Genomic DNA, 1,077,387 nt, shown 5'->3' on the forward strand with positions numbered 1-1,077,387 from the left:
GATTTAAGAAGATGGGGGAGATGTATCAATGTATAAGACGCGCCCTAATTTTTTATATTATTTTTTAGGGGGGGGGGACCTAGTCTTATACATGGAAAAATACGGTAATTAGTTTCAGCCAAGAACATGGAGCTGTTTTTCCACTTCACGCTTTATTGCCTTACCCAGAAAAGGCAAATTTGATACTGGGTGATTGTTATATAACCAACCAGATCAAGTCATTTTTTTTTCTTTTTCAGGACAGGTTTTATTATAGCCTCCTTCAGGACTATTGGAACCTCACCCTCCCACAGTGAGAAATATATCATTTCTGTGACCCAGCTGGTAATAAATGCTTAACTGTGGGAGGGGAAATTCCAATAGCCCTTGCAGCAATATGTAAATGCTGTAATTTCCATTTTTAATATTAGGAATAATAATGAATATTATTTACATTTTATGCTGTTATGCCGGATTGCATGCCATGTTGACGGTTCTCTTCTTCAGATCATCTCCTTTTAGCTGTACTTGACTAGAGCCTGTGGCAATTAGCTTTATATGTTTACATGTTACCTTATGATCACCACCATCTGTGTAGAAAATGAGACACCTGTTAAATTTAGATGTACATGTACATTTCTAGGATAATGTGAAAATACCTTGAGGAGACAAGGGAAGTATGCAAATCTTTGTACTTCTGAAGATTACATTCTGAATGTGGTTTCTTTCAAGTCTGTTCCATAGCTGTTCTCGATTCAGTATTATTAGTTTTTTCTTGCTTTACTTGGTCATGTTAATATATTTTAGAATGTTGAAGCCCACTTTTGGCCAGAGTTGCTTCATATCAGCATATTACTCTGGTTCTGAAAGCTACACACTAGCTGCCAACATATTCTGGAGCTGAGTTGAAGGCATAATCGTTAGTACAGGCAGAGGCAAACTCGGCCCTCCAGATGTTTTGGGACTACAACTCCCATCATACCTAGCTAACTGGAGCAGTGGTCAGGGATGATGGGAATTGTAGTCCCAAAACATCTGGAGGGCCATGTTTGCCTATGCCTGGGTTAGTATAGAAAGCCCTAGAGAGCCTAAGTCCAGGTTATCTAAAGGACCACCTTGTCCCTTATATCCTGGCAGGATATAATGAATGTAAACCGATTCCTTTGATTTGCTTTTTAAATTATTGGAGCAGATTCTGTTGACAAGGTATTGTAGCCAACTACTACCTATCTTAAGTAGGTCTACTCTGAGTAGGACTAGCATTGGTTACAACCCAGGTTTGGGGCAGTTAAGCATTTTGAAATGGATACCAGTAACAATATATGCATATACAGTGCAATAGATAGAATAACTACAGTCATTTTGTGATCCCAGTTTTAAAAACTTGACATACTGCTGTCGGGGGGAATCCACTTTGATTTTTAACTGAAGTGCAACTTGTATATTTTTCTTCCTTTAGTTCACACATGCACACACAACTTGTATAATTACACACATCCAAGAAATATATTGTTAATGAAAGCAACTTCCAGGTACTTTAAGAAGCTACTCTTTGAATCAAAAAATTAAAATAATAACATAACCTTGTACATGCCCCCAAGTTACTGGCAATAGGAGTGTGGCCTAAATCATGATAAATTATCAGCATAATTGTGCCAGCTTCCCTTTTGCTGCTACACACAGAGTTGCTTTAATTAATTTTCCATTTTGAGCTAAAGCCATAACTATTTTATGTTAATATTATGTACAAGTATGGTAATACAGTGTTATATGACTCTGTTAAATGTTCTTTCCATTTGCCTTGTCAATGTGATAAGGAATTCTACCCCTTCTCTTTGTACCAGATTTCAACTGTCTGTAACAGCATAGTAGCCTAAAGTTACATTGTGTTCATTGTCTCTGAAAAAATAAGCGTTAGAATAGAGCTCATCAAAAGGATACATAATACTGTATATCAAACCCTCTGAAACATTTCCCGTCTACACTAACGTGAACAGTTATCATTCTGAATCTGAACCCAGCAAGCTAACAATCAAATTTGCACAGAGGCCAGTGTTCACTGATTGTTTTGCACAACATTAGTGGGGGGTTTTATCTTGCAAATAAGGAACATATCTATTTGTAATTTTTTTATGGGCACTTTCAGAAAACTGATATGGGAATGTGCATGAAGAATAGTTATATTGTTCTAACTACTTAAATCCATAAAGGTAAAGGGGCCCCTGACCATTAGGTCCAGTCGCGGACGACTCTGGGGTTGCGACGCTCATATCGCTTTATTGGCCGAGGGAGCCGGCATACAGCTTCCGGATCATGTGGCCAGCATGACTAAGCCATTTCTGGCGAACCAGAGCAGTGCACAGAAACGCCGTTTATCTACTTATTTATCTACTTGCACTTTGATGTGCTTTCGAACTGCTAGGTTGGCAGGAGCAGGGACCAAGCAATGGGCGCTCACCCCATCGCGGGGATTCAAACCGCCAACCTTCTGATCAGCAAGCTCTAGGCTCTGTGGTTTAACCCACAGTGCCACCTGTGTCCCACTTAAATCCATACTGATAACCTAAACATGATTGCCCCGTATCTAAAGTTAAAGTCAATACCAAATTTGGTCACAATATTTCAGCTTTAGCAGAATTATCCAAGGCCTTTGGGTTTATGCTGATGTTTTTGGAAGGAAGGTAAACTAGTTCTGATACAATTATTAAAATATTAGGTCCTACACTTACTCTACATGGCAGGTAAAAAAGAATCAAGGTGAATTTTCAGGATACTGATTTTATAAAGCAATTTAGAAGAAAACTTAAATGAGGAGATATAAAGTCAAGCAAATTTCTCAAAACAGTGAAGGTCGGAATAGTCTACATCCCTATTCAATTTTAACAGAAAAATAGTATTTGATCATTAATAATTTTGAACAAATATTTGAACAACAAATAATTTTTGTTTTTACTAAACCAAAGGAAGCTTTATTAAGCTACTAAAATGCACTTTCCTTTTGCACAACTGATTCTGTATATGGTCTGGTTCGAAAGGGATTTCATGACCATGTTTGGTCTGGGCACCTTTAGAAATTAATGTGGATCATTCCTCATTTGTGAGTGTGAGAGAATGTCAGTGTGAGAGAAGGCAAGGTATTGGGCAGTACAACACAGAGCCACATGTTTAACTGTATCTGCAATTCACATAGAAGGTGGGAAGAGAGTTTGAATTGGATTTCAAGAGCAAATGTGGCATACCAGTAATGGTGCTGAACCTTTCCTCCTATCAGCAGATCCTCAGACCATATCCTTTATGCGATTGGGAAATATTTCAGTTCAGATACACAGATGTGCTGTAGTTTAGTTTGGTTGTCATATTAGAGCAAAAAGGCCATAAAATTCTTCTAAGTCAGTTAAAGTGTAGAGCGGGATTCACTTAACCAGCCCTGTCAGAATAAACCCTGTGCAAGGACTTCCTTTTGCACAACGGGTTCCCCGCCTTCCCCTTATAGACCCCCAAAATTGATTCTTGGGGGGGGGGTCAGGAGAACCCCTAGAACAGTGCATGGGCGGAGGACATTGAGGGTCGTTCCATATGGCAAGCTGAAGGGATGTAAGACAACAAGATTGGATTCCACTCACCATGTCTGATATCTAGAAAATAATGAACCATCTCATGATTTCCTCCCATTACATAGCCAGATAACTTTATAACAGTATTATTTTAAAGGTGTAAAGTGTGATCTGGAAACAAGGCCTTCTTCATTAAGACTATTTAGGACTGAAATACAGAATCTGTCTGGAGAAAGTACTGGTTGCAGGCACATGAATCAGTCAAACAACCATTGCTCACTTGTTGCTGAAAATCACTAGTTAAAAAGGGCATATTTATGTAGTCAATGAATATATTGAAATGTTTACAAATAAATCTGCTTCAGAATAACTGCAGTTGTGGGAATGAGGAACTGAGAATATTTTTGTCTTACATAAATAATAATAATCCACAATGCTTCTGTTACTGATATAAAACCATAATGCAACAGAAGGCACTTTTTAAAACAAGAAGTCCGACATGGATGAGCATGCTAGCTCTCCACCTCCTTGTTGTCATCCACATTGCCCTCTGACAGGTGGAGGGCAATTGTGCTCTCCATGTGTTTTAAAGACCTGTGTTTCCAGCATCCCCAGAAGCAGTGATGGGTGGAATGTCGGCCAGTTAATTGAAGGTGAATTCTGATAAGACAGAGGAGTTATATGTTATTGGTTTTGAGAGGTGGGGAGGTGGGCTAATCTAGATAGAGTTGCATTCCCATGAAGATGACTTGGAAACATCTACTGGTACAAAGGCAGCAGCCAGATTGCTGGCTGGGGTTCTATTTAGAACTCACATAACAACTATTCCAAAACAGTGCACTGGCTGCCAGTTTGTTTCTGGATCTGGTTCAAGATGCTCAAACTATTGTTTAACGTGCAAAATGATTTGAACCCATATTTCTGAAAGATTGCATCCTTTCCTACAGAATCACCTGAATATTAAGACTGGCAGCAGGGGCCCTCTAGAGGTTTGGAAAGTGGCAGCTCAGGAAAGGGCCATCTCTAAGTTGTAGAAGGTGTAACTGGCACCTTCATGATATGTCTTTCATTATATGCTGAAGACATACCATTTCACTGTGACCTTTGATACGTTTGTATATTGTTCTAACCTGACCTAGGACCTTTTGGTGGAGGTAAGAAAACAATGACTACAGCAGCCACCACCACACCTTTAATTTGACATATTAAATGAAATAATGGACATGTGAAGAGGTACAAGGGAATATCTACATAAGCAGAGATATAGACTGGATATATTTAATTCATTTATAATATACCCTACACTTTAGGTTTACAGGACAGAGAAAACATATATACTAAAACCACAAGTTAACAGTAAAAAACCAAAAACTAAACAGAATATATACATAATATCAGTAAAAATTTAGAATATAAATCACTGCAAAATCATAACAGCCCAACTAAAAGGCAGAGGCAGAAAGGAAAGACCATTCTCAGTTCTCCTGCACCACCCACACCTGCTGACAAAATGAGGATATTATGTGCATATTTATGGACTCGAAACATTAAAATGTTATTGTCTTTGTTGTCCTCATCTATAATATTTTCCTTTGCCTTTTTCTTTACAAAGTGAAGAAAACATTGGATAATGAAAACAATCTTTGACTACAAACGTCTTAGATGTAGCTTCTCTCCCCATCTTTTAAAAATCTTGCTCAGAGCTCAAACTCAACTGAAAGACTTAGATGGTAATTGCTAGACTCTTGGATGTTAATGTTCAAAGCTTTTGTATCTTTTCGGCATTTGAAGACACAAGTCACTAGGTACAATACAGCAGATGACATGCAAGGGTGTTAGAAAAAGCATTTCTATAAATTAATTACCATTACTAGCTTTCATATTCTTTATTAATCTAGGAAAAACAAACATCAGAATAAATAAAAAGTTAAGTTATACTATGACATTACATTAATTTAATTTAAAGGGTAGCCCCATTACTTAAGATAGGTAGGTTTAAAAATACTTTGGTGTATCAGTTTGGACAGACTTAATAAATTCAACACCTTCACTGAAGGTTGAAATCATCTTCACTTTATATGATTTAATTTTGCAATTATTTTGCTTATTAATTTCACTTTCTGTATTTCAGATCCAATGGCATGAAGGCTTTCATTATGATTTCTTGTCTCTGTGGAGGACTCCCACTATTAAGATATGTGGGAAATTTTGTCCACTTACGCACCTTTCATTTCCTTCTAGGTTAAAAAAAATCCAAAATCAATTTATTTTTAATAGGAAAGTACATGAGAATAGGTTTTATTTATAAAACCCAGTATTTAATTGGATATAAACCCTCAATACAGTTTAAATATTTTTTACCAGTTTTTCCTAATCCTAATCCATTTAATTGAACTCCACCTCATGAAATCACTAATGTCAGTCTGATGGACTTCCTCCTGCTTTTCTCTGAAGTCTTCCTTCTAGTCAGGTGCTTGAAGACCAGTACATGGTCACAAAGATATCACAGTTGCCTCCTCTGGGAAATCTTCCTGCTTCCCAAGGTCAATGTCATCCTGCCACTGTGGCCTCAAGCTATCCTGGAAAACTGTCTCCAAAGTCTTCCTGTCTCAGCTCCTGTCTTCAATGGTTTTCAACTTGCCTTCTGCCTTTTCTTACAATCTTCAGTTCCTTCTCCTTTTGACTGTCCTCCCATTACATTCTCTCCTGTCAAAAACCATCATACTTTCACTAAAATTCCAAACCCTTATTGCTCCATGACTAAGGACCAATGATTCTGAGTAAAATGTCCACTAAAGGGCCTATTACTATCCAATCCTTTTCAATTCTCCTGGTACAATTAAAAGCAAGATTCTGCTGTTAGGTATCATAATGGGAAACTTCACAAGCATGTAACCACCTCTTTTGAGACTGTATCAGCCTTGTTTCTTCTTGGCAGGCTGCCAACTGAGCACCCACCCCTACCAACCTGTATCAATTCAGAAGTGAATTGCCAGTTTCTCCTCACTCTTTACAAAACAATCAGTCTTTATAACAAAACAACACTGGTGTTTTTAAATTTTCCCTCACAATATAACCATTTCCTCATACAACATTTGTCTTTGCTGTTACAGCAATATAGTTATATTTATCCCAAAACAAAAACTTGAAAACCTAAACCTAAACAGATGAAGTATACCACTTGCATGTGAGCTAGAAAAAGTGGTTGATTTGTATAGAGCTACCCTTCAACGATTCAAGTAGTATATATATGTATGTATGTGTGTGTGTGTGTGTGTGTGTGTGTGTGTATATATATATATATATATATATATATATATGCTAACTATGTTGAGTCACTTCTGTGTTTGGCACAGAGTTGGTGAATACAATTAATTTTTTTAGAAAGCAGTATCTACAAGAGAACCTGAATATTTAACACTGTCTTGTTTAGGATGCTTAAATGCCAAGATGGTCGTTGTTTCCTTGAAACCTATTCTCATGTACTTTCCTATTAAAAATAAATTGATTTTGGATTTTTTTAACGTAGGAATTGGCTCTCAAGTGCCCAATAAAAATGTTCTCTTTAAAAAGCCTTAAACACCCGCATTACCTTATTTTGCTTATTCAGTGGATCTAATAAAATCTGGATGCTTTGAAGTATTGATTGGTGTAAAAGTGGTTTAGTGGCAGAATCATTACTTTTTTAATCTTGGGACTGCCAACCCTTACTCTTTTCAACCTTAGTTCAGGTTCTTCTATTAAGGACTGCCATTACTAATTGTTTTTACACATTGCTGGGACATTTCTAGTTCAAAAAGTTTTAAGTTCTTCAACAATATCTTAGTGTCTGCATTCTTGAGACAATCCTTTTAAAAAAAACTTGATATATGGTGGCATGGATAAACAGAATGTAAGAAAAGTAGCAGGTAAAGATAAAATATAAATATGGGCTTTCTGATTAAATTTTTTACTATTAATCATTGTTACAAGTTGCTTTTTGTCTCATACCCGGAACTGGTGTTACTATCCCATCTTCTTTGTCACAATGAAAACATAGTCCATGTTTGAGCTTCCATGACTACAGTTACACGAATTCACCAGAATTCTGAAGGAAAGGTCATAGAGGGATGATACGTCAAAAAGAATATAATTAACAGTCAGAAAGATTAATATCAATGGTATTTAGTGAAATTGCCTTTTAGAGGAACACTCATCTATTACTTTGATACTTAACACTTTCTTGCTGCTATAATGTTAGTTCTCTCTAAAAGCTTAAAAATATTGTCTCCTGTGACAGGGTGTCACACAATAAGCAAGCAGAAATCGGGGTTGTTAAGATAGTCAGTCACATTCGTCATAATATATGTAGTTCTTATCACCACCCAAGTGCAGACATGATGGAGTGATTTAAAGCTTAGTGCAGTGAGGCACTAGGCTCCGCCTCCATTGCAGGGTATTCTGGAAGCCTTTTCAGTCCACAGGCACTGCAATGGCCACCACAAGCAGAAGCAGCTTGCCTGGTGGGATGGAGCTGCAAGGCCAAGTTCCTGGCAGTGGTGTAACTGCTACTTACTGGAAATGAGAGGAGGAGAGGTAAGGTGGTAGCAAGGTTGGAGTGATGCAGGCACAGTGGATTGGCTACCTCAGTGTGCCAATGCTACATGAACCTTCCTGCCATCTCCCTCCCAGTAAGCAACAACAACCCCGGTCAGGAAGCAAATGTGGTGGTTCCTTCCAATGGGGCAAGCTGCTTCTGGATATAAGGGTGCATAAGATAAGGTAGAGGCTAAGGTTTTTCTTTAAGATTTTGGTCTCTAGCACGTAACTCTCAAGGGCAGCCTGTGGTCAAGGATGGTGGGAATGGTAGTTAAATTATTGAGAATTCTCTGTTACTAACAAGCAGTCCCAATGGGAGATGCTTTCAAGCCAAAATGTGATTCTCAGATTTGCTATTAATCACATTTACTGAATAGCAAAACTGACAAGATCATTCTTGCAGTATGAGGGGCTAATTTTAAATCATAACTGTTTTACTTTTCTTTACTTCAAAAATCCTTACTGGAACTATGTGCTCACGCACAGTGACGGAGTTCAAGGTGGAAAATAAGAAAGCAAGAAAAGTATTCAGTGATACAGTGGAAAGGGAGGTAAGGACTGTACGGAAAAATAGAAGAGACTGCAGGGGAAGGAATGTGTCAACTGAAAACAAGTTACGGTGTAGAATAATTCTTCTCTTACAAATATATTCATCACCTGAAAATGCTTAGCTATAGGGCTCTTATGCTATTAGTTTGACACTTAAAGATCATGAACAAATTTTGTACAAAATAATGCTAAGTGGAGGTCTAAATAACTCAGCCTGCTAGTTAGATTGAAACATGTGGCTGCTGCAAAATTTTATTGTGATTAAGGGCCACTGAGAGCTGGATAGACATTTCAAATTAAAAGAAAGAAAACTTTTTGTTTTGGAAGTATAGCTATATGTTGCTTCAGAATGGGGAATCCTCCTAAAAATAAAAAGGCCAACAGTATCCAACAAAAAACTTCCACTTTGGAAAAAGCTTTCCAAAAAATATATAGCATCCTATCCATCCTTGAATATATTTATTAACTGATAAGATCCAATAGAAAATTAAATTGTACTATACAGGGATACTATAATGAGATACTATACAGGAGTTTTCCTTTTAAATATTTGGCTGTAATTTAGAATGCTGCATCTTACAAACCTGAAATTACAACTATATATATATATATATATATATATATTATATATATATATATATATATATATATATATATATATATATATATTTTAAAGGTCTTTCCTAATAACTGTCTTTGCTAAGATGTGTGTTCCCATGAGAATACTACTGCTTCAGCTTCTTTGCCGAACAGAAATTGCAGCTGGATATTCATTTCACAAAAGGAAACTGTAAATGAGCCATGTAAATGCTGCTGGGATATTATGTGCTTTCTCTCCCTCCTGCTGTTGACTCCAGTTCCTCCTGAGCCCTGAAACTACACAAATCACCTTTGTGTTCACAAAGTGGTCCTTCAAGGATAGTCTAAAAATTGAAGAATATGATGCATACACACAAACAAACAGACAAAATGTAGAAAGGAGTTCTGGTCACTTCACTGAGTGTAAAATCAAATGGGAACAGCAGCCAATCATAGCTCCCTGGAGAAGGTGCTTATATGATGCACATGCATATCGTAGTTAAATTTCGCATTTTCCAGTGTGCACTTAAACTGTCTTAAGTGTACATGCAAAATATATTCTATGAAGTGACTGTAATAAAGTATCCTATACTCCTGGCTCTATTAGGGGTGTGCATTATCTTATATGCAATTATATAGACAGTTAACAATGCAATCGTGAATATAGTGGAATGGAGCTTGTATTCGTATATAATAATTAGAAGCATAGATGTAAAGTAATTGGGAGAATGAAAATCACTATGGGTTATTCACTGCTGAACTAATGGGTAGACGTAACAGCATATCAAGCCATGGTTCAGGCTTGCCTCTTCAGCCCCTTGCAGTCAAGAAGTGTCATGTCTCTGCATCCAGCTGAAGGGCACTTTGTTAATTTTGCCCAGCCAGAGGTGCTGGCAGAGGCAACAGGAGCAGAGTGAGTGAACAGGAAGGGGAAAGACCAATGGCTTAAACCAGCTTCAACTCCATGATATGTTTTGTCTTTTAGTTCAGTTGTGAATGCAGTTGAAAAGCACATTATGAATCCTCTATTTATTTTACACCTGGTTGTGTCCTAGCAGTAAAGATTAACAACTATGTCATAAGAAACTAAGTAAGGCTGAAATTGTTATTTTTTCTAAATTTCAGTGGGCTCCAATATCCGTAAGACTCTGGCTGCATCTACACTGATCTGTAAAAATGTTTTTTTAAAACCCCCGTAATATGGCTCTGAATGCAATTTTCCATTGATGATGGATCGCTGCTCTACAGCGCCCTCTGGTATCAGATTTTTATAACACATTCTAAACATTCTAACTGATCAGTGTAGATTAGTCCTCTGTAATGGCTCAGTCTTAAAACAAAGCTTAATTCAGACAAAAACAAAAGTTCTTTTGTTATGTTACTCAGGGTTGGTTTTACAGCCATGACAAATAGACATCATGGAATTCAGTGCAAGGAAGGTTAAAAAGACACAGCCTAGTCCTGTGAAAATTATTTATGTTGTTCTTCATATCTACATTGGTTAATAAAGAAGAAGCAGCTTAGTTTTGTTTCTGTCTCTCAGCCAGGCTAATCATCACATTTTAAAATCTTGGGTCTGATTTCACTATATTAAAGTCATCTTTTAACTATAATGGGATTTGTATCTGTCCCCTGGAAACTATTTCCAGTGCTTCAGATTGCAAGTGTTTTGAGGGTTGTTCTGCTCTTTGGTGTAAGAAGAATGGAGTGTTTTTTCAGGGATATTAAATTATCTGCATATATTTCCTCCGATCATATATTTCCTTCATATATTTCCTCTGATTCTTGACAATCAATTTTAAGTCTCATCCATTGGCCAAATTTAAGATGAATAAAGTTTCTGCCATTCCTACTAGGTTATCTGTTCTCTGAAATGCAAGCCAAGTGTAAGCCTTACAGTATGATGTTTACTCTAGCTCTGGTTTAAAGCATTAAATTCTCATGCTACTCCTATTAAACCACCATGCTTGTACAGCTCTTAATAAAACAGCAGAGGTTGGCACAATCCATCTCCTAAAATAGATCACTAAAATGATCTCTGAAAGTATATAAGTACTGCGCACTACTATGCCAAATATTGACTTCCCTAGCTAACTCTCCATCACATAAAACTTATGAAGGCAATGTAAGTAAAGTTCAGCTGAAAGTAAAATATTGCAAAATGAATGGAGGGCATTTGTCAAAATGCTAAATTGGGAAGTTAAATAAGCACTGCAGTTGATCAATATTTCACAATGACTCACTCGTTTTCATGAAACTAGCAGGAGTGGAAACATAGAAACGTTTTCTATGCCAAATCAAACCTCATTACCTGATACAAGAGTCCTATGTACTGGCATGGCAACTTAGAGGAACTGGTCTTAAGTATCACAGCCAAACTGCTGGAACATCAATAGTCACTAGTGCTGCTCCAACTTGCCTCCTACCTCATGCAAGTACAGCAAAAGCAAGCATGGAAGGAAGCAGGAAAGATAAAGTTCTTTAATAGCAGGCATAGAATCCATTTGTTAGAGCCATCTGTACATTTATGTTCACAACAGAGCACTTTTTGTTTGTTTGTTTCATTTTCCTTGAGTTAGCTTTCCATTTATAACCTTGAATTTTAAGTACAGTGGTACCTCGGGTTAAGTACTTAATTCGTTCTGGAGGTCGGTTCTTAACCTGAAACTGTTCTTAACCTGAAGCACCACTTTAGCTAATGGGGCCTCCCGCTGCCACCATGCAATTTCCGTTCTCATTTTGAAGCAAACTTCTTAACCCAAGGTAATATTTCTGGGTTAGCGGAGTCTGTAACATGAAGCGTATGTAACCTGAAGCATATGTAACCCGAGGTACCACTGTAGAGGAGTAGTGAAGTGCTCAGAAATATCATGTAAGAAGAACCTTGCTGGATCAGGCCAAGGCCCATGTAGTTCAACATCCTGTTCTCATAGTGGCCAACAAGATGCCTATCAGAAGCCGATAGCACTCTCCCCATTGCCTTTCCCTGCAACTAGCATACAGAAGCATATCCCATTCCAACAGTGGATGCAGAACATAGTCATTATGGCCAGTAGTAGCCCTTGAGGAATACTCATATGAATTCCATAAACATCTCCAGTTTTATCAAAAACAAGAGAACATCTCACAGTTCTGCTAGATTTTTCTCTAGCTCCCACAGATCTGGCTGGTGGGAAGGAACATCTTCCCTTCATTGTTGAAGTTGTTGTCAGTGGCAGCAGCACCAGTTTCCAGCACCTGTTGATCCATGACTGACACGGTTGTTGCTTCAGCTGCTGAGGTACAAGATCACTATCTGTATTTCAGTGGAAGGGCCATAAGATGTGGTTGCTTATCTGCCATACCTTCTCTTGAGAACTAAGAAGTTGAACTCATCCCTGAGTGTTCAGTAGAGGACATAAGATAGGTGAAGATGATTACACTACAAGTGTTGATGGAAGAAGATAATTATACTACAAGTGAATGTGAAAATGAATTCCTTATAATAATTTGACAGCAAAATTGACTCAAATATAATGGAGATAATATTAACAGCAAAATCTTGTACAGTCCATGTTTTAAAATTATTTGATAATATATGGTCTACAAAAGTAGTTTTAAATCACAGATGGGTTTTGAGGGTTTTTTTCCTCTAAAAGTTAAGCTTATAAAAATCCTCTCCTGTGCATAATGAAAAATCTGTAGCTATAGTGTAGCTAATTGACTGAAATGTAAGTTTTTGGATGGAAGGGATCTTCATATGTTGTAAAACAGGCAGATATTTCTCTTTAGCTTTGAATATATTGTGTAACGTAATTGAATTTTTAAAAATGATTGCTGAAGGAGGGTGAAGTCAGATCAGGTCTTTTAATCCTCAAGCTCATTCACAGCTGCAGACCAATGTACATAGAACTATGTTATTGCAATTCAGTCATGCAGGACCTCTTAGGGCATGAAAATTTCTGCTTGCTTTCTGTGCCTTTGTAAGTAAGAGCATCTTAAGTCACATTTTGCAGCTCTTAATAGAATTGTCATGCTCTTTTCCATGACAGGACTGAGCACACTTTTTCTGCTCTCACGTTTGGTGTTATCTTTAGTCTATCAATCAGAATTGAGTCTGGAAGGAAAGGGTCATGGCAGGGTGTGTTGGTGTGCATGTGCTGGCCTTGCTTTTGGCAGAGTGCTGTCTACTGTGATTCGTACATACACTGTACTTACAAAAAACAAGGCTGTGACTAGTTTCCACAGACCCAGCTATTTGCTTAGTACATTTGAGGATGTTCTTTGTTTCTAAAGAACTATAATAAAACAATGTCTTCTTGGTGTAATTCACTTACATCAAAGGGCAGGGTGTGAAAGATTCTCATAAATTCGAATACTTCCCACCTATGCATGTGCAAGCAGCATGAGCATCATATATTAGAATATATTGGTCTTCATTGTGCCCAAATAAGTATATACTTTTTATTCAACCCAATGTCCCATTTCTGCCCTTGCACACACACTCAGCTGGTTGCAAGCAGTATCTTCTACACCAGGCACATAGAAGCTTTTCCAGGAGCCACATTACCTTTGGGCAACCCTCTGAGGGCCACACTCCAGTAGCGGATGGGGGCAGAGGCAAAAGTAGGTGGTTTAGCTGGACAATCAAAGCCATTTCCCTGGGTGTGGCCGCTGTGCATGCTGACAGCTTCAAGGACCCACAGGTGAGAGGTGGTTGCAGGGTGGGGACCAAAAGTGGGCAAACTACCCCAGAACTAGCACAATGTGTCCCCCACCAGAGGTACTACCCCTCCCCTCATACACCCCATTCAATTCAATTGAATCAAATTCCATCCAGTGATTCTAGAAATTTTAGTGTACAGAATGAATTAATCTATTTTAATCAAAGCAAAGGAAATACATATTGGAAATACTCAAATGTCATATCAAGCCATAAAGAGAGCAGTTTAGGAGGGGCTTATACAAAGAGATAATAATGGGGGAAATGCATGGGAAGAATAGGACACAGCCTGAAAAATGTAAGATGAAGCGATAAAAATACGAGCAACACAAGATTGCATCGCTGTTTTGAATCTCCTTATGGCCGTACCGGGCCTGCCTTCCAAATCTTGGCACCCTTCTGCCTAATTTACTTTATTCTGATACAGAATGACCTTGGACCAGCTATTACTCACGGAGGAAAAAGCAGTGTGGGGATTTAACATTGAAGGCAAAACAAAGAAAAAGAAGAAAACAAGGGGCAGCACTAGAAGGTAAAAAAATACAAAGAGAAATAAGAAAGTCTCAGAATAGTTTGAAATAAGATTTATTCCTGAAAGCACAACATGTTTCATCAAATATCTTCCTCTGGGCATGTGTAAAAGAGGTGTAGAACAGCATAAATCACCTGAATGAATCAATAGTAAAGAATATGCATAATGAAATACTATACTAGCAGTGTACATTGTATTTATTATATGGTTTATATAATACATTGCTATATATTCTGCAACATTCTTAATCAAAGAATGAAAGAGATCATTGATTAATTTAAACTGACACTAGTTTTTAAAACCATACTTTCTACATCTCTAGTTACTATAATGACACTTGTACCAGGAATTTTATTCTCAGAGGGAAACTGAAACACTACAAAATTCAGCTTCTTGTCCTGTAGCCCTGTGGATCAGAAACTACTAGTTCTTGGTGCCTGGACAGATTCATACCATACATTTAAATGCCATGATTTCACCTAAAGAATCTTGGGAACTGTAGTTTCCCCTCACAGGGATACAGTTCCTAGCATCTTGATCAAACCGCAGTTCTCAGGATTCTTTGGGAAATCCCATGTTCTTGGGATGTCAGATGACATCGGAGGGCAAATGCAATGCGACTTTCTGATTTAATGTTCGATGGGGTGGGTAGAAGGTCATTCTCTGCATTGCCTGCCTACTATTCCTCTTACTTTTACATACATATCTGACATGTTCCTTACTAGTGTCTGCCTATGTCCCCAAGGTGGTTTACTGGTTCTGGTCTTGATCACCTTCCCCATTTTCACTTCAAAAATGCTGCTTCAAAGTCTTGCAATCTCTTGCTCTGATACCACAATGTTCTTCACTCCTTGAGATATATATTAAGCCAACCAATATACCAATATAATATAATATAATATAATATTTATACCCCTCCCATCTGGCTGGGCTTCCCCAGCCACTCTGGGCGGCTTCCCACAAAATATTAAAATACAATAATGAATCAAACATTAAAAGCTTCCCTAAACAGGGCTGCCTTCAGATGTCTTCTAAAAGTCTGGTAGTTGTTGTTCTCTTTGACATCTGGTGGGAGGGCGTTCCACAGGGCGGATGCCACTACCGAGAAGGCCCTCTGCCTGGTTCCCTGTAACTTGGCTTCTCGCAGTGAGGGAACCACCAGAAGGCCCTCGGCACAGGACCTCAGTGTCCAGGTAGAATGATGTGGGTGGAGACGCTCCTTCAGATATACTGGACCGAGGCCGTTTAGGGCTTTAAAGGTCAGCACCAACACTTTGAATTGAATTATGCTTGGAAACGTACTGTAGTGTACCTCTAGTGGGGGGCACATCATGCTTCTTCTAGGACAGTTTGTCCACCTTTGTTTCCCACCCTACATGCAGCAGACTGGCTCCTAATAATAATTAATAATTTTATTATTTGTACCCCACCCATCTTACTGGCTTTCCTAGAAGCTTTCAGCATGTGTCACACCCCGGGAATGGCTTTAACCTGCTCACAATAAAAAATATGGTATGGGAATTATGTTAACACCTAGGGATGATTGAGAAATTCAATCTTTGCAATCTTTATGATACAAATTGACACAGTCCACACCCAACCCTACCACCCAGACTAATGCACAGATTGGAACATAGCTAACCACTGGAGTTCACACTTCTCTGCATGTTGCAACACAGTTCTCAACTCAGACATCATGTTGCCATGTATTTTAAAATGTATAATTTGAGATAACAGAGATATATTTAGAAATGTGTTTTTTTAAGAGAAAGTACATTCAAAAATGCATATTTATATATGAATTTTCACACATTTTTGTGAGGGGGCTGAGTTCCTTTCAGGGAAAAGGTTTATGAGTGAGCACATGTAAAAGGGGGATGGTCTAGAAATTGGCTGATCGCTCCATCCCTTTTGGCATCATTACTCCTACAGGCATGCAGATTTCCATGCATACAATGCTTGCAGAGCAATCAAGTCTGCTTCCTTCCCCCATAGTTACTGATGCAGACAGCTGGAGCAGAACAGACTGTACTGTAGGGGAGCAGAACTATATCTGGTTGTTCTGGGTGTTCAGCTCTTATTTTAATATCATACATATTGGTCCCACTCAATATAGGAATATAAATTGAAGAGCAAAAGATTTTTAAATTTCTCTGTGTTTCACAGAATTAAATTGAACAAGTGAGGGCTGATTGATGTGGCAGTTGCAACAGCAGGAAAATCCTACCTCATGCTGACTTACAAATGGCTCAAGCGATACACCACCAGAAACCAAATTCAGCACAGACTTTACTTTTGACACACTAAGGTTAAGTAGAGCTATGCTGAAACTAGGCACTGTTTGTCATGAAATCCACTCTTTGGTGATTTTTCAAGGCCCCTTCTAAAGAATTTAGCCAGTCTTTTACAGAGTGCACACTCTCAGTTACATTCATGCCGTTAGTGATGACATCTGTGAATGGCTACATAAATGTTGTAGCATCATATGATCCCTTACTGGGTGGAATTCACCTTGAGACTAATTGTGAAGGAACAGAAGCAGCAAAAGCAGCCAGAGGAAAGGAAGTGTCACTGAAGCAGCATTAGCCAAGACAAACAATGGCATTGACAGGCATGAAAATGGTGGAAATGGTTGCATGATTTTCAATAACAACAACAACAACAACAACAACAACAACAACAACAACAACAATATTGTTTATATCCCACCCATCTGGCTGGGTTTCCCCAGCCACTCTGGGTGGCTCCCAACCGAACATTAAAACACAATACACTCATACCTCATGTTGTGTCCTCTTCAGGTTGCGTGTTTTCATCTTGCGTCCCACGGCAACCCAGAAGTACCGGAATGGGTACTTCTATGCAGGAGCACCAAATCACACTGCGCACCCGCACAGACGTGGCACTTCAAGTTGCAGGCTTTTCATGTTACGGACGGGCCTCCAGAACAGATCCTGTCCATAACACGAGGTACCACTGTACAGCATACATAATTCATACACCACCAAAATACACGTTTGCTCAAGACTCAGGTATACAGCATAGGAGAACATAAATAGGGGGGGAAATGTTACTGAACAGCTTCAGTAAGAGTTTGAGGGGAAGACAAGACATTATGACTACCAAAAATAAATACTTGAGCACTTTCTGCAGCAATAATAGTTGCATTAGGTTGCCCTTGAATGATAGACTCTCCAAGTGTCCCTATTTTCCAGGGAATGTCCCTGATTTAGAGATGCCATCCTGGATTTTTATTTGATCCTGGAATGTCCCACTTTTCCTTAGGATGTCCTTATTTTCATTGGAGAAATGTTGGAGGGTATGGAGTTATCCGACCCCTGAGCCGTCTGAAGGCAATCCTGTATAGGGAAGGTGCTTTTTAAATGTTTTATTATGTTCTTTATATATGTTGCAAGCTGCCCAAAGTGCTGGGGCAACCCAATGAGTTGTGTGGGGTATAAATAGCAAAATTATAATTATGGAATGAGACGTCTCTATTATTCATCAAAGAAATGTTGGAGGGTATGGAATTAGAAGAGAGGCAATTGTATTTTAATGGGCCTAAAGGCATTTTCCTATTTAAACTGAGTCTGCATAGGGATACTGAGCAGTGAAGAGCAAAAATGCTGTGGATGAAAGATAAGTTTTGCATAGGAGAGGCCAAGATGAGGAAGAAGGGTGAGATGAAGAACACAGCAAGAAAAGAAGGGCAAGGGAAGCTCTGCAATGCCCTCACAGGGGTGGGTCTTTTAGGAGCTCTCATTTAGGAGATAGGTAAAGATGCATCACTTCTGCCAGGCTTTTAGTAGAGAGCAAGTTTGATAAGAAGCATAGCTTTTGGGAAATTATGCAATGGTTAGAATTGCTGTGGATTTGCTGATATTGGGTTGTTTAAAATAAATACATAATATAATACAATGAAGACAACAAACTAAATAATAACTCTTAGTTATAGCCATTGAATTAATTCCATTAGCACAAGGGCTTCTGATTGTGCAACAGGACGCTATGTGCCTCTCCTTGGCCTGTGCCCCCCCCCCATGTGTTCTGGGGTTTCTCCAACTCTCTAGAGCAGATTTGGAAGGTATGGAAAGAGGAGAGAAAGTCCTGATGCACACATGGAACTCCTTTCGCTAACTGATGGTTTCACTGGATGCAACCCTCAACTGTTATTCTATAGTTTACTGTCTTCATTGTTTTAGATTATGCATTTGCGTCATTTTTAATTTGTAAACCACCTGGTGGCAACGGGCAACATTGAAATCCATAACTAACTAACTAACTAACTAACTAACTATTAAGAAATACAGTAATGAATATTATGTTCAATCTAGGATTACTACTTGTGGCAAAACTGGAGAAGAAAACTGATTATATCTATTAGTTTAAAAATAGATTTTTCAAAAAATCACAGGAATCAGCCCTCCTAAGGTAGAGAGGAGGATTTGTAGCAGTATATCCACATACACACAACTGGCTTATGCTTTGTTCATTATCTTCAAAGGCACAGAGTGAATGAATCCAAAATGCACGGTGGCATGGAGAGATGAGAACTCTAGGAACTGAGAGCACAAAGTCACTTTGTAGCTTGGGATAGTCCCTCCTTGTATTCGCAAAACCACTTGCTTTGGATCCGAATTAATGCATTCCTGAACCATGCTGCACTGTGGAGAGCTGCTGAAAGTAGATGCCCTGTTGCCTCCACCTTTCTTCACAGAATCACAAAGTATACCGTACATCATCATTTCACAGTTTCCAGGAGTGCTTGCATATGTGAGAGTGAGACAGTGGGAAATTGTAATGGTGGGAGAAGGATCAAGACAAACGCCTTTTAATGACATGAACCTATCCTGCTTGATTGCCTGTTCTTGATTTTTGTTGTTGTTGTTGTTTAAAAAACATTATTTTGCTTTCCTCTCATCATAACATTGACCAAAGCTATCTAATATTAATTCTGGAATTTCCATTTTGAGTCTTGATGCCTCGTTTATCTGGAGCTGATCACAATTAACATCTGTTTTGAGCCAAAAGTACAGGCAGCACGTCAACTCAATGTTGTATGATATACATTTAGGCAGGTATAGATCTGATGAATTTCTAGATGGGGAAATAATGGGAGTGTGATTAATTGTGCCAAATGCCGTTTTTCCAACAGTGCATGAAAATTCACTGAAGAGACAGTAAACATTTATGTTGCAATCTACAGGGATGCACAAGCAAAAGGAGGCCAGAATTTCTTGGTTCCAGAGGCAAAGGTACCATGAAGGTGTGGGTTCAGTCAAGGGCACATCCAGGGCTTGCCGATCAGAAGGTCAGCAGTGAGCTCCCGTTGTTTGGTCCCAGCTCCTGCCCACCTGGCAGTTCAAAAGCACATCAAAGTGCAAGTAGATAAATAGGTACTGCTCCAGCGGGAAGGTAAATGACATTTCCATGCACTCCTCTGGTTCGCCAGAAGTGGCTTTGTCATGCTGGTCACATGACCCGGAAGATGTCTGCGGACAAATGCCAGCTCCCTCAGCTTATAGAGCGAGATGAGCGCCGCAACCCCAGAGTCGTCTGTAACTGGACCTAACAGACCTTTACCTTTACCTAGGTTGTTATTGACTGAAGGCCTCAACCCCTGAGTGCTGACCCTTGGCCACTTAAAGGGTCAGTGCCTTCTGCTGTAACCATTGGTTCCTTCAGGGTAAAAGGGGTTTCTACCTGTGAAGTTCTCTCCTCGGGGTTCTCTTGATCTCCTAAGGAGTCTGTAGATCAACCATTCAAGTCTGGTGGCAGAAGCATCTTTTTGGGACTCAGGAAAAGCTCTAGTGTTTGTGCAGCCACATAGGATTCACTAGCAAGTGGCATTTATCTCTTCCTTGGAGCTGCAGTTGCCACAGGCCTGGATCCTGCTCCTAGGTCATTACAATTTCTAGAGCTAGGGATTTATATATAGTCTTGATCCTGTTACTCACAATACCCATATTCCACAAATTCCTCTGGTGGTGATTATTCAATTTTATATTCCATTTTGGAATAAAGAAGAAAAATCATAGCAGAAATGAAGCAGTATTAGTGGTGGTGTCAGGAAGAACATGTAAGTATAGGTATATTTCACATATATTAATTGTTAAGAAGACCAGTTTAATGTTTTATGAGTCTTGGAAAAGAACACATAATCCGCTCTCTTCCAAATACATTGTTCAGATCCTTAAAAAGAATTTTAAAACAAAAAGTGACAGTTTAAAAATGCAAAGGGCTGGATGTAGTTGACATAAAGAAAAAATATGAACTGTTTTTTAAACATATATAATGCTGATTATAGAGTACATATCTACTCAGCTAATAAATTTATTTGTCAAACATTCCCTATACAATTAGGCAGCCATTGTGCAGAAAATTCTCCATCATACAAGAATTTACCTCCCTGTATGTGTCGCTATTTGGTGGCTCATTACATTTTTGTTTCTGTTTCTGTAAAGGGCAGATCCTCTCACTTTCTCTCCTTGAGCACATCTGCTAGTTGCAAAGAAAGTGAAGTGTTTGAGAAGTACTATTTCTAAGTTTAAGCATTGCGAGATTATTGGAAGGATATGTGTGTGGCTTATCTGACATTACTGGAGAAGGAGTGCTATTTCTATAAAAGAAAGCAATGTGGTTCCTGTATATTGTGACTCAACATATTGGCCAAATTTGGACATGATTTCATAACTGCAGTTTATGAAGCTATGGGAAAACTCTGTGGCCACATGCTGCTCCTTTCCCTCATGGTCTGACTTCAGCACATAGATCCTGGCTTCTATTAAGATAGATTTCCCCATTGCATTCTACCTGGAGAATTTGGGCTTAATATCAATTAATAAATTGGGAGGATCTTAATCAACATTAAGCCAGAATTCTCTGGTGAATGGGAAACTCTGGCTTAATGTAGGGCAGGCTCTCCATGCCAATGGCATAGCTCAGTTGGTTAGAGTGGTACTAATGATGTCAGGGTTGCAGGTTGCAGGTTCAATCCCCATATGGAAGAGCTGCATATTCCTGCATTGGACTACATGATCCTCAGGGTCCCTTCCAACTCTGCAATTCTATGATTTGAAGTAGAGGAGGGCGTAGTACATAGGCACAACTTCATTATAAACCATGAGATTGTGTAAAATCACAGCTATTGAATGAGAGCACAGGAAAATTAATTCAGATTTCTGTGAGACCTAAGAAATTCATACTAAAAAAAGATCTTCAGTAACAATTGGTCATTACTGTGAATGTTCATATTTACTGATGATTGCAGCAGAAGTCCTCGTGCTTTGGCTTATATTATTGCCCCCACTAATCAACTGAGCTTCAATCTGCATTCAACTTTGAGTACTCTTCTTCTGTGCTAAGACTGCTAAGCATGCATAACATCTTCACAAAATGCCACTGCCTCAAATAATCAAACCATCCTGTGTTGGATTTGCGGCAGCTAGCAAGAATCCCCACACTGGATCAAGTCTGGCATAACTGCATGTAAACATGACCAGGCTGGAAGCTGTGTTGAATAGCAATGGCTGATGACATGAGACACTTCCATCTTCCTCAGCAGCATATAGAGGGGAAAAGCTGTCTGGGTCAAGGAGAATAGCATGTCAAAGTAGGGGAAATACCTTTGCTACAGCATGGGCAGCACAAGAGACATATTTGCAGGTGCAAAGCCTACATGGAACAGAGCCTTCCTGGCATTGGGCATCAGAAGACAGAACTGAAATGCTGATAATGGGGAACTAGGTGGGAGAAGGAAACATTGGAATAAAGAGAGTATGCATGGAAAAGGGGAAGCCTGGTGAACTGAGTCCCAGGATTCCTACTTAAACATGGAACTAAACAAGGCTCTTCAAAAGACCTGAAAAAGTTTTGGGCTCTGATGGTATTCCAGGCTTGCCCTCCCCCATCTCCCACCCAATTAGACAGATAGAAATCATTACATATCCCTTTCAAGCTCTGAATTTTGATGTAGAAATCTGTAGCATCATTCAGTTGGTTATGTTTGTCATTGTTACCAACTTTATTTGCTACACAGGATTTTACCCCCACCCCCTTTGTGTGTGTTTTAAGTTCACAGTCTTGTAATCAATTGCAGGTTTTTCTACAATAAGCATAGTGCCCTGCGGGTAGGAGGTATTAGAAAAAGTGATTTGTTTAATGTTGAGATCACCTGTAATGTAGTAAACCACGTGTCTAAGATATTCTGTTATAAGTGCTGAGAGAGATTGGAAAGCTACATATGATTGAAATACTATTACTACAAGTTTCTGCTGTAAATGACTCTATGATCTTCAGAGGAAGGGCGGTTTAGAAATTTAAATAATAATACAGGAAATAGATGTTGTCAGCTGGAAGTGATGGCCATATTAAATTCTGTAGTGGGATAGCTCTATTTCAGTTTGAAGCTTTGCAACAAATACTTTATCTCATCATTTTACTGGACTACCTAGAAAGTTCAAATCTTGGAGAAATGGATCTAGTGACACTTGGAAGATTCAGGAGGATGCCTTTCATACATTACTGCATCTGTGTAAGAGCTAGGAATGGGGGGAAATTCAGTTTTAAATTCTGTATTTACACTTTGCAAAACAATATGCAAAGCAAAACACAATCATCCATTGAAGTTTGCATTGCTCTGAATTTTGCAATGCATTTCTCTAGCCATGTAAAGTATAGAAAAAAGTGTATACTGGGGTAAAGTGTGCACAGAAATGCATATAAAGGTAAAATAACAGAATAATGCATTATATTAGGGTATTGTGCCTTGTAAAATGTGTATACTGTTTTGGGCAAAATTGCATCGAAAAATGTGAATGTTGGGAGAAATTCCTCCTAAAATGCTGGGAGTTTTTCATTAGGATTTTTTTAAAAAAATGCAAACTGATGTGGAAATGTGGGTAACTGAACTTAAGACTAGAAAAAAAAAATGAGAAACTTGGAGAAACTAAAATTGACAAATTCACTCATCCTTAGCAGGAGCCACTTCCCCATTGTATGGTGACTGTAAGGACAGGACTAGTCTTGTTGGCCAATAATCAATACTATAATATTGGGAGGGGCCATAGGCACTGCTGTGATATTATATGGAGAAGGCTACAGAAAATACAGCCCTGCTGCTCTCCTTCTTCTGTGAGCTTGACATTCTCATGGTAAAAAGATTTGAGTGTGTGTACAAAGGAGTGGAAGAATGAAAAGAGCCCTGCTGAATCAGACCAAAGGCCAATCTAGTCCAGTATCCTGTTTCCACAGTGGCTGCTTAGATGCCTCTGGGAAGCCCACAAGCAGGATATGAGGGTAATAGTACTCTCCTGCTGTTGTTCTTCAGTGGCTATTATTCAGAGGCATGATTCCTCTGATCTTGAATATAGTATACAGCCAGCATGGTGTTGATAGCTTTATCCGTCACAAGAATAAATGAACTCTGTCTGCTGTTCCTTTCACCTACACTACACACCATAGTTGAGGAATAGAAACCTTACCTCCGATTCTCATTCATAACCATGACATTTTAATGATATGAGTCTGATTTGGGGGGGGGCGTATTCTGAGTTTATCATTAACAGTTTAGTATTATGCTTCAGCTACCTGACACACATTATTACACAAATAAAGGAATCATTCTGGATGTGTGTAAACCCATCAAAATAGATCTGTCTTTGACTATGGTCCACCAGACATTAGAACACTGCATTCTTATCTATATTTACAATAGGGCAAAAAACCTACATATTTTTGATTCTTTTGGGGAAGCGATTTCATCATGTCATGCAATAAAGAACAAGCTGTGGTCAGCTGAGCTTATTGCAGGCTACCCATGCAGCCTCCACACGCGAAGACACCTGCATGCTTAGATCTGTGGACAGGAGAAACATGTGCAGCAGCCCCTCCACTGCTAAACAGTGATACACAACAACATCCTCCAAGTTCCAAGATCCATGCCTTTTGTCTAATTAAAGCTCCTCAATAATTACTGCAATAGTTTGTTACAGAAGAGCCCCATTCGTTTAATATTTCCCAAATTACTTTAAAATAAAGCAAAAACATTATCTAGCTTTCAAACTTTTTGAATCCCTCCAGCTGAGATTTCAGTTTAAGCAAATGCAGCATTGAAAAGTAAAATGGGTTTTCTCGCACCCACCCTCCTCCAACTGAAGCAATCACAGAGTTTCCAAGCAAGTAAAGCTCATCATTTTAGACTCACTTCTAACTACCTCCTGTGTCTGCAAAAGTATGGGTTTCTTAAAGATTCAGCCGTTAGCCCCTTTGAATTACTTAAGTCCACGCTGTTTGAGATCAGTTGCAACAGCTGCTTAATTTACTAGTTGTGCCTCTTAACTCTTTCTCAGCTCTGCTTTTCATTATTGCAACAAAGGTAAGTGTAGAGTAAATCAAAGAATGGCAAGTATTTCAATCACCTGTGAAGCCATGTCTGCCTTTATAAGCCGCAGATATGAAAGCTGCTTCTCTGGTCTATTTGGACACAGAGCACAATAATAGGGGGACAAGAGGCAGCTGTGCTTTAGACCACATGAGGCAATTTGCAGACACATTTTAATTGCCTTTTAGAGAGCATGAAGGAGTTCCAAATAGTCTAATGAGCTTCAGCAGACACCTGTGAAATGATTTTAAAAGGCTGTGTAAAACCCAAACGAAGTATGAAATACACAACAAAACCAGCTTGCATACTATTCACCAAGAGAATGTGGGAATGAACAGTTCAATTTATGTGCTCACATTCCCGCCTCTGAATAATAATGGAATCTATATGGACATTTTCCTGTAAATTTTCTTTCGGTCTTCTGATTTAATTAATAGCTGAATAGCAAAAAAGTGTCAAACTTTTAAACTTGGCTATGAGGAAAAAATGTAATCTAGAATTGTCACTCACATCTATAAAAGGTAAACTATTGACTGGTCTTGCCAATAGGTTTCTGGGTGACTAGGAATTGTGAGAGATTGATTTCTTGGGCAGTGAGCCTAAAACTTTTAAAATGGAAACAAGCCCCATTGATTCCAATGGAACTCCCCAAGCAGATATACTTAGCACAACAACTTTTACATTTGCTGGTGTAATTATTGGGAACTGTCTTCCTTTTATCTTGAAACATAAACAAGAAAGCAGCATGAATGGTCACTGTCCTGCTGGGTGTACTATGAAAACATTGTCAGGTTATACGCATTCAGTACTAGCTGAATGTCTTGTCCTGGCTGCTGCACTGAGGAAAAACAAAGTTATTGGAAATATAATGGATTTAATGTAAACCCTTCACCAGGGGAAGCACTATCACTCAGTTGCAGAGCATATGCTTTGTACACAGAAGAGCCCAGACACCAGCATCTCCAGGCAGGGCTGTCTAAAACTCCAGGGAATCACTGCCTGTTAGAACAGACAATACTGAGGCAGAAGGACAATTATCTGACTTGGTATAAGGCAGCTTCCGATGTCCACCATCTGTATCTTACAGAAGAAATCAGAAAAATAACCTGTTACCATCACAGTACTTTGAAGTGCTAGGTAGAGATATTCTGGTGCAGAAGCAAAGTTTTATTAAGATTTCAGTTTTCAGAGTTGTCTTGAAGAATTGGATCAAAAATCAACTGTTAAAATATTCAGAAGGGTTTTACATGAAAATAATGTATACTATATATACTAAAAACAAAAGTTTCTTACTAAATTAGCATCATTGACTTTCTTGCTAAATTAGCATTTCAGTGACTTGTTGTCTTTGTTTTGTCCTTTTTTTTAGTGGGGGCAGCAGGGGGAAGGCAGTGCTAAATACTTTTCACAAAAAGTGGCAGTGGAAGACACATACACACTCTTTCTCTTACATTACACATACAGCTGAAGAATATCATTTTGACAGGCAAAAGTATATATTTGACACTTTGCATTTCATCATTTGAACTCCCAAGATTGATTTGTGGCATGCAATAATGTTGTTGAAGGCCCTCTTGGAAACGTTATAGCTCTGAAATGAAGAGGATACCAAATGTTTTGCTTTACTGAAAGGAGAAAGGGGGAATTTGTTGTTTGAGTGACATGAATGAAATGACAGTTCATCTCTCGAATACAACATTGTGCTGTGAAGTTGCTATATCATTACTTCCTTTAGCAATGAAAAATTCCATTAAAACCACCCCTATCAGTCACATAGTCGCCGTATTGTACAACTGAGGTGGATAGAAAGGACAAAGCTAACATTGGGAGCGAGATTCAGCACTATCCTAAGGTACAGATTTGCTTAAAATAAATACTTGAGCTTTAAGGGAAACGTACACAGTCCCATCCCCACATCCTGCTTAATTTTTGTAAGGTTATCTTTTTGAATGCTTCTATACAATCTAGACATGGTCAGGAAAGAAAGTTAGCTGTTTCATTTGTCAACACTCAAAATAGTGAAGGCAGAAGACTCTTGATGAAATGAATCCTCCAAACATAACTTATACTAAATATGGCATTTGGTCTCTATTTCTGTTCCAGACAGCTCTCTTTACAGTACTGAAGGGGTAAACAGCAGAAAGCGGTAACACAGGATCAGAGTGCCATTATAACAGTCAGCATGCCTGAGACTTGGCAGCACAGTGTCAATAACGGCAAAAATAATGTGACACAGTAGTCAAAAAGGCTCAGGATGACAAAGCAGCATGTGGTAACGTTAGAATTTAATTCAGGACATTAAGTAGTAACTACTGAATGTGCAAAGCAATTAAAACAGCAGTGGAACAAAGATTCGTAGTGAGAACATGAGTAATTCTTCAGAAGGAAATGGATATGAAGGCGGGCCACTGCTCCTGCATTATCCACACTCGGATAATTCTCTTGAAACCTGATGATGAGGATGGTGATGGTGATTGTTGTCCCTTGGCAATGCCACAGAGGGTTCACATCAACAATGCCTTTCAGGTTAGGGGTAGTGTTTACTATAAATCAGGAGTAGAACAAAACATTTCTTCCTAATTTTCTCAACTGTTCATGCACAGGTCTTATAAGTCCCTCGAAGGAGCTGTAAACTGAGGCAAACTCTGGATGTTCCAGAATTAGTTTTAGTGAATTTTATTTAGCCCTATGCAGGCGTTCTTTCTCCTTGTATGATTAGAGCCAAGAGAGTGAGGATATGCTAGCTAACTCCACCCTCTCTGTCTGATCAGAATTAGACCCAATGCCCTCCACTTACTGGAGAGGGAATGTCTGTCTCATGGGGTCCTGCTATACTCATGGAAGGTCTCTGTGTTATTTAGGATAATAAGTTAGATCATGTATGTTTCACATCATACAAGATCAAGCACTTTAATTTGTTTAATGGAAGCTAGTAATCATTGTTCAAGGAGAGACACAAAGAGTTTTTTTCAAGTTACAGATCTCGGCTCTATGTGGGAATCCCACTTTGTGCCTCCTGCAAGATGTCGGGGGGAGCCAGCCCAATGCCTGAGTGAGGACCGCTGGCATGCTGACATCACTCTTGGCCAACCACACCATAGACTAGACCCGCCCTTTACTGCAAATCGGTCAGCAACATTGATTGGCTCTTGGGAGCAAGATCTAATGGGCAAACTGGAGAAAGAGCTTGCTTTCTCCTGTCCATTCCAGGATTATAAATCCAGGCCATGGCTTTGTCATTGTTGTCACTGCCTTCCCCCACCCACACTGCTTGTATTAATAGATGACTTTGCTGTATAAAGGCAAGCAACAGGTACAACTGGGGTTTGGTGCAGTAAGGTTTTCACTTATGAATAACAGCAGCTATATATATATAGTTGCAACTGAGGGTTTTTCTCCTCCCCCCAACTTTCTTTGTCGGCAGTGAGCCATTGGGCAGGATCCATAGCTGGGGTCTTGGGGGTTTCACACTATGGCCTCAGGTGTAGCTCAGTTGGAGACTGGATTTAGCTACCACACATCCAAGTTGCTGGTGGGGCCCATGCCATTATGGACCTAAGTGTTCCCCAGCCCGTAGACAAGCTTCCCAAGGTTTAAGCTGTGTTGAACCCTGGTATGTTGTATAACTAATAAAGTTGTGGTCATCTTTAACCCACATCAATCTCTGCACACTTCTTGTTCATGAACAACTTACTTTGCTATTTGCGTGTGGTGCACAGCATACATATTGACATCTTTTCTTTTCTTTTGCTATTTTAAAATCAAGCCAGTAGTGATAGTGATTTGGCTCACAGAAAAAGCAAACAAGGATAAAGGCATTAACAGGATTATTTAAAGGTCTGAGATCTTGTCACTTGGTGTGTAGTTGTGATATAAAATCTTAAGAGCTTCTGATGATGCTGTATTCTCCAGTACATTAGCCCAAGTGTTTTCTTCCCTAGATGATGTTATACCTGTATTGTTTGTTTCATTGTCAAACTGTATCTTCTGACAGTTGAATCCCAACACTGTGCGCTCCATTGATGTGATGAAACTTTCAAGTATAATTTAAGTGTTTCCCAGAAGTTTGGAAGCATTTGAATACTATCAGGATTTCTTTTCTTTGAACTATATTTTATCAGAAAATCCTCTTTGTGTACCATGACTTTTAATTCTTTGAGCTATCCACACTGAATCACTGGGCATCTATACATAGTTTTAACAGCTTTGGATTTAACACTGGATGGTGACTCCCAATAGAGTTGAGAAAAGCGTAGGAATCTGAAACTGAAAGCAAGAGTGAGCCCAGCTCAATAACCAGGCAGGCCCCGTCCTTGTCTGCCTTCCTGGCCACCCAGATGCAGAAATGGAAATGACACTTCTTCTGCCACCAAATTCCCTTCCACTGTCAAGCAAAGAGTTTGTTTTGTTTCTCCTTGTCTTTGCTTTGAAGGGGGAGGGCTGTCAGGGTTTTCAAAACGTTTATTTGGTGAGTGCTTGCAAAACTCTTGACGCTTGCTAAGCATTCTCAAAGAATGCTCACAAATCCCCCAGTGGTTTTTGAGGCAAACAGATGAGTATTTGCCAATCAATAATAGACGCCACCCTTGTGTCAACATTTGTTTTAATACAGCTACTGTGCCCGTATCTGTCACATTTGGTGAGAAGAGCTATTGCAGTTCAGGCCCTTAATAATGTTGAGAGTCCCTGGCCTCTTGACTTCCCTTGGCACTTTCACCATTCTGTGTCAGTTTCATCAGAGCTTGGTGCTTAATTACACATGGGTGTTGGTGGTACTAGTCAATTTCTCTGCTGTTGCACCATGAGAGCCAATATGGTGTAGGGGTAGTATTGGACAATCCCAAAAGATCCAGATCCATACACCAGAAAACTTACTTAGTGATTTGAGGAACTGTCACTGTGGATTTTGCAAAGTAGCCTTGTCCCATAAATAAACGAACAAACAAAAAACCTGTATTTAGTGAATGTGTGATAAAGTGGGATCATGACCTTTGGCCAGTCCCACTGATGATGACATCCAGTTGCCAGACCCTCCAGGAACTGTGCATTCAAAAGTAGTTGAAAGGGCCCTGACATTGACAAAATGAATGTTTTGCAGCAGTTTGGAGACAAACCTCATTTAGATAGAATGAACCACTACATGTGAATGGCTTGATGTGTGATGCTACTGACATGCAGAGTGTACAATGAGTGCCTTTCTCATTGTAGGTGTTTCATGTGAAGCAAGCCTACAGAATACTGAAATATGTGACAAAGCAGCATGAATTCCATTTATTAGGAAAATGTGGCAACTCTGATCTTTCCAAATGGATGTATAATGTTTCAATAAGCGTGTGGAAATTGAACACTACAATACTAGTAAAATTCCTAGTCCTAGGTATCAGTCAAGAATTTCTGCAGGAATCAGACATGGCAAAGCCAAGTCTTTCCTCATTATTATACATTATGTCATATGAGAAGCTGAGCAGCTTTTATATGTATAGAGTGAGTTGCCCACAAACAATCCTGTATCCATCATTGATTACCTAATTACACAGTCACTCTATCAGTAAATCAGCACAACATCTGTGACCCTTTATGTCACTGTTACAACCCCCTCCTCCTATCCCTCAGGAGTCTCACTGAGGCGATTCTGCTGACATAATATATTCATTATCCATTAGATCTGGCACATGCTCTGCAGTGCTCAATTACGATACAATCGAGCGAAGGGCCCAGTGTCAGCTGATGTAATGACTTTCTGATTATCTGTCTTTAAATGATGAATGAAATGAAAATGTACTACTCAAACCAAATATAACATTGTTAAAAAGACACCAAATGGCAAGTCTACGTGTGCCCGTTGTGGTGTAATAGGGAGTAGATGAATGCTGTGCCTAAGTTTCTTTTTTTTAATGCTTCAGAGCAACTAGAGAATCATCACATTGAAATCATGAATTTGTCACCTTTATATAGCACTGAAAATGTTCCTCAGGCTAGGGAATCTATCATAACATATTTGGATATATTTTTTTAACACAGTGTAAATGTTTGAAGGGAAAACATTGCATTGATTACAAGTTATTCATGGCTCTTAAATTCATTATAATTTTATATTTCTATTTTTAAAAAGAAAAATTGTTTACAGGTATGAATGCATCTTTTTTTGCTTTAAATAACTGAATTATTATGTTATTATATTTATAGTGAGTGGTTATCAGATTTTTTTCCTCTCATTTCTGTAATGCAGAGGAAGGGGGAATAGACGCATTACAAAAACCAATATCTGCAAACATAATTACACGTACACACCCTTTCAATTCCAATCACTGCTTGCACTGTGTGAGCTTGCATGAATGCATATCTGCCATTTACTTGCCGTCTTGTCCCTTTCAGCTACAGCTTTGACACAATTCTCTGAGTAACCCAGGTGGAAAAAAGGCTGCATTCTGTAATCTCAATTACATTTATCTCAGTTAAAAGCAACATGAAACAGCATGGGGACATCAGCACGGTGCATCCATGTTGCACATCCATGCATTTTTATGGGACTGGAGAGGTTCCTTTTTCCCTGTGGTAGTTTTTTAATCGTTGCAGGTAGTTTCCTCATTTCCTGTTCCCTATTAGGAGAACTTTGCTTGAGCTGTCCTAAGAGAAACTATCCAGGGCAAAACCAATAGTTGATAATGTAATATCCTAAATGCAACCTATTTAGCAAACAGAATCAGCCTAGGAGGATCAATTCAAGTTGACAGCTTCCGGGATCAATTATGCAACATGTAGACTGGCAAACAAACAAACATGTGCAAAATGGCAATCAGGGACTTGACGAGCGAACTCTGGAACACTGAAACGTAACTTCGACCAACTGCCCACCAGTGGCTCATCAGAAAATTGGCCCAGCAGCCACTGTTCTGGAGTTGTTTTGTCACTCATGTAACTGCTCCAAGCTTTTCTTATTGACTTTTTGAATATTAAATGCACAGCAGCAGTAGAGCCTACAGCTTTATGAACATTTGAACTAGGAAAGCTTCTAGGGACTTCAATAACACAGGCTCCAGTTCTTTGTGGATAAATGTATTGTATGGGCCACCAGAGATTGAGCAATGTTTTCAAAAGGATATTTTAATATTGATAATATCTCTTTAAACAAGAATATAACAAAATGAGACATTTAATATCATGCCAGGATTATAAATAGGTGGGAGACTCAAACACATTTTGTTGCTCAAATAATTATGAAGCAGGTGTTCTACAGTGCAGTCAATTCTGCTCCTGTTTATAACTTTAGTTATTATTCCATTAATTATAATTGAAAATCCCATAAAGCTGCCTATTATTGTTCTCACTGAGTCCAACTTTAAATTAAAGCTTTCCATTTTAAACACACACACACACACACACACACGTGCACATTGCAAATAGCACTTTTGGGCTTCTGGTTGTTAGATCATTTGAGTGATCCAATTCATTCAGTCTTTCAAACCCGTTCAGCCACTGCACTCCCAAGGGCAGGGACCTGCCACTTTGATTGCATGTAAACCAACAGGCACACCTACCAAGGGGAGCTTTATAAATAATAAATAGTAATGAAATATCTGAGTCTTTGAGAAACAAGAAAAATAAAATTTCTATGTCACTTAGAAAGAATTCCAGCACAGTCTTATAATCTGTCACTATGTAACTTGTTTAGAGATTTTTTAAAAAGAAAACATTAGGTTTGAATAGAAGCAAAGAGTCTTCTCAAGTATCTTGAGTGCCAGAATGTTCTATGCAAGGTATTCTTGATTTTAAGCAGCAATCAGCCCTTTCCCATCTTTTTCCTCATTAGCAATCAGATAAAGAAGGAGATGTTGACCTGCCTCCCCCACAGTCCATGCGTTACGGAGAAAGTCTGAAATAGGAAGACAGATCCACATGCATAGACTCCCCACACAATTTAGAACCCAGACTCCACAAGGTTCTAAACTCTGCAAAGGTTCTGGACATGGCTGGCAGGGAGAATGCAGTGTGGAAACGCAGCAGGTTAGGATTCACAGCCAGAATGTTAATACCAAAAAATAGTAGCACGAAACAGGAAATGCAGTGCATGCTTAACTTTAAGCAGCATGGGGAATCCTGTCCACATTATACCAGTTTTTAATGGTATAAACGTTTTTAAAAAAATAGTTTATTCTATTAAGGAACATACAATATTAAAATTAAAGCTCATATCTAATTTCATAGAGCAGGAGCAACCAAATGTAGAAATACTATTGGCTATGCTGGTTGAGCATGATGGCAGTTATAGTCCAAAAACATATGGAAGGCACCACATTCCTTAATGCTGCCACTGGGTATCTTACAATACTATACCTTGTGTGGTGGGGGGTGTTTTTTACATTGCTTTTCAGATTTCCCATTTAGCATCAGAGAATCCCCCTAGCCAGGATTTTTGCTAGGGGGACAGGTTTTTGTTAGGGGGGCAGAACATCAGATTCGTATTAATTTTGATTGATTTAGGAGGACAGCTGCCCCCCCTGCCCCCCCCGGCTAAGCCCATGGTCCTCAAGCAAGATGACATCAGTAGGTCTCCTAAAAGTATGAGAGGTGGACACTAGGCCCAACAACTGATAGCAGGAGAAGTAGTACCTTAGGCAATTCATCATATTCATTGTTAGTAGAGATGGGCAAGAGCTCTGAGACTGTATGATTGATTCATGATTTTACCAAGCCCTTCCCTGAAAGAAAACTGGGATGAAATCAAGAATATCCTGAGCTAATCTGAGCAGCTCAGAAGATTAGTTACTGCACAAGGCCTCTCTCAGTTCTCCAAACACTTTCCTGTTTCCTTTCCTTACCTGGGCAGAAGCAATGGCAGCTACTGCAAAAGATAGGAGAAAGAACTCTCTCTCTCTCTCTCTCTCCCCCTCTCCCTCCCTCCCTCCACGAGCTGTTAGTCAAACATATTACAGTGGTACCTCGGGTTAAGTACTTAATTTGTTCTGGAGGTCCGTTCTTAACCTGAAACTGTTCTTAACCTGAAGCACCACTTTAGCTAATGGGGCCTCCTGCTACCGCCACGCCGCCGGAGCCCGATTTCTGTTCTTATCCTGAAGCAAAGTTCTTAACCTGAAGCACTATTTCTAGCGGAGTCTGTAACCTGAAGCGTATGTAACCTGAGGTACCACTGTAAATTCTTACATATCATGAGGATATGGCAGTCAGAATGTTGCTGTGTTTGATTTCACTGCCAGATTAAACTAAGGGAGAGGGGAAGCTTAACTCCCCTCCCACTGCCCGTTTGGTCCCTGTCCTCTCAAAAAAGCAAACGTTTTATCACATGGTATAAACTTGGAGGGAAAAGTTTAGTTTATTCATTACATGTTATATAAGGAAGGTTAAGTGTCCCTTCTTGTATAAAAAGAAAAAATGATATTCAGAGCCCCTGACCCCTTTCTATTTGTGTTAAGAGACTGATTATACCTTGTGAGCTTTCCATGTTATTGCAGAAGGTTAGCTGACTGCATTGTGTCTCCCACTTAATGCAACAAGGTACTGCAACAACAAATATAAAACATTAGATATAATGTTGATCCTAAGATGTTCCAGAGGGATGGACACCTCTGAACTGAATATAATACTCTCTTTCATTGAACTGAGAATTATTTGAAAGAGGAAATGACAGTACATAAAAGGTGAGAATTCAAGGAGGCTGAAGGAGGAAGTCCTTTTAGATACATAATGTGTATTGAAGAAAGTGAGTGTTCCTTCAGTAATTATTATTAAACAGCAGCTACCCTTGTGCTTGTCAGTCTTGTTTTTACAAAACTGGAACTTCTTCACCTTCTGGATTTTATTTCAGAAAGCCCAGCAAGCCTGGCATCTTCTGAGCATTTACTTTTCTTTTCTCAAGGGGTAAAAAGGGTAAACGAACCCCTGACCGTTAGGTCCAGTCATGGCCGATTCTGGGGTTGCGGCGCTCATCTCGCTTTATTGGCCGAGGGAGCCGGCGTACAGCTTCCGGGTCATGTGGCCAGCATGACTAAGACGCTTCTGGCGAACCAGAGCAGCGCATGGAAACGCCGTTTACCTTCCCACCAGAGCGGTACCTATTTATCTACTTGCACTTTGACGTGCTTTCAAACTGCTAGGTTGGCAGGAGCAGGGACCGAGCAACGGGAGCTCACCCCGTCACGGGGATTCGAACCACCGACCTTCTGATCGGCAAGCCATCCGTGTCCCTTCTCAAGGGGTAGGTAGTAGCTAAGTGGCCAAGCACAAGCTTTGTATGCAAAAGCATCCAGGTTCAGTCCCTGGTGTTTCCAGCTTGGTCTGGGAAAGACTTACACCTTAACCCTTGAGTCAGTGTTAACAATATGGAGCTAGATGGTTCAATGGTCTAATAATAATAATAATAATAATAATTATTATTATTATTATTATTATTATTATTATTATTATTATTATTATTATTTATATCCTGCCCTCCCCAGCCGAAGCTGGGCTCAGGGCGGCTAACAACAATCAAAATAATCCAACATTCTAAAAACATTCATTATAAAATTAATTAAAATCAAATTAAAATCAAATTGATGGCAACCATTAAGCAAAATTCTGTGCAGATTGCCAGAGGAGGGGGTCAGGCTGCGCCCTGACCAAAGGCCTGGTGGAACAGCTCTGTCTTGCAGGCCCTGCGGAAAGATGTCAGGTCCCACAGGGCCCTAGTCTCTTGTGACAGAGCGTTCCACCAGATTGGAGCCGTGGCCGAGAAAGCCCTGGCTCTAGTTGAGGCCAGCCTAACCTCTCTGTGGCCTGGGATCTTCAGGATGTTTTTATTTGCAGACCGTAAATTTCTCTGTGGGACATACCAGGAGAGGCGGTCCCGTAGGTACGAGGGTCCTAGGCCGTATAGGGCTTTAAAGGTTAAAACCAGCACCTTAAACCTGATCCTGTACTCCACTGGGAGCCAGTGCAGCTGGTATAGTACCGGATGAATATGATCTCACAGCGAAGACCCCATAAGGAGTCTCGCCGCGGCATTCTGCACCCACTGGAGTTTCTGGGTCAGTCTCAAGGGCAGCCCCACATAGAGCGAGTTACAATAATCCAGTCTGGAGGTGACCGTCGCGTGGATCACAGTGGCTAGGTCAGGGCGAGAGAGATAAGGAGCCAACTGCTTAGCTTGGTGGAGATGAAAAAATGCCGCCTTTGTTATAGCTGTAATCTGCGCCTCCATAGAGAGGGAGGTATCGAAGATTACACCCAAACTCTTAACGGACGATGCTGGCACTAATTGCACCCCCGCAAGAGATGGGAGTTGCCCCCTCAATCCCATATCGCTCCGTCCCAGCCAGAGGACCTCTGTCTTTGAAGGATTTAACTTCAACCGGCTCCCATTTAACCATCCAGCCACAGCTTCCAGACATCTGGTCAGTGTGTCTGGGGCCGAGTCAGGATGGCCATCCATCAACAGATATAGTTGGGTGTCATCGGCATACTGATGGCAACCCAGCCCAAAACTCCGGACAAGCTGGGCAAGGGGGCGCATAAAGATGTTAAAATATTGTATGAGAGCTTCCTATGTTCCTCCTGATGGAGACTCAGTTTAACATTGTGTTACAGGGTTACAGAAGCAGGAAATGGCCAAATGAATGAATGAATGCTTAAATGAATACTCCAAGTACACATAGACGGTTGTCTCCAACTAAATTCTACTCAAAGTAGACAAGTTATAATGAAGCCTAAGTTATGCAGGGTGTTAAGGGAGGGGCACTACCTGAGGGGGACACACACATCATAGTCCTTCTGGGGTAGTTTGTCCACCTTTGGTTCCCACTCTGCACTCAGATCTCACCGGTGGCTCTTAGAAGCTGCCAGAATGGCATAGTGACCACACTCCGGTAAACGGCTTCAACTGACTGACTACATCTGGATCCAGCTCAATATCTTCCCTTCTGAAACTTGCCTGATTTTAATGGATTTTCCTTGCAGAAGAGAAGGAAGAATGGCCATTCCAATACACTTTTGATACTTAACTCCTAACATGTTGCCTAATAAGTTTTACTTGTTGCCAGTGTTACTGTTACTGCTTAGAATAACTAAAAACAACAGGAAGCATAAATAGGTTAACCTTAATTTATGTGAGTGGCACCTTCCTAATGACCTACAAAGCTGTTGTGAAAGATTGGCCATGATCCAGTAAGCCTACTGTCCTCCTGCAAACAGAATTGCCCTATTGCCTGCTATGAAAGAGGAAACAATTCTGTACATAGACAGAACTTTGGGTCACGGCCATTGTCACAAAAATTTGAAAATTGATGATCCAGAAGAATCAGCTTTGCCTACATTATACATTGCTCAGTTATGCCAAGATATAATAGATGCCCAGTATAATCAACACAACAGCTTCCTGATTATCTGCCTTTAAATGAAGAATGAATTGAATAAGTGACACTCTTCTTTAATATAGCATAGTTAGGATGTGAAGCAAAATCCTGATTTCATGTTCTTTCCACCCAAACATGTATTTTATTTTAATTCACTCCTGCAGTTGGTCTGCTGCTTGTTTTCCCTTCATCAAGATAAGCACTGATTGAACTACCTAAAACAGCATTCATCTTCATTTCTGCTTCCAAACAGCTCTAAAGGTGTTAAACATTGTTTAAATTGTTCTGTTTTCCCTTTCTGTGTTGCCTTGTTGATAAAAAAGAAACTTTCATTTATAAGAGATAGTGTTGGCAATAACTCAGTTTGCACTGGCACAGCATCAAGTCTAGTGTGAGTAATGTGCTGCAAAGGAAGGAACATTAAGGATGGAATACATTATTTATTGGCAATATTGCTATTATCTTTTTCATTTGCCAACTGTGATAATACAATTGTGCAATCAATAGCCTATTGGAAAGTCACAGTTGCCTTCATCCACCTCTACAAAAGCCTCAGTATGGGCCAAAACCACATAATGTGAGGGCCATTCCTGCAACCAAGCTGGCACAGTATATATGAAAGAGCACTGAATAGAACTAGGCAGCTTTGGCACATGGTGAAATGACCAGCTGATGGTTTCACCATACGCCGCCTTACAATTCATCTCATCCCTAGCCACTTGCCATTCTTGCTGGAGCCTATCCAAAGCAGCTTGCAAAGATAAAAGTTAAACACATACAAAATAAATACTACTAAAATGAAGAATAGAACCGAATTCACAAAAATTAAAACAGATTCAAAGCTGCAGTAATATGCAATAATCAATAACCCTACCATCCCCAAACTGAAGAAAGATTTGGCAATTATGTGATAAATGTGAATTGAGATGCTTGCTGGACATATAGTGAAGCAATTGTGTGTGCATGTGTGCTCTCTCTCTCTCTTTCTCACACACACACACACACACACACACTTCCTCACATGCCAGATTAAGTTCAGATTCACTCAGGAAACATATCATCCATGCAAATGCCTTCATGAGCGCCTATCAAAAGCACACTGGGAAGCTGGTGCAAACCCTGGGGTGAACAGCCTTGCACTGAAGGCTAGAAGCAGTTTGAAAGTTGCAAGCTATGCAGGACTTGGCATTGGATATTCAGTGGTGCTTTTTATCTACAGGCAGTGGTCATGGAGATTTATCAGTCATGCTCCACAATATTGTGCAAACTTTTATAGAGCTAACTTTTATAGAACACTCATAGTTGCCAAAGCTAGCATAGGCTCTTCTTTCAGCTGTACGGATTAGTCTCCTGCGATCATAAAAGAGGATGCGAGTTAATTTACATTATAACTAGTGCTTCAGAAATGTGAAGTTCATGGGTATCTTCAGGACTGTGTTCTACTAATAGATAAGACCCCACCCCACTCCCCATTGCCACTGGTTAGGCAGGGGAAGGAATTTTGCCCAGTGGTAGAGTATCTGCTTTGCATGCAGAAGGTCCCAGCTTCAAACTCTGACATCTCCAGGTATGGCTAAGAATGAGAGATACCCTGTTTCAGGCATGTCCAAAAAGTTGATCTTGATCGACTCGTCAATCGTGGGACTGATTTTCATCAATCGCAGGCTGAGAAAGAAAAGCCTCTCTCCGCAGTCTGGGATGCAGCTGCAGCCGCTGCTGCCACCAGTCCCATGCAAGCCTGAGTTTCTCCTCTTCCGAAGCCAGCTTGCCTTCCTTCCCCGCCACCCACACTGCCCTGCGCTCTTGGGGGTTAGAGCGCCAGTGATGGGGTGAGGGGGACGTGGTGCCTTGAGGGAGGGCTAGGGTGTGTGAGTGGGGGGTGTTCCCGCAGGGTACTAACGTAGGGGTGAGGGGCGATAACATGATTGGACTTCTGCTGCGCTCACGTATGGTGACCTGGAGGGGGGAAGCTCGCCACTAGTTCAAATGCAAAGAAAGGAGCCCCCATCAACAAACAGCGAGGAAGGCAAAGAGCAAAACACATGGGGGAAAAGCCCCCTTAGTGCTCCATGAGTTTCAGTGAAAGGCTTTAATGCAACAGAAGGAGAAAGACAAAGGTGGAGGGAGGGAGTAGGGGTGCTGACACAAAGTCAACTGCAATTTAAAGCAACAGTAGGGGAAAGACTGAGGGGGAGGGAGGGAGAATGCTGAGAGAGAGAGAGAGAGAGAGAGAGAGAGAGAGAGAGAGAGAGAGAGAAGCCCAGCGTGCTCTGACTGGCTCCTCAGATCTATGTAAACTAATATAAAAATATAGTTTGATTTTTCCCACTTGTTTAGTCACTTGTCCATCTAATAATTATTTTGATCTGTCATAACTACTGTATCTGTGAAATAGATAGATAGATAGATAGATGATAGATAGATGATAGATAGATAGATAGATAGATAGATAGATAGATAGATAGATGATAGATAGATGATAGATGATAGATAGATATAGATGTGATAAACTTAAATGACTTCAGAAGGTGGTAGATCACTGCCAGTTTTTGATGCCAGTTGGACATGCCTGCCCTATTTGAAATCCAGGAGAGCCCCTGTAAGTCAGTATAAGCACAACTTCACTAAATGGACCAATAGTCTGTCTGTCTTGGGAACATGTGAAGCTGCCTTGTACTATGTAGTAGTGTGAAGAAAGGTAGTATCTATCAAGGGAGTTTCTATCAAGTTACACAGTCAACTGGGCATTGCTGCTTCTTTTCCAGCGCTGCCCCACAAGAGTCGCATATGCCTCACAACTGAAGAAAGGAATGATTTTTAAAAAATAAATAAAACCCCAGCCAAAAATAAAGTTATATATTTCTCAGATAATGAACTTTAATTTTGTGTTCTGAGTTTTGTGACTTTCTGATGAGAATATCTTTCTTTAAAAAAATACTTCCTACATTCTACTTTTTGAGTCCAGTTTTGCATTGAGCAGTGATCAGCACCACCGATGAAGCTATGGCTGGTAGATTTCTTTGACATTCATCACTGTTTTAGAAAAAGAGATCCAATTAATTTTGAAAATTAATCAAAATATTACACACAACAGGAAGAAAGTCAATTTTAGAATTGCTGTTCACAATGTAGTGCTGCCTGGACAGTTTATACCAAGAATGAGCAGACTTTAGGCCTGTGGTATTTTATTTATTTATTTATTTATTTATTTATTTATTTATTACTAAACTCCTGAGATTTGCCAACTTGAGTCAGCTGCAAAAGCCAAATACTTAGAATTAAAGAATTCTGACCCCAGAAATTTGTTATACCAGGCTTCCACAACCTCGGCCCTCCAGATGAGACTACAATTCCCATCATCCCTGACAACTGGTCCTGAAAGCTAGGGATCATGGGAGTTGTAGGCCAAAAACATCTTGAGTTTGACAAAGCCTGTGTTACACAATCAAGAAATGAACTGAGTTCCATGCAAAATTCCACTTTGCTGAGTGTTACCACCCACCTTTCTCCATTTCAGGATAAATATTTTTAATGGAGTGTAGATTATTTTGTTATTACCATTGTTAAACAATCATGAGGCACAAACTGTTGCTGATCTATTTCAAATCATCCAGAGATCTACCAGAAATATAGACTACAGAATTAAAAATAGATTCTTTGTCAGCCTACATGTTTTCCTAGAATTTGCTCCATCACATTGATGGCCTGCACACACAAATCTTGCTCAACTGAATGCTCACTTTGGCTGTACAGCTAGTGCCTCTTGGCACCTGCTGACTCTTTGATTTATTAACCTGAGGCAGCCTAAAACTGGCCTAACCTGGCAAGATATATGCCTATGGTAGCCTGGAGGCAGTTGGATGTGATGAACACAGTCCTTTATATCACATCGTTTCTGCAAATCCAAAAGAACAGGCCAGAATCTCATGCCAGTTTTCTTCTGCAGCATGCTACCCAACAGTACATGAAGAAATAATTACAGTGTGCCCTAAGGATAATGATTATGTATTTCCATCTTTTGGTGGACAATGTGCTTTACATTTCATTTATCTTTGCAGTACCCCTATTGTGTGTAGACGGTTGAGGCTGAGAAGATGGTAAATTTGATCCTCTAAGATCATGCAGGAAGCTTTATGGCTAAAAGGGAATTTGAACCTGGATTTTTGCATCCAACCCCAGCATATCTTCTCCTGTTGTATGCTCCCTGAAACATGTTTTCTGACCATATTCTTTCCTTTCCTTTAAGCTACAGAGTTTAAATAAATGAGAGCCTAATTGCTCCAAAGGAAAAGGGCTTGATTAAAGAAATGTACCAAACCCCTCACATAGCTTTAACCTAGGGATTAGATGATACTATAGATCAAGCTGCTTTGCTAGATTACTATATGCATTAAATTGCAAAAATGGGTTAACTGTATTTATTACGTTGTCTTGTTCCTTTGTCCACTTAAAATTACATTCTAAATCCATTTAATTTTTATACAACTTAGGTGAACACTCATAGTGGTACTGGTACCTGTGAGCAGTCGTTTTCCATTAAATGTGGAGGATGTAAAACAAAAAAATAGGAAATTGGGAAAGCGGGTGGTCAGGACATGTCAGATTTATTCTGTTTTGTTCTTGTTGATTTGTATCCCCCCAAAATATTCAGGTTGAAATCTGTGACCAATCACATTGAAAGGTATATTTAAATAAATAAGAATGAGATCTAACCCTAGGACAAGGGTCTGTTAACAGTGTCCACTCAGGGTGCAGTGCTGCTGCTAGCTGCATGTTTCTACACTGACACTGTATTCCTCCCAAGGAACATGTGGGTGAAGTTGCACCTAGCAGAACTGAACCCTCCAGCTCCCAGGTGTGTGGTTGGTACTAAGGGGTAGGAACCACAGCATCTCCCCACTCCTCCATCACGAATCTATAGCATTTAATTAAAAAAATTAAAACTAAACTTTTGAAATTAAACTCCCTGAATTGATTCAAGGCCAGATGCTGCTTGGGTGTTCTCCAGATTGGCTTGGGTCAGGTCAGGGTGTGTACATGTGCAGAGCCCTAGAAACTAACAAAATGCATTATCTATTTATAATTCCCAGTGTTTTTGTTTTCTTACTTTCAGCTTGTGTGTATGTGTACATACACACATATGTGTCTGTTTCAGACCATTAATATATCTAGCTCAGTATTGTCAACTGGCAGTGGTATTCCAGGGTTTCAATCAGAGGTGTCTTCCAGCCCTACTTGGATATGCTACAAACTAGGACCTTCTTCATGCATGCAAGGCATGTATGCTATCACTAAGTCATGACCTTTCCACAGTTAGAACATTGCTGAGGATAAGTATTGCTTTCTGAACAGGTTGCACGGCTGAATCTACCCAATCAAATCACCCATTGTCTTACTTCAATATTGCTGAACACTTTTTAGACACTGTTCTAAACCAACACCAAAATAGGTACTGCTTTAAACAAAAGCTTTAAAACAGTTTTGTTTATTTTGAAAACATGGCATCTATGAGCTACCGATTCTGATTATTGTTGTCTCATTTCTGTTAATTATATTTTCATATATGGTGTGAGTTCATCAATTCTGCACACACATATATACATTGGAAGGATAAATTTAATGACCATAACCCTCAACCACCACTGTATAACCAAAGAGCAAGATGACTAAAACATGTTAGCTAAAATGATTTCCATTTTATATCATAACTCCCAAAGTGTTAATTAAAAAATTGTTCTGGATCAGACTGAAATATAAAATGCTATTTCCATCCTACAGAAGAGAAAAATACATTAAACTGGATGCCATTCATGAACAAGTGCAGTCCCTGTAGTTATTTCAAAAGTGACTTCCTTTAACTTTCAGACTTCACTTTACCGGAGTACCTGCAACTTGTGCACAGTGATTGATTATTCAGCACTGAAAGTCAGAAATCTCTGTCTGTTGCATGACAGAATCCATTTTGAATATCAGGATGGGGGGTGGGGAGTAGCAGAGCTTGTGTCTGTGTACTGAAGACTTTCTGGATAAATCAAAGTAAGCCCAGTAAAGCTAAATGCAAATTTTGCCTTGTAGACATTTCTTGTGTGAGGAAGATGCTATGCTTGGCTACTCTATAGTACCTGCTGCTAAGTGAAAACAAGTTAATACTATTTGGAAGCATGTGTAGAATCACTGAAAAGGGCAGCAAGCATTATAAATTCAGTATCAAAACAGCTCAAACGGCACAAAAAAATAGTGTACTTTGCACAGCCTTATCCAGCCGGTGCCTTCCAGATGTTTTGGTATACAACTCTCATCAGCTCCAGCTGGGGCTGATAGGAGTTGTAGTCCCAAACATGTGATGGGCACCAGGTTGGAACAGGTTTTGGAACTGATAATTTGAGGACAAAGCTGACAAAATGTAAGTAGCACAGTTGTCCAGGTCTTTTAAAGCCAGAACATTTAGGATGTCTGCTCCTTATCCTAGGCATTGTGTTTCTTGGCTCATAATTTGAATACATGTAGAATATTCAAGAGAGTACTCTTCTCCTTGTTGGTGTTAATTGATATAATCCTGACTGACTCCACCAAAGCTCAGGGAAATGATTCAAATAAAATATGCATATGCAAACTAGCCACATTTAAGGTATGTTCTTTTCTTCTCCCTCTTCTTTTTGACAGCCAACAGGATCAGTGCCGTGGCTATATCCAAGGGGATCTCTGCTTTTGTCTGCAAGGCTTTTAAAAGCAGTGGGCAGAAGAGTATTGGCTGCTTTCTGGGCACACTTGAGAAGTGACAAATTGCTTCAGATATTATCCTCCTGGTTGCCTGAGATAGTGTTCCAAACATAGTGAAGCCTTTTATTGACTGTAAAGTGTGATACTAATTATCACTTAACACCTGTATAGTGCTTTTCATCTTCAAAGCATTTTACAAACAGTGACTAATTAATCCTTGCTGCATCCCTAGGAGGTGTGTGTTATTATCCCCATTATACGGATGAAGGAACTGAAGCAAAGCAGATTAGTGCCTCTCTTAAGACCACCAAGAGTGTCAGTGATGGAAGGGAAGTTCCTCAGGAGTTACTCACTGCCAATCTTTCACTCAGACCTCTGGGCCACAGCTCTGTGGGTAATTGATCTATCCACAGCAGCAGCTTAAGTTAGAAACTAACCAGCCATTTTAAGAATACTGCTCTTGATACATCTAATCCTCAGCCAGATGCACAAATGAGGTTCCCTGGAAACCATGTCGCAAGCATATAGTAACAAGGAGAACTGCCACACTCCGTGCTGCAAATAAAATGGGTGGAAATCAAGCAAGGATTTAAACATCGAGTGCTGCTGACTGAAAAGACCCTTAACTTTTTCCTCTCAGCATGAAACTATTGGGTCAAGGAAAACATACATTCTATTCCATAGCCAGTGCGTCAGTGTGTTGTGTGTGAAGGACAGGATGTTAAATCCACTACAACAACAAGGCTTATGAAAAGAAAAATAATTGTAGCGTTTAAAGCCTACATCTCTTAAGAATGAATCTGTCTGAGCGACTTGGTAAGCAACGTTGGTGCAACTGTGCCTGGGAAGAGGCCTTGATACCACAGCTCAACGCAAGAGTGAGGCAGTATTGTGTGCTAGGCCAGTAACACTCTCACATTGCCAACCAGTTTCTGTCTTTCCTCAGTGCTTAACACAGCAGTATTCTCTGTGAGTGGCTCTTCTCACAGCTTTAGGTTCAGGCACCTCAGGCTGAGCTCTGGTTGTGATGTCTGACAACAGACACTTGTTTCTTTTTGAAGTATTATCTCCGCATATTTGATTTTAAGTCTTTGTGATTCCTCAGCTGTTTTAAAGTCTACTCTTCCACACTGTGCAGAATTTTTGAGATGTGCAGTGACTCCATCAGAGAAACTTGGGAGGGGCAGGTTGTATAACATAAGGTACCTTCAAAGTATTATGGTTCAGCCCAACTTATTGCCTGCTGTGGTGTATAGAGCAACTTGCAGAAAGCTTCTGACCCCATTACCAAACTAAGGTTAGCTGCCCAGGTCTAATCCAGGTCTACCAATGTAGGGCTTATATAGCCTTTTGAAGCTCCATAATCACACACATTTTATGACATTCCCTCTAATAGCAAACTCAAGTGGTGATGCCAATCAGACAAATAGAACCATTACTACTACTACTATTTAAATTTCTTACCTGTTCTCAGTGGCGTAGGGTGGGTTGTCAGCACCCGGGGCAAGGCAAGTAATTTGCACCCCCTAACCTGTGGATTTTAGTAGGGGCAGAGAGCTGCGAGTGCGAGTGCGGCCCCCCTGATGTTGCGCCCAGTGTGGCCGGGCCCCCCTGCACCCCCCACGCTACGCCACTGCCTGTCCTTCACTATGAGGTCCCAGGTCAGGCTACAATTTTAAAATATAATAGTAAAAACATTTTTTTAAAAAAATAGAGTCAAAAGAATAGGGTGGGCCCTAAAATATGTATCTCTTCAGCATAGGTATGTCCATCAGCCATGCTGAAGGTATTTTGACTGTCTAATGACTTGGTTATTTTGTGTATCGAGTGTGAACTTGTAAAATAAATTAACTTTGATGAGATAATTAATGATTTTGCAATGTGATCTGCCAGGGAAATTTTTTTTAAAAAAATAAAATAGTTACATAGCATTGGTCTATTAGAGTAATTTTTTAAAACACCATACTAAAGGAAAGGCCTTCTGAGGAGTGGAACTTACCGGTCTTCCTATAGTATCTTGCTGTTACTTTTATTAGGTCCAACCAAAAAATTACAAAATATTCATAGAGCTTTGTTATGTTAAATAATAATATACAAATATAGGTGTTGGAGGCATGGTCAAAAATTTCCATTATGAACCAAAGTATAATTTAAGAAATATAGAAAATGTACTAATTAAAATAGAAACATGTTGTGACTCATGAGACTATATGAATGGGATGGGATGGTGGTACATGCATGGAAGTGGCCATTGTTACATGTTTGTACTGGACCCAAAACATTATGGCTACCCCCTGGGGGTTGGATTGAAGGTATGACTAGCTGACTGGAACCCTTAAGAGGACTCATAATTGAAGGTGAGGGTTCACTGAAATGTTTTGTTCCAGATATACATCTAAATCCATAAATCCCCGGATATTAGAAAATGCAAGGCAATTCTCTCCTCCAGCCTTTACACTTTTCCCCATACATTTTTCACCCTTCTTAACATGGTTCTCATAGTTGTTATATTTCCCATCCGCATAGACATCTTCCTCAGACAGCAGAACTTAATACAGATACCGCATCCCTCACTCAAAATTGACAGAATAATAAAGAGCTTTTATCCACCCGCACTATTTCTTTGTACACCAAGGTGTTCAAAGATCTCTAGACAACCTGGTTTTTAAATAATAAAAAAAGGAAGAAGAAAATTAATATTTAACCAGATGATTATATTCTGTCTGCTTCATTAATTTTTTATTAATCTTGTGAAAACATTGTTGATGGAAAGGATATTGACAGTTACAAAAAATCTTCTGTTAAATGGAGTCTTATTATTCTAAGCAGTAGAATCTAAGCAGCATGAAGCATCTTTACGACGTTGTTGGACAAATCCTGCACTTGGTTTCTAAACGGCATCAGCAGTAATGGGCACTATTACTGCACAAGTCAGATTTATTTCATAGGATGTTTATCTAGGTAATACAAAATTACAATAAAGATGAAGAAATTTTAGAGCAGCGTCATGTAAATAATATCTAGGGTATCAGGAAATATATCAGGAATATATCAGGAAAACCTGAACATGTCCTGGGGGGGGGCAACATGCCCACCCAGGCAGATTTTTACATTTTAAAGGAAATGTCTGGGTTTGGTTGGGGGGTGTTGGGCTTGGGCTTGGGCTTGGGAGCTCTCCCTGGCTCGGGATGGCCATGGCTGCAGCATGCAGAGCAGCCCAAGCCCAAGCCCAACCAACCTGCCCATATGCCTCTTTTCCTGGCTCAGGCTGGCAGCAGCTAGAACTCTTTTTTGCTCTTCAAGATATGGCAACCGTATGTGAACAATATGCTTCAAAACATCCAACTTTCAGCCAAGTATCTGTAAAGGTTTGCAAACTTATGTAGCTGGGCCCCATCAGCAGAACTGACTGCACAGTAATAACAGTTTTCTTCAGGACTTTCTGTTAGGGATAGGCAAAATATGGCCTCCCAGAACTGAAGCTGATGAAATTGGGGTCAGGTCTGAAGTGGGGTTGGAGGGATGAAATTGCCCAATAGTCTAGAATAATGGCTAAACAAGAAAATTCTCTTTTGATTCATTTTGTCTCAGTTAATCTTAAATGAGACTATTTAATAGTTCATACTTGTGGATGAAGGAAGCAGTGGACCAAGAGAGGAGGACAAGAAGCAGTAGGCTCAGGGCTATTGCTTCCTTCAACTATATTAAAATAGTACTAAACAATAATTAAAACTAGTCCAAGCCATTTCACAGAATATTATCCAGGGTACTCCCAGTTCTAACCCTTTGAATCAATTAGATTGGATATTTTCTCTCTCCTTTGTTGTTGTTGTTTAGTCGTTTAGTCGTGTCCGACTCTTCGTGACCCCATGGACCAGAGCACACCAGGCACCCCTGTCTTCCACTGCCTCCCGCAGTTTGGTCAGACTCATGTTTGTAGCTTCGAGAACACTGTCCAACCATCTCGTCCTCTGTCGTCCCCTTCTCCTTGTGCCCTCCATCTTTCCCAACATCAGGGTCTTTTCCAGGGAGTCTTCTCTTCTCATGAGGTCGCCAAAGTATTGGAGCCTCAGCTTCAGGATCTATCCTTCCAGTGAGCACTCAGGGCTAATTTCCTTAAGAATGGATGTGTTTGATCTTCTTGCAGTCCATGGGACTCTCAAGAGTCTCCTCCAGCACCATAATTCAAAAGCATCAATTTTTCTCCTTAGAAAACTGTAAAATAGGGATGGGGAACCTATGCCCCTCCAGATATTGTTGGACTGCAACTCTATCATCCTGATGGCAGTTGCAGTCTAGCAGTGTCAGGGAGTCTACAAGGTCCTCTTCTTTACTTTATTACAAGAGCACATAGGTTATACAAAGATAAAATATTTATATCTTTGCATCTATAGGGTTCAACAATAGAGTTAACTGTTCTTGCAAAATGCTGAACACAATACGTACCATCCACACAACTAAAAGACTTAGAAAAGTAAAACTTCTTCAAAGTATTATAACAAACATATATGGAATTAGGGTATTGAGTTTTAATTATACAAAAGCTCCAACTTTGTTTCTAATTAGAAAGCACCATAAAGGGCAGATTTAAACTCTAGTATTAGTTATTGGAACCAGCTGTAATCTGCCAACATCTATTTTATGAGCGGTGCAATGTGTGTTTCTTTCTTTTAGCTTCTACTGACAAGATTAAACCTGACACCATAATGCAGGAACAGGACGAGTCCAATACTGCAAACAATTTTATGTTTTATTATCTGTAATATTTGCATACTGCAGCAAGCAATTACACCACAATTGTGCAGAGTCCAATCTCCGCAGTATAATGACTTCTTGATTATCTGTCTTTAGATGATGAATGCAAAGTCTCCTCAGCTTTTGAGCAATGGATGAGATACTGCTTGTTACCACCTGAATCTCATCCCATTTTTAACATGTAAAAGGTAGACTGAAAGTGTAAGCATTCCTCCTGTCATTTCATCATCTTTCCACCCTTGGCTACAGGTGTTGAAATATGTGGCTATGTGTTATGAATTTTGTTTGCATCTTAATTAGAGCTCATTTTAAGGGGAGGGGAGTCTCATTTTAAGGGAAGGGGGACAGGAACATTGGGTTAATGTTATAGTTTCAGTACTGTGTTATATCCAAATCTCTACAGACTGGTAATCTATATGTTCTTTGTTCATGGAAGTCCTCCCAGCACCCTCTCTAAAAATGCAGAGATCTGTCACTTCTAAGGTATATCAAATCTCTGCCCTTGGCACATCTACTGTTTGGTGGACAGACATCTTGTTTTAATATTGTTCATCACTAGCCCTTCATAGCTGCCTTTTGTATCACAAGCTGATAGTTTTAACTAGTGATTTTCTGTTTTCTAGACTCAAGGAAGACATCAAATCACTTCTGTGAAATGTTTTTGGAGTGTAACCCCTGCTGAAGCTCCTGTAAGGTAATTGTTATGAATGACAGCAAGTGTGTCATGAATGAAATTGCTGAAAACTGTTTCTCATTCAGCCAAACAGCTTGTCAACTGACTATCCATGTGTTATAGCAACCCCACCAAAACAGTGCCATCTTCCTTCAGTCTTGGTGATAAATTAATCTCTGAAGCTACAATCCTATCCATAGTTAGATAAGAGCAATTGTTATTGAATAGAGTAGAACTTACATCTGAGTAAACATGCATAGGAATCAACTTCTTGAATGATAAACCTTTTATAATAATAATTTTTTATTTATACCCCGCCCTACCCAGCCAAGGGGCTCCTCAGGGCAGCTAACAACCAATAATAAAAACAAGTTGATTAAAATACAATTTAAAAAAGATTAGAATACAACATTAAAACATTAGGATGCAGCCTCTTCACAGGAGGAGAAAGGAAAAAGAAAGAGGGGGAGGGAATCAAACTGATTCTAAGCCAAAGGCCAGGTTGAACAACTCTGTCTTACAGGCCCTGTGGAAAGAAATCAGCTCCCGCAGGGCCCTGGTCTCATGAGACAGAGCGTTCCACCAGGCTGGAGCCAGTGTTGAGATGGCCCTGGCTCTGGTTGAGGCTAATCTAACTTCCTTAGGGCCTGGGACCTCTAGGGTGTTGCTATATATGGACCTTAAGGTCCTCCGTGAGGCATAGCAGGAGAGGCGGTCCCGTAGGTACGAGGGTCCTAGGCTGTGAAGCATTTTATAAAGCCTTTTCTCAGAAAGCATTTTCCATGAAATTCTTAGTGGCCACCATTATAGCTTCTTTGCCTTAAATCAGACAAACTATAACCTTCCAGATGTGTTGGGGTACAATTCCCATCAGCCTCAACTAGCATGGCTATTGGGCAGCAATGATGGAAATTGTAGTCCAACATTATATGGAGGGCCACAGATTTCTCTCCCCTGCCTCTAATAACTGTATGGGAGGGAAGCTTTTCTGGTGTGGGAATGCTAGAAGAAAAGGTTCATCTTTAAATATCTGCCAAGTAAGTATTTTGTTTTGTTTTTGATGGGAAGTGGGGAGAGAACTTGTCAGAGAATTGTGGATAAACCAACCTGTAGAAGTATTTAACTCATCTCAATTGCTCAGAGAAGGGGACTGTACAGCAGATCTGTTATAGAAGTATGTTATTCCTCAAGACAATCTGGGGATCTAGAGACTGAGCCGATGTAAGCTTGGGGTGTTGTCGAGCATGCTTTACTGTACAAAGTATACGAAAGTGCCATTTGCAATCATTTTGAGTTTACGAAAAGGATATGTCAGATAGATCTCCAAAAACCTACTGTTTTCTTAGATGGTCACAGACAGATGTGAAAATATAAGTACAATTCTACACAGCTTTATAGAAATAAGTATTATAAACGCACGCCTGTTCTTTTCAGAGTTGCACAACCCCCATTCATTTAAATATCAAGTGCTTCCTGATGCTGGGTAGCTGCTGGACATGCAGGAGTTAAAACTGACAGGTTTATAACTGATGAATAAACAGCTGGAGCTTGGCAAGTTATCACCTTGATCTCCATACAACAGCTCTCCAGCCTGTATTCCCACCTTCTGCCCATGTATTATTAAAACCATAGGGAGCAAAATGTAACTTGCCCTCATGGTTGGAATAAGTTTCCAGAGGTTACTGTATTCTTAGAGCTCTGGAGGAGAGAAAATCAATATTGTGATCCATCAAGGGATTATGCTTTTGCTTGGCTGACACTGTTAATTCCTATGTTCCCTTTGAAGTAGAGATGTGGAGTTTGGTACAATCATTCACTGTGTGCCACCTAAAGTAGGAACAAAGACTCCAAATTTAGTGTTTGACCTTTCCCATCAACAACAGCAAAAAAAAAAAAAAGGTTTGGGTAGCAAATGCTCTTGTTTAGGCTTTGGCAGACTCTTAAATACAGCAAAATGTGAAGAGGGGCAATGATTTGAAGTTAGCATTTTGCTATGTTAGTCAATGCTATTAATCATTATCATATGAAAGTGGCTAAATTGAAAAATGTCAACAAAATAAACATGTATGGGGGGGGGAGATAATTTTCCATTTTGTTTTTCCACACCTCTGCAGTAGGATATACAGGAAGTAATTACTTCCTATTATTGTAATCATCATCAACATTTGTTAAATTTCTATACTGCATTTCATCTGAAGACCACAGGGCGATTTACAATCTAGCAAGCCTGCAACTTACACACATTTAACTTGTGTGTATTCAGCATTAAGAGTGTAACAAATAAAAAATGCAAAAAATAAAAAGTAGGTGAGCACTGAAATTGAAATGGATAGCATTCACTACAACCTAAGTTTGTCCATATTTTTGCCCAGATGTTCTCTCTTCTGTAGAGCTCTACCCATTCATGAAGCAAGATATGTGTGCCCTTTGGCATGCTATCCTCTCTCAGCTGAATTTATCTGCCAACATATGGCTATGAGAATAAAATAAAATAAGAAATAAAGAAATCTAATTAATGAAAATTACTGAAGGCTAGGCAAAATATCCTTAAATGCTTCCATCAACCCTTTTCCCTCATCATGTGCCTCTCCAGGCTATATAATTGCATTTTAAGACTCCTCTGTGACCTGCTCTTTGTCTAAGAAAATATCTGATTTTTACTTGACTTCAACCACCCACACCACCTCTTGAGTCGTGCATCCTGCTGAAGTTATTTGGATGGGAATTCTTCACAGCAAGCTACTAATATTTATAACCTTGAGGTTGTCTTTGATCCTAAATCATCTTTTAATTACCATTTTAGTTACACTAGAAAAAAATTATTCTATTACTTCCAGAACACAGCAAGGATAGAGCTGTTGCTGTCTCAAGAGGACACAGTTATTTTAAGGACTTTATTACTAATTATAGATGGCTTATTACAGATTTGTTGTTCTTCAGCTGTCCAGAACATTTGTTTACTCAGAGTGCCTCGGATATGCTCCAGCAAACTTGTAGATTCATTGTCAGTTCTCTTCATACAAGAGAAGAATGGCATTTAAGCTACGAATTTTTGTTTGTCTGTATCACCAGCAGTTGTTGTATTGAATCCTTGATCTAGCCTTTCATATAGCAAGGGAACTAGCTAAGGCTGCATGCCAGGAAAAGCAACATATAGCAATCCTGGGGTGACATTTCTACTGCAACTTCAGACACGGCTAAACAGAGGGAAGCTGCTTTTCATTTTAAAATTAGCTTGCTTTGTCAGTCATGTGAGAAGTAGCGCATTATTAGAATTCTTCCTGCTTATCATTCTTCCTGCTTGTGTGCATATCGTTTTCTAGGATTATGAGCAGGTTTCTTAGGCATTGGATAGAAATAACTTCAAGCACAGATTAAGGTGGGGAAAATGTAGCCTACCAAATGTTTGGTAGCAGAAAGACCACAAACTTATTGTGCAGAAGAAGAAAGAATGGGGGGGGGGGGATTTGAGATTCTGGGGAAGTTTGACTGAGTGTGCTTCCAGGTGGGCTGTAAGTTTGCACAAGATTTTGTAGTTACCTTGCACTTTCTAGTGGAATTATCCCATCATCTTTTTGACCACAAAAAGTCCAGTAAGAAAAGTGACAGAAAAATTGCATTGCAAAGTGTTGCAACCAAATACTGGCAATGCGGTAACACTTCTCTGCAAACACATGAGCAGGAATTCTCAGTAAACATGTAACATCACATAGCCTTTATCAGGGCTTTTTTTTCAGCCAGAACTCAGTTCCGGCCCTCTCAGGTGGGCGCCATTGCCATTCTAAGAGAACGAGGGTGGTATTCATGGCGAGTTCCAGCACCTCTCTTTCTAGAAAAATAGCGCTGGCCTCTATTCATGTTTTGTACAAACATATCAGAATGAATACTCAATAAATAACTCATCAGGAATGTCCCTTGGGGATCTAATTCCAAATACATACCTTTTCCTCCCTTCTACGGAATCACAGCATACTCACAGATCCCACTCCCACTATTGCTTGATTATAAAGGCTGCACCCAGCTCATCCCAGTTAGGTTCCAGTCCACATAGTTGGAAATACAGTATGATATTAACCTCACAGGGTTGGTAGAGAACCAATGGCGGACATCCATTTCCTGTCACACTGCAATATTTATTACAGTCATATCTCTTGTTAAGTTCGGTTCAGGTTACGTGTTTTTCAGGTTGCGCCCCATGGCGACCCGGAAGTACCAGAAAGGGTTACTTCTGGGTTTCGCCGCATGCGCAGAAGCGGCAAATTGCAACCCATGCATGCACAGACGCGGGTTACATTCTGCTCATGTTGCAAACAGGGCTCCGGAACGGATCCCCATTCGCAACCGGAGGCACCACTGTACTATATTTTGAAAGTGATCTCTATCCCACCTTTCTATCGCCTCTGTACTACAATGCCTTTTTGCTTGTTCCATTCACCTGCATAGTCATGGGTATGATTAGATCCAAAGATTTTAAACAGCCTCAGCAAGAAAGACCCGAAGAGGCAGTTTGTCACTAGACAAAACTGTAAAAGCCATTACAGGGGGTTGGACTAGACGAGCCTCAGGGCCCCTCATGATTCATTCTCAGCTTCATACTGGAAAGGAGAATGGGTAGTTATAAATAAAAACATTTGCATCGTGATGTGTACAAAAGAATTTTAGTGGCTGTTATGGAAGGGGTGAGGATTTTACTGTTGCATTTATATTCTGTGTGGTAGTCCACTGACTGGCATTTATCAATCTTATTTCAATTTACAGGCTTAACTATTTTTTTAAAAAATGCATGTTCTCTGATGTAGCTTCCAAAATACTCCTAGTTTTAGTCTGGAGGTATAAACGAAAATAATATAATGATGTAATAAAACCTGGAGTAAAGCAGTAACTCTGATGATGTACCCTGCAGCCCACAGAGATTGCTTACAGAATAATTGATTCCATCTTTTACACAGATTTTGTTTCCTTCTTTGTGCAGATCTTATTGATGAGTTTTTCCGACTCTCATGGTGTTACTAATGCAGCAAAGACTGCATTTGATAGATATCCTTCAGATAATTTTAAATATATCTTTGTACCTGTGAAAGTTCACTGTCAAATGAATTTCTTACACTTAGTACAGAGTGACATTTAATTTAGATGTTCAAAAATATAGATTATTGGATCTTGAGAGTTATACCTTGGTCATTAATGAGTGCAGAAGTGACATATGGTTGATGTTATTGTTTGCAGAATATCATGCTGCCAGTGAAAATAACTATTAGAGGCAATCAAATACCTCCCAAAGGCATAAAGAAATCATTGCTTTTTGTGGCAATCTTGTGATTTATCCAAAAGGCACTGTGTTGTGGAACACCGGGGAATTTGAGAGACAGCACACCATAATCTGCAGGGTCATGACCTCATAGATTAACAAAATGATGACTTTGTGTTGTCAGGGTAATATTGTTCTTAAGACACACTATTGGCAAAGTGGGCTAGGCTGCTGGGATTAAAACTATGAGTTGATTTACATCCAAGGCAAAAATCTGAGCATAAGGGTCTCTCTATCAAGCAAATGACAGAGTTATAAAAGATTTTGCTTTGTGTTAAGCAAGTTCATTTAATGCAAGAACAAAGCATCAAAAACATAAACTCTATTAATAATGTCAGCTCTCTTCATTTGTTTTCTCAAAAGCAACATCTGTTTGCCTATCTGTTGTGTTTCTCTCAGCTTGTGGCTTTTCCAAGGAGTCAGGTGGCAACAGGCCTTTCACCTTTTCCCTCTTGTGCTTTTTTTAAATAAATTACCGTGATCTGAAGTGGTGCATGCTATTCAATTCAATTTCAACAGTTGATGAGATGGGGAAAGAGGACAGGATTTTACTGGGTATTTTTTAATATTGGAGTACTGCACATTGAACTATTGACTGGTGATACTTTCTAAGATAAAGGGACTTCCAGGACATGCTGAGGGGATATTTTCTTTTAAAAAGTGGTGCTCACCCTGAAAGAACTCCTGCTGAAAACTGTGGGGGGGCGTGTAGTCTTGTGCTTCAAATTGTCAAACTGAACACGTGGCACACTAAACAGGTTAGGTTTTGATAATCCAAAATGCATTTTATCTATTATGTATCTATTTTGTTTCAGAAATCAATTGTAGGTGTTCATCTCCCACCCATCTATTTGCCAAGCATCAAAATCCATCAGTGAGATGGAATAAAGCTACTTAATTAGCATTTGATATACAGCTTAATTAGGTCTTAATAAGGGGTAGTGCATCCTAAAATCAATTATCTTACTCTCCTTAATAAGAACAGCTAATTAGCGGGTAAATCGCCACAGTTCCTCATCTATCCTACAGTTTTCAAGAGCCGTGCAAAGGAGATTATGCGGCGCAAATCCTCCACCCACCCACCCTATCCAGCTGGACTAGATTTACAAAGCATCTCGAAGGTGCTTTGCAAAGCAAGCTATTCTGCATTTAAAAAGAAGAATGGAGTGTAATTTATAGAAACCAAAGGCTTTACTTATGCAGAACTATGCATGAATTGATGGTGTCAGGTCACACAAATGACAAAAGCAAGCAGGGCCTATCTGTTCTGTTGCCTGGAGTAGTACTGCTGTATGCAATAAATATCTGTCCTTCAAATCATTTCTCTGCCTTACATGTTATGTAGAGCTCTGCTAAACTGACATGTCTGTTCTCTCTATCCAAGCTTATGTTTTGGGAAAGGCCTATCGAAGTGCTCCTTTTCTGTGCTAAGCCTACTTTTCTACTTGGAAAAGAGTAAAAGCAAAGCTTATATTAGGAATCAGGTGAAAGTGGAATTATTGCTGCTGCATGGACAGAAACATGCATGTTTTTGCAACGTTTTGCCTCCCAAGGACTTGCAATCGTAAAAAGAAATCCAAAGCAGGGAGCAAGGAAGCTGGAAAGAAAGATTACATAGTAAGACTGCAAATGAATGAAGTGCCCATGATATTTGGAAGGAAGGCAAAGAAGCAAATATTAGTACAAAAGGGCCATTGGACCAGTTACATCATATGTAGTTGGGTAAGTGGCATGGCAGGTCCAAGACGAAGGTGGTTAAACCCAGTAGTGGCTGGGTGGGCAGATCAAAAGTGGGACAACCTTGTTATCTGGCTTCCCAGTGTAGCGGAAGTCAGGAACGAAGAGGAGGAGAGGCAAGCTAGCAGATTGGTCAGTGTGCTACAGGTGCTGTGGCAAAGCCAATCCAACGTGATACACTTTTCATATCTATATACTAATGCTGATCTGAGCCTTCCAAAAGTCTATGTTTATTGTAGCCAACAAATGAGAAGGAGGCATTGGCAGACTTCAGGTATGTACAAGTACATAAAAGGGGAACCAGTCCCATAAAAACTCAATGAAACTGAATACTGAGAGAATGACATTCTAATAATATGCAGACATAGACTCCAGTGGGTGGGAGCTGGCTAAGCCCTGCACCTTCCACCACACCACTATTACCACTTTTAGAGCCATCCTTGTGTTTGAGGGCAAAGGTCTGAGGCAGAGAGCCTCCTCTACTACCAGAGGCTCTCTGTGGTTTAGAATCCTACACATTCAGTGTACATGAATCTCCCTCCTTCAGACATTCACTCTCACCCTCATGGAGAGATCTAAATGCAGTGATGGTGACATGTAGAGGGGCTGGGCAGTGCCATCCCAATCCTGCTAGCATGTTTGTTTACACACAAGAAGAACAAAAGGTCTAGCAGGCTTTGAATAGGATGAAATGTCAATCATATGTGATTGAGAATGAAACTGAGCAGCTTAACAATAAAGCGGGAAGAACAGAGACATGGATATAAAAAGAGTAGAATAAACGATCTCATTGTTTGGGTAGCCCACTTCCTGGTTCACACTGGTTCATTCTTTTAAAATGTCAGGAATGAAAGATAGTTTCACACAGGCATGAATGGAGAGATCCAAGATTTGAAGGTATCTGTGATTGGGCAAGAGTGTGTCCCGAGTGACTACCCCTTCAAAAATGTCCAAAATTCAGAGAGGGGATGAACCACCACCCACACAGCTCAATGAGGACTGAATTATGATTGACTATAGGAGGCGGGAAGGAAACAGGGTAGGATGGCATGGAATGGAGTGGACTGGACTGGGAAGGAATAGAATGGAATGGAATGACATAGCTGGAAACATGAACAGAAGCATTCTACTCTACAACATTTTGTTGTAAGGCTAATATTGTATCCTCCTAATCTTCATCTGGTTCATGGTTTAACATTTTATTGAGCAGCACTGCATAGCTATGAAATGAAAGATAATGATTTCCTTGTTTATATTCTGAGTGGGTTCAGTCAGATTTCTTTCAGTTTGTGGCATTGATCCCTTGATCATGATATTGTTCAGCCCACTCCTCACACTTCAAACTGTGAATAGATAAGCTTTGCGTAGGAAGATGCCTCAGCAATAAAACAGGAAGTTTTTCCAGTTTTTCTCACAATAAAAGATATGCGGTACAGTTCTATCCATATTTACCCCAAGTAAATCTCACTGTGTTAATGGGGACTTACTCTCAAGTAAGTGTCTGTAAGATTGCAGCAGCAGTAGTATCACTAATCTGCTGGTACCAAAATAACACAAATAAATGTATGAAACCCTGCACTTAATCCAGCCTGGAATCAACCTAATTCAAACATATACTCAGTGACATTCTGGATGCCAAGCAATTTATGTTGCATGTGGACTGTTTCACATGTTGGTCTACAATATTGTGTCTAGGTCAGCAGTAAGAAGCCCACATCCCTGTAAATGGCAGTGGACTCCAGCTCCCATCAGCCCCAGCCAGCATGGCCAATGATCAAGGATGATGGGAGCTGGAAAGCCACAGGTTTCCATATCTGCTGCCAACCCTCCAGGATAGATGCAGCACTGGAATGCATATTTCCCATGTGGTCTGAGAGATTCATATGTGGGAATTTCTAATATTCTCATGTATTGATAAGAGTTCCATCCATATTTCAGGGATTCATCCATACACTAAAAATGGATCAGCTGGTCACACAAAATTTCACATCACCATAAAAGACTGCATTGCATAAACATAGTATATATACCGGTAAAGCCTTCTTAGTCCTGGTTATGTCATATTTCAGATTTGGAAGTTAAACAAGTGTGAACTTTCTGTCCTTTTCAAGCCATCATTTTATTGTCAGTGAGATCCACTTATTAAAAAGCAAAGATTAAGATGAAAAATGAGAACTTGTACTAGTGTGAATTTTACCATTCTTTTTCTTGTCCTCATCTCAAGGTATCAGCCTCTGTGATAGGACTTTAGGAAAAGCAAAGAGCAACCCCATAAATTATACAATTCATCTGCATGTCCTAGTTAATTTGAAATAATCCAATTTTTCCTTCTTCAAACATAATACATTTTTATATTTTGTTTTCTGTATGTGTTGCTTAACTGCTTGACCTCTTTCATCTCTCTCTTCATTCTGAATCACAGTGTGAAAGGAAATAGGATAGAACTCTGTGTACTTACAGTCATTTTTGAGGTTGTTTACCACATTCCAGTGGTTTTCTTATCTTTTTTAAAAAATAAACTTGCCAGGTAGGCCACAGATATATCTAATCTGCAAGTACATAATGCCTATAGAACTTTCCAGGGGACATTATTTGTTTGCTTCCAGCAGCCATTCTGTTCTCAGTATGGCTCACACAATAACTGGGAAATAAGTCATGGCTAACAACTGTGTTGCATATGAATTATAGTCCGTGACAGAGGGCAGAGGTGTTCATTCACAATACATAACAATACTGAAGTGAGTGCAATTTTTCATTCATATCCAGATGTGCTATTCCATTTTAAAATAGAATGTGGATCAGAATGTGGATCCACATGCAAACTGCATACAGTTTTTTATATGTCTGCTCCCACTAGCCATGCAATGCTGCTTCTTGGAATGTTGTTGCGGACACTCTGGTATGAGAAAGTAGAGGTTGATTGGCATTTATGCACATGCACATTTGCTGGCACAAGCATTGAATGGGGGACATAATCAAATACTTTATGAGCCTTGACCATGCCTTTAAGGGTCTCTTAGGGCTTCAGGGCTGAATATAATTCTTTTGCCTGCCTGCACATTGGGCAAACAGATTTTTCTTCCGATCTGTACTGAATTCAGAGGTTGCTTAGGGGTAGGTGCTTTTAAATAGGTTGATTTGCTTAATTGGGTTGCATGGTTAAGTTGCTCACATTGTTGGCAGGGAGTTGTGAGAAAGGTTATGGTTAGATAGGGTAACAGGTGAGCACCCTTAGGCGCCTTTGAAGGTGAAGGGCATTTCTGGAGGTCAGCTTCTCTGAGTTATGAGGCCCTTAGCCTGGATATGGAACATTCTGGAGCCTCACCTGCCATATCTGCCTGTAGTTGTGGAACCCAGGAATGGGTAGGAAAGGAAGGCTACCCTACTCACAATCAGGTGGAGCCCAGTGTTTGAGGATATGCCTTGCCATGCCCCTTGGAATGAGCAAGGTGTGGCTTTCTCAAGATAGAAATCGAGTTAGTTCATGCTCTTCATATGTGCAGATGTTTTTTAAATATGTGGCCCAAGTTCAACCCTTCACTTGTGCCTCACCCCTTTATTCCTGGGTCTGGTTGCAACAGTGTATAGAAATCTGCTTTCTCAATGTATCAGTTGTCTTCCTTCAGTGGTTGTGTGACCACTGAGCTTCCTTGTGTACAAGCTTTCTTGCACAGCTAGCACAGTACTTTCTATTGAAGAATTATGTTAGAGACAATAAGGATTTCACCCTATTTTTTTAACCATTTCTTTAACCAGCAAAGACAGGATGACTCATAATATAATCTCAAGTCCGATAGGGTTTGTAGGAACATTTAAACTATGGTTTCTGGAAACTAACTCAAGATCAAACCATAATTTTTTATCCTGGCTGGTTCCAATAAACTATGGTTTAAACTAACTACAGTCTTGGTTCATATGTAGCAACAAATTGCAATTAAACTAAATCAGAAAGCAGATGTTTCCAATTTCCTCCTCTTGTGCATGCTAGAGGGAAGTTTTTAATGACTGATGTTTTAATGTATTTTTAATCTTTTGTTGGAAGCTGCCCAGAGTGGCTGGGGAAACCCAGCCAGATGGGTGGGGTATAAATAATAAATTATTATTATTATTATTATTATTATTATTAAGGCCAAGGGGGGAATATGGAAGCCCAAGGTTGGATACCAAAACTTGCCTAAAATATGATTTAGAATTACTTCCAAACTGGGCCGGAGTTGCAAAGTTGTAGAATATTTGGGGTTTTTTAATAAGCAGAAAGTCTTCTGTTATCATGGTGTATATGGAAGTGTTTCTGTAATATTGGACTTTTGGAAACTATTGTATTCCAGTTGGTTGCAAGAGGGCTTTCCCTGCTCAGTATTTCTGTCTGTGTTTATTGGAAGAAAACAGGTCACATTTGTGCTTTTTTCCTGACAAAAAGTAGTTCTACACATTAGTATATGTGGAGGTGCATTATGTTTGGGGTTTATTAACGGATTTCATTCTGCATCTGAGGAAATCTTAACAGTTAGAAATAATGTAGATTGCTTTAAAAATAATAATAACGAAGCCTGAAAACTGGCTAGGATACAGTAAACAATTATAGCATGATTATAAATAACTAGGAAATGCATGTGATAAGCTCTGGTAGATTTCCTTGCTCTTTGCTATAGGGATGAGCCACAGCTCAGTAACTCTGGGCCAAACACATGCTTTGTGTGTCAAAGAGTCCAGGTTTAATCCCTGGCAGTTCTGGATACAGAAAGGAAGACTTGTGGTTGAAACCCTGGACATCCACTGCCAATCAGTGTAGGCAATACTGAGCTAGAGGGAGCAAATGTCTGACTTGGAATAAGGAAGCTTCCTATTTTCCAGTCCGGCTGAATAACACACAAGCATTGTTTGCATGGACAGAGTGGCAAAACCCATTTTCAGAAGTGAAAATTCTACGACGAGACAGGGAGAGATTGGAAACATAAGCAGTAAATAACAACATGCTACTCATCTGGGGAAATACAGGCTAATGCTGCTGCAGGAAATTATTGGGAAGTAAAAATCGAGAAAGTGATAATGCTGAGAAAGACTTCAAGAGTGATAGTAGAAAGCAAATTAAATATGAGTCTGCAAGGTGAAATGGTTGCTAAAAGAGCCAATGATGATCTGAGCTGCATGCACAAGAGCAACTCATTCCGAGAGAGGGATCTAATACTTCTCTTTCTGTAAGATTGTGCATCAACCACATGGGAAATGCAGTAATACTATATTCTGATCAGGGCACCTCACTGCAGAAAGATACTAATACAAATCAGAGAGGATGGAGAAGAAAGCACCAGAGAAAAACAGCAAGCTGAAGGGATTGTTGTGTGAGTTGACTGTGAGGCTCAAAAAATCCTAAGCATATTCATTTACTGAGTAATTTGATAGGAAATATTGTAAGCATCCCACAGGACTTCTAGAATCAATGCTTACACTCACTGAGTTCCTTGCAAAGCTTCTAATTAGATTCAAAAATACAAACAACCCCCATTTTCTTTTCAGCAGTAATGATTCTGCCCCCGCAAAAAAAAAATCACCTGGTTTATGGGAAATGCATTAATAAATACTCTTTTAAAAAGAGTTTCCTTTATATTTTCCCCATATTTATTCTATATACAAGACCAAAGATGTAAACATGAGCCTCCTTTACATATGAATCCTGTGAAGGGATCAGCATACTATTATCAGGACTGGAGCAGGGCCACAATACAGGCCCTTCCCTAGTACTGGGCACAATGCTATCCCTGTTCCAAGATGTCCACACAATGATGTAGTCCAGGGCTAGGCAACGTGGCACTGAACAAGACCCATCATCCCTTACCATTGGTCATGCTGGCTGAAGCTGATAGTTTTTGTCCAATAACCTCTGGAGAGCACCACGTTGGCTACCCCTATCACTGCACTGACTCAGCTGCTCCTGTGTAGGCTTGTTCACGTCACATGTCCATGCCAATGCATAGACATCCTGGGCTGGGGCCAGAAGCTTGATGCTGCTCCTGGTCATCACATGAAGTTCCCATTGCATGATTTAAGAAGGGGACCACAGTCAATAGGCATGCTCTAGGAATAAACTAGGGATACTCCCCTACCTCAGATCACTGAAACCCAGAACCAAAGAGGGCTCCTTTGAAGTAATTTGGGCTTCCCTGAAGCGGCTTAAAGTCAGTTTGGTGCACCTTGGAGATTTAGGGCGCATCCAGATTTCCTTTTGTGTCACGATTCCCAGGCACAGGTTTGTGCTTTTTTTCAGGTCCAGGTCCTAGGCATGTTTTTGTTTGTTTGTCCTGCTGCTTTCCCCAGGAAAACCCACTCTTTACCACTGAATTGCAACGAACTGTTTTCTGTGGATTGTCATTTGTTCCGATTTGGTGGCAAACAGCGGGTTTTCCCAAGGAAAGCAGCAGAACCACAAAGCCCCACTCTGCCAGAACCCTACAAAGCACAGACCTGGAAAGTGTGGCACAACAGGAAGTCTGGATGATCCCTTAGAGGATGCATACAGAGTCAGCGTGTCAGACTGATTATTTAAAAAGTGACATCCTTTCCATGCTCTCCATAAAAGGAAAATGCCAGGCAGGGAGAAGGCAAGTAGGGGCTGTTGTTTTGTGACTAATAGCTCTTAGTTTCAACCAGGGAATAATTTTACCAGAGCTCTTCTTCTTTCTTCCAGTCATTTGCTTTTGGGCGTGATATAGAAGGAATAAGTTGTCTGTGTCAACTGAGCAGAAAACAAGAACACAAACTCAAGCTGTTTTTCATTCATCATAACTCCATAACCGTGTGTTTGCTCTGGAATGTGGACAAACACACACAGCAATTCCTCAAGCATCCCTAAGTATGGGTTTACTCAGGTTTCGCCCTTGCACTCCATCCTTCTTAACATTGCTGCTGAGTGAGCGGATTTAGAATGAGATTTGGTAGCCCTGATTGAACATGGGAAATAGTCTGTATCTGTTTTATATGTGTGATGCCTTTGCAGTTTTTCAACATTTGTTTAATGTTGTATGAAATATACTATGGAAATGCATCATGCTAGGATTTGGTAAGTGGCAATACCAAGATCAAGGCAAGTGTAGACTCCTTTGTACACCTGTTTATTGAGCAATCATCCTGATTTCACTTGCATAAAGCTTACAGAGAGGTTAGACTATGTCTTATCAAGAATTCGTTCTGATTGATTGGGAGGCACCTTAATGTTTTCAGTGCTTAAGGCCTCTAAAGGTCTGCTCCATGCAAACGAATCAGAATGAATGCTCAATAAGACCAGGTACAATCTAACCTTTGTATAAGCTTGGCAGGGGAATCAGGATAAATGCTCAGTAAATAGATCATCTAGAAGAGCCTTACATTTCCACTATCCTTTGAATCTTTCCCACAAAATAGTGTCAGTCTGGGGGCACCCTACATCATTTCAGAACATGTTAGGAGGGGGATGCTTTTACTATAGCAGCTGGAACGGTTGGGCTACTCTCTTCATGGCTATTTTCTATGTTTGTTTCTTGTTTTGAAGATCACAGATATGCCCATCTCCTGTTCTTTTAAGCTTCGAGCCCAAATATTTTAGCTAACATGCCAAGCATTCCTCTCATTGTAAAAAAAACACACACAATTGCAACTGAAATAAAAAGCATAATGAAGAAAACATTAATATTATATCCTATGGGTAGATTTTCTGCATGGTGTGTGGGGAATTAGGTGCACAAATCCCATTTATGCTAATAGGCCTTGCGTGTCTAATTCCTTATGCATCGCATTGCAAATTTACCCCCTAGTGTCTTTGATGATACAGAGGACCAGCTTGGGTGGGGAGGGGGAAGAAATGAGTGATTTATTTTATGATCCTGTCAATCATATTGGCAACCAGAGAAAACTGCAAAGCCAATTTTAACCTCTGTAGGAACAGCTATTTAGACCATATGTTTTCTCCTTGCCAGATGTCGTCATTCATCAATTTCTCATTAAGAAAACAGTACGTGTGTACAAAAACAAAAGCAAAAGCAAAAAACCCCAAAACAGACAAATGTTTCCTTATTCTATAAAAATTGCAGAAAATCGTATCACTTATTTCAGAGCCTCTTTTTTACAGTCTGGAGTCAAGTTGACAACATTCTCAAAAGATGTGGTGGTCATTTGATGATGTTGCACCTGAGCCAGTCACATATGAGCCAAATATTGTTCCCGAAAGAAGATAAAAATAAACAATTAGGGGGGTTTTTTAGTGAAAGAGCTTCTACACACTATCATCATCATCATTATTATTATTACATTAACTCTGACAGAAATTTATTTTAAAGTCAAGCTTTGAGAAACAAGATTTTAAAAATAATTCATTGGAATGTGTAAAATAAAGCAAGAGCTGCCAAATAGTAGCAGCTGGTTAATAGTATGGACACATCATATAATTAAGAAGGCCACCATTCTGGCAGTGTTTTCATTTGCTTCGAAAGCTGCTGAAATGTGGCATTTGGCAATCTAGTTATCTTCTTTGGTAATAATAACAGTGGTGTTGGTGTGCCCAAACAATTCCTGGGGATTGGCACAGCATGTTCAGTAATTCCCAGAGTAGGAAGCAGCAGGGATGAGCCAAAACTACTTAGTTATTTGTCAGTATTTTTTTGTTGTCAAAAGCCATGCCCCACTTTTCAGTTATATTAGTTACTTCTTGAACAAGATTTGCCTATTGATATTGTCATGAGTGTTGGCTTTCAGTGTCAAATGGCTATATCTGCCTGTGATCATGGCATCACATAGTCAAATATGATTGCTTGGCTATGTAGCATTGTGATATCACCCCCATTTATTATCTTTTACGGGTGAAACTAGAAACATTAGTCACACTAAGGTGGAACTCAATGTGGCGTATGTGTGCACAAAACTAGGTCTGCTCGCGCAGCAATACTTTGTCCCTATCACACACACCCCAGCATGTCCCCCACATGCCCCTAAACCTGTTCTAAGTCTCCCCCCACCCCAACCCTCCAGAACAGATCTGGGGGATCACTGGAACAGGAGAGGAAGGAAGTCCCTTTGTGCAAGCAGACCTCATTCCGTGCATGCAACAGCATAGTTGAATCCTCCCCTTAACTGGCCCATTTACACAAGAGAGGAAGGTTGCACTGAGGGGTATCAATGGCTACTAGCCATAATAGCTATGATCTGCCTCCACAGTTGGAGCCAGCAGTGTTTCTGAATACCAGGCGCTGGAAACAACAGAAGGGGAGAGTGTTGTGCATGAATTTTGCTTGCTGGTTTTCCACAGGCATCTTGTTGGCCATTGTAAGAACAGGATGCTGGTCTTGATGGGCTGTTGGCCTGATCCAGCAGGCTCTTCTTACGACCACCTTTTAAGGAGTATGTATGCTCTTTTTTAAAAGAAACACTGTAGTCTGACACTTATCCTAGGTAATAAATGAGCTAATAAGACATAAGCACACAAGCCTTACCTTATATTATAATGATAAAGACAGGAGATATATCTCATTTCGCAGCTTAAATGAGGAATGTAGCCCAACTGCAATCAATGGGGCTCACTTCCAAGTTTTTGTTCAAAATCAGTCTTTGAATTGTATGTTTCAGACATGTTTCAGGACCATCAATATATGCCTGGATTAATGTGTTTCTTAAAAAGCAATCCGCTGAAAGGCAGACAAATACATTAATGACAGAATAAGCAGCTTTAGTCAGTATTTGTTTAGCTGAAGGCTGTCAAAGCACATAGGAATGTTAGTTTCATCCCTACAGTAGCAACTTTTAAATGTAGCTAAATAATGTACCTTCTGTTTTTATCAGAGCTTTTAATGTCTCCTAGAAAACAACAGGACATCATCCGCCCTCCTCAAATATAATGAAACTTCTTTGCTTTTATAAATACCATCAACATGTTGTAAATGTTTTGTAGGATGCTATTAAACAGCTGTTTTGTTATTAATATTTTAGTGCCCTGCATTTTTCCAGGAGATATTGATGCTTGCTATTATTTCAAATGCTGCTTTTCATGGAGTTTTTTAATGGTTTGTGTATATCTCCAGACAGTTTCAAGTACTTCAGGCTGTCACAACATGTTAAGTAGGCAAATCCACCGACAGAGTAGTTTCAAGAAAGATAATTTTCTTTGCACAGCTTCTGCATTGCTTTGCCTGACTTATTAAGCAGGAACTGACTCACTGAAAAACAAGGCAAATAATTTAGAGAGCAGAAGATGTGCTGATGGTTAGGGGTGAACTCCTCAGAATTCTGAATTCTCTGCAGATGCTAGCCATTCTGAATCTTGCTTCTTTATTGTGTTCTGTTTAAGAACTTGGGGGGGGGGTATTGTTGTTTTATCCCGTAATGTTAGTTATGGAATCCTATTATATCTGATGACACAGTATTTTGAAAGCCAAATTTGTAAAGAGCAGGAATAAAAATAGTACAGCTTCCCCACATTATATCTTTTGTGCCTTTTTATTATCTGGCCTCAACCCTGAAATGCCTGGGTATGCAGAAAGCTAAGGAAATTGTAATAAAAGTTATCTCAGCCTATTCAAATCCTAAAGCATGCTAACTCTCTGTATTTATATACGGGATATCAGTTCCCTTTCTTACATGCTGAACTATTATTGTCTTTTGCTCCTTGTTGTGTATTGGATGGACTGTGATGCTGGGACCTGGGTTCTAATGTGTGCTCAGACACGAAAACCCCTGGGTGGCATTAGACAAGTCATTTAGCTCAAATGTTAACCCATCCCACAGGTTTGTAGCAAGGATAAAATGGGTCTTACCGATTTATGATCCCACTCTTCTTGAAGGGAACATGGGATACAAATATAATTGTTGTTGTTGTTAACATTTCCTATTTTTTAAATTTATTAAATAAAACTTTGTTTAGCCCCTTTGAGATCTATAATGACATCACAGTATAGACTGGTATAAATTGCACTATCATTCATGATATTGTTATGAGCTTGCTTTCAGATTTCTGGTTTTCTTTGAATAGGACCATCATTCTGGGTTATCTAGAAACAATACCTGGCCAGAGTCTTAGTGATATATTTCCATGAGAACTAAGGACAATTCCTCTAAGTCTTCTAAATGGAGAAAAAGCAAACCTCCCTACTACTTCTGCTAATGTCTCTGTGTGAAACAAGACGGTACAAACCTACAGTTTGGGAAAGAGATGAGGGCAGATTAAGAAAGGCACAGAGAATGCTAGTTTAGGCCTCTGTATATTTAACAGTGTTTTGGGATTCTGCCTGACTCTCTTTGAAGATCTGGTCTGGAAAAAAAGGGCTGTTTAAGCTGGTCTTCACATATGTTCAACATGTATATCTAATTAAAAAACACAATCTCGAATATTACAAAATGTCATAAGCTCTAGCAACCTCCTTCCAAAGGAAACTAAAGCTGCAGCACTGGAACTTCTCAGCACTTTAAATAGAGCAAGAATAAAAATATGAAATACTTTGCACCAAAGTTTAAGCATTTGTTTGTCAAGGTCCCCAAGCCATCCCAATAAAAACACAATTCACACCGAATTTTTGTTTAAGGTTTTTTGGCCACAACTTTATTAAAATACAAAAAATGTGAGTGGTGGCTTAGGCATTGGTTATCTGACCCCACGTGGGGAGGGACTGACATTCACACTCCAGTGAAAGTCAGAAAGGGAAAACATTTTGGGGAAAGCGATGGAGCTGGGAACCATGCCCTCACCTCTCCCCAAATGCTCCCAGGGGCTCTTGCGTGGCCCCAGCCCCTTGACAGGGATTCGGACAAAAGCATGGTTAGCCCCTGGATTCCTTTAATGGAATACTCTTGCAGCAGCAGCAGCATTAGAGGGGCAGGAACAGCCAATCTATGCTCCTCCACCAACCAATTCATAAAACCAGTTCCTAACCGCAGTAGGCAAAAACCAAATGGCTCCAGCCAATCAGCCAAATGGACAAAATTCCTACCTGGCCCCTGCCCCAAAAGCAGATGACCCCATGACAGGCATAGCAAGGTCAATGCGAACAACCCTAAATAAAGGGAGGATGGGTGGATAATTCAATGTGTGCAGCGAAAAGAGGAAGCTCAACACTGCACACAGGGAATTTAACTCCTCTGGCTGTCAATCACAAAATGGCAACATCAAAATCTCCCCAACGACAAGGGGAGCCCAATAGCAATGGTGGCCAACTAACTTTACCCACCCAGCAACAGTGGGGTGTCTTGTTAGCCCCCACCGCAACACGTGCTCTCCATGAAGGAGAACATGCTTTGTGTAACAGAAACCCAACTAACCTGTACCTGAAAAAACTAATGTTTTAATAATGTATTGAAATTGTTCCTTACCCCATCTTATTTCCCCATATATTTCTGAACATGCTCAAGTGCAGGAACCCACTCTGTACTGCAATGAATACTTGCACCACTTCCCTGTTCCCACTTTCTGACAGATTTCATTATTCCATCTAAAAGGTGGACAAAATAAATCTAACTCTTATAAAAGTGGATCAGATTCTGTTCCATGTGTTGTTCAGCACCCAAATAAGTCTGGAATACAAAGAAATACTATATTTATTAAGGGAAATCTTCAGTGGTGCAAAAGATGCAGATCTGGCAAGGAAAAAATAATCTAAAAACAAACACTTTTTTTACAGCATTTGGCAAGCATAGATATGAACTAACTTCTACTATAGGAACTATACCTCTACAGCATATATCAAGTCCCAAACTAAATAATAATTAAGCCTCATATGCACCCCAACCCCATATGCAACAAGCCAACCTACAGCCCATTCTCAAAACTGGTAGAACATTCCCTTCTTCCTCACCACACCTCAGGCAAGTTCAGTAACAACCCCTTCATAAGCATGATAATCACCTAACTGTTCCTGTTTGGGGATAAATATTACTTTTCTGTGTAGCAGTATGGGCAAGCCAGGGAGTTGGGGCACCGACTATAAAGGGAGAGGCTGAGCATGTTCTTTTCTTGCCAGCTCTTCAGCTCTTAATAAACACAACTGTAATCTTTCCCTCTTCCTATATTATACTTATTTGGTTATTATTATACTTACTAACTAACACAGAGAAGAGAACATGATCCACTTTTCAGATGTCTCTTGCCCACCTTTTGAACAAGTAATTCATTTTGTACTGCTGAATGTGCTCCACTGCATTTGAGCACAATCAAGGGTATCTATTAAAGAGATCTGATGGGGTATGGGGCAATGTTGTCACAATGGCGCTGGAGCCTATCAGGAGCACAGATCAGCTCCTTTGCTAATCTCCAGCTAATTAGCTGTTTATCTTTATTCTATCAAGCACATATCTAAGCATTACACAATCTGAGTGCTAAGTCAGTTCACATTCAGCCATATATAATAATTTTATATTCAGTTCAGCAATTATTACAATCTTATTTTCAAGTAATATCTGCAACTTGTCTTACTTAAAACCACCAGAGACCTTCTCCAGACCCATATGGTTTCCATTAACAGTTTTCATTACAGGAAAAATAGGATGTCTATTGCATTTTTGGTCGGCGAGCACTTTCTGAATTCAAATAATTACTTAATTAGCTAAGGCACTGAAACTGAGGTAGTTTATTCCAAGTAATTCAAGCATTTACTAGACTTCTAATAAACAAATTATGGAAATGACAAGTTGGTTCAGTAGAATCATGCCATACTCTGTTATTTCCCATGTTCTTATGCAGTCTAGCCTAGTATTTGATGTGCAGGTCAGTGCTTTGTTCTGATGTTGAGGATCTTGAGAGGTGTGTTTCTGAATTCTTATTTACTTCTTGGGAGAAAGGGAAAGTTGGGGGAGGGGTGGAAGTAGAGTGTAACATCCCCAGTGCTATTAGGAGAACCTGGTTAGTTTGCTGGTTGAATTCAACAGCACGGGGGGGTGGGGAGATTAATTGGGCTTCTGTAAGCCATTTTTTGCATACAGGAGATTTTTTTGAATTTGCTTTTATAAAACATCTGATTAAATCAGCTAATTAAAGCAGCTGACGCACACAACAATATTATGGAACTACTCTGGTAAATTTTATTCTAAGAGGAAATTTGATATCCATAATAAATAAGCCACATTGTGTAGGTAGGTTCATGTCATGGGCCCCAGAACCCTGACTGGCTCAGGGCTGGTGTGGCAATTAGCGTCAGATAAGTTGTCAAAGGAATAAGAGGAAGAGGGTGCAGAGAATGCCCTCAGCAGGGAACAGCCCAAAACTCAAGGACAGAGGCCCCTTTGCCCTTTGCCTCTTTAGGCTTAGGTAGAGGACACAGTCCTGCATGCTCCATGGCTGGCCCATCTATGGAGTGAAGATATTCCCTAGGGTATATGCCAGTAGGGTTGGCTAGACAGCTGGAGGAAGAGGAGCCCACAGGGCTGACCTCCATCCCATCCCCAAGAATGTATTATCTCCACCACAGGGAACAGACCCATGTCCCTCCAAGAAGACCTGTGCCTCCAAGTGAGCCAGTCTCATAGGGAGAGTCTGGTGAGGGAAGGAACGAGTTGGTGAGAGGGGTGTGGCTACTTGTTGAGAATACCTTTGGCACTCCCTACCTGTATGTAGCCTGACCTGTAGAGTTTATAGTCTTAAATTAAGGTTTTCTTCCTACTTGTACATAAGAAGCTCAGTTGTGGGGTTTTGACCAGGAGCCAGGGCAGTGTGAAGGACAGCTTGGCTTAAATATTGTTACTTTATTTTGACATCCCATTCATTCAATTTAGAATTCTCTTTCCCCTCACATAGGACTGAAATCAGAATCAATACACTGCGAGCAGAAGAGGCCTTTTCATCTTTTCTCCCAACTTTTTATTTATTTATTTAACGTCATTTCCAGAGCAACATTTTCTGAAACTGTACTTTTTAAAAACCTACAGAGACTGTTTTCTGAACTTCACTGTTCTTGGGAGGTTCTGAATAGTATAAAATGAAACACCATTCTGCAAAGTTAGAGACATGGATACTAAAGTCAACTTTTCTTTTCTTTTCTACTTGGGACATCAAAATTACCCAGTTTTCCATTTTCAATGAATATATGAAAGCTTTGAACAGTACACAGTATTTTTTTGTGGGGGGAGGTTTCTTTACTATTCTCAAGGTGTGATATGAATTACTGATACAAAGGTTGACTTTAACAACTTCATTCAATCTGAGATGACATGTCCTGATTCTTGGAACAAGAAAATGTTCTTTTCCAGCAAACAATATATTATTTTATTTTCTCCTCTATGATAATCTGAAAACACAGGTGATTCAATCAGAAATTTCAGAGACAGATGAGAAATAAACAAGTCGTTCTCTGGGCTATTCCACAACTAGCATTGTGGCATTGAAATTGCTGTTGGCACCATCTTGTATCTTGCAGTTCCATTGACACTGATCCCTTGTATTGCTACCAGTCTTCTAGACACATTCATCTTCCCAAATAGCAGTGTTTTATCAAAAGGCATTGTTGATAGGGGTCCATAGCCAGTTCTATTGGAGCTCACGTTCTCCAACAGATCCATTTTGCCCACCAGGGCAATTATAAGATCCATTTTGCCCCACAACAATTATAAGCATAGATAGATGTTCACACATTAAAAATAGCTGATGGGGGAAATCTACTATTGTAGGCATTATGTACAATAAATAAGCCTCTTCTGGTTGCTCCATATTTTATGTTCTAGGTCATTCACTATTTTAATTCACAAAACAGTGTCAAGGACGGGAGATCAGAATAGTTTGATCAAATAAATTGTACAGAAGATAAAACTATAAAAGCACAATAAATAAATCAGTAAAGCTGCTTTAGTTTGATTTTTTTTTAAGCTTCTGATTGGAAATGAAGGATTATTAGAAGAAGGATTTTTAAAAGAAGAGGCACCCAGTGTAATTTTATATTTTCGGATTATATGATAAAAACGCCATGGAAATTCATCTAAAATTTGCTTACATAAGATGATTCAATAGTACCACATAATCCTTTCCAACTAACATAACTGAAGTGCATTACAAATTAAAGTACACACCATTTGCGGGGTGCTGTGTGTACTTTATGGCATAGGTGAATGAAATAATAGATAGAACCATCCCTAATACATCAAGAATGTAATTAAAAATCATAATTCAAGATAGCATAATATTAAGAAATCATTTATTCTTTTTTGAAAAAATTATCACGTTTCTTACTAGTGCATCATGAATGCTGTTTAACTTTCCTTTGCTTTCATGTGTAGAATATTTAAGTATGTGCCTGGTGGAAATGTGTATCCTAATTTAAACCATGAGTACTTTAATACAAAATCAGAGTTCATGAACACTTGGCAGCAAAAAATATATAATGTATGTTTACACATAGACCCCTATAGATTATTACAGGAAAGTGAGCTCACCGTGTTCTTCACTAGTACTCCTATCCATTAATTTAAAGTGTCAGCTAGTGATGACCAGACCCAACCCTTCTCTGTCCAATTTGGGGAAATTCTAATTAAATGGGGAAACGTGAATGTTTGATGTTCAGAATTAATCCAGATATAAATAAGACCCAGTCAGGGGTCCTGCCATGCTTCTGATGACATGAGAGGTAACATGACACAAGGTTAAAGGCCTTCTCTCCCCAACCCCAAAGACCAAGGGGGCTTCTGCCTTGTCTTCCCCATCCACTGGATGTAGTGTAGACAGGGCACCCCTTTTACACCTCACCACAGTCTAGATTTAAGTCCCACCACAGATGTAACTTATCACCACAGTCCCTACCACGACAGTTCCTGTTTGGTAATAATATAAAAGGGAAGGGTTTTCTTCCTTTTTTGCATCTACCTATATGGAGGTGAAGTATTGTAGGAAGTATAGAAGTTATTTTCTTCGAATCCTGTGATTTACTGAATTCCAGCTGCTTTTATTAAATGCTTTTTCTGATTAACATCACTTACATTGTGTAAATGTATTATGCAAAATAGGTTTTTCATTTACTCTTTGGTTCATCCAATTAAGGTTTTTTTAAAAAAAAAAGTGATAAAGAGCGAACATTTGAAAAGTGCTATTAAAAATCAATGCAAGTTTGATTAATGACCTATTTTCATATGCTTCTATTTCTGCCATAATGAAATTGGTAATTGATCTGCCTGTTTCATTTATCACTATAGTTACTCCCCATTTTGCCCCGCCTGTGCTACCTAACTAGTATCAATTGGACCAAAGCCTGTGATTCCACAGTATATTCAACGTTGCATCTCTGCATATTTGACTTTCAACCTGAAGGATCTGCACACACTTTCTTTAAGCACAATCTATTTTGTTTGCTCTACAGCATTTTAACTACAAATTGCTTTTTAAAATCCCAATGCACACATTATTTCCCTGAATTCCTGTTTGAGGAAAGCTCTTGTGCCTGGCATCCAAACTGCCTTTGAAGTCCAGTGTTTGGTGAATAGTAATTTCAGTCAAGGTTCCAAGAGAGACTACTCTCCTTGGAGAATAGATACTGGGGATGGGGGAGAGGAGACTCAAACAAGCCACAGGCTCATGCTCAGCATATACACATGTGTCCCTCAATATTATGTCACTATCCAATCCAGCAGAAGTAGAAAACAATATAGGTTCATAGTTGCCTCTACTATTACGGTAGATCACAAAATGTTTGGAAGCCAATGGATTTCTGTGGTTCATCTTGACCCATATTTTCCATAACCTGAGCTGCTTTCATCAGCCTCTTTCCCAAACTTACTGAGACAAGAGGGATTGATACAAAGGGCTCACAGCAACCATGGGGCTGAATGGAGAAGCCCAGATGGCATCCGTAACCAGCTTAGGCTGCTACATCAACTACATCCTTCTCTGGTGAGGGTTGATCCTGATACAGTGATCCATGCCCTGTTCACATCCAGACTAGATATAATCTAGTCCTGTAATTCTGTACAGGACTGCCTTTTAAGACAGTTCAAAAATTTCAGCGGGTCCCAAGTACATTTGCCAGCGTCCTGTTAGGGTAAAAGGCAGCCAGCATCAGCCACACCTTTCCTATTCCAGTTGCTCTGGGCCTAATTTAAAACCCTAAATTGTTTGGGCCCATGCTATTTGTTGCAGCTAGTGCCATCTTCCCAACATTGAAATGTACTTCAGAGAGCCTCCTGGGGTAACCACCACCTAGGGCAGTCATTTGGGTGGCTACAAAAGAAAGGAACTTCTCTGCATTGTCCCCTCAGCTTTAGAATTCCCTTCCTTCAGAGATACATTGGGTCACCACATTGCAGGGTCATGAAGATCTATCCTTACAGAAGTGACATTTAATTGCTGGACTGCAGCTATGATTATACTTTCAGTCAACTTACTTCATATGTACTGTCATTTTTAGTAAAAACAATGTACTTGCTTATTTAAGGGCTTCCCTTCCCTAGCACTCAAGCCTTCCCTGATGATGCACTGAGTACCTAGGTGGTCACAACTGAATGAGACCAACTCCACCCTGCTCTTTCACCCAGGTTCACCAGATTGGTCTCCTCATCCACAATCCACAATCAGATCATGGATAAGAGAGATCTTATTCAAAGCTGACCTGGCATCCAACAGCAGCAGCAGTAGGAACAACAGCAGGAATAACAGCAGCAGCAGTCCTGAGGGCTGGCTGATAAGACAACCACAGTTGGTCTGGTGGCAGATCTGACCAGGGGGGCAAGTGGGCAGCTGCCCTCTCATCAAGTAAATCAATAAGAATGCTTAACTGAGGTACTCCACCCCCACAAACAAAATTTCTGGCTATGCCCCCACAGCAGCCCCACTTTTATTCCACCAGCCAAGCTAGATGATGTTCAGCTGGGGGTGGAGTGGCAGGTGTTGCTGGGAGCTGGTGGGTCAGGGTTTTTGGCCTGTGAGGAAGCACATACACCCAGGAGTCCCACTGGGAAGCAGGCAACCACAGGCAGCTGGTTCCTCCTTTGTTTCTTCCTCTCATGGGGGTGCTGTGCAAGGCAATGCAATGAAATTCATGAAAAGATGCAATCCGAATGGGTGCCCCATGAGGTTGAGCATTAATAGCTTTTGCTTAGTATTAAGGCCTCTGTAGGCACTGTGGTCTAAACCACAGCCTCTTGGGCTTGCTGATCAGAAGGTCAGAGGTTCGAATCCCCGTGACGGGGTGAGCTCCCGTTGTTCGGTCCCAGCTCCTGCCCACCTAGCAGTTCAAATGCATGTCAAAGTACAAGTAGATAAACAGGTTCCGCTCTGGTGGGAAGGTAAACGGCATTTGCATGCACTGCTCTGCTTTGCCAGAAGCAGCTTAGTCATGCTGGCCACATGACTCAGAAGCTGTCTGCAGACAAACACCGGCTCCCTCGGTTTATAGAGCGAAATGAGCGTGCAACCCCAGAGTCATCCGCGACTGGACCTAACGGTCAGGGATACCTTTACTTTTACCTTTAAGGCCTCCTGTAAGGACAGTGTTTCCCAGCTTGGTGCCCTCCAGACATTTTGGACTACAGCTCACATCATCTCTGACCATTGGTCATGGTGACTAGAGATGATGGGAGTTGTACGTCAAAACACCTGGGAGGAAGATAACCAGCATGCAATAGTAGTTCCTAGAAGTTGTTGGCTGTTCAGTAGCCAGCAAAAGTTCCTGTTTAAGATTAGCTAGATATGACGCTAGCACCTATATGTCCTCTACATCTCTTTAACTTTTGTGAACTAATTCACAATCCCTTTATGCTTTCTCATTTGCTTTCTCCGTTCAGCATATTGCTACTGAAAGGTCCTTTGGGTCTACTGAATCAAATAGCTGCATCTTACATTGGAAGGGTAGAGGATTCATAATCTCTCTCTCTCCCACCAAATTAGCAAAACTGTCCATCAAAACGATGGCCTTCATTTCATTTTCATTTTTACTCTGCACTTTGCAGTCTACAGCATGCTTGTTAATTAGCCATCACTGCACCTATACTGTGGTTTCTAAGAGTGCAGTGAAAGTTGAAAAGCATTAGGATAATAAGCAAGGCAGTAGGAAGATTACCAAGGATATACAATGTGGCTTCTTTTCCTATATTCTGTTTCATATCAGAATTAATCACTTCAATTTTGCCCACAACAGGTTTGCATTATAATGATGTTTAAACCTCCTAGTCTAATTAAGCCTGTGCTTTCATCTGTTAGATATGTGAGGTTTAGGTATGGTATCTAGCATTTCTGCTGTTCTGTTGGAGCTAAAACAAACAGAAAGAACTACTAACGTGAATGGAGGAATAGAGAACTTATCATAAGAGACAAGGTTAAAGAAGCTCATCCGGTTTAGCCAGGCAAAAAGGAAAGCTGACAGGAGTCATGATTATACTCTAGAAATAGCTCAGTGGGATTCGCAAAGAAACAGAGGAGAATCATACAAGCTGAATGTTTTAGAAATGATTTAGTACAAATAGGAATAAACAGGTCATGAATATATGTTATGCAGAGAATTAGAAATAGGAAGCTAGCAATTCTGGGAGAAGAGAATCTTTGTGATAGCCTCAGTGAAGGCTGTGTCAAACTACTTCCTCTGATACAGATATTAATCACACATTGCAAAGTGGTCCTGAGCCATCTGAGAACATGGGGAACTGTGGCTAAATCCAGTGTATATGAATTCTTTATCTTATGTTTTGCAGTTATAAAATCTTAGACTAGGTTTTCTGCCAAGCTGAAGTACTCTGTTGCACTCTGAAATTTTAGTAATGTTTGGGAATTGAGATGGGAAATTGATGAGGAGTTCAGTGATCACGTGCTACAGAAACATTTATCTGTGATGTTTAACTGGTGGGTTTTACCTCTACACAATTCTGTGTATGGTGCATGACTGGGTTCCAGAAAGCTACTCCTCTTTTAATAGCAAGATACATATAATCATAGAATTGTAGAGTTGGAAGTGACCCCAAGGATCATCTAGTCAACTAATCCAACTAATCCAACCCCCTGCTATGTCTTTCTGTAGAAAGGACCTGGATTTGCTTGTCTAAGTTACAGCTATATATCTCCTTGACTAAGGCATTGCAAACATCTGTCAGATTTTGTTGCCAGCCATATGCCACATGGTGGTGCACTGTATGGTTGTGTTCTGAATATCTTATGATGTCTATTCTATATTCAGATTTGGAAAATGTTATGCAGGTTGATATAATTTGATTTGGTGATCTTTTTTATATGCAATCAAACTAGATGTCACTTAGCATTGATAACATGATTACACTTTATAAGATATTGATGGTAGAAGGTGGCAGTGTCACTGCAGATGTGTGAGATAAATGGAATAGTCAGATGAGTCTCCTCATCTTGCTCTTATGGTTATTTATTTATCCCTGTTAATATATGGTTATTAATCTGTGTTTTTATGCTTTCAAAATGAATATAATTTCATTGCCTTAAATGACTGCCCACATGTACTCTGTTTAAAAAACTCTGCATTACAGATATCTCCTCTGATGACTATTCTTTTTCTAAGTATTTTGGGACATTTGCACATTTATTATTTGCTTAAGATATATTCAATCATAGTTGAATCAGCTTGCTAACTCTAGGAGATAAGATACCTCCAGTTTGAAAAGCTCTGTAAGATCAATGTATTTCTTTAGGTTATGGAATAAGGTTTTTGTTAAAACAATTGATGTTGATTTTTTTGTTTGTTTTTTCCTTTGTTTTGTTTTGTTTCTCCTGTTTTGTTTTTCTTGTTTTTCTTCCAGAAGTATTCAATGCAGTTTATCTTGGACTAGATGGATTTTTATTTTTTCTATAATATACCCAACTCTATATATGTGTGCAACTATATATATGTGTCTGCAAAATGACCTATGGCAGGCAGAATTATTCTAAGTAGGATTACCAGCGGGCAGCAGAATGAAGATTTACTCATCTAACCTGATATCTTTATGCCCTTGCTGCTGTTACCTTTGCCCTAGCCCCCAAAGTTGACTGTTCTCCTCTTTGCTCTTCCTTTCTTTCATCATTCCCCCAAGTCCTTAACACACAAACTTGAATTCTTTGAAAAGTTAAAGTTCAAATGCAGGGCAAATGATATAAAAGCAAAGAAGAAAAATATTGATTTGAATATTTTAATCAGGTACTTAAGGTATTCTCAACATACAATTCATATTATATTGGTGAAGATTTAAACTTGTTTTGAAAGGGGTGCAGATTACACACCACCTTGTTTATGTAATGTGATTTTGAATATCACACAATTGTAATGATAGTAAAATTGTAAAAGAATTGTAAAATGGTAAAATAATACAACTGAGAGATATGCAAGAGTAATATCTTATGCTTTCGTCATATCTAATTTGCACTAGAGTTAGATATGGAAGGTTAAATGTTTTTTGTAATAACCTGGTCCCAGATTAGCATTGAGTACAAATAGTCCAGTAGTAAACAGCAGTGGCACATGAGGAGCAATGAGGTGGCAGTGGTGCTGCTGTGTTGCGATGGGTTGGGAGCAAAGTTGAGGAAGTTCCAGGTTGGCAGTGATGATAATGCAACAGATTTGTCTGCTGTACTGAGTCCATCCAGACCACTAATGCCTACACTGGATGGCAGCAGTTTTACAGGGTCTCAGAAAAGGGGTCTTTCCCAGCCCTAGATGCCTGGATTGAAACAGGTTTGTAGTTCCATACAAGGAAGATACTCTGCCCCAGGCTCATGGGAAGTTTGATTAAGAACAAGGTCAGGTATGGATGAAAAACAGGTTTCCTGATTACACAGAACCCTATTCACAAGCAGGAACTTATGTGTTTGGGCTCTCTTTTTTACAGAACAAAATACTTGCCATTGGGATGGGGCTAAATGTGTGCCTCCCCTTCTCACTGTACACACTTAAGTCCTACATGCAAATGACAGTTCCATGTACCTGTTTTGCATCTGTACAGCAGTGGGGAGTATCAATTCTAGGCATATAAGATGCCTTATATTGACTTAAACCATTGGTCTATATTGTCTACAGTTTCTGCTGCATGTCTCCAGGGTTTCAGGCATGGCACATCCTTAGCCCTACCTCGAGAGGCCAGGGGTTGAACCTGGGTCCTTCTCTGTGCTTTACCACTAAGCTATGGTCCTTCCCAAATTCTAGAACCTCTATGGCTTCATCCTCCTGACTGGGGAGCAGTAATTTAAAAGCTGGCAGTGTGCATCATTTGTTTGGTGAGTAGATTTTTAGATGCTGCAATTATTTCTATATCACAGTGTTTTACTGCCGAGCACAACTCAATGGGCTAATTGAATACCAAGTTTTGGCTGCTGTCCTTCAACTGCACTTCCCAGCCTTGTCCTCTCAATGTGACTAATTTATAAGTGGTTTGAGGAATGCAGACTGCATTGTTTCTGAAGTCTAAACAATAGCCAGTGACAAGCAACAGCAAAGCATCAAACAGAATCCATCCATTCCCCAATGACACAGATCCCCAGGCACTAAAAGTACAGCAAGATTCCACAAGGAATGGTGCATTCTAGAGAAATAAAGGCTCTGCCTGCATAAACTCTAATTGCATGTCATATGCTTTAAAAACCACACACAAAAATACCACACTAGAATTACAAAGGAAGAGGCATCATTATCTTGTTCTTGTAGAATTAAAGAAATACCAATTAGCGCTGCAATTTACCATTTTATAAGTATTATGAACACATAGGAAAACAAGCTTTGCTGCACTGCCAGATTTGTAAAACTAAGTTTAAAAAATCCTTGTGTGTTTTATATATCCTGGACTTTTGGCTCAAAATAGTTTTGCTGAATTATATTTACGTTTCAAAAATTAAATCTGGGGCTATATTATTATACTATGAAATGCAAACAAAAATCACATTCAGCAGGTAGAACTTCACAAGGAACAATATATCTATACAACAAATGATATCAGAAAAAAGTTTAAGAGACCTTATCAAAAATGAAATTATTCTTATTTTGATTATACTATTTCTATAAAATGAAATAATGCCCATATTTTAAAAATAATAATGAAAGAATGAAAGCACAGAATTATTTTTGGAGTAGATGTGTTTTCTTGAATAAGGACTCAAATATCTTTTTGATAAAATCTAGGCATATGAGGCTCTGAAGACCATTCATTTTCTACAATAATAAAGCCAATGTTAATATTATTGCTAAACTTCCAGACAGTTAAGAAATACATACCATTCACAACTTCAGTTATTTGAAAATTATCTTTGCCTTTATAATTATGCATATTCAGTGAGACGTTCTTAAGGAAGTAATTGTAATTCTTTACAAATATTATTCATTTTTATGTGGATGTTTGGTGTAGTCTGGTTTTGACCAAACATTTTTCAATTCATCCAGTTGATCTCCAGATAAATTTGATTAGAAGATTCTTACCTCTTTTAAATGCTTACCTGAAACTATATTCAAATCACTTAAGAGTAATTCTCAGTGCTTGAGCTCATTGTTTTGTATGCAGAGGTTCTCAGTCTCCAATTAAATCAATATAGATTTAATATAAACCAGACACAACTTATCAGGTAACACATCACATTTTTAAAACTAATATCAACGTTCTGTTTGTGAACATTATCTCACATCTTTCTGAAATGATCTAAAAGTGCCTCAGTTAGCAAAATATACAGTGTATACATTTCTGATTTCTGCCTTTCATGATGCTCCTTTTTAGTTTTTCTTTCTTTTTTTCAATAATAAACAAAGCAAGAGAGTAAAGTCATCACCAAAAGACTATTTAGGACTATTTAGATACAATGAATAATTTCAGTTGAGCATTTTTAGAACTAATGAAAGTTATCAGTGTATTACACAGCTGCATTTCAGTTTCTTTACTGGAGCCTGAAGAGAATAGAATTTATAAATAGATTAATGACCACTGTTATATATGTGCACAGTAATCAGTTCATTTTAAGATATTGTTTCCAAACATTTTAAATTCAGTGGGTGGGATTCACTTAATAAACCCCATCAGCAGAAGGCCTGCACAAAGGCTTCTGCTTGTGTAATGGGGCTTTCCCTCTTCTCCTCACCATGTGAACCCCTTGAAATTGGCTTCCAGGGTCAGGAGAACCCCCAGAACAGCGCACAGTGGAAGAGGAAGCTGATTTTCTTGCACATATGGAACATTCAGTGTAGTGCAATGTTGAATTCTACCCAATATCTGCTAATTAGAAAAGAGTATATTGTCATTGGAGCAGTGTGGGTCAGTTTTTAATTGATGGTTCATAAGAAATGTGATTGGAATTGGAATTGAATGGTTCAGTAATAAAGTATGCAGGGTGCTGGGATGAGATGAGGTTTGCTAAAAATCATCGGTAATCAGATTGATCATTTCATAGAATCATAGAATCATAGAGTTGGAAGAGACCACAAGGGCCATCGAGTCCAACCCCCTGCCAAGCAGGAAACACCATCAGAGCACTCCTGACATATGGTTGTCAAGCCTCTACTTAAAGACCTCCAAAGAAGGAGACTCCACCACACTCCTTGGCAGCAAATTCCACTGTCAAACAGCTCTTACTGTCAGGAAGTTCTTCCTAATGTTTAGGTGGAATCTTCTTTCTTGTAGTTTGGATCCATTGCTCCGTGTCCGCTTCTCTGGAGCAGCAGAAAACAACCTTTCTCCCTCCTCTATGTGACATCCTTTTATATATTTGAACATGGCTATCATATCACCCCTTAACCTCCTCTTCTCCAGGCTAAACATGCCCAGCTCCCTTAGCCGTTCCTCATAAGGCATCGTTTCCAGGCCTTTGACCATTTTGGTTGCCCTCCTCTGGACACGTTCCAGTTTGTCAGTGTCCTTCTTGAACTGTGGTGCCCAGAACTGGACACAGTACTCCAGGTGAGGTGTGACCAGAGCAGAATACAGTGGCACTATTACTTCCCTTGATGCTATACTCCTATTGATGCAGCCCAGAATTACATTGGCTTTTTTAGCTGCCGCGTTACACTGTTGGCTCATGTCAAGTTTGTGGACCAAGACTCCTAGATCCTTTTCTAGGAGGATTTGATGAGCAGAGGGCAGGCAATGACGCCTCTACTCAGCTGATTTGCATGGATCATCTGAAATGAGAGGGCTCTATGCCAGTGTGTGTCTGCCTCCATGTGGCTACTGAATGTGTCATGCCAGAGGGTTGACCAAGGGTAAGTATAACCCTTGGGCCAAAAAGGGATATTTATTTTATTTTATTTTATTTTATTTTATTTTATTTTATTTTATTTTATTTTATTTTATTTATTATTTATTTATTTCTAGAGTCTCTCATCTGCCCTTCATCCTAAGGTCCCAAGATATAAGGTCCCAGGACATAAATTAACAATACTGATACAATACATAATGATCATCTAGTGAACCAAAAAGGAGCAACAATAAAAGCATAAGGCATGTAACAACTACTACTCCCATTTGCAAGGAGGACAACTTAAAAGAAACCCATTTCACTTCCAAATGTCAGAGTAAGCAGTAACTGGCAGAAGGTGTAAAGCAGGGACAGAGAACCTCTTAGCCTCCAGAGATTTGTTATCCCATCTTCTATGAGCTGCAGCCAGCATGGCCATTGGTTGAGGCTGATACTTGAAAGACAATCTTATTGCTTCTATACCCAGTCAGTCACTGCACTCTGAAAGTGAGGGCCATCTGTGAATCCCTTCTTATCAGGAGATCCATTCTGCACAATATAGGTATCAACCTTTTAGTGTTGTGGCACATACCCTTTAGAATTCTATCCCCTGGAATGTTGGACAAGTGCCATCTCTGTTGTCTTTTGGGTTCCTACTAAAGTGATTTCTTTTTCAACAGACTTTTAAGTTGAGATGTTTCCAACATCTATACTGGAAATGTTTTAAAGATGTTTTTATTGTTTTATTTCTTATTGTTTGACACCCTGGGCTCCTTTGGGAGGAAGGCAGGATATAAATTTTAAAAATGGTGGTGGTGGTGGTGGCCACAGTATATGGAAGCTCATAGATTCACCATCTCTGGTGTAAAGTGTCAGGGCCAGATGCACCTTTATGTAGAGGGAGTTCCACAGTTAATCATGTCTGCACTACAATATAGTTATAGGGGTTAATGGGTGAACCAAGGGCAATGAGGCCTCCATCTTACCACCATCCTATCACCCAGGCAAGCAGAATGCATGGCCAGAGCTTTGGACCACATTCAACTCAGGCAAAAGTAGGGTGAAGAGCAGAGCTGGTGAAGACTGTGGCCTGGGGAGACTCCCAGAGGCAAGATATGAAGGTCTTCTGGGTCACATTTCCTTACCTGTGCAATATGGCCTTCCAATCCATAGATCCTCCCCTTCAAGAAAAAAAATACTATGTTTACATTCCTCTTTGAGACAGTACTAAAGAAACTAAAAATTATGGGAAGATGTAGAAGGGTAGAATGGACCATTGTAATAGACCTGTAAGCTGGACAAAGGTTGTAATTAGTGCTGGTTTCTTCTGCTGTAGCACTTACTCTAATGCCACGTCATACTAGTCCAATATTAGAAAGTGCATCTGGATATGAGATTGAGACAATTCCATTTAAAATTAATGAAATATTGCTAGAGATCAGTGTTATTCCATTTTATTGTTTCAAGAGCCTGTGGGTGTGTTTATACAGCCAAAGGATCTAACTACTGTGGGCTGGGTTGGTGAGGGTTGTTGTGTTTCATTTTTTGTTTCGTTTTTTGTCTTCTTTTACTGGACCTCTTTGTAAAGTAATCACCATCATTGTGTTCTTTAAAAACATCTTGCGCTCAACAAAGCAGCAGAATGTTGACCTCCATAAGCTGGGAGTGAAAGCATGTATCAGTGCCAGCCCATGCTTTGATTGAATCTTGGCTTGCTCCAAATAACTCTGTGCAGGCAGTTTTAACAGAAGGTGGCTTGTAAAATTACAGCTTGCTCAAAATTTAGCTGCCAGAATATTAACTCGAATAAAATATTCACAGCACATTTCCCCACTCCCAACTTCGACCTCTTGCTGAGCTTTTCAGTCTAGTGATGAAGTCTCCCATGTGTTCCTTTCCCTGATTAAATTGTAAAACCTTTGGTACAGGCCAACTTTTAGGGGGTGGGCAGTTTGGACAATCAGAGTTCCAAAATCTAGGATTATGTCAGTCTTTTAGGACTACACTGTCACAGCTTTAATAATAGCATCTTTAGCTAATTACAGGCCCGAACTAGCCATAGATACTTTTGATGCTTTGACATTGTGGTTGTGTGGGGTTGATGAGCCCCAATAATACCCCTTTTTGTTTCCCTTTCCTGTAGTCACGCCTTTGGACTCTCTAGTTACCCTTTTGTCCCACATTTCTTAGAGAGATTTCTCACACTGTGTTTTGTATTCAAGAAAAGAATACAAAATACAGAATCAGTCATTAAGGGTGTGCATATGTGTTATTCACCACTTGGCCTTTTAGGTACATTGAAGCAAGGCCTAAATCATTTCCTATGCACTGGTTCCATGTATTTTAAAGGGAAACGCAACAAGATGAATCTTCTAAAACAAAAGTAGTCAATGTAGTACACTCCAGTTGTTGTAGACTGGCTACAGTACACGCTTTGCACACAAAGAATTCCAGGTTCAGTCTCAGGCATCTCCAGGTACAGTTGGGAGACATCTCTGTCTGAAGCCCCATAGAACCCACATGCAGTCAGTGTAGCCAGTGTCTGATTCATTATAAAGCAGCTTTCTATGTACACATCAGCTGCAACAGGCATGTCCAACATTCAGGGATAACCATTGCACATAGTCATAGCATGAGCCTTTATATTCAATCTGAGTCCTCAGTCCTTGAGTCATTGAGAAAACCCTGAAAATCCACTCCTTCTCTCTTTGAAATGGTAACTTTTGTTTACCAAACGGAGGGTCCTCCACGATCATGAACGTTTTTTCAAGGCTGTATGTGCTTCTCAGAGACTGATAGGGATTATCTCAACAAACTATTGAATGCTTTTAGATATACAATACCCAGAAGGGGAAGGCCTGCTTGGGAAGGAGGCCTTAATATTAGTTTCACTAATTCAGAACGGGAAGCTCTTTGTACCAAGTAACACTTAAAATCCACCTCTGTGAAGACAAGGGAAGCACATTTAAAGCTAATTCACAGGTGGCCCTGGGCCCCTGTTCAGCTAAACCACATAATTCTGCCATATCCCCTTTGTGTTGGAAACATTATCCTCTAAAAGTCACCCTTTATCGATTAGGATGGTCCTGTGAAAAAGCAGTATTTACTACTGTAAGCAAAATCACACAATCTGTAGTACCTGACTGCACTGCTCTCCATATTCAGATAGGAGGTGCACGATTTCCTGATGAATAAGATCTGATCCAAAATAGTCTTGAACTAAGCTCCAGCTGGAAAGACCTCAGCAGCTTCTCCATAAATTGATGGCATTCTAGGATCTGGCAGTTAGCTTCGGATGAAAAGCTGATGCAGCACCTAAAAAGCTCAGGATGAAATTGAAACACGAATCTGCATCAAATGGTTTCCATTTGTTATGGATGTAAATACAAAAGACAAAACCTTTCTCCCATCCACCACCCAATTTTCATTTTGGCATGATTCTTTGACCCCAAAACAATATCTATGATAACACATGCTTTTCATCTATCATTTCTCTATTTCCTGTATTCCCTGCAGGTTTACTAAAGGCCATTTTTTCATAGCGTCTTCAGGAAACCATGTAAGAGCTTTCCAACTTTGGTGATCTTGAACTTACTGACATGGGACTGCATATATTCATAACTTATCCCTACAAATCCGTTAATAAATTATAGGATTAGCAGAATGGGCTTCTCCAATACCACACTGGGGGCTACCGACCCCCTGCTTTCATTATTTAATCAGAATCATAGCGTCTATATATTCACTAAAATGCTGTATGTTCAAATTCTTAATTGGTTATGTTGACATTAGTTTTCAGTCCAGTGAAGTATATGCAGACTATTGTTCAGCAAACCCAGTTTGGCATAGTGGTCGTAGTCAACCAGCTTTTACTCAGAGTAGACCCACTGAAATCAATGTACCAATTTAGTCATAGTCATTAATTCTAATGAGACTAATCTGAATATAACTTAATTGAATACCACCCAGTGTCATTTCCAGATATTGGCAGCTGAGGTGTATCTCTATTCATGAAGATGCTTTTATTAACGAAACTTAAAATGGGGTGGTCTGCTGCTAAAAGTTTAACAGGTCAAAAACCCTTTTGAATATGAACCCAAAGTAGCTCTTTGATCCCTGGCCAGAGGCCACAAATCTCAGGGAAAAAGAAATGGAGAGTAAACAGGCTCTCTCAGAGGACCTCTCATGTCAGGACTACTTAAATACATTCTCAGCAGTTTGATCAATATGCTTTCATGAAGGAGATAGCTGTGAAAATCCTAATTTTGAGAATTAAATTAAACATAAACTTGAAGACTTAATTTCTTGGTTGTCCAGCTGCTGAGAGTAACATCAACAGGGATTCTCTTTCTTAGCATTCTGTGAATCTGAACATGCAGTTGTTAAGACTCTGTGCTATTCATCTTAACTAAAGCACACAGAGAAATCCATTACATGTCAATATCTGAGGCACTGAAAAATTTAAAGAGTCTCAAATCTAGTTTACAAAATAACTCTTGGAGTTAATAACAGGGTAGGAAAAGAACATCTAATATGCAGCATTACAGCTCCTAGAATAATTTATCATTTATCATTCTAGACATTGCTGCATGGAAACATAAGACCTTCAGGTCACTGTTTGGCTCCAAGGCCCAACCTGCTTATAGCTTAAGGGAAAAGATGAGGCTGATAGAAGTCACGATCACATTCTTCAAGCCACTTAAGCAAAATCACACTGAAGTAAATGGGACGACTCTGGAGAGGCTAGCTTGAAGATAGAAGCCTTCTGTGTTTAAGTAGTATCATCCTTCAAATTGCCAAGCAATCATTAAAGCAGAGAAAAAAATCCACTGGTAATTCATAGGAGAGTTAATCCCAAAGCCACAATATACCAATCTTACAAAAAGGATGCACACATTGACATTCTTGTTTGGGTCACTTGAAACAAAGAGCTTTGTAAAAGTTGGGACCATTGGGTTGTATCCCAAACTGCTGTTGCACAAGTGAAACAAACTTCTACTAACAGGGCTGGAACATATTTGGAGGGGTGCACAAAGGGCTGAACAGTGGAGGAGAGGAAGGGGAAATCTCATTGCACAAGTGGAAATACACTCACACGTTTATGGGTACAACCCATAAATAAGAAAGTACAGTGGTACCTTGGGTTAAGTACTTAATTCATTCCGGAGGTCCGTTCTTAACCTGAAACTGTTCTTAACCTGAAGCACCACTTTAGCTAATGGGGCCTCCTGCTGCCGCTGCACCGCCGGAGGCCGATTTCTGTTCTTATCCTGAAGCAAAGTTCTTAACCTGAAACACTATTTTTGGATTAGCGGAGTCTGTAACCTGAAGCGTATGTAACCTGAAGCGTATGTAACCCGAGGTACCACTGTATATCAGAATGCCACATTTAAGCTACATTCCAGTAGATACAACATTTACCCCACCACCACCCAGTTACCTAATCAGCTATATCATGAAAAAAATTATCTCTTTTTCTCACTTTCTCTCATGCATCAGCTTCTTGTCCATCTTCTTTTATTATCTGTCACTCCTTGTGATAGGCCTCTCCTTCTCTGTCTCTTTCTCCCTCCTTTTTGCCCATCTTTTCCTTCTCCAGCTATATTCTCATTCATTCTCTCTCTCTCTCTCTCTCTCTCTCTCTCTCTCTCTCTCTCTCTCTCACACACACACACACACACACACACACACAACCCATCTGTCTCACTTCCCCCATCTTCTCTCCCTTATCTCTCAGCTCCTTCTTGACACATGCTTCACCACCAACACAAGTACATTGTAGAATATTTTATATTTTCCTTTGTATAGTGCAAGATTCCTGGCTTAATGAAAGCTTCCCACACACCTAACAAGTATTTTTGTTGGAATTGTTAGTCATGTGTGTATTTTGAGAACAAAGCCATCAGGTAATTTTTTTTTCTTGTTTCCATTCTTGAGTCATTTTGAAAAATATCAGGGTTTTTTCTGATGAGCTATTACACTTCAAACATGCTAACTTGATCTGTCTGTCAGAAAACAAGAATGCTTATATACATCTGTTCCTGGCCCCATTCAATCATTTCCTCTGTGTGTAAATTAAACATGTGGATGAGGGCAAGAAGCTGCACCTGCTGGCCCTGCCTCTGCTTTTCAGCAGGTTGCGAACAATGCCTGCTGCACATGAAGCTGTATGAACATAGGCACTCCTTTTCAGATGTCCCACCCATTGGGCAGACAATAGGTATAGGGCTTCCAGATGTCATCCTGCTGCCCTCCATGGTTTTAGTCAACACATAGATGAAGCACTTGAATGAAGCTCCAATCAATGGCTTTTCCCATTAAACTAGCTCACTATAGGATTTAATGTGTTGGTTTGCTTTCTTCCCTGATAAGATTCTTGTTTGATTTCTATTCTTCCTGACATTCGTTATGATAAACGAGAGACCTCAGCATCCAAAAAAATCACCTATTTTCATAGCAGTTTTGTATATCCAGTTAGCAACTGCAAGAAATTAAATGTTGTATATAAATAGTCATACATTTAATTCAGCCATTAGCAACCCCCGAATTAATCACAAGTAAATTTAAAAGGTTATAAAAATTCTAATTATGGCCACTTCTTTAAAGCCTATAAAACATATGTTTTCCTAAAATATCCTCATATTGAAAAATAAAATTTGGAGCCAAAAATAGGACCACATAAAAGGGGAATCTTGTTTTCTTTCTTTCATCTGGTTCCCATTTCCCTGCTAATATGCATCTCAGTGCAGAACCAAGCAAGTTCCTTTAAATGGAGGTAAACACATATTCATCTCATTATTTATATTCTCTCTTTCTTGTGTTTGTATAAAAATATATATAGCATACATTTTTGACTTTTCTAAATAGTGATCTGTTAGCTACGGAAGCATGGGATGGAAAAGTTTTATTTTAATTCCACTACAACAATAATGAAAAATAGTACTCCAATCACATCACATAATTATGCTGCATTTTTTAGTTAGAGAAATGGCTTGAACTGTCCCAAAGTGAATTGGCCAGAGAAAATAATGTGTAGCCCATTTAAGGATAAAGTGGTAATGGGGCCTCAAGACATATGGTCTTTTTTATATTTAAAAAATGCAGGTATTAAATTGTCCACATTAAACTTGATAGATGATGATAGATGATAGATAGATAGGTAGGTAGATAGATAGATAGATAGATGATAGATAGATGATAGATAGATAGAAACTTACTTCATTTTCAAATATTCCACCTTTTAATGAAATGGTAATTACCCAGTTTCAGTATCCTTACTATAGGATTGGATAGAAGCTAATAGTGGATGTCTTTTTCAAAAGCTGTAAAATAAATAATATCTGATAGATTGTTGGAAACTTGTTAAAGCCAAACAGAATAAAACAAATATATATACGCAAAGAATATAGTTTGGCTACACTGACCAGTTATTATATGTTATACAAAATACTGTTTATTTTAGAATTTCATGTTGTTCACTGTCCTGGAATCTATTGGATTTTAATATTTTAAATAAATGAATACATTATATAAAACTTCCTGCATAGCATAGGTGTAGAAATCTGAGTATGTTATCCAAAACAGGTTGCTGCTGTTGTGCATTCATGACACTAACAAGGTGGGCTTCCATTTAACCCCATAAGCCAGTCCATTAATTTTTATTATACCTAGGACAAGTGGTGTAGATGTGCATTTCCTACCCAAGATATATTGGTACTGAGAGAATTGATAGCTGGTTCCTGGAAAAATAGGCAATTAATGTGGTAGTCCTAATATTCTTTCAGATGTGTGAATCTTGAATAAAGGGAAAGTCTAGGCATACGCTAGTGTAATTTGTAGAGTTGGAAGCAAGGAGCAATACACTTTATCTGCTTTTGTGAGAAATAAATCATATTACATGTATTTGCTCTAATTACATAATTAGCCATTCAAATTACAGTATGTAAATACATAGTAATCAGCTAAATTTTGCTTCGAAAAACAAGGTAATTCCCACAACAGCAGCTACCTTTAAAGAATGTTAAGTTTAGGAAAATCTCAGGAAGTACAAGGAGAAAATTAACAGGGTGTAATTAAACCTCCAGTTAACTATGCAAATTGGCATCAAATGTGGATGCCAATTTACCATTGCCTGCTGTGTCCAGCATATGTCTGAAGTGTAGTGTATTATGGGCTGCATAGTGCACATCTAGAGTTACTATTCATTGTGAGAAGAAAGTGCGGTCCGGATCTGAGATTCCCCTGTTGATTAAGAAGCTCTATATTTAAAAGTATGATTTTAAAAGTAAATTTTTTTTAATGCACTTTTCATAATAACATGTAAGTAGATTTTATACATTTTATAGGTCCACTTACTGATTACATCTGCTATCCATTAGGTCAGTAAGCTACTTTCACTGAAGTTTGTTTCGCATCAACACATTCTCATGTTTGTAACTTGCTCTGAGTCATTTTTTCTAGTAAAGCTACTAACCGTCTTCATCATCCAGGCCTCCAGACCCCAATGCTAGGATTTAGCAGCCACTGCTTGGCTAATTAATCTGCTGTCGTACAAAGGGCCTTCTTCAATCCTCTCACGTTTGCATATCATACTTCAGCTGATAAGTTTCATTAAGAATCCAGAATTTTGGGGTCACTCTTAATGAAGCTCAGCTGAGTGGTGCTTGTGTCCGGGCCGGTGACAAGACATTGTTCCTTTAACAAATGCTTTGAATTGGCTGCAGTCCCAAAGATAGCCAAAAACACAACAAATAAGCAAAAAAAAGGTCAATCCCCACACCTCACTCCCCCCAAGGAAGGTGCCAATGGAATATTAATGAATATAATTGGACTGCAGAATGCATTTCAGCCAATTTCTTCATTTAAGTGTGTAGAAAAGGTATTTGCTTTCTGAGCTAAAGTACTTGGGAAGAAGCTTTTTGATATGGAAGAAGCTGATGAAGGATGTCTGGTCGTTCTTTAGCTTGAATACTAAGGTCTGATTTCTGATTATGCGGGGGGTTTTCCCTGCTTTTCACTGATCCCCCTTTTCTCATGGTGTTTCCTAGGATAGCTATATCCCACATCATTCCAGACATATTTCCAAATCTCAGCAACTTTTCAGAGATGAGGGACAGCTCAGTCGGTAAAGCATGAGACCCTTAATCTCAGGGTTAAGGGGAAGAGGAAAACAGCAGTTCTGTGAGCAGAAAATTACATGCACAATTTAGCTTCCAAAACATTGTTTTAACAAATTATTTCCCTGTACTTTTTTGAAAGTTCACCTGATGCCCTTTGATGCTGTCCACACTCACCCCTACTCACATTTTTGGTGAAGCTAGTTTAGGGCACTTTCTTGAAGATCCTTCGGCTAAATTAACATACTGAAATGTATTTTAAGTATTCCTAAGACTGTATTATTCTGTCTTGGAACTAGATATACAAAGCAGCTCCTTAACAAATGGTCAGAATATCTGTTGCAGCTCTTTTCTTTAAAATCTTTCTGTTTTCTGTTGTTGTACTTGCGATTAGGTAAATAAAAACATTATTCCCCATGGAATATCCATCCTCTGGTTTTAAATAATTGAATATAATTTCTGTAAATTGGTGGCTGTTGTATATGACTGGCATGTTTACCCAGATATAGTAAGAATTATTCTGAAAGCAATCTACTTAGCGTCTAGATGACATAAACACTTTTTTATAAGTCCCAGTGCATACTTTAATAGCCTCTGTTTTTCTCTTTTAAGCTTGTAACAAATCATTTAATGTCCCTAGTTTTCTTCATTTGATCAGTAATACTTACATATTTATAGGCTCCATCAGGTACCACAAAAATATCACCAGAACACTATCAGAATTTCTTTTCTGATTAAACACCAGAAATGATGTTACCTATCTTTCTTTCCAAGGAAGGGAAGACTCTAAATTGACAGAAGCAATACAAGAGGCATTATTTTGCTGAAAACCTATCAAAATTTGCAAATGCTTCTATTCAGAAAGCATGGTGCACAATAAAGTGACTTCATTAATAGTGCTTATGGCCCACAGCTGAGAGAATCCTACATTTTTCATTACCCAGATAGTTTACCACATTGTTCGTACATGATGAGGTAGTATCTGAAACAGTCTTCTTCATGCTACAAAGCCTTCACAGTGGTTGCTTCGAAGGTATGGAATGAAGTTCCTGTGGAAATTCAGAAATTTACTCTGCTCACTGGTGTTAAAAAATCAGTACAAATGCAACCTATTTCATGAGCCTTTTGAGGATGGGTAATTGGGCTTGTTTCATTATCCTTCCAAACTTGTGATAGATTTGAGTGGCACAGAATACTGTTTTTAAATATTTATGTAATGTGTTTATGCCATAAATTTTAAGTTTTTACAAGTGCATGTAACAAAATACAGGGACAAATGAAGTATAAAGCAGGAAAATTAAGCATCTTGGGTGATATTGAACTAAGATTTATGCAGAGTAAAATTTAGTTGAATACCACCCCTTCTTCCAGTGATTTAAAACATTTAAATTATTAATTGACCCTCATCTAGATCTGATCAAATATGATAGTTGACTTATGTTAACAATCCTGCTGCCGCCATATCTGAAATGACTGCAGCAGTGGCCACTTAAATAAGGGAAGCCAGGCAGTTGGCTTCAGACTACGCCAATGCATTGGGGAGGGGGACTATTTATACCAGCCCTGCTTTTCCTTTGGCCTATTGCCTCCTTATTTCCCTGTGGGGTCGCAATGGTTTGGATCCCAATAACTACAAATGAAACTGCACTCTGGCAATGATAATTTCCTCCCCCTCCCCTGATTGCAGCTCCCTCTGCTCTCCAGCAGAAGCTTCTGAGAGCCACAGAGCACATTCACTCACACGGCACCATCTTTTGCTTTCAGGGCAGTGGCGATACAGGAGGGACTCATAGCTACAGTGCTAGTGCTAGTGTAACAGGGTCCCTCAGGGACAATGGGAAAGAAAAATACAATGGCATTCTTTACAAAGGTTGAAAGGCATGCCAAAACTAAACATAATGAGCAAGGACAGGGAGATTCCCCTTTCCCATCATGTTGGTCTGTACAAAAATGTTGAAACCTCTCTGCTCCAGCCACCAGTTGTTGGGGGGAGGGGAAGAATTAATTCCAACACCAAAATACCAAAAATAAATATATAAATAATTTAAAAATGGAATAAAAAATGACATAGCATCCAAATGGTTGGGGAACTTCAGCTGCCACCCCAAAAAAAAATCACTTGAGAGACTGAATATAACCCTCAGGCTATGGATTAGGCAACCCTGATTTAGAGCAAATTAATAATAGTAAAGTATCACTGAGATCAATGAAAGTTGAGTGCATATGTCCCATTTCTTCCTCTTAATTGCCCCCTCTGCAGCCCTTGAGTAGGAGGGTACATTAACCACAAAAATGAATAAAGTGGAGTGAGGGCATCTTCTTACAAGTTGTTGTCACCTACTGGGATTTGAAAAGAGAAACAACTAAGACCATGGACTCATTAATATGAGCCAGTGGCAGATGTGGCTTTTGTCTGTTTGTACTGACATTCAGCTGCACTGCCACAGGCTGCGCCAGTTGCGTTTCAGTCAACATTGACTGCAAAAATGAAGCTTTGACACACAAAAAGCTGACGTTACTGTGCCAAAAGCCTTTCCATCCCAACTTTTGTGTGTGTAGTCACACAAGCATCACAAGCTGAAGGTCAGCAGAGGAAAAACTAAGCCTGCCACTGACTAAAAAGATCATACGAATACTAGACCAAAATTGGATTAAACATGTTTCTAGAAGACAATGAGTTATACATTCCTTTGGAACTGTTGTCAGGGTAGATGTGGTTATATCTATGCTCTTGACAAGGCATCTGTCTCTGCAAAGCAAATGCTCAACTCACAATTCCAGAAGTGTTTCAAAACCAAATTATTTATAATAAACCACACAGCTGTATTTTATATAGTGTGAATGTTGCAGGAAATATTTTCTTCTCCCCACATGTGATATTGTGTCCCTCTCTTCCGCCACCTTGTCCCTCTTTCTTTTCCAGGCATAGCCAATGTGGTACCATCCAAAAGTTAAGGACTACAACTCCCATCAGTGCCAGGCAGTGCCAATGATCAGGGATCGTGGAAATTGCAGCCCCTAACATCTGGATATTGCCACATTGGCTACCTGTGCTCTCCTCCACTGTGTCCACATGTTCTTGGTCTCACATTACATTTCTTTCAAAACAACAACAACAACAATTTTATTATTTATACCCCGCCCAGCTGGCTGGGTTTCCCTAGCCACTCTAACCTGGAAGGGGGGGGGGTCATTTTACTTCTATACTTTCAGTGCCGTTCAACCCTGTGCAAGTACTAGGAAGAAAGTAAGGTAAAGGTAAAGGGACCCCTGACCATTAGGTCCAGTCGTGACCGACTCTGGGGTTGCCGTGCTCATCTCACTTTATTGGCCGAGGGAGCCGGCGTACAGCTTCTGGGTCATGTGGCCAGCATGACTAAGCCGCTTCTGGCAAACCAGAGCAGCACATGGAAACGCCGTTTACCTTCCCGCCGGAGCAGTACCTATTTATCTACTTGCACTTTGAAGTGCTTTCGAACTGCTAGTTGGCAGGAGCAGGAACCGAGCAACGGAGGCTCACCCCATCTCGGGGTTTCAAACCGCCGACCTTCTGATCGGCAAGTCCTAGGCTCTGTGGTTTAACCCACAATGCCACCTGCATCCCAGGAAGAAAGTACCATTCAGTAATTAAGGGCCTTTTTATTGCACGAGCAAATGTTTATTCTGAAAGTGTGGCCCAGAGGAAAAATGTTAAAGTACCACTGGCATAGCGAATGAAATTGAACCCCGAGGAACACCACATTGAAGGCTCCACAGGGCCACAAATAGCTCCCCAATCATCACTCTCTGGAAACAACCATCCAAGTTGGACCAGAACCACCCACACCTAACTCTCTCCAGACCACAGCAACTCCCCCTCCCCGACCTTCAGGTCTGCCTTGATGTTGCACTGAGTACCCAGGTGGTACTCCACCCTGCTCACCACTGATACAGACCAGATCAGCCTCCTCATCCATAATCAGATCATGAATGAGGAAGATCTTACTCAGAGCTGACCCAGCATTCAGCAGCAGCAACAAAGGAGCTGGCTGATAAGACAACTGCAATTCTGCAGGTTGAAGGAGAGGCTAACTGCCTGTGCTGTGCACCCCTTATCCAACCTGTCCCACCCTGCACCCCATACCTCTCCTTGCCCAGAACCACTGTGATTGCGGTCACCCCTGCTCTCCCCAGCTCTCCTCTTCCCAAGCACATCTTACATCCCTTAAGTTTAAAAACACAAAACGCACAAAATTTACAAACACATGAGTTAAAAAGCTGTTAAAACCAATTTAAAGCATTTTGAACAATTAGGGCAATAATAACAGCCACAGAACTCTGCAAGCAAACCCTCTAAACAATACCCTGACCCAAGAGCCTGTTGGGTCACCTCAGCCTTTGTAACTGGAGTCAATCAGAGCCCTGCCCTCCCAGGTCAGGTGGGAAAGGCCTGCAAGGCAGGGAGCAGGTCTGACAGGACTCACAGCCAAGATGGTCTCATAAGGACCATAAGGATGGCATCATAAAATGGTGTCATAAGGACATAAGGACCAACAGATACTGGCTCAGTATAAAGGCTGAAATTACTACTGAGTGATTAGTTCCAAGAAAGCATTGGTATTTAAACCAACAAAAGCTTTCCAAACATTTGAAGTTGGCAGCATTGCCTCATTAGATATTAGCTGTGCAGGGAAAATACAGTTTTTAATGAAAAATGCTATTGTTCTGTCAAAAAAGAAAACACTAAATAGTTATATCAACAGTGAGAAACTTATCCCTTAAAATAAACAACATGTTTGCATAACATAGCATCTTTATAGCTTAATAGTGAGAGGATTGCTCAGTTATAAAAGGGAAAGGTTTGAACTGGATAAGTTGATAGTTTGTTTCTCAGTGTAGCTCCACCAATACTGAACGTGAGGGACTCCCAATGGACACATAAATGTGGGATCCCACTGAGATTGTCTGGAAACTACTATTCAACCCTGCAGTCACTATGGCAGTGGCTTCAAACAGATGGTCTTCATCCTAAGATGGGGAATGATTCCCATGATGACAGCAGCAAGCCAGTTGGAGGCAATTAGATTATTTGATCTGAGGAAAAAAGAGCATATTTGAACATACTGTAGGCACCAACCTAGGTAACAGAAAAGAGACTTTACATATGACTTCTAAAAGGCACATCAAGCCTGCACAGCATGTGAAAGAATCGCCAAGTGGACATGTATCTCAGCTTTTCTTCCTTGGCCAGAACCTGAATATTTAAATTTTTCAGACTCTTGAGGCATGCATGGAACAATTGCTTCCATACTGCAAAACACTCTTTAAAGGCATCTTATTTATGCTCTTTTTATATTAAAAAAAAATGTCATGCACATTAAATTGTCAGCCAGGATCCTTCTCCTTCGCAGTGTTTTTACAACGGGGCTTTAAAAGCATTTCAGGCTAGCTGTTATTGATTTCATCTATCATAACAAGTGGCTGATAAGTTGTAGGGCTTTCCCCCTTCCTTGCAAAAACAAATGTCTGATGTAAGTACTTGATAAGCTTTGTGCGGCCTATTATGCCTCCTAAAAATCTTCTAATAATATCGTTTTAAGGGGCAGAGGGTGAATTTTATTAATAGAAAGAAATACATATTAATCAGAAAATTTCCCCAGGGATTTTATCTCACCCGCCTTTGCTTCCCAAGATAATAATATAGTTTTACATTTTCAGTAAATCTCAAATATTTTGGTAACACACACAAATCTTGGGGTAGGCTGTGTGTCAATTTCTGTAGAGAGAAACAGGATTCTGAAGCAAGTGATGATTTCCTCCTCCATCAGCCCAGATATAGGGAGATACCTAAATGTTCCTGGCTGTGGGCCTTCACCGACCCACATTGGATTTGTGGGTGCAACTATACTACATACCCTACTGTACCCATTGCTTATTAATTTTATTTTTAAGATTATTTATAAGATTTCTTACCTGCCTTTCACTATAAGGTACCAGGATTGGTTAAAACAATATAATATATAGCTGGAAAACCCCAGAACAAATAAAACCATTACATTTATAAAAACAAGTAAAACTGTTCCAAGTGGAACAGAACAGTATAAATTCTACCAAAGTACCTACCATTATAGGTCCTACCAAAGTACCTTAAAGGCCAAAGGCCAGGGTAGAGAGGTGTGTCCTCAGCACTTGGCAAAAGCTGTACAATGAAAATCCAAGACACAGCTCAATGAGGAAGGAGTCCCACTATTTAGTGCCTGCATCAGAGAATGACCACTATTCCCCATACTTCTGAGCATGGTGGAAATACCAAGAGAGCCCCCTCTGCAGAGCTTAATACTTGAAAAGGTTTTGGCAAGTGTGCATGCACACGAAAGCTCATACCAGTAACAAACTTAGTTGGTTTCTAAGGATTTTTTTATATATTTTGTTTCAAAGAGGAGAACAGTGCACCATATCTTTAGAACCTTTCCAAAGACACAGGGAAACATGAGCACTAGCTTTCATGAACTCTTTCCCAAAATATATTGCAGTGATGAACATCAATATGCACCATGTCTTAAAAGGTAAAGGTAAAGGGACCCCTGACCATTAGGTCCAGTCGTGACCGACTCGGGTTGCGGTGCTTATCTCGCTTTATTGGCCGAGGGAGCTGGCGTACAGCTTCCGGGTCATGTGGCCAGCATGACTAAGCTGCTTCTGGAGAACCAGAGCAGCACATAGAAACGCCATTTACCTTCCCGCTGGAGCAGTACCTATTTATCTACTTGCACTTTGACGTGCTTTCGAACTGCTAGGTTGGCAGGAGCAGGGACCGAGCAACGGGAGCTCACCCCATCACGGGGATTCGAACCGCCGACCTTCCGATCGGCAAGTCCTAGGCTCTGTGGTTTAACCCACAGCACCACCCACGTCTTAAAAGGTACAGTGTATTAATTTCCAACAGGCAAATGCAATGCAGAGCACAAATGCATACATGTCTTCTTAGAAGTACATCCTACTGTTCCATTAAGTGGACAATGGCTTGTAGCTTCAGAGATCTACATCCTTTATGTATTCATATTATATTCATATATTTATATTAGATGTATGTTGATTAGATAAGCATGGCTTCTCCATCTCCCATAAAACTAAAACTGAGATCACTCAAAGAAATTAATTGGCAGTAGATAAAGGATGATGGCCAGTAACTTGGATGGCTTTGAAGTATTAGATGACTTAATGTGGGATTGGGTTGCTAAAGGTTAGCCATGGTGGCTAAATGGAACCTCCTCATTCAGAGGTAGTATGCTAATGAATATCAGTTGCTGAGTGGCAAAGGGCCAACAGACACTGTTTGTGGGCTTCCTGTAAGTATCTGGTTGGCTACTGTATAAAACAGCATGTTGGACAAGATCAGGGGTGGGGAACCTTAAGACTAGGCCCTCTAGGCCTCTCTGTCTGGCCTTTGGAACTCTAGCCATCCTCTCCCAAGGCCCTCATCACTGCTCCTGTTTCACACACCCCAGTGGTTTTGGTTAGCTAGGATGTGTCCTTGAACTCTAGTGATACTTCTTGCTCATCTGGACATGGAACAGAGTGGGGTGCATGAGAGTGTGTGTAGCAACTAACCTTTTGTGAACCGCCCTGAGATCTTCAGATGAAGGGCAGTATACCATTTTTTAAAATAATAATAATAATACTATACAAAAGTAAAATTTGCCTTTGTTCCGCCATCTGCCTTTGCTTCCAGCTGATAGATGTGAATGTGGCCATCAGTCTGAAAAAGTTCACCATCCTTGGATTAGAAGGACCTTCCCAATGTACTTAACATTGTGTTAGTTAGGTCTCATTTCTAATTCCATACATTTCCAACACAAAGAATTTATTTAGAGATCCTGCTGTCACTTCCATTTTCTCATCTCCTATTTCCCCTTGTTGCAAGATATCCTCTTGCTTCTTGCAGAAGACTTGATTTGAATCAATAGGTTATTGGGAAGAGCGCAATTAGCACTCTTTCATTCCTAATAGCACTGTCTGTTCAGCCACTTGTATGTTAATCACAATAGTGTTGCATGAATCTCTTTTTCAATTACAAAGAGATTAAGAAACAAAGATAACTGTGGGCCTTTTATCTACCTGTTTTGGTGGTTTCCTTGCGCAGTCACATGCCATTTGTTCTTGTCTGCACTTCTGCTATCTCTATCTGTACATACTTGTCCTTCAGAATGGGGATACCCTCGTTTCCTAATGAATCATGTCTCGTGAAACTACAGGTTTTCAGGTGCCCACATCTGGTGGTTTCATGTCAAGGGTGTTTAGATGATGCTACAAAAAATCAAGATGGTAGTAAGCAAACTGTTTTTGATACAAATCTACTTGATTGTGATGCACAGGTTTCATTGTAATCTATACAATGGATGCATAATATTGTTACATGCACCCCAGCTCTCTGAACAGTGAGAACCCCAGGTTCTGTTTCACTGGAATGAAGACACATGCTCTTACTGGCATTTTGTGGTATATGCTTTATTGTACACAGGTTGAGCACAGGGGAAGTTATAGCTTAACTCTAGCTGTCTCAAATTCACTGCTCCCATCAGATTTCTAGGGGAATTGCCAGCACAATCAAATTTCTTAAAGAGATAAATTCAACCCTCTGTCCTTCTCTCAGGCTTACTCAGTCTAATGCTTGTCTTTGACGCAGAAACAGAATTAGCACATTCCGCAGCTGAGAGGAAGAAGGTCCTCTTCCCGAGAGCCTGCTTTCTTCCAGAAGGTTTTCTATCCATAAAAGCCCTATGGCAACAAATTGCCTGTACCTGGCCAGCTATTTTACACAACAGAGCCAGACAGGTTTGGCAGGGTTGACCTCTTAGAAAGTCCTTTTACTGCAACCATAAAATCATTAAATTGGAACAGTTCTTTAGCTCAAACCCTAGTCTCACTGCAATCTTAGTAAATAAATATATTATTAAAATATTAAAATATATTTATTAAAATATACATTAAAATGCAATCTACCGGTAATTATCATTTTAAATAATGAAATGTATATTTTGTACTTATTAAAATAACATATAGTTCTTGCCATTTAGTAGCTAGTAAGTAGTACAGCTGGTGAGCAACATGGTTCATTCTACCGTAAAAGAGCAGCAATGAGATACTTGTTTAATGTGCCATATGATAGGTATAGAATGGTGTTTATAGACCTGGACTTCAAAATAATTTCCCCCTTGCAGTTATGCATGAAATATATATTTTTAGCAAAATATATCCTGAAAACACATTTCTTGACATTTGAATGAAAAGTGAAAGGCTTGCCTTAAAATATTCAAAACAGTTTTTAAATGGTTTGAGCAATGTTGACACCTGCTGATTTTTTTGCAATCTTATATATGCTCCCAGTTGGCTGCATCACATGCATTTGTCTGTCACTCTGACCTTCATCCTCTTTCCAATTGTGTTTCTTCTTCACATTTTGCATCTTTCGTGCTTCATTGTTCTCTTGTTGAAGAATAGCGCACATGTATTGTTATCAAAACTCATTTCAACTTTATCACAGTGTTGTTTTTCACTTAGCCACATTCCAGCTTGTTTGTGTGAATTAGCCTAACTGTTTAATATCCAATTTCTGTGGGACTTCTCCATAGGAGCAGTTATTTGTATGCAACACCTATCACATGGATTTTCAGGTACCACCATAAACTGCCAAGATTTGATTGTGGTACTGATTCTAGAGTCACTGTGGCCTCATCTGCACTATACATTTAAAGCATTCTCATACCACTTTAAGCAGTTGTGGCTTACCCCAAATTATCCTGGGAAGTATTATTTCTTAAAGGTGCTTAGAGTTGTTTAGAAGACTCCTATTCCCCACAGAGAACTAAAATGACCAGAGTTCCCTGGCAATGGGGGTTGATTTTTAAACTACTCTAGAATTGTAGCTCTGTGAGGGGAACAGAGGTCTCATAACAACATTCAGCAGCCTTAACAAACTACACTTCCCAAGATTTTAAAATAAATGGGAGCCATGATTGTTCAAAGCGATCTTACATAGCTTTAAATCTATAGAGCAGATAGGGCTATGTCATATCTTGTACAAGAGACATTGACATAATCGTTTACAAAAATGAACACATCATATATTTACACCCTTGCTTTTGTCTTGTGGTCCCTGTGACTGTTAGCTATCTTCTCTTTTTCTTTTGCTTCCTTTCTTGGCACTCTCTCTTTGCCGTACTTTTTTATCCATCTTTAAAGTTGCTCTCTAACTTCCCTCTTCTGAATCCATTTGTCTTCAATATGTGTTCTTTAGTACTGTCAAAACTTTCAGGTATCATCTTTAAATATGTCAGTGACTCTTGACTCATAGTAACATGCAGAATTAAAAGTGTGTGCTCTTTTCTTCTTTTATCATAGTTCAATCCCATTGGCTTGTAGAGCGATGATTGAGCTGTCATTCAAACCTTCACCTTAGCCTAGTAATGCTATTACAATACAGAGCTCAAACCATGTGTACTCCAGTTTTGTCAGGGAAAATGCAACCTAGTAATTTACAAGGTAGTTCTAGTTTTCTTAACATGTTATCTACTGAGACTTATTATGAATGCACAAAAAAATACTTCAGGGGTTTATTAATGAAACCAAATATATCAATGCCACAACATTACCCAGTCTTCTGTCCCTTGAGATGAATAAACGATAGATATACACTTATGATCACTCTCCACTGAGTGACATTTTCACATTCTCTTGCTTTGCATGTCTTAAGGCCCCACCCAACTAGGGGGCTTTTTTCCAGGTGTATTCTGCAATGTGTCATTGACACAAGAATAGTGCATTCGTGGTGGATTTATAATGGACTGTTCACACATCTACCTCCTTTATTAGTTCTGTGATGATTCCCCAATCTACACTTGTGCTATGGTTCACAAAAGTGAGACTAAAACACACAGACACATCAGAACATTTGTAGTATTAAAAGTTAAATGATTTCTGCAGGAAGTTATGGGAAATGCACAAATTGGAAAGGAAGCAATATGACCACACCAATATTTGTGTAAGGACAAACAGGATTAAAAGTGGGATGATGGCATATAATCACCCTGATACCATCATGAACACAAATAATCATGAATGCATAGTAAGAAGGATGTCTGGAGGGGCTACTGGTGGCAATCATTTTATTCTTGTACTAGTGTTTGAGTATTCTGAGATTTGTTTTTCTCTGGATTTATAAAGCTTCTATTAACCTTTTTCGGATTGCCGGCGTCTTTTCAGTAAAATTACTTTGGCATGTCCAGTTAAGGATTTTGTGTTTTTTAAAAAAAGATATTTATTGAGATTTTACAAAAACATAAGTTTACAAAATAGAAAAAAGTCATATAGAAAGAAAAAGATACAAAAAAGAAGACATAGAAAAAAAGAAAAAAGAATAAAAATACAAAAAACAAAAAACAAATAGATAAAAAAGAATTAAAAACAAATCCGTTTTTAGTAACTTTAAACTCATTAGTTTGTTTCCTTGGCCTCCTCACACCTCCCCTTTTTGTATTCCCATTTAAATAATCAAATCAGCAAATCCTTACCCTCTTTCGTTTATCTTGACTCTATATCTTAACATATTATAACTCTATATTTTCATCCATTATCAATTCATTTTTGCATATTCTTATTAACTTTGTTGCTAATGCCACTTATTTTCAATCCAACATCATTTTAACATTCATTAATTTTACAGTGTTTCTGAAGATAGTCTTTAAATTTCTTCCAGTCTTCTTCCACCAACTCTTCTCCCAGGTCTCGGATTCTGCCAGTCATTTCCGCCAATTCCATATAATCCATCACCTTCATCTGCCACTCTTCCAGGGTGGGTAACTCTTGTGTCTTCCAATACTTTGCAATAAGTATTCTTGCTGCTGTTGTTGCATACATAAAGTTCTATCCTTCTTTGGCACCAATTGGCCGACTATGCCCAGGAGAAAGGCCTCTGGTTTCTTCAGGAAGGTATATTTAAATACCTTTTTCATTTCATTATATATCATCTCCCAGAAAGCCTTAATCTTTGGGCACATCCACCAAAGGTGAAAGAATGTACCTTCATTTTCTTTACATTTCCAACATTTATTATCGGGCAAATGATATATTTTTGCAAGCTTGACTGGTGTCATGTACCACCTGTAAATCATTTTCATAATATTCTCGTCCAGTTAAGGATTTTGAAGTGGCGGGGAGCCACTAGGGGCGCATTGGAAGATGGCTGACAATACCATCTCTCCGACCCACACGGGGTAATTAAGAGGCTGTTATGGGAGTAGGCAGCCTCCCTTGTTGCCCCAAGGAAATGGGGAACACTGCCCTTGCCTGCTGTGCCCATAAATCACCCCCTAATTCAAAAGAAGGGGGTGAGGGCACTAGGCAGAATGCCCCCGTGTGGACCTCAGCTCTCCTGGATGCTGTCTCTGATCGCGCACTAGCTGCAGCAATTTGGAATAATTAATTACAAAGGAAGCAAATGCACATGTTTCAAGTGAAGAAGGGGAGTGAAGTCTGCTAATTTAAGTGACCTCTGTGAAAGAAGACGACAAGTTGGAGAAACAGGAATATTTTACGATGAAGATACACCAAAGGCTGGGTATGTTGACAACGGGACTGAATGGGGGGGGGGACCTTTTTTACTTTCCTTCTATGTGATTTACAAGAACCCCTCCTCTTTAGAGTCATCGGTTGAACTGACCCAAGCAGGATGATTAAGGTCTGTGTGGAGACAAACTTTAACCAAAAGTATGCTTTATGGAGATCGAGAAGCAATAAGAGCTTTTGGAATGGCGCAGCAATTAATTCGGAGTCGCCATCTTGCCAAAGGATTTATAGCCAAGAGGAGGAACGGACTTGTTTTCAGACTGCATTCCTGGTGAATCTCCTCAGAGGTTTTGAGAAAGGAGCCAGATTGGTGAAGATTAATGACGCTAAGACTGTTTTGATGTATGGAAGTGATGTTATATGGAAAACGTCTGGATATGGCTACTGGATAAAAAAAAAATATCCACGCAGGATTACAAACTGTTCTAACCAGCTTGTGGAGACTATCAGAGGTCACAAAGAGAAAGGAAAAATATATGAAAATAACAACAAGAGATGTGGAAAAACAAGAAGAAAGGACTGGATAGTACTGTGAACATCATAAGGTTAGATTTGTGGACATTAAAACAGCAGCAAGAAGCAAGAAGTTGATTGGATCCCCTTCGGAACTTGAAATATGGGTACCCCCAACAAAAATTTAAAATTCGGCTATGCAATTTGGAATTTATGTAATTTGGTTTGATTTGATGTGATTGGTCGGTTAATAAAAAATAATTCTTTAAAAAAAAAGGATTTTGAAGTGGCTTCAGATATATTAAAAGTACAAAGATATAATTCATAAGCTAATAGGAATCTTGTAAGCTATTAGGAATTTTCCGGGAGGGATCTAAGGATTGTGGAATAAGTATTTGTCTATACTATTTGTCTGGCAATATTCAACCCTTATGTGACTGTTCCATCCTGAGAACGAAATGAGAAATTTTGTGGACTACTGAACACTGATTTTTCACAGCAGAACGGTGCAGTTAGTTAACCTCAGTGTCTCTCTAGTTGTGTTTCATTGGGGAACTAATCAGCAGTTGATGACTAAGGCTGCAGTCCTCAGCATACTTATGGGAGTACTATGGAAATCAATGGGAGCTATTTCTGAATCAACAGGTTAAAGTGCAGTGTGTGTCTGCATTCATGTCTGCACTTGCATATAGTATAAATGTGTACTTCTCATTAACTTCAGCTCTTTATCAATACACTGATTTGAGCTGCATGATGGGTATGTCCTGAAGTGAAAGAAAATTACATATTTGAAGCGGGATTAAAACAAGCATATCACGGAATTATGCTTTTGTTTCATAAATATATTCTTTAATTCTGTATTGTAAATGAAGGCCCTCATGAATGCATGCATGCACTGGTGTTGTTCACTGTCATTCCCAAACTTACTTACTTTTGCATTATATTGGAATTTGCTTTTTGAACACAACACCATGTTTTCGTTTTGTTCCATTCTGTTTTGAAACTGTTAGAAGCACCATAAGTTGGGGAAACAATTTATGGATGGCAACAAACAGTGCCACTGTGAGTGTAGCTGAGTCCCCTGGCAGCATTGCTTGGAGGTGTTATTTCTAAACTGTTTGGCTAGCCACCCTTCACCTTTCGCAGCATTGGAAAAAAGAATGACCCTGTGGTCCCTGTATCATCAAAGAAGCTTCCTGGACATCCTTTCTTTCAGTGTTGGGAAGGCCGTAGGACAGCCGACTCAAATGCAGCACATCATTCTGAAAGCAATGTCAGTTAACTGAACAAAGCATGCCTTGACTCATGCACTGTTCTTGAACCAGCTGGCTCAACCTTTTCAGATCTGAAAGTGAGGTGCTCCAGGCGGCTCTATGATGACAATGTGATGTAGACGCTTCTGGACTTTTTCTGCACCTCACTCCCAGATGGTATACCATGTTTCTGGGAGAAAGGCTGACACCAGTGCTAGGCAGATCTGTTCTCAGGTTTCCCTCCCAGATCATCACATTCCTCTCAGCACTGAGGGTGAGAAGCTAGTGCTTGCCCTTTAGTATTGGGAACATTAGTCAGCAAGGCAGTGGGTCACAGGCTGTCTCCAGAACATTGTGACCAGGGTACCAGGTCTCCGAGAGGCTTAGGGTGGTGGAGGCTTAGGGTGGGCTTAGGGTTCGCGTCTCCGCTCCTCCACCTGCAGCTGCTGGGTGACCTTGGGCTAGTCACACTTCTCTGAAGTCTCCTAGCCCCACACACCTCACAGAATGTTTGTTTGTGGGGGAGGGAAAGGAAAATGTTAGCCGCTTTGAGACTCCTTTGGGTAGTGATAAAGTGGAATATCAAATCCAACTCCTCCTCCTCTTCTTCTTCTTCTTCTTCTTCGTTGCAACCATCTGTCCTCCCTGGCTGAAGAGGTTGGCCATCCATGCTCTATACTATGGCTTCTGACATCCACTATTAGTAGAATAAGTGACTAATAATTACAGTACCCCTCTAGTTACTGGGCTCCATGGCTCATAAAAACATGACCTCATATTTCTTACTATCAGCATATTAGGTGACTTCCTGTGGATGCATATTGTTGACAGTGGATGATTATACTTGCACCATAGACTGAGCCAAAGCGTTCAGTGCAAGATGCAGGACTGGAGAGTATCCAGTTGCCAAAGAATCAGTCCATGTTGGTGGGTAATGAATAAAGATGCATATTCAGGAGTTTTGCATCCATTCATTTTTGCTGTGTGTTATATTTTGCAGCATGTTCTACATGCTCCAGTTAACAACTTGCTTTTATTAACTATAAGGTATGTATCCTTATAATGGCAATTATACCCCGCCTCTGCTGCAAACCCCCCCCCCCCACACACATTTCCAGATCACATTAGTCCACTAGCAAACAAGGCAAAATTAATGTACGGTTCTGGGAATGGAATTACAATTGAGAGAAAAGAAACACTGCCCTGTCAATCTATTTCTTTAGTGCCAACTCCTGCCAAAAGGCAGCCATCCCAGAATAAGACAGGAGGATGTTATGGATTAGCTAGATTAAGAAAGATAACATAAAAACTAGGCTAATTGTCTGATCCGCAGCCCAGTTATTTTGATTAAGAGCTGATAATAGCGCAATTGATTTCACTGATGTTAAATCACTTAAATCAAATTATTGAGGGCTGACTTAATTGTGGATTCAGACTCTTAATACTTCATAGTAAACTGTTATACAGAAATTACAACTAACTTTTTTTTTAAAAAAATGGATTTAACATTATTGTAATTGCACATGTGACATGGACAGTGTGATGGCTACTCATGTTTGGGATCATGGGCAAGAGCTGTTTCCTCCTAGCTCTTTAGGATAAGACCTATTTAATAATGGAACTGATATACCTGGATGCATTCAGTGCTGCAGGAGGTGGGTGAGAAATCTACACAGAACCCTTTGCCCAGCAGTGTGGATATAATTGATATATGTGCCCCATTAACACATATAGTGCACATATCAAATTTTCAGTCAACTTTAAATCACAGACTTAACTGCCCCCTTCCTCCATCTTGCTTTGAGAGCTTCCCACCTTCCCACCCTCAAGTTAGAGCCTTCACTGAGCATTTTTTCTCTCTCAACCTGATTGGCACAACCTGGTTGGGGTTTTGGGGTTTTTTGCCTTTCCCCTCAGTGAAATTATGGCTTTCATTTGTTAGGCTGAAGAACATAGTTTGTATGAGGGAAGAAATGGCATTGATCAGGATCAACATAGTATGGGGGAGCATAAGGGGCCAGAGGGAAGGATTGACCACGGCAAACCCAAGCGTGGGTTCAGTAGCTGCCTGGTTGGAATCTGCACCCTGGCCTCCCAGTGAGACCTGGCTTGCTTCACTTGCACCACAGCAAGGTTCAACACAGGCCAACTCCTGTTGTACAGCTTTGGAGCGATCCAAATGCAGCGGATCCATTCCATCAACATGGGGCTTGTGGAATGATGAACTTATCCAGGGACCCAATGCCATGCCAACCCTTGCCCTGCCTGCTGCTGTCAATAAAGATTTGGTTATGTTGCTGCTTTCGTGGGTCTCATAATGTGCCTGCCTGGGCAAAAACTGCTGAAAACAATTAAGAGCATTTAAAGATAATTAAAATTAACAGTAAAAAGGATTAAAATATGTCAGCATCTGTGTGTCTGGATATGTTTGCCTGAACAAAAATGCTTTAAGCATTTACAGTGGTACCTTGGGTTAAGTACTTAATTCGTTCCGGAGGTCCGTTCTTAACCTGAAACTTTTCTTAACCTGAAACACCACTTTAGCTAATGGGACCTCCTGCTGCTGCCGCGCCGCCGGAGCACAATTTCTGTTCTCATCCTGAAGCAAAGTTCTTAACCTGAAGCACTGTTTCTGGGTTAGCGGAGTCTGTAATCTGAAGCATATGTAACCTGAAGCGTATGTAACCTGAAGTGTATGTAACCCGAGGTACCACTGTACTATAATAACTGTGAAAGCAAGATCACTAAGAGCACAATTCTATTCAGAAGTCAGTCTCATTGAGTCCAGTGAAGCTTAGACTGAGTGGGCTTTAGATGTAAGTAAACTAACATAATAAAAAGGAGAAATGTTGCTAGATAACTGAAGCATGATAAGAGGGGTTTGTGGTCCTTTAAGTAACACTTTTTAAGAAAAGTGAACTTATTTACATGTTAGGTGATATACAACTCTGGCATCCTGCTTGTACAACAGACCTCTGCTTGCACAAATGGGACTTGCCCTTCCTCTACTTCCCTTGAATGGGAGTTTGGGGGTGGCTGCTGTATCATTTTTTTCCATTCAAGTTAATTTTGAAAAGTTTGACAGTTTACGTTTTCCAGTGCTTTCTTCTCCTACAGAACCTCACAGACTTTTAAGAATGAAGTAATTAACAATGCAATTATTTATGACTTGGCTTCTGAACCCCTGACTTATCTGGCAGCAAGTCAGTATATCAAGTCCAAAGTTCAAAGACCAGGGGTCAGTCCATGGAAACAAAGTCCAAAGGTCAGGAAATGTAGACCGGGGTCAGTCCAAGTAAGCAAAGTATGAAGTCTAGCAGTCAGGATACAGTCCAGAGTCAAACTCAAAGCATAGTCCCATAGAGGTCCAGGAGCAACAAAGCAAAGCTCTATCAATCTGGGTAGTTGAGCAGACATAGCACCACAGCTGTGCTTCCCTTTGGTACTTTGCATGCTGATTACAGCATCTGGGCTTGATGAGGCATATGACCCTCACCTGTTCTAAGTGTACTTCAGCTGAAGAATCACACACCTCCTCCCAGAACTAGCAAGTCCCACCTGCCAGCTAGTGAGCTGGACTATGGGTCCTTGCCTGCTTCAGCCTCCTGGAGCACCCCTCCAGCTGCTCCCTATACCTCAAATCCTGCTGTGTTTGTGGAGATAGGGGCCCCTCTGGCTCTGGTGATGGTTCCTGCTGCTCTGGTTCCTGTGCACTGACCACCATCTTCCATCACCCTGTGAGTACTTCCTCCCCCATCCCCTGCTTGCCCCGGTGTGTCCCAGCTACACCCCTCGCTGGGATCCTCTTCCTCCTCCCTGTTGTCCTGCCAGCTCATGAAACTTGGTTCACCCATTCTATATTTTGTTCTTATCATTAGTAAACCAATAAGCACTGTCTCTTTCCATTTCTAAATACACCCTTTTGCACTTTTACTCGTGAGGGACAGATATGCTGCTGTAGTGAATTTCTTGCATTGGCAGGAGGTTGGGCTAGATGACCTTTGATGTCCCTTCCAACTATTTATGCCTGGCAAATGTTTGTTTGTCTGAAACATTTGACATAATAATAATAAAATTTTATTTATATCCCACCCTCCCCAGCCGAAGCTGGGCTCAGAGCGGCTAACAACAGTAAAGTAATACAGCATTCTAAAACCAATTCATTCTAAAATCAGTTCAAAATCAAATTAATGGCAACCATTGGGCTAGAGTTCTGTGAGGATTACCAAAGGAGGGGGTCAGGCTGTGCCTTGGCCAAAGGCCTGGTGGAACAGCTCTGTCTTGCAGGCCCTGCGAAAAGATGTCAAGTCCCACAGGGCCCTAGTCTCTTGTGACAGAGCATTCCACCAGATCAGAGCCACAGCCAAAAAAGCTCTGGCTCTAGTTGAGGCCAGCCTAACCTCTCTGTGGCCTAGGACCTTCAAGATGTTTTTGTTTGAAGACCTTTTCAACCTTCACTTTCCTTCACTTTCCAAGACAACTTACCACTGTCCACAGTATACAGTATTAAAATCATTAAATAATAATAATATAACAAATGCAGAAACATGGCAGCAGATCAAGAATTAAAACTACCAGTAACACAAGCATATTAACCCAATAAAACCTCGAACAGCAAAACAGTTTCTATTTAGTGCATAAAGACCATCAAGTTTGGCGCCAAGTCAATACATAAGGGGGGAAATGTTCCGCAAGAGAAGTTTTACCACTTAACGCCTAGTAGCCATCCATCTCACCTCTAAGAGCAGGAACACCAGAAGCAGGGCCTCCAACAAAAAAGATTAACAAGCAGGTAGGTTCTTAAGTGAGCAGACAATAACCTGGTACTAGCCCAGAAGTGGGGAACTTTGGGCCCTTCAGATGCAATTTTCATCAGCCCCAGCAAGTATGGCTAATTGCTAAGGGTGATGGAAGTTGTAGTTCAGCAACATCTGGAGGGCCAAAGGTCCACCACACCTGTTCTAGTTCATTGAGGACTTTACCATTTTAAACCAGTGAGTTGAGCTGAGCCTGCAAACAAACTGGCAGCCTGCAAAAATCTGTAGGTACTGGTGAGATGTACTTGTCTTTGAATATGCTCTTTTCTATATAGTCCAGTGATCCTTATCCTTGTGAGTTTAAGCCAGTTGATGTTTCCAAATAGTCTTGAAAGATAGTACCACTTAAAACTTGGATATTTCTATGGTGATTGTGAATTATCAGGCCACTTTTTCTAAGAATGGTGATAAATGAACTGTGCATAACAACTGAGACTACTTAAAGGGGAGTGAATAAATCCCAATGAATGTGTCTAATAATAGACAGCACTATCTTTATAACTGTAGCTGCACACATTTGTACAATTAAATAATAATAATAGGGCCAGGCCAAGACATTTTATTCTCTGTGGTGAAGCACTAGGTGGTGTCTCTCCCACCACCAGTAGCCCATTCCGAGTGCAAAAGACTGCCAGTTGAATCTTACTCTGACACTGGCACAGCATGCTTTATTGCACCTAAGGCCATAAGTGAGTTTAAGACGTTCAAGGTAGTTCATGTGACAAATACAGCTCTGTCCACTCTATGTCCCTCAGCAACTACCACCTGAGGCAGTTGCCTTACTCTGCCTAATGGTAGGATCAGCCCTCATTTAGAAGAAAGTTAAACAGATGGAATTGCAGAGAAATGGGATATTCTGTACTCCTTAGCACAATATGTAATGCAGGTCAATGTCCTCAGTTGTATCGTTACTATTTTTTAAAAAGTGGAAAACAGAATCTGAGAAATTGAGAAAATGAGGTTTTTAAACTGTGATCTAGAGTGAACATTAATTGCTGGCACTTTAATAAAAATACACATATTCTGAAGCTCGCTGTACAGCCAGGCATTGTAGGAAGAAATCGTCAGCAAAGGAAGAGAATGTTACAGTCCAAACGACTTGTACAGTTGGGTTACAGCACTGGTTGGAAATCATACCTTTAAAGTATTTTTGTTGCAATCTTAGATATATTAGTGATTCACAGGAGCAAGCTCTTCCAACCTATAACTCTGTATATCTGATTCCAGGCACTACCTATAAGTGCAAAATATAAAATAAAATAGAAATCGTGAGACGCATCCGTGTTCTCAGTTCTGGGTCCCATTTGTTCTCCTGTGATCCAGAAACCCTATGCTACACAAGCCTTTTGAACACTCCTTTTAATCGCTTCCTCTCTATATACCCTTTCAACAATTACATAGCGAGATCTCATTATAATTCATAAATAATGTGGTGTGTTAGGTCACATCAGTGTAGAACTTTAAGTAAAGAAACTGGGACATGGCAACCTTCAAGGTAGAGCTCCTGCAGAGGCACAGTAGCACATTAATCTCTGGTGCTTTTTATTATTTCTTTTTCACCTCCCCATACAATTGGCATACCTACAGTCAGAAAGAACCTGAGAATGTAAGTAAAAATTCAGCAACCCTCACCATTCTTACAGGGTTCAATTTCTCTCACACCTCTTTGTGTAAGAATGGGCCAATCAAAATGACATTGTAAAGGGAAGTAAGCAGGATTGAAAAGCGTGTTAATTCATCTTCTGTCACCAACGAGAGCAGAGTTCAAACCAATCCAGAGAGACAAAAAAGGGCTTTCTGTGTGCGTGCTAAATGTGTAAAGTTGTCAAGAAAGAATTAGTTCAAACAAGCCTGGCCTATTTCCAGGCTATAAATGTACTCCTCTCGTAACTGCATGGCCTTTTCATTTTTAAATGAAGAGCACATGTATTGTAAGAAACAGAGATGGTTAGGATGTCATTAGTAGAGCTGAAAAGATGTCGAAGAAAGTACAATTGTATGAATAGGCACTTTCACGTGAAATAACTGTCCCAGAGTTTGATGAGGACCTTTTAGCCATTCCCTTTCTATGCATTTGTTTTAACCCCCAACCCCTACAAGCAGATTTTTCTCTAGTCATTAGAAGAAGATTGATGTTGGGAAGAAAGAATCAAGCCAATACTGTGTGCTGCTTTCAATTCCCTGCTACATTGTTTGGTTTACCCTTAAAATTATATTTCACCATTTATCTTGGTTTAGCAATATCTAAGCTCATAGACTTGGGACTGCTATTGCAATTACTCCCCCCCCACCATACACACAATTCTACAGTCATGTGTATAGTCTGCAAGCTACACTTGTTTCAGAGGAGTCAAATGCAAATGTTTAGTACTTTATGTCTGTAAATATGGTATTCAGTTACACAGATAATTTCTGAAGTAGTTTGGTCATACTAATGGCCTGAAGAAGCTAGCATGTTTTAATGGTTAGCCTGGAATTTGATATTCTTAAAGCTTGAATAGGTGATACTGAAAAAGCCATTATTTTTCTGAACCTTCTGTAACAATGGAAGCATGCTTCTTGAGGTTGCTGTGAAACTGATGGTAAGGTAGCATTCCTAAGGGATTTACTTTCATGTTATAAACATGGTTAGGACCAGGCTGCATGTTTAAGGATACTAAGATCCGTTTTAAATTAATATGAAAATATGACTTGATAGGAACATATTGAACTGGCTTAGACAAAGTCATTGTCCATGCATCTCAGTACAATGTCTGCTAACAGGCAAACCCTCTGGGTTTCTGATAGGGGTTTATGCCAGTCCTACCTGGAGATGATGGGGGTTGGACCTGAGATAAGGATAGCATGTGTTCTACCCGTTAGTTAGGGCTCTTCACCAAGTATACCATATAACTCATGGGTAAGCAAACTAAGGCTCGGGGGCTGGATCTGGCCCAATCGCCTTCTGAATCCTGCCCGTGGACTGTTCGGGAATCAGCTTGATTTTACATGAGTAGAATGTGTTCTTTTATTTAAAATGCATCTCCGGGTTATTTGTGGGGCATAGGAATTCGTTCATTTCTTTTCCCCCCCCAAAAAAAATAGTCCCCCCCCCAAGGTCTGAGGGACCATGGACTGGCCCCCTGCTGAAAAAGTTTGCTGACCCCTGATATAACTGATAAATTTCTAAAACCTGGGAATGCCTTCATGATTGGCAAACCCTTCAACCTTTCACTAAAGTAAGACAAAATAACAGAGGAATTCTGAAAAATAAACCCAGCCATTGCTCACATATTCATCAAAGGAAAGGAACCCCATGTGATGATTTGAGGTCAATTTTGCTACTGGTCCCTACCACAGGCATCTCATTGGCCATTGTGAAAACAGGATGTCAGACTAAGAGGTTCTTCTTATGTCCTGGGCAGCTCACAGGCTCTAAGCTTTGGGTGTCCATGCATTTTCAAAGATGTTTATAGGGAGGAAGTCTTCACATGATCAACTGATTGTGCTCTGGCTTCCATGCAGTTAGGATGCCTCTGCAACTGGGATTCCCAGTCTCATGGAAGCATACAATGCAAGCAATTATTCACTCACAGGCTTCGTCTCTGTAGAAATCTGTACCAACACATGAATGCCTGGGGTGAATGACATGCATGGCACTGAGGACTAGGCCATTGCTGTGTGTCCTCCCCTCACTCCCTAGTAATTAAGTGCAGCCCCTTTATGCAATTAACATGTGAACTCTCATTAAATCCATGTGCACAACTAAATAATCCTTGATAGGAACGGTCACCACCACAAAACAAAGTTCCCTCTTCCCTGCAACATAGTGAGGAACATTGAGTGTCTGCTTTTTATCAGTGTCACAGTCATGATGAGGGGAGCTGTTATCATGTATATGTGCGTGTGCAGGTAAAGATGACAACCTCCTTTTAAACACTGGCTGTCTTCTTCTCCCTTTTCTTTTTACTTTACTCGTGTAGCCTAGTTCTTTCCTTCTATATTTTCAGAAATCATTTCTTTTTAACCACTGTATAAAAATGCATTCAAGTTGAACATTTAAGTCCCCTGAAAGGTGTAGCCTAATTTATTTGAAGAGATAGGCTGTAATCAAAATCCATTTGTAAATAAAAGAGTAGGTAGGCTTTTCATAAAGGAAGAAAAAACCCCACCAAACTCAAAAGGTTGCCATAGCAATTCATGGAACCTACAGATGATTATGGAATGAGGAACCTTGTTTAATTCTCTTGCAAATACGTACTTACATCAATGGAAGGAAGATTCTTTGAGCATGCATTTCTGAGCCTCCCTAGCTTCACTCTTAAGCACTTCCATAGGCCAGTTAGCACTGAGAACAGTGCAGGGTTCCTCAAGATTTACAAGAAACAATAGGAAAGCATTTCAACCACACCATTTGGATAGAGGCTGTTCTCATTGTCTGCAATGAATTCAGTGGTGCTGTAACATTAAAAGTAGCCAGTTTTTAAATTTACAATCTGGGGATTTTCTTGTGAGAACCAATAGCTCCTAGCTTGTTACTATGTGTCCTTGTCTAAATATGAATGGATTCCCATGTACCTGTGTACCCTACTGACATGTGTACTTTGGGGGCTTAATCGCAGAGTCACAGCTAAGGATGGAGGAGGAATTCAATTCTGCATGCATTTAAAGCCAAATCTAGCAAATCCACAATTTCCAAAACAATCTGCAAACCAAAATTTCAAAATTTGTGCTTAATTTTGTGATACAATTCTACTACTACTACTACTATTATTATTATTATTATTATTATTATTATTATTATTATTATTTTATTATTATTATTCCCCACCCATCAGCCACTCTGGGCAGCATACAGCATATATAAAAACATAGTAAAACATCAAACATTAAAAACTTCCCAATACAAGGCTACCTGAACAATGTTTTCTAAAAATGCACATATTAGAGGAAAGTGTGCATAAAAATGAAGATATTAGTGAAAATAACATACAATGATACATTATATTTGGGAAAGTTGCTTGCAAAAATGCATATAAAATGTGTTTTTAAGGGAAATTTACACTAAAATGCTGATCATTTTTCATGAGGATTTGTTTTTTTAAAAAATCACAAATTACTGCAAAATGTGGAGAGCAGAATTTAAAATTTGGAGAGTGATAAAGTAAGAGAACCGAAATTGACAGTTCCTTCTATCCCTAGGCACAGCACATTAGGAGACAAGTTACACTTAGTTATTGTTATCATTATTTATTGTATTTCATATCCACCCTTACCAGGACTCAATGTGGGTTATAGTGTATAAAAAACAGAATACAATTAGAACAATAAAATGCAGTCCTACCCATAATCCCAAAACAATATTGCCACACAACACATCACAGAGTTTTACCAAAATCAATTCTTCAGTTATTTAAAGGTAAAGAGGTGTATCATCAGCAAATTGAAGAAGAAGAAGAAGAAGAAGAAGAAGAAGAAGAAGAAGAAGAAGAGGAAGAGGAGGAGGAGGAGGAGGAGGAGGAGGAGGAGGAGGAAGAGTAGTAGTAGTAGTAGTAGTAGTAGTAGTAGTAGTAGTAGTAGTAGTATTGGATTTGATATCCCGCTTTATCACTACCCGGAGGAGTCTCAAAGCGGCTAACATTCTATTTTCCCTTCCTCCCCCACAACAAACACTCTGTGAGGTGAGTGGGGCTGAGATACTTCAGAGAAGTGTGACTGGCCCAAGGTCACCCAGCAGCTACATGTGGAGGAGTGGAGACATGAACCAGATTCCCCAGATTACGAATATACCGCTCTTAACCACTACGTCACATTGATGGAAGTTATAAAGAGAAAGAGCCAGATGCAACTCTATGGGGAGGGAGTTCCACATTACTGGGTCCATCACTGACAAGGCCCTGAGACTTATACCATGAGGAATTAGTAACCTGCAAAGAGACCAAGGCTTAGAATCAAATAATTTACTGTTCATTACAAAATAGAAAAGGGTTGTTCAGAATGCTTAGATGAGCTAGAGGCAGCATTCAGCCAGCAATATAGAGATTAACAGAGCAAGCCTATAGAAAACTGGTACCTCTGTTCCAAACTCTATACAGGAGGAATTTAGCTCATACCGCCCTTTTTGCTGGCTGAGTTTCACCAGTTTGCTAGGTTATGGTTATGGGACTGAGCTGAATACGTCTCTCCTTACACCATCCTGCCCCTACCACACCCATACAGTCCAGAAACAATCAAGTTGCTCACTTAAGAGCTCGATATATACCTATACAGAGAAAAGATTGTTTTTTGTATGCACCTTGCTCTCATTTGAGTTGCATTGTTTATTTTATTTTTATTGTGTTTTTTATGATATTGTTATATACATTGTGTGAGTGGTTGCCACACTTTTGTACACTGCTCTCGAATCTTCTGATGATGGGTGGTTAAGAAATATTTCAAATAAATAAATAAAAGTGACTCTTAGTTATTTAGAAGTTTCCACTGATATGGAAATATTCACAGATTCCAAGTGCTTCCAGCGATTTAGTATGAATGATGACATCAAAACACAACTGAAATATATTTGCAATAGACTTTGTATTATTTGTCAGTTAATCATCATATCAGAGAGCTGAATGGCATTCAGCTAAGGAGTTTAGCTGACAAAACCAGCAGCAGCACAAATTCCAAAAGCAAACCTTCCTCTGGAAGATGTTCTTGTAGTTATGAATAATCATTATGTTTGAAGAAATTCAGAAGTAAAAGAGTAATTAATAAAAAAGGGATAAAATGGCAATGATGGTTATTCATACCTAAGTACTGTTTGACCAGCTGTGTGTGTGAATGGCACTTTCAAGACAGTGAATAAAGTAAAACAAAACATGCTCTATAATTATTTCGTTGGAATATTTTGCTCTATTATAACCTAGCCTTTAAACATCCAGCTTTATTGCAATCATAAGCTTAGTATTAAGTCCTAAAATGAAAATATTTGTATTAAAAGAACTACAGGGGAGGAGAGAGAGAGAAGTTACAGGAGGTGAAGACAGAAGGCCACCAAGTCAAACTGGCAAAGAAATGATATGACACATAATTAGTAATGGATTTACTGAAAAAGAGAAAATGCTAGAAAACAAGAGAACAACAGAGAGAGAGAGAGAGAGAGAGAGAGAGAGGGAAGGGGGGAAGTATGAGAAAGGAAATAAATGTAATGGTTTCTTAGCTTTACAGACCCTCCAAGTGTCCCTAGTTTCTAGGGACAGTCCCAGAATTACAGAAGCCGTCCCAGTTTCTGATTTGATCCTGGAATGTCCTGCTTTTCCTTAGGACGTCCTTATTTTCATCAGAGGGTATGAAGTTATGTGACTCCTGAGCCAAGGAGATAAGTAACTATAGAACCTTTAGATGACATCTGAAGGCAGCCATGTATAAAGAGGTTTTTTTTATTTTTTAACATTTTATTATGTTTTTATATTTGTTGGAAGTCACCTAGAGTAGCAGGGTATAATAAGTATATTAATAATAATGGAATGGGACGTCCCTATTTTCATTACAGTAATGTTGAAAGATATAGCTTTTGTGTAGCCTTAGAAGGTCCAAAGTAACAAAATACGTACTTTCAGTATTCTAAAAGTTCCAAAATAACACTTCTGCTTACAGTAAAAAAATAGATACATAATCCAAAATACATAGGTTGAAATTAGTGATGACAGTTCATTATGAGCAGAGCCCAGTATCTTTCAAGCATCCAACTCCACTCCACCCCACACCCTACCCCGAGCAACCTTGCACTTGTGAAGAGGGCGACAACAGCAGTTGGCAGGAGGGGGTAGAGTAATAGCAGAGGCTTTCCCAAGCATGCTCAGAAGTGTCTGTTATCTATAGCTTGCCTGGGAAGTTTCTAATGGCTTCCAGTTCAGTGATTGTGTAAAGGGAGAGCTTGGAGAGCTCTCTGGACCTTGGGATTTCTGTGAAATCTTGGTATTCCTTCATATTTTGAAAAATATTGGGAAGACCCACAGCTAATTCCAGGAACTCATGTAACACTAGTGAAAAGGGTTGTGTTTTGTTTTGAAATCTAAAGCTTTCAAGTCATGTAATTCAAAGTGTTTGCAAAAACCCCAACTGAACAGTGCATTTTTGTCTGTGGTGACTTCATAGGAAAAGATGTTTCATTGTTATTCTCTATATTTGCGAACTTCAGGGGTGAATGCTGATCCTCATGTGGTCATTTTGTTGTAGGTCCCACTTGCATATGTCTATTTTTCTATTTCACTGCTTTGACTACAACTCTGCACATAACTTGCTTGAATTCCATGGAGCGTAATGGTGTATTTTGGGAACTAAGGCTCTGGCTGATCGCTTATTTTTAAGATGGCCTTAGTGTTTTACAAAGTGCTTTTAACAACTTGCCTATTTAACATATTCCTGTTATGTTGATAGCAGAAAGCAGATATACATACCTTATCAGCTACACATTTCCTTTACATTTACGTTTGTTATGTTTCTCACTGCATTTATTCATTGTAGCCTGACAATTTTTTAGTATCAAGAGCTAGCAGAGGTGCCTCTCTGGATTCACTTTATAGTTCTACTTACTGAGCTTTAAGTGTCTCTGACATTTTTCTTCCAATTCTCAATGGGATGAATGTCACACCATTAAGCAGTCTCTAGAATATTTTGAAGGTTCTTTTAATAGTTTGTTTGGGCTATTTGCTCCTAATGTATTCATTGAGCATATTTGTGGGAACCATAAAATGGTCCTTTTGCTGTGAGTGTGGGCAGTTGTGATTCTGCAGACCAATGAAATGTTGGCTGCTTGAGCAGACAGGCTTCTCCAACCAATATAGCTGTCGATTTAGCTCAGACAGTGATCCATTTTCAGTTTGCCTGGAAAGGGTTCAGATTAACAATATGGGTGACTCAAGTTGAGGTGCTTGGTCTGATAAGTGCCACATTGCTTCAGTAGAGAATACTTTATTGTGGCTCTAATTTTACTCTGAAAAATGAAGCAGTTGCATAGCTAACAAAATATGTATGCACTGTAACACAGTGGTACCTCGGTCTAAGAACAGTCCTGTTAACAAATGACTCGGGCAACGCACTCTGTAAAACCAGAAGTAGGTGTTCCAGCTAGCAAACTTTGCCCCACAAGACGAACGGAAGCCGAATGGTGGAAGGGTACCGGCGGCGGGAGGCCTCATTAGGGAAAGCGCACCTCAGTTTACGAACGTTTTTGGCTTAAGAATGGACCTCCGGAATGAATTAAGTTCATAAACAGAGGTACCACTATACTTTATTTAGGAAAGGTGTTTCCTGATGACCTCTCCTCCCATTTTCTTTATCTTTTAGATTCAAGAAAACAGAGCACTCTCCCCAGTAGACTCAGACTCCACCCCCAAAAGGAGGGCAATTTATTGTCATACAGCAGTCATTTTGTGAAGTGGATATTCTATGCTTCTCCTGACAATCATTTAGAGCTTAGTCTATCATGTGTTTCTTCTACTGCAGATTCTGTTGCCCTATGAGGCAGTTTCCCGTTCGATCCTTAGAGACCCTGTATATTATATATTTTGTAATTTCTTTAATGATTGGTTGGCTGTAAAAAATATTTGGTTGATTTAAGAAAATGAAAAATACGGTCTATCAACAGAATAAACAAGTTTTATTTTATTAATCACTTGCCTTTTAACTGATTCATAGGTGGCTCATCTGAAATACATGTGCTCATTGTTGCTTGATCTTTCAGTGCCTTTCACCATGGTGTCCTCCTGGATATCATGTAAGGCATCCAGTCTTCATGTAAGGTTGGGATTTACCCAAGCTCTTTCTCCTCCTTTTCAATAATTTCTTCCTGAAATGGCTGCAGTCAGCCAACAAAAGAGAGTCAAAGGAAAAACTGATCTGTCCATTTTCTCCTGTTCCCTGAATAGTCTGATCTTGCTCTCTCCTTCCTTGCTTGGTTTCTGCCCAAAAATGGCTGCTGCCAATCAATAAAGCACAAACAAGCGAGGAAGTATGGAAATGGGCAAACTCCAGATGTTCAGATATATGAATCTGTGGAGTGTATAGTGAGATTTGGGCATGATTCTTTACATATGGTTACGGGAATTTTCATATAGCAAGTGGTGTTCCGGTTTGCGAACTTTACCTCAGTCTATGAACAGAAGCCAAATGGTGGAAGGGCACTGGCGGCGGGAGGCCTCATTAGGGAAAGCACGCCTCGGTTTAAGAACAGATTTGGTTTAAGAACGGACTTCAGGAACAGATTAAGTTCGTAAACCAAGGTACCACTATATTCCCAAAATTTCAACCAAAGGCAAAATGCACATAGTCATTTAGCAGATGCGGCTATCAGAAAACAGGAATGGTTTCCGGCAAATTCCATTCTTCCTTTCTTTCTTTCCCTCTGCCCCCATTTACTGAATAACCTAAAATTTTAAAATGCTGAAGAATGAGAACAATCTTCAGAAACTACAGAGCAATCAAAGTTCCCCAACATCAAAGCAGAAAAGACATGAAACAGGACTTTGTCAGGACTTTGACACTGTAGTGTGTTGACATCATTCGCTCCTAATCCTCTGGGTCCAGATTGCACTTTCTTAATAGTAAAAAAGATGATATGCTAAGGACACTTAAGCATCCCACAATAGAACTGAATTATTCAAACATTATATTTCCACCCTTGCTTTTCTATGAACAGTGAAAAAACTCAACCATACAATATGGAGAGTGCCTCCTTGGACCATCAAAGATGTTGTTTGATGCTTGAAGCTGCTGTAGTAAGCATCTAAGTAAACAGAATAGCGAGTCATTCAATCCATTATACTGACCTAGGACTAATTCATTGTTTCTTGCTGACACTGATGATACTAATAATAATAAACTGAAACTAATCATATAGAAGCCTCAGTACTTCCCTAAAAAGATTCAGTGTGCTATCCAAACTGAAAAGTGTGCCAATGATGCCATCATTACACAGGGAAAATGATTAATTTTCTTGGAAAAAGCATGTTATCAGAAAGAGAGAGATTCACTCTGACTAGGAACTAGCGTTTATTAGTTTTAAATGTGCAGTAATTAAAGAGAAGGAGCTCTCTAGAATACAAAGGATCAGGATAGCTGCAAAATGCTGATAGGCTGACTACAGTACAGTTCATATTCTTTGGCTTTACCAGCTAACATTTAAACTCCCTGAGGTTGTGAACAATTCATTGGTTCAAGAGAGTATCTGATGAGCAGCTTGATCCTATAAAGCAGCTTTGGCAGCCGTAGGGCAAGCAGTGGTTTGCAGCTAAAATAGCATGCTCTTCTTGGAAAAAAAGGCAGAGAACGGCAGCATTTTTTATACAAAAAATACAGCTCCAGGACTTTAAATACTTCATAGGAGGCTCTGTCTCAGGATGTAACCACCCATGCCCCTACTTATCTTGCTTTACATCCTTCAGATAGACAAATACTTATTCATCGCCTTTGTATAAGTATTGGGGATGAAAACATTCACCAGTAGTAACTGTTGTACTGGCAGTGGGCCTGGGTCAGATGGCTCCACTCTTCATTCCGACACTGAGACCTCTAAGTCCAAGCCTAAGAGGTTCTGTGCAGCTACATCAGTGAATCAGCATACAGAATCTGACTGTCATTGACTTCAAGTACAGTTTTTATGCAGTTATAGAAAGGTAGCCGTGTTGGTCTGCCATAGTCAAAACAAAAAAATATTTTCCTTCCAGTAGCACCTTAAAGACCAACTAAGTTAGTTCTTGGTATGAGCTTTCGTGTGCATGCACACTTCTGAAATGCATGCAACACGATCTAGATGCATGGAATTTGACTTCATCATGGATATGCCTATCTGGAGCTGCACGCATGCCTGCTAATCAACCAGCAAGTCAGGCTGTATTCACATACCTTTGATCAATTCAAAACAAGTAGAATGAGAAGTTGATTTTCCACCAACCAAGCTAGGCAACCTTCTCCAAATACCAATCTATTATAGGGTAATCCACATAAGTCACACTTTACTGGGCTGTAAAGAAGAAAGGAAGTAAGAAAATCAAAGAGGTCATTGAAGAGACAGATCTAGACAGCCTAAAAAAACCTCAGAGCTACATCATACATGACCAAGTTTTGACACAAACAACACTTCTGTGTATAAAACTGTAATGACCTAAGCATGTGTTGGCACATTGGCTGACCACACAATTGTATGTTGTGCTGTATGGGCATGCATGTTCATGCCATTTGTAAGGCTCATAATTCTGAATCATGTCTCCCGCTGCTCAATTTAAACCCCCTTACGCTGTGTAATGCCTGGATTGGGTAAAATATTACATGGACATTAACCTTCTCAGAGTCTTCTCAGAGCATCTTTTGATAAGTATGGGAGTCAAACACCTTCAGGTCTATGAAGGTGATGTACAAGGGGGCGTCTCTGTTCTTGGCATTTCTCCTGCAGCTGGCACAGTGAGAAAATCATGTCAGCTTTTAACCTCTGAGCCCCAAATTGCATTGTGACTTAGGATAGATCCTGTCAGCAAGTGACCGTGATCTGTTGAGAGCTGCATGACCCAAGGCTTTCCCCACAGTACTCAGCAGGGAGGTTTCACAGTAGTTGTTACAGTCGTGACCGTCACTTTTGTTCTTGTAGAGGGTCACAATGCTGGAGTTACCCATGTCTTGTGGGACAGATTCTGTTTTCCAACACTGCAAGAGAAGGCTAAGGAGGAGTTGAGGCCAACTTTCAGCAGTTCTGTTGAAATTCCATCCTATCCTGGGGCTTTCCCACATGCATTGATGGCATTATTCAGCACTGCAAGGGAGTGAGGGACATCCAGCCCTTCCAAGACAGGCAGAGTCTGGATGCTGTCAGTTGCTGTGTTGAAGACCATGTTTTACTGTGAGTACAGTTCTTGGTAGTATTCTGCTCATCGCTTCATCTGCTTGCTGCAGTCTGTGATGGTTTCTCCAGACAAGGTTTTCAGTGGTGTAGTTTTCCTGACTCTTGGTCCAAAGGCTTTCTTCATGCCTTCATCCATTTTGTGAGTATTGCCAGCGTCAGCAGCAAGTTGAATGCTCTGACACAGCTTTAGCCAGTATCCATCAGCACATTGTCTGGCAATCCACTGGGCATTGCTCCTTGCCTTTGTCAATGCAGAAAGCATCTTCTTGCAGGGTGCATGCTTGTGGTTCACAAGAGCCTCATGCTTTGCAGTAATAACAGGCTTCATATTCTTTGAATTGAATTTATTGTGGTCCCAAACCAGACTTGCGTACTGTACTAAACAATTAAGAAGCACAATGAAATTAAATTTAAATAAACAATCAATATAACAATAAACAATACAATTATGGCAGCAGTTAAAATATGGTTTAAGTCTTAATCTCTACAATATTATCTATAATTTGCTTCTAAGGCCTTAGTCTTTACAATAGCACAGCTTGTTCCCTAAGTTTTATGGCAACCGCGCAAAATTTGGCCACCTTTAACATGATCTCTGGATCCTTGTCCTCTATCAGAGATTTTCAGCATTGAGGCTCGGGCCCACTTGGAATTTTCTGTATAACAGGGGTGATAAATTTTCTGTATAACAGGGGTGATAAAACCAAGCATATATCCCTGTAAAAATGGCATCGTAGTGGGACGTGAGAGACGGTTTCCACTTCTATCGCGCCACAGGGGCAAACTCTGTTTACCCGCGTATCTGACCTGCAACAAGGCAGATGGCAGTATGTTGAATCTAGCGAGGGTAAACGACTGTCTATATTACGGCTTCATATCCTTAATGCCTCCCTCAAACCAGTTGGTGATCTGCTGCTCTCTTTTGTCAAAATAGCTGTGTTGTAGGTTGCCTCTTTCATGTGGTTCTACCTTACTTTGTTGCTGTCTCTAGGGCATTTCAGTAAAGCTTGTTCGACAGAATCAGGGAAGCATTCACAAAGGTCAGGTATGACTGTTCTGGAAGTGTTGATTCGAGGCCACACTTTCTGCTGTGTGCTATAGGCCCTCTTTGGCTGGAGAAGGATCTTGCTTGCTACCAGGGAGTGATCCGTGTCATAGTCAGCACTGTGACAGCTCTGTGTGACATGAACACAACTCAGTGCCAATCACCTGGTGATAATCAAGTCCAGCTGGTGCCAGTGGCCTGACCTTGGGTGTCTCTAGAACACTTGTCATTTTGCCTTGGTGGAGAAGAATGTGTTTGTGATGCAGGGACTGTGATACAAGCACAACTGAAGCAGCCTTTGTGCAGTCTCATTCATGCTGCCAGTACCAAAGTATCCTATGTGGTTGTTCCATGTGTGGTTATCATCTCCAACTCTGGCACTGAAATCTCCCAGCGGGAATAGGTTTCTCAGGCTGGGACCCTTCTGACAGCCTGGTCTAGTTTCTCATAGAACTGTAAATCAGAGTACATAGTCAGAGCGTAAATGTTCAAGATGTTAACCAGACTGGAGATGGTTGAGGAATCCTGAATCCTACAGAATATTTATAGAAATATCTGTATGTTCTGTTAGATGTAACAGCCTAATGAAGTTAATTTTGAGCTGTGCTTCTGCAGATGATAACAAATTGATACCTGATGAATTAAGCAGTAGATTTTAAATAGGGCATATGGTAACATACTGAATGCAAGGTCAGAGTGAATTATGGATCTATTAATCACAATGATTATGTTCAAACAGCATCTTTTTAAGCTTCCACTGCAACCTGCAGTTTTTAACAAAGTACTAAAAAGTGCTTACACAATTACTTTTTAATAGTTCTTTTGGTGAGCATGAGTGTCTTGCTAACCAAAGGCATGGCAGATAAATACTTATTATATTATTTATGATAATACTACTACATACGTATGCCCACCCTTGGTTTTCCAAATTAGAAGAAAATATTTTAAAGATTTTTAATAACTTGCATTTTCACAACAGAAGGGAAATCCTGAAATGTACTCCCCTTATGTGGTGGCAATTTCCTCACATAATTTGTTTGGACCTACCACTCACCTAGTTCAGCTTGCTTTGTGGTCTTTTAAATGTACAGCTACCTTGAATACAAGGGACGCGGGTGGCGCTGTGGATTAAAGCCTCAGCGCATAGGACTTGCCGATCGAAAGGTCGGCGGTTCGAATCCCCGCGGCGGGGTGCGCTCCCGTTGCTCGGTCCCAGCGCCTGCCAACCTAGCAGTTCAAAAGCACCCCCGGGTGCAAGTAGATAAATAGGGACCGCTTACTAGCGGGAAGGTAAACGGCGTTCCGTGTGCTGCGCTGGCTCGCCAGATGCAGCTTGTCACGCTGGCCATGTGACCCGGAAGTATCTGCGGACAGCGCTGGCCCCCCGGCCTATAGAGTGAGATGGGCGCACAGCCCTAGAGTCTGGCAAGACTGGCCCGTACGGGCAGCGGTACCTTTACCTTTTTACCTTTACCTTGAATATACTCCTCATCTTGAAAAACAAGCCTCAGTGATTAACTGAAACTTTAAATTAATTAATATTTTGCGTAACTGTCATACTTATTTGATTTTAAAATCAATATTATTGTATTTGAACATGTTTAATAAAGATAACATTCCCCTTGACTGAATAACACTCAAGTCATCAAAGGTGCATTTCCTGAAACAACAGATGCACCCAGTTTGTTCAGAGTAAAACCCACCATCCGTATTGAATTCTGGGGAGAGCCCTACATAACAATTATTCAAAATGTGACAAAATGTAACCATGTACTTAATGAATTTATGCTTCCTGAAACTCCTTCACAAAATGTTGTCTGTATTAAAATGTCAAATATATCAGCACACAATTCTTTCTCCGAGATATTTGTGAACTTGGAGCTAAAATACATACACATTATATATAGTCCTCTATTCTTTTTCTAGGCTTTCCCTTTTGTTTTACAAGATGCAGAACCTCTGAGTGTGTCATTTGAGGGGGAAGGTGATGAAGACTTGACCCTCATATGATTTACCTTAAGTCTTAAGACTTGACCCTCATATGATTTACCATCACCAAAATTATATTTGCCACGCACCCACCCACCGACTGAAGCTGCTTTTACCCCACATGAATTGAAGATGTGGCTTAAAGATATGTGTGCATTTTATCTCCTTTTTATTCCATTGCAAAAAGATTTGTGGGTTTCCTATAGGCAACTCGTTGGCCACTGTGAGGACACAGTTATGGACTAGATGAACATTTGGACAGATCCAGCAGGAAGGGCTGGCTCAAGACATTTTGGCACCTGAGACAGACCTCAAAATGGGGGGGGACTCCCCGCCAGGGAGTAAGAGTCAGGGAAGATCTACATCAGGAGCAATGGGGAGGAGGAAAAGATCAACATTGGGATCTGCTGACCTGGTGGACGTTTCCACCTGAGGCAGTTGCCCCACCTAGCCTCATAGGTGGGCCAGCCCTCCAGCAGGCCACTTCTTGAGTTCTTATCCATTTCTCTTCCAGAATACACCGAAGAATCAAAGGTATTTTATTAGTTCTTTTTCAGGACATTCCTATTTGACACAAAAGTTCAGAATACCAAATTAATCAAAATAACCAAATATATATAAGAGATTAAGCCAGATATAGATAGCACAAGGGGTTCATTCTGACTGTACAGCACACCACATCAGATATTCATTCAGATCAAAAACTATGATGGACTTCCAAGTTTGCTTTATCTCTGTTAGGACATGCTACTATGGAAAAATCCCAGATCCACTGCATTTGGTGACATGAGTTTTGAGAGGCTCTGCTATTTAAATAGAAACAATCAACACTATGTACAACATTTCCAAGAACTACTCGGCGTATTATTAAGCCATTTTAGGTCCAGTTTCTATGCTCCTCCTGTGATTTGGCTACGAATAATGGATTGGAATAATCAGCTTCCTAATTTAATCTAACTCTACTTATGTCTGATTTGGACCAAGCTGCAGTAAGTTTAAACATGGGGTCACCAAAGTAGACCCCAGGTGTGCAATGTCACGCTTTCTGAATTCCCACTGGCACCTGCAAAACCTCTGGCACTCCCCACACTGCCCCTTAATCATGAGTTGGTGAGGGCAGGTGCTATTTTCCGCTTGAGAAGTGCATAGAGCTGAAGGAGAAAGCTGAAGAAATGACACTCTTTCCCAATTTCTCTTACAGCTCTCTGGTTGACAAGACTCAGGTCACCACCTGAGCAGCTGAACAGAAAGCAAACTGACCAAGGGGTTAGGAAGGAAAGCAGGGCAATCTGAGAGATCAGGGGAAGGAGAACAGAGCAGTCAGCAGAGTGGTCCTGAAGGGATCTGGCTGGAAGTGTTTTTGCAGAAGGAGAGGAAGCTGGGCAAGAAGCCACTTCCTCTCAAGAAGAACCTGGCAATTGCCAGTAGGAGGGAGGAGTAGGTGGAGGCTATAAATGGCCTCATTGAGGGGGGGGGGCTTCTCTTTCACATCCTGTGGGATCTCAGGAGAGAGAGGGGGCTTTAAGAGTGGGTGAGTTCTTTGACCCCTTGCAGGGGGACAGGTCCAGTTTGCCTTATGCAACACTAGGGACTCAGGGGTGTTCATTTTCATATGTCAGTCAAAATCTGACCAAAAGGGCAGAGACGCTTCAGTCATCCTTAGACCATTTCCTGCTCATGGTCTCTATCCAGTACAAGGCTACATGAGAGTATGGCCTAGTGATGAGGGCCAGCTGTTCATTCGCCAAGATTGCTCACTAGACATCAGGTAATGGGGGCGCTCAGGAACAGCCTACACACCCTTGGTCTGCCCCCAAAGAGTATTCCATGCACTCCTTCCCTATTGGAGCAGCTACTTGGGCAGCCCACTGGGGCCTCCACGAGGCACAGTACCCTATAGGCCACTGGCGTTCCAGTGCATATAAGGGCTATGTCTGTCCTTCTCAGGAAAGTCCAAGTGCAAGTAATCTTTGACTGTTTTAGGCTGGAAATGTCTATGGATTGTTGAGCACAGTATTGTGCACTGGGCAGAGCAGCATGTGAGTTCAGTGCTATGGTCACAGCAACTCAACCTCTTGCCGTGGGCACACATTTCCTGGATCTCCAAAGGGGGGGGTGAGATGCTCCAGGCTATGCCCCTGTTCGATAATTAGCTCCAACACTGAAGCCCTCCTAATTTGCTTGTCATCCATCTGCAAAGGAATGACCTGTGCTTCCAAAATTGTGTCAATCTGGAGCTGGCTGTCAAGAGGGACCTTGTCTGCCTGGCAAATGGTCAGCCATGTGTGTGCATTGCTTGGTTGTTGTAGCTGCAGCGCTGTCACTGGAGGGGAGCTCTCAACCCCACAATATGGATGTGGCTCGATGGCTGTGGCGATCACACAGGGCCCCTGGACGTTTCACCGTCTATTGATCCCTGTGCCACCACTTTATTTCTCGCTGCCACCACCCAGGCCCTACCTGGTAGAATACTGAGTCCAGCCAGGGTTAAGTTGGAACATAAACTTCTGTTTATTTGTTGCAGTTTAACAAGCGTGTGGTTTCATAAACGGTCTCAGTCAATTACAATCATGGGATGCCTATCCAGACCTATAACTTCCGCCACCTGCTCTCACTCACTAAACTACCCCTCAGATATTTACTTGTCTTCCTAGCTCCTAACTGTTCCTGACTCAGCTTATTTCGCTACACTAACTCAACCTACCCACAGACTCTATTCCAATTCACTCCCACTCCAACCAACCACCCAACTCCCAATGAATCTCCCTTCGCCCCTCCCAGAGCCGGTTTTATAGTCCCTCTGACTCCACCCCCTGGGTTCTGATTGGGTAACCTGTTTAACTATTTCACCTCCAGCGCTCTCATATGTTCACGTCACAATGGCAAGCCAATAAAACTATGGCTTGCTTCATGGTTGTCCAGGGTGGCCTTGAGATCCATCACCCCTTGATCAGATTTAAGTGCATGGACATCTTTAGCCTGGATGGAGTGCACCTATCAGAAAGTGGCAAAGATACCTAGCTTAAGGATCTTTGCTCAGGCCTTCTGGATTGGCTGCGGATTAGTAGGAGTTGGACCATGGTATGGTCCTCCCTTGTGGCAGAAATGGCATTGGGTGGGCAGGATCATCATAATAAAGCCCCCTGCCATAAGGGGCCTGGGCAGAGGATCAGGTATGGCATGTCCTAAGATCAGGTTAAGTCCTCGGCCTGGCTGGAATCTCTCACCCCAGTCACCCAGTGGGACTTCCAATGCTTCACTTGCATCATGACTCTCATGATTGACTCTCATGGAAGTGATTTGGGTGCTTCCCAACTCCATTGGAGTGTCATTCCATCAGCAAGGGCTGAATGGAATGAGAATATGATCCTTGCCCTATTGCCATGCCAACCCCACATACCTGCTGGTAGTCAGTAAAGATTTGGCCTGATTTTCACCCAACATCTGGTATCTTGTCTCTGTTACATATTTCAGGCCACAGAATGTACCTGCCTGGGCAATGAAAATTTAAGTTGGAAATATTCTTAACACATGTGTGGGAGAATGTTTCCCCAACTTAGGTGGCATTAGATGACTTTTCATGCCGATAAGTGCACTGAAATTTGGCAGTGGCAAGAATTAAAGCAACACAACTGCAGTGGCCAGACGGTAAAAAGCAAGGCGGCAGCAACTGATTTCTCTCTCTACACAACCACACTCTTGTACCTGATGCAGTAACAGGAGTATATATACATATTTTCATACACACCATCTGCTGCTTGCTTTGAAAAAACCTAGGTGTCAGGTATCCACCTACACATAAACAAATTTCTACATTACACAGGCTCTCATGCACCATTTGTTTCTGATGTTTCCAAAGAAACAGCATGAAAAACTTGAAGGTTTTATCCAGAGTGTTTCTATAGACTTGTAACACCTAGGTACTAACATCTCTTCTGCAGGAGACACCCACCCGGCATACGCGTTTAAAAATTTAAAGTATATTTGAAGCACATTCCTGTCCCCCACAAATAATTCTGGGCATTGTAGTTTGTTAAGGGTTGCTGGGAATTGCAACTCTGTGAGACGTAAACTACAGTTCCCAGAATTCTTTGAGGGAAAGAATGCATTTCAAGTGTGCAGTAAAGGTATAATGTGTACACAAGCCCAGTTTGGTTAGCCATCACAACAGTTTCAGACTTTTTGCTGCAAAATCAATCCTAGAGGTAAAAAGAGAACAGAAGCTATTCTATTACGTTATTATCACAACAATAGCTTTTTAAAAGTTTCTACATGCTGGGAATATACTTTGATCACAAACCAGAAGGATAAAAGGATAGGCTCCTTGCTGCTATAGTACTGTTAAAAACAATTGTTTTTGCATTCAGTTACTGGCTTTGATTTATGGCTATTTTTGAAATGTTTGCTTTCAGTGCTTTCTCTTTCTTCCTGTCCCTAGTTATTGGCTCAGTTCAGACAATCATATCTCAAAATAATAGGCCAATATATACGTGAAACTTTGCCATGCATGCAGACCCCATTTTCATTGTGTTTGTGGCCCACAGCAGTTAAACAGAGGAGTTTCCAGTAAGCTATGGTTTACAATTTTGTCTGAACCAAGAAATATAGGTTGAGAACATGCCTGGATCATAGAACAAAATATGAATTTGTTTTAAGATCTGACCTCTGCCGAACCTGGTAACAATGGTTTTCCCATTTGGACAAAACAAGTTAATCAGAGACGGTTTAGTTTAATCATGATTTGAGTGATGGGAGGAGAGAAAGGACTGTGTGGGCAAAAGCGTCATTTATATTAAGCTGAAGTATGATTGTCCAAACATGTCCATTATGCGTGTGTTATGTGAAAGTGCTTACCTGCATCTGGGAGACCAGACTTGCTTTTACGTTCTTAATAGCACATGATAGTATTTGTTATGATAAAAGCATTGTTGAAATGCAGTTGTTTATAGAGATGAAGTCAAATTCATGTGTGTTTACTTTTATTTCATACCACTAGTCTAACTGATGCTTACATGTTTTCTCGTCCACAGTCCAGCTAATCACACCCAGCCTTTCCTATTCATTACCCTACAGGTTTATTTATTTGATTTATATTCTGCTCTTCCTCCCAAAGGAGCCCAGGGTAGCAGATACAGCAATGATAAAACAATGAGAACATAACAACTAAAAACAGTTTAAAACATAGTTTTAAAAAGCATTTGACACATTCTCAACCTGTGATTACAGGGTTGCCAGGAAGAATGTCTATCAGCCATCAAATAACTGGGTGAATATGAATGCTTTTAAATGTCTCATGAAAAGCCAATAAAAAGGAAGACAGATGCCCCTCACCAGGGACAGCACACCACAAATGGGGAACTACCACTGACAAGGCCCTGTAGCTGCCAGTCAGGTGGCCCCAGGCAGGTTTAGTTCCAGTAGGGATTGCAGCTCCCTCAAAATGTACACTGGGCATTTGTTGAGATCTGTTATAATGTCACTCTCTTCCACTGCCTCCCACAGTTTGGTCAGACTCATGTTTGTAGCTTCGAGAACAATTAGGCTATGTAAAGGAAACTATATATGCCACCCACCGAATTTAATTCAATGCATGGGTGTGTATTAGGCCAGGAACTGAGGTTAAAACCTAGGAAGAAATAAAATGTTTGATCTTCCCCACCGCTTTAATTTTTATTCCCTTAATTCTGTGTTTGTTTGTTTTTTAATGCTGAAAAATGTTTCTTAATTTTTTTGCAAATATTTCTTTCATGTTTTTGAGCTACAAAGCTTGGAAATGAATCTTGCCCTATTAAGAGTGAGGCAGTACCTTAGGGCGTTTGTGAGTAGGGAGTCTTCTGATCAGGGTAAGGCACCAGCTATGTGCTTCAGGCTCTGAAATGTGGGCAGCCTGCTAATGCTCTCCCTGGCATAGTTTATAGTTGTATTAACAGCACTGTGTGGGAAACCGCTTGTGAAAGTAGCAGCCCACACTTTACCTGTCTGCAACTGCTATACAGTATCTGCCTCCTCATTTTCAAGGGTATTAAAATTTTATCACAAACATTTAAAGAGGAAAAATACATTGACTTTTTCTGAAAGCAATTTGTTAATTAACATCAAAGGGATGAAATTTGACTTGCATTGCCTGGTGAGTGGCATTCTTCCATAGTCCTGGTTGCTATGGTGATGAAGGAAACTCGTTTGTTCCGGGTCATTCCTAAATTTGCACATGAAAGCATTAGAGATTACTGCTGTCTAATCAAGTTATATGGAAAAGTTTAAAGGGTGGTACCATGTTTTACAGCCATCAGCCCCCAACAGAATAAAATACAATTGCTGAAAAGAGGATTATCTCCTCCTTTTAAAAACATACTAGGAAAGTTCAAAATGCTTTAAAAGCCTATTTTTACCACACATCTTGATTTGTATGATACTTTCTAAACAGAAAGGATCAAATCCTGTTTCTAATAGGGCATTAATGTATGTATTGCCAAACCTGACAGCAGATTCTGCCTAATAGCTAAGAAATATGGATTGCATTATATATTATATTATATAATGCCCTAATTCAACGTTTCCATCTGGAGGATCTTGGACACGGGTGGCACTGTGATCTAAACCACTGAGCCTCTTGCACTTGCCAATCGGTAGGTCAGTAGTTCAAATCTGCACGACAGAGTGAGCCTGTTGCCCTGTCCCAGCTTCTGCCAACCTAGCAGTGCGAAAGCATACCAGTGCAAGTAGATAAAGGTAGTCTGCAGCAGGAAGGTAGTCAAAACGAAATAAAACAAATTTCCTTCCAGTAGCACCTTAGAGACCAACTAAGTTAGTTATTGGTATGAGCTTTCGTGTGCATGCACACGTCTTCAGATACACTGAAACAGAAGTCACCAGGCCCTTATATATAGTGAGAGGGTGGAAAGGGGTATTACTCAGAAGGGTGGTGGAAATGGGTGATTGGTTGATAGGTGTGGTAAATCTGTTGACGACTGTTAACAACTGCAATTGGTCTTACAGAAAAAAGCAAGGGTGAGATGGCGAAAAATATATATTTGTCAGGTCAACGGTGTTTCCGTGCACTTTGGTACTCGTCACGGTCCTCCATGTGCCAGTAGCAATTTAGTCATGTTGGCCACATGACCCAGAAAGCTGTCTGTGGACAAACACCAGCTCCCTCAGCCTGAAAAGTCGCCTTTGACTGGACTTAGCCGTCCAGTGGTCCTTTACTTTACCTTTTACCTTACTTGGAGGATCCATGGAGTACTAATCTTGTTATTCAGGGTCAATTCAAGCAATATTCACTCATGCCCATCCTTTGCTCTGGGGCCACAGATTGCAGCTATAAACCATGCCCAGGACTGGGAAAGTAGTTTATCCCTCTTTCATTAAGGGAGTTTTCTGCTCAAGAGTACATTTTGTTTGGCTTGTTATTTAATTGGTTGACTTTCAGGTCCTTTTTCATTATTATATTTTGGATAAATATAACCAATTTTCCCCCACAGTATGGTTCACAAGTCTTCTTCCAGGGTGTGTTGGCAATGCTCAAGAGTCATTCCTCTTGAAGGTTCTAAAAACTTACCACCTTGCCCTGGTTCCGTAAGCCTTACTTAGTTCATCTTTCCAGACCAAATGGGTTTTTCTGTATTTAGAATGGCACTAAGGCTGAGCTCCTCAGCTAAAGTTAACTTCTGTGATGAATATGTATATTCATTCATATTTATTTTAGTTAATATATTATAATTGTTAAAGTATGAAAAAGGAATTGTCATGTAAGCAATCAAGGAAGGGCCTTTTCTATAAAAGAAACAATTCTTATGGTTCATCTTCTTTTGAAATTTGTTAACCATATGCATGAATCTTTTTCACATAGGATATGAAATATATATGACTCGGGCCATGAAAAATACAAGTGGTCCATATGTTATGGGACGGCAGCTGGATTTAGCACAATGAGTAAATGTAGCAACTCTGGAGCTTTTAGGAGCCTAGTTCTTGGTCCTCATTCTTATGATACATAAAAGGTGGATTTTCTGTTATCAGCCCATGAGCTCTTCTAGAATATGTTTCAGGACTTCTCAGAAAGATAGAATATGTTTAGAAACAAGGTTTTCAAAGGGCCTATTCCTAGTATGGATGAACAAAGTCCTCCAGCTTCATTCTGTTATTATTTCACACTTTTGTTCTGCCTTTCATTCTGCTCTAGTTTCTCCCAGCAAGAAAATAATAATAATGTTGGTAATGCAACCCTCTTGTTTTGTGTGTGTGTGTTGATTATGTGCACATTAAAAAAATAAGTTTTAGGCTTGAGCAAATTTTGAGATGTGTACTTAAAGTCTATATTATTGCCACTTCTCCAGAAGAGAATTTAGATTGAGGTTTATTTATGTCTTTCTTTACTAAGTAACTTTTTTTTTTGAATGGCCACAGGATGTAAATTATTCTTCTTGACACTTATTCCTAATGAATTTGGACATTATTATGGATCAGGAACTAGCTGTTGCAATAATAGGAAAGGTCATCATGCTTGGGTTGTTTTGAGTGCTGGATTTTGTCTGAGGTCTTCAATAGTATACTGTGAAAAATGCAGCATGAAAGAATGAATTGACTATAAAAGTCATGGCACAAATGCAACAGAGTACAATGAATCCGAGCACCACATTTCTGTTGCTAGTGCTACCACTTTTGTACTGTATTTGTATAATGTATCCGTATTCCAACTGGAGTTGTTTTAAATACTCTAAATGCAGCATGTGAGGGCAATTAATTCAAATTGCAAATTACCTTTTGATTCAGTTCAGTTCTTCGCTCTGATTGCCGCTACACATAACTGTGATTTTGCCAGACAAACAACTGCATTTCAGGCAAGTACAAAAGCTGTGTGAAGCCAGCATTTCCATATATGAGATGCGTTGCTTAGTTTGAAATATGTCTTTTTGGCAGAGGATTTCTGGTGACCAGCTACAGCAGCCACTGAGTAACAAAGTGTGAAATGAATACTTGAAATTATACTTGGAGGCTGAAATTTATTATCCTAAAATGTCTCACAATTATGAACAAATTCAGATAAATCAGTCTGGTAAGGAATTGCTGAATACTAAATAGGATTAAATATTTGATAAATATTATTTTTCAGTGATTAATCCAACCAGCTTTAATCACAGTGTTTCATTTCAATTTATTGGCCCTCCTATTTTATTAAGTTCTATGTTGATCCAAGATGACAGTGTTAATTTCTTTCATTATGCTCACAATTTTACATTTTATAAACCATATAGTCACTAATTTGAATCTGTTCATTCTTACAGATATTCTGCCCTGTTTCTTGAACAAAAAGAAGTATCAATGGGGAGGCTGCATTAAAGAGGCAGTCATTTTAGAGGGAAAATGATTTTTCATAAGGCTACCCAGGGTTATCTAAAGAAGCTGGACAGCAGGAGATGCAAGGGAGACAAAATGAATATCCCCCCCCCCAAAAAAAACACTGCATAGTTAAACTAGAGAATACTCAAATCACAAGACATTGTGACAGTGGCCAGCAATTTGTACATAGGTTTAAACCAGCATACCCTCCAACTATTTCTAACCAAAATCTGGGACAACCCACCACCTCCATGCTGCTGCCCCTCCCTTTTGGGACTTTCTGTAGGCATCTGGTTGACCTTTGTGCAGAACAAACATCACAGTTCTGATGCAGCAGCACTGTGCTTGGGTGTGTGTGTGTGTGTGTGTGCGCGTAAATAAACTACAATTCAACAGATGGAAGCTTCTGTTACTACAAATGTAATAAATGCACTAAAACCTACTTTTAAAAAAGTAAACCAAAAATATAAACCAACTAATGTTTTAAATTAAAACAACAGTTACTATGCTACATAGGCAGAGTTTCTACATGGGAAGGCTTTTTGAATTACAGCTTGGAATTTGATTTAGTTTTGTTTCATTCTTAATCACAGCATGACACATAAATATATCTCACAGTTCTGACTGAATTATTTGTAATTTCCTATTCACCCTGGCAAGTATTTCAAGTGATGCTGCTGGATTCCAGAAAGGAGGGTTCAAGGGGAAATTTCTTATTATGACCCATGCCAAAACCCCGTTGAGCTTTACCTAAGCTCATAAACCAGGTTCAACATATTGTGGGTTTCCTATGCCATTTTCTGCAGCAGCACCAGCAGGGTGTGGAGGGCCATTTCTGGTGCCTTCACTAAGCCCCAAAGCCTCACTAACCAGAAGTTGCCAATGAAAAGCCTAAGTATATTACCTTGCGAGAGCTTCTGAGACCTAAGTTATGGGAAACAAACATTATCAGAGATATTTTTACTGGGAATTAACTACTGGTACAGCTGTAATTGGGACACGGGTGGCGCTGTGGTCTAAACCACTAAGTCTAGGGCTTGCTGATCGGAAGGTCGGCGGTTCGAATCCCCTGCTCCTGCCAACCTAGCAGTTTGAAAGCATGTCAAAGGCAGGTAGATTGGTTATATAGTCTTTTTATCGCTATCTGCTCATCAGATCTTTCCTAGAAAGATTATTTGTTTACATATTTTTAAAAATTATACCCTATATCTCAAAGTAAAGAAAATTTAAAACACAAACTAAAACATCAGAGAGTAGAACATTAGAATAACATTCATGGTGCAAAGCATACCTGAAATAAAAACCATTCTAACCTGGCTTCTGAAACTTAGTGCAACGGTGCCTGCCTGATATTTAATAGGAAGGAGTTCCATAATTAGTTAAAATATATTGCAAAGAACTGTGTATGTGAGCAATAAGTATGTCCATCCTACGCTCACAGTCCGTGGACATATTTATATTTCAGTAGGTTATTCTCAACTAACTTTTTTCTTCATTGTCTACTGTCTGTTGCAAATGTGTCTTGATCAGACAGTAAACATATAATACCGACTTGTTTTTTGCCTCCCTTAGGGTTCACCCTCCCAAAAATTGTTGTAGTTCTGCAAACCTTCAGGCTTGCCCCACAACTTCTGACACCTCTCTCTTGTGTATAGAAGGTGCTGTTTTCATTATACAGGGATCAGCAATCACCCATGAACTTTGCAAGTGGAGGGAATAATAATGTTACACGCCACCCCTAATCTCCAGGGAGGTCCAGGTACTTACCCAGTGTTATGGTTTTCTTTGGAATTGTGGCACAGTGGAGACTGTGGTGTCTTTATGATATATGGTCTTATTTACATACATATATGCAACCTGAGCCTACTGTGGAGGGTTTCCAGCTGCCATGTTGGATCCAAAACTGAAATCAGCCGTTTCTCTGTCTCCTGCTCTCTGCCTACCACATAACACAGCTTCAGACCCATATTGCTCTGACCCCTTTCCTGTCTGCTTCCTTTAACAGAGCCCAAGGAGATTTCCCTCACACCATCCACCTTGAAATCCTAAACCTAGTCTTTGGCTCTCCTCACCATCCCATCATAGGAGGAGGAGAGCACAGAATAATTATTTTGTTAATTGCCCATTGCCTTCTTTTGTAATACATGATGACTGTTCTCTCCAGGCAATTTCCTGGTCAAAATAGACTGGTTTAGCCTGCATTTTAACACTGCTAAATCCAACACCTGGCACCCAGATTAAGACTCTGAGCATTTATTAATTTCTAACATTTACCAGATCTGTTGTTTTGAGTGACTTACATCCACAAACTCTGGCATCCAAAACATAATGACAAAATTATTCTACTGTGAAGGCACCACAAATACAAAGGTGCTGTTCTCCTGAGTTTTTATGATAATTGAGTCTCCAGATCATATTTAAATAATATCTGGTAATTGTGTCATACATCCAAAAACAGGTCAGGAGAAGTAGACGTTTCACAGAACATTTTTACTTTTTAGTGACATGTATAATGCCAAATACCTTCCAAGTGTCCATCTAAAACTTCCACTTACTTTAAAGGTAAAGGTAAAGGTACCCCTGCCCGTACGGGCCAGTCGTGTCCGACTCTGGGGTTGCGCGCCCATCTCGCTTAAGAGGCCGGGCGCCAGCGCTGTCCGAAGACACTTCCAGGTCACGTGGCCAGCGTGACAAGCTGCATCTGGCGAGCCAGCGCAGAACACGGAAACGCCGTTTACCTTCCCGCTAGTAAGCGGTCCCTATTTATGTACTTGCACCTGGGGGTGCTTTCGAACTGCTAGGTTGGCACTTACTTTAGACTACCTCAACTCTTTCAAGGCCACTTTCTCAGGGTCCGTTAATCTCCTCCCACACTTGCCAGTCAGCATGATGTTGATTACAGTCATTCTGCCACTGTTAGTAACTCTACTTCCAAAAATACATATGAAAGGTTTTCTTTAGGGCTATTCAGCAGAAAACATCCACAGCACGGGAGCAAAAGAGAGCTGGGCATCTTGCTTCTGTGTCTCCTTACATTAAACAGCAGAGAGCTCTCTCTGGCTGCAAAACAGCGCCTGGTGAGTTGTAGGAGCACCTCCCATGGTGAACCATAATGAGTGCTCCACCTCCCATAAACCTTTCCATCTGATTCATAGAAATTGGCTCCATGTAAACTCAGAAACTGTATTTTATGAGCTGACGATTAACTTAGCCAAAAATTAGATTAACTACTCTTTCAACAACTGCTGACTTTCTGCCAGGTATTCTTCTAGAAGACAAAAATATAGCATTTTCTGTGTTTAAGTGCCTGGCTTCTAAGACATGTTGATATTCTCAACCACCTTTTATCATATTTAATGTTATCCTGCTAAGTCTTTGCATCACTTATTAACAACCAGTTTCTTGCCAGCCTGGCATGAAGGACTTTCCTCCTACTCTCCCATCAAGCCTTCCGGCTGCTACAGATTGCTTATAAATATCTTTATTTGATCTGTATGTTGATCTGTATGGCTCTCCAGTTGCGAGAGGTGGAACCTGGTCATTCATTAAACTGTTTAAAGGTCAATTTTCTTTCTCTAAAGGGCAATTTTATGTTCTCCAAATTTGGATTGAATAGGGTAGTCAATAAGGGATGGCTTAAGCATGCAACTTTTTCTCGCTAGTATTCTTTATATGCCTGATTTACATGAAGTTTTCATTTATTCTAGATGGTGTTCACGACATTCAGGGAAATCCTGCATTTAAGAGGTGCTTTTAATTAGAAAACAAAAAGCTCCTTGGTAGGAGAAAATTGCTGGACAACGAGATTATCATATCAATTAAAGAGTTTTCTCCTTAAGAGCCCTTTCTTATCTACAGCAGTGCCAAAGCAGCAGAAAATGGAAGTAGGAGCTGAACTCCAAATGGCAGTTCATTGGGAGGGCTTTCCTTTTGCTGCTGTAAGGATCAGTGACATGAAGAAATCTGGGACAAGGGGGCTGTCCATTGTTCTCCTTGGCCGAGGGTGGGTCAAAGGCCAGCCCAAGCAGGTGGGTGGCACCCGCCCCGGTAAGCCCGCTCAGTGCCGCAAACCCTGCCCACTTGTGGGGAAGGGAGGGCAGAAATTGCTGCTGTAAAGATCAGTGACAGGAAGAAATCTGAACAAAAAGCACTTGTTCCCATACCTGACACTGGCATTCCTCGACTAGCTAATTTGGTAATTAGCCCTGCCAATTAAAAAATGACCAACTTTTTTTAGTTTGATTACAAGTTCTATTTTTTTTAACAATGAATTTAATGCTTATAGGAATACACTATTTCAACTGTGTTTTTTAATAGGACATCCTGGTTGTACCAAATAGTAGAAATCATCGCTGGTGAATGGATTCAATTCCTGGCATAGCCAGACTAGCTTCCTGGTGAGGTAATGACCCTCTAAGTAAGGGCCATTAAGGTAACAATGGAAGTAACTCTGTGCCAGATGGCAAATGGGTGGGACTCAACTCACTGGTAGTCAGAAAGACAAAGTGCTGATGGGAGAGTTGTATGTGTGTAAGCTGGCAGCTGGGCAGCTGGGAGACAGCACCATGCCTGAATTCTATTGGAATACAAGGCTATACAGCTATGAGATAAGTACAGTGGTACCTTGGGTTACATACGCTTCAGGTTACATATGCTTCAGGTTACAGACTCCGCTAACCCAGGAAAAGTGCTTCAGGTTAAGAACTTTGCTTCAGGATGAGAACAGAAATCGTGCTCCAGCGGCGTGGCAGCAGCAGGAGCCCCATTAGCTAAAGTGGTGCTTCAGGTTAAGAACAGTTTCAGGTTAAGTACGGACCTCCAGAATGAACTAAGTACTTAATCCGAGGTACCACTGTATGACCCTTTGGGAGTTCTATGCTGTAAATCCCTCCATCATAGGCTCAGGTTGTATATATGTTTAAATAAACCATATATCACAAACATACTGAAGAAGTGTGCATGCACACGAAAGCTTATACCAGAACAAACTTAGTTGGTCTATAAGGTGATACTGGACAATTTTTTCTTTCTTTATTTTTATTTTGTTTTCTATTTCCTATATATTTAAACAGGCTGATTCACTTTTAAGGAATCTTTGAAGTTTGTCAAATGACTTCACATACAAAAATGTCCCTGCTTTGTTTCTTCTTTAAATAAAGCATCTGAACATTTTGGGGAGGCCTCAAATGTTTACTGGGTGATTACTTAATCACTGAGGTACTGCTAAAAAACTCATGAGACTACATATTCACTGTCTTAACCTTTTCATGTTTTATTTTGACAAATCATCAATTCAAATTTTTAATTTGTTCTCTTTTTTATAAATTTTTATTGATTTTCCAACACAAATTATAACACATTACAACTTACAATACAAAGACAAACAAACATATAAACATGTATAATTTCATAACCTTTTTTTCTTAAACCCAATTTCAACGACTTCCCCATGCCTCCCTTTTCTGCATCCCTGTTTTAGACTTTTTCAGCAACCCCTGATCTCAATTACTTATAATTCACTTTCTTTAACCTTTTTCTCTTACCCAATCATTTGTCGCTGCAAATCTGCTTTGCCTTACCCATGACATTTTAACACTCAATAATTTTACAGCAGTTCTTAAGATAAAGTTTAAATTTCTTCCAATCTTCTTCCACCGTCTCTTTTCCTTGGTCACGGATTCTGCCCGTCATCTCAGCCAGTCCCATATAGTCAATCACCTTCGTCTGCCACTCTTCCAGCGTGGGTAGTTCTTGTGTCTTCCAATACTTTGCTAAAAGAACTCTTGCTGCTGTTGTAGTGTACATAAAAAACACCCTATCTTTCCTTGACACCAATTGGCCTACCATGCCCAGGAGAAAAACCTCTGGTTTCTTATGAAAGGTACACTTAAGAACCTTCTTAATTTCATTATAGATCATCTCCCAGAAGACCTTAATCCTTGGGCACGTCCACCAAAGGTGATAGAAAGTACCTTCCGTTTCATTACATTTCCAGCATTTGTTATTGGGCAAATGATAAATTTTTGCAAGCTTGACTGGGGTCATGTACCACCTATAAATCATTTTCATAATATTCTCTCTTAAGGCATTACATGCCGTAAACTTTATACCGGTGGTCCATAACTGCTCCCAGTCAGCAAACATAATGTCATGACCAATGTCCTGTGCCCATTTAATCATAGCTGATTTAACCGTTTCATCCTGTGTATTCCATTTCAACAGCAAGTTGTACATTCTTGACAAATTCTTAGTATTGGGTTCTAACAATTCTGTTTCTAATTTTGATCTTTCCACCTGGAAGCCAATTTTCCTCAAATTTTTAATTTGTTCTCAAACACTTTTGCCAGTATATTATCCAGAATATTATCAAAGCTATTTGATAGGAATAATTTAACATGCCAAATTGGTTTCTGTAGCCTTGTCTGCAAATGGTGTTTTTCTCATTATGGTGCTACCCTTAAATAGTGATACCGAGAGTACTTAAACAGGCATACACATATTCAGTGATACAGAACTACATGCACAAAGTGATAGGTGAATGGCCCATTTCCTTCATCCTTCCTATAGCAATCTTAGTTTAATCAGAATGAAGCGAACAGAAATACTCAGCCTGTTTAAATATACAGGAAACAGAAAACAAAATGGTGGCCTACATGCAAGCTGTTGCATGTCTCTCTACAAAGTTTCTCCCAGGTTCATCACTGCTTTTTACATGCTTTGCATATAGTTTCCCCAATTAAGTAAAATTTTGAGCATTATCTTTGCTGTAGAGAACAGCAGTGAAGCTGATAATGCTGAGTTGAAAGAACTCCATTGTAGATGTGAAATTGACAAGTAATTTCAATCCCTACTTAATGTCACCTTCATAGTAAGGGAATTCTCTGCCCTCACAGAAGAGGTGATGGTAGTGATGGTAAGGAGAAGCTTGTTAATGTCATCACATTTATTTTAAGCATGTGTATACCAATCTCTGAGCTTTTTCTATATCTGATTTTTAAAAAATTATTATACTCAAGGGTTTAGTTTTTCTAGTGGAAATTAAGTTGCATAGGGGAGTTAAGTTAATAGGGGAGGTCTGGGATTCTTGTCTACAATATCCATGTCATAAATTAAACCTGGCAGGTTATCATTGCATCCCTATTTTTAAGGTGTTTATAGTTCCATTTGCTGTCGTTCCAGAATACCTATGGCAGAATTCCACTGTATAAAGTACATATAATCTTATTTTAGACTCAAAGAGAGGCTATCAAAAGTATGCTTAAAGAGGGACTAATGCTTATTCATGAGTAAGATTTAAACTAAGTGTCTGTGCCAGTGAGTGCATGGAATATATTCAAAAACCGTATACATAAAATGGCACAGCACACACAACACAAGCTGATTATGATAATGTATTAGTGCAAAGTTTTGAAAATCAGATCCTGTAAACATATACCATTAACTTTATGTTAATAAAATATTTTGCTCAATATGTTTTAAATTATTCATTTGTAGCTAGTCTAAAAATATAAAAGTTTTCTTATTATCATTCAATTTACATGATTACTTTACTTTCACATTTCTTTTCCTTTACCATAAACAGAGTATAAAATTCCCAATGAGCTTTTGGATATTTAAAATGTGTAATTTTTATGCACAAATTGAGGCAGTTAGGATTTTAACTTTGTGATTACTGTAAGGATAATTTCGGCTTCTGATTTTCAACTCTCTTACAGCTCAGTGAAATTGCTGTGTTTTCTGATTTGAGTCATTATTCTTCTTCTCATTAGGCACATGCTCCTCTTAAAAAACAGCAACATAGTTTTACTACTCAGAAAGAGCAGATTTAATAGTGTTGCCCGCAACCCCAATTTCCGAATAGTGCAAGATTCCAGGGGTACCAGAATTATCCAAGGTTTGTGTTTACTTTTGGAAAATGAGGCATAATGGAGACTGTGGTGTCTTTATGATATATGGTTTATTTATACATATATACAACCTGAGCCTATGATGGAAGTGTTCACAGCATTAACACCCAGAAAGGGTGTTTCTCCTATAAGTGTAGCCTTGGATCCAAACAGAAATCAACCATCATGCTCTGACCCTCTCCTTAGCTTGCTGCCTTGACTCACCTGTAACCCAGTGTTTTTCAACCAGTGTGCAGTGGCACCCCAGGGTGCCTTGAATGATGGTCAGCGGTGCCTCAGGCAACACTGGTCTCTGTCCCCCTTCCTTTCCCTTCTTTCATCTGATGCCCTCTCTGCCTCCCACAGGCTTGCACAACTGTTTGTTGCAGCAGCCCTGGCTACAAGCTCCCCAGGCGAATGGTGCTTCTGGGGCTGGCCAGGGGGTGCTTCCCAGGCCAGTGGAGCAGTGTGAGGAGACACCTATCTTTGGGACAGGAGGGCAGCTCATAGACAAGGGGTGGCAGCTGCAGCTGCCCAGAGGACTCCCAATGACAAGGGAGAAGAGAGGATGCTGAGGAAACACTCCACAAAGGAGGGTGTTCAAAAAGGGGTGAGGAGCTGCCGGCTCTGCTGGCAAGGAGTGACTTAGCTGGGCTCCTGAGCCCCACAGGGGTGCCACAGAAATAATGTAGTTGGTCAAGGGATTTGTGGACCAAAAAGGTTGAAAACTCTGCTTTAACCTATTTCCCTAGGTCACATCACACACACAATCATATCTAAAACTCTAATTCAAACTCTGCCTTTATCTTCTAACCGAGTTGAGGGAGCAGCCCCTCCCATTTGTCACCTGGCACAGAGCCCCCTTCTCTTTGGCTTTCTTAATGGCTTATCATCTTCCTTTTGGATTTCTCTTCATTCTTCCTAGGAATGCCTCCAGACATTGTTCCTTTTTACTGTTGCCGAACGAAAAATGATAAGGAAAGTGTCTTTAGGAGGTAGGCATTAAGCAACAAAGGTTTTGGAAGCTACTTTATGCTGCTTTTGTACATTTGGAAGGCCACAGATGCTCATCTTGCAAGTCCATCTGGACTAACAATCACCATGAGGGCCAGCACAGTTCTCATGTGGATTATAGAAGCTTGTGTCTCCATCACTCACAAAACCCTTTGACTGGAAAGTGTCCTGTATGTATGTCATCTTGGTCTTGCTACTGGATCACAAGGCTCACTCTTCTGCTGCAGTACATCTGTAGGATAATATAATATTGGATGGAGAGGTGCTTTGATCCATTGCAACAAGGCATGCTTACTTAAATGGATCAATAGCCTATTTTCTTCCTTGGTTACTGAATCTTGGAAATATCATATTTCTACTCTCAGGTTATTCCCTGCTTTCTTGAAATTTCAGTGCTTTTTATGGGACTTTATTGTACAAGACAAGATTTTTACCTTTCAGTCTTGCATTTCTAAACTGTTGGTAAGATCTTATAAAGTATCAAGATGTAAGAAATTATAAGGTGCAAAAGTTTAAACTTCTTATTCCCATCTTTCAGCTTTTATTTATATAAAAACAAAAAAACTAAACATACACACACACATCCCAACCTCCCATTTAGTGGGTGAGCTAAGGTTAGCAACTTAAACTGTTTATTTCAGGAAAGTACAATAAAACCTGCAGCAGTTCAGAATGTTAAAGTACATCTTCCTGGGGAGCAACTGTGAGCAGACACATAACTGCAATTTTTTTGTTTTGTTTTTTGCAGTATCTTACCACCTTGCTTCAGTAAAATGACCTTGGTATTCTAAGGTATTCATACAGAAGTCACTTTGCCACTTGAAATTTAAAACTACTTGCCTTCCAGCCATCAGGCTGGCATTTTTATTCTGCTCAGGCAGCATTTGTTAATGCCATAAATGTCAGAGTTGATCAAGATTCCATCCAGGTTTCCCTTTTCTGTTATTGATTTGCATTTTATCACATTTATTTTTAAAACTTACTATGTCCACTGGATTCATTTACAACAACACTGCCTCCCCCACCAAAGGAGGGCCATGATAAATAGTTTATGTACAAGTTCTTGGAAGTCTATGCACACCCTGGGGATAAAAGAGTAATTCAAACATCAAGCTCATGGGGTTGTCATAAGCGATTGTCTTGTAGAACTGAGGGACAGAGAAATGCATTATCTACACAGAGTCCCAGTCAGATTTTTTAAAGCTATTTTCTCTGTTGCATTTTTGCTTCTTTGCATTTTCCAAGTCATGTAAGGGGATCAGAAAATAATTGGATCTGGTCATCTTGCAGTAGAGAGCATTCAGCCAGCCAGCCACTTGTCATGTTCAGTCTTAATGTCAAGGCTGTACTCCAAGTATACATTTTGCATCAACTTCACTGGGGCTGAGGGAAGCGAAGATTTGCTTAAAGCAATGTTCACTTTTCAAATAGCCTTGTACACCATGCCCTTTAAGTTATTAAAAGATTATCTAAGCAAATAATGTGGGACTCTAATATCAGCTTCTAGTATATCCATATCTTCTTAATATGTTTTTTAAAATTTGGTGATGCCAAATTCATCAGATAATAGGTTAAGGAACACAGTCTAGCATGTGTGTATAGGTTTCTCCACCCCAGCTCCAATCTAGATTCAAAAGATCCCTTCATGTTTACTCAGAGTTAATGCCCAATAAATTAAATGGGGCCTACTCCCCAGGTACGTTGACTTGTACCCTAAAGTCAATTACAGCTTTTAAGGCAGTTCACTGTGCAGTGGTTTCAAGGGAGAAGAGGAACTTCCGCCTACATCTTCACATGTTGAAAGGATGTAATCAAATCAGGAGGTGCCACTGTCAGCATGGATACAAATGGTTCCTGCCTGGACAGTTGCCTAGTGTGTGAGCATCAAGAGGCTTGGATATCTGGTCAGCAACCAGCCTTGCATGATTTTTAACATGGTGCTGCTGACTGCATTCACCATCAGCTCCACTTTGGCAGGGAACTCCATCACTGACCACCACTGCCTAAAGTCACAATATTGCTTTAAAAATGAAATGAAATATAAATCTGACTAGTGTTCTTCCTACAGTCCAAGACTATTACCTTCCTGTTCTACATTATTCATTGAGAATTGTCAGCAAACGGTATTTTTCAGTGTTGACAGGAAACAAAAAAGAGTTCCATCTTTGGTAATTATTTCCGTTACTTCAAGAATATTGCCCTACATTTCATCGTGTGTACATAAAGATCATGCTACATCTGGTCTGTTCAGAGTGATATTGGTACTCACGAGAATCCCAAATAGTTGCAAACATATAGCAACCATTATCTGTGCAACCATAAGGTTTACATGTATCAGAGCAGTATTGTGAATAATGTGTATCTGAAGACCCCAGTTCTCACAACAGCACTTTCTCATTAGTGCTTCCTATATGGGACAATTGTCGCACAGCCACATAGTTGAGAGATTTCAAAGCGGGCTGCCATTAAATTATTATTAAGGTAAAGGTAAAGGTACCCCTGCCCATCAGGGCCAGTTGTGACCGACTCTAGGGTTGCGTGCTCATCTCGCTCAAGAGGCCGGGAGCCAGCGCTGTCCAAAGACACTTCCGGGTCACGTGGCCAGCGTGACGAAGCTGCATCTGGCGAGCCAGCACCAGCGCAGCTCACAGAAACGCCGTTTACCTTCCCGCTAGAAAGCGGTCCCTATTTATCTACTTGCACTTAGGGGTGCTTTCAAACTGCTAGGTAGGCAGGAGCTGGAACTGAATGACGGGAGCTCACCCCGCCGCGGGGAATTCGAACCACCGGCCTTTCGATCGGCAGGTCCTAGGCTCTGTGGTTTAACCCACAGCGCCACCCGCGTCCCTCCACAGCGCCACCCGCGTCCCACATTTAATTATTATTAAATGTGAACTAATGTTTGGTGGTTTATGTTGCTTTTCTATATGGTATCTCGGGGGGGGTATTCGTTATGAGTACTTTCTACTCAGCTTAAGTAAATAAAAATTGTTTGTTTAAAAGCAAAGCTAGATAACTTGGACTATGGAATGAAAAGCTTTATAGCTTCTTCTTATCCATTGCACTTGAAGGAATTGATGGCTTTTCAGCAGAAAAGTACAAATTTCAGCATGAAGTACAAACTGACCATAATGTATAGAAAATATTAGAAACCGACTTGAATGCTGATAAGAAGAAAAATGGCTTTTTAAAAAAGTATGAATAAGAATCTTGGTTGCTTTAATTAAGGATTGCCTACATCAAAGGAGGACATTTGAAGCCATGCATGTGTATTAGTAAAGTATTTGCAAAGGAGCAGAGAAATTAGATACTTCCAAGAACTTCACAGTAAGGTTGCTACAGGAAATAGATTTCTGTGAGTTCTGATGTGAGTTGACATGATCTGCACCTTTGGATCAGAACGTAATTATTATTTGGACTTTGGACTTTTCTGAATGTTGTGACAGAGGGCTCAGTTCAGAAAACCTATCCCAATGCATTGAAATGCATATTTTAGCATGAAATATACCGTATTTTTCGCCCCATAGGACACACTTTTTCCCCTCCAAAAATGAAGGGGAAATGTGTGTGCGTCCTATGGGGCGAATACAGGCTTTTGCTGAAGCCTGGAGAGCAAGAGGGGCCGGTGCGCACCAACCCCTCTCGCTCTCCAGGATTCGCGCAGATCTCCGCAAGCCGTGGGAGCTTGCAGAGAGTTGCCTGTTCTGGGGGCTGGGGTCGGTGGAAGCTCGTGCTTCCCCCACCCTAGCCCCGCGCCTGGGGGAAAAATAATTTTTTCCCTTTATTTCCCCCCCAAAAAACTAGGTGCGCCTTATGGGACGGTGCGTCCTATAGGGCGAAAAATACGGTATTTCAGAATGCATACATTTCCACCTTTTTCTTAATGAAAGTCTCAAAAGAAAAATAAAGATGTATCTCAAAATTCTCTATAGAGTATTAGTTGATTTTTCTTTCCATGGAACATATAAATATATTTTAAGTGAACAGTTTAATAAAGTGATATATGGATACTGTGGCATTAAAAAAATTCTCATTTCAGATTTCTCTAAGTCATTGGATCCTGGTTACATTAATTTTGTTGGACCACCCATTATACACTATTCTTCCTGTCACAGTGAAAACTGTTTATTGTTTTTATATTTTTCAGGACTGTGTGGATGCTACTTCTTATTATAACAGTCTTTCCAGTCATTTGTCTTTCATGAAGTCAGTAGGGTGACAAAAGCTGACAGTCTATGAAAATGTTGCAGACTTTGACAGTAGATAAAGTATTTGGGTTGGGATAAGAAAATATTCATTAAGCTACTCCTACCTCTTTCTCCAGACCCCTTCACCACCCTAACTGAGATTACATATTTCTTACCTTGATGCTTTTTAGAATAAACACATTTTAATTGCATGTTAAAGAAAACCTTAGTGGTTTCCCTCATTCTTCGCTCCATTTTATGCCAGTGTCATCTTACTTTCCATTATCAGTTTAGCACACAAATGGTTGAAGTTCTCTTGATTGTCCTCTAATTGGGTCAGTGTTGTACTTACATGTGTCTGAATTTGTATATAAGGTCCAAATAAAATGTTACATGAGAAGTGTGACAAAAATCACCCATTTGTTTTTTACTGAACAGTTTGCTTGGAAGAATGGTAGGGGAAGAGTCTACATGAGCATTTGCACAGCTGTTGTTTGTCTGCTCGCTTTACAAAGCTGTTTTTCTTCCACTAGGGATATTGATGATCCTTTGTCCCATTGGCTGAAATAGCCACTGAGGAGAATTTTAATTGGACAAATGGCTGTGCACACACACTATACCTCTAAAACACATTCAAAGCACACACCCTCAAAGAATTCTGGGCACTGGAGTTTACCCCTCACAGAGTTTCCATTTCCAGCAACACTTAACCAACTACAGTGCCCAGAATTCTTTGAGAGAGAAAAATGTGCTTTGAATGTGCTTTAAAGGTGTAGTGCGTATGCAGTCTTACTAGCTGCTTTCTCACTCCTGATCACAGGTTCTGATGCCATTTTTCAGATACTAAAAACCCCATAAATCATGTTTCTCCTGTGTAGCATATAATTTGACCCTATGATGATGATGATGATGATGATGATGTGGATGTGTACTTTCAGTTCTGTGGTGCTATGGACCTGACCCTTTGAGTCTTTAACATGGTGATATCTGCTAGTCTAAGAAGCTTGAAAAGTTGCCATGTTGGATGCATCTATCCTATATCGCTCAGAATAAGGAGGCCCCGTATAGCACTGGTTCTTTTTCTATTTTGTTTATTTATTTATTTATTTATTTAATTTAACAAGATTTATGTTTAAAACAGACCTAAAGTAGTTTACATAAAATAATATAAAATATTAATAAGAAAATACCAATATTATCAACACACTTTAAAAAACAGTATATATAAAATAAAAAAATCAAACATTGTTTGTTTTTAAGATATTTCTCTTCATACAACTATGGTTCCAGGACAGTTTACAGCTCATAGATCATACAATTGTAGAGATGGAAGGGACCCTGAGGATCATCTAGTCCAACCCCCTGCAATGCAGGAATATGCAGCTATCCCACATGGGGATCGAACCTGCAACCTTGGCATTATCAGCACCACACTCTAACTAACTGAGCTAGTTACAGATAGGTAGCCGTGTTGGTCTGCCATAGTCAAAACAAAAAAAAAAATTCCTTCCAGTAGCACCTTAAAGACCAACTAAGTTAGTTCTTGGTATGAGCTTTCGTGTGCATGCACACTTCTTCAGATAACAGGTATCTGAAGAAGTGTACATGCACACGAAAGCTCATACCAAGAACTAACTAAGTTGGTCTTTAAGGTGCTACTGGAAGGAAAAAAAATTTTTTGTTTTAACTGAGCTAGCTGCACACATGCTACTTATAATACAACCAACATAATGAAATACAATAAAATTCAGCAAAATTCCAACCACAATTTAAAAATTTAACAATAAATTCGGTCCTTTCCAACCAATAAGCACCCGAGTGAACAGAGAAATCTTTAGCAGGAATTGAAAACTTACCAGAATAAATGCATGCCTTATTTCATAGAGGAAGGAGATTTTCCGTTCTGGGTGCCATGACAGAGAAGACTGCCCAAGTTGCATCAGACCATATGGAAAGTGACACCATCCTGAAGAATGAAGGTAGGAATAAGGACACCATGATTCTCTGATATAATGACAAACTGTGGAATATCAAGGCAACTGTTGCCTAAAAAGCAGAACTCATCCCTGCCCCCTGATGCAGGATCTATGTAGGGTAAAAGGAGTATATGATGCGGGATTGTGTGATTAAATGGTCTAAATTGCTGTTGAAAAGTCAGTCTTGCCTGTTCTTCTGGGAGCTGGTGCAGCTGATATTAGCAAATCTTTTTAAAAGTAATAGTGAAAAGTAACTTCAATTTTAAACCTGGGGACTCTGAGACTTTTCTCCAAGTATCAGATGTTTGGAAAACAGTGCAACACTGAAAGATATGACTACCCCTAGCTATCTTCTTCTTCTTTGGCGGTCGCTCGTAGCCAAGTAAGATTGTCTTCCATAAACACAATTTTAAAAGCGAGTCTGTAAGTGCCTGTGGAGGCCGATTCTGGATCCTCATGTCCTTCCACAGTGGGGACTTTGGGTTTGGGTTTGGGATAGGTTTTTGGAAGACGCCTGTGTGTGAATTTATTTTGTGTGTAGAGCAGTGCATGTTGACCAATACACAGTCTTCACAGTAAGGCTTTATTCCGATGGCATGACAACCAGTAGATTCATATCTGCTGCAGCCTTCATCTGCCTTCACAGCCGTTGTAACACACTGCTTGTTATCTTCCACCTGTTCTACTATTGAGGACTGTTTGGATCATTCTTAGTCTAGCTCCTCCCCTTTGACCTTACCGCCTTGGGTGACCCTGTTGGGGGTAGGAGACTACCAATGGCTTTGGTCACAAGGGTCATAGGAACATGCAAACCCACTCACCACGACAAGGTGATGATCCAGCAAGTGAACATAGGTCTCTATATCTAGGACAGCATATTGCAGTGGTACTCTGGGCAGCATTTGACATTTATTTTGCAGTGTTGACCTCTTAAGTATTAGGGCACGAGGAGTTAGCCAGCAAAGTTGTTCGGTTGCACCCAGTTCAGGGGAGGAGCCTCTGGAACGCATGGTGACTAGCTGCAAGCAGCTTGCAGGACATTTTGATGTTTTTAGGTTGAGGTTTTTAATGTTATTGTACATCATTCTGATGTTTCGCAAGAAAGAAGAATATAAATAAAATACAACTAATCCAGAATGCAGCAGCTAGACTGGTGACTGGGGGCGGCCGCCGAGACCATATAACACCGGTCTTGAAAGACCTACATTGGCTCCCAGTACGTTTCCGAGCACAATTCAAAGTGTTGGTGCTGACCTTTAAAGCCCTAAACGGCCTCGGTCCAGTATACCTGAAGGAGCGTCTCCACCCCCATCATTCTGCCCGGACGCTGAGGTCCAGCGCCGAGGGCCTTCTGGCGGTTCCCTCATTGCGAGAAGCAAAGCTACAGGGAACCAAGCAGAGGGCCTTCTCGGTAGTGGCGCCCGCCCTGTGGAACGCCCTTCCAGCAGATGTCAAAGAGATAAACAACTACCTGACATTCAGAAGACATCTTAAGGCAGCCCTGTTCAGGGAAGTTTTTAACGTGTGATATTTTGCTGTATTTTTGGTTTTTATGGAAGCCGCCCAGAGTGGCTGGGGAGGCCCAGCCAGATGGGCGGGGTATAAATAATAAATTATTATTATTATTATTATTATTATTATTATTATTATTATTAATAAATATTATGCATTGCATTCCACTCCCACATCTGACACACATCTGCCAAGACACACAAGCACATTATCTATCTAATCACTTCAATATATCCCACTTAGTCACCAACCACTATCACCAATCACTCATTTCACTATATTCTTAGTGTTTATACTACTACAATTTTTAATAATAAAACACCTTGTTAATGTGTCATACCCTAAATTATTATAGACAGAGCACCTCATTCATAGTTCTAGGACAATATATTTGCATATATATATATATATATATATATATATATATATATATGAATGAAATATGTTTAGGAGTGGTTGGTGCATTTGTTTGTGCTCCAGTAGAATACTGCTTTCTGTTTGCAGTATGCCAGTGTTTTCTTATAAATAAATGAATAAAGAATAAATCTAAACAAGAGAACAGAGAGAACAGCTTGGAAGCCTTGTTGATTTGTTCTCCTGTTGTTGTTTTTTCCCCTCAGCAGAAACTGCAAATTAATTTTGTTTCTTTTTTTCTCTTCCAGTTCTTTAACGGTGCCTGACAAAAACCAGGGGGACCAGGAAAAAACTTGGGAGTAAGTAATTAACATTCAAAGCCTTAGCATTCAGACACCTTTTATACTTTCTCTTGCATCCAACTAGCAAGACATTTCCAAACAAGCCTTTAATTAACAGGTGAGTTTAATTGATATGCGGGTTGTCTTTGACCAGCAAAGACCTTAGTGAGGAGGAGGGAGGACTCCATCATACTTACTCACAATTGAAGGCTATTAATCCATTTGCAGCTGAATCTTTGGTAAGGGGTGGGGGCTGGAATCAATTTACTGTCATGAAGGAAGAAGTCTGAAACCAAAAGGCTACAAAACAGCTTGGGGTTGGAATGAATCACTTTGCAGTAATTTAATGTGCCTTAATCAGAACCCTTTCTGAAGGATGAACACTCATTCTGAAGGACTGGAACACTTCAAGTTTCCTTAGGATTTATTCAGGCACACACCTATTTTATTAACACCATTGCATACTTGCTTGGACTGTGTTGCATAATTACTTTTAGCACAGCTTATTAGATGAAGTTAATTCAAAATACCCTTTCTTAAAGTCATCCTTTCTGCAGCCTAGATGCATAAAACATAACCACTGATATCTATATGCTACTTATGCAAAATTGGTAATTGAGCCTGCAAATCACCTTAAAGCTAGCGAACCATCTGTTCCAAACTGGTATATGACAGGGTATTTGAATATGAGAGGATAATTATCAAACAACTATAGGCCTTCTTTGCTTGATCAGGTGAAAATATTATAGAGAACAGTGTTGGGTGTGTGTGGGGGGGGTCCAATTTATTCAACCTAGGGTGGAATTCTACATCTGCTGTCAATCAGGCTGTTAGGCCGTGTTGCTATTTGCTTGCTTTTTGCCTTTAGCAGTGTTAGGAGGGGAAAGGAGGACTAAACATCCCACAAATAAAAAAATATTAATGAAAGCATTATTCAACACTTCCATCATGATGATAAACTTAACATGCAGCGAGGCAACCAATGCTGCACATGATACATAATATACTAATGTTTTAGTAAGTATTTACTAAAATCTACATTCTTTTATTTGCGTGCAAAATGTCAAATGCTTATGGTGTTCCTAGGTGTTTCATGGTAGGGGCCAATCATGCCACTTGAACAGAGCTGCATAAAACTAGACAGTAAAAGCAACTGGGTTTTAAATATGAATAGTTTTGTCAGTGGAACGGACTGCCTTGGGAGGCGGTGAATTCTCCGTCATTGGAGATTTTAAAGCAGAGGTTGGAGGGTCATCTGTCTTGGATGCTTTAGTTGCGATTCCTGCATTGCAGGGGGCTGGACTCTCAGGGTCACGTCTAACTCTATGATTCTATATTTCACGTATGTTTTTCTTTGGGAAACTAATTTTCAATGTGTGTATTTCAGCCATTACGTTCATGATATTGATAAAAAGGGGAGGAGGAGTGGGCAGTAAAATCTTTTAGCATTGTAAGTACCTAAGCATGCAGCAGAAACAGTACATAGAATTTCATGTGTCTCATTATGTTTTTGCTCACCAGCTCGTGTAAAGTATGAATGTATTATAATTAAGTTATAATAAACACCTGAAAATAGTTGGATATTCTTGTTTTAATAATATACCAGCTGGCCCATCGAGAATTTCATCCATTCCACCCACAAAAATGTAATTGTTCTAAAGTAGTGATATCTCCATTTATCTTCCCTGGAAGACAATGTTTCTTCGTCAGGTGGTCCTATCCTAATATATCATTAAAATAACTCAAGTCTTTCTCTATTTATTTTTAGAATCATATCTTTCACTATAGCTATATATAATTCATGCTGGTAAAATAAGACATTTATCACATTTGTGAAGGGAGGGCAAATAACCCATAGTAGAATGTGTCTAAATTAGGTACACTATTACAAGTTTTATTTGCCTTCCTTTTCATTTGTTCTATTTTCTATTTAGAGGGGAATGTCCACATAAAATGTTCTCCTCCAGCTATCAGAAATGTAGATGTTTATTGTGATTATAGCTTAGTATAGGTTTGATGTGATTGACTTGGAAGAGATAGATGTGCTCTTTGAGGTGTGCCTAGTGTTTTTGCACACATGAGCTTTCAACCACAGCATCAGAACAGAAGCAAGGGCTGGGTGTGGGATGATTTCCCCACATAGAATGCTCTGTGCACTTAGGACTTGTGGAGAGAGATCCATGCAATGGAGATGGATGCAATCCATGCATGAGGTCTGTTTCTGTGCACACTTCTGGACAGGGGTGTGTTTCAGCAAATCTGTCTTGGAGAAGGTATAGCAAGACTGAAAAAACTGCACAGCATGGACTATTTTAGAAGAGTGGAATGGAGAAGAACCCAAACTGCCCAGTAATTGTGCATATAGCGCAGAATTCTTCTAACAAAAAATAGAGGGAAGTGTCTGCACAAGAGATTAAAGAATGTTTGTCTCATTGTAAGGTTATAATAATAACTGCCCTTCTCTGATCACTAATTGCTTGTACTTGTGCCTCTGAATGTCAGGTTTGAACAGTTGGATAACAGTTAATTGGAGCATAAACTAGGAACACACTCCTTGTTGCTGTCCTGGGTATTATTATTACTTGTATTTTTATTCCCTATCTTTGGTATATTTTAGATGCTAATTGTACATTAGATCTCTCCTAGTCTTTGAAGTATTACTTTTCATCTTTTCCTTTATCCTCTTTCATGCTTAAGATTTGCTGTTTTGGTGGCAGCACTCATATATTCATTAAGTATCATGCGCGCTTACATTTATTCTGATTTAGATAGCATTGTGTATTTATTTGCGACATCATAAGGAGGAAAGAAACAAAGGTTGGGTGAACTGGGCCACCTTTATTAATTTAACATAACGGATTAGCAGGAGGGAACCAAGATATGGAATACTAACTGCACATAGAGCCAACTCTGGCAAGGGGAAGAGACAGCATTTCAGCTGCCCCTTCTTTTAAGCCCCATGCTTTCAGGTGAATAGGGAGGCCTCTGCTTCACTTCTTCCAAGGATCCCACAACTCCAAGAGGGTGTTGCAAGTTGGCCTCAGTGCTGTCATTTCCCAGCTGGCAGGTCCCACAGCGCTGAACGCAAATCTTGGGTCTACACCCTTCACCTCAGGGTGTCCAAACCTTAATTCCCTGATAGTTTTCAGTATCTGTCTGCCAATTACCCTCTTAGAAAGCAACACCAAAAAAAAAACCAAGTAAAAAAAACCAGCCCACAGGGCCAGTCAGATGGCAGGCAAAAGCTTCCTACTCAGCCCCAAAAGGCAATAATTCAGTGCCTGTGGTAAATAAAGAGGGGTGGGGTGTGCCATAAAAGCTGGAGAGAGGGTCAAGGGGAAGGCATCAGTTACCCAACATCCACCTATCCAGATGGGAACAGTGCAGCTTGCATGTGCACGCATGAGGCCAGATGCCAGGCTTCCCTTCCTTAAGCAGCCGTAAGCAGCCAGCAGCATAATTCTACATTGGCCAGTGTTGTTCTGCTGAAAAAAACATAACTTAAAAATTGCAATGCATAGTTAAACCAGTGGCCCTCTCTCCTGAATGGGCAAGATACCAAGATTTAAGTCTCCATTGCTGACATGAATCATGATCTATTCAAACAGGGATGGTGGACCTGCGGCCCTACAGATGCTGTCGGACTCCAGCTCTCATCAGCCACAGCCAATGGTCAAGGATGATAAGATCTGTAGTTCAGTAATACCTGGAGAGTCACAGGTTATCCATCCCTGTTCTAAAAGTTTTAAATAAGTTTCAGAAGTGATAGTCATTGCTCTGAGGCCACTTTCTGATGTTCTAACACAGTTGGTTTGTCCCTTTGGTGTTGGTTTCTATGCATATTTTATAGGGCCAGCAATATAACCTTCAACAAAGAAATGGAGGGGATGCAGCAACATTTAAAGTTTATTAAACATTCAGCACTATTACTTTCAGGCATTGGGGATTTTCACTAACAGCTACTGCTACCAAAGTGCACTGAGAGCTGATAAAATAAACAGTTTAAAATTAATTCAGGAGCTAAATTGGCAGGATATAAACAAAATGGCTAAAATGAATGCTGGGAGGTGAAAGTATTTTCTCCTGTGTTAAGGGATGAGTTCCAAAGAACATACTTGCCTTTAAGATTATGTCTGAGATTAGTCCTGATACTTGTCCTGCTCAAGCTTTTTCCTCACAATTTCCTGTTCTAGGAAGAATCGAATTCCGTTTGCACCTCATCCTATATTATAAATATTATAACATATAATATTTGTTCATGAATAGAGCCACTGGTGAAGAATTAATTTTGTATGAATCTTAACAATGAAATGTATTGTATTTTTATGTATTTATATACAGCTTAATACCAAGACAGCTTCTAAGCTGTTTACAAACATAAAAACTACAATATATGTATAAAAAACCAGAAAAACAAGCAAAACATAGCACTACATTTTGGAACATTCCACATTTTGAAGCTGATGCTTTATAATGCCACTTCAAAAGAGATATTGCAGCATCTACTCAGGACAGCATCTATTTGTGAGCAAATACTTCACTGTTCTGTTTCAAGTAAGAGGCAAGATTTACCCACATTATGCCCTCTAGATGTTGTTGGACTACATTTCCTGTCGATGTTGACCTTTCTCCATGAAGGCTAGGCTGATCGGAGTTGTAGGCCATTATCTGATGGGCACTTCATTAGCTACCCATGTAGTAGTGAATCTATGTGCAAATAAGCATCCTTCCTTGTACAACACAGCACATGTGTGTTTATTAACAAGAAAATTTACTTGCTATTCATGGGGTGGATAGTCAACCAAAAGTGTGAAGGACAGCAAAAGCACATTTTCGGACAGTTGGTTGGACCTGCTTGGTTGAGAAGGAAATACACAACTCAACTCTGGTGTGGACACAGTCTTGGGGATTACTATTCAGGTTGTCCAGAGGGATACCTCTTAATTACTTATAGCAGTTCTGGTCTCAGTTACCTACCTTTCTATTACATGGCTGAAAGAAGAGAAAAACATGATATATTTTCAGTTCTTGAGGTGCCACCAAAAGCTTCTTTGACTTGAAAGAACATATAGGTCTTGGTTCCTTTGCAGTGGGACAATTCATTCAACATAAAGGCCAAAAGCAACACTATGCATGTGTCACATTTCGTGGAACTACACACCTTGCTGGTGGCAACTTCCCTAGGTAAAGTGACCCATGACCATTAGGTCCAGTTGTGGATGACTCTGGGGTTGCGGCGCTCATCTCGCTTTACTGGCGGAGGGAGCCGGTGTACATCTTCCGGGTCATGTGGCCAGCATGACTAAGCCGCTTCTGGTGAACCAGAGCAGCGCACGGAAATGGCGTTTACCTTCCCACCAGAACAGTACCTATTTATCTCCTTGCACTTTGATGTGCTTTTGAACTGCTAGGTTGGCAGGAGCAGGGACCAAGCAACGGGACCTTACCCCGTCGCGGGGATTCAAACCGCCGACCTTCTGATTGGCAAGCCTTAGGCTTTGTGGTTTAGACCACAGCACCACCCGCAACTTCCCTACCCCACTCCTTTTGCCCCAGTCTGCAAAGGTGCATTGCTCACCATTATAAACACAAAAATAACACTATAGCATAAACCTTTATTTAATTTAGTTATTTACCTTTAATTTTTGTTGTGGAGACCACATTCCAAAAGAATTTCACCATCCTCTTTGTCCTCTTTGATGAAAGCTCCATTCAAGTATTTATAAAGAATTGTTAAGAAAGCTTACATGGGGAATTGTAGTTTGAAAGTTGAAAGACTTTGCATATATATATATAAAAACCTCACAGCCATCCTTGTTAGTTAACTGGTCTTTCACCAGATCAGAGCCTCTTTCTTTTGTGTGGCTAGACATGTGACTAAACCAATTTGCCCTCTAATCCACAGAGCATGCTGTCAACTCTGGGTGACGGTCTTTAGCAGTAGTGCTTACTTGACTACGACTACAATTGGGGAAAACTGAATAAAAACAGATCAATTGCTTATGTTTGATATTGCGTTTTTAGATGTTTCATTCTATTTCCATATATACATTTGACGAAATTGGTCTTTAAAATTACTTTTTACTTATCTTCCAGACTCTAGACTTTGAAGTAATACTTCAATGACAGCCGAACGGAGACATTTAACAGCTTCCTGAACAGACCTTTCTGTATTCTGTGCCATACTAAAGAACTCCTTTGCTCTTGAAAGTTTTCTCATGTAGGAGGCTATTAAAGTTATGAGGATAGGGTGAAAAATGTATAAATCCTGAGACTTAGCAATGATGTCATTATACCGGTCAATAAGATACATAGAAGCAAGGACTTTTCATGCTATCAAGATCAGCTAACCAAATCAGGATACACGAGCAATTAACTCTTTAATTAAGATGAATGGGAGACATTAGCCCTCCTTAAACCCTGCTCATCAGTTCTCACAAATAGAAAAAGATGGATGTCTTCTTCCCAAGAAATGTAAGCTTTTATTTTTCATTTGTTGACAGCATCTCATTCTTTCTACTCTGTAAATAAATCCACTGAAGAACATTCTCAACCAGAGAATTAAAGCAGGCGCAACCAATCAATGCAATCTTTCTTTGCTTAAAGGAACCATACATGAATTTAATTTAACCTTAAATGAAGTTACAATCAATGTACACTTTTAATTGAGAAAAATGAAGCGCCTTTTCTGCTCAAATGCCTGAGATCATATAAACTAATTTTACTGTGACACTTTAGAGGCCTGTTAAATACTGCAGATCCCTCACCCCTTTCTATGATGAGTCATCAGTACAAATTGTTGTGTTTGTAAATTGAGTGAATAATTCACTTAACCCAACAACTTTACACACAGAAATCTTCTACTTACGTATGGATGAAAACTGATAATTGGTGTTTACAGTAATATGGTGCAGCAAGGAACAGATTTTCAATCAGATATACAACATGCAATTTAAGGTCTGGTACCTTTCTTATTAGTATGATTATTGCTTTTATTAATCAGAGGTTTGGATCCAGAGATGTCTTCTACAAGCAGAAAGTCAGCTGCAGTTGTGTAAAGCAGCCCCACTGATATTAGAAGCATGAACATAAAATTTATAAGATATTATGAACATAAATTACACAATAAATAACAATGTGCACTTAGGGAATAGAAAACATAAAATTTTGCATTGTGGCATTATGTGGCTTTTTCTTAACTACACCCAAGTAATATTTGGGCAGGCATAGGAACCAGGTGTAACTCCTTCAAAGGCATCTATTGAAAGCTGATGCCACTTCAGTGTTTATACCAAAATATTTCAGATTTAGTAGGGCTCTGTGCTACGCATCCTCTACAAAAGACTATATACAGTTACGGCCCTAACAGTAAAATAACAATCTCAGCCTGTTCCCCCCAAATTATCTCTTTCCTCCCCCTAGTCTTTCATGTTACTGCTTACGAGTATTCCTGCAGGAAACAGAGAAACAGCACAACACAGGACTGGAAATCCTTTTGCGCAGATGAGGATCTGAACCTGTGCAGTGGTGGCTTCTTCTTTGTGGGTGGCTTCACTTGCACGCAGGGAATCAGCTCATGGAGGAGCAGCGGTCAGCACCATGCAGGATTGGATCCTCCCACTCAATAGTCATTAAATGGGAGGATCAAATCCAGTGTGGTGCCATGACCCCCCAACCTTTAAAAAGGGATTTGGAGGTTTAAAAAACCTCATAAAACCCCTTAGCCCCACCCTCAGATTATTTCAGGGAGAGATCCAGAGTGGGGTGCGTAGCCCCCGGCCCGGCCAGAGCAAATGACTGTGATCCAGGGGCCAGAGATCAAGGCCACAGGGCAGATTGGGGGTGTCCCTGCACCGCTCTGTTTGGTGGGTGGGTATCCAGAACAGACAATTTTGGCAAAACTGAAATAGTCATGTAAATAATAGAGAAGGCTTCGTAGATTCCTACTGCTAAATCTTTTCTGGTGTTAATTTTGAACATTTGCCAACTCACAAAGAAGTATTTTCCAAGCTGGCCTATGTTTCCCAGCATATAATTTAATTCTGAGTCTGTGCAAGGAATACAGGGAGTGATTAACTAAAAACATCAAACATGGTTATTAAATAATTAAACCACCCTGAGATCTTTGGATGAAGGGTGATATACAAATTTAATTTTAAAAAGTGGTATTTATTTATAATATTAAATGTCTATCAACTATGATGCAGTTTTGAATGACACTACTGGCTCTTTCTGTATTAAATCTATCTGTCTGGGGTAGCTTTAAAGACACATTGGCCTGTGAGTGGTATCCCAGCATTTGCACCATAGAAGGTGCTTTTCCTATGTGAGACACCGGAGATAGACCAGGGAGTTGCATTCAGCAGCCATGAGCTGGATTCATTACTATCATAGCAAACCTGCTGGGAAAAGCTGGGCCCTTAGATGTACAATGATCACTACTGGAATGATCATTATACCTCTACAGAATCTATAGTAGTTCAGCCCCTGCTCAAAAAGTCATACCTTGGCACAGATTCCCCAGCCAATTTTCCATTCCTTTCCCTCTCTTTCTAGGAATACTTGCTAAACTATAAGCAATAATTCATTGGGAAAGTATGAGTTATTTAGACCTGTCTCCATTTGGCTTTCATGCCATGATACTTCAACACGAGTGATGATCTTCATCTAGAGAACAATTAAGGAAATTATAGCCCATTGTTGGCTGCTATTAGATCTTCCTGTGGACTTTTGCTACTTTTCTCTTGAGGCAATGGTGATTGCAGTCTATGCTCAATGTTCAAAAATATGTTGTCAGATGTTACTACTCAGAAGTCAGTGGTTGGTGGAGCCAAAGGCAAAAGTAGACTTTACCTTTGTGCTATGGACTAATTTTTACACAAACTCACACACTTCTCTCCACCCTCCACCCAGGCAAGCAAGAGTAATTATCAGAGTTCTAAGGCACACTCCAGTCAGGCAAAAACACTCAAGGACAGTATGCAACAAGGATAGTGAGGGGTATGGCTTAGGAAGGCAACGTGGAGGGAAACCCTAAAGTGCCAAAGAGAGAGACTTGGAGGACAACTGCTGATATAGAATGAAGTGGGAGATAGGCCACCATATGCATACTCTTCTAATATCTTTGTTTCTCCAGCCCTGTATCTTATTAGTGCCATTCTACTTCTATATACTGTCCAGGGGTGGCCTCCCTCACCTGGGAAGCCAAAGAGGCAGTGAGCACCCTGCTGCCTCTGCCGCCTGTGCCACCAGAAAAGGCTGCCAGCGGTGCTTTGCCATAGATGGAAACAGCAGCTGCTTTACCCCCTTTCATGGCTAGGCTGGCCCTGCTACTGTGGTCCATTCAGGGAGCAATGGCAGTATAGTTCTCCCTACCTGTAACTAAAAAAATGCCTTCTGGAGGCTCATCAAATTCTATGCTTAATAACCAGAAACATGACAGTAACATTTTATTTGGGTTTTGCTTGGAACTGGGTTTAAAGTTCTTTCCCACTCCAGACAGTTCCTTTAAAGGTATGGGATTGAAGTTTAAGTAAATAAAATATATAAAGACCATTCTTCCTTTGACACACACTGTTTGGGAATAGGTTCAGCTACTGGGCCCATATCAATTCACATCAATGAGGTGAAGGGAGAGGAATTATTATTCAAGAACAAATATCACCACTCATATATTTGCTGGTTTTCATGCTAATGTAAAAAGCTGAGATTTTGCCTAGTTAAGTGTACTCATCAAAGATTTAAAAAATATAAATATAAAAGGCAGCAGGGTAGGGATTTAATTCTCTAGTTTGTGCTTTCTAAAATCTCTCCTCTCCTGCTTCATTGGCTGGTTATCCACCACCAGTGTTGCTCATGGTGTAATGTTAAATTATACAGGTAGCTTTTCTAGACTGTCAAGAATTTTGACTGTTCCAGCTCCCTGTTGTTCAGTCAGTGATCTGTTTACCAGCAGTTCTGTATATAGTGCAGGGGTTTGTTTTGTGTTTTTATGAGAAGCCCTGACAAAAGTGTCAAGGTTGCTTTTATTCAAGAATAAATGGAAACATTTGTTGCCATAGTCTCATAGGCTTAGATGCATGAACAATGTGGGAAGTAGTAGAATGTGATTAAGGCCAGGAAAAATGATGCCCTGATTTATTAATCACCATCCAATCTCATGCATACATTCCAGGAACAATGATGTGGCACAGGGCATTGCAGAATAAGAAATGCTAAATAATATAAATAGCATATTTGGGGAGGTGGGGGAGCTCTTCTCTAGGAAACCCAGAATTATGAAGTATTACTAACTGATTCTTTAAAAATTAATGAAGCAGGCTTTCTTTCTAAAGAATTTTTTCAAGTACTATATTAAAAACAAAGGTAGGTTTTATTTGCATTATATATATTGCAATGCTCTATAGAGCAGCGAAAGAGCAAGAAGCCACAGGGAAGATTGTAAAAGTCTAAGCTCTGATGAAGAATGGCTAAACTAGAGGTAGTGTTAATCACTTAATTTTGTTTGTTGTTGTTTAGTCGTTTAGTAGTGTCCAACTCTTCATGACCCCATGGACCAGAGCACACCAGGCACTCCTGTCTTCCACTGCCTCCCGCAGTTTGGTCAAACTCATGTTGGTAGTTTGAGAACACTGTCCAACCATCTCATCCTCTGTCGTCCCCTTCTCCTAGTGCCCTCAATCTTTCCCAACATCAGGGTCTTTTCCAGGGAGTCTTCTCTTCTCATGAGGTGGCCAAAGTACTGGAGCCTCAGCTTCACGATCTGTCCTTCTAGTGAGCATTCAGGGCTGATTTCCTTCAGAATGGATAGGTTTGGTCTTCTTGCAGTCCATGGGACTCTCAAGAGTCTCCTCCAGCACCATAATTCAAAAGCATCAATTCTTTGGCGATCAGCCTTCTTTATGGTCCAGCTCTCACTTCCATACATCACTACTGGGAAAACCATAGCTTTAACTATACGGACCTTTGTTGGCAAGGTAATGTCTCTGCTTTTTAAGATGCTGTCTAGGTTTGTCATTGCTTTTCTCCCAAGAAGCAGGCATCTTTTAATTTTGTGACTACTATCACCATCTGTAGTGATCATGGGACCCAAGACAGTAAAATCTCTCACTGCCTCCATTTCTTCCCCTTCTATTTGCCAGGAGGTGATGGGACCAGTGGCCATGATCTCAGTTTTTTGATGTTGAGTGTCAGACCATATTTTGTGCTCTCCTCTTTCACCTTCATTAAAAGTTTCTTTAATTCCTCCTCACTTTCTGCCATCAAGGTTGTGTCGTCTGCATATCTGTGGTTGTTGATATTTCCATATTTCCATCTTGGGTGGACCTGCACGGCATAGCTCATAGCTTCTCTGAGTTGTTCAAGCCCCTTCGCCACGACAAGGCAGTGATCCACGAAGGAGAATCACTTAAATAGCCATTGGCTAATTAATGGATTCAGGAGGGATGAACTGATGTGGGAGAAGGAGGCTTTAACCTATTTACCATGCAATTCCAAACCATAGAATTCCAATTCCAATACCATGCCTGCTGTTTGTCCTGGGGTGCTAATGAAAGTTTTCCTCCTGGGTGGGACAAATGGCATTGGGAGGAGAGGCTCAATTCATACTATGGTGGGGTTCCCACCGCACCATGGTCCTGATCCAGTTCAGCACCTCTACCCATTATTATTTATTTATATAAATCATGAAAAGGGCTAATGATTCCATCAAATTTGTCCCGATAGATAGATGGATAGATGATAGAGGGTGTGTGTGTGTGTGTGTGTGTGTGTGTGTGTGTGTGTGTGTACACAACTGTATAGACATGTTAGTCATTTCTGCTTGGAATCCGAGCACCATGCACTTTTCGGCATGTTCTTTCCCATGTGTCATACATGAATCTAACCCACCTCCACTATTTCCATCAGCTGCCACAACTCTTCTCACTGGGAGAATGTTTGAACAAACCAAAGAAATGCAGCTATTGTCTATAAATGACGTCACCACCTACAGCAGAGAGCAAGAATAGTATTCCAATACATAAATATTATTGGCTGGAATTTTAGCAGACAAAGGCATGTCACCAACTATGGAACATTTTTTATGTGAAGTGTGTGACTAAGGAAAAAAAGAGGCAGGTGTCTGGAAGTGCCCCTGGTGGGATCCCTTGTAGCAGCAGTTTACAGAAAGCTCCCAAACAATTCCACTGGATCCCAAGCTAATCTCACTGCTGTCATATGCATGTGCCAGTTCCAGGATGATGCAGTGATCTGCCTGCCTCCTACTGCCTTCCTCCCTGGCCTGTGTGAGTGGCAGAGTGACAGGTGTGGTGGTGATCCACCACTATATTAAGCCCCACTACTCTTTATCTGGATTATCACTGCTGCCTAAACTACCTTGTATTAGACACTTTTGTTCAGATAATGAGAGCAAAGTAGCATAAATGTTTCAAATCAATTCCCATGACTCCAGCCTCTCATAATCAGGACAATTGTTTGTAGGTCCATCCATGCATATACATTTTAGTTCTCAGCTGTGCAATTTAGCACTATTGGCCTTTTTCAGTATGGTAAACTGATAAAATATGCATCTGACAGTTCCCTTCTACCCACTTTCGCATCTCATAGTCAGAAGGGGAGAATGGAAGTGGAAGAGCAGACGAGAATGATTTTCAGAACTGTACCAAAACTAACAAAATGAATTTCAATAGGAACAAATGTAAGGCTCTACACTTAGGCAGGAATAACCAACTGCACAAATATAGCATGGGGGACACCTGGCTTGCCAGTAGCATATGGGAAAAGGATCTAGTGCTCTTAGTACAGTGGTAACTCTGGTTTAGAACTTAAGTCGTTCCGGAGGTCCATTCTTAACCTGAAATTGTTCTTAACCTGAGGTACCACTTTAGCTAATGGGGCCTCCAGCTGCCGCAGCCCCGCTGCTGTGCGATTTTTGTTCTCATCCTGAAGTAAAGTTCTTAACCCGAGGTACTACTTCCAGGTTAACTGAGTCTGTAACCTGAAGTGTTTGTAACCCGAGGTACCACTGCAGTCATCTGCAAATATCTAAAGAACTGTCACATAGAAGATGAAGCAAGCTTGTTTTATCCTGCTCTGGAGGGTAGGACCTAAACCAATGGCTTCAGTGGCCTGGAGGTATTTAAGCAGAGGTTAGATGGCCAGCTACAGGGAATCAAGCAGAGGGCCTTCTCAGTAGTGGCACCCGTCCCGTGGAACACCATCCCATCAGATATCAAAAAGATAAACAACTGCCTGACATTTAGAAGACATGTGAAGGCAGCCCTGTTTAGGGAAATTTTTAATGTGTGATATTTTAATGTATTTTTAATCTTTGTTGGAAGCTGCCCAGATGGGCGGAGTACAAATAATTATTATTATTATTATTATTATTATTATTATTATTATTATTATTACTATTATTATTATTATTATTATTATTATTATTATTATTATTATCTGTCATGGATACTTTAGTTGAGATTTCTACATTTTAGGAAGTTGGACTAGATGACCCTTGGAGTCCCTTCCAATTCTACAATTCTGTGATTCTATTGTTCATCCTGTGTTGCATTTGAGGAAGCAAAAACCTTGAAGCCTGCATTCAGAATAATATGAATGCCAGGTATCTTACACAATGGCAGCACTTTACAATAGAGAGAGAGAGTGTGTGTGTGTGTGTAAAAGTAATACACACCACACCTTGACTGGGGAAGAAGGCAATAACAGAATCCAAAGCATAAAATGTCAATAATGGAAATGTACAATGAAGCTATAATCAGAATGAATGCTAATCACTTCATTGCACAAACGACAATTCAGTAAAGTTCCTGTTTAATATTATGTGCAAACCAAGCTGCCAGGTTTTATTTGTCATTTGATATCAAACCAGCTCTAGTTCAGAATACTGGAAAACCCTCTCTTGTTCAGCTTTACCTCTTTAACCTCAAATGAAAACTGGCATTCCATCTGGATGATGTCCAAAGTGTCACATTTTGGTAGTCATCAACCACCTCGCCTTAGAAATCAGGAGTACTGATTAAACAATCAAGATATTTGAAATGTGGTGAGGGAGATGTACGTTCTTTGCATCCATAATTAGAATTCAGTGGTATTGCTAAAATGGATATATAGATTCCACATCTCAACCTGACTTTCATAAATTAGCTATATTAGAATAACTTCCACTTTTCACATTTGTATCTTGAAGCAACTCAAATTAAACATTTTGCAACAGTTCTTTTGTTATCACATTATTTTTAAACTTACCCTTGCAAAATGCATAGGATTGCAGATGTGCATTCTCCCCTTTTGATGATATATGCCACTTGAAATTAAGCAAGTACACTTTACAAATGCTTCGGTGACTATTGACATAAAAATCAAAGCTTGAGTCTGAAATTGTTTTTCACAAAAAGCAAATTCTGAACACAGCCATAAAACTTTGTCCATAAATTTCTTAGGAATGTAAGATTTATTTTAAAAATTAAAAAAAAAAACACAACTTAACATGAAACTCACATGTTTGGTGAAACCTTGTTCAACCAGAGTTATGCAATGGAATTTATCCTGCCTCTCCTTCCCCCTGCAGACCTTGGCTGGCCAAATGTGCTCTGGGAAGTCCACTAGGCTTCCACAGCAGATTGGGAGGCTGTGTGGAGGCTGCATGAGGGAAAAGAGGAAGGAGAAGCCCTCACCAAGACAGAGGTGCTGAGGGTGAGTGGTCCCCATGGTTAAAAAATTGGCCAATTCTCTGTCCTGTGTGCAGCTGTACTCCCCAGAGCAGGTACCAAGTGTGGAGGTACTTCTGCATCCCGCTTTGTCACTGGAGGCTCTAGTATCCCCGGTGGTTAGGAGCATCTTTCATCAGCTTTCCCTGGTACAACAGCTGCAGAAATTCCTGGACTGGGATAACATGACCACAGTAGTCCAGACATTTGTGACTGCAAGATCACAGTGCAAGACTGCAAGACTGCAGTGTGGGACTTCCCTTGATTTTGGTCCAGGAACTACAGCTAGTACAGAGTGCTCCAGCACAGTTGCTGATGGGAGTGAGATGCTATCAGGATATTACACCCCGATCAGAGACCTGCGCTATTTGCTGACTTGTTACTGAACCAAATTCAAGGTGTTGCTATTAGCATATAAAACACTTAACAGTTTGGGAACAGTTTACTTAAAGTATCACCTTCCTCTATATGTGCCCATTGGATCAATTCAATCTGCAGAACTTTTGCAAGTGCCACATAATGTTCATTGTGCAGTTGCAAGGAATCAGCCTTTCACTGTAGCAGCGCCTACACTCTATAACTCTCTGCCTTCACTGTATTGTTTTCTGCACCTGCTAAATATTTCTGTTTAGTCAAGCCTACCCAAATATGTATACTTGACCTGTACTTTAACATGTAATTTCATTTTACAACCTTGTGGGGGTTTTTACCTGCTGATTTTATTTATATTTTGAAAATGTTTAGATCAACTTGCTTTTAACATTTAATGTTATTGGTATTTGCAACATACATTTTTAATTTTTTGTTAACCACTTAGAGGTCTTGATGAATAAGCAGTGTATAAATCCTGTTAAGTACAATTAAAAATTAAAAAAATTTTTTGGCAGAAGTCCATTCTCCTCATGGATGAACACATTAGGACTGTAACCCTTGCTTTTCACAGTACCAAGTATCCAAACCTGACAGACAATTCAAAGTTAAGATGAAGTTAAGCATCCATTTTTTTCAATGGGAAAGCTAAGCATACTCTCTCTCATTCAGACCAAAGGCACCAGGGTCTTAACTTGGACTGAATCATGCCCCTAGCTTTAAACACCCCAAAAGCTTATGGGGTATCAAAAGCCAACATTGTGTTTATGTTATTTGCCCATTTTGTGCTGGGATGACCTATATATAGCACAATGTCTTTCACCGGAATACATGGGATCAGTAAATATTACTTAGCAAGCATATCAAATTAAGTGTTTTCTTATGATGAATGCAATGCCAATTAAGTAACTTGGTCAACTAAGTGCTTTGTGACTGGTGAAAAGCAATTTCTGTCTGGCAGGAGTATACACTTTTCCCCCAAATGGTTATTATCCTTGTATTTTGTTTTATGATTAATGATAATGTGGCTTATATTAATGGTCTCTTGACATTCTACTGGCATTATGCACTAAATGCATATGAAAGTAACATGAATTTCTCATTTGATGTACGATAGATAACTCTTGTAGTTTACACAAGTATGTATTAGGCATTTGGCGAGAATCCCTTATTTAGTGTTTGCAGGTATGTGGTACATCATCCATTTCTAGAAGGCAATGATCCAAAAAGCCATGCGGCATATCATACAACAGTGTAAATTTAAATTATATGTCAGTGTTTTGGTGTCTCTTCAATTATTGTACCAATTAAATTAAGCAAAAGTAGGGTAAATCAGATTGATCTATAGCCAGTCTCTAATCTTCCATTCTTGGGCAAGGTGATTGAGTGGGTAGTTGCTGAACAACTCCAAGCACGCCTGGATGATGCGGACCATTTGGATCCCTTCCTATCGGGATTCAGGCCTCACCATGGGACTGAAACTGCCTTGGTTGCGCTGGTCAATGATCTCCGGCGAGCTAGGGACAGAGGTGAGAGCTGTTTCCTAGTTCTGCTGGATCTCTCAGCGGCTTTTGATACCTTTGACCATAACATCCTTCTGGACCGTCTAGAGGGGCTGGGAGCTGGGGCACTGTTACACAGTGGTTCCACTCCTTTCTCCTGGGCTGTGTCCAAAAAGTGGTGTTGGGGAATGAGTGTTCAGACCCTTGGGCTCTCACTTGTGGGGTGCCTCAGGGTTCTGTCCTCTCCCCTATGCCTTTTAACATCTACACGAAGCTGCTGGGAGAGATCATCAGGGGGTTTGGGCTAGGTGTTAATCAATATGCGGATGATACCCAGCTCTACCTCTCTTTTAAATCAGAACCAGTGAGGACAGTGAAGGTCCTGTGTGAGTGTCTGGAGGCGGTTGGAGGATGGATGGCGGCTAACAGATTGAGGTTGAATCCTGACAAGGCAGAAGTACTGTTCTTTGGGGACAGAGAGCGGGCTGGTGTGGAGGATTCCCTGGTCCTGAATGGGGCAACTGTGCCCTGAAGGAGGCGCAGGTCAATTCTGTGTCCACGGCAGCTGTCTACCTGCTCCATCTGGTACACAGACTGAAACTCTACCTGCTTGCAGACTGTCTTGTCAGAGTGGTGCATGCTCTAGTTATCTCCCACTTGGACTACTGCAATGCGCTCTACGTGGGGCTGCCTTTGAAGGTAACTCAGAAACTGCAATTAATCCAGAATGCGGCAGCTAGACTGGTGAATGGGAGTGGCCGCTGGGACCATATAACACCGGTCCTGAGAGACCTGCATTGGCTCCCAGTATGTTTCTGAGCACAATTCAAAGTTTCAAAGTGTTGGTGCTTACCTTTAAAGTCCTAAACAGCATCGGTCCTGTATACCTGAAGTAGTGTCTCCAGCCCCATCGTTCAGCCCGGACACTGAGATCCAGCACTGAAGGCCTTCTGGTGGTTCCGTCACTGCGAGAAGTGCGGTTACAGGGAACCAGGCAGAGGGTCTTCTCAGCAGTGGCACCTGCCCTGTGGAACGCCCTCCCATCAGATGTCAAGGAAATAAGCAACTATCCTACTTCTAAAAGACATCTGAAGGCAGCCCTGTTTAGGGACGTTTTTAATGTTTAATGCTGTACTGTGTTTTTAATATTCGATTAGGAGCTGCACAGAGTGGCTGGGGAAACCCAGCCAGATGGGCGGGGTATAAATAGTAAATTGTTGTTGTTGTTGCTGCTGTTGTTAAAAGTGGTTCCATTTTTTATTGCATTTTTTTTAAAAAAAATTGCAGCTAGGAACTGCTCTTGCTGTTTTCTTGCTCTGATTTCATCTGTTTTAGAACCCAAATTTCACTACAGATTGTGTCTTCTTTCATCTTCAATTCTATTTAGATTTATCATAAGTTAATCGAAAGTACATTCTGGCACTAGAAAGCATGAGAACCATGACTCTTAGTTCTGAGCTAAGACAGTCATCCAGCAATCATTGTGGTGAAGTCACTTAATGCTGCACAATGTTCTCATCTTCTTTAATTGCTCACTACACTTCCTGATAGTCAAAGAAACCTAATGACTTCTTGCTTCTGATAAACTTAAATAATTTCTTGTTATTTGTTTTTATGTAGTTGACTAATGCATTTAAATGTCTTCCCTTGGGTCTTTCAATCCTCCTTTTATGCTTATCTGTTGTTAATATTTTGTTCTCCCCCCACACACTTCATTTGCCCAGGATTGCTGTTCTTACATTTTTACTGTATGAATGCTGTGTCTGGCTTACCCCACAATCATTAGAGGTTTCTTAAGGGATCGGCAACATCTAGCCATGTCCTGCAGGCCAAAATAATGCATCTCCTTCACACTGACTGCACAGGAGTAAAAAGTGCTCCTTACTCTGTGTGGGTGGGTGGGTGGGTGCACCCACATGCATGTCATTATCAGATCATAAATGCACATAAAAATTTGAAAGTAAGGTGAACACTTATATGTAAGGTTAAACAATGAGTTTGTTGATTAAGAGAAATGCAGAAAATAAACACATAGCAGGGAAGAGTAAAATAAGGGCAAACCACGGATAAGGCAATAACCATTTCCCATCAGTACCTACCTCTTAACAAGCAGCATAGAATTCAAAAGAAGTTATGTATAAACCTCAAGAATTCAGAATATTGTCTGATTATCCTGGAATCAGGAATGATGGAATACTAGACATGAGCTACAATCCTACATACACTTGTTTTTCTCACAGAACTTAACATGGCTTACTTTGAAAACACATACATGGCACTGAACTGTTGGGGTCTTGGTGAAACATTTGTTGAAGCCAGATTTGTTAAAACCAACAAGCCTATGCTGCTATGAGGTTTCATAACTGTTCTGAAACCTTTTATTTCTGACCATTTTGATAATGCCTAATTATGTATCATCATAACAGACGGGTGTATTAACCACACTTAAGATCAATTTCCCCAGAGAATGTGGTTGCTTTCTGTTGGCGATGTTTTCAGTTTCAAAACATGTTGATGAAAAGGATATATATCAATAGAAATTAAGGTATAACACATTAATTTTGTTAATGCTGATTATATTTCAGAATGTCTATTCATTCTAGAATTCACCACTACAATAGTTATGTCATACTATTGGTGGTATCAGTGAGGTTGGATATAACTAAGACATAAATCAGCATATACAAACAAGTCCTTATACCAGCCACATGGTATCACTAGTCAGGCATGCCCCCCTCCCCCAGCAAGTAGTTCTGAAAATGTGTGGAGAGCAACCCAAAGGGACCTTTCTGTTCTCCTCTATGAGTCAGAATATGTTCTGTATGTTCTAGATAACATAAATGGGGCACAAAATAGATTGTTCTCAATGATTAGACAATATAGTTTCATAATATAGTAAGTGAGTAATTTCAAAATTATGCTAATGTGTGGGAAAGTATATTTGAGTATAACAAAGACTATGAAGAAAATGCCACAGCTAATTTGTTTTAAAAGAATTCTTATTTTAAAATAAAGGCCATAGAGAAAAGGCTTAAATGGTATATTGATGCATTTTAACATTTGTAATTGAAGGTCAGTTTTCTTCTTCAGTGATCTTTCTGGTCAAACATGTGTTATTTCAAGCAGGAGCCAGGGATCAAGTTTGGCATTTGTTACCTGATTTGCCTATATTTCATCTCAAATAGGTCTTGCCAGTTGCCAGACTTACTGCTCTAGCTCATAACTAGACATTGACTGGGTGGCTGTGCCACCCTTCTAAGACCAGAATAGGCTTCTGATTCTGTATTCAAGAAAAGGTCTGTCCAAAACTGAGTAGACAAAAGCAACCACAATGTATAGAATATAAGCCAAGGAAGGTTTCCAGTTTGCATAGCCATTAAAAAATTACCATTATTATTATTTTTACCATTCAGATGATGTTTCCTTTAGGTTAGCAACACCATTAGTTATATGAAAGGTTAAATGAATTGACACTTGCAGCTGACCAGTAGCTAATTTTAATCTGTAAGAAATGATACCCATGTTCTAATAGGAGAATGCTGCATTTGTAACCAAGAACACGTTTAGGATGGATCAGATAATACTTCCCCCTCATCATGTGGAAAGAACTGTAAACATGCTTTCCCAGCCTGCCTGCCTAGTGCCAACTTAACCAACCCCAGTTATGCAGTAAGTACCATGGCTGAATATAGCCTATGTGCAAAACCTAACGTTTTAAAGTGATTTTGTCTTGATTACATGCCAAATGAGTTGAGAGGTTCTAGATTGGGATAGGGTAGAAATATTATCTTATCCAGTCCTTTATCAAATCTAGCTCATAAAACACAATTGATGGGAAATATAAATACCATAACAAATCCTAAACATGTCTACTTACAAACAACCCACTGTGTTCACTGGGGCTTATTTAGGTACAGGTATAATGGGTACCTTATATAGGTACAGGGTTACTAAGAAATGAAATCCCAGACAGGGCCTTGCAGAAGAAGGGGTGATGTTCTGGAAATAATGGCTGGCAGTTCCCAATGGCTTAGATTAAGCTATACTGGAAAAAGAAAATGCAACTGTAAATTTATAAAGGTTTAATCCCAACTGTGGTGTTCCCCAATACTTCCTTTACTTTCGAACATGTGAATGAATGGTTCCTGTGGTCTGCAGAGCATACAGACACACATTGTGCTGCCTCACCTGACCAAGGGATCTCTGAAATATACAGGCTTTCTTTGCACAAATATCTCAACCAACCTAGTGTTGGACACTTTGCTAATTCACAATAATATTCTGGTTCCTGCTATCTTAAGTGAATCAGGATTTTCTTTACAAGGATAGATTTTGCAATTTAGTAAATTAAGTATGATTCTTTTCATCAACTTTTAGAATATGTGGCATGCTGATTATAACCTGATAAGAAGGCCTGTAATTGGATTTTATTCTATTCTATTATTGATAGGCTAATTCCTGTCCATTAGTTTCAAAACAAACACATGCCTTTCCCAGACATTATAAACAGACCTAGATGAAGTTACTTGTGACCAAGACCTGAAATAGAGACATAGGCAGATGGAACGAAAATAGGGCCACTTTATTAAATGTTGAACCAAATCTCCAAGCAGAGGAGGCAAATTAGCCTCAGAGGTGGTCCCCATCTTGCAACTGGACCTTGCAGCCTTGAGCTGCAGGCCTCAGAAGCTGCCAATTTCTCCAGAGGAGCCCAAAGGACAGTGGAATGGGGATTCTGATTATTCATCAGGAATGTTCTGAGCTATACACCATGCAGAGGAAAACAACAACGAAAAAGTGACTTGTTGGAAAACAGTGGCACAATGGGAAAGTTGTATAAAGCACCTTATATCCAGGTGTGCATTTTCTTCAGCCACTTAGCTATCCCATGTCTGTCTCATATTCAACATGTCTACCCTGAACTACTTCTCTTCTTCAAAGCCTTTCTCTCTGCAGTTACTCTGAGGCATGCAGCATTGCCTTTATCTTTATCTTTGAATGTGGGGATCAAAGGACAAGAAGGAATCAATCTGGCACTAATGATGTTGCCAAGCTTCATAATTTCTTTTCTTGCAATAGGAACAGTGACTATTTGTAATGCTAACACAAAACCAGAGGGGAAGGGACCAACAAGAAATCAGACCTAAAACACAAGGCCTCAGTTGTATGAAAATTAGAATGCAATTTCATTTTTACTTTATTTTAGAATTTATAAACCACTCTACATTCAAGGAATACCTGAGGGAGGGAGCTCCATCAACCTTATTGAGTAGGGATGGGAAACATTTTCCTCATGGGCAGTCTTCAGGGGGCCACATGCTGGTTATGTTATGGGAACAGAGGCAGAGGTCAATGAGAGCAATGGATATAACTCTGTGCAGTACGTTGCATTGCAGACATGCACACACACACACCTGTCTACCAGGAAAGCTAAATACATTATCACAGTTCAATGACATGCATCTGTCAGAAAAATGCTTTTCAGGAAGGACTAAATTTGGCCTCTGGACCCAAGTTTCTCCACCCATGAAGCCTGAGTTTTTTTCAAAAAGAAACAAGAAGGCTTTTTTTGTGGAGGCTGTGAAGGGAGCTGCGTCATTCTATTGAGCAGCAGCCAGGAAGGCTTTGGAGCTGGGGTCCTCAAACTTTTTCAGCAGAGGGCCGGTCCACTGTCCCTCAGATCTTGTGGGGGGCAGGACTATATTTTGAAGAAGAAAAAATAAAAGAGGGACGATGAGCAGCACGTGAAAAGGCTCCAGAGAGGAGCTGCTTTAAATGGCGGCCGCTTGAGAGGGGCGCTCAGCCAACCACGGCTCCTGTGTCTTGCAAGCCGCAGGGGCTGGCAGCGGCGGAGGGATGATGAGCAGAGTGCAAAAGGGCTCTGGAGAGGGTCTGGCACCAACAAAGCCCAGCCCCATTCCTCCTCTAGGCAGGGTGGGGAGAAGCCAGGAGGAGGGAGGGAGGAGGCACCACCACCACCACCACCGTGTGAGGGAAAAGGAGGAAGAGGGAAAGAACACACACACTGGCGATCCACCTGCTGGTGATCCATGTGGCGATTCCCGGACCGTCTGCAGGCTGGATTTGGAAGGCAATTGAGCCTGATCTGGCCCACAGGCCTTAGTTTGCCGACCCATGCTCTGGAGGAAGAAGGGGAGCAGCAGCCACAGCAGCCATGCCAAAACATGAATTCTTTGTAGACATGATCCATGAAGGGTGTCCTAATGCCGCCAGCTGTGTTCTCAACAAGCTGGGAGGTGTTCAGTTTGAAATTGACCTGCCCAGCGACAAGGTGAATATAGACTCAGAGCACAGTGTTGACACCTTGCTGAACACCCTGAAGAAAACTGGGAAGGATGCCTCCTACCTTGGAGACAAATAGCCACACAGGAAGACTTGGCCGGTGGGGCTACTCTGCTTTAGGAAAGCAACGCTTAACATGGCTTCTGTCAGAAGGCAGCTGTTTACACTTCTGTCAATCTTCCTTTGACCACAGTTGTGCTGCCAGATGTTGGAGAAGAGGGGAAGGGTGGGAGGAAGAAGAAGTCCTTTGGTGGGGGAAGGACTATGAGAAATTTTGACCGCAGATGTCCCATGTCTTATCCTACAGCAGTAGTGTTTCTTCTCTTTGGCCTTGTAATAAAACTTGAATCTGCTATATTCAAGTAGAAAAGAAAAGAAAAGAAAAGAGAAAGGACTGCAATCTCAGTCACTGTCTTTGCTGCCCTTATGTCTGGATCTCCCTCTCTGAAAACCTACATTATGACTTCTCTAAAATTTCATTTAAATTCCACAAGAAAACCCATAGGTTTTAGGAAACCTGTGCTTAATCTTCATCTGCAACTATAACCAATTTTAAGTAAATGTAACTGCATTTTCTCATGTTCATCGCTTACTATCCTGCTCTTAGGATGCAGGAATAGGGTTTCCCCCTTTCTTTTGAAACTGTGTAAGCAGCCAGTGTTGGTTCCATGTTGGTATAATAAGCTCATTTTTTCCTTACTCTACTTTCCTTATTCTACACTCAGAATAAATAAAATATCAGTTCTCTGCATTTTGCCCACATCGTTTATGATCTATTAACTAGATTCTAGTTCTATATAAAATGATTAATGCATCTATGATCATTTCAGAGAAAAGCTATATCCTACCTGGAAAATGTTACTTTAGCATTTCCCCCCAACTTCATTTGCATTAAGTGGAAATCAGGACCGCTACTTTATGTTGAGACTGGTGATTCAGCTGGAGGTTGAAAACTACACGTAGCTTGTTATTCTGGGTGAAAGGTAGTTATGCTTAGGATTTCTTCCCACATCAAAGAGAGCACTACTTTAATAGTCCAATGTTTACTTGGTATTTTCTGAACTATGTTATGTATGGCTCTCCTCATCTCACATCCATAGAATTTTAAAGAGCACCGTGGATCATCTGTTAAATCATCTGCTGTACAACTGGATGTTCTATGTGGAAGGCATCTTTAAAAGATGTCAGCCCTACCTTTTTCTTAAAGTCTCCAAGGAAGGAGGGTGGGGGTTTTGGGGGTTTTTACATCCTCTCTGGGCATATTCTATTACTCTACTATCCATGCAGCTATGAATGTTTTGATTGTGAATATTTAGCCTAAATGTATCTCATTGTATATTAAGACTACAGCTCAATTAATTACTTCAGTGGTTTTCAACCAGTGTGCCGTGGCACCCTGGGGTGCCATGAATGATGGGGTGCCACAGGAAACACTGGCCTTTGTCCCTCTTTGCTTCCCTCCCTCCTCTTATGCCCTCTTGCGCCTCCCAAAGGCTTGCACAGTTGTTCGTTGCAGCAGACGTGGCTATAAGCTGCCCAGGTGAATGGTTCCTCTGGGGCTGGCCAGGGGGTGCTTCCCAGGCCCTGTGGGGCAGTGTGAGGAGGCACCTCTCTTTGGGGCAGGGGGGCAGCTCATAGACCAGGGTCAGCAGCTGCAGCTGCCCAGAGGACTCCCAAGGAGAGAGGAGAAGAGAGGAGGCTAAGGGAACACTCCACAAGGGAGAGTGTTCAAAAATAGGTGACGGGCTGTCAGCTCTGCAGGCAAAGGGTGACATAACTGGGCTCCTGAGCCCCACAGGGCAGCCGCAGAAAGAATGTAGTTGGTCAAAGGATTTGTGGACCCAAAAAGGTTGAAAACCTCTGAATGACTTCAAACAGTACTGATGTTGATGGAACAGAAAGAGCAAGCGTATTGTGCTTTCCTTTACATCTCTATTTTTCACCTGAAATACAAATTTGTATCTTCCCACCCATCCTAGAGGATGGAAAGGCTGTCTTTTACTGGGAAGCTGATGCATCACATAGGCAACAGAAATGCTGCTGCAATTTGGCATTTTGGAAAAGATAGAGAATGATGTAGAAGAACAAGAACCACAAGGCACTTGTGTCTGTGTGTGTCCCCCCCCCCCATGTCAAATCTAAAGCCATTCTCATCAGGTAGGTGGGCTATTATGCGAATAATGCAAAGAGGCAGGACTCCTATATTCTTAATAGCTGTATAAAAAGGGGGGGTTGCAGATCCAGTTTGCAGTGCAGGTGTGAAAAAGCCACTGGAACCAAATAGCTTCTTCCTTGCAACTATTGAAGAGAAAGGGACTCTATTCTTTACATCTGGTTGCTTCTCTCTCTCCTATCTCTCTCTGTCTGCCACTCCTCCTCCTCCCCTTTTAAAAAAGAACCAATAAAAGAACACAAAAAGTCAAGGGAGTGATGATGCCAGTCACTTTGGGTCAAATCTCACCAGTTTAATAGTTTGTCCTTCGGTTTCCAAACCACTGATTATGTGTGCCAAGCTCCACTCCTAGAATAAACAAAGCTAGTTAAATATGTTCCATGCCACAGGTACCATCTGACCATTTGGGAGGAAATGCTACATCCAGGAGAACATCTAAAATATCTCTCCTTTCTCTTTAGAAGAGAAAATCCCATTTATACACAGTCCACACTTCTAGATTCCAAATACCCTCAACACCATCTGTTCAATCCTGTCTGGATTAAGCTTGCTAGCTGTCACCAGTTAAGCATTATCTCCACTGATCAAGAATTTATACTGCTTCTCATGTAGTTGATATAAACTATGACATACTGATGTTATTTCACTTCAGTGCTCTGTAAACATCTCTCCATAAAGACAACTTCCAAGATCATAAGGAACAATACCCCATAACTCCTTATGGATACCCAGAGAGGGATAACAATAATCTCTTTAAATCAGCATTGTTCACTTCCACTAGAAATTGTAGCAGATCCAACACTAAGGAATAATAAATAAGCAGAAACAAATCTAGTAATATTGAGTGCCTATAAGGAGAGGGGCAATGGCTTAATGGTAGAAAGCATGCAAAAGATCTTAAATTCAATCCCTGGCAACTCTAGGTAGGGGTTTAAGAGACCACATTTCAAAATCTTAGAAAGCTGCTCCTAGTCCATACTGAGCTGGATGGACTGACAGTCTGCCTGTATATAAGGTAGCTTCCTATGTTCCTATCAAAAGGGTTATGTGTCCCTTGCATATTCTGAACAAGATTTTTTGACACACCAGCCAAAGTGGTTTTGTTTAAGGGCAATTTGTGTATGACAGATAAACTAGCAAACCACTTGAGATAAAATGTGAGTGGAAGAGTTCTGATATTCACTCTCAGTTTCAGATATGAAACAACATAATGAGAAAGGATCTCTTTCTGAACCTCTTCAGGGATCTGTATAAAGACCAGGTTAAGAAGTCATCATCCTGCAATATGCTATGAGATTCTTACACATCCCATCTCTTAGGGTTTTTGCTTATTTGTGTGTGAATGGTTTTGTAAAAAGCATCTGCTAAATTGCAGGAGTGAGGGTGAACTGCAGTATTAAATGCTAAGCATATGTAATATCTTACTATCACCATTTTCTTCTAAGCTGGAATCCAGTGACTGTTTTAGTAGTGAATTAAGAGCCAAATCCAAAATAAAACTACCTCCAGCAGGTGTGCACTGTAAAAGATGCTTTAATGTGTTTCTGGACTCTAGCTGAGACCAGCTTGATGCACCATTTTCTTGTACAGTCCCTTCCTACAGAGAATAGGAATATACTTTGCAAAGACATCAAAGAATGAGTAAGAATTGCTCTTGACTCTAAGACTAGGTAAGTAAGACTTGTGTCCTGCCACAAATCTTCCTGCAGCCAATAATCTACAAGTCAGATTTTACTTCAGTCTAATAAGGTAGCTGAGAGCTATGTGAGTGTTGTTTGTTTTCTGAGTATTTGAGTGAAGGCGGATTAACAATTCATCATGTATATGCTGCTATGCCCATCCTAATCCTACACCTTTTGCATAGCTAGGGGTTCTGTATATAAAAGAGGCAAACTTCTCCTGCAGATCTAAGAGCTATGGGGTATTTCTGATCCCAACATGTACAGATGAGAGTTTGGGAACACAGAAAAGGCAACCAATGAAAACTCTTGGGCTGCTCACAGCATGAACTTACTGAGAATGCCTCTGTAACAACCTCTGAGAGAGATGGACCAAAAAGAATAGGCTGAATACAAATGAACTCTCTCACAAGCCATTGCACCCTCCATTCCCTGTTTGATTTGAACACTGTAGAGAGTTCAGTAATGCTGGGACTCTGGTTATACTTTGTTTCCCATAATAAATATTATAATACATATATTTGTGGTTAAGACACATCATTTGGTCGATGGTTTTTCATGACTCACTTCTGTCATGAAATCAACGGTCCTGACATAATGCTGTTCACATACTACTCAGTGTGTGCTGAAACTCAGCCTGAAAGAGATCCCTGAAGGAAAATGTAGGCTTGTGAATAGTTACTGCCCCATTATATGAACCCATCTTTTGGAAGAAAGCTTATGGTAGAACACTGGTCCAGCCTCAAAATAGTATCTGTGGAAAACTGTATAATCTATAACAGCAATGGCTGTTATAGATTGAAGTTCTACGTATAGCTAATGTTGAAATTACTGATTCATTGTGCCTGTATGCCAACAATATATAAATCAGATATATCTGATAGGAGCTTGGCATGACTGTGAAGTTTCTCAGAATATGATCCTTAAACTCAGTGATGGTTTAGGTGGTTACCAAATTATGTGTGGCTTGTGAAAAGATGTTCAGAAGCTGATTTTAACAGCAAATGGGGACTGGGTTGCCGCCAAAATATTACAGGCAACAAAGACCTTAAAATGAAATACAGAAATAGGCCCACCTATGCTTAAACTGAGTAGTTTATTTGATTAAAGCATCTGGACTTTATCCCAAAGTATTCTTAAAGTCTCCTCTGTATGTCCATTAAAGCTGGCCTGAAAGAATTCAGCACAATTTAATTGGTCACTCTGGTCACTTCAGAATATATTATGGCACTACTGAAATACATGAGCAATTTTAAAAGCTAGGAGTGAGACACTTTCCCCTTTTGCAAGTTTGGGAAGCATGTGAACACCCCCCCCCCATTATTTCAAACCATCTTCAATCTAAATATTCTGTAAAATATATATCAGGAAGTATGATAAAGTGTGGTACCTTATTTTGCTTGACTGAGTTTTTAACAGAGCTAAGGAGAATGTGGTTGTCCGTTATTTGCATTATTTAGTAGCTGACAAATTTAGTGGCTTCCTTCAAGACTCCATAATTTGATTTCATTATGCCATCTGTCTGTCTGTCTGTCTGTCTGTCTGTCTGTCTGTCTGTCCGTCCATCCATCCATCCATCCACACACATACTAGATTGAATCCAAATTCACTCCCATGGGCAAAAAAGGGAAGCATATTTACTGATTTCCACATGCATCCCTTCCAGCCCTCAGAGTGCCACACTTCTGAATGGCTGGCAGTCAAGTTCCCTTCCCCTTCCACTAGCACAATCCCTCTTCCAGATCAAAGTCTTCCATAGACAGAAGGATCCTTTCAGTTTACGGAAGATGAAGTTTAGGCCCACTGTAGGCCCTAAATCACACAGGCCTGTGTTACATTGCATGACTCTGAAGCCTTGCTTACAAGCAGTTAAGACATACAGAATATTTCATTTATTTTCAGGCTCCCCTGCAGATATATTGCTAGACTATTTGATTTAACTACTGGGTGTTTTAGTCATCACATGAGTTCTTAATCTCAATCGAATTCTACAGAAATAAAATTATTTGATATGAGAACCTTTGATAATGCTAGTTTCATTTAACATTTCAAGCCTCATTTGTATCAGCTTAGTTCACTGAACTGCTAAAACACGGAGGATAGCACATCTTGTCTATACAGAGAGAAATCCTATAGATGTATTCTGTAGCCTGGAGGTGTATTACATAAAATCATAATTATGTGTTTCTTAAGGAGGAGCCAAACATTCTAGTGTAATTTCTGTTCGTATATTTGTTGGCACAGCTGTAGCAGTAAAATAAAAATAAAAACACACACACACTGAGAGTTATTGGGAAATTAAGGAAATTGTTGCGATTTCTATTGAATACAAAGGATTATCGTTGGGAAAAGACTCGAGCATCTAAGAGAGAAATTCACAAAGGGGCAGAGCTTTGCTTGGTGATTTCACTGCAAAAGCTGCTGTATATCATGTGAAAAGTGGCTCCTTTCTCTTTAGCAGTGGGAACTGCTATGATGAAAACAAGGGAATCTCTGGGACCAGCTCTATACATGCCTTTTCTCTTGAGGATGCCCGTTTCTTCTTCCAGCTCTTAAGAGGAAGGCAGATACCCCATAATGACCCACACAAATGAATAGCATGTGAATGTTTTTCCCCTCATAGCTGAATAGCAACTGATATTATACATGATCTACCTTAAATATTTTATCTTTTTAAAATCTATTGTGCATCGCTAAAATATGGGGACATTTCAGCTTTAAATTGAGTAAGTGTGACAGAATATAACTTAAGGTGGTTTGGTCAAAGTACTAATGGATATCGTAGCTTCTATTGTAAGCATTCATCCAGTTTATGCCCACAGTGGGAATAAATGAATAAATATGCTTTCATCCAGTCATGCTACACGAGCTACCACATTGTTTTGTAACCCTAAGTTAAATGGCAAAGCATATCCTCCTGCGTTTTTAAAAGCATAATTTGTGGCAGACTGAAAAATGCTCCCCTTTCAAAAGGCTTTCTAATATAGCAACATCTGTGATGGACGGCTGCATGCCTTTGTAAAAAGCACCACTTTATAATATGCTAAGCACTGCTTTTGACTATGTTTAGACTCCTGATTTCTTTTTCCTTTCCTTTTTAAAGTTATACTAAATACTTTCGTCTTCACATGATCCTATATGCACTTATCTAAAGTCCCGTTGAACTCAGTGTCTACTATGTAGACATGTATGGGATAATTTTTTAAAAATGATCATAGGTGATAACCAGTCATGAACCCTTCTGCGTATGAATGCTTTGTTGGCTTAGTGGGGCTGGTGAACTAGTTTCTGCGAATTGTGTGTGCTCAGATCTCAGAGCCTTTTCAAACACAGAAAGGAGCAATAGTATGCAACATCTGCCCCTGACGTACAGCTTCCACTTACCCAGTGGGGCTTTCCCTCTCTCCTCCCCCAAGCACCTCCACACTGCCTGCAATTAGATTGGGAGGGGCAGGGCAGGGGAACCCCTGAAACTGTGCATGGGGTAGAAGGGGGGAAACGTTCCATCTGGCAAGCTGAATGCTTGCCCTGACAGAATTATCACCTTAGTGTGACACTGAATGTCTCCCTGTGAATCTTAGCCTTTTGCGTGTTGAGGTCCCCAAGCCACCCCCTAAATAAATCACAATTCACACACAAAAAATTGTTTAAGGTTTTTGGCATAATTTTGGCACAACTTTATTAAAATACATAATGTCCCCGCCCCAGGACAGAACTGACTTTCGGATTCCAGCAAAAGCCAGTGAGGGAAAACAATATTGGGGAGAGAATGGGGCTGGGCAGTGTACCGTCGCCCCTCCCCTCATCTTCCCAGGGGCTTGCATGGCCCTAGCCCCTTGCCAGGGATACGGACAAAAGTATGGCAAACCCCTGGATTCCTTTAACGGAATTCCCTTGTAGCAGCAGCATTGGAGGGGCAGGCACAGCCAACCCTTACCCCTCCGCCAACCAATTTTTAACCAATGCGTAACCGCAACCTTACAAGTTGTGATGATTTGCTACGCAGTAGGCAAAAACCAAATGGCATCAGCCAATCTGCCAAATGGACAAAATTCCCACCAGGGCCCCTGCCCCAAAAGCAGACAACCCCATGACAGGCATAGCAATGTCAAACACAGCCCTAAATTAGGGAGGGCAGTAGGGCGATCTGATGCACGCAGCAAAAGAGACTGAAAAAACTGTGTGCCAAGAAAATATAACCTTCGGGCCATCCCTCTAATTGGTAACATCAAAATCTCCCTAACAATCCATATTGGCCCAATCACAGTCATGGCCATCCAAACGGTCCCACCCAGTAACCAAGAGGGGGTGTCCTGTTAGACCTCACTGCAACACGTGCTCTCCATGAAGGAGAACACACTTTGTCTTAACCTAGTCAACAGGACTGTATGGTCTGCTCCCATTCCATAGAGGTGCACTTACTGAAGCTTTTGTTAATATTGTGAGGTTTTGTATTGTGTTTAGTTTTACTATTGTTGAAAATTACATGTTCATCTGTTATAGTGCAATCCATCTTGAGTAAGTTGTACTCATAAAGGCAACCTATAAATATTATAAATGAAATAAATATTAAAGTGTCAGAGACTGGGTGGACTACCAATGGCCCTCCTCTGGTCTTGATAGATGTCCTCCTATAGCTGCTTTGTACACAGAGATAAGAAAACAGGGCTCGGCTATTGGATCCAACAGAGCTTTCACCTTCCTCTTCAACAGAACTATTCCTTATTCAAATGCATGATACTGAATGCAACCCTTTGTTGGCATAGACGATGAATCCCATGGCAGCTCAACTATGTTTTAAAATCAGGATAAAACAAAAGGACGAATACAAAAGACCAGCAAACATTTGCATGTGCTTACTTGGAAGCAGTGATCAAAATGTTAATTTCCTGTTGAACTACCGCACATGAAGATACTTATTTAACTTAATCAAGTTATTTAAAAAAAGATATCTCTATGACATGAGCCTGAATATAGCTTACTATTGTTTGAAGATATCAAAGAATATAAAAGAATTATTCCAAGAGCATTAAAAAATAAGTAAAAGTAATTGTGCTGCAGTAATTTGGCAGAGCTTATGAAACAATAAGTGTGAGATATAAAAGCAAGAGAAATGCGAAGCCTATCAATCAAATCAAGTTAGTATATGCACTCCTGACTCTTATGTTAGTTTCATTTGATTTTACTCTCTGAAATGTAACATTTTAAAATCAAATAGACACAAATCTGTTGCGGATCAGTCTGTGCGCTCTCTTTTCATCTTTCATTGCTAACATTATAGTAATTATGGTAACTAATGGTGATGGTGATATTCATTAAGTGTTCAGTAAGTATTTCATTAGAGAGAAGTATTATTACAGGACTTTATACCTAGTTGTTTTTTTAAAAAATAACTCCACCTTCTTGAACATGGTCACATAATTATTTTCATATAAACTGCATGTATGTCTATGCATGCATTCACATGCACACATGACTCCTTGCAGCACTGTCCTGGGTGCTATAATCATATTGTCAGCAATGGTATATAAGACATGATTCCTCCAAAGTACAATAAGAGTTAGGGCCCACCACTTCTCCAAACAGTTTCATGGGTTTGGTTTTCTTCAGAAGGAGGTAACTGGAGGTTGATTGGCATTTTTGACAGATCTGAGTCTATTTACAAATATACAGGTTGAATATAAACAAAGGTGCAGGTTAAACATTCCAAATTCACTACTCCAGAGAGGGGCATGGTATACCCTCAAATGCTGTTTGCTTACAAAGACTGAATTCAGCTCTCTAATGTTGCCTCTTTTCTTCCTCTGTCTTACTCCCAGTTAAAAACTACAGTATTTTGCTCTTTTTAACACAAAGGCACCTGGATCTCATCAGCTGTGGGGTAGGGAAAGAGAAAGGAAAAAACCCATTTCGATAGTTCCTAGCACTTTGTTGTTGGCATCTGCCAATCTTGAGAGACAGTGGAATGTGCCTCCTGGGCATGGGTAGGCAAACTATAATAATATAATAATAATAATAATTTATTATTTATACCCCGCCCATCTGGCTGGGCCTCCCCAGCCACTCTGGGCGGCTTCCATAGAAACCAAAAATACAGTAAAATATCACACGTTAAAAACTTCCCTGAACAGGGCTGCCTTAAGATGTCTTCTGAATGTCAGGTAGTTGTTTATCGCTTTGACATCTGCTGGAAGGGCGTTCCACAGGGCGGGCGCCACTACCAAGAAGGCCCCCTGCCTGGTTCCCTGTAGCTTTGCTTCTCGCAATGAGGGAACTGCCAGAAGGCCCTTGGCGCTGGACCTCAGCATCTGGGCAGAATGATGGGGGTGGAGACACTCCTTCAGGTATACTGGACCGAGGCCGTGAACTAAGGCCCGGGGGCCGGATCTGGCCCAATTGCCTTCTAAATCTGGCCCGCGGACGGTCCTGGAATCAGTGTGTTTTTACATGAGTAGAATATGTGCTTTTATTTAAAATGCATCTCTGGGTTATTTGTGGGGCATAGGAATTCATTCATTCCGCCCCCCCAAAAAATTATAGTCCAGCCCCCCACAAGGTCTGAGGGACAGTGGACCGGCCCCCTGCTGAAAAAGTTTGCTGACCCCTGCTCCAGGGGAAAGTCAAACCTGTGATAGTAGCACTCAAGTGACCTCCCTGGGGTGCACACCTGAACAATGTGTATTGAGGGCCTAGGCTGCCCAGATGGCAAGCCCCCCTCTAGACTTCGATGATGTGGTTGAAAGGAAAGCAGAGACAAAGGTTTGGCACCAGCTTGGCTGCAAGAGTTGCCAGAAGGAGGCATATGAAGTACCATCAAACTTTTTAGGGACTCTTCTGTGGTTTAGCCTTTTCTTCTCCCAAAGATATCCCACACAGCAGCGGAGGTTTAGGACCAGAGTTTTTCTTCTCCTAGCCTTCCCAGGTTGACAAGCCCCATCTGCCCCTCACTTCCCTCTACAGAACATGCAGACCGTTGGATCACTCTTGGTCTCATCTGCTAAATCCATTGAAGCCTGTCTTTGCATGTAAGGGAAGTCCCTAACTCACTGAGGGTTTGAGACTCATTGGTTCACATGGTTTAGCTTGACAGTCGAAGCCGTTCCTGAGGTGTGGCCGCTGTTGCATGCTGACAGCTTCAAGGAGCCACAGGTGAAAGCTGAGTGAACAAACTACCCTATGTCCTCCACCAGAGGTACTACCCCCCCAACACCCCATACACTCATTCCTAGCACTATCTCCCTAATAATCTCTCTCACAAAATGAGATGCTTGACAACCTAAGACCATTAAAGAACATCTGCAGTGATTTGATCCTATTAACCACCTCCTGTCCAAATTTCCAATGTTACAATACTTTAAAGTTCTGGTTCTTTATATTGGAAAATTGAAGCATATAATTTACTCTCTCATTGACATTTATGAGGCAGGGTCATTTTCTTTTTTGCATTTATTTTCATAAAATAATTAGCATGAGCTATATCTTGCTCTAGAGGTGTAACAGTTGTTATTATTATAAGGACTGATTTACATAGCCTGCAGACTCTTTCCAGCTTCAAATTTCTGCATGTATTAGTTTGCTACTCAACAGGTATAGCTAGATTGTGTTCCTGGTCACTGCAAACAAAGAATGGTGCACAATCCAATCTGCACATATTACTTAGTCCGCAACACAGACTGTATGTGTAGGAACAGCATAGGACTGAATGAATCAATTTATTTAGGTCACTGACTAGAGAGGAACAGCATATTTGGTTTTAGAAAAGGAAATGCACTATACTTTACCATTAAGGAGGCATGCACAGTTCTCCCTTACAAGTATTGTTAAAGTGCTACAATGCTTTTGCCCAGCCAATGATCATTGGAAAAGGAAAATTAAAGAGTTACAATAAACCCTATGAGAAACCTAAGTTGGACACATGGGAGGATATCAGACCTTCTGCTAGCTTTGTGGGAACTTACTTTCTTTTTAAGAATCCAACTCTACCTGTGAACAGGTAGTTAAGAGATGTACAAATGTTTTTAAGTGGCTGCCACAAGTTTGATGGTTATGTGAACTGGCACTTATTCACAAAAATAATAAATAATAAGCACCTTGTGGAGTTTTCACTGCAGAATAAAGTAGAAATCAAACATCTACTGTTTTCCAGTGCAAAATGTTAAGCACAATGCTTAGTTGTATGATTCTGCTTTTCATTACAAAAGTATTTGAAAAGTATTGAACTTTGTAAACCTCTCACAGAACTGCCATGATAACCGATGTGTTTTGTACAGTCTCCAGCACGTTGAAGTCGCATACTGAAGGAAGGCTTTTGATGTTACTAGAGCATAAATAATAATCGTCAGTGCCTTGTTTTTATTTTCCTTGCTAATAATGGTAACAGCAACAACAATTTTGCTTTCAAATAAACTGCCCCTATTATATTTTTTCAAGTAATTTTGAATATTTTAAAAGTTGATAAATAGAATAAGACAGGATGCGAATCATCGTGGCATAACAAAGCGAATATCTTTGTACCATTTATTACTAAATTTAACTCTTATCATGTGTGTTGTGAAATAATGCTGAGCATTGTTCAGGGAATCTCGAAATGCCCATATATGAAGAATGAAGTAATCAGTAATCATAACAGATGCTATGATTGCTTGTGAAAATATTAATCCACACTGAAAAACATCTACTTATCAAGCAAGCAAAATCTATATTTATATCTATCTATTTTCAGTATGTTTTCTGTAATAGCAAGTTAGCAACATTTAAAGGTAAAGGACCCCTGACAGTTAAAGTCCAGTCACAAACGACTCTGGGGTTGTGGCGCTCATCTCGCTTTACTGGCTAAGGGAGCCGATGTTTGTCCACAGACAGTTTTTCCGGGTCATGTGGCCAGCATGACTAAGCCGCTTCTGGCAAAACCAGAGCAGCGCACGGAAACACAATTTACCTTCCCACAGGAGCAGTACCTATTTATTTACTTGCACTATGATGTGCTTTCGAACTGCTAGGTTGGCAGGAGCAGGGACCAAGCAACGGGAGCACACCCTATCGTGGGGATTCAAACTGCTGACCTTCCGATCAGCAAGCCCTAGGCTCAGTGGTTTAGACCACAGTGCCACCTGCGTCCCTTCAAAGGCTGTATGTACAAGTGTCTTTGCCAGTCCCTTCCCAAAAACCTCTCTTTTGCAGATAAGCAAGGGATTGCAGAGGGAAGATGGAGCAGAAAAGATTTATGGATCTAAGCCATAATCTAAACAAAAATAGAAAGCTAAATTATATAATAGTGTGTATATTAAGATTCATATTGTGGTTGCATATTGTTTAACTTCCAGTGATTCCACCATTTCAGAATCTCAAGCTTTAAAAAATATTCTTATAAAGCAAGTGCTATTGAAATGAATGTGTACCTACCATGGAATACAAGAATGAGAGAATACCATACTACAAAATGCACATCATGCGCATTGCTAGATCATTAGAGAGAACACCTCCCAAAGGTGAGTGCTTGTAGTTAGTTCCCAAGGACTTTAATACACAGGGCATTGTCAAGTCCTAGCTTGTTCCAGATTCTAAGGCAGTCTATTAACATTAAACAGATTTTGTTCATAGTCACAGTAACTGTAATTTTTGCATAGCCTAATGATGGTACTCACAGATCTGCTAGCACAGATCTGGAAAGGCATCACCAGAAACAAGGATACTAGTGCTCTATGACTAGCATAAAGCTCATGGGAATGGGGTCTTTCTTTCACAGTATGAAAAAAACTTTTAAATGATGAATGAATAAAAGCATCTGATCTTCTGCAGCACTACTGTAGGGAAGATCTAAGTCTGAATAATAGCTAACCAGCAAATGTGTTAGTTCAAATGACTCTTGCATGTAGCACAATTCAACATTTCTTCTCATGCTAACTGATTTATCTTCCAATGTGTTATTTAACAGTTGTGTGCTTTTTCGGAGGGGGGGGGAGGAGAGACAGCATTAAGAAGCACATCATTTAATGCCCACACGTGCATTCCCCATAGTGGCTGTAAATTATTTGGAGATATGTATGCATGATGCTGGCATCCATCTGTCTCAAGAGACAATAAAGTACGCCTCTGGGGGTAAAGTCAAGCTGTTGCGTCAGTAGCACGGAAGTGACCTTCCTGGGGCACAAGCCTGGGCAGTGTATATGGAGGTCTTGTGCTGCCCATACAACAGGACCCGCCCCCCCTTCAGCCTTGCTGATGTGTTCCAAAGGAAAGCAGAGCAATATTTTTTGCATCAATGTGCCTTATTAACTCTTTGACCCACAATTAATCTCATATGCTCAATCTGCCAGAACCTGTCTTTGCATGCAAGGGAACTCCCAAACTCACCAAGAGTTTGACTCCCATTGGCTACCCTCACCTAGTTTAGTCAGCCAGTCAAAGCCATTCCCAGGGGTGTGGCCACTGTTGCATGCTGACTGCTTCTAGGAGCCAGAGGTGAGAGCTAAGTGCAGGGTGGGGACCAGTGGTGGATGAACTACGCAGAAGCATGGCATGTCCCCCCAACAGAGGTACTACACCTCCCCTAACACCCCGGACATTCTGACCAAAGGTCATTCTGTCAAAAGAGTCTAGCTAAATAATGAATGGGTTAAAAGAATATCTAAAAATGACCATGTGAGGTCATCTTTTTTTCCCTTTAACAAATTGGTGCTTCAGTTTATATCTCTACATAAAATTTTACACTGAGGTGGAAGTGCTCCGTGGCTTATATTTTCCATTATCAATCTCGTTTGCAAAATATTGTATTGTTCATGCATACTTTTACCTCTAATAGTTTATGTGTTGTTTATTATCTAAGTCTAGGAAAATAAGTGAACAAAAGTCATTCTTACACAATATTATAGCACCTGAGAACCATTACGGTGTGTGTACACACACACACACACACACACACACACACACACACACTTTGCAGAAGTAGCCAAAGATTGTAAATCTCTTTTCTCTTCTTGTTTGGAACGTTGAGGTGCTTGGATTTTCTCTGCTCGCTCCACCCCCACCCCCGATGCACACACCTCTTCTAGACTTTTTTCTCTCTCCCTCCACCTTCTCCCTCTCTCCTCTTGTGATGTGTGTGTGTTGAAGAGTGAGGTAGTACCTATCTTATAATAGAGTGGAATGTAGCTGGCTCCAAAAGCAGAGCTCGGAAAACTTCCCATTTTGCACATGAATATTTTCTTTCTTTTACTCTCTCTCTTTTCAAAAGTATGGTACAGCTATGGAGCCATTGGGTGTGTTCTGCATTTCTTTATTCATTTCTTATTATTTTTAAAAATTATTTATTGTACAATTATTTATTGTACAATAACTTATTGTGGGGTCCCAATTTGGGGGGACCTGGGCCCTTTAGAGTTGGGGCTTTCACTCTGCAAGCATCTCTGGCTGTGTGTCTGCTTTCAGTTGCAAAGCACAATAGGATCTGGATTGTGTGGGTTGCTCTAAAGCTACACTAATTCATCTGAGGAAATTAAAGGGGAAAGTCAATTATTTGAGGGAAAGGGATTTTATTTTCATACAGCAGAGGTTGGTTCTTTCACACAAAGGTCTTGACTGATGAACACTCATCTCACATAATTTATCAAGTTCATGGCATGCAGGTTTGCATTAATCTTTTGCAACAGTCCCCACTTCTAATTTAAGTGTTCATCATATTATTAATTTGCCTTTGACATCAGTTTCATGTGATCCCCACACTAGCCCTCCTCTGGTGTCACAGCCATGAAAGGGCAACATATAGAAAAGGGCTGTAGTGGCCTATCCCTGTCATCAAATGGCTCCCTCTGGATTCCCCGTGTCATTGTATAACTTCTGTCTGCGGCAAGGGACATTTTGTATCTGTGGAGGCTTCCTGCTTATTCAGAGAATGCTGTAAGGCTTAATTACAGGAGTAGAAAAAGTTTCCAACTGCAGACATAACACAGGAAACCTGGCATAAACCAAGCAACAACATGGGCAGAGCTTTTCAACAATTGTTGCCCCTTCATGACTTCAACACCTAAATAAGCAGGCCCAGGCCCAGAAAATTTGCTGCCTGATGTGAGGGACAAGATGGCACCCACCCACTCCACATACAGAAACTGACTAGACTGGAAGTTGAAACTTCTTTTGATGCTGGCAATCAGATAGCATCCTTTACCAAACCTGAGGCTGCAGACGATCTTAGGGGCCCCAGGACAGCCCATGTGGCAACAGAGAGGAATGCCTAGGGAGCTCCACAGGATCGACCAGGGGCTACTGCTGCCACTCCCCAGCATTCTGCCACTGGAGACAGTTACCTCACTTTGGCTAATGATAGGGCCAGTCCTGTGAATATGAATACTGTATTACTACTACTATTACTACTATTAAAATTTGTATACTGCCTTTCATCCAAAGATCACAGGGTGATCTACAACATACAAATATGTCTATAGCACATCCATAGTGTTCTACAAGTGGGTTTAAGTTTAGAAAGTCAATTTTTTTTTCCATACTTTAGTTTAAGGCCACTGACACCAATAAGAAGAAACTGGTTGTCAGGTAATGTCCTTCAAAGTTTTCCAGTTATATGATGAAGTGTGGACAAAAAGGCATTTCCCTGGAAGTCTCTTTCATACAAAGGAGTGGGAAAGATGTTATTCTTCACTTGACACTTCAATCAAAATGTATTACTGAAGCATTTTGGACTTCTTTTGTGTACAACTGTGTGCTATCCAGCCTTCAAATAATTTTCTGATGTGGTTGTAAAAGCTCTATTCCGTTTTAATTAAGCTGCCCTTACAGAGCTCTCTTACAGATGACTGTATTGGTTCTTTGGCGAGAGGCTGAAGGCTTGTCTTTCAGTCCTGGCCAAGTTCTTTCACAATAAAATTTTTAAAAAGTGGCAGAGTTAGTTCACTAGCTTCTACTTGCCAAGCTGGAGGTTGGTAGATAGATGGAACCATCTATTTTTCTTCTTGAAACTATCTCAGGCTTACTACGTCTTCTTAAAATTTAAACTCATCATTCATTTGCTTGCATTCAAGAAACTATGCTATGTTCCTAGGAGATGTGTGCATATGGTAAAGGTAAAGAGACCCCTGACTGTTAGGTCCAGTCGTGGACAACTCTAGAGTTGTGGCACTCATATCGCTTTACTGGCTGAGGGAGCTGGCGTACAACTTCCAGGTCATGTGGCCAGCATGACTAAGCCGCTTCTGGCAAACCAGAGCAGCGCACGGAAACGCTGTTTACCTTCCCACTGGAGTGGTACCTATTTATCTACTTGGACTTTGATGTGCTTTTGAACTGCTAGGTTGGCAGGAGCACCCCGTAGCGGGGATTCGAACCGCCAACCTTCTGATTGGCAAGCCCTAGGCTCTGTGGTTTAGACCACAGCACCACCTGTGTCCTATGAAATATTTTGGGAGAAATGACAGTATTCCCAGGAGTCATCCTTACTTCTGGTTCAGCAATTGGACTGTTCATTGGAGTAGGTAGTCACTGCCTCCCTCTAGTTCTATTGATCACAGAAATAAAAGGCTGTAATGTTCAACTCTTCCCTGTGAAGTACCAAGTATATCCTGAGCAAAGTGAAGAGTATTCATTTCCATCACGATCCTTGACTTTTCTGCTGAAAAATAATACAACAATATAGTAAGCCTATTTGAAAGTTCTGTAAATGTTATTGCTAGGTACACACAATTCTTATGAATGATGGGAGGGGGAGAAAGAAATGTTGGTGAAAAGTGCAGTGTCTTTAAAGCACAATTAGGCATGGGGATGTGAGAGAAGAACTCTATATAGAAATCATGTGCCCAGTTTAGATTTTCTCATCACTGTGATAGTCAGCAGAAATTGGGATATTTTTGAAATTTGTGTGGAGAAATGAGGCAAATCTTGGAATCTTTGTGTTCTGGGCCTGGAGTTTTGTGCATACAGGCCTTGCTGGATCCTTTTTTTTAAGGCGTATTTATTTCTTTATTTGCTTTCTTACCTGGCTTTCACCACAGGGCCTAGGGTGGGTGACAACACTATAAGAATAAAAGATTAAAATCAAGTAAAGCAAAATGAAGAATAGGGTGGGTCCTAAAAATATATTGCTCAGCTATCAGAGAGTAAAGAGATGAGGAAGGCGGATAAACAAGAGGTGTGTTTTTGACAAAGCATATGTGATCCTTACTTTAAAAATCCAGGATCCTTCAAGTGCACCATAGATTTTACTTTTACTTAGGCCCTCAGCCTGCCAGTAAATTCTTCCCTGTTCAGTTTTCCCCTAGTGCCGTTCCCTATTCCCCATAGCAACGTGCAAATGAAATGTCCATTGACTCCTTCGGTGCAATTATTATAGAGGGCTTTTGGGGGGCGGGGGGGGGGGAGGCCAGCACGCCTAACAGCGCACGAGAGAGCCATCTTACCTGCCCCACCGCCATGGAGATGCTATGGGGAAACTCCACCCTTTCCCCTCCAGTGCTGTCAGGGACCTTGGTCCTGAGCCCCAAGCACTTGCTGGGAACTTGACATCCGACCCCCAACCGCCTGCTACCTTTACTGGCAAACGCCTCCCTGCCTCGCCAACGCTCGCCTATGCGGGACCTTCTCAGCAGCGGGAAAGCGCCTGGCGCGCGCGCGCGAAAGGGGGAAAATATATATATCTGAGATTCCCCTTTAACTGCCTGAGCAGCCGCGAGGGAAAACAAATGCCGCCTTCGCGTCTCGCACCCTGCATAACCTCCCCAGCCGTGCACAGAGCAAAAAAAATAAACCAACCCAGCGGCCGCTGTTCGCCGCCGTCGCCGCTCTGGCTTTAAAGCTGCTGCTGCTGCTCTCGCTGTTTGCAGGCAGCCGGCGGCCGGGCGCGCCTGTGCACGGTACCCCTGCGCGCGCGCCACTGAGCCCGGGGATTGGCTCGCGCCCCCCATTCAGGAGCTCGTGCAACCTGGTGGTTGTGCCGCCCGCCGCTAGGCTGGATTCAGAGAGCAGCTGCCACTGAGCTGCTTGGGTGGCTAAGCTCGCAGGCAGGCAAGGCAGGCAGGCAGGCAAGGCAGGCAGCCTTCCTCCCTCGGCTCTCCCCGGCGCCGGTGGAGGCACGAGCCCGGCGACAGGAGAGACGCTTTGGCCGCTCGGGATATCGCGCCTTTTTTCCCCTCAGGAGGGGCCTCCCCTCCCTCAGTGAAGGAATCCGTCAGGGCTCTGCTGGCGAAGTTACCTCACGGAGATGGTGTGAGGAGCTCCGGCTGCTCAACCTGCTGCTGCCGCCGCCGCTGGTAAACGCTCTTCACTTCTGTCGTGTAGTTGTCTGCATGCTTAAGGGGTTCTCCTAGCTCTGCATCGGCGCCTCAAACTGCAGCCCGCTCGCTCTTTCTCTTTCTCTCCCCCCTACCCCCCCCCCGCTTTCTTTCGGTCTTCCCCTCCCTCCCCCCCCCTTTGCCTCCCGTAATTGCACGCGAGTGCCGTCGACAACTTCGGCTGCTTTTTCGCTGGCGAGGGGTTTGTCTCCTTGGATTCAGCACTTGGAGAGAGGTCATTAGTTGCCCGAGTTCCAGGAGGACTCGCTCTCTTGTCCCTGCTCTAGAAGTGCTGCTGCTGCTGCTGCTTTCTCTGCCCATTAATTGTCATCTTTGGCTGTTGACATTTGTTGTGCTTCAATGGAGTTTCCATGTTGTTGGTTTGTGGGCTGTTTATTATTGGTGGGTGGTTTCTATTGAACGTTGTGTTATTTATTTATTTGGTCTTCAAGGTTCCTTTTTTTTTGCACCCCCCCAACACACATTCCAAGTGCAATTTTATTCCAGTTTTTGGGTAACGCGATAGATGAGAGAGGTGGCGTTTGACCCAGAAACTGCTTTGCAAAGGGGCACGTTGGTTGGAATAGTCAGAACTAAGAGCAAGAAAGCATTTGTATTCTATGTGTTATTTTTATTTTATTTTATAAATGTTGCTATGCATTACTGCTGCAGATTTCCAGGAGGCAATAAAGGACAAACACTGCTCATGTTGCTTGCAAAGACCATAAACGTGGACGTGCTTTAGTGCATCACATACTGTCCAGTGCTTGAGCTGTTGCTAAATTCCACTTAATATGCATTCCAAAATGTGGTGGGAGAGGGAGATTGCTAGTTTAGTACTACTCATACATAAGTCCACTCCAGTGTCTAGCATTTGCTGATATCACTCCTGGTAGACTTTACACTGTGTAGCAGCTTGATTTATTATCATCATGCCAATTGGTGTAGTGATATTTAGGTTAGCAAACCTGATGAAAGCAAATGGAGCTGCAAGGTGGCAGGCTTTTGATACCTTTGAATTATATCTCCTTTTAAGGTCTTCCTATCAAGCATAGCTTTAAATTTTAGGACAAACAATCATAACATATGTTTAGAACCGATGCATAAGATATGGACTAACTATATTTATCAGTTCTGTTTTTTTAACAAAGTTCATAATTGTATTAGTTCATTATGGAAGGGGAAATATGCAAGCCAGTCAGCAGTGGCTATAGAAGCATTCAAGTTGCACTGTAAAACATACGTGATGACAATGCTGCATATAAAAAATAAGTCTAAATACAGCTTCAGGTTTTAGAGACACTCTGTTGAAATAATACTATATAAATTATACTTTGCCATGTTCAGCTGCATGAGTTTAAAAATGAAAGTCTTCCATAAATGAAACTCCAGGAGTCACTATAGTGTTACATTAAAATATGACCTTATATAAAACTTTTCTAAAGGTCATGAATTTCAGAAGAGATAGTCAGGATAGTAAACAGTTAATTATTAAATTAATTTAAATCATATAATTCTTTTTTTGTGGGGGGGGGGAGACTAACATCACAAATCACCTGCCCAAACTTTATCATTTAACATTAACTTGGGATATTAGTTGTGTATTATTCTCTTTACACTTTGTTCATATTAATTAATGATAATTTCATATTAACTGTAAGGATGTGAAACCAAATAAGACCGGCATGTTTTAGTTTTGCGTCTTTCAAAAGATGTCTTAAAAATTACAAATGTTATCAAACAACATCAGTTTTCCTACCACTGACAAGGGTCATAGATGTCTTTCAAGCAGGCTTTGGCAAAATGCCAAAAAGAAAAAGCATTCACTTATATAAGTGTGATATTCAAAGTAATTCAAGTTTTAAATATTGTTTTCCTTCTCAACTATTATTTAACAGTGTGCAAAATCCAATAAAAATAAGCACTTTCTCCCCATTGATTTCAATGAGAATCTCATGCTTAAATCTCTCTCATTAAACTAAACTAAAATACTTAGTTTGGGCTGGTTTGTGACCATATGTTTTATCCTATGAATATGCATTACTTTAAATTATGCATTCTTTCAGTGTTCTTTGTCAAGTGATTTGGGGCATAATCTACTGGGAAGTGTTTATTGTGAATGCCATATTGAAATAAATGGGAGTTGCAGAATAGTGCTAACATTCTCTCACATAAGTCCTGTTCCTTTCAGTTGGACTTGCAGAAGAGAACTTCCCTGTAGATTGTGTGCCTGGTCACTGTTCTTATTAGGGTCACATGAATGTATTTGTTTGGCATTCAGTTGGACTGTTTTGGTATTTTGAATCAAGATGTTTGGTTTACAGAGTTTGTTATTACAAAGATATATTTGGTTGGATTATTCTGTGTCTATAGCACAGCAAACTCCACCCATCCACCCATTTCTAGGTGTGCTATCCCCACCTGTGTGAACTGGTTATGATGAGGGAATAAAATCTAGTCATTTCAGGCATTTGTCAGATGACTTTTTGGTTTCTTGGCATTTCTTGGTGCAAGAAATGACATTGTTGCACAAACACTATAGTTGTTTCTATTTGATTTAGTACCCAATATTTGTTGGGTACTAAATCAAATAGAAATAAGTGAATATGCAAATCAGTATATTATTTCTTAGGTTAAAAAAGCAATGCATGAAATACAGATGTTCACACTTCACAGTTTAAAACACAAAAACCCACCATGACTTCATTTTGCTCATATGACTCAAAACTGTTATATAGTTGGATCACTATTTTTTATTTAAAAAACCCTCTGTCATAACTTCTATACTAAAATTAATAAGATTGTCTTTTTAATTCATTAAAGTAACTTGAGTGTGATATGAACTTATATAAATAGAAGAGGACAATAGTGGCATGTGAAACAAATGGTTGACTCCCAAAATGAACCACTTGTGTCCTAAATCAGGGTGATGTATTTTCCTAAATGCATATACTGGACTAGTTGTTTTCAAAGAGTGAACTTCTAAAGAGACTAAAAATATAATGGAATATAACTGCAAATATTTGTTTTGCTCAACTTTATGGAATTAGAATCTTGTTTGCTACCAAAAAAAAGAAAAAAAGACAAATGTTGCAAGGTAAGAGATGGATGCTAGTTTTATTTGCAAGAAGCACAACTTTCATCTTTTATATGTTGTGAAGGGAAGAATAGTTGGATGAGAATACTGTCACAAATGATCCCCTTTGCAGAATGACCTATGCTTTAAATCTCTGTACCCTCCTCCAGAAGTCAAATAGCTACATAGGAAGGCAGACAAAAGGTGCCTGCAGTTGTTGGGTCAGAGAGAGAATTACTACTGCTCCAGGAGTATTGATCTGAGGCGGCTGACAGTCAGATTTGTCTGTCGTCTTAGGACTCATGTTGTATTTGGAAAAGACTGGAGGTGTCTGAGCTGACATTGTAATAAGGTTTCTCCCCCCGCCCCGCCCGTTTTTAGAGTGATGGAGGCTAAACTAAAAGAGAATGACCTATATCCTAATCCTCAGCACATTTCTTAAAATTCAGTCTCATTGATATAACTGTGCTCTGTTCCAAGTTAGTGAGTGTGTTTAGGATCTCAGCCTTGAAAACAGTGTGATATACTTCTAAGTAAATCTGTTCAGGATTCCTCTGTCAGTTCGTTCAAGCCCCTTTTTGCAAATTAAATGGAGAGTCACTAGAACGCAGTATTACCAGCCAGCTCCCACTGACCTTTGAAAAGTAATGGATATATATAGTAACTGCTAGAGGTGAATGTGGTAATGTAATAATGTAACACAAGTATAGAATAATAATAAAAAACCTTCTTAACAATAATTTTACCCAGAAGTCAAGATTTATTCAAATGTAAGGATTGTGGTAAGAATTGTGGTAGTGAACATTTACAATTTAACATTTACTGTGTAAATATAGCTGTCAAATTCTTTTTGGAAAAAAGTCCCCCCCCACTTGTGTAATGAAAAGAGAAAAAGTAAAATAATACATAATTTATTTTATAAATTAATAGACAACTTTTAAATTTAAGTGCTTTGGGGTAGTTTACAAGTTAACCAACAGCATATTTACAGAATATGACAAGTATTTGCTGTTAAACTAATGAGATCATTTCATGAATTGAGATGAAATGCAATTTGTCAGTCTAACTATGAGTCCTCTTGTAAAATACTTGTTCTGGTATACATATATAGAAAAATATACCATTCTTACTTAGGACACAATGCACAGGGGGAATCAAGTTTTGGGGGGATCTTTTGTTCACATTGTTATGTTTCCACGGCAATTAACATCAACGCATCATTTGTTTTGATTTCTAACTGTGCAGAACAATTCACATATAGTAGACCTAAAAACAGTGTATGTAGGAGGTAAGGTACTAAATGACTTTGTGCATGTATCAAGCTGTTTCAGTCATATAAAAGACTGTCTTTGTGCACCAGTGGTCTCTAGTCTTGTGGCACATTGTGCGTTTACTCTCGCAGTTCTTCTTTACATGGGGTTTCAAAACAGCATTCTTTAAAATGAAAGTGTAGCTGCAACATTGGTCTCATTTAATCCACTAGAGGCATTTCTTAATATATTGTGGCCTCTTCTATTAGCTGATCTTTGTATAGTATTATTGGTCTTTGCTGGGAATTCCCAGTGTCACTAATGTTCAGATATGGTTGTTTTTGTTTTTGTAATTCTCTTTCCTGACTTCCTCAATATTAGAAAACAGACTTTTTGGATAAACAGTGTATTGATTTCTTCATATAAAATCTCTTATATTGTTATCTATAGATTCTTTTTCACAGAAGAAGGCAATCTATATGTTAAAGTAATAAATTGGTTCCTTTAAGTTTTATCGAATGACATTAATAATGTAGTAATCATCCCCAAAAGGGGATACAATTTGACATCTCAACAGCAAATACAGCATGCAGTTATAAGTTCCACTTTACTTCGAAGAGCTAGGAAATAACTCTTGGTGATTATTACATATAGCAAACATTGCCTTATGAAGCGAGTTCTCAGCTACATTTGGGAATGGGAGACAACACACTTGCTTTTATCTCCAGAGTTAAGAATGCAACAGAATTTATATCTGCAGAACTTTAGTTAACTAGTAAATAGGAGAAATATATAACCTACTTCAGATAATCAATATTTTAGAATCTGAACTTTAGATGACTGCAAATGAATCATGGTGAACCCCATGCTTCCGCACTGCTGTCCTCCTTTCTGTGTATGTGTGCAATAGGAAGAGAGTGAGAGCTTCTACTTTCACCTGGAAACAAACCATAGTTCTTCAATGGGATCTGTTTTAACCAAAGCTGATTTAACAAACCAGGATCAAAGCAGCTCCTGCTTTGTTCATTTAACAAATGATGATGATGATGATGATGATATTTATAGCATTTGACTGGGTTTCTCCAGCCACTCTGGGTGACTTACAACATTTCCTTGGGTTAGAAGAAACCATAGATCTGCATACCAAAGTTGCAACTGTTGTTTGTTCTAAAATGAAAGCGGAATGTTTCACTCTCTTTTTACAGTTAGAGGGGAAGTATACAAGCTCAAGGCTCACCACAACTCATTTGCAATTAGCTAAACTATGGTTAGTTTATTGCCTGAAATGAGCTAAGTGGCATACTGAACAGTCTGACTATGGCCTGATCAATTGATTGATAAAACATTTACTCTCACACTCACCCGCTATTTTTTTTTTCCAAATGAAAAAGGAGGTTGAAGTCTTCAACTATAGAACAAACAACAGTTCTGTGCTACATATGGACCCAGCAGACTATGGTTTGTCCAAACCAAATGAAGTTAACAAGTGAGAATATCAAATCAGAGTTTGATTCTGGTTTGTTTAAATTAATTTTGGCTAAAGCAAGCCACATTTCCCAGAATTCATATGTAACACATAACTGGAGTTGATTCTAAAGTGAAATGTTGGTTTATTCTAGCAAAACTATATAGCCAGTATACGAGAGTGAAGGTGAAATACAACCCACATTTCATAAGCGTAACATTAAAGGCATACTAAAAGTTCTGTTGCAGGAGATACACTAATATATTCTAGAATACTTAATAAGGAAAGGGCCATTTAGATACGTATACAGATTATACCAGCTGCAGGTGGCTGGCTGTATTTCTCTCGTCACCCTGTCATCTGATGCAGAATTAATAATTTCTGGCAGAAAGGCACCAGTCATTTACATGGTATAAAATCATTTTTTAAAAGGTCTGCATGCAGTGACAGTGAGTTGCAAGCAACATTTGAATGGGTGGGGAGGATGCCAAGTTAGAAGCCATGATGTTTTCAAAATGCATTCAGTTATATTTTGTTTTTAATAATAATTATAAACATATATTAAAGGTATGGTAAATGTTGTATGTGATCAGCTGGATTGTGCTAGGGGGGAAAGGAAACCATCTAGCAACTGCTGCCATCATTGAGAGGTCAGTACATTATACTGTATATAGGAAATCAACAGCACTCCATGTTATTAAAATGTGAGTTGACTATTAGCTGTTTACCTTGTTTGCAAGTTATATTGGGGCATGGCCAATGCTATTCACGTGTGAGCAGAGCAGGACTTTGCCTTCATTCCCCTCCCCCGCAGACCTCTGTATGCCCCCAAATTCTTCTCCACAATGTTGGTGGACCATCTGAAGCAGGGGGAAGGAAAGAAAGGTGAAATCTCTCTGGCCCATGTCTTAAGTGCAACCATACTCAGATATCTGCTGTGACAAGCTTATAAGGCACTTTGAGATAAGGTCATTCATCTCCATGACTACTTGGACACCGTTATTATGACAGATTCAGTAAAGATTTTTCATGTACTGTGCTGTCTGGTGGCATCAGTTTCTGAAAAAGGTATTTTAGTAACATACGCCCATCCCAGCCTACTCAAACTCACTAGGGGAAGTTGATTAGATTGTAGTTAACACGCTTTTGCTTGAAGTTGGTGCCTGCTTTCTCTTAAAGATGCAATAGCATGTTTGTTGCTCCTGAAAAGCCCTACCCCTGGACCCAGAGATCTTTGACACCTTTTTCCCTGTTGAACTCTAGGCAGCTCAGCTCCAGACACTCCTGAAAAAACCAAATTATCTGGACTTATTGCAGTCTGACTACAGGCCAGCTTGGGGGACTGAATTAGTATTTGTTGCCTTGATAAACTATCTTTATTGGGTATGGAGGTATGGAAGAGTGCAAATGTGTTGCTTCTCCTTGACCTGTCAGCAGTTTTTGATACCATTGACAATGGTATCCTCCTGGATCAACTCTGTGGATTGGAATTAGAAGCACTGTGTTACTCATAATTCTGCTCCTACCTGCAGGGTTGATTTCAGTTAGTAGTATTGAGTGCCCATAGTTCAGCCTCCTGACGGTTCTGCTGTAAGGTGCTTTCCCCCCAGTGCTATTTGAGAGTGGTTATTAGTGAATTTGGAACATGGTGTCATCACACCAGCTAGGTCTGATGGGAGTTGTAACCCCAAACATCTGGAGAGCACCAAGTGGATGAACATTGAATTGAAGGCCTTCTCCTCTGCTCATTCAGGATACAGCTGCCTGTGTTCACACTAAAGGTGGAAATGAAAATATGACTTGGTCAAACTCTATAGGATCCCTCCATTAGCAGGTATGATGCCCATGTGGTGAAGGATGTTTGTTTAAATTTATAAAAGACATTGTGAAATCGCTACATTTCAGCAGTGGTGCATCCTGTTTCACCACTTGAGGTGAAGTGGGAACAATCCGCCAGGCCAGGCCATCTCCTCCCCTGCCTGGTTTGTGTGGTGGTGCCTGCAACAATGGCAGCTCTCAGTGGAATCTCACTGGAAGCTGGCACTGCTGCCAACATAGCTTCAGTGGTAGGGTGAGCTGGGTGTCCACAGGGACACTGCCTTTGGGCTTCTGCTGCCCAAGGTGGCTGCTATCCCGCCTCATGAGCAGACTGGCCCTGATGCAAACATGTAAATTATAACTCACTTTTCTTTTAAGAAATACGTACTAGTAGATGGCCCACATTTTGATCTGAACTAATATTGTTCTATCATGTTGCAAAATTCATGTTAAAAGAATCTTGTATATACTGGGTGTGCATATGTTGCAGACTTTCCCAGGAATCGTTTGCAAATTTGAAATATGCCCAACTCTTAAGTGTAATGTTGCTACTATTGTAGCAGAATGATGCAGCACCTATCTAATTATAGGGGAGAAAAGAAGACTCTCTTTTTTATGTGTAGTGTCAAAAGAGAGTCTAGAAATCTGAATTGAAAATTAGGTTGAAATTGTCCCCTCTGACAGAGTTAGAGATTTCAATAATTAATTTTAAGTTTATTTGCCCTTTCTTTTAGTCTCAATTTCATAAAACATACATTATTTAGGGCAACTAAATTAAGATATATGAAGTTCATTTGTTTAAGAGTAAATAATGTATTTGCTTTTTAACAATGAAAGAAACATAATTTTTATTGTGTGTGTGTGTGTGTATAGCATTTAAAAAAAAAATTAGACTAGGTTTAGTCTAAAGGCACAGGAAGCCATCACTGCTGAAGCTAAGGAAATCTGAGTCTGGTTAGTGCCTGGCTCAGTGCTGATCAGCTGGGAACCACATGCACTCCTCCTTGAGTAAGGTTGCTATACGTCCTGAATTTCCTGGACATAGCCGGAATACTGCAGTCTGAAGCAGTGTCAGAGCTCAAAAACTTTTTTCTTTTTTTAAAAAAAAATGTATAAAAAGCTCAACAACTTTGGGCAAAACTAAGAAAAGCTCAAAAACTTTTGTGTCCGGATGTTCACTTTTTGAAATATGGCAACCCTATCCTTGAGTTATGCTGCAGAAGGAAGGTGGGACTAATTAGACTGGCTTAAGTGCTTGAAAGTCACAAGAAGTTTTATCAACAAGAATTGTATGAGAGAGACAGAGCCAAGAGACAGAGACACACTGTGTGAGAGTGAGTGAGAGAGTGAGAGTGAGGGTGTGAGGGTGAGGGAGGAGGAAAATAAAATATCTCGCATGCATTCAAAAGGATACATGGGGGTATAAATTACATTCAGTATGTATTTATCTTGTCTGCACTATAGTTCTTGGAATTCTACTATTGCACTTGAATTACTAGGATATTGTAGGTTTCTTTTTTCTTTTCTTTTCTTTTTTACCTTAGAATATAATAGATTAAACGCTAGCCATAAAATGGACCCAGATTTTAAATGGATAAAGCTTTTGAACATAGACTTCTTCATTCGTTCTGTTTAAAACTGATGTTGGCCAATTTTTCATTTTTTAAAAAAACAGTCTGGGAACTCCTTGAACAAAGCTTGAACAATCAGACCATGTTTCAAAAAACATGTAGTTTGTGTAATGTCTACACTGATCTGTCAAATAGGTGGTGGGTGAGAGAGAGAGAAAAAATCTTGTATGTTCCTGTAGCCTTAAGGCATCTTGTGGGAAACAGAATAGCATGACCTGGAATACTAATTCCATACTGACTGAACTGTATATATTCCTTACATTTTTCTCTTTAAAAACAGACTAGTTCCTGGTTTTGCAAAGTGAATATTATGAGCTGCTACCGCTTCCCAAAATGTAAAGGGTTACTAACAAAACTAGTAAGCAAGAAAGGGATTGGCATACAAACAACATACCAAACACTGAGGAATCACAAGAGAGGAGAGCACTGTTGCATTCAGGTCCTGCTTGTGGATTTCCCATAAGCATCTGTGAAATGCATCTGGCCACTGTGAAAACAGGATGCTGAACTGATCCAGCATGCTTTTTTCTTATATTCTTAACTCAGACAAAGAACAAAGCTAGTCTTACCTATGCTTCCACTTTGTAACAACAATAGGGCACTAACTAATGACATTAATTAATCTACACCACCACCTAATAAATTTAAGTTTTGACCGTGTCAAAAATACCTGTTCAGAAATTATTTGAGCACTAGTTTAGATGTTGTCACATGCTGGGCCAGGCTGCCAAAGGGGGCAGAGGTTAGGGGTGAAATGAGGGCAATATAGGAGTGATTTTGAGATGAACATTCGTACTGAAAATTTTGGCTCAGCATTATTTCATCCCTGAAATTTCTTATCAGAAACAGTGACATTGTGCCTGCTCCTACCAATCTGTAGCCTCAGTAAAATACCTCCTGGATCCCACAATCCTCTTCCCACCACTTTTAAAATTATGCAGCATGAACACAACATGCATTTTTGCATAAGATGAACTTAATATAAAGGTTACTAAAACATGTGCTTTAGATTTAACCTTAGTGAGTAAAATGTGAACTTTAGCATCACAGTGTGCTTCCACATCTGGTATTAAGGACACTTCATACCTGAATGTTTGTTATCACATTACCAAGTGGAATGAACCTTTTTAAAAATCAAATATAAATTGTGATCAGTATGACACTTTCATGCAGTTGACAGACACAGGAAGTTTGAATGCTAGTGTTAGAGATATGTAGGATGAAGTGTGTAGCAGGAAGCATGTGGAGAGGATTCATGTGTCTAGCCAAGGGAGTTTACATTTTTCTATCACAGATAACTCCCTATGCTAAATAGAGAAAGCCATCTTGGACCATTCAGGAGACCTAAAGTTCAAAATATGAGAGTAATTTTAGATGATAACTTCCAATTCATTGCAGCTATGAATGTAGATTCAGAAAATAAGGTCATATGCACCTGTGGCATGGGTTTTTAAGCCTCTTAATAGAAGTCTCCTTGGCTAGCAAAGGAAAAATAGAGGAATGCTATATTGAATGTGGCCATTATCAATCATTCTACATGAACAAGGTAGGACAGAGCTTGAACAGCTGAGCCTGCACTAAGGTTTTATCTGCAAACAGACATGCAAATTAGTAGAAATTAGTCTGGATTGTTTCACTTCAGACGTCTGGTAGATGAGAGTTATCATTTGTCACCATTTGGAGAGCCAAAGGTTCCACAGACATGATCTAGACTAGAGGAAGAAAAAGGAAGTTGTGGACCTCCAGATGTTGCTGGACTTCAACTCCCTTAACCCAACAAAGAACACAGTAACTTGAGTATAAGCCCTGTTGAACACACTGAGACTTCTGGTAAGCGTGTATATGACCCAGCACCGTGTAAGGGCTGATTGCATAATGCTTGAGAAACTGTAGATATCTTCAATTCCTTGTAAGCTGAGTATTTACAGTACCTTTCTTAAAAATTAAGCCATTGTAATACAAGACTACATCAAGCTGGAATCAACTAAGTTGTTTCCTAGAGGAAACCAGCACAATGAGTCCCACTAGTGCAATGGAACTCCCTCCCTCTTCTCATACTCCACACCCTTCCCCAGATCTGTTGGGGGGGGTCAGGAGAACCCTCAGAAAACATGGGAACTGGGAAGAGGGAATATCATTTTGTCTGGCAAGCAGAAATGCTTGTGGTAACAGGACAATCATATTGGCACAATGTTGAATTCCACCTGGTGGAGTCATAGCTATGCTTACTCAAGAAGATCCACTTGAGTTCAGTGGTACTCACTCTTAAATGCAGTGCACATGTGAAAGAACTCAGATATGCAAACTAATGGCATAAAGAAAGGCCTTTCAGCACAAGTAAAGCGTGCAACTCAACTTTAGGTTTCTGCTAGAAAGAAAACTAATTTCATCTTTCCTATGTTTTCTCTTAACCTTATTTTATGTATTTAAGACTATAACAATTCCCTGGAGCAACAACACCACTTTAGTCAACAGTTAGCAGTGAGAGCAACTGTGATGAGTTGCAGACTGAAGTTGTTTTCTTATCACTAAGGGAGAAACTAGCAACTCATTCTTTTTCCGGTTGCTAAAAGCACATTTTTGAACAAGAAAATTTCTGGGCTTATATTAATTCTTGCTAAACATGCTTTGTTGTAAGCGCCACTAGTCCAGAAGAACTCACCCAACTCTTTGTCTACCCCCAGAATGACTTTGCATATGATTCTCCTTGTAGCTTTGATTATTTTTATCCTCCGCTCAAGTGAAAATGCATGATTTTGCAGGTCATGGTTGCATGATTAGGTCTCCTCAGAATGTATATTTATGATCAAGCAGCTCTACAACATATTTGATGGCACATAGGAAACAGTTGGTGCCAGTACTTACTGGCTGCTCAACAGCCTTGCATATTATTTTTTGATAATTGTCATCCTGTGTAAAGGATGGTATAGCATACATTTTAAAAAAATATCAAAATTTAAAAACCATAAATAAAAGAGACACCTGCAGCATATTTTCATGCTATTTTTACAACATTTTTGGACTTTATCCTAGGCAAGGTGCTCAAGCAGGTGGAGGCTAAATAAAAAGGTATTTGCAGGAGGGCTGATTCTCTCCTCCCAAGCTGAAGTCCTTGCAATAAAAAGAAAAGGAATTCTATTTCTTATTTTACATAAATAAGTTTAATAATAAAGGTAACTTTTCCCCATATGGTTAATCATAATGCAGTCAGGCTACTTTTAAGCAGGCTAAAGTTGCTGCACTGAATTTTAACCACATAGCATGCACAGGCAGATTGATCATTCTACATTCAAAATATTATACACTATTCTTCCTTCTAAGCCCTGCTACCCTGATGTAAGATCAAAAGGGAAACATCTTTGACAATAAAATCTCAGCCTGACCACTTTTCTCCCTTTATCATTTTCTTTCTTAAAAAGAGATAGAGAGAGCCTAATAGACTAAAAACCTGAAAGACTTTTGATTAGCAACAAAGTTTGATAAAGTCCTAGGTAGATTTTTGCTTATTCATGACCAAAGCCCTTATTTTTTTATGAATAATACTGAAACCCCTTATTTCTTTATAAATAATGAGCTTTTTGTGAAACCTGCAAGCCACTTTTAATATAATATTTAAAGTGTTCTTGTTTCTCTGATTAACATCTTTTATCAGTATCAAAATTTACACTGCAACTACAGTGGTACCTCGGGTTAAGTACTTAATTCGTTCCGGAGGTCTGTTCTTAACCTGAAACTGTTCTTAACCAGAAGCACCACTTTATCCAATGGGGCCTCCCGCTGCTGCTGCACCGCCGGAGCACGATTTCTGTTCTTATCCTGAAGGCAAAGTTCTTAACCCGAGGTACTATTTCTGGGTTAGCGGAGTCTGTAACCTGAAGCGTATGTAACCCGAGGTACCACTGTACTTCAAAATAAATTACGCTTGATAGGGGGAAGACAAGGGATGCTGAAAAATCCATTGATAATTTAATAATTTAAAGCTGAATGGCAAGGAGTTACTCTCTCCTTCATATGCATAGGTGGGGAAAGGGGGGGGGACAGGCTGAACATACCACCACTGTCTTTTGACTTCAGCACACAAATCCAAATCTCTAGACCAAAATAAAATGAATAACATATCTAAATAAGGAGTTTACATAAATATAATTCACTTAATGCACTATACTGCTTAGGAAATGGCTACCATAGAAAATTGAGGGTAAACAGAAGTGAGAATCATGTGGTAATGGAATTTACACTTGGGAGGAGAGAGGACAGGTGTACAGTCATCAGAAGGCCATGGTCTGATGTCTAATTAAATTGGGAAAATATGTTCAGTTCCCTTCTGACTACTGAACAATCTTTAACAACTTTTTTTGCTTTTAATAATTAAATCAGACTATGATTCTGTAGTAGGTGCAATAGTACATGCTTGCAAATTGCAGAAAGGCAGAATATTTACAGTTTCTGAGATTTCTAACCCATGAAATTGAGTTACAAAAGCAACCAAATAGCTACGCAATTATCCAGCGTTTAGTTTCTTATTGTACTCCTCCTCCCTGTTCCTCAAATTCTTTTGCTGACTTCAGCTTTCACATCTTCTTGTCCTTGTTCTTGCCCTGTGAAACCCTGACCCCTGCATGCGTCTTCCAGGAGTTTCCTTCTATCCATCAGACTGTCAGGCGTGTCAGCCTTATTTTCTGATCCACCTGCTTCTCCCATTACCACATTTTGTGTTTAGTTCAGTGCACCACCTGTACTTAAGAAATCCTTCATGAGCAGCTATTTGAGATCATAGTTTTCTACTCAAGAAGCACCTCCTCTGTAGTGGAAAATGCTAGTCGTGAGAGATAAAAAGAAATAACGGTGATGTTTGGTAGATAACTCAAAAATGGCTTTTGATCATTATAAATGTATTTCATTTGTTCCAAGAAACTGAAATTGAACATAAATTTATGAATCTCTGTTCTGTTTTAATTTCCCCATTAGGCATTCCATATTACCTTCAAGGCCAAGAGTTGCTTGTTTACAAGTCAACAGTCTTTGGCCTTAGTTGAAATGTTGTTAAAACTAATCATGTGTAAACTTGATTAGTGTCTGGATAGGAGAACACTGATAATTTATTATGTAAGCTATTATCCCTTTTTAGAGTGTTCAGAATGATTTCCACAAGGCTTCCAGTGGCTGTTCTATAAGTGGGAATAGTGGGGGCAGGGGAAGGAAGGAAATATTGTAGGATTAGGAACCAGGAGTATTTAATAATAATAATAATAATAATAATAATAATAATAATAATAATAATAATTTATTATTATTTATACCCCGCCCTCTCCAGCCAAGATCGGGCTCAGGGCAGCTAACACCGAATATAAATACAGTAAAACATTAAAAAAAAACCAACCCAAACAGTTGATTAAAATTTAAGTTAGAATACAGTTTAAAATGCAGCTTAAATGCAGCCTCGTTTTAGTTGTAGCCTATAGATCAAAGCCATAAGGGGAGAAAACGTCAAATCCATGGTGGTCCTACATGGGCCAGTAAAAAGAGACGAGGGAAAATTTATATACAAAATCCCATATAAGGGTTCCATCGATAAAAAAATAAAAAAATGAGAGGGGATGTTAGACTGAGTCCAGCCAAGCGGAACAGCTCCGTCTTGCAGGCCCTGCGGAAAGATGTAAAATCCTGCAGGGCCCTAGTCTCTTCTGACAGAGTGTTCCACCAGGCCGGGGCCAGAACTGAAAAGACCCTGGCCCAGGTTGAGGCCAATCTAACCTCCTTGGGGCTCGGGACTTCCAAAGTGTTGCTTTTTATGGACCTTAAGGTCCTCCACGGGGCATACCAGGAGAGGCGGTCCCATTGGTACGAGAGTCCTAGGCCGCATAGGGCTTTAAAGGTCAAAACCAGCACCTTAAACCTGACCCTGTACTCCACTGGGAACCAGTGCAGCTGGTAAAGCACTGGATGAATGTGATCCCACAGCCTGTGATACTCTAACCTGATTGACTTGAATCAGATCTTAAACCCATAGGATGGTGTATCCTTTCTACAGCAGCTTTTCATGCAGATTTTTCCATGAGAGGCCCTCTGGGGCAGATTCTGAGGGATGCATGGGGGCAGCAGGGAAGGGACAAGAAGGGGATGTTGCATTGTACAAGCAGAAATCATTGTGTAAGTTGGTGCTCATCATTGGATATGGCCCAGAAAGCTCTGACTCGATTAATGTCAGGATACTGGGGTTTCCGTCAAACGCACCAGAACTGTTTCTATTTAATTTAATTAAAAATTAATTAATTTTAAACTTGCATGATATAAACTTGATTTTAATAACAGTTAAAGAGAGAAAATTATATTTGGGATCTAAATCCAGATCTCTGTGTATGCATGCATGTTTTTTCACAAGGTGTTTAGTGTGGAATTGCCATGCTTCATTCACTCTTTCTAGCACATCCACATGACATCATCATACAATTATTAGTTCAGTGTTTTTCAGTAGAACAGAATCTGTAGATGAAGCTGTCTCTTCCATCTTTTTTAAAGGGCAAGGTTTTGACACTGTCAATGACTTACTGGAAAGTAAACCTATACATCTCATCACTCTTAGCGGTGGCTGCCATTTTATGACCCTTTGATCTACTGGATCAAAGTGCCTTCTGTGAGTAGAGGGACACAACTGGATGCAACCAGTAGAAAAAAAACTAAATATTCCCAACAGTGTGGAAAGTCACTTGCAATAGAAGAGCAATAATTAGGCAGCAGTAGGAGCCACATGTCTGGAATCAGTGTGTGTGTGTGAAAGAGAGAGATATAAAATATAGGTTCACTTAGTCAATTTGACTTTATTGGCGCTAAATTAGCTTATGTCTTTAGTCTGTGAATTTCACTCCCAATTGCAGACTGTGCCTGAAAATACTTTTTCACATCAAGCCTGGTTATGTTGCTGTTTGTAGGGTAATACAAATTTTGTTACATTGTCACTAAATATTTTAAATTATTGATTTCATAATATTTTTATGTATGTGGAATAACTTCACTGGATTTTTAGTGACTGTCACTGACAGCTTCTGTCAACAATGAACAAGTTTATGTAAAATGGCATTCCAATGAAGACTGGACAGAAACCACTTTCTGAACCAGAAGTTTGAAAAATGTTTATTCCTCTCTCCCATGGTTTTCTTTACTGCCTAATTACCTTGCTGTGGTTGTTATAAATGACAGGGCTGATCTTCTTTAATCATAAAGCCCTTTTTAGCTAATGTGAGATGAAAACTCCAACAATTGTTTTGTGTTTTGAGGTAAACCTGATATCTCTCTGTGTGGTGGGTGAAATAGGAACACACATTAAGCACATGTTGACTAAACAGTCATAGTAGCTTAGAATTGCCTTCCCTAATTATTATGAGTTATGATTTTTAGATTAGCATGAAATACCTTTTACTATGGTGTCACTTGGCAGTCATGAATGGGCAAGTTTAAAGACTTGCTTTTTAAATTGTTAATGCTCCTTCTGATAAAATCATATATATGTCTAATCAGGAAGAAGTCCCACTGAAATCAGTGAAGCTTACTAACTGGTAAAATGAACAGATCAGAAGAGGCTTACTAATGGGTAAATGTTTTCCTTCATGACCTGGAATTTTTTCTCACCTTTGGAATGTGGCAGAAATCTTAAGTTATTTGGAGTGGCAGAACAGCAGTTTGTTACAAATTTGAAATCTGGTCTAGGTACTACATGTAGAACACATTAGCCACATTGTGCTTACGTTTGATGGCAATGTCTATCCTGTATGGCTGACAGATTGGGTTTTCTGCTTTCTACCTCAGAAACTATCACCTCCAAAATTTCATTATGATTTGGCATGAGAAACTTCTGTGATTATTAGAATTTGTATTGTGCTCTCATAGGATGCAGCTTTGTGTCATGTGTCTGCCCAGCCTGTTGGTCCAAGAGCCAGAATCTATGTGTGACTCTAGCATTCAGTTTTCTATGGCTGAGATGGTCATTCTGTGTGGATGTCCCTGCATTTCACAGATCAAATAGTGCTTGGTCTGCCAGGCTTTGCAAGGATTCCCTCCTTCCAAATCACCATATATGTCCCTGTTCAGCTCTTGCCATGAAGATACTGTAGTATTTATGTGTTGACTGTGAGAAAGCGCTTTCTAGCACTTAGCCACTAAAAGCAGTATAGTGCTAGGGTCACCATATAAACCAAAAAATTCCAGTAATGTCGGGAGTGGGGGCTAAATTGGCGGCCGGGAGGAATTTTCAATTTAATAGTAAATGTTCAGGATTTCATCTGTTCCCTGGCGGAAGCTGAAATGCTATGCAGCTGTCACTTCCTTATTGCCTCCTAGACAGTGATTTCAGAAGCCTGCTCACCACCCCCTTATTCACCACTGCCAATTGCCCAACAACTTTGGAGCAACCGTGGTCCAGATTTGTACTTTTTGAAATATGGGAACCCTATGCAGTACATAGGTGGCGCTGTGGTGTAAACCACTGAGCCTTGGGCTTGCCGATCGTAAGGTTGGTGGTTCGAATCCCCGTGATGGGGTGAGCTCCCGTTGCTCTGTCCCAGCTCCTGCCAACATAGCAGTTCAAAAGCACATCAAAGTGCAAGTAGATAAATAGGTACTGCTCCGGCAGGAAGGTAAACGGCGTTTCCATGCACTGCTCTGGTTTTGCCAGATGCGGCTTAGTCATGCTGGCCACATGACCTGGAAAAATTGTCTGCGGACAAATTTCTGCTCCCTTGGCCAGTAAAGAGAGATGAGCACAGCAACCCCAGAGTCGTTCGCGACTGGACTTAACTGTCAGGGGTCCTTTACTTTTACCTTTATGCAGTGCAAACAGACATCATCCACACTTGAGTGTGCATTTCAATGCACATTCAGATGTATGTTCATTTTAGTCACATGGTTTTCAATTTAGAAGCATGCCTTACTGATGTGTACAGTGGTACCTCGGGTTAAGAACTTAATTTGTTCTGGAGGTCCGTTCTTAACCTGAAACTGTTCTTAACCTGAAGCACCGCTTTAGCTAAAGGGCCCCCGTGCTGCTGCCGCGCCACCGGAGCACGATTTCCGTTCTTATCCTGAAGCAAAGTTCTTAACCCGAGGTACTACTTCTAGGTTAGTGGAGTCTGTAACCTGAAGCGTCTGTAACCTGAAGTGTTGTAACCCAAGGTATAACTGTATTATGATGTGTATTCAGCTTCTGTTTTTCCCCATCTCTCATAAGGATGTGCAACAATTTAACTGGCAGTTGTGCTTGCTATCTTCTTTATTGAAAGAAAATAAATTGGATAGAATCAGACATTAGGAAGGCTTCAGATAATTGTCTGCACCAGCAGAACAACAGTATTAATATCAGAAACTGAGCCTGGTGGACTGTAATGGTCTTTAGTAAGTCCTCACCTGCACCTTTAGATGTAGAAACATGGTATTTCCTCATGCCCATTTTGGGCTTTATTTGGGCAATAATTTAGTTTCCTTCCAGCACAAAGATGTTTTTATTTTAGGAAGTTTTCCCAAACAATATCTCCTGATGGACTGAGTTGATTGTGTTTTATACAGTGCAATGTAAGGCACATTTAATCAGAAGTATGGTCTCTGTGGTGTTAGTTTTACAAGGACATTGGCAGAGGTCTTTAGAAAAATGGAAGCCCACTTACAGCAATACACAATATTCTAAACCAGCTGTACTTAAAGGAAATAGAGGTATTATTTACCTGTAACTAACTATGCCAGCATGTGGATAGGGTTCTGCATTCCACTGAAAGCAATGAAGCATACATAGACACATCCACACTTCAGTGCATCCCAACATGCTTTCAATTTATGCCAACACATCTTTTGAAAACTCATATACTGTGTGCATACTGGATATTTAATCATCTAGCAAGTGGTGCCCATGTGGAAACCTGGTTACACATATGGATCTCTATCGGTGGATTGGTTTTAAAATGCCAAGCTAATGACATAGCATACAAGCTTTAAAATATCTCTCCATAGAGTAGCTATTTCTTATGTTGATTCAAAGGTATTAAAGGTTTAGAAAAGGGAAAGGAAACAGATACATTGAATGTAATATTCAAACCAGAGGGGGTGTGAATTTCATTATCTGAAATTCAATAAACCTTTTTTAAAAAGAAATATTTCTACTACTTTACTCTGATGACTATATTGAATGTCTTATGTCAGATATATTTCATGGTTGTTACAAATAATGCAATTGAACACATGTCTCTTATGTATTTAGTGAGCACTGTTTTAACATCTGCTGCTCTTCTGAAGGACAAGGAAAAGCAGTCTGGAGGAAATTGAGTTTTAGAAAACCTTTATATAGATGTAATAATTTTTTTAAAAAAACTAATTTCATTGAAAATAAGATACTGACAAAAATACTGCAACAATACTGGGCTCTAAAGTGTCTAATAACCTAGTAACAAACCACGACTAACAACTTCAACTCTTCCTAAGATCCAATTTGTTATGATAAATTGGCTAGATTATGATGATGATGGGAAAGATCTTTTGGAACCAGTGAAATTAGCAACAAATTTGTCACTTGTTCATTAGATGGATGCAGAATATATGCAAGATGCATATGGTTCATAACTGCTGTACTAGAGGAAGATGAGAGCACAGTGGTATTTTGTAGTTATAAAGAGCATTTTCAACCAACTTTTGACATATGATATATAAATATAAGCCTCTCTGTGCATATTAATAAATGGTATCGTCCATATGCCAGACTTTTCCATTAAATCATGTCTCTAGCCTTTTCACTGCATTGTTTAGTGTCCAACGTTGGAGCATATATTACATGAACTGTAATCCTTGTGGGGAAAAAGAAATGACACACACTTATAGAAATATTTCTTTGTGGGCACACAGTGAAGGACTTGAATTGTACATTTTAAACTTTAAACAGAGAAAGTGTCCCAGCAATCCTCATTTTTCGGAACATTTTCCTACATTTTTTAAAATCCTAAATTAGCAGTTTGTAAATGAATGCACATTAAAGTGGCTGGCTGATACTTGCTTATTGGCATTTCAATATTGCAGCTTGCTCATTTTATAATTTACATTTTCAGTGCTACTCATGCATTTCAAATCTGTTGTCAATTTCAACTCTATTGTGAGGAGGCTTCTGTGGAATAAATGAAGAGGTGAAGGGGAAACTTGTCAGTTTCACTGCTCTTCTTTGCATCCATTATATGCAGTTGTCAAGGGTTATCTAAGATGCACATCCAGCTACATCTAAATTTCTCTTTCTCTCTTTCTCTTTCTGACTAGCATAAGCAAAAGTTAGTTCAAACAGCTGTCAATACTTTGTTTTCCGATAAAAAATAATAATTTAGGTAGAACTGGGTATAAGGAAGGTTTGGCATATCCCTCAGCACCATAATACCTTAGAATTTGAATCTAATGTGCATTATTTAAAGATACAGTTTAAGGCAGCCATGTTACCCACACCATCCTCTACTAGCTAACTTGACTTGGAGAAATGCAGTGTGGTGTAGCAGTCAGAGTGTTGGACTAGGACCTGGGAGACCACATGCTCATGGAGCTCACTGGGTGACTTTGGGACAATCACTGGCTCTCAGCCTAACCTATCTCATAGGGTTGTTGTGGGAATTAAATGAGGAGAGGGAGAGCTATGTGTGCCACTTAGAGTTTTTACAAAATGAGATGACCCACAGCATCCAAATCCACCAAAGAGACCCTGAGGTAGAAACCCATGAATAACTCTGAGAAGAATTACAGGTTGTAAGCCACTGAACTTAGAGTGGTAGTACAGATCATTAAGCAATTATCCAGACTGCTCTGTTGGATTAGCCCATCAACCACGTAAGACTGATTACTTTCTTTAAGACTGAACTGTGTGAACAACATACATATATTGAAAGTATCAATTACTGTTTAACTACACCAGAACACCACTTCTTTAAATCTTCTCATGTTCAGCTTAAGAGGTAGTTTTATGCAGTCATATATTTTGAAACTGAGCAGGATTAACAAGGGGTCGTGTGTGTTCTATCTAGAATTGTTAGCAAATGGCAGCTCAAAATTGTCCACCCTATTTACGGTCAGAGAATTTGGGGAAACAATTTCTCAAAGAGATTCTCAGAAATGGGGCTTCTCCTATGACTTCCCATTCCCTGATACTGCAAGTGGTAGCATCAGTAACTATGTTGGTAGCCTGGCCACCATTTTGCATCCTTCACATAAACCCAGAAAATAGCATCATTTCTGGGGAATGGAGGCCACAGGGAAAAAATGATGGGAAATTATTTGGGGGAAATTATGGAAAGTGGCTTTTTTCTTGGAATGAGGCAATAAGAAAAAGAAAAATATGAAGAAAGTTCTCAATACTATGCTGATAACTTTGGACTTGACTCTAGTTCTGCCTTTTTGCTGAAGCAACATTTCTGCAGTTATTACACTTGGAGCTGTCCAACTGCTGCAGCCTACTGACTCTTATGAGTTGCTGCTGCCTTGAAACTGGAATTGCTTGTCACCTTGTTGCCCATTTGCTTTCTGTGTCAGTCTGGATGGTTCTGAATTATACCCACTTTTTCTTGTCTGTCTTTGCTGCAGTTATGGTTGGTTATTCACAGTTTGGTTATCCAAAAGCTGTTGTTCCTTCATGGTCTGTGGCAGATCCGAAAAAGTTTTCATTTTTTTTATTTTAAAAAAGAGTTGCTTTAGGCTTCTGATTACGGAGAAATGTGGGAAATGCGCATTGTGTGTATCATGTTTTCCTAATGTTCAGATAAAAGTAAATTCGTTTCTAACTCCCAGTATGATCAATGAGTATCAAAGGCCTCATATGATAGATAAGTACTTTGTATTTATTGTTAATTTTATTTTATTTGGGTTGTTGTTTTATTAAATTATTAAATTATAAAACTTTAACTTGCACATCTTCTTTGATTGTGTTACTGAATTGACATTTTAAGAATATATTTATTCAAAAGTTACAATACAGTTACAATATAATACATTTGCAATTAATATATATCCCCTCCACAGACATTTCTGTGATGATGGTGGCATTAAAATATCCTGTTCTTCTTCAATAAAAGAGAAACGGACATGATGATGTCCTTGGTATACTAGCACCCTTCCATCTGCACCCACATACTTTATCTCTCTTACTGAACTATGTATTACTAGACTAGAAAAAAAGGAAGAAAAGCTTCAAGACAGTATGGTTTCAATAAGTCTTAATTATAATTAAATATATTAATATTATATGTTGATACATAAGATTGCATACTGTTTTACAAAATATGTTGGACTTTAGGAGAAATAATGTTGCCTTGTCAAGTTATAGTGTCTATGGAACCGTAGCACAGCTTTTTAAAATATCACAGATTCTTGTCGTAAGTGATAACTTTAAATAACTCCAGTGTGTTATTTATTTAAATTCATGTCAAGTATTTTATGCCAAACATCAAATGTACATGATTAGTAGATATGTCTAAAACAGATTAGACACTGATATTTCATCTAAAAATATATTTCTGCTGTACAGTTTAAACTTTTTGTTAATTTTGTCAAAATTTGAGGATGACAGTGGGCAGATTTTTAAATGTATTTTCAAGACTCCTAAAAGGACATAGGACATAGGGCAATGCACTATTTCTTGAGATGTTGTAACAGGAAAGGATCAGATTGCAGAATTACAATCCTACAACCTGCTGTCCACTCAATCACACCTGTGGATAGCACACATTGTTTTTCTGACTATCTACTTTGCAGATATATCTTTGGGGGGACCTGACTGCATGGAGAGAAGCATCATTAGGGTGCAAAATTCCCCCATGACTATGTGCTCTTTGTGAGCTCAGTTCAGAGGAGATGCATGACAGATTTAGATGATCGTACTGAGTCAAAGTACAGCCCATAGCAGCAATCATTAGCTGCAGATAAAATTTCATCACAATAAGCAGGTTCACCATAGCTCAGGTAGATAAATACGTAGCTTCTAATATTCCCATGAGATTAAAAGTCCAGAATACTAGGCATTCTACGCCTGTAGTGAAGACTTGATGCAATAATATGGTGAAAGACAATATGTTTATTAAAATATAACAAGGAAAACTTTGACCACAGTAAAAAGAAGTATGGGCAGACCATTAGCTATGCTAACAGGCAGAAAAATATTGTGCCAAACCACCCCAGAGCAGCTCCCTAACCCAAACTGGGTGGCAAAACTGGGTGGCAAAACCATCTTCCCATAAAGGAAAACCCAAGATTCCAGTGCGCAGCATTCAGCAGGGGACACCTGCAAGGCTCCGAGAGCACCAAACCAAACAGCCCCCACTAGACAGTTAACAATAGGAGGTAGCTATGCCCTCTACCCAACACACCTCAGGATGCTAACCACTATCTAAACCTCTTACATGCCTGAACTAAATGCCAAATAAACCAAACAGCCAAATTAAGCTATATCTCACACTAAGCCAATAGAAATCAGAGCAGTGTGAAGTGGTGAGGGGGGAAGCACCCAAAAATCAGCATACTCCCAAAAAGTTCCTGTTCGTCCCCAGTTCGGCACCTGGCTGGCCAAGAACACACAGTGCTCAAGGGTGGGAGACCACTATGAAGAAGAGAAGGAATATTGGAGGAGAAGCAAGCTGTTATAGGAAATTTCTCCCCACCCCCAAGCTTATTAGCCCCAAACAAGCCACATAGAATCATAGAATTGTAGCGTTTTGCCCAAACCCATGAGCTGAGCTATCCTAGCATAGTGAAGAACATGTGTTCCTTCCCTTCAAAAGAAAGCCACATAAGACTTCCTTCCACATTGGGGTGGACATCCTGAACTAAAGGTTGGAACCAACCTTAAATACATTTTTTTTAAAAATCCACAAAAGGGCTATCCCTGTCATAACTCTTGACATTTACTAGCTGGAGGCACATGATATTGTGTAAGGGGTGTGACTCCACCACATAACTTTTATCAATTCAAGAACAACCCACCACTAGTGTGGAGAGGAAAACTCCTCACAAACTCTCTAAAAATACTAATAACATCAGCTTGTGACCAAAGGTACAGACAATCTGTTACTAATTCACACTTCAAAGCACTGGCTCATAAATGGTAAGTTCAGAAAGGCCCTAAGTGCGACTCTATGCTTTATATAGCCATCATAATTGCCACAGATACATTACTGTTAAAACCACTGTTTTGCACCTTAAAATGTATGCTTTGTCCTTAAAAAGTTGAGAGCTACATTTACACATGCTTAGATGAAATTCCTCCAGCCACACTTTATGTGGAAAGCACTAGTATAGCCTAGCAAGCAGGGGCAGCCAATCTGTGTTGTAAATTGTTCCTCAACAAAATCACTCTGGTATACATTCCGCTTCATTTTAGCTTGCTGAATTACTTTTATGTTGCTTGATGTGGCTGGAGTCATTAACAATGATCTCAGAAATGGCTCATGCTTGAAGTTGAAATTTGCTGGCTCTGGCATGAAAAGCTCAGCCAAATCGAACACCCCAATCCTAAATATCCTTTCTTTGATTCTGTTCCACTGATTTAAATAGCACTTGCTATTGTCTCTTTGGGATTGTACTTCTAGTATCTATCATCTATCCATCTATTTATCTATCTATCTGTCATTAATATTTAATAGTCTGTTAATTTAAAGCAAATATCTTAATATGTTTTCTCCCCAATCCTTTTTTAAATTCACCACAACCTTTGATGTCACAAATTGTGCTTTCTGAAATTGCTCCTACTAAAATCCCAGCTTTCCTAATTGGGCACCATGGATATAATATTGGCTGAATATATATCTTTCCAACTACTGATTTAAAAGTAGAATTACAATGTAATTGCAGTAATTTTAGTCCAGAATCAACCCAGTGTCAAGTCATAGTCAGTCTGTAGTTGCCTTTTGGGGCTTTGTGAATTGATTCAGTACTCTAGGAAAAGGCAGGCAAGGAACAGCATAATGGCCCTGTGCTCATTTGTTATATAATAGAGAGAACTAGACATGTGCATTCTGAAGTGAACAGATGTGTGGATGGTTAATTCTGTTGCCCTGACCAAGCGATTAAGGGAATTAAACCTGGCCCATTCCATTACGCTGAGTATCCTTACACCCACTCCTGTTTGAGGCAACACACTGCTTAAAGTGAAGAGTTATTGAAGAGTAGAACACAAAACAAACACTATCAATCACAAAGGTAACATTCAGCCTCTTTGCCTAAACACAGACATTTATGAATGCAGGATTCCCCTGATGTGACCAATTGAATTAGACTATTACAAAAAAGAATAGTGTGAGACAACCATTTGAGTTTGGCTTTGTGCTTTGGTTTCATGAAATTTGTATCTATTAAAGAGGAAAAAGCATCCATATAAAAACTGGGCCCCATTTTCTTTACAGTATTGTAGTGTCAACAAATTTTATTTAAACTCTTCACTCTTTATCAAGCTTTCCTCGAGTATTCATTTAGGGTATCTTTAAATTTTGTTCGCCTCTTTTGTCCAAGGGAGAAAATGAAACAGTTTGGGAATCTGTGAAAATGGTTTTAAAAATGAAAATTCAGCTTTGCCAAGAAGACATTGCTGAGAAATACTAGCTTGACTATAAATCAGACATGAATCAGACCACAATAACCTGACATTACATATATTAGTTATGCTAGTCAAGTTTTCCTATGATCATGAGATCAGTCCCCCAGCCCTCTCATTTCTGAACAACGTTAATCTCAAACCTAAATTTGGTATTGTTAGACTGTGAATGAAGTACTTCACATCTATTTGGTGTGATGAAACTGGTATTCATTTAATAATACTATATTAAGATTTTTGCTCCTTTTAGCTCATTAATTGTCATATGTTACCATCATGATCTCTTAGGGAAAGCAGAGTTGCTTTTTAAAATGTTTATACTGATAGCTTGCCAAGAATTTATTTTTTTAAGGTACAGGCAGTGCTTTTTTCAGGGGGTACTCAAGGGTACACAGTATCAGCACCTTTTTTTAAAAAAAAAAAGTTTTTTGTTTTGTTTTTGTTTTAAGAACAAGCATTTATTCCTACAGCCATTTATTGGTGAATAGGGGGAAGAAGAGAAATACATTTTCCCTTACCCTATGGTGAAAACATAATGGGAGATTAAACATTGGGTGGATTTCTTGCATCCACAGGAGGGACTTTTGATGTAGCAGAAGTTTTTTCCTAATGCTACCTTCAACCAGATTCCCAGATCTTTGGAACTGATTTTCAGGAGAAGCTGGGTGACAGGCACTGGCAGAGGAAGAGGAGTGCGGGTCGAGTGCACCGCCCCTGGCAGCGCAATCCCAGTGGGGTGCCATCACGGCTGCTCCCCTGCCTGCGCTGGGCGCCACTCCCCCACAGGCGGCACACCACGCCACGCTCCCAGGACACGCATCATGCCCCTGCGGGCAGCATGCCATACCCCCAGGATGCGTGCCAGCCCCCCCCCCCAGTGCCAGAGCATGAAGCTCCACCACTGGTGACAGGGTGGGAGGAATCTACAAAAAGTGTATCCCTTTCCATTAGTAGATGCTGCCACAAGAGGGTACGAGTTGGAACCCACTCATTACAAAGAAGCAGTAATGTTGTTTCAAGGTTTAGCAACAGAAATAAAATCTTTGCCATCCATACTTGAAACATAGGTTTGTAAAACCTCAAGGGCCTAATATGGTTTGTATCCGCAATTTTCTCTGTTATAAAGTGTTGCATGAATTTTCATGTGATGTGCAGACAATTAACAACAAACAAAGCATCAAATCCTATGTCACTTACCTAGGAGTAAGCTTTATTGAACTTCATGACATTACTTCTGAGTTTGTTTATTTTTTAAAAAGGAAAAATGCATGAGCATTGGTAAGGAGTATATATATATATATACTCAGTCATAAGAAGCAGCTACTACCTATAATAAGGATATGATTAGATGAGCACTGACTATTGAGTGCTCTCCATAGATTTTAGATTACAGTAAAGCATAAAGAAAATCATTAGATCTTAATACTTTAATCTGTTTCAAATTTCAAGCTTTACAACAACTATAAGATTTAACACATAAGTTTGTTTTTAAATAATGCAGATTAATTACTAAGAAAAAATGAACCAGGTTTCACCAAGAACCCAGAGCAATCAGGAGGCAAAACACAAGGTTGGCGGAACAGTGGCACTTTTATTAATTTGGCAACAGTTATGCAGTAGGGAACCATTGTGTGAGATACTAACTGCGTATTACAAACTGTGGGTTAGCCAGCTCCACCATTCATCTACCCCTGACCTTGAGCCCCACCCTTTCAGGTGAGTTGAGAGGCATTACTGCTTCACCTCCGTCTGGGGCCTTAGTTCCAGAGGGTGTCACAGATGCCTCAAAGGTGCTGCCCTGAAAGCAGGTCTCAGCACTACATCATTTATCCTTGTGCTTAAGGATGCTTACCAAACCTTAACTACCTGAAACTTTCCCATACCTATCAGCCGTAGAGGATGACAAGCCTCAACTTAGCCACCTTCCGTTCGCCACATGCAGATGACCTCTAGCAGACTCTGCTGCAGATCTGACAAAAATAAATTGCCCAAATCTGAAAGTTGTACAATATCAGTATGATACAGTTGATCCTATACATGAAGAAACTAAGAGGAATGATTTCTCCCTGGCCACTGGACAGGATGATTTTAACCTCCTTATTAACCTTTCTATAAATCCTATTAGGGAACCTAGGGTTACCTGCTTCCCACCAAACATGCCTGGGAAGAACATAAGACCAAATAGTAACCAACCCAGGCCACTGTTACCAGTACAGAGCCTGTACAGTTTTGTAAAATAAGTGCATTGCCCTTAAGGAGGCCCAGAATGTTACCACCCAAGAAGATAATTAAAATGTGAAGAGGATGCACAAGCTGAAAAGCACAGGCAACTGACAAATACACAGCATCCTCTTCTGACGCAGCTATTGGATGGCTTATGAGGGAAGCACCCCCAAATGTAAAGTGACTAAATAAAGGTCCTCACAGGGTACAACACAGGACAACATGAGTGGGGGAGGGGTTCAGAAACCAAAACACAAGATACTCAGACTTTCCATTGGGTTTTCAAAACCATGTGGAGGGAACAGCTGCAGAAATAAAGCAATCATATTTTGCACATTTCTAATGTTAAGAATGGAAGCTGCAGAGCAAGTTCCCAGTCAAATTGGAGCCCCTACTCTACCACAGTTGTTAAAGAGTTTCCACCTTGCTAGTTCAAAGCATGATGGCAGTTCTTTTCCAGTGACAGGGAAGAGTGGACAAGATGCCAGTTGCAGAAAATGTTACTTATTCTGGACAGCATAAGGAGCACAGTTTTTCTGTAATACGTAAGTTTCACAGGAAAAGGCAAGATGGAATGGATGTGAGCTCTTGGCACGAATGAGAATATGGCTTATTGCTTAGAGAAATGTGCTGAATAGGATTTGTCATTGCAGCCACTCATATTTACTCTTCTCTCTCAGCATCACTCTGGTTGTTTTTCATTGTTGCCACAAAACTCCCACATCTCTACCTAAATTTTCTTAATATGGAGCAGCACATAATTCACTCAGCTGTGTTACGTTCTCATTACTTTACTTTCCAGTAAAGATTATTGTGCGTCTACTCCAATAATATTTTTACACTTTATCAGATTGATGAGGGAAGGACTGAAAACACCTGCTACAAGATCACCTTTGGACTTTAGCAGTAATTATATCCACCTGAAACTAGATCTACTATCACCTTAATTTGGTAACTTGTGATAAAAGTGAAAAAGAAGAAGAAATCTATTAAAAATATCATTTCTTCAACTGATAACCAATATTTTTCAAAAGGCTTTCTCAGGTTTCTTTTTTTTTTTAGGAATCATAACCTGCAATTGTCAGTATGTATATGTGTGCCAGAATATGTTTGTAAAGTCAAAAGGAACCAACGAGGCTTCTCAAAGCATAAATCTAACTGACATGCCTGATGCTTAGTGAGGTTGGCATAGTAGTCAGGCAGAAGGATCCCAGAAAACCATTTCAGGTCTTATTTATTGAATAGGCAGCTGATGCGTTTCAAGAGGAACCTAGCAGGATCGCAATCCCTGCAAGTCTTACATTCTCATTAAGAAGTGAGTAGGTGGGTTTTGGAGTACATGAAAGCACTCTGCTCCTGGTAGGGATAACCTTTCTTGTCCTCATTAGGATGAGTGATGACAGCAGTGAGAAATAAAGTATTTTCAGTGTTCTTCTTCTTTAGTAGAGTAGCAACAACAAGAGGAAAACAGGCCCACACTGTTTCTGCTCTTTAGGTTTATCAGACAGGAAAATACTTGGTTTGATGAGTTGCTTGTTAATGTAGAGCTCACTCTACATATTAATTTTTCATCACATTTCCATATGGGTTATGCTGCATTTTGCCATTTTCTTTATTTTGCTTTCCCTCTGATATTGTTGTGTATGTGCAAGGATAGGTGGATGAGGTAAGGGGTGGGGTGGAATTCCACCAATGCTAATACCTCCCCCAAAGGCAGTTTTTCCCATTAGGAAGCTTAAGAAGGCAAAGACTGTGAGCAGCAAAACTGAACACCACAGGCTCCCCCCCCCCCCGATTTGTCTACCCAGCCACACTTTTTCATGAAACATGAATTAGGCTTATGTAACAAGTAAACTTCCTTGGCAACTGTTTTAAACTACATAATGTTGGAAAGGAAATAGACTGTGATGGATTCATACATGCTCCTTCCATACATGCAAGGTAGTCCTGGATAAGGCTCTCACTGGAGGAAAGCAGGAGAGGTGACTTTTGCCAGTACTCCTTTCCCTGTAACCCTCCCACACCACTTCCCATACACAGGGAGAGAGCAACTTTCTGGAGCAGACTAAGAAGAGGCTGAAGAAGAAATAGGAGAAAATCACATTCCACCCTCTTCTGCTAGCTGGACTGTCCCATTAGCAAAACTTGGATGTGTCCCTATTCAGTTTTCCAGAAGGTAAAGAAAACCCTTCAAAAATACTTATTGATATGCTGGAAATTAGAAAGTAGGCTATCTTGATAAACAGTAGGTGAACCATGAAGGTTGGTAGTGATGACCATCAACTTGGATGGCTTTAAAAGCAGATTAGTAAAGAAGGGCAATGGCTACTAGCCATGATACCTATGCTATTTCTCCGCAGCTGGAAGCAGTGTGCTTCTGAATACGAGTACTGTAGCTAGAAACCACAGGAGGGGATTCAGGTCCTTGTGCTCAACTTCTATGAGAACAGCATGGTGGACTAGATGGGCCCTTGGCCTGACCCAGCATGCTCCTTAATAGAGAAGCTTTCCCACCGTGTTTAATGACAGCAAATAGGCTTAACCAAACTGTGGAGATTTTGGTAGCAAACCAGTTGATAACAGTTTACCAAATTTATTCCCACAAAGAGGAGGAAAACAAGCATTGGTAGTATCTTCCTACACATTCTCACAATAATTAGGTTACGACACACATTTTGCAGGGATACAGCACACATGTAGCAGTCATATCTATTTTTCAAATGCTTTGTCACTCAAGCATGGAATACATTCATAAAATATGAACAGTAGTTTGATTTACAGGTAGGTAGCCATGCTGGTGTGCCGTAGTCGAAACAAAATTTTAAAATTCCTTCCAGTAGCACCTTAGAGACCAACTAAGTTTGTTATTGGTATGAGCTTTTGTGTGCATGCACACTTCTTCACATCCACTGAAAGAGAAGTCACCAGACCCTTATATATAGTGAGAGGATGGGGAGGGGTATTACTCAGAAGGGTGGTGGGAATGGGTGATTGACTGATAGGTGTGGTAAACCTGTAGTTTGATTGCATGTTTCCAAGATGTATGATTTGAATGCAATACTAAAGATAATGTTATGTAGAAGGACAAGCAGAATCTTGTGTGTTTTATTGTTCTATAAAAGCTGCTGTATAAATGAAACAATATTATATACTTAAATAAACAGAATATAATGGATACATGCATAGAAGGTAATATAAGAATGTCAACCGTTAATATTTCACAGCAGCAAAAATCAAGCATTCCATGTACTTTCTTGAGAGTAAATCCTGTCTACAAGGCACAGCTGCTGCAATTGTAAACTGTTTCTTGACCTACACTCATTAGAATCCTGTCACAATTGTTATTTGCAGTAGTGTGTTGATTGGTATTGGTGATAATTCACATAGTTTTATATTCAGTTTAATAAATGAAAGATGTTATCAGTGTTTTTGTCACAAATGAAAACATTACATGTATGGATGAACATAATGTGTTCAGTGGTTTTTGGACATATAGTGCTCTAGGGAGTCTTCCATATTTGCATGTGCCATAGTCTGTCATTCTTTATAAAAATGTGTGAACTGAAATGTGAAAATGGATTGAACATAAAATACTGCCTTACAGAATTAACTTGTAAAGCAATTCAGTTAATCTGGTAGTTCAGAAGGCAAATGAATTTAAGTGGTTAGCAATTTTTTTTCTTGAGAAATAAAAAGGAAATAATTCCTCTCCCCCCCGCCAGCCCAATTTGAGCCTTACTTACTTGGACATACCTTCCACTGAATTCAGTAAGAGGTAGGAGGAGCACATCAAGTATTGCATTATTAGGTATACTCCTAAAAATGTAACATTTCAATTTGTCCAATATGCAAACGTACCGATCAGCAAACATACCTGTAATTGCTAGTGTGTAATGAAATATGTTGGTTGCTTGTATTTAATTAAAAGGAAAAATAGACCTGGTAAAATTCCCAGGATGCCAAGATCCAGGTTTGGGGCAATTACTTCTTGGTGACAGGGCCCCAGCAGAGATTTAAAATCACAAAATATGCAACAAAGTAAAGTGTGAAAATTTTAGGCTATTAGACCTTTTAAATATCTGCGTCTAATTTTTTCAAAAGCAGCATACAAAAAGACCACATGTTTGGTAAGCTAAAAATGGTTTACTTACAAATTCTTCAAAAGGGCAAATTCATGTGCTTTTCTATACAGCAGCAGTAAGAAAAGGCAGGCAGTATAACTTAGGTTCCAAAATGTGAAATGTTTCTAAATTATTTGTATAGAAACACAAAGATGGCTTGCTTAAACCATGTGATCTAAACTTGGAGCTTTTAGCTTAGACCTCCTTACTGATAGGATTCACATGGTGGAGATGAGAGAACAAAGAGTTTGGTTACCCCTCCTCTTATGGTGAGGGTGTGTGACCTAGCTAAGCCTGGCAGGACAGCTTACTCTATGGTCTTAACCCGTGGTTTGTTTGTTTTTTTAAAGAAAAAAGTGTTGGTACTCACCATGAAGTAGTTACAGTAAGTGCCACATTTTTAACATGGGGGGGAGGAATGTGCCAGTACTGCATACTTTGAGTACGCCTAGAAAAAAGCGCTGGTCTTAACCCCTTCATGTATTAGAGTTAAGTATGTTGGTTATATGAGGCTGATTTATCACACAAAATAGACATTACAGATCATCATGTAAATAACTGTATATTTGAGGACTGTGTTCTGGTTTCTGAAATGAGCTTAGACTGTTGATACTTTTAACCAATAAAAGGATTTAACGCATTTTAATTAAAAATTGTATTTCGCTTTCCTGTTCTAATGACATCCTCAGTTTTTTAAAAAAAGCAATAAAAACAAAAGGCAGCAGACAAATAATAACTAATAAATATATGAATAAGGAATCTGTATAAATATTAGAGCACTAGTAAGTGCAAAGTCTTCAATTGATGGAGGAACAGTGATAAATCAGGAGCCAAACTAACACCCCCAGGGCAAGGCTTTCAACACTGCATGCTAAGAGTGAAGGCAGTCCTGTGCATTCTAGCCAACTGTATCTCAGAAGTAAGTGGGATATGCAGAAATACCTCCTAGACTGATCTTAGGAGACAGCAGATTCTGACTGGAGGGGGTTTTCTTAGTTACGATGGCACTAGGACATTGAGGAATTTTAAGGTGATAATCAAAACTTTGAATTGGATCCAGAAAATGATTGATAGCTGTGCAGCTGATACAGCAAAGGAGTAACATGTTCCAAAGAACTGGCAAAAGTTAAAAACTGTAGAAGCCGCAATTTGTGCCATCTTCTCGATGGCCTTCAAAGGCAACCCTATGTAGGTCACAATTATAGTAATCCAGTCTAGATGAGACTTTGACTACTTTTGATACCTTGGACACAGAAACTCACTTGGCTAAACTGATTATTTGTGGCAGTGCTTTTTTTTTTTTTGTATTAGAAGTCACCAGTATGGAGAAACGTCACCTCCCTTCCCTTTTGGCTACCAAGGGCAGCCATTTTGCTCTGGCACCCACCCACTTCTGTCAGGATATGAGTGCCAGCAGCTCGTTTTTCTTTTCAATCAAAACAAGTACTGATTTGCAGATGATTCACCCACTCCCCCATCACAGCCTCTGTCTGATCTTATTTGCTTCCTACCTTAGATAATGCTAAATTGGGAAATGTGCCTGGAAGGATCTCAGGAGAGGCATAGTGTTATTAGGCCCCGGTGTTCTCCCAGTAATGTATATAATGTAATGTATCTAAATTCAATAAATAAATAAAGATTTAGGTAGGTAGCCGTGTTAGTCTGATGCAGTAAAAAAAAAAATATCTAGTAGCACCTTAGAGACCAACTAAGTTTGTTCTGGTATAAGCTTTCGTGTACATGCACACTTCTTCAGATACACACATAAATAAAGTTATCATGAGTACACAGGAATACCACATGAAAAAGGGTTTTCACAAATGGCAATGATTCACATTTCTAAGTGGAAGGAGACAGTATGGTGCTTAACTGTACTGTGTTATGCATTGGATACTATTGTAGCTGTTGCTGTGAAAGAGTGTTCCCGTGCCTCAACAATCTTAAACAATTAAAATGGGACATCTGCAAGCTGAGCTGCTAAAAATCATGTGTAAGTAAAAGGGATGAGCGCATGGAATTTTTTTCCTTTAGCAACTCTTTTCCCATTTCTACAGTTCGCATAAATACATTTTTACTGTTTCATCCACATGTTGCAAATGGTTCCAAAATATTTTTGACATGTGTCTTGTTTCCTTCACTCAAGCATGTCATGTTGGGATGGTCATCCTACCCCACTGGCAAAAGGGTAAAGTAGTCAGGAAGAAGTTAAGTAAGTGTACTCTAGCCATCTGTTTCTGTTGGAGGAGATAAATGTAGTTACTCTGAAACCTGGAGCTGTCCTCCTTGTCTCTTTAACTCCAGTTCCAGTGGGATACTTAGAAGTACACTACCTCTTAAATCAGATTTAACACTGAACTGCCACTGGAGAAATGCAAGTGCTGCAGCAGAATAGATAAATCCAATAGTATTTCCAGCTGTGTACTTACTCACTGACATGCAATCATTTTAAATATATATGGCTTTACTAAACAACAGTGAATATGTTTTGGTAGTATTTGTACCACTGTGTTCCAGTATAATGGGGGGGAGGAATATGTTTAAGATTAAAATGCTTAAGATTAAAATACTTCAGCTCTGGAGGTGAAGTATTTTCAGCTATACTCTTACAAACATGCCTGATAGTACCTCTGTTCTTATTTGCAATGCACATATAAAACTACTATGCATTTATTAGTTTACAGTGTGTTAACATTATAATTACATCTTTGCATTCTTTCCCTTCATGAGATGTCACTTCAAATAGTATTCCAGATTTAAATATGCAAACCCAGAGACGATGTTACTATATAAAACAGACCTTTTATTTTTAAAGCACTGTTGGGTACATATATTGACATCAATTATTTCTTGTATACTTATATCATCACATGATAATTCTTAATAGGAATTTTAAAGCATATGTGAAGGCTTTTAGGAAGGAGCTATTGCTTGAGTGATTCTTACAACTTCTGGATTAATAACTTAATAGGATCATAACATAATACCATAGTTCAACCAAGCTCATATTGATAAATTTGCCTGAAATTATTCTGAAAATAAGTGGGTTCTTACACGAGTAGCATAGTTTGGTTCACAACCAGCATTTAAAACAAAAAACAAAAAACAAAACTTTACCTTGTTTAATTTTAAGCAGCTCAGCTATGTCGTGCCCCCCCCATATTGAATCCTAAGTTTTTAATTATTTGGTTCAGATTATGGATTTGATTAGCTCAGTGTATTAGGATGCATTATAAATTGAACATATTTTTTGTCAGAAATTCTTCTAGGAAATAGAATGTAAAATGACACTCTGCACATGTACCAAAATGTGGTTTCAGTTAGTCTCTCTCCCCTCACCACCACCACCCCGGTCCTAGATATTCATCACTGCTCAAAATTCAATTCCTGCTCTAATCTGTTCCTCACTCAACAAACCAATTGAAACTGGTCACTCCACCCAATGGCTGACAAGGAAGCCCCAAGCTCTGGTACTTTGGGCAGAAAGAGGTGTTACCAAAAAACTCAATTGAACTGGAAGTTTATATGTGCCACAGGAATATGTTCATAATCTGGCTTTGCTCTGAGCAACGAGGGCATCATTGCAGTAAGACAGAGAAATCCCCTAGAGCGCAAGCCATCACTTATCCAAGCAATGCCAGTCACAAGCGGGAGGTTGTAAATCGCCTAATTATTGCTCTCTGGAATCCATTGCCATATCTTATACAAGTGAGTGTATAATTTGGCCATTAATATCTGTTGTGAATGAATGGATGGATGCCAACTGGCAAACACATCCTGATTTGAGCCACCCATTTGTGCACTTTGTGTTTTCTGAAGTACTTCAAGCTCATCCCATTTCAGTGAGTGTAAGAGCACCTTACTAAAATAAGAACTGGCAGGTAGAGATGCTGCTGTAACTTTGCTTAAGCCCTCACCAGGTGCTTTCATTACATATATTGAGGCACCAGGAAAAAAATTCGTCTTTTCCTAGGCCTTTGGCGAATTAAACCAGCTATGGCCTTTTAAATTGGTGTGGGGGATATTGCTTTTGCTTGTTACTATGCTATGTGTTTTCATATTGTAAACTGCCTTGCGTGTCGAGGTCCCCCAAGCCACCGCTAAATAAGTCACAATTCACACATAATTTTTGTTTAAGGTTTTTAGCATAATTTTGGCCACAACTTTATTAAAATACATAAATGTGAGTGGTTGCTTGGGCAGTGGTTATGACTATCTGTCCCCACGCCCAGGGACAGAACTGACTTCCAGATTCCAGTGAAAGCCAGTAAGGGAAAACAATATTGGGGAGAGCATGGAGCCGGGCACCAGACCCACATCCCCGCCCCCCGCATTCTCCCGGGGGCTTGCGCAGCCCTAAGCCCCGTTCAGGGGTACGGACGAAAGAATGGCAAGCCCCTGGATTCCTTTAACAGAATTCCCTTTCCGCAGCAGCATTGGAGGGGCAGGCACTGCCAATCCTTACCCCTCCACCAACCAATTTTTAAACCAATGCCTAACCACAACCTTACAAGTTGTGACGATTTGCTACGCAGTAGGGAAAAACCAAATGGCACCAGCCAATCAGCCAAATGGACAAAATTCCCACCAGGCCCCTGCCCCAAAAGCAGACGACCCCGTGACAGGCATAGCAAGGTCAATGCAATAGCCCTAGATTAGGGAGTGTGGGCAGGTGATCTGATGCATGCAGCAAAAGAGCCCAGTCAGTGCTGCGTGACTTGATTTTATAACCTTTGGTCCGTCCCCTAAATGGCAACACCAAAATTTGCCCAGTAACCCAACCGCCCAATCACTGTGGATGGCCATCCATACTAACCTGCCCAGCAACAGAGGGGTGGCCTGTCAGACCCCACCGCAACACATGCTCTCTATGAAAGAGAACATGCTTTGTGGTGCGTGGGTGAGAGGCGGTATGGAAATTTAATAAATTATAATAATAAAAACAATAATAAATTTAGCTGGTATGGTGGCAGGCTGTCCCAGAAAACCTTTTTCTTGTTGTTATGTAATGGCTCCCATGTGCAGCTAGGACCTTTATGAGAAAGCATTTTAAAATTTAGGTTACATTTCAATGGTACAATTTTTGTATTACTGGGTGTACATTGCATGCAGAAGTCTTTCAGATTTCTGGAACCACTGCAAAAGACTGCTCCATGCTATATATTTTCACACAACATACCCCTGTGAATAATAAAGGAACTGGTTTCCCGCTTTTTAACTTTAACTAAATCCTTTCATTGCCTCCAATTTTCTTTCCCTTGTCGTTGAACTGTGTTTGTTATTTTCTTTGGAATTAGATAGAACTCCTTTCTGGAGGCACTCCTCAGTGACTTTTCTTCATAGGATTCCCCACCCACCCCCCATTTTTGACCAGATTTGTTGGATTCACAGAAAACATGGGAGCTGATTGCTGGGCAAAAGAGGAAGTCACCCTAGGTGAAGGGTGATCCAAAATGAAAAGCCTTGTCAAAGCTGTCAGGAGTATCAGTAGTTCTCCACATATCATTACAGTGAAAACCTCCAAAGCACAACTTGGTGTCAGGCAGGTATTAGCATCTTAACTTAACTCCCAGGCATTTCTGCCACTTACTGGGGAAGGGAAGAGGTGGCAGCAAAGTCCTGCGCTTCTGCTGGTATGCTGTGCAGTGCTGACTTTGCTGCTGCCTCTCATCATCCAGTAAGCAACAGTGATGCTGCTGCTGGGAGGCTATTGCTGTGACTCTGCTCCACTGGGTAAGCTCCTCTGCTAACTCCAGTATTTCCTTGACCTCCCTCACTCTTTCAGCTCTTGCAAAATTGGGAAACCTATTACTTTGCATGTGAATTTTATCCTTCCTCTTTCATTCTCTCTCCCTGTAGCTCTGTAGCTAAGCTGGATCCTTAAGAGTCTGCCCAGCCTTTCCATATTTATAAAGAGTATAAGGTCTCTGCCTTCAGACTTCTCAAACATCAGTATATTTCCTTAATCTCAGAGTGATGTGTATTCTGATTCACATTCAAGTACCAATTTTATTTATTTATATGCAGACTACAGATGCAAAATAGTTTCCAAGTAGTATACTACATATTAAGGGAAAAGCAAGATATAAGCCTACGTGCTATGTGGGTGATGATCTTCCCAGTCTATGAGGTACAAGGGATAGGAAACCCACTATAACAGAAACATCTATGGACTCCCTCCTGTTAATTCCAAGGTGTGGATTTTGTGAATGTATGTTTAGGCAGACATACCGGTACATTAGTTGTATTTCTGTTGGATTGTTAGTAATTGGGGAGCAAATGAAACAATGGCATTGACTCTTTCTTGTTCATTTTGCAAGTCTGTATGAGAATTCTTTAGTTTAAGGAAATGCCTACTTCCATGGAAAATATCGCAATTGTCTTCTCATGCTCTGTTTTATGTTATAGATTTGTTTTGTTTTGTTTTGTTTTGTTTGTGCATGGGATTTCCCTCTCCTATTGTGATTTGTACATTTTAGTAATCATATATATGGATATGCCTGGCTTACAAACAGACAATCAATAATACTATCTGTCATTACTGTTTTGACACCCGCTACTTCTCCAGTGCCAGCTCCCTAATGAATATGTGAAGCCCAAGAGGGTGAGATGGAAGTGCATGGGTATATAAAACTGCAAGTTCCTGTAGAACTTGGACTAACTTGGCATGTGAGAGTAAAGGTGGGAAGCCTTTTGTCTTGGCTTCATACTCTGTAAAACTCAGTATTAACATTTTGTTTCATTTATATAGAATTTCTGTTCCAGTTATGTCAGTGGTATTTGTTCCCTTCACACTTTCCTTTTGTAGATTTTTTAAATGTACTAAGTTCCATAGCTGAGATAGCACTTAGTAAATACAGAGTGCAGCATTGTCTTAAATTAACATGTGTGGGTGGGATCAAATTGTTTATGGTTAAGTATTTTCTCAAAATGATGCTAGTGCTCGTGTTTAATATTTATTTTTATTCTTTGAGATATTCAGGCGTTTTCTCAAAATGATGCAAGTATTTCTGTTCAATGGTTGCTTTTAAAACTATTTCAATTTATTCTCAGCACATATATTGTTGTTCCAAAATATTATCTGGTAGACTACAAGAATGCACATTAATGTATAAAAATATGCTTTGCTTTCTCTAAAACATCTTATAAATGTACCCATAAAATACATTATGTCTTAATGGAGTCTTTCAATAAATTATTGAGGATTATATTTTTTAATGAATTCATATTAATTTTTACTCACCAAGCTAAGCAGAGGTCCATGTGTTTATATAAAAACAAAGTGCATTATAACCTACTAATATGAAACCATTACCTCTTTCTGGTGAAAAAATAAATTATTATGACAGAGGGGTAGCTAATCTTTTTTGGCATCCCACCCCTCCAAAGTCCTCATGACAGCAGTAGTTGTAGCTATTTCACACATGTGTGCACACCCGCAAACCCCTATACTCATCACACATGCACATTCACCACACATAAAACACACATAGGCACACCAGATATGCAGGCATAAAACACTCCCTCTCTTACACTCACATACATACATATATACCATATTTTCCCGTGTATAAGACTATGTTTTTTTCCTAAAAAATAATGTCCAAAATTTGGGGGCATCTTATACAAGGATAGATCTTCCCCCATTTTCTTAAATTGCAGTCCCCCAAAATACAGGGGGTCTCATACATGGGGGCATCTTACAGATGGAAAAATACGGTACGTACATACATACATACATACATGCAAACAGAGAGTGCTGTTTATGTGCTCCACGTTCTGTGGTCTAAACCACTGAGCCTCTTGGGGTCACCAATCGGAAGGTCAATGGTTCAAATCTGTGCGATGGGGTGAGCTCCCATTGCTCTGTCCCAGCTTCTGCCAACCTAGCAGTTCGAAAGCACACTAGTGCAAGTAGACAAGTAGGTACTGCTGTGGCAGGAAGGTAAACAGCATTTTCCTGCACTCTGCTTTCCATCACAGTGCTGGCCGCATGACCCAGAAAGCTGTCTTTGAACAAACGCCAGCTGCCTCAGCCTGAAAGCGGAGATGTGCGCTACACCCCAAAGTCGACTTTGACTACACTTAACCATCCAGGGGCCCTTTACCTTTACCTTTACCTTCTACAATCCAACAGACTTTTTTTCTGTCAGCATTACCACTTTGCTGATATATGTTCAATTTGTACCTGTTCTTACATTGTTAAGATGGTAAATAAAAACATCTATTTTTGCTTTATACCACTTATTACTGTCATAAATGTCTTCTTCTGAACAATCCCAATTTCTCAATGCTAATTTTGCGCATTGATTTCTAATCCATGGGCCTGTTCTTTTAGTCTTCAGTTGTTTTCTAATCTCATTAATACAATAAAATAATTAAACAGGAGTAGACCAATGATAGAGTGCTACAGTATATATTTCCTTCAGGCTTGATGTTTACATATTAAATCTCTGCTCCTAAGAACGCTTACCAGGTAGTAAGTCAGCTCTGAGTTTCTTCTGAGTAAACATGCATGGTATTGGATTGTACCAGTTAGTTTTCAGCACACTTCTTTATTTCAGATTTCTTTATCCCATCATAGATGATTCCTCTCACCTTCATTTCTCTAGGTGAAATATAAAAGTGTCATGTAAAACTGTTCCAGTAACCTCTCTGAAGTCAAAGGGCTCCAATCTAAAACTCTGCAGGGCTTTGATGTGTACATTGCCATCCATTAGCAGCACCTTCCACTTTCATTTCAGCGCTGGGAAATTCCTGCACACTGTGTGTGCGCGCAGATCATTTGCCAAAAGCTCCTTTCTCATGCAGAGCTGTGTGCTTTGGAGAAAAAATATATTACGTCCACTGCAATTCTGTTAACTGCTGAATTGATTTCCCTGTCAAGGAAGGAAAGCAGGTTGCGTGAATATGATATATATTTTTGTACGAGTCTATTTGGGGCACTAGCATCATTGAGTTTTTCTCCTTATGTTTGCTTTATAATGTTATTTTACATCATGTTTGTTCTGAGTGCAGTAAGATAACTGTATGCACATGACTGCTTCCTGTGGAAGATCCTCAGTCAAGATTACAAACGTTAAAGACCTCATTAAAGAGGAGGGAAATCTCACCTGGAAAAACACATTAGGAGGCAACAACACATCTCAGTGTTTGTGGCAAAATCACCTGTTACAGCAACACTCTTAATGCTACTTACACTTATAAGATGTCAATGCATTTACCTGATGTTGGTACATGTCTGGAACAGTGCGCTGCGCTGCGTTGCGCTGCGCTGCCCTACCACAGCTCCCCTCCACACTCCATGAGCAACTGTAGCACAGACAACATTCCAGTCCCCTGGAATCTCAGCAGACACAGGATCAATTTGCCCTTGTACATTCTCACACAAACTGTTCACACACAAACACACACCAGTTCATGTTGACAGCACCACATAGTCACACATGTACATGGGTATCCCTATGCATGTCCACCCCAGTTGGGACCCCTAGTCTAGAACAAGTTACCTTGAGAAGTGAGTGGCAAGACTGTTCCTCTTCTATTCAACCAGTGTTCCACCTGTATCTCCACCCTGTTTTGGCTGCTTCTCTGGTGCAGATGTGCTGGCAGAACAAATACGCTGGCATAATATTGCACTATCATTGAGCAATTCTTCCCTATCAATCCTTTAGTTGACATATCTCAAGTACAGGATTTCACCCTATATTCTTGGTTGATATTATTACAATAGTGGTAACAGTAGTAATAGCATTTGAGAGAAGAGCCATTGTATTTTACTAAATATTATCAGAAAAGGAAGGGGAGATGTATTGCCTACTTATTGCAAAAATAGGTGTGCAAATGCCACCATATTAGTATTCTGCGTATCTGATCTCTTTCCTTCCAGTTGGCACCACTACAAACCAAGGATATGATAAATTAATTTTAAACATTTGTTTCTTCCATGAAAAATCTTGTGATTTATTAGTTCATCTAAAACCCATTAAACATTTTCTCCCTTTGATTAAATAGTTCCATTTTAAAGGTTAATCAATGTCAGTCCAAGTTCTTTTGAAATTTTTAAAATAAAATTTTAAAATACAGGTAACAGTGTTTTGTATTGTAGCCAAAAACAGTGGCTGTGATTCATGCCCAGTAAACAAAAGTCCTATGCAAGGATTTCCATTTGTGCAATGGGGCTTTCCCCCACACACTTCCCCCCCCCCCACTGAAATTGTTTCTGGGAGGGTCAGGAGAACAGCATACAGGGGAAGAGGAGGGGAAAATGTTCCATCTGCAAGCTGCAATGCTTGTTCAAACAGAATGTTTGCAATAGTGCAACTCAGAATTGCACATAATGGGTTGTGACATCTTAAAGGCTTACAAATTTATTGTGGCATACGATTTCTTGGGCCACAGCTACTTCTTCAGATGCATGAAGTGGTCACATATGTAGGTGAGTATATGTACCCTGAATACAAAGAGAAGGACAAAAATGTCTCCTCCCAGGGTGAAGTCGTCCTCTTTTATTTTTCCCCATATCAGTTTCAGTCTGTTGGTTAGCTTTTCTAGCAAGTGAAGCTGACATAAAAACCTCACATATACACTAAGTACTACCACCCCTCCCCAACTCCTCTCCTCTCCCCGCTTCTTCTTCCCCAGCCTTATTCTGTATATAACACTGATGTCTCACTTCAAATGTAAAAAAGACTCTACAACCTGAAAAAAGAGACAGTGCATGTCTTTTGTAAATCAATAAAATCTTGAATTAAAATTGTTTTTAAAAATAAAGCAATACAAATGTCCAAAAAAAGTCTCCCCCCCCAAAAAAAATGATAAATAACACCTGGATTTATCATTCAGCCAGCTTGTAGTCTTTCCCTAGACCTCAAACAAAGTCCTGATGATATTTTTAAAGCAGATTAGAAATAATCTGCCTATTGTGACCTTCCTCATATGACCTCCTGTTTTATTGCCTTGGATGGGCCATTTCACATAGTGAAACATTACTATGCTCAGTATGGCATGTACTGTATAAGCTAGCATTGCATCTTTATACTTCAGCTCATGAGTTAGAAATATGTTGAGGGCTCTGCCTCCTTTGAGTAAAAGACCTTTTGAAAATAATGCAATTTAATGATATTTTGATATTTAACCTTGGATAATGATATGCTCAGTGATTCTATAGCAGACAGAGGTAAATCAGATAACAATTTTATTTTAATTTCTTTCAGATTAATTTAATCAGACCTCATAGATAATTATTTGGCTACAATTCCCTTGTTTACCAAGTAATTATCATTTTAAAAATCTGTTTGGGTTAGCATTTAGCTCTTTTTTCATCCAAGGGGATCATGACTGTGATGGAATATCTATCAGCCAGCTCTTACAAGTGAAAGTAATTAAAATAAGTCTTTATTATTCTCCGTAGACAGTGAACTATAATAAAATTGAAATGAGTTGCTTAAAAATAGAGTATAAAAGCAGAAAATACTTCTTCAAAATGGAGAATAAAGTCAAAACCTGCTTAGTTCTGCTTAGTTTTACAAGGTTTTAATTGAATTAAAGGCTTCTGAAATTACACAAATTAGGACTGTGAAGCATGAGTGATTTTAGCTACTATACATAAGTCCTGACACTTGCATTTTAAGCAGTATGACAGAAACATAAAAGTGGACTTCAACAGTGACTTGTAGACTGTGGGTATTGTAAATGAAGAGAGTTTAAGGAAATAACCTTCTTTTAAGATTGTTTATATGAAGGACCCAATCCACTGACCAAAGCACACAGCACAATTGCCCTTTCTGCCTGTTTGTGAACTGCTGCAAAGTTCCTACATATTGCCAAAGGGAACAAGAACTATAAGAGGAATTCTCAGCATATTGAGGCAACATAGAGAGAGAAAGAGCCACTACCAGCTCCTGTTCAGAATGTTCCCTAAGGACCTAAACCTACCCCGCTATTTTATTGGCAAGGGCGACTTACCTGTTACCACTACTCATTTGGCACAAGCACATTGAGGAGTGGGCTTCTTATTATGGGGGGCAGGTGTGAGAGAGTGCAGCAGCCTATTTGAGCACTTTTCCCTAAGGATTCAATGTATCAGTTATATTTATTTCCTAGAGCAAAACTTGTAGATTTGCAGCTATGAATAGCTGTTTCAAATATAGCAACAGGTTTATGAACAAGTATTGCTGATTTAAAAATAAGGGGGAAAGAGAACAAGATGTTTTCCATACATCAATGAGGAAAAATAGCACCGTATCCTATGCAATAGAAAGTTGGCAATGCTACATGATGGCTTTCAGAGCATAAACTATGCATAAATAATCCATTTCTCTTGAAGTGTGAAACACTGGGTTGGATACAGATTATTAACATAAATCCCACGGAAAGGTCTATTCTGCAATAGACTGAGTCTGGTTCTGACGCAGCACATTCAACTCGGCACTAGATACCTTGCATTGTTGTAAACTAGGATCCAAACAACAGTGCAAAACAACTAGTACTGAGTTGGAAGATATCCAGAGTGAACGTTAATCTTGAATGCAGAGACAGCAAAAACAGGCCTCTGAAACTGGAAGCAGTGACTATTTTACAGTACAGCCTATGAAAAACTGTCATCTCATTAGGGATATCACAGACACTATTCAATATGTATGACCCCATTCCAGGCAGTACTCAGATTAAAATGGGAAACTCAGGAAAGAATTGTAGGGAAAATATGGCTTTTCTCTCCTATATCAGCAAATCACATACTGAGTTCTGGGGAAACCTAGTATTTTTGAAACAGAAGCATCCTTTTTCCACGAGGATGTCTGAAACTCACACACTAAATGAATAGCATCTGATCATTTCACCTATTCTTCAGCCATATACACTAACACCTGCTATTTCCGTTGCCATTATGAAAAGTGTCTGCAGTAAATTAGTATTTATAGCTGGTGCAGTCAAATGAAGGGGGGGGATACATATTTCAAAAACATTGCTTCATTACAAGCTAATGAAGCCTGCCTTTAAAAGAGTAGAATAATTCATTCTAATGTCTTAAACTAGTGTACACAGTTTCAGTGACTTTAAGTGTCAGTAGGTAGGCAGGAAAAACTATATACTGCAAAAGGCTGCAAAATTATACTGAAAATAGAGGTAATGGAGGAGAATGTTAGCCTCTATCCTTAAGTCATGCTAAGTTTGGATAGATTATCACCTGTATTCTATTAGATTTGAGCAGAAGGAGTTCTAAATTTCAAGAAAAATGTCATCCCCCTCCCCCCCAAAAATAAAGAATTTCTCCAAGCATGTGTTTTCCTTTCATGGAATCATAACACCATGCCAATTAGGATGTAATCCTATGTTGTACTCACTTTCCCACTTGAACTCAATGGGGCTTACTCCCCTGTTTTAGCATCAGTTACTTTTTAACACAACTCTTACGTTGTAGAATGTAAAACGTCATTTATTTTTTGAAAGAATACATTGGAAACTGGCATATTACTTGGAATGTCAATTCATTGTAAAAATGCCCATATAATGGGCATATTTTGGGCAGTTTGTGCATGCACTGTATTAGAGCAAAGCATGACGACAGGGACTGCAAGGATTGTCACAACTGTAGATAGATAATTTGATATACATTATTCAGCAGGAAGCAGAGAGTAGGAATAAATGGACAGTTTTCTGAATGGAGAGATTTGGGAAGTGAAGTCCTCCATGGATCAGTCTTGGGACCTGTTTTTTAACTTGTTCATAAACAATCTAGAGTTAGGAGTAAACCACAAGGTGACCAAATTTGTTGATTATACAAAATCGTTCATTAAAACAAAATGAGATTGTGTGAAGGACCTCTCCAAACTGGCAAACATAAAATGGCAAACATAATTCATTGTAAACAAGTGTAAAGTGTAAAGTGATGCATGGCAGGCCAAAAAATCTTAATTTCATATACACACTCACAGGGTTTGAACTGGCAGTTACAAACTATGTACAAAACCTTGGGGTCATCGCAAATAGCTCAATGAAGATGTTGACCCAGTGTGCAGCAGCTGTGAAAAAGGCAAATTCCATGCTAGGGATAATTAGGAAAGAGATGAAAAAATAAAAGCATTCATACAACAATGCTGTTATATAAACCAATAGTGTGACTGCATTTAGAATAGTGTACAGTTCTGATCATCACACCTCAAAAGGGTTTTATACAGCTGGGAAAAGGTTCAGAAAAGGGCAACCAAAATGAACTAAGTGAGAAAAGTTTATATCTTTCAGTACTTTTTAGTTTAGAGGAAAGTGAACAAGAGGTGACATGATAAAAATTATCAAATTATAATAATTTTTTTTTTAAAAAAATTATCCCACCCATCTGCCTGGGTTTTTTCAGCCACTCTGGGCAGTTTACGACGTATATAAAAACACAACAAAACATCAAACATTAAAAAAATATATCCTATACAAGCAACAAACTAACTAATAAATCAATAGAAACCAATAACAACAACAATAATAATAACAACAACAATAACAACAGTAGCAATAATAACAGTTTACAGTTATACCCAAATTAAAATAACCGCCAACCCAAACTAAACATTTAACCAGCAAAAACGAAACAGAGGAACCAAAATTAGAACCGTTTAAAACATTTTAAAACATTTTAGCCAGTTGCCCTAACCCAAGAGTTGTTACAGCAATGTCCCTCTGGCCTCCCAGGTGCCTCTTTTAGCCCAGGAGCCTGTTCAAGGTGAGTCTGGGCCCCGCCCCCTAGGCCAGGTGGAAATGGACCTTGCAGCAGGGAGTGGTCTTCTTCCAGCAAATTATACATGCCATGAAGAAACAGAAAAGTTTTTCTCCTTCTCAACACTAGAACTCATGGACATCTAGTAAAGTTGAATGTTAGAAAATTCAGGACAGAGAAAATAAAGTGCTTTTTCCATGCAGCACTCCTACAGGAGAACGCTATGTTTTACCTCCACTGTCAGAGGCAGTATGCCTCTGAATACCAGTTGCTGGGAATCGTAAGTTGGCAGAATGCTATTGCACTCATGTCCTGCTTGCAGGCTTCGCACAGACATCTGAGTGGCCACTGTGAGGCCAGGACGGAGGACTAGGTAGACTTTTGGCCTGATTCAGCAAGCTCTTACATTCTTAGCATCTTTCCCTCTGTGGCTGTTGCACTAATCACAATTGCTTAATTGTTTAATGCTGTAAATGAGTGTGTCCATGTGGAACCATTTACTCACCTGAAGCAAATAACACAAATAAACAGGTTAATTGATTAAGGTAACTTTTATAGAGATGTGTTAGGGCAGAGATGAATTGCCCACAATGCGAGCAGCTCCAGAGCTTCTTCTGCTATCCCCTACCTGGACCCATTGGGCATGCCTGGGAGAAAAGCATCCAAAGGGAAAAGAGCAGCAGGTCCTGTTAGCTAGGGATGATGGGAGCTGTAGTGCCAAAACATCTGGAGGGCTGAGTTTGCCTATGCCTTGTTTAGTAGAACTCCCTACTTGAAGGGCCAGCCAAAGCCTGAGGCCTCTCTGCCTCAGTAAATCCCCCTGGTCCATTATTGGCTTCTGCCTGCCTAGACACTGTAACACTGAATAGGAAGACAATGGCAGCTGCTGCATGACCAAGTACTCCATGGCCAGCATCCAGTTGCACAGACTGGTGACTGAGGCATCCAGCCAAGCAACAGCTGCCCCAAATCTTGTTCTTCATATAAAGTCCTGGGGCAAATTCCCACGAGACTTGAGGGAGATCCTACACAAGCCTCTCCCCATGTGGCCTGGCTACTGTCCGTAGGTGACTATTGCGAAGCATGGTGCTCCAGCTGCTGCCTGGCCATGGAATGCCTGACAGGGCAGCTGCCACCACTGACTTTCTCCAGGCAAGGGAGGCTTGGCTAGGAGTTGCCCTGACTGAAGCTGATATGGGTATGATTAAAAAAAACTCATTAAAAACCCATTTCACACACACACACACACACACACACAGAGAGAGAGAGAGAGAGAGAGAGAATATTTATTTTACAGTAAAACATTTTTTACAAAATACACATAGGAAAATTCTTTACTCCTGAAGCCATGATGGAGGGCTTGACGCTCTGCATTAAAAGCTCGAGACTGAGAACTGTGAATGGAACAGTTAATCTCTCACCTCCACATGGAAGTATAACTGTACCTTCCCCATTCCTTGTTGTGGTTACACTTGAAATCTATACTCCATGCATTAAGAATACTGAAGAATAATTGAGGCTGTTGTTTAATGAATATATGTTGCGTTTTTTGCCCTGGTATAACCACATTTATTTAATTAATTTTGAGACACCTCATGTGATGAGCTTCTAGGCTTTATGGTAAACATTTTAGCATGAAGAATGCCAACAAAATACAAACATTTCAAAATATCACCGCCATTCAACATGAAGACAAAGTATCAACACACACACATACGTATATCTGTTTTCTGTGCATATGAGAAGTCTGAACTTTTGGCAATAACGGACCTATTAATGGCATTCAAATAGACAGAGCCACTGATGTTCATGTATTAACGCAGCAACTACAACAAACCAGGAAGAATAATGTTTACTTTTATATAGTTCCAACCCTAATTTTTATTTTGTTGTTGTTAACAAATTGTAGATATATAGATTTGTATATACAAGAATTATGCACATTTGTATTTTAAACTTTATGGAATATGTATGTTGTCCTAGGATAATACGTCATTGTGAGAGAGACATCTTTAGGCTTATAATTATAGCTGTGTGATGGGACCAGCAGATGGATTCAACTTGAAAATAATAACTGTGCCAAAGTAGGAATCTCAAGTGTTTAACTAATGTATTATGGAAGAAATTAAATGTTTTTAAAAAGATTCTACCGAGTATGGATTTCATGAGTGTAATGACAAGAAGTTGAGAAGATAAAGCAATACCACAATATGTGGCGTTACGTTCCACTCACAGTTCTCAGTGCACAGTTTCAAGCCCTGTGGTCATTTTCCACCCCAGCATCAGATATATATAGTTAAAAAGAGATATAAGGATATAAAGACCAACTCTTTTGATCATATTTTTGAGAGAAGGTTGTGAACAAGGATGAACGTGTTTGGCCATTGTGCAAGGGCAAAGAGAAGCTGCTGTGTTCTCTCTTGCTGCTTCTCTTCCAGTGCCATTGTCTTCTAACACTGCATGGTCCCACCTAATTAGGTTTCCTGTACTGAGCAAGATGACATTGTAGCCAAGAAAATAAAGCTACATTGCCTACCCATTTGGGTGGGGGGAGATAATATCTTTCTGTTACTAAGCAACTAGGCAATGCTTCCTCCTTGGGCCCTCTGCACTGCAACACTTTCATCAACCACATCAAAGTGCAACAAGATTGAGAACAGTGGCAAAAATGTGAAAAAAGAGTACATTTGGATTTGAATCACCCAGAGGCAGTTTGTAATCTTATGGAACTCCTTCTTTACTCCCAAAACTTAGATGTGAAAAGAACAGTCCCATTTTAATCATTCTGCCCTCTAGGATTTGGGAATGAAGGGGATATCTTTAGGGTTTAATTGGATTCAGGGTCTGAGCTTACTAGAGCTACATTTTGTATTCATGTTGTATTTGTTAAACTGAACAAAGAAGCCCGCCAATTAACACTTTCCCTTCCTCCAATAATGCTTTTTAAAAATTAGACATATGAATTTATTATTTTAATTAAAAAGAAATTGAGCTTGGAGAACACTCCAACCTGTTAATTGATTTTTTTAAATGATTGCTTAAATTATGTACAACTGAATAGCTCTCTGTTTTCCATTTTAATCTGCAGTGATATTGTTATCTTGTAATACAATACTAACATATGATTATATCTGCCATTAATGCAGTTAACAGTAGATGACAAATTTTATTAGGATATTTTAGGCTTAATTCCCCTCAGCTATGCTGCTATGAATCTGGAGTAACTGCGACAAAGATGATGGTACTGCAGCGGTGTAAAGTGGCTATAATTAAAAAGAATCAAGCCCTCTGTGTGTTGATGTAACAAATTATATTATGGAATATTTACATGCTACCTCCTGCAGTGAGCAGCTGGATTCCGTTTTTATCTTTTCTATTGAATGGAGAGCCACCTTCCCATTTGTAAAGTAGGAATCAGGAAACAGAACAGTCTCAATATTGGACTATTTATTTATTTATTTATTTATTCTTCCTCTGTTTGTTAACATGTGCAAGACACTAAAATATCCTCGTACTATGCATACGTACCAACTGTACTAAAGATTCCATATTAGCACCCACAGCATATTGGCTGTATGTGCCTCAATATAAGGAATGCTGGTACAAAGGTGCTAGAAACTGCAGCTGATACCTCATGATAGCTCGGGAAGGGAAGGCTCTGAGCAGGCAAAAGGCAGGGCTACTACTGGACATCATTCTCTCCAGACTGACATTCTTATTTGTACCAATAAGATTGTTCTCTACTGCTGCTAGTGTTCTTTATTCTGGGAAGCCGGACCATCCTTAGCCAATGTGCAGGTGTGAACAAATAGGTAAAAAGGTGAACAAAAATGTTAGGGGGATCTGACCACCTTGACCTACAAAGGTAGTTTGGGTTTGCATTAACAGGTGCAGTGGGTGGCTGCTTTTAAATTCTGCTATGCTTTAAATTTCACCAATTAGATATTTCATGTGTTGAGCCATGCATTAGGAGCACTTCATCACATAGTGAAGCTTATTTTCACTATGTATTAGAAGCCCTTGAGTGAAAATACCCTATAACATATCTTCAAATCTCGTTTTCCAAACCAAAAGCACGCTCAACAAGTAGCTAAGCACTGGAGCAATGGGTGTGGAAAAGCTACTTCTTTACGTTTAACTTCCAGTGAGTAACAATTTACTTGCCATTAAATGGTGGTCTCACTCTCTCACTCTTCTGAGACTAGGCAATTCCTTCCTGGCTTAGATGTACTGATGTAAAACATAACTTTAAATACATAAAGGAACTGAAGGAATACTTACAGCATGTAGTACTATGTAATGAGTATTAGGTCAAACAGTTGTCTTAATTGTGTAATTGTGTAATTGTGCATTTTATTCTTACAAGTGCTAGTTTGTACTTCCATCATCTCAATAGCAAAGATCCATTTTCATACATTGCTTACTTTTATTTTCAATCCAACTTGAAATGAAAATACAATTTATGGCATTTCTGAATATCCTTGAGGAGTTGTGTGTAAGAACTGCTCGTTTCTGTGGCTTCATGTAGTTTTTTGTTTTATTCAATGTAGTGCCACTGTGTATTCTGTGCTGTGTATTTAACTGTTTGCTGTTTTATGAACAATAAGAGATCTAAAATATTATCGTGTCTGTTCCTTTCTAGTGATAGTAAGTTTAATCACTTCACCAGTATTAGTACGTTCTACTGTAAATGGCAACAAAGTCTGTTAATTCCATATAGAAATATGAATGAAACCAGATCAACATTAAGGGGAAATAGATCAACGTTAAGGGGAAATAATTTTATCTGATGGTCTCTTTTTTTAAAAAAAACAAAAACGAATCACCTGTTAAAGGTATGCTTTCTGTAATTGCTTGCTGCCATCCATGATACTGTGAACAAGTGAATTTCTTTGTTTGTTTTGTCCTTTGATTTTGGCAAGCAAAATAACTCATTATTGATTCTCGGATAATCTGTTAATCTATGCAAGCACCCAACAGATAACCACTTTTATTTGGAAGTGAGAACCACTGTATTCCAACAAGTAGAAAAAGAAATCCAATCTTTGTATTCTCACTTTCTCACTATGTAGTAATGACACGTCATATGACTTATGACATGTAACTTTTTCCTGGTCTAGAGAGTTTCCATCCCAGCACTGCCTGTTCCTTAGAATCATATTGTAGTCTCTTTCTACTTGTTAGGTCCTGCATTATTTTTCACCTTCATGACACACTCAGCCAGCTACACAGAAAATATTCCCTTGATGTAGCTGTGCACATACCTTCATTCACACAAACACACACACACACACCAAGGTAGCATCATATTCAGTTTAAAGGTAGATGTGCAGCAGATAGGGAGAGAAACTATTAGATGTCATCATACAAGTTTCCTCTTGAGATTTACAGGTACAGTGGTACCTTGGGTTAAGAACTTTGCTTCAGGATGAGAATAGAAATCGTGCGGTGGCAGCGGGAGGCCCCATTAGCTAAAGTGGTACCTCAGGTTAAGAACAGTTTCAGGTTAAGAACGGACATCCAGAACGAATTAAATTCTTAACCCGAGGTACCACTGTAGATATATACAGATATATACAGATAAGTAGATACCCTACTGCTCTCTGTTTCTTATATACCACCCTTCTCTTTGGCAGCTACGTGTTGCTGTTCATTGGCTAAGAAGTCTGGACTCTTTGTCGCTTTGTACTGGTTGGACAATCTCTGAAAGACCTATTGGGGGGGTGTTGGAAATCCACCATTCTGGTAAGTGGATTGTGTGCTGCTCTGTATGTAAATTTAACCTGGTACTGCCTCATATTGCTTCTTCATGAGCTTTTACAAATTATCTTTCAAGTCATCTACAGAAACTACTTTTAAAAAACAAAACAAAAAACCCACCAACAGCATTTTCTAGTATTATCTAGCATTTTCCTTGGCAGTTCATTTGAACCTGATCAAACCGTTTTGGTGGGGAAAATTTTATTTCTTAGCTGTGCCTGCTTGGATTTACATTCTTGAATTTGTTCACCCTCAAAGAATGTCCTTGTATCAGTCTGGAACTTCTTTGTGGAAACTGATGCTGTTGCTACTTTTATTGCTGCTGCCATTAAATAATACAAAAACAGTCAAGTAACTTTATCCAGTCAGTTTCTATATTGATAACATTGTGAATTTCCATTTAAAAATGAAATGTTTGCAGTGCAAAAATTAACAACTAGTAGCTAAAATGTTTGAAAGACACTCCATTATTTAATTATATTGTAGTACATATGCTCTGGCATTCTATCTAATTACTTACATTAACATTCTGTGTTAGTGTGTCCACTAAACCAACTTGACTGGGTTGGTAACACCTCAAGAAGATAAAGATAGCATAACCCCTGTAGCTGATCATTTTACAAATTCACTGTACATGCTAAAACTCACTTAAAATGTAGAAGATCATGTAGGTGCATCTTCCATCTGTGCTAATTACTATTTCAGAATACTAATTTTGATCTCTACTTGATAAAAGTACATTCCAGTCAGGACAAATAAGAAATAATAATAATAATATAGTAAATGATTATGCTTTAGAAGTTAGTTATGGATCCAACAACAAAGACTGCAACCTTTGATTGTATTGAACTGTGCTCAGGAATTGGTTTGATATTTAAATGTTGCCTTACTGCTTGAGAGCAACCACAGCACTACTAGGTTCATCATATATGTGAGTTGGAAATTGTGTAGAAGGCCCAGCACAGTAATATTTTATTTCAGAGGAGGAACTTTCTTTAAAATGAGGGAATTAGATAAAACAATTAGATAAAACAAAACTGAAGGCAACTCACTCTGTGATGACAGTCTGAGCCACTGGATGGTGCTAGGGGCTTGGAGGCTGTGCCAGTACTTGGAAGCTGGCCCTTACAAGAGCCCAATCTACCTCAGAGCCCAAATGGGTCTTCTCAAAGGACCAAAGGGAGAGATGCTGCCATGACCTGCCAGGGGGCTCCACTCTCCCCTTTCTCCCTGGCACCGAGAAAGGCTTTCTTTCTTTCTTTCTTTCTTTCTTTCTTTCTTTCTTTCTTTCTTTCATTCAGGAGAGAGGGAAAGGGAAATAGGGGGAGGAGAGTTCTCAATGTTCATTTGGCAAGAAGTTGTGGGTGGGAAAGAGGATGGTCTGGGGTGGGAATATATGTATCACTGTCTTTTGTGGGGAAAAACAAAAAAAAAATTTCCTTCCAGTAGCACCTTAAAGACCAACTAAGTTAGTTCTTGGTGTGAGCTTTCGTGTGCATGCACACTTCTTCAGATACACTGAAACAGAAGTTGCCAGATCCTTCTATATAGTGAGAAGGTGGGGAGGGGTATTACTCAGAAGGGTGGTGGGAATGGGTGATTGGCAGATAGCTGTGATGAGCCTGTTGACGACTCTTAACGACTGCAATAGGTCTTACAGGAAAAAGCAAGGGGTGAGAAGGTGAAAAATGGCTTTGTCATGTATAATGAGATAAGAATCCAATGTCTTTGTTCAGACCAGGTCTCTCCATGGTTTTAAGTTTGGTAATGAGTTGCAATTCAGCAGCTTCTCTTTCCAGTCTATTTCTGAAATTCTATTTTGTGGGGAAGTTATGGGTGGAAGAGAGGGTAGTCTTCGGATGGAGATATTGTGACCTATTTGTTGGTTTAGAAGTTGAGATGGGAAAGGTTGTGCTGCTGAGGGGAAACTTAGATTGACAAGGGTAGGATGTTATCATGGAGAAGGAAACTCTGTGGAGGGAAACTGAGTACCATATGATGTTACCATGGTTAATAAGCATTGTAAAAAAATAAAAATAAAAATCAAGACGTCTCCTTTAAAAATTGATGTTCTTGCCCAAATGAAGAAAATATGAATCTTAGTATTTGCACTGAACAATGAAGCATTTGGGACTGAGTGCTTTTTGCCTCTTGTTTGTTTTGTATTTTATTCTGTTATGTCTTGTGAGTTGCCCAGAGAACAGGTGTTATTCAGTGGCCTATGTGTATACAGTGGATGAGTGAGTAACTAAGAAAATAAATAAATGTCATGAGGTAGGAAATTGAACCTAAATTGTAGATCATGCTTGTGAATATTTATGAAAGCTTGTTTTCCTTTATTTGTGTACCATTTGCCCAGATCTTACAAGATTTCCTGGAGCTGATCATAACATGTGTTACAGTAAAACAAGCAACATTCTGAACACTGAGTTGCTGGTCCAAGGGCAAAGGGTGGGGTAACTGGAGACACTCCTTCCATGATATTACTGGCAGACAAACCACAAGAGGTAAACAAAAATAAGCCTTGGTTACAGTTTGTGGTTTTCCCAGTGGCGGAGGAAGGGGGTGTGCAGGTCGCCTCAGTGTCATCACTGGGGGGGGGGTGACAAAATGATTTTTTTTAAAAATGGGCTCATGAAACTTTTCAGGAGTGACGTGGTGGCATAGGTGCCTGCAGGTTCCGCACTGCTTGAAACGGCAGCATGGAACTTGCGTCTGCCTACTGCCTCTCTCCCACAGCCGCCATACAACTGAGGGGGAGGCAGAGGAGAGGCTCCACATGGTGGAGGGGCTCTCCCCCGGGTGCAGGACACCCCCCCTGCACCAGGCACCCGAGTGGCTAGCTACGCCGCTGGGTTTGCCTGGAATGAGACAAACCATGAGCACAGCTTCAGACATAAATCTACAACAAACCATGGCTTAGGCCCAGGTAACAAGGCAGCAGCAGGACTGGGGGAGGAACACTGTAGCCATGATGTTTGCTCCACAAACCTGCCTATTTGTCTATTTTTGCTAAAGCATGGTTTTGCTTAGTATTATGTGTGAACATAGTGAGTGTTAGTGCAGTTAAACAAACACTTGTATTTTGAGAGGCAGAGAGAGTTGTGCACCCCTATGGCTTTCATGAATCATGAATTGTATGTATAACTAAAGGATTGTGCCGAATATGCAGGATGGGGGGCATGTTCCATGTGCACAAACAGAAGTGAGAGATTGCTAGCTGGACATAATAATCAGGAACACTGATTTGAGGAGGAGCAGGAGCCAATGCTGCTGGTGGGGTTTACATAAGAAAGCTTTTCATGAAGTCACCCCCCTCTCTCTCCTGTGAAAGCAACATAAAACAGCCAAGTCTGTCAAGTAAGGAGATTGTCTCAGAAACCACTAGCTGGAGCTTCAGAAGGTGTGATGAAATAGGCAGGCATCTCTCCCAACCCCTGGTTGAAGACAGTGTCACTGCTAAGTAAAAGAATAGTTAGACCAGGGGGAAAGGAGACTGTCTTGCCTTGAACTGGACTTGGAAGAATCTCAGAGGCTTGAATTGCTGAATTCTTGAAACATAATAGAGAACATGATATTGAAAGTGCATTTTACCCCCCCCAAAAAAAAGAAGCAGCCTGGGAACATTAGTTTGTTAAGATTGCTGGGAATTGTAGCTCTGTGGTGTCCAAATGATAGATCCCAGGATTCTTTGGGCAAATTTAGCTTTAAATGTGCTTTAAATTTATGGCATGTACACAGCCTTAATTCTGCAAGCTTTTCTTTATTATGCTCAGCCTAGGGGTTGGAGTAGATGGTCCTTGGGGTCCCTGCCAACTCTACAATTTCACAATATGTGGAAATAAACCCAAGGGATGAGTTGGCACTCCTGAAATTTCTCATCGCTCAGAGATTAAAGTGCATGTAGCAATATCTAGCATTATAAACATTATTGAAACGATGGTAGCTCAGTAAGATAATTCCCATTATTATTTTTAATATATAATGTGTTAGATCCAGTACGTTTCCGAGCACAATTCAAAGTGCTGGTGTTGACCTTTAAAGCCCTAAACGGCCTCGGCCCAGTATACCTGAAGGAGCGTCTCCACCCCCATCGTTCTGCCCGGACGCTGAGGTCCAGCGCCGAGGGCCTTCTGGCGGTTCCCTCATTGCGAGAAGCAAAGCTACAGGGAACCAGGCAGAGGGCCTTCTCGGTAGTGGCGCCTGCCCTGTGGAACGCCCTCCCATCGGATGTCAAAGCGATAAATAACTACCTGACATTCAGAAGACATCTTAAGGCAGCCCTGTTCAGGGAAGTTTTTAATCTGTGATATTTTAGTGTATTTTTGGTTTTCTATGGAAGCCGCCCAGAGTGGCTGGGGAAACCCAGCCAGATGGGCGGGGTACAAATAATAAATTATTATTATTATTATTATCCAGATTTGCAGAGTTCTATTGACACTGAAGGAAGGGACTTCAGAGGCAATTTTCACTGGTTCTTCCTGTAATCCCCTGTATACCTCTTGGAAATGTTGGGGGAAGTAGTGTAGGGGAAAGGAGAGAGTGGGAAAAATTACTTCCCCTCTTCCTTCCAGTGAGAAGCTACCACTGGATTCCAATCCAGTGAATGGAAGGAGGCCTCGAGTTCATTGGTGGAATATATATTCAACCCTTTATAATTTGTATGTTATTTACTTACATAGGCTTTTGCTAGATTGCAAGTAAACTATAGCTAATAATAGTATACAAATAAACATATCCATACTATTTTTGTGTTAAGTGAGACAAAACTTTGAACCTCTTCTTATGACCTGTGTATATGTGTGTGTCATCAAAGGTAAAATTACTGGCAAGCCTGTGCACAGTGGCCACAAATTTTGCTGAGTTGGTCATTTGCATCTGCTGACATAATCAGTATTCACATTTGTAAGAAGACATCTCAGCTTCCCGTTCTGTGAAGTTTCCTAGTTCAGCAGATCAAGTGGCATTGTCACACTGGCACTGATAATCCCTTTACCAAGTTGGACATTTTGTTTAAAAGAGATTGAAAAGTTCTGCCCAATAGCTCAGAAGCTAAGTAAAACTAAGAAAAATAGTTTTTGAGCTATTTTTAATTAAATTTGCTGAAATCTAGACTTCTGACATTGGTTGCCATCTGCAGGCCGTCTTACCCATAGGCACTAGGGGCGTGGGGCACCTGGCTGCCGGGCTCTCAGGGGCACCAGGCTGAGAGTCTCGGGCCCAAAAGTTGAGTCCAGAGAGGAGCCCGCCTTCTGGTCAGAGCGCTGCAATGGGCTCTTCTGCTGCGGGCGGCTCTGTGCTGCAAGTTCAGGGGTGACCAAGCCAGCAAGATGCTGAGGCTGCCAGCCAGCTCCACCCTCCTGCGAGCCTGGCATTGGGCAACCTGGTGGAGGCGCCAGGCGGATCCTTGCACCCTGGCACTGCATATGCTTAAGACAGCCCTGACCATACGTCCGGATATTTCCAGTCATTTCAGCGATTTTTGCCCAGATGCTGTTTACGAAGGCTGAATACCAGCTATGTCTCAGAAATTCCGAAGATATGGCAACCCTAATTTAATGTATGTGCAAAATGATGCACATTTTGATACCTAGACGTTTTCCTTGTCAGTCACTCACAGCCACTTCAGACTCCTCACATTAATGTGAAGTGGAAGTTTGTTTCCCTGTGTGACTTTGGGGGAAGAGAACTCCATATGATAATGAAACGTGGTTGTCCTCTTCTAACTTGAATGTATTCTCAGTGCTGTGGCTAATGCACTTACACATTTTAGCTGTAGTGCCCTAGGCTGTAAATAAATATTGTAGACGACAGGATTATTGAAAAAAAGCTGTAATAGACAGTTTATGTATAAAATAAATAGTTAACCCAAAATCAAATCATTTTTCTTAGCTTAGAATATGGAATATGGTTTACCTGTTTTCCACTCTGTCTCCTTAGTAACAGATGCATCTGTTTATGTTCTCTTAGTCATTAAATCCAAAGTATGTAGCTGCTTCAAAATAATAATAATAACAGTTTCTCTGAATTGGCTAACTACTAATTGTTTACTAATAAATCTTACAGTGATAATGAGGCCAGAAAACATGGCCATAAGTACTGTTGGTAATGCATATGCCTCTCGTTACCCTGTGCTGGTTAGCAAACATTTCTAGTCTCATCAATGAATTATTGTGCATTTAACTATATGACACAAATGGAACAGTAATCATTACAGTTTCTGATTTATTTCAGACATTTGTTTGGATTTCATAGATTGCTTGGTAACTAATGATACTTTATCCACCCTACAGCTGTAACATAATCAACTCTGAAGACAGATAAATATAAAGAGGCTTAAACCCCATACAGTTCTTTCACTCAGAGTCTTTTGACATCTTAAAGAATAACAAATTTTACTAATGCATAAACTTTGAAGGACTAAGACTTTGTGTTACTTTGGGTTTTTTTGCTGCAGACTAACATGGCTACTCCTCTAGAATTTCCTATATCACTTGGTTTACTATTTTTCCATTTAAATACTTCACCAATAAAAAAGAATCTTGAAAATAACTGCTTACCTGGGGCTCAGGGTGGATGATGTTTGCCACATGGCTTGGGCACGGTAGGTCCATGGAGGTCGCCATCTTCAAACATGGCAGGGGAGGGGAAGGTTACCTGGCGCCACCCACCTCCAGCCTCAGTGGTCTCTCTGGTATGCCAATCAGAGGCAGGGGCTTGGACGCCTATTTAAGCCTCCCCCTTGGCTCTTTATTGCCGGATTATCCATTGAACCACCCAGTCTGTTAGGAACATACACAATAGTGGAACGGGTGTGTGGTGTGGACCTTGCTATGGTTTACTTAATCTCCATATTCAGGGCCAGGGAGGAATTTTCTCCTGCAAGCAAGTTGGCTTTCAGGTTTTCGCCTACCTCATAGCAACCATCATAACTGGAGGATAAGGCATTGGGCTTATCCTGGACCCCATTGGAGGGAGGGGTCCAAAAGAGGTGACTCTGTCCAGGAGTCCACAGAGGGACGGATGGGGCAACACACCTTGCCCATTGGCAGCCTGTAAGGGGTCACAGCACCCAATCCATATTAGCGGTGACTCCTCAACCTATCAGGTAGCAGGCAGGCTGCCTGATGCTGGATACATGCCCAGTGCCTTAGCCAAATCTACTATTTCCTGTAATCAATAAGGTTGTGGCCTAATTCAACCCAAAACCAGTCTCCTGTGTACATTCTTGTGGCCCTCCCTGCATGTGCTGTGGCCATTATGTGCCTATGCCAGCCAGCAAACTTACTTAGCAGTGACTGCTGGGCATACACAGCTATATATCCTTGGCTGCCTTACAGATTGACCTCTGCCAGCTCTGACTACCTTTTTGGGATGCGGAGCCTGAATCCAAGATTCCACAGCTCTTCAGCTGGAAATGGTCATGTAGCCCAGGTGCCAAACACAAAGGGGCAAAGCATCCGTTTGTGCTTTCACAAGAGATGGGTAAAGGCTTTGTTAAGTTTGAGGTTGGGCAAGGGGTGGAACCTGTGGCTGCCTCATATAGAGTTGCTTCGGCTGCAAAGGGCTTCCTTCAGGACACGGGGCTCTGAATCTGCACTTCTTAGTTGGATTCACTTCTTAGAATGAAGTGGACACTCTGCTTATATCATGAAGGGCCCACCACCACCTTTATCTCTACCCCTTCTGCTGCTCAAGGTAACATTTTGGCCCTTGATGGGTAAGTGACTATGCTGTACATGTGCTTACAGGTACCATGCACAAAACATTTATCTCAATGTTAGTGATACTGCCTATCACCATAACTGGAAGAAGAGAAGGGCAGATTCGTGATTCATGATGATCCAAGGAGAAGGAACATTCATTTCACTTGCTTTTGCAATCTTGTGAAATCTCGTCAATTTTTTCAAGTTCTCACAAAGAATGATGGCAAGAAGCAAGTGGAAATTGAAGTGAGCCAAGGGGAGTTCAGCTATCGCTAACTGAAATTAGAAATGCATTAAGGTAGTGCAGTGTGATGATACCTGTGTACCTTTCAAAGTTGTAATCTGATGGGGTTTTTTGTTCTCTTAGATTGTATTCATATCCTATTTCTTGTTTTGGTTTGTTATATAATCAGGTGGGTTTTTTATAAACCCTGGTAAATTATTTATATGTAGAGTAAATTTCTGGATTATTCATTTCTTTTTGGAAAGGAAATGCCTTTACATGAAAAATTATCCCGCACTTGCAATGGTTTGCTCAAAATGTTTATTGGACTGACCCCAAATTGCTATTTTTTGTAGAGCCTTTTAAGCAAAGGTGAAAAATCTCAAAAGGAGACAAGGTGAAAAATCTCAAAAGGAGGCAAGGAGTTGAGCTATAAATTAAAAGGAAATGCTAGTCGTATACCATAGAACAACCACTTCTTCCATCACATTTATGTGTGTTGAGGCTTGGCAAAATGACTGAGCTTCAAGACCGGCACATGATTGTTGACATGATCTTGCTAGCTTACATCTGAAATCATGATGGCCTCAGATATTATCACTATTCAATTTCTCAGATAAGACTCAACTGCATGGGTTGCAAAGTATTTGTGTGCAACATATTTTTTATCACTTATAAAACTATCAAGGAAGCATATAACATAGAGATACACATTTAAGATTATTCTTTGTGTGTTTCTAAAGGATATTTGAGCAGTGTAGAGCAATCAAGCAATATTTTTGTTAACTACTTTTCTCTTTATTTTTCTATTTTGTAAATAAAAAAAGAATGTGAAAGTTTTTTATCCATATGAATAAATCTAAACCTTCTTTCTTAAATAATTGTAGGGAATGTTTCCAGATAGTGCAAGATAGCAAATGGTCCATATACCAACATTTTTTATGGACTTGGATTCTCTTTTGTATTCAGTGCTTTTTTAGGAAGTTCACACACTCAGAAATTTAATTAACCTTAAATGTTTCAATACGCTTTTTTTGCTGGTTGTGTTTATACACTGCATGTTGTAGTGAACTGGGATTGTTGGGTGTGAATACTAGAATTTACCCTCCACAGTCCTTTGATTCCCTATTTCACTGCAGGCACATTCTTGAGAACATTACCCATTAATGGCTTATCCTAGCCTTTGAAAATTCATTGGGGGAAAGCTGAGAGTATCTGTCCAGTGTACCTGCTCTTCAAAATAAAAGTAGAGGAAAATAAATCACAACCACTGTATTCAAATCACATTATATCCATAAAGTGCTTAAAGTTAATTTTCTCCAAACATATCATAAGTCTGCGTTCTGTCTGCTACCCTGTATCTATATAGCAGTCTAACAAAATTATAATGAAACATTTCTTCCACATAACTTACTGTTTTATAGCATTGAGTGTATTCACCAGACGAGAAAAGAATGTGAAAAACAAACCTTTTTCATCCAACAAAGGAAATAGGATGTTTGACAACATGCATTTGTCTACAAAATGCAATGCAATATCTGATGAAATATGCTTTGTCAATAAAATAAATTGCCAAAGAAAATCTAATCCTTTCTGAAAATGCATTTAGCTTTTAGACTGATATAAGCTCCCTGTTCAAAGTGCATTTTGTTCTTAGAATTATTTTGGATTTCCTGTCTGTCAAAATCTACAGATAAATATTTTGCTGTATATTCTGTCACAGGGTGCATATAAACCATTTAAAAATTAATTATGTAATTGAAAGTGTGAATTCAGTTAATTCGTTCAATTCAATTGACAACACCACAATTTTAATTAAAGGTGAAATAAAAATCAAGGGCTTGGATCCAGTCTTTGCTGCCACTGGCAAGTAGCTCTAAGGCACTATACCTTTGTTAGTAAATAGAGACACACCCTAAAAGGACAATTTGGGGAGCCTGTGTACTGCTGGCAGTAGTTCATGTGGCATCACACAAGCCTATATCTCTACATTTCAATACCAGACAGGCAGATGACTATCATCCATTCCAGAAATTATTTCTTTCTGAAATCCAGTATTTTTTCCATGTTTATGAGTACAAATCAATCTAATGGTCCACACTGTACTGATGGAAGTATACTAGGGTCAGCAAACTTTTTCAGCAGGGGGCCGGTCCACTGTCCCTCAGACCTTGTGGAGGGCTGGACTATATTGGGGGGGGGTGAACAAATTCCTGTGCCCCACAAATAACCCAGAGATGCATTTTGAATAAAAGGACACATTCTACTCATGTAAAAACACGCTGATTCTCGGACCGTCTGCGGGCCCGATTTAGAAGTTGATTGGGCTGGATCAGGCCCCCGGGCCTTAGTTTGCCTACCCATGGACTAGTGCCTTGAAATATACCAATCTGTTAATTTCATCCTCTTTCTCCAAAGAGTACTGGTCCAACCTGGTAATCAGCTAAATCTGGAGCAATGACTTCTAAGAGATTAATGGCTGCTTAATAGTTAGCTAATTATATATTGTCATAGTATTTCATGTCTTGGTAATATTCATTATTAATTGAAGCAGAAGAAGTCTCATGGGGCTTCCCTCCAGTGAGAGGGAGAGGCAGGAAAACTCATGCCACTTCAATAGCCAATAGATCAATCCCTTTATAGAGGAGGCACCACTCTCAAGAAGCACCATCCTCCTTGCCACACACAGTGAACAGTACAGAATTAGTGAGTTGCCTTTAGGATTGGGAGGGCACCTTTGATTGACCTGCTGTTGTCTTTGTCTCGTCCACACTGTTCAGATTGGGGTGCAGGTGGATAATTGACTTCTAGTTGAATTTAGCTTGCTGCTACAACTTGACATTTAGAGTGGGCAGGGAACTAAGGTAAGCAGTGGAGACACGCTTGGGTTAACAACCTCACATTGCTGTCCTGCTTGAGGGGTTATTTTGTCTGAAGTTCTTAGGACCTGAAAGAACCACCCTGCTGAGGGTGGGGAAACAGACTTCCTTACTCTTCTTCAGGTGATTTGACTATGAGATCAGGAGATTGCATTTGACCCATAGTTGCCCAAGACGACAGATAAAAATATTGAGATGCCCTTTATTCCAAGCCTGATGTTATTTGTTGCTCATTACTACATAGCTTAAAGCACTTGTTAATAAAGTTGTGAAGTTACACCGTATACTTGCCTTACAGGTCTGTGTTCTAAGGTTGTGCAGGCAGCATGTAGCTGTGGAGATATGTTATTTTTAAATCTGTAGTCCTACAGTGGTTCCAATATCTTTGTAAATTAATAATAATACACGATAAAAAAACAACAGTTTAGTCAGCACTTGATCAAGCTGTGGAGACTTTCCAATAGGTACCGTATTTTTCGCTCTATAAGACGCACCAGACCACAAGACGCACCTAGTTTTTGGAGGAGGAAAACAAGGGGGAAAAAATCTGAATCTCAGAAGCCAGAACAGCAAGAGGGATCGCTGTGCAGTAAAAGCAGCAATCCCTCTTGCTGTTCTGGCTTCTGGGATAGCTGTGCAGCCTGCATTCGCTCCATAAGACGCACACAAATTTCCCCTTACTTTTTAGGAGGGAAAAAGTGAGTCTTATAGAGCAAAAAATACGGTACTTATTGCTGCCGTAATCTTGGATATCAATCCAGAATACCTTTCCACAACATTCCATATGTAGTTTGCAGTCTCTGTTGTGTACTTGATCTGCTAACATATATAATAAGGGGAAAGCATGTGCAACACAACATTAAATCATTTGGGCTTTGGCTGGATATAGCAGCTACCCAGTTGTTTTATATTTACAATAGTATTTTTACAGTACTTCACAATTTTTCTGGTAAACAATATAAAGAGATTATATCAATGTTGGGAAAATACATCTTCAGTGAAACGGCCCTTAGGCTCTGAAGTAAGGCTGCCTAATTTTTTTTTCATGCCTTTTTAATGCATATCAGACTCTTTTTCAGGATTTGTTACAGGTAGTTAGCCATGTTGGTCTGCTGTAGTCGAAACAAAATAAAAAAAATATCCTTCCAGTAGCACTTTAGAGACCAACTAAGTTTGTTTTTGGTATGAGCTTTCGTGTGCATGCACACTTCTTCAGATACCCGAAGAAGTGTATCTGAAGAACTGTGCATGTACACGAAAGCTCATACCAATAACAAACTTAGTTGGTCTCTAAGGTGCTATTGGAAGGATTAAAAAAAAAATCAGTATTTGTCATTCATGCATGGAAGATGCCTATTTTCGGTATCATCCCTTTCTAAAAAATAAGTTAGGTTTGTTCAGTCTTTATTCATATATCAACCTAGTTTATGTAATTCTTTCCCATTCTAGTCTTCTAGTTTCTCACCTAAAATCTGTGGATAATTCTGCTTCCTCCATTATTAAACAGCTCACTGCTGTGTTCATGTATCTCCTGTGTACTGTTTCCTTTGCTAGCTCCGAATTTCATCTTGCACTCCTTTGGTAATCTCGCAGTGGTTTGGCCCCTTTTTTTGATCACTTTTCTTCTGGTAGAGTCCAAGAATAGACGAATATTTCCTATAAAAATTGTCTACAGCACTATTCTGTCAAATCTGTGATTCTGAGCATATTTATTGCATTTCTTTACATGTTTTTTGCAAATCACTTAAAGGCTTTCTGTTAAGAAAGCAGTAAATAAATAAATATCCTCTAAAAGAAACATCTCACAATGTATTTTTTATCTGCCTTTCTGTCTTATATTTTTAAGTTTATTTTCTTGAGGACTCCTTGGGGAATTGGGATATATTTATTTTCTGGCTTAAAACTATTATGTTTTTCATTTTCAGTCAGGATGTAGCTTTCAGTTTCCATGAGGTTAAGGCTCTGTATGCCCTATTGACTTTACTGTTGACCTGTACCCTAGAAAGATTTTTAAAGATGTCATAAACCAGTAATTCGGTTTAGATGCTGAAGAAATGTTTTATTTTGATCTCTATTTTTCCTTAATGAAATGGCAGAAAATGTATACATATTCATAATGATTGTATTAGATTTAGGTAAAGATTTCTTAACTGGTTGAAGGTTTTATACTTCTTAATCTGAATGCATTTCTGTAAGTTTTAATTTCTTTGTATACCAGTTTTTGATAAAGGGTATTTTATAATTAGAAAACACCAACGATGAAATGTGTTTCTTCCTCGTTGCAGTATCTAGAGGTAAACCCATTCTAATTAATATGGGGTTCAGAACAGCAACATCTCTTATGCATGCTTTAAAGGACATCATCAGGTGAATTTTAAAAATAGATGAAGGAAAATAAAGAAGAAAAGTTAAAAGTGGTAGACAAAAATGAGTTTTCTAGATTAATCACTCAAAATTAGTCTACTGCTAATTTGAATGAAAATGACTACCTGTGACAGATTGTTAAAGCTATTAATATGCAGTTTATCAAACTTAAATAGATTGCATACAAACTCAATTGTATCTACAAACATGGTTTTGAAGTAACGATTATGAATGTACTTTGAAGATAGTAATTTGTGAACCCTTTAACTAGGAGACAACATATTATCACCTGGATGAGGAACTTGGTACAGTCCATTTATTTTCATGCAATGGAAGTGCCATTTATAAAACCATTAAAATGTAACCTTGAAATTAACATGATGAACCTACAAGGAATAATTAGACAGACAAAAAGAAATGGACTTATACAAGTGGAGGGCTACTTCTTATGCAAGCTTCTAAAATACCTGCTAATGAATAATTATTTTAACGAGACTGTGAGATTGCATTAACTCATATTAATGTGGTTTAATTGCTGGATGCCAGTGACAAAAAGTTCATTCTCAGATAGATATGCTAAGCAGTGATGTTATATTTTAGGTAGTATTTCCCAGCTAGGAAAGCTATACTTATAAGTCTCCAAGCTCATATTCTGGTGGAAAAGTATATGTTACTGATGAAACTGAACCTTTTATATTGGTGCCTGACCAGCGTGCTCCTATTATTTTACCATTTACTCCATTTGTGCAGTTAAGCAGTAAACTAACTGCATCTAACAGTAATAAACAACAATATAATAAAACAATTATCAAAATTATGAATAAGCAGCTAAAAATAGAATAGCAAAACAGCAGATGACTAAAATCCTCTGCTAGTGGCCTACAGCGAGAAAATCGGCTCAATAGGCCAAAGTCCTCTCCAAGAATCATCACCTACCATTGGTAAGAAGTACATTGGCAAGAAGTATATTAATACACAGGCAGGATGATCTTCAATATCATCCTGCCTGTATATTAATATACCTCTTGCCAATAAAGGGAGCCTTTATAATCTGGTTCCAATTTATGTGGGTTTCAGTTGTGCCTAGAAATGATCTAGCAGCTAGTAAAGCAATTGTAGTCACATATATTCCCCAAAACTGGCCTTGGTTAGCAGGGTAGCCACAGGCTCACAGCATTGTGGGATTATCTGAAATTTCTAAACACTTTTCAAAAGCAGTTCCGAACAGAGCATGTCGGACTAGAGTAATTCACCTGAAAAATAACTAAGACACATGTAATCATAGCCAAGGAGCTCCTGGGACTGTGTGGGGCAGAGCAGCAGCAAGGTCAGGGTGTTTAGGCACACTGATGGGAGCAGCAGATTGCCTATGCCAGTATGCCTAGACTGTTCTGACCTCACTGCCATCCTGTCCAGCACTATTCCAGTGCAGAGCTGTGACACCACTGCTGGTCAGCCAGGTCCATGGCATTACCCTCCTTGCCAGCTGGTCCTATCATAGCAAGATCTAACATTTCATAGCATCAACACAATTAATCTCAGCCGTATAGAAGTGCACCTAACCACTGCCAACACCTGGACACTCAGGCTCAGAACCAGATCCAGGAACACTGTGGATCTGTGCCTTGAAGGACAATGCTGCTCCATTCAGAACAGGTAAACCTTTATTTCTTACTCTGCCATTCTCTTCACTAGGAGCACCTCTGTCTTTTCTGTATTAAACTCCAATTTATTTGCACTCATCTAGTCCATTACCAATGCAAGACATCAATTCAGCCTCCTTGGATTGAGATGGAAAGAAGAGATTCCCTTCTGATGTAATTAAGGTTTAGCTTATACCCAGCAAGAAATCAGTATTAACAGTGTTTTTTAAACAGGTTCCTTGCCCTTTCTTCTCACGCTGCACAATGAGCTGCTTTCCATTCCCCCTTGATTTGAAAAATAGTCTTCCATCTAATTCAGGGACAACTGTTTGTAAAAAAAAACCAAAAAAACCCCCAAAACAGACGGCTACTGGACACATTGCATAAATTAGAGCTACCAGCTTGTAGACCCATATGTCAGTGTCTAATAGAAAACTAGGTCAGATTCTTTGGACCGGGTTTTCCCCAGATGTTATTGGACTGCAACTCACATGAGGCCCAGTCAACATTTCCAATGGTGATGGGAATTGTTGTCCAACAATATCTGGAGGCCACCCTTTTGGCCACATCTGCTTTAGAATTACACAAAATATAGGGGAATTAATTGTAATAATATATTCTTTTACTTGTTATGAACTAGAGCATTTAAACATAGTGATACACTCTGAGCAAGAGAATTCATGGCCCAAGTGGATGTGAATATGCTGTAATATTATTGATTACTTTGAAGCCACGGCTATTTAGCTTTTGGCTTGCTCCAATAATTATTTATCTGTTGTGTGCATAAAAAACTAAATACATTAGCAGCTAATGGATCACCGTTTAAGAAAATAAATCATTATGGTGCTTCTTAAAGTACTAAATTTAGTAAAACCAAGTCAGAAGCTTTTATCTCTTGAGCATATTTTATCAATCACAATTTGAGCTGCTGTAAACATCTTGATGTTCTGCATAGTTTTCATTAAGGACCTTAACCTAAGTAAGCTGAATTCACCAGAAGGTAATCTGGTAATGGAACTGTAGACCTTTTAATTCTCCCACAGGAATGTTTCTTTTTGCTTAATGTAAAGCACATTTTTAAACATTGTGATTAGAGTCTTAAAGAGATTGGTTTTAATGTAGGTGTCATCTTGTTTTCATCACAGAACTTGATGCAAAGATCTTTAGGAAAATAATAATATGCCAAGAAAATGGATGCAATCCTTACTCTAAGTAACATGAATTAGTGTGAAGGAAAAAGTATCATTATCATTAATTTAAAAGTCAAAATATAAATATTTTGGCACAAAGACAGTTATGATTTGGCCTTCTGTGTTCCAAGTCCTTTTCTGCTATAAGCCTTGTTCTGGATCAAGCCGCTGGTAATTTTACTTTCTAGAAATAAGCAGTGGAAGACAGATAAAAATGCAATACATTCTCCTGTGTTACTGCTACCTATTAATCTCCATGTGTAAATAGTGCTTGTTGCTTCAATTGTTTGATATCAAAACAAAAGTTCAACAAAATTGGACAATAAACTAAATGAAAGCACAAGCTATGTAATTAGGCACCATCTTACTGTGCTGCATTTCTTATAGTTAATTGGTTTTCAATCACAATAAAACTCATTGTGAAAATACATTTCAGGTATCACTGTACCTGTCATTAATTAAATTAAAAACCAGATAATTGTGTGTATTATAAAATGTGAGTGTTCAAGTTTATTTATTTTTAAATCTCACTTAATGATCATCAGGAATGAATGAAACCAAAAGAACGCAGGTATACATTGTTAGCAATGTGTAAGGTATGCAAAATTATTTCAAGTTGTGAAAATAAAATTTAAGGCTAAGGCAAGACATTTGCATCATTTGAAAGTGTCATCATTATTTTGGTACATAATATTTTGCTTTTAAAATTACAGTACTGTGTCTATTGCAAAGAAAAAGCAAAGGCTTTTTCGTAAATGTTCAGCTTAATGGACACTCTAACAAGATCCTGGAGGTCGTGCATGCAAAACCTTGTCAAAATTTGGCTTCCAGAAGCTATCCATACAGAACTTGAAAACTCCCCTGAGTTCATGAAACAGTTTAAGTATATGGTTTTTTTAAAGGGGTTATCAAGAGCCAATAGTGAACATAATATTTATCTTTTTCAAAGTTTTTGCATCAAATTCCCATGCTTCTAAACTTAGTTTCATTTATATATCTCAGAATTGTAATTAACTTCTAAACTTAAATACTACGGTACCAGATGAAGCAATAAAAGCCCAGAAAAGCAAAAACACAGCCACACACTTTAACAACATCTTAAGATGCCCTTATCCACACCTTTCAGACTGATGTGTTGATGAGAACTTAGTATCCACTGAATTTTGTACTTCTCCAAATGGTTTGGTACAGTTCTCAGTAGCTGAGACATACCAAAATACACATTTAATGTGATTGTGTTAGGGACATCACAAAATCCAGTGGATACATCAGATCCTGTGCGAGCTCTGCCCTCCCCTGCCCTTGAAATGCTGCAGGTGGGGATCTCGCTGGCAGTAATTTACTGCTGCCTGCTGTTTGAGCAGGTACATTGAGGCATTCCTTGACAACTGGGTCCCCTAATGACAGCAGAGGTTCCTGCAAAATGGAGGCTGGCAAAGCTGTTTAGCACTGGGCAGGAGGAAATCTCTGCCTTATGCAAATCTCCTCCGGTATAGCAGATTAGGGGTCTGAATTGCTCTGCAATGTGAGCATGGAATGAAATTATATGCAAAAGTGACATTGACAGGACATAAATAGAATCCTCCATCTATATTAGATTGTGGTTATTGAGAACATACCAGGATGAACTATTGTTGTTGTTCTTGTTGTTGTTCTAGTTTTGCTCTCACATGATAGTTTAACAAAGCACTCTGATTAGTTTAAAACAGGAAGCAGAAGTTTCTGATCATCTGGATCTGAACCCAGCCAAAGTATCAATGAAACAGCCAAATATTAACTGAATACGTATGAATATATCAAAAATAAAACATTATTTTCTGAAGGTTTATGACAGCATTAGTGATATTATACAGAATCTGTGGGGAACTGCAAATACGAAGTGCAGAGTGCATCAAGGTTTCCAATAGTTTATCGTTAGAAAAGTTGTATACATCACCACATTTACCACAAAGGAATTTTATGATCAAGGAGAGGGGAGGAATCCTAGCTACAGACACCTGAAATCTCTGGGATTAACCCATGTGTGAATTTCAGTGTACAAGCAATCATTTGTTTACAAGAAAGCAAAAAGTGGTTAAAACTATATCCACACATATACAATAGTATAGACAATTTTTAAAAAGCAAAAGATAAAATACTGTACAACATTGATGCTTAGAGTTTGAACTTGATTAATTTCTAGATTTCTTTAGGGTATCAAGTGTGCAACACGATCCCTGGATCCAATCAGTATTTCCTATCAATAACATCCTATGAAACAATCATATCCAAATTGATAATAGATAAAATGCAATAATATAGGGGATCCATGATGACAAAACACTAGCAGAAAAGTATAGAAGGTCATTTCTCTAAGCTCTCTGCATGAAGCTAGAATTCCTTTTCATTGCAAGACTTTCAGCTAAGGGAGTGACCTTGATAGCCATATGTTCTCTCTTTATATATTCTAGATGAATAGTTCTCTGAATATATAACAATGAGAATACTGCAGAAGGAAATATAAGGCAATACCTTAGTAAAGGCATAACTGTAGGTACACCAAATTGCTGGGAACATATGGCTTCTTATTTAAAACTTGCAAGGCTGGCTTTAGGAAAAACCAAACCTCTGATTTAATTGGGATCATCTATATGAAACATTTTACTGAGCCCTGGGGAATGATGTTTGGAAATAAAACGTCTTTTAGAATCAGAGTATGTGGGGGTTTTGGCATTATGTAATCAGCTTTTTATATGTTAAGATGTGGAACAGAGGGAACGCTGCCGTTTAACAACAGAATATTTTTTTAATGGATTCCCATGTTTCCTCATATGACTTCCATCCAAGTATGTCTTCTCTGCTGAATTCACTGTTTATTTCCCCAAAATCATGATGATTTATCTGTGTCCATAAATTATGTGGTATTGGTTTTGTCTGAGGGTGAGAATAGGAGGTGGAGATCAATGCCAGGTTTTCAGGGTGCCCTGGGTCTCTGTTGGGCTCTCCTCCTATATATATATATGGGAAGCCTAAGGCAGCCTGTTAAGTATGGGTAACAGAAACCATTTCAATTGTAATAATGATGTCCTATGAATTGGGGAGGTATCTGTTTCTCTGAGAGCAGCATGGCCTTTCTATGATGAAAGAAGCCCAATTTTCACTACAGTGGTAAACCTGTGCTTGCTCTGTAGCATTCCAGCTCAGTGGTAGGGATACAGAGGAATGCTGTTCCATTTGAGCCCCACCACCACCTGTGGCCTGAACTGATTCAGCCAAGACATAGAGTTTACCACCTTAGAGAGCCCATAGTTTCTCAGTAATAATTAGCTAAAAGCTTACAAGAGATTTTTAGCTAATGTTATTTAATCTGATTAATCAGATATTATTAATGAGTCATTTAATGTTTGAGTTGCTTTTATGTGTAGCCTGATTTTTAATGCTGTTTTTATTATTTGGTCCACTGGTAAATACATTGCATAAATAGGAAAATATTGTTGGTCAGTGAATGACAGAAAAAATGGGAGGAAAGATGTCGCCTACCCTTGCTCATGGCATAAAAATCGCTTACTGTGCTGGTAGTGGCAGCAGTTGCAGCCCAGCATTGACTGGAGGAGCCAAGGGCGGGGGGGGGGGAGGCGGAAAGCTTCCACCTAACCAGCTGGCATTGTCATTAGTTGCAAGGATTATCAGGACTTTTTTTAAATAGGCCAATTGCAGCCAAGCTAAGGGACGGCACTTGTGAGGTGGACCTGACTTAAGCCTGGCTTCACTCAAGTCTGTCTTGAACGCATTTAAACCAGTTGTGCTTGCTTCCGGCAGTGCAGTTGACAATGGATGTCCCACCTTGCATGTTTTGCTCACCTCAAAACAACGTCTATTCAGGCAGCTGGCTGTTGAGAAAGAAAATTGATATATTTGGGCAGAAAAAAAACATTTTCAACAAATGTTGAAAACATGTTTGGACTTCCTTCATTGCTAAAGGAAGACAATCTCAAAGAACCAGCACAGAATACTGTACTCAAGGCACAAGCTTGAGTCACAGGATGTGTTGAGCTGGGAGAGGCAGCAAGCAGCTATTTTCCAAGAAGCAGAAATTTGGAAAGGCAGCTTCAGTCTTCTCTAAGGTATTGACACTCTTGTTTCAGTTGTCATAGGAAGCTCTAGAAACTTTGGAAGCTTTCTCACAATGCTGATGCAAGCCTGTTCCGTTTAGCAGCCCAGAATAGTTTTACTTCAATTGAAAAGAGGTACAATGGTTTGAGGTTCACTTGGAAGAAGTAGGATGGCGTCCTGCTCCATCCCACGTCGTTTTGAGCACTGTAGTTAGTGTGTGTGTGTGTGTGTGTGTGTGTGTGTGTGTGTGTAGAGGTTTCATTGCATCAAATTAGGAACTTCCTGATATGCTACCTATTAGATACTGAAATTATATTTCTAGCCTTTGCTGCAACTGCCAAACTTTTCCAAAGGGTTGAACTCACTGAGATAGTTTTGAAAATTTTGAATAGGAAGATCAGTCAACTGACCCATGCGAGTTTCATTTATGCAGATACAGTCATACCTCGGGTTACAGACGCTTCAGGTTGCGTTTTTTTGGGGGGGGGGTTGCGGACCACCGAAACCCGGAAGTACCGGAATGGGTTACTTCTGGGTTTTGGCGGTCACACATGTGCAGAAGCGCTAAATCGTGCTGTGAGCATGCGCAGACACGCCGAATTGCAACCTGCGAGTGCACAGACGCGCTGCTGTGGGTTGCGGACGCTGCGGATTGTGAATGTGCATACTGCACGGATCACGTTCGCAACCCGAGCGTCCACTGTACAGACTTGCATGACTCTAGAGCAGTAGCCCCATACCTAATAAATTCAAGCACTTTTATACTCTGTTTTGCTGTAGTAGCTGTGGAAGACCAACTGTGGGGAAAAAGCAAGTTGTATAGGAGCAGATATTAAAGTTCTGCATATAAATTTGTCAGATATTTGATTTTAAATTTTGAAAGACTGAAATCTAAATATTGAGTTCTGAATTCTGTATCATACTCTGAAAGTGAGGCATTCATTGTTGTTGTTTGCCATTCAACATCATAAGACCAATAAAGGTTGTAACTTACTGATAGAGCACGTGCTTTGTATGCAAAGGGTCCCAGGTTCAATCCCCAGTGTTTCTGATAGTGCTGGAAAGACACCAGCCTGAAACACTAGAGAACTTCTGCCAGTCAGTGCCAGCAATATTGAGCTAGATTGACCAATAATCTAATGTGGTAAAAGGTGGCTTTCAGTGTTCCAAATATTTATTTATTTACTTTAAAGTGCCTATATGCTGACTCTCAGAAGGCTTATGAAAAATAATTGGCCAAATACTAAGCAGGATAATTTAGCTTCATGTGTATATGGTAGGATCATTATTCATTGTGTTAAGGGCCAGTATCTATTTTTTGTCTCTTTACAGCCTCGTCAGACCCCCAAACATTATTTATTAGACACATGTCTGTGTGCAATGTAAGAAAAACCTAAGTAATGAGGCCATTTATGCTCAGTTACATATTTTTAAAATAAGAAAATGCGATGTGTTTTTTTTCCATTCCCTTCTTATTAAAATGGCTTTTGAAAAAGACATCCTGCTTATGAGATTAGATCGCTGGGAAGAACATACGGTAACATTTTGTATTCAAATAACTTAATCTTCTAAAGGAAATGAAGTATCTGAGCTTACTCATTAGTAAATAAATGAATTCACCATCTTTATATTCATCATCAGTCACCATTCAGTTGTGTCCAGTTTTACTAAGATTCTCTTACCAAAACCATTCCCTTTATTAAAGAAGTAACAGGACATTTGTTGAGGGACTTTGACTGGAATCCTGTAGCCACATTTCCAAGAGTAAAGCTCATTGAACTCAGTGAGACTTATTTCCAAGTAGTCAGACCCATGATTGCCATAGAGGTAATCAGGCAAAGAGCCTCAGCTATGAATGTTGAAAATAACCAAGAAAAATATTCCTTGGCTTCTCCAGTGCCACATCCAAGACTGCCTCAGCCAGCTCAGTCAGGGATACTGATGAGCAGCAGGGTGGCATAGGAGACAACTCCTAGGGGCTGAGGTCCCTTCACCCCCCAATAAAATATTTGAGAGAGCAGTGCCCCCCAAAGTTGTTTGGCTTTGCCATTCATATGGTGTGTGTGCTGCATGTGATCAATTATGCAGGGCGGGTCTTACCTGTCCCCCCCATATTTTATTTTAGATGGCACCCCTGGTAGATGGTACAGCAGCAGAATCCCTGATCTGTCTTTCTAGTCAAACAGATGCAGACTCTCCAGTCCAGCTCCAAACTGGGAGAGTTTCAGGTGCTGGACAGAGAAGGGCTATTGACTACAGTGGTTCTCTCCTTGACATACAAACAATAGCCCTGCACATACACTCTTCCACACCATTCAAACCTACTTACACTCCTAAATCCACTAACATCTATAGTTCCCATTCATAGATTTAAGTGTCCCAGTCAGCCAACATCACCAACCCTTTGGTACCACACTATCTACACTCACTTGGAATGCTGTGGCAACTCAAGTCTTTGGAGTTGGCACAGCACCGAAATGTGTACTCTCTCAAGGCTCCTGTATCATTCATGATGCATTTTAAAGTATACCCAAATTCCTTTTCATAGCTTACAACAGCAAGTGCAGTATCTCAATAGTAAAACATGTAATAGGAAAACATTTCATTTCTACTGGGTATAATACCATAATATCATTTGTTGACGATGCACAGTTTAATTAAAGTAAACTTTCGAACATCAACTACAAATGAAAGTACAATAGAGGTGAATAGTGTGAAAACAGGCTGCCATCCTGCTCCACAAAACACAGGAATTGGGCTCAAGAGAAATGGTGACTAGTGCTGTGCTGAAACCCTTCCTCTAATTTCTTTGGGGGGGGGAGACTTCCTGCAAAAGATCCTGCTATACATTCTGCCTGCTCCTGCCCAAAGTGAACTGAATTAGAGCTCAGAATTGGAACTGAGTTCAACATTGAAGCTCAGAATGAGCCCTGCCCTTTAGGATGAGGGCTGAGAACATTGGTTCTGAAACAGTGAGCAGGACCTAAAAACTTTCTGAATGAGAAAAGCTTAATTGCATGCCTTACTTGCTAGCAGGTTTTATGCTAAACTGTTACTATTATTTTTTAAAATTTAAAATACTTTTTGGTATACTGCATTAAGGGTCTTTGGCTGAAAAGCAACATATATGAACCACTAGTAACACAACATAGATATTCAAATAGTTTCCTGATGGAAAAGTGGTTTGTAATGTTAGATCTGTGAAGCGTTCGAGGTTGTAAGTATGAGAGACTTATTGTAGATTTGTGTGCTTATTGGTCCAAGTGGTGCCTGGCTTTGAATTGTGTCTATGTGAATTGAAAGCCAGAGCTCTACTTATGACCATAATTTTGATTTCAGCATCTGTTCACATACAATTTAAACATCTTATCAATGCAATCCTCATAAAGATATGGATTTTCCATTTCTTGGAGTTGGGCTGGGTAGAATATTACTTATGGCAGTTGCTATTGTGCATATTTGCTTATTATACAGTATATGCAGCTTGTACATTGTGCAACAACTTTATTGGATCCAGATTCTCTGCATTGCTGATTGTGTTTTTATTCATTTTAAATATACTATACAACATGGTTATTTGCCGGCAATGCTTAATTCCAATAAGGGTTATTATACAAGTAGCTTTTGGAGATAGGTAGCTACTGGTCACCAACTCATGGAAAATGGCCATGACTGACCCTGAGCATAAAACACTCAACATTGAAGCTGCTGATTCACAGTCGACCAGACTCACTTCGAATGACAGCCTCCTAGAGAAGAACCTTCTTTTGGCAAGAAAAGCATTCAGAAGAACCACATATTCATGGTGTAGGCTTTGCATTGTTGAGCTCCTTTCTGTCAGCAATAGCACTGTCAGCCAAGGGCTCAGAACACTACCTTTCTCTCCACTATGTGCACTTTGTGCTCTGATACACAGATCAAGGACCAGTTCCACAAGGAACTGGAGAAGGCTGTCCAAGTCTGCAAACACCTATTCCTGCTGGAAGATTCTGTGGATTGCCCTGAGACCTGCGGGTATAGGGCAGTATACAAATTCAATAAATAATAATAATAAAATAGATATCTCAATGCCAGGATTGGGGATGATCATCATACATGGAACAACTGCATAGGCCACTTTGGTATTGGCAGCATGAACGAAAACAGACAAAGGCTGTTTCTGCTGTTCTCATATCAAAGTCTCTGCTTCACAAACACATTCTTCTCTACCAAGGCAAAATGGCAAGTGTTATGGAGACAACCAGGGTCAGGCCATTGGCACCAGCTGGACTTGATTATCACCAGGTAATTGGCACTGAACTGTGTTCATGACCTATAGCAAAAAGCAGAAAGTGCAGCCTCAGGTCAATACTGCCAGAATTGTTGTACCTGAAGTTTGTGAACATTTCTCTCTGGACTCTGTGGAGTTCCGTTTTTGCCAACACAATTTCTCATACAAAGTTTACAGTGGGTTTAACTGAAACACTTACTTCTTTGATGTGTCTAGAGCCAGCCATAGTCAAACAAGCACTACTGAACTGTGCTAGAGACATTGTTGAAGTAATGTGGAACCATATTGAAGAGGTAACCTACAACACAGCTATGTCCTCTTTTGGCAAATGAGAGCAGCAGACCCCAACTGATTTTAGGGCGGCATTACAGACATGGAGCCTGTTATCACAGCAAAGCACAAGGCTCTATTGAATCACAAGTGTGTTGCCTGCAAGAAGGTGTGTTCTGCACTGATAATGGCAAAGAGCAATGCCTATTGGATTTCCAGACAATGTGCCAGTGGCTACTGGCTAAAGCTGTGTCAGAGCATTCAGCTTGCTGCTGACAGTGGCAATACTCGCAAAATGGATGAAAGCATGAAGAAAACCTTTGGATCAACTGTCAGGAAAACTGCACTACTGAAACCCTTGTCTGGAGAAACCATCACAGACCACAGCAAGCAGATGAAGTGACTGGCAGAGCACTATGAATAACTATGAATAACTGACAGTATCCAGCTCTCTGCCTGTATTAGAAAAGCTGGGTGTCCCTCACTCCTCTGATGAGCTGAAGAATGCCATCAACTCTCAGGCATGTGGGAGAGCCCCAGGACAGGAAGGAATCCTGGAAGGTATGGGAGAATGTGATGCTGACGTCCATTACTCAGATGAAGGTCTACCAGGCATGTGTGTTGAGCATGCTGCGCTATGGAAGTGAGTCATGGGCAACTTACACCCACCAGGAGGAACACCTCAATGCCTTCCATATGTGCTGTGTCACGAAGATTTTGGACATCACATGGCAGGACAGAGTCTACAACAAAATTGTGCTTTTCCAAGCCCACATTCCCAGCATGTTTGCTTTTTTATCTCAGTGATGTCTACTCTGGCAGGTCATGGAAGATGGCAGGAGCCCCAAGGATGTGCTTTACATGGAGCTGGCTTCAGGCACCAGACCTGTTGGCAGACCAACTCTGTGTTATAAAGATGCTTGCAAGTGTGGCATGAAGGCTGGCAACATTAACCCTGCTGTGTGGGAATCTCTTCTAGATGACCACAGCACCTGGAGATAGACAGGTTGTGATTCCACAGCAATGAACAGAGGAGAAATAACCGGACACATTCATCTACCCCAGCTGCAATAAAATATGCCTCTCCTGTATCGGTTTCTACAGCCACAGCAGGCACTGTACCTCTCTGTGGTTTGACTGTACCCCATCTTTACACACACTTCCATTGTCTCTCAAGACAGATGGATGCCAACAATCTTATTGTATGAGTAGCTTATGGAGATGGGTAGCAAAATATTTCTCACCATCACCATAGGTATCTGGAGAAATCCCTTATCATTCTGATCGATCTCTCAACTATAAATAAATGATTCTGGGGTCAATCTGAAAGGGGGGCGGGAATCATGAAAGACTGTTTTCCATGAAGTGTTTTTCAGTCTTGCTCAGATCTAACTGAAAATGGAATAAAGCATACGTCTTTCAGGTAGAACATGACTTTCTGCTTTTCTTTTAATTACTTAAGTTAATATGCATCTTGAATACTTCGTTGTTGTCATTTTAAAGAGTTCTGTGGGGGGAAATAGTAATTTATGAAAATGATTCACTAAGCCAGCCATTTGTTTTGAGTTTCCTATAACATGAAGATGATCGCAATCTGCTATATCATGCTGTTAAAATGATGCATAAGCCCTACTAGCATTCTCAAATGATGGAGTATTATTGCAGCCTCTTAAATGTTGGGCACTGAGATAATTTGGCTGGTGTTGAGGGAAGAATGTACTATAACCCCTGTGGCTCAGCTTTCATTGAATAAATATAGCATGCTGCTTCTTTTGTTCTTCTTGTGTGTGAAAAAGCAATTAATGTGTCCAAAAAGAAATATCACAAAATGTTTACTATTTTCTATAAAAATCTACATTAAGTCAGTTTTTTAAAGTTATTTGCACCATGTTGCAGGCTGTTATCTCCAAAACACCAAATGTTCCTTCTACCATATCCCTTACTGAAAGGTATAATAATTGTTCTATTAATGTGTTTTTTACAGTTAACAGTAGTATGGTATCCAGAGATGCTAAGAGAAAACATGTTATTTCATTCTTTCTATTCAAGAAATAATTGCTACATACAGCAAATGAAGCATATGCACAGATCATTCTCATTTAAATAATATATTGATTTCCCTTTAGCCATGAACTAAATTTGCACTCTGCATCCCAGGAGTCAAGGTTCCTATTCCAGAGAGGAGAAGGTTAATGTGTGTGTGTGTGTGTGTGTGTGTGTGTGTGTGTGTGTGTAGTCTGATCTAGTCAGGTTTTTATTTGTATTTTTACTTTCACCGTGCTGTATCAGAGACCTGCTTTTTATGGAATACAGAGCATACTTCCCCCAAGTTGCATTACACCCTCTTTATAGCCTGAAAATGCAGGATCCCTCTCACTGTGTCAGATATCTAATACATTGGGATGTGAAAAGGGTTTGGCCTAGTCCATTATCCATACCCTGTAAGGTCTCAAATCCAAAGGATAAACTTTAAAATAAAACAAAAACAACAACTGCAATGAATGAGAGGCTGTCATAAGGGGTCTAGTGTGCCAAGTCCTAGGGATTCTGTAAGACTGCATGATCTTTTGCTCAAAGGCCACCTGTAGCCCTTAACATGCCTTAGTTGCAGTGTCCCTCAGGTGTCCAATCCACATTCTGCCACATAAGTCATCCCCCCATCCACTACCAAATTTTGCTTTCTGGAGGGGAGTACCATGTAAATCCCAGCAAGATAACATGAAGGGGGCATGATTAAGCTAGGGTGCATAGGGAGAGCCATCCCTCTGTGCCTTCTTCCCATTTAAATCACACTCATCTAAACCCACTAAATAATTATTTGGCATGTTGAGATGTGGGCAACCTCTCCCAGCTAGGATGAAGATGTGGTCAGCCCTTCTCCACACCAACAAGGAGACACTTTGAAGGTCAAGAGTTATGTATGTGTTTACGTATACCACTGGTTTGTGGATGCCCCACCCATCAACTTTTGCATGTGACCTTGATGTCCACAGCTGTATTACTCTGTGATCTCAAATATCCTAAGACTGACAAGATGCAATGAGAGGTGGGAATTTATTGTCCTGTATTTGAAACTTGCCTATGCTTTCTTAGACAAGGCTGCCTGAAAGGCAGTATCAGAGGCTACCTTTTAGTAATGAGACTATCTCCTGCATTACAACCTACTAAATTCAAGCCAGAGGCTTTTGAGAAAAAATCAGTCAAACTATTTTGTTTGGGTTGGACTTTACTGACCAAATTAGCTAAAATTGTTCTGCAGGTGATTCGGTTTCATTTGGTTTTTGTTGTCGTTTCCTTTTTACATGTGGATTTCCCCCCTTTCAGTTTAATTGAATCTTCTTGCTTGCTCTTGTACATATTATTTATTCCGTTTCTTCCTTTGCATACCCCTGGGACTGAAAGAAATTCTCAATTTCTTTGTACAGTAAAAGGTTTAACTGGACTTCAATTTGTCACTGTTAACTCTTTCAGGTTTATGGGCTTCAAAAATTAAGACTTTTGCTCATTGAAAGACAAAAGGCTTGTATTTGGGGACAGGTTAACTTTTAACTTTTAATATATACAGGGATGAATTAAACTAACTGGCCCTGTCCGTGTTTGAAAAAAAGCAAAGGTCCTGACTTCCTTTGTCTCCTCAGCCTGGTCCTCAGACCCTTGTTGGCATAAAAGAGTCCACGAGAAGAGTGTCCTTGCAGAGTATTTTCTGCTTTTATTCTTAAAAGTCTCTATCTGCAAAACGACCGACCAACTGTACACACATCAACACTACCTGCTTTCTCCAACCAACCCACACCCAACACTAACATTGACCACTCTATATATACAGGTACAATTAGGTGAAAGGTTGCATGAGTCATTGTAGGCTGCTGACTCATGCTGACTTAGTTCTATTAGCATTAAAGAAACAGCGGTCAATTTTTGGCCGTGACAGGCCCCACCAGTAGAAGCCCGTGCAAGGAATTCTATTAGCATAATAGGGCCTTTGTTCTTTTCCTCCCACTGCTCTAGGGGAATGTGTGGAGAGGGCAGGGCAGATGGTTCCATCAGGCAAGCAGAAATGCTACATTGAATTCCTCCCAGGGTATTTAACCTTCTGTTTTAGTGACAATTAAAACTGAAGAAACAAGAGAGCAAATTTAATCTTACTGAAATTTGATTAGCATGTCACTGATAGCTTCAAATGAGTGTGATCAAGGTTTAGATTTGTTTATTGCAACCTAAAACTAGAACATTAGGGAACTGAGGGTGGAAAGAGAATGGATATATTTTGCCGGTTTTGTCAATGGGTTAGTGTTTCCAAACTGCAGCTAATCTTCAGTATGGTTTGTTGAAAAAAAGGCAAATTCAACCCATAGTTTAAGAATCTGACTTGTTTCAGGATTTAGCCTTACATGCAGACCAGGCAAAATTATGGAATTTTGGCTGATACAGTAGATTGGATCAGTGCTCTGAACCCTATGTACTTCCTGTTCAAGGACTATGTCTTTCTTGGTGTAACTCAAGGTTCATATACTGTTGTTTAATAGGGATAGTAAACTTCCTGTACCTCTATTATTTCTTTGTTGTCCTTCTGACATTCTCCTCCAAATCACTACCTTCCCACACTTTCCCCTCCCTCAATCAATTTTTTTCTCCTTTTTGGAGTATCCCTGGTACTTGAAAATCAAGGTTGAGTGAGGGCAATATGTGGGAAGGCAGTGATTTGGAGGAGAACACAATAGGAAGAATGAAGAATTAATGGAGGTGCATGCAGGAAGCTTACTATGTACTGTAAATTACTACAGTATAGGTGAGCTCTTATAAATCACAGTTTTAGCTCAAGAGCAGCATGTAGACAGAATAGACAACTGAGCAGAGTAATTAATGCTGTGCTGGCTGCTAACAAGTAAAATGAGATTATCATCACAACAAACTAAGGCAATGCAAAGACAGAAGGGAGGTGTTTCATTCTTGCATGCAGTGATCTGCATAACTCATTGTAACTTTTCATCATACACCCAGATCACAATCTTGATGGTAAAAACCTTTATAAGTCATCATCTTACATTCTTGCTATATATGTATAATGTCATAATTTGTATTCAGGAAAGTATGATGACTCATAATACTCCAGCATTCTGTGTTAATGGAACTGTTTTGCAGATTCTTGTGCTATTGATGCTGCGGTAATTCTCCAATCTGCTACAGTAGAAAAATGTTAAATAATAATGGGCTGTGGATCTGTTTACTTCATGCAGCAAAAAATGAAATGTCCTTGATACTACTGTTATTCCTCTTACATTCTGGTTTGAAAGGGCCTAGTTCAGCAAACAAATAGAGGGAACACATGGTTCACAGGTGGAACAAATAAAAATAAAATGAGGGTGGTTTGTTTATTGATGAGCACAGCAGCCAATGCTGTTTTACAGTTTAACAGCCTATGATTTTTACTCTTCACTTATAGCATACAAACTATCCCATTTTCTGCTTTACTACAACATCAAAATGTGCAAAAGGTAGACACAAGTCACTGACATTCATCAAGAAACAAAGCTGTATGAACATTTAGTATAATTATTTATATAATATAATAGCCAGAAAAGTGAGAAAGCCTTTTTACTCTGGGCTGATATGAGCCACTGAGTCACTGTCCTGTGCTTTTACAGTTACTCTGTTTTGTTTTTGTTTGCAATTCACCAGAAGGGAATGGGAAGAGGAACAATATAGACTTGAATCCAGGGACAAAGGTGCATTACACCTTCCAGATGCTGGCAGCTGTACAAAGGTCCACTGACTTGGCCCCAGGATCATGGGTGCCCAGGGCCGTGCACACCATGTGCACGTGCATCTGACATCAGCACACCCATGGCATGTGCTGACATCACATGCCCGGGCACATTTTTTAGAGGGGGCATTCCCCACCGCAGACTCCCTCATTGGAGTCTGGCTCCTCGTTCCCAGTGGCAGCTCTGCTGTAGGGTCAGGTCTGACCTGGGTATGGAGTGGAGGAGAGGTGGTAGTGGCGGCAACGTTGCCACCCCTCTCCTGCACTAGGCTACATACAAGAGGGAGCAGCCAGCTCCCTCACACTTAGCCTCAACTCTGCTTGGGTGGAAAGTCACGGCGGCAGCTTTGCCGCTGCGGCACCCCTCTCCTGCACTGGGTGGAGGGTAGGAGGAGAGGCAGTGGCAGCTGTGTTCCTGCAACGGCGTCTGTCTGCTGTATAGGGCTGCTCCCAGCCGTGGCTCTGCTCCTGGGTCAGGTCTGATCCTGGAGGCAGAGAGAAGGGGCAGAGTTGCGGCAGTGTTGCCACCCCTCTCCTCAACTGGGTAGCACTACCCAAGGATGCTGCTAAGGCAACATTCTCATGCCCTGCCTGGCCGCATCCCCTTGGCGTGCACGACCCTGGCACAAAAAAAAATTGTGAGTGCTCAGCCCCTTCATGGGGAATGTTGTGTGGTGAATGGGTAGATATTCATAAAATGCATCACTTTTTCATTTATTTAAAAAGTCACTTATAACTATCAAGGTGGGACAATGTTTGAGGATGTTGTAAACCTCTTTTTCAAAGCCAATCTCTGTTTAAGGAAATACTTTCCCTGAAACCGAGCTCGCTACAATGGGACACATTAAGTTGTGCAGGCAGTGTGGGCTGTGCAAGTCACTGTGGTATTTCTATGTACAAATCAGATGGGAACTGGCCAGTTTTGACATATCCAATTTATCCCATTTGGACATACTGCATTATTAACAAACTATGAGGAGAAAAAAATAGATTAAAAAGTCTTAAAGCAAAAATGCAGACACTATTTAAGCAATGCACTTTAAAAAAAACCTCATGTACATGATTCAGCAATAGATTGGGAAGCTTAATTTTGGATTTCTGAAGCTTTGGTGTTGTGAATATTAAGGGTACACAATTGTTCTTGATGTGTCCAGGATTTTCATCTGCTTCCTCTTTTGTATACCTTTCCTCAAAGACTGTGCTATTCTTTATATGTGCATTTCACCCCTGAGAACAAATGTTTCACTGTTCTTTTTTCTATGATAAAAAAGATCAATGGCAGCAGCCTGACACTCATGAGCAATCTTATTATAGCAAACTACTGTTCACACCCAATGCAGGAAAACAATTTGGTAAAGAAATAGATTTGAATTTCAGGCTGCCAGAAGATTATTGCAAACCATGGAAAGAATACAATTTCATGAAATAATTACAATTGTGTTGCCGCTTACATTTCATAGAAATGTAGACATGTTACAGATATAGATAGACCTGAACACTGGGGAGGTATCTGCATGTTTCTGCTTACAGAGTAGTGCTTCTCAGGCCCCTCTGCATTCTCTTGTGCCCCTGAAATGTTATCCTTCCCCAGCTGCAGGGCACCCTTGAAAACAATAACCATGGAGTACAAGGAGCTGCTTTAGAAAGACAGGTGTCAGGGCTGAAACACAGGCAATGGTTCAAGGTGAGCAAGAATCTAGGAGGTCAAAGCCAAGAAACAAGCAGACCAGAAAGCAGGACTGAAGAGGAAACTAGAAGGCAGAACCATAAAACCATAGAAAGCAGGGCTTAAGGACAAACCAATATGTAAATAGGAGCACCTCAAAATTCAGGGCAAACATGTTATTCAGACAAGGCTCAGTTTTACGGGAATCCTTTTTATGGCCTTTCTTGATGAAGAGGGGCCAGTGAGTCAATACACAAACGCACACTCTGAATGAACGTGGTTTGTCTGTCCACCTGTTCTTTCTAGTTTGGATGCCTCTCAAGATAAAGTCTCAACAAAGTCAGTGGGTCTACTCTGTGTAAAACTTAGCTGAATGCTAAGTGAGGCTATTGATCATTACAGTCCTGTGAGTCTTGCTTGCATAAGACTTTATGATTAAGTAGATGCACTGGATGGAAACTAAGCTAGAGATTTGTTACATGAGAACTGTGAAGTAAATATGATTTATTTATAGGGTCTATGCTTAAATAAAAATACTCCAGTGTGAAAGTATGTTTAACGTTTCCATTAATGCATGGCATTAATTTGATAATCTAAACCATTGTGCATGGGGTAGGCTTTAGAATAGTGCCACTGGTCTGGGTACCTGTTTGTCACTGTTGCTGGGACGTGCTACAATTTGGGCCAGTGAAAGCACTGCAGTTAATCAATGCCAGACAGCTGCAATGTTCTGTCTCCCCAAAGTCAATGCCTGGTGTCAAATTGCATTTTTGGAAACATAACATGGTACCCATCCCATCATAAAATTGCCAGTGCTACTGGATAAGGGTCTGGTGGACAGGGGAGGAGGTGAGTGACTGATGGCACTACAACAGGGCTGTCTGAGATCCTAAGTGGAAGTGGGTGCTAGCAGCAATCCATGTGAGGGCCCAGTGGTATTAAAACCCCAGGCAGGACTAAAGCTGGGCCTTTGTGTCTGTGTGTGATTACAGCATGGATAGGCAAACTAAGGCCCGGGGCCCAGATCCATCCCAATCGCCTTCTAAATCCGGCCCGCAGACAGTCTGGGAATCAGCGTGTTTTTACATGAGTGGAATGTGTGCTTTTATTTAAAATGCATCTCTGGGTTATTTGTGGGGCATAGAAATTCGTTAATTCCCCCCAAAATATATATATATATAGTCCAGCCCCCCACAAAGTCTGAGGGACAGTGGACCGGCCCCCTGCTGAAAAAGTTTGCTGACCCCTGGATTACAATGTTGGAAGCTAAAGCATACATTACTCTGTGTCTACTTTTATATTTAGGAAGTTAAGACCATCCACTAATGGAACTTTAATAAAGGCAACCCCAAATTTGTGTGTGGGTTGCATTCCGGGTCACTGCATGCATTTGTGGAACGTGCATTACCCACCCCATTACACCCCCACCATGCCCTCTTCCAGATCCAAAAATGGCCCATTTGTGCATGGGCACACATTCTTTGAACATGTGCAAAATGGGAGTTTCCTGTACAGTGGTACCTCAGGTTAAGTACTTAATTCGTTCCGGAGGTCCGTTCTTAACCTGAAACTGTTCTTAACCTGAAGCACCACTTTAGCTAATGGGGCCTCTTGCTGCTGCCGCACCGCCGGAGCACGATTTCTGTTCTCATCCTGAAACAAAGTTCTTAACCCGAGGTACTATTTCTGGGTTAGCGGAGTCTGTAACCTGAAGCGTATGTAACCCGAGGTACCACTGTTTAGTACTTTCTGGTTGAGTGTTCTGTTATAGATTTAGTTCAAAATAAGTTGTGACATAACTTCTAGGGAATAATTTTTAAATGACTTTATGTTACAGTATGCTGAGGAGAATTATTTTGCACTCCTAGTTTAAGAAAAGGATATCTTTTAAATAAGGTATTAATTAGCAGATAGTTAATTTAGGGCAAAATACTGAGCTTAATGTTTTGTGAATGGAAATGAGGGTGTCCCATGCTGATTGAGCTTCTCTTTTTATGCCCATAAATTTTACCCATAGCTCAAGCTGTGTCATTTTTGATACCAACTAATTACATTCAATCTAAATAGATGGACAGCTAAAGTGAATCAGCAGGACAGCGTTAAATTAGCTCTGTCCACCCATGGTATGCTTGTTAGGAAGTCATGAATACCTTCTATTGGCTTTCTGTTAGTTTGTACGTGGCAGTATTTTCTTTTTAAATCTCATGAACAAAGAGTTGTGAATTACTGTACAAGATTTTCAGAGTTCTTGTTGGTGACAGTGCCAAAGCGTGAAAATGTTTTGTGACTTAACTTGGCTTCAAAATCATTTTAATGTTCTAATAAATATATTGGCTTAAAACTGCACAACAGTGTTATCAGAACATAATTTCTTCGCAAATATTTGCTCAAGTGCTGAAAGGCAATATTTAATATCCATAGCTGTAAAAATTGAAAAGTGTGAATCTCTTTTCCCAGAACATAAAGCATTTCTTTCTTCCAGATAGTTTGGTTTTTATGTCACCAAACAAATGTAATTGTTTCATTGGTTAAATTGTTGTTTATAAAAATAAATATCAGTTATCACACATTTTCTATGATAAAGTAATATTGTGTTCACAGGCGCAGTGTGCCCACCACCTGGGTGCCTTGCAGCTATGTTCACAGAGACACGGTACAACTTTCTTGGACAAAAATAGGCCACGTTTATAGGTGTGTTTTGGCTTAGGCATTGGGTAATTTCCCAATCAGTCAGCGCGTCTGCTGACTGCCAGTCCTGGGGTTGATTCTGAGATAGGATTGCTCCATAACATACATCAAGTAGGAACAGCCCCTTAGACTCACCACCCTGGGAAGTGTTATGGCCCTCAGTCCCCGCTCTGGGTTTCAGACAGAAACACCTTCCCTAAGAACCCTTTAAGAGACTACCAAGAAGGGGAAGTCAATGATATACGGCCTCCCCCCCCCCCATTCCTTATTATGGATCCCACCCAATGCCTTATCTGCCAATGTTGTAATGATTGCTATGAGGCAGGCAAAAACCCTGGTGGGTTTTCCCTGAGCCCTGCCCTCCCCATGGCACTATGTTTACCGTGCATGTTGATTGGTCAGTTTCACAGGCTGGCAAATTCAAACTCCCAATGACTGTCAGGAGAGGAATACTTCTCCCACCAGATTTTTTAAATTAGGGGGCTGGGTCTACAACAGAACAATATGTTTCAGTGGATCAGATTCAGGTAAATAGTTGCACTAGCAGGAACCAGTACAAGAAGTTCCATTAGTGCAATGACCTCCCCTCAGAAAACTCCCAGAAAAGAAATGCTTGTGCTGATGAAACAATCTTCTTAACACTACATTGTATGCTACTCAGTGTTTTATTAACAAGAGTGACATATCTTCATCTAGGAAATGGCATACACATGCGCAAAACACCATACCCTTTATTGCTTAATAGATAACAGTGGTCTAAGCCTGAAGGTCAACAATTTCAGGGAGAATGATAATATTATTGCCTATATATTTATGATAATGTCTTTATGTCTCTAGGGAACCAGTTGATACAGTGGCTAGCATGCTGAGTTAGCAACCAAGTTATACGAAACAGTCTTGCACATATTAATTTCTCTCAGAGTTCCATGGTGTCATGTTCAGGGTATGTTCCCTGTTTCCTCTTTGGTTGTAGAACACAGGGTAACAGAGAGGCAAGCAGGACAAGTGAAATATCTCCATGAAATAAAAAATGCTGAGACTCTTAACTTTTGTCTTATAAAAATAAAACAAAGTGCCTGGCTGTAGAGGGATTTCTGCAATTACAATGGCATGTTTTTCAGTTGCCTTGATTATGGAAATTGTTTCTAGAGGCCACAGCTACATCTGTATAGGGTTCAGGTCATGGTACATTAGCTGTGTCCATACTAATGAATCCTTAGGGAGTCAACAAAGAATAAATTTACAATTAATCTATCTGTGTAGAAAAAAGCTATGGTGGTATTTGTTGGGCTTCCATGGACAGCGGCACATCTAATATCCCAGTGCCCATTCCTCTAGCCTTCTTTTTCTTCTGTTGCACAAGCACTCACAATCCATGGGATATTCAGTTCACAGTTTTTATTAGGGTATTACGTGCTACATCACACTCTGATAGTTACTCCCAGCAATGGCAGTGATACATCCCCCTTTGCATTAAGGCAGCCTCACTGAATTAGGATTTTAGACAGTCACCTCACCACCACCTCATCAGCCTGTGGTTCTACTCAAGAGCCCTTTAGTATCGAGTAAATACACTTCAACATTTATTTACATAGTCATTCCTACATACTGTTTGTATCACACCTTTCCCTGTAATGCATGCATGTGTCAGGGCACTCTTCTCTCTAGAGCGCAGTCTAGAAGGAATAATATCAACCACACCTTTAGTCCTCAGCATCTTCCCCACATTCTTGGGAGCCTTGGCCAGAAGAATCCTGCTCCTCCCTTTAAATCTGTGCTCCTCCCCCAGTATCTGCTTTTCTCCTGCTGTTTAATCTCTTGCAGAAGACAAAATTTTCTGGTTTTTCTGCTGTATGGTCCAGCTGGCCTGATAAGTAGGCCAATGCATCATTCCCAATCAAGCGGTGCCCTAGTTTGTCCTACAAATCTGGAGCTTTTCACCTGACGGTATACAGTTTGGCCTCCCTAGATTTCTCCAATCAAGGTGGCTCAACCACATTTTACATCTACCTATGTGAGGTGTTTGCAAAGAAAGAACACTGAGAAGCTTTGTTGTTATAAGAAATTAAGAAAGAAGAATCAATTTGGTAAAGAATATATTGCATGCTGCAGTGTTTATATTCTGCACCCTGTAATCTACTCAAGACTGACACTGAAATATATCTTGTGAAACTTATACAACTTTCTTTGTGCCCATCATCAACTGGCTCCAGTATTAAACAATCTGCAAACTTACTGTTCATTTAGGAAACATCTCTACAGCACAAAAAGATTATCCTCTCTTTAAAGGGAAAATGTGCCTGTCCACAAACAAAAGAACTGTGAAGTCTTTCCTGAAACTGATTCAAGCATAATACCTACTCTTCCAGTCTTTGAGACTAAAAGGTAACTATTAAAATCAACATGATTCTCAGCTTTGTAGTTCTTCTCTATATTTACGGTGTATATAACAAAGATACCAACGAACTCCACTTCTGGGGGTGGGGGGGAATCTTTTCATCCTGTTTTTCCAGGCAGTATTCATCTTAGATGCTAACTTGTATCTCCAGATCTGGTTGTACAGAGATTGTACTTGCCACAGGCTTAACACAATTGTGGGAGACAGTATGGAAGGGATCAATAAAGCAGCATTAGACTTTGTGATAGTGAATCTCTACAGGACATTCTGGTTTAACTCTGTTTTCTGTGTTAACACTCTATACTTTCCCAGTGGGAAAGTGGTATTAAAAAAACAGAAAGGAATAGAAGAACAAAATGGGATGAGGCATTAAGAAATCACATCTTTTCTTGTTATTTAACTAGGCTTTTTTAAAAAAATGAAAATAGGAAACAGTTTAAGACACATTTGCATAAAAGGAAATACACTGTGACACACAGATAAATAACAGGAGGTCTTCAGCTTGGCACAAAATAGGCAAGAGACAGAGTTAGAAGGAAAATAAGGAAGTGCCTGATTGCGCCAACTTTGTCCTTTCTTATTTACAAAGGGTGTGGTTTGAAGGTGCATGGCACAGTCAATTTGCTGAAACTAAGGAGGTCTCAGTCTGATCAATGCCTAGGATAAGAACCCATTTGGGAACTCCATGTATGCTACCTTGGGTTAAGACAGGATATCAATGTACTAAATACGTTTAAAAACTTGATGGTGAAGGGTGTATGTTTGCAGAGAAGATAGCAAGAGAGGTCAAAATGACTAGTACATAAAAAGAAATTAGTATAAGATGTAGCTGACTCCATCCTGAAAATAGTTTATTCCTTTCACACTGTCAGTTTTAGGCATATCCCACTTTAATAAAAGTATACATAAATATTAGAAAAATATTGTTTCCTCACTCTTTCAAATTAGCAGCAAAACCAATGCTCACAACAATAAGAATTTCAGCATGTTTGCCTAAGAAATAACTGCTCATTTTGCCGAGTGTTTCTCCAATAATAATTGCACCTCGTTTTGTGATACACAAATATGCGTACACATTGAGCCACAGAAGCACAAGCACAGCTGTGATCTGAAAGTTCTGTTCATCTGCTAAAGAATGGGTGCCTGAACAGTAGAAGAAGTGTGCATGCACATGAAAGCTCATACCAATAACAAACATTGTTGGTCTCTAAGGTGCTAATGGAAGAAATTTTTTTATAATGTGTTATTCATTCATTTAGTTGATTTGGATACCTTGGTTTTATCCTGAAGGACCCCAAAAAAAGCTTCCATAAAATAATAAAACATTTTAAAATAAAACATTAGGAACATAGGAAATTGTTTTACAATGAATCAGACCATTGGTCCAGCTAGCTCACTACTTTATTTGCACTGTTTACACACCATACATTTAAAGCACATGACTTCCCACAAATAATCCTGGGAACTGGGTTGTTAAGGGTACTGGTACTTCTGTGAGGGATAAACTCCCAAGATTCTTTGGGGGAAGTCATGTTTTAAATGTATGGAATACACACAGCCATGGACTCCACACTGACCAGCAGCAGCTCCCCAGGGCTTCTGATTGAAGTCTTTCCCAGCTTTTAAATACCCCATAAGTAATTTTTTTTAAAAGTTTTTTCTAATCTTGTCTCTGTTGCTCCCTCCTTATAAGAGACCTTGTGGGGGAACCCAACTCTTCTTTTCCCTAATCATCTGCTGAATGATTGTTTACAATAGAATCTTAACCCTCCTCCCAAGTGAAACCTTCCTACTTTGAGAACAGTTCAATGGGAATGATGCTACATTAAGATATATCACAATTAGCAAGAGCATCCTTGGCTTAAGAAAAAACAAACAAACCTGGCTGCCGCTCAGCCCAGTGATTTTCAGAGGTTTCAGGGAGTAGGATAAAAAACACCTCCCAAAGATTTTTTTTTTAATATTTGAGGGCTTTTTCTTCAGTGTCCCATTACTGGAGAAACCACAGAAAACAGAAGAGAGTCACCAAAGTGTACATTCTTATTTGATCTCTTCCAGTTGGAAGATAACAAATGCGGAAATGAAATGGACTCACTTCTTGCAAAGGTTGCACAATTTTCCACCAAGAAGGAAGCTGTAATGTATTTTTGATGTGGATTTATTCCTTCCTTCCTTCCTGTACAGTACAATATTATACAATAGTAGCCATATACATACAATTTATATCTATTTAGCTACACAGTTATGGGACAGGTGTGCCATATCTATATACCGTATTTTTTGCTCCATAACACTCACTTTTTTCCTCCTAGAAAGTAAGGGGAAATGTCTGTGCGTGTTATGGAGCGAATGCCTACAGATGGCGGGGGGGGGGATCTGCTGCAGTCGTGAGCAGAGGATCCATGGTTCCCCTTCCTTCCCTCCTCCGTGGCTCGCTTTGAAACAGCAAAGCGGGAGAAGAGCCGCTGAGTGGGGAGGAGAGAGGGACAGAGAGCCTGCTTGCTTTAAAGGAGCAAAGCAGGAGAGGAGAGGAGCCGCTTACACTCGTGTCCAGTTGGCTCCTTTAAAGCAAGCAGGCTCTGTGTCCCTCTCTCCTCCCCACTCAGCTCGCTAAATAGCAGCAAAGTTTTTCAGCTCGCTAAGCCGGGGAGGAGGGAGAGAAGCAGAGCCTGCTTTCTTTAAAGGAGCAAAGCGGGAGAGAAGAGCCTTCTCCTCTTATACACCTCTTCTGCATTATTAGCAGCATCCTTTCTCCACACACCCCACGCGTGCTTCTTGTCCCTTGAGTGCTTTTCCTTCCCTCCCCACTTAAAACATGGTTACAAAGCACGGATCCACATGGGTCACCCCAAATTCACCATCAGATCACATAGCATGTCCATGGCTACAGCTTGCACCAAAAAAATCACGCACCCACTGTTGCCTGGGGCCACAGTGGTGCAAAAAATGTGGTTACAAAGAATGGATCCACATGGATCCTCAGGATTTTTGCATTGGGCGACCCCAAACTCACCGTCAGATCACATGTCTGTGGCCACAGCATGAGCCACAAAAATCATACATCCACTGTTTCGTTTAGAATATTTTTTTTCTTGTTTTCCTCCTCTAAAAACTATGTGCGTGTTATGGTCTGGTGCGTGTTATAGAGCGAAAAATACGGTATATATATAAAAGGGGAGAAAGGTTTCAGGAAAGGTTTTTGTCAGTCTCAGTGCAAGTAACAAGTGCTAGAAATCTCATTAGCTGCCTGTCATATGAAATTTAAAACTACCTTGGCCACTTGTGGCCATTAAAAGCTCCCATGCCACAGTTTATAGGAGCAAAATATTTCAGTCTAGCACTATGGCCAAATTCCAATTTATCTAATTAAATTCTTACTAAATATCACTTGTAGCCTCATCTGTTATCTTCGTGCCTTTTAAGTGAGGTATAGAAATGTCTTCACTGCTAAACAGTGTCCTTTTTGTGTCCAGTCTGGTAAAGAAAGTGTGTCTGAGGCTGAGTGGGGTGGTTTGGTAATCAGTCATTTCCCATGAAAAGCTATTTTAAACATTAAGATGCCCCATATATACATTTATCACTATGTCCAAGCATTACATGTAACACAGGTTCGTCATAGTTTTTTCAAGAATATGAGGCACTTTGTTTCAGTAGAAGGGGGCCTGTGCTATATCCACTGGTTACATAAAGAGAAGGAGCTCTGTTGGTGCAAGATTCGCTCCACTACCCCATCCTACTACACAGCCCTGTACTGTACAGCCCAACCCATACTGTTCAGGGCAGCCCACTGACTCTCTACAGGGGGTACCAGGAAAAGTAAAAGTACAAGCCGCCTTCCATTTATGTAACCACTGCATGCAATCCATCCTTTACTTTTTACAGCCTATATCCAATGATACTTCCCTCTCACTTACCTTGGCTCATAGGTCTGTCCTTGCTAAGAGGCCTAATCAAAAACAGCTACTCAGCAGCAGTAACAGGCAGCAGTAACACAGGGACCAGACATTGCCACAATCCCATATGCCAACTCTCTCTCCCCCCCCCCCACCTTCTGCTTTCTGGTGACACTGATACAGGACCTAATAATGTCAGCCATAACATAAGATCCTATTCACCTGCTCGTCTTACAATGTGGCATATGCTGTCATCACCTGCAGTGCTCTTCTGCTTTCTTCATAAGGCAAACACATCAGTCTCTATGCAAAAGCATAACCAGACACAAACCTGACATCAGAAATGGCAAAATTCAGAGAGCAGTGGGAATTTGATCCTCCCAGGGCAGAGTGCTGTTGACCAGACAGCTGCTATTCTTCCACGAAACAATTCTAATGAAGTACAGTGGTACCTCAGGTTACATACGCTTCAGGTTACAGACTCTGCTAACCCAGAAATATTACCTCGGGTCAAGAACTTTGCTTCAGGATGAGAACAGAAATCGTGCAGCGGCGGTGCAGCGGCAGCAGGAGGCCCCATTAGCTAAAGTGGTGCTTCAGGTTAAGAACAGTTTCAGGTGAAGAACAGACCTCCAGAACGAATTATGTTCTTAACCCGGGGTGCCACTGTACTCTAATGTGAAACTGTTGAATTAGAACTTACCAAGCAACTTGATTCTATTCATTTAGGTTTCAGTCATAACAATGGTTTTCTGTGCCACTACAGACAACCACAAACTTAATGCTAGGATGATTTTGTTATCATCAGTTACTGATGTTGTGAATGGTTTGTTGTTGTTGTTGTTTAGTCGTTTAGTCGTGTCCGACTCTTCATGACCCCATGGACCAGAGCACGCCAGGCACTTCTGTCTTCATTGTGAATGGTAGCAATGTTTATTTGAACACTTCACCTTGGAGCAGAGGGAAATGGTACATTGGATGGCTGTAGAGCCCTAAAGTTTTATTTATATACTCGGATTATTTACTTACAATACTTCTAACCCACTTCTGATTGTTCCTTTGGAGTATATGACATCAGGTGGATGTCAAGTGGATGTCACTGATAGAAAATGACTTCATGGGCCTTATTTGGACTGTAGGCCAGAGGTCTACTGGATCACCCTTACCCATATGTTTAGCGGCACTCTTAAAGAATTCTAAAAGGTTACTAACACTTTTCAGAAAAGCCACTTGCCTAAATCCACTATTTCCAGACGTCACTTTCAGATCTGCAAAATTCAAAGTATGTTTTTATTGTCTGCATTTACTAGCATGCCAGGTTCAGAGCAATGCTGTGAATGTTAGAAAAATATTTTATTGAATAATGTTAGGTTTTACCTAAGTTTACCTAAATTTTTCTTTTTTTCTTCTATTTTCTTCATTAATAAATTGCATTAACCAATATTTTAAGTTGCTTTGAAAGGGAAAGGAATATAATGTCTTTTTGTGTTTTACTTATTCTATTTTTTTTGTTTCTTATTTAGTATTTATCTCCTGTTAACCCTTCCCTTTCCCAATGTCAACTTGTTTGGGGAGAATGAATGGACACTGTCTGGACCATATTCCTTTTTTCTGCTACATACGCGTCTTTCTAACTCAACTCAAGCTGTGTTTTACTGATGGAAATTGCAAGTGACTATGCCACTTTTTATTACAAATGCAGTGAAAATTTTAAAGAAATTGCTATTTTTTGTATAGTTATCAAATTTTGTTTCAGTTTCAAGTTGGCACATTGAGTTCATTTTGCTATATAAAGAAGAGTTTGTAATGTGTGGTTTAGTGACTAGGATCTGTTACCTGAAGTTCAAATCTCACGTCAATTCATCAATTTACTCAATGGTGTTGGGCAGGCCAGTAGACCTCTGTCCACTGTTCTGCTATATACAGATATTAATTATGTTTTAAGTTTAGTAAGGTAACAGTGATACCTAGTTGTACCTAGTTGTGCATTGGAACTCTGCTTGTGCAACAGGAGCTGTTCCTCTGCTCTCCTGTTCTGTCTTGTCCTGTCCTGTGTAGTTCCCCAAATGCCACCCAACTCTATTCCATATAGCAGGGGGGGTATATGGCAGAAGAGTAATTCTGTATGGGGGGGAGAGTAATTCTGCTCATATAATGTTGGATGACACCCAAATAATACTTTGAACTATCAAAAACCTTTGTAAATGCTAAATATATTTAAGGGAATAAGGGGAAGATATGTATTGCAAAAAAGAGAGGCTCATATACCTTTTCAGTATTGTTGAATTGTCATACTTGTTTTGTAAGTTAAAATGTTATTTTCTCATGTGAAAATTATTGTATCAGGCTAACAGTACTTGAGTATATGTGTCAATGCATGTTCCTCTCCTTCTGAAGTCCTTCATTCAACAGTACTGCATTGATTGTGGTAGGATTTGACTCAGCTGAAGAGTTCAGAATTTGACCTTCAGCTTTTGCTCAGCTGTGGAGCAACCGGATTACTGCAGGTTTGGCTATAACAGCTGTGTAGAGAATCACAATACCACCATTGCTATTCAAGAATCAAACCAGAGCAGTTATTCCCTTGCTTTCATGGGCATTAAAACTGATCCTCAGTTAAATAAAAAATAGATTTTCCCTATCCTACTTTTTCATCAATGGCAAACAATGAAATCACAAGTGAAGACTTTTTTTAATACAGGGTTTGCAAGAGTATTTGTGGGCAAAGTCAGTGAAGCTCATTATGGTACAGTTCCATCCAGTAATGCTTCAAGAATAACAGTATTTTTATTCTTTTGTCACTTTGGGAGATGAATCTAAGTGGGGTTTTTTTTTAGATGGATTCTTTTCTGGAAGTGTTGCACTCCAATGTTAGAAATATCCTAGCTCCAACCAATACTGTAAGTATGTAAATTTCTTTCTAATTCACTTACGTTCCATCTCCGCTTACAGGGATAAGCGTGATTCAAATATATAGTAGTTTACTAAAGAAAGAGTGAGTAAGCAACAGTAGACACAGTGTGACATCTTATCCACACTTTTTGTTCCGCTCTTTCCAGTCATAGGTCTGCACTGTGTTTGAGCTTTTTTATTTTTTGTGCTGAGCTTTCCCCCAAAAAACTCCTTTAAAAGCTGAATTGGAGCAAATGTAGATATGGGTTTTCTGTGGATTGAAATTTGTTCCAAGTGAGCTTTAAAGAGTGGGTTTTTGTGGGAACAACAACAACAACAAAAATAGTGCTCGGATACAGAGCTTGAAATCGCAGGTCATGCCTGAAAGATCAGAGGAAGGATACTTGTGGATTAGCCCTAAGTCTCTTTCTACAATAAGTAATTATTTTTCCTAATTATTTTGCACTTATTTTTTGTGAACTAGATTGGGAGAAATGGCAGGTGGCTTGTGTATGTACTGCAACAGGCTTTGATTAACCATTTCCTTGCATTGACTCATTTAAAGCTGCAGCAGCTGGGTGGACGATGAGCAAAGTGCAATTCCACAGTATTTTCCAGAGTATTTCCAGAAAAGTTGCATACATCTAGCTTAAGTTCGGAATATATTGAACGCAGATGAATGGAGGAAAATGCTGTTGCTGTTATGTGTATCTTACTTTTGCATGAGCTTGTGTGAGTGAATTTCTAAAATGAAAAGTTTGGGTTCTGTGCCTGTTTGGATATCACACTGACCGATTCCAAGTCCTTCCCCAAACCTGGAAGATATTCTTCCAAATCTCGTTTTTAAGCGGCTGATTATGATTACACATTTGAACTAAGAGTATTACCTCACATTTTCTGCACTGAGCCATGCATTGCAAATATTTTCTGCTATGTTGTAATGTGCCATAGCTCAAATGAAATCATTTATGTCTGTTAATTAGAATACTTTGTTCATGGAGGGTGTGTGTGTTTTAGATACTAAAAACTAACTGTAAATGGCAGGAAGTCTTCCTCCCATTTTAAACGTTTTGTGTGTGCGTGTTTAGTTTTTGGCAGCTGATGTGTAGGTGTAAACAATACATGAATTACAAAATGTATGTCATGCAGTACAGCTTAATTTCTAAATAAGAGTTACCATGGAGTTGATATTGTCTGAAAAGCTTACTTGGGCCCTCTCCCTGTTCCCTGTCCATAGATTTGCAGAGATTGATTGATGTTTTTCAGTGAGGAGACAGTAGCAACTCGGTAGGGAGCCACCCAGAGTGGCTGGGGAAACCCAGCCAGATGGGTGGGGTATAAATAAAAAAATATTGTTATTATCAATTATTATAGCACTCTGCACATGTGTAATGACACAGGTTCCTTAAAAAGTGCTGTACCAGTCCTGCTGAGATGAAAATGGTAAGGGTAAAAATTGCAGCCCTACCAAGTCAAAAGTTACCAGCCTCTGGCAGTATCTATGTTTTCATTTCGGTGTTTTATCCCAACTGTTCCCCAAGAACATAGGGTTGCACTCTAAATAAGGCATATAGTAGGGGTTTCCTTTTGTAAAGGAAAGTAGTCAGTAATGTCTGCTTTCTTTCAATGTACCTTTTGTTATACCTAACGTTTGTGAGAACAAAACACATTAAAAGCATACTCTGTTTCATGTTCTTCTCTGTATGCAACCTAATTTAATAGAAGGCAAGCGGCTTTTTTCAGCTACCATGTCTATAAAAGAACAAGTGTGTTTGTGAACTCAGTGTAGTACAGCACATCAGCATAGTTTTGGATTCATGTTGCACAACAAATCTGTTATCCAGTTTACAGTACCTTAAGGAACCTAATGATTTTGCAGTGTTGTTTAAGATAGAATGACTAATTTTTTTGCCAACCTCAATTGTCACAACTTTGGTGGATAAGGCCTTGGGTAGGATCCATAGTCATGGACAGGGGTGGGGTGGGGTTGTAAGCCTCTGCCTTCCCTCTCCAAGGAAACAAGGTATCCCATTAAAGTAATCCTAGGGGAGGTGCATCTGTCCGTAAGCCCATAGTATCCTCAAGGTGGCAATACTGACAGGTTCTCCTGTTTGATGCATGTCATAGGGAAATACTACCCCAGGACTGACCCCCAGTGGTGATCAGCCAGCAGGTATGTTGATTGATTAGGATATTCGATGCCTGAGCCAAAATTCCACTTGCATCTGCAATAAATAAATGTTGTGGCCTGTTTTGATTCCAGGAATTTCATTCTGTGGTTATTATATTCCTGTGCACTCAGCGACATGGGCGGCAGGCTCACTGTGCCTGGGCATACCAGCTTCCATACAGCGGGCACCCTGTCACAGATTATGTTCCAATATGGCAACTGTGGGGTGGAAGGAACTGCATAACTTGGGGATGGGGCTCTATGTACCCCCCTCATCATTGTCATCATGCTTTCACTCTTTCACTGCAACTAATGCCTGAAGAGGGTGTTTGGGGTGTCTAAATTAGCACTGAGCGATTCAGTATCTTGCGGTTCCTCTTTAGTAAACAAAACAAGAAGAGGAACCAATTGTGTTCAAAGCATATTTTGTAAAATCAATACTCATCTGCTAACGACTTGTAAGAACAGTCATAAGGTTGTTCATATTCAGACCAATACAGAGACATTTCACATTGTTAGGTTTATCAGTGGCCTCAATATGCTTTTACTTCTTTCATCCTAATATTACTCAGCTGAAAATTGCAGTTTTTACTACCATTTTTGGCAGCACCAAAAATGTTTTTGCATACAATCTTGGCCCCTTTATGAAAATGAATTTAGTTTCTACTCACTTGCACTATTAATTTAGTTTGCAGTCATCTGCCCCCAGTGACATCACCAAGCAGGCGAAACTGACTTGTCTTCATAGCATTATTAAATGATCAAATGTGGAGAAGCATAGGCTATGGGAGATTCCCTAATTGGGTGGAATTGCTTGCGAGACTAATCCGGGAAGCAGCAAGGGTGATTACACAATGTGGACATTGCACAATAAGGGGGGCGGTGGAATTCTGCTGCACCATAAACTTCTAGTTTCTACACCTCTCCAAAAAACTGGCAACCCTAGATTCAGCATGGAGTGCTGCAGAGTGCTTTGTTTTTAATGATGCTGACATTGTTGAAGCATGCTAACATTCTAATACACACAGAGAAGCAAAGGAAGCCTTTTGCCCATGAGGGAAGGGGGTGGAAATCCAGTCCGTCCATGGATTCAACATCAAGCAAGCTTATTTCCCTGTCTTCTGCCCACCTTGTCTAGCATTCAGTCCAATGAAAAGTTCTAGATAACACAAACGCTTGATCACTGTTTCATGACATTTTTCATTGGTCTGAATAAGGCTTTTGCCTGACTGTGACTTTTGTCTTTTAATCATCATAATGGCACTAATCCTGTCCACATCCACTACAACTGATGGTTTGTACGGGTTTAGAACAGTCCATATGGCAACTGCTTCACATAGTAAAACAAACTGCAATGTAGAAATTTGACTTGCTGGAATATTATTATACTATATTCTACTAATGGTGATGTTCATTACATATCAGCTAAATTTCTTTCCCTTAACTTTGGGAAGAAAATGCACAGTTTGCTTGTTTCATCCTGGTTATTATTCACATTCAGAAATTTTATTATTCCCCTTAGCTAGTATTATATAATACAAGTTTCATGGTTGAAATCTTGATCCAGCAGAAATGCCCACTAATATAAGAGAAGGGGAGGTGAGAGTGTCAATTGCTGCTTCCTCCTAGAGCCCCTTCTCTAAAATCTGTTCCAGGGGATTTGGCTGCTCTTCACAAAGCCATGGAAAGTTTCATAGGGTGAGAGGAGGTTGGTTGATGAAAATTACCTTCCTTTTTTAAACATTGGTGTTGCCTCTGCTGAATCAAAAGCTGTTCTCCAAGCAGGGTCCCAGCACTGGAATTCACCTAATATCTTTATTCCCTCCAGACTGAGGCCCAGATAATAATTAATCATAACTGCATGGAAGGTTTTTGCTCATGGTGCTATCTAGTACCCAAATCACTATTCCTAGGACAGAGAGTGACACTCAAGTTGGGGTGCAGGGAATTATGTCAATTGCCCTACGCACATTTTTCCTCCATCTGGACGTTACCAAAGTATCCTGGGGCTGCAGTTCAGGGAAATGGTTTCTATACTGTTGTGGCAATGTGTGGCTATAGATCAGCCTTTGGTTGTGCGTTTGGAACAGGTATGTGCGAAAGCCTGGCCTGATGGAATTACTTTCAACTAAAAATCCATAGGATTGCACTGTTAAGGTACTATTAATGTAAAGTGCAGATCAACCAGCAATTGTTTCGTAATAGCAGCTTAATCAGTGTACATGAAGCATAATGTCATCTGCTGTCTTTGTGGTTCAGACTTCAATTTCTTGTTCTCATGTTAAGATGATAGCAAAAGAGTTTTGACAGTTTTACCATACATCTTTTATTCAGAAAGACTTCTAATCCTGAACCTGCTGCTTTGTTTGAAATCAGGGAAATATTGATTAGCTGTGAGACTGCATGTAACTCACCAGTAGCTGAGGAGGGTATATACACTATGGAATTAGGACAGTTAAACACTGGAATCGATCAGCTCACTCTGCCGCCGCTGCTGCTGCTGCTGCTGCAGCAGCAAGCAGTTTCTCTAAGCTATTAATTTTATTATTAGCACACCTGGAGACACAGTTTCCCTCAGGGAAAAGCAATTCAGTGTTGTGTGCTACAAAGACTAGTGGCATATGATCAATGAGGTAGCTGGGGCTGTAAGCTTGTTTGGAATCCCTTTGATTTGAATTCAGGTTGGATAAAGGAATGTTGCCTTGATAATGCAAAGTTATAATCTCCTCCTCTACTTCTTCATTTCACCATTTTTAATTACAATCAGTCCCCTTTCTAAAGAAGAAAATACCCTTTCTAGGGAGGAAGCCCTAGTGAATACGTTGAGTTACTTCTACATGCCCAGGACTATGCTGTTGGAGGCAGCGAATTTAACTCTTCATTGGTGATAAGACCAAGATAACTTTTCCATTCCTGTTCTCAAGGGAAGGGTCTTTCTTGCAAAGAAAGTGGCTTACTTTTGTCTTTTCCTGTTCCCTGCCAACTGCTCTTCAGCTCCACTTACTTCAGAGGGACATGCTCTCAAGTAAGAGTGCACAGAAAAGGAAAGAATATTTGGGAAGCAGGTGGAGGTTTGATTAATTAGTGTTTGCCTCCATCATGCCTCCTGCTGCCAAACATTCCATTCTTTAAACTGTTTTATCATCTGATCAACCAACAACTGCTCCCCTTCATAGGGAAGCTTGTTAAAGTCTTCTCTCTCCTTTCCCCTTTTTGTGCTGCTTTGGAATATATGTATATGATTTTTTTCAACCAAAACTCTCTTATTTCTTATTGTTGGTTGTGTTGGAATGAAGGAAAGTGAAGACTCTTAAATTTAAGGGATGTCAGTATGTTTGTCAATAACTGGAACTAATATTGGGAGGAAGAGAATTCAGTTTCCCCCTGAAATACTTTTTTGTTACTGTTTTAAATTAATTTCTTGAACATAAGAAGAGCCGGTTGGATCAGGCCAATGGTTCATCTAATCCAATATACAGTTCTCACAGTGGTCACTCAGATGCCTATGGAAAACCATCAAACAGGACTCAAGTACAAGAAAATGTTGTTAAGTGTTGAATAAACAATGAATATCATATCAGACTGCTCAAGTAAACCTTTATAGTAAACAGAGCAAATGAGAGTTAAAACATAGTAGTGTAGATGATGTTTAAAATAAAATAAAACTGTTATTTAAAAGTAACTTTGTGCCTGCTTCTGAAATATTGTTTTATGCATCCCAATCTCTGAGCAATGAGAGGATTAAGGTGTGTACTGTTTTATTCATTTATTTATTTATTTATTTATTTATTTATTTATTTAAATATCACAGCAGCTTACAACAATAAAATATTTAAAACATAAATTAAATTTAAAATTTAAATCTTTAAGAACTTTTTTTTTTAAAGTAAAACTTCTTAGGAGCATTCAGGGTTTAAAAGTTACCTGAAATAAAACAGTTTTGACCAGGCATCTGAAACGCAGTAGGGATGGTGCCTGTTTAACTTCTTGTGGAAAGGAGCTCCATAGAGGTGGGCCTACAATGCTGAAAGCACAACTCCTCATTGACATGGTTGGTTCGATTTTCTTTGAATGTTGGTGTGTCTGTGATATTGGTGGCAGCTGAGTTGATAGCTATCAGCTAACACAGTGCATGCCCAGGCTTAGTACAGTTGAAGTAACTGGATTACTTCAGACCACCATCCCTAAATCATAACACTATACTCCTCCCACAGTTGCCTTTTTAACTTCTTAAGTGAGGCACTGGAGGAGGTCACACCAAACCACATATATGGAGGGAGCCACATCAATACTGGCATTGCTACTAACTTTCTTTTCCTTTTTTGCAAATTCCATAAGCCTAATGGCAAAACTCACATACAAATGCCACTGTGGGGTTGCCTTGACAGCATGACCAACAGATGATAACCAAAAGAAGGGATGGAATGACCTGTCAGTTTTATTCCTCTAGATACTTATTTACACAAGCTTAAGTTCAATTTCCCACAAGTCTCCAGCATTTTTTTAAAAAAATATCCTGTCATAATGTTAGTATGTATTTAAAAAATAAGCACATTTTTTATTGCAGATTTGCTTAATATACAAATTTTGGAGGCAATTTTCTCTAATATGGTACAGTTTTGTATGCCATTTTCACTATCATATTTTTCTCCACATTTTCTCCCTAATACATGCATTTTTGTAAACATTGTTTGAATAACTGCATCACAAAAGTGCAAATTTCTCATATTGTATTATACAGTGTGAATTTGATAATTTTTTCTTTAAATGCAAACTGACTCAAATTTCTACCCCATCCCTAGCACGGGTAATGCTAATAGCAGCAACACAGCTTAACCACTAGATAAACCAGGGTTTTTTTCTAGGCCAGGCTTCCTCAACCTCGGCCCTCCAGATGTTTTGAGACTACAATTCCCATCATCCCTGACCACTGGTCCTGCTAACTAGGGATCATGGGAGTTGTAGGCCAAAAACATCTGGAGGGCCGAGGCTGTCAGCTGCCATCACTGCCAGATTCTGCTTGGTGACTCAGAAAAGAGATAAGGAGAAAACAGTCCTATCAAGGCTCTACAAATAGAGAGAAGAGAGACCCCCAGTTAAAACTGTTCCCACTTGTCTCACATCCAGTTGTGAAAGAGAGGGAGCATTTTTTACTGATACTCTCCACAGAGTCTTCATCAGTGTTTTCAAGATGGGGGTATCTTTCCTGACAAGTCATGTGAAGTTGTCAATGTTCTGGTAAGGGTGGGAATGCAAAAAGAGAGAGAAACCAATCTGACATACTCACTACAAATAAAATTTTGTTAGAGTTCATGTTGCTTCTTGCGTGAAGCTTGAATTCTGCTGTTCTGCATTAGTGCTATCAAATTCCCAGTTCTGAGGATTTTCTGCCACTATGTAGGATTCTAAATGTCATGGAATGTGATTCTAAGCAACGAAGCATGTACATACAAACAAGGCAAATGCACAGGTGTATTGCATCAGTATGCAGTTATGGGTGTGAAATACAAGGTGTGTTGTAGAAGCACACACTATGCATAGGAATTACAGTAGGTCCCTGTATAATTTATTGGGCTGCAGCAAGAGAAGATTTCTAGATACACACCAGTATACATTGCAAGTGAATCCAATATAAATTTTGTCTTTAGATATATTGTCCCTAAAAATTAAATGTGCTGCTTCTGGTGTCAGTCAAGTCAGTCAGTAACAGGGTGTCAGTCAGTCTGGTGTAAAAATATAGTTATTATTTTTAAGAAAGGACTATGCATTCTTCACAGTTGAAGGTAAAAATGATATTAATACATGATGCAGTGAGAAGGGCAGAGGTTTCAAATCACTCTTCTGCCTCTGGACCTTGCAAAATCTTGTTGTTTCAGAGCCATATTCTCTACAAACTGCATGTTCTTCTCGCTGGTTGTGTATCATAGTCAACTGGGAATCAAGTAGCCAATGTGATGACACTGCAGTACCATGTAACCAGTTCACGACATTGGCAAGAATCTTTCTGTCCCCATTAAGGGTTCTTCCACACTTCAATTTGTCCCAGGACTTCTAGGCACAGGTCCAAGAGGTTTTTCTTTTGCCCTGCCGTTTCTCCTGCGGAAAACGTACTATTTACTGCTGAATCGAAACAGATGTCAATCGGGTTTTCCGCGGATCACTGTTCTGATTCAGCAGTAGACAACAGGTTTTCCTGGGGAAAGCGGCAGGACAAAATAAAAATCTCTTGGACCCATGCCTTGAAATCATGGGACAAAGGGAAGTGTGGATGTGCCCTCACAGGGAGCCATGCTGTGAACACATTTGTCCCTCCTCAGTCGCCCAAAGTGGATGCTTATGATGCAGGGGGCAGGGTGTTCTCAAGAAGTCCACTCTTCATTTCATTTCAGATCTTCTCAAGATTACTTTTTTTACATTGTAAATGTTCCTATTAGGATAGCTGTAAGGTTAGGGAATGTTACGATCTTAGCACTGCAGACGGACTGTGGCTTAATATTGGCAGGAAAGTACTGTAATTATCAGGGTGGCTTATATTTTGGCAGTTACCGGGTAGCGTCTTACTTTTCAGTCATTAGTAATCTGTGATTTGTTGCTAAAATTCAATGCATGTGTGCAATGTAAAATATACTTGTCAGGAGGAAAAGGTAGGTTATGTTTCTCTATTTAAACAGCTGTAATTACAACACAAGTTCAAAAAGGCAGCAAAAGTACTGAAAATAGTTTATATAATTTGTGAGTCTTGAAGGAATATGTGGAATTATGAAAAACAGTTTATCAGCTTTTTCTTAAAACATCTGTACGCTAAGCAAGGAGAGCAAAGAACCTTGCTGACCAAAAGGAACATTGTTGTGGTATGATTACTGTAACCTCCTCCTTTCCGGTATGTTAGAAACACAGATTTCTAGCCAAAAAGATCTTCTTAATGTTATCTTAGTTCTTTTCCTTTCCCACAACTTGCTGCAATTCGCTTGTTTGGGGGTTTTTTATTGGGTTTTATAAACAAGAATAATGTTATACAAACAAGTATACCAAGTTACCTCATGGCAGTTGCTCTCCCTGGGACAGTGCTTAAATGAAAGGCTGCTAATAGCAGGAGTTATGGATAGCAGAATGAAGAATAATGGTTTACAGTATTATTATTATTTTAAAAAACAACAACAAATAACTACACTTAAATAATTGGTGGGGGGAGGTTTCCTAAACTGAAACATCAGTTAGATAGAATAATTTGATGAGCCAGATACTGAGGCAGGATAAGACAAGGTGTTGATATCTGAGAATACACAGGATGGGTGGCATGTGAGAGTGTCTCTTACTAATGAAGAAATTGGCTTTGATATCTACAGTTTTATACTTTGGAGGCATACATATTACTGTTTCCTTTTTTATAGTTCAGTAGCTTTTATAGTTAATTCAGCAAATGTGTCTGCATCATTAGTAAAATCTAAGGAGAGAAGTGTGATGAACTTTCTGTGTAGATTACCACAACTTCGCAAGTCTCTTCTATTATGTCTGTTTTACAAGGAAAATAAATATGTTCCACATGAAATCATTAACACAATATGTTTTTATCTTAGTGAATGCCTTGTATGCAGAAATGGGGAGGAGATGTGGCTCTGTTTCAAACTGAACTACTAAAAAGTGGTGCAGTTAAATATTATATCAACTGTTCTAAATCTGCTTTACAAATGGTATGGCTAGTTGTGCGGGTGCAAAATATTTTATTTAAAGCTGCCCACTGAAGGATTAGGACATTTTGATTGCAATGGTGATGGAGGAATATGTGCAGAACGTGTGTCCCAATCAGATTACACACTCATCGGGATTCTGCAGTGCATATTTGTTGCACAAAAAGTTGGGATTGGGATGGGTTATAGACATGCACATTTCTGCCCTGAAAGGCAGGGGTGAATATAATCTTATAACTTGCATTTTAGAGATGTAAAAATACGAATGATTAAGCAGCTTAATTCTATTGTTCCCCTTCCACCCAAATAAAAACTGAGTTGGAGAAGAGAGGTAGGTTATATGTCCATGATAGTGGAACTCTCCCCAGTCTTACATTCTCTATTGTTTTCCTGAGGCTACAGTGGTAAAAAGAAAAGTAAAGGGACCCCTGACCATTAGGTCCAGTCGTGGCCGACTCTGGGGTTGCGGCGCTCATCTCGCTTTATTGGCTGAGGGAGCCGGCGTACAGCTTCCGGGTCATGTGGCCAGCATGACTAAGCCGCTTCTGGCGACCCAGAGCAGCGCACGGAAACGTCGTTTACCTTCCTGCCAGAGCGGTACCTATTTATCTACTTGCACTTTGACGTGCTTTCAATCTGCTAGGTTTGCAGGAGCAGGGACCGAGAAACGGGAGCTCACCCCGTCGCAGGGATTCAAACCGCCAACCTTCTGATCGGCAAGTCCTAGGCTCTGTGGTTTAACCTCGGGTTAAGTACTTAATTTGTTCCAGAGGTCCATTCTTAACCTGAAACTGTTCTTAACCTGAAGCACCACTTTAGCTAATGGGGCCTCCAGCTGCTGCCGCACTGCCGGAGCACGATTTCTGTTCTCATCCTGAAGCAAAGTTCTGAACCTGAGGTACTATTTCTGGGTTAGTGGAGTCTGTAACCTGAAGCATATGTAGCCCGAGGTACCACTGTATTAGGAACAAAATATTGTCATATAAAGCAAGAAGTAGGAGAAAATAACTGTGCCCTGAAAAGTCTTGTGCATCGAGCCTCTTACATGCAGAATGTTTCTCAGTCTCTCGTTATACTAAAACTTGGGGCCATTCAATGAAGCTGAATGCTGGTAAAGTCAGGACAGACAAAAGAAAGTACTTCACACAGCACAAAAGTTCATGGAGGAATAAGGTTATCAATGACCACTAGTGGTGATAACTATGTTCTGCCTCTACTGTTGGAGGCAATATGTCTCTGAATACCAGTTTCTGGGAATCACAAGTGGGAAGAGTGCTGTTGTGCTCATGTCCTGTTTGTGGACTTCCCATAGGCATCTGGACAGAAACTGGACTTGATGGGCTCTTTGGCCTGATCCTGCAGGGTTGTTTTTTTAAATGGTCTTAAATTACAAACTCTAAACATAATTTTGCTTAAACAGGGCATATTGTGTGTTAGCAACAGTGAAACACTTTTATCCAACCAAGTGTAGCAAATCCAGATAAGTTCCTTCTTTGCAGAGACAATTAATACTTGTTTGTTTTTCTCAGTGACAAAAGAACTGAGCTGAAAAACAGAATTTTGTCATGGTAGCAGACCCATTTATCAGGACCATGTCATTTTCAAATCATCACAAAGCAATGTGAGAGTGGGAGTGAGAGATTTAAAGTGCAGAATAGGAAGGAGGATCTCAGCCTATTCCCCACCCATATTCTTCTCTCTTAAACCATGCTTCTTTAATATATTTTCTTCTGCTGTGTTAACATGAAGGACCAGGACCAAAGTAGGAAACCACTTTTTCAGGATTCCAGGTTAGAATGGGGAGGAGAAAGCAAGTATACCTGTCTATGCAATTTCCAGGCATTCCTCAAGCTCAAAGAATCAAGAAGGTACAGCACATTTCTTCCACCCTCTTTCATATTCAAGCTGGAGAGGGGTAGGCTGAAGCGTGTGCGGTTGTCTCTGTCTGCCAGGCACTCTGATTTCAAAGCACCCAGCAGGTACAGAGGCAAAATAATACGACACCCCTCTGCTTTTGTTCCGCTTCAAGCTGGAGAGGGGAACCAAAAGTACATTGTTTCTATGCCTATTGGTCATTTCCTTCAACCTCTCCAAGCTTGGAGCTGGAGAGGGAAGTAAAGGAATTGCCTGTGACCTATGCTATGTTTCAGAAACGCAGCAGAAGGTCAGGGCAGCTCCTGGAAACCAGCATGCCCACCAAAAATGAAAATGAAATTCTGAACTAGTGCTAGCTTTGAAGAAAAGGGAGAAGAATCATGTTCCACGTTGCCAAAAATATATATAAATGATTGCCACTTCCATTATAGTTCTTCCAGCAGATATATTATGCTTATCATAATATAAATTTAGTTAATACAGTTTTTTTTCCTCCCAGTGTATGATTTCACAAGCAGGAAATGTTATCTCAAGGTATCTGTTTAGGTAATGTAGTGCTCAAGAGTTTCAAACCGCTGTAAATACAGGGTCTTAGTGTATGTTGTTAACATAATTTTTTGTGAACACGCTGCTTGTTTTTGAACAGCATTGGAGAGTGTGTAGCTTCAATTGCATGCTACTGCCACCTAGCATCAGTTAATAGCCTTGTGCTTAGATCTCTGAAATTTCCAGGGGGAAAACTGCATTTGAATTTTGATTTACTTTTTACAATGGCTATGATTCCTTTTTTTAATCAGAGAGGTATAAATAGTTAATTTACTTGAAATAGTCCCTCTCTTTTTAAAAGGTTTTGGTTCTTGTAGATGTAAGACAGTTCCAGCCCAAACCTTTAGTCAGATAAACTATTTATATGTGAACTTCATGCTGGTTTGAATGAATGTTTCTGTGCCTGAAGAATTATTACAGATAGGTATATAATTCCAGAGGGTGCCCAGAATATTGTACATTCCCATACAGTAATGCTAAGCCTCGGACTCCTTGCTCTTCTTGTTGTGGAAATACTTCGTCACATCTAGCTGTACAGTCTTCTTTGTATCCAGTAATTAGCATATTTGATGTAATTATGAAATTAGTCATCCCCTACATGACTGCACGTAAACCTCTGCCTTGTCTAAGCACCAGGAGGTTTGTTACGCTGCATGACAACATGTAGAGAAGTAATTGAGAGAGATTGCAAATGCAGATGAAAGTTTATAATGCAGGTTGCTTTGCGAGAAGCACAATCTGAAACTTGCACGGTATTACTCTATTGAAAATCAATGCTGCAGTGAACAATTATCCTGTATCTGTTGTCTTTTGGTGTTGTGCGCTAATTTATAGTTTTCTAAAATATGATATGTTTAAGCAATTTTGCTAATAAGTGGAAACTGTACACTTACATTGTTACTTTATATAATAAATCCTTTATGGGCTGTAATACCAAATGTTAATCAATAGACATGCCAGAATAGCTTCCAATACAACCTTGTAGAGTTTCTTAAATTAATCCTTATTAAAAATATTGACTTGTTGTGACTTACTAGGCTTGCAACTGACAGAGTTTTTCATCCTAATTAGGAGGTTAGGCTCCAGTGCTTAGACTGCAGATAATAATCCAATGATTGTTTGTCTTGAAACATGAAAATCAAATTTTGCCAATTGTCACAATTATGGAAATTACTCAGGCTCTTAAAAACTCTTCGCTAAATATGTTTTCTTTTAAACAGACTCAAGCAGTGCTACTCAAGAGGATTTCTAATAAGGCAAACCAAATGGCATTCTCATATTAAACACCACATCAAAACCTATAACCCCAAATTGAAAGTATTTCAGGAGCACAGTCATTTTATTATATTTATAATTAAGTCATGCTCTATTATCTAAACTTTTTAGTGGACTTCATGGTGACATTACATTACTGGCAACCATGGTTAATATATTTTTTTACTAATTTGAAAAGGAAAGTTGTTTTGCTTTTATCCTTGTCTTGCTTTTTTAACAGCAGAAATATAAATATAAATATAAAGGAGTTACTCTGCTCATCCCAGAAATATTTTTTTTAAATTGGGGCTATAGATTTTGATGTCTTCTTTTCTATAAATATTCATTTGGTAGATTTTTAGATACATATTCATGCTTGTGTGTTAAAAAAAATGTTGTGTTTTCTTTTTGATAAATTGAGTGACTCTTCATTTGACAGTTTGATTTAAAGATTATATTCTCCCTCCCTTTTTCTACTGTAGCAAATATAGTGCAAATATTGTGAAATGGTCTCTCATTTTTAAATACACAGTGCTGGATATTAGGGTAATGTTATATGTTGAATACGAAATTGGAGAAAATTCAATATTACACCTGAGGAGCATATAAGTCTATTATTAAAATACAGAAAGGTGATTTGGTGTTAACACTACTTTAATCATTTGCTGGAAGCATAGAAAATACAACTTTATGAGCAGCTCCAAGCCTACAATACTTACAAGTTTTTAAAAACTCACAACCTTATATTTTTTAACATTTTTACCTTATTTTAAACATATTTCTATAGAAACATAATTTAAGTATTTAAAAGATAAATGTCACACACACACACATCACATTCTTTAACATCCCTACTTTTTAAAAAGCATTTTGTCCTTAAAAATAATGTAAGAATGATGTTTTTAATTAGAAATTAGTCAACACACCAAAACTGAACTATTAATTACGATGCAATTTCTCTGCTGACATAAACTCCATTATTATTATCTACTTACATTTTCTTTTCTCTGTTAATTCTAAACCCCTTGCTAAGTTATATAATGAAAATATTTTACTCTGTGCATATAACTGATTATTATGCAGTACTGCATGTTAAATGAGCAATAAGGAATGTGAAATTAATATTCTTACAGAGTACAATCATGCGGAATCTATTTGAAAGAATAGGATTTCCCACCACAACTTCACTTCAAAATACAATTTTTAGTTGTGAGTGCATGTTCCTGTGTATGTGTATTTTGAAAGTGTATTACTTTAAAGAATTGTTTTATAGAAAACAAGTGCAGTATTATAGAATAGCATCAGGAAGCAGCACGGTTGGACACACTAAAGTGGAAAGGGGCACACTTAAGAAAGCCTGTCCCTTGACAGGGCTGTACTATGGAGAAGAGCTATAAAAATTGTGTTGCACAAGCAGAATTCTGCTTATTCTTCTGTGGATCCAACCCAATAATCATTTTACTGCGAAAGTTGGCTGCAATTAATTGCATTCTGTGGTGTTGTTAATTATACAACTTTTTTCTTCTTCAAATAACACCCCAGTGGTTTTAGATCTAAGTCCTCAAAGCCAGACAGTAAAACTGCATCATTCATGTACTTTCAAACTATACTCTATGCACTGTGTTTTGGTTCATTGCACTAATCCATGCTGGATGGAGGCTGTTCAGTGTATTGACTAGTGATCAGCAGTGCTGTTCTAGAGTGTAGACAGACCCGAATCAATGGGCTCAATTTACAACAGAGATTCTAGTTAAACATTATAAAGAACATTATAAGCGTTCCCTCAGCCTTGAAAATTTAGAATGCATTACTAACAATGAAGGCCACCTTACAGTATTTGCTGTGTCACCTAATTTAAAAACGTAATAATCTTGGGTATTTTGGGGTGAAAAGGAGTCATTGTCCTTCTGTGTTAATACAAGTGTCTAGTTTTTCTTCAGCTTTTGCACTTCCAGAATGTTGTTGCTCAGTTTTTGTTTTAAAAAGCTATCATTGTTATTTATTTTGAGTATACCAATTTTCATTTTTAAAAATCACAAGTTGAGAAATACAATTTTGAGGGGGAAATGTGGTTTAAAATTGCATATTAGTAAGGAAATCGGATTTAACAGATTTAAGAGTGAGCACATGGGTTGGAAATAACCACTTCAGTCATCTTAATGTTGTGTGCAGTTAAATTCTGCACAAATAGATAAACAATAAAATGTGTCTAATAAAGTCTATGAAGCAATTAGTACTCAAGTGCTGTTTTGTCTGACTGCCCAAATAATCCCATTCAGTTCCAAAAAAAACCACATTATTTTTTTACTTTTTTAATAAAATATTTTCCCTAGATAGACACTTTAGAAATAATTAGGCATTAGTTTTCATAAATACTAAAAGTATGTGTTAATTCAGTTCAAAATATGTGAACCATACACTCTTTGATATTTGCCTGAAAAGATTCATTATTAACAAATGCTATGAGAAAGTACTCTTTCAAAATTGGTGAAGCACCTGAATGCTTTTAATAAGTGGTTGTCATCATTTTTTAGAGTCTTAGTTATGCCTACAAACCTTCCCTGGCAGCTTTCAACTTGTAAATTTTATATTTTGCAAACCTGCAATACTAAGTCTCCTTTAATAATAATGTACTTAACTTGGTTAGATATGCTTTCTTTACTTCTGTATTTTTATTGATTTAAAGCAGGTGATCATGATCGTGCATACAGTAGTTCTTGCATGCAATGTGCATCCTTGTAAAATGGCACACTATATGAGGTGTAAATATAATAAATTAATTGTTCTAATAATTTTTTACATTTACACATATACTCAGGAAAATGACACAAGTAATCTCTAGACCTAGACCCCATGTGCACTGTACCTTTGAAGCAGTATCACACCACTTTAAAGAGTCGTGGCTTTCGTCAAAGAATGCTGGAGAAGTGTAGTTTCTTAAGTGTGCTGAGAGTTCTTGGCAGATCCATATTCCCCTTACATAGGTAGAATTCCCAGAGTTCCCTGGGAAGAGAAGTTAACTAATAAGCCACTCTGTGGGCACTGATCACCACAGCTGGGTGGAGGGACATGTCTTCAACAGCAAGAGAATAAAAAATCATGATTTGATACACTATAAGTAAACACAACTTATTTATAACCAGCAATTGAATGTATTGTTACTTTGTCTGATATTTTGTTAATGTGTGATTTCATTCTGATGAAAATGGGACTGGATAACATGTTTTTTCTAGTTAGGACATATTATAAGAGCTGATACATAAGCCAGTAAATCTTTAAATCCTTGTATTGAAGATGGTGACTGCAGTTGTATTGAAGTCACTAGTTTTGGGAAAGTAAAATGTAATACAGCGGAACCTCGGATTACGTACCGTCTTCCTTACGAACGCTTTGGGTAACGAGCTCCGCTACCCTGCAAGTAGATGCTCCTGATTGCGAACTTTGCCCCGGAATACAAGCAGAAGTCATGTGCCAGCGGCACGGCAGCAGTGGGAGGCCCCATAAGCGAAAGCGCACCTCATGTTAAGAACGGTTTCGGGTTAAGAATGGACCTCCGGTACGAATTAAGTTCATAACCGGAGGTACCACTGTACACCCCATATTAAAAACTAAAACTGCAGAATTTATCATAATAGGCACTCATCTGGGACTCTGGGTGGGCGGCCGTTGCCGCATGGTGCAGCCATGGTGGGTTCAGAGGTGCCCTCTTCCGGCATTCAGGAACCAAAGGTTCCATTTTTAGTTTAAGACCTATTAGCTGACCTACCAAATTTCTTGCTTTTGAGATACACCTAATTTTTAGATCTAACTCTCAACTGAAACAGATTTTTACCATTGTTCTAGCATGTTCCCCATTCACAAATATTTCCTGAACAGTTTCTATTTGTTTCAATGAACTTTTTCAACTGTATACAGAGCATGAGATGAAGTGTTACATAAATACTCAGTGTATATAGTCTTATGTCCCAATGGTCACTATGTGCACCATCTGGAGGGGGAAAAAAGAATCACTTCATATTCTTGGCAAGTAAGTTGTTGGCTATGTTAGGTGGGGGGCGGGGATTCACTTCATAACACAGCTCAGGTCCATTGCAAGCTAACTGACTTCCAGTTTGTCATATAAGTTTTTCCTTTGTAACCTAATTTAGTAATATGAATAGACAGAATAATATAATGATATACTTTGGAAAAATGACAAATGCTTAAATATGCAGCATTTTTATTATTCCAGTATTGCAGCTCACAGAGAAAATTATAAAATTAAATACTTTTTTTTTGTTTGACTTAAAATTGCAGAATATAACATCCCATACAATGAGTTGGATACAAATTCAGGTCTAAATTTCACACCCTTGCTTATTTTTGTTTTGTTTTCACTTGAAGTCAGCTAATATGGGGGGGAAAGGTAGCTATATGAACATGCAGCAGTCCATAGGCTTAGTTACTGAGGGCTTGGTTACTGAGATTGTGATCCTTCAGTCCTCATGTTGAATGGCAGTTAAATAATTGCCGGGTTTGGGCCTTATTTATTTTCCCATCAAACCCCCTGTCACATCAGTGGAGAGTTTGCCTAAATGAAGCATGGAAAAGGTGGCCTTTCTTGCACTGGGATCACTGCTAGTCACTATCAACCTTGTGTGATTTATTGGGAGATGTGCAAGCTGAAAAATAATGACCTGATGTTATAGGACAAAATGACTCTCATGAAAACCCTTTCCAGGTTAAAGTGGTAGAAGTCAACCCATAAGGCAACTATAAATACTTTCTGAAAGTCGTTTTAAAAACAAGTCCATAGGAAGGGATGAAAAGTACCGTAGTTATTCCTGATTTTAGTGAAAGTTACCTATGGAAGGATGTGATTGATTAATTGTGGTTTTTTATTTGTAAATGCTTCCTGTTAAACCAATCTGAATATGTCACACTTTTAGCTTTGCTTCCTACTTTTCCAGTCCCTGTTATACTTCTGATCCTTCAATAAATAACAGCAAATACTTATTTTCTTGCATTTCATGCTATTACTAAGGTAAAAGTCCCACATATCATGATTATACATGTGAATTCATTGACTTCAACACTATGAACCCGCAGCATTTATTCTTAGCAAATATAGCATAATTGTCTATGTAGCTATGTTTAGATTTATATGAATTTTGGTAATCTTAAAATTCTGAATAATATAATCCTCACATCTTGCATCTGTTGATGCAGCCTAGAATACCATTAGCTTTTTTTGCTGCTGCATTGAAGTGTTGACTCATGTTAAGTTTGTGTACGAGAGCCAACAAACCACTTTGAGTATTTGGGGTGGGATCCCCTCCCCCAATCAAGTGGTATATAAGTTTAAATAAGTAAATAAAGTAAATGGAATGGAGTACCTTTGAAGAAACCATGGCCTACTGGCTAGAACCATGAACAGAAGCACTGAACATTTTGTTGCAGGTCCTCCTTGTAACATTCTCTAGATGATTGATTAGAGTGCTTCTAAAAGAATATGGGACACGGGTGGCACTGTGGTCTAAACCACAGAGCCTAGGGCTTGCCGATCGGAAGGTCAGCAGTTCGAATCCCCACGACGGGGTGAGCTCCCATTGTTTGGTCCCAGCTCCTGCCCAACTAGCAGTTCGAAAGCACGTCAAAGTGCAAGTAGATAAATAGGTACCGCTCTGGCGGGAAAGTAAATGGCGTTTCCGTGTGCTGCTCTGGTTCGCCAGAAGCAGCTTAGTCATGCTGGCCACATGACCCGGAAGCTGTCTGCGGACAAACGCCGGCTCCCTCGGCCTATAGAGCAAGATGAGCATGCAACCCCAGAGTCCACAACTGGACCTAACAGTCAGGGGTACCTTTACCTTTAAAATAATATTGTTCTTCTATTTTTTGCAACATATTCAGATACATTGATTGATTGATTGATTGATTGATTGATTGTTGCCCTGACCTTTATCAACATATATTACACCATACCTCTGTTTAGGCCTTTCTTCCTGGTTTAGTGTTTATCAGTGTGGATTTTGTAGGGATATTGAGACATATATTGATTTTGCTGAATGTATCGGGGCCATGTTGGAGGATAGTTTTTATTTTAATAAACCTTCCCTTATGCATAGAATTCCTTTAAAAAAAATGTAAAAATACTGTGAGTAATATCCAATGTTAGTCATACTCAGAACAGACCAAATGTAATGATTTTGACAATTGACTTCAATATGTCTTCTCTGAATATGACTTAATTAGGTATCACTGTATACATATTTTTGTTGATAAGTGAAATGGACAGTGTAAGTTTTTTATACTAGAGTAACATTTATTTTGTAGTTATCTTGTTTGTTCAAATTCAATGCCATTTTTTTATCAGGGCAGTTTAAAGTAAAATATTTAAAATATACATGAACACTGTATATATAGTTACCCTCATAAAGCTGGACCCTTGACTATTCATATATTCACCAGCAATTAAAGTATTCATTGAAACTAGAGTGAGAAACAATTACTAAAGAGAAATTCTTAAGCATGGAACCATAGGTTAATTAACATTTTTAATGCAATTAAAAGGTCAGAATATTATATTAAATATTTGAATGCAATTTCAATGAATTAATTTAAGAGATCATCTATAGAGCTAAGATAAATGTTCTTTACCAACACATACAGCATCTTAACAAAAAAATTGGCTAACTATACTTGACTGGTGAAATATGCTGTAAGATAACATAGAATATATTAAACATAATGGGAAGAAGAACAGATTATTACAGATGGAAATTGGCAAGAAATGAAAGAATTGTTCAGTAAGGCAAACATACCATCTTGATGAGAATTTTCATAGAAATACAATGAAAGTATATTGCCTCTGAACTACAAAATCATGCATCTCATCACTACTCCTCCCCCCCCCCCGCAAAATTGTGGTAACTGTGAGTTGAGGACCCGCCACCCGCTTAGAGATAAAATAAGAGAAGAGGACACATGTATTTTAGGTCACTGGGTTAAATAAGGCCACAACTTTATTGGTTACAGCATGTGAGTGGTATTGGCTGAGGCATTGGATCAAACAAACTATACTTGACTCAACCCCGTCCAGCAGGAAGTCATTTTTGAGGGTTAACAACCAGTGGGAGGAGCTTGTTGATGCAAATACAACTGGAAGCTTCCCCTGACGTCACCGGGGGTTGTGCCATGGCCCTAGCCACCAGCAGGGCATTGGACAGGATCCACGACCGCCGGATCCCTTTAACAGAATACCCAAAAGGAGGGGGAGATGATGGCCACAAGCTGCCCTCCAACACACCACACATATTCCAGTGCCTAACCGCCACCCGAGGAGAGGTCTTGCTCTAAACCATTTCCAAACCATTTCTGTGTTCAGAGCTGCTTTAGGGGGTGATTTGGTTGCCCTGATTGATGACCTTCATTTGGAGATAGACAAGTGGGAGTTTGACCCTGCTGCTTCTGTACATTCTATCATCTGCTTTTGATACCATCAACATAGTATCCTCCTAGGAGATAGATATTTGGAGACACTGTTCTGCAGTGATTAAACTACTGCTTCCAGGAACGGGGAGGGGGAGAACATTGGATAAGTGTTTCTTGGTCCTCTGGATCTTGAGCTCTGAGGGCCACAGGGCACTATATTGTCTCCTATGCTATTTGATATCTGTATAACCCCATTTGGAGCTGTTATTAGGAGATTTGGAGTGAGGTGTAATCATATGCTGATACTAAGCTTTTATTTTTCTGTAACTTCACAATCATGAGTGGCTATGTGTCTGGATGCAGTAGTGGGCTGATGAACTGAATCTGAAGATGGAGGGTGAGTGGTTCCTGAGTTCCCAACATCAAGCCTAGGCCTAAGCATGCACTGATCTCTGGCTTGGAGCACTAGGCTTTAAGTAGTATTTTATGCATAGGTATCTTTATTGGGATGGTAGGCTGTAAATAAGGCAATGTATTTCTGCATTCTGTGGGTGGACTAGGGGGGTTCAGTAAGAGGATTTTGTGTTTTTTACTGAATTCATAATAGTTTCAATTTTACCATTTACTAATTTGAAAAAATGATTGTATTAAATGTAATATACTGATGATTAGCTGAAGTTCATAAAAGAATTTGGTAGCAGGATATAAAACAGTAAATAAAGGTATGGAATTTTCCCCTTTTGGAATTCAATTCCTTATTCATTAAATGTTTCAGTTGTCCATTTCTTTGTGTGTTTTTTTACCTTTTGCTTTCTTAGAGTTTTTACTGCCCGCTTTGAAATGTTAGGACAAAGGTTCACAGTAGGAAGTTGTGTTATTTCTGACAAAGTTTTGTGTGCATAAAGCACTGGGAATTCATGGTAACTAAGTTAATGGTTTATGTACACTAAAGGAAACTTTTATGCTCAAAGGTAGGCGGAACAAAGCTCCATTTACTTGTATAAGAAACAACTTCAGTCTTTCTTCTACTGAAATCTAGGGCTTTTAAACTAATCTTTGAAATTATTTTTGGAGAAAGTTCTGGAAATGTGTAAATTATCTCCAACAATTCCCCTTTCCCAAATTATACGCTCCATGGTGTATCACAAAGAAAATAAACAGAAAAGGTATTGTGATAAATGAATCAATTAAAAGACTACAAGAAGACTCCAGTTGACAATTTTGCTGTCAAATTTCAATCAACATATGCAATTCACACAACTAATTTAGCTCCCCTAGTCTAGGATTCCCCAGCCTAAAAATACTTCCATCGTGTGTCCATTTCAAGAGCAGAGAATTCATACTGCTGGAGAGATTCCCCCCCCCCCAATTTCTTTCTTTCCCTATTTTTTTCAGATGTTTGGAGGCAAAGCTTTGAGCTTCTGCTGCCAAGATAGGGGAACTTGCTTACAGTATATGATTTAGCAAGCAAAAGGAAAACAAAGAGAATTGGCCAAATATAATGCATATACATGGTTTGTACTTGCATCTTTGTTTGAAATATAGATAGGGTAATCCTGATCAGGACCAAGTCAGTGTGTATGTATGTTAAAACTCTTTCCCCTCATACATATAAATCACAAAAATTGCTCCCTGAAGCTGGGAGTTGCCCTGAAAGGAAAGCTATCAGTGCCAAGAGCAGCTTTTCTCATGGGGGGCAGCTTTTGGAGTGGGGGTGGTTGTTAAGACCACCACAAGAAGGAAAGGATTTCTATCACTCTCCAACCCCACTGTGGTCCTAATTCAGATCACCCATTTAAAAAATAGACAGAAGGGCTAACAACACCTTGAATATAAAATGTAGTTTGACTCAAAGACTAGGGCTGGACTTGTCTGTCTTTGCTACAGCCTCAGAACAATTAAAGCTTCCATTATACGCACACAAACATGAGAATTAGTGTCATTGAACCCAATGGATACAAATGTGTTGGATCTGGCTGCAAATTGTATGTATTGAGATGCAGTCTGGGAAGTTGTCCAGCTCAGTTCTATTATTATTTTTGAGCTGTCACAGGACACAGGAATGCTGCCAAAAGAAATGTCCCCTTATTGAGACTCCCCCTCCCTCATAATGTGTACTAGCAGCCATCATATGGCATGACATCATAGTGTCATAAGATTTTTTACTCATACCAGCATCAGTCAATAATGTAAGTGTGGGTGGAGAAATTCACAATGTGATGCCATCATGTCATGTATACATATTTTGTGGAGAGAGAAAGAGAGTTCCACACAAATGTGTTGTTTTTGAAGCATATTATCAAAGTTGTTCTCAACATGAATCTCTGAGAGTAACTGGAGTCTAAAGATGTAATGCAGTATGAAAATTAAATGTGTGCATACAATCAATTTTGTGCACAGCACAGCCAGACCTTTGCTGCTGCTGCTGCTGCTGCTGCTTTAATTTTTGGTGCAGCAGTTCCTACTCCTTAAAGGACAATCTGATTTTTAAAGCTAAGAAGCATGTCTCCCCAACACCCAGTGGGACATTCTATACCAGGGATGGTATCCTCTATATGTTGCTGAACTACATTTCTCTCAATCCAAGACAGCATAGGATGATGGGCACTGTAGTCCAATATCTGCTCTATAGCATAACTAGAAATAAGCATGCTGCTGCATACACGAATCTGCCATGTGTACCCTTTCGCATATGCAAGTGTCCAGCGACCCACATCCAGTGGAGCTGTGGGCACGGTAATGCAGTAGCAGAGTACCAGCAAGAAGCGAGGCTGTGGAGGCATTTGGCATCGTGAAAGCTTCTTTATTTACAGCAAATCAAAACAACAAACATAGCTAGTGTGAGCAACAGCTTCACACATGTGCTCTCTGTCCGAAAGCAGAGAACAAAGAAAAAATACAAAAGCACACAGAACGGAAGTACAGTGTCTGAGTTCCGTTCCCACACTCCTATCACAATGGAATGTAAACAGTGAATCAAGAGTTCCAACAGCAATGAGAGAATGAAATTACTAACAGTTTGTATCTCCTGAATTGGCCTTTCCCCTTTTCCTTTCTCATTAATGCTGCCTTCTTCTGATCTCACTGTCCTTCTCCCTTCTCTCCTATCCTTAACCATGAAGTTCTTTATAGCTGAAATGTCATTTTCTTTTATGTCCATCAGATATGGGCATAGCAGAAATGGTGTTGCCTTTTTATCCAAGATTGTCATGGCTTGCTTAATGGTGGCAGCATCTTTGAGCGGCATCTTCCATTGTGGAAATAGCAGCAGCGCCCATATGAAATTATATGTTCATCTAAATAATCCTCCACACAATTGTCAATCACTCATGATCCTGATGGCAGCTCTACCTGCTAACAGGGTGATTTAACAATGCTACCATTATGTGTGAAACAAAATATTAAAAACATTGGTATATACTGTAGAGGGAATGTGCTGTGCTGTCTTCACTCAAAGCAGTATAACATACTGGGGAATATATGCGCTTCCAACAGCTACGTACTGGATGTCAGAGGACGAGAGTCAGAGAACTTGAGTCAAAAAATGTAGATTAGATCTATGTACCTGCAACTGAAAAGATTGTGTGTGGGGTTTTTGGTTTGGTTTTTTTAATAAAAAAAGTCATTTATACATATCTGATTTTTAGAAGTCAATTTAGACAATCAGTTTGGACAGTCATGGTCAAAAATTGTTTCTAAAGTTGTTGCTTAATCGAAAGTATTCTCTAGTGATATGAATCCATTATACAAAATTGTTAAAGCATGCTTAACAATATTGTGTTAATTATGCAATGATAAATTATTTTATCTACCTTAACAACACTGTAGCAGTAGATAATTGTTCTTTTTATGCAAGAGGAAAGTATTTATAATTTAACAAAGACTAAGAACTTTGATCATAATGACTGATTTCTTTTTTTACGTAACCACTAAAAAAATTGTAATAAATGTGATTCTAGTGCACAGGACATATTTTTTGTGTAGCATGATAAAAATAAAAAAGCCAGAGGAACCTTGTAGCTAACAAATGCACAGAGAAAAGCAACTACCATTCAGAACTCGTGTTAAACCTGCAGTTTAACTACTGATTCCAAGTCACCTGAAGTCATTTATACTACTCTTTCGCCATTTGTTTTATTTCATTTAAGCTGTAATTCATTCTCAGTCTTAACTAGCTATTCTATGTATCCATTTTTGCTTTGTAACTCATTTCAAACTACTTGACATGGACATGAATGTGAAACAAGAATACTTTTATTGTCTCTGTGTATTCACTAGTATAGGCTGTGCTGTACAGTGGTACCTCGGGTTACATACGCTTCAGGTTACATACGCTTCAGGTTACAGACTCTGCTAACCCAGAAATAGTACCTCGGGTTAAGAACTTTGCTTCAGGATGAGAACAGAAATCGTGCTCCAGCGGCACAGTGGCAGCAGGAAGCCCCATTAGCTAAAGTAGTGCTTCAGGTTAAGAACAGTTTCAGGTTAAGAACGGACCTCCGGAACAAATTAAGTACTTAACCTGAGGTACCACTGTAGTGCCTAAATGGAAAGGAGAGAAGGCAGAATGAGGAGGGAAAAGAGAAAGATGAAGGAAGTTTACTGAGCGGAACATAGGAAGGAAGAAGCAGTCTTTATTGGTTGAGTAAATTCAAATAGAGAGATTCATGTCCCCAGTATGGTTTTTACTGGATAATAACATGTGGAGATTGGTATCCAGGTGGAAGAGCCAAGAGAAAGTCAAGCTGTTTTGGAGTAAGTGGCCATATGCAGGAATACTCTTGAAGACTGCCAAAATGCCAGAAAAGGTGAATCATGCATTCCCAAGCTGCACTGAGGGTGAAATGCAGAGCAAGTGCCTGGTCAGGAACTCTGCTTTCAGACACAGAACTTGGACTCTCGGCTCAAGTATTCCTGAGGACTTGATTCTAAAGGTTAGCACATGGTTTAAACATAAATTAGGATGCAAAATTAGTAGCTCAGAAGCAGGGCTCTAAGATACATGGCTAGGCACAATCTAAAGCATTGTCGCAACCTTACACACTTTCTTTGCTCATCTTTTCAAGGGTGTGGTGGGCACAGTCATTCTCTTGGTTCTCTTCCCAAGTAATGGGAGTGGGCAAGCAAGCGAACACCCCAAGTAGGCTGTGTTGGCTTGTACAGCTGCATTTGATGATGCAGCCTTGGAGATGGGGCCTAAGTTTGCCTGGCTAACTTACTATCTGACTCAGGGTCTTGCATTTTCCCAGTTGCCAGGGCAGCCTTCATCTCCAGTGGCAGGGTGACAGCTGGTTTGTTCAACTCTCCCTCATCTGTTGAAACATACGGCAGCATGTGGAGAATGTGGTCTCCTAGGGGACAACCCAGACCCTCTCCACCAACAGATTCAGTAATCTCCTTCCATTCCTCCTCTCTCTTTCTGACAGAATGTCAACCAAGAGTTTTTTCGGCACAAAAGCGGGTGGACATGTCAAGGCTACTTTCTAAAAATATTATAGAAGATGCTGGAGGGGTTCAATGTTCTATTGTTATGTTGCTCACCAAAGAAGCGTGGTGGCAAAACTTTAAATCATCTATGCAACAAAAAACCTTGGGCTGGACTAGTTGATACCTATGAATATGATGTCATATAGTATTTATCAGTTCCAGCTTTCCACCTACAAGTGATCCAAGGCCTTTAGCTGATTAACATTCTATGATGTTTTAAGTGTGTTTGTTTTTTCATTTTTATATTTTTAAGTTGTGAACTGCCTTGTGATCTTTAGATGAAGGGGGGTACACAAATTTAATCATCATCATCATCTGAGAGTGGTGACCTAGGTACTCCCCATGCCCTCTAAGCAAAAAGCTTTCCCCATGCTTATATATTTCTGTGATATTTAGACTTCCAAGCCTGAAGCAAAACTTCCAATATTGGAAACACATACTGAATACTAAAAGTATGCTGCCCGTGTGCTTAAAGTTATGCACATGTATATAAATTTGCCTAATATATGCAGGCTGATGGTTTTTACAATTGTAACACTGCAGGCTTTTAAGTAAGTATCTTATATTGGTTTTGGGTGTGTTTTTTTTCCAGAAAACGATAGGTATTTGGTTTTCTATTGTTCTGGTTTTTTACCTTGTCTCATGGATTCTCACATTTTTTAAAAATGTGATTTGTTATGATTTTAAGAATTCACAGATTGTCATATACATGTGGGTGTCTTCAAGCATCTGGTTCTCCTGGTTACCTAAAATTGCTTCTTTTCAGAGTGATACTCTGAAGGGGGGGAAAGAACATCAAATGCTTCATGGTTCATGTAGCCTGCTCTTAATCCTGGCAATCAGAGGAATACTGGTTTCAGGGTGTTGGCCACACTTTTTCTATAGCTAAGCTAGAAGCCATCTGTTGGCTTATCTTCCATATATTAGTTATGTAAATCCAGGGATGTTGCTGCTGCCATGAATGCTGCAAAACACATTTCTACCTGGTCTAGGGGTCGGGGCCGACTCACCCTGAACAGCTAAAAGAGGCTCCTGGGAGGCCAATGAGACATTGCTGGAACAACTCTTGGTTTGTGACAACTGGCTAAAATATTTTAAAATGTTTCTAATTTTGGTTCCTCTGAGTTGGTGTTGGTTAAATGTTTAGTTGGAGTTGGTGGTTATTTTAATTTGGGTATAACTGTAAACTGTTTAGTGTTGTTGTTGTTGTTGTTGTTGTTGATTTCTATTGATTTCTTGGTTTGTTTGTTGCTTGTATAGGATATTTTGTTTTTTTAATGTTTGATTTGTTGTGGTTTTATATATGCTATAAGCCACCCAGAGTGGCTGAGGAAACCCAGCCATGTGGGCGGGATATAAATTTTAAAACAAGTTATGTCTGTCAGGCCCATAAAGATTCAGAGGTTGCGTGAGTATTAATACAAGAGATTTGGGAATGATGTAGTACAGAGATTGCCAGCCCAGTGCCCATGGGCACACATTTCATGGCTCTCCTTTTTATTTATTTCCAGGCACTTCCTTCACCCATGGAGGGGCTTTCTGAATGTGTGTGCTCAAGCATGTTCTTGCTATGTGTGTATTATTGAGAGATATCCACTTGGGCAGAGAGAAAGAGACAGAGATGTCTCTCGGTGTGTGAGAGGGGGAGGGGGGAGGAAGCATACATGTACGTGTGATCTGTAAGAAAGGGAGGGGTGTATGTGCTGTGTGTACAGTCTGTGTGAGAGACTGAGGGATGCATATGCGAAGTATGTGATTGTGTGTGAGAGAAGCGTGTGTGTCTGTGGTCTATATGTGTGCATGTGCTCTGTGTGTGTATGTGTGTGAGAGAGAAATGGAGAGAAAATGTGGTGTGGCCACATTGTATATTTTTCCTGGTACATGGAAAAATTCCCTGTTTACCAACAGCATCATTGTGTGCATGATCTGCACAATCAGGACACATAGGTGACTTCCCACAACAAGCATGTGATTAGAGTAGGGAGCAGCAAGGATGGCCCTCTGTTTTCGTGTGATGCCATGCCATCCACAGCAGCTATGATAAATTATGCCTGTCCCGCCATGGTACACATTTTGTGTTATGGCCTGCTCCCATGAGAGCCATTTTGTAACTGACACCTACAGCACTTTCTAACAATTTGTAATGTGCCTGCTGGTCCAAAAGGTTATTAACCCCTGATGTAGTAAGAGAGTTCAAAAATGCTTAGGCTGTAATCATAACTAGACTAAGGGAGCAATCCTAAACCGCCCAACACCAGTGGAGCTTTATGGTGTGTGAGAAAGCCAGTTGAAGAAAAAAAGTATGATGAAAAAGGGAAATTATGAAGGAATACTAAAGAAGCGTTTGTGGTTTTTCTGAAACTTGCTTGTATAGCATGTGAATCTTAATGGTTCATTCTTTAAACTTCACCGTGTGCTTCATTCTAATCTGCACACTTCATATGATGCTCTACATTTCAGACCCTCCTGCAGCTATAAAAGGAAGTAATTAAAGCTGTTTCCAATCTGTTTTTCTGTGTGTTGTTGCAGAGCATGAGCTAATATCAGAGTGTCAAAAGGACTGTCATGTTGTTATCAGTGTGCATGCATAAATGAAAAGATTACAGCAGTTTGTTTTATCATCAATTTTTAAACTCTTCAATAAAAACATAGTTTTAATAAAATATAACTCATGCAGTTAAATCAAATTTCTTTCATTTGTTTCCATTAGGATCAATTACCCATATAGGTTTTTTAAAGCAATTGAAATCCTTTGCTGGCTGTTGTGTCTTTTTCACTTTAGTTTTCTAAGAAAGTGAGAAAATGTGACTTTACACATACACACAGATGCACGCACACACAAACAAATGTATATTTAAGTCATCACTTTATACTTAAGCATTATTTTTATTTCTTGTAGGTGGAAAAGTAACCAGTCTCTGCCTTAAAGTTTTACATCAGTGGGAAAAAGTTTCCTTTTCTCCCAGAATTATGGATATAAAAGATCGAAGGCACCGCTCTTTGACAAGAGGCAGGTGTGGAAAGGAATGTCGCTACACAAGTTCATCACTGGACAGTGAGGACTGTAGAGTGCCTACTCAGAAGTCCTATAGTTCAAGTGAGACACTGAAGGCTTATGATCATGACACCAGAATGCACTATGGAAATCGAGTTACTGACCTAGTTCACAGAGAGTCTGATGAGTTTCCAAGACAAGGTATGTTCTAAGACACTTTTTTTTTTTACTTCAACGATACCATTACAGCACTATATTTAAGTGTCCATGCAGTTACTCTGCATTTGTATTGGAAGATGTGTTCAGTTGTGATTTGACATGCAAGTACAAAATTCAGTTTTCATTGTGAAGTGAAGTGGTGAATATGTTAGCTTTGTCATATTCAGAAAGCCTTTCTAGATTCCTCCTTTTAACATAGAGGTATTAATAATTATTAGTATTAACCAGCTGTCATGTTGTCATATTTCTGGAGAGGCCCACATATTATACCCTTGTGTTATGTCACTAAGGTTCATTACAGGTATAACAGAGGCATTTTCACTACTTATTTTTTTGTGGGACTAGCATTACTGATAAGATGAGTAAAACATTGTGATTAACATTTGGTAATCATTACCTATGAGGTACTTTGTAATTTATCCCATATTTCTTACTGAAGTGAATTGAAATGTGGAGAATGTACACTTTTCCCTGACATAATTTTGTCACTGCATAAGCCTTACATTTAATTTAATTTAAAAATGGAGGGAGAAGACCCATCTAATTATTTTTAAGTTCATTAGTAGTTTGTTAGTGCCTCACACAGAATCAAAAGCCCATGTTAAATTTTAGATTGACATAAATTCTTCACATGAATGTGTAAACTTCCTTTGATAACTTTTTTCCATTATAACAAAAATGATTTAGAGAAGTATCTTTAGATGTTGTTTTTACTTTGCGTACATTTCTTTCAATGTTACTTTAAGTGACAATTTATTATGCTTCTGTGTCTTACCCTTTTCAGTGTGTGAATAATTCAAATACAGAAAAACATAGCCCAGACTTGTGATATGAAAAGTTCCAGATAGTCTGGCTATTAAGAGATAGTTGCATTCCTAAGGCAGGCATAAATGGTGGGTGGGGAAAACCAGCACACTTTTCAAATGTCCAGTTGTCATATAGAATGATATTAAGTCCTATAATCCCTTTGTAAGATTGATGTCAATGAAGTTATTTCTGTTGCTTTTCCTAGCCCAGAATGAATCCTAGGCAATACTTTTCTCAAAAGATTGTCTTCCCAGCAAAATTGATCCACAAGCATGTATGGCTCCGTCTCATGGAAGAGTATTTGTTCAACATAGCTGTTAATTTTATCCTACTGTACAAAGCTAAAAGCACCTGATGCCCTCTAAACATGTTTTAAATTACTGTATGCATGTGCTTGGTTTGGATTGGAGGTAATAGCTCTTAGTGATAGAATTCCCTGTGAGGTATTTGTTGTTTCTTTCAAAATTGTTAAAATTTCTTTGGCACTATGAACGTTAAATCACAGTATCTCTGTGCGGTAGATATATTCCCTGCCATTCTTCCAGTGAGCTAGGCAGCTTAAACTGCAGAATAGAGACTTATCTAAGGACCCCAGTGAGCTTTACTGCTGAATCAGCATCTGAATCTGGATTCCTCACATTCAGGCACAACAGCGTACACACTTCTTGTCAATGGTCCTTGTGATGTTTAAGTTGTAACTATGCTTCAGCTGAAGAACTGTTGCTCATGTAGTGTATAAATTATCCTGTGTTTGCATAGCTTCAAAACTGCAATAGGGTTCTTTGTTTCTAGATCACTGATTTTAAAACCTCTTCCCAACTTTCTTCTTCTTTCATGAAATTACTTCAGTTTTCTTTTGGTATAAAATGGATACCATCTTTGCTAGTTGTTGTGTACATTAGTTTCCCAAATACAATTATTTTCCCCTGGTATTATTTTTCTTTCCATATTTTGGCCTACTTACTATTTCTGTAACTACTAATTTACATTTCCTTGACTGTTTATTCCCACTTTGAAGTAAACAATATGTGTAGTAAGTTAGCCTTGTATGAGTGTATTTTAAGGGTAACTGTATGCACTGCCAGAAAAAAAACCTGTTACTCTATTGTTCTCTTGTTTGTTGGTGGATCAAGTATACAGGTGGTTACTAGCGGTACATAAATATAGGTCTGTCCTATGTATAATTTGATGGAAAGGAAACACAGTTTTCAGGAAAGTTACAGTACATCTTGTGAACATTTTTTTTTCCTTTTAAAAAGTGCATTTTATTACTAGCAAAGTATTCTGAATTCTAAGTACACTGGAGTACTGCAGAATCACATATGTCAAGCTGGCAACTGCTGATTTGTGCCAACTGCACCAATTTGCCTCAGGATGCAGAATTAGATTTCAACAGAATAACTTGGAGTTTAAATGAGGTCACAAGATTTATTTACTGGAAACACTGAAATGGATTTATCAGGCCATTCTCTAGACATGAGGCTCATTCTATTAAATGGGGGCATTTGTCTGATTTGCTGGTCCACCCAATATTGGTTGTTCATGCAGTTCCCCTTTATCCACACAGGCCAAGAGCTTGCAATGAGGCTGCCCGTAGACTATAATAATATCACAAGGGAAGTAAAAGTAAGGTTTTTGTTGACTATCTTTCTTCCCCAATTCATAACAGCATAAATCTATCTTGGAATAACGTCTTGTTAGCAACTAGTGCCTTGTTGTGGCTCAGAGGTCACAGGAATAGAATGGACATTAGTTGCAATGGACAGATATCTATAGAAGTCATGAGAATTAGACCTTTTTCGATAGTTTCATGGTAGATCTGGCCCCGCTCCTGTGGGTGCCATTGAGCAAGGTAACACTAGATGGACTTCATTGCCTTGTGTGGATGCCATTGAACAAGTTAATACCTTGTTGATGTAATAATATGTACAGTGGTACCTCGGGTTAAGTACTTAATTCGTTCTGAAGATCCGTTCTTAACCTGAAACTGTTCTTAACCTGAACCACTTTAGCTAATGGTGCCTCGTGCTGCCGCCGCACCGCCGGAGCACGATTTCTGTTCTTATCCTGAAGCAAAGTTCTTAACCTGAAGCACTATTTCTGGATTAGTGGAGTCTGTAACCTGAAGCGTATGTAACCTGAAGCGTATGTAACCCGAGGTACCACTGTATTAGGTAAACACTGCAGAGCTGCGGAAAATTTTTATGCCACAATAAATTAAAAATTGTGCTTTTTCTGAGGACCCAACATGGTCTGGTCCAAAACAAACAAGATAGATGCCTTTTTTTTAAAGGGCCATAATTTTATAATAGTATTGGGAGGATTTATATCTGGATGCTTTACTTGAGATATATCTTAATTGCATTAATTTAAAGCAGAGAGTCGCTGCAGTGTTTTTGTACTTTGCAAGGTAAAAGCAGGGAGTCTGTATAATATTCTGTATGACTCTAGGTAGACATAGGATATGACTAATTATCAGTGTTGTCACCATAATTTTTTCTCTTGAAGATCTGGAACAACTTGGAAAAGGTGTGAAGACTGACACACAATTATTGCAAACTACAGTTAGAATGTTACATGATCAAAAGCCCCATCTCTTAGCTGTCACATAAGTAAGTTATTACTGAGCACTCTCTTTTTTCACGTTGTAACCAAAGCCAATCTAGTAATCCATCTCCTCCAGGAATTATGAGGACAAATAGTATATGCTTTAAAATTTTAATATGTGCAGCCAACAAGGAATTATTTAATGATTTGATAAAGTCTTTTCTAATTTGTCATATGTGTTGATAAGTGTACAGTGCACATATTTATTGTACTTCCTTTTACAAGGAGGTCTAATTTCAGTGAAGCATAGCACAGTATCTGTATAGTATTGCTGTGTGGATCTTCCCTCTATTGTTTTATATTTTTTTAAAATAAAAATAAAATTCCCCAGTTGTTTTTCTAATTTAGTTCAGTGGCATTAGTTAAGAAAATGGCAGTGATCTTGATATGCACTTCAGTTTGTCATGACATATCAACTGTTTTTTTAAAAAAGTGTTCCCTTGCGATAGTTTAACCTTCTGACACAACTATAAAGTAAACTTTCATTCTTTCCATTTTCCACTATGGAATGATAGCTACATAAATTAAAGAGGAACATGCATTCATAAAGCACCCAATTGAAAGTAATAACACAAATTCAAACAAGCTTTATCGGGGACTTGAAAATGAGGATTTAAATAGTAGCCCTCATGTACCCCCACCAGTGTCAGGTCTAGGAGAGGTCCCAAGCAGTAAACCTGATTCTTAAAGGATATGTAGCAACAAAAAGCATGCACATATCCTATTAAAGATAATGAAAGACTAATGAAAGACATGTCTGACTTGCATAGATTAAGCTTCAGGTCTTAAACTTATATCCAGTCCATCACTGAACTTAAATACCAAGGACTTCCACACATCTTTGTTCTGTTGCAGCATCTTCCTATAGAAATTAAATAATGTGGGGGACACAACAATCAAACTTAAAATAGATCATTTTGAGCAACACTCAAAAGGAGGCACTGTGGGAAACACAAGTGGCATCATCCCACTAATAGCATCACTGGGATATTGTGGGAAATTTAAATAGTGGCTATGTCAGAAGAATCACAAGGACTTAGCTGCCCAGCACTCATCAGAACACCATGAAATAAAACGATTTAAAAATGAGAGTCTGTGGCCTGAGGAGAGTCCAAAGGGCCTGTGTGTGGCTTTCAAGCCTGAAGTTTGCAACTCCTCATCTATGGGCTCAAGCCACTAGTACAGGGTTGCCATAAGTCTGGGAAAACCCAGACATCTCTTCTTGGGGGGGGGGGGACATGCCCATCCAGGCAGATTTTTACATTTTAAAGGAAATGTCCGGGGCTTGGGGGGGAGTTGGGGGCTTGGACGGGGCGGGCTGCTCTGCACGCAGCTGCCACTGCCAGCCTGAGCCAGGGAAAGAGGTGTGTGGGTGTTCTGCATGCTGTGGTCACCGCCAGTCCAAGCCAGGGAAAGATGTACATAGGCGTAGCAGCCCCGCATGCCCACATGCCTCTTTGCCCAGCTTGGGTTATCCTCTTTTTTTGCTCTTCAAGATATGGCAACCCTACACTAGTAGACATTGACTACTACCATATGTTGTACTTGTGTAGTACAGAGGAATTACATTTTCATGTGAATAATCCTTAAAAGAATAGCAGTGTGTGTGTGTGTGTGTGTGTGTGTGTGTGTGTGTGTGTGTGTGTAATTAGGGATGCTGACAAAACTTTTCTGACTTGGTTTCCTCTAACCCGAAATACCAGCCCTTACATAAAAGTATGTGTGATTGTATATATTGCAACAATAGTAGTTATTTAGAATCTGCTTTGCTGCAGAAAAAAATAGATACTCACATGCTTGTGACATGCAATTACATACATAGATTTCCTTTGCTTGCCTGGGGAAAATGTTATGTGACTCAAAGGAGCCTGTTAAAATGTGTTTCCTGCTGTCCCAGTGTCACTCTTTCTTCCATATCTTCCTGAAATTGCACATTAGCATAGCTTGCCAAGATTGCTATGAATTCTGTCTTTTAAAAAACCCCACAGAAACCCCTTTTGGGCAAGGTTCAAATAAACAAAAAATAAACAGCTGTAACTGTTTTGTCCTAAGTGGTTGAATATACCATAATATTGATGCAGGACTGCCTGAAGACCCATTTGACTCATCTCTAGAACAAACTTAGATTAGTGAAGTTGACAAAGCAAATGGCATTCAGACATTTAAATATATAGCTTCCCATTCTTTACAAATACTTAGCTGTAAGTGTTTTACAATGAATGCTAAAATACATATCTCTGAATGCAGACCATATTGGAAACTAAGATTTACTGTCCCAAAGAGTAATGCTTACTCAGCCATCTGATGAGATCTGAGCACTAAACAGTTTGAGAGGGATGCATAAAACTGTTTTATTACAAGATGCTGTTATGAATTATTGCAGATTTCCTTATGGTATAATGCTGTTACCAAACAACATGCATGAATATTAGTAGTTTTATTTCTTCCTTGTACTTTTTTGGGGAGAATACTTGGATTATGGCTTCCAACAGTTTCCATATATCCTCAGGTAATAGTCCGTATAGAGACCTCTGCTCAAAACCAAAAGGTGCTTTTAAAAATTTGGGTCGCAGTATGTGGAAAGCTTCATTTTTTTTGCCCATGAAACTGGTGTTAAATGGTAGCATCTCATAGGGATGGATGCAGAAAATAACCATTTTGCAACCATTAGTTGGTCTCTAAGGTGCTACTGGACATTTTTAATTTTTTATATATATATTTCGAATGCGTCAGATCAACACGGCTACCTACCTGAATCGTTTTGCAGTTCGTTTTGTGAAACATTCAGTTGTTGTTAACTGACACCCTTTCTATCATTTTTATTAACAGATTACAATTTCTGTTTAATAAATGCAAAGCTGAAAAGGGGCTTGTTAATGGGACCAAATTTTTTATTATGTAGAAGACGTGTGCGTGTGTGTGTGTGTGTGCGCGCGCGTGCACACGCGCGCACACACACACACACACACTCAGTCAGCTGGGACATTATTATTGATATAGTCTGATGGGACATTATTACTTAAAATTTTAAAAGTGTTGCCCTGGGAGGCAGCAAATTTTTATTTGTGTGGCTCGATCACACCATCACTTCATCTAGCATTTTCAAAAGATAGTTTTAGTTTAAAATTCCCTTCTCTTTTCATAAGGGATTTTCTAGCCCTCCAAATTGTCGGGGGGGGGGTTCCTAAATTTATTGTTTCTTGTTCCTGCTACCACTAATTAGCATAAGGTGGAGGGGAGGGGGGTTACTATTGGTTCTTTCTGTAATTCCCCATCTATCCTACATTCCCAGAGCTCTTTGGGTTTCTTCCAGAGATTCTTAAATCAAAATTCAAGATAATTTTTCATCTCACACTTTTCTACAAGTTTTCTAGTGTGGAATCCTGGGACTGGAAAAGGGAAATAAATGGATCTCACCCAATATTTTGCCCTTAAGGCTCAAGCCCCTAAAGATGAGCCCACATAATTAAGATGATATTTAACTGCAACCAGAGCAATAATATAATCAAGCAGATAAGAGTTTTGTTGCCATAACAAGGGTTCTGCAACAGCAGGGTGCTTCAGTTATCCAAACTGTGAAGAGCTTGTGGGCCTGCAGCTGTTTTAAAATGGCTAAACCACGCCCCCCCCCAGCCAGTCAGATTGGCTGGCTGGGGTGCATAACACAGGACCAGGACTCCAGTGACACAGGGGGCCTGGCCACGGGCACCTGAGAGCACGGGAAGCGATTCCCGCTCACAACCCCTCCCCTCTGGGAAGAGGAGAGGCTTTACTGCAAATCTTGATGATCAGTAGTCAGAGAGGATGTCAGAAGACTGGAATGGGGGGGGAGGGACTTGAACACAATGATTCAGCTTTATCCAAATGCATGCCGTGGTCCCAGTCCCAGTGCTGCCCCTCCCAGTGCAGATGCTATAGCTAAGATGTGAAGGAACAAACATGACAAGATAACAATCTGAGATAAAAATGGCCATAACTTTATTGATTTCAGATATAGGTGTACTTTGGCTCAGGCATTGGGTGTATATCCATTTCAGCTTCCTGCCGCAGAGCTGAAACATTTTACAGCACGGTGCCAAGGATTGTGGCCTCCCCAAAATGCCAGTCTACCAGGGTGGCCATTCCCAGGCTGCCTCTGGAAGCTCTATGGCCCATCTGCCACACACTTGGCTTCTGGACAGAGAATTCCGCCTAGACCCCTCTAATAGGGTATCCTGAGTACACACCTGTTCTTCGGTCAGAATGATACCCAAATTACCTCAAAACCTTGATGACTAGGATTCCACCCAGTGCCTTACCTGCCAAAGGTTGTGACATTTTCCTATGGGGGAGGCAAAAAAAGAAAAAACACAATGGGCCCAATGTGTAGTGGTTAAGAGCAGTGGACTCGTAATCTGGTGAACCGGGTTCGCTTCCCCGCTCCTCCACATGCAGCTGCTGGGTGACCTTGGGCTAGTCACACTTCTATGAAGTCTCTCAGCTTCACTCACCTCACAGAGTGTTTGTTGTGGGGGAGGAAGGGAAAAGGAGATGGTTAGCCGCTTTGAGACTCCTTAGGGTAGTGATAAAGCGGGATATCAAGTCCAAACTCCTCCTCTTCTTCTTCCCAGCTCCCAATATGGCAAAACATGATTAAAACACATCACAATACAGTGCAGCATGAAAGGGGGGGAGGGTTTGCTCTCTGCTGACTATGCTGAAAGTGTCATGTGCAGTCAGATTTTAAGTGTAGCTAGCAGACCAGAGTGGATGCATGCACGTTCCGGTCTGCCAGTGAAGCTCCACCCTGTCAAGTGACCATGATTAGGCAGTTCAAATTAGAGCATTTGATGGGCAATCCTGCCTTGCTATGTGGCCAAATGATCTTCAAGGGCCAGCTGTGGGCGCAGACACATTGAGTTGCCCCCAACATTGGGGGTGGGGTCCTCTTTGCGTGGGTATGATGTGTGTGCAGCCATGAATGCACATGCCGTTTTCAAACCCTGAAGAGTTTGAATGGGGTGCGGTGTGCTTATGTGTGCTCTGCTGACATGCGTAATGACCCAGAACACAGCCCCCACACAGACAGGGAGTTGCTTATACTAAGATGCAGGAGACAATGCCCACTTTTTATTTTAAATTTGATTTTTGATTAATATTTTACACTTTCATTTTGTAGTTGGATAGCTGTTTATTTAAAGTAAGTAAATATATTTTGGAGCAGAGAGTGATAGTCTACATACAATTACAGTACATACAATTACTGAAACAAATCAACAAAATGTAATTCTTCCATAAGAGTTGCCTGGAAGAAAACACCACTTACAGTTAGTTCGTCCCTGGAGAAGGCACAAATGTGACTTGTAAAGGGGGACTTCGCGTCTTTTTAAAAGCTATTGAATCCTCGGAGAAAGCATACATTTTACATAGAAGTGATTTGCAGTATAGAGTTGACACGCTGATCAATTAGCTAGTAGAATGATCTCCCTCAAATATTCCATGATGCCAAGAATGCAACCGAATTAGTAGCTGCTCACAATTTAAAATTCCATTGTTGGGTCTTTTAGCAAGGTTAAATTGGCTGGTTGCCAGTTTAGCAAGTCCATTGGCTGCCCCCTAGTCCTGGAGAATTTAGGAATGAATTTAGCAGCTCTTCCTGTTTGCTACCTACTACAGCTACAGGCATCTCAAAAGAGGTACAGAAGCAATTATCAGCCCTGGCAAAGTGCTTGCTTGCTGCAGGACTCAGAAAGCATTCTGTCCTGTAGGTGGCTTTCTGTTGAAATAACTGAATATACTGTGTCAAGAAAACAATATATATATATTGCTGCAAGTGAAAGTTGCTGTTGGTTTGGACGATATTGACACACCCCAAATCTGGCCATCAAATGGAGAGGAGTGGTCTTTCTCTCTCCCCCCCCCCCAGCTTGTTTGGCAGCAACGCCTTACTAGTTAATTCACATAGGCTAAAACCATGCAGTTGATTTCCTGGGGCTGGGGCTGGGAATCCAACTGCATGATTATCACCTACACATGTTGGACATTGCATGTATAGGCAGCATTTGCATATTCCGTCCCAAGTGAATGTGCAAAAGTGAGGGCAGTGCAGCAACTGGGCAAGGAGGGCCAGCATGCTTGTGTTCACATCAATGCCATGTCTGGCAAGTGGTGGTAGGATAGGAGTATTGCCCCATCTGGCCATGTCATCTATGATAAAAGCCAGGGAAGAGCTATTCAGTGGGTTCACATTTATAGAAATCTTGCCTAACATTTTTTTTGTTTTTGAATCACTTCATTTGTTTTAAAAGTTATTTTAATTGTGCAGAATAGGAGTTAACTAATGTGCTTTCTAAAATTTAGCATAAGCATATTTATTTTTTAGGAGGTGTCGCTGGATCATCAGGTTGGGTTTAGGCTCTGCCTTCATGATGAGGCAGGAGGAAAAGACTCTTCTGGGATGTGATTGGTTACCAATCAGCTTTTTGCTCATGCCTGTTTCTCCAATGCAGGTACAGAGAGAAAAGTGGTGGCCTTCCATCCCACCTACCACAATACATCACGGGGTTTGCAGCTGACTTCTCAGTTAATTAGTCAACTGAAGGAGGCCTTAATTGTGTCTATTGCCTCTGAGATCTCTGCTTCTCAATTTGGGAAGCAGAAGCAACCACAGAGAGAACCCTCCCTTCCCAGACCCCCCCACCCCCCACCCTTGCTGATGGTTCTGATGGTATGCTTCCTGGCTCAACTAATCAAGAGTGACACAGCAAGGGAAGCCTTTGACCCACTGGTTATGCAATCTCATGGGGAAGGCTCCATCCCTGAGATGGAGAAGGCGGAATGGAGCAATGGTGAGATCTCTGAGGAGCAGTAGCCCCACCATATTTTTCTGGATCTGTATACCTGAAGGAGCGTCTCCACCCCCATTGTTCTGCCCGGACGCTGAGGTCCAGCACCGAGAGCCTTCTGGTGGTTCCCTCATTGCGAGAAGCAAAGCTACAGGGAACCAAGCAGAGGGCCTTCTCGGTAGTGGCACCCGCCCTGTGGAACGCCCTCCCATCAGATGTCAAAGCGATAAACAACTACCTGACATTCAGAAGACATCTTACATTCAGGCAAGTTTTTAATGTGTGACATTTTAGTGTATTTTTGGTCTCTGTGGAAGCCGCCCAGAGTGGCTGGGGAAACCCAGCCAGATGGGCGGGGTACAAATAATAAATTATTATTATTATTATTATTATTATTATTATTATTATTATTAGCCACGACTTTGCAGATCCCTGACTGCTCTAGATTTAAACTTCCCCTACCCAAAAAGTCCCCCGGCTCCTTCTAAGGAAACTGCAGTGCTCCAGAGCCACAGTCCTCTTCCAAACTAATTCCAACCTCCCTTCAGTTTTTAAAAAAATGGCCAGATTGCAAATAAATGTTTACGTCCTCTTTAAAATCCTCCTCAGTGGACAAGCCAGTCACCATTTTAGTTTTTAGAAATCTGCTTCCTCAAAAAGGTGACTCTGAACTAAAGGATACCATGGAGAGATGAATGGACTTCGCCTTGTGCAGACTTCATGAAGCTGCTGCTTTTCATTTAGATAGGCTTGTGTTGCCTCCATTTTCTCAAGGGCATTTATCATATGGGTTGAATTATTGACTAACCCACAGCAGGATCCTGCCGGGGTAGACAATCCCTGAAAAAGTTGTGCAGGGTTTGTCTACCCCTGGCAGGATCCTACTGTGGGTTATTCAATAATTCACTTGTCTTCAGTTCTTCTCCAGTTATTGGCAGAAAATCAGTATTGATCTCTAGATTCTGAACCCTTTAATGTATGGATACAAAACAGAACTTTTGGCTCAGCTATGCCTCCATTTTGTCCCATCACCAATCTCCAAGGATCATGTGACAGTGTGTACATCAGCTTCTAGACATAGCAACCATCGATCCATTCCCAGCAGATGAGCAATTCTGTTCAATTTTCTTTTGTGTTTCTCAAAAATTACCTCAGCAAGTGGAGGTCCTAGACCTCAAGTTCCTGAACTGCTAGGTAATCTACAAGAAGTTCTGCATGGAATTCCTCTCGTCAACTGGAGAAACCCTGCAACAAAGCGGTTATGTAAAATCTATAGATCTTCAGGACATGTACCTTCACATTCTCATTCACCCTTCCTACAGGAAATATCTCAGATTTGCACCGGGAAAGCTTCGTTTCCAGTACAACTTGCTTCCATTCAGCCTTGTATCAACATCCAGAGTATTCGCAAAAATTATGGCAATCTTGGTGGCACACCTCCGCCTCCACAGCGACCATATTTATCCATACCTTGACGACCTGTTCCTGAGAGTGTGGTCTGTCATTCTGGCACAACAGCGGTTGGAATCAACTCTATCAGCCTTACAGAGACTTGGCTTTGTTATTGGACGAAGAGTCAACTCATCACCACCACCACCCCACATTTGCTGACTTATCAGGGGGATAGACATGCCTGCAGGGCACCTATTCCTCCCCCCAGAGTGCTTCATGGTGGACTTCAACCTGCAGAAAGGGACTCTATCCTGTGATTCATTGCACACGGGAATAACCACAGACACCAGCCTACAAGGATGGATGACTCACTGCAATGGACAAGCAGTTCAGGGGCAGTGGTCACCTCTGGGGTCCTCCAATCTGATTAACTGAGTGGAACTCAGGGCAGCCCACCTAATCCTTTTGCATTTCACACCACACTTGAGGATCAAGCATATTTTTCTGCTCACTGATTCTACCACTGTGTGCGTATATCACAAACAGTGGCACCAGGAGTTGAGACTTACGGGCAGAGATTTCATGCTATTCCAGTGGACAAAACATCTTCTCAGCCTGCCAACAGAGCACATCTCAAGAGTGTCCAATGTACAGGTAGGTTGGCTAAATTGCTCCAGGCTGGATCCAGGAGAATGGACTCTGTACTCCCCATTGTTTTGCCTGCTTCAGTTTCACATGGGACTCTGCAAAGAGGACCTCTTCGCTAGTTTGGGAAATCACCAACTTCCCAGGTATTTTTACAGGTTTCAGAACAGAAGGTTGGGATGCCCTCACATTCTCTTGGCCTCCTGGTCTACATTATGCATTTCCACAAACATCCATTCTCCAACAAGTGCTATGCAAGATACAGGAACAGAAGCCCCAGGTATGCTGATCACCCGCTTCTGGCTGCACAGACCAAGGATGTCAGAGATTCTAGCTCTGGCAACATCACCCCCTTGGCCCATTCTTCTTCACCAGGACATGCTGTCCCAGGGCCCACTCATTCACTCTGCTCTCTGTTGTCTGTGTCTGACTGTATGGACTTTGAGTGGAGGCACCTGAAGCGACTGAGCCTCTTTCAACCAATAATTACAACCATCCTGTGTTCCCATCATCCTTCCATGAAGCATATATACCAGGCCACCTGTAAGACCTTTCTGAAGTGGTCCTTGGGCACAGCTATGTCAGTGGACAACGCAGCAGTTCCTGACATCCTCGACCCAACACACTGAAGCACCAAGTGGCAACTCAATAATGCCTCCCACCCTCTGCTGAAGCACATCCTTGATGGGACAGCCCTACTGTGTCTACTGGTGGCCCACAGTTTTCCTTCCTGGGACCTGCATGCTGTTGTCTCAGCCCTACAGAAGCCTACATTTGAACCCTTGGACAAATAGTTGTTACTTCCAGTCTTAAGAGTATCAGAGTTGGAGACCCTATCCCATAACAAAGCATTTATCCATAAGGAATGGGCAGTTTCGAGAACTGACTCCTCCTCTTTACCCAAAGTTCTGTCAAGATTCCATGTTCTCCCTACATTTTGTCCCAACCCTTCTAACCCATTGGAAAAGCCTGGCACTCCATATGCCATCACAATAAAAGCTTTAAGCCACCTAGATAAGGTGGAGGAGCTAAACGTTTTGCCTAAGGAAGTGGGATGAAAGGAAACAAATAAGGAGCTAGTAAATCTACATTCTTTAGTCCTGGTTATGTATACCTTGAGTGCACATCTCACATCTAATAAGCTTATCATTGTGGTGGCATATGGAGTTGACCTTCTATTACAGTTTATTCTGCTAGGGCAGCAGCCACTTCAGCAGCTTTCTTTGATTGATATCTGTCAGGCAGCTACTTAGGTATCCCTGACTACATTCACAAGGCATCATAAGATGCCTTAGTGGAGGTCACTTTTGGCCATATGGTCCTGCAGCAGGTCCTTCTGCCTTAGTAATCTCCAGTGCAGCTTGGAATTACCGTAGTTGGATATGCTATGCTCCTGAAATAGTACTGTTGGTACTTACCTGAATAGGATATTTAGGAAGGGTCGCTGGGCTATCGGGACCACACCCTAGTGGAGGCTGCAATGGTTTATAAGTTTGTGTTGGAATGTTCAGATTCTTTAGATTCATTCACAGTCGTTCATGAAGTCCCCCCCCCCCCCCATTTACCAGGAGGTGAGTTTTCTGTTATTTTCCTGATCAGGAGCCAATCATGTCTCTGAAGAGTTTTTTTCCTCCTGCTTCATCCTCATGGTGAAGCCTAAGCCCAACCCAATAGCCCAATAACCCCTCCTAAATCTACCATTCAGTTAAGTACCAATTGTACTTTATCAATGTATCTAGTTTGTTTTCTAATAAAGTTGATGCTTTAAAAAATATTGATTGTTACTTGACACTATTTCAGAGGTTCACTGGCTGAACCTAACCCATGTCCTGACATATGTTCCAAATGATACACTGCCACTGAAACACTGATACACTGAAAGAGGTTAGGATCACTATAATCATCAAACGTTTGACCGCATAAGAATAGTGTTTGTTATTTGTCAGCCATGATTCAGTGTTATAAATGAAATTCTGATGTTTCTGAGATAGCGATAGTGAATCTCTGGCAAAGTTAATCGAAGCACGCATTTGTGTTTTGTTCTCTGATTTCCATAATTTCTTAAATCGAATTTCTCCAAACTGCATTTGATTCTCTGTCTGAGTCTGTGCACGTGTACTCTTATGCATGCAATTAAATGTGTGCTCTCATATTAGCTTTCTTGCCAAATTCTTGTTAAAAAAAACATTGTAAATGCATATATTATCACCACGATCTGCTTCAAGCACTGAATTCATTAAGTAGATTGTTAATAAAATGGGGAATGATATATCACAATTTTAATGCTCTGTCTCCCAAAGTTAATGAAGAGTTATAATTTTCTAGACGACAAATTAAAAGGAGGTTAAAGTGGTTAGTAAGACTGCCTAGAGATTTAGCAACATTCTAATTAAAAGAAAGGGCATTAAAGCGAATTAAAATCTTGATTTTTGAGGGATTAAGAAGTATGAGTAATATGTGGTTTACTATTGCTGGAGGCCAACATTTCTATACAAGTGAGAAAGATACAGTAAACCTTATTGAAAGTCAAACGATTTCTTTCAAATAGGGTTTAGAAAAACCAAATGTTTCACACAAGTGCTAGTGAAACGTTCATTGACACAGTAGGATATATTTTCAAAGTCACAGAGAACTTTAACTGCATGGGTCCAATCAAAGACAACAGGGATCTTTCTTCCAAATCATGAAGAATGGAAAAGGTATGCTCTGAAGCTAAGATTATTTATAAATATACCTTTATTGCTTAGATTACTTATATTGCACTGATATGTCATGTGTCTGCTAATGCGAAATGGTAAATAATTTATCCATTTTACTACATTGGCTCTTCTTTTAGCACTCCAACACAAGTTTAAATGATATCACTTTGCACCAGAGCGCATGGCTTCTACAACATTAATCTTGCCTTATGGTGCATACACCATGTTATATTGATAAGCCCTGAACCTGGCACTGAAGCATGTTATATGTTGATGTGACTCCTTCAAAACCCAAGAAGGAGCCAGTTGTAGGGGGTGAGGGGAAGGAAAAGGGGAAATCTTGATGCAGAAGAAGAAAATATTAATTCGAATATATTCTGAACTGAGTTCTCCTCAGGGCATTATGATTATGAGTATTTTATGAATATAAATATTATAAAGCTATATTACAAACCATTTGTGTAAAGCCATTTTTATGAAACACGAAAATAAAATTTAAATTGTTTCTCGCAGTTTTTAGCAATAACAAAATTATGAAAAAGGTCAGGCAAAGTATTTAATTACAATATTAAAACATGAGTAAAAAAAATCAAAATGATATTTACATAACTAATATCAATGGCAATAAGCTGAACAGTGGAAAAAAACCTGAAAAAAAGATTTCTAAAACCTCAAAAAAGTTATTAAAAGGCCCAAAACAAACACTGTTTACAAGAAGAAGGGGTTGTTGTATCTATACCTTCATTTCATGAATCCCCGTTAAAGTTATGTTTTATTTCCTTTTATAATTATTTTTTGCCATTATAATGACATAGCACCATTTTCTTACAATGGACAGCAAGCAGTACATTAGTACACACACATAAACAGCACAAAGGTTGACCAATTAAGGGGCATCTGTAATCCTCCAGCTGCACTAAGCAAGAAAGCAATAAAATGGGCTGAATGTGCAAACAGAAAGCTTTCAATTAATAGTAGAAAGGGCCTTCGCTGAATTGAATTTACTTATGAATAGACATTATAAAAGCATCTTGGGCATGGAGGAAGGCTATTACTATTCTTTTTTTAAAAAATTACAACTTGCCAGTTTGTTTTTTTTAATCCCCTATTGAAGCACATTGAGATGTTAGGATTGAGTCTACTAGACCTAAGTCTGAGACAGTGTTTAAATTAATCTTAGTACAATATTTTTAAAAACCCATTTAATTTAAATAATGAGGTAATGCCAAACAAATATTTAAACAATGTTTAGAGGGAGGTAGTGCCAAGAGAAATAAATTTACCCATGGAGGGGTAATAAATGGCAGTCTCAGTCCTACTTAGTTGTGGTTTTTTGACTCATATTTTTATGTAAGTTGTCATGAAAACATGTTTGAAGGTGTGTGTGTGTGTGTGTGTGTGTGTGTGTGTGTGTGTTGATAGATACAGAATCATAGAATTGGAAGAGGTCCCGACCGCCATCTAATCTTAACAAAAGCATCCATGACAGATAGCTGTCCAAACTCTGCTTCTAAACCTTCAATGAAGGAGAGTCCACCACCTTCCAAGGGAGTCTCTTCCTTTGCAATAGAATCACTTAAAGGCAAATTTATTCAATGTCTTTTTATGCCCACATTGCAGGTTGTGTTAAGTAGCATACAGCATCCCTGCAGTGTAGCTCACTGTCATGTTCCTATTACAGGTTGGGGAAATGTGTTGAAAAATAATAGCTTACAGCAGTGTAACCCAATACAGTGTAGTCCATTATCACTGCTGCAAGTCAGAGATGGATCTTAGACTAGTTTGGATAAATTGGGTTCCCAGCCATAACTCCCTGTACCTCTCAGATTCCAACAAAGGTTAACTTGCCTAAATTGCCCTTTCAGTCCTCCTTCAATGTAAAATTAAAAACTCATATCAAAAGCTCTAATAAAACACATGAAGTTTGGTTTTGAATGTAAATAATAGTAATACAAAATATATTTTGTACACGAAAACGTATGTCAAAACATGGATTCATGTCATGGACCTAACTTGCTTTTGCACGCACACAACCAAGATACAGTGCAGCATTTTATTTTGAGCCTCTTACTCTATTTTTTATATTTTAGATTCTATTACTTGTGAAAACAGTATAATAGTATGAAAAGTAACATGCTTCACCTCCAGAGCATGATATAAACATAGGTTGTTGGCAAGCAATGAATATTCTACTTACTATGGGGTGCAATGGAATTTATATAAAGCTTAGCAGTAATACAGCATGGCTAGTAGCCTTGGGTTGTGGTGGGAAGCTGTCTTTGTGTGTTATGTTCTAGACTCAATACTCAGATTATTGTGATAGAAAATATTCTTGTCTGCTTGCCAGTGCAATATACTGAAATCAACTTAGATCAGCTTTCACCAACCCTGGTGCCCACCATAGATTTTATACTCCAGTTTCTTTCACTCTTAGCCACCATGGCTGTTCTGACTGGGGCTAAGATGAGTTGTAATCTAAAATCCTCTGGCGAGCACCATTAAGGATGGCCCATCCATGAGGTAGCATAAACCATTTGCCTCAGGCGGCGGAGCTCCTGCTGGAACCCCTCTTGCTCTGCCTCCTCTGCTGCTGGCAGAGAAGTGTCGTTGCCTAGGTAAAGGATGCAGCAGGGTGGAGTAGTACTTCCTGTTTCACCTCACACAGCAAAACGGGATGCATATATATGTAACTATGTTGTTCTGTTATAAAATAATTTGGTTTGTGAATATTTGACAAAATGAGGCAAAAGGGTTTGCGGTGTACTTCCTATTGAGGCCTGGGAAATACAATATTGGATGTTATTCAGTTGGCAGTCTGTCAAGAATGAGCTAGGCTGATAAAGTTACTTGTGAGGTTCTTTTGCTAGGTAAGTTAACATGAAGAGGCCTTTCTTTTTATAGGGTGAGTGGGGGGAAAAGGTGATCCATGAACATAGATATTTATGAGTGAACATGCTATCCACACTTTAGATGTTTATATTACCTGTTCTAGATGGGGTTGCATTTCTTTGGATGGCAAGAGCCATAGCTTGGGGGGTACTCCAGGATGCAACCTGGAGATTTTGGTGGCTAGGTTCTGTTTTGAATTCACATAACCCCTGTTTTAAAATGGCAGCACTGGTTGCCAATTCATTTCATTCAAAGCATGCACAATAGTGTTTGAAGCCCTAAGAGACTTCAGTCCCAATTATTTGAAATGCCGCCTCTTCCCTTATAGACACTTTGGGAGTTAAAATTGGCAAAGGAGGCCCTCTTGGTAGTTCCACCACCACCATAAATTTTGGGGTGGCAGCTTCAGCAAGGGCCTTCTCTGTAGTAGCACCTAAGATGTGTAAATCCCTATGCACAGAGGTGAGTCTGGGACTTCCATTGTATAGCTTCCATCATACGCTGAAGACATGTCTCCTTTACCCTGGCCTTTGACACTTGATATATATGATTTTAGGACCCACCCTGTTCTTTTGTTTGTAAACTGTTTTATTTTTATTACTGTTTTAACTTTTTATATTTTATCATTGATGTTCTGTAATGTGTTTTTAATGTTGTACACCACCCTAGAATCTTCTGATAAAGGGCAGCATATAAGTGGAATAACTTATAATTATTATTTTATTTTACATAGCTATACTACTCCCCACCCCACCCCAGATTTTATAGTGAAGACTGGGTGAGAGCTTTAAATAGTAGTAGGAGTAGTAATATAAAGCTTTCCACCAAAATTGCATTTCTATTGTAAGAATATCAAGAATATCCCACTTGAGTCCCTGTTTTTTACCATGATTTCATTTGACGTGTTGAAGGGACTTGGGTCCCGTTTAATTGTTCTTTCATCCGGTCTAAAATGAAAATTCCTTTAATAATTTTCAAAAAATAATAATTAAACTAAAGGAGGTTATATTCGTGTTAAAAATTGAGAAAGAACTTCTTAACTGCAACATTAGTGAACAATTTGGTGGCATTAAATCTAAAAGCTTCTATTCATGGAGCAAAATCACTGGATGCCACCTAGGTTTAGCGAAGAGTCATGTTTCTTGAAAGTTTTGAAGAAAAGATTGGGCATGCACATTTTTCAGATATGCCATACTTTGAAATATAGAACATCTCTTTGGCCCCTACTAACCATATGAAAAGTTCCTGAAGTACTTTCCTGTTAATGGGGATTGTAAGATTAAAAATAATACTGCAACTGTCAGGGGAATCCAGTTATTGGAAAGCTCACCTTGCTGACACCTAGACTGTGAAGTTCGGATTTCTAAAACCACAAGCAACACAGAGGAAAGAAAGAAAATTTCTGTAGTTACATCATAGGGTGAAATCCAGAGTGGGGAGGGGCCCTTGTGCTTTGCTCCCTAGCTGAAAGCAACTCTAGGAGGTCTGGGTCATTATTGAAATGCATTTCTCTTCTATAGCTCTTTCCCTGCTGGGCCCAGTCTCTGCTTCTGCTCTCCCTATGATCCAGGACACAACAGCAGGAAGAATAAAGGCACCTCTTCAGCTTATTTCCTTCTTCACTCACTTCCTAGGACATTGTAGGAAAAGATTTTTTATGGAACCCATACTTTTCAAGAAATGCTGAGGCAAACAATGGATCTGCTATCTATTAATCCTGCAGAACCTATGCTCGTTGCTGCTGCTTGGACATATGTGCTGTGGCTCTAGGTCACTGAGAAATAGTGCAAGCCATGGCCATACCCTCCAACATTTCTCCAATGAAAATAAGGTCATTCTATTCTATTCTTTGTTTGTTTGTTTGTTTGTTTATATATGCTGGAAACCGCCCAGAGTGGCTGGGGAAACCCAGCCAGATGGACATGGTATAAACAATAAAATTATTATTCTTATTTTACTATTTATACCCTGGCCATCTGACTGGGTTGCCCCAGCCACTCTGGCCATCTTCCAACATATATAATAACATAATAAAGCATTAGAAACTTCCCTATACAGGGCTGCCTTCAGATGACTAGGGGTTCAGATAACTCCATACACTCCAATATTTCTCTGATGAAACTAGGGACGTCCTAAGGACATTCCAGGATCAAATCAGAAACTGGGACGGCTTCTGTGAATCTGGGACTGTCCCTGGAAAATAGGGATACTTGGAGGGTCCACATGGTGTAGTACCATGTTTACAAAGGAGCAGTTGCTGTCTCATGTTATGAAGATAGTCAAAATCTTCTTTAGACATTTTCACATATCCAAAACTTATCTTGGGCCAATGAGAAGTCGATCCATGGTTATTTGGGGTTTTTTTGTGCAGTATCAGTGTTGAGATGGTGTTAAATTATGGGGAGGATACTTGCATCGCCAACATGCAAATATCTACCCGCTGATTTCTTGTCATAACCCATGGCTACTGCATGTTTGGTAAATAGTTTTTACCCTTGTACTGAAGTCCCATAATCTTATGATTAAATATTACTTTTCATATTATCTAAAGAGATGAGTTGCAGGTAATTATTTTGTTGCTTGGTGTGTAGCTTAATAGTCTGAGATCATTAGGCAGTCTGTTTTTGGGTTTGGGTTTTGTTTTTAGTTTTGTTTTGTTTAGCATTTCTCATTCCACAACCGGAGTTAATCATTGCTCTTCTGGGCTGTTGGAAGGGCAAAGATTATTTCTACCCAAATAGATTATCTCATGTGGGTTTTTATTTTGTTGGTTTTTTGTACCTTATATTAACTTTTAAAAGATTTTCCTTTTAAGGCGTATCAATTTATTCTTCAGCAGCTCTTTTGCTATGATGTGTGCACTCAATTATTTTTAATCATTTCAAATATAGCACCTAATTACTTCAAATGTTTGTAACTGTAGGTGTGCCACAGAATCCAGTTTCCCACATTTCGCACACAAAACTTTTAAAAAGAAGGCACAAATTTTGTTGCAACAATTCCCTATATTATAATACCCATTAAATCCAGCACTATTCCAATTTGTTACATTCTTTCACCATTTTCACATTTTCTTCCCTTCCTGTCTGTAATTTCAGGCTTTTGTTGTTTATTCTATAATGAATAATATAATAATCAAAGACATAAGGAGAGGAGAGGAAAAAGCAGCTGCTAGCTTCCCATGTATGGTGTCCTAACTTGATGTAAAATACCCTAAGAACCAGATCCCTATATAATTGCTATTTAAAGTCCTTTCCACTATTAACTCCCCCAAGGGAGCTTACATTGAAGAACTAAAAATGCTGTGTGTGACAGTGTAAACAACAATGAAGCAGAAACATCATTCAGTAAAACAGCAGAGAAATGATGAAAAATGAAAGGCCTCTTGGGCAACCCCCCCCCAAAAAAAACCTACCAAATGCAGCCCATTTTCACCAATACCCACTGGCATACGGGGGGGGAGTGCACCTCCCTGGGCATCAGTTGGGGGGAAAGTGCGATTGTGGCCGCCCCCCCAGGACACGTGCCGAACACCCCGCCTTCCCAGGACTCACTCCGCACAACACCAGATGCGCACCACGCCCCCGTGGGCAGCGTGCCACACCCCTGCACTGCTCGCCATGCCCTTGTGGGCGATGCGCCACACCCCCGTGGGCGATGTGCCACGCCTCTGCTTGTTCTCCGCTCCTGGGGCTGCAGCATGTTGCTCCGCCACTGCCTTTACCCACTATCAATTGCAGCCTTTTGTGCCATGCCTCGTACTGTTCCAGAGAGTTCACCAACCACTTTTGGCTGCATTGGCAAAATACAATTATCTGTCTTGCACTAGTAGAAACGGTTCCACTAGCACAAAGCCACTATTGGATAAAAGCTATCTGTTAACACTTGGCGTCAGTGTTTAGGTTTAGCTGTGCCCATGACAGTACAGTTAGCATTGCTTCCAAAACGTTCTCCTTGACCACAAAATCAGAGTTATTCCTCTGCTGGGATAGCTTAGTCAGTAGACCATGAGATCCTTAATCTCAGGGTTGTGGGTTTCAGCCCTACTTTGGACAAAATATTCCTGCATTTCACGGGTTGGATGAGACTATTCTTGTGGTCCCTTCCAACTCTACCATTCTATTATTCTTCAGACAAAATTTACTGTTCAGAGTAGTCTCCAATGGAAGGACGTGATGCTTACTTTCATAAGCAATGTAATGTTGCAGCAATATCACTTACCACCTTCATATTTAATATTGCATGCTGACTAAATTTCCTTCCTTTAGTATAACTAGCTAAACAAATGTTGCTAGTTACATGGTGGAAATGTTAATTTAATTAATCAGTGTTTTAATCTGTGTTGAGACACCTAAACCTACCTTAAAATAAGACGAGCATCATCTTAAATAATTTCATGATAGTCTACAGCAATAAATCAGGGCAATACTTATCAAAACAGATTTCCATAATCGCTCAGTCATTTTAATAAGTAAATAATCATGTAATGTAAACCTGATTGTCCTCTCAAAATATGCACTTGATATAATTCACTTGTGAGCACTAAAACCCTTCACACAGATGTCTACAGGATTTGTTGTATCTTCTCTTTCAACTAAAGAAAGATGATATTGATTTTCACAGAAGTCTTCTGGCTGTTGCTGAAGTACAACTTGCACAATCAGATTGCAGTATGTTTTCCCATGTGTTGCAAAGCAAATTATGGAAGGCTTGCCTTTTCCTCTGAAAACTTTATAGAGTTGAGACATAGATCGGTTGATTATAACCTTCATTGGGCATTCTAACTTCTCTTATTGGGGATGCAAAGTAGACCCTACCTGTTCTTCTGCTAATTTGGATTATTTATTTATTTGTACAGTTTGTCCAGAGGCTAAAGCTGGTACAGAATGCTGCAGCACAGCTGTTGAGTGGTGCTTCTTATTGGGCACATATCACGTTGGCGCTGAAGGAGCTGTGTTGGCTGCCTATTAGCCACCGAACCAGTTTTAAAGTTCTGCTGCTTACATACTAAGCCCTTTAAAAACTTTGGACCACTGCCCATTTAGGGCTGTGTTTTGCCATGCCCTGATGGTTATAGACTTGCAGTAACACAGAGGTTGGCTTTTTCACTGGCGGCACTAGCGTTGTGGAAAGTCATCATTGCTGAAAAATGAGAGGGCACATCCGTGTTGGAATTGCTGCTGAATCCTGAAGACACACCTGTTTAGACACACCTGAATTGAACTTCTCGTTTCATTTCATGCTTTTTTAATTGCTTCTTTTATTGTATATTTTGAGGATGTTTTAGTGTCCAGTATAATAGTCCAGCATGAGTTTGACCAAACTGCGGGAGGCAGTGGAAGACAGAAGTGCCTGGCGTGCTCTGGTCCAGGGGGTCACGAGGAGTCGGACACGACTAAATGACTAAACAACAACAACATAATAGTTCTTGTGTTTTTAAAATTATTTATTAATTTTTGTAGTTGTATGCCAAAATGGCTTCTAAGTGGTTTATAAGTTGCATATAAACAAACAAATAATAATATTTCTAACCTGCCCTTCACCAATTTCACTCCCCTGAAATTTGCTTTGGTTAAGACCTTCTAGAGCAGCCTTCCTCAAGTTTCACTCTATAACTGTCATCAGGCCAGCTAGCATGGCCATGGTGAGGGATGATGGGAGTTCCCAAATTTCACTCCCCTGAAATTTGCTTTGGTTAAGACCTTCTAGAGCAACCTTCCTCAAGTTTCACTCTATAACTGTCATCAGGCCAGCTAGCATGCCCATGGTGAGGGATGATGGGAGTTGCGCTCTAAAACGTTTGGAAGGTGCAAAGTTATGGAGGGTTCCTCTAAAGCAATTTAAGTGACATCCACAAAGTTTGATGTTTTCCTCTTCCTGCCCATGTACTTGGAAGACTGAATCTGTGTAAAGTTGAAGAATGTCGACCTATGAAAGAAAAAAATACATTTTATGTTAGGAATTTTGGAAAGTAAAGCTCTGTGACTGGTGAAGGCTATGACAGGAGAATTGGAAGAGACTTCTTTAAAATACTGACTTTCCCCACAGCCCATCAACTTATTCATGTTCTGAATCCCCAGAGCCCAATCCTGAAGTTCTCTCACATTCCATTCTGAATAAAATTTCATGACTGGACACAAAATAAATATAAGGATGAATTGGTGCATGTCAAAAGTAAAATAGCCATTTAGACAGATTACTGGTTTAGTTTAGACAAAAAACCAAACAGATTGTAATGACATTTAAGTACTGCATATATACAATATGTAATTTCATTTTGCTTTATATATACCGTACCTGTCAGATCACAGCTTTCATAAATACAGTGATTCGTCAAGAGGCAAGTTAATATTTTTTAAGTACAAAAACACTACTCTTAAGAACAGTAAGGTGAAGAATGGGTTGAGGAATGCATATATCTGCATTATTACACCATACTATCTTGAGCATGGGGGCTGGATCTGACCCAATTGCCTTCTGGATCTGGCCTGTGGACGGTCCGGGAATCACCACGTGGATCTGATTCTGATCGTTCGGGCTGTGCCATTCCCACACACACACACACACACGCTGTGGCAGCGCCACCTCCCTCCCTCCTCCTGGCTTCTCCCCGCTCTGCGGAGGAAGGGGGCTGAGCTTTGATTGGTGCCAGCGTCAGCAGCGTGATCACTCAAGTGGACACCATTTAAAGCAGCCCCTCTCTGGAGCCCTTTCGTACACTGCTTATTGTCCCGCCGCCGCAACCGCTGCCGTCTGCCCCCCCACAAGGTCTGAGGAACAGTGGACCAGCCCCCTGCTGAAAATTTTTGCCCTGATCTTGAGGTTACTGCAACCTCTTACTGTGTGGTATAGCACTCTAATTCTGAAAGCCTGCTAGCTGCTTCTTTCACTCCAGGTCAAAATACAGGCACACACACACACACACCTTATGTGCGGTTGACTTGTGCATGACAATGTATAGGACAGTGCTGGGAAATAAATAAATAAATGGATTCAAACCAAGACATGGCGGGAGAGAACTGGAGAGTCTCCATGACTTGCAAGGAGACTCTCCCCGGAGCCCAAAGAGGACTTCGGTGAGGGCAGAGAAAGCCCCAAAGAGACCAGAGGCACAGCGGGGCTTTGTTGAGGCTGCTCAACCTCCCTGCCTATCAGCTGACGTGTGGTAGCACAGCCACCACCGCTTTTCCATGCATCCTCCAACCCCCAGCTGGCCCCAGAGCTTCAACTCTAGTTGGAGAGTTGTGGGGGGAGAGTGCAGGGGGGAAATGGACCTGCTCATCATTTAAACAGAGAACACCGTACAGACAATGGCCAATTCAGGCGTGTACAAGTGGTGTCTGATTGCGCGCACACACACGGTGCCAAACCCCAAAATATCATGAAAAGGGGTGGAATGGGGCAGGGGCGGAGCAGAGCAGGCTTATGTATGTAGGCATCCAGAACAGAACCCGCATGGAAAACAAGAATGGCCTGTATAAAAGATGGAATGGATCAAGGCTCCAAGGGAGTTGAAACTCACTGGCAATGAAGCAAATTCCTGGAAAAGACTTATGCAAGACTTGACCATCTACATGGAAGCTACAGAAAAGCATGAAAAATAATATCCGCAAAAGGTCGCAATATTTTTGCATATAGCAGGGCACAAGGTAGTAGGTTTTTTCCATGCCATGCAAGTTAAGCCAGGAGGAACAGGCTAGTTTTTCAGTAGCTCTAAAGCTGAAAAATATTGCATGCCCAAGAGCAATGAGACTTATGAAAGATAAAAGTTTTGCCTCAGAGTGCAGCATGAAGGGGAATCAGTAAAAGAATTCCTTACTGACCTGAAACTGATGAGTCAGACATGCAACTTTGGGACCCTAACAGAGTCATTAATTAGAGATCAGATAGTGTTGGGAGTTAGAGACTGCAAACTGCAAAAAAGACTCCTGGAAGAATGTGATCTGACTCTAGAAAGGGCAATCAAGACTGCACCAATTTCTGCTGCAAGAGAGGCTAGAATGCAAGTCTCAGAGAGAAAAACTGCAAATGTTTCCATTAATACAATTAGTGGAGACAGAAGCCCCAGGAATCTTAGATGCAACAAGAGTAGGTTTTCATAGAAGAACCAGCCCCTGGGGGAAGAGAATGTAAAGAAACAAGGAAATAACAGAGATACTAGGCTGCAACGTGCAAACATCTCTGAATTAACACCTCACCAAAAGAAGCACATAAAATGACTTTCTTAATGGGGTAGTACTAAAGCATAATGTGATGCACATCTATAGCAAGTTTTAGAAAGAGCTTAGGCCACAGCGGTGAAAATAAACTGTGAAAATGCATATTCAGATTAAAGGAAATAAACTTTCTGGGAGAAATATTAACAGATCAAGGACTTCTGATTGATCTGGAAGCAGGAGAGCCATCACAGTTATGCCCCCTCCCCAAGACAAAGAAAGGGTACAGAATTTTCTAGGCTTAATTTATACCCAACATGGCAATATTTTTACTCAATCTGAGAGCACTTTTACAAAAAGATGGACAGGGGATGCAAACATGGCCCAGTAGGAGCCGCATCGATGGAATAATATGAGAAACACTTCAAGGGATCTCACCAGCTCCAAATGCAACTACATACAAATAGAAAAAGAGGCATTGCCTCTTGTATTTAGAGGGAGACTAATTTTAGCTTAAGCAGATTACAAACCTCAAGTCGTCATTGCAAAAAAGGGCCTTGTGGATGCAGAGGTTATTTTTTCAGGTGCAATTCTATGATATTTCCTTGGAGTTCACACCTGGACAAGATTTAGTAGTGGCTGATGCATTGTCCAGAGCATAGTGGAAACAAGTAGCAAGACAGAGGGTGAGACAGAAAACATCAATTATAAAATTATAAAACTTGCCAGTGCCTACAAGAGCATGGACTAAACTGAGAGAAGCCAATGGTGATACCCTTCAATGGTCAAAATGGCCATCTCTACAGGCGTGTCAGGACACAGAATGCCAAGACCATATAATTATCATACAACTGAGCTCACAAATATGATTGTGGCACCCAAAGCACTTATAGGCAGAAATGCTTATGAAAACGCATGAAGGGCATCTTGGGATACAGAAATGCATGAGAAGAGCCAGAAAGGGTTCTAGTAGCCACAAAAGAATGAGACTATAGATAAAAATGTCCCACAAGTCAATTATATCAGCCTAGACAACAGAAAGAAACCCATGGTTATTGAGCAAGAGACTTTAGGACCTTGGTACAAGGTGGCAATAGTTTCATTTGCATGTCTTGGATGTGACTACTTATTGGTCATAGATTCTTACTCAAGATAGCCACACCTGAGGATACCATAGTTCAATAGGTAATAATTCACTTGAGGTCTATTTTTTCCAGATATGGGATGCCTCAGATTCCCAGGAGTGATAATGGTCTTCAGTGTTCAGCATGAGAATTTAGTAAATTTACTAAGGACTATGATTTTATTCATGTAACATCAAATCTTAAATAGCCCAGTGTAATGGGTTGACAGAAAGCAAAGTGAAAACTGTGAAGCGCTGGCTGAAAAAGGCCTTGGACTCCCAACATTATAGCAGCAGGAGTACCAGGAGAAAGGAGCACAGTGGCTGGGATCACCTCTCCAGGAACCCTCACACTCACACATCTGTACTAAGCCATGTAAACCAGCTCACTATTGTTTTTTTAAAACTCTAAAATGAAACACAGATCAAGGTCATTTAAAACTGACATTTTCCCCCTCTTCCACAAAATAAGAGATTTGATTAGAGCAACTGATTCAAGTAGATTTCTGCACAATTCTGCAAAGAATTATGATGCTCTTAATCGTGTCCAAGAACAGGAAGCTTTTGATGGCCATGTTCTTTGGTTAAACAATTTGCCAAGGCAGATTCAAAAGCTGCATCAAAGCATTGCCTTGAATAAAATGGCTATTGGCGGCTGCATTCAGAGAAGGATATCTGCATGTACTGTTGTTTCCACCACCAACAGTATTTATCCTCATCAGGGGATGCCAGGATATATTACTTCTTCTAAACGCGGGTGTTAAATATGGTCTTTCCAACTAAGAAGCATTTTAAATTAATTTTAGGAAATTTTAATGGACTGGAAATTGGTCTGAGATTTGAAAGTAGCAAATTTTCCTTCTGGCATCAGAAATGTGTTCCAGAAGCCCTAGTGAGGTAATAATCTTTATGGAAATGTCAGATGTTACATACCAATAGATGCTGCATTTACAAGTTACTTATCTGAACACAGATGTTCCCAGAGCATTTTTAATGCAGCAATTTCTGATAAAATATTAAACACAACATTTTATATTGTCACCTATCCTTTTCTATTTGAACCTGTCATTCTCAGCTTTCAATGTGTGCAAACAATTGGCAGGGTGGTTTCAATTTCTGTGCTCTCTCCCATTCTAGTTTAGTGCTGTGATTGGACCAGAGCATAACAGTGATGCATTCCCTCTCTATGAGAATAATATGACTGGCTATATGAGCTACTCTACCCACTGTTCATGGTACTGTTTGTATAGTAATTTGTTATCGGAGCCATTTTGAGGTAACTGGATCTTACACTACAGCAGATGGATCATGTGGGAAGTAAACAACTCTGTCAGTGTCATCAGCCCTAAGGAGGATTGATACAGTTACTTTCCATATGGTTGTCTCATCCCATGTGATTCCTCCGTCCAAATGAGTATCTGAGTTGTGTGGAATCTAGCCATTGGAAGATCTTTCCACTTCCACCCTGCTTATAAATTCTTGACATTTATTTATTTCTTTATTTAACTTATATATTAAATTTATGTCATACCCTTCCTATGAAAGGAGCCCAATGCAGCACATAACAAGTGCTAAAACAATAAACCATCTACAAAACTAAATAGAGACTTACCAATGTCTCACATTGAATATAATTGATCTGTAAAAAAAAAAAGACTCTGTGATCTGAAAAAAGAGACGTTGCACGTACTTTTGTTAACTAAAGAAAATCTTCCATGTTGTTCTAAAATAGTAGTGATGTTTATTGTACTTTGAATGTAATAAACCAGCCTTCATTTTCCAAATAAACCTCTGCAGGGATAGTTTTGCCAATGCTTATGTTTTCTAAATCAGTCTGATAAATGTGGGTTGGAAATAATAGCACATTAGAAACCTTATCAGCATGTTATTCTTAATAGGTTGAATGTAATGTGCCGTTTATAACCAGCATGTTAGTCTACTGTATGCTATAAGCCTTGTGCATGTAAACTTACTTCCAATATCTGTTTAAAATTACAGCACAAGTTTGAAATTTAAAAGCACAATTAATGAATGTTTTTAAAGCACTGGCAACAGACTTGTTTGTGTTGAATAATAATAACAAACTAAAAAGACCCAAAGAGATTCAGAATAATACCATGACTAAACAGTGGTATAGTAATGTAGGAGAGGTTCTCAAAAGCAACAAGATATGCCCACAAAAGGACGTTCCTTTTATGTCATGATTGCTTCGCCTTGGGAAAGACCCCTGTCAAAAGCTTTTAGAAAGTCAAAGTACACAGCATCAAAGCTGCCGCTTTTATCCTCATGTTTATTGATGGCTGTATGTCATGGTTTTCCTTTTACAAAATTCCTGACTTAGCAAGTTTATCCATGTATTTAACCCATTTTTTTTCCTCCATAGTAATTTTTTGCCAGCTCGTGAAGCACTAAAAGCAGCATCTCTGGCCTCTTGTCTTTAGAATTACTTCTAGGATTGTTTTAGCATGCTAGCATTTCTGATTATTATTATTACCATTGATTTATTGATCAGTTTCTGAACTGCCGTCTCAAGGCGATTCACACATAAGAGAATTAAAAACAGTGGAAAACACAAAAATGACAAATACATTTAAAACAAGGATAAAACCCTAACAAGTAGACATTTGTGGTAAAGACCGATTTATGCAGCTGGGAAAGCCAGGTGGGACAAAAATGTCTTCAATTTGTTTCTGGAAAGTGCAGATAGTGAGTGCCTGGCATAGCTTGACAGGAATGCTATTCCATGGAACAGAGGCAGCCACACTAAAAGCCCTGCTCTGAGTTACTGTGGTGTTGGCCTCTGAGATCTTTGGAACTGACAGGAAACTCCCCACAGACTACAGAGCTCTATTGGGTGTATAAGAGATAAGGCAGTGTCTCAATAAACATGGTCCTGTACTACAGATTGTCTTATATGTTAGTACCAACACCTTGAACTTACTAGAGAACCAGAATTGTTCAGGAGATCCCATCCTTGTATAAATGTTATCTGTTATCTTAGCCAATTTGTACCAAGTAATATTCTCAATGCCCTTCAGTTTTGTTACCAGTATAGGAGTTACATTAAAGTAGCATTTATGATACTCTGCAATTGCCTTATCATCTTCAACAGTTATTATACAATGGCCATACAAAATCTCTGGTAGTCCAGCTATGTTTTCTAATAGATTTTGTGGAAACTCCTGTTTCCCACAATGAAGTTCAATATGAGACTTGGGTGCAGATTTGCATTTGGACTTCTTGTCATTTTACAACTGCTATCAAATTATTTTGGTTTAGAGCCTCCCAGTTCCAAGGAGTCTGTATGGCTAACTAAAATATTTTTAATAATCTCAATTTGCTGAAACAAATTACTATTATTACTTGTGATTAAAAATGATGACTACCTTGGATTATCACAAAAAAGGAAGTGTTAAGGGTATGGAGAAGACTAGGAAATCATAGATAAAATGTAATCATACCTCCACCTTGATTACTGTGTTCAATCATAGTAACTTATATAGGTGTTAATATTAAGCAGAACAAGGAAACAATTTGGGAAGTGGATGCTGGGAACAGGGAACAGGGGCAAGGCATTGGAGGGTTCCAGGTACCTCCTAAGTTAGCCCTTCCTTTTAGTTGTAGATGCTTTCCCACCCCCAGTGTTGAAGTAAGATTTGACCACCAGTGCAGTCACTTTCTGTTTGTGGAATAGGAGGCTGCCATTTCATCCTTCACATGAAAAAAATCTCAGATCAGTCCTGTCTGTCACACACAGGACTCAGGGGCCATCTTAGCGGTAATTGTTAATGAAGGTTTATAGAAGCATTTCCCCACCCTGACTATGCTGTAGTTTGCAGGGAGTGTAATGGAGGGAAATCAGGCTGTGCTGTTGTTGTGAGACTAGACCCTGTGTTTGTCTGGCTTTTAGACTGAGGACTTAGCTAGACTGGTAAAGAAAAAGTGATTTTTATGTGCTGTATGTGTGATATAACATTGTGCCACCAGATGGCAATGTGAAGTCCTGTTTTTCTCTACTTGTTTTCCCTGTTTAAATTTACAACGCTTTAAACTGAAACGCTTCTTGGATGTGTTTAGAGCTAGCCTGTGTGATCTAATTCATATTTGAATCTGTACTAACAAACAGTATCAACTTTTTTAAAAAAATCAGAGAATGTGGCACAGCTGCTTCTTAAAGTATAATGGCAAATATTTTTTAGTGGCAGATTGTTTTAATCTTTGGAACTTGCTCTCCCCCCCCCCCCCAGCAAATGGGAGAAGGAGAGTGTTTGAGTACTACTGAGGTTAATGACATTTGTAGAAGAGGTGGCGCACAATGATTGTTAAGGGTACTAACTACAAGCAGAGCTTTGCCGTGGTGTAAGCCAGTGTTATGAAGAAGGGTCAGTTGCAATATCGATCCACAGAGATGATGTGGCTGTACAAGTGCTGAAGGAAGATCATCCTTTCAGCTGTGTCTTATACAAAAGTTCTGAGAGACAAAATCCAATAAAACAGGAAAGTAGCTCCTGAAAAAGCTGAAGGAAAAGGTTAAGTAGAAGACAATGGCTTTTGCCAGGCCTGTCTTTCACAGACAGTTTTAATAATTGATAATTAATTACATTAATGTTTTGGAACCTCCTTGGATATTTTTACTTGAGGTTCCAAGTATTTAATTGAATTTCTGTAGGGAGAGTGTTAATCATTCACTTAAGCCATATATTTATATTAGCCAGTGAAAGAACGAAGTCAAAGGGCTAATCTATTGAGTGAGCAAAGCATTGCTTTTCTGCTGGAGGCCATGCAGAGACTGCAAGTCTCTGAGGAGCCCTTATCCTGGAGACAGCTTGCTTTCAGTGCACTCCAGAGACCTTTGGAGCCAAGGATGTGAGTGACAGCTGTTCTTTTTGGATCAGCATAGAAGAGACGATGCTATTGCGATCCTCTTTTATCAAAGTGTTTTATCTAATGCATTAAATATCACAGTAAGCAGGATGGATTTTTGGCATAACACAGTCAAATTAAAATAACTTCAGAAGGAAATGTTTTAATTTCCTGAGTTTTGTTTGTCTTTCTGTATGCCTGTGTTGGTAATGGTGCAGTCATGATAAGCCATCTAATATACAAACCTTTGAGGTGAAGATATTTTCCCCACCATCAATTTGTTTTGATTTTTGTGTGAATCCACCTGACATTTTACACGGAATTCAAAACTGCCATTTGGAGGTCTGGAGATAGTAAGAAGATTGAATTTTTTAGCAATTGTTTAACTTTTAAATTGTTTAACTTTTAAATTGTTCTTATACAAAGAGAAAATGAGTCAGGCTGAACCCTGGCCAAAGGCCTGGCGGAACAGCTCCATCTTGCAGGCCCTACAAAAAGATGTTAAATTTTGCAGGTCCCCTGTCTCTTGTGAGAGAGCATTCCACCAGGCCAGGGCCACGACCGAAAAGGCGCTGACTCTGGCTAAAACCAGTCTAATCTCCCTGGGGCCTGGGATCTTCAGGGTGTTGTTATTTGTAGACCCTAAGGTCCTCCGTGGGGCATACCAGAAGATGTGGTCTATAAATGTAAATGTAAATAGCACATTGATATTTGCAAAAGTGTATGTCTGTGCTCTTATATTACTAATTTTGTAAAAACCAAGGCATCTAAAATCATTTACTTCTGGTACTAATATATCTGGAAATAGATATCAGCAGTACGAAAACTTTTATATTTCAACACACCTCGTGTGATAGTGTGTTTACTAAACTGAGTTTTTCTGTGTTACAAATACAAAAGCCCACTATAATAAATGCAGATTATAGAATTCTGCAAGCTTTCCATTTTCCTCTAGGGGAAAAATACACCGAGCAAAACCACTCAAGCTGCAATTCTAAAAGCGCTTAGTTGAAAGTGAATCCAATGGAAGCCAACTGGAGTTTCTTCCAAGCAACATGACTATGATGGTGCGATATATCAGATAATTTCCATATACAGTGGTACCTCAGGTTAAGAACTTAATTCATTCTGGAGGTCTGTTCTTAACCTGAAACTGTTCTTAACCTGAAGCACCACTTTAGCTAATGGAGCCTCCTGCTGCCGCTGCGCCACCGCTGCACAATTTCTGTTCTCATCCTGAAGCAAAGTTCTTAACCCGAGGTAATATTTCTGGATTAGCTGAAAGCGTATGTAACCCGAGGTACCACTGTATTTCTTATTCACATTTTATTTTTAATTTCATTTAGATAAGTAATTTTAATTTTTCCCCATTCCTATATTATTATTACATTTCACAAACAAAAGCTAATGCTAGTGAAGTTGCTAAGTAATAGTGATACAATCTGCATAACGTTTAACCATCATGATTTTCAAATTTCCAAGGACAACTTTGAAGGAGTCAACTTCCTACACTTTAGCACTTTTGTATGGGAAACAAATGTGTTCATTTCTTGTATATCAGCAATTTTTTATGCCTCTTCCACTATGCATACATGTATTTGAAATTGTACATGCGATTATCAGTACAGTAATGATTATATGTGGTTTGCATGCTTTTACCTAACATGGAAGTGTTATTTGTGTAGGGCTAGGGTTATTTAAATTGGATCTCATTAGGCAGCAGTTCTGGGGGACAATTATGTCAGGATTCTTCCAAATAAGTGTGTATAGGAATGCTGACTTACATTATCAAAGTGTTCTTTAGTGCAATATATTTCATTTGTAAACATTTTAAGGGGGAAACTAGATGGTCTGTGAAATGCATGACTGCATATAATTTTTCATGTTTGAGAACAAAGTACATGGGGTTTAACTCTTTCCACCTCCCATGGTCCCAACAAAATTGCACCTTAGTCTGCCAAAGCTGACATTCTACCCAGGAGGTAAGTTGCCACTGGTGCCAATAGTAGCTCCTTTTTCAGCAAGCCAGCCCTATCATTAGCCACAGTGAAACAGCTGCCTAATCTTGGGTTTCATGAAAGGGCAGCAAATTGTTAGTTGCTTTTATAATTTTTGTATTTTTACTAGCAGAAAATAAATAATGTGGGAATTTTTTCACTTTCAGAAAAAAACAAAGTGTTTGTTTGTACATTAAATTTATTGGTTGCTTTTTTTACCAAAATAACTAAGCAACTTGGAGTATAAAACAAGGAAAGAAAGAAACAGATACATTAAAACTGAAAATAAACTTAAAGGTAATTCTGTTTTGTTTTTCTTTAAAGCTTGATTAAAACAGGTTAGAAATCCCTCCCTCTGAGCTTTGGTCCCAGCCCTAAATATTATCTTCATTTGCAAAGTGATCATGTTACATGTGAAAACAAATATTTTGCTATATTATCAGCAGTGGTACTGTAGAAACCACTGAACAACCAAAAAATATATTAAAAATTTCAGCATATAATACTGACACTGTGTATCACCACCAATCTCATCTACTTGTGACCCTCCCAACCAAAGCTCTGCATGAAGAGATAAGGTTTTCAACTGGCACCTAAAACTAAACAAAGACAGTGCCAGATAGATATGTGCATGCAGCTAATGATATGTGACAATGTATAATCAGGGTGAAATGGTCAGTGGCTGAAATTTTTGTTACATTGGTTAGAGAGGAATCCCAGAAAATGTTTTTTTCTGGAAGTACAATTTCTTATGGATAATACATTTCTTAGATGCTGCTGTAATAAACACAAATTGTTCCGCAACAGATTACTTAATATTGCAGCTTCAAAGGACAATCATAGTAAAATCCCTAAATTAACCCAATAAGGCCCCCCTTCATTCATTGGTCATATGAAGGGGACTCCATGTCATAACTAGAGAGTCAGACTGCATTGCAGTGCATAGGATTCTACTGTGTTGGCATCAAGGGGGCATGGGCAAGGGCACAACACCATTTCCTGGTCATTGCATAAACTCGCTTGCACGTTATTAACATGCAGTGGCCACAGTTATATGGTTAGTTTCTAAATCTTACTATGATAGTCCTTTGAAGATGCTGTTCTAAGCATATATGGCCTTTTGAAATCAATGTGTTTAGAGAGTAAAAGGAGCCATTGATTATTGCCCCTGCATGGATCTGCTATCAATCGTTGGCATATGTCAGAGTCATCCAAAATTGGTTATGAATGCAACATAATAAGCACTGTATGTAGAGTTCAACTTTTTTATATAGCTGTCACAAAGTTCTGAAGTACATTTCTTTAAAGTCTCCCTGTCTCCTGAGGAAAGGGGGATAAGGCAGTGAGTCCCTGGACAGGATCTATGACTCATTATGTCAATCAAACCCTACTTCAGAGGGGAATAAAGAGATTTGTATCTCAAAGCTGTGCATAACGACTTCTCGGCTTTTCATTTCATATTTATGAGCGGTTTACTTTGAAGTGTTTATCAGGCAATACGCAGAAACATGAGAGAGCATTGCCTGAAACCATGTTCAAGTGTCTAATCTGTTAAATGCTTGCTGAGCAGGCTAGTTCATCAGTGCATGCAATGCAAAAAAGAAAAATATATAAACTTTCTGTTTTTGAGGTTCTGAAGCAGAATATTTCTATTAGCAATATAAAAAAGGATTATTAATGCCAGGCATTTTGAAATAATTGTACCATAGAAAACTTACAAAAGCAGTTAAATCCACATTAAAACAGAAGCTAGACGAAACTTAACAATGTAGATAAAAATTACCACAGTGTGTACTCCAACACAGAATATTTAAGTTTGCAGAGGCCACCAGGCTCTTACTAATTCTATGAAAATTAGGACATCAAATAGGAAGAAATCTCAGGCTCCTTTGAGAGACATTCCTGGCATCCTATGAAAAAAGAAACACTTCCACCCTTGGTCTTTCAAGGAGATAACTGTTCCAAAATGCTTCCCATAGAGCCTGCCCTAGCTGCATATTTTAGCTATTAAACAGAAAATGATCCTAACTGAGACATTCATAACACAAGGTGAGATTAGCAATGCTATCCTAAATATGCTTATTCTGAAGCAAGTCCCACACTGTTCGGTGGGGCTTGCCTCCAGTTAAATATGCATGGGATTGCAATGGATTACTAAGATTATTTTGCTTTCAAATTGGGCTTGTGATTGTACTATGATGGTGCAACTTAAATCATAAACTAGCAGTTCAGATCCATTCTATCTGTTTTCTAATATTTAAGTGTCTTCTCAGCAGCCCAAGTCTCATTTAATCATATGGACAGGCTAATCCATGAACTGTTAGAAGAAGGAATACCAGAGTTTAAAATTAAATAGTCCCACTGACACTCAAATAAATACAGACGCTCAAATAAGTACAAATTATTTGTCATCATAAACAGAAGGATTCTGAAATGTATGAGAGTCTTTGTAATCATCATGTTTTGGATCATGGATATTTAATTGTGTTGTCTCCTGTGTGGGATTCTGAAACCCAAACTGTATGATACACAATAACTTTGATCTTGCCATTAATAGATTTAATGCCATTAGGGTTCCAGCTAGGTCACTGATAGTTTATAGGAATGGAGGAAATACTGAATAGACATTCCCATGCAAGGGATTTGATTAGAAGGGATTTGAAATGGTTTATGTCCCAGATCACAGTCCAAAAATGTATCCATCTGAGTCTCAAGTTCCCCACATAGAATTATTTCAGGAAATGGAGTAATCAATGATTTATGGTAGGGACATTCATTAGTAATCATGAGAACAACTCACAAATAATTGTATCTCAAAATAAGTTCCATTCCCACATGCACACACACACACACACTGACATCTTTTCCAAATTAACTGCTACCCCCACCCCATCCAGTAGATGAGGTAGCAAATTATATATTGTAACATTTCCTCCTTTGTGAGGAAAGGCTACAACATTTTGGGCTTTTAAGTTTAGGGAAGAAATGGGATAAAGGAAGACAATGTGATAGAGGTTTATAAACTTATGTATGGCGTGGAGAAAGTGAAAGAGAAGTTTCCAAATCGAATTTACTTCCACAAGATATATCAATGGCCATCAATTTGAATGGCTTTGAAAGAAGATTAGACAAATTCATGGAGGATGAGTAGTCACAATGATAAAGGCTATGTTCTACCTCCACTGTCAGATGCAGTATACCTCTCAATACCAGTTGCTGGGAATCACAAGCAGGGATAATGCTGCTTAAAGGCTTCCAGGGATCTGGTTGGCAACTGTGAGAACGGTATACAGTGGTACCTCGGGTTAAGAACTTAATTCGTTCTGGAGGTCCATTCTTAACCTGAAACTGTTCTTAACCTGAAGCACCACTTTAGCTAATGGGGTCTCCCGCTGCCACCACGCCACCGCCACGCGATTTCTTTTCTCCTCCTCAAGCAAAGTTCTTAACCCGAGGTACTATTTCTGGGTTAACGGAGTCTGTAACCTGAAGCGTTTGTAACCCAAGGTACCACTGTATATTTCTGGGTACCAGATACTGGGGAGAAACAACAGAAGAAGGCTCTCACTTCATGAACTGCTTGTAAGCTACAAGAGGCATCTAGCTGGTATCTATTGGTAATAGCATGCTGCTCCAGCAACTCATTTTTATTATTTTATGTGCATATTGACTAGTGGATTAGAGTAAGGAAGTGTATAAGCCTAGTACATAAATGCAAAGAATCACATTCAGCTCCCTTTACAAGCAATATGGAAGTTGGTAATCATCTAGTAATGCTGACCTGCATCAGCATTTGTTTACTTGTGACAATAGCACATTGTACTGTGCAGATTTTGTTTAAGGAAAGGGTCAGTATACTTGTCTGTGCTCCTGTCTGTATATTAAATTTACAGATGCCAGTCATTGGCAGATAAGGCAAACAAATAAATGAATCTTATGTTAAAACAGATACTCCATCTGTAGGAATGAATGTTCGAGCTCATGGTTAATTGGCTGAGTTGGTGCCAAGTGCTCCATTTTATATCACTACAATAGAAATTGACCATGAAAGCAAGGAATTATTTCACAAGGTCTAAATAACAGTGGGGGGGGGGATAAAATATAGCACACCACATTAAAAAGTGTTCCTGATTCAAAAACAGAAGTGAACAGTATAGCAGGGTAATGTGCTGTTCAATTCTGCTTATTTTGATATAATAGTATATGATTGAGACTCTGATATCTGTGCTTATTTTATTCATAGTTATAGTCATCAGATCCCATTAATGCTCCATTCCCACTGATTTTGGAATAAGCTTTGTGAAACAATGGTCTGGCATTTTCATGGTCTGGCATTTTTAATCTGCTAAACCAGAGGCTTTTCTCTCTCTCTCTGCTCTTTGCCTTCTTCTTTACATAAAAAGGCATATGTCCATTATTATTATTATTATTATTATTATTATTATTATTATTAAACTACTGGGTTTTATGAAATATTTTTCCAGAACCTTTGAGTGAGCAATAACATGTGTTTTTTATTTTAGACATGCGTAAGTTCACACCAGTCAAATACATAGAAATATTTGCTATATAGTGATGTCAGACTCTTGTATCTTGCTCTGTAGGAGCTGTCACCAAGCTGGTTCCCTCCAGACATTATTGGACTGTAAGTCCCATCAGCCCTCAGCTAGCTGTGCTGGTTGGAGGTTGATGGAAATAGCCGTCTATTAACATCTGGAGGGCACCAAGTTGGGAAAGGCTGCTCTACAGGATTGGCTCTGTTTTCTAAAACCAGCACAAAGAGTTTCCACCCACCCACACTTCACTTTTATTACTCCCATAACCCCTTTCCTCATAACAAAGCATGCTTTTAAACTTGGTTAGCTTTTCTCTTTGTTTATGTGTGAGTCTCCTAAAATAAATAAGCCATGGCTACATGGGTGCATGGAACCTCTTTCACATACTTTGTGAGCTTTGTTGAATTTCTATGTGGGTGTTTTGCTGTGATGTCCCTGCCTTCTTAACACAATTTGTTTAGTACAGAGAGTCCTTCTAAGCAAAGATCTAACAGCTATTAAAGGAAGAAAACTCTTTACCTGTAACTGGGGTCATGCTAATCTATAGAATATTTTTTTCCTTTTTGAACTGGCAAGTTATAAAGCAGAGTGTAAACAAGTTGTTTGATGTAACTGCATTCTACATTTCCAGCTATGAAGACTGAAAATCACATAGACAGAAACCTTTACTTCATTCTGTTGGTTCAGTGCAGTGGTCTGTTTTGTACTAATTCAACAAGCCTTGTCAAATCAGATTGTCTTAATGAACGCTCCCATTGAATAATTTCCTGTCACCTTTGCCAGTAATTGTTATAAAAAACAATTTTGGGAAATTGCTATGTATGAATTGCCCTAATATGTGCAATGCTTAATTGAAAAGTGATTTAGAGGGATAAAATAGGAAAGACAATCTGACCTCCACTACTAAAAATTAATCATCCTTGTTGAGTATTTATGTATCACCGGTTCTATCAAACCAGCTTGAAGCAGTGTGTAAACTGGGTCACCCCTTTTTATTTTGTGGTATTCCTGTGAGACAGGTTACCTAATGAACTCTGAGTAAGTTGCATGATTTGGAATGGATTTAAATCCTGGTCTTCATAGTCCAAATCCAGCATAAATGTGCAAATAGTTCTAGGAGCCTTGGGGCACTTCAGATTATTGCGTATGTATGTTTGTTTTTAAATGACCCAATGTGACCCATTAATTACCAGTCAGCCGCATGGAAACCACCTTCCCATGAATGATTCCCTCATGGCAGGGTGAGTGAGGATTGACTGCCTGAGTGTTGACCACAGAACTGGCATCTAATCAGAATGGGTACTGTTTACCCATTATCAGCAGTCACGCCGCACTCAGGAAGTCAAATTATTTAAACATTACCCCAACCACAAGGGACCTGCTTCCACACCTAGTGTTAATTTTAAAGGGCTCTAGTGCCAATCACAAAATGATTTGCCAGAAGGCCATTTCAAAAACAGCTGGGATATGGGACTAGCTGTTCAAAGAAAACAAATTAAAACCATTTCAGTAGACTAGTGGAAACCCCTTCCATGAATGTAAGCTGATATTTGAATCTCATCCATAGTCTCTGAGAAGGCCAAGCCTCATGCAGTGGGAAATATTTTCATTCATTGTTCCTATCCCACCCACTGCCTTGTCTTTATTATTTGCATATCCTGTTCCTTTCTTGTTAATATAACATTCCATCTGGTTTGTCTTTTCTTTGAATCTTTTGGCCCCTGCCAAAAGGCTTCTGGTAAAATAGATATAGTTTTTGCATTTATGAACCACCCTGGACCCTATGATAAGTATCTGGACCCTATGATAAGCTGTACATTGCCCAACAAGGCAATCCAAAAAGTGTTGTCCAAGTGTATAGTGTTTTATTGTATAACTTATGAATAAAGCAATTTGTAAGTTTGAAGAAATAGTCTACTTTTCCACAAGTACTACAGATATTATATGCATAACTTAAATTATTTGAAATTTAGAATTAGCATTGGACATTTTATGCTTCTTGATGTAAGCCACCTTGATCTTTCTGGACACGTTACTCATTATTACATTGAACACTGGTATAGAAGAACTATTGGTTTAGGTCAAATGGCAGTGTTACAGTTCTGATGCATAAAGCTAAAGGTAAAGGTACCCCTGCCCGTACGGGCCAGTCTTGACAGACTCTAGGGTTGTGCGCTCATCTCACTCTAGAGACCGGGAGCCAGCGCTGTCCGCAGACACTTCCGGGTCACGTGGCCAGCGTGACGAAGCTGCTCCGGCGAACTGGCACCAGAGCAGCACACGGAACGCCGTTTACCTTCCCACTAGAAAGCGGTACCTATTTATCTACTTGCACTTAATTGTGCTTTCGAACTACTAGGTGGGCAGGAGCTGGGACCGAACGACGGGAGCTCACCCCGCCGCGGGGATTCGAACCGCCGACCATGCGATCGGCAAGTCCTAGGCGCTGAGGTTTTACCCACAGCACCACCCGCGTCCCTGTTCTGATGCATATTTCAGTTTATTAGAATAGTTAGCTTCTTATCTCAGGAGCCATGTGCATTTTGCCAGGCATTTAATTTTCAAAAAGCCGAAGTGCCTGAAAAAGCAAGTTCTTTATTTCTTTGTCCCATTCATTATAGTTCCAGTGATGACATACAAAATAACAAGAGGAGTCATTAAGTTCATTTCAGGCATCAAGTGTTACACTATTTTACGTCAAAACCAAATGCTAATTAGAGTGTAAACATCTGGGCATTTAAAGGATATTAAATTCTACAGCTTATCATTAAAATATATTACTGCATTTATAAAACAGCTTATTTAATGTATTCAGAATTTGATTATGTTCATGTTTGCTTTTGTTGCCAACCAAGAAGAATACATTTTAGATGTTTTGATATTCTCTGCTCATTTCAGGATCACTTAATAGTAGACTTCTTTTTTCATTGTAGCTTCATTATCCCCTTCAATTTTTAATAAATAAGCCACTTTTACAGATACATTTTCTATGGATATTGGTGAACAAGTTGTTATGATTTTGCTTTGCTTGCTGAGTTTATAATTTTCAAATTCTTCATGTACAGTACTCTCATTTTCCATTGTAAAAGATGAATGCATTTGTGCGTGCATGCGTGCATGAACACTTATTTCGAAATATAAATATGTGAATAAAAATCTGTTGATTTTGTGCTTGTGCTGTATCCACATTTCCTATTTAAGTTTCATAGCATAAATATTTTTTTAAAAGATAAACCAAATATGTAGATAGAAACATGCATGCGTACACAAAATGCGTAAAGCCTACAAGTTGCCATCGCCGGGAGTCTTGGCTTCGCGGCAGGTTAAATGGCCAGGCGGGCCGGATTTAGAACCCTGGTGGACCTGATCTGGCCCAGGAGCTGTAGCTTGCCGATCCCTGGTGTAAAGAACTGTTCTGGTTGCAAGCTTCCATGGTGTAGGAGCATGAACCTTTTTCTCCTTAAGAATCACCATATCTGCCAAGAATAATGTCCTTCCATAATAGTAGGGTAACTCCCATATGAACTTAAAGAGACTGGATACAACTTGCATATGTGCACAAGGTGGTAGTTTTTCTGGATTGAGTAGCAGGAAGGGAGGATACATTTTCTCAAGGACATATCTTAAAAATTATACCTTTGAGCTATACAGTGTGTTAAGTATCCCGTCCATATATATCTGCAAAACGAGAAACCCAACATCTTATCTGATTGGTCAGTAGCTTTCCCCTCTCTTTGTCTTTGCCAACTAGGATGTGGCATAAAATGGACATGGGTTTTTTAATGTCTTCATTAAAGAGAAGCTTTTATCTGTTCATATCCAGAACAGAACTCATACCATTGTCATATTGAAGTATGCTATAGTTTGTTTGTGAGTTACTGAAACTAACTTTAGTATTCATACTGAGTGTGAATTATTATTTTCAGGCAACCACCTTTCTTTATCTTTAATCAGAGCCGTGGAGCTGACTATTTTGCTGTCTCACCCACATACTTAACTGCTCATTCATGCTCCAAACTTTTAAAGAGACGTAGGAGGAAGGTATGGAGCAGAGAACTTACTAGCAGCATTTCCATATCCTGAGGTTAATTTCTGCAGGTCTCAAGCAACTCGTGGTTTAGGAGATAGAGGTGGGATATACTAGGACTGCAGCCTAAGTCTACCTTTGAAATCAACAGAACTTGAAAGCACTTCATTTGAGCTGGAACTTACTCATGGTATCTTCATTTATATAGACAGAGAGAATAGCAGTCTCCTCCCATCAGCATACAGGTTGATCAGTAAATGAAGGCATAGGCATATCATTTACATGATTTTATAGATATATGTATATATCTTTTTAAAATAAAAAATAAGAAAACAAATACATGTGCATTATGTATAACATGTACAATCCTGCAAAATGAGTTGCAACTGAATACCACTAAGTTTACTGAAAATCAATAAAATATTAATGCTAAAAGATCAAGCAAGCTTCACTTATGGTTCTTGGGGTACTTCAAACTATTCTAGGTATACAGTTATGATTGTGTTATAGAGCAGCCATCTCTCACCTTCAGATGTTTTGGACTTCAACTAGGGGCTGCTGGGGCTGGAGCTCAAAATATCTGGAGTACACAAGGTGAAGACTGTTGAAAAGTAAGCCAATGCTTATAAGTTGTCCCAACTATAATACATTTTCCAGGTTTCCCTTCTCCATTTTAGGAAACTGATAAAAGTTGCTAGATGTGGGCAATGATCCAGAGAACCATAAGACTACGTACATGAGCTCAATCAGAGTTTCGACTTGTTTTTTCTTAATAAGCTACCCTTGCCAAAGGCCACAGGGTAAACTATGTTTGCTACCAAGAGAACTTTATGATATAGTATGCAATTTGTGATTTAGCTTAGGCATACACTGCACTGCCTCATTTTACTTGTGTGGGCCTAAGGAACTCTTTAGGTTATAACCATTGAATATGTTGGGCACAATATCATAGTATAGAAACACTTGTTTTGGTTTCTTGAAAATTTAAACGAAGAATCATTTAATGTAATGCTAAGTCTCATGAACAACATTTGGCTAACATACTGAGTTTCAAACACTGATCATTGTCAAAATAAATAATAATAATTTCCATTCTGTGCCTTCAAACCTTATTTGCAGTGCTTTTCTGCACACTCCATGGAGAACAGTGTTTCAAAGATGAGCAATATCATTTCTCCTCTCCTCTCCCCAAGCACCCCCAATGCCCCCATCAGTCCTAGGGGGCTCAAGGGAAACCCCAAAACAGAGGGCAGGGGGAGGAAAGCTAATATCATTCTGTCAGACAAGTAGAAATGATTTTAATGATGGAAAGTTTGTGTTAGCATGAAAAAGAATTCTTCTCTCTGTATTGGCAGACCTAAGAATATAGAAATATAGAGTAAAAGTTTTAACAGAGTCAGTTTTCTGGTTTAAGTGTTATTTTAATAATAGTGTTTATTAGTTATTTGAATAACTAGTTATTTGAATAATGGCAATTGAAAATAAGTCATAACAGCTGTACATATACAGCATACTGTATATACATACATACTGAACATACTTTTATTTCAGGATAGCTATTGTTGCTTGCTCTGCTACATTTCAATATTATCTGGGTAGGTATTTGCTTATCACTAATAAATTATGTCTATCCACTATTGATGGAGCTGTCAATTTCTGGAATAACATGTGTGCAAGCCTTTGCAATTCCCTTTTATTAATTAGCATTGGCTGCCATCTTCTTACACATGGGTCGGCAGACTAAGGCCCAGGGGCCGGATCTGGCCCAATTGCCTTCTAAATCCGGCCCACGGACAGTCCGGGAATCAGAGTGTTTCTACATGAGTAGAATGTGTCCTTTTATTTAAAATACATCTCTGGGGTATTTATGGGGCCTGCCTAGTGTTTTTACATGAGTAGAATGTGTGCTTTTATTTAAAAGGCATCTCTGTGTTATTTGTGGGGCATAGGAATTCATTCTTTCTTTTTTTTCAAAATATAGTCCGGCCCCACACAAGGTCTGAGGGACAGTGCTGAAAAAGTTTGCTGACCCCTGTTCTTACATAATTCATAGGAGTCAGTGGTTTTTTAAACATCCACAAAAGAGAAAAACATTGCATACACATGATAGCGAAAGTGACATGTTACCATTAAGGTATCCAGCAGTTTTTACTGAAGTATTTGTGGACCCTGCAACTCTTGAAAACACTTTTTTCCCCATACATGTTGCTATATTGTTCTGCCTGAACAGCCTTGCCAATATCTGCACACCTAGTTCTATACATGTTCTACATAAATGGAAAGGTAAAAAAAGGTCTGTTACTTTAATTTTCCAATAAATTTACATTTAAATTTAAAAGTGCTCTCAGGTTTTGATTATGTTTTTCCCTTCCTATTTTTTCCCTAGGAACTAACTTCACCCTTGCTGAACTAGGAATCTGTGAACCTTCTCCCCACCGAAGCGGCTACTGTTCGGACATAGGGATACTTCACCAAGGCTATTCCCTCAGCACTGGGTCTGATGCTGACTCAGATACAGAGGGAGGAATGTCTCCAGAGCACGCCATACGGCTGTGGGGGAGAGGGATTAAATCCAGGCGCAGTTCCGGTCTGTCAAGCCGTGAAAATTCTGCCCTTACCCTGACTGACTCTGACAATGACAATAAATCAGATGAGGAAAACGGTAGGCCTATTTCTCCCATAAATTTCATAATTTACATCTATAGGTGCATATTTAGGATCAGGTATTTGCTCTATAATATATTATAAAAGTTTTTATTTGCCCATTTTCCTTGTGAAATAAACATGTTGCTGCAATCATCTCAGTCATAGGTGAGCAACTGGCAGACCCGTAGTGCATCTATTTTAGTGAATTTGTTTGTTTTACAGGAGCAAGTTTTGTTGTTGCTGTTGTTGTTTGCTTTTGCAGCTATTAGATCTTCCTAGGAATTTATGACAGGTCTTAGTTTTCCCAAAAGTCACATTTCTAGCCCTCGTATAGAGGTTTTGGATAAAAGCAAACATATTTGGATACAAAAAGTATAAACTTTTTAAAAAAGCATTTCAAAACTGGACTGTGTACATATGACTGTCTCAGGCCACTAAATTGTATAAGGCTAGCATTGGATTGAAGTCATATATGGGTAAATATGTCAGAGATTTTTTTTATTTGAAAAACACAAAAGGTGGTTAGCCCTTGTTTTCTTTTTAAAAGTCTTTAGGAAAATAAAGGTTTCTTGTGTGTTGTGCATAGCATGAAACTGTTTAGACACATGTTAAATTACAATTGTACAAGCAGAGGTATTAACGTTTTAAACATCTTGCTTTTCTCTTTGAAAAATCTTGTTTACCACAAGAAAATCAATGTTTTTTCACATCACCGATTTTTATAAAGTTTGGAGCTATATTATCATACAGATTGACAGGTGCCCCACTGGTTCAGTACCACTGCATGGACACTTACAAAGCTATCATTAATTTCTCACGCTTGTGCCCAGCAATGGCTTCCTACATAATAAACACTGTGTCCTTCAGATCCAAATCAATAACTTGTTAGGTATGCACCTTTTGAAAAGGTATAACAAGAGTCTATACTGTAGGAAAAAGCAGACACACACAGTGCAAATTTGCAAGGCACTTGGGCTCAGTTGTTGTTGTTTTTCAAATGAATTTTATACATGGGCACCTGCCCATGTGAACTGTCATTGTGATGAATAGATTTCACTGAATCTATTTCTAATTCTTAGGGTTTTTTACTGCTATGGTTCAGCTGCTATATTAAACACACTTAAAAGCTCTATAAAAAAAAACCCTGGCATTTTGATACTGAATGCTAATCACAGATTATATCATTCCACTTCAAAATAATAAACTGTCAATTTTCTTTTGGTATTAAATCAATTTTGGCACTTTCCTGTACATTTGCAAGTAGCTTAGTGGAAGCTTAATTGCAATAAATCACTCTAACATGAATATTTTCAACACTGGTGCTAATTCTAATTCACATTCTAGGCTTACAGGATGCCTCTTCACTTTTAGAGCTTCTTAAGATTGAATTCCATTTAAAAGTAGAATTCTATGAACATTGAAGTATTACTAGCTTTGAAAAATGTGTTGATTAACTGAAGTAATGTTTTTAAATTTATATTATATTATATATATATATATATATATGTCACGACGGCTTTCCAGAGTTTCAGAGACATAAGAGTAACCAAATAAAAATCTCTACAATTTTATTTATTATACAGCCACCTGGAAACCTAAAATCATTCATCTATCACAAGGTTGGGGAACACTTTTCCAGTTTTACAATTTGAATTCTAGTTTCAAAACAGTTTTAAAGCAGTGCCAAATAAAAGCTAGCATTTGTATGATAAAATGTTAACAAGATCGTTGAATCTCTAGATTACGGCAGCTACATTATATTCAAAATGAGTCTTCCAAGAAAGTGTATCCTTAAAATGAATTCCTAGTTATCTGAATTCATTACAATAATAAATCAATGACTTTTTAATTTATTGTTGATGTTTCTGATGTTCCTTTCCAAAGACTATAGCCTTGTTCTTTTGACTAATTAATCTTTAGATTTCCCTCTTTACTATATTTGCCAAGCCTAGACTATTGCTTTTGTAGACCTACATGTAAGTCTTATGGGGTCCAATTGAAGGGGGGGATTCTGTAATGTTTTTCTGCCTGAGTAAAGCATTACATCCATGTGAGTTCTTTGGCAAGGCAAGCAAAGGCCTAATCTGTACTGGTCCCAGGTTGTGGAATAACCTCCCTTGTGCCATCATTGTATGCTTTCTCAACAGTCGGTCAAGATGCACATCTTACCCTAAGCCTTTGGTTGAATAGATGCTTTCTTCCTCCTGCATTGATCTGTGTTCCTGTTTTATACACTCCTGTTTTGTCATTTTGTCATTGGTTGTTTTTCAATTTTATTTGGGATTTCAGTGTAAATTGCACTTTTTAAAATTGTGATATTTTTGTAACCTACCCTAGGACCATTTGGTGAAGGGCAGGCTATAAGTACAAATAAATAAATAAACCCTTTCTCCCTCTCATCTTCCCAGGTAACTTGCTGGCAATAACTAGGTTGTTGCTCTCTCCCTAGTTTCTTGAATAGGACCATGTTAGCATCACAAGGGCTGGGGACTCAGCTGTAGCACCGTTCTACCAGGGAGCAAGAGAGGTCTCCAGCAAGGCATGTGCATCACTGCTCTTGTTGTTGCCATTGCCACCAGGTCTTGTAAGTGGGAGTCAGGAAAAGCTACAAGGACTTATAAGCAAGGGTTGTGAGGTTGTGAGCAGGAGTTAAAAGGACTTGCAGGAGTTTGGACAGGTGTTCAGCAGGGCAGTGGGATTTGAATTCTTCTAGGAATAAACTTGTTTTGTTTTGTTTTGTTTTTTGTTTGTCAAGCCTAATTCTGAACTCAGCCAGAAGGGTAGAACCATTATTAAATTTAATATTTATTACAGAGGGGACTCCTGAATGTTCAAAGAAGGATACTGTAGTCTTTCCTTGTGTGGGTATAAACTCAATTACAGTATTTTCAGTGTGCTCAATTATCCAAACTGGCAGTGGCCAAATGTTCCCTGCTCTTGCTTTGATGCAAAAATGTGTGAAAAATAGAGGATATATCGAATTGAATTCTATATTTGGAAACCCCATTGTGCTCCAGACAACTAGGGATGTAGCACCTCATCAAGAAGAGACACCTGTTAACAGTGAGTGCTTCTAATTGGTTTACCTTTAAGTAGGCCATGCTCAGCCACACTTTGGGTCCCTGCCACTGCCTCCTCTGACATCTGGTCCCTCTTTCCTTTCCCTCTTAAGAGCTCAGAACTTACCTGGGTCAGAAGAAGAGGAGTGTGGTGAAGGGAGCAAGGCTCTCCAGCTCCTTGGCAGAGCAGTACATTTCTCACAAGCCAATTGTGCTTATTTCTGCTGCCTTTATAATGTTATACAGGGCTGCCAAAGGTGTTTGCCATGTTTCAATATATGACCTGAAATATCAGGATTATATCCTTCTCAGGGTTTCCGTCTCAGTAGGAATGAGTGTTAAGGGCACAGGCTCATATATATATATGTGAATTTCGTGACCTGGGTTTGAGTAGACACAGCATCCCTAAAAATGTTTAAAAGCTAAGCAGAACTAACCTGCAACAAATAATTTACCAGCATATTGAGTCAATTCAGTGTAGTGTGATGTAGTGGCTAGAGTATTGGACTCAGACTAGGGGATCCAGCTTCAAATCATTCTGCAGCTGTTACTCTCAATGGACGAGTCATAGGGCACACAGCCAAACCTACTTCACAGATTTGTTATGAAAATAAAATGGGAGAATGGCATGTACTGTAAGCCATATTGTTCCAAGGGGAAGGGTGGAATACAAACAGCAAGTATGCAACAAATATGTGGTCTTGCATTATTAAATTAGGGTGAAAAACAAAACTTTTATAGTTGATGAAATTTCAGGCAATAATTGTTTTTGTACATTCAGAATTGTTTCAACAATGTTTTCCTTTATTGGAATCTGCACTGTAGGTTTTTGCACACTTAGCTGGGAAGAAATCCCACTGAACTCCATAGGAATTATGCTTTGGGTTGCTTATTCATTGTATTTTAGCATTGGGCTTTCAGTGACATAAGGACAACTGAGTATCTGGTGTTGAATTTCACAGATATAAGTCATTTAAAAATCTGAATACATTAGGAAGGGCCATATGTAGTACCGATTTCTAGTGACTTGGACGTGTGTGAAGAATAATGTGGTCCCACTGGAAAACTGAAACTAAATGCAATTAAATGGTTAGACACAGGATGCAATAATATAAAGATGTAGTAAGTATTCTGGGGTATACTGAGTTTAGTAGGAAAAGGTTGTCCTGGTGGTAAGTACTGTAAATAGGTTAATACTCTGATCAAGAAATGATTCTTACCAAAACTATTTTTTTACTTCTTAATAGAGGCATTTTTAATTAGATTAAATTAAAAATGGTAAAATTCACAAATAAATATTTTTAAAAGGTCACAAATATATTACTATATTGGATTCTGGCAGTTCATTTTCAAATAATACGCTTAAGTTTAGAATTTTATTTTTCCCTTTCAGACACATAATAACTGAACATCATTTTACAAGTAGAACAATGAAGTAAAATTCAGGACAGACTGGTTGGGTCTTGTGTTTCATTGATTAGTAACAAAGAAGCAGAAAAAATACAGTTAACATGTTCCTGAAGTTCCATTTAAATTTTATTACAAAAGAACATGTTAAATTTGTGTTAAAGTACATAGTATTTCACACATACATAGATTCCCCATCTTCGAATGTCTAAAAATATGGGGGTTTTTTACCAAAAAATAAGGTTTAAAATTGGGGCTCGTAGTGCTGAGGATAGTGGTGAGGGGTGTTTTCTTAATTTGGAGTCCCCCAAAATAGGGGGCATCTTATACATGGGGGCGTCGGATACACAGAAAAATATGGTAGTTTGCTTCATGCTAGCATCCATTTAGCCCAGCACTGAGTGTCTAATGTTTCTGGAAGTTCAGGATCAGCATATGTGCAGATAGACATCTCCTGAAGTTTGTTCCCAGCACCTGGTATTCATTGGTGTAGTGGTGAATTTTGAAGTGAAGGAGCTAATATGGCAGCTCTCATAGTCACAACACCAAGGAGAGCCAATATCAATGCTGCAAAGGAAAGTTTAAAATGCAGGCAGCTGTGTTGATTCATTCTTTTATATATATATTATATTCTTATATAATTATAAATATATAATTATATTCTTATATTATATTATATTATATTATATTATATTATATTATATTATATATATTCTTATATATATATTATATTATATATATATTCATTCTTATATATATATTCATTCTTATATACACACACACATCAAAGAGCAGCAGTACAGTACAGGCATAATAACCAATTTATTAGGATCAGCATGATCTCAATCCTATTCACAGTTTATTTGCATGGCAGAATGACTATGCTAGTGTCCTCGCAAGTGGGGCACTATTGTTTAACAAGAGTGGAAGGGGTGTCCGGCATGACTGACCACCAGATTGACTCTGCTTCAGTGTTTGCACTGGGCCAACATTCCTCCCACCTTGTCCCTCTCCCTCTTACTCCCACAAAGCAACAGCAACCACCAGAAAGCCAACACAGTGCTTCTGACTGCCTATAAATAGAGAATAATTTTACTTTATATTTTGGTGGAGTCCTCCTGAGTGAAAGGCAGGGGAAGGAGTATAGTTGCAGAATTCGTATCCTCCAACTGGCATTGTGGGATGTACAGTTGTGCCTTGGTTTTCGAACAGCTTTAGTTCTCGAATGTTTTGCCTCCTGAACGCCACAAACCCAGAAGTGACTGTTCTGGTTTGTGAACTATTTTGGGAAGCTGAACATCTGACAGGATTTCCGTGGCTTCCGATTGGCTGCAGGAGCTTCCTGCAGCCAATCAGAAGCTGCACTTTGGTTTTCTGAATGTTTAGAAAGTCGAATGGACTCCCAGAACAGATTCCGTTCAACTTCCAAGGTACGACTGTACTTACCACTATTGATCCTTGGTTTGCTACCTGTGTTTTTTTATTAAATCAAAGTGTCAGAATGTGTCTTGTTGGGCATGTGGCAGGGAGTTGCCAAGATACTGCATCAATTTTGGTGTACATTCCAGACGCTACTGCAGTTTAGCAAACACACAAGCCTAGGGTGGGGAGTGCTTTTGGATCCAGGTCTGTCACCAGAAGCCAATGGGTCCTCTGTGATAGAAGTGCTGTCCACCAACTTCAGCTGTTGTGCCAGCTGTGGCTGTTCCTGAACTAAGATAGCTTGACCACTGTATTCCAGCAACTGCTAATATCAAGGCTGAATTATTGGTATGCACTCTTCATGGGGCTTCCCTTGCAGTTTGTCCAAAAGCTGAACAAACTTGCTGAATGCTGCAACACGATTGCTGACAGGAATAAGATCTTGCCAGCATATCACATCTCTGCTCAAATATTTACACTGGCTTCTGATTTGCTACCAGTCTAAGCTCAAGTAGGGATCACATTGCCTGTCACGTGCCTATTCAAGCATTTCAGTCTGAGCAAATACTCTAGCAGGTACCATATGAATGCTTTACATCTCTGAGAAGTTTGGTTTTCACTATTCCCTGTAACCCCTCCTCTTAGCATTAGGAAAGCACCATCACTGTGTTGTTTTGGATGCCTTCTTTTATATGTACACGTACATATACAGTATATATATATATATATATATAATTTGTAACCCTGTCTAAACTTGTACAAATATTGGAGATATATCTGTATATCTCTAACTTTTGTTGAAACTATTTGTAGATTGATAAATGTTTTAGATTGTTCTATGTACACCACTTAGGGGTTGTTTTATTAAGAACTTTATAAATTAATATATTACACACACACACACACACACACACACACACACACACACATATATATACTGCAGAATAAACAGGTATTAAGGAAACTGTCCCCAGATGCAAAGAGAACTTGCATGGAGTCATGCATGTATTTGTCTCTACTTTATGTGTTCTCTAGTGGCACATTTACAAGGTCATTAAGTATGGTATCAAGCTCTGTCACTTAAGTGGCTCTAAATTGTTTTTCTGTCAAAGCCCTAAGGGCGCTTCTGAAAGAAAATAGTTGGGGAGTGAGGGAATTTATCTAGTGGAGGTGGCTAAAGGACTTGACACACAGTCCGGGTTTCATACAGGTAAAGGGTTTATGCAATTCATTGTTCAGAAATACAGTGAATCAAACGGAGTAAAATAAAAATATAAAATAATCTTTAAAACATTGCGTATGTAAGATAGTTGTGTAAATAGTATGTTAAACAATTATACACCCCAGTTTCATGTGACAAAAATATCACCTGACAATGCCACAATGGCAACTGCACCATTGTATTGTATTTTGTTATATTTGTATCATAATTTTTAAATGTCAAAAGGTGACAAATACATATATGCATTTTAACAGATAAATTTAAAACTTTTAAATATCATGCACCATTAAATGCATATTTATATGTATATAACTGTTGTTATGTTCTGAATCATTCATGTGTGGTTTTCACATAAGCTTTCCCCCCTGGAAATATTTTAGGCCCAGATGCCATTCTTTGTACCACATTCATGTATTCATTAGAGTTCTAGCCCCCTCACCACCCTCACACACTGTCAGTAACAATCCCCATATGCTTATGCACACAATATCACACACTTTCTCACCCCCTACAACACACATATATCATTATCTGTTTCAGCCACCTTAATCCCTTACACACTCACAACCATCTCCAGCACATTCATAATCACACATTTCACAGTGGAGCAAAAATGCAAAGGTAAAACAATGGAACAATCGTCTTGTTTTCACCTCATTTTGACAGAGTAAATGTCACTGGGAAGACATGAGAAAGAGGTAACACACAAGGATGAACTTTCCCTCCTCTACTGTGCGCAAAATGCTCTGTGGACAGAAGGGCTTTCTACTGCCACTATGAATCCACAGTAACTGAGAAACTAATGGATGTTGGGGCCTCACAATAGTGACAGGTATTTGTCATTGGCTGCAAGGAATTAGTGTGTAGCGGGACCCAGCAGCTTTGAGATTTTCAGAGTGAATTATAAAGTAGCAGTGCCAACTTCCTCTTTCTAATATTATTTATAATATTTTAATATTCTGTCTTTATTGTGTTTTTAATATTCCGTTGGGCGTCGCCCAGAGTGGCTGGGGAAACCCAGCCAGATGAGCGGGGTATAAATTTAATAAGAATAAGAATAAGAATAAGAAGAATAAGAAGAATAAGAAGAATAAGAAGAAGAAGAAGAAGAAGAAGAAGAAGAAGAAGAAGAAGACTGTCCCACTAAGTAGAAGGCAGGCATAGACTTATTAGCATGAAGATAAGTGATTGGAAAGTTGTTTGTTTTCCAGTAACTGCCTCCCTGAGCTTTCAGCTGGTGCATGCAGGCTAGCTTTGTCTTGTGTTGTACAAGACAGGTAAAAAGGACACTAGTGGTTGGATCCCACTCAGGGAAATTGCCGCTGCCTCCATTTTCAGCCAACCTCCTTCCACCTAGACCACCTTGCCACAGCCCACCATATTCAGCAGTGCCCACAATTCTCAAGCAGATTTGTTGAGGAATGCAGAGCGCTGAAGGAAGATGGGTCAACTTCCGCCAGCCTCCTACCACATGCTTTTACTATTTTAAAGGAAATAGATTTTGCATAAAGTGTGTTCGTCATACTTAAAGTTGGGGGGGGGCATGGTTTTTTACACGGAGGCAATGCGTGTAAAGAAGACACTGAATAGGCAGACAGAAAGAGTTTTTCACTGCTAACAAAGGCCTGACAGGAACATGCAGGAGCGTGCCCTCGTCTAAACTTATTTTTGTTTGGCATATGTTCCCTGTTGAATCCGAGAATCCAGCTTGTGTGTAGGCATATTGCCATGTGGTATAGCAGCATGACTATAGGAAATAAAGAATATATGAACATCTTTTGTTTGCTGGAGGCATGAATCACTTTCAAAAATCTTGAAAGGTAGCAGTTGAGTGTTCCCCACTGATGGTGAAGGGATTTTTCTTAACATTGGATTAACTTTCATGATTGAAAGGTTACCTTTTCCTCAGGAGGTAACCTTAGAGATGTGTCAGATCTGAATTAATTATATATAGGACGTTGTGGAGGCAAAACCTTTACAGATTTTTACAAGTGTTTCTCCTGACAAATGGAATTCACTCCAATTATTTCTAAATTTAATAGTCAGCATTTGGATGTAACAAAAGGACAGACTGAGCTACAGTTTTAAAATTATATTTCTGTAAATGAAAGAAACCTAGGCAGTTATTAGCAGATTGAGATACTGCACGAAACTCGTATTTTCGATAGTTTCTCTGAGATGATTAAAATACAACTTGCTAATTGCCTGTTGTCGCAAACGTGGGTACATCATAAACCATTGCTTTATATAGGCATTTCGCCCCTCAAATAAACCATTATCTCATTATTTAGATCCTGGTGTTTTACTTGGAAGTTAGCTTATTCCAGCTACCACCAACCATTGGAATTCTTGTGCTATGCTTCCCCATCAACATGCTGAAGTAAGACATAACGCAGAGATATAATAACAGGCAGATATCAGGGACTCTTTACTGAGCATCTAAAGACCTCTACCTTGGTTCTCACCTTGGTGTGAGGTTCAACCCTGCCCACAGTTCTTACAGGAGAGATTTTTCTGTGGCAAGAAAATAGCACAGGGAAATAAGATCTGTTTCTGGACATTTAAGAGTTATAGAGGTGTGCGGTACAGGCCAGAAGGCAGAATTATTCTGTAGTATTAATGTAAAGATGAAGACAAGTTTAGCCAAATGGTTAAAAAAGAAATATAGAGACTTTGGTAGGAGAATACATATTTTATTCATTTTGTACTTGTATCAAGAATACAATGACTAGTGACCATTGATAGCCTTATCCTTCATGAAATTGTCTAAGTCCCTTTTAATGTTGTTCTAGTTGTTGGCCTTCACATATCTTGTGACAGATAATTCCACAGTTTAATTATGTACTGTGTGAAGGACTGCCTGACCTGATTCTTTCCCCCCTTTATCATGCCCTCCTTTCAGCCTGAGGACCACTTTGCATCATGGACAACCTTCCAGTGACAGTGTGCTTAGGGTCAGAGCCAAACATGAGCCGATGAATAAATGTGATGCTTTTATTTGCATTGTAAGCTATATTCCAGCCACATAAAAGCCAGAGGCTTCCAACACACAAGTCCATCTCTCCATTCTTCATCCATCCAAGCAACAGGCATTAGCACAGTTTGAGGTCAAATTCCAACCAGGGTTAAAACACTCAACAGACTGGAGACAAACTAGAGCTTGAGGAGGGAGGCATTCCACACTCCAGTCTGTCTCCACTCTTGAGTGTTTTTGCCCTGGTTGGGGTATTTATTTCGTTAACATTATTTGTAAAAATATATATATATCAAAGCAATTTATTAACAAATAGCTCTGGGGGGCTGCATTTGGCCCCCAGGCCTCAGGTTCCTTACTGTATGGAAAGGGAATTCTGATGGAAATTAGCTCTTCACCCAAACAGCTGGGTAGTAGAGTTTCCTTGTTTTAAAGAGTCAAGCATGCAGCTCCGCTTGTTGGATCCACATACTCCTATGTGCCTATGCTCATGGTTTCCTATGCAACTTATAATATCTCAAATTGGGCCACAGCATTGAAAGCTACACAGTATGTGTATTGTGCCTACTTATTGTGTAGTTATCTCTTGTTTTACTTAATTTTATGAAAGTTTTCTTGGCAATAAGCCCCACTGGGTTCAACAGAACTTCTTTCCTAGTACCTACAAATGCAATCTTAAATTCTCATCTTCAATGGTATCAGCTAGTTCCTTTTCTTACAATCGAGTACTTTAGAACTGAATAGCTCCCCCCCCACCTGATTCATTTTTAATTGCTCATTTTAAATTCATTATCAGATGTTACCACCTTCTTCTACTTTTGCAAATAAAAGAGATTATTTTCCCTTATGTAATCTTTTGTGTATTTATAATTATTTATCTGTCTGTCTCCATCTGCATTGATTTATGAGTTAGAGCACTACATTTGAATATATCTACATATTCCAAAGTTAGTGTCCTTTAGCAAACAGAAAGAACAGAAGAACCTTCAGGAGAAATTATTGTTTAATAGTTTTTGTTAGCATTCCATTGTTAAAAGGAGGGCCCATGATACTTTTCATCTTATGCGGGAGAATGGCTATTTGTAGCAGCATACCAATGTCCTTCAAATATATCCAACAAATGTCCACCAAAGACCTTCAAAAATTCATATTGAGAGTATGCCATAGTCTAGAAAATCAATATGTTCACTATGTGCACAGTGGTGGCTCCACACTGCTTTGGATGCCACTCCAGGTGTCCCTCTGAACCTTAGCTAGAAGTGTTTTGGTTGGTACAGCAAGGTGTAAAAGGAAAGGAACATATGTCTCTTTTTACACCTCATTCAGCAGTGTTAATTTCATCTGAGTACTGCCACCATCAGTTACAGTTCTTATAGTTACCCAAAACTAGATAACCTTTTCTGCCCAAGAAGCAATAAGTTTTGTAGCTTCCTAAAGAAGCTGCAAGGAAATGACATTCCCTTTGCATCAAATCTTATTCCGAGAGGAGTACTTAGTGCAGCCTGCATAGTAACAGACATTTTTTGATTGACTGATAGATAGATTGATTTTTATTGTCAGCCTCACTGAATAACGAAGGGACAAGTTTAAACTTTAACATTTCCTTGATTTATTTGTGTGTTAGATAGTATCATAAGATTACGAGCTGACATATATTAAACAGAGATTCCCTTTGCCTGCTTGGATGTAACAGCAGTGACAATTCTCTCCATACTTTGACCTCTGTGGAGTTGATAGGAGGACACTGAACTCTTCCTTTCTTTTTCTCAGATGGAATGGAAACAGCTGTAATAACACCAAGTAAGAACTAATATTATTCAATAGGAGTTTAGAGCACACAATTGCCATGCATCTTTCACAATATGGATAAAAACTGTTTAGCACCTGCCTCTGGTGCATAGATAGTCTAAATGTGAACATGACTGAGATGCTCAAAAAGCTTAAAATAATTCTACTTTAATTTTAATCTCTCCTTAATTAAACCTTTTTTTTTTTGCAGGGAACAGCCATAAAAGTTGTAATTTTCTCACACTTTCTCAAGTGGGTGTTTCTGATATTGCATATTTTATTAAAATTTAGATAACTACAATTTAACTGATTTATTTTTTTTTTTTTTTATAAATTTTTTTATTGCTTTTTTCCAGAATCTAAATCCATCATCAATAACACAACAAAAGCGGTTTTACAGAAAGAAAAAGAAATTAAACAAGAAAAAATTCATTTTTCGAAGTCTTTTTTTTTTTTTTTCATCATCCACTGGACTTCCCCATCTCCTCCATCCCTGCATTCTTTATAATAAATATAAACAGCAAATTAATACCTTGTTTCCTGTGTTTTTGTATTTTCATCTAATTATTCACTCTGAAATTAAAACTTTTCTCAATCATTAACTTTGTTTCTATCAACTCCGAATTTCAATACTGAAGCATATTTACCTCAAACCTTAGCAAATTTTTAACATTCATATATCTTATAATGTTTTTGTAAATAGTCCTTAAATTTTTTCCAATCCTCTTCCGCAGCCTCTTCTCCCAGGTCTCGGATTCTGCCAGTCATTTCGGCTAGTTGCATATAGTCCATCAGTTGTGTGTGCCATTCTTCCAGTGTGGGTAGCTCCTGTGCCTTCCAGTATTTAGCTATGAGAATTCTTGCTGCAGTCGTTGCATATAGAAAGAAGGTTCTGTCTTTCTTAGGTATCCTCTGGCCCACAATGCCCAAGAGGAAGGCCTCTGGTTTCTTCTGAAAGGTATACTTAAATACCTTTTTCAACTCGTTATAAATCATTTCCCAGAAGGCCTTCACCCTCGGGCATGTCCACCAGAGGTGGTAAAAAGTTCCTTCAGCCTCCTTACATTTCCAACATTTATTATCAGACAAATGGTATATCTTTGCAAGTTTGACTGGGGTCATGTACCACCTGTACATCATTTTCATAATATTTTCCTTTAAGGCACTACATGCCGTAAATTTCATACCGGTGGTCCATAACCTTTCCCAGTCCTCAAACATAATGTTGTATCCAATATCTTGTGCCCATTTTATCATGGCTGATTTGACTGTCTCATCTTGAGTATTCCATTTAAGCAGCAAGTTGTACATTCTTGAAAGCACTTTCGTCTTAGGTTCAAGTAATTCTAGTTCTAATTTTGATTTTTCCACCTGGAAACCAATTTTTTTATCTTTTTTAAAGATCTCTAAAATTTGGGCATAGTGAAACCAGTCTCGCACCTTCCCTTTCAATTTTTCAAAGCTCTGCAACCTCCAAGTGTCACCCACTCTTTCTATTATTTCACAGTATTTTGCCCAGCCACCCCCCATATTAAGTATTTTTGTGGCTTTAGCCTCCATCGGTGATAACCACCTCGGAGTCTTGTTTTCAAATAAGTCCTTGTATTTAGTCCAGACAGAAAACAGAGATTTCCTTACAATATGGTTTTTAAACAACTTATGAGACTTTACCTTGTCGTACCACAAATATGCATGCCACCCAAAAGCATTGTTGAACCCTTCCAGATCTAGGACATCAGTGTTTTCTAGCAAAAACCAATCTTTCAGCCAGCAGAGGGATGCAGCTTCATAATACAACCTTAAGTCCGGCAGGGCAAAACCCCCTCTTTCCTTTGCATCTGTTAATATTTTAAATTTTATTCGGGGCTTTTTGCCCTGCCAGACAAACTTCATAATGTCCCTCTGCCACTTTCCAAAACATTCCACTCTGTCCACGATCTGTAGGGTCTGGAACAGAAACAGCATTTTTGGCAATACATTCATCTTTACTGCTACAATTCTTCCCAACAAGGAAAGTTTCAATCTTGACCAGATTTCTAGATCCTTTTTAATTTCAGACCAACATTTTTCATAATTATCTTTAAACAGATTCAAATTTTTCCCAGTCAAGTTGACCCCCAGGTATTTCACTTTATTAACAACGTTTAGTTCTGTTTCCTTCTGAAACCCATCTATTTCTAAAGGTGTCAAGTTTTTTGCCAAAACCTTAGTTTTTTGTTTGTTTAACTTGAATCCCGCCACCCGACCAAACTCAGAAATTAATTCCAATACTCTTTTTGTGCTGGACACCGGCTCCTGTAATGTCAAAACCAAGTCATCTGCAAAGGCCTTCAGTTTATATTGTTTTCCTCCGACCTGTATTCCTTCCACCTGCTGATCCTTCCTGATCAAATTTAGCAAAACCTCAAGGACAGAAATAAATAGCAAGGGTGATAGGGGGCACCCCTGTCGTGTTCCTTTTTCAATTTTAAACTCTTCTGTCACCACATTGTTTACTATCAATTTAGCCTTTTGTTCTGAATATATTGCATCTATGCCATTTTGGAACGCCCTTCCCACTCCCATCCCTTCCAAATTCTTCTTCATAAATTTCCAAGATATATTGTCAAAGGCCTTCTCCGCGTCTATAAATATCAAAACTGCTTTTGTATTCAAATTTGTCTGTAGAAGTTCCAGAACGTCAACAATGTTCCTAGTATTATCTGACAAATGCCTGCCAGGGAGAAAGCCTGCTTGGTCTTTATGAATAACTCCATTTAAGACTTTTTTCAATCTATTTGCCAAAATGTCAGCAAAAATCTTGTAATCCACGTTTAGGAGTGAGATGGGACGGTAGTTCTTAAGTTGAGTCTTTTCAGATTCCAATTTTGGTATCAAAGTGATGAATGCCTCTTTCCACGATTCTGGTGCCCCCTTCCCTTCCATAATTTGATTACATACCTCCATCAATGGCTGAGTCAGGTATTCCTTCAATATCTTATAGTATTTGGAGGTAAGTCCATCTGGGCCCGGGGATTTGCCTAGTTGCATGTTCTGAATGGCATTTTCGATTTCCTGTTGGGTTATTTTATAATTCAGGTCAGTTTGTTTGTCTTGTGTTAGTTTTTGTAGGCCATAGCTTTTTAAAAATTTATTTATTTCAGTCTCCACTTGGGGTCCTTGGGAAAACAATTTTTTAAAATATCTCTGGAAACACTTTCTAATTTCCTCTGGTTTCTGAATACATTCTCCTTCAACCTCTAGATTGGTAACAAAGTTCAGTTTTTGTCTCTTTTTCAGCTGCCATGATAGCAGCTTCCCACATTTATTTGCCGATTCAAATGATCTTTGTTTCATCTGTTTGATTTTCCATTCAACTTCTTGATTTATCAGTTTTGCATATTGTGCTTGATGGAATTTTATTTCTCTCAAAACTTCTTTTGATTTTGGATTTAGTCTCAACTTTTTCTCTCCGTCTTTTATCCTTTCCAAGATCTTGTCCTTTTTACCGTTCCAGAGTTTTTTCTTAATAGAATTCTGCTGTATCAGAAACCCTCTCATAACAGCTTTGCTTGCGTCCCAGATTGTTTTTTTTTCCACCGAAGTGTTCAAATTTAGTTCAAAGTAGTCTTTCATCGTCTTTTGGGCCTTCTTCACTATCTCCTGGTCTCTAAACAATGCATCATTCATTCTCCATCTGAAGGATCCAGCTGGTGTAAGTCTCAAGTCCATTTTCAAGGGGTTATGGTCGGAGCAAGTTTTAGGGCAGATCTCTACTTTTTTGGTCTTGGGTGCCAGTCCTCTAGATATCCAGATTTGGTCGATTCTTGTCCAGGATAGGTGGGCCTCAGAAAAGAATGTTCCCTCTCTACCTAGGGGGTTCTTTGTCCTCCAGATATCAATCAAGTCCATATTGTCTGTGAGTTCAAAAAAAGTCTTTGGTAGTCTGCCATCTTTAGTCACATTTTGATTTTGTGACTTATCCATGTGTGTGGAGACAACCCCATTCATATCTCCCATCAGAATGATGTTATTATAGTCCATATGGTCCAGCATTGTCTCATGCAGCTTCCCATAAAATTCAGATTTCCCCTCATTTGGTGCATAAATTCCAATTATCAAAAATTTTTCTCCTTGTGATTGTATTTCGATCGCCAAAATTCTTCCTTGTTCATCTTTGAACACAAATTTTGGTGCTAGGCTCTCCTTTGCATATATCACGACTCCCCTTTTCTTTTCTTTAGCTGATGAAATAAATTCTTGGCCTAGTCGCTTGTTTATTAGCACTCTTCTGTGGAGCCTAGTCACATGGGTTTCCTGGAGACAAATGACGTCTAGTTGTTCTTTCCTCAAAATGTGAAAAATCCTTTTCCTTTTTTCAGGGGAATTTGCCCCATGGATATTCCAACTAAAAAGCTGCAGAGACATCCTGGATCAGCTTGTTAGCCGATGGGGTTGTCTCCCTTCTCGTCTATGTCTGGAGGTGGATCTTTTGTACCAGGCGTGGGGGGTGGCCAGGTACCTGCTGTCCCTTTTCGAAGGTCCTCCCCGTGATCGTTTAGGAATTTTTCTTGCTCTTCTGCTGTTCTGATTCTCACCTTCTTCCCTTTCAAATTAAAAGATAATCCTTGGGGGAATTCCCACCTGTAAGGGATTGTGTTGTTTCTTAATAATCTTGCCAGATCCTTGTATGTAGTTCTTAAGTCCAACAATTGTTTTGGTATGTCTCTGAAGATTTCTGCTGTCTTTCCCTGTATCACCAATGGGTTTTTAAAATGTAGGCCAAGTATGTTGTCTTTTTCTTGCTTGTATCTCAATATGATCAAGCAATCCCTTGGTTTATCTTTCTTGGCCACTCTTCCCAATCTAAAAGCGGTGACGATTTTGAAGTCTTTCTCTTCTGCCAAACCCCAGAACTTGGATATTTCTGCAGTCAAAAAGCCAGCCAAATCTTCCTTTTCTAGTTCTGGAATATTTCTAATCCTAAGATTACTTTCCCGGTTTTTCAGCTCCGCCATAGACAGATAGGCCTGTTGTTCAGTGACCTGTCTACTCAGTGGTCTTACTTCCCCTCTTAATTCCTCAATCCTTTTTTTGTTTTGGTCTGCTTTCGTGTTTGCGTCCTCAGCTAATTTTCGGTTCTCTGATATAGTCTTTTCAAAATTTCCTATCGCCTGTGTGTTTTGAGCAACTTGGTCTGTCAACTTGTTAATCGTTGCTGTAACCTGGTCAAATTTAGCCGCTTGTTCATCAGCTTTCTTATTTAATGCTGCCAGTTGATCCAATATTTCTTTAGAAATAGGGTCTAATCCTCCTGCAGCCATATCCTCCAAAACTGGCTGTTTAAATTGTCCTTCTTGCAGACCTGTCACAATTGGAACAGATGATCTACGTGGCTGCACAATTTAACTGATTTAGATGTTCTGGTATTGCTTTCAGTGACTGAAAAACAAAGAGAGAAAAACTTTAGGAAGAAACCTGTGTGAAAAGTTAGAAAGTTATTGTCTAAAACCTAGCTATCAGCTTTAATCGAGACTTAAGACTCTATCCCTGTGGGAAAATATGCAGTGAATAATCAGCACTGTGGTGTGACACTATATTTTTCATGGTGCTTCCCTGCCACAGTCCTCCTGGGTATCTTTCACAAACAACATAGTTAAAGCTAATAAAATACCTTGACACCATGTCATGTACTCGAAATAGATGTGTTAGACTTAACTCTAACTTGTTTGCCTTCTATAATTTTTAATCAAGGTGTTGAAAGCTTTTTTTCCAGCAGAAATATTGGTTACCATCATTAAGGTAACCTATCTTATTTCCTTGTCTTTTCATTGCAGAAAGAGTGATTCTACATGCCAATTCCTTTACATGCAGATTTGAATATTTGTAGGAAATATGTTCTTAGTTCCAAAATACCCATTTAGTCTTCTCAGTGGTGTTTGATGTAAGCCTGATTATTCAGTCATGCAGTTTTGAAAACAGAACATTCGCAGGGGGGGGGGGATGATTTCTTGTATCTCTCATCTTTTGGCTAAGAGCCTACAATTTACAGTTGCAGAAATACAAATCATAATGGAATGGATATATTTCATATTCTTTCAAACACTGTACTGGAACACAGTTGACTCAATAAAACTAATCCTAAAAACAAATACAACTGTGAGCAACAGACAACTCTCCCTCTGGAAACTGCTGGACAACAAGATTCTTGGGTGGTACTACATTTTTGAAATAATGTTTAAAAATGCTCCTTAGATTTAGGTGTTTTCAATAATATTTAATTTCTCTCCATGAGAAGATTGTCACTTGACAAAACACCAACTTTTCAAAGCATTCTGTACATGTGATGAAGCGTTCCTTTGTAAAGTTCTATGTTGCTGATGCCTTAGAGGAATAAAACATACGTGGCAAATCCTCCAGAAAGTCTTTTTCAAAAGAATGTATTAAAGATGAAATATAAGGGTTTTTAGATCAAAAGGATGATGATTTTTTTTAAAAAGAGAGCTATAATATATTATAAATTATTCTGAAGGTATTATGAAGATGTACAAATGTGCATTAGGGAATAGCTGAAAAAGTTAGTAGTGACTTTGAAATTAATATAGATGCAGAGCTAAAGACAAAGAATACCCATACATTTGTTGTAAACCAATGGCATAACATGGTATAAATATTCACTTTATATACCTTTTCTGTTGCCTGAGTTCAAAGAGAAATATACTTTTTGAGATTCCTCCTGTGGTTTAAAATTATTTTGTCACTGAGCAGAAAGTGATATAAATTGCACAACAATATGAGTGCCATGAAAATAAGAAGAAGAAAGCTAAGTGCTAAGATCAGAGGATAATCATGCTATTGCAGTGAGTTTGTTTGGAGGACAAATGTTGTCTTTTCATGTCACTCAAATCTTGATGCACAGTGTGTGATTCCAAGCAAAGTAGCTAGAATTATATAACTCTCTTTTATGCTATTCAGAAATGCAGTTTTATCAAAATTTATCAAAGTTTACTGGAGAAGGCCATTCTTTCCCACATTACACTTTAATCCACAGAAGATACTATTTGTGCCTAAGTACAAGTCATGCCTCCTCCATTACAACAACATACATATGGTAGTACCATGTGTGCATGTGTGTGTGAGAGAGAAATATATATATATATATATATATATATATATATATATATCTGGATATAGATGCATTAAGAAACAATTATTGGAATCCGATCTCTAACAAGTGTAACCACTCTGGCTGATACAACATTTGACTTCTCAACATGTGTATAGGGCGGAAGGTAATATACAAGTGATGCAGATAGGAATCGATTTTCTGATTACTGTTAATTTAGAAACAGATGCTTCAAGTTGATAACTTATAACATTTAATATTAACTGAAACCTATTCATTTTCTTATTAGCTTAATTCAGTACACTTTCCCCAAGCCAGCCATAGAGTCCTGTGGGTGAGAGAGATCTGTACTGAATGTAGAAGAAGGGTTTCCAGAAGAGGGGGGATGGGTGAGCAACCTTACACCCAAAACAAAAGATGCACAGGACTTACAGGACTCTTGTGCTATATATTCTCTGCATGACTGATTGTTGACTAGGATATCAAATATCTATAGAGGGCAATGATACAACCACATGCTTTGCTATATGATGCTTGATATACGTAACTATCGTACTTCAGTGTGAAATACAATACAGTGGTACAGGGGGATACTTCAGTGTGAAATACAATACAGTGGTACCTCGGATGCGAACAGGATCCGTTCCAGAGCCCCATTCCATCCTGAAGCGATTGTTTCGCCACTTCCGCGCATGATGTCATTTTGACCCTCTGCGCACGCACACGCGGCAAAACCCAGAAGTATTGCGCTCCATTACTTCCGGGTCGCTGCAGAGCGCAACCCGAAAATACTTAACTTGAAGCACATTTATCCCGAGGTATGACTGTACCTCAATTTGAACTAAAAATGAAGTTTGATTCTATTCATTTGGGATTCAGTGGAAGCAAAGAATTCCAGTTGCAGTACAGATATTAACTTACTTAGCGTACTAAAAGATTGTGTTATCACTAATTACTGATATTTGAGTGTTCATTGTATTTATCTTAAATAAATAGTTCAAAAACTGTGGGTACGCTTCACACTGAGGGTACATTTTCCTGCCAGAGCAGTGGTATTTCCGCTCCCCTGCACCCCCCTGCACCCCTGAAAGTGCTTCTTGGGGCTTTGGGAGAAGTTCCAGAACAGCGTGAAAGGGGAGCAGAGATGTAGTGATGGAATGATCAGAAGTGTGAAGCACTGAGTTCTTCCCTGCACTTTTTCCATACTATTTTAACCTCACTGTTTACAGTTGTTTCCCACGCTCATAGCCTGCCAAAAGAGGGTAGCACTTCATGCATCTGGTGCAGTATACTCAAGTAAACCACCGAAGCTTTCTAAATTTCTTAGTCATTAAAGGAATATAAGTTTATTTGTTTTGGTGGTGATGTTGCTAAGTTTTGTTTTGTTTTGTTTTGTTTGTGGAAGTTGGCCCTCAGCCTTTTCTGTTAGCATCAACAGTTTTACTTCCCTCCCTCTGTAGCTTTTGGATTTGATTGTTTTTGCACTTTTTCTTCCCTTTTTCCCTTGGTGACTTTGTAGTTTATTCTTTGAAATATCATTAGCAATGCTGAAATTTATTTGGAGTGTATGTATTTACAAGAATTTCCCCACCTCCCATTAAGCATGCCAGTTATTCTGTGACACAATTATAAAGGTGTTTCATTTATAGTGGCATTGACTAAAAGAGAATAATTAATTAATGTGTTGTTTCTGTATTGCAGACATTTTTGTTAATGCTCCAGAAACAATTTGTTTTGAAACAATATTGATTATAAATACATTTCTATTTTAAAACAGTAAATCACTATATTCTTTTCTGTTGTTAAAGCCTAATAAACATGTCACTTCCTTAGCTTATTTTCTACATCATATTTGACTGGCTGCTAGAAATGACTGTATTGAAATTGAATTATTTCCCACATATAATAGGATGCACATATATACACATATATTTATTGACAACAGAGAAATTCAGATTCCAGTTAGATTATTTATTTAATTCCATCCTGCACTGAGACCATTATGGCAGCTTTGGCAACTAATTGTACCCAGGAAGGAAAAGTAGTTGATCTGAGTCAGAATATTGGATATATAATGGACCAGTTATCTGACATAGTCCTTTAATTATAATGTTCTGTAAAAAGGGGGGGAAGCACGCTGTGGCAAAAAACTGCTTCTTCTTTCACTATCTGAAATAAGATAGGTAACAGGCTTTGCACAAACTGTCTCCCACCCCTTTTATTCTCATTTCATGTAAGACAGCTAACTTAGTGGGGAAAGGGTTTTATGGTTGTGTTGTGGAAAGGGAGCATGAGAGCCCAAGGCAGACTAAATGGTTGAATTCAGAAGCAAAGTCATATCTTAACAGAACCTGTTACATATGCATGGAGTCCAAAGGAAATTATTTCATTTAGCAGTCTATATCTTGAGTGTGAGTCATTGGTTATCTCTAGTACAGTGGTAGCTCAGGTTACATACGCTTCAGGTTACAGACTCCGCTAACCCAGAAATATTACCTCCGGTTAAGAACTTTGCTTCAGGATGAGAACAGAAAATCGTGCTCCGGCGGCACGGTGGCAGCAGGAGGCCCCATTAGCTAAAGTGGTGCTTCAGGTTAAGAACAGTTTCAGGTTAAGTACAAACATCCGGAATGAATTAAGTACTTAACCTGAGGTACCACTGTACTGAACTGATGGTTCCCCATGAAGAACATTCAGCTCAGGTATGTAGGCTTGAGCAAAAAATGGCCACTGAAAATGGTGTTGATTTTTCTGACATTTGTAAGTGCCTTTTAAAAGGGGTGAGGGCTCTGTTGGAACAAGTTCTTCTGATTCCAAAATGCAGGTACAGAAGCTTCTCACAAGATCTTTTTGACACACACCCCATTGTCAATTACCAACCAGCTTATGTATGTTTTCTGATCTTGTAGAGTGCTTCCAGAATTTTACTCTTAATTAATAGCATTGTTTGTATACAGTATTAAGCAAAGGCTACAATTCATGTCTCATTTATTCCAGAGTAATCCCAACAATGTCAATGAGACTTCTTCAGAGAAAATAAGTTTAGTACTGCAGCCAAATGTATTTTGTATTCCGTTGTTAGCAACACAACCAGCTTAGTGTGTGTTTAATAAGAATTAACTTTCTTGTCCAAATTTCATTTAAAAATATGACACACAGAGGTTCATGCCTGCCATGAATTTCCAACTACGTATAATAAAAAATTCTGCAAAGTCTGCCAACAAAAGCAGGAAAGACAAAAAGTTGATTTGCAGCCAACTGCCAGGTTTCTGCTAAATACATAGAGCAACATTGTATGCTTACATTTCACAAGCGTGTACCTTTCAACATTTGTTTTGCTTGTACAATGAGGAAAACTATTTAGTAACAATGGATTGCAGGGGCGGGGGGAATCCTGAAAGAAACTTCTGTATATCAAGTTACTGTAGCACATTGTACTAAACAGTTGAAACCTAAGCACATTTTTACAAGAAATTCTAAAGTCACCCATGTGTTACTTATAGCCCATTTTATGGATGTGTACTCAGAGGTAAAGCCCACTGGTTTCAGTCAGTTTTAGTGTGCATAGGATTGCAGTCATAGTTTCTAATGTGTTACTTCTGAATGTTGCAAAAAAATATAAAAAGTAGAAGTGAGCCTTTTTGTAAGTTGTAATTCACTTTAGGTTTTGCTTTCTATGGCATTAAAAACCCCAAATTCATAAGAAATTGCCCCTAGACCATTTTTTAAAAAAAATGCTTATAAAAGAATACTTTTTATGAAAATAGCCTAAGTTTGGGATAAAGAACAATGCAAAAAATTGTCTAGTACATTATAGCAGTAAAACAAATTTTCACTTGTTGGTGTTTAGTTACAAGCATGGAGGAAAACTGTATTGGGTATTGGTTCCAAAATTTTTCAAAATATTACCAGTGGTATTTCTGTTAGTCATTGAATATTTTGGATTTACCTTTTATCTTACCTTTTCTTACCCACTTTAGCTAAAGTTACTAATGACTTTAGGTTGCAATCCTAACTATGTCTGTAATTCAATGGGGTTCACTCCTAGGTAAGTAGGGTTAGGAATGATGACTTAATCCAGAAAAAGATGGGTGCATCTGAATCCAATTGTAATTAGTAGGTTGGATCCTTTCCACAGATGGAAGGAGCCTCTGAAGGGCCCATTACATTTGAGTAAAAGGGGTTTTTTTGGGGGGGGAACCAGTACTGACTTCTCACAACAAACCCCATGGTACTTTGCATGCATGCTCTGTCAGCCATTAGATACCTAGAAAACCTACATGAGGAGAAAGGGGTCAAGATCCAAGAGCACTCCATTCCATGAGTGACACTAGTCATTGAACTCTGAATCCAATCCAGTGAAAATAAAGAACAGAATCAAGCAGTTATTTCCTACTGATTTTACTTAGAATCACATATTGTATTCATGCATTCAGATAAGATTTGTGCACTGCAAATATGTTATTTCCCCCCTTCTCTTTCTCTTTCTGAGGCATCAGGAACTTTCACAGCTAAAAAACAATTGTAAAACTGAGTTTCTTGCAAAATATGTCATTCTGAAATATTTGTTAGATGAACTTTGTTCTGCCTCTTATATTCAAAGTGAAGAGATTACAGGTGTAAAATTGACTGACTGACTGACTGACTGACTGACTAACTAACTGACGTCCTTACTTTGGGGACAGTTGACAAGATGGGCTTTGGTTCCATCCAGATGTATGATTCTATGATATTGTTAGTTTCATTGACATTAATGCCTCTAAGAAGGAGGGTTATAGAATTGACATGTTTGTTGCTGTTGCTTCTTAAAATGTATAAAGAAAACATTAAATGCCTTAAGTATTGGCACGGCCTGTACACATTTTAACAATATACATTTCATTTATAATATCATTCAAAATGAAGTTCAGGAAGTCACTCTTGATACTAGTATATCATGATCATCATGAGAGATCGATAACATTTAATGGGTTCATTTCATTTGCAATCATTTCAAGTGAAGCCATAATGTACTTGAAAAGTGTGTTTTAGCTAATAAGAGCAAGATCATAGAGCACACATTGATGACATACAAAGTACTTGTACCTGCTTATGGGTATATTAGCAATTCAATGCTTAGTGTATTTTGATTTGTCTGTGTGTAGTGAGCTGACTCTCGCTAGCACTATTGCATAGTTGAATGTGGCCCTTACTATTGTTCCAGGAATGTTGTTAGAAAAAATTGCTGCTTCCATCATTGTAAATGGAGTATGTGTACACAGCTGGAAAGGAAACTGTCAAAGCTTCCCTCCTCATATACCGGTACTTCAATGCTAGGATTCCACCCTGCCTAGACCTCAAACCTAAGGAGTAGGCAGAGTGAACCTCCAAGCAGTTCTTCACACTGCCAGTGACTGAAGAGCCATTAGGTCTGGATGTTCCTGCCTCAGGACTAGAGGTCCTCACATCAGCTGCTTGGGTCCCTGGCCAGCTTCCAGATCCTCATTCAGTATATCCAGTATACTGAAGGAGGTCCAGTATATCTGAAGGAGCGTCTCCACCCCCATCGTTGTACCCGGACACTGAGGTCCAGCACTGAGGGCCTTCTGGCGGTTCCCTCACTGCGAGAAGCCAAGTTACAGGGAACCAGGCAGAGGGCCTTCTCGGTAGTGGCGCCTTCCCTGTGGAACACCCTCCCACCAGATGTCAAAGAGAACAACAACTACCAGGCTTTTAGAAGACATCTGAAGGCAGCCCTGTTTAGGGAAGCTTTTAATGGTTGATGTATTTTAATATTCTTTTGGAAGCCACCCAGAGTGGCTGGGGAAGCCCAGCCAGATGGGGGGGTATAAATAATATATTATTATTATTATTATTATTATTATTATTATTATTATTATTTATTCAGAGGTGCGAGCAAATCTGGTGAGAAAGCCGGGTTGAGAGTCAGGAAGTGGTGGAGGTTCTAGCGCCTGTATTTGTATCTGATTTTGGAAGCTTTAATTGTATTGTTTTAGTATCAATATGTTTACTACCCTGGGTTTCTTTGGAGAAAGGTGTGGGGTGCAAATTGCACGCATACATATATACATACATGAAAAACCTCCTAGTCTGAGCTGTTCCAAGCTCCAGTCTTCCAGACCCAAGAAAGAAATATTAAGTCCCAATGAATATTTGATGGCTTGCCTCCTATTAAGTAGGGACGCGGGTGGCGCTGTGGGTAAAAGCCTCAGCGCCTAGGGCTTGCCGATCGAAAGGTCAGCGGTTTGAATCCCCGTGGCAGGGTGCGCTCCCGCTGCTCGGTCCCAGCGCCTGCCAACCTAGCAGTTCGAAAGCACCCCCGGGTGCAAGTAGATAAATAGGGACCGCTTTCTAGCGGGAAGGTAAACGGCGTTTCCGTGTGCGGCTCTGGCTTGCCAGAGCAGCGATGTCACGCTGGCCACGTGACCCGGAAGTGTCTCCGGACAGCGCTGGCCCCCGGCCTCTTGAGTGAGATGGGTGCACAACCCCAGAGTCTGGCAAGACTGGCCCGTACGGGCAGGGGTACCTTTACCTTTACCTTTTACCTCCTATTAAGTACCTGTTGTGCTTCTATGTGACCTGATTACCATATACACAACTATCTCTGCACTTTTGATCAAATGAGCAATTGTTGTTTCATTGTGTCTGTGAACAGTCTCCAAATTTCATGCACTCCCTGAAGTATATTTGAGATACATACATTCCATTTTACCATTTTTAAGAAAACAATGCCGCTAAGATTATTTACATTCTTTAAAAAACCAGGAATCACTCCCTATTTCTATGCTACTATTTTAGTAGAGTGAATGATATGGAATTTAAAGATGTATGTGGCCTGTTATTTGAACATACTTCTAAATAACTCCAGTATACAGTGTCAGATCTGGTTAATCAACATATTAGAAATATATTAGACAATCTTGATTAGGAAAATAGCAATCAGAAGTCTTCAGCTTCTTTCCATTTGCAGAGACAGATGGTCCAATGGTGAACATTTTTTAAAAATGTAATTTTTTAAAAATGTGGTAGTCAGAATAATTTTGGAAAGGGTCTATTAAATTCAATCAGCCATATGTTCAGTAATTTTACTTGTTTTGTTCTGAGATATGGACATAAAATTTGCCAGTCTTTCAGCATGAATTTGACATTTTTCCTTCTTTCCTCCTACACAATTGAAATCCTTGAGAAGGTGCTAAATATCTGATACATCATTACTCAAACGCAGCAAAAAACTTGTACATAGCCACTCCTAAATGAATTTAAATGAGCAGTTTATAGTTAGCTATAGTTTTTCTCAGTGGAATTCAGTGTGCTTGAAGATCTAATTGACTGGCAGCTTCCATAGTTCTGCATAAAATAGATCTAAAATTATTTCCAGATAAGTTCTCTGAGGAATGTATGTTAATCATCTTTCAGTTGTGGATATGATAACAGGATTATAAGTGCATCAGTGAAACACTAATTTGTTCTCCAACAAGTACACCTACTGCAAAAACCATCCTGTACTCATCAGGCATCTGTGTAGGTAGCTAATTCATATAATTGGTGTACAGTTCCGCTTTCCTTTCTTTAAAATTTTAGATATGAAAATAGTTGCTTCTTAAACTGTTGATTGCTAGTGTAACCCTATACATGGAAGACTTAATTTGGCTTCACCACAAGGAAAAGCCATAAATATTCACTTGATGAATCAGAGCTCGGTCCACATGCTTCCACTTTGGTTCTGACAATGAGATTCTCTTGAAACTCACAGCAAAATAGCAAGGTAGGAAGGTGATGGGCATCCCCTGGTTGCTTCCATAAACATACGCAGCATCTGAACATTTATTTATTTCATGAAATTTATACACAATGAAAGAGAAAATCACAACCATACTTTAAAACATACAAAAGTTAAAATACTAAAATGTATTAAAATCACCTCATGGAAGTTTTGTTTAGCCATCCTCTCTATTGAAGAGCCAGAACATGGTGGTGGCGGTGCTTCCCTGTGATTCCATGTATCATAGGAATACAAAAACGACATGGAAGGATTGAGATTTCATAGTAAGACCAAGACCTACACAACTATGGGGTAGAGTAGAGTTTGGCATGCTTCTTCTAATTTGATGTATGTAATGCTATAGTAAGAATTGGATGTCATGATGTACATGTGTCCTTCAGTTAATATATACTGTACATATATACATTGACAATTCAAATACCTTCCTATCAAGAAATAAGGACATGGCTATCAGGAAACAAATACTGTATAACGTACAGCATACACGGTTATAGATGGTGATAGATAGTTTGGTTCAAGGGGAATCATGTGTTTAAGGCTGAGTATCTCTAGGAAAATTTTTTTTGGAGAAAATAAAATTTAATAAAATTAATTGTTGATGTTTGAACACTAGAGGGTTCCACTAGAGAGCTGTATTTTCCCCTACACCATCATTTTTCTTTGCAAGTACCGTAAGATTATTTACAGCCTATTTTGTGAAATGATCAAGAAACCTATTTCAGAAGGCAAGTTTATGTTCCATTACATGGGAGTAAGTATTGTTGAAATTAGCAAACATATTTAGAATTGCATTGTTAGTATTCGTTTGAAATTAGAAATTTGCTTGGTGAGAAGTTTTCTGATCTGGTTTTGTTACTGCTGGGAGGAAAAACTATCTTTAAAACTCTGTAATTGTGTTCTGAGGTTGTTGGTGTTTTTAAAGAGATAAAATCCCATCTCACTAGGAATATATAACTTCTGGAGGTTACATTTAATGGTAAGAAGTGAATATGTTGCTTTCACTGCTGTGCATCTCCAGTAATATAATTTGAAGTGCTAGGGCCCCTTGCATCCATTTCTGAATCTATTATTAGTTGATTAAATTAACTGCCTGGATCAGTACAGTGAGAAGAGATGCAGTAATGATATTACAGAATTAGTATGCTATGATGAATTGTCAAGAAAAGTAACTGTGACAGCCCTGTGGCCATATGCACTTAGCCATGCAATTTATAGTCATTTGAAAAGCCAAGGACTTTTCAGATTTGGTTAGGAAATTTGTTCTTGCTTTTGACAGAAGTGGAGGTATAGTTGTTGAAGAAGGGGTTTACAGTGGGGTTTACACTCTAAGGAGAAGATCATGAGGCTCTCTTTAGCAGTTAGCATGTGCAACTGTGAGCAAGGCACAGGGAAAGATGCCTCATATTACAGCTCTATAAACACACAAAACGTAACCGGCTGTACTTTTGAACGGACAGGAGGAATAGATACTTATACATGTATGGCCTTTATGCATGAACTGACTAGAGAATGAACTGATCCACTGGGTCTTCTGCTTTTTTTGTTGAACTTTATGAGACTTCTGTTGAAATCTACAAATTGATACAATGAATAGTATACCTTATTTATTCAGAAGTACAGCTGGTTACGTTTTGTGTGTTTATTGAGTATGTTCCATGTAACCATAGTTTGTTGTTGTTGTTTTGTTCATATTGCAGCTCTGGCAATTCCTGAAAACAGATTTATATGATACTATTGTTTCTTCACAGTTGCAAGAGATAATGTTACTCTGGGTAAGATAAAAGTAAATGCAATCACAATGTTCTTGCTTATAAAATACTTGTAAATCCTGGTCCAGTATATGCAGGCCATTGCTACAGATACAACCAGCTGCTGCTGCTGCTGCTGCTGTTGCTGCTGCTGTTGTTGTTGTTGTTGTTGCTGCTGCTGCTGCTGCTGCTGCTGCTTTCAGTGTATCTGAGTATATTTATTACAATAGATTTAAAAATACTAAAATGGTTGTCACTTCCTTTTCCCGCAAGAATCTGTAAACGAAATAAACTAATTGTTGGAGCAGAAGACATTTTCATTATGAAAATTACATTGAATATGAATAATTCTTCTGAAATAGCTGAATATATAGCTCACACTGAGTTGTATCCGATTGCCTCCCTATGCTCACAGAAGTCACTTGGACCCAGAGGAGGCAAAGGAGAGAGATTACTTTTGCTGGTTTCCCCTTCCCTCTGTAGGCACCTCTTCACCCTCAAGAGGGTTGGGGAATTATACACAACAGTATGTCAAAACAAAATTTTTTTTTCCTTCCAGTAGCACCTTAAAGACCAACTAAGTTAGTTCTTGGTATGAGCTTTCGTGTGCATGCACACTTCTTCAGATGTGCTACTGGAAGGAAAAAAAAAATTTGTTTTGACTATGGCAGACCAACACGGCTACCTATCTGTAACTACAACAGTATGTGATATGGATAAAAATGAGAATTTGGAGTGGGGGTGGGGGAATTACCTTCTTCACCTTCCTGTTCACAGAAGCCTCTGCTAAAGGAGAGGGACTTCCATGAGCACAGAAACAAAACTGAACAAATTTATATACCTTTGTGAGTTTAGGGTGTTAAGCTGGGTGCCAGACTCCTCTAATCCTGGGGTCTGGCAAGTCTAAAAATCTGATCTGATTTTTTGAATAGCCAGGCTAGCTTCCTGGCTAGTATGTAAGAAGAACAAAGGAAAGGGCTCTGTGGGAGACAGCAAATAACTCACATTGAGAAGGAACAAAACCAGAGTTGAGAGTTTAGGAGTGAGGTGACCTAGGAGTGAAAAGCAGCAAGCTGGAGACAGTGTCCAGCATTTGAGATAATGTTTAATTTCTGTTTGAATTACAGGCTATGGCTAGGGGGAAAACAAGAACCTTTTGGGGTGTTGTTGCTGTGAACCCCTCTGAGGTAGGCTCAGGTTGTATATATGTGTAAATAAACCATATATCATAAAGATACCCATACCCTGGGTTTGTGCCTGGAACCCTTGGAATCTCACACCGTTTGGTGATTGGAGTGATGTGCAACTGTGTATAAGTGTGTGAACCATTTTTGTGGCTTCCACAAAAGCTCAGTTCTTCATAGAATCATAGAGTTTGAAGGGATCCCAAAGTGTCATCTAGTCCCACCCCTTGCAATGCAGGAATCTTAACTGAAACATCCATGACAGAAGGCCACCCAACCTCTGCTTTAAAACCTCCAAGGAAGGAGAATCCACAACCTCGCAACGGAGTTTGTTCCACTGTTGAACAGTTCTAACTGCCAGAAAGTTCTTCCTGATGTTGAGTCAGAATCTCCTTTCTTGTCATTTGAAGCTATTGGTTTGAGTCCTACCCCCTAGAGCAGGAGAAAACAAGCTTGCTTCATCTTCCATGGTACAGCCCTTTAGGTATTTGAAGATGGCTATTATATTTCCTCTAGCATCCTCCAGGATAAACATACTCAGCTCCTTCAACCGTTCTTCATATGGCTTGGTTTTTAGACTCTTGTTCATCTTGCTTGCCCTCTTCTGAACATGTTCCTTCTTAAATCTTCGTCCATGTTGGCTTCAGTTTCAGAAGTGTTTCCCCAACCTCTTCAGCATAGCAGTTGCTCAGCCTTTATGTGTATGAGTCACAAATTAACACAGATTTTCTTCAGAAACACATCAACCACAATTGCAATTATTTTATCTCAATTAACTTATTCTTAGACTATAGCACCGAACCATTTAAGTATGAAATAATGAATGAATTAATTGAGGTTGAATCCTGACAAGACAGAAGTACTGTTCCTGGGGGACAGGGGGTGGGCTGGTGTGGAGGACTCCCTGGTCCTGAATGGGGCAACTGTGCCCTGAAGGACCAGGTGCACAGCCTGGGAGTCATTTTGGACTCACAGCTATCCATGGAGGTGCAGGTCAATTCTGTGTCCAGGGCAGCTGTCTACCAGCTCCATCTGGTACACAAGCTGAGTCCCTACCTGCCTGCAGACTGTCTTGCCAGAGTGGTGCATGCTCTAGTTATCTCCTGCTTGGACTACTGCAATGCGCTCTACGCGGGGCTACCTTTGAAGGTGACTCAGAAACTGCAGTTAATCCAGAATGCAGCAGCTAGACTGGTGACTGGGAGTGGCCGCCGAAACCATATAACACCTGTCCTAAAAGACCAACATTGGCTCCCAGTACTTTTCCGAGCACAATTCAAAGTATTGGTGCTGACCTTTAAAGCCCTAAACGGCCTTGGCCCTGTATACCTGAAGGAGCATCTCCACCCCCACCGTTCAGCCTTCTGGTGGTCCAGCACCAAAGGCCTTCTGGTGGTTCCCTCACTGCAAGAAGTGAAGTTACAGGGAACCAGGCAGACAGCCTTCTCGGTAGTGGCGCTTCAGTAGAACGCCCTCCCATCAGATGTCAAGGAAATGAGCAACTATCTTACTTTTAAAAGACATCTGAAGGCAGCCCTGTTTAGGGAAGTTTTAAATGTTAATGCTGCATTGTGTTTTTAATATTATGTTGGGAACCGCCCAGAGTGGCTGAGGAAGCCCAGCTAGATGGGTGGGGTATAAATAATAAATTATTATTATATTAAAACAAAACTCATTTGAAAAAGGAGTGCCAAGGTTTATTTTCTGTTCCATAGTGAAGCTCTCATTATGATCTAAGCCCCTATGAAAGGCATTAGATCAGTATGAGAGATGATTTTTTTTATCAATGAGATAAGTTAAAGCTGATTGTTCATGAGTTTATATATATTCAGAAGTGTCCCCCTCAGACACTTTTAAACAATTTACATTCAAGTTTTTGAAGATTTTTATTAGTGAGTTCATTTTAAAAAAGTACTTAGGGGGTTCAGAAAAGATACTTGCAGAAGTTGAATTGTCTATATTTTCCATATTTATGTTAGTTATAACTTTTAAATTGGAAGTCACATACATACAGCTACATTCTCTAGTCCAAAATGTCCTCTATAAGCATCATAACTGTGTCTTCACTTCAATAATAGTAATATATCAAAATGAACTGCATCATGATGTAGCAAACATTTTCGCACCTTACTTTCTGTATAAAGGGTACTCTAAATGGAATGAGATTAAGGCCACTTGGCTAAGAAACAGTCCAGCAAAGCGACCAGTGAAAGTGTCTGCCTTTGATGTCCATTCATTGAAGAAAAATATAGTAAGCAGCTAAATACTTTAATGCTTTCCACACATGAAAAGTCTAAAAGCTTCCGTGTACATCATGAAGCCTCTACAGTTAAGGTTTTCACTGTCAGCAAAGAAAAATGAATGACTTTCAGCTTTAAAGTTTAAATGCCCTGCTCAGCAGGGAGTCTGGAGAGATTTGTTCAACTGAAATGAGCTTATAATAAAGCTTTCTTCCAAAGATAAGTAAAGACAACATTCAGTAGCTCAATACTCCCTTACCAGAAAACACAAATAGGTTTTCAGTGTGTTATGATGCTGCTAACGCTTCTTATGTGGTATGTTGAAATTCATACTAATACACTTTGCATACAGATAGTAAAAATGCCAACGTGTCTGAGGTATTTTTTAGATCATTTATGTGGGAAGGAAATCTGATTGAATTTTAACACAGACCAATATAATGGCTATCAGAAATATTTTCAATTATATATATATAATTACATTTCATACAAATGTTTTAAATACAATACCCTGTGATCTCAGGGCTTTTATATAAAGATGAATCCCTAAATTTTCTCCTATACCCTCTGTTCAACTTCACATAATCTTTTTTTTTCTTTCTAACCTGCAGTGTTTGAATGTTTAGGATATAGGTTATCACTGAAAACATTGTCCATTTACCTGGTTTGTGTTCATTGTTTATCATGGGATTTTCAGTGCTGCTAATGAGCTGCTAACAAGCCATCAGTTAAGGTGTTCATGCAGATTAGCACAGTGGACATCGAGGAATTGATGTATCTAGCATTAAAGTACGCTATCTCAAAATGCTATGGGATAACTCATTCCGATTTTAATCACTGTCCTTCCCTATGCAGTCTCCTTTATGTTGGTAAAGCATTCAACTTGGCAGTTTTGTTTATACTATATTTACAAACTGCATACGTAGTTAAAATAGCCAAAGTCATGAAGAGTGGCAAATACAAGCAATCCAGAAACAAAACCAATTGCTATTGAGAATGTGCTCTGAATGGGTATCAGTATCTTTGGTTTTTAGTACAGTGGTACCTCTGGTTAAGAACTTAATTTGTTCTGGAGGTCCGTTCTTAACCTGAAACTGTTCTTAACCTGAGGTGCCACTTTAATTAATGGGGCTCCCGCTGCCACCACACCAGCGCCGCCCAATTTCTGTTGTCATCCTGAAGCAAAGTTCTTAACCCGAGGTACTATTTCTGGGTTAGTGGAGTCTGTAACCTGAAGTGTCTGTACAGTAACCCGAGGTACCACTGTATATTATTTAAGTTCATTCTCACCATCACACACCCCCTTTTGCACAAATTCTCATTTCATTTTACTATGTGTCCAACAAAGTGAGCTCTGCCTCTATAAGATTCTCTGAAAGATTCTCAAGACAGCTTACAACTGACGTTTAGCCTGGATAAGAGGAGGCTGAGAGAACCTATGATAGCCATCTTCAAATATCTAAAGGGCTGTCACATGGAAGATGGAGCAAGTTTGTTTTCTCCTGCTCTTTTTATAATTATGAACCTGGAAGCCATACTTCTATCTTAGATTGACCAGTACCTTGCCCTGTTTTAGATGGATACCATAGTGCAGGGGTGAGGAATCTTTTTCTGGCTGGCAGGTCAGAGCCCAACCTTTCCCACCTCCTGAAGGCCACTTTGACATGATAACTTTAAAGAAAAAGGCTCGCTGTCAGCACCAATTAGTTACCTATGCTGAAAGCAAATCCCTTTCAACACCAATCTGATTATCAGTGCAGATGGCAACCCCCACATTCTGCATTAGGAGTTGCCAAAGGAAAATCTTAGTGTAGTTGATGCTAGTGAGATTCACTGCCAGCAAGCCCCACTTGTCAAGCAATATTGGGACCACACTTTAATCTCCTGAGGTGCGGGTGGCTTGAGAAAATTGCTTCCTAAGCTAAATTAGGAACCCTGCTGAGCCTAATTTGACTTGTGGTCTGGAAGTTCACTGTGCCTGCCATAGTGCAATGCGAGGCAGAAAGAAAGTCAGCTATGGTTAGCTTGGTAGAAAATGAAGCACTGCGAGAAATCTCTGCACTATTCCTGCCATCGCCACCCCCAAACGTTAAAACTTACCCTCCCACTGCTTTAGTCTTTATTAGTTATGAACATCAAGATAAATGCTATCTTTGAATAAGCAGGCATGAAAGATTGCATGGATCATTTACAGTTAAATGCTTGTGTTTCTTCCTGTAGTTTCATCAGCAGGGCTTGAGCTGAACTGCTTTTCTGTTTGTGATTCCCAGAGCAAAATAGTATAGTCATAGCCCATTTCAGTTTGTACCTCAATGACATCAATACTTTGCTAACTAAATATATTTGTGTCCTTCCTGTTACCTTCCGCTGCAGTTCTTTAACTCTTATAATACTTTTGCAATGTCATTCCAAAATTCTTACTGTAAGTCCTCACTATGTATGCCAGGCCATTTTGACCCCGGTGGTTTGAACACCTCCCTTTTGTGCTTAGCACTGCAATATTTTTTCCCTTTTCATCTGTTTTGATAAGATGGAACAAAGTGGCACTTGTTTGGCTTTGCTGTAGAAAATGAAATTAGGAATAGTGTATGAGTGCTTCTTAGCTGACTGTGATATTTAACACATTTTCGTCACTATATGGATGACAGGGAAGGTTTTAATTGAGGAAGCTAAGCAACAAACATTCCTTGCATTTTCTAGTTCATATACACGTCAGGCAAAAACTGAGGTGGAGAATTGGCATACACAGCAGAGTTAGTGTTCTGAGAGGAACTTATTCCATAGAACAGCAGATCCTACTACATGAGATTATGTGCAAACATTGATGGGTAACAATTGGTATATTAGGGCCTTGAAAAAATCAAACGGAAAAAGTATTTGCTTACATTTTTATAATTGATGATGAATTTAAAAGTGATTATATTAAGAATATTTAATTATCCAAATCATTTCTGTACATATAATAAGAAAAATAATTTCATTTCTCTAAATTCAATATCGAAACATGTCAGTTTCCTATAAATTGTAAGAGTTTTTCTGCTTACCATTATAGATGAATGAACAACACAAATACCCAATCGTATAATAATTTAAAGCATAGGTCCAATTACAGAATTCAAATGCTTGAAGAAATAGACAATCCTCCAAATTAATAGTAAAGAGAAAGGATTTCACTATATCTTGCTTGTGCAGTTTTTAAGAAAACTCCTAAGTAGCTCCCACTACAGCTTAAATATATTTATCCTTTTCTTTCATTGTTTTACTGGTGTGGTTCATATTATTTTACTTAAGAGTAGTCTGAGGTTTCTTTTTGTTCCCAATATTTTTTATCATTTTTATTATAATCCAAATATAAATTATTACACACACACACAAATACACAGACATAGATAGATAGATAGATGATGATAGATAGATAGATAGATAGATAGATAGATAGATAGATAGATAGATGATAGATAGATAGATGATAGATAGATGATAGATTAGATAGATAGATAGATAGATAGATAGACACACACACTATGTGAAATAAGGACACTTGCCCTTTGGAATTTGCTTCCATAAGTATTGGCATTTGAACACTTGCTTTTAACCTGTTCATCCAGGTTTTACCTGAGAAGTGATCCAGCTATATTGCTGTACTAATCTGGTCTAATGCTCTATGATGAATTTTGTATTTGTTTTATTGATGTAATTTTATTGGTTTTTAAAAAGGTTTATCGTTTTCAAAATAAACTTTATCGAAAGGGAAAATTCCTTCCCATCAAGCACAGTTCCAATCCAATTTAAATACACAAAAAAACTTCTTGTTCAAAGAAGTGTATATTTCCATATGTCCCAATGAGTTGCTGACAGTCTGTAGCCATGTTCATGGAGATAAAGGAGATAAAGATTTTATAAAACTTGTCTGGTTTTTATGTTGTTTCTTCAGTTTCAAGGTTTGTTAGTTTTCCCTTAAAATAAAGTCCCACACTTGTCTAAACCAGCATTTAGAATTCTCCAGTACTGAGTGATTATAAGGCACACTACATTCATTAGGCAAGTTATAAAGTCTTTCTGGGTGAAGTCCTGAGCGTCTGCAGAAGAGATAGAGGAGAGAGGATAGTCTGTAGAGGAGATAGTAAGAAGAACAATCCTAGGCTCCATATTCTGAGTGCATTTTCTCTTACTCTTACAGAGGTTGATCAGAAAGGACACATCCCACATAGGATGCCAGCAGATATTATCAGTGGGTTCACCCAAGTATTATTTTCATAGGTTTTTTTATCTTGTTTGATTTGAAAGGTGTATTTCTTTTTTTCTGGGGGGACGTATATGCCTAAACATTTTGTGAATTGTTGTACTTTTGTCCATTTACTGTATTTATTTTTCCTGATTTGAACTATAAAATGGTGGTTTTCTTGAGTCAAAATGAGAGTACCCCTAAACATTTTTTAGAAAAAAAAGCACTGAGAGATTTATACATTTCAGAAATCAAGCTTTTTTTCAGGATGGTTCATTGTATATATTACATTCCCAATGGATGTTAACATGCGGGTGGCTTGTGATTGAACATTGCGTTGGCCTATGACATAGAGAATTTTATGTCAGGTGATCCACCTGTAAGGTGTATTCTGCAAAATTTGTTGCAATTCTTGGTCTGTAAGGAGAGTTCCATTTCTATAAAAAGACCCACCTTTTCGCACCCTTCAAAGTCCAAAATTCTGCCTTTATTTTAAACAATATTATCAAACAATACTGATAAATTAGTGGAGAAATTGGAGAGACCGTGGGTGCTATCCTGGAAAGCCAACGCCTCCAGACAAGCAAATCAGAAGCCAAGAAGTGGTTAAGTATTTTGTTCAAAATATCTTTACAAATGATTGTAAAGAACAAACCTCTAATAAAGTCTTTTATTAGAGGTTTGATCATCCCATTGTGATCCATGCCCCTGCTTGAAACCTTGATTAGCAGCAATACACTGTGCAAATTGGCCTCATTGTGGTACCATTTTACATTAGGTACTGCCCAACTTATGGTACTTGAATTGCTGACCTATACATTGCTTTGTGGTAATATTGGTCTCTTATCCTGATGAATAAACTTTATTAAAAGGGTTTGCCATTTTTAAGATTTTAGTCTGTAATTTTTTTTGAAATAACTTTGAACAGATTGAGGAGGTGGGGCAGTAGCATTTTTGTGGCCTCAACGCACCCCAGCAAGTGAGTGCAAGTATATTCCTTGTCTTTAGTTTTTGTTGGAATTCAACAATGAGAGGACAAAGGTCCAGTTTTTCAACTTTAGAAAAATCTCTAGGGATTAATATTCCCAAATACTTAAAGTCTTGACCTACAGCTTTTTGTCCAGTTATCTTTTGTAATTTTAATTGCATTTTGAAAGGTTTATGAATACAGTTAAATTTGAATTTAGTAAGCTTAGTTTAAAAATCTGTGACAACACCACACTTCTTCAGAAACTTCTTCAGAACAGCAGGGATAATGTCAGCATACATGTTTATTAAATAGCAATGTCCATTAATATGTAAACCACAGATGCCCTGGTCTTTTTTCAATGTTAGGGCCAGGGGTTCCATGGCCAGGGCAAAATGCAGGGGAGATCATACGCATCCATGCTTTGTGCCCCAGCCACTGGAAAGCAAATGTGACCTCATACCATTTGCCAAAATAGTTGCAATATGGCCCTGATGCAGTCCATATCAAATCTTTCCAGAGTAATGAATAGGAAATTCCTTTCAAGGCTATCATATGTAGGTGCTGGGTAGTGTTGGCCCCAGTATATAGCTTTAAGTAAGTACTCTGCATATTGGGAAAGCAATGGGAAATTGTCCAAGAAACACATTTGATCCTGATGTATAGAGTACAAGTTCCTGCCTAAACACAAACTCTTGGGGTTTTTAGATTCAGGTAGGTAGCCGTGTTGGTCTGACACAGTCAAAGTAAAAATAATAAATAAATAAATAATCGTCCAGTAGCACCTTATCTGAAGAAGTGTGCATGCACACGAAAGCTTATACCAGAACAAACTTAGTTGGTCTATAAGGTGCTAGTGGACAAATTTTTTATTTTTATTTTTTTACCATTTGGGTTTTTCTGAGTTTTGGAAGCAAGTAGAGCAAGAGGAACTGTGTGTCATGGAGCTTTGTTTGAGCAGAGCTGAATAATTATTTTCAGCTCTGTATTCTGAAACTTTACAGCTAGGCATTAGGCTATTTAAGCAGATAGATGATTGATTCACTAAAATATTATCTTCATGAGCAAAAGCCCCCACCAGACACATAAATAGCTTGTCCTTTCAGAAATCCCAGAATAAAAGATGAAAGGACAGATGTCTTTCGGTTGTAATTTCACAGCTGGATCCATGCAAGAAATTTGATTGTTGTGAAAGCACATCATACAGATAGGGTATGCTAAAATTTACATTTTTTAAAAAAAGAAATATAGTCAACAACAACTGGTGGCAGCATCTGGCATTACTGTACATTCTTTCGTTGTTAACTCTTCTACATATATATTTATACCCTATGATATGCATTTTCTAAAATTGTTTTCAAATGTCTCATTTATTCTTCTAGTTTGATTTAAAAATATAAGAGAAAAAGTTGAGGATTTGTAGAAAATAATACTAAGAATCTGCATGTGTTGCAATTTAATTAGTTTCTAGCAGTGACAAAATATGCATTTTTACACTGGCTAGCACCACACATTCTGGAGCAGCAGTTCCAAAGAGAAAAAAATACAAGAAACAAAGGAAGTCTAATTACAATACCGCTTTACAATAAGTGACTGCAATAATTTCAACTCTCTCTTGACACTGACATTGAAATACTATGTTCTGCTATGAAGAAGTAGATGCCAATCATATGTTTTCATGCGTCTGAATTCCCACATTTCTTTTTTGAAAGTTAACTGCTGAAAGCCAAAGTAATTATTTCTATTATTAATTATTATTCATTAGTGCAATTATGATACTGCTCTGGAGAGCAATATTGTACCAGGCACTATACCAAACAACAGGACTTCCTACCTAAAAGCAGGGCTTTTTTGTAGGGGGAACTCACAGGAACTCAGTTCCGGCAGCTCTCAGGTAGGCGCTACTGCCACTCTAAGAGAATGGCACCTCTTTTTCTAGAAAAATAGCACTGCCTAAAAGAAAGAAAAAGAGCCCCCTTCTCTATTCAATTTTGGTGAAAATGGATAGAGAAAACTATGACATGGTATCAGTCAGTGCAAACACACAGACCTCTGTCTGCAAGCTACAAAGCACCAGAGGGTTGTTTTGGAAATATTCTTCCTAAAAGAGGCAGTTACCAAAATTAAATTGCAAAATATCGTATATGGAGCAGTCATGGCTTAGGTAGATCAGAAGTAACTTCTGTGTATGAGTGAAATTACAACAGAGTAAATATATATGCTTAGCAGTGCCTGCAGATAATGCTTCATATTCTGCTGCAGGTATCAGAAACATACACATACAATCAAAAATTTGCAGTGTGTATAGTACAAAAATATGCTTCCAATTTTGCTCTTTCCTTTTTGCTCAAAGTAGCATACATATCCATAACCTGGATATATATAAATGTTAACTTGATGGTGTTGTTACTTTTGCAGGTTTTATACTTCAGAGTTGCTGAGTAAATCATCTGTGCTAAATCCACTCATTAGCATTCAATTTACTTTTCCATTTCTTTGAAAGAACCATTCAAATGGCTAGGGCACTTATTTTGTTTTGATTCCTTAGTGGAAAAATGTATTCACATAAGTAAGCATGCACTGAGTAGCTATAAATCATTATTTCTCAGATGACCAGTGTCAGCAGGAGTCTCATATACTTCACTGCTGGAGTTAAATTTCCAAATTCATTGAATAATTATTGGTGCTGCTCTTAGCAAGTAAGAGCATTTGCTTCTTTCTGATTCAGTTAATTTTTAAATGGTGCTTACCTATCAACAAGTCTAATTTTCTCATAAATGACTACACTGAAATTAAATTACGTCTCTGTTGTGTACAAGATAATGCACACACTGGTAATAATGACATATAGTATTGTCCCAATTCCCCTTTCTATACTGTTTCATATTACCCCCTGTTTAGCCCACCCCCTTTGTAATTTAATTGGTCGCCTTTCAGATCATACTTAAACTTTCCTAAAGAAAAACATCATTTTTTTACAAAAAAAGTTTGTATATTTAAAGTATTTATTAATTGCCCTTCCTGTAAAGGAGCTGAGGGCAATGTACAACAATCGTAGGAACATCACAGCTCAAATAATAAAAGCATATACTAAAAAGAAATAGTAACAATTTGTTAAAACACTGATTCAAACATGGCTGCTGAGGGTTAAACACCTCATTATCAAAATATAAGTAAGCAAAAATATATTCAACTGGCATATGTAGACTCCCTAGGGGAGAGACTATTTCAGAATTGGGTGCTTGCCACAAAGAAGACCCATCTCTGTACCCCAACCTTTCCAATCCTTATGGGAACCGAAGACTAGATCCCTTAGCCAATCTTAAGGACCAGTTTGGCTGTAAAGGAGAAAGCACTCTTGTAGATATTTAGCCCAGGGCCATTTAGGATTTTGTAAGCCATTACTGTTATCTTGAATCAAAATCAACAGTAACAGCATGCTGCTCAACAGTACATAGGCAGCCAGTGCAGTGCCAGGCGGTACCAGCGAAGATGAGAGCTTAGGTTGGCAGTGCACCTTCTGTGTGTACTTGCATGTGCAGGGCTACCACTGCTCTCCCAAAGCTCCTTCATCCTTGCCCCATCAATTTTGCCCCCTGCAACTTCCCTGTTACCAAACCAATGAGCTCAGTGCTGCCATAGGAGGACACCATTGCCTGCACATGCCCACACCTCTGAGCCACTGCTGCTTCCTGCAAAAAGACAGGTGTGACTTAGAGTAATTTCCTGCTCACTCTCAGTATTAAGAAAAAAATAGTTTATGTGTGTGCTGTAGAAGAGGAGTGTAGATAGAAGGACCATTTATATGGCAAAAGGATATATTTGCTGTTTCTGGGGAGGGCAACATATTTTTTCAATAATTATCTTGGAAACAACATAACATGCTAACATGAACCCTTTCCATATTATCACCCCTTCCCAACACGCAGCTTTCAGGTCTGCAAACATACCCAGGACTGTGATTTCCCATTTCCTTAAAGTCCAAGCGGACATTCTCTCTTGATGCCTTTGGAATGACTTTATATATTTTGTAATCCATGCAGACACCAATAGAACAGTACTGACAGACATAATTTATTTTTATTTGGAAAATGTTATTTAAGTAGTAACAGCTTGGTGAGGGAATAGAATGGTGGCAATAGGTGGCTATTTTAGATATCCTTTGTGGTTCACATTAGCAAGCTTTATAAACAATAACTCCATTAATTGGTAATGGTTGTTCTTCTATTTTTGAGGGTTTTTCCTACTTGCCAAATAAAATTATTAATAGGAAAAAATGCATTTGCCATTAAAAGAAGAAGAAATAGCAGGAAATGTACCGTAGATAATAAATGTTCATGGCACTGACATAATCTTGCTGGGGGGAGCACACAGCTTTGCACTGAACCATTTTTGGGAGTGGGAAACCACATTTATTAATCATACATTGCACTTTGATTATGAAAACCAGCAATTTTCCTGCAACCAAAGCACTACCTCAAGAAACACTGTTTCAGTTCTCCCCCATTTGACCCATCATCTGTATCTTTCACAGCAACTGTGTTATAGCAGTAGAAAACAACTCTTAATTTGGAAAGTTCCTCAGCCCTATCATTACCTCAGGCAGGTCTGCCATGCTACAGAACCATAATGAGGTCTATAGTATTTTGTGTTCTGCCATCCTGATAGTGTCCATCCTGTCAACAGACATGTGAGGAAAGTCACTAGTATTGTATCTGTTGTGAATATGAATGACCAGAGATTTGGTTAGGTTTGCACCATATCCATTCAACATGTTAACCACAAACACCCAGTTCCCTATGGATCTAACCATTTATTACCTTGTCAGCCAGTTGCTAGAACACTGTTTTACTTTGCTCAAATGCTCAAAAATATGGTGTCCTAGGGTTGAGGAGGGATGAGCTGCTCCTACTGCTGTCACTAATTAGCAGCAGACCCAAGTCTAGGGTGGCATGGCACAGATCAGGGCTTTGCTGTGACTGGCATGTGCTGCAAATATGGTGGCTGTGCTGCCCCAACACACTCCACTGCTGCCCAGCCATGGTTAGGGTTGCTCTACTCAAGTGGAGGAGCACTGGGGAAAGGTAGTGCTCAACCCTTGATGCTCCTACTTGAAATGCTCTCTAACAATCTTTCCCTCATGGAGTTTCCCCAGAGTGGCACTTGTATTTCACCCAATTTAATTGATAGGCAATAGATCCAGGACAGACGGGGGGGGCATATACACACAACATATAATTAATTGGTGGGATTCACAGCCATGAGATGTGCTAGTGACTATTCACCATGATGGCTAAATTAAATTTCCAGGTTTGTGGTCAATGTACCTGTAAATAGCAGTTGCAGAAGGGCAGGCATTCATGCCCTGCTAGTCATGTCTGTCTACTGTGGTAAGCAGAATCTTAGAGGGACCTTCGATCTAGCTGGACTCTTGTTCTTAATGTTTGTAAACACATCTTTTACCCTTGCAAACATGTTTAGAATCCCGTTGGATAAAAAGGAAATTTGTGGGGAAATGGTTAAGCACTTGTACCAACCCAATACATGGGGACATGTATTTGCATTTAACATATAGTTAATCCCCTAGGTGTATTGTTTGTGTTTTTATTTTAGAAACCATATATTTGTGGGGGTGGGAACTTTTTTGAGGTGTGGTGGGGGATAGAGTTGAACAGAATACTTAAATGCCTAAAGGCAGAGGGCACAAAATAAATGAGTATCAGTGGTAACAAGATTCTATATTGTTGGTTATGACCAACATCCAGTGCTCATTTCGTGCCTAATTTACAGAAACTTGCATCCAGAGTAGACTCTGCAGATTACCTGCAAGTAGCAGCTGTATCTGAGTAATTATTACTACATACGGAATGTAGAAATATGAATGACTAGGAGGAAAAAATGTCATTTCTAGTCTCTGCCTATCAGCTGGTAACATCTGTTTCAGGGACACCAGCTCCCATTAGCAGCCAAAGTAATTGAAATGAATTGCTGCTTATATGGAGCACAATGACCCTGTGTCTTTCTGGGCTATGTTGTGATAATGCGTCACTGCATGCACATATACTGTAAATAAGATTCGTGTTCTCTGCTGAGCATCTGTACCACTGTTCTGTTGTTGTTCTTTAATGCTGCTAAGCCACAAAGGGAAATGGGAAACCTAGAAACTTCTGCCTGTTTCCACGAAGTCTTTGTGCATGATATCATTTCTTTTTATTGTGAAGCATACCATAATATTTACTTAATAGAAATAAAATAGGTAATTTTAATGCACCCACCTCCACTTTATCTTCTTATGTTATATAGGTAAGAGGAGCTATATATAGTAAAACAAATGTGCTTAGTTCAGCTTTTTCTTTCAAGGAAATTTGATTAGGAATGTTGTAGTAGTTGTCACTGTCAGCCTTCTCAAACAGCTTAGGAAGCAATGCATGGCCGTGTAAAAATGACAATTACATAAGTTATATTAGCAAATAAAGTGGTTTCACAGCTTTTGTGCAGCCAGAGTTCAAGTCTCCATATAAACACAAATGTTAAAAAAAGGCTTGTGTTAATTTCACTTCATAAACTGAGGTGCTTAACATCTTCCCCTATGAATTCCCAGTGCAAGCAGGGGCAATTAGAAACTGAATTACAAAGTCAAGCATGTGTGTTTCACAGAACTGTTCCTATGCTTCAAAGCAGAAAATGGGGTAATCTGACCTAGAAACATGGCCAAAATCAGTCCTTGGTTTCATTTGAGACGGGGTGGGGAGTGATGTGCATACAAAATTTGCTGTGATAATTTTTATATTTCTGTATTTTGCTCTTGTCCCAGTTATCACTTAAGTGGTTATTATTATAACAATTGCAGTCAGCTGTGCTGTTATATTTTAATATCAAATATGTGCCAAGAAAGAAAAAACACCCAAGATTATTCTTGTTTTGATTTTTGTGATAAACACAATTGCTTTGCTTGTACTCCTAGACCTCTGTTTAGAGAAAAATTACAAAATGCTACAAGCTGCACTGCAGGAACCCTTATCTACTCACCTGGCAGTAGAGCAAACATTAAAATCGTCATCCTAATTTTAAGAATAGCAGCAAATTATTAGTTGGACCAAAGAATTCTTGATTAATTGATTTATTAAAGTGTTTGCCATAGGGACGTCAGATAGGCCACGCCCATTTTTGCAGGTTAGATCTGATGCCAAAATACATATAATAGTTAAATCCTCTACATTAAGAGGAAGAAGAGAGCAATATGATTACATGTAAATAATTTTGTCCTGTGGCACCAAGAAAAGAATAGGAGCTTTTTCTGGCAAACTCATTAAAGATGGATGCAATTTAATTTTAAATAAAGAAGCTCAGCTGAAGCCCCTCAACCACCGTCATTTGCGTGGTGATCTTAGAAGCTGCAATTTAGATGTGCTAGGTCCTGTTTATTATATTTAGGAAACAATTTTAAAGAGCTCTGTAGTTTTACTATTGCTGGCAATTAATTTGTCCAGTAAAATAAGAAAGAGAACACTTTCATGTGCTGTGGTGTTTTAATTCTTTGCTGATACGTGATTAAGTATTCTCTTTCACATAGAACAAAGTGGCATGTTTCTTTGTTATTTTATTCTCTTGTTTTAGGATAGTGGTGAGTCCATTTCATCTTAATTTGAAAATTTCTTCTTGAAATTAAACTAAGGATTTAGTTCATTTAGCAACTAGTTTTAAGTGCCACATTTCTTTCTTTCTTTCTTTCTTTCTTTCTTTCTAGTATAGGAAGGTTGAAATCAACAGGTGTTTTATCCAGAGATAAACAAAAACTTTAAAAACAGAGAATTGATTTAGAATAAAAGTTGGTTTCTGTTACAAGTAATGTCTGGAACAGGAATGAAAGGGAGTGTAATGGTTCTAAGAGTTGCTCGTGCATAAGCCGGTGGCAAGACCTGGCTGGGTTGCCTGAGTGAACCTTTTCTGTCTGGACAGCCACTCACCCGTGGCTGTCTCAATCGCTGGCAGAATCCGTCAGTGGGCGTTTCTTAAACTTCTTCCAGCAAAGAAGCTCTTTGACGCCTAGTCTCCTCCTACTCTCCCTGCGCGGAAGTCTTCTGCGCAAGGAGGGCGTAGGCAGCGGAGGACCCTTACTCTCCCCGCTGGTTCCCGGCAAGGAGTCTTGGGACCGCCTCGCCAATTCCCCCATCTGCCCCCCTTCTCCACTGGTGCTATGCTGATTCTCTTCCCCAGAAGCTGGGCTGCCTCTCCCCATCCCGGGACGCTCTCTGGAATCCCTCTGGAGCTTGCTCTCTCCCTCCGGCACTGATGGCAGTTCCCTGACATCCACCTCCTCCTCAGGACCCCACCCCCACCCCTGGCGCGATTTTCTGATACAACCTCCTCTCTCTCCTCGGCCGACGATGCGGGGAATCCCCGGAAGGAGCTGTCATCATCTTCTGAGGATTCAAAACCAACCTCCCATCCGCTCAGATCTCTTCCCTCTGGTTGAACCTCCCAATCTGATTCTTCTCCCTCGGACACCTACTCTCCCTCCTCTTTGGAGACAGGAAAACCCACAAAGTCCCCTTCATCGTCTGTGGGTCCAAATTCTTCCTCCCAGAATCTAGCTAATGGTTTGGGCTTATCTGGGAACAAACTGTGGAATTCTTCCACCAGATACCCGTCAGTGATTGATTCAGCAGGGACCCACGTGTTTTCCGACCTAGGTTCCCCCTCCCAGGCTACCAAGTACTCTACCTGGCGACCTCGCCACCTTGAATCGAGTATTTCCGTGGCTTCGTTACAGTGTTCCCTCTCCTCTACTCGCGGGTGGGTGGTAACCCCTCCCTCCCGTCCCGGGAATTCCCGCCCCTCCCTGTAAGGTGAAAGTAGGGACCTATGGAACACCGGATGTATCTTCATGCTGTCAGGCAACTTGAATTTAAATGCCACTGGGTTAACCTGCTGTATTACCTCAAAAGGCCCCAGCCGCCTCGGCTGCAACTTCTTGCACCCTCCCTTTAGGGGCAACCCTTGGGATGACAACCACACCCAGTCTCCCACCCGTATGGCCTCCCCCTCCCGATGGTGCCTGTCTGCCTGCCTCTTGTAAACTTCCTTGGCCCGCTCCAAGTTCAACCTGAGTTGCTGGTGTAAGGCCCCCATTTCCTCCCCAAATGCTCAGCCGCAGGTACACTCCATCCTTCCTCCCCCCGCCCCGGGAAGGCCCTGGGGTGACACCCGTAATTGGCCATGAAAGGGCTCATTCTCGTGGACACGTGTTCAGCGTTATTGTACGCAAATTCAGCCAAAGCTAATTTCTCTACCCAGTCATTCTGTCTCTCGCTGACATAACAGCGTAGGTATTGCTGGAGTATACCGTTCGCTCTTTCGGCTTGTCCGTTGGTTTCTGGGTGCCTCGCCGTTGAGAAGCTCACCTCAACCTGTAGCAAGCTCATGAGCTTCCTCCAGAACCGGGAAGTAAATTGTTTCCCGCGATCTGAGATTACCCTCAAAGGAGCCCCATGCAGTCTAAAAATGTGATCCACAAACAGCCTGGCTGTCTCCCCTGCCGTTGCTGCATGTGAGCAAGCTACGAAATGGCACATTTTAGTCAGTAGATCGACTACTACCATGACCGCTGTCTTTCCCCTTGACTTGGGCAGATCTGTCATAAAATCAATGGACACCACCTCCCAGGGCTTTCCCGGTGTAGGTAAGGGTTCCAGTAACCCCGCGGGGGCACCCCTTTCCCCCTTAGCCCTTTGGCATCGGTCACACCCTCGTACATATTCTCGTACGTCTTCCCTCACCTTTGGCCACCAGAACTGTCTGGTGACAAGTAGCATGGTCTTGTGCTGTCCAAAGTGCCCAGCTGTTGGGTTGTCATGGAGTTGTCTAAGTACCTTCCCCCTCAAAGTCTCCCCCGGTACATACAGCGCCCCCTTATAGTACAGTAGCCCTTCCTTTTCCTCAAACCCTCCATTGTCTTCCTTACCGTCCCGGAGTTCCCTGATTTTTGTCTGAGCGAACTCATCGTCTCTGGTGAGCCCTGCCAGTTCTCGTTTCCCAACCAATGCTCCCCCACACACCCAGCGGTCCTCGGGGAACACGTGCCTGGTCTCTGGTGGTCCCTCTCCTTCCATGTACTCCGGTTTCTGGGAGAGAGCATCTGCCCTTACGTTTTCCTCTCCCGGCACGTATCGGATCTCGAAGGAAAACTTGGCAAACTCCTGGGACCATCTGATCTGTCTCTGGTTGAGCACTCGCGCGGTCCGCCAGTATTCCAAGTTCTTGTGGTCAGTTCGTACCTGGATCTTGTGCCGCGCCCCTATCAATAGATGTCTCCATTGCCGAAATGCCGCATAGATCACAAGCAGTTCTCGGTCATACACTGTGTAGTTTTGCTCCGACTTGCTCAGCTTCCTTGAGAAAAAGGCACACGGCCTCCAGTTCTGCTTGGCCCCGGGCTGCAAAAGGACCGCTCCAATGGCGCGGTCAGACGCATCTGTCTCCAGTCTCATGGGCTTCTCCGCATCTACGTGCAGGAGCTGCTCTTCCAAGGCGAACGCCTTCTTCAGTCTTTCAAAGGATTGCTGCGCACCTTTTGTCTACACGAACTTCTTTTTGCTACTAAGACAATCCGTTATGGGCACTGTCAAGTGAGCGAAGTTCTTTATAAACTTCCTGTAGAAGTTGCTGAAGCCTAGGAACTTCTGCACATCCTTTCTGTTTTGGGGGGCTTTCCATTCCAGCACTGCACTGCCTTCACCTTGCCCGGGTCCATAGCTAGTCCTTTGTCTGACAATCTGTACCCCAGGAACTTGACCTCCCTGGTGTGGAATTGGCATTTTTCCAGCTTGACCCACAACTGATGCTTCTTCAATCTCTGTAGCACCTCCCTGATGTCTCTGACGTGTTGCTTTTCATTGTCCGAATAGATTAAGACGTCATCCACAGCAGGGGACCCAACACATGGTGCATGAATGCTTGAAAGCAGGCGGACCCCGATTGTAATCCAAATGGCATGACTAAGTACTCAAAAGCCCCCGGGGGGGGTGAACATGGTCGTTTTCCATTCGTCCCCCTCCCTTATCCTAATTAGATTGTATGCTCCCCTGAGGTCTAGCTTGGTAAAAATCTTCCCCTGCCTCACACGTGTCAAAATATCGTCAATCCTGGGCATTGGGAAAGTCATGGGTTCTGACACCAGGTTTTGCAATGATGAAAATGGATGGGTGAACTATTAGGTACAGTATATAATTTGTTCCATTCATAGTCATGAAGATGCATATAGTGCAACAACTGTATAAAACCTGTTAGGAGTTCAAAGAAAGAGCCTGAAACTAATCAATTTTATTATTCAGCTCAAGAAATCATGTTTTACATTCTTAGCCCATTGGACTGTTGAAGTACTAAGAGCATGTAAAATTATAATAAGCACATAGTAAAATCAACAATATAAATTAAAACAATAAAAGCAAGCCAGTGCACTCCTACAACAAACTGATGCTTGCTAATTTTTGATATTGTCTCAGGAAAGCAGATTGCATCATAACAAACACACATGTATAAAATACATGTTTTATTGTTCATTAAACACTACAGTTTTCCAGAAGCGACTTAGTCATGCTGGCCACATGACCCGGAAGCTGTACGCTGGCTCCCTCGGCCAGTAAAACGAGATGAGCGCTGCAACCCCAGAGTCATCTGCGACTGGACCTAACGGTCAGGGGTCCCTTTACCTTTACCTTTTTACACATGTTAAATTCTCCTATTTTGAAAAGTACTTATTTGAGTACTTAAACTGCTTGTAAACATGCAAAAGCTTTAGGGCATTCCTGATGTGTTGGTCTCTGTTTCAATTTAATTCCTGCACGCTCTGGAACTATAATGACATAAATCTAAAAATCTTAACTCGCTAAACAAGAATAATATCAATATTACTTCCAATATTACAAGTAGGCTGTGGAAATTATTTTTAGCATGGAACACTATGCCAATTTTCTAAACATCAATCTGTAGATTCTATGGTTTTAAGTGTGGGTTGGGTAAAAAGCAGAGGCTTAGATAACTGAACCAGGAAGAAGAAACCCATTTTACTTGTTTCAATCGTTCATCTCTGGCACCAAGCTGTCTAGTCATATCAAAGCTGCAATTGAAACCATGTATCATGTACTAGTAGCTCTAAGTAACTTCATGTAGTAAACATGATCCTATAACATACTTGGAGCCAACGATTTTTGTGGCGGCAGATAGATAATAAAGATTTTTCAAAACAGAAAAGAAAAAGAAAAACCTTTTGCAAATCTTTCTCCAGTCAGGAATGGAGGCATCAGTAAAATGAAGAAGTGTCTACTTTTTTCAATTTAAAAATATTAATTGATGAGCACTGATTAACATGGAGAGCCTCTCCCAAAGAAAATATATTGCTCTATCCCTGCCTATTTCTCTAGCCATTCAGAATTTCAGATACTGTAATCACGAGCACAGGTCACCCAACATTCAGACTCTCCACACACAAAAACCTGATTTTCTACTGGTCAGTGTCAAAAGGTTAATTTTCAGTTAGTATGCAGTAAATGTTTCTGTAACTCTATCCTATGCTGTGGCATATTTTAGATACAAAGGTTTATACTGGAACAGTCATGGCAAAATACATTTAATCCTCAGATTTTTGCACCAGATACAATTTGCATGTTTAAAAAGTTGGATTGCCCTCAGTTTCTTAGAAATGTCACTCTCCAAACTGAATATTGAGGTTATGTAAATCTAAAGAAACAAGGTTTTAAATGGCAGAATAATTTTCCTTTAGCGGACTTTCAGCAGTTGAAGCAATGGGGAGTGCCGTACATACGAGGATAGGAATGACTGCATTGAAGATGGACACATTGATAAAGGACTGAGTAAAAAATGACAGAACGTGTGAATGGGCACATTCTTCATGTCCTTGCTGGATACAGAATCTGTGTGGGTGAGAAATGACCTCAGAGGTTATGTGGGTGAAGAATTTGTACCCCTAGAGATTTGAGTGTCTTTTTACACCTTTCTCAGATGCTTACCCTTGTCTGTTCCATTTCAACATGGACTTTAATATTCAATTTGCAAGCTCCGTTTTGATTAACTGTACAAGGCCATGCTACATTCTTCAGCACAAACTCAAGGACGTGTAGGCTTGAGGTGTATAAAATCTCATCTGTGATCATAATATTAGCTACACAAAGGAGATAGCTAGAAAACAACATTAAAGTGCTAGTACTGGAGCTCAAAGGAACTAATGTTTCTTTTGTTGGATGGTTTGACTTTATCCTTCCTAGTGCTGTAGGTTCAAGTTCAGTTATGAAAATAATCTCATCCAATAGTTTTTAAAACTTTCCCATTCTTGGTTAATTCAGCATGGGAATCAATCGACTCTGATGCGAAGATGTCTTTGCTCACAGATTTCAGTAAATTGTCACATTCAAATCTAATCATCCTGGTTATTCAGAGTCAGCTTTGGAGCACAGGCCTTTTGCTAGCAGTACAGTTGTAACAAAGATACGTATATTTTTAAAACACCTCTTTTAGACACAGGGAACATATCTACACAGAGAAATCCGGGCCTCTTATTTTATTTTCACCTTGTTTAAGTGAGGGATATAAATGCTTACATGTATGGAAAATTAATTAAGTTGAATGACTAATTATTGTTGATATTTTTAGTTGGATCACTTGATGATGAATAGCTTAAGCCTATCTATTTTAATACTATATCATAATTATGCATATTGAAGTACTGTGCAGATGAAAGTTTAAACTGAAGCCCGTTTCATTACAGGAAAAGGGGTGGAGAAATGTATATTATTATTTACCTTGACCAAGGAAACTACTAATGAAATTGAAGAAAAAGTTCTGCCACTTTAAAATATAGTTATAAATATATTAGATAGTTACATGGGACAATTTATTGCTGGTGTGTGGTTGATACCCAGACTGGATTACTATTTGCAATTTGTTATGCTAATTTGGGGGGTTCATTAATATAGTTTTAATACCTCATGCAAACCAACCCCAGACTTCTCTCTGCCAATTTTTATTCCTTAATACAGGGGCAAATTTGTTTCCACAGTCAGAAACATACTCCCCACAATGGGAGGGCCTCTTCCAGTATTACTTTTTCATTTCTTGATAGGAGCCGCTGCCTACAAGAAAGAATATTAAAGTGTCTACAAGTGTTTACCAGTCTTCACTAGTATTTGCTACATGGAGAGGTTACTGTTTGAGATGGAGGGAAATATAGACGAACCTGTAACCTTTCATCTGTGAGACAGACCTCTTGTGTGTATAGGCAAATTTAAAAGGAACGAGTGTGACATTCGGTCATTAGTCCAATCTTTTCATACTACCCACACAGATCTTTCCATCAATAACAGCAAGTTTTTTGCTCAAGAGGTCCAAAGGGAAGGGGGGCTGTAAAATAAATACTCACAAGCAAGGACAGTCAGCAGGGAGCTAAGGTTGAATGTGTAGAAGTAGGAGGGGTCAAGGGGGCGAAAGTTGGACCAGAAAGTGATGGTGCCCACAAAAATCAAAGACAAATGAGGGAAAAGTTGAGACAATACTTAGAGCTGAGGGAAAGAAGTGCAGGAGAGTATTGGGCCAAGGGTTGTGGAATGTGAGGCCAGTTACCATCACACAGGGAAATGAAGGTTTGGGTGGCAGTTCCCTCCTCAGTCATACTTTCATTTTGTGACCCAGTTTTTATACACTTTCCTGCTCATTTGTTTTGTTTCTTGCAACTATGTTGTCCAAATCTTAATTAACGTTGATTTTTTAAAAGCACAAACTGATTTTATTTTGAAACCCCTTTTCAAGCAATGGGAAATATTTGAAGGTAGAATTGTACTGAGTTAAAATTTCAAAGTAACAGAAACATCAAAGGCATATCATCTGGGTCAGAGAAAAACCTTGGCAGAATTGCTGATTGAACTCTTTTATTGTTGACCTACAGGACTTGAATAAACTTTCAAGGACACTTCTGAGGTCCTGTCAAATAAACTGCTATGCAAGCCCTTTCTGTTGGCCTGCAGCAATTATCTACCACCATTATTAAAATTTAGTTTTAGGGCATATTGGCATGCACACTTTCAGCTGTGTACAGATTTCCAAATGGTCATCTCTTTCTATCAATGAAGAAATAGGGAAAGCAGTAACAGATGTTCAGTGTTACTACAAGGCTTTATTAATGTGCATACTGAACATATTTGAATACTACCACTTTATAGGCCCTTGTTGATGTAGGGTGTCTAATTTATATAGCTCAAACATGATCAAAAAGTGCTTAAGCCCAGGATTTCCTTTTATTTTACAAAAATGCCAAAATCCCTTTGAAATCTCAGTAATGTCCAGGAAGATCCAGACGTATGGCAGCCCTAATCTATGTGACACTTCCGGTCACATAAGATGCCCCCATTATTTTTTGCTGCTGATTTAAATGTTTGAATTCTTGTCTATAGTCACCCCTTAGACCAGGCATAGGCAAACTCAGCCCACCAGATATTTTGGGACTACAACTCCCATCATCCCTGACCACTGGTCCTGTTAGGGATGAAAGTGAGTGCAGGGGGAAAGAAAATGCAGTAGAACCCAGTTTCATAAATCCTGTTCCATGTGTATGACTTCCATGTGTATGTCCATTAACTTCAGTTGCTCTACTTTGAGTAGGACTAGTGTTAGATACAAGCCAACAAGGGCTCCCACTAGCATAACAGGGCTTCTTCCCCCTCTACTCCACCTGCAGCGCCAAAAAAAATGACTCTGGGGGATTAGGAGAATCCCCAGAACACAGTGAATGGTACCCATATTTTAAGTCGCCATTTGAAATTGAATACAGATTCTAATAAAATTTGCAGGTAATTTTTTGTTGAAACCAGCATGCATTATTCTGGTTAATTTTATATTCCTGTTTTGTGTTTCAAGTAGAGTAAATTTTATTGTTCAGAACCATCAACAAAAGGAAAACCCTTTACTCATTGTTAGTAATTTTTAGAATTTATCAGTTATGCTCATGAAGTAAGTGGCTTTTGCAGTAGCTTCCAAAAATGTCTGTCTTCTGGCCTAACAAAGCAAAAAAACACACACAAAGAAACCCGCCTTGACAGGATAGCCTTTGCAAAATTATTGAATCTCTGGAGACAATTCTAATATTAATAAATTTCAAGGGAATGAGAAATACTTTTATCACTTGGAAAGGCTAGAAGAACATTTATCCAGCACAATGTCTAGCAATAATGAGAGATTTTTACAAGGTTGTTCATCTCTTCCTTCAGTAAATTGTTATATTCATAAATTACATTTTTAAACTTCTCTGTTGTCTTCCTGTTTTCCATTACATTTATCCAAGGGTTTTCAAAGTTGTTGCTGTTTCTATGACCTGAGTACCGGTATATTCCTTTTTTGTCCTAAGATCCATTGGCATATACATAAGAAACAAAAACTTCAAGATATTAGGTTTTTTAAATTTCAGAAATGAGTATAAGTTTTGTTTAGAAAGCTACATAAATTAGGTTGTTTCATTTCAACAGATAAATCATTTTGAACTACTAACTTCTTGGTATTAACGAGCAGAATAATCAGTTTACTGTACACTTGTTTAACGCTACATACAATGCACTAGCTATTTCTTCTTTTGTCCACCATCTATTAAAACTCCTGACAATTATACTTTGGTTTTAAGATGAGCAAATATTCTGCACATATCCTACTTCAACCAAATTTGTTTGAGGGTTGATCCATCATTCTACTTCCTATGTGCCATAGTGAACCCAGGGAATGGGCAGCTGCATCACTGCAACAGAAGACCTTGCAGAGTACATAATGTGGGTGGTACTATTAATTAGTTTAGAAGACTGATTAAATTCAGTGGACATAACTAAAGTAAATAACTTAAATGAATACTACCCTGTTGATATTTGGGGATTCTAACTGTAAATCAAAATGAGAAATAATCTGTTCTTTCTTTGCATGAGATGCTTAGCTTCCATTTATAAATCTGAGTCTACCACCCCCATCCAGCTGTCCTCATCCATATCAGGGAATGTCTACAATGATATGGGCTTTCATAATTACATTTCCAGATGGTTTGGAAGTCATATATACAAAAGGTGTGACACATATGATGCCCAATATCTGGACCTTGGAGCTGCTTGTATAGTTATTGATCCCAGACTGGGAGCCACTGAGCTGATGATTGATGCCAACAACTTTGTGACAAAGATGGTGGTGGTAGATTCACTACCCCCATTCATTCCAAAGAGGTGACTGGTGCTATCAAAAGTGATACTGCTGACCACCTGTTGGACAATCAGGCATTGACAGATGTTGTTTTATGTACATAATATCTCTTGATTGGAGCCAAGGAGTATAGCACGGAGATGAATATGCAGCAATTAATCAACTACTTGTGCTGCATATGCTGATTTACCCCTTTCATTTGAGAAATGTTCAACCCTCCTTCCAACTGCAGATCTCGTATAAATAAAAATTCCATTGGGCCATTTCCTGTAGTGAAAATGAAAAGAAAATGCATTTGCGATCTGCATTTGAGCATCAAACACTCTTCTAATTAAATTGTTCTTTTAGATCTTTTAGATATCCTATGGAGTGTGTTAAACCCTCTACAACAGATTAAATAAAAATGTTTTTTTAAGAATAAAATTAGCCTGATGGGAAAAAGAGACCCAATCAACTGGGGATTATTTCAAGTGCTACATGAGAAATGCACACTTATCATCTATGTAATTAGATTTTAATAAACACTTTTGATAGATACCTTTAAAGATATATTTTAATGGCAAAGTGGTGTCGGTGTCATGACTAACAGTGTGAAGAGAGGGGCTTTTTTAAAGTTGGATTTTTAATTACATTTTAATTATGATAAGCATTTTCTAAACTAAGGTATTTTCCCAAATGATTATTAATGTTATAAATCAGTGTTCAGAAAGTGATGCATTACTACAATGCCTCAGCCAGTAAAATAAACATAGGAACTGCTTGTATTTTTTTTGTTCTAAGCTAGATAAAAATAATATTAAAAATGTGCAATCTTTGGCACACATGGGCTCCACTGAAAACAGCTTCTCCATGCGAACCAGGAAGTGACATTTCCAGATAATGGAATGACTCTTCTTTTCGTATCTCTGTGATCTCCTGAGTGACACCCTTAGGCAGCTGAATGTGCATGCATCCTCCGTCTGTTTCCCTCCCTCCCACCTCCCCTCTGCACGGCACTGGGCACTGGCAGCCCACGCTACACCACTGCTGGCTAGCAGCTTGTTTGCTGGAAGAAAACTATGAGAAAAATTGATTCCCCCTCATTCTAAAATAGCCTTTTATGAATCAGTCACATTCATACCCTTCATTTAAAGCAGACTTAAGGCTGCTGACCTCACAGACATATCCCAACACCCTTAACAAACTACAGTTCCCAGGATTCTTTGATGGAAGCAATGGCTGTTAATGTAGTATAAGAATACTTTAAATGGAACACAGAGAACACAGCTACTTCTCATCAATATCAATATTTGGAGAATGGTATTTGGACAGGGATGCTGATTGCTTATCTTTCTACTTGAGTGCACCCTATAGTCCACTTAAATATATGTCTAAAACGTACATTTACCATAGTGAACGAATATATATATATATATATATATATATATATATATATATATATATACCCTCCGGTAGATGATAGTATTTACAGTATGTTTTGCATTCATTGCATTCTTAGGGTCAGACTAGGTGTAAAATCTGTAAAGTTAGATCTATCTCAGTCTTTTTCTTTCATTAAAGCATCCACAGTGTGTGTTGCATTCATTGCATTCTTAGGGTCAAACTAGGTGTAAAATCTGTAAAGTTAGATCTATCTCAGTCTTCTTCTTTCATTAAAGCAACCACAGTGCCCTCAGATATGACCCATAGTTCTGGGGAAGGAGAGGTTACCTCCAAAAGTAACCTCTCTATTAGGAGTGAAGAAAAAAAGATACCTCCATTTCCATCTGCTGTGTATACTGTTAGCTTGGGAGGAGTTTATGTCAACAATGGTGCATGAGGAAAAAGTTAACCCCTGTGGCCAGTTTTCCACCATGCAGTAGATTCTTTCAGCAACAGAAACAGTTTTAGATGATCAAATGATGGGTCTTCTATGTCATGCCTAATGTGGCCCTTATTGGCTGCCTAGGCTTTTATCTGGTAGGATTAAAAACTCTGCTATATAAGAGTGTGCAAACAATACTGCACTGCCCATCAAGTAAGCATTTTTTTCCCTGTGGTGTGGTATAATACTGCTTTGTGGAGAAACTGAATTAGTGGCCAACTTACTGTTCTGACTATGCACACATATTTCTTTTCAGCTAGGCAAGTTTGTATTAATAATGCTTCTTTGGGGAATAGTGACAAAGTGCCAGGATGTCTAGAGTAAATTTTCTATTGATCAGCAAGATTCAAATTCACTCCAATTCGATATTATTTATGTTGGTAATTACTAAATAGAGTAGGCAGAGCCTGGACTGGAACCAAGATTGACATTCAGGCTTAATACTATAATGAGGCTTTAATAAACCAGTAATAGGCAGCTTCACAAAACGAAATGAGCAGTGATCACAAACACATAAATCAGTTGTGCAGATCTTAAATACATAAATGGTATTGATTTTTTAAAATACTTATTTTGTGGTCCAAATATAATTATAGACCAAGATAGCATTGCTTGATATGGCAACAGACCTTCGCCAAAAAAAATAATAATACATTTGCAAATATTGAAAAATGATACACTATGAACATTCTTGCATTTTTTAAAAAAGAAGCTTGGAGGTACACAAGGAAGGCAGAAGGGGTTATTTATGATGTCAACAGTACTGTGTCAAAACCCATCTGGTATCATACCACCAAGAGGTTGAGCTCCAGGGGTCATCAATTTTATTTGTGGGGGAGACAGATGTGAGAAACCCTGTTAAAGATACATTCAGGTCCAGTTCCAGAGGCGCTAGTTGAAAGTCAAAGGGGGCAGAGTTACATAATGTAGTCTAATGCAGGTGCTCAGGTATCAGATTCCAAAAGGGGAAGGCGCAAAGGGCATTTTCTGTTGAAAAAAGTTGCTCCTCAGGGTGGAGATATGCAGGGCCAGGCCTTGAGATCCACTGATGGAGTTCTCAACTAAGTGACAGGAGTTGAAGTGTAGCATAGTTGGCACTCTTGAGCTTAGTCTGGCTTTTGATTGGATTCTTGAGGTGCCTGGCTACGAGAAACCCTGGGCTGAGAACACCCCTAATGCCTTACAGCTTTCAGCAGTTAAACCTTGCCACAACAGCAGTGTCAATGAGAAAATGGGTAAGTAAAATCCATAGGATGGTATGCAATTGCATGTCCCATCAGTGAAAGGATTCCCACTTCTGGAATGGGACTTTTCCTCCTCTCCTCCCCCTGTATATGCTACACAGCCTTCCTAGGGGTTGGGGAAACATATTCCTAAAACCAGAGGTAGCCTAAATAATAGGTTAGGCTCTGGACTAGGGTCACTGGAGAGAACCAGTCTAATTCCCCAGTATCCACTGAATAAGTCTGCAGCACATTCTCTCTTCTCTGTCATATGCCTTATTCAATTTTATTGAAGTAAGTATTGTTTGGGGGAAGTTTCAAAGCATTAAAAATCACTTAGTCAAAAGGTCTATTATTTTATTAGAATGCAGGTGGAGGAATAAAAGGGAAATAGTTTGTAAAACAGAAGATATTTTTTGACTCACCTACACATTTGAAATTCTAAGATAGCCCTAATCTCAGATACTCAAAAAATAATTGTGAAGGGACAGTTGCCTGAAGTCGAAAGGAAGAGCTGAGAGCTGTCATAGGGCAGATAGGTGATGTTTTTGTGGTGCTCACAACAATGAAGAATGAACCATGTGTATCTTTCAGGGCAGAGCCTTGACACTTAGGGCTAGGCAGGAGCATCATAACGTTGAAAATGAGACTTCGGCAACTGCCTAGAGATCAAAACAGGTGAGAGTTGAAGCTCAAAATCTCTTCTTTTAAGACAGGCCACTAAAATGATATTCAGTTAGCTATGGACATATTGGATAATTGGTATGTGCTGAAGAAGTTAAGTTTGTGATGGTGCAGATAGGATACTTGGAGGACAAAAGCTGAATTCTAAAATTCTCCACAAGTTCCATCTTAAAATCCACTCAAGTCTGGCATGCATATTTGTGGTATGACAAGGTTAAAGCACATAAAGGTTTTAAAAACCATATTGTCAGAAAAGCACTGCTAAATGTCTGGATTAGATATAAAGATTTGCTGGAAAACAAAACCCCAAGGTGGCTGTCGCCAATGGAAGCTAAGGCAGTTAAAAAATTAAATATGGAGTCGAAGTGGCCAAGATATCGGGAAATTTTGGAAAAGGAAGGGGACAAACTGAGATTGCAGAGTTTTGAGAAACTAAAGGGGAAGGTGAGAGATTGGTTGCACTATCATCAAATAAATGAAGTGTTTAAATTGGACAGTAAAATTGGCTTCCAGGTGGAAAAATCAAAATTGGAGACTGAATTGTTAGAATCCAGTACTAAGAATTTGTCAAGAATGTACAATTTGCTGCTGAAATGGAATACACAAGATGAAACGGTTAAATCAAGTATGATTAAATGGGCTCAGGACATTGGTCATAACATTTTGTTTGCTGATTGGGAAAAGTTGTGGACCACCGGGATGAAATTTACGGCATGTAATGCCTTAAGAGAAAATATTATGAAAATGATCTATAGGTGGTACATAACCCCAGTCAAGCTTGCAAAGATTTACCATTTGCCTGATAATAAATGTTGGAAATGTAAAGAAAAGGAAGGTACATTCTTCCACCTTTGGTGGACGTGCCCGAAGATTAAGGCATTCTGGGAAATGATCTATAATGAACTGAAAAAGGTATTTAAATATACCTTCTCTAAGAAACCAGAGGCCTTTCTCTTGGGCATTGTCGGCCAAGGGGTGTTAAAGACGGATATAACTTTTTTTATGTATGCTACAACAGCAGCTAGAATACTTATTGCGAAGTACTGGAAGACACAAGATCTACCCACTCTGGAAGAATGGCAGATGAAGGTGATTGACTACATGGGCTTGGCAGAAATGACGAGCAGAATCCGAAACCAGGGAAGAGAAGCAGCGGAAGAAGAATGGAAAAAGTTTAAGGACTATTTAAAGAAATACTATAAAATTAATGAAAGTTAGAATGATGTTGGATTGGAAAGTAAACGGTTACTATTAGTAATGGTTAAGACAAGGAGAATAAGGAAGATTAAATTAAATTTAAATTAAAATAAGGGAAGATTTGCTGAATAATTGATTAGAATCTGGAATACAGAAAAGGGAGGCATGAGGAAGTCGGGGAAGAAAGGTATAAGAAATTAAGATATGAAATTGTACTTGTTTCTTGTTCTGTTTTTGTTTTGTTTGTTTATGTATTTGTTGTGTTTATGTTATGTTTTTGTGGTTGTAAAAACTTCTTAATAAAAAATATTTTAAAAAAATAAAATAAAATCCACTCAAGTCCTCTCACGTGTTCAGTTTCCAAACTTTGCAGTTTTGGGTGGTCTTAGTTTCAGTAGTTGTCATAAACAAGGGTTCCAACATGGACTGTGCATCAGATAGAGGTGTGATATTTTAATTTTAAACTATTTTAATTTATTTCTACATTTTATTGCTTGCATGAATATGTCTGAGTATTAGAGCATTAATAGCATTTACTAGACCTATATTAATGTTTGCCCTAATCTAGCAAGGAAGATCCATGTTCAATAGCAGCATCTTGCTCATGTAGCCGGTGCTGATGCATGTCTGAATGTGCACTGCATTTTTAATTTGATTTATTTCTTTTAAACTTATATAAAACATTAAGCATCAGTACCTGAAGAATCTTCATTGGCAGGTTGTTCCACAGAGTGTTTTCCCTAATCCTCAGGTCTGTCCTGCTGAGGCGCTGGAGCAGTACCTCAGATGAAAACCAGAGCATTAAGGGGAAAATATATGAAAGAAGGTGGTCCTGCAATATAATGCTGCTCTCAGTCCTATAAATGGCCAAGATATATATTTCATACACATGTAGACACATTTTGATACAGTGGTGCCTCACAAGACGAAATTAATTCGTTCCACGAATTTTTTCGTCTAGCGAATTTTTCGTCTTGCGAAGCACGAAATCCCATAGGAATGCATTGAAAATCAATTAATGCGTTCCTATGGTCAAAAAAAGTCCAAACAAAGCCAAATTTGGTACAACAAGAGTTTATTAAGTGCTCTTTAAAGTCACACATACTGTAAAGAGCATTTAAAAATTCAAACCCGGAATTTTTTTAAAAAAACAGCAGAGTGGCCCAATGGTCACAGAAAATCATAAAAATGCAGAAAAAAAACCAAGCTTCCAGATACTTGCAAACCCCTCCCCAACTGTTCCCCCAGCCACCCAGCACACAGAAATTCAAATCCAGAATTTTTTTAAAAAAACAGCAGAGTGCCCCAAAGGTCACAAAAAATCATAAAAATGCAGAGAAAAAACACACAAGCTTCCAGATTCTTGCAAACCCCTCCCCAACACCAAGTCCTTGAATTCCAAACACCCCAACCCAAAATCCAAAACCCCCCAAAAAAGTTTTAAAAACTTAACTTACCAAATGGCTGCAAAAGAAGTTTTGGAAAAGCTTCAAAAATCACCAAAGTCTTTAAAAACCTCAAAAAAGGCTACTATGTACACTGCGTTCTATGAGTTGCTCCTCGAAGTCAAGTCACAACTGTATTAACGGTGTTAAGAAAAAGGAAACAAACTTGCAAGACGTTTTCGTCTTGCGAAGCAAGCCCATAGGGAAATTCGTCTTGCGAAGCAGCTCAAAAAACGGAAAACCCTTTCGTCTAGCGAGTTTTCTGTCTTGCGAGGCATTCGTCTTGCGAGGTACCACTGTACATAGACTGGTATTGTACAATTGCATTAGGTTGTGCATACACATACAGCTATATGAAAGCAGTTCCCTGCAACTAGAGAGGGTCAAGAGGGTCTCCTTCCCTTGTATGCTATCCGGGAGTTTTCCCGACTCTCCAAAGTGGATTTGGAGGAGGCACAAGAGGCATAGGGAGAGAGGTGGGGCCCCATGGTGCTAGTGTGAGTCCTTGAGCTGGCTTACATTAGTGGAATGAGTTTGTTGATTCCAGGCCATTGTATGTACAGGAACAAGTATGTAAACATTGAATACAATGGTGTAACAGATTATAACACTTTTATTAGTATTTGTTTTTGATTTATTTTATACACACACACACATGGCCTAGTAGGAAAACTTCATTAATTAAAATTGTATAGAGGTCATGTGCTCATATCTGGATATCTTATTTGTGATGCATTTGCAAAATATTAAATGTGAAACTGTCAATTAAATTCATATATATAAACATACAAAACCTCTGAGAAATATCAAATGTGACTGAGGTAATATAGCATTAAGCATTTTTTGAAAAACAATTGGATGTCTGGATTCTGACAAATCAGTTGGGAGAGGGTTTCTTAGAAAAAACATAAGAAAGTATGCTGACACACTTTACTTTTGCTGATGAGGCACTGGTAAAGCAATGATGCAAGGAGCCACCTTAGACTAGTGTAGAACAATCAACTTCATTGCCATTGCACTAGCATAATTGGTGACTAGTGTCTAATTGGTCTGATCAGCTGTGATGGTAAATTATTTATTTTTATTAAGAGATAGAAGCAAGGGCCACTTTTGTGGTTGTCCCAACTTGCAAATTGCACTGTTCTTAGCTTCACTCTGAAGGCTTGTGGTGTAAGCTTGTATACTGACTGTCTAATGGTAGTATCTACATATTTTAATGAGGAGGGGAATACAGAAAAGTGTATATATGCTGGCTCTTCATAAATCTACCTCATGCATTCTTCCTCTTGAAAACTGAATTGTTTCTTTTCATTAACATATGATAACTGGAATAGGTTTCGTATCACTATCCACCATTCCCATTTGGCTTGACATTTGCAGAGTTCAGATGCAGCGCTAATAATCTTTCTGGGCTGCTCACTCTAATGATGTCCATACAGTAAATGAGATGTGAGTACTGCCACCCTAATGAAAAGCATATGCGGGGCCAGAGGGGGGGAGAGGGAAGAGACCTGCTTAATTACAAAAAAACCCAAAAACTGTTGTGGGAATGAGTTGTTAGAAACATAATTGTTCTGATTGATTACTGAGATGTTAGAGAACTTATTTATGTATTTGTTTCTCTGTACATCAGTCTCCTTCCTTTGCTGCCTGTGTCGCTGATTTGCTGAAGTCACTTGTGTAATACTTTATTCTCCAACTGAATCCATCTTTTTATTCACAATAGACAGAGGAGGGCAATGTTAAAGTTATTTCAGAGTCTTATCTCACACAAATCCTGAACGTGTTGCAGATGCCTAAACTCACAAATAATTGCTGCAAGCAAAACATTGTTCCACCACATTATATCATCCAAATGTCTAGATCTCACTTGATATTATTCAGTAATTCAACACATGATAGAGCAAGCAAAATAAGGTAAGCAAAAAAGTTTGTTTGTTTGCTTTCTAGATAGGAGTCTTTTTTGTCCTCATCTTTCCCCAGAAGTTCTTTAATAATAAATGGTTTTAGAGGGGCTTGCAGGAAGAGAAAAAGGAGCAAATATTTTCCCTTCAGAGCTCAGGTTTAAGAAAAGAAAGTAAATAATTAAGAAGTGTGGTGGTTGGAAATGCTCATAACTCTTCCACCATTTAATCTTTGACTTGTAGGCAGAAGTACATAATTGCCCTCAGTAACCCACAGGAGTGCTGACCACTTGCAGAATCCCAGTCCAGCTAATGGGGAAAAGTCAGTCATCTGCCCTGTACCAAGACAAAACTTAGGCTATTTTCACAGATGATGTTTAAATCAGTTTTTGTACTTCCTCACATAATATGGATGTGCATTGGATAGAATTCAGATTCAGTTTAATACACCTTGGAACTTAAAAAACGTGAGCTTAACAAGCAACTCTTAAGGTTTCATCTTTGTTGCTCATTCTTTTTTCTTTCTTTGAGTATTTTCTAGCAATCTTTGGATCTATGTTTTTATCTTATTTACTCACTCTACATTATTTACTTTTAAGAATACAATAAAAAAATACCATTTTAAGAAAGGGGTACATTTTGTAATGCAGACACCATATGCACTGCCAGCCTGAAACTGCCTCTGGGTGGCAAGAGCTCCTTGCAGCAAGCCATTTTGTACATACTGGTTTGTCATATAGATCAGCCCTGACCTCTTAATTTGGCTGCATGCTATGAAAAGCCACGGAAAAGTATATTTGCCAGTGAAAAACAAAAGCCACAAGGTGTATGGAACACCTTTTGGTTGTTGTATTGTGAGAAGCAGTCCTCAGCGTGGCTCATGAAAGTGTCCTTTACTTAGAGGTCAATCTTGGGCAGTTCTATTCATGTCCTTTTAGTTTCGGGAACACAAACAAACATTCCAAATCTAGTAAAAAAAACAGGAAATGTGTCATTCTCTTATGTAACTCTGTACCACCACCACCCCAGTCAGGAACATGCATGTTATGACTAGGGATGAGGGACAAATTCGATTTAGTTCTTATTGAAAACTGAATCTACCAAATTCATACTTTCTGAAACAATATGAGAACCAAAATACAGCCACCCTTCAAAATTCCATGATTTCAGACAAGGAAACCGTTCTCAACACTACCTGGAGATGCTGGTGACTGAACCTGAGACCTCATGCATAGAAAGCAGATGCTCAACCACTGAGTTACAGCCTTTCCCCAGTACCATCACATTCTGTCTTGAACATCACCTTGAAATTCAATAATTTCTTATGCTTCAGATAGACAAACACCTGAGCAAAGGAAAGACCTATGTTTCTTCTTAGCTTTTCATATTGTTAGGTGTCAGGGAACTGCCATCAGTACTGGAGGGGGAGAGCAAAAGCCAGAGGGATTCCAGAGAGCGTCCAGGGATCGGGAGGAGCAGCCCATCTTCTGGGGAAGAGAATCAGCGTAGCACCAGTGGAGAAGGGGGGGCAGCTGGGGGAAGTGGTGAGGCGGTCTCATGACTCCTTGCCTGGGACCAGCGGGGAGAGTAGGGGTCCTCCGTTGCCCACGCCCTCCCTGCGCAGAAGGCTTCTGCGCAGAGAGGGTAGGCGGAGACTAGGCGTCAAAGAACTTCTTTGCTGGAAGAAGTTTAAGAAACGCCCACTGACGGATTCTGCCAGCGATTGAGTCAGCCACGGGTGAGTGGCTGTCCGGACAGAAAAAGGTTCACTTTGGCAACCCAGCCAGGTGTTTGCACCCAGCCGGGGAGATAGGTACCTGCTTACGCACGAGCAACCCCTAGAACCATTACATTAGGTGATTTGAGACACTTAGCTCTATTTCTCAATGCCATCTCACTAAGGAGGCTATGCAGGCCTGGACCAGGACCTGGATACAGTGGTGAGCTAGATTAGAGTGAATAAAGTAAGTTTGAATTCCAGCAAGTGCTGTGGATGAGTGGTTCGTATATCTGAAAAATGGACCTGTTTACTAGAGGCCCAGCTGACCCCTGTGGCTAGGAGCACTTTCCCAGAGTCTCATCAGATGTGGCAGTGGTAGCCATTCCTGGAGCTTGATAGCTTGACCGAAGTAATTCAGGCATTGGTAACTTCAAGACTGCATTACTGCAGAGCAATCTATGTGGGGCTTTCCTTGCAATTTGTCTGGAATCTGCAGTTACTACAGAATGTTGCGGTTTGGTTGCTGACCCAAATGAGATTCTGCTAGCATAGTACACCTCTGCTCAAAGTTCTGCACTAGCTGCCAATTTGCCACTGGCCCACATCCAAGGTCTCCAGGTATATGCAGCCCTTAACAGCTTGGAACTTGTTTAGCTGAGGGATTGCCTTGCCCCCTACATGCCTACTGAACCACTTTGATCTACGGAACTTAAACACTTGCAAGTACCTTATGACATTTTCTCTGTATAGTCATACCTTGGTTTCTGAACAGCTTAGTTCTTGAACGTTTCGGCTCCCGAATGTAGCAAACCTGGAAGTCAGTGTTCCGGTTTGCAAACTATTTTTGGAAGCTGAACGTCCAACGGGCCTTCCGTGGTTTCCAAACATTTTGGAAGTCGAACAGACTTCCGGAATGCATTCCACTGGACTTCCAAGGTACGGTTGTATCTGCAAGGACTTGGGCTTCCTGTGTGGCACCACCTGTGCTCTTCTAAAGAAGAAACAAATGTAAATACAGTGGTACCTCGGGTTAAGTACTTAATTCATTCCGGAGGTCTGTTCTTAACCTGAAACTGTTCTTAACCTGAAGCACCACTTTAGCTAATGGGGCCTCCTGCTGCTGCCGCGCCGCTGGAGCATGATTTCTGTTCTCATCCTGAAGCAAAGTTCTTAACCCGAGGTAATATTTCTGGGTTAGCAGAGTCTGTAACCTGAAGTGTATGTAACCTGAAGCGTTTGAAACCCGAGGTGCCACTGTAGTAATTAATCAGCCTAGGAATTGTATCACTCAATTTGTCAAGTTCTATGTTAGGAGCTTGAAACATACACAATGGTGGGAGAGGTTTTCAATATCATCTGATATTTATCTGATAACTGGAAACATTCTGTTTGTGTCAGGCATTTTTGCATAGTGTTCACCGTGTGCCAACCTTTTCATTACGTTTGAACTGTGTGTTTCTTGTTTGTTTGCTACCAAGCATATGGCAGCTTCCCACCATCCCAGTTGGGCATTGTAGCACCCACCTGCAAGTCCATAAAATGTCCTTGGAAAAGGCAGACCCCTTTGCAACAGAAGATTGCCATGCCAAAAGAACTAAGAGCACTGCTGTGCCATATGACAGGATACTAATGTCAACATAAATTAATATCAGGAAGGCAGAAATAATTATAACAAAGATATAGTTCTAGAAAAGTTGTGCTTTACAGAATTTGAAATGAAACTGGTTAAGATACCATGACTCCATTTAGACAAAGAATGCAGAGCCAGAGCTCCTTCAACTGTTGTTGGACTCCCAGTTTTCATTGGCCCCAGCCAGTGTGGCCAGTGGTCAGGATGTTGGATTGGTAGTCCAATAAGATCTGGAGGGCCACAGGTTCCACATTTCTGATTCAGGCCTGTTCCCAAAAGCTTAAAGAGGGATCAGTCAGAAAGATCAGGGAATTGTGTTTACTGATGTGTTTACATTTTTGTTTTTACTGTAGTATTGTCTTTTTAGGTTGTCTACCACGTATACATTTATGGTTTTGCTTTAAATGGCCTGGATCTAAGGTAACTGAAGGCTTGCCTCTTTTTGTTTGTTATCTGCATTTCTAAATTCATTGGGTGAAACACTGCCTTTCTGATGTTAGGCATTTGGCTAAAAGAAACAGGGCTTTCTCATTGCCGGTGTCTACTTTGAAGGACGTTCTGCCAAAGGACACCTGCCAGGTACATTCACTTTTCAAAGACACAGTGCGTTTTTCTAGAAAAAAAGGTGCAGGAACTCATCACAAACAGACCTTTGTACTAGTATTAGAGGTGACTTCCCATTTGTGCAGAGGTTCCGTTTGGGGCCCCTGCGGGCATATGCAAAATTGCATATAATGGGGAGCACCCTGGAGAGTCCTAGTGGCTCAAAGAGGAGACCCACCCCAGAGCCCAAAGAGGGCGGCTTGCAGAGCTGACGTACAGGGAGGCTTCTTCCCTGTGCCTCAGCTCTGACAGTCCATGGAACAGCCTTGCCTCTTTGGCACAAGCAGGAGAGACAGGGCGGCTTGCAGAGCTGATGCGCTGGGCTTCTTACCATGCATTAGCTGTTAGCCTGGAGGCTGAAGAGCCCTTCTGTGCCTCCAGCTCACAAGGAGACCTTCTCTGGAGCCCATGGAGGATGTCCCCTTCATGTTCTGGGGAGGGTCTCCTTGTGAGTCACAGGGACGAGGTAAGAGGTGCTGGAACTGTGTTCCGGCACGTTCCAGCTCAAAAAAGCCCTGCAAAGACTGATAAAGACTTTTCCTTCTTGTAGGAAACCAACAAGAACCATGAATGATGGTAGACCCTCTTAATAGAATTCCTACCCTTTCACAGGTTGTGAAGCCCAAAGCTCTATGTCTTTATCAAGTAATGATATAACTGTGAAAAAGAAAATGAATAAATGCTTCCTATAGCGACCTTACTTGCTTGTGTGAATTGTCATATTCAAAGTGTGCCATGCTACACATACATTCCTCCCCAAACACTCTATAATATATATCTAAATAGTATTTAGATTTTAATATTTAATAGGTTTATATTGATGCTTCCTTCCATTAACCTAAAAGTGGATGAATTGAATAGTTTTTTCTGTAGAAACTAGGTATAGATTAATATGCTAGTCAACTATAAATGCAGAGAACAGGGCAGCATGAGTAGGTTTATAATTTTGGGTGATTGCCAACAATAGATTTTGCTTGCTATTCTTCAGTGGTTGTATTTATCAAGTGAATGCATTATCCTCGCATGTGATTCCATATATTAGGTGTAGAGAACAACTTAGCTCCTACGCAAGTGGTATGCATGATATTCATGCACTGGTCATCTGCCAGACTGTTTTGTGCTACTCATCCTGTTATTAAACTGAAACTTGGGGGTGATTTAAGAGTGTGTGATTGTCTCTTGAAATAATTGTGCATATAAAGGGTACAGAAAATATTTGCTAAAGTGAAACTGCTTTTGAGAACGTTTAAATTGCAACTGAATACCAAAGGTGCAAATGGCAGCACGTAGACCCACTACATAGAAGCCAATACAGTCTACACTGCCAGTATTATGGCCAAGCCATTCACTCTAACCAGAGAAGCTCCTCCAGAAGCAATTAGAATGACCAAAATGTGTTTCAGAGATTTCAAGCTACAGTCTTTCTTTTCAAAATAGTTTTTTTACCCATGATTTCTGCATCTTGGCTTTATTTCTGTTAAAGAAATCATGACACAGTGTAACATATCATGTGTTGTTGTTCACCTGAGGTTGTATTTACCTAATTTTAAGACCTGCTAAGGAACAAATGATTGCTATTATGTCCTGATATGTAAAACCACAGAATTCAAAGAGGGTGCGCTTTCTTTTTCCCGTGACTGTATTTGTTATTTTATAGAAACAATATGATCTGTGTTGGTGTGTGTGAAATTGATATCTTCCAATGCGGCATACATTGTCTTGCCTTGAGAAATTTCACATTCACTTATATGCATATTATGGAATTTCAATTGCAGTATTGGTGGATTTTATTGCCTATGAAAATACTGAATTTCAGGCTTTATCCTATTCCAGATTTATAACAGCTTAGTAGTAAATGGTGAAATGTCTATGTTCTTCAGAAAAATATTCACGAAACTGCATGAATTGGACAGATACTCATCCTAAGGCTGTTTAGTATACCTCAAACTTTTATCTACCAAGATTCTTAGAACCTAGGCAAGAGCTCAGCTGGTATAACACGAGACTCTTAATCTCAGAGCTGTGGGTTTGAACCCCACATTGGGCATTGGTCCCTTCCAACTCTACAATTATAGGATATTATTAAGTGTGTTCAACTACAAGACCTTAACGGAGATGGGTCATAGCTTAGCGATAATGCATGCTTGGCATTCAGAAGGTCCCATGTTCAATGCCTGACATATCCAGGTAGGGCTGGGAATAGGAAGCCCCCCCAAAAAACACCTCCTGTCTAAAACACCGGAGAGTTGCTACCAACCTGAGCAGACAGTACTGAGCTAAACTAACCAATAGTCTCAACCTTGTGAAGGCATTTTACATACTCACCCTCATACTCCACTATACATATTACAGTGGTACCTCAAGTTAAGAACTTAATTCGTTCTGGATGTCCGTTCTAAACCTGAAACTGTTCTTAACTTGAAGCACCACTTTAGCTAATGGGGTCTCCCGCTGCCACCGCCGCGTGATTTCTGTTCATCCTGAAACAAAGTTCTTAACCCGAGGTACTATTTCTGGGTTAGCGAAGTCTGTAACCTGAAGCGTCTGTAACTTGAAGTGTCTGTAACCCGAGGTACCACTGTATATTGTTATGGTTACTGCACTGGAGATCCTATATTTGAAAAGGAAATCCCATTAACTTTCCTGCTTTTGCCTCTCACTCTCCTGTTAGTCTTATGAGAGCTCCTCAGGAAGTTTGTCTTTCATGTTTCCCTGTCACAATGTTTCAGTTGCAATACTTCATGTCAGCCTTCAGTATGTCACTGTGTGCCATTTCCTTACAACCTCTCAATAAAGTTATGGCATCTGTTCACCTGAACATTTACCCTCCCACTCACGCCTACTTCCACCTGCCTGCTGAAAAAAATACAAAAAGAATAATTCACAGGAATCTTTTTTCAAAATATAAAAATAATGTACTCAGTGAATCTGGCTGTGACAAACACAAGCTTAATCAGTAGTTTTTGCAAATAATTATCCTTTTAATGGATTCAAGAAAAATAATAATACACAAATGGGAAAATGTCCTCAAGAGGCAAAAGAATGATAACTTTAAGCCCTTTAAAAGTTGGAGACATAGTTTTTAAAAATTCAGCATTTTAAAACAATAGGTGGAATTCCTTTGCAGGATTAATTTGCCATCCCATTTGTTTTACTAGTCCCTTAAGATCAGTTTATCTGCCAATGTTATGCTTCATTCTTAAATGCTGATAGCCTTCCTGAAATAGTGTTTCTGGGAATGGAGTTTCAAGATAGCCTTTTTGATTCTCCATGCTGAGTGAGATAAATGTAAATTTTTTACAATTGTCAATTACATCCTAGGTTAGTTGACTTGGCTTTCTTCACTCGTATATGTGGTTTAGCTGTGGTAAGGGGAATAGAAATGGTGCAACCATGATTTCTATTACAACTGTAAAAACTGTATTTTCCTTAAATGGATATATTTTACTATTCAAAAATATAAATACATTTCAGTAAAAATATAAAGGACATGGGAAATTTAATTTCCTTTTATACTATTTTTGAGATTTTAAAAGGCTGAGCAAATTAAAAAAACTACTTAACTTGGCCCCAACAAGAATGCTATGTTAGTGCCAGTCTTACTTCCTTTTGGAGGGTATTCCAAAGCCAGGGCTCCCCTGCCAAGAAAGACCCCTCCAAACTGAGCCTAGGGCTTGCCAATTGGAAGGTCGGCGGTTCGAATCTCCGCGACAGGGTGAGCTCCCATTGTTCAGTCCCAGCTCCCGCCATCCTAACAGTTCAAAAGCATGTCAAAATACAAGTAGATAAGTAGGTACTGCTCCAGCGGGAAGGTAAACGGCATTTCCGTGCGGTGCTCTGGTTAGCCAGAAGCGGTTTAGTCATGCTGGCCACATGACCCAGAAGTTGTCTGGCTCCCTCGGCCAGTAAAGTGAGATGAGCACCGCAACTCCAGAGTCGTTCGCGACTGGACCTAACAGTCAGGGGTCCCTTTACTTTACCTTACATGGGTAAATACATAAAGCACCTGTCTTACATACAGAACTCAGATAAGGGTCTCATTGGAGACCTTAATGTACAGGCAGCTTGATATATGCAAAAATACATATTTGGGTCCTTAGCAATTGAGGTCTTTAAAGGTAAACACAAGCATTTTTAATTGAGTTTGGAAACAAATAAAAACAGTGTAATTCCTTCAGAATAGATGTAATATGATTCTATCTAGACAAACCAGTCAGAATTCTGTGCTAATTGCATCTTCCGAACCAGCAGCCACATGTGCAATGCATTGCATTTATCCAACTGGAAGGTTGAATCACTATAGCCAGGTTATTTTTGAATCACTATAGCCAGCCGAAATTGGCAAAAGGTGATCTAAGGCTACTTGGATCTATAATTACAGTGTTGGAGTTGTATGCTTATTCCTTTGGTGGGAATGCAAACCCGCCAGTACTATTTGCACACCCAGTTCCTAGTCCTGGGAAGCACCTACTCTGCCTTGTCAGGGTTCAGCTCCAGTTTATTGATCCTCATGTAGTTCATCACCAAGTCCTGACAGTGGTTCAGCATTTCTACAGCCTCACCTGATCAAGGTGACAAGGAGAAATAGTTGCCCTGTGACACCTAACTCCAAATTCCCAGGTTATTTCAACAAGGCATTTTATATAGATGTTTTAAAAAAATGGGTGATTAGATGGAAACTTGTGGGACTCTACAAATCAAATGCCATGAGCTGAGCAAAAACCAAAACCAATCTTACCTTCTGAAACTGACCTTGCGCATATGTACAGAACCAACTGATTTTGAAAATTATTGTCTTGTGTCCTTATTTCACACTTGACCCTTCTGAATGGATATTGCAGTGCAAAAGTGATATTAGTGGCTTCATTCACCCATAACACTAGGGTCATGAGGATAAATCTATACAAGTCCCCCTTTCCTGCCTGATGTAGAATTGTTTTTGTTTACACATGTAAACTTCTTAAAACAAAATGTAGTAGAGGGAAATGCTTAATCACTGTTGTGCTTGCAAATTTTAACCGGCAGTTCATTTGATAGTTTAACCTTTCCAGTGTAAATTATTGTTTGAGATACACCATTTAGCCTTCTGTAAAAGTGTTTGGTTTTTTTCCTACTTGCCTGAGTGACAAACACATGTCACATATTTTATTTTATCCTGGGGTTACAACACAGTGTCTGTATAAACAGATGTATTTTATACCAACATCATAAATAACAGAAATACTAATTAAAATATTATAGCAGGAGAATCTAATATTTCACTCACACTATCCTGCTTAATGTGTAAGTATTAACCATAGTGTGAATGGGATTTCAATTCAAGAAATCTACTTGAGGTCATAAAAATCTTACAGGGCTCTGCTGAATTAGATACTATTACCCTGCACTAATTAAAACTAAAGTTTCTAGCATGAAAGAGGTCCAAGTAACAGTATTTTAATAAGCAATGGTTGGTTTGTGTTACATAATAGTTACAGCATACAATTTTTCTGTGCTAACCTTATCATACTTACTAAATGCTTGTACAGTAGTACACACTTGTAACAGAGCCACATATTATCTTAATAAGAAGTATAAAGCTAGGATTAAATTTCATTCATCTCTTTAGCTAATGCATTTCTAAAATCAAGTTAAATAAGCAGTTGGCTGAGCACACAGGTCACGTTAATAAGTTCTGAATCCAAGATTTAAGAAGGAGAATCTCTTGATTCCTTTATGGCCATTTGAAGATTATATAAAGAGCTGTATAACCATAATTTGCTTTTCTCTTTAAACAAGGAATGTTTATGAGTAAATATAGTCTCAACTCCTATAGAAATTATAATATTTAGCATTAGTATTAACCCAAATTACCTTGCAAATAGCAGATAATAAAATATAAGTCTTTTTAAATATGTACTGTATCTCATATTTCTATGTTGCAATCTTTTATTGCAAGCCACACCCAACACAGCATAGAAAGCAAAAAAATCCTAAAATAAAAATGTCATGATTAAAATCATCAACAGAAATGTAAGTATGCATATGTGGCTTTCAAAGTGAAATTATAGAAATAATAATAATTTGCTAGTCCATATAGTTCTTTTTCCTTCTTAATATTCAATATTCCCTTATGGATCAATTCTTCCAGGCCCAGAGTACCTTCTGCAGGGTGCTAAACTGAATTGATAGTGCACAGTAGAGGTTACAGTTTGACACTGTAAATGCTCCTGCATGCCACTTTTCATTAATGTTCCAAATGTGGATATGTTTGCCAGTGCAAGATTGTAAGATATGTTTAGTGGATAACGGCTGTTCTCTGTAAGGTATTACTCCTTTCAGCTGCTTATGATTTGATTACAGTCAAAAAGGCTTTCACAGTAGCCTTAATTATAAATGGAGCATAGTAATCTGAAACCTGACATCACACAAACTGTAATCTTCCTCTGTCAGCATCAATTTAAAGGCATTCTCCTTCCTTCCTACCATTCTCATCTCTCTCTCCCCCCCCCCCTATTTATTTTAAATGCTGATTTGATCTTTCTGCTTATCCTTTTTTTTTCCGGGGTGTGTCTTACAATAATCCTTGTTTTCATTAGAGGATAGGGCAACACACACAAAAGTACTATTATCCTTAGGTGGGCACTATTCTCCCAGAATTTTCCACTATTCATTAAGCGTGTGAACTGTTCTGTCAATATTTATGATGTTAGCACAAGCCCTTGATTGAGTTACAAACTTGTATTCAATTAGGGGCATGTAATTTTGTAAATATTAACAGAATAAAATAACAAAGGTTTTCCATCTGTGGTACCAGTCCTGCTCCATGTCTACCCAAATAATTTTCCCCCAGGATGATCTTACAACAAAGCTAAAAGGAAGAGAAGAAATCAATGACAGGCTCTCTTTTCTATTTATGTCACCCTTTCACATTCAGCATTGTGGTTAGAGCAGCATTAAGAATGAGTTGAGTATTTAATGGAATAGCAACAATAGTTGATGTCAATTGGAAATGAAAAGGACTAGCATAGAATTTAATCTATATTATCCCAGAAATTGGTCAGAGCATGCCCCAACCTCATTTTAGCCTTGAAGGATAGACCTGTAATAGTGTGATATATAGTTCTCCAGACATAATAGATAGAGGGTAGTCTTTCTCTGTTGTGCAGGATTGCTGAGAGATTGCAAAGAAGAACAAAATAAAACATCTTATAAAATAGAGAGAGTTCTGGAAATGATGGAACATTGCTGGAGGAGGGGGGAAGTAGTGCTCCAGGTATTCACAGTATTTTTAAAATCCCTACAGAAGTGCTGTCATGCTTGTATAATATGACTAGTGATGTAGTAGAGTTGTCCTCAAGTTTCCTGTTTGAACAAACACCGTTGATTACTAAAATAACACTAAATTATTTTAATATAAAATGCAATTAAGATCTAGGGCCTCTAAGAACAGTCAACCATCTTATCAATATCTCTGGGAGAAAGATGGCCCTCCTACAATTATTAACTCTTCACTCTCCCAGTGGAGTTGCATGCACTTTACTCCAAGGAAGTACTTGGTGTTTGTTGTCACAGATTTTACAGGCACCATCCAATAGGTACCCAGCTGCTTGTGTAACCACATTTTACAGAGCTTTCTCTACCACAATGGTATTGCTGGTGGTGGTAGTATAATTTCCCAGTGTCAATGTATTGCACTTTGAACACTGAGGAAGCTCACCATTTTCATAAAAATACACCCTTGGCAGAAGACATCTGGATTCCCCACAGTGACTGAGTAACTGCTGCATTTTAAAGCCTCAAAAGGAACACCATTTTGGTTGTACTATGGCCCATCAGCCTCCGTCTGGGCAGCCAGACAAAAGTACCTCCCCTTGGATCCCTTTAACGGATACCCTGATTCCTTGGACCGGGGTGGGGTGTTCCCAACTCTCTGTCCGCTTAGACTCAGGATCCAACCTAATGCCTTATCCATCACTTGAGTCGACCCCAAACTACTCACATCTGCAACCCCAATCCCATTGTCAAATCTGATGCCAGGATGCCAAATGATCTGGTCCTGAGTGCCAACATGTGCTGCATCACCTTGTTCATTGACTCATGTTCCAGCAGTTCTGATCACAGAATTGTCATTACTGGGTGCATTGTGTACAATGCCTTGAGGTCCAGTGCTGCTGCGAATGTGAGGTTGATGCCTTTCTAGTTTACCAGATTATTTTCATCTAGCTGAATGATCGGGGCATCTGGCAGGCTCACTACTGAATTGCATGAGGTCAGATAAGGCTTCAGGCCTTCCCATGTCATACCCCTTCGACAAAGCCATGTAATATGTAATATGGCCTCAGCCCATGTGTTCAGGCTGAGGTGTTGGCCCCATGGTGTTTGTGTAGCTTGCATCCATATCCAATATACAATGTTGTGATCACAGATCCATACAATCCACAGATCCACACAATCAACAGCAAGCTTTTTTAGCTCCAGCCATGCTTTCTCACCTTCTCCATTTTATCAGGAATGGGTGTTTGGGTCATGGAATAACCAAAAGAAATAAGTTATAGGGGTATAATTGTATAACAAATGTCTCTTTAACCCTGGATCTAGAAAACAGTGGAATTTTAAATGAAGCAAGTAACAAACATTTGTCCCTAGGATGTAGGTTGTAGGAAAATTGAGCAGGGGGAGTAGGGAACGGAAAATTGAGCATAAGGGGGGGGAGAGGGTTTCTACCTGAAGAGCTATAACACAAATAACATGCTGACTTAGTTCACATGATCAAATCCTTGTTTAATATGTCAGAGTACACACAAACTCATATTTAGGACGGTATGGGTGGATCCCTCACACAGGGTGCCAAGTCGAGGAGGTGCAAAATTGAGAAGACATAATTTAGACGATCCATTTCGGAGTGCCAAATTTTGGGCTCCCACAGAGCATCATATGCAGATACTACATTTGAGTGGGAAAACAAGCTAGGAAGCTGCAGTCAACCATTTTGTGCAAACCAGGAACTGTGGATAATGGCCTGCAAACACCCAGGAAGTGAAAGCCAACTTTAAATCATGGTTTCCTATCTTAGCTTGTTTAGAAACCATTAACCATAGTTTCCTGATTCACACCTAACAGGAAGCTATACGTAACTGCAGCATCGTGGTTTGCTTCTCCACTCACGTGAAGTGAGTAGCAAAGTAAGAGCTCATGCATATCCTGATTTATTAAGCCAAATTTGATCATGTCAATGTGTTCATTGTAACACTGGAAGAAAATTATATATTATGTGTGGACCGTGTCTCTGAACATTAACAATGACAACCATGACAGAGCAGGCAGCCAAAGCCTATTTAAACTAGAGGGAGATTATTTATATGCCTTGCTGCTCACCTCCTACTGCTTAACTTCCTGCTTGGCCTAAAATGCCAAGAGATAGCTTTGGCTTTAACAGAAGCATCATGGGAATTGTAGTCATCACCACAGGGAACTCTGCTGATTATCAGTGCCCACAGCTGCCCTCTATAGGCCTACAACCTCTTGTTTCTGTGCACTGGGAACAGTGTCCAAGGCAAAGGGAGGGCCGGGAGAAAAGAACAGCATTCCTTATTAACTTGAAGAGGAAGACAACATATGGCTAAATAAGAAACAGGTATTTCAGCTGACAAACCTAAGCCTAAACATTATGTTGGACTGAGGAAAATACCCCGAGTCCGATTACAGGCCTACTCATTCACCTGCGTTTGCCTCAAGACTTCATATGACATTCAAGTCAGGGGATTTCTGCCAGTTCTGCCAGTATTTACCTTGAGGAATAGTGAGAGAGGGGATTGAAGAAGCTTAAGCTTTATTCCTTACCTCCAGCCTGAAGAAACAGGTACTTTTATATATATATATATAAATGGGACATCGGTTATTATTTGAATGATCTGATTGGTGGTGTTGGGTTAGAGCTGTGCTACCCTGTTTTGTAGTGATTAGTCAGCATGCATGAACATGCTGCACATTCACAATAAACCACAATAAGTGTTTGAAAGACCCTTTATAAATGAGATATGGAAACTCTCTCAGATTAAACCATTCTTTAGACTAATGCATAGTATCACAGTAATAATTGGATCCAAATAATTTGGGTCCCAAATAATTTAGACCCAAATATATGCAGGATATCAGAGACAACCCTTGTCCAAATTCAATGTTTAGGAGTAGTACATCACACGTATCTACAAAAAATAGGAGGCCTTTTCTATGATGGTGCCACAACTGTGAAATACCCTCCTGATTGTGGTACTCCTGGAACTTAAACTATTATATCTGGCACCAGATTAAAACCTGTTTATTTGCTCATGTATTTTAGATGGTGGTGTTTTTAGTTAGTTGAATGCTTTTATTCCTCTTAATTTTATTGTATCGCTGCTTGCGTTTTATATTTGTGTCCCACCCTGAAAAGTATTTTTGGGTATAGGTCAATTTATAATAATTTAAAATAAGTATATTGAACTGAGATGCTTTAAATTCTGTGCTCACAATGCACTTATGTGCTGTATTTTTAAATTGGTAGAACTGCTTGAAAGGAAATTTGTTAACGTGAAGTAATAAAAAGGCTACTTTACATTTCCATAGCTTCAAAATATTAGGAAAGATACATTTTCTTGAAATAACAAGTGGGGATTTGATATGAATTTTTTTAAGGAAAGATATCTGAAGGTTTATTAGCCTGACAATTTGATGCTACTCTTGGGGACTACACGATTCCTTGTCCATTCCTTGACACTCTGAAGTCCTTGTTGTGACATGGGCTACAGGGTCCTGGAAAGTGCATGCTTTGCATAAGTGTGACACCAGGTTTGAAGTCTAGCATCTGCATTTTATTAATTTGGGAAGAATATATTGGTTTGATATTTTCAGCCATCAAATGGCAGTCAGAACCATTATAATGTGATAGGAAAATAAATGATAGCTTTGTTAAGATTTACTTGGTAAGAGACGTGCCCCATTGTTCTGAAGCCTCCTATAGCAGCTCAGCCCTTTATACTGTGCTTTCCCCCCTGCAGCCAGACATTTCTACTCCTTTCTTATTATGGTCTCTATGTTCTTCTGTACCTCCAGCAGAACTGAAGAACATGTTCTTCAGAGAGGTGGTTGTTGTTGTTTGATTCCCTGGTGGGCAGGGTTTAAGCGCTGTAAATCTCCCAACCATGCCTCTCTCATTAAATATCATTGCTTACAGCCTTTTATCCCATTGTAGAAATTGCCCTGTGAGAACTGGCAATAATGAGGATGGGGATAGATCAGTCAACATGTGTCCTAGATATCTTGTCTACATTTTACGCTGTCATCATTCATGTTTCATCACAAATTCCACAGTGACAAGCTAAAAGGTTACCATTTAAAATGGTGATTAATGTAGTTGTGTTTGAAATTAGATCCACTGCAAATAATATGAACATAGATCTTATAAGTTGTTTCCAGTGCCTTTCTAAACGGGGGAACAAAGTGTGTTGCACATGTTCTTGGGTTAAAAGCTCAATGAGCATATGCTGGGGTTAATTATAATTCTCCCTATTTGAGATTACTTGGGAGGTGAGAGGGAAAAGGTTAGGAAACAGAACCACAGCTGACATTTATAAGCTTATCTTAATTAATATATCTTCTGTCCGGTGCATGAAATTACTTCCTCCTTTGCATGTGTCTGCATTAAAGCTATGTAGAGATCTGTGAGCAATAAGCGTATCTGTACTTTTAGACTATAGTAGCAATACTTCCTTGTTAGATAAAATTATTTCATATACTCAAAACTGAATATAAGGCATAAAATAAACAAGACACTTTGACTGTGGTACAGTGGTACCTCAGGTTAAGTACTTAATTCGTTCCGGAGGTCCGTACTTAACTGAAATTGTTCTTAACCTGAAGCACCACTTTAGCTAACAGGTCCTCCTGCTGCTGCCGCGCCACCGGAGCATGATTTCTGTTCTCATACTAAAGCAAAGTTCTTAACCTGAAGCACTATTTCTGGGCTAGCGGAGTCTGTAACCTGAAGCGTATGTAACCTGAGGTACCACTGTATAAAAAAGCAAAAGAGACTAGCTAAAAATGTGAATGACAGGAATGACAGAAGACTAGAAATTGATAGAATGAGGAATCCATGTGTTTTCTTAAGGTGTGAGACAGATCTCAATAACAGCTGGACTTTATATTTTCAAAAAATGGAGACGCCATTGTTTCCTTATCCCATAATTCTATGGGTGACCTGATAACTGCAGCACCTAACAGGGACTAGTTTATTGTTTGCAATCTCCATCTTAAGACTGCATTTAAATGCAGACCTCATGACTACAATATCCAACCTAATATTTGTATTTTTTTGTTTTTGATTCCTCATCCATCTCATCCCCTGCTTTGTGTACCATTTAGCCTGATGAAGAGTTCTGGGAAACTTTTAAGATTTCCTATTTTGTGATATTTTGGGTGGATCTTAATATGCATATAGCCCTCTTGTGGATTTTAATATTGGCTCTTATGGACCAATGCAGCTGTATTTCCTTTTTATGCAGCTTAAAAGTAACATCCAGCTACTGGAAATATTGGTTAGTGTCATATTGATTCAGGTAAAACTAATTGAGCTAGAAAACTGGATGTTCTTGGAAGAATAGGTGACCAGTAGTAAAGCAGACCATAACCCTTCTGATTCAGCCCTAGTGATAGAATTTTAAAGGAAGACAGTGTTCCTTTGACAAAATTACAATACAAGTCCTGCATGTATTCAAAACATATACCGAGCTAGATTAATATATGTATTAACATCAGCAATTAATTATTCGAAGGCATTACATTGCCTGCAACATTTGATACAACTGACAGAATTTAGCATACTGAATTAGCATATTGCAGTGTACTGCTATGGATGACCTATTTCTCTGTATCCTTTGAGAATTAAGATAGAGGAAGCTCTTGCAAGAGAATCCTTGACCTCAGCAGTTAGGCAGCAAGTCGATGGGTAGATGAAATACTGTAATCTCTATCAGGGCAGTGCAAGAGAACAGGGACGTTTGTCAGCATGAAGCAACCTTTAATTTTCTGTTTGTATGACATTGACTCAGACTTGGCTCATGTTCTCCAGTATAAAACTTCATAATTATGAAGTGCACACAAAGCCACATTCATACAAATTACCAAGTTTCCACAAATTTTCTCACCATGGTTGCCTTGGCAAATGTCCCTTCTGCAAATATCTGTCCCTCCAGTGATAATCTTGCAGCTGAGTGCAACAGGGATGAGCCTCCATTTTTCCTCCTGAGCTATGGACTAAGATGGAGGGCAGGGGGTTGTTCCTATCATGCTGGCGTCGAATGTCTGATGCCAAAGACAACACAAGGGAGGGATAAGCCCAGCCATAATTTCTGACCACTGCAAAATGAAAATATACATTAAAGTTCCTCTAACCTAGCAAGGCTGAGCCATTTAAAGGGCACATCTACTGCATACTGATTATATGTGAGGGGATTTTTTTACAGTATAGCAGTGAGCACAATAGTTATATATGATGATCTCTCAATTGGTTCCCATCTAAACAACTATAATTAGAACTGCAAATGCTGCCCGATGTGGTATATATCTAGCGCCAAAAAAGTGGCATCTGTGTATTGGAACCCACAGTGTGCAAGAACCAATCAAGCTGGATTTTCAAATTCACATTGTTTCTTCTTTTCATGATAGAGCACTGTGATAGCAGTTCTGGACACACACACACATGGTATACAGGAAAGTGAATGCTTTGGAAAAACTTGGGAATATTTTGGGGGGTTGCTGTTTAATATTTTCATACATGAGCTCAGCAGTACCTGCAACACACAATCTACACTAACTGTAATAAAGTGTTTGTAACAAAGCGTTTGCAGGCTTGGTGTAATGGAGGGGGTTGGTATTGCATGGTAACAAGATGACTTTTTTCTAATACGGTTTTTAAATGTGATATTTGGAAACCATGATTTTAGTTTTTAGGTATCTTATTTAATCCAACCATAATACAAACACTAACATTTGCTCAATCTACTTTATAAAATGTAGGATGAAGTTCTTACTATTTAAGAAGGGCTTTGGTTATACAGTATGTTAAAAGAAGGAAAGCGGGTCTCATGTTGGGTTTCAATCTGAGGTAAGAATGTGTGTATCTCCTCATGTGATAAAATGTGAGAATGCCTTTCCTGGATATTATACTTGAAGCATGAAAACTAGATGCACAAATCTCTGCCAGATCCACTTTCTGCTGACTTGCCATAATGTTGAAAGCTCCTGAGAGTAAAAGGGAGATGTTTTAAACAGGAAAGGTTTTCCTTAAAGATGTAGGTAGGTAGCTGACCCTGAATAAAGTATCCTTCACTTTCAGTTCTGACTGAAAAAACCACTAAAGACTCTTTCTAGCTCTTTTAACATTGGAATCAACTTTAAAATTCAAATAAATTTTGGAAATAGAATGTGTTCTAAATAAAGCAAAAGTCATGAAGCAAATTCCTGCAGAAAATACAGAGAACAGATAAATAAAACACACATTTCTGCATATTTTCAGTTGAAAAATTATGATAACTGTAAAAGTGCTTACTATAAGAAACACAAATACTGTGAGTATGTCTGCAGAATTAAAACCTGAGATGGAGTTGCAGCGTTATAGTAGATCACATATATTGCATGTAAAACTCCCAGGTTATTTCCCTGAGTTCTTCAGGTAGGACTGGGAAATACTCCTCTTGGATACCTGTTGCCAGCCAGTTTAGAAAATATTGGACTGAAGAAATGACGCAAAATATGACAAGTTTTATAGAACATGGTTCAGCTTTATTTCCTGCACATGGAATGCAACTTCCTATGAGATACACAATCACAAACATTGGAAGCATATAGTTTACAGCTCATGGTTAACCCATTTCAGATGACACAGTATGCCAAACCTTGGCTTAGCTCAGTGCAGTACAGGAGCAAAAGGACCAGGAAGAAGCAGAGTGCCATCCCAGTAAGCCACAGGTTGACTTACCATATTGTGTGAATGAGGCCATTATAGATCTTTGTCCAAAATACATTCTTAGCCTTCTGAAATTTTACTTTAGTGTTAAACTAGATGTATTTTCAAGGAATAAATGAGTAACAGTATATATCTTTTTCAGCGTATATATATTTCTCTTCTTAATTAATTGAACATTATAGTCTCAGAGTAGATAGTGAATGTTAAATTAAGATTCTCACTTAAGGCACTTACCTTATTTATTAATAACCTACAGAATGTTGATGCATTTTTTGAGAAAGACATTTAAAAGGAGGGGAAAGGCTTTTGTAGAAAGAAAGGGCCTTACACTTAGTCAAAAATAATTTTAAAACTAAAAAAATCCATGAGGGATGGTCCAGTAAGTCCCTAATGTATGCCTTAGTTGCATAAAACTCTTCATGTGTAGGTGGGTAACCGATGGGGAGATGGATAGATCAGGCAAGTTGCTTGTGTTCTTGAACGAAACATGGTAAAAAGCCTTCAAATTATTTCACAAAGTTAAAGAGTAGTTATCATCCAGATCACATAAAGCTAGTTTGTTTTTCTCGTGATAATTGGGAAGGGGACTGTCTTAAAGGTAATTATAAAATTTATAATTGGGTGACTTGTAAAGGCAAACTGAGAGTTTGTCTTCTGATCCCAGAACTGAACTGAACCCTGAACTCCATTGACGTTTAGGCCCAGCTTGTAACAGACTTGCCCATGCCATCCTCCCCACACTTTCCCACAATTTATATTTAAAATGTGAATGTTCCAGTGTTATCAACAGTAGATATTTCTCTTAAGTAGAATTCTATTGGTATATACTTTTTTCCTAAGTAAATTCAACTGACAGAATTCAATTTACATGAGATAAAATTTGGATGGATTATCTGGAAAGCTTTCTTAGAATGGTACTGATGTTGAATCACTCACTACTTCTTATACTACAATTGGTGCAAGCACTATATTCATATGAATGAGCTCATTTTGTATCTCTAAGTTATTACCAGAAGCAGGATTGTCCTTAGGGTGGTATTCAATTCTCTGATTCTTCCTCTATATTTGTTCTGTATGTAATAGATAAGCACATCTAGTGCAAGAATATGTGCTTTACTTACTAGTATTTAATGATAGATAATGTAATCTTTGTACATACTCAACCAAATAGTATTCTCATTATTTATTGTACTATGAAACTGATTTTTTAAAGTTTTTAAAGTTTACCCTAAATTACAGAAAAGCAGTGTATGGCACATGGATTTGTTTTTCTTTTCAGTGCTTTGATAACTAAGTCATCAGTGCTGTTTACATTTGAAAAAATCTATAATACTTAAATGTTGATCCCTTTTTTCTTTTCTAAGTCTGTATTTAAATCTGTTTTGTGGAAGTAATAAATATAAGGGGTGAGGGGGGTAGCTTTCCTCTACCAATCTGATTTAAATGGAAAGCAACAGCCAAGCTAGCATAAGCTATTATGGTAGACATATATAAAACTTGACAACTTTGCTAAAATCCTCTTTTCTCTTCACTTTATATCTTTTCCCTTGTCTAACTGTAAACACCAGGACACTTGGGTAGCAATCCTGGATACAACAGGAAGTCCCATAAGAGAGAGTGCAAGTACAACTGAATGCAATTATTTTACTGTAGTGTGTAAAGTCCAGTGAACTCACATTTAATGGAGATTATGTTTCAAATCATATTCTGTGGTTGGATTATATATATAAATTATTAGTCTTCATTTCTAGAATGCTCACAAAATATCTGTCTTGTAATGGAAACAAAGCTTTGGACTACCAAATTACTTTTAACTTAAGCAGTTAACAAATTTATTTTAAATTTTCTGCTCAGATAAGGTCATACACATCTGTCCTATTGATTCTCATGGCCATTACAGCGACTTCTTGTCCTGTGTAGCATGTTGAGGTATGAGGCTGGTAAAGGTGTGGCTGCCATCACTTTGAAGTTTGCAAGCAGTCTGTGTTGAAACCATTTTCAAACAGACTTCAAAGCTATGTTTCTCAGCACCCATCATCTGCTTGATGCTATGTAGTTTCAGGTGTTCGTTTGTTTTTTTTAAAAAAGTTACAATAGAATACCAGCTCATCTACATTTTGTCCCTATGCTACCACCTTTGCTCATAATTGCCATGTTGTCTGCATTGTCTGAACCAAGTTAATCATCTGTTTGAAGGACTAGTTCCCACTTTTTGGTGATAAGGGCAAATAAGCATCTTCGCCTCGATGCCTTGGCTAAGAAGTCCTCAGTTTTCTAAACCAATCAAGGCAACACCCAATTGCTTATCGATTACTACTGAGAGCCCTAAGCACTTACATAACCTTCCAGTTAGTACCAAAACAGACCAACCAAGAGTCATGTATCCCTCTATTCAGAAAATTACAAGCAACCTCTACCTTTTGTTCGCCTTGAAATTTCCCTTTCAGTTTCCACTGTGCTTTTTTGTTTTTTGAAAGCAAAGTTGTTGGACTCCTAGATCAGTGATGATCTTCCTCTTCCATCCTCCCCACTGCCTATGGCAACTAGGTAACATGTTAAACATGATTAAAATCTTTCGCTCTTCTTCCATTCCTATTATTTCTTCTCTCTTTCTATCCACTTTCCAGTTTATACCACTTTCCCTTCCCTTTTCCCCACTTACATTGAAGCATCACAGCATGTCTACTCTTGGCTTGTAGCCACCTCATCTTTCTCTTTATCCATATCTTTTTCTCCCTTCCTCTCTTCTGGGACAAGCCTTCAGTAATTTGCCTTACAGTGTGCCTTTTTTAACTTTAGCAATAAAACCTGTTTTTTTTCTGGAACAGCTCTATACTCATATCAGTTTCTCCCTCCCAGGTGCCTAATGAGGGCATTCTGCTATCTAGACTTAGTTTCTCAAAGTTCCTCATGTGCTATGCCTGTGTGTTTGATTAAATGTATCTGGGCTACCTCTGCCAGCCTTACAGCAGCCTGTCCTCAGGCCCAATACTGCCAGGGCTGTAGAGGATAGAGCTTCCCAGACACAAGACTAGAGTAATTCACCTACCATCATTGTGTTGCTCACTCCTGAACCTGGGAAATTTGGTTTCAGAAATGCATAGAAATGTGTGTCCCACACTAGAGTTGTAACAAACAAATATAAAAAATACATTTTAAGAATGCGTGGCTGGGGTTTGGAGATGTGAATGGCACAGTAAAGTCTAGCACATATATTTTAGCATAAGGTTTCATTGGTCAAAGTTCACTTAAATCACCAAATCACCTAAGTATCTGGATCCAGACTCATATACAACAATGTAGTGGTTAGTCTTTAAGTGCCATAATTTGGTGTTTCTACTACAGCAAACAAACGTGGCAGATGCCTAGTGGGACCTTTGATTTCTTCTTGAACAGCACTCTCCAACTCCACCTGCTCTAAAAATAGGTTGGCTTGCAGCACAGAAGAGGTGGAAGAAAGCAACTGTGAATAAAACACATGAACATTGCTACTGACTGTGCAGGTGTAGTCATGTGGTTCTCTTGAGTGCAGATCTGATTTGTTTACCACTACACGCCATTTTATTTCAAAGTTTAGTTAATCCACTACAACTTTTGATTTAAGCAAACAAATGAGTCTTTTTATCTCAGAAGCTGCCTTTTTAGGGATACATTGAAACCCATGATGTGTCTGATGATATTATGCCTAGAGGAAAATATTTAGTGCCATCATCTCTGAAACGTTGGCACTAATAGTGAGCGAGTTCATAATATATGCAGGGGCATTGAGAGAAGAGATTTATTAGCTGCCATGTAAATAAGATGTGTCAACAGAACAGAACATTTAAATTGTGCAGTGTTTTCATGATGTAAAAAATACAGAGGTGAAGTGGGGGTTTAATTAAATATATACACAGAGGTTAAGCCAAGATGTTTAATCAAGGTGTTTGTTAAAGCAGGATATAATAATGTCACGATAATGTTGTACAATAGTATCATATTGCATGATTAAAAATAGAAAGGCATGGTAGCATCAAACATTGCCGTCATCTAGTGAATTGCTATGCTTTATGTAAAGGTATCAGAAGCTGCCTTAGGCAAAGTCAGATCATCGTTCCACGTGACTCTGTATTGTCCACTGCTGAGCAGTGGCTCTTCCTGGTTTCGGATATGGGTCTTTGCCAGGTGTCAGGGATTGAGGCTGGAACTGTCTGGATGCAAGGCATTTACTCAGCAATTGAGCTATGTTTCCCAATAGAAATGTAGTAGAGGACAGTTTAAGAAAACCAGTTTATTCCCTACAGCAATGCAATGGCCTTCAAAAAGCAATTAAGCTGCCTTCAGTAAACTGATATTCCTCCTCCAAGATCAATACTCAGCTGCACTTCTTACAAAGCTGATATGAAAATTTAAGTAATCTCCACAATTTAGGAGCTGACAAGGTAAAGGATAGTTAACTAGAATTAACCCTGATAGCAAAGACATGTGGCAGACCAACATTTCATAACTCCATTGTAAAAGTGCAAATTGCTGATATTCCTCCTTTGCAGAAGTGGCTTGGGGGTAAAAAAAAGTTGCTGTGGTGTTTTTTTAACTGATCTGAATAAGTAACAAATCATTTGCAGAAACCAGTGACATAGTCTATGCTTCATATTTAATGTGTACGTACCACCTTTTCAAGTGAGCAAGTATCAGTGCACTACATAAATAGGAGAGCTAAAGATGTAATTGCTGCAATTTAAACTGAAGTTCGCTTCTGAGTGGAAGTTAATTTTTGTGCCTAATTTTAGTGAATAGTTTTTATTGTAAATAAGAGTTGGTAATCAGGCAAGTGATTTGTTGACACCGTTTTCATTTGTTATTGTATCATACAAGAAGTTTCTTTAATGTAGGACTATTTGATGGTACTCAGTCAATTATGGCTATGCATAAGAAGGAAGAATAAAAAGTAAACCTCTAAATTTCTGTGTCTAAAATAACCAGTTTGATTATTTTAGCTTCACTTATATCTTGCTCATTTTTTATGGGTAAGGCTGCAGTCCTAACAGTAGTTAACTAGAAATAAGACCCATTAAATCCAATAGTACTTCTGAGTAGACATGGCTAGGATTCCATGGTAGAAAATTAATATTCAAATTCAACCACTGTTAAGATTTTATCTATTTACATTTTCCATTAACAGTTTAAAACAGTTTAAAAATCATGCATTCTCTTGAATTCACTTTTTTTAAAAAATGAAATGAAGCTGAAAGAGCAAATCTGCCCCCTGCCCCAATTCAATCAGATACAAACTCATGAAGATACTGAATTATTTTAACCTTTAAGAAGAAGGAGCAGGGAGAGATTTATTGACAGGGTTCCAGAAAACCCTCTGCATGTGTGTATGATACTTTTCTGCACACATGGTCTCTGTGTCCTTATGGCATGAGCCCCCAGAGAGCTCTTGATCTTTAAGAAAGTGAAGCATGTGGAGCACTGCACATGGTGGGGCTGGCTTAGTTATTTCCCTCTCTTTGGACAATAGGACCTTGACCTCATTTGTGAGTGATGAAGCTTCATGCCTTTTCTTTCTGTGTTATACACACACACACACACACACACACACACACATCTCTATCTCTATCTCTATCTCTATCATCTCCATCTCCATCTCCATCTCCATCTCCATCTCCATCTCCATCTCATCTATCTTTGTGGCCTTGCTGCCCCTGTACATAAAACCCACAAAATTACTATTGCTGTGCAGTATTCTGGAAAACGGGACATGGGTGGCGCTGTGGGTTAAACCACAGAGCCTAGGACTTGCCGATCAGAAGGTCGGCGGTTCGAATCCCTGCAACGGGATGAGCTCCCGTTGCTTGGTCCCTGCTCCTGCCAACCTAGCAGTTCAAAAGCACGTCAAAGTCAAGTAGATAAATAGGTACCGCTCCAGCGGGAAGGTAAATGGCGTTTCCGTGCACTGCTCTGGTTCACCAGAAGCAGCTTAGTCATGCTGGCCACATGACCCGGAAGCTGTATGCTGGCTCCCTCGGCCAATAAAGCAAGATGAATACTGCAACCCCAGAGTCGGTCACGACTGGACCTAATGGTCAGGGGTCCCTTTACCTTTTACTTTTATTCTGGAAAACAAAGATAAAGCACTGGCTCTGTGGACTGGCATTAGTGAGACTATTGAAATAAAAGTTAAAATTTTATTCAAGTGACACAACTTTGGTACTGCATAAAACATAATCTGCAGGTATTATATGATAATATGCATTACTTCAAATGACATGTTTCTTTTTGGAAATGGCTACAGATTGTGATTAGCTGTTATTTTAGTTATAGAAGAAGAAACAAATAAATAAAATGCTAAAAATACAAAATTGTATTGTGGTTTTGTTGCCATCAGCAGGAATCAGTTTGATAGTAAACGTGGTTGTAGTTAACCAAACGACCTGCAGCTCAGTTAGCCAGTGAACTGGATTTTGTTGTATATTTTGTATTACAATTTGAATTGAAAATTGAATTGAATTGAATATGCGCCAGGTGCAATTTTTTGCTGTGTCGTTTTTAATTAAAGTAGAGTTCTGTGTTTGTGTGCAGTTTAAACAGTATGGGTGAAAAATGAGAAAATAAAGAAAATAGAAGAGAAATGTCTTGTGTTAATCATAAATAAAGGACAGTTGGCTGTTGCTTCTTAATTATCTGTTTCAATTCACTTTTGTGGAAGCCTTGTGTTTGAAACATGTAACTTCAATATGATTGTTATATGTATAAAATGCTTACTAAATTTGCAAAATGTGTCTTAGTGGTTGTATATACTTGTGGTAGTTTGACATACGTAGTTATGATAAAGTGTTGTGCATATAGACTTGTCTTTCTTTTTAATTTTTTTTAATTATTTTCAGCAAAATATGAACAAAGCATTAAGCATTCCCCAATTTCACTTGCTGGAACAGAAGTTTAATGTACTGTATCAGATTTGTCATAAGCCTTCATTAGTGCCAGTCATCAGAGTGCTTGCTCAAATATTTTATAAAGGGGTACCATATTTTGATAAAATTGTCTACATCAGATATATTGTTCAAGGCATGCATCCTTTTTGTCAGTTGTTCAGATAAGGCAGTTGTCCATACATTCTGTCTCCATCAGCGACGCGGACTTATAAAAAATATTGGGGGGGCCCGGGAAAGCTCATGAATAATAAATAAGCTCATGAATATGCAAATAAAGTGGCGCCGCCTCCTCGTGAGCGAATAGGGGAGAGCGTGCTGCGCCTATTAATCAGCTCCAAAGGAAATTGGGTGGAGCTTTTGCTCGGGAGGGAGGGCAGGAGGCATGCAGCCCGCCCCCCCTGTGCATTTTGGGCTGGGGGAGGGGCGGCGATGGCGCTCTGCTGGAGGGGCGCCGGAGATTATTGGGGGGGCGGAGCCCCCCCAAACGAATTTTTGAGGGGGCTCGGGCCCCCTCAAGCCCCATGGAGTCGGCGCCTATGGTCTCCATTGAGTGACGTGTAGATGTTCAGCTCCTTTCCAGTTCTGTTCTGTGAGTAGACATAGACTTGTCATGTGGAGACCCTCTGGCTCTTGGGACTAATGACGTCTCCCAGGCTTCCCATTTGGCCTGCCAGGCCATTTTGGCCAATCCACATCCATATGCCACTCACCTGGCAGTATAAAATGGTGTCTTGAAGTCTCAACAATCAGCAGATTATCAATGCTTAAAATACCATATTACCTGATGCCATTGTGCTGGGTGATTGACAGGTGGACAGCCCCACTCACCTGCCAAATTTTGACTGTGGCAGATGGGGAGTTAAGGACCTGGTCCAGTGGCTGGATCCAGTTCCCCACTCTTGCCTTATAATGATCAAACAGCTTTACTCTGTGCTCTATAGCAGATAAGAAAGACAATGTCTATGGTTCACAACTGGCCAAACAAGTTCTTTTCTCCAGCACTCACATCTCTTTAATATTTAGATTCAATAATTTTAGGTCATTTAGTAGGACAGGCATTGTGTGTGCTTTTGTGTATCTTCCAGGGTGAATGTTTATCTAACTGAAATGTGTAATGTTTTTGCCATTTCCCTTAATAAAGTTCCTAATCAGTGGTATTGTATTTTTACTTGGACTTTATCCATTCATGTTATAAATGTAATAACAAATTTTCTAATCCTCTTTGAAGCCTCATATTATCTTATTTGAAGTGTTTTCTATAAGTCTGCAACGTTATAGGGAACAAGATCATTCTATAGCCTTTAGCCATATTCCCTTTTACTATGAACTTGTGAGCCTATTAAGGTTTCTTCTGGTCATTTGTTAGGTTTTGTTCTATTGTCTATTATAAAAGTGCTGCAGGAAGTGAGGCTGTTGTGATGAGCCTTTAGTTCTGGGGTCAGGCAATTCATGCAACAGACTTTTAAGGAGCATTACATTCCTTTGTAAGTGTTTGGGGTTTTTTAAAATGTGGAATAAAGTAAATAAAGCTCAAAACTCCTGAAGATGTTATGGCAAGTTTTGTGAAAAAGAAAGGAAGAAAAGGGAGGGGTTAACCTTAGGGTAAATTCAAACTGGTAAAAACCAACCAATTGAAAAGTCAATCTCTGCTTTCAATTAAGCAGTTTTTAGGTCAGAAGAGACTGCTATATTATCAAGTGGTCTGCCCTTCTGAATATCAAAGTTATTTTCTATCAATAATACCTGCTTCAGTCTCAAAATGTCCACAAGGATATTCACCTTTTTATAGATTTAACTTGATGAAACATACAATTAGATCCTTTTTTAAAAAATTACCTATGCCTTCACTGGCAACTTTTCTTAAGCTGGGAAAAATAGGTTTCACACAGTGGTCTGTTGGGAGATGAGGACTGAACACAGACTATTTATCATCCTATGCACACTTATATGGGAGTAAGACCTGAACATAAGCCTCAGAAGGAGCAGCAGCATGTAGCAGACCCATTAGACTTAGTCCAAACAGAGGAGATGCAATAGCAAGGAATATGTGCCATTCTTCTGAGAAGCAGCCATTGGTGCCTGGACTTTGTCAGAGAAAGCGAAAGAGCTGTGCTAGAGGAGGGAGATAGAATTGTAAAGGCATGTTTGAATGAGGAATGGAAACATCAGGTCCTAGCTCCCAGTGATTGATAGCTAGCTATACTGGGAGACATTAAAAAGGAGCTAGCCATGGGCAGAGGATCACCATTCAGAGGGTGGCAACCCTGAAGGAGTGACTCCAAAGGGAATATTCACAAGTAGCCATGTGTTCAGTATAGTGGGCACAATTTTGTGGAACTCCCTTCCAGCTGGGGTCAGACAGCCCCCCATCCTGTTGAACTCCCACAACTTACTGAATACTTTAAAAAAAATTATTCCAGGAGGCTTTTCGATTGAACTCTGAGTTTATAGTTTTAACTTATTTGGAGTCGTATTGTATTGTGTCTCTTGTATGCTGCTTAGAGTTTACTATGATTAAATGGTATACAAATTGTTGAAATAAATAAATAAAGTAGCTTCTGTGATTAGAAGTGAAAACACCCAGCTTTGGCTGCTTCACCAGCTATGATCGTTCCTAGACTTGGCTAACCATGTCTCAAGCTTTAGTCATGTCCTACCTGAACAACTGTAACATGCTATGCATTCAAGGACCACTTTTGAAGATAGTCTGGAGGCTACAACCAGTGTACTAGGCTGGTAAGTGGGGAAGCCTGATGGCACCATGTTTTACCAGTCTGAAAACACTGCATTGGCTGCCAGTAAGCTAACAGGCTCAATCCAAGGTATTAGTACTGGCATATGGATTCCTAAATGGCTTGGGATCCAAGTAGGTAAAGGAATGCCTTTCCCAAGATCAACCATGTCAGGCCCTACAATTGGCAAGTGAGCCCCTGTTGCTGCCACCTGGATTATGGCTGGTTAGTACCGACCCATGACGAGTCTTGCTCAGTAGTGGTTCCTCATTTGTGGAATGTCCTCCCTGATGAGGCTGCTTTGTCTCTCTCATTATTAACTTTCAGGAGGCATTTTCAAACATTTCCATTTATTCTAGTATTGGATGGCAGAAAGATACTGTTCCTGTCAAACTTGAAATTATCAGCTTTGAGAGTAGGTGATTATTTTACATGTCTTAAATGGTTTTAATTGTTTTAAATATGTTTTACTGGTGTTTTATCAGTTAGAATAATAGTAGAGTTGGACAGGACCACATGGGTAATCTAGTTCAACCCCGTGCAATGCAGGCATCTTTTGTCCAGTGTGGTGCTTGAACCCATGACTGTGATTAAGAGTATCATGCTTTACCAACTGAGCTATCCCAGCATAGTGAAGAGCAGGTGTCCCTTCCTCTCAGAAGAAAGCCACACATTGCATCATTTCTCCTTTTAGAAGATGGGTAGGAAATTTAAATAATAATAATAAATAATAATAATAACCATCATGAGACTTATTTCCTCATATACATGCATATGATTGTATAGGTAGAATTCCTTAAGGAGACAGGCCAGAGCAGCTAAAATGAGCCATTTGCTCAATTCTAAGGCAAAACAAGAAGCTTCTTAGAAGTCCATGAGCCTGGATCATCCTTCTGCCAGAAAGAATGATGGTCAGGGAATTTTAATGCTGATTTTAAAGATAGTTTTGAGTGTTTAAATGTTGCTAGCTTTGTTAACCAAATTTTCAAAATCTTGGTGGAATATAAGACAGTGGTTTAAATAATATACATAAAGAAATAAACACAAAAAGCATGCAAGGAAACTACTGCAGAGGTGTTTTAATTCTTCTTCCATCAGACTGCTGAAGAGCAGGGCCTGAGCACTGATGAAGCAGTCTTGTATAGAAACAACCAGAAATCATTAAAAATAGACTCTCAACTGAAGTATATGGTTCTACTTTTCTTGTTCAGTGTGGTAGGGTCAAATGCAAACTGGTACTAAGTATCTTTAATTAAACTTAAAAATTACAGCACAGTCCTATATATATCTGTCATAAGTGAGCTCCTCTCAGTGAGACATATTGCCAGATAAGTTAATACAGGATTGCAACCTGAAGCCGAGATACTTGAATCCTGTGGCTTTACAGAACCGCTGTAATCAAGAATGGCAACATGAGATTGTTGGATGTCTGCACTATCAGTCATAGAATGCAGTTATGAAGAAATATTAGCATGATGAGGTCTTCAGTTATCTGATAGTCTAACCTGCCCTTTCTCATCCTAGATAATATCTTGGCCCTTCTGGGAATCAGTGGTGACACACATAGCATTAATTTTTACAAGACTGGCACGCAGTCTATAGTTTTAAATATCCTTTCAGTATGTATATCATCATATACATTATACACAATACCAATGCTTCCAAAACAAATATTTTGAAATTTCTTACACTTACAAAAATTCATTAGCAGTTTAACTGTAAAATCACCACTAGTGTTTTTGAAAGTGAATTAATTCATGTATATAGTATGTCTGAATTAGTTTCAATAGCAGTTTATGATTTTTATAATTTAAGTCATTTATCAGGGCTGTACTGTAATTTTCCTCTTTTCTAGAATATATTTATACTGGATGTTTTCCCCCTTAATGCCGAAATTAGTTCTGGAATACGTTGACCACTTATACTTCTGTAACAAATGCTTGAAAGGTCATATGCACATATAGAAGAAAGGCTGAAGTATTTGTGCATTTAAAATGATTTTTCATATTTTCTATTAAGTCAAATTATGTGGATAAAATCTGTGGTTTCTAGAAATGACAGAGACATTTATAAAGCTTAATAGCTATGTTTGGTTCATTATTGTAGTTGCATTGCTAAGGAAAACTTATAAAATGACTAATCTCTTAGTAAAGTGCCATTCACACTTACGGCATTGTGGGAATGATAATAATAGTCCTTGTAGGAACGAATAGAGCCTATTATTTGAAGTAAGCCAGTTACTTAAAAGATTGACAGTGTAAGGGGGATGTTGCCCTTGTAGACAATGCATGATGCTATGTTTGAATTTTAAGATCCTGCTTGGCAGGGGGTTGGACTCGATGGCCCTTGTGGTCTCTTCCAACTCTATGATTCTATGATTCTATGATTCTATTTCTAACTTGAGTAAGGAGTGAGATTATAACGTTGCTATCACTGATTAAGTAGCAAGTTGCTGCAATGTTGTATTTCTTCCCAGTCTTCAAACTGGTAGCCACTAAAACTATCCAGGCTTCAACAATACAGTACACTTAGCATGTTTAGTATGTTACTACTCTCTGGCAAATGTGATAAGCGGCTTTCCTTCCTCCCAACTCTAAAGCTGCATAATTGGGCTGGTGTCATTGATCTCTTCCACCATCCCAACTGCAAACTCAGGAGGAAAGTTGAAAATGGTTTGCCTGCTGTGTAGCCATGGTTCCTGAAGAGTCCAGGCCATGTTGGTATCTGTCTGTCTTCAGAGACAATGGAATGTGTCTCCAGTGGTGAAAGCAAACCACTGGGGAATCATAGCGCCTGCTGTGGCTGCAGACTGGTAACTTGTAACTGCTGCCTCCCACATTGTTTGCTGCATTAGCAACAAAGAAGTGACCTCTCCAGGGCACAAGCCTGAGCAGTGTGTATGGAAGTTCTGGCCTACCCAGATGACAAGGCCCCTCTCTCAACCTTGCTGATGTGGCCTAAAGGAAGGCACAGCCATACATATGGCACCAGTTTGGCTGCAGGAAGGAGGCGTACAAAACACCATCCAAATGCCTTAGGAGCTCCACTCATGATTTGTGTAGGGTTTTCTCCTTAACCTTTTCTTCTCCCAAAGATGTCCTGGAATGCAGTGGGTACAATTTTTTTCCTCAGGTTTTACTCCCAAAACCTTTCTCATGAATGAGTATAGCTGCAAGATAGCAGAGGTTTAGGTCAGAGTTTTCCTTGTAGATGGGTTACCTTCCCAGGTTGATGAGCCCCATCTGCCCCTCACTTTCCTCTACAGCACATGCACTAACCACCTTATTGACTGTTAGACCAAAGAAAAGCTCTGGCAGATTGAATGGACAAGACCAATCTTCGCATGCAGGGGAAGTCCCTCACTGAGGGTTTGAGACGAATTGACTGTTCTCACCTGGATTAGATGACCAGTTGTTTCCTGGGGGTTTGGCCGCTGTCGCATGCTGACAGCTTTTAGGAGTCACAGGTGACAGCTGAGTGCAGGGTGGAGACCAAAGGTAAACAAACTACCTCAGAAGGAGCATGGTATGTCCTCCACCTATGGTACTACCCCTCCCCTAACAACCTGTGGCCAAGTAGAGTGAAAACAAGAAGTATGAAAGAATGATGAAAACGTTCGTGCCACATTTCTCTATGGCAGGGGTCTGCAACCTTTTTCAGCTGTGGGCCGGTCCATTATTCCTCAGACCATGTGGTGGGCCAGACTATTATTTTTTGGGTGGGGGAAATGAACAAATAACCCAGAGATGCATTTTAAATAAAAGCACTCATTCTACTCATGTAAAAACATGCTGATTCCCGGACCATCCATGGGCCGGCTTGAGAAGGCGATTGGGCTGCATCCGGCCCCCGGGCCTTAGGTTGCCTACCCCTGCTCTATGGTATAGGGAAGATTGAGGGACCACAGTGAACAGATAAACACAGTAAACAAGGAAAACTAGACTGAATCCCAATTTTGGAGCAGAGAAGAAAGGAAAATCCCAGTAATAATGTTCCACACAATACAGAACAAGCTAGTGGGAGAGTCAGCTTATATTACAAAAAAAGTGAGCTTAGCCTTTAAAATAGGTGCAATGTAGACTTTGGTTTTTCAAGGATAGAAAGGTTAAGAGATTTTTTTTTTAAGGTGAAAAAGACTCATTTGAAAGTTTTACCTTTCAATTCAGTTGAAAACCAGTTAAAAACTAGTCTACTTTATTCAAGCTAAAGTGCAAGTTACAGCGTAAAACTACAGGATAACATGCACTTTAAAAAGTACTTTCAGTTCAGTATAATATCAGGTAAAAGCTAGTTAGTTTTTATTTTTTTATTTAAAAAAAGTTTTTAAAAGGAAGCTTCAACAAGAAGGAAGGAATCTTCCAAAGGGAGTTAGTAATTCCCCACTAACTTGACACTCATTGTCTACTCCACACTTAATCAAGACCCATTTTCTACTCCCTATCTTCAAGGAACTAAATTGACCTAAAAGTTATACTCTGCTCACCACCTTCTCCTGGTGCTTGTCTGGATCCAAAACAAAATATGTAGGAATAACACACAAAAAGAGAAGAATAATTGCAGGACAGCTGTATATGGCAGTGCTATAGATATTAGACCATCATGAGCAGAAGAGTAGCTAATTTCGTTTCTGATTTCTTGGGTTTGGGACATAAATGATTATTTGTGTAAGTATACTCTACGCATGTATTACATTTTTGTGTTGAAACGCATGGTACCATGTAGATGAGTCATGCTGTTGTTTTAAGTACCTAATTAAGGAATATGCAGTTTGCCTAGAAAAGTATTCAAAACAAAAACATAGGTGTATAAGACACTTGCAGCATGAGCTTGCCGACCACTACCCACAGTAATCCACAATAGGGCATTATTGCCAGTTAAGTGTAGCATATCAGTCCTCCAGAAAATGCAAATGCATTCTTCTCTTCCTTTTAACCTAATTAAGCTACCCAAGACACATCATGATTTTATCTGGTTTGACAAAGAAACCTTTATGACTGAGGCACTACCAGCACCAGTAGTCACATTAGCACTCATTAGCATTACTTAAGATTTAGAGCTCACCACCACACACACAAGCAGCTCTTTTTGTGCGCTACATAATCCTGCACTCATCACCCTGGGTAGGAAACTAAGATTCCCATGAGATGCTGGTGTATAGACCTTTCTCCCACTTTTGTTCTATAAAAAAACCCTCCCTTGGGTAGGGATGAGAAATTCGGTTCAGTTTGTATTTTAATGTGAAGCTACTTAATTTATATTTTCTGAAAAAAGTTCAATTATTGCTAGTATAATCATCGTTTTACATCTGTAACAACATTAATATTTATCTTTGTCTTCTGTAACAAACGCATTTTATTTTATTCTAAATTTTGGCTTGCTGTCTGATTAAAGACTCGATACAGGTTCCTCCTGTGTACCTGCATTTTCCCGCACATGGAAACAAAAAATACTGTAGTAGACATGTGCAGCGCAATGCTCCATATATGAGAAAGTAAATGTAAACTCCTAGGCAGTTTGTAAAAGATGTGATAAAGATGAGCATGAACTGGGTAATCAACCTTGGCATGCATCACTATCTAATATATTTTTGGAAGGGATTTGTCACTTGAGTGGAGTGCAGACAAGACACTCCCATGCCCCATAGAGGCTTTTGCTGGTGGTTGTGTAGAATAAGCCTTCACACTGAAGTGAAATGAATTGATGCTGTTGAACATGAAAGCCAGTCATAAGGTGGATGGTAAGTTTCATGTGCACCCCTGCCATGTACTTTTTATGCACAGCCATTTTTGCTTTGCGTTTTAGTATTTATTGGCTGCTGAAAAAGACAAGTTCTGCTATTTAACTTCAGGGACTTTTGCGACAGAGCTACACAAATTTTATTCCACGTGAATATGTTGACTTCAGCAGAGTTACATCAGCATGAAACTTGCACAACAGAGAAATAAATCAACCCACAAGATAAGCAGTGTGACTGCTTTACTGTGTAATTGGCTGTAAGTTTGCATTAGTGTACCTGGGGTGCATCTTTTATGGAAAGACTGAAAAAATAATGGAGGCTGTCCTAGCTTTTATTACCTTTTAACTTTTTTTGCTCCCTTAACACAAGGCTGATGCAGCCGAGCAAATTCTAAGGAAGCTGTAACTTTCAACAGCTGCTCTGTTAAAACCTTATGTAGCAACATGGAATCTCTGTTGGAGGCCTTCATGTCACCCTGTTGCTTCATGAAGTATTTATTAAATTTACAAAATATGTTGAAGCAGCACATCACTAATTGATGAGGTTTCTTTGGTTATCTTTTGTGTAGACTAGGGATATGGGGAAGATCATTTGTGATTCTGGAATAGTACTTGAGAAACAATAATTTGGAGAGATTATGCAGGGTATATTATATAATTTTTGCACATGACATTTTTTGCATTCTCTATATAAACTGTTACAAGTATTAGGCTGCAACCCTTCATCCACTTCCATGATAGAAAGCCCCACTGAACTCCCTGAGTAAACATGCATAGATTTGAACTAAAAAACATGAGCTTTGGTCTCTGGAGTTAAGAACATAAGAAGAGTTGTGTTGGATCAGACCAAATGCATAGCATCCCGTTCTCAAAGTAGCCAACCTGATTTCTGAGGGAAGTCACAAGCATGACTCAACAGTGTTGAGTGTTCCCCAATTCCCAAGCAACTGGTATTTAGAGGCATATCATATCTGATACTGGCTGTAATTATAGTCATCATGATTATTCGCCATTAAGATCAGTTGTCTAACCCCCTTTTTAAGCTCTCCAAGTTAGTGAGCATCCCTACATTGTGTGGCAGTGAATTCCACTGAAAACGTACTTTGTCTGTCTTGAATCTTCCAATATTCAACTTCACTATATGACCCTAGGTTCCTATATTATGGGACAGGAAGAAAAACATAATACTGTCCACATCATGTCACCCATTACTTGGCCTTTCCCCCATTTAACTAAAAAGCCCCAGATCTTGTAACCTTTCCTCATAGTAATTGTTACTGCCCAGGATGATAATTTGGGTTACCCTGTTTTGCACCCTTCTTAGCTCTAAAATATCATGTTTAGATTGCTTAGGAATCTTAGCTTCTTTGTTTAGGCTGAAGTCTTTGCTGACTTATGTAGGAGTGAGGCCTACTGAACTCAGTGGTACTGACTTCTGAGTAGACATGTTTAGGATTGTGCTGTTGGGGTATATGTATACCTCCTTTAATAAAATCTTATCCCAGGACAATTTACATTACAATTTGAAATGCAATATAATAACTACCGTAATCACATAAATAAGAATAATATTCAAAATACTAAAACCATAAAATTGCTAGCAGTCAAGTATTTAAAATGACTTGAAAAAAAGGAAAATGTTTTAAGCACAGAACTTGGGAGTGATCATGTCAACTGCCCAATCATCTCCATACAGGAAAACTAATGCTCTTACAGGCTGTAACTCATTTTAAATGAGAACTCCTTAATGGCTTCAACGAATTCTTCAGATTCCACCAGCCTCTAGGGGGCAGCATATTAGTTCTTATCCACTTGCAGAAGGAAATAGTTGATGCAAGTCTGAACCTCATTGGTAAATGTTTTGACCTGATAAAAGGGGCTAGACAAACCCTTCCATAGTTTGTACATTATCCTCGTATCCTGCAGAAAACACCAGATCAGAGTAAAAACTACTATAAATATGGGGTTGTTGGTGCGTTGGACAACCCCGTGAAGATCTGAGCTACTTCAAATGGGGTAGCCTCAAATACTGAAGCCCCAAGGACAATAATCCTGGGTGTCTGTAATACTAGGTCAGAGACCAACTCAGACTGGGATGTGGTTGGACAGTACAGTGCATCAACAGAATCCAAAATCTGACACTAAAGCTAGATACAGACACTTGAATTCAGGACCTGGTTTTCTGGTGAGTGAGATAGAAATTTTGGGAAACTTCCTTCATCCTCCTAGGTTTCTCAGGTCAGTACAGCAGGTTTCAGTATGCTTTCTTAATCATCAAGTGGTCTGTGGTGTGGGTGTATATGTTGTCTTTCATTTGGACATTAAGTCTCCAAAGAATACACATTGCATTGCCATGTTTGTAACATATTTCAAGGCTTTCTTGGAACTAGCGGCAGGGTTAGGCTGGGCTTCAAATCTGAAATGTAAAATGGGTCCTGATCATGAATACCAGCTTCCATTCATATAGTGTTTAAAGGACATAATGCCTTGCGGTGTGTTTCTTGGTCTTTGGAAACAGGAATGGGAGCCAACCTGAAATTCAGGCTTGAAAAATAAAGAGCAGTGTGTTTAAATGTACCGTATATATCAACAGTCTTGAAGCCCAAAATGGTTATTCATGTTCTCTATACCTTTGAAAATTGGTTCATGTTTCAAATTGTCATTTGAACTCTTATCTGAGAACCAGAAAAATATATCCAATATCTTAATATTCATTAGAATAATCAAATTCCAACACTTTCAAACAAACTAAACGTGAAATGAGCAAGGTGGGCCAAATATCTCATTTTGTTCAGGCAACAAATAGATTCGGATAATTAGGCATTTTTAGTTATTTCTATAGAGCACATTGTTGAAATAATTAATTTGTAGGTGTTTTCTTTTGCTGGTCATCTGCAAAGGCTTTCACTATGTACCGTAGCTTGCATTTCCTCCCTATTTCATTAATTATTTAAGAGTTAAGGATTATTATTTTTTAGAAAAGAGATGTTATTCCAGAAAACAGTTTTGTCTGAACAATATAAACTTAATTACAGAACTAACTTCAAATGTTCTGATTTTTAAAGAGCATAGGGCATTCCATTTGCTCTTGACATTTCAACACATTTCAGACTTCTAAAGAGTTAACATTCAGTCTTAGCTTTGTGGATATATGCAGCAAGAGAGCAATACCTTCCACAGAATAATTAGAAGAGGTTATTGTTCTCCATTAGAAAATTCAGGCACTTAGATTTCATTCACTGACATTTCTTTGGCAAATAATCTCAGCCTCCTACCTGTTCTCTGTAGGCAAGTGATTAGCGGTGCTTATAAACAACGTTATATAAAATGTGGCTTAACTATACCTCTCTTGACTAGTAAGGAGATATATGAATCTTTGCTTCCATTGGATTAGATTTCACATTATTTGAAATAATTTTTTTGTTTTAAATTAAATCATTGTTTATCTTAGGGATGGGCAATTGCTCTCCCATTTGCCCTCACAGAGCGTGAGATGTTTAGAATTCCTGAATGGGCTTTCCACGTGTGCTTTCATCCACACATTTTAAAATGTAATTTTCCTGCCATAACTATCTCCTCCACTCTTCCGTTCTCCACTTTTCCCTGCTCCAGGGGAAGCCTTGTAATTAATGATAGCCATAGGTGACAAAGAATTCCATGCAGGTGAGTTTTCTAGTGAAGGAGGCCCATAGGACTGGCCCATAGGACGCACCTCGTTTTTTGGGGGGGGAAATGAATAAAAAAAAATTATTTCCCACCCCCAGCCGCGGCTGCCGCCCCAAGCCTTGCGCACACCTGCCCGAAGCACGGGGCACCCTCTGGAGGGCTCCACATGCTTCGGGCGACAGGCTGCCGCCCCAAGCCTCACGCGCTCAGCGGGACCTCTCGCCGGGCGCGCAAGGCTTGCGGACACTCGCCCGAAGCACGGGGAGCCCTCCGGAGGGCTCCCCGTGCTTCGGGTGACAGGCTGCCGCCCCAAGCCTCACGCGCTCTGCGGGACCTCCCGCCGGGCGCGCAAGGCTTGCGGACACTCACCGGGGCTGCAGGCTGCTGCCCGCAAGCCTTGTGAGCCCGCAGGAACTCCCGCCGGGCTTGCAAGGCTTGCGGATAGCTTCCTGAAGCCTGGAGAGCGAGAGGGGTCGGTGCGCACCGATGCCTCTTGCTCTCCAGGCTTCAGCGAAAGCCTGCATTCACCCCATAGGATGCACACACATTTCCCCTTCATTTTTGGAGGGGAAAAAGTGTGTCCTATGGGGCGAAAAATACGATAGTCAACCCTCTGCAGCCAACATAAAAACCAAGTCGGAGGTAGGAAAACCTTCTCCTCTGCACCCAGCATAAAAATGTAGCAGGCTCTCCATCCTTCCTCTGGCAGCCCTCAGTAGGTTAGTAGGGTGAGGGGGTTTTTATTTTATTTTTGCAGGTTAGTAACTCTTGAGGGATTACACAATAGGATTGCACAATAGTCTCAAAGCTTATCTTGGGCAGGTGAAAGTGGCACAGAGGCCAGGGACAGTGACAGTGACACAGGGGCCCTGCCGACTTTGAGACAGACTTTTTGCATCACCTCACAAAAATTGGATACAAGAATGCTTGTTTGAGCACCTCATTCAGTTTTTCAAAATGCTCTTTATCTGGCTCTAGGCCATTTGTGAAGTAGGCCTGTATGAAATGGGTTGGGTTTTTTACCATTTGGATTAACATCCTGTGCTTAATTGGTATGAAAAATAAGAAGTGTGCTAAAAACAATATAGCTGTCAGGAAGTAGGCATATAATAATTCCAGTGACAACAGGATTTTTCATTGATCACTCAATATATAAAGTTGTTCTGTATCCAAAAGTGAGATGATTTGACTGCAGGCCCAACTAGGAGTGGAACACACAGGTACCAGAAATGGCCACAGAGGGTTGGCTAGGATGATAAAGGTGATGTGTGATACCAGGTATAGGCAGCAGAGAGTCATGGCGTCAGAACAAGGTTTGCAGCACCAGCAGTAGCTCCATGACAGCCACAGATGTTGCAAAGGACCATATATATCTGTCTTGATGTCTGCCAGAGTTCCATTCCAAAGTGTTACAAATTTGAATAACAAGAACAAAAAGTCTGGCAATCCCATTCCTTTGTATCATACAAACTGTTACTGTGCAAGAAAGGTCATTACTGTTTCATCCGTAGCTTTGATCTTATGCTTCATTCATGCCGTCACAAAATCTCAAGGGGGAGCAGGATTGCAACCACTTGCCCTGTGCCAGTTAATGTCTGCCTGCTGGTCCTGCTTCTAATGCCTGTACCTTTAGTGGAATGTGAGAATGGGCTCTATAAGCTCAGAACTATGCATGTAAGCAGTAATCAACATTGGCCCAATGGGATCTAAAATGGATTATGTGAGGCAGCTTATGCCAGGAATCCCTATTGACAGAACAGGCTATTTCTACAAAAGGCCCAACCACACACCCATGCTAATCTTAAGGAAAACCATTTCAAAATATCAGATTGTTGGTTATAAATTAATCAGCAACAGTGCTTTGGTGGAGAGTAGGGTCCAGAGGGTCATGCTTGGAGATAGTTGCTCAACACCCTGGCTTTTGACTTACTGAATTCTACAAAATTTTATCTTGTCTCCTATGCATCTACATGAAACGACTAGTTTCAATTTAGTCTAAAGTGTTACAAAAAAATGAATGATACTAAACAAACTCTTTATTTTTCATCTGATCCTATGGAGATGATAGAAGGCCCTGAGCTAGTGTTTAGGGCAGTATTAGACTGAATGTGATCAAAGTGAAACTTAATCCTAATAAGCCGGAAGTGCTGTTGGCTGGGGATATTTTTATCTGGTTTTAGGTAGGTTTCATGTTTTGGATGGAGTTGTACTCCACCTTAAGAAACAGGTTTGTAGCTGAGGGGTGCTTCTGGATCTGCCACTGCAACTGGATGCCAAAGTTGTAGAGGTGGCTTTGGCAGATTTTGATTTGTTCACCATATGTGACCTTTCCTGGAGAAAACAGTCTAGCTATGGCTATTCATGCCTTAGTAACATACATCTTGGATTAGTGTAATGTCATCCACATGGGACTACCTTTGAAAAACATCGAGAAACTTCAATTGTTTCAAAATGTGGGCACCAAAGAATTAACTGGGACATAATGCATGTTGCATATTTTGTTTCTGGGCTCAAATAGTAGTGCTGTTTCTGACTTTTACATTGCAACCCTAACCATGCCTACTTTGGGGTAAGCCCTATTGTAGTTAGGATTGCAGCCTAAAGGTGCAGTTCAAACTCCTCACCCCCTTCTACAGGACTTTGCAGCTTGGCAGGGCCACTGCTGAATGTGCAGGCTTGCCGCTCATGGAGACTGCAGTTGAACAGAGGAAGGACAACTGCACTGGCTCCAGGCTGGATTAGATGTTATCATGTGATGGCAGTGAGACCAGCTTGGGAACTACTGGATCCCAGGCTCACGCGGCCTCTCCCTGTCCTCACAACGTTCCATTTAATAGCTTTCTGCTGGCTCTCAGAGGTAGAGATCCTGACAGTGGCCCACCTGCCCCAAAATTTGGTGGCCTACTGGAGGTTAAGGGGCATTTAGATTGCTCTGCCCGTGTGTGTGCATGTGGTATTTGCTCTATTTTTATATTCTGCCTAGAAAGTGTTCTGTCCTATAAGTGACCTAAAAAACATTTTAAATACCGTTTTCATGCCTAAAGAGGATATTTGAGTCATGGTCAGGAACTCAAATGCGTGCTGATTTTCAAAACATGTAACTGAAATCTAAGTTTTAAAAAATCTATACATTTTAAAGTTTAAGAAATAAACAACATATGTCTTAGAGTGTGTAGGAAGGAGCTCTAGGATGCATAACAAGTTAATCAAACTACACCATCAATGTTTGAAGAATTATAATGTTGACATTCTGCTTGCATGCTTCACAAGAAGTCATAGGTAGACAATAACCTTTCATTAAAAGTGCAACTAGTTAATCTAATAAAAGTAATCAGAGTAGGGTGAAGTCATGAATGAGGGTAAGAAGTCATGAACATGGAAGAAATTTAAAGTAGGTATTTGTCAGGAGCTGGATTCAAGCATAGATCAGCAATAAAAATATGGTGTCAGTGACGTTAACTCAACCAAAACAGTGCAGGCCTAGTAATCCCAACAACTCTTCCCGGTAGGTTTTGCCCCAATGAGGAAGTTGTAAGGACTGAAGGTCCCCACCTTCCCACAACTGCTTAAGTCATCTTTCCAGGGTTTTTCCCTAAGCAGTGGTAGACTGTGTCTACACACAACCAATATTTTCCTGCCATTTTCATTTTTCTGTGTGTTCTAGGAGACCAGGGGAGAGAGGAGCTGGTCACAGCAGGAGGGGGAGACGCATCAGCCTGACTCGTAGCTGCCTCTTGTCCCCCGTCTTCTCCAGTCTCTTTGCCCCTGAGCCTGGACTGCTCTCTGCCCCAGCCTCTTCCTGCTCACTAAACCCTGTTGCCCCTTCAGCTTCCAACACCTCCTTTTCCCAGTTTCCTCCCTCTTCTCTGACCACACATGGTTGTCTCACCACCGTTCACCTGGCTCTGAGCCTTCTTCCCCTGGAGTTCTCCAACTGGTGCCTCCCACCACTCTTCTGTATCCAGCCAGTCCATGACAATATTTTAGTGATGGATTTATATAGGATAATGTTGTATAATGATATGGCTAATTAAAATCAGAACCCTCTTAAATTCAGATTTTTGTTTTTTCTTTAATATATATTATTTCTTTAATATATATTATCAATCTGAAATATCACAACTACCTCAAAGTAAGCTCTATTCCAGCTTCTTCTTCTTCTTTTAGTTCAGCTTTTCCTGTTACTGTATGTTGTATAAAGTGTAGTCAGGTGCATTTAGGTTACATTTTGTATTTATGTGTTTTAAGTACCTATACAACTTTGGTGTTATTTTTGGTCACACTCTGTTCCTACACTCCATCCCTACTTTTTGGTTCCTCTGATCCAGCTTCATATGTTGGGCATGATCACCGGCTTGCTGAGGGTTGTGGGGTGAGGTGGAGCAATTGTGTGGCTCTTTCTTGTATATTGCTAAAATTACTAATGAGATATGTCCTACACAGTTATCATGGTGGATCAAAATACATTAACAGGAGGGATGTATTAAACTGCAGGATACTACTGTGACTTTAGAATTAGCAGTCATCAATAACAGCCCCCCCCCACTTTTGCAATTCTCTCCCACTAACCTTTTGCTCTTCTCTCTCTCCTCTCCGCCCCCCCCCCATTTCACACTGCCTTAGCTTAATTTGTCATCTAGTCTCTTTTTAGAAAGCAAACTTCTGTTTCTACTTCCCATGCCATAATCCATGTCTGGTTGTTTTAACCGTGATTGCCTCAATGACTTCCTATATCTTTCCATTTCGTGTATATCAGTGAGGATTTTGAGTTGTGTTACTTGTCTCTTAAAGACTACTTCCAGTGTTTTAGCATCATGTTAAAAAGGCTAGTCAGACTTCTGTGCTAGCAGCTTCATTAAAATTCTGTTCTGCACATCATCTGACTCACACTTTATAATCTATCAGAACACCTGTTTTCTTTACAATGGCCACAAGGCAGCTCAAAACACTGTGGTATTTAGCATTTAATAATGAGCACAAGATATGTATTTTTGACACTTAAAAATTTCTTTGGGAAAGTGCATGGAAAAGAGCCAAGTCTGAAGGAACAGCCCTCTCTTCCCATTCTATTAGATATATTTTTAAACCAAACTTCAACCAAACTAATGTGTGAATGAGTAATATTCTTTATTTGTCAGTGGACTTTATTTCAGATTCTTGTACAAAACTGCACAGCTTTTGCTCTAGGAAATCTCCATATGCAAGTAGCGGGGCAGAAATTTTGAGAGATTTTTATCTCCAATTAAATAAAAGATCAAAACAAATATTTACATGTAATACATTCCACTTTGAGGATGCTTTAAAACTGAAAAAAAAAATATTGTCAACATCTGTCGCCTTAGACTTCACTTACTAACAGCAGCAGTGCCTACTGTTCTTTCTTGCAGTTTTAGGTTAAATTGAAACCTTTTGTATAAAAGTTAGTTTGATGTCTAAGAGCCAACATACTTATTATTATTTGACCCATCTTTAATCCAAGGGGTTTAAGATGGCACACATGGTTATTTTCCTACCTATCTGCAAAGCAACTCAGTACAGTAAGTTAGAATGAAAATTACTGTCTGGTCTTAAGTCACCCAGTGAGCTTCATGGCTGATTGGGAATTTGAACTCAGACCATCCTGGTCCTAGGGCAAACTGCCAACTACGACATAATCATTTGCAGGTGTGACCGTGGCAGACCTGTGTATTTAACTGTAGAAACGGTGGAGGGTAAGGGTGCAATTTTAATAACAGAAGGATGCACATGTGAAGTATATTAAATCCTTCTCCAAACATTACTTTCCTCCCCTCAGCTACTCTTTTATCCCAGCTGGGATAACTTCCACTCTTGGAGTGTGACTGATGGAAAAACTGACTAGGAGAGAAAGGCTTTGGGGCAATGAGCTACAGTGATGGTAAGGATTTAGCATCCCTTATTTAGCATGCCCACTGTTGACATCAGGCTCCACCTACTGCAGTCTATATGATTGCAATAGAACTCTTTGGAATCAGTGTGTCACAAAGTGTTGCAAGCAAAGAATTGTCCATAATGGGCAAGTAATCCTATAGTTTTTGCCTCCTAACAGAGGACATTCTGCTGTGTTATCTTACCAGTGAGTGGATTAATGCGCTTCTTTTTTTGCTGAAGGGTCTGAATAAACATTTTCATTTACTCCCCGCTGCGTCATTGACAAACAGAGCTGTTATCTAGAAACATTTTAGAGCACACAGTAAACAAAACTACACTCACCTACCAGTAATGCCTGTCTGGCTTTATACTGTTACGGAAACTCTCATGCAGTCATCTGTATAGCCATGAAGAACAAGGAGAAAGAAAGGTAACCTTGTCATTTGACAAAGACACTTGTGCAGTCCACTAAGTATTGTTTGGTGGAGTCTGTGTTCAGCTGTAGGGCAATTTGTACTGTACAGACATATAGAGGGAAACTTTTAGAAGCTAGTCACTCTGGAGAATCAGAAATTTCAGAGCACTACTTTAGTTAAAAAACAAGAAGAAATGTTTGTATCCATTACCAAAGTTACAGCTGTGAGTGTGTGTGTGGTTTTTTTGGGGGGGAGTCCTGATTTTTAAAGCATACAGTAGTGTGATTTCAGTTCCTATGTACTCTGTCAAATGGAAGCCGTACCAGCTAGTATCAATAGTGTTTATGTTTTTTTCTTTTCTTCCTGAAGCCTATTACTTATGGATACTGTTATTAGAGAGATCTCTTCTGAAAGAGGTGATTTCAATGCACATTTTCACTAAAGTACTCCAATCGTTCAGCTGCCAAGCCAGATGTGGCTTCTGAACAGTGAACATATCAGGTGTGGCAGCTAATGGAAAGGGAGGAGAAAAACATTCTGGAAGGAAAAGGAATGTCCAGACCGATAGAGCAATAGCTTGGTCTTCTAAACAATATTAGGTCTAACCTATTGCCACAGGTCACATCATTGTACCACAGAGATTTTACAAATGGATAAGTAGTCCTCCCTGTTGTCAGTAGAACAGTTAACCTTCATTTACTCGTAGCACTCACATACTGCATTTCCAAAGAATACAATTTATGTGGTTTTGGTCTTTAAGAAAAACTATAAAAGTTTTACATGGAGTACAATAGCTTGTTTTCAAGTTACACAAAATAACAAACAGATGCCTATTATTATAATACAGTATGTTGTTTTCAATAAATTGAATTGTAAAGGTTACATTCTGCTTTTTGATTACCTTGTTGTCTAGTCTGTTAAATAAAAAAACAACACATTTTAGCCAAATAATTCTTAGGCTGCTTTTGAACTAATTAATCTGATAAATAACTCATTAAATGTATACATTGCTATACATCAATAAATGTCCCCTGTTTTTAAAGGAAAACTTTATGGAAAGTTTTACTTCTGTGAGATGTCAAAAAGAAAAAGCTGCCACTATTTTAAAAATAGGAAGTCATATTGGCTATTCTTCCTCAGTCATGTCAAGCCGGAAATATTTGTACAGACTTAGATTTGTGAGTTTAACTGACTAGTTTTTGAGACAATCAAAATGCTCTTTAGTTTTCATGTTATTCATTTTTTTTCAGAGTTGATGTATGTGAGCATTTTTTGCAATACAAATGGGAGAAGTGTGCATTCAGACCTCATATAACTGGGATATACATTTTTTTCATCTTTCTCCATTGCCTTGCTCAAGCAAATTCAAACAAAAAGAGTTTCTTCTAGTAATTAATTTCCTACTGAATTAGTATGCATTTTAAATCTCTTATTAAAGTTTTAATTGATTAATTCCACCTGATGGCTGATTAGGGATCCAAAAACATCCCTCTGTTTGGCTTAAAAAATAATCTGGTTCTTGTGAATATTTCCATTGAGGACTTGTAAAAACTTGAAAGAAGACATGCAAAAACCCACTTGCTAAAACCTGATCATCCTTTGCGTTACAAGCAAAGGTGAGTGGAAGAGGTGGGGTAAATTTAAATCACCTTTGCTTACATGGAGGTAGAATAACAGAAATAGTGAAATATGCTCCCTTCTGCTCCTATCAGAAGCGTTCTGAAGTGCTGAAATAAAAAATGCTTCTAAGTATGTTCAGAAACATAATTTCTTTAAAAATATATAATTAGAACTGGAGTTTTTGGAAACCATAATTATTCTGAACCTTGAAGATGCTTTTGAACTTGCTCGGAAATGTTATATTGAACAAGAATCATAGGAACTGAAGCTTGTGCAGGCTTTAACCAAGTAGCTTCAAAACAGAGGGCTTTATGTAACTGCAGCTCCTCTGTTGCGATGGACTTCCATGCTTGCAAAGGAGCTTCCTTTTTCTCTCCAACCCCCTGCAGCCTATCAAAATCAGCTCTAGTATGTTGGGGGACCCTTCAAAGCATATATTTGGAGTGCATGGGGTAGGAAAGGAAACAGAAGTCCCAGAACTTCACTGGTATAGCATTGGATGTATTTTTAGCAAAAGCAAATTAAACAATGCAGATCAGTGAAATAAAACATGCTGTATGAAGGAGTTCAAGTGCACACAGGACAGAATCCAACACTGCAAATAGAAATTTTTCTAATCTAAACTCTTTCCCAATTGTCCGAAGTAGATTTAGAGAGGGTGAGACTGCAGGGGAAGGAGAGGAAGGTGATGCTCTGGATCTCATTCACTTTTGTCTTGAATATTTCCAGAAGCTTTATTCTGGAATTCATGACAATGCCCAAACACAGATCAGGTTTTGCAGATCAACAGTTAAAATGGAGCTTTACAGTTCTTGATTAGGCATAAGCAAAGCTGTTGTCCAGCCACTGACACAGTTAATGCTAGGGATATCTGATGATACTGAAAGGGGACTTCCTCCTAAGAATCCAGTTGGTTGCTCCCTGGGATCAGGTACCATACTGCCTTCCAGTTCTTCCTTCCCTCTCACCAGCCCCACCATGATGTCTCCGTGGGGTTCACAATACGTGAAGTTATGTTGCATGATCTGAAATTTGTTCTGCTCACACTTGGACAACTTTAGATTAGCATGCTTTAAAACCAAATAGGTATTTTATTTGTAAATTAGAAAAGCATCAACAGGTGTAGGATTTGTTTATTTTCCTCTTTCCCTCTTGCACACACATGTATGTTTCCCTCAAAAGGACTTTGGGAGGTGAAATCTTGCTTTGGCTCTCTTGGTCAATGAGGCAAGGGAACCGGAGATTATTGTCAGTTGCAGATTTGGACCATATGGAGAGAAAGGTAGTTTTGAAGTTTCTCTTTCTCAGTGTGGCATTCATTCTTAAATGCAAATGGGAGAGGAAAGCAATAACTATCAGTGTAAGTCTGCCCTGTTCCAGACCCTTTTCTGGCCACTTCTGGGTTGCATGATGTGCGCATGCATGATCGCATGTGTGCTGAGCAAGTGTAAAATGGTCATTGCCTGCATACAATAGTATAAGAAATAATTACAGATTTTTGTTAAATTATAATTGGAAAACTATGCTTTACAACTTCAGAACAAGCCAAGATATTAAGTCATGGTTTGAAGTTGGCATGATAACTTGTCTTGCTCTGATGCTGTTAACCATAATTTCCCAATCTGAACAGAACGAGTAACTATACTTAATTGAAAAGGTCCTGATTTGTTTCCTCACACCAGAAGAGAGGGAAGCAGAATGACTCTGTGTGTGCTTACAAATCTTGTTTGTATCAGAGCTTATTATGCAGAGGTACAGTTGTCTAGATCAGTCCTATGGCCCAGTTCATACACAACACTACAATAAAAATACATTAAAAATACATAAAAATTGGCCCTGTGCACTTCCTTTCTCCTCAACTGGGGCAGCTGCAATAAGGAGAACAGAAGCATTAGCTTCAGTTTTCAACTTACGAATTTTATGTAAGCACAGCCAAAATGAACCCTGGGAATTTATTTGCTTTGTCCAGGAAGATGACAAGTCTGCTTTTTTAACTAGTCACTGATACGTATCCAGAAGGATGCAGTGATAGAAAAATTGTTTGAAATTGTTTAGTTAGAATCAAAACTAGACTTTCAGCCTTTCTTCTTCATGAGCAATAGGGAGAAGATCTTCAATGTCATTTCAAAGCCACAGTATTATTTTTTTAAATTTTAGTTAAGAAATATAGAGAAATGGAAGCTGGCTCCACAGGACTGGGATCTTTTTCAAATAGAGCCCAGTGGAGATAATATATTGTGATGAAATTTATTGCATAGCATCAAAGATAATAAGGAAAATTATAGGTGTGGTTTTGTGTAGGTTAGTTCTTATTTTTAATCTTCTTGCCTATGGTGACTGAGGGTTGGGGTTAATGCTGTTCATGTAATGAATATAAATCCATTAAGATCAAAATATCAGTTAAAATTACATGGAAGTGCCTCTAAAACTGCTCAAAGCCTGTCTCGTGAATTAAGCTATTTTTAAACTAAGGAGACAAAATCATCCATGATACTGCAGATAAGCCGTGCCTCTCAATATGGCTGGATTGATGAAGGGTCTGCAACTGTTATCTTGATTCTTTATGCTGCCTTTCCTTCCAAGTAAGAGGAGAGCATGGCATTTTCCTTATAATTATGATAGCATGTGAGTTTTCTAGTACTATATTTTATTGAAACTTTTTTCCCCTTTTCATATGACATGCTTTAATATTTTTAATTATACTGAGATTTTACAACCACAAAAATCAGAAGAAAGTAGGTACATGATATCAGTCCTTTACAACTTGATTGGGAGGCAATCACACCATTTTCATTTCCAGTGTATTTTTAAGAGACATCATCTCTCCTCCCCCTTTTTTTGGAAACGTACACAGGAGAACTGCTTTTCTTTTTTCATTACAGTTCTGCTCCCTCCCCAACTCCTTGTCATGAGTTGGCAGGACAATGGGGAGGAGTGTAGCTGGAACCGGGGCCCACCAGGGAAAGCTGGGCATGGGGAAGGAGAGGTTGGTGTAAGAAGCACAGGGTGAAAGAAGGAGATGAGGGGATGGGGTTCAGTGCACAGGAAGCAGAGCAGCAGGACCCATCACCAGAGCCAGAGGGGCCTGTGTATCCACAAAAACGGCAAGCTCTGAGGCATAGGGAGCAGTGAGCAGGGTGCTACAGGAGGCTGAGGCAGGCAAGGGCCTACAGCCCAGCTCACTGGCTGACCAGTTGGGACTTGCTAGCTCTGGGAGGAGATGTGTGATTCCTTGACTGGAGTGGGCTTGGAACAGATGAGGGTCACATGCCTCATCAAGCCCAGATGCTGAAATCAGCATGCAAAGGTATAAAAGGGCAGCAGAGCTGAGGTCCTGTGTCTGCTCACTGCTTATGTTGATGGACCTCAATTTGGATGCTCCAGGGTCTCTGCAGGACTTTGCCTCTGTTTGGACATGTGGATTGACACTGGACTGGAGACTTGACATACTGGCTTGTTGCCAGGTAGGCCAGGATTTCAGGACACTTCTTATCAGACCCATTGATTATATGAAGACATGTCCCTGCCATAACTTTATTCTCTCAGTCTCCCAAATATCTATTTCCTGTTCTCAGGGCAGTTGTGAGTTTTCCTTCAATTCCCCCCCCCCCCAGGTTTTCTGAACTTCATGGTTCCCTTCTCTTTCAATTGATGCTTCCTTGCCAGAACCACCTGTTACTTTGTCAGGACCCTTGTTAATATCTATCCAGTTCTCCTTCCTTCACAACCTTTTCCTTCAGGAACTTTTATTCTTCCTACAGGTACATTGACACATTGTTTGGCTTACCAAATGATGGCTGGTATCCCATGCTGCATGAGTGGCATTTCACTCACACAATGGAACTTCTCTATCAACTGCTATCTGTGTACACCCCCCCGACAAAACATGCCCCAGGGGGTCCCCAAACCCTCAGAAAGAAAAGATTGGATACAGCCCAACACATCCTCAGCTTCCAAAGCTTCGCTGTTTGGCTTCCAAGCATGATTGTTGCTATTTAAAAGGGGGGAGGACAAAATTCGGAATTCCAATCCAAACCTTTCTTTTAGCTTTCTATTCCAATGTCTCCTTCACACGTCATTCAAGACACTCAGCAGCATCCCCAAACTCCAGTTGAGCATATAACATCTATAACCCTAATATATTTTCTGAAGGAAGCACAGCTGTTGTAGTTACATAGTAAACATATTGGCTATGTAAAATACATTGGAGGAACCCCTATATCAAAGGATTCTGCAGGTTTGGCAGTGATATTCTGATGCAATACATTTCAATTTGTTAATAACTTCCCAAACAACTGGCCAACCATTGGTGCAATACGGCCGATAATTCCAATGATGTAATCCAAGACGGCCATAATGCACGCCAGAAAGAAGTGTTGTTGTTTTTAAACTACAGATGAGCACATGGAGAAAAGGGCAAGTCAATCTCCCATTTAAAACTTCCTTGCTTCTTCAGTTGGGTGATCAACTGCAGTAAATAATTGACAGCTACATGCCTATTACTTTCCCCCGCACACTGTGGCTGTCTAGGATTCTCCAACAGAGTACAAAATTTGATCCTTATTTAAAAACATTCATAGAGTGTGACCTGGCTACAGTTCTTTTATGGCACCAGTAAATGAAACAAGCCTAAATGTCATTTTCTGAAAAAAGTGAATATTCTTCTGTATAAGCATTTAAACTAGTGTGTAAATAGCATTGGGTCCGTAGGCCTTCACATTTATGATGTGTGAAGTAGCTGAATCCAGTCTCATTAAGTACTTTTAATAACTTCTAAAAATATGTTGTGCGTTATTCATTGATAACAGTATAAAATCAGCCTTCTGACAAATTCCTTGTGCCACTTTTGTTTAGATAAAAAAGGGTTTATAATTAAAAATCACCAATGAAACTCAAATTCTAATTAACAAGTCAGAGGGGGTAAAAGCTCAGAAACAAAATTATTTATATGACATTGTGCCATAAAAGAGAAAGTGTTACACTATTTAAAACAAAATGATGCATATATAGCTGGATAAGTAACACTGGTAAGAATAAATCAGTCAACAAAATCATTTACCTAACTGAAAATAAGTCTGTAATGGTTCTAGGGGTACTTTGATATTGGTGGGTAGCTGACTATGTGCCACTACTGCAGCTAACTTTCATTCATACTTTTGTGTGTAGTCTCAAAACAATATCAAAATTATTTCAGTTACAATGGGCGGATTTGCATAGTACAAGAATGCTTTATTTGCATTCTGTTCCTTATAGCTACAACATAGATTTTCTAAATCAGTTATGTTCACTGGTTGTATTTAATAGCTTTCCAAAGCTGACTTTTCAAAGTTGTTTGCTGTAACTGCATAAAATGGCATAGCTCTGTCATCTGTGAGCAACATGAACTGAACAAGATAGTTGAGAAGTGAAAAGGATTATTTCTATTGTTTTGCATTCTTCATTTCAGAAGCATCAAAGATGAGCCAAGTTTAAAAGTGGCACCAGTTAATGCAGCATAAAAGTGATGTGTGAAATGTGACATCTCTTTAACATTGAGAGAAAACACTTGCCTCCATTGAGTGCTTCTAAATGCAAAATATTGACACATCCTTATTATATTATACAAAAGGCTTTGTTCAGAGAGATAATTTTATAGAATGGGTAGTATCATGTGATCTTATTCATATTTATGAAATGCGATAACACAGAAAAAAGGTGTACTAGTGTACAGTAACTATCTTTCTAGACCTGCTTCAGTTTCAAAATGTTTTTCATTTCACACATCAGACACTAATTAGCAAATATCTAATTAGTGTTAGAAGATTGCTCATGGGAGTTTTGAAGCTTTAAGCTTTCGTGCATGCAGAAATAGTGACACTTTAGGTGCATTTGTTAAGGTACAGTAACTTTAAATGGTCCAACTTTTATTTTCCTGTGAAATGCCAGAAATTGCAATTAATTAAATAAATTAGAAGAAGCTGAATCAAACGCAAAAACAGAAAGTGCTTATAAAGAGACAAACTGAAAGAAAACTTAAAATGGGAAAAGTGAAATATCTTCAGGCTGTTATCCTGGGGCTGGTGTACACATTATAAAAGCTTTATTACCAGTCCTTTCAGATCAACTCTCCCCATATAGACCTGTCCTCACCCTATGTGTATGGCTGGATGGGCCCTCTGTGTGTCTCACTGTTGGCTAAAGAGCAATTATTGGGAACCAGGAAGAAGGGCCTTGGTTGTGATGGCACCCAGACTGTGGAACTCCCTGTCCCAATAAATTCCTAATTTTGATACTGTTCAGACATTTTGATCAATGGGGGATAAATAAAGCACATAAAGACTTCACATTTATTGTTGCTATACAAAATGAGAAAGAATGTAATAATAAATTATGAGTCCAACACTGATTTCAAGTTATTCAAAAGCTAGGTTATATTTTTGACTTAAGATTCATTTGAAAAAAGTTATGAAGAATATTGTTGTTGCATCTGTTATATAGCCAGACTTCAACAATTAAATTAATAGTCAAATTCATTTCTTACAAAAACCTTCAAATAGATATTGAGATTTTACAAGGAAAATGAAGGAGATTTAAGAGAAAATTTGATTGTACTTGTTTCAGCAGCAAGCAGCATCAACACAACAAGTCTTCAAGGGTAAAGCAGCAATTCAGAGCAGAAATGTACTCCTGCTTGAAAGGAAAAAATAAGATATTAAAGGCTGGTAAAACAATGCTAAAATCTGTTTTACACGGGATTAGTAAAAGGGTGGAGTTGTTAATTCTAAACAGGCTCTATTCATCTAAGTTATCAGGTGTCAAGTGCTTTTACCTTGACCTGAATTCCATTTCAGTGTTTCTTATGTGTGCTTCTCACTCCCCCCTCAATGAATATCTACACAAAGAAACAAGCTGCACTTTGATCATGATTTCAGTATAAGAATATGTATATCGAGCCTAACTTTTCATTGTGCAGATTACACAGAAACTGAGAGGGATTGGGAGGGGGGATCTTTTTGAGCTGATGTTCTTCAGAAATCGAAGACTTCTTTTCATACCTTTGTGCTTACATTTGCATTGCTTTTAAACTCACCTTATTTGTGTCAAAGCAAAAAAATGCTATGACAGGAACATTTCATATTTAATGGAGGGAACGTATGGAAAGGCACCCTTAACTGTGGAAGCAGGATCCGCTCGCTGGCTTTAAGTATGCCTCAGCATTGCATCTTTCTTCTCTTTCTCAAAGAGTGAGCTAATCCCTCTGTCAGTATGAGTGTCCTAATTTAGAACTCAACACCCTCAGGCAATATTTTTGCCCTTTTCTTGTAATTGACATCTCAATGAGAATGCAAGAACATTCACCCACCCCCCCCTAGTAAATACTGCACCACACAGATGTCATTAAGGATTAAGGATGTTTAGTATTCAACAAATGTTATATACAACAAAGCAAAGTGCAGGCATGTTTGTTTATCTGAAATAAAAAGCCCCATTAATTTTATGCTATCATATGTCATGCTCTAACTGAAGCTCTGGGATGGGAATCATATTCTGTAAGATAAAACTAAGAAGTATGTATTGCATTACATTACAATGCATAACATTATTATATTATATTATTGTTATAATTTCAGATTCAATGGTCTTAAGATGGCCTAGCTGCATAATGACTTGTGGTACATGATGAGTGTATATGCTGCCAAAGAAAAGCCTAAACAGAAGTTATGCTGTCCCAAGGGGGGGAAAATTAGTTTTAGGCAAGTCACTGGAGGTATGGGTGGTTTTTTAGGTTAAGAGAAATTACTGGAATGTCTCCTATGTGGCTTTGGTTTGCTAAGCATAGTCCTAGTCAAGCTGATTGGGGGAGGGGAAGACAAATGTTCTATGATCTAAGCAGGTCTGTTTTAAGAGGAGAGGGCAGTATGCCCTAGAAATTACACATAAAGGAGATCAGATTAACAGTGAGGGAAAAACAACACTCCCAGAGGGTGCAGTGAGAAGTGAAAGGTTCAAATGACAAAGAACTCAAATGAATCTTGCCACCAAAACTTTCAATAGTTTTAGAAGCAGGCTATTTATCAGTCAAAATAAGAAGCTTGAATTGTGCCCAGAAATTTTGTAAACAATGGTGATGCATCTATTGTTTCACCTGTCTTTTGCAAAACAAACAAATGATCACTAATTTGTATTTACTTAACCATTTACATTCCTTTGTCAAGTGGATCATTGCATTATGAATGCAATTATGGTTGCAGTTTCCAAAGATAAAATTACCGTATATCATACAGCTGAAATTGTCTATGTGGCTAAACACCTTACATTTCTAAAAATGTGTTCCTGCACATGACCAGCTGGCCTAATTTATTTTCAGTCATTTGATTTAAAGATGCATGACTGACATCATGATGGCAAAGTTACATTAAGGCAGTGCTTTATGCTCTATACATCCCATAATTATTTAATAACAAATGTGACATTCTTGAAGCAGTGGAGGAAGAGCTGCCTTTTTAAATTTGGGTTTCACATGCTTACATTTTCAAAAATGAAAAATGCAAAGAATTGCCACTATATTGTCTGGCATAACCATATTGTACATTTTATACTGTCCACCTCCTTTAATTTTTTTATTTACTCCCAGGTTTGTGTAAGTATAGCTGATGTCCAGAATGCAATATATGTGAAGACACAATTTTGCACTTGTTGATATATATGTTATTTGCTGATGGCTGCATTGCATTTAACTGTTTCCAAACATGTTTGTCTTAAGGTGCTTTTCTTTTCCTTGGAGCTTATACCCCCTTTACTGGCAAACACTGTATTTCTAAAAATGTTTCAAATTTCTGCCTTCGAGGTAAATAATATTGAAATGTCCATTGTTGCCTGAAATGTGTTCTTTTTTAGAACAATGAAATAAAAATCATATAAACAGCTATCACTTTCTGAGACTACATTTTATTTCTTTCAGATCTTCACATTGTGTGTGTGTGTGTGTGTGTGTGTGTGTGTGTGTGTTTCAAGAGCAATTTCAGTTGTTTTTGCAAGAGTGAAAATGGAAGCTTGTGAGAGGCACATCCATGAGGAATTCACAGGTTGTAACATTGTATTGGAGGAGGAAGAGTTGCCAAAAATTGCCTGTTTCAGGCTGATGAAGCAAAACTAGACATCTGCTAAATTATCATCTACCTAACATTTTTCCTTTTCAGTCAAATGCATTAGGAAAAAAATATTTTTAGCTGTTGAAACAATCTGACAAGTTATTTACTTAACTGCTTGCTTGAGTTAACTGCACAGCACTCATCCTTTGATCTATACTGCCCACCAGCTCGTAAAATTTGTGCTGGACTTCAGCTGCAGAACCTGTTTTTCTGGACAGAATTTAACCCCAAAGCTCATAAATCAGTGGAGGGGAAAACTGCTTCTGAGCATGTACAGAATGAATTCCCCATTAAATTGAATTACTGAAAGCAGTGTTCATGTACTAGGACTTAGCAAGAAGGGCTTTGAAGTTGCAGAGTGTGACTTCTCTAGAACATTCCAGAGCACAGGTCTTTAAACATCTAAGTATTATTGTTGGAAACTCTACACTATAGTCTTATTTTTAGTTTGCAATAAATGTAGCAACACATTTTTGTGTGTGCTACTGCATGCCCTTTTGAAACAATATACTCAAGCTGTGCTACACATTTTTAGTGAGAATTCTACAACTTTCGCTTTCCCTTTCCTTTCAGTAGAAAAAAGACAATGAAAACAGAATAAAGAAAGATAAATTTTCCATTGTTCAGTGGAATATACTAGTACCAGCTTAGCATTTATCTCTACTAACAATAGACAGAAATGAGCTTCTTTTTAGTTTAATCTTTGATCAATCATTTCTCTTGATTCTAAACGGAAAAATACAATAAATGAAATAGGAATGCATGTGATGGTTGGAGTTTTCACAAGACTTGCCTTGTCCCACTCTCTGTCTTGTTCAATGTAGCATTTATTATTTAGACAAAGTTGAAGCTCCTTAAATTGGTTGGCTCAGTTGTTACACTAAGAACTTACTGTGACAACCAGCAGTTTGTGCTAAAATCCAAGTTGAGAAACTCTATGTTACATAATATTGTAAGCTAGGGATACAACAGTATTATCTCAGCTCTATTCTTACTTAGGTTTTGCTGCATCCATTCTGTCTTCAGTCCTTTATTTTCTTTATACACAAGGAAAAAATACGGATGGGAGAAGGAAGAAATCGAACCACATGAGAAGCATGTGTGAATGTGAGATAGCCTGCTCTGGGAATAGCCTGTAGCTTTCCAGGCTGGTAAAGATTGCAAGAGCTCAGGATATGACACACTTCACCTCTGGGGAGACAAGAAAAGTGTCACCCACACCACTGCAAACCTTCAGGGAGCATCCTCTGCTTGCTCATTCACAGAGCTGCTTCAGTTTTCATCTCAAAGCAAGAAGAGCCCTATATAAAATCCATGCAATAAATCACTGCATTTCATTAGTTATTAATAGAAATTTTTCAAGTACCCCACTAGGCATTTCTGAGTTTCTGTGTCAGAAGCATACAGCACTTGAACACTGAGAAGATGTTTGTAAATGTATGTAGCATTTCAAAGGTTCCTTTTTAAAAAATAGAGATTCCATAACACTAACTCTTAAAAATGAATATTGTTAAATATTGTAGACAGCTCCTACAGTATGCTAAGAAATGAAAGTTACTGTAAAATAGTAAATTACTTTTTTCTCAAATAAAAACACAATTAAAAGATGATTTTTAAATTTTTTCCATACAAAATATTTGTCTTGCTAAAATCTGACATGTTTGGGGAACTACAACTCTCACTTGCCAGTTTGTCACTATGAAAGTTCTTGTTGAGCCTTTTCACCATGCAGGGATAAGATCTGTCAGTAAAAGCACTGATAAGCATACAATAATTTGGTAATTTATGCAAATAGCTTATTATTATTCCACCTCAGTGTTAAATTACACCTGTTTGGGGGTAGTGACAGTTACCGGTATATGATCCTGTCATGGCTTTCTTTTCCAATGCAAATCTCTATGTGTATTCAGAAGTAGGGCCCATTTAGGACATTGGGGATTACTCTCAGATAGGAATGAATAGGATTGCAGTAAATTTAGTTGTTTAACATTTCACATGATTAGAGATGCTAGTGGTTTGGGTTTTTTGTGTTTTAATTCGGAGGTTTTATACTTACGTATATAATTAAATATTTCTGAAGTCAATTAATATTTTGAAATCTGTTTGCAGTATATTTTTAAAAACATAAAATCAATGAACAGAAGCAGAAGAACAGGAACATGTATATAGGAACAGTATTCTAAACTTATAGTCATCCTAATTATAGGGCTATTGGAAATATCTTTTTGTATTGTTATACCTTATTATGCAAGAATTGCTTAATTTTATTCTATATTTATTGAAATGTTTTCAATAGTTATTATATATAACTTGAAATTTTGTAAGCGTTTGAGTGAATTACACAATTTTTTTGATGTTGAAAGCTGCCTTGAGCATTGGTTTAGCTATGGAAAAGTGGCATACAAGTAAATGAGAATAATGGCGATGGAGTGAATCCCAAAGTGTGTTACATGTGCTTCGGACCACCATTTGAGGTCCTTGCTGTGAATTGGCAACTCTGTCTATCCAATGTCCAGACCATAGTTTTCATCTCAGGTTAATACAAAGGCAACAGAATGAGATATGTTCAAGGCCGATTTCAATTTTAACTACCTGAAACTTTTGTTTTAATACTGATTGCTTCAATGCAACTGGGTGGCCATGTTTAGACCATGGCTTTCTTTGAACAATCTGCATGCAAGTGCCTACTGTTAAATATTTCTCACTGCATTCCTTGCTTAACATGAGTGGAAATACATGAGACTTGGCTTACCATGACGTAATGCTCCTGTCTCCAAGGGAACCTGGCATGTCATTGGAGATTGGGTGCTATTATATCATGCAGAGCTGGAAAAGGTTCAGAAAACAGCAACCAAAATGATGGAGGTAGAGCAACTCCTCAAAAGTTTGCAGCTTGGTTTTGGGACTTTTTAGTGCAGAGAAAAGATGAGTAACAAGGGACATGATAGAAGTTTATAAAATTATGCCACAAAGCTTTTCTTCCTCTTAAGAGGAACTTATGAACATCCAAAGAAGCTGAATGTTGGAAGGTTCAGGACAGATAAAACAAAATACTTCACACAGTGCATAGCTAGGTTATGGAACTGACTCCCACAGGAAGCCAACTTAGATGGCTTTAAAGGAGGTTTAGACAGATTAATGGAGGGGAAGGCTATCAGTCGTCTCAGGGTGGGTGACATTTTGCAAACCCAAAATACATAAGTACATTATAAAAAAGACACAAAAAGTATTATTTATTTTACATTGCTTCATGAAGATCCACAAACTAAGGTATGATGTCTAGCTGATTAAAGCTGCTTTCTTATCTGTTCTTCCACATGGTTCTCTTAATGTTTAAATTGGATATTCAGCCATTATGTGTGTAACTTAAGTATATTGTCATGGCATCTATCAGGTGTGTGGAAAACTTCATGAATGAGCACAGTTATACTATATGCTATAACATTTAAATTGGGCCTATGGGCCAAACAACACATTGAGGAAAAATTATGTGGTATGGACCTCCTACACCATTTCAGGGTATAATGATGGAATTGCATGTGTGAAAGCTTCCCAGCTGTGGAAAAACCGTTATGTCTGCTGGAAGAATTCTAGTCTAGATTTCTTTCTGACATTTTAACCCTTCATGCATGTGAATATTTTTAGCATGGATGGCACATACAGTTCCTTCCTGACCAACATTATTTTTCAGAATATTTCAACACCAATGTAGAATATTCTGAAAAAGAATGTGTGGGTTAATTTCTATTTTAAACCAATTCCAAACTGGTTAGCAGGCATAGTGTTTTCAATTTTTATTGACCATTGATATAGTGAAGGGATGTGGAGGAAAAGCTTGGGTCTAATTGCGATAAAATGTTTCTGCAAATAACTTTCACATACTTGTTCTGTAAGTGAGCTGCGGATAAAAATAGTGAGGAATACAAATCAGATAATAAAAACAGAGCAATATATTTTCAATTTGAAATATTTTGATAGCTATGATAGTGTATAGTTTCACTTTTCTGTATTAATATTTGGTAACTATTTAATAACTTATTTGTGTTTCAAGAAGAGTACTGTGTCTATATATTATCATCTTCTCATCATCGTTTTGGCTGCTGGACAACATATGGAATAGTTATCCACTTAATACTTTGCGTCCATGCCTACTTCCCTTTGCCTGAGAAATTGTCAGTATAGGAGCCAGCAGCATCTGTCACATATCAGCACACAGGGGTGCATCTAGGGGTTGCTTACGTTGGCCCCTGCCAAGGGCACAGGCCAGGGGGGCACAGAAATGGTGCCTATTCACTCTGCTTGGAGTACCTAGGAGCTCACCTGCCCATCTGTGCACTCAATATGCGCACAGATACAGTGTGTGCTGATACAGTTCCTTGCCAAGGGTGAAAGAGAGCCTAGGTATGCCTCTGTCAGCACAAACCAAAGTTTGTGTTTTATTGTCACTTGATATTTTGTCTTATTTTCACTCTTCATATGAGGTAACTATTAGTTTGCTGCTTGGAATCATAAATCAGTTTCAAGCAGGACAAAGTTACACTGACTCATTGCCTCTGCAACAAAATTATTGTTGGCATCCATGTATGCTTTGATCTATTATTTAGTATTGCTTTGGTCTCAAAGGTTTGTGAGTGTTTGCTTCATGTTTGCACAGTATGAAACAGATTAAAATATATTAGAAAAGTTAAATTTATTTTCATAGTAAGTATACTTAGGTAAAGGGTTAAACCACAGAGCCTAGGGCTTGCCGATCAGAAGGTCAGCAGTTTAAATCCCCGCGACAGGGTGAGCTCCCATTGCTCGGTCCCTGCTCCTGCCAACCTAGCAGTTCGAAAGCACATCAAAGTGCAAGTAGATAAACAGGTACCGCTCCGGCGGGAAGGTAAACGGCGTTTCCGTGCGCTGCTCTGGTTCGCCAGAAGCGGCTTAGTCATGCTGGCCACATGACCCGGAAGCTGTATGCCACCTCCCTTGGCCACTAAAGTGAGATGAGCTCCGCAACCCCAGAGTCGTCTGCAACTGGACCTAATGGTCAGGGGTCCCTTTATCTTTATCTTTACCTTTATACTTAGGTATGATCCCTATTGTTGCTTTAACACTAAATTGGTATTGATAAGATTGAGAGTGAGATAGATGTAAAGCAGTGAGCACTGTCACAGATCCATCTGACTTTGAGTCAGAATCGCAACCTGCTTCTTTCCCCTTCATGACAAGGACCAGGGCCAGGATTCTACTTTTTTCTGTTAGAAGCTGTTTCTTAGGCACTTTTAATGATGGGGCCTGCTTCAGGAGAGATGTTGCCCTCTGTGGATGTGGGAAACCTCCGAAAACCTCTGCTATATAAACCAGAAAGACCAGTGCACCTCCTTATTCATTGCTAGTCCCCATTCCTGTTTGTTCCAGTCCTGAAGTCCACCTGCCTCCACTGCCTTAAACAGACCATATGAATAAAGGTTTTCTCCATGGAGGGGAGAAGTGACTACGACATTCTAATATCCTGAAAACAGTTCTTGATCTGATTTATTATGCAAAAATAAAACAGGGAGCTTTTGAACCAGTCATTATATAAACTGCTTTGGAAGAATTTTCTGAATGGTTATAATGGATAATATATTATATTCTAGCTGCTGGATAATGGACTGACTGGTTTGTTGGTGCTAGTGAGAGGCTGTTCATTGCAGGTCGGTCCTATTAAATTGTTGGTTCAGTTTGCAATTGTAAGTGGTAACACATAATTTCTTATCACTGGTCCCCATTTAAATACTTATCTGGCAGGCTTTTTATCTTGATCCTAGCATAGGCTATTCTGCATTGGACCTTATTCTGCTAAATCTGCTTGATTGATTTAGCCTGTAACCCTAAACACACTTACTAGAGAATAAGCTCCATTGAACAAAGTGGACTTTCCAAAGAAAACTTACACAGGGTTGTATTGTTAATATTCTTTTTGTGGTTTTCCTGAGCCTAGTAGTTCCTTTCTCTCAAGTTTATAGACATTTCTAGTAAATCCTAACCAATCCGATAACTTTTTTTATTTAGTAGGATAGTTAATTTTTCACAGGTTGGTTGATTTAATTGGTTTTCATCTCCTACTTTGATTAACTAGAGGTTTTGCATCACTATATTTTTAAATCACATTTTGCTGTAGTGCTTTATGAATGTAATGTTAACTCAGACTAACTACTGTATAGCTGTTTTTAATTAAACTATTCTAAATGGGGGGGGGAGTGACAACAGTGCAGATCTTTCAGGTAGTTTTAAATTGATGTATTGGTGTTTGAATCACGTATATTTGTTAATAGTCTGCTGTGCTTACTCAGGATATGTTAATATACATCCTTACGCATGAACAGGATTAATGCCGTACCCTTCACTTACAGAATAAGACTAAAAATGACACCTTTTTATTCAGGCACCTAGGTAGTAGTTTGATCATAGTCGTGACTGTCTAGACACCATTGCCACAAGGAGAATGCCCCTGGTTTTAGTCCTTTGGCATCTGTTTGATTTGCTGTGCTGCTTGGGTATTCCTTCTGCATCATCAGCAACCACAATCCTAAGGAGTTTTCTGCTTTGCCCCTCTCCATTCTTGAGCATTTTCTCAGTTCAGACACTGTCAGTCCTGCTTTACATCAAAGACTATTCCTTCTCTCTTGCAGCCCAGCCTTAGAACAGGGTCACCCTTGGAGTCTTCCTGCATACTTTGTTCAGTATGCTACAGATGCTGCTGCTGGATCTCAAAATCATGTTCAGCTTCAGAGTACAATGGAACTTATATACATCAGAGAGGCATGACCTCTCTATATCTTCCTCACCAATAACATATAATTTGTGCCTTCATCATATGACATGCAGTTCTGAGAACAGCTTTGCAGCAAAGCTTGGGTAGGTCTTAGAAACTATCAGTTGCACTCCCACCCATATAGTGAAGGCCTCATATAGTCTGTCCCCCAGAAATACACACACACACACACACACACACACACACACACACACACAATATATATAGTCTGTATGTTTTTTCAAAGTAAGTGAAACAGACACAGACTGGCAGAGTTAAGTCAACTGCATCATTCTCCTTCCTTGCCATTATGTGATCTTCCTTGGCTATTTTGTAGACTGGTGGACAGCTATAGAGCAAACTTTAAAAACAGTGGACACTCTTTTTGAGGGTGACAGCACTCGATCCTTCTAGACAGAAATGGACTTGTTTAAACTCGTTATATAAGAGAAATGACAGAGAAGGCTGACACTGATATACTCTGAGTTACTGTGCCCTAATAAAAATAAAGTGACATGAGCTGAGAAGTGATGTACCTATATTGTGTCAGGTTTGTGATACATCTGTTGTAAGGCTGCACCCATTCAGTTTGGTCTTTTTGTGGGCCACTGCTGCAGCCAAGCCAGACCACTTTGCTCTTACTTTGCCCCCCTGCCTGCATATCTGGGGTTGGACAGAGATATAGAGAAGTGAGGTATTTCAGACTGCCTGGAAGTGTTATGGCTGCAGCAGCAGCAGCAGCAGCAGCAGCAGCTGTAAGAGCCACCATGAGACATATAAGGATAGTTGGAGGCTGATTGTGTCTCCATGCAACCCACTATAATGGCCACAGCAAAAAGAAACACAAGTTCTTCAATACTTTGCTTATTTTACATCCTCTCCTAATAACGTGGGAGCACCAGAGATCTTTCCTCTATGATCAACTGCACTCAAGGCTTTTTAAGATGGCCACACATAGCTAAGGTTTTGAACCTGAGTCTCACAAGATTTTTTAATCCTATGCTACGGTGGAAAGTAGTACACGTCACCATAGTGATTGTATCACCCTGCACTGTTTTATTCTATGTTGTAACAATCTGTGGTTGGGTGAGTGTCCGTTGTCTAGGCAATCAAGGCCACTTCTCCATGTTGTGCTTGACCAAGCTGCGATAGAAGAATTCTTACATATTGTCATAAATAATGTCTCTTGTTTCCTAGCCCAGTGCCTCCTCTCAGTATGGGATTGTACCCACCCCACATTAGCATGTTACAATGGTAATGGATGGCACAGGTTTTCAACAGAGCAGCAGTTTTTTATGTTCAGTAGTATCTGGCACCTTCCACCTTGCAGCTGACAAACCAATAAGACAAGACTTGTACCCTTAGTGTGGTCAGGATTCAGGGTCAATCAGCTCACCTACATTCTTACCTTGATCATGGCCTGATGTAGACTACATACGTATATTAACTATGGTTATAGTTATTAGGTAGGGCAGAAATTGGTCTTTCATTATAGCTGGATAGCTCAGGTGGTTTGAGCAGAGTGCTGACAATGCCAATGTTGCAGGTTCAATCCCCGTAAGGGACAGCTGCATATTCCTGCACTGTAGCTGGTTGGGCCGGATGATCCTCAGGCTCCCTTCCAACTCTTATAGATCCATAGATACCTCTTTATTTTTCTTCCTTCTTGAAAATGCAGTTAACTCATTGCAAATTCACTTTAAAAAAATTAAATTATAAAAAATACACATTTAGATTCATGATACATGTTTATTTGCATGGGTAATCTACCTGAATGGCATTGTAGATGCAATAAAAAGTATTAGCAATGGTTTTAGAATCAAAGGAAAGTGTTAATTCTTATGAAGTACCTGAGGTTCCACTGCTAAAATTAAGAAGCTGATGATTCTATACTTTCTCCCCCTACTGTGAATAGAATTAACTAGACACCAATTTACACCTCATTGTTAAGAGTAGCTGATTTGTCTACAAGTGAGACCACATTTACATCTTTTGTAATTTAGTTAAAAGGAGAAAAGGCATTTTCCTCTACTGCAAATCACGAAGCAAATATTTAATGTTAAATGAGTTCAAATGTTAAAATATACACAATTCTGAAAGAAAGGAAGAAGTGCCTGATTCTGTCATAATCTACTATACTGAAATATTAGTAATCTCTTCTGCCGTTAAAGAAATTGTTCTATGAAATAGAATAATTACTATTGCAGAACTGAGAAACTTTAAAAGCAAAAGTTCCATGACTAGCATAATTAATACGAGTGAATAGCTAATATTGCTCAGATTACGATTATTAATATTTCAATTATAGAAATAATAGCCTGCAGAGAAGGAGAAAACAAGCTTCTCCATCCTCCATGTGACAGCCCTTTTAAGTATTTGAAGGAGGCTATCATATCTCCTCTCAGTATCTTCTTTGTCAAGCTAAACATGCTCAGTTCCCTCAACAATTCCTTATAAAGCTTGGTTTCCAGGCCCTTGATCATCTTGGTTGCCTTCCTCTGCACATCTACCAGCTTGTCAATATTCTTCTTAAATTTTGGCACCCAGAACTAGAAACAGTATTCTAGGTGTAGTCTGACCAAGGCAGAATAGAGCCTAGGGCTTGCCCGATCAGAAGGTCGGTGGTTCGAATCCCCGCGATGGGGTCAGCTCCCGTTGTTCGGTCCCTGCTCCTGCCAACCTAGCAGTTCGAAAGCATGAAGTACAAGTAGAAATAGGTACCGCTCCGGCGGGAAGGTAAACGGTGTTTCCGTGCACTGCTCTGGTTTGCCAGAAGTGGCTTAGTCATGCTGGCCACATGACCTGGAAGCTGTACGCCGGCTCCCTCAGCCAATAAAGCGAGATGAGCACCGCAACCCCAGAGTCGTCTGTGACTGGATCTAATGGTCAGGGGTCCCTTTACCTTATTACTTCCCTTGATCAGGACACTATACTTCTGTTAATACAGCCTAGAATAATATTAGCTTTTTATGCTGCTGCATCACACTGTTGACTCATGTTAAGGGTGTAGTCTCCTAAGATCCCTAGATCCTGGTAAAAGTGTCCCCCATCTTATAGTTGTGCAGCTGGTTCTTCCTGCCTAAGTGTAGAACCTGACATTGGTTCCTATTGAAATTCATTTTGTTAGTTTTGTTCCAGTTCTTTAAAACTAACAAAATGCATTTCAATATGGACAAATATCAGGTTCTGCACTTACAAATATCTTAATTGTTCAGCAGGTTCATGTGGGAGAAAGTAGTGTGGAACCTGGATGAAAGCATTCCGTGTGGAAGGCACTGTACATTGTGCATTGCTTGCAAATCACTGGGCGGTAGCATAGCTTTTTCCATGCTACTATGTTTAAGGGGATCAATTCACAATAACTGCTGCCAATTCAGAAGTATTCAGACACAAAATAGGAAGTGTTTGTTTATTTTCTAGGCATTTGGTTGCCTACAGGATTATAAAACTCTTTCTGATCTCTTGCATGCTACTTTATCCCCATGCGTCTCACTTGATGTAGGAATGTATCGTACAAGACAATATTCTTGCAGCTTTATTTCATATGATGATGACAAGTTCAGTAAGTAAGTCCGCATATACCCCATACTGTGAATCTTTTCCATATGAAAGTGATTTTCCATATAGCCCTATAAAATGGAGATTTTCTATACCTGTGGCTGAACCATGTGCTGAGGCAGTTATTGTGGGGTGTGAAACACAGAGCAGTGAGATACAACACTCCCTAGAGTGGACATAAAAAGGGGATGTCTGGAACTTCCTGTTTCCTCCTGGGCTGGGACAACTTCCTCTACATGTGACCAGAGGTGGGCATCACCTCACCTATGCAGGTATCAAAATAACACAGGGGAGGCAGCCATCTCTCTCTCTGACTCCATTCCTCGAAGAAGCAACATCTTCTTGGCCTGAGATGCTCTCTTGGCTTCCAGCCAAGAAGAGGACAAAGGAGCTATCTCCTTATGGAATAGACTCAGGTCTATTTTGTAACCTAAGTCTGCCTTCTGGGATCCATCTGTGAACAGAATGTGTGTGAGTAAACTCTTTCATACTTTTATACAAGACTGTGTCTAATCTTTTATGAGGGAATAAATGGGAATTACCAGGAAACTTATTTTAGAGGCTTAAACAAGCCTGGCAAAGACATTATCCACTGTACAGGTTTAAAAAGGGGGATATTACTCAGCTAACTTGTAGAACTTGTTAACACAAGTTGGGAAGGATATAATTAAACAATATATCTTCTCCTGCCTTCCTGAACATTCCCACAGTGATGTGCATTATAATCACTGCCTGGGCCCCTTGAGCCAAACAAGCATTTCTCTGTGGATTCCGTGTTGCTGCCATAAGGCTTATCCACGCTTACCTTTTGCCCTGCTCTTTCCAGGCACAGGTCCACGCTTAAAAGCTCTGTGCCTGAGCATTTTTGCTTTTGTTTTGCTGTGGAGCTTTCCCTGTGAAAACCCATTCTTTAGTGTTCAGTTGGCGCAAATGTCAGTTTGGGTTTTCTGTGGATTGACATTTGCTCCAATGGAACTTTAAAGTGTGGATTTTTGAGAGGCAAAGCTCTGGAGCAAAATTAAGTGTGTTCAGACACAGAGCTTTAAAAATCAGACCATGATGTGTGTTTCTGGTGTTTTTGGGGTTCTAAATGTTCTGGGAAGTACAGTAGGCTCTTCACTGTCAGTCTTTGTCCTGAACACATGCTAAGCCAGAATAAGCTGCACAACTGTGGCGATAAAGATGCATTGCCTTTGTGTTATTATTTAATATATTTATACTGCTTAATACCAAACCAGTCTCTAATTTATAAATTTTATAAAAAATAATTCACAAAAAATAACAAAACACACACAAATACATAAACAATGAAACTAAAAAACTACACCAGATAAAACAGTAAAATCCTCCCAAGCAAAAACATAGCACATTTCAAAAACATCTTAAGAACCAGAGATCCCTTCCCTCTCCATTTCCCCTCTTGCCAAGGAGCATCCAGACTGACAACATGCAGTATTCACCCCACTGACATGTACTCAAACACCATCTCCAATCCCATTCTACTCTAACACCTCTACCATTACATATAAGTGCATCATCCATTCAATCACCCCAGTATCTCTCTCTTTCACCAAACCACTATAACCAATAATTCCATCCACTTTCCTATAAAATGTATTGCAAAAACGCAAGGGGACAATTAGATCACGCATTGAGAAAACCATACAAAAGATCAAAGCAAATTGTCACTCATCAATCAGAGATATATTGCCCTAGAGACAGTAATCTGGCTCTCGCCCTGGTTCCTCTCTCCCACCCAATATTCTAACTCAAGGATGGGTGGAACTGCATTCTCATTTCTCTCATCAAGGAGTGACCTCAAACATTTCTAACCCACAAAGCAGGAACTCCAAGAAAAAGAAAGAAAACTCAATTTGAAGTGGGAAAAGCCCTTGTCCTAGTCCCAGAATTTCAGGGTCACCACATCCAGAACAGCTGGTAACCATGTCTTTGCAGTGCTGGCATTGTAGCTCTCTGGTGTTGTCTCTCCACATGAGTAATATCTGAACAGGACTAATATTATTACTTGAACTGTGAATATTTGTGTTATTTCAGTGAACTGGAATGTAGTATAGTCCATACGAGGCCTGTGGTACTTGTAGCCTACAAAGCCAAATGTTGTCTGGCAGACTGTTCTGCTGCAGGAAGCAATAAACGGGACATTTGTCAAGCTACATATAATAGCAAAACATAGGTGTAAACTACTGTATATGTCTGGTAAGCAGCACTCAGTTTAGTGGATCACAATCTGGAAATGCCTAGCTTATAGCAATTTGCTAAGTATGTAAATGAAAACTGTAAGGGCAGATTTGCCCCTACACTGAAGGTTAGCTCATTAACACACTGCTACATGAATATTGTGCTGCTGCTCACAAGTTGTGCAAAGTGCAAACTAGTCCTCTGAGATGATACTAATTGCTCAAACTCTCTTCCCCTCATAATGTCTTACACATTATCTTGTGGACTCTGTTCACAGGCGATAGAACTATTGAGGTAGCACTTTATCAAAAGTTGTCCTTTATCAAAATGATTTTACTTTCTAAATAAACCTAATAAACTCTCATTTTGGTGAGCACTGCAACATGTACATGTAACTGCTCCCTGAAAATTTAATAAATAAATAACCTTTGTGATAGGAAAGTAATTTTGTGGGTGCTAGATAAAGACAAAATGGAAAGTGTTTTTATTTTAATTTTATTTTAATTTTGCCTTGCATGGTTTATCAGATTCCTTCACCATGACCTTACTGAATGATATCTTTGCTCATTAATTCTTCAGAAAGCTTTTAAATCCAGTAAGATGCAGTGAATGAGAAACAGCAATAGGGTAATACAATTGAATAAAAAGATGAAGGGCAATGGAATACATTGATTTTAAAGCATCTGTAAGTAAACTAGTAGTGGCCACATTGGTTGACAGCATGCAATTCCTTTTGCTGTTTTTTTTAAAAAAAAAACAAACCATAGAGATGTTTAAAACTATGAACAGAATTTTAAACTTGACTCCAGGAATTCTAATCTTACCAGGAGTGGCGATTGACTAGAGAGGAGGAAAGGCAATGTAACATAACGGAAAGTCCAATTTGCTCTGTGCTATAATTTTGCTCCCACAGAAGTGTTTAAAACCTGATAGTGCAGATGTCACCACTATTGAGATGCATATATTGGTTTTACCTTTATAGTCCCCTAGATAATTTTGTGTAAGTATAGCACTTGCAAAAAATAAACCAGGCTTGTGTTCTTTTCACTGTCCTTTTTTCCCCTCTCAGTCATCACTTGGCAGGGAGCAGATCTGGGGACAAGTAAGAAGATATTTCACAGCAGAGGCTCGTAAAAGAATAGGCACTGTTTCAGGATGAGAAGGGAGCAAGCTTAGATGTGTGGAGAAATGTATTGTCAGTGTGCTTTTCTGGTGAGCAAAGAAGTAGCAAGTTAGAAACATGCAGGTGCACATTTATGAAAATGGTGATCAAACTAGGTTAAGCATTTCAAGTGTCCAGTTTTATTTTTTTAGATTATTTCAACTATTTTTGAAGATAGAATATTTATTTGTGTTTTTCCAGACTAGGGCCCTTAAATGTTATCCATGTCATGCCTTACATTAAGGCAAGCACTTTTGGTGTATGCACTATACTTCTAAAGTACATTTGAAGCACATTTCCCCCCGCAAAGAATTCTAGGCACTGCAGTTTGTTAAGGGTTGCTTGGAATTGTAACTCTAATTATTTTCTTGTTTAATTGTTTTCATTAAAGATTTTCTTGAATTGCAAAAGTACATAAAGTGTATCTGTTTTCCGTTCATAGAATCTTTTCTACAAAACAGTTATTTTCATTGTGAGACACCAGCGCTATAGACAGTATAAGGTTGGGGAAGAAGAGATATAGGGAAAGAGAGAGCGGGAGAGAGGAGAGTTAGTAAACTTTTATCCTTTTACGTAGTCTGTAGCCAATGTTTTTATGTCACTGTCATGTGGGTAGGTTCTCTTTCTGTTCATTTATTAGTTTTCATTGGTGCTGAGAGAGGTTAGGGGGCCCAGGGCATGGTTGGTTGACTTCAGTTCAGTGCCCAGAATTATTTGAGGGAAATAATGTATTTTGAATGTGCTTTGGTGTGTACACAGGGCTGTATCCAGTGGTATTGGCTCAGCTGATGTGTTTCTCCCTGTCAGTAGAACAGGCAGTAAAGCATCTTTCAGTGATTCTTGCAACAGAGTTTCTGGGCAACCTCATAGATATATAGGTACCTCTCTCACAGATAGGTATAGATGTTGTAGCATATTATATTGTGAAGTTCATCTCTCTCTCTCTGTCTCCTAGTTTCCAAAAGGTGTTAGTTATTTGTCATCCAGAATTGCAGTTTATCCCAGATTTCACAAATAACAGTCAGATTATTATGAAAAGAGCTTGTTGATAAGCTTGCTGAATTGCTTCTGTGATTGCCATAGGTGGGACTATACTGGAAAATGGCAACAGCTGCGGCAAACTGGCTTGCTGGTTGTTGTGTGTGTGTTTTTTAAAAAAATCTTTTAAAAAAATCTGTAATACTGAATTTCTTTGCTTATGAATACGTCAGAAACTGTGTTTACTATAAAGCTTCTGCTCTGATGCTTCTGAATTTACAGTGTTGGAAAACATTCATAATAACTACCAAATAGTTTGCCGATGCCTGTATGCAACTGAGTGGAAGAGACAGTATATACTCAGTCATCAGCTTTTGCTGGAGCTTAATCTAGCGATTCCACAGGGGGAAGTAAATATTTGAAGAAATACAACATTTTTTTGATTTAATGTTGTTCTTGCTCTGCTCTATATAGCCAGTTTTTGGAATGATGGGTTACTTTCTATAGACATTTATGAGACACCCCATGATTAAAAAGTTATGATTCAGTCTTATCTAGCGTATTTCATAGCTACACTATGTAAGTTTTTAACCAAATGTGTAGGTTCCTGAGGTACATAGTACTGTTATTAAACTGTGACTATTGGACAGAATTATCTAATTGAACCTCATGTTTGCCAAGGTAACCTAAAGCAGAGGCAAAGGGGACAGTTAGAAGGTATAATTGGGAATTGGGGGAGATGTGGAAGAAGTGTTTAACCACTTCTATGCCTGATTTAACTCTCTAAACGTTCCATTTCTACCTCAGCTGGGCTTGCTTCACGTTTAGGAGACTTGCTGGGCAAATAACAATTAAAAAGGCCAATGGGAATTTCAGGGAAGAATCATTGTGTAGTGCTTAAGCATTTCTTCCATCTCGCCATTCAAATGCTGCTGTTGCTTGATATCTCCTTATAAGGAATGCCTGGAGTTGGGGAACATGTTTTTTCTCTCTTAACAAGTAGTTCTCCCCCTAAAAGATAAGTAGAATGGGAGAGTCTACCTTATACTTAAAGAAAATTCAGAGTAAAGATTCTGTTCCTACTGCCATCTGTACCAACCTCTTTTCTGTAATATACTAACAACAATCCAAACTATAGGAAGCCTGTGTAATTTACACTTGTGTAAATTATGCAAGTGTAACTTATCCCTTTTCCTAACTCCATCCAGGAGTTTTTGCCAGTGTGAATTCTGTTGAATTGCTAGATCATTCAGTGCCAGCCCAAAGACATTTTGGGGCCTGAGGCAAACCACAAAATGGCCACCCTCCATTCCAGGGAAGAAGGGATAAGTGACGGTCTGCATCAGGAACAAGGAGAGGGGAATAAAGATCTGTGTCGGGATTTGCTGCCCCAGTGGATCCTGCTGCCTGAGACAATTGTCTCACTTTGCCTCATGGGTAGGCTGGCCCTGCGATCATGTTGCTGAGCTGATTAAGAGTTTGGAATATGGATAGGTCTCACCCCTTTCCATTCTCTCTCCACCACATCCCTGCCACTGCCCCACAACACCCTTTTGAGGGAACTGACACTGGTCCTGGCTGATCTGGCTTCAGCTTAGTCAGCTGAGCTCTGGCTGGGCTGGGGTGGAGGACTTACATTGATGTATCTCCAACTAAGGGGGGGTTGTGGGGTTGTGTGTTTACTGAAAGCAGGAGAGGAAGCTTTTGCAGCACCTGTGCCATCCATCAATGGCAAGCTTTACAGATAACAGTAAACCATGGTTTATTTATTATTCTATGGTTTTACTAGGGCTTGTTTACTGCCAGCATACCACAGTTTGAAGCCTTGGTTTGTTCTTGACCTATGAACCTTGATTTGCTCTAATGGTTGGAATCCAGAACCCTTTCTTAACCACAGTTTAGCAATTTCATCCCAGGTGCTCACCAACCTACAAAGGCTTTTGAGACAAGGGCACCTGGAAAGCAAAAACAAACTTTGGAAAAATTAGACACGCTTTGTTTTATCGTATTGTGACTTAGCATTATGCAGAAACCTGGCCACTTGCTTGTCCATCCTTCCTTTCATCTTACATTTATATCCCACCTTTCCTTCAAGTTGTTCAAGGTGGCATACAGGGTTCTTCCCACTCCCATTTTATTCGCACAACAATTCTGTAAGATAGGTTAACTGAGAAGCTGGCTGGCTCAAAGTCATTCACTGTCCCTTCTTGGTTTAATTACCTGTATAGAAGATTAAATAGTCAATTAAGTAATATTTTTAAAATTATTCTTTTTTACAAAAGCTTTGTATCCAGTTATGTTCCTCTGTTTAACCCAAGGCTCTCTGATTCAGTGGAGGCTTACAGTTCTAAATAGTCAGAGCAGAAAGCCATTTTTGTTGATTCCCCCTCCCTTCTGCAACACCCTCCCACATCTGTTACAGAGAGTTGGTAGATGCTTTGGAACAGTATGGGAAGTGGTATAGGGGGCTTCAGAACAAAGGGAGAATGTGTCCTCTGTTAGATCCAAGAGCCTTGTGTCACAATTAGATACAACCACATATACTTTTGAATAAAATGCAAGCCTTTGGCACCTTTGTTTTGGATGCAGGCATACGATTTCTGCATTCTTCAAATGAGTCAGTATTCAGATTAAGTGGCATTTCTTTTCTGCCCTCATCTCCTCTCCAGTTAAAAAATATACTGTGCAAGCTGTTAAGAACCTTGACTGAAAGATAAATGAAAAAATAATGTGAAACCTATGTTATTGTGGTCTTAGTGCCTATTACAGGATGATTCACTAAGTTTTAAAGAACTAGCTGGGGATTCTGGGATTTCCCATCTGCAGGGGGAGAATTAAGTTTAAATCACTGAATCTGTACTTCACGGCATTTACCTGGGGCCATGTACTTTGCGTAGTCAGACAGTTAAATTTGGCTTTCAAGTATGCAGCCAGGGCTCAATATCTATCTATTGCTGTGAATAAATGCCACTTCTTACACTGTCACATGCAGTCACTACTCCACTTGAATAATAATAATCAGATATTATGCTGTTGGGCATTGCAAAAGTACATTTTGCCCGCAAATCTGGTTCATTGGTCAGCACTGAGGTTGAGTAACTAACAGAAATTTGTGCTGTCTTACCACTAGTACATTTCCCTGCACTCTTGGAAAATTACATGTTTGATACCCCTAATCTCCTAAATTTTGGGCATTTGGTATCACAGCTTCAGACTATAGAAAGGCTAAAGAAATGAGAGGGCCTAGTTTGTAAGAGAAGGAAGCAGGAGGTCTTTCTCTTAAGTGTTAAACTTGCCTTATAATTGGCTTTTCTAAGGTGATGGTGAGAGAAACCTTTGATTAGTTGTTTCCCTAGAGCTAGGGAAACTTACATGAGGCTTGGGCTTGAAACCAATTATTTACATTTCCATGGAAAATGTCATTATTACTAAATTTTGCTCTGTAATAGTTATTCTAATGTGCTGTGGGATGACTTTTGCATGGCTCAGTAATGATGGTGGAGAAAATTTAACTCCAAGCACATTTTAAGAAGAAAAATAACTTGTATATATGCATGTAACTCTAAGCACATAGTCTCTTTTGGGCAGTTCATATTCTCTTTCCTCACAGAGATAATTTACTTGTCCAAGTAAATTTTTATACTGTTAAAATAGTAAAGGTAAAAGGTAAAGGTAAAGACCAGTCCAGTCAAAGGTGACTATGGGGTGTGCCACTCATCTTGCTTTTCAGGCTGAGGGAGCCAGCGTTTGTCCATAGACCGCTTTCTAAGTCATGTGGCCAGCATGACTAAACCACTTTTGGTGCAATGGGACACTGTGACTAGTGCCAGAGCACATGGAAGTACCATTTACCTTCCCATCGCAGTGGTACCTATTTATCTACTTGTACTGGTATGCTTTCGAACTGCTAGGTTGGCAGAAGCTGGGATAGAGCAATGGGAACTCACCCCGTTGCACGGATTCGAACTGCCAACGTTCCAATCAGCAAGCCCAAGAGGCTTAGTGGTTTAGACCACAGCGCCACCTGTGTCCCTGTTGAAATAATAGTCATGCTAGATTGGTAGGTTTCAGCAAGCCTTCCGATACTGACGGAACAATCTAAAGTTATATGTAGTTTTAAATATGAGAAGACAGTAGAACCTCCTCGGCACAGGTTACCTACAGAGTTGTGTCTGTGCATCTATCTTTTGTTTAGGCCAAGTGAATTTGAGGATTAGTTTGGGAACATAGTTCATTTGAAAGCTCCCAATGTCCATTTTGGAATTGACATATTTATGATAAATGACAACTCGTTATTGATTTAGACAAGTGCTACAGTGATAAACCTTCAGGAAAAGACTTTTCTGGTGACAGAAAATTAAACTGAGTGCCCAGGAATTGAAAAGATATACCTTGCATTGGAAGAGCAAATGGTGGTGTTCTTGCTCGCCATCACAAGAAGTTTGGTTTGTAATGTGGCTAAAATAGAAGACAACTGTGACAAGGAACAACCAGGAAAGGAAGCCAAGAGAGTTAGTCCTCTCCTGTTTTTGAGAGTAGGAGTGGTATTCAACTAAGTTTTACACAAGTGTAGACCTACTGGCATTAATGGACCTGAGTTGAGCATGTTCATTAATTTCAGTGGGTCTACTCTGAATAAAATTTAGTTGAAAACCACCCATGGATGTGTGCTTCGTGCAAACCTTCGTGCTTTTGGTGTGGTTCCTTACCAAAGACTCCTGAGTAAGCATCACATTCATAGAATAAGTGCAAAGGTTCTCTTGTGGTCCAGTAACTCGTTAAAAAACCAGGAAGCAGAGAGTAGAAATAATAGTAATTTACTACTTGAACCCACCTGTCTGACTGGGTTGCCCCAGCCACTCTGGGCAGTACTCTCAGTCAATCAGAGTATCAGGACCTGTCATAGGAGCCAATTCCTAGGGGCCGAGGTCCCTTTGGCCCTCCTCCCAATAAAATATTAGAGGGGGATGAGCCACAGCAAAGTTGATGGGCATGGCCATTCAAATTGTGTGTATGCACCATGTCTTGTGATTGATTATGTAGGGCAGGGCTTACTCTCCACCCTCCCCTGCCACAATATTTTATTAAAGTTTGCATCCTTGGGGTCTTTGGTTAGGTGTGATCAGTGAAGTAGCCAAATTTGCTGATGATACCAAATTGTTCAGGGTAATTAAAATACAGTAAAAAGCAGTAAAAAGGCAGATGCAATTCAATGTAGGATAGTGTAAAGTGATGCACTTGAGATCAAAAAACCTTACTTTCACATATTCAGTCATGTGCTGTAAAGTGGCTGCGTCTGATCAGGAACAGGATATTGGGGTAGCACAATGTAGATGTGCTTTTCAGCTGTGAAACAGGTGAATGCTATGCTGGCGGTAATTGAAAATAAAATTGACAACATAATGTCATTTGTACAAATCTATGGTACAACCATGCGTGGAATACTGTGTAAAGTTGTGGTCACCTCATCTGAAAACAGAAGATAGGTCTTTGGTATGATCCAACAGGGCTGTTTTTACATCCTTGGTGTGTGTGAGGGGGGCGGAGGGGAGTTGTGCTATTTTTTGCTTCAACAACCTTTCCTGTAACTCCAGCTTGGTATGCAGATAGAAAATGTGGGCTACCAGATGTTGCTTTCTATTCCTAGATCTACACTGATCTGAAAAACGCTTTTTAAAAAATCCCACGTAATATAGCTCTCAATGCAATTTCCCATTGACGATGGATCTCTGCTCTACACCGCCCTCTGGTGTCACATTTTTATAACACGTTTTTAATGTTATGACTGACTAGTGTAGATTAGACCTATATGTGATCTTAATTTTAGTAAATAAATCTCACTCTTGTCCACAAGGAGCTGCTTGCTCTGCTGTTGGCTGCAATCAGACTTGAAATAGCCAAACTTTGGCAGTCTGCATTGGGTCCCTCTAGGGATGGATGGTTTGAGAAGGTGTGGGACATTGACTTCTCTGAGCATTTCACCCAAGGTAGGAGAGTTCTAAGAAGGATTGTGAAATGAAACCATTTTGGAGTTGGGTGGGTACCATTTATATGTTTTGTAAATAAAAAATAGTGTGCTGCATGGGCCCCCAACAAGACAGGCCTCTATGAGGCAAGGCTTCCTTATCAATATGCGACTCTTAGTTTCAACATCTCCATTCACAGAATGTTTCCTTATTATGTCTGCAAAGTGTACTGAACCTTCTGTTTATTTCATTCCACCTGCAATAACATGCTCGACGCAGTCGATCTTTGTTTCTTTATTGTTTGTGTTGTTGGTATGTGGTAATTTTTGAAAACTCAATGAACATTTTTTTTTAAATGTTGGTAAATAAAACATATCAATGTGAGCAATAGGTATAGGAATGTGCTGAACATCAAATATAAATTCAATATATTTGGGGATGCAGTTTATGGTTCAAAGCTGGAATTCTAAATACCGTTCTCAGATTAAATTCTCATTCATATCTCTTATTTCTAAAACCAATCTAATGGCTGGCTAATTTGGCATATTGTTAGTTCTTGATCACAACTCCCCACCACCACCACTTTATTTCAGTGTAAAAATAACAGTGTGAACAGAGGGGAACGTCTATCATACTTTCCTTTTGAAGCACAGATTCAGCAGTGATAATGGTTTTCTCTCCCCCCCCCTCTTTTTTACAGTGCAAATTCAATTAGTAGCATTAAGCATTTGTTCAGGCTTTTGTTTACCAGTGGCAGTTTGTCAGTAGTTATAAGTAGAGTTCCATCTGCCAGTTAAACTCCATTGTAAATTGAGGTAGAAATTAGCAGTTCACTTTTAGAGGGAGGTGGCGAGGCAGTTCAAATGAATACGTGCACTAAAATTGTATGTAAATGTATTCCAGGATGAATTGTTGTTGTGCATGCTTCCCGGGCACAGGGAAATGACAGTGAGGTGAGAGCAGCACACATGGTGACTCTGGCTCCGTTTTCAAACCTAAGAGACAGAAGAATGTGCTGCTGAATATGAGGGAGGCAGGATGTCATGCTCAGTGAGAGGTAAACAGAAGATGCTAGACGCCTTTGCCTCATTCTGCAAGCGCTCTCCTTAAAACTCCTCCGTCTTGCTTTCCAGCTTATTCTGCTCTGCTCTGCCTCTCTCTTTCTCTCCCCCATTGTTCTCTCTCTTTTTCTTGTCTTTGATGCACATACGTTGTCACATTCCATTGACTCTACCCTCTTCTCTGTTCTTACACTCACGCCTAGTGGTGCTTTAAGCCAGAGCTAGCAGCCTCTCGGGCGAGTTTTAGTCATGTGTGAAGCTCAGTTTGATCGAGCGCTCCTTTTCTGCCTTTTCACTCTTGCAAAAGATTAATAGGTGGCGTCACATTGCTCCCCTGCTCCTTCCCGCAGGAGGGACTTAAAAAGGACAACAAAAACTAATCACTTTCGATAAGAATTTTCTCGGAAAAAGGGACTTAGCCGTGCAATCTGCGATCGGTGCCAAGGACTGGGAAGGCTAGAGATGCTTCATACTGCTAACAAGGGAAGGAAGGCTTCCACCGAGGCAGGTAAGAAGTGCCTGCCTGCATCGGAGGTTTGGTGGAGTCGCTTAATCCAAGCTGTAGATTTTAATCATTTTGCACCCAAGGAAGGCATCTTTAGTGGCAGATGGCAAGGATCTTGTGCGGGCTTTCTTTTGTTTGTGATGTTAAGTACCTGTAGTAATGTTGATGAATTGGAGCGTGATACGGATTCAATTGCAAATGGGCTTGTGTGGCAGCTGCATTTGCAAGGAATGCTTTTCTTTGCTTTTTTTATATTCAGTGTGGACAGAACACAAATGCTGCTCTAGTGAAAGGCAGGACTTTGGCAGAAGGTTAAATTCAGTGCTTCAGGAAATCTCAAGGTGCAATTCCAGTTCCTCAGCTTGCAACCTTGCAGGTAGAAGGCATTCTGCCGTTTGTAGCACAATTAATCTTTAGTGCTTTCCGGTAGGGATTTGGTCTAACTGTGCTTGGTCAGTTGAGGCTAGATGGTGGCAATGCTATGTTTGTCCAGCATCGCTGTTAAATGAGGAGAGCCCTTCCAAAGTGTTATGCAGTCCATTGCATGCTATAGACACAAAGCATGTAATAAACAGACACCAAGAATCATCTTCTGTGAAACGGGTTACCAAACTACCTAAATAGTATCCAGATTTAGTAAGCAATCACCGCATTAGAATAGTAGTTTAATGTCAGCTGTCAAATGGAGTTAACTCTGAAAGTGCTGCCTACAAGTGCACCTGGATTATAATAAAGGACTTCCTGTATAACAGCTACACAGAAAGAGGCTAATTATCAGTCAGAAGGTCTGAACTTTGGATTGGTGAATGGGAAATGCAATTATGTACCATACAACAGCCCTGGTTTTCATAGTTAGGCCCTTAATTTTTTTTAAAGGGAAGAACATAGGTAGGATAGAAGGGCTGAAAGTAATATCACAATTAAATTTAACAGTCGCATGCTGTTTAATTGCTTTTTAAAGTTCACAGCCGCCAGGGTGTTTAGCAGTTTGGAAGTCCTTGCTTAAAGTCATTATCTGTATTTTGCAGTTTGTTTGTTTGTGTGTAAAATAGTTTTTAGTGTAAGACTACTCCCAACTTGATAGACTACTGTATTATTCTATCTGCAGTTGATGCATTCTTTTTCTGCCCCTCCTTTCCCCTAAGGTCTAGATATATTTAACTCCTTAACTAAAAGGAGGAACATTTAAATTCAGTTGAGGTATTGTTAAGATTGGTATCATCTTATTATTGCAATAGAATATACAAAAACTTACAGTAGTGCTTTTCCATGACATAAAGATAATTTGAATGTAGACAATAGTATGGAAACAAGAATAATGAAAAATAGTATTGTAAACAAAATCTATGACTGCCTTCTGTTCTCATATACTTGAAAATACATTTTACTTTGCAAGACATATAAAAGTGAGCCACAGTGCCTCTGTTAATAGAATTGAACCCCCAGGGAGTATGGTTCCTCATCAGTGTATAGAAATGTAGGTGTTCACTCCCATTGCATGGTAGCTTTTTGTATGAAACCTGCCATTTAAAACAAACAAATGAAGAAGTGCAATCTAGAACTGGTAGAACATGAAAAATCAAATTCATTGCCAAATATAAAAAGTTGTATGTAGCTTATTGCAGTTTAAACCTCTGGAAGGTATGCGATGCAGCAGTACCTGTTTTAATTTTTTTTAAAAGCTAATATGATAAAAGCCAGTTCAGTTTTGCTTCTGTGTATCCTTGTGTCAGATGAAACGCAGCTAAATAATATTGGGTATGATTTTGAATATCAATTGTGGAAGAAATTCAAAGAATCTGAGATTCTGTTATGCAGAACCAAGTCTTTAAAAATGTTTTATACTGTAATGATAGTTAATAAAACAAAAGCTAACCTGCAATAAGTAATGCATATTCCATACCACTCAAAAGACAAATGTGGAAGACTAATACTTCTAACATTGGTACTTTAAGCCAAATGGCAATAGTAAAGCCTCTGTTTCCAAACCAAATTTCAGTTCATTCATAGCTCTCTCCTCCCCCACCCTTTTTGGCAGATGCTAACTTGCTTCTTCTAAACATTAACAGTGTGATTAATATGAATTGAAGCATTTTACAGATAATCCAGTAGATGCTGCTGTAGAGCAAAGGAAACATCATTTTATTTGTTGGGGGAGAAAGGAAGAGAGAGCAGTGCAATGGGAATATAAAAGCTCAAGAAAAAATCTTAAACATTGCTGATACTGCGTATGCAGGCTGCTGATTGAAGAGTAATGTGAGATCATTACATTTTCATACCATTCTATAGGGTGTTATTAAAACTGCAGCCACACTTACTGGAATTATCACAGTTCTGCTAGGCACATAGCACGTCTGCTATTTTAAATTGTAAAATCAGTTTACTGTACATTACTATGCAGAACATTTCATCACTGAATACTAAAGCCCTTTAACATGCAAATTTTCTAAGGGGAAGAGCTGAAATGGCGCACTCTTAAAAGAATAATGCCCAGATTCATTATAAAAATGTGCACTGGTTGCCAATGCCAAGTAAAATATTAAGAAATTAAAAACCTGCAGCCCTTAAATTAATAGAAATGAAATGCACTGACAGTTGTCTTCCTGGTGAATGGTCGGTGCTTAACAGAGTAATCTGTAAAAGAATCAGAAAGCGTAAATTGCTGATTGGAAAAGATCCGTATCCATGAGTATTAAAAATCACACTATAATATTGTCAGTGGAGTAAGAAACACAAAAGCTGGATTTTGTAGTGAAAAAAGAGTAATGCAAGTAGACAGAGAGGAAATTTGTGTATTGCATACTGTAGTGCCCTATGGTGCAACTCCTTCTTGTACTAGTAATCAGTAATAACATGACAAAGCAAACCCAGGGAGTTTTGCTATACAGCCACTTACTGATGCAATTTCAGGCAACCACTGACCTCTATCTGTGGGAATATTTATTTTTGGCAATGATCACCAAACCATCAGGTTTAAAATAGTGAGGAATTATTTTAAATATAGAACAGTTGCAGGATCCTTGTAATATAACAATAAGTTGCTTTTCTAAGACACACTTTGTGATTCCTGGCTCTGTGTAGTTAACAGCTTTCAAAAACTTATTGGATTCAAGTACTTGGCTTAATAAGTTGTTGAATCACACATACCATCTTCTTGATTGTGCATATATACTCAGGCCTTTATTATTCTATTATACTAGATTTAAAATTAATATTGAAATTATTTCGTAAGTCTTATTTTAATGTGTGCACATTGTAGATATGTTTATTACAAACATTAAGATTGTTTAGCATATAGGTTTTTATATCAGCTCTACGACACCTTTCTAATAACTCTGGATCTTCATATGCATAGGAGCCTAGTTTTATTTTTTTAGCTGTTAATGATTCAACTTGTGTATGGACAGTAAGGACATTTGTATTTAGTCTGTGTTTAGGCTGAAGCAGAAGTTCAGTTTGTTATACAAACATATATAGAGATTCCCATTTTGTAACTTCAAACACTATAGAAGAATGTGGCAAACAGATTTCTTGTATTGGAATAGAAAGTACTTTCATGTGCTTCACTTTCAGATCGTTTTTGTTACTTCAATATCATAATGTTACTCTCTTCTGCCCAACATTTAATTAAATTAGGGTAAAAGTTAGAATTATTTTTCAATTATTGACATGAAATCGTGAATTTTTATTTTTTTATTTGCATACTTAATGTTCTCTTAAAATAAAGGGAATAAAATCGAGGCCTCGAAATAGTTATATTTTGACCTGTTATATAAAAAATAAAGTATCAGGAATTATATATCTGTAATATAGCTGTTACTTTCTGTCATTCATGTTAATGCACAGTTCTGAGTGTAAATTTTGTATGTGGCATAGATGAATTGGAATCTATGTACATAATGTCCTGATACTGCTCTGTACCCACTCGTACAAGTGGGGGTTCCCCATAGATTGTGCTGTATGATTTTTAATGTGTGCATGTATACAGGTCTGGTGCTTATATTTTATATTGTCATATAATGCCTTCAGAAGAATGCTGCTCATATCACACACACTGGCTTTTAAAACACAATGGCTTTTAAAAGTAAAGATTTATAAAGCAACTCTTCAAGGATTTTTTATCCTTAAAAGTTTGATATAAGCTTTTAAAGCTTTTATTGAAAAGCTTGACAATCTGAGGAATGTCTGTGTGTTTGCGAAGGGTTTGGACATCCAAATGTGGTGTTGTTTAAGGGTTTTAAGATTCAATTAATATTTTCAATTTATACTACTCTCACTAAAACTTCTGTATGCATCTCACCGCTTTTTATAGGACATGTAAAATTTACATCATGCATTACAGCGCTCAGTATGATGTAAAATGCTGCAACAACCTGATGCAAAGTGAAGTATTATGAAACCCAGAACTAATGGATGTCAGCCTTATACAATATCTGCACCTGTTATTTTAACCGCGGAAAATCCTATGAATGATTTTTGTTTTCTCATGTTGTACTGGTGTTTTTATCAGTGCTGAACAATGCATCGGTAAGATTGCAGAGCACTGCAGTGAAAATTTATTGATGAGACTTGCCAGTGTTCAGAATTTGCACTCATATCATTTGCATCAACAGAAATTATCTGTAATGCATTTTAGTCGAAACATTCCATCTATATAATTTGTCATATATAAAGACATACCATATGTATGTGGGAACACAGAGGTAGAAATATAGCCTGTTGTTTAGTACAAAGGTAGAAATATAATCTGACCTACATTCCCAAATATTGATGGGTATCAAACTTCACTTTGGTGAGATTTTCTTATGGGCATGCCATCAAATCTCTTACTTGACGTATCTTACCGTTTTTCTTAGGTCAATAACTGATATCACACTGGGAGGGTCTTTCCGCAGGTGCCATCAAAGCATCAGCGTAGAAACTAGTATCTTACCATGTCCAAAAAGCACTGACACCCACTTGTTATATATCACACATGCATTCATTTTATTCAGAGAATATTTCATACTTTGTAATGATGTTTAATACAATATAAGAATACTTTAATTCTTAATAGTGTGAAACATAATTTGAATTGTGAGTAAAGTCAAATAACTTTCTAAACAATTCAACAATATAAAGCTTAGCTCCCACTTTGGAAAATGTAAGATATGCTGAACTCACATGCTTCCCATAATAGTCTCACATTGCTGCCAATATAGAAAAGAAATAAGTGTTGCCTTGCCTAAGTGTATTTAGGAAACAATGAAATGTGTGTGTATTACTTCACATTTATAGTGTGTAAATGTATGCTTGGATCCTTTTGATCTAGCATTTATGATTATACACAAATGTGTGCATATCTATATCTATATATATTTATATAATCACACAGTCTCTAGAGGTCAGTAGAATGTAAGGAATGGGCAGCTTTTCTGCTTTTTCAGTGAGGCCTGGAGAGTCCATAGACTAGTTCTCTTCATCTTAGAAACAATAAATATACTGTAATTATTTTTAAAAATGAAGTTAAGAATGACTATACTGAAATAGAATAATATCTGTTCATGTTACAGAAATAAAATCTATTTGTTTTAGGGATGTGTCTGATAAATGTTCATATTTGTAGACAGAATTTTACAGAAACATAGATTCTTATAATTTATAGTTCAGTATCTTGTTATTCTTTACATTTTTCTTCTTAGCTGGCTTTTAGAATTAATTGGGTTAAATTGTTGGGATAACAAGTTTTGGGATAACAGAAGTTGAGATATATCTCTTTAGTATTTAGAAAACCTACCCACAGAGTATGTAGGAAATGTCACTACTGAATTGATTTCTTATTTGCTTTATTTCATGGGCACAGTGGGCATGCAATTGTATCATTATCTATTTTATGCTACAACAGCCCTTTGTGATAGGTTGAGCTGACTTAACAAAGGGCTTCCATGGCTGAGCAGGGTTTTGACCTGGAGTTTGCCATATCCTTGTGTAATAAATGGGGGTGAGTTTGCTCAACTCGCTTGACATGTTGAGAAAATAGTTTTGTAGAATAACATGGTAAAACCTCATTTCATGGACATGTGTTTGAGACAGCAAAGCACACATTTAGAAAAATAATCAGATTCAGAATTTCTGTAGTGATATCCTGAGTAGTGCAGGAAGGCATCATTCTTTCTTAGCTCTACGATCCAGATTCTTATGTTGTTGGACATCGATGATAGCATTGTGTCATCAGAACCAGGGCAAGTAAGTATGATATAAATCTGTTGTCTCCCAAAGAGAATGGTACCAAACATGATGAACCTGGAAAAATTAAGCAGATATAAATTAAAGACAATATTTTTTAAATCAACATGTAATTAAAGCTGGTTGCTCTTCTTAGTTAAAAGTTGTGCTATAATTGTAGTTGCCACTTTCTATTTCCCAAAGTCCTTCCTAAAACAAAAAGGTAATGGGTTCAATTCTTAGTCCTCAACTATATTAGCAGTATCTTTGAAACTGGCTATTACAGACAGAAAATGCTACATTTACTGCTCAGTGGAATAAAGTGGCAAGAACTCACTAATGTTGGAAGAGTTGTGATTAGCACTTTACACGATATGACCCTTATTGTTCTGTAAACAGATAATCAATAGAATACACTTCTGTTAAACCTGTCAATATCTAAATCAACAAGGCAGGCCATTTTAGCAGTAGCATCTACAGCAATTAATCTACAAAAGTCCTATAATTGCAGTATGTCATCTCTTGAGGAAATAGAGGGAGTTGCATGCCTTTAAAAAAATTAATAGAGCAATGTAAAAGGTAATGAGATGATCATTTAAGCAATATTAAGGATATATATGTGCAGTTTCTTTCTCAGCTCCTGGTGTCCTTGATGTCAAGTTTGGCAGCCATGACATTTCACTGTGGGCGGCCTTGTTTTTTTCATTTTCATATATCTTTTCAGTTAACAAATTACCTTATGTTAAGCATTTTAAGTTATCTGTTTTTAACAATTTATGCTTATCTAACCATGTTGAAAAACGTTTACAGCAAATTTGCCAAATATGCCTCACAAACAGCTGAATGGTCTTGTTTCGTGTCATATTTTATTACGTACAGTGGTACCTTGGCTGTTGAACTTAATCCGTTCTGGGAGTCCGTTAGACTCCCAGAGCCGTTCGAAAACCAAGGCGCGGCTTCTAATTGGCTGCAGGAGCTTCCTGCAGTCAAGTGGAAGCCGCTTCAGAAGTTCGGTTTCCAAAAAATGTTTGCAAACCATGTTTGCGGTGTTCGAGAGCCGATTTGTTTGGGAGCCAAGCCGTTTGAGCAGTTGTGTTTGGGAGACTATTTTGTTGATGGAACGCACATATCAAGGATGCCAGTTTTTCCGCTCCTAATTTCTATAGGATCCTTTAAATGAACAATTCACTGCAATGTTTGAACATGACATTATATATTATTGAACTAATTTGAGAGCAAAGAGTTCTCAGGACCATGAGAGTTAGGAGTCAGGAGCTTATGATAATGACAAAACTATCTTTTGAATTGAAATATTAATCTGGGAAGGGAAAACATGGGTGGCCTTTCTTGCTTTATGCTGCAGCCAGGAAACCACAGTATACAGGGTTGCATCTGTACTTGGGCATGTTTAGAGTAGATCCACTGGAATTAATGGGACTTGCTAGCCACGATCAGTTTCAGAAGGTGTAGAGGAGCTGTACCATTTGCCTTCTCTCCATATGCTTTGCTGCTGCCTACGGAGAAAGCGGGGTAGGATGAGATGCCAGTGAGGGTGGAGCCAGTCCAAAGCTCCTGCCAGTACATTTGTGCTGTGCTGACTTCACCACCTGCTTCTGCTTCCTCAGCCCACTGTGCAGCAGTGACACAAATAGATGAAGGGCAGGTGATAAGTCTGGATTTAAGCCATCAATTATATATATTTATTTATCTGCTTTTTGTTTCTTTCTGTATTATTTTATTCTGGTTTTACAATTTGCTTTTAATGTCATATAAAAATGAAAAAGATTTAAAAAAGATTAAACATTAGGCAAAAAACAGATGACAGCATTTGTCTTAATATTATAGTAGTAGTAGTAGTAGTAGTAGTAGTAGTAATAGTAGTAGTGGTGGTAAAAATCATCAACACGTGTTGAATAATATCTCCTTTGCAGAAAACGTGGTTTCTTTCTTAGTCAAAGTACCCTGAAATGACAGTAATAAGCAATGTCACAGCAAATAATAAATTATTTCATCCCATTCCCCCCCCCCTTGTGCATACACTATGAGAAGCAGACTCAGAAAGCTCAGGTTAGGTTTGCTATCTTGACTATGGATGAGGATTAGTTAACATTAAATTGGTAATTGTTGGACTTCTGAAGAAGGATGCAACATCTTCAGCAGGAGCTTATTAAACTGTAAAATATGGATTGCCTTTACCCTAATGGCCTCTGAATCCTATTACCATCCCATTAGAGAGTGTGGGATTTTAGTAATTCTGTTGTTGTTTCCAGTGGGCAGTGAATATAATGGGGGAGGGCAGGGGTTAATGCAATTCATCTCTTTTAATACTTGTAACTCTGAGTCCCTTATCACTCTGTGTGGTTTCATTAGCTTTCTTTTTATTATTTTTTAATGCCAAGAGACTTTCATCAAGCACCTCCAGAAAGAAACCTCATGCTTTCCTAACTTATCTATACTTTGTAAACAGAATAGAAATGAATAAGTTGGTATGTCAACACTTTACAAAATAGACTGCAGCTTAGAAGTGTTTTAAATTACTGTCATTATGCCAAGAACAGTACTGAAACACTACTTCAGTCAAGACCATTATATTATTATTATTCATTTAGATTGTACTGGAACCCACCCTGTTCCAAAACAGTTTTAAATTCATAAGAACCAGAGAAGTTAAATTGTGTATTTGGTTACTTGGTATATTTTACATGTATTGTAGTATGATATTTATCAAAGTGTCATCAGGCTGTTGCCAAGTTTTGTATTGTTGTTTTCAGTAGTGTTCTCAGATCCTTCTTTCAAGAAAGTAACTGATAAATTGAAGACAACAGTCATTCAGGGTTGATGGCTCCTTTGTTTGTTTGGTTTGAATGTGGATTGTTGCAACTATATGGAGATCCATGTAATACTGTTGTGAATTTTGCATGGTTTGCTCAACAGCTGTGGGCTAGATGTCCACAAAGTCCTCCTTTTAATGTTAAGACATTCATGATTGATAGTTTCAAGCTGTCATTGTTACATCAGTTATAAGAAAAGGGTCCCAGTGTAGATTTGGGAGAGGTCATACTTGATGCTATGTGCATGTTTATCAAACTGTGTAGACCAGGGGTTGTCAACCTGGTCCCTACCGCCCACTAGTGGGCGTTTCAGGATTCTAGGTGGACGGTAGGGGGTTCTACAGCACAAGCTGAATCCTCCTTCCATCAAGCACTGGTGGGCCGTAAGGAAATTTTACCACCAAGAAAGATGCATTAGTGGGTAGTAGGTATAAAAAGGTTGACTACCTTACCCCTGGTGTAGACATTGTCAAAATATGTTTTATAAATAATAAACTTATTGGTTTTAGATAACTAGTAGAGAGCCAGTGTGGTGTAGTGGTTAAGAGCTGTAGTCTCGTAATCTAGGGAACTGGGTTCGTGTCTCCGCTCCTCCACCTGCAGCTGCTGGGTGACCTTGGGCCAGTCACACTTCTTTGAAGTCTCTCAGCCCCACTCACCTCACAGAGTGTTTGTTGTGGGGGAGGAAGGGAAAGGAGAATGTTATCCGCTTTGAGACTCCTTAAAGGGAGTGAAAGGCGGGATATCAAATCCAAACTCTTCTTCTTCTTCTCGAAGCAATTCATTGCCCACCCCATGAAGAATTACTTGACTTAGTGAACATGCCCTGTGCTAGGTTGTTCGGTTTTTTAAGTACCGTGGATAAAGCTCATACTTTTTCTGAAATCTGATATTAGGCAAAAGTTTGGGGGGTCTCATGCATTATATCGTAAATTGTAAGGCCAGCTGAGCACTCATCTGTGGTTAAAGGAAATAGTGTGCCAAAGCAATAAAATTATCGAGCGAAAGAAAGAAGGAAGTAGCATAAGATTAGTGTTTAAATGTCTAGTGATTGATACATCCAGCACATGATCTCCAGCTGTTCTCATGGAAGGAAATAGCTCCACATTTTACATAGAAGAAAATGCACAATATACAGTTAGATAAAATACTACATAGCAAACTTGAGTAAAATCTTTTAAACCCCTGAACTATCACCAGTTCTAAACTAATACATTGTTAGCCAGCATTTATTTGCTCTGTGTTGAAACTATATAGTCAGTGAAGCTTGCATTTCCAGCACAAGAAAGTGATGGGTGAACACACCAATTCTTTACTTTTCCCAGTTGATCCTTTTTTTTATTGTCTACAGATTGGAGGGGGGGGGTGTAGAACCCATGTCTTGCATGCAAAAGGTCCCAAATTCAATTCCCAGCAGCTACTGGTAGAATTGTGAAAAGTCACACATCTGAAACCCTGGTAAGCCACGGCTGATTCATGTTTATAATACTGAGCTAGGTAGCCCAACTTCTTATGTTCTTAGGATAGTGATGGGGAGAGCCGAATTCATCAGTGTTCGTAACTGTTTAGATTGAATGCAGATAATATTTTCAACATGTTTACATGTCTTTGAAAATTGGAAGTTTTCATGGAGAGTGACATGGTTCTATTATTCAAAAAAGATGACCTTAGGACAGAAATAGGTGTAATTATACTTAAGATACAATTCTTATAAAGTATGAAGACCTCAACTTTTTCTATTTTATTTTCTGTGTGTATAAATTTAGAGAAAAAGAATGGTATCGTTTCCTGAAACCCACCTTTCTTACATTGTCATTGGCTTTTGATGATTTGTGCCAAATATAGGAAGCATAAGTTGCACTACTATATTTGTGACTATCAAGAATGTCAAAAGTGGTGACTCACACACTGAAAGCACAAGCAAAAGGTATACACAAGTCCCACTTCAAGGGTTAATAATATACACTAACACAAGAAATTAAACTTTATCCTATTATTAACATCCAAATAGCCTCTCAGTCATACTTTTTTCTTCTTTCACTCACACTTCAAAAATAAAGTGAGGATCTGTGTGAAATAAGATGAGGAAGGATATAGGTTTATAGAGTAAAGAGCATAATCAGTCAGAAAATATGCTCAGTAAAGACTGGGAAAAGAGATAGCCAAGAAGAGAAGAAATTATATTGAGAGAAACTCATTCATACAATTTTGAATTTACTTCTTTCCATGTAGAAAACAGTTCCAGGGATTATAGGAAGCAGCATGCCAGGTAGAAGAAAAAAGAGGTAGGGAGAGTAAACGCTGATGGCTAAATGGAACTTCTTTGTTCGGAATCTTCTGATCACTAGATGATGGGGACAGATCTCTCGTGCAACCTTCCAAGGGGTTGCAGCAGCAGGGAAACTTGGAGCGGAAAGAGGTTTTAAGTCTGCCCCCCCGCCTCCCTCCCCCCCCCCCGCTTTGCAGGCTCTGGGGAAGTTGCATGAGGGCTTCCGCCAGATCTCAGGTGGCCCTTGTGGGTCATGCCCCACCCCACTCTACTACCCCTTTTTATTTTTTATATTTTCTGCTATCTGCATAAAGCTGTGATTGCATAAGTAAAATCAATGTAAGATGAGCTCTGCCTGTACTTCTAATCATACATGAAGAAGAACCAGGGAGGAGATACAATTAATTTAATGGAGAGTTCAAACAAGCTCAAAATGGATACGTTACATGCAGTATCTGTATGTAACATAAAAAATCAAGATGTTCAAGCTTTTGATTATTATAGATTAGATTATTTGCACACAACAGTGAATACAGGTTTCAGTTACTTATGAAATCAACAAAATCATTCTAACTTAAACTCTTTGAACTTTTAATTTATTATTAAAGACAGAAGTAGAGTCTTGCCTTCTGAGCAAATGCTATCCTGCTAAATTATTGCCATCCTTTGTATCATTTACTCTTGTTGTTCTTGTGCCCACAAGTTCCAGTTAGGATCTTCTGCAGCATGTTTCTTAATGTTTCTGGCATATCCTGCTGTTATGCTATGACTCATGCTGTGCATGAAGCCAGCTGCTATACTTGGTTGCCTCCTTAATGCGCTGGTACCCACTTTGTTTTCAACAACTGTAATCCAGACAGTGAACCTATCAGAGTAAGAAATAAAACTTTTTTTTTTGTTGTTACCTTGAATTACCCACTAATTGGGGGTGGAGGATTGCTTAATTTTTGGCATCAGTACTGTTGCCTGGCAGCATAAATGCTAGTTACACATAATTTTGCAGAATGCTTTAGGAAATTAATAAGAAAGACGTGACTTCAGTAAAACATATCAATTCTATTTATAATTGACAGAACTGCTGCTCAGTAATGGGAGTTCAGTACAATACAGAGAAGTCCAGAATAAGTATTTCAGTTAATAACAGAATATATGAATGGTCATCTCAAGACAAATGGGATATCTTGCTAGTGTTGAGTAGAATACATACACGTTTCTGAAACTGGTTGAACAGCAAGATTTTATCAAGCAGCTGTAGGTATGATGGTGCGGTAGCAACTGAAGTAGCATTATTTATTATCAAGCAAATTCATTTATTAACTTATTATTTAAACGAGATAATAAATTGGAGTGTTATCCTTCAAAGCTTGAGGGTTGACTGCACAATTTTCTTCGAATACATATAGATAGACAAGCTCCTTGAATGAAACTATAAAGTTAAAATAACATTTGGCAAAACAATTCCTTATAAACCTATAGAAGTCATTTTTTTAAGGACATGGTCCCTCCCTATATTTGAAATTGGAAGACAATGGTTATGCACAGTTATTTGAGCTTGAAAATGTTTTATTAAAATATAGAACAATGGATAACTGTGTACAGGCTATAACTGGATGAGTGAGCAACATGCTCTTGCATGCTGCCAAATAACTCTCACTGTGCTTATCCCCTTTCATGAGCAAAAACAACAGACCACGAATCTGGATTTACCATGACATCCAAGCCAGCACTTGTGGTTTATTTTCCCTAAACAAACCACAGTTGGGAAGCCAAGAACAAACCTTAGCTTCATATTGTAGTTTGTTTGGAGACAAACAAGCCACGAGCTCCTGTTCAGACGTCACAGTAAGCCAAGGCTTATAGATGGTTGCTCTCACTCATACTAGAGGAGGCACACAGTGGAACTGATTTGGCAGAATGCACTAGCAAGCTGATTATGGAAGGTCCGTGGCTGCGATATCGCCTGATTGTGCCTGTAATAACTTGTTACTAGCAGGCAGCATGGATTTCTTATATTCCCTTGTTTTTATATACGTGTTTGATGTGTTTCTGTTTTTACATGAAAAGTTCTTATTTTATTTGAAAACAGATAAACACTTAATTATTAATTGCTAAAATAAATCCTCTATCTCTATCAAATCAGTACAAGATTTTCATGTGATAAAAAGAAGTGATAAGTTGTCCTTCCTATTAAAACACAGCACAAGGATCTTATTCCAGTGTTGGAATGTATGGAGTTCATAGAGCATGTAAAATTATTATTTTAAACTCTAAACTAAATAGAGAAGCAAATGTTTGTGTTGTATGGTACTGGCATCTCTTCTGTATACAGCGATACCTCTGTTTAAGAACTTAATTCATTCGAGAGGTCCGTTCTTAACCTGAAACTGTTCTTAACCTGAGACACCACTTTAGCTAATGGGGCCTCCCACTGCACTGCCGTGGCGCAGTTTCTGTTCTCATCCTGAAGCAAAGTTCTTAACCCGAGGTACTATTTCTGGGTTAGCGGAGTCTGTAACCTGAAGCGTCTGTAACCTGAAGCGTCTGTAACTCGAGGTACCACTGTAAATCAAGAAATTGTGTGGTGTCCAATAAGCTGACAGCTTAAAAATAATTGAATATTTTGTTATCAATATGTAATATTAGGGAATGGTTCTCTAATTTTAGAACTTGAAGATGGCTGGCTCTTTTACATTAATAATTGCCCAGAAAATTAAAGGGCAGAATAGAAAGCTGCTTCCACTGGTGTCTTCTATAACTTACCATTGACACCACTAGATGTAGATTTAAGTTCATTACAGAGGTGAGGGTTTTTTTAAGACAGAAGGATAGACATTCCCTGTGTGCTAGAATAATAATTGAATGCTTTCTGAACTCTTGCAATTTCCTTCTTTCAGTGTTTCAAGATATTATTTACAATTAAATTATTCTAAAATATAGGATATGCAGTTCTGAGAAAAATCCCCCAGTATGAATATAAATGAAGAATTGTGTCTACAAATTATCATATGGATTATTTACTAAGAGAGTGAGAAAGCCTGCTTAGTCAGAGCTGTTTTTAAAGTACGTAACTGAAAAAGTATATGATTGTAGTTCAGTGGTGTACACTGGACAACCAAAGAGACTATACTGTATTCAGTTTGCAATGGTTTTTCTTTCCCCTTAGTCCAGTCTCACTTCCAGAACTCTTTGTGGCAACAAAGCTGCAGATTCAGTTTCTGTAGCTTTGATACCTGCATGCCCAGTTCTTGTAGATACTTTTCAATTCATGGAGCTCAAGGATATGGACAGGATTCTTGGAGGCTTACTTAATGCATTCTCAACAATAGTCCTTATTGGTTTAGAAAAGTGGGAATAGCTGTGGTCAATGTTACTCTAAGAGAGGAAGCTGTTTTATCAGGCCTAAAATAAGCAGTGGCAAGGCTGTTAAAGAAAAACTTTCCTGGCTGGGGCAGCACATCTCATTTCGCTGCTTGAGGTGAATTGGGAAGTGCTGCCCTGCTACTGTCTCCTGTGCTACCCCTGCTGTGGAGAAGTGCTGCAGGCATTTACAGTGGTACTTCGGGTTATATGCGCTTCAGGTTACACACTCCGCTAACCCTGAAATAGTGCTTCAGGTTAAGAACTTTGCTTCAGTATAAGAACAGAAATCGGGCCCCTGCGGTGCGGCAGCAGCAGGAGGCCCCATTAGCTAAAGTAGTGCTTCAGGTTAAGAACAGTTTCAGGTTAAGAACGGACCTCCGGAATGAATTAAGTACTTAACCCAAGGTACCACTGTATACTAATTTTGGGTGAGATCATGGCAATATCACACAAGATCTCACACTCTCAAAAACTCATGTGTTTTTGGTGAGATCTTGCTGGAAATATCCGTCAATTCTGGCACCACTTTCCCCCCAGTGACAGAGACAGGGCAGATGGGGCACAACTTCTGCTAACCTTTGTTGATGGATCATGAGAAGATTTGCAGTGTTTTGAGAGGCTCTAATTGTCGAATTCTGTCTGGATCAGAGTTTCTGATTTTAGAACAGGAATACTGTTGGCCACTCATTGGTTTATTCTGGGACTGGGAAGAGTTAGATGTCCTCCTGGTGCCACAACACAGTAAGCAGATTTTAGTATTGACCTTCATATAAGAAAACATTGTGGCACAGACACAAGCCCTGCCCACAATGTACCAAGTACCATTGTCTCATATTCAAACCTTCATTAAATTAATTCAAAGATCTGAAGGAGATCTCCAAGAATGTTCTCCTAAACACGCTTACAAATCTTCCCGTGATTGGGAGCACTGTCTAATTGGAACATGCTTAGAAACCCTCTTCAGACCTTTGTGCAGAAGTCTAAAGATGAGGCTGCACACCTGGAAATGTTAGAGGCAGGTCTTGCATGCTACCACTCCCCATGCCCCCATTTAACATTTCACCTGAACATGCCTTGTTGCTCTTTCCTTGAACCAGAAACACAAGGACTGCAAGCTTTCACTCTTCTAACCTTCAAGACATATCTTTCTCAATAAATCCAAAATATATTCTACTCCACAAAAATATTGTCTATCTGACCCATATGTACATGTATGTAACAGCAATTTGAATATTTTTGAACACTTGAGGACTGCCGCCTTCATATATTCTTCTCCACAAGATCCATTCAACATCTAAGCCTTGCTCCAGGTTGCTACATTTCAAATTAATCATGTTGTTTTTCATTGAAGATTTAAGGATTGTTGTTCAATAGATTTCAGGCAAAGGTCCAGATTGTGACTCTGGTAGGGAGAGGAATTTGGAGATTTTAATCCTTTGGTCGCCACTGAAGTCCTGATCAGTGCTGCAGGCATACCTCCTACTTGTATCACAGAAAGGCTCCCACTGAAATTGATAGGAGTTTCCTCCCCCATGCTGAACTACAGTGGGGCACAAAGGTTTAATTGCCCCAACCCCTATGCCAGATTCCCATTCCAAATCAAGCAGCCGATCTGGCTGTTTGTAGAAGAACAAGTTCAAACATTGTGATTACTATATAATGTATTGTTGGACCTAGGTTGTGGACACATTTTAGATTTCCTTCCTGACATCAAGTTATGATACGGTGACCAAATGTAAAACATATATTTCCATGTGTGAATAATATTGATTATCATGGTCATTTCTGTTATCCACAATGCCATCTCTGAATATACTATTTGAAGGAAACAATAATACATACTTATTTCTTATGAGAGTATCTGGCTTTCTACTTTTACAATACAGTTTCATTTCTATCCTTTTAGTGCTCCTCATAATATCTCTTGAAGTATCCTCATTAGTGTGCACAGGCTCAGAATCCTTTTTGACCTCTCTAGTGGTATTGGTATTCTTACAGACATTGTGAATTCATTTAATATTGGAGAGCCATGGCCTTTGTTCAAAAGAGAAAAGGCCTATATGCAATCCTAAGCATCATAGCTATTGAGTATCTTCCTTTTCCTGTATAAAAATGGTTTAGAGCGTATTTATCCCTGTTGAAGAACAACAGCTGCTTGAGGCTGTAGGATCAAACCAGCAGTGTGGATGTTAAGCTGTTGAAAAAAATAAATATACAAGGCTTTACTCCTCATAAAACTTATTTTTGAGGGTAGGGAATGTGGGAGGGAAGTTTTTAGCAAAAACATACTTAATGTGAATATTGTGTTGCAGAATGAGAATGAGAACATCACAATAGCCTGCTGGATTAGGCCAGTGACCCATCTAGTCCAGCATCCTTTTCTCACAGTAGCCAATCAGATGCCTGTGGGAATTTAGCAAGCACAACATGAGCACTTTTTCAACTACTTTCCCCTCTTGTGGATTCCAGCATTTCTGGAACCATTGCTGCCTCAATTAATACTTCTTCTTGACAAAAGCACAATTCATGTATATTCACAGTGCATCACGGGAAATGTAGTTGCCAATGGTATAAAATACATTTCATCTCATGTGCTGTGTATATGCTTAAGCAGTGTATAGCCAAATAAACACTTTTTTATAAGACTTCATTTAGCTAGCAACTTCACACAGTGTTGGTCGTGTGATTTAGCACGAAGCATAGGAAGCACCACTAAGAGCTTGGAGGAGGTTGTGCAACAGTTTCTGATCAATCCCCTTTTTAAATTGATCCTGGCAATTGCCCATCTGCCACTTGAGCTATTGAGAGAGGTGGATTTAGGGGAGTGCAACTGGTTCAATTGCACTGGATGCAGAGCCTCAGGGGTGCTAGAACTTTGATATAGAATGGAAAGTTAGAGGTGGAGGGGGCATGCACAGAATTTGGATGTCGCACAGGGTGCTACTAAAATTTGAGACCCCAAGGTCTGCCATTGCTATTTGGCACTAGCAGAGGGATCAGCACAACCTCCATGTAGCTTACAGATGTTACTGCATGGATGGGAAATGTGGTGATCAGCATTGCTGGCTGCAGTTGTTGGGAGCTGGAGTCAAACAACATCTGGAGAAAAAAGGGTGGTCATGACAGTAAGGAAATGGTGCTTCATATAGCAAATAGCATTTTTTCAATCTAGTTAGAGGACTGTGCCATTATCATTGGCCTTATGATGAGTTTTACTATTTGTCAAAATTAAAATAAATAAATAAATAAATGAAACTGAGTTAATAAATGAATTTCATATGCCAAGACCCCAATTAATCTGATTTTCACCTTGGAACAACTGATTGATATTCCAGCTTCATTAGAAAAAAACATGCTTTCACAGTATATTAGTGTTTATTTTCTTTGTGATGTAGTGTTAGTAAAAATAGAATGATTTTTAAAAGGAGGGTTGTAGGGAAGACGTCTGCTTTTTAACATTGCCTCCATCTTCTCCCCTGTGCATATCTCTCTGGAGACGTATAGTAAATCAGTGCCAAAAAAAATTCTGGCACCATTTTATTATTTCCATGGCGATCTTCAGCTCTCCTGAATACTCAAGGGGGGGGGGAGGCTTTGTTTTTTTAAAAGCAACTAGGATTTTGGTAATTAAAATGGGTAGATAGAGCAATAGTTCTAAATTTTGCCAACTGTAATGCATATGGATGACTATGGAAGCTAAGGAGGAATGTCATTTTTGGCATTACTCTTCTTGTAATGAAGAAAGGTTGGAAACTGGAACAAAATCTGGACATTTTGAAGCTGATGTCTTCCTATGGTTGTAGAGAAAAGTCACACGAGTTCTCATTATTTCGGCTGGGGGTGGGGCAAAGAAAATTTCTAGGTTTTTTTAGTTTAACTTCCCTGGAAAACTAAAGCTGCGTAACAGCCACAGATTGTGCCCTTTGAGGAGTGAGTAAATGTATGTTTTCTGTCAACATGATTGTAGCTCTTTAATGTCATAATCCTCCTTTGTATGTGGCATTTGTGATATTTAACTATTATTCATCTGACCTTTGCAGTGCTTAACAAATTACGACTATTCTGTCCCAAATTCTTGTACACAAAGCTCAGGAGAGCAGATGGCATCAAGGAACCCTATTCAATACAAGCTGTAGTTAGCCCTTTCTTCAAGCTGCATCCTACTTATCACTTTGCTGAATGCATACCATGCTTAGTTCTGGATGGTTGGCAAAACAGTATCCACTACAGCCTTCTTTTGCAGCCTAACTCACTGCAGCTGAAACAAGATGTGGTGTGGCCCTTCCATCAAAGAGCTCTGATGTTGAAGCCAAAATCAGAGTTTTTGATATCCTCACTACTTTGTTCTCTTAGCAGTAGTTCATACCTCATAACTTCTCACAGACTTGGGAGTTCAGAGGGCAGCAACTCTCTGCCAGTTACTCATATGCATGAATGTCCTTGGTCTTGTTCTCAGTTTACAAGCCATTGTAGGTCAGTTCCCACTGGTTAGGATGGTAGTAGCAATAGCACTGATTGACAAGTAATATAACTGCAAGTACTTGGCAATCAATATTTATCTTGGTTATAGGAGAAAATACAGATAAACCGATGGAGATGCTAGCTTTGGATGCCTCACCAAATGCATCACAAGTGTCAGCGAGGAGGGGAAGGGAAGGAGGCAGTGCATCCGTCCTATTTTAGAGTCACATGTTGGGATTTGGAGCCAAGCCTTGGGCTTACACATCCTCTTTCAGCAAATAAAGAACCAGAGTCACATACATGTGTAGGTCCTTATTCTTAGTTCATCTAGCATGCGTGATTAGGAAGGATGTTGTGGCTTATATGTTAACCTGCTGTAAGTATATTGAATCTATAAATTGTCTTTTCTGATTAAATTGGAAAGTACATATATCTGCAGGAGGAAGTGAGAAAAGAGCACTCATCTTCCTACATCCTCTTTCACCTTTATGTGTTTTTTTCAGATGTGGGGAGGTAATCACATTCACCACCTCATGATGGAGAGGGCAATGCAGGCCATGTGAGCATCAGGGGGACTCCTCTAGGGTGCAATTGTACCCAGGGCACCACGTTTAGTGACCCCAGTTATAGGTGATGGAAGAAAGTTTAACTTCTGCTGCAACAGCAGACCGGCAAGTGCTCCCCCTAATTTCTCCAAAGGAATAACTGCATTAGAAGATCCATGTGAGCTTTTAGTCATTGTAAGAAGCAATATATTTTGCTACAATGTTGTTGTCCCAAGTTTCGATTAATGGTGAGATATTTTTAAAATCACTGTTTATAGAACTATTATGTAGTGGATCATCAGTAACTGGTACATTGCATTTACATCTTTAGATGTTCTGGTATTAGCTTGAACACACAGTGCCCTAAACAATGGACAGGGGTGCCACATTGGGGCCATCCGCAACACCTCTCATATCACAGGCTCCTCTTGAGATCTTTGTACTATGTCTGATGAGGTTTTATAAGTATGTACTGTCAAATACACTTAGAAACTTCTCCATAATTGGGAATCCTTTTTAGACAGGACTACTGTTTGCACGGAGGTTTGTAAGTCCAACAGAATATGCGTAAGAACCTCTTCAGTCAGCAGCCCACATGACAGACAAGCATATCCATGCCCCTTTACATGGTTTAGCCCTTTGCATGTTCAGGCAAACATCTGTATATGCCATTTGTCTTTATATGTTGCTTCAGAGCAATGTAAAAACGGTATGGCAGAAATGGTGAATATTGGTAATGTAACTCTGGTTGCAACCAAAGGGCATACTGTAAAAGGGTAAATTAAGATTGTAGTGGAGCTGCAGCCCTGAAATTTATGCATTAATCAGTCCTGCTTCCACCCCTCCATACATTCAGAATTGACTGATCAAGTTTTGTATCTCAACAGAGGTATTCTGAAAACAAAGTTTTTCATATCTTGGGAAATTGATGACTTTGTGTATATCCAGGCACACCCAGAAATGCCAACTCTGTTTGTGTGTGAGTTAGAGGACTGACTACAAATAATTCATTTCCACATTGGACCAGGAATGGGGATGTTATTGACTTGTCTTTTTAAAGAACGGTTCAGTAAATTACATAATCTGCTACAACAGTCATTGCTCATTTTTTATTTCCTTGGATCCCCACTACCCCTGTTCTGCATCTGCTGGGGTAAGCAAAGTGTACATAAAGCTGGGATTAACTTGTGACATTTGAATTACCTTCATTCCACAGTTTGCTAAGTGAGGTAGAGAGTCCAGCATCACATTACATGATGAAGGAAAAGTCAAGATGGTATTCTATTGGACAGTCTGATAACATTGACTTTTGCAGCTTCATTGCATGGTCCACTGAAGGAAGAAATGGAATGACAGTCTAGACTGTGAAAGAGAAGGGTGGGTATAGGCTGCTGTGCATGTGAAATGAATCTTATCAGCTCCCCCATTTCAAACCCTCTGATAACTATATAAGAGATGGGGTAACTGCACATATTTCTTTATGTGGAATCAGTGTTCTTTAAGCTTTGATGATATTTGAGTTGGAAGTGGATACTTCCAGGATTGATTTTTTTTTAAGGCTATAGTGAAGCCCTCTTATTCTCCGAGGGGGAAAAGTGGGATCTAAATATATTTACTGGTTCTTCCAGAAGAGAGCTCTTATTTATTTGGTTATGAACCAATCATTTAAGAACATATTTTTAGCTTTCTTCTGTTTCTTTTATATATATCATTCTGGCTCTACTTGATATGAGAACTGCAAATAACCTAAATTAGTCTTGTAGCATTTATATCTTGTTAGGCTTCCTGCTTCAGAAAATATGCAGGGAAAAATGATTATATGTGGTATTCATCTAGAGGTTGATGAGTTTTTTATAATTACGAAGGTAGACATAATGAGATGAAAACATCTCTTTCTTTAGGCTCCCTGTGGAATTCCTATCTTTCACGTTGCTGTGTTGGGTTAACTATTTTCTGCCCAAGAAGCTGCCAGCATCAGTAAAATAGGTTTGCTATGGTATTTGGTTTTCCTGTCTTTGACTGCTACACCACGGCATCTAAGGAATTAACTGGCAAAACTGCTATTAGTATTTGTGGGAATAGGTAACTGCTTGACTCCCACAGGTACATGGGTGGGCAATTACACCCTTTCCTATCTAATGTATTATGACAAATCTGTGCTCAGTGCAATTACTAATTCAACATTATTTAACTCATCTCTCCCCCTCCCCCGTTTTGCACTTTCATATGTTCTGTATCCATTTACTTCTGAAGCACACAGCACACTCTTCAGTGTGATTTGGAATAAGATCTTGATTTTAGGTCTTTCAATAAAGTGTTTCCTTTTTTGTAGGAATGGATGCTACTAATTTTTTTAAAAAATCATGCTATACAGATAAAGGGAATCTACTCATTCAATGAGGTCTGAGCCCATTAAACAATTTTGGAAGTTCTTTCTAATATTTAGTGAATACTATAAAGCATTTTGCCAGAGAATCTCTGAAGTACATAGTAGTTCAATTTATCATTTCCTGTGCACTGAGCAGCTTTAGAAAGAATCTATAAGAGCAGGGATATGAATCTTGAATATTTGATAAGCAGGGTTGAAACAATGTCCTTGATCTCAGTGTGTGGGTAGATTATAAATCAGTCTATGATTTAGTTTAAGGTGATAACATTTCTTAAAACCACATTCTTACAGTTTATCTCAATTAATAAGATAGTATATAACATTTGCTGACCAATACTGTTCATTGCATTGTGTCTTAGGTTGCCTTTAATATCCTTCACTGCAGTAAATAGTAAAGGCATTCTATATATTCCATGCTGATAGTTCAGCCTTTCCAACTCTTACATCCAAATCCTATTGTAATTGGACATAGATCTGCATTTGTCTGACATTTTTTTGTTTCTGTTGGCCAGTTTTTCCTCTTGGAATGAATACTTCAGTGGGCAGAGAAATGTACTCTAACATTTTATTACTTTTTATAGTTTTGAAACTGTAGTGTTTTTAATGTTTGAATCTTACATTGTTCACTGCCTTGAGTACTTTTTTGTGGGTGTCTATGTTATAAATATCTTCTGCCAGGAAGTTCCACAATGTAAGGCCTACCAACACTAAAGGCTTGGTCCCCAGCAAAGGCCTCCTCGGCTTTGGAACAATCAGAAGTGCCACATCAGATAATCTCCGTGATGAAGGTAGAACATGGATGTCAGAGGCTCAGGAGCAGAAGAGCAGGGGAGAGAGCAAATAGAGAGCGGAGGAGAGGAATCAGAGGGGAGCGTAGGGGAATATGACAGTGGCCCGAGAGATTCCATGAGCTTCTCCAGCGAATCAGAAGATTCCCAGGAGGGGGCGCCTATGGTAAGGGCGAGGCGAGTCCCAGGGGGGACGATCCATAAACACGGAACCAGAGGGGAGTTCCAAAGGAGTAGCGGAGGATTAGGACCAGTTCCCCCACCAGAGCACAGTGGGGGGGAAGAGTCACATGAGTCAGGACCAGCTTCTCCTCCATCGGGGAGTGGGGAAACGGAGGGAAGGCCAGGTCCAGCTAGCCTCCCCGAAAGAGGGAGCAGTGACACAAGTGTAACGGTCAGAAGGAAAGTGGGAGGCTGCTGACAATAAAGAATTAGGTGCTCCTTAACGTACTTTGGTCCCAAGTTATTTAGGGCTAAAATTCACACAATAACCCTGAACTTGACCTGGTAGCAAATTGCAATCAGCACGGTCTCAGCAGAGTGGTAACGTTTGCCAGTAACCTGCTCCCATGAGCAGTCTGGTTGCTACATACTGCATAGTTGCAGCTTCCAGACCAGATACAAGGGCAGCCCCACATAAAAATACATTACAGTAATAAAGTCATGAGGTTACCAATGCATGGGCCACTGTGGCCTCAGTAAACTAGTTTTAAATGGGAACTTGCCTGTTCTACCAGGTGCGGGGGGGGGGGGGGAGTCAAAGCTGTGGCTGCATATCTCTGCCCTACTTCAGCAAGATTGGTGAGTCTGTCTTCTAAGTCCCCATTAACAATTGCTCATTTAGAAGTCTCATGTAAAACAATTGTGCATAAAGAGTTGACATAGTAGCTCACATAACAAGTTTTCAAGTTCCCAATTCTGTAAGTGCAGCAATTACGTGCACTGAAATGTTATTGCGTCTTCCATACCATAGTCTCCGGTAAGGAGGATGAAAGTATGGCACATGACAATTGAACAGAATCCTTAAGGTACTTCGACAAAATTAGAGACTTTAGTTTTAGTATAGCCCTGCACCTTTGCTATGGGTCATTAATGGCTTGATTCTTCTTCCCTCAGTAAGTGATGCTGCTTCAGTAGACGCAGGACCAGCCCTTGATAATACAGTATATGTAATGCAGAGTAATATCCCAGTCTGCATAAGGATAGCAACAGAAGGATGCAAAAGCAGTCTTCCATGCATGTATCACTTGCTGGATCAGGAGCTCCAGATGAAAACAAGTTATTGACCTTCACTATGATCCTGTCAATTGGATGTACATATAGTTCTCCTATTTTCATTGATAGCAGTGCATAATTACTCAAAACTAGAGCTGTACTGGGATGTTGTCAAATAAGGCTACCAGCCAGTTGAAAATATTGTTCAATTTTCCAGTGGTAATACCTCCTGGAGCTTTCTAGGAACTAAAATATTTTTTTTCACATTTGCTAATTTGCCCGAAGTATAACTTTAACTGTTAATTGAAATGGTGGAATTTGATAGAGTGCATTTGTTGAACGTTATGACTCTTCTATTCCCTGTTTAAAATATAGAATAATTATTGGCCATTTGTATCCAATGCCTTGACTGATGTATTTTTTCTTCTCACTTATCACTTATGTTTAGGATTCATAACATTTTGAGTGTTCCCAACACTTTTTTAAGAATCAGGTTATAAGCAGAGTTCTTACATCTCATGTAAACCACCTTCTTTCAGTGGAAATGGTAATGTGCACTTCCTTACATCTGAATGTTCCAAATGTATATTTATTCCAATGGCCTTTTATCTTAAAAAGCAAAAACCTTCTTATGGATGTTTCTAACAAAAGAAGTTTCTCAGAGGAGACTTGAAATGGCTATTTAATAGAAAATAAACAAGTTTTGAAAGTAGGCCATGCACATCACCAATAAACATGAAAATTTCATTGGTGGGACCTTCTATCCCCTGCCAAAGTGACCTTGCTTGGTGGAAAGATGACAAAGTGCTTTCCTGGCTGTGCCTGACAGCAATGCAATCGCAACACATTTGACAAATCGCTCACATTAAATTGGGGGGCACTTTCGGCAGCATTGGCGTCCCTATCCATCAGTCCTGATTACTACACAAACGTCAACCATGGCACAGAGCACATTTGTCAGGGGGAGTAAAAAGCAGTTGTTAGTAAGAACACTACCTGTCATACTAATGGACTAAGGCTTGTTGCTTTGTGACTTGCAGGAGCCAGCAAATTTGCAAAAAAAAATATCAAAGCATACCTTTTATGACTTGGCTAGTGTTTCCTGAAACTGTTTGTTCCACTTTCCCATGCCCCAAAGGAGGGATTCCTCTTTAAAATGGAGAAGAAGCACATGCCCTCACTCTGTGAATGAAAATTTCAACTCTGAAGTTTATTGTCTAACTAAAATGCTGTCTTTACTGATACAAGAAATACAGTACTTTGCAGTGTGCTCATTGCAATCAAAGAGATCTTAATCTTCATTGTTTCAACTGATTCAAGCCTTTTGGAGCTGTTTTTAGTTCTCCATATGTATACAGAAATAATAATAATAATAATTTATTATTTGTACCCCGCCCATCTGGCTGCGTTTCCCCAGCCACTCTGGGCGGCTTCCACAGAAACAAAAAATACACTAAAATGTCACACAAAAGGAGGAAGATAAACATAATGTCAAGTATATATGCAGGGGTAGATTATTGAGACAAAATATGTTTCATTTACATTGTATTTGTAATGAAAACTGTAGGCCTAATTTGCTAGATCATATTCCATAAACAAATAAGCAAACAGGAACTGTTGAGGACTTTATTTACTCAAAGTCCGAAAACAAGTTTATATCCTTCACTTTTATGCTATATCACATATCAGATATGTGTTATATGTTGCATCAGAAAAATAGCACTCTAGATTATTAAGATGGAAATATTGTCAGGCTGCTGGAACATCACACATGCTGAAGAAGGTGACAGATTAAAGCACATTCTGGCAAGCAAATGCTAACAGACAGTCACTTTAATGTAAATGTGAAGTAGCTTGGTAAATGGAAGGCCAAAATTTCCTAGAATGTCACAGATCACTCTGACAGCTTCACTATTAATTGTAAAGGCTATGACATAATCATTTGCCTCATGAAAAACATAGGGCACAATCTAGAGAAATTATACACACTTAAAATTCATTGGAAAATATGACCCAGACAAATTTTCAATAAATTAATAATCCTTAAAACTTTGAAATTAAATATTAAGGCCTAGACAGAGGGGACATATAGTTAGCTTGTGTGCTTGGAATCCTTTGGTTACTGTGGTTGGCTTGTGTATTTAATTGTCATTTTTAATCAATTTGTATTGTAACTCACAAAGCAGGGATCTCCATCCGTTTTTGGCCCATGGCCACGTTTGTAAGCTGGAAAAACTTTCACAGGCACTGCAACCAAGTACACACTGCAATCTGTTCTTTTGGCTAAAGCAGACTGGTGGTGGGAGGGGAATCTGGGTGCCAAGGAAGGCTCTGGGCACTACTTGTTGGTGAGTCCTGAACTACAAGCTTAGGTGTAGGTGATTGTGATATTTAGATGATGAAGATGATGATAATAACAATAAAATGTGTGTAGATAATATACAACAAAATAGTTGTTTACCCTCTCACCCAGATCTTCTGCTCACAGTTTGACGACAACTGCGCACTCTCACAATGAACACAGTGAAAGCTCAGCCTTAGAGCTGAGTGTCTTCATTACTACTAAGCACATGGGCATTTTTATTTTTTAATAGATATAAATACACAGAGAGAGGGGAGGCTGTGCACACATTACATTTTATTCTAGAATTAATGGAGACTAGTTACTTGTTTTTTCTGCATAGTCTACACACCTGGCCAATCACATTGGACCTCTTACATCTGTTTTCAAATGGACACACTATGGGGTAATGCAGAATTAAACTGCATTGAGCTTTTATTTTTGGAATGAAACCAGTTTCTCAATAAGAGCTTTTCAATAGATATATTGAATAGATATAGCTGTAATTGAGTTTGGACATACAGCAGAAAATGTTAGCAAGACAACTAATGAAGTGGGAGTTGAGGAAGGTGAAACATCAAGAATTTTGTGGTGGTTTAAAGTTTAAACAATGGAGGGGAAATGATGTGCATTCTGAAAGAAAGTGTGGCGTTCCCAATAATTCTTACAAGGAGTGCGACAAATCATCTTGAAAGTTATCAAAGGGAAGGCTAGTGGAAGAAAACTCTGTATGCCATCCACTCTGCTTAAAAACAGACTTCTCTCTGATAGCGAGACAACAGAAATCAGTTCTACATTTTATAAAATGTGATAGATAATTCCTTTCCTTTTAAGCTATCTTCTGTGTGGGTCCCCCCCCCCTTCAGATATTTCTGTATCCATTAAGTAAAGACAAATCATTTGAGCCAGAGCAGCCACACACACCTTGATTCCTGTCTTGTCCACACATTGCAGACTAATAGTGGAGATGATTGTGTTAGCATAAGGTGCATGCCTTTTCACCCATCTAATAATTTCATAAATCTGCCTGTCCTGTTTGAATGGTAAACTTTACAGTTACTTCAAACAAAAGTATGGCCTACACACTGCCTGCAATGAATGCTACACTATCATGCTATGCTGAAGTCGTCATACTCTTTATGTTCTATTGGGAATTGGGACGCTTTTGATTCTTTATTTTTGTGCCCCCAGGGCAGGGGATTTATAATGAAGCGCAGCACGCATTCAAGTATTAGGTTACCTTTTGGGCTTGTGTAGATAGGAAGCTATGGAGGAAACCCAGCATGGTTTTTAACAAAGCCACGTTTTCTCTACAGCCTGTTAAAATGAGTAGTCAGTGTACAATTGATTTGTGCAATGAGGAGTGAAGAGTAGGACATAGTTGATACATGTTTCTGCTTAGTATTAAACATATGAGGAATTGTTACACGCTGATGTTTTTTTTCTACATGACCTGTGAAATTTCAGTTTGTGAAATAATTATCTTTTATGAAACCTGAGACCGTAAGTACCTTTAATTGATTTTGAAAGCAAAGGGCAGGGGCACGCTTCATTACTTTCTGACAGTAGGGTGTCTCCCTTGGTGGTTTTGCCCTAGGTTCATCAAGCAAACTTCTGGGTGGCCCAATAGAACGATTAATTCAGCTGAAATGATGAAGAATGAAAATGTTTCTAACTATATGTTTTCAAATTTTTGTTTGTTTATGTGCTGTATTATTTTTACTGATCTGCTCTACCCCCACCCTCGGGTTGTCGTCATATAAAACAAACAAATATTACATCCGCTACTAAGTAATGTAGATATAACAATGTAGGTTTTCTTCATAGAGTATGCTAACTTAAAGCCTTGAAATCTCTTGTGTGGACCCTGACAATGTGCCTCACACTTAATTTTCTGGCATCATAGGCAAAATAAACCTTTAGGTGAGGAAAGGAGGACAGCTTTGTCACTAGTAGAAAGGGGTTTATCACCATGAGGCTGTTTCACACATCATTATAATGAATGTGGAAGATTTCAAACACTTGTTTACTGGAAAAAAGTGACTGTATTCTTTTCCCAAAATTGTTAACCCACAAATGTGAAAAGCTTGAGTCAGCTGTTGACATCTGGACTTAGAAATATTCAGAAATGAAGGCCTTAATGAGTTTAGCCTTCCTTTTACCTGCTTCCTACTTTCCAATTCTTTAGCGTTTCGCATATCAAATTTACAAATGCATGCCTCATCCCTTGAAGAAGAGGGAAGCTAAAAGCTCGATTTTTCAGAATTGTAATGTGTGTTGTGTGTTGGCATCTGTCTTAAGAGACATTGGAGTTTACCTCCAGGGATGAAGTCAACCACTACATTAGCAGCACCAAATCACCTCCCCAGGGCACCAGCTGAGGCAGTGTGTATGCAGGTCCTGGGCTGACCAGATGACAAGACCCACCTCTTGGCTTCAGTGATGTGGTCCAAAGGAAAGCAGAGCAATACATTTGGCACCAGCTTGGCTGCAGGAATTACCAGAAGGAGATGTACGGGGCACAATCTAACTGTCTTAGGAACTCCACTTGGGATTTCTGTAGAATTTGCTCCTTAGTCCAAAGATATATTTCAAGACAGTGGAGTTTAGGATCAGAGTTTTCCTTCTTCTAGATCGGCTACCTTCCCAGGTTGATGAGCCCCATTTGTTCCTTATTTCCCTCCACAGCACATGTAGAAACTACCTTCTTGACTTTGGGACTACTATTGGTCTCATTCACTCAATCCTCCAGAGCCCGTTTTGCATGCGTGGGAACTCCCTAACTCACTGAGGGTTTGAGGTTTTCTTTTTGCAAGAGAAGGTGTCATTAACAAAATAATATTTAGTGTATTATATTTTTGCTTAGTAAAGTAGTTTGAAAAAATGAAAAAAAATAATTTTAATTTATTTTTCAAACAGATTTAATAGCTCTGAAATGTTTTAGAATATCTTACTTGCTTCACTACACATCTAAAAATAACAGAAATTTTAAAAATGCTCAAAATCCTAAATGTCCAATCAAAACACAACCTTAATTATTATTTTTAAAAAGGTTGTCATTACTTTTGTGCACTGATCACTTGCTTGCTTTTCATAAGATGCCATCTATTTTTAGAAGTGTTACCATCATGCTTTACACTGTATTAATTAGATTAAGAATGGATTAGATGAACTAAATCTACTATTAAAAGGCAATTCTATTGTGTACTGCAAAATACAACCACAATTCTTTCTTTTTTTCTGAATTGCAGATATCATTGACACAAATTTCCATAAGCCTTATTTAGCTTATTTGTGCTTATGTGGCATGAAAATTGCAGGGAGAAGTAAAAAGTAAAATATTGTGCTAAATTGGATTGTATTTAGAGTGAACATTCCCACCTAGGTTGCTTTTTTGTTTCTGTATATCCACAAACACTGTATTTGTTGGTCAGCATATAACCATTTTTTGCATTGTTATTTAAGCATTAAATGTTTTAATGGGCTAGATCCAGACTTGTCCTTCTGTAAACAGGACTTATTTCAGTCTCTGAAGGGAATGAGAGTCAGAGGAGACCCCTGCTGAAAGAAGGAGATGGGATATACAGTACTTTTTGCTGTTTCCCTCTTCTTCCACCCATGGCTCTAGAAGGTTTCCAACTGGAGCAGTTTGTGGCAAGGGAAGTATGGGGTGGGTGGGGGGTTAAAATTGTCTCAGGCAGAAGTGTCCTGTAAGAGGAGTTCTATTCACAGGAGTAAAGCCTATATTTTATTTTCCTTTGTTGTTTTGTATTGTGTGTATTAGTTGTGGGCCACCTTATGCCCTCAGTCTAATTTCACATGGTTGAAGGAATCAAGAGAGAGAGAGAGAGAGAGAGAAGGAAGGAAGGAAGGAAGGAAGGAAGGAAGGAAGGAAGGAAGGAAAAAAAAAAGGAGTTCAGACCTCTAGCAAGAGTGATCTGATGCTCCAGTAGTTTTCTGGATGGGGAGAAGCAAGGGATGTGGAGGAAAGAGAAAAGGGTCACAGGAAGAAAAGGAGGTGACTTTTGCCACTTTTCACTCTTGCCCTTCCCCCTTCTGGCTTCAGCCCTGACCACTGACAGCATGCAGCCCTTGAATTTGGGCAGGTGAGAATATTATTCATGTGATTGGACCAGGGTTGCCAACTTGAATAAAATATTGGGGGGGGGGGGTAAATTCCATCCACATAATTGATCACATGATGTGGCACACACACACCATTTGAATGGCAATGCCCATCAACCGGGGAGGAGGGGGCAGTCTCCTAAAATATTGAAGAGAGTAAACACAATTTGAAGCATCCCAAATGCTTTCGAATTGTTTATATCTTTCTGTTAATATTGTTCAAAGAACTTGTATTATTGAGCTGGTTGATGTTTGCAAAAATTAGATAAGATTTTTTAAATAAAGCATAAAAAACTTGTTCAACACTTACATTGTGAAGGATCAATGAATGTCTGTGTTACGTGTTTGAGATTTTGTCTACCATTGTTTTGTATTTGACTAGTTTTTTTCATGGTTTTTGAAATATACTCAGAGTCGCAAAGTGATTTCATGCTCTTTATTCAGCTCATAGTGGTGAGGAGGAATGAATGGATGTCCCCTCAAAGTATCTGCTTTATATACATTATTTACACAATGGGCTGCACATGATTGGCTAATTCTGGAATTCTACTGTAAGCCAATCAGGTTGTGGATTCACTTATATCTGGAGCATGATTGGGTGGTTCCTGCCAACCAATCATACTGCTGCATTGTTCTAGGACCAATCAGACTGCTGCATTCTGAATCCTATTGTTCTAGGACCAATCAGACTGCTGCATTTTGGATCCTATTGTTCTAGGACCAATCAGACTGCTGCAGTTTGGATCCTATTCAACTCAGTACATAACAGTTTTGAAAAATTGTTTCTGTTGCTAATTCCAGCATATTTTATCTTTTTTTACCTGCTAGCCAAATCATAATAAGGTTTTTCAAAGCAGAACAGCAAAAAGTTGCTTTCTCTCTAGGATTGAATGAAACAGTACCTTTCGTTTATCCAAAGAAGTTAATTTTACATTATGAGATCTCCAAGGAAAATTTATTAAAAGTGAAAGATCTGCATATTCATGAGTCATTGTGCCTGACAGCCACATACGTTTAAAGGGTACTTTATAGACTGAACCTAACAAGGTTGCATTAGGGTGCAATTTGTTTTACAACAGTGCTAATTTATCTTTTTTAATGCAAGCAAACTGAGTGAAATTAGGAAATAAATAATTGTTATATTTTTGTTGAAGTTTCAATTATAAAGTGTGATGATTGGGAGAGAACATTTGAATTAGAAAAATAAAATGAAAGACAAAATGTTAACAAAATAATGCATTTTTATTTTCAGCGCTCAGAATAACAGCTTTAGCTTTTCTATACTTGTTTGTGTCCTAAAGTACAGTATGTTAAAAATAAGAAGGGGGGGGACCCTACAGACATGACAGTTGCTTAAAGTACCGTTTCCAGTGATGGAAATGACAGCTTCTCCCTAGGGAGAAAGAAACAGCCTCACAGTCATTCTTTTCTGTATATGTACTATTCCAAATACTAGATAGAAGCCCATTTGGCTTGGTTTTTCATCACTTTGTTTTTCCTGTGTTTTCTTTTATTTGTTTTTCTGTTGTTTCTTTTAAAACTACTGCAGACATTTGTGAACCATGGACCTGTAAATAGGTCCATCTTTATTTTGTTACTTGTATTTCAAAAACCCCAAGCAAAAATTATAGAGGATAGAGGAGTACTTAAAATAGATGATTCTGAGAAAGCCTTAATTTTATAGAAACATGGGTAGTATTTGAAATAAATATTTCTTCAGAGCTGGCAATTTTAATTGGAATAATTGTTTTGAATATGAGCTAGTACAATAATAATAGTAGAGAGAATAGCTATATTTCTTAAAACAACACAATTTTATATAAGAGATCAAATTTCATAGCTTCAGATGTAATATATATTGTCCCTCACATAGGAAGTCAGCCAACCTGCATTCATCCCTGTCTGTAACATTGAAAAGTTTGGAGTAGATGGGTGGGGTGGAATGATAACTTCCCCTTATTTTCATTTTAGGGTACTGCACCAAAATGGGACGGCTCAGTGGTGTTATTTATATGTTTCATGTATTCTAGCTATACTGGAATTTATTCCACATGATATGATTATGGGACTATTTTTTATCTGGTGTAATCTCATAGAATTGGACAAGTGCAATAAAATATGGTTAGGTACCCTGTATGTGAAAGAAGTCAAAAATTATAAATGTGTGCACTTATATCTCTGTGTCTCATGCAGTACCAACATGCAGAGTTTGTACTTGGCTATCCATATCAGAAGCAGCCCTAAGGACTCATTAATCAAGCTAGTTTTGTCAAAATCAATTTGGCCAAAGAAAGAGGTGCAAAATTAGTTTCTCAGTGTCTTGCAAGGGTTGGTTGTTGTTTTTTCTAATCTGAAAATTTTCAGAAAAAATCATGGAAGAATTATACATGCCCAGATTTCTTTCTTCATACTTTTGACCAGGGGTAGGCAGGCTAAGGCCCGGGGGCCAGATCCAGCCCAACCACCTTCTAATTCCAGCCCGCAGACGGTCCAGGAATCAGCGTGTTTTTACATGAGTAGAACGTGTCCTTTTATTTAAAATGCATCTCTGAGTTATTTGTATGGCATGGAAATTTGTTCATATTTTTTTTCCAAAAGATAGTCCGGTCCACCACATGGTCTGAGGGATGGTGGACCGGCCCACGGCTGGAAAAGGTTGCTGACCCCTGCTATTGACCTTCTAGATTGTTGTTTCAATTGCTTTGCATTCCTCATCAGATTCGTTTATGCTGGTTATCACAGCCAATTCTTCACATGATAACAAAGGTCATTTGCATGTTGTACATGCATCTTTTGTCTGAGACAGATATATCAACCCTACTGTTTAGTCCAGAAAAGAAATACTTTGTGAAAAATTGTATGTGAAATTATTGTGTGTTTTTGTTTTTGTTGTAAATTAATAAAAAATTATATTTAATAAAAATAATAAAAAACCCTACTGTTTAGGTAGGCAAATGTGGAAAATATTGGGTTAGGCCTTCCTATGTTTTGCCGTTTATCAGCTGCCCTTAGAAGCCACATGCATAGAAGTAGGTCTAGGAAGTACTAATCTTAATCTTTGGCAGTAAAAGCCACCACATCAACAAAAGAAGTGAACTGTGTCTCCTATTCTGTCTGTTATTCCCACTGCATACCAGGTACTTGGCTCTTGTAGTCAGATGTGTTTGTTATTTTTAGAAAGGGGAGTTCTGCTGCTTTGGCCGGAATCTCTGTAGTCCTGCATTCTGATTATGAGTTCACTGCTTGCCAAGAAGCTTCCCTGCAGATATCTGCTCTAGAGAATGGTTCTGTGTATGGCACTGACCCAGAAACACATTGTTCATGCTTTACAGGTAATAGCAAATTTCATTCTGAATCGAGATGTCCCTGCTGAACCAAAGACTTCAGATGCAACAGGATGAGCATAACAATGACTGAAAGTAGACTTAAAATGTAACATTCTCAGGGATTTATATATCACACATTTGGAATATAGCAAATTTCAAACAGGCATGTTTAAATATACATTATGATGACATTTATGAATAGCTTTCCTTTGATCATTTGCACAAAACTTAACAAATCTAGTGGGGAGAAACATGATAATAATTAACAGCTGTGAATTTGCCTTCGTAAGTAATATTTATTAAAATGTTACACACACACATACACACAAAAATCAGATGGCAACGTTCATAACAAATTAAGGCAACATGTTATGCAAGTATCTTGTCATTCATAAGAGCTTTGTGAATGCGCACATAATAATTTTGTGGAGTTAGAAATTATGAATATAGATAATAAAATATTCAGAAGGAAGATTTAAATATTAACATTGCATTGGAATTATTTGGCAGCTGTGAATGTGGTAGACAGAACTGTCTGCCAAACAGACAAGTTGATTTAGAGATCAGAGTGGGGTATACAGACCTACAGTTAACTCAGAAGGGACTACAGTTGTTAAAGTGACATTTTCATTCCTCTGGGAGAAGGTAGTTGCAGTAAAGTTTACAGATGCCCTGTTGGTTTGTCTGAAGTATAGCTGTGACACTGGCGCTAGAGGGATTTGTTTGGCAGACCTCTTTATGTGCTTGTGTGTGTATTTTTGTGAAGCTACAGTAATTGGTGGCAATTGAGAATGTGGACAAAACATAAAGGAAGAAAGGCTGCAGTGTATTAAATTAGATGTTTTTACCAGTAGCAAACCCCATCAGGACATAGATTTATGAACTCATTTTTGGGATTTGTGTGGAAACTATGCTAGCTAGATACATTGTCTATTGAACAAATGCAATATAGATTTCTAAAATCCAAAGCACATCTTCCCATTGTTTATCTTTATCTCCCTCATTTTTCCTGATGTAGTTCTTGACTCTCCCTTTCTTCTCTAGTGGGTAACACAAACCAATTTGTGGTTTGCCTCAGGTGCCAGACTGGCCCTGATTGAGCCTAAGTTCTAAAATTCAAATACCTAACAAAGGTAGTATCTATTGATATGCAGAGACCTAACATATTTAAAGGGATGGACATTTAATTATAGTCATATTGCCTGGCAAGTGTCTCAACATTGATCACTTCAGAGAAGCATCCCTTCACATAGCTGTGTTTGCCAGCTGTCTGTGCTTTAGTATATGGATCTGGAAAGAGGATCAATTATCTAACTTGTGGCAATAAGCAGGAAAAGGTGATGGGGTAAGGCACTATATATATGCAAATGTTCTTAAACTCCAAGTGGTTCCTTTCTTTCACTAAAAAAATTGTTTTTGTGCAAAACCAGACACAGAAAATGAAAGTGAGATGATTCATCTTAAATAGCAACAGTTGGGGAGTATAGTTCTATTATTGCATGCGTTTTAGGCTTATTTTGCACACACACCTTTCTTTCTCATATGTAGTCAGTTTTGTTTATGCAACGTTCTCAGACTGGTTATAACACTTTGTATGCTTTCTAACACTCCTGAACACATGCTGCAATCTCCCAAAATTTCACAGCTTGCTATATCTTGTTTCTTCCATATTGCCAACCAAGAAAAGATTTGTAATACATTGTGCAAGCTTAGACTATTAATTCAGTCAATTCAGTTAAGATTAATTGTAAATATAACTAGCAGAGACAAGCCTTGTAGAGAACCTGGCCAAAGACACAGAGCACTAATCCTTCACATTCTACTGTAATCTTTAGCCCTCAAGGCCTTTTTGGGTGGCCTTCCACATCATTTGATGCCCCTGTCACAGCCCTCACACTGCTTTCCCCAAGCCAGGTAAGTGAGGTGCTGGGTTTTAGAAAGGAGGTGTGAGAGGACTGGCAGGGTGCCTGAGTCCTCCCGCCTCCTTCCCAAAGCTTAGCTAATGCCTCCCCAGCTTACGTACCGCTCCGGCAGGAAGGTAAACAGCATTTCCGTGCGCTGCTCTGGTTCGACAGAAGCGGCTTAGTCATGCTGGCCACATGACCCAGAAGCTGTACACCAGCTCCCTCAGCCAATAAAGCAAGATGAGCGCCACAACCCCAGAGTCGTCTGCGATGACCTAACGGTCAGGGGTCCCTTTACCTTTAAGACCATGTTATTTTAATGGCATGAACTTTTGTATACTACAAACCACATTACCAGATTTTCAAACGGTGAGGAAAAAAAGACATGTATTCTTGTTCTTCTGCAATCTACTTGATATGTCAAGTGTGATATTTAGTTTTTGTGGGTTATAACAATTATTGGACCTCAACCACAAATGTACTCCAAGTGAAAGCCACATTAGTTTATTGGGATATATGTTTTATGATTGGGATATATGTTTTATGATTGTGTGTTTGTGTGTGTGTGTAATATGTGTTATTTGTAAACATGTACTTGGAATCTGCTTATGAGTTCAGGAAAACTGTGTGTAAGCAATAAACATTCCTACCTAATAAGCACCTCCATTAAGAAAATCCTTCTGCTCATATTTTTGTGTTATGAGGTATTGTCCCCAATCCTGTTGGTTATTTTGTGAAAATATACTCTGTTTTGTCTAATCAATAAGTTCTCAAGTTCATGTTTGATTGAATCATAACATAGAAGATCTGTAATGGAAATTCAAAGCTTTTGATTTAAAGCCTGCACTTGCTATTGGCAGATAGATGTATGTCAGTGTGAAAGTTTTTCAATTAGAATCCTAATATGGTTTTAAAAGTCCAACAGCTGTGAGTAATTATAATACACGCGTATGAATCCATGTGCAAACAGATTTATGCAGCAGTCCTCTTGCTAACTGTTTGCTTCAATAATTAAACATAGGTTAACAGGATGCTTAGTCATTTCTTACAATATTGTAAGGATGCTTACAATATCCCCCCCTTAATTATTATTTGGACTTACTCATGTTTACAATAATTAGTGACAGCTAATGATATGAATTGAGTTTTTTGTGAATTTGGCATGCATAGCTCAATAATCACTATTGTACTAAAAAAAGTCAAAATAAGCTAAAGGGTAAAAAGATTCAAAAGTGTGTGTGTGCGTATGCGCCAGTTATATTATTCTCCACTGAAGCTAAAACATAGGTAAATGTGAAGATAGGATGGTACAATAGTACCACCTGCCACATCTCTCTGGCTTACTTGGCACGATGTTTGTATGGTTAGAAAGTTCACAAATGTTGAAAAAGAGAACAGTTTCTATGAAGACAGTAGCCCTGGATAGGCATTTAGCCTGCTCATGGGTAGACTAGATGTGGCTGGGTGCATGTGCCATTCCCAGTGTCCCTTGTCCACTGCCCCTCTCCCTCACCACAACCCTGGCTGTTACATATTTAGCATGAAAGTCTGAAGGGGGCAGCTGAATATGTTTACAATCTTCTGCACTATCAGAAACCTACTATTATCAGAGTTCTTGTTCTTGATGAGATATCTATACAGTTCAGTTATTTGTATTAGACACTCGACGGAGGGGAGGACAGTGTGCAGTGGACACTGGGAGTAGGTATGGTGTGGGTGCGCACCTGACTCCCTACACATATATAGTCCACCCGTGATCAGGTTAACTCTTTGAACATGGCTAGTGAAATGTTCATTTGGCTAGGGAAAATTTTAAGATACATTTACGAAATGTGTGTCAAGCTTAAATGCCCCATTAAGTAGATGGCCATAGGTTACACTCATAATTTTTATTCTGCACCAGCCTTTTTATTGACAGTACAGTGGTAGCTTGGGTTAAGAACTTAATTCGTTCCGGAGGTCCATTCTTAACCTAAAACTGCTCTTGACCTGAGGTACCACTTTAGCTAATGGGGCCGCTGCGCAGACGCCACGCGATTTCTGTTCTCACCCTGAAGCAAAGTTCTTAACCTGAGGTACTATTTCTGGGTTAGCAGAGTCTGTAACCTGAAGCGTTTATAACCTGAAGCATCTGTAACCCGAGGTACCACTGTATTTATTCATTTGCTTATTCCATATGCTGAACCATTAGAGTCCTCTGTTTCCTTTGTTTTGTCTGGACTTCTCAAGTACTGGCTTGTAGTGTTTTCTGAAACTTCTAGTTCAATTGTAGTACAAATCTGTAAACTAACTAGATTTATGATAGGGTTTGTGACAGTGTGGAAGGCCTTCTCTTTCTCTATTTTCTACTCTTTCTCATTATCTGTTTGAAAAGTATTCCTCCACCAACTGCACCATGTTTTTAATTAAAAAACACTCAAGTAGATTTATACATTCTGAAACATATATTTGTAAAAAGTAGTCAAAGAAATGGATGTGTCTCTAATTCTTTGATCTCTCTGACCCTTGTCTTACAAAGGAAACGATTTCATGAGACGGACTCCTGAGAGTATTTCATTTTCATGGCATGAATGCTTGAAGTAAATGTGGTGTATGGGGGTGCTTAAATATTCCTCTTGTACTTTGACCCACTCACCAAAAAATGTGTCATGTCCTCTCTCATTCACCTCCTCTCACTTGAATAAAATTCCTGCTGCTCATTCATTCTCTAAGCCCAGCAGGTGTTGCTGCATGAAGCTGAGCTTTCATGGAGGAACGCTTCCACAACAGCAGTACTATTTCATTTTTGCTACTTCTTTTAAAATAAGTATAAAACTTGTTAGGAGGCTGCATACTGGAATGCATGCCTTCTTCACTGTTAAAATATGACAATTGTGACTAGTGCCTCCTTGCCTTCCTGTCAGTGATTATCTTCCCCGAACTGCTTCCTCACTGCAGATGGAATATCTGAGGACCGGGAGGGAGGCTTCTGACACCTTTGCTCCCCCAGGATCTCAGATACATTTGCCACCAGAACCAGAAGGGCATAAGAAGCAGAAGCCCTGGCTTATGAGGAACGAATGTATGGTTGCTTCAGCAGTCAGTTATTGACCAGACTGACAGCTAGAACATCTCAGGACTGGGGGCAAATTTATATATACATTTGTCCTGCCGTAGTAACTAGAACATAAGAAGAACCATGCTGGATCAGGACAAAGGCACTAATGCTCCATCAGCCTGTTCTTACTGTAGCCACCAGATGCCTATGGGAAGCCCATAAACAAACCCTGAGTGCTATTCTCACTTGTGACTCTGAGGTCTCTTTCAGTGGAGACACAACATAGGCTCCATGGCTGGTAGACATTAAATTGTCCTGCATGAGTTTGTCTATTCCTTTTTTAAAGCCATCCAAGTTTGTGGAGCCAGATTCCATAATTTATTTTTTCGTTTCCCTTTGCATCTGTGCTCTTTTTTGTTCTCTTCATTTGGACAAGACTTCCACTTTCTGAAGAAAGTTATCTTCCCTCTGATTGCATTTTTGGCTCTTGTTTGTTAGCCATGCTGGTTTTCCCTTGCACTAGTGGCACTTTTCCTGATCTGACTTGTACTATTGTCTATTTTATTGGTTTAAATGTAATGGGAGGAATTCACTGTTGTGCTAAGTTGCAGTTTTTTCAGGTTGCCAGAAGGAGCAACCCCACTCTCCCCCCTCTGCACCTGTTCTGGAGGTTCTCCTTAGTCTCCTGGTGGAAGGGGGAAAGTCCCACTTGTACAAGTGGAAGACCTTGTTCAGGGCTTCCACTGATTAGACTTGTTAAGCGAATGCCTCCCATTGTGTGCTGCCTCAAGAACTTTGGTTAGTAGGTGAAGCTATAAATATGTCAAAATACATTTATTTGGGACAGGATCACATCCCTAGATACCTAAAAGTAAGAACCAATACCCGTTATTATTTAAATATATACTAACAGTTTCTCTGTTTCACTTACAGTACACTTGCCTCCTTTACACACTAAATTTTCAGAGACCTACACTGTTACTCCTTATAGGGGATGGATTTCCCCTACACATGGTGAGCCACATTGGTGACTCCTGATTACTCTTTGCATCTTATACAGTGGTACCTTGGTTCTTGAACTTAATCTGTTACAGGAGTCCATTTGACTCCTGAAACAGTTTGAAAACCAAGGGACGGCTTCCTATGGGCTGCAGGAGCTTTCTGCACTCAGTCGGAAGGCATAGAAGCCACTTTGGACATTCGGCGTCCAAAAATATTCACAAACCAGAACACACGATCCCAGGTTTGTGGCGTTTGGGAGCCGATTTGTTCAGAAGCCAAGCCATTCGACTAACAAGGTACCACTGTATTTGACACATCTGTCTTTAAGGGCATAGGAAACTGCAGGCTGTTATGCAAGGAAAGAGAGAAGGGACAGAAGCAGCTGTGGACTGAAAGAAGGGAGAGGGTGTGCCAAGAAAGGAAGAATGCTGGCAAAAGGAGACACCAAAAAAGAAGTTTGTGGTTAGGTGGGTGCATGGGACTTCACACAGGTTCTGTGACGAGTTGGGACTGGGCTGCTAACCAGGAGGAGCACAACTTTGAAATCAGTGATACTGTGATGCAGAGGGTATTTTAGAGGAAGGGGCTGAAGTTTCACATACTGATCTGAAATAAACCACCAAAACTCAGGTCATAGGATGCAGCTCTCTTGCTTGTTGTCTTTAGAAAGCTTTGAAATTTTCTTGTATTTGGAAAACAGTCCTTTATGATAACTCTGAATGCTTACTCTGCTTACTCTGAATGCTGCATGCTGTCTCAAATGTTGAATGGTGTATCCATATTGATTCTACTTGATATGTGTCTAAATGTGTTAAACACTTGAGCAGTGTTTAAATTAGACACTGGTGTGGCAGAATTGTCTCTCTAAAATGAAGTCACTAGATGTGTGCTGACATAGGTGTACATAACTGCAGAATGGGGCCAAACATGATTAAAGCCGGGGGTGGGGGAAGTAATTTTAAAATAAAGAGAAACTGCATTTCAGATTCCAGAAGTGGTGGGGAAATTACCTGGGAAGTGAAGTGGTAGTTCAGCACACACATGGTGCTTTTAGTTCTTTAAATGGAAACCCCTATCCCCTTCTTTCTGTGTGATTGAGGAAAACTTGCATTTAAAGAAATGAGTTTCTTGTGGCCATTTCTAGTCTGTTTCTCAGTGTAGGGCATGCTAAGGAGTTGCTATTCTTTCTGTACAAGCCTAATACACTGCAGACATGTTTTGACCCTGTTGTACATCAGCATTTAAATGGTTTGCCTTTGTTTTCAGTCTTGTTTCTAGCTAAGGCGTTTTTTAAAAAACACTCACATAAAAGATTTCCATAAGAATGGTTGTCAGGAGAGTAGCAACACTAAAAAGTGTCCTGTCAGTTGTGACTTTCCTACTTTTTAGTGGATGTGCTAAAGGCATGACAGACAAAAAGAAACGGCAGAACTTGTGCGCAGAATGTTGTTGCCCATGTTGTCACTGATCAGACACAGTGTCAGAAAGTGTAGAACAGAAATGCACGGCCATTATTTGGTGCTATTAAGTAGCCCAACCACCACCTGTGTATCCTTATTCACTAATTACAATAGCTGATGTAATGGGCCTTGACATGCATTTTAATAGTACTTCCATCCTGAGCGAAGCTTCTTATCCATCTAGTGAGTTCAGTGTTTCATGATTTATCAGCTAAGTCAAGTTGCCATGGCACATGTTATTTCAGGGTACAGCTGTACTTTCTCTATCGAACCTAGTCACTTTAGCTCCAAACCATTTATTTCCTTTCAAAAAGAAAAAAAAGAATAGATGAAGTAAAGAAATGCAGAAGTAACTTCTTAATTTACACTCTATAACAGTTAGCATATTACTAGTTGTTAACTGCCTAAATATGACTTGATGTCACTAGCAATCCTAATGGGAGATGACTTAGCATGCTATGTTTTATATACCCTACATCTCATTAATTCATTTATTATTTTATCTTATTTGTCAGAAGAAAATAGCCTCTCTCTTAATAGATGGCTATTTAATGAATGATATTTGAGAGTACATTCACGGTCCTTCTGTTGATATACAACAGCTTTAGCTTTCTCCTAATCTCTGTTGGTATGGAGATCAGGGAAACAGCATGAAAGGACGGCTTGAGGTGATTGGATAAATGAATTTCCCTGTTCATTAACACCACAATATTCAAGGGCTCAGTGTGTTACTTCAGCTTCATAGGACATAATTACATGTTTTGATTAGCAGATACATTTCCCTATCCTCAAGATGTCAACAAGGGTTCATGTGTATGACATATATAAACGGGTGCTAATTTCACTAGTCACAAAAACAAGGTTCCCTAATTACAGTTGTAGCCTATCCTTTCAGTCAAGGTTGGTTCTACATTACTTCTCTGTGGTAGATTGCTGGGTTTCCTTCCTGCAGAGTGACCGCAGACAGTGGGCAGGAGTTGTTAGAAATCTCAAATCCAGCATACTCAGCAATTGCTGAACTGCTTGCTGCTCAAGTGTACATGATTAATGAAAGTCTGTACCCATTCTGAAGGATTTCTGCAGTCCAATAAGGTGTCAGGCATTTGTTATTTCTAACTCTTATAAGTTAACAACACATTTTGGGGGAATCTGTACAGGCTTGAGGGAAACAGATTAATTGAGATACTATTTGTAATAGCAGAAAACAGAAGAGAAGAATTCTACAGTTAATTTAGGATAGGTTTATAATATTATTCACTTTTTATTAGTTCTAGTACAGAAAAATAGTTTAGAATAATTAGTTGTGCCACATATTATCTTTAATATTTGTTCCTCTTTTGGGCCCAGTTTAAGAGAAATGCTAACTGTTTCATGCCCAGGAAAAGCTAGTCAGGTACAGCTAGTTTTGGTGCATGGATGAGACAATGGTGTTGGGAGGGATTTGGTTTGTTAGGTGACCAACCCTCTAGTTAGTCTACCACATTATTCCAGTTGTCATAACCTTTTTGTTTAAGACAGTGATTTCCAACATAATGGCTGCAGAACCCAGGGCAGTTATTCCAAGGGATCCTTAAAGCCCCGTGCTGAGGCTAACTTTATGGAAGGAGAGTCAGGGCTATCCCTGTATGTTCAGTCTGCTGCGTCCTGTCTTCCAGTCTCGGGGAACCATCAGAAGTGCCCATCAGAGAATTTCAGTGATTAAGGTGGAGCATAAGGAATCAGATGGTTCTTAATGTAATTCGGTTCTAAGGTGTTTAGTGCTTTGCCTAGTCACATAAGACTACCCAGTTATTCAGGAAGGATGAGATGACCTACGTACAAATTCCCTCTTTCCTCTCGGCCCATAAGAAAAGATGAATGTGCCCTTCTAAATTCAGTCCCCCTGTTGTCAACTTTGTCGCTAAGACAGCTGCAAGCAATACACCTTAACTGGAAACTGCAATGAAACCTGAGCTTCTCATAGAGATTCAGCTTCAGGATCTAAATCCACAACTTCCTTTTGCATATACCATTTCCAGTAGCATTTCTCTGCATTATCGTCATTTGATTATGTCATTGATTGATGATCAGAGGAGCATTACAGTATTAAAATGAATTAAGTAACACAGTAAAAGTAACCTATTTAGTATTAAGGTAGCTTTAACAATCCAAAAATGAGCAGAAGATTCATTACTTTTAATATTTGAAGGAAAATTAATTCAGTATCTCATACTGCTGCTGATTTCATTTTCCTTCCTAGTTTAATTTAATGTCAGAGAAACTGCAGTGATATTTACATATTGTCTTTGCTCCCTGCAATATCGTTACTATCTTAAATTTCCCACCTGGTTCCATTTAATCTTATAATAGTTTTTTGGATGTAGACTTGTGGGAACATCATAAATGTTCAGGGAAAAGTGCACCACAGTGAGCTTCAGAAATTACATTAAAAACTTCCTGTATGTTTTAAATAAAAATGAAGCCGTGTAAAGCATAATAACCAAACAAATTAAACTGGTACGGTAATAGCTGATTTCCTGTGAATTCCTGCATCTGTCTTTGGCACATTAATTTCTTGGTTGTTTCTATTACAGTTGCTATTATCATTATTACTTATCACTGTAGCTAGTAACTTTTTCTGCACATACATTTCTGTTACAAAAATACATTCAGCCTGATTTATAACCAAAGTTAAACTCTGGTATTAAAAGTGGCTTCATGCATTATACAAAAGTACGAAAATAGGAAGTGTGAGTGAGCGTTCTTTGTTTCTACTTCTGGTGTAGGTGCCTTTTGTCCCAGTGACTGTGGAGATGCAGATACCATTTTGTGGCCCTGTCTCTTTTTCTGTTCTTTTAGATGCAGTAGCCATTTTGTGTTATGTCACATACACACCCCAGGCAACCATTTTTTGACCCACAGCACTTTATCAAAGTTCCAAATGTGCCCAATAGTCCCCCCCCCCAAGGTATTGATTTTATATTGTGAATATGCATGCTGGAAGCTCTCTTTGGAAGGTTTCACCCTAAAACATTGGTTGGCATCCGCCTGTCTTAGGAGACAGTGGAAGAGTGTGCCGTCAGGGGTAAAGTCAAACAATTGGAGAGTTACAGCGCCTGCTGTGGCTGTAGAGACCAATATGGGAGAGACATGTTCTGTTGCAGCTGGGGCAGAAGAAGGTACAGCCGTACCTTGGTTTTCGAACAGAATGCATTCCGGAAGTCCGTTCAACTTCCGAAACATTCGGAAACCAAGGTGCGGCTTCTGATTGACTGCAGGAGCGTTTGGCTTCCGGGGCAAAGTTCGCAAACCGGAACACCTACTTCCGGGTTTGCGACGTTCGAGTTCCAAGTTGTTCGTGAACTAAGCTTCTTCAAAAACCAAGGTACGACTGTAACTGGTTTTGCTCTTACAGATGCACCATGACTTTCTTCACTCTTTCTGTGCTCCCTCTAGCAGTCATTTATTCTCTGGTCACTGCTGTGGATACACAACCCTGACTGATTGTCTCTGGGCACAGTTGAGTTAATGTTACCAGCCATTTTTTACAGCCATCTCTGTAATGCAGAGTTGGTCTGCCAATGGGCCTGGTGCCTGAAGCCTGCTTCCCATGGAGCACGTACTTGGGCTTCCTGCCATCTTCCATTCTGGGGCCCAAGTCAGTGCCTCTGTATGTGAGTATACACACTTGGAATGTGAATGGCACATGTGCCTTGTGCAGTAAGAAAACCAATGATTTTTAAAAGCACTGACAATAAGCTTTTGTTAATATGAGAGTAAAAATGCATTTATGTATGCTATTAGGTTAAACCTTCATCACTGCCAGACATAAATTGCAGCCTAATGTCACAGTCTTAAAATATTTTACAACAGTACAAGGGACGGATTATGTCCTTGAATCCACATCTCCTCTATTGAGTTCAGTATGATCTAATTAAGCGTTTAAGACTTTAAAGCACATATGACATGTACATGCAGGAATAACAATCAGGGAATGAAAGTGTGTCACAAACTGATGCACTCTGAAATTGAGGCAGACCCTTTTCTCTATTTTTTCCTGTTTCCTTTGTTTCTGATAGTGGTGGCGTTTGCCACAAACATGTTGTCTCGTACTACACACAGACTTCAAACTCTGATGGCAAATTGTGCATAGATAGATGGAATACTGGAGCGGAATCACAAGTAAAGAGGGAAATGTGAGAACAATAATGTATTCCAATTATTATTTAAAAAATGAATCTATTATAGCACCACACATTGTTTCTTCTATTTGCTGTTAGATTGCACTAAACACTTGAACCTCATCAAAATTTTAAGCTGTGGGTGTACTAACTGCTCAACATTTGCCTGTGCTAGGATCCACAGTACCTTAGGGGACAATGATAATAAGTAAGAGGTAATCTTAGCCAAGGGGAGCACATCACAGCGAATTTAGTAAAACTCCCAAAATAACATACATAAAGAATAGAGATACTGGGACTGAAGCTTGCCTGGAAGCCATGCCTTTCTTATTTGAAACCCTGATTTAAAACCTTTCCTAGGGCTATGCCCCCTGGTTTTAAATCCCTCATGTTGGATCAGTTTGCTCAATTGTTCGAGGAAACCATTCTGCAATATATGGCAATGTACTTCTGTAATTGCTATGATTTCTAATGTTCTGTGGGAGTCATATTACCATCTGAGGCTGAAAACTAGTACAAACTGAGGGTTATGATAGGGTCAGGTGTGAATACCATACATGTTTATTTAAATGCTTATTATGTTAAGGTTTTTGTACATTCAGTCTCAACATTCAAAGCAAGCAATGATTTATATAGGGTAGAATACATTAAGTGAAACACCACGTAATCACAAACTTTTACTCCCAGAGCTACCTCTTTCCCTAAATCGCTGCTGTTTTCTTGTTTTCTATCTTCTTTGCCTTGCCTCTTCCCTTCCCACCAACATTTTCTCCAGCAAAAGTTGGAATCATGGAAAGTTATTTTAGAGTCTGTTTGATGTCAGTCTCTAGTGGCTAAATGTGTGTGACTGTTCTCGCACTGAAGTCAGATGGATGGCTGTCCGGAAAAGAGGGAGAGGCGGAGGGAAACACACAGCACAAGCTTTGATCTCTCCTGACTCCCTGTGGAATTCTTCCACCTTTTCATGTTGGGGATCAGTTAATTATTAGATGAAATTGGTTTGGGGACCAGAAATCATTCTGAAGACTCAGTTCTCATGCTGATGCCGAGTGTTCTTTGATCTGGGGCACTGTGGCTTTTAGAGGAGAAGAATATGTACCGTATCCCGAAAGTAGTGAGTCTCACTTGCAGAAGTGAATTAGCACAGTTGTCACTTTTAAATAGCCCTGTGTTTAACATGATTGCTGAAATTTGATCCTTTCCTTGCTTATAAGAGTATTATTATTGCAAACCTTCCACATAGGAGTCTCAGATTCCACAAAAGAAGCTCTGTACAATACAAAGTTGCATTGCGTTGGTTGAATTTTGTATTTGTGTTAACCTTTATGAGCTGCCTTGGGGAAAATTTTGGTCAAAAGGAAGTATAGAAATAAATCATAGCATACTATAACATACTGTAGAAACTCAAGATATCAAAGCACTTCATTGACATGTTTGGCAGCATTTAACTTCACAGCAACCAACAATAATTATTTGCATAGTTGTATGCTTTTTTGGTTGCTTTTGTCAATCATTATTCTACATTGTAACAAAGCTATCACTGAAGTATCCGTTTTGTTTTTAAACTTACTGCTTCCTTACATTCTGCATCAATAATCACATGATCTTTCTGGAATGCTTCCCTTAAATTTTGAATCTCCTTATATCTCCCTATATCTCCCTTTACAGATATGAGCTAGTTTCACAATAGAAAGATACTTTCTTTCCTTCCTTCCTTTCACTAGAAAAAGCAAGGTAATGTTTTACTTTTCATAATCTAAATGTGCAACAGTGGCTTCAATGCTACAAAGACAGCCTTGAAAGGACCCCATGTTAGCACACTCTACTGTTGTTTATTACTATAATTACTATAATTGTTTATTGTTTTAGAGGAAAACTCTGTTTTATGTACATACTCAAGAGGTTACCCCAAGGCTGAGAAACTCCTACTTTACAGCTGATTAAGAATGATCCTCAGGCGTCCTTTATTGCCATGATTTTCAAACTACCTTCAGGGATACCTTTCCATCTGCAGCCCAATCTTGTGCATGTTTACTTGTAAGTTTGATTGGACTTTCTCCTGGGTCAGTAGGAAGCGCCATGGTGGTATCAGATCTACTCCAACATTTTGTTCCCACAGTGGCTAACTGAATGCCTCTGCAAAGCCCTCCAAGCAGGACATGGGCGCAGTAGCACTCTCCTAGCTTGTGTACCACAGCAACTGGCATTCAGAGGCATAACTCCCGATACTGGAAGTAATATATAGCAATCATGACAGTGGTTGAAACCAAGGACATTCCATATGTAAAAAATCAGGCTGATGTTGATACTTAGTTCATGTGAAATGCTCAAAAGGCCTATTGTGCATCACTATTTCCATTTGTGAACAAAGTGTTCCCTAAAAAACAACCAGCACTATCTTGCAATTTGTTTGCTTTTCAGGTTACCTGGTCTACCACTACTGATCATTTAATTGAGGAAGCCATGAACATTTTTCAAGGAAACCCTGATGTCCCTAGTAATTGGCCATTCTCAAAAATGTTTTTTTAAAGGAAAAATATATATATTCTACTGAAATATGTTCTTGTATTTCATCCCATTTGTACTAACTGAACAGCACTAAGGAAATAACAACAAATAGAGTGATTCTGTCAAGCAAAGAAACAAACAAAAGAAAACAGATTAGAAATAAATAACTGTTTCTTCCCAGTACAGTGCCTAGGCCTTTCAAAAGCCAGACAAAAAAATGAATCTTGTCACTTCTCTTTGCTTTGTTTGCATTGCTTTTATTTCAACATCCTTCATGGATATTAAATTATATAATTCTATTTCTAGGTCAGTTGAATGAGCTATATTGGTACCATGCAGACATGCAAGCTTTACTCCCAGTACTATACCCCAGAGGGGTATAGATTATTAATCAAATTCTAGAAACAATTTCATTGATAATACTAATGCTACTAATAATAACAATAATAACAGTGCTTGCAAAAATAGAACAAGCTTGGAAACCTTAATATTAACTTTATTGAGTATGAGCTTTAAATTCCCCTTCTGTTTTTTGGTTCATTGTTTTCAGATTTTGCAGGTTCAATAATTTTGCTTCTGTGTGTTTCTCTTCTTCTAGTGGTTACTGTTTACCCCTGGTGGGTAACTTCAAGCCCAAGTGTAAAATGTAAAATGCAGCCCCCGGCCTCTCTGTCTGCCCCACCACCACCACACCACTGACTGGTCTGCTCCACACCCTCTTCAGGTTCTTTTGTGTGGCTGGAATGTATCCCAGGACGTGATAATTTAACTTACTTGTTGTATATGTAGAAATCACTGGATTTTGTGTAGAAAGTAGCCTACTGTACAAAGATATGAGCCACTTCAGTTGCTCAGTCCCCTTTGGACCTGCTTACCACTGAATTTGCTCCCCACCCCCTGAAGGTTGATCATTAGGGAATGCATCCTAAGGCTTAAAAGTTTCCCCACCCCATATTCTACCCTAGACCAGTTTATCATGTTTCTTATTCTTTGAACTCTATACCCTTTATACTCTATTATGTATATTATACTTTGAAACATGCATTTTACAAATGAGATACTTAGCACTGAGCTTGGTGTTTCAGTAAAGATGTTTAAAAAACAAACTCCAAGGCTGTAGTCTTACCTGGAAGGCACACTTACAGGGAAGTAAGTTCCATTGAACAAAAGGAGACATATCTCTAAGTAAACATGCATAGGATTGCTTTGTTGAATTCATGGAATATTTATAGTTACATTTTCAAAATAAAATTATTTTTATCACACAGAACTATGAGTAAAAAAATTAAGATAAGAAAATACATTTGTTTGGAATGTGCAACTTCCATGAATGCTATATTATCAATATGGTAAAGAGAGCAGAAGAGAGGCATTTAACTAAAGGAACATGAAAGTTAATATCTGGTTTTTTTAAAAAAACAAGCCAACAAACAAAGTACAGATACAGAAAATGGAAATAACTAATTAAGCAGCCATTTTGAAAGCAATCTTTAAATGGGTTCTTATATTGTACCAGTGACATGGGAACCACTACAGAATTGTTCTTTCCTGCATTGCAAGTATAATGTGAGTAAGAGTTCTGGGCCATGTGGTAGAAGCCCATCAGTGGTCTCCTGCTTCCTATTCCAGAATTACCTCACTTTCTAGAATGCTGGAGCTGTAGTAAGAACCGCAGCATGGTTTTCTTGCATTGCCTCAGCAGAACTGCTTCGCAGCGGTTCACACACTGGTGTAACATATAAATTGCAACTCCCAGATGTATATTCTAACAATTCGCATATTATAAGATACTGGGGAAGGAGGAGGCTTTCAGCACTTTGCTTCAAATGGCTGTGAGATACAATATGCCTTTACATACCTAGTGCATCTCTCACAGTGAAAACAGTTCAGCATTTATTCTATTGTGGGCGATATCATATAGCAGTAGTGGGAAACATTTGCTGCTTCAGATTTTATTGGCCTTCAAGCCACAACAGCTCATGGTCAGGATTGGTGGGAGCTGTAGTGTAGCAAAACTTACACTGGAGGGTCACAGATTGCCCTGCCATGTACACTGCCATCTTCCAGAAAGTTCGCAGTGCTATGTTATTTGTTCCCACTAATGCCAGATCCTTTCAATTCTTCAAAAGTTTCACGTCCCATTCAAATGAAAGCTTAGTGACAAGTCAGTATAGTTCCAATCTCTGATGATCTATGGATTCTGCATGTCATTAAATAAGATGGCAATGTAGGTTTATGTGAGTTGTTGTTTGTTGTTCCGAATCCCACATATAAAAGCAAAAATAATAATACACTACTGTCCCCACAGTAAAGAAACCCAAAGAGGATTAATCATATCTGTCTAATAATAGTTGTTCCCTTTAGACGACCAGATGTGCTCTTTTGAAACCTATCAGAATCTGCAGTGGAAAATGTTATTCCCCTGTGAAACTAGCTTATAGAGAAACTGGCAGCTGAAAGAGACCTGTTGGAAAGGGTGGATTTGTATGGAGCATAAAGCTAGTATCACCACAAGACATAGATATACTAAGCATTCATAGATACATGGGACCTGGGACCCAAAGTAGGTTCTGGATTTTCAGTTATGCTTTCCTAATTAGGGTGTTGAAACCTTTGAATGTGTTCTTGGCCATTAGAAAAATGTGTTCTTATTCTGATGCAAAGATCCACTGTTCATTGTTTTCAAAACATTTAAAGGGACATTTACAGAAGGTGTTGGTATATGTCATAAATGAAAGAAGGGTTTTGCAGAGATAGATACTAGAACCCAAAACCTGGAACCCTTTCTACAATGTGTTCATCAAGGCAACTGCTTCATTTTGCTTCATAATAAGGGTGCTGTTGGGTTGGATTCCAAAGTACCCACAAATCATGATATCAGTTATTTGTTATGTTGCCTTGTGCATAATGAAAGCAGTTATGTAAGGAGAGTCATTTCCTATTATCACTAGGCTTCATTAAAGCACTATCTAAATATTTGTTCTAGAATTACTTTATTTTAAAATGTTTTGACTTCATAGACAATACACAACTAGAGTATATACAGCAAACATTATCCTACAGATGCTGTATGATGCCTTATGTGTAAAAAAAACCCCACAAAAACAAATAAACCTTGGAATATTTTACTAATTGCACAAGCAGTTTGCAGACCATGTTCTCAAATGTGGGTATTATCAGACGTGTCCCTGACATCTTTGAGTAAGACTGGGAGAGATTCCTTTCGGAAACCCTGGAAAAACGCTGCCAGTTAGTAGATAATGCTGAGCTACCTAGACCAGTGGTCTAACTCAATTTAAGGTAGCTGCCTGAGGACCTCCTTAAATAGAATCATAGAATCATAGAGTTGGAAGAGACCACAAGGGCCATCGAGTCCAACCCCCTGCCAAGCAGGAAACAACATATTTCCTCCACATATGTGTCATATATTGTATCAATTTTGAAGATACTTGTTTCTTCTTTCTGCCCTTGTTTGGATATCATGCTAAAATATGGTTTCATGTTTTTATTGTTACAGGAAAGTAAAATTATGTTTACAAGTCCCAATTTCTGGGGTGGGGGGGAACATGAGTTTCCTTTCTTAAGATCACTTTTTAAAAAATTCTGAGTAAGGCAGGAGGAGGCAGGTAGCAGCAGCAGGACCATTGCTGACTAGAAGATGAATACCTACCTTAGCATTCGCACCCACATTCTACTGCACCTGTAGAACAGAAGCTTGTTGGAGAAGCCAAGAGGTTTGGCCAGCTAGCCTGGCTCATGAAGATCAAGAACTATGGCACAGTGGTAGCTGGTTTCCAAAGGGGAAGCCTTTTTATTTGGAGGCACCACTGATGGTGGGTTGCCACTGACAGGCTAACCCTCATGCGATGGCTCCAAGTGTGACAAGATCAAGAGCAAATCCCATGGCTGACTGAAACAGCCAGATGTGGAGAAGATGTGAAGTAATATGCCTTCCATGTGAGAGGTAGGATGCTGTGGAGCTGCATGTGGTGAGAGCGTGTATGCTGCTCACAAAAACATACCTGGTGTGATTGGTGGGCATTGGTGGCAGTTTTTAATGTTTGATGTTTTATCGTGTTTTTACTATTCTGTTGGGAGCTGCCCAGAGCGGCTGGGGGAACCCAGCCAGATGGGCAGGGTATAATTATAATTATTAAATTATTCTTCTGTTTTGTGCTGGTTTGGTTGATTAATTGTATCCTAATTGCATATTTATTTTGTATTAATATGTTCACTGCTTTGATAGACTTTGGGCTAAAAAAAGTGGTATATAAAGAAAACATAACATAGCGTAATGGATTGCTGTGTGAGAGAAACTGGGGATTTTGGAAGTTCAGGGATAGGAGGTGACTCAGGTTTGTTCCCACAAGGCATATGTACACATTCTTACAGGGTCTGCATGGTTTAAATATCAGGTATGCTTAACTGCCAGCTGAAATGTGCCCTCAAGTGTTTCTCCACAACAGAACTCTATAGCCATGGGCTGGAACAGCTTTTATTCCATCCACTGTAGGCTATTTCAGGATAAGTTGACAGGCTGTACTGTATCTTCTTACTCAATCACTTCTATTCACTGCATGCCAGTAGTATTTTCAGAATAGCACTCAATGATAAGGAAAAAGCAAACATGAATGGACTGCTGTGAATTTATTGGTACTCCAACTTCCCTTGATCAAAAGTCCTGCCAGCCGAGTGGCTTGTCTTGCCTGCTTAAAGAGTAACTTTCCACATCCCGTCTGACTAGCCAGAACATTTCTTATTCTGAGAGATAAAATGAGAGTTGGTGACTTAAGGATGGAATAAACAGGAGCAAAGATGGCTTGTCAGTGCCAAGCCTTGTCTTGGCAGCTGCCTCAGCAGAATGCATTTGATAAACTGTGATTGACAAAACACTATAGAGCGATAGCTTGAAGCTGAAATCAAGGTTCACAGGAAAGCAGGCTAACATTAGAATAACAGTTCAAGTACATAGACCTGTCACAAATCACTTCAGGTGTTAAAACTTCAAGGAGATGAAATACGGATGAGAATTTTATGAAATGTTTGCAGAAATCATTGATATTACAGCCTATAATAAAGGATGGGTTTATTTGTTTTCTTTGTTCATGTTTAACATTTGAAATAATGTAACAGAATTCCTATTTTTCATTTCCATTTTGGGTAATAGCTTTTAAGATATGTAGTCATCTTTAAAATTGCAACAGAATCAGTAGCAAAGCGCCATTCAATTCCGTATTTTCATTGAACTACTTATAAAAGATAAAAATCAGGAACACTATAAATGATGTGTAGTTGAGGTTTATGATTTCTGAAAAGGTTGTTGGTATTTGGTTTAAAAATAAATCTACCTGAACCTTTTTCATAGTGAACTTTCCCCCACTAGAATTATCACTAATGGCAAAATTATAAAGAGTTTACTATTGTGATTATGACAAACCAATTAGCGATAATGAATGAGGTGATGTTACAGGTTGTTCACATACTTCTGTCACCCCCAAACTACTACTACTACGACTACTACTACTACTACTACTACTATTATTATTATTATTATTACTACTACTATTACTTCCAACAGAATATTAAAAATACGATAAAACACCAAACACTTAAAGCTTCTTTAATTGCTTTTGAAATGATTCAAGTTTCCCCAGAACAAAGACAGGAAACTATGTTTGAATCCAAAGGTGCTCTCCAGTGATAGGAGTCCATTGACTCCCAACCTTCTGGAACATTTCCCCCCCGGGAATGTAGGGTACTGCAGGAGCCAAAATCCCAGAGCTTTCCATGCAGTGCAATATCTGGATTTTATCTATGCCACAAGTTTATTAAGGAGCAGCTCAACCAAACTCTGAACTTTTCCAAACTAATACATGACCTGAATAATGCTCAAGAGAAGAGGCAGAGGTGTACCTAGGATCCCTTGCTCCCTTGGTAAGGAGCTGTATAGGCACCCCTCCTTTGGGGGGGTAATCACTTTACCACAATAGCCAGCAGCCCAGCGAGTCCCACACAAGGAGCAAGGAGCTGCCTCCACGGTCCCCTCTCCCCACCCAGCCAGGCACATGGAGAGGAAAAGCCACTCCCTAGGCTGTTCTCTCACCCAGCAGGGAGGGAGGAAGGCAGGACCTAGTCATGTTCCCCAGGAAGGGGGAATTTTGAGGGCTGTGCGCACACACAAAAGTTGAGAGAATTAAAAAACTTCCATCAGTAGTGGGTGTGAAGAAGGCAGCAGCGATATCAGCCATCGTGTCACACAACCCACCCCCAATCTCAATTCCTTCTGAGGCGATTCTCATCCAGGCAATCTGCCTCTTGTCCCTCTCGCCCCACACAACTAACTCTTTCCTCAGTCAGAGCAATCTCTGGTTATTTTTATTCCCCCTGCCCGCCCCCTCTGTGCCCTTGGAGAGAACCGGTTTTGCCAACCCCTAGGTATGCCCCTGAGAAGAGTTATCAAGCCCTAAGCATCTCACCTTTGTATCAGTAATTGCATCCGAGGCAAACCACTTATGATAGCCAGCTAGTTTGCAAAGTTAGGCTGGGGCATTTCTCCCCAGCCCAGTCTCTAGAGAAGCCCCTTACATTTAACTGGGACATGTGCAGTCTCTCTAGATCTATAGGGTTACGGTATGATGTACTTGCCAATTCAGTGTGCTGGTTTTTTGTCACAGGTAATGTTTTGGCAAAATGCAAAACATCATCCTCTTGAGCTGGCATTGGGTCTCTTGTGACTGATCTCTTGTACACAAGGGCTGGGTACTAAGTTACAAAATGTCTTCCTTTCCCAACAGAGATAGCAGAAGAGAGCCTGTGGATATTTGATAGCTTGACCCCAAGTCCCTGGAAATCACAACTTCATTTTATGTTTCGCTCAACTTGCAATCTCTCAGCAAGGGACTAGTAATTGCTGGCTTTCACTTACTCCTGTGGGTCACTTTCATTTATTTTGTTTTTCTCTTCTGTCTTTTAAAACAAAATTGTATATAGCAGTTGACGTATGAATAGACCTGAATCTTTTGACTGGGGAACAGATTCTCCAATTTTCTGTGAATGCCTCAACATTTATGCTGGGTCTGCCAGAATGCTCTCTTTTCACTGACATTATCTTTTCAATTAAAGCTATAACAATCTGATCAAGAAATTGCTAACTCTGGTTTTATTCCTCCACTCACAAAGGAGAAAGCAGAATAATATTTGGCAGATGATTTCCACTTCAGTGCCTACTGATACCTCTTGCTCTAAATGCTCCATCTGTAAGTTCCACAGGGACAGAGCTGGACCTATTCATAGAAAATGGATAGCTTCCATCATTTCAGATGGAAAATGCAGTGTTCATTTTAACAGGCCTGTCTTCCTTGGGCATGCTGCTTTATATTTCTGAGTGCTATATGATTGTGAAGGTTGCACAAGGTTAATGCACTCAAATACTAGCCTGCTCCGGTGCCAGGTCAGTCACTGGCTGGCTTCCTTGATCTGAGGTGCCTATGTGTATACCGGTGGCTTCATTCTAAGGTTAATAATAGGAGGCCACTGAAGACACTGAACAATTTGTCAATTTTAGCTGTCCTTACTCAATCAAATTATAATGCTACAATAATAAGGATTCTGAAGTCCTCACTGATACCTTGGCCACTTAATAGTGTTCTTGAAAGGTTTGCAGCTGCCAAGAATTATTGAAAAGCTTTGGTTAGATAGCCTTCTCTGTCTTCTGTGGTGGGTTGACTTTTTTATTTTGGCCAGCCTGCGTGTGGAGACATCTTTGCAAGATTGGCCAGAAGGGGAGGAGGATAGGAATGAGACTACTGAGACTGTAGATGAGGAGGAGCCGAGTGGGTCCTCAGATGATATCCCTGCCCTGCCACAACCTGACACCCCAGTGGAGGAGGGAGATCCAACAGAGTCATTCCCAGCCCTTTCCCTGGAGCAAGAGGTTGTTCCGGCAGCTGGGGAAGCACATAAGCTAGAGTCTTAACAGTGTGTTGACTTGGCTGACTCAGGCCCCATCTCTATCAGATACATTGGCATAAAGAGACCCAGCCCACTCACAGGAGTGCCCACTTACTTGCCCAGTCATATTGCTTGAGATGAAAACTGTGCAAATGACTGTGCCTGCCCCACTCTTCAAAAGGGAAGCCTGGGGTATATTTGCTTTAGCCTAGTCATATGCATTCGAGTCCTGTTTCTGAATTGCTGAGGCTTGTAACCTGTGGCCTGGTCTGTGTTTAAACCGTGTAGTGACTTTTGGAATAAAGCCTCCATGAATAATCAGTCTGAGAGTGGGACCCAGGATGCTGGAGCTATTTCATTTCTGCATAGGACAGAAACATACATTCTAAAATTACTCTTTTGGGTTAATTTGCTTATCTCACGCTTTACTCAACATATAGATAAAAGTCACCAATATGTGCTGTGATCGTATTAGTGATCATGTATCTCTGTTATTGCTAAGAAGCTCATGGTTGAAGCTATACGTATCCAATTTTTCACTAGAATGTTAATTCATTCCCTGTGTTCAGGTATATTTTTCTTCCTCTATTTTCTTACAGAAAAAGGAGACCAAAACAAAGCTCCAATGCAGCCTATTGCTATCTCTGTTTTATGCATCACCAATTTTAATCCTCCCTATTAACCTGACAATTAAGATATTGATCTTGGTAGGCATAAGATCATGTCTTGCTCTTGGCAAAATGTTTTCAGGAAAAGCTCTCTTCTGACTATTATTTGCAACAGTATTTTCTTGAATGGTAAGTTGAGAATAGGAAATGGTCAGAATGTATGTAAGACATACCCTAGTAGTGGTATGGATGCCACCTCATATACACTTATTATCCAATTAAAACATGACAGAATTTGTATCTGTAATATTAGGATATTGCTGTGGTTAAGTTAAGAAGCCTGCTGCTATCAGAGCTTAGACCAGCATAGCATATCACATGTTCGTATAGCAGTCAGAAGCACATTGATAACCACAGGAAAAAAAGATTGTGCAACAGTTTCCAATAAAACTGTGGCCAACCAACAATTCAGTGTATTCGCAGTGCCACCTCCATATTAACCATGCATGCAAGGCACCAGTCACCATGATAACATCATGTAACTCATTTGATGCCCCTTTGCATGTACATGCTGCCAGGAAATGTCCACAAAGTATCCATATGTAGCGCCTGCATGTGTGCCACAGTTCCCACTTCTTTCAATGGTATTATCCACTTACCCGATTGTATCTTACTGCAAATAGTTGGAAAACTGGCTTTATCATTTTCCCTTGTGGATGTAACATCCCATGCCTGCTTTGGTCTGGTTTGGTTTTTATGTGTTTGTCTCATGAATTCCTATTTTGTTATTTTGGTTTTATGGCTAAAATTCAATTAAAATACCTAAAAAAATAGTGCATGCACAGATGCTTTATGTATGCTTCTCTCTATCGTATCTGGAATTGTTTAATGCCTGTGTTTTACAACTCAAGTGATAACAGGAACTCTTTTAATTCTGGAGTCTGTGACTTCTGACCAAGGATGGATATATCTGTCAATTTTAGTTTTTTTCCAGTTTCTCAGTTCTCCACATTTCTGCAGCAATTTGTGATTATTATTTTTAATCCTCATGAAAATCTGTTAGCATTTTAGTGTGAATTTCTCCTAATAAGCACACATTGGATTTGTTTTTTTTGGCCTAATATACACATTTTTGCAAAACAGTTTCCACCACTGTAATGCATTTTTGTATGTTATATTCACTAATACATGTATTATTATGCATGCTTGATACTAATAAAATACACTTTTGTGCACATTACCTGGCTAAAAAAAATGCATTGGAGAATTCAGAGAAGTGCAAATTTCAAAGGATAGCGTGCTTCGATTCATACCTTGTTTTGGAAAGTATGAATTTGGCAGGTTTTTCTTTAAAAGTGTCCTTAATCAAATTTCTCCCCCATCCTGACTTCTGATTGTTGATAATGAAGTACAGAAAATGGAAGGGAGACATTTTAAAACTAAATGTACTTTCTTACTAATTGAAAAGAGAAAACATCACCTTTGAAAACAATGTATGAGATACTATTCCTTTGTATTTTATGAGCAGTTGTAACTACTTATCTAGAATAGTATATGCCACTAAGATGTTTGTGTTCTCATAGCAGAAGGATATGTTTTGGAGATACACAGAAAGTGTGTCCTATATCCTCACATTGCTGCCACTAATAAGTATACAGTGGTACCTTGGTTCTCAAACATAATTCATTCCGGAAGACTGTTCGAGTTCTGAAATGTCCAAAAATCGAGGCGCAAAGGGCTCTCTGCAAATTCAATTGAGAAAATTGAAAAATACGCAGCGCAAGCAGTTTGACTTCCGAGGCACGTTCGAAATCGGAAGCATTTACTTCCGCTTTACTCTGGGTTTTCGGCGTTCGGGTTACGAAACGTTTATCAACAGTGACATTCAAGAACTGAGATAACACTGTACTTTACACTGAGGTTAATACAAAGATAAATGTTTGAGTCCCTTTTTATATGGGTATCAGTTCCTGTGATGCATTAAGTAATACTGTGCATGCTGATAGATTTATAGATAGAGATATAAATGCAAAAATATATAATGTGTTTGCTTATGCCTAGGAGCTACATGTGCAATCACAAAAATGTTCAAATCTTTTTTATTTCCCTCCATTTTTTTATACTGTTACATTTTACTGTTGTGTGTGACAAATTGCTTCGTGCTATAGAGCCTTGCCAGCAATACACTTCAAAATATATTGTATAAAATATTAATGTGGATAATAAGCACCAACAATTTAGGGAAGTATGGATGTCCATGTGGCTAAAAATAATGTCAGTGCTCCAGTTTTGAAGTGATGCAAACATAGATCAAGAGTCTTCCCTTGTAATGTTGTAATATGTACACTTCTGAATTGGAACCTGGGAAGAGAACAAATAAGGGTTTTTTTTTTTACAAGTGTCAAATGAGTTATAATGAGCTAACAAATGCATAAGTTAATGCCTGAGCAACACATTACAGTAGGGTGTATCATAATTAAATTGACTGTTCTACAATGAGCCTTAAAACACAAAAATTTGTAATTTAAAAAAGTGGGGGTTCTATGGTTAGCATATAAAGGAACAGATAATTCCGGATTCTGTGTTTCAGAAAGATGGTATTTGCAAGTCGTTTTAACAATGCATCATATAAATATGAAAAGCTAAGCTGTTTTTAGTTTAATTGGCTTGGTGAATGCAGTTCAGGCAAGAAGAACAGTCAATAACTACTTCTCTGGCTTCAAGGACAATAAAAGATCAAACAACTCATCAGACAGAAAATGTAAAAATGGACATAATAGTGTAAAACACAACAGAATAGGTAATTCTATCACTTAAAGATGATAGGTGTGTGTGAGAGAGAGAAACGACAAATCCTTTCTTTTACTGTATAATCAGATCAGATGAAGAAGCAGGCTTTCTGCAGCAGAGGGGGGCATAACAGCTCATATTCTATTGTCTTTGAGTTTTTGTTTCTGTCTTGTTACTTTCAAAGGTTGTTTTTATTTCTCCATAGCCTCTGTCTGCATGTGGAGATAGTTTTCATTTAGAGTAGAATTAGTATGAGATCATTTTTAGTTATTGGATTTGATGTGGGGAGAGACACATACTTAATGAAGCAGAGTAAGACAAAAAGGGTTTGTACCAAACTGTGCATTAACCAGAATTTTATATTTCAATACCTTTATAATACAGATGAATTTGCTTCTATATTTCAAAAATTCTGATTCATTCAATTCGTTTTTGTGTGTGCGAGAAAAATGGCATGGTTTCCTCCACGGTTATAATAGCTGTGTAAGGTATTTAAGGCTCAACGTCGATGTATAGCCACCGAGAAAGCTATTTTTTATTTTTTTGCCAGTGTTGGGGTTTGAACCTGACTTTTCCTGATCTAAGCCCAATGAGGAGTTTCTCAAATCCTGCTTTGTCTGCTTTTGGGATTAGAAGGAGTTTGATAACTGGCTTCCAGAAATAATATTGAAGAGAAAAAGTAAACACATATTATTCTGAAGATAACTAATATAGGTTACTTTTAGATTCTAAAAATACAGTCTCAATATTTAATAAACAACAGATTACTTTTTTTTTACCCTTTGATTACACTGTCCTCCTTGCGGCTATGATGTCTGTAATCCCTGGGAGCACACATTCTACAGTAGCAGTTTGTATGGTGCAGCAGAGTTGCATTTTACCTCCTGACAACAACATCACTGCAGCTTACCTGGATGGAGCTAAGATAGGGAGTGGTGAAGTTGGGGCTGTTCTGAAGCACATGTGGGACCTTTAAATTGGTTTCATCAGTGCATCTGCACAGCCAGTGTTGTTATTCTAGCATGTTGGTTTTTTATAAGAAAATGCCATGGAGTGGTTCATGTACTATGAAGTTGAGTGTGGCAGCAATGGAATTAAAGGCTGTTGGAACTGAAGAGTGAGGGGGAAATGAGCATTTCAGAGATGATTGGAAAGATGCCAAGATAGCAGAGACTACCCATTGGAAAAAAAAGACCTGCAATGTGTTGATGAGCAGGAATATAACATAAGCATGAATTTGTGAAGGTTCATTGATGAAGCATATTACATAAAATAAATGTGAAACCTGATGGGTAGGAGATTAAATTGTTTATCCTTAAGGCTTTGCTTACAAAATGCCCTCCTCTTAAAGAATAGTTTAGAGATTGCAGGTCATAGTGTACCCTATCCTTCTTGAAAACTGCAAAATCCATCAATGTCCCATTGAAATTAGTATTTTTTTAAAAAAAAGATGGTGTAGAATCTGAATAAAAGCTTAATAAGTAGATTATTTAGAACAATAGTCCTCATGAGAATGTTTGATTCTGAGTGTAGCTGCTAGAGAGAACCCTAAATGCAATTAGGTCTCACTCCCTGTGTGTGTCAAAGGCAGTAGTCACATAGAGGTATCCCAAAAGATGACATTAAAAAAAAGTGTTCCAACATTTACATTTTTCATTCCTTTGGGTATCAGCAACAAAACCTTTGTTAAGAATTACTGGAGCCTTGGAAAACACACAGTAGAAAATTAGTTTTGAGAAACTTGTTTTAGATGTTTCACATCAAAAAGATGGATGCTTCTGCCACCATGGGGAAGCAGTTTGTTGTCCTCATCTGTAAGCTTTGTAATTGTTAGAAACTATTCTCCCAAGGTAGTCAGTGATAAGGACCAAAGGAAACTACTGTTTTCACTAAACACATACAAGTTATAAAGGGCAAACTGAACCAAGGTCAATTAAATCTCTCTCCCTTGTGTTGTAAATGCAGCTGCTGAACAAATATACAAAATAATTACAACACAAAACTGTATACTGTTACAGTGGTACCTCGGGTTACAGACGCTTCAGGTTACAGACTCCGCTAACCCAGAAATAGTACCTCGGGTTAAGAACTTTGCTTTAGGATGAGAACAGAAATCGTGCCGCCACGGTGCGGCGGCAGTAGGAGGCCCCGTTAGCTAAAGTGGTACCTCAGGTTAAGAACAGTTTCAGGTTAAGAACAGACCTCCAGAATGAATTAAGTTCTTAACCCGAGGTACCACTGTATATAGATTGCAGGAGTATAGTTTGCATATTAAGTAAATATGCAAGGTTTTACTGGGCATCATTATTATTAAAATTATTCAGAAAGGAGGGCAGAAAATATGAGGTCCATTGGTAAAGGTAAAGGTAAAGGGACCCTGACCATTAGGTCCAGTCGTGGATGACTCTGGGGTTGCTGCGCTCATCTTGCTTTACTGGCCGAGGGAGCCAGCATGACTAAGCTGCTTCTGGCGAACCAGAGCAGCGCACGGAAATGCCATTTACCTTCCTGCCGGAGTGGCACCTATTTATCTACTTGCACATCGTGCTTTCGAACTGCTAGGTTGGCAGGAGCAGGGACCGAGCAATGGGATCTCAACCCGTTGCGGGGATTTGAACAGCCGACCTTCTGATCGGCAAGCCCTAGTCTTTGTGGTTTAATCCACAGCACCACCCACATCCCACTGGTAGTGGCCTACAAAGACTTTTCTTTTCACCTGCGTACTGGACATTGCTACTATTTGACAATTTGCCCACAAAACAGGAAGAAAAATGTACTGTCCAGATGCTCAGGACCAAACTACAGCTTAACCTTTTCTCCCATGTCACTTCCCTGATGAAAACTGCATGTGTGAAGGCACAGAGAGAAGAAATGTGTTTCCCTCTCTGGGGATAATAAGGTTGGGCTGCTTTGAGGGATTGGCATGAGGGAACAGGTTCACACACACACAAAGCACAGTGCCAATCTATAGCAGTTCGTGTTAGTCATTGTGGCTGCTCTGATAAAAGTTTCCAAAATGTAACCCTGAGGAATCCAATTGCACAAGTGTCCTGGTGTAGAATAGTGGCCTTCTGGTACTATTTTCTGGAACCGCAGGAGGCAATGTAGAAGGAAACCATGGTGTTGTGACTTTGAGGGGCGGGCAGGCTGTATGCCTGAGCTGCCTCTAATTCCTGGATGTAGCACAGATTCAATTCCTGGAATAGCCAGGCTCGCTTCCTGGTGAGGTAGTTGCCATCTATGTATGGGTCATTAAAGTAACAAAGAAAGTGGCTCAGTGCCAGAGGACAAATGAGTGGGCTTTTCCTCCCTCAACTGTCTGTTAGTTAGAGAGACAAAGAGTTGAGTTATGTGAGCTAGAGCTGCAGGCTGCAGGCTGGGCAGATGGTAGAGGCAGAGCCATGCCTGATCCCTGTTTGAACCAAAGGCTGTGACTGTGGGAGAAGCAAGACCCTCTTGAGGTGTTAATGCTGTGAGACCCTCCATTGTAGGATCAGATTGTATATACATGTAAATAAGTAATATATCCTAAAGACAGCACAATCTCTGCTGGCCCTCATTCTGAGGAAATTGAACCCCGTGTACGTGCCTGGAACCCTTGGAATCTCATAATGCTTGGCGATTGGGGTGGTGCACAACACTATTAAAAGTTACTGAGAGGTGTTGGAGAAACAACAGGTCACTGTTTCTCTCACCTTGCACAAGGCTATTTCAGTCCCCAAATTAAATAAGTTGGTTAGTGTGTTGTGCTGATAACGCCAAGGTTGCAGGTTCAATCTCTGTATGGAACAACTACGTATTCCTACATTGCAGGGGGTTGGACTAGATGATTCTCAGGGTACCTTCTAACTCTACGATTCTAAGCTCCTACAGGCATTGTATGCCACCAAAGAAGTGCATAACTAAGAGCATTGCTCTTGAGCAGCCTTTTCTTCAGGAGAATCCAGGCAAGTTTGGGTAGGATACGGTCCAAGTAGATGAGCAGACTGTTTCGCTTCCAGGCTGCTTAAGCCTTCAGTTGCACTTGTGCCATTCTTGGTGGAATGGGTGGAATGAGCCCTGAGGCTCTGCGGTTCTCCAGGTCAGCTTGAAATCTAGTGTTTCTTATCCTGGATTCTGTATTTCGCCTTGTGACTCAGTCACAAATTGTGTTCCAGACACTACTAATTTGTTCTGGTACTACCATTTTACGTGCTAAGAGCAGCTTAGCACCTTGGCAACTCTGTGGGGGGAGGGTGAAGGGTCTTAAGTATGGAGGGCATTGCATTTTGTGTTAAGGCCCAAAGACCTTTTGAGGAGATACAAAGCATCGTGGAACATTTGACAAATGTATTGTTCTGCTATGAACTTTCTGATGCCAAGAGCCATTCAACAGTGGGACAGACTACCTCAGAAGGTGGTGGACTCTCCTTTGCTGGAGATGGCCATCTGACCGAGCTTATTTAGCTGTGATTCCTGCATTGCAGGACTAGATGACCCTTTGGGTACCTTATAATTCTACAGTTCTATGGTTCTATACACAGCATGTTTCACCAACCATATAACATTTCCTGTCACTAGAATGCAAGGGTTCGGGTTTTGCAGAATGCACACACTAATGTTTAAGAATCAAATTTGGCTCCAGTGATCTATGTTTAAAAGAGGAAATACTTTGCCATTCACTACATAGTTAAGAAATGCAAGAATTATAGGCATGCATTACATTTTCATTCTAACGATTCATGTACAGTATATTGTGTAATCCTTAATTTTATGGTACCAAAAGGAGTGCTGCTAGGATCAGGAGTAAAGTTTTATGTAAACCGTAAATCTAGCATATTGCAGCTATAAAAATATTTATTTTACACTTTTAAATTCAGTGCCCTAAATATTTAGATCCTTACATGTATGAGTGTTCAGAGAAATTAACTCTCCAATTTTTGAAATTGTTTTATATATATATTCCAAATACTGAACACAGAGTCCTTGGAAATTAACCAGCAATACTATTTTTGTTTGTTTGTGGCAGACCTTTCAGGATTTTATTTCAAAACCCATTTGTGATTGAAATAAGTGACCATCACATAGTACTGGGGCAAGAGACAAATAATTCTACTCCCTAAATACTGTTGGTTTCAAAGAGCAGTAATTTAAAATTAGGTCATTTAGTGGATTGTGGGAGGAAGGAAGATTAAAGGTGATGGCTTGTTATGATTAGACTATGGTTCTGCTTCTGTTCCTGACTCATTGCAAAGCATATTATGTGGATGAGCTGCTTGTGGAAGGACATCTAATGTGAAAGTAAGGTAGGCTTATCTAAATAGCACCAAAAGGAATTCTGTGAAGATACCTGCCTGATATCAGTAGGCAGGGAGTTCCAAAGTGTTGATGCTGCCTCACTAAACAATTCAGCTGTTGCAGATGTGGTGCAGGTATGGTGTGTTGAGGAGGGTAGTATCTCTGCTGGGGGATATGTCATGATCCTTCTGCGGTAGTTTGTCTACCTTTGGTCCCTACCTTGCACTCAACTCTCACCTGTGGCTCCTTGAAGCTGTCAGCATGTGATAGCGGCCACACCCTGGGAATGGCTTTGACTGGCTGACGAAACAAAGTGAGGGTAGCCAGTGGGTACCTTGGTGAGTTAGGGAATTTCTGTGCATGCAAATACAGGCTCTGGCAGATTGAGCAGACAAGACCAATAATAAGTCTAACGATCAAGAAGGCAGTTTCTGCACGTGCTGTAGAGGGAAGTGAGGAGCAACCTAGGAAGGTAGAGAGCCCATCTAGGAGAAGGAAAATTGATGCTAAACCTCTGCTGCCTTAGGGGGAAAGGCTAAGAAGTAAACCCTACATAAATCTGGAGTGCAGTCCCTAAGACAATTGGATAGTGCCTTGTACACCTCCTTCCAGCAACTCCTGCAGCCTAGCTGGCCAAACGTATTGCTCTGTCTTCTTTGGACCACATCAGCAAGTCTTGTCATCTGGGCATCCCATAAACTTCATATAAACTGCTCAGGTCAGCAACCCAGGGCAGTCACTTCGGTGCTGCTAATGCAGCGCTTTGACTTCAGCCTCAGAGGCACACTCCATTGTCTCTTTACTGAAGCAGCAATAAGACAGGTCAGCATGTTTGGATAGAAATGGCCACAACGTTATTCATTACGGATGTCAGTTGGCTTGCCTCAGGCATTGGGTATGCATCCTGAGTCAACCAGCCCAACTGTTGGTTGATCATTCTACCAGGGTTGATCCTGGGTTAAAGGATCCCCCCATGATGAAAATCAAATAGGGCAAACCCACCAGGGTGCCTTTTGGGGAGTTCTATGGCTTGTTAGCCCCTGTCTGGGCCCTTGGACAGAACCTTTCCCCTTGGACCTCTTTACCGAGGTAACCTGAAAATGTGTTCCAGTTTTGACTAAGGATGCAATCCAGTGTGTTTTTCAGCCATAAAATTGTGACAGTTGCTATGAGGCAGGCAAAGCCCCCAGACGGGTCCAATTTGTTTGCGAGCAAATTTATCGCTGGCCTCGAATACAGCGACCAATAATTCCATAGCAGGGTCATGCATGTGCTCCACCATCTTACCTTTGGGCAGGGCCAAGACATACAGGGTGGAGCATCTGTTGCCGACTGCAGTGCCCACACTCAGTGCAGCTGTGAAGGCAGACATGAGTGGATACAGGCTTCCCCAAAGCCCTGTCTCTCAGATCAGCCATAATTGGTTGAACTGAATTCAAATTATTGACAGGAAGTCCTAGCATCCCTCATGAATGGCTACAGCCAATGGAAGAGGATCCTCACTCTCCTTTCCAGCTTTTTATTTATTTTTTCAAAAATCATGAACTCATATGCAATTCACACAAGTGACACCTTGTTAATATCACATTTTTAATAGCAGTTCTTGTTTGGACACTACAAACATAAATGGGGTTCAGCCCCTGCAATAGCAGCCCAAACCATGTCATAATATTCACAAATACTATGAGCAGCTTCACACCAGTTTTGGACACTTACAGCAGTTTGAAATGTTAAGAGAAGTGCTATAAATAAAAGCACTTTCTACGTTCATGAGCATGCACTTTTGGCATGCTAATTACATATGTACAATCGCCCGAAAGGCTTTAGCTCTGTTCCTGACTTCAGCTGTTTCCCAATAAGATAGAAACCTGTCAGTGAAAGTTGATACTCAAGCTGGTGGTTGCAAGGTGTGCTTAATAGCATAACCTCCAGCTGCAGTAGAGGTCTCAATCATCCAACTATACATAAATACAGAAAGTGCTACAGAACAAAAAACACCTACCTCAAAATTGGTAATATGATGGAAAATGAGTCTCCCTTCCCTGTGAGCTACTTTTTTTATTTATTGCATAACAATTTGAACTTTATGCATATGCATGTTTATACATGGACCCACTATTTCAGTTCTTCAAAAACAAATCTGTACCACTGATATTTCTAAGATCTATAGGGGTTCTGCTGCATTCCTTAATGTAGCAACAATATGCTTTCTGCGTAGGTCCACATACATCAATAGGAAAATATTCTTAGCACCAGGGCAAAGGGAAGGGGTGGGGGGATATCTATTCATCTATCTAAATCAGTAACAATGAGCAGCCCCTGAAATGAGCGAGCTTCCCTGCACACATCCTGAGATGGCCCACAAATCATGGCTGGGGTGGCAACACACACCACAGAGAGCCAGGAACACAAACACAAGAGAAAGAGACAGAGAATAGTTGCGAACTCCTGCTGAGCTGACCTCCGCAGCCCAGAGAACTGGAAGGAGGGGACAGGGGATGGGGAAAACCTGAGAACACAGAAAGTGGAGTGTGTTGGATTGGGCTGAAGTCACGAGAAAATGACTATCTGGTAGAGAAACACACATGAGTGGCACAGCCCCAGCCCAACCCAGAAGCAGCCGATTTCGCATGCCTCTCCTTCATACAACAGTGTGTGTATGAGAAAAACCAAACAAATATACGAGGTACTTTCCCCTCTCTGCTACCTGGGCTCACCTTTCCTCCCCTGCCCCTCTGTTCTCGCTACATAGTATTCAAATGAACCAGGAAACTGCTCTTAACTTTACTTTTCTAGTCCTGCACCTTTGGCGCCATCCCAGTGACTCACCGTACAAGGCGGGCTGAGCTCAGGGCTGGAGAGAGAGGGAGGGAAGGAGGGAGGGAGAACAAGAGGAGAAGGCAAGACGACAGCAGGAGCACTTCTGCTGCCTTGTGAGATGAGAGGGTCGTGTGGTTGGGTGGAGTCATGGGATTCCATGGAGGACAATAACGCTAATGCAGGAGCTGCTGAAGCAGAATGAGAGGATTGGGGTGAGGGGGCCTCTCTTTGAAGTCCCATCAGGAAAGCGCAGTCATTGCGATAAGGCTTCCTAAACCCTGTATCTTCCTCAGCCTTCACTCTCCTCAGCTGAGCAGCACAAGGAAGAGGGCTGAGTGCTGGAGACAGAGGGACTCCCTCCACCCCCAGTGCCCAGTGCTGGGAACCAACCACATCGTCTCTCGTCCCATGAGGTGCTGGGGTGAACCTCCTCAGCTCCTTCGGTGAGAACGGTGGCAGTTTCACCTCACGGGGTGGGAGCCAATGCAGTTTGTTGTTTCAACCTCAAGGTGTATCGCCAGATCATGATGTTTAGCTGGTGATAGATCACAATGTTGAAAACCTGACATCACCCAGCCTAATGTCCAGTGTGACAAAGCAACATCCTTGGAAGCTGCTGGAATACCAGGAGTGTCCAACACTGAGCTTGACCTCATTAGCTAGTATTATACATATTTGGAGTTCTTTTCCTTTCTATGATGCCAGCTATAACAAGATATATTCCTCTTCATTTAATGTTGGGTGATCACTGGCAACCTTAAAATGAGAAAATGCTCTTTGAATTATTACATGGTTAGTTATGATGAAATCAACTATTTTTAGTAGATAACATTCAGTAGAAATCCTGAGTTCTGCATTTCTAAGTAGTTTTGACTTGACTGCATATTTCTTAGTATTATTCATAGCTTTTTGCTTGCAATGAAGGGCCCTTGAAAATCTGCAATATTTTCTGGTGCTTTAAAATCAAGAGTTACTCATCAGACATAAAGCTCAGCTGATTAGACCTGGACAAGAGCACCTGAAAATGACATGGTTTGAAACACTCATACCTTTGATATCAGTTTTTACAGACAGCAAACTTCTCTTTGTGTACAGTAGAATAAGAGCTCTTAGCAGCCTGCTTTTGAAATCACACATGGGTCTAGCTTTTAGATACCTATTGAATGGCATAACATTTTTATGTCAAATCAGCTTAAGAAATCCAACTGATTGTAATGTGGTTAATTTGGTAACAAATTATAACTGATTTGTTATGAAAAGTCCCAAGGTCCATCACATTGGACAAGTGGGACTTGCAACCAAGTGTTGCAGTGAATTCTTAGCTTCTAAAAGGAGTGATCTTGCTCAGATTCCAGGCTGCCATTAACAGAAGCTATGCTATGCTGTGCTGTTCAGGCTTTTTGGAGCATTCTCCCTCAACCCTAATCCTCCTCTCCAAAATAAAGCTTTAAGGGCTTTCAGCAGGCCAACTTCTTCACTCTGCCTTATCTCAGCTCCCCTGTCCTCTCCTTCTCCCCACAACTGCTACAACAACATTCATAATGCCCTTATTGGGGGGGGGGACTTTTTTGTTACTTTTAATTTACAAACATATTTTATTTATGATTTATTTATTAAAATATTTATCTTTCATCTTTTAGACAAATGTCCTCCATCTGCCAGGGTATCCCTGAATATATAGAAACCACAACCTTTGGGCTGAACTCATTTCACTTTGAAACCAATGGACATTCAGCCACCCAAGTTCATTATTAGAGGAAACTATTTAGATGTTAGAGATCTTTTAAATGGCAGGTCATGTGTTTAGTATATAGTGTATCATGGGTATGTCATTTTTGCAAAATATAATTCCTTCAACTGTAACATGGGAATACAAATGTGGGTCAGGACAGCCAACATGTTGTCTTCCAGATGTTGTGGACTACAACTCCTATCATTCCTGGCCATTGGGCATGCTGCCTGGATCTACAGGGAGCCACAGCCTGAAACAGCTGATGGGTATCCCATTGGCTACCCTGGTGTCAGGGAAGAGTTAGAGTTAGAAGTTTCCAGTTTCCCAGAGGGAGAAAGCTTTCCCCAAGGGGGGGGGGGAGGAGAGCAGTGAATCTAATAGAAGAGAGCAACAGGAACAACAGGGAGGGACAGGATGTTCACAGGAAGGGCAAGGGTTAAGTTCTAGCTCAGATTCGGAGGAGGGGAGATACAAGCCAGCTCTAGGGAGGAGGTTAGAAAAAAGAGCGGGAAAGCAAAAGGAACGGCGCGTTCGCCATTTTGAGAGTGGCTGGTCACGGAGAAGCAGAGCTCAGAAGGTATCTGAAATAAGTGACTCTGAGGAAAAATAGTTAAAGATAAGAACCGTTTATAAGATGGTTTGTTAATATGCAATAAAAAGTTATAAAAGAACAAGAAGCGTTTGTGTGGTGATCTGAAGAGGACAACGACCAGTCCTGACACCTGGTCTAATTCTTAAATAATAATAACTGGCTGTGTTTTGATATTAGTGAATTTCCACCTCATCCCATAATTTTTCCTTGGAAATGCTCTGCATCATCAAATGTATCACAGATAATTTTTAAAATTGATTCCAGAGGTGCTGCAACTTTCATTTCCTCTACTGATTCACAATAGTGGATGTGTGGACAGGGGGTGATTGACCCCTGGTTTGGAGCCATATCAGCCCCACCTCCACCCCAGGAAAATTGTTCTCCTTGAGTTTACCTGCCTTTCTCTTCTCTCCTTATTCTTTCCCTTTTGTGTCTGTTAAATGGGGTCTTCTTGTTTTTAACCATCTTTATACCATACCCAGAACATCTTAGGTCCCTTATAAATGCCAAATAATAGTGGGGTTTTTATTAAGAAAAAAGAGAAGTACTCCATACCAGTAAGTAGTGGCACAAAAAAGGCTTGGTTATACTAATTTTTAAAAATGAGTTTAGTGTTGATATTCATAGATGCGTTGAAAAATGTTTTGGTTAATCTGAATAGGACCTGTTTGATTTTTTTATATATGCCTTCCATTGCAAAATGCTTCTTAATATGCTTTCATAATGATTCCTAAAAAGTCAGAGAAATTACCTTTGTAACTAATACAGAGTGATATAAATTGGAAACATGTTATTAGGCTTATTCTGTTTATTCTCAGTTACTTGGTTTCCTGTCTAATTTGCGTTCTGCAAAAATAATCCAGATGATGTTGATTCTTTATTAATATTTGTAAGTAAAGTAACTCAAGGCAAAATCTTTGACTTAATATAAACAGACAATATTCACATTGAAAATTTGTTCATGAATGGTATAGTCCACGGGGACTAATATACATCACACCTAGTAATTCTATCAGCATGTTTTTGGGATATTAGATGTAGTTGCACAAAATGTTTTGCTGATGTGTGGTGGGTGGCGAAGGTGAACAATTCTCAAAATCCTGACTGCTGAACATGCCATCTAAAAATGCTTATGTGACAATGAAGGCTGATGAAGAGCTGGTTCTAAAACTTATGTATTTTATTTTATTTAGATTTTCATACACAACTTTCTGAGACTTTGAAAGACAGACAGACAGGCTGGCAGCAGCTGGCTGAAACAAAGAACTCTCTAATACGTAAGGTTTTCATGTTCCTTAACCCTGTATTTCCTATAACTCAATTCGCAGCCTTGCTAGCTGTGTGTTTCCAGCTTTGATTAGTCTAGCCAAATTTATATGATGTTTTTACTTTTATTTGTCTGTGTGCTTCTTGTTTGCTGGTTAATGTTACTGCTTAGAATTAGTTTCTTCTTTTAAAAATATTGGTTTATGTATTGGATGGAGAGCTCATTGTCAAGATACAGTACTGAAAGTGTGAGATGTACAGGACCTAGTGTTGAAAATATGGAAGGTTAGATGCATTTTATCTTCTTAGAAAATGTGGTTACAGAATCTGATACTTGCCCTTTGACCGTTATAATACAAAGTTTGTTTACTGCAAATGCTCCACTACTTCCACTAGGACCTCTTCCACATAATATCCCCCCCCCGGGGGGTGTTCTAAAAGGATGCACATGAGAAATTTGATTATACATCCATGATGGATTCTTAGGAAAGCTACCAGGAGGATCTAGTCAGCATCTAGTCCTATGCAATAATCTTTTCTGAAAATTCTACACAAAAATATTTAGTTCAAATATATAAAAATCTGTGACAAATATTCCAAAAGCATATTGAAAGTAGTCCTTAAAGTAAATAATATTTTAAATTAATTACCTCAGTAACAAAAATGGTAGCGTATAGGCTTTTATCTCACTAAATCATTACATGGAACAACTTCTGTGAATGCAATGGAACTTTTCCTCCCTCTCCTCCTTGGTGCCTCTCATACAATCCACAAATCTGCTCCAGTGGGTTAAGGTAATCTCCAGAGCAGATTTGGGGTGCATGCAAGGGAAGGAGAGGAAGGTGAAGTTCTGTTGCACTCATATAAGTTGTTCTGTGTGTGCAGCGATGTAGTTTTATACTGTCCTTTGGTTTTGACTAACTTAGGCTGCTTCCTGTGCTACATTTTGGAAAACAATTCCTCAGTGCAGAATGAACTCACATGTATAAAAACATGGCTTTTACTTACAGCATACGTGTGTGTGGAGGAGACCTTTCATTTTATAGTTGCTGCTTGTGTGTTGCTGCTGACATAGAAGAGCCAAGTTTTATACATGTGAACACTGTTTATTAATTACTGTGACTTGAACCCTGGAAGGGCTCTTTCCATTTACAGAGAGCTGTTCCTGTCTCAGGCCTCTGCCTGTCTGCTGACTTTAGCCCAGTTCAAACACCCCAAAACTCTCGATTTTCTCCTAACTCCCAGTGTGTTGAGGGAGGAGCACCCATTTGTCCTCTGGTGTAGAGCCACTTCCTTTGTTACCCTAATGACCAAGGTCGTCTTAACCATAGGCACCAGGGGTGCGGGGCGCCGGGCTCTCAGTGGCGCCAGGCCGAGAGTCCGGTGCCTAAGAGTTGGAGTCCGGGGAAGAGCCCACCCATCAGAGTGCCATGGCGGGCTCTTCTGCTGTGGGCTCTTCTGCGCCATGAGTTCGGGGGTGGGCGAGCCAGTGAGGCACTGAGGCGGCTGGCCAGCTCCACCCTCTTGCACGCCTGGGATTGGCATAGGTCCATGGAGAGGCCCGCCCAGCGCACGCTGCTTACACCACGAGGCACCTGGCTTCTCTCAGTCGTCGACGCAGACGCCTTGGGCTGGTTTGTTGCGCCAGGCTCCTTATGTTTCTTGTTTTCTTTTCCTGAGCAGAGATAAGCGTGGCGTCAGCTCCCTAAAAAAAGGTTGACAACTCTGGCCAACCTGGGGGGACGCGCCAGGCGGATAGTTGCACCCTGGCGCCGCATATGCTTAAGATGGCCCTGCTAATGACCCATACTTAGGTCCATTACTAAGAAGGTGGTCTGGCTATTCCAACTATCAAATCCTCACTGGATCTGGGAATTAGAAGGGACTCAGGCATATAGCCTACCCCCAAAAACCACCCTCACAACAATATATGAGGGACGCGGGTGGCGCTGTGGGTAAAAGCCTCAGCGCCTAGGGCTTGCCGATCGAAAGGTCGGCGGTTCGAATCCCCGCGGCGGGGTGCGCTTCCGCTGCTCGGTCCCAGCGCCTGCCAACCTAGCAGTTCGAAAGCACCCTTGGGTGCAAGTAGATAAATAGGGACCGCTTACCAGTGGGAAGGTAAACGGCGTTCCGTGTGCTGCGCTGGCTCGCCAGATGCAGCTTGTCACGCTGGCCACGTTACCCGGAAGTGTCTGCGGACAGCGCTGGCCCCCGGCCTCTTGAGTGAGATGGGCGCACAACCCCAGAGTCTGTCAAGACTGGCCCGTACGGGCAGGGGTACCTTTACCTTTACCTTTACAGGCATATAGCCTACCCCCAAAAACCACCCTCACAACAATATATTATCCTGCCAGTGGGCTCTCATGTCCAGCCAATATACATTTGATATAACTTACATAAATAAACTTCTCTGAATGGGAATGATGCACACTGCAGTATATTCAGTTGTGCTGACTTGTAAAAGGTGCTGCCTAAACTTCAAGACCCATATGCAGCTGCAACATGATTCTTCCAAATGAAATTATTTGTGAGTGTGTCCTGCACATACAGCACATCCACACATTCCCCAGCTGGTCATCTAAGGACTGTCAGCAAACCCTTTGTTGCTAGCCAAGTCTGTTTTTATGCCAGTTTCCTTTATTTACTAATATTTGAAAAAGATGAAGGGGTGCTCATAACAATGAAGGATGCTTGAAAAGTATGCTTCCAGTTGAAGACTCTAGCTGTAGATATTATCCAGATTAAGATTCAGTGACATACTATATATTCCACACATATGTAGCCATAATTTTTGTAAGCTAACAAGGAACACTAGATATATGGTAAACATGTGATTGCTTATTTTCCTTTGTGTGTCTTTTTGGGAAGCTACTCTTCCTAGGGCTACTAACCAAAGTGCTAATATCTCATTATATGATCTTGTTATTTCTTCCACACAAGTGACCAGAACTGGTCTCAAATTATTCTTAGCTAACTTTCCTAACATGTCAAACATGAAACTTGAAACCTTGTGCATGAAAAGCATATTCTAGCCATGAGTGACAGGCTCTCATAACAACAAAAAACATAGCCCTGCTAGATGAGATGAAAAAAACTATCTTCTCCTGCATCCAGTTTCACAGAGTGGCCAGCCAGATGCTCAGAAAAAGGACATGAGGCAGTAGTCCTTTTCTGCTATTGTTTCCCAGCAATGGTTAATTTGACCTAAAATGCTAAGAAAAGGTGCTTTGTCAGGCACCCACCCCACCTCATTCAGCTACCAAGTTTTGTTGACAAGGGAACAGTAGTGTACTGTGGCATTTCCAAATTCAGGAAGAAAATCATTTGTTTGGAAAGGTAGCATACGAGGAATACAAATTATAAACTACCCTTCACCCTAACATGCAGGGAGTTAATGGCACAAATGAATGTTCAAGCATACATTTTCACTACAGTCTGAAACTACTTTTTCTCAACTCTTTCACAGTCTGCAAGTGGTCAGTTCCTTATCACTTCAGGAAAATTTGTAATAATGACACCATGGTGTCTTAATATTCCCTGAAGGCTAGTTTCCTTTCCTTTCTTACAGACTGTTAGACATGAATACTATGAAAACTTATGATCAGCCATTATATCGCAACATTCATAATGTGACTCAGTATCTGCACCCAATAACCACAGTTGCTTAATTCATGCTAGGAATAATTTCCTCTCGAAACCTTTGCTTTCAATTTGAAACACTGTGTTTGCTTTGGTCCATTTTATTACTTGCCAGGAACTTGTTCTAGTAGAAAGGACAAATGCTGTTACTGGTATAGTTTGCACATGGTTACATCTAAAAAGAATCACATCATTCGCTGTAGAAAATTGAGTAATCCTATTGCTCTGACAACAATAATAATGATAAGCAAACTGAATATTTTGTTACAGATTTTATTTGTGTGTGTGATTATTTACCTCAGTTAAAGCACATGCTTATAAAATGCATTTTAACACATTAAGATATAACCCTTTAATTTATTATACTTTAATATGGGATGAGAATCATGTCTACATATATAATCTTAATGTAGTAATTCAGAAGTTGGGCATTGTATACTGAAATAACAGTATACTACATAAAATGACACAGATGTGGGAATTGGCAGTAATATCAGCATTGCAGTACTAGCAATTTGTTGAAAGAATTATGACCAAATCATGCATTTTGGTTCTGTGAATAGACAGATGGCACAGACTTTGTCATCTATCTGAGGACACATCCCTACAATGACTGCAGTATGTTTCAACAACACATGAGGCTATTGTAAAAGCAAAACCTTTGTTTCTCTGTAGATTAAAGATTAGATCCTACATGTATCTTCCATGAATGGAAGGACTCCTTATGTTAATGGAAGGTGTTTGATCCATCAGAGGATCCCACTGGTGGAAGGGCAGAAAAGACCATTTTTGCTAATTGCCCTGACTCTCCTGTAGCAGCATCCCATCCCAGTTCTAGAGGACCCCGCAATTGTGCAAAGCAGTTTTGGGAGGTGTGCCACAAGAGTTTCACTGAAATATTTGGGGTAGAAATAAGTTTTTGTGAAGGTGAATATTTTCCCCAAACCATTCTTACATGACATTCTTGTGTGCTTTTTATCACCTATTGGTACCTGCTTCTTTTCCTAACCTGCAAGTTGTAATTTAACAGGCTCCTTCCTGAAGTGATACCTATCAATCAGCAATTAAGTTGGCAGTTAATGATACCATGTCATTATAAAGCCAATAAGATATGGCTTTTTTACCAAGCCAGGTCAGATTGAAGGTGATTTCACTCTTAAGTAGAAAAACATTTTAGCCCCATTTTGTATGGATTCCCAAACAATTATTGAAATAGGTGTACTTATTTCATGGAAGCAATGTTTTTAACAAAGTGTATTCCATTTTATTTTTGTGAGTAAGGTTGCTTTAAACTTTCTGTGCATTCCACCAATAGTTTTGAGTATATATTCATTTTTAAAATATATACTCAAAACTATTAGTGGAATGCACAGAACATTTAATCTACTTTTCTTTTATTCTGTATTTTAAATGGCATAGAACTGCCTGTGTTCTAGACATACATAGCCTTTTTTCTAGATGAGCTCTTGCTTGTAGCTAGGGGAAAGCTTTCTATTGTGCTGTTGTTTGTGTTGAAGACTACCACTTTTTGAAAATGGTCACACAAGTTGAAACTGCTTTGAATGTTTTACAGTAATCTTTTAATTGGTTTTTAACAATATATGAATTCTTGAAAATATTGTGAAAGCCAGTTAAAATGTGACAATAAAGCACTGTAAAAGCCAATTAGAAGGTTAAGATTGATTAAGCCTGGTTTTAAAGCCACTGGGCATGATGTGCAATGAGAGCTTGTTTAACATACTGCAAACTAAGGAGTCACTTGTTCAAATCTTTCTCAGCCATAAATTAACTAGATCTCAGGCATGCTGCTATCTTAGTCATAGCCCTACATCTGCAGTGCAAGGATAACAATTCTGGATTAATTTATGAAGATACCTAAATGCATGTGATTTCCTTAAAACATTCTACAATTGCAGTGTGCATGCTAATCATTATTGTACCTTCTCACAGTGCAATCTGACACAGATCTCAAAAGGTAAAAGGTAAAGGACCCCTGACAGTTAAGTCCAGTCGTGAACGACTCTGGGGTTGCAGCACTCATCTCGCTTTACTGGCCGAGGGAGCTGACGCTTCTCTGCAGACAGTTTTTCCGGGTCATGTGGCCAGCATGACTAAGCTGCTTCTGGCGAAACCAGAGCAGCGCACGGAAACGCCAATTACCTTCCCGCCGGAGCAGTATCTATTTATCTACTTGCACTTTGATGTGCTTTTGAACTGCTAGGTTGGCAGGAGCAGGGACCGAGCAACAGGAGCTCACTCCGTTGTGGGGATTCAAACTGCCCACCTTCCGATTGGCAAGCCCTAGGCTCTGTGGTTTAGACCACAGCACCACCTGCGTCCCAGATATACTGAGAAGTAAATACCACTAAGTTCAGTGGGTTTTACTCCCAGGTACCTATGTATATATATTACTACTGTGGAACCTCAGTTTTCAAATGTCTCCATTGACAAATGATTCAGAACTCAAATGCCATAAACCCGGAAGTAAATGCTTCCGTTTTCAAATGTGCCTTGGAAGTTGAACTTCCGAGGCAGCTTTCGTATTGAGTTTTTCCTATTAATTTTTCTGTTTTGAGGCTTCTGTATTGAGTTTTCGGTTTTTGACTATTTTGGAACTCGAATGGTCTTCTGGAATGGATTACGTTCAGAAACCAACGTTCCACTGTAATATAATTTGCAGAAATGTGCAAAGGTTTTTAAAAATTAATTATTCTTACCTCATTTCTTTTCATAATATCACCAGTGCGGCTCAAAGATTACTCATTGAGCTTCATGGAATCACTGATCAGGAATCTAAATCAGTTATTTCCCTGACCAAACCCCAATGTGCGCCTCACTATATTTGCTCATACATTCTGTGTTCTGCTGGTGGTGCACAAAAAGGTTCTGTTTTGCAATTCATCTACTCAGAAACTTAAGAACTGACCTATGGGTTAAGTATAGTTTACCATTTTTTCAGTTCCACAGCTGAAATGGCACCATTGTACTTCATATTCATCTTTCTAACCCTTGCTGTCTCTCTCGTCCATTCTCTTACCTACTCTTATTTTATTCTGTACTGTTGATACTTAAATTTCAAGTTCTGTTGAATAGGGATATATTTTTTCCTCAAGTAACTTATAAATTGACACACATGCTGATAGCGTGTATGTTTATTTTATTTTCTACCTTTACTACATTTATACCCTGCTTTTCTTCCAACAAAATATCTGTGTAAAAGGCTTCTCTTCCTTTAATCTTCACAACTACCTCATGAGCTAGATAAAGCTGACGAGTAACTAGTCAAATGTTTACCCAGTGGGTTTCAGGGCCAAGTGGTTATTTGAATGTGAATCTTGTAAATCTTAGTGTGATACTAAGCCACACTTAGAATGACCAACTTCATTGTTATTTTTATGCTATGGCACTGTTCATAAATACTTGACAGTGGAAGTTCCAGTATACAACATTGTAGACCACAACAGTGTGTGACACATTCTACTCTTACTGAAGTTGGTGTGATTATTCTCATTGTCTGAAAGTAGATTATATACAGACTCTAGTTAGGTAATCACTGTGATAAGGAATTGTGCTCGGTGCTGCTACCAATAAGCAAACGGGGCAGATCAGCTTCCAACTTCAATATGTTGGCACTGAACTTCTGTACAAAGGCCAACCTACAAATGCAGATTAGTAGGGACAAGATGCAGACGGTCATTGTATTATTGTAAGTCTGAAGAAGCTGTGATCCAGTGTGCTGAAACTTTTCAGGAAATCTTTAAGCCCCTTCTCTTTTTCCCAGAAAGAAATGAGGAAGTTGTCAAATACCTGGCAGTTGCAACATGGCTGGTGGGCTAGATTGGTGGGTAACAAGATATGCAAACTGGGTCTAATACTTTCCCTTTCTATTCTTCACTGTAGGCATCTCTTTTAATGCAGATAGGACTGGTGATCCTCACCTTGGGAACTCTGCGCATGACATTCCCCTGTGTATTACTAATTGCATCACATTGAGAGCACTATGTTTTGTGGGGTTATCTCTAGAACAGGCCTGTTCTGATTCCTACAAAGTTTCTTTCTGATATTGTTCATTCAGGAAACTGAAAGGGGGAATCAAAAATTTCTCCATTCCTATTTGTGATGGAACCTGGGTATGGAGGCATGAGAAATAACTTGTTGAATAAAGACATCTGGGACAGATGTCTATATCACTCCTGTTTCTCATATGTCTGTGGTGCTCTAGAAGTACTGAAATATTTTCATGTCCTTTATTTATTAATTTTCTGTGATAAATAAGCTTACAAACTGAATTATAATTTGCTTTCATCCAAAGAAGCCTAGTGCAAGAAGCAGGAAGGCACTTTCACTTTCATTGTGGACTCATCTTCAGTATGCCCCTGCACCATACCCAACACCATCCTAAGGTTCCCTTGACCCTCCCAATCAGGTTCTTTTGGGGGGAGGGGGGCTATGACAACAAGCTGGGAAAGCCATGTTCTATGAACAATGGTCATGATAAGTTTCAAGTCTTTGATTTTTAATTTCAGAGTGGCATCTATAAAACCTTTAAAGAGGTTTTAAGAAGGCATTCACAGTATAGTTTATATTTCTAAAAGAAATGACAGATGTATTTTAGCCTACCGTGACTGTATGGTTATGAATTTAGATCTCTAAAATTTCTGTCATTAATCTTAAAATAGCTACTAAAACACATAATCTTGGCAATTTTCACACCCAACTATTTCTGTCGTGATAGGAAATTGCATTTAAATAAACCAGACACTGTTCACCCTGTTGCAGTTCCACTGAGGGTAACCCAGTATTTAGTTTAGTCAACCCGGCTCCTTCACTCTAGGTTTCAAATATTTATTCCTATTGACTTCATACAGGTTATATATTTATATAATAGGTAAGCAAAACTGTATTTACATCCTGCAGGTATGTGCACTGATTTCTACAGATGCCAGTTTCAGATTGAACAATTAATTTTCTTACAACATGCTGTTTTGCCCATGAATCATCTATCAGTGCATGTTGTAAACTACATTATGAAATATGTGTGCTTAGTATATAAAAATATAATTTGTAAGAATCAAATATATTTTGGAGGGGGGAATTAATTGCAGATTACTTACTAGCAGAAAGAAAACTGACAACTGTGTGTGATAGAAACCCCCAAGACAGATTTATTCTTTGTTATAGAATTTGTGTCTTCAGAACACTCGTATTCGAACCACCAAATTTGCAAACTTTGTTTCTTAAATAAAACAGATTGCATCTTGCAAGATGGAGCTTCTGGCAAAATACAACATTTTGTCAGATTTATATAAACTTATCTCAGGTGCATTGTACCATGTCCTGGAGAATTTGAAACAATGAAAAGAAGTGTTCATGTTTTATGAAATTCAATGATGGCAGATTTTAAAAAACAGCATTTTGTATGGCACTTTTTCCATAGGTGGCAGTTTTTAACACAAGCTGTGACAAAATAAACACCATCTCTTAGTGCCGACTTACTCCATAGTATTAAGGCTAGCTGATTTCATTCTATTTTTTAAAGCATTTTTTTCAGAAATAGTCAATGACACATGTGGTATAGAACAGAAGTGCTTTTGTGGTGACTACATGTAGATAACACAGTTAAAAGTAAGTTGGGGCTGTGCAGTGTTTCTCCTGTGAAACTCAGTGACAGTTGTCATATTTATCCATGGAAATTTGTTCTCTTATCTTCGTTTTGTGTAATATATGTAATGCTAAGTAGAACAATAATGAAAATAATACCAATAATATGAGCTGTGATCCTTATGGTTCTTTAAGCATCATTCAGCATATTAAGTGTTTTTAGGGAGGTTTGCCTAGCACATTCATTACATATTGTTAGATGCCAGGCGAAAATGTTGCTCTCTGACCAGGCCTTTGGCTGAGTAACATTCTATGGCCTTTTAAATTTATTTATTTGTTGTCAGAGAGGGATTATTGGTTTGTTTGTTTTGTTTTATTATGTATCTTCTGTTCTCATTTTGTATTTTTGTGTTGTAATAGGCCCTGTGATCTTCGGATGAAGGGTAGTATACAAATTTAATAAATAATAATAATAATAATAATAGGGAAGTCAAGCATAAATACAGTTCTGCAATTGAAATGAATATGATTTCAGAGTGTTTTCCTTTGGGTGGATGCGGCTGCTTGTGTCAGAGGCACTATGAGTAAGAAGTTCCAAGTCTGAAAATTGTGGAGTTCCTCTAGTAACAAGTACACAGGTAACATTGCTTTTGGAACTGTCTAAGACTATGGTGTATCACCAACTTGGCTGTCTGGTAAGGGCATTAGATCAGCAATTGGAGTCTGGCTAGTTTTGCTATGACTGAAATATGAGGGGCCTAGTTGATATTGGCGTTCTGCTGCCTCTTGAAAACATACCTGTTTTGACAAGCGTTCCCCTGCAGTTGAACTTTCTGACCTAATTGTTTAATTCTTTTAACTCTTTCACTTGATATGCTTTTTAACAGGCTTGGTTTATTGTATATTTTAATTATGGATACATTGAATGTTTCGATGGAAATGTTTTTATGTGTATTTTAATTTTGTGTGGATATTTTATAATTGGTTTTATATTTGTAAACAACTTAGAAGCTATTTTGACATGTAAGTGGTATAAAGTGGTAGGCGTAGCAACAGTAATACATATATGGATAGATAAATAGTATATATTTTATGTTTATATCCCACTTTTCTTCCAATGAGCTCAAGATGGAACAATACTCCTCCTCCTAATTTTATCCTCACAACAACTCTGTGAGGTAGGTTAGGCTGAGAATAGGCCAACATTCTGACAACACACTGGCTCACTACTATTACTAGTAATAGAGGCACATAAATGATTTAACTTGGCATAGGATCATAGACAGGCATCACAATTTTATTTTCTTGGAAGTGATCCCAGATAGATTAATGGAAGTTACTTGCAAGTAAATTGTTTAGGATGACAAAATGCAGCATAATTATCTATATGTCTACTCAGAAATAAACCCTATTAAGGTCAATGGGGCTTAGTCCTGGAAAAGTATTGGATTGCAACCCAAGACTACAACCCTGTGCACTTGGAAACAAGCTCCATTGAACATAGTGGGACTTGTGTCTAGGTAAGCATAACTAAGATTGGGCTGTACACACAATAGTATATCCTTGATTATTTCCTGAAGTCCTGACTTTCAATTTACAATATTGTATTTTCTGTGGTATCCAGAAGGCATGAAGAAGCCTAGTTTATTATCCTTTTCAAACCTTAAGACACTGAGAAATTCATGGCAAACCTTTAGGGAAGCATCAGATATCATTATTTCCCCTCTTTTATAATCATTGATGTAAGGAAAGGACATCAGAAGACTTGGAAACATCATACCAGTGAGCACTGAAAGGCATACATTAGAGAAAGTTACAGATAAGGTAGCAAGACGTTGTGGCCGGGGGGGAGATTAGAGCTTTAGTGAAAGAGCTTTCTCACTAAAACTGTCTTAATGCTTTGAAATAATGGCTCACACTAATGACTAAAATAATTGTAGAATATCTGGGGTGTTACTGTAATGAGCGCGGAACAGCAAATGAATTAATCATTGTTAACGATGATGAATACTAAATTGATGAAGTCTAGCCTTGCCCATTAAATGGTTACTTTGTACCATAAAGATGGGTTTAGAGTAGACTAGGTTTTCCACATCTGTTTCACATGTGAATTGCTTGCTATTTTGTCTTTTAGTTTTCGTTGGGCTCTTCTTGGTTCCTCGTGTCTCATTGAACTAGGGGAATAAAGCGGTCTAAGTAGGACTGACTTGCTATCAGTTGATCCAGTCTTTCACTACTGGAGACCTTCCCTGTTTCAGAAATATTAAACCTTGAAAGTAACTTCCATCTCCCTCCTTTTTCTCCACAAACAAGCACATTAACATGGACTCTACCCTGCTAGTATTTCCAAGATCCAATCTTACATCTTGTTTTATTCTAGTCTGTGCTTTGTTCTTCTCATCGCCTTGGCTGTTCTTCTTCTTCACTTTACTCCCCCAATTTTTTATTGGTTTAAAATACAAGAACCATTTAACACTTATCCAGCAGTACGTCTAATGGTGTTTGTTTTATCCATTGACTCCAGGCATGAACTTACATATTCAACATTTAAACATACTACTTAATGTAACCCCTCCACTAAGAATATTGAGTGGTTGGTATAACAAGGTCTTGATTTTGGCCTTTAACATAGTTAAAGAAACGGGTCCACATTTCTTGGAAGGTGTCTGTATTCATTATGCCTTTAATTGCCGTCCTTTGTTTGGTAAGACGCTCTGACATTGCTGTATCTCAGATATTGTTTTTCCATGTGTTCAGGGGTATCTCAGTCTTTTTTTCCATTGTTGAGCTATTGCTAATTGTATTGCGGTCAATAAGAAGCCTACTAGTTCTCTGTGGTGCAGGCTGGAACCTATGTCTATGTCCAAAGACTTGGAATAAGTCTTTGTAGGACTAAGGCACCCTGGCTGTTTGTTTCTGTGCTGCTATGTGCTGTCTTTTCCAGATTTTAAAAAATGTCCTTGCCAATCAAATAATTCTTTTACGGAGTTATATATTTACTTATTTTATATCCCGCTTTTATGGCTACATTATCCAGCTCCTTAAGTCTTTGTAAAATGACTGCTGCAAGAAACTCATCTATAAGTATAGACAATATGTGGAGACCACCTCTGACAGCCCCACCCTTATATAGGGTTCATACTGGTGTGGAGAGCCTATAGCTGTACAACTGTACATACATTGACGCTCTGGTGATGTTCCACTCAATATAGAGGTTATGACCAGAGCCATGCAGTTGCAAGAAGGAGCTACTTATTGTGATCACACAGCAACTTCCATGAATTAACTATATATGTAGAAATGGGATTCCTATAGCCTCTAAGTTATGAAGACTCACTTTAAAGATCTTGGCTTCTGTGGTCCTATTCCCTTTTCCCCAGCTCTTTTAGATTTTTTATTATTTTCTTATCCACATAAGCTCAAGCTGAAAGGCATAGTCTAACATTAAGTGATATATTAATTAGTTAATGCATTTGATTCCCTGGTGGTCATCCATCCACACACTGACCATATCTAGTTCTGCTTAACTTCAGCATGGTGGTGGTCTCATGTGACTTCAGGCTGGACCTTTGGCTACCTACCATGTTTATATGACATATTTGTGGTGGATAGCAGGAGTGCCAGCTCGCCCAGGACTGTGGATGCCATACAGCATGCATGGCCCTGGCACTGAAATTTGTGGGTGCTTGGACCCCCAGGCCCCCAGGAAGTTGGCACCTATGGTGGATAACATTTTGCATAATTCACATATTTCATTTGAGAAACTCTAGCTGTTCAATAATAATATATGACCTAGGTAACTACAATTGAATTGAATTGGGTTCACCTAAGGTGTCATTCAGACACCACTTTATTCCGTCTTTCTGATCTTCCTTACATCCTAATAATTTTTGTATATTATGTGATATTTCACATGATGTAAAGGCAACTTCTGGAAATCTAGTGGATGTTTAGCAATCATTTCTGTGTTGTTTCCGGACAAAATACAATTTCAACCCCATTAACTCAGGGAATTGTGGGACTTTTGAGCTGTAATTTTCCTGTGATTTTCATGACAGCACCACTGCTGCTCATGTGGCGAAATTTGGGGCAGATTCTGAACACATAATTCTTTCCCACTGTTTAAATATTTTGTGACATGGCAGCATATTGATGAAAAAGGAACAGTTGCATATTGCAACAGGTACTGCAGTGTAAAAGGAACATTAAAAATTGGGTCAGAATGTGCTAGCATTGTAACCAGTAAAATAAAGCAGTAAACCCCATATCTGAATGAAGTCTAATGTGAAAAGTTATTTTTCCTTTCTGCTCTCCGCCTTACGAGGATTTTGTACAGCTTGAATGAAACGGAGACAGATCTGTGCCTTAACTCATTACCTGTTTTCCATGTAATTTATTTTTGGAACATTTATCCTAAAAGACGGCTGACCCATGAGTTATCACTACTCTGAAGTCCTTTACTAAGGTAATTTAATTAACATCCATGTACTTATCTCACTTTTCTTCTCAGAGCAACCAGGTTAACAATTCTAACCTTAATATTTAAGATTTTTTTAGAACCAAAAGTGTGTTTTAACTTTGCTCTGACTACCAATGCTTTAATGAAGAACTTCTGTGTGGCTTTGAAGACTTTCTCCTAGGTACCTAAGGAAGCTACAATAAAAGGAATAATTTATATCTGCCTTATCTGTTTTATTTTTGAAAAAATAAAATGTACATGAAAGGTAAGAATATTCCAACATCCCACCTCAAAATGATTGGGAACCACTTTCAACATAGTGGAATGTCCTAAAAGTACATTAGACTACGACTTCACTGAAGCTAAGCAGATCTGGTCTGTGCTTTGATGGGAAATCACCTAGGAACCGTGCACACACCACCTTGAGGGTTTCATGTTTGGACCTATGAGAATCTGGATTCAAAACTGAGTTTGAAGTCATAACATGGATTTTTGACACCATGTTAATCATTTTCCCCAGTAGTGGCTGGAGTTGTAGAACAAACCCATGAAGCTGTCCTCCAACATCTACATCTCTTCAGCTTCCCTAGAGGGGACTAAGGTTGGGGAGCATAGCAGCAAGTAAGCTGTAGTGATGCAAGTTTTGGGAGAGTGGCTGTGCCTCACCACAAATATTTGTGTTTTTTTCTTTTAAAATGTTTTTTTAAAAAAATACAGTGTCCCCCCCCCCAAAAAAATGTTTAGGGATACTCTCATTTTGACTCAAGAAAATCACCATTTTATACTTCAGATCGGGAAAAATAAATACAGTAAATGGACAAAAGTAAAAAGATTCACAAAATGTTTAGGGGTATGCATACCCCTGAGTCCTCCAGAAAAAAGCACTGAATATATATGATCCCTTTTACTGAATCTTCCCTGTACTGGGAAAAATGGACATCACACTTTGATAATAATGGGTTATGATTCTTCACATTTGTAATAGGTATTGACAATATTGAAAGAACCAGGTGGGTGGAAATGTTTTTCAAAACCATTTTACGTGGGTTTTATAATTAGTTGCTCAAAGTCAGTTAGCTGTAAAGAAAGCACTTAAAGAAACCATAGATCTCATATTGACTATATTATTTATATAGCTAACTGGATTTCTACTAGCATAAATTTTTCTGCCCCAAAATGGTATGAAATAAGTCTGACACATATTTATGTATAAGGTAGAATATTGAATATTAATGACATTTGAGTCAATCCTGTTTTTTATTATTTCAAATGATGTGTTACTTTCCATAAATTTAAAGATTATATCAGATGTCTCTTTGACTTGGCCTAAACTGAGTAAACCTTGAAGACATGAATTATCAAAAATCTCTTTGAAATATAGCCTTGCCCATTATGTATATTATGATTTCTGTTTTACTTTGAAACATCTTTCCAGTTGCTCTGCATGAAATTAGAACAGAAAATCACTTATGCATTCAAGTCTATTATGAATTTTCTGATGCTTTGATAAGGCAATAGATGAGTGAGAACGATTTTTGTCTTGTTCTTCTTTATATAGCAATAGTGTTTGGTTTGCTAAATGGGACTAGGAGATCTTTGTTGAACCAGTCAAACCCCAGTAGTGTTTCTTTTAGAGTTTCTGCTATTTTGCCATTAGCCCTTTTCATACATTCCAAATCCAGCAAAGTTACCACAGGGCAGGAATCAGGAATAGCGTCTCTTTGTTGCTGGTTCCGTAACCATTCTCATTTTACAAAATGCAGGGATCAAAAATGAACCATCCTAGGGCCCTCAAGCCTGTTTACTGACATGTACTCGGAATAATGCTTTAAAAATAAACATTGTGTATCCTGCATAGAGTTGGTATTATGTTTGTAATAAACTTTCTTATTTCTGTGGCATAGGTTCTCTTTGATAAAATAGTTTCTAGATCTTCTTCAAAAAGGCTTCAGGCCTAGTTTTAGAAAGAAAATCAAAGGTCACCTTGCAGCATGACCTCTGCTGAAAAAGTGATGGGAAGAGTGAGACCCTGTTTATTTTTTGGACCTCTCAGTGCCTATCAGTATCATCAACCATGATAACTTTTTGGATAGGATGTTGGGTTGCATGCTGGAAATACTGTGTTGTGGCAGTTCTGGTCTAGTTGCTAGAAACCACACAAGGGGAGCTGCTCTTGTGCTTGAATCCTGCTTGCGGTTTTCAAACAGGCATGTGATTGGCCACTGTGAAAACAGGAGGCTGGCCTAGATGGGCCCTTGATTCAGAAAGCTCTACTTATGTTCTAACTTGCATGAATGAGGGATTCCAAAAGGTAGTACTTTGGGATTATTGCTTTATCCCTTGGTTATGGGATTGTTATGGGTTGTTATGGGATTCCAAATGGCTTTATTTTATGTCCCATGTTATTTAACATCTATATGAAACTGCTGAGATACATTATCCAGAATTTGTTGCTAATATGTTCATGACATCTAACTCTATTACTTATTTTCATCAGTGGATGTTTTGAATCAGTGCTTGGGCGCAGTAATAGGCTAGATGAGAGCCAGTTGACTGAGACATAATTTAGAAAAGATGGAGGTACTATTCATGGGAGCTTTTCCTGTGGAGCTGAATGATGTTCAGTCTGTTTTGTAGATTGTAAATTAATTATTTAGAAATTAATTAACTATTTTATATTACCATTGTCACACATGTTGTAGAAAGCTGCAGGCTATCCAGCTTTGAAAACTGGGCCTACACCAATACTCAACACAGTTGTGACCATTGCTGACCAGTGGTGTCTTGTGCAGAGGTGGATTTTGGGGAGTGGACCTGATTCGGTTGCAGAAGGTGCAAGACTGCACAACTGTTAATTAGAATGGAGCGTGACAGGTGGGGGGCACCCATTTTTTGTGTTGCGCAGGGCGTTGCTGACACTTGAGACTGTCATGAGTCACACTGTTTATAAGCCCTGATGGTGTCATGAGCTTAGGATTGTTGTCAGTAAGACATACAACATTCTTTGTGTCTTCGCCCAAGTGGTACCCTCTCCACTACCACTATAGTGGGTGCTACTTTAAAACACACAGCTTATTTCTTGGTACTGGCAGATAATAGTCTCTCTAATGCATCTTAGAAAGGGTGGGGTGGGGGAATTAACTTTAACACCTGTATGGCAAATTTTGTGTTTTTCTATTATCTGACAAATGTCTTTTTCAGCCCTGTTGAAAAGTTCACGGTTTATTACAGAGGTTGACTTGTAGTACACATTAGTCTGCACTCTAGGCAGTCGACATCACCTTGCAGAAGTAGTCTCTAGATGGTTAGCCATGGTCACCGTGTAAATGTCAAACTGTTAAAGTATTGCAGAGAAACATAGATTGGTGGCTCCTTTGAGACCAGAATGGATTGCTAGGAAAGTCTCCAAAGAGCATTTGGCTGTCCATCAATGACCACATAACAAAATAAGGTCCCTTTGGTGGATTTTTAAAAAAGCAGTATTTTGGCAAAAGTAGCACTCTTTAAGTAGTAAGGACTCTCATACTTAAACATTGCTTTATTTAAGTTAATCCCAATGACTCAATCCTATATTGAAAAGCCATTTCAGTGGTAAAGGGGAAGGGGTGTAAAAATAAGCACCCTGCACCTGACCCATGACAGAGCATGTGATATAGGAAAATTCAAAACCAAATCACAGCACACCACCAAAGCAACTCAAATGATTGGATGACTCTGGTGATGGGATGACTCTGGTGATGTGAACCAGGAAAAAACAGGCATAGGTTTGCACAACATTTTACTTCTGGGTGCACACAGGAACATGATAATACTAACACTTCTCATCCTGGAACCCTAACAAGTACTGTGCCTCAGGGCTCCCAAGCACAAAGCAAAACCAAAAACTATCCTCTGATGTGCTCCAACAGCTAGGGATGACAGGACAGAGTATCCCACACATGAAAGGTCAAGGGACACATTCTGTAATGTATAATTTCTGCAACTGTTTTCCGTGTCTCTCTTCACCATTTGAGAATACTGTGTCTTGCCTGAATTGTATTGCTGCAGCACTCTTCTCTCCACCCTAGTAGGGAGCAGTGCCTCACACACAGGGGAGGGATTCTGTACAGGTAAGCCCTCTGTTGGCAAAGGCCAGACACTCCAACCATTGCTTCCCATTATTGCTGACCAAACACTTTTTGTCTTGCAAGACCACACCCTGGATGCGTGGAGAAGAACTAACAGCCTCTGCGCACATGGGGTTTCACTGTAACTTTCAATGGGAGATTGGGACTTATAGTCACAGTCAGGGCAGACTACCCTTCCCTACTGAATGGGAGGCTGAACCCTTTGTACTGGCAAAGCACTCAGGTGGCACCACTCCCTTACAAACAGCTGCAGCCCTTCCCTGGTTCTGCTGTAGCTGTTTTTAAGCTTCTGCCTCTTGTTCCAGCTTCTGACTATTGCTCACTTCTTTCTTTCCCTTTCCTCTTGACATGTCACTTTCCCACAGGTACAGGATCCATCTCCTACCCAGTTCTCTGTAAATCAGGAGAGTCAATTCATGACTGGCAACCATTGCCAGGTGTTTCCAACTGCTTGTTTGTGGGATTCCCAACCAACACAGGGATCCTGCAGGGATGACTGATTGGCAGTCCTGTTGATAAGACTTAATCTCCGCAGGCAGGATCTAGTCTGTTCCAGATGCTGTTCACTAAAGACTGCCAATATGCCACATGTTGTTTCTGAGTTTAATTGGCTCTAAATAGGTATTGAGCAGGGGGAGGGGGAGGGGGAGGGTTGGTGGATTTGGTACAAACTGGGCTCCTCTACTTTTTCTGGCAGTGGACTTTTCAGATTCACAAAGGTTCTGGTAGCTGCTGCAACAATATATGGAGTGATGGATGGATGGATGGATGGATGGATGGGGGATGGGTAGAGAACAGAGAGATGCTTCTAAGCAGGGCCACCCTAGTGGATGAACTGTTGGGATGGTAAGTAAAGTAAGTAATTTTTTATTTATACCCTGCCCTCCCCAGTCAAGACCGGGCTCAGGGCGGCTAACATCAAATGGGGTGTTGGGATTATTTCAGTTTTTAATTGCTTGCTGAAAGACTGCCTGAGGTGTGTTTGCTATCCATGCCATTTGGATTCACATGTAGGGGTACTGTGCCGCCTTGTGCAGGCACCATGCATTGGATCCCTTGGTGTCTGTGTGGTATTGTGCTCTGTGTCCTCACCACTGCATGCTGTGATTGGTGCACACTAGCCATGTTACCAGAGACACCATGACAAGACTGGCTTTCTGCTGAATCTTTTTTTCTTTTTCTTCCATGTTTTCCCCTCTTGTTGCAGGCTAAGCACGTATTAGTTAAGGTAGCAGTTCCACTAGTATCTTCAGCACAATGCAATTGTGATATAGGATTGTCCTGTAAATTAGTAATCCTTTCATTCTTCTGTGGAATGTGACAAACAGAATGTGATCAGACAGTGGATATATCTTCTTCCATGTTATCTTTCATGTGCCCCAATAACCTGTCAGTGATATCACATGTTAACTCACACATTGAAGGGGGGAGGTCTCTTCTTAGATGGATTTCTTGAGCGATTTGTTTCTAAGTATATTTTTCCTTATGACTGAAATCATAATTTTATGAGAAAATGAATATTTTCTAAGTTAAAAGTGACCATTGCAGCATTAGAAAGGCTGGAAGATAGCAGTGACCCAGAAAAAAAAGGGGAAGAGGCATTTTCTGTCCTTTGTTTGTAACCAACAAGTAGCATTTTGTGCAGAAAGAAAATGGAGTACTGCTCAGTCTAAGGAAGATAGATAGGACTGACATCTATTGATTTTGTAGTCTCTTTTTTTTGGTGATCCACATTATTGACATTGCTGTTGAGATGTTTCAGAGTTGGTAAAACTCAAAATGTCAGGAAAATATATGCTGTCTCAAGCATGCACAATGTTAAAAGAAAGTGTACTGCAACTCAGAGACCCTGGTGCACCGTAAAGCAAGGGTATTGAAAGTGATGAACACTTTAGACTCCACTTAGAATGAAACATTTAAAAGCTATGGACTAGCTTTGTGAGTGTTTTAAAAATGACAGAATGTGAGCATTGTGGTTTTAAATCTAAGAAGTATATGCAGGGTGGGGGAGAGGGAGAAGGGGGAGGATACAGTATACAGTGGTACCTCGGGTTACATACGCTTCAGGTTACGTACGCTTCAGGTTACAGACTCCGCTAACCCAGAAATAGAACAGAAATCGTGCTTCAGCGGCGCAGCAGCAGCAGGAGGCCCCATTAGCTGAAGTGGGGCTTCAGGTTAAGAACAGTTTCAGGTTAAGAACGGACCTCCGGAACGAATTAAGTACTTAACCCGAGGTACCACTGTATATATCACATTGATCTAGTTTTTTACACAGGTAGAATTGTCAATCTCTCTCTCTCTCTCTCTCTCTCCCTCTCTTCCTCCAAATTTGCCCACTTCCTTAATCCCTTGCTTGTTTCTTCTTTGCTGGTTGGCAGCTGCCATTTTCGGGTAGAAACTATGCAGGGTGGGGATGAGGGGACGAGACTGGATAAATCAGAAAGGAGAGATCAGGCAAATCAGGTTTTCCATTTGTGTCTCTTTTGCTGATTGGCTGTAGCCATTTCAGGAAGAAACCATTGAAAAGGGGGGGGGGGAGATCGGAAAAATCCCTGATTATAAATGTTTCCATAAGAAATAATGGAAATTTTGGACTTGTTATGTGAACGCTCGCCTAACAAATAATTTCCAGGGAATGTTTTGTGTTCAGTAAGTGGGCCCTGCATGTATTAGTAGTAAATAATCACTGAAGTTGTTATTACTCCATTGAAATAAACAGCAGCGCAGTAGCTTCCTAGTAGTCATCACTGTTCATGGCTGTAGGGCCACAGTAATTCAGTTTTACTAGCAAACCGGAAGTTAAACTAACCCCTTTCAAGCGCCAGGAGGAGTGTGGAGAGCGTTCTCACGACACACCTACACACTGCAGCTGAAACACTGACGTGTCACAACACGCAGTTTGAAAAGCTGTGCATAAGCTTTGGGTGGCAATCTTTCAGATGGGGGCACCCCTCAGCACTGTGCCACAATTGTAAGCTGATGACAGCAAGTGTGTGTGGGAGCCTCAGCAAGTCCCTTCTATATCAGTCATTATTCTGTTTGTGAATACTGTTTTGCATCGATGTGCTTTTGATATTGTTTAGTGGCTACCCTATTCAATGAGGGTTTGATGAACCTGTTCCTGTTCTAATACTGCTCAAAATAGTTAATATATTATTGTGTAATTGTTTTATACCACACTGAGGGCTCTTTTGGGGTAGAAAAGTAGCCTACACATCTTAATAGAAAGCAAAGAAAGAAGGTTGCCTATCAGCCACCACTTCCTTTCACCGAGGAATCCATTGAACTCAATGAGACTTACTTTAAAATGGGAAGTATAGGACGGCACTGTTAATTAAGTCAGCTAATAGTATTTAGTGGGATATTTAGGTACATATATTGTTGCCAGATAGTAAAGTTGGTTTTACCTTTCGTGTAACATGAATGTGTTGCATTGCCACATTTTGCTAAATCATTCATAGACTTTGTCATAAAATAAGCCTGCATAACACCCCCCCCCCAAAAAAAATTAGTCGATATTACAACAGAACCTCAGCACCAAAGTAGATGCAGTTTGTATACATGCAGTGGGAATTGAGGCTCAAGCAAATTAGAACTCATTTTTCAGTGTACTTCCCAGCAGGAGTTCAGTGGGGAAAAAATCCTATTTACTTGCCATAAATGACACTATATTTCTTTCAACAAACCTCTCTGCAAGTTTGTGTGCATTTCCTTTATTAAATGATAAAATCATTTCTAGCTTTAGATTTTAGTGTGCTCCTGCTGGAGGCATTTGATTGTAGAGATCAAGTCTGTGACATTGCCAAGGCAGAGCATTTCTTATCCTTTCTTCATTCTTGGAGTCACAGGGAGAGAACAATGACTTTTAAATTATTGTTTTAATGGGTATTTTAAAATCAAACCATAGTGTTTGCCTTCTCCAGACACACTGCAAGACTTTGACATATTTCCCAAAAGATTACACCACAAACAGAAAGCTATACCCTCTCGTGTGCTCCAGAGAGATTGTGCTTCTTTTTTAGCTTGAAAGAAAAGCACTTTCTAGTTGATTTCTAATGCCTAGGAAAGCTGCTGGATTGATAGGAGTTGATAATGAAGTTGTTTATTAAATCAGCAAGCACTTGTAATGTGAGCAGCAAGGGAGAGATCCCAGCTCTTTTCTGGCACAGCTCCCTGGTAGAATGGGTTAGAGGCCACTGCTGCAAGTGGTATGACCAGCATTCATTCACTTCTTGGCTGGCACAGAGGTGTCCAGCAGAGTTGTTGGCCATTTCCCATTGTTTCGTTGGCCCTGCCTGCCTGTGCTATGAGCACTTCTTTCAAAGAGTCAACAGCTCAGGCAGCACTTCTTAACATACTTACCTGGGAATAAGCCCATTTCAACACTATAAGGCATACCTCTGAACTGAAGTGAACTGTAGCATATAAGCAGCAACAGTGAATTAATGCAGTAATGGTTATTCAACTCATGGCAAAGGTTTTTTAGAAAGACTTCCATGCTCTGTCTGAATCTGGATGCTAAAGTTTCCCCTACCCCTACCCCAGGCTGCACCAACCCTAAAATAATGTTTCGGGCTGCTTTGAGTTCTTATCTGATACTGTGATTAGTGTGATTAATTTGCTGAATTGATGTTCTACTTCTCATCTCTTCCTGCAAATAAGTTCATTTTTTTGTATCCAGAAAACAAAGAATTTTAAAATGTTGTATTGGAACAACTGCAACTGAAGTAGGGGGTACTTTTTGCACAAATGGACACAATGCAGCCTAATTTTCAACTGTTAATGGATAGTGGTATAGTTTACATCTCAGTATTTTAATGCCCATAAAGCCATGGTCTTGTATAATCTGAATGAAATACCTACTCATTATTGCAAACGTGTAAAATCATGTACCCAATGCATTTCTTGGCATGGTTGGCCATTAATTCAAAAGCCCAAATGTACCTTAGATTATATCAAGAAAGGATGCAGAATCTGAATCTGAATTAGTTTGTCCAGAAGGTTGCCTTTCTAAGCTACAGCCTTTACTTATCTGGGTTAATTTAGACTCATTCAAATTAGTAATATTCTATAAAATTTCTATATTAATAAGTTGTGAATTTACATTACAAATATGCTGAAGTCAGTGAGAATGGAAGTTAGCTGGAGATCGAAACCTTTCAAATGTTCTTATTCAGTAGCTCCAGAATCTTAAAAAAAGAAAAGGCCACTTATAAACAAAAGAACAGGAACATTTTGTTAATTGATTTATTTCCTTTTTTTCACATGTGAAATCTAATTATAAGAGCATTTCCTTGAGAATCAGATCTGTTGAAACATATGTATACCTATTTATTAATTGAAGAGGAAAATTTTGCACTGGCAGAATTGCTGTGGAATTTAGATTGGCCATATGGAACATATATAAACCCTTCTGCTAATCATTTTCCTTTTTTTCTTAAACAAATACTGGGAATTTTTCACCTTAACAAGACACTATTTCTGTCTATTTAAATTAATGTGTTTTTAATAAATAAACCCTAAAATATATAGCTCTGCAATGTTTCTCAGGTTTTCTGCTATTATGTATACAAAGTTGCTTGGGTTAAAAAAATTGAGTGTAGTGTTCAGAGGTGTGGAATGTATGCCTATTTATGCATTGCTTAAAAAGAAGTTATGTATCACTGAAAAAGAGGATACAATGTCACATATGCTAATATCTATGTATACAGTATGATCAGTTAAAGATGTTTGACAACGAAATGGACTCCCTTAGGAGGTTGTGGACTCTCCTTCTTTGGAGGTTTTTAAACAGAGTTTGAATCGCCATCTGTAATGGATGCTTTGGTTGAGATTACAGCATTGCAGGAGGTTGACCAGATGACCCTTGGGTTACCTTCCAACTCTATGATTCTGTAATCACATTTTACACAGGGGTTTGGTTCCAAGGCTTCTGCATAGACACAAAAATGCAAATACTCAAACACCTGGAACTGCCCCTGCACAAGGTTACCAAGGATTCCAGAGCCAGTATACTGAAAGGCCTTGCCCCTCTCCCAAAGCAACGCAGGTAGCTTAAAAGTTATTTTTGCACCAAATTTTCCTTGTGCAAAAAGAGCTCTCTGCCTTGCATGGAGAGTAAGACCTTCTCCACGCATTGGCTCCAGAAGCCCCAGGGTGCTCTTGTTGGACTGTCTGTTCCCACAAAATATCAGGAAAGCATCCCAGAGAAAGCACTCCCCATGTAAGGCAGAGAGATTTTAACTTTGCCACCTTGCTTGTATTTAACTTGCAGGATTTCAACCATCTGACCTTCAGCAGTGTGTGGTTGATATCAGGCAAGTTACATGTGTGTAAACTGCAGTCCTAGGGACGTGCGTGGTGCTGTGGGTTAAACCACAGAGCCTAGGGCTTGCCAATCAGAAGGTTGAGCTCCCGTTGCTCGGTCCCTGCTCCTGCCAACCTAGCAGTTCAAAAGCACATCAAGTGCAAGTAGATAAATAGGTACCGCTCCGGTGGGAAGGTAAATGGCATTTCCGTGCGCTGCTCTGGTTCTCCAGAAGCAGCTTAGTCATGCTGGCCACATGACCCGGAAGCTGTATGCCGGCTCCCTTGGCCAGTAAAGCGAGATGAGTGCCGCAACCCGAGTCATCCGTGACTGGACCTAATGGTCAGGGGTCCCTTTACCTTTACCTTTAAACTGCAGCCCTACTGTATAGGCCATTAAAAATATATGTTATTTCAATTTAACTTTCACAGAAACATGCCAGTTTTGTACCCAAATCACATTCCACTTATTTAAAAAGGAGAGAGGGAGAAAGAAAGAAAGGTTGGCAGCTTTCTTATTTATCTTGTTTGCTATCATCTACAATACGTTACAACAGCCTAACCTAAAGTTTACAAGGCCATGGGTAGCCTGACTCCACTCATGTATGGACACAGCTGGTGAACTAGCTGAAGTTGATAAAAGGCACTCTGTACCATAAAGAATCCCCCACCTCCAGTGACAGAGATGGACAAGCATCTAAGCTGCAAGCCTGTTCCTTCAGAGAGAGTGCAGCCCCATCCAAGTAGAATGACTACCATTTACCCTGGGAGACAAACAGCCCATCATTAGTACTTCCATCTTATCTGAATTAAACTTCAGTTTGTTGACTGAAGTTTGTTGACCATCCAGTCCAACCATGTGCACACTGGTGTAGTACCTCTGCTGCATCACCTGAATTAGCTGAAAAATAGAAATAAAGCTGAGCTTTGTCTGAATACACATATCATTAATATATTTGGAATGAGGTTCTGCCTGTATTGAGTGTGTCCCTGGTATAATGCCAAAAATGCTACATAAAATTAATTGACACTGTAATCAATAAAATTGTGGCCCATTTTAAACCCAGCTTGTACCCCCCCCCCATTCCCTGAGGGAGGAATAAACATTCATCATAGGAAACGTCTGCCAGTTTGTAAGCACATAGACAAATGTTTACAGATCTGCCTCAGTTCCAGGCTATGGATTCTTACAACTAGGGTACTTTCAACAGGTGGAATTTCTCTCTATCTTGCATTTGTGGAAATGCTGTACTTGGTGAAATTTTATCTGCCACATAACTGCACTGAGCTTCTGTGAGGGGAAAAAATGTATTATAACCCAATTCACCACTGAAGCATGGTTTGTCAAGGGCTTTTGTAAGCAGAAGGTCAAGGCTTTTACCAGGAAAGGTGGAGAGCTATGTAGAATTGTTAAGTGATTATGTTTTCTGAGTGGATAGACAATTAGATTATTCTTTCTGTGCCAACAGTGCTATGCTGCTGTGTTTTTTTTAATGGAATATAGACAAAGACCTTCTAAACCCAAGGACTTTTTCGATAACTCAGTGGGGTACTATTTTTATAGGATAATTGGTTGAGTAGTAGGTGCCTTTTAAAAATAATGGGTAGAGTCCAGCTAGAAACCTGTTTGTTTATAGAGAAATTTCTACACCCTGTCATTTAGCCTTGCAAACAAGCTCCAGGTAATGGTCTGCAAGTATTGCTTGTACCTACTGCCACCTCCCAGGGCCTGCATGCTTGGAAAAAGCTCGTGACACTATTTCCACCAAAAAATAGGTAACACTGTAGTGTTAAGAATAATCAGGAAGATTTTATGACACCACAGCAACTCAGCCAATAATTGGGGAAAGGTGGGGGGGAACAACTGACTATCTCTGAATGTCACACCAACTTAGTAATTGGACATGTCTCAAAGACTGCAGCCATTATTTACTTCATGTTATGTCCCTTTTCAAAAATCTGCAGCTCTTTTAAGAAAGTAACAAAAGTACAGGGTTTTTGTGGCAAATCTATATCTGTGTTCTTTAATTTGATCCCAGATTGTTAATTTCTCTACAACCACAGTGCCCAACTAGGAGGGTGGTGGTGCAAAGAAAGGAGATATTAATCACACACACACACACGATAGCTTCTATGTTGCACATCTCATTCAAGGGAATGAGTACTTAATGTAATTATCTACTAGCATATGAACTGTTACCTGGTAACATGTGAAATCAATTTGCTGCATTTGCCTAGTCTAAAACACAGGGAAAATTCTCAGAGGCATTGTGTTCCTTTCCCAGCTATCAGTCATGGATATTCATTAACACCATTACAGTTACCTGTGTAGGCTAGCATAGCTTAATGAAAATGTATTTCATTTAAAGGAAACTTCGTAACAGAGATCAAATGGCATAAATCACTTTTGGGAGGCATATGTAGTTGAGATACAGGCTAAAATCTATCCTATTTTACCTTGCATCTTAAATTCCCTTGTGCCATCTTACAGCCCATGTGCTGTTTTAGTGAGGCTCAGCTGTGCAATTTCTACCTTCCTGCAGGCAGTGATTCTTACAAGCAGACAATTACTGGTGTCAGCAAACATGTGGCTACGGTTCACTGTATGATTAGCTCTTAATATTTTGTTAAAGGAATAATTTGAGCACATCAGTGTGATTGGAGATAAACCATTTCTCAAGCGTGTCATGCCAGACTGTTTTAAGATTAAAGAGGTTGGAGTAAAATGTCATTTTCTGGCAGTTTAAATAAAACATTAAAAAATAAACAGGAAACAAATGTTTAATTGTATCAGGTTGGAGTACCAGAGCCCAGGCCCCCAGATTGCTGTTAGGTAGCTGTGGCTCCTCATCCTTTACCACGACTATTCACTGGTCCTTTGTGATTCAAGGAGGTGTTGGCTACTGCTACACCTCCCAAGTGTTCTCTTATTAGATGGGCAAATAAGATAAAGAATCAACAGCCATAGCCCATATGCACCCTCTTCCTCTGGTATTACACCCACCTGCAAGTGCTGATGGTAGAAATATGTGAACAAGCAAGCAAGGAGTAGGTGGGCAGCAGCGGGATCTGGTGTGGGAATGAGTGTGGGGATAGTATAGATGTGGCAAGTGGCAAGCATCATTGCCAAGGATGTGAAGTCACTGCCAGTGGCAGATGCTTATCCCTGGGAGACAAAGGCCCACTGCATGTCAGGTCCTACACAGAAACCTGGATCCAGGCCTGAATTGTCTGTAGGAGTGAAGGAGAAAATTGATTCAGTTCATATGTAAAGGTGAACCTACCAAATTCACACTTGCCAAAAACAATATGTGAACCAAACTGCAGCCATCCTTAAAAATTCAGACTTAGCCTGATTTCAGGATGCAAGATTATGTGGTTGTACTTGAGTTTGACTATTTGATTCATTTTTACATGTGAACAATATGTATTGTCTTGCTGTATGGCATGAGACTGTCTTGCTGAAGTATTTGTATAAATATATCAGTTTTGAAAATGAATTAACACATTGGGGAGATTTTTTGTTTTGTTAGTGAAATGACATAAGCTTTTCTATGTTGTATAGTCAATGAGATAATTTATTCTTAGAGACGAGCCAGATGCCCTATCCAGACGAAAGAAGCAACTGAGGAACTCTGGAGATGGTGGGAAATTTTTCCCAACGTTGAAGAGTTTAACTGAATAATCACTGTGATGTTAAACTACCCAAGAGACTTTGGGGTTTTCGCAGCTAATTAAAAACAGGTGCAACAATCATTATTATATTGCCAAGCCTTTTAATTATTAAGGATGGGTTTTTAAATTATGACAGACTTATACTTGGTTTTCTTCGTACTTTCTTCTTTGCCATGGGACAGAGTACTGAATATTATCTTCAGTATATAGTATTGATCTTTTGTACTCCTAGGAAGAGGTGTAAAAACATGTACACACTTAATAAAATGTGTACATGCTCCAATAGATAGTATACTACAGCCTACAATCAGATAGGGAATAACGATAGCCAAAAGGAAGAAAGAATTTATTGCAGGGTGAGGGGTTGGTATTTTCCCAAACCCATAACTTAGGATGCATTCTACTACTATTAATTACAGGTTAACACAGTACCAAATGTATTCAATGGCTCTGCAGTTTGGATTTAAAAGACCTCTGCTTTTAAATCCAGATTTGGGACATGGCTAGATCTTTAGATGGTGTACTGTGTTCTGTGTTTGATCCTTTCATTTTCAGTATAATTACTGCAGTAACTCTGGTATGCAAATTCTTACATATTTTCCTATTGTACTTTTTCTGCTTGAATGACTGTTTCTAATTATAGATCTGTATCTTTTTCCAGCTATGGGGCTGATGGGTTTTGGAATATGATAGGAATATTATGTTAATATAATAATGATAATCAACTTTTGGAAATAAAGGGTAATGTAGGTTTTTCCTATATTACTAATTTAATTTTTCTTATAGATCAGGACAGGCATAGACTTTCTTCAATATGAAAAGGATCTCCAACCAGTATAAGCTTACACGTTGGTGGGACTCCATGTTCACAAAATTATTAATCTGCAAAGTTGGGCCAAAACATTAAAACAAAGAAGTAGTTTACTGCATATGGAAAATTCAGAGTTATATGTGCCCAGCAGCTCATTCCCAAATAGTGGCAATAGGATATCTTCTCATACTGCTGGGAGAACAACATTTCCATATTTAGTCTAACGTGTGTAGTGGGTGGCCTATCAGTTACTTTGCTTATCCCTGGCATTTATTTTCTTAACATATCAAGATTTTGCATTGGGCTAGGGTAATAGCAACTGGTTCAAAATGGAACAGCCAAATTGTTAATGGGAACTGTTTGCCATGGGCATAAGGTAAAGGTCAAGGGACCCCTGACCATTAGGTCCAGTCGTGACCAACTCTGGGGTTGCGGCGCTCATCTCGCTTTATTGGCCGAGGGAGCCAGCGTACAGCTTCCAGGTAATGTGGCCAGCATGACTAAGCCGCTTCTGACGAACCAGAGCAGCGCGCAGAAACGCCATTTACCGTCCCGCTGGAGCGGTACCTATTTGCCTGGTAGGAATTTTTCCATTTGGCATTAGGCTTTTTGGTTTTGTCGCCTACCTTGTAGCAATCGTCACAACTTTTGTGGTATTGGTGGGTAGGTTAGGCATTGGATTCATGTGTGTCAAGGGCTAGGTGTGGCCATCGCCTATGCTATCTACCATGGGTTATTCCGTTAAAGGAATCTGGCGGTCGTGTATTCCGTCCGATGCCTGCTTGGCGGGAGGCCATGGCACGACCCTCGGTGACATCAGGGGTGAGCCTATAGTTGGAATAGCATCAACAGGCTCCACCTACTGTTGAATAAATCCACCTCCTATAGTCATCCAATGCCTAAGCCAATACCTTTTCACTGCTGTAATCAATAAAGTTGTGGCCTTTTCTTGCCCATTAACCTTCTATCACGTGTCCTTATGTGTTTATTTCACATAGCGGGGGTCGGGCCCTCGATCCACAACTGGGTGACTATGACAGATATGGCCTTTTCAATTGCCACTTATTCTGAAATGAAACGTAAGTGAAGCCAGTGCTATTTTTTCTAGAAAAAGAGGTGCCAGAACACCTCCCTTATTCTCATATAATGGCAATGGCACCCACCTGAGAGGTGCTGGAACTGAGTTCTGATGAGTTCTGGCTGAAAAAAGCCCTGGGTGAAGCACATGCTCTGATTATACAGAGACATTTCCCCTAATTTTCAGGATATCTCAGTTTTGAGTTAGCTCCATCATGTAAACAAATCAATGATTTAAGTTAATTAAAGTGTTTCTTTTCTAGGATAATGCATTGTGTAAGCATGCCTTTAATGGCAGAAATTATAATTAATTTAAATATATGCAATGTCAAATATTGATATTTAAGAATGGGCCATATTCAGCTATCTGATTCAATTTTTTTTTAAGGAAACAAGAGAATTATTTACTTTTAATAGTATCCAAATATTCACTGTGCAATGGACCCTAGTTAGCCAATTAAAAATACAACAATTATAACAAAACTGGAGTGAAAACTAATCAAAGGCTAACCTATATGCAGTAATCTGAAACCTTTTATCACTTCTAAATAATGTCTTTGCTTTAATTGTGCAAAGCATTTTTTTTTAATTGGGAGGTTGTGTTATAGAGCAAACAGCTAAGCAGGGAACGGTACATCTATTGTCTCCATTTTTAATTCATAGTCTTTTTCACAGTTCGTTTACGTTTGGTGAGAGACATTTTTGTCATAGACACCTTGCAATTGGGGGAAAGAGAAGCTGGGGGATGTTCTTTCATTCTATTGCCTATTCTTTATGGGGGGGTTGTGACAGCATCACACGCGTAGGTCCTTTGTTTGTGCATTTATTTATTTTTATTGATATTGCGAGAGGTTAGGGGTTCCTGAGCTTGGTTGGTTGTGTTTAGTTGATAGCCGTGTGGCTTATCTGTGTGAGGGAGATGGGCTAAGTTGTTGGGTCAGTTTAGCCATATTGATTTCTATGCTGTTTGAGGGGATAGGTCATTGTCCTGTTGTGCTAAGTATGTAATAAAGGGGACCACATTGGGGTGAAGGCATTCTCCGTAGCTTGACCCCATGCTACTCTGAGTTTGTTGATTAACTTTTCTAGTAGGGTGATTTCCCATTCGTTTTGGTACCGGTGGTCTATGTTCATTCGTGATAGGTCCTTCCAGTGGCTAGTTATGATATTTCTAGCTGCTGAGAGTAAGTGACTTATGAATTCCTTGTAGTGTGCGTGTGTGTTGTTGTCCTGGAAGATGTTTAATAGAGCGAGTTCTGGAGTTGCTTCTATTATCTGTTTTGTTATTTTGGAAATTTCCTGCAGCACTGATATGCAGAAGGAATGGACTTTGGGATATTGCCACCACATGTGGAGGTATGTGCCTATTGTGGTGGAGCCTCTCCAGCATTTAGATGAAGTTCCTGTACTAGCATCTGTGGTGTTAGGTACCATCTGTATATATGTTTTAGGGTGACTTCTCGTCTTTTGGCTGAGATGGACTTGAATGGTGGTTTAGACCATAGTCTAGACCATTGGATATGGTTTAATTCATGTCCTATGTCCTGCTTCTGTTGGTTGGTAATTGTGATAAGGGGGTCTGTAGTGTCTTGGAGTAGTATTTTATATATTGTAGAGACCACCCCTTTACTGTGTCCCTCTGTTGTTAGGAGGAGTTTCTCAAAGCTAGTCAGTGGCCTGCTGGCTGCTGTTTTCTATCCAGCCTTAGTACCCAGGCGTGCCAACTCTAGGGGGCTGAAGTGTCTTCAGCCCCCTCAATATTTGTTGGAAGGGGGAAGGGCCCCCTCAGGGTGGAGGAATCTGAGCGCAGAGCTGAGTGCAGTTCAACTTCAGTAGCCGGCTCTTCCAGAGGAGCGCTCAGCCTCCTCCAGACGCTGAAATCTTGGGGGCACCTTGGCGCCTCTGCCGGTATCCCTTATGTTTCAGGGACCACACTAGTCCTTATTCAGTAATGAACAAGCTTTAATAATTTACAAAGCATAAATTGTACATGCAAATACACCTTTATTAAGCAACTAAGGAATTCACTCCATATGACAGTATTGAAATATAAAAGCACTCATCAGTGCTTGTTTAGATTTGTCTGTTCAGTCTTTTGCAAATGTTTCAAAGCTTCCCCCAATCCATATTTATCCCCATTTTTAATCAGATAGTGGTGTCAGCTGTTTGAAGAAGAAGAAGAAAAATAATCCTAAGTGTCTATATCCCATTCCTTTGCATTAGCCAAAAGTCATTATACTCTTTTATGATAAATCATTTAGAAATATAGGTTATTTGGTAAATTTAATGTCACCTTTCTGATAGTTTATAATAAAAAAGAAATGATAGAAAAGCAAAAAGGTTACATGATGACCAGTCGCAATGGGAGATACAGAAGATGGCTTTGTGAGGGAATAGGCAAATAACAGTTCTCTTAGCAATTCAGGGGGCCTTGCTATGTCTGCTATGTCACATTTCTCTCAGATGAAATCAGTTGGAATGGCCACAGATGGAACCTATATGACCAGCTCAGACATGATCATTTATGAAACGGAATGAAAGAAAACTAAAGTGCTGTTAATGGTTGCCAAAGGAACCTATCAAATGGAAGTGTGAGTTTATTTGGTCATTTCAACAGCCATATGGAAGATAGCAGGAAATAAGTTTGTGGAATATATTCTGAAGGTTTCTGTGTACACCCCTAAAATAATGTGTAGATGTTACATGCTCGCACCAGCTCTTACTAGTTATAATTTATGCTGTTTTGGATAGATTCTGGGGTTCCACATGATAAGTTTGTGTATGTATGGCCCTTTTTTGAGCTGCCACAGTGATGACATTCCCAGAGGCTCACATATGACTAATATGTTGTGGAAACTGCCCCTACGTCTGCAGTTTCACCCTCTTTCCAGATAGCAATCTGGATGAAGAATGAAACCTTCCCAGCAGTGTCCAATTGGCGGGACTTTCAAAGCTGGTTCTTATTCACAGTAGGATCATTTCAAGTTTCAAAGTATTTTATATCTCAGTAATTCTTACAATAGACCTGTTTGGTATATCAGTATTATTATCCCTCTATTGCAGATTTAGGAAATAGGGGCTGCTGGTATTATTCAAAGGAAGCTTGTCTAAAGCAATTTCGTGAATTTGTAGCTGAGCTGAAGTTTGAACCAGACATTTAACACTCATGTCCACTAAGCTATATTCAGATGTTACATTATATGCAAGGATAGTAGAATCATGAATCACTTCCATTTCTCACTAAATAAATATACGTAAAACACTCCCAGGAATTCAAGCTTCTGCAGTCCTTATATACACAGTAATTTTGGAATGAGCCCTAGAATGTCTTCAGAGCAGGTTGTCACCTTCACAATGGAAAGGGAGTCTGTTTGGCTAGTCATTGATTATCTTCTATTTTGCTAGATAATATATGAAGCTAGAAATAATAATAAAGATATCTCTTTAAAAGAAAGGAGAAAACCTATGAGTTATGCTTTAACTTATTCTTGACATCAATACTTGACAGTTGGAGACTTCTTTGAAATCGAACTTGTAGAACTTAGTATTTTAAGTCACAGAAGCTGTATATATTACCATTTCAGCTAAACATTAGCTCCTCATTAAAGTGTGTGGATCATGCTGCTGATGCACAGAAATATTTCAGACCTTCTTGATCAAAAATTGAAAGCATCTTAATTGCGCCTCTATATTTTTTATTATAAAGATGGCTAACCCCAGTGGGTGGGGTTGCATTTACTGTGTTATTCCAAAATATGACTTTTGTAAACATCCTGATTAACCCCAGTTGTATATTTTGTTTATTTGAAATGAGATGCTAACTCTTCTTGTAGTTGTATTTTAAATCTGTTGTATTTAATAAAAGGGATCCATTGACCTATAAATTAATTCATTCAATTTGTTGGAACAGTCATTTTGATTTCCTGTGAAGCAGTATTTTGACTTTGAACAGCAAAGGTGGAAATGGGAACCTTTCTTACTTTCCTAACATAGGGTGGAGCATCCCAACACAAGGATAAGCAGCCACCAGGAATTTAGAGCATTAGCATGGAGTTGCCCATGTACCACACGGTGATTAGCTTTAGGTGGTGAAGGGGACAAGGGAGAACCTGTTATTGGAAGCCATCTTTCAAGCCACTATAAACATGTTTGTTAGTTAATTTTAACGCTTGATGTTTTATGTTTTTAGATATGCTGTAAGCTGCCCAGGGTGGCTATAAATGCAACAGAAACATGGTGGTTTGCTTAGTGTAGGCAAAACATTTGAGACTATCATGTGCTAAGGCTGTACACACACACATTTGAAAGTGAAATAAAAGATTGTGTGCCCACAGATGCAATCACATAATCCCTGTCCCAAAGTGCCTCCTACCTGTGTGCTCTAATTGCCCCGATCAAATAGAAGGAATAAAGAGGACTTGATGTGAGCCCAACATGTACATATTTCTGCCTTTGCCTGACAGGTGAATGCCACTATTAGTTGGACACTGCTACTGCACACGGAAAGAATAGTGCATTCCACATGCTGAATGTGCACTCAGCTTTAACAGTGCTTTGGGAGAAGAAAACTGTTTTTGTTCATGGATCACTCTCACTACACCAGGGTGATAGGCTTCAAAATACAGTAATATATGAGGCTGGCTGTTACAGTAGTTGTAGCAATGGAACAACCTCAATGTAAGTGAATTCTGACCTGGAAGTTCCATCGCTAGTATAGCCATCTGCATAATTTAGAGCCTAATCCACACAATTTGTGCTGCAGGCACAAAACTTTGAAGATTCCTGTGCTAATCTCATTTGACAATTTTACCCCCTGTCATTAATATTCATAATTCTTTTAAACTATGTGCCATATTTTTAGACCTCCACATATTCTTGATTGTGAGAGAGTTTTAACTGAATTACAGGATGCTATTCTTTAAGGATTTGATTGGATTTGACCTTAGTGAACTTTTATCAGATGAATCTGGGTTTTCTGTTGTAGCCATTTCCCTAAGGTTGTAGATTACTTTGGCTAAAAACTTGTAGTCCCATTTTTATGGATATCATGACAGAAAGTGCCTAATCACACTTCAATTTTCTCTTTCACTTCACAGGTAGTACATTCCTATGCCTTACTGTTGTTTATGGATGCAAAGGTGGCATCATTTATCAGCAAAAGTTGCTTCACTTCTCTTATTGTGCTTCTCTAATGTTTTTCTAAGCTAAATAACAGATTTGTCTTTAGAGAAATGCTACATTCTCTTGTCACTATAAATTCATGTCATCCAGGATAAATATAATTTTGCTGCATTTCCAGTAAATATTTCTAACAATCAAAATGAAAGACAAATTGCCTTTAAATGTTTTGCAGTTCTTCAGAGGGCTTAAAAGTATGGCTAGAAAGACATCTATTTATTTGAAATTTTGATTTTCTAGGTGTTTTTCTGCTCCATTTTGTTGTCAGAATGTCAACAGTTTTCTTTACTACCATTTTCACATGATTATTTCTTTATACTTGTTAGCTCTTTCTGCCACTCTCTTGTCTTAAGTTGACTGGAAGACTAGAGTATTTTCATTAATGACATGTGGTGGCACTTTCCTTTATTGTTCACTGATGACTTTCTGACAGGGATAGATGATTTGCTTGGAGTTCCCAAGAAATTGTGATTCCGTCTCTTAAAGGAAGAGCTTTGAGACAAGCCTGGTTATGGATGTGCCAAACTGACAATTTGACTTTTTCCAAAACAAACGTGATCTAAAGTGGAAGTGCTTCATTGTTGTTATTCTCAGTTGATGTTTTTCCTGACTCTCTGTAAAGAAAAAAAGCCAAACAAAAGCAATATCCTTTATGTTGACTCTAAAAAGACCCAGTATTTCAGTTTGCCCTACTGGAAACAGAGCTTGTTATCATTAAGTGATTAAATTAGTGGTGGTCTTCCAGTAATTGCTGTCTTGATTGACACTCATTCAGATGGGGGATTCACATACCCCCATGTGTTACTGGCTGAGTTGAGGTTATGCAGCTTGAAGAGCTTGGGTCTGATCTAAATATGTCTACCTTAAGATGGTCAAAGGTTTCCATAGAACAATGACAAATGTTATATTTCAATTCTAAACCTAGTTCCGCAGTTCTCCCCTTGCGGACGGTTGGTATCATTGCTTCTAAATCTTTTCAAGTGAGGTGGATTGAATTAAACCATGGTGACTTGAATCAGTAAATGTTAAGTTCAAAAAAGCAGTTCAGGGATTTGTCAAGAGAGCTCTTTAAATGGCAGGTCTGTGTGAACTGAGCTTTATACAGATACAGCCAGAAGTGGTCAACAGCAATTCCCATGATCTCAGCAGCTGCAAAAGGTGTTGTTGTAATAACTGCCAGCCATCTGTGTACAACTGAGTTCAGCTAATACGTCTCCATCCTATCTCAGATTTGGGACAGCCAGGAAAAACTGCTTGGACAGAAAAGTATCTGGCTTATATTGGCTGGTGTTTAGCTTTATTGGCTATAGATCATCCAATCTACATCCATTTGAAGACAATCAGACAATTACTTTTCATTAATCTCCACAGACCCTATTTTCTGCCGTTGTATTTAGCAAACGACTGTTATTCCAAACAAAACTACTTACCAGACTGGACAAGGAAACGCTTGCCTTAAGATAGATGATAGAAAGATAGATAGATAGATGATAGATAGATAGATGATAGATAGATAGATAGATAGATAGATAGATGAATGATAGATAGATGATAGATAGATAGATAGATGATAGATAGATAGACAGATGATAGATAGATAGATAGATAGATAGATAGATAGATAGATAGATAGATGATAGATAGATAGATAGATAGATAGATAGATAGATAGATAGATAGATGATAGATAGATAGACCCATCCAGTCTTGAGATGCTTCAGTAGCCTAAACGTGTGCTTTGTGAGGGTGCTTTTTATCCCATCACGTAAACTGTATCTCATTTCATAATATAAGTCACATGCCCCACTACATTATTTAAAATAGATCAGTAAGTAGTCTGCTTTGAATGAAAAATATGGTTTTGATGTAAAAGGGTGCTTAAATTTCCCACTTGAATTTCTCACAATAAAAATAGTGTAATGCCTCCATTAGTTTGTATTTCTTTCTTTGTCATTTGAACTCTAGGATATATATCCATGGAAAATATGGATGCTCAGAATAATCTATTTTGTCCTGTGTACAAAATACAGTACACAGATTGACCCCATAGGACTCTTTGACAGGAATAGCAGGTGCAGCTGCATTTAGGACCTATCCCCTTGGGAGAAAGCCATAAAAATAAACCTGGTCTGTTTAATTAATGAGTTTGAGGAACAAGAGTTGTAAAATGAACTTTAAATAAAGGAAGAGAAACATTTTTGTTTTAACTTGTTACTTTACAGCTGATAGTTTTGCTTAGAAACAAAACAATGCATATTATGAAAAATGTAATAGGAAACGTTTGCCTGCCTTTCCAAATAATACAAAAGGGCACCCAATGGAATTTATTTGCAGCAAAATTGAAACAAATAAGTACCATTGGCCTGTAGAGTTTATTGCAATAGGATTTCATATTAAAAGTGAGGCAGGCAGAATACCAGAGAACTGCTACTCCCTATAGTGAGTCATACATGGACGCTACTGCTTCGAGTTTTGCCTTCCACATTTTTGTGAAAAAAATATTTTGTGCAATCTTCATAAACTCTACAGTGCTTTATTTAAGTGAAGGCACAAACCCAAAGCAAAAGACACAAAAAGCAGACATCTTGGTTTTTTTAACATGATCAATTTATTCCAGTGTAAATAGTGTTGCAATTAAGGATCACACATGGCAATTTCAGGTCTTCCATAACCATTTCCAATGCTGTGCTACAGAGCTAGTGTATTATGGTGTATTATCCATAAATAGCTTTTACTGTTATTTGTCCCACTAGCAGTGTTCAGAGTGTATATTTGAATATACCTAAGCTTTCATGTCTTTGTTTTTATGCAACCATGCTATTAGTATTTTCCTGAGGTTTTTTTTTTAATTAAACGTACATTGTCAATTAGGATTAAACCTTTCATCATTTTGCATCTTAAAAATGTGTATTCATTTGCTACCAGAAATGTGAATAGTAATTGCATTTTCTTCCAGTTAATAACCGGGGCTTGACTTAATGGGGAACAGCAACAACAGAATTTAAAAGTCCTATAATTGTTGCCTAAAAGTGAATCAGCAGCAGCTCCCATTTATCAGTTAATGTACAATGCTTCACTGTTGGATACCTGATCAAAACATGGAAAGGGGGGAAATACCAAGCCCTTGGAGCCCACAAGTTGATGTAGAGGAGGATGTGGGAAAGGGGGGCGGGGAGAGAAACAAGGTAGCCCAGTTGACTACATAGATAGATTGCATTTATGGTGTGTGTGTGTGTGTGTAACTATTCAGAAATAAAACGTGCTGATATATGTGGCATTGAATCTAGCATTACAGCAGCTATTCAAAATGACACAAAGCACAGTAGGGATTGCAGTGGGGAGTAACTTTTTCCCCCTTGCAGTGTTTGAAATCTTCCCATTAACTGAACACAATTTGCAACAGCAAACATATGGATCATTCTCATTAAAAATAAAGAAAATTGTTTGAAATAAACCTCAAAGAAGGAGAACAAGAGTCTCTTTTTACTTCAGGAAATGATTCTCTTCTTGTTGTTAAGACAGAGGAGTAATGGAGTTAAATTAGAGCAACCGTCAGTTTGATAGGTTTAGTGAGAGATAAAGCTACAGTACAATCGCCAAGCTCACTCAAGTATGGAGAGAGGGAAAGAAATAGCAAGCTGGTTAAGTAACCTGCATTTAAATAATGATCTGTCCTCATTGCTTTCCATCAAGGAAAGCACTTATAACTGGTCGTATGCTTGATGAGAGCAGGAAAAAGATCTGGTTTGATGTTGGTTTTTCAGTTAATTGTAGGATCATGGAAGCAGGTTATGCCTGGGAGTCTGTAAAAGAAACAAAACACCTATGTATTATTAAGGCTAGCCAATTACTTTTAAGATAGCAGTCAAAGGAAAATTTCACATTTGTTTATATTGTGCTAAGGAAAAACTTGCCTTCATTCTGCTTTCAATCTCTGATGGTTTATCCCATAACTTGATTCACATAAAGAAATAAGATCTACCTTTTGTATTAAAACAAAGGGCCATTTTGCCAAGTATTCTGACTCTAGTTGTGACCAGCCGGATAGTCCTTCAGGACATTCAAGAGGGGCCCTTCAGCACACAGGAAAGAGAAGGAAGAAATTATCTCTGAAAATACTGTTTACCATCCCACATCTTGTAGTAATGAATTACGCAGAATAATTGCTTGTTTTGTGAAGAAATGTTAATTGCTTGTTTTGTGGTGGGCCAAGTCAGCCTGGCAGTGGCATGCTGATGGGGACTGGGCACACTTGTGGGCCACAGCAGCCTGGGTGGGTGAGAGGTGGGGATGGGGCAGCATGATTCGAGTGTGCCCGAGATTTGGAACAGGAAATATGGGACCATATGCCATGCCAAAGTAGCTCCTGAATCCTTTCCCAGTTGAGAATCAATGCAAGCTGCAGAAAAATTGCTGGCTTTCCTGACTGACATGCTGCATGTTTACAGATGCAAGCGAGCGAGCGAGCGAGCGAGCGAGCGAGCGACCTATGTACAGTGGTACCTTTGTTTACGAACTTAATCCGTTCCTGAAGTCTGTTCTTAAACCAAATCCGTTCTTAAACCGAGGTGCGCTTTCCCTAATGAGGCCTCCCACTGCTGGCCTTCCACAGTTCAGCTTCTGTTCGTAGACCGAGGTAAAGCTCACAACCGGAACATTAATTCCGGTTTTGCGGAGTTCATAAACTGAATAGCTCATTAACAGGGCTGTTCGTAAACCGAGGTACCACTGTAAAGCCTTTGGCAGAAAAGGTCACCCAGCTCAGCTTCAAACACCCCCTTTGGTAATTTCAGGGGTGTGACTGGGCTCAGCTGATTTGGTGAAAAACTCCAGAGTTCTTCTCAATGTACTTGATTCTGTATACTCGATTCTGACCAAACTAAGCCGCCTAGGAGTATACATTTTCAGAGTTAACGCTAAATACGTAACCTCTGGTAAATGAGCTACCATAGTCGCTAGAAGGCCATGAAAATTTGTGTCCCAGGATTTTTAGACTCGTCTACCCATCTGAAACCTAAGGGGAGCATTGGTTGTGAGGTGTAAAATATATTGGCATTATTTTCTGCTCTCCTACCCCACTAGGTTGGCATCAACCCTTCTTCTAATATAAGTAAGGGGTGTTACTGCACAGTTGGCATCTCCTTCCCTTGATCTTATTCAGGATACCTTTATCCTGACTGCACCTATTGATTCAGAAAAGTGTGCTTCTGTAATATTTTATAAATATAATGAAATCTTTCTTTTATTTTCTAATGTGGATTACTGAACTATCTTCAAATAATGAAAATTCAGGGATGACTCTAAAAATAATCCATTTTGGTGAACAAAGCAGAGACAAAGACCATTATTAAGAGGCAGTAGTGGTTTTGCTGCACATTGCAAAGAATAATTTGCATTACATATGATAAGGTATTTAGCTTATTTAAGCTGAATACTTTTGTTGGTGACACCAGCAAATCTTTGAGAACTTTTTTCAGATTCAGGAACTTGGACAACTCCCACCCAACCACCATGTTAGCCAACTATTTTTGTTGTTGTTGTTTCTTATAGTTTCTATCCTATGAATTTACATTACAATAAATTGCACCATGGTTCCACCTAGGCCAGTACTGTCCACTTTAAAAACAGTTGTTCAAGAACTGCTCTTGTCTAGTGGCCAGTTTCCATCACCACCACTATACAGTGCTCCCTCTGGTTAAGAACTTAATTCGTTCAGGAGGTCTGTTCTTAACCTGAAACTGTTCTTAACCTGAGGTACCACTTTAGCTAATGGGGCCTCTCACTGCCGCTGCGCAATTTCTGTTCTCATCCTGGGGCAAAGTTCATAACCCGAGATTCTACTTCCGGGTTAGCAGAGTCTATAACCCGAAGTGTTTGTAACCTGAAGTGTTTGTAACCCGAGGTACCACTGTATAGGTACTAATCTTACCAGTGAAATTGGGAAGCTGTCTAGTAAGCCGGTCAGGGAACAAGATTTCTAAATTAGCAGGGAAGCTGTACAACTACAGAGTGGAACTGGGCACTGAGTCACATGAAGTGTTGGATGAGCAACTGCTATACACAAACTCAACAGCTTTATACTGGGCCTACTACCCCAACTCTTCTTGAAGCATCAGGAGGCTGCTTCCAGAGTACATGTTTGTTTTAGATTCCTCCTCCTAAGTAGGGCTCAAGGAATGGAGACATCACACTTAGTGCATTACAGCATAGATTGCACATTGTATTTACACATTGCAGCTAAAACATATCTTGGTGGGTGGGGAGAACCTGCAGAACTCTGTGCCCAACAAGATATGATATTCTTCCAAGACTACATGATAATAAAACTTGTGTGGATTGCAAAATAGTTCAACAGAGAACTTGAATTGGTCTGAATTCAGAGGCTATCTGCGGTCCCCACCCCCCATTTTACCAAAAAAGTAGGACAGTGCAGTCAGAATTTGTAATATCTTTCTTTTGTAACTTGACCCTTTGTGCTCATTATTACTGAGGAACATTTTATTATTCTTGGAAAAATAATTTTAATGAATACGATGGTGATTTATTTTTTAAATCACATCCTTATTCTAATTTGTAATTAACACAAATGGCCTACTATTTTTATTGAGCATACCATTAATATTGAGAGGCTTGGTTTGGTTAATGAAAAATGTTATATTTCAAATAGCAATTTGAAAGCATTTATAAATCAGTTTGTTAACTCAATGTTGTTGGTTTTTTTAAAAAAATGATAATAGTGTATATCTTACAGCTGTGCCAAATATCATAAAACTTTCCCTTTGTTGGGGCTTGAGGAATTTTCTTTAGCTTTTCCTGGTATGGCAGATCTTTACAGATTGATCCTTTAAAATCAGCTAACATTTAGGTTTCTCTTAGAACTTGATAAGAAGCATTTTGCTTTCCCTGACAATGTATTGTGCAGTCCAATCATTTAAGTCAAAGGCTCTGAAATCCTCCAATTTCTGCAATCATGTTTCAAATGTACAATGTCATCCTCTCTCTTCCTGATGCCCCTTCCTCCAGTCTCCTTGTGGGAGGGGAGTTGATAGCAGGTAGAGGTGGGCTGGATGAATGTGAACACCACTGAGACTGCTGGGCCTTACATGAGTTCAAGCAGAGGTGCTTGCATAGTCAGACATGCCAACAGTAAATGTGCATTCCAATCCTAGCTTATGTCGATATAGATATGAATGGTTTTGTTGTCATTTCTACACTGTACAACCAGCTATCCAAAAAACAACAACAAAGAAACCCAATTTATAGTGATAAAGAGAAAAACAGTATCCACATGATAAATAGCTACACATACCTGGCTTACTGAGCCAAACTTCCACACAATAAAATAAAAACAGTTGCCTTGTGTCAGCCTTGAGCACAGGATATAACCCTTTCGGGTTAAGAAGGAACCTCAATAACTTAAAGAATAGGTTGCTGCATTAGATCAGTGGATCATCTAGGCCAGTATGCTGTTTTCCACAGTGATCAGCCAGATGCCTCTAGGGAAATCCACAAGCAGGGAATGAAGGCAATAGCCCTCCCCAGGAGTACCAGACCTTTGTGTTTGCCATGTTCTTTCTAAGGACAGTTAACCTCTTTGGGGGAGTGGCGATTGTGGCCTGGTGTGGCCTTGGTGAGCCAGGGGGAGAGGGGGTCTGTCACCCATTGGCTTTGGCTGGTCGCAGAGCATAGCTGTCAACGATTCCCTGTTTTAAAGGGAAATTCCCTTATTCCGAACAGGATTCCTCGCAAGAAAAGGGAAAGTTGACAGCTATGTCACAGAGCTCTCGGGATTGCACACTCAAATATTTTTTTTAAAGGGGCCAGTTATGGCTTTTGAAGGGAGGAGCCAAGCCTGCTGGAATTCTGGCTGTGCTTGGGGCAGGCTGTGCATTTGGGTATTGGAGAGTTCTGTCCAGTGGTCCAGACAGGTGCAGTCAGGCCATAGAACACCCAACTGGCATCTGGGTAGGATCGCCTCATTTAATCTGTGTAATGATAATCCCTAAACGCAGGATCACCGCTAAAGGAGTAACCAATCAGAAGGTGGGTTGGTTGATTTAGGATACTTACCCAGTGCCTATGCCAGAAGCTACTATATCTGTAAGCAATAAAGTTATGGCCAATTTTAATCCCCCATTATTGACAGAACAGCCAGTTGAAAATGTTTATTTCTTCCAAATTACTTGGCAGCAGGGGAGGACTTTGGTAATCTGGTACTATGGCCAAAATTTGGTGCCCCCAAATGGATCTTCTCAATTTTGCACCCCCTCAGTTTGGCTCCTTGTGTGGGGAAACCGCCTGCATTGCTGTAAATCTGGTGCTGTTGGCAGCCTGCATCTTCTCAAAGGTCTTCCACTGTTCTCATTTGGTGTGGGTGCATACTGTGTGCTTGGCTACTAAATTCACCATTGCTGAAAGATCAAGTCACCACAGTCTTTAGAATGCCATGAGAAGTGCATTGTGTAATCAATTCAAGATGTTGTGCTGTTTTCCAAGCACAGTAACAGGGAGAAAGGAAATGCCCAAAGAAATTAGAAAGTTAAAATTTAATCAACACAGACAATTACAAAATGTCCATCATACCTTATCTTCTCAGTTTTCAACATTTCTATTGTGCATGAGAAATATAATATTTAGAGCATCCATCAACCAGTATATACTCACTGATTCCAGAAAGGTTTCCCACTCTCAGAAGCCAATTATTTCCATGTAAAGGGAAGCACAATGAGAAGCTGGTTTTGTAGGAAAAACAATTTTAAATTAAACATTAATTGAATGAAGTTTAAAAGCTTATTTTACATACATTTCAGTAATTATATATATATCTTTAAGGGCTTGTCAAAACGTATTAACCTGGTGAAATGCTAAAATGTCAGGTGCATTACATGTATAGGATACACTTGGCACTTGGCTGTCAGCAGGGAAAAACTTCTACAACTAATTTCTGAGGAACTGCAGGATGAAAAGCAAAGCAAAGAAAAAAGAACGGAGGGGAGATGGGGAGGGGTGTGTGTGTGTGTTTGTTCAGTCTCCTGCCCAGATGAATCCTGAGTTTACTCAGATGGGATTTGCTTATGATTTTCACCTTTGAAAAGGGAGAAAAACATAAAAGGCAGGCATTATGCCACACATTCAAATGTACAGCTCGTTAATGTTGCTTCCACAATTACTGAAGGTTAGTAAAGTTGGAGCCTTTTTCTTTGTCAGTTTATTTGTTTGGAAATAGCTGTGCCTTGCATTATTGTGGGTAATGTTTTTTGGACCCGGATTCTCCTGTTAGGCTACCAGATCTCATTATTTTTATGTCAGAAGTCAAGAATAATATTAGTATATAGATGTACTTGCACCCACAATTGTAAATCCAAGTTTTCTTTTTAACAGAAAGAATTTAGGCCTCACGTTTGTGAGAGGAAATTTTGAATGTGTAGTCTAATAATTTCCCATTTTGCCCCACCCCAAAGGCAGCAAATAATCTTATTAAAACTACCTTTTAAATCTGTGTAATTTGAAAAACGCCCCCCGCCCCAAACAAAAATGATGTATATGTGTGTGTCGTTCCCCGCCCCCCAGCAAGATTTTCCCTGTATTAGGAATGGTTTGGGATATTATGATAGAGATTGTGAAAGAGTTGACATAAATTGTCCCCTCCATTACTTTGAGCAAGCCATTGTTTCTGGTTATCTGAATTTGTTAATCTGGGTATTCCGAATTGCTTTATAATTGCTTTATCAAAAGTTCAGGCTGGATCAAAGTGGCGTGAGTGGATGTCTACTCCTGCAAGGGGGGCTCCTCTTCATCTCGCAGTCTCCTACAGAGCCCCACACCCTCAAAACCTGATTCACAGGGTTTGGGGGAGGACACACATCGGGTGGGGGTGATGAGAAATTGGAAGACATTGCAGAAGCAAATATTTGTTGCACAAATTGACAGATATCATTTTAACATTTTAACCTTTTAAAATTCTTTTGCAAATGGGGAAATGGTTGGAGAGAGAATATGTTGTATATGGGAATGGAAAGGAAACGGAAGTATATCAAAGTTTTACCCTATGCTACTAAACAGAATAAGCTCAAACTATGCCTTTAGAAAAAAATTGCAATTATTGAAATAATACTGTTGAAAATTGACTCTGGAACCATTCTGTGACCCTTTCCTACAGGAACATAAGAACAATCCATTATGTGTTTCATACTTATATTTTAACAGGACTAAAATGAGGATTTATTTTTCCTTCCATGTTTCTTGTCATGCACATAGTTACAACAAGTTGCACTTAATTATCACATTAATTAATAATGCAGATTCCTGGACCTAGTTGGTCAGAGCTACAGCATAAAGGAATAAGAGAGAAGAGCAAGCAAAGCATACTATGGTTTTACACTGTTTTAAAATGGGATCAGGTAAATTCATTGTGAATATAAATAGTGTTAGGCGTGATTTTGTTGTTGTTGTTTAGTCGTTTAGTTGTGTCCGACTCTTCGTGACCCCATGGACCAGAGCACGCCAGGCACCTCTGTCCTCCACTACCTCCCGCAGTTTGGTCAGACTCATGCTGGTAACCTCGAAAACACTATCCAACCATCTCGTCCTCTGTCGCCCCTTCTCCTTGTGCCCTCCATCTTTCCCAGCATCAGTGTCTTCTCCAGGGAGTCTTCTCTTCTCATGAGGTGGCCAAAGTACTGGAGCCTCAGCTTCATGATCTGTCCTTCCAGTGAGCACTCAGGGCTGATTTCCTTAAGAATGGATGCGTTTGATCTTCTTGCAGTCCATGGGACTCTCAAGAGTCTCCTCCAGCACCAAAATTCAAAAGCATCAATTCTTCGGCGATCAGCCTTCTTTATGGTCCAACTCTCACTTCCATACATCACTACTGGGAAAACCATGGCTTTAACTATACGGACCTTTATTGGCAAGGTGACGTCTCTACTTCTCAACTACTTAGTTGTCTGCTCTTGCTCTGCCTCTTTACATGAGAACTTTCTCCTAGCATCCCATTCTAGATTTCTGTGTGGCTCTTTTGTTGTCTTCTCAGACTCGGTGTGTTCAAAACAAAATATTTATTTTTCATTCAAAAGTAATTCTATTTTCAAATACACTGTTCATCGTGTAGAATCGTTCTGCCTGAAAAAAGAAATACAAAAGGCATTCATCCACCTTGTATCAGGGCTATGCTTTTTTTCAAACTTTAAAATGTAAGAATCTCCTTGGGAAGTATTATTTGTTTCCTTCCTAGATTTTGAATTAACATTATTTGAAAGCGGGAGAAACTTAAAATAACACAGTTGATGGCCCTTTGCTGAATAATAAAGGTTTGTATTTAAAATAACCTTGAAGGAATGTGCTTGTCATTTGTATCTCAGCCATTCATAATTCATCACAATTATTGCTTCAGTATCTAAGTAACATGAAATATACAAGGTGCCAGTGAAATTCAAGTTACTTAACAGTCAGTTGCAAAGTGCAAATTAGTAATTCCCAATTTGCTAAGTATGATTTAAATATCATGGTAGTGACAACCAGCCTTCTAGTTTCTAAGAATGTGTAAGCAGTTGTCCTCTGATGCATCCCTCCATCTCAGCAGCACACAACTGACTCCAAAACCAAGATATCTTACCAAGAGAAGTGGCAAATGCCCATTGTTGCAGATTGCTTTCACTTCTGATTAGGGGCCATCACAGTGAGGAATCTTGGGTTGGTTTTTCCTTTCTTGATTTTGAGAGACAGATAGCTTAATAATAGGAGCTTTTCTTTATAAGTAAATCCCACTTGCTGGGACGTACTTTAAAATTCATATACCTAAGAGTAATCTTAGCATGACATTTAGAAACAAAAACAAAAAACCAACTATGTAGTAATGTAATAGCATAGTTTTCAGCCATTTTGTAAAATGAGCATTTGGAGTAGGATGCTAGAGTATTCTATGTGTAAACTGGAAATGAATGAAGTGCTGATAGGGATCATCTTTTGAAGTGTCATGGAACAGTTCAAGCTGTACTTTATTTCTATATCCTGTATTATTTGATTGCGAGCAGAAACAGTGTGTTACTATAAACTTCCTGAAGCCATGGGAGGACAGCATTCTTTTTGAAAGTTTTGTTTGAAAATTTGAATATATATATACTTTAATTCATTATTATTTAGAAGTAAAAGTCATTATATTTCAAACCTTTTGAAACTGCAGATAAAATAATTAGTGGAAACCGGTTTAAACAGGAAAGTGGGATTGTTATGTTACGTAAAGTGAGACATGGGTTAAGAAGGATTGAGAATACATGGCTATTTCCAGTGGGGTGGCCCCACCAGATATCAAACTATTGCCACTACAACCTAGTTTCAGTTTTATTCATGTTACTATCATCAGTAGCAATAATGGAGGTATATTTGTTATTTATTGCATTAATAGACATACGTATGGGTGATTCGCAGCAAAATTAGTTGTGTGTTTCTTTGGCATCTTGAGAAATGAAATATTATTTGTTTCTAAGTTTATGTGCAGGTGGGGTTTGGGGTTCCTGTTTTCTGCTGTGAATGTAGTAGTAACCAGCATCATGTTCAGGAAATAAATTATCGGATGTATTGTCCCAACATGCTTGAGGCTAGCCTGAGGAGCTTGCTGCTCTTTAGAACAGTAGTTTGATTCCCACATTGTCTGTTGAGCTGAGCAATGTAAATTGCTGTGGCTATCAAATTCCTCAGTTCTTGAAGTGGTGGAAAATAGAACTTGGGAGAGGAAAGGAAGTTATTGTTTTTGTACATCTCCAGGCAGAAGCCTACTGAGACTCTTTGTATTATTCTGAATACTGAGCATATCAGCCATTGGGAATATTATATTAATATTAAGATTATCCATATGCACTCAGAGGTTTCCAGCCTAATCCTAAGACTTGCTGTGCAGCCAAATACTGAAGAATGGACACAAAAGTTAGTGCCATTATATAAGAGATTATATTGTTGTAGCATTGAGATGGGGGCGTGAATGTTGTATTTGGGTCCCAACCAAGTCTCTTATTTTGTATCTGTAATATGGGAGTTTGTAGTAGTAGGGACTGCTGAAGTGGCCAAACCAGTTTTCTTGTTTAGTTAATGGTCCTAGCCAGGCCTGTAAGCACAGTATTTAAAGAGTTGGTCAAGTACAGATGTGTTGGCATGACAACAATTGTCTGGTGATGCCCTTTCAGGAGAGGTAGGTTCACATCATCTTGTAGGCAGGAGAACAATAGTGCAAGAGCTAGCATTTGTCTAGGGTGCTGGAGGTGGGAAGACACAGAGGCTTGCTCTCTGTGCTGAATTCAAAGCTATGGCTTTGGAACATGCCCCCCCCAAAAAAAACCTATTGGGGAAGAAAGACCTATTCAAGTGTTAATGCTGTGCATCCTACCATCTTGTGCTCAGATTATATACAGTGGTACCTCGGGTTACAAACGCTTCGGGTTACAAACACTTCAGGTTACAAACTCAGCTAACCCAGAAGTAGTACCTCGGGTTGTGAACTTTGCCCCAGGATGAGAACAGAAATTGCACGGCGGCGGCAGGAGGCCCCATTAGCTAAAGTGGTACCTCAGGTGAAGAGCAGTTTCGGGTTAAGAACGGACCTCCAGAGTCAATTAAGTTCGTAACCCAAGGTACCACTGTATATGTGTGTGTAAATAAAGCCATTCATTCAAAGGAAACCAAAACCTGGGTAAGAACTGGAACTCCTGAAGTCTCTTGCTGCTTAGGAATTGAGGTACATGGAACAATATTATACTTATTTTTCAGTAAAACTATAATGCATAAACAAGAGTATTAAGTCCAAGTAAAATAATTATGAAAGAAAGACAAAACCAGGTGGAAAGTGGAAGTATATTTCCTTGTATTTACATACATATGGACCATGATTCCGTTGCTGCTTTTCTTGCTCATGCTGCTTTGCTTACTGTAATTGTAATGAGGTGGAATTTTGTGTGACTAGATTAGCAATGGTAGGATAGTGCACTTATTTTGCAATTATGAAGACAATATACATTCCTGTTAAATCAAGGCCCCCCTGCAAATTCCCTCAATGCTCCATTTCATTGCTGCTCCCACCTGGTTTTCAGCTCTGTATGTGGGGGGTGGGGGTCCTGTTTTGGCTGCATATGTGAGAGCCCTAACAGCCTGAACATTGAAAACAGAGGGAATTATGGGATACAATCTAGCCAAAGTACCCTTATGTGTCATTCATTTCAGTGGAGAGTTAAGCAATTACTTAACCCTCTGCCACTGAAAACAAAGGTGCTTTACGAGTTTGGGTTGAGTTCTTTTTATTGACTTCCATGCAGTAGAAATGCTCTCTGTGCTGTGCTTTGTCTCCTTCTTGCAATGCAGTTTAGAAGCCGCAAGCTGCCTTCTCAAGGAAACTATTTCAGAGTTATCCTTCTGAGGATTTCAGCCTCTCCTTGTATATGTTGCAGTACCATCTCCGGTCTTTTTAGTTTTGACCCAATTCTGAAACATTCAACTAGAGATGGTTCATTAAATTTATAGTGATACTGCAAGACAATCAAAATTCCACTAGCTATTTCTCATTCTTTTTCAGCAAAAGGGTATACTTATTTATCATCCTGCATTTAAAAGCAAGTAAAGCTTTATTTTTTTAAGTGCTTCATAGGCTCATATAAAATCTTAATTTCTGTTCCTATTACAGAATATTATTGGGCTTGTTCTTTATTTTAAGATTTTTATCCAGCTTGGCTAACCCTGGTTGATCAGTATTTCAAAACAGTGATATATATTGAAGTCTTCCCATATTTAAGCTAGTAATTCAGTATGATACATGGGTACAACTGCTTTAACTATAGGGCAGAACCTTAGTGAGTTATCTGCTGATTCAAGACCAAAGTATACATGACATTGTCACATGCTTCAACCAACCTGGCCACATTACTTCGGAGCAGCGAAAGAGAGTATCTGGATTGGAGCCTTGTACAGGTTTGCAGAAAGCAGCACTTTAGGAGACAGCTGCTTTTTCTCCAAAATAAAAACAACCAGCAAAAGAATGCTTGCTTAAACATATAAGTTTGGCCCTCAGTGCATCTTCTACTACAGACCGCAAAGGGGAATGTTTCATCTGCAAAAGTTACGGTGTTCTGTACCTTTTTCCTACATGTGCAGACAGAAGGTTGTTGGCTGAAATACTTGTTGGTTGATTCAGGGCTCATCCACAACATGTCTAAAGTTGACTTGTAGGTCACTTGACATGATGTTTGGTTGCAACTTGCAAGTTGTTTTGGGTTGCCTTGGGCCAGATAAAGTGACTAACAAATTCTAATGATGATGATGGCGTTTCTACTAACTGGATAATATGTTGGCTTATCTGAATCTAAAATCTATTTTTTCACTAACCAATGGTAACATGAAAAGGTTTTCTAATTTAGTGTTGAGGTCTTCTCATTTCCCCCTGTCTCTTAACTTCTCATCTTTGCTATTGACCCCTCCTCCTCCACACAACACCAACCCTACTTACCTCATTTCTTTCGTGTTGTTGATGCTGTTAATTTCTGGGTGAATTTACTGTACATTGGGTGAATTTACAAGTCCCTTTGCACTTAATGGGGCTTACTTCTGAGTAGGAGTGCTTGAGGCTGAGTTGTTAGATGTGTTAGTCAGTAACGATTGCAGGATGGATTTTCCTTAGTCTGTTTGTAAGATAACTAGTAGTTCTGGGGCATGAAGTTTAGTGCTTGCTTACTTGTTCATTACTGAGAGGGATTGTTTGAGGAAGAGACATACCCCCTCCCCAGCATGCAAACCACACACACTTTGGCAAAGGAACAAACCCAAAGCCCTCTTTTCTCTCCCTACTCCTTCAACTTGCAAAAGCTTTCCTTATTTCTTTTTCTCCTATTCCTTCCCTCCCATTAGGAGCCAACTCCTAGGGGTTGTGGGGGCTTTGGCCTCCACAATAAAATATTTGAGGGGGCCGGGCGCCCCAAAGTTGATGGGCATTGCCGTTCAAAGGGTGTGCGTGCACTGTGTTATGTGACTGATTATGAGGGGTGGGGCTTACCTGGGGCCCCACAATATCTTATTCAAGTTGGCACCCCTGGGCAGCAAATGAGCCAGAGCTGATACTCAAGCTGCTCAGACAGACCAAGCTAGGCTGCCACCCTTGTTTCAGTGTGTGCATGGCCTCTGTTTTCCCCAGCATCCCAGACACCTGCATGAAAGTGGCAAATGGGCAAGGGACGCAGACAGGAAGGAGAAGGCAGGCTGGCTAAGATAGAGACCACGCTGGAATCTGGCTCCTTGCTTCTCATTGGGGGGGGTGTGCTCCTTCTAAGGTATTTACAGCAATAACGTCCAGCACAGTCTAGTAATAAAAAAGAAACAATATTGTTGCACGCCATCCCAATCTCTGAGCAGTGCAAAATTGCAGGGGTTCCAGGCGTTTACTCAAAGTTCGTGTTTCCTTCGGAATGAGGGAAAGACTGCGGTGTCTTTATGATACTGTATATAGTTTATTTACACATATATACAACTTGAGCCTGGGTCCACAGCATTAACACCCTAAGAGGGCCTTTCTTCCCATATAGCTGCAGCCTTGGATTCAAATGGAAAATCAAGTCTTGCTCTGAGTCCGCTTTCCCAGCCTGCTGCTTCCAGCTTGTAGCTCACATCACTCATCTCTCAACTCTTGCCTTTGTCTTTCTAACTACCAGCCAGTTGATGGAGGAAGCCCCACTGACAGAGCACAGAGCCACCTTGTTTCCTTAATGGCCCATTACCTTACCAGGAAACTAGTTTGACTATTCAAGGAATTTGAATTCTTGATTAGATTTTCACACTTGCTGGATCTAGGGCTTAGAAGGGTCTCAGCAGTCAGGCTACCCCTGTCAATTAATAACAATTTGATGATCTGGTTTGTTCATTGCTCCCACAAACTGTTCTACAAGGAACACACATCTGCATATTTTGTATAACATTGCCCGTTATAATTTTCTGCCCCAAAAGCACCCCCACCCACACGACACATGAATTTCCCTTCTTTCTACCAGAAGCAGTACACAGTGAGAGGTTTGTGGGGTATTGCTTATGCAAAGCCACGGGCAGAAAATTATAACGGGCAATGTTATACAAAATATGCAGATGTGTGTTCCTTGTAGAACAGTTTGTGGGAGCAATGAACAAACCAGATAGGTATGGAAGCACAGAGGACTATAGTGCACAAAATGGATTTGAGATGTGGATGAGTCCTTCCTGTCTGTGCTCACAGCTGGAGATTCAGGAAGTATGTCTGGAAGAGGATGTTCATGCACCAACTGAGGCTGAGCAATCTGGGTACCCTGTATTGATTCTGCAGTTATTTCAATGGATATGTGTAGGTGCAGATCATTGTTAAAGGACAGATTAGCCCAGTTCAGGTCTATACAATGCACAGTATTAGATATACAGCAGGAGTGCAACCAGTCTCCAACAGCTGGCCTAGAGTGTATTGACAATTATATTGGTCATGGTGTTTGGAGCTGCTAGACATGTACTGATTACCTGGGCCATTCAATGTTGCTAATATGAATGTGTGCTGTATGAGGTGGAGCTGAGATTGTCAGGAAAGAATGTCTCTGCTCAGCAGCTTGAAGATGCTAAGCTGTCACAGAAATGTTAACAGTCCGAGAAATACAAAACAGGCAATTATGTAATTGTTCATTTCAATGTAATTAGTAATTTCCGACTCTGAAAAGAAGGGTAAATCAAAGTAGCATTGGAAACATAGCCTCAGTTTAGAGGATGTTTCCATTGCACACTTTTTCTATAACAGCTTCTCTTCAAGCTTTCCCCCCTAATATTTATTTTAGTCTAATTAGCTCTTACCTATATCTCTGTGAAATTCTGTATGCCTATTATTGTGTTAGTATTGTCTCATGTCTTACCAACAGGTGCACGATACTATTTTTTTTAATCATGTGATGTTTGGAAACCAGATTTTGTGGCATGGTAGAATTTCTAAATGAAGATAAATTTAAACTCCTTTATCTTAAAATAAGCACATTTCCTGCTTCATATACGTGCCTACGCTGTGAAAGTATGTATGTATGTGCCTGGCTCTACAGTATGGAAATGACATCGAGTGGTCAATCAGCGGCCTTTCTGTAACTAAAATGGTGTGCTGACCTATTCAGACATGGAAGCAAAATATTATCTTTGCTTACCAAATAATGTAAGAGAAGAATAATTATAGAATCAAATACAAAATCCTTGTTCTATGTATTAATGAACCTGGTGCCAGAAACATTTAATGTATTCCTATAACCATTGGAGAGTAAGGATAGTAGGTAAGATGGAATAAGATGCTGCTCACAGCACTGGCTGTTAGTGTAGAGCCTGTGGAGAAGCTCTGACAGCAATGAGCCTACAGCAAAGTTTGTAGAGAGAGAAGAAGCACCTAGTGAGCCAAACATGTGGGCCCAGAGACAAAGGGGGTCTCTGTTGTGAGCTATTAAAAGCCCCTTAGTTTTTGAGAAGGGGGGAAGCCACAAAGAAAGAAGCTGAATGTTAACGAGGCGGTGAACTGGGCTAACTTTCTGTTAACTGGGGTCAGAAATTTGCAGAAACACTCACATATAGTTACCTGAGTAAATAAAAAAAGTTCCTTCCATGAAGAGAGTGTCCTGATGTGCAGAGGGACAGACAACAACTGACATTCATTTTCAATTTTGCACTGTGAAATACACACTTCAGTTGATATTTACTAATCCTAGCTTTCTTATTAGCAATGGTGACTGACTCAACAGATGCTAATAAGAATGTATCTCAATAACTCAGTGCTTGCTTCTTCTTTTTTGTACAGGAAGGGTTACCTTCCAGACATAGTTGCCAAACGTAGGAAAAATTAAGTGATTCTACAAATGAAGTTATCTCATGTGCTTCCATTATTGTGGATAATTTTCTGATCAGAGCTTCCTGTTCACCCCGATTCCAAGTACACAATGGAATTGTGTGGTGATGGTTTTCAGCTGCTTTGCCGTTTTTTGTTGCATACCTGTGAGGAATTCGTTGTTTGCATTTTCTTTCTTGACAATCTGGCAATGTTTTTAGCTGCATGAGAAACATTGTTTACATAGTGTTCTCTAGAGAGCAGACTACATTTACCTTTGCCTTTCGTTCTAAACTGAGCATCTTTTAGTCATGAAGGACATATGGGCCTGCGAGGATTGAATTTACCTAGTTTTATCCACATCTAGTCTATTACCCACACACTGGGATGAAAACTTTCAGAATGCATATTTATGATCTCAAGATAAATGTTCATTCTCTCTATCAATGGGGTGCTTTACCATACCTACTGTGTGTGGCACTCTCTCTTATGACTGATGGATATGCATATGCAAATAGGTATGCAGATAAAGTCATAGCACTCTGAGAAAATGCTTCCAGTAAGGTCTTTTTAGTTCAGAAATAGAATGATAACACACTTAGAGATAAATTAATTGAAAGCCTGAGGTGAGCATCTTGGCACTTTTATAGCCAGTCATGTTGGATACCTGACACCTAAAAAATATATTAGAGAAGCTGGTTTTATATTTGTAATCTCAGCAGCATAACCTCTACACATAGCCTCACAAACAGACTGATCTCCCACCCTTTAAACTTAACATAAACTTATTCAAGACAGTATTTTTTGGCCTGGGTGGAACTGCGCATTTTAGCAATGCTACAAGTCAGAAAGTGTTATCTCTTGAAGGGGAAAAAATTTATTATTTTAAAATATGCAGAAAACTCTTTGCCAACAGAATTGATGTCAACAGTGAACATTTCTCACTTTGTGCAACCTACAGGAACCAACTTTATATTTTGTGCATATCTGAGTGAACATGCAAATTAAGGTTTTGGCTTACCATGATAATTTTAAGCTAAAGGCTGCTATCTTTTACTATATACTTAAGGATGCATGCTTCTATAAGTAGGCTACAATAAAAGTGAGGCAATAGTAAAAGAGTTAATAGTTTGATCTCAGGAATGTAGTTAATTAAGTGTACCTTATTAATACAAACACACTTTCATGGATGAATATTTCATTGAATGCAGTAAAATATATAGAGTCTGTGCTGCAGGAAAACAAGATGTTATAATATCAAATACAGCCTTCTATCTCTTTATCTATCTTTCTGTGTATCTATCTATATGCACAACACACTGTCAGGAGCATAAAAATATTTTAAACCAATATCAAAATGTTTAAAAACTAAAATGGCAGCACAAAGAAATTCCTAATGCAGACTAATAAATGAACGTTACAATTTAAAAAGAGAGCAATAACTGTTTCCAAATCCAGCGGATAATTTAAACCAAAGACAGATTGAAATAAAAAGGCTTTAAAGCCTGCTTTAGGATATTCTTCTCTATTTAGAATTCTTTCTGCACAGACTTCTATCCTGAGATCACTGTGCAGAGCTTAAAAGAAAGCAAATTATATCTCAGGCTGCATATATATAGTCTACCTTCTAAAAGTCTTCAAGACAGTATACAAAACTTGAGAGTCAAGATTACCAAAGTACAGTAAACTGAAAAGTCACAATTATTGTATTCAAGCTTTATTGTTCAATGAAAGTGGGGGGGGGGGGGAGTTGAGAAGTAAAATTTCCAAAAATGTTGAAGCCGTGTGGCATGGGGGAATTCAAGGGGAAATAGATATTGGGGAGGGGGTTTGAAAAATATGCAATACATTACTTCTTTACAGAGCAAAAGTCCCTTTGTTACTTTAGGAATAAAATGTAATCTGTATAACTGGGTTTGCAATTAAATCATCATATGTGGTATATTAAAAGTACAGTTTATTCAGACCATAATTACAAATTGAATTTACTTTTAAATTCTTAGTTACAAATGGAGCAAAAAGCTGTTAAGAAACCTAGCATTTATGTCATTTTGCCTGTTGATGAGAAGCAGGCAAAATAACAATAAAACAGGAAGAATAATCAACATTATAGTAAAAAATTAAAACCTGTAGTCTGAAAATAAATGTCTCCTCCATTTCTCCAGTGTCAAGCAGACATAAAGCCCCCGTAAAAGCTGCGGCCAGATTGGGTTTAGGTTTGGCGCCGCCTGACCTTCAATAGGCAACATTGCAAGTTTGCATAAAGAAATAAATAATACAAACAGGAAGCCTCTGTCTTGGTTCCTCCCTGCTCCTTCCTCCCTCGGTTTTTAATTTTGCCTCGCAGAAAGTGGTCTTTTCTTCCTGAGACTCCTGGTGTTCACCTTTTTTCAGGCCAGTTAATTACTTGTTTGTTCTACCTCTTGTTGAATTTTCTCTGTGCCTCAGTCTAGTTCCTTTACTGTCTGGCTTTGATTGTGACTTATTTTCATAACCTTTAAGTATCAGTAGCCTCCATATTTCTTCCTCTCCCGCCTTAATGCTCCCAGCAGTTAAGGCTATGGAAGCCGAAACTGATAGTTCTCAGTGGGGAGTTAGCCAGCCCCCCCCCTTTTCTAACTTTCCCAGCTCTTTGCTAATAATCTGCAAACAACTGGCTATTGTTCAGTCTGCTTCTTTGCCTGCATTTAAATGGTAAAGAAACAGAAGAAATTCTCACAGACTTTTTTCATGAAAAGATGTGAGAAAAAGAGGGAAAGGGACCAGGACCACTTGAATACTACATTGGTACATTTCTGTTCTATCAGAAAAATTGTCATCATATTTATCATAGATAAATATTTGTCATCCTATTCATCAGAAATGCGTTTCCCAGGAATGTTTGAGTCTTCAAATCATGGCATGGGTCACTGCCCCTGTTACCACACCCGTCATTACCCTTTGTTGAGGGTGGAGCCTGGTACCTTCTTGCTAAGTGCTCCTGTCCATGATACCATCAAGCCTAGCTGCAGAATCCCTTCACTATAGAATAATGCAGAGGTACACACTTCCAAAATATGAGAAAAATGGGAGGAGCCAGGTATGTGCTTTGGCCAACATAAGCCCAGCAAGCGCTGCAGTTAGAGGAGGGACATAAATAGTTGGTTAGAACATGGTACTGAAGAGCTTTCCATACCTTTCATGTTGGTGACACACTTTTTAGACATGCATCATTTGCGACACAGTAATTCAGTTTTACTAGCAAACTGGAGGTTAAACTAACCCCTTTCCAGTGTTTGCACATCACACTTACACATTGCCCCCCGACACACGTGTCACGACACACAGTTTGGAAAGCTCTGGACTAGCCTATTTAATGGAGCTTCGTTTTAAGGCTCTGTGAAATTTGGTGGTGTGCATTAAGTAATCATAATGCCTAGGTTAGGATCAGTGAAGACTCTGGTTCAGTCTAGACTAAAGCTAAACCATGGACAAGCATATATGGGTTCCCAGGGAGAAGATCATGGCCACTTTGTTCCTCTCCAGTCCTGCTGCTGCCATGCTGCTGTAAGCTGAGCCATGTTTGGCTTAGTCTTACATCCAAACCCAGGCTTCTGTTTTATCTGCCCCAGACAAACCATGAGTGGTAAGTCATCGAACAAACCACGGCTATGCTTCATGGCTTGTCTGGAGTTAAATTTGGCTGCAATCACAACACGGAGCCAAACCATGGCTTAGCCCACAGCAGCAGGAGCAGAGATGTAGCAAAGGAGCTGCAGTCTTCTATCTGGCACCCCATATATTTGTTCATTCACAGTACACCCTGCTTTGGCTTAGCATTACATGTGAACTGGGTCTCTGACAAGAGAGCACCTGAGTTCAAATGACCATTAATATCACTTTGTGGCCTAGAGCAGTTTACCATCTGTCAGCCAACCTGCCTTGCAGGATTGAAGGGGATAAATTGAATAATCCCATGAAAATTACCGTATTTTTCGCTCTATAAGACACACCAGTCCACAAGATGCACCTAGTTTTTGGAGGAGGAAAACAAGAAAAAAAATATTCTGAATCTCAGAAGCCAGAACAGCAAGAGGGATCGCTACACAGTGAAAGCAGCAATCCCTCTTGCTGTTCTGGCTTCTGGGATAGCTGCACAGCCTGCAATCGCTCCATAAGACGCACACACATTTCCCCTTACTTTTTAGGAGGGAAAAAATTAGTCTTATAGAGCAAAAAATATGGTATTCATTTCTTGGAAGAGTTGAGATACATGTGATAACTAAATCCTACATTTACTTTGTACTGTTCAGTCTTCAGAGCCAATAGGTAGCTTTTGCGTGTGTATCTGTATTTGTGTGTGAGAAAGACTACATTTTATTACAAATTATGAGCACAATTCAGCTAGAGTTTAGCAGTTTAACTTTAGTTGCCCCACATTTCCAGTTACCAAAAGGTTTTCTCTTTAACTTACAAGTTGTATATCAAAACGATAGTTTTCTTTAAAAATAATGATCAGGTCATCATATATTGAAAGTTGTGTGAACAGTCAAAAGTTGCTGCCAATTAAAATGTTCCCCAAACAGCTAAAGTGCTCCCTGCAATGTCAGAAATACTGACAAACCTCCCAAAGCAGACTCTTTAAAATCCGAAAGTTCTGCTCTTTTGCTCAAAGTTCTAGAAGTTCAAAAAGAAAGGGAAGGGGAGGCTATTGAAATAAAGAAAAACTGTATTATATTCCAAAGTTGTTTCAGTATGTTTAAGAGTTGAAAATAATCCTCTGTAGCTCAATAAAAAAGAAATATCACTGCCTTATAAGCCCACTTCAGTCATTCTTTCTTTTCTTTTTTTTTAAACTTTCCCTTTGAAGCTAAACACTTGATGGATTAGCCAAGTGCTAAAGAAAATGCCCTCTTTTATGTGTGAAAGCTTCGTAATTGCTGCAGAAAGATGCTTAGTGGCTCATAATATACATATAATCAGATTAGTTTTGAATCTTACCTCAGCTGAGAGTGTAGAAATCATCCAATTTGTGAATGTTTTTAGTGTCTTCTGTTTTTGTTTTTTAAAAAATATGTGCATTTTTGTTATCCTCAAAGAGTTCCAGCAACAAGTTCGTATCAGCATCTTAGTAAGCAGGGCAGGTGAATGTTTAATAGTTCAGTAAGAGGAATATTACACCTCTGTCTAAGGCTCTGAATAAGTTTTTGTCTGATAGTTGTGTATTCTGGATATGCCACTTAGTACTCTAAGGCCAGATTGTACAGTTAAATTATTGAGAAAGATACAGTTGGCAAATCTTCTCTCAAAGCTCAGTGCCATGACTGCCTCTGATCCTTTAATTGTTTTACCTTGTGTGGTTGTAACATTTTTCTTCATGGGACTAGCTATCAAGCAGTGGAGATGTGCAAAATTGGAATCAATTTAAACAGTCATAGCTCAAGACGGCCTCTGTGAAACCTGGAAGCTTTCAAAAAGACCAGACATGAGTGACCTGGTGCCCCATTGAAAAAATCATTTCTTCCTTCTTTTACCTATCCTTTTATGGTAATAATTAATTATAAGAGATCCAAAATGATAAGAAATAATACAAAGTATATGGTTGCATTTACTGAATCCAAGTTAGAATGAAACCCCATATATGCCACTATTAGTGATGTCTATATGCTACATCCAGCATCAGCGGCAGCCTGCCTCTAAATACTAGTTACTGGAAACCTGAACAGAAGAATTTCATTGCACTTGTGTCAGCCATGTGGGTTTCATATAGGCATCTGTTTGGCCACTTTGAGAACAGGAAGCTGTGCTAGATTACCCATTAGTCTGATCCAGCAGGGTTCTTTTGTCTACTCAGAAGTAAGTTCTGTTAAGTTCAGTGAGGCTTATTCCTAGGTAAGTAGCATAGGATTGCAGCCTTAACATTCTTATTTCCATGTTGTTGTCCACGAAAGCACACCATTGCACAATCTTCCACTGTTGTCCTATTATTTTCACCACATCAGCACTGGTGAGGACATGGTTTGAGTCTAGGAGAGTCAAATCCCAGCTGACAGACTTTCAGGTAGTTTTCCTTCTTAAAGACAGATATATTGCCACCACAGACACATGATGACCGCAGCCGGTGCTGGGTCCCTCTCACACACCCAAATCAAGCTAGATGGATCTCTCTTTGCATCAGCTGGAGAGCACAGGGCAGCTTCAAAGACCAGCTTTTTCCAGCTGCTGCCCACAGCCAAAGCAAGCCATCCCCTCACCATGGAGTTGAAGCTTTCCCTTCTGCACCCCACCTGAGAGGATGCTGCTGCTTGATTTGGTACACACACCCAAACGAGTCCTTTGCAAGCTTCTCCCAGCTTCTGATTTGAGGAATTAAAAGTGGCTGCAGGACTGCTTCAGAGAGTAGTACTGGGAAGGAAAAGCAGGTCCAATTTAATGCAAGCTGCTCCCCGCACCTTGAGCAAGGTGTGATCCTACTGTCAATCAGCTGGTGTGTGAGTGGAAGCATGCCTTGCTCCAGCAAAGGAACCTCAGGAGTCCACTTTAAGCTTCAGCTTGTTCCTTTGAACCCTTAGCTGACCCACACTTGACATCATGATGAGGAAACCATGGTTTCCTCAAAAGAGTCTCACAGGCCAAATGGTCCACAGGGCCTCACCCCCACCCCCATATGTGTATTTTTTTGCAGACATTACTTGGTTGGAGAACTGCATTGCAAAATTCAGAGAACTGCAACTATCAAAGGATGGGTGTACTTTAGTACAGTGGTGCCTCGCAAGACGAAATTAATTCGTTCCGCAAGTTTTTACTTCTTGCGAGTTTTTCGTCTTGCGAAGCACGGTTTCCCATAGGAATGCATTGAAAATCAATCAATGCGTTCCTATGGAAACCGCCTTCAGACCAGGTCCGGGGACAGTCTGTCCCCCGACCTCTTCTGAAGGCTGGGGGGGGGGACAAGGGCTTTTCTTCCCACCGCCAGCCTTCAGAAGGCTGTTCTGAAGGCTGGCGGTGGGAAGAAAAGCCCTTCTCCCCACCTCCCGCCCCGCAAGCTCCGGGGACAGGAGGGCTTTGCTGCCGACCGCCAGCATTTTAAAAGCCCCCGGGACAGCGGAGGTCTTCTGAAGGCAGGCGGTGGGCGAAAGTCTTTGCTCCCCCCGCCTGCCTTCAAAAGCCGTCCGGGATAGCGGAGAAACGTGCTGCGCTTCTCCGCTATCCCGGGAAGGCAGGCGGGGGGAAGCGAAGACTTTTGCCCCCCGCCGGCCTTCAGAAGAGGTCCAGGACCTCTTCTGAAGGCCGGCGGGGGGCAAAAGTCTTTGCTCCCGACGGCCAGCATTTTAAAAGCAGTCCGGGATAGCGGGAAAGCGCAGCGCGCTTCCCTGCTATCCCGGACCGCTTTTAAAATGCTGGCGGTGGGGAGCAAAGCCTTTCGGTCCCCGCCGGCTTTCCTGGACCTCTTCTGAAGGCCGGAGGGGGGCGAAAGGCTTTGCTCCCCACCGCCAGCATTTAAAAGAGGTCCCCAGAGATTTCCCTATGGGCTTTCTTCTTGCGAAGCAAGCCCATAGGGAAATTTGTCTTGCGGAACGACTCAAAAACGGAAAACTCTTTCGTCTTGCGAGTTTTTCATTTTGTGAGGCGTTCGTCTTGCGAGGCACCACTGTATTGTTTCTGAAACTGCAAATTAAGTAGGTTTGCCTTTAAATGCAAATTGAATCAAATATTTCCTCCATTTGCACTGCAAGTGCAAGATTGGTTCTAAAGCAATGGGACTACTAAAATGGGAAGTGTCCTCATTTCCCCCTAAAAATAAAAATATGGTGTGTTTTTTTTAAAAGGGGGGGGGAGAAGGAAGGACAATGCACCCTCTTGTATCTCAAAAAGAACAGCATTGGATTTTGCTGGTTTTATGTTAGAGGTGACTGTTAACTCAGCTGTATACATTATTTTATATAGACTACTATATGTTCTTCATTACAAATCATGATGCTTTCTGATCATGGTAGACCAGGAATGAAGAATCTCAGGCTTGGAGGCTTAATGCAAATCCCCAAGGCCTTCTATCCTACCCTTTGTACTTTCCCCTCTCCATAACCATTTGCCAGCAACATCCCTATTGACCCTGCTTTGTTCTTCAGCTGACTTATTTTGCCCGTCTGGAATATACCTTGCTGGACTGGATAGAGGATCGAGACACGTGTGTGTGTGTGTGTGTGTGTGTGTGTGTGAGAGAGAGAGAGAGAGAGAGAGAGAGAGAGAGAGAGAGAGAACTAACTAGCCTACTTGTACAAAGGCAAATTTCACCTTTCAGAGGGTTGCTCAGAAAAGAATGCATAAAATATTGTGTAGCAATTGTCATAGAGCAGTATGAAAGTTCTGTCTGTCATGATAGATCTATAATGGTTGATTCACACATATAAGTAATCACTTGATGCTAGTCTGCATGTGTGTACCAGCTTTCAATTACCTGCCAGTGTGGGAATTTCTTTTAGGATATAGTTAATTATCAGAATCAGTCTCTGCAATTCCCAGTACAGTGGTACCTCGGGTTACAAACACCTCGGGTTACAAACACTTCAGGTTACAGACTCTGCTAACCCGGAAGTAGAACCTCGGGTTAAGAACTTTGCCCCAGGATGAGAACAGAAATCATGCAGCGGCAGCAGGAGGCCCCATTTGCTAAAGAGGTACCTCAGGTTAAGAACTGTTTCAGGTTACGAATGGACCTCTGGAACGAATTAAGTTCGTAATCAGAGCTACCACTGTACATTGGACATCTGATAACTTTGTTGATATAGATTACCATAGTATCAGATTAGATTACGTATACAGAAAAGCAATGCTATCCATAGACTGGCCATTAACATGATAAATGAATAAAGGTGTTTTTCTTGTTCCCTAAGTTATACTTTAGTTTAAACTGCTGACAGGCCTTTTGCTTATAAATTATATTTAACTGTAAACTATGAAGGATTGCAGTATTTTCTGTTTAAAGATGAGTTATAAACCATTTTAAAGAGCTACAATTTATTTGCCTATGTGGTTTGGTATTAAAATGTGAAATTAAAATGAAATCATAAAATGTGCAGCCTTATTTTAATGTTCATCAAAAGAAGGCAGTAATGATAACGGGATTAATCAATTCAGTACATGCACAATGGTGGAAGGAATAAGTCAAAAGGTTTTTCAAATGCTCTCTGCAATGCAATGCAAGTTTCCCATATTGTGTATTCTGTGATTGAGAGCCATGCTGTTGGGATGAGCTTAGACTGTTTTGACAATTTTATCCTGCTTAAATTGGATTTTTAAAAGTGCAGAAATTGATGTTGTGCTACTTGGAGTATATTTTAAAAGATACCAGCACTTCAAAGAGAGCTACTGAAAGTTAATCTAATGCAAACATTTCTTAGTCCAGTATAGCAGAATAAGTTCAAGGTATCCTGGGGTAACGCTAAATTAGAATGCATCTCTAGTGTCTAGGAAAATAGAACCATTAACCTTCCATCCCCGCCCCCCGGCCCTTATAAGTGGAAGAGAGACTATGACAGCATCCTCCAAGATTGGGAGAGATAATGTAGACATATGAAACATTTGGTGTGATCCTCTTGTATAAACTCTTCTCCTTATTGGCCTGATAAAGTGTATTCTGTCTGACAGAATTCTGAAGCAGCCAAATATTTTTACCTTTCGTAACTACCAGGTAAATTAGGTCTTTAAACAAGGCATGTGCATTGTAGGCTATACTAGCCCCTGAAAGCTTAAAGCATTTTTTTTAATGAAGGCAGAGAGATGGAGCGATCTGCTTGATAATAAAGCTTAGCTTTAATGCCAGCTTCATGCTGTTACAGCATATTACTAAACAGCAAGAAATGTGGCACAGATGTTGTGGCAGCCATATTTTACACCCTCCAAAAGGTCATGTCGCTTGTTATTACATTCAGAATCAATATTAAGTGAGCGTTCCAAATTTCAACTGTCAGTTGAATTTATTGCTGCACACCAAGGCTGAAGGGTTTTCGACTGCAATTCAAGCAAGGTAACATATTGCTAATATAGGGACACTTTTAGTAGAAGCAGGTGACCCACATATGAGCAGAAAAGGTCAGTTTAAAATACCTACGTGAAAATCTTGTAATGGTCACTATCAGGAAGGATGCATAAGCAGACAAACGTGCTCTTGAATAGACAGAGGAGATTCCTACAAACTAATATCTGTGGGATGTTATGTCTGTGTAGTTTAATTACCATTTGACAAATGTCAAAATAATTTTCGAGTTTAGATTGTTTAATTGAGTTCACTGAAAAGCAACTCCAGTACACATAAGAAAACAAAAATGGTTTGATGTGTTTTTCCTACATGCATAAACATGCATAAATTTTGGGAACTGCTGTGGTGGGATTGCATTTAGATTGGAGGGGCAGTGTCACTTCAATAACATTTGATCCAGATTATTTTAGGCTTGTCCTGCTGTGATGTGCGTAAGCTGTTTTTAGACAAACGCAAACAGAGACCTTGCACATATTCAGGCAACTGCTTGATTTTTTCTTTTTGAATGAGTTCAGATTAACAGCCCAAAGGGGGATCAACTCAAGCAGTTCCACAAGGACTTACCAAATCTCTTAGCCACACTTCTGGCTACTTCTTTATTAGTGTTATCATTGTAGAACATCTGCTAAAATTACTCTGGTACAACTATCACTACTGTTCTGTAACCAAAATAATGATAAAAGCCCAAAGTGCAATCTGAGTTCCAAACACATAAGCTGCCAAGGAGTTGACAGTGCCCAGGTGTACCCACAAGGTTCTTGTATTCAGATGCTTTTGCAGTTCTTACCAGAAAATAAACAGGTGCAGAAAGTAAGCTTAGAGCCAGTGTGAATTTATAGTTGTCGCTGAGCACAAGCTCATCCACCAGAATTTAAATCTGTCTTCAATCATGACTTTCTAAAGGTGAGTGCACTAGTAGAACCTAAGCTTTTTCTTCCTGGGTTTCACAAGGCAGGACTGCAATTCTTACGTTAACTTTTACACTGCCCCAGAAACAGGTATCTTTTACTTTAACCTCTGTGCCCCCTGTTTTTATATTTATGTGAGCTTTGATGCTTGGTTAGGAATATTTTTCTCCAGGTTTTTTTTTAACCCATGTTTGTTTGCCTGCCACACTCTCTTGCTAACCTTTGTGGTTAAGACTCACCCTTAATTCCACTGCAGAATTGTATGTCATATCCCACAGAAAGTATGCAGCTCAATATTAAAATAAGGTCCGCCCAGTGTCCTGTGTATATGCTTAGACATGCATCCCACATGACCCTGTAGATTACTAAATAGGATTACATTTGCTCCACAAACCCATCTGTCCTCTGAATTTTCACAGGCATTCCCTTTTGCGTGTCCAGATGCCATGTGCCCACTACCCCACTGGTCACTTCAGAAGCGGTAACCCCATCCCTTGTTAACAATTTCCATAGATGTAGCAGCAAATATGTTGCAGCAAAAACGACAAAGGGCCTTCTGGCACCTTAAAGACTAATGAATTTATTAAGACAGAAGCTTTCATGGACTGCAAACTCATTTTACATGCATACACCTTGTGACTTGTATTTTGTGCCCAAGTATAAAAAGAGAAATTTGTCTGTAAAGGCTGCTACACCAGCAAACAATTATTTAGTGACACACTGAGCGTAGCACAGACTACTGCTTTGGCATGAAACAGATACCTCAATATTATTGTGTGCAGTGCTGCATGCAGTTATCTGCATCTGAAATCCACAGACTGTTTCTCACACTCATCTTCATATTAATGCAGCTGCACTGTTAAATTGGTTGTGTTTATTATTATTCATAATGCATTTTCTGTCAAATAATACCTGGCTTGGTCTATCACACTCCAAACATTTTGCGTGTTAGTGTTTCGCTTTTAAATTAAGGTAATGTCAGCTTAATCCTATGCATACTTCCTCCTTAATAAGTCAGTTCACCAGGGCTTTCCAGACAGTGTACCAATCCTAAATAAAATTATAAGTAAGCACCATTGAATACAGTGGGATTTACAAGTAAACATGTATAATATTCCATTGTTATTATTTTAAAATACAATATTATATCCACTTACATTGGACCAAATTCCATTGAACTCTAATGGGACTTCTGGGTAGACATGTATAAGATGCTATTGTAAGACTCTGCATTTCAAATGTGAAATCTGTTTTTGCACAGTAGCATTCACACTGAAGAACCTCCCATAAAACCTTTAATTTTTGTTTCAAAGTCCTACCACCGAGATTACACGTTTGCTAAAGAAAACTCCCTGACTAATGAAAGTTCATATGAAGACTGCCTGACAAAGACTAAGCATAGTAGGTGCTAAAGCCAATCTTAGAGATCCTGATTTCTTTTGTTTCTTGAAATAATAATACTGTATATATATTATGGAATGTAGCCTTCAGTGCTAGGATAGCTGCTCGCCAGCTCCAATTCTTTGCTGTGAGGAGGCATGATAATAGCATTATTTGATATGTACAACATTCTAAAATGTGAATGGGGTGTCAAGAAAGCTGGAAGGTTAAACCTAGTTGTTGGATTTTGAATAAATCCCTCAAGGTGTAATAAAATGCTTAGTGATTAGATTCTGATAGAGTACCAAAAACAGTTCAAAGGAAGTTTAGTAACTTAAGGGCTGATAGGAACTAGCCCTGAAACATGTCAACATAGTGAAAGGCAGGTTAGAACTATTTGTTCTGTGCAAAATTGTCAAAAGCCGCACTCCTCAATGCCTCTGGTGAATGAGAACAGCTTCGAGGTGACCAGGTGATCTCCAGTTTCATCTTTTCTTTTTCTACTTATTAAGAAAGAAAGAAAAACTTTCATAAGTAATGTTGTGATGACCACTTCCAGATTTTTTTTCACACAAATTTGTCTTTTGGAATTATACTTGTGGAAGGATGGAATTTGCTTGGAAATCTAAAATAGATGCTTCCTTATACAAAAAGCAGAATCACAGAATCCTAGTTGGAAGGGACCACAAGGATCATCTACTCCAACCCCTTGCAATGCAGGAATCTTTCATCCAATGTGGGGCTCAGATCCACAGCCCTGAGATTAGAATCCCATGCTCCACCAACTGAGCTACCCCTTAAACTCATTATTTTCTCTTAGTAATTACAAGATGTACATCTTTCTATTTTTGTTTGTTTGTTTTGGATTTTAAAAAACAAAATATATAAACAACTGGCAAAGGGGGGAAATGTAAGATGTCATTAGCCTGTTTAATTGTCTGCCCATGGCTGATCTCTTCTACTCATGTCTGCCCACAATTATGCATGCAGTCACTCAGGAAACATTTAAAGAAGAATGCAAACCTCAGCTAGAGCCACTGGTGCCCCGAACCATTAAAAAACCACAGAATACTGAAAGTGAGACCTGAAAATACGCCCTAATAACACAATCTCTGTGTTATTAGGGCGTATTTTCAGGTCTCACTTTCAGTATTCTGTTAGCAACCAAAAGACCAGGAGGGCGATTTTGTAGTAAACTACCAACTATTGTATGTTACAGGGGAAAACAAAACAACAAAAATGAAACATTGAATTAGTTTGAATACAAAACAAACCTTTGATTTACATGAGTTTGTTTTGATCAATTCATTTTTTTCCCTGGTAGTGAAACCAAAAATATTGCTAGCATCTAGAGGTAATTACACCTGGCACTTCCTTTCACTGTGTTGATTTTGCATCTATAGTAATTGCTAATAGACTGTTTTCCCGCTGCATCTGCCGATCAGCTCAACATATTCTCCCGTAGTTTTTCAAACTATATGGCTAGCTTGAAAAGTAGAGGGGTGCCGTACAGCAACTAATGATACCTGAACATGTTTCCTAACAATTGGCTTCTATTTTCTGACAATTTGACTGTTATTTTCACACAGAACACCTACCTCTACCTTTCAAATAAGTTTTATACCAAAAATACACTTATTTTATGATACCAGAAGAATGTTGTTAAATAATAAATCTTTGCAATTAAGTATGAGATTTGAGCTGAATGATAAACAAACGTTGGACCTGCAAGGTTCTCACAAAGTGATGTGACAGAAACCTTTGATGGTGTGGTTTTTAACCAATATTCAGTAGTTAGTGTATTAATGTAAGGTGTCTGATTTCTTAGCTTGTATACAGATACGTATCATGAAATCACTCTAACATGAATCTCGAGCAACCTTTAAATCCTTTCAACTTATACTGGAAGAGCCAGGGTTTCCTTCTTCCCTGCTCTCCATAGCACATTCCTTTCTTGTGTGTTAATTACGGATTACCTTTACCCACCCCACCAAACACACAAACCCCATCATGCTTTTATGAGGCTGTGGGAAATAAGTTAAATTATTATTTTAAAAGAAACAGAACACAGGTGAATAGCTTTTCTGAGATACGGTAGTTAACAAATAGTGTGAATATTCTGTTACTTCATGTTTAAAATTGATGTTCTTGATGTTCTTAAAATGTGGCAAGACCAAAATAGCTTTGAACTTTGAATAAATTCCCTCAGGTATTGGGGGCATAACACTCCTGTCAGCACTCTTAAACGTGTCTTGTTTTCACCTCTTTTTCTCTGTGACTATCAATTATTCATATGGCAGTATAAGTATCAATAGTATTTATGAATAAATAAATGGGAGGTTTTTGCCCTGAAATGGTAGCTTTTAAATTAGATAGTTTCATTATATGTGGGAAAGAGAGCTGTAATTGGAAAACATGCTATTTCCTTGTGAAGCCAGTGTTGTGGGCAGTGCAGTAAATAAAACTTGTGTCGGAAGAAGGAAGACCATTGTATAGTACAACGTGGGCTTTTATGGCTGTTCTATTAAAAGAAAGTAAGCTATACGTTCAGCAATGTTCTCTTGGTCTGAATAAATTGGTTTGCAGAGCTATGAGTACTTACACCTAACAAAACAGTGCAGCTGTATTATAGCTGCGTTATGTGTATTGTAATTTCCAACCTTAAGTTCTATGGGAGCCTTGAAGCTTGTGCCATTGGTGTTAATGGGGAAGATCTTGAACTTCTGGGTTCTCCCACCAGATCAGCTAAGTTTCTATGGACAATAGATAGCGACCATATGTGTGGGGAGCATATTCAGATCAAGATGTGGCACTGGGGAGGAGGATTGGTCATTTTTCACCCCATAATTTTTCTAGTTAAAAGTAGTTTCAAAAATAAAAATTATGGGACAATCTATAGATGGATCTTTGGGTCATGTCAAGTTTGGTCGTAAATATGGAAAAGGTTCCACACACAGTGAAGTATATCAGCAGATTCAGTAGATGCTTGGTTGCATACTCCATTCTTTGTCTGTTGCAGTCCAAAGGTTTAAATGATGCTGAAATGGTAATTTGGATCCTGTCAATGTAATTAATTGAGATGATAACGACATAGCCATTCTCTCATGGAAGTTGGGTGCAAATATCAATGGGCTGACTGTAACCACACTGACCAAACTCTGGTAAAAAGCTGTAGTAGCAACAAACAGTGTGTTCTTTGCCTGTGTTCTTTTAACAAAATTCTACCACAATTATAAAATTGTCAGTCACCCTATCTTTTTTGACATTTATCTTGCTGAGATGGAAACTTTACCAAAATGACTCTGTGAGAACAATCTGAGTCAAAAGCCCTATTTTACCAATAGAGATAAATCTAAATAGAATTCCCTCAGTGATTCACCCCCATAACATTTCAGATGCAGTTCAAAAACTGATGAACCAAATGCTGCTGAAAATAAACCCATCTTTCAATGGAGCCAGCTAGGGAATTCCATCTTTGTTACTTGTTATATTTGCCCTAGATGAAGATAAATGGCTAGCATTTTTAAAGAAGTTTACAAGTTTGGTAATTGTCTTTTAGCAGGCTAGAAATAAAATGGTAAGGTTTGTGTTTTTGTTTTTTAACCTCTGGCAAGTAATTCCTGTAATGCAGTCCAATTTATTTAGAAGAATTGGTTTGCACAAACAGGCTATATACAGATTCACCCAAATGCATCAGCAATTATCGTAGAAGGGATTGTCATTTAAAAAACCCCCACACTATTCTTTTTTGCAGTGTTAAGTGTTTTGCAGCAAGAACAACTGGGATAGTCTTTTTGTTAAGATTCTGGTTTTTTAAGATTTAACTACTTCTGTTACTTTCAGTAATAAATCTACATTTCAGTAAGTTAAAAATAACCCAAATTCAGTGAGCAAAAAACATTTTAAAGTTATTGCACTCCGTAGAGGAATGATGAAAATGTTTTTGTTTTGTTTTTTTAAAGTGTATTGAGTACAATTGTGAAAAAGGTACTTCAATTTGTGGGGTGTTGGTTTTCTGTTTTGTTCTTCAAAGTACAAACTCTGGAATATTAGCTAGTGAGAAATAAGTTTGTGATGACAGGAGAACAGGGGATTGTGCGGCGTATACCCTCCCCTGGCACATTCTGATTTATTAAACTTTAGCATAAACTCTTCAAGCTTCCTTGGTCCTGATTTTCAAATGCATCAATTTTAAATGATAGATGGCTTGTCCATGCAAACAGCAAGTATTGGGCTTCAGTTCTCCAACTTGGAAGTTCTTTGTCTTAATTCCAAATATATAGAAATTAGCTGTGGTTTTAGTCAATGTTGATGCAAAGGCACTTTACACATTCTCATGGGAACTCTCTTCTTTAGTAGTATTTTGTATGTTGTAGATCTGGCTGTAGATAATGCAAATAAATTTAAGGACTTAGGTTTGTTGCTAAGCAAAAGTGATCATTCAAACTAAAACTTTCTCAGTTTCAAAGATCAGGGCTGAGGAAAAGTAATTTCCATCCCTTGCCTCCATAGCTACAGAAAGCAGAAAAGCTCGTAAAACATGTATCATAATTGAGCCAAGTGGCTAGACTGGCTGTAGCTCTAAAAGTTCCAAGGCAGATAACTTTGAGTTGAATATTTCATGTATAGCCCAACGTCAGTTTAAAGCGTAGAGAAGTGATGTGCCCAGCAATTTTCTGTAAGAGATTGCGCATCTAGCTAATTAAGAGAATAGGCAAATCGGTTTAGTTCCTCCCTTACTGCTTTCTTGTTGTTAGTTACAGCTGTGAGAAATGTAGATGTAGCACAGATACCGTGAAAAATGAAGCTCATCAAACACTGTATGGGAAAAACAATTGTCAACTATTGTTCCCCTGCCCATCAGTTCAAGCACAGACATCTTTCTAAGTGGTTTGCAGCTGAAACAAAATACACTTTCACAGGGATAGCACACAGTACCATAGAAGGGACTTTCGTGCTGGGAAGCTCTTCCAATATCCATTTATCTTCCTCCCACTTAGGACTAATCATTTTCATTACTTTTAAGATTATAATCGTAAATATATTAATTATTCAAGCCAGGCTATCTCTCATAAAACATCTGCTTTTCCTCTTACATAGCAAGTGCTCTCTTTTATCATTCCTTAAAAACAAAAAGAATGAAGCCAAATTTTCATTGCTTAGTAATAAATCCAATTTATGATCATCCAAAGCATTATTTTTGCTTGCTTTTTATTTGGATTTAATATGGTGTATATTTCAAAGGGCTTCCTCCCTCAAACCAGTAGCCCTTCTAGGGTTTCCACCAAATTTTTCTTTAAGAAAAAATTGAGGTCAGATTTTGGAGTTTAATAGGAAATATCAGGCTTCTTCAAAAACTTGTTTCAGTAAGAACACAAGAAGAGCCTTCAGGTTCAGGCCAAAGGCCTATCTAGTCCAGCATTCTGTTCTCACATGAGCCATTCAAATGCCTGTTGGAAACCCACAGAACAGAACTAATGACACTCTTCCCATATGTGCTTCCCTCTGGTATCAGAGGCATAGCCATTGTCTCTGAACATAGCCCTCGTGGCTAGTACTGGTCACTGATAGCATTATCCTCCAATGATTTGTCTCATACTCTTTTAAAGCCATCCACATTGATGGTCATAAGTACATACTGTGGGAGCAAATTAAATGGTTTAGCTTTGCACTTTGTGAAGAAGTATGTTTGTCCGTCTCAAATCTTTCAACATTGAACTCCACTGGATAACTAAGGGATGATGAGAGACAAAGTTCAAAAACATCTTAATGACCACATGTTCCCCTTCCCTCCTTTACTTGAAAATACGACACTAATATAGTACTGAGGTGCTGGTGATTTCAATACTTCGGTCAAAGAAGAACCATTGTGGTTTGTTTGCTAAAGCGTTTGTTACTTGCCTACATACTTGTTTCACAAATTGTAGTGTAGCACATCAAAACCTTTAGGTTTTCCTGGGTAAAAGGAAACCTAGTTCTCATCCCAGTGCTATGGCTATAGTGATAGTTTAGTGACAAGGTGAAGGAAAAACAGGGAGTGGGAAAGAGGATAATGTAGTATGACAGCAAGTGAGGCTGATATGTACCAAACCAAACAACAGAATGGTTTTTAGGTTAATGTACTGTCTGGAGAAGAACTGCTGACATAGACCTTGAGATCTGTGCCACTGAGAGCTACTGTGCTGATAGGCATATTGCTGCCAAAAAAGAAAAAGAAATTGTGCAGTGCCTTATTCCACGAGACAGGTGACAGCAGTTTCTTAAAAGAAAATGTTTAACCATTTGTTACAATCTTGTCTCCTTTACCTTTCTGAATATCTTGGGCATCATGATTGGAAATGCAGGGAGGAGGGTTAGATGCAACAAAAATCTCACCCCTCATGAAGCTGCTGTTTGTCACAAGAGATAATTCATATTAGCAAGAGCAATTTTCATTGCTTTCAAGGTATAGGGAAAAGGGTTACATCCACTTCTGTACAAGCTGCAGTCCTAATCTGGATCAGGCCTTCCCATCACGTTTGTTTTTACACAGAGAGAAAAAACAGACAAGTTAAACAGTCACCAATTTAGTTAACTTCTAGTTTGGCCCTTTTATTGGGAAGACCCAAGTTCAAATATTCACTCAGATATGGGTGGCTATGGACCAACCACTCTCTTTTATTCAGCTGTTATGAAAATAAACTTGAAGGATCATATGCACCACTCTGACCTCCTTAGACGAAGGGATCTATGCCTGTATGTATGTCTATCAACACAAGCAGATAAGGATTTCCTTGTAGGATGCTGTACTCCCTCATTCCCGCAATGACATGCGTGTGTAAATTACCATCATGTGCATCTTTATATGAATGTTTGTGAAGAGATAGATATAAATTATTGCTTGGGGAATAGCATGAAATGGACTCACATTGAACAATGATTTGAATGTACAGCACATGTTCATACAGGCTGGTGTTGCAGGAGAATATTCCTCTTGTTTGCATATCTCTTGATAACATAATAGACACATTTTGCTTGTGCTTAATATAGATATTTGTAGTAAAGATGTGCCTGTGAGTGCCTCAGGACATAAAATAATTATTGCTTGTGAACTACTTGTGTGGCATTATGAACATAACCAAAAGAGGTTGACCTTGGAGAGCATGTTACAACATGTATTCTATCTTGTGTGCAACAGAGGTATCAGCAGAATCTGTTATTCTACCAACTTTCTTCTCATGATTTCTTTCTACTTGTTGCACATTTTTCCAGACTTAGTCCTTGGCAAAATATGTTTGTTTTCTTAATAAATATAGTTATTTGGAAAAAGAATCCTCTGGCTAAGTAACTGCTAATTCCTTTGTGTATATTTCCGATTTCAGCAGCTATTCATCTTCTTTTTCCCCCTGGAGGGTTGGAGAAGATTGACAAAATATGAAGATATAGAAAGAGGGTACAAAACAAACCAATATTTGCCTTTTCCACAGTTTAAACAATAATAGTTGAATGTGACTTTAAGCTATAGCATCTCTTACTCAACTATGACAAAGCATCATCTGAGCAACACACATAACAGTTATTTAATGTCAAGTAGCACCTCTGAGACAGACTAATTTTAGTAGCATATAAGCTTCTGTAAGTTATGGCCTACGTTGTGAGGCTAGAATTAGAAGTAATGGAAGCAGGCAGGCAGTGTGTTACAGAGTTGCATTGTACGTATTTAGAGAAAGGGATGCTTTTACCTGACTAGTTTGTGACCTTGAACTATGAGAGTGCCTCTTGCTTGCATGGATGGAGAGATGTGGGCAGTGTGGGAGTATGTAGAAACTTCTGGCTTTTGCGTAGCTCAAATATTGCCACACCTGTGTTCAACAAACTTTAGCCTCTGGCCTCACCCACCACTGGCATGCAAACCCGGGAAGGTTGCCCATGACAAAATGCAGCCCCCAGGCTCAAAAAGTTTCACCACCGTAGCAGCTTCTTTGAACTGTTTCAGTCATGGTTTCTTCTGTGGTTTTGGGAAAGTTTCCATATTGGAGTTACTTCATTTCAAGGAATATATGGTACTAGTATGCTAATACTGAAACTCTTTCCAGAAAGCTAAGCAATAATGCATATTACCACAACTCTCAGGGATTTTGCCTCTTTTTCTCAAAGTTTCCAGCTGAAGGAAAATGTCAGGGCTGTTTTCTAAAGGACCATTCCCCACCAGGTATTTTCAGTAGAGTCTGTATTCCCAGCCTTTTCTCTCCACTTTAAGGTTAAATCTACCCTATTTTCCATTGTGTGCTTTCCAGTCTTACAGTGCACTCCTAAGCATGTTAACTTGGAAGTAAATCCCGCTGAGTTCTGTGTGATTCACTCTGTGGTGAGTGTGCTTATGATTGCATTCCTTTCTCTCTGACTGAGATTCATCAATATGAGCACAATAAATCTATGAACACACGAGAAAGCAAGTAATAATACTTCTGCCATAAGAGGAACTAGCTTGAGAATCAGTAAATGTCTATAGGCCCCACTGAATTGTCTGAGCTCTTAGGCTTCACCTCCTGAACAGCCCTCAGTTTTCTACATCTCAGAAAGGTGGTATTGAAGAATCAACCACTTAGAGGCCATTTACTGTGGACTCATGGAAAAGATAAAGTGCAAACTAGCTCTAATCAAAGGGAGCAATTCAATGTAGCATTATGGCAGTTGTTCTGAAAGCACAGACTTTTCAGCTTGCCAGTTGGAACGATCTCCCCTCTCCTCCCCACGCACTATTCTGGGGGATTTCCTGATGTCCAAGCAAACCATTTTGGGGAAAGAGAGGGAGCAAGCCCTGTTGCTCCAGCAGAAGCCATTGTGCAAATGAAATTGTCAGAAAATATTGTACTAATTTCTAGTAACTTTATTCATCCATGCAAATAATTTGAAGGGACTAGGCCTTACTTATGATAGTCATTGCCTTCTAAACCTATTTCATTCAGATATCGAATTGCTGGTCTTGTAATAAAAATACAGTGGAACCTTGGGTTGTGAACGTGATCCGTATGGGAGGCACGTTCACAGCCCACAGCGTTCGCAACCCGCAGTGCCGCGTCTGCGCACATGCGTGATGTGATTCGGCACTTCTGCACATGCGCAAAGTGCAATTTAGTGCCTAAACCCAGAAGTTCCGGTACTTCCAAGTTTCGGCACGTCCATAACCGAAAATGCGCAACCCGCAGCGATCGCAACCCGAGGTATGACTGTACGTAACTTGTCCTTCAGATCAGCCTCCATAGCTGAGGAAAGGGAAAGTAGCAGTGCAACACTGATTTTTTAGAAAGAATCCAGGGGGGACCCTGGGAAATACAATCCTGGTTAGTATTGTTAAAGATAATATAACCAAGTATATAGGTTATTTCTTGCTGAAGCAAGAGCCTGTATGTCCTGTCTTCACGAGTGTCAAGAGGATAGTTAGAGGTGATCCAGTTAACACAGTGTATTTGGAGTTTTAAACAGCTTTCAAAAAGACACCTCACCAAAGACTACTGCATAAGCTTAGTGGTCATGGAGTAAGAGGAGAAGAGTTGGTTAAGTAGCAGGAATAAGAGAGTGGGGATAAACGGATAGCTCCCGAAGTAGAGAGATGTAGATAATAGAGTCCCCCACAGATCAGTACTGGGACTTGTTCTTTCTAACTTGTTCATAAATGATCTAGCATTAGAAGTGAGCAATGAGATGGCCAAGTTTGTGATACTTTGTCAAAGTTTAGTGAATAGGTGGTAAAATGTCAAATGCAGTTTCAATGTAAACAAGTGCAAAATAATGCATGTCAGGACAAAACAAACATATACAGTCGAAATTTGAACTGATGGTAAGTGGTGACTGATCAGGAAAGAGATCTTTGGGTCATAGTGGAGAACTCAGTGAAGATGTCGACTCAGTGTGTGTGGCAGCTATGCAAAAGGCAAATTCCATGCTAGGGATCATTAGGAAATGAATTGAAAATAAAACTGCAGACATCATAATGCTCTTATACGAATCTATGATACAACCACATTTGTGTGCAGTTCTGGTCACCTCACCTCAAAAAGGATATTGTAGAGTTGAAAAGGTTCAGAATGATCAAAGGGATTGAGCAACATCCCTGTGAGAAAAGGTTGCAGCATTTGGGCCTTTTTAGGTTAGAGGAAATGTAAGAGGTGACATAAAAGTTTATAAAATTATGCATGGCACGGAGAAAGTGGACAGAGAAAATCTGTTCTCCTTCTCACTATGCTAGGACTTGTTCTGAACCTCTTTGTGATCTTCAGATGAAGGGTGGTATACAAATGAAACAAACAAACAAATACGTGTGGAATGCTTCTTTATGCAGTACATGGTTAAACTATGGAACTTCCATGAGACACAGTGATTATCATCAACTTGGGTGGCTGTAAAATAAGATTAGACAAATTCATGGAGGGTAAGTTTGTCAATGGCTTCTGAAAACCAGTTGCTGAATATTGCAAGAGGGGAGAGTGTTGTTGTGTTCAGGTCTTGCTTGTAAACCAGAACAGGCATCTGGTTGGCCACTGTGAGAAACAGATGCTGGACTAGATGGGCCATTGGCCTGATCCAGCAGGCTTTTATTGTGTTCATCACAAAATTAAGAACAACATTGGAAATCTCGACATCCAGTGGATGATAACCCCAACATCTCTCTGACAAATTTTTAAGTATGACTTGTAGTCATGATAATTACACCAAAAACTGCTTTAAACCCCATTGTTGTCAGGATGATAGGAGACTTCACAGGTGAAGATTAATTAAATGAAATGTTGATCAGCAGTAGTTTTCTTTTTGATGTGGGGAATTGGAAATAGTTTTCCAAGTTCTTCCAAAGGAGTAACAGCGATGTGTGCAGAACTGGAGAGTAGTTTGTGTACTGCCTTAGCCTGTAGAAGATTTTAGCTTTAACTTATGTTTATCAAAGAGCCAAGTGTATTTTGAAGCTTTATCTTCAATGCATGCAATCCTAAGCATGTTTTTTCAGAATTAAGTTCCGCACAGTTCAATGGAATTTACTCCATGATAAAAGTGCTTAGGGTTGCAACTTTGCACAAAATGATTAGACAATTGATGCTGATATAATTGGGAAATGGAGTGTTTCTGGTCATGAAGCAAAAGTTTAGTGTGCTAAACTGCTAAAAGATATTTCCAAAAAGATTATCAGACCCTAAGGAGATTATCTGGGACAAGACATTTCATTATTAGAGAAAAGCAGCAGATGTGCAAGCTCAAAATCTTTTAAAAATCTGGCCATCATTACAAAAACTAAAGATCAGTCTGATGCCTTGGAAGCAAAATAAATAAACAAGTCTTAAAGCTTTGGTGATTTGGGACCCAGATTATCCATATACTAGCCCAAACCAAACTTCCAGAGCTTAACATCCTGAACAGTATATAAATTTGGATCCTTCTCTAAGGACCGCATTTTGCACAGCTATTTTTGCACTGTTATTTCCCACCTTGTGATATGTACAGTAGTTGCTTAGTGTATCGTTTCTCCTGGGTGCTTGGCTGCTGACATTGATTTATTTAAAATAAAAATGCGCTGAAGCATTTATTTGAGAAATGAGAACACTGAAATTTATAGAAATTTGTAGAAAATGCCACAGAGAAAAAAGTGAAAAGCACAGCAATGTGTGTGAATTACAGGTATCCTCTTGCAATGTTGCTTTTACATTGTGATATATTTGCAAAGCGATAAGGTTACGTAGACATCATGGGTGATTAGCTGCACTTGATCAAAATTCACATGTTTTAATTTGGCAAGTGTTAAAAACGATCAGGTTCAGTATAGGTTGTTTTTTTGCTGGTAGGGGGTTAAGCAAGGAACATTGACATTATTTTATCATGTGGAAGATTTTTTAAAACTTAAATTGCTCTGATGCGAAAGTGGTGTTTTTCATAATAATCCTATTTGGAATACTCCAGTATATAATTCCATAAGGAAGGAACCAGTATGGCTGTATCAAAATGTATTTTTAGTTTATGAAAGTAAGTACAGAATTGTATAAAATGAGTAGGGAATTATAGGTTTTCTGAGCCTTGTAGTAGAATTGTGCCATAGAGATATAGCTACTTCTTGAATTTTATAGGATGGGGGGGGGGCTGAAGTGTTTGTCACTGTTATAGGATTAGGTTGTTTAGTCTGGATGTCATCTTTGGATCCCTTCCAAGCCTATGATTTTATAATTGTAGAATGGGATTATGTAGAGGAAGAGGTTGTATAAGTGATCAAACCAGTCTCCTTTTTAAGCCAGGTCTGCTAAGTATCCCTTTGCATGACTAAACAGTTGGCTAAGTACAGGCGTGTTGCCCTACAAACTACAACTCTGAGATGCTTCCAGGAGACTGAGGCAGGCCTTCCCACCTTACATGGCTGGAGGCATGAAAAATAAGCCAGGGACCCGTCTTGTCTTATCTTGAGCTGGGAAAAGTCAAGAGAGGCTTGGTTTGGTTTCTGTGTGGAACCAAAGCTTTGACTTTGGAACCCCTATTTACAAACCTCAAAGAGAAGCAAAATCTGTTGTGGTGTTAATCAGGCTGTGGTGACCCATGCTGTGCTTACCTTCCATATGGACTACTCTAGAGCACTTTAGGTGCGAATGTCATTCAAAATGTTCTAGACTGGTTTGAACTGCAGCTTCCAGATATTGAGAGGGACTGCTACATATCATACAAATCTTAAAGGAGCTCCACTGGCTGCTACTATGCTTACAGTCTGAATTCATGGTGCTGCTGTTAACCCACAATGTCCCAAATGAATCTGAATCAACATTTCTCGGTATATCATCTAGTCTGTACTTTGAGCAGTGACATGTGATAGAGCCTTCTCCAAATGTGGAAATAGTTTTTCAGCACCAGGGAATTAATGAGTAGATAGTCACTGCTGTGGTTGATATATTTTGTTTTACTATTATTTTATCTGTTTTTACTGTGTTGATTTATTAGTTGTTTTGTTACTTACCCTGGAATATTTTGATGAAGAGGAGATAAAAACTGTACCTAAATAAATAAATAGTATGGTTGAACTGTGGAATTTGCTACTACAAGATAATGATAGCTGGCAACTTGGATGGCTTTAAGAGAGAATTATACATATTCCTGGAGGATACGGCTGTCTATTGCTACTGGTCCAGATAGCTATATTACCTTCAATATTGGAGAAACGTATGCTACTGGAGACCAGTTACTAACAATCACAAGTGGGAGAGTGCTATGGCACTCATGTCTTACTTTTGTGGGCTTCCAATGGGCATTTAAAGGAACAGAATGCTGGACCTTATTGACCTATATTCTGATCTGGCAGGATTCTTCTTATGCTCTTCATGTTAGTCTATAATCCCATCCACACTTACTTGAGAGTAAGCCCCAGAGATCACAGCTATACTGATTGTTCAGTTTGTGCCATTGCTCTCAGTTCCTTGCTTTTGACCTCTCTCCAAGCTATGAATTCATTTCTTATCAGCTGCAAATCTTTATCCAGTGAGCCTGTTAAATAAGCTGGTTGAGGCATGTTTTATATGTGAGAACATTAAGCACTGTATGTGAGGTTAGATGTTCCAGTTAAAATGCAGCCTTTTTCAAACTTAACTACGCTCACATTTATTCATTAGTGGTATTTTCCTGCTAACACTGATAGTAAATATCTTGGAATTTGCTTCAGATCTCCCACCCACCAAGGTGAAGTCCCACAAGAGTTTAATTTACCCAAGGAACTCTTAATCATCTAAAGAAATATGTAGCTTTTGATTACCTCCTACACATGTTTTTCTTGTAGTGGCACGTTCTCATGATGACTTAATATTACCAGTAGATACTTCCATGCCTCATAGTTCTAACGAAGGTCAGAAAGTTCACAAAGTTTAAACCAACCAATGTTATATTCAGAATAATCAGTAGCTGTTTTCCTGAAATGGAACTGGGGAGACAAAAATACACTCTTCCTTATAGGAGTGCAGCAACGAAACAACAAGGCAGAAGTTTGCGTAAGTAGTGAGTATCTTGTAAGTTGTTTAAATTCTACTACTATGATATTAATATAAATATTCATATAAAGAAGTAGCAATTACTTCAAGAGTTAACAGCAAAATAGAAATACAAGCCACCAAGTGGCAGAATAATTTTTAAAATGATTTTCATTAGGTTTAAGTACTTTTGTTCAATACTTCCTCTTTCTCACTATTTCTTTCCTTATTTTCATCTGCTCTGTGCTGTGCCCCCAAAAATGAATGAAGGTTCTACTTTGGGAACAAACAAATTAGTCACAGATTCCAGAGTATTCTTCAGGTCAGCAGTCCTCAGCAAAATAGCACCTATTTTGTTATTATTAGAGTAGCCCTCAAATGCATGAATTCCAATGATTCAAGAAAGATAGGGAAAGAAAGATATACATAAGAGATAATTTTTGCATTAGAAATGCAGTTGTTAGCATACGCTATCAAGTATGGTATAAATGGCACTTTGTGTGGGCTTGCAGTAGAATGTTGACTTAGTAAATGTAGCAGAAACAACCTATATAGTCTGTAAAGCATCAATATCAGTTGCTGATTTACAGGATACCATACAGTGTTTTTAGTTGTGTTCACATTCAAATAAACAGGGAGAGTAGTTCAGATACTAGATCTGCATTGGTTCGATAGATCAGTGAGTACATGAAAGTGAAGGATATATAACTCAGTGTTTCTGGGTAGAGAATGGGTTAATTTATCCATCTCTGCATCTTCCACAAAGATGGACTGATCTTCCACAGTCTGGGTAAGTGTACAGAGCTGTCACTAACAAGATATGTCTAGGTGGCTTCATCATAATGAAGATAAAAGCATACCCATTGCTGCTATAGATTTTCCTGCCTTAATGATGCCTGCAAAATGTGTTTTATTGTTTAGTAGAATCCCTTTCAGAGAAACTTGTTTAAAGGGCCATCTGAAATTGCCAGAGGACCAAAAGTGTTACCCTTCATTGATGGGCAAAGAAGCAAACTGAACAGTGTGTGTATGTGTAAGCAGGCACATGCTGTACCAATGCAGTGATGTCTCAGGCAGTTGTGTTTGTAAAATTTCCAATTACAGAAAAAGATTCGGAGAGCTTTTTGCTATAAGTAATTATGCCACTACCAGAAGAAAAGTGATAAGGAACTTCATTGTGTAATAATTTAAGTTGAGTTTCTTTAAAAATGGTTCGTATACCCTGGGGTGGACTTTGGTAAACTTTCATAATATGGTGCCCTGTACGAGACCAAAATTTGGTGTTTCCAGATGGATCTTCTCAATTACGGATCTGCACTATTTTTCACCCTCTCGGCTTGGTGCCCTGGGCAGAGGAACCGCCTACACCACCCTAAATTGGGTGCTGATATACCTAGGCACAGGTTGCATTGTACGTCCTGGTTTGTAATTTTGCTTCCTTCTGCAAATATCTTTTCCCCAAATGGTTGCACTAATTCACATGTCCACCACATATGGAAATTTGTGCCAATTACCTTGCAACATGTCTAGTGTGCTGAACAGGATGCTTTGTCTATATAGCTGTGTTAGATGCCAACTTAAAAGAGTTTTCTCTAATGCGCATTGATGTTGATTTTAGGGGAGGGGTTGTCCAGGGGAAGAGCCTTAGAGAGCTGTCAGAAGTCAGGGACATTCAGTCCTTGGGGCTGCTTCGTTGGGGCAAGACCTACTGGGAAGAGTTGCTGTGATCCCTAGGCCTGCACTGTTTTGGTTTCTTTGAATAAAGAGTTCACTAACACCAAGTGGCTTATTTCTGACCTGCTCCCTCTAATGCCTCTACCCCCTGTGTGGGTGTTTAGATGTGGACTAAAGACATAGCAGGGAATTCAGCATTGAGTTATGTCAAATGTTCCATCAGCATAAACATTACAGCTAGCCAGATGGAATGATCCCTACTCTCCTCCCCTGCATGCTATTCTGGGGGTACTGTAGATACCATCCCACAGCCCTGAGTCAATTTCAAGAGGCGGTGAAGGAGGGAGGGAGGGGAGCCCTGATGTGCAAGCAGAAGTCCTTGCAAAGTCCTTGTTTCCGCTGATGAATCCTGCCCATACTTATTTCTGGGGGCCTTTGAGTCATGGATAGTTATTGCAATCTCAGCTGCTGCCCTGGGTTCCCATGGGAGAACGGTAGTATAAAAATAAAACAAACTAATCTAAACTAAAATAAAATAAACTATAAAATAATCTATATCTCAAGGCAATTCATTTGGATTTATCTTTCAACAGTCAGTCTGCATTCAGTGCCCACTTTGTATGCCCACTGGACTATCTTAGGATCATGGGGTTGGGTGGTGTGTTTGTGTGTGCCCAATTTTAGTGGCATTAAAATTTTGAGTTACTGCATTCATTTCTACAGGAAGCTCTCACTTCCAATCCTGGGAATATATAAAAATAGTTTCTCAGCAGGAACAAAGAAATGACCTTTACAAACAATGAGATGGTTCTCTCTACACTTTTATATTTATGTGTCTCTTCTTCCATCTGCTTTTTCCATCCTCTGCGTTCCATTCCCCTCCCCATCAGGTATCACACTTCTTTTAACTGTTAGTCCATATGTGGCAGGAATTCATTTATAATTTTTGAATGTTGTGCTTCTGTAAACCTTTGGGTTACGTTGACTCTGCTGCAAACTTCCTCTTGTGCTTGGGTGGTGCCTGTTGTTGTTGTTGTTTAGTCGTCTTAGTCGTGTTTGACTCTCCTGACCGCATGAACCAGAGCATGCCTTAGAAACTCTCACTTTCTTCTCAAAGCTTCTCCTTCTTTTTATGTCCATGGAGTTTTCTTGGCAAAATACTGGAGTGGTTTGCCAGTTTCTTCTCCAAAGACACTGTATTAGAATCAGTATTTAGATGACAATGATGATTACAAAAGACACCATAGTTCTTCAGTGCTCTATCAACCTATTCTTTATCTGAAAAAGCTTTCCTAGACTATCCTTTGACTCCAGAAAGTGAGGATCTTAAAATTCTACATTTTTGTTATTATATGTGATTTATAACTAAATTATAATAAGCACCATCTAACGACTTGATTTTTAGCTTCATGAAACCCTATTTGCTTCAATGGGGACATTTTGCTTTTGTAAATGCATATAGAATTGTTTCTGCCAAACATAAACTGGAAAACGATAAGCTAGGGCTTGCTGAATGGCAATCAGGCTATGATTGCTCCCTCAGACTGCTCGTGTATTATTTCCGTTACCAGTTAATATTCAGTGTGTGGCTATAAAACTTAAAATAAACAGGGCCTCGGGTAGAAAGAGAGAGAGAATATAGTGCAAACTTGAAGGGCAGTCACAGTGCAAAAGGTGTTTATCAAGTCCTATCAGGAATGGTGAAGAGATAATATTTCAAGATATTTTAATCAGCACAATCTGCATATTTATTACATGTTGAGTCTCTTTGTATCAGCTATACAGCTGGAAAATGTTGCCACATATTAAAAAGCTGGAATATGTTGCCTGTAAAAGATAATGAATGTCAAATAACTTTTTGTCAGCGTTCTTTAACTGATAAAGTTTCTGTCAGGCGCTTCTTGCAAGCCCAGTCAGGCAGATTTTTTACTTTTGACCACTGTGTAAAAGGCCATTCTATTTAACTAAAACATTTGCTGCTGTTCACCATTTCCGAAACCTACACAGTAAAGTGTTTTGGAATACTTGGGTTACTGCAAAGGAAGCGAATAAACTGTGTTAAGTGCTGTGGCTTATGGGGAAAAATAATATCCCAAAGCTTTACTCTACATCAAACATTCTTTATAAATTTGAAACATGGCAACTGAGTGTGGCACATGACTGAATGGAGCTAAGTTTTCTGAACAAAGGAGGTGCCCATATAGAGGGAGGTGATTGAAGGACGTAGCATTTCCCTGGCAAAGTCACGGCTTCATGTTTAATTTAACAAAACATTAAACATTTCATGTTTAATTTAATGAAACAGAAGAACATTAGGATTTATAACCTTAATGACACCATGTCAAGTGCTATATAATATGAACTGCACTGCATCTTGCAAAGGACGTGCATACATAGAAAATAGATTCCAAGTGCTTTTTGCTGTGTCATTGGTGTGTGGCGGGGGAGGGGCAGAAAACAACTTCAGCAACAACAATAGCAAAAGCAAAAGCAACACACTAGGCATGCACCACTAGCCGAGCTAATTTTAGGGGTGCTATTAGGAGGCATTTAGGCAAATCTTCTAGCATTTAGCATCAGCACAAATGCAGTTGTTTCCTTACTACTAGTACCTCTGAAAAAAAAGGTCAGATGCTGTTCAAGGGAAGAAAAGATCACTCCTTAACTCTTACCTAGCGGAAGGTTTGGAAAAACTACAACACCGAAGAGGCAAAGTTGGCTCCAAAATTTTTTAGTAAAGTAACTGAATTATGAGCAGATACTAATTGAACTTCCAGAGCTGCTGTCAGATTAACTGTATCCCCATATATTATTTTAGCCATTAGATCATATGGCTGTGTTGATGGGTAGCATTTTGCCTTTTTTGTAGAAAGGAAAGTATTCCTTTATTATTTTTGAAATGCTGATAAATAAGCAATCATTTCAACTGCATCTGAGTGTGCTTTTGACATTTTTGGCAGTCCTTTTTTTGGAATATGGAAAATGCTTCTTCAAAAGATAATGAATTATGTTAGTAAATAATTGTATAGAATCTTCATGAATTGTTTCGAAAACAGTAAGGAACTATTTTTTTCACTTGTGAATAATTCTCAGCTCAAAATGTGAGTTGCAAGTATTTGTAAACCCACTTCCAAAGACAAAATAACCTTTCTATAATAATTATTAATTAAGTTTTTAAAAATGCTCACGTTTCCCCAGACCAGGTATGTTCACCAGTCCCTAAACTGAGAACTGCAGGCTTAGTTCAGGAACTTTGGAATGCAAATGTGAAAATACCCAGTCTTCTGAAAGATTTCTGAGCACTTAAGGTTTGCTGGGAACTGTAGTTCTATGAGGTGTAAACTATGGTGCCCAGAATTCTTTGAGGGATAGAATGTGTTTCAAATGTGCTTTAAAGGTACAGTGTGTACATAGCCTGAATCTCTCTGTAATGAAGAACATTACCTGTCATTAAAGAGAATACAGTTATACCTTGGGTTAAAGTCGCTTCAGGTTGAGCGTTTTCAGGTTGCGTTCTGTAGTGACCCAGAAGTAACGGAATGGGTTACTTCCAGGTTTCACTGCTTGCGCATGCGCAGACACTCAAAATAACGTCACACGCATGCGCAGAAGCAGCGAATCGCGACCCGCGCTTGCACAGACGCGGGTTGTGTTCCGCTCAGGATGCGACTGGGGCTCCAGAACGGATCCCACTCGCATCCAGAGGTACCACTGTACGTTAGTCTCTACTCACGCACTGTATTGTGTGCTCACTGAAACCTTATAAATTCTGGCGTGCGGACAGATAATAGTAAGGGAACATAGGACCTATCTATGTTCATCCACTTTTTGTTGCAGTCCGAAGCTCCAATAAGCATAGGAAATGTGCAGGAACATCAAGCCTGAGTAGAAGCCTGAATATACAGTACTTCTGTTGCCTTGTCATGCCAGTGAGAAGATCATTCGGTGAGGGGTGAGGAATGCTTTAATTTCTCAACTATCCACTGCATCGTCATGATACTGCCTTGTAGTAACACTTCCTAGTGATACTTGGTTGAGGAGGAATTGTTCACTGTTTCTTTCGCCTTTTTACCACTCATGACTGTCATCAGTATTAGATAGTTACTATCCAGTAACTCTGGGATTGTGCAGAATGAAACTTGGTAGTGCAACTTTACCAAGGTGTGCTTTTGTAATTCCTTTTTACCTTTTGAGACAGGGAAAAAGAAAACTAAGTATTTCCTAGAAAAAGGTTCTTTGTGCAAATTCAACCCATTTCACTACAGTAGTTATGTCCAATATCAGTAACCAGCTTACCAAGTAGTAAGGTTCAATAAACCTTGCCACAACAGAGCAGCCAGGAAGGAGGAGTGACTGGATTGTTGTGGCAGCTGATGGGACATCTGAGTTGCCACATGAACTGGTGATATTGTGAGAGCTTATTGAACCCTTTGGTTTGCTTTTATTAAGTTACAACAATGGAGAGAAAGAGGCAGCCTGTCCTGTTTCACTTCCTGGGGCAAAATAGGAAGGTACTGCCGCTGCCGCTTGCCAAAGCCTCACTTACCAGGGTTGTGCGGCAGTTGTGGCACAACCCTGGTGGAATGGGCTGGTGCAGCCCCCCACAGAGGCACCGCCCTATGGGATTCCACTGCCCGAGGTGGCTGCTTCAGCCATGGGTGGGCCATAGAGAGGCCAAGAAGGGAACAAGCTGTGGCTTGGCTGCCGTTGCAGAACCTGGCCACAGACAAAAGAAAATATATGCAGGCAGCAGCACTCCCCTCCTTCTGTTCTGCAGCTGCAGGGAGGTCAAGGGCAAACTCAAACAGCAGGAGAACTTGTCAGCTGCCCCCTTCCCTTAGGGCCTAGACAGAATTTGAGAAACTATTCTAAGTACACTTTGCAAACTGTCCCTCTCTGTGCTGCAGATGAATTCATCAGTCAGGACATGCACAGCATGCTGCCAGCAAGGTTGGATGTGGGTTCTGGAGGAAGAAAGGTAAATAGCTAGGTTGTATAATCTCCTGAAAGCTTCTCATCCTCTAATGACTAACAGGGTCATTCAGCACATACTGCTGAAGTGGGTGGAATTTTCACCATTTCATTTGCAGTTCACCTTTCAAATGATGGGCAAAGCAATCGAATAGCAACACATTAACTCAAATACACTCCAGGTACATATTATTGTTCATGGTAGCAGATCGTTTTGATTGTTATAAACCACTAAATGTGATTGCATTGGCACTTAATGAGCATTAGAGTGGCTGACAGTGACCTTTGAGTCCAAGATTCTCCAAACAGGATTAGAATACATACTTTGCTTATCTCCAAACTCTGTGGTTTGGAGAGGAGCAGTTGTTTGACTATTCACCACCTTCTTTATACTGCTGATACAGCTAAGCTTTCAAAAGTAATAAATGTCTGAGGAATAGAAAGATTGGGCACAGTTATTAAGTGCTGTTGCAGGAAGACAACTTGTGGAATGGTATTTGGCAGGTTCTGGATCCCAGATGCTTGTAGGCTGACAAACTGTAGATTTCAGATGCAGTTTCTTTTCTGAAAATCAAAGAGCAGCTTAGCTTCTTGCTAGTGAGCAGCTAGTTGATTGTGGCTTGTGCACATAAGATTATAGCCTAGCAAATAACATTCTGTGTGAGAGCGAAATATACTGTAAACCTATACACAATAGATAGAATATGAGATTCAGACTGTTAACTGACATCAATAATTAAATAAGGAATATTCAATATTTTATATATTTTCCCTTTGGATTCTGGTTGTTCCTTTCAAGATTCCTGAGATGAGATTTAATATCAGTTGCATTTCAAAGCTTTCGTATAAAAACATAAGATGTGCCATTTTTTCATTCAACTGTGATAGCACAATGAGTACAAATCTAGGGTTGTTATTCTGTAGAGTAATATTCCAGTTGTGTGGATATGAGCGCCATACCTCCCTCCCTTGTGTGGGAGCTATGTTCTACCACTTCCCCATACTCTATGCCAAGTGCTTTGGACAGTTTCTCATGCAAAGGATCTTGAGGGAGTTAAGAAATGTTGCAGAAGAGATTAGGAGGAATGCAAAAATACACAGGGCATAAGAAGCCCTGATTTCAGGGTTACAGAAATATCCGAATAGTGCTGAGAACAGCTGTTTACAGTGGTTGTACAGTTTTGTTTTGGCACAAACATGTCATGGCAGTTTTCTTCGTATGCCCGAAGAATTTTGTTTGCATCTCCCTACATAGGATTTATTTAATTTTGGTCCTTAATCTAGAATCCAGATTAATTGTTACTTAAAATAAATCAGAGCTGTATTTTTTTCCCTGTACCCTTTGACATTTTAAAAAACAACATTGTATTAATAATGTGGAACATGCTACTTGCTCTCTCTGATCCAGCTCCCACATTAGCCAGATGGAAATGACAAAAGACAAATATGCAGAAATTACTTCTATTAATTTTCAAGACAGCCAATGTTGTGGATAATATAAACATTTGTAATTGTCTTAATAATCTCTCTAGAAAGAATGCAACAACCCTAACAGTTTGTGATTCATTTCAGTTTTTCAGCTTTTCTCCTGGGGAATTGTTATGCTAGCAAAATTTTAATCAACTGTTTCACTGGCAATATTGAATTTAGAAAGTTAGTAGCTACTAGTTACTGCATGACTTCATTAGTATACAGGAAAATCAGCCATTCTACAGTGATTAACATCTATTCAGAACTCAGAATGTATTATGGGTTCTAAATTATCTTAGGAATTAATGCAATCTTTTCAGAGGGCTTAAAATATGATAATAGATACAGCATTACTAGCACCTGCAGCTCAAGGTACCAAAGTTATTAAAGATGGTTGTAATTATATTTATTATTATAGAGATCTAAATGAGGAAAAAAGTAAATGTAATGAGCATGAATAAAATAGTGATTCTTTATTGAAAGTCTGTTAAAGAAATATGTCCTTATATATGAAATTGATATTTTGTGCTGCTTTTTCAGAAGTATGTTTATGAACTTTCTTGTTAAATCTGATAGCATTTTCCAGTGGCTTTTGCTAATACCACTGTCTGGTTGTTTACAAAACTACTTTGTACATCTATAGCAGGGGTTGTCAAACTGGTCCCTACCACCCACTAGTGGGCGTTTCAGGATTCTAGGTGGGCAGTAGAGGGTTCTACTGCACAAGCTGAATCCTCCTTCCATCGAGGGCGGTAAGGAAATTTTACCATCAAGAAAGATGCATTAGTGGGTGGTAGGTAGAAAAAGGTTGACTACCCCTGATCTATAGTCACAAAAGAAAACAAGCAAAACAGAGAAACCATCGCTCTTCCACTCCTCATGGGATCAGCAGTGTGCTGAGACTCTTCTGCTTTTGATTAGGCACAGTTTAGCACTACATCTGAACCCTAAAATGTGGTTAATATTAACTATAGTTTGTTCAAACATTTATTTAAGCCATGGTTTACGTCAAACAAAGCACAGTTAAGATAAACCAGTTTTTTGGGTTGAGATTACATGACAAGGCGCAGTTAATCAGAGCCAGTGTGGTATAGTGGTTAAGAGCGGTAGTCTCGTAATCTGGGGAACCGGGTTCGCGTCTCCGCTCCTCCACATGCAGCTGCTGGGTGACCTTGGGCCAGTCACACTTCTCTGAAGTCTCTCAGCCCCACTCACCTCACAGAGTGTTTGTTGTGGGGGAGGAAGGGAAAGGAGAATGTTAGCCACTTTGAGACTCCTGAAGGGGAGTGAAAGGCGGGATATCAAATCCAAACTCTTCTTCTTCTTCTTCTTCTTCTTGAAAGCTTCCAAACTCCTCCCTGCAGCTGCACCAGAGGAAAAGAAGGGGGAAGGCCAGAAAGGCGTATGCTTATACAGGTTTATTCCCAACCTAGAGAGACATGGTTTACTGCGTTTTCTGAACATAGTCATTAAATGACTGTATAGCTTTATTTCAAAGCCTGAAATCTGAGATTCTACAATCCAGCAGTTAGATTTAGCTAAAGTCACTGGTATAAATGGTCTTAACTGTCCCTTCTGTTGGTACAGTGGTACCTCAGGTTACATACGCTTCAGGTTACATACGCTCCAGATTACAGACTCCGCTAACCCAGAAATAGTGCTTCAGGTTAAGAACTTTGCTTCAGGATGAGAACAGAAATCGTGCTCCGGCGGCGCGGCAGCAGCAGGAGGCCCCATTAGCTAAAGTGGTGCTTCAGGTTAAGAATAGTTTCATGTTAAGTACAGACCTCCAGAACGAATTCAGTACTTAACCTGAGGTACCACTGTATAGGCATGTCTAACATTGGGCTGTTGCAAAAATATGACATTTTAAATATTCTGAACTGTTCTAGGTGGAGTTACTGTATTTTTCGCTCTATAACACGCACCCGACCATAACACGCACGTAGTTTTTAGAGGAAGAAAATCCGTAGGCATGCCACCCGTAGGCATTCCCTCCATAACACGCACAGACATTTCCCCTTACTTTTTAGGAGGAAAAAAGTGAGTGTTATGGTGCAAAGTGAGTGTTATGGTGTTATGGAGGAGGAACCGGCAAGCCACTCCAGTATCCTTGCCAAGAAAACTCCATGGACAAAGACAACAGGCATATAAAAGTTATGACGCTGGAAGATGAGCCCCTCAGGTCGGAAGGCGTCCAACATGCTACTGGGGAAGAGCGGAGGGCAAGTACAAGTAGATCCAGAGCTGATGAAGCGGCTGGGCCAAAGCCGAAAGGACGCTCAGTTGCGGATATGCCTGGAAGCGAAAGGAAAGTCCAATGCTGTAAAGAAAAATATTGCATAGGAACCTGGAATGTAAGAACCATGAACCTGGGTAAGTTGGAGGTGGTCAAAAATGAGATGGCAAGAATAAATATTGACATCCTGGGCATCAGTGAACTAAAATGGACGGGAATGGGCGAATTCAGTTCGGATGACCATCACATCTACTACTGTGGGCAAGAAACCCGTAAAAGAAATGGAGTGGCTCTCATAGTCAACAAAAGAGTGGCGAAAGCTGTACTGGGATGCAATCTCAAAAATGATAGAATGATCTCGATACGAATCCAAGGCAGACCTTTTAACATCACAGTAATCCAAGTTTATGCACCAACCACTGGTGCTGAAGAAACTGAAATAGACCAATTCTATGAAGACTTACAAGACCTTATAGAAGTGACACCAAAGAAGGATGTTCTTCTCATTATAGGGGATTGGAATGCTAAAGTAGGGAATCAAGAGATAAAAGGAACAACTGGCAAGTTTGGCCTTGGAGATCAAAACGAAGCAGGGCAAAGGCTAATAGAGTTCTGTCAAGAGAACAAGCTGGTCATCACAAACACGCTTTTCCAACAACACAAGAGACGACTCTACACATGGACATCACCAGATGGGCAGTATCGAAATCAGATTGATTATATTCTCTGCAGCCAAAGATGGAGAAGCTCTATACAGTCAGCAAAAACAAGACCTGGAGCTGACTGTGGCTCAGATCATCAGCTTCTTATAGCAAAATTCAAGCTTAAACTGAAGAAAGTAGGAAAAACCACTGGGCCGGTAAGATACAATCTAAGTCAAATCCCTTATGAATACACAGTGGAAGTGACGAACAGGTTTAAGGATTTAGATTTGGTGGACAGAGTGCCTGAAGAACTATGGATGGAGGCTCGTAACATTGTACAGGAGGCAGCAACGAAAACCATCCCAATGAAAAGGAAATGCAAGAAAGCAAAGTGGCTGTCCAACGAGGCCTTACAAATAGCGGAGGAGAGAAGGCAAGCAAAATGCGAGGGAGATAGTGAAAGATACAGGAAATTGAATGCAGATTTCCAAAGAATAGCAAGGAGAGACAAGAAGGCCTTCTTAAACGAGCAATGCAAACAAATAGAGGAAAACAACAGAATAGGAAGAACCAGAGATCTGTTCAAGAAAATTGGAGATATGAAAGGAACATTTTGTACAAAGATTACCATAATAAAGGACAAAAGTGGTAAGGACCTAACAGAAGCAGAAGACATCAAGAAGAGGTGGCAAGAATACACAGAGGAATTATACCAGAAAGATATGGATGTCTCGTACACCCCAGGTAGTGTGGTTGCTGACCTTGAGCCAGACATCCTGGAAAGTGAAGTCAAATGGGCCTTAGAAAGCACTGCAAATAACAAGGCCAGTGGAAGTGATGGTATTCCAGCTGAACTATTTAAAATTTTAAAAGATGATGCTGTTAAGGTGCTACACTCAATATGCCAGCAAATTTGGAAAACTCAGCAGTGGCCAGAAGATTGGAGAAGATCAGTCTACATCCCAATCCCAAAGAAGGGCAGTGCCAAAGAATGCTCCAACTACCGCACAATTGCACTCATTTCACACGCTAGCAAGGTTATGCTTAAAATTCTACAAGGAAGGCTCAAACAGTATGTGGATCGAGAACTCCCAGAAGTGCAAGCTGGATTTAGAAGAGGCAGAGGAACCAGAGACCAAATTGCAAACATGCGCTGGATTATGGAGAAAGCTAGAGAGTTCCAGAAAGACATCTACTTCTGCTTCATTGACTATGCAAAAGCCTTTGACTGTGTCGACCACAGCAAACTATGGCAAGTTCTTAAAGAAATGGGAGTGCCTGATCACCTCATCTGTCTCCTGAGAAATCTCTATGTGGGACAAGAAGCTACAGTTAGAACTGGATATGGAACAACGGATTGGTTCAAAATTGGGAAAGGCGTACGACAAGGCTGTATTTTGTCTCCCTGCTTATTTAATTTATACGCAGAATACATCATGCGAAAGGCTGGGCTGGATGAATCCCAAGCTGGAATTAAGATTGCCGGAAGAAATATCAACAACCTCAGATATGCAGATGACACAACCTTGATGGCAGAAAGTGAGGAGGAATTAAAGAACCTTTTAATGAGGGTGAAAGAGGAGAGCGCAAAATATGGTCTGAGGCTCAACATCAAAAAAACGAAGATCATGGCCACTGGTCCCATCACCTCCTGGCAAATAGAAGGGGAAGAAATGGAGGCAGTGAGAGATTTTACTTTCTTGGGCTCCATGATCACTGCAGATGGTGACAGCAGCCACGAAATTAAAAGACGCCTGCTTCTTGGGAGAAGGGCAATGACAGGCCTAGACAGCATCTTGAGAAGTAGAGACGTCACCTTGCCAACAAAGGTCCGTATAGTTAAAGCCATGGTTTTCCCAGTAGTGATGTATGGAAGTGAGAGCTGGACCATAAAGAAGGCTGATCGCCGAAGAATTGATGCTTTTGAATTATGGTGCTGGAGAAGACTCTTGAGAGTCCCATGGACTGCAAGAAGATCAAACGCATCCATTCTTAATGAAATCAGCCCTGAGTGCTCACTGGAAGGACAGATCGTGAAGCTGAGGCTCCAGTACTTTGGCCACCTCATGAGAAGAGAAGACTCCCTGGAGAAGACACTGATGCTGGGAAAGATGGAGGGCACAAGGAGAAGGGGGCGACAGAGGATGAGATGGTTGGATAGTGTTCTCGAAGCCACAAACATGAGTCTGACCAAACTGCGGGAGGTAGTGGAGGACAGAGGTGCCTGGCGTGCTCTGGTCCATGGGGTCACGAAGAGTCGGACACGACTAAACGACTAAACAACAACAACAACATGGTGCAAAAAATACAGTACTTTCTGGCTATGTTTTCTAACAATGTAAGAGAAAGGTTGGGCTCATAATTTTAATTGTTCAACCTTTTCAGGTTTTATTTTCTTACCAAGATTCTTCCCTTTTGCATTCCTAAAACAATATTTGATAAAATAAACACATATTAAGAATATATCAGTGATTTAACTAAAAATAATAATCTGAAAGGTGAGACTTTCAAAATACAAACTACCAGTGATTTCAGTATAAAATATAAAATGAATTTTCTTTTTCAAAGAATTTGAATGAGCCTACATAAAATAAAGAATATTTTCAAGAAAGCGTTACATCCTATTAGATCAATATTAAGGATTGTGCCACTCCTGGTCTGTGGGAGTTTCCCCTACAGACTCCCTAAGTATGTACATAATCCATAAATCAGTACTGCTACACATCCTAATTCATTGTACCTTCCTTGTACCAGTTTCTGAAATGAACAGAGGTTGCATATCAATTATATGTGGGGTATTTTTTAATTTTTTTTACCATTTACTTTATTTTATTCATTTTATATCAGATCTTTCTTCCATCATACAACCCAAGCATAGTGATTTACTGCATGAACATTTTCTCCAATAATTTCAACTATGATACTGGACCTTGCACATGAAGTGTGAAAATCTTCTTCCTCAAGTTTAGTTAATGGAGGACCCTTGGTGATGAACCCCATATGTGCATCATAACATCCTGAACCTGTATAAGAATGGCTGTATCAGGGAATTTATATGCAGTTTTCCTTGCTCAACTGCAAAAAGCCTCTGTTGCAAGAAGGGTTGGTTTCTAGTAAAACTAAACAGTAGAGTAGAAGATAAATAAGATATCTAATTTCCTCACCCCAAAGAAATGAAGAGGCAAGTCAATAAACAGTGTAATTATGAATTCATTCAGAAAGAAAAATAATGACTTTCTGAAGTGACACAGCCAAATCCAATAACTAACGGTTTGCCAGGCAATAATAATGGTATTTGTATCTCTTTTAATTGACTTTAACCTTTCCCTTCATCTGCGAACTATTAAAAAATTAAAGAGGAAAGTATTTAGAGACACAGATTTACATCAGTGCATGGCTCACATGCTTTTAATGAGGTCAAAGCAATAAAGAGCCTGAGCAGTTTCTGTAGTCTAGATGATGAATGGCTGTCTCATGCAGTGCTTAGTGGATACTGTAGGTTTGCAGCTGTTGTTTGTATATTAAGCTAGAGGTTTATACCTGGGGGAGAAAATATCTCTTGAGTATCTCTCCTCTCAGGCCCTTCTTCAAGGTGTAGCTTTTAAATCATGTTGGTGGAAGCAAGTTGGATTGCTATAAAAACAAGCTCACAGCAACATATGAAAATTCAATGTCAAATCAACAGTTGTTGATATCTGGTACCAAATTTCCTCATTTTAGTGCAACCAAAGGCTACACTAGTTACTTGGGGCTTATCTTAGTTTTACCCATCTACACACCATACTTAAGTATTAAAGCTTCATGGTACTTCAGTAAATGTGGGCTGAGCTGTGAATTTGTGTAGTAAAGCCACTTTGCATCTGCTTTACTATCCAACCCAGATTGGTTTAATTGATAAATCATGCTAATTTCACTACTGGAATTGGCACTCAGAACTCTTTAGCCCAGCATAAATTGCTGCAGATCCTGAGTGACAGCAGTACCCAACTATGGGCAGTGCCAGAGAGGAGGCAGGAGAGGCAAGCACCCCACAAACAAGGGACTCGACCCTCTTCCCTCCTATGGCTGAACTCCTGCAATATATGGCTATTTTTCATTTAGAAATACTAATGTGTGGGACACAACTTGTACACCTAGAAATGTTATATCCTCCCTACACATTTTTTTCCTAACCACAATGAAGGCATCCAGGATATCAGCCACATATTGGCAGGGCTGGGTTGGAATAAACCACTGTTTAGTAAAACAAGATTACCATATGTTCCTTTGCTTGTCTGTGAAGCTGATCTTAGCTTGTTCAACAAAGCACGGATAAAGCAAACTGTATTTGGTGCTACTTGAGAATATGGCCAGTATATTCACAAAAAAAATCATTTAGTCATGGTGGTCATGTATAGGAGATGCCACCCCATTTCCTAACAAACCCAGCCAAAATAATAAGGCATGTACTAGCACTCTTAAGGGGATAATTCTATTAGAGTGCCTATTCCATAGTTCCCCACTTTTTTATTAAATCATCTGCCATGCATCATAACACGCCACTCCATTTTAGCATATAAATTATTATGGTAGTTGCTGTGATAGCGTTACAGAGGGAGACTTGCTTACAGGTTCAGTACAGGGGCAGGTAATAAAGATTGTGCAGGTAAATATTGAAAAGTATTTAGGTGTTGTTTGGCCTTTTTACGTTAGGTCAAACAACAGCTAGTTGGCTTTGTATGAACTGTCATTGTTAAACAGATCATGTAGCCACTAGTATCCCTCTGTAGCCTTTGTTTATGTCTATATTGATTCTTCCTTTGTCTTATATGTTTACCTTCAGAGAAATCTGGAATATTGGCTAGTAATACTGCTGAGCCTTCAACACCAGTTAAGGTGATTACGATTAAAAACAAAACATAACATAACATAACAGCATATATGCCAGTAATGCAGCAAATATAGCTCTTGGAGATACATTTGACTGCTTTGAACTGACATGTTTTTATCAACATAGAATACGTGGTTAGAGATTCTTCATGTACTACAAAATTTACAGATACGCAAAGTATACCTGATATACCCTCTAGTGGCACAAATGTGATGTATGGAAGCCCAGAATCAATTATGATTCATTGGGCCTTTTTGCACATAATGCTAAAAACCATGGCTTAGAACTACAGAAAGAAGTCTAAGCAGGGCTCTGGTTCATTCTTCTTCTCTGGCTTGGTTATTATCTTAGGAAACTTGGTTATTTTAACTGTTTTTTCAAGCAAACCAGGATCAGACAGTGGCTTTTGAATCCTGACTTCTTAACAAACCATAGTTTAAAGTAACCCAAGTCCCTCAGACCTAAGTTTGTTCCTAATAGGGAACACTTTTTATGTTTAAAAGTTAAAATGTATGCTTCCAGTTTCTTTCTTGTGGCTATGCTGGGCTATGAGCTATACTGCACAAGCCCAAGTCTTGTCAAGGCTTATTCTAGGAGCATTACAGTGGTACCTCTGGTTATGAACGTAATTCGTTCCGGAGGTCCGTTCTTAACCTGAAATCGTTCTTAACCTGAGGTACCACTTTAGCTAATGGGGCCTTCCGCTGCTGCCGCTGCGCAGCCACACGATTTCTGTTCTCATCCTGAGGTAAAGTTCTTAACCCGAGCTACTACTTCCGGGTTAGTGGAGTCTGTAACCCAAGGTGTTTGTAACCCGAGGTACCACTGTATGTGCAAAATGGGTGTTGTGTACATGCAGGCCAAAATTGTATCTCTTGGTAATTATGGAACAATTTAACTACACATCTATATTTGCTTACCCTAAATATTTGGATGCTGTCTTTCTCTACTTTTAGTAAATATAGTGTATGCACAATGTAGCTAACAATTTTGTAACATGTGAAAGATTCCGTAGTCATCTGCAATAATTTCCCACCTGCCTGCTCCTCATTCCTCTTGATGTCAGTCGTTTACAGAATTAATCTTGCTGTGTTGTTCCACATTAATGTATATGTATGAATTCCCCATTTTACAGGATTAGTGGAAGTGAATAGTTTCAGAATGGTAAATAAGAACCTGCTAGACATTCCACACATTTTAATTACTATTTTTGTTGTTGTTGCATTCCTGCTTAATACCAATTTTGTTCCACTGAAAAATATCAAAAGCTCAAATATTTTAAGTTGGTTGAAGTAAGTCCCCTGGCTCACATCACATGTGCAGTGCAATTTATACAGTAAGCTGCATTGTCTAAGAATAGAATTGTGAGGGCATGCATGAATGCTGACTAGAATCCTACGGGAAATGAAAGCTGCATAAGTGAAGGAGTAAACGTTTTCAAGAAACTTAGGAGGGAAATCTGTGTTAAAGAGACAGAGAGACATGTAGCTACCTTCAATTTATTAAAATAAAAACATTGACTAAGTTTAGGAGAGAGAGCACTTTAAATCTAAATGAATTAGGTCCCTAGAAGACAGTTCTGTGTTTGTACACAAGTTTATTAATAACTCATTATTGGGGTTTTTTAATGATAGTAAATTATGAAGGGCTAAAAATACCCTCAAGCGTAATTGAAAAACATTATGTCTACTAATTGCCACTGATTTCTGCAAACAGTTATTTTTCTTTGGCCTATTAACGTAATTTGAATTTTTAATTGCAGTTTATAATTGTCTTTAGAGTTAACAGGCCTCTTCAGTTTAACTTCTCTAAGAATGTTATTCTGAATATTTACATCACTGGAACTTGGCTTTAGGTAAGGGCCACAGCTCAGTGGCAGAGCATATGCTTTGCATGCAGAAAGTGTTTCTGTATGTACTTCTTAATAATATCTGCTTTAGACTGCAGCCCTAAAGACTGACTGAGGGGCCTTAGGATGCAATGCAAATACTGCTCCACTGGCAGAGGAGAGCTCTGCTGAAGGAGTGGTATCCCTAGAGAAGCCTGCTCCACGTGTCCACAGAAAGCTCTGCAGATGTAGAAAAGGATTGTGGGAGGATCTGCAGGATCCAAATCCCCCTTCATTTTATTGGCATTGCACAAGCTAAATAACTAATATAGCTCTATTTATTATTATTTTAATAGTAATGGTAATAATAATATCTCAAACGTAAATCCTACCAGCTAACTTGGAAACCATTTCTAGCTATCTTATATGTGTGATAGCTGTTTGCAATTAAGTCAGAGGTGAAGCTTCTCTGAGAGAGAACATATTCAACCCCTTCCTGGAAGCATACTCTTCTTGCTTCATCTGCCTCAACTTGTGATGCTCAATACTGAAAATAGCTGTGACAGAGCTCAATTAATCTCTACATTAAGCGTCTCTCTAGAATGGTCTCTAAAATTAGGGGAGTTAAACACTGCTAATGATGTGCTGGAGGGTTTCCTTTCCTCCTCTGATCCAAAGTGGCAATGCCAGTTCCAAAACTCACTTTTCCTCTTGAACCTCCTCTTGAACCCTGGCAAAATATATGAAACATCAAAGCACTGTTTAATGTTGTGACACCTTGTTAGAAAATTGGCTATAGGCAAGGCACACTAGAAGATTGAAAAAAGGCTTTGTAGTGTCAACTGTTTATATAAATAATTTCAACTGGTTTGTGCTTCTTCATAACTTTTCAGAAGTTAGATTGGGGAATCGTACTACTGCTCTTATCTAATTCATATGGTAAAGCTGTTACTGCTTAATGCAGTTTCGTGCCTGTAAGCAAGGCATCTATTATACAAACGGCATCTGTTAGCCATCTTTACTGAGAGACATTTTATCCTTTCAGACTGAAAGCCACTGTCTTATTACTGTTATTTTTCCCTCACACATGATAAGACAGTATATTGACTGTCGTTTAAAACTTAAAGGAACTACAGTGACAGACAAATGCCCTAGACATCCCTATTTCTGTCACTCTGTATACAAATGGTTTCAAACTAGTTTCTCTTCTTTCCTTTAAACCAAGAGCCTCCAGGTAATCTTCTCAATTAGTCCCTAGGGCTCTGGAGAGTCAAGGAAGTGCAATTCTCTTAACAGCGTCTAAAATTATAGGTTCGGGATAAAATTAAGGTTGATGCTTTAACCAATCTGGCAAAGGAAAGAGAGAGAAAGAGAGAGGGAGAGAGGAGAATGCTGGCCCTTTTGGCTTATTATAGGGCAGGGGAAAATATGTGATTGACTTTTCATAGAGAATTGTGTTATTTCCCTTTTGGCGAATTAAAGTAATAACTAAGTATTCTTTTTACCCATCTGTCAGGTGATATAAATGTATGTGAGAAGTGCTCCCCCCCCCCCGGTCTCTCCCTCCACCACCCCCTCCATATTTTTCTCTCTTTCTAGCCGAACATTCTCAGTCGACTCCCATGTACTCAGGTTGGTCTATCAATGGGAACCTTTAGAGAGAATAAAATTTCAAACCAACTTTTTGCCACAAGCCAATTAATTGCTTACCATCCAACTATCAAATGATTTATTGTTTATTATTTGTTTGTCATATGTTTATCTTCCTAGTAATTTCTAAATGGAAACAATATTCTACAGCCAATATGTGCAACTGTAATTAAAACTTTGCTTACAGTGAATAGGACAGGATTTTGAGGAGGAGCAAAATGTAATAATTAGATTGTTCCACAATATTTTATCTCATCTGATATATGTACACACATTAGTTTATTATGAATATTATATCAGGGAAGCTTTTAATGTTTGATGTTTTATTGTGTTTTTAATATTCTGCTGGGAGCCGCCCAGAGTGGCTGGAGAAACCCAGCCAGATGGATGGGGTATTATTATTATTATTATCATTATCATTATCAGACTCACCATACATATAAAGCACATGATGTCTGCTAAAGAATCCTGGGAACTGTAGTTTGTTAAGGGAGCTTAACAAATTGTAGTGCCTGAATCATGCTTGAAATGTATGACCTGTATGCAGCCCAATCATGGTCAGTTGGGCTTACAAATACAGAAGCTCAGTAACCTTTATCAGATGTTAAAATAATGCTGAGATCTAGTGAATTTTTACATGCCAGTGTTTCTTTCAAGTATTAAACACTGTTTACTCCTTTGGCTATCTCTTGTCTCATAGCTGCATATGCTTAATTAAAAATTCATCATATTTCTAGGAGATGATAAACTACATTCATTTCATGCATCATCTCTTTAGCTCCATGACAGCTCTTTATTTCGACAGACTAACAACAGCACAAGGTTTCAACACAATGTGGAGTTAATGTTGCTATCTGCCTCTTATGGAGTAATCTTCACATCCCTGCTATTTAGACTAACCCTAAGTTGCTCAGTTAACTAGGGAGTGTGAAATCTCCTGTGAAGCTGTATTTGTAGGTCTGACAAATATTGCACAGAATTTTTTAAATTTAAAAAGAACACAAGAGACAAGGCTCACAGTCTGGGATTGCCTTTGGATCTAGCTTTGTCAATGGAGGCCTAGGTAGCCTCAGTGGTTGGAAGCACCTTGTAGCAGCTGCAACTGATGCAACAGCTACAACCATACCTAGACTGGGAAAGCTTAGCCACAGTAGTTCATGCATCAGTTATTTCAATAATGCATTTTTGCAATGCACTCTGTGGGGCTTCCATTGTCTTTCACCCAGAAGCTGCAGCTAGTGAAGAATGCTACAGCACGATTGCTGGTGAGAGTGATAACCTGTCAGCATATAACACCTCTGCACAGAGATCCGCACAGGTTATCATTTTGCTACCTGGCCAAGTTCAAGGTGTTACTATTACTATATATAGCTCTTAACAGCTTGGGACCAGTTTACCTATGAGATCGCCTTACCCCATGTGTGCCCGCTTGAGTGTTTCAATTGGTTGAACTGACACTGTTACGGGAGCCACATAATGCTCATTCCGCATTTCTAATAAATTTATCTTTTAGTGCAGCAGCACCCAAACTTTGAAACGCCCTGCCTATTGATATCTGGCAGGTGCCTTCAAAGCACTCTTTTTTTGGCACCTGCTAAAAACATTTTTCTTTAGGCAAACCTATCCAGGCATGTAGAATGTTGATATTTGTTTTAATCTGTTGTGTTGTTGTTGTTTCTAGCTTATCATTGATTTTAATTTGAAGGTTTTAAGTTGTTTAACTTTGTTTACTGGTCATTTCATTGTTCTTTTTGTAAACCATTTTTGAGTTGGTTTTTTTACAGTCAAGTCTATACATTTTATGAAATAAAGACATCAATTAAGTTTCCTTAAGAATTATTTTACTTAGAAGAGTTCAAGCAAAGTATTGCACTACATAAAAACTAGAGCAAACATACAACACAATTTCTCCAAAACCTAGCCAGAACACACTACAAGTGAAAATACGGTTTTAAGGAAACCCATACCCAGTGACTATAGAAATAAAGCACCCATCCCAGAGAAGAGCCCCTGGGAGAAGCAGTTCTCGGCGTTCCTTCTGCAGCCTGCCTTCTCTTAACTTACAGTCATTTCCTCAAGGTTAGCAGTAAACAGTCACAAAGAATGTTCCCGGACATATTTTTCAACAATGCAAACAATGGCTATTTTGAGCTTCAGGATATATTAAAAAATAATATTTATTTTTTCTTTGAAACCCCATGTCTCTTCCTTAGTTTTAATAACATAAACTGTTTGATTTTAAAATAATATTTTCTTATTCTTATTAATTATCTAGCGTCTGTGAGGGCTTCCTTGTTATCTGAAGCACTGTTCTCTCTTAATTCAGGAGAGAGATAAAGACAGATATGTAGGTAGGCACTTTTAAACTTGTTTTCTGTTGACTTCAAAACACAATGTTAAAAAGGATATAGCTTAAATAATGGGGTGAAAACATTAGTAGGTCTGTTAGTGAAAACTGAATCAAACAGAGTAAATGAAGCTACTAAAATAAAAAATTATTTCAGTTCATTTCCCCCCTCTCAATATCCACAACATTATGTTATTTTTAAAATACTATAGTCTGATATTCATGACTTTGGACCTGGAGTCCCAAAGGGGTTGATTGTGTTATTTAAATGTGCATGGAAGCATGGGCGTAACCAGGGGGGAGGGGCATGGAGGGGCGGCTGCCCCCCCCCCGTCAATCAAAATACATAGCAAACTGAGGTTCTGCTCCCTCAACAAAAATCCTGGCTATGCCCATGAATGGAAGGAGATTTGCACAGGCCCAGAAGCATTTTCCCCTTCATACAGTATGCAACCCTCCAAGTTATCATTTTGGATGAAGCAGAGATGTCTATCTTTCCAGCCGTACCATGGCTGGAAGCTATCACCCTGAGGGACAACTTGTTTTTATACCAACCTGCAGTTATTTCAGATCTATGGGCAAGTTTTCCTCCGTGCTTCATTATGACCACAAGTGCAACTGTCTGGGACATAGGAGCTGGCCTATTTGGTGGCTGCATGGAACTCTCTACCTTGAAAGACTCATTTGGGCCTCTCTCTTCTGTCTTTTTGCTATTTGGCAAAGATGTTCCTCTTTCGGCATTATTTATATGCTGCCCTAGTAGAAGAGATCTGAGTAGTAGCCTACAACATAAAAATAATCACATTATAATAAAACACAGAAAAAGCAACAAATAAAAACACAATAAAAATATAAATGGTCACTTTAAAACAGAGAGCAGATACAAAAAAAATGTAGCCAAATTAAATAAAACAGAGAGCACAGACATAAAAAACCCCACAAATCTGAACACTGTTAAAACCACAACATAATTCTAAATAGTGAGAAAATAAACAGTGTTTGCCTGATGCTAAAAAGAAAGAGGAACACCAGGTCTCCCTGGGAAGGGTATTCCATAATCAGGTGGGAGGGGAATGACTTCTGAAAAGTCACTTTCCCTCATAGCAGAGCTCCAGATTATGATATCAGCATCCAGGTATATAGTTGTGGGGGAGAGGCAATCCATCAGAATCTGAGCCCTAGCTGTGAAGGGTTCTGAATATCAAACCCAACACTTTGAATTGAGCTCAGAAACAGACCCAAAGCCAGTAAATACTTTTTGGGACCCGCTGAATCCAAAACTTTACCTTAACTTTTGAGCATCAGGCAACCAATATGACTGATTTCAACTTGTAACAAACATAGCATTGGCTCTTGAGGCTGCAGTCTTTAACCAAACTTGATGAAATTTTGGTTGCAAGCCAATACTAGCACTTATTCCAAAGAGTTTTAGAAGCCTATTAAAAATTACAAAATGGCATCAAATTGAAATTGATTTTGGTAAACTTGCATAATATGTACACTATATTACTGAACCTACTGAATTAGTTCTGGAAAATCTCCTTGAAATAAGATCCCTGAGTTAGTTGGGTCAGACAGCATGGGACATGACATCTGTCTTATTCTGTCCCAGAATGAGTTGAAGTTAAAGATAGAGGTAAACGCAACCTGCTCTTTTAGGCACTTCCCCTCTGTTGACTGATTGCATTTTTGACAGTGAAAATGTGCACACTAGTGCTCCATCCACCTTTAATGACTGACTGTTGTTGTTGTTTTTTATTGCTTGAGCCTTTGTGTGGGTATCGTTATGGCTTATAGTTTGACCGTGGCATTTTGGGAGAAAATGAAAAAGCAGTATAAATGTAAATGTAAAAAGATACAGCTCATTCTGTCTTTGAAATTGTTGGTGTGAAAAGAGCTCAACAGTGTTTTATTTAAACAAGGTCTGCTTCAACCTTGATTGACTTGCAGTAAATTGCCTGGTACGAGAGGCAAAAGGAAGTGGATAGAAAAATGGCAATCAGCACCAAATGTTTCACATATTGATTGACAAGCACCAGAGATGTGCTAGAGTAAGATAAATTGGCCAACGGGTCCCATCTTGACAGCTCCTGAGATGGGAAAATTGTTCTTGTTAATTTGCTGCTGGAACCTTGTCATTTACCGGGATATACATTTGAGTGTCTTCTAATTGTGTAAACAAAGTTTGGATATGTACATAGCATATTTCAACCGTGGATTTAAAAAAAAAATCTGCACTTTTATAAAAGTTGTAAAGGGGCTTAAGATTAAATGTGTAAAAAGAGAACAAGGAGTGTGAAACTAGCTACTTTGAAGAGCTACCTTCCCCTGAAATACAGTAAATTACTCTGCTGTCACTTGTAGAGTCCATTTTCAGAACTGTATAAGTTCACAGAAACAGTGCCATGGTGAGAGGTCTGAAACAAGATCCAAAGGTTTTCCTTGGTTAGATATTCCCATGACAACTTTTATAGCTAGTAAGGCTGTCCACCAACAATATGAAAAGATATATATGTTATATACAAATTACAAATACTTTTGTGGTAAGGTCACAAGAATCTGGGGGAGAAGGGAGGAGAGAATTTTTTTGTCCTTAATTTTTTAAAAAATGTATCCTGATTGCTGTTTAAAGTCTACATCTACAAATCTTATATTTTAGATTGACTTAACTAATTAATGAGGTGTTAAAAAGAGGTAATTATTATTCAGAAACAGGTGATGGTATGGCATCTCAGCTAAAAACTTCTACTTATAGTTTGTATTTTTGTAGCGGTGGAGGTGGAATCAATATTTGTTTCAGTGGCTTTTAAGAGCATACTAATTGTTATGTTTCAACTTTAAACATTTTTAAACGAAGCAAACTGTTCTAGGCAGTTGTGCTCTAAGCATTTCTAAGAGCTCAATTCCAGTTCATATAGCACCGTAGCTTCAAGCTACTTCATATGGTGGCATCCTGTCAGAACATGATAATCTGTCTGCAGGTACTCACTGCATGCATCGGACAACTTTATTCACCTTACCACACAAAAGTCATGTGTGAAGTGGCATGGAGAAAATCGCCTGAATGCGTATGTATATGGAGCAAGTCACAAATAATGATAGCCAGTTTATGGAATATCACATGTGGCAGCTGTCATTATTCACAAATACTCTTATAGGAAAAGACTGCAGACTGGTAATAGGTTCCCAATTTCTGACCCACAGTTTGATATGTTAAGCATGATTAAGAAATCAGAAGTGCCACATACTTCTCACATATACCACTGCTTTCCGCCAACTCACTCCCCTCTCTGCAGTCCCCATTGTTTCCTAACATTCCCAGGAACAGATTTTCAGGGAGCTACAGGAGAAGGGGGAAAGTATTCCATGAACTCTGTTCTTTTCATTGAAGGAAAATTACGATCCAAGCCAATATGTAAAAGATTCTTTAACATAATAGTGCAGGCTTTCCATAATAGCTGTTTTTGTGTGTATTCAAATGGAGTGACGTATGGCGAATGCAAACAGCCTGGATCAAGACGCTAGAGAGAGAGAGAGAGAGAGAGAGAGAGAGAGAACTGAATTGCGCTGCTGTGATGCTCTCAGTATATGTTATATATCTTTGAAATTGTTTAAATAAGTACATTTCCCAAAACCTTAATTCAGGGCATGCCTTATGCTGATGTTTAAAGATGGTAAAGAGTTAACACCTAGTCTTGGGTATTTTAGTTGGATTTCAAATTAGTCTGTCTGTGACATTGACATAGTCTAGCTTGAGAAATGCTAAATTGTTACAGCTCTGAATATTCTCATTTTACTTTCAAAAAGTGTGATCTTTCCCACCTACTCCTAACTCTAGCTGCTTGAATCACTAATTATTGCTATGATTTCAAAGGATTCTTCATGCAGTGCATAAAATAATGAAAGAACGGTATGTTTCATGGAAACTTTCATCTTGGAAAATGATTGCTTTGAGAATGTTTCAATTTGTAGGCTGTTCATTCTAAAGTAGCAATAAAACAATAGCAAATATAAAATATCTGCTTAAACTTATATTAAAATTAGTCTAAAACAGCTGAAACATAGCAGATGCCATAATTCCCTGCTCCCCAATACTCAGCTAGTTTCACTCATAAAAGACAGTTTACAATACTAGCTCAGGATGTGCCAAATTTTGCAGTTTTCATTGTTGGCTGGGTGGTGGTGGGATTGCCAAGGCTTTTCTGAGACAGCCACCATATAACCTCTCCATGTGTCCTCATTCCACGCACATTGCACACACTGAGAGCCAGTGTGGTGTAGTGGTTAAGAGCGGTGGACTCGTAATCTGGTGAACCGGGTTCGATTCCCTGCTCCTCCACATGCAGCTGCTGGGTGACCTTGGGCTAGTCACACTTCTCTGAAGTCTCTCAGCCTCACTCACCTCACAGAGTGTTTGTTGTAATGGAGGAAGGGAAAGGAGATTGTTAGCTGCTTTGAGACTCATTAAAGGGAGTGAAAGGTGGGATATCAAGTCCAAACTCTTCTTCTTCTTCATCATCATCGGTGGTCTTTTAAAACTTATTTACTTATTGTAAATCACAGCAGTCACAGCAAGACAAAAAGAGAGAAGACATTATTTTTAGTGATGGGTGGATCCCCTCTCTTGTGCCTGTATAAATGGGATTAATTTGAATAACATCTAATCTTTTAAAAAATAGTTATATATCACCCTTCGTGAAAAATTGATTTCAGGGTGAATCACAATAATACGATTTCTTTAAAACAAGCACATTAACACTTATAAATTATCTTAAAGCAGCATTGGAGCACAACTTAACTGTTAGCTTTCCCAGAGCTGCTGGAGGTGGTGCAACACTTTAGGGTCTCTGATTTATATGGGATGGGACTGTGTCCTTATACATTCATTTTGTCAAAGTGTTTTCTCTCAATTTTATATTATAATCAATCATAATTTGATTTTGGATCCTAAATTAGTGCTTCTGTGGCTGCTGTTAAATTACTGCTTTGAACCCTGGGGTTCCATCTCATACTTTAGTCTCTTTTCTCTTAGCTGCTGCCAGGCTGGAGATAGCTGTCATGTGGAAAACAGGAAAATTCTTACTTTGCCTTCCTGGTATGCATGTGTATGGGAAACAGCACTTTCTGAACGCTTGGTGCAACACAGAAGACTTATTAATGGACAGGCAAAGAGAGAGAGATTTTTAGGCACGTGTTCTTTGTTTATTGATCATATCAATAAGTCAGCACAGTTATTTCAATCCCCTATAATATATGCATCTCTATGAAGAGGACTAATCAGCGGGCCTGTTATTAAGGCGACATTTTCCCACCTTCGCCGCATCAAGCAGTTGGTCCCTTACCTTTCCCGCCCTGACCTGGCCACAGTGATCCATGCGACGGTCATCTCCAGGCTTGACTACTGTAATTCGCTCTACGCGGGGCTGCCCTTGAAGCTGTCCCAGAAACTCCAGCGGGTACAGAATGCTGCAGCGAGGCTCCTCACGGGGTCTCTGCCATGGGAGCATATTCACCCAGTGCTTTTCAAGCTGCACTGGCTCCCGGTGGAGTACAGGGTCAGATTTAAGGTGCTGCTTTTGACCTTTAAAGCCCTTCACGGCCTAGGACCCTCGTACCTACGGGACCGCCTCTCCTGGTATGCCCCACGGAGAGCCTCAAGGTCCATAAATAACAACACCCTAGTGGTCCCAGGCCCTAAGGAAGTTAGATTGGCCTCAACCAGAGCCAGGGGCTTTTCAACTCTGGCTCCGGCCTGGTGGAACGCTCTGCCTCATGAGACCAGGGCCCTGCAGGATCTGATTTCTTTCCGCAGGGCCTGTAAGACAGAGTTGTTCCGCCTGGCCTTTGGCTTGGAGCCAATTTGATTCCCTCCCTCCCTCCCTCTCTTTCTTTTTTCTTTTCCTTCTCCTCCTGCGATGAGGCTACATTTTAATATTTTAATGTTCCGTTATTTTAATGTTAGGGACACGGGTGGCGCTGTGGGTTAAAGCCTCAGCGCCTAGGACTTGCTGATCGAAAGGTCGGCGGTTCGAATCCCCGCGGCGGGGTGCGCTCCCGTTGCTCGGTCCCAGCGCCTGCCAACCTAGCAGTTCGAAAGCACCCCCGGGTGCAAGTAGATAAATAGGGACCGCTTACTAGCGGGAAGGTAAACGGCGTTCCGTGTGCTGCGCTGGCTCGCCAGATGCAGCTTGTCACGCTGGCCACGTGACCCGGAAGTGTCTGCGGACAGCGCTGGCCCCCCGGCCTATAGAGTGAGATGGGCGCACAACCCTAGAGTCTGGCAAGACTGGCCCGTACGGGCAGGGGTACCTTTACCTTTACCTTACCTTATTTTAATGTTGTATTTTATTTTTAAGTTGTAATCATTCATCTTGTTTTTATTATTGCTTGTAAGCCGCTCTGAGCCCGGCCTTGGCTGGGGAGGGCGGGGTATAAATAAAAAATTATTATTATTATTATTATTATTATTATTATTATTATTATTATTATATATGTACTTTGTTGTTACTTTTTGTAATTGACGTTCTAATAATATGTACTCCATGTGTTGTTTTTGTTTTTATGTTATGTTTATGGGAAACATGTTGCTCCTGGTAATGCCACAAGGAATGTAATGGTTTTGAGGCTTCCTTGCAGTCTTCACCCTCCTGAAAGCCCACCTGCCATCTTATTTTCTCTAACTTACTGAGGTGAGGAAATGTGAGGACAGAGGGCTCTTGGTGCTGCTGTGCAAGAACTTCCAGGAATGCTGGAGACCATGTAGTGTAGTTTCTCTCTGTAAAAACTCTGTAAAGTTCATGCCAGCATATGCATTATTACAGTATTCCTTACGGCTTCCATATGAGGGTATGTGTACATAATATGCATATATGTGCTGTGTCCTTTGTGACTAGTGCAGACTTGATCACATGAAATGTACATTTGACTGGCATTATTGACAAGGCAAAGTGTTTGGAATTTGTCTGAAAAGGGCAAATGTCCTTTTTGCAACTTACCATGCAACAAAAAATGTCCCTTGACAGAAATTATTTTAATCTGATATGATTTTCCTACATAAATCTCCGTTATGTGAACTAATATCAGGAGAACAAAAATGATTATTTAAAAGCAGATATATATATATGTATGTAATGTATAAAAAAGAAGCTGGGAGATTCATGAGGTTTACAACTCAATTCTGTGCATAGTTACTCAGAGGTAAATCCCACTGTGTTCAATGGGATTGCAACTTTAAAATGTGAAGGGATAGGTGGCAGAAGCCAAGGCATGTTCACACATCTGTTTCTTATTGAGAAAAAATAAAATCTTCAATCAACCCTTGCCATCTTGAACATCGGATTTTCATTCACCTTATACAAACTGATCGCTCTATATAGTGTCTTAAAAAAAGGCCATGAGAGTGAGAATAATTCTACATAATTGACATTTAGGATGAAAAGAGATTAATACTAGAAATAAATGGCTGTGATATGTTTTCCAGTCATCATAACAACATAGACCTTGTTAAAGTGTGGGTTTGCTGAAGTTGAAAGCCCAAGTCATTATATTCTCATCTTGTTAAAAAATCTGATAGCCCTTTCTTTTTTAGTTAAAGAAGGATAAATAATATAAACAATTTACAACTAAAAGATGTAAAGGTTTTGCAGCTGCTGAATGTCTTTTGGGAGATTAGATTCTATAATGAGAAGATATAACCCTCATTTTACAAAATCTGTTGCTGTCTTGGGAAAAAACATCACTGAATAAGATTAGAAAATTCTTTTCGTTCTTGAAACCATTACAGTTGCAGGCTGATTACTTGGCATATGCTTAATGATATCTTCATAGCTGAGAAGCAATAATTTGTTAAAGTTAAAAGAAATAAGTGAGAGTCCAAGTGAGAAAGCTCATATTTAATTATACATATTTATTGTTAGATATATGTGACTTTATCTAACACAGTAGGTTCAGTTTTCACAAACATGCGCCTATGGTTGTCCCATAAAAAAACAAACCACTTTGGGATGATAACTATCTTAGGGGCAAACTAGATATGGCATGAACATTTTGTAAATAGGGTGCCTTGTGATATATATTTTTGAAAAGCAAAACAGCTGTGGACTCCCAGATTCAGATGACAACTGTAGCTCCAGGAAGCGGGGGTTTAACTCTTTCCAAATGCTTTCTCCAGGGTGGAAACCAGCAGCCAAAGCTGCTAATTTTGCTTAGGGCAGTTTATGGTAGGGTTGGCATATTTCCTGACGTATCCAGAACACTGCAGTTGGAAGCAGTGTCTAGGTGTAAATTCATATAAATGTCCAGGAAAATCCGGCAGTGTTGTTTGTTTTTGTGAACAACTCTGGGCAAAAAAAAAAAAAGGCAAAAAGCAAAACAAGCTCAACAACTTTTCTTTCCGGATTTTCACTGTTTGAAATATGGCAACCCTAGCTTATTGGAATGACTACAATTTGTAATTTATATTGGGAACTCTTGCTGCTGGGAGATCCTATTCACAGATGTCCTGCATTGTGGCTAATTTGGCCCTTACAGAACATAATTTTTGTGAGATTTGGATTTCAGATGAGGAAAATGCAATAGCTACTATCTAACTTGTAATGCTCCAGATGTTGCTGTACTAAAGCTTCCATCATCCCTGACTGTTAGCCATGCTGGCTTGAACTGATGGGAGTTGGAGCCCAGGCTCTCCATCCTTGCTATACATGGTATAATAAGGCAATAGAATCTTTGGATCCCAGGCAAGCTGTTTAATTTTACTGGGCCTTGAGTACACAGGCAGACATCATATGAAGAAAAATATACTGTATTTTAAAAACAACTTCTGAATGTCCGTGTAAAACATAAGATGGTGTTTAACGATGTTTTACTTTCAATAGCCTGTAACTTGAGTAGCCGTACTGAAATTAATGGACTTAACTTAGTCATGTTCATTAATTTCAGTGGATCCATTTTCAGTAAACCTTAGCTGACTATCACCCACAGTCTTGGGAACTTGGTGTTAGTATATTTAGTATATTTACAATTAGAAAATTCTTTCTGTCATAAAATAAAAATGAAGACACGATCGGCAAACTATAGAGCAGAATATTTTGCTCCCTTAATTGTGATTTTCTAAGGAAAGCTGGAAAGGGAAGGAGTACTGTTTTAACATGTACAAAATAAAATTTGAACATATGTACTGTTTTCTGATTCTGATTCCTTTTTTCAAATACTGAGCAGTCCCCAAATAGACAATCACTTTTGTGTTTATCTGAAATGTGACTAATTGCAAAGTGGTTTCTTAGTAGCAGAATCAGCAGCAGAGTTCAGGTGCCTCATTCTGGGCATTGTGTAGGCAGAACAAACTATTAGCTGTCAGTCTGATGTCTGTGATCTGTCATGCTGTGCCATCTTGAAGATAGTCAGCAGTTGTAGTGCAGCCCTCTGCCCATTGGAATCTGGCGATTTGAGAAAATAAAGTCCTGTGTGGCCTGAAATAAAGTCCTATGTGGCCGGATTCTGGCCTGGTTCCTCTGCCTGAGCAATTTGTCTCACAATGCAGTTACTGAACCTCCTTCCTGCCTCCCAGCCACCACCTGACAAAGAGCCTACTGAATGTGCTGTAATATATATTTCAATTTGCATTATTGTGTCCCACATTACTATCCATTTTACACCATTCTGGCATATTTAACAATATTTTCCACTCTTTAAAATTACATTAATATTGCTGACAGCATAGATGCTTCAATTAGGCTGTCTTTGAATAGGAGCCAGAGTCTTCCCCCCGCTTTTTTGTCCCTTTTTCAGATTCATGTGAAAGGAGAAGCTGACATTTTTCATTAGAATGAGAGCTTAGATAATATTTTAATGTGGTTTTCTGTTTATATTGCTACCTTTGCATTTTCTTAGGAAAGGCAGGATGCAACCTCTTTCAGGCTTTTCTATTTATTGGACTGCTCTGAAATGCATAAATACTTCCTGACTGCTCTGAATGAGGATTTTTCTGCTATGCTAATGAGTACAAATAAGAAAATGCATCCAAATGTGGCTAGGTTAGCCGTCATGTTATTTTAGCAACGAAGTGGGTGCAATTAACTTGAAGTGCCACAATGTGTAGTGTCAGAGATCTTCAGTGGGCGATTTTTAAATTCACCACAACAAAGAACATCACAATCATTTTTCCTCACTTCCATATTGTGCCAAAGAAATGAGAACTAAAAGTTTGTGGCCTTTTGATACTGTTTCTCGAGCAACTACTCATTAGTCCAATAGCAGGTATCTGATTGATTCTTTAGTTCTGTCACATGACTGACAGAACTGTAGAACTGCAGCTTGCCTCGCAAAATGATCTTGGGTTTTGGCACACACTTCAGAAGTCAGAGAGTTTGTATCTTTGCCTCTGGTTGATGATAGAACACGGTGTGCAGCTAAAATGACTTGCATCATACGTAACTTGAATTTCTATCTTTCTATAAGTTCAGCTTTTTTCATATAAGATCAGCTGAAAATGCCCTATTGTTGGTATCCTCTTTGTGCCAAGGCTTGGCTTGTTGTTGTTGTTGTTTAGTCGTTTATTCGTGTCCGACTCTTCGTGACCTCATGGACCAGAGCACGCCAGGCACTCCTGTCTTCCACTGCCTCCCGCAGTTTGGTCAAACTCATGCTGGTAGCTTCGAGAACACTGTCCAATCATCTCGTCCTCTGTCGTCCCCTTCTCCTTGTGCCCTCCATCTTTTCCAACATCAGGATCTTTTCCAGGGAGTCTTCTCTTCTCATGAGGTGGCCAAAGTATTGGAGCCTCAGCTTCAGGATCTGTCCTTCCAGTGAGCACTCAGGTCTGATTTCCTTAAGAATGGAGAGGTTTGATCTTCTTGCAGTCATGGGACTCTCAAGAGTCTCCTCCAACACCATAATTCAAAAGCATCAATTCTTTGGCGATCAGCCTTCTTTATGGTCCAGCTCTAAGGCTTGGCTTAGCATGTCATATAAACCCAAGATTTTAGTTAAGCTTTCTCCTCAACATGCTAAGCCAAACATTTATTTAGCTGCCAAGCTGTGCTAAGCTAAAATGACTGGGAAGGAGCAAAGCAGCTGAAACTTCCTTCCTGGAGCCTAGCATGTTCACACTAAGCCCTGGTTTGGTTTAGCATTATATGAGAAGGCAGCCAGTCTGTATGTATGTGAGAAGGCCTTCTCTCAAAGATATATATCCAGCATTTTTGAAGGATGCAGACCACGTGGACAGAGGCTATGCACTTCTCTGTTGCAGGTACAGTCCAAATGAGGTGGTCAGAGCCTGCCACCATCACACAGCTGCATGTTCCATGTATTGATAATATCATTTGCATTCATTTTAATAAGCTCTTTCATGGGTATGTTAAAAATTGTAAACAAACAAACAAAGAACAGGTTGAGAGAGATCTGAGAGCCTGTAAAAATGTTTTACTTTTTGATCTGAGCTGGAGAAAAATTAAAGATCTTGGCATTTGGGCTAGCTTTCCACAAACCAAGGGTTTTTTCCCCTTCACAGAGACTCCTGCTGGAGTATGAAGGTCAGACAGCAACTTTTTAAATTTTTGCCAGTCTCCCGTTCCACCTGCAGCCCCTTCTGCCATCTCTCAAGATGCTTCAGAAGGTCCCAGAACAGATATTTGAGGGAGAAAATGACTATCAGGGAAAGCCAAAATTGGGAAAATGTAATGCAGTGCTATTGCCAGTGGAAGCTTAGTTAGGATGTAAGCCGAGGCCTTCATTTGATGCACACTTTTATGAATCCCCCAAGTTGTTATTTGAGCAAGTGCAAATGATTTTTTTCCTAGCCACTCAACTAGAGTTTCTGACATGAGAATTACACCCTTTGTGGCTTTTATTTTAAACTGCTGCAGTACATTTCCACAACTTTAAAGAGACAAGGAGAGACAGATAACAGAGGACCACCTGAATTTTACATATTAGTTTGAATTAACCACCTAATTATTTGGCCACATGCTTCTAGACATATGGAATATTCCAGTCACATATACCATAAGGATAAATGCATGAAACCTTTGTTTTAAGATCATGTACTTTATTAAAATATGGACACAATATCAGCTATCTTTTCTCTGGAAGGAATTCTCATATCTTGTCAAATGTATTTATTGTACAAAATGGGTCAAAAAATGCACAAAATGGGGAATCTCATTAGACTCAAGCATTTAACTATTTGTCCTACAGTGTACAGTATATACTGTTTTGACTAGCCTGTATATAGATGCCACCTTGACTTTCACATCTGTAGACAGATTGTTGCCACAAGCATATCTTCTCCTGAACTAAAAGCAATGTAGCGAGTGAAGGACTGTGACCACTGCATACATAAATATGTCCACATGCTTCTGATGAAGAAGGTTGGGAGGCTCTTACTTTTCTTTCCACCAGTTGAAACTGCCTTCTGAATATGCAGAAGAGGGATTTATGCCAGAATATACATTTTTCTAATATGAGTTCTCTCCTACTCTTTTTAATGTAAATATTAAGTATACAATAGCAGATATAAATTTGTAAACAATTAGCTCCAAATTGCTGAGGGTCAAACAACATGTTGCGCAGGTGTTTATAATATAATCTCCTGATATTTCACTTTCACTTTCAACTGCAGGTGTTCCCTAATTGGATTGGGACAGCAGCAAATGGGAGAGGATATTTAACCCTTTCTCCCTGTTTTTCTGATCTAAATGCTCCCCTTCCCCAAATACCTGACTCAGGAAAACATACAGTTTACACAAGGTGCCTTTTCCCTGTTTCCCCCCTGTGATAAATTCTGAGCTGGAACTTCATTAAATTACAGGTTAAATAAATTCTAAGACTCATAATTAACCTGTAAGATATGGTAACCTTTAATTTTATAACATGAGAGAGCTATCACTTGAAACCTGTGATGTGAAAATACTGGGTAAACATCACCTTATGGTGATTTTAGCACATCAGAAGTGGTCATGGGAATTGACTCTCATGTAGGCCTGCAGAAGCTAACTTGCATATTATCCTGCTCTATTTGCTCTCCAAGAGTGAGGAAGTTGTTTTCTTTCCTGGATGCCTGAGCAATAAGAGTATGCATGGTGTACTGCACATAACCAGGCTTTTCTTATGCTCTCATTTTTTTCAATAAGTCAGGGTTACTGATTTCCCATGATGGTCCTTGTGAGACTCCAAAGCAAGACTGTTCATGGATTGTCATGCTTCTGAAGTATTTCTTAATTTTAATAGTCATAATTCTGTGACAAAGACATTTTGAAGCCTAATGGCTAAGCCATCTACAGGATTGTAGATATAAGACTGATTCTTACTAGTGGCTGTTTCCTCCTCACTGATACAGAGGTAGTAAAAGCTGTCAAACATAAGGAACCCTCCTGTAATTTGAGCTTCAGTTACTGGCATGCCAGGAGATGGGCTTATTCTTAATGATAGTACCACTCCATGCATTAGTGAGCTTGATCCCTTGCTATTCTCAATATATTTCTAATCGCTTGTAGAAATGGGACAAGTATTGAACGGGGAAATTTGAAATGCAAACTTCCCCCACTTGTAAAGCGCAGTCCAAATTGAAATGAGGTCCAGCCCTTTTCAAGCTGGATCTGAGTCAAATTGGAGTTGGCACTCTTCTTCTAGCGCTGTCTTATTCCCTCTGCGAACTAGGGGCTGATGAAGTGGTTACCTCAGGCGGCAGATCTGGGCCCAAGGAGCATGTCATTCACTGCCATGTCATTGGCCTGCCACACTCCCATGTCACTCCCCCTCCATCCCCTGCAGCTGCCGCAGTCACCTCCACCTCCGCTTCAGCCATGCTCCTGCTGTGGGGGGATGGTAGCTGTGTGGCTTGCCTGCAGGAAGAGGGGTGTATAGTGGCCTCTCAGTGGAAATGAAGGAAGTGGGAGCATGGTGCCATGCACGCCCATGGAGAAGGAGAAGGTGTGACAGCAAGGTTGTTGGGTTTTTTTGTCTCAGGTGGCAAAATGTCTTGGGCCGGCCCTGCTGCGAATGTACCACACCTTCTCCAAGAAAAAAGGGCTTGCTTTGTGAAAGGATAATGGATAGCATTTAGCATAATCATAATCATAATAATATTGTATACTGTCCTTCATCCACAGATCTCAGGGTGCTCCACGATATAAAATGCTAGTTCACATTTTCATATGTGTGTGCCCACACTCATTATCTTGGGCAAAGGGATAGTACAGGAAACAAAGGTTTCCAGCTGACACAAAAGGCCAATGGCGACTCTTCTTGGCCTTTTCTTACTTATAGAATCATAGAATCATAGAGTTGGAAGAGACCACAAGGGCCATCGAGTCCAACCCCCTGCCAAGCAGGAAACACCATCAGAGCACTCCTGACATATGGTTGTCAAGCCTCTGCTTAAAGACCTCCAAAGAAGGAGACTCCACCACACTCCTTGGCAGCAAATTCCACTGTTGAACAGCTCTTACTGTCAGGAAGTTCTTCCTAATGTTTAGGTGGAATCTTCTTTCTTGTAGTTTGGATCCATTGCTCCGTGTCCGCTTCTCTGGAGCAGCAGAAAACAACCTTTCTCCCTCCTCTATGTGACATCCTTTTATATATTTGAACATGGCTATCATATCACCCCTTAACCTCCTCTTCTCCAGGCTAAACATGCCCAGCTCCCTTAGCCGTTCCTCATAAGGCATCATTTCCAGGCCTTTGACCATTTTGGTTGCCCTCCTCTGGACACGTTCCAGTTTGTTAGTGTCCTTCTTGAACTGTGGTGCCCAGAACTGGACACAGTACTCCAGGTGAGGTCTGACCAGAGCAGAATACAGTGGCACTATTACTTCCCTTGATCTAGATGCTATACTCCTATTGATGCAGCCCAGAATTGCATTGGCTTTTTTAGCTGCCGCGTCACACTGTTGGCTCATGTCAAGTTTGTGGTCAACCAAGACTCCTAGATCCTTTTCACATGTACTGCTCTCAAGCCAGGTGTCACCCATCTTGTATTTGTGCCTCTCATTTTTTTTGCCCAAGTGCAATACTTTACATTTCTCCCTGTTAAAATTCATCTTGTTTGTTTTGGCCCAGTTCTCTAATCTGTCAAGGTCGTTTTGAAGTGTGATCCTGTCCTCTGGGGTGTTAGCCACCCCTCCCAGTTTGGTGTCATCTGCAAATTTGATCAGGATGCCCTTGAGTCCATCATCCAAGTCGTTGATAAAGATGTTGAATAAGACTGGGCCCAAGACAGAACCCTGTGGCACCCCACTAGTCACTCTTGTATTGTATGTTATTCCCTGTCATGGATCCTGAGAGGAAACAATGCTGTGCTCTTCACCATTTCTTATCCCAAATTGTATTGAAGATAAGGCATTTCTGTCTGGGAAGTGTGGGGACTGGGGTGTCAACTTGAATTAAATATTGCGGGGGCTCAGGTAAGCCCCACCCTGCATAACTAATCACATAACACGGTGAACACACACCTTTTGAATAGCAATGCCCATCAACTTTGTAGGTGCCGGCCTCCTCAAAAAAATTATTGCGGGGACCAAAGCCCCCATGGCCCCTAGGAGTTGGCTCCTATGCGTGGGGACTAGCAAGAAGCAGGGGAAGGAGGAATGTGGTGGCTGCTAAATGGGACTTTTCAAGTGTTCATATGAAATGCTTGAAAAGTGCATTAATTTTTCCTCCACAAATGTGTTTGGGAACTTTTCATACTCTCCCTTTTTTGTGTGTGCATGAAAAGCTCAGAGATAGGGTACACAACTCTACTCTTGGCCAGCTCACTACAACTTTTTACAGTGCAGCAATCATATATCATTTCTAAGGTTGACTACAATTTGGATGATGAAACTTGTCTCACATTATACAATAGTATAATAGCTACTAATTTGAAGTAAAACAGGATTGGTTTATAGCCTGTGCCTGTTCTCTTATTTGCTCTAAGTTTGTGTGTGTGTTTGAAGAAGTTACCTTATTTTATTTTGTTTTTGTTTCTTTCTGGTATTTGCATAGTTCTGTAAACATTTACTAATACGTCACTGAAAAATATTTACAAATATTGGGAAACAACTTTATGACTTTGTGATTTTACAGAAATCTTTACTAATCATGGTAACAATAAATACTTTAATAATTGTGCTAAAGATAAAATTCAAAATGATGGAATGGATAGATGTATTATGAGTATTATCCGTTCTGTACTTTTGCAGTATGTGCAGTATGTTTCATATATATCAAATGATTAGGACTGCGCAATTTATTTAAGAAGATTGTATTTAATTATTATGACCCACATATCACTTTTAAAAAGAATTTTACCACTTCTTCTTAAATATGGTCAAGCTGAGCTCATGCTAGAAAACACACACATATGGCTGAGCATATGTGGATTACAAAATATGAAAATCCTTCCTGGTTTTCCTTATATTTCACATGTGGTGTTTAAACACAGTCAGAATGTGTGAGAATTTCTCATATACAGGATATTTTTCCCATGCAAGGTGTGTCAAATATAATTCTTGATGCTTGAGTCATTTTGTTGGAAAGAGAACCACAATAAATCTGAATCTGTATATTAATTTTCTCTGACATACAGTGTAATATTTCACAAGGATATACATGTCATGGGTTTATGACATCAACTTTGGTCCTCTTATCACCAGTAAACACATCTCTTAGATAAGGTTAGGAAAAAGAGTTATTGGTACTGAAAAAGTGTTTGGCTGCTTTTGTAGCAAACCTCGAAGCTTGCATTTTTTTGCTTCCATTTCACCCAAGGCAGTAATGCTTTTTTAAATGTACATACAGTTTTTACACACCCACCGTGACCTACTGGATTGTCTAAAATGCAGGCATACATTTAGTCAGGTGCTGTTGCTATGAGCCAATAGCTGTGGTTAGGGCCAACATCCAAAAAAGAGTGCTCCGGAAGTTTGGGAGAGGGGGAGTGGAAGCTACAATGATTTTATGAGAATGGCCATATTGCTGTGAAATTACAGAACTTTTGGTGCACAGCAGTTAGGAGAAATGTCACTGTCAGCCAGGCCTCTTTCTGCGTTTCAACTTACACTGCAGGGATGGGGGCACAATCCACCCTATGGCTGTGCCTTGGAAGTGTCTCCTACTGATAATGCACCATGGGGTCTTCCAAAGTACAATTCCTGCTTTAGAAGCCTGCTCTGATGTTGATTGTTGTAGTGATGCAAATATCTGTGATTCTTCAAATCTGTCATTTCACACAGTCTCTTTTAAGAATGAAAGGGGAGGAGGGCAAAATCCCCATGTCCATATTGCTTGAGATTTACATTTCTCAACAGTATATAAATCAGCCTTTAGTACTGGATAAATAAGTATCATTAACTTTGATGATATCTGCAAGCCCCTTTGGATATTTTACTGCATGATTATAACTAGTTGTATAAACCATAGTTGAAAATAACTACTGTAAAATCCCATTTCTCTAACATTTGTAGCTAATTCATATATGCAGCAGAGCTTTGTATGCCTCACTGACCTTGGCAGCAATACAGAGGTCACATTTCCACATGGTTAAGCTACTCCTGAACAATTTCTCCATCTCACCAGACACAAACCATTTTTACTCCTCCCAAAAATCAGTCAAGCAGCAGGTCTTCTCTAATTTCTTTTTCCCTGACAAGGATGATGAATATGTGCAATGCAAAGAATCTCCTGCCATCTATCCTTCCATGTTTGAAGTGCTAAAGCAAGAAAGAAGCTAGGGCATTTAGGTGCTGCAGTCATTAGAAACTGTAATTGCAGAGAATTGTCCTGACCCTAGGCAAGCAACTCTGTTGAGTCAGCATTTAATGCTGGGGCCTTAAAACATGTATTCCTGCACTAAGTTCTGTTGAATGGGTGGCTTGGTGTGGTGAGCTGGAAAAATAATATAGGAAAGGGAGCATATAGAAGGGTGTTTTTCTCTGTTGTGCATTGATGAGTTCCTATCTGGAAGATAGAAGCAGTTAGAAATATGAGTTGGTAGATGTACAATTCTGATTAAACCAAATAATGTTTTGGCTTAACTTAATTCTAATTTGTCAACCATATCTTTTCAGCAGCAAAATACAATATATACATTATTTTCGTTCTGCACAATTTACAGCCACAATTCAATACATTCTCTATTATGTGGATATACAGATTTTTGAAAGCCAATAACGTACAGCCACAAAGTTACATAAATCCCCTGCAGGTAAGATAGTGTTTAAACAAATTTCCAGGGGAAACAGACCCACAGAATGACTTTCTCAAGTGCCTTGGCGATTGTGCTATGAAAGCACTTCACTGAGGGCACACACTGTGTTCTGGAATGTAACCATGAAGACTATGCTCTGGGTAGGTTGTATAGGGTGGAATGTGCTGGTGTGTACAACATATTAATCCATTTCAAAATCATGATTATGTTGGAATGCAATTTGCTTTGGCAAATTAAAATTCATGTGCTTATGTGTGGAACTCTGACACAGATTTAAAATAAACATGCCAAGATGGGACAGGTGCCACCTGAGTCTACAAAAAAGGACAGCTAGTTTTATTAGGATTGTTATATATAAGCCTGGGAGTTTAACTTTCGTTGATGGTGCCATAATACTCCTGAAAGATCAGACCCTCCAAAGAACATGTTACACTTATTTTTGCTCATTTGCATTGGCTATCAAATTATTTCTGGACCCAATTCCAGTGTAGTATTATGTTCAGTGTTTTAAAGATTCTGCCTTGCATAATTGAAGACCATCTTTCCACATAGTTTAATCTTCTAAGGTTAACAGAGCAGCCTTCCACCCATTTTCCTTCCCTTTCAGACTCAGAGGAGGTTCTTATTGGTTGTTACACAAACCCTTCTGGAACCAGCAAAACCCACTTCACAACACCTGTACAACACCTTGTACACCTTGCAGGATAATTAAAACTAGAGATGGGCAAGCTGTCTCCAGACACATTGGGTTAATTTGGCAACAAGTGAATTCTTCGTCCAAAATTGGAGAGAACTCTGATCATTTTTCTGAGCTAGGAATGCCTCGTGTTCCACCAGCCATACCTGTTCCCAAATAACCATTGTTTCAGTGCCCATCCAGTACATCCCCATTTCCGTTATTTGCCTATTAAGTGACAGCTGGCAGGAAACATAATGGCGGTGCACAGGAAGAGAATTCCTTCCTTCTTTGTCCCACAGCATGATGAGTGGCAGTAGTTGAAAGGGATTCATGGGAGATGTTCTTAAAAGCGCTACTTCAATTACTATTCTGCTGGGGGGGGGCAACAAGAGGGAAGGACAGAAGGAAGTAGGAGAAAACTCATTCCTCTCTGCATGTTAAAACACATGCCACTTCTGCTTGCCAAGTAAGGGAAGAGGGAGTGTTTTTTTGGGAATGGGGATTATGGTAACAGGGAGAGCTCCCAAAGATGTGGGAAGGGAAGCCAGGAATTATTTTCCAGCTCAGACTTGATCTGATACAGGGTGAAATTTCAAAAGCTGTTATCTGGGTTCAGGCAGGTTTTTACAAACCCTCAAAGTTTTTCTTTGAGTCTGACTTGAGAGAATGTTACCAGCATTCTAGTTAGAATTTGGGTTGCTATTCAAGAGAGATTTTCCAGGGACTACTTAGCTAGTTTAGCATTGCTGCTGATACTGAGTTAGGATGCATTTCTCATTTATGCTATGAAACTAAAATAGGTTTTGTTTTTTTGCTTTTGTATTTATTTTATTGTGCAATGCTTTGTAGATTCTGTGTGTAATGCTGTAGTAGTTGTAGTAGCAGCAGCAGGAGTCAAAATAATTTATTGCCTGAATTTACAAAAATGGAGCAACATCTGCAATGGCTTACTGAGGTGTGCATTACTGGTACTTATGAGGGATATTTTTATAATCCTGTTGCCTTTCACTCCCATCTCTCAGTGAATGGAGGCTTCAGTGTGAAGCTGTTTTGCGAATAATGCTTTTGTTTTTTAAACGGACTTGAATGTGTCAGTCAAGTTTTCTGAGTCCAGTTCATATCATTTTTCTTTACAACATTCAGAAACCCTGGTTCAGCAGAGCAGAAAACAACAGAGGGAGGAGTGCTGTTTTCTTTTAGGTACTGAAAATAACTGGCTTACAAAATGCTTCCAAGTGGGATTTTTATTCTGTGATTGTGGATCTGTGAATCTCCTCAAACATAATGCTGATGCTAGATCAATTGGTGGGTATAGAAAACTGCCTGTTCCCTCTAAAATAAATTATTGGCATTAAAACTTTCTTATATTAAAAAAATTAGTGATGAGGGGGTTTTAAGTGTGTGTGTTCAGTGCTGTTTTACAAATAGGTTTTATTTTCATTCATCTAGCATCGGTTCATATAGCCTGATACAGGCTGATGCTGTGAAGACATTATCAGGAGAGGCCAATCCCCTTTCTTGGAATGCCTTGTCAACACAGCTTATCATACCGTCTTGAATATGATGCAAAGGGGAGAGTCAATACCAATTGACAATGGGTATTTTGATTCAGCCCCAGCTGTAATCATATGTGGTAACAAACAATTTCAGTGTTACTGTTTGTGGTTTCTTTCATTACATTCATTGCTGAACTTTGATCCCTCTGTCCTCTTTCCCAGGTCGTCCCATTCCACCTACATCCTCGTCTAGCCTTCTCCCATCCGCTCAGCTGCCCAGTTCCCATAATCCACCACCAGTTAGCTGCCAGATGCCCTTGCTAGACAGCAATACTTCCCATCAAATCATGGATACCAACCCTGATGAGGAGTTCTCCCCAAATTCATACCTGCTAAGAGCATGCTCAGGGCCACAGCAGACTTCCAGCAGTGGTAAGGAAACGCTATACATGTGGCATTTGATTATAAAATTCTTAGCTCAAATGAGCAATTTCTAGTTGTCATGAAAACAGTGACTCAGGCATGAACATTGTGAGAAATGGGCAAATATTTGTAACTGTGAAAAACTGGAGGTTTTGAATGCTTTATTAGATTAATGTTTTATATCTTGATAGATGAATATTCATTTGATATCTCATTGACAAAGTTTTATTTGGGAGTGTTTCCTTTGAATTAGTAGTTACCTATATGAAACTGAAACCATTAATGTGCCTTATTAACTGATGGAAATCTTCATGAATGGTTTGTACTTGTTTGCAGGAAAAATATAACCGATAGGGTTTTCACTGCTTTGCATTTATATAGAATAATACATTGGCTTTTAAAATGCAAAATGTTAAGCTGGCCCTGTTGTTATGTTTCACACTATCCTCATATCGGTATTAACAGCTAATCCTAACTTTCCAGTCTTCATGCAATGGTGATGCCCTTTGAAATTGACTTCTGGCTTATAAAACATTTAGATTGTATTTTTAAATGAGAAAGTAGGTTCCATTTTACATGAGAAAGTAGGTTCTGATTTGCATAACTCAGTGCTTGCAGAAGATCCTTAGATCCTTTCACAAGTCAGAGTTCAGATGCTTTAAAAGCATTGTAGAGTACTTGGAAAAACCAGGTACAGGTGGTTTTCAAACACAGGCATCAAAAATTTGGGAAACCTAAATCAACAGACTGGTAGACTGTGATTCTTCACTTCGTTTAAAGGTTAGTTTGGTTTCAATACTCATTCCAATATTCAGTATCATTTTAGATTCTGTATAAAAGTCTTTGGAGGCTCTGCCATTTCAAATTTAGACCTTTTTTACTCTTTGACCTTTTTAAAAATAAAAGTAAAGAATCTTATTATCCCAATTTTTCTATTATAGTACCATTTTAAAGTAGTGTAACATGTCTGCTTATTATATGCTATTAATATGTCACAATGCTTAATGGATGTGTAAATCCAGAACTAGTAAATAAAATAAAACTTTTTACTTGAGTTTTTGCTTTAACACATTACAGTGAACAGTATTCTCAGCATTTATGAGCTGTAAAACTGGAGGAATGAACTTGAGTTGGAATCTGCTGTCATTTCTCTTGAGAAGGAAGCATAAGAGATCACAATTCTCTTAAGATGTCCACCATTCATGGTTGGTGAAGGACCCCCATGGGAGAGGCAGGGATGTGTGGGAGAACAAAGGGAAGCTTGCAAGTGTGAGCTGGGAAGGTCCACCCCTTTCTGTGTAAGAGAAGGGTTAAGATCTACCTTTGAGAGAGGACTTTGCATTTTCATTCTCTTTTTCGTTTTTGTTTTCATTTAGATTAGTATGTTTTTTATGGTGCTGTATTATGAAAAAGCGTCAATATTTTGTTAATGAAAAAAGATAGCCACCACTCATGATAAAGAAAAGTTGCCACCTTAAATTGTTATTCTAAGCATGGTTACATGGAAGTTTAAAGTTTCACCATTTGAGGTGTGATAAGAAATTCGTATAATATTGTCTAGTAGTTGTCTTCTCCAATTTTAATTATATAGATATGGATATTATATATTTAGCATTTACTGCATCCAAATTAAACATCTGAAATCATGTTCCTTGTATATTTATGTATTTTGATTTTATTATAAACCACTTCAAAATTAGTGGATAGGACACAGTCCATAAATTAACTAAAACAAATAGACAGCAAAATAGGTTTAACCATTATTATTATTAAACATTTATTTACACCCCACCTTTCTCCTTGATTAGACTCAAGGTGGCTGACGTTGCCCTAAACATTTAAGCCAGTCTATTTGAAGGGGGTCTGAATTCACTTTGCTCATTCACCTGCTGGTATTATAGCACATCTTGCAACCAAACCTTTAAAGTATTTCAAAAATCATTAAAAGCGCCATGCTGCTTTGTGTTTCTTCTGGCATTTTTACTTTCACACTTCCTTCCTTTTTAGAATGGAGCATGAAATAGGTCATACGCTCTAGTTATGTGCTTCTCATTTTAAAAGTAGGATAATCAGCTAATTCAACAATAATCAGTCCTGAATGCAAATATGCAACGGTTATGTTTCAGCTACATTTTCCTGAAATGTGTAGCAGTGTAAGATAAATACCTCCTTTTTTCAGTGGCGTTAGATTGTGACTTTTCTGATTCAGTAGCAGCCTGGAACCTGTAGGTGTAGCTTGGATGATTTAATGTATTTGTATTATTGGGTCGTCTTTCTTTTTTCAAGATGTACAAGAGCAATGCAGTAATTGCGCCTGAATAAATTAGTAAGAATGCATGCAGTTTGCAGGCTGATTTTCAAAGTATCAAAATAGTTCATGCTGCTGTAAATTAACAAACTGTTGGCCCATTTATTTCCCCCCTTAAAAATCCTAGAGCCAAGATTCATTGTTATTATGAAGAGGGGTGCAGGAGAAAGATGTATCTAGTACTTATTGTAGATGAGAATTCTTAGATTTTTAAATTCAAGGGTGTTAGGTGAGATCTAGCATGTTTACTTTTTTTTGTCCTGATTTAACAAATAGAGACACTGTTGGGTGCAGGTTTAAAATAATTGTGTGAGTTTGAACTAGTGTACTAAGTTCATTGTGTTGCCTTTAATAAAGTATCACTTAGACAAATGATTTATGCTACTTGACTTAAATGTATACTTACGTTTATGTCAACCCTCACAATTAGATACTAATTCCTAGATCTGTTTATTAGGAGTCTTTCCAAAGATGAGCAGATAGTCATCTGATTACACTGCTCTGTGCCTTTCCTGCTAACCATTCTTCATATACATGGAAAATTCCTATGCTTAAAAAAAATACATAATCAAATCTCTCATCAAATGAGCAATCCATTGTTGATATTATGAAGGTCTTTAATCTACAATAAATCTTTATTAGAACTCATCAGAGCTTACAGTTTGAGAGAAATTAGATTCTAGCACTCTTAAAATGACATTACATCATTGAGGTGATTGGTTTATCATTTGCAGAAGTGACATCAATCATAACTAGCATAACCACACAGCAAATGAATTCAACCTTTTTACTGCAGAATGACGTTTAATTGCTTAAAACTAGCATAAAGTTAAATAGAAAAATGCACTTTCTTCAAATACAATGCCAACTTACTGGAAAGTATTTATAAAAAAAATGTTTCAGAAAAAATATAATTAAAAATATGTAATAATTAAAAATATGTAGAATTTCTCATTATTCTTTGGTTTCAGTCTAATTGCAGCATAGCAGATGAAGTGATTTTTGATAGGAATTTTTGACTGGGGAGGGGAGGGATGGGTTATATTTTATTCCCAGTGTGTGTAGTCCTGATGAAACTTATGCTCTGGTGGCCTATATATATATCCGGACTAGATTTCTCACCATGCAGTTAAGATGACATATAGTATGGTCCTCAGTTGCAATTTTTGGTCCTCAATCACAATTTTTTGCAGTTAAAATACATTGATTTTAAATACATTTTTTTCAGTTCATTCATAAATTTCTTGTGTAGCCCAACTGCAATAAATGCAACGGTGTATCTGTACATGCTATTGCAATTACATTATTCTGGTAGTTGCAGTTTTGGACAAAATAAGAATAGATGCTGATGCGCAAATCTAGAATCCCATTTGTGGGTGAGATACCTCTCTATACATTGAGTTACAAATTAAAAGGATGCTCTTCATACTTGCAGCAAGGACTCTCTTTGAGTTGCAAATAATACAGATGAAAGAGAAAAATAATAGAATTGTAGAGTTAGAAGGGACCCAAAGGTCATCTAGTCCAAACCCCTGTAATACAGGAATCTCAACGAAAGCATATATGGCAGATGGCCATCCAAATTCTGCTTAAGCACCTCCAGGGAAAGAGAGGGCGACAGTTCCACTGTCGAGCAGTTCTTACTCTTTTGTTGTTACCTTGATTTTGAATGCCACACCTTAGCAAATACCAGCCTTGCACTAAAGCCCTATGATTTTATTCACAAAAAATAAATAAAACATTTGACACATTAACATTATATTGGTTTGAATTATATTCAGTCATCTGATTCATATTAATACTATCTGCATTTGCCTATCATGGTAAACCACAGTTAATGATTTACCATGAAGGCACAGATTGCTTTTCATGTTAAGGGAAGAGTGAAGGAGGAGTAAGATAAAATCTCTGGCTTCATTTCCTTTTGAACTGGGGGTTGTGGTTTGTTCTTGGCTCCCCAATCACAGTTTATATGAGTGCAGTAGACCATGATCCCCATTTATAGCACAAAGTGATTTCTTGTAGGAGGCATGAAGAAGGAGTGGTCTCTACATTCACAGTAACTGTGGTAATGCCAGTAAAATTAACTATGGGTATAAACATGGCCATTATGTGTATAATATAGAAATGAATGCGAGTTCTAATGAATTACAAATAAAACAAATTATTGTGAAGGAGCAAGCAGTATTGAATTATTTCCGAAGTGGTGTATTATGAACAGTACATTGTATAAGGTTATATAATCTTAAAATTAACAGTACTAACACTGCCCTAAAGAGCCCTATTTTGTTGTGTTTTGTTTTTATTTCATCCCTCTTGGTGGTTTCCATGTACTCTTCTAAGAGAGCTTAAAACATTCTGTTTTATGACCTTCTGCAATCTGGGTTTACAGAAATGGGTATCTCTATTTTCTAGCAGTATAATTTAAAGCCCTATGACAAATCATTAAAAATGGAATCCCACAGATACAGAATGGAGTCTCCTGCAGACGGCTGAGTATCACCCCTTACTAAATGGGGGAAAATGGATTGTGTATTTTTCAGCTTACATGGTAGAAAATACATTTGCAACAACAAAAATCCTGAATCCTTAGCTTTTCTTTGCTTATGCGCAATAAAAAAACATTGACTTTGAGTTATTTTAACAGACTAAATAAAAGGGTTTGGGCAGCTCAGTAGGTAGCGCCTTCATCTCTTTGCCAGAAGGACATTGGTTTAAGCTGTAGATAAGAAACCTAGGCATGCGTATCCATCCCAGCTTGACTTCTGTAGCTGCTAGATCGCTAGAGGAACTTCTCTTCTGTGTTAAAGTGGGCTCAGTTGTAAGGGCATTAAAGATCTCCTGGCACTTTTCAAACTAGAGTGAGCTGGTCAATTCTTTTTAAAAAAATAAATAAATATAAAATCCCTGGAAATATATTTTGGCTTAAGAGTTCCGGGCCTTTACCATCACAGACCCCCTGCTGCCATCCAGATGGATGCAGGGCTCATGGAAAGTCAATAGATCCTGAAGTACTGCCAACATGAAGAATTTGTCCAAAGGAAGAAAAGAAAAGCCACGTATGCCCAAGATGTAGAATTAAATCATTATTAGGTTGAAGTGCAAAAGCCCACTGACATGACTTTTTTTCCTTGCATGATTCAGGTTTTTCTTAAATCATTATTTTGATTTATATTTGGTCAGTGGAATACTTGTATGTTACAGTATAGACTTTCCAGAGCCATGCAAGTCATGATTTTTTAATTAAATAAAAACCACCCTTTCATTGTGCTCCCCGAGTAATTAGTTACTAGTTTTTGGCAAATCATATTCCACTCTTACATCCAAAGTGGAAAACCATTTTTGCCCTTTGGAAATGTATCATGAAGACAAGGCCACACAGATGATGCATAAGGAAGACAAACTGTAATGCAAGATGGTTGTGGATGACTGCTGGTCACCCTGGTATTGTTCAAATGAACACCTTTGGATGTATGATGGTTCAAGATGGACAGTGAGATTGAAAAAGATGTCAACCACACCACATGCCTGGGCTCAGCAGTGGGAATCAACAAAAACGCCATGGTCATCATGGCTTCATATTGACTTTGCAGACTTTTTGTAAAGGAGGGCAGGGAATCTTTTCCAGTTGGGCCAGATCCTGGTTCCTTTTCAAACACATCTCAATATCCTATTGTAAATGAGCCAATGACATTGTCAGTCAGTTAGATTTGCATTGTTTGTAGCCCATGTCCATTATAAAATGACAGTGTGCTTTCTTGCCCTTTCCATTTCTGCTTTATTTTGAGAGAATATCAGGGGTTTTTTTTCTAATTGGCAAGGCAAAGCTTAACTCCCAGCTATGTAGAAAAAAATCACAGGGTCACATGCAATTGTTGTGTGCTGTTAAAACGATTAAAATGTTCCATTTGAGCACTTACACTTCTTATAACTGAATTTAGTGCTTTGAAATCACTATTGGATTGACAGTGCAAAGTTCATTTTCTTCCTTTATGGTACCGATTAAGGCAGCAGGGAAAAGGTCTCTCCCCCTTATGTGTTTTAGAAATTTTATGAGGAGTATTAGTCTGCTGCTGCAAAAATAAGTTTTGTGGCGCCTTAAAAACTAGCCAGTTTATTATGGAATAAACTCTAATCTATTAAAATTTAGGCATAACATTAAGGTGCTGCAAGATTCTTTGCTGTTTCTGTTTTAACAGTTAATTTCAAATTTGATATGTCAACGAAAGAGTTGGTAATGCAGGTTGTTTGAATTAGCCTACTGTATGCTCATGCTGTACTGATTTGAAGACATATGCATGTAATAGGCCTACTATAAGATAATGATTAAGTGAGGAGACAGGTGATTAACTTCTCTAAAAATATACCATGGAAAACTCATCACTACCCACTAATTCTAGCTATGTGTTTAAAAAACAGAAATGACATGAAATTGGCATCACCTTGTGACAGTTTCAAGAGCACTTGCCTGATGTCTGGAAGTATTTTGTTCATGTTTTACATAGGGAACAGAACAATTTGGTTCTTTTTCAAGAGAACATAAGTGCATGCCATTGCTTGTGGCAGGGGTCAGTAACCTTTAGAACTTGAGGGCACATTTTGAATTTTGAGAGAGTGCGGTCACAAAATAGCATAACACAACATGTCTGCCAAGGAGGGCATGGCGTAACAAAAATTTAGAGAGAGTGCAGACAGTTATGGTGAATCGTTTCTCATAATTGTATTTCCAATAGGTTTAACTTATTGAATTTCTGCCCGTAAGGTAAGACAGAAGCAAAAGTGCTTTAAAGAGGTGAGGCAACAAGCAGTACTTTGGGACCCCAAGTATTTATATTGCTTGCTGCCCAGTAAACACTAACAGGTGGGAGCAGGCAGGCTTGCTCATTTGCTAGAAATCCTTTACAGGCAACTTCCAGGTTTGTGGGGGGGTTGCATTGCTGGTCATTGTGTACTTGCATGCAATCGCATATAATCGGAACGCTTATTGAAAAAGTCTGCAAACACCCTGTTCCACTTCCGCCCTGCCCCTTTTTGTGACATTTTCAGGTCACTTCCGGGTTTGGCATGATACATATTGAATGTGCCTAAAACAGTTGCTGCCTGTATTTTACTGACCTATTTTGCTTAAAACTTTCTTTCTAGGAGGGCTACTTATAAGAAAAATCTCAGCACCTGGGGCCCCTGCCAAAGGGCACCAATGAAGTCATTCACAGACAATATGGTGCCCATAGGTGCCATGTTGGTGATCCCTGATTTATGGCATCAAGCCCCACTGCACAGCAACAGTGACCATTGAGGCTCTCACTAGGTTAAACTAATTAAGGCAGCTGATGTACTGTATTTTTATTACCAGCCCTGGGATTCTCACATTCAATTCTCTGAGCAGTCCAGTGACTCACAGAATCGAGCTTTAAAGTCCTAACTTGTTTGCATTTATGCTGTGGCATGCAATTTATGGTACTTAGCTTAGACAAAGTGCTTAGAAAGGATCCACAAAAATACATACACAGAGAAATACACATGCACACATTTTATTTCCATGGGTTTACCTATTTCTTTCCTTGGCTCTTTCATTCTGCAGTGTAAGCTGACCTAGCTTTCAGTTTTCTTCACACATTTTAATGCATAATTGATTGGTTTTCATATTAATTTCAAGCCTGATCCTTAGAAATTCTAAAGGACTGTTCAGAAACAATCCCCCACTCTTAGAATGTAAGTGAAGATTGCCATAGATTTCCGTCTTTTGTAATGATCACTGCTTCTCCATCAGACGTGCCTTGCTCAGACATCTATGATTCTATGATTTCGCTTAGAGTTCAAAGCCCTTTAGGCCTCAGTGAGATGATCTCTTGGGATTTAGTCACATTTTGCCATAAGCATCTTTGTTTCAACTCTGGAACAAGTGTTAAAAGTCTTAGGTTTTTATTTTAGTAGTTTGATAGTTGTATTCGTTCATTTATCACAGGAAGGAAGACAACCTACCTGCATTAACACACCAAAGACTTAAGTGAGAGAAATGTTCAGGACTATGGAGAAAATAAGGTGCTGTGATAAAGTTGACCTTCAAACGTATTTCTGAACTAATGTTCTGCTTTTGTGAATAAAGGTATAGCCAATAACAAAAATACCTGCTCATTTTCTGTAAAGTTAATAAAGCTTGCATCCTGCAAGTATAGATATGTTTCTGGCTGCTACTGGGAGTCTATTTTGCCTCAATATGAACCCAATTCAAGGGTGGGACGATACAATGGAAGCCCCATGGAACAGGATTCTGTTCCATGTGTGACTTGTGAAGCTGTGCTTGGCTCTATTATGAAGTGAACTTCATATCTCAGATTTTGACCATTCAATGTCCAAAAGTTTGGTTTTAAAATTTCTGTAATAACTAGGGTGCCTTGGACCAGATTTAAAGTTCTAGAAGTCTGTAAATATATTGCCCATTTTGGAATACACTTCATGTGTTCCATTTCAAGGAAACAATGTTCAGACCATTAAGTATTCTGAATGCCGGGGGTTGTCTCTCTTTGTGCAATATTACAATTTTTAAGGCTTCTTGTTTCAAAGTAAAGATATACAAATAGTATGGTTTAAGATGCTTTGAATGATAGAGTCAAAATGGGCCCCCAATTTCACTATCCCATTTGCAGGCAGTAAAATTGCGGTACATTTTGGTAATTTTTCATGAGGATTAAATGGAGGCAAAAAGGAGGGGAAGGTGGCAGCTGGGGGTTGGTATACACATTTCCCTCTGCAGCTGCATTATAAACAAAGCTATGTGATGATATTGTGAGCTGGGGGTGTGGTTCCACTATGTTCCACACACACACCCAAATCCAGGTTGAATATTCTCTACATAGAGATTATATTTCTGTGGGTTTTCCCTAGTAAACTGGATGTTTTGGGATATATGTGAACCAGATTTCAGCCTTGGTTTGTGTGAAATAACCTAATAACATGATATTGCAATGATTGAATCAGTTACTTATTCACACACACACACACACACACACACACGGTAGTGGTGCATCCAAAAGCATATTTTAAGGAGGGAGGTATCCATTGTATAATATATTTCTTTTCTAACTTTGGAACATCCGTGAGGTTCAGTGTTTGTGTTGCTGTGTGCATTTGCCTATAAGATAGTTGTTTGCCTATAAAGTAGCTTCTGACTTGCTTCTGAGTCCAGTTGTGTGGGATAACCACACTCATATAACCAGCATGCTTTAGTCTAATTAATGCATGAAAGGGTTAAGACTGTAGAGTTAGCTGCCCTGCCAGGCTTAGCTATGTCACATCCCGTACCTTGGAAGGAAATTAGTAATCAAAACTATTGTCCCCCACCCCCTGAGAAATTCAGCATGTGAAAATGTTTGAGCTAATTGTTCCAGCTCAGCTGCATGACTCTCACAAGCCACTCTTGAGTTCCTATACCAATAATCTAGGAGCTTTTACCACTTTGTAAGCAAGCTAAGGTTTACTGCCTGTACAACTTTTCTGAGGAAAAAGAACATGAATTAGACATTTGAAGAGCGGGTAAGTAAACCAATATTTTGAACTTACCAAAAATGTGGTCTTTTCCTATGGTGGGGGAAGAGGGAAATTTTGGGACTCAGTTGGAAGGACATATTTTAAAGGTCTAGCCACCTATATTTCCACACTTTGCTGCACATTTTGTGACTTTAAATCTCTACTGGAGTTGTCTCACCAAAGAGTACTGGCCCCAAACTTGTATCTTGGCTTCCAGGAATTATCATATACCAACAAATTGGTAATTACCTTTAAAGACCTTTATCGTGTAGACTGAAGATATCTGAAGGACTGTGTTCCATGCAATGTCAGCGTCATGAGGTCCTCTTATGTTCTCCAGTTATCCCTGAAGTCCATATCTGAAAACAGAGAAGGGATATTCTTTTAAAGGTCCAGAACTCACTTCTGAGAAGTTTGTCTTGCCCCTGTCCTCTTGAAACTTTGAAATCTCTTTGGCTATATTTGGTTATAATAGCAGGTTGAGATTGTGTAGCTAAAAGCATGCACCTAGGCACCCATACACACTCTTTTTGTGAGTGAGAACAGGCTAAGATACATTTCCTTAAATCAATTACCACAATGTTAGCTCTCCAAAATATGGACACATGAAATTCAGATTCATGAAGGGTATAGATCTATTAGCAGGTCCTTTTAATTCTCCTTTAAGGTTTCATGCATGGAAAAAGCATTAACATAAGGGAAAGAGTGAGGATAAGGATGATAACTGGGGGAAGACAAAGAATGTCACATCAAAAGGCAGAAAAGGGAGGTGTGGAACGTCTGCCCTTCAGAGGAAATGGATGTTTAGCATTTGCCCTTCATGAGGACCAGAGAAGCAAAAGGATCTCCCTCTTTGGTTCCTGACAGACGAGGCAAACATCACATAGTACGGTATATTGGAGAGGATGCTTGTGACTGGGCAAGAAAGGAAGGGGGATACTGGAATTGAGGTGTCATGGCATTGATAGGGCTAGACAACTTTAGAACTACAACTTTGTTTAACCTAATAGCCAAAGTATCTGCATGCTTTGCGTATTTCTGTTTGATGGAGAAAATATTCTGAATAGTAATAGGGGGGCGGGGCTTTGCTCTGCTATGGATGGTTTTATACTACCTTAAAGAGGTACAAGTTGTGCTCAGTATTTTGTTTTCTGCTGCCTTTTTTGTAGATTGTTATAGTTCACTGTTTTATGCTGCTTAAGTGCCATTAATTGAATTTTAATTGTTTTAACAGAAGTGTTGTTAGATGCCTCAAACTGTTGTTAGGGTATAAATGTTTCAGATAAATAAATAAAGCATATTCATTTTGATCAGGCATAGTTAAACTATGGAATTTGGTACCACAAGATTGGTGAGATTCTGCACACACTACACCTTTAAAGCACATTCAAAGCACATTTCTCCCCTCAGCATTGCAGTTTACCTCTCACAAGAGTTTCAATTCCCATCAATACTTAACAAACCATAGTGTCCAGAATTCTTTAAGGGGGGAAAATGATCTTCAAATGTGCTTTAAAGGTATAATGTATATGCAAATAGTCACCAATTTGGTCAGCCTCAAAAGGGGATTAGACAGATACATGGAGGATAAGGCCATCAATAGCTACAAATTGTGATTGATATATTGCCTCCTGAATAAGAGGACTCTGAATACCTGTTGATGGGGGTCATATACAGGAGAGTATTACAGTGGTACCTCGCAAGACGAATGCCTCGGAAGACGAAAAACTCGCAAGACGAAAGAGGTTTTCGTTTTTTGAGTTGCTTCGCAAAACGAATTTCCCTATGGGCTTGCTTCGCAAGACGAAAACGTATTGCGAGTTTGTTTCCTTTTTCTTAAAACCGCTTGAAGAGGTGCGGTTGCGACTTGACCGTGCTTCGCAAGACGAAAAACTCGCAAGACGGAAAGACTCACGGAACGAATTAATTTCGTCTTGCGAGGCACCACTGTATTGACTTCCCATAGGTAAATGGTTGACTGCAGTGAGGACACAATGCTGGAATAAATAGGCCTTTGGTTTGATCCAGCAAGGCTATTCTATACGTTCACATGTAGATTCTGTAGGTTCATGTGTAGATTTCGTTTCTTTTTGAGTCTTCACTCCACCACAAAATTATGTAACATTTCCCTTCGCAAAATTACATACCCATTCCTACCTGTTACTTTGGCAAAAACTCTGTCTCACACTCTGGTCATCTCTTGCCTTGACTATTAGTAGTTTTATTGTGCTCGGTGTTGCTATCTTGCCTTAGTACTCACTCGTCTACCCAGCCCTTTGCTGCCAGAATTACTCCCTTCTGGTTGCTCTAACCACATGATATTCCCCTTAAATTCCTATACGGGCTTCCTCTATCTTCTAGATCCATCACAAGCTTCTTGTCATTTCCTTTAAAATCCATCATTGCTATATATTTAGTTATATCTCTCTTCCTGTCTGTGACCTTTGCTTATCCAGGTTCCCTTGATCCTCAAAACAGTACAGTGGTACCTTGCAAGATGAAATTAATTCGTTCTGCGAGTTTTTCGTCTTGCGAATTTTTCGTCTCGTCTTGCGAAGCACAGATTCCCTGGGTATTAACGGTTTTAAGAAAAAGGAAACAAACTCGCAAGACGTTTTCGTCTTGCAAAGCAAGCCCATAGGGAAATTCGTCTTGCGAAGCAACTCAAAAAACGAAAAACTCTTTCGTCTTGCGAGTTTTTCGTCTTACGAGGCATTCGTCTTGCGAGGTACCACTGTATGTCCTTTCTCATTTACTGCCTCCCAGAATGGCTTGAAGCATCTTTCTTTGGATCCCACCTCAAAAGTTACCTTACTTGTGACTAAATCTAATGATGTAACTAAAATACACCATTTCCCTATTTATCCCTGTCATCATTTCCTCACCTTCCTCTTGTCTCTTCTGTGCCTATTTTTATAATATAATACAATTTATGTTATAGTAGTAGGTAGGGACCAGTCATCTCATTAGCTGCATAGCTGATGTTGCACGACATTTCAACCAGTTATGCACTCATTGTTTTCTTCCATGCTTCAAGTAGGGGGAGAAAACCCATAATTCCTTCTTGTTTTGGAATATTCTTGTTTGGTAATATTCTGATACTTACTCAGAAGTAAGTTTCATTGAGTCAGTTGGGCTTACTTAGGATTGCACATTCAACTGTGGTTATATGGTCACTCTAGGTGACACTTACATTGTATATACACATACTCCATTGTTGATGGCTAATGTGCTAATATAGGACAGTGTCTGGAACAAAATTAAACACAACTGAGTCTTTGTTGACTGTTTTGAGTGGAGGACTTAGGTGAATCTTTGAGTCTCTTTCCTTGAAATCAATAAGGCTGCATCATGTCCTATGAATGAAAACAGAATTTGATAATGCTTTTGTTAGAAGTGTTGCAGAGAGTCATCAGATACGTACATGAAAGAGAAGGAGAAAACAAGTCAAGGAATTAAATGAAACCTTTGGAAAAATAAAAAGCATTTTGAGCTTTCTGAAATCAAAGAGAGGATGCATCATATTTGTATTTTAATAAGTGTCAAAAACTTAGTAAATGCATAGTTTTACTTTTCTCCTTTTCACATACGTAGATATTTAAGTTAGCAAATTAAGGCCATGGAACATTCAGATGTTTGTAAAAATACTAATTTACAACTGAATAGCTTTCCTATTGTATTCTTTCTGTAACAGATATTTTTCACAAGCTGTCTGTGAGACTGATACTTTTTAAATTCAAACAGTATAACTTCTTTTAAAGATATTCAGTGTGAATGAGGACAACATAATTAAAATTATAAGAGGTGTTTCATAAACTACGTTGTTTAAATAAAAATCCATTCACTCTTACATTTTATAGTGTCTGAGATTATGCCTGAGTGGCGATGGCCCATCAGCCCCCACCTGGGCATCTAGACAGAAGCACCTCAACCCTGGATCCCCTTAACGAAATTCCCTGGACCGGCAGAACATAAGAAAGGTCCTCTGTTGAATGTGAATGGATCATGCAGTCACTCCCAATCCAGAGACAAAACAGAATTGCCTGATTAAGATTAAACTGCCATCGTTGGCTATCTGTACAAGTCACTGCTTAGAGCAAGGGTCAGCAAGGTTTACCTTGCCTGGGCCGGTTCACTCCAGCGGAGAGCCCTCCGTGGGCTGGATTGCACATTCAGCTGTGATTTCTGATGTCTGCGTGGCTGCGATTTCCGGTGTCTGAGCCTGCACAGACACGATTTGTGGCACCGCAAAAGCAAGTCCCCACGCCGCGCTGTGCCAGTTTAGCGCAGCAGCGGGGACTCACCAAGTGGGCAGCTCGGTTCAGGGGCAGCTCGTGGGCTGGTTAGACGACCCCGGTGGGCCACGTGTGGCCCATGGGCCTTAGGTTGCCTACGTCTGGCTTAGAACTTCCTTCCTTCTACTCTGTATTGCTGCATAGTATGTCCCCAGGGTTTGTGGCCTCTAATTTGACATGCATGTTTTTTGGGTTTTTTGGTCTTGGTATATTATATAGGCTAGGTTTCTTCCCGGTATTTATTTTCCCCCTAGACTGTTTGACCTGCATTTTAAAACTGATAATTGCTTCATTAAGATTGGTTTTTTGAATGATTTCACAGTTATTATAAAAGTCAAATTATATTAATAGCATACATAGATAAATAGTTAGCTAAATATCTAAAATGCTACTGATCATAGTTAAGGACGCCGTGAGTGACTTGAGAAAGGGGGCAATATTTGTCTTTCAAATAAACAGCATCGTAAGGAAAATATTTGATGGATTTATCATCAGTTTTGAAAGCAGACAAGACACAATTATTCTACAAGTTTCATTGCTATTTTCGGGAATTTATTAGAACAGTGTTACATAGGAGCATATGTTCTGATTGGCACAGACCCCAGTTTAACCAGGTTGAAGGGTAGGTTGTTACTCCTATTTCACTAAGCATGTGCAAGCAAATGACTTGTGAATATACAGAGCAGGAGGTCATTGAATAAAAGGAGTGACCTAAATGATACTCTGATCTTACTTAATGGGATTTATGACAAAATGGGATTTCATCAAATGCACTGTGGAGCAAAAATGGCCCCAGGATGGAGGACAGTTGCTCTCATCCTTTCCATCACTGGCAAAATCATTTCATAAAGAGGGAAATGGCTAACGAAAAAGGAAGCTTTTGCTGTGGAATCTTTGACTGCTAAATATTTAAATCCCCTGCTCCCAGAAGTGCCCCCCCAATCCTTAAGGATTTCTTCAGTCCACCCCCAAATGTGCTGAGGTGCCTCCCCACTTTCACAGCTTGAGAATGGGGCTGCAAAGGCCTGGAGGCACTTTATTATCAGATCACATCACTTCCCCACAAAGATCTGAACGGCTATTTAAGTGATGCTTTTTTTCTAGTGTTCATTAATGGGTGTTTCTATTTTTTTATTTGAACTGGTTTATATCTTTTACCTTGCAGGTCTGAAAAGTGTATACCAACTTATTAGTATAAATAAAAAGGCAAATGAATGTTACTGAGTTCAAAAGGCAGTTTGTTTTCATGCAGTTAGTACATACATCATCTTTTTTGCTCAGCTTTCCCATAAAACAGTCTTCATGGAAAATCCCTTAGTCACTGTTTTTAAAGAGGGGGGGGTGGGATTAGTATGATATGGAACATGTGCATGTGCTGCTTTGGATTGTGACCAGGAGAGAGAGAGTGTGTGCTCATTTGTGGGCACGTGCATTTTTTGAGAAATTCTTTTGGACAAAGGCATGGAAAATGGCATTATCTGTAATTAGAAATAATAATCTGTAATTGGTTCATTTGCCATATTTCTACAGTTCTGATTTAGTTGAACAATGTGATCATTATGCCACCAGTTTTCAATAGAGGTGTCACAATGAAAAATAATTGCAATATTCCACAATATTAACTGCACCCTAATTGCAAAAGTTTTGAAATATAATTACCATGAAAGCTAATGCGACAGGGAACATTAAGCATAATTAGTGTATTTTTTTTTAAGAAAAATAAAAAACTGTTAGAAGCTTGTTATTGTCTCCTAAGGTAGCTTCAAATTAGCTGGATGTAGAGCACTTTCATCTAGCTTTTCCATAATTTTCATTATTAACACAGAATGTAATAAATTTATTTGACGTATCCCACACCTGCCAGCGCTGCAGGAGTGAGCATCTAATGCATTCAGGTCCCAAGCTTTCTCACAGAAACTGTCAGCATGTCCAGAGAGGTGTCAGTGGGTAAGCTTATTCTTATAAGTAAAACTCAATTGCACACCACAGTACTGTGATTTAACACTTGAACTGTGTTTTGAACCGTTTTACTGCCTAACCACTGAACTTCATATAAGAAGTTCTATACTTTTAAACAAGCCAGATTCATAAGCCATGGTTTGACTTTTGATTTTTTTAAATTGGACAGAGTAGGTTTTAAACTGGAATGGAATTTCAAGCGGAGATTCTGTGAAATGATGGTGAAATCCTTCTCCTAGAACACAGGAGGAGAGGAGAGGGAAGCAGAGGAGACCAGGTGAATCTGAGGCTTCACTCAGGCTTATTTCAATTTAGGCTGGTAATGCTAAATAATATTTTAGCGTTTTGTGCAAACCTGGCCATTCATATGGTCCAATGGTAAATGGTGAAGCACAATGTTTAAGAGAATGAGCTGGTAAATTCTCAGTTCTGACCAGTGAATTCACATAATTGTTTTAGACAACCCACTTTCTTTCAGCTTCTGCTTTCCTTAATGACCTACCTAACAGGTTTACCTACCTTTTCGGACAGCAGTGTGTAAACTGGTGTATGGTGGCCCTGGCAGTATGAGAGTTGGTATAGCACAGTGTCTAAGAGAATGAGCTATAAATCCAGAAGTTTCACCTCTGCCATGCACTTTCTAGGTAGCCTGAGATGGCTCAGTTGGTAGAGCATAAGACTATTAGTCTCAGGGTTGTGTGTTTGAGCCACACATTGGGCAAAAGATTCCTCCATTGCAGAGGTTGGACTAGATGACCCTTGTAGTCCCAACTCTACAATCCTATTATTCTAAGTCACACTCTCTCAGCTTCAGATGCTCCATCTGCTATATGGAGATAATACTGATTTATCTTACAGGATTGTTTCAAGGATTACAACTAGATAATACTGGTGAAGCACTTCAAACATTTGAAAGCACTACACAAACATAATGTATTATTATCAGTGGTTTATTGCAGCAGTAACATCAGCAGTAAAGTACTTTAGTTCTATATAGTTACTGCTACTAGAGAAACTACCACTGCTCTTCTCTGTTGTCCTGAGGCAGAGAAGAAACGTACGTATGATTATGTATAAATCATACTGTAGTTCCAGATCTAGCCGTAGTTCCAGTATTAAACTACCCCTTAGATGATAATGGTTTAGTGCTTTCAGCAATATATTCATATAGTGTTTTATCAAAAGGTTTAAGGTTCCAGGTTGTCTAAATTGTGTTTTCACACAATTAGCCATCTTCAAATATCTGAAGGGCTATCACATGGAGGATAGCCCTTGTTTTCTCCTGCTTTGGAAGGTAGGACTCAAACCAAAGGCTTCAAGTTACAAGAAAGGAGATTCCGACTAGACGTGTGTAAAAACTTTCTGACACTAAGAGCTGTTTGACAGTGGAACAGTCTCCCTTGGGATATTGTAGACTCTCCTTTCTTGGAGGTTTTTAAGCAGAGTTTGGATGGTTATCTGTCATGGATGCTTTAGTTGAGATTCCTGCATTGCAGGGGGTTGGACTAGATTACCCTTGGGTCCCTTCCAGCTCTAAGATTCTTTTACAAAATTTTCTAGCAGTATCACTGATTTATTATATTTTAAATTTCTCCTTTTAAAATGTAGCCTCCCTGTCAACCTAAATATTCTGTCCTCCATACTGAAAATATGGACTATGCATTACTGAGAACAGATTTAGCTTTCAAACTTCAGAGGGCTAAAACAGGCAAGTTTCCTTTCAATCTGGTTTTACCCTTTTAAAAATATTTGTTTAACTGAAGCTTTAAGCCTATCATTAACATTAATGACTTCATTTTTTAGAATTCAGAAAATGTCAAAGTACAGAAATGGAAGGTAGTTTTTTGAATTGTGCTCTGTCAAAGGACATTATAGCACCTTTTTTGAAATGGATAATAAGATGACCCCTTTCCCCCTTTCTATAGGTTAACTGTGGCTCATTTGTGCTACATAAAATAATAACTTTCTTTGCATTTCTGTTATCAGAGATATCTGGTGAGTTTTCAGTGCCCAGGTAGAAATTTCTCTCTGCCCATTTGAGAGGTGCTTTTTATTATTGATTATCTATTATTCATACCATTCTTAATTAGTAGTGTGCTAGCACACCTCATGTTAGGATTACACTGAAAATCTACAAACCTTGAAATAAAAGACATTATCAAAACACTATATTAACTCACAGGCCAATCCTATATAGATATTAAGCCAGGAACTCACAACAAAGAAAATCCCAAATGGTGTGAAAACAGGTGACACCAAGAACAACCAATCAGAGACTATGCCAGCAAAAACACAGTTAATGGGCATCCTCACAGAGGCAGTTAATTGCCCTTTCCTGCTCTGGCCCACCATAATGCCCAGATCCACAGCTTTCAAGAAAACAAAAAAGTAACTTTTATGGAACCTCAGATCTAAGTAAAAATGTGCAGACACTATTCTCATTTGCTTTATAAGAAATTCTCCTGCTTTTTAACAAAGCAGTGATTGACATTTAGGAAAGCAGTTTTAGCCAATTAGACAAATAGAAGACTTGGGTAAAATGCACATTATCTAGCCTTTTGATTTGTTGTAAAGAATTTACACTGGTCTTCCCTGTTGGAGAAATTACTAATGCTCAATATAAAACAGTTAAGATATCCAGGAATTTAATGTAGAATTATGTGTTCAGATAATAAATTTATATGGTGACATTCAGTGATGTCCACCCTCTTGCAGGACTTCCAGTTTCTCTTCCCTTCCCTCCCCAAGCCCATTGTGCACCCAAAAATAACTGCTGTGGGGGTTTCCCGCAACTTTCACAGCTTAGTCGCCTTAAAGAATACAAAGATTTCATCAGGAGCCTCCTTTTCTGCTCCTATGACTGTGTAGTAGGGCATAAAGTTTCTATTTCTGCTGTGTGTCCCCCACCCCCACTCCATTTCACTTATAATTATTGCTACACCCTCTTTCCTCAAAAGGTGATCATTGCCATCATGTGGTAGTGGGACTCATTTTCTCACCTGTTTCCTATTGAAATACCCCCCACCCCCACCCTGGCAATGAACTACATGGGTGGTACCCAAGGACAGCAAGCATGTCCAAACAAAGAGCTTGCCCTCCTCCCACTCCCATTGTTGGACTCCTGTCATTAACATATACTGTTATTTTTCATTCAGAGATCTTAGCATATGGAACACTACTGAGCCACCCCGAAATATACTTCCCCCCTTCTGTGCTACCCTTTGCCCCCTGGTGTTGCCACTGATGAACTACTGATCTGTGAACATAGCCTCTTTTGAGACTATAGTAGTTATTGATAACACTGGTCAACAACAAATTTGTTGTCTGCGTTTTTTCAGTTGATTTAGGATGAATCTGATGCACTGAATCCAAAAATCACATTGGTTTTGCTCAATCAGGTCAAGTTTTTGAGCTATGGCCACATGTCGTTTTTTTACGGTTTTGTTCACATGTATGCTTGTGTGGAGCATTTTAGAAGAAGTTGGTGGGGGTAAAATGGCATGTCAAATAATTGTTTTGATTGGAAATGATTATTTTAATGACAAGAAGTATTCAGGTCCGATAGTTCTGGGTGATTATGTCGAAAAGGGGTCAGTCTGAAGTCATAAAACCTCGAAATCTTCCATAAATTGGTGTGGCTGGGATCAACAGAAAGAACCGGAGCAGCCTCAAGTATCCTGATCTTCAATCAGCACGACGTCCTGTAGCTCATTGTGATGAAATTCCAGTGCCTATCTTCAGAGAACTTCCTGACATTAGTGACGAAGATGCCTCCAGTGTTGAAGGACATGAAGAAGAAGAAGTGGTTCTTGAAGATGATGCTCCACATCCATTTTCCCAAAAGGAGTTGAATGATCTAGTTCGCGACCTCAGCTTGTCAAAGGACTCTGCCGGACTGTTGGCATCCAGATTGAAGGAAAAAAACCTCCTCTCTAACAGTGCTCGCATCAGCTTCTTCCGCAACAGGCATCAAGAGTACCTCCGTTTTTTCTCAGAAGAGAAGGACTTGGTGTACTGTGAAGACATTGCGCAGCTTCTGCTCAAGCTTGGAGTGTCACAGTATAAACCCAAAGATTGGAGACTGTTCATTGACAGCAGCAAGCGATCACTGAAATGTGTTCTGCTACGCAACGGCAACCAGTTTGCCTCTATACCCCTGGCTCACTCGAGTACACTGAAGGAGAACTATGAAGCGGTGAAGTATGTGCTGGAGAAAATTGGTTATGATCAGCATAAGTAGTTTATTTGTGTTGACCTGAAGATGGTGAACTTTTTGTTGGAACAACAGTCTGGCTTCACCAAGTACCCATGTTTTCTGTGCATGTGGGATAGTAGGGACCGTGCTCAGCATTACACGAAGAAGGACTGGCCTGTGTGGGAGGAATTGGTGCCTTGCAAAGAAAGGAACGTCATCAACGACCCTCTGGTGGACAGAGACAGAATACTCTTCCAGCGGTGCACATCAAGCTCGGCTTAATCAAGCAGTTCACCAAGGCTCTGGACAAGGATGGTGACTGCTTCACTTACTTGTGCCAGGCTTTTCCAGGATTGACCATGGAGAAGTTGAAAGCTGGCATCTTTGACGGTCCTCAGATCCGTCAGCTCATCAGAGATCCAGAGTTTGCAAACTCAATGAACGAAGTGGAACTGGAAGCGTGGAAGGCATTTGTTCTGGTAGTGAAGAACTTTCTTGGCAACAATAAGGCCAGAAACTACGCAGAACTTGTCAACAACATGCTGACTACTTTTAGAAACGTGGGCTGCAACATGAGTGTCAAGATGCACTACCTATTTTCACATATGGACCGGTTTCCTGAGAACCTGGGTTCAATGAGTGACGAGCAGGGGAGAGATTCCATCAGGACATGAAAGAGATGGAGACCAGGTATCAGGGTCGCTGGGACGCAGTCATGATGGCTGACTACTGTTGGACTCTGAAGAGAGACCTCCCTGCTGCTGAGCATTCCAGGAGTTCCAAGAAATGGAAGTTCAAGCCCTGAAGTTTGAAAAATGGTGAAGCAACATGCAGTTTATGTGTACTTACCTTTATCAATGCCCACCATTCAGTTTACAGTAAACCTGACCTGATGGAGAGAAACGGATGCCATTTCCTGATTCAGCAGTGCAAAAATACCCTAAATCAGTTGTAGAAATCTAGACAACATTCAAAAAGTAAAAAATTGTTGCCCAGTGTAACTTATAAAATATATATTCCATAAATAATATACCCCCACAAAAAACCAGCAAATGGGCAACTTCCTTTGTATCACATAAGGGCACCAGGCTAGGGAGTTCAGGGCAGAACATATGACACATTCTGTTCTCACCACCACTTTCTCCCCATGCCCCTCGGTATCTGTTATCTTGCTCCATCTAATAATAGGGCTGGCCCTACTTTTCTCCATTGTCTCAAAAAAAGTCCCCTAATATTTTGATCTCAGCAAATAGTCAAAAGCAGGCCTGAAAGTTAACAGTCTTGCAGGCCTTCCCAATATCTCTGGAGCAACTTCTCTCTTCTTGGGCTAGGCTGGACTACTGGACTCTTTTGAGAATCATTAGCTATGGTTGCCATATTTCAAACAGTGAAAACCTGGACACTTTTCTGACAAAAAAAATTGCAAAAAAAATGACACTGCCAACATGGGTTGCCATACATCCGGATTTTCATGGACATTTAGCCAATTTCTGCCCGGACACTGCTTCCGACTGCAATATTCTGGGTATGTCTGGGAAATTCCGGATGCATGGCAACCCTAGGTTAGCCTGCCCTGAAACACTGCATACTGAATGTGCTCCAACAGTGAGCTCTGCTACTAATAATACTTCAAGCACTGGCAAAAGCATGGCTTATAACAATATACAACAACAAAATTTTCCAGCATTCCTTCATAGTGCAAGAAACCACATAGCCAGCTCTTGCTGGAGCACAGAGTAGAAGTGTAGGGAGGCTCTCTTGTCAGATGAACACCACGATCAGGGCTTTCTCTCTGCGGGGATCTCTGCTGCCAAATCTGCTTTCAGACATGCTAGTCTGTTCTTATTCTTCTGTTGTGAACTTTTGCCTGTTGTATCTACAGTGCATCTGGAAAAATGAAGTGCTTAGATTTGGTTTGAGTTACTGATGACTTTTTAAAAACTTTATTTTACGTTGTTCAGCAAGCTGGTACAGAAGGACATGCTGAAAGAAATTCAGACTGGATGAATGAGTCAGTCACCTACACCCACTGTTCCAGACAACAGCTTTTGTCAGTGGGTCAGCAAAAATCACCAGTCCTTCAGAACAGATCCAGCACGGTTCCTGTCACCAGTTTCCTGATTTCTAGTACTTTGCTTGCCTGCTTCAGCATTCAAGGGGCAGAGTTGTTTGTTGCTCCTCTTTTAAAGATGACTGCGTGTGCCTATGATACGCAGTAATTCATTTGATGGTAACTTACTCCTTTGTTTGGCTTAAGTTAGCAAGAACCATGTTATTTATTAAAGCATGAAACAGGGAGTGTGGAATCTTATTGGAGGCTTGCATTCATTTCCTGATGCTACAGGTGTTTTCACATCTTCCCTTTTAATAGAATATATATTAGCTGGGCAATTCCTGCTGATGCTAATTGTTTAGGTAAAAAAACAACAACCTCAGTATACTTCTACTCTAATTAACATTCATTTTAGTCACCTCAAAACACTTAAAATTTTCTTGTCTCTTCACCCAAAATAAGTCAATTTACTTCATGGCAGAGGAATGCACTACAAAGTCACTTGAAAGCTGGTGGACTGGTACCTCCTTATATGCCCAGTGCACTAAATATTTCAATGAACACAACAGAAGTGACTTTCTCTTTGCTAACTTTGCTTTTAACATTTGGTTTTACTAGTAGTGAATTTGTCACTTGCTTCTGGATTCAGTTTCATATATTCAATGGGGAAAGTGCATCTCAAGTTATTAGGAGATGGAGAAAGATCCACCCTCCTAAAAATGCTCAGATCTTAAGGGAAAACTGAAGGAAATTTTTGGGAAGGTCAGTTGCTTGAAGCTCTTTCAAAACATCTATAATACCAGCTCACAAACAGCAAGTATTCAACAATGTGTGTACTCTGGTAAAAAGGAAGAGCTCCAAACAGCTGGTTTGGTTTTGAGATATTAGAAGGTGAGTCCAAGGAAACCTTAGAAAGATTGCATTATATTTGTCAGCTCTGGTTTGTGGAGGATCTGACAAGCTCCACAGAAGGGGAAATGGCTAGCTGGGTGCTGATCCTGATGAAGCTATTCCAGGAAGGTGTGCTAAATTCGTTTCACATATGCAGGAAAGGGACCAGGAACTGAATATTGGCCCTGTCTCTCTGCACTTTCAGTTAAGTTCCTATTTTTTTTATTAATAAAGGGAATTTTTGTATGAGTCAGTACTTTATTATTCCTTTAGAGCTGAACTCTACTTTGGTGTTGTGGTGTGTTATGGTTTGCATTTCTAATTCTTTGTTTTCTTTATTTTTGTAACGTTTAAATAATAGAAGATAGAATTTTGAAGCCTGCACATTGGGCTGCTCTTTGTTTTTTGTCCCCATAAAACCTAGTAGAGTTTACACCAGTATTAAAACATGGTCTCGTCAGGCAAACAGCTTTAATATTTCTGGACGTGCTTTGGATGGGATAGAGGAAGAAGGATGAGGCCCACTCAGGATGAGGCCCATTCATTAAAAACAACACGAGACTGGCCTTGTTGAAGTGCTGTCGTTCAGAGTTTCTCCACTGGATAAATAGCAAGCATTTGGCAATGCTCCTCTGTCAGGAAGGATGCATGAGTATTGCAGACATCTCCCCCATGGGCAATTACTCTGAGATGCTAATGCAGAGGAAGCAGAAAGAGGGGTGGGAAATTGGGACAGGAAACATGAGAGCCATTGAAAATTATGACAAATGTGCCCAGAGTGCAAGCAAGGCTTTGCATTGTGATCTACATACCAAATTTTTAAAAGGTTTTGTCGACATAATTGTGCTAGCCTTTAATCTACGTTAGCGAGCAATTAGCCTTGTTGTGTGGACTTCTCTGTGTGCATATTCATGCATATGTGTGTCTATATGTTTGTGCATGCAAGCGCTTATTACATTGTGCTATTTCAGTAATGTGTAATTTCTATTTCTTGCTTTTATCTGGAGGCCTCTCGTATTACATTTAGATTGTATCCTTTATCATCCCAAATTGACATTTATGCTTTTACTTCTATTGTTTGCCGAGCTCCTCTCTGGTGTGGATCAACAATTTGTTTTAATCTGTGTCACTTCTCTTATCTCCCCCGACACAGAGATGCAGTCATTTTGCACTAGCGTACGCCTCCAGAGGTTATGTTAGCAACAGTGGGATGAAGGGTTTTTTCCCTCCCACGCCAGCCTAAAATGCTGGTGAACGTTAATTGCTTATCCAGTTAGTTTATAAGAATGCAGAGATGACTGAACACATGAAAACAGTTTTGACAAAAGTAATGGAATGCTACTGCCAGCAAATAAATAAATCTTATTTCCATAAAAGAATATTGTGGCAATGGATAGGAAGGAAGTCATAGAATGCAGAAAATTATAATTTAAAGATGAGTTATTCACTATTCCTGGAAAGCATAGTCCTGGCTTAGCTGAATACTACTGTTACTACTTTCTATTGTTTATGCTGCTTAGCTGGAAATACACTGAAGCGGCGTTATTTTTACTTTTTTCTAAATGGCTTTAACTTTTTTAAAAAATCTAATCTGTGAAGGATTCATGTGGAATAAATGGAAGAGAGTTCAATTTGGGGGGGAAACCTGAGCCTTTTAAAGTTAATCTCTGTGTGTATTGTTGGCTGTTAAGAGTTTTTCCTTAACCTCCTCCATTATGATAGTTAGATTTATTTCTTGTTTTGTTATCCAAATAAACAAAGTAGCTAAATGCTTCTATTTTAAAACCAACCAACCAGCTTGTTGAAATAATAAAAAAAATTATCAGCATAATAATCTCCTGCTGTGGGAGATGACACATTTCTTCCCATATTTAAAATATTGGAGAGCTCACCTCCAAGTGTTTTCTATAATTTGGAAAGCAGAAAGGTTGCAGACATTTTGCACCAATAATTTATTATTTTATAATAATAGATACATAAAAAGAATATTATCCAGTTAACATGTATTACATTTGGGTTTAGCATACTGAGAAAATACAAAGTCCATACAGATCCAGGCTCTGTGTATATTTTTATTTGTAACTTTAGTAGTAATAGTTGTAGTAGTAAAATTTGTATACTGTTCTTCATCCCCAGTTCTCAGGGTGGTTCACAACATAAAAAGATAAAATAAAAGCCCAAAATACATACAGTTGAGTTGATAGATGAAAATCCTTAGGTTCAACTTACATATGAAGTGGATTTAATACACTGTAAGGTCAGCAGAATCGTAACAAGAGAAAGATGTGAATTAATCTAATGAGTTTCAGATCCTACTGGTCCTTCTGTAGAGAAATTCAGAAAATGTCTTTAAAACTCCTTAAGAAATAGAAGAAACGGTACAGCTGAATTTTGAACCACTATTCTCTGAATTTCCCTGAATTTCCCTGTTTTTTGCTTCTGCTTCCAGTTCATTTCTGGGGTTCCCATTCTTGTTACATACTATTTGTTATGAAATATGATCCTATCTGGCCTTGTGTCCAAAATAAGAAACCATGCTGTTTGGTGTGACCCCAAATATCCTTAGGAATGCCCCTTGTAACTTTTCGGATTGTCTGGATCACGGTTGGGAATTCTTTCGTGGCCCTATAATATTCCAGCTTTAGTGAATTTTCTGTTTAAAAGTGGCCCTGAATTACATGTGTGTGTTTGTTTTTATTTATATTGTTAAAATCTGTATTTATTTCATAAAAATGCGCCACATAAAATGCAATAAAAAACTATAAGCTTCTAGTATACACTAGAAGCTATCCTAGTGTATACTAATCAACAAGAAAACTAAGTGTTTATAAGCCAGTAGAACATGCCCACAGCATAAACTATGCTACCTCCTGAAGTTTGAAAGCCCGATAGTTGCTTTTCCAGCATCCCCTGCAGCACTGCAAAGGGCACTGCAGCTGTGTTGGAACTAAAGCTGAATGAAGAGGTAACATCTGAGCTCATACATATACTGATCCCAGTGTTGCTGGCATGGTTCACATGCACACATCATGCAAGTGTCACCTAGCTGTTCCTCTTCCTTAACAACATGCCCCTCACCCTGGCCGGAAGAGTGCCAGGGAGCAGCATGCTGGAAAAGAACATGGTTGGATATTGCTTCTTCGTACTGCTTGCCTTGTACTCCCTTCTTTTTTTGTTTCTCTCCAATATCTAGCTTATTAAATTCATCCTGGGAAATGTTGAAGGGCCTAGTAATCCATGCATTTGACATTGTTGCACGAACAGAAACCCTGTTGCTCCACCCAACAATAACAGATGTAGCTTTTCCAAGGCGTGTTATATCTCCTTTTCCTTCCCACCTCCTCCCGCAAGGCACATGCTATTCTATTTTATGTGTTCAGTGTATCGTGCCAGTTTTATTGTTGCATGCAAAATTAGGGTATATTTATTTTCTTCTTTTTTTACACTTATTGTTTGCTTTTATTCTTTTATTTCTTGTGAAGATTAGTAATATTAACTACTGCCGTAAACACAAAAAATGCAATGTTCTGAAACAAATGGATGCATTTTCATTCCTGTCTTAACACATTTGTGTAATTGTTTACGTCGGTATTGTTTTATTGTGGCTACAGTTTTGGCAGTGTCGTAAAATTTAGGTCCTGCGAAAAGGAAGCAGGATAATGCATTGTCTCTCCTTGTGGGGTAATTTGCCATTCGTTGCTGCAAGCTTGCTTCATTTATATAGTATCTTTGTACTTATCAAACATCTACATGACTACTTAAGTAATGCCAAAACAAAAGAAGCATTATAGTACCCACTGTGCAAACAGTGTTGTTAGTACTATTAGGAATCATTAGTTCTTATCAGCAATGTTAGCAGCTGGAATATCCGGCAACTCAGGGGGGCTCAGAAATGTTCTTCAGTCATTATAGGTTCCTGCCATTCTTGTAAATACTGATTCTAATCAAATTCAGTAGTAGGAAAGCATAGAAACTGACAAAATTGGTAGAGAAAAAAATATTTATGAAACTTTCCTTTTATTGCTTAAGGCTCTGTTTTGTACAAAGATAAGACTGCTGCCCCTTAGATAGGAGTATGAGTGAACAGTTCAGCTCTGCCTTTCTGTCCTCTTCATGCTCTGGTTCTCAGGACAACACTGTTATCTCCAGAGAAAATGCAGCTCAAAGCATTACAGATGTCTAGTACAAGTGGAAGCCATATTGATGGTTATTGCTTTAAAAAGAAGCATGCTCAGATCTGCTCACTGAGCCCTCAGGAGATAGCAGTGTTTATTTTCTAGAAAGTATTGAAAACATTCAGTAGGATGTTTTTCTACTGAAGGCTCTCTTTTTCTGATGCTGAATGTTGTTGGCTTTTTTATAATGGTATCTTAATTAAGGCTTAGAAATAATTATTTTAACACTACATACTGACTTATTTTCCATATATTGTATGTCAGGGTTTTTTTTGGGGGGGGGTGGGATTAATAAAAAATATAAACAATATGTACTATGCTTGTTGCTCAAATTAAACTTGACATGCAGTTGCATGTATCTTTCCAGTGGCATTTAGGTTTAATCAAAAGAAGCCTCAGGAGCTTGTAAGTGTAAGGGGAAGTTCTGCTTAACCCTTTCTCTGGATATTTTTTGCTCAATCCACTCCTCCAACTGTTCTCAATTCATGGGGACCAATATATACTAATTGCTTCTTTCAGAGTCCCCCCCCCCCCAAAAAAAGAAGTGGCTTGAGACTGAAAACAATGGCTTTTGAATTTCCTTAGGTATTACATTTGATGTTCTGTGCTAAGGTTGCCGAGTCACATCTTAGAGATCCTATCTAATATCCTACCTATTTCTGCAGTCACCAAAGAAAACACAGCCACATTTTCCTTCCTTGATGTTTGCCCACCGGGCCCTCCCACATGTTACGGGACATATTCACCTGGTTTTTGTAAACCACTTTGAGATTTATTTATTTTTTACAATTGAGCAGTACTGTATATCATTTTGATTAAACTAATTAACAAGTCCTAGCTGCAGCAGGTGGGGGGAAGGGAATTAAGGCCAAGGGAGAAAGGACAGATGAAGCCATGTCTGTTCTCTTTCATAATGGCAAGGCTGTTAAAAAGAAAACCATGAAGTAGAGGAGTGTTCTTTGCTCGATCTAAAAGCATCATTGGTATCCCCACCCCGCTTCTATGCTCCATGCACTGCTTTTTTCATCAACACTACAGCCTGCTGCTGCTTCAGACTACTATATTCAGGTCTACAGATGCTAGAGATTCAGAATTGCATTTCTGGCAGAGTCTTGAACCACACTTTAGAAAACCTGAAACTTGGGTTGTATCCAAAGGAGTACTGAGGATTTCCACTTGTGCAAAAGGACATCACCCGTCTCCTTCCCCATGTACCTCCTGACTCTGTTCTAAGTGTTCCTCCAATCCTCTAGCAGATTTGGACAGGGTGGAGGGCACTTGGGAGGGAGGAGAGAGAGGCGGAAGTCCCACTGCACAAAAGGAAATCCTTGTTCTGATGGGACACATGAGTTGGCTCTTTGTAAGTCCCCTTGGCTCTTTGTAAGTCTGTAACCAATATGTTGTGCAAACGTACTTGCAGGTGACCACACACATTATTTTTGGAATATGGAGAATGGATTAAAAAATTTCATCTCAGGCATGTAAATGAATTAAAATGGACTTAAAATGTTGGCTAATAGGTCTGCAATATTTAACCAGCTTAACTGATCTTAAAAAGTCGGCTAAAAAGTGTTTCCCTTAAGTAATTATTTTAAATATAAGTACTTGGTTGTTGCCGTCTGCAGATTTTATATCTTAAAAGAGGCATTCACTACTGTGTTGAGGGCGAATAGGGAATCACCTTTCTAAGATGATGTCTACTGTGCGCCCTTTAAAAGCAAAGTTTTTATACCTATTGTTTTCTCTTGGACAAATCTTTTCAGCTAGATTGAAGCTATGATTGTTTACTGAGAAGTAAGCATGGCATTTGCTGTTCTGCACCTGTTCATCTTTAGATCACGTTGTTGTTACTCAAACTCGGTCCTTTGCAGGTTGCATTTTGTTCAGTTGGTATGATCTTGGCCCAGGCTGAAGGTTTGAAAAAATAGCACTATTCTTTTCTACTCTCCTGATGTATTGCAATTGTAGTTTACATAATAAATAGTGTTATTCACAGTTGCCACTATTTCTGATTATCCATCAGATACAGTAGTACCTTGGTTCTCAAACTTAATCTGTTCTGGGAGTCGGTTTGACTCCCAAAACCGTTCGAAAACCAAGGTGCGGCTTCTAATTGGCTGCAGGAGCTTTCTGCACTCAATTGGAAGCTGCGTCGAACATTCAGCTTCCAAAAAATGTTTGCAAACCGGAACACTTGCTTCCAGGTTTGCGGTGTTTGGGATCCGATTTGTTTGGGAGCCAAGCCTGAACCAGTACCACTATAACCATTTTCCTGACTCCAGGGTTTGTAGTTTGACTGTCTGTGATTATCATGTGTTTTTGAAAGAAGAAGCCCAAAGGAAGTGATGGTAGACTTAGATGTATTGGGTGCAGATGGAGACAGAATTCCATATACAAACTCCAGCAATTGTGGAATCTCTTTCTAATAAACTACACTAGCACTACAAGTCTGCACTTCTTCAGGGCAGGAAACAAAACAAAACACTTAAAATCATTGTGTGTGAATGACACAGAACCTCAGGCAGCAAGACACCTCTCCCCCCCCCCCCGGAAAAAAAATGTTATAACAAACAGAAACAAATCCAATCATCTCCCTCATCTTCCCTTCCTGAAAAGCTGTGAATGGCCACATGCAGTAAAGAAGTTACAATGGAAACTGCTCAAAAACACAGAGAGAGCTGCAGTATTTTAAATGTGATCATTTAAAATATGCCTGTGAGTGAAACATGACATGATGTGAAAGTTCCTGCATTGTTTCTCACCAGAGCAAGACGGCCAGGTTGCTCACCAGAGCAAGGCGGTTTGAGCATATTACAATGATCCTGGTCCAGCTGCACTGGCTACCAGTTTCCGGGCCCAATTCAAAGTGCTGGTTTTGACATTGTTGTTGTTGTTGTTGTTTAGTTGTTTAGTCATGTCCGACTCTTTGTGACCCCATGGACCAGAGCACGCCAGGCACTCCTGTCTTCCACTGCCTCCCGCAGTTTGGTTAAACTCTTGCTGGTAGCTTCGAGAACACTGTCCAACCATCTCGTCCTCTTGTGCCCTCCATCTTTCCCAGCATCAGGGTCTTTTCCAGGGAGTCTTCTCTTCTCGTGAGGTGGCCAAAGTATTGGAGCCTCAGCTTCACGATCTGTCCTTCCAGTGAGCACTCAGGGCTAATTTCCTTAAGAATGGATAGGTTTGGTCTTCTTGCAGTCCATGGGACTCTCAAGAGTCTCCTCCAGCACCATAATTCAAAAGCATCAATTCTTCGGCAATCAGCCTTCTTTATGGTCCAGCTTTCACTTCCATACATCACTACTGGGAAAACCATAGCTTTTACTATACAGACCTTTGTCGGCAAGGTGATGTCTCTACTTTTTAAGATGCTGTCTAGGTTTGTCATTGCTTTTCTCCCAAGAAGCAGGCTTCTTTTAATTTCGTGGCTGCTGTCACTATCTGCAGTGATCATGGAACCCAAGAAAGTAAAATCTCTCACTGCCTCCATTTCTTCCCCTTCTATTTGCCAGGAGGTGATGGGACCAGTGGCCATGATCTTCGTTTTTTTGATGTTGAGCTTCAGACCATATTTTGCGCTCTCCTCTTTTACCCTCAATAAAAGGTTCTTTAATTCCTCCTCACTTTCTGCCATCAAGGTTGTGTCATCTGCATATCTGAGGTTGTTGATATTTCTTTCGGCGATCTTAATTCCAGCTAGGGATTCATCTAACCCAGCCTTTCGCATGATGAATTCTGCGTATAAGTTAAATAAGCAGGGAGACAATATACAGCCTTGTCGTACTCCTTTCCCAATTTTGAACCAATCAGTTGTTCCATATCCAGTTCTAACTGTAGCTTCTTGTCCCACATAGAGATTTCTCAGGAGACAGATGGGGAGATCAGGCACTCCCATTTCTTTAAGAACTTGCCATAGTTTGCTGTGGTCGACACAGTCAAAGGCTTTTGCATAGTCAATGAAGCAGAAGTAGATGTCTTTCTGGAACTCTCTAGCTTTCTCCATAATCCAGCGCATGTTTGCAATTTGGTCTCTGGTTTTGACATATAAAGCCTTAAATGGCTCAGAACCGCAATACCCCAAGGACTGCCTCTTTCCATATGAACCAGTCCTGACCCTGAGACCCCTTTCTCGTGTGCCTCCTCTTCAAGAGGTTCGGAAGGTGGTAACACAAGAACGGGCCTTTTCTGCAGTGGATCCCTGTCTGTGGAATGCTCTCACCAGGGAAGTTCACCTTGCACCTTCATTATACACCTTTAGGCACCAGGCAAAAACGTTCCTTCTTAACCAGGCCTTTGTTGACTTGATTGACATCTTATGTCCTTATAAATTGTGAGTTTTTTGGGGGGGGGTTATTGGGTTGTTGTTATTTATTTTGATTGTGCATTTTGTGGATTTATATCCCCTGAGACCTCTGAGCATAGGGGGGGGTATATAAATTCAAACAACAACAACTATTTGAAGCACAATAAATAAATATTTGAAGCTCTCTTGCACCACTGAGGCCTTTTTTGCCTCAAGTGACAGAATGGAATTCAAAAGGAATTCCAGTTGTAGTTGTATATTTAAATATTGCTTTAGATTGCTATTCTGATTTGTAGCCAATCTGGGACCTAGTAGTGAATGGTGGATTATAAATGTAAAATTTTGTATAAAGCATGTATACAGAAAGAATCTTGTCAAACTAGAAAACGTACTGAAAAAGAGACAAATATAATCAATGGGGTGGAGCATCTCCTTTTTGAGGAAAGCTTATGATGTTTGAGGGCTTTTTAGTTTAGGAGGAAAGTGAGTAAAGGGGGATGTGATAGAGGTGCATAAAATGATGGCTGGCATAGGATATGGTTTTCTCCCTCTCATAATATAGGCGACTCTCCAATTACACTCGGAATACTCCAGAGATAGTGCATAATGCCAAAATTGTGCATAGCCAGAACACATTGGGTTCAGTGGTCAGTGGGATTGCCAATGTCTTTTTTTTTCAGACACCCACCTCCTTTCTGCCTCCATTTTATTTTATTTTAGTTTGTTTATTTTGCCAACCATGTAAAGTTGAATGTGCACAAGTTAAATGCTCATGAGCTGCAAGTTACTTGTTCTCAAACCAGGAGTGGCTCACTTGATGGGCAGAGCCAGAGCAATAGCATTCCAACAAGTCAAAACATGGCGTCATCCAATGACATTGAACGGTGTAAGATTCTGGAAAGAAATAAGTCTACAAAACCTAACTAAACTATAGAAATTGCTATTACTAGGTGTAGTGAATGCTATCAATTTGGAGGACTTTTAAAAGAGATTAAACAGATTAATGGAGGATCAATGACTATTAGTCATAATGCCAATATGTTATCTTCAGTATCAAAGATACCAGTTGCTAGGAGACATGAGCAACTAGACAGGCTTATGTCCAGCATGGTGGCTCTTATGTTCTTACAGTTATGCTTACTTTCATGTAAATGTCCATAGAATTGCAACCTTTATTGTTTGAATAATTGATGAATCAACTAAAACACATGATTTCTTGGCTAAGATTTTTTAAATTGGGTGTCACCCCTGGTGGCTCAACATTCTACATTTCCATTGAATAATAATTGTAAATGAATAATCTCTGAATGACTTTTTATATCACCCACCACATACGTTAGACACTGGTGGAATAGGAGGTAGAACGGAATAACTGTAGGGAACCCATTGTGCCTGCCCTCTCCCTGTATTTCAAACTGAAATTGAGCACTATCTTTTATGTTTTGGTTTGAATTTTTCAAAGGCAGGCTCTGATTCATTGTTGGATCAAAACAGAGATACAGATAACTGGATTCTTACTGAACTTTCTTTTCATATACTTCTAAAATGGTTTGTGTGGTCTGCCAGTTTTGCAGTAATAGTAGTTCCGATCAGAATAGGATTGGGTTAAATAAAAGGTGTTTTTAAAAAAAAAAAAAAAAGAAAAACGTAGCTGGTTATACAGTGAATGATTCAGGCTGAAATCCTAAATGCATTTAGAGTCGACTTTAGGTAGATATCCATAGGATTGAACTGTTAGATGCATAAATGTTTCCACTTTAGGTACTGTGCTGTGGTTTGCCATAGCCACATTATAAGATAGCATTGCAGTATGTTCTCAGAGATAAAGTAATGCCAGACTTATTGATGTAGTACTATTCTGGTCCCAGAACTTGTTTAGGAGAACATTACTCTTGCAGAGCTAACATTTTGCTGTTGGTAAGCTCCTCTCAGGTCTTCTGACAAAGAGCAAGATATAATTTTTAAAATAAATAAAACAAGAATATAGAACAAATTTGGTCTCAGATGAAGGAGTGCAGGTAGGATGGGGAAACAATCTTGAAAAATCACCTTCTAATTATTTTTTCTCTTCTACTTCACTATAAAAGTGATGGTTGGTTTTTCTCTCCAAAACTAAAAGAAGCAACATCACAATTCTCTAGAATCTACAAACAATATTCATGTATTACTCTTGCTATCCAGTTGCCACATTACTGTTTTATTTATGTAAGTGCATAATCCCATATGCAGCTATAAATTGCTGTCCATGTACATAATTCAGTCCTTAGATATATGTGGGATATGCAATGGGATTCTGATTTCAGTGTGTAGGAAAGAACATGTACATGTGTGAAGCCATACTTAATTTTAGAATATACTACAAAGCTTGACAAAAAATTCTGCTAGAAACTATGGGCTTCCTTGTACAAAATGCAAGTTGCAAACGAACCCTCTGCTTGCTTGCTTAATATTCTTATTGCAATTAATAGGACAGCTTTGGATTTACATACTCTCAGTGGATAACCAACACACACACATGCACACAGACACCACTTGCTAATTCATGTTTGTGCTTTTCTTTGTGAGGCAGTCTTTGAGGATATGTTTCCTAGAGCTTTTATAAAAACATGTAAACAAATTGAAATATAGAAGCCATTGTACACATGCCTTTAGGAATCCGACACAGATGTGGAGCTAGGATTTTATTCTTTGTGGATTTTTTTTAGCTCCGTTTGCTTTGTAGCTGATTTTCTCCCTTGTTCCACAAAGAATAGTTTTGGCTTCTGTATCTCAGTTCCCTCATGTGCAAATTAGACTTTTTTATTTTAAAAAGTAATTCAACCCAATTTCTAGTACTTATCCTTCGTTATATGCAATTTTGAAAAGCTGTCATCAGCCAGAGCATTCTTTTCTTCAAGTAAATGCCTTGTATGTCCTACAGGATCACATTATCTTTTCAGCTCAGTCCACTGTAGAAGGTTATATAATCCTCCCCCTCTGTCCCCCAAAAGGAAAATGGTAACTTTTAGGATAGCATGTTTAAACAAGTAATATTACTGTGGCATGTATGTTTGAGAGGTGACACTTCCAGATTTATAAGGGGGGAGGGGGTGGGTCTCTACCCTGGACTTTAAAATGTTGAAATATTGGATAGTGGTTGGGGTTAGGGGTAGTGAGACAAAGGCCTGGTTCAAACAGAACACTAAATGGTGGTTTGTTTATTTGGCTTTTTGAGGCTCATTAACTATGTTTGGTTGTGGCCAACAAGCCATAATCTAAAACCATAGTTTGAAATTGACTGAAACAGCTTGCAGTAACTATGGTTTGTTGTTAGTTTGGCAGGAAGGCTTGGGACAGTTCATGGTTGGAGCTGCAGGCAAGACCGATGGCCAAAGCAAACATAGCACAGAGTGAATCTGCTTGCTTACCCCAGTGATGGATGGGTTGTCTGCTTTTTTAAATGAAAAACAGCCCTAAATACTGGAGTGGAACAGGAAGTGGGTCTGACTGCCTTCCTTGTCTGTCGGTCCTCTCAGAATCCTTTTCTCCACAGGAGGAAAAAGACATAGCTGTGGGGGCTGGGCAGAGAAATAGCTGTGGAAGAGGGCTTTGCCTGCACCATTTCATACCAATCACCTTGTCCAAACCTTAGTTTAATGGGGGTGGGGGCTGTCAAGGTAAACACACCAGCAACTATTTGCTGCATCCAGTTTTGCTCAAAAGCTAACGAGCAAGGTCTATACCAGAAAAAGGTTACGTGAAGTGTTGATCCATTGATGGTCTGAAGCTTATTGATTGCTGAAATACTCCTGCAGAGATGTGCAAGCATGTTCTTAGCCCACTATGAGTCCTCAGATAAAGGAACAGTGTTTTTTGCTTCTGAGGTATGCACTCTAATGAGGCTACCTCAGATTGGCTTGATGGTGAAGGTGGAATGCCCAGCATTGAGAAAGTTTCCACAGAATAATATGAGGATATTTGCCAGGAAACATGTTTTGCAGGGGGAAGTGAAAGGAAGCACAATTCCTAGTGGTTCTTCCCCTAGGAAGAAACAACACAATAAGAACACAATAAGAAACAGCACAATAAGAAACAACATAGATATAGGATTGTCTGTAGCTATGGATTGTGGCTAACACTGTGTGTAAACCACTTGCAGAGTAATCAGGAGTGTGTACACAGCCTTGTTTGAAAAATTGGACTCCCAGTGCTGCTTTTATTCTGTTCTGGAGGGGTGAGGGAAATAAGAGTATGAATTCAAGGTGCGTGAAGCATGCATGCATGCCCACATATACAAACAAATGCAATATATATTCTTCTTCATGTCTAGAGAGTCCCTTTGTCTCTTCCAAATCATCTCTGCCTCTGAGTCCCACACCAAAGGCAGGAGAAGAGTCATAGCTATCTTCCCATTATAGCTCTGGGGAATATCCTCTGAGGAAAAGTATAGACTCAAGAGCAGTAACACAGAGCTGCTTCCAAGTGTTGTAAGTAACCATGCAGAAACATAGTATAAAGGTCACTCTTATCATAGCCTAGGACTGTTAGTTCCCCACCCATAGTGCTCTTTCCATTCTAGCTGTGAGAAACTAGAGGAAAATGATTATTTCCTGAATGAGAGCTGGAAGCACCTTCAGGCAGAGCCATTTCCCCCATTGATTCAGATGCACTGAAAGAAAGATCTGAAGCCACAAAGTCTAAGCAATTAATAATTTCAGGAAAAGTTTTAATACAGAAATACAAGACTCAGCAATATGCTCAGATAGATCCTTAGGGAAAGCAACTGTTCATTTCTTTATGCTCACATGTTTTGATTTGAAAAGTGTCTTTTTCTTTTTAGTTTTCTTTTGTTAGAATTGGATCTGTATTAGAATAGGGTTGATCTTTTATTTATTTTTAAATAGAGTAAGTAGAGTGGTACTCCTGTCTTCTGTACTCTGTAAGGCCAGTCTAACATAGCTGGGAAAGAAGAACATCCTCACTTCAAGAATTGATCTTTATCACACCTTCAATTGCCTTGTATGGGGTGTTAGGGGTGGGGTAGTACCTCCATTGGGGGATACATCATGCTCCTTCTGGGGTAGTTTGTCCACTTTTGGTCCCCACCCTGCACTCAGTTCTCACCTGTGGCTGCTAGAAGCTGTCAGCATGCGACAGCAGCCACACCCCAAGAAATGATTTCAACTGACTGGCTAAACCAGGTGAGGGTAACTGATGGGTTAAAACTCATGGTGAGTTAGGCATTTCCCCTGCATGTGAAGACAGGCTCCAGCAGATTGAGCAGACGGGACCAATAGTGGGCCCAATGGTCAAGAAGGCATTGACCATAGAGGGAAATGAGGGGCTCATTGATTTTGGAAGGTAGCCCATCTAGTAGGACAACTCTGAACTTAAACCTCTGCTTCCCTGCAGGACATCTTTGGGATAACAAAGGCTAACTTACACAAATCCAGAGCAGAGTCTCTAAGGCAGTTGAATGCTGCCTTGTGCGCCTCCTTGCGGCAACTCCTGCAGTCAAGCTGGTACCAAATATATTGCTCTGCTTTCCTTTGGACCACATCAGCAAAGCCAAGAGGGGCATCTTGTCTAGGCAGCCCAGGACCTCCATGCACACTGGGCAGACTTGTGCCCCATGGAGGTCACTTTGGTGCTGCTAACACAATAGTTTGGCTTCTCCCCTGGAGGCCCACTCCATTGTCTCTCAAGACAGATGGATGCCAACAAGACAGAAACAAACAAACAAAAATTCCACAACTACAGTTTATGTGGTGCATTCAGGGACCCAAGATTTAACCTTGTCAAGTATATCCACCAATTCAGTATGACCAACCAAAGTCATATGGCTCTTCTGATGTTCAGAACGCACATGATCAGTGTGCATGGAGTGCAGGATCATGGTGGCAGGCCCCAGCTCTATATCACATAGATTAATTAGACTGTTTGCACGATCCCCACACGCATACAAATTATATGCATGCTAGTTCTGTAAAAGCTGTAAGAAGCCGTGGAAAAACAGGTACTTGATCATATAGATCAACCTAGATGCACACAGTTTGCATATGTGGTGATGTGTGCAGAAAGTCTAGTGAATACATGGGGCATTAGCTGGGCAGCTATCTTAGTTCTCCTTCTCCAATACACATTCACTGTAGATGCTTTGAATGTCTGAATGGGACTTGTTGGGAGCATCTTTTTCTGAGTGCATGACTGTTGCTTTAGGAGTATGCACTCAGAAGAGGAAACACACTACTCACTATTTATGGTGAAAGTGCGGGTGATCCCTCAGTCATATAGGATGGCCATGTGTGCTGATTTACAGATGACAGCCCTCTGTTTGAAGATGCCATTAATTTGAAGTGCTATCTGATTCCAAGTCCAGTTGAAAAATAAAGGGCCATACAAAAGGAGAACAGGGGCCTGAGCAGGTCATGGTCACAGGTTTGCCCACTATGGTGAAATATGTTGCATTTCTGTTTAAATTGCAGTAATAATTTCTAAATCTTCATATATACATATGGATTATAACATGTAAAATTAAAGCAAACCAGTGCCCCCCTTTGTCTTCTTTTTTATCTATGCACTTTCTTTGGCATTGTGCAAGTGGCCACTGTTGTAATAACTTTGCCGATACCAATGCAGAAGAATCATTTTAAGTTTTCAAAACACTTAATTGCATTTAAATGTTTTAGGCAAATCTGATAAATAGTAATTACTTGCACAATAATGTAATCAGAATCCTTGTGAAACATGATTTTGAGAACTTCTATCTTGTAACAACGCACTGCTGAGAGTAGAACATTATTACTTTTAGCTTTGCTTATGATAAGAGGTGACTATGAATGAGAGGAGATATTATATAAAGTAAAACAATCCTTTGGATGTGTGGTGGAAAGAGTAAAACATTCTGATGTTTATAAAGCAGTTACATTCCGCAACATGTTGTTCTCTTATTTTTCAGGCAAATGTATGGCAGTAAATATTCAATTCGTTTTATAGCACAGATTAGTCAAACATCTACAGTGTTTCTAAGTGGTAGTAATTAACATTCATGTCAATGTTCATTGTGCTCTGCAGCGTAGTTTAACTGGAAGGTTAGTTTAAAAAAAGCTTCAAGACAGAAATTCACACACCTGCGTACCTGACGAGATTAAGAATTACCTTGTTTAGAGATTTTGATGGTGGAATATGTTTTCCCCCCTTGCCTTCAAGATTAATAATAGTATATATCAGTATTTTGCCCTGCTGTGCAAAGATCCCTCATATCCTATATCCCATGACCTTTTCTCAATTGCTGCCAGCAGCATTATTTTCCTTCAAAATGGGGATTTTTGACATTAACCTAGTTCTTCCTTCCTGACACAGGAGCAACTTCGGAAGCTGCCTTATACCTTAGTCAGACCATTGGATATCCCGGATACATCTACATCACCACACTTTCCCTCAAGTGTGTTGACATTTTACCATTTGACCTGCACCCTGCAACAACTCCAGACAGAGAACCTCTATAGAGAGCAATCTGTTTTATTTTTCTAATTATGTTTTCAGTTGAGATGGCTGGGGCAGGGGAGGAGACAGCTTATAGGTTTTCATGGTAAATTATATATATTGGCATGTAGGGACATTAAGCCTCCAGTATCTTTGGTACAGAGACATCACCTTGCCAACAAAGGTCCGTTTAGTTAAAGCCATGGTTTTCCCAGTAGTGATGTATGGAAGTGAGAGCTGGACCATAAAGAAGGCTGATCGCCGAAGAATTGATGCTTTTGAATTATGGTGTTGGAGGAGACTCTTGAGAGTCCCATGGACTGCAAGAAGATCAAACCTATCCATTCTGAAGGAAATCAGCACTGAGTGCTCACTGGAAGGACAGATAGTGAAGCTGAGGCTCCAATACTTTGGCCACCTCAAGAGAAGAGAAGACTCCCTGGAAAAGACCCTGATGTTGGGAAAGATGGAGGGCACAAGGAGAAGGGGACGACAGAGGACGAGATGGTTGGACAGTGTTCTCGAAGCTACAAACATGAGTCTGACCAAACTGCAGGAGGCAGTGGAAGACAGGAGTGCATGGTGTGCTCTGGTCCATGGGGTCACGAAGAGTCGAACACGACTAAACGACTAAACAAATCTTTGGTACAAAACTGCCTCATGTGATTGGCAGTGCACTACAGCTTCAAGTCAGAATATCTGTGATGATTATAAGCACCTGTGGAATTTGTACAACTGCAGAGGCTCTTTTGGGGCTGTGTCAACCTGTGCAATGCACATCTGTCTTGCAAGGCTTCATTCTGGGTGTAACTAGACATTATGGAAGACACAAGGCTTCTGCCAGTGCCCCATAATATCATCTATTGAAATTTCACATGAAGTGGCATCATTACTTCACATGTTGAGCTGAGCCTGGCACTGAAAACATGTCTTGGGGTTGCTCCCTAGTGAACCCTGGTTTAGATTAAATCCTGTCTCGATTTGGCAATTCTGCCTATATATTATTATTCAAAGTTTGATGTTTTTAATGAGTATCATCAGTATTATTTATTAAAAATAACATATTTTATTTATCTTAGAGGTGGAGTATTGGTTACAGTCACTTCTTGAATGGTGCTAAAAATGTTTTCCTACAAGAGGGTGTGATTATTTTCACCTGCCCCTTAGTTTAAAAGCACATACTCCAATTGACCTTGTATATCACATTGTGTGTCTGCTCAGTGTTGCTGGCTGGTTAGAGTGCTGAGCTTTCCCAATCACTGTTTCTAGTGCTTTTCAGGTAGGGATTCCTGCCCTGGGAAGGGTGTATTCAGGAAGATCCAAATGGAAACCATAACGCATTATTCTGTCCCTCATGATATGTATTCCTGTTGAGCTATGATTAAATAATAGCACCACAAAATTTAATTTCTTATGTAACCCCGCTTTTCTTACTCTTGAGTACAAAGCACTAAAGCACAGCCAACACACAAAAACCTCATCAACTATTGTTATCTTCCTCTATCTGATACATTTAGACCGTTAGAACACTTTTTTCTAGTTGAGATGTAAAAATTTTGAAGATTTGTGGTCATTAAAAGGCTTTTACCACTTCTTCAAGAGTGCAGATGTTAATCCAGAGGTTGTAGCCAAATTGCAATTTGGGTAATTATTGCCTGCCTGTCTCCATTCCCTTGTGAATGTAATTGGATCAAGTATGACTGCCTTCTTCATTTCCTATTCCTACGCTCTTATGTAGTATTATGTAGTCTACCCATTGTTATAATGGATTGCTGTATTCCACTAGAGCAGCCACATGCCAGTGCTACAGTGAAGTGAACTACATACATGCATAATTAGAGGTATAAGCTGCTTCCAACTTCCATAAATATTGCTGCTGTTAGAGTTTAATATCCCTACATCCCAGCAAACAGTCTTCCTTTTAAGAAGCATTGGGGGGGATTAAGTGTCAAAATCTCAATATTTCTTGTGCTCTATCTCATTAAATTGGCACAGTTATGATATTCATTTTGCCTTTGACCTTTGGATTGAGCAGTGTTGGCAGCTATTTTGCCTTTTCAACTTACCAAGTTGTTTTTGGACAGTTTCAGTGTTAGAAGGTGGTTGGACTTCATGGAATTCTGTTTCTTGTATCTTTAAATTGAATTTCTATTCCCCCTCCCCACTCAAAAGGTTGTAAGTTTCATCACTTACAAAGTGCTGAATATTTTCTCACATTACAACTTCAGTGTCCCAAGTAGCTTGAAATTGACAAAAGAGGTCCAAAAACTTGCCTGGGTGGGGAGAGATAGCAATCAGATTGCTTTGCAATGACAGTATTTCCTTTTTAGCTTCATGCTTCACTACATGGCTGGTTCTTTGACCAAAAAAGAAAAAGCTTGCTTCAGGATCCTTGTAAAGTTTATAGAATATAGGACTTCACTGAGCTGCAACTCCTCAGATGAGGTGAAGTTGCAGCTAGATATTTCTTTGCCTATGCTGGTTCCTTGCACAAGAGACGAGTCTAAATGGCTTGTAGATTATTTTAAATGTGTTTATGGAAGATGGAGTTATTGGTTTGTTTGTTTATTATTAATTTTTGAGTTCTTATTCTGTATTTTTATGTTGTGAACCACCCTGTGCTCTTCGGATGAAGCGTGGCATACAGATTTAAGAAATAATAATTATTATTATTCATTATTTAGACCACCTGATAAATAAATTGATATTTTCCTTGCACTGAAATCCTGTTCAAACTCTGTGCTAAGGGCTTGTAATGACTAAAGCCCCAAGTGTAATAGCTAAAGTTGGAACAAGAAGAATTTAAATTTTTGATGAAGCCAAGCGCTGGGAGATGATGATAATGCCTCTCAAAAAATATTGGAGCCATTTCATGTTATTGAGCAACATTCACCTTATAATTTCACAAACTTTTCAGCAGGGATTTTGTAGACCTTAATGGTATTGTAGATATCCTCGGAGTAATCAAAAGATTATTTCATACTAATAGGCTCTTCTTCTCGAGAGGGTGGCGAAATACTTCAGATAGCGTTGATTTATTCAAATCCTTGTACAACATTCCATTTTGTGAAAATTTGTGTGAGAAAAAAGATATGGCTTTAATAGGCCATATAAAATAATGACTTCCAGATGACTCCCTACAATCGCTAAACAATAAAAATGACACATAAGGATGAGCAGATTTTGCTATTTTTCCATGGGTTGGCTGCTGCATGTTTCATTAAGTCAATACTATATGGACAATTTTATTATTTTTTGGAGCTGGTGTATGCATAGTTTGCTTCCATTTGCATTAATTATTTTAATCTGAATTATCTATGTGCACAAGCTTTCATGCAAACTGAATCAGTGATTTTGATATTTTTTAGTATGTGAAGGTACATATGAGCACACATTCTCACTGAATAAAAAAGCATGGCTGTGGAGGGCATGTGCATGGGATGGGTAGGGCTGCAGAGCATTATTTATTGTTTATTTAAATTTCTATCCTGCCCTTGCTCCAAAAAGAGATTTATGTCTGGAGTGACTACTGTTTTCCCAAGCGTTATATATATTTATAGAAGCAAAAGTATACACAATTGCATTCCAGGTTTACAGGACAGCCTTCTCCCACATTATACCTACACAATCCATAATACCCTTGTCAGGGGCCACACTCTGAGCGTCCCATCGTATCATTGCTCCCATGATACTCCTGCACATCAGCCATATGTTCAGAGATGTGTGAAAAGGCAGGGCTGCCAAGCTAGAGGGAACACAGCAGAACACTGCAAACCATTCATTTTAACCTTAATGCATGTGAAGAGGAAACCCTTTACCAATGGAATAGCTGGGGTGGTTTTCGTTTGCACTGCAACAGAGCAGTCCTAACACTGTTCCCCCTCCACCACCACTACCCGGGCTGCTATTTACATTACAAAACATAAGCATATTTATTGCATTCACACATTTAACTTTCTTGTTTGGCCCTCAGAGTTAGTTGATACGCTGTTAAGCCACCTAAGAATAGTGTTTCTGTTACATCCATTGTATGATAGCCTGATTACATTAAAACATAATGTATAGTTCAAGTACCGTTCTAGGGGGAAACAGTTGTGCACCTGATTCCAGAATTTTTCATCTTGGATGGCATGTGCTTGGCAGCAGTGCTCATTTTCAGAATGCGCTGGAAAAGAAGCCACCTTCTAACACAATTATTCTTACATCACTGTGACAATTTTCAGGCTCCCTCATGGACCATCTAGAGAACAATCAGATTTTCAAGCTGTGCTCAGCTAATGATCTTTTTGTGTGAAAAATGTCAACAGACTGGAACTTTAGCCAAAACGGTTTTTGTAGAAGAGCATTTCTAGGTTGTTAAAGGGAGGATATTACTGTTTTTATTGTTTTTAAGTGCATCTACTTTTGGGATCAAACATGTTTTAAGAAGTTCTGTTTTGTATCTGGAACTGCTCAAATTACCATAGTGGAGAGGAAATTTACATTGTACTTTTATTGCTAAAATCATATGCAGCGTAAATACTGTTGGCACACACAGCTACTTTGAATGAGCGAGGTATTTTGTTCTATCAGCTCCCAGAGCTGGACTGATGAATTGGATGTATACGTTTGAAGCAATTTTGATGCTTTGCCTTAAAGTAACAAGATTACAAATTAGCTGGGAGTAATACTGGTGTTCGGCATATTTTGTAACTTACCTTTGCCTCATTTTTCAACATTTGCTCTATGTCCATAGCTATTTTTAGGAATGGAGCCATGTATTGGTCATTGTAGTTGCTGCTATTTAATGAAGGGTGTTAAAGCTCACATCACATTCTGTCAGTAAGTATGAGTAAGCTACAGCCAATGTGGCATTTCAGAGGCTCTGTTGGTATGGAACTTTGATACAGAAAAGAGATTGCTCTGCAATTTGACTGTGCTCACAGATGTTTTTCCTGATTTCAGCAGGATTTTAAGTGAAGCTTTGAGGTGAGAGATTAACTAGGCTATCTTTGAAATCCCTATGTAGTGCGGTTTTAGCAAGAGTCTATAGTGCACATGCCAGAGTATCTCAGCTTGCAAAGTGATTTGATAATGCCGGGAAAGTGGTAGGTCAGTATTCTTGCATAAAATGGTGCAGAAAATTAAGAGTGACAATAGTCAAGAGATGGTGTTTGGCTTTAGGAGAGATCTGTAGGCAACTGAAAAGGCATGAAGTATTATCAACATAACTAGGACAGCATGTGGAATAAGATAGTAGACCTGTAATTCCCAGTGTTCATTTGCAAGCATTGCGCTAGAATTGCTAGTCAGGGTGTAGAGTGAATGCCTAGACTCTAAACACCCTATGCACTTCAAATAACTCTCCACAGCTAATCTTCTATTCCTGATTTGCAATTTCAAGCTTGAAGATCAAATTATGCATCTTTTTGGAAAGGAAAGGCCCTTGCACTCCGCCTCTGCATGTGGAAACAGAGAGGGCAACAACCTCTAACACCGCTATATGTTTGAAGGCGTTTGATCTGTGCAGGTTCTCCACGCAGCTTCATCAGATTAGGGAGTTCATAACTTCCACTTTCCACACCACAGCTGTTTTCCTCAGCTTATTCCAGGAAAGAGACTATATAATCATTTATCATGCCTTACTAACTTTGTGACTGGACTGCTATACGACACATTCTATATAGTGGTGCTGTTTATTATTGTTTCCCTTGCAAAAATAATAAATTGTAGCACACCTCTTGTTTGGGATGACCTGCTGAAAGTAGTCTTCCAGGGTCAGCACCAAGCCACCTGCAATCTTCAAACAAAACTAACTCTGTCGGCTTTTGACTTGAACAGTAGTTTTATGTATTGTACCAACATACCTGAACTAGTTCTTCCAAGTGCCATTGCAATCTCTCAGTCTGGTAGAGATGATTCTCTTGCTTGTACTATCGGGGACATTGGAATAACATGAAGGAAAGCTTCCCTCTGTGGTAGAGACGCATCAATTCTTAGCAGTGTGATTTTAACGAATGTGTTTTTTACTTGGGTTGGCTTTGGTGACCAAGATTAAAGTTATAATGCTGTGTTGCATTAAAATCAGTTGCCTTTTCTTATTTAACTGGATATTTTATATATGTATTGATGTATTGTTAATCACTTAGAATAGACCAAACTAGAACTAAATAATTAAACGAAATAAATAAAGCAAATCCCTATTCTAAATCCAGTCAAATATCAAAAGTGAGCTGGTAGTTCTAGTTCCTCCTTTGGGACTCAGCTATACAGCTGCAAATAAACCATTTTAAGTGTGTTTTAAGGGCAATATACAATTTGACACTAGATGGTGATGGTGAGCCTGATGGAAAATTCAGTGAATTTTTAAAAATACTTTAAAAAAATCATTTTCAGAGTGGTTTTTGTATGTGTCTAAATTCCACCTTGGTTTTTAGGACTCTCCCACACCACGCATATACTTTCATTGAAACAATGAAATAACCATACATTATAGCAGAGTAGTTAAGAGTATGGTTGTCTTGGAATACCTTCTCCCTAGCAGAAATGATGTGAATAGTGTTTGTTTCTCATCAAGAATTCTGGCAGTGATGATCCTAGTCTCATCCCTGCTGGGGGGGGGGGATGACCCACTCCACCAGGACTTGTGGAGTACCCGAAATTCCCTGCCTCAAGATACCTTCCTGATCCTTGAAGAAGGTGAAGAGGGGAGGTGTAGCACCACTTTCAGGATGGAGGCTTGTGACATACTACTCTATTCAGTGTTACACAACATCCTTGCTCCACTAGTTTTCAATATAACTCGGATACTCAGTTCTATTTCACCCACATAAAATCAATATATATGTGGGTCATCGACGGAAAATCAGTTTTCAAAAATTCTGCCTTTTAAAAATGGCTTGTAAGCACTAGATCTGGTTTTATCCATCTGATTTTTGTTTGCTTTAAAACTATTACTTTAAGACTAATACACCTAACATCAGTATAGCACAGTACAATTGATCTCTTATCCATGATTAAGATAGCATTTGAGGTCTCATGAGCTCCCTGCCCTCACTTGCTCCTCCTTGTGCTTCCAAGCATTTGTGTAATAAAAATTATTTTAAAAGGAGTGAAACTGGAAAATTCATTTACACACGCACACCAAGAGACATAATTCCACAGCTTTGTTTTTCCTTAAAGAAACCAATCTCATAGCGCCTGCTGGATTTTAGGGTGTGTGTGTATCTATCTGTCTAATTGTCTATCATCTATCTGTCTGTCTGTCTATCTATCTATTTATCTATCTATATCTATCTATCTATCTATCTATCTATCATCTATCTCTCCGCACAACAGCACTGTTAAAACACCGTTCCCTCACTTCTTCAGAGAACAGAATTATTGCTATCCCATCAAGTTATTTATCATCTTTACATTTCCAACTGCACACAGCACCACATATTGTAAGATATGTGTTGTGATCCATGTTTAACCCTGGCTATATGAGTAATGAATTCTCCCTTGAAGTTCCGTGATCAAGAAAGTTACATATAATGATGCAATTGTTACCACTTGCTTACCCTTAGGTAAGATGGTAAATTTGCAAATCTTCATTTGAAGCCTCTACATAGTACTGGTGACTGGTGGTGGTAGATTATTTGCTTGCTCTTAACCCCTCACCTTTATTTCCAGTTTTGAAATAAAAACCTAAATTAGAAATTGACTACAGACTTATAGCAAATGTGTGTGTGAAGAAATGGAAATAATTTATATAGAGATACACCAAAATATAATTGCTTTGGTAAGTAATAATGTGGTATGCAAACCGTGTTATTTATAGTTTTGAAGATATACACCCTGCTTTATAAGGCCAAAGCATCTCAGAGTGGCTAACACATAACTAAAAGCAATACCACTTAAAAATTAACAAGGTAACAGGAGCAATTTGAACCTGATTACATGGGCAGATACTTAAAGAATAAGTAGAAAGTGTCATTTAATGCATTCTTGGAGGCATCAATTTGATCTATTAAGGTGACATTGGTGTTTATCTGCCTTTCACTGTAAGGTCCCAGGGCAGGTGACAACGATTAAAACAGTGTTAAACACAGTATTGTGTTGTTAATACATAGCAATAATAATGTTTATTATTTGTTAGCGTTTTATTGATTCAGTAACCACCATGTTCTTTAAAAATGATTTTAAGCCAATTTTGAGCTTCTTAAATGTAAACTAGGAAGACTACCTACTGAATATAAAAAGATGAATACTGTTAAATGCTAGCTCTTGTAATGAATATATTTGGGAAGTAGTGTACAAACAAATTGGTAAATAACTAATTTTTCTACTTTAATACAATCAAACAAAACCCTAAAAATGTTATTAATGTCTTTCCTCCCCAAAAAATGTTTAAAGTTATTTCCTGGATCATGACTGTTGTTTGTTTATACTTTCTAATATAATAAAGCTAAGACACATTCCATTATCTTATTCCCATATAAAACAAGTCGTTATATTGTTGAGCCATGATCTATACCTACAATTTTGTAAGGATGTTTGGATAAAATACATAATTAGTGCACAGTGTGTCGAAGCTATTTCAGGGATATTGGTTGAATTAATTTGAAGTGGAAAATGTTATAAAAGTTTCCTAAATTTATGTGCAATGCATGCATTTGCATTCTTTCACCCACTCAAATGTACCTCCTGGGCCGTGTCCAGAAAGTGGTGGTGGGGGATGAGTGTTCAGACCCCTGGGCTCTCACTTGTGGGGTGCCTCAGGGTTCTGTCCTCTCCCCCATGCTTTTTAATATCTATATGAAGCCGCTGGGAGAGATCATCAGGGGGTTTGGACTAGGTGTTCATCAGTATGCAGATGACACCCAGCTCTACCTCTCCTTTAAATCAGAACCAGTGAAGGCAGTGAAGGTCCTGTGTGAGTGCCTGGAGGCGGTTGGAGGATGGATGGCGGCTAACAGATTGAGGTTGAATCCTGACAAGACAGAAGTACTGTTTTTGGGGGACAGGGAGCGGGTTGGTGTGGGGGATTCCTTGGTCTTGAATGGGGTAACTCTGCCCCTGAAGGACCAGGTGCGCAGCCTGGGAGTCATTTTGGACTCACAGCTGTCCATGGAGGCGCAGGTTAACTCTGTGTCCAGGGCAGCTGTCTACCAGCTCCACCTGGTACGCAGGCTAAGACCCTACCTGCCCGCAAACTGTCTCGCCAGAGTGGTGCATGCTCTAGTTATCTCACGCTTGGACTACTGCAACGCGCTCTACGTGGGGCTACCTTTGAAGGTGACCCGGAAACTGCAATTAATCCAGAATGCGGCAGCTAGACTGGTGACTGGGAGTGGCCGCCGGGACCACATAACACCGGTTCTGAGAGATCTGCATTGGCTCCCAGTACATTTCCGAGCACGATTCAAAGTGTTGGTGTTGACCTTTAAAGCCCTAAACGGCCTCGGTCCTGTATACCTGAAGGAGCGTCTCCACCCCCATCGTTCAGCCCGGACACTGAGATCCAGCGCCGAGGGCCTTCTGGCGGTTCCCTCATTGCGAGAAGTGAGGTTACAGGGAACCAGACAGAGGGCCTTCTCGGTAGTGGCGCCCGCCCTGTGGAACGCCCTCCCATCAGATGTCAAAGAGATAAATAATTACCTGACATTCAGAAGACATCTTAAGGCAGCCCTGTTCAGGGAAGTTTTTAATATGTAATGCTGTACCGTTTTTAACACTGATTGGGAGCCGCCCAGAGTGGCTGGGGAAACTCAGCCAGATGGGCGGGGTATAAATAATAAATTATTATTATTATTATTATTATTATTATTTACTAGATATAAAGCTGGGACTGAAAGCTTTTGTTGATTGATAGGTTGATTTTAAAAAAGCTGGGCAGCGGCCATATTGTATATCCCAAAATGCAATGCCCAAAGCTCACTTCCTATATGAAAGTGCTATTGCTGCTGAATAAAGTGTATCCAGGGGGAATTGAAAGGGACTGGTGCCTGCTGTACTACTGGGGGACCAAAATGGTGGTAAGCATGAGACTGGGGAGATCTTAAGGAACAATATAACTTTTCATTATTGTTGCTGTTTTGAAATATACATTATCTCTTCCTATGACAAGTTTCTGTGTACATTATATGATTAAGCCCACTATAAAAACCAATTTCGCTGGCTCTCTTTGCCTTGATCTCCTTCATCTACTTACTCAATGAGAGGTCAAGTCCAGAAAATGATTTAGGGAACCACGGTAATTCTTTTATTGTAGCATAGCCTAGGCCCTTCCCTGGTGGTGACTGTTCCTCATATTGGGAAATACAGAACAGATTGCAGCAGCTGTTCTTGCAGCGCACACTAGTTACAATGCTCTCTACTGACTGATGAAGAGATGAGAGGGAAAAGGGACCCATTCCCCACACTCAGCAAGGAGCTTTAGACAATCCTGGTTCTGATTATTGCCTTACATATGTGTTTTAATCTGTTTGTCATGTTCACAGTTAACACTTTTTAGGTATGCACCTTTAGTAAATAATTTGTATAGAGGTTTCCATTCCTGCTTCTCTGATGGTTGTCTCTGCAGCTCATTCTCCTTATTATATATGTGAATGGAACAAAGTGGTGGTGACAGCACAGGCTGTGTGTTATGTTAAAAGCCATGGACTGTGGGGGGGGGGTTGAGGAGGGAAGTTTAACCCTTTCCTTGCCATAATCCCAACAAAAACAACTTCTTGAAAGCTTCTAGTAGCATTTTTAGGGAAGCTCCCACTGATAAAAGCAGTTTTGGAAAGGTGATTTTTGTTGAAATCGTGATGTGGAGAAAAATGGTTAAATGGATATAGCTTTGAAGAGGTGATTTTTGTTTAGGCTCTTGACATAGAGAGAAGGAATTTAACTACTCCCATAGCCAGTTTTGCAAACACTTCTTAGGTTTGATTGTGAGAACGGTTTTTCGCTCTTGTCCACGCATAGATTGCTAGAATGTGCACTCCAAAAGTTAACTATACGATCTTTTTTGTGGTGCTTCTAAACCGCAGGTCTTCGGTTCAGCATTTTTGAAAAAGCCTATAGTTATGTTCATATTTTAAAAGTTTATATACAGGTAACTCGCAACTTGCGCTTATTTTATATATATGGTCACAACTTTGCATGGGTGGGTGAGGAATAAATGGAGAGCAGAGGAAGCCTACTCTTGATTGATTTACTCCCACCAGAACTCCCTACCTAGCTTTGGGAAGGCAGCGCTCAGTCAGCATCTGTTCCCAGCTTGGCAAGGAGGCCCTAGGTTTGTGGCACTGGCAGGGTCCTAGGGCCTCCTGTCTTCTTCCCAAAGTAGGACAAATAGCCCTCAACCTGCAGGCAGAGGGTGATTCCAACCATTCCCACTTAAAATGTGAGTTAGCTGCATTCATATTTTTAAAAGATAACTTAAATTCCTCAACTTTTGTTTAGAACACGTGTTGCCATAAACCTTTGTTCCTAACTACAACACTTTCCTCACTGATATTTTCTTTAATTATTTGATTCATTAAATACAAAATGTATTTTCACGTTTCTCAGAACAAACATACATCAGTATAATTACGATTTTGCTAATGTTATTTTTACTAATTATTGTTCTCTAGAAATTTACAAATTAGTGTAATTATTAAACATGATATTAATATTTCACTTGCCTGTTACATTTGCTTTTTTGTCTTCCATTCATTTTGAAGACTTACATAATGTAGGGTATCTTTTTTACAAATCACCTTTATTATTTAAAAATGTAGATTTTAAGCACATTGATTAGATGACTGTGTACTTTTAAATACTCCAGTTACTTTAGTAGGAATATTGTACAGCATTTTATTTACTTACTCATTTAGAACATTTATATCCCATCTTTCTTTCTTTTCTATTTTGGAGGTGAGTAGGTATATTTTGTGTTCCCTAGCAACCTTCCTTCAAGGCACTGAACAGACGAAAACCTTCTCAGTTTCAGAAAGGTTACTATATTGTGTGCCATCAAATTATGCTGTGGACCAGAATGGTTTGAAGCGATCTAAAGTCAGATGAATGCATTGCCAGAGTGGTACAGGAGCCATGTTCTTCTGGTCCAAGCCAAACTGCTCTGGCAATGTGTAAAATATGTGAGGTAGACTCACATAATATCCTATTTAAGCTGTTACTTAGAGTAGCATGAGACTAAATGTCAGGCAAGTGGCTTCCATGCTTTTCTGGTGACTTGTGGATCAGGATTAAAGAAAGAATCAGATGCTAATGTGAAAAGGAAAGAGTTGCTTAACATTCTTCATATACACATAGCTGCTTCTGTTCTTAAGTGGTATCTTTTCAAAAGAGCTGAAGTTTATCTGTTTCCTTTAGAACATAGTTCTAAGAACACTTACTTGGTAAGTGAACATAGTTTTGGGTTAAAGTGTTTAGGTTTGATTGTTTCCCAAAATATTGGGAAATTCATAGTTATTTATTACTTCTCTTTTCCCTTTTAGGCCCTTCAAATCATCACAGCCAGTCAACTCTGAGACCACCTCTTCCACCACCTCACAATCATACTCTATCCCATCATCACTCTTCTGCCAACTCCCTCAACAGGAACTCCCTAACTAATCGACGGAACCAGATCCATGCACCAGCTCCTGCTCCGAATGATCTAGCCACCACTCCTGAATCTGTTCAGTTACAGGACAGCTGGGTGCTTAATAGCAATGTGCCACTTGAGACCAGGTAGGCTATCAATAAAAGATTGCCATTTGGTGAAATTGACTGGAAGGCATTATGACTTTGAATGCCATTGGTTCAGTTCATATATAATACTAAGCCAAACAATGGCTTATCATGAATGCTCATGTTTCTGGAGCAAAGATTATGGCCCCTGTGCTCCTCCTGTAGCCTATCCATGGCTAAACCATGGCTTAGCATTATGTCTGAATCCAGGCTTGTGGTGTGTCACCCCAAATGAACCATGACTAAGAATCCAAGAGCAAACCTTAGTTACAGCTCAGAGCTTGTCAAGAATGAGACAAACCGTGACCCCATGTTTGGATATAATGCTCAACCAAATTATGGTTTAGTCCTGAGTAGCATAACAGCATAGGATTTGTGCAGCAGCCACAAACTTCACATGTTTTCACATTAGTGCAAAATCATGGTTTGGCCTTATCATTATGTGTGAACTGGATCAGTGTATGAGTCTGGTTTCTGGGATAAGTAACCAATATTTGGATACATTGTTTCTGATAAGCAGCAATTTTATTTGGATACTTATAATCAAATGTTATCAAGCTATACTTAAGTGCTTCATAAAATTATAGATACAATCTAGTCAGACATTAAGCATTTTGAGAACCCATTAATTCCAATGGGAGACATTCAAGTAAGTGCCTATCTCAATGGGACTTAGATGCTTCACTTTGGCTGAATTGTGCCCATAGAAATTACAATTGCCAGTAAGGAAAGTGTTACTCAAAAACAAAAGAATATGCCTAAATGGAAAGACAGTGGTTTAGGTGTGTTCTGAAGTAATTTCACCAACTACTATATTTAATTTCTAAACTAATATAAACTCATTTAAAAACAAATGTTGGTCAGCTCAGCTTATCTTTGTTTGCTTTATTTGAATACTGATTTATTCTTCTGACAGTGTTTTGGGAGACCTGGAGAAACAATCCCAGATTCAAGACTGACAGAACAATACTTTTAATTTATATTTCATACAACGTACAAGCTCACTTAAATCCCTTTTGTACATACTGTCAGTTTGATGTCTGTGGGGAAGACAGTAATGTTTAAAAGGTACTGTGCTTGTTAACTGATGACACATAGAAAAAATTATACAATTTACTGTTTGTAAATTCCCTCCATTATTATTATATTTTATATATGTTTTCTTCTTTTATTAAATTCATCCTCAGTTTATGAATGCAGAAAAATTGAGATTCTTCAAAATGCCAGAATAGTCATAACTCTTTATTTATTGTTTTCTTTGTACAATCCCTTTCTCACCTGCTCCTCTGGCAAAGTTCCTTGGCACTGTTTAGTTCCCAGTTCCCCACGGATACATTATTGCTAGTTCTTAACATCCCATCCTAGTAGTGCACATCACTAGCTCCCCAGACATCATCTCTACTGATGGATTTGGATGAACTGGTGAAGCCTTGTTCAAATCCCTTTCGATATGACAATTCCCCCCCCCCCCGAATTTGCTAATTAAAATGTTACAATGCAGAATGAAATTATGGTCTGAATAGGTTAGGGGTTGGAGATGTGGTACCTGATGCAACATAGATGCCTTCATTTAATAAGTAACATAGTTCCAGGGGTAACAAGCTTAACAGTGAGGAAGCAGTATGACAGAAGCAGCAACAATTACTGCAAAGGTCCAAAGTAGGTAACAGCATACACAGTTTGTCCCAGTAGATGTGCACATAGTGTCCGAATGAGTCAAAATAGAAGCTGAAGTGAGGAAATGGGATATTTACATGGGCGGACATGAAACCTAGCAAATCAGGCATTCAGATATGAGACGGGAGATTAGGGTGGTAAGGCTTTGCACCTGTCTACTACTGTAGTGAGTCCTTGGCAAGATTTCATCCAGAGAAAGCCAGTGAAAGGCTGGTGGCTGGACAGGACCTAATGGTGGCCTTGACACTTCTAAAACTTGTTCTGAAAAATATTTGTGGTAAGATTTAACAGTGAGTTTATGTTAATTCCCTTCACTCCTGACAGCAATGTCATTGAATACTATCAAATACTTTAAAAGGTTAATATTGGGAGTGAAATAAAATAACTAAGACTTCATGGTCAATCTCTGTGTTTTTGGAAGGTAAAAGATTTTCCCCCACTTAGCTCTACTGCAGTAGACTTAGAAAAGACAACTCTAAACTCCTAAATAGCTGTAATTTAGTATTTTTATGTCATCCTATTGCAGAGGGTCCATGAAAAGTTTGTGAGGCATAGAGAATCAAGGCCAAAGGTGAAAGGAAAGCTATCACAAACCAGCGGCAACCATAGACACAATAAGTGAATGTAGACTCAACTACAGAACCCCCCAGAGCATATTTCTTTGACTCAAGAAGGTTGTAAGGGATAAGGATGTTTTGGCCAGCTGCCCAGGCCTTGTTCTTTGCTGCCAAATTTGTTGGGAATAAGTCAGCTACAATTTGTGGCTTAATCTTGGGTAGTATAGTGGATCTGGCACTTATTGCTGAGAATTGCACTGATGAAAATTCTGATCCTATTTTGACACACTGAACCTTCCAAGTTTCTCAGTGTTACCATTTCTAAAATTAGATTACAAAGGGTTATGAGGCATCCAGCTATTTCAGAACATTGTTGAGGTTTAGCTTACTGGCTGTGGACACAGTGTATCTGCCTGTAGGAGTTGCTGTGGACTAAGATTTAAGATATATTCTCTCTCTCATCCACAATATACCTTTTCCATGAGGCACTTGCTGAATTCTTCTTGTTCATGATACTGGAACCATAGGACGATTATTTGTAGAGGCATACATGTGATGTGCTATGATCATAAGTTCATCTTACTCAGAAGTGAATTATATTTAAAGTAACAGTAAAAGCAGATAACCCAGTTTCTTCTAGTTCATGATGAGATGGTTAACCTTTTCAGAGCTTTTAAGTGTTCTTAATTTCTTGTGAAATTAAGTTCTGTCACTTGATCTCAATATACCTATTTCTTTTAAAATTAATCCATAATTTAGTTCCTTCTTTTACAAATACTACCACCTGTAATTTTTTATTGGGAAAATCAGAGAAACAACGGGACTCATTCCCCTGAAATCATGCTTTATGACTTTAGCTTACTTCATTGACATTGTACTCCCAGTTGGCCACAGACTTTTCACATTGCACTGCACTTTAATTTTACAGTTTTCTTGGTCTTCCTTGAAATGTGGCAGCTTATTAATCTCAATATTGGGACTTTTGCGATCTATACTAAACACCTCTTAGGAACAAAAGTTTATTTTTATTATGTTTTGTTCACCTCCCCCCCCTTTTAGCATGAAATGATGCAATTGTTTATGTATAACTTCTCCCCAGATATTTAGAGTTAAGTGTTGCAATTAAATACATTGTTTTCCCTATGTAACACAAAATAATACAATTAGGTGTACAGAAATTCTCCCCAACTATTTAGCATTTGGTTTCCTTAAATATTTGCAAACTCTTGTAAACTTTGATAGTGTTTACTTGGAAGTGGGGTACTTATCATAAGAGAAAAGTCATATCCTTGACTAAAGTGATGTGACTGTGTCACAAAGATGCTATGTTTCATTTCTTCAGTAGTTGCTGTTTCACCATTAGGTACGAAACTTTATGTTTTCTTATTTGGTTGTCTATTTGTTTGGCTGACTTCCTTTTTGCAAAAGATTCACATTTTCTAGTCTGGTCGTGTCAATTTATTGCTATTCAAACAGTCATTCTTATTGAGGTGAATTATGAGCAGCCTGATAACAAATATTCAGACTTAGATAACATAATTTGATGTTGAGTAGGGAAACAGTTTTTGTTTAAAGGCTTAATTACTTTGAAATATTCTTCATGAGAGCTCTGTTGATGGTTCCATGCTTTACAGTGCAAGTTTACATCATTGCCTTCAATGTATTAGGCTCCTTTGTTATGGAAACCACACATCGGCCATTTGCAGATGCCAATCAAAGGCATAATGGCTCATAAATTAGGGTAACCCAAAAGCTATTATAGATTTCCTTTGAAAGGATATTTGTCAAAGATTGCATGATGTCCTAATGCCAGTTCTGATGCCTGCCTGGTGTTATTTATATTGGTATGAATTAAGTCTGCATTACTGTAATTAGCAATGCTTTAGTCTGGAAAGAAAGAAAAAAGTTTAAATAGCAAGAGAAATTAGGGCTATTCTTGAGCACTGCAAGAATATTTTTCTTTCATTTTTGTCAGTAACCAGGGTTTTACGTAATTTTAAATATTTGTTTCTTTATTTAATGAATTTCAGACACTAGGCGGATACTTCCAGGGAACTTATAATAGCACAACTTTTTATCAAGAATCTACTTTTTGTTGCTGTTGTATAAGTCCACTTACCGTTACCCAGTTCAGCAGTGCTTTGAAGTGCCACTGCCTCCCCCAGTGGATCTGCCTCTGCCTCTGGATGCTGGGGCTTAATGCTGACCTCACCAGCTGGGAAGTGGATCCAAGCCTGCCTGCAGATTGACCAATAACAGGCAGGCTTGGAGGCAGGGTTCTCCTTGAGGGAGGGCCTGACAGAGCACATAGGCATCCCTCAGGTCCGCTCCCAGGGTATTTAAGGTTCCTTGCCCTGGCCTCCTGCACTCAGTTGTAGTCTCTGCCCCCCCCCCCGAAAGATAGGGTATCCCGTTAAAGGGATCCTGGAGGAGTGGCTTTTTCCGTACTCCCAGGCGAGGGCTTGAGCCACAGCACTGATCAAGGCGGCGATACCTGCAAGAGTCCCCCTATTTGATGTAAATCATAGGACTCCCCCATTGCCGGGTTGACCCTGATTCACTTCTATCAGGCGGGTCAGAAGTAATTGGTTATGCCCAACGCCTGTGTCAAACCTCTTACATCTGTAGTCAATAAAGTTGTAGCGTTATTTGGCCCAGTTTAAACTGTGTTGCTCTATTCTTTCCAGTCAAGGGACAGTGAGAGTGCGGAACCTGGCAGCCTGCATCGTAAGATGACACAATGTGTCAGTGTGTCTGGCTGCTAACCAGAAAGTTGGTGGTTCGACCGCATCCAGAGACAGGATTCTTGCATTGCAGGGAATTGGACTATATGGCCCTCTGGGTTCCTTCTAGCTCTATGATTCTATGGCTTCTGTGGCTAATTCCCTCTCAGCCATGAAGCTCACTGAATGATTTGGGCCAGTGACTATTTCTCATCTTTCTCAATCTTCATTGCAAGCTTGTGATGGATAAAATAGTGATGGAAAATATTCCTTGGAGGAATATTACCAAGATAACAAATGAATAAAATAAATCACATCCTGCTCAAATCATAACCCTAGTCAATGGGCACAATGGTGTGAGGGAGGCTTGTGTTTTTGGAAATTGCAACTATAGCCCTATTTGGAGATTCATTTTACTCATGTGAAGACAATTGCACAATGAACAGAGGAAGTGCACTGTTAAGTCCTGCCCTTTTTTTTTATAGCACTCCATGGGCTGGAGGCTAAATTTGTGAATGAGGAGCTTCCTCTACTCATAGGGCCTTCACACATGATTTTGAACCCTAAGGAACCCAGTGTACAGCCACTTTGAAAAAGACAAATTCCATGCAAAGGATCATTAGGAAAGAAATTAAAATTAAAATGGCAAGTATCATGATTTCATAAATATATGGTGCAACCATATTTGGAATGCTGCATACGGTTCTGGTCTCTCCACCTTAAAAATAATATTGCAGAGTGGGGAAAGCTTCAGAAAAGGGCAACCAGACTGATCAAGGGGATGGATAAACTCTCCTGTGAGGAAAGGTTACAGCATTTGGGACTTTTTAGTTTAAAGAAAATGTGAATAAGAGGAGACATGATAGAAGTGTATAGAATTACTCACGGTATGGAGAAAGTGGATAGAGACAATTTTCTCTCCCTGTCTTATAACACTTGCACTCACTGCCATCCAGTGAAGGTGAATGTTGGAAGGTTCAGGACAGATGAAAGAAAGTACTTTACATAACACCTAAACTGTAAAATTCGCTCCCACAAGAAGCAATGATAGATAGCTCTAAAAGACAAATTCATGGAGGATAAGGCTATCCGTGGCTACTGACCCTGATAGATACATTCTACCTCCGCAGTTGGAGATGGTGTGCTTCTAAATACTAGTTCCTGAAAACCACTGGAGAGAATGCTGTTGTGCTCAGATGCTGTTTGTGGGCTTCCCATAAGTATCTGGTTTGCCTCTGTGAGATCAGGATATGGGACTAGATGGGCCCCTGGTCTTATCCAGCAGGCTCTTCTTATAGTCTTATATCATACTGGAGGGGATGAGGCTTGCCAGTATCTCTCCACTTTCCCTTGAATGACTTTCTGCAGCAGTGGACTTAATACCTGAATACTTTGTTTTCTGCTGAAAGCAGGATAGAAATATTTTGCATACATGTGTTTTTTTCTTGCACTCTGATTCTGAGTCTACGAACCCTGCTTTTGAGGAGGAGTAGGTGGTGGCAATCATATTATTTCTGGATTAACTGGCTGGTGATGGCCCTTAATGACAAGCTTTAAAATGTAATAATATTTTAGAGGTGGAATGTCTTATTTATTGTGATATTATTATTATTATTATTATTATTATTATTATTATTATTATTTTGACTATCAGAAAAGGCATGTCCTTCTGGAGATTTAAACAAGCTTGAGAGTCTGCCCTTCTCTCGGGGGAGGTTATGAGGCTTAACTCATTAATTAACATGAGTAGCTTTCATATTCGCCTCATTCAAACAAAACAAACAAACAAAACAAACCCCACAACCCTCCACTGAAGGGCAATGTGATATTAGCTTTATTGATACTGTTAATAACAAATGCGTGGTATGCTGGGACATTATAACTATCGGCAAGAAGCCCTGTGAGGTCAGAAGGCGTCTGACAGCTCATTTAAAAAAATAATCTTCCTCCTTCAGATGTAGAAGCTCAAAGAGAATTGCCTGGAGCTTAATGTTATTTTTGTGCCTGCAACACACAGTGGGAAAGTTCTTCTCCTCAGTGTAGGTACACATGCATGCCTGCTGGCTCATTGCATTCTCCCCCAAAATACTTCTCAGGACAGTTCATTTTATATTATACTCATCCATATGTACATATCTGACAGCAATCCAGAGCTTTCACCACATTCTGTTTCATCACACTACAGGAGCAGAAAGTGTTGTAAGGAAGATCACATCTAGGTTCTTTCTAAAAGGTTAATTCTGGGCACAAGATTAACATGATCTTAAATATACCCTAGAAATGTCAAGTAGGCTATTGTATATAGGTAAATGACAGCTTGATTCATAGTACAGCAAGCATAAAACAGGAGCTAGCTTTGTGGTGTACTTCCTCACTGTTGACAGTTGCTGCATCTGTGGTCCTTAGACCATTATATTCCTATTTATATTCGTGCACACATGAACCAAGCAATACCCTTCTCTTGGTCCTGTCACCCTTGTAGGCACACTTATTAGGGAAGTGGGAGAGGGCCTTCTTGGTGGCTGCTCCCAGACTTAGGAACTCTCTTCCTACAGAAACTATCCTTCTGCCAGCAGGTGAAGACTTTCTTGTTCCAACACACTTTTGGACTTCTTTCATTGAAGGGCTGGTGCCATGCTGTTTTTATTGTAACCATCTGTATCATATAGATTAGAGATTTCCAAACTGTGTGTCGGAACACATTAGTGTGTTGGCTGCAGTGTGGAAGTGTGTTGTGTCATGCTGGATTGACCAGCTGATTTCCAGTCTTTCTACCTGAGGAGAATTCTCCCTCCACTGAAGCGACTGAAGCCTCTTGGCTTGCGGGGCAGCACACTCCTTTTCTGCCCAGCCTGCCTGTCCCCACCAGCTGCACCACAGCGCATGCTCCACTTGCTGCGCCTCCTGTGGCTGGGGCCTGTCAGGGGTCTGTGTGTGCTGGGTGGGTTCTGGCGCACGAGGAGGGGGCAGTGCCAGGGGTGTACAGGCGCCCCTGCCAGGAGAGTCTGTTTATGCAGGAGAGCCTGTTTATTCAGCATCACAGCCTTGCCCTGCACACATTTCTGTGCACAGCAAATAGGCAGGTGATCGGTGCTGATCACCATGGCAGCTCCAGCGGGCTTGATTCCTGCAGGTCAACACCACCATTTAAAAGCAAACACCTACAGGGGGTGGATTTAAAGATCTGACAGTTCTGAACCCTTTTAATGCTTTTTTTTTTTTGCAAATGTCTTGCTCCCAGGCTGAACTTGATGGTTGCAAAGAAATGGGATTCCTTATCTGCATCTTGGCTTGAAGTCCAATTCCCCCTGCTCTAGTCTCTGAAAAGCAGCAACAAATCGTCCTCATTTTTTGCAGTTATTTACTCACCTTTCCTTCAAATGCACCAACCTCCATCAACAATACTACTACTGGAAGATCCCAAAGCCATTTTTTCCTCCCCAGGGTGGCTAGAACAGAATAGTCTAGTATTTAAATGCCCCCCCCCCCCAAGTCTCTCAAGGAGTCCTGGGCCTCTCTAGGCAATGGGACAATCTCTAGTTTAACCCTTGGAGCACCTCACCAGATAGAGAGAGAAAGAAAGAAACTGAGGCTGCAATCCAAGTTGCAAGGCTGCTGGGGATGTGGCAGCCGTGTGATCCCAGGCTGGGGTTGAGGGATGCATGCTTATGCCCTTCTCGCGCTGCCCTCTCCAGAGCCAAGCCTTGCAAGGCTGCTCAGAGAGGGCTGTGTGGGGATGTAGCAACCATGTGCCCTTCTATTGGGGTGCATGGCTGTTGCGTCCTCACACCATTCTGCCTGAGCAGCCTTGCACGGCTCAGATCCGGGGATGGTGGCGCGAGGAGCAATGCTGCTTGGGGCTGGTGTTGCCCCAGCTGCAGGGGGGTTGGGGGCACACATACACCCGCCCTGGGCGGCTTACAGGCACATTCCACTGCTGAAGAGCGCCTCCGGTTTGCTAGTAAAACTGAATTATTTTGACGTGAAATGATGCATGTCTAAAAAGTGTCTCACCAAAATGAAAAGTTTGGAAAGCACTGATATAGATAGATAGATAGATGATAGATAGATAGATAGATAGATAGATAGATAGATAGATAGATGATAGATAGATAGATATCAATGTATATTTGTTTCTTAATTATTTATTCTATGTTTTTAGCTCTTCCTATTTTTATCTGTAAGCTGTCTTGAATCCATCTCAGAGAAAAGGCAAGGTATAAATAGGTATAATAATAAAAAGATGAGCAAGTGTTATGTTGTGTTATCAATTGGAAAAGCAAGTGTCTGTCTTCATTGATTTCTCAAACCCCACAATGTGGCAACGTACATGTGCCTTCCTTGAGGCAAAATCAAACTTTTTGATCTCTGACTAGGTGAAGGCCATTCCCCTATAGACCTATGAAGTGACACAGGAGTGCAAGTGTCAGCATTTCCCTGTTACAAGGAAAATAGCATCTCAGCTGTAGAAAATGAACTAGTTCCCCGCAAGGTGTTACCACTTATTTAGACATGTGATGCTACAGCAGCAATTCTATTGTTCCTCTACCTGATTTAAGATATTTTCTCAGCACACATATGTCCCTTTAGGCTCAGCTTAATGCTTTGACAGAATGAGTTGCCTAAAAACTGGCACCTGCCTTTTAGTCTAACATGCTACTTTCCTGTCAGGCAACTTTCAAGCACTGTGTTTCTGCGTGTCCAAATGTGTCTGTGTTAAGAGTACCAAGATGGCAGTGACAAGCTATTCTGGAACTTAAGGCACCGCACTTGACAGCCTGACTTAACACTTGCATTTTTTTATGTTTATTTTTTTAAAAAGCTTTGCCTCTGTGGCCTAAGGAACTAGCATTTTTTTAAAAAAACATTAACCGTTGGAAGACTGGTGTGCCATGTTTTAGATAAAGCTGTGCTAGAAACATGTTTGCTCCTGAAAGGCTTCCGAATGTGCTTGAGTAGATATTAAGTGCCACAATATATATGTGTTGATTCTAAATCATTGTTTCCCTACCTAATGGCATTTCCTTGGCTACCAAACCATGAACAGTTACTTGAATATTGATTATATGCTGTAGGCCAGCAAACATACTGAAACAGCAAGTTGTGCCTATCTGTGACCATGGGCATATGCTTGTGTGGACAAAGGAGATGCCTCTCCATATGTTTGTACTTACAGCTTATCTGTGCATATGCTTATCTATCTGGAGACATACACTTGAAATAGAATTCTAATCCTCTGTTTCATTCTTTAATTACTGAATTCAAGCTGCTTCACACATGACATTTTTCTTACATTTTCCTTGGAGGAAAAGCATACAGCATTATGAGTTAGGATCATATATTTTATAATGTAAATATATGTTGGGGAATCTATTGCCAGTAGTGGATTCCCAGTACACACACACACACACACACACACACGTGTAAGATAGACATGTGTATAATCTTTACCCATGAAGATGTGCACTTTTTGTTGCCTACATCCATGGGCAGCTAGTGTATCAGTTTCACTTGGTGCCTGTCTGTCTGTGACGATGCCCTAAATAGACATTTTTTAGTTGGTCATAAGGACTTAGAATGTGTGTCCCATTTTCTAGGACCTTGTTCTAGGTTAACTTCCGCTCCTGTTGTGCCATTTAATCTGAATATTGCATAGACCAATGAAGATGTAGCATTAGTAGCATTTTTTAATTCAGATTTGATATTGATGTCTTCAAGCAGACCAGTGTTTCTACCCAGGCACTGTGCTTTTGTTTTGGAAGTTTAGTTTGTTCCCTGCTGACTTGGCTCACTTGACACCCTCATCCATGCTATGACTTAGCAGGACCTGCACAAACTTCTAGTTACAGGTAGGTAGCCATGTTGGTCTGCCATAGTCGAAACAAAATAAAAAAAAATCCTTCCAGTAGCACCTTATTGGTATGAGCTTCTGGGGAGATGCTCATAAACACTTTGTTCCCCCTGGTTCTTTCTCCTCCCTTGCCACACTGAGCTAAAACCCAGCTTGTGGTTTAAGCTCTTTCCTCACTAACCCCAAGCTGTGGTTAAGGTTTGTTCTTGGGGTTCACAAGGAGAGAGCATAACCGCAAGCCCAGTTTTTGAACAGTATGCTCAGCTCAACTCAGCTCAGTATGGCATAGAAGAAAAAAGGACTCAGGAGGAGCAAAATGCTTGCAATCTGCTCTCCAAAAGCCCACATGTTGCCACATTCGTGGTGAGCCATAGTTTGGCTTATTGTATTGAGCAAACCAGGCCCTTATCATAGAATTGTAGAATTGGAAGGGACCCCCACCAAAAATCACAGGCGGGAGAAGCCTGTGAACGTGGGATTTGGCTGGCACCTTTTGCGCCTCCCCTACTCGCAGGGAAACCCAGTTTCTGGGATCCGGAGCGACGTGGGGTGAGTGGTGCGGTGCTTTGAATCTACTGCTTTTTTCACTGAGTGAAGCCGCATTGCTGTTGCCCGAGAGCGCTGACTTTTTCCTGTGGACAATTTGATCTTAAAACAAATACCTGTGAGTAGAACGGAAAATTGGATTTTTAAATGTCTTAATTTGGCACCGAAACGGGGAGGTTCTAAACAGGAAGCCCGCCTTCCCCTTTTGTAAATAGACTGAAGCAAAGAGGCTGCAAGCTAAAGTCTTGGAAAGTCCTTTGTAAAGGGTTAAACTTCCATCGGCTAAAATCAGTAAACCCCCCTTGGAGGCAGGAGAAGAGGGGGGGAATTTTTTGGACCACGCAAGCCTGCAGGAGAGAGAGTGAAGAAAGATAAATTACCACCGCTCTGAACCTGGAAACGGGCTGCTAGCAAGTTTGACGTTTTGGAAAAGTTCATTGACTGTGAACAAAACGTATGTTGACAGATAGTTAAATAAGAGAAATACATTGTTTCCATTGTTTCCTTCTGCATTTAAAAAGAAGTAAAAGTAACTGAAAATTGAAACTGATTTTATTGCTTGAACCATGCTTAAAAGGATTGATACAAATAGAAATTGTTTCCCTCTAGAGGGAGCCTTTGAAACTGCTACAAGAGTTGAGCTGGGGGAATCTCCAGCTGCAAGATAAAAATCCGTGAGAACCAGGGATTGACCTTGGATCGGTAAGAATGTCGACAGAAGAAGCCTTGGTGATTGCATTATGCAAGATAAGTGACTCATTGGAACAGCTCCATAAGAAGACGGATGTGATGACTATCAAAATTGATAACTTGGGACAAAAGGTGACTAATTTGGGACAAAAAGCGAATATCTATACAGAAACTACTCAGGAATCGATACAGGAATCTACTTTGACACGGCAAATTGTGGAGAAGGCGAGGGAGAAAGTTGTTGTTGTGGAACCTAAAGTAATACAAGTGGAAAAGGAGAGAGCCCCAGCCTCACAGAGGCAATTTGATGAATATAAGTTGTTGCCTTCCATGACTGAATTTAGAGAAAGTCAGATTTTGAAGATTGGAGCCCTGCTTGGACTGGAGAAGGAAAGTTGGATAGATACCCCCATGCAGGGATGTATTGACATTTGGGACCTGGACTTGGGTCAGGAGGAGATTGGAGTTGTGGGGACCTTCAGATTTGGATGGATTTTGAAACACGTCCTGAAATATCTTTTGGATTTTAGTTTTAACTATGGAGATTTGGCTGAACTGCCGAGAAGGAATAAAAACATTGCTAAGTCGGAGCTTCCCCGAGACCTACTCTTCAGCATTAAAGGAAGGAAATTAAGAACAAGATCAGCAGAAGACAAAGTAAAGTGCATGTATAAATATGAAGAAGATCCGCAGAAGGGACTTGGAAAAGAGTTAAGAGCCTCAGACAGAAGATCACCAGGTTGATGGACCATATGGAATTGACGGAAAGGACTGGCAGAATCCGAGACCAGGGAGAAGAGACGGTGGAAGAAGATTGGAAAAAGTTTAAAGTTTATTTATAGAAATATTGCAAAATTAATGAGTGTTAGAAAAATGTTGGAATGAAATTACATGGTTTTAGTAGAAATGTTATAAGGAGTTAAGCATAAATAAGTACTATAGTATTAATGGAAAATAAGGTTAAAATAAGTTAAGAAAATTATATGACAGAAAATAGTGAAAGATGGAAAGGAATTGCTGAAATAATTAATAGAAGTGGAATACAAAAAGGGAGGTGAGAGGAGGTTGATGAAACGAGGGAATGAAAGATAGGGCATTGAAATGGTATGATGTATGTTTTTAAATTGTTGTTGCTTTGTTTTATTTAGCCTAATGTGTTAATGTTGTGTATTGTTTATATATTGTATTGTATTGTATTTTGTTTCTTTTGTTTTTTCCCCTCGTTTTTCCCCTCTTTTTTTCTTCTCTTTTTCTTCTTTTTTGTAAGGTTTAAAAGTAATAAATGTTATTTTTTTAAAAAAAAGAATTGGAAGGGACCCCAAGGGTCATCTAGTCCAACTCCCTGCCATGCAGGAATCACAACTATCCATGACAGATGGTCATCTTTCAAAGGCAAAAGAGACATCCAGGTTTGAAAGTTGTTTTGAAATCCCACTGTGTATAATGAACTGCTCACCTGAGGGAGTTTGATCATCTCCTTTATCAGAGGGTCTTGTGATTTCTGACTACAGATTTCTTCTTTGGACTTCTTGGTAACCTTGCTCATCTGTCCACCCCCTACTGACTTTTCATCTTCTTAAGGGAAGCTCTTAAAATACAGTGTAGGACAGGGGTAACCAATGTGGTGCTCTACAGATGTTGTTGGACTATTACTCCCATCATCTCTGTTCATTGGCCTCGTTGGCTGAGGATCATGGGAGTTATAGTCCAACAACATATGGAGGGCACCATGTTGGCTACCCCTAGTGCAGGACTAAGGGTAAAATCACAACAAAAAAGTCATCAGGATCTCTCCCACTGGGCATTTGCTAATAGAGGCATTGTAGGAGAGGTGACAGTCCTGCTAAAGTTGGAAGTGATGTCTAATTTGCCTTCTTTCCACTCCCACCTGAAAGTTGGTAAGGGGAGGGGGAATGACAGACTGGGGAAGATAGAGAGGGAAGGCACACTTCAGACGATGGGTTCATGAATGGCACACCATGGTTATCCCAGGAGTCAGCATTTTGTATCAGGCATCAGCTCAGTGGTATGAAGCTCCTGCTGGCGAGGGGAAGCAAAGCAATACCAGTATGGTAGGAATAGGAGTGTATTTAAAAGGTTTTATCTTTATTGAAATCAGAGTCTGTCAATGCGATTCTAAAAGAATAGCTTTGCTTCCATTCCTAACCCTCAATGTAATCCTAAGAAGGTTGTGCTCTTTAGCCTTTTGTTCTGATTATGACTATTCTCCTCGAAACTTATATTTATTTTCTAACCCACTTGCAAATGGCTGTATGTTGCTGCTTATTTCTAGAGAGACTGTTACAGATGGAAGCATGATTAATAAGCTGTTAACTATATTTTTGGTGAGATACTTAAGATATCACTGCAATCTCCCTTGCACAAAGAAAAAGCTGCTGTCCTAGAAAATTACAGCTTCAGGAGCACAAAGAGTTCTGCTAGCTCCCCGTGTGCACTCCTCACTTTCTAGACATGACTCATGCTTAGTATTCTTTTCCAGTGTGCTATTACACAGATTCTCTTCTTTCCTGTCTTTCATTATGACTTCTAATCTGACATCCTCCATAACCAACCTTTCTATCTGTAGTGCTAAGTATCATATGCCACAGACACTGATTTTTTTAAGAAAAGGAATGGATTAATCTCAATGCTCAGGAAACAAAGAACAGATATCGTTGTTTCAGGGACTGGTAATGTTCATAAACAATGTGAAAATATTTGCCTTTTTTCTATTCTTTTCTTTTTCTCCTTGTCCATTCAGATCCTTCCTTGTTTTTAGGCTCTAGCTGGTTCCCACATGTGTGGACATTACTTGATTATAGTACAGCTGATGAGCTGTAGTTGAATGTGTGAACCACCTCCTAGTCTTAAGGAGCAATGCACCATTTCTGCATGACTCCTGTTTCTTCCTAAGGGGTTTTATATGTGAATAGCCTTCTGTGGAAGGTATCCCTTGCATGAAAGTTATGTAGCATCATGCATGCATGTAGAGAGAGTGCACATTCATTTGTTAAACAGTAGAGCTTTTGGTATCTGTAAGTCAAATCTAATTTCCCTAGAAATTCCAGTACAATTGAACTATGTAATGTGATCAACCAAAATGACCCCCCAGAACAGGTTAAAACATATTAAGAATACAGTCAGAAAATATGAACATGTGCTTTGCATCTGTTGTGGCTTCAACAGGTATGCCTGTTCCCATTAATGATGGGTAAATAGTGGAAACAACGCAGAGACAGATTTTATTTAACCTAGGAAATCCACACATACACGCAAGATATAATGGACAACACAGTATCCTCAAATGTTGGCCCTGAAGCAGGATATGTCACCATACCTAATAGCAGGGCTGTCATTAAAATAGGGTTGAGGCATCTACATTAAGAAGAAATTATATAATAATAATAATAATAATAATAATAATAATAATTATTATTATTATTATTATTTTTTATTTATACCCCGCCCTACCCAGCCAAGGCCGGGCTCAGAGCGGCTTACAAGCAATAATAAAAACAAGATGAATGATTACAACTTAAAAACAAAAATAAAAAACAATGATATATCCTAATTGCATTTATGGATCCTACACATCATCGAATGGATCTTAGAGCATTATGTTTCCTCACTTCCTCTGCCCTCCCAGTATAGCAATAAGTAAAGCAAACCTTAATCAAGTAGTTACTAGTTGAAACTCCAGGGCTATTAATATCTATTTTAGGATAACTGCAACTTTTACTGGCATCTAATGCTGACAGCAACCCCTGGGTAATGCTTGAAAATCATGTGTGAAACAATTTTCTTTTAAGTGCCAGTTCTAATTAGTATATCAAGAGTGTTTCTTTCACATCAGTATCACCTAGATCAACAGCTGTGTTACTGTATTTAATTTAATTCCAATAATTAATAAATACATGTTCTTAAACCTGTATCAACCAAATCAGCAGTACTGTTACTGTATTTAGTTTGAATGCATGCTATTAATTATGCAAAAGTCAGCTAAGTTTATGCAAGCTCAATTATGTGGACTCCCGTATTTTTCGCTCCATAAGGTGCACCTGACCATAAGGCGCACCTACTTTTTGGGGGGAGAATTCAAGGGGGAAAAATGCGGCTCTTGGGGGCTTTTACGGGAAGTGGGGGAAGTGAGAGAGCCTCGCTTTGTCCCTTCCCCCACCTCCCGCAAAAGCCAGTGATAGCCGCACGAAGCCTCCCCAGGGCAGCGGGATGAAGGCTCCCCACTGCCCTGCGGAGGCTTCACAGGCTACCCCAGAGCTGCTCAGGAGCTTGTCGGGGCTGGCGGGGGAAGCCCGGGTTTTCCCCACCCCCAGCCCCAAAAAGCAGGCCGGGGAAGCAATTTACCCCTCCGCCAGCCCCAAAGAGCAGGTCGGGGCTGGCGGGAGAAGCCCAGGTCCCCCCCCCAGCCCCAGGGACCACACATTCGCTCCATAAGACGCACAGACATTTCCCCTTAGATTTTAAGAGGGAAAAAGTGTGTCTTATGGAGCGAAAAATACGGTATATGCAGCTTTTTAAAATGAGGGTGGGGATATTTAAAAGAATGGACTGTGGCCTTCATTCATAGGAACTTAGGATACTGTCTTATTCCAGGGCAGCCTAATTGTCCACCCTGCTCAGTATTGTCTCCTGTGACTGGCAACAGGTCTCTGGGGCCTCAGGCAGAGGCTATTCACATAACTGCTATCCTCTGCTTTTAACTGGAATTGAACTTGGGACGTTGTCTATTACTGAACTCCGGCTCTTCCTAGAATCAGTCCATGTGCCCAGGAAACTGTTGCCTTGACAAAGGCTTATTTAGAATCAATTCTACCGGCTTTGCATGCAGATTTATTTAGGTCTCTTAAGGTGAAATGACAATATGCCAGTCATGAAGCTCTCTTCATATCTCACAACTACTTCTATTATTGTTGGTGGTGGTGGTGGTTTTATTTTTTTCTGTTATAATGCTAGGATTTTTTCCTGAATGGCTGGTTGCCCTTCTATTTGGTGTTTTTGTTTGTGGAAATTGCACAGTCACCAAGGTTCCTATCACCTAATTCTCTGTGTGTACTGCTATTTCCGTAGTGTAGACAATAAGGAATGCTAGAAAAGAATTTAAGAAGCACACTGCTAAGAACATAAAAACCAACAAATAAAAATTCTTTAAATACATTAGTAGCAGGAGACTGGCCTGGGAGGTGGTTGGATATTTGGATGACAAATTAGAATTAGGGGAGAACAGTGAGGTAGCCAGGTTTTCTGGTGGTACCAAATGTTTCAGAGTGGTTAAAACAAAAAGAGATTGCAGAGAGTCCCAAAAAGGATCTCTCCAAACTGGGTGAATGAGCAGCAAAATGCCAAATACAATTCAATGTAAGTAAGTGTAGAGTGAAGCACATTGGGATCAAAAATACTAATTTCACATATATGTTGATGAGGTCTGAATTGGTGGTTACTGCAAGGAATGAAACATTTGAGTTGTAGTGGATAACTCAATTAAGATGCCAACCCAAGATCCAGCAGCTGTGAAAAATTCAATGCTAGGAATCATAGGTAAGGAATTGAAAATAAAACTGCCAATATCATAATGCCATAATACAAATCTATGGTGCAGCCACACCTGGAATCCTGAGTTGGATCCAGCTATGTTCTGCACAGATTAATGAACCTAGACTAGCCATATTTGTTAATTTAAATGGGCCTGAGCAGAACTCTGTTCATTACAACCAATTGTGTACGCTACTTTTCGCCTTGCCTCAAAAATGACATTGTGGAGCTAGAGATGGTTCAGAAAAGAGCAGCTAGGCTGTTCTAGTGAATGGAGACTCTCCCCTATGAGAAAAAGTTACAGCATTTGGGTCTTTATAGTTTAGATAAAATGTGAATAAGAGAAGACATAAGTATATAGAATTTTTCATGATATGGAGAAAGTGGATAGAGACTAGTTACCCCCCCTATCTTATAACACTGTAACTCATTTACATCCAGTGAAGCTGAATGTTGGAAGGTTCAGGACAGACAACAGAAAGTACTTCTTCACTCAGCACCTAGTTAAACTATGGATTTTGCTCCACAAGGAGTAGTTATGACCACCCACTTGAACGGCTGTGCCGCTATTTTACTTCGTATACCGAAACAGCTGAGTTATTCGTCTGTCCTGTTTGTTAACTGTGATTCATTTGTTTGCATTTCAGGCATTTCTTGTTCAAGACATCTTCTGGAACAACTCCTCTATTCAGCAGTTCTTCCCCTGGATACCCTTTGACCTCAGGAACAGTTTACACACCACCTCCCAGACTGCTACCAAGAAATACTTTTTCCAGAAATGCGTTCAAACTGAAAAAGCCCTCTAAGTACTGTAGCTGGAAATGTGCTGCTTTATCAGCGATTGCTGCTGCAATCTTGCTCGCCATCCTGCTGGCCTATTTCATAGGTAAGTCCATATTTCAAAAAAATCTCACATGAAGTGCGCAACTGCTTCACTCCACCCTGCCGTGCCCCTCATGCAAAATCCCTTTCTTCAGTTATTTGGGGGTAGGGGGAGAGAAATACATTGCTTAAAGACATTGGACATCTTAGAATCTAATCTAATTTTAATTAGATAGCAGGGCTGTTGTTTTTTAAATTTGTTAGCATATATACCAAGCTTTTTTAATAGTTTGGGCTACGAAATACTTCACTGTAAGACCCTGAAGCATGCCCAGTTTATATTGTTTTGAGATAACAAGTGTTGGATTCTTTATACGACCTAATTCTATCAGTTTTATACATCCTGGGTTGAATGGAGCAGGCTGGTGGTGGTGGGAGGCAGAATAGCTAGTGAATTGGAATACTGTATAGCCACTATTTCTTTTTTACAGGTTTTGTTCTCTGCACAATAATTGGTACTTTGAAAGTCAACATACATAAAGCCCCTCTTTAACTTTCTTCTTATTCCATCGTGTCATGCTCTATGGCACTGATTTAGCTGCTCCATACTCTTGCATTGTTAGATTGTGTATTGTCTTTGTTTCTGAATCAGCTTGTTCCGTGTACTATTGGCTGGTCCTGGTATTGATCTTTTACGTGTCCTCAGATGTTAAGTCTACTGTATCAAGACAATCTGGCAGTGAATGGGCTCTTCCACCTCCACCATAATTCTAATGACAGGCATAAGTTTGCTGAAATCAAATAAACCTACATAATTTACAAAATTCATTCTTTGATTACATAAAAACCACTGTCCCAGTTTTAAAACAATCAACCATTAATTAGAGTGCATGCTGCAAGCTCCACATAGCTATACATTTTGCTTTTGACAGAGGTGTTTTTGCTGGGAGTTTGAAGATTATGTATAAAAATACAAGCAAAAAAGCTTTAATTTTGTCCAAGATACATGTGTGGCAAATAAAAGGGAGAAAAATATGAACGAATAATGGCATTTGTTAGTGGAGAGTGAATTTCCTTTAAAAGGAACCAAACTAGTAGTGCAGTCTGCATCCCTCTTGTACATTAGTCTCTAATCCTAAATACACTTACTAGGTAGTAAAATCCCATATGGTAGGACTTACTTCTGAGTAAGTATGCATAGGATTGCATTGCTCGTCTTCTTTACCTGGCACAAAAGCTCATTCATTCTTTAACATCTGTGAACATTTATTAACATTGTCATTGGAGAGCAAGGATTAAAACAGTCAAAATCAGGTGTCAGCCTGGTAAGTGTCAAGATGGAAAACTTTTAGGAACCCATAGAAACTGCACTGGACTTTCTGAAGAGTGGTATAGAAGTATACAGTCATACCTCGGGTTACGAACACTGCAGGTTGCACGTTTTCAGGTTGCGAACCGCGCCAAACCCGGAAGTACCGGAATGGGTTACTTCCATGTTTCAGCGCTCGCGCATGCTCAAAAACACAAAATGACGTCATGCGAAAACAAGACGCTTCAGGCTGCGGGTTGCAAATGTGCCTCCCGCACGGATCACATTCGCAACCCAAGGTATGATTGTAATAGAAAAATATTTTGAATCCTACTGAATGTTATTGTGGCTAACATTATTTGTATTATCTGTTTTGAAAATTCTACTTCCAGCTGTGTATTTAAGATGTATGCTGTTTGTTACTTTGCAAAAGGTATTCCTTTAAAACTGTGGCCACACTCCCTCTGGAAGCTACTTAAAATGCTTGTGTGGCAGTGCTGGGTGTTTGGAAGCCCTGCCTTACACCATGTGCTGTACCAGTTAAGTAGTTTGTATGGCAGTGCTGAACATCCCACGCTGCAACTATACTGGCAGAGAAACTGTACACAGGATTGGAAGAACACACAGGTTAAGTGCTAAAAGTGCTTGCAAATGTTATCCCCAGCTGTGAAGAAGTGCCACCATAGGGAAGCATTTATCAGCCTCCATATGGTGGAGTAACATTTCAATTGGCTGCCAGTAAGACGAGTACAGGAGTTAAATTGCCGTTAAGCATTTCTTAAATTCTGCTTTTTATAGATACAGATAAATTCATTTATATACAATGTACAGTTTAACTTTTCAAATAAGTTGTCCACAACATGCTTCTAAGCCATGACCTTAGCAAGATTTGATATTTAATTTACAGGTGTCATTATTATATTAGATGGAAATAGAATATTGTAGGTGAATATTTCAGGGCATCATACTACACTAGCTAGAGGTTAAACAAAAAAAGAGCCACCCCTTAATTATTTCATTAAAAACCCATGTTTCTATTCTCATATTGGTAACATGTAAAGTCAGTTACTACAAAAGTACAAATATAATGTGCACTGTAAAGTATGTGGAATGTATTATGTTTCATATGATACACATATGCATGTTTATGCACCCCCAAAGAGGTTCAACAGAAATGTTTCGGTTTTTCCCTGGAGGCATTTAGGCTGGAAAATTTGGCTCTGTGCCATCTTTCACTTTTCCCTGAAACTATAATGCTGGACAACAAAAGCAACAGCATGAAATTAAAAGCAAGACGAAAAAGTTTTATCTCAGGGAAAAAGAAGATGGAAACGTATTAAAGTTTTGAAGATAGAGCTATTTTTAAAGAGCTGGTTTTTATAGAGCACTTTCAACAGCTTTCATGTATTAATTTTTGTCATCTGTGCTCCCTTCTACTTTTGCACAAATGCAATTGACTAGGATGTGGCAGTTTTACATAATTAGAAAGAAAGCAGGTGTATCAGTTCAGCAGTAAGTTTTCTTTAAGGGGTTTCTCTGTGTGATCCTTCTAACATCATGTGACATATATATTGTACATTATGTTGTTGTGTTGGGTTTCTTTAAGCATCAGCACATTGTGTCAAAAACTTGTCACCACTTTGTCAGATAATTCTGAAAGCCCCAAACCAAAATATAACAAAATCCATTGTGAAGGCTATGAGATTGGGATTTAGTTCTTTTAAAACAGGTGTGCCTCTAAAACAGTGGATCAAGTGATAAACCCAGAAAAAATACAGTCAGCATTGCTCCGAGTAGTTAATAGGAAGCATATACCACAAACCCTATTGTTGGCCTATCTTTGCTCTTTGTAGCTGGATCAGAGATGAAAGCGTTTGTCAGTTAAATTCATTTTTGTTCTCTCCTTCCATGCCAAACTTTGAGAATTAGAAAGTCACCTTGTCATTTTTTTTCGCTGCAGTAATTCTTTCCAAATGTAAAATGCCATATTTTAAGTGTTCCTCTAAACTACTCTGACTTCTGTCAATCTGACTCTGAGCTTGGAAAAGCATCAGGCCATCAACATGTCAGTATGTTAAAAGCGTGGTAATTTTGGGTACTTAGGGTTTCCTTGGGAAACAATAGAAGTATTATTTTCTAGGGAAGCTAAAAGCCTGCAATGTATTTAAAGTTGTTCTACTTGAAAATTGATATGTTGAGACTCATACTGATGAATTTTAGAGTGCTGGGACTATTTTGCTGCCTTCCATCATGTGAAATAGACCTGGACTTGGGGAAATAAAGGGGAAATGACAGAAAAAGATGGTGAAGAAGAGACACTTATATAACAGCCCTAGTGTATGCACAGAATAGGGAGAATACAATCCATTTAGTTCTCAGCTTTTGACTGAAAATGTAGATAATATTATTTCAGACCTTACCTTCAACTATTAATAAAAAGGGGGTTAAATCATCAGTTCTCTCTTGTAAATTGATTAAGTAAAAGATTGACCCATGATGGTCTACATTTTGGCACAAGAAGGCAAGTACAGTGGTACCTCGGGTTACATACGTTTCAGGTCACATACACTTCAGGTTACAGACTCCGCTAGCCCAGAAATAGTGCTTCAGGTTAAGAACTTTGCTTCAGGATAAGAACAGCAGCAGGAGGCCCCATTAGCTAAAGTGGTGCTTCAGGTTAAGAACAGTTTCAGGTTAAGAACAGACCTCCGGAACGAATTAAGTACTTAACCCGAGGTACCACTGTATAACAAGAAAACTTCCAAATCCTACAATCTGTTATGTTAACATAGTAGCTCGTAAGATCAGCCATAAGATTTTCAGAACTGGTGTCATAACTGTACCTTGGGATTTTACCACACACCCCATCACCAGTTGGCACAGAAGCTGCTGTCTTTGGCTACTTTCCTACAATCTAGCTTTGCGACATAGCCAACCATATTCAGTATTCTAACAGGAACGTAATTAGCACAATCTTAACACCTGTTAAGTTTTCATAGTAATATATTTCTATGCCTAGTAGGGCTCTGCTGTTCCATAGTTGGCCAGTTAACTCACATCACCAAAAGTGATGGAAGAGGTATCAGGATGTTGCCTAGCACTTTGGGCTTCAACTAGGGATGGAGACCGTGACTAGGGTGGATGCAACAACAGTACCATCAAACAAATATATAGTAAAAATAATAATAAATGTGACACAAACCATGGTTGAGCGAAAAAATAAGTCCCAGGTCTGAAAAGTTTGAGGACTACTGTCCTAGTAAATGTTACATGCAGACTGGGCTGACATCAGTATGAGGCACAATTGCTTGCTGCCTCTCCTACTGGTCAAGCCTACATGATATTTGGGTGTATTAAAAGGGTTTTCATGCTTTTACTTACATATATCCTATATTTAGTTATCTGCTCCTCTGTAAAGACACTTATATAGCTTCCTGTTATTTAAAAGTGTTTGCATGCATTTCTTTTAACTCTTTCCATCCCCTGAGTATTTTTTTCCCTGAAGCAGGGGTGTTAGGAAGTACCGTAATCAGCCATTTCTCTAGCCAGCACTGCTCTCCTATGCATTATAGTCCTTACTTCTGTCCATAATATTTTCACTGCCCAATAGTTACACAGTTGCTGCAGGATTGAGGCTAACATTAATGTGACATCAGCAGTAAGACAGAAATTCTAGCATGTCTTTAAAAAAATATGTCTACACATGTCAAGGATGTCATGGTACTGGTACACGATTTGTGCTAGATAGTAGTCATACAGCATTGAGGGGGAAACTGCAGGTTTCGTTATACATGCAAGAAACCCCAAAGCAAATGACATAGTTTTAGAGTAACAACTTTGATATATGTGTATTTAAAAACAAAAACAAAAAAACACACCCTGTATCATTAATTAGATATGTTAAGTTATTAATTGGATATATACTAGTTGGATATGTTAATATATGAATGCTTTCAGATTTATAATTCATTACAATCCAGAGATGACTTGGAACATGTTTAACTAGAAATGTTTGAGAGGTTATACAAACTCTAAAACAGTAAAGAATATCTCAGTCTGTGAAAAGTGGATAACCACATCTATATGGTTGGAAAGAACTTACTTTTGGCTGGCTGCCACATTTGGCACTGGCACTACAATGACTGCAGTTGGATTTAGTTGAAGGTCAAGGTGAATGAGCCAATTAAAGAGTAAATTAAGATTTTTTTTGGCTCTGTCTTTCAGTTAGGATACAAAGAGAAAGTGCTAGCAAGACTGAAATGATGACCTTATTCATCACATTGTTTTTACCTATCCTCCCTCTCTCTCTCTCTCTCTCTCTCTCTCTCTCTCTCTCTCCCTCTCTCTTTCTCACACACACATCACTAAGGTTTTTAGTTTTCTAGTTTCATATGTTTGCCACCTAACATTTTATGCTATTTTTTCTTTTACATTTCTGCTCCCTGAAGTCAATAATTTTATATCAGAAACTTGAAGTGCTCAAATTTATTTTTTTTAATTGGCTTGCAATATCCTTAATATGCTATTTCTCTCCATTTTCACCACTACTAAGATACAGAAATGTTCACACATCGTGGTAAGCCATGGTTAATGGTTTGCTATGGATGAGCAGATTGCTCCTGCTTTGCTTCTCTCCTAGAGTGAGCGGGGGGGGGGCACAGACCAAATCACAATATTTTGCTTAGCTGTGTGAGAATTGAACCAGGAATTGTGCTTTGTTTATCTCTAAACAAGCCGTGATCTGGAGCCAAGTTTTGTCATTTGCTTCCACTCGCAGTCTCCTTCACTCAAACAAACTACAATTTCCAGTTCAGACATCATGCTGAAGATAATGGTTTGTCACTCTCACTGTACTAGAAAAGGAACAAAGCAAAAGCAGTCTACACATTCACAATAAACTAATTGCACATTCAAGGTAAACCACATGACTGATGTGCAAACTGGGCCAATGACCAAGTTAAGTGTACCCAGTTTGCTCAACAGCTTAGCGGGTATTTATTAAAAGTCTTTCCACCTTTCTACACTTCCCATCAAACTTTTCTGTGTAACCCTTGGGGCTTACTATTAGTTCAAATGACTCTTAAGTAGTTTATCTAAAATTCTAAGCAATTGACATAACATAGTGTCAGGATGCTTCTAGAATTGTCACTGCCAGTTGAAGGCAAACTGTCCTCAGTGGCTTGGAATGCTTCTGTGCAACTTTGGTTAGTGTATCAACTGTGGCTTTTCTGGAGAAGAAATAGCCTGGCTATAATAATTCATGCTCTGCTGACATCCTGGACTGACTCCTTAAATGTGCTTTACATGATGTTGCCCTTGAATATGATATGGAAATTGCAGCTAGTGCAGAATGTGGTCGCCAGGGTGTTGGTGGCAACAGTGGGCTGGTCACATACAACTCTATTCTGAAACAGCTGCACTGGTTGCCAGGTCCAATTCAAGGTTCTTATGTTGACATCTAAAGCCATTAATGACCTAGGGTACAAATACATGAGAAACCGCTCTATCCTGTATTAGCCTACCCATGCATTAAGATCAGTGATGGAGGCTGTCCTGGTGGTCCCTCAGTTAATTGAGCTATGTTGTATGGAAACTTTTTCAATTGTAGCTCCACTTCTGTGGAATGACCTCACTGAGTAGTGTTTTGCCCCTGCTTTATATTCATATAAAAACTCACATTTTGTCAGGCTTTTAGGGGCTGCTTAAGTTCTTTTTATAAGTTTTGATGCTAATTGTGACATTTATGCATTGATTGGAATTGTTTTAATGTTTTGGTTTATTGAGTATTATGCTTTGTATTACTTTGTTCTGATGTAAGCTGTCCTATGACTGTTTTGGTGAAGAACAGTATAGAAATATATTTTAAAAACAAATCAGTCACATGTCTGAGGCAGAATATGTGTTTGGTTTCAACAAAGGCTTTTAAAAGACTTGTGACTTTTGTTGCTATGGTTTGTAATCTGGAAATCAGCAGCTGGTTAGTTTGAGTGGTTGCAGTGTTGTGTGACTTCTTCTTTTGCTATACTGTACAGAAATTGCAACTAAGATTTCGTCCTATAGGCCCACCTGGAAAACAGTAACTGCATAATTAAGACTGCAATCCTATGCATTCTCACTTGGAGATAAGCTCCACTGAAGTCAGAGGGACTCTTCCCTCCAAAAAAATAAGCCTAGAATTGGGCTGTGCAAGTGAAAAACATTAACATATGGGCATGAATGTTGCAAATCATTATGATGTGACCAAAGGGGCTTGGAATATTAAAGAAGTATTTTTAAAGCCCTTTGTGAAAGCACCTGTAAGTTTTAAGGAATGCCCTGAGCAACTAGTCCCCAGAGCCTATCCAGAATTTCATCCCAATGTCTTTGTACCACACATATTAATTTTAGCGTACAGGAAGCCTTTACTTCTAGCTATCGTCATTTTGCTGTTATGCCTTCTTTGGATCCATTAGAGTGAATTCTTCCCCCGTGGCCTCTTCTGCATTACTTTGGGACACGGCTGTAAATTTGTTGCAAACTTTATTCACAGGGGGTTATTGTCTTAGTAAGTACTTCATAATACCTCTCATTCTGATTACACTTCTGATGCAATTGTGGCTTTTTTTTTGCTTAGATTACACTAGATGTCTTTTTACAGCCAAAGTTAATGAAAACTTTCACTACAGTCAGGGGAAGCCTCTGTTTTCCTTCTGTACTGTTTTTTTTTTTTTTTTGGAAGTTGATTTAATAAAACAGTGGAAAATATATGTAGGTTGGGTTTCAATCTTACTTCAGTGCACTAGGGAATTTATTCAGGATTTGAAGGAGCTCTTCCTTTGCAAACACTTCTTTAGCCAAGACTCCAAATCTCTACTTCACAAAAGGGCAGAACCAAATTGGTAGAACTGATAGCAAATGCAGCACTAGTGAATGAGCAAGATTCCATAAATTATTAGTTTAATCTTGTATTGAGACTTTTTTGTGGAAAGCAACAAATGCATTCAATTAATAATAATAATTTGTGGGTTTTTTAAATTAAGAATATACTTAAATTATGGTACAGTTGGTGTTCTGAAGTGACATGACACACTCTGGTTTCCAGGGAATACAATTCTCTATAGGTGGCATAAAAGTTTTACAATTGGTTTCAGGACTGTAAGCTTCTTTCTAGCTCCCTCCTGGGCCATTTTAGGGATCATCTCTTCAAAGGATGTTTTTGCCTGCATTGCCTGGTCCTTTGATAAGATTTGTCTGCATCATATCATAGCCTTGCATACTGATACTAGGCCATTACTCGGCAGGAAGAGTGAGCTTGAAGTCCACTCCTACCAGAAATATCAGTGTTAAATAACTTGTGTGACAATTCACTCTGAAAGGTCAGTGTTCAATAGCCCTCGAAATTTCTCATTTCTTTCCCAAGGGGGGTTGCACAGTGGGCTGCAGAATAGAGCATACTGCAGGACACTAGTGTTTGACTTGATGATTAATTTGCAATTGGCTGCAATGAATCCAGTGTTGTGTGTGATTTGACTGTGTAAGTATTGTTAATGTACTTGGTTTGTTGTGCATGGCCCCCTGTGTTTGAGTTCCACATTCCCAGACCCAGACTTCTGAAACACAGGTTTTTAAAAGTTCCTGCTCTCTGAAAGAAGGGTTGTTGGGCTCTTAACTAACTCACAATTTGCTCCCTAAATGGGAAACGCAGTCCTTTCTCTGGTTTAGTGTGTTGAATTTTTTAATAGACTAAGGCTTTCTTTTTCATTATTACAGGTTATATTTTGGTACATTAAAACTGAGAGCTTAGGCAGATATGATGTAGAACATACACAACTGGATCGTCTGACACTTTAAAGTGGTTTTGTGGGCTCCAATTTTATTTGAAAAACAGCATTTAGAAAGTTAAAAAACAACCCAAAAAACTTTCCACATGTATTTCCCCAATCTACATCACTCACTCTTCTGGTGACTGGAACAACAGAGTTAGTTACCCAGTGTCTTTCTCCCACCCCAAGTGGCTATAATAGCAGCTTCATAATCAGATAAAATGGATGTGTTTACGCTACTCCTGTCAAAATCAAAACTCACCCACAGCTGCTTTGAAGAGGTAAAAACATGTTACGAGATCCTACCACAGGACTGTGGCATTACATTAAAATAGGTCCACGTTAAAATTGATTGTGAACACCCGGTTTTGCATAATAAGGGAAATTCCAGGGAGATTGAAATCTCAAGTTACTCATTCTCAGTTGGGAAAATATTTCCTTTTTCCTGACAAAAGACTTGCATTTCACTGCCACTAGCAGAAGAAGAATGAGGAAGAACACAATCCAGATCCCAGGTGCTGCCCAGAGGAGCTTAACAGAATAACAGGGCCACCACTCCATCCACAGCCTTACTGGCGCACAAGCTGGAGTGAAAGTTAGGGCAGGTAGATCACAGCAATTGAAGACAAACTGGGCCTCATATTGTCAAGTGATGGCGGTGGAGCCAGCTGTATTGGATCCTGAGTTGGCTTAGCCCCTTCCACCCTTGGGAAGCTACATTTTTGAGTTTTCCATTGGCTGCGGGAAACCTGCCAGTAGCATTTTACCCCATTCTCATGTTTAGGAGGCAGAACAGGGATCTCTGTGGTGGCTGATGGAGTGATGCTGATGGAGACTAGCAAGGCTGGGTGGAGGGACACCTCTGTCCAGTCTAACCTGGACTCCCTGTCCCCCACACCTGACACTAAGGAAGGGTTAACTCACACCTTTTATTTTGCAGTGTTAAGGTGTCTAGGAATTTTTTTTGGATTGTCATTATCATCAGTCTTTCCCAGATTCCTCTGGACTTCTGTATACATGTGTTTGTGTCTATGTGTAACAAAGGATTTTAAGCCTTATCTCTCTCCACTTAATTCACTCTGCATCCATAGTACTTCTTTATGCTTCTGAAGACATTTTTTCTTAGAACCTTCAAGACTGGGCTTGCATGATGTGTCTCAGGCACATTAGAATTACAAAAGTCAAGGCATTGTGGAGCTATTCTGTCCGTATATTATAGCATTTAAAATTTACCTGAGAGGTTAGTGTATATTTATCTTCAAAGCATAAACAAAGTGCAAATGAGAAATTTATCAACAACAATGAAAGTGTTTCCCATTTTAGCTGTGGGTTTAACTATATTTTTCTAAGCAGAATGTGTTCTATTTTAAGTTGCATTTTAAAAGTCAGAGCATGTATAGCATTAAACTTCTTCAGAATAAATCACATTCTTTAAGTTTTACAGTATTGTTTTGCTGCATATGGATTAAAGCAACAATTAAGATACTGTCTCAGTAATACAATAAATGCCCCCAAAACCTGAGGAAGGATACACAAAAGAGCAGGAAAGTAAGTGAGAAAATGATGAGAAAGCAAACAAAGTGTAAAAAGTAGGTATGAAATAAAGAGTGTGAAAATAATAATTAGAAAGGGTAATAAAAATGCTGCAATGTAGCATTTTGTGGTGGAATGTGGGAATGGAACTGACAGGAGATATAGAATTCTATCAAATTTTAGGCACAATTTCCTACGATGAAGTGAATAAATATCTCTTCAGTAAATTCTGCCTTTGCCTAAACAATAATGCTAGTAAAAACAACACCTGTTCGCTCTAATTAACTTCACATCCTGATTATTCAGAATTAATTTCTATAAGGGTCCCCCCCCCATTCATTTTATTGCATTGTTGCTGAATCTAAGCTGATTTTGGTGACGTAAATATATTGGAAAGTGAAAATATTACTAAATGTAATTGAATCTACAGGGATAGGAATATTCATTTATAGTAGAGTGCTTGGAACTAAAGGGTCTGGCATTTTGCTGCCTGAAGAAAAGGACAAGATTGCCCCTTACAATTCTACGTGCCAAAGCTAACTAGAATGGCAATTCAATATTTATAAACTGGGTATAGGACAGAGATCCTTTACCACACCTAAAGGCAGGAGGCTCACTTAGGTGTTGGAAGGCAAGTTAAATGCAATACACCAGCTCCCCAACACCATACAACCAACCCCTCAGTATCTGTTGCCTGATGTGGCAGCCTCACTCTGCCTAACAATAGTTCTGGGCCTGACACTCCCACTTGACAACGGTAATATGAGGATTCATCTTCCAGACCCTCTCTCACACAGAGAGAGGGAGCATTAGCTTGCCCAGGCTCCTGCACCTTTAAGAGGGAGCTCCAGCAAACATAGATTGCATGAGAAGCTGCACTCAATGAAATTCCACCTTCTACACAACTATGGACTCTGTAAGTGCCCTGTCTTTTTTTTCTCTCTGGCTGCCATAGTTATTGTGACTTTGGTCCCTGTTCTCCACTGAATCCAACAGCTTATTAAAGGCCTGTCCAAGACAGTGTGTTGTCTGAGGCAGTGGGTAAGATGATACCCCACTGTTCCATGTACAGAAGCAAAAAGTCTGGCAGTTTTATTTCAAAACTAGAGCAGGATAATGTCATCTGCTATACCTTAAGGCAGCAGGCTAGTTTTGAGGGTACAGGACAGACTACATGACACACACAACTCTTGTCTTTCCACAGAAGGGTGCAGTCAAGGAATTGCCATCACACACACACACACACACACACACACACACACACACACACTGCAGCTTCTGCCAGCTGAGCAGTCACCTAATTCTGCCTAATGGGGAACATGAGGCCTGGGTGGCAAATGTGGCCTACCATGCCTCTCTGTTTGGTCCTTGGGACTTTCTCAAGACTGCACAATTCACTTGCCCTGCTCTTCCTTCTTCTTGAGTGCTTTTATCTGGGTAGAATGTTTTCTTGTACTATGATAATTCATCTTTGCTAAGATCTCTGGTTTCCAGTAGGCCTTTTCTAAGAAACTTACAGGAAGTAGAAACTTCTTGACTTACTATCCCCCCCCCCAGCAGAATATGGTGAGATAGGTTTCCATTTGCCTGCTGGGTACACATACTCTATTTACTTGATATTTATTTGCTTTGCTCAAGTTGATTTGGATTAGAAGAGACTTTCTGAAAGGTCAATTGGCCCGTTGCTAATATAGGTACTGCACTTGAGCACTAATGTGTTCTGTTGTAGGAAGTAGTTAGGCGCTGGCGTGGACATAAGCTAAAACATTATGCTTTAAATATAACTTGAAGTGGAAACATATTGTTTATAACCTTGAAGGAAACTACAGCAAAGCGGGTTTTTGAAATGTTTGGTCTTTATGTTTACTACAAGAGGAGAAGAAAAAAGATGCTCCTCACAAATGTTATATGTCAAGTAAACTATTTGGTCTTGAGTATGTGCACTTCAAGATATTTCTATGGAAACTAAAAGCCTCCAGTATCTTTTATGAAATGCTACATTTCTTAATGTTCTAACTTTCTCTAAATCAGTTGTGCTCTTCTGATTCCCCTAATTTAAAGTTTATTATTTTTTGTTTATTTTATTATTTTAGCTAACCTCACTCAAAAACATGCTACAATTTTTTAAAAAATAAGAACTTTTACACTCAATTTTGGAATAAATTGCAGGCCACACAGTCCAGCCAAAGTTAGTCACAATGAGTCCCACAGAAATCAATCAGACTTAACATAGGTAAAGGGACCCCTGACAGTTAAGTCCAGTTGCGAACGACTCTGGGGGTGTGGCACCCATCTCACTTTACAGGCTGAGGGAGCCAGTGTTTGTCTGCTCCGCAGACAGATTTTCTGGGTCATGTGTCCAGCATGACTAAGCCGCTTCTGGTGCAACAGAGCACTGACATCAGAGCAGCGCACGGAAACGTTGTTTACCTTCCCGCCGGAGTGGTACCTACTTGCACTTTTTTTGGTGTGCTTTCGAACTGCTAGGTTGGCAGGAGCTGGGACCGAGCAATGGGAGCTCACCCCATTGTGGGTGTTCGAAACCACCAACCTTTTGATTGGCAAGCCCAAGGCTTAGTGGTTTAGACCACAGTGCCACCCGCGTCCCTTAGACTTAACATAGTTGTGGCTAAAGCCTATTCTATCACTTTCAACCTAATTCCCCCCGAATTGTTCACATACATATTTGTATACATTTATAAAGTATAACTCTCTCCACTCTCACAACATACTTCTCTATTCCCTCCCCCACAAAGTTCTCCAAGAAAAAAAGAATAAGTTAATTGTGCTTTATTGTATTGATCGTTTGCTTTCTCATCTTGTGAACTAACAAGAAATATTATTTTATTTCATAAATTACAATAAACAACACAAACATAGTAAATAAAACCCTATGGGAAATGTGATTATGTTGAAATAAAGGGCAAACGCAGAAACAGTCACTGAAGTACTGGTACCAGTTTACAATTTTGTTAATGTTGCGTTTGAGACTGGGAAATTGAAAAGAAAATTTGCTAACCAGGTGATAACAAATTATATGATGTTCATTAGTATGAAATCCTCTTTTAAAAATGGAACTTCTATGACATGATAAGAAAAGCAATGACAAACCTAGAGAGAATCTTAAAAAGCAGAGACATCACCTTGCCAACAAAGGTCTGTATAGTTAAAGCTATGGTTTTCCCAGTAGTGATGTATGGAAGTAAGAGCTGGACCATAAAGAAGGCTAATTGTCGAAGAATTGATGCTTTTGAATTATGGTGCTGGAGGAAACTCTTGAGAGTCCGATGGACTGCAAGAAGATCAAACCTATCCATTCTTAAGGAAATCAGCCCTGAGTGCTCCCTGGAAGGACAGATCCTGAAGCTGAGACTTCAATACTTTGGCCACCTCATGAGAAGAGAAGACTCCCTGGAAAAGACCCTGATGTTGGGAAAGATGGAGGGCACAAGGAGAAGGGGACGACAGAGGACAAGATGGTTGGATGGTGTTCTCGAAGCTACCAGCATGAGTTTGACCAAACTGCGGGAGGCAGTGGAAGACAGGAGAGCCTGGCGTGCTCTGGTCCATGGGGTCACGAAGAGTCGGACACGACTAAACGACTAAACAACAAAATGACATGATAAACATTGGGTTGAAAAGAAACAATATCAGGGTGTTGCCATAGCTCAGTGTAAATTCCTGTGGGCATTACAACTTCCCATGTGGACTTGGTGCTGACCACATGTACAAGTTCTTGCTTTGGAGGCATTTATTCGCTAAAACAAAATATTATGTCAAGAAGTTTACAAATGCTACATTGGTCACTATTCAACTGCCCTAGTGCACATTTGGGACTATGCGGGGGTGGGGTGAGTAAACATCAAATATAGAAGATGAAAATGATCCATTTTACCATGCATAGCAGGGAGGGACAACCTGTACCTCTCCAGATTTGTTGATCAACAACTCAGACCGCTCCTGATGATTGACCATGCTGGCTGGGGTTGATAGAAGTTTAAGTCCTGCGACATCTGGAGGGCCAAGAGATACCACTGATAGAAAGGCATAATTGTAATGTGAGTGCACAAAAGAGGAAGAAAACAGAAATAGGATCTTAAAAGAGTTATAAAACCGGAACCTTTAAGAATGTTCAAGGCAACAATTATGTACTGTTGCACTCAGTTTCTTTGTATAGTAACCATTATTATATGATTAAAGGAATCAGCATAAAGCCATTTCTAACAGTGTTCAGAAAGCTATAAAGGCAGACGGCCCTTTGTGGACCTGCCTGTTGTAAATATTCAGAGGCTTGAAGATTATTCTTACTCTAACATGAGTATATCGTAGCTTCAATTTTTGAGCCTAATCTTATCTTGTTAACTCTTGATTTTAAAATATGGTATACGTAATCCATTTCTTTACAAACCTAAAAGGTATTTAAAAGTCACTAGAGTTCTCTGGTGTGGATCAGATATTTAGGTTTAGAATATTTGGGTTCTTGATAGTTTTAAATCTCAGGAATTTATCAGAAAAATCCTAAAATAAATATTGGCAAAGCAGCATTTTAAAAGCTAATTCTTTAATACTAACCAGACAGCTTGGATGAGGAATAAGCTTCAATAAATGGGAAACAGGCTGCAAGGGCCTTCACTATGAAGAGTAGTGAGGATGTGGAAATAGAAATGGGTTTTTCATTACCTGAGGGATTATGCTCAGACAAGAAATGCCAAATATGCTGAGGACCACAGCTGCACTTTGTCTGCTGTTGTATTAACAGATAATAGTGAAACAATGAAGCTGTGCAAGAAACAGCTATTAGTTCTCAGAAATACAGAAACAGTTACTTTCCTTTTCTTTAGCTTGAATTGCCCTGTTTACACCATTGTGTATGTCCAGTGTCTAACATTTTATAAACAACAGATTTGTAAATTAATGTGCATTCTGCTTGTGTGCACTTAAAAGGCTCACAGAAAGCAGGTGATGTTTTCACACATTTCTGTTTTTTCTCACTCCTTTGTTACAATTGCTTCTGGGGCTTTAGTCACCACTGAAGTTAAGCTGACTCCCAGGTTTACTCTTACTCCATTTATTGAAAACACGAAGAGCTGTCTCCACAACATCATAATTGCTAACACTCATAGTCTCACACTTACATCCCCATCTTCTTTCTAACACAGGCCTGTTGACTTCAAAAACTGAGGCGAAATCTTGACTGTGGGGTGCTGTTGTTTTTTGGCCATATACCATTTAATCTCCTTTCCATTCCTTGTACGCTACTGTAGATTTGTTCTGCCTTTGTCTTCATATATACATAGTTTGCTATTTTCTTCGTTCTGTGCAAGATTGAATTCCACTTGACCTTTCACACTTACATCTGACAATTTCTGATTAGAGACATTCTTAGTAATGGACCACTTTTCCTTACCTTATAGGCTTTCTGGGTTTTCTCCTGGTTTAGTTGCCATACTATCATATCTACACGTGATGTTAGCTTTGTTGCTTCCAATCATGTCTTTTTTTGTAAACTGGGTATGCAGTGATGTTTAAACCACCACCCTCTGGAAATAATTTTCCTTCCTCTGCTGCTGTTAGAATAGAGTTCTTCACTCTATTTAAACCTAGTCTCAGTACCCTAGCCACCCCAACCTGGTTAACTCCTAACCAATTGGCACTGAGGGCTGCACCTGCCAAGTTTTCTATTTGGTCCTCATGCTCTGGAGACTCTCAAACCAGACCCCTTAAAATCTTCATCTGGGCACAGCAACCTCTGCTATTTCAGGTACTGCAGAGTAGATGTTGACCCTTGGCTGCTAAGTTCCCTCAATGTCTCACTCTTGTGATAATTTAATTCCTTCACAGACTTTCCACTACAACCTGTGATTCCAATTCTTGGCTCCTTGCTGGCTTCCCTAGCCTCTGCAAGCCACAGTCTCCTTTCCCTGGCCTTTTGCTCCCACTTCCAGATTCTGCTGCTGCTTCACATGATGACCTGACCGCAATGACAGTCTCCAAAGGCTGAATAACTTGACCAGCCTTTTATGCTCAATCAAGTTCTCCTTCCAGCTAATATTTTAAAATTTGAGTGGAAATCTCCCCTTGCATCAGGCCACAAATCTGGTCCAATGGGGTGAGGCAGAATGTCCAATGATCTGTCTGGTTATAAACTCACCAGGTTTCTGTTGGTATTTTAGTTTTTTTGTAATTTGGCTAAAGAACAAAAGGGTAATTTCCTGGGTGCCTAGATCCAGGTTTGAGGCAAGTACTCTTTGGTGAGATTTAAAATCACAAAACATGTGGCAGAGTAGGGTGTGGAAATAGAGGCTGTTAGACCTTTAAAATATCTCCTCCTTAGTTCAAGAGTTTCCTACTTCCCCTTAGTGTAGAAAGAGACTGCACGTTTGAAGAGTTTGTAAGAAAAACCATTTTTAACTTACCAAAGATAAGATTAATGTGCATTTCCATACAGTAGCAAGAAAAGACAGGCAGTACAACTTAGTTTCAAAATTAATAAGTGTTTCTAAATTATTTGCATAGAAATACAAATAAAGCCACACAGTCTATGCTTGGAGCAACCAATCCCGACATCCTTACTGGTTGGTTACATGGTGGAAAAGAGAGAGAGAGAACAAAGGCTTTGATATAACCCTTTCTCCCAAGCTTAGGGCATGTCACCTAGCTAAATCTTGCAAGATAGCTTAGTCTATGGTCTCAACCTCTCCATGCATTAGACTTAAGCATATTTTGTTATATTAGGATGAATTGTCCCACAATTTCAGTCTGCTATATATAGGACCTTTCTCTCAAAGCAGTTCTTGTTTTGACGGAACGTTAACTCACAGTTCAACTGCTCCAGTCACCTGCAGTACTATTGAATATACATTATATTTCTTACAGCCCCTAGCAGCAAGTGAATATAATGTATACAGAATGAATTCCTATAAATATTACTTTAAAAACAAAATTTTACCTCATAAAATCTATTTAAAGAAAAATAATCTCTCTACAGCCCTGCACCTATTTAAAAAACATCATGTGATTTTTGAGCAATGTAATGAACATCTTGTAAAGTAAGTCTCAATGAACTAGTGGCTGAGAGGGCCATACCTACCCTGATACAAATCTCACCCTGGGTGTTGATGGAATATATTCAAATGAAATGTGCATTACTGTTAGGACAGGTGCTAGAAGCAGGTCAGTCATAACTCACACAACTTCAGTGAAGTTAATTCTTTATTCAAAGAAACAAACAGCTCCAGAGAGCAGGCCTAGTGAGCACAGCAACTCTTCCCAGTAGATCTTGCCCCAATGAAGCATCTGCAAGGACTGAAGATCCCCAGCGTCCTACAGCTGCCTAAGCCTCCTCCACTCCCAGATCCTTACCAAGCAACCTGAGACTCTGTTGATGAGTCAGTCTCTGCTCTGCCCTCTTCATACCTCTTCTGATCCTGGGAGACCAGGGGGAAAGGAGCTGGTCTCAGCAGGAGGAGGAGACTCACTGGCTTCTTCAGCAGCCTGACTGATCTCTGCCTCTCCCCCCCCCCCCCGCCGCTTATGCCTCTGATTCTAGACTGCTCTCTGCCACAGACTCTTCTGGCTCACCAAAATCCTGTTACATCTTCAGCTTCCGACACCACCCCCTCTCAGTCTGCTCCCTCTGACCATGCATTGTCGTCCCACCACCAATCCCCTGACTCTTGAGCCTTCTTCCCCTGGGGTTCTCTTGGGGGTTCCCTAGCTGGTGCATCACTCCACTCCTCTGCATCCAGCCAGACAGCTAGGCTTAAGTCCTTGGCCCTGCCCCATCCCTACTCACACTTGTTTGGGCAAAGACCAGCATTCTGGGTGACCTTTGGCTGGTCACTGCTTCTCAGTCTGACCTACCTCACAGGATTGTTGTCGGGATTAAATGAGGAGAAGGAGACCCATGTATGCTACCTTTAGCTCCTTGGAGAAAAAGATGGGCTATAAATGCAGTAAATAAAATAAAATAAAGAAAATAAAGCAGGCTCAATCAGTTTCAATAAGGGCAGGAGAGGGGATTGCACTGGCTTAGGAACTTTTTCTCCAAAATGTTACAATATTAAAACAGATTAAAATGGACACCAGCATTTCTAAGCACCTGGATACGCTTGCCTAAACAAGAATATTTTTAGCTTGTACAGAAAATAATACAGTGAAGGCACCTGCTTGATATCAATAGGCAGGGAGTTCCAGAGTATATGTGGTGCCACACTAAAAGATTAAGTTCTTACCAATGTGGAATGGGTATTATGTGGCACTTGTAATAGTGCCAGTTCCACTAACTGAAGCAGTCAAGAGGGGGCAGGATGTTTGTGGGATCGTCTTACCACAGTGTTTTGCCACTATCTCTACAATAGCATCCCTGTCTGTCGGTGGTACAGAAATAAGAACGGGACCTATTTCCTTCTTTGATGGGACTGTTCCACAGTAGCTTCTTTTCCGAACAAAATCTTCACTGAAATTAAAGACAACGGACAAGGACCATATGCCCATAGCCATACTAATTCTGGCACTTCTTAACATCTGGGGTGGCCAGATCAAGGATGACAAGTGCAGACCTTTTTAGCCCTATGGCTGGCTGAATGTTGGTTACTAATTATTCAAAAAACTTGTAGGCCGTTTCTCTCAAGGCCTGGTATGATAAAGTCTGGCAGTACTGGAAAATATGTCACAAAAGGTAGGCTTCCTTAAGGACAGCTTAAGAAAGACACTTTTAATATTGCATGGCAAGTATTTATTGATCATGTTGCAAATGAAAACACCTTTCATAGAGTCCCAGCATCATAACCTGGTTTGTGGAATTATTAGCTTGAAATGTATCTTCTTATCTGGATTTAGTGTGTTGAGATTTTGAAACTGGTCCTTACAGTGACCCTGTAAAATAACAAAGTTTTTTTAATAAGTGAAATGCAGTTTTTATTTTTTCTTCTTCAGTTGGTCCTTTTTATTGTGTTTCTCTTGAGTTGTTATATATAAAATTTGGTTTAAAAAATCACACATGCAGCAAAGATTACAAATTACTTCTGTGATTTAGTTTGACTTGTGTAGAGAGAGTATTAGGAAAGTCCCATGATTTTCTGTAACCCTCTGTTGCATGTCTGACCCACAGAACAAAATCTGCTGCTCACCTGGAGTGTGTCTCTGGAAAACATTTCATCTTGCTTTCTATTATTTAAAACATTATCCTCCCGCCTCCCTCATTAATTCCACTTAATAGCATAAATATGGTTTATTAAGAATACAAGCAGATCTTGGCCACAGTCACTTTGGCATGTTTGTCTAGGACTAAAAGTGGTTATGATTGCGTTTACAGTATTATAAGCCCCCAAGAGTTTTAATTCTGTTTGCAAGAAGTTCTCTCAGCTTGACTGTGAGTTTTTACTGTTATTCTTTACATTAGGCAGCACAGGATTCAGGAGTTCTCATTTCCTACTTCCTACTAATCCCTAGATGTTGTTTTACTCTCCTTGTTGTGGCAAGAAAGGTTACATGCCATTCCCAGTGTGTGATGAGATTTCTATGAATAGCTCTAGAGAAACTGTAGAAGGAATCTTTTGCCCTGCTGTGATCAACATAGGTAAGGGTGGTCAAAATCACTTGAAAATACCTATGTTGACAAGAGGGTGGATCCTGGAAATAATCTACCCAAAAGCACAAATAGTCAAGTTCTTCGGGGCAAGCCTCATATTAATCTATTGCTTTGCAGACCACTTATGCACTGAAAGCAATAATCTTTTGATTGAATTTGCAGTGACCTGAAAGGCTACTTAACCCATACTAGCATAATGACATGTAAATATGTGTGTGTGTGTGTGTGTGTGTGTGTGTGTGTGTGTTTAAGCATCTTTTGCTGATTGATATTGAACTGAAAAAAGAAATTGAGCTGTACATGCCATATGATGCCATTAAACAAATTATTGAATTTGCAGTTAATTGACTGAAGAGTACAGTTAATTAATACTGGGATATATTTTCTTGCTGTTTCTATTTTAGCTGTGTTTTGCAGTGAAATTTAAATGGTGCTCTTAGTTTAATAATAATAATGTTGTGTTAAAAGTAACACATTATTAACTTGGATGAAATCAGATCAATGGAAAATACTTCATTGATTACTTCTAATATAAAGAATGGGATTTACAATTAACCAATAAAAGATTGTTACTGCCTCCTCTGGTCTTTTCCCAGCTAAATAGTCACAGGGGTGTTAACCGTGTGTTAACCCAGAGTCGCTGTGAAATCCTCACAATTCAGCAGTTCCAGAGTTTTACCATTTACTTATTTTTTTAAAAAAATGTTTATAGGTTTTACATAATTTTATACATTTTATCTTTAACTGTTTCAAAATATTAAAATAAAAGGTTCTTTCAAACCTTCGTACCTCCTTCCTTCCCTCCATGGGTTCCATATTCAAAGAAAAATATTATTTACCGTTACCTATCTGTTATATATCCATAGTTACCAAAGTTACCATTTACTTATTTTACACATAAAGCCAAAACTTTAGAAATGAACAGCATGAAAAAGCTGCCCACTAAAGTTTTAATGTAGGCCTCTGAATTCTTAATATACTTCATTCTGTGGAAACATCAAAAATAATTGTTGGTGATCATATAAATTCTCATTTTGGCCAGCAAAGAAACTGGCATAAAATATTTTTTTAAGTGTAAATGCTGATTGCAACATTTGAAGTTTGCTTCCTTTGGGCTTGTTTTCTCTTTTTTGATCTGTTTATGGAGATTAGAATACATGGAAGAACAGGAAGCGTGGGATATATTTTTGAACTGATTAGTTAACTCTTAAATGAAAAGCTGGTTGGAGCCAGGGCTGTCCCTAGAGAAGGAGGCAGATATTGACAACTGCCCCAGGCTATGCACTTTGGGAGTCCTTGAATCTGGCATTAGTGACTACAGGTGGCAGTCTTCCTGCCTGGTCAGACCTGCCATCTTCTGCCCACTCACAAGACTTTCTCCCTTCTCCTTTCCTAGACCAAGAAAGAAGGTAGGAAGTGGAGGTGGAAGACTCTGTTGGTACAAAACTGGAGGGGAGGAGTAGTCCATTGCTGTTAAAAGTTGCATCAAAACATTCCATCTTGGCTGTATTCCTCACTCACCAGATTTCTTCAGGTTCTGTGCCTGATTCACCAGATTTCTCCAAGCTTTACCACCTCTTAAACCATTAGGTTGTGTTCAGCCTTTGCCTCTGTCCCTGTGTTGTTATTTAACTCAAAACGCTGCAGACCTATTTTACAATCAAATGTTGCAAATATAGAGAAAACAATTGCTTTGATGTCATAATGCAAAAGTGAGCGGGTGGAGAGACAATTATATTCTCTTAACATTATCCTTTTAAAGTCTTAGTAGCACAGAGAACCTCTGCCAGGGAGATTTTGATACCACACTTTATTTGTTTTGTTTTATTTACTTCCTTTCATTTATTAAATTGGAGAGCCCATGAGTCTCCAGGCTTTGCTGCATTAATTAAAAATAACATGATGCAAAATTCACAAGTGATGTGCTGTAAAGTTTTTAGTATAATTATTTCTCCCCCCCCCCTTAAAAACCCTTCACCTTATTAGGAGAAATACAAACTACCGAGGTTAAATGTTTTAATAAGAACCTAATTTTTTCCCTGAGAGAAATAGATGCTGTGATTGAAATTAAACATGGAACCATGCTGTTTGTGATTAATGCTAGCAAATAGGAGGCAAAAGGAAACTGTGATTTTTATAATAGAGATAGGTACTCTAAACAGTGTTCCTGCAATCAAAAGGATACATTAATGGGGAACTTATTTGTCACTGAAATGGATGGTACACTTCGATATACACAAGACAAGGTTTTGATTTAATGGTGCAGTGATTTCTGAAGCCATATTCTACAAAACACATTTGCAGTCATTTTATAACTGATGTGTTAATTTAGTGGCCCCTTTGGATGATCAAATCCTGACTTAATAAACCAGGATATGGATACACTGTGGGTACACCAGTCTTTTGCTAATTTTTGCAAAACAAACCAGGAAGCTGCAATTAATCATGGCTTCCTTTTACATCTGCAGTGGGAACTATGGTGAATGTGTTCCAAATAAACCAGATTTGGATGCCATATTTAAATATGGCTTCTGGATCTTGGCCTATTTACAAACCATTCACCATAGTTCCCAATTCAGAAGTTGTGTGTGTGTCTGTCAGTAGCCCAAGGTTGTAAATTTTAAACTATTGTAGAGGGACAATGAGAAAAATGACGAACTTGACGGGTTCTTTTACTCCTACTGTAGACATTATGCTGTGCTACATCTCTGAGCAACTGCTTCCTTGACTTCAGTTAATTGCTCTCCATTTCTATGAGTTTAAGAAGGTATGAAAGACAGAATAAATTATTACCTACCATTAATGTTTTACCATGCCAGAAATGCAAATATATTTCAAGCCAATCTTCTGTAAATATGTTGCCTGGCATGAACTGAGACTTCTTTGGTCTCAAAGAAGGCGCAGCCTGACTCCCTCCTCTGGCAACCTGCACAGAGCTTTGTTTAATGGTTGCCATTAACTTGATTTTAATTAATTTTTATAATGAAATATTTTTAGAATGTTGGTTTATTTGATTGTTTGATTATTTGATTGTTGTTAGCCGCCCTGAGCCCGGCTTCGGCTGGGGAGGGCGGGATATAAATAAAATTTATTATTATTATTATTATTATTATTATTATTATTATTATTATTATTTGCAACTGCTTCTTGTGAATTTTGTCTCTAAAGTCTTAGATATTGCTGGAATTTTGCTTTGGTTTTTTATTCAGAATTTTCCAATGCACTGTAAGGATAATGCTCATGTAAGTAACACAACATCTGAAAACGTTCCCCCCCCCCCTTGCAAGTCTTGCCAAGCACAGTGAAAGCTTTAGATAATACTGAGCAGTGGGCCAAGACAATTTTCTCTGAATTGTCCATAGTGAGGCACCAATTTTCATGCAAGGGAATTAAATTTGATGTGATACAATTTAATTAACAGTACAACATGCATTAATTACAAAAGTTAAAGTTGAATTGCTGTGATCAGACAATTGCTTTCTCTTCATATTACTCATTTTCGATTACCAGCATTAAGTTTTGACTTCTTTGTCCAGAGACATTACAAAACTGAACAATAGAGCTGCAAGCATAAAGTGATCCACACTGAGGCAATAAAATAAAGCCATAAACTTCACATATAGATGCACAGTTGGGGTCTATACTGGTGGTGCAGACCAGGAAAAAATATATTGCGGTTGTGGTGGATAGTTCAGTGATACACAAACCCAATGTGCAGCACCTGCGAAAAAGGTGAATTGCATTGTTAGGGATCATTAGGAAAAGGATTGAAAACTTCCAATATTTTAATGCTTTTGTGAAAACCTTTGGTGTGACTTGCATGGAATGCTGTGTACAGTTCTGGTGACCCCACCTCAGAAAGGATATTGTAGAGGTAGAAAAGATCCAGAAAAGATCAGCCAAAATGATCTAGGTAGGGTGGGAGGATGCAGCAATTTGCCTATAGGAGGTTATAATGTTCAGGACTTCTTAGTTTATGGGGCAGGGCTCTTAATACAGGATGACACATAACATGTAATAGGCATTACTGAAACCTAGTGGGATGAAACTCATGAATGGAATGTAGAAATTGAGGGATACAACGTGCCCAAAAGAAATAGGAATAGGAAGGGTGGAGGAGAAGCATTATATGTAAATGACGTGTACACTAGTGAAAAGAATCATGACTTAGAGTGTGGCAGCTGATGGCAAGTATATGGGTAAAAATTGTAGGAGAGGGAAATAACAGTAACCTTATTATGGGTGTCTGCCATAGACCTCTGTGAGCCTGAAATTTCCCATTCTGCCAGCTGACAACCAATACTGTTCACATAGAATCATAGAGTTGTACCTTTCACTGATATTTCTATGTGGGGTAGGTGTGGGATTCCAGTATAGCATATCTGTACATGTGACAAAAAGCACACTGTTTTTTAAACCCAGAAGCAAAGTGTTACATCATATGTAGTCTTTAAAATGTGCTCTTTATTGGTTTCGTCACATCTTCATCCCAGAATCCATTAGCTTTAGAATTGTCAGGAAATGGAGACAAATGTGTTAATGCTAGTACATCTGCAATATATTACTTTCAGTGAAAAAGAAGACTAAAAATATTGGGACAATATTATGTGTAATCCTATCTTATTTTTCACTGCACCAGCTTGATGTGCAGTATCAGTGCTTTCATTCTGCCAAGAGTAATGTTACAGTGTCTGCCTGATAATTGTTCAGATATCTTTTCAATTACAGCATTCGACACTGTTTGTGACAGCTACGTCATATATAAGGGTGCCTTACAAAGGATGTGTTTAAAGTATTTTGTTACATGCCTGCTGCATTCTTATTTACATTTACTCAGTCAGCAACCTTCTTGTTCCCTCTCTTGTATTTATCATATATGCTTCTACAATGCCTCTCCAGCCACCCATAACCACACTCCCTATGATTCCAAGGCTTGCTTTTAAAAATGTATATATTTTGGTATTGCTTCAGAGAACCTGTTAATAATAATAATAATAATAATAATAATAATAATAATAATAATATACCATCTCAGCATTAGAAGCACATTACAAAACATCAGTGATAAAATCATAATAAAAAACATACTGATAGCTGACAGCCTACTAGTAAAATAATCATCATAATAACAATCCTTTTCCCCACACTTGCATAGGACATAGATTGTTTAATAGCCATAAGCCTGGGTAAAGAGGAATGTTTTTTCCTGGCATGGTGCCAGGCAAGCCTCTCTGAGGAGAGCTTTCCACAATCGGAGTCATCACAGAAAAGGCTTGTTCTCTTTTTGGCACCCTCCAAACCTCTCTGGGATGGGGGCCATAGAGAAAGGAGTCATGTGACAAGTGCAGGGTCTGTGTCGGTTTTTATGGGGAGAGGCGATCCTGAAGTCCTGAGCAATATATGACTTTATAGGCCAAAAGCAGCCCTTTGAATTGGGCCCAGAAACTAATCAGCAGTCAGTTCAATTGTGCCAGGATTGGTGTTATATGCTCAAACCGTCTTGCTCTAGTGAGCACCCTGGCTATTGCATTTTGCACCAGCTGAGGTTTCCAAACCGACTTCAGAGGCAGCCCTACACATAACACATTACAGTAATACAACTTAGAGGTTATCAGAATGTATACCACAGAAGTTAGGCCATCCCTGTCCAGATAGGGCATGGCTGGGCCACCAGCCAAAGCTGACAGAAGGCACTCCGCATCACTCTGCACTACCCGGAAAAGCTCTGCTGGGTGGCATAGTGAGGATGCAATTGAAGCTTAAAGTATGCCTTCTTTGTTGCGTTCACTGTCACTGAGTGAGCTCCAAAATGTGCACTCACCATGGTTTGGTTGTATTCATCTGGAGTTTTCCTCCACTTGTGTTCAAGCCGTCTCCCAGCTTGCTTCTTTGCCCTAAGCTTGGGAGTATACCACAGAACCAATTGGGCTCCACAAAGCAGGAGAGGGCACTCAGGAGCAATTGTGTTGATGGCCAAGCCGTATGGATACAGATTGACCAGGCTCTCAATAGGAGGGCAAGTCATATCAGTCAGAGAAAACCCCAGAGTCTTCTGGAAGCCTATTGGATCCATCAGCCTCTCAGGGCGGACCATCCCAATAGGTCCTCCACCTCTGCAGGGGGGACAGAGTACTGAAAATCTAAAGCACAATGGGAAGTGATCTGACCATGACAAGGGATAGATGTCCTTTATCCCCCACCTTCAGATCACCCTCTTCCCATCCAGTCCCTTCCCATCCCACCCATACAAGACCCAGAGTCTGATCTGGGATATGCATTGGGCCAGTGACATGTTGGGACAGCCCCATGGTTCTCATGGTAGCCATAAAGTCTTGAGCCACCCCAGAGCCAACCACCTCAGTATGAATGTTGAAGTCTCCCAGAACCAGCAGTTTGGGAGTTTTCAACACTGCTTCTGAGATCAGACTCGGGCGGTAAACCAGCAGAATCTCCAGTCTGTCCTGATTACCCAGTGCCATGAACCCTCAGAATCACATAACCTATGAAACCAATCACAGAACCTATGATTAGGCATATTCTCAGAACCTTGTGAGCAAGTGATGTGTAAAGATCATACATCTTAGGAAAATCAAATACAGTGGACGCTCGGGTTGCGAACATGATCCGTGCGGGAAGCACGTTCGCAACCCGCAGCATTCACAACCCACAGCACCGTGACTGCGCGCACACACGTTGTGATTTGACGCTTCTGTGCATGCGCAAAGCGCGATTTAGCGCTTTTGCGCATGCGCAAGTGCCGAAACCTGGAAGTAACCCATTCCGGTACTTCTGGGTTCGGCGCGGTGCACAACCCGAAATCACGCAACCTGAAGCATCTGTAACCTGAGGTATGACTGTACTCAGTGCTAATCTGGCTCACCCAAGATATCATTTGCACAGTCCTCAGTGCATACATACGCAATGGCAACATCACCAAGGCCAATGAGTTATCTAGCTGTCCCCCTTGCTCCAATCACAAGATATCTTTTTCTCACTGTCTTACAATTTACAAGGTTGGGGAGTCACTTAGAGGGGTAGCAGTCTTGCAGTTTGCTTATTTAGCAGCCTCCTAAAATTGCGAGCACAGTTCATCCCAAAGTGGAGCCAAACCCTGTAGGCTTGGTTCTTCATTTCTTGGCTGCAACACCCACTTTGAAATCTGTCAGGAATTTTTGTGAAAGAAAACTGCATATAGATTGAAGTATTAGTGCCTATGTTTCTTAATGCACTTATAACCTGCTGCAGAGAAAATAGCTGGTGTAAAGAAGAAGAATGGCTCAAATGGCAATCACTTCGAAATTAAAGAAACAAAGTCTGTCCTCTTTATACTTAGGGCATTTAACAATCTGGCACTGGTATGAAAAAAAAGAGGGGGGGGCTCTTTTTTCAACCAGAACTCACTAGAACTGAGTTCTGGCACCTCTCAGGTGGGTGCCATTGCCATTATAAGAGAACAAGGGAGGTTGTTCATGTTGAGTTCCAGAGCCTCTTTTTCTAGAAAAATAGCACTTGGTAGAGGTCTTCATGTTTCAGTGTATACTGTGTGCACGTAGAGCTTCACCTGCACTTTATGAAGCATATATATTGTATTCCAACAGTGTAAATAATATATTTTGTGATATCTAGCCTTTTAAGCCCAGGATAGCTGTGCTACAGGCTCAGGCTTGCTTTTTCAATTTAAATTGTAAATATTTCACTGGATGTAGCAGACTTCTATGTGTCAGCTGTCATCTGCTCCTGGGTCCCACTCAGGCTGTGCCTTACAGCTCTAGAACTTAATAGTATCCTGAATTTACTTAAGGTAAAGGAATAGTTTCGGCCCTGTCTGACATTGTTAAAATTGCTTGTGGTGGCAACACTGAATGATTTTGTTGGAACAGTTGGCAGTTGGTGGTATCAGTTCACCACTGGACACACCCCCTTCCTTCCTTCCTTCCGTCCGTCTTGTTCTGAAGACACCAAACCAGCTCACCTTTACAGAACCAGAAGATGATACAATTGGTGACTTCATAACAACTTCCATGTTTCTAGAAAACTTGTCCAATGTGCCTCCTTATTCCTTGGGCTCAGTAAAACAGCCTGAGATGGCTCCTCTACTCCTAGCGTGCTTACCTACTGTTTTGTGACAGTAACTCTTGTGGACTTTTGTGGAGTAACTCTTTTTGTTACTCCAAATAAAGGTATTGCCCAACTGTTGGCATTTTTCATAGGGGACCAACATAGCTTTTCTTGTGTTTTATGTACCTTGGAAGAACGACAAATTTAACTGTTCAAGAGCATGATCTACATCCAGTAGTGCTTGGTGATATATTGATAAAATGTCTGAAACCAGTATGGCGCTCAGATTGCGATACTGGTTTCAGACAATTTGAACTGGCAATACATTGCCTGGGGAAGAAAGAAGCAGCCAATATAAATTCCAGACATCGTGATATATCAGAATATTGCAGTATTTAGCTGCTGATACAGTGGTGCCTCGCAAGACGAAAAGAATCCGTTCCGCGAGTCTCTTCGTCTTGTGGTTTTTTCATCTTGCGAAGTAAGCCCATTAGCGGCTTAGCGGATTAGCGCTATTAGCAGCTTAGCAGGCTTAGCGGATCAGCTGATAAGCGGCTTAGCGGATCAGCTGATAAGCGGCTTAGCGAGCAGCTGTTTAGCGGCTTAGCGGATCAGCTGTTAAGCGGCTTAGCGGATCAGCTGATAAGTGGCTTAGCGGCTTGGGAAAGGGGGGGGAGGAAAAAAACCCTGCAGGAACTCGCAAGACATTTTCGTCTTGCAAAGCAAGCCCATAGGAAATTCGTTTTGCGAAGCACCTTCAAAACGGAAAACCCTTTCGTCTAGCGGGTTTTCCGTCTTGCGAGGCATTCGTCTTGTGGGGCACCACTGTATATCACAATATTGAAAACCAGATATTGCCCAGCCCTACCAGCTGAAGAGGGACTTTGCTTTTGAGGGCTTATGCAATATTTTCCAAATTTTGGCTTGTTTGCTTCTGCTGTCTTACTTATCATTTCAGGCTGATGGCAGATCCCTAACAGCTGGACTTTATATTTCAAAAAATGGGGACCAGCCATTTCTTCTTTGTTTTAGATGTAAATTTCAACCTCTAGCATCTAACAGAGATCAATCCATCAATGTCTGTAATATTCATTATGAGTCTAGGTCTAAATGCAGATCTTTTAGCTATAACTTGTAGCCAATTTTCACAAATTGGTTGGTCCATTTTAGTTGATATTGCTCAACTGCAGATTTATTTCCCCTTTAAACTTTCCTTTTTTAAAGGAAATATTCTGCATTTCATACAAGGAGTTATGAAAATGCAAAGGAATCTATAACATGCTTGTATTAATCATCTTTGCCTACAGGCATCTGTCTTGTAAAGGCAGATTTTAGGTCTTCAAAGGAATGGCTTATGAATCCTACCTAGCTTCACATATGTGTGGCCATAGGTAAAAAATAACACTTGGAGAAAGACTCTGTGATAGTAGCAATTTTGAGATTAAATATGAAAATGAGCAAATTCCTTAGAAGTTATGTATGTTTCAAGGCAAGTGTAGAATGTGTGCTGTGCTAGAGTAGAGAATTTGTGTTTTTGGGCATATCCACATGGTAACTTTCTACACTGGCCATGTTGCACACTAACATAATGTTTTCTGAAAATAGCCTCTGGGACCATTTAATTCTATGTAAAATCATGTAATTAGCAATGTGGAATCATGTGGGGGGGAGCCTTGGACAGAAATAACTAATTTGACTTATCTGCAGTCATCAAGAGCAATAAATTGTTGTTGGCATCTGTCTGTCTTGGAAGACAATAAAAGAGTGCCTCCTCAGGGGTGAGGTCAAACCATTAGAGAGTTACAATTTCTGCTGTGGCTGTAAAGACTGATACAGGAGAGACATGTTTTGTTGCAGCTGGGGCATATGAAGATATCTAGTTGTGATGATGCAGGTGTACCATGGTGTTTCTTTTTCTGTGTGCTCCCAGCAGACATTCCTCCTCTGGTTACTGCTGTGGATACATGACATTACTGATTGTCTCCAGGTGCTACAGTCATCTGCAAGTGATTCTCACATGGTAGGGTTAATGTTGCCAGCCTTCATTTCTCATTTGCTGACATTTTTGTAATGCACATTTGGTCTGCTAATGGGCCTGGTGCCTGAAATCATCTACCTGTAGAACACATCCTTGGGGGTCCTGCCATCTTTCTTTCTGTGACCATGACCAAGCTAGCGTAGACAGTCCTGAGAGGAGGGTGGACATGCTAGAAAAGTGGGCTTGGGAGGGCACATCTTTGAGACAGTGTCTTGCCATGTGATGTCCAAAATCTTCCTGATTCAGTGCTTGTGGAAGGCATTGAGGCATCGCTCCTGGCGGGTATAAGTTGCCCACATCTCACTGTCATAAAGCAGCATGCTCACCATGCATGCCTGGTAGGCCTCCATCTTGGTTCTGGTCTTTAATATCACCTTTTCCCATACCCCTTTTTATAGTTGAGCCATTGCCATGGCTGCCTTGCCAATACGCTCCCCCCCCTCTCATTTATTTAGTTTTTCAAATTTTGAAATTTACAAACAAATGTCAAACAACCAAAATAGAAAGAGAATTCCTTAGATTCCCCTGGACTTCCCTCCTCCCTTTTGTGGGTCCTTATGTTAACTTTTTTCCTCCTGCATCTTCTCTATTAATCCAAATCTTTTAAGTCTCCATTACACCCATAATTCAGTGTTAGACTACAAGTGTGCCAATACACTTGTCCAGCTCATTGTCAATTGAGAGGGTGCTGGTTATGGCAGAGCCCAGGTAGATAAAATCATCTACCACCTCAAGCATGTGGTCACCAATGCTGATGAGCTGAGTGCTGGTGACTTCCTGACCCAGGAGCAATATAACTGAAAGTATTGTGTACAAATTTGAGGTGTCTAGGCGTGTCATACTGCCCTATGACGATTTGTTGTTCTTAGGGCTGGCTTTTTTTAAAAAAAGAAAATTACCCATTTTTATTTCTAAAATAAGGTATATGACCGGATATTACGCGAAATCCCATTCATCAGATCCTTCCTACTTTCTGTTAGCTTCTTGATCCTTTTTATGCACCCTCCATTTTCTGTGATTCAGTTTGATCCTGTTTCTGGGGGAGAATGAAGAAGAAAAAATAAAGTGAAAATCCACCCATCTTGGGATTTCAACAGGATCAGGCTTTAGCAGCATTCAAAGATGAGGGTATAGCTATCAAAAAGGGTATAAATCAACCCTTTAATCACAACCAGAGCCACGCCAGAAAAATAACATAGTTCTTTTTGAAAAGACAAGACAGTGTTATTTACCATTTCTCCTCAGGGGTAGGTTTGCATATACAAAGAAGTTGGGCAAAATGGCTTTTAATTTTGCTCCCTGATTCTCTGCCTGATTTTAACTGAAAAGCTGGAGTGGGCAGGTTCGTAGCTTTGCAAAAAAACTATGGTTGACATGTTCTGTTTTGTCTCAAGTTTACTGCCACACCAGTTTGATGGCTGGCCAGCTGCAGACCCCAGCAGCATTTTTGTTGGTATTTGTCAATCATACATGCCCTGGGATGATTTCAAGGGTATACAACCTGCCACATAACATCCACATTAGATGGTATCATGAACAGGGAAAGCTGACAGGTCACATGTGTTTGCATGCAATGCAGAATCTCTGGGAAAACTAGTGCAATGAGACAGGTTGTTTCAAACTATAGATGATATTGTTGAAAATCTCTGCATGAAAATATTTCATAAAAAGTAAGCTCTAAGCAATCACACACCATTTAAAGCATTAGTCCACTGAGTCCAGGGAAAATATAAGCATAGACTCTTATATGTGCATGCATGATGTCTTTCTTTCACGGCAAAGGATCACAGTTTCACTGCTACTAGCTACAGTGTAAAGTACAGTGGTACCTCGCAAGACGAAATTAATTCGTTCTGCGAGTTTTTTCGTCTTGTGAATTTTTCATCTTGCGAAGCACGGATTCCCTGGGTATTAACGGTTTTAAGAAAAAGGAAACAAACTCGCAAGACGTTTTCATCTTGCGAAGCAAGCCCATAGGGAAATTCGTCTTGCAAAGCAACTCAAAAAATGAAAAACTCTTTCGTCTTGCAAGTTTTCATCTTACGAGGCATTCGTCTGGCGAGGTACCACTGTATTTTAAATCTCTGCAATATTGCATGTATAGATACAAAATGATAATGCACTGATAGGGCAGACTTTACTGAAAGCTTTAAAGTTGCAGTCATAATGTGCAATCCAAGTAGGATATCCACAGTTTTGATAACTCAAACCTTCTCTTGAACATGGAATATTCCTGCCTCAGTAAGGCTCTTCTTGAATCTGGGTTCACTATCACTTAGATCCTTCTTGCAGTCCATATGTAGTAGTCTGCTTCTCTTCTTTTTCCCCCCTCCTCTGCCTTGAATGTCAGTTCTGACAACAGAAGTGCCCAGCCTCCCACCTGTTTTTGAATTACAAGTGAATTACAAAGTGTAAGTGAAGATGCCTCTAAGGTGATATCCAGAGTTTTCCTGATCTGGAAGGTTGGGAAAATTCATTTGCATGAGTCTGAAATTTCCCATTCAAAACTAAACATAAGATGCCACAGCTGCAGCACTCCTGTCTTCCCAGCTAAGTAAGCAGATATTATGTTGAGACTCTAGGCTAGCAAAGCCTGGTGTGATGCAGAGATTACACAGATAAGTGCCAGAGATGTGATTCTGGCACCTTTTGTAGTGCTTTCTGTTCTCTGCCAATTGATTTGTGGCATAGAAGTGGCTTCCCTTGCCAGTCCTTCAGCATAGGGATTTGTTGGCACAATAGTGATGGGGACCAGTGGGAGAGAATTGCCTTAAGGGTAAATGGAAAGGATGTAGGAAAAACAATAAAATCACAGCACTTCAGTTGTTTTGGAAGTATCTGGACACCCTGAAATTCTTGATTCACATCCCAAATTTTCTTCTCTGCAGGCAGGTTTGTTTAAATTGCATGCAGAAATCATAATTTGCCCTTGCTTTTGTATATCAAAGCCAGTCATATAATCTCAGGCACAATTATTATGAATGCTACTGTGTTCAAAAAGCTGGTGTCAGTCATTGTCCATTTTATGCATATTAAACAGTTGATGTAAATACTAGTATCCTTATCCAGAAAAGGTGATCCATGTGCAGGAGCATGATTTTGCATCCATATCAAGAACTACAAATTGAATGAGCATCTTTATGCAGAAGTCATCTATTACTTTCAGTGGGTATGTTTTTGGATGAGCAGTAGAATGCAAATTCCCATTTGTGTTTGGATATGGATGTGCATCCCATTGAAAGTAATACAGCACAGATAGACGACTTTCACATTTGGATGTTTGTCTGATTAATGTTTGCAGTTCCTGATATTCATATGGAAGCCTGCTTTTGTTCATGGATTGCCTTTTCCTGATCAGGGCGAAAGGGATGCATTCTTTCAGTTACCTTGCCTGCCCTGTTATACTACCTACAACATAATTTATTGCACTGTCAGACCTTCTCCTATCTGTTATGAAGTTGATGGATTATCACACACCTATATTAAAATTATGAAGCATAGAATATATTTCAACTCCTGGGCTCTAAGCTTCAGATGTGCTTGCTATTAACTTTCAAAAATGCACCCTTTATATAGCCTACTTTTCTACCCAGGCACATTTTCTGTTTTCATAATTTCTATAGTAGTGTAAGCATTATGAGTTTCAGAACCTTGGCAAAACCAGCACTGTGCCTAAAGGTGAGATAATCAGAGCATGCACATAGGGACATTATTTGAGCACCATATCATTGGACTGCACAGAACATCCCTAGCTTATTCCAAGGGCAACCATGAAATTTAATTTAGAATTTTACAGTCACATTTTGAATTGAAAATCTCAGTAATAACTTTCCCTTTGCTCAGCCTTTTAACTGTGAAATTCAGTTGGGGAGTTTCAGAGCAGCAGGTAATGCTGCATCACTCTGGAGGGATTTTGCCAATACTGTGCTAAAGTGCTTGCAAGTGTCATTTCCATATTTAACTAATTTCAGTTTTTAATTAGCTCCGTGTGAAAAATGAGAGTTCAAGCTGAGCTAAGCTGTCAGCACACACTCTTGTTTCCTTTCTAACCTCCCAGGATGATCAGTTACGGGGATAGGGAGGCGTGATACAACAAGCTTAATCTTTCAGGAGTCCTGTTCCTTGGCAGTGAGCAACCGTGTTGGGTCTATCTAGATCTATTGGGCAAAAATGAGTCTCAGTATATTTCAGAAGTACATTTTTTGGTTTATCTGAGAAATCTGACAGATACTTTGGCACACCCTACAATAGGAATATGTCTATGATATCACAAGTGAGTAATATTATTCACTTGTTAGCTTGTAACCATGCAATCATTGTCTTGGTTCCCTTGGGTTCCGTTGGGATCTGACATGGTTTGCCAGCTCCAGATGGAAAAGGAAGAGGAAAAGCTGAACGAAAGAGGTGGTGCTGGAGCTGGGGACAGAAGAGCAGGACATCGTCCCCCACTCCCCCAAGAACCAGGCACTGCCTTCATTGGTGGGGTGAGGTGCACATGTCTGTGCACACAGCAAATCCGTAGGGCAAGAAAGTATTGTGAGTAAGTTTGCCGCACCTCATCTTAGAAAGCTTGGTAGGAGAGGGGTGTTAACTGTTGGGACATCTTCACAGCTTCCATTAAGTTATGAAAAAATTCACTTGCTTATGTACCTTGAAATCTTGATTTCTGGGCTTTGCTGTGGAGCGTGTACTGCTATTAGCTGGCATAAAGATTTCTTCCTTACTCTCAAATAAGAGCTGCTGTTGTCATGTTTTGGGATAAGAACCTGACAGTGATTCTTTATTTTATGCAAAAATCTTCAACCAGATAGCCTTATCATGTACCTTCTTGCACCTTTGCAAACTCCAAAGAGAAGCAGTCTTAATCCTAGACCAGGGGTCTTCAAACTACAGCCTGCAGGCTGGATGCGGCCCACTAGGTTCGTAAATCCGGCCCACAAACCCTGCCACCCACTCAGTCAGTCCCTGTGTGCTGAGGTAAATTTGAAGTGGTGAGGCATTTCCTTGAAAAGAAGCCGCGGACGCCTCGCCACATGGCTATTGCCTGCGTGGGTGGCAACGCTTCCGCGGCTTCTGATTGGCTGCAGGAAGTTCCTTGGGAGCACATCTTGGGAGTGCGGCGGCGGTGGCTCTACCAATGAAAGGCCGCATCAGTGTTTACCTCATCGTGGCGTGGAGCCTTTCATTAGTAGAACCACCGCTGATGCGCTGAGCCTGGGATCCCTCGTCGAGCGTGAAGAGGCGTTGTCACCGCAGCCAGCTCTCAACCGCAGGCAGAGCTATTCGGGCAGCAGCAGCGACAGAGGAGGTGGTTGGAAAGCAGGGGGAGGGGAGGGGGGAGAGAGAAGCCCCCCTCCGCCGGGAACCCCGCCACCCAGGGCTGGGGTCGACCCCTGATCACATCTCCTTTCAGTCTCCAGATATATAAGTTTGCGTGTGAGTGTACGGGTGTATGTATATACTTCATATGAATGAAAATATGGCATAAGCACTGACCATTTGCATTACTGCTGAGCGTTGGTTAGCAGTGACAAATATGGAACTGGATATTGACCATCTCATTAGCCAAAAGCAGGCCCATATTTCCCATTGAAATACTTAAAAGTTTATGTTGATTAAAATTGTTCTTCATTTTAAATATTGTATTGTATTTCCTGTTTTTTGTGCACTACAAATAAAATATGTGCAGTGTGCATAGGAATTCATTCATATTTTTTTCAAACTATAGTCTGGCCCCCGACAGTGTCTGAGGGACAGTGAACCGGCCCCCTGTTTAAAAAGTTTGAGGACCTCTGTCCTAGACGATAGAGTGCTCTGGTTACATTTGTGCTATGTGGTCTCCCTTGCCTCCTTCAACTGTTAAGTGATTTTGCATTCTGTTCCATGATGCACAACAAGGATTGAGATGTTTTTGATTAAATCTATGTGCAAAAAGCCTTCATGCTGCATCCTCCTTAAAGTGTGTATGGAATGTTATTTTTTAAATGGCAATAAGTTTAGAAAACAATGTTCTGGAAACTGTTGGGGGACCAGGATTTCTACTACACAAATACCATTTTAATAATTTAAATACCATTTAATACCATTTTAATACCATTTTCTTCCCAAAAGAAAGAATTAATCAGAATTTTAAACTAATATTTTAATGTAAAATTGACAGTGGAAAATTAGTAATAAAACCCAGTGGAAAATTGAGAATAAGGGATTCCTGATGCTAATACTTACAGAGATGAGTAACTTCTGCTATCCTCAATTTCTCTCTATCCATTTGTTCCAAGAAAGTAGCAGTGCAGCAATTTTCACTTATAAGTGACAGGATTAGTATGGACAGCCACTTATAGTAGCCAGTAACTGATTTCCTTTGTTAAGACTATAAAATCAAATACATTTTTTCATGAATTAAAACAGATGGAGGAAACTTTCGGCTATGACAAATGTGTCTAGGCATTTAAAGGGTATTGCTAATCTGCAAAGAAAGAAGCTGAAATCTCAGTAGCTGGATGTTGCAGGTACTGAAATATGAAGCAGTGATTCATTCTTAAAACTATGCAAGAATCTAGTTTGTAATTCTATGCTTGAAAACGGGGTGGGGGGAATCAAACCTTCAGAGTTAATAGTGGGTATGCAGAGTCTAATTTTTGTATTTGATTCTCAGTCTAACATCTTCATTTCTGTTGAGGTGCTCAAGACCCAGTCTCAAAGACAATTACGGTAATAGAAGCTTGTGAACCAGCTTTGCTGCCCTCATACTTCTTCTCGCTACTACCAAAACTCCCAATGATACGTATTTCGGTTCAGGTCCATGTATACAGCTTTCCCCACTACCTATGTGAGCAAGAGTGCTCACTGGTGTGCAGTTTTCCCATGCATGTATGAACTACTTCTAATTAAATATGTGATTGACAGTCCAACTCATGTTCCATGCGCAAACCATATCTATAGCCAGGGGTAGGCAACCTAAGGCCCATGGGCCACAAGCAGCCCATGAGGGTCGTTTAACTGGCCCACAAGCCACCCCCGAACTTAGCCACCCGCTTAGCGAGTCCCCGTGCACTGCGCTAAACCGGCGCAGCATGATGCAGGGACTCGCTTCTGCAGCGCTGGAAATCGCGTCTGCGCAAACGCCGGAAATCATATGTGCGTGCGCAATCAGGCCCACGGAGAGATCTCTGCTAGAGTGAACCAGCCCAGGCAAGGTAAACCTTGACGACCCCTGTCTATAGCAATATATCAGTATCACCTGTAAAGATATGTTGATAAGCATCAGAAAACAAAGGTATATCTGGATTGTCTGCAAGTTGTCTTTCAACCATTGAGCTGTGTATTTGTATAATTAGGCAAACCTTGTTCCATTCACCTTCATTTTGGATCACTTATAAATTTTCAAGCCAAGGTTAGTGATTGACATACATTTACAGATAAATACATAATGTGACAATCCTGAATCTTGGGCACATGCTAGCATCGTTTTTTTCTTTGTAAGATAATGCTTTCAAACAGATATGTGTCTATCACTAAATGTGTATTGGTGTATTTTAAGGAGACCTTTCATAAATCAGTTGTGCCACCTATCAAATATTAAGCATGCACAGTTGCATAAGAACACCAGAAAGTGTTAGCATGGATTTATGCATCAAAATATTATGGGATCTGTAATATTAAATATTAATAATTTGAAGGACCTGGCAACTGGCTACAAGAAGGAGAGATTGCAAGGGTATCAAGATTAATGGAATCCAAAAAACAGAGTAGCTAACTGTTTTAGCTTAGTTCATCTGTTGTATAATATGTTGTTTGGCCAAATGTTTCTAAGGTGTTCCTAGACTCTTAGATTCTAGAGCTGTTTTAAACTGATTTAAATATTGTGTAATCTTGTGTTTGAATATGCTCTAAGAAACCACTATAATCTGTCTCTTTGAGAGAACTTGTTAAAGCTCTTGCACGGTTGGTTTCTTAGGTCAGTGAAGCTATCCCATATTTTGAATTCTTTGACCCTACATTTTGTTGCACTCATAGCCTAGGTTTAAGGTGCCATTTAGCTCCCAGCTTTCATATCTCAGTTTCTAACACAGGGGCCACAGAAACCTTCTTGCATTTATGGTGGCATTGTGATATTACACCAAACTTTTGGTCAACTGTTTTTACAGAAATAGATCTAATATATAGCACAACTATTTTATTGTCTCCTTTATTAGCCTCGTGGGGGGATTTAGAATGATTCTTGTCAACATTTACAGTATGTCATAGTGAGATGTTAGGGTTTTTTTATAGTGGCTACTAATTTAGAGATAGCTAGATGTTGGTGTTCTGCAATAGGTTTGTTTCTTGATTTTTAGTGTGCTTGAGTCTGGGCAGCTGCTCTGGCAGTAAACCTGGCATGCCAATTCCAAGCAGCCGGGGTAAAATGAACCTATTATCTTTTTATGTCACTTGGTAATCATTTATTTCACATATGCAATGTGAGGACCATACAAGACAACTGCCCTAGATTGTTTGCAATCTGTGGATAGATGTAAGGATTTTGTCTGTTTTTCATGTACTTTCTTAGATGTCTGCATTGTTTTTGACTGCTTTAGCTGTTCTTTGTGGAGAAACATATGTGCTTATTGTTCATATTTTATTGTTACATTTTGAAAATGCAATACAAATACTTTTCAAAAATTCATGATTTAGGTAACACTAGCCAGATTCCCTTGTAACCATTGTTTTCAAACCTACTTTCCACAATAGTTTCTAATGCTGATTTATGAAGAAACCAGTTGCATTGATACTATTGAGACTCTCAGTCTTGGTTCATGCCAGCATGGTAATGGAGGATGACATTCAGCCCAGAAAAGAGAGAGCTCCAGTGATGGCTCCTAATTTGCAAACCTTGGTTTGCAAGGAGTTAATGATATGCTTGCACCAAACTAATGCATGCAATGAGCACACTGCCTTTTATTGGTAATTAAGAACTTTGACAGGTCATGCATGATCATTTTAGCTCTCGTTTATTTTAAACTTTCCACAACTGGGAACTTGGCTACTGCTCCTCTCTTAAAATAACACAATAGCCACCATATTTTGAACGGTGAATTGTATTAAAGTAAGCTGGCACATGGCAGACAGTTTTCATTCCTCGCCCAGAGGCACTCTCAGATAATTACACAACAGCAGGGTCCCTGTTTTACCACATACTTAAGCCTAATGTTTAATCCTGTCTTGAATATGCTACAATGGTTCCAAATTCAACTTGGCCACAAATGCACATCTAGTAAAGGTGTACTACCTTAGATGTTACTACAATGTTTCCCTAAAAAGTACCTCTTTTACAATTCTGCACTTTTCCTGCTTCCTACCCAATTTCATTCCTGCTGGGAACAGTCAGAGAAAACTGTCAAGTAAAAGTATAGCTGTGTCTTCTGCTTTTTAGATGCATTTAAACGTGCCCTATCTACAGATACAATTTTGTCTAGCTAAAGGAAGGAAAGGGCCAAGAATCACTATTTTCTAAGATGGCTGGTATGGGGAGGGGGCTAGGCTCCTGGGCACAGACTTTTGCTTCATGGTGCAGAGAAAGCGGATGGGGAGACAGCTCTCTCTCTCTCGCTCTCCCCCCCCCCAATAATTCTAAAACCTGGGGGCATCCAGTGAAGCTGAATAGAGAGAGATTTAGGATAGACCAAAGGAAGTACTTCACATAACCAGGACCAGCCCAATATATTTTGGTGCCTTAACAGGAGCAGTAAATGCCAGCTCCCTCAAGTCTAGGCACATGGTACTCAAAGCTAGCCAAGTTATTTTTGCACCTGGGGAAGGAAACCCCGGAAGCACCTCTTCTCCCTTCACGACAGTAAAATTGTAAAAATAATAAATAAAATAATATACCAAACTTTGATGATACCGAAAACCAGCTGCCTCACTTTGCCCAATGTTATGACTGACCCAATAGAAAGCACATAGTTAATGTAGAAAATTTGCTTTCTCAAGATGTAGTAAAAGGGGGTGGTTTATTTGTTATTTGTACGTGTAGCCCACTCTTCATCACACTGTGATCTATACACCTCATGATCTTTGGGTGAAGGGAGGGATAGAAATTTAATTTTTTAAAAAAATACAAACTGTCCCAGGGTTGGTTACATAAATAACATAATTAAACACAACAATGCAGGACACAAATTAGGCAAATTCATGGTAGGGGAGAAATTTGATTCAGTTCACATTTAAAACCAAATTTATCAACTTTGCACTTTCTGACACACATGGGAAATGAAACACAGCCCTCCTTAAAAATTCACACATCTGATTTTTGTGATGCACTTTCCCAACCAACCAGTGTTTACCAAAAAAGCATATATTAGGTAAACATGTGCATACAATGACTACATTAGTGAAAAATATATTTAAAATGAATTATATTAGGAGAAATTGCTAACAAAAATGTTTACATTAGTCAAAACTGCATGCAAATTGTGTTTATTGGGAGAAATTCACATTAAAGAAATATTGCCAATTGCTGCAGAGTTGTGGAGAGAACTTAAATTGGCAGATCCTTCCATCCCTAATGGTAGTTGCTTATAAATGGCTTCTTTGCATGATGGATATATATTACCTCCAGTATTCAGAGGCAGTGTGCCTCTAAATGCCAGTTGCGGGGAAACATGGGTTTGAGAGTGCTTTTGCATTCATATCCTACTTGTGGGCTTTGCATAGGCACCTGGTTGTTCGTTGTTAGAGCAGAAATCTGGACTAGATAAATCTTTGGTCTGAATCAGCAGGGCTCTTACATTCTTACTGCTGTATTTATCACACACAACAAAGTTGTTTTGCACACATGTAAACAAGGTCCTAAGTCTACCTGCAATATTATCATTCATGCTTGCTTGATCAGTGGTAATTACAGGCACTTTCGTTTGGTTACCCAAAATTTTGTGTTTTGTGTTTTGCATATTTTAATGGATCTGTCAATAATAAGTTGTTACTTGTTTTGGCTTACTGTGATGCAGCGAGATACAAATAAAAATGTGTGTTAGAATCTTAGAATTACTGGCATTACTGTATGTTGTATATTGAAGATAACACATGTGGAATTGATGCAGAGTAAAAAGGGGCTGATGGGCAAATGGATCGTAGACTGTATTTGACATGTGTGTCCTTTTCCATGTAAAATACAATGTATTATTCTTGTTCTTTATTTTCATTCAGGTCCTCTAGCCAAAGAGGACACAGGGCAAAGAGACTGCATTTTGAATCTTAAGGTTGCCACAAAAGCAGGCTCATTATATTTGGTTTCAGGAATTGATGAATCTTGTGCCAATTTTCTGCTCTCTGTACAATCTAAGGTCTGTCATGAGAATAGATGAATGGTGTTGCTGCAATATGTTCTCTTGCACAGCCTTTGTCCTAAGATTTCAAATTCTGAATGCAGCATGCAGTGCTGTTATCATTCTTGTGACAAAAATTGCATTCGCAAAGTGGCACAAAATCAAAACATTTCTTCAAAAGGACTGAAGGGAAGAAATACAAAAAGAGAATAAAACAGAAGTTTGTTCTCATTGCTGTCAGAATAGAAGATAGAAAACTAATGATAATACAGGTTGTTACTATTGTTCCAGTTCTTTTTAAACATGCTTTCTGGTGGTGCTTCAAGGAATTTAAAGCCAAATCTTGTGATTTTTATTTTATTTTATAAAAAAAAAACACTGTAATGTAATTCCAAGTGTGTGTAAGCTTTTCAAGTATTTTGGAAGCAGAAAGACTAAAATTGGACACGGAGGGGTAAATTTTCAAAGCATTGCATGGGCGATAGGCGCACAAATCCCATTACAGCTAATGGGATTTGTGGGCGTATCTGTCGTGCATTGCTTTGAAAATTCATTCCATTCCATTCACGCAATGCAGGCCTGGAGAAGAAATATCACTGACTCAGTTTTGAAAGACGATTTTGTGTTTATTTCACCCAAATCCTCTTCTACATATAAGTACGCTGAAAAGCATTAGATGACTCCCATTCCCTTTTTGGAAACAGGGATCCAAAATGAAGCAAGACATACATTTTAAAGGAACCTGGACTCTTCCTTACTGCCCACCCCCACCCCCGGCTGTTGGCTGCTATCATTCATCCTTCATCAATATCCATGCTGACAGCCATTAGTTCCCCTGTTTTCCCCACCTACTGACAGAAGTAGCTGTGGATGGATAACAGATAAATGAAAAGGATTCCTCATTCTCTTGCCTTCTTCCACCTGTATATCAAGCAGCAAGTAAGAGGCTTTATTCTAGAACTGCAAGTAATGGTAAGCATCAACATGTACAGCAGAACATGAACTCAGTGTGTGATTTAATGCACACACTAAAATGCACACACTATGATTATTACATAGAAGTAGATGCCATTGAGCTAAAAATGACTTACTCACAAGCAAGAGTGTATAGGTTTGCAGCCATAATCTTGGAAAATATAATTTTTGAGAACAATCATGCTTTGCCGCTTGCAGCATACAGCAACACACATTTGCGATGCTACATTTTTATCATTGAGATATACCGATTTAGCAGCTTCCTGGCATTAGATTGCTTAATCTAGAGTCTCTGTGTAGTGACACCTAGCTAATTTTGCCACTTACATGAAATTATACCCTCTAAAGACATGTAAAGACTATCATTTGTGACACCTAAGCTTACCATTATGTGCCTCTTCCATTCCCATAACTAAAACTGGTCCTCAGCCATTCGTTAACCATGTTTAGAATTTTTTTAAAAAATAATAATAATTGGGTACAAGGTTTTAGCTTTGGAATTGGGCCATCAAGCAGCCTTTTTATGACTCATTCTGAAGCCTGCAAAAACAGCCAATGGCACATGCAGAATGGCTTTCTGTGGGAAATGCCTTGGGTAATTTGATCCTGTAGATCTGCTGGGATTTAAAAACAATACTTGAGGCATCTGTGCTGGGGAATGATTGGTAATTGGGTTCGCATTGCAGGGCACCTTATGCCACAACATAAGTTAAAGCACCACAAGGCTGTTAAGAAGCCAAGAGGTCCAGGTTGAATGTACTGAAAGAACATGTCGATGCTTAAAGATACCTGGGCTTTCAAGGCAGCCTAGAGAACAGATGTGACTTGCATTTACAGGCCAGTTACAAGACAGATCTCACTGGTTAAACCAGAGGTGGCGAAACTTTTTGGCCTGATGGGCCAGATCTTGATCTCCCTCATTCCACAGGCGAACTTTGATAGGTCAGCAGGGACACACGCCTGTCAATAATTTGACATCATGTTTGTGGGCCGGATTCAACCAACAAGCCCTGCCAGTGGAAGCCTGTGCAAGAACTTATGCTACTGCAAGGCAACTTCCCCCTTCTCCTCCCCTTACATGACCCCTTCACCTCCCCAGTTGTTGAGGGGTCAGAAGAACCTAGAACTGTGAGCAAAGGGAGAAGAGGGCAGATTGTTCCATTAGGCAAGCAGGCATGCTTGCACTGGGGGAGCAATCTTCTTAGTGCTACATTGAATCCCTCCCTATGTCAGGTTACTTATGAGCAGGAGATCCCAACCACCTGTGACCGTTGACCCACAGGAGCCCACCAGCCCATTCCCCTCAGAGAACATGCTGGCAAAAAAGCACCCAGCAGAATTAAACTCATTGCTTGACAGATGATGTGTGGGAAGGGTTTGATCCTGCGTTCTGCAGGGTCTGTTTTACCAGCATATAACCCACAGGGAATGTGTTTGCAAAGCGCTGCCACACCACACTGGATTGAACCTCACCCATCAGCTGACATCACCTGTTAACATGCCAGTTCTCCGAGTGAAGAGCAAAAATGTGTAGAAAGTGACCCCATTGTTTAAGTTTTGGTTTTAATTTCCCAGTCCCAATGTGTAACAAAAATTCATTTGCACACCTTTGACAGCAACATACCTTTCTTGCTTTCTTTATATTTACTTGTAGTACTAATCTTCTGGGGTCTGATTCACAGTTATAAAGTCCGAACCAATGATGTTGTATAAAACAAATTTTATTATAAGTAAAGAGCCTAGCATCTATTGAAGACCTGGCCTTGCAAACTTAACTGTCTTTCATTTAAGATGAGCAGTGGGTATTTTCTTCTCCTGCTATATATTGACAATGCTGATCCTTAAAAAATCTTCAGCTCTTGATAACCCTCTCTCTAAACACAGTGTGTAGCTGGCTACTGTGTTTACACAAGCAGATGACGATGTCACTCCACATATTTCATCTAATACGTATTGATTGGTTCTTTATCCTTTACCAGACACTTCTGTGTGAGAACAGTTTAGCAATGCCCCACAAAGCTGCTGTGACCTCAGTACGTGAAGGATACGATCTCTTGTTTCCCTATGTGATTGCTCAATGTCTCAACAACTGTGTTGCTTGTTAGCAAAATCTGAGTTGCATCTAGCTATGCTCATTCTGCTTTGTATCCCCCCCCCAAGGGAAAAACACCACATGGATGTGGATGTTTGTGTGGGTTAATTATTAAAGCTGTCTGTGGACAAACGCCGGCTCCCTCGGCCTGAAGCAATATGAGCGCCTCACCCCACAGTTGCCTTTGACTGGACTTCATCGTCCTTTACCTTTTACCTTAATATATGTACCCCTTCAAACATTTCCGTGGAAATCAGCCCAGGAGGATTTTGTCACTTTAGACTCATACATTTTTAATGGCTGATTGCACTAAGTAGCCTCAAACATAATGTTGTCAGGCCTGGGCCTGCTTCACCACGTAGCTGCTCTGTTGGCCCTTTATCCTGACCCTCAAGACCCAGCTATTCCATTTCCAGGCCTCTCTTGAGTAGGTCCTGTCAATGGTGATGAATTGTACATTCCTTCTGAACTGTAGCCATAACTACCATTGGAGACTAGGCCTACCAAATTCATTTCACTTGTGACCCCTGCTACATTTGAACCAGACTCTCCTGAGAGAAACTGTTTTTAAAAATTAACCCACTGTGTCCTCTTTCCAGTCCTTCAACAGCTGACTGGCCATTTGTAAGGTAGAGAACGGAACTCAGCAAAACCATTTAGTGCTCAACACAGACTAGGAACGAAGTATATTTGTGAAGAATAATACCTCCAAACTCATTAAATGGTCTTGCACATTAATAATTCAAAGCACATTTAATTATTGCACTGGTTGTAATGAGGCAAGTTTTTCAGATAGATCTGAGCAATTGAAAATGGGGGACAAAGCTACATAATTTGCTGCACCTGGGCAATACTGAGTTCTGTAAATCCTGAAGGAAGGAAGGTTGGTTAGTTAGTTAGTTAGTTAGTTAGTTAGTTAGTTAGTTAGTTGATGGATAGTCCTTAGGGATGCTGGGTCACAACTTGGGGTTCATGAATATATACATCCTTTTAAACTGCCTGGTGACACGAGACAGCCATCACTTGCTGCTTCTATTGTCTGCCTGCTTCCCTCACCCGCAGTAAGGCACATCAGGAGTCCTGCTGAAAAGGGCAGGTGAGTGGACTGGAAAAGGAATGGACAGGAGATACCATGGCTGCCTTGCTCCCCTCTGCAGTGGGAACTTGAAAGATGCAAGGCTGTTCTCTGGCAACCCTTCATGTTGATGACATAAGGAGCAGGAGCATCTGTAATGTGTGACCTGTTCCTTTGTAAACGAAACCTGGCATTAGAATCTCAGGAAGGATTCCACAAGGGTAGCTCAGAAGTCAGGCAGATGTAGTACGGTCAAGCCAGCAGTCATATTCCATATATGAATCTTTGGACTCTTATAATATGACTGTCCTATCAATTACTTTCAACCAGCTATTCTTATGGCAGTGCGCCTAGGTCTTTAAAAGCTGGGATCTTCTGGAGGGTCCTGTTCCCCTTGTACTTCTGAGGAGGTATGAGCATGTTGGCATATGCAAATGTTATGCAAATATGTACCATGGATCTTTCCCCTGAATATTATGAGTATCTAAGTACTTAGCAATACCCCTGCTGCTTGTGTCTTTCAAACTATGTGTTGTAATTGGACTTCAATATATTGCACTTGAAAGAGACAGTTTTGCTCCTCAGAGATTTTAAGGTAATATGGTTGATGTTTATTTCCTTATGGTGGGCACACACACCTGAGGGCCATTTCACAGAGAGTAGGCAGGGAGCTGCAGACAAATTGCAGTGTTGGGGAACATATTCAGAGCCAAACTAGACATCAATTTGTGTAGCAAGAAGCAATGTCTAAGCATGGTTGTAACCAGGATCATTTGGGTGGGGGGGAGGACTGAGCTACCCACGATGTGATTGGTCAGATAGTTAAGTATTTTTACTTATTTACTTGATTTGCCCCCCCACCCCTCCCCTTGCCACGCCCATGTCTGTGAGGTTTTTTAAAAAATATATAGGTGGGTTCTTTTGGTACTGCAGCATACAGGAGGAAACGTTTATTTATTCACTTTCAAGCTGGGATCCAGACAGAAAGATTCCCCCCTGCAAATTAAGTTTTTTTTGGGGGGGAAGCTCCCGTGGGTGCTAACCCTTGTAGGCATGGTGGGAGCGTATTTCTGGATTGCAGTGGAAGAGAAAAAGGATACCCCCATGTGCTGCAGTCTTGATGACAATCCCACACACCCTTGCACTTACAATTGAATAAAGACAAAAGCACATCTGTAGCAGCATGATAAGCATTTAGCATAACATGTAGCATGGTCCTCATACTATACAATTTTAGGTGTAAACATCTTTAAGCACCTATAAAATGTAACATGTGAAATGGCTCTTTGTTCATAGGTGCTTTTGAGAAGTCTGTTTCTCCAGAGACAACACAGACACAAAAGAAAGGAGTGTATAACCTGTAAAACAATGCTTCTCTCATACTACTTTCAACCTCTTAAAAACTATGGTTAGGCTTAACTATTCTTTTTCCACCCCCTTTTTTTAAAGTTCCTAGGTGTCTTCCAGAAAGGTAAAGACAATGACACGAAAGCAAATGTTTTCTGATTAATCAACGGCTAATAGCGACTGTTAATTAAACAGTTGCTTTCCCCAGTGAGTTTTAAATGTCCTCTACACAATGAGATCCAAAAATGAACTCTACACATGTTAAAACACTGAAGAAAGGCTTTGCATTTATTGTGAAATGTATTATGCACATTTCAGTTCTAAATAGAGGCAGCTGTCAGACTTTCAACTGTATTCTTGGCATGTTTACTCAGCAGTAAGTCCCCCTTATTCGGTGGAACTGACTTTTATCTGATTGTGCACACTATTGCAGTCTTTGCACAACAAAATAATATGATTTTATTTTGAGGAATGTTTTGTCTTTATACTTTTTTATAGTAGCATGTTAATGAACCACTTTTTGTCTCTTATCCAGTTATTTTTATTATATGTAGTCTTATCTACATATTTTTCATTGTACTACACTGAAGCAGTTCAACAAATATAAAATACATTGCTCCCATGCATTACACCCCCTGCCCCCAAAAAAGCTTTTTTTCCTCCTGAAGCAGCTTTATTTTAAAATGGTTTTCTCTTCCCTCATGACTTTTGTAATGTATACATTGTATGTTTATTTTTCCCGGCTTTCTGTGTCTTGCAGCAATGCATATGCTTGGGCTAAACTGGCAGCTACAACCAGCAGATGGACACACCTTTAACAATGGGATACGGACTGGATTGCCAGGCTCTGATGATGTAGCAACAATGCCATCTGGAGGTAAAGGTGAGGATTCAGCTGCATCTTTTGCTATTTGTAGAACAGCCAGTCTTTCACATACCACAACCTGTAGTTAAGGCTTTAAAATAAATGTATTTCATTTGAGTATATTAAAAACATTATTCATGGTCCACTTCCAGGAGTACTGTTACTTGCATCATTTGACTGCAGCAGTTCTTCTCCATGAATTCCACTTATACTGCCATATCTGGCAAAATTGCAATAGTTTTAAAAGGGACCTTATCCTGCAATGTCAGCTTTAATACATATCCCTAGCAGTTCTGAGCAACAATAATATGGACTGCTGAACTTCACATCCCATACTGTGGATAGCTTAGAAATTTTAAAGAGATGCATAACCAGAGTGAGGGGAAACAACATGGGGATTGCTTCTGAAGAAATAGATTATTGCTTCCATGCTTGCTTCATTGGGAAACTAAGAAAAAACAGGGGTTATATGGAAAAATGGTAGGATGGTCATTTTCCTTTAGAAATTTGTATATTTGAAGGAAAGCACAAACCATTTTTGTTTATAAAACATATGCTGAGGACTTTCAGGTCACCATATAAACTCTAGATTTTTGATCAATTATGCTGAGGGCAGTTAACATCATGAATAGAGTTGCCAACTCCTTCCCCTCCGCCACCCCAGCATTCTTTTCCCTTTGCTGTGGCTTGATATTCAGATATTAGCAAGCACTAAAATTTATCTCAGTGCCATAGAAGTTTTTACTTGCTGATTTCTGAAAAGAGAACTGCTGTTAACGACACAAGCCCAAGCTAGGTAGGACATACTTCTTATGGCCAGTTGGTAATCCTAATCCTGACTAGACCTCAAACACATAGACCTCACAATGAAGGGGATTGTTTCTGATTTACTCCCCTGTGGGCTTGCTGCTGCTCTTTCTCTCAAGGCCCTTGTGTGGCACGACAGGCAGAAGCTCAGCAAGCAAACCCTTTTCTGTCACAGAGATGAAGACGTAAGAGTCCTCACCTGTTGAATTTTTCTGCCTGTAATACAAATGCTGATGACACAGGAGTCTTGCCGGGGGTGGGGGGAGATTACCACATTTATCATGTACTGGCAGTCTCCAGGACTAGAGCAGAAAAGAAAGAAATGGATGATTTAGGAGCAGCTAGAAAAGAGCGAAAAATTTACAACCAAATGTACAGCAAAAAGAGTCGTGTGGCACCTTAAAAAAAGTAACAAATTTTATTATGTCATCAGCTTTTGTTATCTAGAGGCCCTCTCATCAGATATAAAGAAATTAATGATCTTTTTGAGTGACATCCCAAATAAAACCTTTGAATATTATATTTGAACCCATATGTTCTTCTCTGCAATAATAAAACAAACTTCAAAAAGACATGACATGGTAGCAGAAGAAGTCTGAAAGGTTTGCTGTCTTTTCCTTTTCATTCACTTAATTTAAGGCTAATATTGCCAGGCCAGCAGTTTTTAAGAAGCCCTCTGTCAAGCTTTTCACACACCAGCTGTTTCAGGTCCTGCCTCCTCGGTTGTGCAGAATGACCTTTCATAATTGACAGAGCCCAGGATGAAGCCAGCAACTACTTTAAAAAGATGATAGCCTTCCAAACTGAGAGAGACACATGTTAGCCCTTGAAATATGAGCAGTAAGATAACTCTGTCTTATGCTACCTTTTTGCAGTGTGGAAGGAAATGTGAACCTCTTAGGTTGAAAACCTCACTGAAAAGAGTGGGACTTGCATCTGAGTAAACATGCATAGGGCTGGCTATATAAGAAGCATTGTCTCCCTGTATTCAGGGGTGAGTGCACGTTTTGCTGTTGAAAACTGGCCAGATGTTCTTCTTGTACTAATAAACTTGGTATTTTATCAAAGCATGATCAGAAGCTGAAAGTAATGTAGTATGTTGAGTGGGCATTTGTCATTTGTCTGCTTTGGCCAGAAAAACTGTGGTGAAACAGAAGAAACAGAGGGAAGGATAAACATTACAGCAGTACACAATATTTGTCTGCTGCTAATTAATCAGGGTATGCTACGGGGTCACAGCCTGACCTACTGTGGGTTTTACCTGGAACACTATCACTATTCAAATGTGTGGTTAAAAATTAAGAAGTGGTTTCCAAAATGCATGTTTCAGCTAAATGTATGTCCCAGGTCTAAAATGGTTGAAAACTACTAATCTACAAATATCTAAAGAGAATAAGCACCAGATAGAGAGGGGGGATTTTTCACACAGTGCAGGTAGGCATAGTTGTTCCATCCATAACTCCTAAATAATTCAAATGATGGAATAGTGGGTAAATAATCAAATGGATTATTTCTAGTTCTAATTTTTCTATGCTATGATGTCCTGACTTCTAAATATACTCAGGTTATTAGACACAGTAACCTAGGAAGTGTGACCTGCTATGTACAGCTTGGTATTGCAAATGGTAGAATGTATTATAAAAATCAGCTTACCAATTATTTTGAACATGTGATCATTCTAACATGCAAGCACGTGTGGAGTAAGAAATTAACGCATTGCACCGTATTGCTCCTCCTCATCTTCTCTGATATTTGAAATGGAAGCCCTCAAAATGTCAAATTCCATATATCCAGCACCCTTGTCTATCCCACAAAGCATTGTTGCATTTAGTCATTTACTTAGGCTGTGTTTTAATCAAGGTACGCAATGTGTTGTGGGACGCTTAACCTTATTAAGTACTGTACCAAGTATATTATACCTTAGGGCACATTAAGATGCAAACAAGCAAAAGGCTGTAATGTGAATTCATGCAGCATTGAACATTGGTAAAGGTTTTGATTTCTCATAAACTTCAGTGTACTACTTTCAAAGCACTGTAACTGATGTGAAATCCATTATTATTACTCATGTGAAATACAATTAATGTAAATTATTTAGTATTACATCACTTGTTTGTGAATTGTTATTGTTTATATTTTTATTGAATTTATATCCCACCCTTCCTCCTGAAGGAGTCAAGGAGCCCAAAGGCTTTGATAACCCTTCATCCTTAGCATTTGTACTCTGAGATACTGTACATCACACTTGTCACCTTTCTGATGATTTTGAAATGAACCCATTATATAGTGATTTGTCAAACCTTTAGTCACTACATGGGTGACTAACTACGTGGGGTACCAGACAAGGATTTCTGGTTGTGACCTTCCCATGCAGTGTCAAGATGCACTGTGCTTACCCAAGAGGTTTCTGTCAAAAATAAGAACAGTGGGATGGGCCTGAAACTGTTCCATCAGAAGCGCAGCACAATAAAAGGTGCTGCCCCACAGGGTAGGCAGTGTCAGGAGCACATTTCCACCCCATTTCCTGCCAGTTGGTCTATGGAAGTGGAGGTTGGAAGAAGATACTCTCCCTGCTCAGCTGATTGTGGATGGTCAACAGAAGGAAAATCTAGAGAAGGAAATATATCATTTTAGGATGATGTCTTGTCTGCCTGGCTAAACACTGTATGAACCTTAGCTCAACACATCTTCTCTGAATGACATGTGGGCATAAATTAGACCAAGGCAGCTGAACTCACCCATGGCACCACCAAGAACAGCTCTGACTCTATCCAGTGTATTTTGACAATCTTTAAGAAGCTGTGGCATATTGAGCAAACATTTATTCATCCATGGGGTGTTTGCTCAACATGCCACAGTTTCTTAAAGATTGTCAAAATACACTGGACAGAGCCAGAGCTCTTCTTGGTGGTGCAGATGAGTGCCTTCCTATGGACAACAGTTAGTCGCTGGCTTCAGGGCTTGGGGGGAGGGGGATTTTGACCACAGGTGGATTGGCTGGGTCCTGTGGGTTTTTTCCTTCCTGAAAGCAGTCTTCACAACTTTGGAGTGGATCCTTAGTAGGGAGGAGCATGGGAGGGGCACCTCACCCCAACCCAGCATGGAATCCCCTTAAGGGACCTTGGAGGGTGGTGCTTTCCAGAAGCTCAGCTTCAGGGCTGGTGGGCCACAGCACCCCCTACTAGTGACTGGATGAGGTCCACTGGAAGCTGTTCACACTGTGGCAGACCTCAACAGTGGTTGAATGACAGGTTGTCAATCAGCTGGTGGGCTCGTTGATCACATGGATACATGCTCAGTAGAGTTGTGGCCCAATATAATCCAGCACCACCACAGCTTCACTGTGTCTGGGTCTTAAATCTTCCAAACTTCCTTGATATTGGTTAATATGAGCTCAGTTCTGAGAAACAAAATGTGCTATCCTGGGCACATTCAATAATGTTATGAGTCAATTTGTCTGTCTGAGATGCAGCTTATGCTGCTATTGTCCATGCTGTGTCATTTTCAGAATATCCTTTTGAAGGGGGGATATAAATGGATACCTTTGGCCTCAGATTTTTTTCCCCACTCGGGCATGCTTGAGGAGTACTGAGCTCCACTCTGCAGTGCACATAACAAAACAATAATTTGAACTGGGTAAATAACACCCCTCTAAAAATAAATAATGGAGAAAGGAGATCAATCTTATATTTACAGGTGGCTAAATACATATTTGATTTACAGATCAAAATGGCTTCCCTGGGTAAAAAGAAGAAATAAGCATTTAAAACTTCCTTTCATATAGACTTGTGATAAAAGAGAAAAAACTGCAAAGTATTTTTAGCAGCTATGAGACCTGAGATAAGCAAACTCCAAGACACCAGCTTGCAGCATTTTTAAATTCTGCCACTGTTATTCTATTCTAGAGTATTATAGTTTAGCTAAAGGCTCACCTCTTCTTCTTTTTTTTAGATTTTCTCCATGGTTTCTTCTAGCTTATGCTATATCAGAATTTACTGATGGTTTGCATTAGCCCCTGAAATATGCACAAGTAAATGAACAGATTGACAAACAGTGGGTGAAAATGGGGGATGCAAGCATTCCTGTAGACCAGAGTTTTTCAACCTTTTTGTGTCCACATCTTCCTTGAAGAACTGCATTCTTTCTGTGGCACCCCTGTGGGGCTCAGGAGCTCAGTTATGTCACCCCTTGCCTGCCGAGCTGGCAGTCTCTCACCCTTTTCGAACACCCTTGTGGAGTGTTTCCTCAACCTCCTCTCCTCTCCCCTCTCCTTGGGAGTCCTCTGAGCTGCCCCCCCCCCGCCCCAAAGAGAAGTGACTCCTCACACTGTCCAATGGGGTCCTGGAACCTGTCTGTCCATTCCCAACAGCAAAGGCTGGTGGACTGGCTGGCCTAGGGTCCCTCACCCACTTGCTTACTTATTCCAGTGCTGCCTCAGCTCCTGGCAACCAGCACCCCCTGGCCAGCCCCAGAGGCACCTGAGGAGCTTGTAGCCAGTACTGCTGCAAGATTTTGGAAGGCAGAGACACAAGAAGGCATCAGAGGAAGGGAGGGAAGGAAAGAGAAACAGAGGCCAGTGTTGCCCGCGGCAACCCTGACCATCATTCAAGGCACTCCAGGGTGCCATGGCACACTGGTTGAAAACTACAGCTGTAGACCATGAAAACAAAATGGATCAATGCTGCAAATAAATACATTTGTTTAAGCTATCTAGGACCTCTGGAAAACCCAAGTTATTTAAAGAGTGTCTTTAGTGCAAAATTTGTTACTCTGTATGTGCATATATATATATACTCACACGCACATAAGATTTGCAGTGCTTTAGTTTTAGAAACAAAGTAGGTCAGACTGGATATGAGTTTATTTAATGGCAACATTGCAGCCTGGTTGTATGTATGTGTTATATACCATTCCAATCTCCAAGTGGTGTGAAATTCAAGGGGTTCCAGGCGCCTTTACGATATATGGTAGATTTACACATATATACGATGGAGGGGTTCACAGCATTAACACCCTATTCCAGGAATTTGAATCCTTGCTTAGATTTTAACATTTACTGGATCCACGAATTAATAGGGTCTCGGTATGTAGCCTAGCCCCACCGTAAAAAACCTCATATGTTTCATCTACTGTTTCATGCCTAGGTCTGAGCTGTTAGTACTCTTTCTGCCTATCTAATCACACACTACTGAACTTTCTCTCTCTCTCTCTCTCTCTTTCTCTCTCTCTCTCTCTCTCTCACACACACACACACACACATATGTGTCATGGGAGCAGCCTTCCCCCCATGTATGTTTATTTTAGTATTTTGACCATCTGAAATGTGTTCTTTTCTTCTACATTTAAAAAAACTGTTAGTGTTCATTTAGAGCAAGTAAGTTGACATTGCAGCTTTGGTGAGAGATAGGCACTTTTCTAGTTCTAGGAAGTAAATCAGTAGTTACTACAGGAGAATGTAGACTCAGCAGAACTATAAGCAAGTGCTATTAGCAGAATTTATTGACAGCTCAAAACTGTATCATGTATGGCATGAACTGTGTTAATAGACAATGAAATACAAGTCTTCTGAGCCCTTCTAAGAGTTCAAATGATCCCTGGGCTAGTTGCACTGCCTATAGAATTAATGGGAATGAAGTGTGATGTCTTACAAAATACTCAGTATTCAGTTTTATTTGCTACAGATAAAAATATGTGGTGCAGAATAATTTCTAAAGCAGATTTATGCAGGCGTACTTTGTAACTTTTGTTAAATTTTACAGATACTCTTGTAGGGGCTTCATTTCTATAACCTACCTTGCAGCATGTTTTTATCATTTCAGTTTTAGATGAACTAAGTCAGGGGTCAGCAACCTAAGGCCCATGGGCCAGAAGTGGCCTGCGGAGGTCATTTGACCGGCCCACGAGCCACCCCCAAACTGAGTTGCCCGCTCGCACGTTGTGCTAAACTGGCACAGCGCGACGCAGGGACTTCCTTCCACGGTGCCAAAAATCGCCCCTACGCATGTGCAGATGCTGGAAATCGCAAGCGTGCGCACTCACACACGTGCGCAATCTGGCCCATGGAGGGATCTCCACGGGCCAATCCAGCCCAGGCAAGATAAACCTTGCTGACCCCTGAACTAAGTCTAAGGAGACAAAACTGTTCAAAACTGATTTGCCTCTAATGCTTGTAGGAGACACTGCTATTTTTAATTGTATTTCCTTTTAATTGACTGAAATATTTGAAATTTGTTCCTGAGTTGTACATTGCCTAATTATGCACAATTCCATAAAATTATAACATTTGAATGTGATGTCAAATTGATTAGTTTAACATCACCATGAAAAAAGGATAACTCATGTAGCTAACCAATTTAGTCCATTATTCCTAAAGTACATCTTCAAAGATCTGTATTAAATAGTCTATCCACTGCAGTAACAAGAAGTATGAAATATGCAAATATGAAAGTATGAGGCTACTACAGTGGTCTTTCCATCACAGCCTTCAACTTCTGCTATGTAGCCTTCCACTTTAAAACACCTGTTACTTTTGCAGAAGGAGTAAGCTGTTCTAGAGCCCAAAGCTAAGTTTTTCAGAGAGCTTCTTATTAACTTCACTGCAGTTTGGTTCATGCTTATGAAATATTCAGATAAGGAAATTGAAAACAAAGTTAATTAATTCTGCAAATACTCCTTACTACGCAAGTATGCTGAAGGCACATGATATATGTATTCTCCACTATTTCAGTACAGGGGACATTTTTCAGTTACTACAATGCCATTTGCTTATCACATCTTTAATGTGCCAGTATGCCTCAATTAAAGAGAAAACATATCTTAATGAAACATACAAGCCAATATTTGATAATATGGAAGGGCATACAGTGGACAAAAAAAGGAAACAATTTCTTTTAAAAACATCTTCCTGTCTTTGCACTGTGACAGTGCCCATAGGTATAAGGCTGTCCCTGCACTGGTATAGTATTTAAATGGGACCTATTCATATACAATTTAACATTTGTGGGATCAAATTGCACAGTCAAGCGAGGTGGTTTGGCTTACTTGCATAGAACTTGGAATCTCTGTGATGCAATGGGTCAGTTCATCTGGCTGTTAACCAGGTTGGTGGTTCGAGCCCACCCAGGGACAGCTGTGGGCAGGATTCATGCATTGCAGGGGATTGGACTAGATGACACTCAAGGTCCCTTCCAACTCTATGGTTCATGTGGATAAACCCTGTTCAAAAACTATACCCATGTGTGGGTGACTTGAGTGGTGAAGGTGGCGACAGGCATCTCCAATGGGCTCCCTCACTGCAAATGGGAAAAGTTAGGGTAGAGTGGTTTGGTTTATAAGACAATGTTATATATTCATTTTGCTAGCTCATGTTTCACAATAAGCTGGTAGAACAAAGAATCAGAAGTTCTGTCTTCTTGTCCTACCCATCGGAAGGTATCCATGGGGTCATACTTGGGCTCAATTTCCAAAGCATTGCCAATGGCTTGGCAGTGGTGTTTTGCTGCTCTCTTAGCCCAGCCCACTGCTGTGATCTTACAGCAACCCTTCAAGCAATCATGTAGGGTTGATTTAGGCTTTTGTGGGGAAGCATCACCTTGGCTTAAGCCAACTAGAGTCCATTGTCATCTTGGAAGCAAAGATCAAAAAAGCTTAGCAGAGAAAGGGAAACTGTAGGGCAGATGTTTGTTGACTTACTGCTGAATATTATGTGCATATATCATGGTCCTCTTACCAGGTTCAGAAGCAGATAATGTGATCTGTTACCCACAATAGAGGTGTATCAATCCACAAAACGGTATTATTTATTTAAAAGTTAAAATCTAGACATGTTTTTAACCCATGGAAACTTCCTCAGTGGAATATATTCTCCCCATACCGCTCCAAACAACAGAATTGTATGGCACCTTAAATTATGCCGTAAGCTTTTAGTTCTTACATTGACATAAGATTCTGTGTTGTTTTTGAACAAATAGTAAAGCTGTTATGTTTTCGTTATTTGACTCATTGCTTGGGTAACCTTGGGTCTATAGTCCAAGCATGGAAGTTAACAATATTAGGAAAAGCTTTGTTGTCTTAATTGAATGATGAAATCTGCATCAATTTGCAAATACATGGCACTTCATAGGTTCTTAAGTGATAGATGCAAATTACACCTTTTATATTCTAGCCTTTCTGTCCATCACTGCCACTGACTGATGTGCTACCCTTAGTACATTGCCATGCTCTTGATAGTTGGTATTTCTCTTTTTATTATGAGGATGCCAATACCTGGTTGTGTTGCTTGGTTCCTCAATGTGTGCAAGGTACTTACAGATCCTCTGATGAAAGACAGTGCTTGTAGAAAGGATCATTGTTCCATTATGAATCTTCACTTGATACCTCTTGAGGATGATGACTTGCTCAGGCATACCCACATAGGCATGTTGCTTGATATTACATTAATCCCATTTGTTCCATTTGTAGCCAACATGCTCTTGTGTTTCTCTTTGCCTTTTCTTTGTCCTTGGATATTGTTGAAGACCCATTAACCTAGAAAATTCAAAAAAGACACAGCTTATTAAAAACTGTTATTCAAAGATTAACAATGTTCAGTCAAAGCATTCTCTTACCATGTAAAGACATTGGCAACAGAATATGTTTAAATGGCTTTTCATTACATGCAAGTGTAAGCCTCAAGAGCACAGGCAATTTGGAATTTAAAATTGAAAACTTGTTGCAGTGGTAATTACATTTAAAGACAATGGATGCAGAGGATATGTTTTGGTACTTACTTGGATTATACACACTTCCCTGCCACATTGTTATGCCCTTGTTGAAAGTGCTGTCTCTCAAAGATAATATTTGGCAAAAATTATGACAGATTTTGGCAAACTGATTCACTTCCAGAGGTGTAACTATATCCTAGATGTGTGTTCTTATATGGGTGCAAATTTATCTAAACCATATTTGTGATCATGTCAACATATGAGATTTAACAATCTGAATTAAAAACATATAGTAATATAAACTTCTATAAATATTAAAGGTAAAGGTACCCCTGCCCATACGGGCCAGTCTTGCCAGACTCTAGGGTTGTGCGCTCATCTCACTCTATAGGCCTGGAGCCAGCACTGTCCGCAGACACTTCCGGGTCACGTGGCCAGCGTGACAAGCTGCATCTGGTGAGCCAGCGCAGCACACAGAACGCCGTTTACCTTCCCACTGGGAAGCGGTCCCTATTTATCTACTTGCACCCGGAGGTGCTTTTGAACTGCTAGGCTGGCAGGCGCTGGGACCGAACGACGGGAGCGCACCCCGCCGCGGGGATTCGAACCTCCGACCATGCGATCGGCAAGTCCTAGGTGCTGAGGTTTTACCCACAGCGCACCCGCGTCCTTCTCTATAAATATTAGAAGGGTAGAAAAAAGCTTCCATTTTATCACATACTTTAAAGCAGCTGGATAGCTGAAACTGAAATAAGATTCAGAATATTGAAATACTTTCATTTTATTTTAGTTAAGGTTTCTATCCAGTCCCTCATCATTGCCTCTGAAAATCTTAACACATCTGCAACTCTGTATTGGGAGAAGTGTTCCTGAGCTCCAATTTTTTAAGCAACACTTGGAATTGGATCGAGTAACATATACATAGTTAGTACAGCTCTCATAGAATCAAAGTAAATAAAATAAGCTGATCTACTTAACAATCTGGCAGTAACATTCTGCACTAACCATAGCTTTTGAACCATATTCAAGGGAAATCCATGTTGAAAGTGTTACAGAGTTTCATAATCCAAACGGGAGATTACCAGAAGATGAGTCTCTGTGGCCAGAAGTGACCAGGAATGCCATAGCTGATGAACTAGCTAAACATCATAATAAGCACTCCATGGCACTGACACTACCTGACAATACTGCATGTAGGAGTACCCTCAAGCTATACAACTGCCCAAGTCACCGAATTAAATTGAATTGCAGACTCTCCAATATACACAATATTTGTTCTACTAATTTATGGAATTATTATGTTAAAAGATGTGACTTTTACCCAAGGTTCTTTAAATCATTAGACAAATATTGGGATGATTGTTGCCTTTGTGCCACATTTGTGAGCTGCTTTGGTGCACCTGGTTGTCATGTCAAAGATGGTTCTGCATGAAATGAAATGATCCAGCAAGGCAATTCTTATGTCCTCATGGTTATACTACCACACACCAATAATGAACAAAAAAATCCACTCTAAAGGCAACAAAATTATGCAGACAAAATCATGAAGCTCGACCTACCTTATGTTGCTGAAAAGACAAATAATGGGTGGTGCTCTTATTTATTTTATTTAAAAATATTTTTCTATCACTCTTCATACAAAATCTCACAGTTTTCCCAGGTGCAGTCCAAAGTTGCTTGTCCAGAAAGAAGTTGTTTGTCAAGAATCAGCAAGGGGGTTTTAATAGAGAGAAAATTTTATTTTTCAGCTGGTCAAGTTTCAAGCAACATGAGCCTTTGGAAAACAATACATTTGGTTTCATTCTAATCTTATATTTAGCAGAAGCAAATCTAAAATTAATGGACTTGGGTTTTTCTTTTTTTAATAGTTTGATTGTTTACGAACTTGCTTGGTATTTGACATATGATGAATAAAATTCCTCAATCAGTGAATTTACATTGAAATTACCCCCTTCCTTTCCCTTTTGAAATTACTGCCTTACTTTCCCATGTGGATTTATTTTTATATCCCATTCACATTAGGATGTTGAAAAGGCTGCAAGGAGCTTTTAATGTGCTTAGCTGCCTCTCTGCTCTTATTATGTTTGATCAGTAAAGAGCAATCATGGAATTAAAAATGGGAGAGGAAGCTGTATGCAAGATTTCAGAAGCCCCAGGGAGCAAGTTTATAGCTTTCTAAGAAGCAGATTCTCACACTTACACTGAAATAACTCTATTGAAAGCAGTGTATTTTCACTACTTTTTTTAAAGAAATGGGTTGATAAATTAGTCTTGTCAATTAAGTTTTGCTTTGACGTGTAAGATTGCCACACAGTTTCATCTTAAATGAGACTGCTAAATATATAGCTATTTGAATCTGACTTTCATCTGCTTTTATTGGCTCTTGTCTTCCAGGACCTTGGGCCTCTAGAAACAACAGCATAGATAGCGGGGAGGCAGAGGTCGGACGGAGGGTCACTCAGGAAGTACCACAAGGAGTATTCTGGCGGTCACAAATCCATATCACACAGCCACAATTCCTGAAATTCAATATCTCGTTAGGGAAGGATGCCCTTTTTGCTGTATACATAAGAAGAGGACTGCCACCTTCACATGTCCAGGTATTGTATGAAGCTGTTTCATGGGGGGAAGTGTTAGTGATTATTTTAATTTTTTGGTGGGATTATGTTCTGAGATCTGGAGATACAGAGTTTCTGAAAGAATTTTGTGAGTTCCCTTGCCTCCACTTCACCTTATTGGCTGCTACTTGTAGGAGTGAGGAAATTCAGCAGTACAATAACCCACCAAGTTGTTTTGTATTACTAGACTTTGCTGTGAATGGAGAAGAAAGAGAATGTACTTTGCATTTCCCATAACATTTCTTGTCAGAGTGAGCTTCTGCAGAACATATGGAATATTATCTGTGTCCTAGGTTGCCTTGCTGTGTGTTAATTTGTAGTAGCATTCATATGGATGCAGCTCTTCTCCATTTTTATCATTTTGGATGTTCTTAGTTTAAAGAGAGAATTACCAGGTGAAAATTCAGTTCCATCTCCTTAACATAGCTCAAACACAGCAGATCCATATGGCACATTCTATCCTGGGATTTTACTTTATTGTTGTCTTGAATAAGTTTTTAAATCCACAAATCTTGGCTTAAGCTTTCTCCTGAGTGAGCTTTTTCCCTGCAGGAGCCTACAGCTCAAGCATTCCCCAGACAAAAGCTTCAATTCTTCTTTTATCCTGGCTTGAGTTAACAATATTCACCTATTTCAATAACCAAAAATTATGCACTAACTTTCTGCACAGCTATAAAGCTTGACAATAGGGTAACTCAACTGAGCAGGATCCATCGATTGCTTAATGTGATTCTAGAAACAAACAGTCAGCCTGTTCCATATCAAAATGAAAGCAGCAATAAAAGCTCTCCCCCCCCTTTACATCTCACTAGATTAATAGAAATAATCTGAATTTGACATTGGATGTTGCCCTAAAGTTAAAATTGAAAACACCATGTTCCTTCAGTTTAAAAATGTAATCTGTGAAAAGAGCATAAAACTTTACTTGACAGTTCATCACTGATGAGTGCTGATATGCCAAAGCAAGTCGAATCCTTTGTGGGAACAAGTCAATAATCAGAAAATTAGGTACATGATTAACCTGAGACTATGAAGACTCAGATCCTGTCTGAGAGCTCCAATGAGATTGAAACTTCTCTGTATTACTGTTTAGCAAATATTCCAAGAGCCTAGTTTAGTCAGTCAGACTGATGGAGCTGTATACTTGTTCAGAATATGTTTTGCAATTCTGTGGATAGGGAGTAGTGTTTCAGAGGGGCAGCAAAATTCCATAAATGCTGGCTTGCAATGCTTGTGAGCTTAACATAAAAGAATGCAGTGCTATCTCAGGCAAATTGGTTTCTATCATGTGGCAAATTATAAAATATTTGCTAAACATTTTGCAAATGTGAAGGGGCTGTCAGGAAGAGTGAGAGTTCCTATAATAATGTTTAGTGGTAAACTGTAGGTACAATATTATTCAGCTGAGTGTCATTAGCGGCTGAGTTGCTAAGGACCGGGTGGCAAGTTTGTGCTGAATTCCAAACTGACATTTCCCAGTGCATTTTAGTGGGATATGTTGGTGAGACGTCCGTAGGATATGTTGGTGAGAAAGATGTTTTATAGTAAGTTTTGCTAAACTTTCTTACAAGGTAACCACACTAAAAAGTTAAAAATTGTTTATTTGTCATTATAGAAAGAAACAGTATGAGGTGCCCTGAGGTAATTTTCCTATGAACATTTGCATGATAGTACAGGGAGTAGAAATAGCAAGGGAGAAAAAGGGAGGTAGTGAAAGGGAAGGAATCCGTTGACTAAGAGAAAGCTCTAGATAATACTTACCCTTTAGAGACACTTCAGAGATTCAAAGAACACAGCAAAAGAAGAGAGATCACAATGCTCTTCCTTTTTTACTTTTGGTGTTGCATGGGACTTGCAGTATCTCCGTGGGAAAACTTCTTTTGCTTCTTCTTTGAAGGTTCAAACTACTTCTTAGGAACTTGCCTTGCCTGAATACGCTTCACTCACTGTATTCTTTTGTAATTAGCATTTGACGCTTCAAAAACACAAATAACAACAGAACCCATTAAATGCAGCATGAAAGCATACATTCCAAGAAGTGGGGAAAATGCAAAACTGAATAATTCCAAGATGCAACACTCAACACTTCATAGGAGCATCAAGGACAACTTCACCTCAAAACCAAGGAAGCACTGCATCCGATTGCATTTGCTTCTGTTATATCAACAGCTTCTCTGTAAGGAGCAGGATAGACAAGATTGCAAATAAAAGGCTGGTGAAGAGAAAAATTCTTTGTAACAAGCCTATGCCTGATGTTGGGGAGGTGGGAGGTGAGGAAGCTGGATGGTTTAGAAGTGGGAGGAAAAAAGGAAGTAGAACAGTTCAGCCTGATGTTCACCTGAAAGGAAGTGGCATGGCTATATTTTAGTTTGAAAACGAAGTGGGATGTCAACCCATCCTATCCAGCCTTACTTTGAATTGTTATAACAATTCGGAGTTAAAAAACAAAAAACAAATCCTGCACAAAGCATAGCAAGGGGCTTTTTATTGGTTTACAGGAGCTGGGTTTGTTATAACAGGAGTGGGGAGATCTGTGGCGCTCCAGATGTTGGGATCAGATAGAATCATAGAGTTGAGGGGACCATGAGGATCATCTAGTCCAACCTCCTGCAATGCAGGAATATGCAGCTGTCCCATACGGGGATCGAAACTGCAGCCTTTGGTTATCAGCACCAACTGAGCTATCCAGGCTAAATTGTTAGACTTAGCTTCTTATCAGCCTAAGCCAGCATAGGCAATGCTCAAAGATGACGGGAGCTGTAGTCCAAGAACACCTGAAGGGCCACAGGTTCCATAACTGCTTTACAATAACTCTTAACATTTTTGTTTCTATATGGTGGCTCTTTCTGTTTACAGATCCATTCTTTCCCAAGAAATATAGTTCTTTTGAGATGTCTAGAATGGTCAGTGCTCAACATTTTCAAAGACCTCTATGGTGCGTGGGTAGAATCTGCAGCGTTTCTTCCTGATTAGCAGAAATGCTGTCCCTGTCTTTCATTACGTGGCCCACATCTTACACTTTTATCTGTCTATACATGGCTTTAGGGAGAATGTGACATTTTCAGCAAGAACATTTTGTAAAAACAATTCATTATAATAGTGCACTATATCAGATCAATAGAGCTGAAAAATGCAAAGCAATGAGCCAAGTGACCAAGTGGTAAAGCAGAATCAGACCTAGGATTTTTGTCTGGGGCTAGTTTGCTCTAAGAGTAAAATATTATTTGATTTAATTAGTTAGCTATAATTCATACAGCACCTCAAATGACAAAAAGTCAGCTCTACCCTTCTTCCCCACCCCCATTTTGTAGTATCATCATAATACTTCTCTGTAAAGAACCATATAGAAATTCAAAACATTGCCAGTTATCATAGGATACATTAAAGGAATTTTCTTTGTACTCAGCAAACTGCTCACATGACAGTGTAATGTTGTTAAGAGGCAACTCAAGTAAGATTACAGGTCAGGTTTTGCAAGTATCGATTGGTCCAAAACTTTATTTATTACTGGTATTATTTAATTTATTACTGGTGTCATGAAAGCTGAGGTTTTCCCTTTTTGTTTGAGTAAACTGCTCTGATGAACAACTAAACATGGAACAGAGACAACAAAATATACAAGACACTCTGCAAGCATGTTACCTTTCCCCAGGGCTCTGTTGTATACATAAATTAAACAGGCATTTTCAGTGGGTCAACTCGAATGGCTTATCTGTTTAACAATAGTGTTGCACTTCTAGTTGTGGAATGAGACCAGGTCCCTGCAGCTACAGCCACTTCAAACCATTTTAGCTCCTCAGTGTGCTGCTCCTCTTCGATCCTACCAACTGCTGAGCCTGCCTGCTGTCTGAGATAGAATCAGTATCAGACGCAGGGGAGGCAGAAGAGTCTGCCAACACAATCCAAGCAGAGCAGCATGTTGCCAGTGAGAAATGTCAGCTTTTATTGCTACACTGTTCTGTGTTGACCCTCAGTGAGCAAACCTTCCAAAGAGCAATAAACTTTGTTTTTCCAAGGGTGTTATCCCAATCAGGATATTTTCCAAAAGGCTAATGACTGTGTCTTTAACCTCTCCTTCCTCCTCAACCTCCTCTTGACAGCTAAGTTTAAATAACATTTGTCAAAGATGCTAGACTGAGGGGCTGATAAAAAGCCTTTGTGCTTTTTATTTTTCATACCAATGTATATGTTGGATTCAACCTTTTAGTTCTACTGTGCTCTCCTAAGACATAGTTGTAACTGAAGTGATAAACCTGTGACTTGGCTGTTTCATTTCAGGCGGTAGGTGGGAATTCACATGATTGCATGCTCCTTCATAAACCATCACCACCACCAGAAATTCTGCATAGGCAGTTTCTTATGTGAATAGATTTTTGTATGGAGGAGCACTCAATCATATAAGCTCCACCTGTGCTCTGAAGTAGTCCAGCATACACCTAGAGTTATAATTTCAGTGGTAACTAAGTTTAAGAATATTAGCCAGATTTACATTTGGATCACTTGGTATGTCCTCTATTTCTATGAGCAAAGCACCACGCACATGTTTGGCATCTGGAAGAAAACCTCTGAGAACCTTTTCATTTTGTTATTGAAAGCAGTTCCACAATTCTAGAGGAGGGTGACCCTCATTTTTTGGAAAATAAATACATTACTAAATAAAGATTTAAGAATTATTTAGCAAAACTCACTTTGCAATACAATGGTTAGTTTTCATAATGGAGGCATATTAAAGATTCAAGGCAAGCATCTTCAAATGACTCATCCTTTTATATGAAATCTATTTGGTTTGTGCATGCCAGTGTTAGGGGACACATAGTTATGGTAACTTAATATTGAGTGCATACATCTTTCTTTCAGACACATCCATCTATCTCTATCAGCAGCTAGAGAGATAAATGTGCCTGAAACAAGACACATTTTCATTGGGAACTATTACAATATTTTATATGTTTGTGTATAAATCGTAAGACTGTATCCATAAAAGGGCTTTAAAGGCTATCAGGCTGTCATATACTCTAAAGTTCTCACACATTGATGATAAAGTCTGTACCAATCTATGTGGAATTATGTCCAAGATGAGGGAACAGATTTTGTTCAATTAAGTTCAGAGCATTATATATCTCATTTAAGACATACTCCATTCCTCAAACAATTTGGGTTGGATGTTATCTTCAGCCTACAATTATTGGTGACCAGATATTTCTGCTTGCTTCTGGTTTTATTAGTTTCATGTTAATACAGTTTCTTCAAATGAGGGTACCTTTATTTGATGTGGACTATTGGTACAGACGTGTTTCAAATGAGATCCTAAGCAATTGGTCTCCATTAGAATTCCTGTTGATGTGCCCAACTGGGTTGCAATGGGTTATATAGCTGCTTTATAATACTCTTGATTCAGGTAGGTAGCAGTCAAAATAAATTAAAAAATTGCCCAGTAGCACCTTAGAGACCAACTAAGTTTGTTCTGGAAGGTGCTACCGGACAATTTTTTAATTTATTACAATACTCTTGTGAGCTAAATGGTTGAGGGCTAGTGTCCAGTGCTAAATTTGACCTGAGGCAATCCTATTTCTCAGCTACCCAGCTTATCAGGATGCCATGCAGGATAAGCTAGTTGATACCACCACACCAGCATAGAAATGTCTCAGCGATGATGCAGGAATGCTAACCATTAGGAAAGGGGTTGAAAATAAAACTGCCAATATAATAATGCTGTTATGCAAATCTATGTTGTGAGCGCCCTTGGAATACTGCATACAGTTCTGGTCACTGCATTTCAAAAAGGATATTGTAGAGCTAGAGAAGGTTCAGAGAATAGCAACCAATGTTCAAGGTGTGTGGAGTAACTCCCCTGTGATGGAAGCTTACAACATTTGTAGCTGGTGTGGAGGAAGTTGATAAGGAAAGGTTTTTCTTTCTCTCCCATAATACTTGGGAGACATTCAAGAAAGCTGAATGTTGGAAGTCAAAATAAAGTACTTCTTCACACAGCACATAGTTAAACTATGGAATTCACTCCTGCAAGATTTCGTAATGCCCACCAACTTGGATGGCTTAAAAGAGGATTAGACAAATTCAACTTAGAATTACTCAGAGTGCACGTGTAATGAAAAGAATTGTTATACCCACTGATTTTAATAGATCAGCTCTGAGTAACACCACCCAATAACTTCATTTCCACATTGCTCTGCATTCTGGGAGTGAGTTATAGTAGTAGAGTGTCCATGATAATATAAAAGTGAAAGTATGTAGTTTATATTGTAAAAAAACTGGCCTGTAAAAGTTATTGGGATATTAAAAATATATATATAACCATATAAAGCTGCCTATTTCTCCTTATTGTGTATTTATTTATTCCTGATAGCATTAGAAGTAGGTGCCAAGATTAACCATTATTACAGGCATGAAATACTGAACAGTATTAGTACTTTTCTGAGCACAATTAAAAATGTTAGTGTGGATCTTTAAAGCTCTTAACTGATACGGCCCTATATACCTGAAGGCGCATCTCCACCCCCATCTTTCAGCTTGGACACAGAGGTCCAGCTTCGAGGGCCTTCTAGTGGTTCCCTCGTTGAGAGAAGTTCCAGGGAACCAGGCAGAGGGCCTTCTCGATAGTGGCATCCGCACTGTGGAATGCCATCTATCAGATGTCAAAGTAATAAATAATTATATGATCTTCCATAGACGTCTGAAAGCAGCTCTGTGTCAGGAGGTTTTTCATGTGTGATATTCTATTGTGTTTTTGTATACAGTTGAATCTCTGGTTACGTAAACTTCGGGATGTGTGCACTGCAAACCCGGAAGTATTTTACCGGGTTTCGCCGTGCGCACATGCGCAGAAGCGGTCCTCAGGTTGCAGAAACCTCAGGATCTGACCAGACCGCTGGAACGGATCCCGTCCACAACCAGAGGTACCACTGCGTTCTGTTGCAAGCCACCCAGAATGGCTGGGGCAACCCAGACAGATGGGTGGGATACAAGAAATAAGAATAAGAATACCACCAATTTAAATTTATAATGAAATGCCTTTCCCTGATCTTCTATCCAATAGTATGATTTCATGGAGCGTTTGGATGGGAAAGAGAAATGGAGTGTGGTGGAATCTCCACGAGAGCGCCGGAGCATCCAGACTCTCGTCCAGAATGAAGCTGTATTTGTTCAGTACTTGGATGTGGGGTCCTGGCATCTTGCCTTTTACAATGATGGAAAGGATAAAGAAGTCGTGTCTTTCAATACTGTTATTTTGGGTATGTATGCCTTGGCTGTGGACTCTGGGATTGGTTGGCTGTAAGATCTGGAAGAGATGCTCAGGGTGCAATTTTAAACAAATTTACTTTATTGAACTCAATATAGTTAGGGACTGCATAATTTTAATAAATACAAATTTAGCAATCATGCTTGAATCTAAGGGGCGAAAGACAGACCTGCCTCACATATTACACAATGTGACAATGACCAAATAAATGATTAATGCTTTTTCTTTGTGTTATAGTTTACAGTGTCTGATAAGAAAACATTATAGAACTTCCTTTTTTGAGGGGTGTGATGGTGGGTGTGGGAGGGTTATTGGGTTGTTCTTGTTTTATGTTGAATATGTATTTTGTGTTTTTATATTGTGATTTTATCCTGTGAACTGCCCTGAGACTTGTGGGTATAGGACAGTATACAAATTTAATAAATAATAATAATAATAATAATAATAATAATAATAATAATAATAATAAATTGCACTAAGGCCCACCTTACCTGCTGCTTGGCAGGAAGCTGTGGGTGGGGCCTAATGCAGCCAGGCAGGGCTTCTCCTCTGGTTCCAGCATGACAGTGGGAGTCTCTTCCTTTTCAGTCAGCCCTACTGACCACAGGGCTTGTGGGCTTTTCAACCAATCACATGCAAGTTGGGGGGGCATGTGGTTTTGGAGCAGACCAGAGGGAAAACATCTGTCCTTCGGTCTGTTTTCACTAAGGATAATCTTTAATATATAGTACAATATACATAATTTTAAAAACCAACAAAATTAGACAGAAATTCTCTGTATAAATATGAGGAAATGTTGCTATCAAGAAAGATTGTTTGGGCTTTCCTGACAGTATAACTTCAAATTTTCCCAGAAACAGGAAATAGCCAAGAAGTAGACTGTAATAACAGAATATGCATATGTGTACATGCAAACACATTTTGTTCTGTTGGCATCCGTCTGTCTCAAGATACAATGGAGTGTGGCTCTGGGAGTGAAGCCAAGTTGCTGCAGACTGCTGTGGCTGCAGACATTGGTAACTCATAACTGCTGCCTTCCACGCTGTTTTTACTGCCTTAGTAAGCATCTGAATAACCTCTCTGGGGCTCAAGGCTGCGTAGTTAATATAGGGCTGCCCAGGCAACAAGACCCTGCCTCTTAGCCTTCTGATGCGGTTTAAAGGAAAACAGAGCAATGCATTTGTCTTCACTGCAGGAGTTGCCAGAAGGAGGCAAGTAAGACGCCACCCTACTGTCATGGACACCTCACTCCAGTTTGTGTAGGGTTTACTCCTTAGCCCTTTCTTCTCCCGAAGATGTCCTGCAAGGCAGTGGGTACAGATTTTTCCTCTAGGTTTCCACCCGAAGACTTTCTCACAAATAAGTATGGCTGCTATGCAACAGAGGTTTGGTTTTCCTTCTCTTAGATGGGCTACCTTCCCAGTTTGATGAGCCCCATCTGGCCCTCATTTCCCTCTACAGCACATGTAGTGACTGCCTTCTTGACTGTTGGACCCACTGTTGGTCTCGTCCACTCAATCCACTGAAGCTTGTATTTGCATGCAGGGAAAGTCCCAAACTCATGGAGGGTTTAAGACCCATTGGCTACCCTCACCTGGTTTAGCCATCCAGTCAAAGCCAGTCCTGGGGTGGGTCCGCTGTCACATGCTGACAGCTTCTAGAAGCCACAGGTGAGAGCTGAATGCAGGGTGGGGAGTAAAGGTAGACAAACTACAGAGGGAGCATGATGTGTCCAACACCAGAGGTGCTACTGCTCTGCTAAGACCCCATACACCCCATGCAAACACATCATTGAGATATATACAGTATACACCTTGTCACAATAGACACAGATGCCCAACATGCCAAAGATATCCTAGTAATGCATGTTCGGTAGCTTGCAACATTTTCGTCTATATAGCTTGGTCTGAAAGTGTTGCTAGAAATGAAGTACAGTTTATGAGAAAGTCGAAGGTAATAGGTGTAATAGTTAGGTAGAAGTCTTGATGGTGCAATGATAGTAATTGGCCTGAAATGTGAAGAAAAGAACAGTCTTTTATTCAGTTCAGAGGTTCTTTGACACATATCTATTATGAGAACTTTCAGCATCGAGATAGATTGAGAGGTCTGAAATCTCGACCCAGATGAAATAGAAGAAAAAATGTCAATGTCAACCAGATATTCTCATACTAAATACACAGACGATCTGAATATATAGGAATATTATTCAGTGCATGAGAGAACTAGAAAATGTTTACAGCCAGTTTATATAATTCCTATCAAGTACTGTAAATAATGTTCAAAAATGCTGATGATTATTATTGGCAATGCCCTTTTTACTACATGGTTTATTTTTTGTCTTACTACATGGTTTTTGGTTTACTATATGGTTTGCTTTTTGTCATTTCAATTGGTATATAATTTCAGAAGATTGAACAATAGCAGTAGTACTTTTTTTTGCTCTTTATATTTTACAGAAGTATATAAATTATTTGTGTCTGTACACACACACAAGCATAAGTTCATAAAGTACATTGCACTTTTATTCAGCCTTATTCAGTTATGATCCACACAGTTGTAACCATGTGGACAGGGAGACTCAACACTTTTGCTCTGTTGCAGACCCTGCTCCCCACACCAGCCTCAAATTAGGAAAATACTTATAGCTGGGAAGCCTGCCGTACAGATTTGGAACCCTGATAATATAGTAGCTGGTTTTGTATTCCATTGCTATTTTTTTGGCCGGACATTTTCTATCAGAGTACTAGGAAGCAAATTGAATTCTGGAATTTCTGTAGAGTCTCCCAACAGTACCTCCTTATGGGTTTTCCCCCTAAATATTTTCAGTACTTCTGCAAATCTTGTCCCTGCTGTTTTGGCTGCATAAACAGCAGCACTCACAGTCTAAATATAAGAAATACAAGGAATGACACGAAGGGTGAAATGAATAGCTTTTGGAAAAGTGAAAAGTATTGCCAGAGGCAGTAATCTAAAATATGACCTCATATTAAGATGAGATACAAAATACTCTCAGCAATAACTCTTATGTAGTATGTAGCTGCAATTCCCATTGAATTCCTTCAGACTTTTTTCTGAATAGACATGATAAGATTTCATTGTTAAAAGAAGGGTTGTACTTTCAGCGTTTTCTAAATGTATAACTTTTTAAATTGCAGATTTTCACTGTTAAATTTATGCACTAATAATTTACATGTGACAGAATTATGGTTATTGTGTTATAACTTTGAAAGTAATTGATTAATAGGGTGGATAAAAACAAAAGTAGCTGTAAAATCAAGCTTTCAAACATGGAGGTCCTTTACATATGCTTTCCTACATTTATGCAAATGAAGAACATTTTCACATGAAATACAGCAATAATAACACAATTTCTATATTGAGATTGATGCAGTATTATGCTTGCGCTTCCAGTATCTCAAACATAAGTATAATACGTTAAGCTGTGGAAAACAGGTTGAAAAATTGCCACATTAGCATGCTTTGTGCATGCAAATCTATTGTCAAGGTACAGCAATTATCACACACAAAAGCTACATACAGTAACAAAAATCACATCTTATATAGGAACCTCCCTTCTGACTCATAATATACGATTGCAGTCGGTTACCAAAGTTACAATGACTCGTTCTAATCATTAGCGCAAGAGACCCCTGGCTGTGACTGTGTAATGTGGACTCATTATATGACAGAAGGGACCTCTCTGCTTCTTCTTTTCCTCATATGGAAAATAGGTCTGTTTAATGCCTACAAGTGCAATATAATAGGTTTTTTCCATGTAGCGGAAACACCAGCTTTGCCAAAGAAAAAGAAAACGGAAAAAGTTTACAGAAACCACCTGTTAAACACAGTCTTTGTGATTCAAGAATCCTTAAGAGATATACTTCTTAGAAGTGTTAACATTTTTGTCTTTCTTCAGGTAACTTCTGATTATGGAGTTCAGTTGTTGAACTTACATTGTGTGTGACCATTAAAAAATAACATCACCATAGACTAAAAAGGGAGCGGCTAACACATTAATTGCACCTGTCTTTCAGATTCTGTGCAGGACTGTCCACGTAATTGTCATGGGAATGGCGAATGTGTGTCTGGAATTTGTCACTGTTTTCCTGGCTACCATGGAGCAGATTGTGCTAAAGGTAGTGTTATATTTGTCTTCAAATATTCCTCATTATGTCTTTTATCCTGTACTATAGGAATCATTTGTCATTGTAGTGAAAATGATTTGTGTAACATTTTACCTAAGACATATTGGAGTTCTGTTTTCCTGTAGGACTTTTGAAAGCGAGACTTAATTTCTGTGCTACGCTATACAAGAAAAAAAGAATCAAATGTAGAGTGAGTAGCAGCCCAATCCTACAAATGCATCTTTCCATCTCCATCTCACGCCCAGGAAATATTAACATTAAATTGTACAATTGATAAAGTCCGGGTTTGTTTAGATCATTGGCACTGGCATCTCTTTTATTCTCACACTGGTGTAAAGCCTGTTGCATTTAATCCTATGATTTTGCAGAAAGTATTTTGTAGCATGTTTTTTCAAGTGTAAGGCTTTTTTATGTTACTGCAACATTTAGGACTTAAAAGCATAGGGCTTTTATACTTACTAAGTATATTTAAGAGGTTCCTAAAGATGTTTCCTGCCAGTTAATTCCAATGGGACAAACACTAGAGTTCGGCTGTCCACATATGTAGCATATAACACACAAAGAAAGGTAAGTTGTTGTTGTTGTTACTATTATTATTACTAATGCATATACAGAAGCATCTATTAATATTAATACTATTAATGTATATATTGTAGCCTAACCATGAGATTTCTGTTGTACACATTTTTAGGATCACATTATATATGGCATGATCCTTCTCTATGTGGGGAGTCTTGCCATGTGATTTAGTAACCTGATTGCCCAGGGACAGGAGCAGCAGCACGTCTTTGGGTGCAGGGCTGAACGTGTGGCCCCACAACCCCTTTCACTGTGCTTGCGCTCCACATATTAGTCATGCATGAAGGCTAGTATTGTGATGACATCTTCTGGCTACATGATCCCTGTTTTCTTGTAATCCCTCTTTTGTTACAATCTGTTGGATATATGCCTGACAATGTTTGCACCATCCGTCAAGCAGTGTAAAGAAGAAAGTAAACTTGTTAGAAAATAGTAAGACAACATTTTTTTCAAACAACAATAACAGTTTGAGAAGTAAAGTGTTGATAAGTCATCTTTTAACAGAATAAATCTAATGACTGCCCATTTTGGGGATACAGCTTAGGTTGAAAAGGTGACTATTTAAGTTGACCAGAGTGACTGGAGAGAGAGAGAGAGAGTTTTAACTCAGAATGGTATGATTTTGTCATATATGTGAAAAAGAAAACTAATGTTGTAATCCCAGTGATTAATCGTCTCAGTATGCTACTTTGTAAAACTCATTTTTGTTTATTTATGCTGTAGAAACAGTAGGAATAATAGTGACACTTGTTATCTTCATGCTGTACATTGCAAAGAATATTTGCTTTGCCTGTTAATCTCTGGAAGTGAATTTTATTTATCCTTTAAGTTATGTTCAGAAATTTATTTATGTTTTAAGGTATGTTCTTTGTGTGTCTCTACACGCAAAATTTATTTCATTTTTTAAAAGGCTTTTTAGCCAGCTCTTAAATTATATAGCCAGTTTAAATGCTGTAAAGAAGCAATTTTTATATGTGATTGGAGAAGTAACCACAGCAAGGAAAAATCAAGGGAACATATGTCTTGTGAAAGGGTTTCCATGCGTTATATTGTTACATAATATTCACCTACTGCTGAGATATCCATTGCATCTTCCTTAGTTGGTTGTCATGTTTGTTTCTGCATCACTCCTAAGGAAAAACAAAAAACAAAACAACAACCCTGGACTCATTTTCAATAAGTTACACTTTCTCTATAGGGTCCACAGGAATTCTAAACACACTTACTAGGGAGTAAGCCCCATTGGACACAGTGGCTATTACTTCTGAGTAAAAATGCATAGGATTGCATAGCACGTGTCTTGAAAACTGATGGCTTGCATTACTTTCGTAAATGATTAATATAAATAGGTCTGTGGCTATTGTAGCTAACTTAAAGGGCAGTATTTGATTCTGAGATATGTGATTCTTGCACTCAGAGAAATTAACAATGCAGACCTATACATGTTTATTCAGAAGTAAGACCCAGTGGGACTTACACCCCAGTACATGTGCTTAAGACTATGCTGTGAGATACAACTAGCAATATCCAGTTAGTGGCATTTACACTATCATTTAAGCAGATAAGCTTAAGCAAATAAACATAAAAACCATTTCTTTACCTTAATAATTTTAATTGATTGTTACCTTTAGATAACTACTTTGTACTACCACCACCCTGCTACAATTACTTACCCTTTCTGTCCATAAAAGTGTTTTGCTTTCTTAAGCTCATTTTTTTGTCAGCATTGCCCCCCCCCACCCTGTGTGGCTTCATCATTTTACTGCTTTCACTTCGTTTATTTTTGACTGCTGGCAAAGGATGGTCCTATTTCAATAAGTATCAATATAAGGGTAGGTTGTTGTTGTAGTTGTTTTTGTAAATTTCATTAATAGCCTTCCATTTTGTTTTGTTTAAAATAATTAAGCCCATTAAACATAGCACATCCATTTTCATGTTTAAATGCTTACTGTTTGATTACCACCTCTGACAAGCTGAGTACTCATGCCATATCCACTCCCTATGTTACATGAATTCTTGTGACCTCCTGTATAGGAATTTGACAAGGTAAATTTCAAATTAGTGGGTAAGTAAGTAGATACTAACTACTGGAAATGACAACTCCTGCTGGTCCACATCTGTCACTGAAGGCCAAATAATGTTACTATTAGAAAACACAGACATTGTCTTTAATTAGACATTGGTGAAAGTATGTTGGCATTCTCCAAATATTTAGTTGCTCAGCAGCTTGTAGGCAAAGCAGGGGCTCTCACATATGCAAATAACAAAAATGTGCATTGCAGTCATGCTGTTTGGAACTTTCCTGTGAAACTATTACCTTGAGAGAAATCCAGGAGTTGTCATAATGGTAGCAGGCATACATTTCCCTTTCTTAAATAAGACTAATGAAACTTTAATCATTGTTGATCACTTCTCATGCAGTTTTTTTTTTAAATCGAGAAAGGCTCAATATCTACAAATCTACCATCTTGTTAGGTTCCTTTTACTCATTATCCATAGAGCATTCACAGCATTTACAAAGTCTGGGTCAGAAGGAGAAGTAATGTAATCAACAGGGGCATTAAACCATTGTTAGCAACATGGGCATAGTCAGGATTTATGTTGGGGGGGACAGGCTTCATGTTGGGGGGCAGAACCTCAGTTAAGTATTTTTTTTATTTACTTAATACTTAAATTTATTTTATTTATAGGGGCAGCTGCCCCCCGCCTCCCCTTTGCTAGGCCCATGGTTAGCAACATAGGGGTTTGTAAATTTGGTATGCACATTCATTGCATGGACCCATTTAATTAATAACAGTGGGGTAACTATGGGAAGGAGTTCAATGTTGCGCTCTACTGATCATTCTGTCAGTGCAAGCTTGCTAGATGGAACAATCCTGACACACTGTTCTGGTGTTCCCTTGACCCTACAGAGTAGGTTGGTGGAGAGGAGAAGAAAGAAAGCTGGGTTGGAAAGCCGGATCATAGATTCTTAAGCGGCTTGTCCCTGTAAATACATTTTAAAATGTGATTTCTTCACAGTACTAATGGGATTTTCTGGGCCCAATACACCATATGTGATGGGCCCTCCACCCATCTGTAGGCTCCTAGTCCATGCAAGATGTCCAGCAACTAGAAAGCAGGAAAATTCCCTACATGCACAGAGATAACTTAAGACAGTTAGTCAATATACATTATATGATTAAATAACCCAGCCAGGAGAAGCACCCACCATTCTATGTATTCCTTATAGAACTCAGGTGGAATCATATATTCTCCAGGAGCTTTATTTGATTCCAAGTAAAATTCATCAGTTAAAATAATATAACATTTTCACCATAAAGCAAATAATAGTATCATAAAATCAATGTAACAAAAATACTGCAATTCAACTACTATGGTATAATACTATTCCATGAGCTAGATTTCACAATAAGCCTAGGTGTGAAGGTACATTTTGATTATGCAGTAGAAGCTCATTATTAATGTGGTCATCTATGTCTCCAGGGGAAGGGAATTCCACACTAGTATGTGACTGCTGAAAAGGCCCTCCCTTGAGTCCTCACATAACCCAACCATTGTTGGTGGGACAACAAGAAGGGCTCCTCTACTGACTGTAAGGTCTGGAAAGGTTGGTTTGGGTAGAGGAGCTCCAACAGATAGTTGTGTCACAAGTCATTCAAGACTTTCTGTTCACTGCCCTGTCTGCTTCTGTCCACTGCTAATCATATCCACGCGGTGGTGGCAGGTACAGCCCTGCATGGCTGGAGGGAGACTGTCTCGCACGGCCTCCTGACGTCACAGTCAGTTTCACCCATGGGGGTTGGCAGGATTGGCTGCCAAAAACTTCAAATTCAAATTGACCAATCATGCTCGGGGGAGGGGGGCACGGTGCTTTGGTCGCAGACCTTACAGAGCCAGTCTTCTGTCAGGTCCACCACAAAGGCATAAAATTCAGCTGCGCTGTGGTCAGACAGCATAGACCAGAATTGGTCATGCCGCCCAACTACCCAGTATGTTCTGGCTCTGCCTGGAGGAAAGTAGGCAGAACATGTGTATAGCCTTGTTATGAAATTACTCTATTGCCATATTCGGGGCCAGGGCAGAATTTGCCTGCAGACAAATTGGGCTTGTCTTGGGGTTCTACCTTCCTCATAGCTACTGTCACAACTTTGCTTGAAAGAAGCATTGGATTGGATCCTTTGGTCAAAAGCTAGGGGATGGCTGGGTGCCCCACCTCTTGATCTTGGATCAAAATTCAGGGCATGCAGGTAAAGGGGTCCAGGGGTAGGGTTCTGTTAGAAATTCCAGACAGGGACTGATGGGCCATAGAACACCCCAAATGACAACCTGGTGGGATCGTCCAATTCAATCTGCATCATAGGGGGATCCTTAACCCCTGGATCAATCCTGACTGAGCTATCAGCCAGTAATCGGGTTGGCTGATTCAGGATACATACCCAGTGCCTATGCCAAAACCAAATTGCCTCCGTAATCAATAAAGTTGTAGCCATTTCAATCCCATCATGGTGTCTTCCCATTTTGTTACAACTACGCTTCCAGATCCTTCCCCTCTATGAGCTCCTGCCCACTGTACAGGAGTCCTCAAATGTTTCCTTCCTGAGTCAGTATCCGAATCTAATTGCTCCACACTTCTCTAAATTTGTGACTGCATTTGGATTTTGTGTACAGTTCTGGTTGCCTCACTTCAGAAAGGTTATTTGAGAGTTAGAAAAGGACATCCAAATTGATCAAGGGGTTGGGACATTTCCTGTATATGAAAGGGTTACAAAATTTGGGACTTGTCAGTTTAAAGGTGACATGATAGAAGTGTATAAAATTATACATGTCATGGAGAAATAGGACAGAGAAACGTTTTCCTTCCTCTTTCATAGCACTACAACTTGTGGATATCCACTGAAGATTCAGGATAGGGTGGGGTGGAGTGCTTCTTCTTGCAGCTCATAGTTAAATTATGGAACTCAGTCCCATAGGAGGCAGTGATGGCCACTAGCTTGGATGATTTTAAAAGAGGAATAGGCAAAATCTTGGTGGATAAGGCTATCAGTGAATACTACCATGATGGCTGTGTTCCACCTCCATGGTTGGAGGCAGTAATGCTTCTGAATACCAGTTGCTGGAAACCAAAGGAGGGAAGAGTGCTCTTGTGCTCAGGTCCTGCTTACGGGTTTCCCACAGGCATCTGGTTGGCCACTGTAAGAACACGATACCAGATTGATTGGTCTGATCCACCAGGCTCTTACATTCTTATGTCTTTGCTCCTCTTTTTCATCCTTTCCAGTTGCTCATAGCTGCTGGTACTAGCAAGTCTTGAACCCAGAGATCTGCCTTCTGTTATTCTTAAAGGCTTTTTTTTACCCAAGCAGCTTAAGTGCTTATTGATTGAGAACTTTTATAACTCTCAAAATGGAGGCAGCCTCATATCTCTACAGGTATTTAAAATGAATTGAATTAATCATGGGCTTAAAAGTCTCTAGTGATCTTGGTTAACTTCTCTGGGTTTAATTAAAACATCTGTGCACTTTTAATTTATCGATTCATCCAACTCATATGTCATGTTTTTAACACACCCCAGCATGCTCTGCATCATTTTTAACCCGATTTCCACTTAACTAAAGCAATTAAATTCACCCCGGATTAATTAAAGCATCTATACTTTAGTGCTTAAGTCAGCGTGTGCTGCTTTCCCCACATGGCTTCTGAATGTCAGGAATTTGACACACCTGATGATTTTTTTGTCCTTCTATGATTCTCTTTTTTTGCCTGCTAATGTGTAGTTTGATAGCACTGGAATAAGAAATTTAAATTATTACCACAGTTCTCATTAGGAGAATGGTCATACATTTGTGTCTCTGTATCCGTTTCTCTTGCAGTTTTTAAAACCAAGAGTACTGAATGTAAAGTAATATAAAGCTTTGTAAGCCTTACCTGGTTTTCTGTTATCTGTACCACAAATGGCAAATCGGTGGCCCATAGTTTTACTTACAATGAAAGAAGAAGTAAGTTGTAAGATAGAATAAAAATATATATCATTAAAGGTTGCATTTCTGTTTGAGAATTTCCCAAAGTATGCCTGAGTGAATATCATCCATAATTGGGAATCCTTTTTTGCATGGTGTCAGCCTTATTTATGGTGATCAACGACTCCTGAGAAGGTCAGTTTGTGTGGTAACAATGGTATTGTGCACCTACAATACCAATGTGACCACATTTCAAAGGCCACTTAACAATAAAACAGGGTAACAGTCTCTATCCCTGTCTGAAGTCTGTTAAAAATGCAATTACTACTAGAGAAGTACTACCCTGCAGTGACTTCACACAAAAACAATACGTTTTTATATTTGTCTTTTAAATTAGTATTTAAAAATTGAAAAGCAATGTAAACTATTTTTTCATAATATTTCAAAATTCAGAAAATAACAAACCTATATAGCTGATATTTCCAAACATTATGTAAATAGAACCCACCCTCAGAAGAAAAGGCTTTTGTAGCAGCAACCAGATCGTGATGACAAATTTTGAACCTAAGCTTCATTTGGATGGAAGCTAGACGAGCATGATTCAAGAAAACAGACAGTGTCTCCTGGTCTCAACCAATTGGACAGCCACCCACTCAAGAAACTTCTCTGCTTCTAAATTCAACATTCAGCTATGCATTGTCAACATGAATGCTTTGAACAACCAGTCATATTGGCTGCAGCTCTGCTTGGAGCTAAAGGAGTATTTTTGTCCTTGAAAGTTTAGTGTCAGCAGGGAATCTATACTTGCTGGTGCCAAACAAAACATGCAATTTAGTTAGCCTTATCTTTCCTAGATGTGGACGCGGGTGGCGCTGTGGGTAAAACCTCAGCGCCTAGGGCTTGCCGATCGCATGGTTGGCAGTTCGAATCCCCGCGGCGGGGTGAGCTCCCGTCTTTCGGTCCCAGCTCCTGCCCACCTAGCAGTTTGAAAGCACCCTTAAGTGCAAGTAGATAAATAGGTACCGCTTTATAGCGGGAAGGTAAACGGCATTTCTGTGTGCTGCGCTGGTGCAGGCTCACCAGAGCAGCTTCGTCACGCTGGCCACGTGACCCGGAAGTGTCTCCGGACAGCGCTGGCCCCCGGCCTCTTAAGTGAGATGGGCGCACAACCCTAGAGTCGGACACGACTGGCCCGTATGGGCAGGGGTACCTTTACCTTATCTTTCCTAGATAGCAGGTATGCAGAGCTTAAGGGAAGTTAGCCTGAGAATTTGGTGGTGAAAGAGAGAAAACTGGGATTAGGAAACACATTGAGTTAAACTAAGGAGACAGGAACTGTTAGTATGGGGGGCTGGCCATGTGAGAACAGAAATTGAAAAAAAGAGTTGGAAAGAGGTTTATTTCTGTTGGAAATGTCCTGAATGAGGATGGGAATGAAAGAGGGAAAATAGTTGAAATGGTTTTGGGAAAATATTGAAATTCCCCTCTTTTAAAACATACATTCTGAAGACTGTGCTGGGTTTCAAGATTGAAGGGTTAAATAAGATTATATAATTCTGACAGATAAGAAAACCCAACATCTTCACTTCCTGCTCATTGCTTGGAAAGTAAAATAGATTGCCTGTTTGTGAAGCATTTTGTTCACAACTGAAGTTTTTTTCCAGGTTAGAGTAAAATTAGATATGGAAAAAGTTTGTAGTTTTCAGCTTAGACCCTAGTGAACCACCATCCATCTTTCTCATTGGGGAAAACATATACAATATCACAGCAGCAGCAGTTTAATTTCTGCTAAAAAGAACATTTTGGCTTGAGTTATTACAGATGCAGAATTAATTATCCTCTTGAGGAAGGATTCTCACAGGGTCAGCTTGAAGAGCACTGGTAATAAATTGATTGCACATCTGTCTACAGCATACTTCCCAGTGGTCTGTGGAATAATGAACTTCTGTCTTAAATTGTCATTTACTTCTGAAATAATAAAAGACAGGATTTCCACCATACTGTCTAATACAGCCCAGTCCATAAAGCTTCAGCCTGCTCCTGTGAGTGCTTGTGCTGAGGGAGCAGACTGCAGGGCCCTGCACTGGGACTTGCCTTTTCTACACAGGATTAGCTCCCCGTTCTTTGCTGCAGCATAGCTCAGAATTACATATTACAGCTCTGTGTTTAAGCCGCAGTAAGGAGTCTTCACGTGACAGCTTTTGAAAACATGACACCAGCTGCCACACAGAATGCCTTTGAGATAGGGATGTCCACTGAAATTTTAGCAGCTGTTACTGCTTTGTTTTAGGGTTGTTGTTTTTTTAAAAAAAGTTTTATAGTGTAGATCATGGGTAGGCAAACTAAGGCCGGGGGCCTTAGTGTTTTTACATGAGTTTTACATGCCTGGTGTTTTTACATGAGTAGAATGTATGCTTTTATTTAAAATGCATCTCTGGGTTATTTGTGGGGCATAGGAATTCATTCATTTTCCCCCCTTCAAAATGTAGTCCGGCCCCCCACAAGGTCTGAGGGACAGTGGACCGGCCCCCTGCTGAAAAAGTTTGCTGACGCCTGGTGTAGATTATATTGTTATGGTCTTCATTGCCTTGGGCTCCTGCAGGAAGAAGGGTTGAATGAATGAATGAATGAATGTGGAGAGCCTTTCTCATAGTGACCGTGCTAGAGTGGAGAATGTTCCAAGTGATAAGGAGGAGGAGCTACATGTTAAGTGTTAGAAAGTTCTTGTGGAATTTTCCCCACATGCATACATTTTCCATTGCTTTCATAACAGAGAGTGAAATGAACAAATAGTTGAGCCATGAATAACAGTTGGACTGCCCTGACAGAGGGAGTGAGCTGCAGAAGCACAAACCTGAGCTTTCCTGAGTGTTATTCAGGAAACATAATGACCATGACTTGGGCGGGGATCCCACCATTTTCTGCGTCATCATAATGAGAAATAAGCTGCAATTTATTGCTTTGGTCTAATTAAATAGATTTAAAAAAAAAATCATGTTGGGCAGTGTCAGAAACGAAAATTCATGTGGTTTGTGACATAACTATGAATCAGAAGCCAGTAAATGCTTTCTACTGTGAAGCCTCTACATTTTTTCTTTGTGTACATGTATGTATGTACTGTTTTGTATGTATTGTGTTGTGTAACATCAGCATGATATTTCCTTTCTTAAAAAGAACTTTATTCAACAATCAACATAAACTTACATACCGATACACAACAACACACATTACATTATATACATCATTAGCCACAAATTTTACATATATCTATTTTACATTCCATTCATTTCAAAATAAATATGATGCAAACTAATTAAGTGGGTATCAATAATCTTCTTCTTAGAATCCCTTGAAAACAAATGAGTTCAGTCCGCTCCTTCTGTGAGCATAATTCCTATGCATGGAGGGATCCCCATCAAGCACACCAGGTGGTTACAAAGAATGGGACAGGACATCTATGCATGCATTCGTTGATTGAGCTGAAAGAGGAGGGTTAGACAGGATATGAGAGATGCACTGAGACCTTCTATTCTTGGAGCAGCCTCACACAGCACTTATAAACATCTTGACATTAATAGAAATAGCTAATACCTAAAATAGTAATAGCTTACAGTCATTATTTGATTTTTAAAAATGACCTTTCTATAAATATATACATAACTATATAACATAAGTATAAAAAGGTAAAGGGACCCCTGACCGTTAGGTCCAGTGGCGGACGACTCTGGGGTTGCGGCGCTCATCTCGCTTTATTGGCCGAGGGAGCCGGCGTATAGCTTCCGGGTCATGTGGCCAGCATGACTAAGCCACTTCTGGCGACCCAGAGCAGCGCACAGAAACACCATTTACCTTCCTGGCGGAGTGGTACCTATTTATCTACTTGCACTTTGACATGCTTTCAAACTGCTAGGTGGGCAGGAGCTAGGACCGAGCAACGGGAGCTCACCCCGTTGCAGGGATTCGAACCGCCAACCTTCTGATCGGCAAGCCCTAGGCTCTGTGGTTTAGACCACAGCGCCACCCACGTCCCATAACATAAGTCTACCTTCATGTTAATATGCACATATTCAGGTCTTCATGCTTTTGAACGGGTAAAATGTAAGGAGTAATTACAGTTTTCTATAACATTTCAGTTATTTGTGTTAAGGACGTTTACAATACGATACGATAATCGTTATTGTCGTTGTCCCATACAGAACAACGAAATTGAAAAATCTACATAAAACATTCAAAAGCCAACAAGCCTGCTATCCCAGCTATCCCAACCTGGTTAGCCCCGTAATAACTCTGATACCCCATTTTTAAATACAGTATACTCCCATAGAGACTTGTTACACTGCGTTTAAAACCAAAATTGCATTTGGGTAGAAACTGTTTCTCAGGCGGCTAGTCCTAGTCTTTATAACCCTGTACCTTCTTCCAGAAGGCAGAAGCCGAAAGAGATCATTTCCGGGGTGCACACTATCCTGCGCTATCTCTGCAGCTTTCTTATGGCACCTGGAAGCATAGATTTGATCCAAGGTGGGAAGAGTGCACCCAATTATTCTCTCTGCAGTCTTTACAACCCTGGACAGCATTGTTTTTCCCCTGACCATGCAGCTCCCAAACCACACACACAGACCATAAGTTAATACACTCTCCACAGTACAATGGTAAAATGCCATCAACAGGTCCTTTAAGCGATTGTTTTTCCAGAGGATTCTCAGAAAATATAACGTCTGCTGTGCTCTCTTCACCAGGTCTTCGCTGTTTTCTCCCCAGGTTAGGTCATCTCTCAACTCCATTCCCAGAAATCGAAACACCGATACCTATTCCACGCACTTCCCCTCAATAATAAGTGTCTGAATATTCAATTTACATTTCCTAAAGTCCACAATAATTTATTTTGTTTTCTTTAAATTAAGGAGTAAGTTGTTCCTCCTGCACCACTCCCCCAACTGCTCAACTTCCTTCCAATAGGCCACCTCCCCCTCTCCAGCCGTGATTAAACCAACCACTGTTGTATCATCTGCAAACTTAATGATCTTATTACTGGGGTATTTGGGGGCACAGTCAGCTGTATAGAGCGTATATAAAAGCGGGCTCAACACGCACCCCTGTGGCGTCCCCATATTCATGATGAGATCCGCAGAGATGTGGGAACCCATCCTGACCCATTGGGAATGGTTTGATAGAAAATCTAATATCCACCTGCACTAACATGGTGGAAGTCCCAGGTCTAATAGTTTGGGCACCAATCAATGTGGAAGAATAGTATTAAATGCAGAACTAAAGTCTACAAATAACAGTCTCGCATAGTTCCCTTGCTTCGCCAAATGAGTCAGGACAGCATGTAAAGCCATTGCCACAGCATCTTCCCTGGATCTCACATTATAATAATACATTATTATAATGTATCTTTCATGTTATTATTTTGACTTAGAGCCCAGCTAGTCCGAAAGGTCCCTTCGTTTAGATGTTACTACCGTGTCAAACAATGTTCATCCTTAATAATACTATCTCTATTCTTGGTTTTTAAACTTGTTTATTTTATTGTGTTGTTTTAATTAAGGATGTTTTAATGCCCTATTGTATTTGATGCTGTATACCTTATTTGTCTATTGCTTTTATATTTGTGACTATAAAATGCATGGAAATTATTTTTCTTTCATATGCAAAGATAGTGCTGTAATATTCAATATCCACAGTTGTGTGCTGCTTGATATAGAGATTTATTAAGTAATAGATTTCAGATTATAAATTGTGCAAAATGAGAAAGTGAACCTATTTATTGAAATTATATCCACTGTTGAAATAAAATGAAATTCAGACCCCAAAGTTGGGGTCTCTTTTCATCAAGTATAGGTTGTTCAGTAAAAGTTATTTGCATCTCTCATAGATCTATAGGTCCTCAAAGATCAATCAGAGCAGCATGACTTGCATTTTCCATTAAATCACAATTTGAAGTCTGTTGCTTATGAGTATAGTCTTACCCATAGCCTTGTACACAGTCAGTATGTGAATATATATGCATGGCATGCTGTTACCTTTTTTTCTCTAATTCAATTTTCCAGCTGCGTGCCCAGTTCTGTGCAGTGGCAATGGACAATACACCAAAGGAGCCTGTTTGTGCTACAGTGGCTGGAAAGGGCCAGAGTGTGATGTACCGATAAGCCAATGTATTGATCCTTCATGCGGGGGCCACGGTTCTTGCATTGAAGGGAACTGCGTCTGCTCTGTTGGCTACAAAGGCGAAAGCTGTGAGGAAGGTAAATGCTACAATACAAACTATATTTTTGCAGCTTTTGTTGAGTAAAGGGGGTGAGAGGACAAAAAGAAATGTGCCATAATGCAGTGGTTACAATAAGAATAATAGTACTGGACAAGAATCTCAGGAATTCAGTACCTCCTGTGTTATTGGCTGGTAGAACTTTTATTTATACTTCTTTTCTTCCATGTACTTAGAGTCCTAATCATTCTACCAATTGCAGAATAGTATATACCATAGGTAAATCTGAGTGATTCTTTTGTTGAAGAGTCCAGATCCATCTTTTCTTTCTTTTGAAATATGGATTATATTTATTGAACGTTTTTAAAGTGCAAAATGCAGAACAAAACAAATAAAAAAGACGGTATATAAAATGGCATAATTGGAAACCCATAAAAGCAAACACTTCAGTCATAATTAATTCAGAAAAAGAGGAACCAGATTTGAAAGACTACAGGTATCCATGTCACTTAGTGACCCCATGTAGAGTAAATTATTATTGTTACATGCAATCACGTTGAATTAAAGGAAAGTAGATGGTACACAGAAAGGACGGCAATTTAATGAATTCTAAAAAGCACTTTGTATTGAACATTTAAGTAGCTGCAGTTTTCTGCAGAAGGAGTTGGGGGCAGAGAAGAGAAGTGGAATCGAACATGACCATATATAGCCAACAATGAAGCTTTTTAATGATTTTTGTATATGGTTAATTTTTGTAAGGTGTTGCATGCCATAAATGGAGAGATTTCATTTAATACTGCTGCTTTCAGAAGCATACTCCACTTTGCCAGAAAATAAGGTGCTACAGTCGAAGCATGCAAAGTAGCTGGTTCCATGTACAGTAGAAGATATATGCTATCAGCATCCAATGCTATGTTCCTACTAAATTATCATGTAAGGAATGCATGTGACAGTATGGACCATTCTCTGTTCTTGAGCATACCTATCCTCGGGGGATGAGCATGTCAAATTTTTACCTACATATTTAGAATTCAGTGTCAGGACATACTTGTAGGCAAAGGAAGCACTCCTTTCAAGGGAAAGTAAGAGGTAATTTGAAACACCTCCAGCTTCCTTTTATATTAGCACATATTGCAGGAATAGTAGAAGCATGCTGATTTGCTTCAACCTCTTCTAAAGTCATTTGCAAAGGCAGCTTCCTTGTTTAGTGCACTTCCTTAATTGCTAAGGTAAAGTGAGTCCTGCTGTGGCAGTATGTGTGCCACATGTAGGTTCCGGATCACAGGGAGGCTTCTAAGTGCAGGAGGATACACTTAGACTCTGCTTTGAGATATTTCCATTTGGGAAGATGATGCAGCAGGTGGGAGCACTGTGTGCAGCCCTGGCGTCATCTCCATGCATTAACTCCACACAGTTTGGAATAATGTGTGAATAAGGCTATCGAGTAAGTCTGTAGCTGAGAGCAGTTTAAGACACAAGATTGTCATGTGTCAGGTGAAAATAACCCATTGAAAAGAAAACCGAGAGCAGAAGAACACAGGGATGTACGTGCTGAACAGTGCTTGCTCGAGGCATTTTGCTGCCTCATCTAGAGCCCAAATGACATGCACCCCTTGTACGGCTAGAGCCACACACATTTAAAAGTCTTGCTGCAAAATTCATACACCAATTCCTTTCCAAGTTGCTTTACCCTGCTGCACAGAAAAGCCAGCCCTGTTTCTGAAGCCTCTGATAACTGGGGATTATGGTTGATGGATACATTTTTCATCTCCATAAATGCATTCTGCCCCACCCTTGCTGTATAGCTGTAAAATAATAAGGCCTCTAATACTATATTTCATAGTAGGAGAAGATTTTTGTGTGTGAGGCCTGTTCCTTATCCCCTCCACTCCTGAAACTCAACCCTCCCCTGATGTCTCACCTTGCCCCAAATATGCCCACTTGACCACTTTGATCTGTCTCATATTACTTGTTTTGAGGTTGTAAAATATCAATCTTTCAGTGTAGCAGTACCTGTACTTTGGAGCTCCCTGCCTACTGATATCAGACAGGTCCCTTTGCTGTGCTTTTTTCAGCATGTTTGTTTGAGCAAATGTATCCAAACATGACTGTTGACGTGTTTGTTTTTGGTATTAATTTTAATTTTCTGTTTTTATTTTTTAAGTGCACGTATTGATAATTTTAATATTTATTGTAAACTGCTTAGAGATTTTACTAGTCTTGAAGTATATAAATTTTGTTTCATAAAAATAAATAAATAACCTGAACAGAATTACAAGGCTCTGTTGCAGGTTGGAGGTGTACACAGAAGCACTCTTATGGAATACGCTTCCACATTTTGTTGTGGGCTTCAGATGTATGCTGCTAATGCCTTAATGGCCATTTAGTCTCCATCAGTTTTATCACATTGTGTGATAAAATGTACCATGGATAATGTACTGAGGAACTGTTTGATAGGGACGTGCAATAGGGTCTGACAAATCTTGTATCAAAAATGAAAGTGGAATTACTACAGACAGATTTGGGGCTTGGTGCTTAATTGTCCTGGTAGAATCTCTCCAAAGTGAAGCGGGGACCTTTTTGTGGTGCTTCAGAGGTTCAGAGGTTTTAAAAATGTTGCAAATAGTGGATTTGCAAAAATTCAAACATTTCTTGTTAGATTTGCCATATAAATAAAATGCCATGGTTAGAGGGGGATACTCATAACTGATAGATCTAAGCTCCTAATTAGATGGCATGCTTTTACCAGAGCTCTCTACACACTGCGCTTTGGGGAAGAGATGTTGAAACAATGTGTATCACCTTGTTCTCTTGTCTGTGCTCTTTGCTAGTTCTGCTGGTTGTGCTTGATTGAAAACTGCTGGACATGGTCTCTGTGTCATGTTTCTCCTGTCAAATCAGTGTTGCACTTTGTTTCTGTGAGTTTTGGTGTGAACTGAGCAGAACACAAGGCTCAAGTTATTTTTTTAATCATATGTCTCTGGCTCCACTGTCCTGACATTTCCTTTACAATGTATGACGTTTTAATAATAACATTGCTGTCCATAAAACCACAAGAATTGAAGCATATGCCTTTTAGTTATCTCACCCCCCACTTTAAAATCCACTTTAAAGGTGCACAACACTAATATCTCTGGACCTTTTGATTGTAGTTTCTTGCTTAACTCTTTCATTGCCCAAAACATGTGTGTTCATCTTTCCAAAGGCGCTACCATGCAAGCCATTTCCATCCAGTTCTGCCAATAATATAATCCTTTGGGGGGGGAATTAAAGATGCTCAGAACAAAAATCTGTAAACATTTTTATCTGTAGTTTGGCAGACATTATCCACTCAGAAGTGGGGGGGGGGGCTACTTTGCTTGCACATTTCATCCATTTCTGTCAAAAGAATTTTTCCATGATGCAGAAGGCATGAGTTTCATTTTCCAAGTCAAGATTCAAACTCCGCTGAATTGGACAGCTTCCAAAGCACTTTGGATTGAATTTTGCTCTTGTTCGAAGCACAGAAGTGGGGGCTGGACCAAATCTTGTGAGAAGTGTGAATTCTCCTACTATCTGATCTAAAGCTTACTGAAGTGAAAGCTATTAATATTTCCTAAGCCTTTAATAAAAGTGTATTATTTCTATGTCTCTCTCTCTGTGTGTGTGTGTGTGTGAGAGAGAGAGAGAGAGAGCGACAGAGACAGAGGCAGGGGCAGTGATTGATGATCACTACATTATTGCATAAAGTGCTTACAAATACCTGGCATTATATGTACAGTAGCCATGCATGCATATAGTAATGCTGGCTTTCAGAATGTACACTGCAGCTTTTTGTATCCGACATAATTACAGGGGCTCATTCATCTACTTAAGAACTACTTACAAGATGAGCACATTTTCCTTTGAAAGAAATGCTACAATAGATTTTCAAAATTAAACCTAGGAAATGTTAATGCTGTATAACACATTAATGTTTATAGTCCATAGTCAATTATTACTGTTAATGTCTATACATGTACATACTCGTGACATTTTGTTATTCCATTTCAACTGTCCTTTACAAGTCATAGTAGTCAGAACCTGTGTTGCCTTTCCCTCAAACTAGTTTTCATCTTCAAGTTATCAGAGTACGGGAAAGGAATACTATCAGCTACAGGCACATCACCTTTGTACTGCAGTTCCTTTACATTTTCCATAAACACTTGAACATTAATGAAATCCTGTTCTTTTAAAAAACTCTTTGTGACTGCTAGAGTCTGACCTTCCTTTGTGTTAGGAAAAAGGGTGCAAATAGTTTCATCAAAAGCATGGAAGGATAAGAAATTTGAAAGATAAATCGATTTTAGAAAGCAATGTGTTTTAACTACAAGCATAGAAGGTGAAATAACATGACGAGAAAGGTTAAAATAACCTTTTGCACGCCTCATTTGAAAAAACAGATTTCCATAGTATTGGCACATGTTCTTTTAAACACTTTCGTTTTACAAACATTAGGCACAGTTCTTCAAAGGTTTCTGAATACAATAGTACAGGACTAACCTCTGGCCCTTGAGATGTTGCTGGACTACAACTCCCATAACCCCTGACTATTGACCTTGCTGGCCAGGACTGATGGGAGGTGGAGTCCAACAACATCTGGGGGGGACACAGCTTCCCCACCCCTTTAGTCATGTAGATAATGAATAGTTAGGCAGTTCCTCAACAGTTTTAAAATCTTGTTGCGTTGCATTTCAGGAATTAACACAGTAACAAAACACATAAACATACCTGAATTTTTATTAAAGGGTAAAAATCTTCTCTATTGATTTGTGCTTTTGGAAAGAATGATCAAGGTTGATTCATATGCTACTTTCCAGCTAGGAAATGGAATTGGATACTGTAGGTCAGCATTTTCCCCCCGCTAGCTTTTTATTTCAGATATTCATCATAGTCATATCGTTCAAACAATTTACCTGAAATGGCCATGGCACCAAAATCAATATTTGTGATCTACAAATTTTGCTGCATAAACACTGTTGCTCTTTTAAGTCTGCACACAAAAATGAAAATAGCTAACTTGTCAGGCTTCATTCAATGCAATTTGGGGTAGAAAGTGAGTGAAATTAACAAATTAGGTTAGGTTAACAGTGTTTTTCTTGTCACTTTCATGGTTGAGTCATTTTTCAATGGCATTTAACTTTGTAAGTGTAATTCTTGGCCCTAGAGGAGCTTACAGAACGCATTGTCGGGGAAACTCCTTGACCTTCTTTTTTGTCCTTGTGGGAATAAATTACATTCACTCTCCCCTTTTGTCAATCCATGGAGGCTTCATCACTAAATGAGTTCTAATGATCTGAGCTCTAAGGGGTTGCAGATTATAAGTCTCATATTGTTAAGACAACTTTTGAGATGCACTGTCTAAGTATGATAGGCTCCATTCACAAATCCTTTCTGAATAATATTGGACATCCTTCTAAAAAAGAAATGGGCTGTGACTCAGGGCCCTTTCTCACCCCCTGAGCCTGTAGCAACTAGTGCTGACATCACTGTGTAGCTAGACTGTCATGCACATGATAATGCTATGTGATGAACTGAAGTTTACTGGGCGGGGAGGTTGATGTCTCAGGACGGGTTGGGTGCACTGGTGAATCCAATCCAGGTTTCCTATTGATGTACCTTTGTAGTCATAACTGCACCACTGCTCTCGCCACCCCTACACTGTCCCAGTAAGCAGCAGTAACATCACTATTGCTAGGCATTCTTTGTATCTATTTTATGTGAACTAGCTATGGAGCCAGGAATCTGTAACACACATTTGCCTAGTACAGGAATAGTGAGCCTGTAACCCCCCCAAATGTTGCTGGACTACAACAACCACCATCCATAACCATTGGCCATGCTGGCTGGGGTTGATGAGTACCAGAGTCCAACAACATACGGAGGACTACAAGTTCTCTACTTCTGGCCTAATACAATGGGGGAAAGTGATTAGCTTAGTTAATTCTGTGCAGATTAGTAGGAGTGAGCCTTTTCTGTTCAAGTGACGCAGACAGGGGGGTGGTGCTTCCAGACCGTCACTATTTTCAGGTGGGATTCAATAACATACCACCAAGTTCAGGATGTGCAATTCTAGTTCATTCACAGGTCTTGTGCAGCAAACCCACTTCTGCCAAAGATCAGGCTTCTTGCAGTAAGGAAAGTGACTGGGGAAATGCAATGAAAGTGTGGGATAACAATTGCTTTGATGCAACATCATCTGACTTCCTCACAAACAAATCAGAATGAATGCTCGCTAAATACCCAACATCATCTAGCCTCCCTGTGAACAAATCAGGACGAACAATCAATAAAGAGGTCACCTGGAAGGGATCTTGTATCCATTAACCAACTTTGATACTTTCTCTCTGACTTACTTGCATTTCATTCAAGGTAATTGAAAGGTGAATGCTTTTAATTCCTTCTCCATTGCTTTCAAAGTTTGTTCACATTTAAAGGGAACAGCTCTCCTTTTGCATTCCAGGAGGCAGCTGTGTCTGGGAGTGCTTTAGCTTAGTTTAGGCTAGTATAGCAACCAGCTCATAGTTACACATTTGAATTAGCTCCATCTACACTGGATTATGGTAACACAGTCTAACTTCAGCTAGTTGTAAATGCTGCTGCAAGAGTTCTGGCTAGTGCTGGTTTCTTGGCGAGTATTACTTTACAGCTATATCAATAGTACTACTTAGTAGTCTATTTCCAGGTACAACTCAGAGTAGGAGGTATATGTTTAAAGCCTTATACAAATCAGCTTTGGACCATGATATTTAAAGGACCATCTCCCCCACTTTCCCATATGAATCTGTGATCAACTGGTGATGCCCTTCTGTGCATCACACCACCTTCTGAGGCACAGTCGCTCCTAGAGGGACTTTTTCTGTTGTGACACTCAAAGGAGACAACCCTTCCCCAAATGATTTGTTTGCTTCTTCACAAGTGGTCTGTTGTTCAATGAAGAAAACACCTCTTTTTCAGCAAATCCTTGGTCGGTCTGCTGCTTACATTTGTGTTTGTTCATCTGCTACTTGTTTATTTGCTCTAGATGCTGCCTGTAATTGATTATTTAGATTGTATTTTTTCAAATGGTTTTATTTTCTTACCTACACAGCAAATGTGTACATCTTTGGAATCTATAAAACAAATTAATCTTAAAGGGGCAAACCTCTGGCTGGTATTCTTGCACTTTGACAATGCTAGAGAACCTCCTGATATGGTACCTTTTGGCACTATGTCCTTGATAACCTCAGTGGGATTAAGGATGCAATCCTACACACATTTAGGACTAAGTCCCATAGATCTTTGGAGAAGACATTTATATGACTGCTGTAATTAAGTCCCAGTGGCAGTGAGTCTTACTTATGAGTAAACATGCATAAGCTCACCTTATGCTAAACTAGTATCTTTGGAATTTTGTTTTAAACAACCAAGGCTGAATACATACCGCACATTTAAAGCATGTCCATTCATCCCCCTCCCCAAGAATCCTGGGAACTGTAGTTTGTTAAAGGTGCTCTGTAAACTATTGTTCCCATGCTTCTTTGGGCAGGTGGGGAAAGTGCTTTAAAAGTATGGTGTGCATAGAACTCAAGTTTTTTCTTTCATAAAGCAAAATGCCAGAAGATGATGAAAATGAGGGTTGGAATTTGTGTATTTTATTCTTAGCAAAACTTAGGTGCTACTAAAGGTGTGTTGTTGTTGTTGTTGTTGTTGTTGTTGTTAGATTTAAAGACTGGCACAAGTGTGAATCCATAGTGGTAAAGGCACATAACAAATTAAAATTAACAAGGGATATTGACATAGTCAGTGAGCCCGGCTGTGTACATTAAAAGTAAGAAAAGAAACCATGGGTTGCCATCTCTGTGTAAAAGGCAAGCTAGTGACACATACAAAAACCATAATTTTCCAGTGCCTACTCTGCTTCAGTTTTCACTGAAAGAGACAAATTAATCAGATGAAGATAACCAAGAAAGAGAAGAAATACAGGTCGGGGCAGGAAATGAATAGATCATATTTTAATAAATTTAAATCAACATGGTCTGATGAAGTATACGTTTGGGTGCTGAGGGAATTAGCTGAAGAAATTGCAAAGCTATTAGCAATTATCTTTGAGGGCTCCTGGAAGTCAGGTGAAGGAAAGCTAGAGAGAAATGCAAGGGTCAGGAATTATAGATCAGTTTGTCTTATTTCTGAAAAAGGTAAAATAAATGATGAAAAGATGAAAACCAGCTTGTGAGCAGATGGAAGGAAATGGGATGGTTGTTAGTAGCCAAAATGGATTGTTAAACTAGTCATACTAAATAAATCTATGATGAAGATCCATGAGCCCTTTAAGACACATTACTTGCAGTTCTATACTGATGAAGTCCCGTTAGCTTCAACAGTTTATGGATTGTGGCCTCTAGTCTTTCTTTCTTTCCTTCTTTCTTTCTTTCTTTCCTTCTTTCTTTCATGGGACAGCTGCTATATTGGGTGGATAGTATGTAGTCTAAACTCTTGATTTCATTTCATTAATTCTTTGTATGCAGTTGTACAGTATGCTCTTTCATGCAATCTAGAGGATGATGTACAAGTGAAAGAAAAATGATCACTTCAGACCAGTGCTATTTTTATTTTATTTTATTGGAAAAGGGGTGCCAGAACTCACTATGAATGCCTTCCTTGTTCTCTTACAATGGCAATGGCGCCCACCTGAGAGGTGCCGGAACTCAGTTCCAGTGAGTTCCAGTTGAGAAAATGTCCTCCTTCCTACTATCTTAGAATGGATGTAGCTCTAAACTGAAAATATTCAGCATTTGCATATTATATGAAAGACAAAGAGAGCTTAAAACCTTAATCATTCTAAAAGGAATTGTTTTCAGCCACCATGGCAAAAGTATCTTCCTCCTAGGCTGGGATACTTTCTGCATGCTAGTATGTCTGTTTCTGCCCTGGCACCCTTCTCACATTTTTTTTCCTTCTCACCATCATCAACCATGCTTCAAACACCATGGCCCATGGCGAAACAGAGGTGACTCTTGAGGCCCTGCTTAAAGAAACAATATGATAATTCTTTGGTGAAGATGTAGCTAGAGATTAGAAACTGACAGAATTATAAGTTAGTACACTCGTGATACTCCTTGGAAGTAGCAGTGTTTTCTGTTTTTGTGTGTGGGCACAGGACATCACCAAATGGGTTGTCATCCTCCAATCACTCGAAGGCAGGAAAAGCATCATTACTCCAAAATGATCTTTAGAGTTATCCTTCCCTTGGAGAGCCAGTTCATTTTTCCTGTCTCTCTTGAAAGGGATCTGATTTGATGGTTCCCTTGTGGCCTTCTAATTCTGGTTCTGTGTATGTGTTCAAGTGCAGAGAATTTGGGTGCAGTGAGGAATGTGTGTGTGATTAGAGACTTAGGGTAAAGTTACCATTTTCCTCTCTTAATTCAGAACTCTGTTTGTCTGGGATTTACCCCTGCCCCTGTACATTGTTGCTGATCTTTCTCTGAGGCATCACCTTCCCCTCAGCATCTGTATATGTTATATTCCCTTGCTAATTAATTCATAGCTGATTTCCCCTTTACTATTTAATTAATTCTTACTTTATCCCTCCCCTATTGATCAGTTCTACAACTAATCATATATACCTTGACCTGATCAACCTCTAAACTCATCCCTTTCATAATCAGTTGCCAGACTTTATACAAAATTTTCTGAGCTGCTGCTTACCACCTGTTTAAAATCCTACCTAGCTGGGTCTCAACTTACTGAACCAATTATGCAGCAACATGACAAAAACATCAAACTAAAGGGCAGTCAAGTCCTCACTCAAGACCAGAAGGACATGCTAATTAGCTTTCATGCTGGACATGGCAGACCTAGAGGAGTAGAGATCTGGCATGGCAACTGGCACCTGTCATTTTCTGAGTGCTAAAGGCGCAAGTGGAGGTGCAGAATGGCCTGATAGGCCCTGTGGGAGTGATGGAGGGTACCAGAGCTGGACAAAACCCAAACAGCCCCGCAGTGGCGGTGGTGGCAGCAGGTCACACAGTCCCAAGAGGGTTTGTATGTCCTGCAGTAGCAGCAGTAGCAGGCACTGTATTGAAATCCTTGAGACCCAAGTATGCTAAAATTTCCTAGACATTTTGGGTGGGATTCAAAGTAGTGCAAGTGCCCCTGTACATTCTAAATCTGTTCTTGTGGTTCCCCCAACCCAGCAGAGCAGTTTTGGGAGTAAGGGCTTTGTTGGGGAAGGAGAAGGGAGAAAGGTTCCATTGTGTGAGCGGGCCCTGTTGTGTGCATGCAACAATTTGGAAGGTAGAAGGAAGCCAAGTCAAGCACTAGTTCTTAATTACAAATTTCTTGTAATATCCAGCTGGAATGTAAAAAGTTTAAGAAGAGGAGCCAAAAGTGATTGGTTCCCTCAGATGAATCAATGAAGAAACTCTGAAGTCCCATCATATCTGCTGTAGCCTGATGAAATGTGTGGGGTTAAATGGCAGTTAAAGGAGTAATGTGGTGAAGCTTCTCTCAGCAGTGTAGATGGAAAGGCCTTCCAGTTCCATGCTAATATTTATTTTGGGGGGAAAGCTTTACCCCATCAAGAAATGCATTTTGTGCCCTTATGTCTCCCTTCCTGGATCCCATCCCACTCACCCACCCCCGATACTACCACTGTTCAACAGCCACACAGAATGATTCAAAGTATAGAACTTAAGGATGTGTGTTTTGGCTGCTTAGCAAACTTTCATATCAGTAATGCTGATGGGGTCTTGGCAAGGTGGCATTTATATCTCGCAGAACTACTCAGTGCAGAGTGGCAGGACTCAGGAGAAATTAAGGAAAAGGGGACTCCAAACCCCATCACAGGTAAAATAGCTGCTGGGATAAAATAGCTCACACTTTCAGATACAGATGCTTGTGTGGAAACAGGCAATTGTCACAAGTTGTTCAAAAGTTGTGCTCTTGTTTGGCATGTTCATCGGGGATCTGATGTTTTCCTGATCAGCACATTTAGTGGGATTGTTCAGTACTATTCTTCCCACCAAATCTGCCCCCTCCCACTTGAACTTAACAGCGCTGGTGTGAATGTATGGTACACTGGAGTCATTTGCAGAGCTGGGGGGAAAACGTGTGTGTCTATCAATATGGATGTCTTGTGTTGACAACCTGGTTTATGCTGACTTAAGCATTCAGATTGACAGCTTAAATCAGGTAACAGAAAGAGAGAGAGCCTTTCCATCTCTATTGCAGCCTTTCCATCTCTTCTCAACAGGATAAAGCTTTTGTAAATTAGAGGGGTAATTATTTTGAGAGATTCTGCAGAAAAACACAAAGGATTAGATTCTTCATGACTCTCAGTTACAGAAATTGCTATGTACAGGTTTGTGCTGTTGGAACATCTGCAGAATTAGAACTGAATAAAAGCCACTTAGGTATCCCAATGTTTGGAATATTGTGGTGTGTTTTCAAATTAGCCCTGCCTGCAACTTTGTTTTGATGATCTCCCCTTCCTTTGTTTTTCTGGCTAGATTCAGCTTTTGGAATTTCTTCCAGAGCAAGGAGAGTGACCTTTTTATATTTTCAGATTCCCAAAATAGATAGCCTAAAGAACAACTGCACGTGTTTGCTCTAGTTCATTGCAGCAAGGCGGAACCTGCTGAGCACAGATCCATCAAATGGTGTCAATTCAGACTGTACATTCTTTGCACTGACCTTTTTCACAGAGTGTTTGTTTTGTTTTTCTTTTTTTGTGTGTGTTTAGTTGATTGTTTGGATCCTTCCTGCTCCAACCATGGTATCTGTGTAAATGGAGAGTGTCTCTGCAGCCCAGGCTGGGGAGGCTTAAATTGTGAACTTCCACGTGCCCAGTGCCCAGACCAGTGTAGTGGGCATGGCACATACCTCTCTGACACAGGCCTCTGTAACTGTGATCCCAACTGGATGGGACCAGACTGCTCCGTTGGTAAGAAAAACATTTAATTTGTGCAATTTATTTTAGCCTTTTGAAATCTTGACAGTCAATGGTCCTTGACTACTCATTCAGTGATTCAGCTCAGTAACTCAACTGTTACAGTGACTGCTACACTTCTAAGGTAAGTTCAGACACCTATATTGAAGCTCTCTTAATGATTCTGATGAGTCTGCTACATGAAGGTATAGTATATGACACATATTTTTTAATTCTATTTTTTTCATTGATTAGAGTAATACAATGTAATTTTGAAATTTAGTTCTTGCCCCACCATTCTCACTTTATATTTTAAGGGGAAATGTTGATTGTCCCCTCCTCACGTATCCATATGATCCTTGGTAACTAACATGATTCCATCCGACTTACTCTCCTCAAAAGGTATCTGAATGATAATATAGCTGGCATATATTGCTGATACATAAGGTCAAAATACAAAAGACTTACACTTCCAATTTATTTCATTTTGGGAGGCTGTATTTTGTAGCATGGTCATGAAGAAGCATCCTGGCATCTAGATGTGGCAGTTCAGAGTACGTCCAACAAATTGGTGATTTAAAAATGTATTCATTTTCTTAGGTATTAATTGGGGTGAATCTTGAAGCTAGGTTGGTTTACTCAGATGTCTGTAGCATAAATTTCAGTTTGAAGTAGTCTTTCTAGCAGAATTGCAAAGGCTTGAGTAGGTCGTAGCAACCATTTCAGTTCCAAAGGTGTACCCCTTCTGCATATCTTGCTGATGATAGTGCAAATCCGTAAATCCAAGATGCTGCCAGTATCCATGACAATTTTGGCAATAACCGAATTCCTCTTTTTTCTCCTCCCAGAAGTGTGCTCTGTAGACTGTGGCACCCATGGTGTCTGCATTGGCGGAGCATGTCGCTGTGAAGAGGGCTGGACGGGGGTAGCCTGTGACCAACGTGTCTGCCATCCCCGCTGCACAGAGCATGGAACTTGTAAAGATGGGAAATGTGAATGCCGAGAGGGCTGGAATGGGGAGCACTGCACCATTGGTAGGCAAACGACAGCCACCGAAACAGGCACATATTGCTTTCTTTTCATAACTTGTAGAAACATAGTTACTATTGTGTATGGCAAAGGGCTGTCCCTTTATGGACTCTTATGCTTCCAATTTTTAGTGTTGTTGTGGTCTTTGTTTTTTATGCTGACATTTGTATTTATGATTTGGTTGAGATGTGGGTTGTTTTATATTTTATAAATAATTACTTTTATAACTGCAGTTTTATAACTGTAGCAGTCATCAGTTTCTATTGAAAAATATTTAGGTTTTAAGTTTTTATAAACAAACAAACATCACTAGATTCATTTCTGAAACCCCAAGCAGGAAAATCTGTTTCAAGTCAGTACTAAGTTAAATTGTGTACTGATGTAAACTAGGTTTCCACTAAACGATATACTATTTATTCTATGTGGGTATTACCTACAAGATGAGATTTTCAACTAAATTTTAGTGTGTGTGTGTATTTCAACAAATGTCCTTCTTTTTTCACTTCCTGACCTGATGCTTCCTGCTTATTAAATATTCCATTCAAAACACATCACCACAATACCCATCAAGAGCAGGGGTCAAGTTGAGGGGGAACTGGCTTCCCGTTGTTACAGAAATAGCTCCCTAGCATTTTCATGCGTTGTTCTGTGACAGTGGTCATGGTGTTTGCCTATAGACTGACACAGCATGGGAGGGCCGAGCCAATGCTACAGCATGCTGGTATACCCTTTCCAAACAGCATGCTACTCAGCACAGCTTTGGAATCATGCCGAGTGCCATGACTAACACAATTGCATCTCCACTGTGATATGTCAGCCTGGAAAGTAATAACAAACATATATCGCTTCAGATGTTTTTGACCATTTTGAATTTTAAACCTAAGTTACTTAATTTATCCATTCAAGATGTATGTTGTGCATGGAAAACCCAGATAGCTGCTGAGAATTTACTTACGTTGTGTACAAAAGTAATACAAGACTGAGCACATCATTATTTGTAAACCTGGAAGAAAAACCTCAAGAATGTGTGCCTGTTGTTTTTTTCTCCCTGTGCCATTTATTTAGATAACGAATTGTTTTCAAAATGTCCAGGAGAATTAAAAACAAGCAGATATTCAATATTTCTTTTTTTTAACGTATCTTTGGTGGGTGAATGAAACATTTTTAAAAAGGACAAATTATAATCGAAATTATGATGGCAACTGGAGACTCTAAAAGGACAGCCCTATTACCAGTGACTTGTTTTTGTTTTAAACCAAAGTTATTTGGATGTGTTTGTCAGAATTTTATTTTATTTTTGTTAAGTGTCTTTTTTTAAGTCTCTTTGGGTAGCTAAACCTTTTGGGACACACAGTTAAATTAGAAAGAGAATGACCTTTAATATATATATATATATATCCTGCACATATTTAAAGGTGATGCTAGCATACTGCTATAGCATACTTCTAACACAGTTTATAAACATTGAATCAATATTCCCAAGCAGATGCAGGCTGGTTTTCTGTTTTTGTTTTTGTTTTGGCGTTATGCATTTCTACAGCAGCAACAGCAGCAGCATCCCTTTTTAATGTGGTTCATTTATGGGGTAAATTTCATTTATGGGGTAAATTTCAAGACTAATTTCGGTTTATATGAATGTTGTATCTAATTAATAATTGTTCCAAAAAGGTTTACCTTACTCCACTAACTTTGTGTTAACGTCTTTATTCTTAAAAACGTCTTCATGTATTTTTGTAACCTAAGTGTCTTACAGCGCAGTCTTATGCATATCTACTCAGAAGTAAGTCCGAATTAATTCAGTGAGACTTACCCTCAGGTAAGTGTGTATAGGACTGCAATCTTAGTTTGATGTTACTGTGCACCCAACAAGATGAATGTATTTAGATTGCTCGGATATGATTTGTTCTAGATAACACTTTATGCCTACTGGTTAATAGTTCCAACTATAAAGGCTAAACTATGAAGAAAACATTTTACCTTGTTTTTCACAAGTGAGAGGAAAAAACACCCACTTTTGAAGTACTGTCAATGTACACTGTCACAGTCTTTCCTGCAAATAATTTCCAAAGCATTGTCTACAGATTTGAACTTTGTTTTTCCAGTGTAAAATATTGACGCATAAGCACTCCTCTCAAACTTTGTAGGACTTACGAGTCGTATAAAAACTGTAGCCTTATTATTGGTGAATAGAAAATATACTGAGAATAATGTGGCCTTATTATGCTTTAGGATTGGAGCTTACAGAATCTTAAAATGTTTACAAAATTAACTTTTATTCTTCGGTTTCTATTTTTTTCTATTCTATTTTTTTCAACAAATGAATTTGAGCATCTTCATTTTATCTTTTTACTTCAGTCCTGCCAGGAGCTTCATGTACATAGAAGTAGACTTCCTCATAATTTTTCCAAGCTGATGAAAAAATGTGATTCCATATCCTGCCCCCCCCCCAATCACCCTCTTCCATATTTCCAAAACTTTCCTTGACAGTGGTGGTGCTAACACTGGGCTTCACAGCAAGGAGGACCTTGAGGAATGCTGTCCTAGGTTCCCTCAGGGAATGTAGTTTACTTGGGGGGGGGGTCCTGGTGTCCAGAATGCAGCTGCAGAAGTGTTCTCAATAAAAGTAAAGCCCCAGCCCCTACTGTCCCCAGTATTATTACCCCAACTGCCAGATTAATTCGAGTGTAAAGGGTAGGAGAATTCTGAAATACAGGAGTTAATTTTTGACACAAACTCTCACCTATTCTAGACGTGGATGCTCACTACAGGTAAAAACAGTACTGTAGAACTACTGAAGAACACGCAGTGCAGTAATAATAATATATATGTTGAAAATGATGCGTTTTCAATCTTAAGAGGTTAAGTGAATATATATAACTGGAAAAGTGGTAATGCAGAAACCTTATGCACCATTTTAAAAATGTGCTCATTGCCACTGATCTTCACTTAAACAGCCACAGTAGGTGGTGGCCTTATGTCAATGAAGTAGATCCCAGAGATCTTTCTATATGGCATATTGCAACCACTATCCCATTCCTGCACCTGCTAACTCACAGAGAAAAACAGCTCCCTGCAGTGATAATGAAGGTCTGTGGTGTACTTATGAAGTGATTTACAATCATCGGATAAGGTTATAATGAAACCATAGAACAGAAATTACAACTGAGCAACAACAAAAAGAAATATGCCAATACAAAGTGAATTCTTGAACATATTACATGCTAAAATTTTACCATGAGAGTTTGGGGTTTGTTTGTTTGTTTGTTTTTGTTCTGTGATTTGTTTGATGATTTCCATGTGAAAACCAGAGGTTGCTTTTTTGCTTAGATCATCCACTGCCCAGTTTTTATATATACAGAGCCCCATTAAATGTATTGTTGCTTTGTTAACCTCCACTGGGCCTAGATTTCAATCATAAATATGCTGCTTCATTGGAAATCTCATGTGAATGGCATTTATTTTCACATGGCAAGTATGATTGTGCAGGAGTGCAGGTAAACATATTCCATAGATCTTACAGAGCAGCAAATTTGTCCCGCAGTGGTACTTCAGTGTTGAAGCTGATCATCACATCTGATGATGGTATTGAATTTTTTCGAGGAGGCAAGTGACATTGTGCCCCAGAAGTGATGAGGGCATCCCTCAGCAACACATTACTATGAACAAAGGGCCACCTAAAGGTTCATGACTAAGAATAGCCCTTAAGTCTGGTATCTTGCTGAGGTGTGGGAGCTATTGGCTTGCAAATTATTGCGCCTTAAATTTAGAACTCAGTAAACCCAAGCCAGATTAATAAGTTTCATGCAATGTGATAGCTATGATGAAAAAATAGTTTTGCTGGATCCAAATAAAAATTTAAACAATGAGAGAACACATTTAAACCGGTTAGGTTTGTAAATATGTTTTGCAAACCTGTGGGATACTGTTGACCCCTGATACCATTTTTGGTGATATTAAGGAAAGTGGGTGATTTGCCTACTATAAAATAAACAAAATATTAGGGTGGGGTGGGTGTTTTACCTTCTGTGTTTCTTTCCCACATGAAATAAACAGTACAGATTCTGAGCTAAACATCTGTAGACATGACAAATAACTAATTACTTTAAATAGCATTTGTTTGAGTCAGTGTGGCCCTTAGCAGCTTTATGTGCATTACGTCAAGAATCATAAGGCTAAAAACATTGATTTTTCACTAAAAAAATGAAGGGGTGATGAAACACCCATGGTTGAGGACTCTTGGAATACAGAGTTGTAGAAGACTTTACATAGAAGTCTTGTTAATGTTTTTCAGGGCTGCTGCTGTGTGTTTGATTCCACTTTTCAATGAAGAGTTAAACTGAGCTTTACTCACATGTATGATATTTTTTAAAACAGCACACACTCAAATACATGTAATATTTGGTATTATATTTTATTCAACTGGATATTTCTGCGGCAAAAGTGCTTTCATTTTGGACCCTATTCCTTGGAATGACAAAATAATAATATTGTACATTAGATTGTGATTATTGGTATTCACCACTAACCTTACTGTGTAGAGCAGTAGATATTGTTTTGATAAGATCACTTTAAAACATTTGCCCTTTTAGGCATCATACAAACATTCTGCTTTTTCCAGGCCCAGGGAGCAGAAGGGGTGGAGAGTATTAGGGAAGGGAGAAAGAGTTGCAGCCGATCAAGAATATTGCTTGCATTTCATCTACTGTTATAGCTAAGTCAGTAATCAACAAATCTATGCCCAGTAGAACATTGTGTTGCTTTCCAGCACTGCTGGATAGTTTTGTCCCATTAGAATACTCTTTGTGTCAAAGATTTCTTTTTTTCTTACTGATTTCCTTAAAGTAATTACAATAATAGCTTTAAGAAAGCAGAAACAATTTCCGCAAGAGATGGGATAAAAGTTGAAGATAACAAAGAGGGAAATGTGCTACCTCTGACAAAAGCAAGCAATTCTGAAAAAGTGCTGGGGAGGAGAGGGTGTCATATTTCTGTAGTTATTTCTAGCCCTTTCACTCCAATCTATAAGAAAGTGAGAAAAAGGACATGACTAGATAAAGAATACAAATGCCACCTTCTGCTTAATCAACAAAGTTTCTACAATAGAGATTTAAATGTCTTCATCCAATGTGATCAATACTGCATTTTCTTTTGTACGAGAGAACATATGACATTTGCCTAAATCTATGTTGAAACAAAATTATAATGAAATAATACCATAATTGCCAAGCAGTCTTTCCAGGCACACCTGAGTTTAGTAAAAGAAACTGTGGCTTTGCCAGCCAGGTAGTCCGAGGTCGCCGGGGCCGGGGTGCAGGAAGCAACAATAATGGCGTTACAGTGTCTTAGGATCAAAATGACCACAATTTTCTTGTTCGCTAGTGCAGCAATCGTCTGCCTCTCCCCCCACTCTGGCCTCCATGCACGGTAAGGCTGTTGATGCTGTGGTGATCCCATTGGTTGGTAACTGCGCACTAATAGGTCTTAGTAGCACATTCCTGTGCAAGTTTACTCAGAAATAATTCACATTGTGTTGAATAGAACTTACTCTCAAATAAATATGTCTAGGATTACAGCCTAAGTATCAATAATTTAGTGGAATTTTAAAGTGTGCTTCATTTTTTGTCTCTTGCATCTACTTGGGTGACAATTTTTTTCTATCTGCTGTTAGGGTAAAAACATAATTAATTATATTCAGGCTTTATTGAGAATCAACAGTTGCTTGTTGTATGATCTTCTAGGAACAGATAAAACACAATTTCAATAGGAATATCAGTTATCTGTCACTTAACTTCGCGTCTCTAGTCATGACTAGAAAATGCCACACAATGTTGCCATTTTTCACCTTTCCATTTATTTATGTGCAAAACATACAACCTTATTCCTTCTCTAGGCCACTTTAAAAGGCAATCAGTGTACTTCTCAGCTGTGTTCCTCACAGCTGTGTCATGCAGGACTTCAAAGAGCTGCATCCTGCAGATATTTGTAAATAACTTCCTGACTTAAATAAGAATATTTCTTTCCTGTGTCTACATGGGCTATATTGATTTTTCTATCAATTCTCGAACTTTTATGAAGCCCCAGAAAGAAAAGAAAAATGAAATAGGATTGATCAAGCTGCTGATCTAACTGCTAAAAGGACAGAGCTGAGTTTGCTGTCCTGAAGTGTATTTACTGCACTAGCCAACTGTTAATGTTCCAACAATGTGTTTTCTATGTTATTTTATACCCTGTAGTGTCAAGCACCAGTTTCCGTGAGTGAAGGTATTACACGGTATTGCTGGAGACAAAATAACAGAGATATTTTAACTGTAGAGATAAACTCTGGTGGTAGTTGGGCGCTCACTATTGGAAGTCAAAGAAAAAGTAGGGAGCTTCTTAAAAAGAAGAAAATCTCAGAGCCACACATGAGAATGATTTGCAGAATTGGTCTATACATTATTATTTTATTGAAAAAAATATAGCATCATACTTTTAATTCTTGAATGAAAAATCCAGAATATTCAGCTAACTATTGAGACTGAAATCATGCATTTCCAGACACCAGCTGCATATTGAAGTTGTATGTCTATAGAAATTTGCAAATGATCTGGGTGATATTCTCTTGTAGAGCTCAGATGAAGCACACTCACTGAGGTCAGTAGAACTACTTGTAAGTAAACATGCAAAGTTCAATCTTTATCTTTTTAAAAAATAAAAGTCAGCAAAAAAATCTTTGTTAAATAATAATAATAATAATAATAATAATAATAATAATAATAATAATAATTTGTTTATTATTTATACCCCACCCATCTGGCTGGGTTTCCCCACCCACTCTGGGCTGCTTCCAACAAAAGATTAAAAAAAAATTAAAACATCAGTCATTAAAAACTTCCCTAAACAGGGCTGCCTTCAGATGTCTTCTAAACGTCAGATAGTTGTTTATTTATTTGACATTTGATGGGCTAGACGGTGGCATTATTTCCACAGGCATCATGTATGGTTTTATGGAGATGCCTTAGAGTTGTAAACACAAATTCTCAACCAACTTTATCCTCATCAAGACCTAGCATGAAGGTGAAGGGCTGATCCTGGTATTGTGGTTCGAGGACCCGACCCCCGCAATGTGAAATGAATACGCAAGGACACGTGATATAAGGTTAATGGGCAAGAAAAGGCCACAACTTTATTGATTACAGCAGTGAAAAGGTATTGGCTTAGGCATTGGATGTCTAAAACAAGGGGGTTTATTCACCAGTAGGTGGAGCCTGTTGATGCTAATCCAACTATAGGCTCTCCCCTGATGTCACCGAGGGTCGTGCCATGGCCTCCCGCCAAGCAGGCATCGGACAGAGTACATGACCGCCAGATTCCTTTAACAGAATACCCAAAAATTGAAGGCATAGGCGATGGCCACACCTAGCCCTTCGACACACCACAACACATTATTCCAATGCCTAACCGCCACCATGCGATCGGCAATACCTAGGCGCTGAGGTTTTACCCACAGCGCCACCCGCGTCCTATCTCAGTATAATTCAATCATTTCTGCTACTAATTGAATATATTTGAAAAAACCTTCTCCTATAACTTATCACTCTTTACACCAAAAATGTAACTGAGCCTCTCAGGTTCTTTATGTACATACCTGAGTGTTGCTAATGTGGGATAAGAAGCAAAAGAGACATTTTACAATTAGATTTACATTGTGGTCTGATATATTAATAGGAATCGTAGGATGAAAATGAATAATGCCCTTGTAAGAGTCTTACTACATGTGACACTGACCATGCCATTTGGGCTTGAGTGCAGTTGTGGATTGGGACTGTGGTATGGAGGATAGGCAGAATTGCACTGATGCAATTCGTTAGGTGTATCCCATCTCATATCGTTTATCATTTAAAGCCACAATGTGTGATCTAGGCTGTCCCCAGCAATTTAGCAATGATTCCAATAATCACTGTGGCTGAAAAATGTATTGTGTGGTTGCAAAAATCCCTGCCAGATTAAAGCAACTATTGCATGTGTAGACTGACTGATTTACAGCATTCTCCCTATAATAGGTTGCTCCAGATGCAGGACATGCAGCTGGTTTTTCATGATGTGAACTACTCAGTGGCAGCTGATGTGCAAGAGACCGTCTATACTTGTCGTCCCCACCCCACCCCCACAGCAGCTTGGATGAGGTTTTATGAGATTCCAGTGTTTAATTTGTAATGGCAATTGTCATGTCACATGTTTTTCTTTCATCAAGACTATTTTTTCCCCTTTGGGTTTTCAAACGAGCAAGTTGTTTCTTTTCATTCCTGTTTCAATCCTATCCTATAAGACTCATAGCATTCTAAATCCTATAAGATTTTCATAGTACTCTGAGAAACTATGTAAATCAGAAGGCACTAGGTTTGCTGTATTGGTAACAGGGAACCATAATTTTGAAAAACTGCCATTCAAGATGCAGCTTTATTGCTTTTCTCCTAATCCCATTATATCTCTATTCTATATTGATGCATTAGCAGTCCAGTGCAGAGTAGCTCAATCAACTTACAAAGAGCAAGGCATGTTATTTATGCACAGCAAAGGACAGCATGTAGGCATTTTCAGGTAGTTATTCTGCATCAAATTACAGGAGTTAATAGAGGTATTTTTTCATATAATTAAACATTGATTCATTTCTTAATACAAAAATTTGAAATATACAAGCACTGGTAACTTTAGAATATGTGTTTATATGAGTTCTAAGTCAAAACCACAAAGAAGGTGATTATGTTTTCTTTAGGTATATGTTAAATAACAAAGCTGTTAGTGAATAATATATGTAGCTAGAATTTCAGCTGCGTACATTTTAATTTTCTCCAAAAGGTCCACCAAATATCTTGAACATGGTCCCAATTCACCATACTACTGAAAACGATAACACCATTAGCATGATAGTGATAGGTCCATTCCAAAGTGCTATTAATACTTTTTTTTAATATGTGAAGGATATTGGAATACAGGCAGCCCCCTGTTTAAGTGTGTTCAATATGTGGACCCGGAAGTGACTGAGAAACATCATAAAGATGTCACTGAAATGTCACTAAAAGGGTAGAGCAGGTGTCTGCAGTCTTTTTCAATGGGTTTCAGTTATACATGACCAACGTGCACTGTGCCTTGGAACATAACCCCTTCGTAAACGGCGGGCTGCCTGTATATATAATTAATTAAAAGTATAGAAATTATAGTCTCATATTTTATCCAGAAAGCTGCATTAAGGTGGGGAGGGAGAGAAAATAAGTATCTTACTAGTTTAGTAATAACATTTTACTTAATTCTCTTTCTTTACAAGCTAGTGATTTATTGATCACAAAAGTGGTTCAGCATCAAAATACTGATCTCAAATGGCTTGGAATCTCCCACAAGGAGAGAAATGATGTTATTTTTGCAAATTCAGTTTGTGCAAATACAAAAGGAGTAACTGCCATTGATGATTGTAATTCTCATAAAACCAAAGAAACGTCAGTACAGATGAGAGAACATTCTTTTGTTTTTACCACTGGGAATGGTGGAAAGTGGCACTTGGTTCTTTCAGCATGCTGCCATCAACTTTTCAGCACATTGTGAATATAAACTAAGCCGACGTCTTTTGCTTTTCCCTTTAATGAAGCAAGGCAGAATGTGTGTTTTTGCTCTTGCAGACCTATTCCCTCTGTGAGCCAATAAAGAAATTAGCATCATAGCACAAAGCTTTATGGCAGCAGCTTGCTTATCATTAAAGTTAGAAAGCAGGGTTTAATTTTCTTTTTTAAAAAAAATCTACATTCCTTTGATTTTAAAGTATCATAGCACTTTTACTGGGGGTTTTTTGCATGCCACGTCAAAGTTTATTTCATGATAATTATTTGTTCCTTTTTAAAATAAAAAATAAAGCACAATATGAGACAGCATTAGGGTTACAGCATTTGATAAGCTGTACTTCCTGCTTATCTATTTTCAAAGTCTTACAGGACTGCTTATCATATGTGGTCAGGCAGCAGTGCAGGACAGGAACTCCCCATCCCCTTGGCTCCAATGAGGGACATGGCCAGGGGTTTTCCCAGGCTGGCACAACCCTGTTTGGTCTTCATCCCAGCCAGCTGGGGTTGTAGCCTGCCCTCAAATTGCCAATCGTGGGCAAGCTGCAGTACTGGCTCCGCCCTGGGGGCGGACTGGACCAAGCTCACAGGCTTCACTCCAGTCCACTCCTGGGCACTTTCCACCTCTTCATCAGCTCCTCATCTGTTTTCAAAGTCTTACAGTAACAGTTCACAGGTAGCATAACAGTAACAAGTCTTGTGTTTTCTGAATGTAATTTCCAAGATGCAGCATTGATTTCTGACTGAACCTCTTGTTTTGCTTTGTTTATATTTGTGTTTTAGAAAGTTAGTAGGTACAGGGAAAACAAACGGAATTTGCCATTGGTTTCTTTGTTCTGATAGGAATTGATAATAAAAGCAAGGAAAAGAAAAGAAGTGTGCAAATGGTTAGACCCATTGATTCCTTAACTGGCATCGTAGAAACAAAATTGTATTTTACTATTGTTTCTCTAGAATCGTTATTAATTGATTCCTTATTGGAATACCAATCCCCACATTTCTGATTATGGCCTGCTCCATAGAGAGCATGTTCTGAGAAACTGATGGAAAAAATAAAATAAAAGTGTGAAATACATCAATTACAGTGGGAAAATACAGAGTGGGTTGGCATTGGATCAAGGGCATCTATAGTTTAACTAAAATTGCAGTAGTAACTGTGTTTTTTTAAAAAAGAATTATGAGGCAGTATATACTGAAGCACTTTAAATCTCAGAGAAACAAGGAGCAAAGGCCAGCATGCTGGTGTAAGGTATTTTTGTGCAATCTGGCTGCTGCTGTTGTTATTGTGTGTTTCCTAGATTAATTCTTTACATATTATTACATACATGTTTTTAATGCAATAAATGCAGAAATGTGAAGGGAAGGGGGATCCAGATCTTTTTTCTGCAGATACTTGCTGTTGCATTTCCCCACCATTTCTTTCCTGTTCTGTTCTGTGTACTATACTGTTCTTAGTGAAAGTAGCCTCTGATCTATGGGTCTAACCATATATAATGTATAGGAGCTGCGTGTAATATTATTAGGGATGGTAGGTGTGCTTTATTGTGCAAAGGACATCAGCAACATACCTGGTTGACGACCTGCAGGAGTTAGGTGCCTGTGCACACCAGGTGCTCCACACAACCGGAAACAGCCTCATTCTCTTATGTGGGAGAACTGGGAAGGGGAACAGAATGATTTGTGATCGCATTCCATATGAGCATTAGATATCCCTTGTGAATATTGGGTTGGAATGGTGCAGTTACAGAAAACACAGCTTTCAGATAACTCTGATTAAGAGCAAACTGTTTTATAAATTATAAGGAGAAAAATGCTTTAAATGCATTAAGTATATATCATTCCTGGATTTGTACACTGACCAGAAAGAGACTCTTGGGTCATTACACAGTTTCATAAAATCCTGATTAAGAATGTAAGATTTTCACAACAGACCATAACTGCTTTAAGAAAGCTGTTAAGAAAATCTGCTAATTAAGCATCCAGTTAAAAGTGCATCCAAATATGTGTTTACATTCTATATAAATTCTTTTCCACTGATGAATGTACTTTATATTTTCCATTTTCCATTGCAATGCCTCATGGTAAAATTCAGGGTGAAATTCTACAACAGGGTCTAGAACAGGGTTGGCTAACCTGTGCCCCTCCAGATGTTGTTTGTTTGTTAAACCATGCATCAACGTTTAGATTATGATACATATCCAAAAAACACAAGGAATACTAAAAGCAGCAAATAATTCAGCAAGAAACAACCGGGAGTCAGCTCAGTAATCTCCAAAGGCTAGGAGGAATAAATATGTCTTCATTTGACATCTGAAGACCAATTGTATGAGGGACAGTTTTATCACCACCAGGAAAAAGTCCCCACAACTGGGACACCATATAAAAGAAAAGTCTGCTCTGAGTCCCCACTGAATGAACTTTTATAGACAAGACCACCAGCAGAAACTCCCCTAAAAATATTAAGGCACAGGCTGACAGATCATGGGAGAGACACAACTTCAAGTTATTGTCTTATACACTGGAGTCAGCACCTTGAATTGGGCCTGTAGTAAATGGGCAGCAAGTGCAGTACTCTGATGCAATTCAGTCTCATGGCAATACTCTTCAATCTACCAGCAAAGTCCTTCTTCAGGGTTCATCTGTGGCACTAAAACCATTAATGTAACCTTACCTAATCATAAATTAAGGTAATCTCATCCCTCATATACCCAATTGGTCTCTGTGTTCTGCAGGGGAGAGCATCCTGCAAATACCATCTTATCAGGAGCTTCATTCCTCACAGTTTCAGAATGGGGCTTTTAGTGTGGTGACACCTACGCTTTGTGACTTGCTATATACGGTGGTACCTCGGGTTAAGAACTTAATTCGTTCTGGAGGTCCGTTCTTAACCTGAAAGTGTTCTTAACCTGAGGTACCACTTTAGCTAATGGGGCCTCCCGCGCCGCCGCTGCATGATTTCTGTTCTCATCCTGAAGCAAAGTTCTTAACCCGAGGTACTATTTCTGGGTTAGCGGAGTCTGTAACCTGAAGCATCTGTAACCCAAGGTTCATGAGCTATGAGCACAGCAACAACCATTCCCTAATGGAGACATGCCGCACTTTGGACAAGCAAGACTACATTACTGATCATCTAATGCGGTTTGGAAAAAATGAGTTTTTACAAATAGAAGGAGCCCACGTCAATGTGCAAATAGAAGGAATTTGTGCAATGAAGGAGCCCAAATGTAGTAGTTAGTAGAATGTACATGCTACATGTAGTCCCTGCATATAGTACAGATTAAAGAAAGGGATTAGGAGAGCTTTACAAAAGCTGTTCACACTAAGGATGAGCTTCACAATAAACATTTTACCTGTGACCTTCTGGTATTGGAACCATTTTTCAAGATATCAGCAGTGCAGAAATGTTGGAAATTGTATTTCAAAGTTTTTTTCAAAATATGTAGATCCATCATCACTTTTTGTCACAGTTTTGTCACAGCTTTGTCCCTCACTGTCCTGGAGCATATCTGTGTCTCTCTCTGTCATACTTTAGCTGTAGGATTCCTCACCGATGGATGACCTGGAGGCCCCGTACCTCAGCGAAGCTCAGGAAGAGTCAGGAATCTTAGTCCAAGGAGCCTGGGGATCATCCTGGGTGTAGTTCCAGCAGCTCCAGCTTGAAAGTCTCAGTACCAGGCTGAAGGAACTGTTGGAACAATATCTTTCTACTAGCTCTGTATGGCAGTCACAACTAATTTACCTGAACTGCTGCTTCTTGACTATGCCCCTGCCTGAACTGATAGATATCTGCCATAGCCCCTGGACTGGTTTTGGAGTCTTACAGCAGAGCCTTTCCATCTGGGACCTTGCCTGAAATGGAGCACTTTCCCATATACAAACAATTCCTCCTTTGGGAATTGTGTGACTAGGATAGCTGTTGTGTTTGTCTCTCAGGACCCATGTATCTCAGTACATTTTTTCTGGTACTGTGTGTGTAATGGGTTGGGGGAGGAATTTTGAAATGGCATTGTTAAGTAGCTTGGATCTGGGAAAAGGTAATACCTTGCCTTAGTTTCTGCAAATACACAAGTGTATTAAGCCATAAAAGAAATGGTTCTGTTTTAAACCAGTCTTTGAACCCTGTTGAGGCCATGCTTTCACTAGTTTCTAAATTCCTTCTTCATAGCCAAAAGGGAGAAGTTTGTCATTCCTGGTTTAGTATTATGTCTGAACCAGCCCTTTAAATTGATGTGAGCTGTTGGATTGAGCTGCTATTAGTGCTGGGATATAATGCACTGCCATATGAAATCAAGAACAAGGATGTTGCCGTGTCCTTAAGACTTTCAGAAGTTATCAAATCATTGGGTTCTCGGTTAAAGATTGCTTACTGTGCGATATGTAGTATTTGCAGTAGTCTACTTCATGTTACAATGGCCTAGAAGTGCAATTCTTCCTAGATGCAGACAGATTTATGGCACTCTGTATTCATCATACTTCATCTCCTGAGGGAACCAAGTAACTTTTTGACAGGAGCCCATAGTATCTTTGTTTTTCAAAAGGGAACCTGTTTCTTTGTAAACTCATGTTCAGTAGTTGTATAACAATACTCTGTGGTTTAATCTGATCTCAAAAACTAATACTGTTTACTAAATCTCGTATGAATCAGTCAACAATACCTTTAACATGACACAAATGCAACCGGCAGGACTAAATTTCATCAAGTACTTCTTAAATCTGTGTTTGTGATCATTTTCCCTGTCCTTCAAAATAAAACCAAAGACTGCTTTTCAACTTGTTATAGATTCTACAGAGAAGAAATGCAGCTGTAAGAATGCCAAGGTCTGAGTTCATTAGGAATGTGCAAGGTACAATCCATAGGAGTTATTGACTTTTCAACCTTATTGGAAAAAATCAGTCATGCTTTTCTTTTTTTCATAGAAAGAACTGTGTGTGTGTGTGCGTGCGCATGCACGCGCTTTTCTGATAACATTCCACATCAACAAAGCATGAACAAAAACGATACAACAAAGAAAAAGAAAGATCTTTCCTTTCAAAGATTTCAAGGAATTGACCCCCAAAAAAATATTCTACTCCATTCTATTCCAGATTTGCAAATCTTTTCTAATTTCTTTCCAAGCCCTTGAGTAATTATCATTCAAGATATTGCAGTTATTTACTGTTAATCATATCCCCAGGTATTTTACTTTCTTTTCACTCTTCATACTTCTAATTCTTTCCAAGTCTTTCATGAGTTGAGCATCCGTATTTTTTACTAGCATTGTGACTAGTTGTTTTTGTTTGTTTAGTTTAAAACCTGCTAAGTTACCAAACTCCTTTAATTCCTCCAAAACCACTGGTACACTTTCTAGTGGGTGTTCCAACGTCAAAACAACATCATCCACATAAGCTTTTAACTTACAACGTAGTTGGCCCACTTTTATACCCCTTATTTTGTCATTAATTCAATTAATACAAGTGTGTGTGCATTGTATCAGTGGAAATTGCTTCACAAAAGTGTGGTTGTTGGGAGGAATTGTACTAAATGCCAAGAAATTGTCATGAGGCCTTTAAAAAGAAATTGCAAACTGATGTGGAACAATAAGAACCAAATTTAAGATTGGAAAAATGAGAAATGGAAAGAAACAGAAACTTACATATTTGTCCACCTCTAATACCCACTACAAATAACCATATACTGTAAACTTAAAAACAAAAACAAAAACCACACCAAATCCTACGTACCAATACCCCTCTATTCTCCATATTCCAAGTCTGAAAAGTTTAGTTAGGGTTTAATATGTGAGTTAAATTGGTAACTCATTTTGAGAGCTTAGCATACATTTTACTTAAGCTGTTTAACAAGTTCCACCATTGATAAACTAGACTTATTATGGAAGTTTAATCAATTTTGAAATGAACATAGAATCCTATGCTAGGAAACCATGTTAATTTGGGTCTTGTTGCTTTATGCTCTCAAGTTCACAGTGATTTATTTATACTTTAATACCATTATCCATAGTATATAGTATAGGATGGGGATTTTCTAATTGTTTCTTGTTCTTATATAAAAGAACTTTAATCATCTATATTTGCATTGATATTGCAAAAACAATAAATTTACAAAACTTACTGAGTCAGGTAAGTTCATTCTCTTAATTAATAGCCTTTCCCAATCCTCCTCTAATATTGATTTAGGCAAGCTGAGAACCAAAAGGTCAAGAAAAGGTAACTTCTTATCGAGATATGTGGTCTTACTAGATCATGTTGAGGCACACTGCTGGAGACATCCAAGAGCTCTGCCCTCATTTACTTATGTTTTGCCCATTCTGATAAGCTATCTGCTCGACTGTGTATACTGCAGTTGAACAAAGAGAGCTTTTTAAAAAACATTTTCTGTCATATATTGTAAGGAAGAAATCTATGCTGTTTAATGCAGAGAATGATGTTTCCCAAGTTGTATCTCTGCAATACATGAAGTCAATATTGATGCATTCTGTCCACACATAGGATTAATATGTGGAGCACAGGGTGTGCCTTCTGACTCCACTTCTGACATCTGTGCATTGAGTGTGGACAATTGCAGCTGATGCAATCCTTTGCAGGTGCCCATGCTCAATGCATAGACACTGGGGAGTGGGGACGGCACAACATATGATCTAAGGGACAGTTTTGTGGGCTGTTGCCTGCCTGTAGCCAGCCTTTCTCAACCTGTGGGTCCCCAGATGTTGTCGAACTACAACTCCCATCACCCCTAGCTAGCAAGGCCAGAGCTCAGGGATGATGGGAGTTGTAGTTCAACAACATCTGGGGTCCCACAGGTTGAGAATCGCTGCAAGACCAACACCAGATTTAGGGTGGTGTGGGTGGTTCCCTTGTTCAGGGCACAACGGAAAGCAAGAGGGATGACAGCATGAAAATAAGAAATATGGGGAGGGGTTTTGTCATCAGTTAGGGAACCATCACTTAGAGAAGCCTGCCCCTGTTCATACATTGCCTATTGCATGGAAGGAGCATGTGAGAGGGCCAGGCCTGTACAGACGGTGGGGGGAGCCAGGTATACATACCCCGGGCCTTGCTGGGATAAGCCAGCCAAGGTTCTGCCAGGAACCAGCTGCTTTTTTGATTGAGTTTATAGTAGGGTTGCCATATTTCAAAAAGTAAAAGCCAGGACACCCCAAAAGTTGTTGAGTTGTGTTTTTTTACAAAAACGCCAAAAACCTGCTATTTTTCAATTGACTTGCCTAAGATCCAGGACAAAGTACCGCCTTTCAGAAATCCCCCCCCCCCCGATGTCAATTCCAGCTTTGAAATCCCATTAATGTTAACTTTATTCTAACAAGACTGCCACCCCAGGGCTCAGACAAGCTCTGCACAGGCCTGGATAGGGCTATTGTTACTCTAAATAACTGATAGGCTAAAAAGCTGTCATGAAAATATACCTGTATATTAATTTGGAGACTAAGAAATCTGCGCTAGCATAGTTAAAGTAGTGTATTATGTGAAGCTAATGGAAACCTGTCCTAGTATAATGTCCTTCTGTTTCAGAAGCCCATTGATAATATCTTTTGTTAACATATTTCATATATATAGGGTTACAGCAGTGGACCTATCTTTAGGATACTCTGCTTGCATTAAGTTTCCAGTTTACTTTAAAACTCTGGCTCGAGTTTCTGTAATGAATGATTGAAGTGCCCATTATTTACCTACATAGATAGTACTCATATTGTTGTGTTGCAACAGAATTCTTTGTGAGAGCATTTGGAGTTTTATAAAAATGTTAGCACTATTCTAGCATGCAGAGTTTGATTCCTGCTCTTCAAGATAATTTGGTAAAGAGCCTTAGTAAGTGTTAGATGAATATAAGCATCTCATGATACTCCAGTCACCACCAGCTCTTATACATATTCAGGAAGTTTTTAGGAGCAAGTAATTTAGATTGAAATGTAAATATATTGCATGAAAATAATGGACACGCTTTTAACAACAATTATTACTCCATAGATGATTGTGTAGACATCTAGGTATTGTATAAATGGGCTCTTAAGACAAGCTATATGTATATATATCTATCAGTCTATCTAGCTATCTATCTAATGGTTGACAAAGCAGTTTTGTGTTGTCTGCCAAATAAATATTTATGCGGAGATAATTTGAATGTGCTTTTTTGCATTTATAAAGATCCTAAGTAGCCACTACTTTGCACTTAGAGCTTTTTGTCAAAGCTAAATTTATCCTTCATTTACACAGCTTTTTAAAAGGGACACATGCACAAAGCAACCCATGTTGACATAAATAATTAGATCACATTGTGGACTATCTATGCACTAGCTTTTAGGTATTTATTATATTTTAATGGAAACTGTTTCTGATTTTTTATATGTTTATGAAATATAAAATCTGTCTTTGGAAGACCACAAATGGAATGAACTTTGCTGTGGTGGTAAAGTGTTTCCTAGCAACACCATGTCCGTTATAGTCTTCCTTCCTTCCTTCTTCAAGCTAAAAGCAAAGTCATGTCCATTAATTCCCAGCTGCAATGAAAACTTTTTCAGAGATTTTGTTGGCTTCCTACTGTTCATGTTTTCATCTTGCTCAGATGTACTGGGGGAGAAACCCCCTCTGCTACTCTGATCTGTTTATCTCTCTCCAATTTCCCTTCAACAAGAAAACCCAGAGTGTATATATTCACAATTAATGCTCATTTTACATTTAAAACAAATCAGGTGTCCTGCAGCATGATGCCTCCCTTGATATAGTATCATTGTGGTTGTTCAGACAGCATGCATGACATACTGAAGAGGTAAAATAAAACATCTTCAAGATTTATTTTAGACTGCACAGAGTACTTGCCTCCTTTTGTGCCTGTATAATGCAAGCAGTTCTTTTTTTCTGCCTGAGAGCAGGGTGAATAGTACTTTCTAAGAACACTTTATGAGCAGCAGAAGGAGTTTTATAGGGCTTGTTAGTATGTGGTGATTCTTGGCCATTATAAACTGAGGTTGCCTTCTCCAGGCTTGTGAAAAACAAGCCCACATCACACAGTTGGCAGTAGCAAGAGAGAGCTCAAGGACTAGCTGTGAAAGGAAAGTGAACAGTTTACCTTCAAAAAAGAAATGGTCCAGATTAGACATAATGGTTCAGCAATAGTACCAGTAGGTATACCATACCTAAAATAAGTTGAAGTATCCAATTCCCTCCCACCTAAAGCTGTACACATACTTTCTGTTCAAATAGAAAAGATTATATGAAGGCATAGTTAAGTCTGATGTACTGCTTCTCTGAGGAACCTGTCAGCACTAGCTGAGTGTTGCAAATTGTACCTTGAAGTTGTCCCCTGTCTCTTTTGAAAAAGTAAAAATGGGTGTAAAGGTAAAGGGACCCCTGTCCATTAGGTCCAGTCTCGGACGACTCTGGGGTTGCGGCGCTTATATCGCTTTATTGGCTGAGGGAGCTGGCGTACAGCTTCTGAGTCATGTGGCCAGCATGACTAAGGCACTTCTGGTGAACCAGAGCACTGCACGGAAACACCGTTTACCTTCCCGCCGGAGTGGTACCTATTTATCTACTTGCACTTTGACGTGCTTTCGAACTGCTAGGTTGGCAGGAGCAGGGACCGAGCAACGGGAGCTCACCCTGTCACAGGGATTCGAACCGCCATTCCCCAGAGGATGTCCCCTAACACCAGTGCTTGTGCATACTGCCCTTCAAGATAGGGAAACATGCCCTGATGTTTTTTTGGTGCAGGGTTGTTGCTTGAACGTTCCTGCTAGAAACATTCCCAAGGATTTTTATCAAAGAACAATTTTATTTTATTTTACTTCATCACAGTAAACAAGCACATTGTTTAGATGCAAGATATGTGATGTTATCTCCAATATTGTGCAGCTGTCATAACCAAGAGGCACCATCCATATTCATATTTATTATTGCTTCTGGCATTAAAACTGATTCTTTTGGATTTTTGGTCACAATCCTGAAAAACTTATGTGTAATTATGCCGATGTCAGTGTGACTATTTTTTGAGGCAGAGATTATAAAATAGCATGATCTGTATAATAATTAAGGGTCTTGGATATTCCCATTATAGATCAGATCATGTCCTTTTGGTTAGCTTACCAGCCTTTGATCTGTATCACATTCATGCATCAAATGCCATCGCATGAATGAGAAAATATATTCCTGAAAGAAGTTGCTCAAGCACTCTTGTTCCTGATTCCTATTCTCTATGTCTATGTTTTACTGATCAAAAAGTACAGGTCCTATTTCCTCTGAGACTTTTTTACCTTCTGGATGCTGACTGCCAAAGCTTTCCTATTATCCATTTTGCTTTTCTGTGTGATCAGAATTGTCTGTACACATTTGTATGTTCAGAACAACGAAACATTTAAACAGAACTACTCACTTTACAGATCATAGGGACCTACTGAAATTGTTAGCTTCCATGTAATTCCACATGTCAAAATAGTGCAAGATCATTAATAAATATCCAAGCCCATTTAAAAAGTGTTCAGTGAAATGGAAGAGCGAACAAGTAACTATTCACTTCAGTTCAATTTTTAATTCATTTTTATGGTTAAAGAGTCAAAATACTGCTTGTTTGTAGTATGTTAAACTGTAGCTTCAGTGGGATTATGTTTCTTTAGTTGGCACTGAATCATCATCTCATTCCTGAATCTTGTATATATTTGTAGCTGTGACCCAAGAAGGCTTAAAGATATTGTTTAGATTTAATTTCCCACTGAATTTCTTTATGCAACAGCTTTGCTTGGCTGTGCTAGACCACAGTTGTTGATGGGTGGTTCTGGTGCACATAAATCACTTTCTGCTTCATCACAAGCACATTCTGTGATCCTGTGGTTCTAAGTTCCAGGCCAGTTCACTGCGTTAGTGCAACTCCACAAGTCATGACATTCCATTGCTGCAGGGGTCACCGCTCCACATCCATTAGTGTTGCAGCTCACCAAATTATGCAATCAGAACACAAATTACTTTGCCTCCAATTTGTGAAAGGGGTTTCAGCTATTAGATGTTTTTAACCTTCTTGTGTTTTTGTACAAGGGAGGCTGCAATTTTTACTGTGACATGGTTACTCCTGAGTAGTTTGGTTGTAGCCTTTGGCTGCTGCAGAATTCCAAGTGTGTATATTAAAAATCCAGGGAAATCCAAGACTTAAAATTAGTTGATAGCAAGCAAAGACACCCTTAATAATTTGGAGCCCTTAAATGATCTTCACTATTTTAAGGTAGCTTTGCAGGTAATAAGATACGACACTAAGTAGAACGAGTGCACTCATTTTCCCACCCATAACCATATTTTGTATAAAGTGCACATTTATTTTGAAATGTTCCATTTCAGAGTTTTGTACAAGCCCACAATCTAGGTTATAGAACCCTGATATAGCAAAAATGCACGTGGATTAAATTTCCTTTTATTGAGATTACACTTGTCCCCTAATAATTTATAGATACTTGTAGCAGGAATCCAACCACAGTCTCAGATTCTTTAGGGGGATGCTTATATAGAGCTAGTAACATGTCATAAAATTATAGATATTCAAATGTAAAAAAAAATAGGAATAAGATCTAGCTGCAGTAGAAGCTTAATTCTTTTTTGCTATTAAAATCAACCCTAAAGATACATTTATGACACTGAAGACTACATGTATTTTTACGCATTATTTCTCTTTTGCCTTCTACTTCCCATAGTCATCCTCTAAGCAAAAAGATGTTCCTTACACCAGCAAGCATGTTTGATACAGCCTTCAACTTTCTTTTTGAGTGCACAGTAACATTGTTTAATGTGCCTTGAGCATAGAATCTTAGTGCAAATAGTATTTCTTGTACTTATCTTCTTCATTTCTTCAACCAGATGGCTGCCCTGATTTGTGCAATGGCAATGGGAGATGCACACTCGGTCAGAACAGCTGGCAGTGTGTCTGCCAGACCGGCTGGAGAGGGCCTGGATGCAATGTTGCTATGGAAACCTCCTGTGCTGATAACAAGGATAATGAGGGAGGTGAGCAAAAGTCTTCCAATTCCCAGCCCCTAAAGAACAGAGGGTTATGTGCGGCTTCGTCATGAGTCATTTTACTAGAGAAAGACCCCCTCTCCTACTATTGTCAAGTGTTGTTGTTACATTTCCTTCGAAACAAATGAGATGGAGAAAGAAGAGCTCTTGTGGGGGAAATGATGTGACCTTAAAGACTTCTTTTTAAAATGTAGAGCTTCATTCATCTCTGGTGAAACTAAGGTTTTTGCTGCCGGAGTTTACAGTTGGGAATTGTATGGTTTAGAACTTTAGGACTCGGTACTGTCTTCAGGTATGCACCCTTTATGACCTAAAAGTCCAGAAAAGCAGCCTGCGCTACACATTATTCAAGCAAAGATACAGCTGATTAAGTAGGATACTTTACAAAGTACTGTAAATATTTGTTAGAGCAAAGATGACAGGCAGAATCTTAGACAAAGGTAACACAAGAAACTTCATATTCTACGTTCAGAGATGCAGTTGAAAAGCCAGCTGCCAATCACCTGAAATCATATAGGACATCACATGTTGGCAGATAAAAAGATGGTTAGGCTTCTGAAGCCCACAAGGGGCTTCTAAAGGCCTGCCAGTTGGGGTGTGTGGAATTTTGAAGGCACTGCACACCTGGCTCCTGAAGTGCTGCGGATCAGATGTCTGAAAGTGCCGCACAGTGCTCTTTGCAGGCGGCTTGCAAGAGCCCTGAGCTGTGCTTTAAAGTCCTGCTGATCAGACAATTTTAATCCATATTTAGTGTTTCATTTTAGCACCAGAGGTGGATTTAGGGCAGCATGACTGGTTCCCTCACACGGTGCACAGGGGCTAGGGGGGTGCCTTCCCGCCTCCTTCCCAATGCCACCCCGTTAGCATTCATCCTGCTCCTTCACCCAGGGTTGTTTTGGCGAGGGTTCGGCCCCAGGATCAGTCAATCTATTTCTCAAACCTACTAGGCAAGCAAAAAGCACTGATGCAATGCATTATAATTTGCTTACATTTTAAGGTATTGGAACAAACCTTGGGGACATACATCTCCCTCAAGCTATTGGGCTAACTATACTTGCCAGAATTGCAAACAGGAATGGCTGCCTCCAAAATAGCTATGTAAATAAGAGCAGAATAATTGCCTTGGTGGGGACTTCCGGGTTAGCGCCAGCGCTGAATGGCGGATTTCTCCCGGAGCTCCGGGAGAGATCTGCTTCGCGGGTTCGGGTCTTGTTGCTCACGGCGGAGCAAAGACCCTTAAAAGTCACAGGCGCGTAGCCTGTGAACCGGAGACTCGGCGGGCACCTTTGCCCCCCCCCGACGTTGTGAAATAGCCTTTTTAAAGGCTATAGATCAGCGGAGGGGTGCGTGGAGCGGTGCTGAGAGTCGCTTTCACCCAGCCTGCGAAGCGAAGCCGCGTCGCCATCAGCGGAGAGCGCTGACTTCTTCCGAAGATTTTGGACTAAAAGAGAGCAACTTTCCGTGAGTAGGATTGAGTTTGCATTACAAATTGGACGTCAAAATTAATGAATTTGGGCACCGAGACGGATAAGTACTAAAAAGGAAGTCTGCTTACCGTCCTGCAGCAAGATTAAAGCGAAAGACAGTGAAGCTGTAACTTCTGACAGGAGCTTTTATGAGCTAAGAAACCCAACACCAAGCAAAGAACTCCCCCCCAAAAGGCAGGGGAGGGGGGGAAGAAGGCTTTAAAGGGATTTCCTGCCTAATTTAAAGGAGATTGAACTGATTACCGCTGCTTATCTACCTGGGGGTCGGACTGCCGGAGGAAAGACACCGGCTAAGGACGGTTGCTACAAATAAGGTTAGAAAGTAACTGACATATAGACTTTGGTTACTCTCAACTTGAAACATCGTATTTGGTTACATAGTAAGTCATTTGCAGGACACTTTTAATTGGGATCTTTTACAAAGTAAGGGACTTGGAGGGCTTTTGCTTTTTGGAAGTGTGGGAACAATTTAAAGTTCAGAAACTGATTTTGCGCCCTCTAGAGGATTTGGTCAGCTTCAGGAACTAAGTGGAATTTAAAACCTGAGAACTTTTTATTGTTGACAGTTTAAGAGTGTGGGAATGACCTTGAACGAAAGACTTTGTTATGGCAGATGGTAAACAGAAAGAAGATCCACAAGAAACAACTTTGAGATCTGGTAGACAATACAAAGTGGACTCTTCTATGCAAAGAAGGGCCTCTGTATCAGGGGCCCCGGGAACTGCAGCTGCAACAAAGGCAAGAGTGAAAACAATGTCTTCAGAAGATGCGTTTACAAAGGCCTTGGGAAAAATAAGTGATTCTTTAGAGGAATTAAAGAAGCAAGGTGCTGAAACAAATAAGAAAATTGAAGAAATCTCTGGGAAAATTGATCTGAATACAAAAAGTATAACTGACCTTGGAAATAAAGTGAACTCTAATGCAGAAGCAATTGGGAAACTATTGGAAGATTCATCTACAACGCGAAAGATAGCCGAAGAAGCTAAGGAAATTGCTACTGCTGTTGAAGGGAAACTTCCACCGGTGTACAGGAAATTGGATGAGTATGAACTGACACTTTCTATGCAGGATATGCAACGCAAGGAGAAAAACCTAAGGATTAGACTTGTGCCGGAAAAAGAAGGAGACAACTTGGTGGATTATTTGACAAAAGAGTTTTCTGACTTTTGGAAGCAAGATTTGAAAGAAGAAGAGCTCAAAATTGAGAGTGCATTTAGGTTGGGAACAAGGCAGAAGAAGAATAGACCCAGAGACTGCTTGATAACTCTAAGATCCAAAGAAGAGAGGGATAAAATATTGAACCTGCATTATCAAACAACCCTTCGGATTGAGGACTCTTATATTGAGATTTTTAAAGACATCCCTAAAAGTATCTTGGATGCAAGAGGTCCTTATAAGGATTTGGTGACACTACTGAAGAGGAACTACATACTATTCAGGTGGGAGTTTCCCCAAGGCTTGTCTTTTAAATACAAAGGCAAGAAAAGAAGAATAAAAACAGTGAGTGATAAAGACAAGTTCTTGGGAGAACACGAAGAAGACCTACAGAAAGAGACTCATCCAGGAGAAGGACATCCTTCAAGATTAGACAAAGACACAGAACCACCGACAAAGGACGAACAACAATTGGGAGCTGTAGGAGGAATTAAATAACCCCATCATGGCTTTGCAACTTCTAACTTGGAATTGTAATGGTCTAAACAACCCCCGAAAAAGAAAAAATATATTTCATGCTTTAAAGAAAGATCATTTGGACTTGATTTGTTTACAAGAGACCCATGTGACAAGAGCACATAGAAAATTGTTAACAAATAAGAGACTGGGACAAGAATTTATATCTTCAGATAAAGTAAAAAAGAGAGGAGTGGTGATCTACGTAAAGGAAAATTTGCAGCCGAAACAAATCTTTAAAGATGACCAAGGAAGATATTTGGCAATTGAAATTCAATTTCAAGGAGAAAAATTTCTGATAGTGGGGGTGTATGCACCAAATGAAGGGAAAACAGAATTCTTTAAGAAGTTGCATGAGACTTTAACGGACTATATGGACTATAAACTGATTATGATGGGAGACATGAATGGAGTAGTTTCAACAAATATGGACAAAGCACAAAGACAGGTAGTCACAAAAGATGGAAGACTACCAAAAACCTTTTTTGAAATGACTGACAATATGGATTTGATTGACATTTGGAGAACAAAACACCCACGAGAGAGAGAGGGAACCTTCTTTTCTGAAGCCAAAATGACATGGACTAGGATCGACCAAATTTGGGTGACTAGCGGTATGGCGTCGAATATAAAGAAAGTGGAAATCTGCCCAAAAACTCTCTCCGACCATAATGCAGTAAAGATGGTGATGAAGCAAACAACAACTGGCTCTTTCAGATGGAGAATGAATGACACCTTATTTAGAGACGAGGAGATCTGTAAAAAGGCCCAAAAAACCCTGAAAGATTATTTTGAAATTAATCTAAGGACTAAAGTAGAAAAAAGAATAGTATGGGACGCAAGCAAAGCCGTGATGAGAGGGTTTTTGATACAACAAAATACATTAAAGAGAAGAAAGCAAAATGAGAGGAAGGAGAAAATTCTGGATAAGATAAAAGAAGGGGAAAGGAAATTAAGATTGAAGCCAAAATCGCAAGAGATTCTAAGAGAAATTAAATTCTACCAAACACAATATATGGAACTGATGAATCAAGAAATAGAATGGAAAATTAAACAAATGAGACAGAAGTCTTTTGAATCTGCAGACAAATGTGGCAAGTTATTGGCTTGGCAAATAAAGAAGAGACAAAAACTCAACACGGTAACAAACTTAGAAGCGGAAGGAAAGAACATATGCAACCCAGCAGAAATTAGGAATTGTTTTCAGAACTACTTTAGACAATTGTATACACAAGGGCCGCAGAATGAAACAGGTATACAACAATTCCTCGAGAAAAATGGGCTGAAAAAGATTTCGCAGGAAAGTAAGACAATTTTGAATCAGGAGATATCAATACAGGAAATAGAAGATGCCATTCAAAACATGACGTTGGGCAAATCACCTGGACCAGATGGACTGACTTCCAAATATTACAAAGTTTTGAAGGAAGGACTTATACAACCTTTGAAGGAAGTCTGTAATGAGATCATGAAGGGGAAAAGGGCACCCGATACGTGGAGAGAGGCCTACATTACACTTATACCAAAGACAGAGACTGAAAAGACCCAACTTAAGAACTACCGACCCATCTCCTTACTAAATGTGGATTACAAAATCTTTGCTGATGTTTTAGCAAAGAGACTGAAAAGAGTTTTGATGGAGGAGATTCATGGGGACCAAGCGGGCTTTCTCCCGAAAAGGCATTTGTCGGACAATGTAAGGAATATAATTGACATTTTGGAGAAGTTGGAAGTGAATATAAACACTAAGGCTGTTTTGATATTTGTGGATGCCGAGAAAGCCTTTGACAACATTTCTTGGAGTTTTATGTTGAAGAACCTCCGGGGGATGGGGGTAGGCCAAGGGTTTGAAAATGGTATAGGTGCAATATATTTTGAACAGAAAGCAAAATTAATTGTAAATAATGTTGTAACAGAAGAGTTTAAGATTGAAAAAGGAACACGACAGGGGTGCCCTATTTCCCCATTACTTTTTATATCGGTCCTTGAGGTTTTGCTTAATATGATCAGGAGGGACCAGTTGGTTAAAGGCATTCAGGTCGGAGTCAAACAATACAAATTGAGAGCATTTGCAGATGACCTGGTACTTACATTACAGGAGCCAGAAGCTAGCATGAAAAGAGTTTTGGAAATAATCCAAGAGTTTGGTCAATTGGCAGGATTTAAATTGAATAAGTTAAAGACTAAGGTATTGGAGAAAAATCTAACACAGATTGAAAAAGAAAGGTTTCAGAATGAGACGGGGTTGACTGTGGCTAAAAAAGTGAAATATTTGGGTGTGAACATGACAGCTAAGAATGTGAATTTATTTAAAGACAATTATGAAAAAACTTGGACAGAAGTGAAAAAAGATCTAGAAATATGGTCAAACTTGAAGCTTTCCTTGTTAGGTCGAATTGCAGTTATAAAAATGAATGTTTTGCCAAGAATGTTGTTTTTGTTTCAAACATTACAAATAATGGATAAAATGGACTGTTTCAAGAAGTGGCAGAAAGATATATCTAAATTTGTCTGGCAGGGCAAGAAGCCCAGAATAAAATTTAAGATATTAACGGATTCAAAGGAAAGAGGGGGGTTTGCCCTGCCAGACTTTAAATTGTACTATGAAGCGGCAGCTTTCTGCTGGCTAAAAGAATGGCTGCTTCTTGAAAACACAGACATTTTGGATTTGGAAGGATTTAACAATATTTTTGGGTGGCATGCATATTTGTGGTATGACAAGGTTAAAGCGCATAAAAGTTTCAAAAACCATATTGTCAGAAAAGCACTGCTGAATGTCTGGGTTAAATATAAGGACTTGCTGGAAAATAAGACTCCAAGATGGTTATCACCAATGGAAGCTAAGGCAGTTAAAAAGCTAAATATGGAGTCGAAATGGCCAAGATATTGGGAAATCTTGGAAAAGGAAGGGGACAAACTGAGATTGCAGAGTTTTGAAAAATTAAAAGGGAAGGTGAGAGATTGGTTACATTATCACCAAATAAATGAAGTGTTTAAACTAGACAGAAAAATAGGCTTCCAGGTGGAAAAATCAAAATTAGAGACTGAACTGTTAGAATCCAGTACTAAGAATTTGTCAAAAATGTATGATCTGCTGCTGAAATGGAATACACAAGATGAAATGGTAAAATCAAGTATGATTAAATGGGCTCAGGACATTGGTCATAACATCATGTTTGCTGATTGGGAAAAGTTGTGGACCACCGGGTTGAAGTTTACGGCGTGTAACGCCTTAAGAGAAAATATAATGAAAATGATTTATAGGTGGTACATAACCCCAGTCAAGCTTGCAAAGATCTACCACTTGCCTGATAATAAATGTTGGAAATGTAAAGAAAAGGAAGGTACATTCTTTCACCTCTGGTGGACGTGCCCGAAGATTAAGGCATTCTGGGAAATGATTTATAACGAACTGAAAAAGGTATTTAAATATACTTTCCCCAAGAAACCAGAGGCCTTTCTCTTGGGTATTGTTGGCCAGGGGGTGTTAAAGACAGATACAACTTTTTTTATGTATGCTACAACAGCAGCTAGAATACTTATTGCAAAGTACTGGAAGACACAGGATCTACCCACACTGGAAGAATGGCAGATGAAGGGGATGGACTATATGAGCTTGGCAGAGATGACGAGCAGAATCCGAGACCAGGGAAGAGAAGCGGCGGAAGAAGAATGGAAAAAGTTCAAGGACTATTTAAAGAAATATTATAAAATTGGAGACAGTTAGAATGATGTTGGATTAAAACAAATGGTTACTATCAGTAATGGTTATGACAATGAGAATAAGGGTGATTAGCATAACTTTATAATAAAATAAGGCAAGATTTCGCTGAATAACTGTAAGAATCTGGAATACAGAAACGGGAAGTAAGAGGAGGTCGAGGAAGTAAGGTTTAGAAATTGGGTTATGAAATGGTACTTGTTTTATGTTTTATTATTGTTGAATGTTTGTTCATGTATGTTTTGTTTCTGTTATATAAAAAATTGTTCAATAAAAATATTATAAAAAAAAAAAAGAATAATTGCCTTGGTGGTTCAGCCCATACTGCCATCTCTTGCATTACTCTGTGTTCTAAGGCATTCAGCTTGTTACCTCTGGAAATGTCATAAGCAGGTCATAAAGGCATCTCCTTTTCTTTACTCATAGTATCTGATAATCAAGGACCATGTTCCCTCTTAACACAGAGGCCTCACTTAGAAGTTATGTGTAATAGGTTTATCATGCCTATTGTTCATGGATTTGTATAATATTTGGCCATCACCAGATAATGTAAAAATGAATTCTTTGTGTGAATGATATCTTCCATGAGAAAAGGCTTTCTATATAGTCTGTCCTGAACCTGTCAATTTCATTTCCATCTATTTATCATTTCATTTATAATTTCAGCTCTAACTAGCCCTTCCCCAAACTGACAAACTGAATTGTTTATTGCAATAGAAATAATTTATTGCTACTTCATTTGAAATATTGAATACTTAACTTGACATTTGATCAAAAATAGTGGATGCAATGACGTCTAAATCTCTCAGTGCCACGTATGTTATTGTTGAAACATTCCTTTCCAAGCAACATTTTCAAAAATTTGATAAAAGTAGACTTCAGATCAGAATTCATCAACTTTTCATGAAGTCTTCAATACAGTACCTAGTGCCATATGATAATTAACAAAACTAATTGCCCTGTTAAACATTAAATATTTGCTCAGCATTTTCAACTAATAAATTTCTCCTTGTCTTGTCATCATTTCAAGAAGTATTTCTAAATGTTTTAATAAAAACCCTGATGCAGCATTCCCAACATGAAAAACTATTCTAGGACATCAAGATACGCATTTGAGTAAGTTTGCCAAATAGATTCAATAATTATGACCAAGTACTCAGAAGCCATGGGAAGAGGAAACATTCTAATCCTAGAAAAATTGCAGAAACTACTACAACAGAAGCACACAGGCATCTTCTCAGTAGCTGCCTCATTGTTATGTAAAATATTTATCCTGGAGGCTCACCTTCACATATACCCGCAGCTACATGCCACTAGCTCTTTTAGTAATCCACTTCTGAAAGTATTTCGAATGTATGTCTGAAGGACTTGCCCAATGTCACAGAGGAAACTTGTGACTGAGCCAAGAGTTAAAACCAGCCATTCTTTCTGCTACTCCGAATATCATTTTTCATCTCTATTGGAGCTGCTTTTTCTAAATTCTTTGGGTGTTCTTCATAACAGAAGAACAGAAATCTTCCAATTTCCATAATAGAGCTTCACCTCTCCATTTGTCTCTGCCTGCTGTGACATCCCCATAACTGTAGAATTTGAGTTACTTATGACCCAATACTCGTTTGTTCTTATAGTCTGTTTCCTTACTCCACACTGCTGCTGTGTTAACAAATTTTCATGCTTCTTCTCCCTTCAGTATTCTTATAGGGTTACACCACAGGGTGCCCTTGACCAGAATTTCTCCATAATTGTATGGCTGTTGGCAATTATCTTTAGTGGAAAACAGTGATAATGTTGTACTTTTAAGCATTTAAAGAAGCTAAAGTGTTGTTTACTAGATTTTCTGTCTGCTGGTTTGCAGGAGGGGGCAGGATACCCGGTGGTTTCTCTCTTTGTGCTTCCTTCTTTGTGTTCTTATGTCCAGCTGCTACAGCCTTAAAGGTAGAAAACTGCTCACAAAGGAGATACATAATCAAGGATGCTTTTGGTTTGTCATATAGAGATTATTAGTTAGAATCATACCTTTAAGTAGTCTCTCATCTTTATAAAGGCAGGGTCATGTTCAGCCTTACATGAGGCATAAATCAGATCCAAGGTGTAGAAATGTCAAACTAAAAGAAAAAATGCCATTCTACTAAATGTTTAGAGAGTGAATTCTAAGCTTTCAGCAGGTTATCTTCAGGTCAGAATCTCTGTAGGAGTTAAGTATAATTATTTCTGGTGTGCTTTTGCTGTCCTTCCCATGGAGGGGAATTCTGTATTCCTAATTATGGATATCTGCTAGTCTTATTAATCATACAAATACAGCTGGACACAGTGAAATCTCAGTCACATACTAGTATTCTGTTGTGGGGGTGGAACAAAATTTAAGTACCTTTTCATACAGAAATAAAATAAATTTCTGTGCCCAGGAGAAGAATGACACAGTATATGTGTCTTATGAAATACGGTATTTGTTTCTGATTTCATTAAACTGATTTTTTATATATATATAAAGTGTGTGTGTGTGTGTGTGTGTGTGTGAAAGGTGAGGCTTTTTATAAAATAATTTTCCAAAGGTGGCAGTCTAATTAAAAGATAGCATTTTCCTGAGGCCAACTCCCTGTTAAAGGCTTTCATTCCAGAATCCTTTTTTGGTTTTAAAAAGATGTTTGAAGTCCATTAATTTACTCTTTGCAGCATCCTTTAAAATTTAATCCCTCTTCTAATCAAGTCCTCAGTAGTCTAAATAACTGTTAAGTATCTTTGGTGGGGATTATGAACAGTTATTCAAGATTATATGACGAATCTAATACTCACAGTACTGTGATTAAATCTATAAATCTCTCAAAATGGCACATATAACCATTTAAAACACCATGGACTTAATTCAGAGAATTAAAATATTTCAAAACAAGATTCACAGGATAACAAAAGGCTAAAAGTTATTATCAAGTACAGACTTTTCTGGATTTCCAGTGTTAATAGCAACAATTAGATTGCTTGCAAACCTTGGGGTTATGTGAGTAGGCAGCTGCAAAATCCCATGTGCTTTTGGCTGGAGAGAGAGTCAGAGTAATGGTTGGTTTCTGTTTGAATCCAAGGCTGTGGTTATGGTGGAAGCAACACAGTTTTGGGGTGTTAATGCTGTGAACCCCTCCATCGTGGGCTCAGTTTGTATTATGTGTAAATAAAGACCCCAGTCTCCACTGTGCCTCATTCCAAAAGGAAACACAAACTGTAGTTAAGCACCCGGAATTCCCGGATTCTAGTACCACTCAGAGATTGGGGTGGTGTGCAACAGTATGTACATATAGCATTGTGCCAGAAACTCAAAATATTCCTCATCACTATTTTAGCTTATTGCAATTATATTCCTTCTTAGTATTGAAAACTCTACCTATTAAAATCTACCTAAACTTTGGAAAGTCTTGAGAAATTTTTGTATAATGCAAAATGCCATTGTGAAATGTCCATAGGCATAAAACATCTATATATATGGCATTGCCCATTTACTTCAGTTGCCAGCCTGATATCCCAAAATCACAGAACACACTGGTATAATAGCTAAGAGGATTTTCTCCAGGAATTTGGGATATGGCATATTCTTTCTTTCTGTCTCTCTCCGCCCTAAGCCTATCTCCCACTCCTACTGCCTCTACGCATATGCGCGCACACACACACACACACACAAAATTAAAAAGAGTATCTCATTATTTATGTATAATTTACAGGCTTTTGCTCCTATTTTTGGAAAGTCTCAAACCAGCTTAAAAAATGGAGGGAATATCATGAAATTAAACATTCCATCAGTGATTAAGGCCTAAAATCAATAATTGATCACATAAATACCCATTGAAAGAAACAAACAGAAACCCCTCCTTTTTATAATTACATCTTGTTTTGGTTTTCAAAATATTGCACATCATAGAAAATACTATTCAATATGAAGGAAAATATACCACAGAAGCTCAATCTGGAGCAGCAGGTTTCCCAATCTGTGTCTTTTGCACAAAATAATATTAGAGGGGAATTTTGCATGGTATGCTGCACAATCTTCCAGGGGTTGGTTCCATTTCTAACTTAAGCCTGTAGCTGTAAATTAATTTTTTCTTCCCTTCATAGGTAAATTCACTTCTAGAGCAATACTGTTTCTGAACATGTTTGCCCTGTTCATATATTGGAATGTAAGGGTGTGTTTTTAAGTTTCTTAGAACAAATAATTTTGAAACGAAAGGGGGGGAATGGGAAAGGGAAAGGGAAAAGTGGATCCTGCCCTTCTGCAATAATTATTTGGACAAGCTTTGCTTTTATAGAACAGTGAATCCTGTGATTTGATATTTCATCAGGCCTGTGATAGTTAAGATAATACAAGTATTTCACAGCACAAAAGCAAATCATGTAATTTAGCTTGCCTCATCAAGCTTTGCCACAGCAGGGGTCTCTAATTCAAGTCAGACAAAAGATTTATAAGGTTCTCAATACAAATACCCACAATACCTCAGGAGATAAAAAGGCTCCCTAGAGCAAATACAATAGACCTGGTTCTCAAAGGCATCTTTAAAATTGCTACTATAATAAACAATTGGTATCTATTATTGACAGTTTTAAATATGTATAAAATATAGGCAGCATCTGCAGCAAATATGGTTCTTCGCATGAGTCACTAAATCCTCATTTGCTTGTTTTTCTAACTTAAAGAAAATATCTTTTATACTTTGTAACAAAGCCTTTGCACTTCTTGCCTTCCCAAAACTGTTACTGACATTAACTTTATTGATTCTGGCAATGACTCAGTTGGGAAAGCAGCTACAGAGGACATGAGTCCAGTAGAGCTAGTGCTAGCATTTTCAAAAATTGGCACTTGGCACTTGCAACCAGTTGAGCAGGCCCAGAGGTTTCAGCTGATCATTTTCAGGGACCAGGGTTGTGTTCCAGGCTTCTGGTTATCAAAAAGAAAAGAAAAAGAAAGAAAAAGGGAATGCATCTATTAGGGTGGCAATATTCAGGAGACATAAAGCAGGTCACTCAAACAGTGGCGTTAGTTGCCTCCTCAACTATGCTTCTGTTTCTTGAGCATCTACAGATAGCAGGCAATGTTCTCTTTGGACTGAATGAGTAGTGTACCTCCATCAATACCTGCTATACCTACTTCTTTACAGGACAAAATATCCCCTCCGCTGTACTTGGTCATGTGCTTAAACAACAGCCATCATGCTATCCTGTAACAATCTGTAATCTTATCCATTTATTATTCCTTGAGTGGCCACTGAGACTAATGAGAGAAATGCAAGTGTTTGTATGCATTCAGCTAATTTATACAAAGTCCTCTTAGATACGCTGAACAGTAGCCACAAATATTTAGCAAGTTTAAAAAGTTTAAACATCAAATAAATACTTATCATGACATGTGGCTATTAGCCTAATAACACACTACGAAAGGGGAGTTTTAATGTTTTACTAGGTAATATCCACTAACCGCGGGACGCGGGTGGCGCTGTGGGTTAAACCACAGAGCCTAGGACTTGCCAATCAGAAGGTCGGCAGTTCGAATCCCCGCGACGGGGTGAGCTCCCGTTGCTCGGTCCCTGCTCCTGCCCACCTAGCAGTTCGAAATCACGTCAAAGTGCAAGTAGATAAATAGGTACCGCTCCGGCGGGAAGGTAAGCAGCGTTTCCGTGCGCTGCTCTGGTTTGCCAGAAGCGGCTTAGTCATGCTGGCCACATGACCCGGAAGCTGTACGCCGGCTCCCTCAGCCAATAAAGCGAGATGAGCGCTGCAACCCCAGAGTTGGCCACGACTGGACCTAATGGTCAGGGTTCCCTTTACCTTTTTATCCACTAACCGGGGACTCTGGGTGGGCAGCCGTTGCCATGCCTGCAGTGGGTTCAGGGAGGCCGCCATCTTCCAGTGTGGCTGGGGGAGGTTATGGCTGGCGCTGTCCACCTCCAGCCGCATTGGGGTAAGGGCGGACAGTAATAACTTAGCCAGTTGGGGGCAGGGGCTTGGAGGCTGTGAGCATCCCGCCCCCAGCCTTTTTTCCACCCACTCTGGCTTAATCTGTTGATGGAGGGGCCCAACTGATTTACTGTCTCTCACTGGGTCCCTTTGATCCTTTATCCTCTTAATGGCCCATTCCCCTAGGCAGTCACCTCATGAGGAAGCTAGCCTGTCTTAATTAGCATTTAACACTTTCTAGATCCAGGGATTAGAGTTGTCTGTATCTTCAGACCCCAAGGCTTGATTAAATTCTAACACTCACTGAATCCATGGATTATAAGTGTCTAGTACCCACAAACTCACAACAGCAGAAAACTGTGATAATCATGTAATTTAACAACAACTCACAAAACTGTGGTTGATAACACAGACATCTTGCCATTAGTTAGTCAATTAAAACACAGTGCGCTAAAAATCATCAGTTGTTAACCTACTTACTTGCCAAATTGTCTCTGTAAATACAGGTGGTTATAAAATAAGATGGGAAATAGATTAGAAATACTCTAGTTATTTCCTGATTAAAGTCTTTGGAAAAGTAAATTAAATTGTCATAGCTGGTATATCTTTTACTTATCCAGAACATTCCAGCTTCCCTTAGGAATGCTTTTCATTGACAAATCTGATGATCGGGTCATGAGTTTGTGGAAGCAGCAAAGCAAGGAGGAGGAGATGCTGTATAATCCCCTGGTTTAATGAAAAGACAAGTATGAATTTGCTGCAACAACGGGACCATATTTATATACTGGTATAATCATCACTTACATTGAGTTCAGTAGAGTTAGCCACTTGGGATAGTTGAGTTGAGCTGTGTTATAAAGCAGATAGAGGTTCTTCATTATTTCAGCTTCCATTCCGGATTATTTACTGCTGCAATTTGACAAATTATCTTCCTACAAAACCACTTTTTGACATAAAAAATATAAATTCCTGACACGACAAGCTTTTAGAAAGGGGATGAACGAAAGCTATTGCTTTTAATTTATTCCACTGTAGTCTTATATTAATGTAGCTTTCCCTAAAGTTTAGGGAATGTTACATGAGATACTGTGTGCATGCATGCACATGCAGATGCATACATTGTATGAAAAAATTGGTTAGCCTATATTTCATCATTTTTTATTATATTATTTAAATTATTTATTTATCATATAATTTCAATGGCACTTAACCTTCATCAAGGTTGTGTGTGTGATTTTCTGCCCCAGTGAGATTTCCAATGTATGCTGGGTGGGGAGAGGGTGTGAACCGCAGGTAATATTTGTGTCTCCAGTGTCGGATGAAGTGTGCTTGACAATACCCAATACTCTAGGGCCAAAAAAAACTTACTCAGAAGAGGCAGAATTTGTCTCTGCTGAATGCTTGCTTTTGCATATTGAATAAACAGCACCATTTCTGTTCTTTTCATTAGCTATGATTTTTATTTTCTGTTGCAAACAACAAAAATATAATTTAAAGTGAAAATATTGTGAAAATATTGTAAACTGCCTAGAATTATTTTTATTACAATTGAAAACAAACATAAACTAATGTTAATGAATTTGGGGGATGTTTTTCTAACCCATTAAAAAACCTTCAAGGAAACTGCCATTGATTAAAGAACGGTTCCCAAATAACATTATACAGTTTCTGCTAGCCTGTTGACACTTTCTTGATCTTTCCTTGATCATTTGTCATGGGGGGGGAGAGGTGATGGGGCTTTCTAACATTGGCTGGGGTAGTAAATGCACGCCAGTGGCAAAGTGTGTGTGTGTGTGTTGTTTCTGGAAGGAAAATGGTAAGTGACAACTGGCTAAAAATTCGGGACGTTGTTGTACAGGTAACAATTTGTAACAATGTCCTAGAAGTGCTACCCTGCAGATCTACTTATGTGTAAATTGCACAATAATATGTGTGCCTGGGGTAAGGTTTTAACCCCAGAAAAATAGAAGGTTAAGCATAGCAGCGTTTGCTGAATACCAACATATTTGAATTTCATTTGTAAGACTATGTGATCTATATTTTCATCTATAACATATCAGGTTTTGAGGTTTTAACATCTTCCCTTTAATATTCCAACTTGTTTATTAGAATGTTAACTTTCAGGGTTTCCTAAGTTTATTTAAATGGAAAATGAGGTAAACTAAATATGTATTTTATCTGTTAAGCAGAATAATAAATGTATAATTCTTAAGCTTGGAGATACCCTTATTTTCCTTTCAAATAAAGTTATGCGAAACTTAAAAGTGTTACCTACTCTCACTAGCAAATATTGCTTCAGTAAAATATATTCATTTGTATGCCTCATTACCCAGGATCAATAGTGATAATACAAATGTATACAGTGTAATATATAAAAATGTGTGAGTGTTTGAATAATTGGTGTGACTGTAGACTTTCTAAAGTTCTTCAATATTACATATTCCTTTGTGCTCCCATTTGCAAAGCAATCTTGTGCTTGGTTATTCTATTGTAATCCCGCTGTGTTCAATAGGATTAACCCCCTAGTAAGTGTGTTTAGAATTGCAGCATTAGAGTTTCAGAAAGACTTGCTATTGCTAATGCTAGACCTGAATGTGCTTCCCTAGTAATGGGAAATTGGTCAATGGGAAATGGGCATTTGCACTTTGGATGTTTTCTCTCCAGGTACACTTCATATCTTCTTTGGACATCTATTGTAATGTGTCCTGTCACCGTGTACATTACATTATCATAATTTCACACAGATATTTGACAGTGTGCTGAAATTGAAAGGGCTTTTGTGTTTCCAAAGCATCTAAACAAAACAAGCAAAAACATGAATATGCATCATAGTTGAGCAGTGCTGATTTCTATGCAGTCGTAGGTTTTGAACCTCCAGCCTGTGGGTCAAATTTGACCCAGCATGGGTCCCACTTTGGCCTATAAGACCAAGCACACCTACCTGTCCCAAACTTTGCATCACATCAGGTGTGGGTTAGTTGCAGCCAACCTCTACAGAAAGCTGTATTTAAGTGATGGGCAATGGGTTCAAGTATGCTGCATTGTCTGCAAGACTGAGTTCTCTGTTGATCATGCAGCAGATCCCTATAGAAACAGCTTTGCCAGGCCTATGCTCAGCACTGGGGGAGTGCTGAGCACAGGGCTTCCAAAGTGCTTTGCACAGCACTTGCCAAATGCCCCACTGCCAGCTCTGCAAACTCTTTATTCAGCACCAAGCAAAGGGCTAGCAAAGACCCTTGCGCTGTGTTAAAGTTTAACATTAAACCAGCTCCCTCCACCCTGCCCTCCTCTTTTTAAAAAAACATCCCGTCTAATATAGAGTTCTACAGAACTTGAAAACTTACTTCTTTTCTTTTTTTACTTTTTGGTTGGCCTAATAAAAGTATTGCCCAGTCAGAGATTTTAGATTTTTTTTTAATGTGGATTCTTTGTACAGACCTAACCATGAAACCTATAGTGTATTATTCTTATGTAGAGGTGTGTGCATATTTCAATTTAGTATCTAAGCAGTGATATTCAGGTTTCTCACTGGTATTGAATGGAGACATTTCTAGCCCCCCTAGGTCCTGAACTGGTACTTCAGAACAGTTTGATTGCCTCCTTGATTGTTTGCGAGATAACTGTAAGATTGGCAGTGACAGGGTAATTTACTGAAGATTGCAATGTCAGACTATATCCAAGGGGGCTCGCTGGCATGAAGATGTTATTCACATGACTGACAGGCCACTGGGAGATTGGTGTGCCAATTTAAAGTTCATGGTGTCATCAAAAGTGTTCAGCCGCTGCAGCCCATAATCATGCAACTTGATGAGGTCATTATAGGCATAACATATTCTCACCCCCATAGACATAGCAAAACACACACACACACAATAGCTTGAGCAGGTAAATATAAATTTGCGGAAAGGGAGTAATTTCTATCCTGTGTCTTGCCTTTCTGATTCTTTAATGTATTGATAGGATTCTCTTCTCTCACAGTTGCCTGAACAAAAGCCCTGAGCAAACTAAAAGCAGAAGACAATTTTCAGTCTGTAGTGGTAGAAATACAACAAGCCTAGGAAGGATATCAAGGAAAAAGTGTTCAGGCTTTAATGGAAAAACTGTCTTGAATTATTATTGGAACCCAATTATTTTCTGACATTGATTATATAAAGTGGGTAGCAAATGGACTGCAAGGGAGCAGGGTGGATCATCCTTGTTCCATGATAGAAACAGGCTTCAAGATGAATGAGGATCCTAACGTGTATAGGCGGTTGACCTTAAAAGAAAAACATCTACAGCTCAAACAACAAGGAGAACTAATCAAGAACTGTTTCATTTTGCATTGTCCATGGGTAATAATACCAACACAGAAAAGGTCTACAATAAAGCCCACGCAAGCTCAAGCAGAGTATTATTTATTTATTGAACTTATAGCCCAATCCACCACAAGGTATTATTACCTGCCCTGTCCCTGGATAGCCAACAAAATTCAGTTTGAATAAATTTCTCGTCCCATTTTCAAGGTGTAAATATTCAGCCTTTAGCAGATTTATGAGTGAAAAAACTTTCCAAAGGTATGGGGTTGCCAATAGTGGATGGTACATTGGGGCAGCAGCATTCACCTGACCTCTGGTGAGTCAAGTTGCTGCTGCTTACCAAGCAGTGGTGGGGAGGGGGGAGAATGGCATGGCGCATGCACACCAGCTGAAGCACCAGATTGACTCCATTGGTGTGCCTAAACTAAGCCACTTATTTCTCTACCTCTCCATAAGCAGCATTAATGCAACGAACCTGAGATCAGGTAAGTGCTGCCACCCACCATGTCATCCACTACTAGCAGTCCTTGAGAATTTCCTCCACACATGTTCTTCCAAAACAGTTTTGGATTAGGACTCGCCCTATCAAGAGACAGAATGAGGCAGCCACCTAATGCATCAAATATTGAGGGGTAGAAAGTGGACAAAGTTCTGTGTGCTACTTTACCTGCCATGCCCCCTAAGCTAGTTTACTGTCCCAAGGTGAAGGGGAGGACTTTGTCCCATTGCCAGAATCAGACTAAGATTCAACTGTCAATCTAATCACCTTTTATATATGGGGTGGCAGCGGGTAGGGGGTGACATCATCTTGTCCTGTGCCCCAGACAGAAAAAAATCCCTATTTCTGGTTGATCTTAAATACAGTAATGTTGTCTAGGACACCAAGACAGCAAACACCATATATGAAACAAGGGGGTAGCAATAAATTAGTACAGCTAATGTATACAACGTATATTATTTTCAGTGATACTTGTAATTTCATTGTATGGAAATAACTGAGCGCTACAACCAATCTGAATGCTTGCAGACAGCAAAAGCATTGGGGCTACTTCTATCCATGAATGAACAACAACAACAACAACAGCCTGTGTGTTTTTGCTTTCAGATGGCCTCGTTGACTGCCTTGATCCAGACTGCTGCCTCCAGTCGACTTGTCAGAATAGCCTGCTATGCCGTGGTTCACGTGACCCTCTAGACATTATACAACAAAGTCACTCTGGTTCACCAACTGTAAAGTCATTCTATGATCGAATCAAGCTTTTAGTGGGGAAAGACAGCACTCATATAATCCCAGGAGAAAATCCTTTCAACAGCAGGTAATGGCCAAAAATATGATTTTATAGAGACAAGGAAGTACTTCTGACACAAGTTTTAATAATGGCTTAACATGGATTGCTGCTTTTAGAAATGATATTCTCTTCCATCTTGAGGTAAAATCTCATTCTAGGGGCTTCCTTGTGATTTTCTAACACTGTCGTCAGGATGCTTGCTTTCAACTCTAGTTCCATATAGGCATAAACCCAGAATACTTTGTTATTCTGCATTGAAATGTTAAGAGAACCAAAAGAATAGCTAAGTGATTGAAGCCAACATGGCCTCAATTTAAATACAATCAGTTCAGTTTTTGAATGGCACCATTTTCAAATGTTTTGGCTCCCGGACGCCAAAAACCTGGAAGTAAATGCTCCGGTTTTCGAACGTTATTCAGAACCCGAACATCCAACACAGCTTCCATTTTGAGTTTCCCTATTTAATTGAGGCTTCCGCTTTCAGTTTTCGGTTTTCAAACATCTTGGAAGTTGAACAGCTTTCCGGAATGGATTATGTTCAAAAGCCAAGGTTCCACTGTACATTCCTGTAGTCTGTTCCCTGAAACTGAAGAGATCAGAGTCAAGATTGAATGTGCATTTGTGCAGGAGTAAACACATCTAGAATAGTATTCTTTGTTCCCAAATAATCTTTCAGAACTGACATTTAATTGCATTTCTTTCCTAGTCTTGTATCTCTTATACGAGGTCAAGTGGTGACTACAGATGGAACTCCACTCGTTGGAGTCAATGTGTCATTTGTCAAGTTTCCCAAGTATGGCTATACCATCACTCGACAGGATGGCACGTAAGTCTACTTGCTTCATTTAGTGTTTGCCCTGTTTAGTATGCAGTATCTGTGCAGATTAACAGGTGGTGCTATCTAATGAAACCATGTGGTATTATGTATGGAATTCCTACTGGGCTAAAGAGCTTTCAAGAAAACAAAAAAGTAATTTTTCACATGGCATTTGAATACTAACTGAAATAAATATGAAAGGGCTGACTTCTGAAAATAATGTGTTAGCAGTCGAGCTTATTTTCTCAGAAACTCTACTATATCTCTGAAAACATTTGTGGGCTACAGCAATATCCAGCTGAGACCAGAAATACTTAATTTTGAAATTCAAGGCAGGATAACATTCATATGGGGTGCAGTGAGTGGGGTGGGGAGTTCTTTATAAAACAGTGCGTTATCTTAAAAGTTCCTATTTTCCCCTTTCCTTTCTGAAAATCCACTATCTTCAGAGTTTCTTGGGGGCAGAACACAATCAAAGGAGTATAATTGAATATACTTAGACAGTTTCCTGCTGCGTGAAGAAGTGTGTCCTGTTTTCCTATTTATCATCTGATTTGAAGTTCACACAACTTCAGCGCAAACAAAAATGCAACATGTCACGCTTTACCTAATTTATTGGATATGGCAATAAAATAATACATTCTGAAAAAGGCATTGTGACTATTTGCAGCAGTATGCACTCATATAAAATAGTTTGAATTGGAATAACTAATCAGAAACCAAGCTGTGGCTAGGGGGTGGTTTCAAGTTGCTGTTGCACAGCTGCAATACTAAGCTTTCCAGGTTTTATGTAGGACAAATACCACACTAACCATGGTGGTTCAGGGCTTTGATATGTTACATTGTTCCATCTGTATCTTTGCTTCATAGAATTTGGTTTGCTCAAAGCTACCTGCCATTCAACGTTTTATAGTTTTTCATGAATGCATTCGCATTGTTTTTCAAGGGTTATTCACAGGAGCAACATAGTGGTAGCTACGCCCCAGTCAGTGCTTTACCATGTTTCACAAACCCATGTGCATTCTTTTTTTCAAGGGCTGTTAACAGCAGCTCTATGTTCACAGTGGAAATTCTCAAAGTTTGCATTAGAATGCATCCTTGAATCAAGAAAATGAATATTTGGACTTTCCTATGTATACATGGGAGGAGAGAAACAGCCTGTTAGGCAAGCTACTTGTCTCTGTTCTGAAAGAACTCAGAATTTTTAAAAAGCAATTCAGAGCCATATCCGTAACAGGTTTTTTGGGGGGGGGTGTAAAAAAGGAACCAATCGTGTTTGAAACTAGTGCTTTACACTCTCCATTTCTCAGCTTTGCTGATACAAATGAGAGATAGCATGCAGTACAGAACAGTATTGCTTCCTGGATTAAATGACGGGAGAGAATATGACCTCTCCAGTTATGGCAAGTATTTGGGAGGGTTTAGCTCTTCTCTACCAGATGTCTTCACCTCCCTAGGAAAGCCAAGCTCTCATTTTGAAAACCACAGGTTTACTAGGTTCATTAGAGGAAATGTTTAGTGTTTTTAAATTCTGGAGAGAAACATTTTCTTCATTTTGAAATTGATCCAGCACAGAGAGCAGTCATGCAAATTTCCATCATTGCTCTCTGCCATCTGCCACAACCTAATGAAAGGATGGCTAGGATTAAATCACAAAAACATTTACGTGGAATCTGATAATATTTTGTAGATGTCATCCTGCATACTCATTTAAGACCATCTCTGTACTACTCTTCTAAATTATTATTAAACTTTCATGATTTCCTCATGGAACCATTGGAATTTTTGTGAGGGTGCTTAAAATTATTTAGTGGTGAACCTTATTGAACTGTCATTTTTAGAGCTCCCAGAAGGGAAGAGGATTCCTAGTATTACAGACATTGTTTCAGGCTATACATACAATACATATCCATATTGTATCATTAACTCCCCTTTGATCTTTGCATGAAGGGCAGTACAGTGGTACCTTGGTTTGCAACCGTTTTGGATTACAACCATCTTGGATTACAACCACGTCAAACCCTGAAGTGTGTGTCCCTTTTTTTGGATTACAAACCTTTTCTTTTGTTATTACAACCAATTGGGGGGGGGCCACTGGCGAAAGCACACCTTGGGTTACAACCTGTTTTGGTTTACAACCAGACCTCCAGAACAGATTATGGTTATAAACAAGGTATCGCTGTATACAAAAAATATGTTGTTGTTGTTGTTGTTGTTGTTGTTGTTGTTGTAGTTACTAGGCTATATCTGCATCTATGACTTCTATCATGACAACATGTGAACAGCAGATAAGTAAAATATATACACGCGTCTCACATTTCTTCTATAGAAGAACCTTTCTGGATGTAATCCAACATTCAGTTCCCACAGTGACCAACCAGATGTCCATAGGAAGCCCACAAGCAGGACATGAGCACAATAGCACTATCACATTTTTTATCCCCAGCAGCTGGTATTTTGAGGTGTGCTGCCATTGATAGAAAAATAGTACAACCTTCATTACTAATAATTGATACTCTTGTCCTCCAAGAATTTGTTTGATCCTTTCTTTAAAAGCCATCCAAGTTGGTGGCCACCACTGCAGTCCCAAAGTTTAACTATGCAATGTGTAAAAAAAAAAAAAAAAAAGCCTGAGCCTTTAGTGTCATTGGCTCGGTGCTGTGGAATACACTGTCAATAGACATTCAGCGGGCACCATCTATGCCAACTTTTAAACGCCTGCTGAAAACTTTTTTTATTCTGCCACGCCTATGCAGGAAATTAAGAGTACATCTCTCACAATGATTTATTGATGCTTGTTTTTAGCATATTTGTTTTTAAATTGCTTTTAATCTTTGTATGGTTTTTAAATATTTTTAATGTTGTATACCACTTTGATATGTTTTGTGATTTAGCAGTATATAAATGCTGCTTCAAATAAATCCTTCAGTGGATGACCCTTTGTTTTAGTATTATGAGAGGAAGACCATATCTTCATCTACTTTCCCTACACCATGCATAATTTTATACATAATTTTACATAATTTCCCCCTTTCTCCTTTTTTTCTAAATTAAGTATCTCCACATGATCTCTCTTGTAGGGGATTTGTTCCAGCCCCTTGATAGCTTTGGTTGCACTTTTCTGCACCTTTTCCAGCTCTGCAATATCTTTTTCTGCAGTGCAGCAACTAGAATTGTACACAGTATACCAAGTGTGGTCACACCATATATTTGTATAAAGGTGTTATGATATTGGCAGTTTAATTTTCTTTCCCTTTCTTAATGATCCCTAATATGCAGTTCACCTTTTTCATAAGTGCTAGATCATCATTTTCATCTGGCTATCCACCACAATATCACTTTCCTGTTTGGTCATCAACAGCTCACACCCCATAAGCATATATGTGAAATTGGGGTTGTTGTTGTTTTGCGGGTGGCACTGTGGGTTAAACCACTGAGCCTAGGGCTTGCCGATCAGGTCAGCGGTTTGAATCCCCGTGACAGGGTGAGCTCCCATTGCTCGGTCCCTGCTCCTGCCAACCTAGCATTTCGAAAGAACGTCAAAGTGCAACTAGATAAATAGGTACCGCTCTGGCGGGAAGGTAAACGGCATTTCCGTGCGCTACTCTGGTTCGCCAGAAGTGGCTTAGTCATGCTGGCCACATGACCCGGAAGCTGTATGCCGGCTCCCTCGGCCAGTAAAGCGAGATGAGCGCCGCAACCCCAGAGTCGGCCACGACTGGACCTAATGGTCAGGGGTCCCTTTACCTTTACCTTTACACTGTACCACATTTGCCATTTTAATGCAATTTTGAAGAGCCTCACAATTACTATCTGTTTTTAGCACCCTGATTAATTTGGTGTCATCAGCAAACTTGGTCACCTCACTGCTCACCTGTAATTTCACATCATTTATGAACAACTTAAAAAGCACCAGTTCCCATACAGATTCATGGGGGAACCCACTTCCTACATCTCTCTATCATGAGAACTATTTGTCCCTTAGCTAGTAACTGTTCCATAAGAGGATAAAACCTGTCCTGTTATCATATGACTGTCAAGAGACTATGGGAAAGAACTTGATCAAAAAATTGTTGAAAGGTCAAGTGCACAGTGTCTACAGGACCACCTGTACCCACATGCTTATTGACACTCAAATACACTCTGAAAAGTTTGTTAGACAAGACTTACTTTTACAGCAGCCATGCTGATTCTTCTTTAGCAAGTCTTGTTCTCAGGTGAATATCATCAGGAGGCAGCGAGTTGCTAGTTTTTACTTTGTCAATAAAGACTTAGAATTCATCTCATCACCACTATTTGCATGTGTTCTTCAGACTCCCCTTCTGAGAATGTTAGATCAGGCACAGGGATTTTCCCACATCTGTTGAAGTGAAGATAGATGCAAGAATCTATTAATCTTCTCTGCCATCTCATGCGTTGTAAATTACTCTGTGCTCTGATTTGAAGGGAAGGATGAGCTACGAAACATTCTAAATAAATGTGTAAATTTACTTTTTTTAACACACTCCCTTGTTGTTCAAAGGTTCAGCTACATCCTAAACTTTTTGAATCAGTGTATATACAGCACTACAGTCACACCAGCAACTACACATTTTTTGCAGGATATTGCATTATGCCACAGCCGCACCTTGTACATGTACCGTATTTACACAAATGTAATGCGCACCTTTTTAGGCCAAATTACGTTGCAGAAATTAGGGTGCGCATTAGATTTGATGGGGCATTTACATTTGCCAGCAAATACTTTTTTGGTTTCAAGGTTTTAAAAATTGAGGTGCACATTAGATTCAATAGTGCATTAGATTCACATAAATACGGCAGTGTGGGTTGATGGTTAATATGATGTGCCGCCAGTGAGCCAACTGTTGTTGATCTAGGTATAACCTAAGTCAGCAATTGCCTCCAACAGGTCTTGATCATTCATTATTCGATATTCTCCTACGTTTCATTGTCTGTTCTAGCCTTACCAAACCTGGTGACCTCAAGATGTTTTGGACTACAACTCCCAATCTCAGCCAGCATGACCAATAATCTGGGGGGGGGCACCAAGTTGGTAAAGGCTGGCCTATTCCCTTGTCTCACTCTAGAATTATTCCTGATGTGAACTTCAAACTTTACTAGGTTTGACTTGATTGCGAATGGAGGAGCATCTCTAACTCTACACTTTGAGCGAGCACCATTCATGAGCCAAGAGAGGACAGTATGGCTGCCATGGAACAGCTTCTATGCCATGGATACACTTGCAATGAAGACTGAAGAGAATTCCATTCCTAGCTGTGATTTAAGTGGTTTTATCCGGCCTGATCCAGTTATAATTTCATCTCCACTCTCCACATTCTTCAGTGATGCTCCTGGCCGAAACCCCATTGTTCCAGAGACTCAGGTATCAAGCATGAATGTAAAAACAGCCACAAGCAGGTGATCGTGCCAAAAGTGTGAAGGGGGAGACACACATATCCAAATACTTCAGAATATATAGCAGGCACAAGTAGGGGGCCATGGCTGGCCAGGGCTCACTGGCATGGGGAGATGCTCAACCCTTCACATATTTGGTATTCACCAAACACTAATATAAATACAGTAAATGTTGCTGCTGCATAATGTTTAAATCAGATTAAAATCTTTAATTTGGACTTGAAATGGTGAAATGCTTGTCTAGACATTCTTTGTGGCCATTTCTGATATTGCATTTCTGAACAAAATTGGGTACAAAACTTCTGGAGGCGAAAGTCTTAATCACATCCATAAAGACAGGCATGAGTATTTCATGTACATAGAATTATTGTAGTAACGTAACAAATACGTGTCAGACTTGTGTCTGTCCTTGCTGACAACATGTGTTTCCTTTTTACACATCTACCAGAAGTGTGGTTTTTTTTAAAAAAATAAACTATAAAAGTGACCAAAATATCCAGAAATCTTACTTTAAATTGGGCCATTGCAGGAAGACCAGATTAAAACATCTCAGCAGCAAAAAGTCATCAGTCTTGAAATAAAACACATGATATATCTTTTTTATTTTTTATTTTTTTAAAAAACTCTCTTCCGGTGCATATTTGAAGTGTGCTTTGCGTTCTCACTCAGGTTCTTCATGAAGAAATTGAAGTCCCAGGCTCCAACATAAAACTCTGCTATCTGAGTTCCCGTACTGCTGGATACAAATCTTTGCTTAAGATCACCATGACACAATCACTTGTGCCTCTGAACTTAATTAAAGTACATCTGATGGTTGCAGTGGAAGGACATCTTTTTCAAAAGTCATTTCAAGCATCTCCCAACTTGGCTTACACTTTTATTTGGGACAAAACGGATGCTTATGGCCAGAAGGTTTATGGGCTCTCAGATGCTGTAGGTAAGCCATCAGATTCACATTTTGTGGGTTTTAAGTATTGGCTGTTATGCTAACAGCAGTATCTTAAATTTCATCTGGGAAAAAAAGCCATTACAGCATAACTGATGTCACATGTGTCCTTTGTGTGTTCGAAGATAATACTTTGCTTATTTATTGATTTATCATATTTGTATTTTGGAGGAGCTTAGGACAGTTTACATGTTTTCCTCATACAGTGAGCTAGATGAAGCTTAGAGAGAACTTCATTAGGCCACAACTGAGCTTCATTCCTGAACGATGCATTGCATCCAGTTTCTATTAGGCCTAGTTTGACTTTCCATCCACTACAACACACGAGCTTTCTGGTAAAAAATATATATGTAAGGAACTCAGTGTTTTAATATATACTCACAAAACTGTTCATGTGTGCATTAAAAATATATATTATGCACTGTGCTTACCACAAGAAATATCAGGAAGCCAGTGTGGACTGTGGCTTTTTTCTCAGTAAAAGTGCAGTGGCAAACCCGTTTGGTACCACATAATGGGTGGCTTCTTCAGATTCCATAAATAACTATTACAGTAAACAATAAATAGGTTCATGTTAAATTTGGAGCAAGGGCAAAGTCAATTTGGTAGGAGTGATCGATTGCAATTTATAATTTCTAAAGGTCTCCACATGAAGAAATCTCACTACTGTATATTTAGTGCATCAGTTAATGTATTAACGCTCTTTTTCACTTTTTTCATAATCACATACTGTGAGCATATATATTGAATACAGTCAGTGCTGAACAGCCAGTTAATTAAAAATAGAATCTAGCCTTTTCATCATAACTGACTTCCCCCCTATTTCTCCCTCATTAAATCAGTCATTTGCTCCCACCCCTCCCCCAAACTATCAGGATCTATAGTTCCCCTGGGTATAAGTGAATCAAGTTTTTCAGTCAACTGCAGTCAGTTATCTGAATTTAATTCAGAATAAAAGATAATATATTGGGAACAGTAGTTTGTGGTAGAGGACAAATCATTCACAATCACTGATTATTGATACATATTTTTCAGTATCTGTGGGATTTGAGTATGAGACCTGTCCTAGTCTGATTTTATGGGAGAAAAGAACTTCCCTGCTCCAAGGATTTGAACTTGACCCCTCAAATCTAGGGGGCTGGTCTTTGGAAAAACATCATGTGCTTAATATAAAAAGTGGTAAGTTCACCAATTTTAATATGTGTTTAAGCTTTGGGTGCAAGCCCTATTCTCATGGTTGCCTCCAGAATATCAAGGAGTGCTTGTGCTAACATCTGATGGGTGGTACTCACACAAGCGATTATTTGCATGCCAACCATAAGCATTACATATGGTGTTCATTGACTGGTTTAAGGCACACTGCAGCAAACAGTTGAAATATATTGAGAGTTCTCTGTCTGCCTTTGGCCAGTGCCTTTGGCCTTTTTGTATTACATTAGCGTCTAGAAGTCCACACAAGCAGCAGCTGCCACACTAGAGCTTGCGAACAGTATTAGCTGCTGCAAGGCAGCACTGGATACAGCTGATATCCAAGACCACCTTGCACAGAACGCCTGGAATGAGAAGTGATAGCAGATAGGTTGCTGGGTGGCAAGCGGGCAAGGGAACACAAATCCACTGACTTTGCCATTGCAGCATTTATGAAACTAAGCAACTGTGAAAGGCAAATAGAAACCTACCGTATTTTTCACTCTATAAGACGCACCCGACCATAGGACGCACCTTGCTTTAGAGGGGGAGAACAAGAAAAAAAAATCTCTCCCTCTCTGCTCAGCACCCCTTCAGCGAAGCGGCAGGAGAAACAGAGCCCCTTCCATTTCTCCTCCCGCTTCGCTGAAGGGGCGCTGCGCAGCTCTCCCTCTCTGTTGAAGACAAGAGAGTCTTGCTCTCCCGGCTTCAGCAAAAGGAACCCAAAACATTTGGAGTGCAAGGTCCCGCTGCACTCCAAAGGCTTCAGGGATAGCCGCCTGAAGCCTTTGGAGCGCAGTGGGACCTCGCGCTGCGCTCCAAAGGCTTTGGGTTCCTTTTGCTGAAGCCAGGAGAGCAAGACTCTCCTGGCTTCAGCGAAAGGAACCCGAAGCCTTTGGAGCGCAGCGCAAGGTCCTGCTGTGCTCCAAAGGCTTCCTTTGAAGCCTCTGCAGAACAGTGGGGTGAAGGCACCCTGCTGCCCTGCGGAGGCTTTGCGCAGCCACCCCCAAGCTAGAACAGTGAGACGGAGGGCTGCGCAGCATTCCATCTCCCTGTTCTGGCTTCGGGGACAGCCTTTGAAGCCTCCGCAGGGCAGCGGGGTGAAGGCACCCCACTGCCCTACGGAGGCTTTGCACAGCCATCCCCAAGCTAGAACAGCGAGACAGAGTGCTGCGCAGCATTCCATCTCCCTGTTCTGGCTTTGGGCTTAACCGTGCAGCCTGCATTCGTTCCATAAGACACGCACACATTTTCCCTTACTTTCTAGAAGGGAAAAAGTGCGTCCTATAGAGTGAAAAATACGGTAATTCCTCCATTAATGGGAGACCACCAGAAGCTCCATATAAGAATGGAATATAATATTGATATTCTCTTCCCTTCTACGCCTCACCATGCATATTCTTATTTCTACAATTTGTGAGGTGTATAGTTCTCCTAAAAGTGCTTCTTGGGGCCACTTTGTGCAAGGATTCAAGCGGCAAAGGTTTTCTTGCACTTTATCACTTTCATAAATTCTAGAGTTCGAAGGGACCCCAAGGATCATCAAGTTCTTTGGGACACGTGTGGCAGGTTTCATGTTTAAATGTTCATTCACACACACAAGCAAAACCTCCCTGTGCACAACACGTGAAGCAGGTCACCATAAACCACACTTTAAATATCAAGAGTGGAAAGTGTTTTATTCCAACTCCCATCGGTCCCAGCCAGCATGGCCAGTGGTCAGGTGTGATGGGAGTTGTAGTCAGGGCTGGCCCAAGAAATATTGGCCTCTGAAGTGAACCACAAAATTGTGCTGACCTCCCCGCCAAGGAAGAAGGGGTGAGTGAAGATCTTCATCAGGAACAAGAGGGGGAGGAAAGACCTACATTGAAGTCTGCTGCCTCACCTTACCTCATGGGTGGGTCTGCTGTAGTCAGTACCATCCATAGGTTCCCCACCCCTGCTACAGGGGAACAAAAAGTGAAACAGCTGTGACCAGGGCTAAGCGAAAAGAAACAGTTGCTAGTGGCAGCTGCAAGCAAGAGGGCAAGGGACATAGCATAAAGTGGTTTGGACCTATACTGGGGGGAAAGGAGTCAGTGGATGTGTTGGATCCTAAACAGTCACCAGTGGTAAACTGGCTCAGCCACTTAACAGTCATTTGTTATGAATTATTGTAAGTCCTTGCTTTTCTTCTTCTTAGGTATTCTACACAAAGGTAGTGGGGAGAATCAGTTTCTAACGCAGCAGCCTGCTGTAATCTCCAGCATCATGGGAAACGGTCGTCGAAGGAGCATTTCCTGTCCAAGTTGCAATGGTCTTGCCGAAGGAAACAAACTTCTGGCCCCTGTGGCACTTGCGGTAGGAATTGATGGAAGCCTGTTTGTCGGGGATTTCAACTACATTCGGCGCATCTTTCCTTCTAGGAATGTCACTAGCATTTTGGAATTAAGGTAATTCTGCTGCCATTTGCACCGCTACAAATGCCTTTGAACTTGGTCCTTCTTTCTAGTTTCCTATATCATTGTTGCTTTCAGCACTACCTGCCACTGTAGCTTAGTATGTAAACATGAATGACTCAGTTTAGGGAAGGCTGCTGGATCAGAGTATATTTGAGGCTGCCTTATCCCTTCTTCCAAGGATTGCAGTAGGAATTCAAGCAGCAGTTTAGCCGCACCATTTTCTACTAAGGCCACCTGGTATCAGATGGGCTCCTCCCCCATACACAAGATGGATAGTTATATTTAGGGTTCCTCCAGACTGGTGGTTTTTGGGCAGGTGTATTCTGCAACACGTGATTGACACAATAACAGTGTATTAGTGGTGGATTTATAACTGAATCATCCACAAATAGTTCCTCTTTGTTGGTTGTTCTACAGTGCTTTCCAGGTGTTACTGCATTACTCCTGTCTGGAGAGGTAATCTTGCTCTGTAGTGCAACAAAAGCAGGGCAAAACTCTCCACAATGAAACATTTGTTGTATGAAAAATTAAAGGATTTTAGAAGGAAATTATGGGTCGTGCAGCTGTTTTAAACGCAGCAGTATGACCAAGACAGCTGAAAGTTTTGCAGAGGCAAATGTGATTGAAAGTGTGATCACATATAACTGCCTGATAACATAATGAGCACAGTCATGTTTCAGTATGCCACTGAATACCATTTCCTGGAATTTGTTGCTGTTATGTCTTGATTGTAGGCTACTTTGAAGTACCGTATTTTTCGCTCTATAACACGCACCTGACCATAACACGCACATCGTTTTTAGAGGAGGAAAACAAGGGGAAAAACATTCTGAATGAAACAGTGGGTGTATCATTTTTGTGCTTCATGCTGTGGCCACAGACATGTGATCTGATGGTGAATTTGGGCTGACCCAATGCAAAAATCCTGAGGATCCATGTGGATCCATGTTTGTAACCACGTTTTTGCACCATTGCAGCCCCAGGCAACAGTGGGTGCGTGATTTTTGGGGGGCAGGCTGTAGCCATGGACATGCTATGTGCTCTGATGGTGAATTTGGGGTGACCTAATGCAAAGATCCTGAGGATCCATGTGGATCCATGCTTTTTAACCACATTTTTGCACCATTGCAGCCCCAGGCAACAGTGGGTGCGTGATTTTTGGGGGGCAGGCTGTAGCCATGGACATGCTATGTGCTCTGATGGTGAATTTGCGGTGACCCAATGCAAAGATCCTGAGTATCCATGTGGATCCATGCTTTTTAACCACATTTTGCACCATTGCAGCCCCAGGCAACAGTGGGTGCGTGATTTTTGGGGGGTAGGCTGTAGCCATGGACATGCTATGTGCGCTGATGGTGAATTTGGGCTGACCCAATGCAAAGATCCTGAGGATCCATGTGGATCCATGCTTTGTAACCACATTTTAAGTGGGGAGGGAAGGAAAAACACAGAAGGGACAAGGAGCACGAGAGGGGTGTGCAGAGAAGCAGCTGGCTAAGAATGCAGGAGAGGGGTATAGCGGGAGGGAGGAAAGGAAGGCAAAAGTTTTCCCCCACCTACCCACCCAAGCCAGCCAGGTCGCGCTCTCTCTCTCTCTCTCTCTCTCTCTCCCACCTGCATGTTTTCAGCAGCACCAGAGCACAGAGAGGAAGGAACGACACTCTGCTTTCCCCTCTGCTTGCCTGGAGGGGAGGGGCTTTCCCTGCTCTTTGTTCTGTTTGAGCAAACACAGCAACGAAACAGAGGAGGGTGGGCAGTAAGACCCTGAGGCAGAATGCAGGAAAGCAGCCGCTTCCTCTTTTCAGGTTTCCCTTCTCCGAGACGCGCGATTTGATTTTTGCCTAATTTTTTTTGCCTCCACTCACGCCACTTGGCTCCAGGGACCACACATTCGCTCAATAACACGCACAGACATTTCCCCTTCCTTTTTAGGAGAAAAAATCTGCGTGTTATAGAGGGAAAAATACGGTATCTAGTTGTGGTTACTGTAAGAAATAGGATTCTGGACTGCACTAACCCAGTGATTGATTTGAAAGGGCTCAACTTTTGTTCTCATGTATATAGCAAAAGAGGCATCCCACAGCATGGCTTACAAACATTGCAAGATAAATAGGTATTGGTATTAGTATTGGTATATGTATGCACATATATGTGTGATATATATATACATCCTGACCCTAAAATTTAATATAAAATCTCATCTTACAGTGCTGAGATAAACACTGATTAATACTGTGTGAATTTACAAAGCTCAGTGTCGCTTTGCTCTGTTATAAAACAGCACTTCTGCTCAGTTAGACAGCACATAAGATGAATAACTGCACTGACAGTCAAACCTGCCTTAAGTGACAATTTTAGGGACTAAAGAGGAAAGCCAGTTGCAAAGTAGAGATGGGCTCAGGGTTTAAAAACTCTTGTGGTTCAATTGTTTGAATGGAAAGGATATTAGCACATTTCACTTTTGTCAGGCCTACACTGCATCAAGCCTGCTGACAGGCAGCTGCCAACTCTTTTCACTGTCAGTATAAAAGACAGGACGGTTTTACACATGACGTTTTTTCAGTGATCCAGAAAGTTTCTTACAAAAAAAAATGCCTTGAGGGGCTATTCCAGCAGGGAACTATCTTGTGACTGTTGTGCTTCATCCTTAAATTAACCTAAGGCTAAAGCTAAAAAGAGGTTTCCTTTGCCATGTCTTCTTGTCGCATAAGATAAAATGTTATGTTTGCTTTATAGACTTTACTTCAGCTAACTGTTCTCCTTTCCCCCCTCTTTCTTTTCTGTTTCTTTCCTATAAAGAAATAAAGAATTTAAACATAGGTAAGACCAAAACCACAATCGTTATTTACTATAGTTTGTTCCATTGTGTTTACTTTTTCTGTTGTGCTTCTTTTGCAATGTTCTGTTTTAAATGTATCAAATATAGCAACATTAATATGCTAATTGTGTGATATGAATATGATAAGCATTAGCAATTATACACTGCAGTCAAAAAGCAACCAAATAAGTTCTGACAGCAATTAGGAATGTCTAATGGAATGCAAGTATAATGAACCCCAAGTTAACTTTTATATGAGCACTTCTCCCTGCAGTCTGTAATTGGCTTAAATGGTTGAGGCAAACTACAGCAGTGGCTTTTGTAAATTCTGGAGAGGGTTCAGAAGGCACTAATGAACTGGAAATGGGTCAAAAACTCATTTCCAACTCATTAATTTTTTTCTTGATTCAGCTCCTCCCTCCCTTTTAATACAATATTAGTTGGTTGATCTGTTATTATTTCAAATAGAGTTTGAATTCTTTTGCAAAATAGTTAATTCCTTTCTTGGTCAGTTTCTCTGCTCACTCTTTAGGTGCATGTACATCTTGGACATTACAGTAGAAGCACAGTAGAAGCATGAAACACTCATGCACCTGCTTGCTGACACCAGTGGCAATTCCTGGAGCTGCCTGTATTCAAAAGTTAATTTACTGCAAAATAAAACAAATAAAACATTACACTAAACACTCAAGGTATTAGCTCATCAACCCAGTTGGACCAGGATAAATATATTGGCCCTGTAACTCAAACTTGGTGTCTGAGATAGTGTAAGCCTCCTGCTGTGTTTGATAAATATAATTGCTCTCCTCTTTCACAATGACTGAAAATATGTATTATAAGTTGCCAACTGTGGCATGAACCTGTGGAAACAAAAAATGAAGCTTCTAGATTAATTAGATGGAATTCATGTTGTTGAAGGGTGTGATGTGTATGCTAGGAGAGCCCAGGGCTCTATTAATATATCCACACTGTGGCCAAAATGATGTTACTTCCTGCCGTTTCCCTCACTTCCTGGCTTACTCTTTAAGTACCTTCTTTTGTCTGAGTAGATGCTGTGGTGAGTGCCACACAAGCTGTAGCTACTTGTAACTGACAAAAACTGGTATCCATATGCTAAAGAGTAAAAAAATAAATAAATCAGTACATCAGTGTTCAAAAAGGAATGCATTTGTATTGGTTAGAACTAAGTTTAGTGGTAGCTGTTAATTAAAAAAAGGTGTGTGTTAATATATCAAAGTAGAAAATAAGAGGAAGCTATATTTCTTAAGTTCCCTGTGAAGTCAATGCTGTCTATTTGAAAAAAGAATCTTCTTAATATAAGTGTTAAAAGGAAAACATTTGACCCGATAAATGGACATAAAAGAAAAAAATAGTGTATTGGAAATAAAGGAAATATGTGCACAAGTGCACAACTGTGCTCATTGCTTAACATTACCAATATCACAAATTTGCTTCTGTTGCCCCAAACATGGAAAAGTTATACTTTTGGTGCATGTCAGGGGTAGCTAATGTGGTACCCACCAGATATTGTCATAGTACAACTCCCATCAGCCTCAGGAAATGATCAGATATATATAAGAATAGTCAAACACCACTTAAATGAAAATGCTGCTGTATTGTAACAACACAATGATGAAAATCAAAGTTGGTTAGAAAGGCGATTAAAGGTGGTGACCAGAAAGGAGTTTGATAATTTGTGGGTTTAGAGTATTATGACCTTATTATATTATAGCATTACAAAACTCTAATGATAAGCTGAATGCTGGAGGTATAAATACTATAAAACAGATGTGTGGCAAATTTGGTGGAAATATCCACCAACTTACACACGATTGACTCACATCCTACTTACACACGATTGACTCACATGAGACTGCGTATATGCGTGGTGCTGAGAATAATTAAATAAATAGATTCAAACCGGCAAATGGTGAGAGAGAGCTGGAGAATCCTTGTGGCTCACAAAAAGACCCTCCTTGGAGCCCAAAGAGGACTTCATAGAGGGCAGAGGAAGCCCCAAAGAGACCGGAGGGGCCGCCTATATTAGCATATTTATATTAAAGGATATAAATATGAACTGAACTAGGAAGGAGGAATGATGAAATTGTGGTTGTATTTGTGGCTGTTTGCGGTGTGTGTAGTTCTGGTCATTAAAAGAATAATTAACAAAGGATAGAATTCAACATCACTCTATGCTGAACATTTTGTTGATGTGAACGTATCATCCTGTCAGGTGGAACTATGCCCCCTCACACTGCAAGCTGTTTTGCGGGATTTTCTGGGCAACCCAAGCAAATTTAGTGGGGAAGAAGGTGGGGGAAACCTAAATGCGCAAATGGAAGTCCCTGCAGAGGGCTGACTGTCTTTGTTAGGTGAATCCCACCCAGAATATATAATTTTAAAATAATACTGATTAAGATCAACACCATTAACCATCTTGCTAAAATGGCAGCTGCTCAAAAGGGTTTTTGTATTTCCTGTTATGTACTGAAGTTCTCCCCCTGGGCCAGCAGGGGGATACTGTAGATAGTTATGCAAATGAAGGATCGAAAGTGACGTTCAGTGATTGGATGCATACTGTAGATAGTTATGCAAATGAAGGATCGAAAGTGACGTTCAGTGATTGAATAGTTTTAGAAAGTTGTTTCAGTAACGAGGTTCTGGAGCTCTATATAAGCAGGCTGACTGAGCCCTTCAGTCCAGTTCTGTTCCAGGTTACAAATAAAGAGATGCTTTGGAGAAATTGCTGTGTCGTCTGATATGTTCACCCACAACTTTAAAAAATGCATTTATAGCATCATAATGTTATAACAACCTTTCATTTAAGTGGTATTTCACTGTTATGTGTGTGTTTTTAATAGCATTGAAATAATTTTTGACTATAAAATTGGTTTTTAAAAAGGGGGTAATAAAATAGCTGCACTGCCCACATAGAAAGTACAGTATGTGTGTGCTAAGCTTAATAGGTTCCTCTGTCCACTACATCCCTACCCACATAAGAACCCCATCATTTTAAAAAGATAGAATTGCAAAAAGGGGTCATTTACAGCTATGGAGATTGTACCACTCTCTTATTTTTCAAACTTTTTGTTTTGTGAGAAAGGGCAAAAGAACTAGGATGGCAATGACTGGATGGCAACATCATGCACACACCCCATAAAAAGTGAATTAACAAAACATAGCAATGCTGCACTAAATACCTAAGCGGAAGCATCTCAGCATTTTATTCTCCCAATATTCCAGTATTACCAAGAAGCAGTATTCATAATAGGGCTCTGCAGTCAAAGGGGCAAACTGGATTACCCAGGTTAGGAGCCCAGTTCTACCAGACCTGGCTGTATGGTTATTGTCCTTAGACCAGTTTTAACACATACTTGTGCAGCTTGCAATACTATTGCAACATTGCATGTTATGATATTGTGCTAGGATGGCAGTTGTAGTGGCCTGCCCTAAAAACATATTTACCAGGGTAACCATAGGATAGGACTATAAGAATCTCACAATGTCACAGGTGCTCCCTCTGAAAACAATTAACAAAAGATTGGATTTTTGTCGTATCTATATCTTCATCCACAGACATCCTCCAAAAATCGGGGTAACACCACCTAACTATTCTGTCCGCAAGAATGCCTACTTCTGTACTTGTCTCAACATAACCCCTTGCTCATGGGGTTTGGTTTTGTTTATCTCAAAAATCCAAGACTGTGGCTCTTCAGAGGCCAGTAGGTCCAACTGCAGAGAAATAACTAGATCATTCACTTTCTGTCTTTGTCCTGCTGATTTTTAAAGCCTCTACTGGCTTTTAAAGAAGTTTGCCCCATATCACCCATGGCTGGCATCTGCAGAAATCTTGTTTAAAATACTCATTACATCTGCCTGTTTTTAGCCAGGCATGTTTGTGCAGGAACTTCTCCATTTAGTCCAGTTGTCTATTTGAATAGCTGAGCCTGACATTTCTAAATTTGCAGGTGGCTCACTGGCTCCACACCTCGAACAGCTGTCAAAACAGATTTATTAGAAATAAGGTAATACTTCAAGACATCCACTGACCCCACAAGATAGGGGGGAAACTTCAGCAGAACATTAGCTTAGCTTACTGTCAAATCTGGGGAACTTGTTGCTTGTTTCAGTTAGCACTGCAGCCTTGCACAAATAATATAATGGGCTTTCTATGGTATGAAGACACAGGAAAAAACAGGTTTACCTCAAAACTAAAGCATTATAAGCTTGACTGCTACAGCCCAATTCTATTGATGTACATTAATTTTGGGGGCACAAGCTATTGCTTGTACTGCTGCAGTTAGCACTGAATCCTATTTCTGACAAGGGAAACAAAATCATCCAATTGTGCCTCACCAAAGAAAGTAATGGTGATGTTAGCAATTGACCAGAGGCCTATAAGTTGTCCTCTTAGAGATGGATATATTATCAGCATCTTCTCTGCAGCAATGTATTACAACCTTTAGCTATGATTTCTTGGAGACTTGTTGGGGTGGTGTGAGATAACCAGAGGGCTGTTGATACACCTGAGTGACATGGGCAGAAATAAGACAAAAGCATGCAACCTATAAAATAGGAATCTGCAGTCTATTCCTGCTTCCAAATTAGAGTGCAGTAGCAACATCTTTCCACTCCACTTCTGTTTGTTGCATAGTAGTGAATGAATATCTTGTGCTCAGTGAACCATTTTGTTGCCATTGTATTCTCCATCAAATAACCTATGAAGGAGGTACAAGAAAAGGAGCATTTTAAATACTCAACACTTTAGTGCATGGTTCAGGACTTTTACACTCTTACCTCCCCCTCTCCCTGATATATTCATGACTTTTCCAGGAGTCCCATTTTAATAACAATATGACCAAGAGCCCAGTCTCAAAACCTGTTTTTAATACCCCAAGGTATCTCAATAGTGAAATAATTGTAAAAGGGGAAAGTACTTTTTCATAAAGTGAATAGTTGACTATGGAATTCACTTCTACAAGATGCAATGATAGCCCACAACAGATAGCTTTTAAACAAGATTAGACAAATTCCGGAATGATATAGCTATCAATGGCTACTAGTCATGATGGCTATATAGTATCCCCAAATCAATGGAGAACAACAGCAAAAGAAAGCTACTGCCTTTCCATTTGTCTTGGTAGATTTGCCATAGGACTAGACAGAGCTTTGGTCTAATCCAGCAGAGCTTTTCTCATGTTCAAATGTACTTCTGAGGATATGCTGCTAATTTTGTTGGATATTTTATATGAGGGGATATCTATAAATACTTTATAAATCATAAAATAAATCTTCCCTCCTACAGAGTAACCATTGTTATCCCAAAACATTTGCGATTAGGAAGTAAGACTTCAAATTGTAAAGCCCCCACAAGGCCCTTTCAGGTGTGAAAGCTCTCACAGAATTGTGTGGATTGCAGTTTGCCCTGCCTCCCACCATTGAGATCCCAGCTGTCTTCAGGCATTGGAGAATAAGGTCTGCAGTGCTGAGCCTGCTATACTCCTGTATAGCATGTTCGCAGTGGAGCCATGCGATGGAAATTTGACAGATAGGATGGGGCAAGCAAGGGCATTGTTGCTGTCTCCTTATTACAGGACCCCTATAATGCCCGAATCCAGTAGTTCACAGTTTAGAAACTAAAAGCTGGCTACCACTTTTGCCACTATACTGGTGTTTTTATGTCACAAATACACAGATTTGGAATCTTAGCTGTTTTTCCATCTGTGTCTTTAGAGTTTAAAGGAAAAGAAAAAATCAGGACAGTGTTTCAGTGTCACAAAGTACATACTTAGTGCAGCAAAGGGTTTTATGTCAGATTGAGGGTGAAAACATACGTGCATTCAGAAGTGTGATGGAATGGTGTCAACATGCATTTGCTTCATTTTGAGGCATTTGTTTTCAGGGCAGAGAATGTGCATAAAACTCAATTCCACCACCCTTAGGATGCCCTGGTTGTGTTCTGAAAGTACATGAGGCCAGCATCTTGCTGCAGCTGAGCAGGCCTTGGTCTGGTCAGTACATGACTAAATGACCATCTGGGAACTACTTGTACACCACCTTGGGTTCCATGACAGAAGAAAAGTGGAGTAAAAAGGCAAGAAGACAGATAGATGATAGATAGATAGATAGATAGATAGATAGATAGATAGATGATAGATAGATAGATAGATAGATGATAGATAGATAGATAGATAGATAGATAGATAGATAGATAGATGATAGATATAGGATGTATGTCAGTCTTTTCTCAAAGTAATGTGGAAGTAGTCCACAGCATAGGGTTTACCAGACGGAGAATGATTTAGAATGTTTTTATTCTGAGTAATAAGAAAGACTTTTCTGTCTTGCTTCTTCAGTACTAACCTTAAATGTGAGCTCAGCATCTTGGAATACCTAAATGGTAGTGTTAACCTCTAACCATCACAAACTGACCATCTTATTATAAAGCGTTACAGAACTCTTTATTTTAAAAAACATATCTATGAAGAGTGAAGAATGAGAAGGGGAAGGACTGCAATTAAAAATTATGAGATTATTCGTCTTTTATGCAGCTTCAGGGCAGGCTGTAGTGTATTCTATTATTTGGCACAGTGGGAAGACAGCTAAAGATTTTACGAGGAGGCACAGATGCTGTACCTTTTTTCAAAAATAATTTACAGCTTCTTGTCAGAAGACATCTCACGTTGGCTTCCCATATATTTTGCATTTGTGGCTACATTATTTTTCAAAGCTCTGTACCTAAATGAAACAGCCATGCTCTGTAAAATAGATGGATTCACATGGGTGGTAAAAAGCAATCCATAAATGGAAGCTAATGAGAACCATATATATCTTCAGTGTCCAAATTATTGAGATATAAAACAATTTCCAGTTGTCAAAAAGATACAGAATGATGTAATATTCAGAGGAAGATTGACTAGAAGCCAAGGTGAACTGGTCTTATACAAGGCAGACACTTCCTAACAGTTAGTGAGTGTAGCTGTTAAGAGCCAGTGTCTAAAGCATCTAGCCCAATCCTGTGCAAGTTTACTCAGAAGTATATCCCACTGAATTCAACAGAACTTCTTTTCTATAAAGTGTGCATGGGATTGCAGACATAATTTGAGATGGGACACCTTGCCAGAGTTTATTAAATTACGTAAGTTGCTATGTCGCTACCTTCTACCCAGCAGCCCCTGTTCAGATTAATTTATTTATTTGTCACTTTTTTATCCAGCCCTTCATCCAAGATGGTATCCATGGCATTACCTATGTAGTCCTCACAGCAACCTGTGAAGTAAGAGCAGGCTCAGAGATAGCGACTTGCCCCAGGCCATCAAGTGGCACAGAAGGGATTTGATGCTGAGTTTCTCACACCCAAAGTCTACTCTAATATAACCAAATTAAAGGATGGGACTGAGAAAAGGGCAGGCTTTGCCAAACCTAATGTTACACTGTGGGGTGGAGGGTGGGAGTCACCCTCAGACAGAAGGGTGGTGGGACTGATACTATCTACATTTCTTGCCCAAGACTATCCCTGTCATATCCCAGTTCATTACTGACAAGAACTATGCTGTGTGGGGTCTGGTTTAGCCATTGTGTTTTCTCTTTCTTCTCTTCTAAAGCAACAACCCTGCCCACAAGTACTACCTAGCTGTGGATCCTGTTTCAGGCTCACTCTATGTATCAGACACCAACAGCCGCCGTATTTACAAAGTCAAAACCCTTACTGGTGCAAAAGACCTAGCTGGAAATTCTGAAGTAGTGGCAGGTACAGGGGAGCAGTGTCTGCCTTTTGATGAAGCCAGGTGTGGTGACGGAGGGAAAGCAGTGGATGCAACTTTAATGAGCCCACGAGGTAAGGGATGTAAAAGGTTGCACAAATTATAATCTGAAGCTAGACTGAATCTATATACAGTGGTACCTCGGGTTAAGTACTTAATTCATTTCGGAGGGCCGTTCTTAACCTGAAACTGTTCTTATCCTGAAGCACCACTTTAGCTAATGGGGCCTCCTGCTGTCACTGTGCCTCCAAGCACAATTTCTGTTCTCATCCTGAAGCAAAGTTCTTAACCCGAGGTACTATTTCTGGGTTAGCACAGTCTGTAACCTGAAACGTATGTAACCCGACGTACCACTGTATAATTATCTGGCAATTAAAACACTGCTTGCTGACTTATTTTTTAATCTTTGGTTGAATCACAGCAGGTTGGCAAGTGTTTCCCACAGACAATTCTTTTCATGGGGTTTGCTTGCAGCCCCTGTTCCTTTGCAAAACAACAATAACCTTCACATTCCATTGTGGAGAAGAAGTACAAACAGTCAGGATTGTCTGAAGCAAAATCTTTTTGGAGATGCAAAAGTGTCTGTTATTTTGGGCAAAGGTGGTTGGCACTGTCTGGTCTATATCCTGTTTCTGCAAAAGAAACAAAAGCCAGACTTTATTTTCCATTTTAATAATATGTAATTTTTTAAAAAAAATGAAAAGATTGTATGGAATAATGGTTCTTAGGTTAATGTTTCCTTTGCTTGCTTGTCAATATTGCATTTTAAAAAACTGCAGCCTAAGTGCCTACGCTTCAGCTAGTCTTCCCTTTGGGAATGAATGAAAGTAGAGCAGAAGAAATATAAACAAACACTGTATAAAAGAAATGTCTACCTATTGGAAGAGTATAAATTCCAGCTTCAGTGGCTCATATAAATAAATAATTCGACTCAATAAATTTGAAAAGCACAGCTGAAGCGAACCATAAAAATCTGACATTCAAACACTTAGGGTATTTTTCAATATAAAAATGATAAACATTAATTTTATAACTTGATTGTTCCTCTTAAGATAAACCAATATGAAGTCCTCTAGCTTTTTCTGCAGCATGAGGTTTCTTTCATTGTGCTAATTAAATTCACCTTAGTGGCACCAAACACAGAAGCTATTACCTTACATGATGTAGGCAGCATAACTGGTGGTACTTTTCCTTACCAAAACTGCCTTGGTGCCCATGCTTATGTAGCTCAAGGACAGTAACATCTGAAGGAAAGGAAGAAGCACTTAAAGGATAAGAAGGTAGTGTTTACACATGTACTTGTTCAGGCATATACACACATGCATATGCACACGGGTATCCAGCCAAAATGTGTTTACAAAGAACTTGTGACTGGAGTCACAGTGCCCCAGGGGGAGGTTGCCTTGCCTAATGACTGGAGATTGGCTACAATATCTACAGTAGTACAGTTTTTGGTGGGGCAACGAAAGCTCAGATTTATTACAGCATAGAGAACAAACAGATACTAAGACTGTACATATACTCAGCGGACTAGATGGACAGTTATTTCAATTAGTTTATTTTCTGCAAAAAAATAAATTGAAAAGTAGTGTCAGCTTTATATATTTGTATATAATACCAGGAAACTAGTGGTGTTACTGTTAGCTTGTAAATTAATTTGTTGAGAATTTAGAACCAAAGATTTCATTCACTCTAATGGAGCAGTACTTTTGAGGTGGTTGAAATGGCGTCGTACTTCGGCTCAAAAAGTCAGAAGCAAATACTTACAAGTGAGGGACAGCTACAATAATTGGTGAATTTATCAGCAAACCATGAGGTCAGACAACTCATTTTTACTTTCTTTGCACCCTGGTAGGAATTGCAGTAGATAAGTATGGCCTTATGTATTTTGTTGATGCTACAATGATCCGAAAAGTTGATCAGAATGGAATAATATCAACTCTGCTTGGCTCTAATGACCTAACTGCTGTTCGGCCACTAAGCTGTGATTCCAGCATGGATGTTACCCAGGTAGAGTGTTATTTCTTGTTTGTAATAAAACAGATGGTTATTTATTTTGGATAAATGCCTAGTTGTTCTCCCTAGGTAACACTGTGTATTCCAATCTGATGGGGAAAAGGGGTTTTGAATGTATTGATGATGAAATACAGTTACTGGTATAACAAACAAGTTTTCTCTGCAGCAGATGACATATCTCAGTGATAGAAAAATAGAGCTGTGGTCATATTGTGTTTAATTGGCTTTGCTTTTCCTATGTATCTTTGAAGCGTTTAGTCCCATGTACTGCATATATCATTACTCAGTGTAAGCACTGTGTGTAGTTTTAATAAATAGAGAAAAGAAATGTGTCCAAGTGAACTACACACAGCGTAGCTCTTTGAGTTGCTCAGTTAAGATTTGAGCAATTAGTTGTTATTTCATACATAGAATAATAGAATTGTAGAGTTGGAAGGGACCCTGTGGGTTATCTAGTCCAACCCCCCTGAATGCAGGAATCTCAGTACATAATTTATATATGTTCAAAGAAATGTCCAGATTGTTCTAAAACCAGTCCTAATTTATTGTGCCTCTTGTAGGTGCGCCTGGAGTGGCCGACTGACCTTGCTGTTAATCCAATGGATAACTCCCTGTATGTACTGGAGAACAATGTCATTTTGCGGATCACCGAGAACCATCAGGTTAGCATCATTGCTGGCCGTCCAATGCACTGCCAGGTTCCTGGTATAGACTACTCTCTCAGCAAACTGGCCATTCATTCTGCACTGGAGTCAGCCAGTGCCATTGCCATCTCACACACTGGAATTCTTTACATCAGTGAAACAGATGAGAAAAAAATTAACCGGCTTCGCCAGGTCACCACGAATGGCGAGATTTGCCTCTTGGCTGGGGCAGCTTCAGACTGCGACTGCAAAAATGATGTCAACTGTAATTGCTATGCTGGCGATGATGCTTATGCCACTGATGCCATCTTAAATACCCCATCCTCCTTAGCTGTGGCACCAGATGGCACTATTTACATAGCAGATCTTGGAAATATACGTATCAGGGCTGTCAGCAAAAACAAACCTGTTCTTAACTCTTTCAACCAATATGAAATTGCATCTCCGGGAGAGCAGGAACTGTATGTCTTCAACATTGACGGTATCCACCAATATACCCTCAGCCTTGTTACGGGAGAATATCTATATAATTTCACCTATAGTGCCGATAATGATGTGACGGAGGTGATTGATAACAATGGCAACTCTCTAAAAATTCGGCGGGATACCAATGGAGCACCACGTCATTTTCTAATGCCCGACAATCAAATAGTGACTCTTGCTGTTGGCACAAATGGTGGGCTTAAGGTAGTGTCAACCCAGACCTTGGAACTTGGATTAATGACTTATCATGGGAGCAGTGGTCTCTTGGCAACAAAAAGTGATGAGACAGCATGGACGACCTTTTATGAGTAAGGCTCTTTTCAAAATAATGTTGCACATTCATTTTGTGTCTAGCTGATAAACAGGTAGGACTTCATGATGGTTCAAGGACAAGGCAGCATATTCTGTGCCTCAAAAGACCCCTAGTTTTGCACACATTTTCTTATTTGGCATAATCTACTCTAAATTCCTTTGGGGGATTTCTGCGTAATTGAAAACTGCTTTTCAAGGTCCAGATTTGGCAAGGTCAAAGGAGGAGGCTTGAGATGGGTGAAAGAATTTTCAGGTAAGGATAGACGGGTAGAGAATTATACAGAGAAGAACCATCCTGTGAATTAACTGGTGGTCTTCGTTTTAGAGAAAAGCATAGGAACATATAAAACTGCCTTATACAGAGTCAGATCAGCAGTTCATCTAGCTTAGCATTGCCTATGCTCACAGGCAGCAGTTCCTATGATTGCAGATAGGACATTCCCATCCCTCCCTGGATTGAGCTTCAAACCTTATGCATGCAAGACAGATAGTCTAATACTGAGCTCTGGCCCTTCCCTAGAATATCTGCCTTTAAATTTTATTTATTTATTTACAAATGTGCACATCTTTTCAGTGCAGCTCAGAGAATACGGTAATGACATTCAAGTGAATTTGGATAACTGCTAATGTTTTGAATGTCCTTTGGAGAAGCAGTTGTACTACAGTGCCCAGCAGCCTAAAATGCAACTACGATTTATGGATGTTTAGGATGCATGCATATGTATAGCAGCTGCCAGGATAGGACCCAGCTTTCATGATCCTGCATGCCACGACAGAGAATATTTCCCATACTTGCTCTGCCCAACTCATAACCTAATAAATGATGGCTACACCCTACTAAGCTTTCTTTCTCCAGGTATTTCAATACTGCAGTTTCTTTTGGAACTCAGATGACAAGTCTTGCTGTTCAAATGGGCAGGATATTGGGACCGTGCTCTATCTGGGCAGATAAAGCATTGATTGACTTTGCTGATTGCTCATTCCTCAGATTGTTGAGGAAATTGGATCCTAAGGTATCTGAAAGAAATTCAGTGTGACTTATATAATTTCTAGAGAGCTCAAAATTACACTCGTTTCAGGAACTAGTAGATGAGAAAGACAAAATTTCCTCTTTAACTGAAACAGATGACAGATAAGATAATAGGGTGCGTGTGCGTGTGCATGCGTGTCTGCACAAGAAAACCAGTGTCATTAACCAATGTTTTTCCAAAGATCGTCCTCAGCTATATATTTTACCAGTGTTGAGAATTTCTTCAAGTAAGTGACATTCTGCAAATACTGTGCGTGTCTGCACAAGAAAACCAGTGTCATTAACCAATGTTTTTCCAAAGATCGTCCTCAGCTATATATTTTACCAGTGTTGAGAATTTCTTCAAGTAAGTGACATTCTGCAAATACTGACTATGAAAAATATGAATATGCAGATGTAGGTGATTAAGGGTAAAATGTTTAGCTGCCTACTGATAGTTATGTGGCATCTCTTGTCCTTTATATGGAGTTCACACCCTTCTAAGAAAGCACATCAACTTGCCATGTGACACAGTAGGCTGGGGTGGTTAGTATTCATAAGTACTGTAGAGTCCTTGTCAGGGAAGTATCCATCCCCACTGTTGGAAATCAATTATTTTCCAAGATAAGATTGCTTTTGATAGCACTTATTGACAGCCACCCAGTTATCTGTCAGTTGTAAATGGAAAAAGATTAATCCACCATCTATTAAGAAATAGTATATGGGATTAGGCTACATGGTCAAACTAACCAATGTGATAAGATTAAGAGAGAGGAAGCAACAAAATGATTTGTTTATACATAAATGGAGCTTGTTTATTCATACAAGAATGGCAAGGTACAGGAAGCACTTCAGCCACATGCTCTGTTAGGAACAATATGATCAGTAAGCTGGGTTTTGGTTTACTTTTTTCCCTTTTTTCTATTGCCCCCTAAAATAAATTTTATTTATTTTTGAGAGTTTAAAAGAATGATCTAAATGTTTACTATTAGCTTACATACACCCTTAACATTACTCTGATTTGTTTTTCTTTTCCATTTTGTAGGTACAATATGTAAGGATTACTATGATTAATGTGCTTCCCACTGGTGATTAATTACAATTGTATTATTTATTGTGTTATTTATTGTATCAACATATTTACCTTGGTAAGAATTCAGTGTCACACTCTTCTCATCGTTCCATCAGCACAGGCGTTCCTTTTTGCCAGAACAATCCCCCTGCATGCTGTTCTTGGGGTTCTCCTGAACCTCCAGACCAGATTTGGAGGGAGGAGATGAGGGAAGTGCCATTGTGCTAGCAGGGAGCCCTCACACTGGCTTCCACTAGTGCCAGGTTACTTGAATCTGGGCTCTTGGGTTGTGTTAAACCAAACCCTACTCAGTCTACCAATTGAAATTAATTAACCTAAGTCATTTCATAAATGAATCATAGAATTGTAAAGTTGGAAGGGATCCTGAGAGTCATCTAGTCCAACCCCCTGTAATGCAGAAATCTCAGCTAAAGCATCCATGACAGGTGACCATCCATCCTCTGCTTAAAAACCTCCAAGAAAGGAGAGTCCACAACCTGCCCAGAGAATCTGTTCCACTGTCAAACAGCTCTTACTGTCAGAAAGTTCTTCCTGATGTTTTGTCAGAATCTCCTTTCTTGTCACTTGAAGCCATTGGTTCAAGTCCTACCCTCCGGAGCAGGAGAAAACAAGCTTGCTCCATCTTTCATGTGACAGCCCCTTAGGATACTTGAAGATGGCTATCATCTCTCCTCTCGGGTCTTCTTCCCCCCCCCCCAAGCTAAACATCCTCAACTCCCTCAGCCATTTCTCATAAGGTTTGGTTTCCAGACCCTTACCTTGAGTATTGTGGTGGCCACTGCGCATTTTCCAGCTTGTCAATATCCTTCTTAAATTGTGGCTCCATGTTCATTAACGTCAGTGACTTTTCTCTAGTATTGAATCCCAACCCTACTTTTTTCATGCTTATATATGTTTGTATGGATGTTTCGTATAAAAAAGCAAACAAAACTTTTTTTCTTTTTGCAATAGATCTGCTTGCTGGGGAAAGCTTCCATCTTAAGGGGAAGTCTGGACAAGCAGCAGATCTATGCGCAAGGAAGCACCCTAGCCTTCTGCTTCACTTAAGTATGGTCAGCCCAGTGTTCCTCACAGCGGCTCAGTTCAGCGATAATAATGCTAAGCTATTGTTTAGAAATACGTGAATGAGCCTGGGCAAGCCTCAGGCTTGCATATTTGGTTGTTTATTTCTCCTCTGATGCAGCCACAAATAAATTGGAAGCATCCATTTCCTGGTTTAAACTAATTGTCGTTTCTTGTTACATTCAGACTGGGTCAAGCTGTCTTTAGTTTATACTGTGGCTTACTGAAACAGGCTAAGGTCAAACCCAGACTTATTATCCTGGGTTGTTTCAATAAATGCTAGTTTAAACTATTTATGATCCATATCAATTTTGCATACATTCTATCTCATTTCTGCATTAGTCTGCATTTTTTAAAAAAAAAATCTGCATGAAAATTTGTATTTAAATATGTGTTTAAATGCTGTTCTGTCACAGAATGAAAATGCATTTCTACACTTTTTTTCTTTTACTAAAATGCACATTATAATGCATTTTGGTATGCTTTGAGAGCCAAGAACTGTATTACAGAATTCAGAGAAGTGTGATAATTATGTTTCAGTTAGTACAGGAGTTGTGGATCAGGTCTGTTTGCACTGGAATTAATAAAAGCCAAATTCTTCAAGCTTCCTTAGTTTTAACAAACCAAAATTCACTGGTTCAGACATAATGACAGACTAGAGTTAGTTTCAGCTAGGTAGTGGATTCTTCGAATCTCCTTGTGGCTGTAGCAGAAGAGTGGTGTGTGTCAGTGGCGTAGCGTGGGGGGTGCAGGGGGGGCCGGCTGCACCGGGCGCAACATCGGGGGGGGGGGCGCTCGCAGCTCTCTGCCCCTACCTGGCTCACTCACTCTCTCTCACTGCAGTGCTGGCTGTGCGAATCCGATCCGAGCCGCCGGGTCGCCGCCCACTGTGGAGGGGGTGGGTGCCAGGCGTGCGGTGCGGAAAGAGAGCGAGGGACTATCTGGGGGAGGGACAGTGCAGCAGCCGCCCAGCGCAGCGCTGAGCGCGGGAGAGAACCACACCAGACCAGACCAGGCAGCAGCAAGAAGAAGCTGGCAGCAGCGGCAGGTTAGGGGTTAGGGGGCACAAATTACTTGCCTTGCCCTGGGTGCTGACAACCCACGCTACGCCGCTGGTGTGTGTAGAGGTTTTTACATATGCACTGGACTAATGTGTCTACAGACATCAAACAAACATTGTGGTGAAGTACATTCCTCTTCATTTTATCAGTGCGTCCTCCAGAAAATGAATATAACTATTTCAGCTTTTCTTGAGGAAAAAAACTGTTGCAAAGACACCCTATGTATGTTTCATGTCTCCCCCACACCCTAAAAAATAAACCTTACTTTTTAGAATACTCAGGGCACCATTAGATCAGGCTACTTGTTGGTAATTATTCATCGTTACGTGGCCTCTTCAAAGTATATACCCCCATAATGTATACACCATACAACTATATTCAAGGACATAAAAAGTCACATAGCTGATATAGTTGGAAACTAACTATCATTTCTAAAGCGATCTCTTTTTTTAGGTTTTGACGGAGTTTTTCAATGGAGTAGGAGAGCACTGCCACCTGCTGATCATTTTGTAGAATAGCCACTTGTAAATGTGTGTTTCATGGATCTTGCTGATGGAGTTACATTATTATTTTTTGAACCAGGAGTTGTGTGACCACCTTGTTATTCCTTGTCTGAAAGACAGTTTACAATGATATTGAAACAGGCTTCATCTAGAGTAACATGAAGCGGTTTCATGAACAGTAAACTACTGGAGGTTTTTAAGCAGAGCTTGGATGGCCATCTGTCATGCATTGAGATTCCTACATTGCACGAGGTTGGACTAGATGACCCCCCGGTATCCCTTCCAACAATATGATTCTATGATTCTGTACTACATAGTTTGTTGGGGGGGTTAGGCTTACTAGTGCAGGCATACAAATAAACACCTTTTAAAGCTAACCGTGGTTACAAAAAGAAAGAAATGCTTATTTGGTGAATAATAAAAATTTATGATTAAGGTAATAACTAACAGCAGATTTGGGCAGTGTAACTTTGGAGGGGTCACACTTTAGAGAGCTCCCATTAGATAATGGCAGAGTTAGGTGCTCCTGTGTCCTATAGAATAACTCACCTATTTTGAAAACACTGAATAGGATTGACTCCAATTGTTCAGAATTTTGTGACTGTGGATGATGCGAAAACAGTCTAATTGGTATATTGGCTAAAATGTTCCATGTACATTCTGCTGAGCCTTGTATATTTTAAATGCCAAGTTGCTGGCTAAGCCCACTAGGGAATGAATTGTCACATGCAAATGTAAGATTTACAAGAACAAATATAGCAGTCAGGCATAACCATGCATAAGGGACACCCAAAACAATCCAGATACTAGGAGCAATTTGAGCAACCTGAAATACGTTAGGGAAAATAGTAGCAGGATTCATGGAATCATAGAATTTGAGAGTTGGAAGGGACGCTGAAGGTCAACTAGTACAACCCCCTGTAATGCAGGAATCTTTTGTCCAACGTGAGCCTCGAACCCACAGCCCTGAGATTAAGAGTCTCATTCATGTAAACCAGTTTCTCCTAAATTAATGAACATGGTGTAGAATCTGACATGTGAATGCCTGGCAATTATTTTAACCATAGGGCTAATTAGTAGTGATACATTACATCATTTAGAAATAAACACCACATGCTGAAAGAAACTACCATGGCCATAAAGTGATCCCATTCTCCTCCCCATCCTCAGTTTCCTCTAACTAATGTTCCTAGATCAGGGCATTTTCTTCAGATTAATGACTCTCCAGCATTTCTAAGATACTAACTCCTCCCAGCCGCTCATCAGTTCCCAGGAAATGTCCTGCTCCATCATAGTTATTGCTTAATAAATGTATTTATAGCTGCCTACTGCCTGGGTCCGTGCAATAATTAAGTCACATTATTGAGCACCTAACGCAACCCAGTCAGGAGGACTCGTTTCCAGATGATGACAAGCAGGACAGCAGCTGCCATTCCCCATATGCTATTCAGTCTGCTGCTTACCTTTCCTCCTGGACAAGTCTAGAAAGAGTTACACAATGGGACAATTTGCCAGTTTCAGTTATTAGTGCCTCATTAACACATCACTATTCCCCCTTGCTCCCCCCCCCCATGTCTCTTGAGAAACAGATAACATTAATTTTCTGCTCCTCCCAAAAAATTGCTGATCCAGAGGTTTTTTTAAAAAAATGATCAAAGCAATTTGCACCAAATGACTTTTTTCTTCTGCCAAATGAAGTAATTTTTATCATATACATAATTTTAAATTGCTTTATTAAATCCAGTTATGCCATGAGAGAAGGCATTAATAGCTCTATTCCCCGAACAATGATTGGTGTTTTCTATTGCTTCAGGAGTAGATACCACCCACTTTTTCTCAGTAGTTCTTTTTGTGAGGTTCTCCTCCTGATAAAATGGTATTGCTTATTTCTGAACCCCTTCTGCTTGCATATTTGTTTATTAATTCATCTTGAGATTTTTTTTTTAATTCTGTTCTGCAGCCAAAAAAGTCTCACAGAGCAGAAAAAGGAGGAAGAAAGGCAATCCCTGCCATCAAGGATTGTGAAGGCTAGGTAGATGAAAGAAACACACACACACACACACACATTAAGGCTGCAATTCTGAGGCTTAGGGGACTATGGGGACTGAGGCTGAAGGTGATTTTTCTGCCTTATTCAGTGTCCTGTCACAAAGGGAAGGAAATAAGCAAGATTGGATTACATCAGCTCCTGGGCCATAGCTGTCAACCGTCCCTTATTTGGCGGGAAACTCCCTTATCCCAGCGCCGTGTCCCGCTGCTGTCCCTTATTGATGATGTCCCTTAATTTTCCCGGGTTTCATGCTCGCCCGACTCGGGAGGGAAGCAGCGGCTCGGGGTCCTCCGCTGCGAGAGAGAGTGCGCGCACGAGCTGCTGCGTCTCCGTCTCTCCCTTTTCCCCCTCAGGGGTGCATCATGATTTTCGAGGCTGCTGGTCCCTTATTTTCAAATCTGTAAGTTGACATCTATGTCCTGGGCTGGTGTAATTTTCTTGCTAACTTGGGGGGGGGTTGGGACTGGGGAGGCTATGCATTCTTTGGATCCATGCCTTTCCCTGCTCCTCTCCCTGGCATCCCCTCCTTTTGACCCTAGCGACCTCACAGCCTCTGGCATCAGCATAGCAAATGCCTCTGAGGTTGCCACAAGAGTGAGGAGGGGAAAACTGGCCCTCTCTGTCAAAACTGCGCCTCTGCCCTTCTGACACCAAGATCTGCCTAACCTTATCACTGAGTGTAGCATTATGTATTTCAATTGGAGCTGCAATAACTGCAGAGTAAAGATTCCTCCAAAGTAGAGTATCTTTATCTTCAAAATGTACAACATTTGGTCACAGCAGATCCCAAACTTGTCCAGAGGCTGCTCCCCCACGGTGGGAGCAGAACCGTAGCTAGGTGATCTTCCGCCCCTGGCAGAACCACCCAGATTGTGCCCCCTAGCCATGGACAAATTAGCTCTTCTTTCCGCCTCTCCTCCAACCCCCAACCCCCCATTTCCACCCATTCAATTCACCCTCTATTTAAAACCATTTCTTATGAGGCAGTAATTGATATTTATATTTATGGACATATTTTTAGTCAAATTTTTGCGACCCCATCGCTTGCACCCCTGGCAGGGGCCCACCTCACACACACCCCAGCTACGGGCCTGGGTGGGAGCCAGCAACTTCCATACCAACCAAAATAACTACAGAAACAAGGAAATCAGAACACACAGTTTTCCCTAAAGATCACTTTTATCTGTGGCCAACTTATTGGTCCTATTCACCGGCTCATTTCACACATAATACCAAGTCACAGTGAGAAAAACATGATAAAATTCAGACCTCACAACTTACATAGCACACTCTGGTTATTGCAAGACATGATTTGGAATGCAGTGGATGTAACCACTCACTATTGGTTGTATTTGCTGTCCAAACCAAAACTGCAAATTGTTCTTTGCGAGATACTAACATAATTTGCTGGTTCAGATGCAATGGCAAACTATGATATATCTTAGATGAGTTATTGCACAAGTGCATATCAGGAGAAGGAAGCACATGAACAGAAGTGGTTTGCCTGAGATACAATGCCCTGATATGCACCTATGTGCTGACTCTTCTGAAATGTAGGTAAAAATGTTACTATTTTTGTATGTTAAATTATTTACATTTAAAGCTTTTAAAATGTATTGCTTTTTTGCAATTTAGATTTTAACGTTTCCAAGAGTGGCATTTGGACTTTGCTTATTCTTCCTTCTCCCAGCTGAAATTTCTGCTGTCCCTCTCACAGACATTTCCAGGCAGATAATGTCACTGCACACTTTGAAGAATGAAATTCTCTGCAATGTTTTTTTAGTTTATCTTATGAGGGGAAAATTGAAAGAATGGTTGCTCAGTAAGCAGAGGCAAAGAGAAGATGTTCTTGCACTCTGTAAATATATCAGGAATTAAAACTGAGTATCCAAATAACCATTCTCCAGGAAGATTCATAGGGAAAAAGGCATCCCCAAAGGTTTGCTAGATGCAGCATACTCCTTTCTGGTCCTAGGGTTCTATTTGCCTTGGCACATGAATCTAACAGTTAATTGTTTCTCTAAAGTGCTTGTGCATCTTTGGTTTTGATACTGAAAAAATATTGTACACCATTAATCTTTGCTGTAATAATTTGCTCCTGTGATATTTTTATTTCCATTCTCTAGACTTTCACATCTGTTTCATATTTTTTAACTTCAGAAAGTACATGTATATATTGGCTCTGTTCATTTTTGAAAAGTTAAATATGTGGGACTTCTTTCTTGCATCTTTTAGTTATGACCACGAAGGACGCCTAACCAATGTGACTCGCCCTACTGGTGTAGTAACCAGCCTTCATCGTGAAATGGAAAAGTCCATTACTATTGATATTGAAAACTCCAACCGGGACGATGATGTCACTGTAATTACCAATCTCTCCTCTGTGGAGGCATCCTATACAGTTGTTCAAGGTATAGAAATGCTTCTCAAAAGAATCATTATCCAATAACAATAATCACTTCTGAGTTAACGAATGTCCACATCACTACCACCCTTTCCCTAGGACTGGAAGGAAGCATAGATATTATATGTTCTGTTGCTGTGCAAATACAGAAAAATCCCAGAAAAATAATTTCATGTCCTGTGGATCATTCCAGTTCAAAAAAGGAAATCAGATTGTTCAGCATTTTTTTAATGCTTCCCATATAAGATCTAATGACAAGTTTGAGAGGGAGCTATATCCATACATTAAAAACATTTCTCAAGGGTGATAAAAGAGCCACCCAAGATGAGCTCCTTCCAGACCTCAACACATTTGTGCTTCTTAGGCCAGGACTAACCCAGATCTGCAACTTCTCACTCAATGCAATACGTATTTTGCATTGATTATCCATGCTGGGGATCCAGGTGACAACCATGCTTTTATTTTGAAAGCCATTTATTCTTCTTCATGCTCCCTGTGCAGACATACATGTGTGTTAGGTACCTGTGTAGAGCTTATCTCAGGAGCTTTCTAAAGCTGAAACCTGTGAACTAGTGCACATGGTCCCTCTCTTCAAGCAAAAATATCTTACCTATTGTACATGCCTCAAGGAGGAGGAAAACTCTTTCCTTCAGTTTTCTTTTGACTGATACAACAGTCACATTGAAGAAACCTTCCTAGTGGAGATTCTCTTCAGTGAGCTTTATTAAGTCCCTGTCTTTTTGTGGTTTGTTAGGAAGCTTTTACTTACTCGATTTACATTAATTAGATGGTTTTTTCATGGTTTGTGGTTGTTTATTTTAATCAGGTCGCTTCTTCCTTTGCCCTGTGCACCTATGGGGCAGTGGGTCTTGTTTCCCAAGTATTCACAGTGATGGAACTAAGATACAGATCTCCAACAGCTGTGATGGCTGCCTCATCTGTTTAGGAAATAAATCCTGCCCTCAGGGGAAGGAATTTGCTAAACAAGGTTGCAGGAACTGATTGGTCATCATATTTCTGTGCTTTTCTCTGGAAGTGAATTTTGTGGACATCTGATATTATGGCCTTTGAGTTCACTTGCTTCCACCTCCCTTGTACTTGGGTTGTTGGCTCACCCATGGGCACATGACACTTATTTGTTATAATTTAAAATTGCCCTTTTGGCAGCTGTTACATCAGCTAGCATGTGACTTATTCTGTGACTTACCATATCTTTGCAACCATCAAGATAAAGTGTTTTTATACTTTGATAATGGTATTTGTTTGCATCTCAGTCAAGATTTGGTTCTTCTTCATGTTTTCTTTTTTTTTAAGAAATGTTTATTAAAGTTTTACAAAACCACATATAACAAAACAAGAACAAAAACAACAGACAAAAAAATACACACTTAACAAGAAAAAGAAGAAAAAGAAAGAAAAATTCCACTTTTAAGCTTCAAAATTCCATATCCCTCTTTCCTGACCTCCTCACATCCCCCTTTTTTGTATTCCTCTTTATTCCGTCAAATTCAGCAAATTCTATCCCTTTTTCCAACCTCATTTATAATTGTATATTTCCACTCATTATGTCTCTAATTCCCTTATCTTAATCCTTTACTCCACCTTATATACTTTGACATAATATTATTCTGGTCATACCCCCTCCTTTTTTTTTTAACTTCTGCATGTTTTCCTGACATGGAAAGCACCTTTCAATTGCCACATGTTTAGAGGGCTTCGTCCTGCCCAGTTGATAGAATTTACGTTTCTTCCAAAAAAGCCATGTTTACCTGCGTGACCCAATGTAATGATGTTCATAAAGCTTTACACCTTGGGTGTATGAGCAAGGTCTGATGTATAATTCATTAGAGCTTTCTAAGCAGGGTGTTGCTGTTTTTTGCCTGAATACCAGTCACTAATTGATGTTACCTTAGATGATCACAGCTCACATACCCTTTCCCGCTAAAGATGCCTCATTCTCAACTGGGACATTTTTCGTATCTCAGTCATGAGGCAAAGGTCATTATTTCCCCCCTTGAGGCATGTGCAGCAATTAAATCATTGTACCTTGAGGGAAAAGGCATGAGTGTCTTATCCTGAACTTCTACTCTTGAAAGTTTCCAGGGCATGCTCTGCACAGATGCAGCAAACAGATGTGTGAGTGCATTACCATGCACACAAAAATCAAGTACAGCCCAAAAGTGGAATGATGAAGAGGTCCCAATGAAAGAAGATTGGCTATAGAAACTAACAGAGTATGCAGAAATGGCAAAACTTACTGGAAGAATTAAGAAATCAAGAACAACAAATTTTTCAGAAAGCAATGGAAGGGGTTTACTGAGTATTAACAAACAAACTGTAAACATGAGAGAATAGACGATTAAAAGAATAAGTTAAGGCAATTTGGAGTATGCAGGAAAGGACGAAAATAAATGTAAGGAACCGAAGAAAGAGGGAGAAGGGAGTCGAAATTGAAAATGTTAAAATTATGGTTAAATGATTGTAATGTATATAAGTGAAAATTATATTTTTTTTTTAAAAAAATCAAGTACAGATAAGCAAGCTGGTGCTTCTCCCCATGGTATCTCTCCCGTGGGTCAGTTTAAAGTATTTTTATTCACTCACCTATTTTCCTGTGACCCATTTACCTCTAGTCTGAGGTCAGGAGAGAGTTGCCAAGAGAACTAACAGTCTTGTTTATTCTGTTAAGGAAGGCTTAGATTTCCTCAGCTTCAGAAGACAAATTTACAGCATAGCCACTGCAGCAGGGATTTGTAAGGGAGTTAATGGGAGCCTTACAAAAGCAATTCCATATTTCATATGCTATGACACTGTTACCAAAACTGCAGTGAAATGAATTTTGTTGATTTTTTTTTAAATTGAGAAATAATGTCACTGAAAACAAACATTGTCACACAACAATAGCCTTCTGACATATAAATGCCAACATTTATGAACTATTTGCCTGTGTTGCAATGCCTTTATTTCTGTGCTACTAGATGATTAATTATGTAGATCTTTTCTTTCTGACAGAAGGATAGAGGTTCTTGGATAGCAGCTGGTCACAGCATTGCTTTGCTGGAGAAACTCTTTTTTTATAGAATAGGTCTGGTTGCAACAGCCACTCGAGAGTATAACCAAGTCATAAACTTGGTTTTATTTCTGTAACTTCTGTCAGTCAGTAAAAAGCCAGGTGTCTGTTTGGCTAGTACTATTTATTCAAGACAGAATGAAGAGTGACACTCTCACAAAAGATTATGTCTGGCAGCTCATTCTGAGTGAGCATCATGCCTTAAGGACCAAAACCTAATCTATAACATTGCGCCATACACACACACACACACACACACACATATATATATATATATATATATATATATATATATATATATACACACACACTAATGGAGCTCTTAGACCAGTTTAAAAGGAAAACCTGCTTATTTCTAAGAAAAGGCTCCAGCCATCTCTTTTTTCATTTCCAACTTGAATTGATTTCTTGCTGACCCAACACTTCAATTAAAATAATTTTTCCTCAGATTATACATGTATCCACAGATATCAATGATATTTGCTATAAAAATATCAATATACATGTAGCCACAAATATCAATGATATTTGCTATAAAAAATATCAATATACCTTTTGATTTACAATTAAGAAGCAAGTGGGAAACAAAATCCTAATAAACTGAAACACCTCTGCTGGCTTCAAATTTTTAATAATGTTCTTCACATAAACCACTAACATCTCAAATGCCGTACCCACTTCCTCACCACACAACAGTTGCTGAGAAACATCATTTTAGATTTGCAGATGCACCATGAAAGCCTAGAAAATTAGATAATATGTTTTCTTTATGACTAATGCTGCTAAGTTTCCCCCCACCCCTGTTATTGCTTCAGATCAAGTGAGGAACAGCTATCAGCTCTGCAATAATGGCACCTTAAGGGTGATGTATGCCAATGGAATGAGTATTAGCTTCCACAGCGAACCACATGTGCTAGCCGGTACTGTGACCCCAACCATAGGACGATGCAATATTTCATTGCCAATGGAGAATGGCTTAAATTCCATAGAGTGGCGCCTCAGAAAGGAACAAATTAAAGGAAAAGTTACTGTGTTTGGAAGAAAGCTCAGGGTAAGTTTAACCCAGTCCTACAATAAAACAAGTTGCTTTAGAAATGGGGACTATTATCAATTCCTATATGCTGTATCATTTATTTCATATAAAATGTGAAAGTGATATATGCCTGGGTTATTTGAACTAAATTAACTATATGTACACATAAGCTTCAAGCTCTGTTTGCAAATCCTATCCCACAATCCATTCCCTAAAATCAACCCCACCCCAATCTGAGCTACAGTATTAGAAGTGAGCCTGACTGGGATAAAGCCCCAGAAAGAAGGGACTAAAGAGGGGAAGAAGGGACAATTTAAATTGTAGCTCCTGACCATAATGTTAACTGGGGCACACCTGGCTTTGATGAATGGTGCCTGCAGTTGTCATATGGTTTGCTCCTCAGTGTGGAAAAATGCACTCTAAGGATAACCCGTCAAGCATTGTTTTTCAGGTTACACCATTCCATATCTCTTTACAACAATTTGAAATGATACAGCCCTAGGCACTATCTGAACTATAGATTAAAGTGGCATGATACTAGTTTCAAACAGTCAAGGCTTCACCCAACAGTTCCTGGGTACTGTAGTTCGCTAAAGGTGCTGAAAGTTGTTAGGAGATCCCTATTCCCCTCTTTCCAGAGAACTCTGGGAATTGTAGCCCTATGAGGGGAATAGGGTTTTTTGACAACTCTCAGCACCCTTTGCAAACAACACTTCCCATTATTCTTGCGGGGGGGGGCATGACTATTTTAAATGGTATGATACCGATTTAAATGTATAGCGCAGATGGGTCCTCATTGACTAATAATCCAGTACAACAAAAGACGCGGGTGGTGGGTCGGACGCGGGTGGCGCTGTGGGTTAAACCACAGAGCCTAGAACTTGCCGATCAGAAGGTCGGCGGTTCGAATCCCCGCAATGGGGTGAGCTCCCATTGCTCGGTCCCTATTCCTGCCAACCTAGCAGTTCGAAACCACGTCAAGTGCAAGTAGATAAATAGGTACCACTCTGGCGGGAAGGTAAACGGCGTTTCCGTGCACTGCTCTGGTTCGCCAGAAGCGGCTTAGTCATGCTGGCCACATGACCCGGAAGCTGTACGCCGGCTCCCTTGGCCAATAAAGCAAGATGAGCGCTGCAACCCCAGAGTCGGTCATGACTGGACCTAATGGTCAGGGTTCCCTTTACCTTTACCTTTTACAACAAAAGAAGATCACAGTAGAAAAGCATTTAAAAAGCCAGATAAACTAAACATTCATAAAAGCATACTTGAATAAATAAGCATTCCTGACACTAAAAAGATAACACAGATAGTGTCAGGCAAGGCAGTAAGTTCCAAAGACAGGGCACTACAACAGAAAAGGGCCCTAGGCAATGTTATTCCCTATCCTATTGTGACTGGGCTGTTGGTATGATCTGCTGTATTTTTGGCAAGATAGAGAACCATATATGCTACTTCAGCTGTGTATGCTTTCCACCAAACATTTCAGGGTGGGGGGCACAAAAAGTTTGAGGAATTCTGGGCTATTTCATTTGCAAAGCTCAGAGTCTGAAATCCTGCAGAACACAGTCACATTCGGCAGTTATCTTTTGAAACTTTTTGTAGTCACATCATTCCATATTTACCATTGTAGATTCTTCTTTTTAAATATATATATGTATATATATGATGTTTTTATTTATTTTCATGGTACAGTTCTTTGATAAGGGAGTGAAGACAATGAATGTTCCACACCCACACACCACAACCCAACTTCAAATATTTGCAGAGGTTATGTTATACTCTTTGCATGAAATCAACTCTGCAGTTTGAGGAGGCTCTCAAATAATAAGACCCTAAAATAAATGGATATAGTCCTGGCTCTGAGTAATAAAGCCTTAATAGAAATACTTGCAGTAATTAGCAGAAGTTAGATGTACAAGTATTGGAGCTGAATTCTTGCCAGAGTTAGATTTTTATTTTTATTTTTTGCACCATGTATATGCAAATCAAAACATAGCTTTATCTATCAACACCTCAGCATTTAATTGTCTTGTGTTAGTTCCTGTAACAGTAATCACATATCCATTTAGCTCTTTTAAATGAAAATCACTATGAGATTATAACAGGTTGAGTGGACTGAAAGTGCAATTTGAAAACAAGAGGGAAAGTGTTGAATGTATTTGCATCTCATTTATTTTAATTCAGCATTTTTTCAGACTGCATAGTGAATGAAATTAAAAAGCTGCACTAGAAAATAGCAAAGGAGCAGACAGGAGGCATAAAATACAACACTCAGGTCAGTCACAGACGACACCTTGGTGAAGTGCTGGCCTCCAGATGGAGACAAATGGTGAAGGCTTGTGATTAATGGCGATGCCTCAATATGTCTGTGATTTGCAACTGTGATTTGGCTGAAAATAGCAGATTTTGAGGCAGCAGTAACAGCACAACCCTATGCATGTCTACTGACAAGTAAGCCTTGTATCAGCAGAGCTTACTCCAAGGTAAGTGTGCATAGGATTAGAGTCTTGGTCTACAGTGCTAAACACCTTTTGATGGAGCCTAGTGGGACTTACTTCTAAGGTTTTTAAAATTTCTGCCAGCTACTTAATGGGCTGATATGCCCAATGTGTGTGGGGGGGGAGTGTCAAATAATTGTTTTGGGGAAATGGACAATACAGGAGACAATCATTTCATGCAGAGGTTCTGTTCCTGCCCCCTGCAAGTATTGACAGAGCATAAGTATGTTCCCCTTGTTATGCCCCATTATACCCTCTTCTGGGTCCAAAAGGACCCGCTCATGAGTGATCACGCTTCAATTGGACGCACCTAAAATGGTCGCCACCTGTATTTGAATTGTACAACTAAGAACGAATTCTTAATCTTGCTTGGAAACAACACCCAATTCAGAAGCTTTCCCCCTTAAATTTCAACATTCAGAATCTGTTTTGGTTTCCTCGACAGTGAGAGAAAGGAATTATTGATAGTGAAGGAAAGGATGTCTGCACATGTTCAAAAGCACTGTCTTCTTACTATTTCATATGCTCCTGCATGGAGCACTGACTCAAAAAGCAAGCTGTATGTATAAGCTCAGGGGAACTATGAGATGATGTATATTTTGGTCTTGTTTTCTCAAGCATCAGGAATGGAGAATACTTTACACAGAAGCAAGCGAACACATTTGATTGTGTTCTGTGTTTAAGGAGGGGTTGTTTTCCCCCTTTCCTTTCCTTTGCTGTTGATGGTTTGGAAGAGTGCCCAGAGCATTACTAACGAGGTTGGAGGTGAACTTGAGAAAGTCAGGTAATGGTAGCACCTGGACAGAAACTTGTTAATTGGTTTCAGTTCCCAAAGATATTTTTGATTTTTGAAAGTGAGGTTTTAACAGATTTTTTAGCATCACATCCAGTTAGGGCTCTTGTATGCATTTACTCAGAATGCATAGAGTTAAGTTTGCAGAAATCCGCTGGAATGTGGCACTCAATAAGTTTCCACCATTGTGATTTGGCCCTCAGTCTGTACATTTCCCCACCCATGCTACAGAGGAGGACTGAACTCCTGTTGGAAATAGAAATATGGACAACGTGGATCCTGGTCTGATGCAACTTTTATTTATTTCTTTTTGCCCATGACTGCCAACCGTGTGAAAAGACACTGGCTATGATAGTGCCACAAGGAAGACTCCTGGGAAAATGAAACATTCAATGGCTTTCCAAGTCTAAAACTAGGGGGATGGGGCTGGAAATCATGCTGAACCATTAGCACGCCTATATAAAAGACCTCTGCTAAGCATGCTCTTTGCAATGACTAGAGAAGTTGTTTCTGCCCCTTTCTGCCTGTGCTGCATAAAGTTCTACTTTTAATCAATCAGGTGAAAACCATGATTAAGCTTGCAGAACGAGAGGTGTGCTATAATTTTGTTGTGTAGACAAGTATTAGCACCTACTGACAAAATAAGTTATCAGCCAGAAATTGAATGCTAGTCTGTTTTATGTGAGTCCTCATGAAGACTGATCTCTTTTGCATACAACTTAATTTCAAGTGAGAAATGTTTTCTGGAAGAGTCAGCAAGCAGTCGTAGGAATTGCCTCTTGTGACTTACACAAGCATGGAAGAACAGGTGTGTGGGTAGGTGGCAGAAGAAAGGCAAAATAGTTTACTAGATAATTTAAAGTCATGCCGTTGATAATAATGTTATTCTTGTTCCCAGAGAGAGTGGGAATGTGGGAATTAGTCATTTTGTTTGGGTTTCCATAGAATTATTATGACACAGCAATTATACTCTGTGGTGCTTCTTACTCTGCCAGTAGAAAATGATGTTTTGGAGCAGGTGCTCTATGTTCCTGAGTAATGTTTATGAAGCATGTTTGCTTGCACATAGACACATCCATACATATTCCATTATTAGAATGGTGCATCAGAGATTAGTCATTCTCATAATAATCATGTAGTTTCCCTCCACACTTCCAGATGGTGAACTGAAGTGGTGGTTGCCTAACCACGATGTCCCAGAGAATAGCTAAGTAGAACTTTGTGATCCAGACCACCTGGATTCAAAATACGGGGCAACATTAAGCCATTAATTTGAGCACTTGCTTTTGGAAGCTAGTACTGTAACAAAACACTCTGTATCGGAATGATGGCATATAATAAACTCAGTTCTGCCACACCTACTTCCCAGGGTCTGGTTGTAGGATGAGGGTGAGATTATAAAAGCAAGCAGGTAGTAAAAGTGCAAAATGTATTACGTTCACCATGTCTCCTAAATCAGCCAGGTACTCTCTCTGCCTCAGAGAATGCGCAAAAAAGCCAGAGCCTGATTGTGGCACCTCAAAAAGGATACAGTAGAGATGGGAAAGGTTCAGAAAATGGCAACCAAAATTATCAAGGGCCTGGAGCAATTCCTGTAGAAAGAAAGGTCACATCTGAGGCTTTTCAGCTCAGAGAAAAGGCAAGTAAGGGGCAACATTATAAAGGTGTGTAAAACTGGACATGATGAGAAAAAAGAATAGACTGGGAGAAGTTTCTCTCTCTCTCATAATAATAGAACTTGGGGTCATCCAATAGATGTTGAAAGACTGAGGACTGAATTATTCCTCATGCAACACATAGTTAAACTATGGAATTCACTCCCACATGACAGAGTGATAGCCACCAACTTGGATGGCATTAAAGGAGGTTAAGGCATACCGTATTTTTCCGTGTATAAGACGCCCCCATGTATAAGAAACCCCCTATTTTTGAGAACTCCTATTTAAGAAAATGGGGAGAGATGTATCCGTGTATAAGATGCCCCCAAATTTTTGACATTATTTTTTATGGAAAAAAACCTATACGGAAAAATACAGTATTCTTGGAGGATAAAGCTACCAATGGCTACTAGCCACGGAGGCTCTGTTCTGCCTCAGTATGCCTCTGAGTACTAGTTGCTAGGAATCACAAGTCGGGAGAGTGCTGTTTTGAAGATGACTGTTAGTGGGCACCCTCTTTCTCCACCTAAGATTACACACACACACACACACACACACACACACACACACACACACGAGATGTAGGCAGATGTAGGTTTCTTTTTGGGGACCTCTGAAATGCAGGGTAAGAATTTTGACTTCTTGTTGTTGCTTAAACGAAGATTCATTTAAAAATAAAAAAGCTACTCGTTTCTTTGGAGACAGCCTACTTGGCAGTATCAAAACCTTTTCTGGGAAATCCTGCATGAATAGTGATTTTTACGACTTATCCACTGAGGAAATGAAAACCATGGTAAAGAGAGACCTACTTCATTAAGTGGAAAAAATCAGAATGCAGAAAATGAATGATAATTAAAAATTATTTCCTTACAAATATAGAGTTGTATTAATTTTCAAATTGCTTTCTCTGTAACAGAATTCCTACAGAGTGGGTTGGGGTGGGAATTGAGCTCACCCTTGCTGTGAAAATAATTCAGAATAACTTTCATGTCCTCAAGAAAGGCTGGGGGTCTATTTCCATATTGTTTGATGTGCTGTTTAAATTTGGATAAGAGAAAATGTTGCTTAATCAAAGCTACTGTAAAATATAAGCTGAAGAACAGATTCTCAGGAACCGATGAATACTTCTTAAGTAGTCACTGCTGTCAAAAGATATCTAATTTAAAGACTTCTACTTTATTAATGGTGCATTCACAATTAAATCGCTTAAGAAGCTTTATTAGATTACAGGGTTGGCCTGGATTCTTTGGTCCGTCTCCAGTGAATGCAGTTATTTATCTTTCGTATTACAGCATTCACTGTTTGCACATGACACATTTAAGGTTACTACAATTCCTTGTTCTCACTTTTGAAAGACCCCAAACCACCAACTTCTTACATGTTGTGTGTTTATTGTGTGACCTTCAAAAATATGAATCTGAAGAAAGTGACAGCTACCTATAAAAGAGGAATATGGCATCCATTTGGCATAGTTACCATTGACTAAGACCCAATGCAAAGATTACAGCTGCAACATGGAAAGATGCTGTAAATGCTTTGCTGTGTTGGGGGCTCTGCTTGGAGGGCCAATCTGAAAGCTGCTTACCTTAAAGATCGTTCCAGTCACATCCAGAGGGTTCATTTGCTTCTGCCAAGCATATGACCAGGACATGGCGTCTCCCACCATGTTCCAGCACTTGTGCAATTTAAAAGTTCTGCTGTAAGACTGGGGAAGGAATTACTTGTTTGGGTGTAAACAGGTAGAGTTGAGAGTTGATCTATAGGTTACCTCCTTTTATAAGAAATTAGTGAACTATTTGAGAACAGAATAAAGATGACATGATTCTAGTCTCCATCAAACGATTTTTATCAGAGCAATTATTGTACATTGCAAGTATATTACCCTCATGTGGACATCCATTTATATGCACTGTGGGAATTCTTGGAGGAATATCAGCAAACAAGGGCTTAAAGCTTCTTCGTGCTAGCATGTACTGGAAGGAAGGAAGGAAGGAAGGAAGGAAGGAAGGAAGGAAGGAAGACTCAAAGGGTGCTTTGCACTGGAATGAGAATGTGGTGACTATATGACTAGGGCAGAAGACAGTTTTCCGGGGGAAATGGCAGGTTATTTAGTCTGCAATCTCCATCTTGGAAGCAAACTAAAAGCTGGCATTATAGCTGCAACATCCACCATAATTCTTGTACTTTTCTTACCATAACCCCCCCATCCCATTCCACCTTGCTTTGTCCACCTTCTTGCCTAAAGTAGAGCTCTGGGGATCTCAGAAAGGTTGGCCCTGATTTGTGACATTTTATCATGAAAGAGGTAACATAAAGGTGTGTTTTGGATTAGGTATTGGATCTCACAATTTGCTGCTTAGGATTCAAACAAATGGGAATAACTGGCTTACCTGAGGCCCATAACATTTGGTGCCAGGTCAGCTGACTACCTTAAATTTCTTGACGCATGCAAAATCCACAGAATAAATATTTTGGTTGGTCCTAACAAAGTGTTGCCTAACTGTGGACTGTGAAAAACAAATAAGAGAATGGTTTACATTGTTCTTATTAATCCAGGTTTCTTCTCAGAAAACAAAGAGATTTATTTTGAAAGAGGGCTGGGGCCATGTCTTTTGTTAAACAGATTACAGTATTCATTGGGAGCCAATGGCAGGGAAATAGTTGGAGATTTCTCTGGAATATTCTAAATGGGGAAGATGTTACCCGCTTCTGTTATAGGAAAGGTGCAGGTTTTTTGTGTGTGTGGTTTTGGAACAAAGAAACACAGAATGAGATAGAGACAGAAGCAAGAGTCAGCAAGCTGAAGGCTATCAGTTTGCTGTGGAAGCATATTGGGTTGCAGATAACTTTCTCCAGGGAACTGATGCATACAGTGGATTAGCTGCTTGGTAGGGAAGCATTATCCTGTTTGTCCCACCTGTGCTCCACTTGGAAATTAATCAAACATTACTGAAATGCTAGAAGTCTCCAGTGATCTTTCCTCCAAAAGGAGGAAAGGTAAGCACTGTACTTGAAACTTCTAACTGCATGGTGAAAGGTTTTGAAGGAAATCAATAGAATCGTAGAGTTGGAAGTGATCCCGAATATCATCTAGTCCACCCCCTTGCCAAGCTTTAAAATTCAAGGCCTGTTGCCGTTCAGTCTAAAATGTTATTATCTTTTATTTGAAAACTCACATTTCTCCTTAAAGTAGAAAGTTGTTTTCAGCAGCATTCCTGTGGCAAGTTGTTGTTGTTGTTGTTTAGTCGTTTAGTCGTGTCCAACTCTTTGTGACCCCATGGACCAGGACACGCCAGGCACTCCTGTCTTCCACTGCCTCCTGCAGTTTGGTCAAACTCATGCTGGTAGCTTCGAGAACACTGTCCAACCATCTCGTCCTCTGTCGTCCCCTTCTCCTTGTGCCCTCCATCTTTTCCAACATCAGGGTCTTTTCCAGGGAGTCTTCTCTTCTCATGAGGTGGCCAAAGTATTGGAGCCTAAGCTTCAGGATCTGTCCTTCCAATGAGCACTCAGGGCTGATTTCCTTCAGAATGGATAGGTTTGATCTTCTTGCAGTCCATGGGACTCTCAAGAGTCTCCTCCAGCACCATAATTCAAAAGTATCAATTCTTCGGCGATCAGCCTTCTTTATAGTCTAGCTCTCACTTCCATACATCACTACTGGGAAAACCATGGCTTTCACTATACGGACCTTTGTTGGCAAGGTGATGTCTCTGCTTTATAAGATGCTGTCTAGGCCTGTCATTGCCCTTCTCCCAAGAAGCAGGCGTCTTTTAATTTCGTGACTGCTGTCACCATCTGCAGTGATCATGGAGCCCAAGAAAGTAAAATCTCTCACTGCCTCCATTTCTTCCCCTTCTATTTGCCAGGAGGTGATGGGACCAGTGGTCATGCTTAGTTTTTTTGATGTTGAGCTTCAGACCATATTTTGCACTCCCCTCTTTCACCCTCTGGCAAGTACAACATGCCAATTGGTCCCAACATTCTGAATTCTTACCGATGTTTGCTCTCTCACCAGGGTGCATGGATATGGAGTGACTTGGTTGTCAGGAATTTCTTAAGAGGATATAGATTTGTTTACTTCATTTGTGATTTCAAAATTTAAGTGTATGAAGGAAATGGGCTACTTGTATGGACCATTGCTTATCAGAGGGGCACACATATATTTCCTGTCTGTTACATATCTCTCTTGTTTGGGGAGTGTATGGTTAATGCAGAAACCTAGCAAATACTCAGAGGCTCAAATATCAAGATAATGTAAACTCCGTAGCTGCTGGAAGCTTAAAATCTTCAAATTTCCTTGACACAGTAACCTGAGGGGAGGAGCTTGTGATTGACAGGAGAAATCTATATACATAGATAGCTGGGAGAGGATAGCTGAAAGGGGAATTCTGCATGATAAAGAAGAGTTTTGTAAGTGAGTAGTTTAAGGCAGTGAGTAAATTTAAGGAGGACAGGTCATTATGCTAGTCCACACTAGTTCCACTCATTGCCCTATTTGCATTTGCATTTACACACACAGAGCCTGTTTTTGCTGCAGGAATGTCAGCAGAAGCATTTCAGATTCCACACTGACTTTTTTCTTTTCCGTCTGTGTATAGAATCTTACCCACATTAGTGTGAGAAGCACTAGCTCAGGCTAATGAATGTTGACTGTGTTGCAGGCTGATTTCAAGTTCCCTAGCTTGTCATTAAGCAACACAGCAGCATCTTTCTGGCTGTGAGTCAGCTCATCAGCATGCATGTTCAGCAGGGACAGGAATGCCCATGGCCTTATACTACACTTGTGCAGATGCAATAGTCCACTCTTTTTTCAATCTGTTACTGTCTTTCCTGGGGCAGCAGTCAAATGTAATTTATAGCTTAGCCAATACTTGTGCTACAGAGCACCTTGCTGAGCAAGGCAATGAGAATCTCTCTTAATCTGACTGACTGGGGCCTGTATTAAAAGCATGATAAATGTAAAGTAACAGATGTCATAGGGGAAAGGGGTTAGAATTTGAGAGGTGAAAAGGGGAAATGCTACTATTACATGTGTCATCCTATAGTATGTCTCATATTCAATCCCAAACACATTTTCCCTGACCATCTTTTCATACTCATATACCAGATTTCAGGCATGTCAGATCTACTTTTTCTTCTAGAACCCCCAATATCTATTAGTCAGGACCAGGTGCAGAAGATAGAGAATTAAAGCACTTTCTGCCCCTACGAATTTGTTTTTGGTACCAGAACCCAAACTAAGCTCAGTCCACTTCTGGTTGGTTTTCTTCACTTTAGTAATCTAAATTTGGTGGGGAAAGCCTTTTGTTGTTGCTGTTGTTAAACAGCTGAGTGTAGATTTACTGCAAATCATCCAGAGTCCTCCCTTCTGATCAACCCTATGCTATACTATCTAGAATCCCATATAATTTATGAACATCACAATACTGTAATTATTAGTCCGTGACCTATATAGATAGCATTCTTAAATGTAAAAATTGCTTATAACACTTAGGGCTCATGCTAATATTTTCTGATCTCCTTGCCTGAAAGTATGTTCCTGCTATGAGCCTGGCTATCCTATAGCCTTGCAAAAGGTTCATCTCTGAAGTTCAGTTCTGGTTAAATTTTTGGGCTGCTTTTTCTAGCCAGGTAAAGGGGGGTGGGAGAGAAATCATTGCTGGGTAAGAAATATATGTAGTCTTTTTCTTTCACTTACCCCTAATGCCTCTGGGCATCATTTTTTAATATTACTGATATTACTGAATAGTGTCTTGTGAGAGTATTCAGACAGAGATTACCTAGAGGGCTGAGTTTGAGTGAGGAGAAGTAGAGTTGTGAGGATGCAGTCTACTTGGGTCTTCATTCAGGAGGGGAGTGATCTTCTAAATAGAGAAGAATCCCAAGCAAGTTAACAGGGGTATAGTGATCCCCTGGGTCTGTTATACTAGTAGAAGTACCTCAGAAGTGTGACTGTTGGGTTGGGACATTGACAGAAGTACAAATTGTTTAAAAACCAAAGTATTAAGCTGTAACACTGTAACAACTTAGTTAAGGAACTGAAGTGAAATAAGCTAATTTATCATCTAGTCTAGAAACCTGTAACATCTAACTTAGAGAGTAATAATTCAAAACAAGCAACTGTAATTTAAAAACACTGTGTGTTAACTACCTTGTTTAGAAGCCTTAACATCCACTAGATTTAGTATAATTATTAATAAGTTAACTGTTTCCTCAAAAAACTTTATTTCCTGACACCTTTTGTTCTACCAACTTAGTTCTGTATAATAAATCTTTCTTATTTGTTCAACTTCTGCCTGAGTCTCCAATATCAAAGTTTTACGTCACACAAAAACCGTAAGATAAACTGTTTGGTTATAGGGTCAACGGAGGGGGTGTCCAATATTCCAGACCACTGTATTGAACTGTTGCAAGTAAAGTAACTAGTTTGAGAAGAAGATCAACATCCAATCACAAAAAGATGCAATTATTTTATTGTCATGTAAAACATTTAGAGCTAAAAGTTCTAAGTAAATCTGTTTGGAAATTTACTAGTGAACTTACTGAATGCTCCTCCTACATGGTTCTTACACTTAATTTCTAAACGACAAATTATTTACTGAAGTAAACAAAATTATCTTTTGTTTAAACAGGTCCATGGAAGGAACTTGCTTTCCATTGATTATGACAGAAACATTCGTACAGAGAAAATATATGATGATCACAGAAAGTTTACACTGCGTATTATTTATGATCAATTGGGACGCCCTTTTCTCTGGCTACCCAGCAGTGGGCTTGCTGCTGTGAATGTATCCTATTTCTCCAATGGGCGGCTGGCTGGACTTCAGCGTGGTGCCATGAGTGAAAGGACAGATATTGATAAACAAGGCAGGATTATTTCCCGCATGTTTGCTGATGGAAAAGTATGGAGTTACACATACCTGGAAAAAGTAGGTAACTTTTGCCATGAGCAACAGCATTACAGACATGGAATACCATCTATTGTGGGAAATATCTAAACATAGACATGCACCTAATATATTGCAAACATTGATGTACAAATAGTTAAAAGTGTGTGCCAAAGAGTTTCTAACAGCAGAGTCATAAGCATTTACTCAGAAGTATTCCTCCTTATGTCTGTTGGGGCTTACTCCTTGGTAAGTGTGTTTAGGATTGTAACATATATTAATTAGTAGAAATTCTTTGATAACCTTTTGGCATTTTGGTCCTGCCATAAAGCAGGAAAGACTACTACATATACATGCACCTTTGTTATGAAAGGTCTTCTAAATGTCAGTTTCTGGTAAGAAAACAGTAAGCTTAATATCACTGACTAAACCAGGTGGAATAGCAACACATAGTTTATCTCTTAACCTCCTCTAGGAAGATTAGTTGTTTATGCCATGTTTACCTTTCTAGGTGAGCTTTTTAAAATTATGCATTAATTTTAAAAGAAACCCAAACTAAGTTTTAGACAGAACATACCCCTTGAAATTAATGGACATAACTAAATTTGGTCCATGAATTTCAGTGGGTCTATCTAGGCACTGAATAAAGCCACCACCATTTGTTAATTACCGTATTTTTTGCACCATAACATTCACTTTTTTCCTCCTAGTAAGTAAGGGGAAATGTCTGTGCGTGTTATGGAGGGAATGCCTACGGATTTTCCTCCTCTAAAAACTACGTGCGTGTTATGGTTGGGTGCATGTTATAGAGTGAAAAATACGGTAATTGGGGAGGAATTCAACATCACGCTAAGGCAATTGTTCCATCAAGGCAAGCATTTCAACTTGCCAGACAGAACAATCTGCCCTCCTTCCTCTGTGTGCTGTTTTGGGATTTACCTGGCACACACCCACCTGAGCCAATTTTGGTTTGGAGGAGGGGGCAAAGCCCCATTGCGGAAACCTCATTAGTTGAATCCTACCCTTATTATATCTTAAGTAACAATGTCAGGATCCAGAAAGGAGGCAACTTTTTTAAAAATTGCATTTCCCCCTCTTTAAATATACTGCATGAAATGAATAGAATTTGACAAAATGCAGTTTAGGTTATCAATTTAAGTTTAGATCTGACAATTGCGTTTTTTACTAGCTACTTGGCATATGTATTAAAAATATATTAATGGCAGTGGGTGGAACTGTCACATACATAGAAGTAATTTTCAGTGTTTCTTTAAACTTATTAATGTTTTCAGGATTGGAATTCTAAAACTTTATTTGGTACGCTCTTGACCGTACAACATATAATTAATATTCTTTATGGTTTTTTTATAGTCTATGGTACTACTACTTCAGAGTCAGCGGCAGTACATCTTTGAATATGATTCTTCAGACCGACTGCATGCTGTCACTATGCCAAGCATTGCTCGTCACAGTATGTCCACTCACACATCTATCGGCTATATTCGCAATATTTATAACCCTCCAGAGAGTAATGCCTCCGTAATTTTTGATTACAGCGATGATGGAAGGATTTTGAAAACATCTTTTTTAGGAACTGGTCGGCAGGTTTTCTACAAATATGGGAAATTATCCAAGTTGTCGGAAATAGTTTATGACAGTACAGCAGTGACTTTTGGATACGACGAAACAACTGGAGTTCTCAAGATGGTAAACCTACAGAGTGGAGGCTTTTCTTGTACAATCCGCTATCGTAAAATTGGCCCTCTGGTTGACAAACAGATTTACAGATTCTCTGAGGAAGGTATGGTCAATGCAAGGTTTGATTATACCTATCATGATAATAGTTTTCGAATTGCTAGCATCAAGCCTATAATAAGTGAGATACCTCTTCCAGTTGACCTTTATCGTTACGATGAAATCTCAGGCAAAGTAGAACACTTCGGAAAATTTGGGGTGATCTATTATGATATAAATCAAATAATCACTACAGCTGTAATGACACTGAGCAAACACTTTGATACACATGGACGCATTAAAGAAGTTCAGTATGAAATGTTCCGATCGCTCATGTATTGGATGACAGTGCAATACGACAGCATGGGGAGGGTAACTAAGAGAGAATTGAAGCTTGGGCCTTATGCCAACACAACTAAATACACCTATGATTATGATGGAGATGGGCAACTCCAAAGTGTGGCAGTCAATGATAGACCAAACTGGCGTTATAGTTATGATCTAAATGGCAACTTGCATCTATTGAATCCCGGAAACAGTGTACGATTGATGCCACTGCGCTATGATCTAAGAGATAGGATTACACGCCTAGGTGATATGCAGTATAAAATCGATGATGATGGCTTTCTGTGTCAAAGAGGCTCTGACATATTTGAGTACAATTCCAAAGGGCTCTTAACAAGAGCTTACAATAAGGCTAATGGATGGAGTATTCAGTACCGTTATGATGGAGTAGGAAGACGGGCTTCTTACAAGACTAACTTGGGACACCACCTTCAGTACTTTTATGCTGATCTTCACAACCCAACCAGAATAACACATGTGTATAATCATTCAAATTCAGAAATTACCTCTCTCTACTATGATCTGCAAGGTCATCTGTTTGCAATGGAAAGCAGCAGTGGAGAAGAATACTATGTTGCCTCAGATAACACAGGTACACCTCTGGCAGTGTTCAGTATCAATGGCCTCATGATCAAGCAACTACAGTACACGGCATATGGAGAAATCTACTATGATTCTAATCCTGACTTCCAGATAGTAATTGGATTTCATGGAGGATTGTATGATCCCTTAACAAAACTGGTCCATTTTACTCAGAGGGACTATGATGTTTTGGCTGGACGTTGGACCTCTCCCGACTATACAATGTGGAAAAATATTGGTAAGGAACCTGCCCCATTCAACTTGTATATGTTCAAGAGCAACAACCCTCTCAGCAATGAACTGGATTTAAAGAACTATGTGACAGGTGAGAAATAATTTGTGGTTTAGGAATCTGTGGAAGTTAGATTTGTGGAACGTGTATAGGATAGATTTTGTATTTGGGTAAATAATTTAGTATCAAATAAGATTTCAGAATCCTTCTGCTTAGAAAAAATTGGAAGTTTATTTTCAGTTTAAAACTTTGGGACTCAGCAGTACAGAGAAAGGGTCTCATGGCTTCATGTTTTTCAAATTGGGATGCAGTCCTTCATCCAGTTCTGTGGCCTTAAGGTACTCTGAAATTAGCTGATATCACCCCACCTGATAACAAATCAGCATATTTTTAGTTAAGTACTATGACCTTGATCCCCAAAGTTTCTAAGCTGACTGGGAGAACAAACAAAACCACTGAAGTTCATGCATATGAAGAAAGCTTGCCAATTTAAAATGCTGAATGCCGTACAAGAGCTTCATGTTCGTCTCTTTGTAAGACACTGTGCTAATGACAGTTTGCAAGCAGACCTCACCTTGATTTACAGATGCAATGCCACTGCTTCCTTCATTGTACAGATGGGAACACTGCAGTCATGCAGCCATTTAATTCAGTGAGTTTTTAGCCATTGCCTTGAGAAAAGTTGCATGCAAATGTCCATTAAATAAACTAGTGCTAGAACTGAGAAGTAAAGGCGCATTCCTAACAACAAATATAGTATCTGGCTCATAATGTCCTGGAAGTGAAAATGATGCCATCATCCTAAAAAGATTGAGGATCAAGCCCAGTAGGAGTTACAGTTTAAAGCCCAACTGGGTGGGGGGCAGGCATAAACCTTACAATTTTAAATAATTCTTCCTCCTGTAAGTGCTGAGAACTATTAAGAAACATTTGGAGATAGTAAATATAAACTGCATGCCTTGAGCTTGGGTGGAAGTTGTAACTTCTACTCCACTGGTACTAATTTGCCTCTTAGTAGAATCACACAGTGCTGAACTAGATGCTAACTATTTCTTAAAAGAAAGGCAATTAAGAGCTATTCAAGAGAAAATCTTTCAGAATAGAACATGGAGTGTGCCATAATTAAAGTCACAGCCTTTTTTATGACTAAGAACCCCCTCCCCATAAATGCAGCTATTATAATTTCAGGGGAGGTTAAAACTTCAAGGAGCAGTAAAGTATATTTCAAGAAAGTGGAAGTATATATGATTTGGTTATTCAGGATTTCATTGGACGTGTATTGTTTCTTAAAAGTCACCTTGGCGTTTGGGGTAACTACATTGTGATATACTCTTATAAAGGCTGCAGAAAGGGGGGAAGGGAGAGGACTGATTAGTGGTCTGAAAGTGTTATGTTATATCCCAGCTCTAAGTGGAGCAACAGTGGAAAATGTGGCATGTTGAGTGTAAAAATGGTTGGAAGGGGAAGAGTTAAGGACTGTTACTATCTACTCAGGAGCGGTTAGAGGCTCCTGAGGCTGCTTTTTATTTTATTTTTAAGAAACCATGGGCCTATTGCCATGTAACATCTGTTAGGGCTTCTATGAACTTGGCTCATTTTCAGACTAGTTGAACTATCAATATTTGCTTGAAGCTGCAACAATAATTATTCACACATACAGAGAAGGAATAGGTTATCCTGTCATATTGTACATTTATTAAACCCCTGGTGAAGTAGCTGCTCAGCACTGCTTTCTAAGTTGACAGTCCCTTCAGCTTTCCATAAACACCTGCTCTGCACACATTTAGTAGTCAAAGATAAGTGCAGACATACTTTAGCTGAGGCCATAATTTCTTCTAGGATTAAACGATTTGCTGAAAACAGGGACTTTGAGAAACAGGCAGTGGATGACGTCCAACAATGCCCTGGTAGACTTCCACTCATATACCAGGACTCCTCTGTACTTTGCAGCCCTCATGCCCCCAATATCTGCTCCAGAGGCTTCCCCAACCCTCTTTTGGGGGGATAACATGGAGGGGCTGCAGGTGTGGAGGGGAATCTGTTTATCTGATGGTGGATAGACACTGTTGTATTTTGACATTATCCTCCCATCATAGTGAAACTAGCTGAGCTAAAATATTTGTCACGGTACTTGAGAACATTTTGTGGAATAATCATTTCAATGTGTAACCACAAAATTAGATATTATAAAGTATTTGGTATGCTCAGAAGTTCTTTTAAAATTTATTGGTAGTAGTAGAACTGAGAGCATTTATGTGCTACCTTTTCTCATAGGGAGCTCAGGGCGGTATATATAGTTTCCCACCTCACCCCATTTTATCCTCACAAAACCCTGCAATGTATGTTAGGCTGAGAAATAGTGACTGGCACAAGATGACTTAACTTTATAGCTAAGTGGACCTTGGTCTCCCAGGTCCAGGTCCAGGTCTCCTTGGTCCAGCACTCTAATCACTACAGCACACTGGCTCTTAGGATTCCTGTGGGTTAAATACAATTTAGAAGAGGGCTTCCCTTTCAGTAATCTGTTTTTAGTGCAAATGTCACAACACCTGTCCCTTACACTTGCTGGGGAATTTTCGTTATCCAAATGTCAAAGTAAAAAAGAAAGAAGTAGGGTAGAAATCTTGAAACTCTTCTCCTGCCTTATAATTAAGAGTTCAGGTTCACTGCTACAGATGTTTACTGCACACCTTCAAGTCTCACACATATTTACTTTTAATTCTCAGATGTGAAAAGCTGGTTAGTGATGTTTGGCTTTCAGCTCAGCAACATTATACCTGGCTTCCCAAGAGCAAAAATGTACTTTGTTCCACCTCCTTATGAGCTGTCAGTGTCTCAGGCATGTGAAAAGGGACAGGTAAGTAAAAGCTCTTTCTCACCACATGGTAAATTTACCTTGGTTCGTGTTACATTTAGCATTATTTTGCAAATTAACAATAGCAAGCATACTTGAGAAAGTAAAGTAAAACTGATGAAACTGAAGAAAACTGAATCAGCTGGATTTCACACTCTGCACATTTGTTTGCTGTCAACACAGATTATTACCATCATTGCAGCATGCAGACCTTTCTGGATTTACCTTTGAAATGCTGCTTGATTAACATGGATAAAAACCTCCCACAATAATTTTTCAGACGTTCATTTTGTAATATCATACACCTTTTCTGCTCACCTTTTATATAAGCATTAAAAATTGTGATATGTGGTTAAGTGTCATGCATAAAGTCAAGATGCATGCTTGAATAAAAATAATGCCAAAATCCTTAGTATTTTATTTGGTAGAGTTTTGGATTAGTGTGCAACTTGCAATTTTTGCTTCTCAGTTTAGTTAAACATAATGTAAGAGGGATCATCTCTCAAAAATTACCTCAAATTATTTGCTAAAATTTAGCTGCAAACATTAGTTGAACTATTTATTGATACAAATCCAAAAATAATCTCAGATGCACTTTTTATTTTGGATTAAAATAATAAAAATATGTTTTGGATTTTAAAAGCTTGAATAATTTTGGGCTAATTCATTCTCATGAATATAGTCAAAAACTTTTCTTTCTTTTTTTGCCTTTGTTAATGTCAGAATTGGATGTGGTATCTCTCCTCTGCAAAATACTTCAGATACCACATTGTAAAATACGTTCACAAATGCATACGATTTTGCATGGTTACTACTAGCTTGAATCTCATTTGATAACTTTTAAAAATGGGTTTGACAAATTTATAAAGGTTAAGGCTACCAATGGCTTCCAGTCGTGGTGGCCATGTGCTACCACCAGGTAAGTCTCTGCAGGGTTGATGTCAACACCTGGCAACCTTGGACAGCTGCCAGGGCCCACTGCCTACTCTGGGCTCCCTTTAACTTTTTTTCTGGCCTGGCAGTCTGGGCATCTGTAGCCAGCTAGACCTAGTAATACTTATAATTTCCCTCAATTTCCTTATCGATCTTGGTCAGCAGGATCTCAATCTTAGGGCTTCGGCATGTTTGCATGGGTACAGTGAGACCTTAAAATAGTGTGGCCCCAAACTGCTTGGGGCTTTAAACACCAGCACTTTAAATTGAGCCCAGAACTGAACAGGAAGTAAATGCAGTTAATATAGTAGTGGTGTTATATGTTCTTAATGTCTGGCTCCCTACAAGTGTTAGAGCAGTTGCTTTCTGTGCCAGGTAAAGTTTCAAAATAATATTTAAAGTCTGCCCCATGCAGAACACATTACAATTGTATTGCACAGGATCTCTGTGCACTTGCATAAATCGTGAGGTTTAGGTATAACTTGATTAGTATCATAGTAAAATGATCTGCAAGAGAAATTATTCATGTGAATTGGGCTTTCAATGAGAATTATAGCACAGGTGGCTTCCTAAATGCTATTGGATCTCAACTCCCATCAGTTCTGAACAGCATGGGCAATGGGCGATGTAGTCCAGCTGCATCTGGAATCCACAGATTCACTATCCCTGAATTAAATAATCCCTTACTGTTTGTGCTTCAACAATAATGTAACTTTTCTCCCTCCTTTTTTTTTCCTAGTTAATTACTGGAGTCCAGCAGACGACAGAGAGGCACAACCAAGCTTTCATGGCCCTTGAGGGACAAGTCATATCTAAAAGATTACATGCCAATATAAGAGAGAAAGCAGGTCACTGGTTTGCAACCACCACTCCTATTATTGGCAAGGGGATCATGTTTGCCGTGAAGGAAGGCAGAGTAACCACAGGGGTTTCAAGTGTCACAACGGAAGACAGCCGAAAGATCGCCTCAGTGCTTAACAATGCTTACTACTTGGAAAAGATGCACTATAGCATTGAGGGGAAGGATACCCATTATTTTGTCAAGATTGGCTCATCTGACGGCGACCTTGTTACCCTGGCAATGACCAGCGGGCGTAAGGTGCTGGACAGTGGAGTAAACGTTACAGTGTCCCAGCCAACCCTCCTAATCAATGGAAGGACTCGAAGGTTTACAAATATTGAATTCCAGTACTCCACCTTGCTCCTTAACATACGCTATGGCCTGACCCCTGACACACTGGATGAAGAGAAGGCAAGAGTGCTGGACCAAGCTCGGCAGCGAGCCTTGGGGTCAGCCTGGGCCAAAGAACAGCAGAAGGCACGGGATGGCAAAGAGGGTAGCCGCCTGTGGACTGAAGGAGAGAAGCAGCAGCTTTTGAGCACAGGGAGGGTTCAAGGTTATGAAGGATACTATGTGCTCCCAGTGGAGCAGTACCCAGAGCTGGCAGACAGTAGCAGCAACATCCAGTTCTTAAGACAGAATGAAATGGGAAAGAGGTAACAAATTAACCTGCTGTCATCCTTGTCTGGATGAACCAGTAGTTACAACTGTTATCTCCTCTCCTAAGGAGATGAAGACCAACGGGGGCACTTGGCTGAGCTACTTTGGGATAGTAAGTGGCAAGAAAGCTCACATTTTTTGAGTTCAATGCTGCTATCCAAGTGATTAAAAACCACATCCTGAAGTGGACTAAAGCCAGACTGAAAACTTTAAACCGTGCAGATTCAAAAGTACCCCATAAATATTACCCACTTGTTCTGGGTCTAAAGAAAACAGAAATCAAAACAGAAAAAAAATATTTAAAGAGAAGGCCTCATCTTATATTACCTCACTCCATTCACACGTGAGCAAACTTTCAAGATATTCAAGAGGGCCACCCACCTCCACTAGACCAGCTGATGGGGAAAGATTCTTCAGGCTGCTTGTTTGATAAACATTCAAGAGGTTTTTTCATTTAAAAGCAAAATACAGGTGCATTTAATACATGACTTCTGGGGTGATTTGTGTGTAGCAACTGGAAGAAATGAGAACAGGAGCAACAGAGCACTGGAAATAGCAAAAGAAGTATATTAAGGAATATAAACCTGCACTTGCACTCCAACCCTGCTTTTGTCTGGCCTAAAGTTAATTTATTCAAAGAGGGCAGAGTGTAAAGTTCAATTAAAAATGGTGGCTATAAATCACTACTGATAAATTTCATACTCTGTATGTCTTTGAAGATTCCATTGTGGACAGTATAACACAGTTACAGGGTGTAGTCTGTTTAGATTCAGTAGTTTGTTGGTATCAGTTCTAGTAGAGCTGTGGGCATTGTGTTAACACTATTGCAAATGGGCACCAATTCAGATCACCCTGTACATACATCAGCCAGAAGGCACAATCACTGTTTCAGATTTTAAAAAAAGAAAAAATTATTAGTGTGTTTGTTTGGTCGAGAAACTGAGACAATCACATTATGGTCACCGAGGGCGAGGGGGGAGAAATTAAAAAATATATAAAAACAAGTCTAATAAGAACTTTGGTACAGAACTTTTTTGTAATATACATGTATGAATTGTTCATTGAGTTTTTATATTAATTTTAATTTGCTGCTAAGCAAAGAATAGAGACAGGCAAAGATAATTTATGGCAAAGTGTTTAAATTGTTTATACATAAATAAAGTCTCTAAAACCCCTGTGAATGTAATGTCTTCTGTTTTAGAGATGTCCTGAGAAAAATGAATAGAATAATAGTCAGCAGTGGGGAAATATTACATTATGTTTCTTTCAGATGTAATGCTTTAAGACTCGTATATGAGGAGGTAAAGATAGCTTGACAGCTATACATATATTAACAGCCGTCCTTTCCAGATAAGGCCTTTTGGAGAATTGCCCTTTCCACTGTTCTAATGTACATGGTTGCCTACTTCATTGACTTTGTATGATAAGACTCAGTAGAAAGAAACTCCTGTTACAGACAAGGTTGATGATTTAATTGACCCACCATAGTAGTGTCTTGCTTGACAAATCTTGCATATTACATTTTTGATAATGTGACAAATATGCATAAGCAAATGTGTGATTTATATATATTTGTGTTCTGGGACTGCCTGGAGCTCCCCAAAGACTGTGCACTTCATGACTCACAGGTTTGCCGCGCTATATTACACAAAGCGGTCCATGGTAATATGCAGCATGTGCAAACTTAGCAATGTCTTCCTCTTTCTTAGATGTTCCTTTTCCTCCCCCACCCTACACATTCCGTTGGATTTTAAAATCCAGGAACTGTTCAATTGGCCTTCTACACTGTGGCTGTAACGTAAGAAAATATGGTTACCTGGTTAGAACAATAAACCCAGAAAAGTAGTCTGCAATATAGTAATGTATGAGGAATTGTATTTTACACTACAGTATAAACTATCACAGCTTTCCAAACAAATCCTGGGATTGGTGAATGACTCGTGAAATGTCTAGTTCCCAGGGCTACCGTGGGAGATTGCTATTAAATTACTTTAAGCAAATGTTTAGAAATGCCCGTGATTTTTTACTTGGAGTGTCATGTATTAAAATAAAATATGAGAACCAGCCCTCTCATAAGGCAGAGTGAGGCAGCAGCCTCAAGTGGCAAATGCTGGGAAGCAGTAGCCAGATGTTCAAGGACAGAAAAGTAAGTACTGTGCAGCTTGCCCTTAGGCTGCTCTCCATAGGTGTCATAGAGCAGGGATGTCCAATAGGTCAAAAAAGCTCAACAACTTTGACCTGAACCTCTCCCCAAAAGGGGTAGATCACTGCCAGGTTTTTTTTATGTGAGTAGATCACAGTCTCTTGGAAGTTTTGTTTATCAGTAGGTTATGCCCATGTGGGATTTCAAAACAGACACACCCAAATAGTAATTATCCCTTCCATTTCCTGGAGTTCAATCAAACCAGCCTCATAGTTGCTTCAAACACAGTGTTTCCCCATAATATCAGGGCATCTGTCACAGCATCTAGGCGCATTGCTCATGGTTGACCCAGTGCTTATAGTTCACTTCTGAAAGCAGCAGCACAAACAGTGGGAGAAGACCGAGTAAAGCTGGCTCAAACAATTAGTAGCATCCACTTAGCAGCAGATAAAACAAGAGCTGCTAACACTTTCTACCTCACACAGAATATGGGCAGCCAATCTTTTTGTCAAGCAGAGGGAAGCAAGTGTTGCAATCCTGTGAAGAAAATACAAAGAGGAAAAGTATAGCCACCCTCCACCTTCCCAGACTGCTTGTGTGCTGCACTGAACAGGATTCTCCTACAAGGTTGTGTTGAACTTTACCTCAGCTTCAGCTGACACAACCTGTAGCTTGCACAGGTGAGCTAAATGGTTGGCAGCTGCTTGGAATGTTGGCCTTAAGCCTATTCTCCTTCCAGCACAGGTGCAAAGAGATCCCACCCAGGCAGCAATCACACCACAGTTTTCTGTGGCAAGTTGTTGAGGACACTTTGCGGTATTAGAGGGAAAGAAAGGCACCATTGTTCTGCTTATTGTTTTCCTGCCTTAAATTGATATGTACTCAGGAAAGGTATGTGTTGTTTCCTTCTGTCTCATATTTGCCTTTTTACAGTCTGTTCATCATGCCGTTTGAATTAGTCGGAGTGGATGTAGCAAGAGACAATCGAAGAACCTATGCGAAGCAGAAAGCGGGAGGTATATTGGCCCTAACAGGAAGTTGAAATAAGAACTATTGTTTTAGTAATTCTTGTACACCTACAGAGCCTGTCACTCAACAATCTGTTTAACTCCTTTGTGTAGATATTTTACCAGCAGGGCCTAAGAGGCCTACCATTAAGTAATGTTCAGACAGCAGTGTCACTGAATGTAAGTAGTCCAGTAGTTTAAAAGGATATTTCTGCATTCCTTGTTCTGTTTCCTTGCTAGGTCAGCTATCTGGTGCTGTACAATTCTTCAAGAAGCAAGTACTGTAACTACCTTTCCAAACACCTTTCACTTGGCAAGAACGAAAAGCCTATTGAACCTAGCATCACACAGGGTGAATTTGGTTTTCACTGAGATGTAGTTAACATTTTTCTTTAAAGATTTTCTACCTTACCTTTTAACCATGTGATCCCCAAGGTATCTCACAACTTATTGTTTAAAATAATATGTAATCTTTATTATCTGACTTGCGTATTTTAGAAATGAGACCAAGCACAGAAGAATGTAGGCAAAAATAAAGTTTACAAACAACAAAAAGAAATCCATTCAAATTGGATGCTATTAAACACCTTTTTATAAGGAAGCTTGAGCTAAAGTTCTAGCAAAGTGGGTGCCTAGTGGATTGATACAGATAAGTCCTAGTCAATAATCAGAGTACATAAGGACAGTATTGAATTATTTTTTGGATGCAGCACTTCAGAAAAGAAGGAATCAACTTTCCTTCAATAGCTAATAGAATGGGCTTCATGCATGTATGCTACTGAAATTGAAGGAATACATGTATATAAGCTACTGAATGTGCATGAGGGCAATAATGGCAATGAAACATAAGCATTGCACGTAACTGGTTAACAGATTTCTATAACTAAAACAGCCATGTGAATTAGGTTGTTACTACAAATACCAGCCCAAAATCCATTTAACATACCAGATGACTTTTTGTTGAGCTTCTAGCTCCGATAACTAAACCATCAACTCTGGCCTTTGTCTTCCTGACTACCAGAGCTGAGAGGAGGAGACCACTCCAATTTTCCATCGGCACAAAGCATTTCCTTTGCTGCCTTAATGACCCATACTTAGGTTATTGCCTCCCTAGGAAGATAGCCTGGCTAGTCCAGGTATTTAAATCCTTGCCTAGATTTTAACACTTACTGGATCCAGGAATTAGAAAGGTCTCAGCACGCAGCTGAATCCTCCCCCGACACACTCGAAACGTGTTTTATCTTCTGCTTCATGCTTAAGATTCAACGGTTAGCACCCTTTCTGCCTCTCTAGTCACACTCTACTACAGTGGTACCTCGGGTTAAGTACTTAATTCGTTCCGGAGGTCCGTTCTTAACCTGAAACTGTTCTTAACCTGAAGCACCACTTTAGCTAATGGGACCTCCCGCTGCCGCCGTGCCGCCGGAGCACGATTTCTGTTCTCATCCTGAAGCAAAGTTCTTAACCCGAGGTACTATTTCTGGGTTAGCGGAGTCTGTAACCTGAAGCGTATGTAACCTGAAGCGTATGTAACCCGAGGTACCACTGTACAGGCTTCCTCAAACCCAGCCCTCCAGATGTTTTGAGACTACAATTCCCATCATCCCTGACCACTGATCCTGTTAGCTAGGGAATGTTTTGAGACTACAATTCCCATCATCCCTGACCACTGATCCTGTTAGCTAGGGATCATGGGAGTTGTAGGCCAAAAATATCTAGAGGGCCAAGTTTGAGGAAGTCTGCTCTACTATATACAACCTGAGCCTGCTGTAGAGGGGTTCAAAGCATTACATTCAAAGCAGGTTCTGTCTTTCTCATGGCTGCAGCGTTGGATCTAAACCTGCCAGCCCCCCTGGTGTGGTAACCCCTGCTTTTTCCAGCTTGTAAAATGCATCATTGCCCACTCCAGTTCTGCCCCTCCCTCCTGCAACTTTGCCTTTTGTCTCTTGCTAACTATCTCTAGCCCAGGATGGGACTCCACCCCTCTGCATCTGGCAGAGTCTTTGCTTTGTTGATGGCTTCCTTGATGAGTCACCAACCTGTCTTTGTTTGCTTAACGACTCGGCCATTCAAGGTGGCCTGGACACAGGAATACAGATTTCGCTTGTATTTTACCATGCTAAACCCAATGTTTGGTATCCAGAAATTTGAAAGGGAATCCAGGCACCCCACAAATCCTTAACAATATGTTTACTGTAGTGATTTGTTTTATAGTAATATTGTCTGTAAAAACATTTCAAAGATGCTTGGAAACAGAAAAGAAGTTACCAAAATACAAGCGCATTGATTCTGGGTAAATACAAGAAGCCCAGGTAATTCCAGGTAAAATATCAAGTCACTTGGTGGATGAATGCTCCTTACAATAAAATTCTTAATTTATTGTTGGCTAATTCTAACTTATTAGTTGCCCTCTATTATGCACTATCCTTAATTCCAAACTGGGATATAGATGGATTTCTAATTATAGTAGACCCCAACATGTTATTGTCATTAATAGGGTTGTTTAAACTGGAATAGACATAAAATCCTAAGTTAGGGACCATTCTGCCAAAATGCCATGACAAAATAACTATATATAAGTAAAGGCAAGCCTATGATCAGGGTTTATAATAACAACAATAAATAAGATTCTGCACTAAAATTGCTAGCTAGAGCATGGCGTCCTCCAACACACCTTTGGGCAACAGGCTAACGGGAGGTGCAGGGCAGGCCATGTGGTGTGCACATCTCTGTTCTCCAACATTGTCCCATCACTTCTTGCCCTCAGCATCTATTCCTTGGGGCAACTGCCTCAGTTTGCCTAATGGTAGGGCTGGCTCAGGGACCTGTTAATTTCATCCATTGTTCCATCAGCAGTTGTCACAATCAGAGGGACTTCAGCAGAAAGGAGCGGGGAGAAGATCAGAAAACAATCTTACCTTTCTAACTTCTTTATTGGAGACTGCCAGCACATTTATGCTTTCTGTACAATAATTCTTTTGATATTCAGCTTCATTTCCAAAAAAATATTTCAGTTATCTGATCTATGATAATTGGGTGACTAATACAGATTTTCCTTTTATATAATCAAGAAAAAGCAGGAGGGGGAAGGTAAATTTGTATTTAAGCTTAAAAATGAACAGTGAACTGTTTTTGATCCCTAAATGATTGCAGGCCAAACAAGCTTTGTTGCTGATCTCAGTCATTCCTATAGTCAATGTTAAATGTTAGTACTGTATCCCTTTTTCCTTTGGTGGTGTACCATTACTATGAAACCACATGGTGGCAGTCTTGTCAAAGATTCCAAAGAGCTTTCCCTCTTTGAGAGATGATGATGATGATGATGATTCTTTTTCACACAGTCCTAAAGCTGTGTTCATTGTGATACCAAGTTCTGCACTAAGCATAATAATGAAACTGGGCCTAATTTGCTTGTAAAACTTTTTTTCACATTAACTTTTGAATTAAATCTCTTAAATCTATTTTTTCAACATTCACAATATCTCGAGGCTAGTAGTAGATGTGATGGAATAGGTTTTGTATTCTGTTCAGGGTTTGAAATTGGACATTCAAGAAACACACTGTTGGCTAATCACCAGAAACCTGGTTTCTCAATTTTGGAGATAAACGGAATACCTACCACAGCCTAAGTGAACTTGTACAATTTCTCCAAACCATGTATTTGATCAATTTAGGTTTCAAATCATTAATATTTATTGTTGCATTTAGTGGTCCAGCACTGGAAATAAGCTCACAGCAATGTTCAGCTTGCCATAGGCCACAAGATGAGCTTACTGTAAAGGTGAAGTTTTTAACTAAGCACTTGCTGGTTCATGATTTAGTCTCTTAACTACAGTACTATGCTGCCTTTCAGGAATATGAAACTGTCAAATAGAAGAACTACTTCAAGATGTATAAGATAATTGCCATACACATATGGGGCGGAGCTTCAATGTTCGTTGAAAACAGTAGCCTGAACCTTTCATTTCAGAGGCTCTCTGTTGCAAATCAAAAGCAAAGATGACAGGGAAACTCTCAAGCCATAAGCCATCCCTGTTATAGCCCCTCCATCACCAAATGTTGTTGGTTACTGAAATTTAGTGGAGAAGGGGCTTAAGCAATGAACAATCACATGCAAAAGTAATAGCATTTGCATTTATAAGGCATTAAGTGTTTTCACTTAAACTGGTACATCTAATGTAAACATACACTAGGCAGAATTCTCATTCACATTAAATTTGCTTTCATTTTATTCAACCAATAATCACACAGGCATAAATAGTTGAAGAGAAACACTTGCCTCCAAAACAATACTAAGGTGTTGCTAGTATTTGCTAGTTTCATTTGGAAAAAAATTGTGGTTTGGTAGGTGGATGTTTGCCAACATATTTGAATATTTATTGTGTAAACATGTATAAATTAATCAAAAATATGTGAAGGCAATCCAGACATTGTCTCTGGACCCATCTGCACTAAACACATGTGAAAGTCATTTAATACTTTTTTAAAAGATGTATTTGTTAGGTTATCAAAAATGTGACATTGTCCTAAGAAGGATTATAACCTTTTTCTCACAAGCTACCTTTTAAAGAAAGCTGCTTCACGCATTACCGTACATTACCTTAAAATGGTAAACAAATGCAGGCAGCAAACATGTCATTTCAGCAAGGCTGAAATGACTGGTTCAGAATCTGGCTACTTCCTCCAGGTGCATCTACACGTTTGCTAATATGTGATGACTGAAGTAGGTTCTTGTAGATATCCTCTGTTCAAAGGTCATTGCAAATGCAGTCTCGTGAAGATCCTTAGAATTATCCTACTTCATTTTATTACAGTTTTCCAAGATCTTCAGATAAGGAATTGCCCTCTACACCTCGGTCATATTCAGCAGATCCTGGAGCTACTGTACCTTTTATTCCTTTGCACATGGGAAACTTTTTGCAGAAGTAGCTTTTCCTGCTGCTTTAGCACCACCACCAAATTATACCAAGCCCTAGGGGCTTATCTTCATTTATGTTCCCTCTGCTTTTTCCAGGCATGGTTTGCGCTTTAAAACTTTGTGAGTGCCATTTTATTTTTGTTCCGAAGCTTTCCCTGTGAAAACCTGCTCTTTAAAGCTGAATGGGAGCAAACAGCAATACATGGAAAACCTGAATTGCCATTTGTTGTGCCTCAGATTTCAAGAGCAGGTTTTGGTGGGAAAAGCTCTGGGGCAGAAAGAAAGTAGCACTCAGACACAGAGCTTTAAAGCACAAACCTCTTTCTGCAAAGAACAAGGCAAAAGGTAAGTGTGGATAAGCCCTAGTAAAGATACAGGTAGTTCTATATTGAATAGAGAAGTCCCACTGCATGCTTCCATGAAGACTGACATAAAATTTTACATGTAGGAAAACATGTCTGTAATATTTAATAATGCAACTAGGGAGTTTTGTTGTTTAAAAGTTATAAAGAAAAGTCTTAATATAAGCATTTTGCTCAGCCATGGGAAACGGACAGAACTGGATGTCGGCATGACTGGAGGGTCACTAAATGAAGCAACTAATATATTCCAGATGTCTTGTGACAAGAAGCATGTATTTACAAATACAGAGCATATTTTCTTTAAGTCCCAACAATGAGCATTTCCTGATTTTTATAAAAGTACTTTGCTTCATGACATTTAGTACACTTCATGGAAACTCTGGATTTTGTATTGGCAAATGTGGAAAATGTTAACTCTATCTTCTGTAAACCTCTGATTTAGTATAATCATTCCTCAGGGCAAATGACTATTTTTATGATGCTAACTTTCTCAGCCTATGTTGCTTCTGCCACAGTCAGAACAGTACAGTGGTACCTCGGGTTACAGATGCTTCAGGTTACATACTCTTCAGGTTACAGACTCCGCTAACCCAGAAATAGTACCTCGGGTTAAGAACTTTGCTTCAGGATGAGAACAGAAATTGTGCTCCGGTGGCGCGGCAGCAGCAGGAGGCCCCATTAGCTAAAGTGGTGCTTCAGGTTAAGAACAGTTTCAGGTTAAGAACGGACCTCCGGAACGAATTAAGTACTTAACCCAAGGTACCACTGTACAGTGTTCTGCTATTTTGAGAACCTTGAAAGACTCATGGGCTTGAAGTGACTTGAGAACTTTGATCTTATTCTCATCAGTTGAGCCATGGTTGATTTCATATTGGATCTTAATCTACCAACTAACTACAAATTAATGGAGTGAAAGAATTGGGGACATGCAGGATTTTATTGTTTCCTGACTGAGTTATCAGGACACAAGATGTTTGTTGTTGTTTGTTTATGTTTCACATTTTTCTCAGTCTAGGACTCAAGGTGGCTTACACAGATAAAATAGAACAAGCTAAAAACAACGGGGAAAACAATCATTAAATTGTAATTAAACACTAACAGAATTAAAATAGTATTTTAAAATCCATTAAATACAGACAGTACAGTGGTACCTCGGGTTAAGTACTTAATTCGTTCCAGAGGTCTGTACTTAACCTGAAACTGTTCTTAACCTGAAGCACCACTTTAGCTAATGGGGCCTCCTGCTGCTGCTGCGCCGCAGGAGCAGGATTTCTGTTCTCATCCTGAAGCAAAGTTCTTAACCCCAAGGTACTATTTCTGGGTTAGCGGAGTCTGTAACCTGAAGCGTATGTAACCTGAAGCGTATGTAACCCGAGGTACCACTGTAACATTAAAAATATTACAGCACCAGCCCTTTCCTCAAAAACAGTCCATTCCAAAAGACCTGTTGAAATAGAAAGGTCTTCACCCGCTGGCAGGAAGACAGTCTAACTTCTCTAGAAGTCTGGGGCAGCCACTGAGAAGGCCCTCTCCTATATCCCTACCATGCATGCCTGTGAGGATGGTGGGGCTGAGAGAAGGACTTCCCTTAAAGATCTTGGAGCATGGGCAAGTTTGTATGAGGGAATACAAATTTTCAGATGGCCTAGATCTAAGTTGCATTGGGGCTTTATAGGTCACAACCAGCACTTTCACTTGCGTCCAGAAATAGGGTGGTAGCCGTGGAGCTGTTGGAACAAGATAGTCGTAAGCTTCCCATAACCAGACCCAGCAATAGTCTGGCTGCAGCTCTTTGAGACAGTTGAATTTTCTGAACTTTTTTTGAAGGTAGCCCCACATTGAGTCTTCAGGGGAGTCCCACACCACTGAAGTTGAAAGTGTGTACTGCCTGCACAGTAGTATATAACATAGTCCATCTGCAGCACTTGGCAGCTGCAGGAGAAACCTTTTGGATACAGTGAATTGTGCTGCCACTTCCCAAACTCAGAACAGACCAGTATGTATTCAATAAAGGCAAGTGGGACAGCTGACTCCCTGGATGAACCATAATCCCCGTACTCTAACTTTTGTAGAACCTGAGATATGACACTGTTGATTCTGACCCTTTTCCACCAGATGAGGGAGAGCTCTTTTCCCTGCCCCATCCCAAACTTTCTGACTCTCATCCACCTATACTCGCCATGCAGGGAATTGCTGATGCTGGTTTCAGCTCCAACTGAAAAACTACTGCCCAGCCAGGGAATTCTGTTCAACCCTCCCCTCCTTTTTCTTCATCTTCTCTCAACTAGCAGGTTGGTATGAAGCAAGTGCTTTGGACACCCTTCTGAATTCCAGCTGATGATTATTGGCCACAAAAGAATACATGTTACAATCATATTCCACTACTATTAGACAAAAGCATGCAGTAGTTTTTCACCTTGATCTAAAGGTTTCCCAAAACATTCACTTGAAAACAGATAAACGTTTTTGGAAAAACCATCCCAGCAAGGTCTTGTAGGAGGGTGAATTAATGAAGTCACTCACCAAATGTTTAACTAATTTAAAACAAGCCATTTTTTATCCCCTCTCTCCAAATTTGGCACAGATCACCCTCGGAATTTCTTCTTCTATGCAGACTTGTTACATATTAGGCAGGCGAATGATTTCCTCACTTTAATCCATAGAACCTACTGCCCCTACCATTTCTCATTATAATGGCAGGATGTTATTCAGCCAGTTCACCCTTAACATAGGGCAGGGGTCCCCAAACTAAGGCCCGTGGGCCAGATAAGGCCCGAGGGACTCATTTATCCTGCCTGCAGCGACCCCCACCACCTGCTGCTGCCGTCTACTACTACCGGCACTGCGCTGCACAGTTGCCCACTTCCGGGTCGGAGGAACACCAGAAATAGCTTGTGCACATGCACAAGCGTTATTTGCGCATGCTCAAGCATTATTTCTGGTGCACAACTGGGTCGGAGGAGGCCCATGCACATGCGCACAAGCTATTTCTGGTGCTCCGACCCGGAATTGCACCGGAAATAGTGTGTGCGCACACGTATGGGCATGCGCTCTCCCACCCTCTGGCCCGCTGCACAATCGGCGCTGGAGACACCGGCCCGAGGCACAGTAAGTTTGCTGACCCCTGACATAGGGCCACAACTGTAGTCCTATAACTAGTAGAGCTCAGGAATGCAAGTACCTTCATTTGTTCACATTATTTGTGTTTGCCCAGCAGTTGCCACACTAGCATATCTCTGCAAGGGGCCAAGTCCAAACCGGGGAAGATCTTGCACAGGAAGAAGAAAACAACATTGCTTTCACGTACACGCCTAGTTTAAAACATTGCCACATGTCTGCTAGGCAACACTGGTTGCTATGAACCATCCGCCCAGAGCTCCATTTCTAGCATTGCTCACAGTGTCCTGCTGCAACTGGTTTTGTCAACAAATGAATGAGTTATTTGAAGTATGTTTGTTTATGCTTTTTAATATCCACAGTTCTGATTTGTGTAGCTTATGTTTCCCCATATAACCAAAAGACTGGCATGCATACAGTAGTTTCCATTATATGCAAGCACTGACTCATAGACTGCAATCCTGAGTCTGCTTACTTTGGGATTAAATCTCATTGAATTAAATGGGGTTTACTTCTGAGTAGGCTCGTATATTTCCAAAAGTATATGCTGCCCAATTAACTTTCAGCAAGGAACCATGAATTGATTGTAACTGTTTGCTTGTTATTCCTTTATTAGTAATTGACAAATATTTTGTGTGCACAAGAGATTTTATGAAAGGCTGTGAAATGTACCCTTAAGAAAACACACACCTAGATTTAAAAGCAAACACAAAGAGAGTGTTGGGTGGGTGGATGTGGGTGTGAAAGAAGTAGTGAAGTCCCCTGCACCCAGCAGTTATTTAAAAAGTGTCCTAGCAATCAAGAAAGATACTTCTGACTGGCCAAGTTTCCTCATTAACTTCTGAGCAAATACAATGAACCAGCAGGCAATACAAATAAAGCCAAATCAAAGGACATTCCAGCAGTATCTGTGCCCATAGTGCTGACCCACCAAGCTTTTAAAAAAAAACTAATTTAAATATGATTCCCTCCAACTGAGCCCTGGTATGACAGGCTAGAGCACAATAATGAACCACCAAGCAGGCAATGCAGCATCTGGCCCAGCAACACAAATAAATAGCTTTCAGCTGAAAACGTATTTACTCCTTCTTTGCATTCCCCCATTCCTGAGTGGCATAGAATGTAAGGAGATTTCACAGAACAAATTCCAGAGAAGTAGCCACATTAATCTGCTTCAGTATAAAGGAGGGAGAAGCAGGAGGAGAGAGAGGGAGGAAGTATTGTGGGGGCTTAAAAACACAAATGTCCTGTGGCAGAAATATTATGCCACAATAAGGCAATTAAACATTAGCCTTGAAGGTGCCACAAAACTTAGTGCAACCCTCTCAATATGTAGTTGGACTTATGTCCTCCTGTATCCAGTGGGGTTTACTCCCTAGTTAGTATCTCTAGGATTGCAGCCTGAGTTGTTTTCACAGGACAAGTTTTATTTGGGAGGCGATAAGTACCAAAGACAAAACACATTCATCTATCTATCTTCAAGAGTACAAAAGGCATTATGTGGCACAGAAGCAAATTCAGTTGTACCTCAGAAGTCGTACGGAATCCGTTCCCGAAGTCTGTTCGACTTCCAAAATGTTCGATAACCAAGGCGTGGCTTCCAATTGGCTGCAGGAGCTTCCTGCACACAATTGGAAGCTGTGGAAGCTGCATCAGACATTCAGCTTCCAAAGAATGTTCACAAACCGGAACACTCACTTCCAGGTTTGCGGCGTTTGGGAGCGAAAATGTTTTCTGTTCCAGGAACAGCTTTACCTATTGACACAATGAATAGCTGGGAAAGTTGTTTCCCTGATCAATTGACCACACTATCCTACATTCAGTGTCCTCCATATCCAAAGCAAATGGCGTCATGTTGCTACCACCATGCACTTGAAACCTACAGTGGTACCTCAGGTTACATATGCTTCAGGTTACAGACTCCGCTAACCCAGAAATAGTGCTTCAGGTTAAGAACTTTGCTTCAGGATGAGAACAGAAATCGTGCTCCGGCAGTGCGGCAGCAGCAGGAGGCCCCATTAGCTAAAGTGGTGCTTCAGGTTAAGAACAGTTTCAGGTTAAGTACGGATCTCCAGAACAAATTAAGTACTTAACCTGAGGTACCACTGTACTCCGTAAAAATGTTTCACTTTTGGATCAATATGTCAGAGGATTGACCTACTTGGTAACGCTCTCTTGCTCTCTCTGTGCCTGGTGGGGGGAACCTTTTTTTAAAACTGAGACAGCAAGTTAACAGGAAAGAGGATAAAGCATATAACTGTATTCTCAAATATGAATTCTATGTCTTTCCAAATTACACCACCAATACCCATTACTGATAGACTGCAAAACAGAAAGTAAGCTCACTAAACCATTCATACATGCCATGTGTGCCGGAATAGGATATCAGCGCCTGGGAAGCCTTAAGGTCCTCACTTCACAAGCCCCCTCCCATATTTCCCCTAATGAAATGATTATAAGTGAGAGCTTGCGGCCAACACAAGATACTTGAGTCCATAGTCTTTTTTATCCACATTGCTGACAGTCTTACATCAACAGTAGAAACAACTGGTTGCCCTTCTAGCATCTGTAGGTTTTAGTGGTGAGGAATTAAGTATTTCTCTTGCTACAGACCTAATTGTAGAGTGATTGAAATTTCTACTGCAGGTGTACAAAGTACTAATGATTACAAAGGTGATGCAGAACAAACAGGCTGCTGAGTTACTTAACAATCACCAGCCAAGCCCTGTCACTTAAATTCCACATGACTCATGCCTCCAGAGCAGGTGCATGCCTGACACACATTCCATAGGAAGAGTGTGCTTCACTGAGTGATGTTTGCTCTGCACTTAATAGGTTATGACATCCCAAGGCCTACTCCTTTTCAGTAAAGGTGGAGGTGTATTTTTTTGGATTTTTGTTCTTTAAAAAGCTTTTGACTATGTTGCCACTGGGCTTCATAGCACCTCTGTGCTCTCTCCCCCTTTCTTTTTATTGGAGCAGCACTGAGCACAGAACTGCACATTATGGGAGAGATATTGCACCCGTCCAAAACAGTAGCCTGCATCTCCTCTGCTTCTCTCTCCAAGTAAAATGTAATAAGAGGGGATGTCTGACATGAAGTCATCACAACCCGAAGTTCTCCACTTCAAGCAGTGAAAGTGGATTTGAGGAGCACAACAATGAACACACAGATCTGAAAACTAATATTGGGCTTAATATCACATATAACCTACTTGCTTCCAGGCCAACAATGAGAGAACACACACACACACACACACACACACACACACACACACAGAGAGAGAGAGAGAGAGAGAGAGAGAGAGAGTCAGTCCTTTTTTCTAAAAAAATGTAAAAATGTTTAGGGATACTCTCATTTCCTACTCATTGAAATACTGCCCCTCAATGAAGTCAAACCTAAATTCACAAAATGTTTGGGGGTATGTGTACCCCTGCATCCCCCCAGAAAAAGCACTCTCTCTCTCTCTCTCTCACACACACACACACTGCTATGATTACTGGGATTCCCTTAGATTATGTGTTAGGCAAGTAGAAGTGATACACTGTCATGAAACCTATCTCTTAAGCATAGGTTTCTTTAGCATATCCTGTTTCTCTGTTTAGTAAACAAAACTCAAGTCCATGGATTGACAGCCAGGTCATCTTTGGGCCAGGACAACCAACTTCAGGGGAATAACCCTTGGCAGAATGCTTCCTCCATTTCCCATCCTTCAGAGTAGGTAGAATGAAGTGATGCTATATCTTTCTAAACATCCATCCATCAACTTCTACTGCAATCACATTCCACAGCAGGAGGGCATACAAGATGTTGCTGGGGGGGGCAGGGAGTAATATATCCAATACTTCCTGCTTGTGACAAAAATAGGGGACGCAGAGTTTCTCTTTAAACTTCCTGGCTACTCCCAGCCTGTTTATTAGTTTCCCAAAGGACCAAAACTTACTTTAAAAGTTCAGTACATTGTAACCATGCTGGACATTCATCAGGTCTCCAGAGGCACTTTACTAAAATCCTCCATAATTATCTGGGAAGCAAGCCTGGTAATAAGACTCAGTAGCAACCTGGGAAGGCAGAAGGGAATTTCACAAGGCACGGTGTGCAGTTGAAGAGCAAGAATTTATTTACAGATATTAGAATTTGCACAGTGTTTAAAACAATGCTTATAAAAAGCAGCCAAACACTTAAAAAGTAGAAAATACTGGATTGCAGGTTTAGAAGTTATGGCTAGCAAGGTTCTCCAATAACTTACGTAGTGATCCACAAGTACTTTTTCAAAACAGAGACTGATATATGTTGTTTGTGGGGAAAAAGGAGAAGCAGGAACTGTGTTCCATGCCTGGTTATGCAATGCTATAATTTCTCCAAAAGAGAATCACATGCATACACCTGGATTTGCTATGAGAGCTGAGAATTGACCAAATCAGGATTAATAGAAAAGGGGAAGGATTTAAAGACTAGCCAGTCAGAATATTAATTGTCACAGTTACTGCATGCATTTGCGGGTAGGAATAGAATTTGTACCAATAGATTTTTAAATGTTGAGAGATTAAAGATTGTAAGAACCCCCTACACCGCCACAGAGTAGTCTGCCAGGAAATATTGCTTCTAATGCACTCAGGAGACACACAGAGATGAGATAACTTCACATCAGAGGAAGATGAAACAACTGATCACTCATTCTGCACATACTATTACTTACTGTTAGATTCTCATCCGCCTGCTTCATGATGCACTAGTTTGCTCTGTGATGGCCTGTCTGCTAATATATTGTTGCATGCCACACCAATCTCTGAGTGGTGCAAGATTCCAGGAGTTCCAGGAGCTTACCCAGAGTTCATGCTTCTTTATAGAAATGAGACACAGTGGAGACTGTGGTGTTTCTTTATGATACAGTGGTACCTCGTGTTACATACACTTCAGGTTACAAACGCTTCAGGTTACAGACTCCGCTAACCCAGAAATAGTGCTTCAGGTTAAGAGCTTTGCTTCAGATTGAGAACAGAAATCGTGCTCCAGTGGCACGGCAGCAGCAGGAGGCCCCATTAGCTAAAATGGTGCTTCAGGTTAAGAACAGTTTCAGGTTAAGTACAGACCTCCAGAATGAACTACCTAAGTACTTAACCCAAGGTACCACTGTACATTGTTTAGTTACACATACATATATACAATCTCAGCCTACAATAGAGGGGTTCACAATATGAACACCCTAAATGGCCTTGTTTCTCCCATAGCCACAGCCTTGGATTCAAACAGAAATCAGCCATGGTTCTCTCTGTCTTTCCAGCCTGCAACTTTTCCCTCTAGGTCACATCACAGCAAACCCTAAAATTCCCTACAATCCAGGCTTTATTTGTTCTCACTATCTGGGTATTGAGGGAGGGCACCCAGCCATTTGCATCTCCCACAAAGCCTCTTCCTTTGTTCTCCCTACACCTCACCAGGAGGCTAGCCTGGCCTGATTAGCTGTTAACACTTGCTGGACCTAGGGATTAGGCATCCGACACCCACAAACACATAAAAATATTATCATATTTAATCATTCAAAATGAACCTCAACCGCTTTCAGCATGTAAGATGGCCCACCATGCCCTATGTAAAGGTAAAGGTACCCCCTGACTGTTAGGTCCAGTTGTGGACGACTCTGGGGTTGCGGTGCTCATCTCAGTATACTGGCCGAGGGAGCCGGCATTTGTCCGCAGACAGCTTCCGGGTCATGTGGCCAGCATGACTAAGCCACTTCTGACGAACCAGAGTAGCACCACCCAAAAAAAGTACCCCAAAGTAAAACAGCAACCAATTAGGGAGAGGTACCACAAAACAGGAATAGTTGAGGAGTCTACAGAGGGAGAATCACCCTTCATTCTGTACAACAAAGAGAACAGCAAACAAAGTACTGGTATTAGGCATTCTTATCTGCATGGCTTTTCAAGCACTAAGGAGACAAAAGCATTACACAGAGCTCATACTCACCTAGATCTGGCAGGCCTTGTAGGGGTAGCTAGCAGGGAGCTGCCCCTGTGTTAAAAACAACCACAACACTGGATTAAAACTTATTGAGATTGTTTAGATTATGCTATGTTGGCCCTTGAAGATTCGGTATTAAATAAATAGATGTTTTGTTTTCAAATCACATAACATTATGGCTTGACGTAAGCAGAGCGTGCCTTTTCCTGTCCACTGCTGAAGGAAGATCCTTTTGTTCCATTCTGCCACAGCACCTCAATGGGGTGAGGTGTGTGTTTCCCTGGGAGTGTTTTAAAGACAAAGAATTTGGGAAGAAACAAAACATACTGGCCTAGGGAAGAGCAGCAATAATATCTTTATCAATTGGTGGAAAATACATAAATCAGAAATGGCAATTACAATTAAGTTATTGTAGGAAAACATAGAAATCTAGAAATGACAACTACAGTTAATTGAGTCTAGGTTGTCCGTTGTATACCTAGGTTGATATTTGCATTCATAGCATGGTAAACAACTTAGCATTACACACAGTGGCAGGTTGCTAGGAATTCACAGCAAGTTCCCTGTTCTGTATAGTAAACAACACTCCCTTTTACATAGGTAAAAACTATTATACCACTGAATCATCCACCCTCTGCCTTATTTGTACATGAGCCAAGAGTCACCCATTACTTCATAATTCAAACATATTTTGAAAATGTCAAATTCTTTTGTTGTGACTGTCAGTGATAAGATGAACAATTAAGACTGTGCTCCTGTGTAGTGACAGGTCTTACATCTGGGTAAACATGCATAGGATTCTATCCCTGTAAAACACAACTAATTCTATCAGATACACTTAAATCAGAGGCTTTCAAACTTTTTGAGTCCACGGCTCCCTTGAGCAACTACATTCTTTCTGCGGCACCCCTGTGGGGCTCAGGAACCCTGTTATGTCACCCCTTGCCTGCAGAGCTGGCAGGCTCTCACTCTTTTTTGAACACCCTTGTGGAGTGTTCCCTCAGCCTTGGGAGCCCTCTGGGCAGCCGCTCCCGCCGCCCCTGATCTCTGAGCTGCCCTGTAGAGAGGTGCCTCTTCACACTACCCCACAGGTGCCTGGGACTCATAGCTGTCAATATTTTCCTTTTATTAAAGGGAAATTCCCTTATTCTGAATAGGATCTCCCTTAAAAAAAAGGGGAAAGTTGACAGCTATTCTGGGACTTGTCTGTCCATTCCCAACAGCAAGGGCTGGCTGGCTGGGGTTCCTTGCCGCTTGCTTGCTTACTCCAAGGCCACCTCAGCACCTGGCAACCAGCACCCCCTGGCCAGCACCATTCGCCTCTGGAGCTTGTAGCCAGGGCTGCTGCAACGAACAGCTGCAAAAGCCTTTGAGAGGCAGAGACGCAAGAGGTGGAGGCCACTGTTGCCCACAGCACCCCTGACCATCATTCAAGGCACCTTGGTACCACGGTACACTGGTTGGAAACCACTGACTTAAATGGATGGGCCTTATCAGAATTTTAAAACATGGGGGTGGGGGAAGCAATAAATTAAAACGTCGAATATTTAAAAAACCAAAAGGTCAGAGTGGAGGAATCAATTTTTACTATCAGAGTTGAAAAATACATTTATTATAAAAAATAATGGTGTTGGCAAATGGCAGTAGGGATCTTAACAGCTGTTCTAAATCAGATTCTTCAGCTTTATTATGAGACAAGAACTGCAGTGACAAGGTGAAGGGCAGCCATTCTACATCCTAACAAAATACGTGGTCATTTTTGTTGCACTTCCTCCATATGCAGAGGCGCTTTCTTTTGATGCATCCTTGTGATTGGTGGAGGAGTGGTGCACTTGCCATGGCATCTGTGGTTGGCATAATGACTTACACTACCTACCTATGTTTTATCTTAAAGTTTGCTGCATTTGTGTGACACTGTCAGCTGAGCATAGGTAATGCAAATGCTATCCTTGAGTGTGTTCAGTTTTTCCACTTCATTTGCAGTTTCCCATGAAATGGGCAGCTTAAAAATGTTTGTTCAGCCTGAAGATCTGTGAAATTGAAAGGACTTATAAACAGTGTTAAGTTATAAATCAGTGTCATTTTTCAGGATATACAGAATCTCTCCCCCCCCCCATCCTTTGGCACATGCTTGTGGTGATACACAAGGCTGGCGCTCCTGTGCGTAGGGTGTGTGTGTTCAGTTGTACATCTGGAAATGTGGGGGTGCTCGCTGGGGAAATTTCCATGTAGTGTCTTCAAGACTAACAGTTTTGATCACATGGATATTTTTGATGAAATAAATTTATTTTCCAGGTATGTCTGCAGAAAGGTATATGGAAAATTCCCCGGAGGAAACAAAGTCCTGTGGCACCTTGAAAGAAAGTTACCAACTTTTAAAGGCGTAGGGGTAAGCTGCAGTCCTTTGCTGAAGTGGAGAGGCGCACCCCAAAGCTCAAGGTAATAATAATAATAATAATAATAATAATAATAATAATAATAATAATAATAATACTTCTTTAAGTTGCCACAAGGCTCTCGATGTTTTTCCCGGGGTAAACCCGGCAGCACCTCCGGGGCTCCTTCCCCCTCTTCGACTGACAACAGGGGCCGTCCGTCCCGACGTCTCTCGAGTGCGTCCTCCCTTTTCCCTGTTGCCTTGGTGCCGCCTGCTTCCTCGACGGCAACCTGTCTCGGAGCCAACGAGGCAGCCACGCTCCTCAGGTCTCCTCCTCAGTTCAGAGACTTCGCACAGAGGGAGATGCTCGGGCTCGGGGGGAAACCGCCTCCCCCCTCCTCAGTGACCCCCTAGCAGCCTGAGAACTCCCCGCCCGCTCTCCGCAGATATTGGCAGTGGGGAAGCGCGTCCTCCCCAGTTGCCTCTGGGCAACTTTCCCATTAGCCGCAGAGAGGGAGGGCTGCGTGCGAATCCCCCTCCCCCCCGCGCGCATCCCGTTCCTTCCAGGTTCGGCCGCTCCCAACCTGGCCAGAGGCTGGGGAGTATCTAAAGGCTCCCCGTGGATTATCAGCTCCCCGCTCCAGGCAGGAGCAGTAGGAGGCGGCGGCGGCGGCGCTTCTCTCCAGAGGGCTGGCCGTCTTTGCGCTAATAGCCGCCTCCGACACATTCCCCTCTGCGTGCGAGTGTGCGCGAGCGCCATGCAAGGTTGAGGCGGCTCTACTACCTGCATTACAGTAGCACCGGCGTGAGAAGGGGCGGAGGAGGCGGGGAAAGAAGGAACCTGGGAGGCAGGCTGAGCATTGTGCGCGTCTCTCGCCGGAGCCATTCGACGGAGAGGGAGCTCGGCTGGCGGCACAAGAGAAAGCCTGGCGGGGAGCGTGGTGGGCTTGGCCCCGTCGAAGGATTAGCGCCGGCCTTGCAGCTCACGGGCTCCGGGGAACTTGCCCGGCGAAGGTGAAAGAGGGGAGCCGGGTCTGCTCCTGGCGGGGACGGGCAGAGCGAGGCTCGACGGGGCTCTCCGGCGCCGCTTGCAACACCTGGAGGACTCGAACTCGCCCCCCCCGCCCCTAGCGCCGCCCGGCTGAGGATGCGAGGCTCCCGCCCCGCCGGCTGCCTCGCTCCCGCCCCGCGGCCCGCCGCGGCCCCTCGCCCCGGCCCGCCGTGCCAGCTGCTGGGCTGGGCGGGGGGTTGCTGAGCTCTTTGCATGGGGCCGCTGCCGGGCTCGCTCTGTCTGTCTGTCTGCTGCTGCTGCCGGCGGCGGCGGCGGCGGCGGAGAAGAAGAAGGAGGAGATGCCCAGGCAGGAGCTGCCTTTGCCCGAGGGCTGGGAGGAAGCTCGCGACTACGACGGCAAAGTCTACTACATCGACCACGCCACCAAGACCACCAGCTGGGTGGACCCGCGGGACAGGTGAGGCAGGACGAGAGCGAGCCAGCGAGAGAGAGAGCGAGCCGGCTGGCCGGCTGGGAGGAGCTTGGCTTGCCAGGCGAGGGCAGCAGGTGCCTGAGCTCTCCCGGGCCAGGAGGGGAGCGACTTGGGGGCGAAGCGTGCGCTTCCACACGCCTCCGTCTCGTCCCTCCTCCAGCTCCGCGCGAAGCTAGTCAGCGGGAGGGGTGACTTGAGAGCAAGAGGGACGCGAGGATTGGGGCCGGCCGGGCAAGGGGGACTCGACTGTTTTCAATGCTTGGTCTCACTCTGGAAGATGCGAAGTTTTAGTACAGTCCAGAAAGGGGTTTTTGAGCATGTGCAAAGCGCCTTTCCCTCGGCTCTTAAATTTGACGCGCGCGCACACAGACAGACAGAGGGAAGCGTTAGCCCCTGGCACCTGTGTAGTTGTAAATGGCTGAAAGACACCATGGGAAGGAGACCTAATCTAGAAGCTGTCTGCCTTGTTCAAATCAACTTGCCATATGGGACAAACCACTCACATGTAGCATTTAGTACTCACAAGCTTTCAGAGGCCTGGACGGGTACATTGCTGGTAACCTCAAGCTAATTGTATTTACTCCTTTTTTTTAGACCTCTGCACACACTTTTCTGGTAGTGTGCATTATTTTCTTTATCCCGCCCACATTTTATTCCCCAACCACCCTGTGAGGTAGAATAGGTTTACAGTGTGTGCTCCCAAACCACCTGGTGAGTTTCATTCCTGAGCTTTGTAGTGAACAAAATGGTCCCAGAACCTGTCATTCTAGGTGCTTCTCCATTTAGTAGATGCATGTATATGAGATAGGCATGTGTGAAATGTTTACATGGCTAAGCACTTTACTTGTGGCCTATATCAAGTTTGTCTCAGTCCTAAACTGAACTGTACAGGTGAAAAAGGCTGCTACAGACTTGCGACAGTTCTCTTTGCCTTTCCCATTTCACAACAGGAGCCTGACACCTTTCTATTTTAGCCTTAAGTTGTAAAAAGGCAAGGGGTGGGGAAGTTATATTTTTTTAAAAATATTTTTTATTAAGGATTTTCTTGTTTTACAGAAGTGTAGTGCCTCGTATTTTTTCTTCTTCTTCCATGTAACATTTTTACAAATCCGTTTCATTTGTTGAGGCATTAGGGGGAGAAGAAAAAAGAAAGAAAAAAGAAAGGGGGGGTGGAGAGAGGGAAGATGGATGGGGGTGGGGTCGGGTGGTGGTGTTTCTATTATGTTTAATGTATGTAGAGTTTGGTGTCAGCGTTGCTTGTGTTGTTTACTTGTGTTCCTTTGGTGGTGAGAGAGGTTGGGGTTGGCCTAGGGTGTGATTGTTTGCTTGTGATTGGCTGTGGTGATCTTTGTTTTCGTGTGTGAGTGAGGTGTGTGTGTTTTTTGGATCAGGTTAGCCATATTGATTTGTATGCTGTTGGTGGATTATTGTCATTGTCCTGTTGGGTTGTGTATGTGATAAAGGGGAGCCATACCGGGGTGAAGGCGTCTTCTTCTGTTTGTCCCCGTGTCAGTTTCAGTTTATTAGTTAATTTTTCTAGTAGGGCTGTTTCCCATACTATTTGGTACCATTGGTCCATGCTTACTCCTGACAGGTCTCTCCAGTGTCTGGTTATGGTGTTTCTGGCTGCTGAGAGCAGGTGGGTTATGAGTTCTTTGTGGTGTAAATGGGCATTGTTGTCTTGGAAGATGTTTAGTAGGGCCAATTCTGGGGTGATGTCTATTACTTGCTTAGTTATTTTACATATTTCTTGTATGGCTGTTGTCCAGAATAGTTGAATTTTGGGACACTCCCGGGGTGGGGAAGTTATGAGAATCAAGAAGAGTCTTGTCCTCTAATTCCAGAAATATGGCGTAGCCAGTGCTGTGGTTACTTGGTGCCCAGGGAAATCTGCTTGGGAAATCCACTCCCAAATCACATCAGGGACGCTTCATTCTATATTATTACAGCACAAGTTCTAAAGCTCAGCTTCGGCATGAAACTTTGAAATTCAGCATACCAGTCCCTATCCCAAGGGCTCCATTTTGCTGTCCTGCTGGTGGTTGTAGCGACTGCTTGCTAATAGTTACCCTTACCTTTTTGCATTTTGTACAGTGAATCCTGACATTTGAATGGGTTCCCAGATATTTATGTAAATTGAATGTTACCTGGAATGATGCTAGTCAGGACTAGCTCCTTCCTCCATTTTTTAAGACTTGTCAGAACACAATTGCACCTGCTCAACTGAAGGTGTGTCTCAGGAAACTGGAGAAATCAAACAGGTGCATAGAACCTGTCAGACTCCTTGGTTGCTACATGCTAAGCCAATTTAGTTTATTTTTTTTAGGAACAGCTACATCAAAATTTGCCACCAGGAACACAATGATCTATTGCTTATAGGAGACTGTTGCCAAAAGCAATGATAATCTCTGTGCAACTACCTAAAATTACTTGGTTATCTTGCAGATTGCATTATGTAGAAGTTCTGTGAGTGTACATGTTGGTTCCTCACTTGCCCCACTTCTGAAACACTTTCTTCAGATGAAAACACTTTAGGACATCCCTGCCTATCTCTATTCTGATGGCACCAACTGTCAAATCAGTATGAAATACCTAAGTATGATAGTCTTAAGCAGTGCTTTTTTTCCTAAAAAAAATGTTCAGGGGTACTCTCATTTTCCTACTCATATTGAAATACTGCCCCTCAATGAGGCCAAACTTAGATTCACAAAATGTTTAGGAGTATGCGTACCCCTGCCTCCCCCCAGAAAAAAATGTACTGGTCTTAAGTATGCATATATGGGTTAAGGTTCTGTTTGAGATGAAAATAAAATACTTTAACGTTTAGAATATGGCTGGAATACTGGAATTTGTTCCAGAGCAAGATGAATGGTAGGAAGTGTAGAGCAAAAACTCTGTAAATTGACTGTTTTTGTGACCAGTATAAAATCCTAATCTATTTTGTGTTGGACCTCACTTTATTGGGCTTTTACTTTTGCAGATGATAGTCTGGCCAAAGAGTTTGAGAGTGGAGAAGCTTTGTAGAATTTCTGTAATGGATACAGTATTCACACTGTTCTTTGGTCACATTCATGGCTGACAAAGTTTTAAGTGTTTAGTATTTGGAGATTTATTTATTTATTTCCTTTCTGGGGAGCAGTTTGGGTGTGAGTAAAAACAAGTATGTATTCTTGGAAATGTAATGCTGCTGTACACATTTGGGCAAAGCCCAAATATCACAAGTTGCCACTCCCAGATTGTAAGAATGCAGGTAATTTGGTTGCCTCATTGTTTTTAGTTGCAACAGCATAACGTCTTTGAAGGCTGAAAACCTGAAATTTGGCAAAGGTTCGCTTTGTGTTTTAATTAAAAGTGTTGGAAATTAAGATTTTAATAGCACTATAAAATATTCAAGTGCAGAACTAAAAATGTGTATTTTGTTGTGCCTTGCTACTCTTTCTTACCAGTTTAATTCAGAAAACCTTCAAAAACCCTATTACACCAGTTTTGCTATCTTAGCAATCCATTGCATTTTGATTCTATATATGCAGACAAATGTTGATTTTGTTGAGCTGTACAAAATATCATAGTGTTTGCTTCTAAAGTTAAGCAATTAGAACATTAATGTGGGTGCTGGATTTGGAGCAGCTGTGCAGGATGAACAGTCCAGAGCATCTGGAGGGCTCCGTGTTGGGGAAGAGAGCTCTAAATAATTTTTATCTATTTATTTATTGCTGAGTCACTTATTGCTTTATTTTCCCCCTCTTTCCAATTCTCTCTCTTTTGACCTCTTCTCTGTAAGTTTTAAAGTTCATGGTACTTCTGTGAAAGGTATACAGTGCATATGATACAGTGTAGTGTATATGAAATTTTAGATAACATTTAACTCCTTTTGCAAAAGATTTCTTCTATCCTCCTTCCAGCAAAGTTAGGCAAATATTGTAACCAGGCTTATTTATTTATTTATATTAAAAAATGCCTCAAAAAGAAAGGTTGATCCAAATATAGCTTTGTTTTTCCATTAAAAATACTAATCGTGCATGGGCAAGAAATTTCAGACTTTGTGCCTTGTCAGCTCACATGTCTAACTGATCTTGCTTTGAACTCAGAAGAATTTAATCTTGTGCAGCTTAAGTTTAATGAACAATTAGTTTTCAAATGGTACTGAAATAATGTAAACAACTGAAAGACTTGTGCATATGTGGTGTGGCTTCAGAAATCCTGTTGTCAATATTTTGTTCTATAACAAATACCTTGAAGGAACACTGCTGTGTATTTGATTTCACAGGGTGGCAGTGCACCAGTTTCTCTGTTCTTGTAGTTTTAAGGTGACCTAAGAACTTGTATAGCTTCAGTCTTGAGGGTGAATGGTTTCGGTCCACCTAGGCTTTTAAGGACCATGTTACTTTCCACAAAAAATATGTCATATGCACAAATGTGATGATATAACAATAGTTAAAATGATTGTTTTCTTTGTTCTCAACGTGGTTGGGTCAATCTAGCAACAGTTAGTTATGTAAACTATATTGCATCCCGGAATCCTAATAATATATATAATATATCTCATAAATCCATAATTGCAAGAATGTAGTAGTCCTCATTTTATGTGCACATCTAGGATGCCACTTCACATTTCCTATGTTATGTTTGTGAGAACATAGGAGAGCATGGTTTTGAAGTATGCTTGTAGAGAAAATGCACAGAAATATATTGTGAGCAATAAAGGACTCTAACTGGGGTGGGGGAGAGTAACCTAGGTGTAGCTTCTAGTGAAAGCTGGGTGTGGGCTTTGAAGACCTAGGTTCAAAGCCCTGCTCTGACCATAAGAAGCTCATCTGGTAACCTTGAGTTCTTACCTCAAGCTGTCTAATATAGAGTGGTTGTGAGGATAAAATGGGAATGATCTCATGTACATCATTCTGAACTCATTGAAGGGAAAGGAGTGGGGGGGATACATATATAATAAAATTAAATACCTAGATTGGTAGGGGGATCTGCCTCCTTGATGTAAATTCTATATTATTTTCTGTGTCCCCCCTCCTTTCATTGTCAAGTACAGTGGTAGGTCCGTTGTTAACCTGAAACAGTTCTTAACCTGAGGTACCACTTTAGTTAATGGGGCTTTCCGCTGCCACTGCGCCACCGCCGCGTGATTTTTGTTCTCATCCAGAGGTAAAGTTCTTAACCTGAGGTACTACTTCCAGGTTAACGGAGTCTATAACCCGAAGTGTTTGTAACCCGAGATGTTTGTAACCTGAGGTACCACTGTACTTTATTGCAGTTGCCTAGGTAACTTAAATATTTGCAGGTTAATATACAGTATATCTTTTCTACGCTTTTCTTCTGTTACCAAGATTAGTTTAAGGAGTAGAATTTAGGGTTCCATATGCGTGATTGTATGAAAGGTTTATTAAAAAACAAATGCCTGTGCACACAAAACGTTGCCATGAGCAGAAACAAAGGGAAATGATGACTGAGAATTTTAATCTTGAACTTTTAAAATGCTAGATCACTGCTGATCTTGAAACATTCATACATGGACATTTTCAAGAGTTTATATACCCTTTAAAACATTATTTACAAGGTTCATGAAGCATTATGCTTACTTAGTGCTGGTGCAGTAAATTATGGTACACTAGTAAATGCTAAAGCCAAAGCACTCTCCGGTATAGTACTAGTGATAGTCATTAAACCAGAGCGTGCATTTGTATGTGGGCATAGATCCCAACTTCCTGCAAGTGGAAGGTTGGCAGAAAGAGGCTGGGTGGCGATTGCCACTTCCTCTTTACTCCTTTGAACCCAGATAATGGAATGAATCCATGTCACCACATATTACCTTTCACAAAACTAATGTTCTCCGACAATTCCTTTGTTTCTTAAACACTGTTTATTTCCCTCTGCATTTTTGAATTGACTCATCTACATTCTATCTGATCTTGCAGTGTTGTTCAATCTATATGGAAATTGCTCCTCATCTTTTTCTGACCTTGCTATCGAGGCAGCATCTGTGGTGAAGCAGAGGTTTTAATTTAACTATTAGCAATAAACCATTCAGCTTTAATTTAAGGCAGTCAGAGTCTTGCCAACTAGTGACTGTGTAATTCTTCTGTGGCAACACTGCCTAACTATACGCTTCCTAAGAGCATAAACCAGGAATGGGGGAGCCTCAGCCCCTAGGGCCAAATGCTGACCCATAATCCTCTCTGTTGGGCCCTCCCAACTCTCCAAAGGCCACACCCCCTTTCTTCAGAGCACATCCTTCACAGGTCTTTTCCCTCCCCCTCCTGAATGCTTTCACCTGGCTGAACAGTGTCCTTGAATTGCGATAATGTCTCTTGCTTGCCTGAATGTAGAGAGATTGTGTGTGTGTTTGTGTTTGTGTGTGTGTCTACATACCTCTGACTTGCGTGGCTGGATTGTAGCCTACTGCACAAAGGTAAGAGCCACATCCACTGCTCTGTCTGCTTTTGTTTCTAGATGCACTCACGTTTGTTTCTGGCACTGCCTTGCTGCAGTCATGTGGCCCCTGCACGGTCTCCCACAAAGGGGATGCAGCTTACAAGGAGTTCTCTGTTTCTGTCTCTCTCTTGCGCACACACACAGCACTCAGCCATGCAGCTCTGTAGGATTACGCCAAAGTTTGTATTGCAGGCAATCTTTGATCACCAGCTGAGCCATGCCACCAGTATATTGTTTTTCTAGCAGGTATTCAATTTTTGTTTTACAAGTTTTGATTAGCTGATAAATATTACTTGTGAGGAACTGCAAGGGGTGGAGACAAATAATGCATCTAATTTTGATTTGGCTTCCAAAAAAACATGAAATCCAAGCTTTAAAGCTTTGTGTCCTAAGGTTCTGGAGAGAAATTTGAATATGTGAAGGCAAATATTGCTGATACTTGTTCCCAATGCCAGTCAAGCCAGCGTCAATTAAAAAAAAAAAAGCTGTTGAGTGTGTTAACATTGGCATTCTGAAGATCTTATTCCAGCCTGGCTTCCAAGTTAGACAGACCGCTGGAGTAATGTGGGGCAATGCCTGTGACAAAATAAACACGTTTCTCAGCAAGACTTCAATGTGAATGCTTCCTCTGCTATACTGCTTTAAGTGCTGTTTAAAATAAGTGCTGTTTAAAAAACTCACTTTTAAAAAATTGTTGTATTTGGTTTACATTGTGCTAAGTATGTTCACTTGAACCCCACCAGAAGGATATAAGGTGCACTTAAGTTGTTCGTCTTGGAAACAGGCTTTCTTAATACAGTTTTAATAGTTCTTAGGTTTGAGGTGCACTCTCTCTCTCTCTTTAACTGTCAAATATACTTCTCAGTCTTCTGGAAAAGTTACAATACTCTGGTGGGGGTGGAGAATCAAAGCACTCTTTCTCTTCATTGTCCTTTTCAATTCCCCTCCCCTTCCCCCAATAGACTTTCAGATTGGAACCACCTTCCAGTATTGCAGTTTAGTGATGTTCTGTTCTGTTTCTGTTGATCGGCTGATGTGAAATGTGTTCTGTTGGTACTGTAACTGAATTCATCCTCCAGAGAAGGCTGGATAAGTAGCCAGCTTTGGCTAGGGTCCGTCATGAGTGCAGTTGGGTGATTTTGCTTTGCTACCCAGTCAAGAAAGGGCAACAGCAGGCATTGGATTGGGAAAGTCTGCAGCTGCATAAGCTGCAGTTCTGCCAAAAAGAATAATGAGAGCAGTCAAGAAAAGGAACAAAAGCAGCTGAGAGATGCCCCACATCTCTGAGATTTTTTTCTTTACACACTGGGTTTTCATTTGCAAATTGGCCCTGTGGTATTTGTTGTTTGTGCTTCTCACTGCACTTTCTTCTTCTTCTCAAATCACTTTCTTTGAGAACTCTTATTTTGTTTAACTAAATTTAATTGCATTTCACTGAGGCATCTTTTAACTACTAATTACAAACTTAAAGTGAATTTCTGAACTATGTTTATAACTGAGATTTTCTACCTTAAAAAATAAATGATTTACCTATATATAACTGTTTAGCATTTATGTAACAGACAATACAAGTGAAGATCAAAGTACTTTACACCTATAAACTCATGAAGGTACTTTGCAATAATCATAACTGATTGTATATCTCTCTGTAGGCCCATGTTTAAAATCTTATCCTGGCTGTTAGGCACTTATAAATAACATCCTTGCTGTAGCAATTGGAATAAAATATTTGAATACTGTGTGTTTTCCTTTCAAAACACATTTTACAATGACTGTGTTTAGTACAAAAGTACATTTTTTTGGTACTAAAATACAGATAACAAAGAAGAATATCAAACTGAGACTTTTGTGTATGTGGGCTATACCCCCCCCCCCCCCGTGAGGCTATAAATGTGATTTGGGTCATTTTAATGTGGGTTTTTCAAGAGTTTCGAGAAAAGTCAGGATTTAGTAATAGAGATGTTGTTTCTGCTCTGGGAATTTAACATTTGAAGTCTTGCGGAAAATGCCATGTTTGGTAATTTGGCACATGTCTCATTTCTTCATCTTACATGGCTCTACAGCAAGCAAGAGTGATGGCTTAATTAGGGGTAGCCTGTGGTAGTCAGTGGCTGTGCACATGGTTACTAGCTTAAAACACAGAGAGGTAGTTCTTTCTGGCTGCTGGTTTGAAGCTGGTTCAGGAAAAACCCATACAGAAAACCCAGGATAGATGTGGATGGTGGCTAATGTGTGTACATGGCTTCCCAAATCAGCAGTGGGATTGAACCGGGGGCAGAGTAAGTGGGAGAGTGTACATAGGTAGTGTGAAGGAGGAAGTCCAGGCTGCTTGAATCAGAGACTATTGTACAGTATTGTATTGGCTTGTAGGGTTGCACCCGCTGAATATTAATGACTAGAATAGGATAGTATTACATTGTTTATCTATTTCTTTAAACAATGCATGTACCAGTTAACTGCAATTGTCTTATTGGAATTGGTTCTTCTTCATAGAGCAGGACCGCTAAGCCGATGCCCCAGGGATCTTATCAGGCCGTTTGAAGTAGGGATGCAGAGACCTCTCTCAGCCTGAGGACCACATTCTCTTATGGGCAGCCTTGCAGGGCTGCATGCCGGAAACAAAAGTGGGCAGCGCAACTAAGTCTTTTGTTTAATAGCCTTAATAAAGTCAGATATAATGGCAAGAGCCATTATCACAGTCCAGTGACACTCTCAAGGGCCAGATGGAGATTCCTTGAGGGCCACAATTGGCTTCTGGGCCTGACATTCTCCATTCCTGCTCTAATGTGACATGAGTGATACACTTCCATACAAATTATTGACCTATCCTCATGTCTGGAAAGTTGATGTCTTTAATATAGCAAAAGAGCTGACCTATCAGTAGTACTGTCTTAGCATTAGACCACCCTTCTAATTACATTAAATCTACAACAATCCCTCAGTGTGACTTGTAGTCCAAATGTGGGGCTGCCCTTGGGTCTGGTTCAGAAGCTCCAGCTGCTGCACAATGCAGCCGCCGGACTGCTGATGGCAGCATCTGGTCAAGAACATGTGAGACCACTGTTGTTGTTTTTTAAGCCATGTAGCACCCTCGGGTTTCAAACCGCTGTGGGCGATTGCAGGATCCAAGCAATGCATTGGTCGATCAATCAAACCGCTGGGCTAAGCTGGCTCATGTGACACCATTGTTAAAACACCTGCACCGGCTGCCCATCTACTACCAAGTTCAAGATTCTTGTTTTAATTTACAAAGCCCCAAACAACTCTGGTCCAGGGTACCTCAGGGATCGCCTGAACCCTTATATCCCAGCTTGATCATTGAAATAATCTGTGGGAGCCTTATTGGCCATTCCTCAATTTGCTGAGGCTCATTTGACAACAAGAAACTGTGCGTGTAGGGTCATGTCTGTTTTTAACTTTTTATGGTTTTATTCTATGGTTTTGATATCTATTTATGACAAATTGGTATATACAGATTTTTATAAATAAAAAACAATATTAAATGCCTTTATAAATATTATATACCTTTAAAGAATATACTTAAGGAAACTGACATAAAACTGCAATGGCATTTTCCAGGGCTGTATTCTGGAATATATATACAGAAGGTTGGGTGCACCTTCTGAATTTGGATATTGTTGTTAAAACCTTCATGTTCAAGAGGTATCAAGATTTCCCATAGACAGTTTCTAAAACTAGCTCATTTAGGTTGCAAAGCTATTACTTGTGAACATAGAAAGTTGTGTTATTCAAAGCATTGGTCCATCTACTGTATCTCAGTACTGTTCACACTGACTTGTAGTGGCTCTCCTGGGTTTGAGACAGGGAGATGCCAGGCATTGCATCTTTTGCACACAAAGCATGTGCTCTTCTACTTGCATCATATTAGTTCCACAATTGTTTGTTTTGTATGAGTAAAAATCAGCTCCTTTGAAACAACAGCGTCACTGATTTATGAGATCAACCATATTTACGGAACTCCTAAAGAACAATCCTATGCTAATGTTTCTTCTCTTTCTGATGGCATGTGTTCCTGTAGCCTAGGGTGATTCTAGTTCTACATTCTCATGTTACATCTACTTGGGTCCAGTCACCCTCTCATTAATTTATAAATATTGTTGTATGCTTTATTGGGATTTTGGGGGTCTGTAAATTTTTTTTATATATAAGTAAATAGGTTTTCCTCATAAGACGGGACAGAATACTTTATTTTGTTGTTGTCTAACTGTATACCCAGCCTCACAAGCATTCAGAATACTGTTTATTAAGCTGGCTCTTGGATTTTCCACATGTTTTAGCTCATCTGTGTGTACATTAATTAGAAGGAAGTCAACTAACGGAGCAAAACAGGATTGCTTATCATTTGTTCAGTAAATTATTATATGCCTGGGCTGCTTAGTCAGGTAAAATGATGAAATGCCAAAATTTAATTGTATTTACAAATTTCTAAATCCTTTGAACATTTCTATCTGATTTTTGTTTGTTTTTGTTTTGCTAACTGTTCTTTGTTGTAGAGTTCATTTCAGAGTCTTAATTCCTTTATGTCTGAGGGTTAGCCAGATGGCCCAATAAGGCTTTGCTTTTTAACCCACTGCCTTTGTGAGCTGTGTTGTCTACAAGCATTTCAGCTTCTGACACTTGGGTTCCTCACATACTGTCCTTTCAGTTATATGTATTTAGAAAATAATAGTGAGTCAGAAATCTGAAACAGGCTTCATGGAATTTTTATTTGCATACATAAACTACTGTCCAAGTACTGCCACATCTCTGTGTGTATTGTGTGAACACCATAGTGATTCATGGCAGGGAATGTCTTCCAGAAGATTTGTAAGGAAAGAGGGAGCAGGTGGGTTGGGCTGTGCAGATGGATAGGGCTGCTTGCAGCAAGTGCAGCCCGTGACCTGCCTCTGCCTGGGCAGTGACCTTACCAGCAGGAAGTGGAGAAACTGCAAGGCTGCTTCAGTCAAGGCCAAAACTCTGATGCTAACAGTCACTAACAATGACAGAAACCGTTGACGGATGATATCAGGCCTGCAACGAATGTACCCAAGCAGCTTCAAAAGTTACCAGTATAGATGCCAACAGGGAAGGAATGGCAGATTTTACAGGCATGGGGTTAATGAAAGGTTTCTTCGCTGGACTAGGTTCAAGCAAAAGCTGAACATATTCTGTGTCAGTGCTGAGTGCTTAAATGGTATGTTTGATGAAAGAGCTGGTAATATGAGAACCTCTACTTTCATTGTCAAAGGGATGGGGTGGCGCTGTGGTCTAAACCACAAAGCCTAGGGCTCGTCGATCAGAAGGTCGGCAGTTCGAATCCCTGCAACGGGGTGAGCTCCCGTTGCTCGTTCCCTGCTCCTGCCAAACTCCCAGTTCGAAAGCATGTCAAAGTGCAAGTAGATAAATAGGTACCGCTCTGGTGGGAAGGTAAATGGCGTTTCCGTGCACTGTTCTGGTTTGCCAGAAGTGCCTTAGTCATGCTGGCCACATGACCCGGAAGCTGTACGCTGGCTCCCTCGGCCAATAAAGCGAGATGTGCGCCGCAACCCCAGAGTCGTTTGCAACTGGACCCTAAGATCAGGGGTCCCTTTACCTTCATTGTTGTTAAAAAGTGGATTCCTAACTTTAGGATACAGAATTAGTTGTCATTATGTGTGGCCAGTACCTGGTGAAAATGCAGAATGAGGGATAAACAGGACTTGCAGTGGTCCAGAAGTGGGGTACGTCAAGCACAAGAGCTCCAGTCCCATCTGGGACTGGCTGAAAACAGGATCATATTACATTTGGAACTGATATTTTGCCTAGATTGGTATAGAGAATGGAAAGTGAAGAACATCCTTGCTTTTAGAGAGTAGGGAGATGAGACTTGTCAGAATAAATATGGAAGATGTATAAGGAAACAGTTCTACTTATTCTTGCACAAGGTGTGCTCTGATAGTGGTTAGTGAGATGGAACTTAAAGTTAAGACAAGAGTGTGAAAGAATACTAGAGAAAATGAACATGCATGAATGACCCTGGACTCTGCCTAAAAGAATCTATGAAGCCATTATGTGTGAGGTCAAAGTGACATTCTACATGGTTAAATATTAGTTATTTATGACTACAAGTAACTAAGGAATGCAAAAAATGTATGTGTTGCTGTTTGGCAACTGGTATGCTATTGTTCTTTGACCCTAAACTACTGGAGACATTACATTGCCTTCAGTATTGATGAACTAGCGGCCTTACCATTTTTACTCCAGAATGGTAATTCTGTCTTCCAAATCTGTGTACATAGCATCTTACATTTAGAAGATACTAGCCTGATGACTGACTGTGACCTAAATTGAGTTGGAACGTTGTAATCAACCATTCACACAGCAACAGTCATGGCTTGTTGCTGTTGGTGGAAATTTCTGAGCTAAGAGGACCTTTTGTTTCTTAAGAAGTAGCCCCACCTTCCATTTCACATGACACCTGCTTTTTAACACACACACACACACACACACACACACACACGTAGATGATCTATGTCTGACTCTAGGCAGCTCTTGGGATCCTGGCTACATTAAACCTGTTTTCTATAAAATATACTCAAAAGCAACTCAATAGAAAGGTAGCAAAATGCAATTTTAAAATATCAGTAAAAAATTAATATGATAACATTTTCCATGAGATATGCCGTATGCATAAAATACACCAGTTGGAATATCTCTCCCCTTCCCCATGCTCCAAATTGAAGATTAATGTTGTGGAATGTGGAGGATTCTACCATCATGCACCTCTCCCCCTCTCCATCTGATTGGCACTCTGATTTTATGTTCCTCAGCTGCTTCCTGTGCTAATTGGCAGGGGAGTGAAGACGGGCTTGGAGGCTGCATAGAAGGGACCAGGAGTTTTGCATGTGGCCTTGGGATGTGACCTGGGTTGTCCATATGTGACTTCTATACTTCCTATCCTGAAAGTTAAGCCCCTTAAATATGACATCACTTAATCTACTTGTGATCAAGCTGCACCAAAGGCTTAGAAATCAATTAAGTGGTTTTCTGGTTCACATTGTCCTAATTCAGACTGAACCCTGCAGAGTTATTTCATGGTTGATCACAGCCTTGTGTGTATCAATAAGTCATTTACTAGGCCAGAAATAGCAATTGTTGCTTATGGTACATGTAAATAACAACACTGCTGCTATAAATAAAACTTACAGAAATTATTTAGTGTCTTGGGTCCATTCATAAGTTCTTCATATATCCTTTTTTACTTCAAGCGCAAAACTAGATAGTTATCCAATGCTACCCCTTTCTGGTGCATTTCTATCATTTGAAGTGGCAAGGGATGCATTTCAAAAAGGTGTCCAGTGATTGGCTCTTCAATAAGTGTTTATAAAACAGACACTATGCTTTAAATCTTCAACTTCAAAGCATATTTTCTAACAAGAACCCCACTTTTCTAAAAAGAAAAAAAAGAATGTTGCTATGTTAAAAAAATATGTTAAAGTCACTGCTGAGAAAAAAATGTTTCCAATAGATTTTTTTTTTAATGACCTGCATTTGATCTGTTGAAAGCAGCATTTTCTACTCAGTTCGAAAACATCACTAGGTGCAGATGGTAAAGGTAAAGGGACCCCTGATCGTTAGGTCCAGTCGCGGACGACTCTGGGGTTGCGGTGCTCATCTCACTTTACTGGCCGAGGGAGCCAGCGTACAGCTTCCGGGTCATGTAGCCAGCATGACTAAGCTGCTTCTGGCAAACCAGAGCAGCGCATGGAAACGCTGTTTACCTTCCCGCTGGAGTGGTACCTATTTATCTACTTGTACTTCATGCTTTCGAACTGCTAGGTTGGCAGGAGCAGGGATCGAGCAACGGGAGCTCACCCCGTCGCGGGGATTTGAACCTCCAACCTTCTGATCGGCAAGCCCTAGGCTCTGTGGTTTAACCCACAGGGCCACCCACGTCCCTTAGGTGCAGATGGACTCTGTTGTATTTCTGAACTCCCTGGCTTCTGTGATTACCTTGACATTTGAGTGATATGTGGGAGGATATGTAAAGTAGCATCCAATGCATTGTTAGATGCCAAAGGATACCACAGCACATTGATTTCATTGTGCTGAAGAACAACGTGCAGACTCCACAAAGGGCTCCGCTGCACTCATGTTGCTCTTCAGAGGTGTAGGAATCAGACATTTAAAACGAGGACAACTAAAGTGTGAAGCCAGTGGGGGTGGAGAATCCAAAATGAAAACAGTGTTTCTGAAGGTTGACTTTCTAACGCATTATTAGATGGTCTGGTAAATACGCCAAGAGAGTGCCAGATGGGGATGCTCTTCTGAGCTGCCTGCTGGTTACTGCTGCTGCCATAGTGACAAGAGGCTTCCCTCTGAGCAGGTGCAGAATCTCCAGGGACTTTAGATTGGATTATGTGCTTTGTGATAAATTGCCTGAATGGGAGTCCCTGCTGCTGTAATCTTGGTTTCATTCAAGATGGTCACAATTTAGTCTGAGATCCAGAAGCAACTATGAATTTGGTGGCAAGTGGTTGTTTTTTTTTATATTGCTGCAAGCTGTACCACCGCTGTCGGGAATGTATGTTGTGGTGCTTTTAAAATGGTGCCTTTTCCCCACTATAGTCTCAACATGTCTGCTGCTTGTTTCCCCTCCTCTCTCCACTCCTGGACATTGAGAGAAGAATGTTTTGAGGGATATTTACTGTATTTTTTGCTGTATAAGACTCACTTTTTCCCTCCTAAAAAGTAAGGGGAAATGTGTGTGCGTCTTATGGAGCGAATGCAGGCTGCGCAGCTATCCCAGAAGCCAGAACAGCAAGAGGGATTGCTGCTTTCACTGTGCAGCAATCACTCTTGCTGTTCTAGCTTCTGAGATTCAGAATAATTTTTTTCTTGTTTTCCTCCTCCAAAAACTAGGTGCGTCTTGTGGTCTGGTGTGTCTTATAGAGCGAAAAATATGGTAGTTAAGCTCTGTATATGTGATTGTGGGGAAAAATAGCCAACCACATGAGTTAAGTTACTTCTATTTTAACTTTGTTTTTTCCCCTGTATGTTTTTGACGCCTTATAATAAATATGTGACTCCTTATGATCAGTTTGACTTAATTTTCAATCAGATATGCATTTCCTCAACTCTTTATAACAAGGCATGCACCATACAACCTGAGCACACCACATGGACCTGTTGACTACTGCTTAATGGTGTAATTGTCACTGTCTCTGTATGAACTTCATACATCTTATTTCGCTCTGACCTGCACTGTTTACAACCTCCCAGGTACTCATGTGTACTAGCAAGTCAGGATAAGGCTAAATGCATCTGATGAAGTAGACTGCAGTGCATGCAAGCTTATGCTGAAATTTCCACAAGCCTCTGCTGCGTTTCCTGCAACATAGCTCCTTGAAAATTCAGCATACAGCTTTCTGCAAATATACTTTAAAAATGACATCTGCACAAGCATTTTACTTTCTTTTACTTCCTATAATGCTTGTCAGATTTTCAATGTATGTTCACCTTTAGCAGGAGTGGGAAACCTGTGGCCCTCCAGATATTGTTGGAATCTATAAATTCTGACTGTTGGTCGCATTAGTTGGGGCTGATGGGAGTTGGAGTCTTACAGCATCTGGAGGTGCCCGTCCTGACCGAATCACTTGCTGTGAATGAACTGCAATGGACTGCTCTCTCACCTCACCAAAGGACAGGTGAAATTTCCTCTCCTTTGACACTTTTGGGAACCAGTGGCCTTGTTTGGAGGACATTACTTTCCTCTCTGTATGAGGTGAGATAGAGAGCAGGTCTTGGTTTACATACATCACATACCAAAACTGTTCCTGGAGGGTATACTTCAAACACAAACAATTTGAATGTTCCTCCTTATTTAAATAATAATAATAACAAATCATTGGACATAGAAAAATAGCATGTTGGGGGGAAATCTTGGCTTAAAGCTCCTTGAAATGTAATTTTCTTTATGCCTAGATAAACTGTTTCCCTGTATTTTTTTAAAATCACAAATCCCCCATCCCGTCTTGCAGTATATAGTGATAAAGTCCAGCAATGGAGTGCTTACATGAACAAGTTGTGTGCAGACTGTCCCCTTAGTTCTCTGTAGTATAGTGCTTGGTCTTAGCAGCCCTATATTACTACAACAGAGAATCTTACAGAACCTTAAATCTTAACAGGTCTGTTTGTGGTCTAGGACTCCGATGAAGTGGATTGTGGTCCATGTCTCAATTAAAATGCTAGTATTTAAAATTACCCAGAACTCTTTGTAGAATGTTTAAAGATTTCTCCCCCCTATGTTTTCTGTTCCTACAGGCAATTCGCTTTTTCCTAAGTTTCAGAAGCAGTGTAATTTGGATTCCTTAGGGCGGCGGTGGCGGGGGCTTGATAATCAGGTAGCTATGTACATGCACCAGAAGGACTCTTGGTTTATATAGTATTGGCTCAGTGGAATGTGACAGCTTGATCCGGTATCCAGGATACATGGAGGGTGGGAATGTAAACAAGAGCCCATGGCCACATTCCTGGGATTTCACTTCAGTTGAGAGAAGGAGGGAAATGAACATGATCTCAAGTACTTGAGAGTTCGGATCAAGATAAAAGGTGTTAATACTGAACACATACATTTTTAAAAAAACAACAACCTGGAGTTATGTTGGGGGCAAAACCTCAGTGTCACGTTCGTTACTGTGACACAGGTGAATTGCTACTGCCAAGAGGTACTGCATTTCCATGGGAAAAAGCCCTCCCCCACCCAACTTTGTATTTGTGAGGAAGCAGTTACTTAATAAGTTTTGCTTTAGAGCTGCTTGTGTTTGATAGCGGCACTTAAGTAGGTAACTCAGATAAGATAAAATAAAACTCACTGTGGTCGCTGCTGTGAAATGTCCTCTTTGAAAATGGGATTTCTCAGGGGAAGTGATTTTAATAAGGGTCTCTTCAGTTGAAGTGTTGAAGTGCAGTAATCTGATAACATGGCAAAATGTGGAAGAAGGTGGTATGTTTCACAGCAAGATCAGAATGCTAGAAAAGCAGGTATCTCCACCTCAGAAGAGTCAAACAATTGGTGCATTATACTATTGCACAATGAGTTCTGAACACACACTGTGGGTTGAAGTAGGTGAGTGTGTGTCTATTGTGTCAACGTGGCTTCAAATTGCATCTGAGCCATATGTGCTCAGAAGGTGGCCTCGGGCAAGGCATTGGGTTGGATCCAACATTGACCTTGTAGTTGAAGAGGAGACTGTGATCCAGCAGAGGCAGGTTCTGGAGGGAGGGAGGGTGCTTGTGGAAGATGATTTTTGCTGATTCTTTCCCCTCTCCACTACTTTCCACACTGTTGGAAAAGATCATGGAATGCTTTCATGGGGCACAGGGGACTGCGGAGGAAAGGAGGGATTGGCGAGTTGTATTCAGCTAAGTCCTACTCAGAGTAGACCCATTGAAATTAATGCACCTAAGTTAGTCATGCTCACTAGCGTCAATGGGTCTACTCTGAGCAGGACTTGCATTGAATACCACCCATGAAAATTACCTCCCCCATCTCCAGTGAGAACATCCAGTGAGTCTAGAGTGCTGCTCACTGGAACTCTGGCTCCAAGCCACTGGTTTATATCCACCTAAGTTGTACTAAGAATATACCTATTAAAATTAATGAGCTGAAGTTAGTCCTGTCCATTAATTTTAGTGTGTCTACTCTATGTAGGACTAAGATTGGGTACAACCCCATCGTCTATAGGTTTCTGTTCACCTATGGGTAGCACTGGAATTATGGTGATTTGTTTTCTGTGCTTAATTTCTAAAAATCATAGTTATTTGTGCTCAGTGGCTTACCAGCCCTGCCCTTCCTAATGTCAATTGTGTAAGGTTGTTGCTGTTCCTTCCCCACAGTAAGAAAAAAATCACTTTAATATTGCTATTTTAGCATATCCAATAACTTCTGGAGATGAGCCCAAATCAGATTAATCCTGTATACCACAGAAGGTTTTAAGCCACAGACGTATTGAATATATTGCAGAAACTATTAACAATGTATGTAAATGACTGGGAAACAGAACTTGAGCCATAAAATCTGTTTTTGGCTTGCATGTGTGCATGCAGGCATACATCTTTCTGTAATCAATAAAAACATTTGGCTCACTAATCCCAGTTCAGTAAATTGGGGGCTGCTGGTTTGTGTTGTATTTTTTTAATGCAGTGGGTAATATCTGCTATTCACAGTGTTCTGGTATAAATAGACCAAGCTTCATAGTGCTAAATTTTACTGTACCATTTCAAAACCAACAGTGAAGTACTTAAGAGTATCAACCATCTCCTAAATGCCATCTCTGTGGGATCACATGTAGGAAATTCAACAGACATGCAAAAATGTTGTTCTAGTGTTACATTAATAAGGATTATACTTTCATATTAATGACTTGATTTGTAAATATGATACATAGTTTCACCACTTTCACCGCTAGGCGAGATTGATAAGATATAGCGCCGCATGAGAAAAGGAAAACAATTAACACCAGAGGAGGGGAGACAGGCCCCTAAGACTCATTGCATTGAATTTGACACCCAAGAACAGTTACAGGGAACATTTTGCACCCAGCCTTGAGGTAGAGAAATGTTTTTAATACTCATTTTCCCTTCCACACCAGCTATTAACCAAGTTTTCATTTAAGACTAATGAAAGTTGTAGCACCTAAAAACAAACAAATTCGTTATAAAACAATTTTGCCAATTAGCTCTCACTGAAAGCTTATGATGCTGTTAACAGATTTGTTCATCTTTAAGTGCTAAGAGAGTGTGTTGTGTTTCAGTGCAATAGATTAAAATGGCTACCCCTCTGGAAGTATTTAGTACAAACTAATTGAGAAAACTCACTGGGAGAAAAATGAACTGCTAGAATTAATTTGTGCTGTTTTTCAAGGCATGGTGATTCTTTGCTGGCCTAGTCACAGAAAGCCTTGGGGTTGCTGGGACAGGGGCATAGGAAGCAATAATGGCATGACAACATTTGGGGGTTGAAATGGCCATAACTTTATTGATTACAGATGTAAGAAGGCTTAGACTTAGGCATTGGGTATGTATCCCAGGTCAGCTAACTTGGTTGCTGGCTAATTACTTCCTCAGGGTTAATTAATCCTGGGGTTAAGATCCCCATATGACACAGATCAAATAAGGACAACCCCTCCAGGATGCCAGTTGGGGAGTTCTATGGCCCTTTAGCCCCTGTCTGAGCATATGGACTTCCTCTTTTCTTCCTTTATCAGGGTCCCCTGATACTTTGAACTGGAAGAGAGAGGGTAAGGCTCCTTCCTACCCACCGCTGATTAGTCCGAGGATCCAACCCAATGCTTTTTTCTGCCAACAAGTTATGGCAGTTGCTGCAATATAGGCAAACCCCCCAAACTGGCCTAATTGGCCTGCAGGAAAATTCCTCCCTGGCCTCAAATATGGCAACTGAGTTACTCTACGGCAAGGCCATCCTTATGCACTGCCTGCTTACCTTCAAGTGGGGCCAAATTTATACAGTGTTGGAGGGTGGGATGTCTTATGCTGACTGTGCTGCTGTCTTCAAAGCTCCGCCCTGAAGTCTGGCCAGTTTGAATAAAAATTAGCAAAGAATCACATCACTTCCCATGGCTGGCTACAACTGATGATGCCGTCATCCAGCCCTCTGGGAGGTTTGGGGCACCCCCAGATCACCCACGGTTGTGCCAAGCCGCAACTGCTGCCGCCCACAGAAACCGCAAGGCTTTTTGAAAGGCAGTCTCATAGGAGTAGCACATAACAAACTATTTCTGCTCTAAATAGTTATCAAGCAAAATATAAAATGTTCTTTTAGTGTCTTTTTAAAGAGTTCAGCAGCCTTCGATATTGTAGATCCAGGAGAGTGTTGATTTAGAAAATATGCACTTAATTAACAGCAAGACCCCTTAATAGGCAAGGCATGAGTAATTCATGTGTTAAGAATGTAAGAAGTACCCTTTTGGGACAGAGCATTTCATCAGCATTATTTGCAAGAAGGCTAGTAACTACCAGAAATTGACCAGTAGGCCCCTAATGCAGTGTAATCTGTCTTCTGATATCTCTTGTTGTTGGCATCCATCTGTCTTGAAAGATAATGGAGTGTGCCCCTGGGGGCACTGTATGGAGGTACTGGGCTGCCTAGACAACAAGGCCCCTTTCTTGGTCTCACTGATGTAGTCCAAAGGAAAGCAGAGCAATACGTTTGGCTCCAGCTTGACTGCAGAAGTTGCCAGAAGATGATGTATAAGGTATCATCCAACTGTGTTAGAGATTCCACTCCAGATTTGTGTAGGGTTATCTTCTTCACCTTTTCTTCTCTGAAGATCTTCTGCAAGGCAGCACAGGTTTAGGACCAGAATTTTCCTTCTAGATGGGCTACCTTCCCAGGCTGATGATATTCATCTGGCCCTTCTCTCTACAGCATGTGCAGGAACTGCCTTCTTGACTGTTGAACCCACTATTGCTCTTGTCTGCTCAAATCCACCTCACTGAGACCCATTGACCACTCTCACCTGGTTTAGCCAGCCAATTCCCAGGGTGTGGCTGCTGTCGCATGCTGACAGCTTCTAGGAACCACAGGCAAGAGCTGGGAGCAGGATGGGGACCAAAGGTGGACAAACTACCCCAGAAGGTGTCCCCCACCAGAGATACTACCCTATACACCCCTCTAAAGCTACCTTTGCTTTAGAAAAGAAAGCCCTTTGGGGTTAAAAGTGTCATAGGTATACCTCTGGTATGATTGCTAGATAGTTCGGCAGTGTTTGAGATAGCACATTGTAAATTTGTTTGGTAACTTGACCTTTGGTTTGAACTTCAAATGAATAATTATAAATTGAGAAATGTGACATGTGTTTGGAATTTCAGAAGAATTAATATTGTATACGTACGAAATTCCATTGTTGGCAAGATAATGTGAGTTCTCTCGGCTTAGCTCACCTGTTTGATGTCCCCATTGATGATTGAGAGATTACAGTGAAGCTAGATTGTATCCAGTTGTGTACCTCCCTCTGCTCAGAGATCTCTCTGTGAGCAGAAGCAGAAGGGACTTCCCGTTCGGAAGGGATGAAAGCAGAAATCAGCAAAAATTGCCTCCCCCTTACTGATTGAGGGTTTGCACAATGTTGGATTTTTGGGTGTTAACTTGTAACCATGGTTTGTGCATAAATTACTCAGTTTGGAGGCGGCACAAAACAGTGGGTTTGCGGCACAAAACAAGCACAGAACTTTAGTATCAGTTCGGAGGGGATCCAAAATTCGGGGCGAAGCTTTTTTCTCTTCTTAAACCCAGAAAGTAGCAGATTCACCAAATTTGAATTTTCACTGACATACAGTGGTGCCTCGCAAGATGAAATTAATTCGTTCTGCGAGTCTTTTCGTCTTGCGCGGTTTTTCGTCTTGCGAAGCACGGTCAGTCGCAACTGCACCTCTTCAAGCGGTTTTTTTAAAAAAGGAAAGAAACTCGCAAGACGTTTTCGTATTGCGAAGCAAGCCCATAGGGAAAATCGTCTTGCGAAGCAACTAAAAAAACGAAAAACTCTTTCGTCTTGCGAATTTTTCGTCTTCCGAGGCATTCGTCTTGCAAGGTACCACTGTACACAGAACCTCTTTTAGCTTATAAATTGTTGTTTACCATTGGAAAACAGGGTACAGCTGGGAGTGAGGGGAGCAGTAAGTTAACTGAAGACGACATTGAAACAGTTATTATTAATCAGTAGGGCTGGGTGTTATCTGCTTTTCAACATCGTAATATATCACCAGCCAAACCTTGCAATATCCTGATATATTATATTAGAAGGGAGGAAAGAAGGTGGGGAGGAAGACAGCAGTTGCCCCCTGCCCTTGGTAGCTGGCTACACAGATGATCAGCGTCACCTTGCACAGCTTCTGTCGCTTCCCGACAAGACCTGGTGAGCAGCCAGGGCGCCATATAGTACCATGCATGGAAGCACGGAGCTTTGGGGCGCCACCTGTCTCCCTGGTGGCACCAGCTGCAGCTCACCCTTACAATTTCCTCTCGCCGCCATGGAGCACCATGCAATCTGTCAGATTGTTGTAGCTAAGCTAACGTCCCAATATCATTTTGTTGGGTAACTTTGAAGTTTTTGCTGCTTATGGAAGTGATATAGGAACATGGTAGCCATCAGTTTGGTGTAAAATATCTGCATTTTTGTTCATGATCCAAGCTTATTTTTATGTATTAAAGATTAATTTGCTCATCTAAGTTGTTTTTTGCACTAAACATGGCAGGCATTTGTGGTGCCATAGATGCAGTGATCTGGAAAAACAGCTTTTAAGCATACTCCACTTGGCACTTTATTAAAGGTGCTTAACTCCTTACAGGGAAAATGGGTACACAAAGGTATGTTACAGAATTGGATGAACATTCCAGCTTGCAAGCAGGCCGAAGTCACAAAATGCATTCAATGTGACTGAAGTGATTTTATAGCACACAAACATAGTTTTAGTGCTTCCTTTGCAGCAAGGAAAACTGGGTGCTTTGATAAGGCCTTTGATATGGCCTTTGATATGGAAGATACAAGTTCTTCCCCTTCTTTGAGCAAAAAACCTCTTGTATGGCCTCAGTGAGGAGACTAGAAGCTTTCAATTTTGTTAGCAACACACTATGTTTACTTTTTTACAGCTGAACCTGGACAAACTGTGGTTAGTCTTTAAGTAGAATTTAGAGCAACAAGTCCACTTCAAACTTGGTTTACAACCCTGGGTTGTTTTCCTAAACTATAGTTAATGCTAATCACAGTTCTTTCTTTGGACAAAATGAGTCACTGTAGTTAGTTGAAAACAGAAGTGAAAGCTTCTGATCTCTTCCTTGGATCCATAGCATGGGAGGGGGAGGTGTTTGTGAACCGAACACTCACCCAGGCTCACTTCTGTAGAGCAGCCAAGGTGGATAAAAATAAATGATTTTAAAAAAATAATAATCAGATTTTTTTTTTTAAAAAAATGGATTTTTAAAATAAAATGCTTTTGGAGGAAAAGATGTTGTTCCAGTTAAGTTACATTATAGTCTAAAGGCTATTCATCAGGAAATAAGGATTTGTTTTAAGTTTTTCATGTGTGCTAAGACTCAGTCTGATTTATTTTTTTTTAAATCATTTAACCACATCAGTTAACAAACGTGGATACATATGCTATAATGTATATTGTTTTAGTTAAATAAATTGTTACTAAGGAGATGATTATTTTTCTTCTTCCAATAAAGTACAGCAGAAAAGTTGTCCAAAAATAAACAATAATTTCATAATTACCTGTCTTTGTATTTCTAATAGTATAACCAAATCAGTAATTTTTGATATAACTGTAAAAACTACTCTGAAAATTTATTATTCCAAAAATGAAATCTTCATCTGGTTGTAAATATTAAAATTATACCAGAAGTATAATCAATTTTTTACAAAAAAAAAAAAAAAAATTCTTCCAGTAGCACCTTTTTGTTTTGACTATGGCAGACCAACACGGCTACCTATCTGTAACTGGAACATTTTTTTACAGTCTTTATGTAAAAAAATGATTTAAATCAAGTCTTACTGACTAGTGATTTAAATCGTGATTTAAATCAAATCCACCCTGAGAGCAACACTATGATTCAGTGTTATGTCTGACCCCAGACATTTTATTGTGACAAGGTTGAGCTTGGGATGCAAGAATCCCTAAGCATGGGAGCTGCCGCTGACTGCAGTGAGTAAGCTCCCCAATGAGTAAATCTCTTGTGTGAGCAGATATTTGTGCAGATGGCAGCCATTTAATAACATTGGCTTTTAATCTGGATTCTTCACTGGAGTGGAGTGTTCTTGCCTTATGCTATGTGCATGCATTAAGGACCTGGCCTGTTGTCCCAGGATATATGGCATGTTGGTATATAAACTTTCTAGGTTCAGCAGCTATGTTTTAATTATTTCTCACTGTGTTTGTAACAAGGAAACGAGTAAAAAAAATAAAAAAACTTTTAAGTGCCTACTATTATAAATAAAAAGTAGGAATTGGATAGTATGAATTCTTATTTGTGTCCTAGCATTATGTGATTACGTGTTACAATAAGACATGATTGAATCTATCCAGATATATTCAGCTGTAAATAGTTCTATAAGCTGTTCCCTATGCTATTGCCATAGTGTTATATGCTGCCATAATGATTCTGTGTTAAAACCAAGGATATTTTACAATCCATTGTATTAAGAGCATACCTGTGCAAGTCTTACTCATCATTTCCCATCCATCCCACTATAATAATGAAATTATGCACATTTAGCTGTAGATACCATGTGGGTGAAGGAGATGTGAACACTCAAGCAGTACTTTAGATATATTGAGAAAGGCTTCATACCTGCTTCAAGCTTCCCTTTAGCTGTCTTTAAATTAGGCCCCATAGAGGCAGCAGAACATTTTTGGTTTGGCTGTGGAATAATCTGCCATTGTTCAGTATGGTAGATAACTATGAAGTTATGAAGTCCGCTAACCCAGAAATAGTACCTCAGGTTAAAAACTTTGCTTTAGGATGAGAACACAAATTGCACAGTGGCGGCATGGCGGCAGCAGGAGGCCCCATTAGCTAAAGTGGTGCTTCAGGTTAAGACCAGTTTCAGGTTAAGAATGGACCTCTAGAACAAATTAAGTTCTTAAGCCAAGGTACCACTGTAATTCTTTCTTTGGTGGATTTTTTTTTTAGTAAATGTCTAGCCTGCAAACCTATGCACACACATACTAGGATGTATATGTCACTAGATTGTGGGGGGCGGGTCTTGTTTCTAAGAGAGCATCTGTATAGCTGGGCTGTTACCTTTTAGAATAAAAACTGTACTGTGATGGATCTGAATTAGCTTTGCATTCTAGTTTTCCATATTCCATATTCTTCAAGTTTTCCATTATCCTGATTTTGTCAGAGTGTTCAAGAGAAACATTTTTCTTCATCGGAAGCTATCTCTGTTGGGCCTTTAAAAATGTGTACTGACCCAATTTTTTGTTTCTCCAGAGGAGGAGATAGGTTCCAGCTGGAAGCACTCCAATGTCTTCTCTAAAGTCAGAAAACATTCTTCTTGTTCAGAAACTCTCTCTGGAGCCTAGAAATATGTAAACAAAAGAAACATTTTGTTGCATTGGAGAAGAATTTGGGGGCCCTTTTCTCTATTGTTTACTATTTTAGAACTGTGAGTAAACTTGAAAGTATATAGAGAATCATCTACTGTGCACTACTATCTGGTTCACACATGCGTGTTAATCATTCAGTGATTGTAGCATTAAATCATTATTTCTGTGTCTGCATCCTTTATTGCTGATCAGGCACTACAGATGCTGTTTTTGTTTTGCCTAAAACAGAGCTTTTCAGTAGTTCACATATCCCTTCTAGGTAGTAATTAGAAATAAAATTATGTATAAAACATGTGTGAGGCAGCCCTTAACTGACTTCATTTGCCACAACCTACCAGCCAGAAAATGAAAACCTTATGTTTATTAGAAAAGTACCTTTATTGCTCCCCCCCCCCCGATGAATTATGTTCTTCAGGATCAGCGCAACTCAGTTGAAGCCTTATATGGGATGTTGTCTAATTACAATATTTGGGCAAGGTCCACGACTCAGTGATGGAGCATTGACTCTGCAATTAGTTCCAGGTTTAATCCTCAGCATGTCCAGATGGGGCTGGAAAAGTCTCCTGCCTGAAAGTACTCTTGCAGCCCACTTAGCATTAAAAGTTGGACTGCCCTGGAATAGGCAGCCCTTTTATTGGGAGGTTTTTAATGCTTGGTGTTTTATGTTTTTAGAGATGCTGTAAACTGCCCGGAGTGCCGGGGAAACCCAGCCAGATCGGCTGGGTGGTATTATTATTATTATTATTATTATTATTATTATTATTATTATTAACCAGTCATTGGGAGTCTGCTAGTCTCTTGCTAGTTTGCCAGTAATTTCCATATTATATAAGTGATGTTCCACTTTATTGCTTTAATAATTTGGTCAAAGTTTGTGGAACAAATATGGATCAGAACTGGACATAGAAAAGCCTAAATCCTTCTCACCTCTCTAACAGTAATTCAGAAATATTTGTGTGTCAGCTAAAAAGAGAAAATAACTTGTTTTGCTACATTATTGCTAATAATGTCAGTGCAACCTGTGATTATAGAAGACACCAGTGATCTATGATGAAACTGGTTAAGATAAACTTTTTGCAAAGAAATAAGAAGGGTTTTTATTTAAACTGAATAGTACAATGTATTATTCTGTATTATTAATGGCACTGCAAGCTTTAATCAGTTTAGACGGCAATCTATTAAAGATTTAGTTGATTAATTGGTTTTCAGCTACTTAATTGGAGAGCATGCTGTTTGTTTTTGGTTCTATTTTTGTTGTGATTGCTACTGAAGTGGCAGATTAAAGATGGTGTGAGTTGCGTAAACGAAAGCATCCTTCCTTCAGTATATAACAAAAGACTCTATAGAGGTTTTGGTTGTGCAGATTTATTTATTGAAATGTGATGATGATGATGATGATGATGATGATGATTTATTTGTACCCCACCCATCTGGGCAGCTTCCAACAAAAATACATTAAAATGTCAGACATTAAAGGTTGAATAAATTTAAATTCTATTTCATGGTAGTTGATTGATAGACACAATCCTCAGCAATTTTTAAGTTCTGTCAAATAGTAAAGTTATGTTTTTTGTTTGACCAGTTTTTTTCTTTGGTGCAACCTTTTGTATTCAATAAGCTATTCTTCAGGTGTGGTAGTTAACAGAAAATTAAAATAAACTACTTACCCATCTTTGCTGAAAGTTGCTTCTTCTCACAGTTGAATACAAGAATTCTAGATGTGATGCAAGGTGTTAGTGTGTATATCTGTGTATATGACCTGTGTCCAACAAAAAAAGGAATGGACGGATTTAGTAGGCCGCTCATGTGCATGTGCGGGTGTACCAAACTTTTGAATCTTAAAATATTTATAGAGATAAGCATGGAGATATGCAAGGTAAATCAGGTAAAATGTTCACAGGAAAGCCATTGTTAGTCAAACTTGAATAAAGCATACAAGACAAACGATTTTTTTATCATGTGTACAGATGTAGAAAAAGGGAAGGAAGCATTTCAGAGATGTTTTGTTCCCTGTTACAGGAGAGCTTAAAGATAAATGTCAATGTGTTGGAGAATTTAGGGGATTTCTAAGGATATGAATTTGCATGCGGTATGCAAATAAAGCTCAAAGAATTCTGTAGTTTTTCTTTCTTTTGTGCTTACAAATGAATACATACTGTGATTAAAGTAATCATGACTGATGGTGTGTCCCTCTGGGGAATCAAAAGCCCTTCTGCAGATGGAAGGAGCCCTTCTCTTTGTGGATGAAGAAGTTTGGCACAACACCGATGGTTTGTGCAATGTGCCCAGAGAATGTACAAAATTCAGCCATAGACTCATGGAATTCTAGAGTTGCAAGGGACTATGAGAGTCATCTAGTTCAACCCTCTGCAATACAGGAATCTTTTTGCCCAACGTGGGGCTCAAACCCATGACCCTGAGATTAAGCGTCCCATGTTCTGCCAACTAAGCTATGCACGTATATGCAAATGCCCCAAGGCCTGCCGGAGACGTGTACAATTCCATCTGCATAGACGAATGAGGTGCACATTCTCCTTAAGGCATGCTGAATGTGTTAGCATGGCTCGTTGTTATGCACATCTTAATCAAGTAGCCTGGAGTAATGCACCTCAGGCACAGGGCCTTATGCAGCCCTCCAAACCTCTTTATCCAGTGCTTCAGACTCTCCCCAGGAAATACGCCCCAACAGACCTGTTCTCATTCTCCTCAAGTGTTTTTACCTGGCTGGAATATGTCATTGAACTGGGATAATGCATCCTGCTTGCCCGGGTGGAGGTACTGGGAGGGGAGGGAAGAGGCTTTAGAAGAGCCCCATCAATGAGGCAAGGACTTTCACTTGTGCAACAAGGCTTCCTCCCTTCCACTCTGTTCCCCATGGAATTGGACCACAGTTCCCACTTCTCTCAACTCCAAAATAGACCCTATCTTAATTGTATTCCTTTGCTAGATTTCAAAGAGTTGTGGGGAAAACCATTATTTTCAGATATCATATTTTATTGCCTTCCATAAGATAATCTAGCTCCCTCCACACCCAATTCAAACTGTTGCTTCCCTTGATAGTAAGAGAAGCCATATAATAATCTGTTTTCCTTGCTGTTTCTTCAGCCACCCACCAGCCACAGACTTAAACTTGATTGCTTCCTTCTACCCCGCAGTAACTGATTTGCTTCTTGGATTTGCCAACATCTACTAAAGCACTTGTTAGCACAGACAGCATGCCTATTTTCCTTCTACCTGAGTTTCTCTTTAGTTATTTCTCCAATAGAATACTGTATGAGAAAAGAAAGAGGGCAAAAGGGTTCATTTTAAAGTGGCGTTTTAAAATATTAAAAAACTACCAGCTTAATTATTCATTTCCTTCAGGCTTAAACAAGAGAACAAGTATGCTTCTCTCTGCTGCCTAGGGTTAATTCACATGCATGCTTGCCATAAATCAAATTGCACAAGTTGGCCCAGAGTGGCAGAGCCCTGCTCCACCTCTAGGCTCTGAGATTAGTGCTATTTAAACAGGCATTTCTGGAAGCTGGGACAATCTTGGAGGACAATCTTCAATAAGAATGAATACTGTGTCTAGTTCTTGGCACCACAGTTTAAGAAGCATTGACAAGTTCTTCCTGACATTTAGTTGGAATCTCCTTTCTTGTAACTTGAAGCCATTGGTTTGGGTCCTACCCTCTAGAGATTCTTGGGTAGAAATCATGGGCTTTAAATGTGTGTTGGATGTGCTTTAAATGTCCTATGTGGCTCTAAAACTTTGATACTTGGTCATAAACTCTCTGAGAGAACTCAAAGGCATTTTAGTGTAATCTTAGGTCCTGATTATGAATCAGCAGGATTTGTGACAGGAATATAAGGTGCCACTGTGGAGCTATTAAAGCAGTTTGTAATTGGTGTTATCTAGTAGAATTTTAGCAGTCCTTGAACTTTCAGTGAAATCTATAGGATTTAAAAGTAACTTGGCTGGATTTTTTCATAAATGTTCTTGGTCATAAATGTTGTTGGGTGCTCCTTCCTCTCCTAGTTTAATTGCAGAACTAAGCCAAAAAGTGGAGGCTTGACAATTATACAATTAGTTTAGTTTTCAGAAAAGTGAATTAGTCTGAGTCTTTACAGATTGAAAAATCTCACATGTACGTGAATAATTGAAGAAAGGTGATTTGATTGAGATACCCAATGTTTAGGTTTGTACTTTGCAGTGGTCTAAAACTTTAAGAACATAATTTAGTTTGTCAATTACAATTCTGGGTGTAATACCATACACAGGAATGAAAAAAGTCACATGACACAGTTAATATTCCTCATCTCCTTGTCCTGCATTGCACAGTGTTAATAATTCACACACCATAAATCAAACATAACTTGCTCCTACATGCCTACATATTTTTGAAATAAGACTCCCCCACAGGCAAGCTTGTTCAGTTGTGGGGGCAGAATTTGTTTATAGGAGTTCTCCACGTTCTCTTTCTGAACGAGTACTTCCTGAGCCAGAGCTAGGTCTAGGAACCTTTTTCTAGGAAGAATATTGAAATCTACTTTCTGTCTTGAGTAAGTGGGGAAAGTGAATGAATTTGTAGGTGTGTTGCTAAAAATTAAACCTTTGATGTGCAGAAACCTACCACTCTTCCCTTAATACATTTTAATGAAAGTCTGCCCTACTTTTGGGACAATTTGGTGTGATCTAAATACTGACATGATTTCCATTTCAGGTATACTAAACCACTAACCTTTGCTGACTGCATAAGTGATGAATTACCATTGGGATGGGAAGAAGCATATGACCCCCAGGTTGGAGTCTATTATATCGACCACAACACCCGTAAGTGTTAAATGATTCTGTATGTAATAATAATTCACACATACTATATCCATCTAATAAAATCCATCTGGGCGTCTCATGTTGAGATACATCTGCACCTTGAATTTGCTTGATATCCTAACTCTACCATACACTGATCTCCTGCTTCCAAGTGTCTGGCTGGTCTGATTCTTATTTAGCTAAAGCACGTAACTTTTTGTTGACAAAGCAAAGCATATATATATTAATAAAAACAGAATTGCTATGCTTGTTCATATTCTGTCCTTGTACGTTCCTGATGCACCTTGTGATTGATACAAGGAACATGAATCCTCTCTTGCAGGTATATGGCAGAGGGTCTTTCATTATTACTAATGAGAATTAGAGAAGAAACTACTTACAAGTATTACATATTATAAACATCCCATCTCATCCATTTCTTTCATTGTTTCATTTTTCCTTTTGATTTGGAATTCTGAGGATTCACGTGTTTCTTGAGTATAGGCATAATTTTAGTGACCCCCCAAAAAAAAACATTCAAATTTTTTCTCAGAGTTTGCTGATATATTTAAACATATTGTGTGTGTCAGAATACACATAGGTTAAGTTGTTATTGGCTTACATATAGTTGTTCCTTCTGTTCATAGAGAGGTCTTTGGTCCTGTGGCACCTGGTGCTGGTGGGGGCAGGAGGTGATTTTTGCCGCTCCTCCTACATCCTCCTACACTAGTTTGCATGGTCACCCAAACCCTCCAGAGCACATTGGGGAGGGGCTAACTAAAGGGGGTGGCAAGGGATCAAGCCAGAGCATCCCATGAGTGGAACTCTGCTCACAGGATCTTTGGATTGAAGACATTCTCTTTATTCATACAATTCCTTATTTATTTATGACATTTGTATGGTTACCTCATAACATAAATTGCTATAGAGAAACTTTTCTTGTTGTAAACTTACTGCTTGGGTGTTAGTGCTTAGTGCAGTAGTGTTGAGCAAGGTGTAAATGATTTAAGATTGTCTGTTAATGAAATGTAAACTCATCATACATAGTGCACGGTAGGGTCAGTGAATGTTACCTGGGAGCTGAACTAGATGGAAAGCCCTATTAGTTCTAATACTGATTAGAAGTATCTACTTTGGAAAGTTGTTTGCTATGTATGTGGGCGCCTCTTAAGATATCATAACCAAATTTTGCATGATGGTTCCTGAGATCAGAGATTAGGGTTGTGTCTATATTTCGATACAGTTGGGCGCCATTTTGAATCAAGATGGTGGACTGAACCTTTTAAAAGTGCATTGATTTTAACCGCAATGACATTTTTTTGCTTGTTAGAATTCCCAAGCAGCACTGGATCCAAATGCATATAACAATACCTTGTTACCAGGGGCATAAAGTAGGGCAGGGAGGTGCTGCCAGGGCGATTGCCCCCTGGTGCATTTTTCTGGGGGGCACACTGCCCTCCCTGAGCCTGCTGTGCACCGCTTTGCGAGGCTGGGATCTGATCAAAGTAGTTTAGGGCTGGAGTCACTCTGTTGGCAGTGAGGGATGGACTGGTATATGGTGGGCTCCATTCGCCCTCCATTACCTGCCCCTTCCGGCATGCGTGCGTGCACACTGGGTGCAATGAAAACATGCTATGCCACTATGTTTGTTACTACCAATAACATGCATGCATGTACTTACTAGTATCATTATTTTATTTATACCGTATATTGTCCCAGGATGCAAAGATAAATGCAAGGATAAACCAATAATATAAATAAAACAGAAATAAATTATAGAATCAGAGGGTCTAGATGGAGGCTTCAATAGACACTATCCTTGTCTGATGAATAAAGATCCATGTTTTGGTTTATTATTTGTAACATCCTAGCTCTCCGCACTGGTCCTTGTGAAAAGTTGGTGCACACCCTCCTGAGTGGCTTCTGCAGCATCAGATGCTTTATTGATTAACTATCCCGCTACTTTCAGTTTCCTTTGATGGTCTCCACATAACAGCTTTTGACTGTTTCAGCTGATTGGACAGCCATCCTTTACATAAATGGGCCAACATGAAAACTCATATTGCACCTGTCTAGGTGTTGAAAAAATGCTCTGTTTCATTCTGGAGTACATCTCAACAGGTGCCTTGTCATTGCTCAGTTAGATACCTGCTGCAGTAGAGTGGCTTAGATTCTGAACTATGAACCATAAATACCTGGTTCAAGTCTTGTTTCAGCTGTGAAAAGGTGGCCTTAGAAAAGCTACTTTTTGTTTAACCTCAGTTCTGTATCTGTAGTATATGGTGTTTGAAGCACTTTAGACTGGTCGACAGCTCAGTTCTTTAGCTGTCTACTCAAAGCAAGTCCCACTGAGTTCAGTAGATGTTAAGTCTCAGTTAAATGGCCATACGATTACAGTCAAAACCACTGTGAAAATGCTAGCTGCTGCTAGTTAAATATAAATCTATAAGGCTTAGACAGAAAAATTAAACAGTTGGAAAACCAGAGTCAGATTTCAATTGAAAGAAAAAAAGTTAGTGTTGGCCCATCCCAAAACCTGTAATCCGTTTTGCTGCTAAGATCTACTTTATGTCATGTTATGGAAGTGATAAATTGAAATTTTATTAGTGATACATTGAAATTTTTAAAGTTTTAAATTTAGTGAAGTGAACATAATACGTGCATATTATAAATAGGAAGCCTGGTTTTAAAAATGTTTTTCTGGCACAGATTCCTTCATTCTATTACACAGACCTTTCACTGGCCGAAAATTGTGGTTTATATGGTGCTATCTAAAGCAAAGATAATAAAATGGAACTAAGAACCTAGAATATTCGCCTCCTGACTACATTATTAATGAACATTCTCACGAAGTATTTTTCCCAGGGCTTCATTTTGAAGATATGGGAAGAAGCAAAAATTACTATCTCTTGGCATTTGTCTCTGACGCAAGCAACTGGGTTGTTCTTCAGACTCAAAATAATCTGAGCTTTCTTAAATACTGCACATATTTGGCATTTTGGTTTAAAAGACTTGTATGGCAGACTTGTGAGTGCCCCAGTGGGCCATTCTTCTATAGCTGCTGGACTGAATAAAAGCCAGTGCCTGAGTACTTGCCGAAGATGATAATTTATTTGTTTTTTGAAGTTTAAGGAATACTATAAGCCGTTGTTTTTTCGGATGGCACTGACAGCTCTTTTTTTTGCTGCTGCTGCTCCTCCTCCACTGCCCTTTATGAGGGGTGTGCTCCCCCCACCCCCTCTTTCAAAAGAAAGGAAGGCTCAGTGGCTTCCTCTGGCTAAGAGAGAGCTTTGGAGAATGACTGTCTCCCATGAAAGGAAACTCCTCCTTCCTCCTTTATCCTCTGCAGCACCCACAGCAACGAGTAAACATCGGGCTGCCTGACATGTTTTTTCTGCTTATTGCGTGGTGTGGTATGGGCTAGCTGTATCCTCCATCCACTTCTTTGAAGTTTTGGGGTTAACATTTAGTGGTTTCAGGCTAAGAGCTGCCACACCCACACCCACCCACTCCTATTTGGTTTTTTGGCTGCTTCTGCGGTCTTTACCGTGACTGTTTACAGGGGTTGTCTCTTCAGTTAGGAGCATTTTATTTTTCTTTCAGGCAATATATACTCTCTGGTCTCTGGGAAGAGGGTTTTCTTTTTTTAACTCTCTTTTCTCCTCACCAAACTACAATAATTACATTGTGACATTTTCATTTGTTATTTTAGCAGGTAGTTATCAGCCTGAGTATTTGAGTTCATTTTGAGTCTACACTTGCTGAGTTTGCAATTATTTTTTACACTTGCTTATTTTGAAATTAGTTTTTATCCTATATTTTGTTGCCCCGTTTTCTCTTTGCCTCAGTCCCTTCTTAGTGCACTTAGAAAATCTGACAGTGAATGGTGGAATCTTACGGCTTTTTCCTCCGCAACCCGCTCCAAAAAACATCAAGAAAGCTTTCCTGATTGTCAGAGGTGCAGGAAAACAAGGAACAAAATTTCCCCATTGGAGCTATCCTGTTGCTCCTTCCTCACCCACCTCATCAAGGAAACAGGGATAGGGAAAAGAAAGGAACAACAGATTGTCCCAATCCCATTACTCCTTCCTTCCCCCCATCAAGGAAGCTTTCCTGGTTGTCTGGGGTGGGAGAAAGGAAGAGGCACCACAATCACCCTCTTAGAGAAATCCCTTTGTTAGTTCCTTCCCCGCACCCCAGTAAAGAAATCTTTCTGTCTTTCTGGGTGTGCAGGAAATGAGGGACAGCGTAATAGGTCCATTCGCTGTTTGCGAGCACTTGCTTTGTCCCAGGAGGGGGCTTTTTCCATATGTGTGTTCCACTTATTACGCCACGTGTTTGCACTCGCAAGTGTGCCCCAGAAGAATAGATTTCTGCTGAGAAAGATGGAGAAATGCATTCCTTCGCTTTGTGTGCATGTGTGTGAGAGAGATGCATTTATGGATGGTAAGCGCTTGTGTGGGAGAGGAAGTGGAGCAGCCACCTTGCAAATGCTCCTTGGACAACGACAGCATCAATGTTTGTGGAGAAAAATCCATAGTGTGCTTTCCATCATTTAGGACCAGCCAGTAGAGCATGAGACTCTTAATCTCAGGGTCATGAGTCTGGGTCCCACTTTGGACAAAAGAGTCATGCATTGCAGGGAGTTAGACTAGATGACCCTCATGGTTCCTTCCAACTCTTAAGTTCTGTGATTCCATAAGTACATGCCTTGCTGTGGCAGCCATTTTGTTATGGGACCCTCACAGCACATACACACCAAAAACAACACTAACACTGATATATTAGAGTATTAGATTTAATGAATAAGTTGGTAAATATTATAAGGAAGGAAAAGATTGTAGTATTTGCATTCTGTTTATGGTTTCTGTTATTAATGTTATCTGTTCATTTGTCTACCAAATGCTTCCTGTTTGGAGAAGTCGTAACACTCACCACTGCTTTTCCTTTTTTTCTGACATAGGTTGAGATTGGATGCTGAGCTTGTCAGAAAGAACTACTGTATTTTTCGCTCCACAAGACACACTTTTTTCCTCTTAAAATCTAAGGGGAAATGTCTGTGTGTCTTACGGAGCGAATGTGTGGTCCCTGTGGCTGGGGGGGGGGACCAGGACTTCCCCTGCCAGCCCCACAAGCTCTGGGAGCAGCGGGAAGGCTGCGCACAGCCTGTCCCCTGCTCCCCGAGCTGCTCTTTGGGGCTGGGGGGGGGGAAACCCTGGGCTTCCCCCGCCAGCCCCATAAGCTCTGGGAGCAGCTCCCTGAGCTGCTCTTTGGGGCTGGCGGGGGGGAAACCCGGGCTTCCCCCTCCAGCCCCGACAAAATCCTGAGCAGCTCTGGGGTAGCCAGTGAAGCCTCCGCAGGGCAGTGGGATGAAGGCTTCCTGCTGCCCTGCGGAGGCTTCAAGGGCTACCCCAGAAGCCAGAACAGCTAGAGAGAGCGTTGCACTGCGCTCCCTCTAGCTGTTTTAGCTTCTGCCTTAGCGGCGCAAAGCCTCCGCAGGGCAACAGGGAGCCTTCATCCCGCTGCCCTATGGAGGCTTTGCACGGCTATCCCTGGCTTTTGCGGGAGGTGGGGGAAGGGACAGAGCGAGGCTCTCTCACTTCCCCCACCTCCCACAAAAGCCCCCAAGAGCCGCGCGGAGTGTGTGTGTGGCTCTTGGGGGCTTTTCCCTGAGGAGGGAGAAGGGCAGCCTGTCAGTGAATCCCCCCCCCCAAAGTAGGTGTGCCTTATGGTCAGGTGCACCTTATGGAGCGAAAAATACGGTACTTGGTTCCTCATTCAGAAATTGAGACAAGTCAGCCAGGGATTCTTTGCTTCTGTCTTTCTCTTCAGTGTTCTCTTTCCTCGTCCCCATCCCCTTCCCCAAACTTGTCCATAGCAAAACCATTAATGTTAGAAATGTGAGACAATCCTGGGGTACAGACTGCCAGAAGTTTATACTTGATTATTTACCAAATAAGGTTGAGAAGCTCTGGAAGATGTCAAGTAAGAGGTCCTTGAAAAGGACTAGATTAGAAGTTACAAACTCAAGTTTCAGTGTGTAAAGCGGGAAGATGGGGATTGGGCCCATTTGTTGAAGTGTTGTTCACACCATTGCATTTCTGTGTTTAATAGCATTAACCTGCTGGCATGTACACAGTGTATTCCAGTCAAAATGAGTTGTGCCTGCTTATAGCCATCATACCAGCAGCCTCCAGATGCTGATAAAATTAAATGTTTTGGCTTGTGTCAGTGGCAGGTGACTTTCTGGATCATAGATCATTAAGCACTAAAGAAAACCTTCTGGTTTGCTTGGATCCCTTTAATGGCTGCGTTGCCACAACAGTTTTTACTAAATATTTAAAGGAACGCCTAAATTATGCAGATTAGATTCCTTTGGTATCCTGCAGCCCCTCCATATTAATTATTCATTATGTGGTAACTAGGCATCCTCACTCAAGCATGATTAGTTTAGACAGCCTGAAGCGTTTAACGCTGGCTGAAGAACTGAAACGCCTGTTCCTGGTTTCCAAACAAAAACCTGCACCAGAACAGAGCAAAACACAAGACTTTTCTTTTTCTCAACACTTGATCAGTAACACAAATTCAAATTATTTGCAGTCTCTCATATATTGGTGGCATGGGGCACTTTGCTTACATGACACCCAGGAGCTTCTGTGAATCTCACATGGGGAATAACTAACATTACAAGCCAATTCAATTACTTACCACAGTCTTGGCTGCATTATGTAAAGGTTGTTCTTGTTTCCCTGCCTTTGTCTGTTTCCTGCCAAGTAAAAGCATGAGTAGGCCTAAAAAGAGTTGGCATATGCTGGGTGGTATTCAACTAAGTTTTACACAGGGCATACCCACCAACGTTTCTCCAATGAAAATAGGGATGTCCTGTTCAACAACAGCAACAATTTTATTATTTATACCCTGCCCATCCGACTAGGTTGCACCAACCACTCTTGGCGGCTTCCAACATATATAAAAACACAATTAAACATTAAACATTAACAAACTTCCCTGTACAGGACTGCCTTCATATGTCTTCTAAAGGTTGTAATTTACTTACCTCCTTGGCTCGGGGGTCTCATAACTCCATATCCTCCAACATTTCTCTGATGAAAATAGGGATTTCCTAAGAAAAAGCGGGACATTCCAGGATCAAATTAGAAACCGAGAAAGCTTCTGTAAATTCAGGACTGTCCCTGGAAAATAGGGACACTTGGAGGGTCTGAGAGGGTAGATACATCAAAACCTAGGAACGTGACTTTCAATGGGTCTATTCTGAGTGAAATTTAGTTGAATACCACCTTATGTATCTGTACTGAAGGAACAGGGAAATCCAAATTTCCTTTGTGTCATTTTAGTAAATCCTAAATTGAGATTTGGGAATCACTAACATACTTCATATATGAGTGATGGGAGAGAAGGTCTCTGAAAAGCTTAGTATCAGTAATTTGAAAAATCTTGAGAACAAATTGCATAGGGAGTGATCAGAGAAAGAAGCAAACAGTAAATTTAACTGGTCAAATGCAAGATGTGTTACGTACAGTGCACAATATCTGTCTTGGCTGTTTAGTTTCCCCACTGGTATATTCAAGATTGTTACCAGTTTCCATGGGAGTAACAATACTGTGTTAACAGAAACAAATCTGAAAGGAGGGGCTTCATTGATGCTAAACTGTCCTAGTCCCCTGACAGGGATAAACAAGCTTCTAGAGAGAGGGAAACAGACCTCTGTTTTTAAGGAAGGTGTATGGTATATAAACAATTGCACGCCTTTAGTGGGCAAGTTGGCAGTGTCAGAAATGAGAGATGGTGGAAATGTATGTTCTTGGCTAGATTTGGCTGTGTTTATTTGTTTTAAGTTATCCCTACCCTTTTTAGTAAAGATGTTCACTTGTTTCAAAGAAACTACCCAGATAGAGGATCCTCGAGTGCAATGGCGGCGGGAGCAGGAGCACATGCTGAAGGACTACCTTGTACTGGCACAAGAAGCACTGACTGCTCAGAAGGAGATCTACCAGGTCAAGCAACAAAGGCTTGAACTAGCACAGCAAGAATACCAACAACTTCATGATGTCTGGGAGCACAAACTGGGGTCGCAGACTAGTTGTGAGTTCTTGGTTAGATTTTTGTTCTTTATCCTTGTTCTGCTAGTATGTCATGGAGCTTGGCATCTATAGTGGTACCTCGGGTTATAAACACTTCGGGTTACAGACTCCGCTAACCCAGAAGTAGTACCTCAGGTTGAGAGCTTTGCTTCAGGATGAGAACAGAAATTGCGTGGCGGCAGCGGGAGGCCCCATTAGCTAAAGTGGTATCTCAGGTTAAGAACGGTTTCAGGTTAAGAATGGACCTCCGGAATGAATTAAGTTCTTAACCCGAGGTACCATTGTAATCCTGTCTTACAACCTCCTGTCCCTTGCACCATAGGATCAGTCTGTTGAAAACAAACCTATCTCCTTTAAGCTATACACTAAAAACATTTCATGATCATTGGTGCCTGTAGCCTTTTAAATTTTTTGCATAGCTGAGCTATATTTTGGAATTTTCCGTCTTGCCTTTTGAAGGTTAAGAATTGGAACTGCCTGAAGATATGGGCTACAATCCACAATAACTATCCATGAGAAAAAGAACTTCATAAAAACCTGGAGGTTTTCCTTGTAGCAGCTCCCACTGCCAAGAATTGAGCTGCTGTTCTGTTTTTAAAAGTGACTTTTGAAAGTGCTGGATAGTGGAGACAAATTTCAAAAGAATCAGTTATGCATTATTTCCCTTATTCAAGCGCAAATAACATTAGGTAATACGCATAAACTACCACACATAGTGTCTACATGCATGTAGACTCGCTACTCGTGTCACTGCTGTTCCACATAAATACTATATGACATTAATGTATACAAATAACTTTGATTAGTAGAATCTGTCACAGTGACTTTTGTCAGTAGGAAAGGTTTTACTTTAAATGCTGAAATTCTAAAAACAGAAAACACCTTTAAAATGGAAAGTTAGGATTGGAAGAGCAAGCTGTTACTTCTCAAATCTTGACGTTACATTTTGAGACAAGCTTTCAATTGAAATCACTGCAGATTCCCTTGTTTCCATTTTCTAATACTTTTTGTCCCTCTTTTTCCGGAAACTGCTAGATAGCCAACCCAAAATTTTGTGTTTATTTGCCATTTATTATTATTATTATTATTATTATTATTAACTCAAATGCTTACAAGGGAAATATTGTGATTTGTTCGTATACTTTTCTGTTCCTTCTTTGGTGTGCTTTTAATATTTGTTTTGTTTGTTTGTTTCCTTTTATTGTAGTAGTTTCCAGTTCCTCATCTAGCTCAAAATATGATCCAGAAATTCTTAAAGCGGAAATTGCTACCACAAAATCTAGGGTAAGAGGGGAAAGTGGTGCTTTTAATTCCTTGTAATATAACAACCTGAAATTTCCAATGCTCCAAAGCAGAGGTCTTCAAACATTTTAAACAGGGGGCCAGTTCCCTGTCCCTCAGACACTGTTGGGGGCCTGACTATAGTTTTTAAAAAATATGAACAAATTCCTATGCACACTGCACATATTTTATTTGTGGTGCACAAAAAACAGAAAAAAACAATACAATATTTAAAATGAAGAACGATTTTAATCAACACAAACTTATAAGTATTTCAATGGGAAGTACGGGCCTGCTTTTGGCTAATGAGATGGTCAGTATCACTAATGCTCGTCCCTACAACCCAGCCTATACATGGACCTCCCTCACTCCCATGGCCCAGTCTACATGCAGGCCTTCCATGCCCCCATCCCCACAACCCAGCCTATACATACGTCTGCCTGCACACGCCCTCATCCCCACAACCCAGCTTATATATGTCTCCTAACCCCCTTCCCCATGACCCAGCCTATGTATGCGCTTCCCTAACCCAGAAACCAACGACCCAGCCTGCACCCGTGTCTTCTTTAGCCCCATCCTCACGACCCAACTTGCTGTGTGTCTCCCTAACCCCTATTCACACACCGCCCAGCTTGCACACCTGTCCTCCAACCCCAAATCCCCACACGCCAGCCTGCCTGCGTCTCCCTACTCCCAATCCCCACAGCCTGCTTGCATGTCGCCCATCCCCACGACTCACTGCGGCCTTTTACAAAAGTAGCCTCTCCTCGTGCACTTTCTTGGGACGACCATGGCCCCTGACCTGCACCGACCTGAAGGGCAGTGGGAGACAAGGAGCATGCACCGGAGGGGTGGCGATTGGGAGAGCAAAGTTGCCCAGAAGGATGCGGCTGGCGAGCGATCCTGCGCACACTTCGCCAACTAGGCTGCCGCCACTGCGTGGTCCCTTCCACAGCTGTGCCCGCCAAGCCCGCTCACCAGCAAGGTCCTGAGTCTCCCGTGTGGCTCCTGCTCGCCTTCCTCGGGCAAGCCACATGCCCCTCGGAGCAAGTTTCAGACCAGCTGGGTGAGAGGGAGAGAGGGAGGGACCTGGAGAGACAGGAAGGGGAGCTCTTCCTTTGGAAGGAAGGGGAGGGGGATGCACGACGGAAGGCGAACCAAACCTGCGGCTGAGGCCAGTGAGCTTCCCTCCAGGTGTCCGTCCTCCAGCAGTTCTGGGCATCTTCCTCTCACAACCCCGGGTGGGCCGGATTCAGGACCCTGGCGGGCCGGATGCGGCCCACGGGCTGTAGTTTGAGGACCCCTGCTCCAAAGCATGGCTTAGTGAGAATGTGCTGGTGGTTGTGCTACTTACTGTGCAGGGCTAAGCCATGGTTTGGTGATGTATGAACCAGGCCAATGCAAAGTGTCCATTACAAAATAACAACAACATTTTTATTTTTATTGATTACATATATCACATACATGTGTCCAAGAGAAGAGTCAGCAAAATAGAAACAAATTTGAACCAAATCAAAACAAGAAGTGAATGAAAGGAAGGCAAAGTGCAAAACAAAGACCTTTGCTTCATGGCCATAATCCTACAATTTAGTTTTCCTCAATTTATAATTGCATTTACAAAAACATTAATAACTGTTTTCTTCCAACCTTAAAAGATGGTAAAACCATAACAATTGTTAGTAGAGAGATTGTTCCATATACACTATCAATTCATTTAACTTTTTCCAAAGGTTTGCAGCACTTATTTGGTTTACCTCACTTGGTATTAAATTAAACTCATTTTCTGTGAAAGTCGAGAAATGTTTTAGGGGTTTTAAAGTAAAGTTCTGAATAAAGTAGTGGAAAATATTTGTTAAAGTAACAAAATACTTTGCTCTGTTCACATTTCAACAGGTTAATAAACTGAAGAGAGAAGTTGCCCACATGAGACAGGAACTACAGTATAAGGAAATTGGTTTCCAAACGTTGAAGAAGTAAGTTAATTATCTTCACCTGCTACCATTTTTAATTTATATCTAGTTGGGTAGTGTAATGATTTGACTTAGTCTGAACCTGGGCTTGTGATTTTTGCTCTCTCCAGACTCCCCACGAGCTTGTAACCAAGATTTATCCTATAGTTTGCCGTTCATGGTTTAATTTGATACTTCCCCTTTTTTTCCTTTATGAAAACAGACGTAAGTTAACTTCCCCAGGGAAGTTCCCCTGGAGCCTTCATTACACACCTTTAGGCTCCAGGCAAAAATGTTCCTTTTTAACCAGGCCTTTGGTTGATCTTATTGACATCCAACACCCTTTTAGAATGTGGCTTTTGTGGGGGGGGGGCGTTATTGGGTTATTGCTTTTGGATTGATTTTACATGTTGTGGTCTTGTTGTGAACCACCCTGAGACCTCGGGGTATAGGGCTGTGTATAAGTTGAAAGTTGAATAAATAAATAATAAACATTAACTTATTCTTCAGCCAAAAGGCTTCCAGAGCGGTTTACAAATATCAGTAATAACACAGCCGCTGCCGTTTCTGGAATCTTAAATTCAAATTTTTCATTAAGTTGGAGACAGATAATAAATCCCATTGGTGGGGATTTTGAGCAGGGTACAGCACCAGTAGCTAAAAAATCACTTTTTAACCCCCACCCCCTGAAACAAGATTCATAAAGCAAAGTCCCTTGTCTTTAGGAGCCAGTGTGGTGTAGTGGTTAAGAGTGGTAGTCTCATAATCTGGGGAACCGGGTTCGCGTCTCCACTCCTCCACATGCAGCTGCTGGGTGACCTTGGGCCAGTCACACTTCTCTGAAGTCTCTCAGCCCCACTCACCTCACAGAGTGTTTATTGTGGGGGAGGAAGGGAAAGGAGAATGTTAGCCACTTTGAGACTCCTGAAGGGGAGTGAAAGGCGGGATATCAAATCCAAACTCCTCCTCTTCTTCTCCTTCTTCTTCTTCTTCTTTAGAGCTAACTAGTCTTGTTTTTCCTCTTAATAACTGTTTCTCTTCTATTTTTTACATCATCTTGAAGAATTGATATGAAAATGGCTGATACCCAAGGTGGATATAAACTTGATGAGGCACAAGCTATCTTAAGTGAAATGAAAGCTATTAAGAAGGCCATCACTTCAGGAGAGAAAGAAAAACAAGATCTCATTATGGTATGAAATTGACTGGGTGAACTCCTCTGCTAGGCAGATCTCAAACTACCATTACAGCGACTCTGTTTCCATAACTACAAAAACAGAAATGCTTGTATGCTACTGACACATCAACTTAAATTATCAGTACAAGATCATTGTTTAAAAATCAAGGCAATCTCTTTACACTAGACTTTCTGTCTCTCCTACCCCCACCTCTGTAACTATGTTTTAATGCATGGGTAGGCAAACTAAGGCCCGGGGGCCAGATCCGGCCCAATCGCCTTCTAAATCTGGCCTGCGGACAGTCCAGGAATCAACGTATTTTTACATGAATAGAATGTGTGCTTTTATTTAAAATGCATCTCTGGGTTATTTGTGAGGCATAGGAATTCGTTCATTATTATTATTTTTTGAAAATAGAGTCCAGCCCCCCACAAGGTCTGAGGGACAGTGGACTGGCCTCCTGCTGAAAAAGTTTGCTGACCCCTGATTTAATGTGATGTGTAACTGGGCCTATGCCTTTTCACATTATCCTGATTTATACATAATCCTAATCATTGTTTATTAATATATGATTTATTAAACATTGAGTTAGCATTACATGTGAACCCAGTTCAATAGCTCACTTGTGTTTTATTAACTATATTCAAAATGTTGCTCATTCAACAAGATTTGTAGTTAGTCTATAAACCTTAGAGAACCTTAACTATTGCTTTGTGTTGTGTATGAATCCAAACCTCCTCCTTAACCATGGTTAAGGAGCCATCATCACCCAAAAGCTAAAGAACCATGAGTGAAGAGCGCCAAAAATTTCAAACTGTTGTCAAGGCTCAGCAACTTTTGCTGGTGCTTTTAGCTATTCTGTGACATAATAAACCAGGTAGTCTTCTGCCAGACACTTCAGTTCATTAATAGTTAACGTTAACGATGGTTTAGAGAAAGTTATTGGTGAACCAGACCATCAGTTGATAAGGGACTGATACCCCCTCACAATGTCAATTCAGTCTTAAATTTCTCCTTCAAAGCACCAGGGCAGCACTGAGGCAATAATAAGATGACTTTGATTTTTTCTTGTTCCAGAACCTTGCCAGATTGACAGCTAATTTTGTGACAGACAGAGGATCACATTCAAACTTGTGGGCCAGCAATATATCCTTGGAAGACTCCAGTTTCCCGTTGTCTAAGCAGTATCTCGATGCTGGTTCCCAAACTGATGTTTCTGGAAATGTATGTAAAATCTAAAATACTGTGTGAGCTTCTCTTAGTCTTGTATCCCATCTTAGCTATTAAATAATGTTTTGTGGGGACCTAGTGTTTGAACCACTGCTTTGTAAAATTTTATGGAAAAGATTTATGGCATATGTGTTATTTCTTAATCTTTGGATGCATATGTTGAGCTTTGGCTCTGACTCATGTCAACATGCTTAATCTACAAAGGGGAAAATGTGTCAACACCCTTTAACTTTACTATTTGCTTCTTTAGTTTATTGTGAACACGAATAATCAATTGGCTGAGAAGGTGAGACTGCGCCTCCAATATGAAGATGCTAAGCGAAAGTAAGTGGACCTTCCCCTACTGCTATTGACAATAAGCACTTAAATCCATAGTGCAAACAAACAGACGTTTTTTAAGAGGACAAGTATGTTTAAACAGTACACATTTAGAACGTAACATGAGGATGAATTTGTTTCTTTACAGACAGACTTCTGTCAAATATTTCTCAGAGGACTTTTCCTTTTCATGTGGAACTAATGTGCTTTTGGATCAGAATAAGTGATGATCCTATAAACTTTTATTACAGTTGTTTAAAACTTTTTATATAGTGTTTGGTTGTCAAAGACTGGTTACTAGTTTTAACTCTCATTTTGGCAGCTTACTGTGAAGGGTGAAGGTACAAACCATTGCCACTGTTGGTTTTATTCTAGAGTTAGGGAACATCTTGCAGCAGCCAAATTTGAGATATTGCAAGAACCTAAAAACAGTTCTAGATTTTATGAAATGCTCATTCTGTTCCCACTATGAGAATTGAGCAAACAAGACCTATAGTTCAGTAATAAGCCAAAGATTATAAATAAGTCAGTAGGTGTTGCAAGCAACCCATGGTCAATTTTTCTGAAGCTGCCTCAGACTTACACCAGTGTGCAATCACTTCCTGGTTTGTTTTCTCCTCCTCGGTTGCTATGCATAGCATCTGAGAAAAAGAGACCCTTTCTTCCCTCTTTCCTTTGTCTAGAGCAGGGGTTGTCAACCTGGTCCTTACCACCCACTAGTGGGCGTTTCAGGATTCTAGGTGGGCAGTAGGGGGTTCTACAGCACAAGCTGAATCCTCCTTCCATGAAGCACTGGTGGGGGGTAAGGAATTTTTATCATCAAGAAAGATGCATTAGTGGGCAGTAGGTATAAAAAGGTTGGCTACCCCTGGTCTAGAGAAAGACTCAGAGCCTGTTGAAGGATTGTGTCTCTTTGGAAGAAAGATAATGCAAATGGGGGGGGGGTAGTCTGAATTAATGTGCCCAAGTTGTTCCTTTAAATTCTTTGGTGACTTTAGTCCTATTCAGGGGATAGCAAAACATGAATAATAAGGTATTGGATTCCTGTTATTAGGTAGTCTGTGTTGCCAGAATAGACAACTGTTTTGGTACAGTACCAAAGGTATGCCCATGGGTATGTCCTGAAGGCACATGAGGCCCCCACTTGCTGAAGCTAAGCATGTCTGGGTTCGGTCAGTACTTGGGTAAGTCATCACTCAGAAACCGCACACGTCGCCTTTGGTTCAATGATAGAAGAAAGGCAGGGCATGTATCTATATATGAAAATAAATAAATAAATAAATAAAAACACAGTGAGGTTGCTGTGCCTGTCATAATGACCATACGTATAAAAATGGCATTTAAAACTTTCATTTATTCTTTAGAGAAATATTTATATACCACTTTTTGATCCCCAAAGTTGTCCTCAAGGGTCTCAAAGTTGGCTTGCGTTATTAAAATTAAACAAAGGTATAGAACCACAGAGCATTAAAAAAACCTCAAGCTTAAAACAAGGGACTTTGTGAGGGCATTTTCTTAGTTTTGTTTCCACAAAAAACGTACTCCTGCTTCAGATACCATGTTCCTCTTCAATTAAATCCCAGTTACTTTTAAAATAAATTTCTTATTCATTACTAGAGTATGAATTCAGGTTAAGACTCCTGAGATGTGCATCCATTTTTAAATTTATTTATTTATTTATTTATTTATGAAATGTCATGTTACATCTGTAGTGGATTCAGATAAGGCTTGGTCCCACTGAAATGTTTGATTATGCTAAAGCACTGTTTGCTTCCTATTCTGATGATGTCAGATGCCCATATTTCATTAATTAGTGTAAAAATGGTTGAAAACCGATATTGTTCAGCTGCAAGTCATTGGCCTAAATCTAGGAAATCAGGAAATCAGACTCTGCCTATCGCTTCAATTCCCAATCCTTTAATTTGTAGTAACAATGTAGTAAGAATAAGAATGAAAATAGCAAGGATTGGCATAATGCAAATGATAAAGAACCTTGCATATGAAAGTGTGCAATGCGATTTTTATTTAAGCAAACTTAAGTAAAAGACTGAACTGTCTTTTCCTCCATTTGTTATGAGCCATAGGAACAAAAATTGATTTGGTGCCTGACATCCTACAATCCCCATTGACAAAATCCCCATTGACAAAACTTCCTGGTAATGCTGATATGAGCGTTACAAGGTATTAATGATTAAGCTAAAATTCCCTATCAGTGAATGCTGAACAGGTAGAATCATGGCTTTCTTTCAAGTGAAAATTGCAAAGTGAAAATTAGAGGGAGAGAATGATGCCAGATTTATAAGATGGCTTGTTTACTTTCATAAGAAGAAGAAGAGTTTGGATTTGATATCCCGCTTTATCACTACCCAAAGGAGTCTCAAAGCAGCTAACAATCTCCTTTCCCTTCCTTCCCTACTGTGTAGGATGCATAGAATGCTGTTTTATTTTTGAAGGTGGAAAGTATTCCACCTTAAGAACAAATCTGACCTCTTACCATATCCATGCTGATAGTTGACAGAAGTTATCAAATTACAGTTGAGCAATCCTCTTAGAACACACTCTTTATAAATTCACAGTGGAATTCACAGATTAGGAACTAATGCCAATGCTAATTCATCAGTGGAGCACAATGTTGGGCTTAACCAGGCAGCTGAACATTAAAATAGCTGCAAAGAAGGCTTCAGTGCAGCTTGAATGGATTTCTATTAATTATAGAATTTAAATTAATTAAGCAGCAACTTCCCTGCTATGGGAACAAGCTCAATCATTTATTATTTAAAAAATAAGTGTCCTGAAATAATGGGTTCTGTGCTTTGACACGCCATCTTATATCACTAGATTAGGACACAATTTATATACGATTGGTGAGATTTGATAAATTGTGGTGTTCAGTACTGATCTAGTTGAATATGCAAGAGAGCCCAACAGGAAGGTTTTTCTGAGATTGCTGGAACATATGTGCCATATGCAAACTTAATTGTTTTCCTTCGTCCTATAGAATAGCAAATTTGAAAATACAGTTGGCTAAATTGGATAGTGAGGCCTGGCCTGGTGTGCTGGATTCTGAACGAGACCGATTAATGTTAATCAATGAGAAGGAGGAACTTCTAAAGGAAATGAGGTTCATTAGCCCTAGGAAGTGGACTCAGGGTGAAGTGGAAAGACTGGAGATGGAAAGAAAACGTCTAGAAGAAGATCTTCAGACTGCAAGAGATACGCAAAGCAAAGCTTTAACAGAAAGGTACATTTAACATATTTACTTTGTTTAAATAGTAAAAATTGATTATTTTCTTCTGTTCTTGTGGACTAGAAAATTCATTACAGACACTTGCATCTAATAAAACTGTTACAGGTGCTTGCATCGGAGTGTAATTTAATTGCATTTGTTACAGTCTTTTGTTTTGTTTACTTTATCTATACCTATAATAAAAATGTAAGAATGTCATCGCACTGCAATTCACTTAGCCACAGGCAGGTGATGTTGCAAACCACAGTGTGTTAACAGCCCTGGGTTTGCTGCTGGACCATTGAAGCAGCTTCAGAGGGCAGTTGCGGATGATACAGGCAAGCTTCAGAGAATGAGTCATGAAAGGCTGGGGCAACTCCTCAACAGTTGTCCTGCTCTGCTGCTGCTGTTGCCACTGACCACCTTGCTGAAGACACCCTTTAAGCCTTCTTCCATGAGTGGGACTGTTGCTGAGAAGGTGTCCTGGCCTCTCATGACTCTTCCTCCATGACTTGCCTAGGCTCTTCACTGCCGCCTTGCGACTCCTCACAGGAGAAGGTCTAACGAGAGTGGAGGCTTCCTCCGTGACTCACCTGCATGAATTAACTGCCACTTTTGGTCTCCTTTCTGTGGTGTTTTTCTTGTTGGGTTGACTATTCATCTCACTTGGTTGTGAGCTGAGGTTCCCCACCCCTGGCCTATGCAAACCTTCAGGCAGGACCTGAGTGCAGGACTTGAGTGCTGGTTCCCAACAACTGGTATTCAGAGCCCTCTGGCAGTGGAAGTACTACCATAATGGCTAGTATCCAGTGATAGCCTTCTCTTCCCATAAGTTTGTCTTAACCTCCTTTTTAAAGTTGCCTAAGTTGGTGGATAATACAGTATCATTTGACAGCAAATTCCACAGTTTAATTATGTGTGGTGTGAATAAGTTCTATTCGTCTGTCCCAGGTTTTCTTGTATTTGACTTCTTCGTATGATTTAAGAGAGTGAGAATACTAAAACCTGGGGTTTACCAGCCAAAATCTTGGTTCTGGTCTCTAGTCACTTAAGATATCAGTTGACATAAGTGACATTCTTCCTGACATTTGTTTCAACCTTGGAATGAACAGGCATGAGATGGCAAAAAGTGTCATCTCATGGTGTGAATCTCTATAAAGTTGATGTGTTCAGCTGCTGCATTCAACATCAGTATCCCCAATAAACACGGAAATTGATATGGAAATGGGGCTTTCTTGTGCTGTCTTACTTGGATATTTAGGCAGAAGCAAGCCTCACATCTCCAAAGAAACATTAGAATTGTAGCTATATTTAAACTCAAATGTTTCTTTTAAATGTTATCCCCATAGGAACTAAAGTTTTGGGAGGGATGCAGTTTGACAACAAGACTATCAAGCACGTAAAAACTGCCACTTTTCACACTCTGTCTCCTGTAATTCATTTGGTTAGTAAAATAATTATATTTGGTGACTGGATCTTGTGAGACTGCATCACCATTTCAGCTGTAGATTAAGCCCCATGAGAAGGTGCAGTAGTAACAAGGTGAAAAGCCTCTCTGTAATTGCCATTCTTTAGACTTGGTGTGTGGGTGGATAGTACTTTGAGTCTGCAATGATGTATCTGACAGTCAGGCTTTTCTCGCTAAAAATGACTTGAACATGCTGTCCTTTATCTTATTTTATTTTTTGTGCATGATTTTATAGGCTTCTTTTTGTGCATAACTAACAGCCATCCCACACAAATGAACTAAAAACGTGTTTGTGGGGTTTAAAACCTCCTGACATCTGAAAAATTCAAGAATCCTAAGTGCATGTGATATTTATTCATCTCCTGCTGCCCTCCAGCTATTCGAATGCTGTCTAGATGAGAAAGAGGGACACACACAACTCTCTTTCTAAAAATACCACTTGATGCTTATTGAGGTGGTGCTGCTTAGTTACAGACGGCCATTTTCTCAAACATTCTGCTACACGCATCTTCCACTGGGACTATTTAATACATTTGGGTGAGGTGTGTACTGTGCTCCATGTTTTACTCCCCTTAATTTTTAAAAAATCATTAATATTTTTCCTATTATTCTTCCTTCCAATGTACCTATTCTTATAGGGCAACTGCTGAATTGATTGATGGCTGAAGGTTGGGGAACTTTGTTCCCACTCAGGCTGCTCTAATAGATAGCGTTCAAAAAGAACATGAGCAATCTCTGGTTGAATCTATCCTGAATAGTTCTACAGATCTCAGGGCCTTTTTAAAAGTCAAACTTTTTAAAAAATAATTTCCAACAACTGTTCTTACATTAGTAGAATGTTGTGTGGATGTTACAGCATCATAGTTACCTCCCAAAATTGAAGAGACCACTAAAGGCATTGAGTGGATTCTGAATTATCTTCTAGGGACCAACAAATTCCTATAGCAGGCTCATCCTGCTTAATGGTTTTATTTACAATTAAGCAGTATCCAGAAATTAAGGTTTTCTAGCAAGCTTCATGAGGGACGTGGGTGGCGCTGTGGGTTAAATCACAGAGCCTAGGACTTGCTGATCAGAAGGTCATGGTTTGAATCCCCATGATGGGGTGAGCTCCCGTTGCTCGGTCCCTGCTCCTGCCAACCTAGCAGTTCAAAAGCACGTCAAAGTGCAAGTAGATAAATAGATACCGCTCTGGCGGGAAGGTAAACGGCGTTTCCGTGCGCTGCTCTGGTTCACCAGAAGCGGCTTAGTCATGCTGGCCACATGACCCAGAAGCTATACGCCGGCTCCCTCGGCCAATAAAGCGAGATGAGCACCGCAACCCCAGAGTCGGTCACGACTGGACCCAATGGTCAGGGGTCCCCTTTACCTTAGCAAGCTTCATGCTTCCTTTCACGGGAGGGGAAGGCTGTTCCAAGGTATTTGTGTGGTGATAGACTTTCCTCTGGTTCCACATCAACAATAGAAACTGTCATAGAAGCAATAGGGTAGTTTCTTCTAGATACTATAGAGCTACACTGTACGACCAGTCTCTGCTGCAACTCTTTAGTGGGATTTATTCCTATCCCAACAGTGCCTTGCAGTAGCCCCTTGTTGTGGAGGGAACTGTGAGGGTGAAGAAGGCTAGAGTCCTAAAAAACCATGTGGTGCCTCCAGCCTTACAGTCCCCATGTTTCTTGAAAAGAGGTAGGGGAAAGAGCCAACTAATGGGCAACTGGATACAGTAGACTATAAAGTAGAATGTGTTTAAATAGGTGGATGGGAAAGGGAAGGAACTCAGATAGGTGTACAATTTACTCAGTGTGTAAGAAACATATTAAGCTCCTGCTTTCTGTTCTCAGTCTTCTCTCAGTGGGGAAAGGTCATGGCTCATTGATGTACACCTATGCTTTGCATGCAAGAGGTCCAGGGTTAATCCTGAGCCATCTACAAGTAGGGCAGTGAATGTCCCCTGACTGAAACCTTGGATGGCTGCTGCCAGTCAGTGCAGACAGTGTTAGAATTCCTGCTCCGTGATTGCAGTCATGGGATTTTTTCTGTCACATGACGGTTTGACTCCACAGAGTGGGAAGTGACGGAGACAGGATGTTTGTGTTGCTGTGTTCCGTGAAGTGGGACTATTGTCCTTTGTTTATTCTCTTTGCTGTCTGATGCTAGAGAGAGAGAGGGAACCATGTTGCAGTGCTCCGTGTGTGTTTATATGTAAATAAAGCAGATTAGCCAAAATGCTGAGTTGCTGAGGTCTGTTACACAAGCTGCAAAGCCTCCACGGACCCCTAAGTGTGCCGATGTCTGTTGGCATCAGTTGCTGTGATGTTCGGGCAGAAGAAAGCTTTTGAAGCTCCCGAACGATCGACCAGGAGGGAGGGAACATGCCAGTTGGGCATGTTTCTCTGCCAGGGTCCTACTCGAGAGTAGGACGAGCTCCTGACAACCAGTACTGTACTGAGCTAGCTGGACCAATGTCTGACTCTATATAAAGCAACTTCCGGTGTTCCAGGTTGCTTCTCCCTTCATCTCAATAATCTCCTGAGTCTCTCACTTCTTTGTTCTCTCTTCAGTCTTTCCACTCTTGTAAGAATTTGTTCCACCTCTGACTTTATCTCCTCAACCCACACCATTATGGCAGCTCCTAACAGCCAAAAAAGGGATATGTTCTAGACAAATAGTGGTGGGGTATATTATAAAGAGTTTCAGATGCACTTGTGGTCCTACACTGCTTGTAGTTTGGCTGTTTTCTCATGTGAACTACCAGTAAATGTATGCCCCCTGAATCCTTTAAAAGTCGTGGGGAGTTCTGAGGAACAGTCTTGTCATTGTGAAACAAGTGCTTGTCATTGTGGGGGTGCTTGCTATTGTGAAACAAGACCTCAAGTATGGGTTCCTTTAATGTTTTTAGTATGAACAGGTCCTTGTAAGAATTGAGTGTGCAACAGCAAGGTTCTACATTTTTACACTCACTTAATGCTGGAGCATTCTCTGCTCCCCACCCCTGCCTCTGGCAAGCTCAAATCTCAAGGTGACCCTTGTTCTCCTTTCTGTCATATAATAGAGATAAATACAACGTGGCTTTAGTGTACGTTAGATGTGACAGGTTTTAACGTTCATTCACAATTGAAAAAACTTACTTTTCTTAGATTTTTGAAATTGTCTCACCTATTCTCTCATCTCCAAGAAATATTATTAAGTGTTCTCTTTAAAACAACTCTTGTATTCAGCCTGTTCACATAAGGAAGTGAGAGACAATCCTCCTGAAACACCTTACATATTTTTGGGTCCCTGCCAGGAAACGCTAATCTTGCTTATGTAAGAGATCTTTTTTTTCTTCCTGAATAGTTTGCATACCTTTTGCAAAGACGAATAATGTAGAGAAGGTCAGGTGCCTTCTGTACGCAAAACTAACATGGCTGGTGATACATTTTATTTTTCCAAACTGCCTTAAAGTTCTCTACAACCAACAAATCTTAAACTGCACCTGGAAGTGTGAAACCAGAAGTTCAAGATGTGTCTGAAGTGTAAGATGCCGAAGAATTGTGAATTTCAGAAATTAAAAATAGTAATAAAGGAATAGTTATATAGATAGGAAGTTGAATGTGAATATTAAGAACAAAATGCTGCTTTAACAAAATGCTGCTATAGACAGGGCTTTGGAGATGACACCCTGCCCATCTTCAGGGCATTGCATTGGAAGGGCTTACTATGGCCCCTTAATAGGATAATGCTTTGAGTTGCATTTTAAGCTGTTTTTTTCCTGTTTGCAGATTGAAATTAAATAGTAAAAGAAACCAGTTGGTCCGAGAACTAGAGGAAACAACGCGATTAATGGCAATGTTGCACATCCAGCTGAAAAAGTAAGTTTTCCACAGGCTTCTTACACATACTTCACATGAATATCGGCTGTATACTCCTACAATTCTGTCTTATGGGAAACATGTTTCCAAAACTGGTTTGAAAACGGACTTGCTGCCAATCATAAAACAGCACCACTTCTTTGTACCATCTGTTGCTGTGTTAACTTTGGGATTGAAATAGTGTTGCAAAATGGTGTTTTCAAACATTGTTTTTTACTTGAAATACAAGTAATAACATAAAGAAGAGTCCTGATGAATTGGTTTTTGTGATTCACCTAGCTCAGTGTCCTTTTCCCATCAATGGCCCACTGCTGGGCTTGGGAATCTCACAAGCAGGGCATGAATGAAACAGACCTCTTATTTATTTAAACCCTTAGTGACTAGTATTCAGCGGCATATAGACTTTTAACATAGGCGTTCCATTTACCCATCATTACTAATAGTCATTGATAGTTCCGTTAATCTGCCTGACCCCCTTTTAAAGCTATTGAAAGTAGTGATCACTATACCCTGAACTGTCAGTTCCATAGATTATTTGTGTATTGTGTGGAAAAATCCTTTATCTGTTTGATCTTCCTTAAGTGACCTTGCACTGCAGTATTAGGAAAAGGAGAAAAAATTTCATCCGGTTTCCCCATTGTCTTGAACCCACCCAAAATTATAAAGCCCTGAACATTAGCATGTGCAGATGCTTTTTGCTTTGGTGCAGAAAAGCTGCATTTGGTTTGCAATATATGTCTCAACCCCATGACAACCCAGTGACTATTATAAGGAAATGCAACTGGAGATGCAAGGAGCTGATGTGTGACTGTGGGGCACAATACAGCAACATGTCTCCTCCTGTACAATTTAGATATCAACACAATATGGGGCTAGGATCTTATTGCATGCACCTAGCAGGTACTGTTATACAAAATGCATCTGTATTTATTTCATTTACTTCAAATATTTCTATCTTGCTTTATGATTGCATTTAGGCTGTTTTTTTTAAAAAAATAGTAAGCAGTTGATAATTGCTTTTAAATAATCCCCCCCCGACTTAAATATTATTCAAACAAAATGAAGCTTGCACACACACGCACACACAGAGTTTGGGATATCATATATATTCATTGGAACAAGATAGGTTTTTGCATGACAATGGAAGGTCATCAGGAAGTGGGAATCTCATGGATTTCCCAGCACACAAAGTTCCAGAGTCTGTTTAATTAAGACTTAAGAGTTTGTTGTCTCTTCATTCAATTTATGTCCTGCTCAAAGTAATGTCTCTCCTTATCCTGCACAACAACCCCATTAGTGGCTTAGACTTACAAACTGTGGCTGGGTGGGAATTTGAACCTAGGTCTCCCTGGTACTAGTTAGGACACTCCAGCTGCTATACCACACAGTTCATTGCACCTTTCATCTCAGATATATTGCTCTCTCTTTTTTTGCAGCCTGTCATCTAGCATGCTTTCCCTGTCTTCTGGCAGCAGTCCCGGCTCTCTTGCATCCAGCAGGGGATCTCTGGTCACCTCAAGCCAGGATTCTTCAACCTCCGCCAGCTTTACTGATCTGTACAATGAACAGTTTGAGCAGCTGGACTCTGACTACCAGAGCAAAATGGACATGTTGCTTCTGGAGAAAGCCACTGGTTTTCGGCCTTCAGGCTGCATCACTACTATCCATGAGAATGAGGTGGTGAAAACTCAGAAAACTGATGTTGCTAACCGTTTTCAGGCCCTGAGATCCTTATCTGGGACACCAAAATCATTGACTTCTTTGTCTCCAAGGTCATCTCTCTCTTCTCCCTCTCCACCTTGTTCACCACTAGTGATGGACCCATTCTTCACAGCCGATACCTTCACGGGTCAAATGGATTTTGAAGATACTGAAATAAACAGTGGTCTTTCTGAACTTAGTCTAAACACTGCAAGTGGCAGGAAGTACAGAGTGGAAGAATCTAAGACTGGTGTCAAACATCTAGACCAAGGTAGAGTGACTATTGCCCACCTCCTCACATTCAGCCAAATTATTTTCCCCCTTTTAAAAACTGATTTTATTTAACAGTACTTAAAAAAAAAAAAACCTATAAAGCAAGGAACAAATGTAAAAAAAAAAAAAACTTTTTCGATATACTAACCATCATAGGTGGAGACATTAGTGGAGGTGAAATTTTGTTATTAACGTGTGTCCAGAAAGAAGATACATTTAATGTATTTGGTATCCATAAGCAAGTGTCTATTCATTCAGCAGATCTCTCTCCGTCCCCCGCTCACACACAAATAGCTCTGTGACTGAAACTACAATATGTTCTTGAAAGTGGGAGAGGGGTTGGTCAAACATAAAAGCAACAACCTAGATGCAAACAGGCTGCTTCTGGCACAACTGTTTCTAATTGAAAGAGAAATAGTTGACACTGCAACTTAGTTATTTCTTTCTTTTATGGAAATGTTTTATATACTGCTTTCCATTTAGCACAACAAAATGGTACATAGTTTATGAGTGCAAAGGATTCTAAAATCTTAATCAAACAGCATCATCAAATCTGTATGTAGACTCCACCCTCTAGGTGGATTCAGACAACCATCCTGTTGTCAGTGACTCTTTTTAAAGTAGCGTGGCATTAGGATTGCTGCTTGTAACAATTACTACTACTACTACTATTATTATTATTATTATTATTATTATTATTATTATTATTATACCCCACCCATCTGGCTGGGTTTCTCCAGCCACTCTGGGTGGCTCACAGCACATATCAGAACATACTAAAATATCAAACATTAAAAACTTATCGATACAGGGCTGCCTTCAGATGTCTTCTAAAAGTCAGATAGTTGTTTATTTCATTGAGATCGGAAGGGAGGGTGTTTCACAGGGAGGGTGCAACAACCAAGAAGTCCCTCTGCCTGGTTCCCTGTAACCTTCCTTCTCGCAGTGAAGGAACCAACAGAAGTCCAGTGTCTGGGCTGAATGATGGGGGTGAAGACGCTCCTTCATGTATACTGGGCCGAGGCCGTTTAGGGCTTTAAAGGTCAGCACCAACACATTGAATTGTGCTCAGAAATGCACTGGGAGCCAATAAAGATCCTTTAGGACCAATGTTATATGGTCCCAGTGGCAACTCCTAGTCACCAGTCTAGCTGCCGCATTCTGGATTAGTTTTAGTTTCTGGGTCACCTTTAAAGGTAGCCCCATGTAGTCCAAGCAGGAGATAACCAGAGCATTCACTACTCTGGCGAGTCAGTCTGCTGGCAGGTAGGGTCTTAGCTGGCATACCAGGTAAGAGTTGATAGACAGCTGCCCTGAACATAAGAATCGACCTGAGCCTCCATGGACAGCTTTGAGTCCAAAATGACTCACAAAATGGTGTCACAGAGTCCACAACAAGATGGCCACAGAGCTTTTATTTTGTGAGCTTGCTGAAGGACTGGCATGTTGGAACTCTTTAGGTATTGCACAGTCCACCTACCCTATAGACTTACTTGCTAATCTGTGAAAGAGCACCAAGTAGAATTTCAGTTAGTATCTCTAAAGTTTTGTTGTGTTAATGGGTCACATAACCCTGATCAAGGAATGGTGTTTGCCTTTAACATCGTGCCCTGAGCTTTTCCCTTCTCTTTTGAGCAATGGCCACGTTTGTAGTATGAAATGGTTATTATTCCCATTAGATCTTGCTAGTAATTAGTCTTAACCTTTCTTGGCTCCTTGAGAATGGCTGCGGCTGTTAAAGTGAAAGCTATAAGGCGCTAAGCAGATTAAGTGATTTGGGGTTGTTATTCAGTCAGCAGACATAATAATCACCACAGGTAGTTTATTTCAGGGCAGTAATGAGGAAAGCATCCACTCCCTGGGTTCTGCTCACACAGCTTAGAGTAGCGCAAAAGCTGCATGATTGAGTTACAGCCTGGCCTCCTGGGATCATGTGTCCTCACATGTTCTTGTAAGTAGAACTAAATAGCATATTCCCCAAATCTCCAACACCCCTTCTTTAGTGAAATCGTGTTTTTCCCCAAAGCTTTTTCTGCTCCCCAATTTCAGTATCTTTTATCTAGTTTAATTAACTTGAACAATGGAATTTGCCTTTGCTTATGTGCAGTTAAAAACTATCATCCAGATTTTTAAAAATAATAATGAAGTAGGGCTTTAAAGGAGAGGGCAGGAGATAGAATGAACCTGTATCAGGAAAATATTTAATTAGAATAATTTCTGTCACACTTACTGGATTTTCTTGAGAAGCCACAAAGGTTGCATTCTTAAAAGACTGCAAATCTGTAGGTCCCATGTAGAGAAGTATTACCAATAGTGAGCAGCTTAAGGTAAGCGGCATGAAGGTGAGTTGTAGAACATGCCACTGTTTTAGGATAGTAGAACAACTGAGGCCAAGAATTAATTTACGGTGGGCTCACATACTGTCTTGACAATCAGTGTACAGAGCTACTGTAATTGGCGGGCTGCATTTGACTGCATTTGCTGGGTCTTATGCTGTGTTGGCCTTGTCTTATTTACCTGATCATCTCTTTGTCTGTTCTGCAGAACATCTGCACAACTGACATCTATTTTTAAAAAACATTATTGATCTTAGCATATGAAAGTGGTGTATACTGAGTCAGCCCGTTGGTTCCTCTAACTCAGTACCGTCTATCTGCAGCACTTCTCCAAGACTTTATGTCAGAGTAGTCAACACGCTGCCCTTCAGATGTTGGTAGACTCATACCTGCTACTCTGGCCAGTGGTTAGGAAGATTGGAATTTTAATCCAACATCTGGTGGACTCTACATTGGCTACCCCTGCCTTAGGCAAAGTTTTTTGTTTTTTAATTCCCAATATAACAGACTTGGTTGCAAACATTTTAAAAGTTCTTCTATTGTCTAAATAAAGGGTTCTTTTTAAGGGGGTAACAACATACAAATTAAGGATTAGTCTTTCACTTGCTGATGCATCTAGCTCATGATAAAAATGATCAAAACTGCTTTCTCTTTCCTCCCTCTGTTTTTGTAGGTGTAAGTATGGTTGAAGGAGCTGCGCTGAAGACAGCCTGTGTATCAGCTGCAGTGTCAGATGAGTCTGTGGCTGGAGACAGTGGAGTGTACGAAGCATCTGTGCAAAGGTACTCTTATGTATTACATGGTATACATCCTAACCAAATCAGACAGTGCGACAAGGGAGCTTCCAGGATTTACCGTATTTTTCCATCTATAAGACACCCCCATGTATAAGACCTCCCCCTATTTTTGCGGAGTCAATTTTAAGAAAATGAGGGGAGATGGCCCAAAGTTGTTGAGCTCCCCCACACAGCTGCAGGCAGGAAACACTCCCTAGATCGTTTCCTGCGTGCAGTGGCATCAGGGGAAGATGCGCTCCTGCCAACTGGCTGGTAGGCGCACCGCTTCTCCCCACCCCCCTCATCTTTCCACCCCCCCCAGTCTATCCATGTATAGGACAACCTCAGTTTTTTGACATGATTTTTGAGTCAAAAAACCTCATCTAATACATGGAGAAATACAGTAATTGTTTTTGTGGAATGATTCGCCCAACTCAACCCCAGTATTGCAGACATTAAGCCATCTAAATGTTCTCTTTTTTCCAGGCCTTGTGTGCCAGAAGCTGTTGTGTTTGACAATGAAGATGCAACTAAGACTGCTAAAGTTCAAATTTCAATGAAGTAAGCTGAGTTATTTCTCCAGTGTTTTGTTTTTTTTAAAAAAATAATATTTATTACTTTTAAAGATTACAGAAAAGGGGAAAAAAAGAAAAGAGACAAGAGAGAAAAAACAAAAAAAGAAAAGAAACATTACAATACAATATATAAGCAATACAAAACACAACCTAAACACATTAAACTAAACAAAACAAAACCCTAACCCACCTTATCCCTAAAGAAAACAAAACAATAACCATTTAAAAACATACATCACACCTTTTCCATACTCTATCTTTCATTCCCTTGTTTCCTCGACTTCCTCTCACCTCCCTTTTTGTATTCCACTTCTATTAATTGTTTCACAAATCCTTTCCATCTTTCTCTATTTTCTGTCATATTATAAATATCTTAACATATTTTTTATCATTAAAACTAAAATACTTATATATGCTTAACTCCTTATAACATTTCTGCTAAGGCCATAAAATTTCTTTCCACCATTTTTCTATCATTCATTAATTTTACAGTATTTCTATATATAAACTTTAAATTCTCTAATCTTCTTCCACCATCTCCTCTCCTTGGGTTTGGATTCTGCCAGTCCTTTCCGTCAATTCCATATAGTCCATCAACCTGGAGATCTTATGTCCGAGGCTCTTAACTCTTTTCCAGGTCCCTTCTGCAGGTCTTCTTCATATTCTTTAATGCCAAAGAGCAGATCTCGAGAAGACTCCAACCTAACAATGCTTTTATTCCTTCCGGACAGGTCAGCCAAATTTCCATAGTTGAAGCTGAGGTCTGTAAGATGTTTCATGACATGTTTCAAAATTCCTCCAAATCCAAAGGCCCCCAGAACTCCAATCTCCTCCAGACCCAAGTCCATGTCCCAAAAGTCAGTTAATCCCTGCATAGAAGGATCTTTCCAACTTTCCTTCTTCCGTCCAAGCCGGGATCCAGTCCTCAAAATCTGGCTTTTTCTAGATTCAATCATAGAAGGCCTCAACTTGTAATCCTCAATTTGCTTCTGTAAGGCTGAGGATCCCACTTGTATTACTTTAGGTTCAACAACCACAGCTTTCTCTTTCTCCTCCACAATCTGACCTGCCAAGGTAGATTCTTGTACCAAGTCCTGAATTATTTATGTGTTGGTGCTCACTTTTTGACTCCAATTAGTCACTTTTTGATCCAAATTGTCAATTTTAAAGGACATGTCATCTGTCTTCTTATGAAGCTGTTCCAGCGAGTAGCTTATCTTACATAATACCGTCACAATGGCTTCTCCTGTCAACATTTTGAATGGTCCAAGGTCAATCTCTGGTTCTCACAATTACTTACCTTGCAGCTGGTGATTCCCCAGTTGCACTCCTGTGACAGTTTCAAAGACTCCCTCTAGAGGGAAACAGTCTCCACTTGTATCAATCCTTTCGAACACAATTCAAGCCATAAAAATAGTTTCAATTTCCAGTTACTTTTCCTCCTTTTTAAACGCAGAAGAGGACAATGGAAACAGTATCTTTCTCTTATATAACTAGCTGTCAAAAATGTTCTGTTCGCAGTCAATGAACTCTCCCAAAACTTCACTTTTTCTGGCAGCCCTTTTCCAGGTTCGGAGCAGTGATAATTTGGTTTTTCACTCTCTCCTGCAGGCTTGCTAAGTCCAAAATTCCCCCCCTCTTCTCCTGCTTCCAAGGGGGTTTTTGTAGTTTTAACCGATGAAAATTTAATCCTTTGCCAAAAGCTTTCAAATACTTTAGCTTATAACGTCTTTGCTTCAATCTATTTACAAAAGGGGAAGGCGGACTTCCTGTTTAAGACCTTCCCCGTTTCAGTGCCAAATTAAGGTATTTAAAGATCCAATTTTCCGTTCTACTCACGGGTAGTTGTTTAAAATCCAATTGTCCACAGGAAAAAGTCAGCGCTCTCCGGCAACAGCAATGCGGCTTCACTCCGTGAAAGAAGCAGTCAATTCGAAGCACCGCGCCACTCACCCCACATCGCTCCGGATCCCCAAAACAGGGTTTCCCCGCGAGTAGGGGAGGCGCAGAAGGTGCCAGCCGAATCCCAAGTTCACACGCTTCTTCCGCTTGTGATTTCAGAGGGTCTCCGCCTTCGCCATGGCGATCAGACCCTGCCTTCCATGGAGCAAGTTCCTCCCGATCGGAGGAGCTCCGCCATTGCCGGAGGCGCCAACCCGGAAGTCCTATTTCTCCAGTGTTTTGAACTAATATCTTAATTTCTAATACTACTCCCACTCTTGAGTCTTTTATATTGTGCAAAAACAGACGCTTCAGCTTACAGACTCCACTAACCCAGAAATAGTACCTCGGGTTAAGAACTTTGCTTCAGAATGAGAACAGAAATCGTGCTCTGGCGGCGCGGCAGCAGCAGGAGGCCCCATTAGCTAAAGTGGTACTTTAGGTTAAGAACAGTTTCAGGTTAAGAACGGACCTCTGGAACGAATTAAGCACCATATTTTTCACTCTATAAGACGCATCAGACCACAAGACGCACCTAGTTTTTGGAGGAGGAAAACAAGCAAAAAGAAATTCTGAATCTCAGAAGCCAGAACAGCAAGAGGGATTGCTGCGAAGTGAAAGCAGCAATCCCTCTTGCTGTTCTGGTTTCTGTGATAGCTGTGCAGCCTGCATTCGCTCCATAAGACGCACACACATTTCCCCTTACTTTTTAGGAGGGAAAAAGTGAGTCTTATAGAGCAAAAAATATGGTACTTAACCCGAGGTACCACTGTAACTTTCAGTGTTCAACATTTCATGTAATATTTAGTTAAATAAATGGCATAAAAATATTTTTTGGATTTGCGTATCTGTGGTGTTGATGGGAGAATATTGCTGACTTGATGACAGGGCCTCAGAGTACAGGCCTCTGGTACTTCTTAATACAGTATCCCTTGCTTATTTCAGCATCGTGTAAGTCGTGGGGGAAATCTAACTGCATGATGGGCTGCCTGCTTTGAATACATTTCCCTCCACCATATTGTTAACAATGTTAAACATTTGTATTCACTTTTATAGGCAGAAAGTGAATTTCCCAGTCCTATTTTGCATTTTAATGGATCCCTGAGTAAATTAATTCTGATTTGCCAAAAAGTTTTGTCACTCCGTCTAGCAATTTTGTCTCTCCCTAATCCTAAACTTAATTACTTAAATTAAATCCCACTGTGTTTGGTGGTAAATATTCTTGTGGTTGTAGACCTGTAGTCCAACCCTGTGTGTGTGCACTCAGAAGTGAGTTCTACTGTTTTCGGCTAGTCTAAGAGTACACAGGTCTGAAAATCTTAGAATATCAACAACCTCTTTTGTGATTAGGGTCATTTCTAACACTGCCTACAGTTATATTTTCTCTTTATTTTCCAATTTAGGTATGATGAGAAAAATAAGCAGTTTGCAATATTAGTTGCCCAGATGAATAATGTGCCTGTTCTCCTGCCACAGCAAGACCAGAAAGTGTAAGTAAGTGGAATGACATGCTGGACATGCCTGTATAAGATTGTGGGAAGGAGAGGGGGAGAGGGAGAGAGAGAAATCAGTATTGAATAAGCTGACTATCAAAAGATAGATAAGTGCCAACTTTAGCATATGGCATGGGAAATTGGAATTATTTTCTAAAATTTGTTGCATTCCTGTGTGCTTTTGCAGATTCATTGTCTTTTGGCTAATTTGTTATGAAGGCAATTGACCAGCTCATAAGGGATCCATTTTATTGCTTGCAAGTGTGATTTCCCAAATATGCTTACTTCAGTTGTGAAGTAAAACTGTTTGTTGTTGTTTATGTTGTTGTTACCCTAATCTTTAGTTAAGGAGTCTTGTTGGGCTGCAATCCTATACACATTTACATGGGAGTAAGCACCACTGAACATGGGGAGGGACTTGGTTCTGAATAGACATATACAGTGGTACCTTGGTTCTCAAACATAATCCATTCCGGAAGTCTGTCAACTTCTGAAACGTTTGAAAAGCAAGGCACTCCAGAACCAATAACCGACAGCTGCGTCAGATGTTTGGCTTCTGAAAAACATTTGAAAACCAGAACACTTACTTCAAGGTTTTCGGCATTCGGAAGCCAAAATGTTTAAGTACCAAAGCGTTCAAGAACCAAGGTTCCACTTTATAGGATTGTGCTTGTTAAGTCAGCTATAGTGCTTTATAGGTACAAAAATTATATTAAATTAAAGTCCCCACTCCCAGAATTCATTCACAATTTAACTTGAAATGAAAAGAACAGTGCTTCCAAATGTACGAAATAGTGTTTCCACACTTTGACTGCTACATCACTCTTTTGGGGTATAATCTCCACAATTGAACATTATGGCTACTAATTATCCTGTTGTGTGAGGAACCAAACAGCAAACTACTCTATCTAGCATAAAGGACTTCTGCTTGTGCAATGGGACTTCAACCCCACTTCCTGCACACCCCTAACCTCCCCCCCCCCCAAAAAAAAAAATTCACTCTGGAGGAATAGTGGGAAACCCAAAGCAAAGTGGGGTGAGTGTTCAGGATGGGGGAGAGGAAGTCCTATTACAGATGCAGAAGTTCTTTCACTTAAAATAAGGTGGAGTTCTTGTTATTAAATATACCAAGAAAAAAGCACACCAAGAACTCAGGCCAATGTAAGTTTCCATCTCTATTTGAGTTTGTAATCCTTGTCAGAATACATACTTTTGAATGGATTAGTTTTTGTTAGTATTGATTTGTGAGTAGGGACCACTCCCACCATTGAAACTTACATTGGCCTGAGTTCTTGGTGTGCTTTTTTCTGTGAAGTTCTTTCACTAGCATTGGATATAACCCATACACAGGAAATAGGATGGTAAATTTCACAATGCAGTGGTATATATTGGTAGAATTGGATGCTCTGCTGAATCATAATTTCAGTAGTGCTGGATCCAAAGCGTTCCCATTCACCTGACACACACCCAGTTTAAGGAGTGGGGTGGAAGAGGGGAGTACACCACTGTAATACTGGGAAACCTCTTTTCCTCCAACTACTCCCCCTTTTCCGCCTTGGCTGGTACAGGACTTAGCAGAGCATGGGGTTTGGTAGCTGTAACAACCACAGATTGTCCTTCTATCTGTCCTCATTGAATAGCTCAGCTGCTACAGAAGAAGCCTCTGTGAAATACAAAAATTAGAAGGAAACTTCCATGGAGCACATACAAGCAAAGCTGCAAATGTTAAAAGCATTAACTGACCCAGCTTGGTTTGCTTTTAAAGAGTACTCGTCTTGAAAATATTTTCTCGGAAGCAGAGGAAATTAACTATAGTAGTTCCGAGTCAAGATTAAGCATAAACTGGAGTTAATTAATGGTTTAATGGATTAATGCATGCATTATCTGACTATAGTCTATTTGTAAATGTTTTTCTCTGTAAAAGAATAGTAATGAATAGTTCTGGGAAACTGGATAATTATTTGTCCTAATGTCTTCCCATAAGGGAATTTCAGCAAGCTGTTGTTTGCTTTATGTAGATTATGTGGCTCATCACAGTTTTCTGTCTCTCTTCTGTCTGTGTACAAAAGATGGGAGAAAATAATCCAAGACAGAAACAGAGGTTTTTAGACAGTCTTTCCCAGATATTTTCACATGCCTGTAGCTCGTGCACAATATTCCTGTCTTTAATTTCTGACTAAATTATGCTAATAAATGAACTTTAATATATTTCATCTTGCCAGCTCTGTATGATAGATATCCAACAGAAACCCTGCTGAAATAATTAGACGTTGTAAAATAGCAGCGCCTACTATATGGCTACTGTTTCAGGGCAAGTATACAGCAGCATAATGCTGACTATTATATTTGGGATTGATCCTGTTGCTTATGCTAAGTTCTTGTGTGGGGACGCTGTGCTGAACTGTAATATCCTTCACATATGCTTGTAAAGTAAATAATGCTGATTATAGCTATTTTTCAACAGGAGTGTTCGTTTGGCTATTCTTCCTTCTTCTGAAAGCACAAGCTGTTTGTTCCGCACAAGCCTAATGGAAGCATCAGACAATCTAATTTACAATGAATTATTTTGTGTTGCAATCCCTTACTCTGTATTACGACAGAAGACATTAAGGATTGATGTCTGCGCTTTGAATAAGTACCACCTTGAAGAATGCTTGGTTAGTGTTTATGCTGTTGGCTTAAAGCTTTTAGTGTTTAAACTATCATTTGACTGATAGTTAGGGTTCCCTGTATAACTATTACATTACCAGACAGAACTTTGTAACTATTTTCTGGAAAGTAATAATTTTATTTACATTTATTTATTTATTTATTTATTTATTTATTTATTTATTTATTTATTACAGTTCTATCTTTCCTTTTAAGGTATTTGTATCAGTGTTTATTGATACAAGGATAATACAAACCACAAACCAATGAAAACAAGCTCATATATTAAACAACTAGAGCTGTAATCCTAACCACGTCTACTCAAAAGCAAGTCCCATTTAGTCCCATGGGGCTTGTTCCCAGGTATATGGGCTTAGGATTGCAGCCCGTTATAACAGAGACGTCTGTTATAATAGAGACGTCTTCCTTTGAGAGACGGCTTGGCGTTCCTCGCTGTTCATTGATTTGTTTGATTCTTTGTTTGACTCTGATACATATAACAACTTGTAGTTACTTGTATATTTTGTGAGATGTGTTGTATGATATATACATCATATTGAAGTGGCTTGTTTGTATATTTTGAATGACATCATAACCGATTATATATTCACTAACAGTTATTAGCCAGGGTGTTGCATTTGCATTTTTGTAGATTGTTATAATAGTAGCGACTATAAACATGAAGCCAGCATAAAACTGTTAATAAAACCTAAGCAGAACAAAAATTACAGATATATGTGATGTCTTTGATATATCAACTATCTGTTGTTATTTTTAGCACTGGTCTTCTTCTGTCACAATGAATTTATGAATGCATGACTTCAAGTTCTTGCCATAAGGTTGCACACTTTAATTTTGTTCTCTCTTAATGATGGTACACCCACAAGCACCTTGGGAGCATATGGGACTTCTGACAGTTGCAGCAGGCAGTGCTTACTGAAGCGACTTATTTGTGTGTCTGCATGGGTCAGTTGATATTCAAAAGTGGATCCCAACACAAATATCCTGGGAGCACCCATGGCGCTTGAAGCAGGGGTTGCACTCATGCCGAAGTGCTATTTCTGCAAACTGGTCTGTGTAATGCACAAATCATTATCTGTGTAATGCAGAAATTGCAAGGGAAGGAAAATGATGTACGTACCTCAAGGTCATGCATTTCTCTCAACATTTGTTTTCCTTGCTATTTGAATGTTATGAAGATGTCCATTGCTGTTTTTTTTTGTTTCTGCAGGGAGGTGCACAAATTAGCCTCGCTGAGACGTGCAAATCTGGAGAGAGGTCAACGCGTTGGTATAACCTCCTTAGCTATAAATACCTGCAGGCGCAAAGTAAAAATAAGCAAGATGATGTCTGTTCCAAACTACCCTGCACTGAAAAAATGGTAATAACTTGTGAATGAAGATATTTTGCACAAGCCACACTAGGATAGAAGACAAAACCTCAGATTTGTGGGTCTGAAATATGCCACATTTTCCCGTGCATAACGCAAGGGGTTTTTGTTTTCAAAAAAATAGTTTAAAAATTGGGGGTCATCTTATACACAGAACATGGGCATCTGGGGGGATTTTAAAAATATTTAAGCAAATGTCTGGGATTTTGGCTTGGGCAGGCTGAGGCGGTCCCTCCTGCCACCGTCCCCTCCTCCTTTCCCTGCTGGCTGTGGGCTGGCAGCTAGCTCACCTTCTGCAGCCACTCTTAGCTCGACCACCAGAGGGAGAGCAGCCACTGCCAAGAGCTGCCTCGGCTACCTTTCCTCACCCTTCTTTCCTTTATTCTCTCTCTCTCAAACCCTCGCCCCGCCCCTGGCCCGCTCCTCGCCTTCCTCGGCTTGGTTTGCTTGACTGCATGGCCTGGCACAGAGTGGGCCTTGGCATCCTGCGTGGGAGCTTCCTGCCCATCACTTCCCTGCAGCCACCGAGCCTCTACATCTGCACCACTGCATGTACCTCACGCTGGAAATTTTGAGGGCAATTGGCCAAAAAACATATCAACAACTTTCTGCCGCCGCTGCCAATCGTCCGGATTTTCACTTCTATTTTAGGCTTTTGTTTACTTAATTTTGGGTTCAAAAAAATAGGGATCATCTTATACATTGAGGCGTCTTACACACAGAAAAATATGGTAACTCCTCTCAGAAAATGTGAAGCTTTTGTTTTTCGCTAAACTGTGTACTTAGCTGGCAGAATACTATTCTCTGGGTTTCAGTAATGATAGCTTCTGTTGAAACTAAATGGACATTAAGAAATAACAATGTCATTAACTCATTCCCCAAAGGACTCTGTATCTGCACTGCTGGAACAGACTGCTGTTGAACTCGAAGCTGTAGAGAAAAAGCTAGAAGAAAGCAGGAGCACTTTACTTACTAGTGAGAACTGGTAAGTGATATGAAACTGTTGTATTACAACTCTGCAGTGCTGTAGTTTCTATGGGCTTTTATGATAATATTAAAAAGGAAAGAGTTAAATTTAAGGAGACAACATGTAGTCAAAAGGTTTTGTCGCTATTGTGTAGCAATTTTGCACATACCCTTCCCTGAATTCCCCATAGAAGAATATTTCTCTCTAACCATTTTTCAGAAATGAAGGAGATAACAAGGTTAAAAGTTAAATTCTTAACTTTTAGAAGTCAACCTTTACACTTCTAATTTTTGAAGAAACAGTATTTTATATTTTTACCTGAATTGAATGCATAGGCTCTAGTTTATTCCATTATTAGTGTGTCGCAGCAGAGTGTAGCCTAATCAGTTTAATTTGTTTAAATTAGTTAGATAAAAAAACTGCTAAGGTGTTCCCAGAAATGCTGGAGCTGTGCTTTTATTAAGTTCAAAAAAGAATCTGTGTGATTGCCCTTTTGAGCCAGATTGTGTCTGATGATCACTTTATTCATACGTATAAGGCAAGTGAAATACTCATTCTAAATGTTCTGTTTATAACCTCTTGGGCTTGGGCTAAGCTCAACTCATACATACCTTTTGGAGACCTTTGTTGCATATTGACATGGAAGCGCACAACATTTGTATTAAACTGCGTGAATCAACCTAGTATAGTGAAGTGTATTCACAATTGGTGATTCATATCCCTGATGACTATATTCCATGCAACCAAGATGACTAATGTGATAAGTCCTAGTACAAACAGTACAGCTTGCTGCATGCAGTGACACCATGTGGAAGGATTGTTTGGGGTTTCTCTTCGTGGGTAGTAGTTCTGAGTTATTGTTTTTAGGACCTCACAAAGGATGAATAAGGTATGGCGTGGAATGTGGTGTATCACACTGATAAGCCCAAATTTATTCTCCCTTTAACTAGTAGCGTGCTCATGCCACTGTATTATATAGCAGTGCGGTGCATCTCATAGTGCTGTAGAAATTATGCTCACTTTGTCTGAGATTACTGTTAGCTTTGCCAAAGCTCTTACGGTTGGTGTTCCAAGGGTGCTTTGCCTATTCACAGTGAAGTTTTGTTATGTAACAGGCAAGATGAAGAAGATGCTGAGCAAGATGGCAACAGTGAAAATGAAGAAGAAGGAGGAGGAGGAGGGTTTTATAGTGGAAGGGCAATATGGGAAACAGAAGAGACCACATCCTTGTCACCGGCTGAGTCAGCAGCCATCAAGGTAAAGAAAGCACAAGGAACGCAAAGTCCTATGTAAGCAGGTGATTAGAAGGACAAGCTGACTTAAGCACTATGTTGTTGCTGCAGTGCCCTTGTTTCACCTCTAACATGATGGAATTGAGCTTTTTTGTTTTCCATTTGCTTGTGAATTGTTTGCTAGGCTTCACGCAGCACATGCTTAGTTGTGAACGCATCAGGGAAATAGTAGAATACAAACATTTGGCATACAGAAGGTAAGAAGGGAGGAAGCGAGAGACATTCAGTATTGGGTTTGATGTTTATTTTGTTTTGTTTTTCACTGTAGCCTGCAAACATTCTTGCCAAGTGAGTTAAGTAGCTTCTGTAGCACTCTTACTGTAGGGTGAAACTTCACATTCCGAACTAGTTGAAAGTTCCTGATTTGTTGTTAGAAGAGAATCATGTAAGTCTCCAGTAATGAGATATGGTGAATCAGACCAGCAAACTCTGCCCAAATATATTGCTGTCAAAGAATGCAGTATACCTGTATGACCTTGGCAGCACAAACAAATATTTGCATAGGCAAACCAGGTTACGTTCATGCTTCCATGCACAGTTAATCTGTTTTCTCAAGCAAATCTAGGAAGTTGTTGAACAGGCTTATATTTCTATGTTAGCAGTTTTACAAGGAGAGCTCCTGGATTCTGTTTCTCCTGTCATTTCCTTCTGGCACCCTGCCCCCTCAACTTCCAGCCAGTACTAATTTCTTACATAAAATTGTATTTACAAATTTTATAGTCCATAATTCCAACACAGAACCCAGGGCACTTGAGACACTGAAATGAATGAGTTTAGCCTTAGATATGTTTAACTCTGTGCTGGATTTTAACTTTCATGTTTTCTCTCTCTTATTATGGTATGTGTCTGTACTGTGGTGTTTTTAGAAGTGCTGATTCTAAATTAAAACTTGATGGTAGTGATTCATGTCTGAAATGCACTATAATATTATTCTGCCCTATATATAGTGAAGAAAAAGGTGCAGAATTCACCCGGTCAATCAAACCTTAGAGCTGTAAGACAGATTGATGGTACTTTGGTGGAGAAAAATAAACTTACGAATATCTATCTGTATTGTAGGTGGATAAAGAGACCAACACAGAGAGCCTTGCACAATCTTCTGCAGTAGTTCGTCCAAAAGATAAAAGAACTTCTAACCCTCTACGAACTCCTTTTGTTAGAGGCAGCACTATTATCCGTTCCAAAACCTTTTCTCCAGGACCACAGAGCCAGTATGTGTGTCGGGTAAGAAAAACAGCACTTTTCTCTGTCTGTGGACAGAATACTCATAGGTAGCGTATACCCACTTTCTGTAAAAGGTAGATGAAAATGTCACTAAGACGCTCAGATAAATTGACATCTGAAATCCAATATTAAATGCCATGGCCTAGAAGTAATTAAAACAAAAGTTGCAAACTGCAAGCCATGATTCAGAGGACACCCAGTCGCCCTACCCACACGTACATATGGAATTGTTGGAAGGCACATCCATAGAAACTCCAGTTGTGCTTTCAATTCTCTCAAATGCAAAAAAAAAGTGTGAGGATTTGGCACAACCACTGTTTAAAGGTGAAATCTGTAGGAAAAATTGGTGAACATGTGCCTCTTCTGCTTTCTTTTTCAGATCCCCCACTTTTTGAATGTGGGAGAATTTAAACAACAGTGGTGTGTTCTTTTAGGGAGCTTCAGAAATCCCTTAACACTTAGTGGTTGTTTCATCTATCTGGATTGCATCCTATATTAATGCATTTTAAAATCCATGTTTTCATTAAAGAATTACCAATATAGGCAGTCAAGGAAACAGATTCATAAGCACATCATTTACCGGTAGTTTGTTCATTTAGCTCACTCAAATTTAAAGAAATACATTATAAAACTGTCTCCTACTTGTATTTATTTATTTGATGTATTTATATGGTGCCCTTTAATTACAACAAATAGTGAAGTGATTCACAACATGATAAAACATTTAATAAGATCTGAAAAAATATAGAACTACATATGCTACCAAGCAATAAAACTGGTAGTATATAACTATTTCTGTCAGGTCAGTATCTGCCTAAAGTGACTATATGGATTATAGTAAATAAGTTATGTGTATGTCTTATGCCTGATCACCCTTCTAAACTAAGGGAAACTTGCATGTATACTATTAGCTCTTCTTTCAGCAGGAGTTAGATCAGTTCAATTTTGTAGTCATACCTATATGGTTTGTCACTTTTTGACAGCAGAGCAGTTTTCATCTAAACATTAACAGAAGGGTCTTTTGTGTACATCCAGCAGTAGCAATGTGTGCACTCATAGAGGTTCAAATATGCAAGGGTTGTTTTGTTCTCTTCCATGAACTGGAAAATGTTTACATCAGCAAAGAGATCACAATTTCAGGTCATTTTCCAGTTCTGAGTCCCATGGGATTTTGTCTTCTTTCACGGGAGTCTCCCCAGAGTTTTGAACCATGTCCATTTTCTGTAGTTTTTATCTCAGTAGGTGTAGGGCTCCTTTGAGAGCATGGGTGGGATATAAATTTACTTAATTATATAAATAGTTCATTGCATGTGATGGCTGTCCATCGAAAGATAGCAGTTAACTCAATTATACTTACCATAGAATTTCTCAAGGGTTACCTGTGTTACGACACATAGGCTGAACTCTAATCTCACCCCCAGAGCTTGCTTCCTATATTCTTCCCTGTCTCTCTAGAACTGGAAAAGAAACTAGGGGACAACTGTGACAAATATCCTTAGGTGGTGTTGTTTTTAAAAATCACTTGACCCTGAATTACATTCTTTATTACTGTGTTGCTGTATTGTTTTCTTAGAAACTTAGCGTATAGACTTACTGGCCAATATGCTTAATAACAGACCTCATGGGTGAGACCTCTGCCAATTTTATCCTGGCATAATAATGAATAAAGTGTTTTCAAAACAGTGTGACCTTTGCGTAGAGAAGGGTGGAGGTGAGAGGGAGAATGTAAATTTGAAAATGAAAACTATTGTGACTTCAACTAGGTACGATATGGCTGAATATGTCCAGTCCATCTGTTACGTATGCTCCAAGTTCACCTCTTTGATTAAATGTTTATTCATAATTAATTAGTTCCAGAAGACAGGATCAGGCAGGACTATAAATAACCTCTCTCTTTAACTTCAGTCTGTGAAGCAAACAAGGAAAACACTGTCAGGAAGGTCCTTTCATTGATGCATGGGCTCGCTCTGCTGAGGAACGAGGTGTTCCTTCTGCACATCAAGGCTGCCTATTGCTGTGATGAAGCACAACAGGGTCTGATACACTTATTGCTTCCCAATTCAGACACTGTTAGGCTCACCAGCTATCAATTTTCCTTTTGATTTAGCTGCAAGTTGAACTCTCGGCACTAGGCTAAACCTCTAAATTGCATCATCTTGTTTTTTAAGACAGGCCTTTGGGCAACAGGCCATGGAACAAATAGCACATGACAGGGGGCATTCAGGCATGGCAAGATAGATGGATGGCTCAGTGCAGTGAACAGGAGATGCACTAAAGGGTTTTCCAGATTTTGCTCCATTTACTTACCCTGAATGGAATGTATTGGGGCTTCCAAAAATATAACAACACTTAAAAAAAAAATTAAAGTAGTTTGTGTGATAGTTGATGCCTCAAGGAGGGAGAAGGAGTATAAAGCTGCTTCCTTTGTTGCCAGATCACTGCATGTAGTGAATGCCTTGAATATGCAATTGGAAGGAGTATCCCAAGAGCAAAGGAACATTGTCTGAGTTCAGGATAAAAAGTCACATAGATAAAGGCTTTCCCTTGCATCCTGAAACAACACAAAGGCAAAGAACTTCAACTCTAGGAATATAATCCTGTCACGCTTCTGCTGCTCTAAACAAACTGTGGACATTCAAATATTATTTTCTGCTGTGAGGCAGATTTTATTTCAGTAATATGGATAAGTAGGTCTTTTGCATTCTATTACCCTGATCCTAAATATCTTGTGTCAACGTGTTTGGCTGAAAAACCCATTGCAGAACTCACTTTTCATATTCTGTTGCATTCAAGCAGAGTAGCAGTTGGTATAAACCCTGCTTAAAAAAATATTTCCCAATGCAAGTCTTGGAGGCTGCGCTGTTTTAAGATTCTAATCCCACCTCAACACAACCTTATCTTGGCAACATAAAAACTACTTTATATTGTCCGGCCATTGGTCCATCTAATTCAGTATTGTCTATTCTGACTGGAAGCAGGTCTTCAGGGTTTCAGACAGGAGTCTTTCTACAGCCCTGCCTGGAGATGCCAGGGATTGAGGCTAGGACTTTCTCTATAGAAAGTATATGCTGTCTGTCTCCACTGTAGTCACTTCCTGTGTAGCCACCTCTCCTTAGATGAATAACTTTCCTATCTCAGTGCCTTTGTTCATTTCTCTTTTTCAGCTTAATCGTAGTGATAGTGATAGTTCAACACTATCCAAGAAACCACCCTTTGTTCGAAATGCTGTGGAGAGGCGAAGTGTCAGGATGAAAAGGGTAAAAATAAATAAATCTTACATGCTGTTTTCTTTTATTGAGTTGTTGAGCTGCATACATTTTTCACAAGCTAGCCTAGTTTCTTTTAAAATAACGATTATTTAAACTGTTATTTGTGTGCCCTGTTCCAGTTTTGCATATTAACATCAACGGCTCTTGATGTTATTAAAGGTTTGTGTTTTGCGGTTTCCATTAATGTGTCAAAGAGAAATTATATTGCGGAGCATTTGGCATGCAGTTCTGAATAATTTTTGAAGCTGTCATAGTTTCTGAATGTCTGAAGCATTTCTCATAAAGATATCCGGATGCATCCGATGCTGCAGCTGCCCTGGTGCAGGAGACTTCTGTGCATGCAACAGAACTTCCACTTCCTCACTTCCCCCCTCCAGCCCTCTTTGCACTCTCAGAATCAGCTCTGAAGAACTGGGAGACCTTCTGGCGCATATTTTGGAGGTGCATGGGGAAGGAGCAGATGGAATTCCTGTTTCACCGGATGCAAACCATTATTTTCTGTTTGGTGTCAGCAACCATTAGTATTTCAAATCTCTAAGCATGACAAAGTGTATCAAAGGATATCACAATTCAGCATTATAATAAATATTTTTTTGTTGTTGTTCAGTCTTCTGTTAGGTCCACTGGAGGTGAGCGTCTAATCCGTACCTCACTGGATCTGGAATTGGACTTGCAGGCTTCAAAGACCTGGCACAACCAGCTGGTTCAAGAGATCTCTGTCCTCAAGCAACTGAAGGAACAGCTAGAGCAAGCTCAAAGTCAGGGGGAAAAGGAACTACCCCGGTGCATAGACAAAGATGAACAATTTCAGATGTTGATGAGACTAGTAGAGAAACAGGCAAGTCATTCTTCGACTACAGAATGCTTTTTCATTATCAATTAACTTTTCAACAAGGGAATAGGCTTCAATTATGTTTTACTCAGTGTGGGCCCATTGTGATTAATGAACATGACAAAGTTAGGTCCTTTGATTATAGTGGGCCCACTCTGACCAAACTGTAGCTGAATACCACCCTTGATGTGTTTAAAAAAGCTCTCCTGGTAGTGAAACCTGCTGGAATCTTTGAGGTACTTTTTCAGCACTTGTCATTTTAGTGGGATTTAAAACAGGTTCTGTCTCAGTGGGTCTAGTCAGAATTGTCTTGTCTTGCCCTCTTCAGCCCCATCTCAAAGAACTGTATGGCATGGTGAAATACCATGATATCATCTGCACCTGATTGTCCAAAATCTCTCTGTCTCTGGGAGTGTATATGAACCAAACAGAGATATACTGAGGGGTTGGGTACGTTGGCCCCCACCAAGGGTGCAGGCCCGGGGGGACGACGACAAGAATCACACCTCTCCACTCTGACTTGGAGTGGAGGCCATCCTTGCCAAGGGTGCAAGTAACGGGGGAACCCCTGGAACCAAAGATGTACGCAGCCTCTGATGAGGCTCTCTGTCTGAAGGCATAAGGTTGTAATTCAAAGGTAATAGGGAGGAAGGCCTGAATATGGTCAAACCAGCTCATCCAACACACAGCTGGGCTTACCATTGGTAGGGTGGAAGCAAGGGTGGAGCCATGGATTTCTTTCTCTCATTTTTTTCTTGGTTGGATACGCAGTGGGATTTTCCCCATTGGAAACAATGGAAATCATTGGCTCGCTTTATGAACCGTTTCTCTGGAATGGATTACATTTGCATAGTGGGACCTACATGCATTTTTTCAAGAATTTCTGTACTGCCCTATCATGAAATATCTGGGCGGTTTATAGCAATACAGTGGTACCTCAGGTTAAGTACTTAATTTGTTCTGGAGGTCCGTACTTAACCTGAAACTGTTCTTAACCTGAAGCACCACTTTAGCTAATGGGGCCTCCTGCTGCTGCCAGGCCACTGGAGCACGATTTCTGTTCTCGTCCTGAAGCAAAGTTCTTAACCTGAAGCACTGTTTCTGGGTTAGCGGAGTCTGTAACCTGAAGCGTATGTAACCCGAGGTACCACTGTACAAAGACATTTTTAAAAATAGAACTATCATTAAAGTGACTGGCTACTCTTTTTTAAAAAAACAACCCCTGTTGTCATAAAAGGGTTTTTAAGAGGCACCTGAAAGTCAAAAGTGAGAATGCCTGCCAAATCTCTGCTCAGAGATTGTTGACAGCAGGGGACTTGCAACACTAAATGCCTAACTTCTGGAGGATGCTAGTCAGGCTTCAGTAACTTGGGACAGTAGGTTCATTACAAGCATAATTGGCAAGTCAGTGACTCAAAACATCAAAAAGCTTTTAAATTCCAGCTAAAACATCTTAAAAAAAAAATCTGTTTGTAAAACCAGATCAAAAAGTATATGAGGAGACACATACTTTCCCTCTCATCTACCTCTGTATTTGTTCATATGAATGGAATTGTAGGATTGATGTTAAGCTCACATCAGCATGTGCAGCAGGTGCAAGTGTCCAGAGGTAAGGAGGCTTTTTCTAGGCACATTGGTAGGAACAATAGTGCCCATGAAATCACTCTCCCATTCTCGATTCTTTTACAGCTTTGGTGGTTTATGGCTCAAAATAAATCAGTCCCACCTGAATGCCCTATGTTGGACATGGAAATGAAGTGTTTTGTTTTACACAGAGGATGCCAGATTAGAAAAGAACCTATTGTGCCTTTATTTAAATTAATGGCTTTATTCCTCAATCACTTAGGTGGAAAAAGTCGAATGTAAGTGCGAGCTCAAAGCTAATAAAATGATGAGAGCAGCTGCTAAAGATGTGCATAGGCTACGAGGCCAGAGTCGAAAGGAGCCTTTAGAGGTGCAGTCATTCAGGTAGGAAAATGCGTTGCAGATTTTGCTCAAATGCATGGATTACCCCTTTCATGTAGCTTCACTAACCAGCACCGTAAAAACCTTTGGCTGTAGAAACAAAGTAATCATGCTCATATCATGGTCATCTTCTGATAATGAGTCACAACCTTGTATGGTGTTTTCTGAAAACAGACTCCTATTATGATGTCTTTATCTGGCAGTGACACAATACTGTCTTACTTGTCAGATCCCTTTGTTTTTAAATGAATGACCTACCTATAACATTCTGTAGCATGCTTATCAAATAGAAAACAGTGTGGGATTTGATAAAATGCCTTTTGTGGTAGCTATAGTTCATTAAGATTTATTATATTGAAATCATTTGGCTATTTCAAAAGTGTTTTGGAAGTCTTACTGTAGGGCTTCTGTGAAGTTGTACATGACAAGGCATACATAGATTTTTATTTTCTGACTGTTGAATAGTGAAGTCTTATTTTTTACTTTCATTAACAATTGATGTTTGTGTTTTGTAGAGAGAAAATGGCATTTTTCACACGGCCGAGGATAAACATTCCTGCTCTCTCTGTGGATGATGTTTAATGTCTATTTAAGTATTTCTTTTCAAACCACTTCAGAAAAGTATAATTTTTGTTTCACTGAAGTTTATTTATGTGGTATTACAAAGGTACCAAGTCATTTGTATGTTGCAGCTCCATGTCCAGATTTTTAGCTTTCTCCTTGTCATTGCAAACCCCACCATTAAAATGACTTGATTATATAGTTTGTATATTTAGCAATGTATTTTTGGGAAAGATTTTTTAAATACGAACAAATTCAGCTCAACATTTTTGTTTTAATAAATTCCATTTAGATGTTTTGTACAGCTCTACTTTTTTTAAAAGAGGTTTTACCACAATAAATTTGAATCTGAGACAGCAAGAATTCTTTGATTCTTAAATATATCCCAGTTCTTATACAGCTAGCTTTTGCTAATTTAAATATTTTTGTACCCAACAGAAGAGGAAATAAGTTTTTTTTAAAAGAGCTGTAAATGAGTGCTCTGTGAGCTATGAAACACTTCAATTTCTTTCCAAGTCATAAAAATGGGTGTGGAGTTCAAGATATCTACTGCACTTTAATTTGGAGGTTGTTACTTCAGCTCATTATGTACTTGACCTATAAAAAGTTCCAAAGCTCAGTGAACCCATTTCTGTATAGGGAGAGAGCTACATGGAACATATGCCCCTGTGAGACTTTCTGATGGCTCAGTGTTTTACTGAACAAAGAAAATAGAATCATGACCAACTAGCAGTCAAAAATAATTCCATCTTTTAAGGAAAATGACACTTGGTTTTTCATTTTATTTTCTATTTCAAGTTGGTTTAAGCAAGCAAAGAAATGCTCATGGAATCCTAACACCTGATAAAGAGCTTTTACAAACAAGTATTTTGACCAAAATTTTCTATTAAATTCTAAGCAGTCTTTTGTGGTTTTTTTAAATCTAATCTCCCTTATTTTATTGATTGGAATAACTGATTTGGAGTGGGTTGCCTCTTGCTACTTTTGAAAACAGCTACTAAACAAAATACAATGAAGCCTTGTCTAGAAATACTGTAACCATGTCTAAAAGCCATAGTTTACCATATTGTTGTTAGTATTTGTGTATATATTTTTCCCAGCTTGTTCACCTTGGTTGGTAATGTGTTTATCTTGACTTGCGTGCACACACAAGCATTCTCTTGCTTACACTCTCACCTTTGCCTGTGTGTACACACACACACACACACACACACGGGGGGGGGCATATATGCACGTATGCACAGACTATTCAGGCAGTATATTCTGGAGAAAGCTTTCAGCCTAGTGTGAGTCCTATATCCAGGCCTTATTCTGCTCCCTGTCACTGTGAGGTGTGGGAACAAATTGTGGTACGTATACTGTTTTTGAACATTAGTATATTGATGAACACTCAACTTTCAAAAATCACAGACATAAATTCTTTCAGGATACCGTGTGTGAATAAACGAGAAGGAGGTGTGTGTGAGAGCTTTAAACTCAAACCATGTTGAATTATTTGGAATGTGATACCTGAACAGGTTCACACACTTTCTCCATCCTCCACCAGCACTACTCCCCCTCCCATTTCTCTACCTGTTGCCAACACGAGAATGAGAACAATGGGGATAGGAATACAAAGGCCTTAAAGGTCCACAAGCCAAGATGCGCCTTCATGAGTAAAGTTGATGAGTGGTTTAAAACTGGAAGTCTCTTAAGATGTACATAGTTCTTTTTCATGTATAAAAACACTTTAATAGGCAAGCACTAAATGATTGACTTTATATCTATTTTAAATTTTTGTCAGGATTAACAGATTAAAATTGCTATAGAAATTTATATACCTAATCTCTGTCTCTTTTTCTGACTGTGTAAATGAGGTTTCTGAATTGTATCAGTGCCTGCTGCTGAAGGTATAGATCTTTAAGACATGTTTCAAGCCACACATTGAGTTGGGGAAGAAAGATGTGTAGGCCTTTGTTGTGTAAAAATTTTTAAAATACAATTTGTGGATTATTTTTCTTTATCACTTTTGTTTTCATTGGATGCTTGCTAGAAATGGATATACAGTGGTACCTCGGGATGTGAACGGGATCCGTTCCGGAGCCCCGTTCACATCCTGAAGCAAATGTAACAAGCGACGGTGCATCTGCACTTGCGCGGATCACGCTTTGCCACTTCCACGCATGCGCATGACGTCATTTTGAGCATCTTCACATGCGCGAGAGCCGGAAGTAATGCGCTCCGTTACTTCCAGGTTGCCGCGGAGCGCAACTCGAACGCGCTCAACCCGAAGCACATTCAACCCGAGTTATGACTGTACTTATTTCCTTTAAGCACGTCAACCTGGAGATTTTTTTCCCATTGCTATAATAGTTCCCAGAACATGCTAAAATATTTTCCAAATTTCATCCTGATTTGTTTTTGACATTTTATTGAGCTTAAAAGCCATGAAGAGTCAATTTAGAATTCCATCACTGTAAAGAAAGAGGGCAACAATATCTGATAATTACATTGCATGCTGTTACCTCATTGGGTCAAGTATTCACTCTGAAAAGGGAACTGGACCATCATCTCAGTAGAGAGCTTCACAGCTGGATAATAACAGAAAGGCAAATGAGCTTATGGGTACATCTTACCAGAGGGGATAGTACTGGATGTGGCTTTGACTCGATGAAGAAAATATTTTTATGTATTCAACTTATAGATTCTGGTAGTGACTACGAGATCCTTGCAGTTCATGGAGTCGCTAATCGGAAAATGCTTGTGTGTATGAAGCTATACCGCAGCATATTTTGCATATTAAGGGGCACTTTAAAATATAGACCGGGAAGTGAAGTTATGTCCTCGAATTTAATAATAATAATAATAATAATAATAATAATAATAATATCTTTATTGTCATTGCCCCCTCTCGGGGACAACGAAATTACTTGACTGCTCCATAAAAACACTAATTAAACAATACAGTATAGTACAGCAAGGAAGATTAGATGACTTTCAAAGTCCAGGCTTCCCATTCAGGGCCGAGATCGCTCTGGAGAAGAAGCTGTTCTTAAGACGGCTCGTTCTTGTCTTCATCGTCCTGTATCTCTGTCCCGATGGCAGGAGCTCAAAGAGACAGTGACCAGGATGCGATGGATCTTTTACTATGTCCAGTGCCTTCCTATGGCACCTTGTGGCATAAATCTGCTCTAAGGTGGAAAAGGAACTAGTGACCATTAACAAAAACGGGGGCTGTGGGTCCCAACACACTATAACCACTACATCACACTGCTTATTTAGACACTAATCTGAGCCAGCAATATATATAGCACGCCTGCCATGCTATCTGTTTATAGTGAGAATCATTTATAGTGCGAATCAGTTCCCCAGCAAGTGCAGCTGTGTTTATCCGTCTGGAACAATCTCGGGATCGGCGACTTCTCCCGGTCCGCTGGCATAGCTGAGGCTCGCTGCGATACACACTCGCAATTCAAGAGACGGGATACGCATGGGATGGTCCTCTTTTTTATTATTATTCTTTTGGCTAGCGAGGAGGAACGATCCCTTGAATTAAAAACAATAATCATTTGGAAAGTTGGTCCGTTGTGGGCGGGAAGTTTGCCGTTTTCTCCTCGCTCTGATTGGCTTTTACGCAGATTTCGCTGGGGGGGTGGGGCCTGGACAAAAAAGACACCTTTGCCTTGGAAGAGCGGAGCGCGCAAAGGGACCGGTAGAGGGGGCGCAAGAGCACGGAGCACCAACACGGAGGCAAGAGGGCTTTTTCTCCCGCTGCCGCTCTTGCCTGGAACTCACCATAGAGAACAGGAGTTCCGCTTCCGGTCTTGGTTTCCCTTTTGTCTGACCCGCGAGGATGGAGGTGCAGGTGGCTCAATGCGCGGAGCGGCTTCAGCGGCAGGTCAGAGGCGCGTGCGTCCTTCTCTTTTATGGGGCGCGGCTGGAAGGCGAAGAGGAGGGGGGGCTCGGGGCGGCAGAGGCAAAGGGGGGGGGCCGGAGGCAGCGCGTGGCTGCTCGGAGGAGGCCGGGCGGCGGCGGCGGGAGGCGTTGCTTAGTCTGCCGCCAGCGCGGCGCTTCTTTCCCTTTCGAGCCTCTTACGTCAGCGCAGACCCCGCTTTTTCCCTCCTCCGTACGAGCGGGTCCCTCCCCGAGGCGTGTGAGGGGTTCTCGCTTCCTCCTGGCTCCTTAGGGGGCAGGGTCGTTGGGTGAAACCTTGACGCCAGCAGAAATGATTAAAACCAGGGCTGCTCACCTGCCCTTTTCGCCAGCTCAGTTGCCCTCCCCCCGCCCCCTGCACGCTTCTCTCGGGTCAACGTCTGAAGTGGGCAGGGCCCCTGCAGAGAACAAGAGAGAGAGAGGTCGCGAGTGCATATTAGCTCTCATGGGCGATACGTTGGGAAGCCCACCTGTGTTGGAATTGGCAAAGCTGGGTTTCCGAAGGGCCCCTGCCCCGTCCCCCCTTTTTTTAACAACAAGGAAATTCCCCTGCCCTCACCCACCGATCAGTTATTTGTATTTTCGCACAACAGTGGAGTATAATTGAAGTAACAACTGCTACGTTCTTGTTAAACCAGAATGAATCTCAAAAAACCGGACTATATTCATTGCTATTCTGTAGGCAGCAGCCTTGGGCACGCTTGAATGGAGACGCTGTAAATTTGTAAATGTACTAATAGAAAATAAAATATCTGGAAAGTAAGCATTCCAAGACATGTAACAATTCTCTTCGTAAACCGAATACATGCAACAACTCTTGGCAGAAGGTGAATGGATTTTTTAAAAAATCCTTTGGGGATTCTTTATACCATATTCCAAAGCAACTAAAGTTTTTGTTGTTGTTTTCAAAAAACAAAGGCCATAATAAATCTAAGAATAGTTAGGTTGGTGTGGAGGGGAAAAGCAAAATTAACAAGAACCTTGACACACACACACACACACACATATATTTAGAAGCCTCTCTGCAAGCAACTTGTGTTCACTTATGTGACAGTCTTAAGCAGGTAGTTTCTTTGGCTTTGTGACCCATCCTATTCCACAACCCCCCTTTTTGTAATAGTTGGTAATTGGAGGAATAATTAAAGACAGGTAACCATGTATTTTGATAGAATGTGACCAAAAGCATAGTATTGTCAACTCTAGTGGTCTGCACCATGGGTAGGCAAACTAAAGCCTGGGGGCCGGATCTGGCCCTATCGCCTTCTAAATTCAGCCCACAGACTGTTCAGGAATCAGCTTGTTTTTACATGAGTAGAATGTGCCCTTTTATTTAAAATGCATCTCTGCGTTATTTGTGGGGCATGGGAATTAGTTCATATTTCCCCCAAAAATATTGTCCGGCCCCCCACAAGGTCTGAGGGACAGTAGACCGGCCCACTGCTGAAAAAGTTTGCTGATCCCTGGTCTACACTGTCAAGCATTGGCCAAGATTGACCTGAGCTAGATGTACATATATGATATACTTCAAGACAGGAATTTGGCAATATTACATTCTTTGGAACAATAATGTAATGTAGTTAGGCTTTTGGTGTAGAACAGAATTTCATATGCCCAGCATAAAATAATAATTACAGTTTTTGGCATGTTCTTTATTTCTTCTTCACACCAGTCTAGTTCTCTACTACCTGCCTCACTATAAATTAGTAGAGTTGTCATAATGTTAGACAATGTTCCAGAATTTCTCCCAAGATCTTTTTTTGGAAGAAGACTCTTACTACTATTGCACCAATTATGAAGCCTCATCACCTCTTCTCTTCTTTCCCTCTGATAGTAATTGGTACATAAGAAATTGCTAAACAGGCACATAGTTACATTTAATTTCTAGCATATGTAGGCATTTCTCAGAGAATTTTTTTTTTTTTACAGTAGGGTGCTGCTCATTACTAGCCTAACTTTTACGTAGCTAAATAAATAAATCTGAATCTGCTAATAGTAATTTTATTTCATAATAAATTTCTAATAACTATAATTTTGCCACATGAGACACTCTTCAGTCACAAGTTTAGGTGTGGTTAGCAATTTAATGAAATAGTTCATGAACTAGTTTTTGAGCTGGGGAACATGATGGGTAAGCCATGTGGAGACTTGTTCTTTTTTTGAATTGCAGAGCATGTTGTTTTGTTTGTGTTTCTAAAATAATTTCTGCCAGGTGTTTGAGAGAGGCAAACTGAAAGAGCAGATAACCTGCAACATTTTGAGAGCTACACTTCAGAATATTTTTAGTAGTGGAAACTGTTCTTTCTGATTTTCATTACTTCAGCCCTCAGAATAAACTTTATATGATAAAACACATACAATATATTGGAAGGTCCTAGAAGGTCTAGGCTGCAAAAGGAAACAACAGAGCAGGTTTGTTGAGAGAAAGGGACTGATGGCTTCTGTTTCTTCCACAGCGTAGTTTCCTGTGGCACTTTCATTTCTCAGGCAGTTGTATTCCTAGGATGATAGACAAAATATTTTTGGCGCTGCCTTTGATTTGTATCCAAATTTGAAGGTGAAGGTAAATATATTTAGTAATCAGCCAAAGCAGGCAAACTGTCTCTGAAGTTGGGGTACTTTGAATTCAGTTCTGGTTTCTTAGTTTTCCCCTTAAAAGAGGAAGCATGGTAGGACCTTTTGAATAAAATCATACTGATATGTAACAATAAGTTCTTATCACTCACTCAGGTGGTGGTGAAACTCATAATGGATTATCTTTGTTCCATTCAATCAGTTCTGCTTGCACTACACAGAACAAGCCTACATTTAATGGAAATCTTAGATAATATGGTTATTATATGAATATCACAATCAGCAATGTTTATCTACTGTACATGTTGTCCTATAATATCTGATTTTTAATGAAAAGCTAATGTCATTATGCTCCACCAGTCTTTCCTTAAGGGATTGGTTGGTGAATTTGTTGCTACTAATTTTTAACAGTGTAGTTAGTTTAATTATGGATAATAAACACTAAAGATTAAATTTTGATGCAATCCCTATCATATATTATCATAGGGTAAGACAGAACAGGTTATATACTACTGGTTCTATTTTGCATCCTAGGAAAAGGAAATCAAGTTTCTGACTGCAGAAGTTGATCGTTTGAAAAACTATGGATGTTTGGGAGTTTCCCCAAATTTGGAAGGGTTGCGGGAAGAGAACGCAAAACTTAAATATCGCTTAAATGTTCTACAAAAGGTATGTTCCCTTTCTGAATAGTGTGAAGTGTGCGAAAAGTAAACGAATGGTCATGACTGTCGTGATTCTCAAAATTATCATTTGTCATTGTGAAGAGAATGAGAAAATGTGATTAACGCAGGAGAGATTCCCCCCCCTTACGGATGAAATTATTCTTCCTTTGAAATTTTTGCAGTATTGTTCTGTTTTACTGATACGTTGACCCTTAAAAAGTTATTTTTAAAATGTTATGAAGAACCTAAAATAGTTAATTACACAGAAATGCATTTCTCTGTTTGATTATGTTGTCTAGGGCTGGGCGATAACCTGGTTTTAAACATCACAATATATCACTAGCCAAACATTGTGATGTATCAATATATCACAATGTCTGAAATAAGGATGAAGCTATGTAGAGGCATTAGCTGGCTTCACGGTTATCCTCACATTGAGATTTCCCCATAACACACACACACACATTGCCAGGTCAAAAATTATGAAACTGATACCACAATATGGACTTCAGGCCGGTTTGGAACAATATATCGCCCAGCCCTAATTGTCAGTATTCTTGTTCTTTGACCTGGGCTGCATCTGCGCCAGCTGTTTTCCCCAGCGTACATCCAAGGAACAAGAATGCCTGGATAGGTCATGGCTAGAGCATGATTGCAGCTTCAGTCTCCATATGGGACAGCTGCATATTCCTGCATTGCAGGGGGTTGGACTCATAGCTGCCAATGTTTACCTTTTTTTAAGGGAAATTCCCTTATTCCGAATAGGATTCCTCACAAGAAAAGGGAAAAGTTGACAGCTATGGTTGGACTACATGATCCTCAGGATCCCAGAACTGCTAGAATCCAAAACTAAAACTTTGTCAAAAATGTATAACTTGCTGCTGAAATGGAATACTCAGGATGAGACGGTCAAATCTGTAATGATTAAGTGGGCACAAGACGTTGGTCATAATATTATGTTTGTTGACTGGGAACAGTTATGGACCACCGGGATTAAATTTACGGCATGTAATGCCTTAAGAGAAAATATTATGAAAATGATATATAGGTGGTACATGACCCCAGTCAAGCTTGCAAAAATCTACCATCTGCCCGATAATAAATGTTAGAAATGTAAGGAAAATGAAGGTACATTCTTTCACCTTTGGTGGACGTGCCCCAGGATTAAGGCTTTCTGGGAAATGATATATAATGAATTGAAAAAGGTATTTAAATATACCTTCGTGAAGAAACCAGAGGCCTTTCTCTTGGGCATGGTCGGCCAATTGGTGCCAAAGAAGGATAGAATTTTCTTTATGTATGGTACAACAGCAGCAAGAATACTCATCGCAAAGTATTGGAAGACGCAAGATCTACCCACTCTGGAAGAACGGCAGATGAAACTGATTGACTGTATGGGATTGGCAGAAATGATGAGCAGAATCCGTGACCAGGGAGAAGAGTCGGCAGAAGAAGATTGGAAAAAATTTAAGGACTATCTACAGAAATATTGTAAAATTAAGGAATGTTGATGGTGTTGGATTGAAATTGAGTGGTTTCTAGCTGTAAGGTTATAAATGAATATAGATGGGAAAAAAGGGTTTGAAAAATAAGGTAATAATATAAGCTGTAATGCTTTAAATGAAGGATTTGCTGAACAAATAATCTTAATTGGAATACGAGGAGGAGAAGTATGGGGAGGTCTGAGAAATTTGTTATGGAAAAGTACGTTTTATGAACTATATGCCTTTTTTAATGTTTTTGTTTGTTCTGTTTTTGTTTGTTTGTTTAAAAAATTGGAAAATTTAATAAACATTTTTTAAAAAAAAAATACATGATCCTCAGGATCCCTTCCAACTCTACAATTTTTTGATTCTAAGACTGAGAGGCTGCACTTCATCCTGGTAGAGTCTCTGGTGCTGTCAATTAGGGCTGTACTTTTGGTGCTTTGAGAGGATGCAAGAAAATTGCTGCTTCGTTTAGCAAGGCAGTTCTCCCAAATACTTTTGCGTACATCTGGCTGGGGGTAGTCAAGGAACATTCTCCCCTCCCCAAATCTAGTAATTCTGCTCAATGAAAAAGAGAGTTGCAACCTGCTTTTTAAAGTGGCAGGCTTTCTTTACACCACCAGCAAGTCTACTTGTAAACAAATGACTATTTGCAAGAATATTTCTTGAACATGAAAACCTTCTGCCTGCTGCTTTCTCACACAGCAGGCTTTTGAAGCTGTGACAATCTTCATTCTCTTTAGCAGGGTATTTTATTTACAAATCATTTCTGTGTGTGCAGCTATTTTATCGTTGTACTCTGAGCACATAAAGAGAGCATGCCTCCCTTTATTCTAGGTAAAAATAGATGGAACCTGACACAGCCATCAGGGTTTGTTAATCTTGGTTCACCTGAAGTCTGATACATTTTGTAAGCAGTGCAAAGCTTTCCTTTGCCCATTAGCTGGAAGAACTTGTTTCTGTAGAAAGCAGATTAGGATTTATGTGTGTTTGTGTTTACACACACATTTCATTTTAATCATGTGCTATGTTTAGGGTGCTTGAATTGAGATGCACTGTTCCAATGGGCTCCTCAATCTGATGGATGGATAATTAGATTTGTGTTTTCATTTAGAGCCTTCAGGAAGAAAGGAGTAGAAGCAAGCCATCAAAAGGCATGATTAACATCAATAGTCGCCTTCAAGACATTTTTGGAGTGGCTATTAAAGCTGCGTATCCAGATCTAGAAAATCCTCCACTGTTGGTGACACCAAGTCAGCAGTCCAAGTTTGGTGACTATCAGTGCAACAGTGCTATGAGCATAACCCAGGTAATTCATAATGTGAGAATTTGTCGTTCTCTAGTGCTGTATCCAAACAGCACAAAGCCACCCAGCTGAAAATATACATTGCTCAGCATTGTGCTGATGTTGTAGTTTGAGTGGAACAGTGAAAACCAACCACTCTATATCAGCCTCTCCATTTCTCACAGAAATCTACCCTACAATTGAGGAATCTTTTCCTGCACTCTTCTATTATTTACATTGCCACATTTGAACGAACACAGTACACAGCAGACAAGTCTTAAAGCATTTAAAATGAAGATAATCTAGTCACATGCAAACATGAAACATCATAAAAATTATGAGTTTTCAGTGTTGCACCATGGGGTTCTGCTGGTGCAACAGGATTTTCATTCATCCATGTACCACAAAAATCTGCTCCAGAGGGCCCCCCAATCTTTGGGAGCTGATCTTGAGAACAGGCTGGAGGGAACGTGACAGGAAGCTCCATTATTCAAGCAAAGCTGTAGCATTGGCTCTACCCTGGAAGGATTACATATCAATTATGGAAAAGCCAATATAATTCTGCCTCTGAAGCAGGGGTGGTGAATGTGGGGCCCTCCAGATGTTGCTGGACTACAGTTTGCATCTTTGCTGCTGGCCATACTAACTTATTCCCCTCCCCATTTTGGCTTAGGGAAAAAAATGCATGTTTTTTTAAAAAATGGTTTAATTTTGACTTAACACTTTCTAGAATCTTACTCATTTGTATTCATATGAAGCAGTGATTTTCATTTTTGTAAACTGTCCTGAATAATGTGCATGCTAGAATGTCAAGACCTGTATTTCCATATAAACAAATAAAATAACAGTAAGCTAAATCCTGAACTACAGATCAGCTACCTTTTTTCAAAAATCACCTCTAAAATCCTTACCAGTATAGTTTCCCTCTTTGATTTAAAAATCAATGTAAGTTTGCAGTGGAAGTTGGACTTCTTGTCACATCCCTTGGAGGATGGTAAAGTTACTAAGCAAATTGGCCTGGCAGAGATCTCTTTCCAAACAATACTGTTACGTGCCAGCCGGCAGCCTCTCGGCATGAACTTCTTTTGGACAAACAGCTCCACAAATGTGTGTTCTCTTCTTCATAGAGCTCATTAGCATATGCACTTGGGTGTCAGCCAGCCCAACACAAGCTTGCAGTGCCTTTTTAAAATATTTTTGACCGCTGCTTTACCCCAATTAAGTCACTGTTAGGAGTCTTGTCTGGTGCAGGTTTCTCAATGTCTGCATTGTTTGTATTCCTTGATATCATAAGGTCTCCCCTCCCTCCCCACAACTTTTGACAGCCCCTCCAGAGATCGGCATGGACACAAGCTGCTTTATGGAATGTCTCCACCCCGATGCACTTTTTGAGCTCTCTCTCTGCCAGCGTTGACACCCAGGACATGTCGCTGCTTACTTTGTACAGTTTTGCAAATTTGCTTGGCTGATCGTTACTTTCATTGAAATTGATTTCAGTAAACATAACCCCCCTCCCCTCCCACCCCGGCCATTTCCCAGACACTAAATTTGTTTTGAAATAGTATCTGTTCCTTTAAAAAAAGGAATCTCCCATGCACCCACCTCCACACACCTTCCAGCCATCAAAAAATATTTTTCATCCCAAGAGAAGCAATGAAATTTTTGTTCTGTATAATCATTCTGGACACCAGCCATTTGGAGACTCCTGATTTTATCTTTAGCTCCTGCTCCACGTGAATGAGCAGTTTCTTGGTGCATCGTGCAACATTTTTCAGAACACTCAACACTTGACAAAACAGCAAACATTTGGAAGCAGAATTCTAAAAGGTGAAGGGAGAGAGCTGTGTGTGTTTGCGGGCGGGAGGGAGGGAGGGAAAGCAAAGGAGAAAGCAAGCAATATATCTCTAAAACTAATAGCTGCCTAGCCCCTCCAGCTGAGAGTGCAAGCACAATATGCTAATGAGCATGTACAAAGACAAAACACATTTGTGACAGCTTTCCACATTGGCAGGGCACATGGAGAGACTGTCGCCTGGCACGTACGCTCTTGTCATTTTTTGAGGATTGCTTTCTGAAGCCAAGCAATACAGTGGTACCTCGGGTTAAGAACTTAATTTGTTCTGGAGGTCTGTTCTTAACCTGAAACTGTTCTTAACCTGAAGCACCACTTTAGCTAATGGGGCCTCCCGCTGCCGCTGCGCCACCGCTGCACGATTTCTGTTCTCATCCTGAAGCAAAGTTCTTAACCCGAGGTACTATTTCTGGGTTAGCGGAGTCTGTAACCTGAAGCGTATGTAACCTGAAGCGTATGTAACCTGAGGTACCACTGTACATCAGAGAGAGAGTACTTGCCATAGGAAGACTACTTATTAGAAAGGAAAGCTAGAATTACCTACATTTTGCCGTGGGAAACCATCTGGCTGTTGTTCTTCTCCAATACCAATTCTTTTCATAAAGATCAGTGGGTTCCTCCCTTTTGAATGTGTAGAACAACTTTTGCAGTCTGGTGCCCTCTAGGATGTTTTGGAATGCAACTCCCACCAGCCCAGCCAAAATCTGTAGGACTCCAGGTTGGGAAAGGCCAGTGTAAAAGTCATTTGTAATGAGTTATGCATCTCAAAAGATGCATACTCAGAAGAATCATTTGAATTGCTCTGGCTTACATGTGGCAGATGTGGAATTGGCAACTGTCTGCTGCTCTCATTTCCTTTGACAGGAAATGGCAACAAAGGACCACACATATGCTTGAATAACAGTAGGGTCATAGGGTATTTATTCAGTTTGTGATTGCCTCTGCTATATTTACCCGGTGGGGTTTTCCAGGCAGGCTGGTTTCTTGACAGATTCCTGTGAAAAGGGAATTCCATTTTTATCACAGCTGCTCAAATGATATGAGCTTGTAGAGCTTTGCCTCAGGTTCTCTGTGTTCTCCTCAGTCAGGGATTGCGCTGAGACCTCTTGCTGTGTCTTTCAGATACTGCTCAAGACCAAGGAGCAAAAAGTGAGCCCGAGAGAAATAGCTGATAAGATTGCCAGAAACATTCCTGACAATGAATGCATAGCAAAGATTGAAATCGCCGGTCCTGGTACAGTTACTCTGTTTTTACTTTTCTGGGACATTTAAATCTAATGTTATGAAGTATTATGATGAAATGACTCAGTAGAATTCTGAGTCCTTTAGAGATGAACTATAGGAGGACAAGGGGAATCCTCTCCCTAAGCTTGATGCCTATTCACCCTACCAGGAATTCTGACGTGTACCCCTGTGACATTCTGGCTTCCATAGGCAGACAGCTTTTAAGGCAGAGGAGTACAGTCATACCTTGGAAGTCGAACAGAATCCGTTCCGGAAGTCCATTCGACTTCCGAAATGTTTGAAAACCAAAGTGCAGCCTCTGATTGGCTGCAGGAAGCTCCTGCAGCCAATCGGAAGCTGTGGAAGCCCCATCAAGCGTCCGGCTTCCAAAAGAACCTTCGAAAACCGGAACACTCACTTCCAGATTTTGATCATTTGGGAGCCAGAATGTTCAATTCCCAAGGCGTTTGGGAGCCGAGGTACGACTGTACTCAGTTGGGAATTTCTTAGGAAGGTTGCACCATGTGATAATTCTCTGTGAGTTTCAGCTTGGTATTTGTGGCAGTTGGGAAGCATTTTATTTAGCTCTGCAGTTAAAAATGAATGTGGTTCTTTCAGAGAGGTTAGCAGCAATTTAAATGAAGAAGTTTTGGAAAGAAATTAAAATAATCTATATAAATATTATCATTCTACTTAATCACATACATTACCTGAGTGCTTGCAAAATAAAGAAGAAACTTTATTGAAACCCAGTGCCTCTCAGTGAAAGTGATCCTCCTAGCAAACTAATTGGTGACCAAGGCTGTTTACAGGACAGCATGTGTTGTCTGGACAATTGGCTTTTGTTATTTATTGATAAAAATCAATGGCACTTTGTCCTTGTATCATTATCAAATTGATTTTTTTCCTGTCACTGCAAATGAGTTGCCCTGTTATGGGTAATTCTGCAATACTGTGTTTTTAGCAAAATATGTGCTCTGTGCAAAAGAAATCAAGGCCTTAATATGTATATAGTCTCAGGAATCATTTTTACTTTTTATGCTTTTCTGAAGGTTTCATTAATGTGCACTTGAAAAAGGATTTTGTATCTAAACAACTAAGCAGTATGCTGGTGAATGGAGTTCAGCTGCCTGCTCTTGGTGAAAGGAAGAAGGTATGACAGTAAATGGTTAACTAGGTCTTGTCTTAGG

General features: G+C 39.6%; 4 protein-coding genes and 3 long non-coding RNA genes across 25 annotated transcripts in view; 4 read left to right on the forward strand and 3 right to left on the reverse strand.

Moving 5' to 3' along the window:
- Window positions 1-120,298: 120,298 nt before the first annotated feature.
- LOC128407740 (uncharacterized) lies at window positions 120,299-124,867 on the reverse strand. 3 transcript variants are annotated; one of them, XR_008328870.1, is made up of 4 exons: window positions 124,526-124,867; window positions 122,561-122,678; window positions 121,336-121,442; window positions 120,299-120,709 (listed from the first exon to the last, which is right to left on the reverse strand). It is a non-coding gene; the product is annotated as an uncharacterized LOC128407740 (long non-coding RNA). The 3 variants fall into 3 exon arrangements; XR_008328872.1 differs by lacking the exon at window positions 124,526-124,867 and adding an exon at window positions 124,133-124,217; XR_008328871.1 differs by lacking the exon at window positions 124,526-124,867 and adding an exon at window positions 122,996-123,435.
- Window positions 124,868-175,964: 51,097 nt separating this feature from the next.
- On the forward strand, window positions 175,965-176,442 carry LOC128407739 (copper transport protein ATOX1-like). Its single transcript, XM_053376501.1, has one exon. The coding sequence runs from the start codon at window positions 175,967-175,969 to the stop codon at window positions 176,171-176,173; it is 207 nt and encodes a 68-aa protein (XP_053232476.1). The 5' UTR covers window positions 175,965-175,966; the 3' UTR covers window positions 176,174-176,442.
- Window positions 176,443-193,264: 16,822 nt separating this feature from the next.
- On the reverse strand, window positions 193,265-195,288 carry LOC128407742 (uncharacterized). Its single transcript, XR_008328873.1, has 3 exons — window positions 194,701-195,288; window positions 193,928-193,964; window positions 193,265-193,561 (listed from the first exon to the last, which is right to left on the reverse strand). It is a non-coding gene; the product is annotated as an uncharacterized LOC128407742 (long non-coding RNA).
- Window positions 195,289-247,729: 52,441 nt separating this feature from the next.
- On the forward strand, window positions 247,730-966,816 carry TENM2 (teneurin transmembrane protein 2). Of its 16 annotated transcripts, none has more exons than XM_053376484.1 (33): window positions 247,730-247,836; window positions 321,119-321,415; window positions 366,405-366,680; window positions 577,484-577,567; window positions 699,231-699,287; window positions 699,806-700,015; window positions 751,632-751,866; window positions 770,105-770,343; window positions 818,164-818,286; window positions 830,172-830,377; window positions 837,450-837,645; window positions 841,688-841,789; window positions 854,391-854,585; window positions 866,286-866,486; window positions 867,320-867,532; window positions 888,938-889,084; window positions 907,310-907,520; window positions 908,200-908,319; window positions 913,432-913,693; window positions 914,395-914,662; window positions 915,707-915,850; window positions 918,042-918,291; window positions 921,100-921,120; window positions 925,087-925,143; window positions 928,723-928,955; window positions 930,737-930,891; window positions 931,458-932,332; window positions 941,350-941,525; window positions 945,404-945,639; window positions 957,206-957,502; window positions 958,832-960,446; window positions 963,080-963,210; window positions 964,880-966,816. In XM_053376484.1, exons 2-33 carry the CDS (start codon window positions 321,190-321,192, stop codon window positions 965,639-965,641), a joined length of 8,523 nt encoding a protein of 2,840 aa, XP_053232459.1. In that variant the 5' UTR covers window positions 247,730-247,836; window positions 321,119-321,189; the 3' UTR covers window positions 965,642-966,816. The 16 variants fall into 16 exon arrangements, with proteins under 16 accessions (XP_053232459.1, XP_053232460.1, XP_053232461.1 ...); XM_053376485.1 differs by having other exon boundaries at window positions 867,320-867,505; XM_053376486.1 differs by lacking the exon at window positions 925,087-925,143.
- LOC128407743 (uncharacterized) lies at window positions 827,121-829,495 on the reverse strand. Its single transcript, XR_008328874.1, has 2 exons — window positions 829,337-829,495; window positions 827,121-827,601 (listed from the first exon to the last, which is right to left on the reverse strand). It is a non-coding gene; the product is annotated as an uncharacterized LOC128407743 (long non-coding RNA).
- Window positions 966,817-986,349: 19,533 nt separating the features above from the next.
- On the forward strand, window positions 986,350-1,065,019 carry WWC1 (WW and C2 domain containing 1). Of its 2 annotated transcripts, XM_053376502.1 has the most exons (23): window positions 986,783-986,999; window positions 1,017,269-1,017,378; window positions 1,025,257-1,025,460; window positions 1,026,667-1,026,743; window positions 1,028,634-1,028,713; window positions 1,029,753-1,029,882; window positions 1,030,945-1,031,091; window positions 1,031,348-1,031,421; window positions 1,034,414-1,034,656; window positions 1,039,871-1,039,960; window positions 1,041,397-1,041,932; window positions 1,044,944-1,045,052; window positions 1,045,533-1,045,607; window positions 1,048,966-1,049,052; window positions 1,051,520-1,051,712; window positions 1,052,936-1,053,085; window positions 1,053,979-1,054,079; window positions 1,055,177-1,055,318; window positions 1,056,413-1,056,577; window positions 1,059,742-1,059,834; window positions 1,060,454-1,060,684; window positions 1,062,525-1,062,646; window positions 1,063,159-1,065,019. In XM_053376502.1, exons 1-23 carry the CDS (start codon window positions 986,881-986,883, stop codon window positions 1,063,223-1,063,225), a joined length of 3,345 nt encoding a protein of 1,114 aa, XP_053232477.1. In that variant the 5' UTR covers window positions 986,783-986,880; the 3' UTR covers window positions 1,063,226-1,065,019. The 2 variants fall into 2 exon arrangements, with proteins under 2 accessions (XP_053232478.1, XP_053232477.1); XM_053376503.1 differs by lacking the exon at window positions 1,017,269-1,017,378 and having other exon boundaries at window positions 986,350-986,999.
- Window positions 1,065,020-1,066,973: 1,954 nt separating this feature from the next.
- Window positions 1,066,974-1,077,387, forward strand: part of RARS1 (arginyl-tRNA synthetase 1) — a 22,466-nt gene continuing 12,052 nt past the window's right edge. Inside the window, exons 1-5 of the mRNA XM_053376505.1 lie at window positions 1,066,974-1,067,081; window positions 1,070,222-1,070,356; window positions 1,072,951-1,073,145; window positions 1,076,096-1,076,207; window positions 1,077,250-1,077,350. Of these exons, the coding sequence (XP_053232480.1) occupies window positions 1,067,037-1,067,081; window positions 1,070,222-1,070,356; window positions 1,072,951-1,073,145; window positions 1,076,096-1,076,207; window positions 1,077,250-1,077,350 (588 nt within the window). The 5' untranslated portion in view covers window positions 1,066,974-1,067,036. The remainder of the gene's footprint in view (window positions 1,067,082-1,070,221; window positions 1,070,357-1,072,950; window positions 1,073,146-1,076,095; window positions 1,076,208-1,077,249; window positions 1,077,351-1,077,387) is intronic.

The sequence above is a fragment of the Podarcis raffonei genome, chromosome 2 (genome assembly GCF_027172205.1).
Source record: "Podarcis raffonei isolate rPodRaf1 chromosome 2, rPodRaf1.pri, whole genome shotgun sequence".
Taxonomy (NCBI): domain Eukaryota; kingdom Metazoa; phylum Chordata; class Lepidosauria; order Squamata; family Lacertidae; genus Podarcis; species Podarcis raffonei.

Coding starts and splice junctions, on each gene's coding strand:
- WWC1 (XM_053376502.1), top strand. CDS start 986,881: ATGCCCAGGCAGGAGCTGCCTTTGCCCGAGGGCTGGGAGGAAGCTCGC. Junction 1,045,608..1,048,965: donor AAAGTTCAAATTTCAATGAA/GTAAGCTGAGTT, acceptor TTTCCAATTTAG/GTATGATGAGAAAAATAAGC. Junction 1,055,319..1,056,412: donor CTGAGTCAGCAGCCATCAAG/GTAAAGAAAGCA, acceptor TCTGTATTGTAG/GTGGATAAAGAGACCAACAC.
- TENM2 (XM_053376484.1), top strand. CDS start 321,190: ATGGATATAAAAGATCGAAGGCACCGCTCTTTGACAAGAGGCAGGTGT. Junction 700,016..751,631: donor ACAGCAGACTTCCAGCAGTG/GTAAGGAAACGC, acceptor TTTCCCTTTTAG/GCCCTTCAAATCATCACAGC. Junction 854,586..866,285: donor AGGCGAAAGCTGTGAGGAAG/GTAAATGCTACA, acceptor GTGTGTGTTTAG/TTGATTGTTTGGATCCTTCC.
- LOC128407739 (XM_053376501.1), top strand. CDS start 175,967: ATGCCAAAACATGAATTCTTTGTAGACATGATCCATGAAGGGTGTCCT.